The sequence below is a fragment of the Dryobates pubescens genome, chromosome 10 (genome assembly GCF_014839835.1).
Source record: "Dryobates pubescens isolate bDryPub1 chromosome 10, bDryPub1.pri, whole genome shotgun sequence".
In the NCBI taxonomy this organism is placed as follows: domain Eukaryota; kingdom Metazoa; phylum Chordata; class Aves; order Piciformes; family Picidae; genus Dryobates; species Dryobates pubescens.
Genome location: NC_071621.1, coordinates 30971962 through 32125394, shown reverse-complemented (window position 1 = coordinate 32125394; position 1153433 = coordinate 30971962). Strand labels below are relative to the sequence as shown.

The window sequence follows — 1153433 nt, the reverse complement described above, 5'->3', positions numbered from 1 at the left end:
TGATTCACACCTGGAAATGTAGCCAGCATGAAGCATTTAGCAGATCAGTAATGCCACTGCTTCGCTGTTATCTGGCACATCTACTGACAGCTTTTGTGTGTGTGTATTTTATCACAAATAATAATTGCAGATGGGCATTCAGAGTTCATTTGTGAAATATCCTTTTTTCCTTCTCTTTTCTGCTGTGTTTTTCTTACCCTAGTGATGTTTTGAGACCTACAAAACTCTCAAATTACTTTCTTCTGTGATCACTTCGATGATTCACAAATATCTTAACAGCATCCAGACCCTTGCTAACATCAGTACCATACTTTCCAAGCAAGTCAACCTCTGTCTGCCACGTAACATCTAAAACATGGTATTAGGCAATGCAATGTTGACAGTGACCAGCACTACTGGTCATATACTACTCTCTGATTACTGAGTGCTTGTAGTAAGAGAACTGCAAGCAAGTCTTCAGGAGAAGACTTGATGGGGTGCTTGGTGCCATGGGTTAGTTGTTTAGGTGGAGTTGGATCGGTTGATGGGTTGGATGTGATGATCTTGAAGGTCTCTTCCAACCTGGTTTATTCTATGTATTAAAAAATAAATCCCAAAACATCTCTAAGACCTTTTTGTCTAGACTTTCCCAGTGATTTTCAACATTCCTGAGTGAAAAAAAATTTCTGTGTGATTTGGAGAGATTTTTTTGTTTGTAGAGATAATTTGCTGATTATTACTATATAATTACCTTATATTACTTTATAGTTTAATATATATAATTTCTAACCTGTTATGTTATATGTTATGCTACATATTCTGCTCTGCTATGTTATTTATCACTACCTAGGGCTAGCTTCTGAGGGTATCTTATTCTTTATTCTGTTTCACAGACATCAAGGCACAGCTCAGTTAGAATGAGGTTATCAGAAACCAGCCTTGATGGAGAAAACCCTAGGCAAAAACTGTGCTCACAGAAACCATTCATTAAAGGACTGTGAATAACAGAGAAGCTAATAGAAATTGCTGTCTATTCACAGACAATTCAGGAACCAGTTGGATTTAGCAACATGTTTACTACAAATAGCTCACACCACCATTGCATATAACATCTCCAAATCTATGCATATTTTGAATTAATAGAAGGTTCTTCAGACCCATTTTCTCCCTACATCATCTGTTTGTTTTGTTCTGTTGGTACAGTTTGCATAAAACTGCTCAGCTTGTGGTCTGTAGCCAGCAATTAACACCACTTAACAGCTGTTAAATAGGGTAATCGCCTGTTGTTATCCCCATGTAGCTCAATTCAGACACTAATTGCTCTCTGTGCACCACTCATCAACTCACCAAAACATGAGGTATGATCTGCTGAAGATGTTCTGATGTAAAATAGGCTTTACTTTCCCCTCCCTCATCAAGAATCACTGCGACTGGCTACTGACGCCTACAAGGATTGGAAGCGCATGGGAGCACTGGGGAGAGATCAGAGAGCCTAAAGTTGGTCAAGTTTGATGAATAAGAAGTGCAGACAGCATCTTGTGGCAGGGTGAACAGTACTGGCTCTATCTCTGGCCTGTTTTGATGTGAGAGGAGGAAATAAATTATGAAGCACAACATCCTGTGTGGATTTTACATTGTTTATGAATGTATGGGTAATATTTTCTCATTCTTTTCTGACTACTACCCTGAAGACATTTTGGATAAAACAGAAATATTCTTCCTATTAAAACTGACTGCTTAAAACCAGAAAAGTGCTGGGGGCAGAGTGAATAGCTACAGTGAAATGACTTAATTATTAAATTAACAAAATTAAGTTGAGTGATTCTGTTACATTATTTACCTACAGAATGCATTTAAAATGCTCTTTTTGGTGAAGTACTCTTGAAGCACAAATCATCAATAATGTGAATGTTTCAAATATATGCATATCTTCTCTTAGCCTGCAGTTACACATAGAGAAGAAAAATGCCTCCTAACACAAATAAATTATGCTTTCTAATTAATAAGGGTTGTAAAAAGGCAGTAATCAGAAGTGGAAGAGGTTTTATTTCTTCCTTGTGCATCTCTCTTTGCAGACTATTCAATGTGGTTCCAGGATGAGTAATGTAAAGTGAATTGTAACAGCTTGAATTTACCTCATATATACTTTCTGACTTTTGGGGTGGTCACTTAGAATCATAGAATCAATAAGGTTGGAAAATACCTCAAAGATCATCAAGTCCAACCTGTCACCAACACCTCATGACTACTAAACCATGGCTTCAAGTGCCACATCCAGTCCCCTCTTGAACACCTCCAGGGATGGTGACTCCACCACCTCCCTGGGCAGCACATTCCAATGGCCAATTACGCTCTCTGTGAAGAACTTTCTCCTCACCTTGAGCCTAAACTTCCCCTGGTGCATCTGGAGGCTGTGTCCTCTTGTTGCTAGTTGCCTGGGAGAAGAGACCAACCCCCTCCTGGCTACAACCTCCCTTCAGGTAGTTGCAGAGAGCACTAAGGTCTCCCCTGAGCCTCCTCTTCTCCAGGCTAAACAATCCCAGCTCCCTCAGCCTCTCCTCACAGGGTTGTGTTTGAGGTCTCTCCCCAGCCTTGTTGCCCTTCTCTGGACACATTCAAGAGTCTCAATGTCCTTCTTAAATTGAGGGGCCCAGAACTGGACACAGGACTCAAGGTGTGGCCTAACCAGTACTGAGTCCAGGGGCACAATGACTTCTCTGCTCCTGCTGGCCACACTATTCCTGATGCAACCCAGGATGCCATTGGCCTTCTTAGCCACCTGGGCACACTGCTGGCTCACGTTCAGCTGGCTGTCAGTCAGTACCCCCAGATCCCTTTCTGTTTGGCAGCTCTCCAGCTTTAAAAACACTCATTGATTTTAGGTTTCCTATATTTCAGAAAGCTCCTGGTATTCTAATCAGAAAGTATAATAACTGGTAACTTCCAGAGATGGATAAGAACTCCAGGCCTTTCATACCACTGGAAGTTAGTTTACTCCAGGTGCTCCTAGAGAAGCACATATAAGCAGAAATACACACCCAAAAAATGGTGATTACACTGAAAACAAAATGCAGTCTCTCCCTGTGCTTTGTAGTTATTAAACCATACAGTTTCAAGCTAGAAGTATTTGGGGGAACCTGTTTAAGTAGGATGATATTGAATTTTCCCTTCAAGACATTTCAAATGACTTAGGTAAAGATCCCAACGGAAGAGCTAAAGTTTATTGACTCTGGTATGAGCTAACACTGAAAATAAAAGAGAAAAGATTTTATTTACACTGATAATTGCTTTTCTTTATCCTTTCTGCTAATCTGACATGATTGTTTGAATGCTGTTTGCATGAGTCTACATATAGTGAGTTCAAGCATCAATTTCAGGAGCTATAACCTTTGCCTGTATTTCATATTACAAACCAACCAAACAAACCACAAAAAGAAACCCCACAAACAATCAAAACCCTACGAAACCAACACAAAACTCCCCATCAAAACCCAAACAACATGATGAGAGGACAGAAAGAGCTCACGAGTTCAATGTCACAACTATTGAATGAAATTCAAATGCATCTGTTACAGGTCAAATCTATTTCACTGTACAAATTTGTACTGTGACTATGTGTGGGTTTTTTTCTGTTAAAATGTTCTGCATCAGCAGAAGCAAAATGCAGAAATTTAACATGATTTTCTTATTTGATTGTGAAAATGTGTCTAAGCATAATGCTTCTGTTTGCAATCCTAGTTCCCAGAAGTTACGAATCTACACTAGGTCCTGTTTTCCCCATACAGTAAAGGGAATGAATTACAGCTTTACCAACAAACAGCATGCTGATCAAAGAGGCCTACATGTCTTTCAACAGCTCATACAAAAAAAGGTCTGACATCTGGGTTGTGCCCCACATTGTGTGTGTATATATATGAGATGGTAATTTCTGGGATAAAACCTGTTGATAAACCTGCTTTCATCATACAATCATAGAATCATAGAATCAATAAGGTTGGAAAAGACCTCAGAGATCATCAAGTCCAACCTGTCATCCAACACCTCATGACTACTAGACCGTGGCTTCAAGTGCCACGTCCAATCCCTTTTTGAACACCTCCAGTGATGGTGACCACACCACCTCCCTGGGCAGACCATTCCAATGGCCAATTACTTTCTCTGGGAAGAACTTCTTCCTAACGTCCAGCCTAAACCTCCCCTGCTGCAGCTTGAGACTGTGTCCTCTTGTTCTGGTGCTGGTTGCCTGGGAGAAGAGACCAATCCGCTCCTGGCTGCAACCTCCTTTCAGGTAGTTGCAGAGAGCACTAAGGTCTCCCCTGAGCCTCCTCTTCTCCAGGCTAAGCAACCCTAGCTCCCTCAGCCTTGTTGCCCTTCTCTGGACATGTTCAAAGTGTCTCAATGTCCTTCTTAAATTGCGGGGTCCAGAACTGGACACAGGACTCAAAGTGTGGCCTAACCAGTGCTGAGTACAGGGGTACAATGAATTCCCTGCTCCTGCTGGCCACACCGTTCCTGATACAGGCCAGGATGCCGTTTGCCTTCTTGGCCACTTGGGCACACTGCTGACTCTTGTTCAGCCAGCTGTCAATCAGTGCCCCTAGGTCCCTTTCTTTCAGCTCTCCAGCCACTCTGACCCCAGCCTGTAGCGCTGCATGGGATTGTTGTGACCAAAGTGCAGCACCCGGCACTTGGACTTGTTGAATGCCATCATGTTGGACTCTGCCCATCTGCCCAGCCTGTCAAGGTCCTTCTGCAGAGCTCTCCTACCCTCTAACAGACCAACACTTGCTCCCAACTTGGTGTCTGCAAATTTACTGATGATGGACTCAATGCCCTCATCCAGATCATCAATAAAGATATTGAACAGCTTGGTGCCCAGAACTGGTCACCTGTTTACAGATGACACACCCACTCTGAACACTCAGCATAGTGTTATCTAATAGTGCCTACTAGTTTGGTAATTAGAACAATCATCCAGACAGAAAAATTCAATCTGAAAGTTTTGCCTGCACAAGAAGGCTTAGATTTGTAACTTTTATCCCTCCATGAGGACTGTGATGGGGTGAGCAATTCAGTGACAGTTGCTCAGGGCTCACAGAACACCTCTCTTGGCTCAGAAATTTTGCATGCACCTTCACATCCTCACAATTTGTCATTTGCTCCTTACAGCAAACTTCATTTCTTGGCAACCTGCTGTCTTTCCACATATCACCAAACTCTGCAGCAAGATACCGTAGCAGATGCACTTTTCTTCCCAGCACTTTCAGCATCCTATTACCTAGCAAGGTGGAAATAACAACACTCCAACGTTTCCAGAAGCTGCCTCAGCCGAAGTACACAGAAAACCTTTCCTGAGGCTCTTATAAATCACATGAGAATCTGTTGCTCTAGGCAAGTGCCTAATGCACATATAGCTGGGATTATTACACATAATCTCAAATGGAAACACGGTAAAGATTTTCCAATAAGTGGACTACCCAGAAGCCCATGAAACTTCAGAGGAAAAATCCACTACTCATCTGAGTTTTGGATGGAATAAAGAATTGATATGACATTTCTGCATGAAAAAAAAAAAGAACAGAAAAGAAAGAAAACTTGGGGGAAAAAAAGTTCTCCTTTTCCTCCTTCATTTTATTTTCTTTATTTTGGACATTCCTTCATTATTATTTTTTTCCTGACCGTGCCGGGTTCTGCACATTGGCCACAGCAACCTCATGCAGTGCTAAAGGCTGGGGTCAGAGTGGGTGAAGAGCAGCCAGGCAGAAAGGTACCTGGGGATACTGATTGATAGTAGGCTGACCATGAGCCTGCAGTGTGCCCAGGTGGCCAAGAGGGCCAATGGCATCCTGGCCTGCATCAGGAACAGTGTGGCCAGCAGGAGTAGAGAGGTCATTCTGCTCTGTACTCAGCACTGGTTAGGCCACACCTTGAGGACTGTGTCCAGCTCTGGGCCCCTCAGATTAAGAAGGATGTTGAGTTGTTGGAATGTGTCCAGAGAAGGGCAACAAAGTTGGTGAGGGGTTTGGAACACAAGCTCTATAAGGAGAGGCTGAGGGAGCTGGGGTTGCTTAGCCTGGAGAAGTGGAGGCTCAAGGGAGACCTTATTGCTCTCTACAACTACCTGAAGGGAGGTTGTAGCCAGGTGGGGGCTGGTCTCTTCTCCCAGGCAACCAGCACCAGAGCAAGAGGACACAGTCTCCAGGGGAGGTTCATACTGGATGTTAAGAAGAAGTTCTACCCAGAGAGAGTGATTGCCCATTGGAATGTGCTGCCTGGGCATGTGGTGGAGTCACCATCATTGGAGGTGTTTAGGAGGAGACTTGATAGGGCTGCTTGGTTCCATGGTTTAGTTGATTAGATGGTGTTGGATGATAGGTTGGGCATCTTGAAGGTCTCTTCTAACCTGGTCTATTCTATTCTATTCTATTCTATTCTATTCTATTCTATTCTATTCTATTCCATTCTATTCTATAATGGCTATCTCTCCAAAAGCATTAAATTGTTTTTCAGCCCAACTACAGCAGGATCAGTATCCAGTAGACTAGTGGAAAGGCAGACTTTCTATTTCTGTTTACACAAAGTATAAGGTAAAACCAGATACTGTTTAAACAATTTGTCTGACAACTGGAAATGTAGCAACAGTGACCAAAGAAAAAGTACAAATGATTTATGTGAAATGCCATGCTTGTCTGCAAGGGATGACTACTGATGAGGAATAAATGACTGCATAAGAAAGTGACTTTCATTTTAAAATGAACCCATAAGGTCTGTTGAATCTCTCATTCACAGGTAATTGATAAGCTTGATAAATCAAGAGTTTATTACAGAAATAACTGAGTCCTCCTTTTGATGAACCACTCAACAGAAAAAAAATCGAAGTAGTTTCAATGTTTCACTTCAGATAATATCAAAGGTACTTCAAGCTATGCTACCTGCTAGTGAAGTACAATATTTATTGATGCCCTTAATTTTGTTCTTTGGAAAAACAGAAAGACAAAAAAAATCTATACTCAACAGTTGGAATATATCATAAAGAGCTATGTCTGCCTTGCATTACAAAAGACTTTGTTTGCATAGCATGTGTGGACAATTATTCTGTGACAAATACTGGTGCTTCAAGTGATTGTTAAACTCACCATATTATGGGTTAAACTCTCCACATCTTTTATATCATGAAACAAAACTGTAGAGAGAAAGTGCCTGCAAGACCCAGGTGGTGTATTCCTCTCTGTATCACCTTGTGGGAAGGAGTCCTTAAGGCTCACTAATATTCTCTGATACTGAGGAGAAACAGCTGCTGGCAGTTTAGCAGAAATCATGTAAGGCAATGGCACCATTCTGGCCTTGAGGTGTATAAACTGGGTACTGCTGTATTATTTCTGTAGCATCTGAGTAGATGTAGGATGGGGTAGTAGGGGTTTGCTTTCATTTACTTTCAGCTGACAGGCAGGAATTTCTGTTGGCTAGTCAACTTTTCTCACTCTTGCACATCTGCAGTTATGCCAGTCATTGTGAAACCAGGTTGGAAAAAGCGTAATTTCAGCTTGCATTGGTTTACCAATTTCTTTAATTTAATAGTTCTTAGAATATCTGTGAAAGGTGAGTGCATTAAATTATTCTGGGCCCCTCAGTTTAGGAAAGATGGTGAGTTGCTGGAAGGTGACCAGAGAAGGGCAACAAAGCTGGGGAGGGGTTTGGAGCACAGCCCTGTGAGGAGAGGCTGAGGGAGCTGGGGTTGCTTAGCCTGGAGAAGAGGAGGCTCAGGGGAGACCTTATTGCTGTCTGAAGGGAGGTTGTAGCCAGGTGGGGGCTGGTCTCTTCTGCCAGGCAACCAGCACCAGAACAAGAGGACACAGTCTCAAGCTGCAGCAGGGGAGGTTTAGGCTGGATGTTAGGAAGAAGTTCTTCATAGAAAGAGTGATTGGCCATTGGAATGTGCTGCCCAGGGAGGTGGTGAAGTCACCATCCCTGGAGGTGCTCAGAAAGGGATTGGACTTGAAACCATAGTTTAGTTAGTCATGAGGTGCTGGGTGATAGGTTGGAGTTGACGATCTCTGAGGTCTTTTCCAACCTTATTGACTCTCTGATTCTATGAAATAATTTTCTTATTTTTATCAAAAAGTTGCTGCTCGAAGTTTTCATTGAGCTCTTGTAAAGATAGTGAAAAATAATACTGGTAATTATTTTGCCTCCATGACTGAATGCCAAGTTAAGTGGAAAACTAATATTCATAACAAGGGAGAGATTTATCATTTCCGTAGCAATGGATCTTGTGTCTGACACCCATCATTGATGTGACCCCATTGATTCAAGAATAATTTTTCCAGTGAAGCCTAAGAAAAGAAGAAAATCACAGAATCATAGAATCACAGGGGTTGAAAGAGACCATGAAGATCATTGAGTCCAAAGCCCCCTGCCAGAGAAGGATCACCTAGAACAGGTGTCACAGGAAATACATGGTGCTAAGAATCCTTTTACTGCTGACCACTCTGCATTTTAAACACAGTAGAAAGAGCGAAGCATATGAAATTCAACATCATACATTAAGTTGCCTTCTCAGGGCCAGAATCACCTTTCCTTGCGTTATTCCTGAATAACCTGAATGGAGTGCCGAGCTCAGAATATCACCATAGACTGCCAACATAAAACAGGGCTAGAAAATCAAATGGATTTTCCACCACTGTCAGTGTTTTGCCTGGACATTGATAGGTTTTGGGGTGGAGAAGAGGAAAGGTGAATCTAATTGCCTTGCCTGTATTTTCTCTTCCTTACTCTGATATACTTGTCACAGAGGCACCCACAAACCAGACAGCAACAGTTACCCAAAATGCAGATGTATTGTAACCAGGATTTCTCTGCACTCTTTCTGACAAATCAAATCACAAATTCAGATGGCAGTTTGGAATATACCACTTTAACCAATTAACCAATTAAACTTTAACCTTAGACTTTAAGGAATAATTTTTCTAGAAAGATGAACCAAAGTGGTCTCTTCTCCCAAGCAACCAGCACCAGAACAAGAGGACACAGTCTCAAGCTGCACCAGGGGAAGTTTAGGCTCAGGGCAGGGAGAAAATTCTTCGCTGAGAGAGTTGTTAGCCATTGGAATGTGCTGCCCAGGGAAGTGGTGGAGTCACCATTCCTGTCGGTGTTCAAGAGGGGATTGGATGTGGCACTTGGTGCCATGGTCTAGTCATGAGGTCTGTGGTGACAGGTTGGACTTGATGATCTTTGAGGTCTCTTCCAAACTTGGTGATTCTGTGAAAATGTGCATTCTCTCACTCATAAAGGGGAAACCTTCTGCTCATGGGTACCCAAAATACGTACTTACCAAAGTCTGACAGTTTCAGGCTATGCCTCTAAAAGTTAGCTGCAGATTTCACGCAGAGAAAGTGGAGAAATATAAACAATTCACTGTTGGGTGTAAAAAGGAAAACAAAAGATTATTCTAAACTAATTTCATTGGCCAGATGTGTGAAGGGCATCCCTAGCAATCTCACACATCCCACTTCTTTCCTTCCTTTCTTCTCTGGCTGCTGCTTCTGGTCTGCTTGGCTGGAGAGAAATCGTATCACCACTGACATCGAGGTAAGGATACTAACAATGCTTTGAGCCAATGGTTCCCCTTACATCTTTTCTCTTTTTCTTCTAATTTTAGAGGAAAGGGGGAGTGGGTTAGGAGAGAGTGGAGCAGTTTCCCTGCTCCTTCTGGGACACCAGAAGGGGTTCAGGGGGGTTTTCCATGCCTTTTTCTGATTGTAAATACCTGTATAATATTGTAAATGCTGCATATTTGTACATACTCATTGCATTCCATTGTAGAGTATAGTTTTTGCTTGTAAATAGAGCTTCCATTTGCTTCCCAACTGAGTGAGCTGAGCTTTTGTGAATGTGGTGGTAAATTTCCAAACCACTACATTACACAAAGGGATGGGAAGGACTCACTCAGTTTATTGAAATACACTTAGATGGAGTCCTATTCCAAGGAGAGAGGATCCACCTGCCAGGCAACTTGCTGCAGGGAGACCAACTGAAAACATTTGTGTAGCAAGACTAGGTCAAGGGTGCACTGTGGTCAGTTCTCATTATTGGGAACCACACCAAAGCAGCATATGAGCCGGGGCATGGAAGTGCTGCTTAATGCCTGAGAGACACCAAGCCAATCTTTATCCACTTCTAGCAAGCTTCAGCCCTTTGTCAGATGTCTGTCAGGCTTTTGTATTTCTTCAGGAAAAGCTGGGCTATATATTGACTGAAATATGCTGTTCACTGTATTTCCTGTAGAACAGGTGTAATGTGTAGCCACTCAGTAACTTGTGAAACTTGTCTCCATTCAACAGACTTTACTAAGCTTTCAAAGGACTTTTTATTTGTTTTTAAGGAGTATTCACAAAGTCTAACTTAGGGGTTTAAATTAGGCAACTTTCCAATCTTCCTATTTATTCAGTGGAAATAAATGAGCTCCAGATGAGTGCAGCTGAGTTAGCTAGACTCTAGTTCTGGTTCATCCTTAGAGAAGTCTTTTTTCTGCATTGACAGAAGATGGAAAGTGAAATGACTCATTTGCTAACGCAAGGCTCTGATGGATGAGTGGTGAGAGCTTGTCTAAGAATGGTATACTCATCTCTTTATCTTGCTTTCACTTGATGGACTCCTGATATGCTCATTAATCCATTTCTGAACCTCTCAGCTTTTTACAGTAGGATATCACTGATACCACTTTCCCTTAAGACATCCTGTTATAAACTACAGACACTGATTGATAGGTGGGAACGCTTTAACTCAGATGGGTGGCCAGCCTCCATCTGTACTCTACTCTTGCTGTAGGGACTTCTGAAATAGACATTAATCAAATAATGAGTAACAAGAGTTTATGGTGCAATTTTCTGATGGGGAAATAAAAAAACCCTAACTGAATTTTACCTGCAATAAGGAAATGATTGACAAAGAGTCCAGAAAACTGTTCTCTCGTTAGTTAGAATGGGCAGAAAAGGGTAGAAGCTTCATCAGTTTTCTCCAGCTACACCATCTTTGCTTGCCAACAAAACCTTTAGCTGCCTAAGAAATACCTAATATGGGACAGTGCAAATAGCTTCTTTAGCATCCTTCCAATCACTTACTTTGTTACTGAGTTTTCATGCACACGTCTATCAGGTCCTGTCATGATGGACACTTGTTCTGCAGAAGCAGAATACAGAATTAACCAGGTTGGAAAAGACCTTTGACTCCAATCTATCACCCAACACCTCATGACTACTAAACCATGACACCAAGCACCACCTCCAATTGCCTCTTGAACACCTCCAGGGATGGTGACTCCACCACCTCCCTGGGCAGCCTATTCCAATGGCTAACAACAGACAGAAGGAGAGGACACAGTCTCAAGCTGTGCCAGAGGAGGTTTAGACTGGATGTTAGGAAGAAATTCTTCACAGAAAGAGTGATTGGGCATTGGAGTGGGCTGCCCAGGGAGGTGGTGGAGTGTTTAAAAAGAGACTGGATAAGGCACTTATTGACATGGTTTAGTTGATTAGATGGTGTTGGGTGATAGGTTGGACTTGATGATCTTTGAGGTCTTTTTCAACCTTACTGATTCTATGAGAACTGAAGTTTCACACCTGATGACCTATCATCAGAATCTAACTTCAAAACTTCATTATACTTGTCTGAGGATGTACTGTTTTAATCAAACAAAGAGTAATGGACAAAAAGAATATACTAATATGATTAAACAACTAAAATATAAAGAGGCAAAAATCACATAAACGTGTATCCTGACCTTAGTTGATTTTGTAGTATCTGTATGTGAAGAGGACTAAAGTTGTGTTGCTCATGAATGAACAATTGCAAAGTGCTGGTTTAAAGGTGGAAATAGGGAAATCAGTGTTTGGATTTAATTTTTCAGGAATGCAAATATATTTTGTGTTCATTCACCACTGAGCTGCACCACTCTTGCAGCTTTTTCTCTTTCTGTCAAATGCTAAAGCCGTTTGAAGACCCATTGGGCTGTGACTGATGCTGACGCAGATACATACATTCATCTTGTGAATCTTGTAATGACAGAAACAGTCACTGGGTCATATTGAATAGAGAATTTAGGGATGACAGCATATTTATTGATCTGATACCAGGAATCAGTACAGGGATGAAGAGGCTAATGAAAAAATACGTCTGTTTAAAAGCCAAAACAAAATAAAAGGCCTGTTCTTCAAAGATATGATGAGATTCATCTCACTTATTTGCTCCACTCAAGAGGTAAGATAGTCATTGATCCATCTTGCCTGTGCCTCAGACAGCTAATATAATTTGTATAAACTATTCATGGATGATGCTTTTTTTCTTTCCTGTGGAAATAATCCAGATGGCTAGTTAAATGTCAAGACTAACCATTTCGTGACTAAAGCTAGAGGATCTAAATCCCACTTTCATGTTACTTTCAAACTGAGAAATACTGACTTTTTAAAAATGAACCTTAATAATTTGCAAGTCATTTTAGGTACAATAAAATCTACTTTAGAAGGAATTTCAATGTCTTTAGTTAGAAGAGACCTTCAGATCATCTAGTCCAGCCTTTAACCCAGCGATGCAAGGTCACCACTAAACCATATCCCTCAGCACCAGGTTCACATACGCTTTAAACACCTCCAGGGATGGTGACTCCACCACTGCCCTGGGCAGACCATTCCAATTTTTGATAGACCTTTCTGTGAAGAAATGTTTCCTAACATCCAGCCTAAACCTCCCCTGGTGCAGTTTGCGTCCATTTACCCTAGTCATTGTTGCTTGCCATCAGAGAGAAGAGGCTGGCCCCCTCTTCACTTCAGCCTCCTGTCAGGTAGTTACAGAGAGCAATACAATCCCTCCTCAGCCTCCTTTTCTTCAGACTGAACAACCTGAGCTCCCTCAGGTGCTCCAGTAGGAAGTGTGCTCTAGGTCCTTCATGAACCTTGTTGCCCTTCTCTGGACATGCTCCAGCACTTCAGTGTGCTTCCTATAGTGAGAGGCACAGAACTGCACACAGTACTTGAGGCGTGTCCTCACCAGTGGTGAGTACAGGGGCACAATCACTTCCCTGTTCCTGCTGGCCACAGCATTTCTAATACAAGCTAGGATGCCATTGGCCTTCTTGGCTACCTGGGCACATATTTAGTGGACTATCAAGCAATATACTCAGGTCCCTTTCCAAGCTGCAGCTTTTCAACTACACATCCCTGAAGGTTGTAGCTTACCATAGGGTTATGACGACCCAAGTACAAGACCTGGCACAGTTCTTGTTTAACTTCATATAAATAAGCTTGGCCCATTGATCTAAGCTGTCTGGATCCCAGTATAAATCTTCCCTACTCTCTAGTAGATAGACACACCCATCCAATTTGGTGTCATCTGCATGTCATGATGCTAAGTTGTTTTTTATTATTATTTTTGATATCCTGTTTCACATTCCTAAGTTTCTGAATTAATTAGCTTGGTGTCTTTTCTTCCACCCATTATAACTATGCATTATACTTCGGAAGCAGAGTGCATTTATTGTGTGCACTGTCCCGAAGAAAGGATACAGACCAAATACTTTTGGTTTATTCTTTGAATAGACCAAAATAGGAAATCACAAAAAAGTAACAGGTCTTTCCAGAATGACCTTTCCAAGATGTCATTTCTTCGTCACAGCAGAAGGGTTCTGTGGCCTCATCTTGCTTCCCATGTCTGCCTTCTCCATGAATAGACAAGGTTCTGCCCTAACATCTGGGAGATGTTCAGAGAAACATAATAGCTGACAACAAAATCTCTAGAAATTCAAGAAGAGATAAGAACTGTTGAAAGCCCCTAGAAATGTATTTTGCAGCTATTGAGGCAGCCCTGATGTCATGAAGAAGATGGTCAGTATTGTGTTTGTGTTAATGTCAGAAAATCTGGTAACACACATTACCGTGGGTCAGTAGCAAGGCAGGGCTAACATTTCTGGAATCTCTTTTTCTCCCAAGACTTGCAGTAGATTTGTGCCTCTATCAGTCCCATAAATACTTCATTGCCTGAAGAACAGGCAAGGTAATCAAGTATAAAAGTGAGGAAACTGATATGGAATCACAGAATCAGAGAATCACAGAATGTGAGGGGTTGAAAGGGACCTCAGAGATTGAGTCCAACCTTCCTGCAAAGTGGGACTACTTAGGGCAGGTCACACAGGAATGCATCCAGGTGGGTTTTGAAGGTCTCCAGAGAAGGAGACTCCTGAGCCTCTGGGCAGTCTGTTCCAGTGCTCTGTCACACTCACAGTAAAAACGATTTTTTTTCTCATGTTGAGATGGAAGTTTGTGTGACTAGAAAGAAATTTGAAGTGGAAATTAAGAACAAATTACTTACCCTGGGTGAAGCCTGCAGAATAGTGTTCTGCAATATTCCTTCTGAACTGTTTCATGTTGAAGCTTCAAAAATGTAGGTAGGAAGTTATATGAGGTAGCTTTGTCTCTACTCTGGATTTGGTGCTTACTTCAGTTCTTGTGTCATAAACATTACAGGATCACAGGATGTCAGAGGTTGGAAGGGACCCAAAGAGATCATTGAGTCCAACCCCCCTGCCAGAGCAGGACCATCGAATCTAGCTCAGGTCACAGAGGAACGCATCCAGACAGGCCTTGAAAGTCTCCATAGAAGGAAGCTCCACAACCTCTCTGGGAAGCCTATTCCAGTAGTTAATAAAAGTTTATAATTATGAAAAACCTGTACTTCATGCTTGTTGATAAAGGCACAATTGGATGTCAATAAAAATAGACATTTACAATGGAAAAAAATGATAAACAAATAGAAATGTCACTTAGCTATTAAGTCCCAGGAAAGAAATAGTGTCCACTGTCTATGCTTTGGTTAGCCCTCCTTGTCTGAATTGTTTATAATGAAAGTTAAGATTAACTTTCATTGAGATAGCTTACTTGGGGTTTGTCATTATTTCTGTTGGTCATGGAGTTAATATGTGATGATTTATTTTATTTACATTTTAGAAGGTAGATCATTATTCTGTATATTAAGAGTTTAAGATCAATTCACAAAGGCAGAGACTGTCAGCCAAATTTTACATCTGCACGACTAATGAAGTGCTTTTCAGTATAAAAAAGATGTTTGTTTAAAAACTGCAGACACTCATGGGCAGATCTGCAAAGGAAATGGGTGTCCATGGTCAAACCTGAAAGAACAAAATTTCTGTTTATCTGATGCATAACCCTGGAAATAGCCAAAATACATAGACACTGCCACTGTCCCACCTCCCACACCTGTCCTCTGCCACTTACAAAGCAATTCAGTTTGCAAATTAATCTTTGAGCACTCAGGTAGCTCAGCAGGAAAATACACTCTTAAATATAACTCAGTATGTAAAGAGAAACACTACAGGTCACAATTCTATGTTGTGACAGAGTTACATGTTGGAGAAGTCATAATTATATGCTTTAGTTAAAATTACTATTAGCTAGAAAACAGAAGGGCTTCTGTTGCATTCGTGGTAGGCACAGTGTAGATGGCAGGGAGGTGGTTGGGGCGCCGTCCCTGGAGGTGTTTAAGACCAGGCTGGATGAGGCTCTGGCCAGCCTGACCTAGTGTAAGATGGCAGGGGGGTTGGAACTACATGATCCTTGTGGTCCCTTGCAACCCTGACTGATACTATGGTAACACACTAACATGGAAGAAATATCACCTTTAATTCACCTCTGGGCTTCTACCACTGACTTAAACTGGAGGTGTCTCAGGAGTCACAAAGTTTAGCCTTCACCCACATTTATAAGACAAGCTCTGCTGTTTTTAAACTGCTCATGGCAAATGTTAATACAAAAGTTCAGAATATTAGTCTCAAGCTCCTTGTATTTTCCAGTGTATTTCCTGTGAAAGACTCTCAGCCCTTCCTGTGCCATTGTTTCAAGAGCAAGGAACTTGACAAGTTTTAGACAATCTGTGAAACTTCTCTTTTCTTACCCTGCCCCAAACATGTTCAAGAAATGTCTGGACATGGAACATGGTTTAATGGCCAGGGTGGTGTTAGGCCACCATCAAAGTCAGACTCAATGACCTTAGAGTCCAGCTGAAATAATTCTGTGATTCCATATGACCAAACTTAAAGTCGTTTTCAACATCCATGCAGGTGTGAGAAAAATGTGATTCAATATGAGTAATGAAGTGACTTTTTTTTTTTTTAATCTGAGTTTTTTTTGGCTTTTTTTTGCAGTCCAGTGGGATGCAATAGCACAATCTGGTCTCCTAATAATAGCCATTATGCTCACTTAGTCATAGAGCAAAAGAGGCAGCGAGTTCTTCAGAGCCACTGTGTTATGGTTCTGTGAGAATTTGTTATTTGAATGCTCCACCAATGGAATTTGCAAAGTGAAGATTTGGAAGGTAAGAATGTCTGACAGTTACTTTTTATTTATCTCAAATGTCAAACAAGTCTTACTGGCTCTTCCTAAAGCATTGCAGAACATTATGTAAAGAAAGTGGCACATAGCAATTATGCTAATATCCTCCTTCCTCCAAATATCTTTCTGAATTATTTCTTAGAGAACATGGTCTTGCAGCAAAAGAAAGTGCCAGTGCTTTTCTTACTCTCAGAAACATCCAAATGTTCTTTGAGAAAAATTAAGCAAGCACATGCAAAACCAAACCAGCCCAACTCAGCAATTATTTGCTGCATCTACCCTGCAGATAAGTGGTCCTTTCTGTGTAAATGTCATGACTAACCTTCAGGAAGAAGGTACCTCATAAGAGAATGGGCTATACAAGAACACAATTTCTAGGCTTCATATTAATAAAGAAAGTGTTTATTTATTTACCTACCCAGTGCCAATTTAAAACATAAGAAAAATAGTAGTAAACAGTTACAAAGCCAACATCTGAGACCTGGAGCTGAGTAAATTTTAGAAGTACAAAGACAGGTTTGAGAGGAAAACCCACAGAGTGTGTATATTAGTTTTAATACATTCATGTGACCCTCACAAGTCTTACAGGAAAGAAGTGGGATAGCAGTTACACTGCAATGCTAACAGCCTGTGACAGATTTCGTGATTAAAATATCATCTCTTTTACCAAACAGAAGTAGGATTTTCAGGGATTACATTCATCAGTTCCTCTGCAATGCTCAGGCCAGTCTGTTTAGTTCACAACATGCACACAGCTCTCGTTGGCCTTCAACAAAGATCGAAATTGAAACAGCAAATTGTGTCAGCAATTCCATGCACAGAATATGATTTACACAATAGCCTTTTCTTCTGGAATAGCTGTGTTCCAGTTGCTTCTCAGTTCCAACATTTACCTCTAAATATAAGTGACAAAAATAACTCTGCATTGCACGCCTGCCTCCACTTTCCTGTCAAAAATATCTTGTTGGCAGTACCCTGTATTTAAAATGGGAGTCTTCATCTAGGAGAAAGAATTTTTATGCGTTGCACCACATATGGACAATGAGGAGCACATCAGACCAATGTAAACACTGAGGTTACTTGACAACATTTCTTTTGTTTCATGTCTTCTGTGGAAAGTTTCAAATTTTGGTTATCCACAAGCTTGTATTTCATTACCATTTTCACTCACGTCTGAGAGAAATTTATGCAAGAAGGAATTATGGCAATAATTAAAATGGACATTTCTACGTAACTCCCAAGGTATTTTCACAAGTATTCCTGCAACAGGATTATCATTCTTCTGTGTTTGTCATCTCTGATGATTTTATCACAGCTTTTGTGGCTATACAGTGCTGGTTTTTAAACTAGTTCAGATTTAGAGAATAGAATAGACCAAACGAGGTTGGAAGAGACCTTCAAGATCATCATGTCCAACCTATCATCCAAGCTAATCAACTAAACCATGCAACCAAGCACCCTTATCAAGTCTCCTCCTGAACTCCTCCAGAGAACATTATGCATGAAATTCAGCTTACTTAAAAGATGTCAGAACTGGGTCCAGTCTTGTACAAAGTCTTCAAAGGCCTGGATGAAGGGTGTCTTCATGACCGTGCAAGAGTGATGAACAGTGACTTAGCCAGCAACTCAGCACTAGTGGGTGCATCCCATCATGGTCCATGGATCTGTGAGTATCCAGATTGTCTAGGTGTTTTCTAACCCAGTCCTCCTTGACCAAGGGGAAGACTTCATTCCTTCAGACTTTCTCTCTTACCTCCAAGAGCTAAGGCCCAGCCTTAGATGTAAATTCTGAAACAAAGAAGCAGTTGAACAGAAGCTCACACAGGATTTTGACAGGCATTCCTTTACCTTGATTTTGATCCATTGTGATGTTTAATCAATCACGATACAATTGAAAAAGACAAAAATCTATATTTTTTTAAAATGTCTTTCAGTAACAAAACCAATTTTCAGGTTGGATCATTTGTCAATAAATTTACCTACTCTTTCCTGTCTTTGATTTTTAGACCTTTACAATCTGAAGTTGATATCATTCAGACATTCAATATACTTATACATAGTGTGAAACCTACTTGTAGTGCAGCTGCATAAGACAGAAAAGGAGAGTTGAAAAAGTGGTTCTTTGCCACATCTTCATAAGTAAAACCCAAAATGGAGACCCATTGAGGGTTAAGAGTAGAGAAAGAGGGTTGGAGCTGGGATTGTTTAGCCTAGAGAAGAGGAGGCTAAGGGGTGACCTCACTGCTCTCTACAGCTACCTGAAAGGTGGTTGTAGCCAGGAAGGAGTTGATCTCTTCTCTCTAGCAACCAGCACCAGAACAAGAGGACACAGTCTCAAGCTGTGCCAGGGGAAGTTTAGGGTCAAGGTAGGGAGAAAGTTCTTCACTAAGAGAGTCATTCATCATTGGAATGTGCTGCTCAGGGAGGTGGTGGAGTCACCACCCCTGGAGGTGTTCAAGAGGGGATAGGACGTGGCACTTGGTGCCATGGTCTAGTCATGAGCTCTGTGGCAACAGGTTGGACTTGATGATCTTTGAGGTCTCTTCCAACCTTGGTGATACTGTGAAAGCAGTTCTATACATCCCTTCAAATTACTAGAATGATAAGAATTTCTGGACAGAATAGAGTTAAGCAGGAAAGCTAAAAGCAATATTAAGCATGATCACTTTACATCATTTTAACTTCTCCATTCACACTGAATGCAACCATGCAGTTCTGTCTTTTTCCTTCAGTTTTCTGGTGTTATGGATAAAATTTGTTGGGATAGCTTGCCATAGAACAACTATTTATTTATGGGATAAAAAACAATGAATAGAATAAACCAGGTTGGAAGAGACCTTCAAGATCATCACATACAACCCACCATCCAACACCATCTAATCAACTAAACCATGGCACCAACCATCCCATCAGGTCTCCTCCTAAACACTTCCAGTTCCAGTGATGGTGACTCCACCACCTCCCCAGGCAGCACATTCCAATGGCCAATCACTCTCTCTATGAAGACTTTCTTCCTAACATCCAGCCTAAACCTCCCCTGCTGCAGCTTGAGACTGTGTCCTCTTGTTCTGGTGCTGGATGCCTAGAAGAAGAGACCAGCCCCTACCTGTCTACAACCTCCCTTCAGGTAGTTGTAGAGAGCAATAAGGTCTCCCCTGAGCTGCCTCTTCTCCAGGCTAAGCAGCCCCAGCTCCCTCAGCTTCTCCTCACAGGGATTGTGCTCCAAACCCCTCCCCAGCTTTGCTGCCCCTCTCTGGACATGTTCCAGCAAGTCAGCATCTTTCCTAAACTGAAGGGCCCAGAAATGTATTTTGCCTGATCCTGGAATTTACAGTAGCTTCCGTTGCACTTACCAAACATTGTATTGCATGCCTCTAAATGGTGCTATTATTTCTTGCCAATACATTAACCCAGCAACTTTTGTCAAATGCTAAAATTGGAAAGTGTGGGGTTTTTTTGCTGTTGTGTTTGTTTGTTTTTACCATTATTCCTGATTAGTAAAAAGAATGAACATCCTTTACTTGATTCTGCTTAAGTATCTGACAGGCAATTTCAGCAACAAATCTGAATCAGTGATAGGACAAGGTGCAACAAATGCAAACTAGGACACAGGAGGTTTCACTTGGACTTAAGGATAAACACTTCTCCTTCGAGGGTGACAGAGAACTGAAACTGGCTACCCAGAGACATCATGGAGGCTCCTTCTCTGGAGACTTTCAAAACCTGCCTGAATGCATTCCTGCACAACCTTATCTAAGCAAATTTGTTCTGGCAGAAGAATTGGACTAGATAATTTCCTGAGGTCTCTTCTAACCCCTATCATTCTGTCCTTCTATGATTCTGCAATAAAAAAACTACTACTAATAATAATAAAAATCAACAAAATAAAGTAGAAAAACAAACCCTGAGAAAGACAAGTAACAGTTCCTGCTTCACCACCACCATTACTGCACCAATCCCAGAGCTGGGGGCAAGACCCTCAGCCAGCCAAGGTACCACACAGAGGAGTTCAGCCCCAATAAGGAAGCCCAGCCAGCACCCGTGGATGATATTGGAGTAGTCATCAATCCTGGCCCTAACAACCGGGGGGCCACCAGGCCCCCCGGCCTTTGTTGTCACCACCACCATCACCCGGTGTGCACCATAGGGACTCACCAGCAATGAGAGGAGGATCCTCAACCCAGATGGGCTCAGCTTGGGGCTGCTGTCTTTCCTGGGAGGGCTTAAAAAGGAGAGTGGGTGGGGAGGGCCAAGTGGCCACACTTGAGGTGGGAGGAGACTCCAGCAGAGCCCAGGTGCTCTGGGTTTGAGGGGAAAAAGAGGGAAAATGGGGCAGGTAGGGTGGAAAAGGGGCAGATTGTGAAACCAGTGCTAATATTCAAATATGAATTATTGACTTTTAGTGATTGCTAGGTGCTTAACATGACTACTTTCAGGATGATCCACTACTCTTGGATATTAGATAATTTATTGGCAAGGTGGTGGGGTCAAGGTCCCTGGAGATGTTTAAGAAAAGCCTGAATGAGTCACTTAGTGCTGTGGTCAGGTTGATTAGCTAGGGTTGGGTGATTGGTTGGACTTGATGATATTGGAGGTCTCTTCCAACCTGGTTGATTCTGTGATGCTGTGTGAACATGTCATTATACTAATCTTTATAAATATTTTCTTTATTTTGAGGGTGGCTTTCTCAAACAGTGAAAAATAATTTTCCTGGTCTTCTGTGAGGAAGGAAAAAAAGGTAGTATTTATTGTAAGAGAATGACACAGCAACTTAAATTGTAGGTCAGAAATATATGGTTCCAGCAGGATGGAATTTAGCTGAGATTTCAGGTCCCATGGGATATAAGAACAGAAAATGCTCCTTCTTTCTAACAGTATAAGAACTATGGATCTTCAAATGACATCATCACTGAACAGGCTGAAACAAGAACAGAAGAAATATATTTTTGCTTGGATACACACACTGTGGAAACTCTGCCAAGCAGTATTCTGGATGTCAAAAGTGCAAATTTGTTCAAAAAGCAATACAATAAACTCATGGAGGAGAAATGCATCAGGGCTTTAGCAAACAAAAAATACCTCTGGCTCCAGAAATTCTTACACAGACTGCTGAAAGCTGCAAGGAGAAAGCAGGAAAAATATAGAATAAGCCAGTATCTTAAGGGCTTGCTTTGTTCTCAAAGTCTTATCTATTCAACTGTCAGAGAATACATAGAATACATAGAATATAGAATACATAGAATAAACCAGGTTGGAAGAGACCTTCAAGATCATCGCGTCCAACCCAGAGATGGAGTTCGATGTAGATTACAACACAGAGGACTCCACCTGACCCTAATATTTATATAATGCACTATTTTTAGAGGTTCAGTTTAATAAGAAAATAACTATGTCCTAGTATTGCCTCCTCCTCACTGATAAGGGGAGCCCAAGACAAGAAGCTCAAGTAAAATATTGACACTGAAGAGGTGAAGCCAGCTGCATGTACTCTTTTATAGATACATTGTCTTTTCCAATGCACCAGAATCTCATTTTAATGGTGAGAAAATGTTAATTTTAAATTTATTTATCACTTGTTTATATTCATTAATTCCAAGACAATATTCTCCCTGGGCAGCATCTGGCGAAGAATTCTGATACCGTGTTAATAATGTCACTATATCACATTTTTTGGTGGCATTTTTCCCTCTTACATTATGATATCAAAATCAACTTGAAGCTGTATCAGGGTTCCAGGATGGCACTTTTATTTTAGTTGCTTCTTCCAAAAGCAGTTTGGCTAATGTAATTACCAATGTAATTCCTTAGACCTGGACTCTCCTTAGCACTTTGAAAAAAACAGTGTAACTTTGATTGCTAACTACAGGTCAAGGTTTAGTTCACTTTAGTTCATATGTTAACATTTAAAAGAAGTGAAGAGTGATATTGACTTTCTTCTCCCCCAGGAAATCAAGGGAATTCAAGCAGAGATTGAACTGAAACAAGAGTTGCAGCGGTTGCTAGGTACTCATCTATGCAATGAGACATTTTATATACTTAAATATATTTTAACAGACATATTTGTAATTCTGTGCCTATCACATGATGTGAACTAAACTTCAGAGCCTTCTGCTTATTACTGTCTGGGGAAGAGAGATCATAGAATCATAAAATCTTTTAGGTTGGAAAAGACCTTCAAGATCATTCATTGACTCTAACCATTAACCCTACTTTACCAAGTCCACCACATATCCTCAAGCACCACATCTACATAGCTTCTAAACACATCCAGGGATGGTGACTCAGCCAACAACCTGCCTGGACAGCCTGTTCCAATACCTGACAATTATTTCAGTGGAAAAAAGATTTCCTAATATCCATCCTAAACTTCCTCCAGCACAATTTCAGGTAATTTCCTCTCATCCTACCACCTGATACTAGGGAGAAGAGATTGACCCTCACCTCACTACAACCTCCTTTCAGGTAGCTGTAAAGAGCAATGAGTTCTTCCCTCATCCTTCTCTACTCCAGACTAAACAACCACAGTTGCCTCAGCTGCTCCTCATAAGACTTCCCCAGGTCAGATGGTCTTTTCTGGACCTGCTCTAGCACTTCAATGTCCTTCTTGTTATGAGGGGCCCAAAACTGAACACAGTATTTGATATGTGGCCTCACTAGTTCAGAATACACAGGGTCAATCACCTCCCTGGTCCTGTTTGCCAGAGTATTTCTTATCCAAGCCAGGATGTCATTGGATAGAGATATTGATTCCAAAACACTCCTCGGTGACACTTTGTTTTACAGAATCTCTGTGTTTACAGTGATCCAATATTTATACTGAAGTTTTCTACCTTGACCTTCTGATTTATTTAAAAATGAATAAGGAGGTTCTTTCAATGAAATGTTAGAGAGAATATGTCAGGGTTACATTGAAAACACCAGTAAGAAAAGCAGTATCATGATTGTTTAACAGAGGCAAGACTTTCTACATTCTCTATGAAAATGGATCACTGCTAAATCATACTCAAAACTTCCCCTAAACCTGAACTTTAATGGAAGCTTCAAAGAGTTCCGTGGTTCATTTTTCAAAGATTCTTCACTTCAGGTGCATGCTATGAGCCTGTGCTGCAGTGGAGTATGAGTCTGAGTGCAGTTGTTTCTCCTGGGTGCAAAGAGGTCACTGGAGATGAGGCTCATTATGGGTAGTTTGGAGCAGAAGGAAACAGCCACCTCCACAGCTCAGAAGAAAAGGTGCAAGGAGCAAGGCCTAGGAGAATCAGAAAACAAAATAAGTCAATATCAGGGGAAGGAACTGGGATAAATAAGGTTGAAACAGAGGACTACAGATAAAACAAGGCATCAGAACCTGACTACAACATCCCCAGGCATCCTCCATCCCGACCTCTGTCTTCTGACAAGAACAATCTGGGAAATCTCCCAGTGCTGATGTGTATTCCACTTTGCATTTACTGCCCTATGTAGGGGTAATTAATCACCCCAGGCCTGCCTGCTGTAGGTCCTCTTGCAGTCTTCCAAAGAGTGGTTCTGAACGATTTGGCTCTCAAAAAAGCACAGCTTGGTTCCAGAGGAAAATTATTTTTTTCTTCTTCTTTTTTTTTTTTTCTTTTCTGCTTCAACAACAGTGGGGTTTTTCGTGTTTTTAAAAGCTAATTATAATTGATACATGAGGAGTGTTGAGATTGCAAGGTCAATTACTCAGAAGTTAGAAAAATGTCAGAATTAAGGTTGTCTATACAGCCTTAATTAGTCTGTCTTAGATGTAAGTATTACCATCTATAATTACATTAGTGCATGCAATTCTTTTTTTAATATCATTCTCCTCTCATTCAGTTCACAGACTGCAAAACAGGTTTTATAATGAAGAGATGTTGACTGTAGGATACTAGCTTCCCCCCCCCCCCCCCCCCCATAAAAGTATACTGCTAATGAAGCTGGAGCTGAAAGAAAGAAGATTTAATAATTGTGGGTTTTTTTGGATGCCTCCCAAATAACTGAGTTTTATCAGAGTTCCTTTATGGTTCTGGCCAAGTCACACTCCTGTCAGTGTGGGCTTTTCATCCTTTCTGTTCCTGGTTGCTCCAATCTGGAACTGGTGATTGACATAAAATGTGATCATGCACAGGCTGTTGTAATACAGAAATCACAGAATCGCAGAAACATTCAAGTTGGAAAAGACAATGAGGATCACCAAGTCCAACCAATAACCCTACTGTACAAGGTTCACCCCTAAATCATATCCCTAGGCACCACATCCAAACCACCTTTAAACACATCCAGGATTGGTGACTCAACCACCTTCCCCCAGGGCAGCCCTTTCCGATGCCTGACCACTCTTTCTGTGAATTTTTTTTCCTAATGTCCAGTCTAAACCTACCCAGTCATAGCTTGAGGCCATTCCCTCTTGTTCTATCACTAATTACCTGTGAGAGGAGACCACCAGCAGCCTCTCCATAACATCCTTTCAGGTAGTTGCAGGCAGCAATAAGGTATCCCCTCAGGAGCCTCTTTTTCAAACTAAACAGACCCAGCTCCTCCAGTCACTCTTCATATGATTAATTTTCCAGGCCCTTCACAGTTTCCTTGCCCTTCTCCACACTCACTCCACCACCTCCACATCTCTGAACACAAAACTGAACACAATATGCAAGGTGTGGCTTCACCAGAGCTGAGCACAAGGGGACAATCACCTCCCTACTCTTGCTGGACACAGCATTTCTAATACAAGCCAGGATGCCATCGGCTTTCTTAGTCATTTGGGCACACTGCTTGCTCATATTCAGTTGCTTGTTGATTGGAACCCCCAGGCTCCTTTCTGCCAGGCAGCTCTCCAGCCACACTTCCCCAGGCCTGTAGCATTGCTTGGGGTTGTTGTGACCCAAGTGCAGGACCTGGCATTTGGGCTTAGAATCATCACAGAATCAATAAGATTGGAAAAGACCTCAGAGATCCTCAAGCCTAATCTATCACCTGATATCTCATGACTAAGTAAACCATGGCTTCAAGTGCCACATCCAATCCTTTTTTGAACACCTCCAGTGGTGATGACTCCACCACCTCCCTGGGCAGCACATTCTGATGGCCAATCACTTTCTGTGAAGCTCATCCCGTTAATGCTGGCCCATTGCTCCAATCTATCCAAGTCCCTCTGTAGAGCCTCCCTACCCTCGTGCACATCAATGCCCCCACCTAACTCGGTGTCATCTGTGAACTTACTGATGACACACCCTTTGTCTTCATTAAGATCATCAATAAATATGTTAAACAGAAGTGGTCCCAACACTGAGACCTGAGGAACACCTCTAGTGACTGGCCACCAGCTGGATTTAACTCCTCTGACCACCACTCTTTGGGCCTGATTGCCCAGCCAGTGCTTTATCCAGCAGAGCCTGTGCTCATAAATGTAGGGTGTCAAACTGTGGTTACATTTGAGACCTTCTTGTTGGAATTTCATAACTTTTAATTGCTCATCAGAAAATACTTTAACACTTACCTTCTTTTGATTGCTTTGCTTCTGTGTTTCTTAGCTGTTAAAGGTAACAGGGCTATTCACACCTTAGTGTCAATCTTGAACTTTTGTTATCCTGACAAAAGAGTCTGGAATGAAATAATTTTGAATTATGGCCATGCCTTTAACACTCAGAATGGATTTGAGGCAGTGAACACCTGTGTCTAGCTTTTATATTTCCTTATCCTCTTTCTTTTCTGTGACTAATTCCTATATTTCCTTATCCTTCTTCCTTTCTGTAAAAGTGTAAATTTATTGCCATAATAATACTGCAGTTAATGTAAGCAGTCTAAATTAGCTCTCAGCTAAAATTGAAAAACTAGCTATGAAAGGAACACAGTTCTAGAAAACACAGTCATGATATATAATACCTGACATGATTTGTGTAATTACTCTTGCCATATGATGGAGCAGAAGGTGGAGCAGAAGGTAGAGCAGTGCATTACAGGTCTATTCCTCTTCATAATCAAATATCAAAGTTTTTATTGCACCAAAGCAAACTGTGGCTGTTGTCCTCAATCCTGTTCCTCACTGTTGGGGCATTTCTACTGAGAAATATGTCTGAAGATATGATGAGATGGTCCACATGTTATCACTTTACAAGGTCCTCTCTTGCTGTTTTCTGGTTCTTTGATGTGGTCTTCTAAGATGTCATGCAGCCTGTGACAGCTGCACAACAAGCATGTTTCCCATGGGCTCCTATAACATCAAACACTGGCTATCAGGAGAAAATATACATGAATTTATGTGAATGTTGCCAGGGTGAACCAGGGTGAGCCTGCACTCTCACTAAGCAAAGCAGCAGGCAGCAGTAGAATAGAATAGAAATAGAAATAGAAATAGAAATAGGAATAGAATAGAATAGAATAGAATAGAATAGAATAGAATAGAATAGAATAGAATAGAATAGACCAGGTTGGAAAAGACCTTTGAGATCATCGAGTCCAACCTATCATCCAACATCCAATCAACTAAACCAAGACACCAAGCACCCCATCCAGTCTCCTCCTAAACACCTCCAGTGATGGTGACTCCACCACATTACTGGGCAGTCCACTTCAATGGCCAATGACTCTTTCTATGAAGAACTTCCTCCTATTATCCAGCCTTAACCTCCCCTGGCACAGCTTGAGACTGTGTCCTCTTGTGCTGGTTGCCTGGGAGAAGAGACCAACCCCCACTTGGATACAGCCTCCCTTCAGGTAGGTGTAGCGAGCAAGAAGGTCTCCCCTGAGCCTCCTCTTCTGCAGGCTAAGCACCCCCAGCTCCCTCAGCCTCTCCTCACAGGGCTGTGCTCTAGACCCCTCCCCAGCTCTGTTGCCCTTCTGTGGACACCTTCCAGCAACCCAACTCTTTCCTAAACTGAGGAGCCCAGAACTGGACACAGGACTCAAGGTGTGGCCTAACCAGTAATCTGCTAAACCTTTTGGTTCACCTCTTTTTTGGGTAGAAGTGCAATGAATTCCCTGCAACTGTCAAAGGCACACACTATCTACAGAAAATCTGGAATAAAAAGTTAGAATAAAAAGTATCAGTAGTCATATCATATTCCCTGTCCCTGACAATAAATGATACCTGCCTCTTTTACACTGCTTTTTATCAACAGATCTCAGGATGCTTTACAACAAAAAGTCTTTTGACCATATTCTCTTTAATGTTTTGTCCAGTCTAGCTGCAGAAAATACAGTGTTCAAAATGTGCTACATTTCCAGTACACCTGCAAAGCCCCAAGGAAGAGAGAAAATGAGGAAACATTTATTCATATATCACATATAACTTAATGATGAAACCATCAAAGGATAAGGATCAAGGCACACTGCATGTAGTTTCCCTTTGATGATCACTTACCATTTTAGTTCTAACATAGTCACCTGAAAACTCAGCTCCTACAGGAGTGAAAATGGAGCAAAACCAAATAAGATTTTGAGAACTGGGTAGCTTTTCTAGGTACAGAAAACAGCAATTGAACTCTGAAATTAACCAAAAAGAATCAACAGTTAATTTTCTAAATTATGTGATGAAAGCAAAGTAGTGTTGTTTTATAGACTATGCTAATCAAAGTCATGCAAGCAAAATCAGGGATTGGTGGCAACAACTGGAAACACATCAGACTACTTCAGTTACCATCATATAACTTTCTTTTGCCATCAGGATGCATGGTGGTATTTTGACTGGAGTTACACCAAGATTCTTCTGAGGAGAAGAGAAGAGAAGAGAAGAGAAGAGAAGAGAAGAGAAGAGAAGAGAAGAGAAGAGAAGAGAAGAGAAGAGAAGAGAAGAGAAGAGAAGAGAAGAGAAGAGAAGAGAAGAGAAGAGAAGAGAAGAGAAGAGAAGAGAAGAGAAGAGAAGAGAAGAGAAGAGAAGAGAAGAGAAGAGAAGAGAAGAGAAGAGAAGAGAAGAGAAGAGAAGAGAAGAGAAGAGAAGGGAAGAGAAGGGAAGAGAAGAGAAGAGAAGGGAAGAGAAGGGAAGAGAAGGGAAGAGAAGGGAAGAGAAGGGAAGAGAAGGGAAGAGAAGGGAAGAGAAGGGAAGAGAAGGGAAGAGAAGGGAAGAGAAGGGAAGAGAAGGGAAGAGAAGGGAAGAGAAGGGAAGAGAAGGGAAGAGAAGGGAAGAGAAGGGAAGAGAAGAGAAGAGAAGAGAAGAGAAGAGAAGAGAAGAGAAGAGAAGAGAAGAGAAGAGAAGAGAAGAGACCAGGTTGGAAGATACCTTCAAGATCATCGCATCCAACCCATCAACCAACACCATCTAATCAACTAAACTATGCAACCAAGCACCCTACCAATCCTTCTCCTAAACATCTCCAATGATGGTGACTCCACCACCTCCCTGGGCAGAACATTCCAATGGGCAATCACTCTGTCTGTGAAGAATTTCTTCCTAACATCTGAACCTCCCCTGGTGCAGCTTGAGACTGTGTCCTCTTGTTCTGGTGCTGGTTGCCTGGGAGAAAAGACCAGCCCCCGCCTGTCTACTACCTCCCTTCAGGTATAGAGCAATAAGGTGTTCAGTTTGCTTTTACAGCTTGTGCACATGGAAGTAGCTTTTGTAAGCAAGGAATTTGCTTTTATTTATTGTGAATAGCTTTGAACCTAAAAGCATGTTGGATTCCTCTAATGAATTTGTCATGCCAATCAAAAAGTCTAACAGGTTGACTAACTGCTCAGGTCAAAGATTAAAAATGCCAGGTGCCCAGCAGAGGTGCTCTATTACTCCCCCTTATCAGCTGGATAGGGGAGAGAAAATACATTGAAAGGCTCATGGGCCAAGATATGGATAGTGGGAAATCACTCATCAGTTACATTCATGGGCAAAACAGACTTGAATAAGGGAAGAAAAACCCCAATTTATCATCAATGAAACCACAGTAGAATGATGAGAAATAAAGCCAGTTCTTAAAAAGAACACCTTCCCTTCAGCCCTTCCTCCTTCTCAAGATTAACTTTACACCCAATTTTCTCTACATCCTTCTACTGGTGGTGCAGGGGAACAGAGAGTGGATCACAGTCAGTTCATCATGTGCTGTCTTTGCAGCTTCTTCCTTCTCAAGGGGAGGACTCCTCATGCTCTGCCCTTGCTCCATCCTTCCAAAAAAGAAGCCGGGGGGGTTTGTGAAGAAAGAGCCCTGGGATGGTTGGGGGGAACGCCAGGTGGGGAGAAGGGAAGTGTGTGGATTTTTGTCTGGTATAAAGGAACTTTGCTATGCTTTGCTATTCTTACCACTATGGTTTGTGGTTTTTGTAGTGTGTTCATTGCTTCTGCATTTAAACTTTCCGGGGCTATCCTATCCATTTGTGTGAGCATGACTCTTTTGCTCCTTTTGGAGCAACCTGTCCTGCTCTAAGCTAGGACAGTCCCTTCCAAGTGGTGTAGTGCTTCAGGAACAAACTGCTCCAATCTGGGTCCCAATCCTTTGTGTGAGCATGATTCTTTTGCTCCTTTTGGAGCAACCTGTCCTGCTCTAAGCTAGGACAGTCCCTTCCAAGTGGTGTAGTGCTTCAGGAACAAACTGCTCCAATCTGGGTCCCAATCCTTTGTGTGAGCATGATTCTTTTGCTCCTTATGGAGCAACCTGTCCTGCTCTAAGCTAGGACAGTCCTTTCCAAGAGGTGTAGTGCTTCAGGAACAAACTACTCCAATCCAGGTTCCCTGTGGGTTTAGAAGTCCTTGCTTTGGATTGAGCTTCTCTCTCATGGAATGATAGCTCCTGCCAGGAGCCTGCTCCAGCAGGTTTTCTATGAACATCCACCTGCTCCAGAGTTAAATTATTATTATTTTTGTCTCAAAGAAAGCTTTTACTCTTAATATTATTATTTTTCTTGCTATGCAGCTTTATTAAGCACAAGTTTTGCCCTAGGCAAAAAATTGGGCATGAACTATTTTCTTACCAAAATTAAGTCACATTTGTAACTCATAAATGATGCTATCCAAATGTATGTTTTAAAATGCAACTTTTTCCCCCCCCTGTTATGCCACAGCAGTGCCACAGCAAGCACCCATGCTATCTAGAAACGAGCTAGATTAGTCATATTTTTGCATAAATTGCCTTAAGCTATCCTTGGAGTATTAGAGCTCATGTACTATATTAAACAGCTATATCGTATGAAATATTAAAGCACAGCATGAGATCAGCATAGTGAAGTCAATTAAAAGAACAGTATTATCAAATAGACTTCAACAGGCTGCATGTTCTTAAAAAAAAAAAGAGTTTATACCTGCACCAGAGTTCCTAGCTACAATTTTATGCCAGTACTGACAGATTTTACCTCATTTTCAGAGAGTTTCCAACTCAGGTGTTTCTCTAAAAGACCACAAAAATGAAGGCAGGAAAGGGAAGGGAGCAGGAAAGAGCTTGCATCCGACTGATTTCTGTTTAGTTTACTCTGGTTAGAAGGTCCTCTCTGTTTCTTGATTTGAAATGGGGATTTGAGACTTTTATCTCCCCATAGCTGCTTTATCCACTATGCTTGGAACACTCCCTCTCTTTTATTTATATCCATATAGTGCTAAAAAAACCACATTAGGATACATTACAGCTTGGTGGGTATTACATCCAGTTGGGAAGTCCATGCTTCAATATCTGTGTAGAGACTTAAATAGACATGTACAACTTTGATAGAGAAGACTGTAAGTTTATTTATCTGAACAAAATGCATACAGTTCTATGTCTGTGCTGTTTACTCAGAAGCCACCAGGAAGCTGAACCTGTATCTTCTGATCCACAGGTGGATTTGCTTACTTCTCTGTTATGGAAGAAACAGTACCAAAAAAACCCTCAGATTTTATTTTCAGTGTGTGCTGTGGGTAGACCTTCCAGGGATGCTACTGGCAAAGTCAGAGTTTTAATTGTCATACAAAATTAGTTTGATGAAGCAGAATTAATGTTGGTTAATCTCACTGGGCGCATCCCTGAACAGCCACTCTGAGCTTATTGAAGAAAGTCAGAGATTTAATTTGGCAGAATTAGGGATATGAGTTAAAATTCTTTATAACTAAAATTAAAGTGTCTCTTTTCCAACAGAATTTCAGCGTATCTCCTTTTGTTTTCACATGGCACAGAAGAAAAGGGTGGTTTGGTATTAATAAGACTGCCCCAGGGAAAACTGTGAAGAATCACTACTTTAAAAACACCCACTTTACATATTAATTCTCTGAGATATTCTTACATACATTGAGATCAATATATTAGAGTGTCTAATTATATTCCCTACACAAATCACTCTTTTTATTAACATCAGTCATACACTGGCAATTATTAAAATATTAGCATCATTATATCAGTACAATAACTGAAACTTGTAGATAACTTTTTGCCCCAAATTAATTCAATCAACAAATATGCTGGGCAGAAGGGCAAAGTCCAAGGGCATGAGATTTAACACATCCAAGTGCTGGTTTCTATACATTGGCCACAACAACCCCATGCAGTGCTACAAGCTGGGGTCAGAGTGGCTGGAGAGCGGCCAGGTAGAGAGGGACCTGGGGGTGCTGGTCGATGGTAGGCTGAACATGAGCCTGCAGTGTGCCCAGGCAGCCAAGAAGGCCAATGGCATCCTGGCCTATATCAGGAATAGTGCGGCCAGCAGGAGCAGTACCAGGACAAGAGGACACAGTCTCAGGCTGCTCCAGGGGAGGTTCAGGCTGGATGTTAGGAAGACGTTCTATACAGAGAGAGTGATTGGTCATTGGAATGGGCTGCCTGGGGAGGTGGTGGAGTCGCCATCATTGGAGGTTTTCAGGAGAAGACTTGATGGGGTGCTTGGTGCCATGGGTTAGTTGTTTAGGTGGTGTTGGATTGGTTGATGGGTTGGACGTGATGATCTTGAAGGTCTCTTCCAACCTGGTGTATTCTATGTATTATATTCTATGTATTAGGAGAAGGGAAGTCATTGTGCCCCTGTACGCAGCACTGGTTATGTCACATCTTGAGTCCTGTGTCCAGTTCAGGACCCCTCAGTTTACGAAAGATGTTGAATTGCTGGAAGGTGTCCAGAGAAGGGCAACAAAGCTGAGGAGGGGTTTGGAGCACAAACCCTATGAGGAGAGGCTGAGGGAGCTGGGGTTGCTTAGCCTGGAGAAGAGGAGGCTCAGGGAAGACCTTCTTGCTCTCTACAACTACCTGAAGGGAGGTTGTAGGCAGGTGGCGGCTGTTATCTTCTCCCAGGCAACCAGCACCAGAACAAGAGGACAGATTCTCAAACTGTGCCAGGGGGAGGTTTAGGCTGGATGTTAGGAAGAAATTCTTCATAGAGAGATTGCTCATTGGAATGTGCTGCCCAGGGAGGTGCTGGAGTCGTCATCACTGGAGGTGTTTAGGAGGAGACTTGATGGGGTGCTTGGTGCCATAGTTTAGTTGATTAGATGATATTGGATGATAGGTTGGACATGATGATCTTGAAGGTCTCTTCCAACCTGGTCTATCCTATCCTATCCTATCCTCTTCTCTTCTCTTCTCTTCTCTTCTCTTCTCTTCTCTTCTCTTCTCTTCTCTTCTCTTCTCTTCTCTTCTCTTCTCTTCTCTTCTCTGCTCTTCTCTTCTCTTCTCTTCTCTTCTCTTCTCTTCTCTCTCTTCTCTTCTCTTCTCTTCTCTTCTCTTCTCTTCTTCTCTTCTCTTCTCTTCTCGTCTGTCATCTTCTGTTCAGGGGCTGTTGTTCAGGCTAAGTGCAGACATATCCATCCTGCCAGTACCTTATGGGGCAGATGATGCTGCCACCTCAGCTATGGTGGCTACTTTGAAGAACAATATTTTCTGTTGGGAAGACATGCAATCAAGATAAACAAGGGGGGGGGGGGGGGGTGGTGGTAATCTTGGCAAACATTGGAGTCCTCCACTTTGTAATAAAGACAGAAGTGAGATATTTGAAATTAGAGTTATCCAAGTTGTCATTGTCATCTTCATCAAATGGCTTACATTGGAAGGGACCCTAGATATTATCTACTCCAACCTCCATGGGCAGGGGTTCCTCACAAATAGACTTGGTTGCTCTAAACCTCATCCGGCCTGACTTTGAATACCTTCAGGAAGGGGCCATCAACAACCTCTCCTGGCAACTTATTCCAGAGTCTCACCACCCTCATACAGAAGAACTTCTGTGTAAGATCTAGTCTAAACCTACTCTCCCACTGCTTAAAACCATTCCCCCTTGTCCTGTCACTAGACACACTGATGAAAAGTTTCTCTCCAGCCTTCCTGTAGGTTTCTTTCAGGTATTGGAAGGCAGTTACCCCCAAAATCTACTCCAGGCTGAACAGCACCAGCTCCCTCAGCCTACCCTCACAGCAAAGATGCTCCAGCCATTGGACCATCTTTGTGGATGATCTCTGGACTTGGTCCAACAGTATTTGATCCTCCTATTCAAGACAGGTGTGGAAAACCTGGTAGAGCTCCAAGTGACAGAACTGTCAGAAGCCTTGAGCATGTGAGAAATGAGGAGAGGCTGAAGAAGCTAAGCTTCATTAGTCTGGTGTATATGTGATTAGGAGGTGATTAAGAGATGCCTGAAACTATTTGAATAGCAGTTACAGTGCTGATAGGACTAAATTTTTTTTTGGTATTAGCAAACAATAAAAGAAGGGACCAAGGTCATGGTGGTTCATGTTGGACATTCTGAAAATCAAAAATCAATAAGGGAGCAGTGCAGTGCTGATCCAGATTGCTCATAGTGCTAGTGAAATCTTCAGCCTTGGAGCTTTTCAGCACATACCCAGACAAATCAGACTGATCAGACCTAGTTCTATTGAGAGCATAGCTCTGAAATAGAGGATGGATTAGACAGTACTCCAAAGGTACCTTCCATTCAGCATTTCTCTGAGTCTATTTCTGCAATCTACATCAGGACAAAATTAATCATATACTAAACAGCACTGGCTGCAATGATTTATACAATTAAGGATGGTACCGATGAATCCTTTAGTCATAGATGGTGAATCCTGTGCTTAGAGAATTGCATTTGGTTTGGCCGAGCTGGAGTTAATTCTCCCCAGAACATCTTTCTAGTGCTATGTTTTGCAGTAATGTATCTGGATGTTGATAACACACCTTTTGGCTACTGCTGAGCCAGGCACCAAGGCTGTGCTTTTCCAATGTTCCCCCCACAACAGTAGGCTGAGAAAAGGGCAGGATCTTTGGAGGGGACACAACTTGGCCAGATGGCCCAAACTGAACAAAGGCATATTCCATGCCATATGATGTCAACTCCAGTATAAAAGCTAAGTGAAACAAGGTAGTAAAGGGTCTTCATTGGTGGCATCTGTCCTCCAGAGCAACTGCTAAGCCTTGATTCCTGGGAAGTCACAGCACCAGAACAAGAGGACACAGTCTCAAGCTGTGCCAGGGTAAGTTTAGGCTCAAGGTGAGGAGAAAGTTCTTCACAAAGAGAATTGTTAGCCATTGGAATGTGCTGCCCAGGGAGGTGGTGGAGTCACATCCCTGGAGGTGTTCAAGAGGAGACTGGATGTGGCACTTGAAGACATGGTTTAGTTAGTCATGAGGTGTTGGGTGATAGGTTGGACTTGATGATTTCTGAGGTCTTTTCCAACCTCATTGATTCTGTGATTCTGTGATTCTATGACTGTGTGCTGGTGGGAAGTAGAGAATAACATCTTTGCTTTCTCCTGCTTCTGAGCACCACCTTTGCTTTTCTTGTCATCCAATAAAAATACTTCTATCTCGATTCTCAATCCTTTTGTTAGATTTCCACTCCCCCATCCATCCAAGAAGGGGGCTGATAGAGCAGCTTTGGTGGGTATCTGTCCCCCAGTCAGGGCTAAATCAACACAAGAATTCAGGGCTGAGATTCATCATTCTAAAGATAACTGTCTATAGTTTCAGCTTGTCACCCCCATTTTCATAATTCATAAAGCACAATTAATCTCATCACAGACTAGTCAACAAAAAATTGTGGAGTTAATTGCATGATAAATGTCACTTTCTTTTATTGACTCAAAACATGTCAGGTTTAACTAACAGGTATAAATCTCTGCCTATAGATTTTCTCAGTTGTTCTTATGAATCCCACTATGAGCATTTAAGTAATTAGGTTAAAAAGTAAATTGTTGATGTTGAATACATTTTAATATTTTCTTTTACAAAATCACAGATAGAATTATTAATTGACTGACCATCATGCAATCAGATATGCATGTTACTATTGTTAGGAAAGGAATAAATCATAGAATCAAAGAATCAATAAAGTTGGAAAAGACCTCAAAGATCATCAAGTCCAACCTGTCACCCAACACCTCATGACTACTAAACCGTGACACCAACTGCCACGTCCAATCTCCTCTTGAATACCTCCAGGGACAGTGACTCCACCACCTCCCTGGGCAGCACATTCTAACTCTCACTGTGAAGAACTTTCTCCTCACCTCTGGCCTAAATAACCATTAAATAATGAGATGACATTCTAAGCACTTCAGTAAGTTTCTGCAAACACAACTAAACATGCTGTATTGATTTGAAAGGGCTTTTAGAGTTTTAACTCAGAGGAGGGCAACAAAGCTGGGGAGGGTTTTGGAGCACAAGCCCTATGAGGAGAAGCTGAGGGAGCTGGGGTTGCCGAGCTTGGAGAAGAGAAGGCTCAGGGGAGATCTTATTGCTGTCTACAACTGCCTGAAGGGAGGTTGTAGACAGGTGGATGTTGGTCTCTTCTCCCAGGCAACCACCAACAGAACAAGAGGACACAGTCTTAAGCTACACCAGGGGAGGCTCAGGCTGGATGTTAGGAAGACGTTCTTCCCAGAAAGAGTGATTGGCCGTTGGAGTGGGCTGCCCAGGGAGGTGGTAGAATCACCATCACTGGAGGTGTTTAGGAAGAGACTGGTTGAGGTGCTTGGTGCCATGGTTTAGTTGATTAGATGATGCTGGGTGATAGGTTGGAATGGATGATTCAAAGGTCTTTTCCAACCTGGTTAATTGCAGTGATCAGATGCAATTCACAAAACCTTTTAGATCACAAGATCTGTTTCATTTAATTAAATCATGAGTCCATATCTATTAAATTCAATTTTGATCTATTACACACTGTTTCTTTTAACTCTCTGTAGATGAGGAGTAAGTTCACTAAACACTCAGTTCCCCTCTGTTTTATCTATTGTGTTGAATCTGCACCTATTTAACACAGATACATGTGTGATAGGCTGAAGCCCCGTTAGACTTACATGCTGGCAGGCTTCTGAAAAGGGAATTTTTATATATAATGAGACTATTTTTATGAAAAACAGTGCTGATGCTATGACATTTTGTAGTGTCTGATATGTTTGGCTAGGATGTTTTCCCTCAGGACTTCCATATCTCAGCCAATTGAAGAAGATCTCTGGTGGCTATTGCTTGTTGCTGTGCCTTTGTTTCTAAGAAAGAACTGACAATTCCCAAATGAATAGTGATGGTGCAGTTGGAGCTTCTCTGTCATGGGTTGTGAAGGCTTATAGATGAGTTTATAGGATGTCAAGTCGTATTATCTGCTATATGGGTATATCACTTGACAGGCAGAAATCAAAGCTTCAAAGTGTCATCCTGATACACTGGAGACTGAGAGACACTGACCTACCTTCTAAGTGATACAAATTTGTTTGTGATTATATAAAAATACCTTCTCCTCTGAGTATAACAAGATTACAGCTTCAAAGGTCAAGAAATTTGTGATAATTCCTGAATAAAAGATCATATGCATGAGATATGCTTTTCAGTTCTTTTTGTTTGCCCCCTTTTACCAATCCATAACTGCCCTTCGCTAAGTTAGTAAGGGGGAAACTGCTCTAGTGAGCACTTGGGACTGGTTTTGCAAAGACAGCAGCAACATCAAACTTTTACCTAAAGTAACTGAACCTAACATAAGGCTTCTAAGTTCAGACAGGCTTCAGGTGGTGCTGGGTAGTGAAGAGTGAAGGATCTGGATAAGGCACTGCTGTCATACACATCCTACCCTACATTTGTGTAGTGACATTACATTTACTGTACAGTCTTTGTGTTTTCAAAGTGAAGTTCTGCTCACACCAACGTCTAACCTTGGAAGTACTTCAAGCATGTAAAGGACTGCTGTCAACAGTGACATTTTCCAGGAAAGTGAAATTTGGAATCTGAGCAGTCCTGGCTGCTTCCTCACTTGTTTCCCCTAGGGTCCATGATGTAGCTGTGTCTCTGTCTGTGTTCATGCCACACTTAACTGTAGCAAGCCTTGCGCACACCATATGTGACACTTCTATGACTGTTAGCTCCCTACTTAGAGACTCTGTCCAAAGAACAAGAAACTAAGATCTGTTCCTTCCTTTGTCTGGAGTCATTTGAGCTAATCTGCAGGTTGATATCCCTTTTATCCTGTATATGTATCAGGGTTGGGTTTTAATTTAGATTTTCATTGCAGGTGGTACTTTTCACACACAAGGAAAAAAAAAAGCCTCCAGTGTACCTCCCTCTCTTTCTCACTTTTAAAGAGTAGCAGTACTAAATTAGATCAGAGGATGGCCTTAGATGGTGGCCAGCAGCATATGTTCAGAGAATAACAGGTACTTTCCTTGCTTAGGTTCGTGCCGCTTCTGGCTATCCCTGATTCAGGCGTATCCTGAACTGAAGCCAGAGGCTGTCATCAGACAACCATTTTTAGTAGTCCTTGGTGGAGCTTTCCTCCATTAGCTTGCCTAATCAGCTTTTGAATTAATTTATACCCTTGGCATCCAAAGCATCCTGTAGCCATAGGTTCAACAACCCATTGAAGTACTGAATGTTGAAGGTATTTCCTATGAGTATTAAACCAAATTTACTTTGTAATTCCATTTGATGTTCTCTCATTTCCATGTCATCAAATCCGCAGTACTATTAGCTATTCTGTATTATTCATGGTCTCACATACTCTGTTATATCTCAGTCATAGAATCATAGAATCAATAAGGTTGGAAAAGACCTCAAAGATCATCAAGTCCAACCTGTCACCCAACACCTCATGACTACTAAACCATGGCACAAGACCTGAAGCTGAACAAATGGGAAGAAGATATGAAGGGAAGATAAAGGAAAGAAAATGCGTCACAAATGAGACTGAGTTTGAATTTTAGGGGTTTAATTTCAGAGGGATGTTTTTTCCCTAGACCAACCTCTCTTTATCCTGATCTATAAGAAGAAGAGGAGGCTCAGGGGAGACCTTATTGCTGTCTACAACTACCTGAAGAGAGGTTGTAGTCAGGTGGGGGTTGGTCTCTTCTCCCAGGCAATCAGCACTAGAACATGAGGACACAGTCTCAAGCTGTGCCAGGAGAAGTTTAAGCTCAAGGTGAGGAGAAAGTTTTTCACAGAGAGAGTTACTATCTGTTGGAATGTGCTGCCCAGGGAGGTGGTGGGGTCACCATCCCTGGAGGTGTTCAAGAGGGGTTTGGATGTGGCACTTGGAGCCATGGTTTAGTAGTCATATCATGTCTGAGCTTAATAGTGTCAATCAGTTTAATATTTTTGTAGTCAGCCTTCTACTGGTTCTATGTTCTCCTTCATATGAGATTATCAGAACTCCATGAGGATTTAAAAATGTGAGATCAACAGTGATTTTTATATATTCCACAAAGCTACAGTTTTCAGTTCTATTTCAGTTCTGCTCTCTATTCCTCATTCAACATCCTCATTTAAGAGCTCTTAACATTCCTTTTTTTTCACTATGGCTAAATATTAAATTCACAATGTCAGAAAATTATCTGACAATGCTTTAATTGTTGTTTCAATATAGAAAACCTGTATGAACTTCAGTGAAATGGAATTTGTACAGTTAAATGAATATGTTTTTAATGGAATGTGTTCAATAAATGACTACAGAATATTAGCATAAGCTAAATTTTACAAATATTAGCATTAACTAAAAAATGCTCAGTCTTCCCAGGCAACCAGCACCAGAACAAGAGGACACAGTCTCAAGCTACACCAAAGGAGGTTTAGGCTGGATGTTAGGAAGAAGTTCTTCACAGAAAGAGTGACTGGCCATTGGAATGGGCTGCCCAGGGAGGTGATGGAGTCACCTTCACTGGAGGTGTTCAGGAAGAGACTGGATGGGGTGCTTGGTGCCATGGTTTAGTTGATTAGATGGTGTTGGGTGATAGGTTGGACTCGATGATTTCAAAGGTCTTTTCCAACCTGGTCTGATCTATTCTATTCTATTCTATTTTTATGGAAATCAAACCTATGTTTTCATCTATGATGCTCACAATCCACAAAGATTTTTCAAAGTCCAAAGATCAACTTCCCTTAAGTACAAGCATGACACAAAAATTCAAACAGAATTTACAGATTAAGATAAGAGTAATTAAATGAGATATTATTGCACTGTTTTACAGACAGAAGAGAAGCAGAGAGCGATTTTATAAGGCCATACAAAGCCATTACATATATTTAAGAACTACATTTGAAACCTGTTAAAGTCTTAGCCACTCTTATATCCATAGGACCACTTGGTGCCATGGTTTCGTCATAAGGTCTGTGGTGACAGGTTGGACTTGAAGATCTTTGAGGTCTCTTCCAACCTTGGTGATTCTGTGATTCTGTGATTTTTATAATCCTAAGCAGTACCATGTCTTTCCTCTCTGTTTACCTAGTCAGTAGTATTTGTAATTTACTACAGGGAATATCCAAAACTAATCTGCAAGTGTTTTGAGTTTCATTAACTTCTGCACAATTAACATTTGTTAGCAGTGTCTCCTGATTGGTCTGATATAGAATTTCTCTTACACTTTCACACTGAGGAAAACAAGGACAAACTTAACAGTTGGGAGTGGAGCAGAGTGGTCCCTCTTCAGGTCCTTCTCACCCTGTGCATATCTTCTGGAGCACTGTTTTTATACACCGTAAGTGTTGTATTTGTTTCTGGATGACGTGAAATTGTGCCACTGGCATGAACTCATGCACCTGTTGCGGCATCACTACCCAGAAGATACTTTATTGCAAGACTGTGGACCAGAAATGAAGACATATATACCCAGCTGGCATCCAAGAGAAACATATTTATGTCTGGAAGTACCCATCTAGAGAATCTGGAGCCTGTTTGCTAGTGTCGTGAAATGTTTTGTGGCTATAAATGTCAGAGGCAGTCAGCTTTGTAGATTTTCTCAAGGGAAAAGTCCTCAACAAAGTTACCTGTGTCATTCTGTCCCATGACACCAGGATGAGACACTGGGTTATTTCTGATTCTTATTGCAAGAATACTGCTCACTGAATTGCTGATGCTAGTTTCTGCATTGCTGACATACCGTTGGAGGAAATATTTCTGATCTGGTCATAATATCTGTAAGGGTCATGAACCAGGGAAGGAATTCTACTGACCTCACTAACAACTGCATGGAGGCTTTGTGGTGAGATTTATTCCATTGTATGCTTTGCTTGAGGTGAAATTTACCCTACTATTCTCCTTCTTTCTCACTCCTGCCTTTCTCTACCAATATTGGAAATGTGCCAGTTCTGAGAGTTTGCTTTCTTTTTTCTTGACTGACACATACACTCAGTTTCAAGTGCAAATAGCTCAAAAGGTGATTACAGGATCAATATAAATAAAACTGACACTTCTCTGGTAGGAGGTTCTTTGTTACTGTTCTGAGTAGAAGCAGCAGTGGACATGCTTGGAATATGGTGTGGCATGCCATGAATTACAGCGTCTGTGCTGATATTTTCTTTGTCTGATTTACTGGATTGCTTACTTTAAAATATAGACATTCTCTGTATACATTGTTCTGTATAGATGGATGCAAAAATGTGACTTGTAATAAATCCATCCATTAGTCCACTTTTGGCTTTTAGGCCAGGCACCCTCCTCCACTAATTTATCTCCCTCAGACTTATTCTATTATTATAACGCTATGAAAAGCCACCATCCTTCAGAAGCAGGCAGCAGTGTAACACTCAGTCTTTTGCTTCTCAGATATATATAGAATTGCCTGCTCTAAAAAAGCACCAAATTCAAGGCTGATAGTGACAAGAAGCTCAGAATATTTATATCTGCCCTAACAAAAAGTACAAGTTGTTTTGGGTTTTTTTAAGTAACATAAAATCTCCCAAAAGTCTGAACTATAAGAATAAAACACTGAATATTATGGCAAGATATATTTTTTTGGCTCATTAAAGACAAAGGTGGATTGAGGTCATTCTGCTTACCCTTGAAGCTAGCAGATAAAAGTCCAAATATAGTGTGAAACTCAGATCTGTGTGACTGCCAAGTTGAAACCAATGAACCCCATCTCTCAGTGGGACAGTGCTCAGTGCCATACTGTGTGTGGTTATGCATTTCTGACTGGTAACAGGGTGCATAGAAGGCCCATGGCTGCCCGCACTTCCATGTGAATGTGCTCTAAATCAGTCATGTGCCAAAGAAAAATGTAGAATAACAGATAGAGCAAGAGAAATAAAGGATTTACTAGGGGTTAATGAGAACAGGACTATCAGAGCAGGAAAAAAGCATTGCTACAGAAGTTGAGTTTTAAAGCATGATTTTCAGTTGTGCTCCTGCAAGTGATACAGAAGTCTAGACTCAAAGGAAAATGTTTGAGTCAAATCCAGAATAGTGTAATATTTTTACCAACAAAAAGTTAAATGTGGGTGGGTTTAGTTTGTAGCTTATTTCCACTTAACTGTTTGGCAATTCACAGGGTGCTGGCTGCTTTAATGTGGCAGACATGTCATTTATCTTTTCCAGCAGAATAAGCATACTAGAATCACTAGGCTACCATGAGCGGCTGCTAAGATCATTCAGACCCAAGATGGAAAGAAGAAATTAGTATTTTTATGAGGATTCTATTTGGAAGGCTATAACTGACATTTATAACTATTTTTTGTTAGCTATGAAGAGTATCTAAAATACCTTTTTCTTTTACTAAGCAATATTTCTTGCTCTCACCTTTACCCAGGGACTGCTCCTCTGTTACGCTCAAGCAGAAACAAAACCAAGATGAGTCAGTTTAGCTGGCCAAGTGTAAAAATAAATAACAAAATCTCTACAATAGATTCCTTCTCTATACCTAGTAAATAAATCTTCTTGAAACTTAATACACCCCAGGCATCGTTGCCTCTTCAAACAGCAAGCAATTTGTGAACAAACAAACCAACCAACCCACCAAACCAAACCCAAACAAACAAAAACACAAACTCACAAACCCAAACCAGACGAACAAAAAAACCCCAAACAAAACAGATGGGCAGATGGGCAGATGGGCAGAGTCCAACAGGATGGCATTCAACAAATCCAAGTGCCAGGTGCTGCACTTTGGCCACAACCCCAGGCAGAGCTATAGGCTGGGGTTGGAGTGGCTGGAGAGCTGCCAAACAGAAAGGCACCTGGGGGTGCTGATTGACAGCCACCTAAACATGAGCCAGCAGTGTGCCCAGGTGGCCAAGAAGGCCAATGTCATCCTGACCTGCATCAAGAATAGTGTGGCCAGCAGGAGCAGGGAAGACATTGTGCCCCTGTACTCAGCACTGGTTAGGCCACACCTTGAGTCCTGTGTCCAGTTCTGGGCCTCTCAGTTTAGGAAGGACATTGAGACACTTGAACGTGTCCAGAGAAGGGCAATGAGGCTGGGGAGAGGCCTTGAGCACAAGCCCTATGAGGAGAGGCTGAGGGAGCTGGGGTTGATTAGCCTGGAGAAGAGAAGGCTCAGGGGAGACCTTCTTGCTGTCTACAACTCCCTGAAGGGAGGTTGTAGCCAGGTGGGGGTTGGTCTCTTCTCTCAAGCAACCAGCACCAGAACAAGAGGACACCGTCTCAAGCTGTGCCAGGGGAAGTTTAGGCTCGAGGTGAGGAGAAAGTTCTTCACTGAGAGAGTTGTTAGCCATTGGAATGTGCTGCCCAGGGAGGCGATCGAGTCACCGTCCCTAGAGGCATTCAAGAGGGGATTGGATGTGACACTTGGTACCATGGTTTAGTCATGAGGTCTGTGGTGCCAGGTTGGACTTGATCTTTGAAGTCTCTTCCAACCTTGGTGATTCTGTGAAAAACCACCCCCAGGAACATCCCAGTTTTTCTGTATGGTCATTACTTTAATGATCACAGAGTTGATAAATCAAGCAGGGCTACAGCATACAATGTTGGATATCTAGTGCTACCCAACAACAGCAAGAGCAAAAGCCTACAACTCCAGCAGGATCTGAACCTATGCATGGACAATTAAAAAATCAGCAACTAAGGGATTAATTTGGTAAAAGTTAAATAGAAAGTGAACAGAGAATAAGCAGTTACACACAGAGGGATTTATTTGCAGCCATATTATGTGTCTGCAGAGTTCAACAGGCTAATAAATAGCAGAATGAGCTATTCATTGTGAGTCACCGATGGAATTTACTTCTTTTCCTAATGTGAGTTACTTGGAGTCACATTGGAGTCTCCATGATTTTTATACTGCTCAAAATAATTTACTGAATATCTGGAACAAATAACATTTCAGTGTTCAGAATGTTATTTTTATGAATATTCATGTATCATTTTTTCCCTCTTATTCAAAAATTCAGATTTCATCTGTTTTGTTGACACATTTAGACATACTGATATATCCCTAAACCCTGCCTAAAAGGACAATTCTTACAGCAGGATTTCTGTGGAAAATATTTGCACCAGCATATTAAAAACTATTCTGTGCATTATTATTCTGAAAGAACATATTACAAGTCCCTGGATACTGCCTTCAGAATATGTCTGAATAGTTCTCTTTTTCCTTGATAGTTTACAGACAATGAATAGAAGTAGTCCAATAAAAAAATGGTTAAAAAACCTTTTGACTGTATCTCAGAATACAGAATTAAACAGGTTGGAAAAGACATTTGAGATCATCCAGTCCAACCTATCACCCAACACCATCTAATCAACTAAACCATAGCACCAAGCACCCCATCCAGTCTCTTCTTAAACACTTCCAGTGATGGTGATTCCACCACCTCCTTGGGCAGCACATTCCAATGACTAACAACTCTCTCTATGAAGCATTTTTTCCCAACATCCAGCCTAAATGTCCCTTGGTGCAGCTTGAGACTGTGTCCTCTTGTTCTGTCACAGGTTGCCTGGGAGAAGAGACCAACCCCTACCTGGCTCCCTTCAGGTAGCTGTAGAGAGCAATAAGGTCTCCCTGAGCCTCCTCTTCTCCAGACTAAGCAACCCCAGCTCCCTCAGCCTCTCCTCATAGCTTTTATGCTTGAGACCTCTCACCAGCTTTGTTGCTCTTCTCTGGACACGTTTGAGCAACTCAACATCATTCCTAAACTGAGGCACTCAGAACTGGACACAGTACTCAAGGGAGCAAGCACCATCAGGAAATTTCCTTCAAAAGCACTCTACTGGTTTGGTCTAAAATTCTGAAATATATTACATAGAATACATAGAATACATAGAATACATAGAATAAACCAGGTTGGAAGAGACCTTCAAGATCATCGCGTCCAACCCATCAACCAATCCAACACCGCCCAAGCAACTAACCCACAGCACCAAGTACCCCGTCAAGTCTTCTCCTAAAAACCTCCAGTGATGGCGACTCCACCACCTCCCCAGGCAGCCCATTCCAATGTGCAATCACTCTTTCTGTATAGAACTTTTTTCTAACATCCAGCCTGAATCTCCCCTGGCACAGCCTGAGACTGTAAAACTCTTGTTTTGTTTTGTTTTTAAATTCTACCTTTTTGGTAGCAGTTCAGATCAGAGACCTGTTTTGAAGGTTTAACTTCAGGCTTCTTTAAGAAACTAGTGAACACTGCAATCCTCTGCAGCAACTTCAGTCTCCAAGGCTTGCAAAATTGGACCTGAAAAGAGCACACCTTTCTCCTCTTCTGAAATATTGACACTGGTAGTGTTCAATATGCAAATAAGAGTGGCTTTGTTCAATTGCTGTTACAGACTCAAACAGTGGAAGAGGCAGGGTGATTAATTGCATTCTCTGCACTTTTGCAGTTCTTCCTAGAAGCTGATAGGCATTTCCCTGTGAAATGTCAGTTAGAGATTACTAAAGTGTGCATATTTTTGTTTCCCATTAAAAGCATGTTTTAATAAATAGTATTAAAAGATGAGCATGTTCAGTGCAGAGTTGACTCTTTTGATGCTGGTGAAAGTTATAAATTGCCATAAGTTTAACCTCTTAAAACAAATTCCATGTGTAACAAATAAAATCAAGTTTGGAGAAGACCAGGAGGGGATTTAATAAATGCTTATAAATATCTGAGGGCTTGGGGTCAAGAGGGAGGGGACAGGCTCTTCATTATTGCACCCTGTGATAGGACAAGGGGGAATAGAATAGAATAGAATAGAATAGAATAGAATAGAATAGAATAGAATAGAATAGAATAGAATAGAATGGAATAGGATAGGATAGGATAGGATAGGATAGGATAGGATAGGATAGGATAGGATAGGATAGGATAGGATAGGATAGGATAGGATAGGATAGGATAGGATAGAACAGAATTAACCAGGCTGGAAAAGACCTTTGAGATCATCAGTTTGTCTCAGAGATCTGAAGTAGTTCAAAATAGTGCAAGGGAACAAGCCAATGATTAAACATAAGGGACAATCAGGTCCTGATTTTATTCCTCAAAGCTTTTTTTTTTTTCACAGACTTAGATTTTATGATCTCTTTGGCAGCTCAACTGGTACTTAAGGAGCAGTGCTATGAATGAGAATACATTCATTACAGTCTCTAGAGGTGTTGGGATTTTTGTTCTTCTTTTGGACATAGTGCAATCCAACAGCATGAGAGATTCCCAAGCAAGCACTGAATCAGATACTAGGGTCTCTGCAGTGATATTAGCTTGAGCAGTATAGTAATTTTAGAGCAGTGATTTGTCCATCCTAATTAGCCCTGCTTAGGCAAATGGGTCCAGTAATTCAGTTATACTTCTTCTAATAGTGATACTTTGTTAAAAATATTCTATTCAGATTCCATTGGTGGTAATATTTTAGTAAAATATATGATATGTAGGGACCTCTTCTCAGTAGGTTATACTAGCTCTGCAACGAAAAATGGAGATTTTTCATGTGAAGTGAATCATTTGCAAATGGGCATCAAAGAAAGCACCATTTTAAGCCCCAATTAGTACAAAATTTCACAGAAATGAAAGCATACTTTGCATCCTGCAGAGACAAAAATCAGTTCAGTTCCAATTACAGGACATGATGATCAGTGTCTCTGCAACACCGTACACATCCAATGATTATATGATAATCCTGTCACTAGGAAGTGTTTACCAAATACAGACCAAACACCTGTCTCTTGTCCAAGAACCCTGTAAGACTTACCACACATAAAACAAACAATAATTTAGTCAATACAATCACCATCCTGGGAGGTGTTCAAAAAGGGATTGGACTGGACACTTGAAGCCACGGTTTAGTGGTCATGAGGTCTTGGGTAACAGGTTAGACTTGATGATCTTTGAGGTCTTTTCCAACCTTATTGATTCTATGATTCTATGATTCTAAGATACTTTTCAACATATAGGAGTTAGGAGTCATCTATGGAACTCAATGCCAGGGACCAGATCCATTATCAAATGCTGTAATTGATTCCAAAATGTGTCAGTGACATGTTCTGTTAAAGCCTGACCTGTTTATATTCATTTAATAGCAGAAGCCAAAGAGGAACCCAGAAGTAATATAGCACAGCCATAATTAACCTTCCATGACAGTTCTACAGACACAGAAAGTCCTGTGTATTACTCCTGTTCCGTGATGCTACCAAAGATCCAAAATGATCTGGACACAGACCCATGTGAACAAAAGCATATGTAGAGTCATAATGTGCTATAAACAGCATGACACTAACTACTGTTGTTACTACAGGCCCTGATGCAAACAAAAAAGTCACTTGTCTTCTGAAAAGAAGACAAATGTAAGATTCTGTTTCAATTATTCTTGCTTTAGTTTCCATTTTGCCTTCACTGATATCTTTTACAAAAGATAATTAGCGCCATGAATAAGCCATCTGCATCACTCATGTTGATTTTCTGCTCTCTCTGGAGCTGAACCTTTAGCCTTCAGCTTATCTGTTTGGTGCCTATGCGACTAGTTGCATGTCATGGCCATTGACAAAGATAAATAATGACGCCCTACCAAAGTAAGAAGAAGCTATTAATAAAAATAATGTGAAATGGGCTGATCTGACCATTTCTCACTGATAAGCTCCTTCAGCAAAAGCTCAGACTTCTGCCAGGACTAAAATTTCCTCTAGAGCTTTGGGAAAAGAAACAAAATTAAATGAAACTAAATGAAATTAAACGAAATGAAACGAAACAAAACAAAACAAAACAAGGCAAGGAAAGCCAAGGCAAGACAAAGTAAAGAAAAGCAAAGCAAGACAAGACAAGGCAAAGCAAGGCAAGGCAAGGCAAAACAAAGCAAAGCAATGCAAAGCAAAGCAAAGCCCTATGAGGAGAGACTGAGGGAGCTGGGGTTGCTTAGCCTGGAGCAGAGAGGGCTCAGGGGAGACCTTCTTGCTGTCTACAACTACCTGAAGGGAGGTTGTATTCAGGTGGGGGTTGGTCTCTTCTCCCAGGCAACCAGCACCAGAACAAGAGGACACAGTCTCAAGCTGCACCAGGGGAGGATTAGGCTTGAGGTGAGGAGAAAGTTCTTCAGAAAAAGAGTGATCTGCCACTGGAATGTGCTGCCCAGGGAGGTGGTGGAGTCACCATCCCTGGAGGTGTTCAAAAGAGTATTGGATGTAGCACTTGAGGCCATGATTTAGTTAGTCATGAGGTGTTGGGTGACAGGTTGGACTTGATGATCTCTGAGGTCTTTTCCAACCTTGTTGATTCTATGATTCTAAGATAGAAGATGCTCACCCAACAATATTTACATCTACTGTTCAGATATGCAAAACCTCACATAACTTACTTGTTGCAGCTGCTATTGCATCTGAAGGTAAGAGCACGGTGAATGACTTAAAGAATTTGATGTCTGAGGCAGCCAAACTGCTTATGACCTGAATCAGTGGGAACAATCAGTCACTGCCAGTAAAGTAAAAGCTAGCACACTCTCACAGCAGAGAATCTATTGCAGTGATAAAGTACTGGGATTGTTTCCATTCTAATGGCAATCTAATGTCTCCTAGATGAACCACTTAGACCTATACCGGACTAGATACAGAAAACCAGTTTAATTTTCCATTCATATTGTTTTCTTTGCTTATTCCTTGTGGCTGTTGAAGCATCAGCTATTAAGAGAAGCATTTGAATAGGCTGCTATTAAGTCAACTTCAGCAGCACAATTTTCAGCTCTTGTATACAAAGTGTAGTTTCAGGAGATCTAACACACACTGTAACTGGAGCCTGCAGTACTTAAAGAAGCAGTGTCAGGATGTCAGTGTTTAGGATATATGTTAATAAAAGAATAAGGACAAGAGTTCTGCTATTTTTGACAGTTCCAGCCCCAGCATCCTCACCACAGGGTGATACTTTGCACTGAGCATAGACTTTATGTTTGGGGCTTTTTTTGTGTGTGTGAATGGCACATCAAAAATATATAAAAGAAAATCAAAGTGTCAGAAGAACATGAAGATATTACCAGATACTTCAATTAATGCAAGAATGTAGAGGGGGAACAAAAGCATAGATCTTTTATTCATATTCAAGGCTAATTTAGTCCACATTTATTTACTGCATTTTAATTTTTGGATTCCTCAGAAAACATGCCTTATGCAAGATACACAAACAGCTAGAGAAACATCTCAGTAGGTATTAAACAAATATATGTTTGGTTTCCTGGGTGCACAAAACTCACCCTGTCTTGAAGAGCCCGCAGGATGCAAGAAGAAATTCACAATTAAGGATTACCCAAGTGTCCTGGAAGGGGCATTAACAAGACTGTTTTGAGCCACTGTCCCTTTCTCCTCCCTCTCTGTTGCAGGGTCCAGATTGAGGTCGAGGAGCCTAATAGGCAGGCGCTGTTAAGGCTGCCTGGAGGGGGGTGGAAGCTGAACCCAATCCCCAAGCCTCATGTTTCCAAGAGGCGACTGCATGTGTCAGAGGCCATGAGAGAAGGCGTGTGCAGTTTACTTGCCACATAAACATTTCGAATTGATTGGCAGGATTTGAATGGCTGATGTGCCATGAGGCTGTTCCACTTTGAAAGAGGAAATTTATAGCAAAGACCTCATATACGTTTTGCTATTTACAATCATAGCTTGCATGCTCGTTACTCTCTTACTTCTCTCCCCCTTCACTAGTGGGATTGGCGACAAGCACCCGACTTGCTTTATCTTCAGGGCAATTAGCTTCTTTAGTTTTAGCAGTGTAGTGCCCGAGTTGGGCCTCCACTACAGCAGCCTGCTCTCTCATTTCCTCTAATTTTTGGGTACTGTCCTTTGGACTATAACTATAAACTTAAAACCTCTCTTCATAGAATAGAATAGAACCAGCACCAGAACAAGGGGACACAGTCTCAAGCTGTGCCAGGGGAGGTTTAGACTCAAAGTGAGGAGAAAGTTCTTCACCGAGCGAGTCGTTCGTCATTGGGATGTGCTGCCCAGGGAGGTGGTGGAGTCACCATCCCTGGAGGTGTTCAAGAGGAGATTGGACGTGGCACTTGGTGCCATGGTCTAGTTCTGAGGTCTGTGGAGACAGGTTGGACTTGATGATCCTTGGGGTCTCTTCCAGCCTTAGCTATACTGTGATACTGTGATACTGTGAAAATTGCCTCAGGAAAGCAATTTTTGATACTTAATAAATAATATTCATATTTTATCATATTTCTGACCAATAAATTTGTATAAACTGCAACACCAAGAAAGCTTGAAAAATTAGCCTGCTGGTGTTGGATTTGCAGGAATGTCATGACTAAAGGAAGAAGGTAACATTTCAACTAAAATGGGTAATATCTGCAAGTATTTCCCAAGTAGACTGGAACAGTCTAAAATATGCACCAAGAAGTGCATTTTGCTAACATTATATGGGAAGTCTTTGGTTTACTACTAAATACACCATGAAATTTTGCAACTTTGCCTTTCCTATCACTAAATCATTAAGAACAGAGAGAGTGATTGCCCACTGGAATGGGCTGCCTGAGGAGGCGGTGGGATTGCCGTCGCTGGGGGTGTTCAGTGCGAGGCTTGACAGGATGCTTGGTTGTATGGTTTAGTTGATTGGGTAGTGTTGGATGATAGGTTGGACATGATGATCTCGAAGGTCTCTTCCAACCTGGTTAATTCTATTCTATTCTATTCTATTAGATGCCTTCTAGAGGTCCCTTCCAAATGAGATGTTTGTGTGTATGTAAATAATCTATCAAGGACATTATCTCTATCAAGAGATTCTTCTCTTTGCCGCCTTCTAACAACTCAATTATGAATTTATTTGATTCAGATGAATCTGTAGCAGTTATGCCTTCTTTTTAAGGTTGGTCTTGTGTACTTACTTACACAAAATATATTAACTATTCAAAAAGGGCATGCCAGAAAGATTAGTGCCAGAGGGAAAAGGTATATGAAAGTCTAAGTCAGACACTTAAGCTTTAATTGGTAATTACTCCCCTTTTTTATTATCATTATAAGTTTTTAAAGCCTGTTGACTTTTAAGTTTTCTCCAGCTCTAATGCTTGTTTTGATACTTAGCCTGAATCTGTCTTCTTACTTCCTAAGAGTTATAATAAAAATTGTTCCTGTGCTGACCTTTATAAAAGCACTATGATAATTGCATTATTTCCTACAGTAAATCCTCATCTAAACCAAACCACAGAGAGCTGTTCATAAGGTCAGCCTCAAGACTTGATGAATTGTTTTTTTTTCCAATCCATTTAAAGATGATGTCTCAGACCATAGTAGTTGTTAACTATTTACAACATTTCAATGTGTCATCTGCAGCAATGAGGAAACAGCTGTTTACTCAGGTATACTGGACATCACGTTCAGGAGGTACTGATTTGAATGGGTGGGTCCCTCAGCACAACTGAATTCACAGTATCACAGAATCAATAAGGTTGGAAAAGACCTCAGAGATCATCAAGTCCAACCTGTCACCCAACACCTCAGGAATACTAAACCATGGCACCAAGTGCCACATCCAATCCTTTTTTGAACACCTCCAGGGACGGTGACTCCAGCACCTCCCTGGGCAGCACATTCCAACGGCCAACAACTCTTTCTGTGAAGAATTTTCTCCTCACCTCAAGCCTGAACTTCCCCTGGCACAGCTTGAGACTGTGTCCTCTTGTTCTGGTGCTGGTTGCCTGGGAGAAGAGACCAGCCCCCACCTGGCTACAATCTCCCTTCAGGTAGTTCCATTAAAACAAGGTGGAATTTTGAAGCCTGAGTTACCATATCTGTACCAGAGCCATTGAACTACAGAGTGCTCTGATGTTTTTAGCAGAACATCTCTCCTACTTCTCCAGACACATTTATTTAAGAGCTCACCTAAGGAAGAGCTTGAGTTAAGGAAGTGGCAGGTTAGAAGTTTTCACTGAAATCAAAGAAAATATTGCAGCTTGGTAAGAAGCAAGCTAAGTAAGCTCTGGCCTGTGTATGGCAAAAGATAGGGTTTATCCAAATCTCTCCTACCAACCACTCAAACCATTTATGGAAACAGTTTCATGGGACTTTTAAAGCTGAGAATAAGATCTGTTGCCATCACAGAGCTGTGCAAGACTTTTCCTAACTTTTCAGTTTAGATTCACTTTGCAGAAAGCTTTTATGCTCATAGCTATGTTTCCAATCAAACCCAAGAATGTTAATTATCTGTATTTCTATGCACACAGGAGCACAAAGAAAATTGTTTATAGTTCCACATGGCAAATTCTTCCTGCAGACTAGAGAAAGATTTTGATGCAAGGGACACTGAGATATCTTCAGCTTGTCACTCATGCAGATTTTCCAGTTCTTCAAAAATGGAGATGCAATTATGCATTCTAGTTTATACTTTGTTCAGTTGGAATTTCTTCCACACAAGTCAGATATTTATCACATAAACATGTTGCCAAACTGAAAAGAACTTTCCAGCTGAAATACTGTTGCTGACTTTTCCTGTCCTCTAGAAAAAGGAAAGGAAATAATGTATTGTTTTAAAACTTGTATTTTTAGATTTATTCTTTTCCTTGACAAGGCTGGCAGGCACTTTACAAGGAGTTATGGTGGTACTGTAAATCAGACAGCAAGAGGTCATGCATGAATTATGGTTTTCAGAATAATTTCCTGGAGATTACATGCTATGTTACTTGAGAGCAGCCAGACAGAAGGGAACCTGGGGGTACTGATTGACAGCTGGCTGAACATGAGTCAGCATTGTGCCCAGGTGGCCAAGAAGGCAAATAGCATCCTACCCTGAATCAGGAATAGTGTGGCCAGCAGGAGCAGGGAAGTCATTGTGCCCCTGTACTCAGAACTGGTTAGGCCACACCTTGAGTACTGTGTCCAGTTTTGGGCCCCTCAATTTAAGAAGGATATTGAGACACTTGAACCTGTCCAGAGAAGGACAATGAAGCTGGGGAGAGGTCTTGAGCACAAGCCCTACAAGGAGAGGCTGAGGGAGCTGGGGTTGCTTAGCTTGGAGAAGGGAAGGCTCAGGGGAAACCTTATTGCTGTCTACAACTACCTGAAGGGAGGTTGTAGCCAGGTGGGAGTTGGTCTCTTCTCCCAAGCAACCAACACCCAAACAAGAGGACACATTCTCAAGCTGCACCAGGGGAAGTTTAGGCTGGAGGTGAGGAGAAAGTTCTTCCCAGAGAGAGCTGTTAGCCATTGGAATGTGCTGCCCAGGGGGGTGGTGGAGTCACCATCCCTGGAGGTGCTCAGGAGGGGATTGGATGTGGCACTTGGTGCCATGGTTTAGTAGTCCTGAGGTGTTAGGTGACAGGTTGGACTTGATGATCTCTGAGGTCCTTTCCAACCTTATTGATTCTATGATTCTATGAATATAGTATGTTCATTCTTTTATTGCCTTGCATCTTTTGTGTCCATTTTAACTGTTGCATTAGGAAAGTTAATGGTATTAGCACCAATTTAGATCCTCTATGCACAAAAGAAATAGCAAACTGCAACATTTTGGCCAGATAATTGTCATTGTAGTAAGCCTCAATTTATTATATTTTTACATTTATACTGAAAAAAAATGGATCTAATGTGAATTCAAAGAAAAGCAGTTGAACAGCTATTTATACTTGATGAACAAAAGTATTGTGAGAATAAGAGCAGTCTTTCTATCCTTTATGTTCTTTTTGTACCTAGAAAAGCTCAGAGATGAATGTTTCCTAAAAAAGGAACCAATTCATTAGTTTTCTTGATTATGAAGTACTAAGTTCTTCATAAAATGAGTTATTGGCCATTGGAATGTGCTGCCCAGAGAGGTGGTGGATTCACCATCACTAGAGGTGTTTAGGAAGAGACTTGATGGGGCACCTGGTGCCATGGCTTACTTGATTAGATAGTGTTGGATGATAGGTTGGACTTGATGATCTCAAAGGTCTCTTCCAACCTGGTTAATTCAATTTCTATTCTATTCTATTCTATTCTACTCTATTCTATTCTATAATACTAAGATTGGAAATTTATTTTTTACCTCAGCTGATGACTTTATTCTTGTGTATAAGGATTGATGTCACTCTTAATTTTAGTATGATGAGTGCAGCAGGAAAGTGTGTCCCAAGTTTCAGCTTATTATAAATAGATATATAGTTGAAAAGCAGTTTACATAGAGACCAAAAGCAGAAAATGCTGATTAGAATGAAGGTTGACATCACCTTTCAAAAGGTGTTTCCTTTCAAAACAAGACTCAATTTTATACTGATTTATATTTTCAACATAAGCTACATTAACATGGCAAAAGTATTTGAAGTACTAGCATCCCTTGGCCTTTTTATACCTTGTAGCCATGGGGCATTGTAGTCACAACAAATAATTTAGTTCCCACTTGAATACAGTCTCATAAAGGTTTAGTGTCATGCCAAGGATGTAGCACCAATAAATTCAGTCTTTCTGTGTCTTCTCTTTGCATGAAATCTCCTTCACAGGTTGATTTCCATAGCAACTGACCTTGGACCTTTTTTAGAGTGTTTTGTGATATTAAGTGAGTGCTAAAGAGTGCAGGTACATTTCATGGGAGAAAACAGAAAGACAACAAGGTAAACACACTGGAAAGATCAAAGCAGTTTTCAATGCAAAACAACAACAGCAAAAACCATTCTAGTACAAATGTGGAAGTGTTCCAAATAATTTATTCGTATAGGATTCAAATAAAGTAGTAAAGCAGCAGCAGAAACCATCTGATGTCTCAGGGCCTTCTTTTAGTAAGCTCAAGAAGAAAAGCACAACAGGAAAGCAGTTGAACCTACTGCTTAAGGAAAGTGATAAAAAGAGTAGTAAAACATAAAATAAAAGGCATAATCATAATAGAATTATGTTATTTCAGGTGTGGAGGTTGACAGGCAGTTGTGATGATGTGCACTGTGAAACCCCCTGCTCACTGCAGGGTTGTTGGACCTGAAGACCTTCAAGGGCCTCTTCTGATCCAAGGCATTCTATGATTTGTTTAGACAGAGGTACACACTACAAAACCAAATTCAGTGTGATTCCCAAATCTTTTGGTCAAAAACTAGTTTTTGATAAACCAACTGGTAAGTGAAAAAGGAAAGGATTTAGAAATCAATGGAAAAAATTCTTTTTAAAGTGCCCAGGATGAAGGCAGAATTATTTTATCATTATCTGTGTATTCAGTCTCATTGCAACAGGTATGACATAAAAAAACAGAGAAAATGATGAGAACGATTCAGTGGACTCTTCTTGTGCCTAGACTTTGATGAGTTACAGAGATGTGACCCCAAAGTCAGAGGGTGTAGAACTGAGCTAATTACTCATTGATCCAAGATTTTTAAGGGTAAGTTGTTTGACCACCTGTGTGTAGAGACCAAGAGATCTCATTAAGTGGCTTAGAATCATAGAATAGAATCAATAAGGTTGGAAAAGACCTCAAAGATCATGAAGTCCAACCTGTTTAAAGGAGAAAATGTTATCTTTGTCTTTCACCAATGAATCAAGAATAGTGTGGCCAGCCAGAGCAGGGAAGTCATTCTGCCCCTGTACTCAGCACTGGTTAGGCCACACCTTGAGTACTGTGTCCAGTTCTGGGCCCTTCAGTTTAAGAAGGACATTGAGACACTTGAATGTATCCAGAGAAGGGCAACGAGGCTGGGGAGAGGTCTTGAGCACAAGCCCTACGAGGAGAGGCTGAGGGAGCTGGGATTGTTTAGCCTGAAGAAGAGGACGCTCAGAGGAGACCTTATTGCTCTCTACAACTACCTGAAGGGAGGTTGTAGCCAGGTGGGGGTTGGTCCAGGCAATCAGCTCCAGAACAAGAGGACACAGGCCCAAGCTATGTCAGGGGAAGTTTAGGCTCAAGGTGAAGAGAAAGTTCTTCCCAGAGAGAGTTGTTAGCCATTGGAATGTGCTGCCCAGGGAAGTGGTGGAGTCACCATCCCTGGAGGTGTTCATGAGGGGATTGCACGTGGCACTTGGTGCCATGGTCTAGTCATAAGGTCTGTGGTGACAGGTTGGACTTGATCTTTGAGGTCTCTTCCAACCTTGGTGATACTGTGATTCTGTGTGATGGTTTTCTATTTTTATTAAAATATTCTGTAGTATGACCTAAAAATTTCAGGAGTAGCAATTTTTATGTTTGGTTTTAGGGAATTGATGGAGAAGTGGGGAAATCTGTCATTTCATGAACAGTTGGAAATCATATTTGAAGACACACAAACTATTAGAAGTATTGAAAGAGTCATCAAATCAAAAGCTTGTCAGATCCAGTACCTGATCTGTGATAATGGCTAATAACGAAAAGACTAGTGAAAAGAAGAATGTTTTTTTGCTGGCATAAACTCCAATACACTCACAGAAATTTACAGATCAGACTTTATGACCAAGGTGGTGTATCTTTGTTTGGAATCACCTTCAATGGGTTATTTCCCTATGAATTTCTCCATGAGTTTAAAGCTGCTTGTAGAAGCCTTTAGTGTCTATTGGCATTCAAAGTAACTCGTGCTAGAGAGCTCCTGTGACAATTTAGTCTGATGCTCCCTCACATTTATATTTGAAGAGCCAGTGACAAATCTTTCCCCGTTCATACTCTCCAGGTCATTTATGATTTTGCATCTGTTGCATCTCCCTGAATCAATTTAGCAGATTGAAGAATGTCTTCTCTTTATTGGTTCCTTACATGGGGAGTGATTTCTTACTGTCTCTTGCTTTTATCTGTGCCTTTTCCATCTAAAACTACTAGACTCTCTCCTTTATAGGGGAGTCAGATGTCTCTTAATTATTCAAGATGTCAGTGGGTGGATGGATTTGCACAGTGAAACAGGGTATCTTCAAAACACCAAGTAAGTCTTAATGTGTTTGGTTTTGTTTTGCAAACAGTCACTGAGCTGATGTTTCCACACACCTACTTATGGCATATCAAGATCTCATTCCCAAGATCTAATCACTCACTTAGAGACATTATTATGTACAGAAGATTTTGAGTATTTTTTTCCAAGGAACTAGATGATCCTTGCAGTCCCTTCCAACCCTGACTGATACTGTGATACTATGATACTATGATTCCAATGGCCAATCACTCTTTCTGTGGAGAATTTCTTCCGAACATCCAGCCTAAACCTCCCCTGGTGCAGCTTGAGACTGTGTCCTCTTGTTCTGGTGCTGATTGCCTTGGAGAAGAGACCAACCCCCACCTGGCTACAGCCTCCCTTCAGGTCGTTGTAGACAGCAAGAAGGTCTCCTCTGAGCTGCCTCTTCTCTAGGCTAAGCAACCCCAGCTTCCTCAGCCTCTTCTCACAGGGCTTGTGCTCAAGACCTCTCCCCAGCCACGTTGCCCTTCTCTGGACACATTCAAGTGTCCAGAGAACATCCTTCTTAAATTGAGGGGCCCAGAACTGGACACAATACTCAAGGTGTGGCTGGTTGGGTGGTCTATAACAGACTCCCACCAGAACCTCTGTCTTGTTGGCCTTCCCCTGATTTTTACCTATAAGTACTCAACCCTACTGTCACTGTCATTAACCTCAAGACAACCAAAACACTCCCTGACATACAGGGCCACACTGCTGCCTCTCCCTTCTGGGGATATCCCTTCAGTATAGGCTTCCTTGCCTATCCCTTCTGAAGTGTTTGTAGCCATTGATCAGAGTGCTCCAGTCACATGAGACATCCCACCATGTTGATATGATGGCCCCTATGTCATAGTTTTCCTGTATTCAATAGTTCTATGTAGACATTCAGTATCGCTTCACTGTCTCTCTTTTTTCCTGGAGTGTTTACGAACAGCAGAGGCACCAGCTGCTGTTCTCCACAGGACCTTTCTTCATTAGCAACCAAAAATAAAACCAGTCCATTACTTTCTACTTTTGTTTCTCTCTTTTTGAAGAGGCATGTTTCCATGCCATGGACTTTTTACTTTGTTGAAGAACACCTAGTGAAAAAGGCTGTCTAACACCTTTTGTAAATCTGAGAAAACTGTCTCTCATGTTTGTGTGTTGACTCCACTGTCTCGGTCCGGAGAGGGAAAGAGACTAGTTCTTTTGAATATTCCCGTGTTGTGAAATTAATAGGCACAAACGAGGCCGAAATATCAACAGCTAGACTATTTATTACATAAATAAAATGGAAATAAGAAGGGGAGAGGGAGAAGATAGAGAGGGAGAGAGTGAAGAGAGAGAAGAGGAAAGGAGTTATATTACCACACCCCTCACCCACCCCAAGACAGTTTGAGTCTGTGGAGGCAAGGTGCTGCATGAGGTGCTGGGTTTGTGCTGAGGCTTTGGCTGGAGATGCGATGTGATCCCTCTGGGCAGCCTGGGTCTGTAGAGAAAGGGTGCTGAGGCTTTGGCTGGAGAATAGATGAGGTCCCTCTGGACAGCGTGGGTCAGCTCCATGAGTGGCAGCAAGCGGGACTTAGGACACGGGGAGAGGGTTCAGTCTGCTTCCTTCCTTCTCAGCGGCATGGTTCTCCTTCAGCGTTTTTCTCTCTGCATTTTCTTCCTTACATTGCGGTTTTCTTCCCCCGCGTTTTTTCTTCCTTCTGAGCCATTAGTGGTCAAGTCTTTTATACAGTTTTTAGTCCTTAGGTATGTGTCCAAGCATTGTCCCTCAGGAATTCAGGAGCCAGGAAATCATAAGTATCCAGATATCGTTCCCCAGGGAGTCTTTTTTGTGTATTCATGTGAGTTTGGACAGTGGTCTGGATGGAGGGGGGGGGGCCTCCGCCTCCTTCCTCTCCATCTCCCTGCCTACCCACTTATCACACATCAGGAGACAGGTGGAGAGTCCATTGACTCATCACCCTCCCTTCCTGGGGGTATCTGATAGCTGTCTTGAAGGCGTGATGGCTGGGTCCTTGGGTCATTGTTATAGGCCAGCTGCAGTCCAGTGTTATCACGATGCAATCGCAAGGTGATTTGCATCCAGGATTGGTACTGTCTGGGCAAGCAGCAAGTGATTTTATCTTTGTTGAGTCACACCAGGAGTAGACTCTTACACTCCACAAAGAAACTAAGAAGTTTACTGAGTACGATATCCCTTTACAAAGAGAGGAAAGACTGTTTCCTATAATTTTGCATTAATCTACTAATCCTATTTTTTTCTTAAAATCCTTTATACCAATAGGGTAGCTACATACAGAAGACTTAAACACCCATAGCTCTAAGGATTCACAGAATCACAGAATCACCAAGGTTGAAAGAGACCTCAAAGATGAAGTCCAACCTGTCACCCAACGCCTCATGACTAAACCATGGCACCAAGTACCATGTCCAATCCCCTCTTGAACACTTCCAGGGATGGTGACTCCACCGCCTCCCTGGGCAGCACATTCCAATGGCTAACAACTCCCTCAGTGAAGAACTTTCTCCTCACCTTGAGCCTAAACTTCCCCTGGTGCAGCTTGAGACTCTGTCCTCTTGTTCTGGTGCTGGTTGCCTGGGAGACCAGCCCCTGCCTGTCTACAACCTCCCTTCAGGTAGTTGTAGAGAGCAATAAGGTCTCCCCTGAGCCGCCTCTTCTCCAGGTTGAACAATCCCAGCTCCCTCAGCCTCTCCTTGTAGGGCTTGTGCTCAAGACCTCTCCCCAGCCTCGTTGCCCTTCTCTGGATACATTCAAGTGTCTCAATGTCCTTCTTAAACTGAAGGGCCCAGTACTCATGGATCTCATTGGTAAAATTAGTCTTGGCTTTGCTTCCTTCCAGTCCCATTACACCAATATGGTTTTAATAAAGACTTTTTAAAAAAACCCTGAACAAATATCAGTAGCAGCTTGGGTGGGGTGGGTTTTGTTGGTGTTTTGTTTTGTTTCTGATAAGTTTTGCTTGCAGCCCCAGTAGAGAAAGGTTCAAATTAAAGTCTCTCTAAGCTTCTGTTTGTAAACTGTGAGCACTAATCAAAAAGCTAAATCATTTTTTCTACTGCTTATCTTACCTGAATGCTCATTTTATTACTTGCTCCTTTTTTGACCTTAAACTCCTCCTGGTAGACTTCCAGATACCCAGAATAAAGGATTTGCTGTTAGTTTTTATGCCCTTGGCAAACATATTTACTCTGATTATATCTGTTACGATTCCACAATTCCCTATCCTTCTCAATGAATTCAATTATAAATTTGGAGAGAGCGACAGAGCAGCTTCTGTTCTGTTTATACATCACTAAGCCCATGGAGGTCCAGGTGCAGAGGTTTTCCCAGCTTTAAAATAGAACTTATTCCTTCCCTCTCCCTTTTTTCTTTTCCTTTCTTTTCTTTTCTTTTCCATTCTTCTTTTCTTTTCTTTTCTTCTTTTCTTTTCTTTTCTTTTCTTTTCTTTTCTTTTCTTTTCTTTTCTTTTCTTTTCTTTTCTTTTCTTTTCTTTTCTTTTCTTTTCTTTTCTTTTCTTTTCTTTTCTTTTCTTTTCTTTTCTTCTTTTCTTTTCTTCTTTTCTTTTCTTCTCTTTTCTTTTCTTTTCTTTTCTTCTCTTTTCTTCTCTTTTCTTCTTTTCTTTTCTTCTCTTTTCTTCTCTTTTCTTTTCTTTTCTTTTCTTTTCTTTTCTTTTCTTTTCTTTTCTTTTCTTTTCTTTTCTTTTCTTTTCTTTTCTTTTCTTTTCTTTTCTTCTCTTTTCTTTTCTTTTCTTTTCTTCTCTTTTCTTCTCTTTTCTTTTCTTTTCTTCTCTTTTCTTTTTTTTCTTGTCTTTTCTTCTCTTTTCTTCTCTTTTCTTTTCTTGTCTTTTCTTCTCTTTTTTTTCTTTTCTTTTCTTTTATTTTCTTTTCTTTTTTCTTTTCTTCTCTTTTATTTCCTTTTCTTTTCCTTTCTTTTCTTTTCTTTTCTTTTCATTTCTTTTCTTTTCTTTTCTTTTCTTTTCTTTTCTTTTCTTTTCTTTTCTTTTCTTTTCTTTTCTTTTCTTTTCTTTTCTTTTCTTTTCTTTTCTTTTCTTTTCTTTTTTCTTTTCTTCTCTTCTCTTCTCTTCTCTTCTCTTCTCTTCTCTTTTCTTTTTCTTTTCTTTTTCTTTTTATTTTTTCTTTTTTTTTTTTAATTAAATATTACTTTAAGAGTAGAAGGCATAGAAAAAGTGATATAAAATAAATATTGTATAGAAATTGTGACTGAACATGGGAAATAGTGTTGAAACTGCTCCTGCTTTATGTAGATGGGAAAGGAAAGCCCCATACTAAATTGTCAAGCAAGGCATTAAGAGGCAAGGGGATAATTACTAAAGATATATCTGACACAGTGAAAGATACATCCTTATTAGTAATAACATTTGAGATTTAAGGTGCCTGTACTTAAGTGGTGAGAGCTCAATGTTTCATTCCTGGCAGCAGAGTTGAAATTATGCTTTTAAGCAAAGAAATTTAGGATATATATGTTCCAATCAATAAAAACCTAATTATTTTTACAACAATTGTTTTACTCAAATTGACTTTAATTATCTTAAGGAAGACTCACTGTGACACTCTAATTTCTCTGTTGACTGTCATTGACACCAGTAGTAGAATGCCATTTACAATGAAGACATGTAAGGATTTGGTTTTATATACAAGTTGCTACTTCTGAACTAAATTCCATTGCAGTAACTGAAGAATTAGTCAAAATTGTCAATTGCTTCTAAGGCAAAATGTTTTACAGAGGTCTTGTGGTCCCTTCTGTCTTGTGGCAGAACATTGTACATCTAGATTGTCCTAGTCAGGTGTCTCTCTAATCTGTATTCAGTTTCCTGAATACAGTCCCTCTAAAAAGATCTGATAACAATTAAGATGATTGTTTCTCATTCTGTCTTCAAAAGACACATAGAACAAGAAAACTTAAGTCCATAAATGGTTCATTTTCAGCATATTGTTCCTCAGCTGAACAAAACTTAACCATCAATGACAGCTTTTTCTGTCTCTTATTTTTTTAAAGCTCATAGTGTTATTTGCTGTTCTCTCTTGGTCTCTAATTTTCAGTATGTTTTATAACATGTTGTGCTCAGAACTTGACACTGCCTCCTGAAATCTGCTGCAAGAGGAAAGAGAACTGAGAAATCATTTGTGGTGTCCCTCAGTGCTGTTTATTGATCCCTTCCAAGATGGGAGACAAGCACTGCCTCTCCCGTTCTCACATTCATTGATTCATCCCACTTATGGTTAAATTAATTATTAATAAAATAATGAATGGTATAGGATTTGAGGACATCTGATTCTTCCTTCAAAATCTGCAAAGAAGCACTCAGTATTTTTTAACAAGGTTTTTAATTGGTCTATAACCACCCTATTGTAGTATGTTTATCTCTACTGCAACTTCCTATTGAAGTCATACAAATCAGTGTAAAAATGCTTTGATTTGAAAAAGATTCTATGTTCCTGTCAGTTACAAACTCATAGAGAGTGACAAGGTCTGGCAATATGCTTTGATACAAATATGTGGCAATATGTGTATTCTGGTATCATTTTGTTACTTGTTAAGTGCTTAGAGATTATTCAGTGTTTTCCCTGGTATATTTACAGGCTTCAGAATTAATATGTGCAGTGTTCTGTTCACAAATGTTTCCTTTGCAGGGGAGCCATAAACTCGTTCATCTTCTCTGGTCCTGTGGGAGTTCTTAAAGATAATTGCTAATGGGTTAGAAATTGATTGACACATTTCTTAAGTACTTTAGTGCAGTGCCTTGCAACTTGTGGCCCCTGGACTATTGGAGGTCTATAAGACATCAGAGAATAGTTACTGATTTATTTATTTGTTAGGCAGAAGAGATTGAAAAACAGAAAAGCATGGGAAAGGAGACAAACAATTCATCCACCAATACTTCTATTAATGGCTTCAAAAGAAGAGTACATAAAGAAAATGGAAAAGAAGTAAAGGATAACCAGTCAAAGTTTATGGCTATTTTATTAAGTGTTACTAGACTGCAGAGGCCAACCATAGTGACAATACTATGGGAGATTTGCTATGAATGTTTTCTAACTATGCTTAGCAATATGTTTAACAATGATCTACAGGAGAGAAAAAAAACAAACAACAACAACAACAACAACAAAAAAAAAACCACAAACAAAACCATCACAGTTGAGAAAGTTTCCTGATTTCAGAAAGGTAAAGGAAATAGTAAAAACAAAGAACTGGACACTGATCTGAAGTTCAGCTCAGAAAAATCCAGCTAGTAGTGTGTTTCAGTGTGGACCTTCTGTTATCCTTAAAGTCTTGTATAGAATCATAGAATTATTAGGGTGGAAAGGGACCACAAGGATCATCTAGTTCCAACTCCCCTGCTATGGGCAGGGACAACTCACACTACATCAGGCTGCTTGCAGCCACATCCAGCCTGGCCTTAAAAAACTCCAGGGATGAGGCTTCCACCACCTCCCTGGGCAACCTGTTCCAGCATCTCACCACCCTCATGGTGAAGAACTTCTTCCCAACATCCAATCTGAATCTACCCATTTCTAGTTTTGTTCCATTTCCCCTAGTCCTATCACTACCTGACAGCCTAAAAATTCCCTCCCCAGCTTTCTTGTAGGCCCCCTTAAGATACTGGAAGGCCACAATTAGGTTTCCTCAGAGCCTTATCCTTAGTCTTTTCCCATGAGGAATATCCAAGAGATTGCAAGGTAGTTCTCAAAAGTTTTTCACCACTAATTAGAGATTTCAATCATGTTATCACAGTGTCACAGTCACAGTATCACAGTCTATTAGAGGTTGGAAGGGACCTCAAGACATCATCAGGTCCAACCCCCTGCCAAAGCAGGATCACTTAGGGTAGTCCACACAGGAATGCATCCAGGTGGGTTTTGAAAGCCTCCAGAGAGGGAGACTCCACAACCTCTCTGGGCAGCCTGATCCAGTGCACTGTCACCCTCACTGTAAAGAAGTTTCTCCTCATATAGGGATGAAATCTTCTATGTTCAACCTTGAACCCATTGTTTCTTGTCTTATTACTGTGCACCACTGAAAAGAGTTTGGCCCCCTCCACTTGACACCCACCCTTCAGATATTTATACACATTGATGAGATCCCCTCTCAGTCTTCTCAAGACTAAATAGCCCCAGGTCACTCAGTCTTTCTTCATGCTCGTCCCCTAATCATCCTCATGGCTCTCTGTGTGATTCTCTGCTAGCAGTTCTCTGTCTTTCTTGAATTGGGAAGCTCAAAATTGGATGCAGTATTTCAGGTGTGGTCTCACCAGGGCAGAGCACAGAGGTAAAAGAACTTCCCTAGACCTGCTGGACACACTTTTCTTGATGCATCCCGGGATACCATTGGTTCTCATCCCCACAGGGGCACATTATTGTTCCATGGAGAACCTGCTGCTCACCAGCACTCCAAGGTCTTTCTCTGTGGAGCTGCTGTCCAGCAGGGCAGCTCCTAACCTGTACTGGTGCCTGTTGTTATTCCTCCCCAGATGCAGGTTATACTGGTGTAATTTTTTCACCACCAAGTCATGCAGTGATTTAACTGTGAAAAGGTACTCTTCTATGCATAAAACTCCATGAAATTGTGAACTCTGCTATCAAACTAGCAGTTAAAAATGGACTGTTCTATGTAAAATCTCTAAATCTATGAAAGCTATTACCCAGTAAGAATCTGCTGTTGCTTTTTAGTTTGGAGTATCTTAGTGGCCCAGGGGAAAAAGAAAAATGTTAGTCTGGGAAAAAATAGACTCTTAAAATTCTGCTGCACTTAAAAAGTAATTCAAACACAGTGCACAAAACACATTAAAAGAAACAAAATATAACCCTCCCTAAATCCCAGCATGTGATACAGAATGATACTGCTGTGTTGGAGTTGTTCTAGCCAGAAACCTTTATCTTCCTCTCTTATTTCAGCTGTGTTGATTCAAATCCAAGGAACTCCATGCACAGAGTGGCGTAGGAAAGATCTTTAAACACTCCTGTGTTGAAGAAAACAGATTACTGGTGGGTAACTCATCTGTGTTTGTTCAGTGTAGCGTGTTATTTAATCTGACCAAACATAACCAATTTAAACAAAGGAGTGCTGAAAGGAGGCAGTAGTTGACAATGGTCTATTTCCAGAGCTTTGAGACTGTAGGGCAAAGAGTTTACCACATAAAAGAACATTAGAAATCCATCCATAATTTATTTACCTGCCAGGTCTCTTCATGGTGCACTGTCGAATTAGATCATTTTCCTTTCAGGGATGTATATGTATCTCCAGGTAGTTAAGCTGACAGAGGACAAGGTGTAAGAGAGTAAGATACTGAGCAAAGTGCCACTTCTCTGTCTGTGTCTCCTAGGCCAGGATTCAAATTTAAGTAGAGGAATGAAAACTAAATGCACACTGCCACTCAGCTGAGACAAAACGAAGGCAAACCAGCTCTCACTGTCAGAAGTGACAATGTGAAAATATCAGAGAGCTATAAAGCTGATATCATATATTTGACCTAGAAAAGCAATTTTGCTTTCCTTTCCTTTGTTCTCATTATTAATATATCTACATTAAAGGAGAATCAAGGTTTCTTAAAAGTTCCTATGTTCTGCCTTCAAAAATATCTTCAAGATTTCAGTCTCTCCCTCAGATTTCTGCTAATATAAAGTATGTGAATAGCTAGTTTAGCTGTCAGTGGAATAAATTCCTTCCTTGTACTCTTCTGTCCCTTTTCTCAGGTATTTAAAGATCTGGGGTGGGGAATTCTTTCAAAATAGTCTGTTCTGTTGTGCTTTTGAAGGACAAGGAAATACATAACACAAAAACCTTTGAATAATCTGTGGTATCTTGACCATCCCAAAGTAAAAAGTAACGCTGTGCAAAAGACTACAGGGCTTGAACACTTGAGTTCAGACTGTAGATTTTGCTCAGAATAATGCCACAAAAATCACTTGCAGTTCATTTTTTTTGAGAACTCTAACAGCTATAAAAAGAATAGTCTTATTATAACTATATCCAAAAGAACAAAATAACTAATTAGCTGATGTCTACATAGTCCATGGCATGTTCTTATTTGAATAGCAATTTTCCAGCTCAAGACATTAACAATTTTGTTTAAGAAGATATCCAGAATATGTTTGGAGGTTGTGGGTTTTGATTATATGACAGAGTTCCCAAGTCATTTGAAAATAGTTTGAGTATAGCTAAATTTGTGCAGATAATTTTACTTTAATAAGCAGTTAAGTAATTATGGTGACTTAAACCAACTTATTGCTTCTAACTGGCTTTTATACAGTGACCTGAATCATAGATGGACACAAAAGATGCAAGGCAATAAAAGAATGAACATACTATATTCATAGAATCATAGAATCAATAAGGTTGGAAAAGACCTCAATGATCATCAAGTCCAACCTGTCACCCAACACCTCAGGACTACTATGGCACCAAGTACCATGTCCAATCCCTTTTTGAGCACCTCCAGGGATGGTGACTCCACCACCTTCCTGGGCAGCACATTCCAATGGCTACCAACTCTCTCTGTGAAGAACTTTCTCCTCACCTCCAGCCTAAACTTCCCCTGGCACAGTTTGAAACTGTGTCCTCTTGTTCTGAAGGTAGAATAGAATAGAATAGAATAGAATAGACCAGACAAGGTTGGAAGAGACCTTCGAGATCATCGTGTCCAACCCATCATCCAACACCATTTAATCAACTAAACCATGGCACCAAGCGCCCCATCAAGTGTCCTCCTAAACACCTCCAGTGATGGCGACTCCACCACCTCCCCAGGGAGCCCATTCTAATCACTCTCTCTATATGAAGAATTTCTTCCTAACATCTAGCCTAATCCTCCCCTGGCACAGCTTGAGACTGTCCTCTTGTTCTGGTGCTTGTTGCCTGGGAGAAGAGACCAGCCCCTGCCTGTAGAATCATAGAATTGTTAGGGTTGGAAGGGACCTCAAAGATCATCTAGTTCCAAACCCCCTGCCATGAGCTTCTGACTCAAAACTTTAAAAAACTTGAACTGTGTTACAGGTTTTAGGGGAAGGAAATGTACTCCATCTATACAAGTCCCCACTGTGCAGTGAAGAAATGGAAGAAAGAAGAGGAAAAATGACCCAGTCTGAACTTAGTCACTCAGCACTCAGCTTTGGTATTTGCTTCTTGAAGCATGTATGTATTTTGTATTTAATAGCCCTCTTGATCACTTTGATAACTGGATCATTCCAGGAGATAGCCCAAGGAGAGTTCAGGCTTTCTGGACAGAGAAGATGTGCTTTTTAATTACAGCTTAGGGAAGACTGCACACCTGTGCTATCTCTTGTATGAAGAGAAACACATTACTGTGCTTCAGGCTGGAATTACCTGTGGCACTGCCTTAACTTTAGACAGCAGAAAAGATTGTTTTCCTTATATGATTTGTGTTCAGAGGGAGAAACTTTATCACAAATTGTATTCATGATATTGTTTTGAAATGAAACATGATGAGATACTGTGGAAAGGCAGTGAGACTGCTGTAGGCTCCGATCATATCAGCTGTGCTGAACAAGAACTGCAATGCACCCATGAAAAGTTTTTGCATTTTCTTGGAATACTTGCCCAGGCTGAGGTATCATGGAGACATAGGATGGTTTACATTGGAAAGGACCTTATAGATTATCTAGTTTCAACCCCTCCTGCTGTGGACAGGGACACCTTGCACTAGACCAGGTTGCTCAAAGCCCCATTCAACCTGCCACTGAACACTTCCAGGGAGGAAACATCTGCAACTTTTCTGGGTCATCTGTTTCAGTGCATCACTATTCTCAAAATTAAGAACTTCTTCCTTATATCCAATCTAAATCTACCTTTCATTTTAAAGCCATTACACCTTGTCCTATTGGTACACCACCCAATAAAGAATCCCTCCACATCTTTCCTGTAGGCCCCCTTTAAGTAACAGAAGGACTTTATAAGGTGTCCCTGGTGCCTTCTCTTCTCCAGGTTGAACACCACCAGTCCCCTCAGTCTTCACAGGAGGAGTTCTCCAGTCCTCTAATCACCTTTATGACTGTCTTTTGGTCCCTGCCCTACTTGTGTTGGGGACACTACTCCATGTGGGGTCTCACCAAAGAAAACATAGAGGGGAAGAATGACCTCCCTTGACCTACTGCCTGCACTTCTTTTGATGCAGCCCAGGATATGACTGGCTTTGTGGGTTGCAAATGCACATTACCAGGGCTCATTGACCTTCTCATCAACCAACACCTCCAAGATTTTCTCCACAGGGCTGCTTTGAATTAATTTATTACTTAGCCTTTATGTGTGCCTGGAATTGTTCTGACCCAGGTGCAGGAATTTGCACTTGGCCTTTTTGAACTTTGTGAGGTTCACACAGGCCTCTTCTCAAGCTGTCAAGGTCCCTATGGATGACAACAATTTTCTTTCCTGGCAATCACAAAATATTTCCTTTTAAAACCATATTTTTTTTTCCTGAACTGCCAATTTCAAATGCCTTGTAACATGAAATAAAAAGGACTTAACACATTTTAAATCCTTTTCTATACCTTCCTTTAGAATAATGCTGCCTATTTCCTTCAAAGCATGCAGATCTGATATTCAGACTTCTCGGACAGAGTTGTCTTTTATGAGCGTTTGTGCAGCATCTTGCACAGTAGGAAGCCAGTCCATGTCTTGGTTTCTTTAGCACTAGTGTATTACAAATTATTCCATAAAGTTCTATGTCTGCCTTTATTTCTTTCCTATCTAACAGCTACAGTAAAGCCATAATTTTACTGGACTCTATAGAAAGAGAAAAATAGAAACGGTTGACAACTTGTCATAAAATATATCATAGACGAGAACAAAGATGTGAAAAAGTATAAACTTTACTGAAGGAAAGTAGTAATAAAAACCTTGAGCCAATTCACTAGGGAAGCTGAGTTTATCATGGCATTTCTCTCCAGAAAATCCTCCAAATGATGGCTTAGAAGAGAGGAATATCCAGAACTGTAAAATCTAAGCCCGTGCCCTCTTGTCGGCTTTTCCAAGTGTTATTTTTGTAGCATTTTGTTGCTATGAGGGGAAAACAAATGCAATTAACTTCATTTTCTGGGTGTTGATTTAAAAGATGTGGAGTTCTAAAAATGGTGGGATGGCTGTCTCTTCAATGTGTAAATTTATCACTTATATCCTGGGATATCTAACATTACCAAACGATGACGAAGCAATCATGTGTTGGATGATAGGTTGGACATGATGATCTTGAAGGTCTCTTCCAACCTGGTCTATTCTATTCTATTCTATTCTATTCTATGTGCAAGGCAGTATTATGTTCATAGTCATGCACATATATTAAAAAGAAACTCACCTAAGAAAGTGAACAGACTGTTTAATTAACTGGAATCTTCATGTCTAACCTTCCCTGAGATCTAGAATAATACATGCTAAAATTGGATTTCTTAGTGATTATCTCCTGTTGAGGGCAGTCTCTACATATATTAGCTGATTAAAGACTTTTCTTGCAGCAAGACAGAGCTTATTCCTCTTATTTGTGTATCTGGTCCCATTGACTGGGTGTTTATTCAGTTTAGAGGAACACAAGTAGGATGGTTCAAGATGTTTAAGTTGCATATTAAATTATCTACACCTGCACAACCTTTAGTTCAACAGAAGAAAAAAAATCACAAGTTGGTTGTTTGGTTTTATTTGTCATGTAAAATGCTACTTATCTTTCTGAACATTCCATATTCAATATGTAGAGAAAAGATAAATAATTCAAGGGGGAAAAAAAAAAAAGAAAGGAATATCACCAGGACATGAAGCTTTTTATGTTATAATACTTATGTATGTCATTTGTTTAGTTTTTGGAACCAAATAACAATTGACAATGTCTTACCTATACATATATTAGATAGCAATATACAGAAGACCCTACAACTGTTCCTGTTTAGTTTGTTGGGCAAAAGATATTTCAAGGTAACTGACAAAACTGAAAGATCTCTAATTAGCTGTGCCTTTAAGAAAGGATAGATGAAGAATTCTCTAGCTGAATGTTTGGGTATAAAAAGGAAAACAAAAGGAAGATAATTCTAAATGAATTTCATTGGTAGATGAGTGGGAGATTATACAGGTGTTTACAGGCAGTAAACAGCATGGAAACACCCCTGAAACTTCTGGGACCCCAAAAGAAGCAGAGGTAACTGCTCTGCTTCCCCCCAGATCTGCCCCCCCTTTTGGTCTAATTAGAAGAAAAGAGAAAGAGATGTGAGAGAGTTCTCTTAGCTCAAAAAGCATCCTTAGTGCTTTTACCTCAAGGTTAGGCGGATAAGGTGCGAAGCCGAGCAGAAGCAGCCAGAGAGAGAAAGGAATGAATGAAACACAATGGGAGATTGTCAGAATACATCCCACACACCTGACCAATGAAACTCGTTTAGGATAACCTCTTGTTTTCCTTTTTACACCCAACTGTGGATTTGTTTATATTTCTACACACTTCTGCTTGAAAATCTGCAGCTAACTTTTAAAGGCATAGCCTGAAACTGTCACAACTTAATTAGCCCAAATGGATTCCTTCTAAAGTAACATCCCATTCATCAAAGGTGATAGTTTGTAGCCCCTTGAGAAAGCTTGTGCAGGTCAGTGTTGAAGCACATATGCCAATGAATAAAAATAAATTAGTCTTCAGTATCCTTAGTCTGTTATCTTTTATGAATAATAAATCCACTCAGAGTAAAATGTTCACAGTTTATTAATAATCCCCGTATCACAGTATCACTAAGGTTGGAAGAGACCTCAAAGATCATCAAGTCCAACCTGTCTCCACAGACCTCATGACTAGACCATGGCACCAAGTGCCACATCCAATCTCCTCTTGAACACCTCCACGGACGGTGACTCCACCACCTCCCTGGACAGCACATTCCAATGGTGAACGACTCGCTCGGTGAAGAACTTCTCCTCACCTCAAGTCTAAACTTCCCCTGGCACAGCTTGAGACTGTGTCCTCTTGTTCTGGTGCTGGTTGCCTGCGAGAAGAGACCAACCCCTTCCTGTCTACAACCACCTTTCAGGTAGTTGTAGAGAGCAATGACCCAGTTTTTCCTTTAACCATCTCCTGGGATAATGCAGTGCTTGTGACCACGGAAATGCAACCACAGCACTTGGGTGAAGTTCCTCAAACAACCAGGTCAGCAGCATGTGGACAAGCAGGTATTTGGCCATATGAAAATACAGAGGGAAGCAAAGGTAAGAGAAGTTTCCCTCTTGTAACAACCAATGTTACAGGTTTAGAAATTCAAGCAGGGCAGCACTGCATCAGTGTCCGGGAGAGTAAAGATGTCAAGGGGGCCTGATGCCACCAGCACAAGGGTTTGGGGGTCAGCACAGAAAGTTTCCCTACATATATTTTTGAAAGACAAAAGCAAGGACAATAGGGTATGCATCTGCCAGAGGGAAATGCCCTCTATTGCTATTACAAATAAGAACTCTCAGAAGAAAGAACCAGTGAACACAGTTTTACCACAATTCAACTAGACAACCCAAGTAAACTGGAGAGGTCAAAACCACAGAAGTCCCTCAGGTATTAATGCTCAGAACCAGAATATTAGACTCAACCTCTCCATCTGGTCCCCCCACCAAATTCTGTAAACTGTTGGTTTCTTTCATCTTCCTTGCACCAGGAGATTTTTTTTTCCCTGCCTCCTCTTGACAAACCTTCAAGACCTTCACTGATTTATTCTCAGTTTCTTTTGGAGTTGTCCCAATACCTCATCTTCATTGCTTAAATGTTGCTTCCAAAACACCCTGCAAGCTGCTTCAGATTCCCTCAGCTCCAAGAGCTACTGCTATGAACAAAAAGTACAAAGCTGAGTGCTTGAGTATTTGAAGAGTAACCTCAACAGATACCCATCAACTTTAGGGTTAGTTCCTTCTTCTGTCTTCAGCTGTTTCTAGAGCCAGTTTTTCATCTTTCCCACCAGGACTGGGTGAGGTCCTTTCCAAGACTCAACTTGTACATAACCATTTCTCACTCACCTCCTGCATGAAAATGTCTGGATTCAGAATCATCCACAGTATGGATCTGCAATAATCTGTTGGTCTCAAAGTTACCTTTGTTTGTGGATCAAATCCACATGTAACCAAAACAGGGCCTTCTACAGAAACACCCATCTTGGGCTACATGCGAGATTCTGTGCTGAGCCAGGTGCCTGAAGTCAGCATGTCCATGGTCTTAGGGCAATCCTCCTGCACATCCAGTAATTAAAGCTGATTACTATTCTGTTCTGCACTGATGTTTGGAGAGACTTTTGGCCATTTATTACTACACCATCAGTGAGGTTTTCACCATGATGTTTTAAGCATGGTCATTTCATGCTGGACATTTCACACCAACAACTTGTTGGAAAAGGACCTTCCAAGCCCATGGCATCAACTGAAGCCATCATTTTTTTACATCAAGGAAGAGAAGTGACACTCCTGTTTCAAAGTGAGTCCAAAGGAAGTCTGCAGAGCCTTTAATGGAAAGAACCTGTGATAAGGTGACAGAGCTGCAAACATTCTGAAAGGCCTTTAGGTCATCAAGCTATTTCACCACTACTACTGGCAGGCTGACACTTGTTTGGATATCCAAAAATTCAGCAAAGAGTTGTCTGGCCTCCATTAAAAGCCAAGTTTTGAGTCAGAACAGGCTTTCATAGCTTTCAAATACAGTTCATAAGAAATGTGGCACTTTTGAACCAATGATGGACTTGACAGCTCACAGTTTTATACTCTTGGCATGTCCTATGCATGGACTGACTTAAGGGTCACTTCAAACTGCCTAGCAGACACTGAGTGGGGGGTTATCTGTTCATTCTGGTCCCAGGGTCACCAGGCTGTACATTATTCCTCCTGAAGCTGCAGTTCTCTGCAGTGTGAGCCCCTGCAGACCGTCCCCTTCCTTTGCAGGCTGACTGCTGCGGAAGACAGAATACAATCTGGTAGGATGTGCTCAAATGAAACTCTACTTGAACTGTATACAAACAACAACTAACTGCCCAAGTATCACAGCAGGGTAACACCCTACACAACCAGTCTTCATCCAGGAATCCCCTGAAACTGCCAGTGCTCATGGCATGGCATTTCAGCTAGGGCTGCCTGCTGCACTTGCTGATATGGAAAGGGCTACAGCCCTGCCTACAAGAACAACACTTCCTACAACATTTAGATTTAAACTCTTCAGCCTTGAAGCTGACATTGAATACCAAAAGTTACATTCTTGGTGACATCAAGCTGAGCCAGGGGAAGTTTAGGATCAAGGTGAGGAGAAAGTTCTTCACACAAGGATTTATTGGTCATTGGAATGGGCTGCCCAGGGAGGTGGTGGAGTCACTGTCCCTGGAGGTGTTAAAATAGAGATTGGGCGTGGCACTTGAAGCCGTGGTTTAGTGTCATGAGGTATTAGGCATTAGGGAATGGAATAGAATAGAATAGAATAGAATGGAATAGAATAGAATAGATTTGGAATAAAATAGAATAGATTTAGAACAGAATAGACCAGGTTGGAAGAGACCTTCATGATCATTGCATCCAACCCATCATCCAACACCACCTAATCAACTAAACCATGCAACCAAGCACCCTACCAAGTCTCCTCCTAAACACCTCCAATGATGGTGACTCCACCACCACCCTGGGCAGCACATTCCAATGGGCAATCACTCTCTCTGTGTAGAACTTCTTCCTAACATCCAGTCTGAACCTCCCCTGGTGCAGTTTGAGACTGTGTCCTCTTGTTCTGGTGCTGGTTGCCTGGGAGAAGAGACCAGCCCCTGCCTGTCTACAACCTCCCTTCAGGTTGGACTTGATGATCTCCGAGGTCTTTTCCAGCCTTATTGATTCTATGATTTCTATTCTATGATTCTATGGTAATGATCTGTTTCCCTAAACTGCCATACTCCAACAAAACATTTATGTATTTTATTATTAGGAATATTCTCTCATTTTCTCTCTGAACTTGTCTGAAAGGCAAAAAAAAAACCAAAACATATACATTAGTTCAGTTAGTCTACAGAAAGCACAAGCAATGGTACAAAATGAGTAAGGTATAATGTAAAATGACTTCTTTTTTTCTTAATGATTTCAAGTGCAGGAACAAAACAGAGGTCTAGATGCATGCACAAGATTTAAATATTTGTTAGTTTTCAACAAGAAATTGTGTTTGATTTCTATCCTCAAGTATTCTCAAGAAGGTGAAATAAATATTTCCTTCTCACAAATATTCTGTGACATGAGCTCAGTCACAGAATCACAGAATCAGAGAATCACAAGGGTTGGAAGAGACCTCAAAGATCATCAAGTCCAACAAGTCACCACAGACTTCATGACTAAACCATGACACCAAGTGTCACATCCAATCTCCTCTTGAACACCTCCAGGGATGGTGACTCCACCACCTCCCTGGGAGGCACATTCCAATGGCTAACAACTCTCTCAGTGAAGAACTTTCTCCTCACCTCCAGCCTAAACTTTCCCTGGTGCAGCTTGAGACTGTGTCCTCTTGTTGTGATGCTGGTTACCTGGGACTTTTGTATACACATGTGAACAGATTTCTGTACTTAATTCCCAATCATTTATGACTAATGCAATTAATCTCTTGATGTCCAGAACTGAAACATAAAATGGTCTGATTGAATGAAAAGTTATACAATCTAAAAGCAAACACCAGTTTTAAACAACAAATGAAAGTACAATTCATGGAACCTTAGAAAGCATTTTAAGCTTTGAGGATTAATGAGATGGAGCTGTTTAAGCTTTCAGCAACAAATCACTGATTTTTAATCAGTTTAACAGTGACTCAAATTTGTTATCCTTTGAAGGCAGCTTTGATACAGCTTTCTGTAGGAAAATGTCCCTATAAAGAAAACTGGCCCAATGAAAACAAACCTTGTTATAAGCCTCAGCTGAAGCCGTAGTGTAAAAGAGCATGAAGGTCATTAAGGTATTATTTACCTTGCTGAGACTAAATTCCCCAAAGTGTTCGTAGCCAGAGGGGATAAAAGAGGTAAAATGGAACTGAAAAGAAAAGGAAAATAGGAGGAAATTTTTCCCCAAAACATAGCTTCAGAAAGAAACTTTCCCCAGCAACATCAGAAGAAAATTGCAACTAAAACATGGAAGAAATGCTACACATGAAGCCACAGTGAGTATTATGAAATACCATGATTTACTTACTGCAGGAAGATGGTTTCCAGTGCACCTCCAGCACACTGTTGGTAAAAGTGCAGAGATGTTCTGCTTTTTTTTACTGATATTGTCATTATATATATAAAAAGATTGTTCTTTTCTGGGGCCAGGAAGGTTTTACATCTGGGGTTATTTTGTAAGGAATATAGCAGTCTTTTAACTAACATCTGTGACAAATCTTCCATCCCTAGAACTTAAACTTAAAACACAGAGTGAAAAAAGCAATGCCTTGCTACCTCCTGTACTATGAAGTATTAATGAAATGCCTGCACAGCTCTTGTGCTAAAGGTCAGTTCCAAATTGCTCAGTGGATTCAAACCAAGTTCCTGGGATTAGCAGTGATTAGATTTAGGAGTGCTGAACCCTATGCTATATGCAATGGCACCTATACTATATTTGTGGTATCCATACTACATTGCTAAATATTTGGACTTGTGGGCTGTTATCCCCAAAATTAGGTTCACAACTTCCTGCTTGAATGGCAAGTTTCTAAACTTCATAAAATATTGTGTGTGTTCTTTTTCATTTAATATGTTGGATCTATATCTCCTCTGAATTAGAGTTTACTGTTGAGGACACTGATAAGTCAAGTGAATGAACAGAGGAGAGGCTGAGGGAGTTGGGGTTGTTTAGCCTGGGGAAGAGGAGGCTCAGGGGAGACCTTACTGCTGTCTACAACTACCTGAAGAGAGGTTGTAGCCAGGTTGGGGTTGGTCTCTTCTCCCAGGCAAGCAGCACCAGGACAAGACGGCACAGGGGAAGTTTAGGCTCAAGGTGAGGAGACAGTTCTTCACAGAGTTGTTAGCCATAGAAATGTTCTGCCCAGGGAGGTGGTGGAGTCACCATCCCTGGAGGTGTTCAAGAGGGGATTGGACATTGCACTTAGTGCCATGGTTTAGTAATCATGAGGTGTTAGGTGACAGGTTGGACTTGATGATCATTGAGGTCTTTGCCAACCTTATTGATTCTATGATTCTATTCTATGATTCCAACCCAGTTTGGTAGCTATGACTCATTTCTAAAGGAATTATGTTTAGGTTTGTAATAAGAGTCCAACAGTACAAAAAAATTGGTCTTCAATCTCCTGCAAACCCAGCGAATATGCTTAGCACTTCGCTGTTACCCACTGTGAGCTTAATAGGTAATAGCGCACCTAAAATGTTCCACAGGCAGCTGTGTGAGCAAAAATGTGCCATTAAACTATGACACCTTCCCCAGCAATTCAGAAATTCATTAAAATATTTCTAATAGGCATTAGTCCTCCCTCTCAAAGGAATACTAGTTTTCTTGCAAAGAAGAGATATTACAGCTGAAACTTCAGACACCAGACAAGCAATTAGCTGTGCAGACAGATCACCTAGTTGCTCATTTATTCTTTAATTGATCTGAGTAAAATAGATATTTTGAAAAGGACCCAGTAACTGAGAGAAGCAGCTTGAGCCTGTCCAAGGACAAGTAATTTTGTTTATCTTTGTGTAGTCAACTCACATAATTTTCAGCTCATGTTTTAAGCCCTTGCAGATTTGTTGCTTTGCATCCAGAGATTACTTCTCTATACATAATAATTTAGCAAACCACATGGTAAAGCCTGGCAATGGGGAATAAAGCAAGAGTGTCTTATGCTATCTACTTACCCAGCACCTCCAGGGAATCAAAATAATAAAACAGAAGTTGAAGAACACACTCTAATAAGGGATGAGTTTGACCTCATAATGATACAAAAGGGTAGCAATAGCTTTTCTTAATTGTTGTTACTTAGTATTTTGTATTTGCATTTTCTTAAGTGCAGTTTCTACTTTCTAAATATGCCTGGGGACTATTTTCTATTTCTTTCTTTTTTTTTCCCCCAAAATGCTGATCATGCTCTGCCAAAACAAGGATAATACCATACAATGATATTTTAAAGCAGACTGCAGGCTTTTAATATAGAACTCACAAAATGTTTAACAATAGCAGCCTTTGGCAGTTTCATTGGTTAAAGGTTTTCCTTTTGTATGTAGACAGCCAGATAGCCATGTCACCAAATATTTGGCCACAGCTAGAACTTAGGAACCTTTTAGCCTTGAAGATAATTCCCTGAGTTTCACTGTAATGTGAATAAAAGTGAAACATATTCTGTAATCCCTAAGAATAAGTTTTCAGACTTGCTTTCATATGGAATATATGCAGTGAAATCTTGAGTTAAAAGACCAAAACCAAACCAAAACAATAACAACCACAAAAAGAAACAAACAAACCTGTGATGATGGTGTCAACCCTTCCCCAATACATCAAGGAAACCTGAATACTACTTTCCTTTTATCAAAGCTTTGTGACTTTCAAACTGAAGATATACCAGGTAGTTTAAAGAATGCACATGAATTTATTACTGTTATTCAAATAGTAATATTGTTTAATATTGCTCACTGCCTTTTCTGTAGCAATTGAATTTCTGTGTGGTTCCTATCATTCAAATGAATCAAATGATTAGATGGGCCCTTCCATCCACTCACAGTCCCAGTGAACATCTGAGCTGTCGTCTGTCATCTTAATTTACAGTACTGGTGGTTTCTCACCAACTAGAAGATGCACATGGAAGTAGAAATGCGTGTGGCATGAAACATAAAACAAGTAATTTTGTGTGTGTGTGTGTGAAAATGGATTAGATAATCTGAATAACTTGATGGCTCAACTAGAAGGGCTTCAGCAGGTATGTCAATGAGAAAAGGATGGCCAAAGAAAGAGTACTCCCTTTGATGAGCAAGACTGGCAAGCTGGTAACCACAAATGAGGCAAAGGTACTTAATAACTTTTTTTGCCTTGCTCTTCAATGGCAAAGACTCTTGCCATGCAACCTAAGTTGATGGACCACAAGATGGGGACTTGGTAGAGAAAAGTCCAGCTTATTGCAAGAGGTCAGGTTTGTGATCAAGTGATGTACCTGAATATACACATATCTATGGCACCTGACGAGATAGCCCTCTGAATCCTGAGGGAGCTGGCTGATGTAGTTGCCAAGCTACTCCCCATGATATCTGAAAAGTCATGCCAGTCAGGTGAAGTCCCTGGTGACTGAAAGAAGGGAAACATTACACCCAGTTTTAAAAAAGGGTAGAAAGGAGGACCCTGGGAACTACTGATCTGTGCTGGGAAGCTCATGGAAGAGATTCTCCTAGAAGCTCTGATAAGGCACATGCTTCAATTTAATTCACTTGTTTAAATAGTTTCATTTATGCTGATGTTCTCTCACATGGTAGAAATGCAACAGAAAACATTTTGCTTTCCTTACTGCTGTAGCTGTTTATGTCCACATTTTGCTTTGCTGCCCACCTTGTTTTGTGTGTTCCAGTTTCACCAAGGAAAGGTAATCATTTTTGGCCTCACTGACAGCCATTTGTAACCTTGTAGTAAGCAAGAGCAACTCCTGACAGATTCTTTTCTCAAAGCAGAGTATTGCAAAGAAGATAATGTTTAAATGTAACACCCAGGGGCTGTTTTTTGAACTCGGACACAACCAGTGGAATTAGCAGCATATATAAACTGTCAGGTTTTTTTTCTGTATTTTATTACTCTTTGGAGTTCTGCTCTCTCAGAACAGAGGATTTTCACCTCCAAAAGCCTATTGTCATGCTTCCAGTTAAAGATGGTATAATATAGGAAATAAAATGTTATGTCTAAGATCTATGTCAGTACTAAAATATAGGCATTGTGTGCAGGTGAATATGATGGGAAAATACAATCCTAGATTTCCATCCTTTAATAAATGCACTTTTGATAGGACTGTTTGAACTCCCTTTGTTTATAGCATGCAGGATTGTTATGACATGCATTAATTTTGCAGCATTTCTACCCAGACTACTTATATTGTGCTTGTTTACTTAGTATCTGAAAAATGCATAATGCATTTAATCTCATGGTATACCTCTGAATCACAAGATCCTAAGAGCCTGGGTTAAAAGGGGTATGTGTGCTGGTGGGGCAGGGGGAGCAAAACAATGAGAGGTCAGCTCTGTAAATTATCTAGGACATAAACTTACAAGTCAGTGGCCTCAAAACCAAAGGATCTTTCTTTGATTCTTTGCCAAAGTGGTGCATTATAACAATTTTATACTGCATTGCCTCAAAAAAAAATATACATGGCCAAAAGGTGCAAGCAGCTATATGTTGTGGTTAAAACATTTTCATGTGTGCAGTGGAGACAATGATATTACATCCAAATGTGCAATCGACAGCTTGTGTAACACTCTCCCCATGCTAATGTATTTGTACCCTACTAGCCACACAAGATTTGTTCATCCAATAGAAAGTGTCTTTTATTAGCCAACCTCTAAGACTACTCATACTTCAAGTTAGGTTCTCACACTGTGTAGTTTAGAACTGCCCAGGTAAACCTCCAGTACCTTGAATAAGATGGCAGCAAACAGATAAGCATGTGGTTCTATGTGTACTCATGCAAACAAGGTATTAAAAGGTTGGTCTTAACAGAGAAGTTGTTGAAGATAGCTTTAAAAAATAGACTTTTTTTGGGTGGCATGGGCAAACACACACTAAACCAGGTAAGGGTGTTCAGAGTGTCAAAGAAGCATTTCAGGCAAGCCTTTGAACAACTGAACACCCTAGCTTTGTGATATTCAGAAGCATACCTCCCTGGATTCCTACAGAATGTGGATGTAATTCAAAATGTCCCTATTTTCACTGGGCATCAGATTAACTATTACCTTCTACATAACAACTCATGGAAGAAGAAAAAATGACATTCTGTTGGATCTCTCCAATAGAAGTCTAACTATTTGGGCTCTCCAAAATAGCCTACAGGGACCAAAAAGGCTTATTAACTTCAGGAATATGTGAAGTGGGAGGTATGATCTCCCAGGAGTTATTAGCACAGTGATGTTGAACGCTGCATCTCAACAAGGAAAGTGTCCTAACCACAAGGTAATGATACATCCAAGGGCAGAGCATTTTCCATCCTATAAGGACTTCTTTGAGTCTCAACTACTACCCATTGAGGAATGAATACCATAAATATATATATATATGTATGCATATGTATATAAATGTATATTTGATTTGGGATATCCAAAAGTGTGAATCTTCTCATTCTTGAATCTGTAATTAAGTTGCTGTTTTATTACAGCATACTTTAATAAACCACTTGTTAATCTTTAAGCTGGCTAATCATCATGTGTTGCTAAAATTCAACCTTGGAGTTTTCTCATTCTATTTATAAATCTTAATATGCCACTAAATCCAACTGTGTCAAACATATTCATCTGTGACAGTATATCAAGATCAAATTTGATTTTTTAACATTGAATCAGAAAGTGAGACTAGTGGTCATTATAAACGTGTCTGAGAAAAGGAATAAACGTAGATGCATTAAAAGGTACAGGAGAATACTCAGTTTATAATGGAATGGGTGTAATTTCCTGTTAGCATTGCACCCTACGATAGAATATCATGAAGCTCGAGTGATATGCCTGACAACTGGAGATATAAATGTTGCTCTCAATTAAAAACTAAAACCAAAAACAACAAAAAATCCAAACAACCAAACAAAACAACCATAAAAAACCCACATCATCAACAACACACACACAAATAAAAATACCCCACCCCCCAAAAAACCCCAACCACAACACCAAAAAACCACCAACCAAACCAAAACCCCAAAACCCACAACAACCAACCAAGAGGATAATCCATGGATCTACAGGTTACTCAGACTCACTTTGGTCCTGGAAAAGTCATTCAATTAGAATAGAATAGAATTGAATTGAATAGAATTGAATTGAATTGAATTGAATAGAATTGAATTGAATTGAATTGAATTGAATGAACCAGGTTGGAAGAGACCTTCGAGATCATCAAGTAAAACCCATAATCCAACACTATCTAATCAACTAAACCATGGCACCAAGCACCCCATCAAGTCTCTCCTAAACACCTCCAGTGATGGTGACTCCACCACCTCCCTGGGCAGCACATTCCAATGGCCAATCACTCTCTTTATGAAGAATTTCTTCCTATCATCCAGCCTAAACCTCCCCTGGTGCATCTTGAGATTGTGTCCTCTTCTTCTGGTGCTGGTTGCCTGGGAGAACAGACCAACCCCCTCCTGGCTACAACCTCCCTTCAGGTAGTTGTGGAGAGCAATAAGGTCTCCCCTGAGCCTCCCCTCCTCCAGTCTAAGCAACCCCAGTTCCCTCAGCCTCTCCTCATAGGACTTGTGCTCCAAACCCCTCACGCCCTTGAAGTACATTATTAAGCACACTGGGACCACTCTGCCCCAAGCCAGTAGTGTTGAATGGGTTTGGTGTGACCCAAGTCCAGACACAGTACTTGGCTTTGTTAAACCTTGTACAACTGACCTCGGCCCATCAGTCCAGCCTGTCCAGATCTCTTTGCAGAGCTTTCCTACCCTCAAGCAGATCAACACTCCCACCCAATATATGTTACCCAATCTTATCTGTATTTCTTCAGTCTACTAATGCCTTCAGTAAGTATAAGGAAACTGAAGAACAGTCACGGATCTTAGATAATGAATCCTTAGATAATGAATCCTGAACAGATCACAGTAATTCACATAAATAAACTTCCATGAATGTTGTGGAAAATATCAAGTAACAACTGCATTTACAGAAATTAGAATTAATTAGAAAATAATTTCCTACAAGCTTGAAGTCTACATTAATTAGATAATTTATTGATGAGAGTATTTGATTAGTCTTACTATGAATAACCTGTGTATGGTAAACAGTGCAAGGTCACATGTGCAAGTGCAACGTCATATTTCTGCTGAGGATGATTTGTATTCACTTGAAACTACTTTAGGAGAAGAGTTACTATGAATACAGATTGCTATGCCCTCTCAAAGACCTTTATTCCTTTTTTAATTACTACCTCAGGTTACAGAGTCACACTCATCTTTATTTTTCTACTAAATGTACATCACCAGACATGACAATCTTGTCTAACAATGGGGTAGAAATTCCAGGAACACAAAAACCTCATTTTCTCTTTTCCAAGTTACTGATTGCTTGCTGATGGGAAAAGTTATCTAGCATAATTAGTTTATTTTTCTTGCAAGGCAGGACCATGTTGGATGCTGAAGCATTCCCTTGTTTCTGCTTTTCTCATAAGCAAATATGTGTATCAGCTCTTTTAACATAACCACCAGAATGAAATCCTTGGAAAATCAGTAACTGAAATAATTATCCTTTTGAACCACAAGAGCAGTGAGCCCCAAATCATAAATACTAGTAGTGAGACACAATCTGCAAGTTCTTCATTCTTTAGGTCTTTCACCTGGGTGAACGTGTTCTCTAGTTAACATTACTCTAAAGAATTTACATTGTCCTCTCCCGATGATATCCAAAATAATTAGACTCACAGCCTGAAACTAGAAGCCTCTAATCTAGAGGCTTTAACTCAGAATACTTTTTAACCAATCCCAGCCTCTGAATTTTGCATGGTTCTTTATTTAATTTGCTTTGCTGAAGTAAAAATAATCAGGTAAGGACATTACAGGAACTGTTCTAATGAAACTTCTACTCTGTTTATAGAATGTATATCTTAGGCAAGAAACAATCAAGCACTCAGAAAATGCAGGCAGTTTGACTCTCAAAGAGTCAGAACTCTCTTGAAAATTAAATTCTGCCTGATACGGAAAAATGAAGGTTTAGGCTGGATGTTAGGAAGAAGTTCTTCACAGAAAGAGTTGATTGGCCATTGGAATGGGCTGCTCAGGGAGGTGGTAGAGTCACCATCACTGGAGGTGTTTAAGAGGAGACTGGATGGGGCACTTGCTGCCATGGTTTAGTTGATAAGATGGTGTTGGATGATAGGTTGGACTTGATGATCTCAAAGGTCTTTTCTAACCTGGTTAATTCTAAATGTGAAAACTAAAAATGAGAATGCACTTATAATGATATCAGTAAACATTCTTTGGAACTGCTCTGAGGCAAAGGTAAGAGCAGGAATCAGCCTGTCCCTACCACAACACTTCTTCCAGTTTCTTTAAAAGCAAACAAAGAAAGAAAATAATCCACAAGACTTTGCTGCCAGCCTGCCTGGCTGGCTTTTAACACTGCCACTCCATCGAGGTTGGAAAGAGACCTGCTGCAGATTCATTTTGAGTAGGAGTTGGGTTTTTGGGGGAGGGAGGGTGGGTGTTTTGATTTTGGTAGGGTTTTTTTATGGTTTTGTTTGTTTGTTGTTGTGGTTTGTTGGGTTTTTTTTCCCCTTTCAGCATGAGAAATGGCCATTAATATCTGAGTTTTTAGAAACTTGATGAGTGCCTATGTGAAACAACACAGACTCAAATACAGATACCAAAATCTGTATCAGTACTTCACAGTGGCTGGCTATCCAAAGAGACAGAACTCTTCTTTTCAGGCAACTGTGTATCTGAATCAATGGATAAGGAACATGAAACAGAAATTCTGGTTATTTCTGCATTATATTGCACAGCTTGTAGCTCAAAGTTCTCATTGTGGCAAAAGCCTCTATTCTTCATATATTCAGTGTCTAACATACTGATGGAAACCTGAGATGTTTAGCTTAAAAGAGGCAGATATATTCAAGAGGAATTGAATATGAATACTCTTAGAGACAGCAAAGGATTAATTTAGTCTCTTTCAATGATTTAGGGAGTTTTTAAGCTACAAGGCAGCAGTCACACAAGACCTATGACCTCATCTGACCATCTGAGAAGAGATTGGTGGCTGCAAATATCTTTTGTAAAGATGCCAAGTTGTAACTGCATCAAGACTCTGAAACAACCTAGAAGATAAAAACTCCTAAAGGAGAGAAAAAGTCTGATTTCTAGAACCTCATTAGTTCAAATAGTGAACTAAGATCCAAACTTTTGTTTTCCCTAACTTGGGATTAGTTTTATTTTTTTTTTTAACTGGTCCATCCATAACACAACTCTAAAAAGCTACAGGTTTTTATGGTAGAAATGCTTTGACAGAGCTTGCATAGCAGTTTCAAATTCAGAACTCAAAATCCTAAACTATGGTCTCTTCTCCCAGGCAATCACACCAGAACAAGAGGACACAGTCTCAAGCTGCGCCAGGGGAGGTTCAGACTGGATGTTAGGAGGAAGAAATTCTACACACAGAGAGTGATTGCCCATTGGAATGTGCTACCTGGGGAGGTGGTAGAGTCACCATCATTGGAGGTGTTTAGGAGAAGACTTGATAGGGTGCTTAGTTGCATGGTTTAGTTGATTAGATGGTGTTGGATGATGGGTTGGATGTGATGATCTTGAAGGTCTCTTCCAGCCTGGTTTGGTCCTATTCTATTCTATTCTATTCTATTCTATTCTATTCTATTCTATTCTATTCTATTCTATTCTATTCTATTAATTTTTGCATTTTCTATCTTTGTTTTACTGGGGAGAATGGAGACTACTGATTAAAGGTGAGACCTCAAATATGTAGAAGTTCTGTGAGAACATCTCACCAAGAGAGATGAGGGAGACAAGAAGAGATGAAGCAAGAAAACAAGACAGTAGAAAACCTTCACCACAATTCTATCCTTTAGGAGAAGTGAATCAAAACCAGTTTAATAACGTGCTAAAAATGGACCCTATTACTCTACAGCTTTGCAGTAGCAAATGGTCCAAATATATACAGATGCTTAGTTTTATTATAGTAGCAATTGATATCCCAGGAAATTTTAAACAAAGCTTATGAAAAGATACATTAAATCAGTGTCCTATGGTAATTCAATTATCCAAACAGTCTACAGTGAAAAGGGGGGAAATTTCTCTACTATCAAGCAGCTGACATTGGAAACCTTTTATGGGTAGGTTTTAAACAATAACCACAAACTAGCAGCCTGACCCTTTATTATAATGTAGTTTTACATAGCATTTTTCTTGTTTTGTTTTCCAGCTGCATTGCAGACTGCCATGAACCCTTTAAGACAACATCATACATTATAAGTACATTTGCTGGTTCTGGGCCCCTCAGTTTAAGAAGGACATTGAGTCTCTTGAACGTGTCCAGGGAAGGGCAACGAGGCTGGGGAGAGGCCTCGAACACAAGCCCTATGGGGAGAGGCTGAGGGAGCTGGGGTTGTTAAGCCTGGAGAATAGGAGGCTCAGAGGAGACATTATTGCTCTCTACAACTACCTGAAGGGAGGTTGTAGCCAGGTGGGGGTTGGTCTCTTCTCCCAGGCAACCAGCACCAGAACAAGAGGACACAGTATCAAGCTGCACCAGGGGAGGTTTAGGCTTAAGGTGAGGAGAAAGTTCTTCACAGAGAGAGTTGTTTGCCCTTGGAATGTGCTGCCCTTGGAGGTGGTGGAGTCACCATCCTGGGAGGTGTTCAAGAGGAGACTGGACATGGCACTTGGTGCCATGGTTTAGTCATGAGGTCTGTGGTGACAGGTTGGACTTGATGATCTTTGAGGTCTCTTCCAACCTTGGTGATTCTGTGATTCTGTGATATTTGTTAGAATTTTCCCTTTGAACTGCACTATTACCCCTTCAAGTTAATGTCTGAGATTTTTCTCTGCTAAATATTCATTTATATATATATATAATTTTTGTTTCAGTTAGATAGTACCTTCTGCACTCTATTCCATTATAAACTCTGAAGCTTCCAGCTTCATGGAAGGAAACATCTTTTATGATGATTGCACTTGAATTTCCTATCTGATTTAATTGTTCAGGACAGCCAGATAAACAAACAACTCCTAATTTGCAGAGCAGGTTTTCACACTGAGTTTGCATTGCATTATTAACCTGCACTTTCCTTTTCATCATTAGTTTGTGGTATGCTGTGGCAATACTTAATATCCTCATAGACAAGATCTCAGACTATGGGTTAGATAAGTGGACAGTGAGGTGGACTGAAAATAGTTTGAACTGCCAGTCCTTCTGATCAGAGAGCCATTTGGATGGCTGTATCTAGTGGAGTCCCTCAGGCATCAGTACTGGGACCAGTACTCTTCAATATATTCATTGATGACCTGGATGAAGGCACAGAGAGCACTGTCAGCAAGTTTGCTGATGACACAAAACTGGGTGGAGTGGATGACACACCAGAAGTTTGTGCTGCCATTCAGCAGGACCCAGACATGCTGGAGAGTTGGGCAGGGAGAAATTGAATGAAATCCAGCAAGGGCAAGTGTAGATTCTTGCACATGGGAAAGAACAACCCCAGGTATCAGTATAGGTTGAGGACTGACCTGTTGGAGAACAGTGAAGAGGAAAAGAACCTGGGTGTCCTGGTGAACAATGGGATGACCATGAGCCAGTGATGTACTCTTGTGGCCAAGAGGGCAAATGGTGTCCTGGGGTGCATTAGAAGGGTTGTGGTTAGTAGGTTGAGAGACATTTCCTCCCCCCTCTACTCTGCCCTGGTGAGGTCACATCTGCAGTATTGTGTCTAGTACTGGGCCCCTATGGGGGTTGAAAATTCCCCCTCAACATTGAATTTGCCAGACCAGCTCAGCTGGAAGCAAATGAAAGCTGTATTCACAAGCAAAACTACAATCTACAATGGAATGCAATGGATATGTACAAAATATACAGGATTTACCAATATTTACAGGTATTTGCAATTAATGAATAGCACAAGAACCCCCTGGCCAAAGACCAGGGGAGCTAATAGCTTTTCCCTCCCTGACTCCCTTACTCCCCCTATACAAAAAAGGGACAAGAGACAGAGCAGAGAAGTTAGAACTTAGCCAAGACAATGCAGGCAGGGTCAAGCAGAAGCCAGCAGAGGCACAACGTTAGTATTTCCCAGCCTGAGGAAGCACAAAGAGAGAAATTATGTGCCAAGCTAGTTCTTATGGTAGATAAATCTCCAATGGGATTACTTAGAACAATCTTTATTTTCCTTTTTACCCAGTAGTGATTTATTCACATTTTACTACTTTCTGTTCAAGATCTGTGAAAAAATTTAAAGGTATAGCCTAAAACTACCACAGCTTCTCAGTTCAAGAAAGACAGGGAACTGCTTGAGAGACACCAGTGCAGAGCCACAAAAATGATTAAGGGAGTGGAACATCTCTCATATGAGGAAAGGCTGAGGGAGCTGGAGCACTTTAGAACAGAATAGAATTAACCAGGTTGGAAAAGGCCTTTGAGTTCATCAAGTCCGACCCATCACCCAACACCATCTTATCAACTAAACCATGGCAGCAAGTGCTTCATCCATTCTCCTCTTAAACACCTCCAGTTATGGTGACTCCACCACCTCCCTTGGCAGCACATTCCAATGGCCAATCACTCTTCCTGCAAAGAATTTCTTCCTATCATCCAGTCTAAACCTCCCCTGGTGCAGCTTGGTGGAGACTGAGAGGTGACCTCATTAATGTTTATAAATATGTGAAGGGCAAGGGTCAAGAGGATGGAGCCAGCCTCTTCTCAGAGTTGCCCAATGGGTGGAAGTTGAGGCCTAGGAAGGTCCATGTAAACTGAGACCTTCCTAGAGCCTTCTTTTCTCCAGGCTGAACAGCTCCAACTCTCACAGCCTGTCCCCATAGGGGAGGTTCTCCAGCTCTCCAGTCATCTTTGTGGCCTTCCTCTGGACCCGCTCCAGCCATTGTCACACTGAGATAGTTATAACTAAGACTAGGAGTTTTTGTGGGTTTTTGTTTGAGGGTTCGTTTGTTGGTGGTTTTTTGTTTCCTAAAAGCTAATGAACAGTTACAACTACAGTATCTGGAATATTTCAGTTTTTACAACATGTGGATTATGTCATTTATCCTAATGATCTTGGTATGATACAGAGTAGAGGATATCTGAGAGTTTCAATTCCGAGCAGTCCTCAGGGAAGCAGCATAACGTAGACCTCCTGGTGTGGTAAAGATGTAACAAAATTGCCAATGAAGTGCTATTTTAACAACTATTCTAACACTCAGAAACAAAATTATATGATAATAACAGGGTGACAGGGAGACAAAATTCAGTCTGGAAATATAGCTCAAAAGAAAACAAACAAACCAAAACCCCCACCAAAAAAACCCAAATCCAAAACCCAAAAGAACCCCAGGGGACAGTGATGAATGACATGCTTCTGATTGGTTAGCTGATGAGTTTGGCCTAGAATACACACCTGTCTGAAGTAATTTATTTGCAGAGATTTTATTTTGCTTTAGTGTGCCTGGTTTTGTTGGCTTACAGAACATGGAGTGCTCCACTAGATCAAAAATGCATCTACATCTATCTCTACTAGTGATGTCATTAAGACTTAGATTGTTCCTTTTCCCTTTTCCCTTTTCTTCCCTTCTCCCTTCTCCCTTTTCTCTCCCCTTATCCCTTCCCCCTTCCCCCTTCCCCCTTCCCCCTTCCCCCTTCCCCCTTCCCCCTTTCCCCTTCCCCCTTCCCCCTTCCCCCTTCCCCCTTTTCCCTTTTCCCTTCCCTTCCCTTCCCTTCCCTTCCCTTCCCTTCCCTTCCCTTCCCTTCCCTTCCCTTCCCTTCCCTTCCCTTCCTTCCCTTCCCTTCCCTTCCCTTCCTTCCCTTCCCTTCCCTTCCCTTCCCTTCCCTTCCCTTCCCTTCCCTTCCCTGGAGGTGTTCAAGAGGGGATTGGACGTGGCACTTGGTGCCATGGTCTAGTAGTCATGAGGTCTTGGGTGACAGGTTGGACTTGATGCCCATTGAGGTCTTTTGCAACCTTATTGATTTTATGACTCTATGATTCTATGATATAGGTGGAAATCTGTGACAAGAGATGTCCCTCAGGAATCTGTACTGGGCCAAGTGGTGTTTAAGATCATCATTGATGTAAACAGTGGGATTGAATCTGTCAGCAAGTTTGCAGATGACACCAAGCTGAATAATGTGGTTTATGTACTAAAGTTTTGGGGTGCCCTCTAGAGGGACCTAGACCTGGGAAGTCAGTCTGTGTGAACTTCATGAGGTTCAATAAGGCCAAGTGTAAGTTCCTGCACCTGGGTTGGGGCAATCCTTGCTATCAATGCAGAATGGGAGGCGATGTCATTGAGAGCAGTCCTGTAGAAAAGGACTTGGGGGTACTAGTGCATGAAAAGCTGGGCATAAGCAACCCAACAGAGATGGGGTGCTTGGTGCCATGGGTTAGTTGTTCAGGTGGGTTGGATTGGTTGATGGGTTGTATGTGATGATCTTGAAGGTCTCTTCCAACCTGGTTTATTCTATTCTATTCTAAAATTCTGAAATGACCATCCTGGTTTTGAAAGTTTACATTAAAACCAGCTTTCAATCAGCAGGAGCAACACATTCCCACCTTATGTGCAGAGAGAAGGACAATGGCATCTTTAGCATCAATTTGATCACAATATCCAGTGTTCAGATCAGATAGAATAAGTAACAAGGTGTACTGTAATAGATCCTCACCTATCACAGCAGAAAATGAAGTAAAATGGAAGCCAGTGGTACTTTCTGTTCTTGCGGATATGGAGCTAACTCCAAGGAAGAAACAAAGCACTTCAATGTGCCTCATAAGGCTCTCTCTTTACCCTTTCTCATTTGAAATCTATAGCCCTGAGATAAATGTGTAGGCTCCCTCCAACACACTGCAAAATATTCACAGATCACAGCAGGCATAGATTTTACAGGAGACAGCGCGCAGGGAGTTCATGAACATTGCTGAACAACCCATCCAAACAACTGCTCAGACAGCTGGAATCATTCGTCTTTTCTGAAGGCCCTCATTTCAGCCAGAAAAGTAGTCCAATTTCATACTAGTAAAAATGGAATTACAGGAGTATTTTCTGGTGTATGCCTGAAATAGTTTTCCAACAGCCAAAATAAGAACCATTACTCAACATCTTCTTCCCTCTGGCAGCCTCGGGAGTAATAACATTCGGTGAACAAAATATCTGTAGAGGAAGAACCCCACTTTTCACCAGAGTACTACCTGATTTCTAATCTAAGGTGAATTAATCAATTCAAAGCAATCTTGTGAAAAATATTTTGCCTTGCTTATAACCTTGCTAAGGACAAACACTGGTCAATGGTAAAGATAACAACCAAAAGAAGGCTCACTCCAGCAACCTGGGAAGACAATTACTTTGTACAGACAATGGTTTCCAGGTTGTCTGCTAAACCTTGCTCTGAAGTTAACTAAGGGAGAAAACCCCACTTGTACAGGCTGTCTTTTCTATTGCAATATTCAAAAGTTTGGATTCTAAGCAGCAGTCAAAAATACAAAAATCATATTCAGTTGCTGAGCCATCCTTAAAGGATATAAACTGCTTTTCAGTGGCTGTTATGTTGTACCATCAATAGTTATGTAAGCCGAAAAAAATAACAGCAACCACAACAGTAGTAATAGTAACAACAACAACAACAATGATATGTATTATATATCATATTATATATATACATTATATAATATATATATTGTATATATAAATCCAAGGAAGAAGGGAAGGGAAGGGAAGGGAAGGGAAGGGAAGGGAAGGGAAGGGAAGGGAAGGGAAGGGAAGGGAAGGGAAGGGAGGGAAGTGGAAGGGAAGGGAAGGGAAGGGAAGGGAGGGAAGGGAAGGGAAGGGAAGGGAAGGGAAGGGAAGGGAAGGGAAGGGAAGGGAAGGGAAGGGAAGGGAAGGGAAGGGAAGGGAAGGGAAGGGAAGGGAAGGGAAGGGAAGGGAAGGGAAGGGAAGGGAAGGGAAGGGAAGGGAAGGGAAGGGAAGGGGAAGGGAGGGAAGGGAAGGGGTAAGAGAATGGAAGGGGAGGTGAAGGGGAGGGGAAGAGAAGGGGAAGGGGAGTGGAAGGGCTGAGGGGAAGAGAAGAGGAAGGCGGATGGGCAAGGGAGGACGGGGAGAAGAGAAGAGATTCAAGGCGAGCGGGAAGGGTGAGGGGAAGAGAAGATGAAGGGGAGGGCAAGGGGAGGGGAGAGAAGAGAAGAGAAGAGGTAATGAGATAGAGAACGAGAAGAGAAGATAAGGAGGAAGAGAAGAGAGAGCGAATTGAGAAGAGAGAGGAAGAGAAGAGAAGGAGAGAGGAAGAGGAAGAGAAGAGAAGAGAAGAGAAGAGAAGAAGAAGAGAAGAGATTATTATTAATAATAATATTAGTATTGATATTTATTATTATTTATTATTATTATTATTATTATCTATTATTATATTATTATTATTAAACAAGATTTATCCAGAGTCCTCTTTCCATGATTTCCCTGAGCACTTCTCTATTTTCCCCACCCTAGCACAGGACCTCACCCCACCTTCACTGTAATTCTCTCCACTGATAAATCATTAAAAATTGTAACACATCTTGTTCCTTCTTTTCAAGTGTAGGCTCTGATTTCTTTCTATTTTTTTTCCTTCTTTCTTACAGGAACATATAAAAGTGGTAGTTTTCCATTTATTAACATGAGAAAAAGACAGCCTATGTGACATGACATGAATTTCATAGAATCATAGGATGGTCTGGGTTGGAAGGTCATCCATTGCAACCTCCTCTGCAGTAAGCACAGGCATCCTCGACTAGACCTGGCTGTCCAGAAACCTGTTGAGCCTTACCTTGAATATCTCCAGGGATGGGGCCTCAACCCCTGGGCAACCTGTTGCAATATTCCACCACCCTCATGGTAAAGAACTTGTTCCTAACATGCAGTCTAAATCTCCTCTTCTCTAGTTTGAAGCCATTGCCCCTTGTCCTATGACTACAGGCCACCTTTGTAAACAGCCTCTCTCCATACTTTTTATAGGCTTCTGTGTGAGATTAGATGTTGTCTCTCTTGACTCAGCAAAGATAAAATCACCTTTGCTGCTTGCCCAGACAATAGCTCATGTGTATTTGGCCACTGGATAACGACTCTCTGGAATGTGCAGACAAGATCATCTCTACCCTGGAAAGGGAGGATGGTGACAAGGACAATGAATTCACCACCTGGACACAACTACTGGCCTGTAGAAGGAAAACACCTGGGCAATGTTGCCCTGAAGAAAAAAGAAAATACCAGGAGATAAAAGGAGAGAGATACCACAATGTAGCCTGGAAGAAGCAGACCAGGAGGAACCCACTCTCTGTGTCCTAAGTTCCACCTGTTGCAACTCATGGAGCTGAAGAGGCTGCTCAGAGAAGGGCTTGGACTTAGACTTTGGGATCTCTCCCTCCCCTCCACCAGTGGAGGACAGCACAGCCAACAAGGATGACCTCTCCTCCACACCAAAGCAGCAGCACCCTTCCTCCACAGACCCAAACTCTCTTGGGGGGTGAGGGCTGTAGTAATATAATTCCTTTCCTCTTCTCTTTCCCTCTTCTCTCTCCCACTTCTCTCTCTCTCTCTATTTTCTCTCTCCTTCTGATCCATCCACTATATTCTGTTAATAAATAGCTTCACTGTTGATCTTTTGGCCTCATTTGTGCCTCTAATTTCATAACACAGGAATATTCAAAAGAACTGCGTCTCTTTCCCTCTCTGGATTGAGACAGCTCCCTTCAGGTACTGGAATGTCATTATTAGGTCTCCCCACAGCCTTTTCTTCTCCAGGCTGAACAACCCCAGCTCCCTCTGCCTGTCTTCACAGCAGAGGTGTTCCAGCCCCCTGATCATTTTCATGGCCCTCCTCTGGACCTGCTCTATCAGGTCCATGTTATTCCTGTGCTGAGGGCTCCAGAGCTGTATGCAGTACTCCAGGTGAGGTCTCACCAGAGCAGAATAAAGTGGCAGAATTACCTCACTCAGTCTGCTGGCCACACATCTTTTGATGCAGTCCAGGATGCAGTTTGCCTTCTGGGTTGCAAATGCACACTGTCTGCTCACGTCCAGCTTCTCATCCATCAGCATCCTCAAATCCTTTTCTGCAGGGTTGCTTTCTATCACCTCATCCCCAAGTCTGCACTGACAATGATGATTTCTTTTGTTGTTTCTTATATATTTCAGTTCAGTTTTATTATTTTTTTTCAAATTCATTTCTCTACTGGCCACATACTGTGGTTTAAATGATAGGTCCTCTGTAACTCATCTGATATAGGAAATGACTGCCATGTCCACAGATCCAGTTACATGTCAGAGCGAGACCAAGCAGTGGCCAAATCAATATCTGAAACTGTACAGAAGAAGAGATGCAATGTCTGCCAGGAAGCAGACATGATAGGCAGAAAATGATGCCTGAAAATCAGGCAAGGAAAGATATTTTATGCTACATCAAGTGGTATCCTAGAAACAAGACATGCTTTCTAACTCCTGACTTCTTTTGCTCTGTATTCTCTTCTTAATCATCATCACCCCATTCCATCATCGCCATTGACTCAAGAATGAATCACACTATTAATCACAATGTTTATGATTTTCTCCTGCATACAACATTTTATCACATTATAAGGATTCTCTAAACTCTCTCTTTCTGCTTTCATTCTTCTATCCGCAGATAACTGCCACAAATAGCAACTCCCTTTGGGATTTACTGGAGTGTTACTTTACTTGCAATCATTTCTAATGTTATAGAGCAAATCTAAATGCAGTCTTTGAAATGTAACAAGAGCTACATTAAGGATCCATTCCAGTTAAGCTCTTTCATTAATTTTATTGTATTTGTAGCCACTGTTATCTTGAATATTTCTCTGCTGCTTTAAGTCCTTGGAGCTTTCAAAACCAAAAAATATCCTGAAACTCAAATGCTCTGAATTGTGAATGCAATTGGCTTTGAAACTGAAAATGCTTTTTTATGGAAAATAAATAAAAAGAACATCCAATTGTGTAATTTTAATGCCTACATTTCCAGATTTCCATCTGAGTTTCCAATATTACATTTCTTATACTATGGTAATAATGATTTTCTGCACTGCAACAGTGATCTTTAATTTAATTACCGTTGAGTGCTGATCACTGTAGTATTTAAGACCTTTGCATTCTCCTAGGAGCTTTTCTCTGCAGTTGGCATGATGTGCTTCAGCAGTTTGAAAGTTTTTACACTTCAATGAGCTTCTTTCTGTTCTCATCATGCCTTAGTAGTACTATTATTTTCATTATTTTATCTTCATGAATAAGTTAATCACAATCATAGTTTGAAATCCAGTCTTGCTGTGCTCTTGCCATGAAGTCAACACAAAAATACCTTCTGCCTGTGTTATCATTTAGAGAGGCTCACCTTTCACAGCTATTCCAGAACTTCATGGTACCAAAATATTCAAACAGAAGTGTTAAAAAGTATAAAGAGTTGGATCAATATCTGCACTTAGGTGAGCAGTCATTTACAGATAACACAAAACTGGGAGGAATATCTGAGTCACCTGCTGTTTGTGTTGTCATTCAGTGGATCCTCAATAGGGTGGAAAATTTCATAGAGAGGAATCTCATGAAACTCAACAAAAGGCTGAGGTCAGGTCTGCATCTGGGGACAAACAAGCTCCATGCACCAGGAAGAGCTGAGGGAAGCCCCTCTGCAGACAAACTGACTGTGAAACAGCAATGTGTTCTTATGGCAAAAAGCCCCTTGGACTCCATTAGGAAGGGTGTTGCCAGATGGTCAAGGGAATAACAGATTCATAGATTGCATGGGGTTTAAAGGGACCTTTAAAGGTCATCTTGTCCAACCTTGATGTGATCCTTACCCTCTGCTCAGCTCTTAGTGGTGCCTAGTGAATGTGATGAGAGACAATGGACAAAAAGTGAAATACAGAAAAACATTGAAACTGGTTATGCAGAGGGACTGTGGAGTTTCAGTCCCCAGAGATACTAAAACAAGGACAATGTCCTGACCCACCTGTTCTGGGTCACCCTGAGTAAGGGGAATGAGCTAGATATAGCTTGGCTGTGAGTACAACTATCCATGACCTCCCTGTTGTAAAAGCCTAACTTTTCCAGCCCTTCAGACACTCATCTGATAACTATGCTCTATGAGCACTACCTCAAACAATTTACACAGTCCTGAAAGGGTTTGTGGACCTCACTTGCACTTATGGTCATGTGTAGGGAAAATGTCTATTCTTTTGGGAAGGTTTGTATCAAAACCATGTTCCAGATCACTTCAACTCTAGCTCAGACTTATTTAACCTTCTCAGTTCTCCGCTGTTTGAATGAGTAACTTAATTTTCCTAACTAAGGGAGCCTAAGAACAGAATCTTAACTAGGGTCTTTTGTCACTTAAGGTATTAGATCCATTGAACTTGGCCACCTTAAGCACCTAATGGTGCCTAAAAACAGAGATTGAGATGCCCACAAGAGAAAAGAATAGAGGGAAGAGTCAGGTATTAGAAGAAAGTCTTTACTGTGAGGTTGGTGAGACACTAGAACAAGTTGCCTAAAGCAGTTGTAGATGTGCCCTCCCTGGAAGTGTTCAAAGCCAAGCTGAACATAGCTTTGAGCAACATGGTCTATTGAAACGTGTCCCTGTCCATGGCAGTGGGGATGGAACTGCATGATCTTAAAGATACCTTCCAAATCAAACCATTCTATGATTCTGCCATTCTATTCTATGCTATACTATATGCAGGGCATTATATTCTATTAAGAATATTCTGTTCAGGATTATATTCAAACAAAATTGGAACCTCACTTGGAAAGTGATGTTTGAAAGGAGAGACTAGTAAAAGCATTTATTGTTACATGAGAAATATAAGTTTCAGGATTTGAGTCATATAACATATATCAAATGCTTACTTTAGCTTGAGGTGAATCACACCCAGAACACTATTTCTCACCACGATCACTAAAGTGATACTCAGTGACAAGCTCAGATATTGGTGTCTCCATTGTAAATAGTTTTACATTTCTGATTAAGAAACATGTCCAGAGAATGGTAACAAAGCTGGTGAGAGGTCTCGAGCACAAGCCTTATGAGGAGAGGCTGAGGGAGCCGAGGTTGCTTAGCCTGGAGAAGAGGAGGCTCAGGGGAGACCTTACCGCTGTCTACAACTACCTGAAGGGAGGTTGTAGCCAGGTGGGGGTTGGTCTCTTCTCCCAGGCAACCAGCACCAGAACAAGAGGACACAGTCTCAAGCTGCACCAGGGGAGGTTTAGGCCAGAGGTGAGGAGAAAGTTTTTCACAGAAAGAGTGATTGGCCATTGGAATGCGCTGCCCAGGGAGGTGGTGGGGTCACCATCACTGGAGGTGTTTAGGAAGAGACTGGATGGGGTGCTTGGTGCCATGGTTTAGTTGATAAGATGGCACTGATTGATAGGTTCGACTTGATGATCTTTGAGGTCTTTTCCAACCTGGTCTATTCTATTCTATTCTATTCTATTCTATTCTATTCTATTCTATTCTATTGTATCCTATCCTATCCTATCCTATTCTATTCACACTTCATCTGACATATTTTCATAATTTTGAGATACTTTTAATTTATGCTTAGTGTAAGCCATATATAACTGTGATAAATACTAACAAATAGAAAGCTACCAGGATGGCAGAGGAGGGATATACAGTCTCTTAAATGTATCTGAAGTGCATTTCTATCACTGCTCTAATTTTTATAGAAAATTAATCATGTGTGGTCTCTTCAAAGAGCTGGTAATATACCAGGCACCGAGTCAGTCTCAGCTTGATTAGTATTCAGTATAGGATAGTGTGGTTCCAGCTGGTATTAGGGAATTAATTAAACAGTCCCTGTTTGACAAAGGTAGCTGATTATCGAGCTGAGTAGGAGTGACCCAAATATATTAACCTTTAAGTATCCAAGGCATTCCGCCTGAGGAAAGGCCAGCAAAGGTAACTGCATATGTGTCTTACAATCACTTTTGAAAGACAGAGGAAGTGAAGGAAGATGAATCATCAAAGTTGCATGGCTTGAAAATGGAAAGTAAACACAAGAAAAATAGGGGGAAAAAATACTTGAAATGACCACACTGGACTATTGCCAGAGGATGAGATCATTAAATTACAAACCAAAACCAAAACCAAAACCAACAAAAAAAAAAACCCCAAAGCAAACCAAGCAGCCAAGCAACCAACCAACCAAATGAAAAACAAAACAGGAGAAACTCTGGAGAAACTGTTAAAGGAGAGTTTGCAGCAGATTTCTGGGGGGACTTTAACCTAGTTTAGATTTTAGCTCTTGGATCACCTGCAGAGCTATGGTGCTACTTGCACAAAAAGTGGAACTTGCTTCCAGGCCAGACAGCTGGAGGAGCATCAAGTTATTCATCGAGGCCAAGATAGTCTTATGTATTGGTTTGCAGGTTACTCGCTCTTTACATAATTTTGGGCAGAGTCCTGAGTTTAGGTGATGCTTAACAAATCTATTATTTACCTTGAAGACAGCCCAGTCTTGAGAGGGGGAGGTAAACTGAGGATGGAACTCAGATATTAAAGGAGACACTTTTCCCAGTAAAGTATAAATATTATAGTGATGCACACACCTTTGAGGCAATAAATCATCTGAAACACCTTTAAGAACCTTGTAGAGTGGAGAAGTACTTCCTGACAGACTGCCAGGAGCTTCAGCAGGAGTAAGTAATACCTAATGCCAAGTTCAACTAAACAATTCTCTTGCAGCTGCAGGCCAATATTTTCCCCGCATTTTCAGAGAGTCAGTAAGCTTCTTACTGTGCTTGATGCACCCCACAGCATCACACTATTTATTTTTTTTCTCTCAGACTGAAGATCCTTAGCTGCAGATTAGATATCCTGTCAATATTCCCATCTGTATCATGCAGAGAGCTACACAGTGATATTATGCAGCTCATTTTATAGCATGCTTTGCTTTGAATTTGGGTGATGTGCTTAATGCAGTACGTATCAGAAACAGAAAGTGAGGTGTTGCCATTCTGCCTTTAATGTTATCATCAATACTAGGTAATATGGGGAATAACAAGATAATAATTTCTTAAAGTTATGCTTACTATTAATGCTATGGATTTGTCATATTTTCAGTGTTACACTTCATGGAATGTAGGCAACCAGCCAAATACAGCAGATAACTGGGAGCTGGGTTGATATTTCTAATGGGTTTCCCAAGTCTGCTCTTGACATGAAGGATTTCAAGTTAAAGATGCATGGCCACAAATATACAGTGAAAACAACCTATGAATGGGATTAGCAGTTCTGTGCTGATTCATAAATCCACAACTTGCTGGGTGGCTCCATCATAAGAAGGCATTGAATTGTTGAAGCAGGACCAGAGGAGGCTGCAGAGAACTGGAGTACCTTCCCCGTGGGGACAGGCTGTGAGCGTTGGGGTTTCTCATCCTGGAGAACAGAAGGTTCCTGGGAAAAGCCTTCCAGTACCTAAAGGGTGCTCCTGGAAAGCATGGGAGGGCATGCAGTGATAGGATGAGAGGGAATGGATTGAAGCTTGAAGAGGCTAGATTTTGAATGGATATTAGGAAGAAATGCTTTACAGTGAGGGTGCGAAGATGCTGGAACAGGTTGCCCAGGGAAGCTGTGGATGCCTCCTCCCTGGAAGTGTTCAAAGCCAGGTTGGATGAGGTCTTGAACAAGCTGGTCTAATGGAAGGTGTCCCTGTGTATGGCAAGGGGCTTGGAACCAGATGATGTTCAAGGTCCCTTCCAACCCAAACTGTTTTATGAATCTGTGAATATATTTATTAGAAAAATGATGTCACTTCATGTTATGAAAATAAGGAAAATATCTTTCCAAAGGTAAACTGTGATATCAATGATTGCAGCAGATAGGAGGATGCAACTTCAGTGATTCCCTGAAGTTCTTATGTGTTTCTGACCTTCAGATAGATACCATCTCGAGAAACAAAAAAAGGTTAATAATGAATGCATTTACTGGGGAAATCTTCTGTTTTTGGAAGGCACAAGCAATATTTATAATTGCCTGCATAAGTTCCTATTTATTTCCAGGAAAGATTCTTTTCTGATGTTCTTGCTTTGGAGAAAGTAGATTCAAGTTACACATCAGTGGACACGTGGCTGTTCTGAGGTGGTGCTAGGTGACAACTGTTACGTGGCTTTGAGTTTGTTACAGCACACCACCTGTGAAACAACACAAATATTACATGCCATGTAAGAATATTTCAAAAATAAAGGAAACAGATACATGTTGCAATGGTTAACACAATGTGAGAGGAACTTCTAGTGTGTTTATCATTTCTGATCAAGAGGATAAAGTGCCACTGATACTATACCAGGAAGATAAAGGCATGGCAAACCATAGAATCATAGAATCAATAAGGTTGGAAAAGATCTCAAAGATCATCAAGTCCAACCTGTCACCCAACACCTCATGACAACTAAATCATGCCTTCAAGTGCCACATCCAATCCCTTTTTGAACACCTCCAGGGATGGTGACTCCACCACCTCCCTGGGACAACACATTCCAATGGCCAACAGCTCTCTCTGTGAAGAACTTTCTCCTCACCTCCAGCCTAAACCTCCCCTGGTGCAGCTTGAGACTGTGTCCTCTTCTTCTGGTGCTGGTTGCCTGGGAGAATAGACCAACCCCCTCCTGGCTACAACCTCCCCTCAGGTAGTTGTAGACAGCAATAAGGTCTCCCCTGAGCCTCCTCTTCTCCAGGCTAAGCAACCCCAGCTCCCTCAGCCTCTCCTCATAGGGCTTGTGCCCCAAACCCCTCCCCAGCTTTGTTGCCCTTCTCTTGACACTTTCCAGCAACTCAACATCTTTCCTAAACTGAGGGGCCCAGAACTGGACACAGGACTCAAGGTGTGGCCAAACCAGTGCTGAGTACAGGGGCAGAATGACTTCCATGTAAGAATATTTAAAAAATAAAGGAAACAGATCACAATGATTCACATAACCATTAGGAACTTCTAGTGTGTTTGTAATTTCTGATCAAGATGATAAAGTGCCACTGATACTCTACCAGGAAGATAAAGGCATGGGCAAATGATTCCTAAACATTCAGAAATAGCACGAGCTTTAAGAAAAGCAAACCTCAAAGTCTTTTGAGAGCCTTTAGTTAGCTCTCACCCATAAAAGAGTCAAACACCTCAGAAAAACTCAGCAGCACATTAAACATTTTTCTAAGTGAAAGTAGCTGCAGTGTTGAAGGTGTTTAATTAAATAAAAACACAAAATATAAACCCATGGATGGATGTGATCTATGTGAGATATCTGATTAAAAAAATATATATAAATAGGAATTCATTTTAAAAAGTTCTTGCCAACTTACCTGCTGTGTGTTAGAGTCTTTAAACTCTGGGAATACAAACTGGCTGAATTATGATATGAAGTGAAATGAATTTTGTAGGATCAGCTGCAGCTCAGAAAATAGTGTATGGCTCAGACCTTTATGGTTTAATTCAACACAACTGACAGGCCTTTTCACTAAGTCTTTAGCACTAAGCTCCCTTCAGTAAAGGTTATTTATTGGACAAGGGGTCAGAGAAAATTTAAGAAATACAACTAGTCCCTTGACCTTTGTTAGCTCAAATACATTCACCTTTCTGTAAAATGATTTTGCCTGCAGTGTGGCTTAGCTATAACAGTACAGCATTTTTGCTGTGTAGAATAACTGAAAGATCTTATTCCATGTGCCAGTGGACACTGACTGCTTATTGATACTGATAAAGGAAGCAAATGATTACTTGGGACTATGAGTTCCCCTTTACAATGTGACCCACAGAAACACATTTCTTTTTCTTGAGCCATGAGATTTCCTTGCCTTCGTTGTACATCTCTCTCCAGTCAGGACCCCGTTGTAGGAATCCTGTCTACAAATCTTGGATGCAGATCACCTTGTGATTGTATCATGAACTAAGATGTGCCCCAACAAAGGACTGCAGCTGGCCTGACAACAATGCCACTGTTATCGATACCTTCGGGAATATGCATAAGACAAGATCATCTCCACCCATCAGGTACCCCAGAAAGGGAGGGTGGCGAGACAATGGACTCACCACCTGGCCCCTGATGTGTATTGGGTGTGTGGGCAGGTAAATGGAGAAGGAGGATGCAGAGGCACCCCTCTTTCTCCAGAATCCTGTCCAAACACAAGGAATACACAGGAAGATTTCCTGGGGGACAATACCTGGACACATACCTGAGAACTAAAAAACTATATAAAAAGACTTGAGTGATACTGGCAAGACAGAAGCAAGAAGACGACAACACAGGCTGGAAACATCATGGGGCAACACAACCCATCTTGGACTCCAAAAACCCTCTCTCCACCTCTGACTGTTGGTAATATAATCCCTTTCCTGCTTTCTCCCTCTTCTCCCTGTTTCTATTTCTTCCCTCTCTCTCTCTTCCTCCTTTTGTTATTCTGTTAAAAAATAGCCTCAAGGGCTGTTGATATTTTGGCCTTGTTTGTGCCTCTAATTTCATAACACGGGAATATTCAAAAGAACTGAGTCTCTTTCCCTCTCTGGACCGAGACACCCGTTTAGAAAACAAAATGAGGAGAGTGAATAACTAACCTTGATCCCAGTTGGCATTAGTTGACCATATTTTTATCCTGACATGTACAATTAGATAGATTTGCAGGTGTGGTCTGGAAGCAGTGCTTTCTGTGCACACATGGACCACTGAAAATGGCCCCAGATCTACTTTAATTAAGAAAGCTCCATGCCAATTAGTACTGTGCATTAAATGAGAATGGAACTGTGGTGTGTCTCGCAGCCTCCCAAATATGTACCATGCCAGATGAGCTCATGAAGCAGCTGTGACAGCTCATGCTGGCAGACATGCTTTTATAGATTGCCTGTGCATTCCCTTACCTAAATTGCAGAGAGAACAAAGTTGTGCTTTAACGGAAACAGCATTCTCTAAAAATCTCCTGATCTGTAAGAGAGGGAAACTCAGAAGGAAACATTTTATTTCAGAGATACCAGGAGGACTTTATCCCCAGAGCTTCTTGTTTCTTACAGTCATTGACAAGCTCAAGGGAGCAATTACTACCGACAGAGATGTCAGTGTTTGTGAGACATGAAACCTTCTGCAGAAGAAAACATAGGTGTAGCAATCAGATGCCGCAGAGCTGCCTTTTGATAAAGTTTATTCTCTTTTATGGTTCTTGTTCAGGGCTTCCGTGTTGGGATGTGCGTTTAGTATTTGCAGGCAATTAGACACATGCTGTTGCCAAGTGAAACACAAGCTAACAAGAAATGCTGTACAGTCACTTAGTCTCTTGACATTTTAGTGCTACCTTTGAAAAGGTATGTTTAACTAGAACAAGAAACTTTATTTTAGTAAGACTACCATTAACCCTAAGGAAGTCAGGTGACCATTGATCTCAATAGTGTTGGGTTCAAAGTGGGGAAGATTCAGTGACAACAGGAAAAGCATGGAGTGCATAAACACTTTAGGTTAAATACTATAAAAAACTGTTTTGAATAATGGATGAAGATGCATAAAATTGATCTGAAAGTCTGGTTTATTTGCTTCATAAATTGCTCAAGGCCTGTACTATTCCCATGGGGCCTGATGACTACAGCTTTTCACATGTGTATCTCCTTCACAGAATAGTTTGAACTGTGCTCTGAATTGCATCTATTCATTAGCTATCCCTTTTTATTTTACTGGTGTGCAGTTAAAAGAAGAATTTGATTAAATATCTCCATGAGGGACTAATATGTCCAGTCCAGCTTTTAACACCTTCAAATTACTTTCACATTTGATTAAAAAGAAGGGAAAAAAACATAAAAAGGAGGAAATTATTCACTTGAAATCCAAACTTTCTTTTATATTTGGTTTAATAACTACTGTGTTTCAGGTGCCCATGATCTCATATATATGTGTGTGTGTGTGTGTGTGTGTATATGTATATACTTATTGTATAGTGAGACAATTGAAATATGATTAAATACATGACACATGAAACAATTGGAAGCATTGAAAACAGGCATTCCCCCCTTTCTGTTAGAAGCTTTTGCTATATATCTCTGTACACAAATCTCTCAGTGCTTTGCACCTTCTCTAGGGAACATGAGATAGTTATTTAGGAGGAAGTTAGAAGGTAGTTTTACACAGAGAGAGTTATTGCCCTTGGAAGGGGCTGCCCAAGGAGGTGGTGGAGTCACCATCACTGGAGGTGTTTAGGAGGAGGCTTGACAGGATGCTTGGTTGCATGGTTTAGTTGGTTGGGTGGTGTTGGATGATAGGTTGGACTCAATGATCTTGAAGGTCTCTTCCAACCTGGTTTATTCTATTCTATTCTATTCTATTTTAGTATTGTGACACTGTGAAAACAAATAAAAGATTAAAAAGTTTTTATTTTGTATAGAATAGAGATATTATATTTTCCCCTCCCTTAAAGAAGGCCAATGACATTCTGGCCTGTATCAGGAACAACATGGCCAGCAGGAGCAGGGAGGTCATTGTGCCCCTGTACTCAGCACTGGTTAGGCCACACCTTGAGTCCTGTGTCCAGTTCTGGGCCTCTCGGTTTAGGAAAGATCTTGACTTGCTGGAAGGTTTCCAGAGAAGGGCAATATAACTGGGGAGGGGTTTGGAGCACAGCCCTTTGAGGAGAGGCTGAGGGAGCTGGGGTTGCTTAGCCTGGAGAAGAGGAGGCTCAGGGGAGACTTTATTGCTGTCTACAACTACCTGAAGGGAGGTTGCAGCCAGGTGGAGGTTGGTCTCTTCTCCCAGGCAACCAGCACCAGAACAAGAGGACACAGTCTCAAGCTGCACCAGGGGAGGTTTAGGCTGGGTGTTAGGAAGAAATTCTTCACAGAAAGAGTGATTGGCCATTGGAATGTGCTGCCCAGGGAGGTGGTGGACTCACCATCACTGGAGGTGTTTAAGAAGAGACTGGATGGGGCACCTGGTGCCATGGTTTAGTTGATTAGATGGTGTTGGATGATAGGTTGGACTCAATGGTCTCAAAGGTCTTTTCCAACCTGGTCTATTCTATTCTATTCTATTCTATTCTATTCTATTCTATTCTATTCTATTCTATTCTATTCTATTCTATTCTATTCTATTCTATTCTATTCTAACTGTACACATTTTAGGACTTCCCTTGGAAAATCGAATTCCACCTGCAACCAGTTGCACCAGAAATGTATTATTGTTACACAGTCAGGGATAAGAAGAGAGATGATTTTATAGGCAAGTCTCTAGATGAGCATTTATGTGACATAGAATCAATTGCCAGCTTTGCCAGAATATTTCTGAGATCTGTAGGCAACTAAGTTACACTGACATTAAAACAGTAGGAGTTTTCCTTAAAATATACCAGCTTTCTAAGAATAGTAGCTCAGTTCAGACTTCTTTCTACCCATCTAAGCCACTAGACTAATAAATTATTTCACTTTTCTATTTGTATACAGATGCCACAGACACTATGTTTTGAATCCATGGAGATACCTTCCCAAGTGGAAGAGATCAAAAGGCAGAGTTCTACCCTGGTAAACAGGAGCTCTGGTTTGATGAAGTCTTTCAAGCTTCCTTGGCAAATGCAGCAACTCTCAGGCTTCATGTTAAATAAAGACTTCAAACCCTGTAAAAGCACGTCTCCTAGGGGGGAGAAAGATGTCTGTTCCAAGAAATGAGCTAGGAGCAGCTGCATTTATTTTGACACAGAGCCTAAATCCTTAGTTATGTGAGATATAGATTACTAATGTATACTGACAAGTATGATATCCTCCATTCATTTTTTGACTTGGTAGATATCAACCAGCCGATAATTTGACGCCAAACGATCCAGATCAATCTATATATTTGAGAAAAGCACTGTATGGGGTATATTTCTTAGGGTAGAGTGTCACACCAACAGCTCTAGACTGTGTGTAATCACTTCATTTCTCCTTGGAGTGCTCTGCTCTTCAGGAGACCTAAGTGTATATGATTTCACCTAAGCATATACGATTTCTCTCTTCTTCACAAGTTATGTATTGCACTTCAACAAGCAGCTGCCAGCAGCTTATTGTGGACCCTGTTTTTATAGACTTGGAAGTTTCCCAGTGAGGGAATTCTTGATTATAATGACTTCTACACTGAGAAAGGCTCTTAACTTTTAGCCATTGCAGCACTAAGCATCACAGTTTTCTCATTTTGATCTAGATTTGAACATTTTTGGGCTACATGTATAAACAGGAGCTAAAAGTTGGTTCCTTTTTAATTTGATCACAAGTTCTTAGAAGTGATGCAAACTACAGGAGCAGTACAGTTTGTGGACATTAATACTTGGGGCCATGGGGATATGGCCAATTTACTTTACAGTAGTAAAGGCAGTTGTGAAGATGCTACATATGGCTTGGTTTTGGTAGTACCAGGCAATTTAACAAATTTTGTGCTTGGTGTTCAGCTTGTATATCAGGAAAAATAAAATGAGTTACAAGGCTTGTGCAGCCCAGAAGCACGTTACTCAGAGTGGTGAAGTTTCCCTCCTGGGATGTTTCCATGCTTGGCTGGCAAAGCCAAGGGTGATATGATCTAGGGAGTTATGAGTGTCCCTCTAGATGCTGACCATAAAAAGCCATAGATGACTAGGTGCATTTAGCCACAACAGCCCCATGCAGTGCTACAGGCTGGGGTCAGAGTGGCTGGAGGGCAGCCAGCCAGAAAGGGACCTGGGGGTACTGATTGACAGCTGGCTGAACATGAGCCAGTAGTGTGCCCTGGTGGCCAAGAAAGCCAATGGCATCCTGGCCTGCATCAGGATTACTGCGCCCCTCAATTTAAGAAGGATATTGAGACACTTGAGTGGGTCCAGAGAAGGGCAACAAGGCTGGGGAGAGGCTTAGAGCACAAGCCCTACGAGGAGAGGCTGAGGGAGCTGGGGTTGTTTAGCCTGGAGAAGAGAAGGCTCAGGGGAGACCTTCTTGCTCTCTCCAACTACCTGAAGGGAGGTTGTAGCCAGGAGAGCTCAGAGTTTCTAAACAAGTTTTGGTAATGTCTGGTGCATGCAGGTGACTCATGGTGGGTTGTAAAAGTGACCCAGCCTTGGCTTGCCTTTAGGCCCTATCTATGCACAGACACCTCACAGGGAGCTGTGTAGATAGCTCAGGTCCAAGCTGTCCATAAGCCAAACAACAACTGGTAGTTCACACAATCACAGAATCACAGAAGCATTCAGGTAGGAATAGACCCTCAGGATCAACAAGTCCAACCGATAACCCTACTACAAAGTTCACCCCTAAACCACTCCAACCCCTAACATCCTGTGATCCTGTGATACCTGAGCAAATGCACAGATTCTCAGCCCAGTTTTTCAAAAGTACTAGTATGAAGAACACTAGCAGGTGTTTTTCAGGGGGATTTTAAAAGTCCAATTTCTGGAACTGGTTCAGCCATTCTTTTTGTTACCTGAGAATAAAGTTCACTCAGTGTGCCACGATGTTTGGTGACCAGAGACTTCAGTGATTGCTACTTTATATCAAGGTGGTCTCTACAGTAAATTTAAACATATTACATGCCTATCAGAATGAAAAATGCCCAGTTAAATTTGTAAGCATTTCATTCCTTGAGGAATCTCTCCAAATAATCAAGTACTATGATAGTTATTGCCTGCCAGATTTTTTAATATCCTTTCCTTAATTTTACTGTGGAGAGCCAAACAGCTTATTCAGAGTAATTTTCTATCCAGAGACTCTTTTACAATATTAAATCTATCTTCAACCACAATGGGTTATGTGAAGCTCTTGATCATTGTTACTGTTTGAAGTACGTGTTCCATTTAAATTCCACCTTAAACATGGCTTCCAACCTTGGTGATTCCGTGATTCTGTGATTCTGTGAACAAACTGTCTTAGCCCTTGTTATTTTCTTTCTCTCTCCCCCATCCCATCTTTCTTTACTGTCAGTTTGAATCCGTATTTTGAGCTCAGCAAAGATTTCCCCAGAGTAGCAGCAAAAAGGGTATCATGAATATTCATGTGTTGCTCTGATCTTGGAGTTTTAAAATAGAACTGACTATTGTCATAGTAATGCTTGTTCTGACTATTACAACATATTCAATCTTGCCTATAGTTGATCTGCAACATCCAGGGCACTGGGCTGCCTAGAAATTGAATAGTCTTTCCTCTTTGATCTAGGTGATGTTTTAGGAAGAACAGGAAAAGAGAAGATTTGGTCTACTTATGATTCAAACCTGGAATGGTCACTCATATAATCCACATGATTTTGTATGTGTGCGTGTGCATAACTTCTATCACCATCACTAAACAGAACCAATTTATTTCCAAACCTTTCTGTCTTTTCAGCTCTTCGTTTCTGAAGTCATTTTGGGACATTGCTCCACCTCATTCCATATTCTTGATTTTTCTATTCCTAAAACTGAGAACAACTTTCATTCTTGAATTAATGTATTAAGCTATAGAGGTAATAGGTTGGTGCTTAAACAATCCTGAAAGGCAGATCATCCTTTTTCTTCTTTCTTCCTCACCCATCAACTGAGATATGCAGTACTAGCAGCTGGAGGTCTTTTGTCTGAAGTGTTTTATATACATAATAAAAATTAAAGTCTCTCTCTCAGAGATTATAGGTGGGAAAAATATGGGGACCAGATGAACAAATAACACTGAAATATCATGTTTAATGTAACACAAAGCAATGTTTCACAGCCAGTGTCTAGCTGATTCCAGTTACTGTTTGGCCTTCCTACAAGTTTTGGAAACATTTCTTTTCAAGTTGTCTCACACTGCTGCATAAGTCTGGAAAGAAGTATCCCCACAACCAGAAATGAGTACACTTACCTAAATATAAGTGCCGAATATAGCTTCTGATTTCTTTCTCTTCTTTAGGTGCAGAACTCTTGGCAAGGCTACAGTTAACACTAAGGACAACAAAATGCAGTCCAAAAGAATCTCTAATGTTAGGCTCAAGATGAGGGGAAAGTTCTTCACAGAGAGAGTTGTTGGCCATTGGAATGTGCTGCCCAGGGAGGTGGTGGAGTCACCCTCCCTGGAGGTGTTCAAGAGGGGACCGGACGTAGCACTTGGTGCCATGGTCTAGTAGTCATGAGGCCTTGGGTGACAGGTTGGGCTTGATGATCTTTGAGGTCTTTTCCAACCTTCTTGATTCTATGATTCTATGAATAATTTATTACATATAACTTTTATTTAGATGAACACTTTCTCCAGAAAGTTTAGTGTTTTACAAACATGTTTTCTTTCTCTGAGACAAATACCAATGATAGCTATAATATTCATGAACTAATAAACAGTAATTTAGACTGAAAGTAATTTATGGCTGCAGTTAACAGATCTGCTTGCCAGTGTTTTCAATCCCTGGTAAGCTTTTTCTTTCTATTTAAAAAAAAAATAATCAAAATCATAAACCCAAATATGGACTCTCCAGGCAGGAAAGCTGCAAAACATCTGCTGCAGGATATTAAGGAAATTAGAACACTGAGAGGACACAGATTTTCTGCCCACAAATGTATTCAGTAATAGTTCTTTCTCTTTCAGTGTTGGTGTGAATACAGGCATGTAACATGCAAATTTATAATCTAAATTTAGCTTGCTTGCTCCATGCAGAGAAAGACTGAAATACTTGGGCCATACTCAAGCACTTCCAATTTATTTCTCAGTTATCCAGAGGACTATATCTGTGACTTTATACAGACCATACAAACTTTTGATGCCCTCCTATTGTAAAGTATAGATGACATATCCACACTGAATTATCATACAATGTGTCACGCTGAGTGCCATGGAGAAACAAGGTCAAGGAAATTAATATCACAATAGACAGAAACCCTGGGGACTAAAGTATAGGGTTTTGCAGGATATTAATGGAATTATATATATGTCAGTTTAAAAGAATAATGTCTGGAAAAAAGGGAGCTTGACAGACAAAAAGAAAGCATAATTGAGAGTGTGATAAATCACAGAATCACCAAGGTTGGAAGAGACCTCAAAGATCATCAAGTCCAACCTGTCACCATAGACCTCATGACTAAACCATGGCACCAAGTGCCACATTCAATCCCCTCTTGAACACCTCCAGGGACGGTGACTCCACCACCTCCTTGGGCAGCACATTTCAATGGCTAACAACCCTCTCTGTGAAGAACTTTCTCCTCACCTCGAGCCTAATGGAAAGCAGCAGGGTGTGTCATTAGGCCATGCACTGTCCACACAGGCTTATAGTGAGCTGGTGTGGTATAGATTTACAATAAGCACTCCCAAAGCTATTATATCTCTAAAAAATAACATAATCTGAAAACATATGAGAGAACACTAAATATAACTTAAGATGTATTAATGTTATTTGTTAAATCTGAATAGCTAAATATATATCTTAAAAGGAGAGATTCAAGTCAGATAAAATGTGTGAGGTTCAATGAAAATATATATATAAAAAAAAAATCTTAATTTTTATGAACCTAGTAAAGTGGGGGAAGATCATAGAAGTACAGAATGGTTTGGACTGGAAGGGATCCTTAAATATTGCCTATCTATAATCCTTCTGCCACATAGAATAGCTTGCTTAAAGCCTTGTCCCACCTGCCTGTGAACATTTCCAGGTATGGGTCATCCACAACTTCTCTGGCATACCTCTTCCAATGTTTCACTACCATCACTATAAAAAATCTCCAGTCTAAACCTACATCTTTTAATTTAAAATCATTGTCACTTATCCTGTTCTTAGAGCTCCTGTGGCAGAATCAATCTGACCTATGCCTTTTATGTGTTGAAAAGCCGCAAGAAGGTCCACCCAGAGTAATCTTTTCTCCCAGCTAACCAGCCCCAACTCCAACAGTCTTTCTTCAATGGAGAGGTGTTCTAGCCCTTTGACTATTTTCATGACCTACCTCTGGATCTGCTCCAACAGATTCATGTCTTTTTTGTACCACAACACTCCAGGTGGAGTCAAATAAAAACAGAGTAGATAAGGAGAATCACACCTCTTGATTTGTTGTCTATTCTTCATTTTATGCAGCCCAGGATATAGTTGGCTTTCTGGGCTGCAAGCACACGTTGCTGACTCATGTCCATCTTTTTGTCCACCAGCATTCCCATGTCCTTCTCTGTAGGGCTGCTCTAAATCAAATCATCTTCCAGACTCTACTGAAACTGGAGATTGCCCAGGCCCAGATGCAGGACCTTGCACTTGGCCTTACTGAACTTCAAAAGTTCACAACAACTCCATACAATGCTACAGGCTTGGGGAACAGTGAGTGCATAGCTGCCTAGCAGAAAATGACCAGGCAATATTGATTGACAGCCAGCTGAAGATGAGGCAGCAGTGTGCTTAGGTGTCCGAAAAGGCCAACAGCATCCTGGCCTGTATCAGAGAGAGTGTGATCAGCAGGAGTTGGGAAGAGATCATGCCCCGGTACTCAGTGCTGCTGAGGTCTCACCTTGAGTACAGTGATCAGTTTTGGGGCCTCACTACAAGAAGGACATTGAGATACTGAAGTGGGCCCTGAAGCTACGAAGCTGGTGAAAGATCTGGAGAATAGGTCTTGTGAGGAGCACCTGAGGGAACTGGGTTGTTTCATCTGGAGAAAAGGAGGCTGGGGGAAGACCTTATGTGGTTCTCTACTAGGACCTGAAGGGAGGTTCTAGAGAGGTGAGTGTTGTAGGATGAGAGGAAATAGTTCCAAGTTGTATTAGGGAAGGTTTAGACTGGATACTAGAAGAAACTTCTGGTTATCAAATGTTGGAATAGGATTCCCAGAGAGGTGTTTGTATCCCCATTCCTGGTGAGGTTTAAAAGATGCATAGATGCATGTGCTAAGGGACATGGATTAGTGTCAGACTTGGTAATCTTTAAGGTCTTTTCTGACCAAAACGATTCTATGCCTGTCTGACCTCAAATGAGGTAAGAGTACAGTGGGTGTGATAGACTGTATTGCTATACATATTCATTTGCACCTGCTTTCAGAATGGGCTTTTATGTAAGTGCATGTTAAGAAACAGAAACCAATTAAATTTGAGTGACATGATCTTACCAGGTACAAACTGCCTTTACAGGTTGGCAACTCAACCTTAAAGGATGCTACAAACTTCTGCCTGTAAACAGCACTTAGATGAAAAGGATCCCTTGAAATTTTACCTTCAGTTTACACTGAAGACAAACACCTTGAAGCATTAGAATAGAATAGAGTAGAATACAATAGAGTAGAATAGAGTAGAAAATAAAAGAGTAGAATAGAATAGAATAGAATAGAATAGAATAGAATAGAATAGAATAGAATAGAATTAACCAGGTTGGAAAAGATCATCAAGTCCAACCCATCACCCAACACCATCTAATCAACTAAACCATGGCACCAAGCGCATCATCCAGTCTGTTCTTAAACACCTCAGTGATGGTGACTCCACCACCTCCCTGGGCAGCACATTCCAATGACCAATCACTCTTTCTGTGTAGAACTTCTTCCTAACGTCCAGCCTAAACCTCCCCTGGTGCAGCTTGAGACTGTGTCCTCTTGTTCTGGTGCTGGTTGCCTGGGAGAAGAGACCAACCTCCACCTGGCTACAACCTCCCTTCAGGTAGTTGTGGAGAGCAATAAGGTCTCCCCTGAGCCTCCTCTTCTCCAGCCTAAGCAACCCCAGCTCTCTCAGCTTGTGCTTTCATAGAGCTTGTGCGCCAAACCCCTCCCCAGCTTTGTTGCCCTTCTCTGGACATGTTCCAGCAAGTCAACATCTTTCCTAAACTTAGGAGCCCAGAACTGGACACAGGACTCAAGGTGTGGCCTAACCAGTGCTGAGTACAGAATGACTTCCCTGCTCCTGCTGGCCACACTCTTCCTGTTACAGGCCAGGATGCCGTTGGCCTTCTCAGCCACCTTTAGTCACAACGGGAAGCTTTCTTAAGCAGAAGTCTAAAAGTCTGTAGTGTAGCTTCTAGATTTACATTGCTTCTTTGGTTTTTGTTTCAATTGCAGAGTGAATTATTCAATGTTGTAATTTTCATGTTTGTGTATGTCTTGACATATCCTAGGGCATAAAGAAAACCCCTGCAATGTACTGAAAGATAACATTCCTCAATTTCTATCAAAAAAGAACAATTATCAATAGCTAAAATTAAATTTTTAATTAGATGGGGACTAAAGCAGTTAATTCATTATGTAAGAGGCTTGTACATATGATGTTCATTATTGGCTGTAATATTCACTTCCATGAGAGCTGTTCAACATCACAACAACATAGACAGAACATCAAAATCCCTGCTTGCTTCAGGTGGATCTTTCTGTTGTCAGTGCTCCCAGAGTGGCCTGTTAAACTAGATAAATATGCTCTCTTTTTCCAGTGCCTAATGCACCTGTTAAAAGAGATACACAAAAATTACTACCTGAAAACCATTCATTTTTTAAAGACATATAATAAAGACATAAAGAATGTTTGTAAATAATCAAAGTGGCTTGTGATTGTTTTGTTTGGTTGGTTGGTTTTGGTGAAACTAAAACATACTGCACTTTGGGTTTGGTAAGTCTGAGTCTGCAGGGGCAATTTGCTGCTTACACATTTATCTTGCTCGTTTCAGTAGCTCATTCTTCTGCAACTAGTTTGTCAGCATTGTCACAAAATGTTTAATATCTTTCCTGGTTACAAAAAGCCTGCCCCTTTTTTAATGAAAATTATAAATTTGGTCATTCTGTATAAGTTTATTGCAGCATTCTTCTAGGAGGTCTAATAACTGATATTCACTGAAATAAATTCACCTTGTAATGAGTCTAAATATGTTATAAGCTTGATTTAATTGCTGTCATTTCCAACAGCTTTCCTACTCAGGGGATACTCTTTTTATAGGAACTCTATTGGAGTTTTTTACTGTCTATAAAAAGACTTTTTAGACATCATTAAGCTAGATTTTAAGGGTGAATGAACCTCTGGAGTTTCTTTTTTTCCCTCCTGATGGCTGTTAATTTCAAATCTGCAATATTTATTCCTCTTGCAAATCTTAGATTCATTTCAGATTTAACAAATCAAACAATGACCAAGGAACAGGAACATGCCCATCCTTACCTGTTTTCATTTCTATGTAAATCACTATTCTCTGCACTGCTAGGCATGCTTTATTTTCATGTGCCTTTTCAACATGTGCAGCTGGGAAAAACAAAACAAATATATGAAGAGATTCCATGAGCTAGCAATAAAAAAAATCACATTGTAGAATAGAATAGAATAGAATAGAATAGAATAGAATAGAATAGAATAGAATAGAATAAACCAGGTTGGAAGAGACCTTCAAGATTGTCGAGTCCAACGTATCATCCAACACCACCTAATCAACTAAACCATGCAACCAAGCATCTATTCTATCTATTGTAGTATCATATTGATTACTCATTTCAGTATATTGTTTTGCTTGATTGTATTATAAACTCTTTACTGAGACTGTTTAAAAATGTATTTACTTAATGTACTTCACCTTCTCCTAGTAACATATTTTAGTCAGAAAACAGCAAATGCTGTTAAGAGGTGCAACTAAGAGTCTATGTGTTCTCTGGAAATTATTCAATTAAATTTAATATTACTTTTAACATTTCAAAATGTTCCATGTGTAGGTGTGTCTATGTTTATGTATTCAGATTATTTAGACATAAACTCAACCAGTCATACGAAGAGACAGTATGCTTATTCATGTGGCAGTTTAGGCTGGGTTAGAATGGAATGGAATGGAATAGAATGGAATAGAATGGAATGGAATGGAATAGCATAGAATAGAATAGAATAGAATAGAATAGAATAGAATAGAATAGAATAGAATAGAATAGAATAGACCAGGTTGGAAAAGATCTTTGAGATCATCGAATCCAAACCTCAAAGATCATCAAGTCCAACCTGTCACCCAACACCTCATGACCACTAAACCATGGCACCAAGTGCCACGTCCAATCCCTTCTTGAACACCTCCAGGGATGATGACTCCACCACCTCCCTGGGCAGCACATTCCAATAGCTAACAACTTTCTCTGTGAAGAACTTTCTCCTCACCTTCAGCCTAAACTTCCCCTGGCACAGCTTGAGACTGTGTCCTCTTATTGCGGTGCTGGTTGCCTGGGAGTAGAGACCAACCCCTTCCTGGCTACAACCTCCCTTCAGGTAGTTGTAGAGAGCATTAAGGTCTCCTCTGAGCCTCCTCTTCTCCAAGCTAAACAATCCCAGATCCTTATATTTTGTTTTGGGGAGTACCATTTGAAAAAGTAGGGGAGATCTGAAAATGCATTTCAAGATTTGAACAGCATCTTTTTAATAACTTTCAGTATTTGTTTTAGGTTATGATGGAATGGGATTACTGAGGGTGTCAGGGATGTGTTTTGCTTGCAGTGTGCTAATTTTCCATATATTTCTTTGAGAGGTGATTCAAAGATACAATCTGGAGACTAGCTTGGTGGTGTAATTTTCTTTTGCTCAGCTGAGCTGTGTATCTCAATGAACTACTTTGATGGCCTGAGTGTACATGACACCCTTTTTTGATGTTTTTTCAGATGCTTACTGGCTTTCCTGATCTGTGAGATATGTAGCAGTTTGCAGTAACAGTCTGCAGTCTATCATCTATCATGCTGCCTCTGATGTCTGAATTAATAGCAAGGAAGCTGAGGTTGATGTAGGAGCATGTCAGAACAGCATGATGGAGAGATGATAGCTATGGAACACATGATAAAAGTTGTTAAGTCCAGATTAACACAGATATTACACATGCCATCTAACCATATTAGAATACTAGAATATTTTTGGTTGGAAAAGACCTTTAAGATAATGAAGTCCAATCATTATTGATCTGTACCAAGTCTGGTGCTAACCCATGTCCCTTAGCAGCACACCTCCACATGTTTTAAACACCTCCAGGGATGGTGATTTGATCACCTCCCTGGGAAACCTGTTGCAATGCTTGATAACACTTTCAGTGAAGAAGGTTCTTTTAATATTCAGTTCAAACCTCCCCTGGTGCAACTTGAGACCACTTCTTCTTGTTAACCACACTAAAATACAGTTATGTAGAATAAGTTCCTTTAAATGGCTCATGAAACTGCAGGCAAAATCATGAACTACTTATGTTCACTCTCTTGTCAGCAGCAGTTGTGCAGTGTGGTGAAAGTGTTGTTTATTTAAGGTAAATTGTAGATAAGATTATACTGGTCAAGTATTTTGCCATTTTTAAACTGTTTTAGCTCCTGCTGTGTTACACATAAGATGGGCCCAGTTAGTAGTTACTCTAGTGTTCCTGGTACTCATCTCAGAGTTCAGAGATTACATAGTTGCAGCCTTATTAATGAGTCTTGTGTCCAGTTCTGGGCCACTCAGTTTAGGAAAGATCTTGACTTGCTGGAATGTGTCCAGAGAAGGGCAACAAAGCTGGGGAGGAGTTTGGAGCACAAGCCCTGTGAGGAGAGGCTGAGGAGCTGGGGTTGCTTAGCCTGGAGAAGAGGAGGCTCAGGAGAAACCTTGCTGTCTACAACTATCTGAAGGGAGGTTGTAGCCAGGTGGGGGTTGGTCTCTTCTCCCAGGCAACCAGCACCAGAACAAGAGGACACAGTCTCAAGCTGCACCAGGGGAAGTTTAGGCTGGATGTTAAGAAGTTCTTCACAGAGTGATTGGCCATTGGAATGTGCTGCCCAGGGAGGTGGTGGAGTCACCATCACTGGAGGTGTTTATGAAGAGACTTGATGGGGCACTTGGTGCCATGGTTTAGTTGATTGATGGTGTTAGGTGATAGGTTGGACTCGATGATCTCGAAGGTCTTTTCCAACCTGGTTAATTCTATTCTATTCTATTCTATCCTATCCTAACTACATCACACTAAGGCCACTTAATTTCTCTCCTTAAATTGAATTCCATATCCACTGGTTCTGTGACCTGTACTCTTCACAAATCTAGAGAATAAATGTAATGAAATAGGGTAGATTAAATGACAAAAATATTGTAAATATATATATATATATAACAGAAAGAGAGCAAAAGAGAATAATGTATTTTTAGAATGCCAGTGTGGATGGTGAAACAGCTGCATGATATATAATCAATAATCAGAGTAAGAAAGGATGTCAAAACCACTAATAGCCTGTGAGTTTTGTAACTAGCCATTAATGGAAAGCTCTTTCATCTCCAGGCTGAAAGGGTCAATCTACATCTCAGGCTGCAATAAACTGGACATTTTACATTTACCTTGCATCTACATCTGCATTTTAAATCTATCCTGCATTAGAGAATGTTATCCTGATGAAGGATTTGTCCTTTGAATAAAACATTAAATCAAATTATTTTCTGCTCTGTAGGCATTATGGATAACATGGCATGACTAAAAGGAGAGTAATAATGATTAGAAATCTCCAAAGACTACTAACCTGATGCTTATCAGCTATACATGGTGAATAATGAAAGCAGTTTGTAAAGACTTTGGCATAAAATAATTAATATACAAAAAGGGGGTGGGATTTGTTAAGGTAAAATACCACATTCTGTTTCAAACACAGACTCAGATCTACAGACAGAAGACATGGGCTGAATCAGGACATTTCTAAAGCATCTAAGTGATTTTCTGTGTTCATTGTGTTCTGCTGACTTTCAACTGACGATTTTAATGGCTAGTTTAATATTTCTGCCTAGCAAAAAGTGTTGAAAATAGAGTTTAGAAATCTGAAAAGGAATTAAAAGAAATATAGGGGAAATCCTGAGTATATGTTCATGTTAACCTAGCTCAGAAACAGAAGATGAATGACTTGCGTGTGTTCCACTCTCATACCTAATACTTTATGCATCCATGTACATTCCAAAGATTATAATCAATTACAGAATCACAGAATCAACCAAGTTTGATTATTACCTAATACCTAACACATCATGATAACTAAAACATGACTTCAAGTGCCACATCCAATCCTTTTCTGAACACCTTCAGGGACAGTGACTCCACCACCTCCCTGTGCAGCACATTCCAACGGCCAATTACTCTTTCTGTGAAGAACTTTCTCCTCACCTCGAGCCTAAACTTCCTTGAGATTGTGTCGTCTTGTTCTAGTGCTGGTTGCCTGGGAGAAGAAACCAACTCCCACCTGTCTACAACCTCCTTTCAGGAAGCTGTAGAGAGCAATAAGGTCTCCCCTGGCCCTTCTCTCTTTGCACCATCCTTCTGGGTATTTACACACATTGATAAGATCCCTTATGAGTCCTCTTCAGTTAATGGTCCCAAGCTCTCTCAGCCTTTACTTACAAGAGGAAAGTTCCTTCGTCATCTTCATGGCCCTTCACTGAGATATCCAGTATGTCCATTGGTCCTTATATACCCATTCCCATTTGATATATTCTTTGATTGGTTAGGTTCTATCCATCATATCCATATCAGTCTTGAACTGGACATAATACTCCAGTTCTAGTCTCACCAGGGCTGAGTAGAGGGGAAGGATTTTCTCCCTTTACCTAATGCAGTCCAGGATACCTTTAAGCTTCTCTGTACCTAGGGTACGCTGCTGCCTCATGTTCAGCTTCTCCACCAGAATCCCCAGGCTCTTTTCTGACAAGCTGCTTTCCTGCTGGGCAATCCCCAGAGTATGTTGGTGTCAGGAGTTCTTCCATCCCAGAAGCAGGACTTTGTTGAACTTCATGAGGTTCCTACAATCCCATTGCTTTAGCTTTTTGAGGTCTCTCCGGATAGTAGCATGACCCACTGGTGGATCAGCCACATCTTCTGACTTTGTCATTGTACAAGTCCATGAAGGTACTAAATGGAACTGGACCTTGTATAGACTCTTGGGGTATTGTGAAGCCTGTGAAGGACCCGAAACATCTGCCCCCTGGAATTGCTCAAAAAACCATAGTGGGAATCTTCTGACTAATTCTCAGTGTACTCTTAGATTTATTTTGGATTTTTATTTATTTATTTACTTCTCCCTGTTCACACTGGCTCCCAGATGAAAACTGGAGATTTATAATGCACTGAGTGAAACTAATAATGTGGACTGAGTTAACAATCTATTTGATATTTTTTCATTTTCAAGAGTTCTTGCGACGTGGCTTCTGGTAATGAAAACCATTCTTTCACTTTCTGTTTTCAAACAAATTCCTAGAAATAATGACATTTGGGAACTGTCAATCCCTTTTTTGCATAACTAGAAGTACACTGTGATCTTGTAGCAAATCTGAGTCATCTGTTTTCATCTTGCAAACATTCACAGAATCCCCGAATCCCCAGGGTTGGAAGGGACCTCAAAGATCATCAGGTCCAACCTGTCACCACAGACCTCATGACTAAACCATGGCACTAAGTGCCATGTCCAATCCCCTCTTGAAGACCTCCAGAGATGATGACTCCACCACCTCCCTGGGCAGCCCATTCCAATGGCTAATGACTCTCTCAGTTTCTCTTCACTTTTTACCAGCCCATATTTTTATTCCTAGGTGGATATTAATCTTACTTAATTCATGCAACCTTTATGTTGTGGTTTTGAAGATATTCCCCTCCTCCCCCTCCTCTGCCACAGTGGCTTTTTTTTTTTCCCCAGAGGTAAGGCCATTGTTTTCTCTAAATACAGTAGGACTTATTTGAGACAATGATAATTCTTTCTGGATGAAATATGATAATTCTTTTTTCCAGGTCAACTGTAGCTTTTCTATGAAATAGAAAAGGAAATTATATTGCAACAATTTAACCTGAACACACTTTAAGTATTAATTCAGAAGGATTGATTTAATCCACTGGGTTATTTTAGGAATCAGACTTTTTTTTTCAGGGCAATAGACTACAGAGACAATGAAACCAGAGTAGGTTGACTCCTGAAATATCAAACTGATGCAGCAGTTTAGCACAGGCATGTGATAAGGCCTGTCATTTTAGAGATACATAGATAGATGTTTTGATGCTGTCAGTAAAGACTTGAAAATGCACAATCTATCATGAATTCATCCTGTCTTTTCCTATTGTCCTTGTATTAATTTGACTGAAACATGAATACTAAGCAACTGCTATCAATACAGACTGGGGGATGAAGTGATAGAAAGCAACCCTGCAGAAAAGCACTTGGGGGTGCAGATGGATGAGAACATGGACATGAACAGGCAGTGTGCGCTTGTAGTGCAGAAGGCCAGTTGCATCCTGGGCTGTGTCAAAAGAAGCGTGGCCATCAAATTGAGTGAGGTGATTATGCCAATTTATTATGTTCTGGTGAGACATCACCTGGAGTACTGTACAGGACTTGATGATCTCAAAGGTCTTTTCCAACCTGGTTAATTCCAATTCCAATTCTAATTCTAATTCTAATTCTAATTCTAATTCTAATTCTAATTCTAATTCTAATTCTAACTCTAACTCTAACTCTAACTCTAATTCTAATATGAAGGTGTGGATATTATGCTGTGGTATAAGCCTGAACACGCCTTCTAACATGGCACTTCAGCAAAGCAAAGGTGCAAAGTAGCATCATAACAGCCTTAAGAAGTACACTGTTGTCGTTTCTCCCAGACTGATAACAGGATTATTTTCTCTGATGAGGACTGATCATGTTTCACAAGACTTGCAAAAATTGCAGTTGTAATTGTCACAAGATTTGGAGAAGACTCATTTTCACTTGGCATTCTATTCTCCCGTGAAGAAACGTTTCCAGTCTCGTTAAGTAAATCTTCTTCTCATTTTCACACATTCTTATTTCTACTTTTAAGCTACTTGAATATATTCTTCACATTTTATTTATAGTTTTATCCATCAAGCGCTGACATTTTCTTTAAATGATTTGCTGCCTAAATATACTGCTATTTAGATTAGACTATGAAGTCGACAATCCAGACTTTTCTCAGTGATTGAAAGGACTTAAGAATGACTGAAAAAAAGAAACAGTAGAAAGGAAGAGTTATGGCTGAAACAGACAATTAATCAAAATTACTTACTTAGATCATGACCTCTCAAAATAAGTGTCTAAATCTTGTGTGTTCAGTGAGTTGTTAGTCAAATATTGTAAATTATATGAGAAAGAAACCACATTAAATTTCAATTTCTAAAATTCAATTAAGTAAGGTAAAGTAAAACCAAACTAGTCTGTATCTTTGAGAGCCACTTTACTGTCACCAGACTTGATGCAGCCCCAGATAGCAATACCATGGTGTAGTAGTCATGAGGTTTTGGATGACAGGCTGGACTTGATGATCTTTGAGGTCTTTTCCAACCTTATTGATTCTTTGATTCTATGATTCTATAAACATTCTCCAAAAATCAGACAACTCCTCAGTATAAAAAAGTAAAGATTTTAGAGCATTAGAAGAATGCTGCTGAAAAAGTTCCTTTTTAGTTAAGGCTGTTACAATCAGGAATGTGAAATTATGTAGGGAAATGGTCTAAAGGCCTTACTTTAACAGAAGAATCCTAGGAAAACCCTAGATTGTTTACTTATTCATCAGTAAATAAAGATGCAATACAGCATCATAAACAAAAAGTTCAGGATTATTATATAATATCTTATTTAAAATCTCTGTGAAAAAAATATCACTCATTCTTCTCACTTTCTCCCTTGTTTTAAGCCTTGTCTATTTGTTGGTCTTTATCAGTCAGAAAACCTCAGTTTAAGTAATATTGGACATGCAACCCAAGGCAGATTTTATTCAAAACTTGGTCACAGAACAAATTCAGTGCTTATCAGAAATGCAAGCTAAATTCAGTTCTTAGAGGTGGCAGAGCTGATTCTGAGAGAGGAACAAAACGCTGGGAATTTGGCTGGCAGAGTTCAGACATAAAGGCTGAAAAGAAGAATGAAGCTTGAGGAGCTGTGAGGGTAAAGGAAGCTGAGAAGGGTCATTAAAGGATCTGAAAAAGTCTGTGGCAGTTTCAAAACTTGAAAGGGTGAGGAGCATTTAGGAGAGAGTAGATGGGAGAAGTCAGGAAAAATTTGGAGGAGACTTCTGGAACCTGATTCACGGTAGATAAAGCTATGAATTTTTTCACTGATACAAAAGGTGCTAGTGCTTTGATTTTAAATTTTAGTGATAAGTATATTCAGAGTAATTAAATTAAGCTATTTGGGCAATGATCCAGAAACATGGGTGATGACAGATGAATTAACTAGGCTCTTAGGCATATGAAGAACATCAAGCATGTGGGAATACTCGTAGGCTTATGGTTTTATGTACTCAAGTCCAGTGATAGGCCATATTTTAAGCGTTGTCAACAGGACTATTAATACTTACTTTTTATCCAAGAAAGAAACCTACATTCTCTAGCTGTAGCTCCAGGCCAATTTCATTATGTCTGATAGGAAGCATGGTTTAGTCTGCTGCCAGAAATCTCAAACATATCTCGCATGTTCCAGCACAAGACACGAAAGGAAGTTTCATTCTTTTCTCCTCTTTTGTTCTAAGAATACAGAACAGCATTTTTGTATTTTCTGGGAGCTGGAGATTAATATATGGAAAATATATGTGTTTCATCCTATTGCCCTTGTCCCAGGGAACATGGAATGCCTCCCCTACAGATTTTTAGATCCCATTATTTAGAGGAAAGAATGTTCCACGTGCACTGGCTGTTCAGCACTGTAAAACCACTGGCCTGTATAATAATGTTATTGTTATCACTATCACTTTGTAACAGCTACTAAAGCCTTTGTTACAACTATTTGCAGTTAGTCATCTGGTTCAGCTGCTTATTTGATATTAAATCAGCAACAGAAAAAGCATGCTGATGTCTCTGTTTCCAAAGGTGTTGGCTGAGCATAGCCCTGAAGTGGTTGCTGGTCCCAGTAAAGTTTGGAAAAATTTAAACCAGCACCTTCACACTTCTCAGCATGTTCCATAAACATAAAGATATGTCACTAATGAGAGAGAGAACATGCAGATCTTCAAGAGAGAAGGATAAATAGGTCTAGTTTAAATATACTTCTCTACGTAAGGGAATAAGTCTGAAAGTTCCTGCTAGAAATGAAAGGATGCACAGATGCAGAAGACAACTGTGCCACAGAAAAGCCCTGCATCTGAAAAAAAAAAAAAGTCCATAAATAAAATATTTGCATGTGTTCAGAAGAATGCTAAATTTGAGTTCAACATTACTAGGGGATAAAATAATGAATGTACTGGATACTGACAAGATTTCCAAAACAGTCCTGGGGTTATTTTCTGTTTGTGTGTGTAAGTGTTTTCAGTTTATGTTTTCAAAAAGGCAGGCTTAGCTAAACATACAGAAAAATATTGAAGACCCAAACCCTATATCTCTAAATCCTAAAGAAATCTGTTCTACAGTTCTAGCTATATTTAAACAGTATTCTAAGCTGAGCAATGTCTGTGATTATGCCATTTCCAAAAAGCCCTGAGGCTGCCTCTTCTCTAGGCTGAACAAAGCCAATTCTTTCAACCTGTCTTCATAGGAGAGGTGCTTCAGCCAGCCCTCTAATAACCTTTGTAGCCCTCCTCTGGATCCACTTCAGCAGGTCTCTCTTGTGTTGAGGGTCCCATAGCTAGACACAGTACTCCATGTAAGGTCCCATCAGAGCAGAGTGGCAGAACCACCTCCCTTGATCCACTGGTAATGCTTCTCCCTATGCAGGCCAGAACACAATTGTCCCCTCAGGATGCAAGCATGTACCACTGGCTCATGTGCAGCTTCCCATCTACCAATACACCCAAGCCCTTTTCTGCAGAAATGTTCTCAGTTTCATCATCTTCCAGCCTGTATCAATATTGAGGATTGCCAGGAGGCAATTCAAAAGAAACACGCTTTGATTAGGCTCTTCATTTTCAGTACTGAAGAAAATGGCAATCTAAGATTATTTGAAATATGTAAATTTACTACTAGATTTTCACCTATGGCATTTGCTTTGAAAATGGAAGGAGTAAGCTGAAGCATTAGACAGAATTTCTTTAAGAGTTAGGAAGTATTCCAGACTTCAGAGGGATCTTCAAAGTTTCAAAAAGAAAGAGAAAGAGAAAGAGAAAGAGAAAGAGAAAGAGAAAGAGAAAGAGAAAGAGAAAGAGAAAGAGAAAGAGAAAGAGAAAGAGAAAGAGAAAGAGAAAGAGAAAGAGAAAGAGAAAGAGAAAGAGAAAGAGAAAGAGAAACAAAATAGGAAAAGGAAAAGGAAAAAGAAATTAGGGAAAGGGATAGGGAAAGGGAAAGGGAAAGGGAAAAAAAGGAAAAGGAAAAGGGAGAGAAAGGGAAAGGGAGAAGGAAAGAAAGAGAAAGAGAGAGAAAGAGAAAGAGAAAGAGAAAGAGAAAGAGAAAGAGAAAAAGAAGAAGAAGAAGAAGGAAGAAGAAGAAAGAAGAAGAAGAAAAGAAAAAGAAAAAGAAAAAGAAAAAGAAAAAGAAAAAGAAAAAAAAGAAAAAGAACAAGAACAAGAAAAAGAAAAAGAAAAAGAAAAAGAAAAAGAAAAAGAAAAAGAAAAAGAAAAAGAAAAAGAAAAAAGAAAAAAAGAAAAAGAAACAAAAAGAAAAAATAAAAAGAAAAAGAAAAAAGGAAAATAAAAGAAAAAGGAAAAGGAAAAGGAAAAGGAAAATAAAGGAAAATAAAAAGGAAAAGGAAAATAAAAGAAAGAAAAAAAAAAGAAATAACGAAAAAATAATTAGGTACTACCTGCTCTCTCTTACCCATAAAGAGGGACCTCAGATATGATTAGACAGAATCACCATGCAAAGATAAACAGCTGATTGTCCAGCCTTGAAAAACAGAGGTGAAAATGTTAAACACTTTATTAGACTGTACATTTAGACATAAACCATCTTTGAGTTCGCAGGTTTCTTTCTGTATTCTCCCTATTCTAAAGTTGACAACAGATACTTCTTGCCACAATTGGTGAACCACAACTTGTAAATATTCTACACTTCAATATTTTTACTCATTGAAAACTATCCAATAATATTGATGCATTCATTACAACACTATTATGTGCCATCCAAGTTGGAAACTGTCAATCTAGCATTTCATCTTCTTTATTCTGACAGAATAGCTTTAAATGTATAGCATCTGGAAAATGTTCCTTAAAAACCAGTGCACTTTAAGTCCTTTGCTAACACATGGCTGTATTCATTTCAATAGCTTTAACAAGAACAGCAATTTTAATTATTTTTTATTATTGAGCACAAGTGGCCTTAACTTAAGAATAGGATAAAGCATTATATGTACTTTGTGGCATTCATATTTCAACAGCTACGGGAACAAGACCTGAAATGCAAGGGAAATTAAAAATAGCTCATTATGTATGTGTACTGCTTCACTGCTGGCGACCTTTTGTGCAAATATAATCTCCATATGATTAAATCAAGTCCACATTGGCCTAAAATCTATATAAACAGCTATAAAAGACAGTTACTGAAAAAAGGCTATTTTCTTTGACGCAATTCAGACTTCTTAAAGGCACTTTAAAAAGCACTACTTCAATAATTTTCTTACAAGTAATGTCGACATGCAACATGTAAGAAATAAAACTTTCTGATAGCTCCCATAAAAGCTGAATTAGTGAGAGCACCACACTAATGTCTGTGATTTTAAATAGCTCCTTAATTGGATACTAGTCCAGCAGTGGACATTTTGAAAAGCACAGAATTCAAATTAAGCTGGCAAAATGTCAATTTTAATTGAAAATTAATTAATTAAATTCATTTCCATTTCCATTTTAGACTGGATGTGAGGAAGAAGTTCTTTATGGAGTGAGTGACTACCCATTAGAATGGGCTGCCCGGGGAGGCGGTGGAGGCACCATCATTGGGGATGTTTAGGAGGAGACTTGATGGGGTGCTTGGTGTCATAGTTTTGTTGATTAGATGGTGTTGGATGATAGGTTGGAAGTGATGATCTTAGTCTCTTCCAACCTGGTTTATTCTATTCTATTCTATTCTATCCTAATCTCCCATGTAACCAGCACTAGAACAAGAGGACACAGTCTCAAACTGCGCTGGGGGAGGTTTAGGCTGGAGATTAGGAAGAAATTCTACAGAGAGAGTGATTGGCCATTGGAATGAGCTGCCTGGGGAGGTGGTGGAGTCACTATCATTGGAGGTGTTTAGTAGGAGACTTGATAGGGTGTTTGGTTGCATGGCTTAGTTGATTAGGTGTGCTGGATAATAGGTTGGACGCAATGATGTTGAAGGTCTCTTCCACCCTGGATTATTCTATTCTATTCTATTCTATTCTATTCTATTCTATTCTATTCTATTCTATTCTATTCTAAATCTAATTCTAAGTCTAAGTCTAAGTCTAAGTCTAAGTCTAAGTCTATCCTATTCTACTCCAGAAGCTCACTAGTTAGATCAATCAATCTGCACACCCATGTAAGCCCAAAAGTCAAAGAACTTTCACTATTAAAGTGCTTTTAAATAAACATACTTTATCACAACTTTCCATTTCTATTAAACAGACAGCTCTATTATTTAGGGTATTTATATTGTCAACACGAAGGTAGTGAAAAATATGATACAATTTTTTGGTAATGCATGGATTATATTTCAAACTGAGAATACAATGATGGCCAAGTCAGTTACATTGTTTTGTGTGTCAGTCATAAAATCATAGAATCATCAAGGTCGAAAAAGACCTCAAGAATCATCAAGCCCAACCTGTCACCGAAGACCTTATGCCTACTAGACCATGGCACCAAGGGATAGCGACTCCACCATCTCCCTGGGCAACACATTCCAATGGCTAACAACGCTCTCAGTGAAGAACTTTCTCCTCACCTCCAGCCTAAACTTCCCCTTGTGCAGTTTGAGACTGTGTCCTCTTGCTACTTAAGAGAACAGACGAACACTCACCTCACTAACCTCCTTTTGGGTAGCTGTAGAGAGCAATAAAGTCTCCTCTGAGCCTCTAGGGATGGTGACTCAACCACCTCCCTGTATTTCATTCTTAAGTATTTCATCTTTTTTGGATGAGCAGAGGCACTTTTTTGATTCACAGGATTTTCACAGAATTGTTTCACATACGTCAAGTTAGCTGCAGAAGATTGCTTACCTGCTTTTAAGACTGTCACACTGGAAGAATTTATACAATTTCCTTGCACATTTGGAAATCTTATGGTATAAAAATATAGTTAGGTTAAGGTATGCCATCCTAGTGATGCAATAAAATATTAACAAATATGTCTCTTTCTGCCATAGGTTTTTGTGTATGTTTCCTGTGTGTAGATTGAAGCTCTTGAGATGCCTAGGGCCTGGTCCAGCACACCTTAAAAACCCATAATAGCATTGGATTTTGGTGTTGAACTAAAACTTAGATAAGAAGTCAAGTAATCTTGGTCAAGTAATCTTATCTTCAAAATAATTTGACCCAGCTAAGTACTGGAACTCTTTAGGAATGTAAAGAGTCACTTCTGTATCCTCAAAAATGATAAGGTGAGTAAGCCTCATTGTGAAATTTCTAAAGATTGCTCTCTACAACTACCTGAAGGGAGATTGTAGACAGGCGGGGGCTGGTCTCTTCCCTCAGGCAACCAGCACCAGGACAAGAGGACACAGTCTCAAGCTGCTCCAGGGAAAGTTCAGACTGGATGTTAGGAAGTAGTTCTTCACAGAGAGAGTGATTGCCCATTGGAATGGGCTGCCAGGGAGGTGGTGGAGTCACCATTTTTGGAGGTGTTTAGGAGGAGGCTTGATGGGGTGTTTGGTTGCATGGTACACTTGATTAGGTGGTGTTGGATGATGGGTTGGACGTGATGATGTTGAAGATCTCTTCCAACCTGGTCTATTCTAGTCTAGTCTAGTCTAGTCTAGTCTATTTTAAAACATGAGCAGCTTTTAAAACAACTTTTCAGAGTAAGACGTGGAGTTTAAAGAAGTCCTTTCCAGAAACTACTGGTGCCTTGAGATCAGAAAGGCTTAAAAAAAACCAAGTGTGCATTTTAGTACTAACACTGCAATCATGCATGCCAAAGTTGTAATGTGCAAAGGATTTTTCAAATATGAGCCAGTTAATAGTTGTGGTTTTATGAAATGGCTAAGAGGCAAATTAAGCTTTATTTGATAATGAGGCTATAAGGACAACAACTTATTCACCTAAGTCAAACTGTAAATCTGTGAAGGAAGTGGCTCATATATAAATTCTGATTAGGCTGTCTCAGTGTTTCTTGATAGAAATCATCAACTATTCATGCACGGAAAAACCCAAACAACATCTTAGTTTACAGTATAAGGATAATATATTTAGTCTGAATGTTAAATTTTAACAGTTTCCTGGAAATTTTGCCATTTCCCAGTGAGCCCTTGGGACTCACCCTATCTCAGATGTGGTAGCATTAGGCCATGCCTGGTCTTTGGCCAGCAGGATCCTTCTGCTGTTTATTAATTATAAGTATCTGTAAATATTGTAAACATTGTATATTTGTACATATTCATTGCATTTCATTGTAGATTATAGTTTTACTTGTAAATACAGCTTTGATTTGCTTCCAGCTGAGCTGGTCTAGCAAATTTAATGTTGGGGGGGAAATTTCAGTCCACCACATTACAAAATTAATTGGCACCTATTCAGCATGGGGCGTTGCTTGATTGATTAATACAAGTTCAGATTAAGGAAGCCAAAATGAAGCTGGTTTGGGGGTTGTGGCATTTGATATACTCTGTTTTAAGTGTGATGCTTTATAAATGGTTTGTTTCTGCACTAACTGACCAAGTTGACAGGTACATAGTATATAAGCTGTTTCTTTGGTTTAAATACAAGTTAAAGAGGTATGGTGATTACTGCCTTGGATTTGTTGGTTTGAGGGGATGCAGCAATACAACTGTGATTGTCCCTCCTGAGTTTTTGGAATTTAGTGTTCCTGTAACTGAGAATTATCCAGGAGATTTGAATCCTAAAGTGATCTGTTTGCTATGCCTGATTTTGTTACTTGTGGTGGTAATAACAGATCTGTTAATAGCATTATATCAAAAGGGCAGTGCAGTTGATTGCTCTAAGTGGCGAAGGAGACATTAAGAGGTCTGGCTCCAATGTAGAGTTCTAGTGCTGAGGAAGACACAGAGACAGGAGAAGCTGCAGCAACAGGCAGCAGCAGGCAGGCAGGAGGGAATTAATAGAAAAACTGCCTTGAACCACAGCATACACTGCTGTAGTGCTGGCACCAAGCCAGTGGCAACCCCAGCACTGGCGGCAGCTAGCCCTGCTCAGGTGGCAGCGGCTGTGCCGGTGGCGGCTGCATCCCTGGCTGCACCGGTGAGGGCGGCGGAACTGGGAGTGTTCCACTGCACAACCGAAGCCCCTGCTGTATAAGATGAGATGGTGAGTTAGAGACTTTACCAACAGAAGTATAATATTTTATAGGACCAGGGGGAAATACGTGGGTGAGACGTTAAAATCAGTGAGATTTTCTTCCTTTGACATGTTTCATCCTGAGTAGTCACATACAGCAAAATTTTTCTTGTTTTATTTAACCAAGAAGATTCAATCAAGAAATAAAATGTACACATATATAGATCTTAACATTTTTGAGCTATAAACTTTCCTTGCTAAGTGTGTCTCTCAGTGAAATAACACATTTATAACTAGTTAAGTAATTTCATTGTACAAGATAAGGCTTTGTAGTCATTTAGGGATTGAAGATTTTACCTTTGATGGTGCTTCAGTAGACTACATAATTAACACATAGAAGCAGGGTTTACAGTGAGTTACTTAAAGGAAAATTGTTTTCCGTAGTTGTGGTCTAAATCTTCTAGTATTTGAATTTTTCACATGTAATTTGGAAAATTTCTATAAAGAAGCAAAGTCCATCTCAGAGCTGAGAAAGAGAAACCTGTGATCATCATAAATAGCTACAGCAGACATCTGGGCTAAAGCAGATGGTTTTCGTTCTGTAGTTTTCATGATATTTGTGTAAAAAAAACTATGCATTGCCCATAGCCATAACAACAAAAAAGAATAATAAAAAAGTCCCCTCTCATAAAGAGTTTGCTTAAAACTATTCCTTCTGAATTTACAGAGTGTCTTTAGCACCTCTACACATAAGTCATTGCAGTAATTAAAAGGAATTGGTATAGCTATACACACAAATTCTTAGAATTCAGATTATCATCTCCTAGAGCCTTGCTCAGAATTCAGGTACTATTCCCCATGGCCTGCATCAGGAATAGTGTGGCCATCAGGAGCAGGGACATCATTCTGCCACTGTATTCAGCACTGGTTAGGCCACACCATGAGTACTGTGTCCAGCTCTGGGCCCCTCAGTTTAAGAAGGACACTGAGACACTTAAACGCGTCCAGAGAAGGGCAACAAGGCTGGGGAGAGGCCTCGAGCACAAGTCCTATGAGGAGAGGCTGGGGTTGCTTAGCCTGGAGAAGAGGAGGCTCAGGGGAGACCTTCTTGCTCTCTTAAACTACCTGAAGGGAGGTTATAACCAGGTGGGGGTTGGTCTCTTCTCCCAGGCAAGCAGCACCAGAACAAGAGGACACAGTCTCAAACTGCACAAGGGGAATTTTAGGCTGGAGGTGAGGAGAAAGTTCTTCCCAGAACTTAGTTAGCCATTGGAATGTGCTGCCCAGGGAGGTGGTGGAGTCACCGTCCCTGGAGGTGTTCAAGAGGGGATTGGACGTGGCACTTGGTGCCATGGTCTAGTAGGCATGAGGTCTTGGGTGACAGGTTGGACTTGATGATCCTTGAGGTCTTTTCCAACCTTATTCATTCTATGATTCTATGACTGATTAAAAAAGATTAAAAGAGTCATGTCTATAATTACTGTGGAAAAAAAAAGTTAACATTGTGAAACTTAATCACACTGACATGGGAAACCATCTTAAAGAGAGGAGAAGGAAAAAAGCTCTTCTATATTGTCACATGTGGAGTATGTGTAAATATCAAGCTGTACTTCAAAAGGCAAAAAGGAAAAAAAAATCACAATATGCTTAACATTTTTTTCCCAAGAATGGATTTAACAAGGATCCTAAGGGAAGGATTTCAGGATGTGTGAAAAGTGACGGTCACGCCTTGAATGCCTGTGACAGCTGGGGCCTGTTCTCATAGATGAGATAGTTTTTAAACATACGATGAAATCAAAATAGAGATGTGGGGGCAGAGTGTGGGAAAGAGAAAGACGAATAGCAGAACGGACCTGAGGACAGAAGGCATGGCAGTATACAAAGCATATAAAAAAGGGTGTAAACTAAGCAGCGCTCTGGTTTTGTGCCAGAATTGAAATAGGAAACATGAAACTGCCTTTTGCTACTGTGGTGGGTCAGGCTGGGTGCCCTGCTGTTGCTGCCACATAAGCCACACCTGTGGTGTCACAAGGGTCCAGCCCAGTGGGTGGACACGGGAAGCTACATATTTCATCCCATAATGTCCTGCTCCATATAAAACCATCAGCGGGGTCCTGCACTTCCTCTTTCTTCCCTCACCACTCTTATGAAGATGGTCCCTATCTGGTAATGGTGGAAGCCAAGGCCAGGGGGCCGTGTGTGTGTGTGTGTGTGTGTGTGAGAGAGAGAAAGAGCCCTGGGGGTTTTGAGTGTACCCTCAGGTGGGGAGAGGGAAGAGTTGGCATGTTTTTGGGTGTGCTTTGGGATCTCTTTTGTCACTGTGCTTGTGGTTCTCCGTAAAACATTCACTGCTTTTTCCATTTAAACTTTCCACCACTTCTGCAATCCATTTGTCTGAGCCACATTTCTCCTGCCTGTGGTGGGAGGGAAGGAAGGAAGGTGGGTCCTTCAACCCACCACAGCTACCCAGGTGCTGGGGAAAAACAAGAAGCAACAAAAATATTTAAAATTTCTCCTTTGAAAAAGATTCCACTGTCTGTCAGCAATTACACCTTCTGTAAAGCCCAGGAAAGTGTGTGCTGTGGAAAAGGGGCAACTGCTTAATACAGTTTTCATTAAAACCAAGGCACGGGAAGTCCTAATATGCAGACCCATACAGACCTATCACCTAGCAATCATAATTTAACAACTTTATATTTGCTGTGCCACTGTAGCCACCTTTGTCAGGACATTTGAGCTCTTCTGCCCAGTGCATAACAAATGAAATCTGGTAACCTTGCCTTGCATTAGGCCTGAGCATTTAGGCTCGAGGTGAGGAGAAAGTTCTTCACTGAGAGAATCATTAGTCATTGGAATGGGCTGCCCGGGGAGGTGGTGGAGTCACCGTCCCTGGAGGTGTTCAAGAGGAGATTGGACGTGGCACTTGGTGCCATGGGCTTGTCATGGGGTTTGTGGTGTCAGGTTGGACTCGATGATCCTCGAGGTCTCTTCCAACCTTGGCGATACTGTGATACACAAATACAGTTGTCCCAGCAACATGAAGCTTCCTTACCACACTACTGTGAGAATTTCATTGTGAAGCTGAGTGCTTAAGCAAGGTGTGGTGGGTTTAGGAATTTCACCCCAACATGAATTTGGAGAATTACCCCTAAAATAAATCACCAGACTAGCTCAGAAGGTTTTGGAAGCAAATGAAGCTATATTTACAAGCAAACTAAAATCTAGAAACATGAAATGCAATTAATATATTATACATATATATGTGTGTATGCATTTACAATTTATAAACAATATAAAGATGCCTCTGGATGAAGCCAGGGGGCTACCAGCCTCCTCCCTCTCCATTCCTGCCCTCCACCCTGACACAGCCAAGGACAGCAAAGCCAAGCAGAAGCACCAGCTAGTATCAGCTAGAGCTAGAGGAGAAGTGGAAACAGAATAGTTTATGCTGCTAATTTTTATTCCAGTTAGCAAGCCAATGGTACAGAGGTACAGAGATACCAGAAAATGAAAGATGAAATATAAAAGTAGAATTATCCTAAGGTAGGTATCTTTCCTTACAATAGCAGCCTGAATTGGCCTCATCAGTCAACTCTGAGGAACTCTGTACACTCTTTCATACCTTGGTCTTAAGTATCACTTGTATTTGAGAGCTATCTTGTCACCAGTCAATAGCTTCTGGTAGACAGAAGAGGATGTATTTTCCAGAGCTCTGTGTGCTTTTAAATACTCAAAAATCTCAGATTCATAGAACACTTTGGACTGGAAGGGACCTCAAAGATTATCTAATTCCATTGTCCATGGCATTGGTAGGGACACTTGCCATTAGACCAGATTGCTCAAGGTGTCATCCAAACTGACCTTGAACATCTCCAGGGTGTTCAATTTCAGTTTCTTCATTCCCTGCATTCATGAGGTTATGGTTATTCCTATTTGGTTTCATTTCTTCCCTAAGTATGTAATTTCTTCTAAGAAAGAAGAGCTTTTTGGAGATGTTACCTCTTTGTAATTACATCAGGATTGCTGAAATTGGTTATTATAGCTCCATAGTGTCTTGTAGCAAGACCATAAATCTGTTCAGGTACTATCTATTATGGTTAGAGAGCTCCAGTATTCTGCTTAAACTAATAATTTAATGCATGGAAATAAATGTATTCTAATCTAAATTCAGACATACTTTGTGCTGAGAACAGAATTCACACATCACTTCTTGGAAGAGCTGGGTTCAAAAAAATCACTTGATCTCTTGAGGCTGGATTCACAGTGTGATTTAAGATTTAGCATTCCAAAGCTCTAGTTTCAGACATCCTGTTGCTTAGTGGTTTCTTAACCCCAAGTATTACGCCTGGATCTAATAAGGAATGTAAGCATTTAAAACATTCCTTCAGGCAAGTGGTCCCTAGATTGTACTTCAAACCCCTAAATTAGGCATTTAAGTTTTTATACTGTGCATGTTAGAGAGATGGAATCTAAGGAATGGAATTTACTCAATATGCTGATTGCAGACTTCATCTAAGTTAACCTTAAAAAAATAATACATATATATATATATATATATATATATATATATAAAAGGAAAATGTGGTAGAAGTGGGATTTACATTTAAATATTCACTGGAACATAATGAGAAAAGGAAAATAGTGAAAACTTCTGATAGACTTCAGTAGTATAGTAGTTTAGCAAGCAGTAGAAGTGGTATGTGTGAGTCACTGTGCCAATTATTTATAGATATTGCTTAATTCTAAGATACCTTGGTGTTTAAATGATTATTTTTTCCCCCAAATTTATTTTTAGGCCTGGATAGCAGCAAAAATAGACAAGCATCTGGCTACACCAGAGGATGGAAGAGAGATTTGTGTATCTGAAAGCTTGTCTGTTTTACCTAGCCACGTCAATAGCCTGATAAAAGATTCACAGATTTACAGATTGCATTGGATTTGAAACAATTCCCAAAGGTCACATCAAGTCTGATCTTGAATGACTCCAGGGCCGGGGCCTCAAACACATCCCTGGGCAACCTGTTCCAGTGTTTTACCACTGTCATTCTAAAGAACTTCCTCCTTATGTCCAACCTAAATCTACCCTGTTCCAGTTTTTTACCACTGTCATTCTAAAGAACTTCCTCCTTATGTCCAACCTAAATCTACCCTGTTCCAGTTTTTTACCACTGTCATTCTAAAGAACTTCCTCCTTATGTCCAACCTAAATCTACCCTGTTCCAGTTTAAAGCCATTGCCCCTTGTCCTATTGCTACAAGACCTTTCTAACCAGCCCTTCCCCAGCCTTCTTATAGGTCCCCACATTGCTTTCCTTGTGTATGCTATTTTGCTTCACTTACAAAACTGTATCTTGATTCATGAGTTTTCAGTTTTTATTCTTGCATTTCTCTTCACCATCCTGTTGATTAATAAGTAATCTGGTGGGTGCTTGGTTGCTGGGCAAGTTCAACCCCCCCAGTCACTCTTTAAAACACTACTCAATAACATAGAATTGAGGCATGCCTGCAGTATGCCTTCAGTACTAATTATTTATAAACTAGAAGAAAAAACAAAATCAGGTCTAAATAAAAAAAAAATCTCAAAATCACTGATAATGTCACATATTGCTAAATATAACACCTCGTTAGGCAGCAATTAATTCTACCTGCAGGAAAGAAAAAAACATATTGAGAGGATGATATAGTATCACATGCAAATTCTGCTTGACTTTGATATCTAATGAGCAAGGAGGTGTTCTAAAAACAATTGATGAATTAACTTGTTTATCATTTGAAGACTTTATTGATTAAGGCACAAAGACAAGTCGGACACTTCTCAGGGAAAGTGACCAATCTGTTTGTACAGGTCTGTCAGATGCTGCACTTTTTGAATGTATTTATCTCTTCTTATTACAGACTCATAAATGATTACCACTGGGGTACTGCCAAAACCACTAGTCATGTGCTTGGGTTACCTAAACAGTCTAAAAGGTATTTTTCATATGTGTTTGACTACCTTAGTAAACCCAAAATGCATGAGGACTCTCACAAGGTATGTAAATCATGATATTTGTCCTTCCTATAGATAACTATCTCCAGAATGTGACTCAACTTATCTCAAAATGAGCATTTAGGATAGATGCATTAAATAGCCCTCTGAAAATATGGAAGCATCCATTCCTCTTTAGCAAATTATAAGGGAGACTCTCAAAGGGAGGAAAATCCTCCAGCTGGTAGAAAGACCACTGCTTAGAAAACAACCTATCTGCTGGTTTGATCAAAACAATCTGCTTTGATTGTTTGAAAAACAATGTTGTAATACATGTCTCTAAGTGAGTTTCTTTAAACAGACTATTTGAATAATGCTTTGACTGTGACTCTTCTAACTTTCTTCCATGCAGGTATAAAAACATTTTCCTTAACGATCAGCTTAAACAGGAGACAGAAAGACATTGTGGAGGAGGCTCAGCTCTGGAGAACTGGAGGACTAAGAGTAGGTCTGTTCCAGCCATCTTTCACACTAATATTTTTCTATCACAAAGCTGCTTACATCAGATCATTAAAAATGAACCTCATTTTCCACTTTGTGAAAGCACCTGATTGGGGTGTCCTTTGTTACTTTAAATAGAGCAGGAAACAGGGAGATCTCAAACTCTAGGTTTTGTTGCCTCTGGCCACATGAAGAAAAAAAGAGAAAGTTCAGGCACTGGAGTGTGACTTTCCTCTTTCTGTTTTCCTACAGATTTCATTAAGGACTTAAAGAAAAGACCTAAACAGCTCCTGAATCTACCAGTTCTGAGGCTTATGTTGCCAGAAGTAATGCCTCTAGCATACAGTCAAATTATGCAAAGATCAACTTAAACCTTAAATGTGTTGAACTCCCCTGTCAAACTCCTCTCTCCGTCATTTATCCCCTGTTGCATCAGTTGGTGTTGGCAATCAATGCATGTGTGTCAGTGTAAAGGTGCATCGTGGAGAATGACATCCAGCAGCAGAATCATTGTTTCTGCAAGGCTAAAGTGGCCCAACATAAAAGCTGAGAAGTTTTGCAGGTAAAGGCAACATCTTTTGCTTTATCCCATGCTAAAGTACCTTTGTGCCTGGGAGCTTGCTGTAGCTTTCCAGCTGAGGGAACAGCTTTTGTCACATCCGTGTCCCTAGCCTAGGTACCAGCATAGCAGTTAAAGGAAACCTGCAGGGGTGCTTGAAGTTTGTGGTTGAGATGTGTTAAGCTGACATGGGGGTCAAAATACAGATGGAGAAGAGGAGGCTCTGGGGAGACCTAATAGAAGGAGGCTACAAAAAGGATAGAGACTCTCTGGACATGATTATGCAATGATTTTTTTAACCCATCTGGTTATCCAACCATTCAAACTGTAAAAGTACAACTTGGAAACGAGAATATAGTTTGACACAGTGTCAAACCACTTTGTTCTCCTTTTTCCCAGAAATCATAGTCTATGTTTCACAAGAGAAAGACAGAACAGATTTTGAATTTGTCAAAGAACATTCATTTTGGATGGTTCAGAATACTTCTACCTTTAAATTTAATGGGAAAATCTGACCATTTTTGGAGCCAAAACAATTTCCCTCAGGAACAAAATTGTGTGTTTCAGACATATTTAATACTGCAAGGGAAAGGTGTCTCTGGTGGTCTATTGGGCTGTTTTTATTGTCTAGTCAAGGCATAGTGGGAAACCTTTATTTCCTTCTAAAAAGGCTTCATCAATGCAATCCAAACTGCAGAATTGCACTGGAGTTTTACTTATAGGAATGTATGATTGGGTTCATTTTATTGTTCGAGCATTTCTTTTCCTTTCTGAATTACTGTCTTTCTGAGTAAGAATTGGAACATCCAGACTCTGGCCTCCAGTTTCCATTGTGTAATAAATGAGGCAATAAATGGTAGAACTATGAAGTATTTGGAATGGAATGGAATGGAATGGAATGGAATGGAATGGAATAGAATAGAATAGAATAGAATAGAATAGAATAGAATAGAATAGAATAGAATAGAATAGACCAGGTTGGAAGAGACCTTTGAGATCATCATGTCCAACCCATCATCCAACGCCATCTAATCAGCTAAACCATGGCACCAAGCACCCCATCAAGTCTCCTCCTCAACACCTCCACCACCTCCCTGGGCAGCCCATTCCAATGAGCATTCACTCTCTATATGAAGAATTTCTTCCTAATATCCAGTCTAAACTGCCCCTGGTGCAGCTTGAGACTGTGTCCTCTTGTTCTGGTGCTGGTTGCCTGGGGGAAGAGATCAGCCCCCGCCTGTCTACAACCTCCCTTCAGGTAGTTGTACGTTATTGCCTGTGCCTTGCCATGTATTTATTCAACATATTACAGGGGGGTGGCAGATGCTTAGGCACTCATGCTGCATATCTTACAGGATCATGTGATAGGGCATAAGTGCTATTTATAACTCTGCTGAGATCTAGTACCTTCTTTGCACAGTCAAGCCTAAACAGAAACACAAAAGTCCTTGCCCAGAACATAGCTCAGGCTCATTCTCTAAACTGAATAATAGCCCTCATCTAGATGAACAATGTTGTTTATGACATGGAGGATTGATCATTACCATTAGTAAAACTTTTGTCAAGCAACTTAAGAAGTTTAAAGACAAAAAATCCTAGAGAGTTCAGGGTAAGTTGGTGTATGCTATAAATACTTCTGAACTAGGTAACTGTGTCAACTATTCAATATAAGGAGGAAGAGCTGAAGAAGTCATACAATGCTGAAGGTGAGCCCATGTGAAATTGTAGAAGCAAACACTGGTGGGAAAAGCAAAGCAAATATATTCCAAGGTATATAGAACCTTAGGGCCGCCCTGAGGGAGGCACAGGACCAAGAATTCCTCTGTTGTCTACTTCTGCTTAGGCCTGGAATTTTTGCTTCTTTATTTAATTTTCTTCCAATTATTTAAATAAACTTTGGGTGTAAAATAGAGAATAGGTCAGATAAAACTGGTTGCAGAATTAGAAGCATCAAAGGCACATCAGTGGAACACTGGTGTAATTTAGTCTTGCTGAGGGCCAGAGCTTTACCGTAGCTCAACATTAACTTGGCTGGATTTCTCTGAGGAGGCAAGCTTGCCCCTATAACCTCTCTGCTTTGTACCCTTGTGGAGCAGCCCTTCTTTCCATATGAGTTCAGGTTTATGTGTCAGTGTGGATGGTACATTCAGCACACAGCATCATTTTTCACCAATTTATTAGATTGTGGGAACTGTTCTTTATCACTGGCCACCGCTGGTTTCTTGTTTGCAATTCACAGATGCTTGAGGTGATCGATGGATGACCTCCTTATTTCTCAGACTGATCTTAGTTCTGCCAAGGTCAAGGCATACTCTTTTTTTTTAAGCTTATATCAATTTACTTGCACTGGATAAAAGTAGATTGTAGAATGATTGAAAAGCTGATTTGCCCTCTAGCCATTTAGGTTTTGAAGGTGCTGTCTGGTTGTTATTTAGTTCCTTCAAGTAAACAAACAGATCCTGTCAGGGAATACAAATATCCCCACCCTTCAGGTATTCTTATCTGGGGAAAAACAAACAAGCAAAAAAAAACCCAATGAGAAAACCTTAGTACAGCTCTTTATTTAGCATGTTTGTGGGACAAGAACACTTCAGTTCTGTCCAAGCCCTGAGTTAGAAAATTTAGTGCTTTCTCTCTATGCATTAAGGAGAAAAGTAATGAAAGCCCTGGTGAGCTCTACTCAGCAGTCCTAGTGGATCTGCAAAGGAATTTTGCTGTTCTAAGTAAGGGATGTAGCTTTGCATGATAGTGATACTCTCTGCTGATTTCTTGCATTCCTCTCGTAATTTTCTTCTTAACAATGTTTACATCCTTCTGAAGCTGAAGGCTTTGGGGATTTCTTTCAAAAGTGTCAAATCCCATTCCTCTGTCAGTAGCATTTCTTGATATAACAGATAAACGTTATTTATCCATTGCTCCAAATCATGTTTATTTCAGTTTTATCTGTAAGGACTGCATTCCCTATTTATTAGCCCAGATACTTAAATAGTATCAATTCTTTTGTAGCTGGATGAATTGTTAATTCCTTCTACTCCAGTACCTGAAGGGAGGTTGTAGCCAGGAGGGGGTTGATCTCTTCTCCCAGGCACCCAGCACCAGAACAAGAGGACAGTCTCAAGCTGCTAACACAAGCAAACCCCCCCACACACACACATAGCTCAAGGGTGAAAGAAATACCAAAAGCCCTGCGGGTTGAGATGAGGAGAGTTTAATGGAATAATGCAATGTACAATGATCATGCCAAGGAGCAAACAATCCAAGCCAGAAAAAGCAATCAGCAGATAAGACAACAAGTGGAAAAAGTAGCAGCCAGCAAAACAGAAGAAAGCCACAGCACAAGTTGCAAGCTGGAAGCCAGAGGAAGCCCCCAGAGGCAGGAAGCATCTCATGCTGGAGTCTGAACTACAAGCCCCATGATCCTTTGCCTCTGCCAGCCCTTTTCTACCAGAAGGTGTCACAGGTTACAATCTGAATTCCAAGCCACATCATCCTTTACTCTGGTCAGCCCTTTTCTATGGCAGGCATGACATCAGCATGGTGTTGAATACTCATCAGCTGATTCAACTGGCTGAACCCTGGGCACTCAGACTTTGTGAAGAGGAGGAAGAAGAGAAGAAAGGAAAAGAAAATTGAAAATTTGAAAAATTGGAGGAGGGAACAACATTTTATATACATAAAATATTCTGGGTTGTAAGGGACCTTAAGGATCATAGCATCATAAGATGTTAGTTCCAAGCCCCCTGCCATAAAGAGGGACATCTTCCAGTAAACTAGGTTGCTCAAAGCCCCATCCAATCTTGAACAATTCCAGGGATGGGCGTCCACAACCTCTCTGGGCAACCTTCTCCAGTGTAGAACTTCTTCTTTTGATATAATCTAAATCTACCTTTCTTCAGTTTAAAGGTCCCTTGCCCTGCCGCTACATGCCATTGTAGAATGTTCTTCTCCAGTTTTCTTGAAGGCCCTGTTTCAGTATTGAAAGGATGTAATAAAGTTTCCCTGGATCCTTCTCTCCTCCATGCTGAAGAATCTGAACTCTCTCAGCCTGTCTTCATAGGGGGTACTGATTGACAGCCAGCTGAACATGAGCCAGCAGTGTGCCCAGGTGGCCAAGAAGATGAATAACTGACAGTAATCCAGATGTTCACAAAGGTAAGCAAGACCAAATGTGACTGCCTTCTATCATTCTTTATGACCCTAGATTTTTGTTAAATTGTTTTGAGCATGGGTGCCTGAGTAAGGAATGTAATGATGTGACCATGTGGGGGTTCTTCATAACTTAGTAGCTGTGCTTTAACTGGTTCCTGTTTTGAACATTCATTCTGCTTAATTTTCACTTCCTAGCTCAGAGGTGCAGATATTGAGCATGTCTTATCTTTGAAGTGACAAAGATATATGGCTCATATTGGGTTAATTGTAACCAGGGCAGTTTAATTTCAGGGCTCTCCACCTTTTGAATGGAGAGAGTGGGAGCTAGGTTGTGCATTCAGCAGTCTTGCTCCTTTTGGGACTGTTGACCTCTCTCTACTGAAGTACAAAAGTAGTGGGAGGGGATCATCCTCTGAGGATAGACACCTACGTTTGATTTTCCTTAAATTAATCTGTTTAAATCTGTTGATATGTGAGTTTTATTTTCATTTGGATTTTCTATATACCTGCTTTGATTTATTTTGAAGTGGCTCACTGGGAAGACTTTTTTTATTATATGTTGTTTTGAATACTGTGCTTTCTGAAATCCTGCCCACCAAGACCCCTGCATATTTACCTATGTAAATAACATAGCTAAAGGGTGAAAGAGAGGGCTAAGAGTGTCTCAGCTGGAGAACTCCTGGGAGTGACATCTCGAATATTAATCCCAGATATAATCAAGATAAATTGTTAAAATTTAGCACAGAGATAAGTGAGGAAAAATATGACTTCTCTGTCACTATTGGAAATTGCTGTTCTTCACTTAAATTGTCTTTGTTGCAGAGTATTTCTGAAATGCAGTTGGAATGCACTTAACAATTGAATGCAATTACCACAGAAGTCAGATACTTAGCAAATATTTCCCTTGAGAAGATATTCTGTGTCTTACCTTTCTACAATGACAAAGTAGATAGTCATTCTCTCCATCCTTACAAATACTCACATACTTCTAGGTTAACACTCCAATCCTTTCAATATCTATTCAATGAGATTTTAACAATTTATGTTGTTGATGCAACAGTCTTTATAGTCCCACTAAAATCATAAAGACTAAAAGCCAGCCATGCCATGCTGGAATTCCCTAACAGTCTGAGTTCTGGAGAAAGCCTCTATTTCTACTTGCAGCTGATAAAAGTCAGACAAATTCTTCACTGTCATCATAGTACACAGAAATGTATTCAAGATAAACCTGAGGAGCCATGTGGCTGTGTGACTACTACCCTGATCAGATTCCTAGCAGTGGATTCTATACTAAGTCATGGTCATGGCTAGCCTCCATCCTTCAGCTTGCTGCATTCACCTACCAAATTTATCCTAACTATGTTTCATTTTTAGGAACAAACACAGAATGAATGTTAAGTGGATTCTATAAGTGATGTCATCTTCATTTATAGTTGTGGGACCCTTTCTTTTCAACAATTCAGTTTCAGATATATTGCCTCCAAGATTAATGAATGCCCTTATGTTTGGAGCATAGAGGCAATCGTGGCCTACAGAGCTGACCAGAAAGGGAAATTATTTCACTGCTTTGGAAGAACTTTCTTTTCTCTTTCTGCTTCTCTTTCTGTCCTTAAGTTTTTGTCTCTTTACATTTTGCAAGAAAATATATAGAAATGCATATGTATTTGCCAGCTGGAAAAACCAAAGGATCCTCAAGCTAAGATGTTGCCATCCTACCAGGATATTTAAGTATCTTTTTGATTTTCTAATATATTAGTTTGTGTTGTGGGTTGTTTTATTTTTAATGGGTTATGCATTACTGTGGTATCTACAACTAAGACTTTAAGTTTTTCCATTTTCAAAAACATCAAGCACAACATTTGAACACGTTACATGTTTGGTAGTTTAGGGGTTTTTTGTTTTGTTTGTTTGCTTTTCAAACAAGAGATACTTATCCTGACCAAGATTTCCTCCTATTAAACATTGCATTCAATGTAATGATTTTGTTCTTCAATCAGAAAACATTTCTTCAAAATATCACCAGTAGTTCTTGAGGGATTTGCAAAAAATTAATGGTAGTAGGACCTATTAGGGTGGTAGCAGTACACCCCAATAAGTCTTCCAGAATTTCTGCATCACTGCAAATGTGACACGATTAGCAGTTCCTAATGCAACACTCCTAGAAGTGCTGAGACTGTAACCCAGCTACTGGCATTGAGGATCATAGAATCATAGAATCAATAAGGTTGGAAAAGACCTCAGAGATCATCAAGTCCAACCTAGCACCCAACACCTCAGGACTAACTAAACCACGGCTTCAAGTGCCACATCCAGTCCCTTACTGAACACTTCCAGGGACAGTGACTCCACCACCTCCCTGGGCAGCAAATTCTAGTGGCCAATTACTCTTTCTGGGAAGAACTTTCTCCTCACCTCAAGCCTAAACTTCCCCTGATGTAGCCTGAGACTGTGTCCTCTTACTCTGGTGCTGGTTGCCTGGGAGAGGATACCAAACCCCACTGGGCTACAACCTCCCTTCAGGTAGTTGTAGGCGGCAATAAGGTCTCCCCTGAGCCTCCTCTTCTCCAGGCTAAACAACCCCAGTTCCCTTAACTTCTCCTCATAGGGCTTGTGCTCAATGAGACTTTTAAAGTTAGTTCTTCTTTCTTGTATAAATAACAAGCTGGTTTGTTGGGTTTTTTTGTTATATTTGTTTTCTGAGACAAGAGACTACTGCATCAGTCTGTTTTCTGCAAATGGAAGAAAACTATTTCTTCAAATACATGTTGTAAACATATCTTAGTAATTTTCTAACAGAAGAAGAATAACATATACCTACTTTCCTAATGCAGTAATTGCTTTAGAAATATGATCAGTTATAATAGGTTTAGAATAGAATGGAATAGAATGGAATGGAATGGAATGGAATGGAATGGAATGGAATGGAATGGAATGGAATGGAATGGAATGGAATAGAATAGAAATTAACCAGGTTGGAAAATACCTTTGAGATCATTAAGTTTAGATTAAATGAGAAAGATGATTGTCTTTCCTGTGCTTTCTGGTACCAATGGGAAGCAGAGAAAAAAAAAAAATCATCTAACCTGACAGCTCTGATCATAAAGAGGGCTGGTCTTGTATCCTCATCATTGGTATCCTGGCTTAAGTTTACTTTACAGCTTTCATAATGCTTCCCTTTACCTATAGCTTTCTTAAGCTTTCCCTTCTCCCTCCTTCTTTTCTTCATTTTCTTCTCTGGGAAATAACAGTTCTACATTACAGTCAGGAGAAAGTTCTTCACAGAGAGAGTTGTTAGCTGTTGGAATGTGCTGCCCAGGGAGGTGGGGGAGTCACCATCTCTGGAGGTGTTCAAGAGGGGATTGGATGTGGCACTTGGTGCCATGGTTTAGTAGTCATGAGGTGTTGGGTGACAGGTTGGACTTGATCTTTGAGGTCTTTCCCAACCTTATTGATTCTATGATTCTATGATCTCTCAAGTATTACTAAGGCTTATTATTTCAAACCTTCATTCTTCCTTCCTTTAACTTTTTCCTCTCTTAACATGCAAGCAAAGTTTCAGCTTGTTTGATAATATATCATGTACGGCATAAGGATACTGCATCCAAGTGGCATAAAGATTGAGTTTTTTGTTGAAGAGGACAATATTTCTAAGAAAGGATGCAAACATATAATGCACTGTGGAAGAAATGTTAATAGGAACAACCAGAGGGATAGAGCTATGTGGTGTCTCAGAAATGCTCTGAAGAGTAGCTCTTCAATATGCACTGAACTCATACTTTATAGGCAAGCTTTTTGGAAAAGGTAAAAAAAAGAGGTTTAAATCCTTTGTGGCTGAAGGTTTGGAATAATCTGTGCACAGAATGGGAAAAGGAAACACACTGAGTTCTGTTTTATAGGAAGTGAACTTTGCAGTAGTAATCAAGCTGAGAGCTGTGTAGTTCAAAGGCAATTTGAGTCACTCCTAAGGGGTATCTTCTGCAGTGAATGAGAGATAGTGAAGAATGAAACTCTTAATGCATAGTCATGGAGAGCAAAGTAGACACAGGATAAAAATTTTAATGGTATCCAACTGATTAAAGAATCTATGCTTAATTTAAAAAATGTAGTCTTAAGTTGCTAAGTGCTGAGGTACACTGAGAGCAAAAGGAAAGTGGAATCCTAAGTAACTTCTGGGCATTTGAAAAGTATTTGATGCTGAAAATATGTTTTATTCAGGGTAAAGATCAGAGGAGTAGCTTTCATCTGCCTTCTCCCATTTTGAATCTTAAGAGTTACACTGTTACACATTTGGTAAAATCAAGAGCAGCTCTGTCCCCTGTATTTTTACCTGACATATATTGATAAAATTTTAGATTTTCTGACTTGTTTTAATTTTTAGAAGGAAGAGCTTTATGAGAGATGAATTTACTCTTGTGCACATTCTTGCCTCTGTGAGTCCCAGGATCTTTATAGTGTAACAACTTTCTTTAACCTGATGGTGGCTGAATACCTGCCTGCTGATGGGAAGTAGAGAATAAATTATTTATTTTGCTTTGCTTGCATGCACAGCTTTTACTTTACCTATTAAACTGTCTTTGTGCCAACCCATAAGTTTTCCCACTTTATTATTCCTATTCTCTCCCCAGTCCCACCAGGGAGGAGTAAGCCAGCAGCTGGGTGTGATTTATCTGCCAGCTGGGGTTCAACCACAACATCCCCTCACCCCCACACTTCTTTAGCACTACCTCTAACTGCACACTTCCAACTGTATTTTGCAGAAGAACAAGAAAATGTCTGAATTCCCTGGAAAAGAAAAATAAAGCAAGTGGTTTTCCAGTCAGATGCACTTGTCACACATTTTCTGTAGGGTATTAAATATTCCTACTTCTCAGACTCCATCCAGCACTCCTAGAAATATACTTCATGGGAGTAAAACTCTTTGGGCAAAATAAGTTACAAGAACAGCTCTGGCTTTGTCTGCATCTGAGTTTTGTGCTGAGGTCAATTTATTTAGAAATAGATCAGATTAAATCAATTCAATACTATTATACTGAACCAAAAGGGATTTTATTCTCCAAAAGCAATCTACTCTCTACCCTTATCACAAGCTGAATATCATCTGACTTCAACAACTTAAAATAATGAGGCAGATGCGTAGTATGAACTTGTTTTCTAGGATCTACCTACAGCTGATGGGAAGACACAGACATCATTGTAAGGAGTTAAGTTTGTTTTCCTCATGTTTGCCTCCACATTGTTTGTCCTGAGGTGTTTTCACAGTATTGTTCCAGGAAAATCAATGTTTATCTACAAGACCACAAGCTCTGTGATTATAGCAGCTGATAAAAACAGACAAAGCCACAGGTTCCACTTTCAAGAGTGTTGGGATGCAAGCTGGGGCTCACTATGAGAAGTTTTTATGGGTCTTTGGATGGAGAGGACCCTCACAGATGACTGAGACAGCAGTTTAGTGCCATAAGAGCACACAACACAACTTACCATGGAACCAGGACCAACACACGTATCTAACCATGGGACAGGGGCTGATGCAAGTAACTAATTGTGGGACCAGTACTAACACCAGTCAAAAGTGTCATAACCATTGCAACTGAATCAGAAAAGATATAAAACCTCAAAGGTAACAGGGAAGTTTGGAGCTCCCCCACTGATCAAGGCCTTCAGGACAATTGAGACATCATCTGGATCTATGGTGGTAACTATCTTTGCTTTTACTGTCTCTTGCTTTTTGCCCTTCCTTCCCCTCCCTCCAACCTTCTTCCCCCCTTCTTTCCTATATTTCTAACTTTTCCCCCTGCACATGTGAGCCAAATAGAATTCAAGTTCTTTTTGCAACCAGCTACTTGGCTCCTTCTTAGTTTCATTTGGGAATCCATAAAAGAACCATCTCTTCCACAAAAGCGGATCAAGACAATCATCTGTTCTGCTTTTGTTAGGAACTGATTTTTTCACAGAATGAATCTGTGTTAACAACCTTCACTCCTGTATCATTGACAGTTTTGACTAGGTTAGATGAAAAGCTTAAACTTGTCAATTATTCTTTTGAACATCCTAGGCTTATCCTTTAGAAGAACCTTGTTGTCTCTGTTTTAAAATTTAATCTCTTACAGAATATTTATGTGTTTGTTGAACATTCAAGAAGCAAATATGTGTGTAGTACTAAGCAGAGGACCATATTGAGGCACCTTCTCCTGATAAGCTCTGTCTAACCCCTGCTGTGTGGACTGCTGGGGAACTTCCTTGGTGTGCCTGCTTTGGGTCACAGAGCTGTGACCTATTCCCAGAGTATTTTATGCTGAACACAAAAGTGCAAAGATTAATTTCATGCTGGGCAAGTTCAATTTTCCTAGATATTTTATTACTTTTTGTGTTGTTTCTTGCACTTCCCAGGTGGCCAAGAAGGCCAATGGCATCCTGCCCTGCATCAAATATAGTGTGGCTAGCAGGAGCAGGCAAGTCATTCTGCCCCTGGACTCAGCACTGGTTAGGCCACACCTTGAGTCCTGTGTCCAGCTCTGGGCCCCACAATTTAAGAATGACATTGAGATTCTTGAATGTGTCCAGAGAAGGGCAATGAGGCTGGGTAGAGGCCTTGAGCACAAGCCCTAAGAGGAGATGCTGAGAGAGCTGGGACTGTTTAGCCTGGAGAAGAGGAGGCTCAGGGGAGACCTTCTTGCTCTCTACAGCTACCTGAAGGGAGGTTGTAGCCAGGTAGGGGTTGGCCTCTTCTCCCAGGCAACCAGCACCAGAACAAGAGGACACAGCCTCAAGCTGAGCCAGGGCAAGCTTAGGCTGGAGGTGAGGAGAATGTTCTTTACAAAAAGTTGTTGGCCATTGGAATGTGCTGCCCAGGGAGGTGGTGGAGTCACCCCACTTGGAGGTGTTCAAAAAGGGATTGGATGTGGCACTTGGTGCCATGGTTTAGTAGTCATGAGGTGTTGGGTGAAAGGTTGGACTTGATGATCTTTGAGGTCTTTTCCAACCTTATTGATTCTATGATTCTATGAAATTTTGTGGCTCAGACTGCAAACTTCAATTAGAAGTAAATGATAACGTCCCCTTTTGCCTTCATTGTAGGTCTTGTGAAATATTATGTAATGCATAATAGAATGAAGTTCTTTATTTTCTTAATAGTTTGTTATGGAGGAGTATATTGTACATCACAGCATCAATAATGGCCTGTTCTTCAGAACTCAGCGTGGCACACAATCTAAGATAATTAGTCATGATTAAATGAAATCATTTTTAAAGGCTATTTGTACAGCATGCAATGGAAAAGAGACATCCAAATGTTAGAAAGCTTTCCAAGAGCAGAAAGTTTATTTTTGTTTAGGATCAGGCAAAGTCTCAGGAAACTTCTCAATCAATAATTTAATTTGCTGTTTCTTAGAATGAATTCTTCTCAGTGATTTTTTTTTCTGCCCTTGCACTCCTATGCAAGACTCCAAAGCTAAAGAAATAAACTGTTTCAGTTGTTTAAATTGGTGAAAGTAATTCAGACTGACTGAAGAGAGGCACTAATGCAAACAGTCCATGACTGATATAATTCATCTGAAAATTTCCTTGGTATCTGTGGAAGAAGGGAGAGTAAAATAGCAGTTCAGTGGCTTAGTTGTCTTTCGCCAGGGTAGAAATAGTGGATAACATTTTGCAGCGGTGAGATGGTTTAGTCCACCCGCACCCACATAAAGCACAGCTAACCCAGTAGGAGAAGCGAATGAAGGCTGTATTTTACAAGCAATAATGAAATGCAATGAATACATACAAAATATACAGCATTTACAGTATTATACAAGAATGTACAGGGAATAACACAACACAGGAAAAATCCCCCTCACAGGAGGATCCCACCTTGGGTTCCCCCCCAACCTCTCTTCCCCTTCCCTTTCCCCTCCAGTTCATTAGACAAAATAGGAGAAAGAGAGAGAAAAGGATATTAAGGGAAATTCGTTAGCTCAAAGCAGTTTTAAAGCAGTTAGTTGTCTTATCTTATCAGTTTCAGTCCAGGGTCAGCTGCATGCACTCTGGCCAAGAAATGAAAGACAGACTGACTGAAGCTGGAGTGAGTGAGAGAAAGAATGTTAGAGATATTTGCTATGGTACATCTGACCTCTGACAAATGAAATTCATTTAGAATTAATCTTTGTTTTCCTTTTTACACCCAAGCATTCAGCCAGAGAATTCTGCAGCTATCCTTTTCTTAAAGGCACAGCCTAAACTGTCACACATTTGTTGGCTCTACATATTTACAGTTGAAGGTAAATGAATGAAGATTATAATCAAGAGTTCAATTTTGGTGAGACAGAATGGGAACTGGTTGCTTTGCCACATTAGAGCACTTCAGAGAGATGTGTGTATTGTCCATTGGAATGGGCTGCCTGGGGAGGTGGTGGAGTCACCATCATTGGAGGTATTTAGGAGAAGACTTCATAGGGTGCTTGGTTGCATGGTTTAGTTGATTAGGTGGTGTTGCATGATAGGTTGGATGTGATGATCTCAAAGGTCTCTTCCAACCTGGTTAGAAAAGAGCTTTGAGATCACCAAGTCCAACCTATCATCCCAAAACCATCTAATGAATTAAACCATGGCACCAAGTGTCTCATCCACTCTCCTCCTAAACTCCTCAAGTGAGGATTTCTGCATGTTTGGCTCTACTCTTTGATACCACTTGTTACAAGAGAGGGCTGCTTGTAAATTGTTCTCAGAGCAAGGGACAAAACTAGCATCTTTTCAAGAAGTGCTGCCTACAGTCACTTTCTCTTCTTTTTATAGGTATGATGAAGCAATTTGGCCAAACAATCTTTCATGGCTAAAAAGCAGCATTGCAAGAATCATTACTTAATTAAGCATAGTGATCTCTCTGACCCTGGCAGAAAACATGACTATTTTTCATTAAAAATGAAAAGTGGTCAGAGCTCTTTGTGTGCTGTACCATGGAGTCACTCCAAAAATCTAATTAAGCCTCCGTTGTTCTTTTGTCAGATTTTCTCCATCTATGGCAACATGTTTTATGGGTCTGGCTGTACAAAAAGGATTTCATCTCACTTGAATTAATGGTCTTTTGGCCTTTTCAGACCCTAGTGGATTTTCCCCATTGTGCAGCAATCCTACTTCAGAAATGTGAGTACCACAGAAATACAAATGTAAAATAGTACACGTGTTTGTGACCTGTCTGCTAAATATGTTCTTCTGTTTATTTGAAATCTTGTGCAGATCAAGTTCACTGCTGATATTCTCCCTCTTAATTTTGCTTCTTTGCATCTGACTCAGTAAAGATGATAAAAGGACAACAGACTATTAAAACTATCACTTAATCAGGACTACCCACACCTGCTTAATGTGAGACACCTGGGAGTCTTGCAGTTATGGTAAGAGTAAGGCTCAAGAGATTTTGAGTTAGGTTGCTGTGACAAAGATAGGCATATGAAATAGGATGCAGACAGAAACTGATCAAGCTTTAGTCCTTTCACCATGGCATAGTTCTATGCAGAGAGAGTGACTGCCAATTGGAATGTGCTGCCCGGGGAGGTGGTGGAGTCACCATCATTGGAGGTTTTCAGGAGGAGACTTGATGGGGTGCTTGGTGCCGTGGGTTAGTTGTTTAGGTGGTGTTGGATTGATTGATGGGTTGGACGTGATGATCTTGAAGGTCTCTTCCAACCTGGTCTATTCTATTCTATTCTATTCTATTCTATTCTATTCTATTCTATTCTATTCTATTCTATTCTATGGGATTAAGGCATTTTATTACTTTTATAGAGAATCAGTGGGGTTTTTTGAAAGACAGTGGCAAATAACTTTTCCAAGGACTTTTCCAGGTAGATTTTGATAACCATCTTCATCATCCTGGATTTTGAATTTCTCAGACAATACAAGACCTGGGCCACTTTGACTGCCAAAAGTCTCCAGACCTGCCCAACCTCAGCAGCCAGTTAGAAAGAGTAGGAAGGTGTCTTGGTAATAAAAGGGTGCAGGATGCAATACAGCCACAGTTTTGGCAATATTAATGTCATGTGGGAATAAAAGCTGGAAAAGAAGACTTGGGAATCAAATGCTAAAAGCCTTGGGCAGAAGGAGATTTGAAAAGCTGATTATGAATGAAGTTGGTGTAAGTAAACAGAGGCAACTTTTCAGTGGAAAACTGGGGACTTTTGGACAAATCAGGAGGCAAGGTGAAGCATAAGAAGAGTGGAGGGCACATCTGAAAGGAATTTTGTTATGAAGCCAAGAGTACTGTATTTAATGAAAAGTAAGGAGCTCTAAGCTAATGGACTTCGGGGCACTTCAATGAGTCTGGGAGAACAGGATGTTAAGAATGTACCGTATGTCATTCCTTTCATTGAGCTCTTTCTGATGTAAGCCAATGATGTGAGAGCATACCTCAAATTGTTCTGTATGTCTCCTCCATAGGGGCTGGAAACCTTCATTGTCCTCTACATCTTCCTTCTAACTTACAAAATTGCATCTTCAGGGTATGAATTCTCTGAACCTTAATTCCAATTCTTTGAGTTCTTTGAGTTTTTTTTACCCATTAGCAGTGCAAGCTTTTAGGCAGAGAATAATCCTTGTTGTGAGATGGACACAGTCTCAAGCTGCACCAGAGGAGTTTTAGGCTGGATGTTAGGAAGAAGTTCTTCACAGAAAGAGTGATTTGCCATTGGAATGTGCTGCCCAGGGAGGTGGTAGAGTCTCCATCTCTGGAAGTGTTTAGGAGGAGACTGGATGAGGCATTTGGTGAAATGGTTTAGTCGATTAAATAGTGTTGGATGATGGGTTGAACTTGATGATCTTGAAGGGCTTTTCCAATCTGGTTAATCCTATCCTATCCTATCCTATCCTATCCTATCCTATCCTATCCTATCCTATCCTATCCTATCCTATCCTATCCTATCCTATCCTATCCTATCCTATGTCCAGAACCTAGCATAGCATTTTCATATAAACTGAGGTTTCCATTGTTACATTTCTTTTTGTTGCCAACTCACTTTAATGTTAGTTTGACCAGTGTGCATGTTATTTTGCTCTACATCCTTTTCCTGATATTCAGAGTATTTTCAGACAAACTCTGCCTGAAGATCTAACACCTTTTATTTGTCTTATTCTCACTTTTTTTCAGCCTTGTGTGTTAAATATTAACATTTATTTTTGTCCTTCTATATAATTCAGAATTATCTATCATTACTTCTCTGTTTCCTGTAAAATTAACCTGCAGGAATAACACACTGCAGTGGTAAAACCTTGAGCCATGATTTGACACAAAGCAAGAGAATGGACAAAGGAGAAGTCACTATTGCAATCTTTCATTATCTCAGTAAGTACATCCCAGAAAAACCAAATAAAAATAGCTTGCACTTACTCATTTTTTTTTAGCAGCTGATAACTGGCAGTAAAGCTCCAGAGGTTTTGAAGTTGTTTACATTTGTTTGTGTTAAAAATACAAGAGGTTTTGCTTTTATGGGGTTTGGATTTATTTTTTTACTCAGAAATAAATTAGAATGTTCTTTCTCCAGTTGTCTAATAGATATTGCCAGTGGCTGGGATTCTATGGGCAGTGAAAGGTCTATATTCAGAACCTGGGTAGTCCCTAATCATAAAAACATCTCTGGATGTACTCAAATGACAAAACCAGAAAAGCAGCTCAAAATGTTACTAGTGATTCACACAGGAAGACTGAGCACCACATAGCACACTAAACCTCCAGCTTCAAGTCTCACAACTAAGTCAGAGGAGCAAGGGCTTAAAACTCATCCTCTGATATGTTAAGAGAAATCCTTAACAATTGAGATGATTCTACTTTGTGAAAAAAATACCTTCTGTTATCTTCCAAAAAAATTTATTTGGTAATGAAGTTGCTGTTATAATAATTTTATACTAACCAAACTGGGTTTGTATTGTGTTTTTTTCCTCCAAGAAACATTAATAATTCCCAAAATATTATGAAACAAAGGAAAGACTTGCTGTTTTTCATCAGCTTTCAAACAGTTGCAATGTGTATCTGCAGGTTTGGAGTACAAGCCCTGTGAGGAGAGGCTGAGGGAGCTGGGATTGTTTAGCCTGGAGAAGAGGAGGCTCAGGGGAGACCTTATTGCTCTCTACAACTCCCTGAAGGGAGGTTGTAGCCAGGTGGGGGTTGGTCTCTTCTCCCAGGCAACCAGCACCAGAACAAGAGGACACAGTCTCAAGCTGTGCCAGGGGAGGTTTAGGCTGGATGTTAGGAAGAAATTCTTCACAGAAGAGAGATTGGCCATTGGAATGGACTGCCCATGGCGGAGTCACCATCACTGGAAGTGTTTAAAAAGAGACTGGATGAGGCACTTAGTGACATGGTTTAGTTGATTAGATGGTGTTGGATGATAGGTTGGACTTGATGATCTCAAAATTTTTTTCCAACCTGGTTAATTCTATTCTATTCTAAATGGACCTATTACTGTCTGATAGGTTGGACTCTGTGATCATAGAGGTCTTTTCCAACCTGGTTAACTCTGTATTCTGCAAAGTAGAATCATAAAATCATAGAATCATAGAATCATTAAGGTTGGAAAAGACCTCAGAGATCAAGTCCAACCTGTCACCCAACACCTCATGACTAACTAAACCATGGCTTCAAGTGCAACATTCAATCCCCTCTTGAACACCTCCAGGGACGGTGACTCCACCACCTCCTGGGCAGCACATTCCATTGGCCAACAACTCTTTCTGCATAGTTGCTGCTTGATTCTGTGGAAATAAAATATCACTGACATACTGATTCAGGTCCCACTCTTGGGGAAACCAAAATTTTACTCATTACGTTTTTTCACATAATTTCTTTCATTCCTCTTTGTCATGAATACATTTACACACCTAAAATCAAGTGTCATTATTTAGACATTTGATCTACTTCACTACCATCAGATGTATTATTTTAAAAGCAGGTAGCTGACACACATGTACTGGCAGGTGCCAGTTTCCTGAAAAACACAGAATAAATTTAGAAGGAAATAATTTTCCCTTTCTTCTAGGAAGATTTCTGTCTAAAAAAAAATATAAACTCAGAATGTTTGACATGATATAAATACTAGGGACTTGATTGTCATCCAAGGTAAGCTGATTTATCCTGATAACATTTGCAGGATCCTTAAAGCTCCTATGTAGGAATTGGAGTGATTTAATTTCTTTTATATCTGGTTTCAATGGGCATCGATATAAAACAAGAAAAAGGTCTTGATACACCAGCAGAGAAATATGGGGAAACATAAGATTTTAATGCATTAATGTGGCATTCATAACACTTAAAAAACCAAAAAATTCTCAACAGGATGCCAGATTATGTCAATTGAAATTTATTTTCTGATACCTGGAGGAAAAAAAAACACAGTTATGATCTATCAAAATCATGAAACAGATACATATGACAAGATACATAACAATTTTCTTTTGGTTTGAAGGTATAAATAGAATCTGGTCTTTTTTCCCCCTGAAGAAGACAAACAATTTTATACTCCACAGAGCAGGAAAAATTAAAGAATAGCCTCTTTATAAATAGAGTTATGCAGAAATAGTAATGTTTCATCCAAATCAGAATACTGCACAGGTTGGAAACATGATGGAATCGGAACAGAACGCTGAACCTTTGTATGTGGAAAGCTTTGTTGTGTATGGGCTAGAGATGGACAGAGTTAATTTCTGAACACATAATTTAGTCCTGAGGAGCAGTACCAGTTCAGGTAGAACATAAGGTCACAATGAGGTGACTTTATTGTGGCCTTCCAGTATCTGAAGGGGGCCTACATGAAGGCTGGGGAGGGACTTCTTAGAATATCAGGTAGTGACAGGACTAGGGGGAATGGAATGAAGCTGGAGGTGGGGAGATTCAGGCTGGATGTGAGGAGGAAGTTCTTCACCATGAGAGTAGTGAAGCCCTGGAATGGGTCGTCCAGGGAGGTGGTTGACGTCCCGTCCCTGGAGGTGTTTAAGCCCAGGCTGGATGAGGCTCTGGCCAGCCTGATCTAGTGTGAGGTGTCCCTGCCCATGGCAGGGGGGGTTGGAACTAGATGATCCTTGTGGTCCCTTCCAACCCTGACTCATTCTATGATTCTATGATTCTATGATTTTCAGTGATCTTAAATTAAATAGTTTTGAAGAAAATTCCTTTATTAGTACTTTTAAATAAACAAATGTTCCAGTGCAGGATGAAAGCTTTTTTCCTGAAAAGTTTATGCTTCTTACTAAATATAAGCACTGAAGTTCAGCCAGTTCTTCTGTGAATGTTTTTGTAGTTGTCTAATTGCAGTCCAGCAACAGATATTACAGGATATGTGATTGCAAATGACAGATTATAGCAGACTAAATGCACCTCTACCTTCAGTTTGTAATCTCTTGAGAGATAGGTACATAGCTTCTTGCACAGGATTAGGAAGGCATTAGCTGGTTTATAAGGGCAATTTGAGACAGTCCTATACTGTGTTCATTACAGACAGAATCATCTGAAAGCTCTAAGCATGGGAAAGGCATCCCTTTTCATCTTCATCCTGAGTGGACAAAATTTAGGGCTACAAAGATGTTTTTAAGCCTTCTCAAGAGTCAAAAGCCATACAGCTTTCCAGAAGGTAAATGACTGTTATTCTCTCAAAGAACTATGATCAAATGTGGAGAGCAATGTCACTAGTTTGGAGACACACCTGACAGGAGAGCATGGATTCTTTTTTCCTGGTAATTGGAACACATAGTGGAGAAGTTAAGGTCTTTTGACCTTCCTTACTTGAATAAGAAATACAGGCTCCTATCTCCTGTGAAAATATCCAGGTCACTGAGCTGATTATACCCTAGTTCATGTTCTCCTTTAGCAATCATTCCATCTGGAAAACCAGGCCAAGCCAGTCAATGTATCATTAGCAACAGCATAACCAAGGATGATCACTTTTTTTTCCCCTGAAGATTAAAAGGCTTGCTAGGAGCTAGAAACCAGTCAGACTGACCAAGTAACACACAGATTTGATCCAGAAGGATATGAATAATATTTTGAAGACCTTCATAGTTGAGAGATGAACTATACTGTGGAATAAATTGTGTGGATAGTTAAACAATGATACATTGCAATAACGTGGTGTTTCCTAATTATTATATCCAATCAACAGTAACATTATGATGTTCAACAAGGGCAAGTGTAGGGTACTGCAATTAGGGAGGAATAAGCCCACATATCAGCCCACCCTTAAACCCACAACAGGCTTCCTCTGGAGGACTGAGTCCAGTTCTGAGCTCTCCATTTTAAGAACAGCTAACTGCTTGAGAGGGTACAGCAAAGTGCTACAGAGATGATTAGGAGACTGGAACATCTATCTTATGAAGGGACTTTTTTTTGCCTGGAGAAGAGAAAATTGAGAGGCAATGCTTGCAAATAAGTGTGGGGTCAGGAGGATGGGGCCAATCTTTTTTCAGTTGTGCCCAGCAGCAGCACAAATTTGAACACAGGAAGTTCCATCTAAACATGACAAGGAGTTTTCCTTATATTGGGGGTGGTGGAGCACTGGAACAGGCTGCCCAAAGAGATGGCAGAGTCTCTGCCTCTGGAGTGATTAAAGACTGCCTGGATTCTGTCCTCTGCAACCTGCTCTAGTTGATCCTGCTCTGGCAGGAGGGTTGGGCTGGTTGATATCCAGAGGCCCCTTCCAAACCCTATCATTCTGTAATCTTGACCATGATCTGACTTTTAACTATCTAACTTTCACTGTATAAGTTTTATTTCCTATTAGTAATTATCTTTCATAAACCAAATCTTTACTTTCATAAGACAGACTGTTTATTATATGCATTTATAGATATGCCCTTTAAATGGCAAGCATACTTTTAATTGGTGTGGATTATATATTGTCTGACAAAATTTATAAAAATGTATTTGAGAAGCTCTAGGGCAGAGCACAGTTTGATTCAAAAATATAGCTCTCTTTTTAGATAAAATATGAAGGTTGCTTTGGATCTGTAGTTTCTCTGTATGAATAATTCGTATTACAGATCAGAAAGTCAGAGACCACAAGATAAGAACACAATCTCTGTCACAAAGAATTTGATATCAAAGTAGTGGCTTAGCAACTAAATTAGATAATAACAGCTTATTAACTTGCATATCTTTGTCTACACAGTCCTTTTTGCTTCACTGATTGGTGTAATTCAGGCCTCAGTTCCACACTCTTACATATCCGCCTGATTTTGCCAGCTAATTCAAAGAATCTATTAAAATTCACAAAGTTAATCAGCAGCTGTGTAAGTATTTGCAGGGTCACAGCCTTGTAGTTTAAATCTTTGCTACATGTGTATGCAGAACCTAGCAATAGGGGGCCTTAACTCATTTGCATCTTCTTGGCAGAAATCTGAGAGTAATTCTTTTGCAATATTCCAACTTCTACCTTGGAAGCCTTTGGAAGGAAAAAAGAGGTACAAGCTCTCCTGGAAAGAGAACATTTTTACAGATGAGCTACATGAAAACTTCTTCAAAAGAACTTTTCAAGTGGCAAGCCTTTTACAGTCTGTCATGCAAAATACATCTCTATTTCTAAGCTTAGTAGTCATTGGGAAATTTTGGATTCTCTGTGTATAAATTTCCCTTTGATTGAAATTAATTGTTCTAAACCCAACTTTTTTTTCCTTTTTAGTTTTTAATCTATATTCAAGTCTAATTCACTTTGGTAGGAGTAGGCAGCATATTTATGTTTCCTTAGTATTGTTTACAGTTGTATTTTAATAGAAACTCACATGTAAGATTGTAGGCTGTGCAGGAACTAAGAAAATTTATGAAGATCCTCAGAATTCTTCAGGGACCCTGCATATATCAGTTGGAGGGACATGGCTCTGAAATACAGAACAATGTGTGAAGTGATTCAATAGCTAATTCAGACATCTCAGCCAAACACTTAACATTTTTTTAAAGGTGATACTATGTCTTTTATCTTCTGCCTTGGTTGTTTTTAAACCTCCCTTTCCATCTTTCCTGCACCAGCAATGATTATTTTACCAAAGCTTGCATGTGTGAAGCATATGAGATTTGCTGTTGCAGGAAATGTTGCTAAAAGAATGACCTAAAATAAAAGCAGAATGAAAGCAAGCATATGAAACTGATAGGCTGTGATTTCAGAAATTGCTAACAAGGATGTTTGCTGGCTATCCATCAAAAGCCAGAGATAATTTCTGTGTGAACAGTAGACTTCACTAAAATTCAGTCATGCCAAAACCATTTGGTGAATTCTATGTACATTTACAAATAATATTAGATAATTTTATATATACATATATATAATTATCTTGCTATATATCTATCATATATGAGCTTATCATATCTATGTATATGATTATAATATCAAACATATAATGACAAACCCAACCTGGTTAATTCTATTCTATTCTATTCTATTCTATTCTATTCTATTCTATTCTATTCTATTCTATTCTATTCTATTCTATTCTATTCTATTCTATTCTATTCTATCCTGTCCTGTCCTATCCTGTCCTATCCTATTCTGTACCAGGATATATGTGCAAGCTGTTAGAACAAGAAGAGGAGCTATCAAGATACTTGTTCAGCATTTGAGAGCTGTAAATCTCTGTTTTCAGAGATTTCAGCCTACACTTGTGACTCTTAGCATGACTATAGATTGTGAAAGAGCTCCTAAGAGAAGAACTAAAGACATTTCAATACACTGAAAGGACATTCACCTGAAAGCTTCAAGAATTTAATTTAAATCTCTGAAAAGGAAAAGAGTATGTTCATACTTGACTTCTTCAGCCTAAAGGCAAATGACATTCTTGGATAATAACTTTACAGATCTCCATTAGAACTCTATCTGTTCATAGGGAATACTTAAAGAATTATTATAGCAATTATTTTGTTTGTTAGTGCATACCAGTAACCTGAAAAAAACAGACTTTTATGTCCTGATAACTATCTCAGTGGATAGGTATGACATCAGAAAAGACATGAACTCGAATCAGTGTCATCAATCTATTTTTATCCTCTGATTCTTATGGACCACTTACGGAAAACATGTTTTGAGGCAAGTGGGATAATCCTCTTGGAGGTCTTGCAGTCTCAAGCTGTGCCAGGGGAAGTTTAGGCTGGAGGTGAGGAGAAAGTTCTTCATAGAGAGAGTTGTTAGCCACTGGAATGGGCTGCCCAGGGAGGTGGTGGAGTCACCGTCCCTGGAGGTGTTCAAAAAAGGATTGGATATCGCACTTGAAGCCATGGTTTAGTAGTCATGAGGTGCTGGGTGACAGGTTGGACTTGATGATCTCTGATGTCTTTTCCAACATTATTGATTCTATTGATTCCTATTAATATTTTCTGAGATGGACCAAAGCTGAACAGATTGTATATGTGAGGCCTGGAGTAATCTGATGACATCAGCCCCAGCGCTTTTCATAGATCTTCACCTATGGGATTCAAATACTTGCACAGCCCTGCTCTCCAGTCATGTGCTAAATCTGAACATGAGAGACTCACCTTTACTGTTTTCAGGCCTTACAGAGACTTGTGAGGTCCATATGCAGCTATAATTGTGCATCTGGTGGATGAGAGCATCTCTCTTAAGGACTGTGAATAAACAACTTCATCTCCCCTGCCCACCTTGCAAACTGTGCAAGTTGAAATGCTTTGGATTAAGTGGAACATTTTGTGTCCAAAGTTTGATCAGCTTTTATTCCCTTTTTTGCATTTGGCAAGAAAAGTTGAATGTGTGTAATACAACCTTTCTGAGTGGGGACTACAACAAAAAGGGTAAGAGTCAGCTTCAGACCTTGCAAAGTATAGTTAATTTCACTTTGCACTAAAAAAAATTCCTAGAGTCCTTTCTCTCAAGAGTATTCCATTTTCCTTCATTTCTTCTCTCCTGTTGTTCACAGTCCCCAATATATTTTAAATTCAATTTAATTTACCTGAGAAAAATAAACCAAAAAACAAAAGCTTGAAGATTTGATGGCAAAAGAAAAAAACCTCATATATTCTTGAAAGTGTTAAAACTCTTCATTTTGGAAATACTTCATTCAGGAGGTTTTCCTTTCTTCCTTTTCCTTCTGAGTGGAAATCCAAGCAAGTTAATTCCTCACTCTTGTAAGGAGCCTTACACAATAAGGATTTAAATGTGGCTCTTCATCTAATTTTCGACACAATGGAGAGATCAAGTTATTGCCTACAAAATATTAAACAATTAAAGAGACTGTTTTGTTGGGGTTTCTTCCAGAGATCATTTTCTCTCTATGCCCCATCTCTTTGTGTGAAATATGAAGAACTGTAGATTTTGAACTGCAAGGAAAAGGTGTGATTTCAGTATGCATACCCGCATGTACTGAATGTCTATACATCGAATCTTGTCTGAGGAGAGCAACAGCATCTCTTTGATCAGCCACTCTCCTCCCCAGGATGCTCATATCTTGGTGGTAAGCAGTATCTCTTCATGAATATTCCTTTTTTTCTTTATAATTTTATCATGGGCTTGAGTTTTGTAGTCATTACAGGACTATTAAAGCCCTTAATGTGGTCCATGAATTAGAATATAGTATTATTCTGTTAAATGGCAACATGCTCCAACTGCTGAGATCCTAGATGCTTTTCATTTTTAAATTACATTAAATAATCCATAAATAATCCACTGAAATTCTAATTTTAGGCTTGCTCTGGCTATAGAGCATTTTCAGTAGGAAACTTATCACTCTGAAACCTTTAGGAGTATGCAGAAACTGAGAAACAAATACCATAATGAGAAATAATGTTTTAAAAAATTATAAAATCTTGCTGATGATAACAGAATGATTTAAATAATCTTGTTTTAAATAGCTGACTTGCAAGCATTCTTTATGCTCCTAGATTCTCTGCAATAAGATGGTATTTTCAGGATTAATGAGGGAAGTAATGACATAAATGCTCTCTGTACTTACATGATCATTCAATAATGATGTTTGTGAAAAACTAGCTGCAAGACAAATACAAACACAGTAGAGAGAATCATATTGGATGCATTTCTTATTGCCCATAGGTTATACATACATAAGAAAGGTAGCAATCAGCCTTAGGTTCTAGTTTGTAGAACATTTAACACTTTGAAGCTTGGATGTTTTACTAAATTTTCTTTCTTACCATCTTACCTTCTCTGGCCTTTCAAACCTGAGCTATGTGTATAACTGAGAAAAACTGCCTATTGCTCCTTATAGGAAACCTGACCTTCCAACTCTTATTTGAGTCCAAATAAAGAGGGAAACTTAGAGTGATAACATAAAAATGAGAAGCTCAGCAATGTAAGGACAGCCCACTTGCTCTCCCCAGAGGGGGTTTCCCCCCCCCAGGAAATCGAGTTAGTCTGTTCCACTCCCCCTCCCTCTCCAGCAAAGTTATAAATGGGAGGGTACAGCAAACATTTGGCTCTTTAGCTTCTGCCTCACCAGGACAAAAGGACTAAGAGAGTCACTGCTGGCTTCCTGGTTCTCTGTCACGTGGTTGGGCCTGGTCTTTCTCCCTGCTGCATCCATGTCTCTCCAAAGGACTGTTGGTTTTGTATATCTTCCTATCCATCCTTGTTCCTTACCCTTGTGAACCTTTCCTGTTATTGTTATCAATCTCTCCCTCTATATATTGTTTATAGAAAAATTTTACCTCTCTACTTCCAAACCAACTCCAAATTATTTCTCAGTAGATTTAGATTAGAATAGAGTAGAATGGAATGGAATGGAATGGAATGGAATGGAATGGAATGGAATAGAATAGAATAGAATAGAATAGAATAGAATAGAATAGAATAGAATAGAATAGAATAGAATGGAATGGAATGGAATGGAATGGAATGGAATGGAATAGAATAGAATAGAATAGAATAGAATAGAATAGAATGGAATGGAATGGAATGGAATGGAATAGAATAGAATAGAATAGAATAGAATTAACCAGGTTGGAAGAGACCTTTGAAATCATCAAGTCCAACCTATCATCCAACACTATCTAATCAACTGAACCATGGCACCAAGTGCCCCATCCAGTCACTTCCTAAACACCTCCAGTGATGGTGACTCCACCACCTCCTTGGGCAGCACATTTGAATGGCCAATCACGCTTTCTATGAAGAATTTCTTCCTAACATCTAGCCTAAACCTCCCCTGGCACAGCTTGAGACTGTGTCCTCTTGTTCTGGTGCTGGTTGCCTGGGAGAATAGACCACCTTCTCCCTTTTTTCCTTATCCCCCTTTCTTTCCTTTTTTTTTCTCTTCCTTTATCTATCCCTGTTCTTTCCCCTTCTCTTTTCCTTTTTCTCTTGATCAGGAAAGAGGAAGGGGGAGTGAAGGAAGGATTCTCAGTCTTGCCCCCCATCTAATCTCTTAAATCCCAGTTAAGGCTCAAACCACCACGTCCATTCAATCTGTGACTTTTTAAAAGAAATTCCAGGCACACTGACAGTTAAAACACCTCTGGGATCCCTCTCCATAGAGTTTGCGTGCAGCCTGTTTGGGAAGTACAATAATTTGCTGCTACAACCATATGGACTTTTCTCTAGTGCTTGTCCTAAATGCCCAGGCACATTTCTGGTAATAATTTATTTAACTGGTATGGATGGAGCCCCTGAAATTTATTACTGTTCTAAAAGCTGCCACTTATATAACTTGCAAATCTGTGTTATATCATGGGAAGTGCAATCTCTGTGAAGCTGACTGTCTCAAATATGATGAAGGCACTAGTTATCTGCCATAACACAAGGCAGCAATGGAGATAAATAACATGGCATTTTACTGAATTAATTCAAGATCAACTATCTGCAATCATAAAAAAAAAAGAAAAGGTGCTATACTTTGTATTGATTTTTTGCCCCATCTTGAATGCAGTTGTGGTTTGGAGTATGAACTTCAGAATTTACTAGTTACTTTTTACATCAATGTTCAGGTAATTCTACCCTAAGACATATAGATCCTCTGTTACAGCTCTTTTATTCTGTTTTATTAACCTATTTGTTTTAATACAGACTCATAGGTCGTGTTAAAGGTAGTACTCAGAATTCTCTTTAGTAATCACCAAAGCATAATAGCCCTCACAGATTCTGTTGACATCACTCCTCACATTTTAATACTAGTGATAGTCCTACCTTTCAGCAGGATACAGTGGGCTGTCCTTACATTGCTCAACTTCTCATTTATATGTTAATAACTATGAAATGCATTTATATGATTAGCATTCAGCATTTTCTAGTGAATCTAAGGCTAGAACATCAGATAACTACCTGAACAACTACCCGAAGGGAGACTGTAGACAGGTGGGGGCTGGTCTCTTCCCCCAGGCAACCAGCACCACAACAAGAGGACACAGACTCAAGCTGCACCAAGGGAGGATTAGACTGGATGTTAGGAAGAAATTCTTCATAGAGAGAGTGACTGCCCAGGGAGGTGGTGGAGTCACCATCATTGGAGATGTTTAGGAGGAGACTGGATGGGGTGCCTGGTGCCATGGTTTAGTTGATTAGATGGTGTTGGATGATGGGTTGGACTCGATGATCTTGAAAGTCTCTTCCAATATGGTCTATTCTATTCTATTCTATTCTATTCTATTCTATTCTATTCTATTCTATTCTATTCTATTCTATTCTATAATACCATTCTGTTATTTTGTTCTGGCCAATATTATTAGTGGTAATGCTGTAATTAAACACTTTGGGGGGGGGGGGGGGGGGGGGGAAGAGAAGGAAAAAAAATAAAAGGTAGGATCACAAAAATTGATCTTGTTAAAGATACATTATTGATCCAGAGGGAAATCACAGGAGAAAAACTAGATTGCTGAAATACTAAAAATGGTATGGAATGCTACACTACAGAGTGTGAGATTACCAACTTGGGAACTAATAATAAGAAATTCTGCTATAAGTGGTGATATTTAGTTGAACATTAGAAAGTAAGAAAATAGTTTTAAAGTCAGTTAACAGTACATTGTATGAATGAGAAAAGTGAGCATGCAACACAGGAAACCCTGAGCTGTGGCATTGCCAATAAAGGTTAAGAAATTGCAAAGCTCTCATGAAGAACAACCAAAATGTCTTCTGCAGGATAGGTGCACTTTTGGTCCCATCCACTTAGCATAAGATGAGTCCAAGTAGAGCAGATAAGGTGATTAGGAGATGAAGATAAATGGGGAGTCTCTGTTATGAGACCAAATGCAATTAATTTGGTTGTTTTACCAAACTGAATGAGAAATATGGTGAGAGTATTGTCACTGTCCACATGCTAAGTATATAAGCAAAACACCAACATTTCCAGAATTTGTCACATTTTCTCTGCATTACTGCAGCATTGATTGAGCACTACTTCATCTTTGACTAGACAAATCTTCTGTCATTAAAATAAGGGAGAGATTTGAGCTTTGCAAATTGCTGTGAAACCTTATACAACTCCTTGTACAACATTTAGATGTGGGAGAGAAATGTGGGAATGGGAAATAAAGGTGAAAGAATAGCCTGTTGAGCAATGAGGTGTGATCACAGAGATCATGAGTCAGGTCTTTTGCTAGGGGTAGGTGTACATGATCGCACATGAAGATGTATGTGACCGTGGCATCTTTGTCATACATCACATGTCTCTGTGATAAACTAGGTGACTTCCTCTGGAAGCAGAAAAAGTGAAAATAAAAAGTAAAAATTAAAATTAAAAATTACTGCTATAGCCTAAAAGGTAAAATTACCAAAAGAACAAATATGCCCATAAATGATGATCTTTGAGGTCTCTTCCAACCTTGGTGATTCTCTGATTCTGTGATTCTGTAAATTTAAGCTAAATAAAGCAAGTATCTGGCTTTGCAAAAGTGAGGCAGAATAAAGAGAGACCGCAAGGCCCTAGGGGAGAAAATGAAGAATCTTGACACTCAAATCATCTTTTCTGCCATAGTGAAGAAGGATTTCAAGGATCGGAGGCAGACAGAAATAGACACATAATGTAGATCAACTTCCAGCTACATGACCAGTGTCCCCACAAAGGTTTTGGTTATAGTGTTACTGGAACCTTCTATGAGGACCACAACCTGCTAGGAAGGGATAGAATCCACCTGTCTACAAGAGGCAGGGGAATCGTTGGCAGCAAGCTGGCCAACCTAGTGTGGAGGGCTTTAAACTGAAGGACTTAGTGGGAGGTTTTCAAAAGGACGATGTTCAAGCCAACATCACTACTACAACTAATCAGGGAATGAACCAGGTCAACCAGAGTAGTGTAAAATGTGCCACAGCTGTCTCCCTAAATGAAAAACAAAAAAGGAACCACCTAAAGTGTCTGTATACTAATGCACAAAGTCTGGGGGGAAAAAAAAGAGGACCTGGAGCTCCATGCCCAGTCAGAAAGTTATGATATCATAGGAATAACCAAAACTTGGTGGGACAACTCACATGACTAGAAGAAGCCTAATGTCACCCCAATGTATAAGAAAGGTTCCGAGGTGGAGATAGGTAATTGTAGAGCCATTATTCTCACTTCAATCTGTGGGAAAGCTATGGAACAAATCCTCCTGAGGACTGTCATATGTCAGCTGAAGGATGTAATTGGGAATAGCCAACATGGATTCACAAGGGCAAAGTGTGCTTGACAAACCTGATCACCTTCTATGAAAAAGTAACTGTCTCAGTTGATGCAGGGTGAGCAGTTGACATTGTCTATCTGGAATTCTCATGGCTTTCGACCTGGTCCCCCACAACCTCCTCCCAGAGAAACTGACACATTATGGTCTACATAGGTGGTCTATGTGGTGGGTAGGGAACTGGCTTATAGGCTGTACCCAGAGGGTAGTAGTAAATAGTTATTTCTCAGCCTGGCAGCCAGTCACAAGTGGAGAGGCTGAGGGAGCTGGGGTTGCTTAGCCTGGAGAAGAGGAGGCTCAAGGGAGACCTTATTGCTGTCTACAACTACCTGAAGGGAGGTTGTAGGCAGGCGGGGGTTGGTCTCTTCTCCCAGGCAACCTGTGACAGGATTAGGTTGGATGTTAGGAAGAAGTTATTCACAGAAAGAGTGATTGGCCATTGGAATGTGCTGCCCAGGGAGGTGGTGGAGTCACCATCACTGGAGGTGTTTAAGAGGAGACTGGATGGGGCGCTTGGTGCCATGGTTTAGTTGACTAGATGGTGTTGGGTGATAGGTTGGAATTGATGATCTTGAAGGTCTTTTCCAACCTGGTCTATTCTATTCTATTCTATTCTATTCTATTCTATTCTATTCTATTCTATTCTATTCTATTCCATTCCATTCCATTCCATTCCATTCCATTCCATTCCATTCCATTCCATTCCAGAAATTGATATTGGGTGTAATGCTGTTTAATATCTTGATAAGTGATCTGGATGTTGGGATCAAGAGCACCAAGATGAACTTTGCAGACAACAAGCAAATGATTGAGCAGGTTGACATTCCAGAAGGGAGAGCCACTATCCAAGAAGACCTGAGCAGGATGAATGTGTGGGCTATCAAGAAATGTAGGGGGACAAATGGAGCATCTTGCACTTGGGAATGCATAACCCAGGGGTGCAGCTCAGACTGACATCTGCCTGGCTGGAGAGCAGCCCTGTGGAAAGAGATTTGGAAGTATTAGTGTGTAACAAGCTCAGCATGAGTGAACAGTGTGCTGCAGTGGCAAAGGCGGCCAGCAGGATCTTGAGTTGCATCAACAAAGGCATTAACAGAAGAGATAAAGAAGTCAATGTCACACTCTACTCAGCACTTTTCAGGCCACATCTGGAGTGCAGTTTTGGCTACCGCTGTACAAAAAAAGGTGTGGACAGGATGGAAAGTGTCCAGAGAAGGTCCACGAGAATGATCAGAGGGCTGGAAGACCTTCCATATAAGAAAAGACTGAGATAACTGGATTCCTTCACCTTTGAGAAGAAAAGAGTTAGAGGAAAGTTTATTACCAGATACCAGTAAATAAAGGGTGTCTACCAAGAGGGTGGAGACAAGGAGTCACATGGAAAAGGAAAGGGGTAATGAGTACAAGCGAATCCTGGGGAGATTCCAATTGGAATCAAGAAGAAAAATTTTCACAATGAGGACAGTTAGAAGTTGGAATAATCTCCCAAGAGAAGTAATGGATTCTCCTGCATTGCTCAGTTTTAAGACTTAGTGTGACAGGATGCTGGATGATCTCATTTTGTTTAGCAGAGGGATTATATAACATTTATCTATAACAGCAGATGATCGGATTGAGACTTAGGGCCCATTCCATTTTTCTTTTCCACAAATAACTATTTCAGGTTGTTATTTATCCATCTCTCTACCCATACTAAAACAAAAGTGGGTTTGCCTGATTTTAAAATTAACTTGCTCTTTCAAAACTTCAGACTTTTACATTACCAGGGGCAGGCCACATGCTGCATTTCTTAATTAGTGTAAGACACTTGATGCAAATGTTGCCATTTAAGAGGAGGAAGCAGAATGACAAAGAATCATGAAATGGCTGGGATGCACATAATGCAAACCCAGAAACAAAATAATAGCAATTTTTAAGTTGAACATATTCCATTATTCAAATAAGGCTGCTTAAAGTAAACACATTCTGGTGGTTTCTGTGGAAACAGGGTCAGAAAGCTATAGGTAGTCAATGTGCAACTGCCAGCCGAGATGGAGAGCTCTCACTTGAAGATTTCAGGAGCTGCCTGCCTGCTGGGTTGCATGTGCAAAGAGTTAGCTTCCAAAAGTAGACCACAGGATTTCAGACTGGATAGAAGGACATGAAGGCTTAATGAGAGAGGGCAGTAGTCTAAAGCTTACAAAAAATTTTATACATATATGGGAAACAGGTATTAATGTTATTGAATAATATTAAAACATATAATGATTTTATTTCATAAACTAGAATCATTTTTAGTTTTCTATATTACAAAATGGAGATTTCAGGTAATTTAGTATTTTTGTGAGGAACATAATTGAAGTTACAGCAGCAACTATTGAATCTATAGATAACTGTTCAAGCTGTCATTGCTTGGTGCCATTGTTTAGTTGATTAGATAGTGTTGGATGATAGGTTGGACTTGATGATCTTGAAGGTCTTTTCCAACCTGGTCTATTCTATTCTATTCTATTCTATTCTATTCTATTCTATTCTATTCTATAAACTGCTTAGCTGTGGTTCTAATATAGTACCTCTTACAGACTGGACAACATAAAAAAAAAGCTGTAGTGGATCTGGATATAGGGATTTATATAAGAGCTAACAAGATGAGAGCTTTTATCCTATTTAGCTACCTCACATGCTCACTCACTCAGTTGCTCTTCATGGCAAAGAGGTCACTGCTGTTCCAGGAAGGTCAGTTAGAAAGTCACATTTGTAGTTATCAGTTACAGGGAATGTTATCAACACAGGTGTCTCTGGCATCCTGAACATCCCCTGATGTTCCTCTCATGCATTTCTCCAAATTTCTAGAACCTCCTCACTTCTAAGGTATTGCTTCTAGACAGTGTCTTTAGTTCTTTCTTTCCTGGTCCCCTTATTCCATATAAGATCACTCATTTTGGAACTGTTCTTTTTCACCACTGGTCTGTAGTTTTTCTTACCTAATAGTCTGTGTGCAGAAGCACAACATGTGATCAGATGACTGTCTTATGCCTCCATTAATTGGAGGATTCAGGGCTTGCTTTTTGGTTCAGTGAAGGTGTTAATAAAAGTTGCATCTAGTTGCAGCTAGCAAGTATCATAGAATCATAGAATCAATAAGGTTGGAAGAGACCTCAAAGATCAAGTCCAACCTGTCCCCCAACACCTCAGTAGGATAGGATAGGATAGGATAGGATAGGATAGGATAGGATAGGATAGAATAGGATAGGATAGGATAGGATAGGATAGAAGGATAGAAGTGAAGTGAAGTGAAGTGAAGTGAAGTGAAGTGAAGTGAAGTGAAGTGAAGTGAAGTGAAGTGAAGTGAAGTGAAGTGAAGTGAAGTGAAGTGAAGTGAAGTGACCAGGTTGGAAAAGACCTTTGAGATCATCAAGTTCAACCCATCACCCAACACCATCTAATCAACTAAACCATGGCATGAGGACAGGGTAACCTTACAGCTCTGCAATTTAACCCTAAATATTTCTATGAGGCTGCATTTCCCTCAGAGTCAGAGCTGCTTCTTTGACACAAGTAACTAAGTTTACACTACAACCTTCCCCTCTTTGGGGATGCTCTCCTTCTCTAACTGCCTCATTTCATTTAAAAAAAGAAAAAAGAGTTGGAAATGACTGCATGCCAGCTGAGCTCTGCCAGCTGAAGTCTCGTCAGCTGAGACTGGTGTGACAGCTTTAGGCTGTGCCTTTAAGAAAGATAGCTGCAGAATTCTCTAGCTGAATGTTTGGGTGTAAAAAAAGAAAACAAAAGGAGATAATTCTAAATGAATTTCATTGGTAGATCAGTAGAATGTAACTTTAATAGCTTGCAGTCTGTCTTCAGTCTTTCTTTCCTTCTTGGCCAGCCTGCATGCAACTGAACTTGGACTGAAACTGATGAGATAAGAAAACTAACTTTCTGAACAACTGCTTTAAACTAAATATTTTTCCCTTATATCCATTTTTTGATTTTTCCCCTTTTTTTTCATCTAGTTAGCTTGGAGAAGGAAGGGGGGAAGAGAGGGGTTTTGAGGGGAACCCGAGGGGGGATTCTCCTCAGGAGGGGTTTTTCCTGTTATGTTCTTTCCTGTATATATTTGTATATACTGTAAATACTGTCTGTTTTGATTATAATCATTGCATTTCATTCTGCATGTAAAATACAGCTTTTCATTCACTCCTCCGACTGAGTTTAGCTGTGCTTTATGTGGTGGGAGGATTAAACCTACACAATACCAGAACTGGCCAACAGGTTCAGAAGTAGCAGGCTCTTACTGGAGAATTCAAAATTTCAATTCTGGACATTCACCACAAACACATGACTGGAGCCCCATTATCTGCTGACACTCACAGTTTAAATTATTTTTTCACCTACAAGGGTATCACATATAATGCACTGTAGCACATGCATGAGATGAGTCTAACTGGAACAGATAAGGTTATTAGCAGAAGATAAACAAGTCTTTGTTATCAGAAAGAATGAATTAATTTTGTTGTTTTGCTAAACTAAATGAGAAATACGATGAGGATATTGTCAGCATCCATCTCAGAAGGTGACCAAGTGCCAAGTATACAAATATCCCAGGAGGCCAAGAAGGCCAATGGCATCCTGGCCTGGATCAGGAACAGCGTGGCCAGCAGGAGCAGGGAGGTCACTGTGCTCCTGTACTCAGCACTGGTTAGGCCACACCTTGAGTCCTGTGTCCAGTTCTGGGCCCCTCAGATTAGGAAAGATGTTGAGTTGCTGGACCGTGTCCAGAGAAAGGGAACAAAGTTGGGGAGGGGTTTGGAGCACAGCCCTATGAGGAGAGGCTGAGGGAGCTGGGATTGCTTAGCCTGGAGAGGAGGAGGCTCAGAGGAGACCTTATTGCTGTCTACAGCTACCTGAAGGGAGGTTGTAGCCAGGTGGGAGCTGGTCTCTTCTCCCAGGCAACCAGCACCAGAACAAGAGGACACAGTCTCAAGCTGCCCCAGGGGAGGTTCAGACTGGATGTTAGGAAGAAATTCTACACAGAGAGAGTGATTGCCCATTGGAATGTGTTGTCTGGGGAGGTGGTGGAGTCACCATCATTGGAGGTGTTTAGGAGGAGACTTAATGGGGTGCTTGTTTTGCATGGTTTAGTTGATTAGATGGTGTTGGATGATGGGTTGGATGCGATGATCTTGAAAGTCTCTTCCACCCAGGTTTATTCTATTCTATTCTATTCTATTCTATTCTATTCTATTCTATTCTATTCTATTCTATTCTATTCTACTCTACTCTACTCTACTCCACTCTACTCCACTCTACTCTACTCTACACTACTCTACTCTATTCATAGTTAGCAAAGTCATGATTTTGGGATGAAGACATTTTTTATGATGGCCCCCTGAAATAGTTTCTCAGCAACAGCAAAAAAAAAATTCCTTGTTAAAATAAGGAAATGGAAAGCACAAAGCAGTAAACACAAGAAACATTTTTCATGTGGGTCAGAACACAAGGATCTGCTCCCAGAGGAAGACACTGCTCTGTTTCTTTGGTTGAAAACACAGTGGAAGCTGTCTACCTACATGAACCAAATAATTGACTCAAGTCAGTATGTTTTGCCCTTTAGGAAAGTATAAACTAGATTCCTCTAAGTATTTTTAACCAATTCTAAACTGTATTACAATCCAAGATGTTAGTTTTCCCCAGGTTTGCAAATGCAGCACAGGAAAGAAGAATCTCCACAAAATGCTATCTTTGTGGTTTTGTTTTTATCATACCTTTCCTATCATTTACTATTCAAAGCCCACTCTGATGGAGGAATGTGTCTGACTGATTGTTCAATGATTCTCCTGCTTTATGTCTCCTTTTACTGTGACCTTTATTTCCATGGGATTTTTGAATATTGCTCTCCTCTGAGTCCTTGCCTCCTTGATATTCATCTTGAATGCTAGTATCACTGCAGTTTCTCTTTGGCTTTTACATAGAGAAAGGGTGAATGAATCACGAGAGACCTGAAACTGATAGATGCTAAAAGGTGTGATAAGAGTGCAGAAGGTTCTCTTTTCCTTTTTTGCCTCTACTTATCTATTTTCTCAGTTCCTTGTAAGTTTTATGCAGGTGAATTTTCAGGGTAGTCAGGCCTGCTGAGATTTAAAAGGAAGCAGTGATAAAAAGTAGATGTGCATAAAAAATGAACTGGTGACACTATGGTTAGGGTTTTCTTGTCAGAAGCATAGGGAGGAGAACTGTGAAGATTACCCTTTTAGCACTGTGTGATCTCTAGCTGTTTTGCTTTTCCTTAAATCTCCTAAAATCTCATAATTACCAGAGAATCTGAGGTTTCCTTGTGGGAAGTTGACAAGGAAGAAGTGATCTTGCTTTGGCATTGGGGTTGGGCTCACTGATCTCTGGAGGTCCCTTCCAGCCTCTAATGTTCTGTGATAATGTGTTCCTATAATGTTTTCATCCCTATACCTGCAAAGAAGATCTTGTCAAGCATAACCTCCTCTACAAACTTAAAAATGGATTGGATTTTGAAAGAATGTCTGGATTATAATCATTTTTGCAGGTAGAATGAATTATTGGTCAGGAGCATCTCAAATGAAAGCTCATTTCTTTCACGAGTACATAGCAATGGACATCTTTGTGTTCAGATCATAGGATCATAGAATCAACAAGGTTGGAAAAGACCTCAATGATCATCAAGTCCAACCTGTCACCCAACACCTCAGGACTACTAAACCATGGCACCAAGTGCCATGTCCAGTCTCCTCTTGAACACCTCCAGGGATGGTGAATCCACCACCTCCCTGGGCAGCACATTCCAATGGCTAATGACTGTCTCTGTTCTCCTCATCTTGAGCCTAAACTTCCCCTGGTGCAGTTTAAGACTGTGTCCTTTTGTTATGGTGCTGGTTGCCTGGGAGAAGAGACCAACCCCCTCCTGTCTACAACCACCCTTCAGGTAGTTTAGACAGCAATAAGGTCTACCCTGAGTCTCCTCTTCTCCAGGATCAACAACCCCAGCTCCCTCAGCCTCTCCTCATAGGGCCTGTGGTCAAAGCCTCTCCCCAGCCTCGTTGCCCTTCTCTGGACACATTCAAGACTCTCAATGTCCTTCTTAAATTGAGGGGCCCAGAACTGAACACAGGACTCAAGGTGTGGCCTAACCAGTGCTAAGTACAGGGGCACAATGACTTCCGTGCTGGCCACACCATTCCTGATGCAGGCCAGGATGCCATTGGCCTTCTTAGCACCTGGGCACACTGCTGTCTCATGTTCAGCTGGCTGTCAATCAGTACCCCCAGGTCCCTTTCTGTTTGACAGCTCTCCAGCCACTCTGATGTGCAGCTCATCCACAATATGTTTATGGTATTATATGTTATCTATCAGGGAAAACAAAACAAACCAAAAGAAACCCAACAATTTGTCAGGCTGAAGCTTTTTAAAAAGTGTAGCTGAAAAGTTTATTATGAAGGCAATCAGATCCAGATATTATTTGTGTATTACTATGTTCATGTGTGGCAAATTAATTTTTAATGGTAACAGTTTCATTCTGATGAAAGCCAAGACCAATTTGTACAGGTTCCATAAAGTTTTGGAGGCCTGAAACAGCAAACTAAATGAGGAACTTTTGCTGAAGACATTGCTCCAGTCAGTATCTATAGATGATGAAGGATATTGGAGTCAATACAGCTGACCAATACGATCGAGTATTGTTCCTTTATTGTTCCAGTATTGCAGGCCTATGGTGCGAGTATAGCACAATAAAGTAAAGCATAGAAGAAGGAGGGAAAGGAAAAGCAGAAGTGCATAGCAAAGGAACTTCTATAACTTATATAAACTCGGAAAGTCTCGTTGGCATGGCTTCATTGGTTCCCTTTGAGTGACCACACATCACACTATTATAGGTTATTGATCCAACTACTGATGACACGCGAGGTTGTTGATGCAGGTGCATGTCCTGTCGTCCCAAGATAACTTGCTGTGTTTATAGCTACCAGCATCCTGCTTTAGTTACATGCTGCAGGCACAGCACTGTTTTGGTACACTGCTAGCTGGCTCTGCACTCATGCTGAGCATGGCCTACCACCATGTCAGGCTCTAGGCCTGCACTGCCAGATTGCTCACACTGCTAGTCGCTGGCATTGCCACAAGTATCTAAGAAAACATCAGGCTCAGGGGAGACCTTATTGCTCTCTACAGCTGCCTGAAGAGTGGTTGTAGCCAGGAGGGGGCTGGTCTCTTCTCCTAGGCAACCAGCACCAGAACAAGAAGACACAGTCTCAAACTGTGCCAGGGGAAGTTTAGGCTGGAGGTGAGGAGAAAGTTCTTCACAGAGAGCGTTGTTAGTCATTGGAATGTGCTGCCCAGGGAGCTGGTCACCATCCCTGTAGGTATTCAGAACGGCATTTGACGTGACACTTGCTACCAGGGTTTAGTATTCATGAGGTCTTGGGTGACAGGTTGGACTTGATGATCTTTGAGGTCTTTTCCAACCTTATTGATTCTATGATTATCCTCAAACACTGCTTATACTCTGAACTTGCAATAGTGCATCTATTGGATTAATGACTTTAACACAGCAAGCAAAATTTCTTGGGGCACAAAACACTTCCTCTTATTTGACTCTACAATGTTCCTTTACTTTGATTGCTTTAATTGGGGGAAAAACTTATTTCACCCTGTTACAAGGATAATTTAACTGATTTCCTTGTAAAGCTTTCATAAATTATGATATGAAATTCTAACAAGAACCTAGATGTATACTGCAATCTAAAATAACGGTTTCATTTGCACTTCTAATTTGTACAATTTCATTCTCTGATTCAGAATTTCCATCACTGTACATTATGGAGAAATCACACAGTAATTGTGATGACTCTCAAATATGTGTTCGATTATATTCTAGAAGTGCCAAGTATATAAATATCTTGGTACTTAGGAAAGTCAAAGTCTGGGAAATGCAAATCAAACTAAGTTTTATATTTGAATGACTTTTGATAAATACCTATGACATTTTGGTAAAATAAATGATTTTGAGTATACATGACAGAGCTAGTAGGGATCTAGTAAAAGGTTGTCTATGTGTATGTCTACAGCCATACACATCTGTGCATATACACATATACAGCACATATCATAGAATCATTTTGGTCGGAGAGGACCTATTAGACCTTTAAGATCATCAAGCCCAACTGTTAACCTAACACCACCAAGCCCATCACTTATCTGTGTCATTAAGCACCACATCTATACATCATTTAAATACCTCCAGGGATGGTGACTCAACCCTTTCCCTGGGGAGCCAGTTCCAATGCTTGACCACTCATTCAGTAAAGAAATTTTTCCTAATGTTTCATCTAGGCTCAGTTGGTAGCACATAAGACCCTTAATGGGAAGCTTGTGAGTTCAAGCCTACAGTGGGCACTAGTGGCCTCCCTACTCTAGTCATGAGGTCTGTGGTGACAGGTTGGACTCGGTGATCTTTGAGGTCTCTTCCAACCTTAGTGACACTGAATACCGAATACTAAACCTCCCCTGGTGCTGCTTGAAACCATTTCCTTTTTTCCTATTGCTTGTTACTTGGGAAAAGAGACTGACCTCCCTGTTGTTGCAACCTCTTTTCAAGTGGTTGTAGAAAGTGCCACGGTTTCCTCTGAACCTCTTTTTCTCCAAGCTAAACAACCACAGCTCCTTCAGCTGCTCCTCATAACACTTGCGCTTTGGATCCTTCACCAGCTTTGCTGCTTTTTGGATGCACTCCAGTGCCTCAATGTTTTTCTTGTAGTGAATGACCCAAAACTGAACACTACTGGAGGTGTGGCCTCAACATTGCTGAGTACAAAGGGACAATCACATCCCTAGTCCTGCAGGTCATGCTATTTCTAATACAATCCAGGGTATTTTTTGCTGTTCTGGCCACATGAGCACAGTGCTGGCTCACATTCCTCCAGCTATTGACCAACACCACCCAGGTCCTTTTTCTTCTGGGCAGCTGTTCAGTCACTGCCTCAAACATGTAATGCTGAATGGGGCTGTTGTGACTAAAGTGCAGATCTGACACATGGCTTTGTTGAATCCCATCCTGTTGGCCGCAGCCTATTTATCCACCCTTTCCAGAAGAAATAAAAAATAAATGTAAGTGCAGAAATCAAGTCTCCTCCTAAACACCTTCAGTGATGGCAACTCCACCACCTCCCTGGGCAGCCCATTCCAATGGCCAATCTCTCTTTCTGTGAAGAATTTCTTCCTAATACCCAGCCTAATCCTCCCCTGGCACAGCTTGAGACTGTGTTCTCTTGTTCTGGTGCTGGTTGCCTGGGAGAAGAGACTAACCCCCACCTGGCTGCAACCTCCCTTCAGGTAGTTGTAGACAGCAATAAGGTCTCCTCTGAGCCTGCTCTTCTCCAGGCTAAGCAACCCCAGCTCCCTCAGCCTCTCCTCATAGGGCTTGTATTCCAAACCCCTCCCCAGCTTTGTTGCCCGCCTCTGGCTACAAATATTCAGCTGGATGAACCTTTCATGGTTTTTTGGTTTTGCTTTTGGTGGGGTTATTTTGCTGTTTGTTTTTTTTTTTTTCCATATTCCATTACTAATCATATTAAATGTGTGAGAAATTCTGAATGCTTTCCACTAAGGAATAACTAAACAACCCTCCCTCAGCAGCAATTGAAACAATGGAAGGCACTACTCCATAAGAAGGTTGAATGAAAGAATAAGAATTGGAATTTCAACAACATAAGTTTGTTCAGTCTTATGGGTTCAAAAGAGCCCTCCTGGGGGGGAAAGACAAGAAGATGAGAAGCATTTCTTCTTGTGGTAGTTTTAGGCTGTGCCTTCAAAATTTTCCACAGATCTTGAACAGAATGTAATAAAATGTAAATAAATCACTCTTGGGTCTAAAAAGGAAAATAATGATGGTTCTAAACAATCCAATTGGAAAGATGATGGATTCAAGCTACTAATGTAAACAATTTCCTCTCTCCTCTTGCTTCCTTGGGCCGGGAGATACTTACTTGCTTCTGCTTGACCTTGGCTGCACTGCTTTTGTTGTGATTGGCATTAACTTCTCTGCTTGTCTCTTGTCCCTTTTGTACAGGGGAGTAAGGAGGAGGCAGGGAGGGAGAAGCTAGTAGCTAGAAGCTAGCCAGGGGGGTCCTTGTGCTGTTTATTAATTGTAAATATCTGTAAACATTGTAAATACTGTATATTTTGAACACATTTATTGCATTTCATTGTAGATGATAGTTTTGCTTGTAAATACAGCTTTCATTTGCTTCCACCTGAGCTGGTCTGGCAAATTTAATGTTGGGGGGGAAATTTCAACCCACCACACTTGTCTTACCTAAGTATCTGGTAATTAAGAGAGAGAATCTGAAACAGTTCTAAATAAAATGACAATTTATGATAGCATATAACTTGACTTCTCTGCAAGCAGCTCCTTTTCAACTGTTCATACAGACCAGGGACTCATTCTGGCTTGTGGCAATTACCTCCCTCCCTGCACAACTACATTTTCTTTTGATGGAGAAAACGTGTGCAATAAGGCCACAAGCAGGTTTCAGACAAGGAAGATAGGAAAGTACTTATGAATCTGCCAGGTACACGCATCATCAGTGGTCAAAGGCACAATCCTCTTTGCATGTTCATGATACTGCAACACCATGCTTACCTTTATAAACCTCAGTTTGCCTAACTTCTGAGAAAAGAAAAGAAAAGAAAAGAAAAGAAAAGAAAAGAAAAGAAAAGAAAAGAAAAGAAAAGAAAAGAAAAGAAAAGAAAAGAAAAGAAAAGAAAAGAAAAGAAAAGAAAAGAAAAGAAAAGAACCCAAAGCAAATAAACAAAACAAGTCCAATAATACCCTTAAAACTACAGTGGCAAAAATGAACAGATGAGGGAGAAGCAATAAAAATGTCATAAAAAAGATAACTTTGTACCATAGTCAGTGTATTTTCTTATTTCAGTTTAGCTCAGCTAATTAAGTGCACACTAGTCTTGCCTTTCACTACACAGCAGTCTTGCATGTATCAGAACCAATTTCAAGAGGGAGGGTTATTCTATTCTATTCTAGTCTAGTCTAGTCTAGTCTAGTCTAGTCTATTCTGTTCTGTTCTGTTCTATTCTGTTCTGTTCTGTTCTAAAACAGAAGTCCATAACTGCTACAGTAATTTCTGAGAATTATAAACTATTTGTGTATAGTTAATTATTCTTTAAACCATGAGCTCTGCCCTGTCAGAACATGTTTTGGAAGAGGCTGAAATATTAACAGGGTATAAAACAAATCTAAAGATTTGTTAGTTTCTGTCTGCAACAAGCCTGTCCTGATGTGTTCTTTAACCTCTGAATGAATTTTGAGAAGACACTCTGTTGAGAATCAGAAAGTTCCCTATATTACAGCTGTCTTAAAAGAGAGAAGAGAGCCCTCAGTACATACCAGTTCCTAAATTCCTTTTCAATAATTGATACTTTGCACTTATAAAGGAACTTTGATCACAAATGATCAAAGAACTTTAGAAATGTTGCTGGGTTCATCCTTGAAAGACCTTAGTAAAATAAAAAAAATATGAATGCATTTTTGCACCTAAAAAGCCTCCAGCAAACACAAACACTCAAAAAACCCCAAATCCAAAAGTGCCAGAAAAAAAACCACAAAACTTTTGCATGTAAGATGCCAGACACATTTCTTCCCCTATAAATGGAGGCCAAATGAATGAATTAATGTTAAGCTTTTCATCTCCATCATCTTCGGTATATATACCCTAAGAAGTTGTCTGCTTTTTCTCTCCATCCAGGTACTTTGATCAAATGAGATCCCTGGTCTCTCAGACCTCGCTCTGGTTGTATGCCATGGCTTCTTTAATTGCAGTGGCCATGGAGTTCAGAACCCCAAGAAGAGGAAGAAGGGCAAAACCCAAAGATCTCAGTGCTGAACTTCAGGAGAACCAACTCTGGCCTCTTCAGATATCTGCTTGATAGAATTTTATGGCATATGGCTCTGGAGGGAAGAGGGGTGTCTCAGGAAACTATTTAATATTCAAGAGTACCTCCTCCAAGATCAAAAGTAGTCCATCCCAACAAACCAGAATGCTGGCACAATTCCCAGGAGATCTGTATGGATGGACAATGAGTTTCTGGCAAAACTCAGACTAGAAGGTGAGCATAGGTACAGGTACCTCAGGAATAATATAGCAACATTATCTTCACATGCAGAAACATACTTAGGAAAGCCAGAACCCACCCAGAGCTGAATCTCACACAAGATGTGAGATGTAACAATGGCTTCTCTAGGAATTTAAGTAGCAAAGTAAGACTAGGGAAAATATGAGTCCATTGATAAACGGGGCAGGGCCCTCCATTTCACAATACATAGTGTCTTGATTTAACCCCAGATAGCAACTAACCCACACACAGCCACTCTCCGTCACACCTCAGTGGGATGGGGAAGAGACTTAGAATCATAGAATCAACAAGGTTGGAAAAGACCTCAAAGATCATTAAGTCCAACCTGTCACCCAAGACCTTATGACTACTAAACCATGGCTTCAAGTGCCACATCCAATCCCTGCTTGCACACCTCCCAGGACGGTGACTCCACCACCTCCCTCGGCAGCCCATTCCAATGGCTAACAACTCTCTCTGTGGAGAACTTTCTCCTCACCTTGAGCCTAAACCTCCTCTGGCACAGCCTGAGACTGTGTCCAGCACTCTTGGCTTTTCCCTAGGGTCCTGGTTTGCCTCTGATTTTATAAGTGGGGTAAAGCTATTTTGTGGCTTAACTTTATCCATTTTCTGAATTTTCTAAATGGAACCAAAATTGCCCATGAGCATCCTTGTGGAATTCCTGACCGAATAGAACCTGTAAATAAAATTTAACTAGTGTTGTAGGTAATTTTGGGGCAGAGTTTTTGGGAAAATAAACTATATTTTTTATAATTTCCACCTCATTAAGTTATTCCCATCAAAACAGTGCCTTGACAATAACTCTTGGCAAAACAGAACTGAAAGCCTAAATTAAAGTATCTTTGGTTTCTGTGAAGCGCTTCATAATATATATCCTTCCTAATTATTCTCAATGCATTAAAATGCTCTTACTTGTAATGAAAAAAAAAAAGAAGGATTCCCACAAGGAAACTGTATGGGGAAAAAAAAGAATGGGAAGAAATACCTCTTCCAAATACATGCTGCTGTCAAGGAAAGTCTGCCGCTGATGCTGTCAGGACACTAAGGGCACAAATAGGCCTTAATGGCCCTGACTGACCTCACCAGGATCTATTATCCATGTTCTGTCCTTGGGCCCATGATTCCCATTTCACTGCAGGCTTGGGAGACCTGTCTTGAGCTATGTTCTAGTTAACCTTATCTGTGCCCCTCTCTCCTGTTGCATTGAGTGGACTTCCTGGATATGGTCTGGCCCAAAATTCATTACTTTTGCATTGTAGACAATCACAGCCTATACAACTTGTTAAGGCACCAGTTTTTCTTTGCCACTGTGGGACAGTGCCCATTAGTGAGGTGACTGCTCATGCCAAGGTCACTTTGTCTCCTGGCTCAGCCTAACTCAGTAGGAAGTATTGCTTCTCTGCTTTCCCTGATACTGCTGACACTTTCTCACTGTCTCTCAAGACATTTTTTTTTCCTGAAACTCTTCTATATCATTGGATTTTTAACTAATTTCCCCTTTAAAGAATAGCTCATTTTTAAGATATTGCCATGTCTGACACTCTCTCTCTGCTCTCTACAACTACCTGAAGGGAGGTAGTAGCCAGGTTGGGGTTGGTCTCTTCTCCCAGGCAACCAGCACCAGAACAAGAGGACACAGTCTCAAATAGCACCAGGGGAAGTTTAGGCTCAAGGTGAGGAGAAAGTTCTTCACAGAAAGAGTTGTTAGCCATTGGAATGTGCTGCCCAGGGAGGTGGTGGAGTCACCGTCCTGGAGGTGTTCAAAAAGGGATTGGATGTGGCACTTGAAGCCATGGTTTAGTTAGTCATGACGTGTTGGGTGACAGGTTGGACTTGATGATCTCTGAGGTCTTTTCCAACCCTATTGATTCTATGAAACCTGGAGTACTATCTTGCCTTCAGAGTAAACTCTCTCTTAGGTGACACTCTTTAAAGAGTTTTTGATCTTTTACTGCAGAGCTTTCCAATCTTACTGTTGACTTCTCCTTTTGCCTAGAATTAAAAATACAGTTGAAATGTTAAGCATCTTGAAGACGCTGGATGAGGCACTTGGTGCCATGGTTTAGTTGATTAGGTGGTGTTGGGTGATGGGTCAGACTTGATGATTGCAAAGGTCTTTTCCAACCTGGTTAAATCGATTCTATTCTAAATTCTTTTTCTTTTTTAATGAGAAATGAACAGAATATTACAAAGGATAAGGATGTTGCATGCATATGACATAAAAAAAAAAATACATGAAGAGTGTTCATAACAAAGTCTACTTTTTGACACGAAAGAAATCTAAGTGCAAAGCAGCTACTGACAAGAAACCCTAGACTCTGAGGTCATGAAAAATATGAGCAATATAAGGCATGGGAAGCCTGTCTGTATTGTTAACATTTTTATTATTAATTGTGAATATTAGTAACAAAATGCAGCTAAATGCAGAGTTGCACTTTTAATGTGGAATTTTAATATCTTTTTGCTTTTTTTCAGCTTTTACATTTTCAGATTGTATGTTTCAAGTCCAAGACTAACTTTCATAACTAGAGAGCAAGACATGAAATTATGAAAAGCACCTCGAGTACTGTGTCCAGTTCTGGGCCCCTCAGTTTAGGAAGGATGTTGACTTGCTGGAGTGTGTCCAGAGAAGGGCAACAAGGTTGGTGAGGGGCTTGGAGCACAGCCCTATGAGGAGAGACTGAGGGAGCTGGGGTTGCTGAACCTGGAGAGGAGGAGGCTCAGGGGTGACCTTATTGCTCTACAACTACCTGAAGGGAGGTTGTGGTGAGGCGGACGTTGGTCTCTTCTCCCAGGCAACCAGTACCAGAACAAGAGGACACAGTCTCAGGCTGCGTCAGGGGAGGTTTAGGCTCAAGGTTAGGAGGAAGTTTTACACAGAGAGAGTGATTGCCCATTGGAATGGGCTGCCCAAGGAGGTGGTGAGGTCGCCGTTGCTGGGGGTGTTCAGGGCGAGACTTGACAGGATGCTTGGTTCCATGGTTTAGTTGATTAGGTGGTATTGGATGATAGGTTGGACATGATGATCTTGAAGGTCTCCTCCAACCTGGTTTATTCTATTCTATTCTATTCTAATGTGTCACATGGAAAAAGAATGTAGACCACTGCACTAAAATGGGTTATACACAGGCCTATTGTGAAATACAGTTTGTTCTAACTCTTTCTAGACAATACCAATTTAATGTGCTATACTTAAACTGGGAACATAGTGGGAGCCTTGAGTCATCCCTGAGTTACAATCTCTTCATACACAGATGTACATAGGAAGGCCCATTAGCTATAAATAATCACAGCCAGGAATACTTCATGTTCCACTTCAAGCAATTAATTTTCTGAATGCCTCAGTCAGAACAGTATTTCTTTTCTACTTGATCTCTTGAACAGATGTCATAGGAACAGTGGATTCCTTACAGGCTCTTCCTAGAGACTGGCAGTTTTCTTCCTAATTTTTAACTACTTACTCTGGAATACTGACTTCATGCTAAAATGAAGAGATAGCAACAAAAATGTTAAGAGGTTGTCAATAACAGAAGACACTTGAAATCAGGTGCTTAGAAAAGTGGACCTTGCAAAATACATAGCAACAGGGTGTTTAATATTTCAGTAGCAGAAACTGTTGATTGGCCAGTAATTGATGGTGTTTGCACTGCTCAGAACAATTGCATTACCTAGTTCTTCAACTGATCAATATGTTGCTCATAACAAAAGCATAACATTGGCTTTGCAACTTCTCATAAAATGCTTCTGACCATACAAGGTGCTACCTATAGCAGTAACTGTGTTGTGTGTGTGTGTTAAATGATCTTAACAGTAATAAACAGCATCTTATTATCAGCCATGGCCAATGTTGTTTCTTTGCTAGTGCAGGCAGCACAATTAGAGCACCGGAGCAGAATTCAATTCCCTAGGATCATATAGAAAAGCAACTCTTCCCTGTACTTCTAGATTCAGATCTAATAATTACCTCTGCAAGAAACTATATCCATCAATTATACCCATTAGATAACACGTGCCTTGGCAATGCTGATGGTTTACACTATAATTTAGTTGCAGAAGTCAGCCCAGAAAGACTTCAGACTGTGCAACCTTGGAAATCCAGGATTATCCCTGATCAACCATTCACATCAGTGTTGCTGTACAACACATGTCAAAGCACAGGCTAAGCCCGTATTGACAGGGAGAGAAAAAAGTGTTCAAAACTGCATATTTCCAAAATTACCTCCAACTGGAGAAATCATTATTTGAATTAAAATGTAGTAACAAAAATTGCTAGGATAATAACCAGAGAATTCTGGAAATCATACTCTTCATGGCTAACACAAGTAAAAAAAAGAATTAGAAACATTGAAACCTCTTGTTACTGTATGCCTGGGTTTTGTACTATGGTGTGCAAATGTGAATGAATAGAAGTATGAATAAACAGAAAATTTATAATGGGATTATGAGACAACTAAGACCAGGAAAGTGAATAAATGGAGTTGACACCTATTAGTACACAAGGCTGGTGAGAGGCCTCAATACTGGATGTGTGGATATATTACATTACAGATGCCTGTCCTTGTCTCTATACATTCAAAAACCTCATGGTTTGGCTGTTGATATCATCATGAAAGATGAGGACTTGCTGGAACATGTCCAGAGAAGGGCAACAAGGCTGGGGAGAGGTCTCAAGCACAAACCGTACGAGGAGAGGCTGAGGGAGCTGGGATTGTTTAGCCTGGAGAAGAGGAGGCTCAGGGGAGACCTTCTTGCTGTCTTGCTGAGGTGGTTGCCTGGCAGAAGAGACCACCCCCTACCTGGCTGCAACATCCCTTCAGGTAGTTGCAAAGAGCAATAAGGTCTCCTCTGAGCTTCCTCTTCTCCAGGCTAAGCAACGCCAGCTCCCTCAGCCTTTTGTCATAGCGCTTGTGCTCCAGACCTCTCATCAGCCTTGCTGCCCTTTTCTGGACCAGTTCCAGCAACTCAACAGCTTTCCTAAGCAACTTGTAGAGTATGACAGAAGCATCTGTGAAGACTGTTTCTCCCAAAGATGATTTCCATTCCCTCCTTTAATCCTTCTCAGAATGATGTCTGCTATCTTCAAAGTTTTGAGTCAGGTCCTTAAAGCATGAAGGACCCTGAGAGTTAGTATGAAATCTTTCTATGTAAGAATCATGTTCCTGTTAGGGGGTCGGGGTGTGTGTGTGTGTGTGTGTGGAATTAAAAGCAATCAATAAGAAAATTAAGTCTGCCTAATGATCACACTATGCAATTAAAAGGAAGTATCTAAGGAAGCATCTAATATAAAGATCTTTGCTCTTTTTCACTGAAATGCTGAAGATTTGCAAAGTCTAATATACCTCTTAATTAACAGGCACACACCTTCAACCCAAACCCTCTAATATGACTACCTTTGGAATTTGGGAAAAGATAGATTTCAGACTAAGTTTGGAACCTCATTAAAAATGCTGAATCATTTTGTGACCCAACAGATTGTGATCTAACAGAGTTCTTCACACAATTCACTTGTGCAGCAATTGTGCAAGCGTGAATGCAATGCAGGTTTTGAACACTCTAAAGCCAAACACAGCTCTGACTTTATTTAATCTTTGCCTCAAGAAGTGGCAATGCCATAGTGTAAAGATCAGTGCTACCATTTCCCTGTTCTTTAAATTTTTCCTTCCCCAGAATCTTAAGTAAATAACTCTAATAATAACAAGTTCTCCAAGAAGATGATTCATTTTAGAGCTAATTTATAGGAGAAGAATTACATCGAGAGCTTGTTATTTCTCCATAGTGTAGGAGTTAATTTGTTATTAGTACAACGCAGTGACAGATCCTGTTTAACTGGAGCATAAATGCAGGAGTTTAAAGAACTAAAGCCTCACTAAGTGCCATCCTTATTCAAAAATATTAATTTGCTAGGGTAGTGCAGTATATAAGCAATCACTCATGAAATGAAACATTTTTGGCCTAAGAACAATGTGACTTAAAAAATGTCTTTATAATGCAGTACTTAAATGGGCAAAGAAAATTTAAGCCAATAGGAGGCTAATTAAACTGAGACTATTATAAAGATGTTTCAAAATGTGCTCAGTAAGTGTCTGAACGAGAACATGAGGATGTTATAACAAAGGGTGTTTTGCCCTTCTGCAACATCATAGAGTACCAGATTGTTAACTGATAGGACAACCCAGCCACTCTATTTTATTACTTCACATGACAAATGGATCAGTTGCTTGAAGAAATGGAAAGCCTTATGTGAAAACCATATCATAACCTGTTTAGAAGTATTGTATAAACTCTTTATCATTCAGCTCACCCTTAGCTAGAATGAAGACTTTTTGCAAAAGCACATTTCTCAAGCACAAGCCCTATGAGGAGAGGCTGAGGGAGCTGGGGTTGCTTAACCTGGAGAAGAGGAGGCTCAAGGGAGACCTTATTACTCTTTACAGCTTCCTGAAAGGAGGTTGTAGAATAGAATAGAATAGAATAGAATAGAATAGAATAGACCTTCAAGATCATCGTGTCCAATCTATCATCGAACACCACCCAACCAACTAAACCATGCAACTAAACCCAGGTTGGGGTTGGCCTCTTCTCCCAGGCAACCAGCACCAGAAGAAGAGAACACAGTCTCAAGCTGCACCAGGGGAAGTAAGGTGAGGAGAAAGTTCTTCACAGAAAGAGTAATTAGCCATTGGAATGTGCTGCCCAGGGAGGTGGTGGAGTCACCATCCGTGGAGGTGCTTGAAAAAGGATTGGATGTGGCACTTGACGCTGTGGTTTAGTTTTCAGTCGTTAGGTATTAGGTAAAAGGTTGGATTTGATGATCTCTGAGGTTTCTTCCAACCTGGTTTATTCTATGTATTCTATGTATATATATATATATATATATGTTTAAAACCAAGTTCTTTTCTTGATGTTGTGCTAAACATCATGGAATCCAAACTCATTCAGAAGTATAGACAACTACAAAGGAAAATGTCATCTTAGTCTAAGATTCAGACTGACAGTCAAAAAACATTTCACTACGGTTCTTTTCCTGTAAAAAAAAAAAAAAAAAAAAAGAAGAAAAGTTTGCAACTTGCAGTTCTTACATAGCAAAGATTAAATAATACAGAATCAACACCATCATATATAAAGAATACATAAATAAATAAGCCACTGGGCCTTCTTTAGAAAACATATAGAGTCAGTAAAGGGCTCAACCAAAGGAATTTTTCCCCTTTGAAGTTCACATTTAATGTATCCACTTTTCCAGATTTGTGTATCCCCACTGTATTTAACTATTTGATCTTGAAGGAAAAATTCTATTCATCACATACTTATTAGTCATGCCACAGAATGTTTTACTAGAAGTTGCTTGGATACTACACTAAGTAGTGCAGCATCCTAAGCCACAGAAACTACAATTAATTTTGATCTTCATAAACCATCAACAAGAATGCTGTTTTCTTCCAGAATACTCACAGCCTAGTGACCTCAGTGAAACAGCACTTATCAAAAGTATTTAGCCAGCACATGGCATTGTGACTAACTGCTTGATAATTTTTGGTGTTCAAAATGCAGTATTTAGTTGTCTAGTTCAGAATATATGTTAAGACTTCATGTTACAATGCAGCAGAGGTTACAGATGACCAAGTTGCATACTTGTAGGAGGTAACTTAGCTGAGATATTGGACCAGACTAACTTAACTCCACTTATTTCCAATACTAATGCATTCACAGCAATTTTATTCCTCTCTGCAGAACACTCAATGTATAGGAAACCCATGTATCTCTTCATGGAATGGAATGGAATGGAATGGAATGGAATGGAATGGAATGGAATGGAATGGAATGGAATGGAATGGAATGGAATAGAATAGAATAGAATAGAATAGAATAGAATAGAATAGAATAGAATAGAATAGAATAGGCCACGCCAGGCCAGGCCAGGCCAGGCCAGGCTGGAAAATACCTTCAAATCATCAAGTCCAACCCAACACCATGTAATCAACTAAACGATGGCACCAAGTGCCTCATCCAGTCTCCCCTTAAACACCTTCAGTGATGGTGACTCCACCACCTCCCTGGGAAGCACATTCCAATGGCCTAAACCTCCCCTGGCACAGCTTGAGACTATGTCCTCTTGTTCTGACACAGGTTGCCTGGGAGAATACTGAGTACATTTCTTACAGGGTATTTTGGTGCTAATAATGCATTTGGAACTCTAAAGTTCATTCTGCTCTTGTAGTTCATACCTCCGTGATGTCAAAACTTAGCCAGTTGAGAACAATTATTTTTTGTGGTTCCTGGAAAGTTCATTTTGTTCTTCCACTTGAATTGACAGTGGTGTTTTTTTTTTTACTCTGCTTCACAGAATTTAAAATTGGCTTATCTTTTGTTTGCTAGCTATAGTGAATTTTCACTTCTAGCAGATAAGAGTTTATCTGGCCATATGTGCTAGTAAGACTTCTTGTTTATGTTTATACATGTAAACAGTTTTCAGTTTATTGGTAACAGGACCACATATTATTAGGTGCATGGTCAATTTTGCCATTGGTTTATGCTTTGGTTGTTGGGGTTTATTGGCTTTTGGGGGCTTTAGTTTTGTTTTGTCATGTGTTTTGGGGTTTGTGGATTTATTTTGGTGGGGGGTGTTGTTTTGTTTTTTGGGGTTTTGGTTTGGTTTGGTTTGGTTTTGGTTTTGGTTTTCTAGACAATAATAAAATTCCATGACAGAAGATATTGTGCAAACATACATGGAAGTTGTGCTGGACATTTTGATTCACCTAGACTGTACATGAATATCTCAGAATCACAAAGGTTGGAAGAGACCTCAAAGATCAACAAGTCCAACCTGTCACCACAGACCTCATGACTAAACCATGACACCAAGTGCCACATCCAATCCCCTCTTGAACACCTACAGGGATGGTGACTCTACCACCTCCCTGGGCAGCACATTCCAATGGGCAATCACTCTTTCTGTGAAGAACTGCTTCCTAACATCCAGCCTAAACCTCCCCTGGCACAGCTTGAGACTGTGTCCTCTTATTCTGATGCTGGTTGCGTGGGAGAAGAGACCAACCCCCACCTGGCTACAACCTCCCTTCAGGTAGTTGTAGAGAGCACTAAGGTCTCCTCTGAGTGTCCTCTTCTCCAGGCTAAGCAACCCCAGCTCCCTCAGCCTCTCCTCACAGGGCTGTGCTCAAGGCCTCTCCCCAGCCTCCTTGCCCTTCTCTGGACACGTTCAGGTTTCTCCAATGCAATACTCAGCAGATGACACATTATGTTGCAGAGATGCAGCACAATCAATTTTTAATCAAAGCCATGGCCTGAATACTTGTAATCAAAACTCTATTCATCACTGAATAGTTTTAATAGAGCTAAAACAAATGTAATCATTAAGAGGCATTTCAAAGCTTCTTAAAATTGTCCAACTCAGAGGTAGCTAATTGAATTCATTCATAGAGTTATTTTCAGATTTAGTCACTTCTTCTAGTCTGCCACTAAAATCTTTGGTTTTCTTCATGTCCAGCATCCATCCTCTCTAATTTGTATAACCTTGTAATGCCTTTGAAGGCTTTCTCACCATCTTCTACTCCAAATCAGATTTCTGTGAAAGTATAAGATTGGTAATCCTTTATCTCAGAATTCATTTCAAATGTTGTTTTCTGTATTTAAATTACACATATACAAACATACACATATCTATATGTATATGTCTGTGTGTATGTTATTTTTTGGAATGGAATGGAATGGAATAGAATAGAATAGAATAGAATTAACCAGGTTGGAAAAGACCTTTGAGATTATCGAGTCCAACCTATCACCCAACACTATCCAATCAACTAAACCATGGCACCAAGCACCCCATCCAGTCTCTTCCTAAACACCTCCAGTGATGGTGACTCCATCACCTCCCTGGGCAATTCCTAGGAGGGCAACTCAATTTTGTCAGAAATTTTAGTCAGGTGATACAGACAGTAAGCATCTTGCTGTCCCACTAGGACATGGATTGGTACAACTTACATCATAGCTACTGTAGTAAGCCTGCAAAGTGTTAGAAAGAATCTACATTAAAACCCCCAATTATGGAAGTTTTCACTTTTCATGTAATTAAGAATTCCATGATCCTGTTACCACACTTCTGTGAAGTTTAAAGCTAACCTGATTTTTCTGTTAGCAATGTTTCTCTATATGATGAAGAGGTCAACACAGACATTTTTGTGACTGCAAAAGGATCAGATGTTGTCAAACTCCGATCCAAAAGTGTTAGTGTCTTAAATATAGTGTGAGGACCTCACTGGAGGGTGTTACCAGTCTGAGCATCCTGCTTCCCCATGTAAGATAGGAGCCTGCACTGTCCTAATATTTCTGTAAATTATTTCCTGCCACAGGGACTTACTGATCTCATCTCACAACTTGTTCTGATTCAGCTCCAGCCAGCAGCCAAGCCCCACGCAGCTGCATGCGCGACCGCCCCCACCCCCCTAGTGCGATGGGAAGGAGAATCAGAAGAAAAAGGCAAAACCCTGTGGCCTGAGATAAGGAGACTTTAATAAAACAGCACAAAGAGATAACAAAAATCAGGAAGAAAACTAGTACTGTATGCAAAATGAGTGATAGGAAATGCAGCAGTGACTGAATGGCCCTGCCCACCTCATCCACCTGACTCCCACCCCACCTCCACCATCACATCACATCACAGTCACCAGCTCAAAGCACTCATACTTGCCCTCCACAGCCTTTTCCTCACATAGCAGGCATGATGACAGTGTGCTATCAAATACCCAATAGGTTGGTTCAGCTGCCTGTCTTGGCTGTAGTCCCTCCCAGCTTCTTGTGAAGAAAAAACCCACCACACCACAACCCCAAAAAATTAACCCTATCCTAGCCAAACCCAGGACACAACTAAGCACTCTAATGCCAACAAATAGTATTTCAAGGTAGAAAAGTACTGTACAATTGGGTACAATTCTGTGTCATACTCAGAGGTGATATTAATTAATGGTAAAAATGTCCTTTATTTTTATCTAGCTGGGAGTAAATGCAGCTGGGCTGTTTCAGGTGAAAAAAAGAAGATGGACAGAATGAACGGCATGTAAAAATGTCCAAGTGAATAGTTAGATCACATAAATTCAATAAAGGAAATGGTTTTCCTCCCTTTTCTTGTGAATACTTGATTTTCAGTTCTAGATGAAGTGAAATGATGAGTTTCCTCCTTAGTTCTTTATATAACTTGTATATGCACAGTTTTCTGTTCCCATGTAATATTTATATTTCACTTATATAGCACAGCAAATTGACTGTGTTCAGTTCCATATGTTTTAATGGTGATGTAATTACTCTTCATGTTCAGCTTTCTTTATTCAGATTAAAAGGAAAAAAAAAAAAGCATTGGCCAGCAAAACAGAACAAAATGGATGTGTTTTTTTTTTTCTCATGCAAGAGGATTTGCAAGTTTACTTCTCTGAATTTATGACTAGTGAAGCACAGAAATAACATAGCTGTAACCTCTTGCAGAGGCTTATTTGAAATGTGGGCATTATGGTCCCTTATGAACATTTTGCATTGTTCATTGCTGCTCATATCCTGCATACTGAACAGGGTCTTTTCTTTCTAATTGTTATTTATTGAAGCCTTTTACAATGACTCCATAGCTAATTTATCAAACCTAACATTATGCTATCAGAGCCCATGAATAAGTAATTGACACAGATATCATGTTATGAAGTTTTAATTTTCTACTTCAAAACAGTCCAGTCACAAGTATCTGCAAAACAATTACTGCATACAGAGCTTGCAACTCAGAAATCTATCATGGGCTAAAATTCTGACAACACTGCATGTATCAGTCATCTGTGTAGGCTAAATCAAAATATTTAAACCCATATTTCTTTTCCCTGACTGATTTACAAATCCTTCATTTGTACTTTTATTACTAGGATTTCAAGTCCAGAGAAGGGCAACAAAGCTGGGGAGGGGTTTGGAGCACAGCCCTGTGAGGAGAGGCTGAGGGAGCTGGGGTTGCTTAGCCTGGAGAAGAAGAGGCTCAGAGGAGACCTTCTTGCTCTCTACAACTCCCTGAAGGGAGGTTGTAGCTAGGTGGGGGTTGGTCTCTTCTCCCAGGCAACCAGCACCAGAACAAGAGGACACAGTCTCAAGCTGCACCAGGGGAGGTTTAGGCTGGAGGTGAGGAGAATGTTCTTCACAGAGAGAGTTGTTAGCTGTTGGAATGTTCTGCCCAGGGAAGCGGTGGAGTCACCATCCTTGGAGGTGTCCAAAAAGGGATTGGACGTGGCCTTTGAAGCCATTGTTTAGTAGTCATGAGGTGTTGGGTGACAGGTTGGACTTGATGATCTTTGAGGTCTTTTCCAACCTTATTGATTCTATGATTCTATGATTTGGTGTCTGATTTGTGTGTAAGTCTTTTGAACACCAGCCCTAATATCCAGAAATGCAATGTAAAAAGGTCATGTTGCACATGCTGACTAAGATCAATTTATATTTACATTGTTAGTTTCTTTACATTGAGATACAGTGGGCTGGTGTGAGCATGAGCAGTCAAGAGAAACAAACAAACACCACAAGGCTTTATCTTTTTTTTTCCTATATCTTTTTGTTTTTTTTTAAGCTGCCCTTGTTAGCACCTGCTAAGTAAGACTGCAGAGAGCAAATTATTTCCTCATCCCTGGAGCTGAACTCTGCCACTGAGAATAGAAACTTGCTGGCTTAGACTTGAGGAAACAAGTGTGCTACCCTTCCTGGTGTTGCAAAACATGAAAATGAATATTTGAAGGAAAGAATAAAAAAGCCCCAACTCTAATAAGTGAAACTTTTCTGATAAAGATTTAAACTCCTACATCTTGATCTTGATAGGTTAATGATACAACTCAGATTCCTGGAAGCATGGCACTCCTTTTATCCTTTTGCATAGATGTGTACTTGTGAATAATGAGTTAAAAGTGTCTCTTTAGCAGAAAAATAGTGTGTTCTTTAATGTATCTACACATCCATTATTCCTCTGGGGAAGAAGAACCTAAATAAATAAATGAGATTTAGCGCATCTACACTTTGGGGTCCTACACTTTGGACACAGCAACCCCATGCAGTGTTGCAGGCTGGGGTCAGAGTGGCTGGAGAGCAGCCAGGCAGAAAGGGACCTGGGGGTACTGATTGACAGCTGGCTGAACATGAGCCAGCAGTGTGCCCAGGTGGCCAAGAAGGCCAATGGCATCCTGGCCTGCATTAGGAATAGTGCGGCCAGCAGGAGCAGGGAAGTCATTGTGCCCTGTGCTCAGCACTGCTTAGGCCATACCTTGAGTGCTGTGTCCAGTTCTGGGCCCCTCAGTTTAGGAAAGATGTTGACTTGCTGGAGTGTGTCCAGAGAAGGGCAACAAAGCTGGGGAGGGGTTTGGAGCACAGCCCTGTGAGGAGAGGCTGAGGGAGCTGGGATCGCTTAGCCTGGAGAAGAGGAGGCTCAGGGGAGACCTTCCTGCTCTCTACAACTACCTGAAGGGAGGTTGTAGCCAGGTGGGGGTTGGTCTCTTCTCCAAGGCAATCAGCACCAGAACAAGAGGACACAGTCTCAAGCTGTGCCAGGGAATGTTTAGGCTGGATCTTAGGAAGAAATTCCTCCTAGAGAGAGTGATTGGCCATTGGATTATGCTGCCCAGGGAGGTGGTGTAGTCACTGTCACTGGAGGTGTTCAAGAAGAGACCGGATGAGGCACTTGGTGCCATGGTTTAGTTGATTAGGTAGTGTTGGATGATAGGTTGGACTTGATGATCTCAAAAGTCTTTTCCAACCTGGTTAATTCTATTCTAAATGGACCTATTACTGTCTGACCATTAAAATCAATAGGTTTCTGTAGTTATGGGAAGAAACAGGCCTTTGTTAAACATTATTGGCGGGGAGGGGGGGAGAGAAAAGAGTATAAACTGCTTTTTTATGTATTAATTATAAAGGAAAAAAAATATTTCCTTTCTAAATACCCTAATAAATGTTAACAGGCTTTCACTCCATTTCAGATCAGAAATTAGTCATTTGAGTGATGTTTTCAAAGCTCTGCAATTTGTTACACTGCAAAGGTAATAAAAAAGCTGTAAAAGCTGGAGAAGGGTATGCTGCAATCTTCAGTGAATCACGTCTCTCTTCTTCCTCATCCTCTCCAAACACTCATTTGATTTTTCCATCCTTCTTTTTTTTTTAAGTTTGGTTTAATATTCTGCTCTCTGAAAGTGCCCTTGTGTGTATACTAACGCAAAATAAGTGTGCAATTTGGGGGTTTACATTTAAACAAGCCTTTTTAAAAATGAATTTATGGACTCTGAAGCTTACCAGATATGAAGTTAATCAAAGATAATAATCTTAAAGGCAAGCACCAATCAAAACAAATCCAAAAGAGTCTTTCTACATCTGTCTGATAATTAATATGTTGGACACTAGGGGAGCAGGGCAGAAGAAAAAAAAATCAGAAGACTGTTGTAATTCTCTTAGCTTTGGCCATATCAGTGCTGGGCCCCATGCTCTTTAACACCTTTATTGATGATCTGGATGAGGGCATTGAGTCCATCATCAGTAAATTTGCTGACGACACCAAGCTGGGGGCAGGAGTTGATCTGCTGGAGGGTAGAGAGGCTCTGCAGAGGGACCTCGACAGGCTGGACAGATGGGCAGAGTCCAGCGGCATGAGATTTAACACATCCAAGTGCCAGGTTCTGCACATCGGCCACAACAACCCCATGCAGAGCTACAAGCTGGGGTCAGAGTGCCTGGAAAGCAGCCAGGTGGAGAGGGACCTGGGGGTGCTGGTTGATGGTATGCTGAACATGACCCTGCAGTGTGTCCAGGCAGCCAGGAGGGCCAATGGCATCCTGGCCTGCATCAGGAACAGTGTGGCCAGCAGGAGCAGAGAGGTCATTCTGCCCCTGTACACTGCACTGGTTAGGCCAGACCTCGAGTCCTGTGTCCAGTTCTGGGCTCCTCGGTTTAGCAAGGATGTTGACTTGCTGGAGCATATCCAGAGAAGGGCAACAAAGTTGGTGAGGGGTTTGGAACACAGCCCTGTGAGGAGACACTGAGGGAGCTGGGGTTGCTTAGCCTGGAGGAGACTCAGGGGTGACCTTCTTGCTCTCTACAACTACCTGAAGAGGGGTTGTAGTGAGGCAGAGGTTAGTCTCTTCTCCCAGGCAACCAGTACCAGAACAAGAGGGCACAGTCTCAGGCTGCATCAGGACAGGTTTAGGCTCAAGGTTAGGAGGAAGTTTTACACAGAGGGAGAGATTACCCATTGGAATGGGCTGCTCGAGGAGGTGGTGGGATTGCTGTCGCTGGAGTTGTTCAGGACAAGGCTTGACAGGATGCTTGGTTGCATGGTTTAGTTGATTAGGTGGTGCTGGATGATAGGTTGGACACGATGATCTTGAAGGTCTCTTCCAACCTGGTCTATTCTATTCTATTCTATTCTATTCTGTAGTGTGTTTGGTAAAACACAATAAAAACCTACATTGGAAAGAAAATTTCAGCCCAATGTATGCCACTATTCTATTTTCTGGTTTGCAGTCAGATTTTCTACTGGGTTCATTCTTTATGCTTGTAGTAGACACTCACCATTTCTTTCTAGTCCTCCATCCTTTATACGTTTCATGAGGATGCCTGAAAGACAATATGATAAAGAACATGCTAGGAGAGCAATAACTTAGTTCCAAAGAAAAAAAAATAAATCACAGTATCACAGTATATTAGTAAAATGTATTTGAGAAGGATTATTCACTACTGAATAAATCTGGAACAGGCAGGCTTTGGGAACACTTGTGGGAAGACTGAAGTGGGGAGAGAATGGATATCATCCTGATTGATTTGTAAATTTTTTTGTAGAGGAGTGAAATATTCTTACAAAGGGAGACAAAGCAATTTCTTGGACTGTTACTGCTGGACTTAAAAAAGCACAGGCCTCAAGAAGAGTGTTGGTGGCACAGAATCATTAAGGTAGGGAAAAAACCTCCAGGATAGTGAAGTTAGATTATTAACCTAATGGTGTCAAGTCCACAGCTAAACCATGTCCTTAAGTGCCACATTTACATGGGATTTTTATGGTTTCCAGGGACAACAATTTCACCAGTTGCCTGGGACCCATATGACCATTGCTGAGGAAATGAGAAAACAGCAACACATAATTGAGAAAGATAGAAATGTAAGCTCTAGAAACTACTTGTAGGACAAAAGACCTTCTTTTCAACAGTTGCATGCTGTGTACACTGAGGGAACATATCTTGCAGTATGCCTTTGATTTTATACAGATTTGTAAGTCTCATCCATTAATTGAAGAAAATAATGGAAAGGAGGAAAAAAAGGTACCTAAAAATCCTTGCCAAAGCTCTCTACTTATTAATTTTTCATCTCCACAAACCTGCAGGACCCACAAACTGTTGTTATACGATGTAGTTAAAAGATGGGATGAGATATGCATCAGCATCTGTTCTGTGGGATGATGCCACCTGGTCCACATAGTCAGATTTCTGTGGTGAAATAACAAAAGCATGTGTGCTGTGAACATGCTAGGGAACCTCTCTGACCAAAGGAAGCACAGGAACATGTTCGTGTGAAGTAGGAAAGCTTAAATACAACAGACAAGGGAGTGTCCAGCTGAGCAAGGGGGTGGTTTAACAGGGTTGTGCTGTAAATGTTGTGGTTTTGCAAAGTCCCTTTCTGTGTCTGCATGGAGAATTGCTTAATTTGACTCATTTCCCTCCTTATCACAGTATAATTTTCTTTGTTGTGTGAAACTTTCATGTCCCTTTCCAGACGAAATTCATCTGATTTGAGTGAGCTATCTTTTCTGAGGAAATAATATTGGATTTCTTTGCTTAAATTTCAGTGTGGAGTCTGGCAAGAACACATTATTTTTATGAATAATGTATAAAATCTGTTACCTTGAAGAGTATGTTATAGTTTTTATGGGGAATATTACACTTTTAATTATTCTGAAGCCTGACTTTCATATGCAGGAGTAAGGTAATAATTGTAATTCTGTCACGGAGTTTTAATCATTACAGGAAAAACCTTGTTGCAAGACTGCTGCTGACTTGTCTGCTGAAAAACCTGGGGAAAGGTTACTTGTTTAGGGCTTGAGTGGGGAGGGGGCAGAGTGCCTCCTGAAGATGACAAAATGACAATCTGTAAACCTCAGCAGGGAATTTTCAATGATGATTGCAAAGAGAGGAATTCAGATGTAACTTGTGATGTCCACCCTACCTCCTGGACAGATGAGATTCAGGTTTTATTGCTGCCCAGGGAGGTTGTGGAGTGTCCTTCTCTGGAGACACTCAAAACCCACCTGGATGCATTGCTGTGCAGGCTACCCTAGGTGATCCTGCTTTGGCAGGGGGTTGGACTCTATGATCTCTGAAAGCCCCTTCCCATCTCTAATGATCTGTGATTTTGTGATTCTGTAAATGAACTTTTGAGTACATGCTAAAGTTTAGGTAGGATAACAACATATCCGTTGGGTTAATGGTGAAACCATTCTCCCAATCTTGTACTGCAACAGTACTGGAGAGAAGCTGTGCCAGTCAATGGCATGGGCATTCATACTGATTTCCTTTACTACTTTAGCTTTGAGTTTCTGATATGTCATCATAGTTGTTTTTTTTTTTAAAGAAATGATGACTACACAAACATTGCTGCATCCCTTACTCTCAGGTTTAAACTATAGAATAGAATAGAATAGAATAGAATACAATAGAATACAATACAATACAATAGAACAGAATAGAATAAACCAGGTTGGAAGAGACCTTCGAGATCATCGTGTCCAACCTATCATCCAACACCATCTAATCAACTAAACCATGACACCAAGCACCCTGTCAAGTCTCCTCCTAAACACCTCCAGTGATGGTGACTCCACCACCACCCCGGGCAGCCCATTCCAATGGGCAATCACTCTCTCTATGAAGCATTTCTTTGTCTCTTCTAGCTTTTCTCAGTGCAGTCTTCTGTGCTTTAGATAAATATTCCAGCCTCTCTTATATTCTACTTAGACATAATATAAGCACTCAGAATCTCTAAACCTCCAGAGCATTCAAACACCTGGCACTGGGATGATTTATTCAAGGTGTGCTATATCCCTAACTCAAGTCATACAACCTGCATTCTGTTAAAGGGGCTTATGATAATCATGTGAGAAATATACATCAGCTAGGCTGAGACTGACCAAACTAGATTTTCACAAAAAGAGGCCAACTAGCTTTCTCCATCTGCCTCAAAGTGCACTCTACAAATAACATGAGACACAAAAATTTCCTTTCATTGCTGCTTGACACGCTACACCCAATCTTCCCAAAGGGCTCACTGGCCCTATGGGTTGTCATAATGGCATCTTTTCTTGTTCCCCATTTTTTCTTGATATATTGACACACAGCTCCTCATGGGAAGTCAGACATATCTACACTTTAAATCTCTGCATCTTTCTCAGTCCTCAAATGCATAAGTGACATAATATGAATAAATCACTCCAAATGCTCACTAAAGATAGGACAAGAAACAATAGCCTTATATTGCAGCAAAAGATATTTAGGACTCTGACAGGCTTGTGACAGAAGGTTAAAACCAGACATCCAGTTTTTATTTACCTTAATACACTGAGGTCAATGCTGTGGCAAGTCAGAGAGTACCACTTGTGGTATCAGGCATCCCTGCATTAATCGACAGGGAAAGAGACAAACACTTCAGTGCTTTAACAGCATCATCTATTTGATTTTGCCTGCCAAGGCAAATCTACCACAGCCCTTAGTTTAACCATTAAGGTAAGATTCCTTAACAGTAAGTACAGCCAAGCTTTGGAATAATTTCCCAAAGATATTGTAGAAAATGCACATTAAAGCCTCTGTAAGAAGCAGCTTAGGTAAACATCAGTCAGTAGTCTTTGATCCCACATGAGTCAGACAGGGGAAGCCAGGGGTTGTTTCAGTGAACTCACAGAGTGCTTTCCCCTTCTGCTTCATGTGATTTTCAGCACAAACAATTTCCTTTTGACAAATTGCCATATATCACCTGAGCCAACAAAGAGGTCTCTAACGTTGAGTCATCATCAGACACAAACTGATATGTCTTGACTCTTTCATTAAGGCTTAAGATTCTTTCCCTAACGAAGGCTTAAGATTCTTTCCCTAACAGTTTGTTGGTTTGTATTTTGTTGTTGTTTGGTTGGCTGGGGTTATTTTGTTGTTAGGGTTTGTTGTTTGTTTCTGGGTTGGTTGGGTTTTTTTTTTGGGGGGGGGGGGGAGGGGTGGTGCTTGTTTGCTTGTTTGCAGTTTTTCGTAGATCAGCTTCAAAGCATAGGGACTTCTACTTTACCCTTTGAAAGTAAAGGGTACATTTGGGGTATTCCTCTGTGTGTGAAAGCAACAGGGAGAAGTTGACTTGAGTTTAACAAAGTTTAGATGAATTAATATTGAGAAGTTAAACACATTATAAAAAAGTAACTGACACAATTACTTCTTTGTATTTAAAACTGTTGAGACTTCACTTTTCATTCCAATTCTATATGCAGTTATTTTGTTATCAACTTTCAAATGTAAAATTAACACAAATTTCATTCCAATTTTGATTGTGAACAATTACCTCTTACATCTTTTTTTCTTCTCCCAAGATTCTTTACATTAAAATATTAATTATTTCAACCCAGATGTTTTTACCTTCTCCACTGTAAGAAATAATAAGTTTATACTTGTACTGCACTCCAGACAAGAAAATGCCTTCAGATGTTGTCTTCTAATATATCTAACCTTATACAGTAAAATCTTCAAGATTTACAAATTACCACTCAAAGTATCTAAAGTTAGTATCTAGCTAAACTTTAAGGCTGTATTTTCTTTCCTACAAAAATAATTACATCATTTTCTCCATTAAACAGAACACTAAATGTTGAAAGGTTCACAAAAATCTGTCTCATTTTTTTCATCTTAGAATTAATATATATATATTAAAAGTATTTTACTCACTGCTATTTATTTTATTGTTTCAATCATTCCAAACAGCTGATCTAGAACAGACAACCAATGAGAAAGCATAACAAGTGGAGAATGAACTCTAAATTGACCAATCACTCCATAATTGCAGGGCTGAAAATTGTCACTTCAAACTGTTACCATAGTACTGTTGTGCCTCAAATAGCTTTTACATAAACTGAGGTCAGTTTCCTATACAGCACAGAATCAGGACAGATTTATAAATGGTTTCACAATTAGCATTTTAACCAGCTATATATCTATTGATAAAATGTGTTCATAGTGCCCTCACATTTAGCAGTAAGCAACATTTCTTTAAAAACAAGTATGTCTCAGCTCTGGTTAGGCCACACCTTGAGTCCTGTGTCCAGTTCTGGGCCCCTCAATTTAAGAAGGACATTGAGACACTTGAACATGTCCAAAGAAGGGCAACAAGGCTGGTGAGAGGCCTTGAGCACAGCCCTATGAGGAGAGGCTGAGGGAGCTGAGGTTGCTTAGCCTGGAGAAGAGGAGGCTCAGGGGAGACCATATGACTCTCTACAACTACCTGAAGGGAGGCTGTAGCCAGGTTTTGGTTGTTTCTTCTCCCAGGCAACCAGCACCAGAACAAGAGGACACAGTCTCAAGCTGCACCAAGGGAAGTTTAGGGTGGAGGTGAGGAGAAAGTTTTTCACAGAAAGAGTTATTTGCCATTGGAATGGGTTACCCAAGGAGGTGGTGGAGTCACTGTCCCTGGAGGTATTCAAGAAAGGATTGGACGTGGCACTTGGTGCCATGGTTTAGTTAGTCATGAGGTGTTGGGTGATAGGTTGGACTTGATGATCTTTGAGATCTTTTCCAACCTTGCTGATTCTATGATTCTATGGTTCTATGTCAGCTTGTTTTCCCTGGTAAATTTTATATCCTAGTATCTAGCCCAAGGACAGCCAGTTAATTCTAGATGCCGCCTTAAATGCGGGGAACTCTTCTGCCTTGCCTATTCACAGTTACACAACATGCAGCCAATGAAGTGTTTGTGTCACACTTAGATATATGCCGTGCACAGTATATTTAGCTTTGTAGTCTTGTTTTGGAAAGTGCCGCGTTTTATTTTTGTAGCTATTTAAAATGAGTACTGTAGGCAGAAGATAAAAGGACTTGCCAAGCTGGTATGCTTCAAATCAGTGTATTTATTGCCAATACTATTAATGCAAATGGTGAAGTGCAAACTAAAAGCACAAAGCAAGATCCCACAGCTATGTCCAAATTCTGTAAAAATGTCACATAATTAATAATTATCCAAATGTACAATTTGTTTTGTGACTTATGCAAAGTAATTCTTCCTGACATTTCATTTTATTGCTTCAGCCTGAGTTTCTCTGCTGAAATTTGTGACTCTCTATTTCTATGGTAACACTGGAGGAGGGAATGGAAGGGTGCCCAGGGAAAGAAAAGGAAGGATGCTGCAAGAAGGAAAACAACATGAAACTGAGAAAAACAGGCAAGGAAATAACCAAAAGGAATTGCAACAGCTTTTATAGAAGACTAGACCCACACAAATAACACTCCATGGCCAAGTAAGAAAAATAAACAACAAGCATATTTTGAATGAAAGCTCTGAATATTCTTATGCTGGAGAAACCATCTCTTTTATTCTCAAAGCACATTTAATCTGGGGGCAGTTTAAGGAAAAGATGCTGGGAATAGACAGGCAATTTTAAGTACCCTAATATCAATATCTATGCTCCCTGTATAGTTTAGAGTGAATTGAAAGTTTTATCTATCTTAACACAGCTAATTAAGGACACCTAGGTTATAAGCATTGTTTATATAGCTAAGCGAGATGGAGTCATCTCCAAATGGTGATTTCATTCCCTCAGATGTGTCCATTTCTCAACACTGATTGTATGAGATGACTGACTCAAAATTCAGGTAGGTGAGTTCAGCACTTGGAATTCCCATCTTCTTTTTATACTCGTGGGAAAATAACAATCTTATGCCACTATCCAAATGCATGGGGTCACTAGTAACATCCATGTACTATTTTGAAGTAATTTAAATAGCCAACCTTTTTGTTATACAGTGATGTTGGGGAGCAAAAGTGAAAAAGAGAGAACAGAGTCTATGGAGCTACTCTTATAGTGTCTCTGATTTAGATCATGCTGTTTATTTAGGTTGGACTTGATGATCTCTGAGGTCTTTTCCAACCATATCGATTCTGTGATTCTGTGATTCTAAGCACTGATGATCTTAGGGTGTATCTGGAATATCAGCACAACAAAACATATTTAAGGTTCATTGAAATGTCTGTGGCTGCTTACAAAGGAAGGAGGATCTCTACAAGAGCAGGTTCTATGATTTTTAACTCCCTTGCTACATACCTAATGTCAAACAGAGGCTGTAACTGCTGAACTTAACACCTTGTGACACATGGAGATAATTGAAATTGTGCACTTTCTTATATAGGCCACCACAGCTCATCAGCTCCATATTATTTTATTCCTAGACGTCCCTCTTCATGAGGCATGAGGATAATAGAAGACGAGTACTTGTCAACACCCTAAAACAGAGGGTAGATCATTTTTAAAAAGGAATTATCTTGCACATGACCTAGCCAGGTTAATGTTAGTCTTTTCTTGCCATGGCTATTTGGGTGCTTGCATTTTTCTGCTAGATGTATGAGATCATCAGGGGGTGTCACACACATTGCTCACAAGGAGCATTAAGCATTAACACTCCCAAGAAAGAACTCTTAACAACGCCTCTGTTATCATGCAACTCTTTGCCATCCTCTATAATGTCATTTTTTTCCCTCCAATGTATAATTTAAACAAACTGTGATTTTTTCCACTGTGAATTAACAAACTGTGGTTTTTTTCCACTGTTAATTAATTGGTGATGTTTTGCTTTTGAGAAAGAGTGAACCTATTGTTCTCACAGGTATGATGACTGTGAGAGAGTCTGCCTTCTTTCTGATCTCAAAGTCATTGCTTATGTGAATAAATGCAGTGTTAAAATGTGTAAAGAGGTGGAACCAGGTCTTAAATCACTGTCATCCATCAATGTCGGTGCCTGACTACCTGTATTTTACATTATCTTGTGTATAAAAGCTCAATGGTATAAAAAAGATAAGGTAGAAGAGAGGAAGATATCATCAAATGGTTTTCTTTATTACCTAATTCATGAGAAAAAAAAAAGAGGGGGGAAAACCAGATGAATAAGTTTCAAAGCTGTTCAGAATAGATTTCTCAATCAATAAATAAATAGAATCCTGAAAAAATCTCCTTCAGTACTCTTCTTAGCTACCTTCTGGATTCATCATCAGACACAAAAGGGCAAATTAGTATTTTCCACTTGAATTAATTGTTTTATATTTTTAAGGGAAAAAATAGATCCAAAGGAGGAGAAGGCTCAAGGGAGACCTTATTGCTCTCTACAACTATCTGAAGGGAGGCTGTAACCAGGTGGGGGTTGGTCTCGTCTCCCAGGCAACCACCAACAGAACAAGAGGACACAGTCTCAAGCTGCACCGGGGAAAGTTTAGGCTGGATGTTAGGAAGAAGTTCTTCATAGAAAGAGTGATTTGCCATTGGAATGGGCTGCCCAGGGAGGTGGTGGAGTCACTGTCCCTGGAAGTGTTCAAGAGGGGATTGGACGTGGCACTTGGTGCCATGGTTTAGTTAGTCATGAGGTGTTGGGTGATAGGTTGTACTTGATCTCTGAGGTCTTTTCCAACCTTACTGATTCTATGATTCTATGACTATGATTCTATGATTCTAGAGAGAAGAGGCCTCCTCTTCTCCAGACTACACAAGCCCAGTTCCTTCAGCTGCCTTTCTTAAGAGTTGTTCTCCAAACCCTTCACCAGCTTTGTTGCCCTTCTCCGGACACACTCCAGCAACTCAATGTCCTTCTTGTAATGAGGGGCCCAAAACTGAACACAGTATTCGATGTGCAGCCTCACCAGTGCTCACTTCACTGCTCCTGATGGCCACATTATCCTTGAAACAGGCCAGGATGCTGCTGAGCTTCTTGGCCACCTGAGCATATTGTTAGTTGAAGTTCATCTGCCCACCTACCAGAATCTCCAGGTCCTTTTCTTCAAGGAAGAATTCTTTCCGCTCTGTAGCATGAGCGTGTAGCATTGAAGAGCCTGGCACCTGGCCCTGTTAAACTTCATACAACTGACCTCATCATATCATTCCAGCCTCTCCAAATCTTGCAGAGCCTTCCCACCCTCAAGCAGATCAACACTCTTACCCAATTCAGTGTCACCTGCAAGCCTGCTGAGGATGTGCTCAATTCCCTTACCTCAATCCTTGCTAAAGACATTAAAGGCCTCAAAACTGAACCCAGGGGAAAAACACTTGTGACCAGCTGCCAACTGGATTTAACTCCATTAACCACCACTCAGCCATCCAGTCAGTGTTTAACATAGTGAAGCATCCACCCATCAAAGCCACGTGCAGCCAGTTTCTTCAGGAGTATGCAGTAGGAGACAGCATCAAAGGCTTTACTAAAGTCCAGATGAACAATATCCACAGACATATATCACACAGGAGGCAAACTAGCAGAAACAGCTAGCTATCATAACCTCACCGGGAGAAGAGCCTGGCTATCTGTCACATCTCCAATCTTGTAGAGGTGAACTGCAGTGTGCTTTCATGCTGTCTTGCTCTCTTTCACATGTGCGTTTGACCTACTGCAAACCACAAGTTTCACAGTAAAAGGCAATACTCAGAAGAGTGATATGCAGGGACACACAAGTCAGAGTTTCTCAACTGATAGGCTATCAATTGTTAATGGTTTGGCAGGTCAGGCAACTGGGCTCTCATATCAAATGATCAGAGACTCAAAGTGAGTTCAGTGGATGATATACTCCTCCTGGGGCTACACAGGGACAATATCTTGATACTTCATTTCTGGAATGTGGCATTTTATGTATCACACATGAGAGATGACTGCATTTAGTGTCCATAAAACTTCAAGAAAATGAATGCAGGGTTCACTGCTATAGATAACAAGGGCTTAGGCACTGGAGATGGCAAGGGCCTTTTATGACGTCATGTAGTGATAGGACTAGGAGGAATGGATCCAAGCTATAGGATGGGAGACTTAGATTAGATGTTAGAAAGTTGAATGGAGGATTCACTGCTATAGATAACAAGAGCTTAGGCACTGGAGATGGTGAGGGCCTTTTATGATGGTGTAATAGTGATAGGACTAGGAGGAATGGATCCAAGCTATAGAAGGGAAGATTTAGATTAGATGTTAGAAAGAAGTTCTTCACCATGAAGGTGGTGAGACACTGGAACGAGTTGCCCAGGGAGGTAATAGAAACCCCATCCCTACAAAGGTAGGCTGAGTGTGTTGGGATTGTTCAGCCTGGAGAAGATAAGACTTGGGGAAGATCTTTTAGTGGCCTTCCAGTACCTGGAAAGGGACCTACAAGAAAGCTGGGGAGCGACTATCTACAAAGGCATGTAGCACTGGGGCAATGATTTTACACTAGAGAAAGGTAGATTTAGATTGGATAGTAGGAAGAAGTTCTTTATTATGAGGGTGGTGGAATACTGGAACAGGTTGCCCAGGGAGGTGGTAGAGGCCCCATCCCTGAAGACATTCAAGGTAGGCTTGATGGGGCTATGATCCAGTTGTGAATGTCCCTGCTTACTGGAGGTGAGTTGAACTGGATGACCTTTAGACGTTCCTTCCAACCCAGTACATGTTATGATTAAAAACAAAACAAAACAAAACATAACCAAAAAAAGATATCTGGAACTCCCAATATCTATAAATAATCTAGTAACAAAATATCTGTAGACTTTGTAGCTGCTCATCCTGTGATTGAATCATATGATATTCAAATCCTTTCTGTCATAAGCACTTTCATAATGGTCACAAGAACAATTTTTAATTAAAAGCCAGTGAGCAAACCACCATACAAACTCCTTTTATGTTGTTCGACACACTGTAGTGTTATGCTTCTCGAGGCACATCCAAATTAAATGATATGTTCCTGTCCCACTAAAACAATTCCCTGTTTTCAGCTTCTTTCATGTTACAGATCGTTACTTTCACTAAACACAGACTTACACCTCTGGAGTGAAACACAAGCACTGTTTAACAGAATACAAGCTATGGTCCATGCTGCATCGTACTATAAGTTATTCACCAGGGCACAGCAGCAGTATACAGAAAATATGAGGCAGAAGGTGAAGGATGAATTCCTATTGATACCATTTTGATGGAATACCAGGACTCAAAAGAAAATGCAAGTGAATTGGAAATTTGGGTAGTCAGAAAGTAATGATACATGTGGGAATTTTACAGGAGGAAGGAATTTTACTCTATAGCCCTGCTTAAAGTCTAAAAGGCCTTCAAAATTGTGTGACTTATGAATGTAAACAATATTCTTCCATATTTTTGGTTAGTAGACAGGATGGGTGATTAATACCATGCTGCTTTTTTTCCCAGTTGCAGAAATGGGCAGTTTCACCACATTGAAAGCTAGAAAATCCTAGCAGGAGAAAAGACAAATTTTGACTTTCATTACCAAACTGTGGTTGGCCCATGGATTGCTCATGGTCTGTGAAAACATGCAAAGAGGTTACAGGGCATTCAGGATACCACAATTAAAGAGGAACTTGCAGGTAGAATCATAGAATCAACAAGATTGGAAAAGACCTCAGAGATCATCAAGTCCAACCTGTCACCCAACACCTCAGGACTAACTAAACCATGGCACCAAGTGCCACATCCAATTCTTTTCTGAACATCTCCAAGGATGGTGACTCCATCACCTCCCTGGGCAGCACATTCCAATGGCCAATTACTCTTTCTGGGAAGAACTTTCCCTTCACCTCAAGCCTAAAATTCCCCTGGTGCAGCTTGAGACTGTGTCCTCTTTTTCCGGTGCTGATTGCCTGGGAGAAGAAACCAACCAACACCTGGCTATAGCCTCCCTTCAGGTAGTTGTAGAGAGCAAGAAGGTCTCCCCTGAGCCTCCTCTTCTCCAGGCTAAACAATCCCAGCTCCCTCAGCCTCTCCTCACAGGGCTTGTGCTCCAGACCTCTCCCCAGCCTCATTGCCTTTCTCTGGACATGATTGTGATTCATAAAATAGTCTGTGACCAACTCTGGCATGTTAAAGGCCACCACACTCTGCTGGGGTTATGACATGCCACTTCAATCCATGGCATGTGCCCCTTTTTCTTGATACACAGGGTAATGTTCTGTCCTTCATTTTTTTTCCATCACAATCTATTGATATGTATCTGTACCATCGCTATGTATTGAATGAAAATTTAGAAACAGAGTTTCAGGAGTACAGTGCACATAGAAAATTAGAGTAGGTAGAAAATAGTAAGAGTCCTGAGGAGAAACAAATAAACAAATCAAGCAAATCAAAGTCACCATCCCTGGAGGTGTTCAAGAGGGGGATGGACGTGGCACTTGGTGCCATGGTTTAGTCGTGAGTTCTGTGGTGACAGGTTGGACTTGATGATCTTTGAGGTCTCTTCCAACCTTGGTGATACTGTGATACTGTGAAAGAAACAAACAAATTAGTGGATACTTGTAGCCAGAGCTAAGAGTTGTAAGTGACAGTATATTATCCAATACAAATTGGCTTAGGAAGACAGGGCTAGAAAGACATATTTGTTTCATTAACTTCTATTGTGTAAAATATTAAAGGTACAAAGAGAATTTTTTTATGAGTTCAATGTTTTAAGTCTCTGTAATAACAGAGAAATTGTGTTAAAATCCTTTAGAACAGGACATCTAAGACAAGGCAAAAAGATCTGTGAAGAAGCCTGCTAATATAACCTCTAAGAATCATGTATTTCCTTTATATGATTTCTTGCAAGGATTTCTGAAGGTCATCTGGGATTTTTGGCGCTAATCTGGTCCAACCTCCAACACAGAGTTAATATCCAAGATATATTTAGCTTCAATTTAGATATCACTGACATACTGAATATTTCCAAACTCTCTGTCCAATTTGTTGCAGAGTCTCACCCATCATATTTTAAACCTTTTTTCCCCTAATATCTTTTCAACATTTCCCTTGTTGCTGCTCATATTCAAGGCCTCCAATACCTTTACTCTGCACTTCCAGAAGAATCTGGCTCTGTCTTCTCTGAGGGAGCTGGGGTTGCTTAGCCTGGAGAAGAGGAGGCTCAGGGGACACCTTATTGCTGTCTACAACTACCCGAAGGGAGGTTGTGGACAGGTGGGGGCTGGTCTCTTCTCCCAGCAACCAGCACCAGATCAAGAAGACACAGTCTCAAGCTGCACCAGGGGAGGTTTAGGCTGGATGTTAGTGATTGCCCATTGAAATGGGCTGCCTGGGGAGGTGGTGGAGTCACCATCACTGGAGGTTTTTAGGAAGAGACTGGATGGGGTGCTTGGTGCCATGGTTTAGTTGATTAGATGGTGTTGGATGATAGGTTGGACTTGATGATTTCAAAGGTTTTTTCCAACCTGGTCTGGTCTGGTCTGGTCTATCCTATCCTATCCTATCCTATCCTATCCTATCCTATCCTATCCTATCCTATCCTATCCTATCCTATCCCACCCTATCCTATCCTATCCTATTCTAAATGTACACTAAGATTCTGAAAAGTAAAGTGTCCAATTAAAAAGTGTCTACTGTATAAAGTAACATATTTATGACAAGTACAAGTCCAGGTAAAGCATCAAAAATTCTCATGACTCCAGTAGGCAATGTATCTTTTAAAGCAAAGAAATTTCAACTAATGCTCAAGTAAGAAAATATATTATCATTATAAAAATACAGAGTTTTATTATTATTCTTATTTCCATCTTGTTCAGAAAATTCCAATTTATTACATTTTGTGACCTATTTCGTTGCTGTGTCTGGTTCCTTCAGTCATGTTTCATTACTCTATTGACACAGCAGAACATAATACTAGTGATACAAATGAATGTGTCAGATCAGAAATATGGTGCCCCAGCCTAGGAAATTAAACATACATTTTGATATTTAAGCTTTCTTTTTTTTTCTTCTTCAGTGGCAGAAAGAAGGCAGAAATGCAATGAAATTCTGAAAGCTCTCAGAGAAAAATTGTGTTTAATCTTTACATTTGTAATCTTGCTTAGGGTTCGTGTGAAAAGCATCACATCACCAGCCAAATGTGTAGCAAAGGTGCACTTTCTGTTTTGTTGTTAATAAAGGGAATACCCACACAGCAGGCTGGCAGACCGCCCATGTTTGACAGGATATGACTTAAAATTGGATCCATTCAGCAGGTCCCTGTTCAACACCTATTAAATTCATGTACTTCCATGCGATTGCCAAGGGAAGAGAATTGCCACTTCATGCAAAAATCTGCCTTAGCTGCTCTCACTTTGAGGCAGATGTGCAGGATGAGCTGCATGTAAAATTTAAGGAAATAAAGAAATTACAGTGCTGTAGGGATGCAGTGATTTGAAAATAATGGTCTGAGTGGTACATCTTTTCTGCTACCTCTGTTTGTGGAAAGCTCTTTGTCATTTCTTATCTTCAGGAAAATTTGAAGACCTGGAGAATCAGGGGACATGGCAAATGACTTTCTCAATAGCAGCACAGCAGAATGAATACAACAGAGACTGTTTTGTGTGGTACAGTGTTTGGTTTTTCAGGGTAACCGACTTTCAGGAGCTTTCTGCCTTTTCTTTTTGGCCAACCTCCGTTATATTTCTGAAAGATAAATTAAAAAACAAATTACAATGATCACAGAATCACCAAGGTTGGAAGAGACCTCAAAGATCATCAAGTCCAACCTGTCACCACAGACCTCATGACTAAACCATGGCACTAAGTGCCACGTCCAATCCTTTCTTGAACACCTCCAGGGGTGGAGACTCCAACACCTCCCCAGGCAGCACATCCAATGGCTAATGACTCTCTCAGTGAAGAACTTTCTCCTCACCTCGACCCTAAACTTCCCCTGGTGCAGCTTGAGACTGTGTCCTCTTGTTCTGGTGCTGGTTGCCTGGGAGAAGAGACCAAACCCCACCTGGCTACAACCTCCCTTCAGATAGTTGTAGAGTGCAATAAAGTCTCCCCTGAGCCTTCTCTTCTCCAGGCTAAGCAACCTCAGCTCCCTCAGCCTCTCCTCACAGGGCTGTGCTCCAAACCCCTCCCCAGCTTTGTTGGCCTTCTCGGGACACATTCCAGCAACTCAACATCTTTCCTAAACTGAAGGGCCCAGAACTGGACACAGGACTCAAGGTGTGCCTTAACCAGTGCTGTGCACAGGGCGAGAATGACCTCCCTGCTCCTGCTGGCCACAGTATTCCTGATAGAAACAAACAAACAAATCCCCCCCCCCAAAAAAAAAACACAGGACAAAAAAGCAATTCATACATTTTACCAAACACTGAACAAAATATTTTATTCTTGTGAATATACTGTGATGAGATGTGGCTTCCTTTTGTTGTGCTGCATTAGAACTAGCCTTAGAGTTATATCCAGCCCTGCTGTTTTGATGAAGCATCAAATTCCCCATGAACTCTATTTCTTCCTAAACTATTGACCTGTGTTTGTGAATAATGATACAGATGCCAAGAAAACTCATCCTGTGGGGTTTACACTGTCATCATTCTGGTTCAATAGAGATGGCATTAAAACTTAAAAAATTCTGTAGAATGTGATTAAATTCCAACTATTTGAAAGATAATTCTCCTAAGATATAATGTGTATTAGAAGACTTTTTTCAGTTAGCTGCATGAGTCAAATGATGTGAAGAACTTGACAGAATATTCAGATAATCATAGAGTAATTTTGGTTGGGTAAGACCTGTAAGATCATCTAGTCCAACCACTACCTAACTCTACTGTGTCTGGTGCTAAATAGAATATAGAATATAGAATATAGAATATAGAATATACCTTGTCCCCTAGCACATCTATTTGTGTTTTAAGCACCATATTCTGGTTACCTGTATGACCTGCTTTTGTCTCTTCATTCTTCTCAGGCAAACTGTGCTTTTGAAGCTGTTTTAAATATATATATATATATATTCTGAAATCTGATTCTTCAGGGATGTCTGCAATAATAATCAACATATTTAGTAAGAAGAAAGTTCTAATGGCTTCCCTGCCTTGATTACTTAAAACACTGAGTTCTCTTTAGTTTTTGGAAAGCAATTTTATTTCCCCAAATTGGCTTTTACAGACTATTACTTTAATATAATGTTGAATATAGTGTTTGCAGAATGTTGTTGCAATTTATCTTAACTGCTTTCGATTTGCAAAGTAGCTCTTGATGTAACTTTTGTTTAACTACTCAAGTTTCCCAAAACTTCTTAAAATCTAAATGAGAAGTTTAAAATCTTAGAAGAGAGTTTTTTCTTTCATGAACTGGTTCTGGGCCACTCCGTTTAGGAAAGATGTTGACTTGCTAGAGAAGGGCAACAAAGTTGGTGAGGGGTTTGGAACACAAGCCCTATGAGGAGACGCTGAGGGAGCTGGGGTTGCTTAGCCTGGCAAAATTGCAAGCAGTGGGTTTCAAATGAGACTCTGAGGATATGACATTGCCAGAGTACTGGAATATTTGTCATTACATATCCTGACATTGCTCCAAGACACCATATATTACAACCTGGATCTTTTACTGTAATGAGGCCTTGTTTTCATAATTAAGGTAGTTTTTACATTACTTTTAAAAATACAAATAATAATAATAATAATAATAATGTCAATAGAATGGAATGGAATGGAATGGAATGGAATGGAATGGAATGGAATGGAATAGAATAGAATAGAATAGAATAGAATAGAATAGAATAGAATAGAATAGAATAAACCAGGTTGGAAGAGACCTTCAAGATCATCATGTCCAACCTATCATCCAAAACCATCTAATCAACTAAACCATGGAACCAAGCATCCTATCAAGCCTCGCCCTGAACACCCCCAGTAACGGCGACTCCACCACCTCCTCGGGCAGAGGATGATTTTTGTACTATTATATTTCACTCAGTACTATTTCCAACAAACAAACCCAGGATGTTAGAGAAAGGCCAGTAACTAGATAAGAATAATAAATTCCTATTTTCTATATTGTCCACCACTTAAAAGGAGAAACTCCCATTTCCTATGGGAACCACCAACCTTTTATGTGGGAGTAAATTCTGGGTTCTCCTTAATATTAAAGGAGAAGGAAGTTTAAATGTGTGGCAGTAAAAAAAAATAAACAAACCTCTTTTTAGACTTTGTCTGATGGTATTTTTAGATACTTGTGGAAAGTGAATGGGCTTGCTGTATTGAAATACAGTGACCAGGAATTGGCAGAGAAGTGCTGACTCTGGGCTTTAGTAAGGGTGAGAGTTAAACAACTTAGTTTTCTTGCACAGGGCTTAAGCAAAGGGAGGATCTGAGCAACTTGCTTGTCTGGCTGAAGCACAGGACCGATGTAGAAGTTTTCATCTGAACACTCAGATAAGGCCTGACATCTGGGGTGAAAACCACACAGCCCAATGTTCAGTGAAGCCAAAAGAACATCAGCACCTCTGTACTGAATCCCACCCCATCTCGCTCTTTTTGTTTGACAACACAGCAAGACTGCTTAGAAACAAAGCCTACCAACTCATGACATGTGATTCAGTCCCACCTCATCAAGACTGTAAATCTAGTCCCTTGCCAAGACTTCAATGAGAGGAGACACTTCATTGGCAGTTGGACAGATTGACAGGTCCGATCCATTCTTTTTTTCCCTATTAGCAGGGACTATCTTTAGGTAAAGAACTGCATCTCTGCTGTTTCATTGGATAATGCCCAAGTGGCATTATCTGAAGGGAGGCTGTAGTCAGGAGGGGGCTGGTCTCTTCTCCCAGGCAACTGGTGCCAGAACAAGAGGACAGAGTCTCAAACTGTGCCAGGGGAAGTTAGGCTCAAGGTGAGGAGAAAGTTCTTCACAGAGAGAGTTGTTAGCCATTGGAATGTGCTACTCAGGGAGGTGGTGAAGTCACCATCCCTGGAGGTGTTCAAAAAGGGGTTGGACTTGGCACTTGAAGCCATGGTTTAGTAGTCATGAGGTCTCTGGTGACAGGTTGGACTTGATGATCGCTGAGGTATTTTCCAACCTTATTGATTCTATGATTCTATGTGAACTGATAATACAGAGTAATGAGTTATTGACTAGGATTATGATATTTAGCACTGACACAACAGGTGTATTTATCACTGACAACTCTGAATCTGTTATATCTGTCACTTAAATAAACCATCTATTTCCAGCCTTAAAAAACTGTCTCCGTGACAGTCCTTGGAGGGACTCTGTCAGGCAAATGTCAAAACCATACGCTTAATGCGACAAGGCTGAACATATGTCAATCCAAAATTGTAGTACTAATTCACTGGTCAAAATTGTTCAAAACTATTGAGGTCTCCACCAAAGGCATGCAGTCCTTATTTCTTTCTTGGGTTACACTGTGAAATTAATGAAGTGTGCAAAATTGTGCACTGCAAGGAATTAGAGTGCAACAAAAACATTTCAGGTGAAGCTCTATTTTAAGTAGATGATTACATCTGCCATGACATTCTCTGATGAAGAGAAACTTGTACTTTCAAACAGTAGCAAAAGCTTTTAATTTTCATAGATATCAATACAAGAGGGAAATATAAATGACACTTCATTATGGTTCATTGTGTGTTTGGTTTTGTTTGGAATTTTTGGGTTTTGTTTTTGTTTTCTGTTTTAGTTTTTATTAAGTATAATTCAATCATTTTAACAACAAAGTATCAAGTTGTGGTATTACAAGAAAAGACCCTGATGCTTGCCTGTCTCAGAGCCCAGGACTTTTGCGGGAGCTCTTTGGCAAAATTAACATTTGCCTCCACATTTTGGTGACACAGATCTGTGACACAGATCAGAGAGTTAAACTAGTCAAAGGGTTTAATGGTTCAAAGTGACAGATACTAGAGATTTAGGATTGCCAGTGATAAATGCACTAACTGCAAGACGATCTCAGGATTATTAAATCCTGGGTAAGATCTGATAAAGTTAGAGATGCAAACTTTTGCAATAGCTTTAACCATAATGCAGCAAAAGTTCAGCTGTATATTGAAGGTGTGATTCTCATCAAGAAATATGTCCCTGTCTTGGATGGAGGAAAAGGAGCACAGCTTGTCAGCTGTCCTCATCTCTGTCTTCTCTGGTCTCCGCTGCTGCTGTAGCTGGCAGTGGTGCTGGCCCATGCTGCCACCCCTGTCACTGACCCTGGTAGGAGTGCCAATGGCACATGTTCCCTGATGCCAGAGGTGGCATGGTTTAGTAGATGTCCCTCTTGTAGATTCTTTATTACTCTCTACAACTACCTGAAGGGAGGTTGTAGACAGGCGGAAGTTGGTCTCTTCTCCCAGGCAGCCAGCACCAGAACAAGAGGACAGAGTCTCAAGCTGTGCCAGGGGAGGTTTAGGTTGGATGTTAGGAAGAAGTTCTATACAGAGAGAGTGATTGGCCATTGGAATGGGCTGCCTGGGGAGGTGGTGGAGTCACCATCATTGAAGGTGTTCAGGAGGAGACTTGATGGGGTGCTTGGTGCCATGGTTTAGTTGATTAGATAGTGTTGGATGTTTGGTTGGACTCAATGATCTCAGAGGCCTTTGCCAACCTGGTTAATTCTATTCCATTCTACTGAACACAAACACCTGGTGACTGTAAATTACCTTGGTCTCAAAGAGTGCTAAACAAACTTGCTTTCCTGTCCCACAGCAAACTAGGTGGTTTTGCCACAAAAGTCTAGGGCCCTTTTGTAATGTATGTTCTTTAAGATGATTACATTGCCACAATAGATACCTGGCATCCACAAAAGAGTGCTTGCAGTTAAAACTCTTTGTGAAAACATGCATTTCAAGTTTCAACATGAATGTCAGGATCCTCAGGCAAATCCACTACAGATACTACAAATTATGATAGGTTTTCCATGAAAATTGAAAGGTTCAGAAGTCAAAAGGCAAATAGAGACCTCCACAATTAGTATTTTAAACAAATCTTTTCCATTGTTTATATTTCAATACATATTTTTTAGACTGCTCTGGCCTAAAATATTTTCCCTGTTTATATCACAGGTGTCTGCACAGTAGATGTCAAAATACAGAATGTGATCTGCTGCTCATGCAATTCAACAGAAAAAAAGAAATTCCAAGTATCCACTCAAGAATTTCCTCCTACTTGGATTTATTCAGCTCAAGCATATAGAATAAAACAAGGACATGTCTGTTTTCTGGTTAGAGTCCAGGTAATGTTTTATATCTAAGGGCATCTCCACATAAAAAGGCACAGAGTTAACCTGAATTAGAAGTATCCTGATGAACACAAAGGCATTTTTAGTTGTAATATGAACAAAAATTCCTATTATAAATGCCCAGAGACTGTCTAACTTATTAAGTGCTCTTGCATTAGATACAGAAACAGAACTGTTTGGGTTAGAAAAGACCTATAAGAACCTCAAGCCCATTTGCACTTTTTAATACACAGAGATAAATTCTGAGTTATCTGTTGCCTTAGGAAGAGATCCCTGGTCATTAACTTACTCCGCTTTCCTTGGACATTTTGACCTGACATCCTCTTGCGCTCTGTTTGAAAAGACCAACTTTGTAATTATTCTTGTTTTAAAAAGTCCTTTCACATCTTTAGTGGCAAGGAGGTGAAAAACACTGTAACAAAGAAGAAAGTTGCAGTCTTTGGGTTTCAGCCTGGCCGCTGAAATAAAAATTTCAAAGTTACACTTTGCTAGAGTGGTTCTTCTGTAAAGGCATTGATTAACCTCCCATTAACCTGTGGCCTCAGCATTGAGCATAAATAGTGCAGGGCCAGCTGCTGAACTGCTAAAATGTGGTTCATTTTAATTCCTTACCTCTATTGTTCAAGGTGAAGCTTTCATGTAAAGATTTATAAAGGAAATATACAGCACAGTCAATATGCAAGTTTGCATGGAGTATGACTGAGAGAGTACATGTGTATAAAAATGCCGGAAGAAATGTCATGACCGAGTTTAAACACATGGTGAAGGTGCAACCAGCCAAGAGACTGAGAGCAGCCATCTGTGGAGAACTAGAAACTGAGCAGAGCACTGATAGCAACAAGGGAATAGAATAGAATAGAATAGAATAGAATAGAATAGAATAGAATAGAATAGAATAGAATAGAATAGAATAGAATAGAATAGAATAGACCAGACCAGACCAGACCAGACCAGACCAGGATGGAAGAGACCTTTGAGGTCATCACATCCAACCCATCATCCAACACCATCTAATCAACTAAACCATGGCACATGCTGCATTCTTTACACACAGAGCACTAGATGGATAAACCTGAGCAGTTTTAATACAAAAGGTATTTCTTACACTGCCCTTTTTTCACTGAGTTCTGTTTCACATCCTCTGAGGAATCTACTCTCGCTTTAGCTGCCCTGAAAAAAACAAACCAATACATTCAGACCTTGCTTACCTAGACTGTCACTTGGGAAAAAAAGCAAAAAAAAAACCCCATGACATTAAAAAGACAATACTTCAGATACAGATTCCCACTCAATATAAAAAGAATTGTCAGAACAGTGGAGCTTTTATTGGTTCTAGTTACGTTTGAATACAGAATTCAAATTGGAATGGAATGGAATGGAATGGAATGGAATGGAATGGAATGGAATGGAATGGAATAGAATAGAATAGAATAGAATAGAATAGAATAGAATAGAATAGAAGAGAAGAGAAGAGAAGAGAAGAGAAGAGAAGAGAAGAGAAGAGAATAGGTTGGGTTGGAAGAGACCTTCAAGATTATTGTGTCCAACCCCTCCACCAATCCAACCCACCTAAACAACTAACCCATGGCACCAAGCACCCCATCAAGTCTCCTCCTGAACACCTCCAACTCTCACGAGCAGTGACTAATTCAACACACTGATTAAAATTACTGTGAAATGTTTTGTGCAACGTGTTTTTCTATTTGCAAAACACATGGCAAAATAGGAAATGTTCAGAGCTTTGTGTGCTGAATGTGTTTGGGGAAAAAAAAATGAATGCAGTAATCAGTTCTGGTTTGAGTTTGAGGTGTCACTAACATTCAAATGTACTTTTGTATTTTTGATGAATCCTTAGTCATCTTGACTCTAATACAGCTGTATAGAATATACACAAAATAATAATGGAGCCTGTCAACTCTGATGTGCAAGCACTTGAAGCTGGCCAGTGCTTAGAGGCCTGAAGATTTTTTTCTTTATGTCTTAGCATTGCTCAATTAGGTGCTCTACAGTGGGTTTAAAATGCTCTTTTTAAGAGTCATCTCTATGCTACTGTCAGAGACAAACTGCCATATTAGAAACATCATTGATCTGTTCTGGTAATTGAATTTCATATGTTCTTGCTGTCTCAATATGTGTCACTGTTTTACTTGATATCAACAACAGGATCAATGTTTCTCCTTTCAGGAAAGTTTATCTGCTTCTGTTCTGCAGTACTGCATCTTTCTTCCTCTGTAATGAATTCTTTAAAAAAAAAAAAAACAACATACAAAACAATTATCAAATGTATCTAAACACTGATAGATGACTCTCAGGGAAAAAAAAAGTAACATACCAAGGGAGGGGACAGGCTCTTCTCAGTTTCACCCTGTGATAGGGTAATGGATATAGACTACAGCACCGGGAGGATCTAACTCAACATGAGGAGAAACAACTTCACTGAGAGGGTCACAGAGCACTGGAACAGCCTTCCCAAAGAGGTTGTAGAGTCTCCTCTGGAAACACAGTCTCAGGCTGTGCTAGGGGAGGTTTAGGTTGGATGTTAGGAAGAAGTTCTATACAGAGAGAGTGATTGCCCATTGGAATGGGCTGCCTGGGGAGGTGGTGGAGTCACCATCATTGGAGGTGTTCAGGAGAAGACTTGATGGGGTGCTTGGTGCCATGGTTTAGTTGATTAGGTGGGTTGGATTGGTTGATGGGTTGAACATGATGATCTTGAAGGTCTCTTCCAACCTGGTCTATTCTATTCTATTCTATTCTATTCTATTCTATTCTATTCTATTCTATTCTATTCTATTCTATTCTACTCTATTTCAAGACCCATCTGGATGCATTCCCATGTGAGCTGTGCTAGCTTCTATGGTCCTGCTCTGACAGAGGGATTGGACTCAAGCTTTGGAGGTCCCTTCCAACCCATAACATCCTGTGATCCTGTGATGTGGATGATCGGAAGCAGAAATATACTTACTTATGAGCATTCCTATCACTTTATCAGAAACTCATGGAATGTTAGGAATTGCAGGTTCAGAAAGTAGAGGAATCTCAACTTACTGCTTTGGTAGCAAAATCTCTTGAAGAATGGGTATAGACATATGGGAACCCAAGGGAGTAATAACAGGATGTTTACCTGGCCTTCATGTTTATGTGGGAACCTGGAGTGCGATGAGCTGTACCTCAAAGTGTGTGAGAAAGGATGGGAGTAAAGATAACAAAATGTAGAGGAGGGAGAATGAAGAGGATGGGAAAGAAAGCCACTTGTGAAAATAAAGATGAAACAGTGGGCTTAAACAGGGAAGGCTGTGGGAAAGTGAAGTATATCATGCAGGAACTCCTTAACAAATAATCCACAGGCTTGGCAGACTGGTGCCATTTGGCCCACCCTGTGGCCACGGTCACCTCTTTGCAGACAGGTCTGCAGTTTCTAGTTAAACTCACCGTGGTAGGACTGGCCGGATTGGGACCACTATATTTTTCACAGTCCTCACAGAAACACCACATAGATTTTATTAGTTTTTTTGGCTGTTCTTTTTGTTTGTTTGTTTTGGTTGGCTGGGTTTTTGTTGTTTCCATAATTATCTGTGAGATATTTACTCATTTAAGAGAACCTTTTTTCAGACAAACACAAATGGCCTGGCTTACCTTAATAATACAATAATAAAGTTCTTGGCTGTGCAACCATGTAATAGAGGGGGAAAAAAATTACCTAATGTATACATAACTTTTGTACTGCTAAAAAAAAAAATCCATATTTTTTTTCTAACATAAATTTGATGATGATTAGGATATTTATTTCATTGTGTTTATGATAGCCACTTTAAAATGTGCAAGAATGTTGCTTCAAGTATTTCAGTAGGACTGCAAAGAAGCTTTCCCTCAATAACCACCCATCTGATAAATAGCTTTATAAATCTTACGACACGCTCAAGGAAATAAAAGTTCTTCAGAGACTTGTTCTTACAAGCATTACTGCCACATCTAGCAGGACAGCAATAGATGTTTGATGTGACTCAACAAAATTTATTTGACAGCTTCCAACAGGAAGTGCAAGAAAACAGTCTCTGTGAATGGTGAACCTAAAAGAATTTAGGATACTGCCAGAACAGCAAGACTGGTATTTTTTCCACTGAAATTGGGTAGAAGCAAACCTTGCACTGTTAGAGTGGATCAAAGCCTTTAGCACATGACATCTCTTGGTTCAAAGGCATGATTCCAAGCTGGAAATAATATAGAATCATAGAATCAATAAGGTTGGAAAAGACCTGAGAGATCATCAAGTCCAACCTGTCACCCAACACCTCATGACTAACTAAACCACAGCTTCAAGTGCCACATCCAATCGCTTTTTGAACACCTCCAGGGACAGTGACTCCACGACCACCCTGGGCCGCACATTCCAATGGCCAACAACTCTTTCTGAGAAGAACTTTCTCCTCACCTTGAGTCTAAACTTCCCCTGGTGCAGTTTGAGACTGCGTCCTCTTGTTCTTGTTGCCTTAAATGAAATGAAAACTGGTATGAATAATGCAAACAATGAGTGAGCAACTAGCATACACTTTATGTTTTCGTATCCCCGCTCTGACACGTCATTAGATGTGTTCTTGAGATTTGACATCTTGATTTTACAAAGTCTTGCTAGAAAGTGAGTTCCTTAGGGAGTTCTTTCTTATCTAGAGAATCTGAATTTGGAACATCTGCACAACCCATCAACAGTCAGCATCTCCTCTTAGCCAGCTTTACTTTGCATGTTCTTCATGACTGGTGCTTCAGACATTCCCCTGCACCCAATCTCTCCCTTTCAAGCTTACTGTTTCTGTAGATTGGTGCTTCCTCTTAAACGATCTGTTTACTCCCTGCTGTTTCTTGCCCTAGGCTACCTTCATTCTTATCTGTTAACTTCAACCTATTATCACAGCAATTTTTTTTTAACAAAGATTTTTAACAAGCTTCTGCTCTCTTCTCCCTTCTGAACAGCTCTTTGTTCACTGGCATGATCACAAAGGCATTGGATGGCCTTTGATCTTCCTGCTTTGTAAAAGTTAATTTCAACATTAAGCATATTTGTATTTAAAGCCCATGAACTTAGAGCTTACAAGTTAACTCCAGGCATATATTTATTACAATGACATTTCTTCTCTTTGGCTGTGTTTTGGGTTTTTTTGTTTGTTTGTTTAGTTTTGGTTTGGGTTTTGGGTGTTTTTTTAAAGTTACACTTCCTTCACAGTGCTTAAAGTTCTCACAAAATTCCTACTGGAGTTATTACACAGTTTTAAAATAATCTAACAGAACAAGAGGACACAGTCTCAAACTGCACCAGGGGGAGTTTAGGCTCGAGGTGAGGAGAAAGTTCTTCACAGAGAGTGTTGTTAGCCATTGGAATGTGCTGCCCGGGGAGGTGGTGGAGTCACCGTCCCTGGAGGTGTTCAGGGGGGGATTGGACGTGGCACTTGGTGTCATGGTCTAGTAGTCATGAGGTGTTGGGTGACAGGTTGGACTTAATGATCTTTGAGGTCTTTTCCAACCTTATTGATTCTATAATTCTATGATTCTAACATAATTTGACTGTTCTTAAAGAAATTAAATATTAATCCCTGAGAAATATTCAATATATTTCACAGTGCAGAATGTAGATACTCTTGCATATTTTTTGTAGAAATATAAGCCTGCTGTTAGTTCATTTCAAGTCCATCAGTTTCAGTAAAGCAAATGCTTCACAGTTCTAATAAAATCTCTTAAGTTGCCATGGTGTAATGGTTTGAGCTGCATCGTGTACTATTCTGAGTAATGCTGGCTAAAATTTGTAGCACTTAGGAGATGTTTTAGATAGAAGGATCGGGGGCTGAGGTCACTCTTGTTCTGGTTTTGTTCTTGTGCAGTGCAATGTGGTACAGTCATCCTGTACAAATTTTGGTCAGGTATTTTCCCTTTTTTCTCCCTCTCTCTTTGGTGTAGTATTTCTGCACTAGAGTAGTACATAATTTTGTGTAACTCAAATAAAGTTCTCCACTTGCCCTTTTTTTCCCCCCACTCTCTGACTAGAGGGGGAAAGGGAAAGGGGGAGAACTCCCTCAGGTTAACCCCTGACAGTAGTTCTGCAACACAGTGAAATCTGTGACCCTCAGGAAGTAAATTCTTCTACAGTCAATTTCAAGTCACACCCTGTAAAGATTGCTAAATGTGTAGCTTTTATATTGACATTTAAGTCTTAAACAATTATAATGGGGTGACCTTATTACTCTCTACAACTACCTGAAGGGAGGTTGCAGACAGACAGATGTTGGTCTCTTCTCCCAGGTGGCCAGTCCAAGAACAAGAGGACACAGTCTCAGGCTGCGCCAGGGGAGGGTCAGGCTAGATGTTAGGAAAAAGTTCAATACAGAAAGAGTGATTGCACATTGGAATGGGCTGCCTGGGGAGGTGGTAGAGTCGCCATCATTGGAGGTTTTCAGGAGAAGACTTGATGGGGTGCTTGGTGCTGTGGGTTAGATGTTTGGGTGGTGTTGGATTGGTTGATGGGTTGGACGCGATGATCTTGAAGGTCTCTTCCAACCTGGTTTATTCTATGTATTCTATGTATTCTATGTATAATGTTATATCCAAAGAACATGGAGGAGCTGACACAACAGGATAGTTGCTACCAAAACATTAATGAATGGCAGAAAAGTACAAATCTATCTTAAGGAATACACAAAAATATTCACATTATTTCTTCTATCATTTAACAGCTGAACTCTTAAGTGCAGCATCACAAACAATTCCAACTCATCTGTCTAAGTCATGAGGTTAGGAAGGGTAACACATAGGAAAACTGAGAAGGAGGTAGTGGCTGGAAGGAAAAATGTGGATGCTAGGGAAGTTCTGCAAGATCCATGAAAGAGAAAGCACTGAAAGGATACCATCCCTCGGTCATAATACTGCACTGAGTTGCATGGTATATTTGTGTCCTGTCTTCCTTTCTACTGCAGCCCATAATCGTTTCCATTAAACAGTCACTTGTTGCATTCAGAGGAACATCTCTTGATCTGGTAGGCTCCTTGTTTTTCAAGGAGACAGCAATGTGACTGGAGGTCACTTCAGCTTTCTATTTCCCCTCACTAGCATTAACTCCACATACCTCATGTAGAGTGCTTCGGTATTTGATATCTTCTGTCACTGGAGCTGCCTCTCTCTGAATTAATATCAGGTTTTATCCTCTGTCTTCTCTTTCAGTTGTGATTCCTATCTGATATTCCACCCCTCCCACCATACTGCAGCATCTCAATTTATGGCAGTTCCCCAGAAATTTAGTTTGTTATTTTCAGAAAGAAAGAGGTGAATTTTAGTGAGATGATTAATTTCTGTTCAGTTCTTTGCTCAAGAGCTCCATCAGAGACCACTGTGTGCTTGCTAGAATTTCCTGCACTTTGAAACCCAGCATTTTTATGATCTGGGCTTTTGAGATAGCTATTAAAATAATAATACTTTATTGATCCCACGATTACTTTATTTACCTTGATGTTTCCTGGTTTTAATTACAACAATTGAGAAACTGTCTGAAGTGTTTCATTTGTCAGACTAAATAACACCAGCTGTTTAGAATGAAAACATTCAGAAGATAGGTGGATTAGACTACACATAGATGAAGAATGTTGTCCAGTATTTTCCCACCAAATGATTCCATTACACAAAGTTTTTATACTGAAATTTGTTGTTTGTTTTTTTTTTAAACAAACAAAAAACCCAAAAGAAACGAACAAAAAATTGCTATTAAGATAATTAACAGATAAGTGAAATATAATTACAGAGGAATCATTTAGGATTTAACAATCTTTTCCAGCGTAGAGGCTGCCTACAAGCCTCATTTTTATTGCCACCTTTCACTGTTGCTTCTTGACACTGCAATTTATCCTACTGCTACCTCATTTCATGCCAATGTCTCTGCCGTGGCCTCTTGTGTGGCTGTCACTTCTGCACTACAGGTGGTGGTGAAGGCAGCAGCAATGACACTTGTGAGTGAGAAAAGAATCCATGAGTAAAGAAACAGCAGAGGTTGCAGCAGAACCCTTATTAACCTCACTGCTTTTTCAGGGAAGGGGTTATTTTTGAAAATGATCAATTATAAACAAGAAATGATGATAAACTCATCATCTGTTTTTCTTTCGTTCTCCCCTTCTTCACTTCACAATGAGAGAAAACAGGGAGCTGCTTGAAACTTGAAGAGGCTGCAGATGGCAGAGCACTGAGCAAGATGTTTCTGGAAAGTAGCTTATTTGCTGAACAATACAGTTTCAGGTCAAACAAAATTGCTCAAATTACTCTAAAAAAAAATTAGACAATTTAACTATCCCAAATTAATTCAGATAATGATTTTATTTCTCTTTTTGCATATGTATTTTTCATTTTGCAACATCCCAGTCACTAGTGGTATCCCCCAGGGATCAGTGCTGCAGCCCCATGCTCTTTAATATCTTTATTGATGATCTGGATAATGACATTGAGTCCATCATCAGTAAATTTGCAGATGACACCAAGCTGGGGGCAGGAGTTGATCTGTTAGAGGGTAGGAGAGCTCTGCAGAGGGACCTTGAGAGACTGTACAGATGGGCAGAGTCCAAGGGCATGAGGTTCAACACATCCAAGTGCTGGGTTCTGCACATTGGCCACAGCAACCCCATGCAGTGCTACAGGCTGGGGCCAGAGTGGCTAGAGAGCAGCCAGGCAGAGAGGGACCTGGGGGTGATGGTCAATACTGGCTGAATATAAGCCAGCAGTGTGCCCAGGTGACCAAGAAGGCCAATGGCATCCTGGCCTGTATCAGGAACAGTGTGGCCAGCAGGAGCAGGGAAGTCATTCTCCCTCTGTACTCAGCACTGGTTAGGCCGCACCTTGAGTCCTGTGTCCAGTTCTGGGCCACTCAGTTTAGGAAAGATGCTGAGTTGCTGGAACCTGTCCAGAGAAGGGCAACGAAGGTGGGGAGGGGCTTGGAGCACAGCCCTGTGAGGAGAGGCTGAGGGAACTGGGTGTGACAGTTGCTTCACCTGAAGAAGAGGAGGCTCAGAGGAGACCTTCTTGCTGTCTACAACTACCTGAAGGGAGGTTGTAGACAGGTGGGGGTTGGTCTCTTCTCCCAGGCAACCAGCACCAGAACAAGAGGACACAGTCCCAAGCTGCACCAGGGGAGGTTAAGGCTGGATGTTAGGAAGAAGTTCTTAGAAGAAAGAGTGATTGCCCATTGGAATGGGCTGCCCAGGGAGGTGGTGGAGTCACCATCACTGGAGGTGTTTAGGAGAAGACTGAATGAGGTGCTTGGTGCCATGGTTTGGTTGATTAGATGGTGTTGGATGATAGGTTTGACACGATGATCTCAAAGGTCTCTTCCGACCTGGTCTATTCTATTGTGTTCTGATTTTTATTTCTCTATTGGAATGCACCTGAATTACATTTCTAAAGTGTGGAGGAAAATATTACAAATTTACATTCCTGTTCTTTTAAAGTAAAAAAAAAAAAAAAAAAAGCTGTTTTATTTGTTACCTGTAAACAAATAACTGAACAGGAATTGTTCAGGGAGCCCAGCCCAGCCCAGCCTAGCCCCTAGCCTAGCCTCAAGGCCCTCAAGATCATCACGCCCAACCCATCATCCAATACTATATAATCATCTAAACCATGTCACTAAGCACCCTATCAAGTCTCCTCCTAAACACCCCCAGTTATGGTGACTCCACCACCTCCCCAGGCAGCCCATTCCAATGGGCAGTCACTCTCTCTGTGAAGAATTTCATCCTAACCTCCAGTCTAAACCTCCCCTGGTGCAGATGGGACTATGTCCTCTTGTTTTGGTGCAATTTGCTGGGAAGAAGAGACCAACCCCCACCTGTCTACAACCTCCTTTCAGGTAGTTATAGAAAGCAAGAAAGTTTCCCCTGAGCCACCTTTTCTCCAGGCTAAACAACCCTAGCTCCCTCAGCTTCTCCTCATAGGGCTTGTGCTCCAAACCCCTCCCCAGGTTTGTTGCCCTTCTCTGGACACGTTCAAGTGACTCAATGTCCTTCTTAAACTGAGGTGCCCAGAGCTGGACACAGTACTCAAGGTGTGGCTTTCACACACATTTAACAAAACAACTTCAACCTTAAGAGAAAATTGGTTTTGACACATATGATCTTTCCTCATTGAGCACTCCTTTGTTTCTCTGCATATATTCTACCATAATCTTTGATTATTAAAGATCATGTTAACCTGAGTAATGAACACTGTATATGAAGACGAAAGCTGGAAATGTTATAGCTTTAGAATGAAAATGTGTAGCTGCAAGTAGCATATGTAGACATGCAGTCAGATTAATAATCATTTTGACTCAAACCAAGATGCATCTGTTGCTTTCTGTCAAGTAAACTCTATAAAAAGCAATTTTTTTATGCACTGGCTAATATCGCTAGTGGTATTAGAACAGCATGAGAGGAGCTGTATTTCCAAATCAAAGAGTTTCAAGAAAAGAAGTTGAGCTCTTGCTCAAATGCAAAACACAATGACATTCTGATAGCACAGGCAACAGGAACAGCTGCTGCACACAGTCCTCTATTACCAACCACTGACATTGTATATGGAATAACTTATTAGAAAGCTTGGACATTTTTGAGAGAAAAGAAAAAAAGTGAACCACTTGAAATGTCCTCTCCCTGATGCGATTCTGTAGTCAAGACCATGCAAATAGTTCACAAAGGGACAGCTGAGCGGCCAAAGGGTGCAGCTTGCACTTGAACTTCAACAAACCCAGAAGCTGATTTGCTGAATGATGACACATGAAATAGAAAGAAAAGGAAAAAAAAAAATTAAAAAGCAAAGTTACCCTGCAGTAGCCTTTTCAGCTTACTTCTGCCTTTTCTGCCAGAAAAGCAGAAGTTATTTTAAAAATCAGTGAAGACTGTTGAGAAAGGGAGATGTCTCTGCAGAAAAATTTGTGGCTTCAAAATTCAAAGTAGCAATTACTTTTCAAACTGTTTCCTTTATAATCCTTTGCAGGTTTAAACAACTTGTTTCTTTTTTTGCCTTGTTTCACAGAATCACAGAATCACCAAGGTTGGAAGAGACCTCAAAGATCATCAAGTCCAACCTGTCACCACAGACCTCATGACTAAACCATGGCACCAAGTGCCACGTCCAATCCCCTCTTAAACACCTCCAGGGACGGTGACTCCACCACCTCCAAGGGCAGCACATTCCAATGGCCAACAACTCTCTCAGTGAAGAATTTTCTCCTCACCTCAAGCCTAAACCTCCCCTGGCACAGCTTGAGACTGTGTCCTCTTGTTCTGGTGCTGGTTGCCTGGGAGAAGAGACCAACACCCTCCTGGCTACAACCTCCTTTCAGGTACTTGTAGACAGCAATAAGGTCTCCTCTGAGCCTCCTCTTCTCCAGGCTCAGCCACCCCAGCTCCCTCAGCCTCTCTTAATAATAAACCAGGTTGGAAGAGACCTTCAAGATCATCGCGTCCAACCCATCAACCAATCCAACACCACCTAAACAACTAAACCATGGCACCAAGCACCCCATCAAGTCTCCTCCTGAACACCTCCAATGATGGTGACTCCATCACCTCCACGGGTAGCCCATTCCAATGGGCAATCACTCTCTCAGTATAGAACTTCTTCCTAACAGCCAACCAAAACCTCCCCTGGTGCAGCCTGAGACTGTGTCCTCTTGTTCTGGTACTGGCCGCCTGGGAGAAGAGACCAACATCCGCCTGTCTACAACCTCCCTTCAGGTAGTTGTAGACTTTCTTCATTGGGCTTGTGCTCCAAACACCTCCCCAGCTTTGTTGCTCTTCTCTGGACATGTTCCAGAAACTCAACATCTTTCCTAAACTGAGGGGCCCAGAACTGGACACAGTCCTCAAGGTGTGGCCTAACCAGTACTGAGTACAGGGGCACAATACCTGTATTCAATTCTTTCTGTCATGCTTATTTTTAGACAAAAAAAATATTTTTTATGACAATTTATAAAGTGAATAAAAAGGAACATTCATATGTCAGTTGATTTGTTTGTTTTCTTGTTTGTTTCAGTTTCTTTTTCAATGTGTAAGAAAACGTGCAGCACATTTAAGTTGTTTTTACTGAAGTCAGCTAACTCTTCAGTGCGCTGCAGGAATCTTGATGAACATTGCAACTCACGGTCAATACTCAAATATTTTTAATGAAATTTTATAAAGTGAAAAAAAGGAATATTCCTATGTCAGTTGTTTTGTTTGCTTGCTTGCTTGTTTCAGTTTCTTTTTCAATGCATAAGAAAACGTGCAGCACATTTAAGTTGTTTTGACAAAAGTCAGCTAAGTCTTCAGTGCGCTGCAGGAATCTTTGATGAACATTGCAACTCATGTTTATGCAGACAATATAAGAATAACATTCATAAGGACAACCCATAATGTTATCTTCAAGTATTCAAATTGCTTGCATAGCAATTCCATGTTGCGTTGCAATGGTGGAAATATCAGTTTGAACAACCAGAAGGAATTTGCTCGCAAGAGTATTTGGACCTCTGCCTTTCTGAAACATGAGAGTCCACCTTTACCCTAAATGGAGAGCAGATCTTTGAATGTCATTAAATAATGAGCTTTTCATGAAGCATTTATGTAATCACTATGGAGCTCACATAAGAACATAGAAGCACAAAATAATATGATTTTTTTCTCATGGAAAGATATGTAAAACACTCTTGATAAATCTCCTTATTAAGCATACTGCAATTGTAAAAGTTACATACTACAACAGCACTGTTTTAGGACACTACTTCTTTGAAAGTTACATCTTGCTTGCCAATTAGTCATAAAACAACATTTAATATCTGCCTTCTCCTCCCCCAAAACAGTTTTTAACTAAAACAATGGATTAACATTAAAACACAAAACACTGTTTTGCATCTCTGGTGTCAATTTCTAGTGAAATCTCAAATCAGATGTAGCAAAGTAATCAAATATGTTCTATGTGTTTTTGTAGAACATTAGAACTGATTTTTTTTTAGCATCTTCTTAACATTATGTCCATTATGTCCACAATACGGTGTCCAGTTCTGGGCTCCTCAATCTAAGGATATTGAGACACTTGAACGTGTCCAGAGAAGGGCAACGAGGCTGGTGAGAGGCCTCAAGCACAAGCCCTATGAGGAGAGGCTGAGGGAGCTGGGATTGAGTAGCCTGGAGAAGAGGAGGCTCAGGGGAGACCTTATTGCTGTCTACAACTACCTGAAGAGTGGTTGTAGCCAGGAGGGAGTTGATCTCTTCTCTCAGGCAACCAGCACCAGAACAAGAGGACACAGTCTCAAGTTGCACCAGGGGAAGTTTAGGCTTGAGGTGAGGAGAAAGTTCTTCACAGAGAGAGTTGTTAGCCTTTGGAATGGGCTGCCCGGGAAGGTAGTGGAGTCACCATCCCTGGAGGTGTTCAACAGGGGACTAGACATGGCACTTGGTGCCGTGGTCTAGTAGTCATGAGATGTTGGGTGACAGGTTGGACTTGATGATCTTTGAGGTCTTTTCCAACCTTGTTGATTCTATGATTAAAGCACAAAACACTGTTCTGTATCTCTGGTGTCAATTTCTAATGAAATCTCAAATCAGATGTAGCAAAGTAATCGAACATGTTCTATGTGTTCTTGCAGAACATTAGAACAGACTTTTTTAGCATCTTCTGTGTGGAAATACATGATTCAAGAAAGAGTTAATCAGGAATTCTTTGGAGCTAATGCATAGAATTTAATTTTCTTTTAGATCTAAAATGAAAAATAAAGGAGTGAATGAAGCCCAACTTTCATATTGCCTACAGACTTAGAGGCACCGGATGAGCTAGCAAACTCCAATCATTATTACCTTCCTGACTGGCTTCTGTGTTCTGATTGGTGGAATTTTTCACTCATCACTGGGGAGCAATTGATTTTCAAATGTAGGTACTCAACAGGCCTTCATCTTCCAGCTTAAAAAAGAAATGCATTACTGCTGCTGTAACTCACAGGATATGATTTGCAATAGCAATGATGTCCTGAAAACCAGTCCTTACTATAGTTGACTGCTAGATTGTTACAGAATTATTCTTCCTTTACTTGAAAATATTTTTTTAAAAAAAGAAAAAAAGAAAAAAAATCACAGAATTAGTAATAAAAAGTTTCATTTAGAAAGCTACATTAGTAATGACTAATTTATCTTAAATACACTGCAACTAATAAAACACTGTAGATGCAATTGACATAAAGAATACTCCATACTTTTCCTACTGAAGCTATCTTGTGGCATGTCTTTATCCTTCAGTATTTTTAGTGCTGCATAGGTGCAAAGAAAATCACAGTATCACCAAGGTTGGAAGAGACCTCAAAGATCATCAAGTCCAACCTGTCACCACAGACCTCATGACTAGACCATGGCACCAAGTGCCATGTCCAATCCCCTTTTGAACACCTCCAGGGACGGTGACTCCACCACCTCCCCGTCCCTGGGCAGCACATTCTAATGATGAACAATTTTCACAGTGAAGAACTTTCTCCTCACCTCCAGCCTAAACTTCCCCTGGTGCAGCTTGAGACTGTGTCCTCTTGTTCTGGTGCTGGTTGCTAGAGAGAAGAGACCAACCCCTTCCTGCCTACAACCACCTTTCAGGTAATTGTGGAGAGCAATGAGGTGTCCCCTGAGCCTCCTCTTCTCCAGGCTAAACAATCCCAGCTCCCTCAGCCTCTCCTCATACAGCTGGATTATTCACACCACCACACAGCATTAGCCAAATATGCAATGCAATTTCAGAGACCTTGGGCCAGACTTTCAAAGGCATTTATGTGCTTAAGGATGCATGTAGGATCTTACTACAATGTTGAAAAGCCTAAGCAGAAAATCCCCATAAGAATCAATGGCATTTGGGATTCTGCATGATTTTTAAGTGCCAGTAGCTACTAATTACCATGTTTAGGTTACTTAAATGCTTTAAAACAAACAAGCAAACAAAAATATCTGCTGGTTATCATTTCCTCTCCAACCAGGGAAGAGCAGCATAACATTATGTCCACAGGTCCCCCTCAAAAAGCTATTGTAGAACCCATGGAGATGGGGATACAAAGGACTACAAATATATTGTAGCATAGCCCAATATATGATTTTTTTTACTCCACAGTCAGTAATGAGATATCCCATGTCTTTTGCTGCAGAGGCAAATATGAATCACTCAGTACTCTTCCTGCACATGAATAGATGCTGAGAACTGCAGTGGGTAGTAAGTTGTGTTCATGTTATTTATTTATTTATTTATTTTAATACTGAATATTTGGGACATCAGTGATAGAATATGTTAACAAATAGAGCAGTCAGTTTCAGATATGTAAAGACCACTTTCAGGCATCGGATAATACTTAAATGAATGAGAAGCATGTTAATAGCTCCAAGAAATAAAAAATAATCCTATTTATCCTATTGAGACAGAAAAATCAAAGCACACACCCTCTCCCAAGCGTGCCTTTTCTTCCTGCCCAAATTATGTTACCCTTTTATCTCTATTTTCTTCCTGCCCCGTCTGATCTCAAATATTGGCTCCCCAACACTCAAATGGAACCTCATGCAGCCAGGCAGAGTGTTATTTCCCTGCTCCTTGCCCATAGGCAAAATCTAGCCTTAAATTGCCATCCATTTCACAGCATTTCAGTCATTCTTGAAAGCATGGTGTGATTTTCTTTCTTCTGTGGAGGGTTAGATACTACAGGGAGAGTCACTTAGTAAGAGAGACTATTTGGTAAAAAAATCCACTAGACATCTAAAACTTATTCTTCTTCCATAAGCTCAAAGTGTTAGCTTCCTGTAGTGAATTATTTCTGAAGATTCAGTGGAACATATCACACAGAATCACCATGATGTATTCTTGCAGCACTTTGGACTTTTTTACTGTGTGGTTGTGTTGATGGGATGGAAATCAAAGCATATACTGCAAGAAGAAATAACCATAGGGCTCATTTCCTTGCTAATGTTTGCATTAGGGTATTATGCAAAAAATATATTAATAAATAGCTCCATTTTCATATACAATACTCCTATAATATAGCCTATTTGCCTTTGTAAACATACCAGGAAGCTTGGATGACAGGTAATTCACAGCTTCAATATCCTCCACTAATTGAACCTGGATGAAATAGGGAGAACACTAATCAGAGCTGATTTCAAATGCTGCTTATTTGAGGGAGTGAAAATGGTATCTTATCCCAAGAGGAAAGGTTGATACTGCATTAAAAAGACAAGCCCTGTGATATCCTATGTCTCTCAGGAGAAGCAGGAGTCTAATAAACTTAAAAGTATTTCCCTGTTGAGTTAGAACATCAGGAGCAAGGAGCAAATTTTAATGAAACGACTTGACTGCAAATGTGCAGGATAATGGCTACCATCCCACAGCATTCAACTGGCTTTATTTCTCTTCTCACTATAGAAAGTCTGGTTGCCCACTTTTACTCAGTTTGATAAAAGATGAGTTAGGTTCTTTCAAACAGCAGGGACAGCTCTACTAGACCAGATCACTCAATGCCCCACCCAGACTTGCTTCCAGGGAGGAAGCAATCGCAAGGTCTCTGGGTAACCTTTTCCAGCATCTCACCACCCTCACAGTAAAGAATTCCTTCCTAATTTCTAATCTTAACCTGCACTCTTTCTATCTGAAACTGTTACCTTTTGTCCTTCTCCAGCAGGTTCCTTTCTCAATCCAGTCATCATCCAGACTGTACCTATGTGAAGGATCTTCCACTTGGTCTTTTTGAACCTCATAAAGTTCCCACAGACATGCCTCTCAGGCCTGCCAAAGTTCCTCAGGGTGACATTGTTCTAGCGTGTCAACTACACCACACAGCTTGCAGAGGCTACATTCAGTCTCACTGTCCATGCCACTGACAAAAATGTTGTTGCTGGACCAAATACCAACCTCAGCAGCAGCATTTATCACTCACCTCTGCTTGGATATCAAACAATTGGCCACAATTCTTTGAGTGTGTCCATCCAGCCAATTCCTTATCTACCAAATGATCCATCCATCAAAATTGTGTCTCACCAAATTAGAGACAAGGATGTCATGCACCACAGCATCAAATGCTTTGCACAAGTACAGGTAGATGACATCAGTTTCTCTTCCCTTGCCCAACAGTGCTGCAGTCCTGTCATGGAAGCTAAGAAATCTGTCAGGCACAATTTGCCATTAGTGAAGGCACGTGGCTGCCACTAATCATCTTCTTATTTCCCATGTGCCCTAGCATAGTTTCCAGGAAGATCTATTGTATAATCTTGCTGCACACAGAGGCAAGATTGACTGGCCTGTAGTTCCCCAGGTCTCTTAGGTATCTGAAATCACAAAATGGTGGGGGTTGGAAGGGACTTTGTGAATCACCTACTCCAACCTCCCTGCCAAAACATGTTTACTCAGATCAGACTGCATAGGAATTCCTGCAGGTGGGTTTTGAAAGTTTCGAGAGATGGCAACTCCACCATCTCTCTGGGCAAGCTGTTCCAATGCTCCATCACTCAAAGCAAAAAAGTTTTTTTTTATGTTTAGGTGGAACTTCTTGTGTTCTAGGTTGTGCACATTGTCCCTAGTCCTATCACTGGGCATCACTAAAAAAAGACTAGCCCCTTTCTCTTGACATATTTATATACACTGACAAAATTCCCTCTCAATCTTCTCTACTCAAGATTGGAGAGTCCTAGATTTCTCATCCTTTCCTCATAAGACAGACACTCCAGTTCCATAATCATCTTTGACACCCTAGGTTGGACTCTCTCCAGTATTTCCTTGTCTCTCTTGAGCTGGAGAGCCCAGAACTGGACACAATACTCCAGGTGTGGCCCCATCAGGGCAGATGACCTCCCTTAACCTGCTGGTCACACTTTTCTTAATGCAACCTAGGATACCATTGTGGATTTTTGGCCACAAGAGCACACTACTGTCTCATGGTTAACTTGTAGTCCATGTGGACTCCACAATCCTTCTCTGAGGAACGGTTTCCCAGCAGATCAACCTATAACCTATACTGGTGCATGGGTTTATTCCTCTGCAATTGTAGGACTGCATGACATTCCCCACCACCCAACTCTCCAGCCTGTCCAGGTCTCTCTGAATGACAACTCGGCTTTATGTCAGTCAGTCCTCCCAGTTTTGTACCATCAGCAAACCTGATGAGTGTGCACTCCGTTCCTTCATCCATGATGTTGAAAAATCTGGATCCATTACTGACTCCTGGGAAACACCACTGGCTATCAGCCTCCAGCAAGACTCTGCACCACTGATCACAACCTCCTGAGCTTACCTATAAGGATATTATGTGAGACAGTGTCCAAAACCTTGCTGAAGTTGAGGCAGACAACTTCTGCTGCTCTCCCTTCATCCACCCAGCTAGCCAAGCATGATTTTCACTTCGTGAATCCAATGAGCATTTGAATTCTGGATCCTAATCCACATACTCACAAGAATTTAGAAAATGATCCAACAACTGATAGGATGCACCAATATGTTTTGTCTTTAGCTGGAAAGCTGTAGCCTCTGATAGCTCCTAAGTCAATTTTATCAACAAGATGTCTTCAATATCACAGGACAAGCAAATCAATACTAGGCACTTGTTGTTAGCCTGTGAACTGAGCATAAGTTATCTTTCTATTTCAGACTAGAAATCACTTCTTAGAGTCTGTGGTTGGTATTAACCTGGTTCCACGTATTATACATTTGGTCCACATACAGATATTTACAGATTTCTGCCTAAACTGAGCAGGCTGGTCTAGAAATGTCTTTCACTCCATTGTCTTAGTAATGCCATAGTGGCTACTCTCTGTTAGAGATTTACTTTCACTGTGTCACTAGTGGATTGTCCTTGCAGATACCTTCCTATATCCTGATAAAAGCATAGCAGATTAAAAGGGAGACAAGTCAATAGTGCTACAGAGATCTTCCTTTATGACATGCTGTCCTAGTGCTTGGAGAGATAATACAACTAGTAGACACATTTACCCTTTTATTTATCTGTGTAACAGCAAGAGTGTTTTTAAATGGCCAAAGTAGAAAGTAGGATGCTTTTATTTCTTTAGGTCAAACTGACAATTCTTTTAACAGCCTAAATTAGTTGAGTTGTATCCTTACAAAGCAAAGTCCTAAGAAAAGAGGAAAAGACCAAAATAAAATAAATTGCATTCTAATTACCCCAAATTTAGTAGACATAATATTTTTTTTAAGGTTTTCTTCAACACACTTGTTTTACATCTCATTCAGCATTTATCTTCAAAGGCTGATGTTGCTTTGTCCCTTCTCCTAACACTTTTCACAGAATCACTCTGCTTAATATCCTATTTTCTTAGAGATATGATAACCAGTTTAAAGAGAAGTCTTGCATTTTACTCTTCTCTCAACATTGCTAAAAATAGAGACTCTTCTTTCTTTTCATGTATTGACATCAATAGATATTGTTAAGGTCGATAACTACTAGTCCTAATTTAATGGTATTTAGATACTTTAGGCTAGACAAAGAACCCATTGTCCTAGGTCAGAGACTATTTCACATCATTTACTGTTCTGACAAATTCAGATCCAAACATTGACATTTAATCACAATAAATGTGAGGAAATACCTTTTCTTGGAATGAATCTGAGCAAAAATGAGAATATCCTTGGAGAGACAGCCCATCTTATAACTTGTGAGAATCATTTCAATAACATAGAGTCATAGAATCAATAAGGTTGGAAAAGACCTCAGAAATCATCAAGTCCAACCTATCACCCAATACCTCATGACTACTAAACCATAGCTTCAAGTGCCACCTCCAATCCTTTTTGAACGCTTCCAGGGACAGTGACTCCACCACCTCCCTGGGCAGCACATTCCAATGGCCAATTACTCTTTCTGTGAAGAACTTTCACCTCACCTCGAGCCTAAACTTCCCCTGGCACAGCTTGGGGCTGTGTCCTCTTGTTCTGGTGCTGGTTGCCTGGGAGAAGAGACTAACCCCCACCTGGCTACAACCTCCCTCCAGGTAGTTGTAAAGAGCGCTAAGGTCTCCTCTGAGCCTCCTCTTCTGTAGGCTAAACAACCCCAATTTCATTTATTTGTGATTTCTTTCTTATTTCAATATAAACTTTTTAATGATATTGATAGAAACAAACACTGTTGTGTGCAACAGGGAAAAATCTCTTCACTCTGCATGCATTTGAATATCATTTTAATTATTCATGGAGAGTTATTTGTTAAATTTTTGAAGGGAAATGATCACAAATGCTACACACTTTTTCTGTTCAAACCTTTGAAGATGAATAAAAGATCTGACCACAGTTACCTGAAGCAAACAGCATGCTGTTCTCCTTTCTTCATGAGTTGCCTGAAGTACATAATGTGTTCTATGGAACACAGAAGTGTTTCTTTGATTATAGAGATTTTCACTTTTTGGTTTTTTTTGGTAAAAGGGTGTGACAGGTTAGGCTGTGCCTTTAAGAAAAGGATAGCTGCAGAAATCTCTAGCTGAATGTTTGGGTGTAAAAAGGAAAACAAAGATTAATTCTAAACAAATTCCACTGGTCAAATGTAAGATGTACCACAGCAAATATCACTAACGTTCTTTCTCTCACTCACTCCAGCTTCAGTCTGTCTGCCTTTTCATTTGTTGGCCAGAGAACATGCAGCTGACCCTGGACTGAAACTGATAAGAAAACTAGCTTTCTTAACAACTGCTTTGAGCAAACGAATTTCCCTTAATATCCTTTTCTCTCACTTTCTCCTTTTTGGCCTAATTAACTGCTAGGGGAAAGGGAAGGAGGGGGAGAGAAGTTTGGGGGTAACCCGAGGTGGGATCCTCCTGCAAGGGCAATTCCTGTGTTTGTGTTCTTTCCTATAAATTCTTGTATAATATTGTAACTACTGTATATTGTGTATATATTCATTGCATTTCATTATTGCTTGTAAAATACAGCCTTCATTCGCTTCTCCAACTGGGTTAGCTGTGCTTTATTGTTGGTGCATGTGGGCTAAAGCAGCACACCACTGCAAAGGGAGATTTTCCTTTCTTGACACTGAATCTGTAATATGAAAACAATTCCATACTTTTTTTGGCTTGTCACTTATCAGAGTGCCTTGAATCAATTTTAAACAAAGTGACTTTCTGAGAATAAAATATCATATCTACAGAGGACTTAATTGCTGAAAGTTTTTATGCTGGGAAACTGGTAGAGTGGTTTTGAATTGTGATAAATGCTGGTGAAGATCTGCTGTTTGAAGAAACCTGTGTGTAAATCTGGAAGGTTTCTGTAGAATAAAAGCAAAATAATTTGTGATTTACTTGCTTCCTTTTAGTTCACATATGTATTTTTAAACCTTTTGATCTGCATGATAGTTATGTACAGGGAAACTGCAGTTCTTAACAACAGCACTAAAACCAGCAAAATGCTCTAAACTACCCTAAAATTCTTCTATAAACAGTTGGAAATATGCTTCTGAGAGAAACACAGAGATGGAGATAGATAAACCCTGAAAAAGTGTTTGCTCTTCTGCATGCAAATTTGTTGAGTGAAGTAATGAGTGTTGACACATAACCCTCCCATTTTCTTTCTGTCTGATGAAACAGGCTAGTGAAATGAGAGTTCTGCTCAGGCATGCTTTTGCTAGTAATGCCTTTTCTCAACCACTGTGGAGAATACCACTATCTTGAGCATCATCACTGATCCCCTGCTTGTCCTTATAACTTGGCTGTGTGCTGGTAGAATAATAACTGCATGAAGGACTTAAATTTTTCAGTTTGCTATGCTTGATGCCATGGTTTAGTTGATTAGATGGTGTTGGGTGATAGGTTGGACTTGATGATCTCAAAGGTCTTTTCTAACCTGGTCTATTCTATTCTATTCTATTCTAATTTGTGACAAGTAATAATAGAATCATAGAATAGTTTGAATTGGAGGATTCCTTTAAAGGTCATCTAGTCCAGAATTTTTCAAATTGAATTCACCCAAAATTGGTTGACAGTGAGACTTCACATCTGGTCCTTACACTCAATCACCAGGAAATGGCTGCAAGTCCCTTAGCTATAAAGCTTGTAACCCTTCTTGATTTAGTGTTGGAGCTCCAGGTTCTGTGGATTAAAGATTTTTTTATTGTTATTTCTGTTTTAGAGGAACAGTATGGGAAGGTTACAGACACTCTTGACACAAAAAAGACATTTTGTAGGTAAATGCAGCTAATCTCACTTTTATATAGCATTGGTGTGAAGAACCAGGAGGAGATTTAAGAGATCAGCTGAAAATGAAAGAAAATGATTTTTCTAAGATGCTCAGAGCTGTGTTGGGAAAGGCTTCTGATATCACCCACCACAGTTTTTTCCTGTTCTTTTAAATATTAAAGATACTAGCTTTTAACCATTGATATAATGGTAGATTGAAGCTTACTGATAAAGCTTTCATGTAAATACATAATAAAATTTATATAAACTACCTAACAAGTTCTGTTCTATTCTACTCTACTCTATTGTCTTTACATATTCTACACCATACACTCACCCAAGGAACCAAAGATTTTCTTTCTTATATTCATTAAGAAAATCCCCTCATAGATAATTTTCTTAAAGTATTACTTTATATCACCATCCACTGGTTCTCATATCTGTACTGCATCACACAAGCTCCTCATCTCATTGACTGAACACCACCAGTTGCATACTGTTGGTAGGTTCTCGGGGCAGAGACTGAGCCACTTCTGTAAAGTTCCTAATATGAGGCACTTTTGTAAAGTAGAAGTTACTGTTACATTTTACATAATTACAATAGAAATGACTTTTTAAATTAATCTTTCTAGAAGCTGTGGTGCATATGGCATTTAAGAAAGAGTTAATGATCTCAAAAATGACTAGACCAAGACATCTACTCTCAGAATTGTTGGTTTTCTGATGAAACTGTCTCACTGGCAATATTGCTTCTTGCCATATACTACTACATTCTTATGCTTTTTTCCCCCTACAGATGAATAGCTCATCTAATTAAACCCCACTCTCACTTTCACTTTCCAGGTTTATCTTAGCTCTCATTAGTCTGATCTCATTAACACAGAAGCAAATGTAAACTGTTTTAAGGCAGCATAAGTAAGAGTTAGTCTAACTTAGATTAATTTCATGCTACCTTTAATTTGGCATTCAATATATTATATGATAATTTGGAGTTTCCAGTGGGCTCATTGCTATTGCATCAATGATCTGTTTCCAAACCATGTTAATTTTTTTCCTCATTTTCATTCCAGGCAGAGCAAATGAGGAATATTTGCACATCTGTCTTAGAGACTATTATTACAGATTGGAGAATGGTGTGATGCGCTGTGTTCAGAAGCCACAATAAGACAGAAACAGAATACTTACTGCACCTCTCTTGGTTTTCAGGGTTGGTTTGGGGGAAGTAAATTCATTATGGACTTATGGGAAGTCTTGCCAGAAAACATGGGGTTTTTTTCCATTCTTTTCCCTCACAGCTGTTGCTCAGTGCTTTTTATCCTTTCTTAAACATGTTATCACAAATGTTTCACCAGCATCACTGATGGGGTCAGCTTTGAGCAGTGGTGGGTCTGACTTGGAGCTGGCTGGAATTCACTCTGTCCAACACAGAGGTACCTTCCAATGCCTTCTTGCAAAAGCCACCCCTGTGGATCTCACTGGCTACCAAAACCTTGCCATGCAAAACCAAGACATGGTCACAGTTACCTGTTTGTTTTACCATTGCATCACATTGAAGAGATAAGGATTTTCAAATCCAACATATTTCTTTACTAGCAATGAATAAATAGGTAAGAATCTGTACTTCTTCCTGTCAGCCACAGAAGCAGCCCTGTTCTAAAGAGGAAAGGTCAAATTTCTACCTCAATTAGAGCTGTGAGTGTTCCCCATGAATTCTATTCTTGGCTTTCTATTTCTGTATGAACTTGAACAAGTCACTGCCTTCTCTCTGCTTACTACCTGACAGAATTTTTCTGAGATTAAAATCATGCTAAAATCTTTACAAGGAAGGTCGCTTCATAGGAATTGCAATAATTGTTTTCCACCATGAATTTATATAACTTTGAATTTTGGAAAGAATTTCAATTGACCAGTTTCAGATATTACAATGCATAGAGATACTACTCTATGTGATTAAGAGAAAATTATTCTAGTGTATTTCACTACTGGAGCAAAATTTGATGAAACATTCATCTATACACATATATGCTTTTTGGCCAAAAAGAGATATTTAAATACAGGAGGTTTGCATAATTTCTTCTTGCCTGAGCTATTATAAATGAAATGTTACTTCACAGGATCATAGAATCAATAAGGTTGGAAAAGACCTCAAAGATCATCAAGTCCAACCCATCATCGGACACCTCAGGACTAACTAAACCATGGCTTCAAGTGCCACGTCCAGTCCCCTCTTGAACACCTCCAGGGACAGTGACTCCACCACCTCCCTGGGCAGCACTTTCCAATGGCCAACAACTGTCTCTGTGAAGAACTTTCTCCTCACCTCAAGACTAAACCTCCCCTGGTGCAGCTTGAGACTGTGTCCTCTTGTTCTGGTGCTGGTTGTCTGGGAGAAGAGACCAAATCCCACCTGGCTACAACCTCCCTTCAGGTAGTTGTAGATGGCAATAAGGTCTCCCCTGAGCTGCTACTTCTTCAGGCTAAGCAACCCCAGCTCCCTCAGCCTCTCCTCATAGGGCTTGTGCTCCAAACCCTTCCCCAGCTTTGTTGCCTTTCTCTGGACATGTTCTAGCAACTCAGAATCTTTCCTAAACTGAGGGGCCCAGACTTTAAATTAAATCCAAGAATCTGCACTAATCATGTCTGTCCAACTACTTACTTAAACTTTAAATAAGAGAACAAACAAATCAAAATATCATTGTGAAACTCTGAATAGTAATTGGAAATACTGAATACATTCTATTAAATCAGAATAAAATGCAGGTGTGTTACCTGGATGATTACAACTTTGTTAGGCCAGCATTAATCCTGAGGTCAATAACCGTTTTGGCCTTGAGTAGTATATAATTAAAGACAAATAGAATAATTAATGGTAATCAACACACCTAAAGTGGATTATGTCAAGATAGATTTATCTACTGCTTTATTCTACTTGTTTTTGAAACAGATTAAAGATTGCTTGGAAAAGGTAATAATGTTTATAAGCTATAGTGGGAACTCTGTGGTGGGACAGCTGGTGTGGGACAACAAAACGTGGTTAAATGATGTACATGCAGAGTTGTCATATATCAGAATTAATTTTTTTAAGAAGAAATTATTAAGCAAGAATATCTCCAATAGAGTCTTTCAGATCTTGATTATGTTTGCCTGAGACAGTGGTTGTGAATGGTGCCGCATCCAGTAACCAGTGGGGTCCCCTAGGGATCAGTAGTGGGCCTCCTTCCATTCAACATCGTTATTGATGACCTGGATGAGGTGATTGAATCAATTTATGGATGGCACCACGTTGGGAGGGAATGTGGAGCTCCTAGAGGGTAGGAGGATGCTGCAGAGTGACCTGGACAGGCTGGGTTTATGGGCCAATGGGATGAGATTCAACAAGGCCAAGTGCAGGTCCTGCACTTTGGCCACAATAACCTCATGTAGGCTACAGACTGGGAGATGAGTGGCTGGAGAGCAGCCTGTTAGAGAGGGACCTGAGAGTGCTGGTTGACGGCAGCTGAGCACAAGCCAGCAGTGTGCCCAAGTGTCTTGGAAGACCAATGACATCTTGGCTTGTATCAGGAACAGTGTGGCCAGGTGGGAGTTGGTCTCTTCTCCCAGGCAACCGGCACCAGAACAAGAAGACACAGTCTCAAGCTGTGCCAGGGGAAGTTTAGGCTCAAGGGGAGGAGAAAGTTCTTCCCAGAGAGTTGTTAGCCATTAGAATGTGCTGGCCAGGGAGGTGGTGGAGTCACCATCCCTGGAGATGTTCAAGAGGGGATTGGATGTGGCAGGTGGTGCCATGGTTTAGTGGTCATGAGGTGTTGGGTGACAGGTCAGACTTGATGATCTTTGAAGTCTTTTCCAACCTTATTGATTCTATGATTCTATGTGATTCTGCCCCTGTGCTCAGCACTGATGAGGTCTTACCTTGAGTACTGTGTCCAGTTCTGGGCCCTTTACTTCAGGAAAGATAGTGAGATGCTGGAGCAGGTCCAGAGAAGAGCATAGTACCAGTCAGGGTTGGAAGGGACCACAAGGATCATCTAGTTCCAACCCCCCTGCCATGGGCAGGGACACCTCACACTAGATCAGGCTGGCCAGAGCCTTGTCCAGTCTGGTGTTGAACACCTCCAGGGATGGCGCCCCAGCCACCTCCCTGGACAACCCATTCCAGGGCTTCACCACTCTCATGGGGAAGAACTTCCTTCTCACATCCAGCCTGAATCTCCATCTCCAGCTTCATTCCATTCCCCCTAGTCTTATCACTACCTCAATGAGACTGGTGAGGGGGCTTGAGGGAAAGTCATATGAGGAAATGCTGAGGGAGCTGGGGGTGTTCAGCCTGGAGAAGAGAAGACTTAGAGGGGACCTTATCACTCTCTACGACTACCTAAAAGGAAGCTGTAGTAAGGTGGATGTTGAGCTCTTCTCCCAGGCAACTAGTGAGAGGACAAGAAGGCACAGGAAAAAGCTGCACCAGGGGAGGTTTAGGTTAGATATTAGGAAGCACTTCCTCACAGAAAAGGTAATCGGGCACTGGAATGGACTGCCCAGGGAGGCAGTGAATTCACCATCATTGGAGGTCTTTAAGGTTGGATGTAGCACTTGGTGGCATGGTTTTGGTGATGCCATGGTGTTAGGTCATAGTCTGGACTGTATGATCTCAGAGGTCTTCTCCAGCCTTAATAATTCTGAGATTTATTTTTTTTATAGACAATCCAGAAAAAAAAAAATCCAATATACATATTAATAGGAAGAATCCTGTCTTGGAAACCTTAGGTCATTCCTGAGGGAGCTGCTTTCTCACACATGGTTTCTTTCTTAAAAATGTAAAGGAGAAGGGTAAATTTTGCTGAGACATACTCTCAGCTATGCAATGGGTAGGAAGAAAGCACATCCCTGACTCTTATCTTTTATTCATACCCTGGTCAGTAGAGTGGTGCCATGAAGGAAAGGAGGCATAAATTCATTTTGATCAGGGGCTCCTCTTGTGGAATACCCTGTGTGGTAATCTGATTAGGGCAGAAAGAAAGGAGTCACATTATTAAAAACCTGATCCTGTTTGAGTAGTGCATTAAACAGACCAGGTTCTGACTTCTGAGGATGTCATGAACTGCAAGGCTGACATGACCAGCAAACTCACACATTCACTCTGTAATTTTGCAAGTATTTTCATGACCATGTGTTAAGTAGATAAGAACGAAAATAATCAGAAGGCATCACTGAATATGTTGAAGTCGTATGGCTGTGAAGAGCTATCAGTCAAAACCTACCAGACTTCCCTTTTCAGGGTATGAATTTTGGTTATACTTTCTTAATCTGTCAAGCAATTCATTGTAACAGGTAAAAATGTGATACCGCTGCTCGTTCATTTTGAGTCACTTTATTTTGACAAGACAATCAAAGACAAATTCAAAGACAAAATGAGAAGCAAGAGGAAATATAAAGAACATAAAAGCACATGCAATTTTTTTTGTCTATATCCTTAGCTTATCAGGGTATGAATAAAGACTGATGACAGATTTTGCTTTTGGACTTTGGTTCCTTCATTTTCCTGTGTGAGAGGCTCTGCTTGGGCTTGCCAGGGTTTGTTTCATCCTATAATGAGACAAAGTATTTAATCTTGTGCTGCTGGTTAAATAATCAAATTCTATTGCTTTTTTGTTTGTGGGTTTTGTTGCAGTTGTTGTTGTTTGTTTATTCGTTTGGGTTTTTTTAAGTGAGGAGGAAGGCAAGGAGCAGGGAAAAATTCAGAGTAGAGCAAGGGCAGAGTGGATCTCACAGGACTCTCAATAGAGCTTTGATTAATGCAGAACTAACATATGTTGCTCATTTTCAGTCCTACTAGAGGACCAAACTGGTGGTCATATTGGTATATAAACAACAGACAAAGAATCTGAAGCAAAAAGCAGCAACTTGACCTTTCACTCTTAGAAGCATTTGGTGCAGATTGAGACTGTCACCAGAACAAGAGGACACAGACTCAAGCTGCACCAGGGAAGGGTTAGGCTGGATGTTAGGAAGAAGTTCTTCATAGAAAAAGTGATTGGCCATTGGAATGTGCTGCCCAGGGAGGTGGTGGAGTCATCATCACTGGAGGTGTTTAGGAAGAGACTGGATGGGGTGCTTGGTGCCATGGTTTAGTTGATTAGATGGTGTTGGGTGATAGGTTGGACTCGATGATCTCAAAGGTCTCTTCCAACCTGGTTAATTCTATTCTGTTCTATTTATTTTTCCAACGTTTCCCCCATGTGTTACCCACATCTTACTGTCCTTTTAAACACCTGCTTAAAAGGTGACTGATGAAGGGGATTTGCACCCTCCACCCTGCCTAAACAGCTCCTGCTCCACCACCACCATTTTTGCACCCATCTCATAGCATGGGGCAAGACCCTCAACCAGCCAAGATACCATGCAGAGGAGCTCAGCCCCAGTAATGAGGCCCAGCCAGCACTCAGGGATGATATTAGAGAGGCCATCAGGTTTCTTCCTACTAACCAGGGGACCACCAGGACCCCAGCCATTGTTATCACCACCACCTCCCAGTGTGCACCATGGGGACTCACCCATGATGAGAGAAGGATCCTTCAGCCCAGGTGGGCTCAAATGTGGGCTTCTGCCTTTCCTCAAATACTTCCTGGATAATTTTCACAGTTCACCCAGATAAAATGTCCTTTTTCTATAGTCTTAGAGGAAGACTGATTATACTCATGAGCCACATCAGGATGAAAAGATTTAATCTAATTAATAATTTCCTTTAATCCTAAACGTCTCCCTTTCCAACCTGCCCCTCTTCCTGAAGGCTTCCTGCTCAGAGCTGACTGATAAGTGAATGTATTGTCCAGATATGCTTTAATTGCTTTTCTTTTCCTCCTTTCCTTCCTTATTTCTGAAAGGAAGCAGTGAGAGGGAAGAAATGGTCTGTAAATGAGGCACAACAGCAGATATTTATTGAATGATGAGAGCAGACTCAAGGAGCCTCCAGCTAAAAACAGTGTAATTAGCATAATATCATCTGACTAAACAGCTCCTGCTCCACCACCACCATTCTTGCAGCCATCCCAGAACTATGGCAAGACCCTCACCAGCCAAGACAAGACAAGCTCATCCCCAGTAAGAAAGCTCAGCCAGCACCCATGCATGATAATGGAGGAGTCATCAATCATTGCCCTAGCTAACCGGGGGGCCACCAGGCCCCCCGGCCTTTGTTGTCACCACCACCATCACCCAGTGTGTACCATGAGGACTCACCAGTGATGAGAGGAGGATCCCTCAGCCCAGATGGGCTCAGCTTAGGGCTTCTGCCTTTCCTGGAGGGGATTAAATAGGGGAGTGGGTGGGGAGGGACAAGTAGCCCACCTGGGGTGGGAGGAGACTCAAACAGAGCCCAGGTGCTCTGGGATTTGTGGGGAAAAAGGGGGGAAATGGGGCAGGTGGGATGGAAAAGGGGCAGATATGGTGGGAAAGGCAAGGTGGTGGTGAAAGAAGGGCTTTAAAAATAACTTTATTTTCCATAAATCTTCCATAATGCACAACTGCCATTCATGGTTTGCTTTGCCTCCATGCAAAATGAACAAACCCATCAATACTTCATAAAATAAAGCACAATGGCGGCTCTTATACTGAAACCTTTCCAAAAGTACCATTTTGCTTGGCGGGAAAATCTGTGCTTTTCAGATCAAAATAACAAGTTTTAACAACAACAACAAATAAAGTTCTCCAAGAGTGAATTTTCTCCCTGGATACCAGCAGAAAACAGCAGGATGAAGGGACTGGAACATGTGCCCTGTGCGGACAGGCTGAGAGCCCTGCAGCTTTTAGTCTGGAGAAGAGAAGGCTGAGAGGAGATTTAATCAATGTTTATAAATATCTGAGGTCTGGGGGTCAAGAGGGAGGGGACAGGCTCTGCTCAGTTGCACCCTGGGATAGGACAAGGGGCAATGGATATAAACTACAGCACAGGAGGTTCCACCTCAATGTGAGAAGAAACTTCTTCACTATGAGGGTCACAGAGCACTGGAACAGGCTTCCCAGAGAAGTTGTGGAGTCACCTTCTCTGGAGACTTTCAAGATGCATCTGGATGCATTCCTGTGTGACCTGTGCTAGATTGTATGGTCCTGCTCTGGTGGGGGAGGGGGGGTTGACTGGATGATCTCCAGAGGTCCCTTCCAACCCCTAACATCCTAGCATCCCATGATGAGCCTATGATGAAGTGATGTACTACCTTACTGTATTTTCCATTAACTGTACCTGACTTTCAGCAGATCACTTTTTGTATGTTGAGTTCTAATACTATTTTTTTTAACCAGATATGAGCCCCCCAAGCATTTCCTGGTTAAAATTGAATGTCTTTTGTGCCAACTAATTTAGTCAGTTGAGTAATTTAGTCAGACTTTTGATTTTCTCCATGTCATTGCATTTATATATTGTTGCAACAGTGCAGAACATTTGATATAAGAACGTTCACAATATTTTGTTTAACTTCCTCTGCCTGTGTTTGGTATAGGTCTAATTAGCCCCAACTAATAAAAGACACCCCTGTATTCTGTGCAAGGATAACTCTCTGGCCTTGAGTGTTACTCTGGATATGAGGGAAAAATAGACCTTCTAGGCTGACGTGCTGCATGATCTACTACATAATGAAAATGCAGCAAATGAGTGTGAAAACTGACTTCAAAGAAAATGAAGAATGACAAGAGGTGTACTGTTACAGAAAATCCTCCTAGCTTTCAAAAGCCAATTTTAGTTGTCATATGAAACTGGGTGTAAACGAGGTAGCAAGCAAAAGACCTCTAATGATGGCATACAGCAAGAATAGCACATTGGGAGTGGGTTTCTGCAGTGTGTTTATGCCAAGGTTCAATATTAGGAGGGCAGTTGCACTACTGGGAGATATTATCCTTCAGATAAGATATTAAAATGTTGTCCCATCTGCTTATTTCTAACATCACTTTGAGATGATAAAGATCTCATGATACAGGCTGGAGAGACATGATGGTGGTAGGAAGGATATGGGAATAGGGAATACATTTGCTTCCAGCTGGCAAAACCATCCTTTGTTAAATATTATCACCACAAATTAATTGGCAATGCTACAAATACTCATGAGTGTGCAGTGTGCAAGATGTTATGAAGGGCTGACTGGCAACCACTCTGGTCTGTCTAATAGCGTTCACTAAACCTGTTTAATTGTGACATTACTTATGGGAGTGAAAAAAATTATGCACTGACATGCCAGCAGCAGCAACCTTCTTTGAGTACACTTCTACTAGTTTTTGAAAGAAGCTATGCATAAAATCAGATAGAGCAAAAAGTATTGAAGATAGGATACATATTTAAATGTCTAATGGTGGACATATGGGAATAATACCAGACAGACAAGTTAGTCATCTCCTTTTGTATTTACTCCTCAGAAAAAGATATGAATTTAACATTTGAGTTGTGTCTCACAAGTATAAGCTGCAGTAACTGCAACAGAAAAATAGAATAGAATAGAATAGAATAGAATAGAATAGAATAGAATAGAATAGAATAGAATAGAATAGAATAGAATAGAATAGGTCAAATCATAGAATCCATAAGGAATCACAGAATCAATAAGGAGTATCTGGCATGTGAATGTATGCAAACATTGGGACCATGAAAGGGAAGATTCATAGAATATTGTGAGCTGGAAGAGACTCTTCAGGATTTTCAAGTCCAACTATGAACTCCAGACAGAACAATCTAAAAGTTAAACCGTGTATCAAAGAGCATTGTCCAAATGCTTCTAGAACATAGGCTTGGGGCCATGACAGCTTACCTATTTTCAGTGGTAGACCACATCTTAGTGAAGGAACTTTTCTGAATATCTACTTTGAACTTCTGACACAGCTTTAGCTCTTCTCTTGTGTCTTGTCAGCAAATATCAGAGAGAAAAGTACACTCCCTTTCATGCTGTAGTTGTAGACACCAATGAAATGAGCTTAGCAGCCCCAGCTGCTCCTCATAAGTCATGCCTTCTAGTCCCCTCATCACCTTTGTTGCTCTCTTTAGAACAGAGGAATATTATCAAGGCTGTGCTTTGGGAATTGAGAAATTCAGATTTTATGTGTATACTTTCATTATGAATATTCATTTTCTTACACAATCTTTCTTGGGACTCATCCAATTCTGGATGCTTACCATGTACTATATCAGTTCCTGATACTCCTATATTCCTTTCCCTTATCAGTGCATAGGTGTAGACACTTTGAGGCACGAAGTGCCTATGTGAACTGGATCATGACTGCTTTTTTCCCACTAAAAATTACTTTTTATGTTTTTCTTCAGTGATTAGAAAGGAAATTTTTGATGACTAGAAAAGGTATGAATATCTATCCTATAGATGTGCAAATGCAGGTTAAAATAATCCTAAATTTTATCATCTGCATATTAACTTCACTCTTTTATTTTATCTTCGTAAGATAGCTAACACAACTATGAAGACTATGAAGAATATGAGTCCAAACCAATAATGAACATAACAGCTCAGCACTGTCAGGGAAATATGACAAGCATTGCTAATAGGACAGAGAAGGACTTTATTCTCTTGCTAACCAGAAACTGTTTAGTGCTGTATTTTTACAATTCATTGACTTCTTAGCATCTTGGTGTTAACATCTGACAGGAACTTTTGCAGAAATAAAACAAGTCTACTAAATTAGGGTACAGGAATCGTAGAATCATAGAATGATACCAGCTTAGAGGGGCCCTCAAGGATCATCCATCAATTATTGCATACATCTTTTGGGAACCCTACCCAAATCACCAAAACACATTTAATTTTCAGTAATAATACTGCTAAATATCTGCCTTTTAACATCTACACAAAATAAAACAGAAGATAGAGACAGATTTCACTCAGAGCTACATACTTGAAAGATAAAATTCTGTGGCTATAAGCTACAGCAAATTTCAGATGGATAGAAGAGGAAAGTGAGTAAGGACTGGAACAGGCTGCTTAACAGAGCTATGAAACCTCCATCTTCAAGGGCTTTAAAATTTGAGTGTAAAAGGCCCTGCTGGAAATGATATAACTTTAAGTTTAGTACCACTTTGAGCAGGAGACCAGACTAGATGGCCTCCAGAGATCCCCTCCAATCTATATGAATTTAAAATTTTAAAATAGTACCAGTCAGGGTTGGAAGGGACCACAAGGATCATTTAGTTGCAACCCCCCTGCCATGGGCAGGGACACCCCACACTGGATCAGGCTGGCCAGAGCCTCATCCAGCCTGGTCTTAAACACCTCCAGGGATGGGGCCTCAACCACCTGCCTGGACAACCCATTCCATTTCCATTGTATTTTGCTTTTCATCTATAATGTTTAATTATTTTTTGTTAATTTGTGTTGTTAATTGTAACCTGTAGGAATGCCAGCGACAAGCAGTGTGAGCAATCTGGCAGTGCAGGCCTAGAGCCTGACATGGTGGCAGGCCATGCTCAGCATGAGTGCAGAGCCAGCTATCAGCGTACCAAAACAGTGCTGTGCCTGCAGCATGTAACTAAAACAAGACGCTGGTAGCTAGAAACATCGCAAGTTATCTTGGGACAACAGGACATGCACCTGCATCAACATCCTCACGTGTCATCAGTAGTTGGACCAATAATCTATAATAGTGTGATGTGTGGTCACTCAAAGGGAACCAATAAGTCCATGCCAACAAGGCACACCAAGTAGCACAGCATAGCACAGCAAAGTAAAGCATGGAAGGAGAAGAGATAGGACAGGCAGAAGAAGTGCGTAGCAAGGGAAACCACAACTTATATAAACTCAGGGTGCCTTGTTGGCATGGACTCACCACCATCACTGGAGATGTTTAGGAAGAGACTGGATGAGGCACTTAGTGCCATGGTTTAGTTGATTAGATGGTGTTGGGTAATAGGTTGGACTCAATGATCTCAAAGGTCTTTTCCATCCTGGTTAATTCTATTCCATTCTATTCCATTCCATTCCCATCCAAGTGATTGAATGCATCAGATTCTGAGTAAATGTTTTTTCTTGCCTTTTCAGTAATTCATATGATCTGTTACTTGTTAAACCACACAGTTGAAAAGCACCAATTCAATAGTAGTAGTATGTAAATAGTGCATATTATGTAGTATAGTGTGGCTGTTTGACACTGTGCCTTTAAGAAAGGGGCACACTGGCTAAATGTTTGTAAAATATTTTGGTGTTCTAAACGAATTTCATTGGTAGGATTGTGGGAGGAGAGATTGGACCCAGGGGAGCTGGGAACTTTCTCTCAGTCTTCCTTCGCTGTCCCTTTCGGCTGGATCTGCTTCTGGGATTCTGGCCAACTAAGATAAGAACTAACTCCCTGTGCATAGGCCTCTGTCTGCTGTGCTAACTCCCTTTTCTTCTCGTCTTCTACCTCTTTGGGGGAGAAGGGAGGTAGGGGGGTGAAGAGGGCACAGGGGGAAGCCCCCTCTGTGGGGGGTCTGGTTTCTGGTTGAGTTTATTTGCTGTATATCCCTGTATATATTGTAAAATACCTGTATTTGTTGTGTTACATAGAATCTGTTTCCTTGTAAAATATAATCTCATTTCTCCGACTGGGTTTAGCTGTGGTCTCTTTCTCAGTGGGGGAGGGAAAGCAGAGTCTTCCTTTCAAACCACCACATATAGTATAGTAAGAGGCTTGCTGGTTCACTTTGCAATAGTTTAATTTTCTCTTTGGAATAAATTGTTGAGCCTTGAAGTTTATTCACTATTTGTGGTTCCTCAAAACAGTGCAATGTTACTATTATCTCTTCATTCTGAATGCTGTATACAATTCTGTGTGACACTAACAGAAACTGTGGGATAAACATTTTGCTTTTCCATCGGGATGTATCAGCTATTTAACAACTGAAACAATAGGAAGTAATCTACATTCCACGGTTCATGCTTATTGTTCAGCCTATTGAATAAATGAATACATCTCTTAAAAGCTGCTAAAAAATTAATCACCTTTAGGATGCACAAGACAATACTAACTTCAGTAATGCATGCATTCCTTTGGCATAGAATTACTGTATAATGTTTAAAGACAGCTGTTTCTCCAAAAGCCAGAGATGGTGTGACAGATGGACAGGCAGAGGGATGGCAAATTCCTCAGAGGGCTTTATCAACTGCTTGTCATTTTAGAAAGGTAGAAGATAACAATTTACAGTACAGCACAGATTACACTATACAGGTAGTGTAACTAGTTTGACTTCATAAGATGATGGAGTTTTTGAATACTCTCATTAATACTCTTGCCTGCTTCTTCTGCTGAGGGAACTCATTTAAAAATGTATGTTTTGTAACATCTGAGAAAGGGCATCAGCCTCCTCCTCTGCTATAAAAAAACAACCAAAAAACATTAACAGCAAAAAGAAAATGACAATACAAGAAACTGGAAACAACCAAAAGTCCATCTGATATCCTTTCATATTAGACTAGACTAGGCTAGAATAAACCAGGTTGGAAGAGACCTTCAAGATCATCACATCCAACACATCATCCAACACCACCTAATCAACTAAACCATGGCCCCAAGCATTCTGTCAAGCCTTCTCCTAAACACCTCCAATGATGGTGACTCCACCACCTCCCTGGGCAGCGCATTCCAATGGCCAATCACTCTCTCTGTGAAGAATTTCTTCCTAACCTCCAGTCTGAACCTCCCCTGGTGCAGCTTGAGACTGTGTCCTCTTGTTCTGGTGCTGGTTGCCTGGGAGAAGAGACCAGCCCCCACCTGTCTACAACCTCCCTTCAGGCAGTTGTAGAGAGCAAGAAGGTCTCCCCTGAGCTGCCTTTTCTCCAGGCTAAACAACCCCAGCTCCCTCAGCCTCTCCTCATAGGGCTTGTGCTCCAAACCCCTCACCAACTTTGTTGCCCTTCTCTGGACATGTTCCAGCAAGTCAACATCTTTCCAAACTGAGGGGCCCAGAATGGACACAGGACTCAAGATGTCAGTGCTGAGTCAGGGGCAGAATGACTTCCCTGCTCCTGCTGGCCACACTATTCCTGATACAGGCCAGGATGCCATTGGCCCTCTTGGCTGCCTAGACATGCTACAGGCTCATGTTCATCCTGCTATCGACCAATACCCCCAGGTCCCTCTGTGCCTGGCTGCTCTCCAGCCACTCTGACCCCAGCCTGTAGCACTGCCTGGGGTTGCTGTGGCTGATGTGCAGAACCCGGCACTTGGAAGTGTTAAATCTCATGACGTTGGATTCTGTCCATCTGTCCAGCCTGTCAAGGTCCCTTTGCAAAGCCTCTCTACCCTCAGGCAGATCAACTCCTGTCCCCACCTTGGTGTCGTCTGCAAATTTACTGATGATGGACTCAATGCCCTCATCCAGATCATCAATAAAGATATTACTTCCATTCCTGCCCACATGGTAAATCTTTTGCAGTTTATCACTTGCTATTAATGCCACTGAATGAAATGGGCCAGGTTAAGAATTCTGCCAATGAATGCTGGGGATTTGATATGAAATTATAATTTATGAGCAAGAAAACAGCCAAATGGGATACTCTGTAAAATTACAGAGTAATTAGCTGTGATATAAATTTACTGTTTTGTAGCTATGTAGCTATGTACAAAATAAGTATTCCTCTGTTCACTGTCTCTTTCCATGATTCATGAAGTCACCCTCGCTACCTCATAGAGGTAAATAAACCTGCGCCCAGGGGATATAATCTATAAAGCACACACAGGAATCCAAACAATAGAGTGCAAATGCACAGAAGCATGTGGCTGAGCTAGCAGAGTGTTCCAGCACTCCATGCACTCACAAATATTTAAAATTCCTGTGGCTTGCCTGAAAAACACAAGATATTCCAGACCAAATATAGAATATGCATATTGCAATGCCAATTCACACTCAAAAGACTGACATAATTCACTCCTGCTCCAACTTTCCCTCAATGTTTACACCTGATAATACTTATCCAAGAAAGATTTTTTCTTTTATTTGAAGCAGAAAGGGAGGGGGATTCAAAGATTAAAATAATCTATCATGCTGTAATAATTATTCAGTTAAGTGATTTCTTTAAGAATGGATCCGTGTTAGTGTTTTACTCAGTGCTGCAGTCCTCTAGACTATGTCCATTCTGAGTGTATTTGTGGCAGGATTTTCACAGTATCTCTTCAAAGGATCTAGAAGTGCTAAAATAAAAGCTTAGAATTCTCTTGCATTCAGATCATTTCAGGGACTAAGGACTAAAAACTATGACTTTTTGCAAGAGCTACCACTACTGAAACAGAGCAATGTGACCTTGGGACAGGTTCTTTTGCAAGATCCAAGTGTGTCTGAAGAACCCTTCTGAAGGCTAAAAATAATTTCAATTTTAAAGCAGCTCCATATTTTTTTTGAAGGACATGGGAAGAGACTGAAGTTTCTGCAACAGTGTCAGCTGACAGTGGTGCACTCTGTATCTTAGAGGTCCCAAATACCCTTGGAGACACATGGCAGTTAATGTAGCTTGGAGTGGAGGACACAAAGGAAAAGAAACACTAAGAAACAGGAAAGAAGAGTAACAGATGGCATAGCAAAAGTAGAGCCAGCAGCATAAAGTGCAAGGGAAACAAACAAATCCCGAAGGCTGCGAGCAATAAATTTGCACAGTGGGGAACGCACTGTTCTGGAGAAACTTCAGTCAGAAAAACTGTGCAGCAACCCAGTGCTTTATGTTCAGTGTTAATTCTCCTAGTGGATTTTCAACAAACTCTAGAATTTTTTCCCCTTACAACTCCATTTCAAGATTTGCAGCCAATTTGATATGATGTAGGCAATAACTTGATTCAGAGACAACTGAGAATAGCTCTGCTTGACAGCAAATGTCTGCCTACTGCCAAGCTGTGAGTTGATGACCTAGTACCAGGTAAGGTCGTACATGATCAGTTATTTTTGAAAAGAGAATTATAAAGCTTGATTCTAACTTTATGATGAGGTGTTACTGATGTGAAACATGTTTTACAACAGTGTGAGAAAAGATTCAGAGCAGGAATCTTGATCTACTGGCATATTTTTTCATCTTAGTATGACCATGCCTTCCTTTTACATCCTTTATACTTCAGTTATAACAAAAGCACTATAACAATGTAAAACTGAAGGTAACAGGGACATACACACCTACCAGCAAAACTTAGGATGTGATTGTGGTGCCACTGAATAAGATGACTATATTTCAGTCATCACAGTATAACAGTATCACTAAGGTTGGAAGAGACCTCAGAGATCATCAAGTCCAATCTGTCACCACAGACCCCATGACTAGACCAAGTGCCACGTCCAATCTCCTCTTCAACACCTCCAGGGATGGTGACTCCACCACCTCCCTGGGCACTACATTCCAATGACAAAAGACTCTCTCAGGGAAGAACTTTCTCCTCACCTCGAGTCTAAACCTCCCCTGGCACAGCTTGAGACTGTGTCCCCTTGTTCTGGTGCTGGTTGCCTGGGAGAAGAGACCAGCCCCTTCCTGGCTACAACCACCTTTCAGGTTGTTGTAGAGGGCAAGAAGGTCCCCCCTGAGCCTCCTATACTCCAGGCTAAACAACCCCAGCTCCCTCAGCCTCTCCTCACAGGGCTTGTGCTCAAGGCCTCTCACCAGCCTTGTTGCCCTTCTCTGGACACGTTCAAGTGTCTCGATGTCCTTCTTAAACTGAGGGGCCCAGAACTGGACAAAGGACTCAAGGTGTGGCCTAACCAATGCAGAGTCCAGGGGCACAATGACCTCCCTGCTCCTGCTGGCCACACTATTCCTAATACAGGCCAGGATGCCGTTGGCCCTCTTGGCCACCTGGGCACACTGCTGGCTCATGTTTAGGCAGCTGTCAATCAGCACCCCCAGGTCCCTCTCTGCCTGACTGCTCTCCAGCCACTCTGACCCCAGCCTGTAGCTCTGCATGGGGTTGCCGTGGCCAAAGTGCAGCACCCGGCACTTGGACTTGTTAAATACCATGCCATTAGACTCTGCCCATCTGTCCAGTCGGTCGAGGTCCCTCTGCAGAGCCTTTCTGCCCTCTAACTGACCAACATCTGCTCCTAACTTGGTGTCATCTGCAAATTTGCTGATGACTGACTCAATCCCCTCATCCAGATCATCAATGAAGATGTTAAAGAGCATGGGGCCCAGCACTGATCCCTGGGGGACGCCATTGGTTACTGGCCGCCAGCTGGATGTGGCACCATTCACCACCACTCTCTGGGCTCGGCCCTCCAGTCAGTTCCCAACCCAGCACAGTGTTGCTGTCCAAGCCAAGCATTATCTCATCCTTGGAATGGAATGGAATGGAATGGAATGGAATGGAATGGAATGGAATGGAATAGAATGGAATGGAATGGAATTAACCAGGTTGGAAAAGACCTTAGGGATCATCAAGTCCAACCTATCACCCAACACTATCTAATCAACTAAACCATGGCACCAAGCAGCCCATCCAGTCTCTTCTTAAATACCTATTCTATTCTATTCTATTCTATTCTATTCTATTCTATTCTATTCTATTCTATTCTACATTGTACAAGAGAAAGAGCAGAGTCATTAGTACTTAGCCACAACAAAGCAATTCAGCCAAGGTCAGCAAAGCCAGCAGAAGCCAGAAGCCAGTATCTGCCAGACAGAGGGAAGCAAAAAGAGAGAAAGTTAGTACACACATCTAACTGTATGTTAGTATCAGACCAATGACATTATTTAGACCTTATTATTTACTTTTTTACATCCAATGGTAATTTATTTACAATCTATCACTTTCTGTGCAAGATCTGTGGAAAATTTTCTAGACACAGCCTGAAACTACCACAAACAGGAAAAGTTTTATCAAAATGTAAAGTAGGAAAACTGATTTGTAAATGCAAACATGTAAATTATGAGATGTTGAGGGTATAGATTTTAAAAGATCTTTTTGGAACAGGACTGAATAGCAACAACATGTAGTAAGAAGTGAAACTGCATGATCTCTGACAGTAGGAAACAGTTTTAAAAGCTCACTGAGTGGCAGAAAGGGTCCTTATACCTGCAAATAGCCAGTGTGCTACCATAATCTACAGAGAAAAACCACCATGAATACATCTTGGTCCAGAGGGGGAGAGATACTAAGTTCTTTTTTAAAACATTTTAGTGTTGTGAAATTAAGGCACAAAAGAGGTTAATTATCAAAAGTGAGGCTATTTATTAAAGGATAAAGTGAACAGAAAAGAAGAAGGGAGAGACAGAGGGAAAAAAAAGGGAGAAGGAGAGGAGGAGAGAGCAGGAAAGGAATTATATTACCACCCCCCAAGACTCTTTTTCTGTCTTTGGCTAGAGGAGGTCTGAGGAAGGGTGCTGCCACTTTGGCTTGTAAGAGATGAAGGAGAGGGAGAGAGCATTGATGATGTTTTATTTTCCCTTCTCCAAGCAGCCTCCAGTATGCAGTGTTTCTCAGTGGAGTTCTCACTTCTCCAGGAGTTTTTTTTCTTCTTACATCAGGCAAAACTTAAGGCACATTATAGTCCTCCTTTGGTGGTAGAGAGAGGGTTCCAAGCTTATTTTTAGTTTGTTTAGTTACACTTCCTTTTATTCTTTGAAACATGGTCCAAAACCTGAATCAAAATAAATTTCCCCTTGTATTTTATACTACCTACAATGTTATTTTTATTATGCCTATTGATATTTTTACAATCTTGCAGGTAACTTGGAGGAAGCTATTACAGATCTACCCTTGATTTAAAGTTGAGGAACACATCCAAATATAAGATGATGATGTTGGCTAACCTCCTGACAGTAAATATGGATTGATAATGAATGCTGGAACAACAAAGTGCACCAAATAACTCTCTTAATGACAGGAATCTGATTTTCCCTTTAATTCACAGCCCTAAAGCAGAATGGTGTTTAAATATAATCCAGTTGTGGAAAAGCAATATGTATAAAAATAATTTAAAAAACCCTTCTGGTAATCTGGGGTAAGGAGATTATTGCCAGGCTTTATATCTTGTAAATTAAGATCAATAGAAATGGACCAATTACCCCTCTGTGTCTGTCAGGTGTTTTGGCAAATCTAAGTCAAGCTGTAGAAAATGGCATTTTCCTATTGAATAATATTAGGGGGGGAAAAATAGTGGAACATTTCTATATAATATGTTAAAAACTTCATCCAGTATAATGAGGTTGCAACTATCACCACCCTTCTGGTACTCAAAATGATCTAAAGAAATGTAGTATATGAGGTAAAATTTTACAGTATTATATTGTTTTTTATACTATGGAAGAACCTCTGTTATGTATCTGAGATATATAGAAGAATTTAAAATATTTGATGTGTAGTGAGTTATACCTTCCTAAAAGTACTACATACATACACACTGTGTCCAGATCTGAAGGACATTGAGACTCTTGAATGTGTCCAGAGAAGGCCAACAAGGCTGAGGAGAGGTCTGGAGCACAGACCCTATGAGGAGAGGCTGAGGGAGCTGAGATTGGTTAACCTGGAGAAGAGTAGGCTCAGGGGAGACCTTATTGCTCTCTACAACTACCTGAAGGGAGGTTGTAGACAGGTGGGGGTTGGTCTCTTCTCCCAGGCATCAAGCACAAGAACAAGAGGACACAATCTCAAGCTGTGCCAGGGGAAGTTTAGGCTCGAGGTGAGGAGAAAGTTCTTCACAGAAAGAGTTGTTGGCCATTGGAATGTGCTGCCCAGGGAGGTGGTGGAATCACCGTCCACGGAGGTGTTCAAAAAGGGATTGGATGTGGCACTTGAAGCCATGGTTTAGTTAGTCCTGAGGTGTTGGGTGACAGGTTGGACTTGATGATCTCTGAGGTCTTTTCCAACCTAATTGATTCTATGATTCTATACCATGTGCAAGCACTTTGTAAATACCAACCCAAAGCCGAGTAAAAAGGTCTCTTGACTTCAGCAGGCTTTGATCAGTTACAAAGCATGACATTCACTCTCTGTGCAAATAGAATAGAATAGAATTAACCAGATTGGAAAAGACCTTTGAGATCATCGAGTCCAACCTATCACCCAACACCATCTAATCAACTAAACCATGGCACCAAGCACCCCATCCAGTCTCTTCCTAAACACCTCGAGTGATGATGACTCCACCACCTCCCTGGGCAGCCCATTCCAATGGTCAATCACTCTTTCTATGAATAATTGTGCTGCAGGTTAGCTCCAAATTGCTTTCTGTCCTATGTTACTTTGTTGCCCCAAAAAAGATCTTACTACAACTTATTTGTATTGGCTGAGTCAGTACATTTTAAAGCAACTTTGTTTCTATTCTAAGAATTAAAACCCATATATATATATATACATATATATGTATGAAAGAGTCTTTTAATATAGATTTCATGTGCCATTTAGAGCTGGTCCACAGTTTTTTATGCCAACTTTTTTAACTGAAATTAGAATTTTGACTAAAACAAATTGCATTCTTGAACACTCTCTTTTTCCTTGAAAAACTTAGGAAAATAATTTCTAGAAATAGAAGGTGGGATTCATCTCACTTAGCTTTAGAATTTTGTAGCACAGACATGTTTACCAAAGCTAATTACTTTGGTTTCCCTTTTAATAAATTTTAGGCATCCATTATGGGAAGAGATGAACTGCACCCATAAAAACAAGGATGATCAGAGGGCTGGAGCACCTCTCCTATGTGGACAGACTGAAAGAGTTGGGGCTGTTCAGTCTGGAGAAAAGGCAGCTCCAAGGTGACCTAATTGTGGCCTTCTAGTATCTGAAGGGGGCCTACAAGAAGGCTGGGGAGGGACTTCTCAGGATCTCAGGTAGTGACAGGACTAGGGGGAATGGAATGAAGCTGGAGGTGGGGAGATTCAGACTGGAGGTGAGGAGGAAGTTCTTCACTGTGAGAGTGGTGAAGCCCTGGAATGGGCTGTCCAGGGAGGTGGTTGAGGCCCTGCCCCTGGAGGTGTTTAAGACCAGGCTGGCTGAGGCTCTGGCCGGGCTGATCTAGTATGAGGTGTCCCTGACCATGGCAGGGGGTTGGAACTAGATGATCCTTGTGGTTCCTTCCAACCCTGACTGATTCTATGAAATACCTTGCTTTCTCCAGTAGTCAATTCAAGACAGCACATGGCTGTAGAATTACACTGCTTATATATATTTGATAAAATTAATTCCATTCCAAGCTTCTAAAAGCATCTCAAAATTAACAACCAAACCAAACCAAACAAAATCCCTAAACATTTTTTAACTTGGATACATTGTTCTCCAATGCTTCTGTGTCTGATATTCCCATAGACTCCCACTCCATCTGATACACTGTGGATATGCAATTTCTAGCTGCATTGATTCATCTTTCCAAAGGGGAGAACACAACTCAGAATGGACAGTACAAAATGATTTTCAAGCCTGGTCTGTAAAAGAATGAAGATAAGGTGGCATCCATTCTTCCAAAACTCCAAGGCTAAACAGGATTTGTGAAGTTTTTCCATCTATAGCTGTACATTTTTCCCTTAGGAGAAATGTACTTTCTGACTCAGTTTAACTACAGATCTTTCTGTTCAGGATAGTTCTGTGTCTTTTCAGTTAACATGGTTTTGTATTTCTGCATGATTCCACTTCCACAGTAGTGAGGAATGAAACCAAACCAAACTAAAGCACACACACACACACAAAACCCAACAAAAAAAAAAAAAAACAAACACCAAAAAGACACACACAAAAAGATCCCAAACCAAATCAAAACAAAAAATACCACAACCCTCTACTCATCAAAACAACAAAATCAAAAGCATTCCTCCCTTCCTTCTATGTCTAAGATCTAAGATCCTTGTATGTCTAAGATCTAAGATCTCTCTCTCTTAAGAATGATGCTATTGCATCATTTTTGAACACAGAAAATTTTCACAAAAGAAAGTGAGATTCTGAAAGTTAGAGACCAACTGCAAGCAGCAGAGATAATTGTCTCTGAAAAAAATATGTACCAAAACTTTCATGCAAGTGTCAGAAATTACTTTTTCCTCAGTCACTGTCAGGCAGGCAAAAAAGGAAGTCTGCATAAGACTGAGGAGTAGTCAAAGTTTTTAAGTCAAACTCTGGAGAAAACAGCAAAACTCATTTGCAAACAAATAGCACCACCACTCCTGCCTGTTCACTCCTAAATGAACAGGCTAACAGCAGAGAAACCTCATTCCCAGAATCACAGTTAGTGGTCAAATACTACTTCAAATGCTTGTTGCTGCCACAAGAATCTTGTGTGTGCATAGCAGAGGACAGCACCTCTATAGCCCATCAAAAAGGGCTGTGCAGTAACTGTAAAAGCAGAGTCTTTCTAAACATGAAAGGTGGTTTATAGAGTACTAAAGAAACCTCAGATATATTTTCTTAGATGCATTTAATTTTTTTTTCTTTGGACAACTGTATGTTTGAATATGTTTCAAATGTTTGTAAATGTACTGTCAATACGCTTTTGTCATGGGTATTTTCACTCTCACTCATTCCACAAGGTGAAGTCTCAGACATTTCACATGAAAATTTCCTAATGGAAATGTGCCAAGATGATGAGCAATCTTTTTATTTACTCTTTCTGCACAGAATTCTTTTGTCTTCCATAATTATCCTGCCAATCAGGCCTTGGTAGTTAAGAAACAGGGACACCCTTACAGCCTAATATTAATAATTGTTATTATATAATAACAATTAATAATAACAGCCTACACTAATAACAATGCTGATAATAATGATGACAATTATGATAATAACAATCATCATCGTACATTTTTAAGGTGGCATGCAATTCAGATGTGACAGAAGTCTATATTAATTTTACCAAAGATTAGTGTTTGAATCTATTCACACTTCTAACCCATAGAATGGAATAGAATAGAAAATAGAATAGCATGGAATGGAATAGAACAGAAAATAGAATAGAATGGAGTGGAGTGGAATGGAATGGAATAGAATTAACCAGGTTGGAAAAGACTTTCGAGATCATCAAGTCCAACCTATCACCCAACACCATATAATCAACTAAATCATCACACTAAGTGCCTCATCCAGTCTCTTCCTAAACACCTCCAAGGATGGTGACTCCACCACTTCTCCAGGCAGCCCATTCCAATGGCAAATAACTTTTTCTGTGAAGAATTTCTAACATCCAGCCTAAACCTCCCCTGGTGCAGCTTGAGACTATACTCTTGTTCTGTCACAGGTTGCCTGGGAGAAGAGACCAACCCCCACCTGGCTACAACCTCCCTTCAGGTAGTTGACATACAATAATGTTCTTTTCATGCTGTCTTTTTCAGTTTTGTATATGGTCCATCAGAATTAAAGAAAAGAAGAAAAAAAAAACCACCAACCATGCAAATAAACAAGCACAAAAACCCCAATACAAAAAAAGCATCACTAAGCTATTGGATTTCAAAGGAAGGAAAACACTGAGTAGATGACAAAGTTCATTTTAATATTTACTCAGAGTGTGCTAGTGATATTTTCCCAGACTGTAAATTCTGATCTTACAGAAGTCGATGAAATAGCTTTGCAATAAGATTTCCAGTTCTCCTTAATTAAGCTTCCTGCCAGAGATGGTCTCACAGCACAGAGGCATAGGATGTAACAGTGGGTCCTAGAAGTAACTATTATGAGCAAGTGGATACATTAGTAGTATGGGTATGATTTTTAACATTACTGTTTTTTCTTTCAAAACTATAACATTTAAATAGCCAAAATATCCCACCATACTGAAACCACAACTTCATAGAAAATAAATCTTTTCCTAGGCTTGGAGGGAGTCCAAACCTGGAGGAAGTCTGACAGTCTTTGTCTTGACTGTATCAACTCACTGAAGGGCTAACTGAGGCATGTGTCTGTTCAGCATGTGTATGTGTTTGGGTGGGAAGGTATGACAATTGTTTGCTGATATAGCCTACCTATCATTTCCTCATGTAACTAAACTGAGCCCCCTATTGTCATGTTGTTTGGTACTTTCCCTCCATGGAAAATAATGCTAGCCTAGGACTAACTTAGGTATTTTTTGCATGGAATTGTGCTCAGTGGCCCAGTAGCTGGTAATGAGCAGTCTAGTCTAGGCAAGATTGTATGGATTTGATAGAACAGTATAGAATAGAGTAGAATAGAGTAGAATAGAGTGGAATAGAATAGAGTAGAATAGACTAGACTAGGATAGAGTAGAGTAGAGTAGAGTAGACTAGACTAGACTAGACTAGACTAGACTAGACTAGACTAGAATAGAATAGAATAGAATAGAATAGACCAGGTTGGAAAAGACCTTTGAGATTATTGTGTCCATCCCATCACCCAGTTCCATCTAATCAACTGAACCATGGCACCAAGCACCCCATCAAGTCTCCTAAACATCCCCAGTGATGGCGACTCTACCACCTCCCTGGGCAGCACATTGCAATGACAAATCACTCTTTCTACGAAGAACTTCTTCCTAACATCCAGTCTAAACGTCCCCTGGTGCAGCTTGAGACTGTGTCCTCTTGTTCTGGTGCTGGTTGCCTGGGAGAAGAGACTAGCCCCCACCTGTCTACAACCTCCCTTTAGGTAGTTGTAAAGCAAATACCATGCACCCTGGACCATTACATATTCCATGTTAAATAAAGAACACTGTTTTCCCCCCTTTCTTTTAAGAGACATCAGTAAGAGCTTATCTGCTATGAAAGATCAAACGCATAGAATTTCAGATCTTTTTATCTCATGTAGATACCTTATCTAAAGACTCAGTTCACCCTACACTCAGATATTCAAATATGGCTGTAATTACAGAATTGGCTTTGAGTGTGGTTGATGATCAATGCCTGGGCATAAAGGGTTGCCTTTTTACTCACAAGATCTTGTCTTCCAGGTCTTGACGCAGTACTCCAGGTGGGGTCTCACCAGAACTGAGTAGAGGGGGAGAATCACCTCCCTCGACCCGCTGGCCACACTTCTCTTGATGCAGTCCAGGATCTCTTTATATTGAGATTGTATTGCACATGCCAATACAGTTCCTTTTCTGAAAAAAACCCAAAACCCTCATACATTTGGATAGCTGCCAATGTATTTGGCCTGCAAAGGTAATGGAGGCAAGAAAGCCTTCACAGCAATTTACAAATGTATATGAAGAAGAGCACATTTATTTAAATTTGTTAGGTTATAACTCACCTTCTTTTTCCCCTAGATTCAAATTAATTTTGATAGCAATAATTAATTTTCAGCTTTGAGGTTTAATAATATGTTAGGCTCAAATGCTTGCCAGCTAATTACATTTCATATTTCAGAGACTTGCAAAGTCATTTCCAAGATGTGTTGTTTCTGTTTCTTAAAGCACTGATACCCTGAGCCTGTTCTTTCCCTCCTGCTTGTTGGTAGGGTAATTATTGTTTTAAAAGTGTAAGGTATGCTCATTCAGATGGAAGGTTCATTTGGATAAAACAAGTCTCCTTTTTCTCCCAGAGGTTTTACAAACTTTTCATTCTGCAGCAATAAAGAAATGAGCCTCTTGGGGGAGGCTAGGGAAATCTTCACCTATAGCTATTAGCAATATTACTGGAGTGCGGCCAGATAATGCTGTATTATTATGGTAAGTATGGTTAGTATGCTTAAGTGCTGTCTGCAACTACCTGAAGGGAGGTTGTAGCTGGGTGGGGGTTGGTCTCTTCTCCCAGGCAACCAGCATCACAACAAAAGGACACAGTCTCAAGCTGCGCCAGGGGAGGTTTAGGCTGGAGGTTAGGAAGAAATTCTACACAGAAAGAGTGATTGCCCATTGGAATGGGCTGCCTGGGGAGGTGGTGGAATCACCATCACTGGAGGTGTTTAGGAGGAGACTTGACAGAGTGCTTGGTGCCATGGTTTATTTGATTAGGTGGTGTTGGATGATAGGTTGGATGCGATGATCTCAAAGGTCTCTTCCAACCTGGTCTATTCCATTCCATTCCATTCCATTCTATTCTATTCTATTCTATTCTATTCTATTCTATTCTATTCTATTCTATTCTATTCTATTCTATTCTATTCTATTCTATTCTATTCTAAGAAAGAAACTCAGAGTGGGTGATATAAAGTCCTCCTATGTTTTTCCACTGGAGACGTATCCCAATGGACTTGATTCTAGTTGGACTAGCCTTGGCATTCCTCTCAAAGTGGTTTAAAAAGTCGGATCACAATCTATATCTGTGTAAGTACAAATCTGCATACATTTTGGCTCCTTAGCTGCTGTAAATACTGTCCTTGCAGCATGGTCTCCATGGTGGTATCACAGTGTCCTGGGCTAGCTGGGATGGATAGCATGTAACTCAAAGGCAAATGTAACTCTATGATTTGAATTAGTAAACAAGTCTTCATGAGGGAGCTGGAGTTGTTTAGCCTGCAGAAGAGGAGGCTCAGGGGAGACCTTTTTGCTGACTACAACTACCTAAAGGAAGGTTGTAGCCAGGTGGGGGTTGGTCTCTTCTCCCAGACAACCAGCACCAGAACAAGAGGACACAGTCTCAAGCTGCACCAGGGGAAGTTTAAGCTTGAGGTGAGGAGAAAGTTCTTCACAAAAAGAGTAATTGGCCATTGGAATGTGTTGTCCAGGGAGGTGATGGAGTCACCATCCCTGGAGGTCTTCAACAGGGAATTGGACGTGGCACTTGAAGCCACGGTTTAGTTAGTCATGAGGTGTTGGGTGATAGGTTGGACTTGATGGTCTCTGAAGTGTTTTCCAACCTTATTTATTCTATGATTCTATGATATTGTAGGACAAATTCAGAGTAGTTTCAGTGGGAGTTTGCCTTCTGCACACAGCAAGGCAGACACTGCAGCCAAGTGCTGCAGTACTAGTAAATTTCTCTCAGAAAGAACCGAAATGCAGCAAAGCTAAGAAGTAGCTTTATTGCTTCTCAGAATGTTAGTAGGAAGGATTTGTGACTCTCCTCCTCAGGGGCCACTGTCCAAAGAAGCCAGAGCTTTTGTAAGTGATATTTCTAGAGAGGAACACAAACTGCAGGGGGACACCATCTAAAGCAGTTCTGCACTCAAGTCTGGTAAATGTTAAGGGGTTGGTTTGTTTGTTTGTTTGTTTGTGATTTTTTTATTTAATGCTGTGCTGCCTTAACATTTTCCTATTTAATTGGAGGCTAAGCATTCATAGTAAGAAATGTTTCCTTATCCAACAGTTCTTCTGTCAATATTTGTTTCCTATATATCCGACCCATGTTGCAAATTCTTGCTTTGAGTTTGAGCAGAATCAGCTATAAACTTGCATAAGTAACTGCTGCTGCATCAGATTCATTGGTCCTAAAGATTTTCTTTTCAGTTATGGTAATGTAGCTATGTTAAAAAATGTTTGTCGTGCTTCCAGTACTATATGCTGCACTCTAAGGACTACTCAGGCTTTATGAAAGCTGTCTTTTGTGCTTATTATTGAAATAGGATTCTGTTGACATTACCTTAAATATTGGATTTAACTTATTCCACAGGGCTTTACATGAAATAAAAGATACTGAGTTGAAAAACCATTATACTATTACTTAAAGGTTAAATGGCCCTTTCCTTAGTGATTTAAAATTCACTCCGTGTGTTATACAGTTAACAGATCTTTAGTGTAGTAAGTCTTGAAGACATGACAAATTCTTAACAAGACTGTGCAGTCTACATGTATATCCAAAAGAAACATAAATAAGTGCTGGTGAAAGAAAGGGAAATGTGATAATAATGGTCCATTTCATAGGGGATGGTAGCAACCAATCCTAATCCAAATGAATTTCAGTAGTTAATTTAAGCATATATTTTTGCTGTGCTTTATAGGCAAAAAGCAAAAAAGAGATAGTTGTGGTGGTTTGAAAGGAAAGGCTCTGCTTTCCCTCCCTACTCTGTTAAAGAGCCAAACTTTTTCACCACTTAAAGAGAAGAATTAAATTAGTAGCTGTGGTTTGGGGATCAAAGTAACCCAGGCATGTGGTGACTGTGGTCATGCAGACATCTCCGTCAAGGGATAGAAAAGGTAAAGCCCCTTTAGCTGACAAATAGTGTCCTCAGCCAGTGGGAGGTTTCTAGATTACTGACTGTATGAGCACAGATCAGATTTAACTAGGGTATAAATGCTGACCTGCCAGAGGACAAATTTGGCCTGTTCTCCACAGTCAATGCAATGAGCTAGAAGGACGTGATTATGTTAGATGTTGGAGGTGAGGTTTGGTGAATATGATGTCCCAACCTGTCATTTGGGTGGAGAGAGGACCACAGTGATAAGAGAACTGGAGAAGTCCTCTGTGTTCTTGCTCCTGTTTCAGGTAATTGCATAAAACAATCCCTTCACTAATGGGTTTCACTCCAACTGAGCTCTAGTTAATCTCTGTGCCTACTTATACATGTCAGAAAGCGATTCTGGACCTTCCAGCTGTAAATGCTCTTCTGATTTTGAACCTGAAATCACTCAGGGATATTTAAGCAAGCTTGTTCTTGTGCCAGCATTGTCCTTTAGTTTAAACAGCTGTGGGTGTTTGGGTTTTTCACTTCTTTGGCATTTATCTGCCTCATATATTTATAGCAAGTAATCGTATCCCTCTTGACCTTCATTTTGCTAGAACAAATAAGCCAGATACTTCTGGGACTTGCCCACATCACGAATTGCAGCTCGGTGCAGATCCCTGGACTTCCATCAAATCAAGCACTGTTTGGGCCAGAAGACATATAGTATAGAAGAACACCCATGGCAATTATTCTGCTTCTTCCAGATATGATTAAAATTACTACAGTGCTACTGGAAACCACATAGGTTGTGTCATTTAGAAATGCCAGCTCATGCTATTATGGCATAATAAAGAACTCCAGTGTAGTGCTTCTAATCGACCAACTAATACTGTCATCCACTTGGGTCCCATTTGTCTTACTCATCTTTGCAGACCATCTCATGCTTGTTCTGCTATGAATACATCTGTGCTGAATGAATACAACGAAAATGTTATGTGTGGTTTGAACATCATATATGATTTAATATTTGGTTTCATGTTCATATGCAATACTGCTATGGCACTGTAAGTACATGTAATGTTCACAATATTTTCTCAGGGAAAATCAGAAATAAAAAAATAAACTTGAAGAGCACTAGCAGTTTCCAACTCTGCAGTAAGACTTTCAATATCTGCATTAAGAAAAAATAGGTGTTCCAGCATCACTGAGTCATGTTATTCATATCACTTCAGTATTTCATTCAAAATGTGTTTTCTTTCCTGCCTCAGTAGAAAAACTTCAGACTGTTTTGTCTGCATGTGGTGGTTTGAGCCCTAACTGGGGCTTAAAAGCTAAGATGTGGGCAAGGCTGAGAATCCCTCGCCCAGTTTCTCCCCCTCCTCCTCCCCAATAGAGAGGGGGGGAAAAAAAAGGGAGGGGAGCAAATCCACCAAGAAATAATTAGAATAGAATAGAATAGAATAGAATAGAATAGAATAGAATAGAATAGAATAGAATAGAATAGAATAGAATAGAATAGAATAGAATAGAAAAGAATTAAATTAAATTAAATTAACCACTTTGGAAAAGACCTTCAAGATCATCGCATCCAATCCATCATCCAACACTAATCAACTAAACCATGGCACCAAGAACCCCATCCAGTTTATTCCTAAACACCTCCAGGGATGGTGACTCCACCACCTCCTTGGGCAGCACATTCCAATGGCCAATCACTCTTTCTGGGAAGAACTTCTTCCTAACATCCAGCCTAAACCTCCCCTGGTGCAGCCTGAGATTGTGTCCTCTTGTTCTGGTGCTGGTTGCCTGGGAGAAGAGACCAACCCCTACCTGGCTACAACCTCCTTCAGGTAGTCGTAGAGAGCAATAAGGTCTCCTTTGAGCCTCCTCTTCTCTAGGCTAAGCAATCCCAGCCTCTCCTCATAGGGCTTGTGCTGCAAACCCCTCACCAGCTTTGTTGCCTGTGTTTGATACTCTCATACCTGAGCATGGCTACGTGTGGCTCTGTAAAAGGTAATCAATAAGCTGTTACAAAACACTGTAATGCTTCCTGGAGATCAAAAAGCAAACAAACAAACAAAAAAAGACTCTTTACATTGTGGATTTTGTGCTGTTTGTCTACTGATTTGAATTCAGTTATCTTAAACTAATGTTTAAACACTATATTGGGGTTCTAGGATTTCACAGTTTTTTATCCCAAGAATATTAAACTTCAGTATCAAGAAAACAAGTGCTTGAGCATATGGGAATACTAATTGGGAATATTATGTTTTGTTCTTTTATTTGCTTTATCTAAAGCACTTGCAAAAGTAATAGGTGTGTATTCAGCCAGATTAATTCAATAAGATAATCCCTTTTTGAACAGCAATTTAACTTTTAAAGAGAACATCTTGTTAATAGCTTTTACCAATACTATTTTGCGAGTGTCATTAAGTTTACTTGGCCAGTGACAACGTGTATTTTGGCATATAGAAGCATCTTTCAAACCATATTGTCATTACACCACATCTATGTTTCCTACTTTAATTTTATTCCACCATAAGAGCAAATTGGCAATGCATTAATTTAAGTATCCAATTTAAACCAACTGAAAATGAATGCATTCAAACTAGTAAAAGCAACGACAACAAGAGGCTAAAAGAGAGGCAGGGAACTACTGGAGAGAGTCCAGCAGAGTGCTATAAAGATGATAAAAGGGATTGGACGTGTCACTTGAAGCCATGGTTTAGTAGTCATGAGGTGTTTGGTGACAGCTTGGACTTGATGATTTTGTGGTCTTTTCCAACCTTATTGATTCTATGACTCTATGATTCTATGACTCTATGATTCTATGATTAAGGGACTAAAGCATCTCTTCTATAATGAAAGACTGAGAGACTTAGGACTCTATTCTAGAGAAGACTGAGAGGAGATTTTATCAATGCTTATCAAGACCTTATTGCTGTCTACAACTACCTGAAGGGAGGTTGTAGACAGGCGGATGTTGGTCTCTTCTCCCAGGCAGCCGGCACCAGAACAAGAGGACACAGTCTCAAGCTGCCCCAGGGGAGGTTTAGGCAGGAGGTGAGGAAGAAATTCTACACAGAAAGAGTGATTGCCCATTGGAATGGGCTGCCCAGGGAGGTGGTGGAGTCACCATCACTAGAAGTGTTTAGGAAGAGACTGGATGGGGTGCTCAGTGTCATGGTTTAGTTGATTAGATGGTGTTGGATGATAGGTTGGACTTGATTATATGAAAAGTCTCTTCCAACCTGGTCTGGTCTATTCTATTCTATTCTATTCTATTCTATTCTATTCTATTCTATTCTATTCTATTCTATTCTATTCTATTCTATTTCATTCCATTCCATTCCATTCTATTCTATTCTATTCCTTTCTATTCTATTCCTTTCTATTCTATTCTATGGGGTTGGAATCAAAATAATGGGATTGGGTTCTTTTCAGTGGTGCTTTAGCAGGGAAGTTGGACTAGCTGATTTCTAGAGGTCCATTCTAACCCCTACCTTTAAAAAAATAAGAAAGAAAGAGAAAAAAATAAAAAACAACAAACGCACAAACCAACCCTTCCTGAAACAAAAATTATCAAACAATCAGAACAACTGAATAATTTTGGCAGTATGGCAGCTCTTTGCTGACTTATCTCATTACTATTAAAGTAAGCATCACCTGCTTAGATTATCGCTAAAAAGCTATATTGATTTTTAAGAGCTCTGGTGTAGAAGTAAATGTTTTCTGGGTTTTGGATTCCAATAAAACTGAAATACATTAACAAAAATAAACATGTAAAAGAATTTGAAAATTAGTATTTTTAATGCTAATTGTGTGCAGTTTTATTTTGGTAATAATTAGCCAATAAAAACATTTTACTTAGGCTTTAGATATAGTCAAGACAGAAGCACTGGAACAATTTTGTTCATCAAACCGTTTTTCTATGTGAAGAAAGTGGAATGGAATGGAATGGAATGGATTGGAATGGAATGGAATGGAATGGAATGGAATGGAATGGAATAGAATAGAATAGAATAGAATAGAATAGAATAGAATAGAATTAACCAGGTTGGAAAAGAACTTTGAGATCATTAAGTCCAACCCATCACCCAACACCATCTAATCAACTAAACCATGGAACTGAGTGCCCCATCCAGTCTCTTCCAGTGATGGTGACTCCACCATCTCCCCAGACAGCACATTCCAAAGGCCAATGATGCTGATGCAGAGTGGTTTTCTTTATTTTCAGTTTTTCTTCTCTTGACATGGAAAAGAAGAGAAGTTGGTAAATATTTCATTATAGTGGTGTTACTATAGTTAGGAAATAACATTCTGAGAATTAAAATTGATTTTTGATTAAAAGCAGTGAATCAATGTCCAGTTCTTTTTAAATTTTCCTGATCTCTTCATGTGTTTAAATTAAGGAAGAAAACAGGACTTCTTGACAACAAAATAATACCATTGTTTAAATTTGTAGGCAGTAAGTCTAATACTCATTTATACTGACAAGTAAAATGACTTCTCCTTTCTGAAAAGTATCCATCTACATGTTTCATCATAGTGCTCATTTCCCAGGACATCTTATTGCTCTCTACAACTACCTGAAGGGAGGTTGTAGCCAGGTGGGGGTTGGTCTCTTCTCCCTGGCAACCAGCACCACAACAAGAGGACACAGTCTCAAACTGCACCAGGGGAGGTTTAGGCTTGAGGTGAGGAGAAAGTTCTTCACAGAAAGAGTTATTTGCCATTGGAATGTGCTGCCCAGGGAGGTGGTGGAGTAACCTTGAGCCTAAACTTCTCCTGGCACAGCTTGAGACTGTGGCCTCTTGTTCTGGTGCTGATTGCCTGGGAAGACATAAGCAGAGGAAGGAACTAGAAAATAAATGATCTACCTGTAGATCTCTTCCTAACATATGGCCAAGATGAAAAAGCACGCTTAGGTGCTGGGTAACACTCCAGGGTCATATATTTTCCATGTAGCCAGAGAAATCTTCAAAGGCAGCAGCATTCAGGAGGTAGGTAAGTGAGGCTTTCTTTAAATGATATATATAACAAAAAGGAATCTGCCTATTTATTTGGAAGCATGTGTTGATTGCATAGCTTGATATGGTTTCATCCTGAGAGTACTGATAAAATTACTTATCAGGCTATAGAATTATTTAAAAAGTGGCAGAAGGTGAAAACACAGAAAAAGGGAGTGGAAGTTGAGAGTGGGACTGAGCTCTGGTCATCTGGAGGTTTGATCAATATTGATGAATTCAAGAAATTTGATAAATAGTGTTGGGTGCTTCGAGGGACAACCCTTACACAAGTCAGAAATCAGTCAGAAAGTGCCAAAGATATGGAAAGGAGAAGCATATGAAAAATATGCAGAGTCTTCCACTGGCACAAGAAAAGTAAGCAGATGTGGAGAACAGCATACAATCAAGGGCATGAAAACAGCCACAAGCCTGCTGCCTTGTTTATTTATGCCAGAGTCCTGAAAACCCAGGGTTTCAGAGGCTGCTGCTAATGAGGCAAGAGCTGTGTCTATGCAGCTGTCACTATGGCAGGCAAGGGAGAGAGTCAGAAACAGCAAGAGCAGCAGGATGATGTTCCAATGCTGTTATTTTAGCTTAATAATTTAGCCAACCTCTCTCTCATGGTTAGGGTAAAAAAAATATAGTTTTTTTCCTTACATTTCTTAGGAAGTTTGGTGCTCTCATCCTCAAAACACTGTCAAAACCTAATGTTTACCTGTCACTTCAGGCTGTGGTAAAGTTAACAACTGACATCTAGTAAAGATAAAATTAACATTCGCAAAATAATAATCAATTTTTATAAAAAAAGCTAGGAAGTCAGTTGGTCATATTTTCACAAATGACCACCAAAGATCAGCATCATAGTTTTTAGAGGGTACTGATTGACAGCTGTTTGAACATGAGCCAGCAGTGTGCCCAGGTGGCAAAGAATGCCAATGGCATCCTGGCCTGCATCAGGAACAGTGTGGCCAGCAGGAGCAGGGAAGTTATTGTGCCCCTGTACTCTGCACTGCTTAGGCCACACCTTGAGTCCTTTGTCCAGTTCTGGGTCCCTAAATTTAAGAAGGACATTGAGACATTTGAATGTGTCCAGAGAAGGGCAACGAGGCTGGGGAGGAGTTTGGAGCACAAGCCCTATGAGGAGAGGCTGAGGGAGCTGGGGTTGCTTAGCCTGGAGAAGAGAAGGCTCAGGGGAGACTTTATTGCTGTCTACATATGCATGTGTGTTTCATTATATTCCTATAAACTTCCATCTACAATTAAAAGAAACACAAATAATTCTTGTAATATTGAGAAGATATTAAAGACATTCATGAACAGGCCATAGGTTAAACCAGTCAGTTCATACAGAGAGATTAGAAAAAAGAGTCAAAGGACATGAAAAAGTTCTCAGTCATTCAGGATAAATTGATAAACACTTTTATCCTCTGCAATGGCCCAGAGGAAAGTAACACAGAAATAATTAGATGATCCAGGATAAAAGCTCAAGGCTTAGTGTACACATGAAAGTCACAATATTAAGCACAATATCTTTGGTTAGATCACATCCATCTCATTCCATGTGAAAAGGGAAGATATACTGATATGCATGAAACTATTTGACCCCAAGCTTTTTTTAGAGCTTTAATGAATTCGTAAATTGTGTTATAAATTTAACCATTCTTTATGATACTTATTCCCATCTGGACACCTTTTTAGACATACAAATTCAATTTTTTTTTTTTTTCATAATTGAATACAAGGAAACTAGAAGAGAAATATCATGACATGCAGAATGGAAAAAGGAAGTCACACCTGTGAAAAATGCAAATCAGCCTTTCACTTAGTATGTAGATAATAAAATGCAAAATATATTTGCACTAATGCTTTACTGTACTAATGGCAACTTCAAGAGAAAAATACTGAAGATCTTAGAGGTTGCAGAACACAAGCCCTAAGGGTTAGAATTCTTAATACTGTAAGAATATATACTGAATATATATATAATACTGAAGGGAAGTTGTAGACAGGCAGATGTTGGTCTCTTCTCTCAGGCAGCCAGCACCAGAACAAGAGGACACAGTCTCAGGCTGCACCAGGGGAGGTTTAGGTTGGATGTTAGGAAGAAGTTCTATACAGAGTGATTGCCCTTTGGAATGGGCTGCCTGGGGAGGTGGTGGAGTCACCATCATTGAAGGTGTTCAGGAGGAGACTTGATGGGGTGCTTGGTGCCGTGGGTTAGTTGATTACATGGTGTTGGATTGGTTGAGGGGTTGGACGCAATGATCTTGAAGGTCTCTTCCAACCTGGTTGTTTATTATTATTATTATTATTATTATTATTATTATTATTATTATTATTATTATTATTATTATTATTATTATTACTATTACTATTATTACTATTATTATTATTATTATGTGTAAAGTACAATGTTCTTACCACGAAGTGCTAGTAATATTAGAGAAAGACAAGTAGGCCTATTATTTCATATATTTATTGATTTGAGCATGACATCACTGGCAGACAGGTTTTGTGCCAATTTCTTTTTGACTATTAAAGAAAGGAATAGACAATCTTCAGTGTTATTCCCTTAAACATACATCTGATTTGTTTGGGATTTTTTAGTTGCATATTTTCTGAGACATTGCATATATTTTCACTTCACAGTATCACAGTATCACCAAGGTTGGAAGAGACCTCAAAGATCATCAAGTCCAACCTGTCACCACAGACCTCATGACTAGACCATGGCACCAAGTGCCACGTCCAATCCCCTCTTGAACACCTCCAGGGACTTTCCACAAAGATTGGTCTAGCCTGAAGTCACTTTTCAAAGTAAAGCCTGATAATGCATGGTGTGAATCCGTCTCTTTTGGAATATCTGACAAAACCAAGGCACTAATGTAAGGAGTCCTTTTTGTTCCTTTTTATTTAGATTAATATACAGTTGGTTATTTATTCAATAATCCCTTAGCCATAGCAGTTAGAAGAGCGCTGTCATCCACTCTCTGTCACAACTTCAAGCAAGAGAGAAAAGGCAAGAAGGAGATTCAAGAAGTAGATGGCAAACAGAAAGGAAAGATTCAAGAAACAGATGGGAAACACAAAGGAAAGATATGAGAATGATAAGATAAAGGGGAAGACCTTGATAATGACCATCATTCAATTTTGAAATACTCAGAAGTATATCCCAAGCCAATGTTACTGGAGTAGAAGGCTACAAGTAAGTTGCATTTCAAATCAGCTGTCCAAAACAACTTGTAAAGCTGTTGAATTTAGATTACAGTCATCACTCACTCAAGGACAGTTATGGAAAGACAAACACACAGCAAAACACTCTCTACATCTGCTAGGTACATATAGGATGAGGAGAAAGCGAGACAGGTTTCTTTCACTGAGTGCCTAGAGATGTGTTGCTGCCATAAATTATGCAGCCCTCTATCTGATAAATTTTCCACCTACAATTTAGAGAAACTAAAATGGTAGTGCTTTCTGAGGACTACTCAGAGTAGCTTTCCAAAGTGCGGTCTTGACTTTTTTTTTTTTTAAGAAATAAACATCCTATCACCCAACACTATCTAATCAACTAAACCATGGCACCAAGTGTCTCATCCAGTCCCCTCTTAAATACCTCCAACGACAGTGACTCCACCACCTCCCTGGGCAGCACATTCCAATGGCCAATCTCTCATTCTGTGAAGAACTTCTTTCTAACATCCAGTCTAAACCTCTCCTGGCACAGCTTGAGACTAATTCTGTTGGTGGTTGCCTGAGAGAAGAGACCAACCCCCACCTGGCTACAACCTCCCATCAGGTAGTTGTAGAGAGCAAAAAGGTCTCCTCTTCACCTCCTCTTCTCCAGGCTAAGCAATCCCAGCTCCCTCAGCATCTCCTCACAGGGCTTGTGCTTGAGGCCCCTCCCCAGCTTTGTTGCCCTTCTCTGGACACCTTCCAGCAGCTCAACATCTTTCCTAAACTGAGGGGCCCAGAACTGGACACAGGTTAGGTGTGGCCTAACCAGTGTTGAGTACAGGGGCAGAATGACTTCCCTGCTCCTGCTGGCCACATTATTCCTGATATAGGCCAGGATGCCATTGGCCTTCTTGGCCCAGAACTGGACACACTGCTGGCTCATGTTCAGCCTACTATCAACCAGTTACCCCAGGTCCCTTTCTGCCTGGCCACTCTCCAGCCACTCTGACCCCATCCTGTAGCACTGCACTGGGTTGTTGTGGCCAATGTGTAGAACCTGGCACTTAGATGTGTTAAATCTCATGCCTTAGACTCTGCCCATCTATCCAGATTATATGAAATGCTTAGATTTAGACATACAGGACGAGCCTCGTTTGTATAATTAAAGGTGATGAAACACATACAATATTTACTTCAAATGGATTCACAGGTATCTAAAATGACGAAGCTGTTCATCTGATATAAGGACTGAATGAAAGAGTCCAGGTGATTGAAATTGTATTTATTTTATGTAACTTAACCAGTATGCCATATGGCAGGGATGTAAATGGATGAGCCAGTAAGTCTAAGATTTGGAAGCAGAGCTTACACAATAAAGCAGGGAAGCCTTGCAGGTTTCAACTGACATCCAGGTCCTTTGAGATACTAGGAAAGAAAGATTTGATTTTCTGTCATTAGCTTCTGATTTGTCTTGCAAATTTTGTATGGATATTAGTCTTCTTGAGTGAACAGACTAGCATGTTTGAAAAAACAAATTTGGTTCCTAGGAGACTAAGGAAACCTGTATTGTGCAGCCTGTGGAACCTGGAAACTGATGCATGATTGCAGGGACGAAGAATGAAAGACATACTAAACAGATATAAATCTGAATATAAATATCCACTCTAACTGCAACTAAGAAGAAGACTGTAGGAAAAAGATTTCATCTTGCTCAGGCAATAAGACATCCCTTAACTATTAGAGAATATTAACAGTCTTATTAGAATCATAGAATCAGTCAGGGTTGGAAGGGACCACAAGGATCATCTAGTTCCAACCCCCCTGCCATGGGTAGGGACACCTCACACTAGATCAGGCTGGCCAGAGCCTCATTCAGCCTGGGCTTAAACACCTTCAGGGATGGGGCCTCAACCACCTCCCTGGACAACCCATTCTAGGGCTTCACCACTCTCATGGTAAAGAACTTCTTCCTCATGTCCAGCCTAGGCAAAGCCCAGATCTATCTGGGAAGTTCTAATGCCTCTGATAAATAGTGGAAAAACCTAAACTTTGGGCACATCCAGTTTGTGGCCTATAAGATTTAGAAAGAAATTCAGATTTTTTTTTTACTGTGAAGCACTGATACTACTAGATTTAATCACTTTGGAATAAGTGAATACTAAAAAGAATTTCAGTTCTTGCTTTAGTTTAATTATCCTCATAATATTTGATGAGACCAGGCAACTTGATTGGTACTCCGAGAATTACGTGATTAGAGAGATTAATGAAAAGGAAAATCTTCCTGATGGGTACTTGATGGTTCTTAATTCAACTTGTTAATTAGGTTAGTAGTGTTTGATTTGGGGGTACAATTTAATTTATTGCAGCTTTAGTTTCATGTGTTGCTGAAATGAACTTCATATGCCAGAATACATTCCACTAATAAAAACATGCACTGAAAGAATCCCTTTCACTGTCTTCATAGTGAACATGATGAAATTAGAGGACATGGTATTTAGTAAGTTTGTGTCTTCTTAGTGTATGTATTTTCAGCTCCATTCTTTGGAACACAGAACACCTCAAAATCATCAGTTGCCATGTTCTGAGCTCCCTTTCAAGTGTTTAAAATTAGAAACCAGGAGAGGAGTGCAATCCACTTGTCCACCTACCAAATCAAAGCACAATTTCTTATTCTTATACCTCCATCCATGTCTTTTCAAAGGTCACATCATTACAAATGCCTTTGAAACTACCTGAAGGGTGGTTGTAGCCAGGAGGGGGTTGATCTCTTCTCCCAGGCAATCAGCACCAGAACGAAAGGACACAGTCTCAAGCTGTGTCAGGGGAAGTTTAGGCTCCAGGTGAGAAGAAAGTTCTTCCCAGAGAGAGTGATTTGCCATTGGAATGTGCTGCGTGGGGAGGTGGTGGAGTCATCATCACTGGAGGTGTTTAGGAAGAGACTGGATGAGGCGCTTGGTGCCATGGTTTAGTTGATTAGATGGTGTTGGGTGACAGGTTGATAGGTTGGACTCGATGATCTCAAAGGTCTTCTCCAACCTGGTTAATTCTATCCTATTCTATTTACCCTGTGGTACATACACTGTCACTGAAAGCAGAAATCTAGTAAAATGAAAATTTGTGTGTTTTCTGAAGCATACTACCTCCCTCATATTTGAAAGTTCCCCAGATTCAATTTTTTTGTTTATGCCTCTGAATAACAATTTTAACTTTTGTACTGAAGGGCATAGTTTTCCAACAACTGGCACCTTGGAGATTGTTTGCAGAATAACCGTAAAGGTGAACGTGTTATCATGCAAAATATCTCAAGTTACAGTGCTATATCAATCCAGAATCATTTCCATGACATGGTTTTACTTGGTCAAAGCAAGAGAAGGAGAATCAAGCTCTACCCAACACTGGATCTTCCAATACTGACGCAGATGTGACAGTGGAAGTGGTTACTTACAATTCATTATTTTTGGGGAGAACAGCAATTGTCATTTATTTGCTTCAGGCAAAAATAAACCAGGTGTCCATAAATGGTATTATAATGGTGGCTCCAGCTTGTCTGACTGCTCTTGCCTGAAGCGTATTACAAGGCATACATGTGAACTAAGCTCCTGACAGATCAGTGGTGGCAATAATTTCCAGCATGGCACTGGAAGGGAACAGATATAATAGAGACTTACTGGCATGCCTTGGTTCAGAAGAAAGTACTCTTGACCTCAGCTAAGTTAATATATTAACAAATGTTTTTACCTAGAAATGGGAAAAGTTGTTTTGTGGGTGGGTTGGTTTGTTTTCCCACACTCTTCTCCCAGTCAGGTGGTAAGATTTTCCTGTTCTTATGTATTTATTTTTTATGTGACTTTAAATACTGTATGGAAAGACTGTCAGATTGATTTTGATTTTGAAACTTAACCAGTAATCCTCCTACATTGTAAATAGTGTGGGGGGAAAAAAGTCAACCACAACCTCCAAAGACCAACAGAAAACTCTCTTACATCTACTTGGATCACCTCACTTAACTCCAAAACCTCAAGTGTGTTACTATCAGGAAAAGTGTTTTTTAGAGTTGTAATTTGACTTCTGATGTTATCACTTGGCTAAATTCCCATGCTGATATCACTGTATGAAAATCAATTCATCTGTGTCATGTAGGATTTCTTTGTAATTTACTTTCTAAGATTAGACATTGCTTCCAAAATGTTTAATCCCAAGACTGTTGTAATGATTCTTTGCTTATCTATTTGTAACATGGACAACTTTTGTCAAGTGTTTTGCTATCTCTCAGATTAAAAAAAAAACCAAACAAAATTAAAACATTTCCTCATTTAAAAGAACATTTGAAGGGAAATAGCAAAGATACACTTAAGAAAAGCCTTGGAGAGGGATTCAGAAGTTGTCTTGAAGCTTGTAGGGTAGCCTGTTGTTTTGTGAAATTATACCAGTTTATACTTAAGGGATCTCTAGTCATTCTTCAAGACACAGAAGCATGAAAAGATGTGAGATACTGGAGACTGATATGAGACCAAAAGGATCGGTTCAGCACAGAGAAATCCCAAGCTGAGAGAGGGATAAATGAACCGCTAAGAACAGTGTTTATGTCTCTCTATAACTGCTGAGCTCACCTGGACCTGTAAAACACAGGTCTGCTTTAAGTGCAGGTTAAATCACACACAGCATCCAAAACAGTACTGCTTGCTGTACAGGGTTGTTATGAATCATTACTAGCAGAAAGATTTGCATGCACAGTTTGATCCTTAGGCAGAAATTTTGTACAGATTGAGACTACCAAATGGACTCATTGGGCTTGTTTATAGCTGTTTCAGTGAAAAATATGGCTAATTGCAAGTTGCCATTGACTGTTGCAATGTTTTAGCCAGGAAAAAAAAATTAAAAGAAAAGGGAAAAAAAAAAAAAGAAAATAAAAGGAAAAAAAAATGAAAGTAAAAGGAAAAAAAATGAAAGTAAAAGGAAAAAATGAAAGTAAAAGGAAAAAAAATGAAAATAAAAAGAAAAAAAAGCTGAAAAAGTAAAACGTCTAAGATTGCTAAAAAAAATTATCCTCTAATTAAAAAAAAATGAGATAAAAACAACAAACCAACACACACACACATATAAAAAACAAACAAACAAAGAACACTCGCTAAAATACTGTGTTTTAATCCAAAAATGACCATAAGAAAGATTAAGTTTGGCTTGTCTCAAATATTTTCATTATTTTGGTTAGCCAGGGAATTGGCAAAATAAGTTACAGCGTGGCTGTGATGTGGATTCCTTGTCATAGAATCATAGAGTCAACAAGCTTGGAAAAGGCCTCAAAGATCATCAAATCCAACCTGTCTTGTAGTTTAACTGAGTTTCTTGTGCTAACCAGAGAGTAGAGTTCCTAATAAAAATACATTCTGTGCATCCATCTCTGGGTATTTGAGACTGAGTTTGCCACGAAATGAAAACTTCACAGTAACTACATCCAGGAAAGGTGACCCAGAGGAAAATAAACTTGACTCAGAGACCTAATTATTATCTAAAACTGAAATGCAAGCAGGTTTCTAAAAGGCACTGTCAGTTGAGGAAAAAAACCATATAGCTTGGATTCAGAAGAATGCAGCAATGAAGGGAGCCACAGAGCAGTGGTGTGATATGACCTGAGCACTGACAAAGAAAAATTATTTTAGTGGCAGTTGCTGCATGAAGTCAAGGGGTGCAATAACAGAACCAAAAGGTTATAAACAAGGGGCTGACATAGTCAAAGGGAGGTTGTAGACAGGTGGAGGTGAAGCTTATGAACTGGGCAAGAGGGCAAGAGGGCAAGAGGCCCCTTAGCCCTCTCTGAGCCAAGAACTGCTTGAATTATAGTTACAGCATCTGGGAAGGTACCAGACAGAGGAGCAAGCCATGAGTACCCAGCTAACTTGTTACAGAATTTCCCCTTGTGGGAAGCCACAGGTTGCAGCACCTTTATTTCCAATTTAAATTGCTCTACTGGAAATTCTCAGATCTGTGCTCAAATCATTTAACTGTCTTCATATGTGGAATGGAATGGAATGGAATGGAATGGAATGGAATGGACCAGGTTGGAAGAGACCTTTGACATCATCGAGTCCAACCTAACATCCAACACTATCTAATCAACTAAACCATGGCACCAAGCACTGAATAACAGAACCTGTAAATATATTTTGAAAATAAGTTCTGGTGGTGTCTGAAGATACCATTGCCCAAAATATTAAATATAAACCACGTATTTTCTTACACTTGATTATTCTTTCAGCTTGTATTAATAATGTCCAAAGACAATTAACGGCTGATGGCAAAAGAGAAGGATAAGATAGAAACACAATATTTTAACCTATAGAATCAAGTTAGCCTAAACATGGCCCAATGCACACACAGTTCACAGGTGTGTCACAAGGTCAGGCACACGTACATCATGTGCAGCACTTACGCTTGGTTTTCCTGGACCCCAGGATATGTCCAGACAACCCTGGGCAGTGTCCAGGTTTGCAGGCACTGTGACAGGTTAAGCTGTGCCTTTAAGAACAGGACAACTACAGAATTCTCTAGCTGAATGTTTAGGTGTAAAAAAGAAAACAAATATTAATTCTAAATGAATTTCATTGGTCAGATGTGAGATGTACCATAATAAATATCACTAACATTAATTCTCTCACTCACTTCAGCTTCAGTCTGTTCTGACTTTTGTTTCTTGGCCAGCCTGCATGCAACTGACCTTGGACTGAAACTGATGAGATAAGAAAACTAACTTTCTTAACAACTGCTTTGAACTAACAAAATTTCCCTTAATATCCTGTTTTCTCTCTCTTTCTCCTTTTCCACCTAATTAACTACTGGGGAAGAAAGGGGAGGAGGGGGAGAGTGGTTCTGGGAGGAGCCCAAGGGGGGATTCTGCTCAGGAGGATCTACGTTTGTGTTATTTCCTGTAAATTCTTGTATAATATTGTAAATACTGTATATTTTGTACATACTCATTGCATTCCATTACAGAGTGTAGTTCTGCTTGTAAAATACAGCTTTTCCACTCGCTTCTCTGGCTGAGTTTAGCTGTGCTTTATGTGGGTGCGGGTGGATTAAACCATCACACCGCTACAAGGCACCTAGCCCATTGTCTGGTGCAGGGCATGTTTTGGCTGATCCCTCAAGGACAGGTGTGCAGTGGGTATTAGCTTTAAATGTCTTGTAAGCACTGTAGTAGGTTTCAGAGACTGGGCATGCTCACTCTGTGAAACAATATATTTTTTTCTAGACCTGGAATTTTCATTTGAGTGTTCTCAGGAAATAGGTTTCTCCTGGTTACATAGAGTGACAGTTGTTCCTGAGAGATAATATATTCAAACACAGTTTCAGAGGTCTATGCTGAAATTATTTACTTCAGGCCAGGGGAAAAAAAAAAGTAATTTAGATGGACAAATAACCAGGTAGTTAGAAACTGAATAGTTCAAATAAAAATTAACAAATTAATATGTGCACTACCTGACAGTTACTGAGCTAATACTGTTCTTAATTTGGAATTAAAGGTGAAATTTATAACTTCTCCTCGAAGTTTAACACTAATCTATTATTCATCAAGCACTTCCAAAATACCACAAAGTCAGCTGGCAGGTGATACAATTTCCTGAGGTACTGGGCCAAGCCTATTATGTAGTGTCATCAGCATATAGATAACAGCTGGTATCCAGACTGAAACTGCTTTGGCTGCTATCACTGCTGTAAAATGTACAGGTATGGAGGAAGAAGGAGAAAGACAATAGGTCCAAACCAAGTCCCAAGGAAGTTACTTTTGCGCAGTATCTGATTCTCCATTTTCATGGTATATCCATTAATACTCGGTGCAGGACAATTAGGGGCCTGAAGATTTGCAAGAATTATTCCAGCATTAATGCAGAACTCATCAGAGATGGATTCTGATCAATCAACTCTTTTATAAATACCTGAATTTCACCTTTTGCTCAGTCATCTGGCTCACGTCTAGCTTGAATAATAGTAGGCTGAGAAACCTATTATTTCAGCCAAGTTCACTACCTGCATTACTAGGCTCTGGGAGCCTCTGTAAGTTAAAGACTCCCCAGCAGTCAACAGAACAGCTGATGTAACTCAAGTGTGGAACTATTGGAGAAAAGCTTTGAAAGATTGAGTGCTGTATAGCAGCTGTCTCTTAAGAGTATGTGTCTGAAAAGGAAGAAAATAAAATATACCAGATGGCAGTGGAGGCTCCACAGCAAGAGGAATCGAAAATGAATTTTGATGAGATGAGGACTTATCATTGCTCATTCTCTCTGTGATTGAAATAGAAACAATGTTTGTTTTCAGACAAATTCAAGATGCACAAATCAGCTTTTATGCAATTCGCAACTCTTTATAGGAAACATTAGTTACTGCAGACCTACATTTATTTCTATAATAACTGATACATATTAGGTGCCAGGCTATGCAAAGTAAAGCCTAGGACTTTACTTAAAAGGAAAATGCAAGTCTATCTGTATAGCCTTCATCTTTACCTTGGTGGTAGCTCTCCAGAAGAGTTTCAGGGATCTGAAGTCAGTTTCCTTAAGTCTCATCTTCTGCAGGGCATGGAGTAGAGCTGTGCTGAATCACAAAGCATGCAGCAATCCTCTGCAAGAAACAGCTCTAACTAAGAAGACATATAGGAAAGGAAGTAGCTTTGAATTTCAAGTTGAGAAAAAAAATATCTTTATAAATGGGAACATAAGCATGAACACAAGTGCAAGCATAAAGCAAGATAGAACCAATTAATAGAAGCAGAGGGTAAAAAAATCTCTAAGCTGTTAACTGCTTTTTAGATAGATGTAGTGATACAGCAGTTTTGCTGTTTCTTTTTAGGCTCTATGTTGTACAAAAGCATATTTTGTAGGGAGATTTCTATAAAGGTACTAGCAGTTGGGCATTTCATGTGTAAATTATTTTCCTAGTAGTTAAGCAGATAAGGATGAAATCTTCCTTCACTCCAACCCCTAGTGAAGCTCCTGTTTCACTGCAGAGAAACTACATTCCAACTTGGATGTAAAATACTCCCTCAATTACTCATAATTTTACTTGGTAATTGAGACTGGTGTTTCTAAATCAATCTAGCATGTTTTCAATTAACACCTTTTCAGTTCTGTAAAAACACTGTCAGCTGAATAATCAGCAGGTTTGTTCTTTATTTTTGCAATGAAAGCAGACCTTCTAAGATCAAGTGTTATGCTTTTCAGCCAGTAACAGACACAGAGGCTTCATTTTATTGGCAGCAATTAACTTTTTCAATTAAAAAATGACAGTAATTTAGAGGTAATCCAACAAATTCCCTTCCTCTTAACTCTTAGTCTCCTAAAAGATGTGCACTTAGCACAAAAATATCAAAAGTGTGCTTGAATTCCACGTTTCCAACAATTATTTTAACCAGTAAAAAAAATTATGTCAAAATTGAAACAGAAGTTTCTATTCCTTTGAAGCTAGAATGCTCTTTCAGTTTGCTCCAAAATCAATAGACAAAAATAAATCTCTTCCTTTTTTGCCTTGTCTTAGATGTTCCAAGGTGTATGACTGAGCCAGGTTGGACTCAGCATGGAAACCATCAGCTTAATATATCTTTGTTTGCCAGATATTTTTTCCCCCCATTATGTCTCAGAGCTTCCTTAATGATCAAGCACAGCTTTTCCCCAGGTAGTAAGCTAAAAGGTGTCTGCCAGCACAGGAGATTGTGGGGCTTCCAGATGTTACATAAAGTACCTGTTACTTCAGGAACTAAGCATCTGTCTTAAAACAATATGATTTCTCTGAAACATGTTTCAGAGACATTTCACCTTGTGTTTCTACTTGTAATTTTCAACATCTTGATTTACATTTGCAATGAAAGCAATGTTTTTCAAGAGTGAGCATCCTCATTTTGATCTGAGTTTACCTATGAATCTGATTGAAAACAAAACCCAAAACACCCTGAAAATAAATTATTTCAAGGACATTCTATGAGCAGAAATCGCTAAAATTCAGTTTCTATACAGGACTTCAACACATTCTTACAGTGGGAAGCTTGGAGATGAATTACTGTTAAAGGTTAAATCCTTTTGGAAGCAACACTAAGCCAGAAAGAAGCTATCTTTGTATCATTTAGCACGTTTTTCTAAGGCAGCAAGTTTGATATGATCACACTGTCTGTATCCCTCAGTCCTCCTCTAACAGTGCTGAAATCATCAACCAGCTTTCAAGTACATTGAGAATAACAGATGAGGTCTAAGAGACATTTCTTCAGATTTAATGAATACTCTTAGCAAAGGAATTACTATTTCTTCAATCATTACTACCTGGTAAAGGGAGAAAAGCACTTTTAACTTGTATCCTCACCTGATCCAAGAGTTAGCAGCTACCTAACCAATCCAAGAGCACACTTACTGTGACCTTTAAACCAGTCATAGCATATGATGCTTATGACCCACAAAAATAAACCAGAAAATGTTGAAAGCAGCAAGTATTTTGAGTATGGAGACATAGAAGGATGCTGAGAATAATAAGATGGAAGAGGATGCAGAGTGGGAAAAATTAGTGACAAGCTGCTAGATAAAAGTCTGTAGACAACTAGATGCTATTAATCCTCTCTCTGTTATCTCGGAATCAACCTGATTGGGTTTTCCTCTGTGTTTCTAACTCTTAATCATCATCATTTCAGTGTTTCTGTCTTTCATCATGGTAGCAACAAATATGTCAGCCAGTTGCAAAGGATTTTTTTGCTGTCATTTAAATAAAGATAGAAGGTTTGGAGAGAGAAAAACACACACACACACAAAACCAAGCAAAACCACTAAACAAAAAACTCCCACTGCAATTCAGAAATCTGGTTCTCTGTTCCCGTGTAGGAGATAAAAAGGGAGGCAAAGAAAGGAAAAGAAAGTGTCTGATGTTTTTATGCTATGCTTTGCAGATGTATCTTTAAATCACTTAATCTTATTAAGTGCCTTGTTATCTTCACTTTTTTTTTCCCCCCTGAAAAAAAACCAGTGTCATGGTACCCCTTGGTGCAAACCAGCTCCAAATCCAAGACTGACTGCTGAGTTGTGAATGCTGGGTTTATATGAACAAAGCAGGATTCTGTTTTCTTTCCCTCTAAAGGGAGAAGAATGGATAATGACAATTTTAGCTTCCTTTTACTGTTGGTTACTTCTCAGTTTACACTGTGCACGGTGCACACAAACTAAGGCTTCTGAGAGAAGCTCAATAGACCTCTGCTGTGTAGTAGAAAACTTTCTTTTCTAATAGTGGAACATCTGAGGGGAGAGATCTCAGTTAGTGTAAATTGGGAGTGATCTGTTTTCAAACAAAAATCATTACTTTTATTCCATCCACTTATTTAATTTATTCCATAAAATTTGTGTCTGGAAGTCTCTGCTCTACAGGGTGTTAACATTGCCTACCGAAGTATTCATCCTTTCTTTCAGCAAGAAGAGAGTTAACGCAATGTTGAGCCCACCAAGTTTATATATTTCTCCATTTGGCCTTTAAAATCTCATATTACAGCTGACATTCTCAGAACAAAGTCAACAAAAATCTGTGTGTAGTGCCTGCTTCTCCTATCTGTCCTAGGATTAAGTGTTGCTGTTCATCAGTGTGGTGTATGAAGTCTTTCCCACAGAAAGAATGAAGTCCATGACAGATGACCAGGTCTCATGGAAGGAAGTGCATCAAACTCTACTTTAGCCATGACTCTGTTATAGCTATTCTGCTCATCGAGGTGGTTTGGACCCAACTAGTAACATGAGTTGCTGCCTTTGCCGCATAGAGGAGTATTATTGCTGAATCTGAACAGGGAAATGTGTTTGTATTTCAAGATAATAATTTCATAGAACAGAATTATTGGGAAAATGGAATTGTGGGAGAATATGTAGTAGAAATTATCTGATGGCCATTCTAAACTAGAAAATTGTGACAACTATCCTGCCTTCACAGAATTAACTAGACTGGAAAATACCTTCAAGATCATCAAGTCCAACTTATCACCCAACACCATCTAATCAACTAAACCATGGCACTAAGTGTCTCATCCAGTCTTATTTCAAACACTTCCAGTGATGGTAACTCCACTACCTCTCTAGGCAGCCCATCCCAATAGCCAATCTCTCTTTCTGTGAAGAACTTCCTCCCAGTATCCATTACCCCCTGTCCTATCACTACCTGATACCCTAAAGTCCCTCACCTGCACCCTTTGCCCCCTCAAATTCCAGACCACCTGGGCTCTGCTGGCTCCTTCTCCCACCCCAGGTGTGGTCGCTTGGCCCTCCCCACCCACTTCCCTATTTAATCCCCTACAGGAAAGGCAGAAGCCCTAAGCTGAGCCCATCTGGGCTGAGGGATCCTCCTCTCATCACTGGTGAGTCCTCATGGTGCACACTGGGTGATGGTGGTGGTGACAACAAAGGCCGGGGGGCCTGGTGGCCCCCCGGTTAGCTAGGGCAATGACAATTTTTCCAGTATCAGCCATGGGTGCTGGCTGGGTCTCCTTACTGGGGCTGAGCTCCTCTGTGTGCTGTCTTGACTGGTGAGGGTCTTGCCTCTGGCTCTGGGATGGCTGCAAGAATGGTGGTGGTGGAGCAGGACCTGTTTAGTCAGATGATATTATGCTATTTACTCTGTTTTTACCTGGAGGTCCCTTGAGTCTGCTGTCATCATTTAATGCTGTTGTGCCTCATTTACAGACCATTTCTTCCCTCTCACTGCTTCCTTTCAGAAATAAGGAAGGAAAGGAGGGGGAAAAAGCAATAAAGCATATCTGGACAATGCATTCAATCTTCCTCTAAGACTGTGGTAAAAGGACATAGTATCTGGGTGAACTGTGAAAATTATCCAGGAAGTATTTGAGTAAGGCCACATATGTATTTGTACTCTTAATCTTTTAAGGAGTGATAAGTATGTTTGTGAAAGTTATAACTTTCACAAAAGGAGAAAAACAAACAGGCTCTTCAGGTCTTTCACTCCAGATCCTACCTCCCTGTAGAGTCTTTACTGTAAAAGGCAGATGTATGAAACATTAAAGTTTCACTGCTTTCCTGGGAAATTTTAGAATAGAATCATAGAATCAATAAGCGATCATCAAGTCCAACCTATTACCCAACACTTCAGGACTAACTAAGCCATGGCTTCAAGTGCCACATCCAATCCTTGGTTGAACACCATCTCATCAACTAAACCATGGCACTGAGTGCTTCATCCAGTCTTATTTTAAACTCTTCCAATGATGGTGACTCCACCACCTCCATGGGCAGCACATTCCAAGGGCTAACAACTTTCTGTGAAGAACTTTCTCCTCACCTCCTGCCTAATCTTCCTCTGGCACAGCTCCTTTATTGCGCTGGAGAATTCTGCAGAAAGAAGAACTGTGAAAGAAGAATTTATCCCCTGGGGAAATAACCTCCCTTCATTTTTATCAAAATCTTGATCTGAATATACACTTTATTTTATTTCAAAATGCTAAATATTTATCCAGCATCATCAATATGTAAGATTTACTAAGTGAGTTAGCTGCTGCTCTTTTCCAGGCAACATTTTCTTGGTAGCTTTAAAAGAGGGATGAGAGAATCGCACAGTAACGTTTTGTTCCATCTCCACTTGTGTTTTGGACATTATAGGCTGTTTCTTATGAAGAGAGACAGGGCAATACACACCTCAAAGCTTTATAATATTGCATTTAATAAGGCTTTCTTCCTTGTATTAAACAGAATAACTGAGATTTGGGAGTACAAGATTGTGAGTCCCAGCTCAGGTTCTATTTTATTTATACTTACAGTAACTTAGAGGGTTATAATAATCAAAGACTCTTTTAGCCTGTCACCTGTTATGTTTCTGTATTTTTTTCAGTAAATATCTTGTCCAATGACAATCTATTACTCCTACAGTCCTTAGAAGTAAATTCTTATGCTTATGCATATATATATATGAGGGAGCTGGGGTTGCTTAGCCTAGAGAGGAGGAGACTCAGGGGTGACCTTATTGCTCTCTACAACTACCTGAAGGGAAGTTGTAGACAGACGGATGTTGGTCTCTTCTCCCAGGCAGCCAGTACCAGAACAAGAGGACACAGTCTCAGGCTGTGCCAGGGAACGTTTGGGTTGGATGTTAGGAAGAAGCTCTATACAGAGAGAGTGATTGCCCATTGGAATGGTCTGCCGGGGGAGGTGGTGGAATCGCCATCATTGGAGGTGTTCAGGAGGAGACTTGATGGGGTACTTGGTGCCATGGTTTGGTTGTTTAGGTGGGTTGGATTGGTTGAGGGGTTGGATGCAATGATCTTGGAGGTCTCTTCCAACCTAGTTTATTATTATATATTTATGAATGGTGTAATTTTATATTTATCAGAAGTGTAATACTCTGTTAAACACATCAGATTATTTTGACTGGTGATAACAGGCTGCAACCAGTAACTAGGTATATGGCAAAAAAAAATCATAATATCATTATAATTACTATTGTCATGATCACTATTTAAAAATAACACTTCAAAGTTTTTTTTTTCAACTGAACTCCTAATCCTTTCCAGCTGAATTTCCTTCACTAGTTTCAATTCAGATAGAAGTAAGAATAAGGTTTTAGTATGTGAAATTAGCACATATAAGAAATCCATGGGATCAGCGTATGGACTTAGAAAATATTTAGTGTCCAAGGTTTTTAAAGTCTCAATATCTTTAGAGGCCTTTTCTCTCAACTGTTAGATCCTTCTTGTGAGCTTGTATGCATGAATGGTTACAATTTTCTAGGCTTTTCTTGGCTTCAAAGAAATTTTTATGAATCCATTGCAAAAAGAGGTGCTGTCTGGCACCATGCCATAGACTGCTGTACTGTGGGTGTAGGTGTTCGATCACGCTGAAAGCACTACAAACACAGCTTCCAGGCCAAGATGTTAGCAGGTGAAAATGTTATTATGTTATACAGCAAGGTTATATACTCTTTTAGAAAGCATCTGTGTAGCATCTTAATTGACTATTTTTTTTTTAAGAAGGGCATTGAGACTCTTGAACATGTCCAGAGGAGGGCAACAAGGCTGGGGAGAGGTCTCAAGCACAAGCTCTATGAGGAGAGGCTGAGGGAGCTGGGATCGTTTAGCCTCGAGAAGTTTCAGGGAAGACCTTATTGTTCTCTACAACTACCTGAAGGGAGCTTGCAGCCAGGAGGGGGGTGGTCTCTTCTCCCAGGCAACCAGAACAAGAGGACACAGTCTTGAGCTGCATCTAGAGCAGTTTAGGTTTGAGGTGAGGATAAAGTTCTTAACAGAGTTGTTGGCTATTGGACTGTGCTGCCCAGGGAGGTGGGGAGTCACCATCCCACACTTGGTGCCATGGTTTAGTAGTCATGAGGTGTTGGGTGATAGGATGGACTTGATCTTTAAGGTCTCTGCCAACCTTATTGATTCTATGATTTTCTGCATGTGTGCAATTAAGGCATAGAATTGGTTAAAATAACAAAGCAATATTCTAAGACATCCAAAACCAAATTCTGCCACGTTTCTCCCTATGAGACATTTACCTTCTTTTCTAAGTCAGAGACCAAACATAACCTTGTGTAATTTGAGCAAAGTCAAATCTTCCCCTACAATAGATAGTAATACATCTTGCCACTAGCTGTGGTGTTCTTGTGAGTGTACTGCTTCAGGATGCATGAGCAATCTTTGCTGTTATATGTGGTTTCCTTGAAATTTGAGTATCTTCAGGTTTTGATCTGGTTTGTATCAGACTGTCCAAGGAATAAAATACATGCCCACATTATTAAATGCATCTATGACACACCGTGGTCCTTGTCATCAGTGATCAGAGACAGTGGTTCATACGCACCCCACATAAGCCTTCAGTGCATATAGGCCACAGTCACATAGCGCTTGGGTATGGATCTGTGTCATGTGTGGTGGCCCCTCCCAATTATTTTTTTTTCCCTCCTTTCCCTGTGTGTCTCTCTGCAATAATGAGAAACCTCTGCGTAGTCCCACTAGGGAGAAGGTTTTATAGCATGAGTTTCAGGATATGCGTTGCTGCCCTAAGGCATGGAACATGAAGTTGTGGCAATTATTAAGAATCAGTGCTCACCAAGTAATGTTAGAGGATGCTACAGAGCAGGAAAAAACCCTAACAAAACCAAACCCTGAATGCAGCTTTAAGCCACTCTATTGAAAATGGTCTTTGTAGGAAACTCTTCTTAATAACAGACGGATTTTACATCAGGAGGAACTGATTGATAATGCTCCAAAAGAAAGTTTAGAAACAAACTAACATTTATATAGTGCAGAAGATCAAGGGGTCAGGGCTTGGGTCTGTAGTCAGAAGTTAAATTATTTGATAGGAGCCACAGACCTCACGTTTTCCACAAGCTAGAACACTGATTTTTTTTTCAGCCAAGTTTATTTGTCAAACCAACACATGCTCTTGACTAGGTTTTGAATATTTGCTGCAAATACACTGAATTCACACAAAGAGGGACTGAAAATCTTCTAGTTTGGCCAGTGTAAACATTCTATTTACTCATCACATCTCTCTAGGAGAGCTTTTCAACATTTCAGGAGGTTTGGTTTGGGTTTGTGTTTTACCACTATTCTTTCTCTGTAAACTTTTGATTGTGTGGATAAGCATCACAGTATACACATTAAATATTATAATAACTATTCCCCTGAAATAGGTTTGTAGAATTTGTCTCCTCAAAGTTTCTTTAATTTTAGACTTTACAAAAACTGTGGCCTTCATGCTTTAATGTTGTGACATATGTCGCACACAGTAATGGAGGGATGTGAGAGTGAGCTAATGTATTTCCAGACATATATCTTCCACCAAATCTTTAATATACAACAATGCTACCAATTAACAAAGAACATTGATTGGGTAAAACAATACAAGTCTTGTGTAAGAATCCAAAATGCTTCTTTGGTTATGTCCAAATACTGCTGGTATTAACCTTTCTTATAGAGTTTGCATATTCTAAATTAAGAGGGAAATGTGTGTTAATATCAGAGTATCACCAAGGTTGGAAGAGACCTCAGAGATCGAGTCCAACCTGTCACCACAGACCTCATGACTAGACCATGGCACCAAGTGCACATCCAGTCCCCTCTTGAACGCCTCCAGGGACGATGTCTCCACCACCTCCCTGGGCAGCACATTGCAATGATGAATGACTCTCTCAGTGAAGAACTTTCTCTTCACCTCAAGCCTAAACTTCCCCTGGTGCAGCTTGAGACTGTGTCCTATTGTTCTAGTGCTGGTTGCTAGAGAGAAAAGACCAACCTCTTCCTGGCTACAACCACATTTCAGGTAGTTGCAGAGGGCATTGAGGTCTTCCCTGAGCCTCCTCTTCTCCAGGCTAAACAATCCCAGCTCCCTAAGCCTCTCCTCATAGGACTTGTGCTTGAGGCCTCTCCCCAGCCTTGTTGCCCTTCTCTGGACAAGTTCAAGTGTCTCAATGCCCTTCCTAAACTGAAGGGCCCAGAACTGGGCACAGGACTCAAGGTGTGACCTAACCAGTGCTGAGCACAGGGGCAGAATGGCTTCCCTGCTCCTGCTGGCCGCACTTTTCCTGATGCAGGCTAGGATGCCATTGGCCCTCTTGGCCACCTGGGCACACTGCTGGCTCATGTTTAGGCAGCTGTCAATCAGCACCCCCAGGTCCCTCTCTGTTTGGCAGCTCTCCAGTCACTCTGACCCCAGCCTGTAGCTCTGCATGGGGTTGTTGTGACCAAAGTGCAACACCCGGCACTTGGATTTGTTGAATGCCATCATATTTTGAGGGATGTATGTGGATTTTTTGATCTTGACTCATTCAGACACAGAACTGTCTAATTTCAATCTTTCTCCTAATCACTTTTTACATGTTTTCCTTGATAGTGCAGATTAATGTTTCTTAGACTATAGAATGAAGTCATGACCCTTCTAGAGTATATCCTTTATTCAGTTGCAGTGTGGGAGCACAAATATCAAATGCAAACAATATCTTTTTCACCCCATAAACAATGGCAAGTGCTCATCAGTGTGTGGGTGTAAATTATTAAAAATAGTTTAAATAAATAATTTTATTGTCAGCTTTGTGTTATTCAAGATTTCAGAGGTTTTGCATAAAAAATGCAAACTTATTTTTAAATCTTACCCTAGGGTCTTTCTGCCAGCTTTATGACTTTTTCTGGAGGATGTCTTTCTCTTTTTTTTCTTATTTTTATTTCCTCTGACCTTGAATAAGGCATTTTGCTCTTTGGAGACTTTTTTTCTACTCACACACTGAGACAATGCATTTTCAAACTACAACTAGTTGTTTATCATCTTCATAGGAGGTTTTCTGGATGTCTTTTCTCATCTTCAACATTATTTTGAAGTTGAGTGTACTGGGGCAATGAGGCTGGTGAGAGGTCTCGAGCACAAGCCTTATGAGGAGAGGCTGAGGGAGGTGGAGTTGCTTAGCCTGTAGAAATGGAGGCTCAGGGGAGACCTTATTGCTGTCTACAGCTACATGAAGGGAGGTTGTAGCCAGGTAGGGATTGGTCTCTTCTCCCAGCTGGTGAGCCCCAGAACAAGAGGACACAGTCTCAAGCTGCATCAGGGGAGGTTTAGGCTGGACGTTAGGAAGAAGTTCTTCACGGAGAGTGATTGGCCATTGGAATGTGCTGCCCAGGGAGGTGGTGGAGTCACCATCACTGGAGGTGTTTAGGAGGAGACTTGATAGAGTGCTTGGTGCCATGGTCTAGTTGATTAGATAGTGTTGGATGATAGGTTGGGCATGTTGAACTCAGAGGTATCTTCCAACCTGGTTAATTTTATTCTAAAGGATAGACTTCAGCTCTGCGCAGAATTGCTCTGAAAGTGACAGATCTCTGCCCTCACTGGGGAATTCCATAAATCATTAAAAAATTATCAGGGTTTAAAAAAAAAATAAATGCAACTATTTTTTTAGACAATAAGCTGACATTTGTAATAGGTGCTTTGATGAAATGCAAAAGTAGAAACAGCTTAGGACAATTCTCCAACAAAAACCTTCATTGTGTTAGTTAAAGACAAGGTGATTTCAAATGCTCATGGATTAATTTTCTTTCCTACATCCAAGCAGAATATCCTAAGCAGCAAGATACAGGCAGAAAGTTTATTTCAGCTGTGCTTCCACAGCAACTAAATCCCATTATTTCAGTTAAAGCTAAGAATCCAATAGCCTTTGAGGATCAGGGCTATAACACATTAAAAGGATTTATCTCCTAAGCCAAAACCAGTCATGAACAAAACTCAATGGGAAGAAAGAAAAATTAACAGAAAATACAAATGACTGGGAAAGGTTTAAGAATGGTTTATTATGGTGGTTTGTCCTTTTTAGCATTTGTTTTTCTTCTTTCAAATTATTTTTAGTTCCTTCCACTTCCCTGTTCTTCAGTCATCTAAAGGACCTCTATTAAAAACATCTGAGTCAAGAGTGGAAGTGAAAGAAGCAGTTAAATGAAATCTCCCTCTCTTACATTTGCAATGGAAATTACTTCATTTAAATAACAATATTTGTAAATGTTAAATAACACAGTCAATATAAAAGTAAATAAAATGTATCCATGAAAAATCTCAGGTTAAGAGGAACAGGAAAGTGGAACACAGCTTCTTGAAGTAGGGAGAAATAAATTACATATCCTATAAAAATGATACCTACGCCATTCATGGTGCAGACCAGGAAATGCAGTGTGTTTTTAATCCAAAGACCTGAATAACTGTGCTGCCAGAAATATTTATATGGTTAAAGGATTGAAAAACACAGCACATGTCTGTGCACATATATGCTTGCAGATGACACAGATCTGGGAGAAGGGGGCTGGGGTTGTTTAGCCTGGAGAAGAGGAAGCTCAGGGGAGACTTATTGCTGTCTACAACTACCTGAAGGGAGGTTGTAGCCAGGAGGGGGTTGGTCTCTTCTCCCAGGCAATCAGCACCAGAACAAGAGGACACAGTCTCAAGCTGCACCAGGTGTAGTTTAGGCTGGAGGTGAGGAGAAAGTTCTTCCCAGAAAGAGTTGTTGGTCATTGGAATGTGCTGCCCAGGGAGGTGGTGGAGTCACTGTCCCTGGAGGTGTTCAAAAAGGGATTGAATGTGGCACTTGAAGCCATGGTTTAGTAGTCATGAGGTATTGGATGACAGGTTAGACTTGGTGATTTCGGAGGTCTTTTCCTACCTTATTGATTCTAAGTGGCTACCATGCTAGAAAGTCATGCTGCCATCCAGAGGGATGTCTTTTAAGTTTGGGGGATTAGGCTGTCAGTAACCTCAAAGTCCTTCACTTGAGGGGAGGGAATTGCAGGCACCAAGTTATGTTGGGAATTGTCTAGCTGAAAAGGAGCTTGGCAGAAAAGGGTCTGGGGGGGGCTGTGTGGACTCCAGGTTGAATATGGACCAGCAATGTCTTTGCCACAAAAAAAAATTAGTTGCATCTTAGGCTTCATTAGGCAAACTCGTACCTGCAGCATATAAAGAGGTCAAAATCAGTATCACAGTAACTAAGGTTGGAAGAGACCCCCAGGATCATCAAGTCCAACCTGTTCCAACAGACCTCACAACTAGACCATCGCACCAAGTGCCACGTCCAATCTCCCCTTGAACACCTCCAGGGACGGCGACTCCACCACCTCCCTGGGCAGCACATTCCAATGACGAATGAATCAGGCTCTCTTCAGTGTCCAGTGTAAAGACCAGAGGCAATGGGCACAAACTGAAACACAAGGTTTTCCCTCTTAATATCAGGGAACACTTTTTAATTGAGTCTGCACATTGAAGGAGCTTGTCCAGGCAGGACTCTTACCTCGGAGATATAAAAGCTGTTTGAGCATGGTCCTGGGAAGCTAGTTTTACATAGTATCCTAGAATCACAGAAAGATTTGGGTTGGAAGGGACCTCCAAAGTTCATCTAGTCTGACACCCCTGCAGTCAGCAGAGACATCCTCCCTTAGATCATGTTGATCTAAGGTCCATCAATCCTGACCTCAAATATTTCCAAACATGGGGCCTCAACTACCTCCTCGGGCAACCTGCTCCAGTGTTCCACTACCCTCATAGTACAGAACTTTCTCCTAACAGCCAGCATAAATCTACTGTAATTTAAAACCACTGACCCTCTTCCTATTACCACAGGCCTTTGTAAACACTCCCTCTTCAGCCTTCTTCTGGGCCCCCTTCAGGTACTGGAAGGCTGCTATTAGATCTCCCTGGAGTCTTCTCCAAGCTGTTGCTACAGGCAGAAACCTGTGTACTCCAGAGGTCCTTCACAACCATAACTTTCCTATGACTCTGGAATGGATTATCCAGAAATGTTGTAGATGCCCCCTGCCTGGAGATGTTTCAAGGCCCAGCTGGATGGGGCTTTGAGTAACCTGGTCTAGTTGAGAGGCATCCCTGCCCATGGCAGCGAGGTTGCATTAAATGATCTCTTCTGGCCTAAACCATTCTATGATCTTTGTTTCAAATCCAAACAGAATTTTAAAGGGTATATCACCAAAAAACCCTGGAAAATTCTGCAGAAGGTTGAAGCCTTTGAAAGCTCACACTCTCTGATCACATCATCATGATTTTGTCACCCAACTAATTTAGTAATAATCCATTCCTGACTCTAGGCCAGGGCTGGACATCATGCTGCTCTTGAACTTCCTTTTTGCATTTTCAGGATCTGTGATCTTGTGAAACAAAACATCACCAGCAAGAGAAGGAGACCTCTCTCTCATGAGCTTTTGACTCTCTATCAGCACAGTATCTAGAACGAAAGTAAGTGGGAGTAGGGCAGGAAAGACAGCTCGAACTATGGGCAAAAGTAGGATAGAAAGAAGGCAGGCTGCTCTGGGCAAAATTCCTCACAAAAACACTGTGTGAAAGAAAAGGATGTCCTGAAGTGCTATTTATGTTGTCAACTGCTGGTTTTAATGAATAGCACAGTAATAAATAGAAAAGACTGATAGCCAGAAGGAGGTTGCCTTCTGTAGGCTCAGATCAATATGATGTAAGTAAAATAAAAGATGTATATCCAGCAGCTATACATCTGAGTAGAACAAAATACAGCCTGTGAACTCAGAAGATTCTAACATAATTTTCATCTAGGGGACTGGCACCAAATCCCTGGAAACTATACAGGTATTCCTTGGAAGAATTTGACCTTATATGAATAGAATTCATCTTTGTAAAAGAGTCTTCTCTAAGACTTTGTCCCCTTTATTATTTGAGTGTAATGTTTTATGCTTTGTGACAAGTGCAAAATCACATCCCCTGTCTACATGCCACTTATTTAAATCAAAGGTTTTAAAGTTAATACTGCATCATTTAATGGAAACTGTTAAACAAAGAGGTTAACTAATCCTGAGTAGGTCATGGAGTTAATAACTGACGAATGCTCACTGAATTAGCTTTCCAAATTTATCATGTCATCCCCTGAGTGAAATTTTGAAATGAAGATAATGAGGCTGTAGGGAGGAATAACAGATGTGGGGTATTAGAAGCCAGCAAATTGCAAGCGTTTCGTATACTCAAGCATAAATATAACATCACACATGCTGACTTCCAGATAGTTCTTTATTATAACCAATAGCCTGAGCTAAACTAACACTCTTGAAATATGTTTTAGAAACAATGTCTTGTATACCTTAAAGAATACTTGCATACTTGAAGAAACCTAAATTATAAACAAGACTGAAGTGTTCAACATGAAGTAGAGAAGGCTTAATTCCCTTTTTGCCCTCCTTAGGTGTGGAGTGCATTTGTTGTTATATCAACCAAATGTTTTAATCCGCTTTATATATTGTGTGTTTTGCATTTTGGTCCAGGAAGTTATCCTCCATATACTCTAGGAACCTCTGGGACTGCTCATTCTGTGCTGTATCATATTTTCAGCAGACATCAGGGAAGTTGAAGCCCTCCATGAGAACAAAGCGATTGTGAGACTTCTCGCAGTGCCTAAAGAATACATCATCTGTGTCTCCATCCTGGTTGGGTGGGCTATAACAGACTCCCACCAGGTTATCTGCTTTCTTGGCCTTCCCCCTGATTCTTGCTCATAAACACTTAACCCTACTGTAATTATTGTTAATCCCAATACAATCAAAACAATCCCTGACATACAGGGCTGATCCATCACCTCTCCTTCTTTGCCTCTCCCTTCTGAAGAGCTTGTAGCCATTGATTGCCGTACTCCAGTTGTAGGAGATACCCCACCATGTTTCTGTGATGACCACTATGTCATAGCTTTCCTGATGCATAACGGCTTCCAGCTCCTCCAGTTTGTTGCCCATGCTGCACATGTTTTGTGTAGATGTGTTCTGTAGGTCTAATGGTCATGCCACCTTTTACAGGAAGAAATCCCAATTGCTACCTGACTGTTCTCAAGTGCTCCTAGGTTAGTAACCATATCAATAACATATCCAGGACCTAGGGACACAAGGAAATGTTGTACATATATTAGAGATGCCAGTGGCATCCTGGCTTGCATCAGGAATGGTGTGGCCAGCAGGAGCAGGGAAGTCATTGTGCCCCTCTACTCTGCATTGGTTAGGCCACACCTTGAGTACTGTGTCCAGTTCTGGGCCCCTCAATATAAGAAGGACATTGAGACACTTGAACATGTCCAGAGAAGGGCAATGAGGCTGGGGAGAGGCCTTGAGCGCAAACCCTACAAGGAGAGGCTGAGGGAGCTGGGATTATTTAGCCTGGAGAAGAGGAGGCTCAGGGGAGACCTTATTGCTCTCTACGACTACCTGAAGGGAGGTTGTAGCCAGGTGGGGGTTGGTCTCTTCTCCCACACAACCAGCATCAGAACAAGAGGACACAGTCTCAAGCTGTGCCAGGGGAGGTTTAGGCTTGAGGTGAGGAGAAAGTTCCTCGCAGAGAGAATTGTCAGTCATTGGACTGTGCTGCCCAGGGAGGTGGTGGAGTCACCGTCCCTGGAGGTGTTCAAGAGGGGATTGGATGTGGCACTTGGAGCCATGGTTTAGTAGTCATGAGGTGTGGGGTGACAGTTTGGACTTGATGATCTTTGAGGTCTTTTCCAACCTTATTGATTCTATGGTTCTGATATGACGTGTATGAAGTTGCAGACAAATATTGCAGAATGGGCTTGATATGAAAAGCAGGTAAGTGTGAGGGACAGAACAAGAGAAGCAGATAAAAACACACCCTGTGCAAAAAAGGGGGAAAGATGTCTGCAGCTGAACTGCTACTTAAAATAGTGATTTCTTTGTCTGTCTTATTATCTTTGTATCATGTGAATTATTTTCTATATTTTAGTTAAAACTAGGTTTTAGCCTTTTAGTTGTTTTTTATTATTATTCTGGAAAGGAAAACACATGAAACAAACTTGTACCCAGTGAAAATGTGCTGCATGAACTGTCATGTAGAAAAATATGATTTCTCTGGGAAAAAAACCACGAGGACTGAAACTGCATCAGGAAGATTAGGCAGATAACTTATTTGTCTCATTTTCAGATTTGTTTGCTATTAGCAAGTGGCTTTGCAGTCCTAATAGTGCTTTCATTATTCTCATTTTTCTTATTTATCTATTTGTCATGAAAATGAATTTTTCTATTGATTTTCCTCTGAGATCGAAGATTATTTGAATACTCTTCAAGTCTTATTTGATAGGAGGAGAACATTTCTCTTGACCTTACATGCTTTAATTAGAGTTCCTAAGTGCTGCTATCTACATTCTGTCACTACACTGCCATTTCAACACGTATCTGATTTCTGCCCCCCTTTTTTTTTTACTACATACTAAAATCTAAGCTCTCTGTGCAGCTTGTTTCATTCAAAATGTTAAAAAGTTATTATCTAAGGAAGAATTATGCTTAGCAGTAAAAAATAAAGCAGCAGCTCAGGTGAATTGGTGAACTGTAATTTTTAGTCTTTTTCTGCTGTTCTGATTGGGAGCTGGACATAAATTTTTATCTGTTTGTACCAAACGTTCTGTTACTGGATTGAAGACTGCTCATGCTGAAGATATTCAGCACAGCCTGTTGTGGCTGCTGATGTACTCTAAAAATGGCTCAGCTGGGTTTTGCTCGAACTTTCCAGTCGTTTTACGGTTTCTAAGACTACCCTTGACACTTAGATTTTTCAAAACTTAAAAGAGGTGATAATCCATGAGCACCAAATGGAATGGAAACAGTAATAATCATAGGCATTAAAGTTAAATCAGTCCTCAGGAGAGTATCTCTGCCCCAAATATGTAGGTCATTCCCCTAAAATATTTTCCTAACCTGTTCTCAAGCCTTAAATTCTAAAGACTACAATCTCTCCTCCAATTGCAGCTTGTTAGAACCATTAGAAAGTTTTCCCTTAAGTCCAGTATTAATTTCTTTTAATAGGTCTTCACTTTGTACCCACTCTAGAAAGAATAAAAAGGAAAAATTCATTCCTTTCATGTTTGTAGACGTTTCATGGATTGAAAACTATAACTGTCTTTCTTCACTGTCTTCTGTCTAGATTAAATGGCTTTTAGTTTTTCAACTTAACTATGTCATCTAAATGTTTTAACATTCTTGTTGAGCACCAGACTTTCTGTAACTGGTCAATATTTGTCTTAAGGAAACAAAATAAATTCTGAAGAATCATTTCATCTTGGATTTGCCTGTTGGGCTTGTGTTCCAAACCCCTCACCAGCTTGGTTGCCCTTCTTGCTGGAACATGTCCAGAGAAGGGCAACAAAGCAGGGGAGGGGTTTGGAACACAATCCCTATGAGGAGAGGTGGAGGGAGCTGGGGTTGTTTAGCCTGAAGAGGAGGCTCAGGGGAGACCTTATTGCTGTCTACAACTACCTGAAGGGAGGTTGTAGACAGGTGGGGGTTGGTCTCTTCTCTCAGGCAACCAGCACCAGAACAAGAAGACACAGTCTCAAGCTGTGCCAGGGGAGGTTCAGACTGGATGTTAGGAAGAAATTCTACACAGAGAGAGTGATTGCCTATTGGAATGGGCTGCCAAGGGAGGTGGTGGAGTCACCATCATTGGAGGTGTCTTGATAGGGTGCTTGGTTGCATGGTTTAGTTGATTAAGTGGTGTTGGATGTTAGGTTGGAGGTGATGATCTTGATCTCTTCCAACCTGATTTATTCTATTCTAAGAGTTAACAGACATTAGACTAGGAAAAAAAAACTACAGATGAAGAAATAGTTATTCAAAGGTTATAAAGCACACCAGAAAATTGACAGACACCTGAAGTCAGTGTCACAAAACCTTGTATCAGTGGCTCAAAATCCAGCTTTAGTCTAGTCATTAGTGGTGTACCCAAAAGATCAAGGCTGCAGTCAATGCCATTTAACATATTTCTTAATGACCTATACAATACGATGCTGTGCACCCTCGGCAAGTTCACAGATGATGAAAACAGCAGGCCTGCTTTATAGACTAGATGGCCCAACAGGATGGAGAAATGAGCAAAGAGCAATTTCATGTTCAGAGAGGGGAAATGTTAAGTCCAGCCCCTTGGGGTCTTTAAGACTTACCAGCTGGAAATCAAGTCACCAGATATGGATCCTGATGTGTATAACAAGATGACCAGAAACCATCAATGGTCTCTTGTGGCAAAGAAGGCAAACAGCCTCCTGGACTGCATTAAGCACAGCACTGCAAGCAGGTCTAGCGAGGTGATGTTTTCCCTCTGCGCAGCCCTGGTGAGACATAGTCTAGCATATGATTGTTAAGGGATTAGAGCATCTGCCATGTGATGATAGATAAGAGAGCTAAAATTGAGAATGTTCAGCCACTGAGAAGAGAGGGTTCAAGGAGGATCTCATCCATGTGTATAAATATCTGATGTGGCAATGGGCACACATTAAAAAGGAGGGAAGTCCATCTGAGCACAAGAAAACACTTTTTTATTGGTCAAACAGTGTCAGAGATTGCTCTGTTAATGAAATAAGTAAAACTTAACTGGTCCTGGTTAATCTGATGTATGTGACCCTATGTAAACCATTTTGAGGTCCCTTCCACCACAATGATTCTGTGATTCTTTCAAACAGGACAAAAAGAGTTCTTGAGCATACTCTTCTTACAGAAATCTGAAAAGCAGAAAGGACTCTGGTGAAGGAAACAACAGAAGCATTAAAAAGATTTCAGTGGAAGAGACTGAAAAGAGTAAATGAGCCCAAGGGCAAAACTGCTGCCCAACAGAAATTCCATGGGGCTTTAGATTTGGCTTAGGACAATGTATATTTAGATCATCTGCTCCTAAAGCCTGAAGTGCTCCTAATTAGTAGCCATCATTGACAGCATTATGGCAAATAGCAGTACCACAACTGATAAATAGAAACTTGATGCATCTTTGCTGTTTACAGTATTGTGTTCCTTTCACCTCCTAGATTATATCACTAACATAAAACTAAATTCCTCTACACAATTTATCAGGTCTTAAAATTTCTTTTTTAAACCAGAGGTATTTCTTCCTATCCAAGATCCAATGTGAGGCTGGTAAGACATACCAAGATGTACATGTTTTTACAGTACAATAGAAAAACCAAAACATAACAAAATACCACCAAAAAAAGTAGTATACATGATAATGAAACACAAAATAAGAACTGTAATTTCAGTAGGAAGACACAATTCCAAAAGCACATCATATCAAACCCCATGTTGACAATTGTTCTACTCTATTCTGTACAATAAATGGAGTAATAGTGAAGAAGAACAAATCTTTGTACCTCCCTGACTGCATCAAAAGCTGATGGGATTCTACAAAGCAAATGTTCCATGACAGGATAGAAATGGATAATAAGCAGGGGGGAAGGAAAAGGAAGGGGGGGTGGGGGGAAGTCAAGGAGGAGAAAATACTAGAGAAAGCTTTCACATTCATGCAATCTCTTTGAGTCTGAACAAAAAGGTTGAATGAACTGCCTGAATTTGTGATGGAAAAAATGCAGGAACTCTTATCTACTTCTTGCTTTGATCATTGCCTGTGCTGTTCAGGTTCTTGTCTTTATGTAAAAGACTCTATAGAGTTCTTTGTTTGAAATAGTAAAGGTGAAGAATGCTTCTCAATGGAGTCAGTAGCAGACTTAGTTAAAAAATACATAACCTACCACTTTTCTACCTTAAAATGGAAGCTATTCAAGGTGGATATTATTTAGAAGACAGAATTTAAGAAACACAAACAAAAAGGAGCCAGTTGTAGATTCATACAAGAACTACTGCAATTTGTTAATTCTTTCTGTATTTGAACAGTATTTGAATCAAGATGGTGATAAGGAAATTAAAATGTTGTATCTCAGGCTTGGATCAAATGATTTAGAAGTTTTGTCATGGTAAAAGCCTACAGCAGAAATACATGCCATTATTTTATTGTTCTCAGACAATTACTGCCTGGGCTGCTAGCCTGAGAACAGATTGACCAGAGAAGGCAAACTGTGCATTTGTCCTTATGAGTGCTTCTTTCAGCACCAAGTTACCATCTACGCTTGGAGCAATGTAAGAGCTAGAAATGAGTCCAAATGACTACTGTGTTTTGGCAAAAGTAGCAGATCTATTTAGTCTGAAAATTCATGAAAATCAATTGAGATGAGCAAATTCATCTCTGAAGCCAGCAGAAGTGAATAATGAATTGCTTTATGTGTGGAGCTGAATATATGCCACCCTAATGCAGTGCTCATTGACATTTGCACATTATTATCTGCCTTACATCTGGCAAAAATGAAGAGTTTTAACGTGGATTCTTATTAACAGTAATGTTATATGACACAGTCATGCTTCTCACCTGCCATATGTAATCTCACAATATATCTATGAAACTATTGTGATCTTGCAAGACACTGAACATACTCACATAGCCTCTTCTGCAGAATTTTGATGGTAGAAGGGTTTGCTGAAAGGGAGATGAAGGTAGATGAAGAGCTTCAACATAAGACCTCACAAAGTTTATAGAACAATAGCAGGGAGTGTGATGGTTTAGGCTGTGCCTTTAAGAGAGGAATGTTGCAAAATTCCCTAGCTGAATGTTTGGGTGTTAAAGGAAAACAAACATTAATTCTAAACAAATTTCATTGGTCAGATGTGAGATGTACCAACGCAAATCTCTCACATTCTTTTCTCTCACTCGCTCTGGCACTCTGTCTCTTGCTGCTCACATGGAGCTCTTCTGGACAGAGAGGGAGACCTCTTATATGCAAACATTGAGATAAGCACACTAGTTTTTCCTCTAATGAAGCTTTTGAGCCTAACTGGAAAAAAAAAAAAATTCCCTTAACAATTTTCTTCTTTCTAATTAGCTGGAGGGGGAGAGAGGCTGGGGGGAAACCCGAGGTGAGATCCTCCTCAGGAGAATTTCTGTGTTGTGTTCTTTCCTGTAAACTCTTGTGTAATATTGTAAATACTGTATATTTTGTATATATTCATTGCATTTCATTATTGCTTGTAAAAGACAGCTTCATTCACTTCTGACTGTGCCTAGCTGATTTTTTGTTAGTGCAGGTGGATTAAACCATCACACAGATACAGGAATAGTTTATAAATACTTTGTCTGATTATAGTCTCTATAGTGTACATAGTCTATGGCACTTCTTTCTTTGCACCTGCCTTGAACAGAAATGTATGTGACCTCACAAGGTTCACAACAATATTACTTAGAGCCTTACATCATTCAGAGAAGTGTTTAATTTGCGTTCAGATAGTGTTAATTTAAGCTGTTCTGTGCAGCGCACATTTAACTGATAATATCAACTTTCCACTCAATAAAAAAGAGTAACTAAAATAAACTTGTATGTCTACCTCCATGTACTGCTACTTTTAATGTAAAAAAAAAAAAAAAAAATAAAATTGAGATAATTTTGTATGTGGTTTTTAAGGGCCAGCCTTCTGTAAGTTGTTAATCTGACCTACTGACCAGACACCAACAACTCAGTCATTTAGGTCTATTTAAGACACAGTATTTGACTTCCAGCCTTTCAGTTGAGAAAACAGGAGTTTCCAAATGGTTGGAAGATTCTTACATGCATCTCCTTGTACAGGTGGTAATTATATGATAGGATAGAAAAATTTCATATCACTTAAGGATATGAATAAATACTGGTTATTTGCTGTTATGTCAAAAATTCTGTAGAATAGAATTAACCACGTTGGAAAAGACTTTTGAGATCCAACCTATCACCCAACACAATCTAATCAAATAAACAATGGTACCAAGCGCCTCATCCAGTATCTTCCTAAACACCTCCCGTGATGGTGACTCCGCCACCTCCTGGGGCAGCACGTTCTAATGGCCAATCTCTCTTTCTATGAAGAACTTCTTCCTAACATCCAGCCTAAACCTCCCCTGGCACAGCTTGAGACTATGTCCTCTTGTTCTGGTGCTGGTTGCCTGGGAGAAGAGACCACCCTCCACCTGACTACAACCTCCTTTCAGGTAGTTGTAGACAGCAATAAGGTCTCCTCTGAGCTTACTCTTCTCCAGGCTAAGCAACCCCAGCTCCCTCAGCCTCTCCTCATAGGGCTGTGCTCCAAACCCCTCCCCACCTTTGTTGTTGATCTCTGGACACCTTCCAGCAAGCCAACATCTTTCCTAAACTGAGGGGCCCAGAATGACATAGTCCTCAAGGTGTGGCCTAACCAGTGCTGAGTACAGGGCCAGAATGACTTCCCTGCTCCTGCTGGCCACACTATTCCTGATACAAGCCAGGATGCCATGGGCCGCCTTGGCCACCTGGGCATACTGCTGGATGAATCACGAAGGACAATAAATGTCTTTACTTACAAGGGGTAGCAGCATGTATTCTGGGATTAGTAAAGCCTAATGATTTCATTTTATAAATAAAGCAAAATAATTTTTCCTGCATTTTTTGTCTGTTGTCTGAGAATCTCCATCTAGAAAGCCCCTGAGCAACTTACCCCTATTTAGGTCAGTGCTTCTGCACGAGAGACATCCTAATTCTAACTGCTTTGTTGAAAAGTTGGTGACTGAACATAAAAGCCACCAAACTTTAACATACAATTGAATATAGTAATTTTTATAGTTACAATTTGGACAAGAGTCCTTTCATTTAAGCATTCCACCAGGGATTGAAATTAATGTTATGACCATTAAAGTCTTTGAAACAAAGGTGTCTGGAAGCAGCTGTATTACTGATAAATAGAAATAAAACTATTTTTCATAGGACTTCCCATCTGGAGAAGACAATTACTGCATGTTCTATATTATTTCATCATCTACCATAAGCAGACCTTGCAGCAAGATGGATTGACTATTAGCTCTTAATATTTTTTTGAGTTGGGATGCATTATGATTTAAGAATCAGGTATGTCCCAGTCCTGGAAAATTGCTGCACTTACATTACATCCCCAGGGAGATAGATTGAAAATCTACCAAAAAAAATCACTGAGGCATTAAGAACAAACTGAGGCACAGCAGAGAATTGTACAGAGATGTGTTAATGTTGGTTAATTCCATGACCCCTGCAAACAAAACCAGGCACAGAGGCCTACATTGTCAGGACTACTAAATTCCTAATCCTAAATTGCTAAATTATAATCAATGGGTTTTTAATATGTTTTAACAATAAAATAATATTTGGTTTTGATTTTGTTGTTTTGGATTTGGTTTTGGGGGGGGTTGGTTAGTTGTTGGTTGGTTTTCTTGTTTTGGTTTGTCTTTTTTGTTGTACTTTTTGGTTGGTTTATTTGTTTGGAGTTTTTTTTTCTGGTTGGTTGTTTTTTCTTCAAAATAAAAATCTTTGTTTTAAAATACAGCTATATCTCTGAGGAAAGGTGTGGAAAATATGTGTCTGGAGAGACGCAGTTTCACCTGGCTTGTGCTTTCCCAGAGGTGCTGTAACCTGCTAGGTTACAATGTCTGAGCTAAGACTTAGATCTGTGCATATGGAAAAGAAAATGCATCAGCCAATTTTACACCTAGCCTCAGGACAGTTCCTATTCCAACTACTTCTTGAGCTCTGTTTGGAAGGTACTTTTTGTTTGTGAACACTAATGGTTGTAAAATGATCTAACTGGCAAACTTGGAAATGAACACTATCTAAGACTGTTCCAGTTTTTGTGCCAACTTAGGTGGCCTTCCACCTTTCTCAGATATGTTTACTTTCATCTTCTCTGAAGTTTGTTCCTCTCCTCTGCCATTCCATTGTTGTCCTCTTCTCCTTGGTGTGTGGTTTACTTCTGATGAAGTATATACACCTCATATAAAACACAGTATATAGACCTCATATAAAACACCTCAAGTTTTTTCCATCAAGTTACTATCTCCACTAGGACTTTTCCAGTTCTTCCAACCATTCCCATTTAATCTCTGTTCTCTCCCACTGTGGATACTTCAGTAATTTGTGACTACTCCTGCACTCTGATTCTTTGCTGCTGTTCAGACTAATCAAATAATGCCTTTCCTTTGTTTATACTACACAAGCTTTTCCTTAAATCTTGATTAGAGCTTCTAATGGAGAAATCATATTAAGTCACACATCATTTGTGATTAGGCTTAGCTGATACTTATATTGGATGATAGTGTTTATCCATAAAGAGTGAGCTGTGTACAGGAGAAAGTCAATTTGACAAATTGCCTCTATTCACTTCCACTCTGTCTCCTGCTACATTCCTGTTCCATATTGATTCTTTACTCATAGGTCAATTTCTTCATGTGCTTCTTGCTCCATAGTAGTTTTATGCAGTTTCTCTTTATCCAGGTGTATTACTGCCTCCCCCTCATGCTTTCCAAGATTAAGATTTTTAAAGGAAAGCCAAGAGGAAACAGTGGATAAACAAGGCACATGAAGATCTGCAAGATAAGCATGTTATGGAACTTAAAAATGCTGTTGTGGTGGATGATTTAATTTTGAGTTCTTCCTTCTTTATTTTTAATCATTTATAGGTTTGATAATACATCAAAAGAGTATGGACAAAATCGTCAAGCAAGATGACAAATGAAAAACAGAAGTTCATGTGCAATTTTCACAGCAGGCAAAGGCTTCTGATAGAATATCTATAGGTATTGGATGTAGGTCATAGAATCATAGAATCAATGAGGTTGGAAAAGACTTCAAAGATCATCAAGTACAACCTAACACCCAACACCTCATGGCCACTAGACCATGGCACCAAATGCCATATCCAATCCCCTCTTGAACCCCTTTAGGGATGATGACTCCGCCACCTCCATGGGCAGCACATTCCAATGGCTAACAACTCTCTCAGTGAAGAACTTTCTCCTCACCTCGACCCTAAACTTCCTCTGGTGCAGCTTGAGACTGTGTCCTCTTGTTCTGGTGCTGGTAGCCTGGGAGAAGAGACCAACCCCCTCCTGGCTACAACCTCCTTTCAGGTAGTTGTAGACAGCAAGAAGGTCTCCCCTGTGCCTCCTTTTCTCCAGGCTAAACAACCCAAGCTCCCTCAGCCTCTCCTCATAGGGCTTGTGCTCAAGGCCTCTCACCAGACTTGTTGCCTGGCCCCCACCTTCTACAGCCTCATTAGGCTGACATTGTACATGGGACCTGATGGCAGGCTTATGAGCAGAAGATAATGGATCCTTAGGATTGAATGATGGGTTTTATTCCTAATGCCACAGTATCAAAAGAGATTTTTCAAAGTTCAATAAGCACAAGTCCCATAACTTGTGACCTCATATTGCCAATTAGGAAAGAAAACTTTTATGGATAATAAACTTGGCCAGATAAATGTAGATTTTTAGCACTAATGAGGATCATATTGTATAAATTGACAGCACTCTTTTTTTCTAATTAAAAAGGAATAAACATATGGCATGGTTTGTCTCTATGTTTTGTTATGAGATGTTTCAGCAGTATAACATACAAGCTTATGATAACAGATGAAGCAAAAAGCAATTCTCTTCATTGGGCATGTAGCCTTCTTGGCATCTGTCAATGCTCTGCAGCTGCAAATTCACACACAGAAAAATAATTGGATCATGAAATACATTCTTTATATGATCAGTGAAAAAAAAACACCAGAAATTGATACATTCTAGGAATGACATGGAAAATCAGATATATGCAGGTTAATGATGTGTTAAAGGGCTGGAAAGGAATAGTCATATACAGAAATGTATATGTTTTGTGATTAAAGAAATAATCAGAATAAAAATTTAAGTTTATGTATGACTTTCCTCTTTACTATACAACGATTTTGGGAAGAAATATGTTACCCTAAAGATAGGGAAGAGAAGAAAAAGGGGAAGGGGGGGGAGGGGAAGTTAGAGTCTGACTCTTAGAATATAATGAGGAGAGGCTAAGGGAGCTGGGGTTGTTTAGCCTAGAGAAGAGGAGGCTCTCTACAACTACCTGAAGGGAGGTTGTATCCAGGTGGGAGTTGGCCTCTTCCCCCAGGCAACCAGCACCCGAACAAGAGGACACAGTCTCAAGCTGCATCAGGGGAAGTTTAGGTTAGAGGTGAGGAGAAAGTTCTTCACAGAAACAGTTGTTGGCCATTGGAATGTGCTGCCCAGTGAGGTGGTGGAGTCACTGTCCCTGGAGGTGTTCAAGAGGGGATTGGAGGTGGCACTTGAAGCCATGGTTTAGTTAGTCCTGAGGTGCTGGGTGGCAGGTTGGACTTGATGATCTCTGAGGTCTTTTCCAACATTGCTGATTTTATTATTCTATTCTAAAGCTGTGTATACCATGCATAGATCTACATGTTTTAGAGAACAAGAAGCTTTACAAAGTCTCTCTTCACCTCTGACGGTGCATATCCAATGTGTGAAAACCCTTGGAGAAACACAGAAATTGCCTTATTTGATTCAACATGTTATCTTCATCACTATCACCGTCAAATGGTCGATTACGAATGGAGAAACTTTCATGCCAAATAACAGGAGTGAGAAGCCTTGTGATCTTTTGTGGAATCTCAACCACTGGTATAGCCTGGGAAGAAAATGGCTTGAGAGCAGTCTGGAGGAGGAGGACTTGGGGTTGCTGGTTGATGAAAAAGTCAACATGAGCAAGCAATGTGTGCTTGCAGCCCAAAGGCCAAGCATGTCCTGAGCTGCATCGAAAGAAGCATGATCAGCAGGTCAAGGGATGTGATTCTCCTGCTCTGCTCTGCTCTGCTCTATTCTATTCTATTCTATCTAATTTCTGTTATGTAGAAATCTCCTTATTAAATTTACTCTTGATGTATGTGCTACATACTGTACCAGTTTAAGGCTATTTAAAGTGTTTCTGGTTTCCAGATAGACTTTAAAGGAGAATTAGATCAGAAATGAAAAAAAAACAACACGGGGGGAGAGCATTTAAGTATATGGTGCCATGGTTTAATTGGTTAGGTGGTGTTGGATGATAGGTTGGACTCGATGATCTCAAAGGTCTCTTCCAACCTGGTTAATTCAATTCAAGTCTATTCTATTCTATTCTATTCTATTCTATTCTATTCTATTCTATTCTATTCTATTCTATTCTATTCTATTCTCATTAGATAAGCAAAGCAAGAGAAGAGAAAAGAAGGGGAAGGGAAGGGAAGGGAAGGGAAGGGAAGGGAAGGGAAGGGAAGGGAAGGGAAGGGAAGGGAAGGGAAGGGAAGGGAAGGGAAGGGAAGGGAAGGGAAGGGAAGGGAAGGGAAGGGAAGGGAAGGGAAGGGAAGGGAAGGGAAGGGAAGGGAAGGGAAGGGAAGGGAAGGGAAGGGAAGGGAAGGGAAGGGAAGGGAAGGGAAGGGAAGGGAAGGGAAGGGAAATTACATAAGTCATAGCTGTTGGGCTGCTGGTGACGTTAGAACAAATATTCTCATACAGAAAACAAATTGTGCAGCAATGCTTGCATGTATAAAGTTTTGTCAGTCTGCTTAAATTCACAGAGCTACTCTGTTTTTCAAAATATACCATCTCGAGTTCCAAAATGCCTTCTTTGAATGCACTGCTACTGTTTTGATGTGTATAGCAAAAGGGATGGATATAAACGCGTTTGACTTGCTGTCCAAAGATTACAGCACAAAAATGACAATTGCACAAGAAAGAGCTGCTCAACCTGATGGCAGCACAGAATGGAAAACTCTCAGCCAATTCATTTATGTGAAGTTCTCAAAGCAAGTACCACAAAGGACCTGAGAACAACCTAAAAGAAATTTTCTGCTGCACATATTCATCATCTTGTCAGGATTTCCAGACACTAGAGGAGAAGCTATACATGCCTCTCAAGAACACAGCAATAGCAAGTGGAACTTTTGATGAGATAAAATAATGTCAAGAAAACAAAAAACTTTAAAAAAAAAGAAAGCTGTTTCCAAGCACAGTATTTTAGCCAGAACGACAGGGCTGCTGTAGGAATCCGCTGTCATGTGTGTCCTGGTTTAACCCCAGAGGGTGGCTAAGTACCACCCAGACACTTGCTTATTTCCCTAGTGGGGTGGGAGAGAGAATTGAAAGGGTAAAACTGAGAAAACTTGTGAGCTAACATAAAGACAGTTCAATAGCTGAAGTTCAATAGCTGCAGGCACAAGTAAAGCAAAACAAGGAATTCATTCACCACTTCCCATTGTGTGTCAGGTGTTCAGCTATCTCCAGGAAAGCAGAGATCCATCACATATAACAGTGTGGTGGCTTAGAGATTAGCCCCAAACTAATTGGAAATTACCCCCAGAGTAAATTCTCCCCTGCCCCAGAAAAAAAGAAACAAGCTCAGAACTCAGACGCAAAATGAAAGTTATATGTACAAAAGGTAAACTACAATCTAGAAGTATAAAATGCAATGACTATGTACAAAAATATATTTACCTGTATTTACAACTCAGCAATCAGAAGTACCAACCCCAGCCCTCAGGCAGTACAGGGGGACTGTTAGCCACCTCCTCCCCTCTCTCCCTTCCCTTCCCAGCCCTCACACGGCATTTAAAACAGAGATCATTTTGGCAAGGACAAGCAAAAGTGACACAAGAAGAAAGAATAAAGAGCTATTTGTGCAACCAAGTATAAGCTATTCAAGGAATGAATGGAATGTTATATATCTATCAGTTGTTCTGTGTCAAATGATAATTTATTTACATTTTTCATCCTGTGGAAAATCCCTACCCTTATTTTGCAGAGGCTGAGGGAGCTGGGGTTATTTAGCCTGGAGAAGAGGAGGCTCAGGGGAGACCTTCTTGCTGTCTACAACTACCTGAAGGGAGGTTGTAGCTGGGTGGGGGTTGGTGTCTTCTCCCAGGCAACATGCACCAGAACAAGAGGACACAGTCTCAAGCTGTGCCAGGGGAGGTTTAGACTGGATGTTAGGAAGAAGTTCTTCATAGAAAGAGTGATTAGCCATTGGAATGTGCTGCCCGGGGAGGTGGTGGAGTCACCATCCCTGGAGGTGTTTAGGAGGAGACTTGATGGGGTGCTTGGTGCCATGGTTTAGTTGATTAGATGGTGTTGGATGATGGGTTGGACTCGAGGATCTTGAAGGTCTTTTCCAACCCGATTAATTCTATTCTATGTTATGCTATGCTATGCTATGCTATGCTATGCTATGCTATGCTATGCTATGCTATGCTGTCCTGTCCTGTCCTGTCCTGTCCTGTCCTGTCCTGTCCTGTTCTGTTCTGTTCCTCCAAGCTTTTTGTGCATCTCCAGTCTATTCACTGGTGATGTGGCATGAGAAGCAAAGAAGGCTTTGGGACTGTGTAAGAACAGCTCAGCAGTCATAAAAGCATGCCTGTATTATTGACAATACTTTCATCAGAAATAGTACCATACAAGGTACTATGAAGAAAAATCAGTACAGTGGGTGAGGATACAAATGGAAGGTCCAGTGAGCCAATGTCAGGTGGATCAGAAAAAGCAGACTGCACATCAATGGACAGTAAAAATACTCAGCACCATTTACAGATGTTAAAACAAAAGATTCTATATTTTTTAGAAAATGCAGGTTATAGATGGCTATTCCTACACAAATGATACAATCATAACAGAAAAAGAGAATACTGTGTTTCATCAAATATGGTGATGTTTGCTGAGATAATTGCATCACTAATCCTTCCTGTCTTTGTTGTGTTTAAAGGTCTCTACGTGTTTCATCCTGAAGAGAAGAGTCATTTCATTAATCTCATGTGCTTATTATATCTTGCATGGGATCCCAAAAATCTTATTGAAGCTCGAATCATTTACAATGTATCAGAAATTTCAATTAGAATAGAATAGAATAGACCATTGTTTCTCTTTGTTCATTAAATATTTGCATTCAGAGCACAAGCAATGTGCCAACATAAATTAGTATAAAAATACATTTCCCATATTTTCTTAGAAGATATAATGAAGGCACAAAAATATCATAGAATGCATTGGGTTGGAAGGGACCCTTGAAGACCATCCTGTCCAGCCCCCCTTCAATGGGCAGGGAAATCCCCAACTATATAAGGTTATTCAAAGCCCCATCAAGCCTGACCTTGATTGTCTCCAGGAATGGGGTCTTGACTAGCTCCCTGGGCACTTTGTCCTGGCATTTCACTACCCTCATTTTAAAGAACTTACTGCTCATGCTCCATCTAAATCTACTCTACTCGAGTTTAAAACCATTGCCCCTCATCCTATCACTACATGCTTTTGAAAACAGCCCTTCCCCAGCTTTCTTGTAGGTTCAGTATGTCTTCAGATACTAATATACTGTTATAAGACCTCTCCAAGCCTTCTCTTCTCCAGGCTGAACAGCCCCAACTCTCTCAATCTGTCTTCAGAGAAGTGCTCCAGCCCTCTGTTCATCTTAGTCACTCTCCTCTGGACCTGCTCCAATGAACCACAGAGCCATATGGTGAAACTCTTTGATCATGTGATAAAGCAACTTGTTAAAAGAAGTTTAGCACTTTCAATATTTTAAAGTTTCTGACATAGCATATGCTTTAGCTAGGTAAAACATGATGTATTCACAGGTAGTAAATGCAGTTTAAGCCAAGAAGTAGTCAGTGCTAGGGTTTGTGATAGCTGGAAGCATTGACAATTCTTCAGGATCCGATACTAGTCTATCTAATCGGTATTTGTATTGAGTTTATTAGAATCATAGAATCATAGAATTAATAATGTTGGAAAAGACCTCAAAGATCATTAAGTCTAACCTGTCACCCAACACCTCATGACTACTAAACCATGGCTTCAAGTGCCTCCCCCAATCCCTTTTTGAACACCTCCAGGGACTGTGATTCCACTACCTCCCACAGCAGCACATTCCAATAGCTAATACCTCGAGCCTAAACTTTCCCTGGTGCAGCTTGAGACTGTCCTTTTGTTCTGGTGCTCGTTGCCTGGGAGAGGAGACCAAGCCCCACCTGGCTGCAACCTCCCTTCACATAGTTGTAGAGAGCAATAAGGTCTCCTCTGAGCCTCCTCTTCTCCAGGCTAAGCAACCCCAGCTTCCTCAGCCTCTCCTCATAGGGCTTGTGCTCAAAGCCTCTCACCAGCCTCGTTGCCCTTAAGATGATCATGCAAGATATTTGCTAGTATGTTGTATACAATCAATGGAAGAACTAAACAATGAGAATAGGGTGTTGTTAGACAATGTTCCACGAGACTACAATTCAGCAAAATAGGTTTCAGTGCAGCATTGACAGTGCAAGTACATGAGAAGTGATAGAGGCTTCAGCAGCCAAATGAGAGAATTCCTCTGGAAAGCTGCAGCTTGAGAAAAAATTCTCAACTATTATCAGAGAGAAGAGTGTCAGTGTGGAAGTTCACAGTATACTGTGTGGTGAATGCTGTCACTGAACACAGAGTACTGTGAAGTTCTGTACACAGCATTTACAAGAATCTGAAGAATTCATCTCATTTGAGATCTTCATTTTTTGGGTGACATTCATTTAATCAAGATAATTCAGAGGACTACAAAAATTACTCAGATGTACCAGAAACCAATCCTTGACATGGGGTAAATGTGGAATTTGATCTTCTAGTTTACTGAAGAGAAATTGAAGTTAATTGATCATGCTGTACAGATACTTAGCCACAGAAATTGTATTTGATAGAAAAGAGTATCTGACTTGCAGATGAAGGCCTAAGAATATCCAGTGCCTAAGAACTGAAGTTAGACTTATTCAGCTTTGAAATAAGATGCAGTAAGATGCATTGGTGAAGATAATTAACCGTTGGAGCAACCTGCCAGAGAAGCCATGGACTTGATATCGGTTGAAGTCTTTAAAAACACATTATATAGTTCTCTGAGAAACATATTTTAATCTAGTTTCAGGGGGGAAAAGCCTGCAGCCTGTAAGGCAGAGCAAAGGGCCAGATGGTGCCTTCAAAAGAGAGTGCTGGTCCCTTCTGTTCTCAATGTCCTTGAGAGAGAAAAATGAATCTTTTATTGTCGTCTTTTTCTGAGTAGCACTCAAGAGTCAGCATTTCCAGGATTAGTGAGCTGGAGTACATTCCCATAGCAGAGCTGCATTTCCAGTCTCATGCAGTGTATAAACAGCAGGCTATAAAGTTCTCTGGCTGATCTCAGAAGACCATGTTTCTCTTGCAGAACCTACATATTTGGGATGAGAAAAAAGAAAATAAGAGAAAAGAAGAGAAGAGAAAAGAAGAGAAGAGAAAAGAAAGGAAAAGAAAAGAAAAGAAAAGAAAAAAGAAAAGAAAAGAAAGAAAAGGAAAGAAAAAAAGAAAAGAAAAGAAAAGAAAAGAAAAGAAAAGAAAAGAAAAGAAAAGAAAAGAAAAGAAAAGAAAAGAAAAGAAAAGAAAAGAAAAGAAAAGAAAAGAAAAGAAAGAAAAGAAAAGAAAAGAAAAGAAAAGAAAAAAGAAAAAATAGAAAAGAAAATAAAAGAAAAGAGAAAAGAAAAGAAGGAAAAGGAAATAAAAAAGTCAAGATATCTGAGAAAATTGATCAACTTCTATTTTGTAATTTAAGAAATTAACACTTTTAGATTGGTATATATTTTATGCAGAATACATCAACTCTTCACACTGTAGAACTCTAACAAAAAACATTTTTATGAGTAGAAGCATACATTTCTTACTAGCTGCATCTACATGTGGTTCAATTAAGTAATAGATTTTGTTTTCAATGGGTACTGGTCAATAGTAGGCTGAACATGAGCCAGCAGTATGCCCAGGTGGCCAAAAAAGCCAATGGCATCCTGGCTTATCAGGAATAGTGTGGCCAGCAGGAGTAGGGAAGTCATTCTGCCCCTGGACTCAGCACTGGCTAGGCCACACCTTGAGTCCTGTGTCCAGTTCTGGGCCCCTCAGATTAGGAAAGATGTTGGCTTGCTGGAACATGTCCAGAGAAGGGCAACAAAGCTGGGGAGGGGTTTGGAGCACAAGCCCTATGAAGAGAGGCTGAGGGAGTTGGGGTTGCTTAGCCTGGAGAAGAGGAGGCTCAGAGGAGACCTTATTGCTGTCTACAACTACCTGAAGAGAGATTGTAGCTGGGTGGGGATTGGTCTCTTCTCCCAGGCAACGAGCACCAGAACAAGAGGACACAGGCTCAATCTGCATCAGGGGAGGTTTAGGCTGGATGTTAGGAAGAAGCTCTTTCCAAAAAGAGTGGTTGGCCATCGGAATGTGCTGCCCAGGAGGTGGTGGAGTCACTATCACTGGAGGTACTTAAGAGGAGACTGGATGAGGCTCTTGGTGCCATGGTTTAGTTGATTAGATGGTGTTGGGTGATAAATTGGACTTGATGATCCCAAAAGTCTTTTCTAACCTGGTCTATGCTATGCTATGCTATGCTATGCTATGCTATGCTTTAAAAATGTTTGGTTGACTCTTCTTTCGGTTGTTAATTAGTAATAATCGAGATACTTGATTTTCCACTAAATCCTCCGTTTGAAGTCCTTTTATTAAAAAAAAAAATGAAAATTTAAAAAAAAAAAAAAAGTAAAATTTCCATGATCTAAAATGGACTCCTGCAGTGCTTCTTCCAAGGTTTTAAATGCTTTCTATCATCAGACTTTGTTCATCAGCATTGGCAGCCTGTTAATTAACTCAGCTGTGAATGACCCCCTGCTATTTTACTGGGATTCATAGTAGCAAAATAAAGGACAAAAAGAATAGATAAAACATTGCTTCTGCAGCCAGTAGAGAATGAAATAGTTCTCTCATAATATTCTCTTCAGTGATAGCTTCTCTGTGGATAACCCCCATACTGTAAATTTCTGATTTCAGGCAGTGGCATCAATTGGAATATGATGATATAAAATAATACCACCTCACACAGACACAAAACTTCCTAAACACTGGAAAGGAACCCATTGGTCTGTGATTCATTTTCTGTACTCATCATGTGAAAATTCCTCTCTGAAGAGGCCTGAAGAATGACTATTAATGGAAGGGCAGCAGAAAATATGTTGCTATATACGCTTGTCTTTCAACTGTTACTATATTATTAAATCTTTATTTACACTTAATGGCCTATAGCACAAAACAGAATCAAAGTGGGATGGGGATATGCACAAGAAAAAACAAGGTAACCTCAAGGATAACAATAATAACAAAGATTTTTAGAAGCCTATAAAGGCATCTCCCCCTTTGCAATGCACCATCAGCAAATGCAGTGAATTCTGTCACATTTAGTGAATCCTTAAAGTGGGATGCTTATGTCTGGACTTAGAGGTCTTTTCCAATTGAAAGCATTCTATGATTCTCTGATTTCATTAATCTATGAATTCTGATTCTGGGTGCTTGGTGCCGTGGGTTAGTTGCTTGGGCGGTGTTGGATTGGTTGATGGGTTGGACGCGATGATCTTGAAGGTCTCTTCCAACCTGGTTTATTCTATGTATATTCTATGTATATTCTATGTAAGTGTTGTGTGATTGCACTCAGGATGACCTGCTCCATAATCTTTCCTGGCACTGAGGTCAGGCTGACAGGCCTATAATTCCCTGGCTCATCCAACCGGCCCTTCTTGTGGATGGGTACCACGTTGGCCAGCTTCCAGTCATCTGGGATCTCTCCAGTGAGCCAGGACTGATGAAAAATAATGGAGAGTGGCTTGGCCAGCTCATCTGCCAGCTCTCTCAGCACCCTAGGATGGATCCCATCTGGTCCCATGGACTTGTGGGGGTCTAAGCTGCTGAGGAGAGCTCCTATCACTTGCTCATGGAACACAGGGAAACCATGCAGCTCCCTGGCTCCCTCTGCCAGCTCTGCAGGCCAATAAGTAGGCTAGTGAGCATACATGAAACAAACCACTTTTTTTTTTTCTTAATTGCTTTTTAATATATGAACAAATTAAAAAGTTTATGGTGGATGACATTAATTTTGCTTTAAGCAAAACGTTACTACTACTGGTGAAGGCTAAAGTCATAGAATCATAGAATCAGTAAGGTTGGAAAAGACCTCAAAGATCATCAAGTCCAACCTGTCACCCAACACCTCATGACTACTAGACCGTGGCACCAACTGCCATGTCCAAGCCCTTCTTGAACACCTCCAGGAATGGTGACTCCACCACCTCCCTGGGCAGCACATTCCAATGGCAAATTACTCTTTCTGGGAAGAACTTTCTCTTCACCTCCAGCCAATACTTCCCTGGTGCAGCTTGAGACTGTGTCCTCTTGGTCTGGTGCTGGTTGCCTGGGAGAAGAGACCAACCCCCACCTGGCTACAACCTCCCTTCAGGTAGTTGTAGAGAGCAATAAGGTCTCCTCTGAGCCTCCTCTTCTCCAGGCTAAACAATCCCAGCTCCCTCAGCCTATCCTCGTAGGGCTTCTGCTAGGCATGGCTTGCTAAAAATATACTTGTGGTATTTGACAGACAAAGGACAAATTTCATTTATGGCAAAAATATTCCTGAGCTGAATCACATCCATATTTTAAAGAATCGTTACCTCTTCAGAAGAATATGTTTGGAGAAAAAGCCTGGGTTGCAGAAGTCAGAAGGATTATAGGGTACATGTACATATGGGGACAGGTAGGAGTAGCAGATGAATATGTGTCTTCATTTCCATTTTATTCTTCTTTGACCTGGGATAAGTAATAAAATAATATTTGTATGTTTCCACAGGAAAAATGAGAAGTCAAGGAAGACAGGCAATCACACTGGAGAATTGCACTATGTGATATTTATTCTCTGTCAAATCAGTGTGAGCAGTTGGAAACAGAGTGAATAAAGACATGAAAAATTTTGCTGGGTGGCAAAGAGAAGAGCCAGTTGCAAAGGGCTGCAGAACTTTGTGAGAACATTGCAAGACATGGTGATTCTAAGTAATCTATGGGCAATGAAATTAAAACAGTGCATGTGGCATAAAGAATACTTTATTCACATACACAATCAGGAAATTTAAAGTCAGTGTTTCTGTTTTTGAAGGAAAAATAGTGGTTAGAAGACATCAATGTATAAATTATCTCAGCAGACAAAAAGACAAATCAAATATTCAGAATATTTAGTAAGGAACTGGGAAACAAGAAAGTGAACATCATTCTGACATTACAGAAATCCAATATGCACTCAGTGCTGATAATTGCATGGAAACTCTGCCCCCTCAGCACAAAGGGAAAAAAAATACTAATACTTTCAAATCTTCACAGAAAAGTGACAATCAAAGGTAGATAACACATTTCACATAATAAGGGATTTAATATACTAAGACCCAAAACAAACAGAAAAAACACACCATGATAACAGCCTGTCAAATGATGAGTGGTATAAAAGAAACAAAGAAATGATTGTCTAACTTCTCTCTTGCTACAAGAAATGGGATACATAAATTGAAACTATCACACAGGTTCAAAATGAAGAAGAATTTGTCAAATAATATCTGAGATGGCATTTTCTGCGGAAGCAGATTAACCCTGCTAAAGTCATGTTCTATCAAAGGTAGCCTGTTCAAGCAGTGTGCCCAGGTGGCCAAGAAGGCCAGCTTTGTTGCCCTTCTCTGGACACGTTCCAGCAAGCCAACATCTTTCCTAAACTGAGAGGCCCAGAACTGGACACAGGACTCAAGGTGTGGCCTAACCAGTGCTGAGTCCAGGGGCAGAATGACTTCCCTGCTCCTGCTGGCCACACTGTTCCTGATGCAGGCCAGGAATGATAGAACATTCACAAGTTCTCTGGGCATGTTGTGAGGGATCATATCAAAAGCCTTATAGATGTCTAGGAGAATGACATCCATAGCTCCTCTTCCCTTTTCCAGTGATGCAGTCATTTCACTGTAGCAGACTACTAGGTTAGTCAGTGATTCGCACTTGGTGAAGCCATGTTGGCTATCTCTGCCTCCCTGCCTTCCATATGTTCTAACATGTCTTCCAGATAGATTTGTTGCACAATCTGACCAGACATGGAGGTGAGACTGACAAGTCAGTAGTTCCCAGAGTCCTCCTTTGGAAAAAAACCAAAGTGGCCATTTCTAATTAACTCAGAAATTTAATCACACCCAGAACATTAGAAGTTGGAGGGGACCTTGAAAAGTCATCTAGTCCAAGTCCCCTGACAGGGCAGAATACCAAGGTTATCTCAAAAATTTCTATATTTTTACTAGGCATGGTTAATATCATGGAGTTGTGACTTGGTTTTATATTACTTTGAGAAGGACATTGGGAAAAATTAATGAATAAATAAATAAATAAAAGGAAGCTACCTGGACTATAAACAAGAATTGAATACCATGTCACAAATGAGACTTTGAGGCTGGGGAACATGAACAAGTTATCCTAAGTAAGAGCACACATAAACTAATCTGCAATAAATATCCATGTTTGTCTTTCTAGCTCATGGCAAATGCAAGCTAATTGAATTTAGAGCATTCCTGTTCCGTTAGTGGCTATGTTAACCTGAATTACTTTGTATTTACTTTGGGATGAGTTGATTCTACATAATACGTTGCCACAGATCAGCAGATGTATGTCAGCTTTCTACTCACCAACAACTGGTTTATATTTAAGGGCCTTAACTGTGTTACTAGATCTAGCAATTGAACAGCTTTTAATTGAAATTGCAGTTGTCACTGAAACCACTGCCTTCAACATGTTCATGCTTTTGCTACCTCTCACTGTGTCATAATTACAACATAAAGTCTTTTTTCTTTTCTTTTTTCTTTTTTAATCTTTCCACTATATACTGATTTATGTCTCAAAATTTGGCCATGATAATTGGCTAATTATTTTCTCGGTGGTCCTCCACTACATCAATTGCCTGTTATGTTAATTAGACTTCAGGGAATATCTTCCTTTTTAGTTATTGCCAATGTCAAAGTGTTCTAGAGGGGAGGTGATTAGTGATGGAGCTTCATTGGACTTGAAATGTACTGAGGTCTGATCTCCCATTTAGACACTAGACCTTTGAAATTTTGTTTTATGTCAGAACAGTGCACCTGCTCCTGCTCAGGGGCACGGATTGAATGAAGGATTTACAAACCCCCAGAGAAGTTCATCTACTTTATCAAGTAATCCTGCCAGTTTTTCTGCAGAGTCCAACTCCTAGTTATATAATACTGATGTTTCATCTCTCTGGTTCACCAGTGGGTAAACTAATTTCCTACCTAATGGAAGGATTTGTAGCAGCTTAAATGTGACATGAGGCTAATGAACTGAACTAGGCTCATTCCAAAACTTACTCCAACATGAAAGACTTCGTGACCTATGAATTGTTTTCACAGCTACACGTCATCTTTAAAAGCATATTTAGCTCAGCTCAGCTCAGCTCAAGAGAAAATGTTGCAGTACCACATCCATGCATGAAGTAACTTTTTTTCTTCCTTGTTTTTTTTTTTCCCTCCTCAACTCTCTATCCCTACTCCCACCCATATCTGGACTGCCTTTCATTGGTTTCCTTTCACACTTTGCAAATATTGTCTTCTGCTGTGCTCCAGCTGGCAGGAATTCAGCCTGTCTCAGTGCTCGCATTTGGAATCCATCCTGAGAAGATGAGGGACTGAAAGCAATGAAATCAGAATTGGACTGTTTTCGCTACATTCCTCTGCAGCTGATCCCACACTCCTCAAACTAAGTTGGTTACCGATTCCTGAAGGTGCCATTGCTAGTGTTAGGACTACAGAGGTGCAAAGTGAGCAAGTTGCACAGTGTCACAAGATGTCATGGGGAAAATGTTTGCATGGAGAGAATAGCTATGGGAAGAGCTATATGTTTACTCTTATCAAGATGACACTTACTTTGCTGTGTTTAAGAGTATCACAGAATCACAGAATCACCAAGGTTGGAAGAGACCTCAAAGATCATCAAGTCCAACCTGTCACCACAGACCTCACGACTAAAGCATGGCACCAAGTGCCACGTCCAATCCCCTCTTGAACACCTCCAGGGGTGGTGACTCCACCACCTCCCTGGGCAGCACATGCCAATGACAAACAACTCTCTGTGTGAAGAACTTTCTCCTCACCTCCAGCCTAAACTTCCCCTGACGCAGCTTGAGACTGTGTCCTCTTGTTCTGTTGCTGGTTGCGTGGGAGAAGAGACCAACCCCCTCCTGGCCACAACCACCCTTCAGGTAGTTGTAGACAGCAATAAGGTCTCGTAGTGCAACAAAAGATGGCTGTGGATTCATAATTGGGCCAAGAGAAATACAGAGCAGTATTAAGTATTCCCTGCCAGCTGCTCAGCTAAAGTCCTGTTAGTGAATGCTTTTTTTCTGTAAAATCACTTACTTTGTGTTGAGAAGAGAGTGAAATAAAATAAAGTAAAATAAAATTACTGTTCAAGACAGCAAGGAGTCTCAGACTGCAGTGGACTGACCCTAGCCACTAGCCAAGCACTCATGCATCTGCTTGCTTTCTCCCCTCTCCCGAAGGACAGGGAGAAAGTGGAACAAAGGCAAGAAAATTAATGGATTGAGATAGAGACAGTTAAAGAATGAAGCAAAAGCCATGTTGCACAAGCAAAGCAAAATAAGAAATTAATGTACTACTTCCCATCAGGAGGCAGATGTCCAGCCATTTCCTGGCAAACAAGGCCTTGGCATGCACGACAGTTGCTTGGGAAGGCAAACACTGTAACCACAAATGTTCCCCACGCCTCTTCCTCTCCCGGAGCTTTTTACTATTCATTTCAATGTCATATGGGATATCTCGTTGGTCAGTCTGTGTTAACTGTCCTGGCTGAGTCTCCTTATAATTTTTTGCCTGCCCTCAGTCATCAGGAGGAAGGAGACAGGGCAAAGAAAGAAAGAAAAATTCCTTGATGCTGTGCAAACGTTATGCAGCAATAGTCAAAACATTGGTAAATTCTCCAGACTGTTTTAGTCACCAACCCAGAGAACAGCATCATTTGGGCTGCTGAACATTAAGTGAACTTATTTTCAGCTAGACCCAGTACTCAGGGATATACACATTTTTTTTTTTTTAGTACTAGATGAAAAACAAACAAACAAAACCCCAAAACAGCAACCAAAAAAAAAAAACTCAACAAAAACCAACCCAAAAACTTGTCTACACAAATTCCTCTTCTCATATTAACAAACTAATCCATGTATTGCACACACTTCTGACAGGTATAATTCTGTCAAACTCTTGTCACACATTACAAGCTCAGTTCTATCCTTTTGGCTACAATCTGAAAAAAAGCACATACTTTTCAGAAGATTAATACATTCCCTCTGTGGTGGCACAATTCCCACTTAGTTTAGCATATATGTCTGTATTATCTTTGTGTTAGGACTTGGGCACTGCTTACTAAGCCAATTTTGAACAATTTCTACTATGTTCAAAACAAAGGCTACTTCAAAAAGATTATGTGCATTCATATTGTGTCCACTGACATGAAGGAATCATAGAATCATAGAATCAATGAGGTTGGAAGGACCTCAAAGATCACCAAGTCCAACCTGAAATAACCAGTTCATCACACTTTGCACATCAAAAATATTTCAGATATTCCATGGTGATGGGATTAAGACCTAGGTTCAGAAACACAAATTAAAATGTGTTCACTTGCTGAGTTTCTTGGCTCCCAATATAGACAGTGGAGATGTACAGATCCATTAGTTTCCTTAGTATCATCTGAGATGATTCCAGAGAAGGGCAACAAAGCTGGGGAGGGGTTTGGAACACAAGCCCTATGTGGAGAGACTGAGGGAGCTGGGGTTGCTTAGCCTGGAGAAGAGGAGACTCAGGGGAGACCTTCTTGCTCTCTACAACTACCTGAAAGGAGGTTGTAGACAGGTGGGGATTGGTCTCTTCTCCCAGGCAGCCAGTATCAGAACAAGAGGACACAGTCTCAGGCTGTGCCAGGGGAGGTTTAGGTTGGATGTTAGGAAGAAGTTCTATACAGAGAGAGTGATTTGCCACTGGAATGGGCTGCCTGGGGAGGTGGTGGAGTCACCATCATTGGAGGTGTTCAGGAGGAGACTTGATGGGGTGCTTGGTGCCATGGTTTAGTTGTTTAGGTGGGTTGGATTGGTTGAGGGGTTGGACGCAATGATCTTGAAGGTCTCTTCCAACCTGGTTTATTCTATTCTATGTATTCTATGACTGCACATGTCTGAAATGCCCTAATGGGACTGGCAGACATGACCCAGAACATATGGGACCTGTTGTCCTTTATGGTTGGCAGACAGAGGCATCTGTCTTTTTTCACTGGCGTTCTATTCATTTTTCTAACATTTTAGAATAGAATAGAACCAGGTTGGAAAAGACCTATGAGATCATTGAGTCCAACCTATCACCCAACACCATCTAATCAACTAAACCATGGCAACAAGTGCCCTATCCAGTCTCTTCTTGAACACCTCCAGTGATAGTGACTAATGGCTAAAAGGAGGGGTCTCTCGGGTCAAAGGTGGTGAATTCCACTCCTCCTTCCTGTCCAGGAAGCCTATAAAAAGGAAGACACTGCAATCATTTTCCCTCTTTGATCCTGCCTCACCTGTTTGAAAGGACCCATAGCTGCTGCTGGCCTCCTGGTTCTGCCACATGGTTGGACCTGATCTTCTCCCTGCCGCATCCGTTCTTCCCTAAAGGACTGAAATCCACATACACTGAAGAAGATGCAAGGCTATCAAAATTTGGTTTTGTATATTTTCCTATTCATCCTTATTCCTTACCCTTATAAACCCTTCCTGTCACTGTTATATACATTTTGTTAAAAAATTTACTTCTCCTTCTTCCAAACCAACTCCAAATTATTTTTCTGGTAGATTTACCTCTTTCCCTTTGTTTTCCTACCCCCTTTTTTTCTTCTCTCCTTTTTTTCTTCTCCCCTTTTCTTTCCCCTTTTTTCCTTATTGGGATAAAAGGAAGGGAGAGCAGGGAGGAATTCTTGGGGTTTTTTTTGCAACCATCTGAGCTCTTAACCTCCAGTTAAGGCTCAAACCACTACAACATCCTTTATAAAATATCCAAGCAAACATATCACTAACAGTCTGGGTGCATGTGAAGCACATTCTTCAGCTTTTCTTTTCTTCTTCTTTTTTTTTCATTCCTGATAAAACTGCTGCACTGAAACTGGGGAATATCCCTATCAGACTGAAGATTTTATGTGAATAAGAACTGCAATTACCGGATACATTCTTATCCAGTCTTTTTGTTGTGAGCTGTCTATTCATAGACAAAAGAGGAATCTACCAGGATTGTGACATATTTAAAGTGCAAATTCTGAGATCTGCATTGTGTCATCAGTCTAATAGTGCTACCTAGAGCCTGCTCTAGATAGCTGTCATGCACAGTAGGAGCTTCAGTGAAAAACTGAAAGCACAGAGTAGGATAAACCAACCACTGAACAATCCCTTCCTGGGACCCTAGAACCATACTGATCCCACCTGTTTTCATTCTTGTACTTGTCCAGACAGAGAAATTTCAACTAACTGAGGAAAAAGGAAGGAAACATCACTTATATCTAAGCCCCTTTTTACTCAAGGAAAACAGTAGGAACATAAAAGCCATTAAATTTGGCAAGAGCAACAGAAATACTAAAGCTAAGCAGAAGACAAGAAGCCCAAGTCTACTATTAAAGCCATTCCCTTGCTTCAGAGCTACTGACATTTAGTAACTCTGTTATTATGTGCATTTAAGAATAATTTAAGAATTATAATTTTCCCAAGACATATGAACATTTCCAATCTTTTTTATTTTAGAATGTTTCACCTCCCACATACAGCTACTCCTATCCCATTAGCTAAAAATTTGCAATATGTTCTCCTCCCTGTGCAGCAAAATATTTCTACATCAAAATGTATGTTACCTCAGCTGCCTTCAACACTGACTTCGAGGTTTCCTGTGTGTTACCTTACTAAAAGAGAGCTCACTCAAAGAGTAAGGTAATCAGTAAATAAGTAGAGGCAATCATCAAATGGTATTTAATTCCAGCTTTAATTCAGGCTCTCAAAAATCCCAAGGACTTCTTTAGAACTCCAGAAAATTTTAGGGACCTGTCATGGTAGGGCCAAACAGCCCCAGCACAAACCCAGACAGACACTAAGATGTCTAGGCATGGTCCCCCCCTCTTCCCTCCTTCCTGCAGAAAGCCAGGGTAATGCGGGAAGAGGAGCAAAGGGGACAGGCCCATGCATGTGTGGTAAACAGCCCTGCATCTATGGTAAGGGCATGAGTTCTGGCCACAGCCTGGCAGAACCCCTTCCCATAGCTGGGTAGCTATGTGCTGCTTTCAATGCCCTATTGGTCCAACCAGTCTGAGGCAAGATTCATATACATGCTGATTTCTAGTTGCCTGTACCTTGCTCAAGCCTTGCTCATTCCTTGCTCAGCCTTGCTGAAGCCTTGCATGCTTGAACCCACTCGGACCTTGTCTGGTTTTAAACTGCCTTGAGTTGCGTAGCCTTGAGTTTCCTGGTCCAGCACTTGGGATAAAGCCACGAGCATACACACTGCAAGCCACAAAAGAAGCCACAAGCTTAGGAGTCAAAGCCAAGCCTGCTTCCCCTTGCAACCAGGATTTTGCTGTGCCTCAGTTTCCCCAGGACAAAGCAAGCACCTGTCATGGAAAAGCATCATTAACAGCCCCACTGTCTGCGGAAGCCAGATCAGCCATCGATGACCACATGGCATTCCTGATGGCAACCTGCCGTGCCTGGCGCATAAGAGTGCCCCAAAGCCTCTAATACACAGCAGCAGCACTCCCTACTTGGCTACAACCAGTTGTGAGTAATTAATTCAGCGCCTCTTTGGCATAACTGTTCTTGTCGAGTCTCTCCCCCACTGTGGTCGATGCCGTTTCGCTCCCAGGGTGTTCTCCTTCTGTTATATTCCTCCAGTTTGCACAAAATTGTTTCAATTGTTATAGTTGCCCAAATCCAGTACATTCCCATTGTAAATGTATTCTAACTGTACATCAAACCTTTTGATATGTTTTGGCAACTTTCCTATCAATAAAAGGTTATTAATATTTTGATTCATATTGACACATAATTTATAAATAAAGAATAGAATAGAATAGAATAGAATAGAATAGAATAGAATAGAATAGAATAGAATAGACCAGGTTGGAAGAGACCTTCAAGATCATCGAGTCCAACCTATCATCCAACACCACCCAATCAACTAAACCATGCAACCAAGCATCCTCACCCTGAACACCCCCAGCGATGGCGACCCCACCACCTCCTCAGGCAGCCCATTCCAATGGGCAATCATTATATATCCTTTTAACAGGTACAACTTCAGCTTTACCAATTTAATCAAAAGCTGTTATCAGTCCTTTATTTTCTCCCAAAATGAAGTAACTACACCTCAAGTTGGTTAAAAGCCTCACAGCTCTTGTATTGGCTTTGTTTGATTAGACTATCCTCTGCTCCTGTTCTGGTACAAGCTAAAAATACAAGGTCTGTGGAAATTGGCCTTTATGCAAAGACAATAATTTCTTGTCCTACAAATATTTTGATGTCTTTTGTTTTTCTTTTTTGGAAGATATGGCATACTCTCCCCTTTAGAGGAAAATCTAGGGCTTTGATGAAACTCATGGGAATTGTTAATGCATGTCACAGTGCAGATTAAGCCTTCTGTTTGATAAAAGTCAATCTAAAGGTCTTGCTTCCTCAGTTCACTTTGCACATGCTGTCTTCCTCCATTTTATACTGCCAGGAGGGATGCATTATGTGACCTCAATTAAAATCTTAATCAAGGAGCTTTTTATAGGCTTCATGTAATCTTTTAATTTACATTATATAAATGTTTTGTGATATTTCATATTTACCTGAATTCCTTTGTGAAGGAAAGAATTCAAATACAAATGTGAGTGGGGAAGGAAAACCCTGAATACATTTTCTAAGTTTTCTTTATACATCAATTCTCAGAGAAGCCAGCTGGGATATTACAGATACAGGGGTTTTCTTTTAAAAAGGCAATCCTAATGTAATCCATTTGCCTTTGCATTTTCCATTTTGGTTTCTGAAATCTCTTCTCATTCTCAAATATGAAAGACTCACCAGCGTTACTAGGATTATGTTTATCTCAGTCTGATGGTTCTGAACCAGCTCAAATCACAGAATCACCAAGGTTGGAAGAGACCTCAAAGATCATCAAGTCCAACCTGTCAACACAGACCTCATGACTAATCCATGGCACCAAGTGCCACGTCCAATCCCCTCTTGAACACGTCCAGCCATGGTGACTTCACCACCTCCCCGATCAGCACATTCCAATGGCGAATGACTCTCTTAGTGAGGAACTTTCTCCTCACCTTGAGCCTAAACTTCCCCTGGTGCAGTTTGAGACTGTGTCCTCTTGTTCTGGTGCTGGTTGCCTGGGAGAAGAGACCAGCCCCCTCCTGGCTACAACCACACTTCAGGTAGTTGTAGAAAGCAATAAGGTCTCCTCTGAGCCTCCTCTTCTCCAGGCTAAACAATCCCAGCTCCCTTAGCCTCTCATCGCAGGGCTTGTGCTCCAGACCCCTCCCCAGCCTCATTGCCCTTCTCTGGACACATTCAGGTGTCTCAATGTCCTTCTCAAATTGAGGGACCCAGAACTGGACACAATAACAGAACTGGACACAATTACTTCTGTGTCCTCTCCCAAAGAATTACTGTGTCCAGTGCAGCCACGTCTGTTGGGATTGCCTGGGCAAAAGAGACCTTATCACTTCGTAGACAGTATTTGCAATGTTGTCATCCTTTCACTATTAAATATCCATAACATTGTACTAAATCTGTGAAAGTTTAAAGCTTATTTTCAAGAGACCTCTCCATTCTCTAATTTTGAGCTCATTTCTTATTCAGCTTACTGCAGCTAATTATCATGAACTCCTTTGTCATTCATTGTAATACTGCTAATTATAATGGATTTGTTTGGTATTCTTAATAATAGCGCCAATCATAAAGAACTAATTTGACATTTATAAGGACATCACATGTATTTCCTCAGCATACAATTGTAATTTAGCATTGGCAATGTATTACTCAATAGAAACGTAAAGTTAAACTTCAGCTATGCTTTGGAAGAATCAAATATGTGCCTAACACTACTAAAGAGATGGAGGAGTCAGTCCAGTTGCTTGGGAGCTAATTTGTTGGGCAATTAGCCTGATTAAGAGATCAGATCCAATTCTGATGAGTGTTTTGGTTTCTGTTATGACTTTTTACTTCAAAACTCAAACAGACTTTCATTGTTCTGTGGTGATCAGTACTCTTTGCACTGCTCATAGAGCTAGCTATATCTTTAGATTTATACATTGAATGTATGCATTTTAAAGAAGAGTCATCTTTATGATATTCATTGAGAATCCAGATTCAGGCATTGAAATAAGCCCTTGACATGTCCAGCTAAGAGCTAATTGTGTATACTGAAAGACTATTCACAGCTTTTAACCTATACTAATATGCAATACTGTCAGTGTAGTTCTTAATGCTTTTATCAGGCTCAGACTCTCATCACTGAAATATAAGAATACCATCTTCTTCCTTCTTTTTTCCATAATGGATAAGGGGTACACATCAGCAAAGTTATAATAATAATACATGTATAGTAAAATAGCAATATGATGAATATATGTATGCATAGTAATGGGTATAGTGATGTAATATATTAGCATTGGAAACTTCACTCAAAACAAGGAAAAGAAAATAATTGTTAAAGGATTGTTAAAGGAGTCAAACACTGAAACAGTGTATGGAGATGTGAATTCTCCATCCTTAGCAATATTCAAAATCTCATTGGATATGGCCCTGAACAAAGAGTTTGAGCTCAACTAGTATGCCATCCTGGCCTGCATCAAGAATAGCATGGCCAGCAGGAGCAGGGAAGTCATTGTGCCCCTGTACTCAGCACTGGTTAAGTCACACCTTGAGTCCTGTGTTGAGTTCTGGGCCCTTCAATTTAAGAAGGACATTGAGACTCCTGAACATGTCCAGAGAAGGGCAACGAGGCTGGGGAGAGGCCTTGAGCACAGCCCTGTGAGGAGAGGCTGAGGGAGCTGGGGTTGTTTAGCCTGGAGAAGAGGAGGCTCAGGGGAGACCTTCTTGCTCTCTACAACTACCTGAAGGGAGGTTGTAGCCAGGTGGGGGTTGGTCTCTTCTCCCAGGCAACCAGCACCAGAACAAGAAGACACAGTCTCAAGCTGTGCCAGGGGATGTTTAGGCTTTCAGGTGAGGAGAAAGTTCTTCACAGAGAGAGTTGTTAGGCATTGGAATGTGCTGCTCAGGGAGGTGGTGGAGTCACTGTCCCTGGAAGTGTTCAAGTGGGGACTGGACGTGGCACTTGGTGCCATGGTCTAGTAGTCATGAGATGTTGGGTGGTAGGTTGAACTTGATGATCTTTGAGGTCTTTTCCAACCTTATTGATTCTGTCATTTGGGTAGGGTGGACTAGAGATTATGAAGGTCACTTCCAACCACAATGTTTTGGATTTTTTTTAATATGTTGGGTATAAATACCTTCTTTTGCATAGAACAGATTTATTTTAATATGAAAACCAAAATAAACAGGCCGTGTTCCAATGTTCCAACCCAATTAGTTAAATGAATTATCTCAAATATGCTGCTAAGTAAGTAGCTTTGTATATAGTCTTTATTTTCCCTCTCATGCACATACCTATTGCAAGGCTGGAATCAAGCTGCATGTTCCTTCTAGTTTATTTACAGAAGGCAATAATTTAAAGAGTATATTTACAAGCGGGTTTAAAGACCTATTCTGGAATACTTGATTGATCTTGGAGTACTTCAGAGGTACTCTTATAGGACTGGAGAGGGATTAAAATATTATCAAGGTGCTCACATGAACACTCTCTAATAATTGCTTTATTGCAAATCATCACCAAACAGAATACCAGTAATCAGCAGCTCTTAAGAGGGCTAAATGCAATATTGTGTACATGTGTAAACAAGGATGTGATTCAATATTGATGAAGTTTATGATGCTGGTAATACAGAAAGCTCACATCACAATTAGGCTCTATGGAAAAACTGGTTAGAAGATATTGACATACTGGATGAACTGAATGTTAATCCAAATTTATTTTAGAATAGAATACAATAAACCAGGTTGAAAAAGACTTTCAAGATCACTGTGTCCAACCCATCATCCTAGTCAACTAAACCATGGCACTAAGCACCCATCAATTCTCCTCATAAACATCTCCAGTGATGGCAACTCCACCACATCCCCGGGCAGCCCATTCCAATGGCCAAACACTCTCTCTATGAACAATTTCTTCCTAACATCCAGCCTAAACCTACCCTGGTGCAGCTTGAGACTGTGTCCTCTTGTTCTGGTGCTGGTTGTCTGGGAGAAGAGACCAACCCCCACCTGGATACCACCTCCCTTCAGGTAGTTGAAGACAGCAATAAGGTCACCCCTGAGTCTCCTCTTCTGCAGGCTAAGCAACCCCAGCTCCCTCAGCCTCTCCTCATAGGGCTTGTGCTCCAAACCCCTCCCCAGCTTTGTTGCCCTTCTCTGGACACCTTCCAGCAACTCAACATCTTTCCTAAACTGAAGGGCCCAGAACTGGACACAGAACTCAAGGTGTGGCCTAACCAGTGCGGTGTACAGCGGGAGAATGAGTTCCCTTCTCCTGCTGGCCACACTATTCCTGATACAGGAACAAGAGGTTTTTTTTAAAGTGAGGGGACACTAATAAGTCTAACAAGATGGGGTTTAAAGCATCTTTGTTTAAAAATAATAATAATAATAATTAAAAAACAACAACAACAAAACCAAAACCAGACAAATTTTAAACTAAATAATATAATGAAATAAATCAAAGGCATCACTTTGTCCATCGATACTCATCTGAAGATTTTTGGAACCTGACAACAGAGGATGGAATTCTTGTACAATAATAATGAAAAACAACAGCAAAACCAAAACCAAAACTAAACAAATGTTTAAAAAAGTAATATAATGAAATAAATCAAAGGCTTCACTTTGTCCATGGATACTCATCTGAAGCTTTTTGGAACCTAATAACAGAGGATGGAATCTTATATTCCTTGTTTAAAAATAATAATAATAATTAACAGCAACAAAAATAAAAGCAAGACTAAACAAATTTTAAACTAAATAATATAATGAAATAAATCAAAGGCTTCACTTTGTCCATGGATACTCATCTGAAGCTTTTTGGAACCTATCAACAGAGGATGGAGTCTTGTATTCCTGTTAGCATTCCCAGAGACATGTTATGCTAAGTATCAAATGATGCCCAAAACAATTCTTCACCTTTCATATATGCCTCTTCACCGTCCCCAAGGAGTATAGAAATATCTGGATTTTCAAAACCACCCACACTAAGTCATTCAAAAACCTATATTAAGAACTACACTCCAAGAAACAATAATGGAAGTGATGGGACAGTTGTTATTTAATAGTCCTTTTATCATTATAGTTAGCATATGATTAGACATAGTGTGACACCCATAGATTTTCAGGCAACTTTAAGCAATGATTTTCAATTCTGCTGTTTTTTTTTTTCCAGCAATCTGCTGTGCCATTGCTGTCATCAGTGAAGTTTCAGGCTGTGTACAACTTCTCTTTCTGAATTCTGAATGCCAAAAAGCCAAGCATAATCAATGACTCCAAGAAAAACTGTGGTTGCCATGCATATGCTTGTATATTTCTTATAATTACTCTCTTTGCATGCACAAGGACCCATGTGTTTCTACAATATATGGAATCTATTATGTAGATAAATATCACCTTTGAACACACAGAGGTTCTGAGAAAGTGCTAAGCCATTATTACATTTTCTGAAATATTTTCAGTTAGGTTTCAAGATTAACTTTTTAATAATACTGGTACATATGTTGTGGCTTTTAGCTTCAATAGTTCAGCTAACAACCCCATGCAGTGCTACAGGCTGGGGTCAGAGTGGCTGGAAAGTGGCCAGGCAGAAAGGAACCTGAGGGTATTGGTCAATAGTAGGCTGAACATAAGCCAGCAGTGTGCCCAGGTGGCCAAGAAGGTCAACGACATCCTGGCCTATATCAGGCCAGCAGGAGTGGAGAAGTTATTGTGCCTCTGTACTCAGCACTGGTTAGGCCACACCTTGAGTCCTGTGTCCAGTTCTGGGCCCCTCCATACAAGAAAGATGTTGAGTTGCTGGAATGTGTCCAGAGAAAGGCAACAAAGCTGGTGGGAGGTTTGGAGCAAAAGCCCTAGGAGGAGAGGCTGAGGGGGATGTGGTTGCTTAGCCTGGAGAAGAGGAAACTCAGGGGTGACCTTATTGCTCTCTTCAACTACCTGAAGGGAGGTGGTATCCAGGTGGGGGTTGGTCTCTTCTCCCAGACAAACAGTTCTTCATAGAAAGAGTGACTGGCCATTGGAATGTGCTGCCCAGGGAGGTGATGGAGTCACCTTCACTGGAGGAGTTTAAGAAGAGACTAGATGGGGTGCTTGGTGCCATGGTTTAGTTGATTAGATGGTGTTGGATGATAGGTTGGACTCGATGATCTCAAAGGTCTTTTCCAACCAGGTTAATTCTAAAAACTCTAATAAAATGTTCACAAGATCATAAGATCAAAAGGAAAGTCAGAATATATACAAATTTCAGTTCTTTTTTCAGTGCCTGTTTTCATGTGCTTTGTTTTCATAGTCTCCATTACTGATTTTCCCTAGTGTTAGTGAGAAAGTGAAATAATCAACTTATATCAAAGCAACGTAGTCAGCTATATAATTCTAAAAACAGCACAGGGAAAACAGGGTGTAATTAAAACACAGAATTCCCCTTGCACTGGCAAATGATTAAGAGCTTTGTTGTGGGAAGAGCAAAGATAAAGATATTCTTAACATTTAGAGCAAAAAGATGGTACTGCATATTACACTGGAGAAATTTGTCATCCAGAAGTAAAGACTATTCTGCTATCAATGCCATGCTGACAAGGCTGTGTGGTTTTCTTGAGTAGTCCCTAGGAATGGATCTCATAGGTGTGAAAATGCAAAAATATTGAGCACTGAACAATTTTTGTAGCAAAATCTCCAGGTGCTATTATTTCCTTCTGGAAGGTTTCTGGTTGGCCAGTCAGAAGTCAGCACTTGTCACTGAAAAGATGCTGTGATCTATTCTTAGTGTCTGAAACTCAAGTTTGACATTTTAACCAACAAATCTGAAGTTAGGCATCCAAATACACTCAGAGATTCTGGTCCAATAAATGATGAGCTGGTATGGAGATCCCTCTTGGATGATGTGGAGGGAAAAGTGAAGCTTCAACCAAGTTTTCCTCTATGTGTTACCATGCCATTGGGCAAAGCCTGACTGAAAGCATTGGTGAGGTGAGTGGTAGTTTAATCACAGCTGGCCAATTGCATTTCTAGCAGTGCTATTGAAACAAACTAAGCACTGATAATTGCTATGGGAGAACTTTTTCCAAATACTCAGACTACATCTGCACTGCTAATTATTTGCTTGTATGGTTAGAAAGACACAAGTGTAGGTGAACTCTAAATAGATAACTTATATCATTTTGGGTAGGAGACAAACACATCTACAAACCTATCTTAGAGGAGACAGGAAAAAATCAAGAATATACTAGGATTGAAAGGAATTTCAAAACTTCAGTAGTTAAAAGGGTGTTAACACTTACAAAAGATCCTTTGGATGTCAAAAACCAGATTGATTAAAACAGTATATCCATGTCTTCACTAAAACCAAGTGTCCAAGGGCATGAGATTCAACTCATCTAAGTGCAGGGTTTTGCACACTGGCCACAACAACCCCATGCAGTGCTACAGGCTGGGGTCAGTGTGGCTGGAGAGCAGCCAGGCAGAAAGGGACCTGGGGGTACTGGTTGCAAATAAGATGAACATGAGCTAGCAGTGTGCCCAGGTGGCCAAGAAGGCCAATGGCATCCTGGCCTGCATCAGGAATAGTGTGGCCAGCAGCAGCAGGGAAGCCATTCTGCCCCTGTACTCAGCACTGGTTAGGCCACAATTTGAGGACTGTGTCCAGTTCTGGGCTCCTCAATTTAAGAAGGACATAGAGACTCTTGAATGTGTCCAGAGAAGGGCAATGAGGCTGGAGAGAGGCCTTGAGCACAAGCCCTGTGAGGAGAGGCTGAGGGAGCCGGGGTTGCTTAGCCTGGAGAAAAGGAGGCTCAGGGGAGACCTTATTGCTGTCTACAGCTACCTGAAGGGAGGTTGTAGCCAGGTAGGAGCTGGTCTCTTCTCCCAGGCAACCAGCACCAGAACAAGAGGACACAGTCTCAAGCTGTGCCATGGGAAGATTAGGCTGGATGTTAGGAAAAAGTTCTTCCCAGAAAGAGTGATTGGCCTTTGGAATGTGCTGCCTGGGGAGGTGGTAGAGTCACCATCACTGGAGGTGTTTAGGAAGAGACTGGATGGGGTGCTTGGTGCCATGGTTTAGTTGATTAGATGGTGTTGGATGATAGGTTGGTCTTGGTGATCTCAAAGGTCTCTTCCAACCTGGTCAATTCCATTCCATTCCATTCCATTCCATTCCATTCCATTCCATTCTATTCTAATTTGAGGAAAAGTTTTGTCCTCAGATGATAGTATCTTCAAAGGAGGTAGTGCAAATTGTTGTATTTATAACAGAGTATGAGGAAGATAAAACACAGAGAATTATATTTGGATGTATTTTACTATTGCATGGAAATGATGCTGTTCACTAGTCTTTAGAATTTCACTGACTTCATGCAATAGTTAATACACAAGATACTGTGATCAGTTATAATATTTTGTGAGCTTTCAAACCTCTGATTAAAAGTAGAGTATGCACTGGGACTGGGACATCAGGACAGAAATTAAGATGATTCTTTTCTGACAAAGGGAATATATTACTAAGAATAGCAGTTGCTAACATGAAAATGATTAGGAAGGGAACTGAGGAAAGTTGGGAAGGCAGCCAATAATCATGTTTCTTGTTGAAGGGAAAAAAATGCAATCTGGATGGCAAAGAAATACAAGAAATGTCTCCAAAGAATATGGCATAGTTCCAGGACTAGCAATCTCTTCAGCCTGGTCCTTGTGATTATCTTTCCAAGTAGTATGTCTGGCACCTGCACATCGTTGACTGGCATCACATGTCCCATTCCACTTGCAGAAAGTGTTTTATACTTACAGTATCTCTCTGAAAATGAAGTTTCTTCAGCCATTTAAGTTGTGTTTGGAACTCCTGGAAACTGTGAAGGTTATAAAAAGCAATACCTACGATTAACACAAAATGCTGTAAATTTTAACTACATCTTGTAGATATGACAAATATAATTAAATGTTCCTATTGAACACTGAAAGGTAACCATGAAACTTTGCAGTGTCTTGTCAACATCAAATGAGGAATCTGAAATATTGTGTTCTTAATAGAACACAGCAAGCAACAGCACTATTAGATAAAGGATTCTCTGACAGGTGCAGAGTGAATAAATTTTGACATCATAAAAACCAATTTTACATCTGAATGCAATTCACAGACTATTTCTTTTTCTTTCATTCTTCCTCCTCCTGTCCCCCCTCTCCCTACTCCCTCCCTGCCTCCTTCAATTAAACCACAGTATTGTGATCCCACTCAGATCACCTTTTACTTGAGGGCAAGGAGTATGTCTCGCTCTTGGATTCAAAATTTCAGGTACACCACCTCTAGCCAGCAGTGAAGGGTTTATTCTCTGAATGCTTTCTTAGGCAAGCTCAGTTAGATCTTAAATTCCTGGGAACAGGCAGACTATACAGGAAGCAAAATGTAAAGCTCAGATTTAGATCAAGTTCTTCTAAAACTGGTGGAGACCTATAGGATAGCTGGAGAGGAATGGCTTGTGAAGGTAAGAAAGAGCTTCAGACTGAAGGAGGTATGTTTAGATTAGACATTAGGAAAAAAAACTGATGCTGGTGAAGCACTGGAACAGAAGCTATGGAGGTTTCAGCTGTGGAAGTGTTCAAAGCCAGGTTGGATGACATCTTAAGCAAACTGGTCTAGTTGGAGGTGTCTCTGTTCCTGGCAGGCGTGTTGGAAGTCGGTGATCTTTGAAGTCCCCTCCAACCCAAAGTATTCTATGAAAATCAAGACTGTTTAAAGTTGCGGTGGTGTTTTGGTTTTGGTTTGCTGTTAGTTGTTTTATTTTCCCATATCATTAGACAGAGAAAATAATGTGGTTCCAATGAAACTGTGGAGTTTTAGACAAGTTACAAAGGTACCTCTCATCTCTCTCCATAAAAAGGAAATGAAAGGATGTCTTAGGAAGAAGTTAGCATGTCTTTTTTTCTATCTGAAACAAGAAAAGGTACAGAAAAACTTGAGACTGTCAGAGCACACAGCCTCTAAATGTAACCCTAGGAAACAAACAAACAAAAAACCCACAGCATTTTTTTTATTAAAAGTATTTAATAAATCACCTTGGATGTGAAAGTGATGTACAAGAAGATTAGTGCTGAATTGCTTAACAGCTCCGATACAAGCTTCAGATGTGAGGTGGTTAAAAGCCTATAATTTAGCAACCCTACTATTAATACTGCAAAAAAGTATCTCTGGCATGTGTCCTACTTCTTACCAAGCACTCTGAATTTCCTAAGTACCAGGAATTCACCACATACAGCCTTCCTCTATAAAGCTATGCTTTCTGTTAACAGTTATCACACAGCATGTGCCCTTAAAGTCAGATTCTACCACTCAGTAGTCCAGCACTTGTTTAACACCTCTTCCTGTTCTGTTTAGTTGTTTAGGTGGGTTGGATTGGTTGATGGGTTGGACACGATGATCTTGAAGGTCTCTTCCAACCTGGTCTATTCTATTCTATTCTATTCTACTCACTGGATTTTGAAGATGCTTCTCAAAAGATGCTGGAAAGAAACACTATAAATCCAAGCTTGTTTGAAAAAAAAAAAAAAAAAGACATTTTTAAATTCTAAGTAAGTTCTTTTTTTCATAAACTGTGCCCATTCCTCTGGGTCTACCCAAAAAGTGTTGTTACTAGGTTGTTTGCCCTGTTCACATATACAAGTGCATTCGCTTCATTGCATTTCTTCATTTCACCTCATTGTTTTTGTATTCATAGTCTGTTACTCAGCCTGGAGAAGAGGAGGCTCAGGGGAGACATTACTGCTCTCTGCAACTGCCTGAAGGGAGGTTGTAGCCAGGTGGGGGTTGGTCTCTTCTCCCAGGCAACCAGCACCAGAACAAGAGGACACAGTCTCAAGCTGCACCAGGGGAAGTTTAGGCTTGAGGTGAGGAGAAAGTTCTTCACTGAGAGAGTTGTTAGCCAAGAGTGATTAGCCATTGGAATGTGCTGCCCAGGGAGGTGGTGGAGTCACCATCCCTGGAGGTGTTCAAGAGGGAATTGGACGTGGCACTTGGTGCCATGGTTTAGTCATGAGGTCTGTGGTGACAGGTTGGACTTGATGATCTTTGAGGTCTCTTCCAACCTAGGTGATTCTGTGTGTTTCTGTGAAAGAGTGCATTAAGAAAGCACTTTTTTGTGGATGTGTCTTCTTTGTCTCCCTGCTATAATATGTAGCAAGAAGAATATTGCTGTCCTAGAGTTATTTGCTTTCTAGCATGCATTTCCTATAAAGGCCATTAAAGAAAGATAAATAATTTGTCTAAATAAAGATTCCCAATTCTATACTCTACTGGAATTGGAAACCATAAGCCATTTCAGGAATTACAAGAAAACATTAGGGTATTTTCTTGGAAACTGTCATAAACAAGTAGTCTTGCTAACAGTCACACATAAATTACTGCAGAATGATGCCAATGCTAAAATGTATTTGTAAAAGTGCATGCAATAAATACTGCATATCTAATGAAATAAATGCTATTGCATGCAAGCTCTCTGCTTACAGCAATATATTTATTACTCTGCTCAGGAAAGCTAAGTGTTCTGGGCATTGATCACTGTAGAACTTCATTGTCTTGAATAGCTTGTCTCTAAAAACAATTCTGTTTCTTTAAAAGTAAGCATCGATGACAAATGCTAAATGCATGAATAGTCAATAACTAAGTAAGACAATGTTGCAGGCTTGAAAGCAAAATGCTTGTGCAGCTTCTGATTTACCATGGCAAAGTAGTAAGAACTACCATCCCCCACAGCAAACTCCTGGCCAAGCTGTCAGCGCCTGGCTTGGACAGGGGTACTCTGTGCTGGATTAGGAACTGGCTGGAGGGCCGAGCCCAGAGAATGGTGGTAAATGGTGCCACATACAGCTGGCAGCCAGTCACTAGTGGTGTGCCCCAGGGATCAGTGCTGGGCCCCATGCTTTTTAACATCTTCATTGATGATCTGGATGATGTCATTGAGTCCATCATCAGTAAATTTGCAAAAGACAACAAGCTGGGGGCAGGTGTTGATCTGTAAGAGGGTAGGAGATATCTGCAGAAGGACCTTGCCAGGCTGGACAGATGGGCAGAGACCAATGGCATGAGATTTAACACATCTGAGTGCCAGATTCTACACATTGGCCAAAACAACCCCATGCAGTGCTAGAGGCTGAAGTCAGAGTGTCTGGAGAGCAGCCAGTCAGAAAGGGACCTGGGGGTACTGGTTGAGAATAAGATGAACATGAGCTAGCAGCGTGCCCAGGTGGCCAAGAAGGCCAATGGCATCCTGGCCTGGATCAGGAATAGTGTGGCCAGCAGGAGCAAGGAAGTCATTGTGCCCCTGTACTCAGCACTGGTTAGGCCACACCTTGAGTCCTGTGTCCAGTTCTGGACCCCACAGTTCAGGAAAGATATTGAGTTGCTGGAACGTGTCCAGAGAAGGGCAATGAGGCTGGGAAGAGGCTTCGAGCACAAGCCCTATGAGGAGAGGCTGAGGGAGCTGGGGTTGTTTAGCCTGGAGAAGAGGAGGCTCAGGGGAGACCTTATTGCTGTCTTCAACTACCTGAACGGAGGCTGTAGCCAGGTGGGGGTTGGTCTCTTCTCCCAGGCAACCAGCACCAGAACAAGAGGACACAGTCTCTAGCTGCACCAGGGGAGGTTTTGAATAGATGCTGAAGAAGTTCTTCCCAGAGAGACTGGCCATTGGAATGGGCTGCCCAGGGAGGTGGTGGAGTCACTTTCCTGGAGGTGTTTAGGAAGAGACTGCATGGGGTGCTTGGTGCCATGGTTTAGTTGATTAGATGGTGTTGGATGATAGGTTGGATAGGTTGGATGATAGGTTCTCTTCCCTTCCCTTCCCTTCCCTTCCCTTCCCTTCCCTTCCCTTCCCTTCCCTTCCCTTCCCTTCCCTTCCCTTCCCTTCCCTTCCCTTCCCTTCCCTTCCCTTCCCTTCCCTTCCCTTCCCTTCCCTTCCCTTCCCTTCCCTTCCCTTCCCTTCCCTTCCCTTCCCTTCCCTTCCCTTCCCTTCCCTTCCCTTCCCTTCCCTTCCCTTCCCTTCCCTTCCCTTCCCTTCTCAATATAAAAGTCTCACAAAATTTCTTGCATGAAATATTACTAACCAGAGAAATTTAATGTTAACTGAAATGAAGAATGATCTTAAACAATGTTGTCTTCTTGTTTTCAGAGTGTAATAAGAATATAAATTTTCTAGAAGTGCTGTTCTTGCATACAATCAATGCTGTTCTTCCAAAACTGTATTAGTAATTTATTTAATCAAAATCAATCACAAAGTTCTATGCTTGGAGGTAGATGTTAACATTCCATTTTTCACAGGTGTTGAAATTCCTAAGAGTTCAGTGAATGTTATGTGCATGTAGTACCTCAATAAGTCAAGCCATGAAACACATACTTAAGCACCTAACAAAAGGTGACTTTACTCTCATAGGAGGCTGAGCATCCATACTGAGTTTAATGAAGCTGTAGCACTTACTACATCTGAAAATCAGATTAAACTTAGCTGCATAACTTTAAACTTAAAAGCCAGATGAATTTTGATTAACATGAAGAAGATTTTCATCGTCTTGTCCTGTTACTGCCCTCCTGTCATCCACCTGTCTGCTTTTTTTCCACAAAATCATAGAATTATAGAATCAGTCAGGGTTGGAAGGGACCACAAGGATCATCTAGTTCCAACCTTTCTGCCATGGGCAGGGACACCCCACACTAGATCAGGCTGGCCAGAGCCTCATCCAGCCTGGGCTTAAACACCTCCAAGGACAGGGCCTCAACCACCTCCCTGGACAACCCATTCCAGAGCTTCACCACTCTCAGAGTGAAGAACTTCCTCACATCCAGTCTGAATCTTCCCACCTCCAGCTTCATTCCATTCCCCTTAGTCCTATCACTACCTGATATCCTGAGAAGTCCCTCCCCAGCCTTCTTGGTTATTGCTCTCTACAACTACCTGAAGGGAGGTTGTAGCCAGGTAGGGGTTGGTCTCTTCTCCTGGGTGGCCAGCACTAGAACAAGAGGACACAGTCTCAAGCTGCACCAGGGGAGATTTAGGCTGGATGTTAGGAAGAAGTTCTTCATAGAAAGAGTGATTGGCCATTGGAATGTGCTGCCCAGGGAGGTGGTGGAGTCACCATCACTGGAGGTGTTTAGGAAGACACTGGATGGGGTGCTTGGTGCCATGGTTTAGTTGATTAGATGATGTTGGGTGATAGGTTGGACTCAATGATCTCAAAATTCTTTTCCAACATGGTTAATTCTATTCTATTCTATTCTATTCTATTCTATTCTATTCTATTCTATTCTATTCTATTCTATTCTGTGTGTCCTTGGAGATCTGTAAATAAAGGGTTACATGCAACATGCTGCACAATAAATTAAACCATCCAAGCAGGCAAAGAAATTCCTGAAAATATTTCTGAAATAAATGCTTTATTTTGGGCTGCTGCTGTGCCTGAATACATGAAGTCTCATCCTGCATGGCAGTGCAGAAGTTTTAAAGAATTCTTTGATCATCACCTATTAATGTATATTCATTTTCCCTTTGATCCTTTTCGGTGTGATGTTCTTGAGAAACTGTATTAAAACCTTCACAGTTGTCAGAAAGAGTGTCTCACATAAATCTGTAGTGTACCTTCTTAAAAATAAGCTGTTTGGGGGGGCTTTGTTGTTTTTTGTCCTTTTTTGGTTGGGTGGGGTTTTTATAATTAATTTTTACCCTTTTTCCTCAGCTAGATCTCTTTTCTCCCTGATGCACTATAGATGGACCAATGCTCTCTGAATGTGCAAAGTGTGGAGGCAGTGTGGCTGGAGAGCTGTCTGACAGAAAGGGACCTGGGGACCCTAACTGACAGCTAACTGAACATGAGCAGGCAGTGTGGCCAGGTGGCCAAGAAAGCCAATAGCATCCTGGCTTGTATTAGAAATGCTGTGTCCAGCAGGAGTAGATAGGTGATTGTCCCCTTGTACTCCGCTCTGGTGAGGCCACACCTCGAGGATTGTGTCCAGTTTGAGGCACCTCAGTACAGGAGAGATGTGGAGGTGGTGGAGTGAGTGCAGAGGAAGGCAACAAAGCTGATGAAGGGCCTGGAGAATAAATCTTATGAGGAGTAACTGAAGGAGATGGGGCTGTTTAGAAAAGAAGAGGCTGAGGGGAGACCTCATCACTCTGCACAACTGCCTGAAAGGACGTTGTGGAGGGGCTGGTGCTGGTCTCTTCTCACAGGTAATTAGTGATAGAACAAGAGGGAATGGCCTCAGCTGTGACTGGGTAGGTTTAGACCGGACGTTAGGAAAAAAAATTCACAGAAAGAATGGCCAGACATTGGAATAGGCTGCCCAGGTTGGTGGTTGAGTTACCAACCCTGCAGGTGTTTGAAGGTCATTTAGATGTGGTGCTTGGGGATATGGTTGAGGGGTGAACTTTGCAGAGCAGGGTTATGGGTTGGACTTGGTGATCCTGAGGGTCTTCTCCAACCTGAATATTTCTGTGATTCTGTGATTCTCTGAATGGAATTTTCCATAAACATCAACTAGATTTCCTCAGAATTTTACCCCCAATTTGTATTTTTTTTATGCTGGCACTACAATAAAGAACAAATTCTCTTAGAAACAAAGCACTTTTCACAGGAAATAGAAGTTAGCTCTGAATTCATGGTATTAAACTTTAAGAAAATCCATTTGTAGGGATTTCTCTGTTTCATTTAATGATTGCTTACATAAACTAAAGAAGTCTCTTAACTTGGCCAGACTGCATATAAATCTTTGTTATTCTAAATACCAAACCCTAGGAATTAGCAGCTGAAAAAGAAATAGTGGAAAGTTTTCATATTTATTGTTCCACACTCTCCTCTTGGACATCAGAAAGACCTTCTAATTCTAAAACTGACAATGAAGAGTTTACTACAACATCATGGCTCTCTAGAAAAGAGGTACAGAACATCTCAGTCTATTTATATGGCACCTAGGGCTGAAACTTGAGGTCACACTTGATGTCATGATTTAACTGAAGATGGGCTATAAAATTATGGTAGACAATATAGAATTACTATATCATGAATACAGTGAGAATAGAATAGAATAGAATAGAATAGAATAGAATAGAATAGAATAGAATAGAATAGAATAGAATTAACCAGGTTGGAAAAGACCTTTGAGATCATCGAGTCCAAACTGTCATCCAACACCATCTAATCAGCTGAACCATGGCACCAAGTGTGGAGAGACCTTGCTCCTCACAGATTTGGACTAGAAAAATATTTTGATTGAAAGATGTCTTTCTTTTCCCTTATGAAAAAAAAATTGTATGAAAGTATGAAAATATTGTTTTCCCCATTTGTTGTTGTGGGTTTTGTTGTTTGTCACACTCCCAATGAAAACAAGCTCCAGAGTTAGAGAGTTCAGTGATTGCCCATCTGTTAAGTGACAAAACTCAGTTAGAGCTGGTATTTTTCAAAGCTTCCTGTGGGTCTCAGTTCAAATTTGAATGCACTCAAAGCTTATAGTTGTTAATCTTGCTGTTTAGTCTGTGTTTCTTGAGCACAGGAAATAGTCATGTTGGATTAAAGTTTTACTGCCTCTTGTAGCCTACACTCTGCTGTGGATTCTGATCATGACCAAAGAAAGTGGCCTTGAAACTTGGGAAGACCATTACACTGATGAAGGGTGAGCAAGAGCACAGGAAAAAACCCCATGCTATTAACATTTGAGACTCTTGTAAGTGAATGTGCAAGTTATAGAAAATTTTGTTCAAATTGGAGCATACCTCCTCACAAATTGTGAGATCTCTCATGGAACTAAGCTCCATTTTGAAATGCCTTTCTGTGTCTTTTGCTTAACTAAATTATTTGCATGCCAGCCCTGTGCCATTTTGAGATTGGATGGAATCATAGAATCGATAAGGTTGGAAAAGACCTCAAAGATCATCAAGTCCAACCTGCCACCCAAGACCTCATGACTACTAAACCTAGACATTTCTATTTGTTCTATTCTTAAAGAATTTGAGGCAGAGCTCTTAAGGCTGTGATGAAATCAGGAGAAAAAAAACCCCAACAAACACAAACATAGAAAAATCCAAACTCAACAACAAACACATTTGTATTTGAGTTCTTAAACACACTCCATTATTATCTGTAATGGGAATAGGGAAGCAACCCCTCTTAACACAGAACTTAAAGACACTGCAGTTTTATTTAAAGGGCTATTCTCAGGGACATAAGCTGGAAAAGAAACCAGCTGCAGAGCTACCCATCAAGCGACATACTGAAAATTAAGTTAAAAGCTTCCATGAAAAAAAAAAAGGCTGTGCTATAGTTAAGTAAACAAATAATGGGATGTTGCCTCTAAAAGTAAATAAAGAGCTGTAGTATTCTTTTTCCATGGAACATTGGAATTATTGTTTCAGTTGAAATGTGGGTGCAATTTGCCCACCCTACGTGTTTGAATTTCCCAGGCTGAAGTCACTCTGCAAGTTAAAAAGCACAAGGGTATCTGAACCAAACGTATTCCTTTGCTGTATTTTATACAAAGAAAATACACATCTCTTAACCCTGCATAAATAGACCTGAGAAAGTTCCCTGAATATATTTCTTTGAAGGCACAATTATCTATTTTCAGCTGTGGAGAATAACTATTCCCGTTTTAAATTATGCACGTCTAAATTACAAGGGGCAAAAAGAGGTCACATCCTGTCCCTCAAGATAAGATAATTAACAATGTTCTGTCCTTGTGCTACAGTCAATGGAACATGTTATGCCCCTGTATTGTGATTCCACACTTGAACATTTGCAAAGCAATTTCTATATTGGCTCAAATGTCTTTTTCCAATGATGAATATATTGGAAACAAGTGGAAAGTAATCACAGAATCATAGAATCAATAAGGTTGGAAAAGACCTCAGAAATCAAGTCCAACCTATCACCCAACATCTCTTGACTAACTAAACCATGGCTTCAAGTGCCATGTCCAATCCTTTTTTGACCACCTCCAGGGATGGTGACTCCACCACCTCCCTGGGCAGCACATTCCAACAGCTAACAACTCACTCAGTGAAGAACTTTCTCCTCACCTCAAGCCAAAATCTCCCCTGGTGCAGTTTGAGACTGTGTCCTCTTGTTCTGGTGCTGGTTGTCTGGGAGAAGAGACCAACCCCCACCTGTCTACAACTTCTCTTCAGGTAGTTGTAGACAGCAACAAGGTCTCCCCTGAGCCTCCTCTTCTCCAGGCTAAGCAACCCCAGCTCCCTCAGCCTCTCCTCATAGGGCTTGTGCTTGAGACCTCTCCCCAGCCCCACTGCCCTTCTCTGGACACATCCAGGTGTCTCAATATCCTGTTTCTGGATGTATTTAAATGTATGTAATGATGTTTCCACATAGGATTTCAGCATTTCAGCTGTTGCTGTCAGAAATGTATGTACAATATCTGTGCCTTAGGTCAGGTAGATATTAACCTCCAGTTTATGTGCTTAGAAAAAAAATATTTTATATTGGATGGCATTTGACCTGCAACTGGCTCCCTTCTAACTTCTTGTTGTGGAGCCTGGGGTAGTATGATTTTGGGCAAAGCCTATCTGTTTCTTCAGTTTTGCTTTCACTGGGATTGCATTTAATTATAGAATAGAATACATAGAATAAACCAGGTTGGAAGAGACCTTCAAGATCACCGCGTCCAACCCATCAACCAATCAAATACCACCCAAACAACTAACCCACGGCACCAAGCACCCCATCAAGTCTCCTCCTGAAAACCTCCAGTGATGGCGACTCCACCACCTCCCCAGGCAGCCCATTCCAATGAGCAATCACTCTTTCTGTATAGAACTTTTTCCTAACATCTAGCCTGAACCTCCCCTGGCGCAGCCTGAGACTGTGTCCTCTTGTTCTGGTACTGGCTGCCTGGGAGAAGAGACCAATATAATATAATATAATATAATTTACCTTCAACTCTTGTGGGTTTTTGATTTGTTCCTAAACAATTTTGACTTAATGCAGGTTCTCTTTTTGGTTAATCTAATTATTCCCTTAAGTTTGTATTTGGAGTGTGGGGGGTATGGGAGGGGAAGTGTTGTCCACAACTCAAATATTTGGTATAGACACAATACAAAAATTGATATATATTTTTTTTTCATGTAGGAAGAATTACCATTTTCCAATACAGCCATTAAAAAAACCAACCAACCAACCAACCAATCAAACCACAGTCTATGTGTAACCTCCACATAATGTTACACCAGGAAGCTGACAGAAAAAAATGATGTTGAAAATAAGCATTTTTTTGGGAGTCATCCTACTAAGGACATAAAGGTGATTAGGAATAGTTGTCATGGAATTTTAAAGCAGAAATAATATTCAACCAACCTGACAGCCTTCTGTGATGAAATGACCATCTCAGTGGAGAGCAATGCCTTTAGTTAGTCTTGCATAACATTTTCACTAACAAATGATGAATTACAGACCAGGTACATGGAGAGTAATTAATCTGGACAGTAAAGGATGGGCAGCTAAGAGTTGAAAGCTGGCTGAACTTCTGACTCAGAGGGTTGTGATCTGAGAAACAAAGTCCAGCTAGAGGCTGGCCACTAGTGGTTTGTCCCAAGTATCGATATTATCTATAATATTCTAAATGAATATTCTAAACGAATTTCATTGGTAGATTGGTAGAATGCAACTTGAAGTTTTAGTGCAGTGGGAATTTTTCTCAGTTCCAGTCTCTTCTGCCTTTCCAGCCTGTCTGCTTCTGAGCAAGACTAGCCGGAATGACCTTCAGATAAGCAAAACTAATTCCTGCATGTGCTTTTTGAAGCCTAATAAGAACTCTATTCCTTAATAACTGCCTTTCTTTCTCTCCCTAACCCCTTTTTGGGGAAAAAAAGGGAGGTAGGGGGAGGGAAGGGGTACAGGGGGGGGAACCCTCCTCTCTCTATATATATTGTAAATACTGTATATATTGTGTTATATATAACCTGCTCTCCATGTATGCTTATAAATACAGCTTTGTTTCTCCGACTGAGTTTAGCTGTGGTTTCTTTCTCTGTGGGGGAGGGAGAGCTAGGCCCTCTCTCAATCCACCACACCAGTACTGCTTAACATCTTCACTGCTGACCTGGGTGATGGGAGAGAGTGCTCCCACGGCATGTTTTGCAGATGATGCAAAAATATGAGGAGTGGTTGATGCACCAGAGCAGTGTGCTGACAATCAGAGCAACCTTCCTAGGTTAGAGAAATGGGTGGACAGGAATCTCATTACATTCACGTAAGTGAAATATGTCTGAGAAGGACAATCACAAGCACTAAGACAAGCTGGGTTTCACCAATTGGAATGCAGCTTGGCAGGGAAGGCCTGGGGGTCAGGGCTGTCAACAAAATGATAAAGAACCAGCAATGCACTCTTCCAGCAACAAAGACTCACAGACATCAGAGCTGCCTTAGGCACAGTATTGCCAGCAGGTAGAGGGAGGTCAGCTTCTCCTGCCACAGTGCTTTACTCAGCCATGGTGGAAAACACCTGGAGTGCTGTACCCAGTGCTCTGTGCTGACCAATACATAGGAGAAACGGACTTACCAAAGCAAGTCAGTCTATCACGGTGCCACAAAGATGACTAAGGACTTGGAATACCTGTCACACAAGGAAAAGCTGAGGGAGACTTGGTGCCATGGTTTAGTAGTCATAAGGTCTTGGGTGACAGGTTGGACTTGATGATCTTTGAGGTCTTTTCCAACCTTATTGGTTCTATGATTCTAAATACATATCAGTGAGAGCTAAAGAAGACTGTATCAGATGTGTCAGTGGTGAACAGTGACAGGAGTAGAGGCAATGGGCATAAACTGGAACACACAAAAAAATGCATTTAACTATAAGGAAAACACTTTTTTCCCCTATGAAGCTGAGTGAGTACTGGAGCAAGTTTCCCAGAGAGGCTGTGTTGTCTCCATCCTTGGAGACAATGAAAACCTGATTAGACATGCCCATAAGCAACCTGTTGTAGATGACCCTGCTTGAGCAGGGTGGTTGGCCTAGACAGTCTCCAGAGGTGGATTCCAACCTCAGCCATTCTCTTATTGTACACACCAATATTTGTAGGTGTCTAATATTCAGAGTATTGAAACACTATGAAGTGTAGGTAGGCATTTCCTGCTCACTTACAAGAATATAATTTGCCATGTATTTGATACAGTAGGATTGTTTTCTTTATACTTCTGCAAACCAGCTTGCAGATTAGCACTTTGCCTAAAAGGCTCATTTATGCACCATTATATTGCTACAGCTTACTTGATTCTTCTGATAGCAAAAATGTACAAAGATAGTTGCACGTTCATTTAAATCTGGTATGTCTTTATATACAGAAGATTGTTGTTGTAATAGAAGGACAGCTCATAGAGAAATAAGATGGAAGACTGAAACTGAAATGGTAATTATCAATGCCAAGGACAAATGTAGATAGGAATTTAAAAAAAGGTACTTTGTAGCTCTGATTTTGGTTCTTTCTCTTGCTGAGCTCCCTATTAGCAAACTGATTGAGCAACAGGTCACAGCTGAGATCACAGTTTCTTCTACAAGGATCCAACATTGCTATTTATATTCTTCCTAATTCATTGTTATTACTAATTCTTGAAACTACTTCAAGTCTAATATCTTCATCCTAAAGCTGCAGATGTTGTTGATTTTTATTCATCTTTCAAGCACAGCTACTTGTTCAACTCATTTGCAGAGAAGCAGCAAATTGGCAATGCTCCACTACAGTAGTTTATTTGAGTTTAATGTACTGGTTCCTCCACATTGGCTTAGTGAAACTGTTTCAGATAATGTTTAGCAATAGCTTTACTTTTGAAAGTATCAGTCACTTTGCATCTGTTATACTGTTCTCTGTGTAATTTAAGCAGACTTGATTTACTGAAGTTCTATACTGTTCTATTTAAAAACTACTGAACAGACATTTGTCTTCTAACTATGAAAATCAAAGTGCTGAAGTTGAGAGCAGCAGCACTTGGGTTTATTCACACAAACTGAATAGTTTGTGCTGATTAGTCCTGCACTATAGCTCACTAGGGATGTTATGATGCCTAGTGGCTACATAAGGACTGTAAATCAGAATCAAACATACATATTTGAACTGCTGAATACTGAAATATCATTTTGACTTGTCCTGCATTACAGCTAATTAAATTAATGAGGTATAACATTATCCTTGACTTATGCTGAAATTGATCCATGACAAGCTGGTACTTTACATCTTGATTACAATCACTAACCAATCAGTAATTTCCCTTCAAATTCAGTTCTTCATGTCCCTTCCTTTAAAGATGTGGCAAATGTTTGCAGTCGTGCTTTGTGGCACTGCTGCTTGTTAGGAGATATATCATGGGTTACATTCATCTCATGTAATCTTCAAAACCTATGACAGAAGCATCTTTATCTATGATCTTCCCTTTATAAGCAATAGAAAACCAGCATTTTTCAGAGTATGAGTCATCTGATCTATTTTAGCTCACTACTTTAGGATGAGATGCATCATGAGCTAGAGGTGCTTATTTCTCATCACTGACCAAACTAGAAAGGAGAGAGTGATGTGATCAAATGAATCTTTCCAATATGCTTGATTTGATGTCTCCTTTACCTGACACTACTTTATTGCCACTGCATGAAGCCAGAAGAGTGCAGATCAAAGCAATTTTCAGTTAAGAAGACAAGATGGTTCACACTGGCCATACCACTCTACGCACAAATTTTGTAGGCAAACCTGAAATGACATCTGAGTGCTCAATACATATCAAAATCCCACATCTTGAGGCTTTAATGTCTGAAATTGTTAATATCTTGAATTTTAGCATGGAAGATTGTTCTCGTCTGAAGGAAAGTTAAGAGTTTGATTTCTCTGCCTATGGAGATCAGACTAAGAAGGGGAAATCTTCTCCTTCTCCTAATTCAGGAATACACTATAAACAGTGGAGGTTATCACATTGCCTGCTTCAAAGCAAATTATCAGGAGAGAAAACATGGAGTTTTATTCAAAGATGAGAAATAAACTGATAACAACCTTTCAGAGAAATGTGTGAGAAAAAAAAACCCTATATATCTTAAAATTATCTTCATTAGTTAAAATACTTTGAAGCCAAATGAAATGTTTCACACTTATTCCTGCTTCTGTGTCCTAGAAAAAAAAATGCATGGTTGCTTTTTATTTACTCAAAGTCTTCTCCTTATAATGTGTTCTTTCTTGTTAATGATGTGTCTGAGTACAGGAGAACACACACTTGCCCCCCTATGAGATATGAAAACCAATCTACTATCCTTTTATGCATAATTGAACTCGAATTTATTTTGTTTTCCTTTTTTTTTTATACTTCTCTTTGATAGCTTAGCTGGCTGGTTGAAATATTAGAATCATAGAATCATAGAATCAACAAGGTTGGAAAAGACCTCAAAGATCATCTAGTCCAACCTGTCATCCAAGACCTCAAGCCTCCTAGACCATGGCACCAAGTGCCATGTCCAATCCCGACTTGAACACCTCCAGGGATGATGACTCCACCACCTCCCTGGGCAGCACATTCCAACGGCTAACAACTCTCTGTGTGAAGAACTTTCTCCTCACCTCAAGCCTAAACTTCCCCTGGTGCAGCTTGAGACTGTGTCCTCTTGTTCTGGGGCTGGTTGCCTGGGAGAAGATACCAACCCCCTCCTGGCTACAACCTCCCTTCAGGTAGTTGTAGATGGCAATAAGGTCTCCTCTGACCCTCCACTTCTCCAGGCTAAGCAACCCCAGCTCCCTCAGCCTCTCCTCATATGGCTTGTGCTCGAGGCCTCTCCCCAGCCTCGTTGCCCTTCTCTGGACATGTTCAAGTGTCTCAATGTCCTTCTTAAATTGCCCAGAACTGGACACACATATTCTACCTACGTCCAATCTGGTAATCCAACCTTTTTAGACTAACATGTAAAACTGCTTCAATAAGAAACAACTGGATCCACATTCATAAAATAGATGGCAAGGAGGAAATATTAAAACTTTTCTCTAATACAGACTTGGAAAACAAGTAAGTTTAGAGATCCTACTGAGTCACATAGCCAGTCTGGCTGCATATAGCTTCAGAAGAAAATGCAGTAAATTTCAAAGAGCAACTCAAATTCTGAGGGGGTTGAATATGCCTCAAATAAATTACACATTTCATTTCACTGTCATTGTTTCAGTGCTCCATTGGAAAAGCTCACAGGAACTGATGACACTGCTTTTAATGCAGTGTTGAGGATGAGTGGTTCAGATCACTTAAAGAATTTGTAGAAGTGTCATTTAATAGACTTTAATGGCAAGGTTCACTCTGTTGCTTCTGACACAGAGGAAATATACAAGGGGAAAAAATTGAGTTAGAATCGATTTGGCTTGATGTGGTAGTGCATCCAAAGCCCCTCTCCCATCCCACAAAGCCAGGCTGAGGGGAAGCAGAGAAGCTGGGATGGAGGAGACCAGGGTGAGAGACACCTCCACCACAAAGGGCCATGCGTTGGCAGATTCACAAGACCTGTCCCCCCAAGGCACATGCCCTGCCAGGCACCATAAGACACAAACCCCATGCTGGGGACAAGTCTAGGCAGGAACTGATGGTTATCTGTTCCTGGGGCCCACTTATATTGTCTGTTTGGGGCTTGGAATGTTTTACTTTTGTGATGTGTGACAAACTTGAACTCGGTGTATAAAATCACAGTATCACAGTAACTAAGGTTGGAAGAGACCCCAAGGATCATCAAGTCCAACCTGTTCCAACAGACCTCACAACTAGACCATGGCACCAAGCGCCACGTCCAATCTCCTCTTGAACACCTCCAGGGACGGTGACTCCACCACCTCCCTGGGCAGCACATTCCAATGACGAATGACTCGCTCAGTGAGGAACTTTTTCCTCACCTTGAGTCTAAACCTTCCCTGGCACAGCCTGAGACTGTGTCCCCTTGTTCTGGTGCTGGTTGCCTGGGAGAAGAGACCAACCCCCTCCTGTCTACAACCACCTTTCAGGTAGTTGTAGAGGGCAATGAGGTCACCTCTGATCCTTCTCTTCTCCAGGCTAAACAATCCCAGCTCCCTTATGTTGTGGACAGGAAGAGCTCTTTTTGTCTCAGGGTTCCCTCCCCATGTGAGATATACCAGCTGCAGCACCTAGGAGTATTCTCCACTAAAAATGGACCCTATCAGGAATTTCCACAATCAGCAAATGGCATTTGTGAGTCTTCCCAATTCATCTACCTCCCATCTGGGCATCCAGTGGTATTTAGCACTAAAGTACAAATCCTAGGTTTCCTGAAGCAGGCTCTCAGATATTGAATTTCATAAAAAGAAATAATTTTATAGAGTGGTATTGCAGTAGGGTCAACTCACACATGGTGCCTCTGGGGAAGGATCCCAACCAGAAAAATACCCTTATAGATTATCAACTTGCCTCTCCCATAGCAGTTAGGTCCAATAAAAATGCTTAGCTCTGGGATCCTCTTTTTCTCATTGGGTTTAAACATTTTTCTGTTTTGACATATTCTGACTTGTTGAATTTCTCCACTGTCTCCAGGCAGGCCCCTGTCTTGTCTAGCTGCACCTGCTGCTGGTGGCTGTAGCCTTGAAGAAACCTCCTTACCTTCTGTGGTGGGTTGAAATTACCCCCCAAGTAATTTGGAGAATTATCCCCTAAAATAAAATTGCCAGCCCAGCCCAGATTGGGATGGAAGCAAGTGAGGCTGTATCTACAAGCAACTAAAATCTCAAAATATGAAAAGCAATTGAAATGTACAAAGTACACAATATTTACAATTCATAAACAGCACAAGAACCCCTCAAGACAAAACCAGGGGGTTACCAATAACTTCGCCCTCTCTTCCCCCTTCCCCCATGTAGAAGGGAAAAGAGAATAGAAAAGATCAGAGAGTCACTTGTTAGTTACTTAGCCACAACAAGAATGCAGGCTAGGTCAGCAACAGCCAAGCAACAGCCACCAGCCATCAGCTGGAGCAAAGAGCCAAGGAAGAGAGAAAACTAGCTTATACAGCTAACTTGATGTTAGTTATCAGACCAATGGGATTATTTAGACTTTCTCATTATTTTCCCTTTACTTCCAATGGTAATTTAGTTACATTGTACCAATTTCGAATCAAGATCTGTGGAAAATTTCCTAGGCATCAGCCTAAGTGCCACACCTTCTGATTTACACAGGTTCTGGAGACCCTGTTTTGACTAAGTAGGTACATGTTCAGTAAATCAAAGTGGAAATTTACAGCCTGTGGCCTAAGATTTCAGCAGTTCTAGACACTTATGCTAAGTAACGCTAGGCAAACAGTGTACTAAATCACACAACTTTATAACTCTAAGTTAACTCTATCTAAAACTTGCTTATTTAAGCTAAATGACTAATATCTCTTAACATCGAGAAGCATCAGTGATTCAAGGAGAGTGTCTCAGGAGTCTCTCAAGGAGAGACTGCCTGGCATGCAGTCCAGTTGCCATCCATAGAGAATTCAAACTAGGCTCATCCACCAATCTGTTGTTGGTAAGCTGCCTAGCAGGATGAGCACAAAAGAAGGTTCATTTACACTGTCATAACATATTTGTGGGATAAGGTAGCTGGCTCTCAGTCAAATTACATGCAATAGGAAAGGTCTGCATGAGACTTCTTGTACCCAAAACTTTCTTTGTCTGCTTTGCTTCTTTGCGGCTTCCCTAGAGGAGTTCTTGGCTGGGGTAGGGCTCAGGCATCTGCTTTGGAGCCTGTACCAAACTGCTGATGGTTTGGTTAAGAGGGGATTGAGTGCATCTGCTGCCTGCAGATAGATGTCTACTACCATATGAGAAAAGTGAGTAGACCCAGGTGCATAGCATCCTCATAAAACTAAAAATATGAAATTCAGTGAGGGAGGGGAAGGGATTCTTGCTAAATCTAAGCAATCCATTCCTACTCCATAGTTGTGATATCACATTGCATAATGTTTCTGAAGCAGTGAACCTATACAGAATGTTAAAAAGAAAAAAAGAGAAAGAAAAAAAGGAAGATATGAAAGAGAGGCAATGCATTTACTCATCTCCAAATATGATACTGAAGGTTTTTCTGAGCCTCCTGGAGGTAATATTCATCAAAGGCAATTAAGAACAAAGATGTCATTGCTGGTTCAGCTAAGGCCATAAGTAGCACATTACTTAGTATTTTGGGGGAAAGGGAAGAGGCAATGATTACCACTGTTTGCTTATCCTTTTCATTCTTTTCTCTAGGGCATATGTTATATGTAATTGGCCAGTTAGGAAAAGCAGCTTGTGTTTAAGGCGGCCTTTCATGTGACCCGTTAGAACCATTCTTAAGTTCTTGTGTCTTCAGAAGTCTACAACAAAGAGGAGAAACCAGGACACGGGAAGGTGCTAATTAATATCTATAGTAGAACTAAATTAATCAGAGAACTTCAAAAAGATAGGATAGGAAGAAGTGATATAAGCTTCAGAAGTACCATGGTACACCCTGGAGGACCATATAATGTCCCATTGCAAAGGAACAGCACCTAGTAAAAGACAAGGGAGGATGTTCTGGTACAGCAAAGACCATAGGTTTTACTCATACTCGAATAGGATAGGATAGGATAGGATAGGATAGGATAGGATAGGATAGGATAGGATAGGATAGAATAGAATAGAATGGAATAGAATTAACCAGGTTGGAAAAGACCTTCGAGATCATCAAGTACAACCTATCACCCAATGTCATTTAATCAACCAACACCATGACACCAAGTGACCCATCTGACCAGTAAAATAAATCATACTGAAGTGCTTCAAGTGGGCCATATCCAGACTAATAGGATGCATTTTTACCTATGACACTGTATCAGCCTAGAGTTAGTGACATGAGGTCCTGAAAGGAAGGGCAATAAAACCAAACCAACAAAACCACTTAAGTGCACAATTGGTAGCTGCAGAACTTTAATAGAATTAACCAAACAAGCTTTGGAAGACAAGCAAGAGTGCAGCATTCACAAGAGAAAATGTTTAGGAGAGGGTGAAAAGGGAATACAAAAGGAAGGGACGTTGATTGCCATGAATATCACAAGTAATTAAGTTGTTTAACTTTTTTGCTTACTTCACTTCTGCAAGTTAAACTTCAAAGTAGTTTAAAGGCTTATTTACTTCTTTTTTAGCATTGAAGAGTCTGACTTCATTGTTCCTAATTTTTTCCTTTTATTATGAGTGTAATGTTCTGTTCTTCTTAAGCTCTTGTTGTTGATCAGAACAAGAGGACACAGTTTCAAGCTGTGCCAGGGGAAGTTTAGGCTCAAGGTGAGGAGAAAGTTCTTCACAGAAAGAGTTATTGGCCATTAGAATGTGCTGCCCAGGGAGGTGGTGGAGTCACCATCCCTGGAAGTGTTCACAAAGGGATTGGACGTGGTACTTGAAGCCATGCTTTAGTAGTCCTGAGGTCTGTGGTGATAGGTTGGACTTGATGATCTCTGAGTTCTTTTCCAACCTTATTGATTCTGTGATCATATTGATGTCCACTTAATAGTAAAGAAATGTGAAGAGACAGCTGTACCAGGAAGTTTCATTAAAATACCAAAAAACACCACAAATGTGCATGAGCCAATTAAATGGTGCTGCCTGTCCCCAAAGTAGAAAGCACACAGAGCTGTGTGTAAGTTGATATTTTATTCGTCAAATGAATCAACTCTTATGCACTCCATAAAACTAATCAGGCACAATACACTTCACATGCATTAGCAGTTTCTTCACCCCAGGTCTATCAAAAAGCATGTGGAAAGGTATATCAAAAAGCATGTGGGAAGCTACTTTACAACTCTGCAAGCTATCGCTGAAGGACATTCCTCGGTATTTCACAATTCAATAAACCACAGGTGTGCCACCAATCATTCACTCATTGAAACCATTACATGTGTGCCTCTCCAGCTTTATGAATTGATAAGGAGTTCCAAGAATGTGTAAGACTCACTGTGATGGATCACATACTTCATCTTTATAGAGCTCTCAAGTTCATAGACACATATATTCTATCTACTTATAGAGCTGATCAAAGTACAGTTTCTAGTACATGGGATTTAATTTGTAAATCATTTCTTGTCCACATAATCTTTATTTTATCTCCAGAAATCCTGCTTATGAATGTCAACTTCCCTAAAAGACTTTCACCATGGTTTACCAGATGCACAGGCTCCAGTAATGTGCGAGTTCTGCCCAGTCATCGGCTTAAGTAAAGCTCTCGAAATACAAGAGGTTTTGAATATATATTCAATACAAACAGCTAACACTTTCTCTCTGAACTGTTGCATTCATATGTTTTGTCCTCTTTTATTATATTGAAAGTTATTTTAGATGCAAATCCATCCTTCCTTCAGCACTCTACCATCACTCTGCAGCTGGTGAGAGGCTAAAAAAATTTCTCACTGAGGCCCTACATATAGTTTTAAGCTGTAGCAGACGAAAAAACCCAAACCAAAAATAATTTAAAAAGAGAAAGGATTTCTCTATTTAAAGTGGAAAAACAATTATTACAGCACAGCTTGGAAAGGAACCAGGATCAAGTGGAACATGTGCATGATAGATCTTCTGAGCATTGTGATGATACGTATTATGAGTATTTTTCCTGCTGTCATCCAAAAAAATGAGTCTACTGCCCCTACAAACCAAGAAAGCTCTTGTTGTTGACAAGATAACTATTTCTGCAGGGACATTGTAGTGCTGGCAGCCAATGGTTAACACCAAAGGCCTTTGCCCAACTTGTAAATCTCGCTCTGAAAGACAAAGTTGTCAGGACCCCAAGGTCACCGACAACCCTGCCTCTTCTCCCCTGGGCCTTCTTTCACTCTGCCTAGGCTTCAGGTTCCACTTCAGTACAGTCCCTGCCCCACCCACACTGTGACAACAATATTCCTGGCATAATCTTCATGTCCACAAATGACAGGAAAACAATTCTCAGCAGAGTATGATGGTCCTGCAGCACTGCCAGGCAGAGAGTTCTTTTCCAGTGTCAAAGCTATTACCACTTGTGACAATGAGGGTAGCTGGTTTCCAGGAAAGGACTATAACCCCTTCCCTCATGTGCCAGATTCCCACCTGCATTAGAGACACCAAGGTGAAAGAAACAAGCTCATATGGACATTCAGTGTCCTTAGACATTTCAGCAACGACTAGAGGGCCTTCTTTTGTGAAGGTCCACACACCTCTTCCTCAGCTATTAATAGCAATGTTGCAGTTGTCCAATGGACCTGAGCACTTGGCATTTCTGGCCACTGTTATACAGATACAAAAGTGAAACACAATGTGGGCCAGCCAAGACTCCTCCACTGTGGCAGGAGCTGAACATTGAATCAGAGACCTTTTTCTCAGTTGTCTGTTCTGTGCGACATTAAGGAGGCCAATTTGCCTCCCTATATCCTAGTAGTAGGGCTTGAATACCAGTAAGGTCAATGGAGGCACAGGTAATAAGACCTGGAAGGTCTGACAGGCAATTTTCCTGCTGTGATTTGATGGGCTGAACTCCAGAGCAGGAGGCTCTCTAATGCTACAGAAAATTACTCTCCTCCCCACATTTCTCCAGTCAGATTGCTGCCTCTTATGGAACATCCTGTACCAATGTCTAGGATTTACCAAATGGCCCATCAGTGGAAAAAAAATTAGCTTCAACATACCACCCCAGGTACTGCCTATGTATTTTTTCAAGACAGAAGTCTTCCACTTTCTTGAACAGAAAAGGATCTGAAGAGACTAGAGGATCTTCTCAGAGCCAGAAGCAGGTAAAGCCAATGTAACAGTTGATAAAAAACTTGTGGACTTGCATTTTTTTTATTACCTTCACCTATGTTTTCTTTTCACCTATTTTTCTTTGTAAGGCACTTGTAGCCTCATCTGGCTGAAGCAGGTGATCCATTAACAGTTGTATTCATCTATTTAAATGCGATGCCAAGAGGATGCAAGGCACAGTAGGGAGCACAACATCACTAGGCTGGCAGTATTCACAAATCATTCTGTCTAGAGTAATAAACTGGCTCTGTTTCTTCCAGCTCTGTTTCTTCCAGCCTTTAAAGACTGTATCTTTTTACTTCACACAGAAAAATGCCCGTGCTTCAGTTGCTGAATAACTGTCCTCATTCAGCACCTACTAGAACATGTAGTTTTACAGAAGAATTTACATGTGCACTTTGGCAATCACAGAGTACTAGAAAGGAACTGCTGGAATTATGGCTATGAATACAGAGGAGGCAGATGTGAGGCAGAGGAGAAGAAAATAGCATGTAAATGTCTGATGGGTCAAGGTGTGAGAACATGCTGCCAGGAGTGAAAAGGTGCTGTATGAGAGGAAAAAGAGTTTATCTTCTGCCTAAATTACACACACTATGGTGAATTAATCATTTTGCAAGAGCAATGATGCTCCATGGAACTTGCTTGGCTCTGAATTTTTGATTCCATTTTGACATAGAAGTTTGAGATTAATATTTACAAGGTGATTTATATGGATAAGATTGACTCCCTTTCACATCAACAAAACAAAACAGAGAAAACCACCAAAAAAACACCACACCAAAACCCCTCCCCCACAACCTCTACACAGATTTTACAGTCTGAAAACATGAACAGGAATCAAAAGCATATAAAACTGCATGCTTTTCAGGGTATCTCATATGTAACCTGATAAACAAGCAATGATCATGCTACTTGAGTCATTGAGAGATAATTAACTTTGCTGAAATGTGTATGCTTCTGAGTTGATGATGTATTCAACATAACAGTGAAAGAAGACAGCTCTTGCCCAGCTGTTTAATGTTCAAAATACTCAAGTGCCTGAACATGGCCAGTGTAATTTATTTCTAGTAGTTTGCAATCTGAGCTGAGCACTACAAATTCTGAGCTCTCTTAAGCTGCTCAACATCCTGAGTGAAAAATTGTTGTCCTTTTTATTCTGTGTGTAATTCTTTCCCCATCCTGAAAAAAGGGACAGCTGTGCAAAGTGATATCTGGTTGGAGAAAAAATGAAGATGTTAAAAGCCTTTTCTACCACACAGACCTCAGTTTGAAGTACTGTGTTGTTTCTTTCTCCATCAGCAGTTTTGCTGCAATAGAACCATGAATTCAATTAGAGATTTCCAAATCACAACACAAGCACTATGAAGAGAGGCTGAGGGAGCTGGGGCTGCTTAGCCTGGAGAAGAGGAGGCTCAGGGGAGACCTTATTGCTCTCTACAACTACCTGAAGGGAGGTTGTAGACAGGCAGGAGCTGGTCTCTTCTTCCAGGCAACCAGCACCAGAACAAGAGGACACAGTCTCAAGCTGCCCCAGGGGAGGTTCAGACTGGATGTTAGGAAGAAATTCTTCACAGAGTGAGTGATTGGCCATTGGAATGTGCTGCCCGGGGAGGTGGTGGAGCCAACATCAATGGAGGTGCTTAGAAGAAGACTGGATGGGGTGCTTGGTGGCATGGTTTAGTTGATTAGGTGGTGTTGGATGATGGGTTGGACGTGATGATCTTGAAGGTCTCTTCCAACCTGGTCTGGTCTATTCTATTCTATTCTATTCCATTCCATTCCATTCCATTCCATTCCATTCTAAATTTGCAGCAGTGTGAGTGTGCAATGATGTGGCATGTTCTTAGAACTGAGTTGGAAGTTCATCACTAAATTAATATTTACTGAAAAGCATGTAATTGCCTTTAAGATGAACTGATGCAAGGACCTTTTTATTTTAACCACCCCCAAAACTGACAGATTTTTTTTTAAATTACCACCTGCACAGTTATGAAATGTCATGGAGAGACTTCTATAGTACAAATGGATTTAATGGATAATAGCATGATTTTCACACATCTATCAGTCATGACAAGAATACAAGGAAAAGGCTTGTAGAACCCAGGCCAATAATCCAGGGGAAGCTGTTGAGGAAGGAAACAAAGCATTAATCTGTGGTGGGTCGTGATAAGAGAACATGATAGCAAAAGAAGGTTCTGTAGGGGGGGATTTTATTATGGATTTAAATTGCACAAGCATATGAATAAATTAATTATAAGAAAGAAAGCAAGACTGAAGTTTTGTTTAAAATATACCAGAGAGGAGCTGTCATATAACAGAAGGAGTTAAGCTCATATGTATAATCAGTTGTATTCATATTAAGATTTTTCCTGGCATGACCATTTTGGCAATAATAAACAAATTCCATGTCACCTTTAAATAAATTCTATTCTATTATATTTATACTATAGAATACGTTTGTATTTACAGAATGAGAGCTGTGTGTGCCAGTTAGGGACTATCTCCTTTTTTACACCCTATTAGAGCAGATAAATCCATACCACTACTTGTTAACACTAGCAGTTACACTACACTTCTAAGTATGTCATGCTCATATTCACCTTCTTAAAAAATTTACTGTTCTCTATTTCAAGAAAGCTTTTAGTAGAGCTTAGTTTTGTCACTGTTAAACTTAGCTCTAATTGAAATACACAACCTAAAAGAAAGGAGGACAAATTGATATCTTTCCTCAAACCCTGCTCTTCTCAAGTAGAGTTAAATGAATTATGATATACAAGACTTCAAGTCTAGCAAGAATCCAAGCCTTCTATTTGCTCATTGTTGCATTTTAAAGGTAAACTGTTAGACTAGACTAGACTAGACTTGACTAGAATAGAATAGAATAGAATTAGCCAGGTTGGAACAGACCTTTGAGATCATTGAGTCCAACCTATCATCCAACACCATCTAATCAACTAAACCATGTCACTAAGTGCCTCATCCAGTCTCTTCCTAAACACCTTCAGTGATGGTGACTCCATCACCTCCCTGGGCAGCACATTCCAATGGCCAATCACTCTTTCTGTGAAGAACTTCTTCCTAACATTCAGCCTAAACCTCTCATGGGGCAGCTTGAGGCTGTGTCCTCTTGTTCTGGTGCTGGTTGCCTGGGCTTTAAAACTAAAGCTCGTACTAAAGATCGCTACCAAAGATGCTCCTATAATACAATACAATACAATACAATAATAGTTTGTACAAAGATATCTGGTGTTACAAAGCTATTTCAAACAAAGCCTTTCACATGTTACACCTGACAATATGTTAGTGAATAAAGCAAGTGTTTATTAATTTTAAAAATGAAAACACACAAACAACCAAAAGAGAGGAGAAAGTTTTCCCAAAGTCAACAATAGGGAGAAAGCTGAAGATGCCATCTGGGAATTTTGACCACTAGATAAACGATATATTATTATATAGAAATTATCTATTATTATATGTTATTATACATAGAATACGTACATAGAATACATACATAGAATAAACCAGGTTGGAAGAGACCTTCAAGATCATCGCGTCCAACCCATCAACCAATCCAACCCACCTCAACAACTAAACCATGGCAATTATTAAATTATATTAAATTATAGGTATTATATTCAGAACTTGCTACTTGGTTTTTTCCCAATTTGGGCCACCACTGGATGATGAATGAAGGCACAAACCCCACTGCCATATAGCAACAAGATTCCAGAGATGCAGTGAGCAGAGAATCTCAGAAGTCTTACCTGAAGTCCTTTATTGCTGTGTTGTAGAATCCCTAGCATTACAGTCTCAGAGACCCACTTACAGCAGAAGTTGCAGAAGCCTTTAACAGATGAAGCAGTTAACAGAAGTCCCGAGCATATCCCTAGCAGCATGCTGACACTGAAGCCCTAGCCAGAAGTAGCTAACAGAAGCAGAAGTCCCTAGCAGCCCTAACCCAAGATCCCTAACATAAGTCCCTAACTGAAGTGTCTCTTGCTCAGAGTGGCTATCTTTCATACTCTTTGTTATCAATTGCTTAACCAGTAAAATCCAACCACATATACAAGCTAAAATCTTTTCCCAGTAAGAGAAGCCAGCATGTCAAGGAGGTGGCTTCTGTGGCATGTTCCAATCAAAGGGTGCCAGAGTGAGGATGTTGCTCTTGGCACACGTGGAATGCTGTTGCTTTGCGCTATGCTATGGAGTTGGTTGGCTAAGGAATCATGCACTCTGCATGCATCCAGCAGCTGCCCTCAGAACAGTGATAGTCACTGGTTTCAAAAGTAAGATTAACAGGCAACTGAGATCTAAATATATCTTTGGTATTTTAAATTAATCACATTCTGAAGGAAAGCTAAACATGTAGCTTCTAACATCAAGGAAAAGTGCCTTAATTGCAGCCTTTTCTGGATTGGGGTCAACATTAGATATGTATATGTTTTTCAGAGCAAAATTTCAATACTTGGCAAAAATAAGTAAACAGTAACTAATCTGATGGAAATTTCTCAACCTTAATCAGCTTGTAACATAATTACAGAAAGGATGAAATTGGCAGACACCTCCAGTCACTCATCTCAAGAAAGGTCACCAAAAGAAGCTTGCTCAGGGTTGTACTCAATCAGGTTTTAAATTTGCCCATGATTGAAGACTCTGTAGCCACTCTGCAAAACCTATTCCTGTGCATGACCAACCACACAGGAGCAAGTGTTTCCCTTGTATTTAAATGGAATTACCTATTTTTCAGTTTCTGCCTATTATGGTTGGACTTGATGATCTTTGAGGTTTTTTCCAACCTTATTGATTCTATGATTATGTCTTTTCCTATCACGGAAGACCATTAAGAATAGTTTGGTTCTATATTGCTCTCATAAACATGTTGATAAGACCACTTATCATGTTGCCAGTGTTGAGCTGTGTTTGATTAGAGCTTAACACATTTTAGAAGACAACATTTAACTGAGTGTCATTCTTTCCTGAAAGACACTTCTGCATTTAACTAGCAATTACTTAACATTTCTCAGTGGAATGAAAACCAGGAGAAACATAAAATAAACCACAATTTGACATAGAATGAAGAATTTTATACAGCCATAGTGCAATTCCTTTAATGAGGTAAACAGTTCAGTGAATGTAATTGCACTTTAAATACAGGGCAAATGCTTGTCCAATTTCTAAACCCGTGGCTTGAGCGTTTATATAAATCTAGGTAGATTAGGCAGGTCTTCCTTTCTTATTCTGTATTAATTGGCAAAACATCCTGGAAATACTCATGGGAAGAAATAAATTGAAAAACAAAGAGAAAATAAATTAAGGGGCAGAATCATCGATGATTGAAAGTCCAATAATGTAAAGGAGATTAAGCCTTGAAAAGGCTGTGAATAGGGAATAATATGAATAGTAACAAAATCAGAGTTCAATGCATCATCTTTACTATATGCCTACTGAATTTCAGGTTTTTATCTCAATTGTGTATGTAAAAGAGAACACAGGGAATTGCTGCAAAAACCCAACAACCTTCTTTAAGAGCAGCTGCACATTCCTTACAGCTTGCATTATTTATTAGTCTCCCAAAATGTGTTTTGGGTTTTATTCCAGTTATACTTTTGCTCCCATGCTTCAGAAGCCAATAAAATAAATATAATCTTTCCTTCTCCACGAGAATGATATCACTAGCTGCATAAGAGTAGAAGGTTTCCTGACACTAGAAAAATGGTGAGAAAGATCAGTCTCCACAATCTCTTTTTAACTCGTAGGTTGCGGCAGGTGCACCCACCCTCTTTTTGTACCTTTATTCTCATGACTTTATGGTATCTGGACCCCTCAGCCAATAAGAGCTGGCATGATCACAGATTTGATTTGACTAGGGTATAAATGGAGCCCTGCAGTAGAGAAAATTTGAGTTGATCCTCCTTGGAACAGTGGGTCTGCAGTCAGGGTCTCTGTCCTTGGGTCAGGACACCAACAAAGGAAACCTCCTGGGATTGAGTGAGTTCTCACCTCCACTTTGATGAGTGAATACTTCTGGATATATCCTTGAGAGAGCCCTAACTCCCTTGTAGTTGAGTGATCCTCTTTTTGGGTACCCTTGAGAGGGAGGTTTTCCCTTTATTGAGAGAGTGTGTGCACATTTGGGCTCATTTTTCTAAAAAGGAATATTTGTGAAATTCTGGCATTCTTAAGTCAAGATGTAGAGCATTATAAGCCCACCTGATATTCAAATATGATTTACTTTGGTCCATTAGAGTGCTGGGTAAATTTTGGTTGGAATATGTCTCGTATTCCCACCCAACATCTGTGCTATTTGTTTTGTGGGTGCCTCCAGAGCGTAGGTGGAACACAGCTGAAACCATTCCTAGCAGGCTATAAGTATTTATGTTATCATACAAAATGGAGTTCTGGAACATTGTCAGTGGGGAAAATGCACTGTTATGCACACAAGTCAGAATTTAAGGGGAGAGAAACACTTGTAAAGCTAATTAGATCTTTGAGTCTTAATCTCTGATTCTTGATCTTTGTGTCTTGTTTTGATTCTACTTTAGGCAACCCATCTGAGTCTAATATATACTGCTTGCAAATGCCCTTTCAACACTCAAATGACTATGAGAACAACCCTTTTATGAGTACTTTTCCTTGCAAATTCTAATATATATTCTCCTTCATGCCACATATACCAGGATTTATGGAGAGGGAGCTTATGGGATACATATTTCTCCTTTCTCTGGAAAATATATAGATTATGTGTGGCGACGAGGGACTGGATCTTATAATTTCCAAATATTTACTCCAGTCTTATGTCCTTACATGACTACTACACAATTAGTGTCATCACAGTTCCTAATTTAGTACTACTCAAGTGAATCTTCTAATGACAGAACTGACTTCTTTAATTTCTCTGAGTGTAGAGTTTCAAGGCCAAGTTAATCTTATTTTGTTACAGAAACAGTTTTAGTCCTTGATTTAGTTCACGTGACACCAGAGATAAACAATGACACGTGAAAAGATCATTATTTAATTCCCCAGGGATTCTGAGCATGCAAAAAACTCAACAAACAAAACATTTTGACTGTGCAAATGTCCCTGGCAATTTTCTTTACCTCAGCAACATTGTATTTCAGCCACTATCACTTTCCTCTGTTCCTTTGTAACTTAATCTGCCACATTTTCACTGGCACATTGAGCAACGTCTGATACTTTATTCCAAACCAGAAATTTCAAAGCCATCAATTATTACATAAAGGAGAGAGTTAAAGAACAAATTTGCCTCTCCCATGCTAATGGTCTGGCCTCTTCCTCTTTGGGAACCTTGCATCTCACGGTTTGTCATCGCATGGGGTCACTGTCCCTAGAGATATTTAAAGGACATACAGATGTAGTGCTGAGGGACAAGTGGTGACTTGGTAGAGCTAGATTAATGGTTGGACTTGATCTTAAAGGTCTCTTCTTCTGTGATCCTGTGATTCTAAAAGGTTCACCATGACTTAATAGTTGAAAATCAAGCAGTACAGCATGATCCATTTCTGGGGTGTATATTAAGTAAAGGGAATGGTGGGGACGCAGAACCAACTTCAGAAATCATGAAAATATTTTATCTTGGAGTAATAATCCTATGAAGACTTAACACAGCTTTGTCTATGAATATGTTAGATTTATGAGCTCTGCAGTTCACTGTTTTAACTACTGAACTGATGGCTATTAATTTACTGATACTGATTACCTAACAGATATTAGGTTATTTTAAGACCTAACTGTAGTATAGAACCTTTTCATAGGTATCTGTACAGCTCCTAGTACAAAGACTATGATCAAAACCACAATTTTAATACTGCTAATAATGATACTGATACATTTAATGGACTGTCAAATGGGGAAGAGCCTCTCATTTCTGTGAGATATTATTACATTATTGCCTGCACCTGTAGGAATCTTAATGGTATGTTAATCCTGCAGATCTGGTTCACTATTAAACACAGATCTTAAGTTCCTAACTAAATAATGGGCTTCACAAAATGCAGCTTCACATTTATAAACAATATCATCCTGGGTTCATTAAAGACAGACAACTGACAGTATACAGAGAGTGTCAGAGTATCGCATTCCAGCAGCTAACAACATAAATCCTTGGCAATTTAATCTCAAGAGAGAGGATGGTTTTGATAAGTTGAAAGGGGACAATTTTGGTTGTATGGGGAATAGACTCATAATTTATGAAATAGGTGAAAATCCTTTACTGCAAGTGTGGTGTGAATGAATGACTCGATCTAAACCATTTGCACCCTTGTACCTCTTGTGCCTCTCTGGAATACAAGTCTGACACCAAAAATAGTCATGAAAGTGGAGTAGCCACACTTAGATAACACTTCATAACTCTACCTGAAAGAATTACAAGCAAAAAGGAAAAGGTTTCTTGTTACAGTTTGAAGGTACTTGAATGATGGTGTGGTGGTGAATGGTGCCACATCCAGCTGGAGGCCAGTCACTAATGGTGTCCCCCAGGGAACAGTGCTGGGCCCCATCCTGTTCAATATCTTTATTGATGATCTGGATGAGGGGATTGAGTCTGCCATCAGTAAATTTGCAGATGACACCAAGTTTGGAGCAGGTGTTGATCTGTTAAAGGGTTGGAGGGCTCTGCAGAGGGACGTTGGCAGGCTGGATGAGTGGGTGGAGTCCAAAATGATGGCATTCAACAAGTCCAAGTGCTGGGTGCTGCACTTTGGCCACAACAACCCCATGCAGAGCTACAGTCTGGGCTCAGAGTGGCTAGAGAGCAGCCAGGCAGAATGGGACCTGGGGGTACTGGTTGACAGTCGGCTGAACATGAGCCAGCAGTGTGCCCAGGTGGCCAAGAAGGCCAATGGCATCCTGGCCTGCATCAGGAATAGTGTGGCCAGCAGGAGCAGGGAAGTCAGTCTGCCCCTGTACACTGCACTGGTTAGGCCACACCTTGAGTACTGTATCCAGTTCTGGGGCTCTCAATTTAAGAAGGACATTGAGACTCTTGAACATGTCCAGAGAAGGGCCATGAGGCTGGGGAGAGGTCTTGAGCACAAGCCTTGTGAGGAGAGGCTGAAGGAGCTGGAGTTGCTTAGCCTGGAGAAGAGGAGGCTCAGGGGAGACCTTATTGCTGTCCACAACTACCTGAAGGGAGGTTGTAGCCAGGTGGGGGTTGGTCTCTTCTCCCAGGCAACCACCATCAGGGTGCACCAGGGGAGGTTTAGGCTTTTAGGTGAGGAGAAAGTTCTTCACAGAAAGAGTTGCTGGCCATTGGAATGTGCTGCCCAGGGAGGTGATGGAGTCACCGTCCCTGGAGGTGTTCAAGAGAGGATTGGATGTGACACTTGGTGCCATGGTTTAGTTAGTCCTGAGGTGTTGGGTGACAGGTTGGACTTGATCTTTGAGGTCTTTTCCAACCTTATTGATTCTATGACTCTATGATTCTATGATAGTTGAATTTTAGAAGTCAGTAAGGAAAATACTTGGATTATTAAGAGCCATATGTTAAATTGAGCAGGTCTTTAAGTGTTTCCTTTCATTTTATTTATTTATTTTATGTTTTAGACATTGCTTTCCTTTTTCAAAGTGCTGCTGTATTTTTTGATTCCCATGTCATTAAGCATGTTGTACAAGCTGCTGAGCTTTTTGAGAGCTCTTGTTTTCTAAACTCCTAGCTTTGATTTTCCACATTTTCAAACACTGCAATCAATAATTAAAGATTAATAATTAGTCTTCTAATTAGTCTTCAAAGGCATTTTCTTAAACATACCCAAGCTGAAAAACAACTATGCCAAACTCAGTTTTCTTTAAGCATCCTTATATCTGCACTGAGAGTTTTAGCTTTTGTGAAAAGATTTCTATAGGAAAAGAAAATACATTAAAATACCAACATCTGAAAAGGGAAATGGAAACTGTAAAGTAGTATTTTTAGAATGGAATGGAATGGAATGGAATGGAATGGAATGGAATGGAATAGAATAGAATAGAATAGAATAGAATAGAATAGAATAGAATAGAATTAACCAGGTTGGAAAAGACATTTGAGATCAAGTCCAACCTATCATCCTTCACTATCTAATCAAGTAAACCTTGGCACCAAGCGCCCCATCCAGTCTCTTCCTAAACACCTCCAGTGATGGTGACTCCACCACCTCCCTGGGCAGCCCATTCCATTTTTTTTTTACTATGACAGACAAAATGATATAAATTAACTGCTTCTTAAACTAAGTGTCAAAATAATTCTGTAGCTAAAATGACTCAATATTCTCTAATTCCCAGGCACTCTGGAATTTTTGGACAAGCTCAGCTCTCTGGACTCTGCATTCTGCAGCCCAAGACAGAAATGTATAAAGCTGAACAGTTTGGTGTGCTGCAGTATATAGGATCTTTCAGATACAATGTTGTCATGATGCAGTTTGTGGTATAAATTGACAAAAGCAGGAGATAAGTCTTCCTAATCCAACCATGTATAACAGTGGTGATATTCAACAATATTTTTCCATGGTGACAACTTAAAAGGAAAATCCTTAAAGAACATTTTGATTTTGTTTGCTTTTTTTCCTAACTTGGTCCACAAATTTGTCACTGCTCCAAAACATTAAATATACTCCATAGGAAAGGAAGGTGTGCCATAGCCTCTAGGTACATCTTTTACCTCTGTTCCTCTGTCTAAAGAACAACAGTTCTTCTTGGCAGCTACCATCCAGCAGTGTAGGACTAGAGAGATCAAGCTACAGGTCAATAAATTACATATTTTCTACTTTTACAGAGATATTTACTCATGGAGATATTAATCCATTTTTGTCAATGCATTCCTATTCCAATGCCCAGGGCTGGAGCTGTAAGTCTACCCTATCATTTGATTGTCATCAAAAGTGGCACTTGAAGCCATGGTTTAGTAGTCATGAGGTGTTGGGTGACAGGTTGGACTTGATGATCTTTGAGGTCTTTTCCAACCTTGTTGATTCTATGATTCTATGATTCTATGATCAAGAAACAGAACAAACATAAACTGGTTTAACTATAGTAGAGGAAGAGGTAAAAAATGTTAGCAGAGTTGTTTCTTTATCAGGTGAAAGGCACAGAGTAATGACTCTGCCTGTACTGCCATTTGTGTGTTTGAAAGTATAAAAAGAAATTAAAACTGTTGGACTTTCTTTTTCTTTATCTGAATTAATTTCTTTGACCATTTGGCTATTCCAGTGATTTGCTGCTCTTGGGTTTGCACTGTGTTCTTGTGCTAGCACTGCTGAGAAAAAATATCCCCTGTACACTTATAACAAACAAGCTCAAATTGCCCTGTAATGTGACACTTATCATTATTTCCCTCTTTACCAACTGAAAGTGGGAATGTTAATACATTTAAGGCAGGCTGAGCAGAACTGCTGGTAACTCAAATGGCTTTAGATCAAAGCCTTCCCCCACATTTCCCCCACATCAAATATTATTACTGCAACTGATTGAAATGAGGAAATATTCTTACTCTTATTATATGGCTATCTAATGGTATTGAGCTGAAGGCCCATTGTGTTACCTCTCTGAAATTTACAGACTAGGAAAGAAGCACATCAGTGCTTCTTCCACAACAGTGGATGAAGTTATACAGATTCAAGATGGAAACATGACACATTTGTAATCAAAAGCTATCAGGGAAAATAGACTGCATGTATGCAGACAGGTATACTGCATGCTTCCAAAGAAGCTCAGGCCCTTTACAAAAGAGGCCACTGTTTGTTCAAATGCTAATTCTTAGGCTAAATACACAAATAATTAATGCAATTTTATGTATCCAAGCATATGACAACCTATTTGAGACTCTATCTTAAAACCTCTGGGTAGAAAGCGAACAGCAGGGTGAGATGATTATTCCTGTTCTTCACAGATGAGGATAAGAGACCATGGACACAATGTGGTACATATAGCTAAAAAGACAAAAAAAACAATATTTTTTTTCTTGTTATGTAAAAGAACTTCAGTTCACCCTTTAAAAATGCATATATATATATATGTATATATGGAGAGAGAGAAAGAGAGTGAGAACATTTGCACTTACAGCAGTCACCTTGCATACCTCCTTGTACAGCTTGTCATCTCTCTGGTATTTGAGCATGACATCTGATCTGTAATGTATAAGAAAGGAAGCTGACCTGCCACATCTGTGATTCAACCCTCATTTTTTGCTTTCCCACATATCTTGTGATTGGTGCTTACTGTCAGATCACTCCTGTCTGACTTTCTGTAGCAGTAAGACCTGATTTGCTTACCCATTTCAGCTACACTGTAGTCAACGGACTCCTTGTGCTCATTTCTTTTTTATAAGAATTAATGTTAACATTCCTCCTGGAAAAGAAGCATGATGTTTGTGTAGAATTGTTCCTGCTGTGTTGAAGATATGCCTACATTTGTTGAAGGTTTGAACTTAGGAATTTAACAATCATGTGCATGAGTTCTGGCTCCTCGATCTCCACAGTCTCTGTCAGTATACTAAGAACAGTCAGCATTTGTAGACACACAGCTGTCTGGCAGATAACACAGCAACCTCCAAGTACCTATCCACAAGTTGAAACCAGCATTTCCACACATGCCAGGAATATAAAATCCTCTAAACTCATTCATGCCTTTTCCTCCACTGCATGTTTTTAAATTAATACAAAGACCCAAGGCATTCCTATTGTTCCTGCTACCATACTCTGCTGCTTCTCTGAATCATTTAGTGTATGGCTATGACTACTCCCTGCAGGCGTAAAACTGATCTACATTGACCTTAATTGGCTTAAGAATTCTGCCAGGATGACAGCAAATTATCAACTAGCTATTTGTTTACCATGTATTACTATATTAGAGTGTAGCATGGAGCAAAAATTAATCAAGTATAAGATTTTATTGTTCATGTACTACTAAAAAAGATCATACAGAAAGATGCAACACTTATTCTAATTTCAGACAATGCCCCAGATGGATCCTGATTAACCCAATTAACTGAAAGACCTAATTTGGGACCTTGGGTGCTGGAGGCACTGGCTGTTGTCACAGGACAGAGACAAGCATCTCTATTGTGAGTTGAGACCATCTTAATCCCAAATTATCCAGTAGAAGTGCCGTTATCTCTCTTTAACTGCTAAATAGCATTTATGCTTCTGAATTAAGTACCTCTATTAGGTGCATAAAGATAAGTAAAATGAATCAGGGCTTAAGCAGAGGTGACAAATTGAATGGAAATAATTGTGTAAAGCAAGAATAACAGCAGCAAAACTCCTGAATCTATTGATGACGTCTGAGATATGAGCTGTCCAGTGGCCTTCTCACTGTGTTCATACTGAGATTAATTTAACCATTCCAGAGTCTGACTTTCTAGGTATTGCAGCAAAAATGAGTCTTCATCTAGACAGAGAGTTTTGAGGAATGTTGAGGGGCTTCTCTGTCAGACAATGTCCATCCATTAAAACTGAAATACTTGGGCCTATGGTTATTTTTGTTACTTTACTTTGGCTACCCAGGCTGCAAAAACACAGATGGGAATAAATCTCAAATTTTCACTCTTACATAGGTTTTCAGGCCTCAGTATTTTTATGCAAGACAGAAACATCTGCATAACCATTTGCTTTGGTTTAGGAAATCTTCAAGGTCACTTCCAACATGAACCATTCTGTAAGTCTACGAATGAGAGCATTTTAAAATGGTTGAAAATTGTTTCTTCAAAAAGCACATTTTCCCCTTTTCCAACAAGTTCACCTTGATCCATCAACTAACATTAGCAAGAAGCTCAGGAAGTGGCTTTTTCTGAGTTGCAATACTGAGAACTGCTTTTATGAGCTAACTACATGTTATGGCAAAAATGCCTTATTATTTTTAACTCAATGCTGGTATAAGATCCAGGATACATTTATCTTATATCCTTTCCTTCTTCTGCCTTATTCTGTGGAAGAAAACCCAGAACCAGATGAAGACCAGAAGAAGCAAGGTATCTCTGAAATCCTCTGCATAGCTCTTTTTGACAAATTATATTGAGAGTCTTTCCTGACTGTAGGGAGAACTCACCACTTGTGCTAGGTGAAAAATTATTGTGGTTGTCTGCACATTGGTGGAAAGCTGCTTAGAAGAAGCTATGCTAGTGCATGTAATGTGTCATACTTGAAGCTTCCTAACAGATTCCTCTGAGCCATCAGACTGCAGTTTTCTGTTTTGAGGTTGGTGTCTGTTGGTAAAGGGAGGAAATTAAAGATCTTTTGAGAGCATTTTGGCTGTCATTAGCTGCAGACATCGTTTGCTTTCCTTTTCATTACGAGGAAACAAATCTTTCTCTGCAGTTTACATGCGGTTTGCCAAGTCCCTTTATTTCTCAGTTAAGAGCAGCTCCAAGACCACACTCAGCAGCAGAGCCTATAAACACAAAGAATATTGTAAGACTGTGTAATCAAACACTGCCCAATGATGTTTACCTACTAGATGGCTTAAAAAAACCCCAACCAAACAAAAAAAAACAACCACTCCAAGACAAACCCAAACCCACAAAGAAACAGAAAATCCCCAACCCACAGAATTTCAGCACTTTGTGGTTTCCTGAATTGAAATATTTGACTTTACAACTTGTGTTCATGTGTGTGTGTGTGTGTGGTGGGAAAGAAAGATGTTACATAAATATAGATTATTCTATAAACACCCTGAAAGCAGTAAAACAAATGCAAGTTTATGCAAAACTGTCTTTAACAGAACGCTATAGCATCTCACAGAAAACATGAAATCCTATATTTGGACACAAAACATGTTCTGCTGCAAGTTACACTGTAATTTAGGCAGAGCATAATTTGGGGATTTACAATTAGAAAATCTGTTATAGCCTCAAGTACTGAATCTCAAAAATAAACTCTCAGCAATGAAATGCAAGTGATTTAACACCATGGATCACGTGGTACAAAACGCATTCAGTTGGCTTTTAATAGGCAAAGATATAATTAAAGGAAATGGCATACAATCTTTCATTTAATACATCTATATATGCACACACAATAGGCAGCCTGATAACTCTTTAAGTTCTAGCAATTGCTTGAAAACTGCGGCACAAACAAGTTCTAATTTGACACACAATGAGAAAACTTTGTGCTTATACAGTGATTTCAAGAGAAACCCTTTCTCAACAGTGCCAGGCAGTGCCTCTATTTTAGATACTGTGAAAGATGCTAAGGATTTTATGATGCATTGAGGCTTGAGATAAGGACCAACCTGCCTGACATCTGCTGGGATCTCAACACAGCAGAGAGGAGGCAGTCTAGGAGGTTCTTAGACTGCATGGAGGACAGCTTCTTATCCCAGGTGCTGCGTGAGCCTACCAGGGGCAAGGCTATGCTTGACCTCCTCTTCACCAACAGGGAAGGGCTGGTGGGTGATGTGGTGGTCGGAGGCTGTTTAGGGGCCAGTGACCATGAAATAATAGAATTTTCAGTATTCAGTCAAGCTAAGAGGGCCAGCAAGAAGACCTCCACTCTGGACTTCCGGAGGGCGGACTTCAGGTTGCTCAAGGAAATAATTCAGATGGTTCCTTGGGAGAAAGCCCTTAAAAATAAAGGGGTCCAGGAGGGCTGGACCTGCTTCAAGAAAGAGCTGATGAAGGCTCAGGAGCAGGCTGTGCCAATGTGCCGGAAGAGGAGCCGCCGGGGCAGACGGCCAGCCTGGCTGTGTAATGAACTTTTAATAGAACTAAGGGAAAAAAAGAGGGTGTATAATCTGTGGAAGAAAGGTGAGGCAACCCATGGAATGTTTAAAGAGGTTGCTAGGGCATGTAGGAGGAAAATTAGGGAGGCAAAAGCATATTTGGAACTTAAACTGGCCTCTGATGTGAAGGACAACAAAAAGTCCTTCTATAAATATATTAATAGCAAGAGGAAGGGCAGGGACAACCTCCACTCCTTGGTTGACATGGAAGGAAATGTTGTAACACAGGATGAGGAAAAGGCAGAGGTACTTAACACCTTCTTTACCTCAGTTTTTACTAGCTGGAAAGAACGTCTACCAGACAGCTGGCCTGCAGAACTGGCAGAGGGAGCCAGGGAGCTGCATGGTTTCCCTGTGTTCCATGAGCAAGTGATAGGAGCTCTCCTCAGCAGCTTGGACCCCCACAAGTCCATGGGACCAGAGGGGATCCATCCTAGGGTGCTGAGAGAGCTGGCAGATGAGCTGGCCAAGCCACTCTCCATTATTTTTCATCAGTCCTGGCTCACTGGAGAGATCCCAGATGACTGGAAGCTGGCCAACGTGGTACCCATCCACAAGAAGGGCCGGTTGGATGAGCCAGGGAATTACAGGCCTGTCAGCCTGACCTCAGTGCCAGGAAAGATTATGGAGCAGGTCATCCTGAGTGCAATCACGCAACACTTAGAGGATGGCCAAGGGATCAGGCCCAGCCAGCATGGGTTTAGGAAGGGCAGGTCCTGCCTGACCAACCTGATCTCCTTCTATGATCAGGTGACCCGCCTGGTGGATGTGGGGAGGCCTGTGGATGTAGTCTACCTGGACCTCAGCAAGGCCTTTGACACCGTTCCCCATAACAAACTCCTGGCCAAGCTGTCAGCCCATGGCTTGGATGGGAGCACACTGAGATGGGTTAGGAACTGGCTGGAGGGCCGAGCCCAGAGAGTGGTAGTGAATGGTGCCACATCCAGCTGGCAGCCAGTCACCAGTGGTGTGCCCCAGGGATCAGTACTGGGCCCCTTGCTCTTTAACATCTTTATTGATGATCTGGACGAGGGCATTGAGTCCATCATCAGTAAATTTGCTGATGACACCAAGCTGGGGGCAGGAGTTGATCTGCTGGAGGGTAGAGAGGCTCTGCAGAGGGACCTCGACAGGCTGGGCAGATGGGCAGAGTCCAACGGCATGAGATTTAACACATCCAAGTGCCGGGTTCTGCACATTGGCCACAGCAACCCCATGCAGAGCTACAGGCTGGGGTCAGAGTGGCTGGAGAGCAGTCAGGCTGAGAGGGACCTGGGGGTGCTGGTCGACGGTAGACTGAACATGAGCCTGCAGTGTGCCCAGGCAGCTAAGAGGGCCAATGGCATCCTGGCCTGCATCAGGAACAGTGTGGCCAGCAGGAGCAGGGAGGTCATTCTGCCCCTGTACACTGCACTGGTTAGGCCACACCTCGAGTACTGTGTCCAGTTCTGGGCCCCTCAGTTTAGGAAGGATGTTGACTTGCTGGAACGAGTCCAGAGAAGAGCAACAAAGTTGGTGAGGGGTTTGGAACATAAGCCCTACGAGGAGAGGCTGAGGGAGCTGGGGTTGCTTAGCCTGGAGAAGAGGAGACTCAGGGGTGACCTTATTACTCTCTACAACTACCTGAAGGGAGGTTGTAGACAGACGGATGTTGGTCTCTTCTCCCAGGCAAGCAGTACCAGAACAAGAGGACACAGTCTCAGGCTGCGCCAGGGGAGATACAGGCTGGATGTTAGAAAAAAGTTCTATACAGAAAGAGTGATTGCACATTGGAATGGGCTGTCTGGGGAGGTGGTGGAGTCGCCATCGCTGGAGGTTTTTAGGAGAAGACTTGACGGGGTGCTTGGTGCCGTGGGTTAGTTGCTTGGGCGGAGTTGGATTGGTTGATGGGTTGGACGCGATGATCTTGAAGGTCTCTTCCAACCTGGTTTATTCTATGTATGTATTCTAAGTGACCACCCCAAAGTAATGTCAGAAGCTGCGACAGAGCACAGAAGAAATAAAGTAGTGAGGCACATAAAGGCACAAGGAACATCAATCATCTGCCTAGTCACATCTATCCATCAAACTCACAGAAACCTACCCCCAACATATAGTAGTCCAACTCACTCTTAAATGCCTCCAATGACAAGGTTTCAACAGACCCCCCTAGAAAGCCTTCCTTTTTCTATCAATTAATGAGAATGGAATGGAATGGAATGGAATGGAATGGAATGGAATGGAATGGAATGGAATGGAATGGAATGGAATGGTATAAACCAGGTTGGAAAAGACCTTTGAGATCACCCAGTCCAACCTATCACCCAACACCATCTTATCAACTAAACCTTGGCACCAAGTGCCTCATCCAGTCTCTTCTTAAACACCTCCAGGGATGGTGACTCCACCACCTCCCTGGGCAGCACATTCCAATGGCAAATCTCTCTTTCTCTGAAGAACTTCTTCCTAACATCCAGCCTGAACCTCCCCTGGCACAGCTTGAGACTGTGTCCTCTTGTTCTGTTGGTGGTTGCCTGTGCGAAGAGACCAACCCCCACCTGGCTGTATTGGCTTTTACTACTCCTTTAGTAATTAGTATTATATTGTTGTTAATTATGTTGATTAGTTTTATCATAAAATCCTCCAGATTGGATGCTGTCCTTTGAGTAGTGACTAAGTTTAGCTTTTCAAACCGGTGTGCACCCTTCATGTGACAACTGCTGCTAGACTGTGTTCCACTGTAGTTTGCTTATGACAGTGCCAAATGGGACTGTGTGAAAAAGCTTACTAATGTCAAGATATATCAAATCTATAGTTTCTCCCTTGTCCACTAGGCAATTACCCTGCCACAGAAAAGAAAACTTGGATTGATTTGATATGACTTTTTTGTGCTTGACAAATCCATGTCAGCTGTTCCCTATCACCTTATCTGCAGGGTGCATCTGAACTAATTAACAAAGTGTTCCAGAATGTTTCTGGTATTGAGGCTAAGCTGATGGACCTAGGTCTTCTCTCTTACCCCTTTATAAAAATAGATACATTGTCTGCCCTTCCTCATTCCATGGGGAATTCACCTGTTTTTTTATGTGCTTTTTTAATCACCAGTGTCTCCTAGATTTTGTGTGCTTCTTTGAGTATATAATGTGAATACATCTAACTTAATACCAACTGGCTTAAGTGTGTGTCTACAGTAATATTTCAAATTCAAGACTACATAGACACATATGAGTTTAGATTTAAAAATCCACATGCAAATTTTTTCGTATAACATTAACAGACAGAGAGATTTCAGAAATCACTGAATGCTCTGAACGTCGCTCTGACTGCAACCACCATTCCCTATCCCCTGTGCTCCTGCATGAGGTGGAGGAGGAGGTATAGAATTTGGGAGTGAAGCTGAACCTAGGAAGGAGGGAGGGGTGGGAGAAAGGTATTTTAAAATGCCTTTATTTGTCATTACCCTTCTCTGATTTGAATGACAATAAGTTAAATTAAATTCCCTGAGCTGAATCTGTTTTGCCTGTGATACTATCATTTAGAGAATGATCTCCCTGTCCTTATCTTGACATAAGCTTTTTGTGACATGTTTCTCTCCCTCTGTCCAGCTAAGGAGGGAGAGTGACAGTTGCTTTGGTGGGTACCTAGAATCCCAATCAGCCTACAAATGGATGGATATATGGATCAAGAGCCTGCTTACGTGAGACTGGGCTCTTTTACCCCCTCCTTTCCATTTTCATCCACCCATCCTAGATAGATTTTCTCATCCACTTCAATTTTTCCCTTTCCCTACCTTCAGCCCCTCCCCTAAGCCTCCCATAAGAAGTTTCACATTTTCATAATTTCCATAATTTTTTATCTTTTGTACAACACTCATTATGGCTTACTTTCTTCCTTCCCTGTTACCAGTTTCCAAGCCATCTGAGGCTACACTCCAAAGATCCCTTCAGTGATCTGTGAGCATTGGCCTTTCTTATTGTCTCTGTTATCTCCCATTTGTCAAAGTGTCTGTATTTCTTATATTAATTTTTCTCTGTCTGGTGGAGGTTTTGTTTGTTAGTTTATGTTGAAGATATCCTCATAAGCCACTTATACTCCCAGCTCCAGGTATCCACAAATCTTTTACTTTGCATCTTCTTATTAGTGTAATGCCACAGATGTTAATTCTCCAGGATCTTATTTTTGGATTCTTCGCACTGTGGTGGAGGCAAGAACAACTTTCTTCCTACAAGGACATAATTAGCTTTAGCAATTAAGACTTGTCCAGAGAAGGGCAACAAAGGTAATGAGGGGTTTGGAGCACAAGCCCTATGAGGAGAGGCTGAGGGAGCTGGGGTTGCTTAACCTGGAGAAGAGGAGGCCCAGAGGAGACATTTTTGCTGTCTACAACTGCCTGAAGGGAGGTTGTAGCCAGGTGAGGTTTGGTCTCTTCTCCCAGGCAACCAGCACCAGAACAAGAGGACACAGTCTCAAACAGTGCCAGGGGAGGCTTAGGCTGGATGTTAGGAAGAAGTTCTTCACAGAAAGAGAGATTGGCCATTGGAATGGGCTGCCCAGGGAGGTGGTGGAGTCACCATCACTGGAGGTGTTTAGGAAGAGACTGGGTGGGGTGCTTGGTGCCATGGTTTATTCGATTAGATAGTGTTGGATGATAGGTTGGACTCAATGATCTCAAAGGTCTTTTCCAACCTGGCTAATTTGAACACAGAAAAAATGACAGATCAAATCACGTGTTAAAAAATGTTAATGATTCATATTCTCACATGCATTTTGTGTAAGTCTGAATCTCATGCCTAAAATCAACATACCTAAAACCAACACACCAAAAAACAACACCAAAATTGCATGGATTTGCCTGAGAGGAAACAAACCCCACATCACTAGATTCTAAGTTAATTACTCACTGTGTGGTTAGGGTTGAAAATACCTCCCAATGATATTTTTTATAATTTTAAGAGTACACTGCCTGCTGCCACTGTCTCCTGTTCACACATCTTTCCATTCTTCTTCACTTCCACTTGCAAATAATGACCCAAATCATGGCACCTGTAAATGAGAGCAGCTCCACTGAAGTAAAAGCATCATTTACAAGCTTTAATAAGCATATAAAGTGAGTCCATGGACTTCCAAGGCTGAAGTGTAGTCTTAGAGTTGACAAGGTGACTTTAGAAATCTGTTGATTTTCTGTTACAAGATGGTGCAGTGCATGATTTTCATGTCATTAAATGATGGTGAAAGGAGATATTGTGTCTGGACAGTGGACATGTCCAGCCATTGATGGGTACTGGGACATAAATCAGAACTAAACATTACAAATTGTTGAATATTTATTACCAACTGGTCCTTTGGAAATCCTCCTGGGTCTGTCTCACAGCAGTGGTCACACTCATCAAAATGAATAATTAATGATTCACCTGCTGGAAACCCTGCATAACTGGTAGCTTTGTAAAGCTTTTTTTGTGGGAAGAAAAACAGCCCCAAATTACAGGCATGGGAAGAAGTACAGGAAATTCTAACTGAGGAACAAAACTGATAGTTATTAAGCATCTCATATGACAGAAAGCATACAACAAAAGTGTTTAAATAGCTGTCTATTTGTAACTGTAGGTGTTCAGAGGATGCTTACCACTAAAAATCACTCAATAGAATAGAATAGAATAGAATAAACCAGGTTGGAAGAGACCTTCGAGATCATGGTGTCCAACCTATCATCCAACACCACCTAATCAACTAAACCATGCAACCAAGCATCCTGTCAAGCCTTGCCCTGAACACCCCCAGCGACGGCGACCCCAATGGAGCTGAGTTATGGTAAGCCTGAGCAGTTCCAGGCCTATTTCATGCTCTAGTCTTGTCCCAGTTCATAACCTAAATTTAGTTTCTGTTGGATTTCTCAGAATATACTCAATATAGTTTAGTTCTACAAAAAACCAAAACTGGAAGTATGCCCTACCCTTTCATTGACCTACTACATCTAGGAACACAAAGCTGGTGAGGGGTTTGGAGCACAGCCCTATGAGGAGAGGCTGAGGGAGCTGGGGTTGCTTAGCCTGGAGAAGAGGAGGCTCAGGAGAGACCTTCTTGCTGGCTACAACTACCTGAAGGGAGGTTGTAGCCAGGTGGGGGTTGGTCTTTTCTCCCAGGCAAACAGCACCAGAACAAGAGGACACAGTCTCAAGCTGCACCAGGGGAGGTTTAGGCTGGAGGTTAGGAAGAAATTCTTCATAGAGAGAGTGATTGGCCATTGGAATGGGTTGATTAGATGGTGTTGGATGATGGGTTGGACGTCATGATCTTGAAGGTCTCTTCCAACCTGTTTTATTCTATTCTATCCTATTCTAACACATGAAAAAAGCATGTACTTCAGTTATGGGGGTTAGCTATTCTGGTCCTGATATATATATATGTATATTCATCTTGTGTGGGTGCCCTAATTTCCACACTGAGGTGGAGTCTAGGAAGTATTTTTTCCTTTTTTTTTTTTTTTCCCTTAAGCTAAAATCATTTCACTTAACATGAGTTCAATGAACATCTTTTGGCAAAGACAGAATGACTGTGATTATAACAGCTGATGCACTCATCTGGGAGACAAAATTGACCAGGTATTCCTCTTTGTGAATACTTTAATATTCAGTATTGATTAGGTTAATGAAGGGCTCCAGGTCTCTCTTTTCCTTCCCAGTGGCATTAATTACTAGGCTCTAGGGTGAAGTTCAAGTCTCCAGTTTATAACTTGAAACAAGAAGCTGCACAGAATGAGATGATTCCTGCTTCATCCCTCAGAACTCAAAAAAGTATTGTGAATGACAGATGCTTGGCTTCCAACTCTTTTCAGCTATTTTCTCATAAGCTAAATAAAATGAGTAATCTTGATTTTATTACTTTTTTTTTGTCATGCATCTTTCCAGGGGAGGGAAGGGAGAATATTTGTGATTTAAGCACAAGAGAGAGTCCAGAAATAAGTGTGAATCCCAACTGAAGACAAAGACCCTGCATATCACTTTCAGGTGAGATTAAGGACATACTGCTGCTTTCAGTGTTAGCTGTGATCTAGGTGATGAACCTGTCAGCTTTCCCAGGTTTCAGATGATGATCTCACAGTGTGAGCTACCTGTAAGCCACAGAGGTATTCAAAACACCTAGACCTATGCTGTCACTAGGCACTTAGCTTTAAAATTAAGCACTGGCCTTTTGTTGATCTATGAACTTTGGAAAAAGGGAGGAGAGAATAGGCTTTGGGGATTTGAGTTCAGAATCTGATTTTTTCCCCCCATCTCTTTTAAAATATTACTTTAATTTACAGAAAATCCACTGAAGGCTGCTTTCTGATCATCATAGAATCATAGAATCAGTCAGGGTTGGAAGGGACCACAAGGATCATCTAGTTCCAACCCGCCTGCCATGGGCAGGGACACCCCACACTAGATCAGGCTGGCCAGAGCCTCATCGAGCCTGGTCTTAAACACCTCCAGGGATGGGGCCTCAACCACCTCCCTGGACTACTCATTCCAGGCTTCACCACTCTCATGGTGAAGAACTTCTTCCTCACGTCCAGTCTGATCTATTATGTTTTTAAGGTGCTCCTAGCTAGGGCCTCAAGACAAAACATCACGAAGAAAATATATCTGACATGATATAGAAAGCTCAAATCTTGCTGTAATCAACAGTTTGTGTTTTCCTGAACAAGACATAAAAAGCTATTCTACTAAAAGCAGGTTGGCAGACATAAATTTCACCTACCAGATACCTAACTGAACAGAAAAGGGTAACATCCTTAAATACTGTATTTATGCTCAGGAAAGCAATGATGTTCAGCATGAGCCTGTTAATAATTGCTTGCAGTGATGCAAAACAACCACAAGGTGGAGAGAGATAGAGAAGAATTACATAGGTGAGTCCTAATATAAAAATAAATTTTAAATTATACTGTATTCCCACTGGATTTTTGTTCTGAAGGGGAAGACTTTGGCTTAGTCAACAATTGTTGCATGATGGTTATTGATTTGAATGGATGATTTTGTCTTAAGGCCAACCTCTGTCAACAAAAAAATGCATGGGCCACTTGAAGAAACTGCTAGGAGCATGCAGTGGCAGCTAGAAATACGCTAACAGGCAGATTTGGCGAAAGAAATGATTAATGGAGACTGCAAAGACCTTGTAAGAAAATAACTTTCAGTTTTAGAAATACAGTGCTCTTGCAATGAACAAAACAAGTGCCTGTCCTTTACTCTTCACTGCATTTATTTTCCCTATATTCTTCAGCATAGATAATATCTTAGAGGCCCCTTATTAATAGAGAAAGGCTAACAGGTACAGGTTATATAGCTGACTCAGGACACTCTGGATCTTCCTGCATACTGGGAGAATTCAAATTCTCTGTGAAAAATAATCAACATTGAAGTGCAAAGATGTTTTAATGCAATTATACCACGGGATTTTCTGTATTAATCCCTAATGAAGAAATAAAAATACTTAGGGAACTGTTGAAAATCCAACAAAGAGCATGTTTAATTGTCATATATTTTTATATCCTTTTCCAGACTTCTATTATGACCATTGATTTGAGATTTTGAATATATACATTTATTGCTTTGCATTGTACTGTTTTAGAGAGTGGCTGCCAAAACATATGTATTGTTTGGTCCATGAATAGCACACATGGCCCAAGTAAATGCGGAATCATAAAACCTCCATTTTAACTAAGCTAGTTAATAGATACTTCTACAATCTACATGCATGTTCATTCACAAGAATGCAAATTCCTGTGTCTTCTATATATGTTAGAATAGAATAGCATAGCATAGCATAGCATAGCATAGCATAAAATAAAATAGAATAGAATAGAATAAACCAGGTTGGAAGAGACCTTCAAGATCATCGCGTCCAACCTATCATCCAGCACCACCTAATCAACTAAACCATGCAACCAAGCACCCTATCAAGTCTCCTCCTGAACACCTCCAGTGATGGTGACTCCACCACCTCCTCGGGCAGCCCATTCCAATGGGCAATCACTCTCTCTGCGTAAGACTTCCTCCTAACCTCCAGCCTAAACCTCCCCTGGCACAAACTGAGACTGTCCCCTCTTGTTCTGGTGCTGGTTGCCTGGGAGAAGAGACCAACCTCCACCTGTCTACAACCTCCCTTGTCCACAAATACAAATGTTTTGCAATTTTTATTTCTGTGGGAATAGAAGTCATGTTGGCATGCTGCTTCTGTATGTATAATTATAGATCTGTATGTCGCTCTATAGGGGTCGGGGTAGGGATAAGGTGACGGTCTGTGCAACAAGAATTAAACACAAGCAGAGCACATAGAAGGCCAAAAGGCAAGAGATTTATTCCAGCACACAACTCATACATTATGTGTATTGTTAGTGTGGCTGCCTGCAATTGGTTAATGAACTTTTCTCAAGGTTCTCATGGGTCAGCAATAGCATTGCTATAGTTACTTGTTAAGCTAGTCCAGGTGGCCTCCCATCTTGTCTTGCGGTTTCTCATTCCCACTCAGTCTGTCCAGGGAGTTTCCAGATTCTCATGGGAGCACAGTGATGCTTTCTTACCAGAGCTCTTCCGAGGGTTCAGATACATAACAGTCCCCCACATCTATATGTTCCTAACAGTTTTTTATCTCATTGTCAGTTGTAGCTGATTTGATGATCAAACATGTTGTGTCCCTACACAGCTCATGAAAATGGGTCCCCAAGTAAGAATGCCTCCATGGAAAGAAAGAATTAGAGAATCAATACATCAAAGCTCTATTACAAATGACCCAGCTTTGGAGAAAGATTCAGGTAGACCTCACATTTTATTAGAAATCAGAAAATCTATTCCTTAGTCCAGGTTCTTCTGTCATATGCAATTTCTACTGTCAAAAAAAAGATACAAACTTTAGAATAGAATAAATAGAATAGAATAGAATAGAATAGAATAGAATAGACCAGGTTGGAAGAGACCTTCAAGATCATCACGTCCAACCCATCAACCAATCCAACCCCCCTAAACAACTAAACCATGGCACCAAGCACCCCATCAAGTCTCCAACTTCTACCCTCCAATACTGCTGACATATATAAGGCCAGTGCCTCCCCCCACGCCCCATTATTCTCTGATACCTAAGAATATGTGGATTGCAAGGGCAGCTTTAAGTTCACTCACTTATAAAGGTATTCAATCATGAGATACAAATCTATAGGTTGCAAGGTTTCATTAGCTGATAATAAAACTGACTTTGTTTAGTAGATGAGGATTTTTCAAATCTGTGGGAAAATAATCATGCATTTCTCTAAAGGCAGTAAAAGTACCTAGAAGCATCATATCATAACAAGCAGCTTTCAGACCAGCTAAGAAGAGAAGGTATTTGAAACAGCATTTTAACACTGATAAAACCTTTGTATGTCATACAAAACCTTTGTATGACATACAGAACATACTAAACATCATCAAATGTTAGCTTGACATGGTCTGCAGAGCAGTAGCCATGTCTGCCTCTGCATGGACTTTGCTTTCCTTTCCACTAGGAAGCTTTTTATCAGTCTTTTCTACAGTAATAAATCCTTCCAGTGATTTCATATATCTACAACTCAGATGAATGGCCTTTACAATAGGTCTTTGGAGGGAGGCATCTAGATCTTAGATTTCTTTTTCCCTAATCAAGTATCGGTTTCAGTTACTTACTTTCTTCAAAAAATAAGATTTTAAATGCTATTTATGTCTTGTATTAACAATCAGGAGATTAAAAATATTGCCAACTCAGTCTCAATTTTAGGATCATTTCAGTATTTTTCTTGATAGTATTTGTCATTTGACTTTAGTGTGGAGGGCTTTCTCTGTATCAGTGAAATGTGTCTGTTAGAAATACAAAAAGGTTCTATCACCTTTTCAGCTGTCTCTGTGTCAAGTGAATTGTCAAATGAATTTTCTCCACTCCCCTTAAGACCACTTTGTACATTTCAGATTTACAAATTAGACAGTCTTTGGTACTTAATTTAGCATTCACTGATTCTAATTTGCCATCCATATAATATTATTTGAGTATCTTTCTCTGTCTAATCAACTGCTGGCTGATACCTGTTTCTATCTAAAGCGTATATACAATCATTCCTTTAAAAAATACAGTAAAAGAAGAGTTAAAAGGGGATACAGACATTCTCAAACATTTTAATATCTCCCTCCCTTCCTTACTCTACTGATTTCCAGGACCTTCCCACCACTGTTGCGACCATTTTCCTCCACTCTTCCATGCGTGCAAAGAACTGTCATGAAAATCGCCTGCCACCTAAACTGTTAAGAGCCTGCATTGCCACAGAAAGAGAGCCTAGGCTCCCTCAGGGAGAGAAAATGCTGTTGTTACAGATGTTTTCCTATATTTGTCTGTATTAGCTCTATACATTTTTTTTTCCAGGGTAGGGCTCAAGGGAGAAGACAAGAAGCATGCTGCTCCCAAACATGTGGGCAAAGCATAGACCAAGTGGAAAAACAGTGTTTCACTTCCTAAAGAAATTGTTATGCTCTTCACATTACAGCCAGAAAGAAAGGAAAAGACAAAGGACTGATAATATTTTTCTATGCTTTCTTCCAGAGCAGAATCAAAGTACCTATCCTCAGCCCAGTGTCATACTCAGTATTGATATTCTCAGAATAAGCTTTGCTGGGAGAAGAGGAGGCTCAGGGGAGACCTTATTGCTCTCCACAACTACCTGAAGCAAGGTTGTAGCCAGGTGGGGGTTGGTCTCTTCTCCCAGGCAACCAGCACTAGAACAAGAGGACACAGTCTCAAGCTGCACCAGGGGATGTTTAGGCTGGATGTTAGGAAGAAGTTCTTCACAGAAAGAGTGATTGGCCATTGGAATGGGCTGCCCAGGGAGGTGGTGGAGTCACCATCCCTGGAGGTGTTTAAGGAAGAGACTGGATGGGGTGCTTGGGGCCATGGTTTAGTTGATTAGATGGTGTTGGGTGATAGGCTGGACTCGATGATCTCAAAGGTCTTTTCCAACCTGGTTAATTCTATTCTAATTTGACAAAAATGTGTGAACATAGCTATCTTTTGGATGTTCCTAAATGGAAAACTTTCAGAAACAATTTGATATTGAGTAGTCTAATATTAATGATAGTTTAAGACATGCAAGCTCCTTTAAACCATAGGAACCTCTAGAAGTTTAGGAAAAAACATAGCTAAAATCACATCCAATTTTTAACAATATTAAATCTAAACTGCAAAATCTCATGCCAGGTATTTCTAATCCTTAACCCTAAATTCTACTTTAAAACTAATCCAGACGTTCCAGGTTCATGTATTCTAACATAACCTCTAGAAGGTAAAAACAACAATAAGCATTAGAGGATTAATATTGAAAGTCTATTAAGTGAGCTGGTTCCCACTTAAAAAACAATTTAGTATTTCATAATGGGAATTGGAGTAAGTAATATTTGCCATTGGGAGAGAGCTTATGCTTCTACAAATCTAATTTCAACATACAAAATATGCAGCTCTTTTTATCTCCAATGCAAATAAGTTGCACTGTTTAAGCTCTGAATGTAATGAAAAAGATGTTTTGAAGTCTTAATTATAATTATGTTCCAGAGCTTCAAATAAAGATTTACATGTGGAATCTTCTGCAAAACTTAACTCACTGATTGATTCAGATTTGTTTCTGGTCATCAATATTGCTGTTTTCCCTGGGAGATAACTTTTTTTTTGCTTGCTTCTTTTGCTTCAACATGAAACTCAACCAAGATGTATGTTTGGCTTTTGGTTTGGAGTAAAAAGCCACTTGAAACTAAAATTTCTCCCAGTTTCTATTCAGATCAATTCTCTTAGGAGCTTGGCCTTCTTTCAGATGAGATATTTTTGAAAACAAATATAGTTAGTAATGTAAATGCATGGCTAGGTGGAGTTGTCATAACTGGAGGTGTTTAGGAGGAGACTTCAAGGGGTGCTTGGTGCCATGGGTTAGTTGATTAGATGGTGCTGGATGATGGGTTGGATGTGATGATCTTGAAGGTCTCTTCCAACCTGGTCTGGTCTGGTCTATTCTATTCTATTCTATTCCATTCCATTCCATTCCACTCCATTCCATTCTATTAATAACAAAGCCATTACTCCACCATCTCTTTAAAACATTTCTAACACCTGTAGCCCCATGAACTCACACATACTATTCATAACACATTTAAGCTTTTTAGCACAGTTCATATCATTGAGCTTAAAGGATTATTCAGGCATTAAAGTGAGCCCTAGATATATAATAGGAAAACAAGCTGGTACTAACACTTTCTGGTAATTCTGTCCAAAGTATTGTCCACAAACGAATTCTGTGAGATAAAATCTTACTCTTTTGTAGAGGGTTTTATTGATTTTATTTTACAGATTTGTCTGTTTTGGCTTTTTTCTGTTTCCATTTAATTTGAACCTAATTTTGCAGGATAATGCACTGGAACTCCTCATTTCTATCTGCAAACATTGGCCACTAGGATTTCAGTGAATAGTTCACTCATTCGTTGCTGTTGCTCTTCTACATGTAATGTACTATACTGGGTTCAAGGCAATGGAAAATTAGTGTTTGTATGATTTATGCTAGTACAGGGACAGATTGTCCTCTGGTGTAGCTCTATGTCTACCGACAGAGAGATGCCAATTTAGCCTGCAGAGGATGTGACTTTCTGCAGTCAGCAAAGAGGTAACAAGAAGTGGGATGACTTTCAGGAAGAATTGTAACCATTCATCATTTGAGAATGTCTTTGTGAGATTAAACCTAGAAGAATGCATCATTTTAGCTTTTATGTTTTCTTCAGTCTCTAATATCTGTACTTCTCAAGATTGTCTGTCTGCATATAAACACATATCCATGCATATGTATCCAAATATAAACAAATATTGTGTCTGCAATGATTTAAAAATACTGCCATGAATGACAACCCCGGAGGGGAAATAACAAAGAGACTGAAGAAGCCTCTATCCTGAATCCCCATATAATCTTATTATAGCAAAACAGAAAACAGTAAGGAAGAATTCTCTCTGGAGAATAACAGCAGAGTATAGAATTGGCAGGTTAGACAGCAATTTTGTCCCTCTTTAATGCGCTGCACTGTCTTAGTTTCTAACTATTTTTCTTATCACTTCTTTCCTCAAGTGAAAAATTATTTTAAAATATATTTATAAATAACAAAAAATGCAGAAAACAGAAAATACAGAATTAACCAGGTTGGAAAAGACCTTTGAGATCATTGAGTCCAACCTATCACCCAACACCATCTAATCAACTAAAGTATGGTGCTACGTGCCCCATCCAGTCTCTTTATAAACACCTCCAGTGGTGCTGACTCCACTACTTCCCTGGGCAGCCCATTCCAATGGCAAATCACTCTTTCTGGGAAGAACTTCCTAACATCCAGCCTAAACCTCCCCTGGTGCAGCTTGAGACTATGTCCTCTTGTTCTGGTGCTGGTTGCCTGGGAGAAGAGACCAACCCCCACCTGCCTACAACCTCCCTTCAGGTAGCTGTAGACGGCAAATGTTGTAGGCTATGATGAAGCACTAACACAAAGCAACTCACTATTTTGTTACCTTTGATAAATGTAACAGAAACAAAAAAGCTTTATAAACTTTTTTTTTTTCCCTTGAGTGTGATTTTAGTTCAGGTGGGGTTTTTTTGTTTGGTTGGGTTTTTTTTAATGCATATATTACACACAGTAGGAAGAGACAGATCAAGTCAATTAATCAGAGGAGCAGCTGATGGCAAAAGAAAGATCAATCACTTAAAAAACAAAGTTATGCATTTAAACAAGCTTGGTAAAGGAAGGACAACACTTCATCCAATGAGGCTGGTAAGAGGCCTTGAGCACAACCCCTATGAGGAGAGGCTGAGAGAGCTGGGGTTGCTTAGCCTGAAGAAGAAGAGGCTCAGGGGAGACCTTATTGCTGTCTACAACTACCTGAAGGGAGGTTGTAGCCAGGAGGGGGTTGGTCTCTTCTCCCAGGCAGCCAGCACCAGAACAAGAGGACACAGTCTCAAGCTGCACCAGGGGAGGTTTAGGCTCGAGGTGAGGAGAAAGTTCTTCACAGAGTTGTTAGCTGTTGGAATGTGCTGCCCAAGGAGGTGGTGGAGTCACCATCCCTGGAGGTGTTCAGGAGGGGATTGGACGTAGCACTTGCAGCCATGGTTTAGTAGTCATGAGGTGTTGGGTGACAGGTTGGACTTGATGATCTTCGAGGTCTTTCCCAACTTTATTGATCCCATGATTCTATTATCCTTTTCCTTTTGGTGTCTATATGAACCAGAAAATAAAGGAATAATTTCCCTTAAAATTTTCAATTAATCATTAGATGACCATAGGGTAAAATGACAGGAAGTCTCACAATAAACTACAAATCATTATAAAATGTTAAATAAATTCACTCTTTTTTTTGGGGAAAACAAAGAAACAAAACAAACCCACAAAACAATGCAAAACTCCACCCAAAACAAACCCACCAAAGTTTTAACTGCTTGAGGTATATATGCAAAGTCCCATGCTAAGATTTAATTACAGGATCACATGAAAAAGTGTTTAATCCTTGCAAACAAGTTCAGCAGGCTTGTGTCCCTTTCACCAAAGGCCCACAAAAGCTGGCATCCCCAGGTAATTCCTGCTCTTCTGAGAATGAGAACAGACTGAATGCAGATGAAGAGCAAACCAGACTCACATCTCTGGAAGTGGTAGGTGAAGGTTAGAAAATGCAGACAGAGCAGTGCAGGAGAGCAACAAAGCTTTCATATGTGCTGCCAGGTGAAGGTTTTATATGCTCGGTGTGAGACTTATTGGTATTTACTTCACAAGCGGAGTTGTGAATTGCAAAATAAAGCATGCCCTAGAGACACTGCAGAGAAAAACTTTTAAATTTGAATATGCCTGGAAAGAAAAGGAGCAATGAATCAATGGGGAAAACCCTAAGCATGATTTATCTGATCCCAGTTTTGAGCTCAATCAGACTTTCTGCTTCGTCAGATCAAATACAAGGCTTAGATTCTTGATACAGCCATATTTAGACACCAAAAGACATGGAATCTGCATATGAAACTTGCAGATTCCACACTGCTCTTGCTGGATGTGCATACAGCTCCCTAGATGCTCAGAACAACTTCTGTGTGTCTTTGTCTCAACAGATTTTCCAAACCGTTTCCCAGTTGGTTTCATGTGTATGAGTGCTAATAATAATCATGGCCACACCACGCCTTCTTCCTCTACCTTCACCCACTCCAAAACAACAGCATAGGACATGTCACATTCACTCTCTCCCTGGAGGTCAGAAGTCCTGTTTCTTGCTCCTTCCTTTCTTGAAGGGATGTTTTCCAGCTTTGAGGTGATGCCTTAGAATCGTAGAATCAATAAGGTTGGAAAATAACTCAAAGATCAAGTGCAACCTGTGACCCAAGTCCTCATGACTGCTAAGCCATGGCTTCAAGTGCCACATCCAATCCCTTTTTAAACACCTCCAGGGACGGTGACTCCACCACCTCCCTGGGCAGCACATTCCAATGGCTAACAACTCTCTCTATGAAGCTATCAGCCTTTTCACTACACTAGTGAGAAGCTAACATTAATTATATAGGAGATTCTAGGAGTTTAAACATTGTTTTAAAATGGAGATGAAGGGAAGATGAGAGATTCTGGATGTGAGACACAACCAGCACCAGAATGAGAGGACACAGTCTCAAGCTGTGCCAGGGGAAGTTTTGGCTTGAGGTGAGGAGAAAGTTCTTCACACAGAGAGTTGTTAGCCATTGGAATGTGCTGCCCAGGGAGGTGGTGGAGTCACCTTCCCTGGAGGTGTTCAAAAGGGGATTGGACATGACACTTGGTGCCATGATCTAGTCATGAGATCTGTGGTGACAGGTTGGACTTGACGATCTTTGAGGTCTTTTCCAGCCTTGTTGATTCTATGACTTGGGGTTAGTCCTCCATTCCTGCCTCCTGAATCTTTTCTGTTTTGACACAGTTCCCTAGAACCAGATGAAAACTCACAGTGCATATTCTATTAGTTCATCAGACCTACTCATCTCTAGGAGCATCATGTAGACCCAGTGTGCTTACAACTCACTTTCATCACATTTGCACACCCAGGGCCTTCCATTCTCATGTCTGCTATATATTTTTCCCCTGCTGCACCCATTATATTTTTTTTTTTGGGGGGGGGGGTGGGCAGGGTTGTTGGGATTTTTGTTTGCTTTATTTGTTGTTGGGTTTTAAAATTATTTTTATTTATTTGACTTTGTTTCTTTGTCTTTTTGATTTGGTTTGGTTGGGGTGGCTTTTTTTTTTGGTTGTGGGGTTTTTTGTTCATTTTGTTTTGTAGTTGATTTGTTGCCAAGACCTTTTACTATTTAATTTGATTACATATGTTTCTGGATTAGCTTCCTTCTCTGTCTCTCACACTTACTGAAACTGCTGTGTGTCCATCAGTATGAGTGCTTGTGATCTCATTTTGGCTGATTGCTTTGGTGTGATAAAAGGAACACTTCAAGCCGGTTTTTACACATGGCTTTCCTGGTAATTGCTGAGTGGAAGTGGCTTTCTGTCATACCTAGATATGCACTAAATTTTACATTTAGAACAATTCCTGTTGTGGAAATCTATTACAGACTAATGGATTGTTTTTGTATAACTTTAGAAGACTATAGGAAGATGTAAAAGAGGTTGTTTTCAGATAGATTTGTAGGGTTGTAGGGAAGATTTGCCTTTGCTTGGGTTAGAGAAAGCTATGTTTTGTCTTTGACTCTGAAAGTTATGTAAACACCTTGTAACTGAAGGAGAGAAGCTTGGCAGAATTTGGTTGGATGTGTTAAAATATTTGTTATTGTGACCTATTGTATGCCTTAATTACATGTATGCCAGTAGAAAATGACCAATTGAGATGTGACACATGTGCCTTCTGATAGACTATAGAACTTTGCTGTGTAACTTAATAAAGGTCTTCGCTTGCTTACATCTTGTCCAGAAAGCATTGCTCTGGGTGTTTAAAACATCTGTACTTTTACAATGGATGAAAGTCTTTTTCTTTTAAAGTCTGTGTGTACACATTATATTTGTCACCTTGTGTTTCAATATAGGGCAATATCATGCATTAAATCTACATCTGCCTTTGCACAGCATTTGATTTTCCACAATATTAAGAAGTGCCAACGTTCCATTGTTTGGATTTTTGTTTCATTTTTGTGCCTTTTTTTTTTTTCAATCTCAGGGATTTGTTCAGTGTGTCAATCTCTCAGTTCACACATAAAGATTTATTTTGTGAACCTGTAAAATTGTCAACTAAGCCTCAGAAGTTTTTCAAATAATTACAGGCACTTTCCCTCCCCACCCCACCCTCCCCCAAACTGGAGAAGAGAAGGCTCAGGGGAGACCTTATTGCTCTCTACAACTACCTGAAGGGAGGTTGTGGCCAGGTGGGGGCTGGTCTCTTCTCCCAGGCAACCACCAACAGAACAAGAGGACACAGTCTCAAGCTGTGCCAGGGGAGATTTAGCCTAGATGTAAGGAAGAAGTCCTACACAGAGTGATTGGCCATTGGAATGGGCTGCCCAGGGAGGTGGTGGAGTCATCATCACTGGAGGTGTTTAGAAAGAGACTTGATGGGGTGCTTGGTGCCATGGTTTAGTTCATTAGATAGTGTTGGATGATAGGATGGACACAATGATCTTAAAGGTCTCTTCCAACCTGGTTTATTCCATTCCATTCCATTCCATTCCATTCCATTCCATTCCATTCCATTCCATTCCATTCCATTCCATTCCATTCCATTCCATTCCATTCCATTCCATTCCATTCCTATTTCTTAGCACTGTTTTGCTTTTCATTTGACACTTTTCCTTTCAGCATCAGGACACATAAAGTTCCAATGCACATTCCGGTTTTTACTCTGCAGTAATGTTATGCATCAGATTCCATATCATAAAAGTTTTAAGCATTCAAAGAGATTAAGTAATTATTTAAAGATAGTACTCCTTACCAAAGGCCTTTATAGAACTTGGAACTCTTCTAAATCCATTCCCAGAAAGGCATTTCATATCTTTGTTATAAAAGATACCAGTGTCAGTCTGAGACATTCTACCTTATGTCTTCATTCTTAGCACATTTTAGAATTTACACACGGTGAGACACAATTCAGTCACAGCTATTAGAATATTCTGGCATAAGAGCATGGCCTCTCAAGGGGAATATAACCTCCATATAAACAACTAGCCAGGCTGATTTCAGATAAGCAGTTAGAATAGAATAGAATAGAATAGAATAGAATAGAATAGAATAGAATAGAATAGAATAGAATAGAATAGACCAGACCAGGTTGGAAGAGACCTTAAAGATCATCGTGTCCAGCCTATCATCCAACACCACCCAACCAACTAAACCATGCAACCAAGCACCCTATCAAGTCTCCTCCTGAACACCACCAGTGATGGTGACTCCACCACCTCCTCAGGCAGCCAATTCCAATGGGCAGTCACTCTCTCTGTGTAAAACTTCCTCCTAACCTCCAGCCTAAACCTCCCCCGGTGCAGCCTGAGACTGTGTCCTCTTGTTCTGGTACTGGTTGCCTGGGAGAAGAGACCAACCTCTGCCTGTCTACAACCCCCCTTCAGGTAGTTGTAGAGAGCAAGAAGGTCACCTCTGTCTCCTCTTCTCCAGGCTAAGCAACCCCAGCTCCCTCAGCCTCTCCTCATAGGGCTTGTGTTCCAAGCCCCTCACCAACTTCTTGATGATAAAAAGATGATAGTAATTGTGGAATATGCTAACCTCAATAAAAGCACTTCTTTCTGATTGTGTACAGAAAAAGTTTGTATCTGCTTTCATTGCTTAGAGCTCTCATTTATTATCTGAATATAATAAATATACTATACTATACTATACTATAAAGTATAGTATAGTATAGTATAATATAACTTTGTACTACTGCATGCTTCAAGAATTTTGACTTGTGTTGTGATATATATTACAGAGAGGAGTGCTTTTCAACTGAAAATAAATCTTAAAAAACAGAAATCACACCAAGAACTGCTTGTTCTGGTATAGAAAGCTATCGTTGAAGTAATACTGTAATGCATGCAAGGTTGTGTGGACATGCTGGAATGTGTCCAGAGAAAGGCCACGAGGACGATCAGAGGGCTGGAGCTTCTCTCCTATGAGGACAGGCTGAGAGAGTTTGGCTTGTTCAGTCTGGAGAAGGCTCTCAGGAGATGTTATTGTGGCTTTCCAATATCTGAAGGAGGCCTACAAGAAAGCTGGTGAGGGACTTTTTAGGGTGTTGGGAAGTGATAGGATTATGGGGAATGGATTCAAGCTAGAGGAGAGTAGATTTAAATCAGATGTTAGGAAGAAGTTCTTCACCATAAAGGTGGTGAGACACTGGAACAGGTTGCCCAGGGAGGTGGTGGAAGTCCCATGACTGGATGGTTTTAAGGCCAGGCTGGATGTGGCTCTGATGTAGTAGAAAGTGTGCCTGCTCTAGGCAGGGGGATTTGAACTAGATGGTCCTTAAGGTCCCTTCCAACCCTGACAATTCTTTGATTCTGTTATTGCTATGACTGAAACACAAATTCTCCAATGAAGAGCATTTAGTAAAACCAGAAAGGAAATATTCCTTGTAGGAACGACAGATCACAGCCATCAGCAAGCTGAGTTAGCTGTGGTGCTTATATGGGTTCATCCAACCAAAAGAGAGAGGTGCTTTGTATCCACCTGGAAGTGCAGGAGCAGGCCATCATTGCACTATAACAGCATTATTCATGTGAGGAACTGCGTAGATAAAAATTTTTATGATACCTATTTCATGTAGAGGCTTATCTTACAAAGATTACTTAAAATGAAGAGAAGCTAGACAAAGAAAATCTGCCTGCCTCTTCAGATCTGAGTGATATTTAATCACAGACGGTTGTTTATCGCTTTGCAAAAATCTCGAGTTCTCTCTTGCGGCCTGACAGCAACATGGATGGTTTTATAATTCCTCTTAAAACTCTTGGATGTTTTAACTTTTTCTTGCTTCATGGTGCTCAAGTAATTAATTTATGAGGCATCCTACCTACAGAGGTCTGGTTTTCTGGGAGGCAATTAATGAAAAAAAACGAGCAGAGGTCTGGAAGGGTCTTCAGTGACCTTGGTCTCCAACATAGACTGTCCTCCAAAGTTCTTAGCCCAAGATGATCCACATTTTCTCGTGCAAAAAAAAACCAAAAGCAAAACCAACTAACCAACCAAGACAAAACCACCACCACCAACAACAACAAAAAACAACAAAGGAAAACAAAGTTTTTACAAGGTTGGTAGTTCCACAAATTTAATTCAAAAATGAATAGAATAGAATAGGTTGGAAGAGACCTTCAAGATCATCGTGTCCAACCCATCAACCAATCCAACCCACCTAAACAACATGTTCAACATGTCTGACCTATCATCCAACACTATCTAATCAACTAGACCATGGCACCAACCACCCCATCAAGTCTTCTCCTGAACACCTTCAATGATGGTGACTCCACCACCTCCACAGGCAGCCCATTCCAATGGGCAATCACTCTCTCGGTATAGAACTTCTTCCTAACATCCAGCCTAAGAATTCACCTGAACTGTGACAAAGGGAGCATGTTAAGTAATAATATCTGCAGTAAATGTGTGGTGGGCTATGCCCATCCTGGAAAAAACAGGGTGGGGAGGGCTTGTGAGAGGTTTTTTTCCCCTCCCTGGAGGGTGTTTTCTCCCTCGGGAAACTGACTTGGCCTGTTCCACTTCCCCCCACCCCTGTCCAGAAGGGGTATAAGAGGGAGGACATTGCAGCCATTGCTTTCTCTTCCTTCTGCTTCGTGGGGACGAAAGAGTTGCTGCTGGCTTGATGCTGGCTTGCTGCTCCCCTTCCACATGGTCCTCCCTGCTGCTTCCACACTTTGCAAAGGACAGGTTCTGTATCTCATGTTTTTCTTTTCCTTCTCCCATCTATCCTTGGTCCTTGCCCTTGTGAACCCTGCCTGTCATTGTTACATAAATATATATACATATACTGTTTAAAGAAAAATTATTTGCCTCTCTACTTCCAAGCTGAACCCAAATTATTTCTTGTTGGATTTGCTCCCCTCCTTTTTTTTTCTCGCTCTACTGGGGAAGAGGAGGGGATGAAATGGGGGAGGGATTCCCAGCCTTGACCCCACCTGAGCTTTTAAGCCCCAGTTAAGGTTCTAACCACCACAAAATGACAGAAGTCTACTCTTTTCTTTCAACTCCTCTTCTTCTCTTTCTTTTTTCTTTCAATATTTCAGACTTAAGAGATTAGGAACAGAAGGTTATTTAATAACATGAAATCAGATTGTTATTCCCCAATCTCTTACCAAAATTGACAATATTGGAAAGGTGATGGGGTTTTGACTCTTAAGAAAACATGTTTCACTGGGGAAAAAAAAATACCACAATTGAAATACATTGACTAATTTTGAAAGACATTGTTTTTTAATGAAACCCAAATTCTGCCAGGGGAGACAATGAAGTATGGAGATTGTTAAAAATAGGTGAAAAATCATTAAAAAGGTGGCTACTATCACAGGAACAGGATGCACTGTAATTGGAAATCTGAAGGTTTAGGTTTAATGGCAACATAAAAATGAAATAAAATATAATTATTATTATTCAGCATTGGTTAGGCCACACCTTGAGTACTGTGTCCAGTTCTGGGCCCCTCAGTTTAGGAAAGATGTTGAGTTGCTGGAAGGTGTCCAGAGAAGGGCAACAAAGCTGGGGAGGGGTTTGGAGCAAAAGCCCTATGAGGAGAGGCTGAAGGAGCTGGGGTTGTTTAGCCTGGAAAAGAGGAGGCTCAGGGGAGACCTTATTGCTCTCTACAACACCCTGAAGGGAAGTTGTGGCCAGGTGGGGGCTGGTCTCTTCTCCCGGACAACCAGCACCAGAACAAGAGGACACAGTTTCAATCTGCGTCAGTGGAGGTTTAGGCTGGATATTAGGAAGATGTTCTTCATAGAGAGAGTTTTTTGAATGCCAAAGGTTTTAAAAGACACAGCTTTCTTGAGAACAATCTGCAGCCTGCTGCTTCCTGTGTTGAGCATTAAAACCCCAAACTGTTTTGGAAGCATAGAATTATATTAATGGCTATCAACTAATTGATTAGTATCACTTTAAATTTCCAGGTATTTTAAGGAGACTAACATTTGCTGTGCATGTTTGGTAAATGCTTTGCAGTAGTTTTTGTGATTATTCTGCATGTATTATAACTAATGTCACCACTGTATCTTGTACTTCTAAACAGCTGTCATGATAAGATCAGTTCAAACACTTCCCAACTGCTTTGTATTCTGCCTGCCTGGACAGGGAGCACAGCACAGCTGAAATGAATGTTTGCATTAGTCTTGCATTAGTCTGACTCGATTACACCACAAAGCATGACAAAACAAGTGGAGGCTCAGGTTCTTGTTATTATCTTTTATTATGGGCAAAAATTCGAAGTAGACACTAGATACCATGTGGGTATTAAAAAACCAATAATAAATAACATGTAAAAGTGCTGATTACAAAATGCTGCATCCTGTATACATTTGTTGGCCATTTGGATTCTAGGGACTTTTTTGTTTCTTCTAAAGAGAAGCCTACTTTTGGCAAGTATTTTAAAGCTTGGACAAAAGTAGCCGTCTCAAGACCCAAAACTGTAAGCTTATTTTTCAGCTACTAAACAATAAACACACAGCTTTGTTAGTGTTTATTTCAAAAAGGTAGAATGTGTCCTGCAGATTATTTGATAAACCAAAATAGATTAAATATTCATTTTTAAGAAGAAAAAATGTGTATATATAGAATTACAGAAAAGATGTGTATTTATAGAATTACAGAATTAACCAGGTTGGAAAACACCTTCGAGATCATCAAGTCCAACCTACCACCCAACACCATCTAATCAACTAAGCCATGGCACTAAGTACCCCATCCAGTCTCTTTTTAAACAATTCCAGTGATGGTGACTTCACCACCGCCCTAGGCAGCACATTCCAATGGCCAATCACCCTATCTGTGAAGAATTTCTTCCTAACATCCAGCCTAAACCTCCCCTGGCAAAGCTTGAGACTGTGTCCTCTTGTTCTGGTGCTGGTTGCCTGGGAGAAGAGACCAACCCCCTCCTGGCTACAATCTCCCTTCAGGTAGTTGTAGAGAGGAAGAGGGTCTGCCCTGAGCCTCCTCTTCTGCAGGTTAAACAACCCCAACTCCCTCAGCCTCTCCTCACAGGGCACTGCTCCAAACCCCTCCCCAGCTTTGTTGCCCTTCTTTGGACACATTCCAGCAACTCAGCATCTTTCCTAAACTGAGTGGCCCAGAACTGGAGGACACAGGACTCAAGGTGTGGCTTAACCAGTGCTGAGTACAGGGGCAGAATGACCTCCCTGCTCCTGCTGGCCACACTATTTCTCATGCATGCCAGGATGCCACTGGCCTTCTTGGCCACCTGGGCACACTGCTGGCTCATTGTCAAGTGATTATTGCTGCCACTTGTTTCTCTTACTGCAAATTACCCTTTTCAGAATATTAATAATGCCCTTGCAGAGTTATTCTGACTATGGTAGCAATCTCCATATTGAATTAATCAAGAGCAAATGATTAGATTAACATTAATGTAAAAATGATGCAAAGAGAAATTTAACCTACAGCCTAATTCTTTACATTTCCTGCATTCCCTGAGGGGGTCGGGGGAAACAAACAAACAAAAGGCAGAAAAAAAATCCCAGCAAAACTTCTCTCACTCTATCTGCTAATTATTTCTCCTCATTTGCTAGATTGAAAAAAAAAGCTTTATTTTTTCTACCATATAAAACAATTTGTTTTGTGGGATACCTTAGAGTAAGCATGAACTTCAGTAATGAGGACTAAATAACTTCAGGAAATTCTAGATGAATGTTTTTCTGTTGTGCATCTCTACAGGTAAAACCATGATCCATGAACACAATGACTGCCCTTAAGTCATAATAACTTCCAGTGTCCATCTAATTGTAGCATAGAGACTCAATCAAAAGCAAAACTCAGATCATAGTATATATAGTTCTATTGTTTTTCCCTTAAGAAGATAATAGTCCTTCTCTTTACACTTATTTTCCAGGAACTTCAAAGGGTAGTGGCAAATCGATATCTGTTCTGAAAACTGCAATTAATTTCCAAACACATGGACTTTGATATGCCAAAGAAGGGATAAGAAAGACAGAGAGTGAAGAAAGAGTTTAGAAAGCTTTCAAGATCAAGCCCTGCTCCTACTGAAGGTAAATACTTAATTATTTTAGGCTCTGGAAAATACTAGCCACAACTGCATTCCTATGCCTGTACTTATTTACGTAGAAGAGAATTTTTGCAGCACCTTAGCTGAGTAGCCTGTGGATTATGGCCAAGATATAAATCAAATATATTAAAGTTTAATTATTTTTTTTCTTGAAATAAATCAAACAAAACACAAGCAGAAAAGCCTAATCCATACATCTGATATTTCCATTAGAGACTGTGAAGGTCAGGTACTGGTACATTCAGGACAGAAAACAGGCCAGCGGAGCAGGCCATGATGTAATGATGTAGCTATGATTACTCGTAAACCAAGCTAATCCTCAGATACTTATCTGAGTAAGGTAGCAGGTAGCACTGTTGCATTGTTACTGAAATCAAACCACCAGCCTCATATGTAGCAATGAGACCTTAACTAGGCATGTTAGACCACAGCTGGACACCATTCCTAGTTTTTGGTCTCCAGTATAGTGAAAACATTGGTAAACTGGAGGGAGTCCAGAGGATGTGACCAAGATTGCAGGGGTTGGAATAATTTTCCTATGTGAGAAGCTAGGGAAGCTGGGCTTCATCAGCCAGGAGCAGGATGACTTCAGGGGACTTAACAGCAGCTCCTAGTATCTATGGTGAGTAATCAAGAAACTGGATTCATGCTTTTCATAAAAGAAAATGGACACAGGTACAAACAGGAAAGGTTCAGACTGGCTATACAGACAAGTTTCTTCCCCATAAGGAGTGTCAAGTCATGGCACAGATTGCTGAGAGAGGTAATGCAGCTTCCATCCTTTGAAGTTGTCATAATTGGACATAAATTGATCGAATCCCATAACATACCATGCTGTGAGTAAGCGACCGGACTAGAGATCTTCTGAGATCCCCTCCAGCCTGAATTATACTATGATCCTACTGAGCACACAGGTATCTTTTGAACATATAGAGTAATCTGAAGTGTAGGAAAACTGTCTACAACTGCCTGAAGGGAGGTTGTAGCCAGGTGGGGGTTGGTCTCTTCTCCCAGGCAACCAGCACTAGAACAAGAAGACTAAGCCTCAAGCTGCGCCAGGGGAGGTTTAGGCTGGATGTTAGGATGAAGTTCTTCATAGAAAGAGTGATGGGCCATTGGAATGGGCTGCCCAGGGAGGCGGTGGAGTCACCATCACTGGGGGTGTTAAGGAAGAGACTGGATGAGGTGCTTGGGGCCATGGTTTGGTTGATTAGATGGTGTTGGATGATAGGCTGCACTCCATGATCTCAAAGGTCTTTTCCAACCTGGTCCATTCAATTCAATTCAATTCAATTCAATTCAATTCAATTCTATTCTATTCTATTCTATTCTATTCTATTCTATTCTATTCTATTCTATTGGTGGAGGTGTTCAAGAGGAGATTGGACATGGCGCTTGATGCCATGGTCTAATCATGAGGTCTGTGGTGACAGGTTGGACTCGATGATCCTCGAGGTCTCTTCCAACCTTAGTTATACTGTGATATTCTATTCTATTCTATTCTATTCTATTCTATTCTATTCTATTCTATTCCATTCCATTCCATTCCATTCCATTCCATTCCATTCAAAGTTAAATCAGTCAGGGTAGTAATACCTGCAATTCATACTCAAAACCCCCAACCAACCAAAAAAAAACAACAAACAAATAAAGAATGTAGGGTCTCTCCTGCAATTCTTGATCAAGTCCACTGCTTCTGAAAAATATTTGTCTTAAAGATTTCAAAGCAAAGCACGCCTCTATCTTCAAAAAGAAAGAAGAGCTGGCCTTGAAAGGAGTATACTGTTACACTAGATGTGCCCCTTACTCCACTGAAATTAAAAACTCCTAGAGCTATTCTTTTGCACAAGCATTTCCTAATCTCATTAACCATTATCTCTATGGAGCCAACTGAACAAGAGGACTTACAGCCTTGTTCAAAGCTGATATTTTTTTACAGAATGCTATGGAATCAGTATTAAGAGTGATGTAATGTCAATTGATTGATCCTTTCTGCAGAAAGAGAATTACGTGGGAACTCAGGGGGAAAAAAGGAAATAATGCTGGGCTATTGTTATTAAGTAAAGCATGAAATGGAACTGAAGAAAAACAGGAATTTATGCTGCTACTATCTGAAAACAATGACTTTTACAAAGCTAACAGAATGAATAACAGGTGTTATTTGGAAGGGAGAACAGGAGGTGAAGTTTGATACAAGAATACTAATTACTGTTATTTGGGCTGAAATACATAGATTTTAAGTCTTACTCCTTATTGTGAATGGATAAGTATCATAAATATGTTACTCAGGTTATTTATTTAGGCTCCAGTCATTCAGGTCTTTTTTCCATTCAGCTTTCACCTAGTGAATTTAGTTTAGAAAACACTTCACATCATAGAAACATAGAACCACAGAATATCTTGAGTCAGAAGGAATCTATTAGCATCATCGAGTTTAGTTCCTGACTCCATACAGGGCAACCTAAATATAACTGAAAGTGTCCAAATGCTTTGTGGATACTGACAGAGGTGAGGCCATGGACTGCTTTCCTGGGGACCTTGCTCTGGTGTTAGAACACGTTCTCAGTGAGAATATTTTCCCCAATACCCAGTCTGGATTCCTGCTGGCACAACTTTAAACCACCCCCCCACATCTTATCACTGGACACCACAAGGAAGGAATCAATAACTCGTTTCACCATCATCCTCACCTTCTTTTGAACACATCCTATTTTACTGATATTTATATATGGATATCTTTACATCCTTATATTGTGGAACCTCAAACTGCACAGAGTACTTGAGTCAAGAATGCACCAATGCTGGGCAGTGGAACAATCACTTCTTTCCACTGGTTAGCTATGGTTAGCTTAATGCACTCCAGGATACAGCTGCCCCTTTTGTCTAGCAAGGTGCATTACTGACTGGTACTAAGCATACCACCAACCAAATTACACAAAGGAATGATATGTCAGGGCCAGCTATTTCTGTTATACCATTCTACAGCAAACAGAGGAATGTGAGAGAGGCAGTACAGCTTCTACAGGAAGAAATTGTGTGGCCAGCAGGAGCAGGGAAGTCATTCTGCCCCTGGACTCAGCACTGCCTAGGCCACACCTTGATTATTGTGTCCAGTTCTGGGACCCTCAATTTAAGAAGGACATTGAGTCTCCTGAACATGTCCAGAGAAGGGTAATGAGGCTGGGGAGAGGTCTTGAGCACAGCCCTGTGAGGAGAGGTTGAGGGAGCTGGGGTTGTTTAGCCTGGAGAAGAGGAGGCTCAGGGGAGACCTTATTGCTGTCTACAACTACCTGAAGGGTGATTGTAGCCAGGAGGGCATTGGTCTCTTCTCCCAAGCAACCATCACTGGAACAAGAGGACACAGTCTCAAACTGCACCAGGGAAAGTTTAGGCTTGAATTGAGGAGAAAGTTCTTCACAGAGTTGTTATCCATTGGAATGGGCTGCCCAGGGAGGTGGTGGAGTCACCATCACTGGAGGTGTTTAGGAAGAGACTGGATGGGGCGCCTGGTGCCATGGTTTAGTAGTCATGAGGTGTTGGGTGACAGGTTGGACTTGATGATCTTTGAGGTCTTTTCCAACCTTATTGATTCTATGATTCTGTGACTGAAGAGTCTTGGACTACTTTTTCAAGACATAAAACCACAAGAGGACATTCTACCACATGTGGATTGGCAAAAGTGTTAAAAATGTTCCTGATTTTTCTGATGATGAAGAAGAAACATTGCCCTTTGTAAGCTTTTTAAATTTTGTTCCACCATTCTTAATCCAGTCAGCAATTATCAAGAAGAATAATTTCATCAATTCAACCCAAAACCTTAGTGCCTATAAATTATTTACACATCATGATTTAAACCACATAGTGGTAACTAAGAAGAAGTGGGGGACAAAATGGTGTCTCCCCAATAGGGTAAGACCAGACACCATTCTAGATAAGGTGGTTTTATGTTGTCCATTAGCTTCCTGTGTCACTGAGCACTTTCAGAAAAACTGTGAAATAGACAATTAGAGGCTAATTGCCACGAAGAAAGGTCGCCTTTTTAACGCCACTTCACTTTTAACTTATGAAGAATTGAGTTTCTGTTCCTTTCCAAAACAGTAATTACTGATATCTAATTGTTCTTCTAGTTCATATACATACCTTGCCATTTCTCAAGTCTCACTAATTTCTTGTCCTGTTGACATCCTGTAGTAATGAGCTCCACAGTCATGCCTGAAGTGAAGAAAATAATTTGTTTCATTTTGAATTTTCCTATGTTGTTGCATGTTTCCTAATTTCTGCACTGCATTATAGGGCACTTTCCATTCCTTTAACAATGTATTGCTTCACTTAATTGCCTGACTTGTCTTAATACCTTTTCTAAAGGAAACATCTCAAAACGGCTTGCTCTATACAGATCTTGTCTCCCTTGCTCTAAACTTTCTGGAATAAAGAATAGATACTGCCAGAGGCAGATTTATTTTTTTTTACTGCACAGCTAAAAGTCTGGTTTAATGTAGTTTTTCCCTATGAAAATCTGTATGTGGTGGCTGGTTACTAAAAATGTTTCCAAATGCAATTGCTTATAATCCTTTAGATGTACATTCTATAACGATGCTACAAAATACAGGGTTTGAGAGTGTTGCATCAGGGTGCTAGAAAAGTGCATATTACTATTTCTGGATGTTACCATTAGCTCCTTTAAGGAAAGAAGCTTTCAGTTCTTCACCATGAGGGTGGTGAGACACTGGACAGTTTGCCCAGGGAGGTGGTGGAAGCCTCATTCCTGGAAGTTTTTAAGGCCAGGATGGATGTGGCTCTGAGCAACCTCATCTAGTGTGAGGGGTCCCTGCCCATGGTTCTTTTCTCTTGTGATACAGAGACTGGGTTTGCAGGGTTTCTGGATCTGGCACTTTGCCACTGAGAAATATAGACTTCATTGTAAAATGAGAATGACACTGAAAAAAACCAACAAGATCAACATAAAATGAAAAAAAAGAAGTAAAAAGGGAAGAATATTCTGCATGAAGGATGTTTATTTTTGTCACAATAATATGAATCAGAGTATCTGCTCAGGCTCAGTGGAGTAGCCTCCTAAGGCTAACTACCAAAAGTCTTTAACTTATAGATGCTTATATTCATATCTTTTACAATCTTGACATGAAAAAAAAAAAGAGAGGGAGGTAGTTTGTGTGGTTTTGCCAAATAAAGAAGTAGAGTATTATTCTAAAACATAACCTAATTATTCTTACAAATATATCATGCAATTTCATTCACTGGAATATTACTTAAACTCTTGAACATCTCCAGAGAAGGGGAACGAGGCTGGGGAGAAGCCTTGAGTACAAGCCCCATGAGGAGAGGCTGAGGGAGCTGGGGTTGCTTAGTCTGGAAAAGAGGAGGCTCAGGGGAGACCTTACTGCTCTCTACAACTACCTGAAGGGAGGTTGTAGCCAGGAGAGGGCTGGTCTCTTCTCCCAGGCAATCAGCACCAGAAGAAGAGGACACAGTCTCAAGCTGCACCACAGGAAGTTTAGGCTCGAGGTGAGGAGAAAGTTCTTCCCAGAAAGAGTTATTTGCCGTTGGAATGCACTGCCCAGGGAGGTGGTGGAGTCACCATGGCTGGAGGTGTTCAAGAGGGGATTGGAAGGGGCACTTGGTGCTATGGTTTAGTAGTCATGAGGTGTTGGGTGATAGGTTGGACTTGATGATCTTTGAGGTCTTTTCCAACCTTATTGATTCTATTATTCTATACAATCAGGAACTTTTCAAATACTCGTTCAGGTTTCTATTTCCTACTTAAAGTTTTCAGATACTTTGAAAAGAGTAATTACCTATTGCTCTGTTTTGTACCAAATCTTCACACTGAGAGTCTCACAAGGTATTATAATCTATCACAGTTTTGCTCTTCTGTAAGAGGGCACCTGCGTTTTCATGCAAATTCTGAGAAACAGAATGAAACAAACAAAACAACAGAAAACAATTCAAGAGAAATGTGAGGAAAAAAGAAGGCATGTGCTCGATGCCGATGGAGAGCTTATTGCTGCCCAATAAATTGTAAAAATTGTTCAAGAACAGTTCATCTTTGAAAAAAAATGTGACCTGCTGTAATACTGCCACAGTCAAATAGACCTTTAGTGAACTTCTGAGAAAATAATCATCATGTGAGTTGAAACTGCCTAAGGTCAGTTTTAACTGAAGCACTCAATTTCTCTAGGATTTCAAGCAAGGTTAGAAGAATAAATTCAGAATACAAATACTGTAACTGACACATATCAGCTAGTTCCTCTCTCTCCCTCCTTCTCCCCACTCCCTTCCCTCCCTCCCCCACCCTTTTTCTCCCCTGTCTCTTTATTCTCTTCCTTATTTTGAATATACATATTTAGGTTGCATAGTGGCAGGTTTCTCGGCAAAGAAGAAACTCTGAGGGGGAGAATGTAGTCATGAATTAATTGCAGTAGGAATACTACATGGTAGCTCTTCTTAAATTCAAAGGCAAGAAAGTCGTTATCTGTGAAGAAAAAAAAAATAGTAAAAATATGCTGAGCATGCCTCTCCATGTTAATTATCTTGGTTACATCTACAACCTTGCACATTTGTATGCTCACCTTGTCATTCTGTAGAATCTGAACCCCTGATACTGAACAGCAGGTGCGTGAGGAAAGTATAAAAGAACATTAAATCAAAGGTAGGATTGAAGGTCTTGCAGAGATGGCACTAAGAAAACAGGAGATCTAAAGTCAGCTCTTGATTTGGCTGTGTGTGCACTGAAAAGCAAGTCACATTTGCTTGTGCTAACCCATCTCCCTATCCATAAAACATGGAAGATATATTATTCAACCTATTTTTTGTCAATTTGTTGTTTGGTCCATGAGCTTTTAGCGGGGGTGCAATGTGTCTTACTGAAGGCTTATGTGGCGCTGAGCACAATGGGACTTGTTAGCTAAGAATCCTCACGTCTATCAGAATACTGGAAAGCAATAAAAACAAAGCAGAATACAGATGTTCTTATTTCAAGGAGCAAGTGCAGACAGGTAGAGTATTACTGAATTCAAATGGGCAACTGCAGGGAGAGAATAGCAATCAACAGAAAAGTGAGCGTTTTCCATCATTCAGAGACCTTTAAAATAGAGAAAATGGGGGGGGGGGGGAACCAAACACCCAAACAAAAAATCTTACAACTATTACATTATTCAGACTTTATTTCCTAAATCTGAAAGTCAATCAGTAATGAAATGTATTTTGGTTGCATATTTTCCTTATATATATATATATATATACACACACACACATGCACACATATATACATATACATTTATACAACATATACATGGTGTAGATACATATGCATTTAATACTGAAGCATGTTTCCAAGCATTCTGTCTAGAAGAAGAGGCTTTTCCTTTTAATTTCTTAATGAGGAGTCATTAGATGTGATGGGATTAAAGCAGTTGATCAGGACAGAGTGCTTGCAGTTGGCTGAATGGATTGAAGTGTCAGCAAATTCACAGCAGCATTTGAGCTTTAGTTTTGAGGTCTGTTAAATAATTTCAGTGGGACAAAAGCTTTAGCCTGACTCATTATGAAAGAAAGCTATGGTGCATTATGAGTAGCCTGAAAAAAACTACAAATGCTGCCTGCCTTTATAGCTGATAAAAGTTAAAAGACAGACAAAATTATCCCAGCCTCTCTTACAAAAGGAGAAAATAGGGCAGTGCAGCCCTGCTGCGTGGCAAATTTTTATTCAATAGGATTTCCATGAGGGCAGCTTCATAGGTAGTTTAGGGTTAATGATGTTTAATTTTTATATGACTACAGCTGCTTTTACATTTTGCTAGGTACCTCGAAGGTAATTTGGATATAAAAATAAATAGCTCTTAGAAAAACAATCTGTAAGAAGTGGATAGATTTAATTCCATGTTGAGCTTACTGGCACAGAACTCTGAAATTTTCAGGTGAAAAGTGCATCTAAGCTTTGATTTTTGTCACTCAATATTTGGAAGCTGTGAAGAAATGACCCTATTAATAAAATTAGTGTTGATTCGGCAGCAGCGTTCTGATTGCCTTCTTATTTGATTTCTTTTCCAGCTTCTTTTTCAGGTTTTAGGAATCTGAAGACTATGTTTGAGGTACAGGTGAGACTGAACACAGAGCAACCCCAAGTATTTCTCATTTGGTCAGCACCAGTATTGGGACTGAGTTTGCAGTTTCCAGTTGTGAACTCTGATTGCTTTTGGTCAGTCACTTCAGTGAGTGCAGGCGATAATACCCTCATCTTGCAATCATCTTGTAAACAGCAGTCTATAGGCTTAACATGGCACATGAGAATTCATTTTTACGCCAGCTTCATCCTATTCAGTTCTGTGAGAGTAAGTGCATAAATAACAGCATATCCAGGAGAAAAATTTATAAGCTACAAGGCACTGGAAGTTAATTAACATTCGTATCTGTTGTTTGTTGGTTGATTTGGTTGTGGTTGGTTGTTTGGTTTTTTTTGGAGGGGGTGTTTTTTGTTTGTTTCATTGGTTGGTTGGTTGGTTGTTGTTGTTGTTTTTAATATGATTACCGTGCTACCACAATCTGCCAAAGCCCCTGTTAGGCTTTGAGCAGGTTTTGCAGCTTTTCTGCTCAACTTTGATATCCTGCACAATGTATCCTGAGTATTTGAATTACTGACAGAAAATGAACCATGTCCTCGCTGAGGTCATCCTGCCCATTGCTATGGTTTTGTTGTTTGTTTGTTTGTTTGCTTGCTTGCTTGCTTGCTGCTTTTAAATCCTTTTCAATTTGGCTTGTGTTTTTTGAGAAACTCTTGTGAAATCCCAATGTAGACCTGTTTTTGAAGAACAATCTGCAGTACCCAGTTGTGAATAATGCATTGTGCTCTGCACAGGCAGGTCCACAGACAGATGCTTTGAACGAGTAAATCGTTCAGGTAAAACAGAGGAAAAAAAATATTCTGGTTTTTTTCTAATACATTTTGCTTTATATAAAAATAGAAGAAAAAATTGAAACAAAGGTAATGTCCCTTTGATTTTACCTTCCCTTCCCACCTCAATTTATATAGTCCTGCAGATGTAGACATGTATTTTAAATTTTGTTTGTCTTGCCAAGTCACTGGTTTTTCACTGTGAGATTTTTTCCTTCAAATTAAAAATTCTTGGTTTAGGTTTACCAAGACAGAAATATTTTTCCTTAAGGAACTTGAAATTCTCCTGGTTTTCTTCCCATCTGTCTTGGTGTGTTTCTAGAAGATAAAACTTTATTAGAAATACTCTGTGATTAATATTAGAGAGAAAATAGAATTATATTTACACCCATAGCAATTTAGTCTTCACAACAGTCTTTTCAAAATTATCTAGTTTTACTTTTTAAAGGGCTAAACCCCCAGATAAATTAGGTTTTGTATCCTGAGTCTCCTTCTCTGGAGGCTTTCAAAACCCACCTGGATGCATTCCTGTGAGGACTAGCCTAGATGATCCTGCTTTGGCAGGGGGGCTTGGACCCAATGATCTCTTGAGGTCCCTTCCAACCTCTAACATTCTGTGATTCTGTGATAAAACAGCAGCATCTGCTTCAGCTCAGGTGTTATTCTGGACTCTCCTGTTGCAGTTCAAGGTTCAAGTTCTCATCCATATCCTTTTCCCCTTTTCTCCTGAATTATAAGACTTTAGCTCCAGCTAAAGTTTGCAGTACAGAGACCTGAAAAGAGCATTAGCCTCTCCCAATACAGCAAGACTGAGACATGTAGGATTTTCACAGAAGAGGGAATTTCTTATCAGAACTGTGTAATAAACTGTCCTGGTTTTGCTGGGACTGAATCACAACCCAAACATGGACTACAGGCCATCAGCAGTTCTGAGTCAGCCAAGACAGCTGACTGGAGTTGGCTCACAGATGTGTCCCATACCATGAGCATCACACAGAATAAAGGAGGAAGTTTGATGAGGAGAGGGGAGTTTTCTGCTAGAGTTTCCTGCTTGAGCTTCTCTTTGCTCTTCTCCTCCTTCTCATGAGAACTGCTTTCCTGGTTGTTGAGACTGCTGCACTTTTGCTGGACTGAGTATAGCTTTCTATATGTTGTATTGACATTGGGAACAGTTTGGCTATTTCGTTAAATTCATTTTTATTTCAACCTATGGGTTTTTTCCCCCTTTTTCCTGATTTCCCTTCTCTGCTGGTCAGGGGTCATCAGGTGATAGAGCAACTATTATAGTTTAGCCCAAGATACAAGGTAAATGTGGGCATAAACCCACAGAACCACCAGTTGATGGTACAGGAATGTTAATAAATCATGGAAATGTTTTTATCCCTTTCTGCAAGCCAGGTAGCACTTGGAAGAAGAGCCTCACAAGTGGAGCATAGTCTGTGTACCTCTGGAGGTGTTCAGGAGGGGATTAGACGTGGCACTTGGTGCCATGGTTTAGTAGTCATGAGGTCTTGGGTGACAGGTTGGACTTGATGATCTTTGAGGTCTTTTCCAACCTTGTTGATTGTATGATTCTATGCAGGTGTTACCTAGAAATCTCTGAGATAGCAGAACTTAGCATTTGATACTGAAAACTAGAGGTTTTCAAATAGCAGACTCTAGCAAGGGTAAAATTTGAGATCCTACTATCACACAAATAGCTTTGTGTTCTACTCTAAAGCTTTTTTTTCCTTCCAAAATGTTCATCATCTCTTCCTTTCACACAAAAACCACTGAGTCGACAGAGGATGATGGAAACCCTAAGGAGTTTGACAGTTTAACAGAAGCCTTGGAAGACAATCACAGGATAATTTAATAGTTGTTTTCTTTAAAGGACTATGTAGAAAATGTGTTATTTATATTTTAAACACTGAATGAGCTTTTTTTTTCTGTCTTAAAAGGCTCTGTGTGAGAACTTCCGAGGTTGAAATATTGCAAGGAGAAAAAGAATGCCACTAAGAGTAAACCTCAAAACTATAGCATGTATTAAGAATATTCTGTCTAGAAGATGAAAGAAAAGTCCACAAAATTATCTTCTCTTGAGCAGTTCAAAATTGTCAACCCTAGAAAAACCCCAAAACCTCATGGGAAACTTCTATACAGTTTTTTGTGAAAACTCAGAGAAAGCCTTTGAGGAGAGGCTTGAGAGGTAGGCCCAAGCCAACCTCATGAAGTTCAGCAAGGCCAAGTGTGAGGTCCTGCACCTGAGTCAGGGCAATCCCATGCACAAATATAGTCAGTCTCAAGGAGAAGCACTTGGGGGTGTCAGTTGTCCAAAACCACAACATGAGCTGGCAATGTGAGCTTGCAGCCCAGCTGGCAACCGTGTCCCATTGGAATGGGCTGCCCAGGGAGGGGGTGGAGTCACCATCACTGGAGGTGTTTAGGAAGAGACTGGATGGGGTGCTTGGTGCCATGGTTTAGTTGATTAGATAGTGTTGGATGATAGGTTGGACTCAATGATCTCAAAGGTCTCTTCCAACCTGGTTAATTCTATTCTCTACTCTACTCTACTCTACCCTATTCTATTCTAAAGTGTGACCAGCAGGATGAGGAAAGTGACTCTCCCCCTCTACTCTGCTCTCATGAGACCCCACCTGGAGTATTGAGTCCAATTATGGTGCCCTATCACAAGAAGGACATTGGAGTGGATCCAAAGGAAGGCCATGAAGATGATCAGAGGGCTGGAGCACCTCCCCTATGGGGACAGACTGTGAGAGTTGAGGCTGTTCAGCCTGGTGAAGAAACAGCTCCAGAGAGACCTTACAGCAACCTCCTAGTACCTGAAGAGGGCCTACAGGAAAGCTGGAGAGGGACTTTTTACAAAGGCTTATACAGATAGGATCAGAGGGAATGGATTGAAGCTTGAGGAGGGCAGATTTAGAAGGAAGACATGCTTTACAGTAAGGTTGTTGAGACACTGAAATAGGTTGCCCAGAAAGGCTGTGGATGTCCCTTCCCTGGAGCTGTTCAAGGCCAGGATGGATGAAGCTCTGAGTAACCTGGTCTACTGGAAGGTGTCCATGGCTGTGGCAGGGAGATTGGAACTAGATAGGTTCCTTCCAATCCAAACCATTCTAAGAAACTTTTTTAAAGGATAAATCAAAATTTCTTAACTAAAGTCTCTGCCCTTAATCACTTGACACAGATGTTAAAATCTCACATGTTCTGTAAATACTGGGGGTGCTGAAGAACAGCTGACACTATGCTATCAAGTAAAACAGCAGTAGGTAAGGGATGTTTTTCCCCTCCTTTGGAAGATTCTGACATTTCAAAACCTTGAGTAGCATGCAGTGGGATAACCTGCAGACTTCATGAAGCTTTCATGGAGCAGAAAACCTCCCAATGCAAAGTTTCCAGTTCCAGAATTTCACTTTTCTCTTTATTTTACATAAAGAGATGCTTAAGCATACATGCAAGTATGGATTCTAAAGAGTTGTTCAGGTGAAAGAAGTATGATGAAATGTTTTTTTTTCCTTCCCATTTCTCTCCAGCCTGTAAGTTTTGTTTGCTTGCTTTTTGTGCTAATGCTGAAATCTGTCAGATTAAAACCTGCAATAAAAACACCATTCTAACAAAAAAAAACCCCACCCAAAACCTCAAACACAAACCCAAATTGAGGTTCAAAAGAGCTGCACTGTAAAGCACATTTTTCCCCTTTGTTTTAAATCTGAGAGAAAACTAAATGAACCAAAATGTACTTCTGTTAGAAAAGCTTAAAGCTGTAAAAGAATCCATGCTGTAAAGAGTTGATTTAGAGCATAAATCTTTCTGAAAATGGCTTAGATTGCAGGTGAAACAATTTTCTAACAACTCATATTTTGAGGGCAAACCAAGTGACCTCTGGAGTCTTAGTCAGCACCAAGTCATTTGCCACAGCAAGGACAAGGCAGCACCTGCAGTTCTTTCCTCCTATAAAAAGCTTCCAGAACTGTCAATGCTCCCTTTGGGCACTTCTAAACTGACCTGAGAATAGGCTGGAGTCTTGCCCCCATAACTTAGGGACACAAGATACAACACCTGTATGGCCACATGCCTAAATTTTCCTTTTTTTACTAAAATCACATTATGATAAGGAGGGCAAATACTGACGTGGCTATCCTGGAGCCCAAATATATGCATTCTTTCTGTAAGCCTGGAAAGAACCATCGCTAATTTATAACTGGTGCTATGAATACAGGTAGTGAAGGCACACCTGGAAAAAGATTTTGGTCCTGAATCATATGCCTAATTCATCCAAAACTGTCATACTAAATTGCAGTGTGAAGTCTTTAGTATGAAAAAAGCAAGCAAACGAACAGTTACTATGATGGTAGTCAATAGAATAGAATAGAATAGAATAGAATAGAATAGAATAGAATAGAATAGAATAGAATAGAATAGGCCAGGTTGGAAAAGACCTCTGAGATCATCAAGTCCAACCTATCACCCAACACCATCTAATCAGCTAAACCATGGCACCAAGCGCCCCATCCAGTCTCTTCCTTAAACACCTCCAGTGATGGTGACTCCACCACCTCCCTGGGCAGCACCTTCCAATGGCCAATCACTCTTTCTGGGAAGAACTTCTTCCTAACATCCAGCCTAAACCTCCCCTGGTGCAGCTTGAGACTGTGTCCTCTTGTTCTGGTGCTGGTTGTCTGGGAGAAGAGACCAACCCCCACCTGGCTACAACCTCCTTTCAGGTAGTTGTGGAGAGCAATAAGGTCTCCCCTGAGCCTCCTCTAGGCTAAGCAACCCCAGGTCCCTCAACCTCTCCTCACAGGGCTTTTGCTCCAGACCCCTCCCCAGCCTTGTTGCCCTTCTCTGTACACATTCTAGCAACTCAACATCTTTCCTAATACTGAGGGTCCCAGAACTGGACACAGTACTCAAGGTGTGGGCTAACCAGTGCTGAGTCCCGGGACAGAATGACTTCCCTGCTCCTGCTGGCCGCGCTATATTAAAAGAAGTTCCCAGAGGTACTGTTAAGCCCTCATGGCTGGACATTTTCAAAACTCAACTGGGCATAACCCTGGGCTGCCTGCACTAGAAAATCCTGCCTTGAGTAGGGGAATGAACTGGATGATTATAAGAGGTGCCTTCCAGCCTCAGCCTGTGATTCTGTGGTTCTCTGTCATTTTGGAGACTGCAACCTTACCAAACATACAGAAATATAAAAATCAAGAAAAAGCATGCACAACAATTTTAAAGGGGTAAGTAAATCCCTATGATGGCTTTGTTTTACAATTGATACCTTGCATAGTTGTGCAGAAATCTGTCACTATATGTTTCCTCAGATCTGTATATTAGATTATTATGAGTTAATCATCACATCCCCCACCTGAAGCCATAATCCTGTATTTGTGATTGCACAATTGTTTAACACTGTAACAAACCATACTATTACAGTACTATGATTCTAAGTGAGAAATAAGTGGCCAGAGATGGGAATATTTTTTTTTAAGGGGGAAAAAGAGTGTCTTTAAAAATAAGGGTCAAGGGACAAAATACATGTAGCAGAACAGACAGTGTGTAGCCAGAATTGTCAGCTTTCTTCTGCAAGCGACATTGATTTATTTTCCTTGTGTGGTTCTCTGGAATTTACTTGTGTGTCATGTTCTTAATCCTTCAAAAGGATGAGTTTCCTTCTGACTTTTCAGCTTTTACCTCTTTTCCACTGATCTGCTAGTGGGAATGACTAGTTCTGACTGAAGGAATCAACTTCTGCAGAACTGGTTTTAAGCAGGATTCCTCTTTATTTTGGGATTACACTTACTCCTGAAAGTAGTAATAAACAGGGATGAAATATGGAATCAGTTGTAAAACTTACTGACTTTAGTGAAAGCGTATTTTGCTGTCTTTGGATTAGTCCTTCATACATGGAGCAAGTTTAGTCTGAATAATAACCATGGAAGCTCAAACCTTATCTTTCCCTATGTCCAGAATCTAACCTGCTCTTATGAACAGAGAGGTCAGCAATGTCATCTCAGAACTTTTGTGCTGGGTGACTTGAAGAGCCAGAGGCTATCCACTAGCAAGCAGTGATGGGCCTGTTGGCCCTTAACTGAAGTATTCCTATTTGTTTGCATAGACCAGCAGAGAGCTTTACAGTCATAAAATCTTATACCCTGTACTCATATTCATTTGCCTATGTAGGTGGTCCCACAGAAGACTCTGACGCTATTACTGTCTCATAAAGATAAAACTAGAAGAAGAAACAAATAACTTTATTTAATGCATGTCATTCTTGCCAGTTGACATAAAATCTTAGAGCTGAAAATTTAAAACCCAAACTGTATAGATCAGTGAGAATGATTCTGTGTTCGGGACTTTCAGTAATCTGGTATTCTTCCCCTGTGTCTTTTCAACTCTATTGTGACATCTTTGTTGGGGCAACTAGATCCTGCAGGTTGGTTATTCTCAGGGTTGTGTTTTGGTTTAGTTTTAATTGTATTTTATGAAAGCAGGCCCTTACTAAGAAGGGCAATTTTGAAAAACTGATAAATCCAAGTTTTGTTTTGTATGCTGAATTGATAAATAACATTAAAAAAACCCCCAAACAACACAAATGTCAAATCTGCTTAAAAAGATGACAAGCTAAGTCTAGATAAGGGAGAGAAGGGGAATCAACTCATAGTGCAACACCTGCTTCAGGCTAAACCAATTCATTTTCATATAGCAGCTTTCATACAAAGCCTCTCAAAAACACTTTATAGCAAGAGATAAAATGACAAGATAACTTGTTACAGAAGAGGTTATTGCAACTCTCACACAGGCAGCAAAGGAAGGATGCTGTGTGCAGAAATGGACTGAGATAGGGAAAACAATGATGTAAATTCAGAGGGAAAACATAATATCCGTGCACAGCATAACAGAAAAAAGAAATGAATAATAATTGCACGACTGAGGATAAGAATGGGCATGATGATGGGGGTGGGGATGAGAATGAGTGTAAGAATGGCTCCTCCTTGAATAAAACTCGCATTTATTATTTTTATGCAGTAATTAAATTACATACCCCTACAGGACAGGCAAATTCATATTGTAGACAGAAAAACCTATGCATAAACAAATATGTTAAAAGGAACAGAGATAGCTTTTTACTCACAGCATCTGGAATATGATAACTGAGACTGCCAGTACTTACCAAGTCACTCATACAAAAGCTGACTCCATTACTTGAATCAAATACAACATTTTCCCATTTTTTGGTGAAATAGTGTACATAGTATTTTTCAGCAGGTCCACGAGTGCTTGAATTTCAGTCAGATTACTGGAATTATCGATTCAAATAACAATTCTTGAAGTGTTCTATCATCACTGAAGGTCACAAAACCAGTCGATGTAAGCGATGTGGATGTCCACAGCACTGAGCTCCAGGTGCCAGGCAGACGGCACCAATACACAGGAAAAAAAGGACAAGAACAGGGGCTTGTCTAGAAAAGCCAACCCTCATCCAGTTTTGGTCATACCATACCATACAAGATCAGTCCAGTGATATGATAGTAGGTAGAAGAAGGATCATATTATCTAGGAAGGAAAGCAAAGGAATGGAATGACTGTTTTATAAAACTCACAGAGAAGGGAAACAATATAGAATACCAAAGCAGTGGCAATGAGCAGATTAGAGACCTGTGAAAAAGAAAATGAACACAAAATGCAGGGGGGGAAGAAAAAGCATGATTACTTTTTTATTTATTGTTTACTTGATAACTATTTTTTGATACAATTTGACACACAATGCATGTACAAACACACAAGAGATTAGCACTGTGCTTGTGCCTTTGGAGGACTAAGGCAGTACAGATTCTTCAGCTTTAATCAGTGTACTTTACCTGGTATTCAGCTTCCATATTTTTACTTTCTTCTTTTCCCCACTCATTCATCTTTCTTTGTATCTCAATCAATGCATACATGACTTACCATCCAGTAATTCACTGGCATCAGATACACTCTTGCAAACATGTTAACTTCCACGTACAGATGCGCATTTTGGGGCATGTGGATATTATCCTGTGACTGAGAAATATGGCAGTTCTGACAGTATCTTCTCAGAACCATGCATACATGGCAGGGTGCTAGGATAAGTCTTGCTTAGTAGGCTTAGTGCCAGCATAAAGCATTATCCTGAAGGGTCAAACCCCCAAACATACCCTAGCCCAGACAATGGGCCTAGCACCTGTGAATGTGCTAACCTGGACACTTCCTGGGGTCCACATGGTTAAGGTAAACATATAGCATGTGTGATTAACCTTTTAAGCACCTGTGAATGTGCAAACCTGGACACTAATTTACTCTGTGACACAGCTGTGAACTGTGTGTGCTCCTGGCCATGTTTGGATATGCCTCATCCCATAGGTCCAGTTATCAGGGTTCTGTGTTACCAAAGGGCATTAATTGTTTTGGGACAGTAACCAGCCAAGAAGTCAGGCAACTTGCCTTGTTCTCACCCAGACAGCAACAAGAGCCAAATGCTACTGGAGTAGCAGCTGCAGGGTTTGCTCTAGCAGACCAACTACACAAGAGCAACTACACATATTTCTTACCACAAAGAGACAAGAGCCAAATGCTGCCCAAGCAGCAGATGAAGAGCTTGTCCTAACAGGCAACAACTACACCCAGGCCTTGCACCTGGACCAAGGCAGAAAGGGGAAAAACTCCAAGAGAACTGAGTCCCAGAAGAGCCACAGAAAGACTACAGCCTGGTGACAGAGCACATGAGAGAGAGGCCCCCCTAGCCCTCTCTGAGCCAAGGGAAAGCTCCAGACCATGAACTGGGCATGAGAGGAGAGAGTCCCTTAGCCCTCTCCAAGCCAAGAGCAACTCGAGTTATAGTCACAGCATCTGGGAAGACATTAGACAGAGGAGCAAGTCATGAGTACCTGGTTAATCTGCCACAAAATCCCCTTTATGGGAAACTGCAGATTGCAGAACCTTTATTTCCAATTTGAATCACTGTATTGGAAATTCTTAGATCTGTGCTTGAATCATTTAAGTGCCTTCATATGTGCAATGTAATACCCACAAACAAGTAATTGAACCTGTAAATATACTTGTAAATAAGTTACAGCGGTGTTTGAGGATACCACCATCCAAGATATTAAACAGTAAAATACATAAAATACACATTTTATTAGAAGCATACTCCCTGGAATGACTGAATTAATATAAACCACCATCCCTATCCTACAATTGGCAGCCCTAGGGCAGTCTGATGTCCCAACTTACAGCTCAGATGCTTGCCCATATGCCATCCGTTACATGACAGACCTACGGCAGTAGGACTCAAACTGATGAGAACAGAGAGGTGTTGTCAGTTAAATATTGTCTTTAAAATATATTAATAATACAACAAAAGTGATGGTAAAGAGTTCTTACTTCTTTATTCATAGTGTATTAAAGTCAGAACAATAATAAGCATAGATATGCAAAAAATTAGGTTTAGGACTTGACTTGGTTTGGTTTATTTCTGTATTACTTAACATTACTCTGTTCAGTTTTGGGCCCCTCAGTTTAGGAAGGATGTTGACTTGCTGGAATGTGTCCAGAGAAGGGCAACAAAGGTGGTTAAGGGGTTTGGAACACAAGCCCTATGAAGAGAGGCTGAGGGAGCTGGGGTTGCTTAGCCTGGAGAGGAGAACACTCAGGGGTGACCTTCTTGCTGTCTACAACTACCTGAAGGGAGGTTGTAGGCAGGCGGATGTTGGTCTCTTCTCCCAGGCAGCCAGCACCAGAACAAGAGGACACAGCCTCAGGCTGCACCAGGGGAGGTTTAGGCTGGATGTTAGGAAGAAGTTCTATACAGAGAGAGTGATTGCCCATTGGAATGGGCTGCCTGGGGAGGTGGTGGAGTCACCATCATTGGAGGTGTTCAGGAGGAGACTTGATGGGGTGCTTGGTGCCATGGTTTGGTTGTTTAGGTGGGTTGGATTGGGTGATGGGTTGGACGAGATGATCTTGAAGGTCTCTTCCAACCTGGTTAATTCTATTCTATTCTATTCTATTCTATTCTATTCTATTCTATTCTATTCTATTCTATTCTATTCTTTGCATATTCTTTTAAAATTAACAATAGATCCTGTAAAATACCGTATTTATTGCATTATGTTGTCAGATATCAGAAAGGACTACAGCTATGTAGAACACAGAAGTAACATATTTTATACTTTTACATGTAGAGCCACTACCTTGACTGTTAGAAATGTACCACAACTTACAGAATTGCATAATCATCTCTTAAAAACAGTAAAAATATTTCATTGCTGTACATTTTTTTTCCCTGCAGCATCAACTTGTAAGAATACAATTATCTAATTTTAAATGTTTTATTCTTTCTTTAGAAGGCATCCCTTAGACAGACAGTAATTATTTTCAGCCCTGTTCTCCATAAGATACAGTAGTGATAGATAAGTGAGGATTATTTTTTTTTTTATCTGGTGTGTTTATTTTATTTTTTAATTAACTCCAAGGTGACTTTAAATACAGTGATTAAACTTCCTTGTAGATTAAAAATGAGGGTACATAATGCTCGATGCTTTCATAATATTTGTATATTCAGTAGTAAGCTAATATGATTTAATTGAATGTCCTCTAGAAATGCTCACTACACCATGTGCTCTGTGTTATTAACCTGTGGGAACAGCAATAAAATAAACTACAGGTCAATGTGAATGAGAGTGACAGTAAGTATCCCTCGACATAGTTTGTCTGCAGGCCACCGACAGAAGGTATCACACAGGTAGCACTATTACAAATCAGAGAATTATAGGCTACATCATGACTAACTCCTTCACTACTCACAAAGGAACTGGGGAAAGCATGCCTTGGGCAAAGTATATCCAGATTCCCCAAAAGAAAAGTCTGTACAGAGGAAGATTTAATCTTCCAGAGCCTGTTAGCACATTTATTGCGCCTCACAATGCTCTGTGCAATTCACTCCTTGTGGAACACATATAAAGGACTATTTCTGCTGTATTTTCATATATTCTTGGACATTCTGTGCCAAGCCTGGTGCCTCAGTTGAGGCTGGACATTTCTTTTCAAACTCCCATGCTAGATTTTGCTTTCCTTGTTGTAGAGATGGGGATTTTCAAACAGTTAAGCCATGCACTAGCCTCTGGTAAGAGATTTAGCTCCTGAAAGGAAGCATGTTCATAAGCTGATCTTCCCTCACTAGCAGATTGTTGAAGTGGCATTGACATATTTCCATGGCATCCATTGACAGTAAGTCATAGAGATTTCATCTGAGGAGGTGAAAATGGGAAAAAGCTGAGAGGTTGTACTTTGCATGTAAAATTTAGACTTTTTAAAACCATAATGTTCTACATTTTCCCATTTGGCAATACACTGAATGTCTGCAGTTTCAACCCGATTTCAGTCCATTTCTTGTTGCTTATGCATTATGATGTCTTCCACTGCCTACATATTTTGTTGTTGTTTTTTTTTCAGTCTTATTTTACCAATGATACCTGGATTTGCTTTATGGCATACAAGAAAAACCATGTCTTCTTAAAGATACTTGCAGACACTTCCCAAACCACTGTCAACCTGTGTAACACTTAAGTGTTCTAAATGCATGCCAGCCAGGTAAATATCACCTTTAAAATTTAAATGTACAGACTTGTCAGCATCTTTCATTGTCCTTCCAGGAGTACAATGCTCAGGCACATAAGGGAATATAGATAATATAAATTTCAGTAATTTCAATATTAATTCTATTGTCCTCTTTGTGTTAGCGTAGTCCCTGTCTAATACTGACTTTAATCAGTCACCTTGCTCTGTCAGTACAAGGTGACCATTTATGTGATATAATGCCTTTTAGCTACCTTAATCACATACACCTAATTTTTCAGCATTGATTTTTACTCCAGATTATCCATAGAAGGGGTTACACAACACATCTCCTGCGTGTTTCTGCCGAAGAGATGATAACAAAGATAATTCAACTTTATTGCAATAATAAAAAACCTATTTACATTATTAAAAATAGCTAAATTTCAAGGAGTCATTTACACTTGCAGTCTGAATACAGGGTTTGACAGTCAGGCTTACTAAACTGTAAATTGTCTCACACAGAGTGTAACACCTCTGGGGGAACCTTTTAACTTTCCTGTCATGGCATTTCCCTCTGTAAACTTATTTATATCTGTCTCACGGATGTGTCAGGAGAATCAAGCCTTGTAAAACTGTAGTTGAGATATCAGTAAAAGAGAAGAAAAAGAATGGAATTTGCAGGAAGTTTAGTGTGATTGCACTATAGTCTGGATGCACAGAACTATGTGTTACACACTCCCCCAGAGTATGCAGCGGGATGAAACCAAAGCACCCTAGGTGCATTCAGAGCTGGGAAAATCCTTCACTTCTTTCCCGTTACAGAAGGGGCAGAGAAGGGCAATAAAATTAATTTCATTTACTGTTGGTTTCACTTGATCTTCTCCCACTTACCTATTCTTGCCAGAGTTTCCAGCACCCAGCCATCTGTGGTGGGTTGAAAATTCCACCCCCCCAACATAAATTTGCCAGCCCAGCCCAGCTGGAAGCAAATGAAAGCTGTATTTACAAGCAAAACTACAATCTACAATGGAGTGCAATGAATATGTAAAAAATATACAGGATTTACAATATTCACAGGTATTTACAATGAATGAACAGCACAAGGACCCCTGTGGTCAAAGACCAGGGGAAGCTAGTAGCTTCTCCCTCCCCACCCCTGCCCCCACCCCCATCCTCCCTCCTTTCCTCCATGTACATAAAAGGGACAAGAGAAAGGAGCAGAGAAGTTAGAACTTAGCCAAAACAATGCAGCCAAGGTCAAGCAGAAGTGAGTTAATATCTCTCTCATAGCAAAGAAGCAAGAGAAGAGAGAAATTGTTTACATTAAGTCCATTATCTTTCCAATGGGATGGTTTATAACTACCATTATTTTCCTTTTTACACCCAATAGTGATTTATTTACATTTTACTACTTTCTGGTTCAAGATCTGTGAAAAATTTTTAAAGGCATAGTCCAAACCTACCACACCATGATACTAAATATGGTAAAACAAGAGGACACAGGCCCAAGCTGTGCCAGGGGAGGTTTAGACTGGATATTGGGAAGAAATTCTTCATAGAGACAGTGATTGCCCATTGGAATGGGCTGCCTGGGAAGGTAGTGGAGTCACCATCACTGGAGGTGCTTAGAAGAAGACTGGATGGGGTGCTTGGTGCCATGGTTTAGTTGATTAGATGGTGTTGGATGATGGGTTGGACATGATGATCTCGAAGGTCTCTTCCAACCTATTCTATTCTATTCTATTCCATTCTATTCTAAAAGAAAATAAAAGTGCACAACAATCCAAGGAGCACCAATATTAAATTTCTGAGACAGGAGGTGAGAACACTTACATGAACATACATGCTTACACAGTTGTGACTTAAGACAACAAATGCTTCATGAACAGTAACTTCATGAGAAACAATAACTTGGCAGAAACAGAGTTCCACATACATGCATTTGCTTTCTGTGATGCAAAACAGTCAGGTCATGAGTGTGACACAAAATTCCCCAACTCTATTTATGGTCATACTTAATTTGAAAATGTAAATAGTAAAGTCCCTATCAAGTCCCCAATCACTAAATCTATTTAGTGCTTCTGAAGTGGTGCTATATTGATTTAATGATGCTACTAGTAATATCTGCAGAGAATGCATGAATATTAGCAATTACCATTTAGGATATTCTTTCTCAGTGGAAAGAAACACCTAATTCCACTAATTGCCTCTACTTTTGGTTCTTTTAACTATACACTGCATACATGTTAATAATGTTATTATCAGCAGTAATGAATTTTAATTAACATTCATGTGCAAAAATATAATTCAAAGCAAATATATTCTGATCAGTTTATTTTGTTAATTGCACAGCTGTTTCCAGAGCTAAAGCACTATTCCTATATATCAATTAACAAAGAAATCTGCAACTCACCAATAAGGAAAGCTGAAAACACTCCAGACATGAAACAGACACCTAGAACACCTTCCCCTAAAGAATACCCCAAATCAGACCATTGCGTTAAATACTGTTATGAATACATAACAGGAATTATTATTACATAGTCCTCCAGCTTGAAAAATATGCTCTATATTCTGATAAAGTTAAGAGAAGTAAATCTGAAGAACTGAAAAACCCCATTAGTGGTCCAGGCTTGTCCAAAAGGTTTATAGCATGGCAAGAAATTGAATCCAGATCCCATGAAAACTGGTTCAGTGCTTTAACTACATGACATTAGAGATACGACTGATAAGTTATTGAGATTTTATAGAGACTTGAAATGTGCAGCAGTTTCAGAGTGTAATATCAGCTTCCTTCTTGCATAAAACTACAGAAATTGGAGGAGGTGGTTCATGGAATTTGGGGAATTAAAGCTATCCCAGAAACATGCAGTTCCTCTTAATTGTGTTAATCCTCTTAAGACCAGGCTGTTGTAACCAATACTAATATGAAGATACCAATACTCCAGGAAGTATTCCTTTTCCAATATAGTCAGTATAAATGTTAGACAATATATCTGAATTCTACCAGGTGATTTGCAAGGGGATTAGAAGTATTGTTTAAAAGCCAGTAAGATGAATGTGAGTCTACATGGAAATTCTGATAAGGTCTTTGATAGGTGCACAACCCATGGCTGTGGACTTGGCTGATTTCCATGATAGCTTACACAGTTTCAGAAATACTCTTCAGAACTATTAATACTGTGCACGATCTGGAGGAAGTACTTTGCCAAACCCAGTGTAAATGACTGAAGTCAATGCTCTCCACATCTGAATCATTGAATCAGGTGGCCAAGAACGCCAATGGCATCCTAGCCTGCATCAGAAATAGTGTGGCCAGCAGGAGCAGGGAAGTCATTCTGCCCCTGCACACAGCACAGGTTAGGCCACACCTTGAGTACTGTGTCCAGCTCTGGGCCCCTCAATTTAAGAAGGACATTGAGTCTCGTGAATATGTTCAGAGAAGGGCAGCGAGGCTGGGGAGAAGGCTTGAGCACAAGCCCTATGAGGAGAGGTTGAGGGAGCTGGGGTTGTTTAGCCTGGAGAAGGGGAGGGTCAGAGGAGACCTTATTGCTCTTTACAACTACCTGAAGGAAGGTTATAGACTGATGGGGGTTGGTCTCTTCTCCCAGGCAACCAGCCCCAGAACAAGAGGACACAGTCTCAAGCTGCACCAGGGGAGGTTTAGGCTTGAGGCGAGGAGAAAATTCTTCACAGAGAGAGTCATTAGCCACTGGAATGTGCTGCCCAGGGAGGTGGTGGAGTCACTGTCCCTGGAGGTGTTCAAGAGGGGATTGGATGTGGCACTTGAAGCCATGGTTTAGTTAGTCATGAGGTGTTGGGTGACAGGTTGGACTTGGTGATCTCTGAGGTTTTTTCCAACCTTATTGATTCTGTGATTCTATGATTAGTGATAACACATATATTTCAGATTGCATTTATTATAGTATGACCAAATTAGATCCAGAACCGCCATTAAAACAAACGAACAATCAAACAAGAAAAAAAAATTCCAAACAACATCAATAAAAAATAAAAGCAACTATAAGTTTTGGGTGTTAGTAATTCCTCACTACCACAGGTTTACTTTTTATTGGCACTTTAGTAATTCTAGTCAATGTCATTTAATTCCTGGCATGCACACAGCAAACACATTTCACTAGTCCCATTACACATATGTGGATATAAATGGACAATGTGGATTCACTGTTGGGATCATGACCTGCCCCAGTCACATTAACACTCTGAAAGTTGTCATGAACAGCCATATAGAGAAAATATGTCTCTTTTCAAGGTATATGAGCATATCACACAAAATGGCATGCTGTTATTAAGTCTATTAACTCCCAAGAAACACACTCCTAGTCACTCTCAGTGTTGCAGAGTTACTCTAAGGGGGCAACACTTAGTGCTCTCATGCATCATTAAGGAAATTGTCAGAAATTCCTTCAGATCATCTCTGTTGTAATTGGCACCGGTGGAGGAGGAAGATGCATCAGGTAGATATTCACATACCATCCTGAGATGACAACAGTTAACACCCCTTCAGACTTTCAGAACTGCCTTGAAGTCATAGCATAAATACAAAGCAGCAAGATGGCATTTTTCACAGCTGCTTCTCATAGTAACTTGACATTTAAAGTACATGTTAAAATCTATCAGATCCAGTAAAAACATAATTATGCTGTTTATGCAATACACTTTATGTACCAAATATGAGCAGGATTAGTCTGTTAGAGTTTTGAATGTTAGGGAGAAAACAGACCAGAATGCATTTGACAAAAAGCTGTTTCCAAGTTTATTACCCACTTAACATGTATACTTTCCCTAAGAAAATAACATCTTTTGAGAAGCACAAAACATTTTTACTGCGTGTGCAGAGCATACAGTTTAATTCTTAACAAATTGCTTCTGCTTTTAAATTCTGTTATTAGCATGCTAAAAAATTTCTTACATGTTGTCATCACTTTTTAAATTTCACTAAATGGTACTTGGCTATACATCTGCCAAAACGTTTTCACATGTAAACAGTTTTGCTTTCAGTCTGTTCACTTAAAAACAAAGTGTATTTGTCAAAAACTTAATCCTATGCTAATACAAATTCTGTAGAGCAGATTCCAGTTAATTTTGTAACAGCATTTCCAATATTCCCTATGGTCAAGGTGCTTTATGTTTTGTCAACTGATTTCAGAAAAATAACTGAAATCCTACTAAACACTTAATGCATCCTTTGCTTAATCATCAAAATAGTTCACAGTATCACAGTATAACTAAGGTTGGAAGAGACCCCAAGGATCGAGTCCAACCTGTCTCCACAAACCTCATGACTAGACCATGGCACCAAGTGTCACGTCCAATCTCCTCTTGAACACCTCCAGGGACAGTGACTCTACCACCTCCCTGAACATGGAGTAAAAGTATATTCATTTTAATAAATCTTCCCATGTGGAATCTTAATATAGATGTCTGTGGTAAAGCTGTCTTTCCTGTTCTTTACAGCAAGACACACCCTCCAAAGGCACCAGCGCATTCTGAAGCTTAAAAGTTGTTCTTTATGGAAATGTAAACTAGAAAATAGCCTTTTTACATAATGAGAACTGAAAAGAAAAAAACAAACAAACAAAACCCCCAACAAGATAAATAATACCTCCAAACCAACAGCCACAAAAAACTTTCCTGTGTCCTTGCAGAATGTTGTCTTTTCAACAAATCCCATATTGGCTAAAAAAAATTAGAATAGAATAGAATAGAATAGAATAGAACAGAATAGAATAGACCAGGTTGGAAGAGACCTTCAAGATCATTGCATCCAACCTATCAACAAATCCAACCCACCTAATCAACTAAACCATGGCACCAAGCACCCCATCAAGTCTCCTCCTGAACACCTTCAATGATGGTGACTCCATCACCTCCCCAGGCAGCCCATTCCAATGGGCAATCACTCTCTCTGCATAGAACTTCTTCCTAACATCCAACCTAAACCTCCCCTGGCACAGCCTGAGACTGTGTCCTCTTGTTCTGGTGCTAGCTGCCTGGGAGAAGAGACCAACATCCGCCTGTCTACACCCTCCCTTCAGGTAGTTGTAGAGAGCAATAAGGTTACCCCTGAGTCTCCTCTTCTCCAGGCTAAGCAACCCCAGCTCCCTCAGCCTCTCCTCATAGGGTTTGTGTTCCAAACCCCTCACCAACTTTGTTGCCCTTCTCTGGACATGCTCCAGCAAGTCAACATCCTTCCTAAACTGAGAGGCCCAGAACTGGACACAGTACTCAAAATGTGGCCTAACCAGTACAGCGTACAGGGGGTCTGTCACTTAGGGCCCACAGTAAACTACTTCTCAGAAATCTCTATGACACTGCAGTTTCCAAGCTACCTGTCTCCACCTGTCTGTGCCTCCTGCTTTGACTTGGGAGAGACAAATGAAATTTTCCACATTTTCTCTTCTCTGGAGAGACTTGCCATTCTCCCTTCAAAGGGTGCCATGTAACGCAGCCTCCATGGAAAAGTAGCAAAGCAGCTATCCATCCAGTTGGTTGGCCATTCCTGGTTAAAGGAATACATATGACTGTGCATGAAAAAAACCCAACAAACTATTAAGCAGTCTGTCACATTTCTACAAAGCAGACTAACATAAGCCCACTTTTTTTTCTTTTTTTAAGCACTTACATCCTTTACGTTAACACTTTGAAAGGAAAACAGACAGGTGCTTAAAACTCACTTTCATTACTAATAACATAACTGATAATTTATACAAAAATATTTTACTACAGATGGAGATGGTAGTGTCTATGGAGTTATATTATACTTGCTTGATACTTCTCATTAGAAGATTCTCATTGAAGTTCCTTTTAACCTTGCCAAAATTTTACATTTGCATTGAAATTTTCTCCACTGGGTGTCTGTCAGGCAGACTATTTTAATTGTTTCACAAATGTTTCAGTCAAAATGGTTCAGCCATTTCTGAATAAAAAACTAACCAAAAAAATACCCTATCAATAATATTACAGTGTAACAAATTCAACAGTTATTTAAGAATACAACAAGAGCTTGACCTTTTACCAGAATTCATTTTTAAGCCAGAAGTGTGATACCATAGCACTGATAAGACTGCATTTTTCTATACTGGAAACCTCAGAAAAATGTCTCTCCACAGTAGTTTGGAAAGTCCTAAAGGTTTTATAGATTCATTCCTCACAGTTTCTGCCTTTCAAGTCAGAGCTTTGACTTGCCTGAGCAAGTTTCACATCTGGAGAGTGACTGAGTACGGTACAGACCACAATAACAAAGATTAAGACTCTTTCTGAATTTCAGTGCCAGTTAATGTGGGCCACAGGATGTGAAACGGTGAACTAATAGAGTACTTTCCTAGAACTTTAAAGTATTCTTTGTTGATGCTCAAGTGATGTAGAGCTGCAGGATATATATAAAGAGTATCACAACATGTGAGGCAGGGACAGAAAACAGCAAGAGACAACTGTTGAAGGAAGGAGAAGGCTGGGGCAAAGAACCTGAGAGAGGGAGTGCAACAAAGTTGAAAAGGGGCAAGAGTTTGTAATTAATAATCAAGTAAATGGATTCTGGGAAGAGGAACATAAGAATTAAAGCTGTGAAAGCCATACATGTCATAAATTGTGGCCAAAGAGCAAGAAGCATGTAGAAGAAAAGAAATGAGGAAACAAGGAAGGAAAGTTAACAATGGAAAAGTAGGACTTGTACTGGAAAGGATGCAACTTAACCATTTGCAGTGATGGACAGATTGCAACACCTAGGACACTGCTAATTGTAACTCAGAGGACCAGACAGAAGTTTACACCCCAAACCCAGGCCTGGAGGACAAGCTGCCACTGATGACACACTGGTGCACGAATTTAATGGAAACATGCTTTGCTAGGGGATGATTTTATGCCTCTTGTTGTCTGTTACTGCCTTTGTGTTGGAAGAGTTTGTGAAGCAGTTTTAAAAACGTGATACACTTGCTCAAAGGCCTTCATGATTCTGTATGATAGGCTTTCTAAGGTTTTTGTGTGGTGGGACTTTTCTTCTTTTCAAAGCTTCACTTTGAGATACAGGTTAAAATAACAGAGCTGTGACGTCACAACATTAAAATGTAACTGTTAACATAGAAGTCTGATACACTACTTCAGTCTCCTTCCCCGTTTTTGCTCCAAAGTTGATTTTTCCATTGTTCAGACACATGACAAATTCATGTTTGAGCACATGAGAACTGGAAAGAAGCCACTAGGAATTTCTGACTTTCTGGCAAACACACTTGTGTTTCAGAAATTGTCTTGCAGTGCATAACCCTTGAAGTTTCCTTGAAATAGATCAATTCACTTTAGTAGCATGTGTAAGCATATTGTGGTAGCTGTGATCACAATACTAGTAAGACATCATCTGCTTTAAAACCCAATAGTTTTGATTGTTGCAGATGGTGTCAAGACATTAACAAAGTGGGGTATGTTCCTTGGTATTGGTTATTGGTGCAGCTGTTAAGTTAATGAAGTCAGTATATATTCAGTTTTAATTGTAGACACATTTTATTTGAGCTTTCATAGAACAGCTGTGAAATAAGTGCTATAATTAATGTGCTGTGGGTTACACTGCAATCTATGTATATATTTTATAAATTATATGTTAAAACCTCTGCTCAGTTTATTTAGTTTTTGGTTCTTAGGATGAAAGATCATCAAGTAATTGACCTTTCTCCAGAAAACCTTTAAAACTTTCAAAGTCATCTTCATTTGTGCTTTCACCTGCCAAGTCATCATCAATAAAACTTATTATTAAATTAAATCAATGTTTCTTATTTAATTAATTCCATCTTTACCTTTATCAGGTAGTCAGCATATTAACATTGGACTCAAGTCGGTTGTTCCAGTTGTACTTGAAGAAGTAACTTCATTCCAGCTTGCTTTCTTATTATTTTCATATAGAGGAAATTGTAATATAAAGGATAAAAGATCAAAGAGAAAGACAATTATTGAATCTAAACCACCCAGGCAGGCATATAGGTAAACAAGGGAATGTGAATTTGTGTTATTTTGATTGCAGCTACTACAAAATCCCTCAGTTTCAGACATTCCCAGCCAAATACTTTCTTCTCTGAGGTAACATGATGGAAGGGAACTAAAAAAAATAGAATTGTAAGCTCTTATGGAAGACTGAGTTTAACAGAATGATCTGAGATTTTCTCAGGCTCAGGGCAGTGATTTATATAGACCATATTTGTCTTCATTATTCCCTTTTCTTGTTTTCATAATGGCACTTGGAGAGGGGTTGTTTGGTTTGCTTGCTTCTTTTGGTTTTCAAATGAGAGTTTGTGAATTCAGTTACACACACTTTACCAAGTAAGGGCTTTGTAATTGTGGGACGTCGTAATTGTGCCACTTAGGTGTCTTAGGGATTACTTTATCCAGCTTTAGTTACATATAACACTGTTTATTTAGTTGTCTTGTACGTTGCATTGTATTCCAGGACTCCCCTTTTCCCTTTGTGTGACCCTGAAATGCTCAGGTGGCTATTCCAGAAAGCGACAGAGGTACAAAAGCTACAGGAACTTTGTCTTTTGAGTACTACCTTCAGAGAGTCACAAATTTTCTGGAACAAAAGACAATGGCATAGTGTGAGTTACATAAATTTCTTGCCATAAATTCCAGATTCTTGTTATTTTTCTCAACAGGAAATTCACCTAGGAGTGAAAGCTGATTATTTAAAAGCCAGGAAAACTTTAATTCACTGGTAGTATAGTTACAGGTTTACTATACTCCTAAGAAGAGTTTTAGTGATAAGGCTGCTTCCCACATCAAGTCTCTTCTGTAAATGTATTTCTATCAACTTTGGGGTAGAGGGCAGGAGGGCAAGAAAAAAATTCAAGGCATTTATTACTGCACACCTAGGGCCATGGAAATTCTGCTCCTCATTTGTTTCATTAAAAGAAAGACACAGAGAAATAATTTTCTTTTGAACCATCCTCCATATTAAAATATTTTATAAAGTAGACTGTAATGCCCTGGTCTAAGGGCAGAATTAAGTGTATTATTGACAGATACTTAAAGAGGCTGTAATGTTCAAAAAGGCCAACAAAAATCAGAGGAATCTGGAATTGTTCACAGTATTTGAAAAAAACTCAAGCCACTTGCTTTTAGGTATTTAAATATGAGTTAAGAACTTAAATTTAGTATCTACCCCATCTACATTTTAATGTAATGGACTCTGACCATTCTGTAAATGAGTGGAAGATAATCTACTCATCCTTCATGCCCTTGGCTGAGATGTGGGTTGGGAAGACACCAGGATTTCTTTTTGGTACTATCCAGTTTTATTTGCTGCTGGAATATTCATGTATAGTTACAGGTTGTTAATCTGAAATCCGGTGTTGCTCAGAGAACTTCTGTTTCTTTGAGGATTTTGTTGTTGGTTGTTTGGGTTTGGTTGGTTTGGGTTTGTTTGGGGTTTTTTTTGTTTGTTTGTTTTCTTTGGATGTTGTTGTTGTTTACTTTGAGGATTATGACTCACCACATCCCCTAACTAGCTTGCCATCTGAATAGCTCTTGTTACTACAGGATGGCTGCAGTGGTAAACAGATCTCTGCTCTTTCTCCACTCTTTACCTCTTTGTGCATTTTGCTCTCAAGTCCAGTAGAAACTTTGCTTCATATTTGTAGAATGTAAAATCAGTCTCCAGGGGACACTAGATCTTTCCTGTGCATATGGTGAAGATCAGCCTGGAAGGAAGGAAGAAAATTATGGGTTTGCTTTTCCCAGCATACTAACTAGTTCAGTTCTATACAGCATCAAAAGCAATGCATTGTATCTCATAACAAATGTTCCAGGTATGTCTCCCACAACATTTAGGGAAGCCAGGAGACAACATGAAATCTACAAAACCATTCTGATCTTTATTCTGCATCTGACACTGCAAAACTAGAGTGTATTTGCACGAAGCTTGCACAGAAAAGAGGAACCCTCTCTGAAAGTCAGTTTATTCTTCTTCTGATGCTAGTGAGGAGGCTCATTTAAAAAAATCTGTTCCTTTGGTTTCCTTTGGACCAGATTCTCAAAAAGCCAGTAACAGTGGAGAATGAGTGTCTAAATGGGTTTGGTGTAAAACTATGATATTCACATCTGTCATTTTTCAGTGGTTCTCCCAGTGGCTGTGGCTTTTGCAGAGATAAGGCAACACACAGCATGTCCCCTGCTGTTAGTAACTGCAAACCACAGCTGTCCTAGTTTGCTCTTTGATGATCATTGTTTTGGTTGAAACATACTGTCTAAACCTGGATATATCAAAATATGTAATACCCAGCCTATTTTCTCTTCAAACAGGCAGCTGTGGAATTTTACACTACAATTGTCCAGGGAGGAAAAAGGTATTACCATCCTTGAATCACTTGACTAACTGCAGTACAGCTCTGTCATTCTCTCCTGGTTACACTATGGTTCAGTGAAAGAAACCACTTGGCTCACAGGTTTCTCTTGCAAAATCACAGAATCACCAAGGTTGGAAGAGACCTCAAAGATCATCAAGTCCAACCTGTCACCCAAGACCTCATGACTAAACCATGACACCAAGTGCCATGTCCAATCCCCTCTTGAACACCTCCAGGGATGGTGACTCCACCACCTCCCTGGGCAGCCCATTCCAATGGCTAATGACTCTCTCAGTGAAGAACTTTCTCCTCACCTTGAGCCCAAACTTCCCCTGGCACAGCTTGAGACGGTGTCCTCTTGTTCTGGTGCTGGTTGCCTGGGAGAAGAGACCAACCCGCTCCTGGCTACAACCATCCTTCAGGCAGTTGTAGAGAGCAGTAAGGTCTCCCCTGAGCCCCCTCTTCTCCAGGCTAAATAAACCCAGCTCCCTCAGCCTCTCCTTGTAGGGCTTGTGCTTGAAGCCTCTCCCCAGCCTCCTTGCCCTTCTCTGGACACGTTCAAGTGTCTCAACATCCTTCTTAAACTGAGGGGCCCAGAACTGGACACAGTACTCAAGGTGTGGCCTAACCAGTGCTGAGTACAGAGCATTGTGATATGATAAAAAGCTATGACACAGAACACAGTTCAATATGCTACTTCAAAACTTCTTCAGATAGGTTAACTTTCTCCCAGTCTTTATGTTGGACCAGCTGTCATCTGTGTGTGCTTCTGAAAATTTAGGAGGCTCATGTCCCCAGAGGTTGGTCTTTTTTATTTATGTTATGCAGCAACTTCTTCCCATTGCTAACGTCTCCAGTTTGTTAATTATCTGCTATAACTGAAAGCTTGCTTGGTGGGCTCTGAATCTTCTGCTCTTTGCCGAAGGCCTGAAGAATTATGTGTCACATTTACACACAATTCTGCTTATCCCCCTACAAAATTTTCTTGTATCTAATTATGCAGCCATGTGGAGCTGAATGAGTCTACCCAGATGTTCTAGAGAAGGACAAATTATAGTGGTTGCCAGTAAACTTATACTGTTACATAGGATATCAGGGCCAATGAATACCTTTCGAAAACTAGTATTTGTCAAATACTGTCCTCAGGTGCCTGAAGGAACTTCTCATAAATGGGCAGGGGAAGAGAGAGACAAGTTCTCATGCTACTCTAAAGCTACACCTCCAGTGTTTTTCATACACAAGTGGGTGGGAAAAATGATGTAGTCAATTATTTTCTTCCAGATTCACTCCCTATCTCATACTATCTCATATTCTGCAATTGGTTAGGACAGAACAGTGAAATATCCCAACAATAATGGTGTTGCTGCCATGGCTTAACCTCATGCAGCCACTTGCTCACTTCTCTGAGAGACGGTGGAGAGAATCAAAAGAGTAGAAGTCAGAAAACTTGTGGGTTGAGATAAGGATAGCTTAATAAGTAAAGCAAAAGCTGTACAAGAAAGCAAAACAAGGAATGCATTTACCACTTCCCATTGGCAGGCAAGTATTCAGCAGTCTCCAGAACAGGGCTCCATCACAAATTAACATTTACTTGGGAAGACAAAGATCACACCTCTGAACATCCCACCTTTCATTCTTTTTCCTTCAGCTTCACACCATGAGCATGATATCAGTATAGTGTGGGATAGTCTTTTAGTCAGTGGGGGTCAGTTGGATTGGCCGTGTCCCCTCCCAATCTCTTGTGCACCCCCAACCTACTCTCAGAGTGGTGTGAGGAGCAGAAAAGGGTTTGACTCTGTGTAAGCACTGCCTGGCAATAACTAAAACATCCCTGTGTTGTCAATATTATTTTCAGCAAAAGTCTAAACCACTTCATCATATTAGGTGCTATGAAGAAAATTAACTCTACTGCAGCCCAAACCAGTACAGTTGGTCAGGCAGCTTTCTATGTGGCAAATAAAAGGAATACATTATGTTCTGCTTAAAATGAAAACAAAAAAAGACAGAGACTGAATGAAAAGATGTACAAAACAAAATAAGAGATCAAAAATAACTCAAGCCTGCAGATGTGCTGCATATGTTTGCTTGCCCACTGGGGACAGTGAGATAGATTAAGGTGTTTATACACAGATGGTTAGACAACTAGATCAGATATGTAAAATGCAGGTATGTAGACTTAAAGTCTATAGAAACATTAATACTGTAACAGATGTAAATACAATTCACTGTTCATTAAACATTGAACATATATGTCATAAAACTGCTCATGATCTTAGAGTAAAACCAGAACTCACCTTGCAAAGGATACACACAATGAAATGAAATTTTAACCCATTTAAAAACTGCATGCCACTTTGTTTTCAAAGAAAGACAAAACAATTACTCATACATACACAGTCCTTTCCTGATTATATTAAAGGAGAAGGTAAAAGTATGTCCTTGTACAAATCTTGCTGATGTGAAGTTAAAAAGAGAGAAGAAAACATAACAAGTTGCCATTCAAAGTAAATGAGTACCCTGACAAAAACTCTTAACTAAAAGTGAGCTAAAAGCAATAATAATGTAGCCAAATGGATATGGTATTTGTGCCTTAAGGTAGTCTTTAAAAATAACCCTGATCTATAAACATTGCAAGGGATAATAAAGGCCATAACGTCCAGTGTTATGATGCAAAAAGAAAAAAAAGCCTGCATTTCTTTTAATTCCATCTCTATCTGTCAAAAAAAGTAACCAGTCACAACTTCAGAAGTAATTCCTCACTACTGTCATAAATAGCAACAGTATGCAAAAAGCACCAAAACCCAAAACATTTATTAGCAAAAATCCTTCTGGCTTTAATGTTCACTTTGGAAATATTGAGAAATGAAGCTTCCTAAGTTATTCATAAGGTCAGAATTAATGCAGTCACTATTCCTGGCTTTTGATGAAATGCTATCTTGTAACCTAGTAACACAAGAAATAATGACCAAGTGACCATTTTCTGTGAATTGAGTCAATGAAAAGAAGCTTTGATACCCCAAGTTGCAACATTTATTGCCCAACAGAAATATGCCTGGAGACCCACCCACAGCTGTGGAGATGATTTTCTTCTCTATTTGTATGTGATAGTCAATAGAGACAAAGTCAATTTCTAACGATGGGGTCATGCTCACCTTTTTATTGTGACAGTTAAGACAATGGTAGATGATGATGAAAGAACAGAAATTTACAGTCTGAGGAAAACTTTTAAAGGAATTGGAAGTGAGGGGCTGTTTTTAAGCTCATCCTCACTGGTATTAGTGGACATCATTCATTTAACATGATGTTGAGCTGCAGATCCTCTGACAGACTTCCATATAGAATAGGAGACCACAGAAGTGTATAGAACCATTGTCACTCATCAGTGGCAACTTTTCTTGCTGGAGGCTTCAATATAAAAGGCAAGCAAAAGACACAGAGGAAAAACTCCCATATTACTATTGCCAGAATGTAAAACTAGAGTTATATAAGAACACCCAGCAAATTCCAGAACCACACAATTCCTGATGAATCTAAAACAAATAAAGGGCAATTTCTAAACATTAATCAGAAAATACCTGGAATAGGGAAAAAGCCCCAAATAAACACCAAGGTAAAAGCACACACACACACATATATATCTGTACATTAGACAGGTTCGGAAATCATAAACTATTGAAATGCAGTCACTGAATTGGAGAAAAATCCCGGAGACTGGGAACTATGAACACTTACTTCGTTAATGCTTAAGTTCTTTTTTTTAAAAAGAAAGTATAAAAGATCAGAGAAATATTACATGTTACAGCGGAAAATTGCCATTGCCACAGGAAAAAAGAGAAAGGAAGAAGGATTATGCCAGCCTAGATGATGAGGGAGGCCATTGAAGGCGCAGGGTGGGAGCGCGCACTGCACATGCGGGTGGGTACGAGGCAGCAGAGCACACGAAGGGGGCGAATCGGCGGGAGCGGCGCCGCCGCCGCCGCCAGCCCTGCCCCGCGGCTCCGCACCGGGGAAGGGCCAGGAACGAAGCAGCTGCGGGGAGCGGCAGGGGAGGGCGGGAAGAGGCGCGCAGTAGTGCGGAGCGCACCGCCGGAGATGGGGCGCGGCGCGGCGCTGCGAGCTGTTGAAGCGGTCTGCAGTTAAAAGCGGATGAGTGACGGGGAAGGGAACAGGGAGGGAAGGGGCTGCCGGAGACGAGGCGTTACAGCTGCCGGCTCCGCGCTGCCTGCCCTGGTGCTTTTGCAACTGCGGCAGCCGTGGTATAAAGGCGGAGACGGCGCGGCTGCGGTGCGGGCAAGAGCCGTGGCTCCCGGCACCGGGCTAGGGAGGGTCATCACCACTGGAGGAGAATAAAATACATTTAGAAAAATAAAAATCTTTAAATTACCCGGAAAGAGGATGGGGAAGAGGGTGGGAAGAAAAGGATAGGGGTATAAAGTGGTTTCTGGGAGAAGCATCTGGCTTGGGTTAGAGAAGAAGAGTAGGCAGGGGACAGCGCTCGCCAACTCGCCCTCTTGGCTTCGCGCTCCGGGGCAGAGGAGTGGAGAACAGAAATCGAGGGGGAAGGCGGCGAGGAGGAGGAAAAGAAAGGGTGTGTGTGTGGGGGAACCGTGTGATCTTAGGGGTACGATCCAGCCGCAGGCGGCAGTGTGAGGTGGCACACAACATAAACACACATATACATCGCTATATATATAGACACGTCCAGCCAGGGGCGGGCAGAGCCTCCACCGCCCCCTCTGGAGCTGCCGGGGGAGGTGCCTTGGTCCCCCCGCCGGGGAGGGGGCCGGGAGGGGCTCACGGGAGCTGTCGGCGCGGATGCCTTCACCTGGGTCTCTTCAGTGAGCGAGGCGAGGAGAGGCAGTCGGGTCTGGAGAACTACTTCTGGATGGTTTAAAAAAAAAAAAAAAAAAAAAGGAAAAAGGCAAAAAGAACAACCAAAACACAACTCTGCAATCCTTTGCTCCCCACAGGCTCAGCACCATAAGGGACTGCTATATTTGAGTCTGTCAGGAGGATGGGAGAGAGAAACTGAGAGTCAGGGCGAGAGAGAGACGGTGCCACAGCAGCGGTAAGTGCCTTTGCCATTCCCCCAGCCAGACACCGTTTTCCCTGCTTAGACTTTGGAGCGTGTACAGTTTATTTGTTGTAATATCCATCGCGGCATCCCTGTTAGCAGCCTCCTGTGAAGGCAGCAGTGGTGAGAGATCCCATTTGTGGGCTCCTACTGCAGGTTTGTGTGTTTTGCTTTTTGTTTTGAATCTGAGGTTGAAATTGTTGTCGTAATTGTGCAGAAAAGTTGAAGCAGAAATTACTGTGATCTACTTGATGCTTCCTGTCGTTTAACCAGCTAGCAAACTACCGCAGTGAATGAGTTGTGGAGATGTGAGGCTTTTAGAACAAGTACGTACTCCAGAGAAATAATGCCTATTTTAATGTGCTATTTTTTCATGTTTGGGAGACCTACCGTGATAATGCTTGAGGATGAAACAGAAAATAACTAGTATATGGAGTTTGTAGTGAGGCACTAAAAGTTGTGTTGTTATGAAGTTCAGAATAGTACTTGGCTTTGGGATAAACCATCATCTGAATTAGAAAAGTGTGGTGCCTGGACCATTCTCCTTTGCTGATAGGCAGAGATGGAATTACATAAAGATGCACAGATTTCTTTCCTCTCTGATGTGAGGATAGTGGATAAGAGCATGTGGAATATCTATGAGATGGCTAGAAGATGAACTGAGAGTTATTTGTGTAACACAGAGCATGAAACTGTGATTTTAAGATTTTTATCTTGGGGGGGCAAAAAAGACATCCATTACTGTCGCTGTACTTCAGATGTTTCATTCCTGTTGAGCACAGGAACTTCGTAAAGCAGAAGTTACACAAGATACTGTAATGTGACTACTTAAGACTAAAGTTTTCTATGTGTTGCTATATTGCAGCAATTCAACATTAAGTTTTTGCCGAGTTTTTAATTGAAAAAGTAATGTTTTCTTTGAATGGTGCATTTTCAGTAGTGGGTTGTTTGTTTTTTTTGCTGTAGAACCTAATGCCAATTTTTTCTAAGGAGTTAGAGCATTCCTCTAGTCTTCAGCAAGCTGTGGATAAGACTATGAAGTTTGAAACTGCAAATAAATTACATGCTCACTGTTAGCCAAAAGCTAAGGGAGATCCCTGATAATTAAAAATCTGGATGACATTTTCCAGTTAATAAAAGTGCAATTAATTCTTGCTGAGTTGTAGTAGAACTTTTCCAGAAAGATATCTATTAGAATTTGCAAAAACATGTTTTCATAAACTGTCTTTAATTACTAGAACATGTATCTGCAGTTTGAAGGAAAACAAAGAAAACCTCCAACCATTTCCAATATCTGTTGTGTTGGGAGGAAAGATGATTGTTTACTAGTGTGAGTATACTACAAAATGAGATGTGAACTACAATAACTGAGGAATATTTCATATACAGTGGCCCTCTGTGGCAATATGCTTTTAAGTATGTAACTGATTAAGAGATGTGGTTAAGAAGACAAAATCTTGGAAGACAACAAATACATAAAGGAAAGTGGGTGAAGTGTTAAGCATTCTTGAAGTTGATAATAGCTAAGAAGTTCTGAAAGTCAACTATTTAGCATGTTTCATACAAAGCAAATATCCATGCAAAAAGTCAGAAGTATCAGAGCATGACGTAAAAGTGTGAAGTTAGCTACAGATGATCTCGAGACTAGAAGTGCAGATTTTAGCATTGTTGGTCTATATGGAGCTGAAAGTTACACTTTGAGTTCTAGGTTAAATGTCAGGAGAAAAGGTCTTAATTTTGTTCCATAACGAGACCAGATGTAGTAAGAAAGAAAACGAGACAGAAAAAAACCTGTCAGGCTGAATTATAGCAGACAACTTGGCAAAAAAAGTGTTTTGACAACAGATCTTGAGGAAAATATGGTAAGAAAAAAGGTATAATTAAAATCTGTGGTGTTAGGAAATAATAAAGGACAACTTAAAGAAATGCATAACTTAGAGGACTGTCAGCATAGATTCAGTACAGGAAGGTCATGACTGGCAAATTTGCTTGAGTCCCCTGAATTAGTTGCTGGCATCAGAAACTGTTGGGGAATCCATGATACATGTGGGTTTCAGAAAAGGTCCACTTTTTTTGCCCCAGAAAATACTGATTTGGAAAGTAAATTTTGGAAGGAGTGCTGGAATAAATTCCGACCTGACTTAAAGATAGGGACCAGAGGGTGTCAGTAAAGGTAAAGAGCTCTCGATGAAAAGAGGAGGTTAAAAGTATGATGCTTTAAGTGACAATCTGAGATCAGTGTTTTCTGTTGATTGTTACAAAGCTGGCATATGGAAGAAACCCAAGCAACCAAACAAGACCCCCCAGAAAAAACCAAACATATCTGATTTGCTAGCAATACCAAAAAGTCTGCTTCCCTGAAGATATTCCGCATGCTGAAGCTCTTCTGCCTAATTTGATGATGGGAATATTTATTTGTAATTAACTAATGCAAATCTTTGTTAAAGGCATCAGAAACTGTATGTTAAGAATATACAAGCCAAGGGGCTGACGTTGAGCCATCTGAGGTGATTGGTTCAGTGGCACTGAAAATATAGTTCTGAATGATTTTGTCTTTCTGCATGTAGCCTGCAACACAAAATTCTAGTTCCTCTGAATTCCCTGCATAATTTGCCACTGTTGGTCTGCTCCCTCCATATGTTCCTGCTGACTGCTTCTGCATTGCACTTTCTCTCAGTTTCAGAACCACTTCAATCACTTGAACAATTTCTCGTACTCAAAAACACGAAACTAAAATCTGCCACAGCTGCTTAATTCCTGAGAATCAATGTCAAATAGACAATTGCTTGCTGGTATTATACTGGTAGACGTTTCATAGAATTTATTTCCTCCTTCTATGCATAACTTCTGGTATTTTTCTCAGGGTCTATTATACCCTCTAGTATCAACTTAGCACTGCACAAGGGGAAAAAAAAGTACTCTCTCTGAAAATGATCAGGTCCCTGCAGAGTTTTATCTTCTGAGCAATTCTAATTTCTGATCAATAACACTACATTAGGGGCTGGCGCCTTCTGAAAAATGACAAAGTTGTTAAAACACAGTGAGGTAAATCCATTCTGATTTTACTTAAATTTAAGATTTCAAAGCCTCAAATTGTGTGTACGTATAGCTGTGTTTATGTAACACACATCTGTGTATGTATATCTGTGTATAGGAATGATTCCCTGCCTTTGCAAGCTGGTATGGAAGCAATGTTAACATATTCTGGCTAATGGAAAGATATGTGATGTGTTTGTTTTTATAATTAAGTTCTTGGCTGATTTATGAAATTATCCCAAAGTGTATGAATCATAAGAAAATGTGGTCTTTGTTTACATTCTGCTTTTTAAAAGGGAGGATAATTTTCAGGATGATTTCTCATTATACTTCTTGAAGGCCGCAAATCAAGTTTTAGGTGTTACAAGTGGATGTGTAACCAGGGAATATGATGTCAAATTCTGGATACTGTGAATATATGAAATCATTAGGAGTACCATCCATATTATGGCTGATGTTCTTCATCAAACATGTCCATACTTTGTGTAGTCATCCAGTCAGTTTAGCTCCTAAACTTAGAGAGCCTTGAGGTTATGTTAGAATGAGAGAGTAATTCATGTTGTCATGTAGTAGTTACCAACACTGTAGTTTACCTCTTTCCATCTCCTTCAGAACTAAACTTAATATGTCAGTCTTGGGAAAAATTGATAATTCTTCTCCATTCCCATAGCTGAAAGTAGAAAATTCATCAAACTCTCCATCCATCAGAAACTTCTGGGAGTTTCATTTTTTTCAGTATGCTCTTAAAGGTTTTATTGAAAATGGTGTTAAAACGTGATGATATCTTTGGAGAACCTTCTGCTGATGGAGCTAAAACCAGGCAAGCATCAAAGGTAGTTCATTGTTGTTACTGAGGAGTAAAGGATGACAGCTTTCCATTCAACATACAGGAAATGTGACTTCAGTCTCCTTGTGAGTGAAAAATGCTCAGTTTTTAACAGCCAGAATGTTAAGATTTACTGTATATTCAGTGGGACTCTAGTCTTCAAGTCCTTTGACAACAACTAAATATATAGCTTTATAATCGATGTAGACATAGTATCAGCTCAGTCTTTTGGGTGTCTTCTCTAACCAAGTATCATCACTTTGCAAGAATTCATGAACCTCATTTTGGTTTTATGGGTTTTATAATCTTCATGAAGTATGTGAGGGACACTGCCTTATGTCTTTAACATTCGTTCTATAACTTGTAAACAACCACCTATAGCAATACATTCAGCCAAGAGTAGTGGTTGAACAGAACGGCAGGTGAATGAAAAAGATTTTATGGTCATAGCATCAGAAGAAGATAATCCAACAGCATAACTTCCTCATAAAAGTATTCTGAGAAGACATTCAGTCACTAAACTTGAAAAGTTGTAATTTTGCCTAACTGCAAAGAGGTTTATGCAGAAGCTGTTTGTTGCGACGTGAGCCAAGAAGTGTGCTCTCAAAATGAAGTCGTTGACAAGAAGTTTACCAAAAATTTGCTTTTGGGAAAAGTGATTTATTTTTACCTGTTTAAGTACATCTGCATTATCTTTTATGAAGGATGTCTGGTCATCTCCGTTAGTTCAGTCCACAGACTTCTCTCGTGCTGTCTGCTCTCAGTTATTTGCAGTTCTCCACATATACCTGGGGTGTAATAAAATGGCATGATTAGTGAAGAAAGTCACAGTATGTATTTTCCCTCTTCTTCAGAGATTGTTCTCACAGGGGACATTTTCCAAAAGTTAAAATATAGTCACTCAAAAAATGTGGATGTGCTGGCATTTAGTACTGTTGGCCTGGCAGAGTCATTCAGCTTTCTTGTGTTCATATCACTGTGATGTAATCAGGGTTATTAATTTATCTTTACTTTTATTCTTGTGATGGCTTGGATGAAGGACAAGATGGACAGATTCTGAAAGGGACAGGATGGAAAGTACTGAAAATTTCATGAGCTGTCATGTTCCTGTATAGGAATACATGCCTAGCACACAAAAACGTGGTTGTATTCCAAACAAGCGTTTGAATTCTGAATAAATCAACAGTACATTGTACTAGGAACCATAAGCATAAAATGGCCTCTGAATCAAAGAACATATGGCTTAACTCAAGAACTCTTCCCTTTTTTGCTGTTACTTGTGACCTTTGAAATGCACACATATAAAGGAAGACATCTGTGTTTCACAGCCATGCTACCATTATCATGTAGAGATTTCTTCAAGATCACCTCCCACACTAGAAAAAAACAACAAACCAAGATGCAGTCTGCAACACTATGACGTGCAATGATCACACAAACGTGCTAGAAAATGTCTTGCCAATCTGTCTGAAGACTGTACTAACAGTTCACAGTCCCTTCTGAAAGGAGTACTTTTTAGACCTCTTTTCTAAATGAATCAGTTCTTCAGCTTTCTAAAATCTCATGCAGATCAAATCTTACTAGAAACAAGTGCATGGACTTTCACATGAGAGTCTATTAAAATCTAAGTTCTCCTTATTAAAACGTTTTGGGTTTGTCAATCCTAAAATCATGACTTAAAGAAACAAAATAGTTACTTGCTTCTGTGCTATTAATTTATTCTTTCTTTGGTTTTTTGACTCCTGTGTATCTGAGGTGATACAAGCTCTTGGTTTCTCAGTATCATGACATACAGGATGCTCAAAATGTTCTTAACTCCACTGTAACATATGCAGTATCATGTATTATTGCTTACATAAAACTCATCTCAGGGAATCTGGGAATAAAGCCATGACTTCTCCAATGCCATGACATCTTTTTGATGTATCTGTGCAGAACTTCTCAATTCAAAACCAGTTGTGCAGTATTTCCACTGTCTGGACTTTGAGGATGCAGGTTGGGCATTAAAATAGCTTCAGGACGAGAAAGGCTGTTACATGGTTTTAAGAAGAGGCGTAATTGAAAACGTAGAACAGATCAGATAACGAGGGAGGATAATTTATTAGGACCATCGACACTCAAAGAGATAATTTAGAAAACATGATATATAGCTGAAATGTCTGCAGTCTTGTTTTCCTCCTTGCATATCACAACTGACTGATTGCTTACACCTAAGTATTTATTTGCCTTATCAATCACTTTGTGCCTGAGTCATTCACAGATGGGCATAATCCTCTGTTTGTGACTTCACAAGGCATCTCTGGAGGGAATTTGAATGTCATCAGCAATGAATATAGACATTGCTGAAGACATGAGGTAGGAGGAGGATGTTTGCACAAAGAGCATATTAATCGATAACAGGAGAAAATATGCAGCATCGAAGTAGCATACTTCAGTTGAATTTGGGTTAAATTCTTGCATAATTTCTGCAAAGTGGCAGCAAGACAGTGAGACTGCCCTGAAAAAAACCCACCAAAAACAGAGCTCTTTTCTGAGAAAATTATGAATGGGTGGGCAAGTTGAGAAGTGTTCAGTATATGAGAGTACTAAAGATTATACCCTTAAAACATCATTTTCCCCCAGAAGGGGGAAAATCAAGGCTCCTTCTCTGTCAAGTTTGCAAAAGAGTTCTTTGAGGCAGCATGGCTTTAGTTGAAAAGATAATTAATGAAGGAATGTAAAGGAATTTGCTAAGGATTTATTTCAAAAATATGTTGAATTTATAAACAATGTATGCATGATTGCAGAGGATTACAGGATTTGTAAAGAACAATTGAGTGAGAGAGTAAAGGAGCTGTATCGCAGCTTTTGGTTATTTTCCTTCAACAGAAAAGGATGACACAACTTCTTATGTGACACTCTGTATTAAAAAGCTGGCGTGTAAGACAGTATGGTGTTGAGCAGTTTTAAAATTCCCTGAAAACATTGTCTATTTCTACAACTGTTTGCTAGAGTCATGTGTTACTAAGATTTCAGAAAAGATAGCAAGGGGGCTGGCGTTGTGGGGACAGCTTTATAAAGTCAAAAGGATGAGGGTTACAGAGAAATGTAATGGACACACTTGATTTTGCCACGTATGTGAGGGAAACTGAGCAGGCTAGGAGATGCCAAGTATTTCTCTAAAAACTACCTGTAGGTGGTATAACAAGATCTGGAATATTTTGTCAGTGGAAGAAACTGACAACTCCATGCAAGATAATGATTTTGTACTTTTTGGTTTCACTTGTGGCTTTAATACAGTGTTGAGGTAACAGAGCAAAGCGAATGTAACAATTTACCTTTATTGGGCCTAATGCTGTTCTTTGAAGTAGCTGAGAAAAACTTCATTCATTAACTTGAAAAAACAAACAAGCAAACATTAAACTGAGCAAAACTAACTTCCAGAATCAAGCACGCTGGACATAAAGTTATTTTACTTCTTTATACTATATGAGACAGACACAGGAACAAATCCTTTTTTTCCTTAGTTAAGAAAACACTTCAGTGGTTTTGTCAGGAAAAACTTTGGCAGACTGTGGGTAGAAGGTCCTATACAGGAGATTTTTGTTGCTTTCTACTAGGTTTTAATTTATTCCCTTGCTTGTGTATAAAAAATACAACTGGAATTTGTGACTTCAGTTATATGTTCATTTCTTTTTTTTTTTTTTTCCCCCTTCTCTCTAATGTAGTTTATTTTATTGCCATTTTCCTTTGATTTCCTCATCACTTGAAATTTTCCCACATGTTGGCTGGCATGAAATTAGTTTTCTTAATTTGTATGCTTGATTTGCCTTTTCTGTAATTTATATTTTATTGCCAATGTCAGACAAAGAAGAAAGAGATGAGGGAAGTATTGAGAACGCAACCTGTCATAAACTCCCTTTGCCGTGTGTAAAGGCAGCAATGTATTTTGTTAATGCAGTAACGTCAGAGTCCTTGAGGCTTGAGATATACTAGAGAGAGAAAAAAAAGAAAAAAAAAACCCACCCCAACACTTTCACATAAAATTCACACCACATTTAACAAGCTTAAGAGAAAAACACTTCATGAAAGCTGAAAACACAGGTCACTACAGCTTGAGTTAAAGAGACAGGCTTTCCAGTGAGAGATTGTAAACACAGTTTCGGTAGTGCAGAAATGATGAGGACCATTAAGTGATGAATCCCCTTCCTTTGCTCAGTACGAGGTAAAAGAAAGAAGGGGAAAGTCCATAGAAATATTTACTCTTCTATGTGACAGATGTGTATACCTGCAAATGGTCAGTCCCTCTGTTGGGGTATCGAAGGTCACATGACAGAGAACACTGATATGGGTTACTGAGGTTTTTTGATACACTGCATAGAGGCTATCACCTGAACAATATTGGAAATCAGAATTACTGTGCCTACCATCCCACCAAGTTACATTTCTTCTGAAAATACCTTCATGATCCTTATGACATGTCCTGGGTACAGCATAGCTCTTTTATAGACCTATTGCTTCTTGTCCAAATTGTGCACTTAAAGAGCGTGTCCTTAAATGGAAGCAGGCAGTTGAAGTCAGTTTGCCACTAGCAGCTGCTGACCGTTATTTTCTTTAACTGTTTGTGCATATCTCTTACAGTTCTAGTTCTTCTTCCTCATTGCTGCAACATGGACACTTCCTTACATTTTGCCTTGTTTCAATTGTCATCAGGGTTTTGTGGCTAGTCCTTACTCAGAAGGACTCAAACCAATCCAGAGTCAGATTCTGTGCTGGCATAAACAAATGCAGCAACGCTGAATTTGGTGGAATCATGCCTGCTCATTGGAGGATGGCTCCCTCAACTTGAATTTACCAGCAGCCCTCAACCCCTACTAGCCTATGAAGCATATTTTGTCACTGACAGTGACTGAAAAATTCTAGGCTGGATTTGAAATCTGCTACCAAATGCATTTTGGCTACATTAGTGACAAGTGGAGCTGCACAAAAATTACCCATTTTTGTTCAGTAAGTGTCCATCTGCAGCAATGATAATTTTTTGCCTAAATATTTTATTCTTCTGTGAATGTGCAAAAATGTGGAGGTTTTTTTTTTCCCCCTGCCGGTCTTGCTGACAAGCAGAACTTTTTCATGCAGCTCTATAATTAGGCTCCAGAGTCCTGTGGAGATACACAGTAGAGTGGTAGGCTTTATATTCTGCCGCTCTCCAAAGTTGCAGTTCACAGACTTGTGCACTTACATCTATCCCACCTCTTTGCATGCTGTAACAAGTCTTTTCTATTCCCTTTGTATCTATCCCCCTGCGTCTAACAGATTTTGAGTGTTTCTGGTTCTAAACTGCAAATCAGCACTGGACCACTGTGTGAAACTTTTGACAGAGCAGAAGAGAATTTCAGGTCATCACTGAAAATCCCTGCGCAGGAATTTAGCGTGTCTTCAGGTTGTGCAATGAAACTATCAAACTTTGCATCAAAATGTGTAACTCTCAGTGTTTTGCGGTGTTGTTTGTGGTGCAAATGTGCATTTTCAGCAAGATTTCTGTAACTCTGCAGTGTTCCTGATCGTGAAGCCCTATGCTGAGTACTTATATAATGTTTCTATAGCCAAATATAAATATAGTTGTAAAGAAACAGATCATTGGGAGAAGCTGTATTTGGATCAGTGTATGCTGCTATTGCACGACCTGTCGGGAAACGTTCCATCTGGAAATGTGGACTGATGATTTATTTAGCTTTGTGTTTGGGAAGATTTGGGGGAAAAGGTTTACATGTTATCATATGGCTAGCGAGAATTACAGCTTATTCTTTAGCAGCCTTACCAGCAGAGAAGAACATTTCCAGTCCTTTAGCTCGTTTTCAGAGGTTTAATTAATAATGTAGACAGCTGAATCTGCCTGCTTGGGCTAAAATAATTAGCAGGGAGTAAACAAACACTTTACGTTTCACATTATGAATAGTGTGGTGCCACTTTAAATATTTAATGTTTTGATCTGAGTGACCAATCAATTCTTGCAGAGTGCCAGGTTACATCTACCATCTGGGCATGAAAGCTGAGCTGTGAGCTAAGGTAGGCTCCCGTAACTGCTTCCAACAGGCAAGGGTGGCAGGAGAAGGAAGAAAACCTAAGTAAAATGTTAAAATGGAGGATATGAAAATGTAGAAGCTGTTGGAGAAGAAACAGAGAGGGGAAAAAAAAAAAAGAGAAGCTGATCAAGAAGAGTTTAGTGCAGCTGAATAATTAACTGTTTAGTTAGGTTTCCATATGAAGTCCTATAGGAGACAAGTGTCTCATACCCATTTAAATATCAGCTGGTGACTTACTCCTTTGTATATTCAGGCAAGAAAACCTAAAAGAAGCCCTTCTTAGTCAAATGTACTTAGTCTCATAGACATTGCTCATCTAGGGGAAAGAAAACCCAGATCCTGCCCACAGAGCAGACAAAGCTTATTTGTTTAATGTGCTAAAACCCAACACTGGCCGCTGTTCTGACTTCAGGAAAGGCATATGCATGTTCTGATCAACTTCATAAACAATATTAAACTGAATTTGCCGGGGACAGCGTTTTTGATGCCAGGATGCCATTGGCTTTCCTAGCCACCTGGGCACACTGTTTGCTCATATTTAGTTGCCCATCAATTAGAACTCCCTTTCTGCCAATCAGCTCTCCAGCCTGTAGCCTTGATTGGGGTTTTTGTGACCCAAGTGCAGGACTTGGTGTTGGGCCTTGTTGAAGCTCATCCTGTTAATTTTGGCCCATTGATCCAATCTACCCAAGTCCCTCTGTAGAAGCCTCCCTACCCTTGTGAAGATCAACACTCTCACCTAACCTGGTGTCATCTGCAAACTTCCTGATGACGCTCTCTGTGTCTTCATCAAGGTCATCTCTAAAGATTAAGTGAAATGCAGTTCACTCCTGTAATATAATATATATATTTATATTTTTTACTATTTAATATTTTGGGCAGTGGTATCTTCAAACACCGCTGTAACTTAATTAGAAAGCACATTTCCAGGTTCTGCTATTCAGTTGTGAGCAATACATTCCACATGTGAAGACAGTCAAATTATTGAAGCACAAATCTGGGAATTTCCAAAACAGTGATTTAAATAGAAAGTAAAAGTGCTGCAATCTGCAGTTTCCCACAAATGGGAATTAGCTGGGTACTCATGGCTTACTCCTCTGTTCAGTACCTTCCCAGAGGCTGTAACTATAATTCAGGTGGCTCTTGGCTCAGAGTGGGATAAAGGGCCTCTCTGTTGCGCTCCGTCTCTGGGCTTTTGGAGTGTTGGTTGCCTTGGTCCAGGTTCAAGGCCTAGGTGTAGTTTTCCTGTTAGGATGGACACTTCAGCTGCAACTCTGGCAGCATTTGGCTCTTGTTGCTTCCTGGGTGAGAACAAAGCTAATTGCCTTCTCTGCTGGCTCCTATTAACTGTCCAAAGACAGTTAATGCTGTTTGGTAATACAGAAACCTGATAGCTGAACCTATAGGATGGGGCATATCCAAACATGGCCAGGAGCACACAGAGTTCACAGGTGTATTATAAGGTTAATTACATGTTACATGTTTATCTGGACCCCAGGAAGTGTCCAGATTTGCACATTTACAGGTGCTTAACTCATTGTCTGGATTAGGGCATGTTTTGGGGTTTCTCCCTTCAGGACAACTTTGAACATGATGAAATCACGTTCCTATGTATAGTTATTTTCTGGAGTCTATATGAAGATGCAATCAGTGAGGCTGGTAAAACAAATAGTATCTTCTGGCTGGTGTGCCACTCATAAAAATGTCCACAGGGTTCGCTCACTGCCCACTTCAATGAATTAGCTCTATTTCTGCAGCCTGTGATGAGGGTCCCTAGCTATATCGCAGGGAATTTCCCCCCTCCAAATCTTTTATTAATTGTGGTCATTCTTAGGAGAGGGCTTTGCTTGAGTTTTGTGTTATATACTGAATTTGCAGGGTTAGCAGAAATCTCACAGAAGTATCTGCTAACCTGTTGTGTTTTGTACCAAAGTCTCTGCGCAGTGATTAATATGGATCCCCACTGTGCCATTTGTTTGATTGTTTTCCAGAGAAAGAACAAGCTTTGGTCATATTTTTCAGTAGAGCCTGCTGCCTTAACATTTTGAGGACTGTTGCAAGTCCTTTGCCATTTGAGTAAGAGAAGTGTCCTGGAAAGTGTGCTGCTGCATGACGGAAGGCTTTGTCTGGACTCTGGGGTGTGGGGAACTGACTTCACCTCCTCCTTATGCTGTTGGGGGGGAGGCTTGTCACCTGTCAGTGACACACCAGTGCAACAGCACTGACACATTAGATGTATGTGTCATTGTCTTTTGTTTTACTTTGGAAACAGTCAACCACAATAACCTGAGGAAAATTGAGAGTTACAGGGTTTTCCATATCAAGTGATTGTATTTTATTAATCAATAACAAGCTTTGATGACAGCTCCAGAGACTGATATTAAAAAGTAAACATTTTTCAAAATACTCTTCTTACATGGAAAATAAAATTTTATCCTGAACTGGGATTTTATCACTTGACTGTCACAAACCTGAAAATCTATTTTTAATCCAGTTCATCTGTTAACTGCCAGTGGTTCTCAGCAGCCAGAGACCTCTGATTTTCACAGTATGTCCATTCTCCCATTTGTAGAAACTGATGCTATTACAAGGGAAGGGGTCAGTTGCCTATTCATCTGCTCTTTGTGGCTTTTTCTGTGACACAGAACCCTCTGAAACTGGCAGCAGAAAGCAGTTTGAACAGATCACTTTGGTCAAGGTGGAAAAAAAGCCGTGAGCTTGAAAATAATCAGATTTCTTGTATGATATTTAATGTTAGTGGCTGACTAAGGGAAAAAAGGTAACACCTTTCTGTAACAGATAAGGTGCCCAGCTTTTGAAATAGCAATTCGCAACATTTGTGCGGTTTGCAGAGCCTGTACCAGATGAGGTGTGAACCAGGGAGGGGAGAAAATGATCTTTAAGTACCCACAATGGTCAAGCTCCATGCATTTGTATCCCAAACAGTGATTTCAAATGCATGTATGAGTGCACAGGGAAGGCTGGAGTTTTTTGTTTGTTTGTTTTGGTTGTTTTGTTTTAGAATAGAATAGAATAAACCAGGTTGGAAGAGACCTTCGAGATCATCGTGCCCAACCTATCATCCAACACTATCTAATCAACTAAACCATGCAACCAAGCACCCCATCAAGTATCCTCTTAAACACCTCCAGTGGTGGTGACTCCACCACCTCCCCAGGCAGCCCATTCCAATGGCCAATCACTCTCTCTATAAAGAATTTCTTCCTAACATCCAGCCTAAACCTCCCCTGGCACATCTTGAGACTGTGTCCTCTTGTTCTGGTGCTGGTTGCCTGGGAGAAGAGACCAACCCCCACCTGTCTACAACCTCCTTTCAGGTAGTTGTAGACAGCAAGAAGGTCTCCCCTGAGCCTCCTCTACTCCAGGCTAAGCAACCCCAGCTCCCTCAGTCTCTCCTCACAGGGCTTGTGCTCTTGTTTTGGTTTTTTCCCACCAGAAACTCCCCCCAGAGTAACATTTTAACCAGTTGAGCTGTGACTGTTGTCTTTGTCTTCTCAGGTATGTTGTACGATCCTCAGCAAGGAAGGCTGATCAGCTAGGAAGTGGTCAGTATGCAAGCACTCAATCTCAATCGTGATTCTGTTTTATTTGTAACCTCTGCTACCAGTGTATAAAACTCTGACTTGTACTTTTGATTAATATGTTTTTTACTGCACCATTAAGCTTGTCTACTTTACTAGCAGCATGGAGAAATTCACAAACACAGTATTTTTTCTTTTTTCAGCTCTCTCCAAATACAAATAAAGTAGTTTGGGCTTGCATCCTCAAGGACTTGCATCCTGAAATGCATTTACAGAAGTTAATGTTCAGGGGATGTTTCTGGAAATACTGAAGTAAGTCATGTCAGGACTCATATTGCCAAGGTGCTGAAATCAAGGGGAAAGAATTGATTTTAGTGGGTGCAAAATATCCCTTCAGCCAGAGAAAGAAGATACCCCAGAGCTTTGGGCTGATTCCACATGCCTTGCCATTGAAACCTCTGTGGTTTGCAGCCTGTCCACTGTGGGTCTGTGAGAGAGTTTTCCCCTTGGAACTGATGTTTTCGTGAGTGGAATTCGCAGCACAATAAACAGTGATGATCTTTGTTAACTCGTCTGCCTCGTTTGTCATGATGACAAATCTGTATATGCTCAAGATTTTAAAAGATAATGTAGTTTTCTATTGGCTCTAATGTGGATTTTTTAATTATATTTTTTTTTTAATAACAGGATTTTGCTGTTCTGCATCATTTTATTTTATTATGCTCATTCTTTTTGCGTAAGCAGCCTTGCCATTTGGTCACACATGCAGTTTTCCTACAGAAACTGTTTATCACAGTGGTGACATTTCATTTTAGGATGTATTTGGAAAACAGATATTGCTGTTGTGGTGGTACTTTGACTTGGGAAATGCCATATAGTATCTATGAAAGCTCTGCACAGTCACAAGAGTCGCAGAAGTTTGCCTGAGCACAAATTCCCAGGCACTTTAAAATGAAAATTAGCCACTTTGCCTCAACATTCTCTCACACTGAAATGAGGCCTGCATAATGCAGACAAAGTTAAAACAAATTAAAGGGAGCACTTCCTCACACAGCGTGAAGTCAGCCTGAGGAATACAGTCACACAGTTCCTAGATTTGATTTTTAAAAGGGCTGGATAATTTTATGACCAATAATAACATTTTTAGTTATGCATGCTAAGTGAAGTATAATTGGATTTCCTGCTTCACAGCATCAGCTGCATCACTGCAGAGACCAGGAAGGGTTTTATTTACACACATGTGCACGTTCACACCTACACAAACCCCTCCTGCATACAGCAAAGAATTTTGATGACGGAATTTTAAGGAGTTTTTTGAATCATTGTGCATCAGCCATTGGCTGTGAATAGTTATGGCCAATGTCTAGAGGTCAATAAGAGTCATGCAGAGTAACTGTAGTAAGTACACTGTGTCTGTATAGCATGTGAAAAGTGTGGGCACATTGTCCATTTTGCAAATGTCAGCAGTCTGGACCCAGCTGCAGGAGGCAGAGAATGTGTCAACTCTTAATATTCAAAAGGCTTCTGGGAATACAAAAACCTATGCAAGCTTCAGCCATTTCCAGAGTGCCAGATGTTGGCAGCAGACAGTCATTGAAATTTGAATGCTAGTTTAGTTAAAACATCCTTCACCCTCCCATCCTGGTCATCTCAGAAATCAGCATGAATAAAAAATAGGAGACTGTAGCATGGTTGCTATTTTTAAAGTATTTGTTCTTTTTGTGACAGTAGACATGAAAATTAGAATTTGGTTTGAAAATTCAGAAACCAGTTTCTGCAGAGGAAGTCCAGGAATGAGCATGGTGTAGCACACTCGTCCCCTTTTCATTTTATTATTGTGGTGGTTTGGCTCTGGCTGGGGGCCAAATGCCCACTACAACTGCTCTGTCCCTCCCTTTCTTAGAGGGGAGAGGGGAAATATAACAAGAGGCTGGTAATAAGGTAGAAGTAATTTAATGATGTTAAATGCAAGAAAAGACCACGTGTGGAAGCAAAAAAAAAACCCAAAGAAAGATGTTACTCTCTACTTTGGTCACTCCTGGGAAGCAGGGTTCTGACATGTAGCAGTCGCTCTGCGGCACAGACACAATGAACAAATATTCCCCCACTTCCTTCTTTCACTTAGTATTTATATCTAAGCTGACATCAGACAGCATGGAATACCCCTTTGGTCAGTTTGGGTCAGCTGGCCCAGCTGTATCCATTCCTGAGATCTTGCCCACACCTCAGTGTGCTCTTAGGATGGGGAAATGTTAGAAAAGCTTGGGTGCTCATTCAGCAGTAGCCAAAACACTGGTGTGTTATCAACAGGCAGCTACAGCACTGCAAACCACAGTACTAGGAAGATGCTCTGAGGAGTATTAACTCCAGCTCAGCCAAACACGATACAGTTATTTTTCCTAGCATGTTTCATGTTACCTACTTTGGAACATAAACCTATGAAAGAATGGGCTACTTAAGATGTTTATTAATGGTATCATATATCATTATCAGCACTTTCAGTTACAAGAATAGAATCAAGAAACCTTTTCTAACACTGGCTCACAATGTAGAGTAGGAGGAGAGTTAGACACCAGCAAGAAGCCAGTTAAAATCTGCATGTTCAGCATGCAGATGCCTAGAGAAGGCTAAAGGCAAACAGTGATGACAAAGACAAGTCCTATAATCCATCAGAGACACTAGATTTGACCTGGTTATTAACCACTTCTTTAGAGTGCTATCCTATTAAAATTAAAGTATAGCACTCATTCTGTTAAAATGTAAGAGGATATATTTCATTACTGGACTATCTCTGTGACAATGCCAGTCCCCAAGCCTGAGTCATAGTTTCAGGTTCTTGAGAAATCAGGGAGGACTCACATCCACAAGTATGTTGGGGTTACATGGGTAGTGCTTCCCAATTGTGCAGAAAAGAATTGGATGCTCACTGCTACACCGAGACAGAGCACATGCTAGAGGAAGCTTTATTGCTGCTAATAATTGAATCACCTCTTGGTTCTCAGCTCTGCTGCCAGGACTACATCTGCTAAATAGAAAATAATGAAACAGCCAGCAGTGGATCCAAGCACTCCATCCTAAACCTTAAGTCTCTCTGGTCTCATTGTGTTTGATTCAGTTTTTCTGCAATTTGCTTTAGAACTAATAAAAAAAGATGTGAAAAACTACAGTTGTGCCCTCTAACAAATTAGTTTTGTGCAGATCACCTAGTCTCTAGCCAGCATGCCTACACTCTCTTGTAAAATGTGATTGTAGGTAGCACTGGAAAACTGCACCTAGAAGCATCCCTTTTTAGTGACACTCTGTCCCCCTTACAGAGTGAGCAAGTTGTTCAAATGACATGGTAAACCCTAAATACAACAATGTTCAAAATAATAATATATACATTACTCTGTTTAGCATTATTGTGCCCTGTACTCAGCACTGGTTAGGCCACACCTTGAGTACTGTGTCCAGCTCTGGGCCCCTCAGTTTAAGAAGGATGTTGAGACAGTTGAACGTGTCCAGAGAAGGGCAGTGAAGCTGGGGAGAGGCCTTGAGCACAAGCCCTATGAGGAGAGGCTGAGGGAGCTGGGGTTTTTTAGCCTGGAGAAGAGGAGGCTCAGGGGAGACCTTCTTGCTGTCTACAACTACCTGAATGGAGGTTGTAGCCAGGAGGGGGTTGGTCTCTTCTCCCAGGCAACCAGCACCAGAACAAGAGGACACCGTCTCAAGCTGTGCCAGGGGAAGTTTAGGCTCAAGGTGAGGAGAAAGTTCTTCACTGAGAGAGTCATTAGCCATTGGAATGTGCTGCCCAGGGAGGTGGTGGAGTCACCATCCTTGGAGGTGTTCAACAGGGGATTGGATGTGGCACTTGGTGCCATGGTTTAGTCATGAGGTCTTGGGTGACTGGTTGGACTTGATGATCTTTGAGGTCTCTTCCAACATTGGTGATTCTGTAATGCAAATATAAAGTGGATCCTGTAGGTGATATTTAATAGTCTGAAGAACTGTAGACAATAAGTATAATTATAGAAGAGAATTTTATGTTGATGAGAAGCAACACTGATAGACAACATCAAGAATTATTTGACTCTGCTGGATGAAAATATTAAAAGTGTTTTGAATGAAAAGAAGTAGGTCAGCCTATTGTATGGAAAGAGAATACAAACTAAATCCAGAGGGAGGAGGGAAATGAATTAAAATAAAGAGGAAAAAAAAATCTTTATAATTCTTGCTGGGCAAGTTTCTGACTAGTTATACTGAGAGTATTGGAGGGTCATGGGAAAAGCTTTCCTGTGTTCTGTGAAAGGATAAGGCAAAATTGGTGACTGTGTAGGTATTTTTCCTTGAAGAGTACAAATCACCTCAAAGAACATGGGGAGAAGAAGAGTACTGCCAGAGCTCCATGCTGCCCAACTACTAGCTTTATAACCTAGTTGAGCAAGAAGATGAGGTCATACTTGGTCCCATTGTAATGCAGTGGTTTATCCATTAGAATAGAATGGAATAAACCAGGTTGGAAGAGACCTTCAAGATCATCGTGTCCAACCCATCATCCAACTCCATCTAATCAACTAAACCATGGCACCAAGCACCCCATCCAGTCTCCTCCTAAACACCTCCAGTGATGGCAACTCCACCACCTCCCTGGGCAGCACATTCCAATGGCCAATCACTCTCTCAATGAAGAATTTCTTCTGGACATCCAGTCTAAACCTCCCCTGGTGCAGCTTGAGACATTCTGAAGTTGCAACCTCTGGGCAGCTAAGGAAAAACTAACAAGAAATTAAGTAATTAGTAGATGTGAAAGGGAAGTCTTCCTCCATTTCTTCACAAATCTGAAATACTGAAAACTCCAGTCTTACAGTCTTACATCTTATGACCCTTTTATGTATAAAAGGCTGCAATTTGAGTAGTCGCCAGTGATCTAAAACCAAAAGTTAATACATTTTAAGTAAGTCAAGACAGAGTGGCTTGGAGTTTAATTACTTTTTTAAAAATACAGTTTTGAAGGAAAAAAAAATTGGACATGAACTTTCAAATATTCTATTTTTTAGGATATAAATTAAGCAAGTTACATTTTTTCCTGTGAAAAACTTCCTTTTTTTCTTTTTTTCTGGACCAACACTTTACCTTGGTGATTCTGTGACCAACAAGTGATTTTGCTTCTGAATTTTCATAGAAAACAGTGAAGAACTGGGTGATGGGAGATGTCTGAAGAGGACTTGGGTTTAACAGAGAACCCCAGAGCTTTGTGTGACCCTAAAAATGAAATCATATCTACTGTATGAAAAAGAAGTGTATCTGTAGATTTGTAGATTTGGAATGGAATGGAATGGAATGGAATGGAATGGAATGGAATGGAATAGAATACAATAGAATAGAATAGAATAGAATAGAATAGACCAGGTTGGAAGAGACCTTCAAGATCATCGTGTCCAATGCATCATCCAACACCATCTAATCAACTAAACCACATGTGAGAGACTAAAAGCTTGAAGAACTGAGTCTCTTTCACTCTCTGGACCGAGACTCCATGGCACCAAGCACCCCATCAAGTCTCCTCCACCACCTCCCTGGGCAGCCCATTCCAATGGCCAGTCACTCTCTCTATGAAGAACTTCTTCCTAACATCCAGTCTAAACCTCCCCTGGTGCAGCTTGAGACTGTGTCCTTTTGTCCTGGTGCTGGTTGCCTGGGAAAAGAGACCAGCCCCCACCTGGCTACAACCTCCCTTCAGGTAGTTGTAGAGAGCAATAAGCTTTTATTTTATACAGAGACATTAAAGCTATTCCTTTTGTAGAATTCTCTATCTGAATCACATTGAGGAAAGCCATTGCCATACTCAAAACCCCAGATTGGAAAATATGTTAGAAAAATTACTGTGAGAAGTCAATTAGATGACTTCTCTTTTTTTTGTAACAGAAATGCAGGGGATGTTTGTATGGTGTTTCAGACTACATGGTCTGAATTCTCATGAATTTTGTTCTGTGTTATCCAGGGCTCCATAATCTTTGTAAAAAATTTGGCTTCCAAATTCCTGGCTCTATTTTCCCTAGTTATTACTGAGTGCCAAAGATAAGGCATCTGGAACAATAACATGCCTATTCAAACAAGCACATGAGCTTTCATTTTATTTTCATTTCTGGAAAGACATTATTTGAATAGGAAGGATGAGAGTGAAAAAAGCACCAATCTGGAGAAGGCAACAGAGTAGTCTAATTACATTATATTCCTTCAGTTATTGATATATACTGGCTCATTCCATCCAATCTTCTCATTTGTGAGCAGTATCAGCAAGGAAATGGGTTGTGTGTGTTTTTACTGGATGTTACTGCAGTGATACTATTTTCTGTGTACTGTTGGTCCAGAAGGTGATCGCCAGTGTGTTCTGAGAAGGTTCTGAAGCCCATCAGAAGCCAAGGAGGAGTGGTGCTGGTTTTGGAGACTTCCTGGAATGAATGTTTTACTCCCTTCTTTGCTTTATTGTTATAGCCCTCTAAACCAAAGGTCATTTTGAGTAAAAAATACAAGTTTGTTCTTTGTGTATGGAAAGCGTAATTGAATTACTGATGCTTTAAAATATTGTGTTTATATCCTGTTGAGCAGATTCTGAGTTGTATTGATGAATTCATTTGACATCTGTTTACTACCTAAAATACTGCTGCTATCATCTAATGACCAGACATTCTGGCTCCGTTCACCAGAAGTGTCATTCAATAGCTGCTCTTTAGCACTAAATGTTGCATTACAGAGACTGATGGAGCATTATGTATTTAATATATTTTAATTAATTTTCTAATGTCAAGACTGAGCATTATGAGGCAGGTGTTCTAGTAAGAGTTAAACCTAGTGCATTATCCACTATAAGAGAAATGAGGGTGTCTGAAAGCTTTAAAATTTATGTTGGGATGTTATTCTCTGCCCAGTCAATTCTATCAAACATGAATGCATGCAAATCTTCATTTCCACACACACACACAAATGTTTCTTAGGTTTTTCCATTTAATTTGCAAACACTGCCATTACTGAATGCTAAAAAAAATCCTCTAAGTCAGTGGAAATGCTTCCAGAAGTTGGATTGGCATAAAATACCATCCTGCTGGATGGTACATTATTTTTGTGAGGCGCTGGGTATATTCACTATGCACATGCAGTAACTGAACTGGACTGTAAATAACTCCCGTTTTGGATTCAGATTAACAGCAATAAATGACTGAAGATAACACACCCACTGTGTTCACAAAGTAATACTATTTGACTTGCTTTGTACCTGTATGAGAACATTCACCTTGGACTTTTTTCTCAGAAGTGGCTGACATTATCTTTTATGGAAGAAGGAAGGAAAATTGTAACAGCCCTGTCCTTGATTCAAGGTTAAAGGATACTTTAGATTATGCATGTGCATAGTGAAATGTTGGGGTGGGGGAAAGGAGAAACGGCAAGTCCACCACCTCCATGGGCAGCACATTCTAATGGCAAATCACTCTTTCTTTGAAGAACTTCTTCCTAACATACAGCCTAAACCTCCCCTGGCACAGCTTGAGACTGTGTCCTCTTGTTCTGGTGCTGGTTGCCTAGGAGAAGAGACCAGCCCCCACGTGGCTACAACCTCCCTTCAGGCAGTTGTAGACAGCAAGAAGGTCTCCCCTGAGCCTCATCTTCTCCAGGCTAAGCAACCCCAGCTCCCTCAGCCTCTCCTCACAGGGCTGTGCTCCAAACCCCTCCCCAGCTTTGTTTCCCTTCTCTGGACACGTTCCAGCAACTCAGCATCTTTCCTAAACTGAGGAGCCCAGAACTGAACACTGGACTCAAGGTGTGGCCTAAGCAGTGCTGAGTCCAGGGGCAGAATGACTTCCCTGCTCCTGCTGGCCATACTATTCCTGATATAGGTGTCTATCTTTAAAATCTCCAGGGACTACTGTTAGAGGAAAAGCACACACATGTTCGCATTACTGAGCCGGATCTGATGATGTTCAGATGCAGGTAGAGTCACATAGCCTGCTCTGATGCAAAGTGAGAAGCACACTAACATGGACACCTTGGACTTGATCCACAGCTGACTAAACTCTGTGGAAACACTTCCAGGGAGTTCATTAGGTTTTAATTTGAGATATTAATGCTGAATGTTAGCATGTGCTATACTGTGAATGTTGGCACTAACGCCGCTTTCGATTCATTAATTCATGTCAAGTGTTGATTTGTTTGTCAAGGCAGTGCAGTATTTTGTGTACAGATTTGTTTTCTCAAAAGCAGCAGAGAAACATGATGAAGAGAATGTTCTTGTTCAAGCTGATAAACCTTTTCTAGTGTTGTGGACTATATAATTTCTTTTACATTTTGTTATGTGGAGTTGTGTGTTTAACAATTGAATTCAGTCTTTGAAAACTGACCCATTAAAGGGGGGAAATGCCTTTCCCCCTCCCCCCCCCCTATTTTCTATTTGGTTTTGTAGTTTATATTTTAAAGTGAATGGTTCAACACTGTAAATCTTCCTCCCCAAAATGTCATGTATTCTGAGATGTTTGCAGATATAGTACCCCCAGATGTAAACAAAAGGCAAACGAAAGATTTCACACCTTGTTCAATGACGTGAAAACATCTTTATTTTAAAAGTACTTTTGGTTAGGTTTCCTTAATAAGTACTGAGAAATTTATTATTTAAATGTAAATTAAAAGCTAAGGAAAAGAAAATATAACATTTAAGTCTTCAAATAACAGCTCTTGGTTCCCAAGTTGCTTGTCATATGCACAAGAAATAAATCAGTGTTTTATGTAAAATTTTAGGTTTAGATAGGAAGAAGTACTGTAAGTGTTTGAATAATTTTCTATGTGGTTATGCATATGTGAAAATATACTCTTCATTTTTGCTTACAATGGCAAGCTCATGAATGACACAGGAATAAGCTGCCATATCTATAATTCAGAAGCAGAATAAAACTGTTCATGTAAAGCCATTTTCAGGATAACTCTCTTCAAGTCTTGCATTTTGCCAGAAGGATTTTACAGTCGATGAACATCTACAACCTGTACTTCATAAGACAGCAGATTGTTTATACTGGTTCACAGATTCAATGGATGATGACCTAAACCAGAAGGACAAGTTACTGAAATAAAATCCACATACATAATTTCTATTGAAGGCAATTCTATTTAGCTAGGCAAGATGAATTTCAGAATCATGGCCATGACCCTGACATTTTTCATAAGTCCAATTCAATGGGCCCAATTAATCGACCACCGTGTTGGCCACTGGATATTATTTGTATAACTTTAGAATGCCTCTTATGTCTTCAAAGACCTTAATAAATCACAATTTCAACTGTATTTTCCCAGACTGTGAACTGGAAAATGTTACTGAATCTTGAAAATATTTTGTGTCACAAGAAAGGGTTTGAGCATTCCTTTATTATTTTTGCTTTGTTGACTAAAAAAAGGGAGCCTAACATTTCTCAAACGGTAATACTGAAGCTTTGAAGTCTTTTATTAGATCAACTTCTTTTATAAAAGAGGAGCATGAAGTGGCTCATGCCCAGAAACATCTTTGTTATATAATAATCAACTGTTTGCACTATTTCCATAATGTACCAGTGACTTTTTTAGTTACTGAGAGTTTTCAGATTGCAGTGTAGTCTGCCCATCAAAAATGTTCCCTTTATGTAGCACATATGGTACTTGCCTTGAAGGATAGCAAAAGTGGTGATCATGTAGCTTACACTAAACATATAAAATTATCATGCTTAAAATATTTAACAAAACTTAATAAATAAATATTTCTGGGAGTTCAGCAGTATAGAGCCCTATAATTTATATATATATATATATATATATATATGTGTGTATAGTGTGTATATATATAGTATCTATAGAGAGTATATATATATAGTGTGTATATATATATACACTATAAAACATGTATTAATAATATATATTCAGGAATTATTTTAAATTTTTTTCTTATAAAACACTGTGAGTTCTGGAGTCTGATTTAAATTTGGAATAGTGATTAAGAGAAGCAATGAAATGTATGAAATGTATATACACTTTGCAGAAAGCCTCCAAATAATATTAACTCCCTTCTTTTTCTTCCATTGCAAACTGTGCAGCAAAGCCCGACTCCACTGGTTTCAGCTAAGGACCTAAATATGCTGTAGAGGTGAACACTGCCAACAGTTCTGAATAAGACTGAGAGTTTTGTGATCCACAACTGTTCAGCTGTGTTACTCTTTCGTCTTTGCAGCTATATCATGTGGATTAAATGAATACTACCAATTGTTCAACAGTAGCATTTTCTCTTTGAAGGCTTTAATACCTCATCCCATACCATAGCTGTAATATTTATGCATTTGTATTAATTTCAAATGATGGTAAAAATAAAACAACAAAGTAGGTAACACTTGAGGGAAGTTTCACCTTTGTCTTTATTTAAGTTTTGCCATTTAAAGCAGTGTCTGTATATGTACTAGACAATTACAGCCATCCTCAACTGGGAATCTATTTCAAATGCTTAGCTCACTGCTTCTAAACAGTTCCTGTTATTTCCCTCCCCTTAAACCTGAGACAGCACTACAAGGTGGAAAAAACAACTGGCAGACAACAATTCCCTTTCTTGGATTTTCTTCCTTCTGTAGGTTATTTGCCTTGGCTCTTCTGCTTACAACTAACCTTGTAGGACTCCATAGACCAGATCATAACTTTTCTGAAAAACAAAGATACTCAAATTTTTCATGTACTAAGGAGTGATGCAGTGTAGGCTCAAGGATATTTATTGAGTGCTATGTTGGAGAGCAGGCAACATCATTCAGTCTGATCTCCCTTTAAATGCTGAAGGTAGTGCTGAAGAAACAGTATAAATGAAAGTGGTAGTGAATAGAATACATACAATATTAAAAATCAGACTGTTGGTGCATAAAGCTCCTTCCCTCAGTTTCTCTGACTTTTTTTTTTGTTGTTTATATAATCAGTTTCAGATGGCAAATAGATTCTTTGAAAGTCTTCTAAATAACATGTTGATAAGTGTCTTTTCAAAGACTGGTTTAGGTACTCTAAATGATTTCTTATATCTTCACAGATAGAAGCTTGTAATTGCTTATTTTGTGTCCTGTACATGGAAAGACTGTGAATCTCAGAAATGAAGTACTATGTAATGGATTAGCTCCAGTGATAACTCCCCCTTTTATTATGCAGTGGAGTAAACAGTCATTAATTTAAAACATGTAAATTGGAAATCTGAGAACCATCTCACTAGTCGTAGTGGGACATATTCCTGCAGAACGTGATTACTTCCATAATTCTTGAATATATAAGAATTACTGTGAAGCAGAGCAGTCAGACATTCCCAACAAGAGGCATCATCAGCTGCCTCATTAAAGGAAGAAAGAGAATCTGTGGTCATGGCAAGAACGTACAAGTCATCTCATTTTCAAATTAAAACCAGAGATAGTTTGGGGATAATGAGAATAAAGGGCTGAAAGCTTATTACTTCTTATGAAAAAATAGCACACTCAGCATATGTTTGAAATTGTTGAAATATTATGACAGGCCTCTGTATAGCTTAAAAAAGTCAGCTGCAATTTGCCTCTGAAAAGTGGATGTGCTTTTAATTGAAAGTATTTTTTTAAGAAAGGAGGGGAAAAAACCCACAAAAAAATATGAAACCTGATTCAGTATGTGACAGAATCATACAAGCAGTGAAAGAAGGCATTCTTTTTTTCAAGAGAGAATTTCATTTTGCAGTTCACATTTGTTTCAGCGCTTATGCTTTGGTTACCTGTATCTGTCCATGATTGTTTACCACATTAGATACTAACTGACTGAACACAGAGGAATTCCATTGACCACAACTTCAGAATTTCCATTCTTAAACCAAGTCTTCAGAGCAGTTGACCAGTGCTGGGGTTCTCAGCTTCCCTCTGGAGACTTCCAGGGTGCTCCTCTTACTCAACTGTCTTACCAATGAATTGTGGGCTCCTAATTTAGGAAATCAGATGTGGGAACCCAGGGATTAGCTAAGAGGATGTTTAGATGGCCTTCATGTCTATGTGGGGCCCTGGAGTGCGATAAGAGATGTTGTACCCTGAACCATGTGAGAAAGTATGGGAGTAAAAGATAAGAAAGCACTCTAACCTTGAAGCAGATGAGAAAGGCAGTTGGGGAGAAAAGCACCTCTAAAGGTAAAACTGTGGGCTTAATGGGGGTAGGCTAAGGGAAAATGGAACTGTACCATTCACAAAGGCCACCAGCTCTGCAGCTCCTGCCCATTTGGCCCGTCCTGTGGCCATGGTCATGTCCTCGCAGACTGGTCTGTCAGTTTGTATCTTAGCTCACCCATGGTGGGTCCAGCTGGATTGGGACCACTATACTTGTCACAAATCTCACAGACTCACAGATTGTGTGATGGGGAAGAAACAGCTCTCTTTCAGGTACTAGGGTATCTAACTGAGGAAGTGTTTAAGAAGACACTGGATGGGGTGCTTGGTGCCATGGTTTAGTTGATCAGATGGTGTTGGGTGATAGGTTGGACTTGATGATCTCGAAGGGCTTTTCCAACCTGGTTAATTCCTATTCCTATTCCTATTCCTATTCCTATTCCTATTCCTATTCCTATTCCTATTCCTATTCCTATTCCTATTCTATCCTATCCTATCCTATCCTATCCTATCCTATCCTATCCTATCCTATCCTATCCAGTCTGGGTAAGATCTCTGTGGTAGTAAAACAAAACAAAGCAAATGCAGTTATATAACCTATGTATTGTGTAGAGAAAGTAAGATTTTTAAAGTTTTACTGCAGGTTCTGAGTGTAGCTCACATTAGGCAAACTCTTTGACCAGTCACTTTTGTTAATGTAGTTATAGCTTGGATTTGCACACTGAAGGCTGTAGCATTATTCTTGGACTAGCTGTGTTTCCTTTCCTGTTATTCCTCTTACATCAGTCTAATTCCATACCCTTTAATATGCAGTGGATTTAATTCATCTAAATTGTCTTGCTCATTATCAGAGTTTGTAGGATGAGCAGAGTCCCCTGCTAACTCCTTACTTTTCCAGATCCAGATCCTGAGTGGGGGCTGTGCTGAAGATCCATCCATCCCTGCTTATTGTTAAGACCTGAGCAATTCCTGCCCTGAAGCTCTCCCCTTTCAAATTTACTGACAGGGTTAGAATTTTTTTCTTGTCCTCAGGCTCTGTTCTTTTAGACTGATCATCAGGGTTTGAATGAGTGTTGCCTCTGGGTTGTCTCTTTTCGGTTTCAATTTCAGAGTTGGAGCTCTTGCTGCCCTCAGATTTTCACCTTTTGGATTCAGTATAAAGACCCACTGGCTTTAAAAGACTTTCCGTTTCAGGATTTTCTTCTGTCATGCTTCACTTAGAGTTCCATTCTCTCATTGATGATGTCTCCATTTTTACATTTCTCAATATTCACTGAGATGGTTTGATCAGGATTTTTTTGTTGTTTCCTCTCATTCTGTGTTTCAATGTGCTAAGAATCATCACAGGCTGTTTAGTAATTTCTTGAAATCACTTGCAAGCTGCTCTCTTATTTGAATATAAAAACTGTAACACATACAGAGTGTGCTTTCTTTTTTGTGAAGAAGTGCAAGTGCTTTCTTTAAACATTTTAGAATGCTACATCTAAATTCATAGTATTTGTCCCATCTCTTTATGCAGTGATACCTTCTAGTGCTTACTGCAGTTTCATTTCAAAACACAAGTCTTCCTAACTGAGCTTTCCATGATAGTACTATATTTAAAGATGCCTCTGAATTGCCAGTTGTTGATAGCATGTGTGTAAATGTTTGGGATGTTGTCTTTATAATTTACATACACTTTCACATAGCACTGCTCGCTTTTTGCATGTGGTTTTACAGTGTGAATGACTGGTTCAATCCTAAGAGATTTTCCACAAAAACTTCTACTGCATTCTTCATCATAAGTTCATGCATGCTGTACTCCTGTCAAGACCAAACGATATGCTGCTGCACTAGGGCAGCAAGAAGTTAAGGTAAAATTGTGTGTGACTCCTTCACAAAACCACAGAATCACAGAGCAGCTGAAGGGGGGAAGGCATCTCTGGAGACTGCCTAGTCCACCCCTCTGCTCAAAACAGGGTAACTTGCAGCAGGTTTCTGGGGCCATATCCAGTCAGAATTTTACTGTCTTCAAGGATGAAGAATCCACAGCCCCACTGTGTCAGTGTTTGACCATCATCACAGTAACAAAAGGATCAAGGGTCAAGTCAATGTGGTCAGTACAGCATTTTGTATCATTTGCTTTGTGTCTATTTAATTAGTAGTATTGTTGTTACTGTTGTTTACTCTCTCCTTGTGTTGTTCTATTAAACTCTCCTTATCTCAACCCATGGGGTTTTGCCTTTTTCTTGCATTTTTCCCTTCCCATCCTGCAGAGGGGGTGAGAGTGGAGGGGAAATGTGAGCAGTTGTGGGGATTCTGCTGCTGAATGAGCCAGGGGAGGTTTTGGCTGGATGTTAGGAAGAAGTTCTTCACAGAAAGAGTGATTGGCCATTGGAATGTGCTGCCCAGGGAGGTGGTGGAGTCACCATCACTGGAGGTGTTTAAGAAGAGACTGGATGGGGCACTTGGTGCCATGGTTTAGTTGATTAGATGGTGTTGGGTAATAGGTTGGCCTTGATGATCTCAAAGGTCTTTTCCAACCTGGTTAATTCTATTCTAAACCATGACAGCATCTCAGGGAAATTTTTGTAAATATTGTCATGTGTCAACCCAAACTAAGAATGATATTCTCTCTTTGGCTGGTCAGCACAAACCCAATATAATGAATTCTTCCAATGGGTATGAATAATGAGAGTTAAATTGAAATAAGAAGCTATAAGGCAGGTAATTTGAAGATCATTAACCTGTAATAGACAGATCTTGAAGGAGACACTAGAAACTAGAGTTTCTAACAGAACTGTAAATGAGTGGTACAATAAAATCATAATTTTACTTTTGTCTAATGTTTCAGAAATAATAGCACCAGGAGAAACAACATGGACTACATTTAAGACATAGTACAAAGGGACATAATTTTTTTGGGCTGAAATTCAGATCATAATTCATAATTCAAACCGGATAGCATAGATTCTTCCTACTGCAATGCTATAGTTAATGCAGAATAATTAACTGATGTCAAATATTAATCAGGAATAATTACTTAAACCACTATTAGTGCATTTGAATGTATTGTAATTACTAAAAGTTTTAACTGATAATATTAATCTCTTAAAACACAATGGCTGATCCAGGCTTGAATAAGTAAATAACAGATTCTTAAGACTGTAAGGAGTATTAAAATCTTTAACTAGCTCAAGGTAAAGCTTATCCACCCTGTTCACGTTGTGGTGGCTCACTCTGTGGCTTCTGTATTGTGTAAACACACAGGTATGGCTAATGCAGAGAAACTGGAGCAAGACTCATGAGTATAATATTGAGTCAGGCAGTAAAAATGGAAAAACCATCTCAATACCATTTCTCCCAGGACCTCAATTCCTGAGAGAGATATAAGTTTACTTTTGGATGTTGCCTCTTCCTTTCCATTAATTAAACAAGAAACCCAAGGAACAACAAGGTTAGACTGGAAGCTTTTAGATGCATAAAAACTGAGTTGGATTATTCCAGCCTCTCAGGGCATGGTGGTTGGAACTAGATGATCTTTAAGGACCATTTTATGATTCTATAGATCCCACTCACACATTGATACAGAAAAGACACATGACATTGTCAGCTCCAATAATTCCTTGAGAGGAAGGAAAAAACCCAACAGTTGAAGGACAATGTATGATGTGCCCTCAAACCAATGTTACGATAGAGTATTGGTCCTTTCTAGTTACATGCTCCTTTTCTGCTTTGTAACTTCTTATTGAATATGAAGGATATGGTCATGGCTACCTTTCTTCCCATCATGAGCTATTTGAAGCAGCAAGTAAAGCCTTTTGCTGCTCTACAATAAGGCCAAGGAACTGCTTGATTGTCTGCTGCTGCATCTGTATCAGATCTTAGACTCACAGGCCTTCATTACACTCCAAAGAAATAGGGACTGTCATGCTTGGCCACTTCACACACGTGCAGGACACAGAAAATGTTTATTCCAGAGGTGGGAAGATGAAGGAAGCTATTCAGATAGCATATTAAAATTCTGTGTGGTAAATTAACAATTTGTGTGTTGCTACTATGCCATTTCCTTGCATATGCTTATGGCACAAATGTGGCTGACTCCTGAGGCAGAGGCATGGATAGCCAAAGCAGTATGGCTGTAGCTGGATATTCTCACTGTGCCTCAGAAAGATGGAAACAAAACTTTTTTCTTCCCCGGACTGCCTTAGGATTTCACTTTACTCTGTTCTTCTCAAATAGCTCAGGCTGAGCTGAGGGAGCTGGGGTTGATTAGCCTGGAGAAGAGGAGGCTCAGGGGAGACCTTATTGCTGTCTACAACTACCTGAAGGGAGGTTGTAGCCAGGTGGGGGTTGGTCTCTTCTCCCAGGCAACCAGCACCAGAACAAGAGGACACAGTCTCAAGCTGCACCAGGGGAGATTTAGGCTGGATGTCAGGAAGAAGTTCTTGATATCAAGAGTGATTGCCCATTGGAATGGGCTACACCAGGGGAAGTTTAGGCTCGAGGTGAGGATAAAGTTCTTCACAGAGAGAGTTGTTAGCTGTTGGAATGTGCTGCCCAGGGAAGTGGTGGAGCCACCATCCCTGGAGGTGATTGGACGCAGCACTTGGTGCCATGGTTTAGTAGTCATGAGGTCTTGGGTGACAGGTTGGACTTGATGATCTTTGAGGTCTTTCCCAACCTTATTGATTCTATGATTCTACGATTTTAGTATATCATCTTGCCTGTTTAACTATGAATTCTCACCTAAAAATTGCCTTTCTACATCTATCTTCATGGTCTTTTATCTGTGAAAGTGAGAGAAGTTTTCCTTTTCCCTTCTTATTCCAGTCAAACTTTTTTTCTTTATGAAAAACACTTCTCTGTTATTCTACACCAAATTTAGCATCATAGGCAACTTACTGCTCAAAAATATGATTCTTGGTAATGTCATGCTTGAAATGCGAACACCCCAAAACTATCTGCTTTGAGTAGCTATCCCCTCAGGTATTTAAAGTTAACTTCTGACAGTTCTGGGTTATGAATAATTCACATTCTGAACAGCATCTCCAGTAACACATCAATAAGCTGAAGAGATTTGTTTTAAGTTTCCCCTGAACTTTCTTGAAAATCCCTCATTCTTTATGGCAATTGAGCGATCTCTGAAAACTTTCTATGTATATAGTCACAGAGGGTTTTTTTTTTCACTTGTATGCATGCATGTATATTTATAGTAGAAAAATTAAAGTTTTGGTTGTCTTTGCCAGATGGTGCAGCCTTGGAAAAAAAGATATTGCTACAACATGCTTGAATTAATGTTCATGTTTAAAAATGGTGATATGCATTCTTTGCAGTCTAGGAAAAGAAATCGAGGTTTAATTTATCCATCTCCTGTGATACAAATTTTCAGTGAACGATCAGCAACTTTTCACTAACTACTAATACAACTGGAAACCACTGCTGAGCTTTCTCTGTGTGGTTCACATCTGATTCAGAGGTGGAGGATGTGTCTACAGCAGCATTTTCATTCCAATCAAGAGTGCACTTTTTAACTGAATCTCGTTATCATACTCTCTAAATCTTCTTTGATTCACGCCCCAGAGCAGGTTTGGAAAACATGAGCTGAGTTCCTCTTGGATGAACTAAACTTGTTCTCCAAGAGCACACCTAATACACTGTAACAGTTGGTAGGCATTCATGAATATGGATTTTCTCTCATATGTAACCTAATTTATGTAGAGGCTTTTAAAATTTCCATCAGACAGTGACTGGGGATTTGTGATTTGTAATGCAGAGGGCAGCGCAAAAGCAGTACCATGACTAGAAAGTTATGCTGCTGCTACATGCTATTCACCTACATTATCTAAACCAGTGCATTTGTTTTCACTAAGCACAGAAAAAGCTCCAAGAATTACTTAAAATAAACATCCTCTTGGGCAGTTATATTAAGCCCCTGGTGATGATGTTTTCCTTAAAGCCCTTAGCCTTCCTCACATGCTTATGCTTTTCTCCAGTATGCATGTAATCTCACTCATTAATATCTTGAGAGCACGTCACTTCGTTCAAGAGTAACACAGAGTGTCACTTTGTCAAATCCTTTACAATTTTTTACATGTAAAAGAATCACAGAAGTCATGCTGTGAATTCAGTGATACAATGAGTTTTCTGGAAGCCCTACCAGGATTTAGTGATATTTGAAATTCTAATTCCATGGGAAAATGTGACATGTTGATACGAGATAAAGTTCTTCACCAAAAGCGAAGGCAGATTTTTCCACAATATCTTTATAGGCACATGGAAGTTCTGATTTGTTTTTCATTTTAATAAAGCCAAGTGTCTGGTTTAGTATCAGAGCACATGCTGGTATTTATGTAATCAATATAATATTGTATACATAAAATGACCAAAAAGTAATGCATTATGCGTGGGGGTTGAAATACAGCAAAAGGGTAAAATACGAAATGTAACTTAACATACCAAAGTTGTTGAGTATTTAAAGAGCAAACTAGTAAAGTGTAAATGTTTCATTTTCCCACAGATTAAAATTTTATCAAAATCAGCATTATTGAATTGCATTTTTAATAAGCTACATTTGGAGGCAAAGCTCCTCCACTTTGGATTTTTTTCAGCTATCTCTATTTGAGAGCAAAACTAACAACACTGAGAAAGCTGGGAGTTTTTTTCTGCTTTATGACATAAATTTCTATTGATTCATTTACCCCTGAACAATACTTAATATTTCTATCATAACCATGGAAATCCTACAGGATCTGTTACCTTAACTGTTTCTTGGTGCTATGGAATGACAACTTTTTCCATTTTCATGAAAGGTCAAGATACATCCGCTGAGTATGTGAGCACATGAAGGACAGAAAAGATCAGAGTTCCCTCATCCCCGATAGTATATTTAAGGACAAATTTAGCTGTAATATAGTAATTACAGCTACAGGAGAGTTACACAAGTACCTTATAATTGAAAAGAGAGATCTGTTCCACGTGCATGGATGGAGTGCAAACAGCTGTGCATTTTAGAAGCTCAGCAAGTCTTTTATCCTCTAATACAGTTCTTTACTGTTACAAACCTTCATCTTTTGTGTATTTGTAAGTAGCATTTTCCTTGCATTCTCAAGATAAAGTTATCTCTTATTTATTTCCTTCTATTCCACAGATCCAATGATAATGATTTATTTAATTTTACAGATGTTGCAAGTAAGAATTGAGTGCTGCCTAGGCAGTTAGAGAGCTCCTTCTAATTTACTTTTGCATCACACTCCGGAGACCTGAGACTGAGTATCAGTAGTTTTTATCATCTGAACCCAAGAGCTAGGATTTCATTTAGAGTATCTGTGGTGTGCCTAAAGGCACGTTAACATTTTTAAAGCGACTAAGATGGAGATTTGCTACAGCTTGCATCTTTAGAAATCACATATTTTACCTTAATAAAGGATATGCAATTGCAGTAGAAAGTTGCATGATATAATGCAGTGTGGGCATGATCTATGTCCCATAGAAACTAGCACAAAACATGCTGTTGGGAAATGGAACCAGTCTTATCGGTTATCTACAAGCAGGAGAATTGTACAAGCATTTAGATTACAGCACTGATATATTTGGTGTCCAAGTGTTTTGCATGTTAATGAAAATATGCTGTTGGTGTCATGCATGCAAATACTTTTGTTAGTATCTATTTGTTTATACAAAAGGCTATGGATTCAAAAGCCTCCGAAGCATCCATTTGTGTTGCCAGTCTGAAGAAATAAGTTTCAGTCATCCTGCATGAATTCCTGCATTTGTTGGAATTTATACAATAGCCTTTTCAGAGTATCTGGAACCCTACAAGTGCATTTTGTTGAGTATCTACCCTTTTATTTTTGGTTTAAAGGAGATAATTCATTTCTAATACACTTTACCTCTGTTATTACATGAAACAAGATTCACTGATAATAGGTCAAATACACCTTATGTTAGACTACTAGTAGCAGAACAAGAGGACACAGTCTCAAGCTGTGCCAGGGGAGGTTTAGGCTGGATGTTAGGAAGAAGTTCTTCACAGAAAGAGTGATTGGCCATTGGAATGTGCTGCCCAGGGAGGTGGTGGAGTTGCCATCACTGGAGGTGTTTAGGAAGAGACTGGATGAGGCACTTGGTGCCATGGTTTAGTTGATAAGATGGTTTTGGGTGATAGGTTGGACTCGATGATCTCAGAGGTCTTTTCCAACCTGGTTAATTCTAACTCTCTATTCTAACTCTCTAACATACAACCAGTCACAACAGAACAGATTTTCCAGATTTTCAATGTTGCTGGAAAATCAGAAGTAGATTACTACTAAACAGAGTTGTCTGCTGTACAAAGAAGCAGAAGTTGCAAAGCCTATACCACAAGCTGTATGGAGTGTATTCTGCCACTGAAGTCCGAGTTAATGAACTTCTGGAGCTGGAGCTGAGGTGAGAAACCAGGAGCTTCATAAAGAGGAGGAGGTGATATAAAGCTTCACCATGCCTGGATTTATGGAATCTATCATTGCTGCATTGAGAATATTTGTAAAAGGTCACAAGAAGCACTTGGTTTGACTTCCCTCTCCATCCCTTCCTCTTGGTGGCTGTGAAAACACACTGAACTGTATTGTATATGTATGCTGGAGAGAAAGAGGTGGAATAAGAGAAAAGTATATAGACAGAAAACACTGAGTTCTGGCTTATGGCATTAACTATAAATGTCCAGTGACAAATGGAAAACAAATGTTTCTACCTATTTTTTTTTAAATGCTTTCATAATAGACTTACATATTTTTGCTCTTCCTGTTGAATGGAATGCTATTCTATCCATAAAAATAAATCCCTCTGCTGCCCATAATGTTCTCCACTCCTTCAGTGTTTCATGTGAAGTATAACACTTTCAAATTAACTGATACGATAAACAGAGTAGGGTGACTGAAAGGAATCCTAGTTCAATTAAAACCACAGAAACTGCTATTATAAAAAGGATTTCTTAGATTGCATCCTCATTTCTACTGTGACATTTTGTGACAAAGTCACTGCACAGATGTGAGAACATTCCCATGAATACATGTTACCCTTCACCTTGCTAAATGAGGCAAAAATGTCCCCATGAAAATCTGTGGGACTTTTATGGAGATCTATTGTTATTTTGGGACGGAAGGCAGAGTCATGTAAGGTATGAGACATTTCCTGGGAGTTAAAAACAAACAAACAAACAAAAAAGCATTCAATGAAATCAGGTGTTGGTGTTGTGTCACAGTATCTCTGTAGGTTTTCATATTATAAGGAAAAAAAGTATAGGATCACAGAAAAATTAAGACTGGAAGGGGCCTCAAGAGGTCATCTGTTCCATACAGGTACCTATGCAAATTTCTGTACCATCACTGTAACACCATCTGAGTAATATATGAAAGATGCTATCTGTTGGCTTCCTCTGATACACCCTAAGAAGATCATATATAGCCAGCATCACTTGCATGTATTTTGGGCTTGAAGTACACTATCACTTGTGTTTTGTCGTGCTGCACTGTGAAGGAACATTTGGTTCAGATTTGGAATTGGAGGAAATTCAGAACTTGACTGTGAATTGCCATAAGCTGGCCAGTTTGTCAAAAGAAAACCAACCTCAAAAAAGAGAAGCATTTAGGAGAAGCTGAGCAGTTTGACACAATTTAAATTCCCTATTGGAGAACTACTACTAAGAGCAAGACAGTTGGGAAATGTGGAAGATGAGATAAAAATTGAAGGGGCATTCTGAAAAAATAGTGTGCATTATATGAAAGCATTTACAGATAGTCCAGTAATGGTGATGCTTCTCCCTGGTCAGAGATATCTATTAAAATGGGAAGGAGAAGTTCCTAACCAAATGCAAGTACTTTTTGAATGCCTGCCCTTTAGCAAGAAAGCTTCCAGATAAGATTTTGTCAGATGCTACAGTTGTCTCCTTTTTCTGTCATTCCCCGGTGAACGCAATCCCCTTCTCTACGTAAAATTATGTTGCTGTCATGGATTGTGTCAACTTTAACCTTTATTATACATGTTCAGCTGTAAGTTTTCATGAATGGAATTGCAAACAAAAGAGGGAGAAAATCTCTGGGAAAGTGTGGTAAAAGCCTAGTTATTAAATTGCTGCTTCTCATTCTGGCGAAGCTTCAGTTTATTGTATTTTTCCTTATTATGCTCTCTATCTATATTCTTTAATGTCATTTTCCAGCAGACAAGTTTTTATTTCTAAAATTTTAGCTTGCACTGAAGGAATTTTTAATGCTGCAGCATTACTGACATTTATTATGAATTTTCAACAAGAAAGTACAGATGAAACTATTGTACGACGGCACATTTTATGTGGCAGTCCTTTTGACATATGTCTTAGCACCGCAGATAAGTGCCTGTAAAATGTAATTCAGACAGAACTACATGCATTTGGTACATTTAGAACTATAAATCTGAGATCTGCCTGCATTCCTGTGGATTAAAAAATGCTTTTAGCAATTCCAATGAATTAAAATTCTTATCTTTTGTAAATTTTGTCATAGACAACTAATGGCTGCTGAAAGTATACCCAAGTGTGATTAACTGACATCTTCCTTGGACTGCAGTTGTTTATTAAAATAGTTTTATTGATAGAGAAATGCAGCCATTTCTGAGAGCAGACAAGACTGTTGTCTGTATGCTCTTTAATGCTTAAAGAAATAAAAAAAAATCAAAAGGCATTTTCAAAGGAATTCAATCTGTATTACATTTTTGTTTCCTTTTTAAAATTACTTAATCTTTGAAATATTTCATCTTAGTTACCTCCCTGATCTCCCTGAACATATAAAGGGGTCTGTTCGTGATTATGATAAAGAGCTGGAAAGGAAAGGAATGGAATAGAATAGAATAGAATAGAATAGAATAGAATAGAATAGAATAGAATAGAATAGAATAGAATAGAATAGAATAGAAATAGAGTAGAAATAGGGTAGAGTAGAATAGAATAGAATAGAATAGAATAGAATTAACCAGGTTGGAAGAGACCTTTGAGATCATCGAGTCCAACCTATCATCCAACACTACCTAATCAACTAAACCATGGCACTAAGTGCCCCATCCAGTCTCTTCTTGAACACCTCCAACGATGGTTCCTCCACCACCTCCCTGGGCAGCCCAGTCCAATGACCAATCACTTTCTGTGAAGAACCTCTTCCTAACATCCAGCCTAAACCTCCCATGGTGCAGCTTGGGTCTGTGTCCTCTTGTTCTGTTGGTGGTTGCCTGGGAGAAGAGACTAACCCCCACCTGGCTACAGCATCCCTTCAGGTGGTTGTAGACATCAATAAGGTCTCCTCTAAGCCTCCTCGTCTCCAGGCTAAGCAACCCCAGCTCTCTCAGCCTCTCCTCATAGGGCTTGTGCTCCAAACGCCTCACCAGCTTTGTTGCCCTTCTCTGTATACCACAGTGAATCACTGAAATTTCTCACAACTCCAGAAAATCTGCCAGCAAATTCTGCCTTTTTCCATATGTGAAAATAACCCCAGGTTTTACTGTTACTCTCCAGTATATCAGGAAAGGCCATCCTGTAATATCAGTGAAGTAATTTCGCAGTAGATGACAGCATCAGTTCAATGTAGAAGTATTTTTTTAACTACAAATGACAATAAAAAGTGCACTCAGGAATTTATTTCAGTTTTCAGTAAATGTGGGTGTGCTCAATATCACACAGTGGTGCTAGAAGAGAAAGATGTTTACCTAGAAAAAAAAGCCCCAAGCAACCAGAAAAACTAATAGAAACAATAGCTGGAAACTGAAACTTAGCTGAAATAAAGCACATATTTTTTTCTGTGCTGGTTTTTTTAGAGTCTTCCTCACATCCAAACTCTCTTTAGTGTCAGGCATTGGAATAGGTTGTCACATTTCTATTATATAGTAATATAATCTTGAGGAAAAACAATCTAATCAAATAAAACACATACAATGTGGATGTCTTCATCTAATGTAGTCACCCTAGACCTCCCTTGTATGTATTTCTAGAGTATCATCAATCTCACTTTATGGTAGATATTGAAACCAAATTTGATTAATGTGTCCTAAAAGTGGCTACTTTTTCAGTTCTCTATAAAAGGAGCCTAAGGTAACTTGCATAGATAGAGATGATGAATAAGGTTAGAGGTATGCAGTTGGATGAGATGAATATCTACATTACTTGTGTGAAGTGCTTGTTAAAAGTTTCAGATATGAATACTCATTGGTGTAAATTAGAATAACTCTATTGACCAGGATAAAGCAAAGCCGTTGTTCATAGAAATAGAGAAAGGAAAGAAGATAAGATTTTTCAACAAAAACACAGAAATGATCACAATGCTGAGACATTGGGACCTAACATTCTGAGTCTCCTAACCCATAAAGTATCTGCTTGGTATGATAATATTTGATAAAGTTCTTTGCCCTGTGTAAAGCAAAAGGTCAGGTGCTATAATTTCTTTCTGATTCTGAAACCTGAAAATCTCTCACATGAATAGTGTGGCCAGCAGGAGCAGGGAAGTCATTGTGCCCCTGTACTCATCACTGGTTAGGTCACATCTTGAGTCCTGTGTCCAGTTCTGGGCCCCTCAGTTTAGGAAACATATTGAGTTACTGGAACCTGTCCAGAGAAGGGCAACACATCTGGTGAGGGGTTTGGAGCACAAGCCCTATGAGGAGAGGCTGAGGGAGCTGGGGTTGTTTAGCCTGGAGAAGAGGAGGCTCAGGGGAGACCTTATTGCTGTCTACAGCTACCTGAAGGGAGGTTGTAGCCAGGTGGGGACTGGTCTCTTCTCCCAGGCAACCAGCACCAGAACAAGAGGACACAGTCTCAAGCTGTGCCAGGGGAGGTTTAGGCTGGATGTTAGGAAGAAGTTCTTCATGGAAAGTGTGATTGGCCATTGGAATGTGCTGCCCAGGGAGGTGGTGGAGTCACCATCCCTGAAGGTGTTTAGGAAGAGACTGGATGGGGTGCTTGGTTGCATGGTTTAGTTGATTAGATTTGTTGGGTGATAGGTTGTACTCTGTGATCTCAAAGGTCTTTTCCAACCTGGTTAATTCTAGTCTAGTCTAGTCTAGTCTAGTCTAGTCTAATAGTTCCTTTGAGTCCAATCAGGTTACTCAGATGAGGAAAGCTTCTGCTGTGCCCAAGTGCTTGCAGGATAAAGACATACATAGCAATTGTAAAGAATATCTTCACTACAGCCATACATTTATAAAATACTGTTCATCATCACTGCCCTTATAACATCCATACAGAGAATTCTCACAACATAGAAAGCTACATTTAAACTGTCATTTGGTAAATTGGTTAGTAAAACCAGATTAGTACGAAAACACTATTATGATCTGTAGAAGTTAAGTCATTCTGTGGTATCTTTCAATATACTTGAGATATCCCTGTGAAATCAATGTACACAAGTCTGGAGTGTGTTTAAAATTTCACTTTAATATCTCTACTGCTCTTTAGAAGCTCTATTTTAATATACAATGCAGTTATGTGACAAACTTCAGAAATGCAATTATACTGATAGGTCACTATTGACGTATAAACTCAAAATGCAGAGATGGAAAAGGAGCTTATCAGAAGAAGTTAGACAGATAGTTGTGGCCAGCAGATAACCAACTGGTCAGAAACAGGGAAAACATTGTAATTTTCAGAGTCTGAAGGAGGAAGCTACAAGGTGTGTAGACTAGAATAGAATAGAAATAGAATAGAATAGAAATTAAAACAGAATATAACAGAGTAGAATAGAATAGAATAGAATAGAATAGAATAGAATAGAATAGAATAGAATAGAATAGAATAGAATAGAATAGAATTAGTTCAAAATTGGGAGGGAGCTACAGTAATCATCTAGTCTAACTGTTTAGAGGACCAAAAATAGGAACTGTAAATGATAAGTACTAAGGACAGATAATTTTTGATAAAAATAAAAATCTTAGAAATATTGCAATGTTTGGATGCAAATGTTTGGATACAAATATACATTTGTTGAATTTGAAACTGAGGAAGTTATTAGTTTCTTGGCTTAGCAGTAGAGATGCTAGTAATAGTCTTACAAAGTTTTGCAAAGAAGTAGAGACTGATTCTAATATTACCTTCCTGGTCTTGAGCTAAATGCAGTAGAGCAAACTAAATGAAGATTGAAAATGTCACTGGCAAAAATGGTAGCAGGGGTTCAGAGCAAGTGTGACAAATACAACTGCAGGAGGTGTCATGGAGAGCATAATGTAAGACTGACTGGAGCACAAATGTCAAAACTCTGAATGCTAGCAGATACAGGATTTGCAGAAGGTGAGAAGATGAGGAGGGCCTGCAAGGAGGGAGGACAGGAGCAGGATGCTGTTCTGTTGTGCAAAGACAAATGATCAGGGGAGCATGAAGAATGGGATCAAGAAAGAGGTTAGAAAGAGGAAGGAAGAGCAGATGATCATATTAAAGCTGAGGAAAGACAAATATATACTCAGCAATGTCAAAAGAAGTACAGAGATAGTTTTGTTGAACAATGAATTATTCATCTGTGGTTAAATCTTTGTCTGTGTGTCATTCAGAGGAGTAAGTGACCGGAATCAGGTGTCTATGAACATTGCTTTTATTTATCTACCCGCTCCAGGCACTAAACAGAGGCTTTAAGAAAAAGAAAAAATAATTTAAAAAATCTTCATCTCTTGCCCAGAAACCTCTCTATATAATTTTAACTTGCTGAAGACTGTTACTTGTAGAAACCACATCTATTTAGTGTCTGGAGCTGTGCAAGTAAGGAAAGAGGGTGAGCTTTTTGCAGAGTTATTTAGGAGAGTGAGAGGAGAAAATCAAGCAAGAAAATGGCAAGAGCTGGAGCAGTTGCCCTGTGAGGAGACACTGCGGAACCTGAGTTTTCTCAGTGTAGAGTAGAGATGCATCAGGATAGACCAAACAGCACTCCCCAGTGCCTAAGCAGACATCATTATTCAGTGAGGAGCTGAAGACATAGATAATGGTTGGGCTTGATGACCTTAAAAAGGCTTTTCCAACCACAGTGATTCAGTGTGATTCTGTGAGGCAGGGCAGGAGGACTGTGCTGAGCAGGAGGATGGGGGACAATGGACATGCACAGAAATCTGACAGGCATGCTGAACCTATAAGGAGAACCTTTTCCCCATGAGAGCAGCTCCAGAGAGGTTGTGCAGTTTCTGTTCTTGCAGGTTTTTCAAAACCCAACTGGATGAAGCCCAGAGCAACTTGGTCAGTTCTCATGGAAGACCCTGCCCTGAGCAGGAAGTTGGGCTGGAAATCTGAAGACCCTTAGGACCTGCATTATTTTATATGATTAATCTATCATTTAGGAAAACACCACATTCACATGCCACCAGTATCCAAGTAATTGCCTGGGAAAGTCCCTTGAGCCTGCACTGTGCCCAGGCAGCCAAGCCAAGTGGCATCCTGGCCTGTATCAGGAACAGTGTGGCCAGCAGGAGTAGGGAGGTCATTGTGCCCCTGTACTCAGCACTGGTTAGGTCACACCTTGAGTCCTGTGTCCAGTTCTGGGCTCCTTAGTTTAGGAAAGATGTTGAGTTGCTGGAACCTGTCCAGAGAAGGGCAACAAAGCTGGGGAGGGGTTTGGAACACAAGCCCTATGAGGAGAGGCTGAGGGAGCTGGGGTTGCTTAGCCTGGAGAAGAGTCGTCTCAGGGGAGACCTTCTTGCTCGCTACAACTACCTGAAGGGAGGTTGTAGCCAAGTGGGGGCTGGTCTCTTCTCCCAGGCAACCAGCACCAGAACAAGAGGGCACAGTCTCAAGCTGTACCAGGGAAGGTTTAGATTGGATTTTAGGAAGAAATTCTTCATGGAGAGAGTGATTGGCTATTGGAATGTGCTGACTGGGGAGGTGGTGGAGTCACCATCATTGGAGGTGTTTAGGAGACTTGATGGGGTGCTGTATTTGAGCTAGTAAAAACATGCTGCTTTGATTAAAAACGTTTTTATTTCCATGCATATATGCTGCTTATCATATAAATGGTAAATGAAAGGTAAATGAAGTGACTGTTTCAGTCAAGAATTAGGAAGAGACTGAATGGGGTGCTTGGTGCCATGGTTTAGTTGATTAGATAGTGTGGGATGATAGGTTGGACTTGATGGTCTCAAAGGTTTTTTCCAACCTGGTTAATTCTATTCTATTCTATTCTATTCTATTCTATTCCATTCCATTCCATTCCATTCCATTCCATTCCATTCCATTCCATTCCATTCCATTCCATTCCCCAAATATTTCAGGTTTTAGTAAAAAGTTAAGAAAATTGTTTAGAAATTCAACATTTGATCACTGCAGCTGATTGCAGTTCTATAGTAAAATACTATTCTGCTGGAAACTACAGGCTAGAAAAAATGAAAACTTTTAATGCAAATACATCACTTAAACTGAAAATTCAAAATGAAGAAATATTTTTTTGTAGCATTCTTGCTCACTTCCCTTTGTTGCTCATTTGTACACATTTTTCATGTTAGGCCTGAGTGAAAAAAAATTCAAAATATGTTGAAAGTGTCTTTCACTAGTCTCAAATCCAGTGTGCAATAGCAAACAGATGAATGGACTAAATGGGAATAATGAAGCCTAGTTAGAAGTTTTAGTTCCTTAAAATAGAGTTGATTGATGTGACATATATTCTTAATAATGATGATTAACTTCTCTAAAAACTCTGGATCTGAGCAGGTTTAAACTATTAATGCATCAAGCAAGACAAATTGATGCCATTTCCAGAACAGATGATTCATAGGCTAACAGGTGAACCCCAAATTCTATAGACCAGATGGCTTCATTTTCTGGTGATAGAAAGAGTTCATCAGGGAATACCTGATATATAACATCAGATGGGAAGACTGAAGGTACTGTACTTTTCCAACCTGGTCTATTCTATTCTATTCTATTCTATTCTATTCTATTCTATTCTATTCTATTCTATTCTATTTCTGTTTCTATTTCTATTCTATTCTATTCTATTCTATTCTATTCTATTCTATTCTATTCTATTCTATGGGAATCTGGACCGTGAGAACAAGCAAACCCCCATTTTGGATAACAGGAACGTGGCTCCTGTTTAATGTAATATTCAGATTGCTTTAAAATATGGTTAAAATAGTCTGTTCCACAGGATTGTGTGAAATGAAAGGTAGACATATTTCCTTCTTATTAACATGTTATTTGTGGGTTCTGAAAGAACATCTGTGATTGATTCTATGATAGTTAAAATGTACAGATAATTTCAATAATTGAACAACTTCTAAGACACGTCATGAAAGAAGATTGAGACCATTATTTGAAAAGTGTTACTGATGGTATACAAAACATGTTAAAAAGGGAAAGGAACCTTGAATACTGTGTCCAGTTCTGGGCCCTTCAGTTTAAGAAGGACATTGAGACTCTTGAACATGTCCAGAGAAGGGCAATGAGGCTAGGGAGAGGCCTCGAGCACAAGCCCTACAAGGAGAGGCTGAGGGAGCTGGGGTTGGTTAGCCTGGAGAAGAGGAAGCTCAGGGGAGATCTTATTGGTTGTAGCCAGGTGGAGATTGGTCTCTTCTCCCAGGCAACCAGCACCAGAACAAGAGGACACAGTCTCAAACTGCTCCAGGGGAAGTTTAGGCTGGAGGTGAGGAGAAAGTTCTTCACAGTGTTAGCTATTGGAATGTGCTGCCCAGGGAGGTGGTGGAGTCACTATCCCTGGAGCTGTTCAAAAAGGGATTGGACATGGCACTTGAAGCCATGGTTTAGTAGTCATGAGGTGTTGGGTGACAGGTTGGACTTGATGATCTCGGAGGTCTTTTCCAACCTTATTGAATCCATGATATATTGCAGTTGTTGGAATGATGAGATCACAGAATCATAGAATCATTTAGGTCAGAGAAAATCTTTAAGATCATTGAGTGCAAGTGTTAAGATGTATTCTGCAACATCAGAAAATGAGACCAGGTAATTTGAATTCAGTGTGATCAGTGCTTTCAGGGATCTTGACAGTGCTGCAGTCAGGCAAATCCATCTTGTGGGATACACTAGCCCTCCTGTAAGTGATCCTGGATATTGATTTGTGACTGTAGTTCTGAAATTTCAAAGATACCAATATCATAGAGTCATCGAATAGAGTCATAGAAGAGACCTTTGCAGATCACCTGGTCCAAATCCAGCTCGGTGCTCAGATGTCTCCCGTCTATGCTGTGAGAAATATTGCTCCTTCTTGCCTTTTATCAGGGTATTAAATTTACTTTGTAAACGCACAGCTGCAAAGTGGGGAAAGGGTTTTACTCCTGTCACCAAACTTGCAAGCTTTTGCCTTTCCCACTTCCTGCCATTCTGCATTCCCTACTTGTCAGCTTTTACCTGCCCCTTCTTTCATACAATTTGAGGTTCACATTCTGGTCAAGGACCCATCAATCCCATGCTGATCCCTTTTTGATGATGTGTTCACCTTCTCCTAGAGCTCCTTCAGAGCATCTCCCACAGGTGAGGCCCCATCCTCGTGGAGTTGCACCAGCCACTGGCGACTTGGAGGATGTGCCAAAAGTTATCATTCAAACCAGCCCTTCAGCATTCTCCCTGGTGTGTCAATGTTAGTGTGACACCAGCTGTGACTGTCCCATGAAATCTCTGGGAATTTACCTTCTCTTCTGTTCCAAGTGGATACCATCTTGTCATCCTTGTTCCCTGCACTGCTTTTGCTCCAGCCATTGAAGTGAACATTCAAAGATGAAAATGATGAAATGCAGTCAGAAAATATTGTTGGACAGAGGAGGCTATGTCCAAGGAACCAGAGAGTTCATGAAGTATATCTGTCTTACAAAAGCAGGACCTGATGCTATTGTTATTCCAGACAGTGATTGAGTTACTTCAGCCACTAAAGCCACTGCCACCTAAACAACTTTAAATTAAAAGGCTGGAAAAGCTGACAAATCAGTAGCGACAAGAATTAAGTCTGTAAGGAGATCTCCTAAGTAAACCCAAGCTAGTGCCAGAAGTATCAGATTCCTATTTTCACTCCTATATGTCTAGGGCTATAGATACATGTCTTTATTTATAGCTGCAGATAGAACTGGAGTACAAATGATTTGACTAACATCAGCATTTTTTCTCCTTTCTTTGATGCTGAGGTTCTGCTTTTCAGCTTCTGCTTAAAAAAAAGAATATAGTAAAAAATCTAACATAATGTATTGGGTTTGTTTGATTTGTAACTCATTTTAAAGTTTCCAGTCTCTCCTTAGGGTAATGTTTCTGCTTACTAAATTTAATGCTTGTTCTTCTCAAGAGAAATTGAACTTCTTCTTTAAAATTCTCATCCTCAACACTATACAGAAGCTGACTTGTGTTTTTCAATGTGCTTTTATTTTTTCCCCAGGATTTCTGTCATTACACAGAAACCAAACAATTATTTTGTTAATCAGATTTTCAGCAACAGCAATACATTCACCTACATTCACCCCATGCAGAGCTACAGGCTGAGCCTGGAGTGGCTGGAGAGCTGCCAAACAGAAAGGGACCTGGGGGTACTGATTGACAGCCACCTGAACATGAGCCAGCAGTGTGCCCAAGTGGCCAAGAAGGTCAATGGCATCCTGGCATGCATCAAGAATAGTGTGGCCAGCAGGAGCAGGGAAGTCATTGTGCCCTTGTACTCAGCACTAGTTAGGCCACACCTTGAGTCCTGTGTCCAGTTCTGGGCCACTCAGTTTAAGGACATTGAGACACTTGAACGTGTCCAGAGAAGGGCAACAAGGCTGGGGAGAGGCCTCGAGCACAAGCCCTACGAGGAGAGGCTGAGGGAGCTGGGATTGTTCAGCCTGGAGAAGAGGAGGCTCAGGGGAGACCTTATTGCTGGCTCATGTTCAGCCTACTGTCAACCAGTCCCCCCAGGTCCCTTTCTGCCTGGTTGCTCTCCATCCACTCTGACCCCAGCCTGTAATGCTGCGTGGGGTTGTTGTGGCCAATGTGTAGAACCTGGCACTTAGAGGTGTTGTGGTACTGAACATCCTTTCTGGAAGATCATGTCCCCCCTTCTGATTAAATTCCTTTCCACAGTTCCCACGGTGGACAGAAGTAGCCATTTCAGTATTACATTTTAGAGAAAAAAATGCCCCTATTTGTGCTGCTGCATATCAGCTAGTTCTTGTCATCCTGCATAAGAAAAGTGTGATACAATTCCCAAACTGCAGCGGAATCATAATAGCAGTTATATTATTTTTTTGCTGAATTAACTCACGTTACTGAAATCATGCTTCAGTCAAACCACATACTGGGCATGATGCAGGTTCCCCAATTCCTTGTCTGTGCTTGGCTGCTAATTTGAAATTTCTAATTGTATTCTTATGATCTTGCTTCCTGTCAGACTGACAGCTACATAACATGTAGGAGGAAAGCTAGATGGGAAGGCTAATTATGAACTAAGGCAGTCAGGAGGGAGAGAGGGAAGAGGTTTATTTTGTTTTTTAATCAATATTATATTTTCTCTTGTACCACCCCCAGTAGATTGTGTCTTAATGAGGTTCAATCCTAATCAATGCACATCTAGCCAAATTAAAGGTCAGATCCTGCCTGTCTAGGGCATGTAAATTATGGGAAAGTCTTTGAGATGCCTTTTCTTCCTTTTCTCCCTTTCCACAGATTGGAAAAGGCCAGAAAGAACTTTAGTTCCTTTACTCGAAGAAAGGAAAGATTGCTCTATTTCTAATTTCCCAAAGTACATATTATATAAAGTTGTAGAAATAAGTCCACTCATGTTCCCTGTTCTGATTGTACCATGGTTTGCTGACTACTATTTTTATTCTTTTCTTAGGAACTATTGCATGTATTTCTGATCTTAGCCATGCTCCTTGCATTGATCTCCCAACACAGAACTACTTGCACTGCCCTCATATCGAGCACAAGCCCTGTGAGGAGCGCCTGAGGGAGCTGGGGTTGGTTAGCCTGGAGAAGAGGAGGCTCAGGGGAGACCTTATTGCTGTCTACAACTACCTGAAGGGAGGTTGTAGCCAGGTGGGGGTTGGTCTCTTCTCCCAGGCAACCAGCACCAGAACAAGAGGACACAGTCTCAAGCTGCACTAGGGGAAGTTTAGACTTGAGATGAGAAGAAAGTTCTTCATAGAAAGAGTTGTTAGCCATTGGAATGAGCTGCCCAGGGAGGTGGTGGAGTCACCGTCTCTGGAGGTGTTCAGTAGGGGATTGGATGTGGCACTTGGTGCCATGGTCTAGTAGTTATGAGGTATTGGGTGACAGATTGGACTTGATGATCTTTGAGATCTTTTCCAACCTTATTGATTCTATGATTCTGTCATTCTACATTTTTGCATAGCCTCCTATATTGCCCCAGGACATGAAACATATATTTAGCATCATGTCATAGAATCAGTGTTTTTGTGGATCACAACTCAGCCTCTGCTGTTTTTCAGACACTTCCAAAACATACACATACAAAAACAGTTGCATCAACAGGCCCCAGGAATACCGTATGTGGGAGCAGAGTTTACCCAAGTCAGGTTCTGTGCCGTGTAGATAGACCATCTGTTCCAGTGATACAGTCCCTAGGAGAATAATACACATGCATTACATGCAAACTGAATTAAGCTAAGAGAGACTCTAATGATACCTTGTTTTAAGATCTGTATTAACCACAGTATAGAAACAGTTCATTAGGGTTTGTTTTCTTTTGGGCATTTTAAAATCTAAGGATTTTTGAGCACAAAATCATTAAAAAAACCCCAATTGCTAGCATATTTATAGATCTCTTATATTCAGTTTCTTCTGATTACTCATTGGCTACCATAACCTTGTTATATCAGGTTCATCAACTAGTAACCTGCATAATTGGTCCTGATGGTTACAATGACACTAGAACCAGAAGTGGAGACACAAATGGATTCACAAATCACAGGACAGTGAAGTTTAAGAACCTGTGTCCAGAATGTGATCAGAAACAAGAGAAAAGCAGAAACCAAATGGTAACAAGGACAAGCTGTGCCAGGGGAGTTTTAGGCTGGATGTTAGGAAGAAATTCTTCACAGAAAGAGTGATTGGCCATTGGAATGTGCTGCCCAGGGAGGTGGTGGAGTCACCATCCTTGGAAGTGTTTAAAATAAGACTGGATGAGTCACTTATTGCCATGGTATAGTTGATTAGATGGTGTTGGGTGATAGGTTGGACTTGATGATCTCGAAGGTCCTTTCCAACCTGGGTAATTTTGTGATGTAAACAATGTGTCAAGAAGGCAGAAGGCAGTGCCAGAAATCACAGGTAAGAACAAGAAAATACAAAGCAAGAAACCACATAGGCACATGAAATACTAAAGGGAAAAAAAATCTTTTCCCTTCAGAATATGAAATAATAAGTAGATAATGGAAAATAATTCTAGTACTACCAGTAAAAAATAAGGATAATATAGATGTAAATTTTCTTGAACTTTTATCAATTACAGAGGTATTGACTGCTGCTGAAATGTATAAGCTATGTTGAACTGGCTTACTAAAATTTGGCCTTACAATTAAAATCAGTTTCAGGTCTTGGTCAGGAAATCCTGGAAATGTCATAGTACATTAGCTGTATACATTGCACATAGTTCCAGGAACAGGTTTGCATTTTAGTTTCCTGCATTTAACACTTTTGTTCATACTTTATTTAGCTTCATTGTCACCTTCACATCTCCTGAGAACAGTCAGCATCACAGTTTTGGTGGAACTTCAGGGATCAAGCAAGCCACTGAACTTAAAGGATAGTACTCCCCAGCTTGGTTTGTTTGATTCTCAGTGGTCTTTGTTTTTGCCAGAATAGCCATCTGCCCAGACAGGAGTTAATTTGCTGGGGTCTAAAAGTAGAAGGTAACCATCATTATTTCAGAGTTCTATTTAGAAATTGTCACTACAATGATGGGGGAGCTTTACTCCAAAGTGGGCAGTTTTACAGAATTCTTCTGAGCAGATGGGCTGCAAAACAGCAAACTTTGCGTGGACCAGCTGCAGGCTTTCATAACGAATACAAGCTGCTGATAGCAGTCTAGACAGGCACAACAGCTAGAAAACACATTTCCATAATATAATAACCTGTTGTAGAAATGAGGCTTGTTCCTTGGCATTCCTACTAAAATTTATGTTCTTATTAATAGAACTAGATTGTTGTATACTTTCATATACTTCTCTGACAGCCTGTGCTAGTTAACACAAAATAGATGTAAAATGCTACCAAGGTAACTAGCTAAGAATCAAATACCACAGAGAGATAGGGTTTTTTTTTCCTCTCATTTGTTTACCCAAAGGAAGCTGCAGCTTTCTCAAAATCAAACTGTTAATAAGGAGAAGTCTGAGAAAAACCTAAATGTCATATGCTGATCAGTGAAAACCAGGAACATTTCATGGTTTAACTGCCACAAAGTATTTAATTTTGGAACATGACAAATCTCGAGACTTAATTTTCTTATCACTGTGCTGCCTTATGAAAACTGTAAGTCACTTGCAGTTTTGGGGTGTTTTCAGAATGTTTTTCATTTTCTTTTTATCCCATATGTTCAGCAAAAATTCTGTATCTCTGAAGAACATGCTGTAGATTTCCCTCTGATAGCAATACTGCTTCAATACCACTTCATGGGAAGTACAGTTCTGGGTATGGTAGAGAAGGCGAAGCCCAGGGATATCAGAAACATCAGTAGAGACTTTTGTCTTAGCAGTATACTACTCAAAATGCAGATTAATATTAGAATTTATTTTAAATTAAACCTATCAGGACAGTTTGTTTCTTTTGATTCAGAGAACTATGTAAGATTAAAGTCTTTTTGTCCCTGGACTCAGCACCGGTTAGGCCACACCTTGAGTACTGTGTCCAGTTCTGGGTCCCTCAGTTTAGGAAAGATGCTGAGTTGCTGGTAAGTATCCAGAGAAGGGCAGCAAAGCTGGGGAGGGATTTGGAGCACAAGCGCTATGAGAAGAGGCTGAGAGAGTTGGGATTGCTTAGCCTGGAGAAGAGGAGGCTCAGGGGAGACCTTATTGCTGTCTACAACTACCTGAAAGGAGGTTGTAGCCAGGTGGGGGCTGGTCTCTTCTCCCAGACAATCAGCACCAGCTTATCTAACCCACTTGTCTCCAGGCCCTGTGATACTAAAATTTAGGATAACTATATCATAGAATCGAAGAATCAATAAGGTTAGAAAAGACCTCAGAGATCATCAAGTCCAACCTATCACCCAACACCTCATGACTAACTAAACCAGGGCTTCAAGTGTCACGTCAAGTCCCCTCTTGAACACCTCCAGGGACAGATAGTAGATTATACAAAATTATTCAAGCTTTCTCTCCAGATATCTTTTCAAACAGGAAGACAGAAAAGACAGCTGTGCAAAATACCATGTGAAACACTGTTTTAATGCAGCCAGATCAGAAGATTATTGTTGGGCAATCAAAAGACTTTTCAGATTTGTGAGGGGAGGATAAAGAAATGTGACAAAAATCCTCCTCCAACTGCATTAAAAACAAGCAAACAAACAAAAGTGCCTGTCATAGAAGAAAACCTCATAAGTAATTCAGTTCTTTGTTCTACATTGTTAAGTTGTAGCTCTAAACAATGTCACTTTTAAAATTTCCTACTCTACTGTCTTTTTCTTTTTGTGCATATAATAGCAAGCAGATACCAGCCTGGCTCCATGGCTAACACAGACACAATTAAAAAAGGATTAATAGGAAAAAAAAAAGAAATGTTCTGGCCTTTGCAGAAGAAAATTGACTGCTACAAGGTGACACAGTTTTACATGTATAAAAAGAATACTCATGTTCCTGTCCTGTTAAGATAAATTAAGATCACCTGAGCATTCCTCACTTTTATTTTATTTTTATTTTAATTTTTTTTTTTTTGCTTACAAATGTTCTCTTCAAGCTAATCTCAAAATGTTTCACTGTATGAACTCCTCATTATTTTTATTGAGTTTTCCGGCAAGTGCAGTCATCTGCTGCTTCCTGGTTACATAACCAGGGATGAAGGGTCAATTAGGATATAAGCATCATTCAGGTTTGTGTAAGCAAATCTAATAACTCTGTGTCATTGAACGTGCTTCTGCAGTGTTCCTGAGCATCACTCACAGAGCAAGGAAGGAGGGGCATTTTCATTTTTAAGAATAAATATAAATAATCATAGAATCAATAAGGTTGGAAAAGACCTCAATGATCATCAAGTCCAACCTGTCACCCAACACCTCATGACTACTAAACCATGGCACCAAGTGCAACGTCCAATTCCGTCTTGAACACCTCCAGGGATGGTGACTCCACCACTTTTCCTGGGCAGCACATTCCAATGGCTAACAACTCTCTTTGTGAAGAACTTTCTCCTCATCTCAAGCCTAAACTTCCCCTGGTGCAACTTGAGACTGTGTCCTCTTGTTCTGGTGCTGGTTGCCTGGGAGAAGAGACCAACCCTTTCCTGGCTACAACTACCCTTCAGGTAGTTGTACAGAGCATAATGCTATGAGAAGGTTCCAGATGGAAACCATCACATGTTCCATGCCTCTTCCCTCTCTTTTCTCTGTTGTTTTTGCATACCTCAAAGAAGAAAATGATCACTAAGAGGATGTTTCTTACTTGTTTAAAAGCTTGTTGAAGTCAATGGACTGACTGCACCATGCCTCAGTGAATCAGCTACTTACATGCTATGAGACTGATGTCTAACTTACAAGAGTTTGCATCAAGGTGCTGTGAGGAAGGAAAAATTATTGTAAAAGGAAGGAGAATGAAAACTTGAACAGTTAATTCCCTCCCCCTAATGTGGGACTTTCAAAGCATGGCTTGAACTTTATCATTCTGTCAGCTGGATACACTGTAGGTTTTTTACCCCATTTTGATGAAATAACATTTAGTGAAAGAAGAGAAGCAGCAGGATTCAGGGGAAATATGACTTTTTCCTATTCTAATCTGAATTTCTATGCTAAAAACAAAGGAATAGCTACAGCTGGGTCTCTAGAAAGGGTTTTAGTGTCTGTCTTTCAAGGCATTCTGTATTTAAGTGTCCCATAGATGCCTTGTAGTTATCAAAGCATGAAAAAAATGCCTGGGAGTTAAGTGACAAACACAGTTCACCTACCTAAAATGAATTATTCCAAAAACTCAGTGCAATAATGAGTGCCTTTTCAGTTGCTTTGTTTCCCAGCAGATGTTGTTGTTTGAATTGTGTGTTTGACTCTACTTACTTTAATTAGGCGTAACTCTCCATCTGAGTCCCCCAGGTCAGTGTTTTATACCTAACATTTTTTCTGTCATATTGTTGGTTTTCAGCCACTGATGTACCACAGTCTGTTTGTTCACATGCAATGCTCATTTGCCATAAGCCAGCAATTCAGTTTCATTAACAGACCATACCCTTGACAAACTAACAGCTGTGGCACTCGGTCCTCGAAGCACCTGTGACTGAGTTTCTACATGCCTGGAAATGATTGTACATGGGTTTGAGGTTTTTTTTTCCCCTTTTTAGCACTACCAATACGGATCTGGCAGCCTGTGAGGGTAGCAGCACTGACACATGCATGATTTCACTTGTTTGTAAGACAAATGCATCATTCTAGGAATGTTTTCTCTTGGAAATATAGTTGAGCTACTATGAGTAACTACCTATCTTCCCCCTCTGAAAGACTCTCTGGAAAGTTACAAATGAATATTCATAAGTTTTGGAATCTTACAAACAAAAAAATGCTTGCCTGATTGATAACTTCTGAGGTCATTGTAGAAGTGTTTGTGAAAGAGTGATAGTAGCATAAATCAGAGGACATGAACCAAGCTGATATGAGAATAGAAGGGGGTGTCTCAGCATCCTGGATCTAGGCTAAAGACTAGGGGTCTCCTTGAAGAGGCAGTAAGTAGGAGAGTGTGGAAAAGGGAGGGAGTGAAGATTATTAGCGCTGGATACATTCTTGTCTCAGAAAACATGAAGGAGACATTAAAATTAAATGCAGTTTCTGGAAGTTTCTTAAGAAATAAGAGATTTAGTCATTTTTTGCCTAAGTTTTTAGATTAACCAATATAGGTGACTTAAAACATGTCTTTTGAGGTAGTAAATGACCTTAATAGATTTACTATAGTAATGAAAACTAGTCTTGCACCCAGAAAGGATGTGGAGATCTCAGTAACTACTGAACTGGAGCTGTTCTGGGGTCAGTGGTTACTAGTTTGTTATATATCTTAGTTAATAACTCCGTAGTTCTGATGCCTGACTGTTGTTTAGTGCAGGAAAGAAAAGTCAATATCCTTCACCGGCAATGCTGTGAGCCATAGTCTTTATTGGAGGAGTCAGTGTTGTGTGGGAGTGGGGACCTAAATGAATGTTTGTATGTGGAAAAACAATTTTGTTCTTCAAACCTGAAATATGTGCTTTTTCAAAGCCAGTTAGAGGTGGCATTTTGAAGTATTTTTGTTTTCTATACAAAGACTCTGTGAAACGACATTTATGTGTCAGAGATCATCAAATGGTACCATTTTCTTGCAAACTCTTATTTTTTTTCTTAACCATAAAAGCAAAAGCCTTTTAGATCAAAGCTTTTAAGAAAGGCTGTGACAGACAGAGAAAAACATTTCTCTCCAATGTTCTATACTTGCAGACACTTGCTGCACAAATTCCTAGAAAGCAAGAGTTTTAGAGAAAAAATTATTAACTTTATCTTGATTAGATCAGCTTCTGAAGTTAGTAAGTTTATGTAAAATAAGCAAAGAAAATGAAATATGCTGACAAAATGGCCACTACTTATTTGTCCTTCATGAATATCCAAACCCTATATATCAAGCTATCTGCCACAACTAGACACAGCTAGAATAACTACTTTTGGAAACAGCAGAGGAAGAATCACTAGACATTACATTAAACCTTGATAATGTTTGCTTTATTTTACTGTTTGCACAGTGGGGTTTTGTGAAATAATTTTACAAGATAAAAGAAAATTTCCAATGTCTTTATCTATGTATTGGAAGGGTTGTAATTGCTACAGTTTGCAACTTCTTAGGTTACTTTTGATTTAGAATCACAGATTCACCAAGGTTGGAAGAAACCTCAAAGATCATCAAGTGCAACTTGTCACCCAAGACCTCATAACTAAACCATGGCACCAAGTGCCACGTCCAATCCCCTCTTGAACACCTCCAGAGATGGTGACTCCACCACCTCCCTGGGCAGCACATTCCAATGGCTAACAACTCTCTCAGTGAAGAACTTTCTCCTTACCTCGAGCCTAAACTTCCCCTGGCACAGCTTGAGACTGCGTCCTCTTGTTCTGGTGCTGGTTGCCTGGGAGAAGAGACCAACCCCCTCCTGGCTACAACCACCCTTCAGGTAGTTGTAGACAGCAAGGTCTCCCCTGAGCCTCCTCTTCTCCAGGCTAAACAACCCCAGTTCCCTCAGCCTCTCCTCATAGGGCTTGTGCTCGAGGCCTCTCCCCAGCCTCGTTGCCCTTCTCTGGAAGCAAGAGAGTTGTTTGTTTTGTAACTTGAATGAAACGATAGTTCTTGAAGCATATATACTTCTTATACACAATGTATGGATGATTGAAAGGAAACATTTGAAGAAAGGAATTGTGTATAGGTATGTTCTACAGCTGGTCCTTATCTACATAGGTGAAGTTTAAGAAGACTGCATAAAAGATTTCCTCTCATTGTGAAGCCAACATTCAGCATATGATGAAAAAAAAAAGATTCTTTCAGCTTAGAGATAGCTAAGAGGAGGTGATGAGGTTACTGTCTTCAACATTCTAATGATGGCTATTGAAATGACAATTGTTTTTCTCAGAGGTGACAGCATAAGGGCAAAGACAATGGGTGCATAATGCAATGAGAAATTCTGATTATGTGTAAAGGAACATACTTTTTGTAGTGTGGGTGGTGGAACATTGGATCAAGTTCCTTAGTAAAGCTGCAGTATCACCTATCATTTGGAGACAGTTGATAGACAAGTGGATGTAACATTGAAAAAACTGCTCAGGCTTTGAGATTGACCCTTCCCTGAATGGAAGGATTGGATCAGATGATTCCTGAGGTCCCTTTAAACCAAAAATAATTATATGTGTCTAAGTTATTTAGTCTAGGCTATCAGAGACAACTTTCACTACATAGATTGCCAGTCTTCTCATTCTTACCTGATTCACCCAACAAATCACATCTGATTCCTCATGTTTGTAACCATGTGCAGGATGCCAGACTGTGGCTCCTGACCCATAGGCCCTGGGATTGTTCTTCTGGGCATGTCTCCTCTGCTGTGGGGCCATGGTCTAGGGTGCTGGAGAACAGCTGAGCAAAAAGCGGTATGTAGCACTCTTACTTGCTGCATGCTGTATGTCCACCTCTGCCAGAGAGCACTGTCTCTGTAAGCAGTGATTGTCCTCTTTCCAGATGTCACTGAAGATGAGAGAACTGGGGTTGTTTAGCCTGGAAAAGAGGAGGATCAGGGGAGACCTTATTGCTCTCTACAGCTTCCTGAAAGGAGATTGTAGCCAGGTGGGCATTGGTCTTTTCTTCCAGGCAACCAGCACCAGAACAAGAGGACACAGTCTCAAGCTGCACCACAGGAAGTTTAGGCTCGAGGTAAGGAGAAAGTTCTTCCGAGAAAGAATAATTGGCCATTGGAATGTGCTGCCCAGGGAGGTGGTGGAGTCACCATCCCTGAAGGTGTTCAAATAAGGATTGGATGTGGCACTTGAAGCCATGGTTTAGTTGTCATGAGGTGTTAGGTATTAGGTAAGAGGTTGGACTTGATCTCTGAGATCTTTTCCAACCTGGTTGATTCTGTGATTCTGTGAAGATGACTTCTACTTTTTGCACAGAAAGTCCCTCTCTGTATTTCACTGAAATACTTGTACTGCTCACTTGATACTCATGCAGCCCCTCTTTTCCTCTGCTAAGTTTTTTTCTGCTTGTTTTCTAAACTAAACCATTTTCTGTTTCTAAACAAAACCATTTTCTGCTTCAGTCACTAAGCTGAAGTACACTAACAGTCTAATATAATTAACTCTGCCTTGCATCTGATGTTTGCATTTGTTACCCAGAAAGGACCGAAACAAATTATTTTGCTTGTTTTACTTTTCGCCATAAGTTTCTGTCAGGAGGTCTAATTGCTTAGGACTAGAAAGAAATTAGAAGTGCACATGATGAAATTGGTAGTTTCATGAAATAACACTAACTTTTTAAATATATATATAGTTCAGAGTATTCTATAAAATTCTGGAGCTAAAGCTCCTGATTCTTAAATATCAAAATGTTAAAATCATCAGAAATCTGGACAGGATTGTGCTAGTCCCCTTAGTGAGAGTATGAAGAATTTCCTGTTTCTTCTGGGTAATGATGACTTCACATTGTTAAGGATGGCAGGCTGAAGGAGGACAAACATACTAAGAGAAAAGAAAACTCTCAGGTTTTATCAGTAAGAAATATTTGGCTGTTAAGTTCTGTACACAAATATTCACAGCCTTGAAAACTGCTTATGGTTCCTATGGGGAATGCTGTTTGCAGTTAGGCTTGTCTCTGGCCTACTGAGATAGAACTGACCTTGGTTGTGAAGTTAATATAGTGTGATTAATAAGAGAGAAAACAAATACAAGGAAAGGTAGGGGGAATTGGGGGCAATAAACAAGAAAAACAAGTCAGAGAGTAGAAAGCAGTAGAAGTGGGTAGGAAGAAATGCTTGGGTTTGGAAGCAGGCTATCCTCCTCCATTTCTAAGGTCATCATGTTTTCCTATAAAAACATTCAACCGACACTGCACACTTACATCTTTCATTAATCTGGAATTATTTTGTGCTGAGAGCATACATACAGGGAGAAATTCAAACACTACATGACAGTAAATCAGACAAAACCAACGACCTTCCAGTGAGGTTTCTCCTTAGAACTGCCGCACGCATGTAATTTCTTGCAATAAAACGTCAAGAATGAGAGAGAAACTTGGAAGGTCCTTCTTTCAGTAGAGAGAAATGCATTGTTTTGGTTTGTTTTGTTTTTTTTAAGACAGTGTTCCATACTGTTACAGATCTTAATTGTGAACGAGTAGACCTTGACTGAAAGCCAAGATTTTCATCTGCTGTTTGCAGAAGGCATGAGAATGCATTTGTTTTGAGAGATAATGAGTTTGACATAGAAAGCTCAGTCCGACTCCCTTTGAGCATGGCAGCATACGGTCTAAAACTCCACTAATGATGTGAAATCTTGAACTTCCATTTTGTGAAAGTCTACATTACAGCCTTGGAAAAGGCTTGCTTACCCAGCCAGCCATGAACAGTACTCAGTACTGTTGCATGTTTCATGTCATTAACAGAGAGTGGTAGAATCACCACTGAACTGAATATTGAATTAGAGAAAATTACTAGTATATTGCCTGTGTGGGAGAAATGCAAGCATTCAAGTAGATGTAGTTTTTTTGGTCTCAAAAATCACTCTTCCAGTTCTGGGCCCCTCAGTTTAGGAAAGATGTTGAGTTGCTGGAAAGTGTCCAGAGAAGGACAACAACTCTGGTGAGGGATTTGGAGCACAAGCCCTGTGAGGAGAGGCTGAGGGAGCTGGGGTTGCTTAGCCTGGAGAAGAGGAGGCTCAGGGCAGACCTTCTTGCTCTCTACAACTATCTGAAGGGAGGTTGTAGCCAGGTGGGGATTGGTGTCTTCTCCCAGGCAACCAGCACCAGAACAAGAGGACACAGTCTCAAACTGTGCCAGGTGAGGTTTAGGCTGGATGTTAGGAAGAAGTTCTTCATATAAAGAGTGATTGGCCATTGGAATGGGCTGCCCGGGGAGGTGGTGGAGTCACTATCCCTGGAGGTGTTTAAGAAGAGACTGTATGGGGTGCTTGGTGCCATGGTTTAGTTTGGATTAGACAGTGTTGGATGCTAGGTTGAACTTGATGATCTGCAAGGTTTTTTCCAACCTGGTTGATTCTATTCTATTCTATTCTATTCTATTCTATTCTATTCTATTCTATTCTATTCTATGCCATTCTATGCCATTCTATGCCATTCTAATCTATTCTGTTCATTTGCTGATCTTCCTCACATATCAACTTCAATATTTTTCCTTACATGCCTGCTTAAATATCAAAACCAAATGTGATGAATAATGGACTCAAAAGAAAAACACATTATGAAACTTAATAATTACAGTGGAAGAATTATTATTATGGTCAAGTACAAAGCTTGGGTGATAAAATCACAGTTTTGTTGTTGTTGTTATTTCAAGCTAGCACTTCAGTAATTATTTTTAACATCACAGCATAATTTCCCGAGGAAAGCCAGGGGCTTATTCTGTGTCATGATTGGGATATAAAATAATTTTCTAGAGGAGCACTACTGATTCCAATGGAAGCATACAAAACAAATATTAGAAATTGGCATAGTTTATTTTATACTCTTTCAGTCCTTTAGAGCCTGCATAGGGACTTTCTGTGAGCTACACTGTAATCTCCACAAGAGTCTCCTGGGTTTCCAAACATATGGCAGCAATGTGACTCTGTCAAGTCAGTTTAGCCAAATCAAAAAATTTAAGATTGCCTCATTATCTAGCTAGAGAGGATTTAATAGTGATTGATTTCTGTCATAGTGGAATAATTAACCTTACCACTTACCATATGTAGTTATTCATTAAGAGTATCTCACACCAATTGCCAGAAATTATTAAGCTAAACCTCATGATACTTGTAAAGAAAGAATCATTATCTGAATAATTATCCCTGCTTTGTAGGTGGAGAAGCTGATTGCATACATACAAAAATACCTACAGATGTTCACAAATACATCATATATACATCACAGTATAGACAACAATTATACATAAAGAGAGAGGCCTACATTTTCCTTATTATCTAATATTTGGTATACCCTGTGCATATTTGGTATACCCTGTGCCTAATTATGTAACTTAATTTTCTGAAAGTCTTTTAGGTCACCAGCCAGTGCAGATGAAGGTGAAGCTTCAATATAGATGTGGAACAAATTAACATCTGAAAAAGTTCAGAAACTCAAATTTGGTTTTTTTTGGGAAGCCTAAGAAGATGTGGTTTAGTTGATTAGATAGTGTAGGATGATAGGTTGGACTCGATGATCTCAAAGGTATTTTCCAACCTGGTTAATGCTATTCTATTCTATTCTATTCTATTCTATTCTATTCTATTCTATAAGAAGCACAAGAAAATGTAACAGAATTTAATAAACTATTAAATCTCTTTATTTGAATATTGTTGTAGGTATTGATTGCTCTATGGTAGAGTTGTCGTTTAAAAGGCTTTTTGAATATATATGTATTAAAAAATACCTATGTATTTTACAGGAACAGCAGGAGCAGAGAGGTCATTGTGCCCCTGTACACTGCACTGGTTAGGCCACACTTCGAGTACTGTGTCCAGTTCTGGGCTCCTCAGTTTAGGAAATATGTTGACTTGCTGGAGCGTGTCCAGAGAAGGGCAACAAAGTTGGTGAGGGGCTTGGAACACAATGCCTATGAGGAGAGACTGAGGGAGCTGGGGTTGCTTAGCCTGGAGAAGAGGAGACTCAGGGGTGACCTTATTGCTCTCTACAACTACCTGAAGCGGGGTTGTGGACAGGCAGAAGTTGGTCTCTTCTCCCAGGCAACCAGCACCAGAACAAGAGGACACAGTCTCAGGCTGTGCCAGGAGAGGTTTATACTGGAGGTTAGGAGGAAGTTTTACCCAGAGAGGGTGATTGTCCGTTGGAATGGGCTGCCTGAGGAGGTGGTGGAGTCACCATCACTGGAGGTGCTCAGGAGGAGACTTGATGGGGTGCTTGGTTGCATGGTTTAGTTGGTTGGGTGGTGTTGGGTGATAGGTTGGACACGATGATCTTGAAGGTCTCTTCCAACCTGGTTTATTCTATTCTATTCTATTCTATTCTATTCTATTCTATTCTATTCTATTCTATTCCATTCCATTCCATTCCATTCCATTCCATTCTATTCTATTCTATTCTACCAAAAAAAAAAAAAAAAGGCATTGCCTATCTTTGAATTCTGTCACCTTTATCTTGCTTTTTACTTACTGTAGTTTATTAAAATATGACATATTTCATTAAAGGAAACTCTTCTGGGATTTAGTTTAACATCTGTTAATTTGTACAGGCACACAGTGATGTATCACATTACCAGTGGGAGACAGAAATGAGGTGGAGTTCATAGTTGTGCTGCCCACTAGCAGTCTGCATTCTCCAGGACCTAATAAGGGGAGGAAGAAAACCCACAAACCAACCCAGAACCATACCTAGTTTCATAATAATGGTCAGTCCTCATCCAGATTGCTAAGACTTTATAAAGCCATTGTGTTTGAAAAACATTATCACTCATAATTAAGCTTAACATGGCAGAGTTGCTATTCACTGAGTGCTAGTACTCTCCTAGTTTATATATATATAACAAAGAGAAGAGCAATGAATCAAACTTAATCCAGTCTTCATTAGCTCTGCATTTTAATCAGCCAATCGTTTTTTGGCTTATGGTTTGGCAAACTGAGCAATCCTCACTGTCAGTACAGACTGATGTCAGTACAGGGATGAGGTGATGGCAGCCCTGTAGAAAAGACTTGAGGGTGCTGTTGGATGAGAAGCTGGACATGAGCAGGCAGTGAAGGCAAATCACATCCTGGGCTGCATCAAAAGATGCATTGCCAGCAGATTGAGTGAGGTAATTCTGACACTTTACTCTGGTGAGACTTCACTTGGAGTGTGGAGCCTTCAATATAGGAAGGACATGGACCTGATGGAGCAGATCCAGAGAAGGGCCAAGAAAATGATCAGGGGATTGGAACAACTCTTAGCAGGCTGAGGGAGGTGGAGTTGTTCAGCTTGGCAAAAAGGAGGCTCCAGGGAGACCTAATAGTGGCCTTCCAATATCTGAAGGGGGCCTACAAAAAGGATGGAGGGAGACTGTTTACAAAGGCCTGTAGTGATAGGACAAGGGGTGATGCCTTCAAACTAGAGAAGAGTAGGTTTAGACTGGATGTTAGGAACAAGTTCTTTCCCATGAGATTAGTGGAGCACTGGAAGAGGTTGTCTGGGAAGGTGGTTTGGGCTCCATCCCTGGAGATATTCAAAGCCAGGCTTGACAGGGATTTGAGCAACCTGATCTAGATGAGGATGTCCCTGCTGACTGCAGGGAAGGTTGGACTAGATGGCCTTCATAGGGCCCTTCCAACCCATTCTATGATTCTATGATAAACAAAGAATTACCAGGGAAGCATAGCTCAGGACAGCCATGCACATGAGCAATGAAGAAGAGGTTTAGGTAATCTTTTCAGTATTTTACTTCTTGACAATGTTTTTCTTTGCCCATTGAATTTATTGCCCCATCCAACTATGTAGATTAGACAGGTACAATATATAAAATATGCCCCATTGTGGCAAGTTACATGTTGCATCTCTTTACCTTTAAAATGGTTGAATCATTAGGACAGCTCAAAAGCTGAAGATAAGAAACTTGTGAAAGTTTAATATTTTAATGATATGGTGTATCAGATAGGATAAAAACCTTACTGAATATCAGGGCTTAAGTATTTGTTTCATGTTCTGTTTGAAATAGTGAGGTATAGTGTGAAAGCAAGATGCTATGAAGGTTATAGACCATACAACTGGTTATGTAAAGAAATTAAAACAGTCAAGTATGGCCATTCTTGCATTTGTTGAATAAATAGGAGTTTACTTATCCTTCTGGGATTATGTGCAGAGAGCAGTTTCTCAGTAAATAGGTGTGATTATCAGCTATACTGTGAATGAAAAAGCGTCCTGAATGTGTCTGTGTGAACCAAATTGTATTTAGAACAGACTAGAATAGAGCAGAATAGAGTAGAGTAGAGTAGAATAGAATAGAATAGAATTAGAATAGAATAGAATTAACCAGGTTGGAAGAGACCTTTGAGATCATCAAGTCCAACCTATCACCCAGCATTATCTAATCAACTAAACCATGGCACCAGGCACCCCATGAGGTCTCTTCCTAAACACCTCTAGTGATGGTGACTCCACCACCTCCCTGGGCAGCACATTCCAATGGCCAATCACTCCTTCTGTGAAGAACTTCTTCCTAACATCCAGCCTAAACCTCCCCTGGTGCAGCTTAAGACTGTGTCCTCTTGTTCTGGTACTTGTCCTTTTCAATTGGTTTTTACAGGCTACAAAGCAAATATTGAAGAGGATTAATTTCATTTGTGGGCATTTTGACATATGCCATTATGATATCAAATGAATAAAAAGTACATTACAATCACTGATTTGCTTCTCCATAAGGTAATTAAGAGTACCATTAATAAGGAAGCCTGATCTTCATGGTACAAAAAGTCAGAACAGTGCCACACGGTCTCCTCTCAGCTAATTGATGCCACACTCCCTTATAAGACCTTGCTGCTTTTGGTGAAGCACTCCCACCTTAGCAGAGGGATGGCTGTGAGCAGGTGGAGACATTAGCCTCTTCTACTGTCACAGCTGAGCCCGCGCCTGCAGCGATGCACTAAGTGCTGCAGTCCGGGCTAGTCTCTGCCTTGAACAACAATCACTGGAATACCAGTGTTAGGTTCAGGAGCAGGACTTCAGCTTACCTGAACCTGAAAAGCAGTTTGGAGTTCTTGTTTGAATTCAGGCTTTACTCGGTACTTATTTTATCAACACCTGTTTGTTCCCATCCTAAAACATTAGCTCTTGCTCTGCACTTGCAATAAAGTCGCTGTTACCCTGGTGATTTCAGAGAGAAAGAGCAAAGCCTTCAGAGGAGAGAAATGGTTTCATTAATTGAGTCTGCTACCTCCTAGTGCTTCTGTCAATATGAATTCAGTGTTTTGCCAAAATTTTCTAAGGAGATTAATGATTTTGGCTTCCTAATTTAAGAAACCTTTAAAGCCTCTTGAACTCTAGGAAGTGAAAGTTATGTTCCATTAAAGTGCTTCAGGCTGGCTATATGAAAGCCAAAGCTCTGAGACCCATCTACCCAAATATGCACATTTATACTTGTACATGTTCTTTCTTTGCTCTAGTTGTGCATTTGGCAGAGCATGAGCTGGCTGCTTCTTTTCTTCACTTTGCTAAAACTGACAGAATTGATAGGAAAATGTGTACTCACTCAGAGTTGTAATTTCTATCCTGTAATCAAAAGATTCAAGAGTCACTGCCCATGGTAAAACTAATGAATCAATAATCCACCTGCAGGATTTGATTGAGGAAACCAGAAAAATGCTGCAGTTCCTATCAATTTCACAGCTCTTGAAATTTGTACCTTTTTTCCCCAGAATTTATCTTTCATAGCAGTTTTTCATGTTGAGGAAAAAAAAAGCCCAAAAGAACAACAATACCAAAATTCAGCTTTGAGTTTTTTACTTTACTAGAAGATTTATCCTGACTATAAAAGTTTGTGACAGTTTTTGTTCTTCCCCTCCCCAAAGATTTATGAAGAAATGAAGGTGGTTTTATTAAAAGCTCTTTTATATATATACATAAAAATTATGTTCATAATTGCTTTCCAAAGCACTAAATACATTCTTTGCCAGTTGCTTGCATGTGTTTTTATGATTTATTCTGTTAAGAATGAAAAATAAGTTATGCACAATAATTTATCCTTATAATTAGAATTTTTATTAGTACCATGCTAGCTTCGAGCAGATCAATAAGTCTTCAGGATAATTCAAAGTTACAATTTAAGTTCTCTGTTGAGTTGTTTGTAAACCCCCCCAAAAAAGAGTCCAGCATTATTTTGATTCAAGTGTTTTTAATGAAAATAATTTGCACCTTCTGATATGTTTTACTCATAAATAAGTGACATATGAAAATTATTTTATTGTGATTCTGTAAGCACCGTATGTTTATTTCTCGGTATGTGTTCAATCCAATTCGTTGTGACAGAACTATTTACATGCTCTTATCTAAGCACATAAGTAAGTACTTGCAGTCAAAAGTCTCTGTAAATCAGTTAGATAAATACATTAATTAGTTAGGAGACAGTCCATAAGAGAGCAAAATCAATAACATATGAAAGCTAACAAAGTATCAGCTTCCAGCCATGTGACTGACTAGAGAAGCTGACATTTTTCTTATCTAGTACTTATCTTTGGAAGATGAATAGAATAGAATAGAATAGAATGGAATAGAATGGAATAGAATAGAATAAACCAGTTTGGAAGAGACCTTCAAGATCATCATGTCCAACCTATCATCCAACACCACCTAATCAACTAAACCATGCAACCAAGCATCCTGTCAAGCCTTGTCCTGAACACCCCCAGCGACGGCGACCCCACCACCTCCCTGGGCAGCCCATTCCAATGGGCAGTCACTCTCTCTGTGTAAAACTTCCTCCTAACCTCCAGCCTAAACCTCCCCTGACGCAGCCTGAGACTGTGTCCTCTTGTTCTGATACTGGTTGTCTGGGAGAAGAGACCAACCCCCACCTGGCTACAACCTCCCTTCAGGTAGTTGTAGACAGCAATAAGGTCTCCCCGGAGCCTCCTCTTCTCCAGGCTAAGCAACCCCAGCTCCCTCAGTCTCTCCTCATAGGGCTTGTGTTCCAAGCCCCTCACCAACTTTGTTGCCCTTCTCTGGACACGCTCCAGCAAGTCAACCTCCTTCCTGACGAGCACTATCTTTCTGTTAACAGCTGTCCATATAAACTTGAAATGCCTGAATAGCTATGGAGTGCAAAGTCTAAAGGCTATGAACCCTGCAAAGTCAAAATTCATTTTAATATATACTTACCTTTTTCCACACACTCTCTCAGTTCTAATTATAATTGTCTGAATTTGAACTTGACTTTGTGATAGCATACTAGTTGCTGTGTTCAAGAAACTGACACAAAATAGAAACAACTGTATCTGCAAGTCAGTATTTGAGCGTATTTCTAGGAACCAAATGAAATGTTATGGCAGCTAAATGCAAGTTTGTTCTAATATTATCATTCTTCTAATCTGATATTCCAGTGTTTAACTATGCATTGTTTGGTACTTTTCTGGCTGATTTTTGAGATGTCAGTGAGTCTTTTGATTATTTTTTTTTCCATCAATTTTTAATCAACTGTTTTTCTCCTTCTCAACCTAAATTGCTTCCTAATTGGCAATTCCCTTAATTTCATGTCTTACACTAATGCCACAGTACCTTATTTTGGACATTGTACAATTGGTTTAACTTTTCAACTAGATGTGCTTTGGAGAGTGGAGTGGAGCTCAGAGAGAGCTGATCATCCATCAAGTTGCACAGTTATTGCCCTGTAATAAAGAACAACCTCCAAAAATTCAGAATAATCTATGTGGAAGTTACTGATGGGAGATCAATAGAAAAGACTTCAGAGATACAGGCTCTGTCAGCAGAGAGATGAAAAGGATGATTATTCCAATGTGCTAGTTTGGCCAGAAAAATAATTTTTTTCTCTTGAAAAGGCAAGTTCATTCATAAAATACTCAAACTTCTTGTTCATCCCCCCTGTATCTGAAGCAAAAATGTAAATATTAGGGTGGGAGGGTGAAGATAACAGAAAACTGATACCCACTCTATGAAAACCAATGCTTTGTCCCTTTAAAGTAATGAAGAAAATGGTGAAAGCATATGTTCTGCATCACTCTTTGCACTTGAGTCTCCATTCTCAATCTTTCTGTGAGAAAATGGCAAAATACAATGCCAATCTGGATGCCACTCCCTTGTAGACCTTATATCAAGGAACCTGCCCTAGATCCTTCTGTTGATATATAGTTTATTTAACTTCTGTCAGGCTAAAGTACCATGCTTTCTGCTTTGGTGCCTCTGCTGAGAGAGAAAATGAATGCTCAGATCGAGCTTTAGTCTTTCAGTGGCTTAGCCACACATTGGCTTCTGGTACAAGCATTTTGCTATGGAGACAAAGAAATATTGGAGTGGCCCCTGTGGTTGGATACTTGGGGGATGTCTGTTTATGCTACATTGTTTTAATGTGCCAAAATGGAACTTTACACACACACACATATATATGTGGACATATACATTTATGTATATGTGTGTATATTATAGACTGATGAAAGCGATGGTTTCTGCTAAAAAGTGCTTAGGTGAGGAGAAAGTTCTTTACTGAGAGAGTTGTTAGCCATTGGAATGTGCTGCCCAGGGAGGTGGTGCAGTCACCATCCTTGGAGGTGTTCAAGAGGGGATTGGACATGGCACTTGGTGCCATGGTTTAGTCATGAGGTCTTGGGTGATAGGTTGGACTTGATCTTTGAGGTCTCTTCCAACCTTGGGGATTCTGTGATTATGTGATCAATATACAGACATATATATGTGCACATATACATATATGTGTATGTGTGTATATTATGGACTGATGAAAGTGATAGTTTCTGCTAAAAAGGGGTTATGTGATCAATATACAGACATCTGTTTGCAGAGAAAAGTCTAAATTGCAAAAATAATATGAAATTATCCTTGTGAATTAATACTTTTGATTAAATACTTTTCTCAGTGATACCACGCAGGCTTAAAGGAACCTTGCCCTAAGTGTCTCAGAAACCAAGAAAATGGTTGTGCAAGAATTATCCACTAATTTGTAATTGCTTGTCATGCTTTCAGACAGTGCTTTGTAGTATAATTCTCATATGGGTCATTTCAGCATATGCTAAATTTTAAGGATGAGCTCAAATCCTGTTATCGGTAGACTCTGCTGCTGAGGACGGCTAGATTCAAAAATTAAGCATGAGCCTTAGTACTTCATGGATGAATTATATAATCTTTGGAGATGCAGACCTCTCAAGAATTCAATTAAATGTCAATTAAACTTTGCTGAAAACTCAAATCTATGTAAGCAGCTGGAGATCTGTACATAAGAAGAGTTGAAAAAGGCCTACCCAATCTGTTTTTCTCAGTGTTTGGCTGTCAAAACTCTTACTGTTTAGATCCCTGTTCAGTGACATTTATTTTCTTGTACTACTTACATCAAATCTAAAGCTGATTTTTTGTTATTCTCAAAGTATTATTAAACAGAAACAACAGTATAAATGCTCTCTGAAAGAGTCAGAATATCTATTAGCCACGTGAAAATCTACAAGGATATCAAAGTGCACTCACTTTCCTCAAAGACAGAAGAAACTTACTTGCATCCTTAGCTGGGTACTGAAACCACATGTAGCTGGGACAGAGGGAAAAAGGAGCAATTCTGGTTTCAGGCATGTGGGCTGAAGCAGTATTTGACATCCTTCACGTGGCATTGCTCTCTGAATCTAATGTGGATCTGTTGTGTCCTTCTTGATTCGCATCAATCACAACTATTAAAACTTCACAGGCAACCATGAAGCTGCCTAATCATTCCATGTGAATCACTGTTATTTCATGCTACTATCCTAAGTGCTTGCTTTTTGTTGTTCAAGTTATTTCTGTTTGGAGCTCTTCTGCTCAAAACCTCTGGCAGGGCTGTGTGAATGGGTGAACAGCACAAGTAGAGTCTGCTGAGAACCCTTTGTGAAATAATGTTATTAAGATGAAACTTTTTGTCAGAATGGGTAGACTTCAATGCAGCTTTTGAGAACTTTCTCTGGTACAGGACTGATGTTCACAAGAGACACGAAAGGAATTAAGAGACCATGGGAATACAGTGTCTTCAGCTTCTTCTTTCACACCACAGAACAACACTTATTACATAACACATTTAACTATTTCTTATTTGGAGCCTTAGAAGAAGTGACGGATTAAACTTAGCCACTATATATTTAAAGTGGAGCTGGTCGTGAAGCTGTACTTCTAATTTTCTCTCCTTTCTCACTCTCAAAATCTGTTCCACACCTACCCCCCGGATTAGCTATGAGAAGGCAGCAAAATATTTCAGTGAGTGAGTAAAACGTTCTTCAACATTCCATAAAATATGAAAAAATATTTTCTGTTCCTTTTTTTTTGCAATTCTGGCCTCGACACTGTTTCCTCTTGTGATGCCTGCCAAGCTGCCTTGTCTGTGGCTCACCAAGCATGAAGTAGTGATCAAAAAAGTGTGGAGCTTTTTTTTCATGAGGGAGGTGTAATGATGGACAAGATAACTTGCCAGCCTTTTGAGACAGTCAGCGATTGTATGGCTGCAGCATAAGACTTGGGAAGCAAATATTTATTCAGATCTCAGTGCATAGTTTGGATGATGTATGGTTGTGGTGGTTTGGCCCTGGCCTGGAGGCCGGATGCCCACCAAAGCTGCTCTATCACTCCCCCTCTTAAGTGAACAGGGGAAGAAGGGAAAAAAAAATATAACAGAAGCCAGGAATAGGATAGGAGCAATTTTGATAACACTAATAAGCAAACAGCAATAGACTGAGCCAAAGCAAAAAGCAGAGAGAATAGAATAGAATAAAATAGAATAGAATAGAATGGAATGGAATGGAATGGAATGGAATGGAATAGAATGGAATAGAATAGAATAGAATAGAATAGAATAGAATAGAATAGAATAGAATAGAATAGAATAGAATAGAATAGAATAGAATAGAATAGAATAGAATAGAATTGAATTGAATTGAATTGAATTGAATTGAATTGAATAGACCAGGTTGGAAGAGACTTTCAAGATCATCGCGTCCAACCTATCATCCAACACCACCTAATCAACTAAACCATGCAACCAAGCACCCTATCAAGTCTTCTCCTGAACACTTCCAATGATGGTGAATCCACCACCTCCCTGGGCAGCCCATTCCAATGGCAAATCACTCCTTCTGTGTTGAACTTCCTCCTAACATCCAGACTAAACCTCCCCTGGCACAGCTTGAGACTGTGTCCTCTTGTTCTGGTGCTGGTTGCCTGGGAGAAGAGACCAACCTCCGCCTGTCTACAACCTCCCTTAAGGTAGTTGTAGAGAGCAATAAGGTCACCCCTGAGTCTCTTCTCCAGGCTAAGCAAGCCCAGCTCCCTCAGTCTCTTCTCACAGGGCTTGTGTTCCAAACCCCTCCCCAACTTTGTTGCCCTTTCTCTACAAATTCCATCAAGTCAACATCCTTCCTAAACTGAGGGGCCCAGAACTGGACACAGCACTCCAGTTCTGGGCCCCTCAGTTCAGGAAGGATGTTGAGATGTCAGTCTCTACTTCCCATCAGCAGGACGATGGTTGGTCTCGGGAAGCAGGGCTCTCTAAGCTTGGTGGTTACTTGGGAGGATAGACGCCATGGATGAATCCCCACACTTCCTTCTTTCACTTCATTCTTATACCTGAGCTGACCTCATATGGTATGGAATACCTCTTTGGCCAGTCTGAGTCAGCTGGCTCAGCCATGTCCCCTCCCAAGATTCTGCCTCCCCCTCAATGTACTCTTGGGGCAGGGAAATGTGGAAAGGACACAGCCTGGATACTAGATTCAACAGTAGCCAAAACACTGCTATGTTATCAACTACTGCTGCAAAAAAACACAGCACTAGAAAGATGCTGTGAGGAGAATTAACTGCAGCTCAATCCAACCCAATACAATGCTGTGTAAGGTAAAGGCTATACAGTGAGTGATGTGCATAGGAGCACATTTTAAAAAAAGAGGAAAAAAAAGTGAACAGCTGGTCACTCCTTACATCTTATCCATCCCATCTGTTGAATAAAGTAAGGTCTTGTGGAAAAATGGGCAAAAAAACCCACCTAAAACCCCCAAAACTCAAAATCCCACAACTGCCTCATCACTTTTTTTTTAACAGAAACAGACTTGGTTCATTCTAAAGAAACTGCTTTTGCAATTTTTTGTCGCCTGTGATGACTCTCCTCATTCTGTGAAGTAGCAAAAAAACCAACATAAAACGTTTTCTGTGCCATGTAGACACTGTTCATTCACCCCCAATAGTGAACTCTCCTTTAAGAAAGCTATTACTTGGCCCACTCCAGTCACCAAGGGACGTGCATAATACACAGGTCCCATGGACAGAAGCTGCTTCTGCTCCTCCTATTCTGCCCAGCAGTCACAGCACAATGATACGAGTTCAACTCTCATCAGAGTGGCTGTGATTATCTGCTACTTCTGTCTCATGTGCAAAATAAAGCTGAAAATGTAGCCACGAAAAAGAAAGGGCAAAGTTTAAATAGTTGGCAACCCAGCTGGAGAGAAATGCATCAACCAAGAGAATCCGTATCTGTAGCCTAAGGGTCAGATTTCAGTATTCAGTCATTAGGAATGTTGAAGCTAAATGAGAAAACTGTGCAGGGTTTTTGTAGCTAGGAAGGTTGTTTCTTCGCTTTCTCTGCAATTACTGTAGCTTTAGCCTTGATTCCCACAGCAATTAACACGTTAGCTCATTCTGACCATTTTTAGTAGGTTGTTCGAGTCTTTGAAGCAGTCTCGGCAGACAAAACCCTGACTGACAGTTGGTTACACCTTTATGAGAATGTTATAATTTGGCCTTCTGGCTCTGCAGATTTAGCTCCTCTGTCATTCTCAGCTCTTCTGCATATCTGGCTTTTTCAGTTTTCCAACTTTCCTGCTCTGCTGAGTCGGTGTCTCTGTCTAGATCACCCTTTTGATCATCTGCCTCACAGAGCCAACAGACATACATTTCCACTGGTGATTCACTCTCTGCCTGTCTGATTTCAGCATTTTATGGTTACTTTACTCAGAAGACTGCAGTGATGATTGCCATGTTAATGTTCTCATCCAGATAGCAATACAGCAGGTGACTGCTGGTAATTAATCATCAAAGCCTTTCTTCTTTTTATAACAAAGGAGCTTTTTAACACTGTGCAAAGAGTCATAACCTGCAAAGCCCAAATGTGTTAGGAGAATGTGACAGAAATAGCTAAGCTGTGCTGATCTTAAGAGTTTACAGGATGCATGCATGTATGTGCGTGCTCATTGCAGTAAAGCCCTTGCTTCCTGTCACAAGTTTCATAGTTACAATTCTCATTATAAAATGTAGATTATGTCATGTCATATCCCCCAATGTCATACTGGTGTGTTACTTCTGATAATTCCTACTCTTCCTTGCAAATAAATGAGTCTTTCATCTGTATGAATACATGTTTTCTACTGGAAGAACTGTGCTTGTGCAGACATCTTTTTCATCTGCATCTTTAAGGATCATTAATGTCCATTTGACCAACCTTTCATAGCACTTAATAAGTATATTGATGACACACAGCTGACTGGAATGTCAAGCAGTCAATGTTTGGACATTAGCTAATATTTTCCATTATACACTGTATGATTAATTTACTATGACTGCAGTTAGAAGAATGAGCAGAACAATGCCACATTACAAATTTATTTTGAACTTTAAGTAGTCCAAAACATGTTTGAAATGAGATTGTACTATGAGTGAAATGATTATGACTGTGTATTGCAGTCAATACAGACATCTAGGACTGCCCTTTACTGTGTCTTCCAATCATCGTGTTGGTCAATTAGCTTTGGTAAAGGAGTCTGAAAGTCTACAGCACCTAAAGAGCTTCTAGATGATCCAATGTCAGAAAATGTGCAGGATAGTCATTTGATAGAATAGAATAGAATAGAATAGAGTAGGACTAGGAATAGAGTAGGACTAGGAATAGAATAGGACTAGGAATAGAATAGAAATAGGCTAGGCTAGACTAGACTAGACTAGACTAGAATAGAATAGACTAGACCAGGTTGGAAGAGACCTTCAAGGTCATCATGTCCAACCCATCATCCAACACCATCTAATCAACTAAACCATGCAACAAAGCACCCCATCAAGTCTCCTTCTAAACACCTCCAATGATGGCGACTCCACCACCTCCCCAGACAGCACATTCCAATGGGCAATCACTCTTTCTGTGAAGAACTTCTTCCTAACATTCAGCCTAAACCTCCTCTATTGCAGCTTGAGACTGTGTTGTCTTGTTCTGGTGCTTGTTGCCTGGGAGAAGCGACCAGCCCCCACCTCTCTACAGCCTCCCTTCAGGTAGTTGTAGAGAGCAGTAAGGTCTCACCCTGAGCCTCCTCTTCTCCAGGCTAAACAACCCCAGCTCCCTCAACCTCTTCTCTATGCACTTATTTTCTAGATGCACTAAAGAAAAGAAAGGGGGGGGAGGGGAATCTTTCTGGAATACTACAGAAATATTTTCCTCCTTTTTTTGGTGTTGGATATTTTCCTGGTAAGACACCAAAAGGTTTCAGTCTCTAAAAGCAAAACAAAAACAAACAAAACAAGACACCTGAAACATATTGTTAAGAGTAGGCAATATATATACTTTTTTCAACTGAAGTAGATGAACTTTTTGTTTATTTGCATTTCTGTGCTGCATTAGAAAAGATAAATAGGTTATCATACAAAATACATAGCACTGCCTTTGCCCACTTCTCTCAGACTATGTAGAACTGTTTCTGGTTACTCATAGGATGAAGAAATTGTGAGCATAAAAAATGTTTTGGGGCCAAGTTCTTGCTCAGGGAGCAGATCTGTGAGATTACCTTGGAGTGGATTGTAATCAGAAAGGTGCTGAGCATCTTTTTGGTATGGATAGGTTTGGAATTTCAGGTTTTAAGCTTCTTTGTCTTTGTGTGTGTGTGTCTGTGCCTGATAATTGAGTTTATTTGTCTTTGCATTGGTTTTAAAGATGATCAGCTTCATTGGACTTTTCTATGAGAATATTTCCACAGGGATTTCAATGAGGATACTCAGTAAAAGTATGTAAATACTGAAGATTTGAGACAGACAGCTAGTGAGGTTTTCAGAAGTGTCAAGGCATCCAAATATATTGGTTGGAAAATTACACTGCAATACTTGTCTACATTGTAAACCACTTATATACTTTAAAAGCTAATCTTTAGCCTCCATGTGTGAAATTAATCTCACCCAACTTGAAAAATTCTTCCTTGATATGGATGTATTTGTCTGAGCTAGGCGGCATGGTGACTTTTTTATAGTCAGGGAAGGGAAACAGACATTTATGGGACATGATTCATCCCATCATGACTTAGAAATCTGAAATAGTTCACATGAATTGAACCCTAAATATGTCTATTTGTCTCCAATCTTTAAAGGGATTCTAGGGTAACAGTCTGAGATATCTCTGGCCGTATTACTGACCTATAAAGTAAGACAGTTAAATGTCTAAACTACCTTGTTCTAGATCAGGTCCTTACAGCCAAATAGCTTAGTGAGTTACAGCCAAGCTTACCATCGATGCAAAAGTGAGGTGTGAATCTCTCCTCTCTATGCCTGAGTTTCTCTGGCCAGAAAATTAGTTACTTGATTCCAGATTTCAGTGAGAGCATGGGGCAGGAAATAGAGTGCGGACACATACAGATTTGTGGATTATAATGGGAATTAACAGTAATGAATCCAGTCTTAATCAGTCAACTAGGTATTATAACTTATTGCTTGTTGTTAGGGGAAGTATGGAAATATACTTGGGATTGTGTTTCACCTGCTACAGAAAGAAGGATTTATCCCTAAATTTCTTTTTTTCTTTTTCTTTTCCTTTTTCTTTCTTTCTCATTGTTTCCTTTTTTCTTTCTCTTTTTTTTTTCTTTTTTCTTTTTCTTTTTCTTTTTTTTTTTCTTTTTATTTTTATTTTTCTTTCTTTTTCTTTTTCTTTTTTCTTTTTTTTCTTTTTCTTTTTCTAATTTTCATTTTCTTTGTTACTTTTATTTTTTCTTTTTCCATTTCTTTTCTTTGTTTTTCTTTTTTTTTTTTTCTCTTTTTCCTTTTTTTTCTTTCTTTTTACTTTGTTTTTTATTTTTCATATTGTTTACACTTTATAGCTTGGAAAAGTACGAGTTCATATTTCTAGTGGTCCTTTTTTCTGACTTCTATGTTCAATAACCCTTTTCTGAAATAGGGAAAAGTGACTTTTAATGCGTAAGATACTGAGTTATTTTCTTCCCCACTACTTTGTAAGGAATAATAGTTTATCAATTACCTTAGTCATCAAGCTGGGATTGTAAAGAGTCTCTTCAAATTCTTATTTTCTCAAAGTTCTATACATATAATTGGACAGCATTAGTATCCAAATGATAGGAAAATGGTGATTTGCAAAATTTTATGTAATATAGAACAGAGGATTTGTTTGAAAGAACAAAATATGAGAGCTCTTTTCTAGATAAGGTAGTTGGTTTTGTATATTTTTTAGTGAGTGTTGTGCAATCATCTGCTGACCTCTTTGCTAAAAGGACTAGAGTTTGTCGGTCCCATTAGACAGCCTGATCTTGGGCCATTTGGTACTAATGCAGTTGTCATGAAGAATCTGTTACAAGCTCTGATGTTGTTCCAAAGTGCTCCTCTGGCTAAAGAAGCAAAAAATAGAAATGGTTACCAAAAGAGTGAGGTGGGGAAGGGGGAAAGTAGAAGAGGACAGTGTGTATCCAACAACACTGACAAATAAGTAAGGTCTTAGAGCTGCAGAAATGTGCTTGGTACCAGTGCCTTAAGACATCACCTTAAGACAATTCCGAACACAAGCATTTGACTCTGCTTGTTATCTTTCCTGAACATAGGCTGTGTGCTCTGTGTTTGAAAGCACTAAAGGCAAGGTTGAAAATTGTGGGAAAATGGCTTTGCAATTTAAGGGTGATTAATGGCTTAAAAAGAAAAGCTTTGTTATTTTTCAGTCCCTCAGCCTTCTGAACTGCTAACATCTTTTTATGTAACTTTCTGAAAGCTTTTACTTTCAGCTCACTCATTGCTTACTCCCTACAGACCATGACATTTCTTGCCCTCAGAGTGCAAAGAACTACTGTTTGTGTTATTGTCCTTGAAGATACCACCTCAGAACTCCTTCATTATTAGCTCCACCTAAATCAGAGATACTGCTACTTCAGCAGCATGGTTGCAAGAGGCATACAGTCCACAGCACCAGTTCCTACTCTTTTCTAGGATGTCTTCTAGTATGAAGTTGCTCATTTATGGTATTAAAACATTTGAAAGACCCTGGTCTATAATAATGCATGAACAATCTGCTGCACAGTTTAAACATAAGTTCTCAATTGTTTCCTCAGTTTAGAGGAATCTTGTTCAAATCTGCAGTGATCTGTAGGTTCTGACCAGATATCTAATCTTCTGTCTTTACTTAACCCTCCCTGGTTTTCCATTTTTTCTTTAGGAGGAGACAGTTTTATATGTCCCAGCTTATTGATCTTTTATCTAAAACCTACTCCACTATCTCTATTTTTCACATAATTTCCCTTATTGCTAATTTCTCCGTTTTATTTTTTCCTTCGTTTCTTTCTCATCTCCTGTTACCCAAACTGAGAATATTCTGATACTTCCTTTTCTCTTGATAGCTTTCTATTCACAATTATTTTACTTGTCTCAGCTCAAATCAGGTCAGGATTTGATTTCTACAACCTCAGTCTTGCAAACTCTCACAATTTCATGACAAGTCGTACGCTGTTCAATGTTTTGCTTAAAGCTTCAGTTCCTGAAGGCAACTGAGAACAAGAAACTCTAAGCTTTTATCAAAATTGCTAAAAGCTTAGCCTTCAGGATTACACAAAAAGCCTGAACACACAATGGAGCATATTAAGGAGTCAGATACAAAAAGGCAAATAAAAAACCCAGGCTCTCCCTCTTTTCACATTTTACCCTTATTTCCATTACCAAGAAAACTAGCCTTCCATTTGAGAAAACAGAGGAATTTCATTCTCAACAATATTTCCCCTTCAAAATTAAAGATATGCTTGCCTGTGGGAAAAAAAAAAAAGGCAGAAAATAATAAAAGTTTGCACTGATGCAAAGAACTGTGCAACCACCATCAGTATGAAAAATAAACCAAGACAATAAAATATCTTCATACGGGTCAGAGAGCATAGTGAGTATGAAAGAATCTGCTGTAGAACCAACTTAAAATTATTCCTTTGAATTGAGCATCAGCATCTTGATCACACAAGGCAATTTTACTGAAGTGTGTGAAGCCTCTCAGCACACCACCCACCACCCTGAGCTCCCTGTGGCAACTTGAGGAAGCTATGTGGACATTGCCAGGCAACAAAGAAGTTACCAATATTTCTGCAGAGCCATGTAAGCTGGAATCCATTTGTATCTGTGACTTTATTGATCCTATAAACTTGTGAACACTGCTGTGTATTTTCTTCTGCCAGTAGATGGTGATATTTATATTAACTATTTATGTAAACTGGAAACCATATACAATTATTTGGCTTGGTATACATTCCTTGTATCCCAGATGTAGAAATATGAACTAATTTCAAACACTTTGGGTGTTTACATTAAGGGTAATGTACTGTAAAAAGAAATCATTGCACAGCCAGCTTTGACATCATTGTGCCCGCTTTATTACTCACGTCGTCAGATTTTAAAGCCAGCAGCATTTAACTAGTTTGTATGTCTGGATTGGCTAAATGCTCCTCAGGGCTGTATATGAAACTGAAAGGAGAAAACAGGATTTTGTGAGGCTCCATGTTTTGTGCCACAGACAGTTGCAAATGGTCCTTAAATGCTCAGCAGAATTAGTCAGTGTTCTTTCTTGCAAATATGGCTGTATGCTGGTAATGAAACTCTAAAGACATTCTTTAAATTACTGTGATTATAGTTCAAAGCTAATTTAGATTATATTAATGTATGTATTAAATTAAATTGCCCTTGGTCAACCCTAGGACTTTCCAAATAAGAACTATGCATAATTTGTTTCATTAAGAGCAAGTCTTTCACAGAATATTTCAAAAACTATGACAGCAGCTTTTTTTTTTTCTCGATTAATCACGTCAGGAGGATTGTATTGTGAGATGGTATGCCTGGGATAGTGTTAAAACTCTTTAATATGTTTAAAAACCCACAAGTCCTACATCTGTAAGCCTTCATTTAATAAGGTATAGCTATTATAGTACTTACTTAAGTACTAGCTTATATGTAGATCTCTACCCTCTCATTTAGATTTGTTGCTTGATTTTGTGTAGTCACCGAACTACATTTTTCACAATCATCTGATTTTATTTACAATCATAATACACTATATTAATGTAGAACCATTGCCCAGTGTGTTAGCAGTGTTTTTCACTGTGAGGGTGACAGAACAGTCATTTTTCTTTTTTTTTTCCCCTTCTTTTTCTTTTTTCCCCTTCTTTTTCTTTTTTCTTTTTTCTTTTTTTCTTTTTTCTTTTTTCTTTTTCTTTTTCTTTTTCTTTCTCTCTTTCTTTCTCTCTTTCTCTTTCTCTCTTTTTCTTTCTCTTTCTCTTTCTCTCTTTTTCTTTCTTTTTTCTTTTTCTTTTTCCTTTTTCTTTTTTCTTTTTTTCCTTTTTCTTTTTCTTTTTCTTTTTCTTTTTCTTTTTCTTTTTCTTTTTCTTTTTCTTTTTCTTTTTCTTTTTCTTTTTCTTTTTCTCTTTTTCTCTTTCTTTTTCTTTTTTTCTTTTTCTTTTTATCTTTCTTTTTCTTTTTCTCTTTCTTTGTCTTTTTTTCTTTTTCTTTTTATCTTTCTTTTTCTTTTTTCTCTTTCTTTTTCTTTTTCTTTTTCTTTTTTCTTTTTCTTTTTCTTTTTTCTTTTTCTTTTTTTTCTTTTTTCTTTTTCTTTTTCTTTTTCTTTTTCTTTTTCTTTTTATTTTTTCTTTTTTGTTTTCTTTTTCTTTTTCATTTTCTTTTTCTTTTTAGTTTTCTTTTTCTTTTTCTATATTTAATTATTTTTCTTTAATTGTTTTTCTTTTTCTATTTTTATTTCTATTTTTATTTAATTATTTTTATTTATTTTATTTTATTCTTTATTTTATTTTATTTTATTCTTTTTCTTTTCTTTTTCTTTTTTTCTTTTCTTTTTCTTTTTATTTTTTCTTCTTTTCTTTTTCTTTAATTCTTTTTCTTTTTCTCTTTTCATGTTGTTTACACTATATAGCTTGGAAAACTAGGAGTTCATGTTTCTCGTGGTCCATGTTTCTGACTTCTATGTTCAATAACCCTTTTCTGAAATGCAGATTTCTGACCTTTGGCATTAGTAATAGTAATGTTTACTTTTCATTCCAAATGTAATCTTTAAGAGGCCTTCCATTGTAGAGAAAGGAAAAGTGAATCTTAAACACAAAGGTTATGTTAATTACAGCCATATAATTTATGCAAATAAATGCATCAAATAACTTAATTGACTAAAACAAATAGTGAACAAAGAGGTGCTTGATTTTTGTTTCTCAATTTGGTGCTTGATTTTTGTGTTTCAAGTTTGTGTTTCTACATTTTACTTTTGTATAACATGAGACACTGAGCAGGCCTGTTTACCTGTCCTGAAGGAATTCATGAGGTGCTATTTATGTTACTATTACCTTGCGAGAGATGCTGTGACCATACCTGTCAAATGCCAGTTTTGCATAGATATATTCTCAAGGACATAAAAAAGTGGGAGAGAATAGACAGAATAGAATTAACCAGTCTGGGCCCCTCAGTTTAGGAAAGATGTTGAGTTACTGGAACGTGTCCAGAGAAGGGCAACAAAGCTGGGGAGGGGTTTGGAGCATAAGCCCTGTGAGGAGAGGCTGAGGGAGCTGGGGTTGCTTAGCCTGGAGAAGAGGAGGCTCAGAGGAGAGAGACCTTATTGCCGTCTACAACTACCTGAAGGGATACTATAGCCAGGTGGGGTTTGGTCTCTTTTCCCAGGCAACCTGTGACAGAACAAGAGGACAGAGTCTCAAACTGTGCCAGGGGAAGTTTAGACTGGAGGTGAGGACAAAATTCTTCACAGAAAATGCTTGGCCACTGGAATGTGCTGCCCAGGGAGGTGGTGGAGTCCCTGGAGGTGTTCAAGGGGGGATTGGATGTGGCACTTGAAGCCATGGTTTTGTTAGTCATGAGGTGTTGGGTGACAGGTTGGATTTGATGATCTCTGAGGTCTTTTCTAACCTTATCGATTCTATGATTCTATGATACAAAACCAGATACTCCTGAATCTACATGTCCTTCAACTATGACTTGAGTTCTAGTGCTAAAGCTAACACATGAATAAGATTAATTTCCTGTGCTATTTTTTCATCACAAATCCATTAAAAGTGAAGTGGTTTCATTACATAATGATGGAAAACCTCAGGAAATATGAATAGGGTTGTGACAGATGTGGCACATATAGAAGCATAGAAATGTGATGGAGTGAGTAGCACACGATAAGTATCTTTTTGGAACAAGAGTGGGCTGGAAAATAGTTTTCATCATAATGACCAAAATGGCAGAATGAGCACCGGTATGGAAAGAAGCACTCTGTATTTATTCACAGTACCTCCATTGCAGCAAGAAAGTCTTCATATTGTATGTTAAACTCTACAGCTCTATAGTTTAGCCACAGGTTTGAATACTGATACTCTTGACTGCAGAACAAGTGGGACTGTTCAGAACTACTGTAATTCTTGCATCTCCACAGCAAGCAGAGGTCTTAGAATTTCTACTCTGTCACTTCATGCATGGGAAAAGATAACCCAGGAGATAACAAGGTGCAGCATAAAATATTCTGTTGTCATTACCTGTGGCATCCATGTCCAAGCATTTTTGGTATCTGCAATCCATGGAAATGTCACAAGCATAGTAACGGTGTTGCCAACAAGGTCAGTCCTTGAAGGTGAAGCGTGTTGTTAGGGCTACAGTCACTAGAGGACACTGTTGATAGTCACTAGAGGTCAGCAGGAGCACACAGAATTTTCGAGGTCAAACAATTTCTCCCGTAGATGACTGTGTTGCCCTCGCTATAATTGCAGGCTTCGACGTGCGACTCCTTTAGTGCAGAGTTCCTTCAAAAATTCCCTCAAAAGGGTATGGAACCTTCAAAATATTTGATGTAGGTTCTGTGAGAAAATGGGAATCCTCTAGAATTTTCTGGGAGTTTTTTGTTTTGGTTTGTTTTGGGTTTGGTTTGTTTCCCTGCTCATTGTACTGCTTCATTGGGTATTTTCTTTCTTCTTCCTCAGCATTTTATTCAGACTCCTTTCCTGATGCAGTGCTTTCCTTCAGCAATTTTCTGTCTTTGTCTTAGAGCAAGCAGTCCCCTAATTATGTTTCATCTCCTTCCCCCCTTATTTTTGTAAGTCTAGTGCCACAGCAGATTCTTAATCTTAGACAAAATTCATATAAAAAAATGATATTATTTATTTATCAGTTTATTTCAAGGTCTAGGCTGTGATTTATTTTTGTTATACGAACTTCTTCATTTGTTCATTATAATAGATGAATCAAGTCTAGGAGCTGAAAAAATATCTTAAGATTTATAGGAGTTTGGGGGAGGGGTATTGGTGGATTGGTTTTGTGGGGAGGTTTGAGATTTTGTTCCAGAAGGAATCTCTTCCAGGACAAAAATGGTGTACAGAGATGGCAACTATGAGTTGTAGATTCCAATCCCAGGTTTGCTATCGACCACCCTCACTACCTCAGGCAAGCTTTTAACCTTTCTGATTTCCACCTTTGTGATGTGAATATCAGTCCTTGCCTTGAAGAAGAGATACTGAGATACACACCAATACAAAAGGGCAGATGTTGATGTTGACACTGCATTATAATTATTCTTACTGCTGGTAATAAGACAGAAATCACTTGAACAGTCCATGTGAAGACATTTAGAATAGAATAGAATGGAATTGACCAGGTTGGAAAAGACCTCGGAGATCATCAAGTCCAACCCATCATCCAACACCATCTGATCAACTAAACCATGGCACCAAGCAACCCATCCAGTCTCTTCCTAAACACCTCCAGTGATGGTGACTCCACCACCTCCCTGGGCAGCCCATTCCAATGGCAAATCACTCTTTCTGTGAAGAACTTCCTAACACCCAGCCTAAACCTCCCCTGGCACAGCTTGAGACTGTGTCCTCTTGTTCTGGTGCTGGCTGCCTGGGAGAAGAGGCCAACTCCCACCTGGCTACAACCTCCCTTCAGGTAGTTGTAGACAGCAAGAAGGTCTCCCCTGAGCCTCCTCTTCTCTTCCTTTGATACTGTACCAAGTAGCTCAGCACTGTAGTGTATGTCTTCAAAATTAAAGGGAACTCACTGGAAAACTTAACATGAACAAGATGTATCTTATATAAGAAGTCAGTTTGCAGGTGAGACAGATGCTGTCCTGGAGAGAAACCATAGAGAGTGGCTACACAACTGAGAGATCTAAGGGTACTAACAGCACCACCGATATAAATACTCAGCATCCATGATATGCAAGACTAAAGAAGCATGAAATGCCATGATAATTTTTTCTAATCTGACACAAACACATTCTTGGTATCAAAGAACTAAGAGGTATTTAAAGATCAGTGGGAAAACCTCAAATCTGTTTATTCACCGTTTTACAACTATAAAGAAATCAACAGTATGTTTGTTCACTTAATGTGTTTCAACCATGCAGGGAAAATTAACAGGTGTAAGGATTGTTATTTTGAAAACAATAGAAGCAGGACTTAAAAGATTTGTTGGATATGGATTAGGGCAACATTGAGTTAATTTTTCTGATCAAATCACAAATGCAGACTCTTGTATTATGCAGGTAGCATTGAGCACGCTGAGAATGTGATGTGGCTTTGCATAACTTCAGAGTCAAAATCATGGAGGCTGAGGGAGCTGGGATTGTTTAGCCTGGAGAAGAGGAGGCTCAGGGGTGACCTCATTGCTCTCTACAACTACCTGAAGGGTGGTTGTAGCCAGGAAGGGGTTGGTCTCTTCTCTTTAGTACCAGCACCAGAACAAGAGGACACAGTCTCAAGCTGCACCAGGGGAAGTTTAGGCTCAAGGTAAGGAGAAAGTTCTTCATGGAGAGAGTTGTTCGTCATTGGAATGTGCTGGCCAGGGAGGTGGTGGAGTCACCATCCCTGGAGGTGTTGAAGAGGGGATTGGACGTGGCACTTGGTGTCATGGTCTAGTCACACGTTCTGTGGTGACAGGTTGGACTCAATGATCTTTGAGGTCTCTTCCAACCTTGGTGATACTGTGATAGACATCAGTAATGTTTGGGGTTTTTCCTGCTGGTATGAACAACTCAGATACAATATGCTTCTATTTCTGAAATAGAAAAGAAATGTGCAATACAGCTTCTGATATTGTTGTTTTGTGGTGAAGCTCTCTAAGAAATATTTGCTGGCCTAGTAGTTTTATTATTTAATAGCCTTGTCAAATTTAGTCTCCCCAAATGACAACTTTTTGTATGGAAATATAAATGAGAATTGTGATACTCTTATTTTTTAACAGGCTTCTCAGCAAAAATCAATACTTCAATTTCCTCTTTTCATTCCTGGCAGCCAAAAGGGTACTAAAATTCCTACACTAAATTTTACTGGAGTCTGGATTATTCTGCATTTACCTTTTGGCTCATTTTGGTAGCTGTAGTCCTCTTCAATGAATTAATGTATGTAGACTCCCTAAAATCATTCTCAGTATTGGTGATATTTATTATGCTTCATATCTCAATGTCACCCAAACTGGCACTGCTCAATTTATGACTAGAAATATAGATGCTCCTGAGTGGGAAAAGGAGTATAGAAAATTTGTAATAAAGAAAAAATATCAGATGGAAGCTAAAGGAGGTGCTATTGATTTGACCTCTAGATAGATCTCTCCACACTAGACTTTCCTTGTTTGTTTGCTTGTTTGTTTTAAGGTTGAAGGCCTGGGTTCTATGGTTATTTTTCTTCTTTGGGGTGGTTTTGTAGTGTTCATTATTTCTTTCTATGTTGTTTCTGAACAGAATTTGTCATTGTCTTGTTAATTTGAGGTTGGGCACTTGGTGATCAGATTCAAATTTTAGTGTTGCAGGTGTCAGAATTCTGCGTCAGGATCCAGCTGGGTTATTTTAGCTGATGTTATCTGAACAATTTCTGTAGCTCCACGGCGATGGATTCCTGGAACAGCTATGCAGGAGTGGAATTCTGTTAGCAAAAATCAACGAGTGTAATTTGCAAAGAAAAATTAAGCTTAGACTTCAGAATATTTATATAGCAGAAATTAAATCTTCTCTTCATACAGTGATAAACTATTGCCTTTTTTTCCATCTTTTTAATAGAATGTCTCTATGAAGCTGAACGTAACTTGGCCTCAAGGTATTCAGGGAGTTATCTAGGAATGCAGAGCTGTATTTCAGATTTTGAGTATCTGACATGTGAGTTGAATTGAACTATCTTCAATAAATTTGCTTTTCTCACTTTCACATAGTATTATAACTAGCTATAGCTAGTATCTATCCAGCAGTGTGTTGCTTTAACCCTTGTTTCAGCAAAGGACTGAAGTCTACGCATAAATATAATTGACTTCCTTGAAATCAATCCTGATATCATGAAATACTCTGGAACTTGATCTATTTCTTTAATTTGTTCCTTCAGTTCACTGTATCTGTATGAAACATTTTCTCCAAACTGTGCTGTTACAAGTGTTAATGAGAAATGGATGGCCCATGACATTACTTACAGTATGGGACAGTTGAGTTTACATAACTTAGAATAGAAGAGAATAGAATAGAATTAACCAGGTTGGAAAAGACCTTTGAGATCATCAAGTCCTCAGAATGGTTTCTTTTTCTCTTTGATTTAGCTGATGAGGATCAATACTTTTGTATTAATCTTCACTGTCATCTAAATGTCTAATTTTAACTAATCCTCACTGTCATCTCAGTATCTATTTTTAACTCGTGCAGGCAATCTTATCAAGCAAAGACTTGTAAAGCATCCAAGCCAGATTTATTACTTTCTGAAACGCAGTAGCTGCTTTACATAATACTAATAAAAAAATGTTTGGAATGATTGTTGAATTACATAAATTTTGCTAAATAGCCAGGTTCTATTCAAACTGGGATTTCTGAAAACTTTCTTTAAAGTCTGTGCTTGACATCTAATAGTGGGTTAGATTAAGCTTGACTCTGAATCAGTGTGGTAATTGTTAAGTCTTTGCTTAAACCCCTAAAATCATCCAGGGGTTTGGCTAGCAGTCTGAGACTGCACAAGGTCACTCAAGACTAGACTAATAAGACACAATTTTGAGCCAACATTTTACATTAAATAGAGCTCTACTCTTGTCTAATCTCTGAGTTTTCAAAGACTGGCACTTCTGTCTGAGTTACCTCTCTGAGTGAGGTCTCCAGGTTCCTCTATTGTGGCTGATGTCTGCAGCCACAAAAAATGATGTCTCCATGAAGCTGTCAGTTCTTGTCCCCTCTGTTCTTGATGAATCCTCACGTTGTAGATGTCAATTTCTGAAGGAAAGGGGAATAGGTGTATCTTCCTTGTTCCTTTAACCATATGACTATATTCTTAACAAAATTCAAATCCCTACCCCTGTCTGAACTCAAAGCTCCCTGATTTGAATCCAGTCTCCCATAATAGTCCTTGAGTCAAGTATTCTGACAGTGCTTCAAGGCTACTGAATTTGGTCCATTCTATGTACACTGTCAAGAAAATTGTGGCCTTGTCTTCTCAGCAGTTTGGTTTCAGTCTATAATTAGTGAATGTCATTCTCTCCTTAACCTCTCATGCTGACTTGCCTCATGGGTTTTGTGAATCTCTCTCCCTTTTGACTCCTAATTCTCATAAAATCCTCTACAAAGTACAAGGCTGGAATATGAGTTCTTCCAAAAGGGCAAGACTCATTTACTTTTATGTCAGTCTCACTGTGGGGGTTTTTTGGTGGTAGTGTGAGGTTTTTTGTTTGTTGGGGTTTGTTTTGCTTGTTTGATTGTTTTTTATGGTGTGGGGTTTTTTTTTTGGTGACACTTGGAGCCATGTTTTAGTTGTCAGGAGGTGTTAGGTAATAGGTTGGACTTGATGATCTCTGAAGTCTTTTGCAACCTGCTTGATTCTGTGATTGTTCTACAATGGAATTAATGCTGTTCTCCCTGGAGATACATTCAAGATTATGAGGCATACAGGTACTATAGTGGTGAAGCCATATAAGTTTTTGATTACATAGCAAGTCCTTTGTCCTATTTGAAATGCATACAATTCAAGCTACTGCCTAGAGTTAAGCCTGAATTGTACTCACAGCTTTTAAACGTCACCCTGGTTATAAATTTAAGTTCTTGCTTTGGCAGGATACTTACTATGCACCTAAATTTATGTCTTAATGAGTTACATTAAATCTTTTTGGTACTTAGGCACATTCATGATTTCTTTACTGTATCAAGACTTAAAACTGAGCAACAAACAAGCTAAGCACACCCAGCAGAATCATTGGACTGTTGTTCCATAAGGCTGGAAAGCTGACTTTGGCATGAAGACCTCTTTGCTTAATTAAATGTCTTAATAAGTAGACCTCCTTTATGACTTTTATATAACTAACAAGCTTAAGTATGACAGATGATTTTTCTTCAATATTATTGAGTAATTAACATTTAATTCTAATCAAATCCCATAATTTCCTGTTATAGTTAGCACAGACACCTCATTCCAGAATGCTCTGAGCAAGCTGTCTTGGTTTGCTAAAGAGGTACTACAGAGCAGAAATGCTGCCCCAGAAGACTTGTCTGTGTATTCAATTAAAACACAAAGTTGCTGCCTAATTTACACAAGTAGATGTGTTTCCTATTGATTAAATGTTGTGGGGTTGGGTGGTTTTTTTTTGTTAGAATAGTACCTATTTCGACACTTGTGTTAAAATACAGAAGGACTACATTGAGCCAATGTAAGTTCTCCCTCCCCTCCTTCCTCGATAGGTTAAAGCTGAAGTACAATGTAGTCTGTATACATAGCAGTAAGTGCATCAGGCATAAAATATTACACACACACACACACAAGTAAGTAGAAGATTTGTCTCTTTTTTTATGTGGGGTCTTCAATATTAAAAATGCAGTTTGGGGTTGGTTTGTTTTTAACCTAGATTTCTATAATTATTGCTGTATAAAATACAACAGCAACAGATATTTCTATTCTATTGAAAGCAACATTTGCACTTATGTTTTATTGTTAAAGTGGTTAACTGGTCCCTAAGTAATCTGGAGCTAATGGATGTCTAAAAGAGGATTCATCCAGACCTAGAAGGAATTGGACAACATCTTTTTATATATATATATATATTTCAGCTTTTAGAATAGAATAGGAATAGGAATAGGAATAGGAATAGGAATAGGAATAGGAATAGGAATAGGAAAGGATAGAATAGAATAGACCAGGTTGGAAAAGACCTTCAAGATCATCGAGTCCAAGCTATCATCCAACACCATCTAATCAACTAAACCATGGCACCAAGCACCCCATCCAGTCTCTTCCTAAACACCTCCAGTGATGGTGACTCTACCACCTCCCTGGGCAGCACATTCCAATGGCCAATCACTCTTTCTATGAAGAACTTCTTCCTGACATCCAGCCTAAACCTCCCCTGGCGTACCTTGAGACTGTGTCCTCTCCTTCTGTTGGTGATTGCCTGGGAGAAGAGGCCAACCCCCACCTGGCTACAACCTTCCTTCAGGTAGTTGTAGACAGCAGTAAGGTCTCCCCTGAGCCTCCTCTTCTCCAGGCTAAGCAACCCCAGCTCCCTCAGCCTCTGCTCATAAGGCATGTGCTCCAAACCCAGAATGGATGGCACTTGGAGATTTCTGATCTTCTGACAGTATTTTGTAACTTTGGATGAATGTAAACTAGCCAAGTGTCTAAGAAGAATTTGATGGGATTTCCTGAAAAGGTTTGGGACTGGGATGCCTAGATGCTCTGGGTTTGCAAAGCAGGAGGAAGTCCTCTCACCAAGTGTGAGAGCAAAATATCGACAGCTTCAACCTGTTCCTTCTTACAAGTATGTGAAGTATGAAAATGTGTCTGCCAACAGGATATTTCAGTGCTGCTGTGGTAGCAGCTCCAGAGCAGTCAGCTCTAGAGAATATTGAATTTCTTGCCATGTAAGAGGTTAAAATTCAAAGCCACCAGGAACAGAGGTTCAAAATGAACCCAAGTTCTTTCCACAGCAAGAAATTAAGGTGAAATCATGGAGCTTTCAGGTTCATAGGGACAATTTCTACTAGGAGTCATAAGGATTTGTGTCTGGGGACAATCATCAAGATAGGGCAGTTGGAAAGCCTTGCCCTAGCTCAGGAGGAATTGCTTGTAGCAATGGCAAAGCAGAGCTGTGCTATCTGGAGGCCATATGTAACTTCAGAAATACTTTTTTTTATCATGTTAGTGTGAGTGGGCACAGGGGAAAGGTGTGAGATGTGCACAGGCCTCCATCCACCCTGTTAGCCACATGTATTGCTCATCACATCACACCTACTACAAGTACAGAAGAGTTCTCAGCTTGGGTCTGACTGCTTCTGCCTCATCAATGTCTTTGTACAAGAGTGCTTATGATGATACTTTACAAGAACTCATTAAGAAATACATAATTAGAGTCCTCTTCTTTGCCTAACCATCCTGTGTTTCTTGCTTTCTTTCCCCTGACATTACCTCATCTGTTTCCTGAGCAGTTTTTCTTGATCTTTGGGGTTTGTTTTTCCTTTTTTATTTCCATTGCAAATTCTTTGAGACAGGCATTAGTCATTCAGCATGTTTTGTGAAGTGATGTGTGCATTAACACTTACATCTAAGGAGAAAACCAAGAAAAGGAACATCTCGAAAGATTTACTTGAAAAGGCTGTAACAGAACATTCTCTTCAATGAGTTAAAATTGTTAACAGCAAAATTCTCTTTTAATGTTAGTGGATCATGGCATAATTCCCATAACTGTGAGATTACTGACACCACTGTGTATATTGTTTTTTTAATTGTTTGATAATTAGCAGTTCACAGAGCAGACCAAATTACCGCTTGGCAGTGCTGTGCTGTGGCACAGCTTTGGCTACCCCTATCTCCTACAACCCATCTGTTCCTCCCCTCTCTCCTTCCATTAGCAGCGAGCAGGGGACTCTGCTTACTCATGGATTCGAATGAGAAAGCAGATTATCCCCAGAGGAAATCTGACTTGGCCATTCTCAAAATTTAAAGTATGATTGAGAGAGGTGTGGTTTTTTTCAGTCTTTTGTAAAATAATACTGCATTTGTATCATAGTAGTAGCATAGTATCAGTCAGGGTTGGAACGGACCACAAGGATCCAACCCCGCTGCCATGGGCAGGGACACCCCACACTAGATCAGGCTGGCCAGAGCCTTGTCCAGCGTGGTCTTAAACACCTCCAGGGACGGTGCCCCAACCACCTCCCTGGACAGCCCATTCCAGGGCTTCACCACTCTCATGGTGAAGAACTTCCTCCTCACGTATTAAAATCATAATAAAATGCATCTATTCCCCACCTTCAAAGCTTTGCACTGGAGAACTAAGCAGACAGCTAACATCAGGGCAGGGGTGAGAGGGAGAAAATAGAAGACTTCAACATCTGTATAACAAATTTCAAAGTTACAAACTGGTTTCCTTGGCCATTTCTAGAGCCACAAAATGTGTGCACATGGGAGAAAAGAAACAAAACCAAAGTGAAAATAACAAAATGCATGCAGCAGCAACTCCTTTGAATAAACCTGAAAGATCACTGACATGAAAGAGGTCCCTGCTCCCATTCCGTTTCATTTAAGTCATTGTTTGAAATGCAAGCATTTTATTTGGAGCTCGCAGGTCTAATTATCCCAAATCACACAAAGTTCTGGCATAAATGATGTGCATTGTGTCTTACACCTGACCTGAAGTCTACTTTTACTTCAGAGCTGTAGATAACGTGGCCTGTCAGAGGTGGAGGCGTAAGTTGCAGGCTTCAAAATTGTTATGAAAATTCTCCCCACTACTTTCTCTGAACTTAATATGAATTTCATGTCCTGTTCTTCACTATGCTTTGGAAGTTCTAGACTTGAATGACTTCAATAAAGAGAATGGCATACTGATGTGCCAGAAAATATTTTACATAAATATATAATAGCTAAAGAAGGTTGCAATGCCAGCATCACTTTCCATTTCTCATATAATCACTTACATTTTGGTTGTGCTTGGCACAAAAAAAAGAAAAAAAAAAGAACTGGCTTTTTGTTTCTTACCTTCCACAAGTATCCAAATTTTTTAAAATAAAATAAATAAAAAACTAAAGCTTAATGTCAGAGTTAGATGAGTAGACTAGACTAGTCTAGACTAGACTAGAATTAACCAGGTTGGAAGAGACCTTTGAGATCATCGAGTCCAACCCATCATCCACCACTATCTAATCAACTAAACCATGGCACCAAGCGCCCCATCCAGTCTCCTCCTAAACACCTCCAGGGACGGTGACCCCACCACCTCCCTGGGCAGCCCATTCCAATGGCCAATCACTCTCTCTATGAAGAATTTCTTCTTAACATCCAGCCTAACCTCCCCTGGCGCTACTTGAGATTGTAACAGATTGCAAAACCAAGAAGAGCAGGAGATCAGAAACACTGTGATCCAATTCCTTTTTAGGTATGGCAGCAATATATCATTTCCCCCTGTGTAACTGTGTTACTTTTGTGTAAGCCTCAAGATGGCACATCAAAAACTGAGCACATCTCTGCTTAATGTGTTAAATGGAAACTGGGAATAAGGAATGCTTTTTCCAGCACTTTGAATTCTGCAGGCCTCTAACTAGCTAGCCACAAGCAGTTGTATTCATAGAATCATAGATTCAATAAGGTTGGAAAAGACCTCAAAGATCATCAAGTCCAACCTGTCACCCAAGACCTCATGACTACTAAACCATGGCACAAAGTGCCGTGTTCAATCCCCTCCTGAGCACCTCCAGGGATGGCGACTCCACCACCTCCCTGGGCAGCACATTCCAATGCCTAACAACTCTCTCTGTGAAGAACTTTCTCCTCACCTCATATTCAACCGAACTGACTTTCAGAGTTACTTCAAGGAAACAGCACATAGCACCATTAACAATTCTCTTTTTACAACTGAATTATAATTCACTACTGTGAATTGCACCTTTATTTCTGTCCTACCACCTATTTGCTAGAGAACTTCAGGCCTGTGATTATATCTGCATATGTTCAAGTGTTAAACACCTTTGAAATGACACCTTGCACAGCTGCAGTTTTAAGATCATACCTTGTCTTGCTGCGATTTTTCTAGACCTCAGTGTGAGATGCAGTTATCAGGCAAATACACAAACCACCATGTTAAGCTACAGCTTCTAAAAATACCTCACCATTACTTTTTTCATGCCTTTCGATTTGATTCTTAGTTCTTTCAGGAACAGCAGTGTCTGGGTTCTGGCTGTATTCTTCACCCGTCTTGGCTGAAGGCAACCTTGTAGCTGTTATTTCTCCTTAATATAGCAATGCTAATGCATTTTCCTTTTCTGGTGATGAAACTGTGTCATAAAATGTGTAAAAAGTCTCTAATTCAAGTCAATGGCCTTTTCATTAGCCTGAAATGAATCTTCTGTTCTGTGAAGGGTTCTTCACATAAAGGGTTATCAAGCGTTGGAACAGGCGAGGCTCATCTTTGCAAGATGAAGTAGAATAATGTCTCAGGTAACAAAGACAATTCTGGGTGTCTCTCTGGGCTCCTGGAGATGGAAGTAAACAAGATGGCCATTGGATGGGGACTGCAATTATTGCATTTTTATGCTGTAGTTATACAGTTTCTTAACTTTCTCATTATTATTCCATCAAGTTACATCACAAAATCAAAACAAACACTTGGTTACAGGTATGAAGCAGCGTAGCTGATACATATCAAAAGGGGAAGCTTAGCATATTGTTGTGTTATTGACTTTGGGAGATTCACATTTTAGAATAGAATAGAACTAACCAGGTTGGAAAAGACCTTTGAGATCATCAAGTCCAACCTATCACCCAACACCATCTGATCAACTAAACCATGGCATCAAGTGCTACATCCTGTCTTTTTTTAAACACTTCCAGGGACAGTGACTCCACCACCTCCCTGGACAGCCCATTCCAATGAACAGTCACTCTTTCTGTGGATAAGTTTTTTCCTAACATCCAGCCTAAACTTGCCCTAGTGCAGCTTGAGACTGTGTCCTCTCATTCTGTCACTGGTTGCCTGGGAGAAGAGACCAACCCCCACCTCATCTGCCTTATGTGACTTTTCCACCCAGAATCAGGTTTTATATTTAACTTTTGCTGCAGAGATAGAGCCTTCTTCCTGAGAGATTATCCCTTCCTAGCCAAATGCAGAGCAAAAGCATTCACACAGTTCCTCATTTGTCAGCTTATTGTTTGTAACAAAATCTTCCAAGGGTTACTGCAATATTGTCTCAAATATTGAGTAGTAATTGTAATAGTAGATAGCATGTAATTATATTCCTTTCTCTTAAATAAACCTCATGTGTGATAATACTGTCAATAATGAGAAGCCATGGTTTTCCTGTGTTCAAAAGCAGAGATATTTTCCTCTTCCCTGTTCAACTTATGTGCTAAACCGGTCAGTGATAATATAAAATGCTACAGGATTAAATGCCTGCCATATGCTGGTGGTGCACAGTTGTACATATTGTTTCAATAGGAAACAGAAGACAGGCATCTGGATTCTAATTGCATGTAAAAATATACCACGAGCGAAATACCAGTGTTTTAAGCTTAAGGAGGTAGGTAAAGATGAAATAAATCTGCAAAGTATTCATAGGTCAAAAAGCATGAATACTTTGCCTCAGATAACTGCTAGACATGCATTAACAGTTGGTGGAAACGTGACATTTGATCACTTCTACCTCATAGGGAACACTAAGTACAAATATGATATATAAAGAAATACTCAGTGTTGCTTCTCCACACTTTTTACCACTTATATTTTTTTTACCTGAGGAAGGGAGAAGTAAGACAAATCCAAAATGTTGCTCTCATCAGAGGTTTTCTAATCTGACCTATAATAGATAGAAATGCCAATCAAACACCTCCCTGTTGGTATTTTCCTCCCAACAGAGTTCTGACGCTTGACCACTGAAAGTGACACCAAAATTAGTATCAGTAGAGATTTAGGTTGCTCTGAGTAACAATGAGTCACAACACTTTAAAAAAAAAAAATGAACAAAAATGTCAATATTCTATAGATTTTATGTTAAAGTTATTCAAATCCTCTGGGAGTAGAAGTAGCAGAAGTCCTGAACTGCACATAGGATATGTTAGCAAAACTGTACAAGCATTTGCATTAAAAGCCCATTTGTAATGCTGAAAGCTGGGTATGTATAGAATAGAATGAGTGGAATGGAAAGGAACTAGAATAGAATAGAATTAGAATAGGAATAGAATAGAATAGAGTAGCCTAGCCTAGACTAGACTAGACTAGACTAGACTAGAATAGAATAGAATAGAATAGACCAGACCAGCTTGGAAAAGAATTTTGAGACCATCAAGTCCAACCTATCATGCAAGACCATCTAATCAACCAAACCATGGCACCAAGCACCTCATCCAGTCTCTTCCTAAACACCTCCAGGGATGGTGACTCCACCACCTCCCTGGGCAGCCCATTCCAATGGCCAATCACTCTTTCTGTGAAGAATTTCTTCCTAACATCCAGCCTAAGCCTCCCCTGGTGCAGCTTGAGACAGTGTCCTCTTGTTCTGGTGCTGGTTGCCTGGGAGAAGGGACCAGCCCCCACCTGGCTACAACCTCCCTTCAGGTAGCTGTAGACAGCAATAATTTCTTCCCTGAGCCTCCTCTTCTCCAGGCTAAGCAACCCCAGCTCCCTCAGCTTCTCCTCATAGGGTTTGTGCTCCAAACCCCTGCCCAGCTTTGTTGCCCTTCTCTGGACACATTCCAGCACCTCAACATCTTTCCTAAACTGAGGGGCCCAAAACTGGACACAGGACTCAAGGTGTGGCCTAACCAGTGCTGAGTACAGGGGCAGAATGACCTCCCTGCTCCTACTGGCCTCACTATTCCTAATAATGGAAAATGATGTACTGATTTTGTAAAAGAAGTTCAACTGTTGCACATCATAAGTCACAATGTCAAATTGAAGTGTCCAAGCAATGTATCAGTATGGTTAATCCATTGATAATGTCCTTTTTATCTGGAATGATGATAAAATTGCAACAGTAATAATGATCTGTATAGAATTGCCAGAACATAGCAGGAGGTTGGACTTGATGATCTTTGAGGTCTCTTCCAACCTTGGTGATTCTGTGATTCTGTGAAGGGTGTGGGGGGAAATGGCAATTCCAAAGGAAATGAAATATTGTTTAATACTGAATAGTTTCCTCTCAGTACCCTGTTTGTAAGATCAGTCGTTAGAAATTTATTGTAGATACTAATAACCCAGTCATTCAGACCATTGTTTAATATGGTCTTTTCCCTGTTTGTCTTCCAGAATGCATCATCAAGAGAGGGTATGTTCACCTTAAACAGAATCTAAATTGTTTGCTGACTGCACAATGGAAGATAATGACTCAAAATCAATTCTCGAATTTGAATTAGCGCTCAATTGTGAATACTATTTAGGAAATAAAAAGTAAAAAGAAATGCCATAATGAGTTATTCAAGAATTTTAAATACTCCATCAAGAGCTCTAGCTTTATTACCATAAATCAAAAGATAAATTCCATTGCAAATGAAGAAACAATCACTCATTTTCTGGAATGAGAGAAATGAAATGGCAGAATAAAGAATATCTTCAGTGATGATTATGCAGTCATTGAGTCCAGTTTGCTCATTTTTTCTCACCTCTGCAGCCTTTTTGTTGACATTTCCTAAGCCTCACATGAGTTCTAGGCAGGAAGGCTTCATCACTGCTTTACGAGGTGGAATATAGAATGTTCCCAAGGATGCTGTGTCCTGTTCTGGGCCCCCAAAGCAAGTGAGATATGGACCTGCTGAAGCAGATCCAGAGAAGGCCACAAAGGTGATCAGAGGGCTGGAGCACTTCACTTATGAAGACAGAATGAAAGAATTTGGGCTGTTCAGCCTAGGGAAGGGAAGACTCTGAGGAGACCTTACAGCTACATTTCAATATCTGAAGGAGACCCATAGAAAGGCTAGGGAAGGATTATTTGGAAGAGCTTCTAGTGATAGGATGAGGGGCAATGATTTTAAAGTGGAGCAGGGTATATTTACTTTAGATATGAAGAAGTCTTTTACAATGAGAATGGTAAAATACTGGAACAGGTTGCCTGGAGATGTGATTGAGGCCCCGTTCCTGGAGAAATTCAAAATCAGACTTCATGTGGCCCTAGGCATACCAATATAGTTGGAGATGTCTCTGGTCCCTGCAGGGGTGTTGGACAAGATGACTATTGAGGGTCCCTTCCAAGCTGATGCAATCTGTGAATCAAATATGTTTTCAGGTTTGTGGTTTTTTATTTCACAGAGCTGGGAAAAGCAAGGTCCTGGCTTGAAGACACCTGAAGTTTTGTATATTGTGAATCATAAGATCAGGTGGGTCTAGTAGCAAGAGTTCAGGCTTAGTACAGGATGACTAGAAGACTAAACATGGTCATCTTTATCACAATATGTCCAACTTTAGACTCAAAGCATCTCTAAATAGCACCACGTGCAATGTGGACATAACTTGTGGCTATCTGGTTTGCATGTACAGATGGAATTAAAATCAAATAGATTTTAGTTCTACCAAAAACCAAAACGAGAGAGCCAGGAAGATTGTACAGTAGCTCTGTGATTACCTGCCTATGAGACTTGATAATTTTCTTTTTTTGGCAATGAACAGCAGAGTATTAATCACGTGGATACCACTTGGTCTTGTTTTCCTTTTCCATTTCTAAAGGGAACTAAATCTGAAGTCCAACCAACCCATACAGTTACTAGTATTTTGTATCTCTGAGAATCTGGAAAGAGTAAGATTATCTCATTCTCTGACCAGACACTAGCATATGCATCAGATCTGTTTACTGAAGGTTTTACATCTATACTCAATCTCCCCTGATGGTCACTTACGAGAAATAATCATTTTTAGATCATAATTCATCTCAGTCTAGAATATGACAAAACATATTCATGAGTGATTATGTCTCTCTGTCTGCTATAAGGGAAACCCAGCTGAGTAGCTGTGGTGTAGACATCTAACCTGGGTATGTGTAGGATAAGCTGATATAAATTTATCCCACACTATGTGAAACAGGAAATACTTCAGAATCTAATGCTTGTAGGGACTCAAACACCCTTCATAATTGCATCCTGCTGATTAAAAGAGTGAATGGAAACCCTTGGGGAGGCAGCAATAGTTGAACAGGGAGGAAAAGGTTGGGATTTAGAAATATCTGTGGATCAGAAATGACTACTCTGAATAAATGAGTAGAGAAAGTGATAGAGGAAATTAGTTATAGGTCATGCTGAAGAAGTGTAACATTGTACCCCAGACAATTGAGTAGTCATTTACAGCACTCATTCATCATTTCTATTTAATCACAGCACCTGAAGCATAAAAGTAAATGTCAAAGCAAACTTTAAAACTGAGTTAAATGCAGATGGCTTCATGACCTGTCCCACTATGCAGCCTGTGAGGCCAATTAGCGCAGACATAAGTTGAATAGATCAATTGATTTAAATGTCTCTTTAACATAATTGATTGAAAATAACAAGGAAATGCGTATTTGCAACAAAAGTCTGTATTTTACATTTTATCTGAGAAAGTCCTTTCTATCACTGATTTCTATGCAGTGTAGCACAAGATACCTTCAAGTTAACAGGAGAAATATATTCGACAAGAGATAGGTGAGAAGCTTTTCTCTATTCCCCTATTTATGTTTCATGGATAGAGCATTCCAGACAGTAGCCTTTATTTAATTTATGTCCCACCGAAATGTACTTAACTCCATTTTTCATAGCTATCACTTTTGTCATATTAAAAGTAACTACAAATGCAAAGATAGAAATTGGAAGCACAAGGGACAATTAAGTTCTAAATGTGGAAGCAGCTATACAAGGGATTGGTATGTGGCAAGTGGAAACGTTGTCTGTGTGATACAGGGCAGTGTGCCAGCTTTGTAGGTTATATCTTAATCAACTCCAGGCATTCATGGTTCACAAACTCATATTCAAAACTAAATAGGGCTTGGCAACAATACTTTGTATGTTGAAATGTTGTGCCATGCTGGAATCAGCTCATGAAATAACCTGTTAACCAGTATCCTGAAGCAACAAATAGGGAATTAAAAATGTTCAATAGTCTACATCAATCATAGGCTAACATTTCTGAAAGAGCTGTCCTGTAAAACAAACTTTAATAGCTATAGTCTAGAATACAGCTAGAAAGTGTTAACCTGAGAGGAATGTAACCTTCCAGAAACAGAACATGAAGCAAACAGACAACAAAACTTGGGGCTGTACTCCTGGTATTAAGTGAATTTCAATGGCTTAAATATTAATGTCTGCTAAACTTATTAAAAAGAGAAAACAAAACCTGTAAAAAGATCTTCCAAATACGTAATATTGGAACAAGATAACAAGATATTCAAAGTCAGTCAAATTAAGAATAGTGAATTCGGTAACCCACTGCATTGTCCTTGGTGGGAAAGCTTTGACATTCCTGTATACTCACTGTGTAGGCTTCCTCACCTCCTCATGAGCAATCACTGCAATACAGAAATAGAGACACACTAATCCTGAATGAATCTAGGATTAATAAGCCTGACCCCAGAAAAAGTAAAGAGGGAATGAATCAGAATCAGGTGTTTCTTTAGCTGTTTCCAGTGCACCAAAGTTTATACTATAACTGCACTTTCTGAAGTTCCCAAGAGCCAACCCTTAATGAGCCCTTTTGCCAAAGTTTTCTCTGTGACCTCTGTTGGAAACTAATTCCTCACTGAAAATCTCAGCATTTTTAGTGGCAACAGGAATAAATTAGAAGTCTGTCATCAGATATGATTTTAAACTGAGGTCAAAGAGCAGTCTCCTGCTACTAGCCTCTTCAGGGGACATTTAGGCTCGAGGTGAGGAGAAAGTTCTTCACAGAAAGAGTTGTTGGCCATTGGAATGTGCTGCCCAGGGAGCAGCAGGGAGGTGTTCAAAAAAGGATTGGACGTGGCACTTGAAGCCATGGTTTAGTTAGTCATGAGGTGCTGGGTGACAGGTTGGACTTGATGATCTCTGAGGTCTTTTCCAACCTTACTGATTCTATGATTCTATGATCGTATCTTAGCTGTAAAAATCCACACCTTATATGAGTGTAGTCTATTCACATGATCAAAACTGAAGTATCTAGACTTGCATTCCAAATCCATTTGTGGCTGTAATACCTATTTTGTCATTCTTCCTGATCATGCCAGCTGTGTGCATCCCTTTTACTATCACTTCAGTGAAAACACCCTGTAACTGACCCAACATGATCTTTGTTTTCGGAATAGGAGATGTGTAGTATATTCACATAGATTTCAAATAAATTTTCAGTGAAGTATTTTGAGGCCACGAGTTCACTATCAAGTCTAAAAATACAGTTTCAGCCCAAATTTCTTGCATCACTGGCATAAAGACTTTGACCATTAATCTTGCCCCTTGATAAATTATGGAGGGCCTAGATGACATTTAACCTATCTTTAAAGTGGTTGCAACATTAGTAATACATGGCAGAAATTCATGGTTTATCTATCTTTATTATTTCTCTAATCTATCACTAAGAAATGTTTTAAATTAGGGAAAAACAGGACTGCAAGCTAAACAAATTAATTTACTCCACATATTGGCAGCTTCTAATGTAGGTGAAGAAATACCTAAACCCTGCCTGTTAGTACTTTTCCCTTTATTGCTGAATAGCACATTTTTACAGGAAATGGGGTTCTAAGGTAACAATGCTGGATGGCATTGTTTGCAAAAAGAGCAATACAACTCATGGCAGATTTACTGCCACATAAGGAAGAGCAGCTAAGGGGCTTCTAGGTATATAAAGAAATTTTGTTATTATTTTTATATTTATTTTATTTTTATACAGCAGTGTCTTTTATCTTATCTCACAGAGGATATTAAAAGAAAAAAAACAACAGGAGCAGGGAAGTCATTTTGCCCCTGTACTCAGCACTGGTTAGGCCACACCTTGAGGACTGTGTCCAATTTTGGGCCCCTCAGTTTAAGAAGGATACTGAGACTGTTGAACGTGTCCAGAGAAGGGCAACGAGGCTGGTGAGGGGTTTGAAGCACAAGGCCTATGAGGAGAGGCTGAGGGAGCTGGGATTGTTTAGCCTGGAGAAATGGAGGCTCAGGGGAGACCTTCTTGCTGTCTACAACTCCCTGAAGGGAGGTTGTAGCCAGGTGGGGGTTGGTCTCTTCTCCCAGGCAAACAGCACCAGAACAAGAGGACACAGTCTCAAGCTGCACCAGGGGAAATTTAGCCTGGAGGTAAGGAGAAATTTCTTCACAGAAAAAGTGATTGGCCATTGGAATGTGCTGTCCAGGAAGGTGGTGGAGACACCATCACTGCAGGTGTTTAGGAAGAGACTGGATGGGGGGCTCGCTGCCATGGTTTAGTTGATTAGATGGTGTTGGGTGATAGGTTGGACTTGATGATATCAAAGGTCTTTTCCAGCCTGATCTATTCTATTCTATTCTATTCTATTCTATTCTATTCTATTCTATTCTATTCTATTCTATTCTATTCTATTCTATTCTATTCTATTCTATTCTATTCTATTCTATAGTCCAGCCTATCACCCAACACCATCTAATCAACTAAACCATGGCACCAAGCGCCCCATCCAGTCTCTTCCTAAACACCTCCAGTGATGGTGACTCCACCACCTGCCTGGGCAGCCTAGTTAAGGGAAATATTACAGTGCCTCTGTTTCAAGTAGATGTATGCTTTTAATCAATGCAAACAGCAAACACTAACATAAATGAGCATATCCATATGCTACTGACACTTATTTTTGTCACTTGTGTAGCAAAATATATCTAGCTAGCAGCATTTGTATAAGCAAATATATTTCTATTCATATACTTTTTTCTTAGAGCTATTTTTTGTTTCATCTCCCACTAATGGGAGTTCATTGCTCTCAAGGGGCAACAGAACTGGAAAAATGCAGTAAGCTTTTTCAAATTGTGCATTCTTGTAGAAAGTTACTTTTCTGTGTTTCTTCTAGAAAGCTTGTTTTGCAGGACCCCAGATATTGACCAATCTCACATTGAAAGGCTGGACAGTCTGCCCGCTCTCTATATGTCCTGTCTGTGGTAATGAGCTTGATCAGACTATAAATTAGATTTCTCCAGCTTTATGCTGATTAAATTAGTCCCTTGTGTTGGAGTCGTGGGTTAGTGAAACAGGGACTGAGGAAAATATGCCAATCATTTCTGCTGTCTGTAACATTTATGAAGTACAATTGCATTAAAAAAAACATTGTAGGCTGCTGATAGCAGTATCTCCCCCTTTCTCTGTCTGTGTGTTGCTACACTCAGCTCTGGATATTGTTGTGGAGGCTGTGTCTGTAGGAGCTTGAACATATGCTGCCTTACATGTACAAACACAGGAATAGCTTGCCTAAGGAGGCTGCAGAATCCCCATTGCTGGAGGCTTTTGAGAACACTTTAGATAAACTAATGATTGAAAGTGTACAATTATAGTTTATTCTGCTGTGAAATAAACAATTTTTATCAATACCTGCCAGCCTTACTTTTTTCTCTGGTTCTGTGGTTCTGTGATTTGTACATTATTCATGGAAATAAAATTGAAGACATACAGCAAACCTCTGTAGGCCTCCCTCATAAAATTCACAGTCTAAGGAGTGTCTTTTCTTCCCCTTGCTAAAGTGGAAAGAGTATTCCATGGCTTACCTAGGTCACTGCTTTCAGCATCTATCTGTGTAATTAGATATGCTAATATGAAGCCTAACCTTCACTGTTAAGTTATTTTCTTGACATGTCCCTAGTAATCATGGGCAATAATTGCTTATCAATAATAAAATGGCATGTTCACCTGACACCCTTAGAAATCCTACCAGTGAAGCCAAAGGTCTGAGAATTCATAAATCTGGAGAAATACTGCATGTATTATCAGAGGACAGTACTACTGTAGCAATTATTGTGAACAGAACTAGAAATCTTTGAGGGCTTGTTTGTGGTTTTTTTTCCCCCAATTGGCCTTTGTTCCCAGAGAGTTCATGCTAATAAGGTATATCTATATGCTATACAATCTATCAGAAATATGAGGAATGGAATGGAATGGAATGGAATGGAATGGAATGGAATGGAATGGAATGGAATGGAATGGAATAGAATAGAATAGACCAGGCTGGAAAAGACCTTTGAGATCATCCAGTCCAACCTATCACCCAACACCATGTAATCAACTAAACCATGGCAGCAAGCACCCCATCCAGTCTCTTCCTAAACACCTCCAGTGATGGTGACTCCACCACCTCCCTGGGCAGCACATTCCAATGGCCAATCACTCTTTCTGTGAAGAACTTCTTCCTAACATCCAGCTTAAAACCCTCCCCTGGCACAGCTTGAGATTGTGTCCTCTTGTTCTGGTGTTGATTGCCTGGGAGAAGAGACCAGTCCCCCACCTGTCTACAACCTCCCTTCAGGGAGTTGTAGACAGCAATAAGGTCTCCTCTGAGCCTCCTCTTCTCCAGGCTAAGCAACCCCACCTCCAGCTTGTGGAAATGTACCTGTTGTCATGTCTTTGTGGATGTTGACTGTCTTAGTCAAAGAGGGAAAGAATGCATATTTTCTGCATATATTCACTTCTTTAAAATATCTGAGGTATTTTGTAAGATGCATGCAAGAGTTTTGTTCAGGCACTCAAGTCACTGTAGAATTTTCTCCAGTGCACCAACTGACAATGCAGGCTGAAAATGTAAGCAACATTTTCTTACAATATTTTGTCATCCCAAGTAAAATGGTGACTTCTTTTTCACTATCATTTGCTTGACAGTATTCTGTACTTTAGAAAGCTGTCCTTATGACTCCTCAAATCTTTTCTTTTAAAAGTATAATTTTTTCCCCCAAGCTTTTCTACTAAGCACATTTTCCAAGCCTTGTTTTAACCTGCTTTTTTCTCTGCCCTTCTTTCCATTTCTTACATCAGTATTGAAGTGTACTGTCCTCACCATCTTAAATAGTCCTAAATCTGGTGCATCACAAGAGTCAACCGGAATTTGCATAATAATCTCCCTGTCTTGTTATGTAAGTAATTTCTGTTAAGATAATTTCTGTAACTGTGGGGCATTACTGACTCATATTCAATTTATGATCCATCATAACTCCCACATACTTTTGTATCCTATCACTGCTAACCAGTTATTCTTCACTTTGTATCTCAGAATTCTTTTTTTGCTCCATTGTAGCCACAGTGCTTTCATTTTTCATTGTTCAGCTTTGTTTTCTGGGTTTTGGTCCATTTCTGCCATTTATCAAATGCTTGTTGAAATCCTATCCTGTCCTGCAGAGTGCTTAAAAACTCTTCTTGCTTGTATAATCTACGGATGCTTTTAGTGCACTTTAGTCATTGTAGTCAATTTCAGGATTTTAACAAGGTGCCTAGACAAACAGCTAATATACTTTCTCAATAAAACATGGGTCATAATTCTTTGAAGACAGCAGTGTTTGAAGGCAAGTGATTTTTACAAGTCTCAAAAAGGAACTGACACTGGTGTTATCAAATCTCACAATATTCTGGAGAAATTTATAATGTCATACTTCCACATTTTAGCTGACTCCTAGTTATATCAGCTCAGGATGAGAGCTATAATGTCACATCACTGCCTATCACGGTCAGGAGCTTTTTCACTCTACTCTGTGCTGTTGAAGGAAGGGTATTAAGCTTGATGAGTCTTCTCTCTGATCCAGTGCTGTAAAATCGAAATGCCTAGCTGCAGTGAGAAAACAACACAGAGTTCATAGCACAACCTGAAAACTTGGACATATAGTGCTGTAGGATTATAGAGATAGAATGGAATGGAATGGAATGGAATGGAATGGAATGGAATGGAATGGAATGGAATGGAATAGGATAGAATAGAATAGAATAGGATAGGATAGGATAGGATAGGATAGGATAGGATAGGATAGGATAGGATAGGATAGGATAGAATAGAATAGAATAGACCAGACCAGGTTGGAAAAGACCTTCGAGATCATCGAGTCCAACCCATCACCCAACACCATCTAATCAACTAAACCATGGCACCAAGCACCCCATCCAGTCTCTTCCTAAACACTTCCAGTGATGGTGACTCCACCATGTCCCTGGGCAGCCCATTCCAATGGGCAATCACTCTCTCTATGAAGAATTTCTAACATCCAGCCTAAAGCTCCCCTGTCACAGCTTGAGACTGTCCTCTTCTTCTGGTGCATGTTGCCTGGGAGAAGAGACCAGCCTCCACCTGTCTACAATCTAGCCATACACAAATGCTTTTTGATTTCAAGCAAGTTTTTAGGGAACATGCGGTGTTGTGGTTTTTCTTGGGGGAGAAGGGGCATTGAGAGAGAGTATTTTACTTGTAAATGGAGCAGAGCTGATAGGTGTATCATCAAGGGACAGAGGTGGAATACTGAGATGCTTTTTGCTGTAGTTAGTTGTCAGAGAAGACGTGGCCTTCAAAGCTTTTAAAGATTTTGCTATTGCATAATCTGGATGGTTTTAGAAGGGATAAATAAAAGAGTAAAGCATATTGAAGGTACCTTAATGCGTGTGCATGTTGCAATTGTGTCAAGAGAAGTCATGTCATGGAGGGAGAGAAAATCTCCAAAACACAGGCAACACAATCACTCAGATTAATTCCTGCAGGGCATTGAAGTAACTGGGAATTCAAGAAGGAGCTCTTTGCTTTCTCAAGCAAATTTTCAATTTTTCAACTGCTAGTTTGCTCCTTTTGACCTCATTTAAGCTGTTAGAGGTAAAAGCTATCCCCACCTCCCAGGCCTCCTAGCAGGCACATCAAACAGCAGAAACAGGAATTTGTTTTCAAGTTGCAGAAATGTTCTGCAAAACTCTAATGAATAAATCACTTCTACCTCTGTGTTTCTTCTTTCCTTTTCTTTTCTTTTCTTTCCTTTTCTTTTCTTTTCTTTCCTTTTCTTTTCTTTTTTCTTTTCTTTTCTTTTCTTTTCTTTTCTTTTCTTTTCTTTTCTTTTCTTTTCTTTTCTTTTCTTTTCTTTTCTTTTCTTTTCTTTTCTTTTCTTTTCTTTCCTTTTCTTTTCTTTCCTTTTCTTTCCTTTTCTTTTCTTTCTTGTGTGTGCAGGAAAGAGTTGAGAGAAGGGTGGAATTTAAGCCCTTCTTAGCCTTTTGCCCCTTGAAACAGAGCATTATTGGCAAAATCGGAACTGCTGCCCTCAATTCACTTATAGTATGGATCGCAGAAACACTTGGACTAGAAAGTGCAGATTTTACTAAGGAAGCAAAAATATGACTCTGCTGTAAATAAGAAGAGACACTGCAAAAAAAGATCTTTCCTTTTTGTTGATTTACTTCAGTTTCAGTTGCGAACATCTGGTATACCCAGCGAGCTGCTGCAGTAATCTCCATAGACCTAGGAACCAGAAATTAGTAATAACACAATCAGTTAGGGAGAAAAGAAGATGTAATTTACCAGTGTTTCAAACGTACAATATGCTATGTGATGATGCTAGTTATGTCACCAGACCTGAGCTATTATTTCCTGAGTAGAGTCAGGTTATGTTACCTCAGACTTTGTGTTTCACAACACTCTTGTGCAATTTCTGAAGCACAGGTACAAACAAAGCAATGGTACCTTAGTATACATGTACTGTAGTTCATTTCAGATTGTGCACTGAAATAACCTTTGCTTTATTAAACTCTTCTCATCACTATATCCATCAGCAGCTGCAAATTACCCTACTGAAATTTTCTGCACTTCTTCCCCCCCACAATCTGAGGAACAGTGATCTGGCAGTAACTGAGATGAATGACACGCTATTGACAACAATTATCTGTAAAAGTTATATATAGATAGACACAAGCAGTCTGTGTTAAGTGATCTTGGGGAAAGTGACTAAAACAGTATAACAGCAGCTATCTGTGCACACACTTCACAGTCATCCATAGCAGTAACTGCATGCACTGTACACACTGTCCAGCAAAATTGTCCAAAATGTAAAATAATTAGAACAGAATTGAATTAACCAGGTTGGAAAACACCTTCAAGATCATTGAGTCCAAGCTATCACCCAACACCATCTAATCAACTAAACCATGGCAACAAGGGCCCCATCTAGTCTCTTCCTAAATACCTCCAGTGATGGTGACTCCACCGCCTCCCTGGGCAGCACATTCCAATGGCCAATCTCTCTTTCTGTGAAGAACTTCTTCCTAACATCCACCCTAAGCCTCCCCTGAAGCAGCTTGACACTGTGTCCTCTTGTTCTGGTGCTGGTTGCCTGGGAGAAGAGACCAACCCCCACCTGGCTACAGCCTCCCTTCAGGTAGTTGTAGACAGCAATAAGGTCTCCCCTAAGCCTCTTCTTCTCCAGGCTAATCAACCCCAGCTCCCTCAGCCTCTCCTCACAGGGCTGTGCTCCAATCCCCTCCCCAGCTTTGTTGCCCTTCTCTGGACACCTTCCATCACCTCAACATCTTTCCTAAACTGAGGGGCCCAGAACTGGACACAGGACTCAAGATGTCGCTTAACCAGTGCTGAGTACAGGGACACAATGACCTCCCTGCTCCTGCTGGCCACACTGTTCCTGATCCAGGCCAGGATGCCATTGGCCTTCTTGGACACCTGGGCACACTGGTGGCTCATGTTCAGCCTACTGTCAACCAGTACACCCTGGTCCCTTTCTGCCTGGCGGCTCTCCAGCCACTCTGCCCCCAGCCTGTAGCACTGCATGGGGTTGTTGTGGCCAATGTGCAGAACCTGGCACTTGGATGTGTTAAATCTCATGCCATTAGACTCTGCCCATCTGTCCAGCCTGGCAAGGTCCCTCTGCAGAGACCTCCTACCCTGTAATAGACCAACACCTGCATGTACGTGCATTAAAGAACTTGTATTGGAAACTGAAGAAAAGTATTTTGTGTCACATTTTCTTTACTTAACATTTAAGTAACACATTTTCAAACATATGCCAAGAGCAATTTTTTTATATCACAGTAGGGACCAAGAAACTTTGTCTTTTTTCCCCCCAAGTTCCAATATTTCCCTCATGAACTGTGCAGGTATGCCTGCAATTCTGTTGCCCTCAGACTTGAAATGTATGGTTAAATGATTATTACTTTTTAATTTGAAAGAAGCTGCCTCAGACATTTTGGACCTTCACACTCAAATTCAGAGATTTTTGGACATGGACAAATTCTGCTGAAATTCTGCACCTGGCACAACAGTGTTTGACTTTGGTCTTATTTTCCTTCAGAACATGATGTCTACTTCAGTTTGCAATATATCACATTGGGATATTTGAGGAAGGTTCACTTTGTTTTGGCCACAGAGTTCATTCAGTTATTTAAAAAAAAAAAAAAAAGAGAGTTTGCAAATCACTGATCCTCCAGCTAATTGTGTTTATAGCTAGGTAGATGACTGACACACAGTCAGTATGTTTAGCATCTTCTAAGATGGATTTACTTGAATGGAGTCATCAGATATTTCTTATTAACAGTTTGCTTTTAAATGGTGCATCAACTTTTGCTTAAATTTGCCACCCCCTAAGCACTATAAATTCTGATTTCAATCATAGCATGAAGGCATTGAGAACCTTTGTTTCTCTTTCAAAGAAGGGCAAATATAGCAAAGGAATGTCACTCGAGGATAAAAAATGTGGGTTTTTTTCCTGATTACTGAAGTTCCACTTCTGTGTCTTTTAAGAGAGAGCTCATGGCTGACCAGGCAGCCCTGTATTGTTTCTATCACCTAAAAGATGGGAATTTGAATTTGGCATTCTATTTTTTTTTTCAGTGAATAATGAGAGGAAATAATTTTTGATTCCTTAAGGCCAAAATAGTTGGGGTTTTTTTTTAGAGTCTTCTTAAACCAGTGCTTGAAATGCCAGTAATATGAAATTCAGGCAGTAATATCAAGGCTTTGGAATCTTTCCAGAGATACAAGCAATGTATTGGAATGATACTCAAATGAAAGAGTCCAGAAATGAAAGGAAATCAGAAACCAGGGATTTATCTCACTTCATCTTTGACATGTGCAGTGTAGAAAACAATGTCTAATCAGATTTTCTTTATAGTCACAGGAGAGAAACAGCTGCTTTTCTAGTTGGATACATTTGACAGACTTTGGATGTCTTCTTTAGGATGATATAATTCCCACCTAGGAAGTATTTTTTTCCCTCTTCCATGACTGCAAAGGGATATAAAAATAACCAGCTTAGGTGCAGATATGGTAATGACCAAAAAATGCCACTTTGAAACACTGCAAGCAATAGCAAGGACAAATTACTTTGCAGGTGTATTTGTGACTGTTTTAGTAACATCCCAATGCTGTTCAAAATGCACAAAGACAATGTACATTTGTAAATTTTAATTAAAAACAAGAACTGGGAGAGGCTATTTCTCTAAAGCACTGCTTTGCTTTTTTAATGAAGAAAAATTAAAAGGCAAATCCCTAGTTAACTGCTATGCAGCCTTACTGACTGCTTTAACAGTGCCCATGGATCAAAGGGGCTGCTTGCATTCATCGACACAACAGTGTTCTGATGTGTACAAGAATGGAAGAGCTTAGACGAGCCACAAAGAACAAATGAGCAGTATTATCAAAAGCTTGTCAGCAGTAGGTAAACTTGAAGGACCTAGTTTGCAGCCTAAAAATATGCAGTGCAGATCTTTGGAAGTGGTCAGACAAGAAGCTGTGAAATTCTGTCCAGGCTTTTATCTGTATAATGATAAAGTGACTTTCACAACTTCCATTCAGTAGTAATAACAGTAATTCAACCAATGTGATAAAAAATATATTTATATCCTTAAAAAGAATAAAATTACAATGAAAGTACTCTACATTATCATTGTTTTTATCATGCTGGTCCTTCTTGGTTGCATGGTTTAGTTGATTAGGTGAGTTGGATTAGTTGATAGGTTGGACGCGATGATCTTGAACGTCTCTTCCAAGCTGGTCCTATTCTATTCTATTCTATTCTATTCTATTCTATTCTATTCTATTCTATTCTATTCTATTCTATTCTATTCTATCCTATTCTATTCCATTCCATTCCATTCTATTCTATTCTATTCTATTCTATTCTATTCTATTCTATTCTATTCTATTCTATCCTATCCCATTCCATTCCATTCCATTCCATTCTATTCTATTCTATTCTATTCTATTCTATTCTATTCTATTCTATTCTATTCTATTCTATTCTATTCTATTCTATCTTATATACATGCTCCATGCCTTCAGATAGCCTGATTACTCTTCTCTGCAAGAAATGTGCCTTAGTTCTCCTTCAGGTAACATTACCAAATGAGTCTGCAGCTCATTGCTTGATGTGGAGGAGTTACCACATGCTCCAGATTGCTCATTATTTTCTTTATTTCCAAACATCTTCTTTAAGTGTCTCTTTCATTACCATTATTTATAATTTGCAACGAGATCATGACTGCCTTTTCCAAAATAATGCTGAGGTCAATTTCTTCAGTTAAACATTTATTCTGAACCGTTTAGTCTGAAACAGTGCCACAGAATGCATGAATTTATAATTAATAACATGCCAAATATGAATATTAATTAAAATATTAATAGAGTCCTATTAATATGAAAAAATGCCAAAGCCATATTAAATAGGCTTGCTGTATGCTGGGATGTGTATTTACAGTGGGAATGTACAGGTTGGACTTGATGACCTTTGAAGTCTTTTCCAACCTCATTGATTCTATGATTCTGTTTAGGCACTAATTAACAATTTAACAATTTTAAGCAAACCAGAAGAATAACTGGGAAAGCAAAAATCCCCCGGTGCAAAATGGTGCTTGACCATGGTGGGGGGAGACTCGACAAGAACTGTTAAGCCACGGAGGCAATGAATTAATTACTCACTAAGAGTTCCACCCAAATAGGGGGGTGCTGCTGCTGTATGTTAGCCATTAAGGCTGTAAGGGTGCCACACAGTCTCAGGGCTGATCCAGCTTCAGCAGGACAGCAGGCAGTATGATGCATTCTTGCAAAGGGCTCTTGCATCTTCCTGGGTAAACCGAGGCACAGCACGAATTCTAGGTGCAAGGGGAAGCGAGGCTTGGATCCCAAGGCTTGTGGCTTCTCAAGCTTGCAGTAAGCAGGGCTCGTGGCTTCTATCCCAGGTCTTGGACCAGGCAACTCAAGGCAAGGCGGTCTAGGCAAGGCAATTCAGGCAAGGCAGGTCCAAGCAGGCAAGGCAATGTGACTACAACTCAGCCTGTATTTATCACTTGTCTGAGATTCAATTGGGCCAACAGGGCAACTGAAGCCAGCAAACAGTTACCCAAAAGGGACTCTGCCAGGCTGTGGCCAAAAAAGGCAGAAACATAGGCCTGGTGTGGGTGAAGCAGTGGCCAGTACACGTGCTCTTACCCCAAGAGGAGACTTGTTTACCAGACATGTTGGGGCCTGTCCTTTTGTCCCTTTTCCCATGTTACCATGACTCCTGCAGGAGGGAGCGGGGGAGAGTGGGACCATGTCTAGACCCATCAGGACCAGTTTGGCCCTATCACGACAAACAGGCTTCCCAGGGAAGTGCCTGAACCCTCATACCCGGAGGTATTTAAGAAGACATGTAGATATAGAACCATAGAATGGTAGGGGTTGGAAGGGATCTAGACACCATTGAGTCCATGCCCCTGCCAAAGCAGGATCACCTGGGAAAGGTCACATAGGAAAGCATCTAGACAGGTCTTGAATGTATCTAGAGAAGAAGACTCCGCAACTTCTCTGGGCAGTCTATCCCAGTGTTCCTTCCTTCACAGTAAGGAAGTTTTTCCTCACGTTGAGGTGGAACTTCCAGTGTTCCAGTTTCTCCATTGCCCCTCATCCTATAACAGGGCACCACTGAAGAGAGACTAGCACCATCTCAACACCCACCTTTTAGATATTTGTAAACATTAATAAGATCCCCTCTCAGTCTTCTCCAGACTGAACAAAGAGGCACAGGTCTCTAAGCCTTTCCTCATAAGACAGATGTTCCAATCCCTTAATCATTCTCATAGCCCTCCATTGAACTCTTTCTGGTATAAGTATCCCTGTCCATCTTGAACTGGGGAGCCCAGAACCGGACATAATACTCCAGATGTGGTCTGGCTAAGGAAGAGCAGAGTAGAAGGAGAACCTCTCTATACCTACTGGACATGCTCTTCTTAATGCAGCCTAGGATACCATTGGGCACAAGGGCATATTGCTGTCTTATGGATAAGTTAGTGTCGACCAGGACTCCAAAAATCCTTCTCCATGGATCTGCTTTCCAGCAGGTCAACCACTAATCTGTACTGGTGCACAGTGTTATTCCTCCCCAGGAGCAGGACTCTACACTTGCCCAACACTTCAGTCTCTGCAGATCTCACTGAATGGCTGCACAACTTTCCTGTGTACCAGCAAATCCTCCCAGTTTTGTACCATCAGCAAACTTGCTGATGTTTGACATGGTTAGGGACATGGTTTATCAGCAGATATGCTAATGTTAGGTCAGTGGTTGGACTCAATGATCTCAAAGGTCTTCTCCAGCCTACAGAATTCTGTGATTCTGTGATTCTGTGGTTTAGTATGCCTGTCTACCTATTTTGTGGAAATGTGAAATCTTCATCAGTCCACCCAAAATCTGTGTTGCTGCAAAATTTTGCTTCTTAGCTCTCTTTTAGGAAAACATAAATGAGACAAATTAATATACACTCTTGAAAGTTCTTCACTTTTCCCTTACACACAAAGAAATTGAAATTGAAATAGCATTGAAATAAGATACTGCTACAGAGAGCATGTCAAATGCAAGATTAACTATACAGTCAGTAGATAGCCTTGCCTTGGAGTTTACAGCTTTGGAGTCTAAATTTATGTTGATTATTTTTACTCCTGATTGATAGCATTTTTTGCTCCTAAAGTTGCAACTGAATCCAACTGCATGTCAATTGTTATGAGAAGCGCTGACACTAGGATATCAGACTGTGCTGTGGTGGAATCAGTACATTTTATTTTGCAAAGTGGGATTTTTTACTTTTTTTCCCCTCAAGGTCAGTTAAAAATGCCATCCTGGCCTGCATCGGGAATACTGTGGCCAGCAGGAGCAGGGAGGTCATTGTGCCCTGGACTCAGCACTCATGAGGCCACACCTTGAGTACTGTGTCCAGTTCTGGGCCCCTCTATTTAAGAAGGATATTGAGACACTTGGACGTGTCCAGAGAAGGGCAACGAGGCTGGGGAGAGGCCTCGAACACAAGCCCTGTGAAGAGAGGTTGGGATTGTTTAGCCTGGAGGAGGTTCAGGGGAGACCTTATTGCTGTCTACAACTACCTGAAGGGAGGTTGTAGCCAGGAGGGGGTTGCTCTTTTCTCCCAGGCAACCAGCACCAGAACAAGAGGACACAGTCTCAAATTGCACCAGGGGAGGTTTAGGCTGGAGGTGAGGAGAAAGTTCTTCACAAAGAGAGTTCTTAGCCATTGAAATGTGCTGCCCAGAGAGGTGGTGGAGTCACCATCCCTGGAGGTGTTCAAGAGGGGATTGGATGTGGCACTTGGTACCATGGTTCAGAAGTCATGAGGTGCTGGGTGACAGGTTGGACTTGATGATCTCTGAGGTCTCTTCCAACCTTATTGATTCCATGATTCTATGGGGGAAAAAAAATGTTGTAACATTCAGACTTGTTGAGATAGCCTGCTTCAATAGTTTCCTATTAAAAAACCTCCAAACCTTTAAACTTTCCTTTTTCTTCATAATACAGCTTGATAAACCTCTACCTTTATCAGTATATATCTAACATTTAATATAAAAATATTATCCTGTTGGATCTGAACAATATTTTAGAACTTTCTTCCTTTTTGAAGTAAGGAATATATTTTTTTTTCCTAACCAAAATACAGTGAGGCTACAAAATAATGAAATTCTTTTCAAAAGAGAATTGCTGTATTTGACAGTGCTCAAAGGCAGTGTGAAGTTCTTTTTCATTAGCAGACAGACTTGAAAACATCCTTTTTACTGGGAAAGATGCAGAGGAAAACCTTACTGGTGGTGCCATATGGAATAATTACAGAGACAACCCTCAAAGGGGTAAAGCACTGGGATCTGTTTTGTATAGGCAGAACAGTAAATTAATACCCCAAGGATTAACTCACCAAAGTCTAAAGTAATCACTGGCGTAATAATTGTATCATAGACACTGAATTTTACCCAGCTGAGCTGTCACTGTCCTTCTGCTGTCCTGGATTGCTGATGGGAATGCTATCTGGTGAGGAGGAGCTGGGACAGGTCTAGCTTTTGACCATATTCCAAGTGACTACATTAACCAAGGTAACCGTGATATCAGCATAGCATCTCATATACTTATTGATTGTTTTGTATCAGTCTTGCTGTGTACACTTTGATGGAAAGCATCACAAGCCTATAAATGCTTAGTAATAGGCAATGACAACATGAGCCTGCATGTCACATAGCAGTTTTATGTGTAAAGACTGGCATTTTTTAGCTATTCATTCAGTTTTTTCATGGTGATTTCAGGCAATGTTCCAAGTCTGAGGAAAGCAACATGACTTTAATCACCCTGTATGTATTAACACTTTGCTATAAAGCATCGTAGCATATGGCTATATAAATCCTCACTTCTACAGTGATCGATGTGTATTGAAGCAAGACTAAACAAGGACAATGTTCTGTGTTGCTAAATTTGTGACTAAAAATAAGTTTGGTTCAGTAAGTGCAGCTAGTTCTTTTATACTTTTTAAAAACAGGAATGGTCTTTTTCAAGCTGGAGAATGATCTTAATTACAACTGAGAAAGTGGTTTCAGTTAAGCAAATAGCTTTTTGAGAGGTAATATGCTGCATAAAGATTTATGCTTTAATATTTGACTGCACTTTTAAAAAGGCTGAGGATCAGAGGCTATTTTAGTATGAAACTGAACTTTCTGTATGGCAACAGAAATTTGCAGAATATGTGGCATTTATAAATAAACAGCAGAGCTGTCAAGGCTGTCTTCTTCAAATGATTCAGATGATTCACTTTCTTTAAGTACTAAATGCACATTTTTGCACTGTCTGCTGAAGCAGTTGCCATAAACACTGTATTTACTTTTGCATCAACTAAGCTTTACTGTTTTTAAATAAAGCTATTTTTGTCTGTGGAGACCTTCATTTTGATAGCATAAGTGCAGCGAGATGAATACAGACACTCTGTCGGCTTTGTGATAAAGCTAAATTAATACCCAAAGGATTAACCTTCAGCGTGGAGTGTACGGATTATTATTTTAGAAATTGCTATTAAATGCTTTTTAAAACAGAGTTCCATCAAAAAAAAGGTTGCCAGGGATGAGAGGTGGGGGAAGGGGGAGAAAAATGCTTTCGGTCCGACTGGAATAATACACAGATTCAAACCTGGCATTTTTTCAGCTCTGTCATGTCCACGTTACCAATTTCACTAAAGTGCTGGCTTGTATTTTTGTTGCTGGTTTGGGGTTTGTTATTTGTTGAATTTATCCTCTATTTCTGAGAGGATTTAGTTTTATCCAGTAACTTTCATACTCTTCTTCCTCAGTGCTATATTAACAGAAGCAGAACTCAAATTCTGGTGCTGGCTGTACACTAACAAAGTGCCATTCTGAAAAACATCTCAGGAGGTTTAGGCTGGATGTTAGGAAGAAATTCTTCATAGAAAGAGTGATTGCCCATTGGAATGTGCTGCCCAGGGAGGTGGTGGAGTCATCATCATTGGAGGTGTTTAGGAGGAGACTTGATGGGGTGCTTGGTGCCATGGTTTAGTTGGTTAGATGGTGTTGCATGATGTACATTTAGTGTAACTTCACCCTTTGGCTTAAAGCTTTTCCTCTCATAAAGAAATCTAGCTGTATTTTAATCTAGCTGTATATTTTGATAATCATGGCATAAATTTAATAAAGACTATCTTTTGGATGGGTCTCCATTTTAAATGCTTGTTTTGTCTCACATAATGAAATCCATAACTGCTTTTCAGCTACAGTTAAAAATTTTTGAACTTCAGAAGAATCATAGAATCATAGAATCAGAAAGGTTGGAAAAGACCTCAGAGATCATCAAGTCCAACCTCCACTTCTGGATTAAACTTTTCTACAAGGAAAAAGTACTTCTGAATTTTGGATATATTGTCTATAAGTATTTTCACTATTTTACATGATATTATGTGCTTTCTTTTCAGAATATGTTATTTGTACCAAGATGGTCTGCAGAATCATTGTGATTAGAGATATTTGGGTTTGGTGTTGCAAAGCATCATATATTAAAAATGTGGTGACTTAGATAGTTGTGGCAGAGATATAATTTGCTCTCTACAGCTACCTGAAGGGAGGTTGTAGACTGGTGGGGGATGGTCCCTTCTCCCAGGCAACCAGCACCAGAACAAGAGGACACAGTCTCAAGCTGTGCCAGGGGAGGTTCAGACTGGATGTCAGGAAGAAATTCTTCACAGAAAGAGTGATTGTCCTTTGGAATGGACTGCCTGGGGAGGTGGTGCAGTCACCATCATTGGAGCTGTTTAGAAGGAGACTTGATAGGGTGCTTGGTTGCATGGTTTAGTTGATTAGGTGGTGTTGGATGATGGGTTGGACACGATGATCTTGAAGGTCTCTTCCAACCTGGTTAAATGGAACTGATAGCTGATGCCAGCCATGGAGCTGCTAGCGGCACTGCTCTTTGCTCTGTCTTCGCCTGCACAAAGATACTGCACAATGCACTGACTAGATAAATTTACACTGACTCTTTGTAGAAGTAATTTGAAAATGTATGTGAAATAAACTGTGGTGGTGGTTTGGAATTTCCCACTACATTAACTAAAGCACGGCTCACTCAGTCGGGGAGCAAATGGAAGCTATATTTACAGAGCAAAAACTACGCTCTACAATGGAATGCAATGAATACGTACAAATATACAGTATTTACAATATTATACAGGTGTTTGCAATCAGAAAACAAGAGGGAAATCCCCCTGAACCCCTTCTGGTATGCCAAAAGGAACGGGGAAACTCTTCCACTCTCCCCTAACCCCTCTTTCCCTCTATAATTAGAAGAAAAGAGAAAGACATTAGGAGAACTGTTAGCTCAAAGCATCATTAGTGTCCTTATCTGCAAGGTTGATAGCGATAAGAATTCTCTTCAGCAAAAGCAGCCAGGAAGCCAGAGCAGAAGGAAAGGAATGAAGTGGAATGTGTGAGATTGCTAGGGTACATCTTGCACATCTGGCCAATGAAATTCATTTAGAATAATCTGTTGATTTCCTTTTTGCACCCAGCTGTGAATTGTTTATATTTCTTCACTTTTTCTGCTTGAAATCTGCAGCTAACTTTCAAAGGCGCAGCCTAAAACTGCCACAACTGTCTGCAGAAGACTTCACGCACGTTCAAAGCTTATACTTGTGTTCTTTACCATCTCAATTCCAGAACACCTTATGAAGTGCAGGGAAATTGTGGGAATTAACAACTGAAAGGAAATTACTTAACGAGGCTCAGAATGCTCTACATGTGTAGTGGGTATTTTTTCCCAAAGTTCATAATTAAAGTAGGGATTGTCTTCCATTTTTCCCTTTTTGCTCTACAACAGTTTATAAAAGGGGAGAAAAACCCCAACTATGTATTGTACTAGATCTTTAGACTTCTTATTTGTATCTTAGCAATATGGTAAATACCATGTTACAGTACCTAAACATTTGAGAGAAGCTTTGTGTTACATTTATCATGGAGTACATTTTCTATACAACACATGTAAATTGTTTGCTAGCTTCCAGTATCTGAAGGGGGCCTACAAGAAGGCTGGAGAGGGACTTCTTAGACTATCAGGTAGTGATGGGACTAGGGGCAATGGAATGAAGCTGGAGGTGGGGAGATTCAGACTGGATGTGAGGAAGTTCTTCACCATGAGAGTGGTGAAGCCCTGGAATGGGTTGTCCAGGCAGGTGGTTGAGGCCCCGTCCCTGGCAGTGTTCAAGGCCAGGCTGGATGAGGCTCTGGCCAGCCTGATCTAGTGTGAGGTGTCCCTGCCCATGGCAGGGGGATTGGAACTAGATGATCCTTGTGGTCCCTTCCAACCCTGACTGATACTATGATTCTATGAAACAGCACCTTGGAGCTAAATTAATTAACATAATATCCAAAAAAATCACAACATGGTAGGAGTTGGAAGGGACCTCTGGGGATCATCTAGTCCAAACCCATTCCTAAAGCAGGCTGGCCTAGATTAGATTGCATAGGAATGTGTCTGTGTGGGTTTTTTGAAAGTCTCCAGAGAAAGAGATTCCGCAGTCTCTCTGGGCAGCCTGCGCCAGTGTTCTGTCACCCTCAAAGTAAAGAAGTTTTCCTTTATATTCAGGTGGAACTTCCTATGGCCCAATTTGTGTCTGTTGCTGTCACAACCCATCTCATTTTGAGTAATTTTCATTAAAAAAAAAAAGGTAATTGTGAGAAATGTTGTCATATGTGATGGCCACTTTCAGAACAGGATGAAAAGAAAGCTAAGGAAGAAAATACAGTGGAGGGTTAAAACTCTTTATAACTCTGCAGTTGCCTTGCTACACACAAAATCACTAAAAATCAATAATAATCCAAAAGAAACTAGGTGAGGAAAATGACAACACACAATAATGGTTCTATCTACTATGCCATACATGGGTTTTTTTGTGTATTACCTTGGAACTACATGAAGGTTGAAAACTGCAGTGCTCAAGCATTAGGCATCTGAGCCCAACGAGTCTTACCGGAAAACACTTCATCATATAATTAATGGCTACCATAATGCTTAGTAGAAAGGGATCCTATAAATCTCTTGGATAAAAATAGTGTTCAAGAAATATCCCTCATGCATTTCCTCTCTCTGTAATTAGGAACTTAAATCTCTCTCTCTATACACACATCTATTGCTGGCTGGCTCTTACAGTGCACCCCAAGAGGGAGAACTTTTCAGTTTAAATGTACAGAAGATAAAGCACTAAATCTAGATTTAGTCCTTAAGCATGAAACAGAGTATGTGGAAGGCATTCTGGAGAAAGATCAAGACTCAAACAAGGGAAGTTGCAGGCTGAAATTATGCCAAAGGAAAGAAAACAAAACCAACCAAACCCCCAAAACCAGAATTTTCTACTTGAAAGACTTTAGATTGCATTTCTTATGAAGTTTAAGTGAGGCTACACGGCACTGAAATGATTTGTGGCACCTTTTGAGGAGTTACATAGTTTTACAAAGCATAAATGAATTATAACCTATACATTTGGCTTTCAGCTGTAAGCTGTTGAGAGCTTTTAAAGCTGTTCTAAAAGTTTTCTGGAAGAACCATGTCATTCAAAGTAGGTAATTAGGGCACCTAACGACTAAGGATGAGGCAGGCGGGTTGCTGTTTTTTGGGATATTTTTTCCCCTGCCAGTTATGAGCAAATCATAAAAACTTGGTGCAATGGATAAAAATAAAAGCAATTCAGTAGAGAAGTCACAGAAATGGTTGGAGTACTCTTGAGCTTGCTCTGAAGTGACTATTTCAAGTATGACAGCCATCCTCCTGATGCCATAAGGAGCTATAAAAATCACTTTGGGTAAATTTTCCCATGGTCAGCTCAGTCACTTCAGAACTGCCATACCCCAATGCAATGCAAGAGGAGAGGCTGATGCTGAATCTGCATTCTGCCAGGATTCTAATAGCCATCAACATGCTTCTCTTTGAGCTCAATCCTCTCCAGGACCTGTGGTGCTGAGAGCTGAATTCTGTGGGACACCAACACTTTCCTAGAAGTTAGAACACTGGAATTCACAATGTTTTGTAGGTGTTTCCATACAGGGGTTACCACATTATCAAGAGGCAACCTCAGGTAAATGGCTTCTCTTTAATAACATTAGTAATTCCAATTACATTATTTGTGTTTGTTTTTTGGTTTTTTTTCCCCATAAAACTTGATTTCCTATAAAATCACAGTGCTGTTGGGGTTTAATTTTTTTATGTTACCTGGAGAATAAAGCATTTTGCAGAGGTTATTCTTACCACAATTTCTGGTTTCTCCAAAAAACAAATTTCAAAACTTCTCAAATGAAAAAAAAAAAAAAAAAAGTGTATTGAGTCATAGAATCAATAAGGTTAGAAAAGACCTCAGAGATCATCAAGTCCAACCTAGCACTCAACACCTCATGACTAACTAAACTGTGGCACCAAGTTCCACATCCTATCCTTTTTTAACACCTCCAGGGATGGTGACTCCGCCACCTCCCTGGGCAGCACATTCCAATGGCCAACAACTCTTTCTGTAAAGAACATTCTCCTCACCTCAAACCTAAACTTCCCCTGACACAGCCTGAGACTGTGTCCTCTTGTTCTGTTGCTGGTTGCCTGGGAGAAGAGACCAACCCCCACCAGGCTACAACCTCCCTTCAGGTAGTTGTAGACAGCAAGAAGATCTCCCCTGAGCCTCCTCTTCTCCAGGCTAAGCAACCCCAGCTCCCTCAGCCTCTCCTCATAAGGCTTGTGCTCAAGACCTCTCCCCAGCCTTGTTGCCCTTCTCTGGACACGTTCAAGTGTCTCAATGTCCTTCTTAAACTGAGGGACCCAGGACTGGACACAGTACAGTGTGTGTGTGTACTAGGTGTGGCCTAACCAGTGCTGAGTACAGGGGCAGAGACTGAAAACTACTTTTTCCTTATCAGAAGAAGTCTTAGGTATGTGTTGTAATGTTACAGCTACCTTCAGAGAAAATGGTGCAGGTACAAATCACTGCTTTAGCTATTTCTCTGTGTGAGTTTGGACATCAGGGTAATACTCCAATACTGCCTTCTAGTCTTGTGATTATCTCTGTATTGCACACACTGCATCAGTATCTCATTAGTCATTCTATTACAGTTCCTTCAGCAAAAGAAGGAAATTACATTTCTATGCCCAGTAAACAAAAGCAAACAGGATAAGCTCTCCAAAAGCTCTTTTGAGGTTTTCAATAAAATATTCCTCACTGTAGCATGGTGCTTTATAATGGATGTTTTTCAAGTTACCTTTGTTTTGAAGCTGCTGCAACAGAACACTCTGCAGGTCTTGTGGAATATCTGAAATACCCAGTAGAATGTTCCCAGCCTTTCAAGCAAACTGTATTTACCTTTAAAAGGCAAAAGAGCTGTACTTTAGTATGTCTATTATTTAATTTTCTCAGTGTAAGTTATTAATCTTAATAACAAAGCTTTCTTGGAAAATACCCAGTACTCCCTACTTCTCTTGGTGGCACAGCTGCAATTGTTGCCAATCTTTCCTGATTCACAAAAATGTAGCTTAGGAAAGAATTACATCCTGTAGTAAATAAAGGGAAGATAAAGGACAGGCCATGGTTTATTCATGAGGTCTGTGGTGACAGGTTGGACTTGATGATCTCTGAGGTCTCTTCCAACCTTGGTGATTCTGTGATTCTGTGTGACAGGTGTGCCTCCTGGAGCAGCACATTAAGATTTGAATATGTAAAGAGGGTGAAAACCTGCTGGAAGAACAGTAGCATTTTTACCTTACAAATGATTGTACAATCTCCATGAAATACGAAGCTAAAACTAATTTGAGGATGGTAGACTGGTGCATAAAGCCTGAAAGCTGAAAACAAAATTTACTACCTGGCTACAACTAGTAATAGTACAGGCTCCACTAAAATTTTATGGTATTCTTTTAGTGCCATTTTACATTCTGATTATTTGTTATCTATTTGCATCACTACAATGGTGAGTAGATCACTAGATTGAAGGAGAATAGTATAGATGAATCAATAATTCATGGATCTGAATGATAGCAAGATTGGTCCCTTCATAGTGTCTCTTGGAGTGCTCACACTAGCAGTCATGAGATAAGGATTCTTCATGAGAAAAATTGTCTTCTTTCTGCTATACCTTTATAAGTGTTGAATTACAAGTGTTCTGGGCCCCTCAATTTAAGAAGGACATTGAGACACTTGAACATGTCCAGAGAAGGGCAACGAGGCTGTGAAGAGGCCTTGAGCACAAGCCCAATGAGGAGAGGCTAAGTGAGCTGGGGTTGTTTAGCCTGGAGAAGAGGAGGCTCAGGGGAGACCTTACTGCTCTCTGCAACTGCCTGAAGGGAGGTTGTAGACAGGCTGGGGCTGGTCTCTTCTCCCAGGCAACCAGCATCAGAACAAGAAGACACAGTCTCAAGCTGTGCCAGGGGAAGTTTAGGCTGGAGGTGAGGAGAAAGTTCTTCACAGAGAGAGTCGTTAGCCATTGGAATGTGCTGCCAGGGAGGTGGTGGAGTCACCATCCCTGGAGGTGTTCAAGAGGGGATTGGACGTGGCACTTGGTGCCATGCTTTAGTAGTCCTGAGGTCTTGGGTGACAGGTTGGACTTGATGATCCTTGAGGTCTTTTCCAACCTTATTGATTCCAGGATTCTATGATTCTATGAGTATTTTGTTTCTCATGTTAGGTTTGCATTTCTGTTAATCATACAGGACATCAGGTGCTTTTTGTCTGTTGTTCCTGCTATAGTTTTGTTGAAACAGATCAAAATAATGCCAATACCAATTCAAGGGAATAAAAATGCAAATCATACTAAATGCTGAAATTTCTCTCAAGTTTAAATAGCAAATAGACTGTAATGTGCAACAGCTTTATATTCAAAAAGGTCAGATTCCCTGGTACGTACAGGCTGATGAATCCATATGTGAGGTTTATGGCTGATTTGAGTCACCAAAGCAGCGCTTTGCAACTAAACCACCTCAGTATCCCTGCTCTGCTGCATGGGAAGTGCTGCTTATTGCACTGTTTTACTGCTTGCATCTAATCATAAGCATTCTGTTCCTTGTAGCCTACATACCCATTTAGATCACAGCTGCTTTTAACATATCGAATATGTTCAGATACACAATTATTCCAGATTGAATTTGGCTGAATGTGTTCTCTAAGTTTCTGAAGCAAATTTAGTTACATTTTTTAAATCCTGATTTTCTAATCTTTTCAGCTTAAAATCTGTTGTCTCAGATTTGGTTGGTTTTGTTTCGTTGTTTTATTTTGGTTTGGTTGGGGGTATTTTTGTAAACAAATCCAATGTACCTTTGTGCCTCATCTCTTAAATGCTACAGTAACCAAATAAAACATCTGGATCAGAAGCAGTGGGGTGGAATCCAGCAGATACACAGCATAAGACAGGAGCACTTCCTAATAGCTGCTTAAGCGGTAGGAACAGAAAAATTATGTAGGCAGAATCAGATACTCGATGTTATTTGAGGCACAGCAATAGCTCTTTAAATTGCTATCCATTAACTCCCTGCAAAGTCTAAATCATCATTTAATTGATTTTGCATAAAGTACCAAAAAAATATTACTGTGTGAACCAAATGTCAGCCTCGTGAATTGGAGAACTCCATGTAAATGGGGAATAAACAAGCATCAGCTTGAACAACAACAACAACAAAGCTACAGGATTTAAAATGTAGTTTGGGGTTAACTTTTCTGAATAATTTTATTTGTGGCTTATACAATGCTTTGCAAATCCATCTAGACATGTTTTGAGAATATGGATGCTTGGGTGCTCCACTTGAAAATATACTGCAGAATTATGTGCAGTACATTCAGAATAGAATTAGGATAGGATAGGATAGGATAGGATAGGATAGGATAGGATAGGATAGGATAGGATAGGATAGGATAGGATGGAATGGAATGGAATGGAATGGAATGGAATAGAATAGAATAGAATAGAATAGAATAGAATAGAATAGAGTAGAATAGAATAGAATAGAATAGAATAGAATAGAATAGAATAGAATTAACCAGGATGGAAGAGACCTTTGAGATCATTGCCTCCAACCCATCATCCAACACCATCTAATCAACTAAACCATAGCACCAAGCACCCCATCCAGTCTCCTCCTAAACACCTCCAGTGATGGTGACTCCACCACCTTCCTGGGCAGCACATTCCAATGGGCAATCGCTCTCTCTATGAAGAATTTCTTCCTAATATCCAGTCTAAACCTCCCCTGGTGCAGCTTGAGATTGTGTCCTCTTGTTCTGGTGCTGGTTGCCTGGGAGAAGAGACCAGCCCCCACCTGTCTACAACCTCCCTTCAGGTAGTTGTAGACAGCAATAAGGTCTCCCCTGAGCCTCCACTTCTCCAGGCTAAGCAACCCCAGCTCTCTCAGCCTCTCCTCATATGGCTTGTGCTTCAAACCCCTCCCTGGCTTTGTTGCCCTTCTCTGGACATGTTCCAGTAAGTCAACATCTTTCCTAAACTAAGGGGCCCAGAACTGGACACAGTAGTCAAGGTGATGTATTTACAGATGATGTATTACTATTATTAAGAATTTTTGAGTATTTCTTGATGTTGCTGGATTAGTATTCTACTTCAGGTCATAACATCCACATCTTCATGCTTCTTTAGCTGAATTTCACATTTAACACTAATTAAAATTAACATTTTATTTCTACTACTGTTCTAATATGTATAATGTTCAAGGCAGATTGCCATTAACATCTCCGACAGCTTTTTCCTTCAGTTTGGGGTAGCCTATCAATGGTCTTTGAGACTAGATGGTGCCTTGTCCTAATTGTCACAGGTCAAAATTGTCTCAGGAGGATCCTTAAAGCCAGGGTGAATCATAGAATCAGTCAGGGTTGGAAGAGACCACAAAGATCATCTAGTTCCAACCCCCCTGCCATGGGCAGGGACACCCCACACTAGATCAGCCTGGCCAGAGCCTCAGCCAGCCTGGTCTTGAATACCTCCAGGAACGGGGCCTCAACCACCTGCCTGGACAACCCATTCCAGGGCTTCACCACTCTCATGGTGAAGAACTTCTTCCTCACATCCAGCCTGAATCTCCCCACCTCCAGCTTCATTCCATTCCCCCTAGTCCTATCACTACCTGAGATCCTGAGAAGTCCCTCCCCAGCCTTCTTGTAGGCCCCCTTCAGATACTGGAAGGCCACAATGAGGTCACCTCGGAGCCTTCTCTTCTCCAGACTGAACAGCCCCAACACTTTCAGTCTGTCCTCATAGGAGAGGTGCCCCAGCCCTCTCATCATCCTCATGGCTCTAATACATGGGAACCAATCTATGAGCATGTAGTCTCACACTAATGTTTCACTAAAACACATACATATTTTTTGTGGCTACTTCCATGCCATAAACAGGAGTGAAAGTGCCACTATAAATACAGCAACTAGCTGAAAAATGGAAGTATGTCGGCATTCCCAGTTGTAATGGTGTTTTCACTAGGGTAGGACTTATGGCATTGTTTTCTGTCCCTTTTAGTTCACTCAGCTTGATGCTATGGACCTGAGCGGAGACTGCTCTTAGAAAACCAAGTAGATTAAACAGAAAAGGAATACACAACATTTGTAACATCTGAGGAGTTCTAAGACGTTTACTGGTGTCAGCCCTGAAGGTCAAAATTGTACTGAAGAGTAAATTCATCTTTTCAATGGCTTCCAAAGCCCAATGGGCTTTCTGAACTCTCTGGGTAGGGTCAGGCTGATGTTCAGAATGCCGTGTAAAGCTTACTAGTGAGTTTTCCAGCTTGGTTTTAACAGTGGTAATGTTGTCTGACACAACTCAAGATGGAAATTACATTAACATTTTAACAACTTGAACACATTCTGAAGTAGGATTACATAATAGATAATTTTCTGTCATTTAGACATCTCTAAACTGGCAAGATCTTCTCGGATGCTTGAGATGCATCATTTAGCTCACCTAATTTTAGCCATTGAGGGGAAAACTGAGTTGATCTAGACTCTTTATTTTTTGTTTTGTTTTAAGATCTGAAGAAAATGAGTGCGAGTAGTGCTTCCAGGAGGCAAGTCATCTTCTTGATTGTAGCCTTTGAAAGTAGGATGAAATGTGTCACTAGAGGTATATAAATTAAAGAAATACAGAGCCCAGCAAAGTTATCAAGCAGTTTGATTGATCACTCTACTTCTACTGTGCTGGTTATAATTATTCATTCTCTGAAACAAGGAAGGAGAGGGAGAGGAGAGGAGAGGGAGAGGAGAGGGAGAGGAGAGGGAGAGGAGAGGAGAGGGAGAGGAGAGGGAGAGGAGAGGGAGAGGAGAGGGAGAGGAGAGGAGAGGAGAGGAGAGGGAGAGGAGAGGGAGAGGAGAGGAGAGGAGAGGAGAGGAGAGGAGAGGAGAGGAGAGGAGAGGAGAGGAGAGGAGAGGAGAGGAGAGGAGAGGAGAGGAGAGGAGAGGAGAGGAGAGGAGAGGAGAGGAGAGGAGAGGAGAGGAGAGGAGAGGAGAGGGAGAGTTAGACATCATTATGGAGTGGATTTTGTATTCATTTCTTTACATTGGAGCAGTTACCTGTTCAGTCAAACAGTGTTACTACTGACTTTACCAGAAATCTTTCTGGTAGTAATGTGGAGTTTCACTGAAAATCTGCAGAAAGCAGATAATTTTATGTTTTCCAAAGTTTTCCTTAATGTGTTTAAAATTCTGTCTGGTAGAATTTTTTTCTCATTTCTGATCAGAAAACGTCAACGTTGCATTTGGTTTACTTGGACATAAAATGAGGCCAAGTGTATGGTTAAGTCAAGATATTAAACTTCGCTGAATCACACAGTTCATGGAAGTGAAGTTTTTAATGTGTGACAGAAGATGATAATTCTTGGTAATTTCATAATTGCAATGATGGTATGTTTTTGTTACTTATACTTCCCAGAGTTTTAGTATTATCATCTTGGGCTTCCCTCTGATCCTTGAATTTAGCTGGTTTACATGTGTTTTTACTCTGTATTGTTAAGGATTTTCAGTCTTGGTTTTGGCAAAGCTTGATTAAATGGATTACGTATGGAGAAGAATGAGCCAAACCACAGTCTGACACTTCAGAGTTGATGAGTGCTCCTCTGTTGCAGTGAATTATGAATTCTTCTGATTTCTAAACAGAATTTATTCTAAGTCATAAACAGAAACTATAATGCTAGTATTGCCTTGGGGAAACCTCAGCAATATATTAATTCTCCCCTTTTTGCTGAACACTCACCTAATACACATATGACTTTAGCTCTAGAGAACTCTTACTTCCAAAAGGAAAACATCACCTCAAGGCAACTCCCAACTTAATTTTTTGGTTGCAGTAAATTTCCCCAAATGGTTGTGATGCAGTGTTTTGTGGTGAGGGGTTTGAAGCACAAGCCCTGTGAGGAGAGGCTGAGGGACCTGGAGTTGCTTACACTGGAGAAGAGGAGGCTCAGGGGAGAAGTTATTGCTCTCTACAACTACCTGAAGGGAGGTTATAGCCAGGTGAGGGCTGGTCTTTTCTCCCAGGCAACCAGCACCAGAACAAGAGGACACAGTCTCAAGCTGCACCAGGGGAGGTTTAGGCTGGATGTTAGAAAGAGCTTCTTCACAGAAAGAGTGATTGCCCATTGGAATGTGCTGCCCAGGGAGGTGGTGGATTCACCATCACTGGAGGTGTTTAGGAAGAGACTGGATGAGACACTTGGTGGTGCAGTTTAGTTGATTAGTTGGTGTTGATTGATAGGTTGGACTTGATGATCTCAACTTGATGATCTCCAGAGTCTTTTCTGACCAGGTTAATGCCCTTCCCTTCCCTTCCCTTCCCTTCCCTTCCCTTCCCTTCCCTTCCCTTCCCTTCCCTTCCCTTCCCTTCCCTTCCCTTCCCTTCCCTTCCCTTCCCTTCCCTTCCCTTCCCTTCCCTTCCCTTCCCTTCCCTTCCCTTCCCTTCCCTTCCCTTCCCTTCCCTTCCCTTCCCTTCCCTTCCCTTCCCTTCCCTTCCCTTCCCTTCCCTTCCCTTCCCTTCCCTTCCCTTCCCTTCCCTTCCCTTTAGCTTAGTTCAGAAATTTACTTCATCCATCCCTGGGGACTAGTGCTGAGTGCAAATACAGGTAACAGCTGCTGCTCTTATTTTTCTATCTGTAGTTAGATCTGTAATATGAATCCAGATTTAACTAACATTGATCTAAGCTAGTGGTGGGCTTTAGCAGTAATGAAATTAATTAACTGTATAAAACCCTTGTATTCAAAATCATATCCTTGTTTAAAATGTAATGATGTGACTTTTTCCAGATGCATCAGGTGCAAACAAGAAATAGAGATATTTCAGAGTGTGGCAGAGTACAGGAAGTGAAGCTGAGCTCATGTGTTCAGGCACTGTGTATTTCCCATTTGCAAGCCAATGCTTTCTCCAGCTTTTGGTTTAGTCATTGCAAAAATGGGATGGGGGAGTGTGAGGGACTCTATCCAAACTGCAACTGTCAAATTTGGTACCTAAGAAAAGGAGGCTGAGGGAAGACCTTATTTCTGTCTACAGCTACCTAAAAGGGAGGTTGTAGAGAGGTGGGTGTTGGCCTCTTCTCACAACTCACAACTCACAACTGATAGGACAAGAGGAAATGGCTTCAAGATTTAAGTTAGGCATCAGGAGAAACTTCCATACCAAAATTATCAAAGACTGCAACAGGCTGCCCAGGGAAGTGGTTGAATTGTCATCCCTGGCTTCAGCTGATAGGCACAATCAAAACTAAATGGTTTTTATTAGTCACTGAGTCATAAAGATATGAAGACTGATGCCAAGACTTTCTTTCAAATGTTATTCTTCCCTCTAATAAGAAATATATAATCTACATTTAACCTGAAGTATTGTGGAATGGGAAAGAAAATGTTAGCCCAAGTATAAAAAAGATCCGTGATGGAGGTTTCTCTAAACTCAATCTTTCCACCACTCACTTCTATCTCATTTCAAAATCCTAGCATAATTAATATGCTATGTCCAGTAAGTCCTTTTGTTAATGCAGGATTCATCTTAAAAAATGGATAAATTTACATTGCTGATGTCCAACTGAGAAACAAAATCTGTTCATGGAATAGAATAGAATGGAATAGAATAGAATAGAACAGAATAGAATAGAATTAACCAGGTTGGAAGAGGCCTTTGAGATCATCCTGTCCAACCTATCATCCAACACTACCTAATCAACTAAGCCATGGTGCCAAGCACCCCATCCAGTCTCTTCCTAAACACCTCCAGGGATGGTGACTCCACCACCTCCCTGGGCAGCACATTCCAATGGCCAATCACTCTTTCTATGAAGAACTTCTTCCTAACATCCAGCCTAAACCTCCCCTGCTGCAGCTTGAGACTGTGTCCTCTTGTTCTGGTGCTTGTTGTTGCTTGGGAGAAGAGACCAGCCCCCACCTAGCTACACTCTGACCATATTATCTAGGTCTCATTCATGGAGATAAGAGAACAATTCTCTTTCTTATATCTATTTTGGTTCTAACCCCTTTTATCTTACACCTTTTATATTTTTAGGAGATGCATTTTACTTAATTTGGGATAATTTGCATTGGAAATAGTAGGTGGAAAATAGCCTACTGGTGGAAAACAAATACATTTTTCAGACAAAAAGGGAATATTTTTTTCTCTAAATGAAATTGTGTCATTTTGTGCTTCTCATGTAAAACATCTGCTATACAAGGAGTACTCAGAACACTCAGGATTACTCAGAACACAGTAGTGAGGAATAACTAATTAAGCTTTGCAAAGTTAAGAATGTGAGACAGAGAACCCAGACACTTAGGCAAAGAGACAAGAATGCTGCTGAATATTAAATTATTAAATATTGTATTCTGCTTGTTTGCCAAGTCACAGAAATAATAAATTGTAGATGATGTTTACTTTGACAGCAGCTGTAAATTGTTTCTTTTCTGATCCCTAGAGGAACTGAAAGATGTCTGCATGTTCTAAGTGAAAGCTGAACCTCTCTAACACTCCACAAAATAATGTTTGTTCAGTCATTGATATTTTTTTAGGATTTCAGAAAATAATAGAAGTAACAACATCAGGGATAATAAAAACAATAAACCATGTATTTCCAGAGGAATTTGTAGGCTTTTACCCCTATGGAAACTAGGGTATCCCTGATATATTCCAAGGAGGATAGGCAGATCCCGCTATGGAGAATTTGTTCCTTTAGAACTCAGTATTGAATATTTTGGGTAAAAGAGCCAAAAATACTTTCTCATTGATACTCTAAAACTAGAAAAAGCAAATGTTATTTGGAAATGCTAATAATATATTTACTTTTTGATAAATTAATCAGTTAGAACTTTACCTCAACCAGCTCTAATACAGTGGTTGTTTCCTGGGTCTCAGGAGAAAAACATATAATCAAAAAGAAAGGCAAAGGACGTAACAAACATGAACTTGTCCATTACTCTTACCTTGATTTTGTACATGGTAAAGGTGAAGAAGGAAATCAAATTAAAGTTGATGTAGCACTTTGTGGTAGGTTGACCCTGGCTGGATGCCAGGTGCCCACCAAAGTCACTCTAGCACTGCCCTCTTTAGCTGAACAGAGGAGAGAAAATATAATGAAAGGCTCAGGAGTAAAGATAAGGACTGTGAGATCACTTGACAATTACCATCACAGGCAAAACATAGTTGACTTGGGGGAGTAGGCTTAATTTATTACCTATCAAATCAGAGTAAGAAAATGAGAAATAGAACCTAATCTTTAAATCACTTTTCTTTCATCCTTCTCTTCTTCCCAGCCTTAACTTTACTCCTAAATTCTCTGCCTTGTCCCCTCCAGCAATGCAGGGGAATCGGGATTACAGTCAGCCTAGATTTCCCTGATGTGTTTAGTTTGAGCTGAAAATTCACAGCCCTCTTCTTGCTATAGCTTATGACTCATCTGGCATGACTATGAACAATTAACAGGCAATAATGATTCACGAGGGTATGGATTTACTTGGTGGAGAAGGAAGGAAAATCTGAGTTTTTGTATTCTTTATTTCTTTCCTTGATATGAATATATCCAAGACTTCTCCTCTTCATCAAAGGCTTAGCTGTGAGCACTATCTGAATGTGTGAGCAATGCCTGAGTTTGGTTAAGATTCATTCAGCTCTCAACTTTAAGCTATTGACAGTTAGAAGTTCAGTTCCCTTGGACTCATCAATAGGAAAGAATTCCAGTTCTTCCTCCCTAACTGACCTGCCTTTAGAAGGATACAAGTGAAGTAATGATGCACATTTTGGAAAGATTATCCAAAGAAAATTCATGCAGTACTTTCAGTGACATCATCAGTTCTATTCAGTGGAGAAAGAATAGGTTATTTTAGCTGAAATCAGACCTGTACCAAGGACTGTTATTCACCTTCAGGAGACTAGCTGCAGGAATCAACATAAAGGATGTTTAAAGACAGAAAATAGACTTTGATAGTGTATGGAATCAGATTTAAAAAGCAATTTCTAACTAATTCATTCACATAAATTAGAAGAATGTTTTCATGTAAATATCTGAATATTGTTAAGAAATCTGCCCTACCACAGCATGTGATTGCTACCACCTATGTGGATTCCATAAAGCAAGAAAAGAAAGGAAGGGAATTAATTATAGTCCTACTTAATTATCAAGTTTTCTACCTAACGCAGAGAGTAAAGTTTAGATGACATTTACATCCAACAAAAAAGCAACAAGAAGCTCCCCCTAAAGAAGATGTTCTCTCTATTCTATTCCTTGCTTTCAAAACCAGACATAGTAAGAGAAACTCAGCTGCTTACAATGACACATGCCAGCAAAACAAAAGCACTTCAGGCTACGTGAGAACAGACATGAGTCAATTATGACTATTAAGACAAGCAGAAGAAGTAAAGAGAAGTTTAAATTTCAGGGGGAAAGTATCTGAGTGTCATTGCACCAGGAAAAGGATAAATGTAAGCATGAAAAAAAATGTAAAGTACTTTCCTGGGGAGAGGAGATAAAGCATGCACACTTGAAATGGAGATAAGCTGTATAACAACTACATTTGGGATATATAAGCAGCTGTTTAAGGGTGGGTAAGTTTTACTGCAGGAATAATAAAGTTCCTATATATAAATGTATGGTATTCAGCAAAGCCCCTATATAAATAAATAAGAGTCATCCAAAGAAACAAAATGCAGAAATATGGGCATAACTTGAATCTACTTTAACAATTAAACCTGGGATCGTCATGTTAGAGGGTAAGTGGCCTCGAGCATAAGCTCTACGAGGAGAGGCTGAGGGAGCTGGGATTGTTTAGCCTGGAGAAGAGGAGGCTCAGGAGAGACCTTATTGCTCTCTGTTGTTGTGTTTATAGCCAGATGGGGGTTGGTCTCCTCTCCCAGACAACCAGCACCAGAACAAGAGGACACAGTCTCAAGCTGCACCAGGGGAGGTTTAGGCTCGAGGTGAGGAGAAAGTTCTTCACAGAGAATTGTTAGTCATTGGAATGTGCTGCCCAGGGAGATGGTGGAGTCACCGTCCCTGGAGGTGTTCAAGAGGGGACTGGACGTGGCACTTGGTGCCATGGTTTAGTAGTCATGAGGTCTTGGGTGACAGGTTGAACTTGATGATCTTTGAGGTATTTTCCAACCTTATTGATTCTATGATTCTCAGTGAAACTTATTCTTGTAGATGAACTATATGAAAAAAAAAGGTTTCACAAAATTCCCTCCAACCTAACAAAAGATATTAAATCTTGTGTCAGTCATCACACAAAATTATATACATTTCTAGACTCTATTTTTACCTGTCCTCTTGAATTTATGACACAACAGCAATTAGCTCAATGTATTTGCCTGGCTTTGAAGCTGCATTTGTCAGAAATTCACTGCAAAGAAAAGTAATTCAGCTGTACTTCTGCTGCTTATTATTCAATAATACCATTCCATAGCCATGAACAGAGCAGATATTAATAACTGCCTTTGGTTTAACAAATCAGAACTGCTTACCAAACTTTAATGACATTTAGATTCCGCATTGTATTTTAATACGCCCTGTGACAAGTGTCAGCATCTCCTACATGAATAAACATAGGCATAGATATGTAGATTCTGAATCTGCTAACATTTATGATTTATTCAAAACCTCTTGAATCAACTTTTAAAGTAACTTTCAAATGAAAAAGCATTTGGAGTTGAACTTGAGGCAGCTATCGAAATCTATATATGAAATTAAGAGAGGACGGACGTTATAGGCTGAGGTTTTAGCTTTGTAGGATAAATAGCTCTGTGAATGTTATGTAGGAGGTCATCTTGCCACAGATGGCAATTGGACTGTGAAATGATGGGACTTTTAAAAAACAGTTGAGATGTCCTAAGTGGTATTAATGGAAGTTTAACTATCCAAGCAAAGAGCGGAAAATATAAAGGAGAGGAAATAAGACTGAGGGATGTGTGCGGATGTGGCACACAATTGATTTTTAGCTGAATACATGCATCAACTGGAAGGGAAGGAAATAATAATGGCTCTGTCTTTAAGTATTTAGGACAAAAACATACACTTAAATAACCTTGTAGTGCAAATGACAACCCCATGCAGTGCTACAGGCTGGGGGCAGAGTAGCTGGAGAGCAGCCAAGCAGAAAGGGACCTGGGGGTACTGGTTGAGTATAAGATGAACATGAGCCAGAGGTGTGCCCAGGTCTGGGCCAAGAAGGCCAATGGCATCCTGGCCTGTATCAGGAACAGTGTGGCCAGCAGGAAAAAGGAGGTCATTCTGCCCCTATACTCAGCATTGGTTAGGCCACACCTTGAGTGTCCAGTTCTGGGCCCTTCAGTTTAGGAAAGATGTTGAGTTGCTGGAATGTGTCCAGAGAAGGGCAGCAAAGCTGGGCAGGGGTTTGGAGCACAAGCCCTATGTTGAGAGGCTTATGGAGCTGGGGTTGCTTAGCCTGGAGAAGAGGAGGCTTAGAGGAGACATTATTGCTGTCTACAACTACCTGAAGGGAGGTTGTAGGCAGGTGGGGGAACAAGAGGACACTGTCTCAAGCTGCACCAGGGGAGGTTTAGGCTGGATGTTGGGAAGAATTTCTTCATAGAGAGAGTGACTGACCATTGGAATGTGCTGCCCAGGGAGGTGGTGGAGTCACCATCACTGGAGGTATTTAGGAATAGACTGGATTGGGCTCTTGGTGCCATGGTTTAGTTGATTAGATGGTGTTGGGTGATAGGTTGGACTCAATGATCTCAAAGGTCTTTTCCAACCTGGTTAATTCTATTTTATTCTATTCCTCCTTTTTTTTTTTTTTTTCTTTTTTTTAATTTGGAAGGTTAAAAAATCCTCATAGTTTTAGGAAAAAGAAGAAGATACAATTAATTATTTGTATATGTCAAGGGTTGCCAGAAAAAACTATAGATTATTTGCAAAAAATCTCCAGAGTACAAAGCTTTTGTAAAAGCAATGAGGCTCTAGTGTGCTGGGGAAATTGTGGATTCGTGGGGATGAGGATCCCCTTTTTAAAAGACTACAAATTAGCAGTTCAGCCTTTGATGATCTCCATGTTTGTCACTTTCTAAGGTAGCAAGAAAGAGTTTTCCTTGCCAGCAGCTTACTTGCAGTGTGAGAATAAACACCAGTGAAGACCATCCACTGTAGTAGTTTTCAGTGAGTGATTTATTTGTTTGTCGACTGTCTAATATGTGCTAATGTATGCTCTATTTTGTTCTGATAAGAGGGGGTGGGCTGTGGAGAGGAAGGCAACCTGCTGTCAGAGTCAAATAAAACCAAACTGAAGCAGGCAGGGATTGCTGCTTCCCTGAAAGCATTTAGAAATTCATAAGTTGCTTGGGGACTTCTCAAGTGTGAGGTGAGGTGTGCCGGAAGAGGAAAAGAGCACAGTGAAGATGCAGAGTGAGCAGAGAGAGAGTGCATAGGTAGCCACAGCATGACCCTAGAGAAGGCCAGGGACAGACATGCTCTAGGTCTTAGAGAAGAAGGAATTAGAAAGTCTGCTGTGGATCTAGATGAATACAGTGGGGAAATTTGCTCACTCACTCTTTTTTTATTGCTTTGTCACCCTGGAGGTGGCCTTTTCTTCATCTTTTTTTTTTCTTTCTTCTGTTCAATACTCTGGTACTCCAGTTGTGTCACCATTGTTCAACTGTAATATACAGGCACCCCTTTACACTTTTTCCAGCCCCAGAAGCTATATGAAATTCTCATCACACAGCTCCTCAAGGCATTTTAGGGTAAGAAACTAGCAGGTATGTATAGGCATATAAAGTAAACTACTGAGGTTGCCTTTGTTTGTATCCCAAATGTCTGACAAAGGATGTTACTTGTGTGCATGCATTCAAATGCTTCAAAATAATATTTGTCTATTACACATGAATCAAAAGGCTTTAAGAAGCTGGCCATCAATGAATTAGGACCCAACAGGCTCTTGTTCTGCCCATAATTCCTGATAATACAAGTAGTTCTCTTTCTTTTCGAAAACTCTGGTCTAGCAGTGCATGGTTCTCATGGTAGGTCTTTGTTAGGTTTTACATGCCTATCTCATACTGGCATGACTAAGCTCACTATCTGTTACAGTATCACCATCATTTTTATTTTAAAGTATCAGAAAAGGAGGATGCATTGATACCACTGTTTACTTTTTGCTTAAAAATCATAAGACAAAATCTCTAAACTACAAAGCTGTAGGAGACATGAGACTGTGGGCTTTCCTTGACCTGAATGTTAAAATATCTGTTGGAGGTTTGCTGCTCCTAGGCTTCACCTTTTGTTTAGTCCAAACCTCTGTATGAGAAGGGCAACAAAGCTGGTGAGGGGCTTGGAGCACAAGCCCTGTGAGGAGAGGCTGAGGGAGCTGGGGTTGCTTAGTCTGAAGAAGAGGAGGCTCAGGGGAGACCTTATTGCTGTCTACAACTACCTGAAGGGAGGTTGCAGCCAGGTGGGAGATTGGTCTCTTCTCCCAGGCAACCAGCACCAGAACAAGAGGACACAGTCTCAAGCTGCACCAGGGGAGGTTTAGGCTGGTTGTTAGGAAGAAGTTCTTCACAGAAAGAGTGACTGACTATTGGAATGTGCTGCCCAGGGAAGTGGTGGAGTCACCATCACTGGAGGTCTTTAGGAAGAGACTAGATGGGGCACTTGATTCCATGGTTTAATTGATTAGATGGTATTGGGTGATAGGTTGGACTTGATCTCGAAGGTCTTTTCCAACCTTATTAATTCTATTCTATTCTATTCTATTCTAAAAGAGCCTGGGGGACAAAAGGACAAACAGCTGGAAACTTGACTCTCAAGCTACATAGGTAAGGCAGCCAGTTAGCAGAGAGCAGACGAAAACATTGGTTTCAACATCAGCTCTTCTTTTATCCAGTAATCTATATAAAATGCAGAAGCCGTGGAAATGATGATAGATCTTGGATTGACTCCCATCAGATGCAGACACTAATAGAGTCAAAACCCTGAAGTGGACAGATAGCTCATATGCCATTTGGTGTTTCATTTTCATGTATTTCTCTCTATTTTTAGAAAGACACACAAACAACGGAGCAAGCCACAGACAGAAGGCAGCACTGACAATAAACATGTAACAGAAGGTCTTTGTACAGTCTATGGCAAAACTAAATAAGGGTTTTTTTCCCTTTTCCCATCTTAGGCAGGACTAGGAGTATAATAAATTTCATGCAGCAGTCAGAAACCTTAATAAAAACCATGCAGAAGGAAGACTTTTGTATTGACAGCATTTCTTTAAGTTGACTCAGTATAAACTATCATCACTACGTCATCCTTACCTGTGACAATATTTCGCTATCACCATCAAAATTTCACAGGGGATGTGGAACTAATCATTTGCTTGGAATGATATGAAGCCTCAACTTTCTGCTCATTTGTGTTTGCTCCTTAGGTAGTTAATCTTGCTTAGAGATAAGACTCTCTGGCTGTAGCCGAAGGTGCCAGCTCACTCATATCAGTTTAAAAACAGTTGCTGTCAAGAGTAAGGCAAGAGTGTTTTGATTTTCATACTGTAGGCATGTTAGCTGTATGCAAGTAACACAAGAAGGGTGGTTGTAGCCAGGAGGGCATTGGTCTCTTCTCCCAGGCAACCAGCACCAGAACAAGAGGACACAGTCTTAAGCTGCACCGGGGGAAGTTTAGGCTGGAGGTGAGGAAAAAATTCTTCACTGACAGAGTTATTGGCCCTTGGAATGGGCTGCCAGGGAGGTGGTGGAGTCACCATCCCTGGAGGTGTTCAAGAGGGGATTAGATGTGGCACTTGGTGACAAGGTCTAGTCATGAGGTCTGTGGACAGGTTGGGCTTGATGATCTTTGAGGTCTCTTCCAACCTTGGTGATTCTGTGATTCTTTGATTCAAGAATAAGGCAAGAGTGTTTTGATTTTCATACTGTAGGCAAGTTAGCTGTATGCAAGTAACACAAGATGTCTGTTAGCAGGGTCTACAAAGTGGCCTTGCCTCTGAACTAGCAAAAGAACTATTTTTAAGGCTTCTTCCTTCATTTTGAAAAAGCCCTGTTTCCAAGTAATTCAAGTTGTGGTGTTATTGGAAGATAGCAATAATTATTTTACAGGAATGTGTCATGCTGTAGGTGTACACATTTTCCTGTAGGTATACTTCTGTTAGTTAGCTTCCTTATACCAGTAAGTATCCATACAATTGGTATTGGGGCAACACAACTTTCCATTTAGAGATGAACACAATAGTGATGAAGCCTTTTTTGTGCTGCTGTATAAATAGCGTGGGCCACAGTTACTTCAGTTCACTCATTTACTGGCTTTTTATGCTTTTACACAATCTTTATTGCAAAGTGTGCAATAAGCAAATGGCTTTTAACACCTTACTCTAGTCCTTCATTAAGCACCTTGTCTATCTCAGCACTTACTTTGTTCCTTTTCCCCCTTTGTCCTCAATACAACTTGTGCCTCTATTTTTAATTACAGAGGGACAATTTTTAGTGGCCTGTGAAGATCTCCTTACTGCCACATGCTCTGTGATACTCCACTGCATCCTGTCTCTTCTTTTGCTTTCTCTTTCTTCTTCAAGAACAACTTCAACAGGGTGGGAATTCAAGCAGATTTCTTCTTCTACTTCCAACTTGCAAGTCTTACTGTTCTATTTCAGGGACATAGGTTAAGTCATCCCCTGAGCCTGATCTAGGCTGCTTCTTGGCCAGCTCTGCTATGTAGTCAGGTTGTATGAGTAGAACTTGGCTGAATGAGCAGAACAAAATGATTAGGTTCAGCACCCCAGGAATTGTAATTTCAGCTTCTGCCTTTCACTGCAGCACTAAAGATTCAGGCCAGCTGCCATGATAGTCAAGCTCTCATAAATTGCAGCTATTATGAAATTCAGCCTAGCATTTTGGGGGGTGTTAAGGAACCAGATTAAGGGCACTCTTGAGCAAAACACTTAGCCAAAACCGCAGAGAAGACAGAATTTTCAAAAAGAACAAATAGATGGTAGACAGAAAAGAAGTTACAAGGAAACAAGGAGAAATGGTCACAGCTAACCATACCTTAATCATAGCAATATGCTGCGACATTTATTGAACTGTAAGTAATCACTGTGCCTTCAAAGTGAATTTTGTGTATTGTCATAAACTTAAACATTCCATTTCAAATTAATGTTTCAGATATTTTAGCTGAACTTTCTTAAATCCAGTGTCCATAAGATACATAGAAATAAATTAAGACTGCTTAAATTTAATCAGCCTTGATGTATTTATTCTGGTCTTGGGAATTAATTAAATAAAGAACAAAGCAGGGTCTGACAGGTTTTGGAGCACTAAACTAAGTCTGAATGGCATGCAAGGTCATTATCTTTACTGGGGTTATTAACCCAATACCCTCCTCAGAACTTGTTTTCTGTTTAGCAACTGTTTTACATTGACCCTGTGCTAAACACTGACGTATAAACAATAACCAATTTATTTCTTTTGCTAAAGGTGCCCTTCATAACAGACAAGTTCTTTTCAAGGGATTATTTTTTTGCTGTCACTCAGGTGGCTAAAATCTTTCTGCCCCTTTCTTGATGCTTCATACTGCATGGCCCAGATAACAAGGGTGTTCTTTGAAAAACATAGAACATACAATCATAGAATTAATAATGTTGGAAAAGACATCAAGGATCATCAAGTCCAACCTGTCACCCAAGACCTCATGACTACTAAACCATGGCACCAACTGCCACATCCAGTCCCCTCTTGAACACCTCCAGGGATGGTGACTCCACCACCTCCCTGGGGAGCACATTCCAATGGCTAACAACTCTCTCGGTGAAGAACTTTCTCCTCATCTTGAGGCTAAACTTCCCCTGGCACAGCTTGAGACTGTGTCCTCTTGTTCTGGTGCTGGTTGCCTGGGAGAAGAGACCAACTCCCTCTTGGCTACAAACAGCAATAAGTTCTCCCCTGGGCCTCCTCTTCTCCAGGCTAAGGAACCCCAGCTCCCTCAGCCTCTCCTCACAGGGCTGTGCTCCAGACCTCTCCCCAGGCTCATTGCCCTTCTCTGGACATCTTCAAGTGTCTCAATGTCCTTCTTAAATTGAGGGGCCCAGAACTGGACACAGTACTCAAGTTGTGGCCTAACTAGTGCTGAGTACATGTGCTACTTAAAGATTTGTGATGCTGTTCAGAGGCCCAAGTAACCATGGTGGAACTTCAAATAAGCAGTATTACTTTTATTGACTTAAGTTAAAGAGAGTTTTTTCCATTTGGGCAAGAGAGGCTTTATTTTTCTCCATCAGGTCTGGGGAGAGGAAACAATATGGAGCTAGTAGAGCAGAAGTAACAGATGCCATTAATTGCACAAAAAGGGTTCTGTTCCTCAGGAAATAGCTGTCTCAGAGGTCTTACCCCAATGGTATCTATTATTTTAAACCTATCGTGTGAAATAATCTCTGCCATTAAACTGCCTAATGTGAATATTTCTGGCTCTTTTTTGTTTTCAGTTGTTTCTAAACAATGCAAAGCACAGTCTCAGCAGGAATTCCACTGGGGCATGGTGCATTGCTGAAAACTGCAGCTGCCCTCCAGCCATCGGTACCTTCTCTGAGTATTCAGTACTATTCAGTCAAGCATATTTGCCTCATAGGTTTGTCTGTGGGGAAAGAATTATAAACAAACAAAGTAAAGTAGAGCATAGATGAAACATCTATGTATGTAAGCAGTAATGTAGTGGTACAAAACAATTATTCATTCAAATAAAACAAAAACATTTTACCCTCAAAGAAAATGAGTTGGTGGATCTTTTCTTCCAGCCAAAATGTTATAGACTTATTTTTTTGACTGTTGCTACTGAAAATTTCTGCTCCTGTCTAAGAGTGCATTTACAGAACACTGATGGGAGCAATTTCAAATGTGGACACAACTCTTTTCTTATTATGGCATGTCATTAAGACTGTTTTTACATCTGTACCGACTGCAGTTCCTACAAATGTTAGTGTAGAAATTCCTCTCTTAAAGGACCAGGGGGTGGAAAGGAAAGAATAAACCTGTTTGAAGACTTGTTTTGCAGTTTCCTGTGTCTTGATAGCTGAAAGAATAAGACACATTGAATGCCTGCAGTGTGCCCAGGTGGCCAAGAGGGCCCATGCCATCCTGGCCTGTAACAGAAATAGTGTGGCCAACAGGAGCAGGGAGATCATTCTGCCCCTGTACACTGCACTGGTTAGGCCACACCTTGAGTCCTGTGTCCAGTTCTGGGCCCCTCAGTTTAGGAAGGATGTTGAGTTGCTGGAACGTGTCCAGAGAAGGGCAACAAAGCTGGGGAGGGGTTTGGAGCACAGCCCTGTGAGGAGAGGCTGAGGGAGCTGGGGTTGCTTAGCCTGGAGAAGAGGAGGCTCAGGGGAGACCTTCTTGCTGTCTACAGCTACCTGAAGGGAGGTTGTAGCCAGGTGGGGGCTGGTCTCTTCTCCCAGGCAACCAGCACCAGAACAAGAGGACACAGTCTCAAGCTGCGTCAGGGGAGGTTTAGGCTGGATGTTAGGAGGAAACTCTTCACAGAGAGAGTGATTGGCCTTTGGAATGGGCTGCCCAGGGAGGTGGTGGCATCACCGTCATTGGAGGTGTTTAGAAGGAGGCTTGATAAAGTGCTTGGTTGCATGGTTTAGTTGATTAGGTTTTGTTGGATAATGGGTTGGACACGATGATCTCAATGGTCTCTTCCAACCTGGTCTATTCTATTCTATTCTATTCTATTCTATTCTAATGTAAGTTGTGCAGGCACAGTCTGGATGTAAACTCTTGTGCAGTTTACAAGCAACTGCCAAATAAATCCAGAAAATTATTATATATTACAAGCTCTGAACACATCCTCTTAGATCACTATTTTCTAACTGCATTAACCCAATTTTAATTATCCCCCACAGCTTGGTTATAATTTCATTAAATAAATTTTAATTTGGAAAACTTTAGTGTAATTTGAAACCTTTGGCCCAGGAGAGCCAAACCAACATCTGCAACCCTATAACTCAGCATGGGAACCTGTCTGCAGATCTTGCAGATCTCTCTATGAAAGATAAAGTCATTAATTCAAAATTAAGCGTGGCATTTCATGAATACTTAAGACAGACTTGTTAAAGTTAGAGCCACAGCACAGGAGTCTAGCACGGCAATTAAAAAGAAACCAAACCAAACCAAACTTGTTTTCCCATTGCTCAAGGCATCCCTCATTACCACCAATGTAAATACCCCAGAGTTCTGAATCTAGGCTGCTTTCACAGAGGCATTACACTTTCAGCATAGAAACTAGAAAACATTCCAGCCAGAAGTAAAATAATAAAATAAATTCAGTTAGCTAAATTATCAGATGTTAGCAAAGTAACTTGCCCAGGGCATATATGTATCATCCAATTAAAAGATCATGATACAATCTAGTAAGCTATCAAACTCGGTGCTAATGATGGGGAAAATCATGTCATATGGTGTGTGAGAAAAGGGGGTAAAATTTTAGCTGTGTGAAATTGATGCTTGAAAGGGGAGCAGTGAGGTGAGAGATTATGTTCTCACTGGTATTGGAGGGATAAAAAAATGGAAGGTTGTGGGGTTTGTGTTTTGACTGTTATTTTAATTTGAATGTTGTTTCCTGCGGTGGTCTTCTCCTAACTGAAGATCTGTAGCTAACCTGGCTAACTCCAGCTAAGATACCCTATAAACTGGTTGTAAAAGGCTGTGTCTAGAGATGGAGATTCTTTTCCAGTATCACTTGTTTATGATAGAAAATTATGCCATTTATCTGGAGGCACTGACAAATACGCCAAGTGTCGGTAGAAAACCAAAATCCTAGGGTCTTCAAATCCTCAAAAAATTATAAGTATTTATAGAATTATAGAATCATAGAATCAATAAGGTTGGAAAAGACCTCAGAGATCATCAAGTCCAATCTGTCACCCAGCACCTCATGACTAACTAAACCAGGGCTTCAAGTGCCATGTTCAGTCCCCTCTTGAACACCTCCAGGGATAGTGACTCCACCACCTCCCTGGGCAGCACATTCCAATGGCTAACAACTCTCTCAGTGAAGAACTTTCTCCTCACCTCAAGTCTAAACTTCCCCTGGTGCAGCTTAAGACTGTGTCCTCTTGTTCTGGTGCTGGTTGCCTGGGAGAAGAGATCAACCTCCACCTGGCTACAACCTCCCTTCAGGTAGCTGTAGACAGCAAGAAGGTCTCCCCTGAGCCTCCTCTTCTCCAGGCTAAACAACCCCAACTCCCTCAGCCTCTCCTCACAGGGCTTGTGGTCCAGACCTCTCACCAGCCTTGTTGCTCTTCTCTTGATATGTTCAAGTGTCTCAATGTCCTTATGTGGCACCATTCACCACCACTCTCTGGGCATGGCCCTCCAGCCAGTTCCTAACCCAGCAGAGAGTGCTGCTGTCCAAGCCATGGGCTGACAGCTTGTCCAGGAGTTTGCTGGGGGGGCGGATTTCCTACCTAAATTTAGATTTACTAAATTTAGATCTACTAAATTTATATTTGCTACCTGAATCTCATGTAAACATAAATCCTGATTTTTCTGTCATGTCTAAAAAATTCAAGTCCTTAGACTGATTCTTCAGCCTCCCTTCTTGGAATGAAAGTTGATATTTTCTGCTGCCCTATTAAATATGCTTATTGTTCTAGAAGCTTAATAGACATCTGTCAAAATCATGCAATCATGACAAAATGATTAATAAACTAGGGAACAGAACTTGGAAGGTAATGAGAGGTGACATGCTCTAAACACTCTATCACGTGGGAATAGGCTTTTTCTCATGAGTGCTTCTTCACTGCTAGGTATAAGCTTGAAAAATGTTTGCATGTGGCAAGACTGTGCACTGGATTCTAGTGGTCTGAGTAAAACATAAAAGCACCTGTGCAGTGGGTAATTTCTGCAAAGGCCTCTGTATTCATGTATCACTGCCTGCCAGTCCCAGGTTGCATGACATGTAAGCCAACCTTCACAGTTCCCCTGTTCTCTGTGATAATGTGGCCAGCAGAAGCAGGGAAATTATTCTGCCCCTGTGCTCAGCACTGGTTAGGCCATACCTTGAGTACTGTGTCCAGTTCTGGGCCCCTCAGTTTAGGAAAGATGTTGACTTGCTGGAACGTGTCCAGAGAAGGGTAACAAAGCTGGGGAGGGGTTTGGAGCACAAGCCTTATGTGGAGAGGCTGAGGGAGCTGAGGTTGCTTAGCCTGGACGAGAGGAGGCTCAGGGGAGACCTTATTGCTGTCTACAACTACCTGAAGGGAGGTTGTAGCCAGGTGGAGGTTGGTCTCTTCTCCCAGGCAACCAGCACCAGAACAAGAGGACATAGTTTCAGGCTGTGCCAGGGGAGGTTTAGGCTGGATGTTAGGAAGAAGTTCCTCACAGAAAGAGTTCTTGGCCATTGGGATGGGCTGCCCAGGGAGGTGGTGGAGTCACCATCACTGGAGGTGTTTAGGAAGAGACTGGATGGGGTGCTTGGTGCCATGGTTTATTTGATTAGATGGTGTTGGATGATAGGTTGGACTCAATGATCTCAAAGGTCTCTTCCAACCAGGTAAATTCTATTCTATTCTATTCTATTCTATTCTATTCTATTCTATTCTATTCTATTCTCCTTTCATGCCTGAGGTGAGCAGCGCTTCAGCCCAAACAACCCTTGTGAAATTTGTGGTATCATCCATGCCATAATATAACAGTGTGTTTACCATCTCCATGGCTAGCTGTAACATGGCTGACAATGTATTTAAATGTGAATTATCAAAATGGAAGTAGCAGTCAAATAAAAGCACAAAATCTTGATATTCTAATTACTAAAATGAATTATGACTACTCCAGAATAACTGTGACATGATGTTAATTAATTGCAGTGTCACAGAGTTTTTATGAACCAAACATGGCTTTTCTCCTGTAAAAGTCTTTGTAGAATTGGTGTTACCAAGCTGATGCAAGAAGAACAAAGCCAACTGTGCTCACCTGTACTGATCCTGTCCCGAGAGTGGCCCTGATCTTTTTTAAAATAGCTAGATTCATGGAACTCACTTTGTTAATTCCTTGATTCCTCCTTTTCAAGTGAAAAGCTTGCAAGAAAAATGCCTCTGAAAATCAGAGCCCAGAACCGTTCATGCAGCTGTGGTATGGCTGTGGTAGGAAAAAATGCCCTTTAAGACATGAGCCTAAAGGCTGTAAACTGGAGATTGGGGATTGTTGCTGAAGGTGGAAGCAGCCAAAGATAATTCTCTTAGAAACTTTGTATGGCAGAAGAACCAAGATACTTCGTTTTGCATGATACAGACGTCTTACTGACACCACTGAGGGAAAAAGAGAATGCTTATTCAGCTGTTATGCAATCTCATGTCTCTCAAAATATTTTGCTATTCACTGTATGTACAAATTGCTATAAGAAAGAAGCAATTTTCTGTAATGTTGAAGGAACAGAGAAATGGTGGAATATAGGTTGTAAATTATGTGGAAATAGCTACACTTCTGAAATGTTTTGCTCTGAGATAATTATAACCTTTCCTATGAAGCAAAAGCCTGAAAAGCATATTTGGGAAGACGATCAAAACATTGAGGGTTTTTAAAATGAAATTAAAAGTTTTAGTTCTCCATTCATTTTTTAATTCTCAAGGTATGTTCAGAGTGGTTTCCTTCAAAAGAGACTTGATGGGGCCCTTGGTTGCATGGTTTAGTTGATTAGGTGGTGTTGGATGATGGGTTGGATGCGATGATCTTGAAGGTCTCTTCCAACCTGGTTAATTCTATTCCATTCTATTCTATTCTATTCTATTCTATTCTATTCTATTCTATTCTATTCTATTACACATCCTCTATCTAGTCCCATTGCTACTACATTGCCATAGGTCTGTGAACAGAGTTGAGGTAGGCATGAAGCTTGTTTTTGCAGGGGTTTCTTTGTTTGTTTTCTTTGTGTTGTTCCAGAAGATTATTTGCTGTTTTGAACATATAGAAGCATTATATCTTGGCCCTAAATACCAGTATAATTCGAACAATTACCCACAGCTGTTCCAATCACTTAAGGAAGTTGAGTAAATGTCAATTCTCCGTGGGAAATTTCAGAATTTGTAGATGCTTTCAAGCAGAATGAAAAAAAAAAAATGAAACTTTCAACTCAGCTATGAAACAGAAGTGAAAAATCATGTTCAAAATGTTTTTGCTTCATTATAAATAATTTGTTGACGTGGAATAGAGTAGAATAGAATAGAATAGAATAGAATAGAACTAGTCAGGTTGGAAAAGACCTTTGAGATCATCCAGTCCAGCCTATCACCCAACACTACCTAATCAACTAAACCATGGCACCAAGTGCCTCATCCAGTCTCTTCTTAAACACCTCCAGTGATGGTGACTCCACCACCTCCCTGGGCAGCACATTCCAATGGCCAGTCACTCTTTCTGTGAAGAATTTCTTCCTAACTTCCAGCCTAAACCTCCCCTGCTGCAGCTTGAGACTGTGTCCTCTTGTTCTGGTGCTGGTTGCCTGGGAGAAGAGACCAACCCCCACCTGGCTACAACCTCCCTTCAGGTAGCTGTAGAGAGCAATAAGGTCTCCCCTGAGTCTCCTCTTCAGGCTAAGCAACCCCATTCCCTCAGCCTCTCCTCATAGGACTTGTGCTCCAGACCCCTCCCCAGCTTTGTTGCCCTTCTCTGGAGACTTTCCAGCATCTTTCCTAAACTGAGGGCCCCAGAACTAGTGGATTGTTTATAGTGATATTATGTAAAAGCAAAGCAGAAAAAACTCTTATGAACTAGTTCTGGAAGACTGTCGCTTTCAGCATCATTTGAGGGAAAGAAAAGGTACTTTGTGTCAAAAAGAATCTTATTTTTTTGCTAATATGCACAGCATATTAAGAATGGCCAGCTGATCTTTGAAATCAATGTTCAAAGAAAACTTGCCATCATGCCAGTGCCAAGGATTATTTTTGCTAAATTCATTTTAATAACTGTTTAGTAGGAAGGTATATTGATTTACCAGTGTTGGCATTGTTTTAGTCACTAGCAACAAGATGATAATATTGAAAGTTAATTTGGGATTCTGGCTCTGTTATTGGCTACTCTAATTATTTGCCTTAGTGAGCAAAGCAGCCTGAGGAAAATACACTGGAATAGCACCACATCAGGAAACTGAAATGGTAGAAGCTCCAGGCTAAGTGATTAGAGGTGTTGCCACTTTCTTTTGTTTAACGTGTGTTTTCTCTTCTGAAGGCTTTTTTCTACCAAAGAGCTGTTTGATTTCGTGACATCATTTTCAGTAATTTCCCAAGAATTAAGCTTTTTTTTCATCCCCTTGGCCTCCCTTCTCACCCAGTGATTCAGATTTGAAGAGGTAATAAGAAAAAAGGAAAACTCCCTTTGAAAATATCATTTGAAATGCTTTAATAACTCCTGTGCCTCAGAGTGAATATTGAATTGTGCTGCTGATAGGCAGGGGGAAGGGTTGCACCAATTAAATGGAACCCATTGTTATTCTGCTGTGCCTGATTTCTGTGCAGTGATCTTCTAAGGAAATAGGCAGAGAGTTGAGTACTAATGATGGTTTCTGAGGAAACAGAAGGATGCCCTTTTACATACTGTGTCACTGTAATATAAAAGACCATGCAGAGCATGCAATTTGGTGCTAATTCAAAACAGAAATACATGTTGTAATTGATGGAACTAGCATATATCTGTGGTTTTATTTTGACATGTAGCATGATATAAAGTAAAATGTTAATGTATCTGCAGTTTCATTCATCATTTTCTCCTAAAACCATACACTTAATACACACACCAAATGAAAAAGTAGCCTTTACATGTTCCTTCTCTGCCTCTACCTTCCTTAAACTATAGAAAGGAATTTAATTAAAGCCCATGGTTACTTCAATAAGGGAAGCCTTGTCAGTTTAACTGATTCTTGGTCAAAGTAATATTGATTGGATAAAAGCAAATCCATTTCTTTCCCAACAATTAAAACATTCAAATAGGCTCTGTCTCTTTTTTTTTTTTTGGTGAAAGGACATGAAACCCCTGGCAGCTGTCCCTCTGGCTGATGTTGATCATTAGCAAATGAATTGATGTACATTTATATTACTACCCATCTTGTTTTATGATATTATTCTACTACATGAAAGACTCTAATGTCCACCTATTAAAACTTAGAGAGTCATATAAAAAAATACTATATTCTGGTGTTTCAAATGAAGCTTTATTCCTATATCTGAGCCTGTGCTGAGTGCTTTTAGATCTCATAGTGGAGATCAAATTCTGTTAAGGGCATTGAGCCCTTCAGAATTACTGCTTACATAAGTACTTTAAAAAATATTTAAATATAATCTTTCAGAAATCAGATCTAATTTACTTGGGGATAACTGTTTAGCAGTCCTTAAGGCCAAAAAGTCTTTTCCAAAACCTTTCATACAATGCATCCCAATTTCTGCCTTTAGCTTAGCTTGCGTTTGAAGTCTAGTATGCTCTTCTAAGAGCTCCAAAAATACTAAGACTTCTAATTCTATGTATTCTAATTCTAATTCTATGTATTCTATGCATGTATTCTATGTATTCTAATATTTCTGAGAACTTGCTTTCCCTAATAGAATAATGTGAAAAGTGAACACATTGTTTCACCTATGGTCCAAGTAAGTCTATATGCTGTCTCCAGCAGTAGCCAATAAATGTTTGGGAGTGCAATGTAAGAAACTGCATGTGTAGGGTGATATTTTCCACGACAAGTATTTTCTCAGTGCTCTCTGATATGGTCCTCCATGAGCTGCAGGGTTACAAACTACTTCTCTGTGATCAAGAGGACACAGCCTCAAGCTGTGCCAGGGGAGGTTTAGGCTGGATATTAGGAAGTTCTTCACAGAAAGAATGATTGGCCATTGGAATGTGTTGCCCAGGGAGGTGGTGGAGTCATCAACCTTGGAAGTGTTTAAGAAGAGACTGGATGAGGCACTTGGTGCCATGGTTTATTTGATTAGATGGTGTTGGGTGATAGATCAGACTTGATGATCTCAAAGGTCTTTTTCAACCTGGTTAATTCTATTCTATTCTATTCTGTTCTGTTCTATTCTATTCTATCTTCACTGGCTGCAAGAGACTCTCTGCTCCAGTGCAAGGAGCACCTCCTTCCCCTCTTTCTTCACTAACCTTGGTGTTTTCAGGGTTGTTTTCTCTCCCATTTTCTCAATCCTCTCTCTCACAGCTGCTCTGCAGTTTCTTTCCCTTTTAGAAATCACAGAGTCACTACCAGCATTTTTGATGGCTCAACTTTGTCCAGTGGTGAGTCCATGGGAGCTGGCTGGAAGCGTTTGCATCTGACTCAGGGCCATCTCCTGGTGTCTTGTCTCAGAAGCCAACCCCCACCAAAAATATTGCCATGTAAACCAAATACAGACAAATAGCACCTTCAGTTTTCTAAAGTCAACATGTGTTTGAGTGGGATACTGCTGAAGTACATGTCGTGCTGGTGCTGACATATGAGGACTTAAAAAGAACAAATCTGAGAGAAAAGGTACAAGAAGATCTGTGAAGTTTGAGCCTTGTTGGCAGTAGCTTCAAACCTGAGACTGGAAGTTCTGCCAGACTGGAGTGCTCTTTTTGCAGTCAGTTATATATCCTTTCATTTACTTCTGTCAGGCCATAATGAGGTTAGTTTTTAAAACTATTACATGCAGATAGCAAAATAAGAAAATATTGTAAGAAGATGTATAAACTATTGATTATCTCTCTGAAAGTCCAATAAATTCTTTGCTGTAGTGGAGAATTCATAGCATATTGTTGGCCTGCTGAAATATCCTGCAGTTAGAGCGTTAAGGACTGATGGAGAAAATGTCCTTGTCAGGAGATTCTATTACAGAAAAGACAGAACTAAACACATCTGTTTTCATGGCATTGCTTGCTGTGGTCTGTGCTTATCCTCCTTCAGGTATGTGCAGTTGCAAGAATGTAACTGGGGATGGCCTTAGCTGTGTGCAATGACATTTCCAGACATGAGCATTACATTGGCAATCTTGTAGAAAATTATTCCACCTGTTTATTTATTTTATTTCATTTTTTTCCCCTATTAGATTTTATATTATTTTAGGGTGATGAGAAGCAACTCAAGTAGCTAATCTTATTTTTAGCCATCTATCTGATAGATAGCGTAATCATAGGGTTTGTGTAAAATAACACTCCAACCTAGGGGTGAAAGAATGGGCTTATATTTTAAGAATTTAATTTTTAAGATTGCAGAAATTAAACATAAAATGTCTTAGCTCTGGTTTTGTTCATGCTGTAAAATTTCCTTTCAGCCCCTGTACTAGAAAGAACTACAATATTTTAAATCTTCCACAGATAGAACAGACTAGACTAGACTAGACTAGAATAGAATAAACCAGGTTGGAAGAGACATTTGAGATCATTTGAGTCCAACCTATCATCCAACACCATCTAATCAACTAAACCATGGCACCAAGCACCCCATCAAGTCTTTTTTTTCCTAAATCCTCCAGTGATGGTGACTCCACCACCTCCCCAGGCAGCCCATTCCAATGGCAAATCACTCTTTCTATGAAGAACTTCTTCCTAACATCCAGCCTAAACCTCCCCTGGAGCAGCTGGAGACTGTGTCCTCTTGTTCTGGTGCTGGTTGCCTGGGAGAAGAGACCTACCCCCACCTGGCTACAACCTCCCTTCACGTAGCTGTAGACAGCAATAAGGTCTCCCCTGAACCTCCTTCTCTATTGCAGTAGGCCATTTGGGATCTTTCTTAGCAGAAGAGATGAGATTGCCAGAAGCTTGTATAGAATGGACTCCTGTTTTCCATTGTCCTACTAAAGAAGGAGGGACAAGTCACAGTAACATTTTTGCTTGAAACTATTTTTTCTTAGAATAACCTTCTAAATCAATCCCTCCTACATATTAATGAGTTTTCTGTATTTTAGCTGGCATTTATGTAAATGAATGGAAGTTCAACAGGCCAAATAAATGACATATAGTAAGCTTTCCTAAATATTTCTGGAGGCACCTAACTGAATCTTTGTTTTCTTTTATTTTTCTCTGTATTATCAGGCTGTAGTTGTGCTTTTTTTTTTTTTAATTCAGATATGCCCAGGTCAAGTAGAGAGTTATAAAAAGCCACTGTTATCTGATAGGTAAAAAGTAGAGAATGTGATAATAAACATGACGGAAGACAGCTTCATCACTTTTCCCTACAAATATATCTGTTAGTACTTCCTCATGTGCCTATCAGCATCTCTCTCTGCTGTTTTCTTCCAGGTGTGGAAAGGGCAAGATTCCAGTTGCATTACTGCATATATTGCCTTAAAATTTGCATTTAACAAAGAGCTTAATAAAGATAGAATTTGTCTGAAATGCTCATTGAAATTTGAGTTACTAGAGCACTCAACAGGGAAAACCAATCCACAATAAAAAAGCAGTGATTATCTTTGAGTTAGATCTCAGCTTGCTGCTTTGCCTGCAAATCATTCCTGTTTTCAAACCAGTAAAACAATTCTAATCCATCCCAGGACTCTTGCTGTAATTAGCAGTATGGCTTTACTTCAAGGGAACTGCTTCAAATATAGCAAGCTTTTCTCAGCCTTTAACCACTGGAAGGGCCCTTACATTTTTGTTCTCCTCTTTAGCATCTGGTAGCTTAATCCTACCTGAACTTCTGATCCAGGTATACACAGCAAACTCCTGGCCAGGCTGTCAGCCCGTGGCTTGGAGAGCAGAACTCTGTGCTGGGTTAGGAACTGGCTGGAGGGCTGAGCCCAGAGAGTGATGGTGAATGGTGCCACATCCAGCTGGAGGCCAGTCACTAGTGGTATCCCCCAGGGATCAGTGCTGGGCCCCATCCTGTTCAATATCTTTATTGATAATCTGGTTGCTTAGCCTGGAGAAGAGGAGGCTCAGGGGAGACCTTATTGCTCTCTACAACTACCTGAAGGGTGGTCGTAGCCAGGAGGGGTTGGTCTCTTCTCCCAGGCAACCAGCACCAGAACAAGAGGACACAGTCTCAAACTGTGCCAGGGGAAGTTTAGGCTGAAGGTGAGGAGAAAGTTCTTCACAGAGAGAGTTGTTAGCCATTGGAATGTGCTGCCCAGGGAGGTGGTGGAGTCCCTGTCCCTGGAGGTGTTCAAAAAGGGATTGAATGTGGCACTTGATGCCATGGTTTAGCAGTCATGAGGTGTTGGCTGACAGGTTGGACTTGATGACTTTGAGGTCTTTTCCAACCTTATTGATTCTATGATTCTATGATTTAAATGGCCTACCAAAACTGTCCTTTTGCCATTGAAAGGTAGCTTCTTTCTTCTCTCCCAAACCTCAGCTCAGCAGTGATGTCTCCACAGATGAAAAATGCTTATCTCCTATGTCACCATGCAGATTTGGCGAATTTTCATAAGGAGAGACACGCAGGATCATGCTGACAATGTTATCACTGGAATAGCAGAATCCTGCAGTTGTCCTAAGTAGGATATTTGGGGTACAATGAAGACTGGTCCAAATAGCTGGACCATTAGTAGCTGTCACACTATCAATGTATAGCAGATTTAAACTAGACATTAGAAAGAAATTCTTTACAGTAAGGGTGGTGAGACACTGGAGCAGGTTGCACGGGGAGGTAGTGGATGCCTCCTCCCTGCAGGTGTTCAATGCCAGGGGCATTGGAATGACGTGATCTTTCAGTTCCCTTTCAAACCAACCTATTCTATGAATCTATAATATTTAAATAATGGTAGAGCAATTTTTATTATTTCTTTATTTTCCTTTCCATATCACTGCTCTCCTCAGTGTTAATTTCTTATATTCTCTTTGGTGTGAGGGGATTAGTGTGTATGTCTGTCTCTTGGGAGCATCTGTCCACCCATCTGCATGTGTCTGCAACTGATAACACTTTCTGGAAGCTCCAGGCACACAGCAGCATGTTGTGATGTGAGAGGAGGTGGCAGGCTGCATTTCCTCATTTTTTTGTTAGTGTCAGATTAAAGACAAGGATAAAAGGTTGCAGCATGTTCTTTCTTTTCTTACCTTTTAAAACTGTATTAACCTTCTTATGGAGGATATAAAAGCTTAACTGTACCATTACAGTATGACCTACCCTTTTAAAATTAGAGCTGCTGACAGCTCCTGAAAAATATCTAGAAGTGCTCTATCTCCTCAGTTTGGGTGATAAGGCATGTATTTGGTTATAGACAGCTTCCTCAAAGGAAGGACTAGTTGAAGATTTAATTTATCTCTGCTCTTTGTTCTTTAATTTTCTCCCCCTTTATTTCCTTTTCCTGTTGATATTGATTGCACTTCAGGCCTTCTTGACTTCAGATCTGCCTAGGGACTTGGTTAATGATGGAGATACCTAAACTGTGACCAACTGTGCATTATTTGTTTAGCCTGTGTTGTAGGTAATGTATATATAAAGTATGACTGCCAATATAGATGTGCCCACTGTCATCTGACATGCTCAGGCTACCCGGATACCTGCTGAAGACTTTTATGGGACTGGCAGATCTGATGCAGGTGGCTGCACCCAAATGCCTGCTGGGAGAGGTGTCTGGAAGCCAGGTGGAATTCAATGGAGAGTCTCCAGTGAAACTAGGTGCCCAAGGGTGAGCAGCCAAAAAAATTCCCAAGGCAAGAAAGCCAGTGTTTAGATTATGCTTAAGCACTTGGCTGACCAGTGCTGACACATTTGCAGAGCAGCTGAATCACTTGCAAAGCTATGCGGGCTGCTATTAGGGATCCAGACATCTAGCGCAGAATTCTGCCGTCAGAGATGCAGTAAGGAACATGTGTCAGCACAGTAGAGAAGTTTCAGGCATTGTGTGAAATCTCAAATTACTCTAGAAGCTTCTGAATTGAAGTTGAAAGGATCTAGGGCAGTAACACTGCATGTAGGTGCTGTTTCACAGTGGTATATTCCTGGCTAGTGATGGCACAGTACAATGACACCTCTCTTTCTCTGTAGACACGCAAATAAACTCAATGATCTCTATAGAGGAATGGAAAAAAAAATGTATCTTCATGGAACTGTGTAGTAGGAATCTCCCCTCCTGCAAATGATCATGGTCCATAGAACAACCAGGGCCCAATTCTGGTCTCAAGTTCCTCAGCAAAATTCCGTAATGCAAGCTCAGTGTTTTACTGAGTGATTTGTGTGTGGCTATTCATAACAGATAAATCAAACAGGACTTAAATTGAAGTGTAAATCAAAGCAATAAGAGTTGAGCTGTCAAAACAAATTCCAGTATAAGCAATCTAGTCTCTGTAGCAGAGATGAGCTGTGGAATATATGGCCTGAGAAATGATACAGTCATTAGTAATGTGTCCTGCTCCAGACCTTCATAATTCAGTGAATGATCATTTTCTAAATCCCAGTGGTCCTAAGAATCTAGACATTTATCCACTTTGATTCTTGAAATAGTGTATTTTTGAACATTTTCAGTGACTTGCAGTCATTTCATGAAGCTTTGAATCTAATAGCCATTCCTAAACACCCATTTCCATAAAGCCTACCACAGCCACCATTTCTCCCTCTCACTTTTGATTAACCTTGGTACATTTTCCCATGTTTCTGGCACCCTGTCTCATTGTGATTAGGGTGGTTTCAGCTGGCAGTAGGCATTTCTGCCATGAGCATCCCTAATTCCTTCCATCATCTAGCATCTGCTCAGTGGTATCCTGAATCTCAATGTCTTAATCTCTAGCTCCATTTATCCTTAGGGTAAACATATTCTACAAGGTTTTTTTGTCTGTTCTGTTCTTATCTCAAAAGTGAATTCTTTAAGTAACTATGATTTGATCTGACACACACTGCGAAATCCAACTGTTGGTCTGTGCAGCAAGCAGCAGCACATTTCTTACTCAAGTGTGTTAATTCACTGTGGTGGTCTGTACTATTTCTTTATCAAAGGGGGTTTGATAACATCATTACAAATTGTGTGTGTCTAATGAGTTGAATTCAGGGAAATTGCTATATGAAAACAATCCTTTTTTAACATAAAATACTTGTTTCCTATCTGCAATTTTTAAAGAGGAACAGGTCAGTAATGCTTTGGCTGGCCTCTACTTTCTTTTCTCATTTAGTAGCTATCACTGAGGTCTCTTATCTGATATGAAAATATGGCAGCCCAGTGAAGTGACAAGAGTGACACCAGTTAGAATAGAATAGAATAGAAGAGAATAGAATAGAATAGAATAGACCAGAATAGGTTGGAAGAGACCTTCAAGATCATTGCGTCCAACCTGTCATCCAACACCACCTAATCAACTAAACCATGCAACCAAGCACCCTATCAAGTCTCCTCCTAAACACCTCCAATGATGGTGACTCCACCACCTTCCCAGGCAGCCCATTCCAATAGGCAATCACTCTTTCTGTGAAGAGTTTCCATTTAACCTCCAGCCTAAACCTCCCCTGGTGCAGCTTGAGACTGTGTCCTCTTGTTCTGGTGCTGGTTGCCTGGGAGAAGAGACCAGCCCCTGCCTGTCTACAACCTCCCTTCAGGTAGTTGTAGAGAGCAATAAGGTCTCCCCTGAGCATCCTCTTCTTCAGGCTAGGCGACCCCAGCTCCCTCAGTCTCTCCACACAGGACTTGTGCTCCAAACCCCTCACCAATTTTGTTGCCCTTCTCTGGACACGCTCCAGCAAGTCAACATCCTTCCTGAACTGAGGGGTCCAGAACTGGACACAGGACTCAAGGTGTCACCCAACCAGTGCAGTGCACAGGGGCAGAATGACCTCCCTGCTCCTGCTGGCCACACTGTTCCTGATGCAGGCCAGGATGCCATTGGCCCTCTTGGCCACCTGGGCACACTGCAGGCTCATGTTCAGCCTACCATCAGCCAGTATCCCCAGGTCCCTCTCTGCCTGGCCGCTCTCCAGCCACTCTGACCCCAGCCACAGAGTGTCTCTGGGCCTTATGCTGCAGTTCAGTACATTTGTTTTTTTTAAATGCATTTTCCCTTAAAATAGTAGCTACAGTAGACAGTAAAAGAGAAAGCAAAAAAACCTTCAGCAGCACTGTGTTTCTTCTACTTTCACAAGATCGAGATGAGAATTGTCACTGAGCTCTGTTAGAACAAGAAATGCAGCTCATTAAAACAAAACTCTGGTAGTTTCACAGCTACACCTTGATGATAATGACTGAGAAGACTGCAAGCACTTTTGACTTTGGGGACCACATTTAGATGATTACAGTGATGTGCACAGTTTGAAATCCTAAATAGACTAGAATAAAACACTGATCGAAACAAATCAAATAAAAACCCCAAACAAAGAAAATTTGAACACCAGATTTTGTAATCTAAGGGCATTTCCTACAGAAAACATCCAAACCAATGCAGAGCTGAATCCTATGATGGCACAGATGGAAATCATAGGACAAAACTGACATCTGTGCATCTTGAATACAATTTTTTACAAGTCCAGTTTGTTTTAATCGTATATAGGGTTTGATTTCTGACAGTGTTCTTCCTGAAATTGTGCAAATGCATTCTCATGTGAAACTTGACTCTTGGATGATGTTTGTTATGTTAAAAATCATATAGATAGGATAGGATAGGATAGGATAGGATAGGATAGGATAGGATAGGATAGGATAGGATAGGATAGGATAGAATTAACCAGGTTGGAAATGACCTTCAAGATCATCAAGTCCAACCTATCACCCAACACCATCTAATCAACTAAACCATGGTACCAAGCACCCCATCCAGTCTTTTCCTAAACACCTCCCATGATGGTGACTCCACCACCTCCCTGGGCAGCCCATTCCAATGGCCAATCACTCTTTCTGTGAAGAGTATCTTCCTAACATCCAGCCTAAATCTCCCCTGGTGCAGTTTGAGACTGTGTCCTCTTGTTCTGGTGCTGGTTGCCTAGGAGAAGAAACCAACCCCCACCTGACTACAGCCTCCCTGAGCCTCCTCTTCTCCAGGCTAAGCAATCCCATCTCTCTCAGGCTCTCCTCACAGGGCTTGTGCTCCAAATCCATTACCTCTTTTTTCCTCTTCTCTATACATGTTCCAGCAAGTCAACATCTTTCTGAAACTGAAGGGCCAGAACTGGACAGAGGACTCAAGGTGTGGCCTAACCACTGCTGAGTACAGGAGCAGAAGGACTTCCTTGCTCCTGCTGGCCACACTGTTCCTGATCCAGGCCAGGATGCCATTGGCCTTCTTGACCCAGACCTGGGCACACCTCTGGCTCATATTCAGCCTACTCTCAACCAGTACCCCCAGGTCCCTTCCTGCCTGGCTGCTTTCCAGCCACTCTGACCCCAGCCTGTAGCTCTGAATGGGGTTGTTGTGGCCAGTGTGCAGAACCTGGCACTTGGATGTGTTAAATGTCATGCCATTAGACTCTGCCCATCTGTCCAGCCTTTCAAGGTCCCTCTACAGAGCTCTTCTACCCTCTAACAGATCAAAACCTGATAGATAGATAGATAGATAGATCAATGGATGGATAGATAGATAGATAGATAGACTGATAGATAAGGAAAACCCCTCCAGCCTAAAGTTATATTTTGAAGAAAATAGAATAGAATAGAATAGAATAGAATAGAATAGAATAGAATAGAATAGAATAGAATAGAATAGAATAGAATAGAATAGAATAGAATAGAATAGAATAGACCAGGTTGGAAGAGACCTTCAAGATCATCATGTCCAACCTATCATCCAACACCACCTAATCAACTAAACCATGCAACCAAGCATCCTGTCAATCCTCGTCCTGAACACCCCCAGCAACGGCGACCCCACCACCTCCCCGGGCAGCCCATTCCAATGGGCAGTCACTCTCTCTGTGTAAAACTTCCTCCTAACCTCCAGCCTGAACCTCCCCTGGTGCAGCCTGAGACTGTGTCCTCTTGTTCTGGTACTGGTTGCCTGGGAGAAGAGACCAACCTCTGCCTGACTACTCAGTCTATAATTTTTCTTTCAGAGCCCTGTATCTACATTTAATCTGCATGAGGGTTTTGGCTTTTTGAAGTCCATTTCTATTGTGATAGTTGATTTTGTGTAAGGAAGGTATGGCAAAGTTTTCAAGTCATTGAAATCCTTGATTTCCTTATAAAATTTGCTCATCTTCCTTCAAAAAAAACCAACAAATTAGCAGCTGCAGTGCAGCATAGATTTGTACAGCCAAGTAACACCCTTAGAAAGTACTTCCTCACAGATTATGGCCAGGGTATATATGCTGGTCCTTTTAGCACTAATGCATTTGCTAAAGTAGCATAATATCAGGAATATGGAATGATGGAGATGTAGGAAAAGTAACAGTCTACCTTTAGAAATAGACATTATTAGTGAGGAGCAGATGGAAACCATGTGTTTTTTTCTTATAATCTCTCTCTGAAATGTGCTTAATTGTCAAATTATGTGTTATGAAGACACAAGCATCAAGCGGGAGGGTTTGGGTTTTTTTCTTAAGAGATCCAGGATTCTTTTTTTCTCTCTCCTGCTTTTCTGCTCATTATGCTGTGGGCAGTGGCCTTTGGCAAATTGCCAGAGCCCCACACAGCCACTCTCTCACTCGCCCTCTTCAAAGGGACAGGGGGAAAGAAAATAACATGGAAAAATTGTGGGTCAGGACAAGGGGACACAGTCTCAAGCTGCGCCAGGGGAGGTATAGACTAGAGGTGAGGAGAAAGTTCTTCACCGAGCGAGTCGTTCATCACTGGAATGTGCTGCCCAGGGAGGTGGTGGAGTCGCCGTCCCTGGAGGTGTTCACGAGGAGATTGGACGTGGCACTTGGTGCCATGGTCTAGTCATGAGGTCTGTGGAGATAGGTTGGACTCAATGATCCTCGAGGTCTCTTCCAACCTTGGTTATACTGTGATACTGTGATACTGTAAAATAGGGAAATCTAGCTATCCACACAGTTATCCTCATAGGACAGACAGGCCAGGCTTGGTGAAAACATAATTAATTATCAATTAAACCAGATTTGGGCTGTAGGAATCAAAATTACCACCTTTCACCAGCTTCACTTCCCATTCCCAGGCTTGAAGTCATTCCTTTACCTCTGACTCTATTTTGCCACCCTAACTAGCATGAGGGGATATGGAATGGGGGCTTCAGCTGCACTTTCCCCCTGCTCCTCCATGGGTTACATTTCCTTCCGGGAATTTCCACTTAGCTCTGGTCAAGGGTTCTCCACAGGCTGCAGCAAAGGTATCTGCTCCACTTCTGTACTCTCCACAGGCTACAGGGGAATCTCTGTTCTGACACCTGGAGCACCTCTTCCCCTCCATCTTCACTGACCTTAGTGTCTGCAGGATTGCTTGTCATACCTTTTTTAAAATTATTTATTTTATTTTTTCATTCCACCCTCACACTCTGTGTGGCAGTTTTACCCACTCTGAAACATATTTTTCCAGAGGCACTCCAATTTTGGCTCATGGACTCAGCTGTGTCCTGTGGTGGGTACATTGGAGCTGTCTGACACCAGCTGAAACCAGCTGGTCTCAGCATGGGACAGCTGTGGCCTGTCCTCACAGAGGCTGCCCCTGCAGCCCACTGCTGCCAGCATTTTCCCTGGAAGGGTTCAAAAAATGTGTAGACATGACACTTTGGCACATGGTTTAATAGCCAGGGTAGTGTTAGGTCAACAGTTGCGCTCAATGATATTAGAGCTCTTTTCCAACCAAAATGGTTCTATGAATGCACTTGAATCCAATGAAAGATAAAACATCGATCTAGAGAGGAGAAGACTTAAGCAAGGCAGAATAACAGACTTCAAATACAAATTTTCCTGGGAGGGTTCAGTCTTGGTTACTCCGCTCCTGAGACATTGAGACAACCCTGATCCCTATGTAGGTTGTGGTGCAGCACCACCAGGTGTTGGTTTTGAACCTTAACCTTAACTGTCATGATGAAATCCACAGCTTATGAAAGTGTGGTGCATATGAGCCTAATTCCTATGAAGTTACATGAGTTTTGTAGCTTTTTAGGTGAGATATGAAATACGTATTTTATGGTAAGAAGTATAACTATGTCTGAATGGATTTGGTTTTATAACTTATTATTTAGTAACAATGAATAGGGAAACCAAACCAAACCAAGCCAACAAAAAAACAACCAGAGGGGAAATAACTTTGAAACAGTCCATTTATCACTGCAATTGCTGATTGATGAACCTTAAGAAAGATATTTTTTTCCCTTCTGATTTTTTAACAGGTGGATGACCTTATCCAATTGTCCATTATTTTCTTTATGAAAGAGCTTTGAGATTAAGTTTTACAAGCATTCTTTTTAATTTGTGCCAGTTCTGTGGCCATCTGCATAGTCATCATCACTGTATAAGACAATAAAAGGTTATATTAAATATATTGGGAATTTTATTTCTTCCTGGTCAGTATGACACAGAGCAGGCAACGTTACTTACCCAGGAGGCTTATTTTGACAAGATTTGCTGTCAGAAATACTGTCTCATGAGGCTGGTGGTAGAACTGAATGACAGAAATATAGCAGTGTCATATCCTCACATTTCTCTGACCTAATTCACTTCTCTTTTTCCAAGAACGCTGCCAGATTCACTAGGAGCAGTGTGATGTGGCAACCAAATTGAAACAGCTATGTGAGATAGTGTTCATGTAGAAGCCACCTTTTCCTTTTCATCCAAAACATGAGCTAACGTTGTCTAGAATCTAAAAGTATATGAAACTACCTTTCTGTCTGTTCATCACTTCATATCTAGATATTTGTGAGGTTTAAATGAGTTTTCAATCACTTTTCCATTTTGTGTTTTCCTACTGTGACAAAATATAAGGTAAAAATGATGAGGGGAGTGGAACATCTTTATGAGGAGAGACTGAGGGAGCTGGGGCTCCTTAGCTTGGAGAAGAGGATGCTAAGTGGTTACCTCATTTATGTTTATAAATATGTAAAGAGTGAGTGCTGAGAGGATGGAGCCAGGCTCTTCTTGGTGATGCCCAATGACAGCACAATGGGTAATGGGTGGAAGTTGAGGCGTAGGAAGTTCCATGGAAACATGAGGAAACATTTTTTTCAATGTGAGGGTTGTGGAACACTGTTACAGGCTTCTCAGGGGGGTTGTGGAGGATCCCTCTCTGGAGATATTCAAAACCCACCTGGATGCATTCCTGTGTGAATCCTGCTCTGGCAGGAGGGTTGGTCTAGATGATCTTTTGAGGTCCCTTCTGGCCCCTAATGTCCATGTTTCTGTGATACCCTATCAAAAATCATCATCCTATTGGTCATAGCTATCATGTGCCTCTGTAGCAACAGTGATTAATTGCTAAAATATTAACTAAGAAGCCCCCCAAAAAGAGAAATAAGATATTTGTTTTTACTTTTAAACTTTTTAATAAACAGGGCTACTCAATAATCAAGATACTTACGAAGCTGTTAGTGTACTTTAAAGCAAAGACATAAAACTTTCAGTGATGGGGTGCTATACAAAGTCATGAACTTTTTGGTAGGTGGCCAGTATCTCATGCATGATCTGAATTTTTCTGTCTAATTTTCATCTCTTCATGAGATGCCCACTGGGGACTAAAAGGACATGTGAAAATCCTTAAGACTCAGACCTAAGTGAAATTTGCTAGAGACTTCTGGGGTGTTTTCCTTCAGTAAGCTAAACCATGGCCTTCTTTGCATTTTTTCTGCATCTGGTGAAACTGATTATTTTAATCTTCAATTTCTCAGCATTGAGTGATAAAAAAAGCATTAGGTCTGCACATGATATAATTCTGTGTTAAAAAGAAAACCAAACCAAAACACCAAGAAACAATCAAATAAAGGACTTGCAAACAGAACTTGCCAGAATTGACTTCTCAACTTTCTTATTATGGCAGGAGGATTCTTCTTTCTTGACACTGCTTTTCTTAAGTGGTGATACTACTGATTTATCTTTTTACTTCCCTCCCCCCCCCTTCTTTCTATTTTTTTATCTCTCTGTTGCTGTTACTTGTAGGAGCAGAAAAGGCTCACAATAAGAAAACATGAGCTTTCATTGCAGTATTCCATTACACTAAGATATTTTAAAACCCCACACATCTGTCTTTCTGTCTCTAAATAATGTTCTGCTTGATTTTTGTATTAAGTTCATTGTCTACCCCTACTGTGTGAAAGGAAGGGCAGATGCATTTTATTCTCTGTATTTCCATAAATATCATGCAGGTTCCAGTTTTACATTAGAGCACATATTCTAGAGCAGAAATTAATACTTTCGTACTATAATTCCCAGAATTATAAAAAAAAAAAACCCTTGTGTGTGGAACATAGATAACAGTCATCAATTGGTCTTTATTTCTCCCTTAATCTTTTCTCAGGCTCTTCAAAAAGAATAGCAGTGAGACATGCATGGGCTTTCAGTTCTTAGCTTTATATATTCATTTTGTTGGTACAATTTTTATTCCTTTTATTGCTAAGTAGCACCACTGTATCCATCTTCCCCAGAAACTTTCTCTCCCCTTCCTCCTCAAAGTTTCAGAGATACAATCATTTAGAGTCATCTTATTAATCATACAGAAATGATTAATTATGGAATAATAAATACTTTGCACAGTGACTAGTTCAGATTCTACTGTAGCAACTTCAGGTTTATTTTTGTCCATATGAGCCAGTTCAGTGTATCAGCCATCTCTCTCCCATAACCAGAGATCTTCTAATGAGGAGAAAGTTCTTCACAGAAAGGGGAATTAGCCATTGGAATGTGCTGCCCAGGGAGGTGGTGGAGTCACCATCCCTGGAGGTGTTCCAAAAAGGATTGGATGTGGCACTTGAAGCCATGGTTTAGTTAGTCATGAGGTGTTGGGTGACAGGTTGCACTTGATGATCTTTGAGGTCTTTTCCAACCTTATTGATTCTATGATGCCAATCTAAAGTATGTTTGATATCTGCATTTCAATTGCTTTAAATTTCAGGTATTTCGAAAGACCTTCAGAAACCTGATGCTCTCCAATTTGATGCAGCAGCCACTTGTTTTATCCCATTCAAAGAGTTGAAATTACCCAAAGTCCATCACTGATTAATTTTAATGTTTTCCACATGTTGTTTGTCCCCTCTAGATTTCTACCTGATGTTTCAGTTGCTCTGCCACAGAGATCTGGCTCGCTCTCCTCTTACAGTCTCTATCTCTAGTCTGTCTTTCTCATATGTGTTTATTGACATTGCAGCAACAATTAATAATCTGAAATCAAAATTGAAAAAAAAAAGAAAAAAAAAAGCTGGTGTATTAACAGCAAATCAATTTCTGTGACCAGTGCCAAAGAGTTACAGCTTACATGCAAATTTGTACTCTTTGGTTAATCAGCAGTGACAGCTGAATGGTGTTCACAATATGGCCTGTCTGGAGAACAAGCCCTGAGAGTTTCAGGAGGATTCACTGAGCCTGCAGTGTGCTCAGGTGGCCAAGAAGGCCAATGGCATCCTGACCTGGATCAGGAATAGTGTGGCCAGCAAGAGCAGGGAGGTCATTGTGCCCATGTAGTCAGCACTGGTTAGGCCACACCTTGAGTCCTGTGTCCAGTTCTGGGCCCCTCAGTTTAGGAAAGATGTTGAGTTGCTGGAACGTGTCCAGAGAAGGACAACAAAGCTGGCAAGGGGTTTGGAGCACAAGCCCTATGTGGAGAGGCTGAGAGAGCTGGGGTTGCTTAGTCTGAAGAAGAGGAGGCTCAGAGGAGACCTTATTGCTCTCTACAACTACCTGAAGGGTGGTTGTAGTCAGGAGGAGGTCGGTCTCTTCTCCCAGGCAACCAGCACCAGAACAAGAGGACACAGTCGCAAGCTGCGTCAGGGGAGGTTTAAGCTGGATGTTAGGAAGAAGTTCCTCACAGAAAGAGTGATTGGCCATTGGAATGTGCTACCCAGGGAGGGGGTGGAGTCACCATCACTGGAGGTGTTTAGGAAGAGACTGGATGAGGCACTTGTTGCCATGATTTATTTGATTAGATGGTGTTGAGTGATGGGTTGGACTTGATGATCTCAAAGGTCTTTTTCCAACCTCATCTATTCTTTCTATTCTGTTCTATTCTATTCTATTCTGTTCTGTTCTATTCTAAGTGAGGCACCTTGTTTTTTTTCTGTTTTCAACAGGCCTTCCCAAGCTGATAGGTTCTTTATATATTCTGCAGATTAATAGCGGACTCAATGTTCTGTGTTTAAAAAGGGCAATTATATGAAGAGAATTTTTGTGCATGTGAAGTGGTGAAGGTCAGCTTTACAGTGCTCAGTAATTTGTTAATTAATTCACAAGGTACGTGTTTAGAATAGGTGATCTCTACAATAGAATAACTAAATACATATTGGTCATAAAAATAGGTAACTAGCTAAAGATAAGTGTATTTGAGGCTAGATAAGAAAATGTCTTTTTCTTAAAAAGAATTAAAATTTCTCTTTCTATCTGTAATTACTTCAGGATGAGGTTAGCAAAACACTACCAAGCCTGTTGTGTAGACCAGCTAGAAAACCTTTTAAATCACATATAGGCTTTTTAATTAATTGGGAAGAAAATATAAAGCAATGCACTGAAGGCTTTTAGAGATACTCAAGGTTACATGTAATTGCATTTTATTCTCAGCTCAAAGTTTAACAACAAGTTGCTCTTTAGGAGTGAGAGTGATTCAAAATCTGCAAAAAAAAATAGACTATTACTGGTAATAGAATGGAATAGAATAGAATAGCATTGAATTGAATAGAAAAGATTAGGAATAGGAATAGGAATAGGAATAGGAATAGGAATAGAATTAACGAGGTTAGAAAAGACCTTCAAGAACATCAAGTCCAACCTATCAGCCAACACGATCTAATCAACTAAATCATGGCACCAAGTGCCTCATTCTCTTAGACACCTCCACTGATGGTGACTCCGACACCTCCCTGGGCAGCGCATTCCACTGGCAAATAACTCTTTCTGTGAATAATGTCTTCCTAACATCCACCCTAAACATCCCCTGGTGCAGCTTGAGACTGTGTCCTCTTGTCCTGGTGCTGGTTGCCTGGGAGAAGAGACCGACCTCCTCCTGGCTACAACCACCCTTCAGGTAGTTGTAGACAGCAATAAGTTCTCCTCTGAGCCTCCTCTGTTCCAGTCTGAGCAACCGCAGCTCCCTCAGCCTCTCCTCATAGGGCTTGTGTTCCAAACCCCTCACCAACTTCGTTGCCCTTCTCTGGACACCTTCCAGCAACTCAACATCTTTCTTAAACTGAGGGGTCCAGAACTGGACGCAGGACTCCAGGTGTGGCCTAACCAGTGCTGAGTACAGGGGCAGAATGACTTCCCTGCTCCTGCTGGCCCCACTATTCCTGATGCAGGCCAGGATGCCATTGGCCTTCTTGGCCACCTGGGCACATTGAGAAGCATTTAATTTATTTTTTTATATATGTCTGTGTTGCAGAAACTTAAGATATTAATAGATTCCTTCCCAGAGGGAAAAGGGAAACACGATCATCGCCATCATAGCTACAAATATTCATGCTGCAGTTTGAAATACCTAGACCATAAAAATAGGACACTCTGATGACAGGTTGTTGTCCCCTACTCCTAAATATAGTGGCAACAGTAATCTGAAAACACATTTCAGGTCTACAGAATTATTTTGTTGATTCCTTATTCTTTCCCCTGTATCTTTACTCCCTATACTCCATAGGAGAAAAGGGTTCTAGGAAGCTTCTGCAGGCATAGAAAAATTTTGAGTATTCAGTTTATGCATGCAGCAAGGAGTCAATCTCCAAATGAGGCACAACCTAGTACAAGCTGTCAGTGTATATTCTGTCTCAGCTGGGCAAAATTCATCAAAGATTTTCTTTGGCAAAAACATTAATAAGAAGAATCCCTCAGCTCAAGGAGTTGAAGTGGATTTTTAATAAGCCCTACATGATGATGGTCCACATGCTCTCCTTAAGAGCAGGATCTGAGAACAGGTCAAGAAGTAAGAAATTGACCAGAGTTTGAGAAAACAATTCATTACCACACCAGGGGGGTCTGATAGCAGTCAATGTGCCTGAATTACTAGTGGATATGGTTTTTCAGTTTCTTTTTAATGAAATAGGGACTCTGAAACATCAAGCAATGACGTGTGTGTAGCATCTCTTAAGGAGGAAGGTTTTCCTTGACTCAAAGAATCACTGTATGTATTATTTCTCCAGTCTTCTTAGAAGTAAGAGACTGAAGAAAGTCCCTTGAACTTCTGCAAAGAGTATTCTCATAATTACTTTTCTGTCCTTTTCTTCTTTTCATATCTGTTTTTTATTCACTATTCTTCATGGTTCATGGTACTTAACCAGCTTCTACTTCTTTTCTTGATACAAGTGTATGAGTCACTATAGTATCCCCTCCAAAAGCCCTTTCTACTTGATTTTAGACACACTGTTAGAATTAGTTTATATTCTCAAGTAATTTTCTAGGCATTACCCCTTGGATTATTACTTTCTTATATGATTGAACTGAAAATGATAATATCCTGATATCTTTGCCATATTTCTTACATTTATTTCTTCCCCATAAGGGCATTTGAAGTACCTTTTTTGATTAAGTTTCTTGGGGATTCCATACAACGTAGCACAGATTCTTTTCCCTGTATTAGCAGTACTTTTGTTACTCTGTTAGTTTCTTTGTTAACATTCAATATTGAGCATCTATTTGAGGGATATAAACTAGCCAGATGTCTTCTAGAGTCAGAGGACAAAAATAAGAATTTCCACAGAATGATTCAGTGAAGGTACCCTTTCTGGAAGTGACTTACTTTCTAAGTTACAGTGTGTATATATTAGTCTTCCCTTAAGAGTATTCTATTAAGATATAAACCAAAACAAAACAAACCACACAAAAAACCAAAATAAAACCCACACAAGTATAATTTATAATTTACTTAATAAAATCAAGAGTGTTGGAAAATGTACTTTTCTAATTAAAATACTAGATGGAACGTGACTTTTGGTTTAAAAGTCTAACCCAAAGTCATGCAGACTTCTGAGCTGTGCAGGGCTGAAAAGCTGAAGCCTTGTTTTGAGAATGCAACCTGAAGACACGGTATAGGTTCCAGTAATGATGACTTCCTTTCTTAATTTCTATCCTGAAAACAGCATGGAAACTATGGCAAATAATGGAATGCATTGAACAAATGATGTGGGGCTGCCCAGTGTTCAGCCCAATGATTCTGAATTGTTCACAGCCTTTTCTATTTGATAACCAGTGCTGCCATAATCCAACTCATTTTTGTAAAAGAAAAGTTTTTAGCAGGCTGTGGTCTTCAGTGTGTTAGGCTGCATTTCTATTTTTAAAGTCATGGCAAGTATCAGTTTTCTATGACAAGAAATGAAAAAGGATATAAAGGAAGACGGCATAGTGTAGATCAATTCAAAGGAAATGTTCATTTTAACAGAATCAGCATGGAAGTGTTTTAAACAGAAGGAGACAAACTGGGCCTCAAAGACATACTTAATGATATAGTAGATCTATGGCCTTTTATATTCTTCCCCATTCTTATGCTCTCTTTGCACCTGTAGTATCTCACATCTTACAGTGGTGTTAAAATCCATATGACTGATTGCTATTGTAATTCCTTTAATTCTTGGTAATACCTTTTCTTTTTGACTTCTTTTATGTGCTCTGTATTAATATCTGTGCTGTTACTGTCTATTGATGTCACATGCTAATATAAGAAAAAGTGAAGTCAGTGTTATTATATGTGCTAATAGGAAATGAAGAGAAGTGGGAAAATGGGTTCATCTTTTCTAAAGGCAAACATAGCAAAGTAAGTAGAGACTTGGGACAAGAAGGATGCCTTGCTTTCAGCTGACAACAGACTAGAGCACATTTAGAAATCTGCAGTAGATAGATGCTTGATATTTAAAGTAAGATGATATTTAAAGTAAGATCTTTAAAGCAAGATGCCCAGGTGGCCAAGAAGGCCAATGGCATCCTGGCCTGCATCAGGAATAGTGTGGCCAGCAGGAGCAGGGAAGTCATTGTGCCCCTGTACTCAGCACTGGTTAGGCCACATCTTGAGTCCTGTGTCCAGTTCTGGGCTCCTCAGTTTAGGAAAGATGTTGAGTTGCTGGAAGGTGTCCAGAGAAGGGCAACAAAGCTGGCGAGGGGTTTGGAGCACAAGCCCTATGTGGAGAGGCTGAGAGAGCTGGGGTTGTTCAAGCTGGAGAAGAGGAGGCTCAGGAGAGAGCTTATTGCTCTCTACAACTACCTGAAGGGAGGTTCTGGCCAGGTGGGGGTTGCTCTCTTCTCCCAGGCAACCAGCACCAGAACAAGAGGACACAGTCTCAAGATGTGCCAGGGGAGGTTTAGGCTGGATGTTAGGAAGAAGTTCTTCACAGAGTAAAGAGTGATTGGCCATTGGAATGTGCTGCCCAAGGAGGTGGTGGAGTCACCATCACTGGAAGTGTTTAGGAAGAGACTGGATGGAGCGCTTGTTGCCATGCTTTAGTTGATTAGATAGTGTTGGGTGATAGGTTGGACTCGAAGATCTCGAAGGTTATTTTCCAAGCTGGTTAATTCTGTATTCTGTATTCTTAATTAAATGGAAAGGAGATAAACTTTAAGGTTTCCTCTACCCTTGTGTTCTTGCAGTATCTGTGTCTAAATGGCAAAGAGGACAACAGTACCTGAAAACAGAAAAGGTTGTGGAAGAAATTTTGGAAATTCATATTTGTCAATGTTCAACTGAATCAACCTTGGACATGCTGAGATGAGATATTCTCCTTCCCAAAAACTGTCCTTATGATGGCTTTGTCTTCTACATACCTTCCCAGTACAGCTAGCAAGCTAATTAAAAAATCAGTGTCCATTAAGTAACTGAAACATTAGCTCTTTCTAATACCTATTTTCCATTTAGCAGAAAAAGCTTCACATCAGTATAATAGAGTAGCTCTCCCCATATTATCTAGTAAAAGAGGTAGGTAGTGTGTGAGAGAGAAGAGTATTTAATAATTATAAAATATCTATGTTGAAACTATCTACTGATTTAATTTATACATGGAGCACATTTATGAACTTTTAATTCTGGACTCAATGAAGTGTATGTCAGTGCCTCAAAGTGCTGCGTTCACAGAATTAAGCTTTTTCTCTCATATTTATATTTTTATGGTAAATTATATCTTTGGTGATACAGTTTTGTGAATTGTGAGCATCTAATAATGAATCCTAATTGCAATGCAGGCTGAAGTTAAATAAATCACCAGTTCTTTGTGATGATTGCCATCTTAAAAGAATTGTGCTGAAATAAACAAATTGCACAAAGCACAATCAATGTCATTTTACCATGTGCAAAGCCCTTGGCCAGGCCTTCCAATGGGTTAAATCAGATAAGTGGTGTTAAACTCCTTGGTGCTCTGCTAATAAATGCCAGGTCTTATGAAAAGACCTTTTATGTTTATTCATTTGCTTGAATTTGCCAAAAACGCTCAGAAATTACATATTCATGATATTTGGCCTCTAGTCTAATTTTGAACCTCTTCTCAGTCTCTCAGCCATTATCAATCACAGTGTGTCCTTCTAGCCCTCATTAGAAGTCAAAACTTCAATTTCATGATAAATGGCAATCTTTTGTCATTCATTTTTCTTCTGCAGGAAAACAAACCTTGTTGGGTGTCATGGGTTGAGTCAAGTCTGCTGATAGGTATTCAATACCATCAGTTGCCATCATGCCAGCTTCAAAATTAAGGTGCTGGATGGAGCAAACTATCGTGGTGCTTGAAGTTTAGATTGTCTCAAGCTGTACCAGGGGAAGTGTAAGCTCAAGGTGAGGAGAAAGTTCTTCACAGAAAGAGTAATTGGCCATTGGAATGTGCTGCCCAGGGAAGTGGTGGAGTCACCATCCCTGATGGTGTTCAAAAAGGGATTGAATGTGGCACCTGAAGCTGTGGTTTAGTAGTCATGAGATGCTGGGTGATAGGTTGGACTTGATCTCTGAGTTCTTTTCCAACCTAATTGATTCTGTGATTCTATGATTGTAACATGAGAGGCTTCCTGTTATGCTTGTTTCTTTGGGTTTCCATTTTTGGAGTGTTGGTACAGGGCTGGCTGTGGGCTTGGTGTGGGGGGGACCATTTTGTCGCTGGTTTCTGCTGCTGCTTTTGCTGCATTTTTCTGCAAATAGGCTAAAGTAACTGTGCATTGTGTCATCTCATTACATTCCTTAACTCAACCCAGAGTTTTTTGTGTACTTGCAGGGAGGGGGGCTTTTTAGAATGGGCTGTGTTCACCCAGGACATTGGGGTTGGTTTGGCGCTTTTTGTTATCAAGCAAAATGAAAATATTATGTATTGCTTCCTGGACTTACAACCAACACCATAATTGATGGCAATCCATGTTGACTCTGTTAGTCTCAGTATCTTAACTTTGAATATATTGACTCTCTTGAATCCCTTTCTTTCATGAAAATACAATGACACAATATTATAAAGCATACACAAAGAAAGTTAAAATGTTAAATGAAACATTCTTACATATACAGGAAACATCAGGCATGTTCATTTTGAGGATATCATTTTGAGATACCTGTTTCTGTGCTTTATCCTTTTTTATAATGTAAAATGGGCTTTTTGTTTATGGCTGCCTATGAGCTTTAAAGACCTAAACATGCAAATAACTAAATAAAAGCACAGAGGAAAAGACCTATATCTGGGACATTTCATAATGCTGTGCTGCCCTATTTCAGTTCAATTTAAAAGTCATGAGAAGCCAAAATTTTATTACTTCTGCAGATGCTCTTCTGAGGTGTAAAAATGTCTGTCCCCTTTAGAGAACAATGGAAGCACGCTAATGAAAAGCTTTTCAGAGGTATTTCTGAAGCAGTATTTAACAGTTAATTGCTGATAATATTTTAGTAAGAGTTTGAAGACTAAATTTGAAACATTTTATTCTTTAAATATAAATTTTGCTTATAAATTAACATTCTTCCAGGGAAGCTCCCCAGATTCAGTTTGGACTAACAGGGTTTCAGCAGTGGATAAAAAATCACAGAATCATAGGATCTTTTTGGTTGGAAAAGACCTCAAAGGTCATCAAGTCCAATGGTTATCCTAGCACCACCATGGTCACTAAATTATGTCCTGAAGTTCCATGCCTATAGATTTTTTTTTACACCTCTTGGGACAGTGACTCCAGCATCACCCTGGGAAGGCTATTCCATTGCCTCACCACTCTTTTAGTGAAGAAATTTTTCCTAATATCCAATCTAAACCTCCCCTGGCACAATCTGAGGCCATTTTTTCTTGTTCTGTCACTTGATACTAGGGAGAAAAGACCAACAATCAGCTCACCACAACCTCCTTTTAAGTAGTTGTAGAGAGCAAAAAGGTTTCCTCTCAGCCTCCTGTTCTCCAGACCAAACAATCCCAGTTCCCTCAGCTGTTCCTCACAAGACTTAGTCTCTAGACCCTGCACCAGCTTTGTTGCTCTTCTCTAGGCACAGTCCAGCAACAAAATGTCCTTCTTGTACTAAGGGGCCCAAAATTGAACACCATATTTGGGGTGAGGCTTCACCAGTGCTGAGTACAGGGGCATGTTAGCCATTGGAATGTGCTGCCCAGGGAGGTGGCGGAGTCACCATCCCTGAAGGGGTCCAAGAGGGGGTTGGACATGGCACTTGGTGTTGTGGTTTAGTAGTCATGAGGTGTAGAGTGACAGGTTGGACTTGATGGTCTTTGAGGTCTTTTCCAACATTATTGATTCTATGATTCTATGATCACTTCCCTGATCCTGCTTGCCACACTATTCCTGAGCATACTGTTGGCTCATGTTCAGCCAGCTGTCAAACAGCACCACAAAGTCCTTTTCTGCCAGGCAGCTTTCCAGCCACTCTGCCCCAAGCCTGATAGTATGCTTTCAGTATTACTCATTTTTAGAGAGTCATGTTATGATGTCATGGAGATGTGGGCTAGCTGAAAAAAAAATCACATTTAGCATAGGAAGGATGATTTAGTGAATAATGGAAGAGAACTTGTCTGGAAGTTCAGAACAGGCATGACGTAGATGGAAAGACTTGAAAGAAATGTAACTAAAAGCCTTAATAGAAATTAACTCCAGAGAAAGAAAATCTGTGAACACTCTTTTTCATTTATACACACTTTTTAAAATTACATGTTTAATGAGGGGGAGTGCAAAGGTGCACTTAATAGATGCAGAAACAGGCAAAATAACGATGAAAAATTATGTAACACAGAATCACAGAATCATAGAATCAACAATGTTGGAAAAGACTTCAAAGATCATCAAGTCTACCTGCCACCCAAGACCTCATGACTACTAGACCATGGCACCAAGTGCCACATCCAATCCCCTCTTGAACACCTCCAGGAATGGTTACTCCACCACCTCCCTGGGCAACACATTCCAGTGGCTAACAACTCTCTTTGTGAAGAGCATTCTCCTCACTTCAAGCCTAAACTTCCCCTGGCACAGCTTGAGACTGTGTCCTCTCGTTCTGGTGCTGGTTGCCTGGGAGAAGAGACCAACCCCCTCCTGGCTGCAACCTCCCTTCAGGTAGTTGTAGACAGCTATAAGGTCTCTACAGTACTTCTCATCTTCAGGCTTTTGTTGAAATTTGTGTCACTTCAGAAATATAATTCATTTGTGTACTAATCTTCCCATGTTTTGATCTATTTATTCATTTTGAAAGAAATCCATTGACAAATACAGAAAAGAAATATTAATCTAACCATCCAAGACAGGAAAATGTTGCAGCTTTTTATGTGTAACATACATAATCATGTCCTAGACATACCTTTGAACTGCAAAAGTGAAAGGTGGGAGGTGGAGAAACAGGACCAGCATTACAAGGAAATAATGCCAGAATGTAGCCCATCATAGGAGGCAATCTTTATGTCCCGAATTTATAATGCCTTGTGGATCAGAAATTGCACTCCAGCATTGATGTCAGGGAACATGATGCTTCCATTCAAAAATTAATTATTAAAACCAAAAAAAAGGTGTAGGGCTGGATGCCCAGAAGCAGACAGGCTGGAAGGAGGGAGCAAAGAGGAACACACTAAACAAGATTCTACCTGCAACAAAACTTAAAGCTGCATTCTACCAATCTACCAATGAAATTCGTTTAGAATACCATGCTTACAAAATATTCAGCCAGAGTGTCCCAGCACTGTCCCTTTCTTAAAGGCACAGCCTCAAACAGTCACAAAAGGTAAAAGTCAGTTGATTTTGGAGTATGGCTCTTGGACTGCTTGAGAAACACAAATATTGATCAGCTGGAAGTCTCAATGGAGAGCCTTGCAGGGAAATAAATTATACAAATTACGTTCCTGCCAAAGATTATAAAGCAGAATAACAAAAGCCTTAAAAAAAACCCTAGTGACTGCCACTACTTTGGGTGTTTTTTGACACACATATTTTCCTGGCCCAATGAGTGAGTTCAACAGCTGTTTTTCACATGATCTTGGTAGTAAGTTTCTGAGTGGTTGAATGAAAGTGTTCAAAGACATTGGCTTTGTTCCTCCAATCAACTGGAGAAAACACTTGTGATATTCACAGTCAAATTGGGGTTTATTGATCAAAGTTTATCATCAATTTTTCCTCATTATGTGTAGCACAGGGAAATGTGGTTGCTAGTTCTAAAATGTCTAGTTTGTAAATATGAAACCGTTCCAGAAAGTGCTGTTTGGTTGTGAATAATTCAGTACCCCAAGGTTTAGCCTGCACATTATCTAGACAGTAGAAATTTGTAAATCATAATAGAGAACCTTACCTGAACTCAAACTCTCAAGCTCTTTAAATAAGATGGTCAATTTCAGTATGTGCAGAGTCAGCTTAAAAGCCAGCAACAACAACAAGGAGAATTTAAGCAAACTGTAATGAAAGCATTCTGATTCATCTGAATTCTGTAATCAATAGTTCTTTGTTTTACAATGTTTTATCATAATTTTCTTCAGGTTGAGAATGAGAATTTAATTCAAACTTTTGTAAGTGCATCAGGTATGAGCTGCAGTCCTTATGCCATATATGTCTATGTCAGAATGATTTGTAAGCCAGAAGCCACATCTTTGCAACACAAGCCTGGACTGGCATAGTATGTCTGTGCTGAAACTGCTTCTATGAGCACTAGGGACAATAGAACCAAAAGAAGATTTCTGCCTCAACAGCTGTAGTCTCCAGACACTGCACAATGACTAATGTCTTTGCTATCTTAGATTTTGCTGCCTTGGAAAGATGAAATGCTGAGAAAGATGAAATGCTGAAAAAGCTGGAACATAGTGGCTAAAGCATAAAGGAGTTCAATTAGCGAACCTGATACTGACATAGCTAGTGCTGTCTCCACATATCCAATCTCCAAGAAGATACATCACAGTGAGGAGCACTTCCAAATTAAAAGTAGCTGTCCTTTGATCAACAGAATCAATGAAGTCTCTTTACCCACAGTTTTGAGTCGTGTACAAACTTATATGCATCTATTGAGGTGTTAACTCTTCTTGCTGCCAGACCATTCGTTACATGCCCAGGGAGGTGGTGGAGTCACCATCACTGGAGGTGTTTAAGAAGAGACTGGATAGGGTGCATGGTGCCATGGTTTAGTTGATTAGATAGTGTTGGATGATAGGTTGGACTTGATGATCTCAAAGGTCTTTTCCAACCTGCTTAATTCTATTCTATTCTATTCTATTCTATTCTATTCTATTCTTGCAACCATTGGATCATATGAAGTCCAGTAAAGAAAAAGCTCCACTACACATTTCCTCCATAGAGTCTTTCATGAGGTTCACTGACAAAGCTTCTCTCCTCTTTTCATCTAAGGAATTACAATTTTGACAAAAATGTGAGTTCTTAGTAACACTGAGATTTGTGCTTACCTGCACTTTTGGGGGTGTGGGGGTGGGGGGGTGGGGGGGTGGGTGTGAATATTAACCATAGAATGAGAGGGGAGAGGGAAAAGGCATATAAATATGAATTAGACAAAGTTGCACATAGAAACACACACTCATTAACTGTGGTAATACATACTCTTTTAGTAAGAAAATAATGAGAAAAATACTTGCCCCAGGGTGTGTGATGCTCACAGACAAAACTAGTTTAGGACTTACTATAATGCATCAGAAAAATAGTCTGTGGTCAGATGAAACATATGCTGAAAATCTCTGCATTAGTCCTTTCCTTCTGTGTGAACCAGAGTACTGGAAATAAAAATCAGAATATTGTCTATGTCATTTGAGCTCAGATTGTTTCAGCTACTCATTTAATACATTTTTAAGCATAGTCCTATAGCTCGTTTTCTGATGACAGCAAAAATTATGAATAGCAAAGATGTTTTGATGTTGGTGCATATTCATTACACTGTTTTAATTCCATTTGGACCTCATGAACCCAAATTTTACTGCAGTTGTAAACCTGCTTCTGGATTCTGACATTTGTAAATAATAACTTTTTATGTTCATGGGATTCCATTCCAAAATCTCCCGCACAGGTAAAGGTGGATATGTGACTAGTTAGGAGAAGCAGGTTTAATCTCTTGACTTTTTACATCTCTGCTTAAAATGAAAGTATTGCTATGTAAGTAAATGAGCCAAATGATTATGGATAATTAACTGGTCAGATATCTGCAAGTAATTGTTCAGTACTCATAAGCATTTTGTGTAAGATTATACTATCATTAAACCACATTTATATTGTACTAAAAATCTTACTGCAATTTAGCCAAGCACATTTTTCAACATTTCCTGGAACCATGCTTTCATGAGATGAAAGTAATGAATACCTAAAGAAAGGTGCAATGAGAGCCAGTATGTGGAATTTAATTCTAGAGTCATTCTAGTCAGAAATATGGCATAACACTTTAAGAATTAGCTAGATATTGAGAGTGATAGATTCTTCATCTCTTGTAGTTTCCTTCTTAGCACTACAAGCTTCTTATCACTACAAGCCATTGCATTCACTACAAGAGTAACCGGGTTAAATTACAGTGCCTGTGTACAGTTTGTAATTTAATGGTCTTTATAGATTTTCAGATTAAACCTCCTGTAACACTCATACTTTATAAGATTTTGAACTGTAAAGTAATGCAGTGGTAGACAGTCTGTACATATTATAATAACTACCCTCTGAAAGTATTAATAAAAGACATTTTGTACTAGTCTGTTTTTCTTAGATATTTTCCTCATCAGTGTTTACTCTGCATACTTCTTTGTTAGGCACTTTTTGCTCCTATGAGTTTATCAATGTCATTTTAGTTAGCAGGATCATAATACTGGGGGCTGTGGAAAGTCGGTGCTGCAGTGTGTGATTAATGCAACATGCTAATTAGGATTAGGGTTTCTTTTTCAATTTGGGCTCTAGGACTGTCAAATCTCTCACTTTGATCTTCACTAAATTCAATTCAAAAACCTTCTAAAAGTTCTGTTAAAATCTGTTTAACTTATCAGAAAGATATTTTTTTTTTTTCCTTAGGAGTGGCATTCATCCTGGTAAAATTTGTTCATGCACTTCACAAGTTTCAGTAATATGTCAGCTGGAGAAAATGAGAGAATAGCCATTGCATTAAAATCTAGGTTGTGAAGTCCCAGAATGGGTACCCTTAATGGATGCCCTCAGTTTATACAGACTGCATTAATCTGCAAATCACAAAGCACAAATGTTTCACCTCTGCATAAATTCACACTACATCAGGTGTTAAAAAACCTCCTGAAAACAAGCTATGCAATTTTTAGCCCCCCTTTCTCTGTATGCTAAGCCAGGATTAAAGATACATGCCCAGGTCTTTTTTTTTTTCACTCATGGGCTATTCTTACTATTCTTCTATTCTACCTGAAAGGACATTGTAGAAAGGCTGCTGCTGGTCTCTTTTCACAGGGAAGAACAAGACAGAACGGCCCTCAAGCTGCAACTGAGTAGGTTTCTTTTGACTGGACATTAGGAAATTATTATTTTGTTTGGTTTTTTTCACAGAAAGAGTGGTCAGGCATTGGAATGTGCTGCCCAAGGAGGTGGTTGAGTCACCAACCCTGAGTATGTTTAAAGGTTGCTTGGATATAGTGCTTTAAGGATGTGGTTTAGGGGTAAACCTTGTAGAGTAGTGTTATCAGTTGCACTTGGTGATCCCAAGGGTCTTTTCCAACCTGAATATTTCTGTGATTTCTGTGATTTTATTGTTTTGACTCAAAGGTTTTCTGGTAGCATTGTATGAAAGTGCATTATTGTTCAGTGTGCACATCAGTATAAAACAAGGTCAGTATGTACAGCTTCCCTAACACACTGTAATTTCTAGATAATATTCAGCTGGTGACTTGAATGAGGCACGGGAGGACTTAAACGTGAGTAGAAAATTGATTCTAAGTAAAAAAATCCATTCTCCAGGCTAGTGTTTTTACACAACCTAACAGAAATGGAAATCATAAACAGAAGATGCAAAGGATGGGAATGAAATTTGACAGTTCAAAGATGTATTAGGGATAGAGTAAAGACCACTGTTTCAATCTTTTTTAGTTTGTTTATGCTATCCTTATATTTATTCACTTTTTATATCTGCATATGTATATTATGTAGGTGGTTACAGTGTGAGAAGTAGTAAGAAAAGTTAGTGAAAAAACCTGTAACATTACTTAGATCAGTGGTGAAGCTGCATCATTCATATTACTCATAGAAAGAAAGGATGGCAGAAAATAGCTTAGATCACTTTGACTTTGTTGTGCTGACAGGACATTTTAACAATTGCAAGACTATCAGCATTAGCTGCAGCTAAACACATTCATAAGCAACCACACACCAATACCACATGTCGATACTGTTGCATCTTCAAGATTTGACTGCTTTACAATGAATTCTGTTCCCTTCCTGCAGGATATGAAGCTGTATGTGTGTGATTTGTGTCTGCGTGGCCTTTGAAGAAGTTAATGTAAGCGGAACGAGCCATCTGTGATTAACTAAAGATTGCAGTGAAAGGAGCTAGTTCTATGGGATGAGTGAATAGTTCTCTTCTGGGTTAATGGCTAATATAATCAGCAATTCTAACAGAATACATTCCCAAAACATGGAAGTGTTGTTTTGCTTTGGCAGATACATGTTGACTGAGCGCGGTGAGCTTACGCTGCGAACGGCAGTGCCTTTTATTGGGAAGCTTTTGCCATCTGTTCTAATGATTTATTCATACTAAGGAAAAGGCAGGTGAAACTACAGAATGAAGATAAATAGCGATGGATATGTGCTGAATTGGGCTGTGATTGTGCAAATGGGTTCAATGTTAACGTTAATGTTCAGGCAATTGCTATCATTCAAATGACATCTTCACACGCCATTATATGATCTTGAGGTACAAAATATTGAAGACAGAATGCAGAGGATCTATTTTTAGGCAAATAATGATTTCTACACTTTCTTCAGACATTCATTCCTTATTGTGGGTAATAATCTAAAATATTTATGTGTATTTTGTCCTTTCATATGCAGCAAATTACGAGGACAAAGTCTTATGAAAGATCAAAGATTCCTGGAAGCTGTGAAGATTTTACAATAATTTTGCATTATTTCTAAGTCTTTATTATTGATTCCTTCTCCTATAATTTACTGGATTAGATAGAGTTTTGCTCTCATCCTGTATAGCTGTTCCTTTGTGAAACTGAAAGCCCAAAACTCAAGAGTCTGGAATTCTTACATTAAATTCAGCATAACCAAATTCCTGAACTTTATTTGGTTATGTACTGATTTGGGTTGGGACAGAGGTAATTTTCTTCATTTTAGTTCGTGTCATAGACTCATAGAATGGTCTGGGTTGGAAGGGACCAACCATCTAGTCCAGACCCCTCTGCAGTAAGTGGCATCCTCAACTAGATCAGATTGCCCAGAGCCTTGTTGAGCCTCACGGATAGGGCCTCAACTACTTCCCTGGGCAACACTGTTCTGTTAGTGCTGAGCAGTGCTTACACAGAGTCAAGGTCTTTCCTGCTTCTCACACCACATCACCAATTAGTAAAATGAAGGCATACAAGGAGCTGGGAGAGGACACAGCTTGAACAGCTGACCCCAGCTGACCCAAGGGATATCCCATATCCTATGGCATCATTTACAGTATATAAAGATGGGACAAGAAGGAGGAAGGGGGGCACATTCAGACTGATGGCATTAGTTTTCCCAAGTCACCATTAGTTGTGATAGAGACCTGATTTCCTGGAGGTGACTGACTCTGCATGCTAATGGGAAGTGGTGAATGAACACCTTGTTTTTCTTTGCCTCTGCATGCAGCTTTTGCTTTATCTGTAGAACTGTCTTTATCTCAATCCATGAGATTTATCACTTTTGACCTATCCGATTCCCTTTCTTGTCCCTGGTATAAAGGAGTGAGAGAGTGGCTGTGTGGGGCTTACAGGTTAAACCAGGTTAAACCATAAGAGACTACAATTCTGTGCTGCAGTAAAATGTGAAACAACAGCATCATTAATTAAAATATTGTACTAGTCTTTTGTGTCTTTTTAAAGGAAGAATGGTGCCATAGTTTAGTTGATAAGATGGTGTTGGGTGATAGGTTGGACTTGATGATGTCAATGGTCTTTTCCAACCTGGTTAATTCTATTCTATTCTATTCTATTCTATTCTATTCTATTCTATTCTACTCTACTCTACTCTACTCTACTCTACTCTACTCTATGCTATTTCTTAGATGTAAAAGAGTGTGCAAAGGATCACAAGAGGTGGAAAAATAAGCAATTTTTTTCAAGAGCTCTATGAATTAAGCTACACTTATAAAAAATGCTTTTGTAAGCTTATGCATTTTGGTCATAATCTGTGAGAGATGGAAGTATTTACTGGCACAGCTGAGAAATGGTGAGAAATTGTGACAGATTTGGTGATCCCATGAGTTTTGGATTTGGAGTTCTTTATGCAGGTGAGACATGGTATAGAAATCAGCTCCATACTTTCACAAGAAAAATGTTGAGCAAATATGTTATAATCAAAACTTTGATACAAGTGAAAAGGGAATACTTCATATGTGCAGATAAAAATTATTCTTTAATGTTCTGATGATCTGGTTGTAATACAGAAATGGGTATTATTATTTGTTCACTTGCAATGCTAAACACTTGTTGTTAGTAGTATAGTTAAGACTGATACATGGAAACTTTCCAGTACATATCACCCTTCCAATTTTTCTCATCATCCAACATCTGACAGCTTCAGTCTTCTTCAAAAAGGAACTAGTAACAGCTCATCAGCATCTTGAGTTTCCATCTCAAGGAGCATGACACTGATGAGAGCATCTTCCTACACAGTCTTGATTACTTTTAGAATTTTTAGCTTGATCTCCCTTCATCTATTTCCATCATAAGTTTGTCTGTTTTGAGCTGTTGCCTCTTGAAGTTACATAATGGGCTTCCTCAGGTTAACATCAATGTAATTATGTTTCCCTGAGCTAATGTTTTTTTATTGTTGTTCATTAGAACTTTATAGTATGTGATCTTCACAATAAAATAAATTGGACAAGAGCAACCAGACTATTAGAAAATTGTGGTCATAGATAAAAGAAGGCCAAATCAGCTCAGCCAAAATGAGAGATGGGCTGTGCCAGACTTCCAGGTCAGTACAAAATCTGTGGCCTTTTATTGCTTGCAATGAAATGGTATTTAATGGGACACAGATGGCTTTTCTAACAAATAACCTACCAGTTTGAAGATTTAGCAGTACCTATTACAAAAGTAATGGTGATTGAAACTGTTAAATTTCTCTGGGATTTTCTGATGTTGATCCATACCTATTAAGCAGTATTTCAGAATATGTTTATTTGCACATATTAGCTGATAAATTCCAGGGGTTTTTTCCTGGTGTATTCGGCATTCAGAATTTCATGTTCAAGTGCAGTTCAATTTTGCCCATTACCTGCACTGGCAGTGCCCAAGTGATCAAATCAGAGACCAGAATGAGCATCCAAAAGTTGTGGCAGGGGAGAATGAAGGGGAATGCAGCGCTGTTTTTAGGCCAACATTGCTACTGAATAAGTTGTTCATCAAACACCATCCTTACTGGATTGGATAATGCTCAGTATAATGAAGACCTGATTGCTGGTTTGTCCTTCAGGTACATAATGCAATAATAATATCTCTTAAAAGAGTAATAGATACAGAGAGCAGGGGGAGGCAAGCAAAGACCTTGAATTGACAGTTGTATGTAGCAAAGTGAATAGTAAATTCCACTAGAAGATAATTGATTCATCAGGGACATTTAAGTGTCAGTAGTTGTCTCGAAAATGCTGTTGCTTTTTTTTCAGGTGCAACTGAAAGGAACAGAGTGAAAGACACATCCTTATATTTGTCCTTTTGTTAGGTGAAAGTTTTCTTCAGTAAGATTATGCAATGCTGAACCAGGGATCACAGTGGTGTCTTAATTCTATGTGGCTAAATTAAACACAAGTTGCTGCTTATGACATATAGGACTCTGAGTTCCTGGAAATGAATATGGCTTGTTAAAGCAAATGCTAGAATAATCTGAACAGCCATCATCATTACAGCTATGTTCACATGCCTTACCAGCATAACAGAAAAGTGGCATAATACAAAATAGAAAACACCAAACAAACTTCAGCATGGAGTTGGAAGTGTATTGAGGCTGCTTCTAAATATAAGTTGTTGGCATGAAGTGGGGATCCTACCCACACACTACTTATTAGAACATTGAGGACCTTGGAGGAGCTTTCTTCTCCTGATTGCTGTCTGCATGTGGGGACTGACAGATCTATGCAGTGTGTCATTCTCTGCTTCTTCAGGCCTTAACTTCTACAGATCTCAATATTTAAGTCTCTGCAGGAGATGAGGGGAAATCCATCTCTGTGGAGGGTTTCTGCTTTTCTAAGGGGATGGAGAACAGATTCAGTAGGTGGAAACTAGTACCACTACATGTCCATCCACAGGGACATTGATATGAATATGTGGGTATCTGTTGCTTTGAAACAAAAGAAAATTTGGTGGCACAAAATCTGTCTGCAAGCTGGAAGGATTTTGTCTCTTGGGAAAAAATTGAGGAAAACTCTGTGCTTTTTCCTCTAATCCTGTTCTTATCTCTCTTTTGGTACAGAATGTTTCATGCATCATGGAAGGCCTTCAGCAAATACTCTCCCCGACCCCCCCACATATTTTATTGCAGTTTATGCTTCTATTTTCAATTATGACAACTGCTAAATCAAAGTATTATACACATAAATATTTTTGAGATATCATTGCAGTATTCCCAACCCTTTAAAAAGTTCCATATGTCATCTTATAAGGCAAAAGGAAGCTGGAGGAAAAACAACAAAGTGATATTCCAAGACACAGGGTTCTTCCTTTTTCTTTCAGTGAGCTAAAGAGGATCCTCTTTAACCACTCACTACTGATGCTGACTAATTCCTCATAAATCCCTAAAAAATACAAGTTACATGTAAAAATAGGACCTAGGAGGCATTTTTGTTTTCTTTGAAGCAGTCTCTGACCCATGGAGAAATTTCTTTCCAAGCAATTTTATAAGCACTAAAGGTAAATGAAGAGCCTGGACCTTCCTAGGCTTTATAAAACCCTTTTTTTATTTACAAAAGTTTCAAAACATAGTTTGAATTTCCCAGTGAGCAGAGTTAAGTGACAGGAGTTTATCCGAATTTGAAGAGAAGGTATTGCAAGAGAGAGAACACAGAGTTGCTGAGAAAAATGAGGATCTTTCAAAAAGGTATTGTCTTGTTTAAATCACAGCACATTACATTAGGGTAAGAATGTCTGGGAATACCAGCTTCACAGCAAAAAACCTTTCATGCAGTCTTAGAAAATCTATGGGGTCTTGCACGGCTTGGCAAAATGGGCTATACTTTTTAATGAGAAGGAAAAAATTAGAATAGAATAGAATAGAATAGAATAGAATAGAATAGAATAGAATGAACCAGGTTGGAAGAGACCTTCAAGATCATTGCATCCAACTTATCAACCAATCCAACCCACCTAATCAACTAAACCATGGCACCAAGCACCCCATCAGTCTTCTCCTAAACACCTCCAGTGATGGTTACGCCACCACCTCCCCAGGCAGCCCATTCCAATGGGCAATCACTCTCTCTGTATAGAAATTCTTCCTAACATCCAGCCTAAACCTCCCCTGGTGCAGCCTGAGACTGTGTCCTCTTGTTCTGGTGCTGGTTGCCTGGGAGAAGTGACCAACCTCCACCTGTCTACAACCTCCCTTCAGGTAGTTGTAGAGAGCAATAAGGTCACCCCTGAGTCTCCTGTTCTCCAGGCTAAGCAGCCCCAGCTCCCTCAGCCTCTCCTCATAGGGCTTGTGTTCCAAACCCCTCCCCAGCTTTGTTGTCCTTCTCTGGACATATTCCAGCAAGTCAACATCCTTCCTAAACTGAGGGGCCCAAAACTGGACACAGTACTCAAGATGTGGCCTAACCAGTGCAGTGTACAGGGGGAGAATGACCTCCCTGCTCCTGCTGGCCACACTGTTCCTGATGTAGGCCAGGATGCCATTGGCCTTCTTGGCTGCCTGGGCATACTGCAGGCTCATGTTCAGCCTACCATCGACCAGCACCCCCAGGTCCCTCTCTGCAATCCTCCTCTTGAGTCAGTTTAAGCAATTTGCATTCTTTCTAACACAAATCCAATTTAGCCTGCCTGAAAGTTCTTTTAAGCAATCAGTACACTTCCCAAATGGATGCTTTGGAAGCTCTAACAAGTCATACTACAGTGTCTAGGGTAACTGTGGTTGTGTTATTCATCTGTCTTTACTGAAATCAATAAAAGAAACTTCTGTTTGTTGGCCAACAGCTGTAACATTGTTATTAAATTCTCTACAGTACCCATTTGAATCAATAGGGGGCCAAGAGGTCTTGACAACCTCTACTTTTTACTGTATTGATCTTGATGACCAAGCTGGTGCCCCCGAGTCTAACCATTGATTCTACGAGACAAACCTGTCACATTGTGTGCCAAATTTGTGCTATTAAACACATTAGAGTTTGTAATTAAAGAAAATACCACACTGTCATATTTTTAATCACAGAAGAAAAGGAATCTTTCCATATAAATTAAAACTAAGATAAAATGCACAGAAATAAGGGAGATATGTGCATTAAATTTAATTGCTGCTTTTATCGACTACATTCAAACTCAAATGAGGGTCACTACCATTCCACTATAGATGGAAGTTGATGTCCTTCTATTTCCCCTGAATTTAAAAATGCAAGAATGTATATTTATGAAGTGATTTTTTTTTTTTCAGTGGCATTCCCTGAAGCTTTTTTTTGCAATTAATTTTCAGGAATCCAAATAATTTCTAAACAAAACACACTAATTTCTTCTGGCCTGTGCTTTATCATTCAAGGACTAGTAATTGTTGATATTCCCCTATTCACTTCAGTGTGAGATAGCATGAATTAAAAGATGCAAATGATGTGCAGAGCTCTTGAATAAAGCACGCATATCTGAGAAGGCAGAAGAAGAAGTTACCTGATGGAACTCAAGAAAACTTTTTCCTCACATATTGGAATGCACTTGTTCATTAAACATGCTAATAAGAGTGGCTGGCTGTATAAGATGGGTGCTGCCTTTTAGAAAACTCTTAGCTTGAGGTATAATTTAATACAGCTAGTGAATTTTTTAAGAGAGAAATATCAATTTAATTGGAAAACTCTGATATCTAGTTAAGTCCCAAAGACAGAAATCAATTTCCAGTCATTTAATAACGTCATAGCAGCATGCCAATTTTTGGTTATGTGTTATGACTTATGTCTTGTGTACTCTAAAAAGCCCAGTAAAAGAGGTCTGTTGGCTCAGGAAGCTGGTTGCTCAAAGAAAGAAAACCCTTCTGAAGAGGGTAAAGAGCCACAAGGATGTTTAACAGAGAATGATATAAAAATTTTGGGTTGAGGGGAGATTATGTGCAGCAATCTCCTGTTCAAATGGAGACCAAGTTCAGCCTCTCAAAACTGTTCATCTCCCATTCAGGAATTAATGGCAGTCATCATATATTAATACAGTAGCTCTTGAAGTCTGACAAGATACCAGCATCACAGGCAAGTTTGGCACTTTCTGTTTCAATACCATGGCTGGAAATAATAGATCTGTAGATCTCAGGCCTGTGTTGTTTTACCCAAGGTCATACAGGGCCTCCTTGACAGAACAGGAAATTTAAGATGTGATTCTTACCCCAGAGGTTTTGATTCACAAATGCCATCATTTGCATTTCAAATTTCAGCTTTGCTCAGCTGAGCTTTCATAGGAGTTACACTGAAATGCTTTTATGTCAGAATTCAGTAGAATGTGTCTGTTTAAAATACTTCAAGACCCATTTTTTTGTCATTGTTTTGTAATTTCATTATCCACTTTATAAGAATATCCTCAAGCTTTTCCTCAACAGACTTTTTGTCTGGAGACATACATTGAAGTGCAATTCTAGACTATTCCAGAAAATATTGTTAAAAATTCAGTTTCCTTAGGAATCAGTTAATAAGCTGACCAGACAAAAACTTTACAGTGGAGGTTGCTCTCTACAACTACCTGAAGGGAGGTTGTAGACAGGCGGAGGTTGGTCACTTCTCCCAGGCAACCAGCACCAGAACAAGAGGACACAGTCTCAATCTGCGCCAGGGGAGGTTTAGGCTGGAGGTTAGGAAGAAATTCTACACAGAGAGAGTTATTACCCATTGGAATGGGCTGCCCAGGGAGGTGGTGGAGTCACCATCATTGGAGGTGTTTAGGAGGAGACTTCATAGGGTGCTTGGTTGCATGGTTTAGTTGATTAGGTGGGTTGGATAATAGGTTGGATGCGATGATCTTGAAGGTCTCTTCCAACCTGGTTTATTCTGCTATATTCTATTCCATTCTATTCCATTCCATTCCATTCTATTCCATTCCATTCTATTCCATTCTATGCTATTCTATTTCTTTCTATTCTATTCTATTCTATTCTATTTTTTCAGATAATGAGTACTGCTGCAGAGTCTTACAAACACAGAAAACGAGTGAGAGAGGATAGGTGTGTGAATAAATACATAGATGTCTATACAGCTGTGTGCAAGACATGCACCTATTTTGCTATGCAGCATTGTGGCAGTTTTAGGCTATGCCTTTACACTTTAGCTACAGCTGCACCACAAGCATTTCTAACATTACTAGAGAAAAGCACTGAGTCTATGTTTAGGTTTTCACAACTGCCAGTTTTAAACACTGGTGCTTTCTTCTTTCACTTGCATTTTCTTTGTCTTTGCAGATGGGTGGTGGTGACAACAAAGGTTGGGGGGCCTAGTGGTCCCCCGGTTAGGTAGGACAATGACTGATGACTCCTCCAATATTATCCATGGATGCTGGCTGGGTCTCCTTACTGGGGCTGAGCGCCTCTGTGTGGTATCTTGGCTGGTGAGGGGCTTGCCCCTGGTTCTGGGATGGGTGCAAGGATGCTGGTGGTGCTGCAAGACATACACCTGTTTTGCTATGGAGCATTTATAACATTAGTACAGAAAGGCCCTGAGTCCATGTTTAGGTTTTCACAATGGCCAGTTTTAAACACTGGTACTTTCTTCTTTCACTTGCATTTTCTTTGTCTTTGCAAATTCTTTTGACCTAAAATCTGGCACATTCGCTGCCATAGGCAAAGTTTTGCAGACTTCCAAGAAAATTGAAGAAAAGGCATGTAACACCTTGTTAAGATTTCACCTAATTGAAAAATGCATCGTTTGGCTAACTGGAAAATTAATTTGTAAAGACCTTTTTTTATTTTTTCCCCTGAAATATTTTGAGATTGAGTTGAAAAAGATTAGAATACAGAATTAATGAGGCTGGAAAAGACCTCTGAGATCATCAATTCTAACCTATCATCCAATACCATCTAATCAACTAAACCATGGCACTGAGTGCCTCATCCAGTCTCTTCTTAAACCTCTCCAGTGAAGGTGACTCCACCACCTCCCTCGGCAGCTTGTTCCAATGGCTAATCTCTCTTTGAAGAACTTCCTCCCAACAGCCAATCTGAATCTACCCATTTCTACTTGTTTTTTCCCAGTCCTATCACTACCTGACACCCTAAACGACCCTCACCCACCACATTTTCCCTCTCAAACCCCAGAGCACCTGGGCTCTATTGGAGTCTCCTCCTACCCCAGGTGTGGCCACATTGCCCTCCCCACCCACTCCCCTATTTAATCCCCTCCCAGAAAGGCAGAAGCCCCAAGCTGAGCCCATCTGGGCTGAGGGATCCTCCTCTCATCACTGGTGAGTCCTCATGGTGCACACTGGGTGATGGTGGTGGTGACAACAAAGGCCGGGGGGCCTGGTGGCCCCCCGGTCAGGTAGGGCTTTGACTGATGAATCCTCCAGTATCATCCATGGGTGCTGGCTGGGTCTCCTTACTGGGGCTGAGCTCCTCTGTGTGGTATCTTGGCTGGTAAGTGTTTTGCCCCTGGCTCTGGGATGGCTGCAAGAATGGTGGTGGTGGTGCAAGACTTGCACCTATTTTGCTATGAAGCATCTATAACATTACTACAGAAAGGCAGTGAGTCTGTGTTTAGGTTTTCACAATGGCCAGTTTTAAACACTGGTACTTTCTTCTTTCACTTGCATTTTCTTTGTCTCTGCGAATTCTTTTGACCTAAAATCTGGCACATTCGCTGCTATAGGCAAAGTTTTGCAGACTTTCAAGAAAATTGAAGAAAAGGCATGTAACAGGTTGTTAAGATTTCACCCAATTGAAAAATGCATCCTAGTTAATGTTTCTACAGTTTTCTGAAATTCAGTAGCAATTTTGTGCTGTCCTGTATTTTCCATGGTTTAAACCTCAAAATTTTCATTCCAGAAAACTGTCAACATACATACATACATTGAGCTGCCATCATTAAGTGCATTTCTCCATAGGGACTAAAAATAATCATATGACCAGTTTCCTAAGTGGAGCTGAAAGGTGAGAATCTGCCAAAATAACATGCTGTCTTCACCTTTAAATGCATAGTCATTTATAAAACCACCTTTCAAGTTGGTTAATGTCAGAAAAGAGGAATTCAGTGTTCACTTTGCCTGTGACTGAAGAGTCAGTTCAGTGAAGATTTTAATTTCTTGTTCTTTCCTTTTGACTTTCAAAAATAGCTGATGAAACAAATGTATAAGAAGTAATATATTGAATGCAATCATAGAACCAATAAGGTTGGAAAAGACCATGAGAGTGGTGAAGCCCTGGAATGGGTTGTCCAGGGAGGTGGCTGGGGCACCGTCCCTGGAGGTGTTTAAGACCAGGCTGGATGAGGCTCTGGCCAGGCTGACCTAGTGTGGGGTGTCCCTGCCCATGGCAGGGGGGTTAGAACTAAATGATCCTTGTGGTCCCTTCCAACCCTGACTGATACTATGACCTCAGAGATCATCAAGTCCAACTTATCACCCAACACCTCATGACTAAATAAACCACGGCTTCAAGTGTCAATATTGCTTCTCTTTAAAAATGTAAAACCATACAAAATTTCAGCTCACATTCTTAACATTCTACCATTAATTAAGAAAACTATTACTTAGCTATCAAATAATCTCAGAAAATTCTGAAAGAGGAAAAACCCCCAAAACCAGAGTGGCTATATAATGCATATTTGAAATTTAAAACAAGAAAGACTTTTATACTGCTATATGTGTTTTAACATCTCTCCCCACAATGAATCGAAGAGAAGACAAGTGTTAAGAATTCAAGGAATTTCATATGGCAATTGACAGAGTGAAAGATGATCAATATGTGACAAGGCAAAACAAGCCTGCTTGCAAATTAAAGCTGACTTGGTCAAAACAAGATACATGCTTTGAATCTGGCTGGGTTCTGATCAGATCCACAGTACATATCCAAAGCTGAGTATGAGTGATACCCAAATTCCAGTTAGTTCTATTCATACAAGTACAGTAAGTAGAGAGAAAAAGCAATTCCTTGCACATCACAAAGGTCACAGTAATCTTAATACAGATTTATGGCAGTAATTTTTAACAAATCAAGTTTTCCTTCAAGTATTGCACTACTTTGCATTACATTCCATCCAAAGACAGTGCCTAAAGACTGTGTGGCCAGCAGGAGCAGGGAAGTCATTCTGCCCCTGTACTCAGCACTGATTAGGCCATACCTTGAGTCCTGTGTCCAGTTCTGGGCTGCTCAAATTAATAAATTGCTGTCTACAACTACCTGAAGGGAGGTTGTAGCCAGGTGGGGGTTGGTCTCTTCTCCCAGGCAACCAGCACCAGAACAAGAGGACACAGTCTCAAGGTGTACCAGGGGAAGTTTAGGCTTGAGGAGGGGAGAAAGCTCTTCACAGAGTTATTTGCCATTGATGGTGGAGTCACCATCCCTGGAGGTGTTCAAAAGGGAGTTGGACAGGGCACTTGAAGCCATGGTTTAGCTAGTCATGAGGTGTTGGGTGATAGGTTGGACTTGATCTCTGAGGTCTTTTCCCACCTTGTTGATTCTATATTGCTTCAAGTTCTTAATTCAAACAAGGCTAATAGAAGACAGTAGTACAAAACTTAGGCTGCTTTTTAAAGGAATACCAAAATCAATTCCCCTTTTAGAATGTGCTGAAATTCTTAACTGCCTCCATTTAACTTCATATGTGATATTACATTGTTACTCTTTGATAAAATACATAACCTAAAATACTTTTGTAAGATGGGAAAGGGATCAACCCTTTGTGAACATAGGACCATTCAGTGTAGCAGCTGTCTCAGTCCAGAGAGGGAAAGAGACTTGGTTCTTTTGAATATTCCTGTGTTATGAAATTAGAGGCACACACAAAGCCAAAGTATCAACAGCCCTCAAGGCTATTTGTTAACAGAATAAAGTGGATGGATCAGAAGGAGAGGGAGAGAGAAGAGGAAAGGAATTATATTACTACAGCCCTCACCCCCCAAAACAGTTTGGGTCTGTGGAGGAAGGGTGCTGCCACTTTGGTGTGGAGGAGAGGTAATCCTTGTAGGCTGTGCTGTCTTCCACTGGTGGAGGGGAAGGAGAGATCTCAAGTCTAAGCCCTTCTCTGAGCAGCCTCTTCAGCTCCATGACTTGCAGCAGGTGGAACTTGGGACACAAAGAGAGGTTCCTCCTGGTCTGTTTCTTCCAGTCTACATGGTGATGTCCTTTTTCCTGTGTCTGTCCTCTTCTTTCCTGGTATTCTCTTTGTTTTTCTTCAGAGCAGCATTGCCCTGGTCTTTTCCTTCTCCTGAGCCAGTAGTTGTTCTGATCTCTTATACAGTTTTTAGGTATGTGTCCAGGTGGTGAATATGCATATTCCAGACAGTATTGATAGCAGTGGCCTCTGCCCATTATTTCCAGGGCAGCTGCAGTCTGGTCTATGCACATTCCAGGGAGTCCTCTCCTGTGGCATCTGCCCAATACACATCGGCTATTGTCTGGGCCAGCAGCAAAGGTGATTTTTCTTTGTTGAGTCACATCAAGAGAGACAAGATTTAGTCTCTCACAACAGCCCACAGCTAATGGCAATTCCCTTGTAACCTGTGTGGTACTATAGTTTACATACTAGTTCTGCAGTAATGAGAATTGAGATAATGCTACATTTTTGATTGTGATAAGAAGCATATTTATTTTACATAATGCTCATTTCAGAAAAATATTAATACAAAAATCATGGCTAGGTAGAAAAATCTCTTTAGATAAAGTGTCTTCTCAAGATCAGGTTATTTTTTTGTTTTCTGGTAATTATTGTGGTTTGTAGAAGCAGCTGTACAGCAAATCCTTTATTGTGGCTTTTCCTTTTCCTTGTTTTTTTACTAACACTAATTTTTCACTTAAGAAATAACTATAGGATTTTAATTTCATACCTGCATGAGCACACACCTGAATAATCTTCTCTTACTTTACAACACTTAGTTTGTTGTCAACATAAATTTAAATTATTGAGGTTTTTCACAACAAATTGCTTCTTCACTTATATAGGAGAAAGAGAGAGATGTTCTCATACTGTGAAAAGAGCAGAGATCAATATCTTTAAATAAGTTAGGGATAAGATGTTGAGTTGCTGGAATGTGTCCAGAGAAGGGCAACAAAGCTGGAGAGAGGTCTCAAGCACAAGCCCAATGAGGAGAGGCTGAGTGAGCTGGGGTTGCTTAGCCTAGAGAAGAGGAGACTCAGAAGAGACCTTATATTGCTGTCTACAACTACCTGAAGGGAGGTTGTAGACAGGTGGGGGTTAGTCTTTTCTCCCAGGCAACCAGCACCAGAGCAAGAGGACACAGTCTCAAGCTGCACTGGGGCGGGGGTTTAGGCTGGATGTTAGGAAGAAGTTCTTCATAGAAAGAGTGATTGGCCATTGGAATGTGCTGCCCAGGGAGGTGGTGGAGTCACCATCCCTGGAGGTGTTGAGACTGGATGGGGCACTTGGTGCCATGGTTTAGTTGGTTAGATAGTGTTGGGTGATAGGTTGGACTTGATGATCTCAAAGGTCTTTTCCACCCTGATTAATTCTAATTCAAGTGTGCACATAAGGAACAGTAATTTGCTACGGTAGTTTATGGCAATTTAGTTTAGGGGTGAGTGCATTCCAGTCTTACATGCTGAAATTAATCTGCTACATATTTATATTGCTTACATATATGTATTAATTGTTGAATCTTTTAAAGTTCTTTCTATATTTTTTCTTCAGTGTTTTCATGGCAAACTTAACTAGAAAATTCTCCAAGTCCAATAATCAAATACATTAAAAGTCAGCTCCCCCACAGCACCCTTGAGCATATTGAAATGAAAAATGAACTTCTCCATTCTCCTTTCTTATCAAAGTCAAAATCAAAATCTGGAAAATGTTGTATTCATGTATCCAGAGTAACAGGATGACATTTAAAAAAGCCAGTGAGCCTGTCATTCAAAGGGGAGAAACTAGTTAAAGAGGCAGTTGCTTTCAAGGATACAACCTGAATTTTAAGCAGATGACCTGCTGCTGCTTCACAATTCTTATGCTGAATCTATGTAGGTTTCATTCCTGTCTGCTAATGTAACTCATTTTGTTGTACATAAAAGTGTTATAAATATTGATGATAATTGTTAAGCATGATATAGTGTTCCATGTTAGCAGCACAGCTACTCAGGACGTAATTCTCTTCCTTGGGAAATGTCAATCAATCATGAGAGGTCTCCTGTTGAGGAAAGGAGAGGGGAAGAGTAGAATGGGAGGGGAAACAGAAAAAGAAAAGGAAGAGGAAAGAAGGGGAAAGGGAGCATGTCAGCATAGAAGACAGGCTGAGAGAACTGAGTTTGTTTAGCCTGGAGAAGAGAAGGCTCCAGGGAGACATTTTAGCAGCTTTCCTGTACTTAAATAGGGCATACAGAAAAGATGATGAGGGATCACTTATCAGGGGGTGTAGCGGTAGGACAAGGGGTAACAACTCCTACCTGAAAGAATGCAGATTTAAATTAGATGTTGGGAAGAAATTCTGTATTGTGAGGGTAATAAAGCACTGGAATATGATCCACAGAGAAGCTGTGGATACCCCATATCTACAAATGTTCAAGGCCAGGTTGTGTGGGGCTTTGAGCAACCTGATCTAGTGGAAGGTGTCCCTGTTCATGACAAGGGGTTTGAAACTAGATGAGCTCCAGCCCATAGTGGGGGCACAAGGACAGGCAGGCATTTCTTTGGAGAACTGCAAAACACAAGCATGGCAGGGATGTTCAGCACAGACTAAACTACCCATAGCAAACTCCATGGGACATATGTAGCTGCTCGTATTCCTGTAGGGAATTCAACTAACTCTTTGATATACTGATTGCTCATTCAACACATACATCAACATGTTTTTCTATTAGGATCTTACAGCAGGCAGTGTCAAAGGTCTTACTGAAGTCCAGATAGGAAACATGGGCTGCTCTCCCTCCCTCTATGAGACCAGTCACTTTATCATAGAAGTTTATCAAACTGGTAAAGCATGACATCCCTTTTGTGAAGCTAAATGGAGTGCTCCTGATTATTTTCTTGTCCTTTATGTGCCTGGAAATGGTTTCCAGAATTAACTGTTCCATTACCTCCCCAGACAATGATGTGAGGCTGGACTGTGGATCCTTGAGTAATTTGCATGCTATTAGCAGATTAGTCTTCTGACTCTTGCTATAACTTGTGTCAAAAGATGAGCTCACGAGATCTCTTTACTTGATAATATTTCTTCATGCACTAGTAACATGATGACTTCCAATAAAATAACAAAGCAAGCTGAGTATTCAAGAGTGCTCCAGCACTAATATAAAGCATGACTGATTTGGAAATTATCAATGGCATGGGCTTAGGTGAGCCATTTTCTGCTGTTCTATCACTCGCTGTTCAGGAGAACAGGCCAACATCCTTCTTGACACAACCTCATTTTAGGTACTTGTAGACAGCAATAAGATCTCCCCTTAGTCTCCTTTTCTCCAGGCTAAGCTACCCAAGTTCCCTCCGCTGCTCCTCATAAGAATTTTTCTCAAGACCTCTCAAATATTGTTGCCTTTCTTCAGACTGCTCCAGCACCTCAAAGTCTTTCTTGTAGTGAGGAGCCTAAAACTGAACACAGTATTCAAGCTGTGGTCTCATCAGTGCCAAATACAGGGGCACAAAAGCTTCCCTAGCCCTTCTGACCACACTATCTGATACAGTCCAGGATGCTGTTGGCCTTCTTGGTCACTTGAGCACACTGCTGGTTCATATTCAGCTGACCTTCAACCAAACACCTCCAGGCCTTTCTCAACCTGGCAGTTTTCCAGCCACTTTCCTGAAGCCTGTTTTATGTGGGGGTTTTGTGATCAAAGAGGAGGACTATTATGGTGACAGTCACCATAATAGTGATCCTTGGGGAACTCCAGTTGTGCTTGGCTGTGAACTGGATTTATTTCCATTCACCACAACTCTTTAGGTCTGGCCATCCAGACAATTTTCAGCGTAGCAAAGTCTACACTCATCCATGCCATGAGCACCTGGTTTCTCCAGGAGGATGCTGTAGAACAGAGTGTCACTAAAGTCCAGATAAACTGCATCCACAGACTTCTCTTCATCCACTAAACAAGCATGGTGGGTTAAAAATCCCTCCCAACATAGAATTGCCAGACCAGCTCAGTTGGAAGCAAATGAAGCTGTATTTACAAGCAAAACTACAATCTAAATTATAGAATGCAATGAATAGGTACAAAAATATACAATATTTATGCATATGTACAATCTATAAGCAACACAAGACTAATAGCTTCCTCTTCCCTGCTCCCTTACCTACCCACCTCTACAAATGGGACAAGAGAGAGAGCAGAGAGTTGTTGGTAAATACTCAGCCACAACAAAGCAAGCAGCCAAGGTCAGCAAGGCCAGCAGAAGCCAGAGCTAGTATCTGCCAGAGAGAAGGAAGTGAAAAGACAAAGTTTACATCACTAGCTTTGTTTGTTTTCTGTCCAATGAAATTATTTAGAACTTACCATTATTTTCCTTTTTACATCCAATGGCAATTTATTTACATTCAACTATCTGTTCAATATCTGTGGAAAATTTCCCAGGCACAGCCTGAAAACTACCACAAGAAGCCACCTTTTCTTAGAAGGAGATCAGGGAAGGGAAAGGAGAGGCTGAGTGGTCTCTAAATGGTCTCAAGATGGTGGAGGCATCTTCAGTCATTAGCCCAATTAGCTGAGCTTTCATTAAGGAGGCAATAAAAAACTTTTGCATGCAGATGTTCATGTATATTGCAGCAATATTTTTAATATAATTCCTGTCTTTGGTGTTCATCCTTTAATAATTCTAAACCTGGGATCTGCTCCAAATGAGCACACTTTGTCTATTTCAGTTTCATCATAGCTTTAACTAAAATTGTATTTCTAGAAAAGAATCTTAAAGACTTCAAAGCACATATCTTCCCCCTGAACATCTATTTCATAAAGAAGTAATTGTATTCTGATCTTCCTTAAAGTCTTAGGTGACTGGTCCTAACATGTATCTATGACTTATTTTTTTCATCTTCTTTACTCCATTTATGCTTTATTTGCACAGACCTGTCATATATGTCAATTCCCAGTTTAACTTTCTCTTATTCTGGCTTGAGGAGAAAATGCTCTGAATGACATAGCAAAGCAAATTGCTGCTCTTTAGCAGCTGAGCCTCTCTGCAGTTATAATGATGCTACACCTCAGTAACTTTTGTCTGGGTTAGAGAATAGTTCAGTCGCCTTTTGTCCTTATGATTTTTAGTTACAGGCACTGTGTATTGTCTGATCTTTACTCCTGCATTACCTATTCTCTTGTAGTGACTTATTAAGTAATGCTATTTTCCTTGCAGCTTTAATGGACCACTCTCCTCTAATTGAAGGAACTCTACTATCTGAGAAGCAGCATGTTTCCAAAGGACAGTGACAGGCAGGAGACTTAATTTCTCATACTGTTTAAACAGTGCCTTACTGTTTGACTTTGTGCAAATCACTTAGGAGGTCTAAATTTAAGAGCATCTGCACAAAGTTTGCATGTCTTCATTTTGTTACCTACCACTGAGTTTTGTTCTGAGAGGTGCACGATACAGCAGTTAAAGGCAGTGAGAGCTGCAGGTTCTTGACATATTAAAAAATCAGAATGGTATTAAAGTGTTTCAAACCCACTTTAAAACCCCAGGTGTTTCAAGCCTTTTTTTCCCCCTTTTTTTCTCTTTTATTTTCTTTTTAATGTCATTTCTTGAGTTCCTTATCTTCAAATACAAAAAAAAAGAAAAATGGCCTTCAGAAGATCTTTTGACTGGAAACACTTAGAAAACTTTTTAGGATTGCTTGTGTTATAGAATGAGGCATGTGCTCAGCCATGTTAGTGTTATTAAGTTACAAATACTGGAAGTATCACAAACAAGGCCAGATGGAAATCACCCAGCTGAAACTCAGACTGTGGCTCTTTGCCAGGACTTCTGATAAACAAGATTCAGATCGTCTTCACTACACACTGATCCACGTTATTGGGTGCCTTATGAGGCAAAGACAAAAAAGAAGGAAGAAGAATTAGTCATAACCCTGTCTTTCCTCCTAGAAGGTGACATGCATCTGTGAAAAATCATCTGTGGTTACAAAAGTGAAAGCAAGCATCCTGTTAATTAGACTTGAAAATAAGTACTTTGCCACAATTAAAAAGATTCTGAGCAAACAGCTGTAGCAGAAGTTCAGCTCAGAGGAGTTCATCATGAGATGATTACTTGCATTGGCAACCAGCAATGACAGTCTGCTGGTTTCCAAAAGGTATTATTTTACTGACAGCAACCCAGCAGCAGTGCCAGCAGAAACATCATTTCTGGCAGAAAGGTGCAGTGACATGGCCCTGTCTCTGAACACAGAGATCCAGTTAGACTGAAATTTGATAATGGCTGTACCAAATGAACTTGCTCACAGTTTCCTTCTCCCATAAGATACACACACACATATGGAATGTGCTGCCCAGGGAGGTGGTGGAGTCGCCGTCCCTGGAGGTGTTCAAGGGGAGATTGGACGTGGCACTTGGTGCCATGGTCTAGTTGTGAGGTCTGTTGGAACAGGTTGGACTTGATGATCCTTGGGTTCTCTTCCAACCTTAGTTACTGTGATACTGTGATATATGTTTATCTCTAGCTATTACACTAGTGATTGATACAATATTAATGATTGTAACAACAGTCAATAATGGCAGTAATTCATACAATCAGTAAGGTTGGAAAAGACCTTACTGATGAAGGCTGGGCCTTCCATAAGCTGTGGAATCCCTGGTGATGTGACATAGGGCATTTGTGACACAGCCACCCAGGACTGGTACAGAAAGGGTGCACAGAGTGCTGGCCCAGTCTGGAGGTGAGCAGGCAGGTGAGTGAGGGCTGAGGAGAGAGGACAGGGCTGTTGGGCTAAGGCAAGGAGGCAGGTGTTGCCAATGGTGCAGCAGATAATGCCTGCTGCTCCTTTGTCTTTCAGAGCCAGAGGCTCAAAAAAGAATAGGACCAGACCTCAGCCAAAAGAGCATTGGTTATCCTGCCTTTTAGAGTTGCAGATGTAGACAGACTTGGGACCAGACCCTATATGGTGTGCTGCTGTCCTTAGCCACACAGCCAGAGAGATTTCTTTTACAAGGGTATGTTTTACAAGGACACTAAGTTAAGTGTCAACAGCCTGGCAGAACCTTGGGCAGGGGTTGCCCATGCTGAGCAAGGGTGGCTGCTCCATTTATTTTGTTATCTTGACTTTTAGAGATGCAAACCCAAACAGGCTCAGGATCAGACTAAAGGACTCTGCCTGTTCTCAGCCACACAACCTGAGATTTCTACAGCATCAAGAAAGCCATTGACCCAAGGACAAGGAAGCACACACAGTCCCAATCTGCACCATCCATCAGCACCATGGTCCCATCAGCAGCTGGAGACTCCCTCAGCTGTGGAATAGAGAAGCCTCTGCATCACCTGTGGTTTGTTTGAAATTGACCTTGAAATAAAATTTCCTGATTCCTGAACCATTTTCTGGGTCTTCTGCTTTGTGTGGTCTATTGGGGGAAACTTTCTGAGCTTTCTCCCTTTTGTTCTTGTTACATGGAATTTAATCTTTATGGATGTTTATAGAGAAATATATAGATACCTTTATGTATAGGCAAATGTAACTTATGGACATAAGGTACAGCAGCTACAGGCCAGTTGAGGCTTCTCACAGCACCTGAAGTGACAATGTGGAAGCTGTTTCCAGACTCTGTGCAGAGAGGTGGGAGTTACTTGCCCAAATACAGAGACAGTGACTTTCTAGGTGTTACAGCCAGGATTAAAATAAGTATTTAGTGCACTTTTGACAGGTCCTGTGCCCTATCTGCCAGTTTCATGTAGATCCATAGGATACTGGCTGTAAGAGAGCCCAAGTGGCACTAGGTCACTATGTTAAATACCTGCATTGCTCCCCAGTGTTTAGACACTATGGTTATCTCTGTATCCTCATGCTGAGCTCCACCTTGCTCTGCCTCAGCCCTGAGAGCAAGGAGGAATCATAGAATGGTTTGGGTTGAAAGGGATCTTAAAGATTCTCTTGTTCCAAAGCTGCTGTCATGGACAGTGGCACCTTACACCAGACCAGGCTGCTCAAAGCTCCATCTAAGCTGGCAGAGCCTTCAGGAAGATCAGCTCTGTGATCTTGCCAGGCTCAGACGAGAGACTGTCTAAACCACTAGAAATCCTTTTCCATTAAGCTATGTCTTATGTTTGATTCCTATATAGATAAACACAAAGTGAAAATAAAGGATAATATGAGTTAGGAGAAATTGCTAATTCATGGAGTAGTTTAAATTGTTTAATTTCTATTTTAATTATTCTTGTCTTTTAAAAGACTTTGGCTAAAATATGACAACCTGTGTAATCACCAGTGCGCTTGATAAGGTACCTGAGAAGCAATTTCTTGCCTTTAGTATCTTTTGGTATCTATTGTCTGTGTCTCTGCTCATATTATCTTCTAATCTTCACCTGCAAAGACTGTGCAGTTGTGGAAATATATTGAAGCAGAGAAGCACAGGATAAAGATGCTAAATGGAAAACATTGTGCTAAGTATTCAAAAGCAGTCTTGAAACATATACACACACAGTGGAAATACTTAGATTTTTATACCAAGCATATTGTTCAATGCAACCTACAATACAAGACTTCCCAGAAGATTTTTAGGAACACAACCACCTTTGATTTTTATGGACACACTATTTGCTGAGGATGGTGATGTCTGCCTTACAGTCACTAGGTAGCATGATTGCACAGCAGGAACCTCTTCCCGGTAGTATAGACACAGATAGCTGGATCTACTTCAACTGTCTAAAGATATCTGGGGTTTCCTCTAGTTCAGTGTGAGAGGCATTGCATTTCTTAGAGAAGCTTCTTTCTTTCACACAGCTGATGTTGCCCTGACATGTTTTTGAATTAGCTAGGAACTGTGGGCCCATATGGTGCAACGGGTAAGAGGCTAAACGAAGTGGAAGACAGGTGTGATTTAGCCACTTCTAGAAGAAAAGTGGAATTATTGAACAGGCAGGGAGAGCCAAAGGTAACTATTTTTTTCTGAACCCTGGTACATCATAAGCAGTTGATTTGTTTAATAAATTCAAAAGGGCCAGTCAGTGGCCAGGATATTTTAAGTAAAAATGGAGGAAATTGTACTTCTACACAGAATGAAACTTTAATAGGGCATAACTTTCCTGTGAGATGTCAAAAGCAAGAGAAAGCTCTATACATTTTTCAAACCAATTTTTTTTTGCTAGCTAACTACAGCAGGTCTTAATCAAATATCTGCTTAAACCTATTACCTCTCTTTTTCCCTCTCCTGCCTTGCTCTCCACAATATTTAAGAACTTCATCACAGTTTCCCCTTTCTAACATATAAAAATTCCCAGATTCTTAAACAGTCATTAATGAGAGTGTAATCTGTCTTGTCGGAGGTTCACCGGGAGACTTCATAGCCCTGCAGTGAACTATTCTTCACAGGCTTCCTGCACATCCTTTCTGTGGATAGTGATTTTACATCTCTCTTCTACTCTAATTTCCTCTTCATTCTCTAGTATAGCATCTATTAGTCACAGAAAGTTAGAAAGTGTAAGACTCTGCAGCTGGGGTACTCGGAGTCTTGCAAATAGCCGCAGAAAGGTTTCAGACCTCTGAGTGTAATGGGCTGTAAAAGTAGAAGCTGTGATTTATTGTTTCTTCCGCTTGCTGAAACCTAATGGCTAGCCCACCTTCTGTGGAATTCAGTGATCTGCAGATTTGCAATCTAATAAGAAGCTCAAATAAATGGTGATTCTTTTCCTTTTAATGCTTCCATGTCATTGTGTAACTTTATTCAGAACAGTTTTTTTTGGGGGGGAATATTCAGTTCAAAGCTAAGAATGTATGTACACACTAGCTATGTATGAACACACAGTAATAGCCTATATTGTACACATACACTGAAAAAGGTCATGGAATTCTTCTGTAACTTATGCAAGAGAAAGAAACTCAAGGAAACAGAAAAGTGCATATCATACCTAGGATAAGTGATTCTGCCCTAAACCAACATTTATCTATATATATATATATACACATATATGAAATACCACAGCATGACATGATTCTTCCTTCCCCATGTATGGCTGTAAACCCTGCAGGCAAATGATTGATGAGTTTAATAACATCCAGGAATTAGTTCCAAAAGGTTTTGTGAGAAAGTGAGTTTCCTGCTGCACATATTCTCGTGGCCAAAAAAAGAAACGTTGTCTTATGTGTAAGTGCAATAATTTATTGTTAAATGTAAATCCTGTCTACTTGTAGAATTCTTAGTTCAGTTTTTATTATTAAAAAAGTAAAAAAATGAGGACAGGAAATATGTCAGAAGTTGAAATTTCCATACATGCAGTCCTGATATTTACCACTTTCATGGTGTTCAGTTTGATTTTACGGCACCTTGTCTTCAGTCTGAGGAGAGTACATTCCAGCCCCACGCTGGGGCTCATGTGAATGATTTATTGCTCATCACCTAAGACTCACATAGGGACATTTTTTCTGTGTTTGCCAACATTCTCACAACTTGCTATTTGACCACTGGTCTTCAAGTGCATGTTTCACCAGAACTCACTATTTATGGCACACCATACCTATGTTAGCAACCTGTTCTTTATTCTCTTTGTTGCCTGTAAAACTGATTTTGCCAGGTCTGCATTTTGTTAGGTCACCCTCAGTGGACTGTTTATAGCAGTTGGGTCTAAATTATCAGGTTGTGTCCTTTCTCTTATGTCACGAGCCCTATGAGGAGAGGCTGAGGGAGCGGGGGTTGCTTAGCCTGGAGAAGAGGAGGCTCAAGAGAGACCTTATTGCTCTCTACAACTACCTGAAGGGAGGTTGTAGCCAGGTGGGTCTCTTCTCCCAGGCAACGAGCACCAGAACAAGAGGACATAGTCTCAAGCTGCACCGGGGGAGTTTTAGACTGGATGTTAGGAAGAAGTTCTTCATAGAAAGAGTGATTGGCCATTGGAATGTGCTGCCCAGGGAGGTGGTGGAGTCACCATCACTGGAGGTGTTTAAGAAGAGACTGGATGGGTCATTTGGTGTCATGGTTTAGTTGATTAGATGGTGTTGGATGATGGGTTGGACTTGATGATCTTGAAGGTCTCTTCCAACCTGTTCTGGTCTGGCCTATTCTATTCTATTCTTACTTCCTAAGTGTACCATAGAAGGGTAAGCAAAAACAACATGTAAAGGACCTAGTTACCTGGTCATTTCAAAAATTGCTGTTAGAGCTCTATCAGCTACAACAAAATTTAGCTAAGTAAAACAAATTCAAACAGTAAATCTGACAAGCCCCACACTTGAGGCCTTGCAGAGAAAGTACAATGTCCATGGCATTGTCTTATTTAGAACAGAATCATAGAATCAATAAGGTTGGAAAAGACCTCAGAGCTCATCAAGTCCAACTGTCACCCAAGACATCATGACTACTAAACCATGGCACCAATTACCACATCCAATCCCCTCTTGAACACCTCCAGGGACAGTGACTCCACCACCTCCCTGGGCAACCCATTCCAACGGCTAACAACTCTCTCTATGAAGAACTATCTCCTCATCTCAAGCCTGCACTTCCCCTGGCACAGTTTGAGACTGTGTCCTCTTGTTTGGGTGCTGGTTGCCTGGGAGAAGAGACCAACCCCCACCTGGCTACAACCTCCCTTCAGGTAGCTGTAGAGAACAATAAGGTCTCCCCTGAGACTCCTCTTCTCCAGTAGTGGTAATGTCTTATTTACTTGGCTGCAGAATCTGTTCCATTTGGAGAGGTATTTAGTGCTTTTTCTATCTCTTAGGTAAATTAGATACTTCATGTCTAAGCTCTGCAATATCTTGGTCAAAGGCGATAGTGGTTCTGTGGAAGTGCTTTTGTTGGAGGTGGAAGATGAAGCTGTTTATCTCAAAGATGAGCAATGGTTCATCCCTTTCAGGATGTGTCTCTAAATGGTTCTTAACAAAAAGGTACCCAAGACAGGAGGGAGGGATGACATTCCTTACTAAATGTAACAAAGTTGTGCCATGTAATACAATTTTGAATGTTTATTAGATCATGAATTTTTACCACTCAGTGTGGGGGGGAGGGGGTAACAACTGGGTAGCAACTAGACTGGGAGAAGAATGTTTCTGTAGGGTTACTCACGTGGATACTTACATAGATTATTCTCATTAGTGATCAAAATACATGCAAATACTGTAAGAGAACTCTAAATCAGTTCTAAGTCTCTGTCTTCCATCACCATGGTTTTATCACTGGTTTTCTGCAATCCTCTTTATAATCCTCATAAAAGGTGAGCCAGCTCCAACAGAATTTTGCCTTCCTCTCCTTCACAAATTTAAACGGTAGCTGGACTGCAGACACAGCTTTGAATCATTCAAGCAGTACAGGATTTAGCTTTAATATCATTTAAGATCTTCTTATCTTCTTATACAAGATATTCTTATCTTCAGGCCAGTCTACAAAAAGTTAACGAGAACGGTGTCAAAATCTCTCCTTTGTAATGATTTTTCTTTTTTAATATATGTAAGTCAAAACTCTTCTTCAGTCTCTGAATTCAGTGCCTTTCTAAAGGCAAGGTCCAGGCAAAATTTTCAAATTCAAACTTCAAGGCCAATACAGTAAGGAAAGATCATTCATAATTCTCAGGTTCATTAGCTGTGAAATTGGCAGCTAGTTCTGCCACAGAGCCTTTCAAAGAAAAACTTTAGACATCTAATGAATGTGTCCAGACAAGGGCAATGAAGCTGGTGAGAGGCCTTGAGCACCAGCCCTACGAGGAGAGGCTGAGGGAGCTGGGATTGTTTAGCCTGGAGAAGAGGAGGCTCAGGGGAGACCTTATTGCTGTCTACAACTACCAGAAGGGTGGTTGTAGCCAGGTGGGGGCTGGTCTCTTCTCCCAGGCAACCAGCACCAGAACAAGAGGACACAGTCTCAAGCTGTGCCAGGGGAAGTTTAGGCTCAAGGTCAGGAGAAAGTTCTTCACTGAGAGAGTGAATGGCCATTGGAATGGGCTGCCCAGGGAGGTGGTGGAGTCACCACCCTGGAGATGTTCAAGAGGGAATTGGACATGGCACTTGGTGCCATGGTCTAGTAGGTGTGAGGTGTTGGGTGACAGGTTGGACTTGATGATCTTTAAGGTCTCTTCCAACCTTGATGATTCTGCGATTCTGTGACTAGAATACTTAATTAGCTTTTATTTGTTTATTTTTGACTCGGCACAACAGTATTTGATAGATGTAGTTCCCAGCTGCTCATTGAGCTCCAGGAAAATAATTTAACTAGAGAGTAATACGGAAGAGGAAGACATTCTTATGAGTTCTTTAGTCAGAACAAAACATTGTGAAAATCAAGGGAAGATGCATCTAAGAACATAACTGAGGATGGGTACAAGAAAAAGTGGGGAAAAAAAGGAGAAGCTTTAAGACAACATAAAGCTGTTTATGGTTTACTTATTTTCAGCCTTCATATGGAAGTAAATCTGAAATCTCACATAATGTCATAACACACATGTGGGTTTTTTTTTAATTGGGGTTGGTAGGTGTGGCAGTTTTAGAACAGAATAGAATTAACCAGGTTGGAAGAGAGCTTCAAGATCATCAAGTCCAACCTATCATCCAACACCATCTGATCAACTAAACCATGGCACCAAGCACCCCATCAAGTCTCTTCCTAAACACCTCCAGTGATGGTGATTCCACCACCTCCCTGGGCAGCACATTCCAATGGCCAATCACTCTTTCTATGAAGAACTTCTTCCTAACATCCAGCCTAAACCTCCCCTGGCACAGCTTGAGACTGTGTCCTCTTGTTCTAGTGCTGGTTGCCTGGGAGAAGAGACCAACCCCCACCTGGCTACAATCTCCCTTCAGGTAGTTGTAGAGAGCAATAAGGTCTCCCTGAGCCTCCTCTTCTTCAGACTAAGCAACCCCAGCTTCCTCAGCCTCTCCTCATCGGGCTTGTGCTCCAAGGCTATGCCTTTAAAATTTAGCTGCAGATTTCAAGCAGAAAAGTAGAGAAATAGAAATAATTTACTATTGGGTGTAAAAAGGAAAACAAAAGATTGTTCTAAACAAATTCATTGGATAAAATGTGTGGGGTGGATGCAGATGTAACCTAAAAATCTGTCACACTTCACTTCTATTCCTTTTCTTTTCTCCTGTGGTCCTGGCTGTTCTGCTGGGGAGACAGTAATCACTTCTGGCTGGCCTTGAGAAAGGATAAGAACACAAACACTGCTTCTTTAAGCTTCCTCTCATCTCCTCTTTTCTTCTGTTATGGTGGGGGGAGAGGAGGCTTTGGGGGGGAAGCGGGGAAGCTTCTCCACTCTCTGTGAACCCAGAGGGGATACAGGGGGGTTTCCATCCTATTTTCTAATTGTAAATACCTGAATGATATTGTAAATCCTGTATAATTTGTACATATTCATTACATTCCATTGTAGAGTGCAATTTTTGCTTGTAAATACAGCTTCCATTTGCTTCCAACTGAGTTAGTTGTGCTTAGTTAAATGTGGATGAGAAACTTCAAGCCACCACAATAGGGTGGGTTGGCTTTTTTGCTTTTTGTAATTGAGAGTGCTAACAATTGTTCAAATTTACTAAAAGTGGCATGATTTCTTTGTGATTGTCAAGTTAACTTAATGATTGGATAGTTCAAACGGTAATTATTTTAAGGAAGTCATGCAGTATTTTGGAAGATAATAAGCTAAATGGTAGTGCCTGCCTCTAGTATAATTTCAAATGGGTAATTTGAAAATGGAGTCATCAAAGAAGTTGTAATTGCACATTACCTGGGAAAATGTCACTTAAACCCCCCCACAAAAACACAAAGCAATATGAGAAAACATCTTTAAAAGAATGCTTATAAGGTGCCTTAAATTCAAATAACAGAAATTATTTTATATTCATCCATTAGAGAGGAGTATGCATAGACATCAAAGGTGGAGACTGGGAAACCTGGGGCTATTTAGTCTTGAGAGAGAAGAGTGAGAGGGGATCTGATCAATGTGTATAAATATCTGAGGAGTGGGTGTCAGGTGGAGGGGACCAAGCTCTTTTTGGTGGTGCACAGTAATAAGACAAGGAACAACAGGTTCAAACTTAAACATAGAAGATTTCACCTCAACGTGAGGAGAAACTTCTTTACAGTGAGGGTGACAGAGCACTGGAACAGGCTTCCCAGAGAGGTTGTGGAGTCTCCTACTCTGGACACTTCCAAAACCCACCTGGATGCATTCCTGTGCGGACTACCCTGGGTGATCCTGCTTTGGCAGGGGGGGTTGGACCCGATGATCTCTTGAGGTCCCTTCTCACCTCTAATATACTGTAATACTGTGATTTTCCCTTTCTTTATAGGGTATCAATGCCTATTTCTTTTTCTGCTGTTGTAAGAAATTGAACTTTTCCCACTAACAGCATAAACCAAAGCACTTTTGCATTCTGTAGCCACTCTGAGACAAGACAGGTGTCTCACATTTAATTTACACAAGTCACCCGACGCTGTCGTGACATGTACCACAGAAGGAATAAAAAAGTAGAGTCAGTGTAACAGATCTCTGCATACAAGGAACTTTTACTGTTCTACATCTTCAAATAGAGTTCTACACATGCATGTAACCAATTTTTTGTTTGTTTGTTTTTCTTCCTCCACAGATTATTGAAAAGGAGTCCTTATATGTTTTGATTCAGTTCAGGTCCTGAGCATCAGTTTTCAGTCACACCTAGTTCAACACCTGTTCTGTGGAGATCATTTCTGTTTTGAAGGACAACTTCTGAACAGACAGTAGGAGAGTTAAGGTAGTGCATATTTAAACTAAACTGCTCTTGGAATATGTTTATGAGCTTTATTGCTTGCATTTATTAGTTTATGAAATTAAAATCAAACACAGAAGCTCTTGCCAGTAACTTAACCTGAAGAGCCTGCAAATGGAACACAGATTAAAAGAAAAGAAATCTGATTTAATGAATACTGTTGTTGTGTTGTTGTGACCATGAGTTAGTAGAAGGTTCTATCTTGAAAGTGTTTACACTCCTTATAAATTCCATATATACTTTAACCTGGATGCACTGAATAGCCTTTTAAAAATATTTTTTGTCTCATGTTTAATAGCATCTGATTAGTTCTGGAAAGACAAGATTTAGCACAACATCTGTACTGTACTTCTAACTTCCCAGGCTTGGTCAATGTGGCTTGGTCTAGTTTTAGGTTATAGTGGGTTTGTTACAGGAATCTGAAATCACAAGCAATTTCTCATGAGGGCAAATCTAAAGGTCAAGGAAAACTCATCCTGTTAAGCAGTCAGAGTTTGTTCCCAACTAATATTAAGCAACTTCTGTAACCCAGTGCATTTTTTCTCAGAATATTCAAATAAATACAAATCTGTATTAATGAAGCAGGTGAATGTGAAAACCGATGTGATCATTAAGTGCCTATTGTAACACAAACCAGTGTGATATAGCAGCTGTAGGCATGAGTTATTTCAGTCTGATATTCATTATCCAGATGAACAATGGATATTCACTTTAAATTTATCATGAGTGCAGCCACAGATGGAAATAAGATGGAGTAAATGTCTGCAGCTATCTGTTAACTGGTGTGCTGCATCATTTAATAGCTGAATGACTTATGATCATGTAGTTCAGAACACCTCTAATTAATTTTTGACTTGAGTCTTTATTCTCAACCTCAAACCATGGTTTATTAATAGGTCAACAGAAAGAGCTTTCTAAAGTGTAATGTGTAGCTGTGCAAACATATTTGGAAGCATACAGTTCATGGTTGGATGTCAGATGTTTTACCTGCCTACCCAACTAATTGAGAATCATACCAGAAAACTAGAAAGCCATTGTAAGGAATGAGACAGACAGTGACCTCCAAACACACATAACTGTATTAGAATTGATGAACTTGATATGAGTAGATTCACAGTGTCATTTAAAATATAACACATTTTCCTGCTCTTGATAATGAATTTCAACTCCTATAAGCACAGGAAAGATTGGCAGGTGAATTCTAACTTGTTTTCTCTGTACAAGCCTTATTAGAGTAGCAGATTTATTGAAGGATATTCTTGATACTGAAAAAAAATCCCAACATTTTGGCTTTGGGTTCAGGCTGAGCAGGCATTCTGTCATCAAACAAGAATCTTTAATGTGTTTGAGGTGCAAGAGATGGTAGGAGAAGAGGGAGGAATTCTTTTTTCCCCAAGTTATCAATGTGAAATCGCTCCAGCTTCTCATTCTCATCAAAGAACAGCAAAGAGAAATTTAAGCCATAATTTTCTTTGAGAATTTAGCTTTTTTATGTTTCTGTTTCTCAAAATAATAACTATTTGTAAGTTTAATAATGGTGTATGCTGTACACCAGAATTATGTTGGTCTTTAGACTGGAAGCTTGTAACAGCCCAGTTTTGACAAACATACCAAGATCATTTGTGTAGTCATTCTTTATACATAAATCTATGACATCAGGTAAGAGAACCAACCTCTCTGGCCTGACAGCCTTTGTGCATGATGTTAACTTCATTTTCTTGCAACAGAGCAGAACTGAGTCTCATGTCCTTTTCCTGAATCTGTGTGATTCATTCCTAATAAATGTTAAAATTGTTCACTCAGAGAAATTCCTATGTAAAAACGTAACATGAGCATCCAATGAAACACAGATCACACTGTGTTTTGTAAACACTTCTATAAAGAAGATGATTTGGCACGATTTTATGGCTAAGCAGGAGCTATTTATTTGCTGGTGAAGAATATGCCTCAAAATAATATATTCAGTACTCCATGTCCTCAACCTCTTAGTAAGCACACAGTGTGAAATAAAGCATATTCAGGGAAATACACAGAACCCCTGACTACAGTCCCATGAGATTTTTCTCAGCTCAGGAGAAGTTTCACCTGTTCTTTCCCCCAAAATGCAAAACACCTCCTTTTTTTTTTAAATGTAAGATTCTGATAATTTCCTTGCCCTGTCCTTTCTGTAGGCTTTTGTTGGATTTCTGAGGAGTAAGTCTTACATATGCAATTGTTAAATCAGAATAGCTGGTGCATGTCAAAGTCTCATTCCTCGTTTTAAGTTAATCACTCAGATAAATGTAGAACAACAGCAGCAAAGCTTGCATAAACAAAAGAAATCTCCCTGGTGCATATTTTTGAACAGGCTATGTCAGGGTTTTTTTTTATAGTATCTGTCTTTACTGTGTGGACCTTGGCATAGTGATTGCACTTAATAGATCTTTTCAGAAGTGTTCTTTGTTTCAAATGTTGCTGGAAAAAATTGCACCAGTTAGGAAAAACAGTTGCTCAGATGGGCTATATAGGGACTTTATAGATTGTCATTTCAGACAATCTGAAATTCTGGGAGTTGTAACAGTGATGGACAGGAACAAAAGTAGCAGCGATTTTCGAAACGCAGCTCTGCATTGTCTCCCAAATGTTTAGATTTCAATAGACTAACATGCTGAGAGAGTGGAAGGACCTGACATGAATTAGTCATTTTCGGTATGTGTGGAATTTAACAATCCTTAAATGGCTCATGTTGGATAAAAGAAAAACAGAAAAATGACCTTTATCTCTGTCACCACTGCAAATCATGTTGTTCCACTGTTCCAGTGATGCGTAGAGGTGGAAATAACTGAGATAAGTACAATAGACTTTTCCATAGACTGAGTTTTCCAGGTCATTTAATTCTCTCTAGTGTCTTCAGAACCTTTCCAACAGAGCTAATGATAACAGATTGCCACATTATCCTGTTCATGGTGACCTGTTTGGGTAGCTGCCAGAAATTCTACTCACTGAGAACTATGAGTGAAAAGAAGTGTTTACCAAATTTGCTTCTAATGGTTATTATAATGTATTCAGGGCAAATGAAATAATATATTGTATTCTGGAGTGCTCCATGTGTTAAGTAATGATTTGATTATTTTGAAAATGATACTTTAGATCTGAGTTACTGCTCTGCTAGACTTGGTTTTGAATTTTCCTTGCAGACTGGCCTTCTGCCAGCTCCCGTTCCATGGGGACAGTTCACCCAATCTAAGATAGTGGTTTTTTTCAGCACAATGCCATCTAAAGCTATCCATAGTAACTCTCTCCTTGCTAAGAAAGAAATAGTTGTAGCTTGAAGGTGATGAATGTCATGATTGCTTTCGGGCTGCATGAGCTTAGAAACGTGCAAAGAAAGTCTCACCACCCATGCACTTAGTGGCATTGCATCTCAGACATTAATCATTATAGACTTCACCCTAAGTGTTTGTATCTAATTTTCTGAGAACCAGGAAGTTTGAAATCAGATAAACAATGTGATTTTTGCCATAAAAAAAGGAAAGAGCCTGTGTTTAGTTAATTAGTTTAATTAAACAAATATCATAGAATCAACAAGGTTGGAAAAGACCTCAAAGATCATCAAGTCCAACCTGTCATCCAAGACCTCGTGCCTACTAGACCATGGCACCAAGTGCCACGTCCAATCCGCTCTTGAACACCTCCAGGGATGGTGACTCCACCACTTCCCTGGGCAGCCAGAAATCTATCTTTTGGCTATTTGAATATTCAGGGTTTCTTCACCCCATTCAAAACAAAATAGTTTTGGAAAAGAGATTCTTCCTGGGCAGTCTGCTTTTGAGTTATCTTGTTCTTGCATACTATTTCTATCTAATTTCAAAGAGCTAGAGAGATATATACAATTTTAAATATTCAAACTGATTCCTAATATTGACTGTTTGAAAAAGATTATAAATAATTTATTTTGGTTGATTGGGGTTTTTTTAACTGCATTTATGTTCCTATAGAGATGCTCTACACATGATACTTGTTCCATATCAATGCAAAAGTCACATCAAGAGTATTATCAAAGATTACTTACTATACAATAATGATTTTTTTAACTTAGGACTTCTGATCAGTTTGCTTTAAATCACCTGCATAGCTTTCCTTTGATTATAGATGATAGAACTGGAATTACTAGAGGTAGAAAATGCCATTAAATTAATTTGCCATGTAATTGCTCTGATCAGAAAAAGTTTGTTTTAGAGTCTGTTTTATACATGAAGGGCCTGCTCTATGTAAAGTGTGGCAGCTCAGCAGCTGCTTTGCTAGCAGATGATTCTTGCACGAATAAAGACTTCCTTCTCAAGGTGGGGAGAGCAACATAGCCTGGGGAATCATGAGAGAGATCACATAGCCTGGTTAGTAGGCTTAAAAGGAAATTTTCAAAGGTTTTGAACTTATATGCCTGGTGTCTTGTTGCCAATGAACATGCCCCGTTCCGTCTCTTCCTAAACACCTCCAGTGATGGTGACTCCACCACCTCCCCGGGCAGCACATTCCAATAGGCAATCACTCTCTCTGTATAGAACTTCTTCCTAACATCCAGCCTAAACCTCCCCTGGCACAGCTTGAGACTGTGTCCTCTTGTTCTGGTGCTAGTTGCCTGGGAGAAGAGACCAACCCCCTCCTGGCTACAACCTCCCTTCAGGTAGTTGTAGACAGCAATAAGGTCTCCTCTGAGCCTCCTCTTCTCCAGGCTAAGCAACCCCAGCTCCCTCAGCCTCTCCTCATAGGGCTTGTGCTCGAGACCTCTCCCCAGCCTCATTGCCCTTCTCTGGACACATTCAAGTGTCTCAAAAAAGGGCACTTTTTTTCCTAGTTTGAGACCAACTTTAATTTACAGCAACATGACTCAGACTCTTACTGATGTACCAAAAGCAGAAATCAGCCTTCAGACACAGGTATCCTACGAGATGCAAAGTTTCTTTAAAAAGAGTATCATATATAACTCCCAGGAAATACTCCTGAATTGGGAAACTTCAGAAGGAAATAAGAAATGGGACAAGGAGGAAAAGAATCTAATTAGATTCTGTAGTGGCAATCTTCAGTTGCTTCTTTTGGTGGTATTTGCACAGCTGCAGTGTCCTGTAAACCTTACATTTTCCTTCAAGAGAGAGCAAGGAAAAAAAGAAAACCTTTTAAGCAGTGTGAATGACATCTCTGTTTACTTGTTTCAGAATGGACAGGAACTGTTCCAGGTGTATGAAATATCTGAATGGGGCTGTTCTACTCGCACTGGTTGACATCAGATGCTCATGCACACCTTTACCTTCCCAGGGAACTAGTCTTGTCCTCAGGTCAAGAAAACAGCAGTTGTCAGAGTAGCAACTTTCATGTGAACATGCTGAGGAAATTTTTAAGCATTGTTTTTATTATTTATTTTTATTTTCCCTTTCATAAAGAGGGAAATGAACATATATATCATTATCATGCTTAGTTTCTACCAAATCATCAGCATTATTAAAACTCCAATAGGTAGATCAGAATCTGTACAAGAGACTTGTTTGTGAGCATAGGAAAACAGTACCAATCCAACTGGGGATGAAGAATGAATCCACCTTAAATCCAAATGCTTTTCTTCAACATTTTCATGCTAGCCTGAAATTTATCAGTATAATTTCATTTTTTATTTCTAGATTTTTGTGGCAAAACCAAATAAAACCTTAACAGTTCTTAAAATCTCTGTGCAGGTGACTGTGGCTCTATTGGAAACTGTAGTAATTGTCATACATAAGTAATCAGTCATGTCACTAAGTTTAAAAATAATTTGGCTGATGAAGAAGAAATGCATTTTGGTTTGGTTTTTTTTTTTCCCTTGCATAGTACATTCATTTTTCCATAATAAATTAGTGCTGACATAAATTCAGTCTTCCAGACAAATGAATGTTCAGTTAAACAAGAATCTGGAACGTGCACATTAAAATAAATGCAAGTGTACTGATCTTAGCAACTGAATTAACAGATGCATGTGCAGGAGTGCCTATTCAGCCAAGAACAGACACACTGAGTTGTATGTAGCTAAAATTCACCTTTTACAAATGAGTGTACTGTTTTAACTCCACTTGTACAAGGTAAAAAATGCATGCCTGAGTTAGAGAACATGATTTTTTTTTTTTTGGTCATCTTCAACTTTGCTTATATGAAACTTATCACTCATAGAATCATATAATCAGCAAGGTTGGAAAAGACCTCAGGAATCATCAAGTCCAAGCCCTATGAGGAGAGGCTGAGGGAGCTGGAGTTGCTTAGCCTGGTGAAGAGGAGGCTCAGGGGAGACCTTATTGCTCTCTACAACTATCTGAAGGGAGGTTGTAGCCAGGTGGGGGTTGGTCTCTTCTCCTGGGTAACCAGCACCAGAACAAGAGGACACAGCATCAAGCTGTGCCACGGGAGGTTTAGACTGGTTGTTAGGAAGGGAAGAGCCTATAAAATCACTGGGGTGCAGGTGGGTTTGTTGGAGGACTCTGCACCTGCTGAGAGTGAGTGTGTAGGAAATCCTAACACCATAGTCAAGAAATAAGAAGCAGTTCATACTGGTTTGGGTGCTGCAGGTTATTTTACAGTTACATGGGAGAAGCTTAAAAGTCTGTTCTGTAAAGTCAGTCCTAAGCATCTGTGTGTATCTATTTGCTTGTGTAAGAAAAAAGGCTACTGGCGATGGTGCTCTTTATATATGATAGAGAATTCATTATAGTGTATTTACCTTGCAATAAGCAATTTGCATTTGTTTATCTTTCCTCTAATTTCCATGCTCTTTATGCAATTCAGCTAGAGTGATTACCAATGTTTGAATAAATGGCAGATTTACTGCATCTTGTGAAACAAGTAATTCCTTTAAGTTATTGCACTAATCAAATGTATTTACTCAGGAACTGAATTGATATTTAATGTCATTTATGCTTTGAGATGTGAGAGAATATCTTATTTCTTTTTTTATTTATTTGTTGACTATTTTTTGTCAAATACTGAAGCATGCCATACATTGTAAAACTAATTGAATGTAGCTCAAGTGGAATAGAATAGAATTAACCAGGTTGGAAAAGACCTTCGAGATCATCAAGTCCAACCTATCACCCAACACCATCTAATCAACTAAACCATGGCACTAAGTGCCCCATCCAGTCTCTTTTTAAACACTTCCAGTGATGGTGACTCCGCCACCTCCCTGGGCAGCACATTCCAATGGCAAGTCTCTCTGTGAAGAATTTCTTCCTAACCTCCAGCCTAAACCTCCCCTGGTGCAGCTTGAGACTGTGTCCTCTTGTTCTGGTGCTGGTTGCCTGGGAGAAGAGACCAACCCCCACCTGTCTACAACTTCCCTTCAGGTAGATGTAGATGGCAATAAGGTCTCCCCTGAGCCTCCTCTTCTCCATGCTAAGCAACCCCAGCTCCCTCAGCCTCTCCTCATAGGGCTGTGCTCCAAACCCCTCCCCATCTTTGTTGTCCTTCTCTGGACACATTCCAGCAACTCAACATCTTTCCTAAACTGAGAGGCCCAGAACTGGACACAGGACTCAAGGTGTGGCCTAACCAGTGCTGAGTAGAGGGGCAGAATAACCTCTTTACTCCTGCTGGCCACACTGTTCCTAATACAGGCCAGGATGCCATTGTCCTTTTTGGGCACCTGTGCACACTGCTGGCTCATGTTCAGCCTACTATCAGCCAGTACCCCCAGGTCCCTTTCTGATAACAGCAACAAAGAAAATAACAGCAACAAAGAAACAGAAACCTGAACGGGATTTAGTACACGCTATAGTACGTCTAGATAGCAGATAGTAATTCTGCTTGTTTGACAAGGGATTTGGAGATTTGGACCCTACGAGAAATCAAATACAGTTGATTATACAGCTTGTCTATCTATAGGTTAAAATTAAAATCCATATATTTTCAAAGGGGGATTTTAGTTTTATTAAAAACCAAACGAAACCAAACCAGATAATAGACTAGAATAGAATAAAATAGAATTAAGCAGGTTGGAAAAGACCTTTGAGATCATCAAGTCCAACCTATCACCCAGCACCATCTAATCAACTAAACCATGGCACCAAGCGCCCCATCCAGTCTCTTCCTAAACACTTCCAGTGATAATCACTCTAATGGCTTTACTGAATTGAAAGAGCAGTGCACACCTTTCTGTTTGTGGATTTTGTATTATTTTTCCTTTAAAAAACACAACAAAACAAAAATCAAAGTTTTTTTAGCAGCTGCAGACTCACAGCACATTTAAAACTGTCTTACAGCACATGCAGCTGACTAAAATAACTGTATGTGACTAATAGTAACCTCCTTATGTCTAAAATTGTTTTTTAAACATGCATAAAACATTCATTAACGTTCATCTAGTATAATTCTGTTTGGAACTATAATCTAACATTGTACAGAGACGGATGTTGGTCTCTTCTCCCAGGCAGCCAGTACCAGAACAAGAGGACACAGTCTCAGGCTGCGCCAGGGGAGGTTCAGGCTAGATGTTAGGAAAAAGTTCTATACAGAAAGAGTGATTGCACATTGGAACGGGCTGCCTGGGGAGGTGGTGGAGTCGCCATCACTGGAGGTTTTCAGGAGGAGACAAGGGGTGCTTGGTGCCATGGGTTAGTTGTTTGGGTGGTGTTTGATTGGTTGATGGGTTGGACGCGGTGATCTTGAAGGTCTCTTCCAACCTGGTTTATTCTATGTATTATTCTATGTATTATTCTATGTACTATGTTAACGTCCTTAGGAGCACTGAAGAGCAAGTAATGTGTCTGCAATTTTCTATATTAGCAGAGTTATGTAAAAGCTTTTAATTTGACATCATTTGGAAAAGCAATTGCTTATAGTCTGTATTTTGTTTTAACAGTCTTTTCTCCTCAGAAACTTCAGAAGTCTGCTTGGATTTGTGGAAAGTATCTTCCTGTCACCGTGGCCTAAATTTTCCTTTATATACACCAGAGTGAAACAGTGGTCATTCTGTGGAAACTGTTGCCAAAGTAACCTTTGTAGAGCAGCATTAGGGTTTGGTTTGGTGTCAGTTAAATTTCAGCAGAAGATGAAATCTTGGTGAGGAAAAGAGAGGAAGAGCTTGCATTCCATACTCTCCTTGTTTCTGAAAGACTTTTTGGCACCGTTTTTCACACCGCTCCCTGATCCGTAAAGAAATTGTTCACAAATTTGCTTTGAAGATTTCCTTGAGAAAAAATGGCTCTTGAATTTCATTAAAAAGAACCAGCCAATTCTCACTACAGAATAAATTCAAAAAGGCTATTATGCTGTCCTTAAAAGCTGTGAGGATTCCTTGTAATGCTAATCTCTGAGTGAAGTTTTATCCTGAGCTTTGGAGAGAACTTGTCAAATGGAAATGATCATTGCCTTCAGAATTTTTATGGAATCAGCCATGTCATATTTCACAGAGCAGAAGTCTATATATGAAGCCCACAAAAGTTCAGGCACCAGAAATGTGATTCAAGCTCATTTGAAGAAAGTAGGCTCAGTTCACCTTCTCACTGAATTTTCCTTTAAACTTGGACCTAATTTCACTTACTCCTTTTTTCCCCTTGCATTCCAATTTTAGACAAATGCCCCTCTGCCACTTTGCTTGTATGCCTTAAAATCCACTTGGGGTCTCGATGTTGTCCAATCCAGAAGGCAAATACGAATCAATAACAAAATTTTATCCTCATGAAATGCAGTGGTACCTCCTTCATGACCCCAATATTAGGGGCAAAAGTTGACATTTCCACAGCCTGTTTGAATGCCCTAGGTATTTACAAAGAGAAAAAATTCTAACCTGATTGCATTCGATAAGGTAACTCTTGAAGGGCTTTGCTTTTGATCAGAGTCTGCCACAGATATATCTGTTTTCTTCTTCTGTGCACCTTAAAGGATGTGGCCTCAGAACTTCAATGCTCTGAGAAGTCTGGATAGGAGTGATTCAGTTAAATTACATAGATTATTGTCATAGTCCAGAAAACAAAATACAAACCTGAGTTTGGGAGAGACATTAGTTCTCAGGAATTGTTCCTTCAGTCCCTTTCCCTACCTAGGATAATCCATACCCTTATTTCACTTCATGGAATAATTTGTACCTTGATTTATCATTCATCTTAGAAGAATTTCAAAGGTAAAACTTACTAGGTACCAATCTGTGAAGGTGGGAAAGGATACTCACTGTCCTACATTAGTTGTAGTTGATAGCTTTCCATTTCCTGTAGTAAATCAGTTCTGACCAGCTTTGTAACCCCTGCAGCAAGAGATGGTCTACCCTGATGTGGCCATTCTTGGTCATTTTAGGTGAAAATTAAAAATGGTATGTATTTGTTTCAGCATTTGTCTCCATATCTGAGGTAGAGATGCAACATGCATCTCTTCTGGGAGACCTCTTTTTAACAAAACTAATCAAACAAATCACGGTACATTTATTTAAGAAGCTGTGGTCTTTAAAGTCTTATGGGAATGTGTCAAAAATTTAACAATGAAAGAAGTTGATTTAATGTAGCTTTCGAAGTGCTTAGCATTGGTAGAATAGAAGTGCTTTGGTTAGCTTAAGATTTTAATTAGGGTGATTATTGTGTTTGTTTTTTAAAATGAAATAGCTTGTAGCTCGAGTTGCTTGTTTGCAAAGATTAGGAAAATTGTTATGCTGAATTTACAATCACAAACTAGAGCCAGTGTTGAGGTAATAAAACTTTATTTTCATTCCAATGGTATTTTTACTGCTATTTGTACCATGGAAATGCATTTGTGGTGCCTGAGGTGGTGTTTGTTTGTGTGGATCTCAGCAAAGGTTTCCCAGCATAGAATCATAGAATCAGCCAGGTTGGCAAAGACCTCAGAGATCATCAAGTCTAACTATGACAGAATAGAATAGAATAGAATAGAATAGAATAGAATAGAATAGAATAGAATAGAATAGAATTAATCAGGCTGGAAAAAACCTTTGAGATCACCAAGTCCAACCTATCATCCAGCACTATCTAATCAACTAAATCATGGCACCAAGTGCCCCATCCAGTCTCCTCCTAAACACCCCCAGTGATGGTGACTCCACCACCACCCTGGGCAGCACATTCCAATGGCCAATCTCTCTTTCTGTGAAGAACTTCTTCCTAACATCCAGCCTAAACCTCCCCTGGTGCAGCTTGAGACTGTGTCCTCATGTTCTGGTGCTGGTTGCCTGGGAGAAGAGACCAAGCCCCTCCTGGCTACAACCTCCCTTCAGGCAGTTGTAGAGAGCAATAAGTTCTCCCCTGAGCCTCCTCTTCCCCAGGCTAAGCAACCCCAGCTCCCTCAGCCTCTCCTCATAGGGCTTGTGCTCCAAACCCCTCCCCAGCTTTGTTGCCCTTCTCTGGACACGTTCCAGCAACTCAACATCTTTCCTAAACTGAGGGGCCCAGAACCTGGCACAGGACTCAAGGTGTGGCATCGTGTATATGCATCAGGTATATGTAACATGAGTAGACTAATCTGTGTTTTCTTCTATCTTCCTCAAGTTTTGGTTTTGTTGTTTCTTTATTTATTAATTGAAAATATTACATTCAAGGTTATCTTCATGTTCTGCCATCTCCTCATTTCAAAGCCGCAATTGCAAACAGGAGCTTCAGAACGTCTCCAGAGGATGGCACAAAGCAGCCTTTTATTTTCAATGACAAATCCAGTTTAGGTACTTCATGTGCCTTATAAACATTTCTTATTTTGCTGAAGTCTGGAGGTATCTTGCTCTGCAGAAACAGCAGAGAGTGCTGTATGCAGTGCTTTCTGGTGTTGTGTGTTGTCACTTTGTCACCGCTATAAACTATGAAAATCTTTGAGGAAAAAAATAATTTCTTGCAATCATTTCTAGTTCATTTGGAACGTATGGATTGAACTTTTTGAGTGCTAGGAATCTGTGGTTTGTTTTTGTGGTTTTTTTTCAAGATTAGAGTTGGGTTTGTTTGGGTGGTGGTGGTTGTGTTATTTTTCCCCATCAAACTCTTCGGAAAATCCATGTAAGCTTGCACAGACTCCTTGGAAAACTCCACTCTACAAAAATGCCTTTGATTCTGTACTGTATACAAGCACTGGTTTTCCAGCATTTAAGAAAGGGGCACACTGGCTAAATGTTTGTAAAATATTTTGGTATTCTAAACAAATTTCATTGGCCAAGGATTGTGGGAGGTCAGATTGGACCTGGGGGAGCTGGGAACTCTCTCTCAGTCTTCCTTCCTTCGCTGTCCCTTTCGGCTGGATCTGCTTCTGGGCTTCTTGCCAAGAGATAAGAACTAACTCCCTCCCTGTAACAGGCCTGTCCGCTTCTTCCCCTGTCCTGCTAACCATCCTCGTCTCTTCTTCTACCTCTTTGGGGGAGAAGGGAGGTAGGGGGGTGAAGGGGGCACAGGGGGAAGCCCCCTCTGTGGGGGGGTCTGGTTTCTGGTTGAGTTCATTTGCTGTATATTCCTGTATATACTGTAAAATACCTGTATTTGTTGTGTTACATAGAATCTGTTTCCTTGTAAAATATAATCTCACTTCTCCGACTGGGTTTAGCCGTGGTCTCTTTCTCAGTGGGGGAGGGAAAGCAGAGCCTTTCCTTTCAAACCACTACACTTTCCCATACGGCATCCTGCTTTTCCTGGGACGGAGTCAAAGGCCAGCCATAGATTGTAGACAATTGGCAGTTCTGAGTCAGCCGGGATAGCTGACTGGAGTTGACTCACAGGTGTATGCCATGCCATGAACATCACACTCAGGACTGTCACGGCTTAAGCTGAATCTTCTGATGTGTATTAGATACCATGCTGCCCTCATGCCAGCTTCAGAATAAAAGTGCTGGCTCAATCAATGTATCATGGGGCCTGTAGTTCAGATTGTAATATGGGAGGATTCCTGTTCCAGATTCTGCTTTCAGTTTCTGGTTTTGGGGTGTCTGGCTTTTCTGAGGGCTGGCTGCTGTGGGCTTGGGTGGGGGAATCTGTTTTGTTGCTATCTTCTGCTGCTGCTTCTGCTTTTTGCTAAGGTAACTGCAGCATATTATCTCATTAAACTGCTTATCTCAAGCCAGAGGTGTTTTTATGTTTTATGTTTTATGGTTTTGTTCTATGTTTTTATGTTTTGCCTGGGGAGGTGGTGGAGTCGCCGTCATTGGAGGTTTTCAGGAGAAGACTTGATGAGGTGCTTGGTGCCATGGGTTAGTTGTTTGGGTGGTGTTGGATTGGTTGATGGGTTGGACGAGATGATCTTGAAGGTCTCTTCCAACCTGGTGTATTCTATCTATTCTATGTGACTTTTCCTCCTGTTTGGGTGATTGGGCTGTGTTAAACCAGGAGGAAGTTTGATGAGGAGAGCTTCTTGTTACAGCGTCGTGCTTTGGTGTCTGGATTTGGCTCATCCTCACACTTTTCCCAGCTCTTGAGGACTGCCTTCCTGAGTATTGTCAATGCTGCACTTTTGCTGGGCTGAGTATAACTTTACGTACCTTATACTGATAATGGTGCCAATTTGGCTGTTTTACCAAATCTGTTTTCATTTCAGTCCATGTCTTTTGTCCTTTTCCTGATTTTCTTTTTTCTGATGGGGAGGGGTCATTGGGTGAGAGTAACAGCTATAGTTTAGCCCCAGATGCAGGCTAAATGTTGACATAAGGTTACTACCTAAGCTGATTCCAGTAGCAAACATTCTACTGCACATATTTTAATTATTGATAAATAGATGTCTACCCTGGCATCCCTGCAGCTATGAACAATACTTGTTTTACTGAAGTTGCCAACTGGACAACTTCAAAGCACCGGAATGCCAACAGTAGGCATGAGAGAACTGCAGTGATTTCAAAAGAAATTCACAGCAGGAGACTATTGATAACCTGTATCTCAACCCACTGCCCTGGAGGTTCTACAAAAACACCCTCCTGTACTGCAGATTCATGTGTGCAAGGGGAGAGTGGATTCATTTTGAATCTTTGTTGAGTTGTTAATTTGTGAAACTAACTGAATAAAACTGCAGAACACTTTTCTTTTAAAAAATAAATAATCCTCTTCACCCACAGATGTAAATTAACAGCAGTAACCAGTCTGTTGTTCCATGATGCTTGCATGTTACAAGCATTTTACAGACCCTTATATCCATTTTGTCAGGTATATATGATAAATTAGACACTGCAGGGTATCTTCCATATATACATATATAAATATAATAGTGGAGTTTGTTCAGCACCATTCCCATGAAGAACATAATCCATGTAAAATGGTCCATGTATTTTGTACATGTTAGTTTTGATTTATTTGTTGGAGCAAGAAAATTTAGATGAGAAGTAGAATAATAGTTCATTGAGGTGTCTTTGATAGATATTTAATTTCATCCTGCTTCAATTTTTCTTTCATACCTTCTGAAGCTTCTGGGACAAGTTTTGCCAAGGGTGGTTTTCTATTAGAAGGAGCCCACATACTGAAAGACTGTCATAATTTAGAATAGAATAGAATAGAACAGAATAGAATAGAACAGTACAGAACAGAACAGAATAGACCAGGTTGGAAGAGACCTTCAAGATCATCGCATCCAACCTATCACCCAACACCACCTAATCAACTAAACCATGGCGCCAAGCACCCCATCAAGTCTCCTCCTAAACATCTCCAATGATGGTGACTCCACCACATCTCCGGGCAGCCCATTCCAATGGGCAATCACTCCCTCTGTGAAGAATCTATGCCTAACATCCAGTTTGAAACTCCCCTGGTGCAGCTTGAGACTGTGTCCTCTTGTTCTGGTGCTGGTTGCCTGGGAGAAGAAACCAGCCTCCGCCTGGTCTACAACCTCCCTTCAGGCAGTTGTAGAGAGCAATAAGGTCTCCTCTGAGCCTCCTCCTCTCCAGGCTAAGCAACCCCAGCTCCCTCAGCCTCTCCTCATAGGGCTTGTGCTCCAAAACCCTCACCAACTTTGTTGCCCTTTTCTGGACATGTTCCAGCACCTCAACATCTTTCCTAAACTGAGGGGCCCAGAACTGGACACTGTATTCAAGGTGTGGCCTAACCAGTGCAGTGTACAGGGGCAGAATAACTTCCCTGCCAGCAGCTAGGAACCATGCACTGCTCTCCCTGCCCCCAGTGAGATGGGGAGGAATATCAGGAAAAAGCATAGAACTCATGGATTGAGATATGAAGAATTTAACTTCTGAAATTAAGTACCAGAAATAATGATAATAGTAGCAATAATAACTTTTAATGGAAAGTAAGAGCTGAAACCACGTGAGAGACTAAGGAGTCTTAGATCAAGGAGAAGAAAATCCAATTCTTAGTTCAGAGCAAGATTTTTGAAAGTAATATAGTATATCATGCTGTAGTTAAGAAAAGTTTCTGTCTTGATGTTACAGAAGGAAAAATTTCCTGGGGAGATTCAATCAGATGTAAGATGAAAGGGCCAATGGCATCCTGGCCTGCATCAAGAACAGTGTGGCCAGCAGGAGCAGGGAGGTCATTCTGCCCCTGTACACTGCACTGGTTAGGCTGCACCTTGAGTACTGTGTCCAGTTCTGGGGCCCTCAGTATAGGAAGGATGTTGACTTGCTGGAACGTGTCCAGAGAGGGGCAGCAAAGTTGGTGAGGGGTTTGGAACACAAGCCCTATGAGGAGAGACTGAGGGAGCTGGGGCTGCTTAGCCTGGAGAAGAGGAGACTCAGGGGTGACCTTATTGCTCTCTACAACTACCTGAAGGGAGGTTGTAGACAGGCAGATGTTGGTCTCTTCTTCCAGGCAGCCAGCACCAGAACAAGAGGACACAGTCTCAGGCTGCGCCAGGGGAGGTTTAGGTTGGATGTTAGGAAGAAGTTCTATACAGAGAGAGTGATTGCCCATTGGAATGGGCTGCCTGGGGAGGTGGTGCAGTCGCCATCATTGAAGGTGTTCAGGAGGAGACTTGATGGGGTGCTTGGTGCCATGGTTTAGTTGTTTAGGTGGGTTGGATTGGTTGATGGGTTGGACGCAATGATCTTGAAGGTCTCTTCCAACCTGGTTTATTCTATGTATTCTATGTATAATGGGACAGATTAAGCTCTGGACTAGACTCCCAGGTTAAGTGGTGGATTCCCCAACACTGAACATCTAAGATTCACCTGGACAGATTGCTGGGGTATCTTGTGTAGACCACGCTTTTTCCAAGAAAGGTTGGACCGGATAACCCTTGAGGGCCTCTCCAGCCTGGAATTTTATGGTTCTATGAAATGTTTCAGATCTGTGCCAAGGTCATTAACAGCTTGGAGACCCTACAATTATTTTATAACTAAACTTCAAATTCACAGCATCTTGAAATTGCCAAGAATACCTATTGGACTATTATGTCAAGAGCTCAGAAGTTCATGCTATTGTGATTATCTCAACAGCTATAAATAATCCCTAATAAGATGTAAAATAAGACTCTAGCTTACACTCATACAATTACAAGTAATTTCCATTACTTTCAGAAAATTAATGAGCCACAATGTTAAGCAGAACTAATGAGGAGAATTTATTTATCTCTTCTCCTGAATTACACTAATATGAATGCATCTGTAGTTTGAATTAGACTAATACTGGTTTTGCCAGGATTAGAATTTCTCAAATGCTTTGTGTTCTCACATGGTTGCTACTTCAGTTCAGCTATTTCCTCGTCAGTAGTTTCAGTCTGGATGTTAACATTAAAAGCAGAGCACTAAATAGTTAATTTTAATCTCTAATACATTTACTTTTTTTTTTTTTTTCAAATTGATTTTTGGAGTGTGAAATCTCTGTTGTCATTGCAGTTAAAGCCTCATCATCTCAGAACAGGAGTATAAGATGAAGATTTTTTCCCCATTGTTTTCAAAGATGATCCATCAGCATTAGCATAATGCCACTGTCTTGACTCTAAACACAATTAATGCTCATACTTACAAATTCCCTTTAACAGTGTGTATGAGGGCTGACAATGAGTGATCTTGGCAAACACCAAGAGTAGACAAAGTCCAATGTAGTTTTGTAAATGTCAGTGTATGACATCACCAAGGGGAGCTGACATCTTTCTGTACTGACAGAACAGAGTCTGTAGTCAGAAATGAATGACAAGGTGCTTTTCATCTCTGATGAGAAAAGATTCTCATGTCAAAATATCTCACCACAGGAGCAATTTTTCCCTAAGCATTTCTCATCCTGAACACATTTTGCATAATAACTGGGGGGAGGAGGGCAAAATTATTGCACCGTGTTGCTAAGTGACAAAATAGCAGAGGTTCTGCATTTACAGATAACAAATGTTTGAATGCTATCATATTGTGATATTGACAGATACTATTCAGAGGAAGACTTAATATATTCACTATCTGAAAAAAAAAAACCCAACACCAAACAAACAACATAAAGTGAATCAGGGATTTTAACTTTTTTAAGGCCTTATATAGGGACTACTGTGTCCAGCTCTGGGCCACTCAATTTAAGAAGGGCAGCTGCTGGAAACAGCTGCTGGACTCGAAGTGAGGAGAAAGTTCTTCACTGAGCGAGTTGTTCATCATTGGAATGTGCTGCCCAGGGAGGTGGTGGAGTCACCATCCCTGGAAGTGTTCAAGAGGAGATTGGACGTGGCACTTGGTGCCATGGTCTAGTCGTGAGGTCTACCAAGACAGGTTGGACTCGATGATCCTTGGGGTCTCTTCCAACCTTGGTGATACTGTGATACTGTGATATGTTGGGCATCTACACCTGTTTATTTCCAGTACACTGTAACTAAATGAGGTTGGGATCCTGTGGAAAATATTACATGATCATGTAAGTAAAGCTATAGCAGAATGGCTGCATATGCCAGGGTGATTTCAGGTTTCATATAGCCTGGCAGGTTCTACCTTTTCTGTTTTTCCTTTACAACCTGCCATACATATGAGGTACTTTTGTTTTGATTGGTGGGGTACAGGGGTTGGAGAACTTTCTTTTTAATTAATTGGAGAATTGATTTTTTTTTTTTTAACAGTAATTTCCTGTTATCTGTTAATTTTCCATTAGTCTTCATCTTCAGACTAGGATTTTCAGAAGTACTTTACCAAGGGACATGTACAAGTGGTAGGCACTGGAAAGCAGTAATTTGTTTTGTGCTTTACCACTAGGGAAGCTTTGTAGTTCACTCAGGTTTTCAAGAGTTTTGACAGGCCATAAGAAATGTTTTGATTTTTTTTCTCTTTTCATTTCTGCTACTCATGTATGCCCCTTTGTTCCCAGCTGTGGTTAGGGCTTTTTTGTGGGTTTTTTTGTTGTTGTTTTTTTTTTTCTCTCTTGTTTTTTTGTTTGTTATTTATTTTTTTCTTTCTCTTTTTCTTGTTCTTTTCCTTTCTCGGTGACTCTAGAAAAATCAAGTGGCCTTCCTTAATTGTTTTGTACCAAATTCACTATGGTACTTAGCCCTAGAAGGAGTGTTTGGAGAAAAGAATTCTTGCTTTCTATGCAAAGGCAAGATTAGACTAGACTAGACTAGACTAGAATAGACCAGGTTGGAAGAGACCTTTGAGATCATCACATCCAACCCATCATCCAACACCATCTAATCAAATAAACCGTGGCACCAAGCGCCCCATTAAGTCTCCTTCTAAACACCTGCAGTGATGGCGACTCCACCACCTCCCCGAGTAGCCCATTCCAATAGCCAATCACTCTCTCTATGAAGAATTTCTTCCTAACATCCAGCCTAAACCTCCCCTGGTGCAGATTGAGACTGTGTTCTGTTATTCTGGTGCTGGTTGCCTGGGAGAAGAGACCAGCCCCCACCCGTCTACAACCTCCCTACAGGTATTAAATATGAGTAGTGGATATAGACTGTTAAGTGAAGCATGCTGAGCCTTCAGAGCATGTAGATGCTGAGAGCTAACAGATCTGGCACATGTGATGTGCTGATGAAGATATCCATAAAAGGTAAATGTTATAACAAATTTGGAAGAGCAAGTAAAGAGCTTGTCTGGCATTTGGACAACACTCTTCTCAAAACTGAAGTCCTGGATGCATGACATGACACATCCTAGTATTTTCCGTGATTATGATTGTAACAGCTGGGTTTTGCTTAGTTTGTTTATGATTGTAACACCTGGATATTTCATTCCAGAAATAATACCTCACAAATTACTTAGGATAAACTTCAGAAAACAAACAAAACCAGATAGCAACACTGCAAATGTAACAATTGTGGCCTGAATGGGCAAACACGATGCACAACTTCAACAAAGGAGAGTTTATTTGAAGTAATTGGGCACCTTAATAGTAAGTGCCATGTGAACCACCTTTACTGTATCATAAGAGGAAATAACTTCTTCTAAATAGAATTTTATTTGTTGGAAAAATAAGTATGGATTTTATTATTTTTTTTCAATATATAACATTTAGGAAATCAATGGTGCTTGCTTTTTCTTTCAATGACTCAGTCAATACAGATGTCAGATTTGATTTACATCATTATTCATATGCCACATGAGGTTAGCAGAATTCAGTCAACAAAATTGAGGGAGCTGGCAAAGGTGAAGGTTATTCCACAATATCAAAGATATTGTGTAAGACTTCAAAGATATAGTGTAAGACTCTTAATGTAATTCTGCTTTTATTTGGGTGAGTTCAGAGATAGAGGAGTTGCACTGGTGCTTCACTACAACTGGCCTGAGAAATTGAGAGTTATCTCAGTTAAACAGGAGAGCTTTGACAGATATATTGTGTGTATTTTGGAGGACTACATATTTGAGGTCTACTTCCTGAGATGTAGGGCCAAAGAAACCTGTATTGATTGCCTTGGACTACCATTACTGCTGCAAGACAATAGAAGTCAAATGTTTAGCATAAACTAAATTGTCATTGACATTCACAGAATCACAGAATGTTAAAGGCTCGAAGGGACCTCGAAAAATCATCTAGTCCAACCCTTCTGCCAGAGCAGGATCACCTCTCTGACTTCATTCCTTCAACCAGTTCTCAATCCATCTCACTATCTGATCATCCAGGCCACACTTCCTCAGTTTAGCTGCAAGGATGCTATGGGAGATGGTGTCAAATGCTTTACTGAAATCAACATAAACCACATCCACTGCTCTACCATCATCTACCCACCTGATTGTGTCCTCATAAAAGGCTATCAGATTGGTCAAACATGACTTCCCTTTGAGGAGAAAGTTCTTCACAGAGTTGTAAGCCATTGGAATGGGCTGCCCAGGGAGGTGGTGGAGTCCCCATCCCTGGAGGTCTTCAAGAGGGGATTGGACGTGGCACTTAGTGCCATGGTTTAGTAGTCATGAGGTGTTGGGTGACAGGTTGGACTTGGTGATCTTTGAGGTCTCTTCCAAACTTACTGATTCTAGGATTCTATTAAAACCATGCTGACCATTAAGATTCATTGAAATTACAATACATTACAGAATAAGCAACATAGGTGCTAAGATCATAGTAGCTTGACCATTTGTAATCAAAGATAGCTGAACATTATATAGGCTGGGAAGAGGAGGGGTGTTTATTCTCTGATTATTAAGAGAGAAATTAATTGCATTTCAGCAAGTACTGATTGATGTTTATTTGTGAATTCAAAGCCTGTTAGACTTCCAAAAATACCAAGGAAATGATTTGCAGAATTTGGCTGAATTAGGGGCTAGGAGAAATCATTAGATTTCACAGACTTCATTCATGTTTCAATTTGATACTCCTGTATGGAAGGCAGTATGCAACCATCATGCTATTCAATATCCGATGACATTTAAATTCATGTAGTTTTGGGGTTGTTTTTTTTAAGGCAGAAATATGTCCATTCATGTCACTGGGCCAATGATCTCCATTGGCTAAGTGAAAAGGTAATAGAAATATGAATAATTGCAAAGTAATTACTTGATAGCTTTGTGAATAATTTTACCTATTTTGTGAAGATGAAAATGCAGCTTTCCAGAGATGATCCTGCAGTGCAGATATGAATGAATAAAAAGGATTTTAATGAGTGTGGCTCAGGGGATGGTATCAGCAAAATATATTGGCCTTTAAAGGGTTATGAAAGTAGAAATTAGGTCAACAGTTTTCACCCTGCTGAGATGGTTTCTGTAGCTTTCTCCTGAGGTGTGCTCTAAACCGATCTTGAACTCTTCCATACAATTACAATGAGAATTTATTAATATAAGTGCCAATTTAGTGTCTCCTGTAAGAAACTGATAATTCAAATGCTGTAAGTAGGAGCCTGTGGGGCTTTGTTTCCATGTTAGAGATTTTGGAAATAAGAGACTCATATCATGGACAAGATCCTTGGAGATTTCATGCAAAGCTTAATGCTGCCTGTATGCTGAATGAATGGAAGAGCCTGGCTATATAGAATGTTTCCAAACCCAAACATGTGAAGTTTTTGGATGTCTGTATTTCCTGACTAATGATGCTTCTGAGAGTCCATCATTTTTACTAAAATAAAATAAATTTAAAAATATGTGTGTGTGTGTGTGTTTGTTTGTTTTAACTGGGACAGCTCTTACAGAATACAGAATTAGCTAGGTTGGAAAAGACCTTTGAGATCATCGAGCCCAACCTATCACCCAGCACCATCTAATCAACTAAACCATGGCACTGGAGAAGAGGAGTCTCAGGGGAGACCTTATCGCTCTCTACAACTACCTGAAGGGAGGTTGTAGCCAGGTGGGGGCTGGTCTCTTCTCCCAGGCAACAAGCACCAGAACAAGAGGACACAGTTTCAAGCTGTGCCAGGGGAGGTTTAGGCTGGATGTTAGGAAGAAGTTCTTCATAGATAGAGTGATTGGCCATTGGAATGTGCTGCCCAGGCAGGTGGTGGAGTCACCATCACTGGAGATGTTTAAGAAGAGACTGGATGGGTTACTTGGTGCCATGGTTGAGTTGATTAGATGGTGTTGGGCAATAGGTTGGACTTGATGATCTTGAAGGTGTTTTCCAACCTGGTTAATTCTAGTCTAGTCTCGTCTAGTCTAGTCTAGTCTAAGAACTGACATACCTATAATTATTTACTGTTTTACACTTCAGAGCTGTTTTTCATTATTATGTGCACCACTGGCTTGCAATGGCTTGATTTTGAAGTTACTCAGAGTCTGTTATCCCAGAAATGTGGCCCATGTTCTTGGTACTTAAAAGCACTATTTTACCTTTAGTGACATTGAAAAACAAATTACAGGGTGATGTGTGTTTTTGAATCATTAGGTAATCCGGACTAGTGACCTGATTGTGTCGTTATACAAATCTTACATTTAGGACTAGGGGTATTTTAAGGTAATTTTTGACTTTTGTGAAATGGGTATTAGGCACAAGTAGATATCTGTGACAACCATCTCAGTAGCAGAATTCTTTTTAATCACATTATCAGTTAATGAATGTTTGATTGATTTCAGTGTTCAACATAGTGCACATTTTGAATGAGGAATGGAAACAATTTAATTTGAATAGTTGTAGTATCAAAAAGAGTAGTATCAAAAGATCCTTCCAAGTTAGATCAGATCTCAGTTAGGATCTAATCTCCATAAATCCATGCTGATTTGGATTAATTGCCTTTCTTTAAATATTAAGTACACCATCAACGCTTTTGTATAATTCATGATGCTTAACACATCCTTGTCCTTCTTTGTAATTGAGTCCTACCTGTTGTTTTGTCAACACAATTGATAGTTTAGTAATTACCTGGTTAGTCCAGATGAAGCTTAGTTTCTATTACCACAGCATCAACTGTCTTCCATGGCCCTGGACATTCTAATGTCTTGAAATAGGACATCAGCAAAGCAGATTGCTCCTTGACTAGCTCTTTTAAACTGCTGATTTAAAACTGTGTATCATCATTACTTCTGTTTATCAATCTCTTTATAACTGCTGTGGCAAATATCTCTTCATAACCTAAGAAAGGTGAGTTTTTCACCCAGCTTCTGGGAGCCAAATTCAATTATTTACAATCTTTCTGATCTCTCTGATCTCACCATTATTTCTATGAAATTTGTATGCCTGAGTAAATTATACAGTCTTTTACAGATAGCTTCTGCTGCCTAAAATGCCTTCTCATGGTTTCCTCTTAGGATTTTCTCTTAATATTATGTCAGTTGTAACTGGAAATGTACTTTTGCCTTTTCCTCTAGTCAAAAGTAATATTACTCTCTGGTATCTTGGTAACTAACATGATGTCTAACCTCGATCAAGATATAGATGTTTCAAAATTTATTGGAAAATGTACAGGTAAAAATGTGATTTTTCCTTAAGTGGAAATATTTTATTTCCTGGTTCCTGACAGTTGACTTTTTTTGTTTGTTTGGTGGTGCTATTTCCCCTCACCCCACCCCACCCAGCCTGAATATAACTACATAGAATCATAGAATCAATAAGGTTGGAAATGACCTCAAAGATCATCAAGTCCAACCTGTCACCCAAAACCTCATGACTACTAAACTCTAGCACCAAGTGCCATGTCCAATCCCCTCTTGAACACCTCCAGGGATGGTGACTCCACCACTTCCCTGGGCAGCACATTCCAATGGCTAACAACTCCCTCAGTGAAGAACTTTTCCTCATCTCAAGCCTAAACTTCCCCTGGCACAGCTTGAGACTGTGTCCTCTTGTTCTGGTGCTGGTCTCAAGCACAAGCCCTACGAGGAGAGGCTGAGGGAGCTGGGGTTGCTTAGCCTGGAGAAGAGGAGACTCAGGGGTGACCTTATTACTCTCTACAACTACCTGAAGGGAGGTTGTAGACAGACGGATGTTGGTCTCTTCTCCCAGGCAAGCAGTACCAGAACAAGAGGACACAGTCTCAGGCTGCGCCAGGGGAGATTCAGGCTGGATGTTAGAAAAAAGTTCTATACAGAAAGAGTGATTGCACATTGGAATGGGCTGCCTGGGGAGGTGGTGGAGTCGCCATCACTGGAGGTTTTTAGGAGAAGACTTGACAGGGTACTTGGTGCTGTGGGTTAGTTGCTTGGGCGGTGTTGGATTGGTTGATGGGTTGGACGCGATGATCTTGAAGGTCTCTTCCAACCTGGTTTATTCTATGTATTCTATGTATTCTATGTATTCTATGGTTGCCTGGGAGAAGATACCACCTGGCTACAACCTCCCTTCAGGTAGTCGTAGACATCAGTAAGGTCTCCCCTGAGCCTCCTCTTCTCCAGGCTAAACAACCCCAGCTCCCTCAGCCTCTCCTCACAGGGCTTGTGCTTGAGACCTCTCCCCAGCCTTATTGCCCTTCTCTGGACACATTCAAGAGCCTCTATGTTCTTCTGAAATTGAGGGCCCCAGAAGTGGACACAGGACTCAAGGTGTGGCCTAATTACATCTTTATGTTATTCATACCAATAGAACCCTCTACTCAGGCTGCCAATTCAGAAATAATAACCCATCTAAAAGAGTCTGAAAAGAAAAGAAATGATCGTAGTGCCACAGTATGCGACTTCATAAGTGTGGATGACTGTGGAGAGTCACAGGACAATCTACAGAAATCAAATTAATAATAGATACAGAATGGATACAGAATTAACCAAGTTGAAAAAGACCTTCAAGATCATTGAGTCCAACCTATCACCCAACACCATCAAATCAACTAAACCATGGCCACAAGTCCCTCATCCTGTCTCTTTTTAAACACTTCCAGTGATGGTAACTCCACCACCTCCCTGGGTAACCCATTCCAATGGCCAATCACTCTTTCTGTGAAGAATTTCTTCCTAACATCCAGCCTAAACCTCCCCTGGTACTCCCACTCTGCTTACTGCTGATACATAAACAAGACACTAGAAAGGTTCTTCTTAAAAAATTGTAACACATTTATGTCATCCTCCTGCAAGAGTCACAACAAAACCTTACATGAGGTGTTCTGAGTGGGTGTATCCTTATTTATGGAATATTTTTTCATGGAAAACAGTTCTGTAAAAAGTATTTCAGGCTCTGCTGCCAATAGGGATACATTTTAATTTCTGGATCTGCTCTTGAACAAGCCTGGCAGGCAGATTGGAAGGAGATGAACCTCTCCCTCTACTTCTTTCCTGAATTCCTTTCAAATGAAAACATCTGCAGTAGCATTTTCTGACAAGTTATTTCCAGAGCAAGTAGAAATCGTTCCTCTGGACATTTTCCAAAAGGAAAGCAGTTCATATGGCAGTGTATCTAAACTACTGTGCTTGCAAGTCAGGGGTTCAGTACATTAGGCTTAAAAATCACCTTTTTTTTTTTATAATTTTTACTGTTTATTGAAGGTACTTAAAATATTATGGAAGTGTTAGATACAGAATCATTACAGAGTGATCATTCCTGAAACTATGGTATTTCTCAACAATACAAATTCATTCCTTAGTCCATTTTCAAAACTGAAGAAATTGCATACCCGAACCTGCCAATAGATTTGAGTTAGGGCTCTGTATCATGGCTGATGTGTTTAAGTGGTAACCATTCTATCTTTTCATTGTCATATCCAGCCTGGAGTGGAATTGATAATGATGACCCTTTAAGAGTGCATGTAACACTGCCAATGCCAAAGTGACAGTCAGTGCACAAATGGCAATGAAATAATTAGGGGAAATTAGAGTTGCCTAAGCTAGTTAAACAGTGAATGGGAGGCTTTCTTACAGAAAGAGGGCTTCAAGAGCACCGCACTTAGTGTTGCACACTTGTGAAACAGTGATTTGTTCAAATATTATTTTAACTCTCTGCAACTGCTCACAAATATCATTCCAGTTGGTTAAAAATATTAACTGTACTCAGGCACGAAATTTCAGATGATTTCTTGGTAATAAGGATGTACCTCCAGGAGTGATGAGTATGATTCTAGAGAACTGGAGACCTGCATAAATACCACAGTTCCCAGAAACTGGCCCTGATCATCCTTTATCATGCATGTTAATTCTGTAGCTTCAAAAGTGAAATACTTAAATTCATCCTTCCAAAAAGGTTATTAAAAGAACAAGGGAGAACTTGGGTTTATTCTACCAAGTTAATGGAATATTGCTAGATAATAGGATTTTCTAGTCATTCTTTCAGTTCCCATGGCTGAAAGAAATTATACATATGTTAAACTGAGACAGCCTGTCCTTCTTACTCTGAAGAAAAAAAAACTCCTGAAATGTTTAGCTTTATTAAAATCTCTGTTTCAGGAGAAGTGCTACATCTCTGAGGTGAATAGGTAGTCATCAAATGTGAGCATCCTGTTTATTTCTTGGAAAACTCCAAATGCACCTGAAGCTATTACTGCATTGTAAACAATCCTACCAAGTGAATTTCAGATGTAAAGCAAGTAAAAATTGTTTTGATGGCTTTATAGGTGACATTGTCTCCATCCAAAGGTTGGGAAGGAGATGCAGTTCTTTTGTGAATGTTCCCCTGAGTGAAATTAAGGCACAAGCAAGGCCATATATCAAGACAAGACTATTTACTAAAGAGAGAGAATAGAATAAGTGGAACAGACAAAGGAAGAAAAGGGAGAGAGAGGGAGAGGGAAAAAGGGAGAAAGAGAGCAGGGGAGTTATTTACCACCCCATAGTAAAGGAAGAAAAGAGAAAGGGAGAGAGAGAGAATGGAGAAAGAGAGGAGAAATAGTTAGCAGCCCATGACCCTTGTTTTGTGGTGATGGAGGGGAGAAATATTCCTGGGCTGCTGTGTCCGGGCTGGGCTGGTGTGGTGATGTGCCCCTCCCCACTCCCCCAGGCTGGTATAGCTCAGGGCTTTTACACTGTTCCTGGTTCATTCACCTTAGTCATATTACAATGCGTGTATGAGTGCCAGGTGTGCTCTCTTGGTGGGCACTGTTGACACATCAGGTGGATTGCTTATGATGATTTTATATTTGTTGCATATTCCAGGGGTTCTTCCTACTACACTTCCTGGGCAGCTGCTGTCTTATCAGGCATTCATCCAGGATGTGTTTATCTTTGTTGAGACACTTCTCAGTTCTTAACGTAATCACCACCATCACAAGGTGATTTCCATTCAGCAGATGATTCCTATAGATAGCAAGTAAAATGTCCTCTCCTGATCACTCTTACAGAACTACTTGCAAAACAATACAAAGCTGCTCATCAAACCCTGTTTTACAATTAATGACAGGATTGCTTTGATAGCTTCTAATCTTAAAGCTGGCAAAATTGGAGTGGAGATAGTTCATGTTGAGGGCAAAACCCTTCCCTGTATGGTGTGCTACATGCATGATCTGCACCAGAGGGCTGAATTTGTTCTGTCTGGGTTTAGAGCAAAGATGTAGGGAAACATGTTCTGCTGCCTCTCAATAACTTTAGTTTGAATTATGATATGCTCTGGAAGCTTACAATTTTTGCAGTATTTTGAGTAGTGTTAAAGAGAGAGTAAGAAAGGATTAATGATCTGATTGCTGTACTTCTTTCTTAGTAGCAAATATTTTGAGTGTGCTTAACTATTTTGGCAGAGCTGACAATGAAACAGACTTCTAATTAGTGCAAATACAGAAGACTGCATTAATAAGGTCTCACAGCTCTGAGGATTCCACTTCAAACTTTTTTGTTGTTGAGATTACCTTGACCTAGGTGTTCAAAGGAAGTCCAGGAAACAGAATTTGAGTTTAAGTCCTTGAATGTAGACAACACTTGGATTGGCAAACCTCAAAGGATTCCTCCTGAAGTTACAAGTGAGGTATTTAGGGATAAGCCTGAAAAAAATACTTACGCAACCATTTATAGAGACATTAAAGACTTTTGAAGCACTTTAGTGTCATAACATTTTATTTACGAGGAAAAAGGGTAATAGTTTGTAGGGTGCTATGTATTGTTTTGCTGCTTTCTTGATGGGAGTTGTAGGGTTTTTGTTTCTTTGGGTTTAGTTGGGGTTTTGTTGGTGGTAGTGGTGGGTTTGTTTGTTTGCTTTGTTTTTCTTGTGCTTTTTCTTTGCAAAATATTGTATTATTCTATTGTATAATTCAAACTGAATTGTATTAGCTGAAGAGGTGATGACAATTGGAAGACAGTCATAAGTATCTGCACTGCCTGTCATTATAGAATGGCTGGGAAATACCAGGTAGCTAAAGGCCATTCTCCTGATTTTCTAGCTTAAAATCTGTGATGAGTTTGGCATCATCAAGTCACAAACTGTAATACTCTCACTAAATACTATTATTTTAATATCATTTCATCTAACAACATTTTCTTTACACTTCAGCATTGTTTATCACTTCTCCTGGTTTTGTTCTCATTTAGGCCAGCTTGTCTTCTGTCATCTGTAAGGTTAGTATTTGATTTTAGAGTGGGAAGGCTCAAATTACAGAAATGTAGGACTGAGAGGGATAGCACAAGATCACTGCAAATTCCAGTCAGTAGACTGGAAGTTTAGATCAATAGTTCTACATAAAAATAAATTATTAATCTATTCAGAGAGTAATGGATTAAATACTTCATATAGGGGAGATATGTGTATAGGCTACGATATATTATACTTCAGAAAAAGTCCTTAGAGTGATTGCAGCAAATCTGACCTATGGTGCCTATGGAAAAAAATTGACTTTAATTTTTGGCTTCATTGCCTGAGTGGTGGAATCAACATCAAGAACAATTTACCAGCTATGTGCTTGTGAGGATATCCAGGTTATTGGGGGTTTTTTTATCCTTACCAGTCTTTCCTAAATTGAAATTTATGGCTGTATATTTTACCTGTGGCCTATTGTGGTAATATTCCTCAAAGAACATGAGAAAAAGTCCTTGCACCTGTATGCCTGCTGCTGTGTTTAAATTCTAGCTACTCTTCACTTTTATGTGAAGCAACCATAACAGTTTTCCGTGAACCACTTGAAATCTCTGTGACAGTCTTACAACAACTTAGTATAATCAGCTCCTTGTGAAAAAAAAAAGCTTAATGTTGTGTCAAAATGTTTGCAATTGTATATGTCTTTAATGAAAAATATGATTTCAGCTAAAAGATACTCAAAGGAAGAAAAGAAAAACAATTCTTATGCTTGAGCATTTTGCTAAGTATTTGAGTACCTTGGATAGCTCTATTGCTGATTTAGATTAAATATCTTTTAAAGACACGCTGTAGAGCTTCATATACTTTAAAACAGTCAGATACTAATGGATAATCATCCTAGAAGGCTCTAGGTAATTGTGGCAGATCTACTGTTAAATTTCCTTGGCTTTTTACTATTTTTTTTTCTGACTATAATCACAAAAACTTGTTTAATTATGTTTCCAGTTCAGCAGCAACTTTCTCTAGTCCTTTGGAAAAAAAAAAATCATTAAAATTGTCCATCCTTCATTCAATTAAATTAATTTTCTGCTGGAAACACCTGAAAGATCAGAAACAGGACATATCTCAAAAAAAGTTTGTAGAAATGGGATGTTCCTCAGTGATGTTCAAATGAAAGGAAGTTGCTCCTAGGAATTTAAGCCGGTTATGATTGGAAAGTGAAACGACTTTTTGCCACCCATGATAAAAGGTTTCTTTTATCGGTTCCTTAATGATTTCCTAATTGAGGAAATCACATTTATAAAAACACTGCCATTCCTAGTGTTCTGATCAGTTTTTGAAATCAAACTACAGTTTAATTTCAGAAATAATGCTGTTTGAACCCTAATGAGTCAAGTTCAATTGATTATTTCTAATTGCATAGGATCATCTAACCATTTTCTAACCCTACCAAACCATGTCCCCTAAAATCACATCTATGTGTCCATTAAACACCTCCAAGGGCTGGAAATTCAAGCATCTCCCTGGGGAGCTTATTCCAGTGTTTGACAGCCCTTTCAGAAAGATGTAGATGTGGAAAAGAGCAAGGGCAAACAAAATCAAGAGGAAATATGGGAAGAATATTAGAAAAGGAAGCCTGGTTGGTGTTACAAGGCAGATATAATTCTGGTAAAGGAGCCTGTTCACAATGTGCTCTAATCTGTACTTTCTGAAGTTCTTTTGGGGTGTTTTATTTATTCCATGGCACTGGATTACAAACTCAGTGAAAGGAGTATAGAGAAAGTTAATCATTGATTTATACAATCAGATACAGTTTAGGAAAGATGTTGAGTTGCTGGGACCTGTCCAGAGAAGGGCAACAAAGCTGGTGAGGAATTTGGAGCACAAGCTCTATGAGGACAGGCTGAGGGAGCTGGGGTTGCTTAGCCTGGAGAAGAGGAGGCTCAGAAGAGACCTTATTGCTGTCTACAACTACCTGAAGGGAGGTTGTGGACAGGTGGGGGTTGGTCTCTTCTCCCAGGCAAGCAGCACCAGAACAAGAAGACATAGTCTTAAGCTGCACCAGGGGAGGTTTAGGCTGGATGTGAAGAAGTAGTTCATCACAGAAAGAGTGATTTGCCATTGGAATGTGCTGCCCAGGGAGGTGGTGGGGTCACCGTCCCTGCAGGTGTTTAGGAAGAGACTGGATGGGGTGTTTGGTTGCATGGTTTAGTTGATTAGATAGTGTTGGGTGATAGGTTGGACTCGATGATCTCAAAGGTCTCTTCCAAGCTGGTTAATTCAATCCTATCCTATCCTGTCCTATCCTATCCTATCCTATCCTATCCTATCCTATCCTATCCTATCCTATCCTATCCTATCCTATTCCATTCTATTCTGTTCTATTCTATGCTTCTAATACCCAATCTAAACATCCCCTGGTGCAACTTGAGGCCAAAAAGGGTCTGAGCAAAGCTGTCACTCAAAAATACAGCAGGTGAGGGAAAATCTGCAGCCAGTTGTAGCAGGGATATTAAAAAATAAATAAATAAAAAATCAGAAGAAAAGGCAAGTAGCAGGGTTGTCACTTTGTGAAAATTATTTTTACCATCATAATTATTAATATTTACAAAAACCTAAACATCCTTTGTAGTCTTGGCCAGAGCTAATGGTCATAGATAAAACATTCAATACAATGCCACATTTCATTTGTATTAGAGTATATTTTGAGCACTGCAGAAGTCTCAGAAAGCTGAATTTTATTCCTATTCAGATGCCTTTGGTGGAGTATTTGATGTTTAGCCAAACTTCTTAAAACTGTAGAATTACCCAGTGAATCTCTTGCAACCGGTGTCTTATGGAATTGTTTCCTCTGCCAGATAGAGAGTTCACAAGAAGAGACTGTGTTACATTGATTCTTCACAGCATCTCAGCATTCTCTGAATTTGCAAACTGTGCAGGAAGACAAAACACAAAAATCCTCAGAAGCTAAATTGATTATTCTCCTGCATGTCTTCTTTACTTGTAATTGCTACTTTACAATGTGCATTGGAAGAAGAGAGGTTTTTGAATGTAGCAGAAATGGCTGAATGTACTCACAGTGGTATGCCAAATCAGTGTTAACTGTCATTTCATTATAAGATAAAGAAAATGAGAAAATAAATCTTGTTGCAACTTTTTCTGAGTTATGTTTTCCTTGTGGTAAGGTGACCAGAGGACTTTCTCATTCCTTTTAGTATGTATATGAATTCTACCATGGATGGGTTTGGTTGTCCTTCTATTTTTGTTTTGTTTGGTTATGTCGTTCTACTTCATATTCTTTTATAAACCTCTTAAGCTGGGCATGCCAAAATTCAAGTCACCAAGTACATCCCTTGGAGATTCTGTAGATACCACATCTAAACACGATATGATGGTAATTAGATGATGTACAGGTGTTTGCATCACTTCTATCTGAGCAGGCTGCTGTGCTGAAAGAAGAGGACAACTGAATGCAATTATTTAGATGTATAATTTCTACATGTAGTAGCATAATGCCTAAGTGTATCACAATATCACAGTATAACCAAGGTTGGAAGAGACCCCAAGGATCATCAAGTCCAACCTGTCCCAACAGACCTCACTACTAGACCATGGCACCAAGTGCCACGTCCAATCTCCCCTTGAACACCTCCAGGGACGGTGACTCCACCACCTCCCTGGGCAGCACATTCCAATGACGAACGACTCGCTCAGTGAAGAACTTTCTCCTCACCGCGAGTCTAAACCTCCCCTAGCACAGCTTGAGACTGTGTCCCCTTGTTGTGGTGCTGGTTGCCTGGGAGAAGAGACCAACCCCTTCCTGTCTACAACCACCTTTCAGGTAGTTGTAGAGGGCAATGAGGTCACCCCTGATCCTTCTCTTCTCCAGGCTCTTTTTTATGAGAAAGGACTGGTGTTAATAATGATCTACCTCCCAAAAAAGCTGAAGATGTTTAAAATTATCTGAAACCTCATTTTCAATACTTTAACAAAGATTTTTTCTTTTCCTTTTCTAATCTGTAACATCTCATTAATTCCTATACGGTTATTAGTTTATAATTAGTTTGGGTCTAATTTTTGTTTCTGTAAAAGCTAAGAAAATAGCAAATAATACTTTGAAATGACCTTGGTTTTGCTGTCCATTTGTATTTTATTTTCTTTGGATTTCTTTAATTTCAACTTATTTACCTGGATCTGGGAACAGGGGGTTTTTATTTGTTTCCATGTATGTTTGTCTTCCTGAAGCTCATAAAATTTTTACACATATATATTTTTAAGAATAGAATATAGAATAGAATAGAATAGAATAGAATAGAATAGAATAGAATAGAATAGAATAGAATAGAATAGAATAGAATAGGATTTTTTAGAATAGAATAGGATTTTTTAGACTTGACTAGACTTGACTAGACTAGACTAGACTAGACTAGACTAGAATAGAATAGAATTAACCAGCTTGGAAAAGACCTTTGAGATAAAGTCCAACCTATCACCCAATGCCATCTAATCAACTAAACCATGGCAACAAGCACCCCATCCAGTCTCTTCCTAAACACCTCCAGTGACAGTGGTTCCACCACCTCCCTGGGCAGCACATTCCAATGGCCAATCACTCTTTCTGTGAAGAACTTCTTCCTAACATTCGGCCTAAACCTCCCCTGGTGCAGCTTGAGGCTGTGTCCTCTTGTTCTGGTGCTGGTTGCCTAGGAGAAGAGACCAACCCCCACCTGGCTACAACCTCCCTTCAGGTAGTTGTAGACAGCAATAAGGTCTCCCCTGAGCCTCCTCTTCTCCAGGCTAAACAACCCCAGCTCCCTCAGCCTCTCCTCATAGGACTTGTGCTCCAAATTCCTCACCTGCTTTGTTGCCCTTCTCTGGACACGTTCCAGCAAGTCAACATCTTTCCTATACTGAGGAGCCCAGAACTGGACCCCTCTGTAGCTGATTGTATAAATCAATGATTAACTTTCTCTAAACTCCTTTCACTGAAGTTGTAATCTAGTACCATGGAATAAATGAAACACTCCAAAAGAACTTCAGAAAGTACAGATTAGAGCACATTCTGAACAGGCTCCTTTACTGGAATATCTGCCTTGTAACAACACCAACTAGGCTTCCTTCTCTAATATTCTTCCCATATTTCCTCTTGATTTTGGTTGCCTTTTGGTTGCTCTTTTCCTCATCTACTTTTGCTACAGAGGCTTTAGATATTCTCCCTACAACAAATTCTATTTAAGAATACAACCAATTTCCCCCTGGTTTCACTTAGATGATGTGTCTGGTAAAATTCAGTAATGTTGAAGTGTAAACTAGTAATGCCTGATAGTGAAATAGTTGAGACATCACATTTATATAGCCATTTTAATTCCTAAAATATTCAAAGATAACAATGGACAAGAACCTACCCATAGTGCTCCATGCCTTTGGGCTAGAATATTGCAACAAGCTCTTTTTAGAGCTGTCCTTGAAAACTCTCCAAGATTTTGTCTAGTGAGGAATGATAAGGCATATTTCCTTGAGGGCATGTCACTTAAAGAGCTGGAGACACCCATATTCCTCAGACTTAATTTGTTCAGAATGACTCAACTTTAATGCAAGAAAGACAAGGACGGAGTTTGCCTTACAGAACTTGGCATTAATTATTCTTTTTCTGTTTCTTTTGGTTGGGTGGGGTTTTTTAATGATACTATGATCTTTTTGTACTGATGGTGTCTTGTAGGTTAAGGATTAATTTGAAAACAATAGAAATAAAAGTCCTCCAGGAGACTAGAAAGTCCCAAGGGGAGGGCACAGGATATTGTAATTTGTTATTCTATTCCCTTTTCCTCTATCTCCCTATATAAGGAGCAGACTTTCTGGTCAGCTTTCTCTCTCCAAATACGTGGCTTGCAGCACAGGGGATGTTTGGCTGGCTGGGGGGGAATTTTTTACTGCGTTGATGAGGCCAAGGTGAGGAGTAGCAGAGGCTTAGCTAAGGCTTAGTTGCTGCCTGCCTTGGGGCCTAATTGACGCCTGGCAGATGCCTAGTTTGGGGCTTAGCTGGAGAGGCCAGGCCAGGGTCAATTGTGTATATATCTATATCTATCTATCTATGTATATATATATATATATATATACAGAATACAGAATTAACAAGTTTGGAAAGACCTTTGACATCATCGAGTCCAATCTATAATCCAACACTAAGTGCCCCATCCAGTCTCTTTTTCAACTATTCCAGTGTTGGTGACTCCACCGCCTCCCTGGGCAGCCCATTCCAATGGCCAATCACTCTTTCTATGAAGAACATCTTCCTAACATCCAGCCTAAACCTCCCCTGGTGCAGCTTGAGACTGTGTCCTCTTGTTTTGTTGGTTGTTGCCTGGGAGAAGAGACCAACCCCCACCTGGCTACAACCTCCCTTCAGGGAGTTGTAGACAGCAACTGTAGACAGCCTCCTCTTCTCCAGGCTAAGCAACCCCAGCTCCTTCAGCCTCTCCTCATAGGGCTTGTGTTACAAATCCCTCACCAACTTTGTTGCCCTTCTCTGGACACGGGCCAGCAACTCAACATCTTTCCTAAACTGAGAGGCCCAGAACTGGACACTACTCAAGGTATGGCCTAACCAGTGCCAAGTACAGGGGCAGAATGACTTCCGTGCTCCTGCTGGCCACACTATTCCTGATACAGGCCAGGATGCCATTAGCCTTCTTGGCTACCTGGGTACACTGCAGGCTCATGTCCAGCCTACTATCAACCAGTATCCCCAGGTCCATTTCTGCCTGGCCACTCTCCAGTTACACTGACCCCAGCCTGTAGCACTGCATGGGTTGTTGTGACCAATGTATAGAACGCTATATATCTCCTTTTACCATGGTACCTTTGTATTTAGTTTTGTAAACAGTATATCTATTTATCCTCCAGTCCTGTGTGATTGTCTTTATTTGCTCCTTTGGGGTAAATTCATTCTGTCCTCAGTCCGGAGTTGCTTCAGTTCAGACCAAGATGCGGTGAAATATTGCTTTTACATAGAAAATCAGAATTCTGTGTCAGGCTTTTAGCGTTTGCCACATCACTGTTTGGGTTGCAGTCTACTAGAAAGTGTTGTCAAATCATTAGATTCTGAATCTATGTCAATTACTGTGCAATATGAACAATATCAATAACACCACAGCCTGTGGAAATCCTGACATTTCTCTGACGTGTGAAATATGGTCCTACCAGAAAAAAAGAAAAGCATATTGCCATAATTGTTGCTTTATAAGGGGCTAGTGGAGTTTATACCTCCTACAACACATAAAGATAGAATCTCTGCATTGAGGGGCCTTAATAAAGGAAATTGAAGGAGCACAATGAATTAGAGCAGTAGATTACAGAGCCGCAGCACCCAAAGGCCATGGCTGCAGAGGGTAGTTCAACTATTCTCTATGGCTGTGTTCTATAATACCAAGGCTTTTTAATTTCTATTGCTGAGGGCCAGGACCCCTCTATTCCTCTTCACAGCTGAAGGGGAAAAGAAAACAATAATTCTTGTTGTTTACAGTTAATAAACAATCCCTGCATTATTGTCTTGAAAGTAAGGAAAGATTGATAATATTAGTTTGCATCATGAACAAAGGTGTATCAGTAACAAAACTTTCTCATTGACAAGGAAAGCCAGAAACAGAGCATATTGCTGCCATGTTTCAATATATATATAGTGACTTTGAAAAGTAGCTCATTGTAAATTTGAAAATAATCCAGAAATTAAGATTACAGTCCTGCACTGTCTGACTCTTGAGACTACTAAATGGTGCTTGCCATTAAATACCTTAAGGTGTTTCTCTTTCTGAAAAACATCTGGTAGGTGGATGCCTGGAATGTAAGGACATCTGGATTGTGATGATATTGGCTTAATGGCAATTAAAAACCCCCAAAACTAAGAATTAGGAGAAGCAAAACATTTCTAGATACAGAAACTGAAGTAATTAGGAGGCAACAGAAACAATACCAAAGGCTGGGACATTGAAAGGATTCGTTGAGCATAGCTTTGGAAAGCTTCAGCCAGAGCTTTTTAAGTGATAAAGTGGAAGATACAAGTTTGTCATGGGTCTCATGGGTAAGAGCAAACTTATTACAGGATGCTGGAGAGGTTTATAGGATTGTCAAAATCTTATATGGGAAGTTTTAAGGAGATTGTAGAAATAATGAAATCTATACGATGTCAAAGGGAAGGGCTAAAAGTAGGGAGAGGAGTGGATCAAAATGGCTGTCTGGGAACAATTTTGGGAAGATAGAGAAGTGGGTAAAAGCAACCAGTGCACTGTAAGCATACTGATGGTCTTAAGCCAGGAGAAAACCTCTGAGTCTTGAAGTCCTCCACATTTGGCCTCTCTGACTAGTTAGTTATCACTTCAATGTGACACTTGATAGAGTCCCTTCTTTTTTGTTATCTCAGTTCAATCTTGTTTATGATAAGCAGGTTTAGTGCACAAAGAAGGTTTGTTTTCATTTTTTATTTCCCTTTCCAGGGGACAAAAGAAGTCTTTTGTTTCTCTTCCCATATAAAATTAAGGATGGGAACCACAAGCAAACTTCATTAGAGGGTATGAATGTGTGACAGTAATGTAGACTATCTGTGATATTATAACACAAAGCAAATGTTGAGTCTTGATAGTGATTTTTAGGAGGTAAGGTTTGTGTGATTTTGTCATCTCTCAGTGAGGACATTGTCTTCCATCCCAGTAACAGCAGAATTCATTAACCAACTCCAGAGACATTTGAAACAGTATAAAATGTTGATGTTCATCAAAATTTAGTGAAAAATATCAAAGCAGAGGAAAAACTCCTCAGATGCTTTATTGGGAAAAATGTAGGTAGCATGTGTATTTTTCACATTCTGTTCAATACATGTGGTGGGTGAACTGTGCCATACACTGACTGAGCACAGAATATGCTTTCTCTTAATATGCACTGATACAGGGATGCTGCAAGAAGCTATGGTGCCTTATATTTTCTTTATCTGATTGTAAACTGTGAAAAATATCATGCCCTGATGCTGCATTATCTGAGTCTGAATGCCCTTCAGTGTGGGTCACCCTGTGTCAGGGCATGCTGAGTTTTCTATTATAGTAACCCAGCAGTCTCTGCCACTGACATCAGCATACCTCATATCCATGCTTTTGGTGACTTCCATTGATGCACTAAGGTTATGTGGAATATTTATCAATTCTACTTGCTAGAGACAAGATCTGACAGATGGATACTGGAAAGCACATTTGGGTGTTGCAAGGCTGAGAGAAATACTGGCAGCCATGAAAATATTAGCAGCCTAGAAAATACAGAATACAGAGTTAACCAGGTTGGAAAAGACCTTCGAGATCATCAAGTCCAACCTATCACCCAACACCATCTAATCAAATAAACCATGGCACTAAGTGCTTCATCAAGTCTCTTCCTAAACACTTTCAGTGATGGTGACTCCACCACCTCCCTGGGCAGCACATTCCAATGGCAAATCTCTCCTTCTGTGAAGAATTTCTTTCTAACATCCAGGCTAAACCTCCCCTGGTGCATCTTGAGACTGTGTCCTCTTGTTCTGGTGCTGGTTGCCTGGGAGAGGAGACCAACCCCCACCTGCCTACAACCTCCTTTCAGGTAGTTGTAGATGGCAATAAGGTCTCCCCTGAGACTCCTCTTCTCCAGGCTAAGCAACCCCAGCTCCCTCAGCCTCTCCTCACAGGGCTGTGCTCCAAACCCCTCCCCAGCTTTGTTGCCCTTCTCTGATCATGTTCCAGCAACTCAACATCTTTCCTAAACTGAGGGACCCAGAACTGGATACAGTCCTCAAGGTGTAGCTTAACCAGTGCTGAGTACAGGTGTAGAGTATTGGCAGCCATGAGACATATCTACTCACTAGCCATCTAAGTCACTTCAGCAAATTTAAGTTCATTTTCAATGCAGTCATAGAAAAGAAAAATATTTTTGTCTTACCTGTGTCCTTTCCTCTGGAGAAATGTGGCACTGGAGCCTGGAGCTCCCCTGCAGCCTAAACTCAGCTTCAGACTACCTGCCATCCCTCCTCCTTCCCTTCTTGTGTGCAGTCCTGCCACTGCTCTTTCAACTCATCAGCCCTTTTCCTGAGGCATTTTAACATACTAACCTTGCAGAAAGCTACTCACTTTCAGGTGAGGTTTCTTGGAGGTTAACACAAGGAATGAGGTTGCAGACAGTCACATCAATACCAGAATTAATGCAACTGGAGAGTGCACAAACTCTATAAGTCATTCTGAATACATAAGGTGTGCATGAAATATAGTTGTTGGGGTTTTTAAATCCCTACACAATGCTGAAACTACCTTAATTTTTGTTAAATTATTACATTATGTTTGTTAAAATTGTTACTTTTCATACTGGGTCAAAAAAGCAGCTCATGGAGATGGGCAGAAGACCATGTAGATGAGGAAAATGAGGCAAGCGAGGACCTTGCCAGGCCATGGTCAGTTCGGCTAAGGGCTGCTCTGCAGCTACTGCCAGTCTTCATTAGATTTCCTAGCTGGATTCAGAGCAGTGGAAAACAGTGTAAGCATAAACCATGATCACTATAAAGCAGTGAATTGGACGTGGCACTTGGTGCCATGGTCTAGTTCTGGGGTCTGTTGGGACAGGTTGGACTTGATGATCCTTGGGGTCTCTTCCAATCTTGGTTATACTGGTTATACTGTGAATTATGTCTGGCAGTCAAATTCTGACTCCCTTCTTCCATCTAGCACTCACTGCCTGTATTATCATCTTCAGAGGTAAGCTGAGACTGAATTTGAAGACTTATCTCCTGCTACAGATGGTCTCCCTAGCAAGGAATTAGTGTATTTCTGAGAACTGTGTGGAATGGAATGGAATGGAATGGAATGGAATGGAATGGAATGGAATGGAATGGAATGGAATGGAATGGAATGGAATGGAATGGAATTAACCAGGCTGGAAGAGACCTTTGAGATCGCCAAGTCCAACCTATCATCCAACACCATCTAATCAACTAAACCATAGCAACAAGTGCCTCATCCAGTCTCTTCCTAAACACCTCTAGTGATGGTGACTCCACCACCTCCCTGGGCAGCACATTCCAATGGCAAATCACTCTTTCCGTGAAGAACTTCTTCCTAACACCCAGCCTAAATCTCCCCTGGTACAGCTTGAGGCTGTCCTTTGTCCTCCATAATTTCATAAAGGCTATCAGTTTTTAAAACAGGAAATAACATTATAAAAGTATGTTGATTAGTCTTTTGTTTTGCTTTGTTTTGTTTTCAAAAAGGGTTGTCTGAAATTTCCTCCCTGGGTAGTGATCAGCAAAGTTCTCATTAGTGGAACTGGAATACATGTGCTGATCTGCAAAACAGAGCATGAGTGATGTGAGCATTACTTATGTAATTGGCTTTGTGCATCCTACAATCACATCCTAGCTTTAAAATATACCTCCTTGGTGTGTTCATTATATTTATTTCTCCTCCACTTCTGCAGTAGGTATTTACAGTCATTCATCACTGTTTATTATTCTAAAGGCAGTGAATATGAAGCAGCGTCATGTATTTTAAATGTCTCATATTACAGTCCCAAAAGAACATGCATGTTAATATACAAATCATGGTAGAAAGTTCACATTTCTCTTATTAATGTCTATAAATCCATTAGAGCTGACCTGCTGTCATGTTTTCCTTGTCTTGTTATTTCTATCTTTTTCCATTTATCTCTGTCTAGTTTGTAGTGATCAGAAACAAAAATAAGACTCTTAAACAGCTAATTTGGGCTTTATCCACTAATGATGTTGCTAATTATTACTTTCTGCTCCTTTTCATATTAAGATGTTCTCATTTTAAATTATTTATGAACTTTTGTGATTTCTAGATGTATAGTTTTTAAAGTATTCTACATTTTCTGTACATTTAAGTACATAAATCTTTAAAGATCTTAATCTCTTCATAATTTAAAGATGTATATAACACCATGCCATAAATTTTTTGTGTCAGCCATGCTTAAGAATATAAAATTGAAGTATTTATTGCTACTAGGTGAAGTACTTGGGCTTATAAGTCATCCTATTCTGAATTACCTTTAAGTTAGTCTCTGTACTCTGGACATATTGATGAACTGGTGAATAAAAAGCAGGTCATCCTTAGCCGTAATTAGCAGAGGATGACTGTGACTAATTCAGTTGTTTAGATTACCCATGATAGTATTCTACAGTAACAAACTGAATACTCAACTTTGTGAATCAATTCAGTATACTGGATTCAGTAGCACAAAGGCCCAGGTTACAGTTTGTCTGTTTGCTCCAAACTGATAACCCCTCACTGCGCTATTTCTCAAAGAGGTTATTTGCTGCAGCAGCCATTACTCTTCTGATTGCAAACTAGCTTGCCTCAGTGCTTAAGAGTGGTAAGGAAAGAAGACATCTTTACTGGCAAACTGCAAGAGCTTAGTGGGGATGGGAATAAAGAGGCTATGTGCTGTAACATCCTCCTAAAGAGGGATGTTGGGGCTGTGGTTTGATATTCCCAACCCATGCCAGACAGGCTCACTACTCTTATGTTAGTGTTTTTGTGAGGAACCTGTAATGAATCATTTATCCCACTTAGCTATTTGTTTCCACTAAGTTCATCAATGTGGATATGCAAGATTCTGTGGAGAAGGGATGAGGACCCAGTCATCTCCCTGGGCAACCTGTTTCAGCGTTCCACTACCCTCATGATAAAGAACTTGTTCTTAACATCTAGTTAAGGTACAGGAAAATATGCCTGAATTCCTAGCATCTTTACACAGTATATCAGAATACCTAGAAGCAGTTTGACCAAAATTAATTCAGAAAATTACTATCTTTTAAAAATGTGTGGGCTGAAGTTTATCTAGCAACTTGTAAAAGCTAGGTTTAACCACACTAACTGTGAATCTAGACGATTTGAATAGAAGGCATACATGTGTCAAAAGATTTCTGGGAAGCAAAATACAGTTTTGTCTTGTCTTTTATCCATAACTGATACACACAAACATAATAAATCACTGGCTAGTAGAGATTCCAAACATTTCTGCTATCCTATTCATAGGAAAAGATAACTTTTCTGTGGGTGAATTGATACTGATCACACCATTTCAAGATAGAGATCACAACTCAGCCCTAAGTAGCGAGATGTTTAGGAAGAGACTTGATGGGGTTGCTTGGTGCCATGGTTTAGTTGATTAGATAGTGTTGGATGACAGGTTGGGCTTGATGATCTCGAAGGTCTCTTCCAACCTGGTCTGGTCTATTCTATTCTACTCTACTCTACTCTACTCTACTCTACTCTATTTATTCTATTCTACTCTATTCTATTCTATTCTGTTCTATTCTATTCAAAAACGTGAAGCCAAATTAAGTCTCATATGTTTAGTCAGTGATAAAATAGACATAAGGCACTGAGATTTGACTACTTTAAGCATTCTGTAACATGCAAAGAATTTTAAAAGAAGAAGCAGAAAAACATGTTGCAAGAGCAAAGCTCTGAAGAGCTGTCATTTGGAGTCTGGAATGTGTGCCAGGTGTGTCTTCACTACTTCAGAAAGCAAAAGATGAATTTTGAAATAAGCAGGGCAAATACTTGCTCCCTTCTCTTCTCAGCTTTTCTGCCCCCTCCCATTTACTCCCTTCTCATATTTCAGTTAACTACATAGAGAAAAAACGAGGTGAAGATGATGAAAAGTAAAAGATGCTTAGAAGTATTTGGTTCTTTTGGACTACGTGTTAAAAGAGAGATGTTGTGTAAGACAATAAAATTGTAAATAGTTTTGGAGACTTTTTCCCAGAAGAAGGTTATTGAAAAAAAAGAAATTAAAAAAAATAAGCTTAACAAGTCAATGGGACTAAATACTGCACCTCCAAGAAGTAAGGGACATAAGATTACAGTGGAAAATTCACTATTTCAAATTAAATATGCCATGTATGTACCTAATTAACACCACATTGTGTGACCTTGCTGCTGAGATTGATGAATATTCATTAGCATTAGAATGGTAAGTTCTACATATTTTGCTTGCATTCAAATGTGAGATTTACAGATGTAGCTTATGCAGAAAAATAACTTCTAATAAAATGAAAAAGTGTTTTTAATGGCTCAGTGTCCATTAAAATTCCATATAGTTCAGCAGTAAGTGAGTAAGCCTACTGTGCTTTACTCCCTTCAGGAGATATGCATGGCTAAGACAAATGGTCTTTTTTAATTCAGGTGAAACACCAGCACTATGGCAGAGCAGTTTCACCCATTGTGATTCTCTAAAACATCTGATTATTACTAGATTACTTCTAGAGGTATATCCAAATCTACTGAAGTTTGAATCTTTGGATTAAAAATCCCATTTTTCACTTATATACCTCTGCCTGAGGAAAGCAAAATTTTAGCATATTGACTGATTTTGGTGATTAAAATCTTTATCTGGGGTTTCTAGAAAAGGCTCAGCATTTAGGGTGTACTTAGAATAGAATAGAATTAACCAGCTTGGAAAAGACCTTTGAGATCATCAAGTCCAACCTATCATCCAACACTATCTAATCAACTAAACCATGGCACCAAGCTCCCAATCCAGTCTCTTCCTAAACACCTCGAGTCATGGTGACTCCACCACCTCCCTGGGCAGCCCGTTCCAATGGCCAATCTCTCTTTCTATGAAGAATTTCTTCCTACTTTGTAAGTGTGAGGACTTTTAAGTCCTCAGCAGTCTGAGAGCAGGAATGTTGTCAGCCTTTTCCAAAAATAGGACATGGCTGTAAATCTTTCATAATAACTTAGAATTTTTCTTTTTCTTCTAGAATTAAACATTTTGGTTTCATGGTTGGACTTCATGATGTTAGAGGTCTTTTCCAACCTACATAATTGTATGATTTTTTTCTCCCCTTCTATGGTTGAAACCAAATAACCTGACTAAACTTACTGTCTTGCTGACATAACCATTTCTCTTTTACTAGTGTCTATTGTCCCATACTTTTGTCCCTACAGCAGGATTTTTGCAAGCCTGAGCTGAAGCATCCATGCTTTTGACTGCCTGTTTATTACATAACATCTATTTGGAGCCTGAATGTCCTGTCCAGGTTTTATATCACTCCTGAGCAGACGGTTGCATGCTGACACTTGTCACTTATATACTACAGCAGCTTAAAACTGACTGCTGTTCTTGTCTTACAGTGAATGTTGGATCAAATGGGAAAAGTAGTTGTCCTGCAAGCAGATCAACTTTTTGTCATAAATTTGACATGCATCATAAATTAATGGAGGCAATTTCTATAGTAATAATGTAATCCTGGGAAGAACTGCAGCTGTCTGTTCAGGTGCATTCAATCTCTCCTTGATGGGAATAATTACCTTCCATCCTCACTGGATAATTGTCTTTTGATTGAGGTCATCAGAGCAATCAAGTCTGTGAGAGGCAGAAAGCATCGCTAGGGTGAAGAAAGGAAGGGGAGGAAGCTAGAAACCAGCAAAGATATTTTAGAAGGGAGAATTAATAAAGAGAATTTCCATGTATTTTATTGCTTCTTTGTTTGTAGTGATATTTCAAATGATGTAATTATGTGAAATTAGATGGCTGCTGAATATGCTAAAGCCCGTGTGTGTTTATTGAGGTTTTTTTTCCTCCAAAAGAAGGATGTTATTGTGTCAGTCCTTGAGCAAAGAAATGTCTAATGACAGGCTTTGAAAATAGTTTCTCTTTATGAATGTCTGTATAATTTTGGACTTCTATTTAAAAAAAAAAAAAGAGAAAAAGGGAAAAAAGAATAAAAAATCTTCCCCTCTGTTAACTGCTTAAACCAATGAAATTAGTATCTCAAATTTTCAACCTTGGACTTTAGATGTTAGTCACTGGAAATTACTTTCACCTGTATAATGATTGGACAGAATTACAGCCTAAAATGTCACTGGGGTTGCTTAGCCTGGAGAAGAGGAGGTTCAGGGGAGACCTTACTGCTCTTTACAACTACCTGAAGAGAGGTTGTGGCCAGATGGGGGCTGGTCTCTTCTCCCAGGCAACCTGTGACAGAACAAGGGGACACACTCTCAAGCTGCACCAAGGGAGGTTAGACAGAAATTCTTCACAGAAAGAGAGATTTGCCATTGGAATGTGCTGCCCAGGGAGGTGGTGAAGTCACCATCACTGGTGGGGTTTAAAAAGAGACTGGATGGGGCACTTAGTGCCATGGTTTAGTTGATTAGATAGTGTTGTATGATGGGTTGGACTTGATGATCTCAAAGGTCTTTTCCAACCTGGTTAATTCTATGCTATTCTACAATTTTTAGGTGTACTGTCAATGTGACATTATCTACAATGAAGGTAACAATTGCCCAGCCTTTTAGCTGACAGTTTCAGTACTGTATCCCTCAGCTGTACTGAAAAAGAATGGTTTGCTTTTTCTTTATAAATTCTGAGGTAAGATCAGAAAATACTTGTGTGCAATATTATTTCTTTGCTTTATAATGATATAGCAGTAGTCAGGGAAGAAGCCTATTGCTTTAAAATATTTTGATATTTTTAAACAGGCTACAAATGTTTATGATTCTCTTTTCATAGAAAGAAGTTATTTTGCTCTCCAGGTACACATGACTAAATTTTGTTGGTGGAGAAAAATCAGCAGGGTGATTTAAATTGGTTGTTGAGAATAAAACCCCTATTTCATTATGTGATATATAAAATGTATGCATTTTTACATGGCCTGTGTATTAGTTTTAAAGTAAATAATGAAAGAGAGGCATGGAATAGTGTGGGTTGGAGGGGACCTTTAAAGGTCATCTAGTACAACAGCCCCTGCAGTGAGCAGGAAAATCTTTAGCTAGATCAGATTGTTCAGAGCTCCATCCAACCTGACCTGAATGTTTCCAGGGATGGGGCATCTGTCAGCTCTCTGGGCAACCTGTTCCAATGTTTCACTACCCTCATCATAAAATATGTCTTCCTTCTCTCTAGTCTAAATCTACCCTCTTTTAATCTGAAACCATTACCTCTTATCCTTGCACAACATGCTTTGCCTTTGATGAAATTCTGCTGGCTGTCTTGAATCACACACACACACACACACCCCAACCCCATCCTCCATGTGCCTTAGTGTAGATTCTAGGAAGGTGTATTCTATGATCTTCTGAGGCACAGAGGTGAGGCCATTGGGTCAGTAGCTCCCACCGCCTTCCTTTCTATGTCTTTTAAAACTGGGTGCAGTATTTCCATTTTTCCAGTTGATGGGAACCTCAGCTGGCTGCCATGACTTTGCAAATATGAAGACTGGCTTGGCTATCACATCAGTCAGTTTCCCCAGGATTCCAGGATGCATCTCAACATGTCTCATAGACTTATGCATGTTCAGGTTCCTCAGGTGGCTAGAAACCCGACCTTCTCTTACAGGGAGATCCAAGAACTCTTGCACTCTAGGGAAAGTGTCCTTAATGCTCTGCCATCTCCATTCTGCTGCCTTGCCCCTGAGGGCTATTTTCCAGGAGGGTCCTGTTGACTAATCCTTTGAAGAGCTGGAAGTTGCCTTTCCTAAAATTCAAGGTTCTGTCTTTATTCTTCACAAATGCAAATGACATTAAGGATTTGCATTCTGTGTAACTTGATGTCTTTATTTCTGACTGCTGTAGAAGGAAGCAAATTCTGCCTGTGCTGTTATTTCTTTAATGTACTTACCAGGATACTTGTCCCACAGAGAGTGAAAGCCAGCCATTCCTCAGAAAGTAAGTCTCTGAATATTTCAGCTGTCATGTAGAATCAACTCAGACAATCCATGCTCAGGCTGGTAAATTTGTTTTGCTGTTCAGAACATTATGGGTTTGTGCATAAGAATATTGCATTGCATTTTAAATTACAAATAAAATTAAGTACTTTGGAATGGAATGGAATGGAATGGAATGGAATGGAATGGAATAGAATAGAATAGAATAGAATAGAATAGAATAGAATAGAATAGAATAGAATAGAATAGAATAGAATAGAATTAACCAGGTTGGAAGAGATCTTTGAGATCATTGATTCCAACCTATCACCCAACACCATCTAATCAAATAAACCATGGCACCAAGCACCCCATCAAGTCTTTCCCTAAACACTTCCAGTGATGGTGACTCCACCACCTCCCTGGGCAGCCCATTTCAATGGCCAATCACTCTTTCTATGAAGAACTTCTTCCTAACATCCAGCCTAAACCTCCCCGGGTGCAGCTTGAGACTGTGTCCTCTTGTTCTGGTGCTGGTTGCCTGGGAGAAGAGACCAACCTCCCACCTGGCTACAACCTCCCTTCAGGTAGTTGTAGACAGCAATAAGGTCTCTCCTGAGACCTTTATTCTTCTCCAGGCTAAACAACCCCAGCTCCTTCAGCCTTTCCTCACAGGGCTTGTGCTCCAAACCCCTCACCAACTTTGTTGCCCTTCTCTGGACACCATCTTTCCTAAACTGAGGGGCCCATAACTGGACACAGGACTCAAGGTGTGGCCTAACCAGTGCTGAGTACAGGGGCAGAATGACCTCCCTGCTCCTGCTGACCACACTATTCCTGATACAGGCCTGGATGCCATTGGCCTTCTTGGACACCTGGGCACACTGCTGGCTCATGTTCAGCCTGCTATTGACGAGTACCTCCATGTCCCTTTCTGCCTGGCCACTCTCCAGCCACTCTGCCCCCAGGCTGTAGCGCTGCATGGGGTTGTTGTGTGGGGTTGTTGTGTAATACATGGCTACATAGTTGCAATAAATTGCTCTGTTATTTGTAATAATTCTATAGCACATTTTTTTTCTTTTAATATGAAATTAGTGACTGAGAGATGATCTAAAATTTGTAGTCTGCAATCTAACATGCTCAGCATGTTAGAATATGCATTTTTTTCACAGAAGAGTGAAAAAAGCAGTTTTAGTACTCTGAAAACAGAGCTAAAAGGAACATCACAGAAATGCTCTGGTTTGCTGATAATCCTGCTGTATGAAACTAGAATACATATTTTTATTTGCTAATCCTATTTAGAAGAGATAAAGCTCCATGCTTCAGAGCACTGCCAAACATGAACTGCTTGGTGTTTGGCACAATAATACTACTGCCTGGGCAAGTGAAGCATTGTGTCTTGCTTCTTAAAGTCACCCAGTTAATTTGCTTTGGTGATATCTTTGCAAGGTACTGCCTAAGCTACTCAGAAAGATGGATGTGAATGAGAGAACAACTCCACAAGAAGCAAGGTCTGGGTTTGTTCAGATATAGAATGAGATTGCTAGAGAAGATACTGGATTTGACAGAAACACACAGAAGAGCTCACGGTGAGTGACAGTGGGAAGAAAAAAGTGTTTGGAAGTTAATGGTGTGGAAGTGAGGTAGGTTCACCTAAGTTCTGCGTGTAACAAAGGAAATCATTGCTGGTAAACAGTAACTGTGGCTGAATGCACAGGATGCAGCATTCACTGTTACAAGAGGTTCCTTGCTGCTCCTTCAAGCCAGTTAGTGTTAGTCACTTTTCATTCAAGTGGATGAGCCACTGTTAGAAGACCATCACAGCGTGTACATGGCTCTGTCATTTACAAGGGAAAACACAAAGGTTTTAGAAAAATAGAAGGGAAATTGTGGGTTGATATTTTCCATGGGACAGAAGCAAATTTTCTTCATTAGCCTCCTACGGAAGAAATTACTCCATGCCTCTTGTTTGTGTTTTTATTTTGGTTATTTTACCAGCAGTTGCTTCAGCTTAATTTATTGGTCTCCTCTGGTCTCTGTTGTTGCTGTTCAGTTTTCTTGTTTGAAATTAAACTTTGGCCCCTTTGAACAAGAATGTGTTTGACTGAATACTGCCCAGCCAAACCAGGGCCATGTTTCTGTGGGTTTGGAGCACAAGCCCTATGAGAAGAGGCTGAGGGAGCTGGAGTTGCTTAGTCTGGAGAAGAGGAGGCTCAGGGGAGACCTTATTGCTGTCTACAATTACCTGAAGGGAGGTTGTAGACAGGCAAGGGTTGGTCTCTTCTCCCAGGCAACCCGCACCAGTACAAGAGGACACAGTCTCCAGCTGCACCAGGGGAGGTTTAGACTGGATGTTAGGAAGAAGTTCTACATAGAAAGAGTGATTGGCCATTGGAATGGGCTACCCAGGGAGGTCATGGAGTCACTATCGCTGGAGGTGTTTAGGAAGAGACTGGATGGGGTGCTTGGTGCCATGGTTTAGTTGATTAGATGGTGTTGGATGATAGGTTGGACTCGATGATCTCAAAGGTCTCTTCCAACCTGGTTAATTCTAGTCTAGTCTAGTCTAGTCTAGTCTGTCTGCCACAGTATTAATCAGTGGATGTACAGTTTTTGAGAAGACTTTGACTTGAAGGTCTTAGCATATTGGCAATGTGACTGTAAATTGTCCTCCTATTATTTTCTTTTTGATTATTAAGAGCTTACACTTGAAATGATGTGTGCAGAGCTGCATCTTAACCAATGGAAATGCAGTTTTGATCATGAGATGAAAATGAAGAGGTGAAAATTGTGTTGTCAAAACTTACTCATAGAAAGAGATTGAAAACCTAAGAAATGAAACTGACTTACCTCTTAATCCTTCGCAGGCTGAGGTAAATTACTTGATAGAGTGGCAGAAAATGTTGCTATCCTTTCTCTTGAGTGCAGATTGAAAGTGAATTAAATGACTGAGGACAATGCCATGAGCAATTGAACTGTCCTGATGTTTTATTAGGTAAAAAGGTTAATGTTGGACATCTTATTCTAAGTCCTGTCTGCTTCCTAATACAGGATGTTTAGCCACAGCTGACAGCAATAAAATCTCAGAAATATGAAAAGGAATGTAAATGAAAGAATTCTTAGTTTAAAAGTGCTGAGCTTTATGAACTTATGTAATAAATCTAGGTCAAACAGAAATTTGCTGTTGTCTTTAGACTCTCTGTTCTGAGGGTCAGCCAGCTAAAACAAAGAATAAGAATGGTAGATGCAAATTACTGTGGTTTTAGGGCCCAAAAGTTCATATGCAGGCTATGATCTATGTCTTGTCTGTACCTCAGTGTTGCCTGATTTTGTTTGATGTAATGAATAATTGTGACACTTACCGTTGTTCTGATAGAATCATTGAACTTTTAAATACTTCTCACCTTCTCCTGTGCAAATATTCAGTTTCAGTAAGAGCCTGAAAAAGGTTCTTTTAGTTCTCATTTGAAGTATACAGTAAAATTGGATATGAACAGCAGGGAACATAGGTGTCTTGGAATTAATTCTCTTAATGAGAAGTGTAAAAGGATTCATTATATGTTTGCATAAAATACCAGAGTGCACACTGAAAAATCTTTGATTTTTTTTAATTGACCATAAAAAGAACCAGGAAATTATATATATATATATTTTTTAAGACCACTTTATTCTGGTCTTTAATAAGAATAGACTTGGTTTATATATATGAAAAAAAATCTGCTTGACTTTTTCTGTGTAGAATTATATTGGCATATAATTTCTAGGATCTTTCATCTGTAACTCATCCCAAAGATAAAATGCTGAAGGAAGGTCATGGCTTCTTTCCTTCTGCCTCTGAGACTGGGAAGTTGGAGGTGGGATAGGAAGACTATTTGGAGCTAAAGCTGCCCAGACAGGGGTGTTCAACTTTTACATCTTCAGAGTCCAGCATGGCTAGGGATTTCTGTGCACATAAATCTTCAGCTGGCAATGATTTTCAACTTTGCTCTGAACAGAGCCATTGATTAACTGCATCCTTATATAGATAAGAATTGAGGTGAGGAGGACGTTCTTCACAGAGAGAGTTGTCAGCCATTGGAATGTGCTGCCCAGGGAGGTGGTGGAATATATTGTCCCTGGAGGTGTTCAAGAGGGGATTGGATGTGGCACTTGGTGCCATGGTTTAGTAGTCATGAGGTGTTGGGTGACAGGTTGGACTTGATGATCTTTGAGGTCCTTTCCAACCTTGTTGTTTCTATGATTCTATGAGAATAGGGCATCACATTAAACTACATGCTGCAAAATTAGACCAAAGTTTGGAGACTCTACTGTTCATGATACATAATGGTGTTAGGAAGTATATTTTATATCAGCATCAAATTTCAAAGGTGAGGATTTTTTTTCACTAAACCCAGTTGTCAGTAAAACACAATTGCTGAACTTTCATTTTTGGAGTTCTTTTATCAGACATGTAGCAATAAGAACGAGAGTGATACCACTGGGGTGGTAAATGTGTGAAAGAAAGAAACCTACTAGGCTTTCTAGAATAACATTTGGCCAAATAGATTTGCATTAGCTCTTGCCAATCCCAGTTGAATGTCTAAACCTTTGAACTCCAAGTAGGCAATTTTTGATTCTTTAAAAGGATATTATTTAATCTAGTTTGATTAGGGAGGTATTTTTAGAAGCTAGGAACTCTTCAGGACTCTACATTAGCTTTCCACTGAGATAAAGGTCTCCAAATAGATGGTATTCATTAACTTCACACATAGCTGAAGCAGAGCTGGCCTAGAGTATGTGCAAAACTAGGTACTGAGAAGAAGTTTGACATCCAGCCAGAGTGTTTGGAGAGTCAGAAATGATCGAGATTCTATTTCATTTTAATGCCTCCTTCACTACTGTAAACTCTCAATACTCCTCAATAAACAAGAGCAGTCTTGTGCAGGATTTTTCTCTAGCTGATCAATGATCAGCATCAGATAAAAAATGCTTTTTTTTCCATGGTACATCTGAAAGGCCAGTAACAGTATTTGATCTACTTAGGGCCTCCAGTAGTGAAGCCTTTTATTAAGAAGCTAACAAACTCCCTTAATTGAGACAATTCTTGCAGACTTATCTGAAACCTTAGACAATTCCCTCTGTCAATCTTTATTACCTCCCACTTTGTCTAGCTTGCACAGATGCCAATTGTCTTTCAGGCAAGTCTGAAACCTTGCTAGAAATTCTAGAAAGCAGGGAAACAACATTGTGTAGCTGTGCTGCAAAAACAAGCTTGTTGTCTGGTTGTTACTCCATAAGGCTCTTTCTCCCAGCATTACTTCCTGAACACAGAGTATAGTATTAGTCAAAATCTCCACGGTGCAACAGTGGCATGATTTTTTTCTTACACTGGTTTTGAGTCTTGAACAGTTTTCAACCAGTGTGACAGTGTTATGATACATTATATTGCTAGCAATAGTATGATAGGCATTTGGGGGGGGGGAGGAGGGTGAGAAAGCTAATTACCAATTTTATTTGTTGTGGCTCTTTAATTTTTTTGATTTTTTTTTTTTGTCACAGACATGCATTTGATTGTAATAGAAATCTTTAATCTCTTTGAATAAATGTTGAAACAATAACTGTTAAGAACACATTTATCCCTGAAAATTCTTACATATTTAGCAGCTCTCTGTAGATTTCAGTTCCCTGCACTACTCCATTCTTTCCCTTGTCCCACAAGAATTTTTAAGATCAACAACATCCTCTGGCAAACTGAGGCACATTGCCTGGAAAAACCACTATCCATTGTTTGCTCTTTGTCCTGACTCCTCCCTGTTTGATTTCATAAATTCTGGCTTATATTTGGAAAGCGATATCATAGTATCATAGTATCGTAGTATCAGCCAGGGTTGGAAGGGACCACAAGGATCATCTAGTTCCAACCCCCTGCCATGGGCAGGGACACCCCACACTACATCAGGCTGGCCAGAGCCTCAGCCAGCCTGGTCTTAAACACCTCCAGGGACAGCACCCCAACCACCCCCCTGGACAACCCATTCCAGGGCTTCACCACTCTCATGGGGAATAACTTCCTCCTCACATCCAGCCTGAATCTCCCCACCTCCAGCTTCATTCCATTCCCCCTAGTCCTATCACTACCTGATATCCTGAGAAGTCCCTCCCCAGCCTTCTTGTAGCCCCCTTCAGATACTGGAAGGCCACAATTAGGTCACCTCGGAGCCTTCTTTTCTCCAGACTCAACAGCCCCAACTCCTTCAGTCTGTCCTCATAGGAGAGGTGCTCCAGCCCTCTGCTCATCCTCGTGGCCCTTCTCTGGACACCTTCCAGCTTGTCCATATCCCTCTTGTAATAGGAGCTCCACAACTGCCTCGTTAGGGCTGTCATGGTTTTACACATCATATCTTCCCTCAGCCTTCTCTTTTCCAGCCTAAACAGTCCTAGCTTATTTAATCATTCCTCATACAGAGGTTTATTCCATCCCATCCTTGCTGATTTTGTTTGGACCATTTCCAAATATACTCTGTTATTTTTGAGCTAAAGGCACTAAGGTTATAGAATGAGTCTTAGGTGTGGGGAAACCATGGGTTTCTCTGATGTCTTCATCATAGAATCATAGAACCGACAAGGTTGCAAAAGACCTCAAGGATCATCAAGTCCAACCTGTCACCCAACACCTCATGCCTACTAGACCATGGCACCAAGTGCCGCGTCCAGTCCCCTCTTGAACACCATGTCCCTGGACAGCCCATTCCAATGGCTAACAACTCTCTCTGTCAAGAACTTTCTCCTCACCTCGAGCCTAAACTTCCCCTGGCACAGCTTGAGATTGTGTCCTCTTGTGGTGCTAGTTGCCTGGGAGAAGAGACCCCTCATGGCCACAACCACCCTTCAGGTAGTTGTAGACAGCAAGGTCTCCCCTGAGCCTCCTCTTCTCCAGGCTAAACAATCCCAGCTCCTCCAGCCTCTCCTCATAGGGCTTGTGCTCGAGGTCTTTCCCCAGCCTCGTTGCCCTTCTCTGGACATGTTCAAGAGTCTCTATGTCCTTCTTAAATTGAGGGGCCCAGAACTGGACACAGTCATCCACAAATTTACTGATGAGTGACTCAACCCCCTCATCCAGATCGTTGTGATCATGATGATGTTCTTGATTCAGTTCTTTAAGCTGTTTCTATTAGCCAATGTCTGTTTTCCATTTAGACTACTGAGTACAAACCAAATATGTTCAGTGAACTATCATATCCCTAAATGCTTGCTCCTGAGTACTAATGTGCCATCATCTTATTTTGTTGGGATTTATTTTCTTCTTGTGTATCTTTTTGTAATTATCTTTGGAATGATTCCATCCTAAAAGTATGTAAATGGTTTGCTGATTTAGAACCGTGGTTCATCCTGCCTCTATTGGTGGCTGCCGGGGAAGAGCACAGGAGTGTGACCATTTTGTAGTCCTTTGTAGCCCTGTGCAGCAGGCAATTTCTGTAGTTCTTTTCTATGCTCCAGCATCCATAGTCATTGCTTTAGAAGTATTAAAGCATACATCTTGAAATTCAGTATTCAGTATCACTAAGGTTGGAAGAGACCTCAAAGATCATCGAGTCCAACCTGTCACTACTGCCCACTGCAGGCTTGAACTCACACATATTTTAATATCTGCTCATGCAGATGCCATCCATGAATTTTTCTAATTGCTATTTGAACCTTCTGCACATTTTCACCTCTGGAGGATGCCACTGGTGAATCTCTTCCACATTGAGAATCAATTGCTAATAAGGACCTTCATATCCTTTAATGAGATTTCAGTCTGAAAAAGAACATTCAGCCAAATTCTGACACAATTTAGATCCCTGAATAACCTTAATTTTCATGTAGCCCAATAAAGTGAAGATAAAGTGATATTTTATTCGTCAATGTAATTAAAAGTTGTTAAATCATTGTTATACAGGCAATGTTGCATGGAGAAGGGTATTAGAAGAAGTAAATCTTCAAGACAAGAAAATATTCTGAGATAAATAAGCATAATTTTTAAGCCCCTGCCACACAAAAAGGAGATTCATAGAAACATAGAATTGTTTGGATTGAAAGGAACCTTGAAGATGATCTACTTCCAACCCTGCTACCATGGGCACGGACACCCGCCACTAGCCAGACTGCTCCAAGCTTCATTCAACCTGGCCTTAAGCACCTCCAGGGAGGGGACATCCACAGTCTCCTTAGACAGCCTGTTCCAGTGTCTCACCACTCTCACTGTAAAGAATTTATTTCAAGTATCCAGTCTAAATCTCTCTTCCTTGAGCTTCAATCTGTTCCCTCATGTCCTATCACAACAAGTCCTTGTAAAAAGCCCCTTCCCAGCTTTCTTGTAGGCTCCTATCAGGTACTGGAAGGCTGCTCTAAGGTCTCCCTGGGGCCGCCTTTGATTTCTTTCTGAGCTGAGTATTAATTTCATCATGCATGGCATACTTTGCTGTCACAAAATGAAAAGAGATTCAGATGATCCTGTTTTGGCAGGGGGGGTTGGACTCAGTGACCTCCAGAGGTCCCTTCCAACTCCTAGCATTCTTGGATTCTATGAATTAGCTGTGAATGGGATCAGTGATGAGCACATTTTTTAGTACAAATAAAACTGTAGGTTTTTAATCCTTATACAACGTGGGTATGTGTTCCCATGGATAAAGAGTGTATAATAATGTAGACTTTTATTTTCTGCTTGAGTTTGAACTTTCTCATAGGAATCTGAAAAAGATCTACATGGGACTAGATGTGAATGCAAAATTAGCTAGAAAACTACACTGAAGGAAGAGCTGACAGTAATTACCAATGAAGTAGGGAAAGTGCATTAAGTCCATTGTGCTGAATCTCAAAATGCATATTCTAGGCCTACTTCTATTTAATGTTTATATTAAGGATCTAATGATGAGACAGAGCTGGATGTTAGGAAGAAATTCTTCACAGAAAGAGTGATTGGCCAATTGGAATGGGCTGCCCAGGGAGGTGGTGGAGTCACCATCACTGGTGGGGTTTAAAAAGAGACTGGATGGGGCACTTAGTGCCATGGTTTAGTTGATTGGATGGTGTTGGGCGATAGGTTGGACTCAATGATCTCAAAGGTCTTTTCCAACCTGGTTAATTCTGTATTCTGTAAGATGCAGAATTGGAAATTATCCTGACAAGCTAGGGGAGAAAAATAATTTATTCACAGGTGAGAATGAAATACCCTGTTACTGTCCAAACAGCACTATCCTGGGATGAACAACCAGACAGTTTAGGATAGGACAGGCATATAGAAAAACATTTAAAAGAATCTTTCTGCTAAGCTCTAAAACAGTAGGTGTTAGCTGAAAAAAAAAAACCAACCCTAACATTTCATGTGTGATGGATTAAGAAATATGTGCAGGCATTGGTGAGTCTGGAAAAACACAGTGATAACAATCAGAGGCTTATTGAATTTATCTGTGAAAATAGATTAACCTACTTAAGGCTATTTACCTTGAAGAAGATAGAACTCATGTGGGACCTAAATACCTTTCCAAACACAAAACACTCTAAGGCACAGACAAGCAAACACTGTTTCCTTCATATACAATGTGGATGGGATGAGACGAGAAGCTGCAGCTCAGGTTGCAGAGATAACGATGTAGGTAGTCCAAAAAGGAAACCATTTCTGATTGCAGCGAGAGCAAAGTGCATGATGTAGTTACAGCATTTCTATTACTAAAGACAAAAGTTAAAAATGGATTAGCCACATGTTTGTGAAAAAAAAACCCAAGCAGATGCAATTGATACTGGATTGAAGCAGGTTAACCAACTCTAGGGATTCACTCATCTTTCAATTAAGTATTTACATTTAAAACTGTGACAAATTTTACAGTTTCCTGTCTCTAAGTCCAAGTTTAAATTATTTCAACCCATTTATTCCCTCAGAAGACAAAGGAACAGAAAAATGTATGCAATATTCCTGATAATCTTGCAGCCTCACAGCTACAAATCAGCTTAAATATTGGGCAATTACTTCTTATGATTATTTATCTTATTAAACAGCAATTCAGAGTGAAGTTGAAACAGTACCTAATGTACCAGGAATGAAAATGAACCTGCTTAAGGAAGAGAAATGATCTATGGCAATTGATACAGGATGACTGCAATAGGAACAGTCTTCAAATAGTGCAGAAAACCAGACTCCCTTAGAAATCATGACAGGGCTAAGGATCTTTGAAGAGACTTTTTGGCAATATGGAACTGAATTAGCTAATCAATGCCTCTGGTGAATTAATATAACATTTCCATTCAACCATTTTAAGTATCTTGATGAGTTTGCTAATAATAAAGAGACATTTAACTTACCAAGACAACCTTTTCTTCTTTAGAATGATAGAGATTAAAGGTGTAGGAAACAAGTACAATGGTTATTCTTTCAGTCCCTGCCACTAGAACAGGAATATTCCCTGATGTTTATATTATTTATTTGTTTGTTGATAATTTGCAAGCAGCTTTGTTCACTTTAGGCTTAAATAATTTTATTTGATTATAAATTGACAAATTGTTGTTTCAGGATGCTTGTTTCCAACCTGGTTAATGCTGTGCTATGCTACGCTACGCTACCCTACCCTATCCTATCCTATCCTACCCTATCCTATCCTATCCTATCCTATCCTATCCTATCCTATCCTATCCTATCCTATCCTATCCTATCCTATCCTATCCTATTCTTAATGAAAATGCACTTTTCCCCCCTGAGAAATACAACCTTAACTTTTCCTAGCCAAAACCATACCAAAAATATGCAGAAAAAGAATTAGATATAAATAGTAGCTATTAATATTTACAACTAAAACTGCCAAATAGTCTTCTTAATAAAAAGGCACCTCTGATTGATTGATTGATTTCCCTATCATAATAAAATCTATCATTAAAACAATCTATCGTAACATTCACTTTAGAACACACTGTTTAACTTCCTTTTTTCTCCCAATGTATAAACTGCCGAGGAAGGTGGTGGAGTCACCATCCCTGGAGGTGTGCAAGAGGGCATTGGACGTGGCACTTGGTGCCATGGTTCAGTAGTCATGAGGTCTTGGGTGACAGGTTGGACTTGATGATCTTTGAGGTCTTTTCCAATGTTACTGATTCTATGATTCTATGAGTCTTCCTGAACTGCAAACATCGAGTGAATGCATCAGCTGCTTATGAAGTCTGAAACTACTGAATTCTGAAAATACAGTGGAAGCATTCTGAGAACTATTTGATGTTCTCCATAGGAAACAGTGGATCATGTTTGTAAATTATGCTTCCTCAGAAGCGTATCAATTTCTGTGAGGTGTTTTTGTAGTTGCTCTCTGATTTTAAGTTGTGTGCAACTAGGGTAAAAATTAACCTTTTTTTTCCCTTCTTTTTTTTTCCCCCATAAACAAAAAAGTCTCCTGTCTTTGCTATGAGGTCCCTCAAAACTGACACCTTCTGAAGTTTAATTTGTTGTGGAATTTGTTTAAATTGGGTGGAACTGAAGACTAACAGGATATATATATGTTCTGGGCTTTCAGTGGAAGGAAAAATTGACTTTTGTGAAATATTAACATTATTAAGCTAGCTGTCTTTGGTCATGCTTTATTTGATGTTTATTTTTATTTGTGTACCACAGCTTTCATGTTAATGTGCTGTAGAGTGGAGTAGAGTAGAGTAGAGTAGCACATAAAACCCTTAATGGGAAACTTGTGAGTTCAAGCCTGCAGTGGGCACTAGTGTCCTCCCTACTCTAGTCATGAGGTCTGTGGTGACAGGTTGGACTCGATGATCTTTGAGGTCTCTTCCAACCTTAGTGATACTGAATAGAATAGAATAGAATAGAATAGAATAGAATAGAATAGAATAGAATAGAATAGAATAGAATTGAATTAACCAGGTTGGAAAAGATCTTTGCGATCATCAAGTCCAACCTATCATCCAACACCATCTAATCCTGAGTAGTCCCACGCCTATGCTGTGCTGCCTGTACAGCTTGGCCTTAAGCCCTGTGCTGTGCTGCATGTACCCCTTGGTTACAGGATAGGATAGAATACAGAATTAACCAGGTTGGAAAAGGCCACAGAGAGCATCGAGTTCTACCTGTCATCCAACACCATCTAATCAACTAAACCATGGCACCAAGTGCCACATCCAGTCTCTTCTTGATCAATGTTTTAGAACCATTTCCTTCAGTATTTTTAATTTAAAGGTGTAATAATAAAAGTAACAAACAGGGATTGAAAAGTAATTATTTAATTGCAAATATTCAATGTTCACTCACCACTGAGAACTCTTCTGTTTGTAATTTCTACCTATAAAATATGTATTATCTGTGATTTTATGTGGAATAGCTTTTTTTTTTTGCTTATTTATTATTTTATCTTCATTTTAGTCATTGCAGCACTTTGTGTCAGCCTACTGCTGCTGAGGAATACTTATACAACTTTCTAAGAAAATTGTACTGGTTTTGCTGCTTATCTCTTTATTTCTGGCAAAGTCAGCTTGCAACAGATGAGGAGATATGTCACTTGGCATACATATAGCAGCCTTATTTTAAAGTCAGAAGTGAGCATTCTGTACTAATCTGTGCATTGAAGATGTAAAAAAAGAACAAATTACTGATGGTCTACTGAGCCAAGCATATCCTTGGGAATAATGAGTCTAAAGCATATTCAACATAGTAAATCCATTATGTAATGAGGGCTTGTGCTAACCTTACCTTTTGTTTTCCTAATGAGAAGACTGTGTAAAGAATTAATGTCATTAATAAGATTTATCTAATATCTTGCTTCAAAGATGATCACAGAATTATTCACAGGGACTGTTTAAAGTCTTTCATACCAATAGCCTTTATTTTTTTGTTAATAACTGTTCTTTTTCCTCTGAAACAAGTAGTGGGAAGTTTCAGTTGCATAGTGCGAAGTCTGAATGTAGGCTATTCTTAGACTGAGCTGAGTCAGAGATGACTGAAGTTATTTTTGTTTGTTTTGTCCAAGAAGTGCAAAAGTGACACTTGCTTCAATTCTCTGATGTTTGAAATAGGAGCTCTTGCTGGTTGAAGAAGCACAAACTGCTGCAAGCTGCAGTGAAAAGCAGTCTTTTTAGTATTGTCTAATAAAGTTGGATGGATCTGCAACATGCAGTCTGCAACTACCTGAAGGGAGGTTGTATCCAGGAAGGGGTTGGGCTCTTCTCCCAGGCAATCAGCACCAGAACAAGAGGACACAGTCACAAACTGTGCCAGGGGAGGTTCAGGCTTGAGGTGAGGAGATAGTTCTTCACAGAGAGAGTTGTTAGCTGTTGGAATGGGCTGCCCAGGGAGGTGGTGGATTCACTGTCCCTGGAGGTGTTCAAGAGGGGATGGTAGCATGGTGCCATGGTTTAGTAGTCATGAGGTGTTGGGTGACAGGTTGGACTTGATGATCTCTGAGGTTTTTTCAACCTTATTGATTCTGTGATTCTATATTTGACTCATAGTAAAAGCTTGCATAAAATATAGTCTAGCTTTTCTGAATAACAGTCAAAAGGTACAGTTGTACTTTGAATATCAGACACAATTTTGTTGGACTAAATCATGTAGATGTTTAAGTTCCTAATACCTAATTTCAGGAAACAGAGAACATTTGAGGGAATTAGTAAAAAGAAGAAAAAGAAAGTAAAAAATTTGAAATGCAGCACTTGAAAGCCAAAGAGGAAATTATCTGTGTTAGGAAATACAGTGACTGACTGTGGATTACCTGTCTGGTGAGGAAGACAATAAGCCTCCCCTGGGTACAAAGGGGCATTGGACACTGCTTTGCCTGTTGAGGTGCAACAGGGCATTGGTACTGATCTCTGTCCAGGACATGAATCCAAAACACACAGTGAATGCTTTCCTGTTCTCTGAGCTCTACCCTTCTGCAGCTCTGCAGGACTTCACAGCTGGCAGACATGCAAACTCTCCAACTGGAAAGATAAGCATCCATTGCTCACAGTGGATGGGGGAGGAGCATTTAATAGAATATTGCCATATGCATCATCACTACCTGGCAAAGTCTTGGACCCTTGGTTACCAAGCTGTTGGAAACAGACACACAACAGGTTCCAATTCTGGCAGAACTGATGAAGTATGATTTTAAGTATTAAGCAAAATATTTTCAGTAGCAAAAATGAAATGCTTGTGCAGTGTTGTTAGGCACTGTTAAAACTTTCTGCAGAATAACATGTATGAGTGGATGTTTAAGTTCAGGAAAGGATTAGGTTTAGTGCTTGCCAGAGGAAGAAATACTTAATAGTGCCTCAAAATAAAACAAAATATGTATATACAAAATGATACATCTTGGGAAAAAAAAGCCACAAGAAGTGCAATGGTCCTTACCCATTAAAGATTGGCATGTCTTTCCAGTAAGAATAGTTTGCAAAAAAAAAGATTGTGTTTGAGAATTGGTCCTGTCAAGTTCAAGTGCTACTACAATGTACTTGTCTGTAATATTGGAGGACTTGACGAGAATTCCTTTTTGCTCTCACACGTCATGCTTCCTACACAGAAGATATAATTAATTCAGTGAAAATGGAAATTAAATTGAAATGGCTTTCTTAAAACTATTTAAAGGAAAGATAGGTAATGAAGCAGTTCTAACCAGACCAAAAAAATATAATCTAAGAAAAAGTACCTGCTAAAAGCTTTAAATAATCTGATACAGACAAAGAAGCACAAACACAGCTAACCTTATGAATTTTGAACTGATGTATTTGGTACATGATATCTTCCTCACCTCAAGCCTAAACTTCCCCTGGCAGCTTGGGATGCAGCCTCAAGCCTGCACCAGGGGAAGTTCAGGCTTTAGGTGAGGAGAAAGTTCTTCACAAAGAGAGTCATTAGCTATTGGAATGTGCTGCCCAGGGAGGTGGTGGAGTCGGCATCCCTCGAGGTGTTCAGGAGGGGATTGGACGTGGCACTTGGTGCCATGGTCTAGTAGGCATGTTGTCTTGGCTGACAGGTTGGACTTGATGATCTTTGAGGTCTTTTCCAACCTTGTTGGTTCTATGATTCTATGATATATGTATTCAAAATATAACATGTTTGTATCTAATCTTAAATAGAAATATTTAAAATACTTTTAAAATATTTCTGTTATCTTTGGGGGATAAGGCTAAAGAGAAAATGAAATTATTATATTAACAATTTACTCCCTTATGCACAGAATTGTTGGAATTTATTATATCTGAATCATTTTTTGCCATGTTTCTAAGCATGGATTTCAGGAGACTTAGAATAACTTATTTAATTAACACTGTGACAAAGACCATCTCTGAAAAATGCAGCCAGTTTCTCTCCTTAAAACAGACCACATTGACTCTTCTTGTAAACTTATTGGTCTTCCAAGAATGAATACAGAGAACTGTGGACCTTTGTTTGAATATTCCAATGACTGAGGTTTTGGTTTTGTGGTCTTTCTTTCTTTCTTTCTCTCTTTCTTTCTTTCTTTCTTTTTTTCTTTCTCTTTCTTTCTTTCTTTCTTTCTTTCTTTCTTTCTTTCTTTCTTTCTTTCTTTCTTTCTTTCTTTCTTCCTTCCTTCCTTCCTTCCTTCCTTCCTTCCTTCCTTCCTTTCTTCCTTTCTTTCTTTCTTCCTTTCTTTCTTTCTTTCTTTCTTTCTTTCTTTCTTTCTTTCTTTCTTTCTTTCTTTCTTTCTTTCTTTCTTTCTTTCTTTCTTTCTTTCTTTCTTTCTTTCTTTCTTTCTTTCTTTCTTTCTTTCTTTCTTTTTTTCTTTCTTCTTTCTCTTTCTTTCTTTCTTCTTTCTTTCTTCCTTCTTCCTTCCTTCCTTCTTTCTTCTTTCTCTTCTTTCTTTCTTTCTTTCCTTCTTCCTTTCTTCTTTCTTTCTTTCTTTCTTTCTTTCTTTCCTTTCTTTCTTTCTTTCTTCTCTCTTTCCTTCTTCTTTCTTTCTTCTCTCTCTCTTTCTTTCTTCTTTCTTTTATATATATAAAATACTCTTACCTTCATTTCAGCTCTTATCTACAGTTAGAGTTTGGTAAGAATAACTCAGTCAGAACAAGGAGACAATTGAGATGACTAAAGCTGTCTGTCAGGATGCTTGTATGCAGCGTGCCCTAAATTAAATACTTGGTCTAAGCTGTTCTAATGCAAGGTCTTCAGTCTCTGTTTCTATATTCCTCTCAGTAATCCAATAGTGAAATTATTTGCCTTTCTAGGTAGTGAACTGTCATTAGTTTCCTGAAGTTTCTGTATCCTGACTTGAAAAATATAATTTCTGCAATTTATATCCTATATTCTGGCTTTTAAGGGAAAGAAAAAAATCAACAATCCACAAATCACAGTGCTTATACTGACCTATGAAGCATACTCAGTTGATCTCTGATACACTGAGAGAGGAGGTCTCAAGCAGGATTTTAGCTCTAGTGCTAAATACAAAATATTCAGGGGAAAAAAAATACAGATTTTTGTTCCTTTGCCAACATCTTATCTCCATTTACATTTAGTTTCTCTTCCAAGATATTTTCAAAACCTTTGTAATTTCAGTTACCTGAGATTAAGTCTGAAGCAATTTTTTTGAGGTGTTTGAAAGAAATGTGTGACTTTAATGCAATTTATGCAATTAATTTAAAAGTCACTTTATATTCCAAAGCTAAAGAAACAAACAGTCTGTATTAGAATGAAAGCTGTCCTTATTATTAGGAGCTTTAAAGAATAACCACTTATAAATTCCAGACTAGGCAAAACATAGGTTACTTTCATTTCTCAATGATACTGAATAATGTTTCAATTCTGATATCTGAAATAATGAATTATTCTTAGTGTATTGAATTAACTGCTTTTGTTTTGAATCCCTATTTAGTCTTCATCTCTGTCTAGTGTCTCATGTGCTTTAATCATTCTACTGTATTTCTATAGGTTCTTTATTCCAGAAGTCTTTCCCACTGATGTTAATAATATCCTCTCAATCTTATGTAAAAGGACAGTTTCAAGACGATACCATATCATTATGATGTTCTAATATAATCGGTAATTATTCTGCCTACAGTAATATTGACAAAATATATTACTCTTTTTTTCTTATCAAAGCAGAAACATTCAGTGAAACCATACAGTTTCAAAGGGGATGATATTATACAGTATTGGATTATCTGGTGACCTCAGATGAAAAGCATGTGTGCCAAAAGTTAAGGACCGTGTTTGGCTTTTACATTTGACTTCAATACAACCAGGATTTCCTACGAAGCTTCTGTTCTAAGATTTCTTTGGCACAATTATGCAGTCTGGAAAGATGATCAAAGAAGAAATGAATTATGCTTTCCATTTTATGGGGGAAAGAAGTCATCTAGAAATTAATTACAATTAACTTGCAGCAGGATCCAGTCAATCCAAAAGAAAAACAAAAGTGTTTATGTAACACATGGAAACAGTTTTAATTCTGTAGCCTCAGAATTCCATCCCGATTAAGGGAAATCACATGTTGAATGCCTGAACTGATAAATTGTGGAAATGGTTATCAAACATGAATAATTTGAAACATTGTGCATAAAGACAGGGATGTCTTCTGCATTCAGGACTGGTGCCAGAATAGCCAGCACCTATATGCACACAATATTATCTGTGGGGAATAGCATTTGGGAAAGAAACACAATAATTTCTCAGCCTCCGAAGAGAATTTTGTTTCATTTGGTTCTGTTTTGTTTTGTTTTTTCAGATGTACTAACACACTGGTCTGTATCTTGGTCATCCAGAAGACAGTGTACATTCTTAGCCATCTTCGCTAAGCAGATTAAAACACCATTTCCCTTCTTCCTCCTTATCAGTCCTGGCCACCCTTTTAATACAGAAAGCTTTGGGTTTGATATGTACCCTCCAGTGAATCTTGCTAGGCTGATATGACACATCTATCTCCAGCTCTCCTGCCTTTTTCTCAGCAACGTTTACTGCCTCTGCGGAGGAGAAGATGAAAAGAAAACATGTTCTAGCATTTTCTGTTTGCATTCCAACACATTAGTTTAAACTGCTAATTAATTGTGTTTGTGTGGGTTTGCTAGACCAGGACGTGCAGTTCCCTCTTAGAAGGCTAAAAGTTCCTGGCATTAGGCAGGACATTCACATCAGGACAGGACTACACAAAATCAGCCCTTCAAGAGGACATTTGACAGACCTCTTTGATTTTGCCCTACACCCTTCCCTATGGGAAAGGTTTGGAAAGGTTTTGCATCTTGGCTGAGTGTGACAGGCTGTGATAGTACTTCTACCATTCAAATAGGACTTCATGGTCCAAGTAAACACATCAAGCTTCATACTTAGCCATCCTAAGTCATTTCCCCTTCCTACTAAGCTATTTTAAGCATTAGTCTCTTTACTTATTAGATTTTCAATTTCAGAAGAGCCAAAAATGACATAATAATGAAAAATCCATTGCATGAAATCATGATAAATTACAAAAAAAATTGTGCCCACTTCCAAATATATGGAATATGCACACTTATTTTATTGGATTCCACAGTTCATCTGAAGTGATGATGCATGTCATTGATAGACCTCTAATTTCCTGCAAGTCTCTAAGCAAATGCTAACTCAGCAGCATTTTTCCTTCCACTATGCCTTCCAAATTTGAGCTGTAAGGCTAAAGTATTCTGAGCAGCAGATGCCATTTATTTTGTATAAATTATTTTGTTGCAGTTACTGGTCATTTGAGGATATTTATAGCAGTATGGAAGCACAGTGAGCCTATCTTTATGCCAATCGAGGTGCTGAGATTGGAAAGCGCTACCATTTCTAAGTGTCCAATCATTGTAGATTTCACCGTAAGAGAAAACCTGCTGTTGGCAGAAGTAACAGCTTTTTGCTGTGTCATCAGTGTGAGGATACATAGTGATTCAAACTTTTTTTCATACTCTGCTGGGTTTTAAGTGAAATGTATACAAAGCTAGAAACAAAAATCCCCAACACTGCTAGGATAACATTGGGGACTGAATCTCTTTTTTGGTGAGCTCTACTGTAAGAAGGATTAAAAAGGTCATACCCAAATAAGACTAATTTTTGTTGGCAATACTATTTGACTAATTACTAGTGAAGGCAGTTAATATAAACTGTCAAAACCAGAATAAACTTAGGATAGCTTGTTTTTCATCACACTAGTTTTAAAAGGTTTAAACTAAGCCATCTTAGAAATATTATAGAATGGAATGGAATGGAATGGAGTGGAATGGAATAGAATAGAATAGAATAGACCAGGTTGGAAGAGACCTTCAAGATCATCGTGTCCAACCTATCATCCAACACCACCTAATCAACTAAACCACGCAACCAAGCACCCTATCAAGTCTCCTCCTGAGCACCTCCAGTGGTGGTGACTCCACCACCTCCTCAGGCAGCCCATTCCAATGGGCAATCACTCTCTCTGTATAGAACTTCCTCCTAACCTCCAGCCTAAACCTCCCCTGGTGCAGCCTGAGACTGTCCCCTCTTGTTCTGGTGCTGGTTGCCTGGGAGAAGAGACCAACCTCTGCCTGTCTACAACCTCATTGATCTATACTTTGTGTAAGTAGGGTCAGCCAAGAAACTTGCTGTGACTCTTCACTACCTGAAAGAAGCACTCTCTCTTACACACATGTACACACACACATTTATAGCTTTAATAGAGATAGTTTCTGGTTCAAACACAGTGTTCAACCTATGAGAAAGAGTTTTTGTGTCTCTCTCTCATGCATTTTCTATGTGGAGTATAAATTAAATGTAGAGAAGTGGGTTTCCAGCTACAATAACAGTTATAGAATGGTAGAATAGGAGGGGTTAGAAGGAAATAATTGAGTTTAACCTTCAAAAATAGAAAATAAATGTTATCAAATCTTCCACATTGAGAGATGTACTGGTGTGATGCTTTACCCCACATGCACCAACAATAAAGCACAGCTAAGCTCAGCTGGAGAAGCAAAAGGAAAGCTGTATTTTACAAGCAATAATGAAATGCAATGAATATGTACAAAATATACAGTATTTACAATATCATACAAGAATTTACAGGAAAGAACACAAACACAGATCCTCCCAAGGAGGATCCTACCTCGGGTCCCCCCCCAAACCTCTCTCCCCCTCCTTCCCTTTCCCCTAGTAGTTAATTAGGTGAAAATTGAGAAAGAGAGAGAAAAGCATATTAAGGGAAATTCATTAGCTCAAAGCAGTTGTTAAGAAAGTTAGTTACTCTTGTCAGTTTCAGTCCAGGGTCAGTTGCATGCTCTCTGACCAAGAAATGAAAAGTCAGACAGGCTGAAGCTGGAGTGAGAGAAAGAATGTTAGTGATATTTGCTATGGTACATCTCACATCTGACCAATGAAATTCATTTAGAATTAATCTGTGGTTTATTTTTTACACCCAAACATTCAGCTAGCGAATTCTGCAGCTACCCTTTTCTTAAAGGCACAGCCTAAACTGTCTCAAGAGAAAACAATAGTTATGTTCCTTAAAAGAACAGCCTCACTATCACATATTTTTTATGTTTTATGGACTGCTTTTGTGCAGAAAATAATAATATTGAAAATGTCTACTGAAATGTAAGAACTTCTTTGCTGTTGCTTACAATTAAGATTAGTGTTAAGTGTCAGGAGGCTTCAATTATATTCTTATTTCCTATAGATGACTGATTCCTTGATACTGGCTTTCTTCACAGGGAGTTTATGCAATGTGGCTACACAGAGTCATGAAATGGAAAATTTTAGTTTTGAATATTCTTGCATACTGCTACAGAAGAGGGATGTTTGTTGTGGTGAGGGGAATTGCTTTGGTTTTGGTTTTGGTTTTGGTTTGGTTGGGTTTTCTTTGGTTGTTTTGCTGTGTTTGGGTTTTTTTTTTGTTGTTAATGAAATACAGATGTTTTGGAACATATTTTAAAACTTGTTTTAAAACCCTAAAACCTTTGCTCATCAGCCAATAGCATGATGTTCACACTGGCAAATTGTTACATGGAAATAGTATCTAAATTAGGCAAAGGCATGTCATAAAAATACGACCATCAGTTATGGTTAGCAACTCAGGACCACGGGCAGAACAGATAAGTTGACAGTTAATTAGGAAAGACAGAAGTCAGAAAACTAGACACTTTAATAACCAAAATACCTAAACATTCTAGACAACTAGCCTTAATATGCCAAGGAGCACAGTGGAAAATCAGTTTAATGAAATTAATTTCTATCCATCACTCATGTAAAAGTCACTACTACAAAATGATTTGGTACAAAGCTAATTACTGAAAAACATGAATTTATTTGATCTGTTTTTTTGGGGAGGGGAGAGGAATAACTTTTTTATATTCATACCATTAGCACATAGAATAGAATAGTCACCCAACACCATCTAATCAACTAAACCATGGCACCAAGCGCCCCATCAAGTCTCCTGCTAAACACCTCCAGTGATGGTGACTCCACCACCTCCCTGGTCAGCCCATTCCAATGGCCAGTCTCTCTCTCTATGAAGAGTTCTTTCCTAACATCCAGCCTAAACCTCCCCTGGTACAGCTTGAGACTGTGTCCTCTTGTTCTGTCACAGGTTGCCTGGGAGAAAAGGCCAACCCCCACCTGGCTACAACCTCCCTTCAGGTAGTTGTAGACAGCAAGAAGCTCTCCCCTGAGCCTCCTCTTCTCCAGGCTAAGCAACCCCAGCTCCCTCAGCCTCTCCTCATAGGGCTTGTTTTCCAAACCCCTCCCCACCTTTGTTGCCCTTCTCTGGACACCTTCCAGCACATCAACATCTTTCCTGAACTGAGGGGCCCAGAACTGGACACAGGACTCTAGGTGTGGCTTAAACAGTGTGTTGTACAGGGGCACAATGACTTCCCTGCTCCTGCCAGCCACACTGTTCTTGATACAGGCCAGGATGCCATTGGCCTTCTTGGCCCTGACCTGGGCACACTGCTGGCTCATGTTCAGCCTACTATCAACCAGTACCCGTAGGTCCCATTCTGCCTGGCTGCTCTCCAGCCACTCTGACCCCAGCCAGTAGCGCTGCATGGAGTTGTGGCCAAAATGAAGTCCTGAAGACAAATGGGGTAAGAAGTCAGAATGCTAACACATTTTTTTTCCTCAGGCAGAAAACAAAACATTAGACAAGACATGCAGATTGGTGAAAGTAGATAGCTAGGTGGGGTCTTTTGACCCAGTGGCAATCTAACTGTTGTCATGTTTAAGAAGTCTGAGAAACATTCTGGACAAAAAAGTTGCACAGTAAATTTCTACCTCTCAGACATTATTCCCAAGTATAAGCAACAACACAAGATAAGACAACAAGATCAGTGTCTACCTGTTAACATTATGAGTAACAGATTGTGCTGTGGATTGAGACTTGATGCATGAAATGATGGTCATTTGTTTTCTATAGGAGAAAACATATAAAGAGAAAAAAAATAGCCTTTAGTTTGAAAAAAGAAAGAAACATTAAATTCAGTAGTAATACTTAGTTCTTTCCACAAAAATAGTTCATGTTATAGGGACATTAATACCTAGTCACTTCCAGAAAGTAAGCTGCAGGTGCTTTTTGAGACACTTGTGATACACTGAGCTGATGGTTCTCCTTGGTTTTACCAAGTGACATGGAGGTCTGCTTCTTTAATTGTTCATGTAAGAACTGACATTCTGTTTGAGTATGTGAAGTTGTACTTTTAAAGCAGGGGTTACCTTGCATTTTTAATCCCTGAATCTCCTATGCTTTTTTTTCATATCAAAATTATATTATGGAAATAGGCTTTGTCTCAGATTCTGGTTTAAATCAATATGCAAGCATCAACTGATGTAGATCTAGATATCTGCTTATTATTAAGCATTCTAGGCTACTGCTAACACTGAATAGAGAAAAACAAGTAAAGAAATTATGATCTTTCTGTGGAACTTTAAGATGAATACATAGAATACATAGAATACATAGAATACATAGAATAAACCAGGTTGGAAGAGACCTTCAAGATCATCGTGTCCAACCCATCAACCAATACCACCTAAACAACTAACCCATGGCACCAAGCACCCCATCAAGTCTTCTCCTGAAAACCTCCAATGATGGCAACTCCACCACCTCCCCAGGCAGCCCATTCCAATGGGCAATCACTCTCTCTGTATAGAACTTCTTCCTAACATCCAACCTGAACCTCCCCTGGTGCAGCCTGAGACTGTGTCCTCTTGTTCTGGTGCTGGCTGCCTGGGAGAAGAGACCAACCCCCACCTGGCTACAACCTCCCTTCAGGTAGTTGTAGAGAGTAATAAGGTCACCCCTGAGTCTCCTCTTCTCCAGGCTAAGCAACCCCAGCTCCCTCAGCCTCTCCTCATAGGGATTGTGTTCCAAACCCCTCACCCTTCTCTGGACTCGTTCCAGCAAGTCAACATCCTTCCTAAACTGAGGGGCCCAGAACTGGACACAGTACTCGAGGTGTGGCCTAACCAGTGCAGTGTACAGGGGCAGAATGACTTCCCTGCTCCTGCTGGCCACACTGTTCCTGATGTTGTTATGATGAATATCGTAAAGCCCATTAGTTTTTTTTAGGTGGGCTTCTTGGTTCGCTGTGTCATGCCTTTTGCATTTTCATACTGGAGTCTCTAAATCTGTAACCTAGTCAATATAAATTGGAATCAGATTTTAAAGATGAGCTTGACAGAGATCATCACATTTAGGATGACAGAGATCATCACCTTTAGGACAATTTCTAAATTTATTTAGGCCAAAAAAAAGTCCTTCCAGTTTGAATAGGTATGCTCTTGTTGACATCTTGGGTTTAACTGAGAACATCTACTATTAATTCAGTGCATATTGCAGGGTTTATGTTAGTTTCTACATTCATACAAATGCAAGAAACAGGAAAAGACTATCACTGGACATTGTAATCAAGCTATTATAACAGCAAGACTCTTCCTTAGATATCAGCTGAAGCCTCTATCAGCCTTTGAAAGAAAAGGACTAGCCCCTGCTGTGTACTGAGATCCACCACAGTGTATATCTGCACTTTAGTGGAAAATTTCCTTTTTCATCAGCACTTGCTCTTGTTTATAATTGCATCAAGGGCAAGATGTTTGATTTTTAAAGGAGGTTAATGACATACTTTCTTTTTTCTTTTTTTTTTTTCTTTTAAGATATATGTGGATGATGTTTTAATGTCTTTCACTATCAAAACTAAGTAATTTTAGCCACATAAATTTGTTAGGTGTCTCTCTTAGCAACATTTTCCAAGAGAGAAGAAATACTCTCAATCATCCTCTCCATTTTTGGGGGCTCACTCAGATGGAGGGCTCCCTGTTTATTCTGAAAGCCTGAATGAAACACAAAAAACCTCCAAGAATGACCTAGCAGTCCTTGTCTTCTGTCCTTCAGGACTGGCTTTCCTGGCACTTGCCAGACAGGTCCAAGCAAAAATTAATGGAAAAGTAAACACCTCTTTATTCCCACAAGACATAAACTGAAACTTGTTACTAATACTGAGAAAAGATGCAAGGAACTGAAATTATTCAGAAACTATTTGTTTTAACATTACTAGCAGTGTTTATTGCCAACAGATTTGATAACAAGCATTGTCTCCTGGGAAGTCTCCTCATTACCAGTCACTGTGATTCCCACTGACTTTTACTGCTCACCAGGGGCTTCCCAAAATTCTCAGCGTTCATATTTAATCAAATCAAATTATCATCTTAGAGGAGCTTGCTAATTAAATGCTGTCTGATAATATTGGCATTATGAACCTTCTAGCAAGGCATCCACAAATAGTTTGGGCAACTTGTTGATGAGTAAACAAAACCCAATGGATGCCTACTGAAGTGGAAGTAGCTATATTTCCTGCAAAGTGTAACTCCAAGATGTCTAAGGAAGCAAATATTTCTGTCACAGTGAGTATGGTATATTAGTGCCATATAGAGACTGAACATGAAGAACAGTAAGGGAAACATTTGTAGGCCTGATATGTCTTGATGTCATCTGACTATAAGCACAGGATAGCAAATTGAAGAAGTCTCTTTAGGTAATAGGATAATAGGTAGTATTTTAGGTTTATGGTACCTTGAGGCAGAATTTAAGGGAAAAGAGCTTGGGAAGGCTGAAGGGTAGAGGGAAAGGTCTAGAAACAAAGGAGAAATGGAATTAACAGAGAAAGCTGAAGGGAAAAAATAGGCAAAGACTGGTGAAAAACAAAATACTGGTTTATGGAAATGTAGTGCTAAATTTTCTTATCTCCCTGGATTGTGGCACCATGTAGCTGTCCAGCTTCTGCTCTCCTGACCAAGTTGAACCTTTAGTCCTTAAATGAGATTTTTTTTCACACACTTGCAGATGGAGATGGAGTGATAAAACTTTTGTTTGGCTTTGTCTCCCATGCTGCCTGCTCCTTCCTGTATCATTGTGCAACTACTTTAGTTGGCTGTTGCTACATCGTTTGCTGTGCAAATTTATTCCTGCTTCTAGGGATTAACTTGACCATGGGAAAAGATGCCTTGTAAGGCAGTATTCCAGAACAGAGGACAATGATTTTAAACTAAAAGAGAGTAGATTTAGACTAGATAGGAGGAAGGTATTTTTTATAATGAGGGTGGTGAAACACTGGAGCAAGTTTCCCAGAGAGCTGATAGATGCCACATCCCTGGAAACATTCCAGGTCAGGTTGGATGGGGCTCACAGCAACCCTATCTAGTTAAAGATATTCCTGCTTGCTGCAGGGGAAGTTGTACTAGATGACCTTTGAAGGTCCCTTCAACCTACACTATTCCATGAGTCTCTCATTATAACATTCTATCACTGTTATCAGTAAATTCATTAAAAAAACACACCAAAAACACAACTTAGAAAGGCCTTAGAAAGGTCTGCTGTGGTTATGTAATCTAGGAGAGGAGAGAAAAGGCAGAATAAGCTACAGTGTTAAGAGCAGACTGCCTGCAGTAGTGCCTGTTGGGGCTTGTTGGATTTAAACAATTTTGGTGCTTAAATTCAAGGGCATGTAAGAAAGCTTTTTTGAAATTAAAAGAATAGAATAGAATTAACCAGGTTGGAAAATATCTTTGGGATCATCAAGTCCCTCACCCCACACCATCTAATCAACTAAACCATGGCACCAAGCACACTATCCAGTCGCTTCTTAAACACCTCCAGTGATGGTGACTCCACCACCTCCCTGGGCAGCACATTCCAATGGCCAATCACTCTCTCTGTGAAGAACTTCTTCCTAACATCCAGCCTAACAGATAGCCCCCTGGTTTTGTCCAGGGTGGTTCTTGTGTTGTTTATAAATTGTAAATATATGTAAATATTGTACATTTTGTACATACTCATTGCATTTCACAGTCCTAGATCACAGTTTTCCTTGTAAATACATCTTCATTTTCTTCCATTGCATATAGCTGGTCCAGTAATTTTATTTTGGGAGTAATTTTCTCCAAATGAGTTGGGGATGCAGTTTCAACCCACCACACATGGAGGGAGTCACGCTTGTTTCAAAGAACAAAATGTGAATCCAGTGATACTTTTCTGGTTAATGTTTTCTTTTGTTAGCTCTGGGTGACTGCGCTTTGAACAGACCTGGGACTGCGTCTTCGGCAGGACCTTGACCTTCTATGAAATTCTGACATACAGAAGCACCCTATCTCAATAGGATGTTTGGAAAAGAATTTTAAACAGCAGCTGCTATTTGCTGAGCTATAGGTAATCCAGATAGTCAAAGGAATAATTCTAAATCTTGGTAGAAATGGAAAAATGACATCCCCCCATCAAACTGGCCTGAAATATTTCTTCAACAAGTGCAACAGACAGGCTGGAGAGATGGGCGGAGTCCATGGGTGCTGCACTTTGGTCACAACAACCCCATGCAGCGCTACAGGTTGGGGTCAGAGTGACTGGAGAGCAGCCAAATAGAAAGGGACCTGGGGGTACTGATTGACAGCTGGCTGATCATGAGCCAGCAGTGTGCCCAGGTGGCCAAGAAGGCCAATGGCATCCTGGCCTGCATCAGGAATAGTGTGGCCAGCAGGAGCAGGGAGGTCATTGTGCCCCTGTACTCAGCACTTGTTAGGCCAAACCTTGAGTCCTGTGCCCAGTTCTGGGCCCCTCAATTTAAGGAGGACATTGAGACTCTTGAATGTATCCAGAGAAGGGCAACGAGGCTGGGGGGAGGCCTCGAGCACAAGCCCTACGAGGAGAGGCTGAGGGAGCTGGGGTTGCTTAGCCTGGAGAAGAGGAGGTTCAGGGGAGACCTTATTGCTCTCTACAACTACCTCAAGGGAGGTTGTAGTCAGGAGGAGGTTGGTCTCTTCTCCTAGGCAATCAGCACCAGAACAAGAGGACGCAGTCTAACCTGCACAGGGGAAGTTTAGGCTTGAGGTGAGGAGAAAGTTCTTCACAGAGAGAGTTGTTATCCGTTGGAATGTGCTGCCCAGGATGGTGGTGGAGTCACCGTCCCTAGAGGTGTTCAAGAGGGGATTGGACATGGCACTTGATGCCATGGTCTAGTAGGAATGAGGTGTTGGGTGACAGGTTGGACTTGATGTCATCTTTGAGGTGTTTTCCAACCTTATTGCTTCTATGATTCTATGATTCACTGCTTATGCTCAAGGGCAATCTCTTTCACTAAGTACCTTCCTACAAGAATGACCAAACTCAGGACTCTTAAAGAAACCCATTTTACTCAAATCTTCCCTAAAATGATTTCCCTCAGATAGTTATGAATATAAACATAAGAAGATAAATGGAGTGTTTTATACCTAAAACTGTAATTTCCCGAAACAAGCCATGTAGTCAGATGGCATTCTGAAATCTCATTTTAATAACATTTAGCTTGCATATTATACTGTCAACAAATAATAAACAGTTTCTGGACTTGTGACTTTTATCTACAACTTTTAAATTAGTTGCTCTTTAATATATTCATCTTTACCACTTCTGTAAGTGTTTATTTCCTTTGCTTTTACCTCCTTTCTTTCAAGAGGGTGATACTACCTTGGAGTAGAATGATAATCAGGTTATACCACTTTGTTGTTCCCTGAAGTAGGGATACATGGAAGTCATAAATAATGCAGAGACTGCAGCACTAGAGTAGGAAACAAAAAGAATGTGGTGGAATTAGAGACCTGAGTTAGGCAATATTATGTAGGTGGCAGTAGGCATACTCTCAAAATAATAAATAAATATATAGATAGGTAAAAAAATGAATTGTGTTCAGGATTTTTGCTTTAGAACAAAATTAATATGGGCTAAGAAACCTAGTGGTAAGATCAGGAAGAACAAATATATGCAATCTATTCCCTTTTTGATATTGTTTTTCTGAAGGGAGGTACTTCATCATGTCTCAATTAAAATAACACATTTTCCCCAAGCATTCAGTGCCACCTTTTCTGAAGGCAAGAGAGGCAATGTTTAGTGATATAACAAGGATGATATAGACACAAACAGTGGAGGAACTAGCAGCTAGTTGACAAATCTAGTATAAATTAACTGGATAACTTCATAAGATAGAATATATAAGGCCTGACTTTAGAATAGAATAGAACAGAATAGAATAGAATAGAATAAACCAGGTTGGAAGAGACCTTCAAGATCATCGTATCCAACCCATCATCCAACACCATCTAATCAACTAAACCATGGCACCAAGCACCCCATCAAGTCTCCTTCTAAACACCCCCAATGATGGCAACTCCACCACCTCCCTGGGCAGTCCATTCAGTCATTACTCTGCTGATAGTTATACAATTCCAGTGCCTTCGTTTGGGAAACTTAAGATTGCAAATGGATGTGGGGCTGAAGCTGATGTATTGTGAAGTCTGGAGCAAAGTCTTGTAACATTTGATATAGCTGTATGGCTTTTGACAGGTGGATGAGAGAACTCTAAAGAATCTTAGAATAATAGATATGTTTTGGTTGCAAAAGACCTTTATGATCATCAAGTCCAACCATTAAAGAAAGAATAACAAAGGTAGTGTATGGACCTCAAAGATGTTTTTTATAACTAATCTGGACAAAAATTGCTGAAAAAAATCTTAAGCCTGATTTCCAGCCTGACTACATGATACATCTGGGACATGCACACATGCATGCACACAATAGCAAAGTGCATACTCATGTGAAAAAAGATGTCAATTGTCAAGGAAGGGTTCTAAGAGCAGACAACAACTTGGCAGACTTTTTTTGGTAATAGCTACACTTCAAGTAAATGCAGAAACAGGCAAGAAAAGTCAGATCTGAAAATCAGGTCCTGACAATCTGGTGCTAGAGTTACTGAATGTATTGCAGATAATGAGCAGACCAAGCAGATAGTATGATAATTTCACACCAGTGTATTTCATTGACTTTTGGGATTGATGTGCGAGGCAAATATGATTCTCCTGAGGGTGAATTTGGCTCAAAGCACATCAGCTGAAGTAAGAAACAGATCATTTTAGAGTGACAGCTAATGAGTTTATTTTCTCCTGCAGGTAGCCACTATACTGTAACACTTCAAGCTTCACACATGAATTTTTGCTTTAAAATACATGCCTCCTCCATGTAAAGGCTGCTTCAGTGACTTTAGCAGAGTCTGTTTTACAAGATAAAACCGTCTGTGAGAAGTAATCTAAAATTCTGTATCACTTTTAGGAGGGATTAAACTGAAAACGTGAACTGAGCTCTCTGTATGACTATTCCAAACACAGATCTGAGGGGTGGGGGGAGCTTTGGTGATCTGGGGATCTTTTTTTCATAGAATTAATTCAGCTGAAAAGTCATGCTAAAAATGCTGGCATTTCATGTTTGTGAACTAATCCTTTCTTTGCTTTTCTCACCTTGCTTTGGTACATCAAGAAACAAGCAAAACATTTACTCTCTTCTAGTGGGTTATGATTCCTGCATATAAAAATAAGTGGAGTCAGTGGTAGTGAAATCTTATACATGCTTTAAAATGAAAATATGGGTCTTTTCATTAGTACTACTATGGATGTCCCCAGCATAGAGTAAACACAGCTAGAAAAGCACCTCTGGGAAGGATCAGCTGAAGTTACAGGAGCATACCCTTAAGAGCACTTGCTCTGGAGTTAGTAGAGGTGACTAATTAATTTTAAGTTGGAATATCCTTCCACTTTTGAGACATTTTGTTCTCAATTCCATCTTTTCCCTGTACCATGTTCAAATCACATACATTTGCAAGCTTCTCCTTAGTCCATCTAGCATGGTGTTTAGAAATACTAGCACTGTTTGTTGCTTCCAAACAACCAGCATTTACTTAATTACTTAGGTTAAGCTTTAGACCACTTTTTCCATGCCCATCTCTTCATACATTATTTTAGTGTTATGAAAGTACACCTGTTTGAGTTTCTTCTTGTCCATGAGTTTCTGCCCTGCTTGGATTTATTTATTTAGTTAATTTATTTAAAGCAATTGGCATTCATAAGGAAAAACATTGTAACCTTATTGGAGGAGGATTTTTTTCCCCCTTTTTGTCCTTAGGATTTATCCTTATTTTTATATGCACTTAATTTTCTAGTGTGTTGTATTGGCTTTGGCTGGTGACCAAGCCACTCTATTACTCCTCCTTCTTGACAAGATCCAAGGGAGCAAATAAAATGTAAATCTTAGTAGTTAAGGACAGTGAGATCACTTATCAATTAGTGTCATGGGCAATATGGACTTGGCTTGGGGATAATTAATTTTATTTATTGCCAATTAATAGGAGAGTAGGATAATAAGAAACAAGAAGAAGTTTAAGAACACCTTTCCCCCACCCCTTCCTTCTTCCCAGGCTTAACTTTGCTCCCAATTAGCCTATCTTCCCCTCCTCTGAGTGGCACAAGGGTTCAGGGAATGAAGGTGGCAGTCTATTCATCACATGTTGTTGCTCCTTCCTTCTCACACTCTTCCCCTATTCCAGTGTGGGGAGGCAGCTGTCCACAAAATTCTGCAACATGGATCTTTCTCATAGGCTGCAATTCAAGGACCGCTCCAGCATGGGTTCTTTCCACAGAGTGCAGTCCTTCAGGAATTAACTGCTCCAGTGTGGCCCTGTAAAGGGCCACAGGTCCTACAAGAAAACCTACTCCAGTGTGAGCTCCTCTCCGTGGGAGCAAAGGTCCTGCCAGGAGTTGCTCCACCATAGGCTTTCACCAGGGCACATCCACATGTTCCAGTGTTCAGTCCTCCATGGGCTGCAGAAGCACAGCCTACTTCCCCATGGTCTTCACCACAGGCTGCAAGGGAATGCAGTGCCACTGATGGACTCAGCTTTGGCAACAGTGGGTCCATCTTGGAGCTGTCTGGAGTTTTACTTGCACTGTTCAATATGGAAACAGCATCTGGCATCTTCTCACAGAAGCTACATCTGCTGCCCCCTACCACTACCAAAGCCTTGCCATGTAGACCAAATACAGATATAATTCTCAATGCAGGTATGAATCATTTTAAATAATAGAACCATGGAACTGTGTAGGGTGGAAAATGTCTTTAAGATCATTGATTCCAACCATTAATCTAACACTATCAAGTCTGCTACTAAAACAGCAGCATGACTACATGTCTTTTAAATAACTCTGGGCATGATGATTCAACCACTTCCTTGGGAAGCCTGTTCCAGTATTTGAAAAGCCTTTCAGTGAAGAAGCTTTTTCTTATGTCCAACCTAAACCTCCTCTGGCACAACTTCAATCTTTTTCCTTTCGTCCAGCTGCACAGCCCACACAGCTACTATTTCCAAAGCTGCAGTGAGTCACTTGGCTATTATAAGCAGCAAGACACCAAATTCATATGAACTCGATTCAAAGACATTTTGTCCTAGTCCATAGCACAAGGCTTTCTGTAGACCACATTCATGTGGTTCATAACATCAAGAGATCAGACTATCCCCCTTTTGACACCTTTGGTAAATTGTTGTAGAATAAACATATTGCCACAAGTTGCAAACAATTACTTTCAGATTATCTACTATAAATTTAATATTTATTTACTCTCTTTTTTTTTCCCTTTTATTTCCCCTCTCTATTTTTTCCATAAGTAAAGAGTAAGACTCGTGCCCCCTCTAATTTTTAGAGTTAGATCTGTTTTCAGAAACACTTCATGTAGTACACTGGAGGAATTGCAAACCCCTTATTTACAGTAGAAAACTGCTGAGGCCTTGGTAAATAAAATATAAACAGGAATAGGATGAGCAATACTGTAGATCCAATTTGTTTTATTGATTTGGTTTTGATATTGATTTTTGTCTTATGTTTCCTCTTCCTTCGATCCTCTGCCTCCACAAATAAACTTTTCCTTGCAACACATGTTTATTGACAGCATAATATGATGTGCCATACAAAAAATGTCTGTGAGGAAAATGGCAAACTTTAACATCAAGCTGAGGAGGGACTTTTAACATCATTTCATCTTATATAGTATGTCTGTCAGATATAGAGTCATAGAATCAACAAGGTTGGAAAAGACCTCAAAGATCATCAAATCCAACCTGTCACCCAACACCTCATGCCTACCAGACCATGGCACCAAGTGCCACATCCAGTCACCTCCTGAACACCTCCAGGGACGATGATTCCACCACTTCCCTGGGCAGCACATTCCAATGGCCAACAGCTCTCTCTGTAAAGAACTTTCTCCACACCTCGAGCCTAAACTTCCCCTGGTGCAGCTTGAGACTTTGTCCTCTCATTCTGGTGCTGGTTGCCTGGGAGAAGAGACCAACCCTCACCTGTCTACAACCTCCCTTCAGGTAGTTGTAGACAGAAATAAGGTCTCCCCTGAGCCTCCTCTTCTCCAGGCTAAACAACCCCAGCTCCGTCAACCTCTCCTCATAGGGCTTGTGCTCGAGGCCTCTCCCCAGCCTTGTTGCCCTTCTCTGGACACATTCAAGTATCTCAATGTCCTTCTTAAATTGAGTGGCCCAGAAGAGAAAATTATTAATAGTTTTCACATTTATGTTTTTGTGTTTAGGACCTAGAATTAGTGACTTGAGTAACTAAGATGACAATTCCCAGAATTATTTCCCTAGCTTTGAAGTATTTCATAAAGATATTGCACACTATTGCACACATTTCTCCAACATGGGTAGTGAAGTAACAAATTTTGAAATGAAAATGTTAAACACAACAAAAATAAACCAATACAATAAACTACCACTACAACAATCTGCAGAGCAGAGAGCTCCCTCATGGGTTTCCTACATAATGATACAAACTCCTCAGAGGAAACCATGTTGTTTTATGCGGGTAGCTATACTACAGTGAAACAGAAATGCCTACTCTGATCCTGTAGGAATCATCCTGTCCAGTTCTGGGCCCCTCTGTTTAGGAAAGATGTTGAGTTGCTGGAAGATGTCCAGAGAAGGGCAACAAAACTGGGGAAGGGTTTGGAGCACAGCCCTGTGAGGAGAGGCTGAGTGAGCTGGGGTTGCTTAGCCTGGAGAAGAGAAGCCTCAGGGGAGACCTTATTGCAAGTGTCTGCAAGTACCTGAAGGGAGGTTGTAGCCAGGAGAGGGTTGGTCTCTTCTCCCAGGCAATCACCAAGAGAATAAGAGGACACAGTCTCAAGCTGCATCAGGGGAGGTTTAGGCTGGATGTTAGGAAAAAATTCTTCATAGAGAGGGTGATTGCCCATTGGAATGGGCTGCCTGGGGAGGTGGTAGAGTCACCATCACTGGAGGTGTTTAGGAGGAGACTTGATGGGGTGCTTGGTGCCATAGTTTAGTTGATTAGATGGTGTTGATGATAGGTTTGACTCAGCGATCTCAAAGGTCTTTTCCAACCTGGTTAATTCTCTTCTCTTCTCTTCTCTCTCTTCTCTTCTCTTCTCTTCTCTTCTCTTCTCTTCTCTTCTCTTCTCTTCTCTTCTCTTCTCTTCTCTTCTCTTCTCTTCTCTTCTCTTCTCTTCTCTTCTCTTCTCTTCTCTCTTCTCTTCTCTTCTCTTCTCTTCTCTTCTCTTCTCTTCTCTTCTCTTCTCTTCTCTTCTCTTCTCTTCTCTTCTCTTCTCTTCTCTTCTCTTCTCTTCTCTTCTCTTCTCTTCTCTTCTCTTCTTCTCTCCTATCCTATCCTATCCTATCCTATCCTGAGTGCCACTGAATATAGACTTATGGGTACATTTAGATAAAGAGAAATTCATGAAATGACTCTAGTCTTGAAGGTATTAAGTTCATGCTACTTCTGTTTGGCATGCAAAGACTAAAATCCTATTCATCACCACCTGTCTGTGTAGTCATTTTTCATGTAGATGCGGTGATGCTGTGTTTCTGTACAGCTGTTCGGCAAGTTTCTACCCAAGACACAATTTCTCAGTTTATGCTTCTAGCACAGATCTGAAGGAAGACCTTAGACAATGGAAACTTTTACTTTAGCATGGTAATAATATCTTAGGCATGTTAGGTTTAATAATAATAATAATCACATTTTCAAGCATATTAAGAAAAAGAAGTAATTTCACTACAAAGAATGTTTTGTTATCAAGGTCTATAATCCTGTTTTCTTTTACTCCAATAATATTTGGTTTTACCTGAAAGCAAGGTGATTTATTTGCTTTTACCTGAAAGCAAGGTGATGTTTTTCCCCCATTCTTGCAGGGATTTAATATCTGTGAGGCATCGTAGTTTGTTTTGAAGAGAAACCTGTGCTGCTGAAGGATGACAATTTATCACACATTAGTCAAGTGCTTCCCTTCATGATGCATTTCCAGCTTTCAGTTGTAACAGTATTTTAAAATGTTATTACAAAGTTCTCATATCCTGTAAAATATATTTTTCTGAGTAATTCATGGTCTAACAGAAATTCTCACCTCAAGTATTGCTTCATTTGCAATGCTGAACAATGCTTTGCTCTGGTCTTCTTTGGAGAATGTCTGCTAGCTAATTTGAGGCTTTTATTCATATACACGGCATAAAAATGTGTTGCATGAAGGAAATTTTCTTTTAGCATAAGCTTCAAACCTGAAAATCTGCAGTAATAGACCCAAAATTCTTAATTAGCAGTTTTGTGGTTCTTAGTTCTTACATTCTTTCTCAGGTACCTAGGTATGTTATGGTGGTTGTAAAAGAGCATATATCACAGTATCACCAGGGTTGGAAGAGACCTCAAAGATATATATTTCCTCTTGTTCTTTCTCACAGAGTTGGTCTCACAGGTTTTTGGCTCAAAGAAATTCTAAAAGTACTTTAAGGAGAGTATGTATTTAATTTCCTGAAGTTTTCACTTATGTTTAAGGAAAGATTTATTATCTGAAGCATCTGTTCTGCAACTCTAAGAAAAAGCAGTTAATTTAAAGTATTTAAACAGCAAGCTGGCAGGTAGATGGGCAGTGCTTTTTCAACAGGTGCTTGATTCCTGAAACTGTCAAGTTTGATGTTGTCTTTGTACTCCTAACAGTATACAATCATAGACTCATAGAATCAATGGCATCAAGAGCCATTGAACACCTCCAGTGATGGTTACTCCACCCCCTATCTGGGCAGCACATTCCAATGGCCAATCACTCTTTCTGTGAAGAACTTCTTCCTAACATCCAGCCTAAGCCTCCCCTGGCACTGTTTCAGACTGTGTCCTCTTGTTCTGGTGCTGGTTGCCTGGGAGAAGAGACCAGCCTCCACCTGGCTACAACCTCCCTTCAGGTAGTTGTAGAGACCAATAAGGTCTCCCCTGAGCCTCCTCTTCTCCAGGCTAAGCAACCCCAGCTCCCTCAGCCTCTCCTCACAGGGCTTGTGCTCCAAACTCCTCCCCAGCTTTGTTGCCCTTCTCTGGACACATTCCAGCAACTCAACATCTTTCCTAAACTGAGGAGCCCAGAACTGGACACAGACCTCAAGGTGTGGCCTAACCTGTGCTGAGTACAGGGGCACAATGACCTCCCTGCTCCTGCTGGCCACACTGCTCCTGATGCAGGCCAGGATGCCAGTGGCCTTCTTGGCCACCTGGGCACACTTCTGGCTCATATTCAGCCAACTAACAACCAGTACCCCCAGGTCCCATTCTGCCTGGCTGCTCTTCAGCCACTCTGACCCCAGTCTGTAGCACTGCATGGGGTTGTTGTGGCCAATGTGTAAGGAGAATTAACCCCAGCTCAGCCCAAACCCAATTCAATATTCCAGTTTAATTCTGTTCATTCATCAATACTATACACATTGGATTCCTTCCAGACATAATTTTTGATTAGTAAGAAAATATTCAGAATACAGGATTTTTAAGGGCTAAAGTCCATCTTTGAGCAGGAGTGATATGCATACATTAGTGTACTTGTAAATTTAGCACTGTCAACTTTCATTTCGGCTTGTAAAAAGAAATCTGAAATAAGAAAGAGATGGATGTGGAAAACAGTTCTTTAATCTTTAGAGATGAAAGCAATAATAGCATACTATTAACTCCTCTACTGTTTGGTTAATTACTCTCTGTTCTTGGAAATGTTTTAGTGATTTACTCTTCAGTTTTACTATTACAAGGACTTCATATACATCACACTATCTCATTTTCCATGGCAGTTATTTCCACAAGATCAATACCTACAACAGACTTAGTGGAAGCCTCAATGGATGTATTGGTTCATCCAAGCAAGTAAAGGAATTTTCTCTCCTTTTTGCATTTCTGCTGCACCAGATTGTAAATTGCAACTGAAGATTAAGTATTTTTAGCTCTTAATCATAGTCATTTGCATAAAACATCTAGTTATGATGGAGAATGCTTTCAACTGTTTACCCTTTTGCTTAATTGAAAGAAGAAATTGCTTCAATATAAACTAGCCTTCTTCATATATTGAGTCATAGGATATAATACTGTGAAGTCACTCAGAAAAACACTAGATTTCAGAAGAGTCCAATAGTTTAGTGTTTGAAACGCAAGTTTGTGGTTTTGTAGAAGTTTCAGTAATCTGTTTAGACAAGTCTATTGCTCAAAAATTATCCTGAAACAAGACTTGGGGGAGTGTGGCCGGAGCATGGAGGTCTTTCTCCCCCTGTACACAGCACTGGTTAGGCCACACCTTGAGTCCTGTGTCCAGTTCTGGGCCCCTCAGTTTAGGAAAGATGTTGAGTTACTGGAAGATGTCCAGAGAAGGGCAAGAAAGCTGGTGAAGGGTTTGGAGCACAGCCCTGTGAGGAGAGGCTGAGGGAGCTGGGGTTGCTTAGCCTGGAGAAGAGGAGGCTCAGGGGAGATCTTCTTGCTGTCTACAACTACCTGAAGGGAGGTTGTAGCCAGGTGGGGGTTGGTCTCTTCTCCCAGGCAGCCACCAAGAGAACAAGAGGACACAGTCTCAGGCTGCACCAGGGGAGGTTTAGGCTGGATGTTAGGAAGAAATTCTTCATAGAGTGATTGGCCATTGGAATGTGCTGCCCAGGGAGGTGGTGGAGTCGCCATCACTGGAGGTGTTTAGGAGGAGACTGGATGGGTTGCTTGGTGCTGTGGTTTAGTTGATTAGATAGTGCTGGATGACAGGTTGGACACAATGATCTTGAAGGTCTCTTCCAACCTACTTAATTCTATTCTATTCTATTCTATTCTATTCTATTCTATTCTATTCCATTCCATTCCATTCCATTCCATTCCATTCCATTCCATTCCATTCCATTCCATTCCATTCCAAGGATTTGGAGATGTGCAAGGGAAGAATAGTTAAGGCTCAAACCTTCCATAGGTTTCTCATGTGGAAGTCTAAAATGACTCCAGATATTTTTTAGTGCTATTGCTATATTGTAGGTTTTGAAAAGGAATATTCTAATTTTTCTGTCCACAATTTTTGATCTGACAGGCAGGCATCCAAGTTACATAATTGCCAGATCAGTCTCAAATGTGAGCTATTTATCCCTATGAAGTATTGATGCCAGATAAGAATTGCTATCTGACATGGATAAAGAAATGGAGCACTCAGGCAAAGAGTAATTGAAAATGGATCAGTTAAGCTATTTTAACTATATAAACAGAGGTGGAAAGTTTAGAGGTTTATGCTCTCTAGCTTAAAAAGATCAATCAGCTTAGATTTCTTTGTATGCCTCAGTGTTTGCAAAGACTGCCTTTTGAATTTTCACCACAAAGTGTTTAGTTTAGAGACTTCCTGTGGTAGGAAGTTTCGCTTTGCCATTGATTGTTTTTTAGTGACTCAGGAAGAACTATTAAGCATCGCATATAATTATGCCCTCAATTCCTCTTAAGAGAGAAAACAAAACAAACAAAAAAGTTAAAATTGGCAGTGTGGCGTAACAAGGAATTTTTTTTTTTGCCATGTACAACATAAAAGGGACAAAATTTTGGGACTGGATGTCAAGAGAAATTGTGAGATGGGGAGGGCGATCATTGCATACATGCTTTAAAAGAGGTTCAGAGCTGCGTAAAAACAGGAGAGAAAGCAAACATGAATTTCTGTATCTGTGGTTTATCTAACTTTTACCCCAATATCCCTCTTCATCCCCAGGTTTTAGACATTGAAATCTTCACAAACATAAAATTATTCTCTGGAGGGAATTAATAATCTTTGGATTGATGGCAAACAGAAGGAATGCTGTTCGCCTTTCTCTGCCATGTAGAAGAAAAACATTTGTGCTTCCACTTTGTCAGGCTGCTCGCTAACCATGTGCAACTCAGAAAACCCTCGCAGATACAGCAGTGCCAGTTTAATTTAGGCATTGTTCTTATCAACACTTCTGCAGATGCTCTAGGCAATAAGCCATGTGAGTCACAGAAATTTCCAAATGACTTTCCATGTCTTGGTGATGAGTGTGAAAGTATTCCTTATGGCACCCCCAAAGCCCTTTATATAGTTTGTTTTAAAGCAGACCTACAGCATTACTACTTGAAAAATAAATTTCAAAAAGTTTTAGAGAATAGAGTAGAGTAGAGTAGAGTCGAGTAGAATAGAATAGAATAGAATAGCATAGAATAGAATAGAATTAACCAGGTTGGAAAAGATCTCTGAGATCGAGTCCAACCCATCATCCAACACTACCTAATCAACTCAACCATGGCACCAAGCACCCCATCCAGTCTCTTCCTAAATACCTCCAGTGATGGCCACTCCACCATCTCCCTGGGCAGCCCATTCCAATGGCCAATCACTCTTTCTATGAAGAACTTCTTCCTAACATCCAGTCTAAAACTCCCTTGGTGCAGATTGAGACTGTGTCTTCTTGTTCTGCTGGTGGTTGTCTGGGAGAAGAGACCAACCCCCACCTGTCTACAACCTCCCTTCAGGTAGTTGTAGACAGCAATAAGGTCTCCCCTGAGCCTCCTCTTCTCCAGGCTAAGCAACCCCTCAGCCTCTCCTCACAGGGCTTGTGCTCCAAACCCCTCCCCAGCTTTGTTGCCCTTCTCTGGACACCTTCCAGCAACTTAACATTTTTCCTAAACTGAGAGGGCCAGAACTGGACACAGGACTCAAGGTGTGGTCTAACCAGTGCTGAGTACAGGGGCACAATGACTTCCCTGCTCCTGCTGGCCACACTATTCCTGATTACAGAGGACTCAAAATAGTTTATTTTACATCATAGTCTGATGCATGAACAATAAAAGATGGATCCAATCTTTACTGCAAGGCTTATACAGAGAAATTTCAAATCTGTGCCACCGGACAGCTGTCAGGGAGAAAACTGGTTCACTCCATGTGTTGCTGGTTTTGCCTGGAGGGAAAAAGAAAACAAACCAACCAAACAGGAAAAACACACAAACAAAACAAAACCCCCACAAACAACAAACAAAGCAAAGCAATCAACAACAAACAAACCCCACAAAAGTATGAGGAAGTCATCACTATTTCCTGCTCACTGAAATTTTCTGGTTAGCTATTTCCATACTTTTTTTTTCCCTAAGAACCTTCAGTGTTACCCACTATCAGTCCTTCAGAAAAGAAGGACTTCTCTGTGCAATCTAGCATTAGTGCCCACCTCCATTCTTTTGCTCTATTTCATTTTGCACCTTCTCTGAGCTACTGCAGAAGGGCAGCTGAGAATTGACAGCTGTGAATTGAGGGAACTAGAAACTGCAGGAAGAACTCTGCCTTGTCTTTTCTTCTTTTTTCTCCTTTTTTTCCTTGGTCTAAGCTATTTCATTGGGAGGTCTTATTTTGGACAGCAAATTACAAGCAAAGAATGCAATTTTGTAGTTTGAAGAAAGTTAGTACATTGCTGGGTCTCACTTAGAAACAAATCAATTTTATCCGTGAAGGTCTTATGGTCTAGGCAAGAAGCGAGGATTTTGGACAAAACATAAAGATCTTTGTATTTCTCTGGTACATGGAGAAATAATGAAAAGGTATACAAAAGGAAACCTTAAAGAAAAAAGGCTACTAGTGTAACCAAAGAGGAATAGTTTGAAGGCAGCAATTGCTTGAAGTGTTAGAAATGATTACAGCAATTTAAAGGTATGTTTACAGCTAGACACTCATATGAGCAGTAAAATAGTAGGAAGGCAAAAAGAATAATCAGCAGCAGCACAGAGTTCAGCCTGGATGGCTGGTTTGACCTAGAAGTGTTTACTCAAGATCAAAGCTCATTACCAAGGTCTTGCTGTAACAGTATGCCACCACCAAGTGTTTGACTTTGCCAGTCTGTATCACTGGATCTCAGTGAAAATAAAACATTAGTGGGAGAGTCTACAACTATCCATGAAAGGAGTAATTCAAGGTCTAAACCATCACGACAGATGGGTGACTTTTGCCTACATAATTTACAAAGCTACACAGAAATCTTTCTTTATAAAAAGAGAAGTTTTTAATTTAAAACCCTCATTGCTTTATGTTTTTAAAGTTTCATTAGACAAAACCCCTGAAAATCAGACTGTGAAATTTAGGTCTGTCATATTTTGACTTGTAACTTCCTAGATTCTTTATTTATTAATTATACCTTTGTCTGAACTTCCCACATATATAAGAAATGACAGGAACAGTTTCATGGTGGTTTTTGTTCCCCTTTGGATTCTTCAGAATCTCTCGGTTTTGAAACCCGAAACAAAAACTAGGTACACCTAGAAATGGTTTTCACTCCTTTAAAGTAGAAACTTTTTGTCAATTAAAGAGAAAGAGGACCTGGTGACCATACGTGGTGTGACAGGTTAGGCTGTGCCTTTAAGAAGAGGATAGATGCGGAGTTCTCTAGCTGAATGTTCAGTTGTGAAAAGGAAAACAAAGATTAATGCTAAAGGAATTTCATTGGTCAGATGTGAGATGTACCATAGCAAATATCTCTAACATTCTTGCTCTCACTCACTTCAACTTCAGCTTCATTCTGTTCCGACTTTTGTTCTTGGGCAGACTGCATGTTGACCCTGAACTACAAACTGATAAGAACAACTAACTTTCTTAACAACTGCTTTAAGCTAACAATTTTCCCTTAATATCCTTTTCTTTCTTTTTCTCCTTTTCCACCTAACTAACTACTAGGGGAAAGAGGAGGAGGGGAAGAGAGGTTTGGGGGGAACCCAAGGGGGAATTTTCCTCAGGAGGATCTGTGTTTGTGTTCTTTCCTGCAAATTCTTGCATAATATTGTAAATACTATATATTTTGTATATATTCATTGCATTTCATTATTGCTTGTAAAATTCAGCTTTCCATTCACTTCTCTGGCTGAGTTTAGCTGTGCTTTATATTGGTGTGTGGGCGTTAAGGCTTCACACCACTACACATGGAAAGACAAGACTTACCTGCCTTTCAAGTTCAACCACCTAGATTTCAAGAAAATAGAGAATTAAGGAAGCATAAGCTAGATTTTAGACCACATTTCTAACCACATATTACAGAGAATTCAGGAGGAGCTGGGATTGTTTAGCCTGGAGAAGAGGAGGCTCAGGGGTGATCTCATTGCCCTCTACAACTACCTGAAAAGTGGTTGTGGCCAGGAAGGGGTTGGTCTCTTCTCCCAGGCAACCAGCACCAGAACAAGGGGACCCAGTCTGAAGCTGCACCAGGGGAGGTTTAGACTCGAGGTGAGGAGAAAGTTCTTCACTTAGAGAGTCATTCGTCATTGGAGTGGGCTGCCCAGGGAGGTGGTGGAGTCCCCATCCCTGGAGGTGTTCAAGAGGGGATTGGATGTGGCACTTGGTGCCATGGTCTAGTCATGAGGTCTGTGGAGACAGGTTGGACTCGATGATCCTCGAGGTCTCTTCCAACCTTAGTTATACTGTGATACTGTTATACTGGAATTCCAAGACTACCTGGAAGACAATATAAAGAAAAAACAAACCAAAACTTTAAATTGTCATTTATTTGCAGGCTGTCTGGTTGGCAATAAAAGTTAAATAATGATTGTCATGCTCTTCAAATTAGAAAACTCTAAATGCAATATTAAGCTTTTGGTGATGTCTTTCAAAGTACTCTTTTTTCCTCACTCAGAGTCATGCCACGTTATAGTATGTGCAACTGACTCATCAGAGAGTTTGCAGTGGGGGAAAAAAAATGTGTTGAAAAGCAGCTGTATTCTTTTTATTTACTCTGCAGAGCTGTTTTCTCTGCTATCACAATCACTCTGTGAATGACTTTTGAAAACCACAAGTGTAATCATGCTATGTATCAGAATGTAACTTCCACTTGAAAGCCTGATACCTTATCGTTGGAAAGAGAAAATAAAGGAAAAGGTGAAGATTGTAATTATGTTTCATTTCAGCCTTCTCTCAAGGCATACAAAAGGCTGCAGAAGATTTTTTTTTAAGTCCCTGTGGAAAACATGTCTAAGACCACAGTCAATACCATGGACTTCCAGAATACATTTATGTCTATCTTGAAAAAGAAAAAATTAAAAAGGGGGGAAAAAAGAGAGCAATCATTAAATAAATAATCAGTATGAGTTGATATTTAGGGATCTACAAGTTCCAGAGTGTAGTGGTGTGATGCTTTAGCCCACATGCACCAACAATAAAGCACAGCTAACCCAGTTGGAGAAGCGAATGAATGCTGTATTTTACAAGCAAAACTGCAGTCTACTATGGAATGCAATGAATATATACACAATATACAGTAGTTACAATATTATACAAGAATTTACAGGAAAGAGCACAAATGCAGATCCTCCTGAGGAGGATCCCACCTCAGGTTCCCCCAAAACCTCTCTCCCATTCCTTCCCTTTCCCCTAGTAGTTAATTAGGTGAAAAAGGAGAAAGAGAGAGAAAAGGATATTAAGGGAAATTCATTAGCTCTAAGCAGTTGTTAAGAAAGTTAGTTTCTCTTATCTAGTTTCATTCCAGGGTCAGTTGCATGCTCTCTAGCCAAAAAGTGAAAAGTCAAACAGCTTGAAGCTGGAGTGAGTGAGAGAAAGAATGCTAGAAATATTTGCTATGGTACATCTCACATCTGACTAATGAAATTTGTTTAGAATTAATCTTTGTTTTCCTTTTCACACCCAAACATTCAGCTAGAGAATTCTGCAGCTGCCTTTTTCTTAAAGGCACAGCCTAAACTGTCACACAGAGACAATAATTGATGATTTTTTATTATAGAGACACAAAAAATTATATAGAGACCCACCAGAACAAGAGGACACAGTCTCAAGCTGCACCAGGGGAGGTTTAGGCTGGATGTTAGGAAGAAGTTCTTCACAGAGCGATTGCTCATTGGAATGTGCTGCCCAGGGAGGTGGTAGAGTCACCATCACTGGAGGTGTTTAGGAAGAGACTGGATGGGGTGCTTGGTGCCATGGTTTAGTTGATTAAATAGTGTTGGATGATAGGTTGGACTCAGAGGTCTTTTCCAACCTCATCTATTCTATTCTATTCTATTCTATTCTATTCTACTCTACTCTACTCTACTCTACTCTACTCTACTCTACTCTATTCCATTCCAATGACTAAATCTTCCTTCATTGGTCAAAACATTTCAAGAAAATGCACTATGAACATTTTGCATCTTTTTGCATTATCATTATTTCTGAATGACACTTTCATGCCTGTAGCTCTGCTTGCTTTGGACAATGTATTCAAATTTATTGTGAAAATTATCTCCTATAAAGCACTGCTACATTGTTTATGCTTTTTGGGGAAGGAGATGAAATTTGTCTCAGTCTTCTTGTGCCTATCTGCAGACAAATGTTAGTGCATGAGCAGTTAATCCATCTGTTCCTATTTCCTTGAAGAGGGACTTAATTTGTATAATGTTATAAAGATGGCTGTTTAGTTCTCTCTCTTAATAATCAGCAGAGTGAAGGCAATTAAATTCCTCCAGAAAGGCTTAATGTAACAGCTTATTTTTCTCAAGCTGAAATGTTGACTGGTCTGATTTCCCACGTCCTCTTCTGTTCATTCACATAGATCAAATATCAAGTGGCAAAGGCCTATTACAAATTGGAAGTAGTTAGAAATTGTCATATATCTTATTGAATAGGCCTTTTGAATAAGATCTTTAATTAAGTATTATAATGAGATCTGGATTTACCTATTTAATCTTGGGTTAAAAAATAAAATTAGAGTGCCACATGTATTCATACAGTCACAACTGCAAAAAAATAAGGAATTTCACTCTCCATTTGGAAGATTCTTCATTTAAGACAGCTTTCCAAGAAATATTTTCCAGTCTGTTATCTCTTCCAAGCTGTGACAATAGTAAATAGCTAGTACTGGTAACAGTCAGCCTTTCTATTTGCTTTTTTAGTTGCAGTAGACATTCTGTAATTTGCAAATTATCCTTGCTGGTAACCTGATTTCAGAGCTGAATTTAATGTGTCCATTCAAGGATACAGTGATTAGCAATTAGGATAGGATAGGATAGGATAGGATAGGATAGGATAGGATAGGATAGGATAGGATAGGATAGGATAGGATAGGATAGGATAGGATAGGATAGAACAGAACAGAATAGAATAGAAAGAATAGAACAGACCATGGCACCAAGCACCCCATCCAGTCTCAATTAAATAGTATGCTTTAATTCTGGATCTATACTTCATATCTCCTATTAGACTGAAGGTACTATTGCCTCTAGTTTTTGCTGCTGGTCCCTCTTTACGACTGCTGAGCAATATTGCTCTATGTCATGATCTTCAGTATTTTTTTAGTTCCACACAAACTGTTGTTGGAGTCAACTTCTCAAACTTACTATCAGACAAATGCATGGATAGCTTGAAACAAAACCCTTATAATTATTTTGTTCTGACAAGAGAAAAGAATCATAGAATCACAGAATGTTAGGGGTGGAAGTGACCTCCAGATATCATCCAGTGCAACCCCACTGCCAAAGCAGGACTAACTAGGGCATGACTCACAGGAATGAATTCAGGTGAATTTTTAGTCTCCAGAGGAGCAGACTCCACAACCTCTCTGGGCAGCCTGTTCCATTGGAATGTGCTGCCTAGGGAGGTGGTGGAGTCACCATCACTTGGAAGTGTTTAAGAAGAGACTGGATGGGGCACTTAGTGCCATGGTTTAGCTGATTAGATAGTTTTGGGTGGCAAGTTGGACTTGATGATCTGAAAGGTCTTTTCCAACCTGGTCTATTCTATTCTATTCTATTCTATTCTATTCTAACCAGGCATCAATTTTTCTAAGAATTGATTTAGAGTTTATTTAGATAGTAGAGGACAGGAGATGCCCACATTTGACCCGCTTCTGGTTGAGAATAAGGAGATCTGTCAAGATTGAGCCAGAAAACCAGTAAAGATTATTTCTTCTCTATAACATTCCCTTCTGAGAACAAAAGTAAAGCTTGAGTATTTCATGAGAAAGGAGAAAATCTTAAGCTTTGCAGGGAAGAAGTGAGAAAGTTAGAAAACCACGTAAGAAATAAGGTATTGTAGAAAAATAAAAACAGCAATTAAAAATAAATTAGTAAAACATAAAAATAAGAAACAAAGTAAAAGAGAGAGAGATTGGAATGTTTTTAAGCAAAGCTTTGTTTTGACCAAATACAAACAAAGGCCTTGATATTGTCACTAGAAAAGACATTGCTCACACATGGCGCTGCGAGTGAGTAGTTAAGATAGCTTAAAAAAGAACAAATAAATCCCTGTCTCTCACATATTTTCAAACATACTTTAATGGCAGTTTGGCACCATTCTCTGTTAATGAAGATAATCAATACAATATGTTCTTCAAGCTTATTATGACAGCTAATTAATGAACAAGTAAATTGTCTGGTGTGCAACAGGTTTTGGCTCTGGCACCCAGTAAAGTATTTAATCTCTCCTGTCATTTGTTTTTCACATTGCTCATTTTTTTTTCCCCCCTTCTGCCACACAGGGGGCTTTGTATGGTTTTTACTGCAACTAGCTTGCATTACTTACTGAAGTAACTTATGTCATAATTTGTTTTATTTTAAATTCTTATTTTAACTCTTCTTTATAACAACTCCTGTAATTTTATTGTCACTCTTTAGAAAGGTGAACACATAAAGCCTGAAGGCTAGCAGAGGGAAGAAGGGTATACTTGCACACACAAGTTTGCACCAGCTGAAGGGGAAATAATTCTAAGCCTTGTTTTGGTTTGTGTAAGTTCAATTTCTCTGTTGGCATGTCATTTAGCATTAAACAGACCTTTTTAAAGTCCATCCATACTTCCAATAACTCCAACAAAAAAAATCTGGGGCTCAGAGAAAATTGGTGTTTGAATGCCATCTCCTAAAAATAAGAATATCAATACTGATGTATTTCATAGAAAGATCTTTACCTTGCAGACAAGGTGGAAAATAATAGTATTTGAATCTCAACAATAACAGGTTTACAGCTGTCATGAGGTATACCCAGAGAGTGATAAACCTGTCCAGTACCTTTTATGGACAATCTTTTGTAATCAAAATTGCTCCTAAAGGAGAAAGATGAATAGTAGAATCTCTTGAAGTCATTCTTTCCCCGTCACTTTCAAACAGGCTAAACAGGCAGACAGAAGAATTTACTTAGCCATGACTGCCCAGCTGAGCCTATGTTTAGAAGTGCATGATATTCAAAGTCAAGTAACTCTATTTTAAGTGCTTTCTTTTATGGCATCCTGGCCTGTATCGGGAACAGTGTGGCCAGCAGGAGCAGGGAGGTCATTGTGCCCTGTACTCAGTACTGGTTAGGACACACCTTGAGTCCTGTGTCCAGTTCTGGGAAGGATATTGACTTGCTGGAACATGTCCAGAGAAGGGCAACAAAGTTGGTGAGGGGTTTGCAGCACAAGCCCTGTGAGGAGAGGCTGAGGGAGCTGGGGTTGCTTAGCCTGGAGAAGGCTCAGAGGAGACCTTCTTGCTGTCTACAAATACCTGAAGGGAGGTTGTAGCCAGGAGGGACTTGGTCTCTTCTCCCAGTCAACCAGCACCAGAACTAGAGGACACAGTCTCAAGCTGCACCAGGGGAGGTTCAGACTGAATGTTAGGAAGAAATTCTACACAGAGAGAGTGATCGGCTATTGGAATGTGCTGCCCAGGGAGGTGGTGGAGTCACCATCATTGGAGGTATTTAGGAGGAGACTTGATAGGGTGCTTGGTTGCATGGTTTAGTTGACTAGGTGGTGTTGGATGATAGGTTGGGTACGATGATCTTGAGGGTCTTGAGGGTCTCTTCCAACCTGGTTTATTCTATTCTATTCTATTCTATTCTATTCTATTCTATTCATTGTGGTGTCCATGGAGAGAAACCCTAGTAGCCTGTGGATTTTCTTAATTTATTGTAAACTGATTTTAAAATACTGTATAAACCAAGCTGTAAAAATTGGTCACATCAGTCCCTTGTAGTTATTGTGAGATTCCATTGTATATCTGAAAAAACGTGTTTACATTCCTTCCTGTCCTGTCAATAGAACTGCATCTTATATTTGCATGAAAAATGAAATCATCCCCTTTTGTTTGATGGACAAGGTTAAAAAAGGACATTACTGTTTATTGTAAATATTGTTCAAAAGGAAAATTGATTTTGTCAGTTTGGAAGCTGTTGTTGCCAATGGCTGTTTGGAGTTGCCGTTGGTGGGTAGCAGCCAAGGCAAATTGGCTGGAGCAACTGAAGGAAATGCTGTGTTGGAGAGACTTTCCAGTACTGTCCTTGATTGTGTGAGAGAGGAAAACTGATTAAAATACCCACAGAAATGGAGTGTGTATGGTTTTATTTTTGCTTGCTTGCTTGTTTTTTTTTTTTTCATTTCATTTTTCTTTTTGGCTTGTATTTCTTCCTGAAGACTCTTGAAGGGGATAGGGAGCAACAAAAATCAAGTATTCACAAGAGGGAAAAGGATTTCTCCAAATTGTATATTTCCTTTGTAAAAATAAGAAAGTAGAGGTACTAAACAGTGAGGTATTAGTTTTATGGTGTTTTACTTGCAACTAGGCAAGGGCAAAGACTGACCTTTAGAGGCCAAGGAGAGTTGTGGGTAAGACAACTAGAGCTGTGTGTACAGGAATGGGAGACACAGCATATTTATTTTTGGATTTATAGCTATCCTGCAATGTTTAATCTGCTTATGATATGAAAACAGAAGTTATCTGGGGGCAAAATGTCATGATCTGTCTTTAATTGTTCACCTCATCCATGGATGGTGACATAAAATTTACATTGTAAAAATTCAGCTGAAGGAAATTTGGTGAATTAGAAAGAAAAAAAAAAAAAGAATGAAAATAAACCATCTAATTCAAATCTGAAGTTTACAAACGAGGAAAGGTGAAATTAGTTATCCTCTGGTCTTTAGCCTGCTTACTGTATAATGCCTCCCCTTCACTGATTTCAGATCACTGAGTGATTTTCTTTTCCTTATTCCCTGCTTTTACAACACTGAAAATACTGGATGCTCCTCCTTAAAACTGTTGCAGCACGGCTGTGTTTGCCAAGTCCTTAAGCCATCAGGAGAAGGATGAGATTCCATCTCTCTCTTTTCAATATAACAGGAGAATTAGACAATTTTGCTGACACAATGGGGAAGACTGTGAAAGAGGGTCCATCTTCCACCTTCTCAGGGAAACTGAGCAGCCAAGGCTCTCTGTTACTCATCAGGTGATTTAGATTTAGATTTTCCTTAGCTGGGAGATTGTCTTTTATTGTACAGTTTCAGTGCTGAAGCGAAGGATCTACAATGAGCAACTTCTTTCAATTTGCTGGAATTAGGCCAAGCTAACACATGACTGCTTTCCTGTATAATTAGCTATGAAGGATTATCATATTTCTAATGTCCCTTTGTCCTTGTTTAAGTCTGGTTCAATCTTAAAATCAGTTTAATCTAAATCTAATTTAATTATTTTCTTTAATTATCGAAGGTATTTATTGCTTTAATTAATATCAAATTTTGTCCTTTTAGTAGGCAACCTTATGAGCCTAGGGAGTCCCATAAAGTAAAATAGAAAGACTAGAAGTAATATGCTACTCAGACTTAGAAAGTGTTCACACACAGTACACCTGCCTCTCCATTTGCATTAGTAATTTACATATTCATACTTAATGGTATCCTCATTCTTTTGCTTTTAATAATCTTAAAATACTCCAACACCACATGGAATAAGGGAATATTCCAGGGATTAGTTCCTTTTTTCCAACTACTTGGATATTTTTTATAGTGGGACTTGGCACAATACTAAATTGTACAGATAGACCACATGAATTTTTATAGATAAACTAATGCAACTTGAAGCTAATGGAACATTCAGGATAAGAAGAATAGAAAATATATCATCACATTTAATAAAAGACATTATTACCAGAGTGGTGTTAAGAGCCTATTTGGCATAATACTCTGTCCTCTCCCTCTGCTTCTACTCTCCCTCTGCTGCTTTGCATGAAACCTCTAGTGAAGAGCAGGAAGGTGACAAGGCATCCTTAGACAGCATTCCTTTTCAGATATAAGTGTCACTCTGACAATTAGCCATCCTGCTATTCTTATTTGGCAGGAGACGTTAGAAATTGAATTGTGAAGCAGTTATGAGTCCAACTAATTGTCAGGAAGGGAGGAGAAGCACCTCCAATTCTTATCTCAATTCCAACTTGTTTCCCTTATAACCACTAATTGGTACTGTGCAGAGGGGTTTCTGTCTCTTGGAAAGGAATGGCTAAAGTTGTAATAAAAGCAGGCATTGTCCCACATATCTTCCAGCAGCACAAAAAGTCATCCTAAGTATGTGCAGTGTTGGGCTTGATACCTCACCCCCTGTCAAATATATGGCTGAAAACTCTGTCCTGATAGAGCCCTCGCTGTATAATTAATAGGATTTTCCAGCACTTGTCCAGCATGTATCAGGACATCTGGTAGACTCAAGCTTGTATTTAACTGGCTGATTCTTGCCTGATCAGATTTTGAGCACACTGACAGCAAAGGGACATAGTTCCTTCATTATGTTTCACTGCATTTTACTGAATTGTTGCTCTTAGTTTGTATTGTATAGAAAAATATGAATTTGCCAAAGTGAAGCATAGAAAATGTCATGCTGGAAACTTTAAGCTGTGCATGGTTTGTGTTCTGGATTCTAAATTCTTATTTCTATGCCTTCATGAATGGCATATATCATCCTCTGTCACTGAACACAACCTAAAACCATCTGGAACTCACAAGCTAAAGAAAAGGGACAAATTTTTTGCAAGATGAGTTCTCATAGGCATGAAAAGAGCTAGGGGAGATCAATGGAAAGAAGTGCTATCAACCCAATTAATGGTAATGCTCTCTGGAAACCAATGAGAGGCTCATGACTTTTAGTTAGAGAGTATGTTCTCTCCCAAGAAAACCTTCAAAGAATTTATTTCAGAAACAAAACAAAAAAATAAATGAATGATGAAAATTCAGAAGATAGTCTTGCAGTTCTCCTGACAGAGCTGTGACTTATGGAAATGTGGGTACTCTGTAGGGAGTGCTAAAATTGTTGATCCTTGTGGCAATAGCATCCATTTAAAGTTGCCAGCAATGTAAAAAAAAAATATACTAAAAGCACTTCAGCCACTTGAATCAGAATGCCACAGTAGGAAAAACAAAACAAAGCAAAACAGATAAATAATGTAGTCTTTGCTGATTTTTGTGCTGATCTGATAGTGCCAGTTTATGCAAAGTTATTGCTATGCTAAATTAGATATGAATGTGTCGTGGGCTGGGTTATATTTGTGTGCAAATAGCACAGAGATCCGTCATTAGTTAATATAATATTCTATGACTTGAGCCTCCAGGTCTGATTCTGAGCTAGTATGCATTTCATAGCTTAATTCATGGCTGATGTATTATGACAGTTTGCAGGGACAAAGAACTGTCCTAATTTATTTATTTATTTAGGGCAAGTAATGACAGCCAGTAATCATCCCTGGAGGTGTTCAAAAGGGGATTGGACATGGCACTTGAAGCCATGGTTTAGTTAGTGATGAGGTGTTGGGTGATATGTTGGGCTTGATGATCTCTGGGGTCTTTTCCAATCTTACTGATTCTATGATTCTATAGCCTCTGAAGTGATGGTTAACCCAGTATCTACACAGAGAGAGTGATTGTCCATTGGAATGGGCTGCCCGGGGAGGTGGTGGAGTCACCATCATTGGAGGTGTTTAGGAAGAGACTTGATAGGGTGCTTGGTTGCATGGTTTAGTTGATTAGATGGTGTTGATGATAGGTTGGACTCAGTGATCTCAAAGGTCTTTTCCAACCTGGTTAATTCTATTCTATTCTATTCTATTCTATTCTATTCTATCCTATCCTATCCTATCCTATCCTATCCTATCCTATCCTATCCTATCCTATCCTATCCTAGCTAAATTCCATGCATGTCCACTAAGCCACCCTCTTCACTTTCAGGTTATGGCACTTTTAATTGTCTATTCTGTCAAGTTGGGAGGAATTCTTTATCTTCTGCTTGAAAAATACTTCATTCCAGTACTTTTCTGTGAAGCGCCTTAAAAGACAGGCTGACAGCATACACGGGACTCTTCAATCAGTGAAAGACTTGCAACCACTATTAGAACACTTTCTTCTGTAACATAAAATTAAATTATCTTCCAAAGAATAAATGAAGAAGAGTCAGCACCACCAGCTACTAAAAGTTATTCTAAGAACTGTTCTAAATTGGGTGTCCTGATAGCATGAATGGATAAAATTTATAGCAGATCACCTGCTTGAAGGATCCTGAAATCATAGAATCATAGAATCAGTAAGGTTGGAAGAGACCTCAAAGATCAGCAAGTCCAACCTGTCACCCAAAACCTCATGACTACTAAACCATGGCACCAAGTGTCATGTCCAGTCCCCTCTTGAACAGCTCCAGGGATGGTGACTCCACCACCTCCCTGGGCAGCACATTCCAATGGCTAACAACTCTCTCTGGGAAGAACTTTCTCCTCACCTCCAGCCTAAACTTCCCCTGGTGAATGCCTTATTTGTGATCTCCTGTGTTTTTAAACATTTACTGAAATTTTCCTTTAAAGACTATGGGGAAAAAAAAATCCCTATTGAAAATAATTAAGGCAGTAGTAATATGGAGAGGGCTATTTTAAAAGAGGCACACAGGATGCCCACCCTCCTGCTTTATCACTAATAATGCAGAAGGTTTTACATCAGGGTATCTCAGCATTCAAATTAAATGTCAAATTCAATTTGCCACTGGAAACATGAAGTGTGTGACTGCCCTTAGAGGGGTAACCTGACAGCACCATTTCATAATTGGTGTCTGCCCTAATACTGAGTTAAAATACAGGCAGAGATGTTATTTGACTGCAGTCATATCTTACTCTTTAAAAATAAACAATCCACACTCAGACAGACTGAGCCACATTTGTTTGAAATTTGAGCCCTTAATAAAGTTCACTGGTTTTATTTAAAATCTTTGGAAAAACAATGTTAAATACAGTATGATAACAGATACAAACCTCCCTGATGGGATCATGCCACCAGTTACGCCTTTATGTCTCTGACATTTAGCTCATAATAAAATGAGATTTATGAAAGGAAATGAAGGGATGCTTATTCCACTTAGAATACTTTACTCCCCCCCCCCCACACTTTCTATTCAGACAAGCTTGTGTTTTAATAATGAGATTTCCAATCTTGCCATTAAGACTTAGAGAACTATCTGCCATGTAAGTAGTAATAATGAGGTATGCTTAAATATAAAAATGCATCTTTAAACATCTAGACACTTTTAGTACTGGTTGTAATTAGAAACTTCAGAAACATGTACAATTAAATATGCTCATAAAAAAACCCACCCAGACACATCTCTGTAGCACCAGTCAATTTGTTACATTATAGATATTCTTCAGTATGGCAGTTTTAAAGTGTATTGCAGTGTTTCAAGTGGAAAATAGACAAGAAAATAATGATTAGCATTTAAACCACTGTAACTGTTTCAGGACAATTGTTTTAAGTATCTCCTCCAAAGTAATTTTGGTTTTTCAGATGCATTTTCAGTTTCTTGAATTGAAGATATAATTCCTTGGACTGGTTTCCTTTTTAGAAGAGAATAGAATAAACCAGGTTGGAAGAGACCTTTGAGATCATTGTGTCCAACCTATCATACAACACTATCTAATCAAATAAACCATGGCACCAAGTGCCCCATCCAGTCTCCTCCTAAACACCTCCAGTGATGGTGATGCCACCACCTCCCTGGGCAGCACATTCCAATGGCAAATCGCTCTTTCTGTGAAGAACTTCTTCCTAACATCCAGCCTAAACCTCCCCTGGTGCAGCTTGAGACTGTGTCCTCTTCTTCTGGTGCTGGTTGCCTGGGAGAAGAGGCTGGCTACCCACCTGGCTACAACCTCCCTTCAGATGGATAGGATAGGATAGGATAGGATAGGATAGGATAGGATAGGATAGGATAGGATAGGATAGGATAGGATAGGATAGGATAGACCAGGTTGGAAGAGACCTTCATGATCATTGTGTCCAACCTCTGAACCTCCTCTTCTCCAGGCTAAGCAACCCCGGCTCCCTCAGCCTCTCCTCATAGGGCTTATGCTCCAAACCCCTCCCCAGCTTTGTTGCCCTTCTCTGGACACCTTCCAGCAACTCAACATCTTTCCTAAACTGAGGGGCCCAGAACTGGACACAGGACTTAAGGTGTGGCATCTCATCATCTCATCAGTAATAAAACCTCCATGTTTATGCAAAATCTTTGTAAAATGGGGATGCAACCTTGTCATGGGATCTGTACACATAGATCACCTCTACTTGGAGAGCACATCCTTTACTCTTTCTTGAATGGCAGTACAAAAATGTTAGATAGTCACCTCATATGTGAGAAGCAGACTAGTGTTTTGCTTAGAACAGGCTGCCCAGGGAAATGATCAAGTCACCATCCCTGGATGCATTTAAACGATGTTTGGATGTGGTGTTGAGGGGCATGGTTTAGTGGTGGATTTGGCAGTGTTAGAATTGCATTTGGAGTTGATCTTGAAGGCCTTTTCCAACCCAAGCGATCCTGTGATTCAGTTATGCTGTGATATAATTGAACTTTGTGGCTTATATTTTCTGTTTATTTCATTATATGTTGTGCTAAATAATATAATTGATGAACTAATGTGAAATCTGCCACAGGGACTAATGCAGGTATTGACCCAGACCTCACAAATGAGATGTCAAGACAAGCTTTCTATATAGTACTGGCATTTTTCTGATGTGTGGATTGGCATTGAGACAGACTTGTAGCATATGCTCATTGACAGATCATTCAGATACAATCTTCTTGCACATCAGCTTCTCTTTGTATCTCACATCTTCTTCACCCATGAAACAGCCTCCTCCACTCACTGCAGGTATTGAAAGATTTTGTTTTTCCTTAACACGCTTCTGGGACCCTGCCCTGTGTCTGCTTTTTAAAGTGAATAGGGTGTCACATACTAGGCATGAAAAATTTGTCCAGTGCCCTTGTGCACAGTGCACCCTCTAATGCCAGAGATGATTTGTTTGGAAGTGAGCACAGAAATGAATTGAATTTACAGGTCCATAGAGAGGTTGTGGCCACTACTTCAGAGCATGATATACACAAAGTCTGCTGGGTTTCATGTCCTTGTAGAGAGCTGAATGGTGGAGTTGTTTTGTGTTACTATAGTGCATAATATCATTAATCTGGCAGTGGCATTAAGTGGAAGGCTTAAAATATGCTTATTTATATTGGCTGATATAATACCAGATGCAAGTGGCAGTCAGGGATATTTATTTAACTGCAGCAAGCTTCCCACTTGGCACTGGTAGGCTGCTGTGTAAGAGTGGCCTAGATGAGCTGCTCCTCTTATGTGTAAGGGGTAGATCTCACTCAATAACAGTCTCGTGCTGGTCCTATCATTGTACTTGATCCCACTTCTTTACAGAGAAAAGACAGTTTCCAGATGCAATTACACTGACACATCTGACAGTATCACAGAGCAGTCCAGAAATAAATAGAATCATAGGATCACAGAATCAATAAGGTTGGAAAAGACCTCAAAGATCATCAAGTCCAACCTGTCACTGAAGACCTCATGTCTACTAAACCATGGCACCAAGTGCCACATCTAATCCCGTCCTGAACACCTCCAGGGATGGTGACTCCACCACCTCCCTGGGCAGCCCATTCCAACAGCTAACAACTCTCTCTGTCAAGAACTTTCTCCTCACCTCGAGCCTAAAGTTCTCCTGGTACATTTTGACACTGTGTCCTCTTGTTCTGGTGCTAGTTGCCTGGGAGAAGGGACCAGCCCCCACCTGGCTACAGGCTTCCTTCAGGTAGTTATAGACAGCAATAAAGCTTGTGCTCCAAACCCCTCCCCAGCTTTGTTGCCCTCCTCTGGACATGTTCCAGCAACTCAACATCTTTCCTAAACTGAGGGTCCCAGAATTTGACACAGTCCTCAAGGTGTGGCCTAACCAGTGCTGAGTACAGGGGCAGAATGACCTCCCTGCTCCTGCTGGTCACACTGCTCCTGACACAGGCCAGGATGCCATTGGCCTTCTTGGCCACCAGGCCACACTGCTGGCTTATGTTCAGAGAAGCTGAGAACTACTACTGTCATTTTCTTCTTCCCCTGAGAAGGATGATGACATTTTATGTCTGATTTAAAGTGAAAATTCCAAAGAGGGTCTGCTCTTCTAGGAAGAAACATTGAGTGATCTCTGAAATAATTCAGCAATTAAATGACCCTTCCTGGTCAAATGATTTTGTTAATCTCCACTATAATTATTAATAGTTTGGTAAAAAAAGCAACAATAAACACACTGAAAATATGGTTAGTCGGCTGAAATATTGTAGTGTCTTTGCTTTCATCTCTAGTTTGATATGCACATCTGTGAAAGAGACATTCTGCCCCTTACATTCAAACCCTCTTCTCTAAAAGAAATATTCATGTATTCAAATACTAGAAAGCAATCAATGTTTTAATACAACATGAATTTCTTATTTTGTGGTTACCGTGCATGGTTTTAAAAACAAGTTTAGTTCACCTGAATAATTCAGAACTTCCTGGACTCACAGGCATTTTGACATTCTTCTTCAGCATTTGAAATCAAATAATTTGTTTTGTGTTTCAGAGCAGTAGTTCAGATGTTAATTCTCCAATATAGAACCTGTGATTGATCCCCATTACAGAAATTTGCTTCTTTTGCAGAGTAGAATCCCGTGCTTCTTCCTAGAACTTGACTGGTGTCTTTGAAAGCTCTAATAAGGTCATGAATAAAAAAAACCACCACCTTATAAAATATTAATTTAGATATTGAAATTTTGGGTTGCTTGCCAGGAGGAACCTGTCAAGGAAAGGTTCCCCTGCAGAATAAACTTATAATATTGTTAGCAGTAAATTAAGTGTTCATCGTTTTATGAAAGTACTAAAACTTGTGCTTTATTAGATTTTCTTTACAATAGGTTGAATTATTATTAAACCTTGAAAATAAATGAGCTTCCCTTTGGGTGATAATCAATCCTAGAAGAAGCCTCGCTGTTTACGTTGGATTAATATAATTTCACTTTCATTTGTCTTGCACCAAATTCCACTGATATTTCACTGTCAAAGTGTCTGTGGTATGACTTCCATCAAATATTAATGTGTTTATGGTATATTTAAAACATTTTGCAAATAGTATTGTCAAAAAGACTTAGTACCAAGCAAATGAGTTCTTCAAAGCAAGCAAGAGCATTAACGTAATAGAGGTTATTTATCTTCTGTATAACCAGCGTCTGTCATAATCATGGTCTAGTAGTTAACTTTATATGTAAATATAGTGTCAGGAAACACTCAACAGGCAAGCTCTTTTTAAACATTTCCAGTCAAGCTATCTCCTTTGTTCATGATGAAATTCATAACATCTGAGACTTTCCTTTTTTAAGACATTTAACTCTCCCTGGACTGAGCATTACCAGGCCTGATATTCATGGGAGCAAGGTAGATGGGCTGAACTGCTGACTGCAGCAATTCAATTCATGTCTTCCAAGCCTTGATTAGAAGGCTTTATTTCAATGCTATGAATGGGATTATTGTTAGATCTCTTTATTTTTCCAAGAGTCCAATGAGCATTTTGTAGACTAGACTAGACTAGACTAGAATAGACTAGAATAGAATAGAATAGAATACAACAGTTTGGAAAAGACCTTTGAGATCATCAAGTCCAACCTATCATCCAACACTATCTGATCAACTAAATGATGACACCAAGCCCCCCATCCAGTCTCCTCCTAAACACCTCCAGTGATGGTGAGGCCACCACCTCCCTGGGCAGCACATTCCAATGGCCAATCACCCTTTCTGTGAAGAATTTCTTCCTAACATCCAGCCTACACTTCAGGTAGTTGTAGAGAGCAATAATGTCTTCCCTGAGCCTCCTCTTCTCCAGGCTAAGCAACCCCAGTTCCCTCAGTCTCTCCTCATAGGGCTTGTGCTTCAAACCCCTCCCCAGCTTTGTTGCCCTTCTCTGGACATGTTCCAGCAAGTCAATATCCTTCCTAAACTGAGGGGCCCAGAACTGGACACAGGACTCAAGGTGTGGCCTAACCAGTGCCGAGTACAGGGCAGAATGACTTCCCTGCTCCTACTGGCCACACTATTCCTGATCCAGGCCAGGATGCCATTGGCCTTCTGGAGCACACTGCAGGCAACCTAGTAGGTGGTACACAGGTTGTTGTGTTTATTGATTTTCATGGGTTTGCCACTGTAAAGAAATCTTACTAGCAGTTTACTTGCACTGAGCTCAACATCCTTCACTTACTAAATGTGAAGAAAAATATTTTCAAGAAATGCTATCTACACCCATGCAAGTGTGTCTGTTCTTCATTGGATATGCATTTTTTTTTCTTTCAATTCAGACATGTGGGTGGCAATAGCTTAATTTCTTACTTTCTTCAGTTCCTGCTCTTCCTAGTCCATGAAAAACAGCAGACTTGCTTACCACTGGTGTTTTTTTCTTCATTACCTGTGAGGATTTACCTTTTTCTCAACAAAAGGAAATAATTTGAAGTGTGATTGACTTGAGCTTCCCTCAAGTATCTATTGTTATAGGAAAAAAAATTGCACAGTAAACTGGGGTTTTTTTTGCAGCAAGTCATTCTTTTCACTGAGCAGCAGGGTCACTGTAGAAACAGAGATTTGTTTTGCACTGCTTTAAGAGAGGATGCAGATTTAAGTAATCACCCCTTTCATGCTGATACAGATAAACTGATAAATGTACATGTGATGGAAAAGGGAAATGAGGCAGTGGTAACGGATGAAAGCAGTTTGATATCAGTATGACAGCATCTACGCTAAAGCTTCACTTCTTACCTATTCTAATTACAAAATGAACAAATCTTTGCAGTTGCATATAAATTTATCATGAGTGCCAGAAACCAAATGTTAATGATAGTGCTATTATTATTATTATGACTATTATTGGAAGGACCTTGGTTTTAACGAATCTAGTTCAAGTTTCTTGCGCATTCATTTTGACAACATTGCATTAGTATTCATCCTCTAGTATTCACAAATGCTTTTGGGAGTCAGAACCTTGAGACAAGATCCACCCTGTCACTACCAGCCAAAACAATTCATTAAAACACACTGAGTGGTGAATGTTTTAATAATTTGTCTACCACCAGCACACATAATTAAAATAAATTGGAAAGCAATTTGGCAGAAATTCTGGGGGAAAAACAAAGGACTATGGATAGTGCCATGTGGAAATCGAAGACTGTATCTGCAATTCTTTGTGCAGAAAAGGAAGCTGAATTTGTGAAATTACTTGCTGCACATTATATACATATCTTCTTGGTTTACAAATTGCCATCAAGGGAAGGAGAAAAGTATGTCACTGAATCTGCATACTTTGTGAAGAAATGAGAATAAGCACAGGACAGGAAAAAAACATCAATAGATTTTAGATATTCCATCCTTACCCTTAAGAACTAGACTGTAGAGCTTTGTCAAACCATGCTGTTATGCAAAAGAAATCTATAGGACATAATATATGCTGGACAACTTCATTTTATTTTCTTACTCTGAATTACTAATGAAATCAATAAACTCTTCCAAACAAGCCAGTTGGATTTTTGTGAGGTTCACATTTATACCAGGGGGAAAGAAAAAGAAAGAAAAGATACTTTACAGATTAAATGACTTCCAAGTCCTTTTGAGCTCTTCTTCAGCTGTATTCTCAAGCTGCCCCAGGGGATGTTTAGGCTCGAGGTGAGGAGAAAGTTCTTCACAGAGAGAGTTGTTAGCCATTGGAATGGGCTGCCCAGGGAGGTGGTGGAATCACCATCCCTGGAGGTGTTCAAGAGGGGATTGCATGTGGCACTTGGTGCCATGGTTTAGTTGTCAAGTGGTCTTGGGTGACAGGTTGGACTTGATGATCTTTGAGGACTTTTCCAACCTTATTGATTCTATGATTCCATGGTTTGTTTGCATTTGTAAGTGACTGTATTCTGTTCTGTAGTCTTAGGATTAAGGTGTAAATGCTTGTTTTAAAAGCTTTCTCGTTCTGAGGCTGGCAACAGTCAGGACTAGGAAAAAAAAATCAAGATTTTTTTTTTTTTTCTGTAAGAAAGAATATGCTCTTCTTAATATATTTAATGTTTGGTTGGGTTTTTTTTGGCTATAAGCATAAAGGAATTCTTCATTCACTCAAGAATGTTGAAAAGTGAGAGCCCAGTCATCCAAAAGATCAGATGACAGGCACTGATATTAAAGCCAGGAGTATATCCTCTTATTAAATCTAGAGCAGAAGTTAGACTGCATGACTATATTTATTAAATATAGCATTTTTATGCTCTCCCATGGTTTCCTAGAAAGCACCTCTGTGATTAACATGTGGTATTCCCATATATGTGGTATCTGTCTGTGTTAGATTGTCCTCATTTTATAGATGTATGATATCCCTACCATGTTGTAGGTTAGTAAATTTTTTGCCAGATATCCTTGAAGTAAAGAATAAGATGCCAGATCCTTTAATTATAATAAAAAGTAGGATTTTGAGGGAGATTTTTAACAAGGTACACAGTGACATGTTTTCCCCTTGCATGTTTTTATAGCAGCTCCTCTATTGAGGTAGGCCAAGGGTTGTAGAACACTCAAAACACGTTGCCCAGGGAGATGGCTGAGGCCCAGTCCCTGGAGATAATCAAAGTGAGGCTAGACAGGGCACCAGGTAACATGATGCGTTTGAGGATGTCCATGCTTACTGCAGAGTAGGGTTGGACTAGATGACCTTTAGAGGTCCCTTCCAACCAAAACCATTCTATGGTTCTATGATTTCCTAAAAAAGAAAATCAGTGTCTAATGTTGCAGCCACTGTTCTGAGGGCAGCTGCTGGACACTTGCAGAATGCATGATTCCTTAGCTGACCAATTGCTCACTGCAAAAAGCAAACCAATAATATTCTATGTGAGCCCAGAACAACATCCTCATGTTGGCACCCTTTGATTGGAACATGCTGCAGAAGACACCTCCTTGACATGCTGGCACTTCTTATGGGGAAAAGATGTTAGCTTATATATATGGTTGTATTTTACTGGTAAAGGGATTGATAACAAAGAGTATAAAAGACAGCCACTCTGAGCAATAGACACACTCACATGCTCTCACTCTCTGACTCTTGGGTTAGGGACTTAGGTAGGAATGGCTTCGGTTGGGGCTGCTAGGGACTTCTGCTTCTGTTAGTTCACTACTTCTGGCAAGGGATTTGGTGTCAGGATGCTGCTAGGGATATACTTGGGACTTCTGCTAGCTGCTTCATCTGTTAAGGGCTTCTGGGACTTCTGTAAGTGGGACACTGAGACTATGTAATGCGAGGGATTCTACAGCGCTACAATAAAGGACTTTGGGGAGGACTCTTGAGATTCTTTGCTCTCTGGAATCTCATTGCTATACGACAATGGGGTTCATGCCTTCATTCATCACCCAGTGGTCTCCCATATCAGGGGAGAAAACTAGTCCCACATGCATGACGTATTTCAGAGTATTTCCCTGTCATTGTGCTCTGTTTTTACATTTTAATATGCTTGTGCAACAGGACTGACCTACACTGGTAGGGTCATATTATAGAGGTGACAATTAAGAACTATAAACCCCGTCTCTGGCACAAGTTGTCATATGAGTGTTGTCTTTAATGAAACATTACATCTTTTCCTTTTTTCCTCAGGAGTTAAAATTCACACTTCAAGAATACAAATAGAAATGTGTTTAAGTGCATCTTTTATTTTTTTCCCACTGCATAGCTCCAGTTATTCCTCATCCTGTTTCTGCTCAACCAATCACAGCCTTTAATATTGCCTTTTAACAGTTTGATCCAAAAGGCACAATAATACCTAATGCTAATGCTAATAACACACCAACAATTTCATACTTTAATGCTTGAAACTGGTGTATTTTCCCTTGTTTATGCAGCAGACAAATCACCAAATTAACATAATTCCTGTGTTGCACCATTATAAAACCATCCAAAGAGAAGCGAGGAAAAAAAAAAAAGAGAGACAAAAGAATAATAACATTAGGGAGGAGACTGTGGGGGAAGATGTGCTTTACCCTCTTTAACAGATATGGCCGTAAGGGAAAAAATTAAATATTAATGAATATACTTATTTCCCAAAGGCCTGGCCAGCAAAGAATGCTGAACAAGATAATTCACTAACCAAAGGAACACAGTGACTGAAAAGCAGATTATCACTCAAGTGCAAAACAAAGACAGCTGACATTAATAATTAATTGAGGAGGTTTCCTGTGGAGTTTTAGATGAGCTACAGGCACTATGTATAAAGTCACTCAACTACCAGATTGCTATGTTCTCTTTCAGAGATGCTTATATTAATGTATACATCCAATACTGTTTGCCTATTTTGAGTTACCTAGTGTTGATGCACAACCCTAAATGTGAATTTTCATCTGTGTTGAAAACCATACCTGCTGTGCTGCATAAATGAAAGCTGACAAGTTATACCTTTAGATTATTGCAGGAAAAGCTACCAAAACTACCAGCAAACTTAAAAGATACTGTCATCTTGTCTCATACTGTGACTCTCTATATGTGTATTGCATAAGTGTTTGACCCATATGTATGGAAAATACTGTCAAAATAGGACAAAACTGGGGATGCTCAGAGAGGAGTTGAAATGGAGTATCCAGCAGAAGCTTACTCTTAACATTATGATTCTTCTTTTGCTGGAACTCTGTTGACCTCACCTTTGCTTTCTTACCATGAGTGTCCTGTACCCAGAGAATAAAACCCTCAAAATGGGAACAGATCATAATCCGAAGGAGTTATATTATTCCCAAAAGGGGTATGATAGGGGAACAGAGCAAATTTTCCTGTGTGTTATTGTTCTGTCTCATGGGATTGCTGTTGTAGTTGTAGATCACAGCCTCCAGGGACTGAAGATTCCTTGGATTCCTAGAAGAGGATCTCAAAGGCTTCTTAAACAGATATGGGTATTTAAGTGTAAAAGTGAACTTTATGATTGTAGGTTGATGGTTTTTCAAGTCAAAAAGCAGAACTGTATTCTTATCCATGCATAACTAGCTGAAGCATCTCATAATTTGGACTGAGTTTTCAGTCATTTGAACACAAAATCTCTCAAGTTCTGGTGTGTCCAAGTTAGTGATATTATTTAATAACTAGAACACAGTGCTCAAAAATGTAGTGTGCCAAGATGTATGTATGAGTCATGGGACAGACTGGAAACAAAAAATCTGAGAAGTAGTAGAAGGAAATGAGTGTGAATAATCAGTTCTGTATAAATGGTGATTACTTCAAATGTATTGGTAGAGTCTTTTACACAGTCAGTAAACTGTAAGACATTTGAATCTATTTCAACCCAATCTGCAACTAGTAAAAATGCCTACATTCTCCTAAAACAAATTATTCTTTCTGTGGGGCTTTTAGAAATGATTTGTACCAAATATCAACATATTGCTTTCAGGAAAAGAAGAGATATGCCAATCTGTATGCTTTGAATATGTTTGCCTTGAAAGATACACGTACTGTCTTCTAAGTTTGGCTTTTGGGAATTTCAAATCTTCAGTACACATACAGCTTTAGGGTGATATCCACATATAGATATAAATACAAAGCACTGCCAAAAATGGTTTCAGTTTTTAACAGAGGTAACTACTGGAATAATATCCCTCTGAGTATCTGTCAGAATACCTGCCTCTGTGCACGCAGAGTTCTTTGGAACTAGACTTTTAATTGCATTAGGGCCAGCTTTGATTTTTGAATTATCTACCATGTTGTAGCAAAACATATTTAGTTTTCCTAACAAAGACTTGTCTTTGTCTTGCTAGGCTAAGCTTTAATGAAGAAACATCAACGCTGCTGACAACTGCACAAAAAGGGACTGAAGGCCTTTGTGACCAATGATGTGGTTGTCATGGAAACTGTTTCTGTTTCTGTCACTCACTGGCTGTCTTTCAGGTAAATCAAAACAAAACTAAGAAAACTCTGCTTATTATCTTGGGCTCTTAGGTGCAAACAGAAATAGGAATATGCAAAAGCTTGCCAGAGCAGATCAACATCATTATTAAAACTATTTGCCTAAGCAGTGAAATGGTGAAAAATTATATTCAGAGATTTACAAGTGCCGTCCGTCCACCTTCAATTTGTACATGTTTGTGAGTAACATTTGAAAGGGAGGACAGCTACACATCACACTTGAAAAGACAATGGCAACTCCATTAGTAAAAAAGAAAATAATTACAAAAAAGACAAAAATAAACCACTTTAGGATCATGTTCTGATTTTGGATCCACACCCCCCCCCCTTAATTCTGTGTGTGTTTTATCAAACACTATGATTTTTGTCCATGCAGTGTATTATTTTGCAAGCTTTTTCTCTTGCCATTAGCTTCATTGCCTTTTATCTTTCAAAGCAATAAAATAAGTTTATCAATGATCATTTAGGCTTCTCACATGAGAATTTGGTCATTTTATAGCATGTTGTCTCTGAGCTTTTTTGCCTGCCTCATTTTCTCATTGCTCTTTATTTTGCTGCCTCTCAACAGTTCCTAAGTTACTCCTTCCTCAAATTCTTCCAAAACTTTTTTGTCATTGTAATTTAGTAAATTTAGTAAAAGTCAGTGAAATAAAGTGATTCAGTTTTTTTATAATACTGTGATATTGGACACAGGAATTTACTGAAGGAAAGTGTCTGTGGGTACTTACACGTGCATCTTTTTGATGCACACACAAAATGATCTGGGGTAATTTGGTTTTCCTTGTGTAGCTTCATTATCATATATAATCTAAGCCAAATACATTTAGAGAGGCAATACTTTTCTATTTTCAGGGAATATTTTTCTCTTTTCAGGGAATATTTTTCTCTTTGGTCTTGTATTGTCAATCATGTCACCAATCTTGATGATATCTGTGCTTTGGTGATTCTAGAATTAGCATGTCACAATTGCTATCTATTAATGTAATTTTAATTTTGCTAGGATGAAAATTATAGTTTTCTTGCTATCATTTCCAAGAACTTTGGTGAAAAATCCAGAAACATTTCTGAAATTCAAATACAGACTTTCTTCTTAAGAATGGTATCTTCTGCCCTGCAGCTTGTAAGAGTTAAAAGTCAATATCTGGCTAAAGGAATTACAGTGGAATTGATGTACCTGAGCCTGGTTTCACAGAACTGAAACCTCTTTAAACTCAACTGCTCTTAAGCAGAATATCTGTAAGTAGTAGATTTTGCTCCAAGTAGAATTATCTAACTCTGTAGATGATGTTACCAAATTTCTGAGAGACATTTCATATGCTGGCAAGAGGGTAGTTGTCAATGGCTTGATGTCCAGACAGAGATGGGTGACTTTCAGGGGTCTGTACTGGACAAGAACTGTTTAATATCATCATCAGTGATATAGACAGTGGGATTGAGTGCACTCTCAACAAGTTTGCAGATGACACCAAGCTGAATGGTACAGTCAATAAGCCAGAGGGACCTGGGTGGCATTCAGAGGGACCTAGACAGGCTGGAGCAATGGGTCTAGGTCAGCCTCATGAGGTTTAACAAGGCCAAGCATAATGACCTACCACCTTGTATGGGACAATCTTCACTATCAATACAGCCAGCACTGAGAAGATTTGGATACACAGGTGTTTGAAAAGCTGAACATGAGCCAAAAATGTTTACTTGCAGTCCTGAAAGCCAACCTCATCCTGGGATGCATCAAAAAAACCATGACCAGCAAATCAAAAGAGGTTATTCAGCCCCTCTACTCTGCTCTGGTGAGGCTTTGCTCTGGTGGAGTACTATGTCCAGCTCTGGGGTCCTCAACACAATAAAGCTGTGGACCTGACGGAGAGGGTCCAGAGGAGGGCCACCTCTGCCATGACGACAGCCTGAGAGTTGAGGTTGTTCAGCCTGAAGATGTCTTCAGGACAGTTTATAGTGGCTTTCTGTTACCTGAAGGGGTCTTCCAAAATAGTTGTGAATGGACTATTTATGAGGGCTATTAGCAATAGGACAAGAGGCAATGTTTTTAAACTAGAGAAAAGTAGATTTAGAGTGGACACTAAGCATTTCTTTACTAAGAGGGTGGTGGAACACTGGAAGAGTTTGCCCAGGGAGGTGGTGGAAGCTCCATCCCTAGAGACATTCCAGGTCACGCTTGATGGGGCTCTGAGCAATCTGACCTAGTTTGGCATGCCCTGTATACTGGATTGGGGTTGGACTAAATGACCTCTAGAGGTCCCTTCCAACCCAGTGCATTGTATGATTCCAGGGGTTCTGTATAATGTAATTGCATATGTAGGAATGAGTTTCAACTGTATCACAGCCATTGTTTAGGTAGATATATTCAACCGTGCTGCAAAGGCTTTAGAACATTAGCAATAACTAATCCTAATACCACATTAAAATACATAACTGATTTGGAATTTAACCTGAAAGTCAGTGTTTACAGAAGTATTTCATTTAAATGGCATACCCTGCTAACTCTTGCCAGTCATTCAGCCCCATGTTTCAAATTAAGTGACTATTCATCTTCTCTGTTAATTTGCTATTTGTATCTGGTAGTTTCATAAAGCATTCCTCTTTTTTACATTTAGTTTTGATTTGTGATTTTTTTTTTACATTCTTGAAGGTTTGTCCCATATTACTGAAGTAAATTCAGATACCTGTAAGAAAACATTTGTGACTGTAGCACTTGTTTTCACATACTGTTGAATATCTGTTTTTCTCATATACAAAGATTTGGTTTATTGATTCTGTTAATAATAATAACTCATTAGAAAAATTTAATTCTATAAGAGCTGGAATTAACCAAAGACAACAAAAATTGGGTTCAAAGTTATTTTAATGAGATCATCAGTGTGACTGGTGACTTACTGTCTCCATACCTTTCACGCTTGATTACATCATTCTGCCTTTGGAGCTGCATTTAATTACAGCACTCACTGGCATGTGTGTACAACTGTGAATAGTTTGCACAGCTGATGTGATTCAAGGTAACCTAGTAAGTTAGATGCTTGAATGCACTGTTCTTAATGATAGAGCAATAGATATTGATGCTGCTTCAGTTAAGAGAAAGCTAATTCCATTCCTGTTGTTTTGAGCTGTGTTAAAATTCAGTACTTATCCATTAAATCATCAGATCATCAGATCAACCTTAGCAGCAGCCAATGTTTGGAAGAGAGTGTTACTCTGTTGTATTGATTTTGCAGTGGTGAGGGAAATCATCCAAGAAAAGAATACATGACCTCTCAAGTTTGTGCCAACTCTATTTTTATACCATTTTTATGTTAAAGCTGATCCTGGTATTTTGGTGTTTGCTTATGAATTAAAGTATGCAAATAGTTTTAGGGTGGAAAAAAAATCTATCATTTACTGAATACAAGACTGAGGGCTGAATTATGTCTGTTACTCAAGTTTATTTGTTTTGGCATAAACAAAACATAGTCTATGACTACCTCTCACATTTGTGCACTTAAATTCCCAGAAACTTTACATTTATAATATATTGATAATTAACAGATGAAAAGAAAGTCTCAAGACTGATAATGTGTTCCTTCTTTCCTTATGGCATATTATTTCCCTTATGGTCAAATTGTGGCTGCAAAATAATTAGGCTGTCAGTTTAGAGCAAGGGTCTACCGCACTTCTAAACTGACAGCTGGAAAAAAATACTTTGGTGGGGAAGGGGATTCTTTTTGTTTGCCTGTTTGCTTTATTTTACTTCTTCCTGTGAAGCTTTTCTCTAGGGCAAGGCCTCCAGCTGTAAGTGAACAGATTACCAAGGGGAAACTGTTAATTTGAAACTCAGAGGAAATTTCATGTCTGATTTGATTAGAGTAATACCTGAACTGAGTTCTGAAGTAGGCAGCATAATCAAGTTCATCAGAATTTAGCCTACTGAAAATTTTTTATGTTCTTGAGATTTTATAATTTGTAACCATATTCATATATATATATATGCTTAGGGCACTTAAAGAGGTGTAATTGAGACTTTTCAGTTGGAAACCATAGAATGATGCAATGTATGGCATCAGCAATTTTGTCTTCTGGAAGGTTTGGTCACCAGTTCGTTCTTCATCTGCAATCATGACTTTATGATTCGGACCTCACTGCCCTACATCCAATGGGGCTGGGGTTATGTTCCTAGGATTTTACTGTCCTCATGACTTTGCAGTCTGCTTTTATGTGCATAGTAAAGGCTATTTATTTTTGATTCATACTAGCAACAGCTAAGCAGAAAACTTGCCTAGGTTTTCTTGCAGATTTCTCACAGAAGCTGGAATTGAATCTTGCTGAAAGGCATTGCTTTAAAGCAGCACACCCTAACCTTGGAATGAGACAAACAGGCATGTCTCTCTATGTTTCAGGAAAAGGAGAAATATTTTTAAAGCAGAGCAGAATCATGTCATGGTTAATAGGGAAAGTAAGTCTGTGGCTTTTATTCGACAGTATGTAAGACACTTGACACAAGATAGCTTGAGATCAGGGCTCCTGTCATTCTTTTCAATAATTATTGCTGCCTGTGACAAGATGTTTCAAAATTTAAATATATGCTAGGATGACATAATAGAGTGAATGACATTTATAGAGTTCTCATTCTTTTTTAGCCTACCACATATCCCTGACGCCTTTCCCCCCCTTGCCTATTTATCTACTTCTATGTTATTACCTGCTGCATGTTAATTGGGTCAAAATGAGACTCATTTTCTCTGTAAGACTTTATAATGTATGACATCAATAAAATTATGGTTATAATAAAAGCAGTAAGGTTTCACAAAATAGTGACAGTACCTCTAAGACCCAGTGGTCACTGATTATAGTGCCAAGTGGGTAAACACTTGTCCTTAAGTCTCATGTCTATGTATTATTACTTTCTTTTCACATAAAACATTTACACTACCAAGCAAAGGCTCCCTAAATAATGATTTTTTTTTCCTATATATCCCTCAGTATGGTGCTTAAAATTAAAAACAGCATGACTTTTTCCTGAGCAGTTGCTTGCTAGAGTATGATATGGACACTTAAAAAATGCTCTTGCTTAAGGAAGAGCATAAATGGAACAAATGCAAGCGTCCTGTCTAGTTTTGACATACAGCTGGCAGCAATCTGAGGTACTTTCTATCTTTCATTATGTCCATCTCTCTCCATCTGGCTGTTTGAAGGCTTTTAGGAATTGTCTCTATTGTCTGCACTTAGCAGATTCCAAAACACATCTCAAACTCGTTCGATATGTGACTTTTAGAATTCCAACAGCCACTGCCAGGATTAAAATTCATAGCCTCAGGTTCATAAACTCATTAATGAAACCATATAAAATATGCATACCATTCGGAGTGCCAGAACTATTTCTTGTTTTCATTCCTCCCCCTTTTAGACAATGTCCTTCCTATGTCAGAGCTGACAGAATGTGAAAGATTGCTACTCTGATGAATGAATGATGAACTCAGGAATAACCAGTGTTTATCACTGATAAGCCTATACAATTACCTACCTCCCCCCTCTACCCCTCAGCCCTGCACTGATGACAGTATAGCAAATACCATGATACTTTGCCACCTTTGGTAGCTGAGCACAAAAACCTAGAGACAGAGCTCTTGATAAGTACCAGTGTCTGGGGACTTTCACGTGCTCAGTCTCCTAAGTAAAATGGGAAATTCAGAACACACAATCCTTCTATTGCCCATCCTGAAATATTACACTTACAGACAGTGCAGAGCAAGAGAACAATTTTTTACAGTGCTGAAATCCAAGGTAGACTGCTACTGACATTCTCAGTGCTTAAATGAATTGGTGAGGAAAGCACTTGACTGCTGAAATGTTTCATTGTGTGTACTGCTTAATTCAACAGAAAAATGCAAAGCTAAAAATTATTTATTGCTTCCAGAATCCTGACATATGTTCAATGTTAAACAATCAGGAGTATTTAAAACCTGAAGAGCTGTGGTCATGAAAAAAAAGCACATAAAATATTTTTTATGGTAAGCTTTCAGCTTGTTTGCATGTGTGGGATTTTTTTGTCTACATGTAGGATATTCTGGAATAAATTAATTAGTTTTTTAGACCTAGATGAGGGCTATGTAATAATATGCTCATGTGCTGGTATGTGGTGCTTCACCTTGCAGGATAACAAGTGTTAGGCAGCTACCAATTGTCTTTTGGCATGGAAATACTGATGAGCTAGGCCTTCTTAGAGCTAAGGCCATAATAAATGTGAGCAATGATTTGAATTAGAACAAAAGCATTGTCATGTATATGAGAATTAAACTAATGATTGATTATTTCATGACATAGCAGTAGTATTCTATTCTATTCTATTCTATTCCATTCTATTCCATTCTAATCTATCACAATTAATAATATCACTGACATACTGTAATATATTTTAATTACCTGCCTAATTATACTTTCTTAGTTTAATACATGTAGGTTTGTTCATTAAAAGGTTTCTTCCTCCTAACAAGCTCTTACCAATTATACAAATAACTGTCTGCCAAACTGGTAATTCAATTAGTTTCAGTTTTGAACTGGGATAACAAACTCCAGGGGAAGAAAGAATTATAGCCACTGAAAAATAGCTTTCAGCCATTATATTGTCACCATCAATCTCAAGAAACCTGAACCTGCACATCTATCCTTATTTGGTGAAGGGTTCAGAGGTAGAGCGACTGAAGGAGCTGGGGCTGTTTAGTTTGAAAAAGAGGAGGCTGAGGGGAGACCTCATTGCTCTCTGCAACTACCTGAAAGGACATTGTGGAGAGGCTGGTGCTGGTCTCTTCTCACAGGAAATTAGTGATAGAACAAGAGGGAATGGCATCAGACTGTGATTGGGTAGGTTTAGATTGGACATTAGGAAAAAAAAAATTCACAGAAAGAACAGTCAGGCATTGGAATGGGCTGCTCAGGGTCACCAAAGTTGTTTGGATGTGGTGCTTGGGGATATGGTTTAGGGGTGAACTTTGTAGAGTAGGGTTATCAGTTGGACTTGGTGATCCTGAGGGTTTCTGTGGTTCTGTGATTCTGTAATGTTTGTATTTCCTCTTCTTCGATGTCTAAGTCTTAATATGAAAATCTTTTGCAATCTGACATATTTTCTATTGCATTAGATATGATCCTAAGTCACAATTTTTACTGAACTATACAAAAATAGGAGGCCTTATTGCTGTCTACAACTCCCTGAAGGGAGGTTGTAGCCAGGTGGGGGTTGGTCTCTTCTCCCAGGCAACCAGCACCAGAAGAAGAGGACACAGTCTCAAGCTGCACCAGGGGAGGTTTAGGCTGGATGTTAGGAAGAAATTCCTCACATAAAGAGTGGTTGGCCATAGGGATGGGCTGCCCAGGGAGGTGGTGGAGTCGCCATCACTGGAGGTGTTTAAGAAGAGACTGGATGGGGCTCTTGTTGCCATGGTTTAGTTGTTTAGATAGTGTTGGGTGATAGGTTGGACTCGATGATCTTGAAGGTCTTTTCCAATCTGGTTAATGCTATTCTATTCTAAAATAAAAGGAAGCAATATTTTTATGTTAATATGATTTTACCTTATTTTCTTGGCATTTTACACAATAGAATAATGTGTCTACTACTTCTCTTCATATTTTTTGAATGATATTGGAGATGACATGCAGTTGGGATTCAGCCCTGACATTGCATTCTTGGAATCTCATCTTGACCTGAAGTCAAAATGTCAATTAGTATTAGCAGTTTATTATGGTTTAGATTGAAGTATTTGTTCATCTCTCCATATTTGTGGTTAACATATTAAAGACTAAACCTTTTTTTAACTTCCAAATTCTATCATTTCACTGGCATAACCTGGAATTTATATTACAATAAAACAGGGAGTGAGTCATTCTGTTTCACTTGATGTTTTGTCTGATGTTTATTTTCTTAGAGATTTTGACTGCCTGTTTACTTTTATGGGTTAATAGAAAGACAATTGCTAGTAGGAAAACAGAATCACAGAATCACAAACTCATTTATGTTGGAAGAGACCTTTCAAAGTCATCTAGCCCAATCTCTCTGCAGTCAGCAGGGACAATCTCAACAAAGCTATAAAAGTATCTTTTTGAAGTCCCACTAGCAGGGAGAAGGCTGCTGTCACAAAGAGTTGGACAAAAGAGCAACCATGGAGGCCCAAATTAATCTCATTTAACCTGAATGTTTAAACTGAAATGTCTGAATTGCAAAATAATTGCTGCCCTTCCCTATACAGCCCCAAGAGAAAGATAGCCACTTGGAAAAGTCAGCTAAACCCATCTGCATCTGAACTACTTTGTGGAATTCTGCACTAAACCAGATTAATTTCTAACATTAAGTATATGATGTCTTCTGAGTTTCCGAGTGACGAAAGAACACAGACAGAAAGCATATTTCTGAACAATGGCAGATATAAAAAGAAAAACATAAATATATATGTATATACACATGCATATATATATATATATATATATATTTGTCCTGAGGTAATTTATACACTCTACCTACAACTATCTCAAAATGGCAATGAGGTAGCTACCAGGATGACAGACTCCCTTTTTACAACATGGAAAAGACAAGGGGTAATAGGTACCAGTTACTCCTGGGGAGTTTCATTTTGAAAGGGTGCTGGGCCATCTCATTTAAGCTACACTGTTACCTGGAAAGGTTGAACCAAATGATCCTGGAGGTGCCTTCCAACCTGGTATTTTGTGACTCCATGAACTGACTGCCATTTTCCCGAAGTGTGCATGCACCAATCCCCATGTTCTTTTGGGTTTCAGGATTTCTTTTACCCTTGGGGTTTAACCAAGTGCATAGCAAGCTCTCTTGTGCCCTCTTTTACAGGGCCAGTCAGATGTTTCTCAATGTGGTATTAAATTATCAGGCTAGACATGTTCATGAATATTTATGGCTTTACTGTCATGCAACAAGGTAAACAAATAGAAGAACAATCAGCTTGTTGTTTCATGTCCAGGTCCTATTCCAAGCACCTAATGCTTTTAACCCTAAGAAATGCCAAGCTCAAACATCCTTAAAGAATCAAATATAAAGGATGCCTCCTACCTATAGAAATACAGTATTGCAGTATGAAAAACATTCATCCTTCTAATTGCTGATAATTTTTAATCTAAGTGGCTAAGATAAATGCTACATAGTATATTAAGCTCTTAGGAAAAAAAAATCAAACACAAAACAGACCCACAAAAAACTCACCCCAAAACAACCCAAACCCCAAACAACTGTAAGGGTTTGTATGTATTTATGTCTCACTGATCAATTCCAATATTAGCTAACAAGCACATTAATGAAAGTTTTGCTTCCAGACTTTACTCTTTGGTTAATCTTTCCAGTCAGGACTCCTCAAGTGGTATAATGCCAAGGGTGTGTATGGAGATCTCTTCTATTTTTACTTACTATGGTCAAATACACTGGGTGACAACAAGAGATTGAACTGACAAAGTACAGACCACACATTTGAGGTAAATGAAACCTCCCCACTCACTGAGATGTGAAAGATCATTATGGCAAATATCATAAAGTCTATATGGAAGAAATAAAATTGCTGCCATGGACTGAATAAAAGATGGAAGTATTCATTTAACTTTTTTGAAGGAAAAAAAAAAAAGAAAGTGAGAACATAGAATCCTCATAGAATCATAGAATCAATAAGGTTGGAAAAGACCTCAAAGACCATCAAATCCAACCTGTCACCCACCTCATGACTAACTAAACCATGGCTTCAAGTGCCACGTCCAATCCCTTTTTGAACACCTCCAGGGATGGTGACTCCACCACCTCCCTGGGCAGCACATTCCAATGGCAAATAACTCTTTCTGTGAAGAACTTTCTCCTCACCTCGAGTCTAAACCTCCCCTGGTGCAGCTTGAGACTGTGTCCTCTTGTTCCAGTGCTGGTTGCCTGGGAGAAGAGACCAACCCCCACCTGGCTACAACCTTCCTTCAGGTAGTTGGAGACAGCAATAAGTTCTCCCCTGAGCCTCCTTTTCTCCAGGCTAAACAACCCCAGCTCCCTCATCCACTCCTCATAAGGCTTGTACTCCAGACCTCTCTCCAGCTTTGTTGCCGTTCTCTGGACATGTTCCAGCAACTCATCATCTTTCCTAAATTGGGGGGCCCAGAACTGGACACAGTCCTCAAGGTGTGGCCTAACCAGTGCTGAGTACAAGGCAGAATGACTTCCCTGCTCCTGCTGGCCACACTATTTTTGATGGAGGCCAGGATGCCATTGGCCTTCTTGGCCACCTTGGCACACTGCTGGCTCATTTTCAGCTGACTGTCAACCAGTACCCCCAGTTCCCTTTCTGCCTGGCTGCTCTCCAGCCACTCTGACCCCAGCCTGTAGTACTACATGGGGTTGTTGTGACCAAAGTGCAGCACCCAGCACTTGGACTTGTCATCATATTGGACTCTGCCCATCTGTCCAGCCTGTCAAGGTCCCTCTACAGAGCCCTCCTACCCACTAACCAATCAACATCTGCTCCCAACTTGGTGTTGTCTGTAAACTTACTAATGGTGGACTCAATCCCCTCATCTAGATCATCAATAAAGATATTGAATAGGACTGGGCCCAACACTGGTCCCTGGGGGATACCACTAGTGGCTGGCTGCCAGCTGGATGTGGCACCATTCAACACCACTCTCTGGGCTTGGCTGGTCTTAGTGCTGTTTGAAAACACTGCTCCTTTTTGAAGACAAGCCAAAACATAGACATGAACCCCTGTGTTGTGAATTTGCATTTGTAAAATCTAATAAATTGTGTAAGACTAAATTCTGAACTTCTTTTCATTAGAGGCAAGCTGGCTGATGTGAAGAGCTCATGTGTCTTATCAAGTAACAAATAAATACGTTTCATATGTATGTGAGGACTTGAACAGAGATAACTATGGGCGAACCTCATGCAGTTTCAGACTAAAAAATGCATGTCAGCTTTATAGATATCATTGTTTATATTGCTGCTAGCAGTTTAGTAAGAGCAATTTCTTATCTGTAGTGCAATCTTTATCCTAAACTGAATGAAAATAGTGTGAAAAATAAATCACTCTCCTGTCAAAAGCATGAAATGTGCCTGTACTTGTCAGTACTATGACTGTGGAAGGCAGAGTCTATTGAGCTCTGTACAACACTGGTAACTACTTTGCTCAGTGGACTGTTCTGATGGGTAGGTTTTTCCCTATTAAGTGCAGTAGTGTGAAAATGCTGCTAATACTGAAGAGCATATCCTATGATTTGGGCTTTTATTCAGCATGACTAGCTTTGCTGTGTACTGAGGCCACTTTCAGTATTTGTTTTAGTGTACTTCATTGGATTTACTAACCTTAATGCTGAGTATTCAAGTAGAAAGGCTTTATGTAGTATTTTGCTAAATCCTCCACAAGAGTGGTGTTTGATTGGGAATTGTGTGTGGTACTGCATCATGGTGGGGGAGGGGAGGGATGGAAGGAGGGGTTAGGAGGTTGTGTAATTTTATGATTTCTTAGACTTTGCACCACTTCAACTAACACAGCTCATGAGCTTGGTGGTTAAACAGTTCATGTACTGTTGATATCCACTGGGGTGTGAGCCCCATGGCGAGTTCACCATGGCCTGTGCTTCTAGTGTTTTCTGTTAATACGGTGTGCAACTGTGAAAAGCAGTGTTTTAGTCACCGCACTATAGGTAGTGTCAATTTAGCACAGTACAAAGCTATAGGTGGTTCGCTATGGCTCACCACACAGCCATTAACAGTATCATCTTTGCTCAGCACAGAATTGCAAGTGATAGTATTTAAACTCTCTATAATACTGTGAATGATAGTGCTCTCATCTTGTCCAGGAGGAAATGTGAAGACAGGCATTCTGACTAAACCTGTGATTTAAGAGGTTCAGCTAAGGAAAGAATATAATCTCATCATCTGCAAGTGGATGCAGCATTGATTTTTTAAAGTGATTAAAAAAGAGCAATGGATCACAGAATCAGCAAATTTCAGAAGACAAAGATTGTTATATTCAGAAATATCTCCTGGCACTAACACTAGTGTAACTTAGAAGTTCTAATTCCCTCTCTGGAGATGCTATTTTTTGCTAAGTCCTGTGGAAGCTACCCTTGAATGTGGTGCTTGATCTAGATAACTAAAGCAAGTGGTGTGAGTATTCTGCTCTAACTCTCCAAGTGTTACTAACTCACAATAAAGGCACTAACCTGTTCAAAAAGTTAAAAGTGGAAAACCTCTCACAAAGGATGAAGGTGAGAACTGAAGTGATTGCATCTGCAAGTACAGAAACCCACCTCAATGTTATTACAATACCCAATGCCTCCCTCTTGGGACAGACTATCTACCCCTGCAGGAGTGCCACGCTGTAGTGCAACAGTTAATCCTTAACCTACAACATAACATATCAAACTTGACCAGTGAACTCAGAGCACTGGCATGGCATCATCTTGAATGTGGACTTAATCTGGGTACTACACATAAATATATATGGATCAACTGGAGAATGTAGGAGGGAATGATAGCAAATGAGATTTCCAAGGTAGGGGGAGGGAAAAAAAAAGAGTTTCAACAGTTTATTAGTATATTCAAGATACACTCTGTGAATATGTGTGAACTTTATCAGCAAGTAGTAATGGACTTCCATAATGAACGGATCAGGGAACTCAGACATGAATGGCTGTAGCGAAATGAACAAGAATCTGTGGCAAATCTTTCCTTAAGTTACTTTCATCATTGATTTCCACATTACTTCCCTTATTGGGTGAAATGAGGTTTAATGTTAGACTCATTTAGCCTAATATCTGATTTAGTTTGTCTAACTTCCGGTATAGTTTGTCTACAATTAGTTTAGGTTATCTAACAGGAAAGAGTGAAAGACTATTAGGTCTCCCCAGAGCCTCATCTTTTCCAGCCTGTCTTCATAGCAGAGGTGCTCCAATTCCCTGAGCATTTTTGTGGCCTTTCTCTGGACTTGCTCCATCAGGTCCATTCCTTCTTATATTGAAGGCTCCAGGCCTGGACTCAGTACTCCAGGTGAGGTCTCACGAGAGCAAAGTGGCAGATCGCTGGATCTGCTGGCAACGCATCTTTTGATGTGATTTGCCTTCTGGGCTGCAAGCACACACTGTCTGCTCATGTCCAGCTTCTCGTCCATCAGCATCACCAAGTCCTTTTCCTCAGGGCTGCTTTCTATCACCTCATCCCTTAGTCTGTATTGATAGTGAGGATTGTCCCAACCCAGGTGCAGAATTTATACCATAATCTGTGGTAGTCTCCCAATTTGCACTGCAGGTTACTCTGTACTGTAGTATGGTCTGAGAGTATAGTGGACATGCCAGGCTACAGTTTCTTAGTAGCATTTTTAAGGTTTGTGGAGTTTTGCTATACCTGTCACAACTTCAGCTCTCTAGACAGTGAAAGAAATTCACAGAGCTAGCACAGGATATAATCACTAGAAGTAGCAATAGCATTTCAATTGAAACTTGTGCTATATCTTTCAATTCTGTACCTGCTTGGAGTGAAAACAAAAAGCCCAAAAACATTCTATAGCAATTAGGGAGGATCAATTTCTCCAAAAATCAATCACGTTTAAAAATCTAAGAAAATAAATAGGAGATCTAAAGTAAAAAATTCACTTTTGAACTGTGTGTGATAAATGGGAAACAAAAATAATCCTTGAGTTCAATATCCTTTCCACAAAACCCACCAGGTCCTTTTGTTTTACTTTTAGGGGTTTTTTTGTGGTTTGATGTTCTCATATTTCCTGCTAACATTGTGAGATACTTGTGATCAGAATTTTTATAACAAGTAAACTGCTTTAAGCAGTGACCACATGAAGTATTTTCTGGCTTAAGACTTAAGGATGAGAGTATTCAAAATAATTTCTAATTCAGAGCAATACTTTAAAAAGGAAATAATTTAGCTTTCTCTATGACAAAGTATTTTGGCCATAAATTCTAGAGTTCTGCAATTAATTTTTCTTCATTATCATCATGTTTGCAGTACTCATGTCAGTGAAAAAGTTCCTTTTTAAATATTAATTAATCTTGCAGCTAGAGAGAAAGCGTATACCTTTCTACAAAGGCTTCCCATTTCCAGCTTGAGTCTTGGAACATTTTTGTTTTGGAAATGGTTAACTAACATTCTCATTTCCCTCTTTTACTTATATCCATCAGTTTTACTTGTGGCTGTCAATGGGTCCATGTCCCAGTGGAGGCCAGTGACAAGCAGAGTCCCTTAGGGATCAGTCCTGGGACCAGGCTTGTTCAAGATCTTTGTTGGTGCCATGGACAGTGGCATTGAGTGCACCCTCAGCAAGTTTGCTGATGACACCAAGCTGTGTGGTGCAGCAGACACGCTGGAGGGAAGGGATGCCATCCAGAGGGACCTTGACAGGCTGGAGATGTGGGCACAAGCCAGCCTCATGAGGTTCAACAAGACCAAGTGCAGGGTCCTGCGTCTGGGTCGAGGCAATCCCAGGCACAAATCCAGGCTGGGCAGTGACTGGCTGGAAAGCAGCCCTGAGGAGAGAGACTTGGGGGTGCTGGTGGACGAGAAGCTCAACATGAGCTCTCAGTGTGCATTTGCAGCCTGGAAAGCCAATCAGATCCTGGGCTGCATCAAGAGAAGTGTGGCCAGCAGGTCAAGGGAGGTGATTCTCCCCCTCTACTCAGCTCTGGGGAGACCTCACCTGGAGTACTGCCTCCAGTTCTAGAGTCCCTATTACAAGAAGGATCTGGAGGTGCTGGAATGTGTCCAGAGAAGGGCCACAAGGATGATCAGAGGGCTGGAGCACCTCTCCTATGAGGACAGACTGAAGGAGTTGGGGCTGTTCAGTCTGGAGAAGAGAAGTCTCCGAGGTGACCTAATGGTGTCATTCCAGTATCTGAAGGGGGCCTACAAGAAGGCTGGGGAGGGACTGCTCAGGATCTCAGGTAGTAATAGGACTAGGGGGAATGGAATGAAGCTGGAGGTGGGGAGATTCAGGCTGGATGTGAGGAGGAAGTTCTTCCCCATGAGAGTGGTGAAGCCCTGGAATGGGTTTCCAGGGAGGTGGTTGGGGCACCATCCCTGGAGGTGTTTAAGACCAGGCTGGCTGAGGCTCTGGGCAGCCTGATCTAGTGTGGGGTGTCCCTGCCCATGGCAGGGGGATTGGAACTAGATGATCCTTGTGGTCCCTTCCAACCCTGACTGATACTATGATACTTGTACAACATCTGGTTAGGGGTTGCCCCATATTATTTTACTCAGCCATGTAGGCAGTGCTGCGCAATATTCTAAAAGCCCTCATAATTTCTACAGTGTTTGGAGATATCAAGTAGAGACATTATTCATCTATGTAAAGTATATAAAGATGGAAGTACTTTATAACACTGGCTCAAGGGAGGTAAGTCTTACTAAAGACAGAATTAATCACAATGTTTTTGCTATTTTCTTGATGTTTTAGAAATGAGAAATTGTGAAATAATAATAAAAAAAGGAGCCAGTTCTAGTCCCAGCATGCTATTAATTAAGATTTTTGTGGCATGAAATAGAAGTAAAGGATTAAAAATAAGTCTGTGTCCTGTCCCTAAACCCACAAAGAAATTTAGTGTGTCTGCAGAGAAATTTATCAAAACGGCATCCAAACTGCTTTCCAGGGCTCTGATCACAACATTCTCATAGTCCTTTTCAAAGTAAATTTGACTAGAATTCACTTCATTTCTCTAAGAGTAACCAAAACACACACACAAAAAAAATTACACCCAAATGTAGGAATTTCTGCTTGGGAGCCTTGCCATTTGTTTTTGCCTTTGCTGTGAAAACAAGTCTGCAGCATGTTACACTCTCTACCTAGCTTGCTAGAGTGCTGTAAAAGGATTGCTGTGTTTTTAAGAGTCTGCATTCTGGGAACTGGTTGGGCATATTTTAAAAGTTCTTACAGTTAAACCCAGAGGATATGTTTTCTTTCTTGCAGAGGCACATTTTTGTTAGTGTGATAGTTGTTTTTTTCTTGTGCTGGGTGAGACAAATCTGCATCTGGCAGTGATAGTAGGAGCAGTTTTCCTCCATCTTAAATTGAAATGGCAGATACCTACATTTGCCTTTATTATTAATTCCAAGTATCACACAGTTAAAGATGATGGTACTCAAACCCATACACTAAGATAACCAAAGCCATACGTTCTTGATGTAATAATATAGCAAGATTGCAAGTTAAATTTTAGATTAACAAAACATTATTATGCCAGCAGGCAAAGATTTCTGTTAATTAGTTTACAATTAGTCCCTCTGATTTCTAATCTTAGAGTGTTAGATATTGATGGAAATAATAGATTAGCAGCTTCATCTTAATGGTGTCAAACAGGTCAAAATGCTAATAGGGATTACTTTTTATGGGATTTATTGATTTATGTGCATATGCTATTTCATAATTTTTTGTGCTTGACCTACACAATTCTTTGTGGTTTATGTTTGGATTTGTCAGTAGAGATGTTTCTGCATATCTCTCAAACACTGCACTCCTAGCAGCAAGTCTATATTGCCTTCATTACTTCTTCATTCTGAAGTTAGAAACAGATTTCAGGGATTCTGTCAAAACAATATGTACTGAGAAGAGTCAGAATATGAGATATTGTGCTCCTTAGAGATGTTGGTATAATCTATTTCAAGATATCTTTGTGTGCTTCTCATGAGACATTCAAATATCATAGATTAATATAAGCAAGATCAAATAACCAGAAATTATTTTATCTGGACTTCTAAAACAAACTGGAGAATTTAGACTTTAACTTCTGCACCTTCTAAAAAGGATTAACCAAATCAGATATGCTTATCTCTGTATTCCTTTCATGAGGCCCAAAAAGTATCCCTGTAATTCACAAACAGGACCACCCATTTTTTCCTCTTAGGTTATACAGAAGCAAACCCATCCTTGTAAAAGCAGGCACCACCAACTAATCTTTGTTCTTCATTTTGCAGAAATACGACTTTCAGGCACTGTTCCCGCCCCTTAAAAAGACAGAGGCAAAAAAAAACCCCAAACCCAACAAATAATAAAACAACCCCAATACTCATTAAATAGATACTTGTCTTTCAGGGAGTCTGCATCCAATCTTGGATGAGCTGAGTAGCTGAAAACTAGCTCACTTTCTATTGGTGTTAGTTGAATTGCATAATCCAGGTGTGTTAGTCACAACATTCTTTTTCTGCAAGATTAAATCAAATCCACCTAACTTATACAAATGCATTTGTGCAGATTTCTTTCAAGTAGATTTGTGCCTAATCACTCCTCAAATCTAATTTCTGTTGCCTTTTTCTCAGCTTTTTTAAGCTGGCTTATTTACTCCCCCCCAGCCACCCCAGTTACCTGACAAGTGAGATTCATTAAGTAAACCTAATAGCAATACATTCACAAGAGCAGAAGGAGGCATTTCTGTTACTTTTGTTGCATTACACATTCCAAACAGTTAAAATAAAATTTATAACACCCTGATGTCTTAACAGTAAACTAGCTTGTAATGAATTTGCTTTAATGAAATTAAAGCCGTGGAATATGACTGGAGAGTAAGTCCTTTGGTATTTGTCTGAATTCATATTAGATACAACTGTAAAAAGAAAAAACAAATAGAACATGTGGAAATGTAGATTTTTAAAACACTAAGGGAAGATTTATCATTGTCTCTTTTCAGTTAATCATCCAACTACAAAATCTGAATTTTCTCATATAAAGATGTTTTGAAGATAGCTTACAAAACTGGACCTCAGCTATGCTTAGCTGTAGACCACCAAATAAAATCAAACTACCTTCCAAACAGAAGCCTAACTAAAAAGGATCCTGAAGTCTATAGGGATCATTTTTATTTCCTTCTAACAACCTGGTCTCTTCCCTTCCCTTCCCTTCCCTTCCCTTCCCTTCCCTTCCCTTCCCTTCCCTTCCCTTCCCTTCCCTTCCCTTCCCTTCCCTTCCCTTCCCTTCCCTTCCCTTCCCTTCCCTTCCCTTCCCTTCCCTTCCCTTCCCTTCCCTTCCTTTCCCTTCCCTTCCAAATTAAGTGCAATAAGGTTTTGGAAGTTTCATTTTTTACAGAGTTATTTTATCTAAGCCAGAATGTAGATCTGCTACAATATTTTTGCTTCAGAAAGTTGGTATACATGCATTTGCCTTGCATATCATCCTGCTATTTATGTATTTTAGAAAGAAGTGGACATATTTTTAATATCTACACTAGGCATCCAAATCAAGCACATTAAATCAAGAATCTGTGTATCATAAACAAAGACAAAAATACCACTCCTAGGAGATTATTTTAGGACCCAAACTGAAAGCTTAATTGGTATCTGTTTTGACCAAGTGGTTGCATCCAAGCTGTGTCACTAATCACTATGACAACCATGATTTGATCTCATACATAGAATACTAAATTTTCTAAATTCCAAACACTTGACTCTTGTAAAAAGAGCCTCTCCAGGTAAAAGGGGCTTACAATTTTAAGGAATATGTGCATGCCAAAAATCTACCAAAGATAGTAGGTAGAATTAGCAACTGCACAGCTGACCATAAATAAATATTTCTTGCTTTGATTTCAGTTTAAATTAATAGAGGATGATCTACTTTCTGATTCTGCCTCTGATACAAAGCATATAAAACCCAAAGAAATCCACAGTCTAGGCTTAACACACTAGCTCATTAAGCCAAAGATTTACAAAACTCCCTTTATACCAGGCCAGCCAATTCAGACCGAAACCCCCATGCTCTTCTTTTCTGCACCTGGGATTTATCATAAGCCCCAGGGCTCTTTCTTCTTCCCCACCTCCCCACCCCCGTTACTAGCCTGGTTCACACTGGCCAGGATCAAACTGCCCCTCCTCGTTTCTCTCTCCTGAGACCCATCAGGTCTGCATTACACCCCCCGTGCCTAGGCCATAATTGTGCAGTAAAAATGCCAGGAGATAAGAGAGGTACCTCCCATGGGAGAAGAGAGAGAAGAAAAGGAAAAGAATAACTTTGCAGCCAGGTTTATAGGGATGCAGGATTTATGGGAAGAAATACGCTATTTCCTCGGTCTACCCGCAGGGCTGGACACACTGGACACTGGAGGTCTTAATTCTGTGGTGGTTCTTTTTAAAGGCACCCAGCCTAAACTGCCACAGCCCCTGATCCTTCAAGCACTCTCCCCAGTTGCTTGAAGTCCCTTTTGATTGTTTTTGGACTTCTGGTTTCGACCTCACCACTTCCCACCTGCATAATTAGTAAGGGATAGAAATCAGAGGGCTGTACCAGACTAGGCAACCTGCTGGTAACATCTCTAACCCAAGCCCCAGGGAAACAGCAGACTTCCCTGTGGGAAGGATCTGGATGACACACGGGGCCCTCTGTTCCCCTCAGAAGGGAACTGCCAATAAATATTACCCTCCTCATTTTTTAGATGGTACAACTCCTAATGTGAGGCAGAGACTGATTTGGTTAGGCAGCCCCCCTGGATGGTATCTCTTCTGCATTCTCATTTCCCTCACCCTCAACTTCCAGTGCCCCATACTTGTTGTGCAAGGGCAACTAGGAGAGTGAGAGGGGCCAGGAGTGGTTTCCCTTGCTTCTCCTAACATGGACCTGTACTCATTAACCCCTGTTTCTTGTGTCACTTCCCTCTGCTAGAGGGGTCCACAGAGTCTGGTTACATGAGTCAAAGAGCAAAAGCTAAAGAACAGCCATGAGCAGGTCAAAGCTTGTTGGAAGGAATTAGGGATTAGGACAACAAAGGGAGCCTTGTGGTAGGAGTCTATGACAGGCTGCCTGAACAAGTGGACCCTATTGATGAAGCCTTTTTACTCCAGCTCAAGGAGACATTGCAGTCACAGGCTCTTATCCTTCTAGGGGATTTTAACCACTGCAGTATCTGTTGGAAAAACAGCACAGATAGCTGTGGGCAATCCAGGAGGCTCCTGGAGTGCCTAGATTACAACTTCCTAAAACAGGAAATTAACAACCCTACCTGAGGGGATGTGTTATTGGACCTGTTGGTCACAAATGCAAGCAAAATCATCAGGGATGTCAAAGTTGAAGGCAGCCTGGCCTGCAGCGATCATGACCCTTCGGTACTGGGTCAAGGGTTGGACTGGATAATCTTTGAGGTGTCTTCCAACCAGATGTATTCTGTGATTCTGCAATGGTTTCAGTGATGGGAGAGTGTACATTTAACAAGTCTGCAGCGTACACACAACCAGGAGGAGTGGCTGAGAGGATTGTGCTGGCATCCAGAGGGTCCTCAACAGGCTGGAGAAATGGGCTGACAGGACATTCATGAAGTTGAACAAAGAGAAATGCAAAGTCCTGAAACTAGGGATGAACAATCCTAGGCTCCAGCTCATGCTGGGGACCGCCCACCTGGAAAGCAGCTTGGCAGAAAAGGTCATGTAAGTCCTGATGGACCCTAGATTGAACATAACACTGCAATGAGCCCTTGTAACAAAGAACCCAAACGATATCCAGAACTGCACCGGGCAAAGCATTTCCAGCACTCATGATGCCACACCTGGAATGTTATATCCAGTTTTGGACAGGCAAGACATGGACATACTGATGGGAGTCTGGTGAAAACCCAGTGACAGGACCAGAAGCAGTGAGTACAGACTAAAACACAGATTTCCTCTGAACACCAGGAAACACTTTTTCACCTTGAGGGTGACCAAGCATTGGCACAGGTTGCCCAGCACAACCAACAAGGTTGTGGAGTCTGTCTCCTTGGAGATAATTCAAAAGATGTCTGGATGTGGTCCTGGGCAATGAGCTCTGGGTTGCCCCGCTGTGGTATAGCAGTTAAACTGGGGGACTTCTGAAGGTCACTTCCAGCCTTAGCTATTCTGTGAATTAATTGATCAGTATTAAAGCAGACTAAGACAGTCAAAGGCTTCTAAAAATCACTGTAGGCACTGATGAGTTTGCCAAGAAGCAGCAGCCACATGTCAATGTTGTTTTCTCGAACAGAAAGCTACATGCTATAGATGCGTTTTCCTATGGTTTCATCTTCCTTATGCCTCGGGTCATCTTCTGTGGATATTAGTTTCTTTCTCTTGTCCTTTCTTTGCTCTCAAAAAAGTCAGCAGATGTTGGGCATTATGTTTGTTAGAGTAGTTAGAGAGGCAATCCTTCTGCCTAGCAAAGTGAGAAAACATTCTTTCCTTTTCTTAGTTGACCTTTACATATGTGGTAGGTTAGATGTTGAAACATTTTACCTTTTGCTTTTCTCTTCATTCTCACTTCTCTCCTGGTTTATTTTTCATGCATTTTCTTGCCATCTTAGTATTAGAAAAAACATTCTCCCTAATACTGTTCTACTAGGCATTAACATTAGTCTACTCATTTGACTTGCTGTCTTCAGTGCTTGTAAAATGCCTTGTACTGAGAATAAAGTAGAACACTAAGAAGCATAGAAATTCTACAGAGTAAGTCTTTGTAGTTTGATATTTTTGAATGCATGCAGCAGTTATTTTTCCCTGCCAAGCTTTGGGGTCTCCAGATGCTTAGCTTGAGAAAGCAGAAAGGAACCTTGTATGAATTTAGAAGTACTATTATGCAGAGTGCATTAACTGAGGTCTGCAACAGTTTGCTGTTGTGAAACAAAAATTCTTTGGAGATTTGTGGGCACTAAATACAACAACAGAAATATCACCAGCAGCATGGTTTTTATATTCCCAGTGGAAGTCAGAAGAAACTATGACAGCTTTCCTTCCTCATTGACGTTAATTTCCCACTCCTTCAGCAGAGTTTAGAAAGGAGAAAGGAAAAAAGAGAATCAACTCACACATGTATCTACACTGGGTTTGGACTTTTTCATGGAAAGATGGTAAAAAGGCATGGTGATGCTTTGGACCTTTCTTAGCAAGAGAAACTGGAAAGGAAAGAAATTCTGTATCTATAGATTAAGAGCATTAATAACACAATGAAAATGTCACTTTTTATTTTTCCCCAGTCTATTTTATAAGGGGGGGGGAAAAAAAGGCATTTCCATTTCCTCTATATGCTTTAGGTATACTTTCCATTAATCAATTTTAGTTACAATTTGTATGTATAACCAGCACCAGAACAAGAGGACACAGTCTCAAGCTGTGCCAGGGGAGGTTTAGGCTGGATGTTAGGAAGAAGTTCTTCACAGAAAGAGAGATTGGCCATTTGGAATGTGCTGCCCAGGGAGGTGGTGGAGTCACCATCACTGGAGGGGTTTAGGAAGACACTTGAGGGGGTGCTTGGTGCCATGGGTTAGTTGATTAGATAGTGTTGGATGATAGGTTGGACTTGATGATCTTTGAGGTCTCTTCCAACCTGGTTTATTCTATTCCTATTCTATTCTATTCTATTCTATTCTATTCTATTCTATTCTATTCTATTCTATTCTATTCTATTCTATTCTAAATGCATGTGCACTTGTGTCGGTATGACTTAGTCCATTTGTTTCTTTTTCTTAGGGGTTTTGTGGCATATTTTGTGTATGCTTTCTAATTTCTTAAGTATAAAATAAAATATTTTTTCTCTGTGTTTCACAGACATGCAATACATTTCAGATAAGACATTAAAATAAGGATTGAGATGTCTCCTTTGTTGTGGACCCATTGTATATTCAGAAACTCTTGCAGTGCAAACAGTGTCACCAAGTTCTCAAGAGTTACGTCAATCACACAGGATCACAGAATGTCAGGGGCTGGAAGGTACCTCCAAAGATCATCAAGTCCAACTCCCCTGCCAGAGCAGGACCAGGTAGCACAGGTTGCACAGGAATGCATCCAGATGAGACTTGGAAGTCTCCAGAAAAGGAGACTCCACAACCACTCTGGGCAGCCTGTTCCAGTGGTCCGTGACCCTCACAGTGAAGAAGTTCCTCCTCATGTTGAGGTGAAACTTCCTGCATTGTAGTTTGTATCCTTTGCCCCTTGTCCTATAACTGGGTGCAATGGAGAAGAGCCTGTCCCCACCCTTTTGACACCCAGCCCAGATATTTATAAACATTTATTAAATCCCCTCTCAGTCTTCTCTTCTCCAGACTAAAAAGCCACAGGTCTCTCAGCCTCTCCTCACAGGGCATGTGTTCCAGTCCCTTAATCAACCTGGTAGCTCTCTGTTGGACTCTCTTTAGTAGATCCCTTGAACTGGGGAAACCAAAGCCAGATGCAATATTCCAGGTGTGGCCTCACCAGGGCAGAGTAGAGAGGGAGGAGAACCTCCCTCAAGGAGAATAGCTGATTTCGTTGTGATACTGTGATGTTGTGTTTTTCATTCTCTGTAATGACATGATCACCCATCAAAAAGAGATGAAAGTATCAGTATTGGACATTGCTATATAGTAACACCTATAACACCTTGACATGATATTCTCTTGCTGCTACAGATGGTTTGGCCTTTAATTAATACCTTGTTCATTGTTCCATAAGAACAGTTTAAATTTTTTAATTCAGCCACTCTCTACTTGAAAATTCTAACTGTCCTTTAAAAAAAAACCAACCCACAACAGTAGGTTAAAAGCTTCCTTGGACAGTGTGTATACAGAAAGTATATATTCTCAACTGAAGTCAAATTATGCCCTGTATGATCTCAGTAGACTGTAAAAGTCTACTAAATTAATGTGCTTGATAGTGCAAATAATTTTTTCCTCAGGAACCTGGATAAATAAATACATTTATTCTGAGCTGCACTTCTGCTGTAAGTGTTCTTTTCTCTCAGAGTATGCTCAAAATTATGTGCCACTGTCATTACCGTTGTATCACTCACTGCTGAGATAATATTCATAATAAACATTCAAAGCTATCCTGTATTTTGACACAGTAGCAGAAGACCAAGTCAAATTTCATCTTCTAGGTCCTGGCATTTTCTTGCTCTATGGCCAAAGGAATTTCCCTAGAATGAGAACATACAATTGTTTAAGCCTCAGTGTAAACCCACTGAACGTAATCCAAGAACACACAGAAGCACAGAACACACAAAATGCTGGTCAATTGTAAATGAAAGTGACCCAAAAACAAATATCTTATTTCCTTGACACTGCACAATTTCTTAGAAATATGGAGAGAGAGAGAGCACCATGGAGTAAAAATTTAGACTCATTGTGGACAGATTTCCTTTTCTGTTTTTCATCATCTCCAAAACACAATTTTGTAGAAATGAGTTCTCCTTGTTAGGAGGTTTTCACAGGTGGCTGGTGAGGGGTTGGGAGCACAAGCCCTATGGTGCTGACAACCCTTCATTACCTCTGTGGTCCTTCTTTGAACTCACTTCTGCTTGTTCATTTCTTTCTCATACTGAGAAGCCCAGCACAAGACATGGTATTTCAGATATGTCTAAGCAGACAGAAAGAATCACCTACGTTGAGAAGAGGAGGCTCAGGGGCGACCTCATTGCCCTCTACAACTACCTGAAAGGTGATTGTAGCCAGGAAGGGGTTGGTCTCTTCTCCCAGGCAACCAGCACCAGAACAAGGGGTCACAGTCTCAAGCTGTGCCAGGGGAAGTTTAGGCTCAAGATGAGGAGAAAGTTCTTCACAGAGAGAGTCATTAGTCATTAGAATGGGCTGCCCGGGGAGGAGGTGGAGTCACCATCCCTGGAGGTGTTCAAGAGGAGATTGGATGTGGCACTTGGTGCCATGGTCTAGTCATGAGCTTTGTGATGACATGTTGGACTCGATGATCCTCAAGGTCTCTTCCAACCTTGGCGATACTGTGATACTGTGACCTGCTGGCAGTGCTCTTCCTGCTGCATCCCAGGAGGCTGTTGGCCTTCCTTGCCATGAGGACGCATTGCTGGCTCATGGTCAACTTGTCATCTACCAGGACTTCAAACTCCTTTTCTGCCAAGCTGCTTTTCAACTAGGTGAATGCAGTCTGTCCTGTTGCCTGACATTATTTCATAACAGATGCAAGGCTACAAGAGCCATGCAATTTAAAAGCCACTCTGTGTCACACATAGATGTGCATACTCATGCAGATAGATCTCATTTCCTTTGCACAATTATATTCAAATATGATTGCAGTCTGTAGATGATGTTGCTTTGTGAGCACTATATAGTATTTCAATTAGAAAGTCTTTCAATAGTAGAGATCTAGAGAGTCAGAGAGACATTCCTGTACTTGCTTATAAGTCCTTTTTCTTTCTGAAAGTTGTACAGAATTATTGTCCTGAGTTAGTATGATTGGTTTACTTTCTTCAAGCAATGTGCATAATAGTCTGTTACTACTTTCTCCTCAATCTGATTTTATCATCATTATTATTTCATCATTATTCCAGTGGTTCAAACTGTTTTCCTGTTCTGATTCTTTGGTTCCTACTTCAGAGTGCTCCTGTTAAATGTTTCAGTCAAGTCCATCAATTTCAATTTGCCAAAGGGGCTTTGTTATTGATTTCTCTATCACAGCACCTTGCTATTCCCCTAAAAACGTGCTTGTTCATCAAACTTTGTGCTGTTTTTGTGATAAGATTAGCCAATGCTGGTGAGACATGTCCTTCCATATCTGGATTTTATATGCCTCTTACCAGTGTTCTATTCAGCTCTAAATTTTGTATGGTACCAAGCACACTGCTACCATTAGAAGAGTGTCAGGACAGCACAGAAATATGATCATCTCTTCCTCTTTAATAAGCCGAGGCCTACTGAGGATAGTTTTCACCAATGGTGAAAATTGTTTTGGCTAGTGTTCAAGCATGGCTCACTTAGAAGCAGTCAAAGAGTCTCTAGCTTTAAATTAGTTGCAGAGCAGTACTTGCTCACACAGGAAAGACTACCATGCAATTTGGTATAAAATGGAGATTAGCAGCTGTTGAAGCCTTAAATATTAGCAGGGCTGCAATTAACAGCAGACAAATACATAACTACTTTTCAGACCTTGTTTGCCTTATGTAGGTGTAAATGTGTTGTGCTGTCTCAGGATAACAGGTTAGTGTAATGTCTGTAAATAAATGGCTTTATTTGTAATTTACATTAAGCTGCTTGTAGGTGCAAAGAGCTGTAACAGGAATGTACTGGTTAAGGAAATCAGAAGAAAGGGATAGGATCACTGGGTGGAATGAGTACAGTATGAAGATTATTTAGCTGTTTGATTTTTATATAGGCTAACCTAGCAGAGCTTATTATACTGTGTGATATTTATTTGATTGTGAGAATAACTCAACATATTATCTTACATGTACAGTGTAGGGTAACTGACATTCTGAAAATCTGTTTCTGGTCCTACCTAATATATGTAATGTCATTTTTATGACACAATTTTAATTGATTGTGTTTATGATCCATTTCAGGTCTAGCTAATCCCCAATAAAAATAAATAGAGTTCAGGGGAACAGTATTGGCATTTTATATGGGGGACTAGGTAATTGATTTTGCTGTTGCAGCTGGGAAAGAGCTATTATTTGGCTGAGACAGAGTGGCACAGATCTTAGATTATTAAAAGCAAAGGTGGTTTTGGTAAAACCATCATAGTGCTCTCAGAATTTAAATCACTCTTGCTCAAGAGTTACTGTAACTCAGAATATTTCAGTATGGGTCTACTGTCTTCAAAATTTCATCAAATGATAGCAAAGTGTCGAGTATTTATTAGACAATGGCTTGTATAATACTTAATTATGATACTTAATTTTGTCTTTTACTGCTTAATTTGGCAATTTAAGATGTTATTACCATATACATGACCTATTAGTGTGCTTCTTTTTTGGATTATTACACTGTTTGGGTTCTTTTTATTATTTATTTGAATTTATCACTTGACCCATTAACATGTATAAGTTCCCATGAAACAGGGCATAAATTAGATCATGATGTAAAATTCTCTTTGGGGCTTGCTGTTACTTAATTGTTAATATTTAATGCTATTGTGTTGGACTTCTCACTTGAGTCATTTCCTGTGTTACTGTACATTTCCTTTTCTGCAGGAGTACCCTTGATGTCTTGTAATTTGTAGGCAGTGGGGACTTTCTATCAAGATTTTGACCAGTCACTTAATTATTTACCATCAAAGATCCTCTGAAGTTTTTATTGCCCCCTCATGGGTCATTTAGTGAAAAGCAATTGGCTGTTTTGGAGATAAATTAGCTTTATTTTGGCTTGTACTTGTACACAGCAAAAGAACTGCAAATGGGCTTTTTTTCAGGTCATCAGAGATCCTATTAAATTCTGTTGCCATCATTTGTTCACCTTCTTAAAAGATCTATTTTTTTTGCCTTATTAATAACAACAACCATCTTGACATTTTAATACTGCAGTTGCCTTTTTCTATAGCTTATAGGTAAAAGATGGGATGAAGTATTACAATTTTTTGGATTGTTTAATGTTTTCAGCCTCTCTGAAAGCCAAGTCACAGCTGGACAAAAGTGACTGCTGGGAAGCACTTGGCTTATGGGTTTTTTGTCCTCTTCTTGGTCTACTGCATAGGCCTTGTATTGTGTCACAGAGGAGAAAGGCATTGGGCTAGACTAAATCCACCATCTGGGAAATCTCTCGACCCATGTCATGGATCTTGTCTTTATGTGCCTAGTCCAGTTGCTTGCTGGAAAGTGGTGGTCAGTTGTCATACTTTTAGAGCTGGACATCTATGGGCCATCATTTCCCTTTCCTGACTCCACTGAAAAATGTAGTGCAAATCCTGTGAATGTGGGCATATGAAGATCTTTATCTGAAGGAGTAAGTTTAGTTGCCTTTGATTAATCCTCAGTAAGTAATGATTCACAGATTGCTTTGGGTTGAAAGAGACCCCCAAAGATCATCTTGTCAACCTCCCCCAGCAGTGAACAGGGACACCTCCAACTAGATCAAGTCTGATCTTGAATGTCTGTAGAGACAAGACCTCAACCACATTCCTGGAAAACCTGATCTATTTCACCATTCTCATGAAAAACTTTCTCCTCATGTATAACATAAATGGTCCAGTTTGAAACCACTGCCTCTCATCCTATCACCGTGGCCTCTTCTAAACAGCCCTTTCCCAGCCTTCCTGTTGCTCCTCTTCAGATAGTAAAATGTAGTTATAAGGGTCTCTCCAGATGCTCTTGCCCCTGACTTGAAAAAGAAACTCTGTTTATTACATTGCTGAAAAGTATCAAGTGGCTGAAGACAGAAAGGTGAATCTGAATGATAGGACTAGACTTGAGAGCAAAGTTCCATTAAAAAATTGTCTCTGCATTCATAGTGTTTCTACAGGTTTTACTTCCCTTAACAGTTCCCCAAATTAACTACTTGAACATCCACTAGAGATTTATAAAACAGGGCTAGGCTGTTCCATAGTATTGTGTTTCTTACCTTGGTTTTAAATTAATATGGCATTTCATCTACGAATGAAGTGGGGCTGGCAGATACTTTACTTCTTTAGTCAGTTATTTCCAATATCCCTGTGTTTCAGTGTGACTGTTTGCAGTCTGGGTAAATATGTGTTTATGCATACAAATTGACTTTCTTTCTTGGATGAAGCATATTCTGGATAATACTTGTCATAAACTACTTGTATGCAAGTATACTCATAGAATGAATAAGGTTGGAAGAGACATCAAAGATCATCAAGTCCAGCCTGTCACAGTGTCACAGTATCACAGTACACCATGGTTGGAAGAGACCTCAAAGATCATCGAGTCCAGCCTGTCACCACAGACCTCATGACTAGACCATGGCACCAAGTGCCACGTCCAGTCTCCTCTTGAACACCTCCAGGGATGGTGACTCCACCACCTCCCTGGGCAGCACATTCCAATGATGAATGACTCTCTCTGTGAAGAACTTTCTCCTCACCTCCAGCCTAAGCCTCCCCTGGCACAGCTTGAGACTGTGTCCTCTTGTTCTGGTGCTGGTTGCCTGGAAGAAGAGACCAACCCCCTCCTGGCTACAACCTCCCTTCAGGTAGTTGTAGAGGGCAATAAGGTCTCCTCTGAGCCTCCTCTTCTCCAGGCTAAACAACCCCAGCTCCCTCAGCATCTCCTCATAGGGATTGTGCTTGAGGCCTCTCACCAGCCTTGTTGCCCTTCTCTGGACATGTTCAAGAGTCTCAATGTCCTTCTTAAATTGAGGGGCCCAGAAGTGGACACAGAACTCAAGGTGTGGCCTAACCAGTGCTGAGTACAGGGGGAGAATGACCTCCCTGTTCCTGCTGGCCCCACTATTCCTGATGCAGGCCAGGATGCTATTGTTTGTGATGCAGGATTCATTTCTTACTCTAGTTCACATACTACTTTCTAGTTTATGGGATAACTTTGACACTGTCTAAATATTAGTATAAATTTATATTTATATACTGGGCACTTCATGATGGAAAGCCTCATGTTCTTACAGATTAAGCATACCTGTATGAAAAGCACTCAGAGGTAACTTAATTCACTGCTGAAATGTAGCAGCACTTCACAGGTACATCAAATTCTAGCATCTATCAAAGTACTTCTAATGTTCTTTGGATTGCAGCATCCTCTACAAAATGTATGAAACTATATTAGAACAAGAGACCTAACTCATTTAACAAGATGATTTAACCTCACTGGCTAAACTGTATGAAAATCTGTGGGGGTTTTTTGACCAAAAAAACCCACCCCACCAATAACAATGGCAACCCCCCCCCCAACAAACCAAACCAACCAACAAAAAAACCCCAACACTCAAAACCAAATAAAACCCAAGCAAACAAACAACAAAAAACCCCACAATCCACCAAAACCTGAAAAACAAAGAAACAACCAAAAACTAAAAGGAGAAGTATGGAGTCAAATCTTTCCCGGTCAGTTTTCTCATGTTCTCCAGGCAGCAAGTTCCATAGATCTCAACTGATAACAACCTCCTACCAGAAGGAAGGGTAAAATCCTGTAGTCTTCATGTAAAGATCAGTCTGGACAAACAGCAACAGTATGCCTTTGGATATCATTACTTGAAAGTGTTTTGGAAGGATTTCAGTACATTGTGAATGCACACAGCCTATTTTCTTTGCTTGTTTCAAGAAAGTAATGACATTATCAATATTTATATGAAGAGAGACAACAATTCTCTCATCAGCCCCTGTCCTGAATGTTATGTAGACAGAGAAAGCAATTGCCCTGAATTAAAATTGCTGGTAACATAGATTTATACATGCAATAAAACACTTGAAAGGAAGCGCCTACTTATCTTTGTCTCTTTAAGAATTAAGAACTATCATGACTTTCACCTTTTTACTGCACGGTGATATATATACAAGCCAGCAAAATATATCCCTGCAAATGTTCTTGTCACTCTAGACATTCAATTTATCCTTTAATCTATTTATATAGGCAGTATTTTAATTCACATCCATGTGATGACTACTGTGCCTTTTCACTTCAAAAGTAGGGAATTATTTTATAATACAAATAGACTTGAGGACTACATGGTTTTCAGATTAGTTTTTTCCCACCATTTTCTTTTCCTCAGTGTGTTTGTTTGTTGTTTGTTTTGGTTTTCTTTCACCTTGATTGAACAGATGTATGAGCTTGGATGCTGTCTCTGGATCTTTTTGTTCCTTTTTATTAGCTGCACAACCCTCATTTGGGTTGCATTCATTTCCGACCATCAAACTGCTATTACAGTGCTGTCGGTTTGGAAGACATTAACAGATGAGCAGAATGTCTAGGAAAAAAACCCAACACATAAATGGGAGGGAAAGGCAAATTTGAACAAGGAAGAGTAATGGGATGCATTAGATGCAGCTGACATGCCTAAGCTGCAAGCAGTAGTGCTAGAGGTGGGTATCTGAGGGGTTAGTGTGGAAATACCTTACAGTCTGAGAGACATATATTACAAAAAGAAATTGTTGAAGAGAAAACTTTTAGGTATATTAGGTGTGTCAGTCAGATGCATAACATGAATATGTATTTTCTGGATTTTTTTTTCCCTTTGATTTTGCACCCAAGCTCTTCTTATTCATGCAAATTGTTGTGAGGGATTTATACATATAGACTGCCAGTTTCATACTGAGGTTCTGAACACTGAGAGACAAAACAAGTATTTCAGACCCTCCAGAGCTTACAACTGGTCTGAGCAAGTAGACAATAAGGCACTAATTGTAAGGAAAAGACAGGCTTTCTCCTCAGCTGGGATTTTGAATATGTAGCAATGATGATAAGAGCATGATTATTCCTGATGGAGGTGTTGTTTACAGAGATTTTTCCAGCGCTTTGTCCCGTTCAATTTGTTCATTTTGATGGAAGAATCAATAGTGCTAGCCACAATAATTGGGAAAATTAGTGTCATCTAATACAACACAATATGCATGTCCTCCTTGTTATAGCTGGCATCTAGGCACAGCCTTGGCAGAGTGGCAGGACATATGCAGAGCTGGAGACTCTGCATGCTGACGGCTGTTTAGATTTTGATCATTCTTCAGTTAAAACGCCCTCAGCATAGCTGTGAAAACAGATGAAGAGGCAGGGAAGTTCTGCAAACTATGATGTCCCTACTAAGTATCTCACTGCTAATTGAAGGAATATGTGCACAACTTACATGAATGCCTGTTTTGCTGCTTCTTTCAAGCTGTAACTTAGGGGACTGAAGATTTCATTTAACTGCCATCACTTGTGCGGAGGCTTTAGAGGTACAAAATCTAGAGATGAAGAAAAGATTGCAAACAAAAGCCTGAAACATTTTTTCTCTTTTTATGTTTTCTTTTATTTTTTATAGAAAGAATTTTTGCTTTACTAGAGAATGTGAAAAGGGAGAAGTATCCTCAAGAAAGAATGAAGAATTAAAATATTTTTTCTCTTTCTACTCACTTCTGCTTTTAGAACAAGAATAAATGTAGTGGTGATCCTGCAGCAGAGAGGAACTTGTCTGTGTTGGGTATCCCAGACATGGGAGAATACAAACACAGAAACATACCTAATTCGTTAAATAGAATAGAATAGAATAGAATAGAATAGAATAGAATAGAATAGAATAGAATAGAATAGAATAGAATAGAATAGGAATTAACCAGGTTGGAAGAGACCTTTGAGATCATCAAGTCCAACCTATCACCCAACACCATCTAATCAACTAAACCATGACACAGCATAAAAGAATAAGAGGAAGATCTATGAAGATCCTGCCATGTTATTCTTATGATAAGAATGAGGTTTTCTGGAACTGTATACCTCCACATATATTAATTGGCAGTGTGACCAGTGCTGTATTCCCAGCACATCTAACAAGTGAATGACTTTTTACTTTCAGGTGGCCAATGTGAAGTATTTCCAAAAGTATTTAGGCCTTAGCTTTTATTACAAAGCTCTATCAAAGATCAGGTAATTTACTGTTTTCACTTTAAGAGTTGCCCTGACATTTGGGGAGAGGATAGGGGAGAGCAGGCAGGAGACAGAGGAAATGTAAGAATTAAAGACCTATTCTTATAACTCTTGACCTGTTCTCTCAAAGAAAAAGTCAACACCCAAACAACATTTGGAGTTAGATGTCATGTTCTCATGCTATATTACACTATGAAAGTTCATGACTGGAATTAATACAAAAGCTATAGTTCAACAGCATCTATTAAAGCAATGTCCTGGAAGCTGCAGTCTGGATTGGGACTGGTCTAAAAAAAGTCCTTAGAATAAAGGCAAATGCCTGATGGGTAACCTCTCTCTCAGCTGTATTTCTATTCAGTAACTGGGAATTGAACTCTGTATGGTATCCTTGTAACATTAAACATTGGCTGAATTCCATTATAGAAGTGGTAACAGCTCTATGACATGATTCAGCTGAGAAACAAATCTTGAAAAGGAAATACCTTATAGAATATACCTTTTGTATACATCTAAGTATATCTTGATACAACAGAGAGCACTTAGTGCTGCCTAGGTAATGGTATCATCAATTATCATCAATTTGACATTTTAATGTCAAAACTAATACTTTTATTTTTATCTTCAGTGGCCATTATTTCTATAACAATGTAGGTGGTAGATCCATCTACTCTCTGCTTTTCACAAAAGTCAAAGTTCTCTAGTGCATAAGGAATGAATAAAGGAAAAAGTTGTCCTTCAAAGTAAAGGGAATTCTCACTTCCCTCTATCCATCAACACTGTTTAGTCTTGTAAATAATGTGAAGAAAAATTACCATGTAGATTTATGACCAGGCTAGCATATTTGTAAGCGTTAGAAAGGAAGATAGGTCAACTAAGATATCAATCAGAAGATGTTTAAGCTGTAATGATAGAGAAGATGACAGAGTCCGTTCTAATTTTAATTAACACTAAGGAGACAGAAGGCAAAATTCACATTAACATTCTGAATAATCTTGAACACACATTGTTTTCTGGCAGTCTTGTTCCTCAGCTATATTGAAACAGTCAGCCTTAGACAACAATATTAAAATATGTTGGTTTGATCACTTCCCTAAATCTGTTTGGAATGCAGCCAACATTTTGCCAACTGCCAAAGCAAAGCACCTAAAGTACTTAATGAAAAAAAAAAGGAAAGGAAAAGTAGATAAAATATACCCCCCAAAAAATGTCAGAGTTTTTATTAATAAGGAATATAAAGTGATGCCTGAGTGATCAAAAGTGATATTCCTTTGGAAACAGTTCCTTAAAATACCATATATTTGTTAATCCATTTTTTTTATATGAAGCAATTTTTTTATCATAGCAATTGGAATGCAGCTGGAAAATTTCACGTTCAGAGCTGTTGAGAAGCTGTTCTTTCAAATTGTCCTAAAACTTCATAGACAAGGAAATTGTGAAACTGCACCTCTTCCCTTCTCTGTAGGAGTCATCTGAGGTTAAAAACAGCAGAGAAAATTTTGCTTTTGCTGATTTGATTTTTCAGTATTGATTTTCGATCTGGGCAGTACACTGCAAGAAGCTGGGATTTTTGCAGCTAAAAGAAAGTTTCTTTGCTTTGTTTCAGTTATTCCAGCATGGACATTGCATTCCATACACTCAGAATACAGTTAGAGTAGACAAATAACTTGCTCACATCGTGGTCCCTTAAAGATATCCAGGGTAATTCCTTTGCCTGTGGAGCCTGAGCTGGAAGAGTTCAGGTCTTGCCTCTCAGACAGACACAATGCCAGCCTGATGTGATGACAGAAAATCAAAGCCATATCAATGAACATTTTTGTAAGATAGACTGCAACTGGTCTCCAGCTGCACCAGGGGAAGTTTAGACTGGATGTTAGGGAGAAGTTCTTCACAGAAAGAGTGATTGGCCCAGGGAGGTGGTGGAGTCACCATCACTGGAGGTGTTTAGGAAGAGACTGGATGGGTCACTTGGTGTCATGGTTTAGTTGATTAGATGGTGTTGGATGATAGGTTGGACTTGATGATCTCAAAGGTCTCTTCCAACCTGGGTAATTCTATTCTATTCTGTTCTATTAAAAAGGGAAATCCTTTCCTGTCCTTTGTCTGATTATGTAATATCCCATGGCAGTTGGACCACATTTAACATCAGCTATTGAGAAAGCCTACTCTTAAATGTTTTTTGCCATACTGTTTAGGGCAGCCCCTTCTAGGGTGATAGAGAGGAGTTCTTGTGCTTCCAAAGTATAATGAATAATAAATAAAATTTATAATGAATATAAATAAATAAATAAATAGCTAGATAAATAAAATAATGAATAAAATTCTTAATGAATAAAAGAGTGGAATTTATTTCTTGGTTATTGCCTCATCTCAGAAGAGGGCACTGTTCAAGAGCTGTGGTTGAGTTTATGGCTCCATCCCAAGCCAGACTCAGATACCTATATCCTCTGGACCTCTAATATTCAGAGTAAGGTCTCATTCCTGTCTCTTGAATTTCTTACTTCTTCCGTTAAAAGGTTTTGGGCTCTGTTAGCTGGCTTTTATAGCTCCTTGTTTAGACAAGTATCTCTTTATGATACTCATGTAAGTTCAGGGCATCAGCTTAAAGCTAGTTTCCTTGCAGTTTGCACAGAAATTTATGAAACTTCTTTAGTGCTATTTAATCTAAGCAAATAATTACAATTATGGTTTATTATCATATTCTGCTTGGCAGCTTGAATGTCTCTATTTCCAGAGATTAAGGCTTCCTTCTTAGCAACCAGGTTTATTGGGAGAGGGAATGACAGTTTAAGTTCATAAACAATTGCATGGTTTTGCAATGAAAACTATACATCAGAATGAGAATTAAGTTTAAAATGTACAAGCTAAAGAATAACAAAATAATAAATGAAATACTATGAAAAAACATTGAAATAATCTGTGGGAGACAAATTTAATAAGTTTGATTTCAGCAGTCAGTAAACATGGCAAACAATCTGCTCAGTAGCATTCATCCTGGAATATCTCCATCTTGTGCCCCAGTTTAATCAGGTTTAGCTAAAATATAAAGCCTTCATCAGCAGAAACTGTGGGATACCAACCCTAAGATATTTATCCTGTAGTCTAGCAGCTCTGATGCTTCCCTGCAGATGAGACATTTTTATTCACAATCTTTCTCTGAATAAAATGGATCAGAGAACCAAAACCAGGTTTGCCTTGTCTACGCATCCTGTGTGTAACAATGGCCATGAGCGTCTGTATTTCATCCTTGTCAGTTCTGATTTCTTGATGGCTTTAGTCAGCTGCAGTGAAAGCCTAACGAGCAAAAGTCACAATGATTATCAATGACTATCAGTAGCAGGTGCATTGAACCAACATAGAGCCTCTTAACAGCTACAAGCTTTTGAATATGTTAAGAGTTCATTGGGAATAAATGCTGCCCATTGGTTACAATAGTGAGGGTGACGGTGCAAGGAGTTGTGCAGCAGGTTTGCCAAAGTGTTTTCAGCATTATTTTGATGGGAGTTTTTTTCCCCAGAAGAAAAGTAATTGGAATCCTATAAACTGTCTTTACTGAGCCTTAATAATCACTGTATTGATGATGATAGCAAATAACAGTAGCATTCATTAATTTAGGTAGGCAAACAGCATTCAGCAATGTTTTCAAAAACTATGGTGAGGTTTTAAAGCGTTAGTCAAAATGTTCAGCACTTGCTGCTGACATTTAACATTATGAAGTTCAGAGAAACATCATGATGATGAAGAAGAAATTAAAAATATGAATTTCTCCCCTCTTTTAGAATCTATGTCTTATTGATTTGGAGCATTATTTCATACAAAGGTGATGAAAGAGATGTAAGAGAACAGCCACCATTGGCAGACCTGAAGAAAAGAAGGCCCTGGGGTGGCCGTATAGTTGCTTTCCAGTAACAGGAGGGGGTCTACAAGAAAGCTGGGGAGGGAATTTTTACAAGGGCTTGTAGTGATAGGATGAGAGGGAATGGATTGAAGCTTGAGGAGGGCAGATTTGGACTGGATATTAGGAAAGAAATTCTTTACAGTGAAGGTAGTAAGGCACTAGAACAGATTGCCCAGGGAGGTTGTGGATGCCCCCTCCCTGGAGGTATTCAAGACCAGTTTGGATAAGGCCTTAAGCAACCTGATCTAGTGGAAGGTGTCCCCGCCCATGGTGGAGGGGTTGGATCTAGATGATCTTTAAGGCCCTTTTTAACCTAAACCATTATATGTTTCTATGTGTTTATGTGAAAAAAACTCAGAATTTTGGAAATCCCAAACCTAGAAAAGTGTACAATTTTATCTTACAATACTGAAAGGTGGGCTGATGACAATTATATAGCAAATGGAGAAAGAAATGACATGGTATGCTGCTTTCCGTCTTGAAGCTTGTCACCATAAAGAGCTGTCTATTTCTGCCCTATCAAATGCCAGTCTTCAGGATGACAGTAACATATCTGTCAGCACAAAATATGCAAAAAATTATGCTGCCACTTTTTGACTGAGGCATTTCCAAACACAGGAGAGCATGGTATTATATCTATACCTTAAGTGGTTTCTCTGTGAATCCTTGTTTGGGTGGAATTTAATACTGTTTGCACACAGAAAACATGGAAACAATTACACGGAAGGTGGATGAGGGTTATTTCAAATCACTCCCTCTTGTTTTCTCTCACCAGGATGAAATGCATGAATGAATATTTAGTAGAAGAGGAGAGCAAAATTATAGCAACATAATTTTTTGTAAAAGGTGTGATAAAAGTTGCCTATTTTTATACATATTATAATTAATATTTCCGCCTGGTGGTATCTTCAAACACCACTGTAACTTGTTTGCAAAATGTACTCACAGGTTCAATTTGGTTGTGGGTTTTACACTCCACATGTAAAGGCAGTTGAATAAAAGACAGTTTTCACACTGTGAAAGAGCAGGAGAAGACCAAGTTAGAAACTCAGAACCCACATATGATTTTGCCAAACTTCTGAGAACCAGTATTTTCTTATTATATAAGAGATTAGATTAATGGTGGTTTTAGCTGCAGCACAGCCTGTAAAATGTGACTAATTATCTCCTACAGCTCTAGGAAACTCATTTCCCAAAGGAACAGTGACAATAAAACTTTGTCCTTATAGTACTTTGCATTTGTGAGTCTAGAAAAGATTTATAAAATTCACTAATTAAGCCTCACAAACCTCAAGAGAACAAGGAAAGCAATAGTTTACTGATTTTTATGGATACTGCACACCCAAATAATGTGCCTTTCTAAAGGTCACACAAAGTCAGAGACAGAGTTACAAAGAGATCAAAAAGGCATCCTTCTTTCCTAAAGGCCAATGGTGTAAGAATGCCTAGCAAACACTGCTCTTGTGCTTCTGTTAGTTCACTGCATGCTTGTACCCATTAAAATGCCACTGAGCAGTCTCTTGCTGTAGTTTTGGTCCTCCTTTTCTGCACTGCTGGGTATATTCAAATAGAAACGTTAGCTTTCTGTATATTATGGAATAGAGTAGAGTAGAGTAGAGTAGAGTAGAGTAGAGTAGAGTAGAATAGAATAGAATAGAATAGAATAGACCAGGTTGGAAGAGACCTTCAAGATCATCGAGTCCAACCTACCAACCAATCCAACCCACCTAATCAACTAAACCATGGCACCAAGAGCCCCATCAAGTCTCCTCCTGAACACCTCCAGTGATGGTGACTCCACCACCACCCTGGGCAGCCCATTCCAATGGGCAATCACTCTCTTTGTATAGAACTTCCTCCTAACATCCAACCTAAACCTCCCCTGGTGCAGCCTGAGACTGTGTCCTCTTGTTCTGGTACTGGCTGCCTGGAAGAAGAGACCAACATCTGCCTGTCTACAACCTCCCTTCAGGTAGTTGTAGAGAGCAATAAGGTCACCCCTGAGTGTCCTCTAAATTAACCTTTTGTTGGGCAGTTAGAAAATACTTGAAATTCTTTAAGTATTTCTTCAGCATGTATTTGTAGTGTTCTGAGAGACTCTGTAGCTTATTAATCACAAGGAAGAAATAAAAGAATTATTCTGTAAAGGGGAATTTGTGAACTTAAAATCCAGATTCTCAGGACTGTAAGCAGAAATTGAGGGGAAAATATAGATATATACAGATGAAGAAGAAATGCATAATTTTCTCTGTTGTACAATGCTAAGTGTATATTTTACCTGAATAAACTTAAAACATGTGCCCCCATAGCACTGAAACTGTGGGCAACTGGAAGGTCTCACACCTGTGAAAGGACTAAAGGACAGATAAGTAATGGCTTTTCCATGATATCTAATGGTACCCACTCTCACAAAGAAAAATCTGAGACATAATAGGCTGCAGATCCTAGTCAAGAGAAGTGGGTTCAAAACCTATGTACAAAATGCAAATAGAAGTGCATGAGTGATCAGTTTCAGACTGGGAGGATAAATGTCAACAAATGGCTGTTTGACCAAAGGGAAAAATGTTTTCCACAAACAGATTTGTTCAGGGATAGTTGGGTTGCCCATAAAAGCGATAGAATGGAATGGAATGGAATGGAATGGAATGGAATGGAATGGAATGGAATGGGATTAACCAGGTTGGAAAAGACCTTTGAGATCATCGAGTCCAACCTATTATCCAACACCATCTAATCAACTAAACCATAGCACTAAGTGCCCCATCCAGTCCCTTCTTCAACACCTCCAGTGATGGTGACTCCGCTACCTCCCTGGGCAGCCCATTCCAATGGCCAATCACTCTTTCTGGGAAGAACTTCTTCCTAACCTGCAGCCTAAATCTCCCTTGGCACAGCTTGAGACTGTGTCCTCTTGTTATGAAGTTAGTAAATGTGTACCTAGAGCACTGAAAGTGTGGACATTTAAGCAGTGAATTTAAAACAGAATTATCAAATTAATTCATTAATCCCTTTTTTTGGTGGGTTGTTTGGTTTTTTTTTTACTATTGACATGCCTCAATTCAGCCACTGGAAAATCTTCTTCAAAGTTGCACAGCTCACCCAAGAGTTTTGATGAAATTTGCAGCAAATAGTTCAGTAACTGCTTCTTAGCTTGGGCCAAATTCCTCAGCTTTTTCTCACATTAAAAGAAAAAAAAAAAGCAGTAAATCACAAGGCCATCTTGCCTGAAGTCAAGAGCTACTCATCTCAAGGATTATAGAAACAGGATCCTAAATTAGATATTGACCTTTTAGCCTGGTATTGAAAAGGGAGGTTATTTAGTGTTAGGCGGAAAATCAAAGCAATTTCAGACTGATTCCTTTCTATGTGTGAATACACTCTCACACAAAGAAAGGCAAACCAAAATTCTGCAAAGTGGCTGCAAAGTAATTAATCTTAGAATGAAATGATGAAAAACATGAAATACTGCAAGTAATTTGCTTTGCTGTAAGTGGGTAAGACATTTCCAATTCTGAAATACTAACTCAGGGAAAGAGAAGGCAAGTAATCAGCTGCTGTTTGTTAACATCACCCCATTTCTTGGCTGCAGGAAAATTGTCTTGACAATTGTGTCATAAATTATGAATATCTGAGATTTTTTATAAACCTTGGTGTGAAGGTTTTTCTTTGTACTTAAATGTATATCTTTGGTAAGATACCAAGGTACGAGCACTTAACCATTGTGCTCTCTATATAACAAGCCTCTTGATTTCCAGACTCAAACAGGTTTTATAATAATTTATGTAGCATACTGTTCAAAGGCTTTGATTTGCCTTCTAAATCACAGGTGCACATTACCATTATCTTGTAACATCAGCTCCTTCTTTGCATGTGTTAGTGATTTGCATGTCCTCTAGATGATAGAACAGATACACCTGCATGCTGAAGGGCTGAATTTAATCATTACTCAAGGCTTATGTCAGGCTACTTTGGGCCCCAATGCAGCATCTGATTGTAAGCACCTTGTTCTTCTGTTGCTTCTGCACTTTTGTTGCCTGAGTTATTCTGTCTCCTTCAGCAGAACCGCTTCCCTGGAGGGAAAGTAGTCATGCAGTTTGCTAGGTCACCATTGAGTCAGACAGCATTCATAAACACCTTTAAAGAAATGACTATTTATTCAATAACAGAAGCTTCTTCATGAAATCCATTTATTTGGGGGACTCAAGTTCACTTGAAAACTTTCATGTTCTCTTATATAGACAAATGTTTCATTTGATAATATATAATAGGCATCACAGTATCACAGTATAACCAAGGTTGGAAGAGACCCCAAGGATCATCAAGTCCAACCTGTCCCAACAGACCTCACGACTAGACCATGGCACCAAGTGCCACGTCCAGTCTCCCCTTGAACACCTCCAGGGACGGCAACTCCACCACCTCCCTGGGCATCCCATTCCAATGACGAATGACTCGCTCAGTGAAGAACTTTTTCCTCACCTCCAGCCTAAACTTCCCCTGGCACAGCTTGAGACTGTGTCTTCTTCAGGTTGTTCATTCACCCAAAACATTATTTTTAAGGTGTAAGCAAAAAGATTTGATGTAATGTTTATGTCTTATGCCTACAGCATACTGAGCTAAAGTGACAAATTGTCCCATTATGTTTTCAAATCCAGTGGAATTAAGTAAGCAAACAGAATTCAAGATTCCTCTCATCTTTCCTTAGTTACCAGAATGAGGTTGATTGGATACCATAATTAGAGGTTCCACACATTGTCCACAGGAACATGGGTGTATACTTATATATAATCACAGAGAAAGCTAGATAAATTAAACCAAAGGAAAGCTCTTGGCCAGCAAATTATAAGAGATTATAAACGTTGCATTGCTTAGCTTTACTGTTATACAAAGTAGAATACAGTTTCACTTGTTTGGCATGTTTGGAAGCTGCTGTTCCCTCGAGAAAATGCCATTTAAAAATAGCACCTCAAGATGCCTTCCCCTGATTTTGCACACCTGTGATGATGTTCATTAGCATCATTGTTTGCTGTACAAAGAAGAGACAAGGACATGCAGTGCAAAGCTATCTGCCCTGAAAGATTGTTCTTGGAAATCTACTCCATGCAGCTTGGTATATCACACTACAAGTAAAAAGGAATATGTATGCCTTATTTACAGGAGTCACATGTAACATTTTCCAGCTGCTGACATGCAGTGTTCAATGAGAAATATGAGCCAAAGATAATTAAAATTACAGCTCACACATGAAGATTTAGACAGAACTGAATGTAGTGATTTCTGTAGGATTTTTGACTTCTGTTTGAGAATAGGAGGTTGATCTGTCCTTGTATCTCCCCCTGTGATTTCTAGAGAAATGCATGTGGCATTGAACTGTTCACAGTCCCACATCTGTTCATTGGTGGGCAGGCTCTCTACTCTCACCTGCAGTGCACTGAGCTGACGTCTCCCAGGATTTGCAGAGGAGTTTGCATATTTCAGTTCTGCACCAGCAGTTTGGTTTTGGTTTTCTGTTGTTTGTTTTATAAAGAGGGGGAAGAGGTTCACAAATGAACGTTGTCAGAGTATTTTGATAGAAAGATAGCTACTAAAATAACTGAGTTTATTTCATCTATCACAAGATTTTCTACTTGTACTTCTCAATATAGAATAGGTTGCTAAACTGTAGTTATTCAGTGCTCACCATATTTCACTCTAGGAAGTGATGGTCTTACTTGGGTATCTTTTATTCTTTTAATTTGTTTTGATGTCTGTAGGGTTTATAATCTGGATCTTGAACTGGGTGAGTATTTTTAGTACTCTAAGATTAGATCAAAGCAAACTCATTTCTTTGTCATACTAACTCTTTGCATGTAGGATTTCCATGAATTACCCAAGTGCATATTACCGCTACTTAAACTGCTCTCCAGGGGTTCAAGTATTGCTTCAAGCATGGGATGGATTCAGAAAACTTTTTATACATCAAAATTTCTCTGCAATCTACTCAGCCACCTCTGTTTCATCGCTTTACCTTTACAGATCTGAAATGAATGACACAAACATAATTTCATTGGTTCCTAGAGGCCTTCATCAAGCCCTCAAAGATATAGTTCATTTTTATTGTTCTAAATAACAGGGAAGGGAAAGAACTGTTGTGAATGGAATGTAAATTAATAATCCCAATTGTCAAACATGAGTAGCACTCTGGTATTCAGAATAGAATAAAATAGAATAGAATAGAATTAACCAGGTTGGAAGAGACCTTTGAGATCACCAAGTCCAACCTATCATCCAACACCATCTAATCAACTAAACCATGGCACCAAGTACCCCATCAAGTCTCTTCCTAAACACCTCTAGGGATGGTGACTCCACCACCTCCTAGGGCAGTCCATTCCAAAGGCCAATCACTCTTTGTGTGAAGAATTTCTTCCTAGCATCCAGCCTAAACCACCCCTGGTGCATCTTGAGACTGTGTCCTCTTGTTCTGGTGCTGGTTGCCTGGGAGAAGAGTCCAACCCCCACGTGGCTACAACCTACCTTCAGGTAGTTGTATTGTCCCAAATAATAGGGAAGGGAAAGAATTGTTATGAATAGAATGTAAATCAATAATCCCAATTGTCAAACATGAGCAGCATTCTGGTATTTGATGGTATAGTCTCTGGTTTCTTGTCTTCTTGCCTTACCTCATAGAATGCTGTGGGCATTGGGTTTATATCCTCATTTCTGCTTAAAATCTGCTTACTTGTGGAACATATGCTGATTATACCAGACAGACATGCTGCTTTTACTAAACCTGTAGCCTTTCCAAATGCCAACTCTGTAGGAGAATTAAAAAGAAAGAAAAGAAAAAAGGGTTTATAATATTTTTTTTTCTTACAATCATCATAAAAAAACATGTAGCTGTGTAGTAATTTATGATGGTACATCTGCTGAGCTACAGGGGCTAGGAAAATCTATTCTGCTAATGGTGTCCTAAACTAAAATTATAATGCATTCATTAAGTTGCACTAAATAGAAGAAGAGCTAATGCATTAAAGTTAATAGGGCTGCTGGAGATATTTACAGTGGATGACAGTATGAATAGCACTCAGATATGCATGAATCTCACTGGGAAATCTCTTTCAGTGTAAAGCTTGTAAAAAGTGGAGACTTGGAAAGTAATGGATTGATCCTCATGGCAGGCTATGGAAAAAACATGTCATTTGACAATGAAGTCATCTCTGGGTGCATCTACTTCAAACTATTTCTAGCTATATAATTGCAGTATATAAGTATTTTATATATTTCTCTACTTCTTCAGGTGCTGCTATTTCTACCACTTTTGAAGAATCTAGCTAAATACAGTATGTAAAAAAAAATAAATAAGTATTTAGTTGATATGAAAATAACAAGGCTTGAAATGCACGTGGTTAAGGGTGTCCATATTTTTGTATCAAAGCTATGCACTTCAATCCCTCTGAGTAATCTACTGAAAATCATAACAAAAAACTCTCCCAAATTATGTGCCATTAGGCCTATTAAAAGCTTTTTCGCTTCTTTTTCATATATAGTATTACATGAGCATTTAACACTTAACTTTCTCATTAATCTAAGCTAGGGTTAATTGGCAGCATTATGTTTTCAGCTGTTTTGCAGAAAGCGTTCGCTAAGGACATTAATTGTTTGCACATATGTTATTTGCCTACCCAACCCTCTATGGTAAGAAGTCTCTGCTTGCATCTATCTTGATTTTGGTTCTGTGAACTATTTTCTCTCTTTTTCTAAAGATTATTATCATACCCAGTATATTTTCAGCACAAAACAATGAGAAACAAAAGATGCATTTTCCCCCCCACCTTTTCAACTCTGATGTCCCTGTGCTTTATGGTAAAATACATTTTCCAAACCTTTGCCTGAAATAACTCGAAATTTGAGATTTAAGAGAAGAATTCTCTTCCAATTTTCAAGGCTGAACTAGGTCAGGTAATATATGTACCAGCTAATGCATGTTTCGCTATAACAGACAAGAACACTGCCTGCAGGGAGAAAATCAATATGCAAGGGAAATAAAGTTGAAAATGACAGTAAAACAAAAAGCTTGAAGACACTGGACAAAATGAGATACTAGATAAAATGGGTGAATTTGTACACCTACAGAAAGTAAATAGGGTGGATGCAGATGCATTCTTCAGCCATATTCAGACTCTATCATTTGCCTAAGAAAAGTCACTGTGAAAGATCATTCTGTCCCTCCACCATCAGAGTACCTGCGATGTACAATTACACTAGGAAATCCTCTATAGAATGTCATGCAACAAAGATTTCAAATATGTGTTTCTTTTTGGTAGTATTACCTAGTTTCTTATTAAATTATTATTATATTATGAAAGCAGAGATCATTTTAAACACATTGTACAACACCAAGAAGGAATTGTTTAAAGCATTGTGGGCTGTTCATGTCCACACTGCTCTGCCCAACTGAGCAGCTACTAGTTTTTGAATTGAAGTTATCATTAACAGTATATCTGCTAGTAAGGCATACAGAACTTTTAATCAAGGACACCTTGTCACGTGCTAATCACGTTACTTTAGCACTTTACTAATGTGGAATTATAACACTTCATCTATTAAAACCTAGTGTGGTTCTCAAAATCTGGAGGGCAAAAAAGGAAACATACTTTATGAGCAAAATCATACCGAACATGAGTCAGCAGTGTGCTCAGGAGGCCAAGAAGGACAACAGCATCCTGGCCTGTATCAGGAATAGTGTGGCCACTGGGAGTAGGGAAGTAATCTTGCCCCTGTACCTGGCACTGGTGAGGCCATACTCCAAATACTGTGTTCAGTTTTAGGTTTCTCACCACAGGAAAGATACTGAGTTGCTGGAGCGTGGCCAGAGAAGGACAACAAAGCTAGTGAAGAGGATAGAGAATAAGTCATATGAAGAGTGGCTGAGGGAACTGGCAGTGTTTAGTCTCAAGAAGAGGAGACTTGAGGGGAAACCTCATTGCTCTCTACAACTACCTAAAGGGAGGCTGTAGTGAGGTGGGGGTTTGTCTATTCTCCCTGGTCTGTTCTCCTTAGTCTTTTTCCCCCTAATGAAACCATGCTGGCTTCTCTTGATAACCCTCTTTTTGTTAAGTGGTTAGACATGGCCTCTAGAATCAGCTTCTCCATCACCTTTCCAGGGATGGAGGTGAGGCTGACTGGTCTGTTGTCGGCCAGCTCTCCCTTCTTGCCCATTTTGAAGACTGGAGTGTCATTGTCCCTCTTTTCAGTCCTCAGTCCTCCCTGTTCTTCTTTCAGAAATGATGGAACGTATAGCAACAGCATCGGCCATCTCAGCATGGCCCATGGATTTGTGCATTTTTATTCCATCCAAGCAATCTCTAACCCAATCCATGATGACCTTCCTCCAGTTTTGTTCTTTTACCTCTTACCTCCAGTGTCTGAGATTCCTGAAACACCTTGTAACTGTGCATTATTCTCCTTTAAATGGAGTTCCTATAGCATATTTAAAATTCATGTGAAGTGGATGATATATAGTATGGATCAGTACTTTTAACACTGGTTCTTTATGAAGCTCCTCTCTTTTAGGATGTAGAAACATATCCATTGAAGTGCCCAAATCTATCCCCTGACTAAAGGTATCTCTAATATCTGACTGGAGGTATCTCTGGTACCTCTTCTATGGCACCTCAAAGTTCACTCAAAGTTCACACTTGCCTTTTTTTCTTTTTATTCTCTGTGTTCTATTATTAATAAATAAATACATGCATTTTCATTAAAAATTTTGTTGGTTCTGACAGAGAACAGTGACAGGTGCTTTGATTAGTGCCATGGTTTAGTCGATTAGATGGTGTTGGGTGATGGGTTGGACTTGATGACCTCAAAGGTCTTTTCCAACCTGGCTAATTCAATTCCATTCCATTCCATTCCATTCCATTCCATTCCATTCCATTCCATTCCATTCCATTCCATTCCATTCTACTCTACTCTACTCTACTCTACTCTACTCGATTCTGTTCCTGAAATTATATAAACTATATCAGTAAGCTGCAGGAAATCAAACTCCAGTGAATTGACCTGTATATTTTTCTTTCTCTTTTAAATTTAATTTAGCTTCTTTATTAAAGTTGCATTAGCCAGAGAATAAGTACTGTATGTAACTTTGACTTTTACCTTTTGTAGGTTTGTTTCACAAATTTGACATAGGCATGAGTTAAATCTATTTAATTTCTAAGTCTTGCCTGTTCCACTTGTGTGCAGAACATCCTTATTAATCTACTACTCTTTCTGTTTTCCATCTAAACCTGCACTGGATCTATGTAGGCATTTTTTATTAATCTTTAAATTTTCTCTGGTATGTAAGACCACACTTCCTTTCCTCTCTTATTATTTTGTTCTATAAGAAACACCTGAAGCAAGTATTATAAATTCATTGAATCCTCAGGAGCCAGGCATATTTCAAATGAAATACTTGCTGTATCATAATTTTCTATAGCTTGTTACTTTTAATTCAAATTCTTTCCCCTCTTTTGACCCACTCCAGAATGTTCCAAAATCCTCATCACTTCAAGGAAAGTTCAGCAAGTGGACACACACACATGACAAAGCAGCAAATGTTTTGGAAGAAGCTACTGGTGTGTGCATGTGTGTGCCTCTTCTGTTAAGTATGCAGAAGGTGAGAGTCTTACTATCTTAGTGCTGCAAGCCTAACTTTTGACTTTCTTGGCACTACACAGACTTTGTGATCATTCTCAAGGCAGTCATATTGATACAATTTTTGTTTGTTCATTTTCACTAGAGACAGAGAGAAAGAAAAAAAAACGAGAGGAAGCATTGTCCTGCCTGTGAAGAAGGCATGTTGATATTCTGAGATTTATAAAGAGCCCAGTAAAATACAGCTCTTGAAAGAATCTCTCAACAACAAAACAGATACAAGCAAACATTTAGTTATGATGGACTTTTATTAGAAATACCTACCAGGAAGTTTGGTGAGGGGATTTTGTGACTAGTTAGTAGAGCTATTAGAAGCAAGAGACTTAGTGTTAGTGAGGGACATTGTTTATATTATAGAAATTAAGCTATTTTTAAACCTTTGGTTGTATCCTGAATTTTGTTGTGAAGAAAGCAGTCAGAGGGAAACTGCTTCTAGACCTTGTACTTGAGTTGCTGGGATGTGTCCAAAGAAGGGCAACAAAGCTGATGAGGGGTTTGGAGCACAAGACCTATGAGGAGAGGCTGAGGGAGTTGGGGTTGCTTAGCCTGGAGAAGAGGAGGCTCAGAGAGACTTTATTGCTGTCTACAGCTACCTGAAGGGAGGTTGTAGCCAGGTGGGAGTTGGTCTCTTCTCCCAGGCAACCAGCACCAGAACAAGAGGACATAATCTCAAGCTGCACCAGGGAAGGTTTAGGCGGAATGCTAGGAAGAAGTCTTCCTAGAAAGAGTGATTGGCCATTGGAATGGGCTGCCCAGGCAGGTGGTGGAGTCACCATCATTGGAGGTGTCTAAGAGGAGACCGGATGAGGCACTTGGTGCCATGGTTTAGTTGATTAGATTGTGTTGGGTGATAGGTTGGACTTGATGATCTCAGAGATCTTTTCCAACCTGGTTAATTCTATTCTATTCTATTCTATTCTATTCTATTCTATTCTATTCTATTCTATTCTATTCTATTCTATTCTATTCTATTCTATCCTATCCTATCCTATCCTATCCTATCCTATCCTATCCTATTCTAATCACAGAGAGGAATTTGTGGAGAGTGAGAGTTCAGGGGGCAGCTTGGGCAAAATGATGACAAAGTGGATAAATTCATGATCATAATGTTAAAAAATAATGCAACTAAGTAATGACACTGAACTTTCACTATGACATCTTTCAATAAATCCAAAGTCTAGGTCTTACTGGAAGAAGGTCTGCAGGAATGAAGTAGTGAAGCAAATCCACAAAACCAAAATTATTCTGTTGCAGAGAAATAATAGGATGTGCAGTAAAAAAAGAACTTACTCGCCCGTGTGCTGTTCTTCATTGATCTCAAACACAAAAAGAAAGTGTACTGAATGTGGAAATAGGCTTAGTACATCAGAAGAAGTATAAAAATATTTATGTGGGCAGAATCCATAAGAATACAGCATAAAATGAAAAACAACTATCAAGTAGCTGCAAGTATAACAAGGATTAATTCCATATGTGTCTAAGTGTTAAGAGTAGGAACAATTCCTTCTAATTCTGCAATTCATTAGATAGGAAGGGAAAGAACAATTTTCTCTGTAAAATCGTAAATATTTAGTAGCCTTTTTATTCAAATGAAAAAAAAAAGTTATTTCAGGAGGCAGCAAGTAACAAACACTAGTAACAAGAAGATAAGAATGATAGGGGAAAGGAGAATAAAATAATGAAAACAAAACAAAACCAACCCAGGTTAGTAAGAACCTGAAAGGTAATCAGAAGCATGTCAAGCAAAACATAATCTTTCTTTGATATAACTCTAAAAAAAGAATGTTATACTTGTACAGTATAAAGAAGATGTGAATACAATAGAATAGAATAGACCAGACCAGGTTGGAAGAGACCTTCAAGATCATTGCGTCCAACCTATCAACTAATCCAACACCACCTAATCAACTAAACCATGGCACCAAGCACCCCATCAAGTCTCCTCCTGAACACCTCCAATGATGATGACTCCACCACCTCCCCAGGCAGCCCATTCCAATGGGCAAATCACTCTCTCTGTGTAGAACTTCTTCCTAACATCCAGCCTAAACCTCCCCTGGTGCAGCTTGAGACTGTGTCTGAATATGCATGCTGGCAAGACCTAACTACAGAAATTATATACAGAGAGTATCAGTTCTTGTCTATGTAATTCTGATATGAAAAAAAAAAATCAAACAACAAACTGCTTAGAAATAAAATTATGATACAGTCTATTACTGGTTTTATACATGCTATCACACACAGAAATCTATCTGTAGTTGCTGAGGGGTTTGGAACACAAGCCCTGTAAGGAGAGGCTGAGGGAGCTGGGGTTGCTTAGCCTGGAGAAGAGAAGGCTCAGGTGGGACCTTCCTGCCCACTACAACTACCTGAAGGGAGATTGTAGATGGGTGGGGGCTGGTCTCTTTTCTCAGGCAACCAGCACCAGAACAAGAGGACACAGTCTCAAGCTGTACCAGGGGAGGTTTAGGCTGGATATTAGGAAGAAATTCTACACAGAGAGAATGATTGTCCGTTGCAATAGGCTGCCCAGGGAGGTGGTGGAGTCGCCATCATTGGAGGTGTTTAGGAAGAGACTTGATGGGGTGCTTGGTGCCATGGTTTAGTTGATTAGATGGTGTTGGATGATAGGTTGGACGCGATGATCTTGAAGGTCTCTTCCAACCCGGTCTATTCTATTCTATTCTATTCAAATGCCATCTGAAGGGTTGTAACTATTCACTTTCAAATAAAGGCTGCAAGTCATAGGGCTATTCTGGAAACTCTTGAAATGATTGCACTCTGCATGTGGTGTGTGTGTTAATGTTATTTGATATAGATTTATTGCTTTGCCAAAACATGTCCATAGACACAAAAAAGCACATTAAAAAGTGCTTAGTAGAAACATTATTCTTGTGTTATAAACTATGCAATCAGGGTTCTCACTTTTACATCTTCTGAGGGAAAAACACTACCCTTTAATGAACTGCTAAAGAAAACAGAATTCTTTGATTTCTCAAGCACTGAATGTAGTTAATTCTCAAGTCTAAAACTGAAATCAAACTAAAGGGACAGGCCAAACAGATGTGATTTTTCTTCTTTGTTAAATGAAAGATGAAATAATTACATTCTCTTTGAGTGATATTTTTAAACATAATGTAAAAATCAAATGGCCAAGCAGAAACAGAAAGCATCTCCGTATAAGATGAAAACAAAACTAATTCATTCGAGCAAGAAAACACAACAAAGCTAATAAAGGGCAAACTTACTTAGCCTTCCCCTTTTATTATTGATAGAATGAATAATTTCTTCCTTTCCTAATGTCACAGGTTTTTTTGGTTCAAAAACCAGATGTGTTTAATAATTGTTTTGATTCATCTTTGTCATGTAATTAATCATTTAGCTTTCACTTAGATGTACTTGAATTAGGAACTCCATGTACCTTGTTCATAGTTTCTGTCAGTGCAATATAAAGAATGCTTAGGGTATTGAAACAAAAATATCTTGAAGCATGCACTTAAACTTTAAAAACTTAAAGTATTGAAACATGAAATATCTTCTTTATTTAATATAATTGCCTTAATTGTTTCCAGTATGTCTTCTCTAGAATTTACAATAAATCTCTGTGTTTTCATGTATGTTCTTGTGAACATACAATAGAATAGAATAGAATAGACCAGTTGGAAGAGACCTTCGAGATCATTGAGTCCAACCTATCATCCAACACCATCTAATCAACTAAATCATGGCATCAAGCACCCCATCAAGTCCCTCCCTAAACACCTCCAATGATGGTGACTCCACCACCTCCCTGGGCAGCACATTCCAATGGCCAGTCACTCTTTCTGTGAAGAATTTCTTCCTAACATCCAGCCTAAACCTCCCCTGGTGCAGCTTGAGACTGTGTTGGTGTTAAGCTGTCTCTTGGTCTTTCAGTGTTTTCCTTTTTTCTCCTGGTGGAGGTTCATCAGCTAGAAATCAAATTTCAAGGTCTGAAATGTCATCATTTTTCTTCATCCTCTGCCCAGCACTATCTGTGGACAGCACTTCTCATGCTTTGCTTGTGGTAACTTATCTAGTGTCCAAATCATTTAAGTAAGGAGAAAGTATCCTTCAGGGGACATAGATTGAGGAGAGCAAAACCAATAAAGAAGTACTGGGATCTATGCTGTAGCACTGAATATCAAACTGTCATGCCTTAAAGGGCTGTTAAATCCAATGTCAGCACAATGGGGTTGGTGAACTGGAGTAAAAGTGTCTATGCAGTGATTGTTCAGTGGCTGCTGACCCTGCGTGTTGCTGCTGTAGTGTTTCCTTGGGAAGTGTGCAATTTAGGAAAGATGTTGACTTGCTGGAATGTGCCCAGAGAAGGGCAACAAAGCTGGTAAGGGGTTTGGAACACAAGCCTTGTGAGGAGAGGCTGAGGGAGCTGGGGTTGCTTAGCCTGGAGAAGAGGAGGCTCACGGGAGACCTTATTGCTCTCTACAACTACCTGAAGGGAGGTTGTAGCCAGGTGGGGGTTGGTCTCAACCAGCACCAGAACAAGAGGACACAGTCTCAAGCTGCACCAGGGGAGGTTCAGACTGGATGTTAGGAAGAAGTTCTTCACCAAAAGAGGCATTGGCCATTGGAATGTGCTGCCCAGGGAGGTGGTGGAGTCACCATCACTGGAGGTGTTTAGGAAGAGACTGGATGGGGCACTTGGTGCCATGGTTTAGTTAATTAGATGGTGTTGGATGATAGGTTGGACTCGATTATCTGGAAGGTCTCTTCCAACCTGGTTAATTCTATTCTATTCTATTCTATTCTATTCTATTCTATTCTATTCTATTCTATTCTATTCTATTCTATTCTATTCTATTCCATACTATTCTATTCTACTCTACTCTATTCTATTTATATACACAAGTATTTTCTTATTCAGAAAAAACTTAGAGGCAAAGGTAGTGACTGATGTTCAAATCTGATGAAAGCTGAGTATTTTTATGTATAAGCTGAATATAAGCTGCATCTGCATGTAAGTGCAAAGTATTTCCATAAATAATTTAAGCTAGAACATACCCATTACAGTAAACAAATGAAATTCAATTCACAGTGCCATATTCTGCCATTTCTTATTGTGTTTGCTTAATTCAGATGTGATTTCAGAAAATGAGCAAAACTATCTGGCTACTTCCTAGTTTAGCAGGTAGCAGCCCATGTCAAAATTAGAAGAATTAGCATCATGTAAAGAAAATCTAAACTTTTACATGAGTGATGGATTGTGTTTCATTCAGGATTTAAGTTCTGTGAAGTTACTACCAGGTGTAACACTGGATTTCCTCTGAAAGCACTCTCCACATTTGGTACTGATATGGCTTTAAAAGTCCATCAATAGTATCAGAACATCCTTCAGTATCTCTGTCAGCTACTAATGAGTTCACAGACAGAAGAACTGAGGCAGAGAGAGAGAGAGCAGGTAAATTATCTGAGTTACTCATAGCCTGTGCAGAAAGTCCCTGAGTGCAGGCACCACTGGTTTCTATAAGTAGCACACTACTTTGGGCTCCGGTGTTACAAATTGATTTGTTCAGCAATGTGATGGGTTGGAAGATACACTCATTATGGAAAAATAATAGTACTGGATTAAAACTACTTAGTTTTCCTCTTAGTGCCATTCTGAAGTAATCTGATCCTTCAAGCTGGTATCTTGTGTGGTTCTGATCTTAATGCAATTTCAGACTCTGCTGTAAACTGAAAAAAAAATAACTGCCATTTAAAAAAGCTGCTCTCCCAAATTATTATTGCCATGGTAAACCAAAAATGTGGATTTAATACCATCCCCCCAGTTTAAAATAATGATGATGATGGCAGACATTTTAAATCTCATTGCATGTAGGTTTTTTTCCCTCTGCTTGAACTATATGGATTTTTGTTTGTTTGCTTGCTTGTTTCTTAGTGGTTTCTTTTTCCTGTTTTCAAAATACCCAAGTATTTGACTTCAATGATCTGTTCACTGGGCTGACTGACTTAAATAGTCTCCAGCCTGACTCTTCTGTCACTGTGGAGTTTGTGATTTATCTGTTTTTATATCCATAAAGATACAGCCTTAACTAAGTGATCTCTTGCATAATCAGACTGACTTGGAGTTCACTAAATGTAATCTTGCACTGTGTATCTCAATTAATCTTGCAGACTGGCTAATCACATCCCCACCAGGCAGGCTCACATATCTCACCAAGCTGGATTATTAAAATCCATATTTCACGTTAACAGCCATGTGTGTGAGATTAGTTTCTAAGTAGTAATGCACCTGCCATAAATACCTCATATCTGTTATCTCCTGAAATACTGCTGCTGTCAGAGATGAAAAAGCATGATGTGCATTCAAAACTAGTTTACATTTCTTTTTTATGGGAAGTGATTTTTTTCTTGGATCCTTTTCTTTGTTCTGATATACTCAAAAATCTATAGGGCACAGAATGTAATAAAGATAGAACTTGGTATATGATATATTCTGGAGGAATTGATAGAAGAATATCATTATAAAAACTTTATTCATTTTTTATCATTTCAAGTAAAAGCCTAAGTGAGAAAACCTGCATTAATTTAGGTTCATACCATTAGTCATACATTATGGGCTAAATTCCATTTTACAGTGGAACTTTTTAAATCTAGAGTAACTCCATAAGCTCAGTTGGCCTAGAAATTGCTTTAGCATTGTCATTTTACTAATTGCATTCTAAGAGAAGATGCTTTCCATCCGAGCAGCAGACCATTAGCAAAGGATCCAGACACTAAATCTTGGAGTTTCGAGTCTCTGAAGTCTGTAAAAGCAACTGATTCTACACTTCATGCCCCATACTTTTAAAAGGCAGAACTTCTGTTTAACTCCCTGTAGTCCTCTCTGCAATTGCTGCACTCATGCCTGGGATTTGCAGTAAAGACAAAGCACGCTTTTTTCCTCAGAGCTTCAGCTACAAGGAGGTTTTTGGTTTAACAAGTCATCACAAGAGTTAAAAGTGCACAGCTGCAAGCAAATAGGCTTTGCACAGAATTGCTAAATGTGATGTTGCTTTACTTAAAGGAAGTACAAGAGATTTGCATGCTTATTATTTTCCTAATGCACTGCTCCTTAATCTAACTCCTCATTCCCACAGGAGTGCATCAAGGTCTATCTGCATTCAGGCAAGCAGCATTTGTGTCGTAGCCGTCTGGTAGGAGCAGCTCTAACTGACTGGGGGGATTGATGGGCACAGACCCTGCCCTTTCACAACTTTCCAGGCTATCTGTTGGGTGAATGCCTAAAAAGCCTTTGCTCAGTGCTCACAGATTCTTGACAGATGAAACTGTCATTCTGGTGATTTACAGCCTGATTACTCAGTCCTTTTAATGAGCAAAAACTGTGCTTTAGAGCAGCTACATTTCAGTGGCATCTTCACTGACCTTTTAGTGTTGGTGTGTGCTTCATGGAATTTCAGTGCCTGAAGGAGGGAGGAAGGCAGTGAAGGAGAGGGGCTCCAAGTGCAATCTGAAGTTTTGTTAAGGACCATATGGTCATAATTTTACGTAAAAGATGTAGGCTGAATAAGTAGACTCTTCAAAATATCATAGTTATGCACTACTATCATTTAAAAATCTTTCTCTCATTTAACTGTATATACAGGCTGACAGACAATGTAGTCAGAATGCTTCTGCTTTCAGAGCTTCCAGTTGTCCTTTGAGTCTATCAGTTACTCAATAATTATCATAGAATCAACCAAGTTGGAAAAGACCTCAGAGATCATCAAGTCCAACCTATCACCTAATACCTAACACCTCATGACAACTAAACCATGGCTCCAAGTGTAACATCCAATCCCCCCTTGAACACCTCCAGGGACGCGGACTCCATCACCTCCCTGGGCAGCACATTCCAATGGTTAACAACTCTCTCTGTGAAGAACTTTCTCCTCACCTTGAGCCTAAACTTCCCCTGGTGCAGCTTGTGACTATGTCTTCTTGTTCTGTTGCTGGTTGCCTGGGAGAAGAGACCAATACCCACCTGTCTACAACCTCCTTTCGGATCTCCCCTGAGCCTCCTCTTCTCCAGGCTGAACACCCCCAGCTCCCTCAGCCTCTCCTCATAGGACTGTGCTCCAGACCTCTCCCCAGCCTTGTTGCCCTTGTCAGGACATGTTCAAGTGTCTCAATATCCTTCTAAAATTCAGGGGCCCAGAACTGGACACAGTACTCAAGATGTGGCCTTATCAGTGTGGAGTACAGGGGCAGAATGATTTCCCCCCATTCTGCCCCCATACAAGCCTCAGTGCTCATTTTCTCCTTAACATGCCTCCCTCCCATTTATCTTGAACAGGCCAATATTGTGCAGGAAAATGAGTCAGGGCTCTGCAGGCCACAAAGAATCCTCCTCCCTCATTGGTACCAGATAAATTCAGTTTTAGGGCTTAAAATTATACAGATAAGAATGAGATTATTGCAGGAGAGTGGGGGAAAAAGCATGTTTAAAAATGTAGTGCCAGGTGATGATTATGTATGTATTCAACAACATAACTTCAGGAGTACAGTTTAATTACACAGAAATGATGGACACAAAGAAATCTTATTCATTCCATATACCCTAGTCATTAAAAAAAAGAAAAAGAAAAAGAAAATTCACCTTTATGTGAAATTAAATCCTGTCAGTAAAAACAGTTTAGATTAAGAATGTATTTATTCTAAATATCTGTCTAGCTTTACGCAAATATCACCAGGGCAACGAGGCTGGTGAGCTGTCTTGAGCACAAGTCCTGTGAGAAGTGACTGGGGAAGCAGGGATTGTTCAGCCTGGAGAAGAGAAGGCTGAGGGAAGAAGTCATTGCTCTCTACAACTACCTAGAAGGAGGTTGTAGTGAAGAGGGGGCCGGCATTGTCTCCCAGGTAATAAGTCACAGGGCAAGAGGAAATGGCCCCGAGTTCTACCAGGGGAGCTTCAGTTTAAATACTAGGAAAAAATGTTTCACTGAAAAGGTCATCAGACATTGGAACAGGGAAATGGTGGAGTCACCATCCCTGGAGGTGTTTCAACACGTTTGGGTGAGGAGTTTAGAGACATGGTATAACAGTTGTGTACAGGGAGATGCTGGGTTATGGTTGGACACAGTGATCCTAAGGCAATTCAGTGATTCTGTGATATATTAAAAACATGACTGATAAATTTCCCCAGTTCTATTTCATAATCTGTACTCCCTAATACATTGAATTCTATTGTAACAGTAGTAGTCCATTTTAAAACTTTCCTAAACCCTCTTGTTTTTACATTACGAGACCATCACAGTCCAAGGGAGTTGTTGGGATTTATTGTTGCTTATCTTATGCAATCTTTCATATGAAATATATCACATTATTGGTGACAAGTTGCTGTTAATGTTTCAAAGTATATCACTGAAAGGGGCAAAATCCATCAAGACAAAATAGACACCATACAACTGTGTAACTGCTGAACACCTTCTAGACACACACAAATGAGAATAATAAATACCCTGTGATTCCTGAGGTCCTGAGGTCAAAAGCTTTACCTAAGAAATACATTAATACCCTAGAGAAGTGATGCTTTGAGAGTTTCATTTCTCTTAGGCAAAACAAATAAGGAAAGTAAAAAACAGCAAAAGCCATGAAACTCAACACATTCACTGATGTGAAATACCAGGGAGGGTATAATATTGTATTTGTTTGTCAATAATATAGCAGTGTCTAGAAGCCAGTTGTGATGGGAATTTTACAAATTCAGAAGGAATAACTTCTACAAAGAATCCTGAAAAAAACCCACCCAAAAACATAGTCAGCAGAAAAGCAGACGAACTGTCTAATGAAATAGAGAATGGTAACTATGCAGGGGCTTCAGATTTGGTCATAGGTAAGTGAAACCACAACTTTTTAACTTTTATATATTGATATGAAATGTATTCTGGATAGAATAGAATAGAACAGAATAGAATAGAATAGAATAGAATTAACCAGGTTGGAAAAGACCTCTGAGATCATCAAGTCCAACCTATCATCCAACACTATCCAATCAACTAAACTATGGCACCAAGCACCACATCAAGTCTCTTCCTAAACACCTCCAGTGATGGTTACTCCACCACGTCCCCAGGCGGCACATTCCAATGGGCAATCACTTTTTCTATGAAGAACTTCTTCCTAACATCCAGCTTAAACCTCCCCTGGTGCAACTTGAGGCTGTGTCCTTTTGTTCTGTCCTCTTGTTCTGCCTGGGACAAGAGACCAACCGCCACCTGCCTGCAACTTCCCTTCAGGTAGTTGTAGACAGCAATAAGGTCTCCCCTGAGCCTCCTCTTCTGCAGGCTAAGCAACCCCAGCTCCCTCAGCCTCTCCTCATAGGGCTTATGCTCCAAACCCCTCCCCAGCTTTGTTGCCCTTCTCTGGACGTGTTCAGCAACTCAACATCTTTCCTAAATTTTATGCCCTTCCCAGCCAGCTAGTCAGCTCTCCCCATTTATCCATACTATGTTAATCAATTTATTATTTTATTACTGTTTGGAATTCTAAAAAATGAAATAATCCATGGTGATGTTAAGAGTTGGGTCTCTGATCTCTGATCTCTGTTAGACTTCAGACTGAACAGATCTCAGCAAAGTAACTGACCACCAGCAACTAGTTAGGTAGACGCAGTGAGATTTGCATAGAGCTAGACTGATACTGTGATTAAACACATTCTTATTATTAACTGTCTTTAGTGACAGTATTTAATTGCACAGAAAGGTAATTTTGTTGCCTGCTTGAATATTTTCTAGCTTTTTGGTTACTTAGAGATGATCATGGAAAGCCTCTGATTTGACATCACTCTACGTGCAGAGCATGATAAACTATGCTATTAGTATCAATTCAATGTTAAGCACTGTTGGAAGCAGGGAAACAAAGTGTTTTAAAGTTTTGAATTTTAAGAGTTTTAATTATTAAAGGTCTTTTCATGCACTGACTGCCTTAATTTGCATGAAAAATGTGAAGACTTCTAGCACTTGCTTCAATTTATTACATTCATTTGCTTCAAATTACATATAAGGCTTCTTAACCAAACTAAACAAGCTGTAGAATAATTGCAATTCTAAATATGTGCTATTTACAAGCAAGCAGGCATACATAAGTGAGAATACTATTGCTTGTGGAAAATCTTTGCAATGAAAAGGGTCAATTCAAAAACTGTTTCTTCAGCAGCAAAATGTTTTTACCCATAGCATCTTCTGAATGCCTTGTAAACTACTTTCAGGTAACAGTTTTACATTGACTTTCAAAATAAAGATTATTGTGCTTTAGATGGAGATAGAGGCTGTTTGGTGTGCTAAAGCATGCTGAAGGTTCACAACAAGCCAGCAGAAAGAATTGTAGGTTAAGACCCCAAAACCACTCACAGCGTGCTCAGAAACTACGACTCAGATCTAAACAGAAAAAATGGCTTGTAGACAGATCATCAGGCAGGGAGGATAAAGGAGTGCTAAATTTTCCTCTTAAACCATTAATTTTGATGGAGATCATTATGTGAATATGAGAAAGCATCATTTCAGAATTCCTTAAATGTGAGAAACTCAGTTATACTCCATGATCTCAAAGGTCTTTTCCAACCTGGTTAATTCTATTCTATTCCATTCTATTCTATTCCATTCTATTATATTCTATTCAGCTCTATTCAGTTCTATTCAGTTCCATTCTATTCAGTTCCAGTCTAGTCTAGTCTAGTCTAGTCTAGTCAACAAAATCTTTGTATTTAACACACTATTCAAAAGAACCTAAACTGCATTTCCACATTGATGCTGTTATCATGAAGCTCTCTTGTATTTTTGCCCTCTGTATTAAGAATTCTCAAATTTGGCCAGAAAAAGTGAGAGAATCAGCCCTAAGAGCAATAGGGGCCTCATGTTTCGGCTGTCTCACCAAATAGGAGGAACAATTTCTGGAGCTGAAACTGAATCAGAAAGACAGAAAATTCATCACATTCATGGGTAGCATTCACTTCTCTCCAGCCCCAAAATGCTGCCTTCCTAAAAACCATTAAATCATGCCATCAGTTCTGTGCTTTTCTTTACATCATCACATAATAAAAGTTAAGGAAATGTTTCTGTAATCATGTTATCTGTTGTCCTTTCCGTGTCAGCCAGCTAACCACTAACATGATGCAAAAAGCTGAGTCCACAGAACACACACCTGCATCATTCCCGCTGTTGATCTGCTGCGCCAGTTGTTATTGTGTCCTGGGGTTAAAATATCCAATGCTATGTTATTTTAATAGAAGCTGAGGTGATAAAGTGTGCACCTGTATTTTTGTTCAGTCCACCTGCTTGTCCTAGTACTCTGTTATCTTTTCCTTCTGCAGCAGCAGAAGGCACGTGGCCATCGTTAGTGAGAGTAACGTCTGCTACATACAGTTTTAAATGTTGTGCTTTAGGTGAGGAAAAAAAATAGCAATAGGAATATTCACATGCAATTAATCCAGACCACTGTTTTCATAAGTTATTGTCTTAACATAAACAATTTTATACTTGATCTTTTTCTTTCCTTGAACACAAGCCCTATGAGGAGAGGCTGAGGGAGCTGGGATTGTTTAGCCTGGAGAACAGGAGGCTCAGGGGAGACCTTATTGCTCTCTACAACTACCTGAAGGGAGGTTGTAGCCAGGAGGGGGTTGGTCTCTTCTCCCAGGCAACCAGCACCAGAACAAGAGGACACAGTCTCAAGCTGAGCCAGAGGAGGTTTAGGCTCTAGGTGAGGAGAAAGTTCTTCACGGAGAGAGTCATTAGCCATTGGAATGTGCTGCCCAGGGAGGTGGTGGAGTCACCATCCCTAGAGGTGTTCAGGAGGGGATTGGACGTGGCACTTGGTGCCATGGTTTAGTCATGAGGTCTGTGGTGACAAGTTGGACTTGATCTTTGAGGTCTCTTCCAACCTTGGTGATTCTGTGATTCTGTGAAACAATTACCTTCTGAACTCAGGGAAGGTCAGTTATGGACATGCCAACAAAAATTACAGACTCTATTATAAAAATTAAAAATCACTACCCAAAATCCCTGTACAAAGTAGGATAATTACTTTATCCAACATCCTTAATCAATTTGATGATTTGAAAAAGAAATTAAATTGCTGCTTAAGGAATATCCTTGTGTGATTTCATTAGTTGTTGTAAATGTAGGTGAAAATAAGCAGGTATGGTTCTGACCTGGTTAAAATCATGACTGATGATGAAAATAACAGAGAATTAAATATCACCACAGATTCACGGTATGGGATTCACAGTATGGGATCTCAGAAGGTGTCTAGTCCAACCTCTTGCTCACATGTCCTGCTTCTGAGACAAACCAGATTACTCAGGACATTTCACTCAGCCAGGTCTTGACAATCTCCAAGAACAGAGATTGCACAGCATTTCTAAGTAACCTTTGTCGCTGCTAGATCTTCCTCATTTAGGAAAAAGCTTCTCCCTATATCCAGTCTCAATTTCAGTCTTCACCAATTTATGTCCACTGTGTCTCATTCTCCTACCCAGTAGCATTGTGAAAAGCCTGGTGCCATGTCCTCAAGGACCTCCTCTAGGTACTGGCACTGCTGTTGTATCTACCCAAAGCTTTCTCTGCTCCACACTAAATAAGACCAACTACTTTAGGCTCCCTTCACAGGGAAAGTGCTCCATCAACCATCATCTCAGTGGCCTTCCTTTTATCCCTCCAGTTGGTTGCTGTCTATCTTGTGGAGAGTCCAAAACTGGACAAGGTATCTGGATGAGTTCTCAGAAGTGGTGAGAAGAGCAGAAAACCACTTCACCACATCCCCAGGGTCTGCCCTTTTATTACAACCCATGATGCTTTTGGCCTCTTTACTGCCAGGGCACAGTGAGGGCTCATAGTTACCCAAGGGTTTTTACTACAGAGCTGCTCCCCACACTGTAGGTCTGCAGAAGAATTCAAGAAAAAGCCCAAAACATGATTAATTTTCCTCTTCACTTTGAAGATGTAAAGGCAGAAAGTTCAGATAATAGACTAATAGAATAGTCCTTGTGGTGAGTTGGAAAATTGCCCCCCAACAGTAAATTTGCCAGACCTGCTCAGTTGGAAGCAAATGAAAGCTGTATTTACAAGCAAAACTACAATCTACAATGAAATCCAATTAATATGTACAAAATATACAGCATTTACAGTATTTACAGGTATTTACAATTAATGAACAGCACAAGGACCACCCTGGGCAAAGACCAGAAGAAGCTAATATCTTCTCCCTCCCTGTCTCCTCTTATACACAAAAGGGACAAGTGAAAGAGCAGTGAGACGTTAGAACTTAGCTAAAACAATGCAGTCAAGTTCAAGCAGAAGCCAGCTAGTATCTCCCAGCCTGAGGAAGTGAGAAGAGAGAAAGATTGTTTTGTACAACCAGTTTAAGCCCTTTATCTCTTCCCATAGGATTGTTTAGAGCTGCCATTATTTTCCTTTTTACACCCAATAATGATTTATTTACATTTTGCCACTTTCTGTTCAAGATCTGTGAAAAATCCTAAAGGCATAGCCTAAAACTACCGCAGGTCCTCATTTAAAAAGACAAAACCCACAAGCAATTTAATGTATGGTCTTGCTGTTTCTGGAGCAGCTCTAACCTCAGACCATTCTTCTGACACCATTAAATTTAGATGTTAGTCTTGCAATTATGCACACCAACAGAACAAGAGAGCCTGCAGACACAGAATTACATGACACAATTTAATACATGATTGTTAAATCATGTAGGAGTGTGTCTGTATTTAGCCCAATATGACCTAAATGTGTTAGGGAGATATGCAAGAATAATAAATTCAGCAAGCTTTAGCAGAACTAAAGGCACGTATATGTCATCCATTCCCATGCCACCCAATGACATCCTCGCTGCACTCCAGCTTCTCAGGCTTCTATTGTTCCTGCTAACTGAGAAAAGTTGGCATCTTTTCTCTCTCAGTTACAATCTCTACTAAGAATGATTCCTTATATTGATCTTTGAATTACATACATTTAGAAATTAAGCAGCTCCAGAGGGTACATTAATGGAATCATAGAATCATAGAATCAATAAGGTTGGAAAAGACCTCAAAGACCTGTCACCCAAGACCTCATGACTACTAAACCATGGCACCAAGTGCCACATCCAATCCCCTCTTGAACACCTCCAGGGACGGTGACTCTACCACCTCCCTGGGCAGCCCATTCCAATGGCCTTACACCTGACTTGTTGAACTTCATGAGGCTGGCTTAAGCCCACCTCTCCATCCTGTCCCAAGTCCCACTGGATGGCATCCTTTCCCCCCAGCATGTCAGATGGACCACAGAGCTTGGTATGATCCACAAACCTGCTGATGGTGCACTCAATTCCAATGTCCTTGTCACTGGCAAAGGTGTTAAGTAACACTGGTCCCAGCAACAACCCTTGAGGGATGCCAATTGTCACTGGTCTCCATTAGGACATTCAGCTGTTGACCACAACTCCTTTTTGTTTAGATATTTCTTGGTCTTTCCAGAGCTGTCAAAATTATGTAGCATTATATTAGTCTTGCTGGGTTGTTTTGCACTTGGTGCCATGGTTTAGTAGTCATGAGGTATTGGGTGACAGGTTGGACTTGATGATCTTTGAGGTCTCTTCCAACCTTATTGAGTCTATGATTCTATGATTCTATGAAAGTGTATGTTTTAAGAGTATTGTAGGGTGGGGGTTTTTGCCCAATATAGTGTTTATAAACCCTTTCTTAACTGGTAATTATCCAGAGTTACTGTTATTTTAAGGTGATTAATTTGAAGGTGACATCTGGAAGATATAGAAACTAAGACTGAAATGGAAAGGAAGGGTTTTAGCAGCCTACAGTAGGAGGAAAAAATTAGAGAAGTGGCTATTTGCCAGCCTTGCTGATAATGTCTGGCAATTAACTTCAACAGCAGGCTGCACACCTGCTTGAGGAGGTCTAAGGATATAAATTATCATTGCCTGAACTCCCAAAATTTTAATTTTAATGGTCATATTTGGACCCTCAAACTCAGCACCACAGGGACAGATGGCTGAACATGACTATAGTTTACCAGATCAGAGTTCTCCATTTTCTTTGTGAAAACAGCTCAGTATAGGACTAGGATTCTTCAATGGGCTGTAAGTTATTCTAATGCTTGTAGTAATTTCACTGATCACAGCTTTAAAGATGAGGCAATGAAAGTAAACATACTTTCACAAGTGTAGTGGGATGGAATTTCCCGTTACATTAACTAGGCACGACCTACTCAATTGGAAAGCAAATGGAAGCTGTATTTACAAAGCAAAACCTACACTCTACAATGGAATGCAATGAATATGTACAACATACACAGTATTTACAATATTATACAGGTATTTACAAGCAGGCCCTGTACTCAGCATTGGTTAGGCCACACCTTGATACCTCTGTCCAGTTCTGGGCCACCCAATGTAAGAAGGACATTGAGACTCCAGAGAAGGGCAATGGGGCTGGGGAGAGGCCTCAAGCACAAGCCCGACCAGGAGAGGCTGAGGGAACTGGGATTGTTCAGCCTGGAGAAGAGGAGGCGCAGGGGATCCTTAGTGCTCTCTACAACTACCTGAAGGGAGGTTGTAGCCAGGTGGGGGTTGGTCTCTTCTGCCAGGCAACCAGCACCAGAACAAGGGGACACAGTCTTAAGCTGCACCAGGGGAAGTTTAGGCTTGAGGTGAGGAGAAAATTCTTCACAAAGAGTTGTTAGCCATTGGAATGTGCTGCCCAGGGAGGTGGTGGAGCCACCATCCCTGGAGGTGTTCAAGAGGAGATTGGACATGGCACTTGGTGCCATGGTTTAGTTAGTCATGAGATGTTGGGTGACAGGTTGGACATGATGATCTTTGAGGTCTCTTCCAACCTTATTTATTCTATGATTCTATGAAGCAGAAAACAGCATGGATACCTCCCTGGACTCCATGTGGATCCCAGAGAGCAGAGGAGCTGCTCCACTCCCCCCAAACCCCTCTTCTTCCCCCTGTAATAGAAGAAAAAAGGAGCCATTCAGAGCAATGTTAGTCTTATCTGCAAGGTCAGCCTGGAGCAATTAGGTCCTCCCCAGCCAAGCAGAACATCCAAGCAGCTAGAGAAGAAGAAGAAGAATGGGGATGGAAGTTAAAATAGAACACTTGCTTCTATACCAGATATTGTGTCCAATGAAATTCGTTTAGAACAGTCTTCTGTTTTCCTTTCTACATCCAATAGTGAACTATTTATATTTCTCTACTTTTATGCTTGAAATCTGCAGCTGACTTTTAAAGGCATAGCCTAAAACTGCCACAAGAAGAAGCCCCATGTGATTCTGATATCTATGCAAGGCCCACGGTGGGTCAAAATAACATTAAAAAACTCCCTATTTGTGATATAGATGGCACCCTTACCACCTCACTTAGTGTGACCTGAGAGTTTACCATATTAAAAAAAATGATTTGTGAAGCTACAAATGGAGAAGTAGCTGTATTCATAATTAAAGTCAAAACATTTTATCTCCCTCAGTGTTTAAACTCATCTCAGCAGAGCCCAAAATGGACTAAGCTCCATTGGATTTGACATCAGGATTAAGCACACATTTACTCTCAATGTGGAAGACACATCCTATTTGTTTTTCCTTGGGGATTAATGGAGGTGAACACATTTTCTTGTGAGCAATTTTAAGATTATTCAAATATTACAATTAATGAAGCTGAAGCAGGGAGGGGCTAATGTATCTAGAATTAGCCATAAAACCTAGTCATTATTTCAATATTCAGTGCTGATCATAGAGTGCATTTAAACACTTTTTTACAGACACCATTGGTGCTAAAAACTGGGGGGAAAAGCCATGAAAATTTCTACAGGGCAAAGCTAGGATGCTAAGGACAGTATTTTTACAGTAGCAGTGGGTAATTCTTAAGAAAAAGTGTAATAACACTCTCAGGCTTACTGGACTTTCTTCTTTTTACTTCCTCCAGTGAAGTGAAGTTGCAGGCTTTTATGCTGTTTCTTGTCTACACTCAGTAACATTGAGCTAGCATCTTTTGCCCCCCAAAAAAGGAAAATAAGAGAAAACTTTAATGCAGTGTGAATAATCTTAGTAGCTTTGAAACAGATTTTATTTCTTATTAGTAGATCTGTTACTTAGTTGTTGGAGCAGTATTAGGTTTTCTACTTTGTCAAGCTTTTCAACCAATAGCCAGTAAAAATAGGGTTATTTCTCACTTGCAGTAGCCCCTGGTCTTTGTCAAGTCCTTGGATATTCAAGTCATTGAATATTGTAAGATACATGAATGCTTCAAAGACTATTTATGAAAGAAGATCATCTCAGAAATTATGCTAGTAAGGTTTGTCCAACTTTGAGGAATTTTGCATGCTTAGATAAGAAATTGGTGTGTTTGGAGTTAACCCTCTTTTCTTTTTTATTAAGCTGTCCAGGTTATTGTGTCTTCGAATCTTAGAGTCATAGAATGATAGAATTGTTAGGTTTGGAAAGGACTTCAAGGATCGCCATCATTGGAGGTTTTCAGGAGGAGACTTGATGGGGTGCTTGGTGCCATGGGTTAGTTGTTTAGGTGGTGTTGGATTGGTTGATGGGTTGGACGCGATGATCTTGAAGGTCTCTTCCAACCTGGTTTATTCTATGCATGTATATTCTATGTATCTAGTTCCAGGCCCCTGCCATGGACAGGGACACCTCACACTAGATCAGGTTGCTCAGACCCACATCCAGCCTCATCTTAAAACCCTCCAGGGATGGGGCTTCTACCACCTCCCTGGGCAACCTGTTCCAGTGTCTCACCACCCTTATGGGGAAGAACTTCCTAACATCCAATCTGAATCTACCCATTTCTATTTTTGCTCTATTCGCCCTAGTCCTATCATTACCTGACACCCTAAAAAGTTCCTCTCCAGTTTTCTCGTAGGCTCCTTTAAGATACTGGAAGGCCACAATTAGGTCTCGTCGGAGCCTTCTCTTCTCCAGACTGAACAGCCCCAATGCCCTCAACCTGTCCTCATAGGAGAGGTGCTCCAGCCCTCTAATCATCCTCGTGGCCCTTCTCTGGACACCTTCCAGCATGTCCATATCGTTTGCAAATCAGAAATGCTATTTCATGCATAATGTTAACAGACTGCAGCACACAGAGGCACTAATTTAATATGACATCCACATTTGAATTATTCAATAAAATACTCAATTATTCAATTAAAAAAGGTATTGAAAAATTGAAGGCCAGCTGTAAGGGTAACTTTGAAAAATAAACACCTTCCATACACACATACTTAAAATTACTAGAGGAATATTTGTTGACTGAATAAAATGTTAGCTGGTAGGTTATTGATAGCCACAAGTGCTGTTAATGAGCATCTGAATAAATATTTGAGTTGTAAGCAGCATAACCTTTTCTATAATTAGGATGACATTAGCCTTATAAAAAATGATTTCTCATAGCAAGTCTGCTTTTGGAAAAAAAATGGATTTCAAACAAAAAAACCCTTATAAAAATTACAGAACTTAAAACCATACTTGCTGCTGTTACATACTTGGAAATACAAAATTACTGTCTTTGTTCTGCAGTTGGCAGGAGCTGAACAAAAAAATGTTTGGGTCTTACATACTGGGTCTCATATTCTGTATATACTCAGGTTTAATCATATTCTCACTTTTCTTGTCCAGTTTTTTATTAGCACTAAAAATCCAGATAGGTTGGTTACTTGCAAAGAGATAGTTTGAAGATCATGAGAATCAGGTGCTTTCTGAATTGCATTCCTTCGGCAATATCTACACTACTCATCACTTAATCACACCTGACAGCAGCAAATGAACTTATTTTACACAGAGTTTTAATGAGGTGTTCTAGACTTTTAGAAATCAATTTTCTCTCACAAGTAAGCAGTGAGATTATCATAGAATCGTAGAATCAATAAGGCTGGAAAAGACCTCAGAGATCATCAAGTCCAACCTATCACCCAACACCTCAGGACTAACTAAACCATGGCTTCAAGTGCCACGTCCAATTCCCTCTTCAATACCTCCAGGGATGTTGAGTCCACCACCTCCCTGGGCAGCACATTCTTCACCTCAAGCCTAAACCTCCCTGGCACAGCTTGAGACTGTGTCCTCTTGTTCTGGTGCTGGTTGCCTGGGAAAAGAGACCAACCCCCTCCTGGCTACAACCTCCCTTCAGGTAGTTGTAGAGAGCAAGAAGGTCTCCCCTGAGCCTCCTCTTCTCCAGGCTAAGCAACCCCATCTCCCCCAGCCTCTCCTCACAGGGCTTGTGCTCCAAACTTCTCCCCAGCCTCATTGCCCTTCTCTGGACACATTCAAGTGTCTCAAAATCCTTCTTAAATTGTTATAAACTGCTGAATCCTGAGAATAGCCATAGATTTTTAGATTCCAGTCTTAATAAAATAACAGGAAACAGTAGATATTTTATAAATGCATCTGCACAGCCCCAGGGTGCATCATTTGCATAACACATAATATAAGAACTACTCAAACTTTTCAGTGCATATTTAATGATAATGACTTTTGTCATTATTTCAATATAATCTTTTGGGCTGTTTGGTTGTTTTTTTTCTTTTCCTTTCCCCAAAATGAGACAAGTTCTTTACTGTGAGGGTGATGGAACACTGTACTGAGTTGCCCACAGAGGTGGTTGAGGCCTCCGAGGAGGAGGTATTCAAGGTGAGGCTCAGCAGGGCTCTGGGCAACTTGGTCTAGTTGAAGATGTCCCTGCTTACTGCAAAGGGATTGAACTAGATGATCTTTGGAGATCCCTTTCCAACCTAGAACATTCAATGATTCTGTGTCTTAACAGAGAAAAATTGTTGAGCTCTGAGGTCATACTGACGAGAGAGGACCATCTGCACAAACAGACACTCAGAGTTTCTGTGTTGGGATCAATGAAATATAAGATACAAAACTATACAAAATGAAAATTAATCAGTCATCATGAAGCTGCTTAAATTCTCCTCTGTGTGTTGGTCATAACAATTTGGAAGATAATACAATCAGTGCATGAGAAGGAATCACGTCAATTTCTGTTTGTCCATTGGCTTATTATTAAATATGTTATTAATGAAAACAATAATTTTGTGTCATGAAAGCCTAACAGTGTAATTTCCCAAAGGTGGGGATTTACAAGCTGCAATAACACTATCTTCTGCTGTGCTCTTATGGAGAACAGTTAAGTGTCTGACTGTTTCCTTCCAAAATCATTTCTGAATCTAGCCAAAACAAAGAAACACGTGTATAAATGACTCATCTTCTAAATCAGCCAGAACAGCTGTGACTGGACTTCTATCACATGTGTATCTCAGACCATAACCATCACACTTAGGACAAAGAAGGAAGTGTGCTGAGCAGTAGAGTGTCTTTCTAAAGCCTGCTCCATTTCTTGGTCTTGATGTCTGTCTGTTTAGTGGGACTTCTGTACCTTTAATGATGCTGGGAAAGGTCATGGAGCAGGTCATCCTGAGTGCCCTCACATCAAGCAATCAGACTCAGTCAGCATGGGTTCATGAAAGGCAGCTGGTGTCTCCTACAATAAGGTGATCTGCCTGGGGATGAAGGAAGTGCTGTGCACATTGTTTACCTGGACTGTAGTAAAGCCTTTAACACTGTCTCCCACAGCATTCTTCAGAAACTCATAGCACAAGGCTTGAATAAGTGTACTCTGCACTGGATAAAAAACTGGCTGGATGGTGAGGCCCAAAGAGTGGTGGTGAATGGAGTTAAATCTGGCTGGTGCCAACTCACTAGCGGCATCCCCCAGGATTCAGTAGTGAGGCCCATCGTCTTCAATATCTTCATCAATGATCTGGATGAGGGGATTGAGTGCACCATCAATAAATTTGCAGATGATACCAAGCTGAGTGGCTGTGTCGATGTGCTAGAGGGTAGGGAGGCTTTGCAGTGGGACCTGGACAGGTTAGACCAATGGGCCAAGGCTAATTATATGATGTTTAACAAGGCCAAGTTCCAGGTCCTCCACCTGGGTCACAACAACCCCATGGTAAACTATAGACTTGGGGATGTGTGGTTGCAAAGCTGTGACTTGGAGAGGGACCTGGGGGTTTTGGTTAACAGTCAATTTAATATGAGTCAGCTTTGTGCCCAGGTGGCCAAGAAAGTCAATGGCATCCTAGCTTGTATTAGAAACATGGTGTCCAGCAACAAAAGGGAAGTGATCATCCCCCTGTACTCAGGGTGAGGCAACATGTCAAGTATTATGTTCAGTTCTGGGCTCCCTAACTACAGGCAGGACCTCGTGGTTCTGGAGTGTGTTCAGAGAAGGGCAACAAGGCTGGTGAAGGACTTGGCTTATGAGGAGCATCTGTGGGAGTTGGGGTAGTTCAGTCTGTAGACAAGGAGGCTGAGGGAAGATTTCATTGCTCTCTACAACTACCTGAAGGGATGTTGGAGCAAGGAGGGGGACAGTCTCTTTGTGGCAAGCAACAGGACAAGAAAGGGTTTCAAGCTACATCAGTAGAGGTTCAGGCTGGAAGCTAGTAAATACTCTTCACAGAGAGGGTTATCAAACATTGGAATGGTGTACCCAGGGCAGTGGTGGAGTCACTGTCCCTGGAGATATTTAAGCAGTGTGTGCACACAGCACTTAAGGACATGATTTAGTATTGACCATTCAGTGCTGGGTCAGCGGTTGGACTGGATGACCTTTGCAATCTCTTCCAATTGGATGTTTTCTGTGATTCTATGTATAACTTTATATACTTCAGTAACTTGAGATCAGTATTAATTTGGCTATTTCATTAAATGTGTTTTCATTGCCACCTGTGGGTTTTGTCTCCTTTCCCTGATTCTCCTTTTCTGCTGTGGAGGTAGGTAGTAGAGCAACTGCTATAGTTTAGTCCCAGATATGAGTTTAACATAGACTGCTTGTTAAACAGAAATGATATGGAGCATGTTTTTGGTGTCAAAAGGAGTCTAGTAGGCAGTTGTCCTTGGAAATGAGTAAGATTTATTCACTTAATCCTCTGATTAAATATCTTCTTATATTTTCAGTGTAAGCATATAAACAAAGATCCTAAGGAATCACTGTCTTGTTTTGCAGATTGAGGCAGAAATATGGGAGGTGGTGGAATCACCATCACTGGAAGTGTTTAGGAAGAGACTGGAGGGGTACTTGGTGCCATGGTTTATTTGATTAGATGGTGTTGGATGATAGGTTGGACTTGATGATCCCAGAGGTCTCTTCCAACCTGGTCAATTCAATTCAGTTCAATTCAATTCAATTCAATTCAATTCAATTCAATTCAAGTCTAGTCTAGTCTAGTCTAGTCTAGTCTAGTCTAAGTGTTGCAAAAAGAATTTACTGGTTTTGACTTGAAAGGAGGCATCAAGTAATCACTGTATCTAAATTTATCTGGTTTTGCTTTCTTAATAATTGGCAAAAATATTAAAATATTAACAAAACAGCCTTGCAAGCAAAATGCAGGTGCTCAAAATGTTTTCTGATAGATTCTTAGCAGACTTTTAAATTTATTTTTAATATCCAGTGATCAATTTTAAACAGTCAGTGCCCAAGCTATCACCTGATGAGCAACTGTGATCATTTTAAAATCATACTTTGAACTTCCATGTCTCTTTATTTGCTCATTTAATCAAAATATAGATTTTGGAATAATCAAGTGCTCTGAAAATAGTCATGAAGGATTTTATTATAGTTTTATGGGAAAACTTATTATCTGAAGTGCCAGGCTTTTGTCAAATTAGCATGAGATGTCTTCTTTTGGGGATTAAAGCCCAGTCTCCGCTAGGCAGCTCACCTCTGTACACTATGCTAGGCAGCTCACCTCTGTACACCATGCTAGGTAGCCCACCTCTGTACACTATGCTAGGTAGCTCACCTCTGTACACCATGCTAGGCAGCCCACCTCTGTACACCATGCTAGGTAGCCCACCTCTGTACACCATGCTAGGCAGCCCACCTCTGTACACCATGCTAGGTAGCCCACCTCTGTACACTATGCTAGGCAGCTCACCTCTGTACACCATGCTAGGTAGCCCACCTCTGTACACCATGCTAGGTAGCTCACCTCTGTACACTATGCTAGGCAGCTCACCTCTGTACACCATGCTAGGTAGCTCACCTCTGTACACCATGCTAGGTAGCCCACCTCTGTACACTATGCTAGGTAGCTCACCTCTGTACACTATGCTAGGCAGCCCACCTCTGTACACCATGCTAGGTAGCCCACCTCTGTACACTATGCTAGGTAGCCCACCTCTGTACACCATGCTAGGTAGCTCACCTCTGTACACCATGCTGGGTAGCCCACCTCTGTACACTATGCTAGGCAGCCCACCTCTGTACACTATTTCCAATCCACAAGACTATGCTTAGGCAAAGAATCAGCGTTTCCTTTTCTTCCTGCCCTAATATTTTGACATTAGTCCTAATTTATGCTGCTCAACTGTCATCATGTTCCACTTCAGAGACAATCTCTATTCAGCACTTTTGAAACAAGATATTTTTTTTTTACATTTGTTGGAGATGACATAGGATTTTCTAATATGAAGGAAATGGTTATAAAAGAGGAATAATTTCCAACATGGGGACAGACCACCTGAATCATGACCTGAAAACCTCGCATGGCATAAACCTACTGACAACTGCTTTGTGAGCTGGCACACAAAGCCAAGAACTATCTTCTTTTCTTCCCTTCCTTGTTCAGGAAGAATTACAACACAAATTCAGTGTGAGAAGAGTTGGATCAGATGAACTAGCGTTCTGCCTGATTCATTGCATTTGTCCTTGCCTGAGTTTGTATCAAGATAGTCTATCAATCATTACAGTTGGAAGCGTCATACTCCCTCCTTGGAGGGTAGTCTGCACGGGCTGAGGGCAGTGTATAATTTTGTGTCCAGAAAAAACCCATACAAATCATGGTATAAGCACAATGTCTGAGACACAGAAACAGAATGGGTTGCAGAGAACCCATGCCAGTGTAATAAATTGTATTAGAACTTTTTTTTTGGGTAGCATTCTGGGTTCTTTCAGAAACATTCTGTATACGCAGAAATAAAATCATATGTATATTCAGCTGTAAAACAGTCAAAATTAGAGAGAACAATAGTAGGTGCTCAAAAAGGGACTAGATGTGGCACTTGAAGCCATGGTTTAGTAGTCATGAGGTCTTGAGTGATAGGTTGGATTTGATGATCTTTGAGGTCTTTTCCAACCTTATTGATTCTATGATTGTAATGACAGAAAGAAGGAAATTTTTGGTGGCAACCTCTCTGTGCTGGAGAAGTGTGTAGAGGTTTTATCTGCACATGAGATCCATTAGCTTGGGGGGCAGGGGGGAATGTGGCTACAAAATGAGGTTTCTCTGCTGTAAAAGTGGTTGACTGATTTCCTGTTTCTTCATTTTTCATTGATCTTGCTGTAGTAAAAACCTGATGTCCAGAGTCATGAAGTTCCTAGATAATGCATATGAGAGGAAAAAAACCCACCAAAATAAAACAACAAACTTTTCTTATGTAACTCATCGGTGTTCCAAGTATTTCTGGATAATTGTCAGAGCTCACAGCCCATTACACTGCTAAATGTGAATGACTGCTAGGGTGGTGAGTCATGACAGGTGCAGAAGGGAACTAAGAGGAAGATGGAGGCAAGGGAACTGCCTGTTTTTCTTGGTTTAGTTTGCCTTTCAGCATACTCCCTGGGGATGCCATTCCCTGCTGTTGACATTTCTCTACAGAGAGCATATCCTTTTGCTGTAGAAAACACAGATGCAGTAGCTCCTAGTGCTTAACGAAAGACAAAGCATTAGCCAGTGCTTCGGGTTCTTGCCTCTAGCACTGCATTCGCTTTATTTCGCCCTGTCTTCTGTACATAGGAATGACTTGCACTTGTATTAAGAACACTGTAAATACATTCTGATAGCCTTGTTGAGTCAAAGAATATTTGAAAACAAAAACAAACCAAAAGAAAGCAAGCAAATGAAACAAAACAAAACACAGCAACAAAAAAGCAAAACAAAACAAACAAAAAAACCCAAACCAACCAAACAACCAAACCCAGAACAATTTACCAAAAACTCTTTCTACTTTAAGATCATGATCATTATTGTCTTACTATCTGCTGGTTCTGTAAGGGAGCAGCCACACCACACTCTCTCACATTTTGCTGTACTCCACACCCTCTTCCAGTTTTCTTGAAGCACTTCATTCAGAATCCCATATTCCTGGAGTGTCTATTCTCAAATAAGCATTAACTTTTAACAATCTTAATCACAGTATCACCAAGGTTGGAAGAGGCCTCAAAGATCATCGAGTCCAACCTGTAGTCCAACAATCTTCATTTCACCAGTTATTGCAAAAGTTCAACAAAAAAATGGTTTGGGGTCTGGGACAGTAAATAAGTTATGTGAGCCTTTCTGCATTGGGACCAATCACTCTAAGTGAAGTCTATTTACCTGAAGGGAGGTTGTAGACAGGCAGGGGCTGGTCTCTTCTCCCAGGCAGCCAGCATCAGAACAAGAGGACACAGTCTCAAGCTGCACCAGGGGAGGTTTAGGCTGGATGTTAGGAAGAAATTCTTCACAGAGAGAGAGATTGACCATTGGAATGGGCTGCCTGGGGAAGTGGTGGAGTCACCGTCATTGGAGGTGTTTAGGAGAAGATTTGACGGGGTGCTTGGTGCCATGGTTTAGTTGATTAGATGATGTTGGATGATGCGTTGGATGCGATGATATTGAAGGTCTTTTCCAACCTGGTTTATGTATTCTATTCTATTCTATTCTATTCTATTCTATTCTATTCTATTCTATTCCATTCCATTCCATTCTATTCTATTCCATTCTATCCTGTCCTATCCTATTCTAAATTCCAGATTTCAGGTCTGTCCTGTTTTCTCACAATTGCACATACCTATATAATATTTTAACTGGTATCTCTGCCTTCCTCCTATATTCCAAATGTAAATATGAAAAGAAAAAAATAAATCTTTAGAACAAGTTTATGTTTTAAAAAATAAGGTATTGTCTGCGAAACTTCTTTATTTGGGTATAATAAATGAAACATCCTTGTTGTGAAGCATAAAAACATGCTTTGATACTATCTGTATATAGGTAGATTGGAATATTTTGCAGCTCTGGATGGCCACCTTGATTTCCTAGATATATCCATAATGAAGATTAATTGTTTGGAGCTGAAACTGTAGAAATATGTGGAAGTTGAACAGCAAGATATAGACAATGAAAACTATTCAGTATGTTTTTGAATTGTTTTGAATGATGCTCAGGAGATCAAGTAGGACTCACTCAAGGAAGATCTTTCATGGAAATTATAGAGGAAGACAGGCCAGAGGGCAATCAATATTTCCCTTGGTCTGAACACTTATAAATTATGTTCTATATTAAGTTGCATGCAAATATCTTGGTGACATACGGAACGAGTGGGTGCCTGCAAATGTGTAAACAGCAGTAGCAGGTCATGTCCTACAAGCCTTTAGAAGTCTTTGACAGATTTAATTCTCTTTATTAATTTCAAGATGTTAAATATTGAATGAGCCACAGACATTAAGAAGGTGGAAGACCATAAGACACTAATGTAAGTGAAGACCGCTGCACCTTGTTATAGCAAAGGGTCAAGTCACCCCAAAAACCTGCAGCAGAGATTGTTCAGCAACAATCAGACTTTGTTCCACTGACTTTTGAAAGGATTTACATTTGCATCAGCAAACACTGTGACTTGGCCTTCTAATTATAAAGGCTATTTTCAGTTTGCACATTGGGATTACTGCCAGCTATAGAAAGGTCAACTTTTGTCCTGCTGAAACAAAACCCATTTGGAATTGTTTCAATAGTATCATGAAATCTAATATTTCATCAGACAAATGATACATTAAAACCACAAAACTGCTATGTGTCCAAGAGGAAAAAAAGTACTAGTTTCTATTAATTCTGAGGCCAGGTTAGATGAGGCTTTAAGCAACATGGTCTAGTGGAAGGTGTCACTGCTCATGGCAGGGGGGTGAAACTATATGATCTTTAAGGACCCTTGCAACCCAAAACATGCTAAGGCTCTACAACTACCTGAAGGGGGGTTGTAGTGAGGCAGAGGTTGGTCTCTTCTCCCAGGCAACCAGTACCAGAACAAGAGGGCACAGTCTCAGGCTGCATCAGGGGAGGTTTAGGCTGGAGGTTAGGAGGAAGTTTTACACACAGAGAGTGATTGCCCACTGGAATGGGCTGCCTGAGGAGGTGGGTGGGGTCGCCATCGTTGGGGGTGTTCAGGGCGAGGCTTGACAGGGTGCTTGGTTCCATGGTTTAGTTGATTGGGTAGTGTTGGATGATAGGTTGGACACGATGATCTCGAAGGTCTCTTCCAACCTGGTTTATTCTATTCTATTCTATTCTATTCTATTCTATTCTATTCTATTCTATTCTATTCTATTCTATTCTATTCTATTCTATTCTGTGACATCAAGCTCTCATGATTGCACTAGTGAAACAGTCCTACCATGCAATAAATATCTCCGTTATTTTTGTATAGTTCAAGTACTTGAGATAGTTAAAACTGCCTGTAGTGACTTCAGTACTATTTGTTTGACTTTATACTGCAGAAGTGAATGAGTCATAAGGTGTCTCTGGTTCTGATTTTGGAAGCTAAGGGAATACATTACTTCCTTTCTTTTTTTGCACCAGGACTGTAAAAATCTTGTGCTCAAAAACATACAAATGCAGTCTTGATTTTATTTTATTTTTTAACTTTTAAGTTACTTGGTTCAAAAACTGTTGGACTGAAGTGCAACTATGATGTGAAAATGGTCTTATGTGGGCATGAGAAATAGGATGTGTTTATTTGGGAATGGAGAAGTTGAACAAAATTCTGTTTTCTACAGTGGGATGAAAAGGACAAAGTGATTCCAGTTACTATGGAATGAAAAAGGAAGGTTTGGTTATATTTAGCAGGTAGCTGCTATTTTCCCTGTTGTAACATGCTGTCACAAAATTATATGTAAGTTATTAATATGTCTGCATGAGATCACAACCACAAAGATATAGTCATTTAGATTAATATTTGCTTATTTACAGTGTCTTTCCTTTTATCCCCTTTCATGGTGAGAGCTCTGTGCTATGATTCATACTTGGAAAGTTTTAAGGGAAATTCACTTCAGACTTTTATTTAAATTTTATCTTTTCATGCTTGAGCCTTTATTGCCATAGCAAGTTCTTAACATTCTCTTTACATCATAGAATCATAGAATCAATAAGGTTGGAAGAGACCTCAAAGGTCATCAAGTCCAACCTGTCACCCAACACCTCATGACTAACTAAACCATGGCACCAAGTGCCATGTCCAATCCCCTCTTGAACACCTCTAGGGATGGTGACTCCACCACCTTCCTGGGCAGCACATTCCAATGGCTAACAACTCTCTCGGTGAAGAACTTTCTCCTCACCTTGAGCCTAAACTTCCCCTGGCTCAGCTTGAGACTGTGTCCACTTGTTCTGCTGCTGGTTGCCTGGGAGAAGAGACCAAAGAGTGACGCTCAGACAGGCGTAGCCCGGGAGGAACCTCGGGCCGCAAGTGCAGTTGAAGTGTTGATGATTAACGTGTGATCCACCACTAAGAGTTGCTGAAACTTGCTGAAACACTCCAGAGGAAATGAAACACCTGTTGAGTTGCTATTCTTCATGAATGCTGGCACTGACAAACACAAAACTTCCTAAACCAGATGCCAAAGCCTCATCCAGCCTGCTCTTAAACACCTATAGGGATGGGGCCTCAACCACCTCCCTGGACAACCCATTCCAGGGCTTCACCACTCTGATGGTGAAGAACTTCTTCCTCATGTCCAGTCTGAATCTCCCGACCTCCAGCTTCATTCCAGTGTTATGTGCAATGCTTCTTCAGAATCTATCTGATGAGAAATTGTTGAATCTTTTTTGCCTGTCCTCTGCTTCTAGAATCCTAGAATGCGTTGGGCTGGGTGGGACCTTCTTTTAAAGATAATCTAGTTCCAAATGCTCTGCAGATAATGGTTAGGTTTGGAGAAAGGAGATAGCTGGGCAAGAAATGAGGAGGTGAACAAACTTTTATTTTACAGTCTCTACTTAAATAAGTTCCCAGAGATAGTCATGGTCATTTGTGCTCTCTTATCAACTTCAGTAGCCATGTGACTACAGCTCAGTGTAACTGTGTGAATAACTTGGCGTGGGAAGAATTGCCTAAAACAACTGATGGAAAATCCTACTATAAACATAGCTGAGTACTTAAGTAAGAGATCTCTCTTTGCAATCTTTATATTGGAGGATTGGTATTGTCTCCTTCATGGAGATTTCTGTTTTGAGACCTTTGAACATTTACACAGCCCACAGGTAAATTTCAGAATTGTCACCATCGCTCTGTGTATTCAGATTTCAAAGTTTTGCCAACTCTCCTAGAGCAAGGTTTTAACTCAAAGGTCAAGTAATGTTCTGAATGAGTAAGCACAAGAGAGCTGGTGCTATTTTTTCAGTCTCAACTATCTCTTTATAGAGGTTAAAGTAATAGCAGCAACTGATATTTGTTTTGGGTTTTTTTTTCCTGTGTTTGAGTGCTCATCGATATCATAATGGGCAGCTCTGATTCTGCAAAGCTTGTGTTTGTTTGGCTAAGTACCATGCAGTGTACCTCCTGGGTAGAGTTTTGATGATTTTTAGAAAATGCTTCATCTCATCTCTATTTTTAGCCTGATTGCAATCTTGTCTATATTATCCTTTAGTAGCTCCAGGAATATTATGCAGATGACTGTGCTGTTGGGGTTTTTTGTGTGTGTGGGGGGAGGGTTTTGTGGGGCTTTTGTTTGTTTGGTTTGGTTTGTGTTTGTTTTGAGTTTGTGTGTGTGTGTGTGTGAGGTTTTTGTTGGGGTTTTTTTGGGTTTTGTTGTGTTTTGGTCTTTTTTCTGGGGGGGGGGGATTGGGGAGGGTTGTTTGTGTGTGTTTTGTTTTTCTGTTATTACCAATAATAACATAATTACAAATGGGACTATCAGCAATATGCTGTGATTCCTTTAACTTCCCTGGTTTCACTGTATTAGCCAGGGGAGGTTTAGGCTGGATGTTAGGAAGAAGTTCTCCCCAGAAAGAGTGATTGCCTATTAGAATGTGCTGCCCAGGGAGGTGGTGGAGTCACCATCACTGGAGGTGTTTAGGAAGAGACTTGATGGGGTGCTTGGTGCCAGGGTTTAGTTGATTAGATGGTGTTGGGTGATAGGTTGGACAAGATGATCTCGAAGGACTCTTCCAACCTGGTCTATTCTATTCTATTCTATTCTATTCTATTCTATTCTATTCTATTCTATTCTATTCTATTCTATTCTATTCTATTCTATTCCATTCCATTCCATTCCATTCCATTCCATTCCGTTCTATTTTATTCATTTTTATGGGAGGAACAGGAAATGTATATAAAATAAATCAAGCCAAAAATGTACTCTAATCCTTCCAGATCTGCCTTTATGGTATTTCCCATAGAACAGGAAGGCCAGCAACTTGCACAGTTTAGGAATCAAACATTAACATAACTGTCAAATATGTAAACTTCCTTCACACCAGCAAAATTTCAAAAGTATTGTCTAGGAGGAAGTGTTATGTGTGGCTGACACAAACCAGCTTAGTACATTAAAACACTGTTTGATCTTTTGACTTAAAATTTTGCTGTCGGGGAGTTTGCAAAACTTTGCAATCTGAATACACAGTGATGGTGACAGTTCTGAAGTTTACCTATGGGCTGTGTAAACATTTAGAAGTCTCAAGAGTGAAATCTGTTTAGCAGAAAACACCAATTCTAAATTACACATATGCAAGAAGAAATGTAATAGAAACATAGGGTTTTTCTTGGTGAATTAGGAGGTCAAAGTGTCAGAACAGTGCCCTAGATAACTAGCGTGTGCAGTATGATGGAGACTCCATCATCATAGCTCTGTGAACTCCAGTCTGAAAGTCTATTGCTACCTGAAGGGTGGTTGTCGCCAGGAGGGGGTTGGTATCTTCTCCTAGGCAACCTGTGACAGAACAAGAGGACACAGTCTCAAGCTGTGCCAGGGAATCTTTAGACTGGATGTTCGGAAGAAATTCTTCACAGAAAGAGTGATTGGCCATTGGAATGGGCTGCCCAGGGAGGTGGTGGAGTCAACATCCCTGTTTAAAATAATACTGGATGAGGCACTTAGTGCCATGATTTAGTTGATTAGATAGTGTTGGGTGATAGGTTGGACTTGGTGATCTCAAAGGTCTTTTCCAACCAGGTTAACTCTGTGATTCTGTGAAAACAGAATTAATAAAGCAAACTTTCTTGACAGATGTGGTCCACAAAAGCAAACTTCTTTGGATACAAATAGAGATGGGCACTGAGATATTTTAGTATGTTATTGAAAAGCTGAATTTCTCATATGCTTCATTAGTAGATATTTTAGCCTTTTGCCTCAAGCTTTCTCTTTCAAAACTGATTAGGAATATTTTGTGTCTGGAAGCCATGTGCCTGGAAATGTATCCCAAAATATGCACTTCCTACTGGTGACCGATAGATCTTGTCTGACTCTGCTACACTGCCTGAAATCTCTGAATAACAGTTCTAGGGGGTTTATTATTTCACAGTAAGGGAAATTCCAGGTAAGCAGAGATTTTCTCTGTTATCATGATTGACATTCATTATCATTTATTAATGCAAAACTGTAGATGGGAACATAAAACCCACAGAATGCAAATTCCCTTGAAATGACGAGGTTTATTGGTTCAATATCTTTCTTCTATGGAGAGGTTTTTGAAATGAAAGCCATAACCTCAGGCTTCACAATAGTCACACTAACTGTGTTTACAGTGAACTTCTATATACCAACTAGATGGCTTAGAATAAATCTTTCTGTTCTGTGCTGTTCACAGTTAATTTGCTTATGTCAGCACTAAATTACATTGTTGGGAGAAAAAGAAATATTATAAATCCTCCTGGAAAGGTATCTACAATTTTAGACAGGCCTGACTGATTTCAAAATCCTCCTTACTTAAAGGTTTTGCTGTATTCCATGTCTATAAAATGGCAACTGCTTTTAAAAATGGAAATCAACAATAAAATCAAAACAGTTCAAGATATGAAAAGTCTTTTCTTGTTGTTGCCTATGTATACTACCCCCAACTGCTTTGAAATATAATATTGTTTCTGATTGCCTTAGAAAAGTCCTTTGTGGTGATTTCTAAAATGAAGTGTGCCAAGTTTTGTGTCTTTGTGTATTTTGGCTTGTCTTTGCTTTTTCAAATGATGTACCTATAGGGACTAAGTTTTTCTGGTGCTTCAGCGAAGGCTCCAACTGTAATGCTATTAAATCTGTTACAGTGCCAGTGCTTGCAGATGATTTGTTTCCCACATAGATGGCTCTAATGCATTGGTACATTTTATTAGTGAATTTCTAATAGCAGTGCTTGCTGATGTAATTTTCTCTTTACACTTGCTGTTGCTGTTAATACTAAGAAATCATACTTTGGTTCTAGCTTTATAATTATCATATCATGTTTTTCCTCTCCTTAATTCCTAATAGGAACTATTGCTGAGATATTTAAGGAAAGACAAGGCATGTGACTGCTCACAACTGCATGGGATGATGTTACAGGGCATTTTGTTGAGTTGCATTACGATAGTAATTGTCAAATAATTTTGATTGTGGAATAGCAAAGGTTTAGCAACACAAAGTTATTTTCAGATTAGGAACTTAGTGTGCAAATGTGTTTCTGTTATGGATCTGTCCTGTGTGAATGTAAATGCCTGCATAGTGCACACAACAAGCTGGTGAGGGGTTTGGCGCACAAGCCCTATGAGTAGAGGCTAAGGAGCTGGGGTTGCTTAGCCTGGAGAAGAGGAGGCTTAGGGCAGACCTTATTGCTCTCTACAACTACCTGAAGGGAGGTTGTAGCCAGGTGGGGGTTGGTCTCTTCTCCCAGGCAACCTCTGACAGAACAAAAGGACACAAGAACAAAAGGTCAAGAAGACCAGGGAAACTGTCCCTCTGCACCTCCAACCCCCTGTCCGAAAGGGAGAAAGGAGCGGAGAAATAAAGTAGCGGTTAGACTTAACCAAAATAATGAAGCCAAGGTCAGTATAAGAGGGTTAATCTCTCCCTAGCCAAGTGAGCAGAGAAGAGAAGCCCTCAGAATATTTTGGCACAAGCAGTCTTATGGTAGATATTTCTCCAATGAAATGGTTTAGAATTAACTTTGGTTTTCCTTTTTACACCCTATAGTGATGGTTTAGTACTCATGAGGTCTTGGGTGACAAGTTGGACTTGATGATCTTTGAAGTCTTTTCCAACCTTATTGATTCTATGATTTATATTTTTTCTACTTTTCTGCTCTGAATTTGTAACAAAATTTTAAAGGCATAGCCTAAACCTACCACAAAGTGGACAGTGTACTGTAAAATATTTAGAAAAGACTAAAGCAAACCACAGAGAACTAGAGAAAGACCCAAGGGTAGAAAAGAATACATCAGCTGTCTAAAAGAAAAAGCAAACTAAAAACCTTTGAAGCAGGAGATAGATAATTTAAAGAGGATGAAAGGCTGTCTGCTTCCACTGGACACAAACACACAGAACATGGATAATATGTAAGAATGTGTATCACAGGGAACAGAAGAACTTATTCTAGGCAACCTTTCCTTAACTTTGCAGCTCAAAGGAAGATTTGCTTTAGCTATGAATCATAAATGTCTCTGTACTAATTCAAAGGTTATCCACAGATTTCTGTGCCAAAGTAAAATTATCCTCAAAAAATTATTCTCAAAACATGAATGTTAATTAGGAAAAAAAAATATTAATGGATTATTTAATTATTTTAATTAAGCACTGTTAGAATTTCTTGCTCTTGTACTGTTGGCATTGACAGTTGATCTGATATCCATGCTCTGGACATTTCCTTCTTGACTTTCAGTGTCTTTCATCCACATAGGTTTGAAGGCTTGGAAGTTGTTTGACTAGTGATTTGTGCTTATGCCAGGTCTAACTGGTGATGTAAGCCTAAAGCAGTAGCAGAGTTTTTATTTATACATTCTGATAACAGTATTTTCTTAGTAAATTAACATTTTAATAGTAAATATCTTAGCACAACTCACATTCAATGCTACAGGCATGGTAGAGGGGCTAGAAAACTGCCCAACAGAAAAGTACCTGGGAGCATTGGTTGTCAGCCAGCTAAATAAGTCATCAGTGTGCTCAGGTGGCCCTGGCACCCTGGCCTGTATCAGAAATAGGGCAGCCAGCATGAGTAGGGAAGTGATCATGCCCCTGCACTCAGCACTAATGAGGCCACATCTTGAATACTGTGCTCAGTTTTGTGTCCCTCAAGACAAGAAAGCTATTGAGTTGCTGGAACATGTCCAAAGAAGGGCAATGAAGCTAGTGAAAGGTCTAGAGAACAAGTCCTATGAGAAGCAGCTAAGGGAACTGGGGTTGTTTGGCCTTGATCTAAAGAGGCTCAGGGGAAACCTTATTGCTCTCTCAACTACCTGAAAGGTGATTATTAGTGAGGTGGGTGTTGGTCTCTTCTCCCAAGTGGCAAGTGATAGGACATGAGGGAATGACCTCAAGTTACAACAGAGGAGATTTAGATTGGATCCTAGGAAAAATTTATACACCTGAAAGGTTATCAAGCACTGAAACATGCTGTCTAGGGAAGTGTTTGAGTTGCTGTCTCTGGAGGCATTAAAAGATATGTATGTGTGGTTCATAGGAACATGGTGTAGTAGTGGACTTGGCAGTGCTGGGTTAATGATTGGACTTGATGAGCTTAAAATTATTTTCCAGTCTAAAGGGTTCTATGAGTCTAAGATTATAGGCTGAATTGTGCTTCTGTTTATGGCTTGAATCCAGCTCCATCACCCTCTCTGTCCAGCCTTAAAAAAGCTCTATGATGTCCTGCTAAAACTAAACCACGCTGTGGTAGGTCACTGTTGAGCTCAGTTCTCCGAAGGGTGTGTGGCACATCTTGCTGGAAAGAAAGGCTGCCGTCAGTGCCCTGAGGATCCTGCTGGGCTTGAGTAACCCTGTTAGACCTTTCCAGGGCTTCTGCACACCCTGCCTTTGGCCCAGGGTCCCATTGCAGCACAGTAGCTAACCCAGTAACACCACAGGACACCAGTATGGAGTCAGAGCTGCTTCTGCTGGGTTATGATCTGTGGTTGCAGGAGGTCCTATTTTACTTAGAGGTAAAAATGCAAGCAAAGAGACAGTCCTCACTAGCAAGGTTACTGTCTAAAACAGTCCAAAGATGTCTGATGAGCACATGAGAAAATACGAGGCAATAACAACACTCATACCAACTACCGAGCTGGCCCAGATGTGCATCACCAAAAAGTCAAGTTTTTAGCTGCACTTTTTGAAGAATACAATCAGGTGGCAATAAAGATGTTTATGGGGAGCAAATAGCTTTTTTTTTTTTTTGAAGGATGAAGGAGAAAGAGCAAAAGTGGCTTTTTAAAGTAACATAGTAGTTTCAATACAATGCCAGAGCCTGTATTTGAGCATCAGCAGACAAACTGCTGTTTTATAGTTCAAGATGTTCCAAACCACTTCTGAAAAGTGAGCAACATCCTAGATTATGGCTTGGTTTTTTTTCTGTCCAAGCAGCTATCTGATCTCTTAAAATACCATAGTTTTACAAATGTAAACAAAACTGTTGCCAAAAGAATCATCAGGTCGTTTCCTTCACACACTGATTATTAAGATTCTGACTGCTTCAGTTTTCGTGATGGTATTAATAATTTAATCAAGCAATTTAGACTAGCAATGTCAATTACAAATTTCTCCTTTACTGTGGATTATGCATTGCTGCTCACCTAACATAGATACGCATACTGTTGTAGGAAGGAAGGGTTATATAAAAGGGTTTCTATCCATCTAATTACTTTAATTGATTTGTGCTGAAATAGTTGACCTCTGGTACATAGTTCTTCCTTCACACTCAGAATTGACAGCTCACTCTGGTGATCATCAGCCACAGGGAAAACAAGTTAAGATTTCAATTAAAAGCATGCAGTGTAGGCTAATCGACGGATCTCACGGTAGCAACGCTCCACACTTTCCTGATAGAGAATACATGTCACATTTGAGATGAAATGTCTTGTAGGAAAGTACTTGAAGAAGTAGGACAAAGAAGTATATCTAAAAATTGATAAACAAAACCCACTTAGGAGTCTCATTGTGCATATATGCACAATAATACATATAATTATATTATAATATATATAATATCTCCATAGATGCCTAAAAAGTGCAGCTAGTAAGTAGCACTGCTCCTTCAGGCCAAAGGTCATGACATGTAGAAGCAGCTAGTTTCTGCATCCTCTTTATTGGGTGGCCTTAGTGCCCCAAGGATCAGTGCTGGGCCCCATGTTCTTTAACATCTTTATTGATGATCTGAATGAGGGCATTGAGTCCATCATCAGTAATTTTGCAGATGACACCAAGCTGGGGGCAGGAGTTGATCTGCTGGAGGGTAGAGAGGCTCTGCAGAGGGACCTCGACAGGCTGGACAGATGGGCAGAGTCCAAGGGCAGGAGACTGAACACATCCAAGTGCTGGGTTCTGCACATTGGCCACAACAACCCCATGCAGAGCTACAGGCTGGGGGCAGAGTGGCTGGAGAGCGGCCAGGTAGAGAGGGACCTGGGGGTACTGGTCGATGGTAGGCTGAACAGGAGCCTGCAGTGTGCCCAGGCAGCCAAGAGGGCCAATGGCATCCTGACCTGCATCAAGAACAGTGTGGCCAGCAGGAGCAGGGAGGTCATTGTGCCCCTGTACACTGCACTGGTTAGGCCACACGTCGAGTACTGTGTCCAGTTCTGGGCCCCTCAGTTTAAGAAGGATGTTGACTTGCTGGAACTTGTCCAGAGAAGGGCAACGAAGTTGGTGAGGGGTTTGGAACACAATCCCTATGAGGAGAGACTGAGGGAGCTGGGGTTGCTTAGCCTGGAGGAGACTCAGGTGCTCTCTACAACTACCTGAAGGGAGGTTGTAGACAGGCGGTGGTTGGTCTCTTCTCCCAGGCAGCCAGCACCAGAACAAGAAGACACAGTCTCAGGCTGCACCAGGGGAGGTTTAGGCTGGATGTTAGGAAGAAGCTCTATACAGAGAGAGTGATTGCCTGGAATGGGCTGCCCGGGGAGGTGGTGGAGTCACCGTCATTGGAGGTGTTTAGGAGGAGACTTGATGGGGTGCTTGGTGCCATGGTTTAGTTGATTAGGTGGGTTGGAATGGTTGATAGGTTGGACACGATGATCCTGAAGGTAGTTTCCAACCTGGTCTATTCTATTCTATTCTATTCCATTCTATTCTATCCTATCCTATCCTATCCTATCCTATCCTATCCTGTTCTATCCTGTTCTATTCTAGTGCTGCCCTCAGGTATCTAGTCTGTCTGCTCTAAGAGTTATTTTTCAGACAAAACTGGTCTAAACCCTTTGGTTAGACAAACAGGCAGAAATATGCCAAACATTGGTAGTGTCAAATACATCTACATACAAACCAGAAGCAATAGTTATTGAGCTAGATGGAACACAGGAAATTATAAAGTGTTGCTGATATTATTTGGAGTTAAATTTTCCTTCAATAAATTAAGGAGAAGAGTTTTCAAATAGGACATTTATTTGTTTTTACATCTGAAAAGCACTTTTCATTACATGACTGCAGTGAATTTGAAAAAGCACTTACTGAACATAATCACCATGACTGAATTCTATGCCATGGCAGAAACATACCCTAACTAGTTGTAATCTGTGTATTGTATTAGCATATCTTGAAAGATAAAATATTAGCTGTTTTGATGGGAAAAAATGTGACAATCTCAGTTTAAAATTACTTTAGATAAAGGTTCTTCCATAATCAGAATATTTTATTACTTTTATTACTTGTATTACTGCGGCTATGAGCATTCTGTAGCTTGAAAATGTTCTATTTCAAAGTATATCTTGCTTGATCTGGTGGATGTTACATGTTGGATGCAAAGTAGGAATAATTGGGTGCATATTGAGTCATCTATTTGCTGTATTATGAGTACAAAGTGGAACTAAGATGGAAAATAGATTGCTTTTTTTTCAGTAGGAAGGGAAAACAATGACTAACTCTACAAAAGCATCTTTATATGTTTCAAAATAATTCCTCATAGAAATTCATGACATTCAAATTAACTCTAACATTGTAATATTCCAAAGATGCTGATTCATTTGGTAATAGCTGCTGGAAATATTATTTACTATTTTTCTGTCAGTGCTTTAAGTCTTCAAAGAACTTTCTCTTTGTTCCTTTAAAAGTAAACAAAATATTACTCTTATTTTTCCTTTTTTTCCCTTTTTTCCCCCTTTTATTTCCTTTTCTTTTTGTTCCCATATCTGAATACCCAAACCATTGTATATCTTCCTTGAACACTAGACTACAGAAAAGTTCAACAAAATAATTCTTGGATTGAATGTTTACTTATTTTGGCCAAAGACCTGACCAAGTTTTTTGGTATGCTTTGGTTTGTTTGTTTGGTTGGGTTTTTTTCCTCAAGAAAAGACCATCTCAAATGGATTCATTTTCTCTTACTGTCAAATCTCTGGTGAAAAAGTTTGGTGAGGACCACATGCATATTTTCCTTGAGAACTTCCAGCTTCGAAATCATCCACTACTGCTGATTTGGAAAATAATTAAAATCATTTGGACTTCACAACAACTGGACATTTTGAGCAGAAAGAACACAAATGAAGCTGAACTGATTTATGAAGGGAGAACTAAGACAATGGACATCTGAATAAGTTGAAATGTTGACATCCCAGCCATTCACTTTTCTTTTAAAGCCTATAGAAAAAAAGTAGCAGTTTACTAAACATGTTCATCACAACTACCTGAAGGGTGGTTGTATCCAGGAGGGGGTTGGTCACTTCTCCCAGGCAACCAGCACCAGAATAAGAGGACACAGTCTCTAGTTGCACTAGGGGAAGTTTTAGCTGGAGGTGAGGAGAAAGTTCTTCACAGAGAGAGTTCTTAGCCATTGGAATGTGCTGCCCAGGGAGGTGGTGGAGTCACCATCCCTGGAGGTGTTCAAGAGGGGATTGGATGTTGGACTTGGTGCCATGGTTTAGTAGTCATGAGATGTTGGGTGACAGGTTGAACTTGATGATCTTTGAGATCTTTTCCAACCTTATTGATTCTATGATTCTATGTTCCTATGTTCCTCTTCACTACCTGTAAAATGAACTCAGCCTCATTAGCTTACATGTTTAAAATGAGGCTCTCAGTGAAAATTTCAGTTTTTTTGTTCAATTTGATTTGGTTGTGATGATTGCTTGAATATGTTGAATTGCCTGTAGTTTTGAGTAATCAATGGAATATAATAGCATCTGTTAAGTGAAATCGTGGACAAGTGGAGTAAACCATGTACATGTGTGCAGTGTGCCAGAGAGGATCAGGGATACTAACCATTTCTTCTTGACTTCCACTTTTTGGTTAATCAGTATGATTTAATGATATTTTTCTGTGGTTTGGTAGTAATCCTAGTTCTCATAAGGACATGCCTTGGATGGGCACTTTATCAGCACAGATTCAGGTCATTTCCAATCTATGCATTCTCGAGCAGTCTAGAAGGAAACTGGTGCACATATGCAGAAAAATACAGAAAATATCTTTCTCTTTAAAAACTGCAAAACAACAGTGATACAACCCAGTCTACAGAATGAAGCAATGCAATTTAGAAGACTGAATGCTTCTACTGAAACAATGTAATTAAAATTTGCAATGAAAAAAAAAGTGGTTTAGTGTTCTTAGTGACATTTGATTAAACATGCTAGCTAGAAAAAAAAATAAACAAATTAAGGTCACATTTGCAAGTATTATAAGATAGAATACATTTTCATTAGATAGTTGAGAAATGTCAATGAGTTAATAACTGACCAGGAGTCACTTAGAAAAAGGAATGAAGGAAAACAAATCACCACCCCAAGAGTTAGAATATTTTACACTCCATAGATTTTAAACACAGTTTTCAAAGGAGTTTTGGGGTTGGAGTCTGAATTTACTTTGTCATCTTTTGCTATTTAAATAAAGAATATAGTGTGGTCAAATTACAAAGCATCATCATTGCAGTTTTGAAAGAAATATGTCAAATAATACAGTCTTTGTGGTTTATATTTGCACCCATGGATTGTACCTAACAATTGTGTACAAGCATGTGCAATCCTTAGAATAGAATAGAATAGAATTAACCAGGTTAGAAAAGACCTTTGAGATCATCGAATACAACCCATCACCCAACACTATCTAATCAACTAAACCATGGCACCAAGGGCCCCATCCAGTATCTTCCTAAACACCTCCAGTGACAGTGACTCCACCACCTACCGGCAGCCCATTCCAATGGCCAATCACTCTTTCTATGAAGAACTTCTTCCTAACATCCAGTCTAAAACTCCCTTGGTGCAGATTGAGACTGTGTCTTCTTGTTCTGCTGGTGGTTGTCTGGGAGAAGAGATCAACCCCCACCTGGGCACAACCTCCCTTCAGGTAGTTGTAGACAGCAATAAGGTCTCCCCTGAGCCTCCTCTTCTCCAGGCTAAGCAACCCGAGCTCCCTCAGCCTCTCTTCATAGGGCTTGTCAGCCAAACTCCTCACCAGCTCTGTTGCCCTTCTCTGGACACATTCCAGCAAGTCAACATCCTTCCTAAACTGAGGGGCCCAGAGCTCAACACAGGACTCAAGGTGTGGACTAACCAGTGCTGAGTACAGGGGGAGAATGACCTCCCTGCTCCTGCTGGCCACACTATTCCTGATCCAGACCAGGATGCCACTGGCCTTCTTGGCCACCTGGGCACACTATTGGCTCCTGTTCAGCCTACTATCAACCAGTACCCCCTGGTCCCTTTCTGCCTGGCTGCTCTCCAGCCACTCTGACCCCAGCCTGTAGACTTGTGGGAAAAGATCCCCTTTCTCTCACTCAGTTTTGTTCTCCCAAGGCACACATGAAATGAAGTCAAGTTTAAGCTGACATAGCTTTTAGAAGTTCGAGGAGCAAACTTTCAAATGATCCTGAAATTTGTATTTTTCCTTTTTGTAAAAAAAAAAAAAAGAACAAAAAAACAAAAAAGCCTCAACACTCAGTAGAAGACAGTTTCTCTATTACCTGTGGTGCTGGTACCTTACTGGGTTGAATCTGATCAAAGAAAAGCTGAAGAGCAGCGTGTGCTGGAAATAATGGAAGATACATAAATAATTTAATGAGTTGACACACATTTGTAACAAAAGTTACCAAAATTAATTCAAATCACAGTTTTCTCTTCGAAATCACATGTCAGAAAACTAGTTGGATGCTGAGAGTCACATTGACAATAACTATGAATCTGGTAGTTTAGTGCAAAGAACTAGGAAGGGTAAACCAAACTGCTGATTTTATTCTATCTGGTTTCTAGTTGATAATATCTTTCCCTTTTGGGCCTGCATGCTCCTTATCTGTTTGCTTGCAGCTGAAAAGCCTTTGAGTGTTTTATCCCAAACACTTTTTTTTTTTTTTTTTTAATTAGGTTAAAGAAAATATAATAATAATCAAGAATAGTGTGGGCAGCAGGAGCAGGAACGTCATTGTGCCCCTGTACTCAGCACTGGTTAGGTCACACATTGAGACCTGTGTCCAGCTCTGGGCCCCTCAATTTAAGAAGGACATTGAGACACTTGAACATTTCCAGAGAAGGGCAACAAGGCTGGGGAGAGGTCGCGAGCACAAGCCCTATGAGGAGAGGCTGAGGGAGCTGGGGTTGCTTAGCCTGGAGAAGAGGAGGCTCAGGGGAGACCTTATTGCTCTCTACAACTACCTGAAGGGTGGTTGTAGCCAGGAGGGGGTTGGTCTCTTCTCCCAGGCAACCAGCACCAGAACAAGAGGACACAGTCTCAAGCTGCACCAGGGGAAGTTTAGGCTTGAGGTGAGGAGAAAGTTCTTCACCAAGAGAGTTGTTAGCCATTGGAATAGGCTGCCCGGGGAGGTGGTGGAGTCACCATCCCTGGTGGTGTTCAAGAAGGGATTGGATGTGGCACTTGAAGCCATGATTTAGTTAGTCCTGAGGTGTTGGGTGACAGGTTGGACTTGATGACCTTTGAGGTCTTTTCCAACCTTATAAGACATAGCAAGGAGGAAAGCTAAGTGTCAGTCTCACTAGAGGAGCAGAGACCTGGCTGAATTTTGTGTGTATGGTCAATCCACATTCCAAGCTGACAATACAGGGCAATAAGAGCATAGAAGCCATGTGACAAAGTCTATGTAAGATTCAGAATTACTAGTATTAGTATTTAATTTCTGATTGTTAATCTCCTTTTCTCCACAAAAGATGCAATTATCTAGTTCATACTCTCTAGCTTACTTTCTGTCTACCCATCAAGGAAGACTTTTCATCATTTTCCAAGTAAAATGAGAATAATTATTTGAATCTTCTCAAGCTAGAATAGCTGATATACTCAGGAACATCATCTGAGGAACTACCTTCTGTCACCAAAAACCAGACTACCTAGTTTAAAAGATCTTCAGACATTAGAGTTTTGCTACTGGTGTATGTATTCTGTATAGTACATACAACAGCCTAATAATATAATATTTCAGTCACACAAAGTATTTGTCATGGAAAAGTCCTGACACAGAGTTTCCCCAATTGTATGTCCTTTGCCAAAGGGCAAATAGCACAGAGCCCAAATACTATGTTGAAAACAGAAAAGTGCCTTTATCTGCAGAAAATACTCAAGCAACAGTGCATTCATTATATATGTGATTGCAATCCTGCTTCCTTTGGAAATCTTATTAAGGTTTGCTATATGCTGTGTTGTAAAGTTTGGACTACAGGTAGGTCTGCATTTTGTTTTAAAATTCCTTCCAGTGTGTGTTTATTCTCTTTCTGTGTGCATCATGGGATAATGTCTTCCCAAATTTTTGATACTGCAGCAGTGAATCCTGTAAAGCAAAATAAGTATCACTGTTAGAATTACTTACTTTACTTATGTATTAAAACATACACAAGAATATTTCCATGACACCATACTTTCTGTGTTAACATTTCTGCTTCTTTGTCCATCTCATGTAGACTGCAGATTATTTGTTCACCTTGAGTTAGAAAAAAAGGGTATGTTTGCATTTAAAAGATGGACAGATAGCAGAGCAGAGCAGACCATAGTGAATAGAATAGAGTAGAGTAGGAATGGAATGGAATGGAATGGAATGGAATGGAATGGAATGGAATGGAATGGAATGGGATGGGATGGGATGGGATGGGATGGGATGGGATGGAATGGAATGGAATAGAATAGAATAGAATAGAATAGAATAGAATAGAATAGAATAGAATAGAATAGAATAGAATAGAATAGAGGAATAGGGCAATGAGCCTGGCGAGAGGTCTCAAGCACAAGCCCTATGAGGAGAGGCTGAGGAAGCTGGGGTTCTTTAGCCTGGAGAAGAGGAGGCTCAGAGGAGACCTTATTGCTGTCTACAACTACCTGAAGGGAGGTTGAAGCCAGGTGGGGGTCGATCTGTTCTCCCAGGCAACCAGCAACAGAATGAGGGGACACAGTCTCAAGTTGTGCTAGGCAAGGTTCAGGCTGGATATTAGGAAGAAATTCTTCCCAGAAAGAGTGATTGGCCATTGGATTGGGCTGCTGAGGAAGGTGGTGGAGTTGCTGTCCCTGGAGATCTTCAAGGAAAGACTGACGTGGCACTTGAAGCCATGGACTAGTTGATTGGATAGGGCTGGGTGGTAGGTTGGACTGAATGATCTTGGAGGTCTCTTCCAACCTGGTTGATTCTATTTTTCTATGATTCTTAGCTTAGCTTGTTTGCAGCAGATGTGCAGGGGAAAATAAAACCAGTGAGCTACCCCACTCCTACTGGTCTCACCACCATCTCTGCAGAAGATCCAACACCCAAGAACCCAAAACCCGAAAGCAGCAACCAGAACAGGATGCCTCTCATGTTGCGATCCGAACTTCAGTCCCCAGAATACTTTGCTCCAGTCAGCACTTTCAGTTTTGAAGCTGGCATGACTGCAGCACACTATGAATAACAGCAGCAGATTCAACTCAACCCATGACATGTACTCATGAAGAAGATGTCTATTCTGCATTGAGCATTTAATATGATTAAGTTTAACTGTGGACATTTCTACTGTAGTTCATTTACCTAAGATTTTTAAGGTCAAAAGTATTGTCTGTTCATACAGTGAATTAGCTTTTGATGAGAACAAAAGAAGTCAAAAACGTTTAAAAAAAAAAAGAAAATTCAATGACCTTGAGTTTCTGACCTCTGGGAAATCAGAATAAGAACATGATATATGAAAGAGTGTGATGTACATTATAAAGCAGTTGGTTTGTGAAACAAGGATGAAAATCAATTTAAAGCAGTGCTCTCTTTATATGTATTTTTCCCCTGTGATTTACAAAAATTTGTATTTAAATCCACATTTTAAATTAAATCATCATGCAATCTGCATATTTGGAGTTTGGATAGATGAAAATGGTAATATTAAAATATTGGCCGTTGGCTTTTGCTGAATTCCAGCTTCTGAACACTCCTAATTTATTTTCTTTTGTTGTTCATGTCATGCCAATGTGAAGAATGTCCAATTTATAAATATTTATCATCAGTGGAGATGACAGGACAATGCTTTTTTTTCTCTGACAGCCACTTCCACTGTCTTCCAAAAAATCAGTTCCATCACAGGCACTTGATGTGTATCCTGAGTCCCTTTTCTCATCTGTATTAACATATATTTAAATGCTCTTCTCACCTCTCTAAGACTGTTGTATGTTAAGTACTAGTGATTTTAATAGCTCTCCTTGCTTTGTTCCTGTAGCCCTGAGTGATAGTTTTAATCTATTGTAATAATAATCTTCATTTTAATAATTGTTAATTATTTTTTTTTAATTATAATAATCTTAATGTTAATCTCTTATAATATTTGATCTTATGCAGGGGCCAAAGACTTGGCCACTTTTCTTCATTTATAGGCATTGAAATGTTAGTTACGGGGTGGGGGGGAGGGAAGGGGTAAAAAGGAAGTTGCAGATTTAGTGTGATAAAATGGCTTTAAACACTGAAAATTCACAGCACTATTAGTGAGAAATGTAATAACCAAATAACCACTTAATTATGATATTGAATTGAAACTGCAGAGGAGTCATAGAGCTCTGTGGTGCTATACTGCTCTCTCCAGTTTAGTCCCTCATGGAGTCCAGCGTCTCTGACACTCCTTCCACAGAAAAAACCTTCTCTGCTTTTTTCTGTTATGCATAACAAAACAGTAATTTGAAAAGTGATAGATTTTATCTTTATTCTGAGTTTACTTCTTCTTTTTCTTCTGTTTTCTTTCCAGAGTATTCAGAAGCTGTTCCTGGTCTCCCCACTTCGTATGCTGCTATCTTAAGAATCAAATCTGGTAGTTCATCTTTAGCCTCATTTAATTCAAAGAGCAGACCTCGATTAGGGAGTCCTTCATCAGGAAGTATATCTTCACCAGGCTGGAGAGGAGCTGCCCAACATTATCACTCCCCAACAAACCCCTACCACTTTTCAGAGGCCTTCAAACATGATGGTAAGAAGAGTTTCCCTTTCTGGATATTTGACGCATTGTTTAAAATCAGCATATTTTTACCACCTTAATACAGTATTTCTCAAACATAATTTTAAACTTTATCAAACATCACAAATTACAAATGAACCTCTTTCCCTTTAGATCCTTTAAATTAGCCTTAAAGTCACCGATTAAACCATCCTTTCTTATAGATGAGGTCCTGGGTGACAGGTTGGACTTGATGATCTTTGAGGTCTTTTCCATCCTTATTGATTCTATGATTCTATGATTCTTCAATCTATAACAAAATAGAGTCTGCATGGTATGAAGCAGTGCCAGGGGAGGTTTAGATTAGGTATTAGGAAGCGCTTCTTCACAGAAAGGCTGATTAGGCACTGGGATGGACTGCCCAGGGGGGTAGCAGAGCTGCCATCACTGGTGGTCTTTAAGAAAAGATTGGATGTGGCACTTGGTTTAGCTGATATTGTGGTGTTAGGTCACAGGCTGGACTTGATGATCTCAGAGGTCTTTTCCAGCCTTAATAATTCTGTGATTCTTTCTTGAAGATTCCTATAAAGAATAGTTTTCTACAGGCTTTAGTAGATGGAAATACCGAAGTAACACTTTGAAATTCTATTACAGCACAAATTCATCTTTGGATTTTTTCTGATTTAATCCTGAATGATAGTAATGTAAATTAAATATGAATAGCCAGTCTTACAAAACTATTTTTTTCTTTAAACTACCAACTTTTGAGTAATCTGCTGTCTGCATACCAATGTAGAATCATAGAATCCTAGAATCAACAAGGTTGGAAAAGAACTCAATGATCATCAAGTCCAACCTGTCACCCACGACATCATGACTAATAAACCATGGCACCAAGTGCCACGTCCAATACCTTTTTGAACACCTCCAGGGATGGTGACTCCACCACCTCCTTTGGCAGCCCATTCCAATGGCCAAGCTCTCTTTCTGGGAAGAATTTCTTCCTAACATCCAGGCTCTCTTGCACAGTTCAAACATGTAGAGTATAGCATACACTCAGGAGCTAGGTTTACCTTAAGCCAAAAAAAAAAACCCCAACAACTTTTCTTAGCTGCCTAAGTATACAGCTTCTCAAGTGACTTCTCAGTTGATTTCCCAGTAGACATGCTGAGAGGTCTGAACATGGCTACTAATACAAGTTCTTTTATCCTGACTTTATGCCATTTAATTTGCACTTTCAACTCAGCATGTGTTTCTCGATAGCTCAAATTAAGAGAACTCTGCTTTAGCTCACTGCTGAATTTAAAATATATGAAACTACTTAGCATAAACGTACAGTTGAGGCAATACAGTCTTCTTCAAGCTATGTATCAGTGTGTAAAGTCACAACTAAAAAAAATGTGCATAGAAAGTGTGAATTATTCATTAAATACTCCTGAAGAATCATAAAACTGCCAACTCTTCCACTTCTGTACTGTTCTAAAAACTTTGGGAAATGCTGGAGTAAAGAAAATTGAACTTAACCTTGAAGAAAACCTCTTTTTATCTTTCCATCTTTGTTTTCATATCTTTTAGAAGAAAATGAATAACAGGGTCCAGTTCATGATTGAAACTGTTTGAATCAATGATCCTCAGGATGCTGAAGTCCTGAATCTAATTTTTGTTTAATATGAATTCCTGATTCCACACCGCCTACGACTGGATTTAGCATTCACCTGTCTGTGTTAAAGATGCAAAGCTCTAAAAATATTTTCATGGCTGAAAATCTTGTGGAACTTAGATAGTATAAACTACTTTTAGAAGTGGTATGTTTGTTTCAGGCCACAGAACAAAGAAAGCATTTTCGAGCCACAGGAAAAGGCTTGTTTTATCTTGCCTAAGGATATAAACATATCTGCTGCAGAAAAGTTACATCTGAAATTGTGAGAAAATAAATGTATCTCTTTTTGCAGGGTAAACTCAGTCACAATAAATTGCACATCTGTACAGATTATAGGAATATTAAAAATGATCATCAGAATTTTATACAGAGAGAGTGACTGGCCATTGGAATGGGCTGCCCGGGGAGGTGGTGGAGTCACCATCACTGGAGGTGTCCAGGAGGAGGCTTGATAGGGTGCTTGGTTGCATGGTTTAGTTGGTTGGGTGGTGTTGGATGATAGGTTGGACACGATGATCTTGGAGGTCTCTTCCAACCTGGTCTATTCTATTCTATTCTATTCTATTCTATTCTATTCTATTCTATTCTTTCTGAGGTGGTAAGTGAAAAGATATATTATAGAACCTACTTGTAAACTCAGTATTAACACTGAAGTTAATACTTTTTTTTTTCCTTTCAGTATTTAAGCAAAAAAAAAAAAAGATAATTTCTAGCTTTTGGTTGAAGAAAGCAATATGTTCTCTTTGAAAGTGAGTGGAGTGATGATTGATAAATCTCCAATATTTTTTCATCTATCGAACAGATTAAACTGTTTGGTTCCATGGTAACAAAGGTAAATCAAAAGAATCATAGAATTGTCGGGGTTGGAAGGGACCTCAAAGATCATCCAGTTCCAACCCCCCTGCCATGGGCAGGGACACCTCATACTACATCAGGTTGCTCACAGCCACATCCAGCCTGGCCTTAAAAACCTCCAGGAATGGGGCTTATACCACCTCCCTGGGAAACCTGTTTCAGTGTCTCACCACCCTCATGGGGAAGAATTTCTTCCTGACATCCAAACTGAATCTACCCATTTCTAGTTTTGTTCCATTCCCCCCCATCCTATTACTACGTGACACCCTAAAAAGTCCTTCCCCAGCTTTCTTGCAGGCCCCCTTAAGATACTGGAAGGCCACAATAATGTCTCCTTGGAGCCTTCTCTTCTCCAGACTGAAGAGCCACATCTCTCTTGGTCTGTCTCCATGGAAGAGGTGCTCCAGTTCTCTGATCATCCTCTTGGCCCTTTGGAGACACTCCTCACATGAATTCCAAAGTCCTTTGATGGTCAATCAAAAACAAGAGAAATAGGAAAACATTGTCTTCCAGGTCCTGGAAATACTTGTGGGTTTAAAATTTTGATGATTTCTTTGTTTTGTTTTTAAAGGAGATGTGTCATCAACTTTCTTCCAGATGTCATTTTGGCAAATTTTGTGAGTGTGTCAGAATAGCAGCTGAAAACAAATGGATGGATTAGCAAAGCCATCCACCAGAATTACTTGCAGTCCAAAAAAGTGTTTGTAAAGGCACATGAGGGGAAAAGACCTGAAGGAATACCTCCTTTCCTAGAATCATAGAATCAATAAGGTTGGAAAAGACCTCAAAGATCATCAAGTCCAACCTATCACCCAAGACCACATGACTACTAAACCATGGCACCAAGTGCCACATCCAGTCCCCTCTTGAGCACCTCCAGGAACGGTAATTCCACCACCTCCCTCAGCTGCTGTCAACCAGTACCCCCAGGTCCCTTTCTGCCTGGCTGCTCTCCAGTCACTCTGACCCCAGCCTATAGCAATGCATGGGGATGTTGTGGCCAATGTGTAGAACCCTGCACATAGATGTGTTAAATTGCACCTGGGCTCCTCAGTTTAGGAAGGATGTTGACTTGCTGGAGTGTGTCCAGAGAAGGGCAACAAAGTTGGTGAGGGGCTTGGAACACAAGCCCTATGAGGAGACTGAAGGAGCTGGGGTTGCTTAGCCAGAAGGAGACTCAGGGGTCACCTTATTGTGGTCTACAGCTACCTGAAGGGGGTTTGTAGACAGGCAGAGGTTGGTCTCTTCTCCCGGGCAACCAGTACCAGAACAAGAGGACACAGTCTCAGGCTGTGCCGGGGGAAGTTTAGGCTGGAGGTGAGGAGGAAGTTTTACACAGAGAGAGTGATTGGCCATTGGAATAGGCTGCCCAAGGAGGTGGTGGAGTCACCATCACTGGAGGTGTTCAGGAGGAGACTTGATAGGGTGCTTGGTTGCATGGTTTAGTTGGTTGGGTGGTGTTGGGTGATAGGTTGGACACGATGATCTTGGAGGTCTCTTCCAACCTGGTCTATTCTATTCTATTCTATTCTATTCTATTCTACTCTATTCTATTCATGCCATTGGACTCTGCCCATCTGTCCAGCCTGTCAAGGTCCCTCTGCAGTGTCTAGACAGTGCCTAGACTTTTGACAGTGACTAAATAGTCATTTAATAAGTGATGCAATACTCTTAAAGGAGAAATTGTTGCAATAGTCTTAAAAGAGAAATTGAGTGATGCAATACTCATAAAGGAGAAATTGAGACATTCCCAGTTATAATCAGGTGAAATTTGTGTGGTCAACCACTTCAGACTAGGAATTCTCAAACAGAATGATGTCAAACTGTCCTATGCATTTGCTGCTGTTATTAATGTAGGTACAGCTTGGAATTCCTGAATCAAATCATGCACTAAGACTGGCCACAGAATGGCACCAAAATTATTGAAATATGATTTTTTATTCCATATCTGCTTTTCAGCTGTTGAACTTCATTGCTGCCTACTTAAAATCTCTGGTCTCTAAAAGCATTGATAGATGAGATTCACCCATTCCTCAGAAGGCTGATTAAATCCCATACTGATGATTAGATATATGTTTTCTCCAAGTGCTTCAGGTTCTAGTCTGTGCATAATTCTCTGAGGGCAGCATTTCTGCCTCAGAAATAATACAGGCAGTATAAAAGATGAACACATGGCATTATTAAAGAATTAAAATGAAACAGTATTGGCACATTTTTAATTGTGATACCATATGGTGATTACAGATTTACCAGAAGCCAGTTATCTGAATGCTGAATATCATCTCAATTGATTTACCACTGCAATGAGTGTTTTAAATTATAAATTAAGGTTATGATTCCTTAATGTCTTCTTTGATATGAAAGTGTTGAAAACTACTAATAATCATTATTGAAAATCATAGAATCATGGAACTGCCAGGGTTGGAAGGGACCTCAAAGATCACCCAGTTCTAGCCCCCCTGCTGTGGGCAGGGATACTTCACACTAGATCAGGTTGCTCAGAGCCACATCCAGCCTGGCCTTAAAATCCTCCATGGATGAGCTTGTACTGTCTCTCCCTGGGCAACCTGTTCCAGTATCTCACCACCCATATAGTGAAGAACTTCTTCCTAACATCCAATCTGAATCTACTCACTTCCAGTTTTGTTCCATTCCCCCTAGTCCTATCACTACCTGACATCCTAAAAAGTCCCTCCCCAGCTTTCTTGAGGCCCCCTTAAGATACTGGAGGGCCACAATAATGTCTCCTTGGAGCCTTCCCTTCTCCAGACTGAAGAGCCACAACTCTCTTGGTCTGTCTCCATGACAGTCCTCTGATCATCCTCTTGGCCCTTCTTTTGACACACTCCAATACATCTATATCCTTCCTGTAATAGGGTCTCCAGAACTGGATGCAGCTCTAGTGGGCTCTCACTAGAGTGGAGAAGAGGGGGAGAACCTTTTAACAGCTGCTTGGTGCCATGGTTTAGTTGATTAGATGGCATTGGATGATGGGTTGGACACGATGATCTTGAAGGTCTCTTCCAACCTGGTCTATTCTATTCTATTCCATTCCATTCCATTCCATTCCATTCCATTCCAGCACCTACCTAGTATTGCATCTTTTTTTTTGCTTTCCAGCAATCCTAGATGTGTGACATTACATTTTCTCTACAGAGTCAAAAGGATAAAATGATTAATCTTCATGAATATACTCCCTATCCATACACCTACTAATCTGTATGTAATAACACCAAAATCTTAACTCATGAATTAGTTTTGCAGTCATTAATTAGTTCTTGGGTTGGATAGGCTCTAGCTTGATGAGAGCTCTGATTATTTATGTCTAGTTTCATTAGTATTTTCTCATGTGTAATGTAAGAATCAGGTAACCAAAGGGAAGAAACAAATCATACAATGGTTTTGTACTCACATTTCTATTTCTTAACATAAGTTTTGCCACCTGGTTCCATTGCCCCTCTGGTAGCCTCAGCTGCAGTGCTCAAAATGTGGTACTAAAGTTGTTTTAGCTTCAATAATGTATCAGGTGAGGAGAAAGTTCTTCACAGAAAGAGTTGTTGGCCATTGGAATGTGCTGCCCAGGGAGGTGGTGGAGTCACTGTCCCTGGAGGTGTTCAAGAGGGGACTGGACATGGCACTTGAAGCCATGGTTTAGTTAGTCCTGAGGTGTTAGGTATTATGTAATATGTTTGACTTGATGCTCTGTGAGGTCTTTTCCAACTTTATTGATTCTATGATTCTTTATAACACAGTGACCAAACCTCAAAGACTTCAGGTGCTAATTCTTACTTCAATCTAGTGTTGGTAGGATAAATGTAACATGAAGTCATACATATGAAGTCATGATGTTTATGATATGAACATGTGAAACCATGAGACTGACAGCCAAAACCGCTCTGATGTTTCATTGCAAGCAGGAGGGCAATGTACCTATCTCACATCACCTAAACTGCTAGGCTGGTTCTCTAAATTTGAAAAATCATTATGAGACTTAACTGTTCAAGAGTTTAGAGCAAGTCTAAACTGATTACAATTTCACAGTCCTTAGTGCAGAGTTAGCACTTTAGTTATTCAGACCTGTGTGATCAGGAATGCTATGCTTGCAACCTTTTGCTTTTCTGAAGGTCATACTTCCTTTCTCACAATACAAATGAATTGGAATCTTAGATGTATTCTATGGGTCTACCCCATTTTGGTTGGGGTTTGTGTGTGTGTGTGTGTTGCTTTTGTATTGTTTTGTTCAGAAATGTAAATTCATATCAAGATATAGATAGATGCTAAAATGAGAGAAGACAGTGGAGAAAAATGAAATGTCAGATTTTCCTATATATTATTTAACAGTAGCCACTAGTTGCTGCCATTAATTTTGCAAGTGATTTTTCTTAGTAGCTCTTTGACATAAAGGGATAAAATGTGTTATAGTTTGGTTTGGGTTTCGTGGGATAAGCTGCTGCAAGCAGCAGGAAAATTGTTTACCCTGCTCTCTATAAGCAGAATTAATTCCTTTTGCTGGCTTAACTCTCTCGAGATATTCATTAGACAAAAGGCCAAAATGTGTCTGATGAGAAAGCCATTTTAAGGCATTCTAAGCACTTAAATCATGCTATGTATTTTGTTGTTAACTTAGTAATACTTACTACTTTATTTATTCAAAACAAAACAAAACCAACCCCCCAAACCTGTTGCTTTTTAATACAGCATCTGGAGTTATGTGTTATGAACCTCTGAAAAACAAGAATGATTTTGTGTACTTCAGTCTGACTTTATCAAAGGTGTTATATGTTTGCATTTATTCAGACTCCCTAAACTATAGCACTTCTATTTCCACAGAAAGTGTTGATTACGGGCCGGTGTTTGTACAAGAACCAGATGATGTGATTTTTCCTACTGATTCTGAGGAGAAGAAAGTATCTCTGAATTGTCAAGCTCGTGGAAATCCCACTCCCACATACAGGTATACTCGGGCTTAGAAATGTTTTCTCACATTCCCGAATATTAGCCATTACAATGTCACTGACGGTCAGTGTGCTTTGGAAAACTACACAACAGAAACAGTTCTGTGACAGAAATGCCTTTCCTGATCAGATTCTTTTTCTGATTTGGAATAAGCCACATCTAGCCCTGTGAAGGGACTCCTTTTGTCCATTTGTTGACTTTTGTCTGGAACAGCTGACAAGATCAACATTGATGTATTTTTTTCTGAACAGCTATAAAGCTATGAAACACCCCACTTTCAAGGGGAAGTGATAAAGAAGTAGTACATCAAATGACATAGCTGTGCAGTGCAGGATATTATGACAGGCAAATTTGACATCTTTTCACTCACAAGTCCACCATTTTATTCCTTTCAACCACTGCCTGTTGCATATTTTTCCTTAGACTATTATGACATAGATGTCTATATATAGACACTCATGCTGACTGGGCCTGATTGCCTGGTTGTCTTGTAAGTGCTATGTGATGGCACTCAGGGTGTCCTGCTCCATGACCTTCCTGGCACCAAAATCAGACTGACAGGCCTGTAGGTCCCTGGATCATCCTTCCAGCCCTTCTTGTAGATGGGTGTCACATTTACTGGTCTCCAGTCAGTTGGGACCTCCCCAGTTAGCCAGGACTGTTGACACATAATGGTGAGTGGTTTGGTGAGCACATCTTCCAGCTCCTTAAGTACTCTTGGGTGGATCCCATCCTGTCCCGTAGACTTGTGCACATCTAGGTGGCACAATAGGTCATTTATCATTTCTTCCTGGATTGTGGGGGCTGCTTTCTGCTCTCCATCTCTGTCTTCCAGTTCCAGGGGCTGAATAATCATGGAGCAGCTGGTGTCACTGACAAATACTAAAGGCAAAGTCACCATTCAGCAGCTCAGCCTTTTTCCTTGTCTTTGGTGACCAGGTTCTCTCCTTCATCCAGTAGTGGGTGGAGCTACTCCCTAGCTCTTCTTTTATTGTTAACATACTTACAAGAGCTCTTTTTATTTTATTTTCTTTAATGACACTGGCCAGATAGAATTCTAGTTGAACTATGACCTTTCTAATTTCCTCCCTACATATCCTTGCAAGAGTCCTGTACCCTTCCTGAGTTGCCTTCACCTCCTTCCATAGCCAGTAGACTTTCTTTTTCTTTCTGAGTTCTACCCAAATCTTTCTGCTTAGCCAGGCTGATCTTCTGCCATCCAACACATCTTCCAATGCATGGTGACATCTTGTTCCTGTGCCTTGATGATTTTCCTCCTGAGGAATGTCTAGCCTTCCTGCACACCCTTGTCCTTCAGGACTGCCTCCTAAGGGATACCAACAACCAGTCTCCTAAACAAGACAAAGGCTGCCCTCTGGTTGTAGTTCTATTGTCTCTTCTCACTGAGAATTGTGAATTCCAGCATCTTCTGGTCACTTTATCCAAGAATACACAGACATCATACCTGCTGTAGAAGGGCTGGTGCAGGTGACTGTGACTTGGTGGCAGAGGGGCAGGAGTCAGGTGAACAGGCTAGACCAGGAGAGGTGGGACATTGCAGGCAGTGCCACATTCTGTATCACTTGCTGTATATTTTATGTCATTAGTACTATTGGTCTCCTTGATTATTGATACCTCTTTGTGCTGTTCTATTAAACATTCCTTATCTCAACCCATGAGGCTTTGCCTTTTTCTTCCAATTTCCCTTTGCATCCCACTGAGGAGCTGTGGGGGAGCGGTTGTGTGAGCCTATGTGTGAGGTTACTTAGCCACTTAGGTTACTTCTGAAACATCTGAAAAAGAAGTGTTCCTTTAGGAATTATTCAATGTTTTGACCCAGGTGTGATACTTCTGAATATGTTTCCTACAGCCTGGCTTTGTCCACCATATCTTCACTTGCACTGGCTTTACCATTCAGGCTTCTCAAGCACGTCCCAGGCAGCCAAATCCTCACCTGAACTTAGTTTCTATTTGCCTGGTTGCTTGCCAGGCTGATGCCTTGACCCCTGCACCAGGGGAGGTTTAAGATGGATGTTAGGAACAAATTCTTCACAGAAAGAGTGATTGGCCATTGGAATGTGCTGCCCAGGGAGGTGGTGGAGTCACCATCACTGGAGGTGTTTAGGAAGAGACTGGTTGGGGCGCTTGTTGCCATGGTTTAGTTGATTAGATAGTGTTGGATGATAGGTTGGACTCAATGATCTTCAAGGTCTTTTCCAACCTGGTCTATTCTATTCTATTCTATTCTATTCTATTCTATTCTATTCTATTCTATTCTATTCTATTCTATTCTATTCTATTCTATTCTAATGATTCCAATTTCCCCTTCGTCTTCTATGAATTTTGTGTATCCTTGTCTAGCCAATACTATGTTTCACTTATCTGTTGTTAGCATCCTGTTTCACAACAGCCTACATGCATCAAGATAGCTCCCTTCACATGACTTGCTCTCTGCTTTCTGTACTTAAATGAGTTTTTTCTGTTTCTTGGGTCCAGAGTAACAGATAAAATGCTGAAAGAATGCAAAAGAAAGGTTCCTTGCTCTCATGTGCAGTTCTGCTCTGTTAACTCTAAAATCATCTGGGTATAACACTTTAATGACTTGAAACTTTTGATTATTATAGGAAAAGTTAAAGTCTTATTTTTGACATAAAGGTTTCATCTACCATACAGATTTCAGGTCAGAAGCCTTTGTGGATGACTGAGGGGCTTTGGGTGAAAAATGGGCGGGGAGGGAGGGGGAAGCACAACCAAGAACTTTCTCTTTGGAGGCTGAAGAACTGATTTAACTTGTGGTTTTTTAGGAAACCTTAGCTTTTGTCAAGCACACGTTGTGGAATTTCTCCATTCAAACTTTGATGAAGCAATAGTTTTCTGCACAGAACATCTTTGAGTAGCTGCCCTCCTCATAACAACTGGCCTGTCATGTACTATATGTTAAATTTGATGCCTTCCTTTGGCCACAAAATGCTCAAGTAGTTTCTTTATTATTTTTTTTTTTCCTAAGATGGCTTCGAAATGGAACTGAGATCGACATTGGAAGTGATTATCGCTTCAGTTTAATAGAAGGAAGCTTGATCATCAACAACCCCAGTGAAATGAAAGATTCTGGACAGTATCAGTGTTTAACCACCAACATGTTTGGCAGTATTTTAAGCAGAGAAGCTGTTCTTCAGTTTGCATGTAAGTAACAATTTCATTTATTTATTTATTTTTAACATGGACTTTCGATCCTTGCATAGCTCGATAAGTCTCCAAGTTGTTAGTTGAATATATTACAGAAGTTACACCATCAACTGACTTTGCTGGACTAGAATCTCAGAAGAAATAAAGTGCTTAGTGGGAATGAGTGTTTTCTATGGACTTTTTACTTTTAAAATACAACCAACTATCAGGGAAAATAGTACATGTTCCCCACTGCTATACTTTAATGATGCACTTGGACACTCCAAAGCGATCTATATCACTCATTGCTTCTTTCCTGAAACATGTATAATTTTTTCACAGTGCCTGAGCAGGAAAGAAAGGACTGTAAATTTAGGAATAGAGGGGAATAAATTGCCTATATACCTGGAGGATAGTCTTCACCTATAACTATGTATGTGTGAGCATAGTTTTGTACGTGTATATATATCTATATATATAGAGAGAGAGAGAGTGTTTATGTCCATGTTGATGTATGCATGTCATGTATATATTCATATATTATGAGACTGAGATGAAGTTGTTTATGGCAACTGAAAAAGTTATAGCTTTTGAATCATTTACTGCATATATTTTCCAGAAGCTATCAACAATTCATGATCCCAAGTGTAACTATAGCAGGCTCTTTTTCAAGCATAATGAGAGGAAACACAGGCCCAGAATTTCAGATATTTGACTTCCCAGCCTTCTTCAGCACTGTACAGGAAAGCAATTAACATGTTTTAAGTGCTTTGTGTAGGTAAATCCTACCATAAGGGGTTCTTAAGAGGCAGGGGTAAAAAAAAAAAGAACTCTATCCTAATTGCTCAGATCCTGCTGTAAAATGAACCTTACCAGGAAACATGAGACAGGTATTCACATAGCCACAACTAGAAAACAGTGGGGTCAAGGACAAGTTGCCTACTAACATAGCTGGTGGTGTGGAGCACTCATCAGAGTGCTAGTGTGGAATCTGAGTCTCCCTTAGTCCACCTCTCCCTGGTAAAGGCAGACCTCTCATATCTATTTTAGAATAGAATAGAATAGAACAGAACAGAACAGAACAGAAAATACCTTTGAGATCATCGAGTCCAACCTATCATCCAACATTATGTAATCCACTAAACCATGGCACCAAGCACCCCATCCAGTCTCTTCCTAAATACCTCCTGTGATGGTGACTTCACCACCTCCCTGGGCAGCCCATTCCAATGGCAAATTACTCTTTCTGGGAAGACTTTCTTCCTAACATCGAGCCTAAACCTCCCCTGGTGCAACTTGAGACTCTGTCCTCTTGTTCTGGTGCTGGTTGCCTGGGAGAAGAGACCAACCCCCACCTGGCTATAATCTACCTTCAGGTAGTTGTAGAGAGCAAGAAGGTCTCCCCTGAGCCTCCTCTTCTCCAGGCTAAGCAACCCCAGCTCCCTCAGCCTCTCCTCATAGGGCTTGTGCTCCAAACCCCTTACCAGCTTTGATGCTCTTCTCTGGACACATTCCAGCAACTCAACATCTTTCCTAAACTGAGGGGGAGATCTTGCGAAAGTATTTATTAGCATGAGCATAACAGCATCCACCTGCTTCTGAGCTGGGAGCAATACCTGTCAAAGTTTTCTCATGCCAGCACAGTCTGTTTAAAACCCTAAAGATAGCAACAGTGGTTTTATCACAAAATTATTGGACTTCAGTTTTAAATGCGCCTCTGAGAAAATTCTGCTACATTTTATCTTTTAGACAAGAAAACTATTATAAAACAAATCACTTGATTAGAGAATATGACAACGGGTAAATATAGATAGCTCCAGGGCTCTGACCCTCAGATTTGTGTTCCCATTTCAGGAGTATAGCTAACAGGTGACCCCCTGTAGTTGTAATTATATCTCCTCCAATAAAATCCATTTACATAAAGAGGGGTGGGGTGGTTGGGGTTGTGGAAAGTTCACAGAATCACAGAATTGACCAGATTGGAAAAGACTTTCAAGATCATCAAGTCCAACTTATCACCCAACACCATCTAATCAACTAAACCATGGCACCAAGTGCCTCATCCAATATTATTTTAAACATTTCCAGTGATGGTGACTCCATCACCTCCCTGGGCAGCACATTCCAATGGCCAATCTCTCTTTCTGTGAAGAATTTCTTCCTAACATCCAGCACAAACTACAAAATTGGTTTAGAATCATAGAATTGTTGGGGTTGGAGGGGATCTCAAGGATCATCCAGTCCAAATGCCCTGCCATAGGCAGGGATATCTCATACTACATCAGGTTGCTCAGAGCTACATCTAGCCTGGCCTTAAAAACTCACAGGGATGAGGCTTCCACCACCTCCTTGGGCAAACTGTTCCAGTGTCTCACCACCCTCATGGTGAAGAATTTCTTCCTAACATCTAATCTGAATCTACCCATTTCTACTTTTTTTTTTCCCCATTCCCCCTAGGCCTATCATTACATGACACCCTTAAGTCCCTCACCTGCACCATTTTCCACCTTTTTCCCCTCAAATCCCAGAGCACCTGGGATCTATTGGAGTCTCCTCCCACCCCAGGTGTGACCACTTGGCCCTCCCCACCCACTCCCCTTTTTAATCCGCTCCAGGAAGGGCAGGAGCCCTAAGCTGAGCCCTTCTGGGCTGAGGATCCTCCTCTCATCACTGGTGAGTCCTTGTGGTGCACACTGGGTGATGGTGGTGGTGACAACAAAGGCCGGGGGGCCTGGTGGCCCCCCGGTCAGGTAGGGCAATAATTGATGACTCCTCCAGTATCACCCATGGGTTCTGGCTGGGCTTGAAGTTGATGGGTTTATTTTTCTTGGATTTTTAAATTATTACTACCTTGGACCTCTGCTTTTACAGGCTTAAATATGATTTCTGTTCCTTAAAGATTTTACTTGGAAATTGTAATGAAAATTTCTCAGGCAAGGTTAATGGAGCCATGAGAACTAGAAGCAATGAAGTGCAGCAAACAATGCTGTGAGAGAGAAGAGGCTGATATAAGCCCATGAAAACCTTTGAAAAAAGACAGAAAGTCATAATTAGTTGAAGTTCTTTTAGAACTCTGTGAGCAACCCCTTCACATGAGGAGTTTGAAGTTCAATGTGCATTTGTAGTTCCACTTCTTTGCAACATGATGTTCTCTTCTCCTCTTGATTTAATGCTTCTTCAAATCCCTGATCTTGGGTGGCTGGTGTGTTCCTAGTGAAACATTACCTGCATCATTCAGCAACTCAGTATACATAGATGGCTCTATACAGTAAACTCATAGCAGCCTATCTGAAGCTTATATTACAGAAATGTCTTTGGAAGTCAAGTCTAAGTGAAGTTTAAAATTATGATTTTTTTCACTGTAATTTCATCTTTAAACTATGTAAAATTCTGTCTTGAATTCAACCAGAAAGTTCAGATACATTTTTCTTTGAGGGTAGAATACTTTCATTCCTATATCTGGAATGATATAAAGTTTATACTGGTTCCCAGAGTACTGATAGTCTTTATTTCCTTAAAGAAATGGAAATGTGCTTGTCAAATGCTTAAAGGGAATATCTTTGCAACACAAAGGACAGTGTTATTATTTAAAACACAATATTTCTTGAGACCTTTTACTTCACATCTAGCAAATTATCTGTAGTGTAATCATAATCCTTCTGAAATAGATGAGGGAAGTTTCCATATTTAGGTATTTTGACTGAGAAATATATACAATGCCATCTTTCAGTAACTTTTTCTTGCAATTAAATTCATTACCTGAAAACAGCCCTGAGTGAGGTAGCATGCAATTGAATGTTCTTTTGATTAGACTGTGTTCATTCACTAATTAGCACTGAACTGTAGCTATATGTATAGGTAGAGATGGACAAGAAAAAGATTAGCTTACGTTGCCATGAAATACAACAAGGCTTTAAATGCCATAGTTGTGATGAAGTACTGTACTATCCAATTTCAGTGTAGCTGAACTAGGGTATCTTACAGTAGAATAGAATAGAAATAACCAGGTTAGAATAGACCTTTGAAATCGAGTCCAACCTAGCATCCAACACCATCTAATCAACTGAACCATGGCACCAAGAGCCCCATCCAGTCTCTTCCTAAACACCTCCAGTATTGATTGTTTACAACAGGGTTGCCTGTGTTCAGTTAAGAGAAAGTAAAGAATTGAAAAAGATTTGTGTGAGAAAAGGCCCTAGCCCTAAATTAATTAAAGTAATTGGTGTCCTGCAACTTTCCTGGGTTCTAACAGCTTGAAGAGTAACTTATAATCCCAAGGATAAATGAAGACATTTCTGATTATTAGATACAGAGCTACACAAAGTGACATTCAGTTTCACCTTTCTCACTGAAAACTTTGGATTCCAGGAGCTTACACACTTATTACTCTCACAGAAAGAAGAAAAAAAGTAAATCCAATGACTTGCTTGAATGCATGGTTTGTACTGCTGTGGAAAATAGTTAGCTTGAAGAGCAGCTCTTCTAATTAAAGAGAGAAATGGCACATAGCTGAAAAGGAAGCAGCAGGGATCATTAAACAAGGCCTTTGACACTGTCTTTCAGCCAAAAAAAACATGGGCTGAAATGTGCCTATGCAAAATACCACAAAATGTGGAGGAGTTATATTGCACTGAATCACAACTGCATGTGGTGGAGTCACCATCACTGGAGGTGTTTAGGAAGAGGCTGGATGGGGTGCTTGGTGCCATGGTTTAGTTGATTAGATGGTGCTGGGTGATAGGTTGGACTCGATGATCTCTAAGGTCTTTTCCAACCTGCTTAATTCTATTCTATTCCAAAAGCCAAGTTGCTGTGGTTATTATCAAGTAGTTCAACATTGGTGGTGCATTACAAAGATAAAGGTTTATGTACTACATCATTTTCATACGTGTGAAAAGTTAAAATGAGACTTTGAAATACTTACATGTTGTCTTTGGATTTGAAAAGAAAGTGATAACAAACATTATTTTATCTGTATTTAGGGATACAACATTTTAAATAGCCTTCTGTATGAGTGTTATTTTTATGGAGCAAAGAAGAAAGACCAGTTATGTGCAGTTCAATGTCTGGTCAAAATTTTAAACTCTCACAGCAAATATTGATGAAGATTTAAAACCAGAAAAAGTACTCTTCTCTTCTTTGCATTACCTATGATCTCTCATGCTCTAAGTCATGCTGGTTTATGCTATTTTAAGAGAGTAAGGGGGGAAAAAAAATTAAAGATAAAAAGGCCCATGCTTTTATGGAAAATTATTTCTTCTTAATTTATTAAAGCAAATATTTGTCAGGAATTCCAAACATCTTCAATAAAATTTTGTGCAGAAAAATAGTGGGGGGGGGAAAGGCTAAATATAAAACTGACAGTGTCAAGCAAATGGGGATTCTTGATCACAAGAAGTTGTATGTTTCAAGTCACATTGCAGAAGTTTGTTTATAGCAGGTTGTTTAAAAAAATGAAAAGCTGTCACTTTGGTGCAGCTTCAGATGTCATTTGTATTTCAAAATCCTGTGGAATAGCTGATATGTGAAACAACATATTGTTCTTTTAATAAGAATCTAATCAGTTCATTAAAATGTGAGCACATTAGAGGAATAATTATCGAATTCCTTTAGCCTATCAAAACAGTAATGAATTTTGTAGTTCTAGGTGTGGCTAGCTTGATGGAAGAGTTGTTCAAACCCCAAATACCTTTAAAGATTCAGCAGACAGAGTAAATAGAAAAGGAAAGCACTGTTATTGTAGCTCAAGTTTTTACTGCATAAAGAAAAAGGGTGTGTATATAGAATAGAATTAACCAGGTTGGAAAAGACCTTTGAGATCAAGTGCAACGTATCACTCAACACCATCTAATCAACTAAACCATGGCACCAAGTGCCTCATCCTGTCTCCTCTTAAACACCTCCAGTGATGGTGACTCCACCACCTCCCCATACAGCCCATTCCAATGGCAAATCACTCTTTCGCTGAAGAAGTTTATCCTAACATCCAGCCAAAACCTCCCCTGGCACAGCTGTGCCCTCTTGTTCTGGTGCTGGTTGCCTGGGAGAAGAGACCAACCCCCACCTGGCTACAACCTCCCTTTAGGTAGTTGTAGAGAGCAAGGTCTCCCCTGAGCCTCCTCTTCTCCAGGCTAAGCAACCCCATCTCCCTCAGCCTCTCCTCATAGGGCTTGTGCTCCAACCTCTCCCCAGCTTTGTTGCCCTTCTCTGGACATTTTCAAGTGTCTCAATGCCCTTCTTAAATTGAGGGGCCCAAAACTGGGCACAGTACTCAAGATGTGGCCTAACCAGTGCTGAGTCCAGGGGCAGAATGACTTCCCTGGTTGTGCTGGCCACACTATTTTTGATGCAGGCCAGGATGCCATTGGCCTTCTTGGTCACCTGGGCACATTACTGGCTTGTGTTCAGCTGCTGTCAACCAGTCCCCCCAGGTCCCTTTCTGCCTGGCCGCTCTCCAGCCACTCTGACCCCAGCCTTGTGGCAGGCAAGAGCATGAGCCAAATAAAGCAACCATAAGAAACTTATAGGTGATATAAGCAATAAACCAAAATTTGGAAGAACTGCATAAAATCAAAAGTCTTTTGAGGGTATGAAACTTAACAACAAAGTATAAGAGTTTTATGAAGTAACTTATGAACTAAGCACACATACATTGTTAGATGGTTTTCATTTGGTCTCTTATTTCCTCTCATTTCTGTTGTTAGAAATCTGAGTAGCCTAAAGGGAGGATTGAAGAAATTAAACATCAATAGTATTTTCTCAGTGTTAACTACTTTTTGCATCTGTGCATTCTAAGGAGGTGGGGGGAAAGAGATACTCCAAATTGGTTAAATCTACCTACTTCACTGCACAACAGCTGTGTATTTTTATGCTGGGCTCCACAGCCTCTCTTTGGAACACTGCACTACAATTCTGTCTACAACAGTAGATCTATTTTGTGCTTACCTTTGCCTCAAGTACAATCTCTGTATTACCTTAGGTCACAAACAATAATTGCTTTTCTATGGCTTGTTCAACCTTTCACAAGCCTACCATCTCTGTGATATTTACAGGCTGGCCTAAAGAAAATAGAGAAGTGGTAGGAGGAGATAACACCTCATCTCTCACTTATGGGAAAAACTCACTTTTATTAAGCTCAATTTCATTAATCTGGTTGTCATTGGCTTCTTTGTATAATATTCCTTTTTTCTTTATTTTTTTTTTTATAATTAAATCTATTTTTTCATTTAATCTAGGGAGAAGGGTATGGATTAGATGCAATTTAAATGTCTGTTTCCAGCTACCATCACTACCCAGTGATGTACAGAATAAGTGAGTCATGACGCAGGCATACTAATGAATATTTTTCTGGGGAGTGTCCTGAAGGGACAAAAGTCTCAAAATGCTCTGAATCAGACAATGAGGCAGGAGACAGCAGGTCTGGTTTTTCAGGAAAATGCCCACGTTGCCCAGGCTTGTCTGAACATGCCCTGGAGTCCAAGTGGGCCAGGTGTGTGTGTGCCTTTGGCCACGTTTGGAGAAAACTCATTCTAATGGTGTCAGGTTTTTATCTCTTAATCTTTGTTGTCACTGGCCATTATTGTCTCAGGAAATCTATAAATACCAGCCCAAAGAGACAGTGCTTTGCCTTACCGTTGTCCAAGCTCTGGGAGAAATCACAAGGCTCGCTTGGAACTGGAGCTGTGTTTCAGTTTACCCAGACAAGTCTGCAAAGATCCCTTGCAGTACAGCATTGTGAAGCCCTGGAGCAGAACGGATGCGTCTCGACGGGCCAAGAGTCAACTCCCAGGAGGAGCTGAGTCCCTGGGACAGTTTTGTTTTATTGGAAGAAGCAACAGGCATCGCTGCAAAGATTGCAGCTGAAGAACCTCTCCAAATAGGCAAAGCCCACAAGCCCTGCAAGCATCAGTAGCAACCTCTGTTCTACGAAGCCTTCAGAGATAAACCCTGTATGTGCTGCAGTGACAAGCTGCAGACACCAACAGAAAGTGAATCTCTGCTCCTGCAGCTTTCACATGGTCGCTGCCATTTTGGTTTTGTTTAAATCCCCATGTGTGCTGTGGGGTACCACAGTCAGTGAGGAATTAGAAAATCTGAATTTTATAACTATTAATGGTCCTAGAGAATTCTAGAGTTCCCCCCTCTCCCCCATTGTGGACAATGTCTGGCTGTGTTGCTGATGTTCCCTTTTTTCTTTACTTTTTAAGTTGTTGTTTGTTGTTTCTGGATTTCTGCTCATACTGTTTAATTTGTTACATGTTCCTGCTGGTGAGACATCTGTTCCACAGCTGAATATTTCAAACCAGTAAATAGGTTTTATTAATATTTTCCAAGTTTTTTTAATTAATAAAGTATTCATATTTTTATTAATCCTTCTGCCTGTTGACTATTAATAACCTCCTTATGATCATAACAGGGAGACAGTCTGCATCCTTCCTATTCCATTACAGCATACTTCTGACATTCTGTTAGTGAATTCACCTCTTAAGAAATGAGCTTAATGATCCATGTTTTCTTTCTTGTCATCACAGTCCCCAGACATCTTGTTAGGTATACTCCATGATTTCCTAGTATTCATCTGTAAAGAATTTGTCTCATTGCGACACTCATGAGAAAAACTTTGATTTTTTTCATGTTAAGTCCAAAATATGTAATACAATGTTTGATCACATTGCAATATAAAGGTTTTTTCAAAACCATGCAAAGCTAAGTAATATTAAATAGTATAAAATAAGAGAACAAGCTGAAGTGAGAGATCAGAATGAGAAACCAGGAAAACAATCACAGAATGTTTAGGGCTGGGAGGGACCCCCAGAGATCATCTAGTCCAACCCCCCTGCCAAAGCAGCATCACCTATACCAGGTCACACAGGAACTCATCCAGGCAGATTTTGAATATCTCCAGAGCAGGAGACTCCACAACCCCACTGGGAAGCCTGTTCCAGTGTTCCATCACCCTCTCAGTGATGAATATATTGACTAGCACTTGTCCCAGTACTGACCCCTGAGGCACCCCACTAGATGCAGGCCTCCAACTAGATTCCATCCCATTGACCACAACTCTCTGACTTCTTCCCTTCAACCAGTTCTCAATCCACCTTACTACCTGATAATCCAGACCAGTCATACTTAAATATTTAAGGCTCTTGCACACATTCACTTTCCTATTCTGCAGATTTAGCTTTTTCCTTTGAGAGACTCAGAATTTTAAATGCAAGCACGTTATTTATTCACATGAAAATGGTGAACAAGAGAAGCTTTGGGTCAAATTTTTGTTTAATTTCATCTTGGGAAAACCAGGTTGTTTGAATTTTACCTTTAGCAGTACTCACTTCGTTGTTTAGAGAAACATTCAGCTTGTACAACTAAGTTCAATGGTGCAAGTGGCTAAAAACTTTGGCCCTAGTCTTATAATGTGCTTAATCTTAAAGTATTTGCATAATCTTTTGGAAGTTGATGGGATGATGTACCATGATTCACCACAAGATTAATCACATGCTTAAACTCTGTTGCTAAACATGAGGCTTTCTAAAGCAAGAGCTGAAACTCTATATGGATTTGTTACCATAGTGTCATCATGACAGACACATAGGTTTAATTAAGCCTTCTGCCATTTATTTCCTGATCCCTTCTTTCTTGAAGTGAGTAAATAGCTTAGAATAATAAACTTTGTGCCTTAAAAATAGCAGAACTGATTACAGTTCCTTTTATCCTGGAGTTCTCAAGGAAGCTTCCCTGTTGCAAAAGATAGATGTCGGTTCAACACTATTGGCTGTGGTGAATCTTTGATGACACCTCTGATTTTGCTTTACATAGGTGAATCTTTCATCCAAGTCCAAAAACAATTTTGGAAAAACAAATAAAAGCAACATTTGAGAGGTCAGCTAAAGTTTTGAGGACCACCTCCCCTCTTTCTGTAAAGAACAGCAAAATCCAACTATTAATGTCTACCGCCGGACAGTAAGCTTTATGTGACTTCAACTACATTCAGGAGTGATATACACCGGAAGCTTTAGAAAAAAAACAACAAAAAACCCCCACACTTTTCTTTTTCTCCTGGAACTCCTCTTGTCTACAACAACTTGTCTGTAATAGCATAAGACCAGCCAAGAGCTCTGGTAGACCTGCTTTATGCATTTCTATCCCTTCAATTCTGCTTTTGAAGATGTCTGAGAATTGCAGTAAGTTTCTGGTTTTTTTTCATTTCTGCATCATCACAGAGACAGTTATTTGCCATTGTTTGGGTTACCCAGGGAGGTGGTGGAGTGTCTGTCCCTGAAGGTGTTCAAGAGGGGATTGGACGTGGCACGTAGTGCCATGGTTTAGTAGTCATGAGGTCTTGGGTGACAGGTTGGACTTGAGGATCTTTCAGGTCTTTTCCAGCCTTATTGATTCTATGACTATAATCATTTAAGGACCAACTGTATTAGATAACTTAAGAAGCAGAGGAGACTCAGTTATTTCTTATCTACCAAAGCAAATTATTTCTTTTCTTGAAGAGGGCAGTGGAGAAATTCTCTTTTATCTTCTCTCTGCTCTCTTGAATCAGAATTTTTTCAGTTCCAAAATGGATTCTGTGTCTATGCTAGTAAATGTTACATTTCCTAACACTGAGAATGAATCATACAGAAAGGTCTATTACCACACTTCTGAACTCTTTTGCCTCCCAAGACGCAGAGTACCTCGTAACACATCCTTTGGGCATATGCCTTAATCACTCCTGCTAACACCTGGAACATGTCAAGAATTATCTTGGACAAGTCTGTGGTGCTCACCAAAGAATCCTAGGTAACCTTCTAATGTTGAGACAGTGTTCATGATGAAAGTCCAGTGCAGGAGAGTATTTCTTGATACTTCTCACTGTACTAGTGCAGGCAAAGTCTGAGTATCTTCAACAGAGAGTCTTCAGCATACCAGGGGAAATGCATACACTGCATCTTTGATACAGGAATCAGACATGCCACAGTTGTATGAAGTAATGTAATCTTATGACTTTGTGAAGCTATGGAATTTTTTGTTTCCACAAAGCACCCAGCAAAGCGACTCAAATTTTGGTCTAGTTTCTATTGATCTTGCCATAATTCTGTCTGCACCTTGATGTTTCAGTTATAAAATACTTGTGACAAACATCTTAATATAGAAGATTAAGTCTGAAGAAACCAAGTGACACATATACAAACATGAGATCATCACACTAAGCAGGGCTGAGTTCTGAAAATATTCTGTAAGGCAGAAACATTGGACATTTCTTGTTCTTCTGCAAGAAGCTGGTTATTCTGCACATGCACTTACAAACTAACTCCTTCCTTCACTTCATTCATTTGACACTTCTGTGGCAAAATCACACATTACCTCAGACTGAGAAGCATTGTGACACAGGTGAGAGCCAAAAGCCAGAAAGCTCTAAAGCAGCAGTCCAGAGGCATTTATTCTTTTGATTGGTAGAATCAGCGCGAAGGCAGCATGGGAAGTTGAGGTCAGGTCCCTAATTAGGGATTATGTATCACTGTACTGCAAATTTGATAGTCACTGTAAGTTACTACCTTCAGAAAAGGGCACCAGTTCTGGATGTACTTCACTGAGCAACATTTGTTATCACATTCCACTTGAATTGTTGTTCCATAGTTGTTTGGTGTAATAGTTGTTAGTTACTAACTATTAGTGTTCCATAACTTCAATCTCATTGATCCTCATATGAATCAAACACCCCCCAAAAATTATGATTATTTCAAATTATTCAAACAGAGATAAGATTTGTTAATCTTAACAAGTTCATTTATTGTAACATAAGATTTTAGACCAGAAGAAAAGAAGTATTCTCAGTTTTAAAGTCTGCTCAGTCTTTAACTCTGAAAATGTCCTTTAAATAATACATCTTTTATTTTGTGTTCTGTGGAAGCATTAGTATAAATCAGTCTTGTAAGAAGACACAGTTTGGAACATAATTATAGCAGTCATTTAAAGATGCATAGTACATCTCATTTTAGCATTTCTCTGCAGTACTGGAAGGCTGGGGTTTACCCTGCCTATAACCTACTTACCTCTCTTTTACAATTTAATCTATCATGCTAATGAACCATTAGTCTTGGCATTTAAATAGACATGACAATAATCAAGGGCAGCATTAGTAAATAGGGTAAATTTTAAAGGCTGAAGTAGAATTCTGTGTCAAGACAAGATGACACGTTCTAAATTTCCTTTTGAAGTTCTAACTCAGGTTGACTTCTGGCAATTATCATGTCATGGCTCAGTTCACAGCATTCTAAGAGTTTCAGATTGTCATGGGAGGTACTCAATCATTTTCTAAATTGAAGATGTATTTTCACTTGAAATTTCTTGCATGGTATTTGTAGGCCTGCCATGGCATTTCTGCTCTCACTGTGCTCCCTCAATTACCCTGACACATATGTGGCTTTCCTGAGAAGCAGATCAGGCTCCTTGTCTGGTTGAAAAGTAAAGTCATCTAACAGGTTATTTTTCCATTTATAAATACAGGTGCACAGATACTTAAGATAGCACAGGGAAGGGAGAAGGACAAGGCTGGGAGGGAAGAAGAGAGAAGTGGACAAGGCATTTAAACTTACCTACTCAGGAGCAGCACTGAATATAAAAGTTTTGGTAATGCTTTTGAAACCCAGAGGGTTAAAACTTCTAGGAAAGAATTGAGTTCCAGCTGAGTTAAGAACACTGCAGGTATATTAAGTTTAACAAAAGCCTAAAATGAATGAAGGAGATTAATCATCAAAGAAAACAACATCCTGAAAGTTGTGAAACATATGGATAACCTGAGAATCAGTAGAAATCAAGCTGAGTTAGACTGACAAAGGAAATTAAAAGAAATAAAGATAAGCCTTTTAGATAGCTTAATAAAAACTTGCAAGAAAAAAAATAGAAAAGAATTAAAGTTAATCTATATATGACCTCAAATTTAATGGTTGCCTTTGTCTAGTTTTCCACAAGGACAACTTATACAGCTGAGTTCATATGAAGTGTGAGATATCAGAAAGATATGCATTGAGTTTAGGGATAGGAGAAGAATGGTAAAAGTATATCCACCCTTCAAATGTACTCTGTGATAAAAGCTGAGGCTCCTAGAATGTCCATGATGCCTATTAATAAATTTAATACTTCAGCAGCATAACTCTGAAACAGTGTTCTGTTCCAGGGCCAGTCTGTCCTTTATTCTTCTTGGTATTTTCTCTAATGTGCGGAGTGCATTGATAAAGACAATTTAACTATCTAATGCTGCAAAGATGGGAAGTGTTGTCAGCATAGAAGTAGCAATTATGCATTTTATTTGTGATATTTTGCTTTCAAAGTCATGAACAAGGTAATTTCACTGTTATTTTACAAAGCACCGTTGTGGAGGCACCAACAAAACAGGTGGCCACAGCCACCTGAAAACTGTGGATTTATTGCAATTAATCTGCTCTCCATCTGACACAATGAAATTACAGATTCAGATGTCAGCTGGGAAAACACTGTTGTGCAACTAATTAAACTATTTGGAGAGATGAGCCAAAATCTGCACACACTCACTCAGAAAAGGAAAATCTCCCCATTGGTACCCAGATATAGTCACCAAGGTGAGTGAGGAAATCCCTGACTGCCAGGTTGCTTCTGTGTGGAGAGCTCAACTCTGCCTCTATGGCTGAAGCCCATTTATACTCTTGAGAGTTTGGCTATAGTCAATTTATTAATTATTTGGAGGGCCAAGTTCTCCAAGCAACAAAAACACTTCTGTGTCCAGAGGCACCAGATAATGTCTGGGGGCATCCAGCCAATCTTTATCAGCTTCTAGCAAACCTCAGCCTTCTCCTCAGCCCCCTGCTAAGAGTCTGTCAGGACCCTGTACTTGGGGGATGGTCATAGAATCATGGAATCAATAAGGTTGGAAAAGACCTCAAAGATGATGAAGTCCAACCTGTCACCCAGCACCTCATGACTACTAGCTACTCATGGCACCAGTTGCCACATTCAATCCCCTCTTGAACACCTCCAGGGATGGTGACTCCACCACCTCCCTGGGCAGCACATTTCAATACCTAACAACTCTCTTTGCAAAGAACTTTCTCCTCATCTCAAGCCTAAACTTCCCCTGGTGAGATTTGAGACTGTGTCCTCTTGTTCTGGTGCTGGTTATCTGGGAGAAGATACCAAGCCCTTCCTGGCTACCACCTCCCTTCAGATAGTTGTAGACAGCAAGAAGGCCTCCCCTGAGCCTCCTCTTCTCCAGGCTAAAGAACCTCAGCTCCCTCAGCCTCTCCTCGTAGGGCTTGTGCTCAAGGCCTCTCCCCAGCCTCATTGCCCTTATCTGGACACATTCAAATGTTTCAATGTCCTTCAGGCAACAATGTCCCACTGTCCCACAAGGATGTCCAACAGGAAGAAGCTCAGACAAAAATTTTTCACTAGTGACAGTGATAACATCCAAAGCATCTGATGCCCAGCATGTGATGATAATCTCAGGTACCCAAACTGATTGCCTTAGATTCATTGAGTTTGGGCAGATGTGTCATATCTTCACATCAGGCCTCAGAAGTTCAGAGTTTATTCTGTACTGGTTTTAAAAGTCATATGTCAGAAATTGGTTTTATACAAGATGGTGTATATGCATTAGAAGGAGTAAATCCTTTCCATAAAGTATGTTGTAATATCTCTTCACATACAAACACATACACAGCTAAACAATAAAAAAACCCAAACAAATCTTTTAATTAGGTTTCAGCCCTATGTCTTGTCAAGCATGGAAATATGTAAAAATGCCCTCTAGATTCTATAAATATGTAAATCTTGAGCCCACCCACCTACCCATTGTATGAAGGACAATGCTTTAAGTCAAACCTTATATGCTGTCTGTCTGCCTACACATTGAATATTACACTGAACATTATTAGAGTTGAAAGATCAAACATCCAAACTACAGGGTGAGGAATTTATCATTGTCTATACAATCTGAATTTCACCTTGCATGCAAGAGTCCTACAATAGAGATTTGTCATACAATCACTTTCTTTTTTTTTACATAGGATCTCTTAGACTAGGTCACAGAAAAATTACTACTCACTTACCGAACAACGTTCTATCTCCTATTGTTCAATGCACAGCCTCCCACCTTCATTAATTCAGACTATTCAAAACCTGCTCTGAAGACAAAATTAATTTCCTCAGAAGCTTTTTATGGTGCTCATCATTACAGCATTCAAGTGCTTCATGAACATTAATACATTTATTTTTACAATGTCCCTGTGAAGTGAGCAGTTATTGCTATCTCCTTTTTATAAATGGAAAACTAAGACATGCGAGATTAATGTGAAATATCAAGTAATTTGGGGGAGCTATACATGAGCTCAGGAGGAGCTGCTGTTCCCAAGTGCTTAGCAGAGCCAGAACTGACCACTTTCTATTCATCACACTGACCAATCTTTTGCTTGGCTTTTGAATCAGTCATACCTCAATCTTGCACCTGGTTTGTGATCTTTGTCATACCGCTGATTAGATTACTGATCTCTTTTGGGGTTTCCTTGCTTACTGGAGGCTTCAATTTTAGTAAAAAGGATAGTAACATCTTTCTTGATCTCTATTATTCTCCGTCTGCTAATTTTGTTTCATTGCCTTCAGTTTCTCTGTCGCACATTTCCCACTTCCAAGATTCTATGCTCAGTTTCTTTCCCTGTCTTTATTCCATAGCTTCTGTAACTTACTTTATTAATCCAGAACCTCTGCATCATCAAGAGAGTAAATGAACATTTAATTATTTTTTTAACTAAAACTGGTAAATAACAACCCCCTGTATCAGTATAGGCTGGGGGCTGATCTCTTGGAGAGCAGCTCTGGGGAAAAGGACTGGGCAGTCTTGGTGGACAGCCAGGATGACAATGAGCCAGCAATGTGCCCTTGTGGCCAGAAAGGCCAAGGGCATCCTGGAGTCAATTAGAAGGGGTATGGCTACTTGGTTGAGAGAGGTTCTGCTTTCACTCTACTCTGCCCTGGTGAGGCTGAATCTGGAATATTGTATCCAGTTCTGGGCCCCTTAGTTCAAGAAAGACAGGAAACTGTTTCAAAGAGTCCAGCACAGAGCCACAAAGATGATGAAGAGAGTGGAACAGCTGTCATATGAAGAAAGGCTGAGGCAGCTGGGTCTCTTTATCTTGGAGAGGAAGAGACTAAGGGGTGTTTATAAATATGTGAAGGGTGAGTGTCAGGAGGATGGAGCCCAAGAGGCATAAGTGAAGCATAGGAGGTTCCAAGGGAACATAAAGAAAACCTTTTTTTTTTCCTTATGTGAGGGTTACAGAACAGTGGAACAGGCTGCCCAGAGGGGTTGTGGAGTCTCCTTCTCTGGAGACATTCAAAAACCATCTAGATGTATTGCTGTGTGACCTGCTCTAGGTGATCCTGCTCTGGCAGGGGTTTGTATTAGATGATCTTTCAAGGTCCCTTCCAACACCTAATATCCTGTGATTCTGTGAAAACTGGTAATAGCTGAAACAGGATCTTCTGCTGAGGAATGCTGACCCAAGAGTAGTTGCTACCTGTTGTGTTTATGATTGTGGATGGATTTCTTGACAGTGCAAACATTCATTAGCAGAATGGATTAATTTTATTTTTAAATTAGAAATATTTTGTATGTCTTCAGGCTAAATAAATTGCTACTCCTTTAGCACTTATAAGCAAAATTGGTCATGTTTTTGAATAGCAAACTGAGTAGGAAGTTCTACTGATGCTTCAGTAGCTGGTACTCTTTTAAATTATTAAACCAGTACTGGAGAACATACTATAATGAAAGAGCTGCTCCTTGGGTGAATTTCTGCCTGGAAAGGCCTTTCTAATTAAATAGAATCATAGAATCAACAAGGTTGCAAAAGACCTCAAAGATCATCAAGTCCAATCCGTCAGGCAAGACCTCATGCCTACTAGACCATGGCACCAAGTGCCACATCCAATCCCCTCTTGTGAACACCTCCAGGGATGGTGACTCCACCGCCTCCCTGAGCAGCACATTCCAATGGCTAACAACTCTCTCTGTGAAGAACTTTCCCCTCACCTTGAGCCTAAACTTCCCCTGGTGCAGCTTGAGACTGTGTCCCCTTGTTCTGGTGCTGGTTGCCTGGGAGAAGAGACCAGCCCCCTACTGGTCACAACCACCCTTCAGGTAGTTGTAGAGAGCAATGAGGTCACCCCTGAGCCTCTTCTCCAGGGTAAACAATCCCAGCTCCTTCAGCCTGTCCTCGTAGGGCTTGTGCTTGCCATTTGCCAACACTTTCTTCACCATAAGTTCTCAGTCATCTCCCTAACTCCTCATTAATATTGCAACAATTGTATTTTGTTTGGTGACTGTAAGGTTTTGAGATTTTAACACATCCCTTATTCACTCACATCCTCTGAAATCCACTGACACTTGAACCTGCTGCTGTCTTCTCCCTTTCTTGTCCTTGCCTACCATGTTCCTTTACAGTTTAAAAATGAAAAGTTATTGCTCTATCTAAACTGGAGCATAAAAAGAATAAATAGAAGATCTGAATTGCCACTAGTCATGGCGAGCTAGATCAGTGGCTAAGAACTCCATGTGTAGATTTTCTTTTTGTGGTGGAAGCAGGGAGTTGGGCTTGTGAGAGTTTTTGCCCTCCCTGGAGGGTGTTTTCCCCCTGGGAAACTGACTTGGTCTGTTCCACACACACAACCCCCAGCAGGGGTATAAAGGGAAGGACATTGCAGCCATTGCTTTCTTCCTTCTGCCTCACAGGGATGAAAGAGAATTGCTGCTGGCTTGCTGCTTCTCTGGCACGTGGTCCTCCCTGCTGCTTCCACACTTTGCAAAGGACTGGTTTTGTATTTCATATTTCTTTCTTTTTCCATCCATCCTTGTTCCCTACCCTTGTGAACCCTGCCTGTTATTGTTACATATATATATATATAGGCAAAGAATTTTCTTTAAACAGTCTCAGGCTGCGCCAGGGGAGGTTTAGGCTGGAGGTTAGGAGGAAGTTCTACACAGAGAGAGTGACTGCCCATTGGAATGGGCTGCCCGAGGAGGTGGTGGAGTTGCCGTCACTGGAGGTGTTCAGGAGGAGACTTGATAGGGTGCGTGGTTGCATGGTTTAGTTGATTAGGTGGTGTTGGATGATAGTTTGGACGCGATGATCTTGAGGGTCTCTTCCAACCTGGTTTATGCTATTCTATATATACATACACACACATATATATGTATATGCAACAGTATATATATATGTTGTATATACACACACACATACTGTTCAAAGAAAATTCTTTGCCTCTCTACTTCCAAGCCAACTCCAAATTATTTCTTGGTGGATTTGCTCCTTCCCTTTCTTTTCCTCTCTATTGGGAAAGAGGAGAGGGGAGTGGGGGAGGCATTCTCATCCTGGCCCCCATCTGAGCTCTTAAGCCCCAGTTAAGGCTCGAACCACCACACTTTGTTTCACTGATTGTTACAAAATGTTTGGTAATGTGCATTAATTTAATTTTCAAATAACTCTTCAAAGTGTCCTTAACTCATTAAAATTGTATCTATTAAAAAAATAAAATAAATGGAAGCATCATAGATAAAATCTGTCACTGAATGTAAAATTTGAAGTAGAATGTTGCTAAGAAAATCATAGCTAGCAGAAGAACAGACACTAAGTATTCCCAATTCAGGACTGCCTTGTGGCAAACTCAACAGAGGAGCCAATCCTGTAAGTATTTTATCTCTCAAAACACAATCAGCAGCTGTTCACTTCAAGTCACTGGGATTGCACACAAGATAAAGATCATTGCTGCATATTTTGAATCAAAGTTGTTTGAAATACACAGCTTTGTGAACTAAGTGAACAAAGGATGTTTCAAAACTGGGGTACTGGTTCCACAAGAGATTTAAGCACTTTGTATATTTAACACAATTTTTAGTCTTTTGTTTCTTTCACAATTAAAATGCCAAAGTATTACATATTGGTGTTGAGTTTTGCATGTGTTAGAGAAATCTTTCATAGTGAAGTAAAATATTTTTTCTTGACTAGAGCATTTTGAGCTTTTTGTGGCTGGCTGTGTATGATACTAAAAACATATGTATTTCATATGTATCTGTAATATGTGCTTGCATATGATAAAAGATGACTGCACACTCCAACAAAAACAAGCTTATGTGAGTATTTTTATGCACACCAATATTCTTACAGTATATTTATGTACTCATAATTTCCAAGATTACAAAACACAATACCAAGACTGAAATGCTACTATAATGATCATACTGGTTTACTTTACTTGCTTATTTTTCCCTAGGTCTTTAGCATCCTTTTATAGTTACTCAGTTGTTGAAGTGGAAAGTAATCATGAGGAAGGCATGCACATTCTGCTTAGTCACCAAGACCTGAAGTGAGACTAGCAGCTCAGAAGCTTGCCTTCATTTGCTGTTATTTCATATCCACTCCTAAGTGTATGTAAATAGCATGTATATATATTTTCCCCAGGAAAAAATAGTCATGTGAAAGAGACTAGGAATGGAAGACATAATGGGAAAGCTATCCAGACCTAAAATCTGTAGATTTTCTGAGTGCTTTAAATGAACTTTATCTGACCTTTTATCTGTGAGAAGAAATATGCCTTACAAAGACCTTTTAATAAAGACAGCAAATTAGCATGTAACATTAGTCCTGTGTCACTTGGGAGCAAACTCAAAGAGTGTTTTTAAATTACATAGGTCTAGAGATTGTACAAAATTTGCTCAAACTTGAATTGAAGGGGAATGAACTTCAAATGTTTGCTTTTATGGCATCACAGATGCCATATCAGATTTAACTAAAATATTTAATGAAATAAATTTAACTAAAATATGTCCTGGGAATTGGACTCAGTGATCCATATGGGTGCCTTCCAATTTGAGATATTCTATGATTCTATGAATTGAGGTAATAAAAATACTTAAAATTGTGTACATTAAAGACTTGATACAATATCATGGAATCATAGAATGATTGGAGTTGGAAGAGACCTTGAAGATCATCTAGTTTCAATCCCCCTGCCATAGGCAGGGACACCTTCCCTGATCACGCTGCTCAAAGCCCCATCCAGTCTGGCCTTGAACACTTCCAGGGTAGGCACATACACAACTTTTCTGAGCAATCTGTTCCAGTGTCTCACAGTAAGGAATTTCTTCACATGTTTCCTGTAGGTGTCCTATGATTTATTGTTAAAACAGTCCAATATTACATGCTAAAGTAACATAGTGTTTGTGTAAGAAAATTACATGATATGCAGAGAAAGGTGGAGAGATCCTTACCAGAAAGATTATTTGTTGGAAAGTGCGTGTGTTTTTCTAGGTAATAAATGTGGTCACATACCAATGCTTAAAATTGCTCCTCTCATCAAGAGTAGCCTGCATCAAGAATAGTGTGGCCAGCAGGAACAGGGAGGTCATTCTCCCCCTGTACTCAGCACTGCTTAGGCCATACCTTGAGTCCTGTGTCCAGTTCTGGGCCCCTCAATTTAAGAAGGACATTGAGACTCTTGAACGTGTCCAGAGAAGGGCAACTAGGCTGGGGAGAGGCCTCGAGCACAAGCCCGACAAGGAGAGGCTGAGGGAGCTGGGGTTGTTTAGCCTGGAGAAGAGGAGGCACAGGGGAGACTTTATTGCTGTCTACAACTACCTGAAGGGTGGTTGTATCCAGGTGGGGGTTGGTCTCTTCTCTCAGGCATCCAGCACCAGAACAAGAGGACACAGTCTCAAGCTGTGCCAGGGGAAGTTTAGGCTGGAGGTGAGGAGAAAATTCCCTGCCCTGGGAGGTGGTGGAGTCACCGTCCCTGAAGGTGTTCAAGAGGTGATTGGATGTGGCACTTGGTGCCATGGCTTAGTAGTCCTGAGGTGTTGGGTGACAGGTTGGACTTGATGATCTTTGATGTCTTTTCCAACCTTCTTGATTCTATGATTCCATGATTCATCTTTTTAGGAGATACTGCATTTGAAAATAATAATGAACCCTCACATTAATTGTTTTGTACATCCAATAAATTGTTGCAATAATTGTTCCAATAGGCTTACTTTGCTGACCTTTGACTTCCTACAAAAATGCTTGGAGATCAGTAAAGAATTCTTTTCTTCAGAGTGAGTGTATTAATTTAGAGCCTAGCATTCTGTGGCAGTGCATTATAATGGAGAGAGTGTTCAGCAGTCTACTTCAGTGAGTCAAGGCTGCCAAGTTTTATTCCTGGGTTGTTTTTTTATTGTTGTAATGTTATTAAGTATCTTGAAACGTGATGAGTTTTCTAGTACATTTCTTATGTGTTCTTGTTTATGCTCATCTCTGTTTATGAAAAACAATCAAGGCAAGTGAATCAGTCACTGATGTAAAAAATGCAGACCAAACTCATTCTAAAAGCAAAAAATACTGTTTGTGATGTGGCAGCTGAAAAATCTGTAAACAGTGCCTATTGCATAGCTTCATGCTTTCACTATTAATGGTCTTAAAATGCTTTCACCCACTTTAGCAGATACTGTTTCCAGATGGTAATTATGATTGATAAAGCCAAGACTAATGATATGTCTGTTGTTGCTATGAAAAATGCATGCAAACTAGGTCAGTTCTGCAATACTGTAGAAGATAAGTCTTTATCCTGTAAGTGTTTTAGTTGCTAGAGGATTCTGTTCCTGGTTTGCTCAAATCTACCTTAATGCTGAGATGAATTATTTATGCTGGAGTCAGTTCAGTCAGGTGGCCAATTTATTTGAAAAATTGGGTCACCTTTTGAGAAATTAACAGGTTTTGAACTACAAACCCATGTGAGGGTTTGATGTGCAGTTCACTGTGAGTACCACAATACTGACACACATAGCCCAGTATTATAGAATAGAATAGAATAGAATAGACCAGACCAGACCAGACCAGACCAGGTTGGAAGAGACCTTTGAGATCATCAAGTCCAGCCTATCATCCAACATTATCTAATCAACTAAACCATGGCACCAAGCACCCCATCCAGTCTCTTCCTAAACACAGTTTAAGAAGGACATCGAGACACTCGACCGTGTCCAGAGAAGAGCAACAAGGCTAGTGAGAGGCCTTGAGCACAAGCCCTATGAGGAGAGGCTGAGGGAGCTGGGATTGTTTAGCCTGGAAAAGAGGAGGCTCAGGGGTGACCTCATTGCCCTCTACAACTACCTCAAAGGTGGTTGTGGCCCGGAAGGGGTTGGTCTCTTCTCCCAGGCAACCAGCACCAGAACAAGGGGACACAGTCTCAAGCTGTGCCAGGGGAGGTTTAGACTCGAGTTGAGGAGAAAGTTCTTCACCGAGCAAGTTGTTTGTCATTGGAATGTGCTGCCCAGGGAGGTGGTGGAGTCACCATCCCTGGAGGTGTTCAAGAGGAGATTGGACGTGGCACTTGGTGCCATGGTCTAGTCATGAGGTCTGTGGTGACAGGTTGGACTCGATGATCCTCGAGGTCTCTTCCAACCTTAGTTATACTGTGATACCTTCAGTAATGGTGACTCCACCACCTCCCTGGGCTGCCCTAACACTGTCACAAAGCAGCTGGAAAGCACATGCTCATAAAACAGTGAGATTAAAATAGTAGTATCCAACTTTGAACCTGAACTTATAAAAAAAGAAAAAACAATGCTGCAGAAAGAGGAAACAGATCATAGATTCATAGATCCCTCACAAAACCTGTTTACCATCAGTAACACAGCTTTCTGAAATAGCTATTCCAAATATATTCTATGTACATGTTTCATTTAGTTGATTTGCTGACACAAATTCCTGGGAATACTTAGGTAGTTTGCATATTAAAGACATTTTGCTCTCTTCAGTGGTAATAATTATCATCTCCCTCTGAAGGAGACAGCTGAACTCAGTGACAAGGATTTTCAACAGGCCAAATCCAGAGACTTGATTCCCAAAATAAATCATTAGTGAACATCTTACATCTCACAGAATCACAGAATGCATCAAGGTGGAAAGGACCTTTAAAGGTCATCTTGTCTGTGCCCCCTGCACAAGCAGGGACATCTTCAACTAGATCAGGTTGCTCAGGTCCCCATCAAGTTTGACCTTGAATGTCTCCAGGGATAAGGCCTTAACCACATCTCTGGGCAAGCTGTTCCAGTAGTTCACCATTCTTAGTGTAATGAAGTTCCTCCCTATGCCTAACCTCAATCTACCCTGCTCCAGTTCCAAACCATTGCCTTCATCCTTTCTGCAAGCCTTTCTAAACAGTGCTTCCCTAGCCTTCCTTTAGATCCCCTTCAGGTATTGAAATGAAGCTATAAAGTCTCCCCAGAGCCTTCTGCAGGCTGAACAACCCCAAGTCTCTCATCCTGTCCTCGTAGGAAAGGTGCTTCAATCCTCTGACCATCTTTATGGCCTTCCTCTGGACCCCCTCCAGCAGGTCCATGTCCTCCTAGTGTTGGGGGCTCCATAGTTGGACACTCCAAATGAAGTCCCCTCAGAGCAGAGTGGCAGAATCACCTCGATCTGATGGCCTATGGGCTATGCCATCTGAAATTTGTAACCAAGGGTTGTTTGGCATCAGAAGAGTCCCACTGGCTGACTTCATAGAAGTAATCTAAGGTGCACATCAGTTTGTGAACAAACACTCAGGCTGGGAAAGATTTACATTATGTGCTGCTTGAAATTAAATTTGAAGTAATTACAAAGATGGTGTTTTTCCTGTGTTTTATAGACATAGCCTAGAAGTAAAGTACCTACAGGGAATAATGTTGCATTCACAGTTTTTACCTCACTGATAGCACAAATTACAAGAAGCAGAAATACCTTCCTTACATTAAGCATAGGCATTTTGAAAATGAGTTATAATAAAAGGTTTACAGCTTTCAGTGTTTGAATTATAATGGCTACAAAAAGAGATGTTTCTGCTGCAACTTTTTAAGTTACTACTTGAAATAAAAATGCATTTAGATACTTAAGGTTTGATTTATAAAACTTCTGTTTACTTTTATGCAGGTTCTTTTCATAATTTACTTGGTAAAAGTGCAGCACTCTTAGTTTATATAAATTATATTTTCCCTGTGCTTTTTGTGGAAACTCTAGTGGATGCTACTTTATCATTCTCATCTCAAGAATTCATATTAAGATAAAATGAGGTTTGAATATGTGAAGGAACTGTTGCTAATCTCAGACTCAATAAGTAGTTCACTCTGCAATATATTTCATTTAAAGAAAAATAGTGGAAACATTTTGCAATGGAGTGCAGAAGTGAGAGTTGCCTAGAGGAGTTAAGACTGGCAGAACCAAGGTTTCTCTTTGTAATGGTGTCTGGTCTGATCTGGCACATACAGAATATTCACACTGAAATTCTTTCCAGGTGTTCTATTTCTCCAGGCAGAGAGAGACCTGGGGGTACTGGTCAATGGTAGGCTGAACAGAAACCTGCAGTGTGCCCAGGCAGCCAAGAGGACCGATGGCATCCTGGCCTATATCAGGAACAATATGGCCAGCAGGAGCAGGGAGGTCATTCTCCCCCTGTACACTGCACTGGTTTGGCCACACCTTGAATATTGTGTCCAGTTCTGGGCCCCTCAGTTTAGGAAGGATGTTGAGTTGCTGGAACGTGTCCAGAGAAGGGCAACAAAGTTGGCGAGGGGTTTGGAACACAATCCCTATGAGGAGGGGCTGAGGGAGCTGGGGTTGCTCAGCCTGGAGAAGAGGAGACTCAGAGGTGACCTTATTGCTCTCTACAACTACCTGAAGGGAGATTGTAGGCAGGCAGATGTTGGTCTCTTCTCCCAGGCAGCCAGCACCAGAACAAGAGGACACAGTCTCAGGCTGCACCAGGAGAAGTTTAGGCTGGATCTTAGGAAGAAATTCTATACAGAGAGAGTGATTGCCTATTGGAATAGGCTGCCCGGGGAGGTGATGGAGTCACCATCATTGGAGGTGTTCAGGAGGAGACTTGATGGGGTGCTTGGTGCCATGGTTTAGGTGGTGTTGGATTGGTTGATAGGTTGGACGCAATGATCTTGAAGGTCTCTTCCAACCTGGTCTATTCTATTCTGTTCTATTCTATTCTGTTCTATTCTATTCTATTCTATTCTAAAAACCAAAGTAGTGTTAAAATAGTACCTAGGTGTGGCAGGTTTAGGCTGATGCCTAGGAAATTTTCCACAGATCTTGAGTAGAAAGTGGTAGAATGTAAATAAATTGCCATTAGCTGTAAAGGGAAAATAATGCAAAGGTCTAAATAGTCCCATTGGTCTGATAACTAACATGAAGTTAGTTGTATAAGCTATTTTTCTCTCTTTCTCATCATTTTCACTTTAGCTGACACTAGCTCATTGCTTTTTCTTGGCTGTTACTGACCTTGGCTGTGTTCTTCTTATGGCTAACTAAGAAGTTACTCTTCACTATTTTTTCTCTTTTCCCTTGTACAAGGGGGGAAGGGAGCAGAGAGGGGGAAGAGATTGGTTTTGTCCAGGGGGGTTCTTCTGTTCTTTATAAATGGTAAATATTGTATATTTTGTAAATATTCATTGCATTTCATATGCTTGTAAATATAGCTTCATTTGCTTCCATCCCAACTGAGCTGGTCTGGCAATTTTATTTTGGGAGGCAGTTCTCTCCAATTATTTGGGGGGTAATTTCAACCCACCACACTAGGACAGCTTCTTAGCTGTTGTCTAGATTTCCAGTGGCTGTTACCCCCGAGGCTTTGAGTAAGGTTCCAAAGGTCTGTAGGATTTACAACTGAACTATAAGCAGAATAGATAGATTGCCACTTATGCAAGTGTTCTCAGATTCTTGCATATTCTAGGTCTAGGGGGCATGGTAGAATATTATTTTGCACTACTACCTTTTCTGTAATAATGCTTCTGTTTTCCCCCTCTTCCATTATTTTCCTAGTTGACAAGATCCTCAGTCATGTAACCTTGCTGGAATAAATGCTCTCACAGTCTCATCCTCACCAATTAGTGTGACTGACTAGGTTTGCCTCTTATCGCTGTATGGTTTACTCTTTTTCTTACTATCCATTTTTGCATTGGTAAAGGTCATTGATCAGATACTCTTAAAGAAGTGGACACTCTCCTTCCACATACCCTGACAAATATGACTAGAGAGAAAAAGTTGCATCATTTCTTCACCACATTATGATTCTTTCCCACCTCTTATATCACTCTTTCCATCTGTATTCAGAAGCCTCAAAAGTATTACGAGATGCAAAAATGTTTTAACAATCCCAATTAACAGCAAAAGCACTATTCTCTTGGTCTTTTCACTAGTTCACTCTTTAAAGCAATGTCAGGTCATACTGCACTTTTCCTCAACCATTATATAACTATAGCAATCTTGAGAGCATCAAGGTAACACTAGGCAGTCTCACAATGTATTTTGCAATATTTTTCCTTTCATCCTAAATTGATTTGCATTGTTGTCATAACTATCATGAGAAAGAAAGCTCTGCTAGTCATAAAGAACGTGAACCCACATTCCATTCACATGACTTTGCACAACTTTCCAAGGTTTATACAAGTGGATTCTTTTTACCCTTAATCCTCAGCTACATATCTCATGAATTCTGCCTTAAAAGAACGGAAGCAGCTGATCATGCTCTTCTCTGTAGCAACCATAACGCACGTATCGTTTTATTCTCTTCAGAACCTGAAGTCAGATTTTTCAGCCTGCTTGTAAAATATATTTATGCAGTGGTGTAACATCACTCACATTTTTAGCTCTGTTATAATTCCTTAGCTGGCCTTTAAAACTGACAATTCATTGCCTTTCTTTTCTACATTATGTTGTACGCACATAGAACTAGAACTCAAAGCATGAACTCAGATTAGTGTGAACAATATCCCTGATGAAACTGCTGCTAATCAACTAACTAAATGTCACAAAAGCCATGTGCCTCTCCTCCAGCCTAAGCTTCCCCTGGCACAGCTTGAGACTGTGTCCTCTTGTTCTGGTGCTGGTTGCCTGGGAGAAGAGACCAACCCCCTCCTGGCTACAACCACCCTTCAGGTAGTTGTAGACAGCAATAAGGTCTCTCCCTCTTCTCCAGGCTAAAGAACCCCAGCTGCCTCAGTCTCTCCTCGCAGGGCTGTGCTCAAGGCCTCTCCCCAGCCTTGTTGCCCTTCTCTGGACATGTTCAAGAGTCTCGATGTCCTTAAATTGAGGGGCCCAGAACTGGACACAGTACTCAAGGTGTGCCCTAACCAGTGGTGAGTACAGCAGCACAATGACTTCCTTTGTCACTTCTTGTCTAAAAGAATGATTATTTTGAGTTGCTCCAGCTTCCATTTTGTTACATCTCTTAATCAATAAAATTAAGGTAATTCTTTCCATACTAACAGTATGAAGATTCCTGATCTTCTTCTCCATCCTGTTTAGGCTCGAGGTGAAGAGAAAGTTCTTCACAGAAAGAGTGGCCATTGGGATGTGCTGCCCAGGGAGGTGGTGGAGTCACCATCCCTGGAGGTGTGCAAAAAAGGTTTGGATGTGACACTTGAAGCCATGGTTTAGTTAGTCATGAGATGTTGGGTGATGGGTTGGACTTGACAGTCTCTGAGGTCTTTTCCAACCTTATTGACTCTATGATTCTATGATTCTAGGATCTGGGGGCTTATGTGTTAAAAGGATATTGATGCATGGGAAAGAATGTGGAGCACTGAATAGAAAGCCAGCATTTGGTCTGGTCAGTGCATCAGCAGCCTGATATGTATCAGTAGCCTGATATATAGACAATAAAAATTGATCTAGAAGGTGAAACTTTAACAGAATTTAGTGATTGAAGTTTAAAGGTAATATTTTCATTGGAAATAAATTGCAGCTTCAGAGGGCTAAAAAAGAACCAGTGGAAGAACTTGACTAAGACTGACTCAGAAAGTAGTGCAATTTTAATTTTAGCTTTTATTTTTCCTGGAAGAGGTGTCTATTTTAAACACCTGCTAATTTAGAAGATTCCCATATCTCTTTTTACAGAGGAGCTACAGTGGATGATTGCAATCATCATTTCTGTATTTATCACTTCTTAATGTGCCTAAATATGTTTTTAAAATGCATTCTATATTTCTGACTCTCTGGCATTTTCTATTGGGGCTGCTGGTCACTTGCTGAATGCTATCTGAAAACAGTGAAAGTAGAACTTTCAGGAATGGTCTATCATTAGGAGCACTCATGACAACTTGACTTATTGATACACCTTAGGGTATGTAGTCTGATTAGTTGCTTGACTTTGACATACCATCTCTTTACTCATGGGATCTCTGAAATTTACTTTCTCACATTTTCTCTTCTCCAATCAACTACATAGGAGGTGAATGATTTATCCTCTGTGACAACCACTGTGCTAACCTTTCCATGTCTAACCATATAAAACAATTGAGACATTTAGATATGAAGTGGCCATTAATGTAAACAAAATGATCAGTAATGTATTTTTATTTTCCCTATTTTTTACTCCTAAATTGTCTATCCCCAAAGTGCCAATAAAGAGACATGCTCCTCTTCTGGTGAAGAGGCTCCTTGGAGAAATTCAGAACTTGATCAGATGAGGCAGCTCAATGAAAACTGGTCCTACCTTTAGCAGAGCATTATTAATGTCCTCTAGAGGTTCCTTCCAGACTAAATTATTGTATGACAGTTTTAGAAAGGAAACGATTTTTAGCCCAAGACAGACTCCAATTCTAAGCATGAAATCAAATCCATTTGTTATATAAAGAACTCTGGATACCTGTGACTCAACTTTGGCCATCCACATCCACTATATTCCAAACAGAAAACCAATAAAATATATCTGGCTGCAGCATAGGCTGTCATTTTCTCTTCTGTGGGGATTAAACAATAAAAGATGGAAGTGGCTTGAGCTCCCTCTGATAATGGTACACACTCATACGGTTGTCAAAGCCAGGGAGAACATGTGAGTATAATTCCTCTTTCCAAGGTGAAAGGAAGATACTGGTTGGTGGTGTGTGTGTGTTGTGTGTGTGTGTGTGTGTGTCAATGTACAGGTACAGTGCTGCCATGTGCAGAGAGAAGTTGAAGCCATGTCTCTGTACCAAGTAAGGCTCTTGGGCATTTCCAGCTGTCTGGGAAAAAAAAGAGCTGCTGTGTCTCACAGGTACATACATATAGAATACATATAGAATACATAGAATACATAGAATAAACCAGGTTGGAAGAGACCTTCAAGATCATCACGTCCAACCCATCAACCACCTAAACAACTAACCCATGGCACCAAGCACCCCATCAAGTCTTCTCCTGAAAACCTCCAATGACTGCAACTCCACCAGCTCCCCAGGCAGCCCATTCCAATGGGCAATCACTCTCTCTGGATAGAACTTTTTCCTAACATCCAACCTGAACCTCCCCTGGTGCAGCCTGAGACTGTGTCCTCTTGTTCTGGTACTGTGCAGAGCAGCAGCTCCTGAGCTGTTATCTTCTGTAGGTCAAATGTTGACTGCATACTTTTACATGCCCACATATTTTAAGCACTTTTTTTCACTAGAGAGTGTTTTAATACGCAAAGTTTATTTTTCTGAATGATATGCAATCTTGTTGTCTGTGTGCTTCTGCCCAATGGAAAATGCAGAAGTTCTTTCCAGCCACAATGCCCAAAGAAATCCTTTAAAGCCCTGTGCACAAAACCTACTTGTTACAGTACATTGCATACCATAAAAAGCAAGAAAAGCAAGGTTCACTTTACATGGGTTTAAGAACAGTAGCTCACAGAGTTCAGATACTGGTGATCACCTAAATACTTGTCTGTCTGGCACTTGGATATGAGACTCAGAAGGTATTTTTGGGTGAACTATAACTCTCTGAAAATATTTTTCCCATTATAAGTGTTGCATATATATGCATCATTCTCAAGTGGATGTTTTATGCTCTCTTGCTGCTCTTCAGTAATACTGATTCTGACACAAGAGGAGTCACACAGTAATAAATATCTTTCAGTTCTCAGCTGAACAATTGTTAAATTTACCCTTTCTGATAATTCTGTGAAGTTTTATGGAATAATACAAGGGATTGGTTTGCCCCATTTCATAGAATCATAAGTCAATAAGGTTGGAAAAGACCTCAGAGATCATCAAGTCCAACCTGTCACCCAACACCTCAGGACTACTAAACCATGGCACCAAGTGCCATGTCCAATCCCCTCTTGAACACCTCCAGGGATGGTGACTCCACCAACTCCCTGGGCAGCACATTCCAATGGCAAATTGCTCTTTCTGGGAAGAACTTTCTCCTCACTTCCAGCCTAAACCTCCCCTGGTGCAGCTTGAGATTGTGTCCTCTTGTTCTGGTGCTGGTTGCCTGAGAGAAGAGACCAACCCCCTCCTGGCTGCAACCTCCCTTCAGGTAGTTGTAGACAGCAAGAAGGTCTCCCCTGAGCCTTCTCTTCTCCAGGCTAAACAATCCCAGCTCCCTCAGCCTCTCCTCATAGGGCTTGTGTTCCAAACCCCTCACCAGCTTTGTTGCCCTTCTCTAGACATCTTCCATCAAGTCAACATCTTTCCTAAACTGAGGGGCCCAGAACTGGACACAGGACTCAAGATGTGGCCTAATCAGTGCTGAGTACAGGGGCAGAATGACCTCCCTGATCCTGCTGGCCACACTGTTCCTGATATAGGCCAGGATGCCATTGGAAATGCTCAGTAGGTAATTGGAAATTTCCTGCTAAGCAGTGAAAAATCTTTTAAGAAAGACAGTTCATGTGGAGGACCACTATCATTCCTGTATCTCTATACCTAGGGATTTTAATTTTTTAATACTAATTCAGTAGAAAAAGTTGAATACCCAGAGAGGATTTAGACAAAAAATCATGACAACAAAATAAATTATCTACTCAAAGCATTGTTTCTAAGGATATACTACTGATAAAATCCTTGATGAAAACTCTAAACTTATAAATAGAAATAACATCTTCCTCCCTCTAACAGGGACCACACAGTGACTATATTAGATAATTTGTCAGATAGATATGAAACTTCTTGCTGGAGTGTGCTGAATGTCACAGCTGTCCCCTGAGTTCCTTTCATTTGTTGACATTAAAGGGTGCCCATTTACTCAAGATGCAGGCACTCATGCTTTTAGCACTAAGAGCTTCTTATGGGCTGTGTCACAGTACCTAAATTGCAGCCCCTGTATAAAAACTGAGGCAAGGAAGTACTTAGATTTCAATTATTTTAATAATCTCAAATTATGAAAGGTTCTTTAAATAATTACAATGATAACAGGGTCAAGTTTAAGAGATGAAAATGAAGGACTCAGACACTTAGCAGAAAACAGTCCCTGCTGATAAGATCTGTTTATTACATGGTGTGGAGAACCTAATTTTGCATAGTCTCACCAAGAGAGAAAAAAAACAATGACAAACGAGAGGGAGTTCAGGAGCTATCTGCCAGAGCGCTGGGACCTGGAGCACTTGCCCTATTAAGAGAGGCTGAGGAAGGTGTGTTTGTTTATCCTGCAGCAGAGCAAGCTCCATGGAACCTAACAGCATCTTCCCAAAGATTTTAACCTGCCTATAGGATGGTTAACATAGAGATGGATCCAGACCTTTTGAAGTTGTGATTACCAGAAAGAAAACAGGCACAAATTGGGGTGAGAGTTTGTGAGATATGTTTTCCCCACAAAAGCAGCTAGGTAGTAGCATGGGTTCCCCAGAGAGATTGTGCTGTGTCCACCCTTGGAAGTTACCATTACCCCACTAAATGAAGCTCCAAACAACTTCATCTAACCCTCTGCATGACCTTATTACACAAGTGATTGGACTAGTAACCTCCTGTGGTCCCCTCCACTCAGAATTATCCTCTCATCTGATGATCTCCCTGACTTTTGCCTTCTATGTATCCCTCTCTCTGTTAGATTACTTTGACTAATTGGGATTGCAATAATAAAATTGTCATTGTTGTTGCACTTAAGTGAAATTTACTTCAGGCTAGGGCTGTGAAGTTCAGTATTTCTGTTTATTCTGAAAGCAAGCAAAGACATGTATTTCCATATTCTGTGAGACAGGAATGACAGAAAGCCAGAAAAACTAGAAGGAAACAAAACAGCACTTTTTTGTATTGATTCAAATGTAGAAAATTCATTTAAGGGTGTCTTGAGTCCTTTGCTGTAGGAAGAATATAAAATATAACATTAAACAGCTATTTTTAGAATAAAAATATCTTACTTATTAGTAAGGAGATTTTTCTATTAGTTCAGGAGTTTCAGCAGCTGATATTTGTTGAGGGCAAAAAGTCAAAACAAAGCACAAGGACAGTAAGAGATTTTTTCCCCCAGTACTATGAGCATGTTGATATGACAGAGTATCTAAATGACAAGCTGTCTCTTCAGGTTCGTAGAGTTTGGCTGAATGTATGGTTAATGGGAAGAAGACATAAAGTATCCTCAAGAAACATCAGCCTTAGTTTTAAAATAGTCATTTTACATGTGCCCCAGAAAAATGAAAGACAGATTTAGAAGATTATGTGATGCAAGAGGAAAGAAACATCTACAAACTGGGACTGGTTCATTTGGTTGTGTGCCACCATGACATTTTGAAGGTCAAATTACATTAAAGCTTTGGCTCTATCTGCCACAATTCTGTGTAGCAGATAAAAGATGAAGGAAGCTCCACCACTCTCTCTGTGGAGCTGGCACAAATGCTCTGCTTACCAGTGGAGATATTGAAGGACACTTAGCTTAAAACAAAAATTAGACATATCCCTACTGGTCTTCCTCTTCTAAAACTTCATGTCTGTCATCTAGGGAGAAAGCATGTTCTCCCTTGCTTAGCATCTGACAATAATTTCTACGTCTCATCTGGACTCGTAAGAGCATAAGGTTCAGATCTATCTCCTTCTGTACATGCCATCCCTCACAAAAGAACAGATTAATGCCACATCTAATATCTAGTGTTTTTCTATTGCATTTATTCTTTCAGTACCTGCTTGTTAATGATTACAAAGGAATGACAAATGTTCCCCTTTTGTCCCCCTTGCTTCTGTGGTTCAACCAGTTAAAATAGGCATGGCTTGAGGAAAAATCACATTTTACAGAAACTTTGGGCACATTTCTTTGCTGTAAGATAGGGCATGGAGGAAATGGCAATTGCTTTAGTCCACTGTAATTTAACTGCATTTCGAATTTACATTTGTACGAAGTTAACCATAAGACTGAAAGTTACACCTACAGAGGATGTCCTGCTCTTTCCTTCTGGAGAGAAAAGGAGTATCCTACGTCTTTCCACCCATTTTTGCTGTTATGAGCCATATTGAAAGCTTTCTTTTAGTTCTTAAAATATGCTAAGTCTGACCTTCAACTCCCTAAGCAATCTGACGCCATGTGGGCTAGAGGTCACCTGGGAAAAGCCTAAGGCTTGAAGACTCTTGTAAAAGCGTTCTGGAATTAGCCAGCACATGAAAATATTCATTTTGCATAAGCAAATGAGAAAGAACTCAGTTTCAGAATTAGTCTGAATGACAATTCCTGAAAGGTTGCTTGCTTCTGTGTTTTCTGATAGCAAGCCATCATTTCATATTGAAGATGTGTGCCAACCACCTGCACGCTGCAAGTGTACCAGTGCTCTTCTCAGGATGCTTGAAAAAAACTCTATGCATTTTCTTGGTTTTGATGCAATTGACTAATGCAGGCATGTAATTGACTAATGCAGACTCTTAATATAAAGCAACTTGGGAACTGATTCTCAAATACATCCATGTGTACATCTGTGAACACAGCACTTTTTTGCTTTTTCTTATTTACACATGAATATAAAAATCAAGGACACAATAAGGTTGTCAATATTGACTGAGTTACATGAAGGTGGATGTTTAAGATGAGGCTAGCTGAACAATAGATACTCACTGCCTTTAATGAAAAGCTATTTAAATGTTTAAATAGTTTTTTCTTTTTCTTTCCCCACGTATATTACATAAAATGAAGGATTTTGGAGATTACATTTCACATAATAGGAGAAAAAGGCAGGACTACAGCTATTTTAGCACACAGCTACTGAGAAGTCTGCTGGAGGCAAACAGAATCCGCATCCCCTTTGTATCTGATGTATCGGACATGCCTCCTCTATGGGCACTGTGCCGTCAGCATTTATGCCAGCTCTGCTGAAAGCCAGTGTCTACAAGATCTAACAAGATTGACCAGTCATTGCCTTTGCCTACAAAATGCTTCAGGAAAGGCTCACAAGTCTGAAGAATTTCACTGAAGTAACATAAGACAAAATGACACTTCAGAAAAACTGTAGAGAAAAGAAATCTGGAGTTTCATTTATTTTCCTGGTGACCCCAGTGACCAAGAGCACCACCATTAGATTACTAGAAAACAATGGACCTAAGTCAGGAGTAGAATAAACAAGAGTGATGTCAATCTAAGGGGGGGGGGGGGGGAAATAATTTTAGCATAAATGGGGGTAGTTTATTTTCAGTGAATGTCTTCTGTTTACTCTGCTGATGAACTTAACTTTATTTAGGATGCATTTAGAGTAAACATTTGCAAAATAAACTTTTTGAAAGACTTATCCATTCTCTGGTGAAAGTTCACTGTACTAGATTATTTTCCACTGTCATGTTATTTTACATTGTACCTAGGCTCTCTTTCCTTCTTTCTTTCCTTCCTTTCCTTCCTTCTTTTTTCCTTTCTTTTTTTCCTCCTTCCTTCCTTTCTTTCTTTTTTTTTCTTTCTTTCCTTCCTCTTTATTTCTTTCCTTTCCTTTCTCTTTCTTTCTTTCCTTTCTCTTTCTCTCCTTTCTCTCTTTCTCTTTCTCTTTCTTTCTCTTTCTTTTTTTCTTTCTCTTTCTTTCTTTCTTTTCTCTTTCTTTCTTTCTCTCCTTTCTCTCTTTCTCTTTCTCCTCTTTGTCTCTCTTTCTCTTTCTCTCTCTTTCTCTTCCTTCCTTCCTTCCTTCCTTTTCATTTCCTTTCATTCCTTTCTTTCTTTCCTTTCTTTTTTCCCCGCTTTATTTCTTTCCTTTCTTTTTATGTAATAGTTGTTTCCAAAATTCAGATAATTCATTTATGTCATCTCTCAGAGCTTGTTATAGACTATTTCAGCTTCAAGTGCTTAATTAAAATCTTTGTAGAAGCAATAGGCTTCCATGAGCAGCTACTGACTTCCATGCTATGTCTTGATGAGGGAGCTGGGTCTCTTTAGCTTGGAGAAGAGGAGACTAAGGGGTGACCTCATTAACGTTTAACAATATGTAAAGGGTGAATGCCAACATGGAGTCAGGCTCTTCTTGGTGATGACCAATGACAGGACAAAGAGCACTGTGGGGGTGATGGAACACTGGAACAGGCTGCCAAGGGGTGTTGTGGAGTCTTCCTCTCTGGGGATATTCAAAACCCACCTGAATGCTTTAATGTGTGATCTGATAGAGGTGATCCTGCTCTGGCAGTGGGGGTGGACTAGATGATCTTCTGAGGTCCCTTCCAATCCCTAACATTCTGTGATTCTGTGATGACCCACTGAGGATTTCAGGACTGTTGTTGAGAAATCACTATTTTACTTTTTTACTTGACAAATGTGTAAGTATTGCTTCAGCAGGTTGGAATTATACATTGGAATTATTGTATTGATTATACCATAGTCCCATTACTTTAAAAGAAAGGCAGGGGAGCAGAACCATTTCTTCCTAACAATGTACTGCAGTGTAAAAATACTGCAGTGTAACCACATACATTAAATAATAAGACCCTTGTGTTAAGTGAAGTGATGAACCACAAATGAGACCATTTCACATGCAATGGGCTTTACATTATTAATTATGATAGCTGTGTATACCATCAGCTACTATTTGTGCAGTTTGATTATAGATACTAAAATATCTGTGCATATTTTAATTTTCTAAAATATGTTTTAAAAATTGCTGCTAGACTTGAATTCATAGAATCACAGAATCCATAAGGTAGGAAAAGACCTCAAAGATCATCAAGTCCAACCCGTCACCCAAGACCTCATGACTACTAAACCATGGCACCAAGTGCCACTTCCAATACTTTTTTGAACACCTCCAGGGATGGTGACTCCACCTCCCTGAGCAGCCCATTCCAATGGCTAACAACTCTCTCTAGGAAGAACTTTCTTCTCACCTCGAGCCTAAACCTCCCTTGGTGCAGCTTGAGACTGTGTCCTCTCATTCTGGTGCTGGTATCCTGGGAGAAGAGACCAACCCCCTTCTGGCTACAACCACCCTTCAGGTAGTTGTAGACAGCAATAAGGTCTCTGTAGAGCATGACTGTCAAAAGATGTTATGAGTTTAGAACCTGCTTGTTTATTCCATCACTCTCACTATTTGTATTACTAGAAATTAGTATTATCAATCCTCCTTCCACTTTTCATTAGGTCATATATCACATTATGTGTACCTATAAAGATCTACTTCAGCTATGACCAAAGAGAACTAAGAAGCACTCAACTTGAAAGTCTTTAAGTAACAGTGGCATTTTAAAGAAAGGATTTAACAGGCAGAAATACTCATGCTGCATTTGCAACACCGAGGAGAAGATTTACTTGATAGCAATTGGGTTTTTGTGTTGTCTACTGAAAATCAATACCTCCCCAAGACATTGGTTCTCTAATATTGCAGGTGTTTCTAAAGAGAAAAATCATCTCCTACATTCTTTATAAAGTCAGTGTAGTAAAGCAGATGCATAACAAAGGCACTTGCATGTCTTCTTTGTTTTGCTTCCTCTAAAATTACAAGTAATGAACATGAAATTCTAGCTGATTTCATGCATACTGGAATCAATCTGAAGCTGGACATTGAGTGCAACATTATAGTGGTGGTACTTCTGCCACATTCTTTTCTCCTGGGTATTCCCAAGATACAGAAGATTAGGTTGAGGATCACTCAGACTCAGCAAACAGAGCTGTAAGTATTCCTGCATATGTATGCTAATCACCAAATAGGCAGGCAGAAGATGGACTTCACTGCATTGGAATGTTCTTCTAAAAGTCAGTGTAAAATTCTTTAATACATTAAACTTCTAGATTTCTAAGACTGCAGAACATGAAACACATTAGGTGTGAATTTTAAAGTGTATATCCAAGTTGTTTTCAATTTAACGTTATCATATTTGTCCTATCTTGCAATTATTGCCACAGTAAAAGTCTATGATGTTAAAGGCTAAAATTTCCTTTGTTTGAAAATTATTTGGGAAAGTAGAATAGAATAGAATAGAATAGAATAGACCAGACCAGGTTGGAAGAGACCCTCAAGATCATCGCGTCCAACCCATCAACCAATCCAACCCACCTAAACAACTAAACCATGGCACCAAGCACCCCATCAAGTCTCCTCCTGAACACCTCCAGTGGTGCTGACTCTACCACCTCCCCAGGCAGCCCATTCCAATGGGCAATCACTCTCTCTGTATAGAACTTCTTCCTGACATCCAGCCTAAACTTCTCCTGGTGCAGCCTGAAACTGTGTCCTCTTGTTCTGGTGCTGGCTGCCTGGGAGAAGAGACCAACATCCGCCTGTCTACAACCTCCCTTCAGGTAGTTGTAGACAGCAATGAGGTCTCCCCTGAGCCTCCTCTTCTCCAGGCTAAGCAACCCCAGCTCCCTCAGTCTTTCCTCATAAGGCTTGTGTTCCAAACCCCTCACCAACTTAGTTGCCCTTCTCTGGACATGTTCCAGCAGGTCAACATCCTTCCTAAACTGAAGAGCCCAGAACTGGACACAGTACTCGAGGTGCGGCCTAAGGCCTAACCAGTGCAGTGTACAGGGGTAGAATGACCTCCCTGCTCCTGCTGGCCACACTGTTCTTGATGCAGGCCAGGATGCCATTGGCCCTCTTGGCTTCGTGGGCACACTGCAGGCTCATGTTCAGCCTACCATTGACCAGTACCCCCAAATCCCTCTCTACCTGGCTGCTCTCCAGCCACTCTGACCCCAGCCTGTAGCACTGCATGGGATTGCTGTCGCCAATGTGCAGAACCCGGCACTTGGATGTCTTCAATCTCATGCCATTGGACTCTGCTCATCTGTCCAACCTGTCGAGGTCCCTTTGCAAAGCCTCTCTACCCTCCAGTAGATCAACTCCGGCCCCCAGCTTGGTACTACACTTGTACTACACAAGTACTTGTAGTACTTGTACTACACAAGTACTACACTTGAATCCTAATGGCTTGTGTACCTTTAGAAAACTTACTTTGCTTACTGCTGTACTGATGAGTGAAAAGCTGTTGCTTCACCTTTTATTAACACAGGCCCACAGAGTTGAGAGATTTTATATTTGTCTTCTATTACTATTCTTACATGTGCCAGAGGAATTCTTTGCCATCTTCTGCTCAACTTTGTCAGGGCAAAAATAGTGACGAGAAAACTATCTGAAGGTCAATGAAATAGTAAAGTGCCTCTCAATGCACTTTACTCATTCTCCTTTCATGTCAAATATCTACACTATAGGCAGCCGTAACTGATCTGATTGTTTAGGTTCCCTGCTTAATCTATTGCACTATGAGGATGCAATTCATTCATCTCAATCTGACATGTAAATGATCAAATGAATAAGGCCTTTGAAGTGTCTCCTTCTTTACATTGTCTTTAAAGGAAGATTAAGATGACTGGCTCAGCTGTCCCTCTAAGGACACGGAACTGAGAGCACAAACAAAATATATTTGTTTTGTGGTAACCTGTTAGAAGGAAAGAACTAAACTGTAAAAGAGGAGGAGGAAGAAGAAGTTGCAAATAATAGGGATAGCTATTTGAAATTTTGTTCTATAATATTCTTTTTTTATTTATTTTAACTATATTTTTACATGTTAACATCTTTTTAACATTGAAAAAAATGGTTAATCACAGATAAATCTTCTCAATGACTAGTCCCATTACTTAGTCACACTAGCATTCATTAGAGATTTGCTTCCATTTGATTCAGTTTTATAGAATCATAGAATCAACATGATTGCAAAAGACCTCAAAGATCATCAAGTCCATCCTGTCACCCAAGACCTCATGACTACTAGACCATGGCACCAAGTGCCACATCCAGTCCCCTCTTGAACACCTCCAGGGATGGTGACTCTACCACCTCCCTGCAGCACATTCCAATGGCAAACAACTCTCTCAGTGAAGAACTTTCTCCTCACCTCGAGCCTAAACTTCCCCTGGCTCGGATTGAGACTGTGTCCTCTCATTCTGGTGCTGGTTGCCTGGGAGAAGAGACCAACTCCCTCCTGTCTACAACCTCCCTTCAGGTAGTTGTAGACAGCAATAAGGTCTCCCCTGCCATAGTCATTTATGATATGAATTTGTCTACATCAGTAAGTGTAGATAATTTAACATTGCATTTTTACTTTGAGCTCAATCACAGTTAATTGGACATGGTACTTGGTACCATGGTCTAGTCATGAGATCTGTGGAGACAGGTTGGACTTGATGGTCCATGGGGTCTCTTCCAACCTTAGTTATACTGTGATACTGTAATTTTAACCTACAATCCACACTTGTATTGTTAACTGAAATCACGTAGTATTTGCTAGTAACTGACTGGGAGTGTATGCTACCACCGCAGTTGTTGCTGCCAATAATTTGCAACCACACTGGTAAAAATCCCCTTTCACCTCCTTAGAATGTAGAATGTGTAAAATGGTTTACAATGAATTCAACAAATAGTTTATATTAAATCTCATTGATAACATGGATGCAATTCTCCTCAGGTATTTAGGCACTGTCTCCTTAAACATTAGTCCTTGAAATGAGATTTCTTCACTCATTATTAGAATGATAACACCACAATAATTTGGCATCATTTTCCTATTCTTTCCCACACATCACTGAAAAGCATTCAGTATTGTTTATCTTTTCTAAGAGTATCTCTTAGTTTGCTGTTATTGTTTGTGTAAACAATTTCTGCATGAAATCCATGTTAAAAATCATATTCCACCATACACAAGCACTTATGCACATAGTTAAATCATTAGAGTATACCCACTGTGTTCAAGGAGACCTATTCTAGCAGTAAACTTAAACAATCACATTGTGTTTATTTGTAGGATCACCTGGAATCTGTAGGATATTGATTCAGAAGCTCAGTTATTTTCTTTTAACAAAAGGAAATGATGGGAAAGTGTTTTTCCTTTTCTCACCTCTAACTTAATCAGAATATATTTTCTTAGGTTTATGTATTTATCGCTGTAAGGTGTTTTCTGTAATGCAAATTAATCTCCTAACTTTTCTCTAAAGCCTTTCAGAATTGTCAGCCTCTCTTTACAAGTATGGCATCAGAGCAATGTATCATACTTGCATGACAGAGGAATTTTCAAAGGACCTGATTTTCAGACAGCAGAAACTCAGCCCTTTTGGGTACAAACAACTCTAATCCTCACTGGAGCAGGGGAAAACAATAAAATCATAATATATAATTTTAACTACCTAGAACCCAACAGGTAAGAATAAGATATTCCTCCCAAAATATTGCAAACTCACAGTATCACACTACGTTAGAGGTTGGAAGGGACCTCCAGAGATCATCGGTTCTAAGCCCCCTGCCAAAGCAGGTTCACCTAGGGTAGTCTGCACAGGAATGCATCCAGGTGGGTTTTGAATGTGTCCAGAGAAGGAGACTCCACAACTCCCCTGGGCAGCCTGTTCCAGTGCTCTGTCACCCTCACTGTAAAGAAGTTTCTCCTCATATTGAGGTGAAATCTATGTTCAAGCTTGAATCCCTTGTTCCTTATCTTATTGCTGTACACCACTGAAAAGTGATTGGCCCCTTCCACTTGACACCCACCCTTCAGATATTTGTAGACATCAATGAGATTCCTTCTCAGTTTTCTCTTCTCAAGATTAAACAGCCCCAGGCTTCTCAGTCTCTCTTCATAGGGGAAGTGCTCAAGTCCCATAATCATCCTCGTAACTCTGTTGGATTCTCTCCAGCAAGTCCCTGTCTCTCTTGAACTGGGGAGCCCAGAACTGGACACAGTGTTCCAGGTGTGGTCTCACCAGGGGGAGGGGAGCCTCCCTAGACCTGCTGGACACACTTTTCTGGATGTACCTCAGGATACCATTGGCTCTCTTGGCCACAAGGGCACATTGCTGTTCCATTGCTGTCCTCCAGTGCTCCAAGGTCTTTCTCCATGGAGCGGCTTTCCAGCAGGGCAGCCCCTAATCTGTACTGGTGCATGTTGTTATTCTTCACCAGATGCAAGACCCTGCACTTGTCCTTACTGAACTTCATGAGGTTTGCCTGCACCCAGCTCTCCAGCCTGTACAGGTCTCGTCAGATGGCTGCATAGCCTGATGGGGTGTCAGGTTCTTTACTATGAGGGTGGTAGAACACTGGAACATGTTGCCTGGGGAGGTGGTTGGGGCCCCATCCCTGGAGATATTAAAAATGAGCCTCAACGGGGCTAAAATCTGATCCTTTCTCCTATGCTATATTGTCAGCAGTATTTATGAGAACAGAAGCTGTCCAGCTATTTTCCCCCCATGTGTTAGTAATATCATCCCATCTCCTATAAAACCAACAACATTTGCAGATTTGTGCAGTTTCAGTCTGCAAAGTCTGTGCCAATTACAGAAGGGACTCACTTGGTGGCAATTTTCTTTGCTCTAAGAAGGTCAGTTAAAAAGAGAAGCAATTATTAGATTGCTTAAAGAAATCAATCCATATTGTGGAGAATCTAACTGACTTAGGCCAGGAAACATATTTTACTTTTATTCCTATTGATCAACAGACAATGGTATGTAATTATGACAAATGATCAAGGACTTAAATAATCAGATGAACTACTGAGGGATTGCTGCCCTGTGTACACTCCTAAAACAAAGGCTGTGTTTACTGCTTTACACAACCATGTCAATACATGACATATATTCTGTGTGTTCTAGTTTACATATTGAAAAGGCTGAAATGCAGACAGCAATTTATAGTAGCTCAGCTGACTGGTGACAATTTATTTATCTTTGATGACACTTACTTGTTCAATTGCATGCTTGTGTCTGCAACTGTGATTTGCAGTGACTCATAGCATCTTGATATTAAGTGGAATCACATACTCCAATACAATCTGCCTTATCAGAAACATTATCTGGGATCATATGTATCTACCAGCTGTTACTTAGCAAACGCTGTGTTTGTAAAGCCTGCATCTTCAGTTGAACTAGTCAGCTAAGACCAAGGCCTTCCAGATTTACTCCGTGGATGTCTCCAACTACTTATTTACCTTGTTGCAATTGACTTATAGGTCATATTGGACACTGCAGTTCTTAGCAAAGAACAAATAAATAATTTCTTGGACATTATGACCTCCTTCTTTTCTCTGTGATAGAGTGGAAGTGAAGTATGGAGGCAGTTATAGACAGTCTAGTGAAAAGTCACCACTGTGAAATAACTTGTCTAGAGTTGAGTCAGATATGAAGGGTGGTTCTCAGATACATTTGTCCTATTTCACACACATATAACTTGCAATTGTGAAAGAAAACCTTCATTTACACAAAATGTAATTAAGTCAGGATAAAACCAAAATAACAACCTAACATTATCAATAATCTCTCCATGCTTTCTTCAGATTTGAGATCCTGGAAGGGCAGGCTTTTATTTTCTGCAGCATCTTTGTACCAAGGCAGAAGCTGTGGAAATTGTAACGATTTTAATTTAGGTGAGATCAGCACCAGCTCTTCTGAACCAGGGAAAGCTTACTTTGCCATCTTTCCCTGATGACAATAATGTAGTTTTCTCACTGCTTTATATTGTTTCTTCTAATAAGCTTTGGCAAAGCCAGATTTGGAGCTTAAGAGAAATGAAACCTCGAGGATAAAAGTTTGCAACTTTGTGCTGTACATATGGAAGTGAAGTCATTATAGTATCTCTGGGACCAGAGTGCCCATTAACTAAAAATTTGAATATATAAAAGTATTTCTCTAATATGAATTAGCTCAACTTGTTCACTGAAATGTCATTTTATCAGAGATGTTATTTTATCTCTGCATTATTAACACTGTCATATAGTGATATTCCAAGAAACTGTAGAATGGAATGGAATGGAATGGAATGGAATGGAATGGAATGGAATGGAATAGAATAGAATAGAATAAACCAGGTTGGAAAATACCTTTGAGATCATCGAGTCCAACCTATCATCCAACACCATCTAATCAACTAAACCATGGCACCAAACACCACATCCAGTCTCTTCCTAAACACCTCCAGTGATGGTGACTCCACCACCCCCCTGGGCAGCACATTCCAATGGCCAATCTCTATTTCTGTGAAGAACTTCCTCACCTCAAGCCTAAACCTCCCCTGGCACAGCTTGAGACTGTGTCCTCTTGTTCTGGTGCTGGTTGCCTGGGACAAGAGACCAACCCCCACCTGGCTACAACCTCCCTTCAGGTAGTTGTAGAGAGCAATGAGGTCTCCCCTGAGCCTCCTCTTCTCCAGGCTAAGCAACCCCAGCTCCCTCAGCCTCTCCTCATAGGGAGGAGATGAGTCACTGTTAATTCTACACGAGACCATATGACAAGAAAATGTACTATTATAGTAATTCCATGTTTCATCATGAAAAATTATAACTGTCATTGTTATCTTTAGTCACATCTTGTGGAAGAAAGTTACAACAAATTAAATCATGCAAATACAAATGTATGTTTGTCAAGAAACATATAGCATTCTGTAAAACAATGTGTTTACTAAAAAATGCATTGCATATATCACTCAAGTGAAAATCTAGTTGCTCCAAAGCTGTGGAAATATTACCCATTTATTGGACTCCTTTATTCTGGTGATTAAATGTTGGCAACTGTATTTGAAAATCTTTCATTTGTTACTTATGGTTGGGGGGGTGGTGTTGGTTTTAGCTGTTACTCTTAAATGACAGCTCATGAATGGAATGATAGGATGAAAAGAATACTAACTACAATATTTCCACATGGTTCTGTGGTTTATATTGATACTGCAGTAAACAGTTACAAAAGACAGCTGAGAAGCCTGCTGACATAATCCTTGTGAGAATAGATGAAACTTGACAGATACAAAATGATTGTAGTTAATTAATCACAACCATCAACAGCTGTAACCGCAAACATACTGGATATTGTGCAATTAGCATGTCAAGCTGAATTGTATAGCAGCTCAATAATTTTCAACATAATCTTATTTCATTCTGCATGTAAATATTTCTTCTAATTCACTTGGATCCAGTATTTTGGAATTTATGAGTGCAGCAACTCTCCTGATGTTCAGTGAGATTTTAGTATCTACAAATTCCATTTCTTCTTCAAGCCTATAGGGAAAATTAGGATTTATAGATGATATTAGTATTCTTTGATACTATTGAAACTAGATGTTGTGATAGGAAAAAGGGCAATGGCTTTGTACTGGAGGGCCGGTGCAAAGTCCTACAGCTGGGTCAGAATAGTCTTTGGCATCAATCCTGGCTGAGGCATGATGTGATTGAGAGCAGTCCTGTGGAGGGCTTGAAGGTACAAGTGGATGAAACACTGAACAGGAGGCAAAAATATGTGCTCCCCAGCTCAGAAGAGAGATCACATCCTGGGCTGCTTCAAAAGAATTGACGACAGAAGATTGAGAGAGGTGATTCTGCCACTCTGCTCTGCTGTGGTGAATCTGGTGGATGCCTCACCTGGAGTCCTGAGTCCAGACTTGGAGCCTTCAATACAAGAAGGACATCAACCTATTGGAGCAGGTGTGGAGGAGGTCTACAAAAATGATCAAAGGGCTGAAGCACCTCTCTTACAAAGATAGGCTGAGAGAGCAGGGGTTGTTCCTCCTGGAGGAGAGAAGACTGCAGGGACACCGTATTGCAGCTTTTTAGTACTTAAAGAGGGCCTAGAAGAAAGATGGGGACAATATTTTTAGGAAGGCCTGTAGCTGCAGGACAAGGCATCATGGTTTTAAACCAAAAGAGCTCAGATTTAGACTAGACAGAAGGAAGATCCTTTTTTTTTTTTGAAGGAGGGTGGTGAAATGCTGGAACAGGTTGTCCAGATGTCCAGAGAGGTGGCAGGAGACTCTATGAAAGGAGATATATTTAGAAGAAATTCTTCACTGTACAGGTGGTGAGGCACTGTAACAGGTTGACAGAGAAGCTGCAGACATCCCCTCCCTGGAATTGTTCAGAGCCAGGTTGGATGGAGCTTTGAGCAACCTGGTCTAGTGGAAGGTACTCCTGCCCATGGCAGGGGACTTGAACTACATTACCTTTAAATTCCCTTCCAGCCCAAATCATGTTATGATTCTATAGTTCATACTGACACCAGTGTAGAAAGAACATTATTTTCTTTGCATTTGCAAACAGGAGTCTTTAAGCTCTCTCCTGTTCTTATCATCTTTTACTGGCACTCTGATAACATATCTCTATAATCAGCCCCTCTCCTTAAAATTTTTAAGTGGATCTGTGCATGTGCAGACACATATGGTGGCTGGCAAGCAGACTTAAAATACATCATTGCTCTCTGCACTTTTTTTCTCTTCTGTCTTGTTATATACTAGCAGAGTAACTTCTTTAAGCCACAAAAAAACATAATGACCTTTTTCAGGTCATAGCAGACTGACGATCCATGAAGGATTCAAAAGCTTTCTTGTAATAAATAATAACAGCAGCAATGATAATAAGCATGATAGATTCTAAAGTACTTGAACCTTGTCCTTATTTTGTCACCTAAAGTCATATGGTAATGTGATTTTTAAAAGTTTGAGATGTATGCTTTTCCTATTAGCCATGATAAGGTGTTGGTTTTGTCATGGCAGAAATCTTTTCATCTGAGCTTCCTTTCACATCTTTTCTAGTTAGACTAGAACAGAACAGAATAGAATATAGAATAGAATAGAGTAGAGTAGAGTAGAATAGAATAGAATAGAACAGAACAGAGTAGAATAGAATAAACCAGGTTGGAACAGACCTTCAAGATCACCTAACCAACTAAACCATGCAACCAAGCACCCTATCAAGTCTCCTCCTAAACACCTCCAATGATGGTGACTCCACCACCGCCCCAGGCAGCACATTCCAATGGCAAATCACTCTCTCTGTGAAGAATTTCTTCCTAACATCCAGTCTGAACCTCCCCTGGTGCAACTTGAGACTGTGTCCTCTTGTTCTCGTGCTGGTTGCCTGGGAGAAGAGACCAGCGCCCTCCTGTCTACAACCTCCCTTCAGGTAGTTGTAGAGAGCAGTAAGGTCACCCCTGAGCCTCCTCTTCTCCAGGCTAAGCAACCCCAGCTCACTCAGCCTCTCCTCATAGGGCTTGTGCTCCAAACCCCTCACCAACTTTGTTGCCCTTCTCTGGACGCGTTCCAGCAACTCAATATCTTTCCTAAACTGACTTCAGTTTAGTTAATGTCTTCAGTATCAAAAGTTACTCTGGGTCCAATGAGTGATTTTAATAAGGATCCACCTATTAATCTGATATTCCCAGAAAACAGACGTATGTCAATGCAAAATGATCTATTGATTTATTTGGAAATCTTGATATCCTGTGAGTACTGTATTGAATTCATCCAGTTTAAAAGTTCCCTACACAACCACATACATATCATTTCTTTTTAGTACCTACCTTTCAATCTTCTATAACCTGTGTTTATAGGCTATTAAATACAACACTGATATTTCCTGTTGTTTGGAGTGCAAAGTCTAATCATGTTTTTGATTTAGGTTATAATGGAATCTTGAAAAACATGGGCTTAATGCAATTCCTTTCCCTCTAAATCTTACCTTTTTAAAAGAGCTACAATTTCAGCTCAAGGTCTGTTTCTTAGTCCTATGTTTCAAATACAAGGAAAGGAAGGCTACACTCTCTATAGTGACAATAAAATGAATAAGTTTGTCCTTGGCCTGACAGAAGAATTTTACTCATGTAGAGCTATTTTTACCTTATCGAAAGAACATTGCCTGCTTCTTACTTATCTTTAGATATCTTCAGCATACGTCTTTAAACTTTTTAATACATATCATATGATGTCCAATTAAGACTCCATAATAAATTTACACATTAAATAGTATAAACTCACATAATTGGGCTGGCAGAGGACATTGTTCTGCACTGATCTAATTTCTGCTTTTGCAGTTAATTGACTGGTTCACTGACAATGAACTGCAGAACTTTCCACAGCTTCTGTGCTAGGTTACCAAGCAATACTTGCCCGAATTAAAACAAGATCTGTTTTTCATTTTTAATTTGATCTTAATTTCATAGCAAACATCAGTGGACTGAAATCTGTCTCACAAAAATCTGGCCCTACCCTGTTGTCCTCATGAACTGCAGACAATTGATGAATTCAGATAACGAATGATCCCTCACATGCATGCCTAAAAGACAAACACAGTGAAGGTGAATCAAAAGGCTATAGAATCACAGAATCAATAAGGTTGGAAAAGACCTCAAGGATCATCAAGTCCGACCTGTCACCCAAGAACTCATGACTACCAAACCATGGCGCCAAGTGCCATGTCCAATTCCCTCTTGAACACCTCCAGGGATGGTGACTCCACCACCTCCCTGGGGAGCACATTTCAATGGCTAACAACTCCTTCTGTGAAGAACTTTCTCCACACCTTGAGCCTAAAGTATTTACAACTATTAAGTAGTAAAAACTGCTCCAGGTGAATCAAAAGGCTATTAAGTAGTAAAGACTGCTCCAACTTTTATCCAAGTCCTGTTAAGGGCAGTCCCCTTTACTTGGGTGTTTATTTTGTTGATAGTTCTGCAAAGCTTTTCTCTTGCTTTGGCTTTTTATTTGTTTATTGATTTCCTGTTACTTCTTTCACTCTTTGCAGAAGAGCTTTGTTATCTGTTGGGTCTTATTTAAACTGATACTTTTGTGGTGGTAAGTGTCATTCTTCCACACTGTACATCAATATATACACATGCTTCAGCTCCATTCAGAATAATAGGTTATCCACTTAAGAGGCAGCCACATTAGCTGCCAGCCACTTTGGATCAGATCTGAATGCTTTCCCAAGTTTTTAACTTCTCTACTACACTGAGCTCATTATGCCTGAAGTGTAAGAGCAACTTCCTGAAATTGTTGCACCAAACCTGCTGGATTTAATGTCTTACATCTTCACTAGCCCTGAAATGTCTCTACTTTTTTCCTTTCATAGCAGAGACCACTCCTGTGCCACAGGTTGTTCTGTGGTGACTCTATAATATGTGTTGAATTGAATATATTTCTAACAATTAAGACAATAGAGCTGCTGTCACTGTGCACTCCATCCTAAATGCTCTTAGCATGGTTTGTAAATGCATTGCTAATCATATCTTTGCATAAGGAATGGTGACTGACACTTAACTATACATTTTCAAAATGGTCAGCATTGTGCATCCTGTTAAAGACCGACCACACCTGCAATGCTGTATCCATTTTTGGGCTCCTCAGTTCAAGAAAGACTGGGATCTACTGGAGAGAGTCCAACAAAGAGCTACAAGGATGATTAAGGGACTAGAACAGCGCTCCTTGGAAGAAAGGCTGAGAGAACTGTACTGTTAAGTCTGGAAAAGAGAAGGCTAAGAGGGGATCTTATCAATGCCTACAAGTATGTGAGGAGTGGGTGTCAAGAGCAAGGGGACAGGCTCTTCTCAGTGACACCTGGTCACAAGGAATAATGGATATAAGCTGGAATACAGGAAGTTCCACCTCAACACGAGGAGAAACTTCTTTAGTGTGAGGGTAACAGAGCACTGGAACAGCCTGCCTGGAGAGGTTATGGATTCTCCTTTTCTGGAGACTTCCAAAACCAACCTGGACATGTTCCTGCATGGCCTGCCCTAGCTGATCCTACTTTGACAGAAGAGTTGGACCCAATGATCTCTGGAGGTCCCTTTCAACCCCTAACATTCTGTGATTCACTAGGTGACATTTCTAAGTGAATTTGCACCAGATTGCATTATAATCCATGGTGGTCTTATTTTAAAATGCATTACAATATTTCATTAACTACTGCCTAGCAAAATTTTGTATCATTTGAGACCATAGGCCTATTATTTGTCAAAATTCTACTGAAAAAAAAAAATCCACCTTTTCTGCATTCAAACATATCTCTTGTTGAAATGAGAACATTGATTTATTTTGGGAAAGCATGCATATTTGGAGATATTTACATCTTAACATCTGCCTATGCCCAGGACAGCTTTTAGAAATGTAAAACGAAATGCATTTGGAAAGATTATAACTCACTTCCTATTTAAAAAAGTGCACCTGAACTCGGTAATATATCCACCAAAGATCAACTTCTTTTACTTCTGAAAATCATTGAGCTTCTGTTTTATGAACTGCTAGGCATGGAGCAGGATGTGTCACAGAGAACTGTCAGCTGAGTGCAGTTAAGAAAATAACTCTACTCAACCTACTCAAACTGTTCAGTGCTGCCTGGCTTATACCAGTATCTTGACCTGTACACAGAAATCAACATGTATATTGAATGTCAATCAGAGATGCTCCCTCTGGGTTTATCTATTCATATTTTTGATCCTTGTTTAGTGTCTGCTGAAGCATCAGCTTTCAGAGATGTCTTTGGATATGCTTATTGCCACTCTCCTTACCCTCATCTACACCAGAGACATGTCTCTACAAAACCCTTGAGTGAATAGAGGCTTTAAATGGCATTGTTGGCACTGAGGAATATAGACAATGGTCTGATGGCAGAAGTGAGCTGTTGCATCTCTTCTGCTACATTTATGTATGCCAGAGCATAGCTATCCACAAGGTCCAGTGTTCCCTGTGGTAAACAGAGTAATTGGATCTTCTGGCTGAGAGGCTTTAAATAAACACAATGAACTGTTTATAGCAGCACCCTGCAGCCCCATTCAAAAGTTTTTTGTACAAAAAGTAAAATGTTCCTCATTCCTCTGATGGAGGAAAACTTTTAAAAGAGTAAATGCATTGTAGACCAGATTTGGGTTTAGAACTGATGTGACTGATTTTCCTTTCTTCTCACAACAATGTGCTGTGCCCTCTCTAGAGGATGTTAGCAAAATCATCAGTCTGAATGTTAGCCAGGGTGTTCACTCCACTTCATTTATTCTTATTTTTTTAGTGTGTATGCATTTCTACCAGTGAAAAAATCCCATACAGAATATGGTAAGAAGAAATAAAATCACTATTGAATGTTTGGGGTTTTTTAATGGTGTATGTATTGTCTGCTGCTTTTCCTTTGATACTGCATGTAAGTGCAATATAAAGAATGATAAAGGGCTAATGCAGCATGGATTTTTTTTTTTTCATGGAAATAGATTTAGAATAGAATAGAATTAACCAGGTTGGAAAAGACCTTTGAGATCATCAAGACCAATCTATTATCCAACACCATCTAATCAACTAAACCATGGCACTGAGTGCCTCACCCAGTCTCTTCTTAAACACTTCCAGTGATGGTGACTCCACCACCTCCTTTGGCAGCCCATTCCAATGGCCAATCACTCTTTCTGTGAAGAACTTCTTCCTAACATCCAGCCTAAACCTCCCTGGCACAGTTTGAGACTGTGTCCTCTTGTTCTGGTGCTGGTGGCCTGGGACAAGAAACCAACCCACACCTGGCAACAACCTCCCTTCGGGTAGCCGTAGACATCAATAAGGTCTCCTCTATTAAAGTATGAAAAAAAGGACCTCTCAAGTTTACAATAAGAAATAAAATGTAAGTCACAGTAGTCACAAAACAAAAATCTAACTAAAATGCTCTGTTCTTTCAACAGACCTGGGGAACTTCAGTGGTCGGACAAGAAGTGCTGTTTCTGTGCGTGAAGGTCAAGGAGTTGTTCTGATGTGCTCTCCTCCACTTCATTCACCAGGTACAGCAGACTGCAGCTTGTATGTGCATTGGTCTTTTACAGTTTGGTCATTTTTGGATGCTCAGTATTACACACAATGTGTATTTGACTGTAAAACCTGAAAAATGGAATATTCACCATTCTGCTGACAGTTTTGGAGTCCCAAAAGAATAATTAATTCTTGTATACTGCCAGTTGCACCTCAGCAACACAATTTCTCTTACAGGTCTGTCTTATTCCTAGCATAAAACTTCAATGTAACAAAAATACTCTCTGCACCATCAGTGGGGAATGTGCTGCTTTGAGGTCACTGAAGATTTTTAGAGTTTAGAAGCCTTTCAGAATTCGTTCTACATGTCAATGTCAGGATGTTGTTGTTGAATACAAAGTGTCTTTTATTTTCAGTAGTACCACCATGACTTTGCTGGCTTTGTCTTGCTGTGTGGTTCAGTTTCTAGTACAACTGCACCATTGATAGTCTGCAGAAATAGAAATCCTGTGAAATGCCTGAGGATTCCCCAATGAAAGTGTAGCTGTTGCAGAGAGGTTACTTTTTTGCTTCTCAGATTGGCAGTCCTGCAATGCATACAGATAGCTAAGTGCATCTTTATATTTAGATATCATATAAGATCTGGAAACATAATGTTAGACAGAATATCTTGTTTTTCAAAGCTGCAGTATAGCCCATCCTTTTCAGGAATGGAATGGAATGGAATGGAATAGAATAGAATAGAATAGAATAGAATAGAATAGAATAGAATAGAATAGAATAGAATAGAATAGAATAGAATAGAATAGAATAGAATAGAATGGAATAGAATAGACCAGACCAGACCAGACCAGACTGGAAGAGACCTTTGAGATCATTGTGTCCAACTTATCATCCAACACTATCTAATCAACTAAACCATGGCACCAAGCACCTCATCAAGTCTCCTCCTAAACACCTCCTGAGATGGCAACTCCACCACCTCCCCAGGCAGCCCATTCCAATGGGCAATCACTCTCTCTGTGAAGAATTTCTTCCTAACATCCAGCCTTAACCTCCCCTGGCACAGCTGGAGACTGTGCCCTCTCATAAAAGAAAGGAAATGACACAAAGGATTTTTATTTCCTCCACATTTGAGCCATGAAGAAATAAAATGTCACCCTGCAGATGGAAAAGCTGCAGAAAAAAAAATCTGCTCTGACTTTCTGTCAGAGAAATATGCTCAGTTTCTATTTATTTCATTATTCTTGGATAAAAAATATCAGTGTAATTAAAGTTTGTTATCTTCTGGCCAACTCTCTACTTTTTCTTCTTCTGAGTAGGTTCTTTTGTTATGATTGCCTTTATAATCTATTTCAGAGTTTGCCATTACAGTCTCTGTGGTGAAATGGAGTGCATGATGTTAAGGCTTGATCGTGATAAGTAAACTGAGAGGGAAAAGATGTAGGCAGAAGAGTGAAAGATGGTTTCAACACCACAGCTCCACTCAATTTCCCCAAACAAACTGGGAGTGTAAGGATAGATGGGCATAAATAGTGGAGTAGTCATACACCTTTTAACAGCTGTCATGCCACAAAAGGTATCTTGTGTATCATGAAACTGTTTATAAATTTGTCTCTACAATTATGCTTTCAAACTTGTATTTAGACAGATTCCAATGCAGTGTTCTGCTGTGCCACACACATTGCCTCTGATGGTGAAAAAGCAGTACCTTTCATTTTTAGCGCTGGGCTAGCAAAATCCCTGCTGTGGAAACTACTGTGCTCACAGGCGGCATTCAGTTGGTTTAGTTTATATTGTTTGAGTACTGGTATGATATGCCAGCAGGAAAATTACTTTCAGGACAATATTTTGAGCCCTTGTTGGCATACTATTGTCACCACAGCTATGCCATATGCTGTGTGATGTAGAGAAGTAATAAGAAACCTGAAAGCGGAGATAATTCACTAATAACTGTAAAATTGCACAGATATAAAACTACCTCATGTGAGTGGGAAGGTGACTTGGCCACTCTTAATTTGTTTGTTGTCTAATGTAGAATGACATGCAATTTTCCTCCAGCTCCACACTTGCAAAACACTGAGGGACTGTGAGTCCTTGTGTACTGCAATGGGAGCTGCAAGTGGCATTAACACAGGAGCTGAAGTCTTCTCGGAAAGGGGAGAGTTACCTCCGTGGCCTTCCAAAAACTTCCACACCTGGTGATGTTTCAGCAATAATCATTTCACAAGGCTCTGGCAATAAGGTACAAGACATTAATGAAAGAAGGCTTCTAGACCAGAGTCAGTTTGTGAAAATTAATTTGGGACAAAAGCAGAACTTTAATGGAAAGTGTGTGAATTCCATTCTGAAATCATGGAGTGAATACAAAACTTCTCTTCCAGAGAGAAAATCCTATTGCAGAGCAGGGGAAATTGAGGATTTGCATGCAAGAACTTCCAAACCACAATTTAAAAGTACTTTTTATTCAGTTTTGGAAGCTCCATTTTAGTTTCTGTGTCTGACTTTTAAAGATGATATTGTCTTCTAAATAGTTCTAAGAAATTTTCACCCTTAAAAATCACCTGGGGTACAAACTTTTCCATGACTATTAAGCTACTGTAGTTCATATATCTAAGCTAAGGACTATTGAAAACATGTTTGAAATATGTGATCATCTAATGTTAACAAGACCCTGACTTATGGGAATGTTTTTTTATGACAGAGGATTTTTTTGTGGATGAACTCCATAAACTGTACTGCATTGATTTGTTCACGTTCATCAGCACCTTTAGAAATAATTTTCACTGACTTAGGAGATAAATGAATGATACAATAAAAAACCTAATCATTCTCTACAACCTCTTAAGCAATTCATCCTTCAGCAGTATCCCATTCCTCAATCTCTAAAGTCAATAACTAATAAACTTGGCTAAAAATTTCAGGATTGACCCCATTTAGGAAATTACAATATCATTGTGGGATAAACAAAGACAAAACTTAATGAATAAACAAGGGAGCTGGGGGTGTTTAGCCAGGAGAAGAGGAAGCTCAGGGGAGACCTTATTGTTCTCTACAACTACCTGAAGGAGGTTGTAGCCAGGTGGGGGTTGGTCTCTTCTCCCAGGCAACCAGCACCAGAACGAGAGGACACAGTCTCAAGCTGCACCAGGGGAGGTTTAGGCTGGATGTTAGGAAGAAGTTCTTCACAGAAAGAGTGATTGGCCTTTGGAATGGGCTACCCAGGGAGATGGTGGAGTCACCATCACTGGATGTGTTTAAGAAGAGACTGGATGGGGCATTTGGTGCCATGGTTTAGTTGATCAGATGGTGTTGGTTGATAGGTTGTACTTGATGATCTCTGAGGTCTTTTCCAACGTTATTGACTCTATGATTCTATGAACACTCTATTGAAAATGGTATAGGTTTATTAACATGTTTTCAAATCGAACATAAAGAAAATCCTTTTGGTTGAATAATATCTACATTCCAGACTTACAGAACACAATCCTAGAGAAATCTGAAAGTCTTTGCAAAGCACCACTGACTGAAAAAATACCACACTAATTTCTTTTGACAAGAATTTAATCAGAAACCAACTTTCCTGGGTATACAGACTTGATTTCTGTTTATTAATGCTGTGATATATTATCAAGAGGTAATGCAATAAACAAACAAGCTCAAACTTGTGAGACATATATATATATAGATTATTTATGCAGGTCTTCATTAGGTTGTTGTCCAAATATTTCACAGAGGAAATAATAATAATAATAAAGCACACATGAAATACATTCAGAGTGTTTGCAGTGCAGATTCAAATAAGAGAATTATTTCTTGGTTTTAATAAATGACTTTGTTGAGTTATGATCATTTTTTGCCGAGAAATAGCTAAGCAGCAAAATGAGGGATATTTTTTTGTTGGTTTTTGTTTGGGGTTTGTTGGGTTTGGTTTTTTTTGAGAGAGAGAGAGACAGTATCCTCTCTTTTAGAATGGTGAAGAAAAATAGTTCAGCAAAAACAATTTTGTACAGACTTCTTATGACAAACAGCCACCAGCAGATTCTCACCTCCTGCTTTGCCTGGACCATTACTTCAAAAAGTGAAGAAAACAAAAGCCCAAACCAAAAAACCCTGACAAGCCTGCTGCCTCTGACTTCACTGGGAATTCTGTACCATTTTAATGTGTCTACTGCAGCAGCTTTGGTTGTTTTAAGCAAATTCGTAGTTCTCTCTTATGAAATATATTGATTCTGGATAACTTCTTCCTCACACCCATTAGTCTTTTCTCCAAGATGGATTTCCTAGACAGTTAACTCTTAGGTACCCTGATAAGCAAGAGGTTAATTAATTACCAGCTGGTAATTGGTATCTCCATATTAAAAGGCCTCTAATTTTTTTTTCTTCCTACAAACAGGATTATGTTTTTTCATAGTGGCATTCTAAAGGATATAAACATAGGGCTTTATTCAGTCATCTAATCATCTTAATTACAAGGTTTACCATAGTGAGATTAAAATTAAATGGAAGTTCTCACCCAGATTTGCATGTTTCCCTCAGAATTAATACTTTCAGCTGAGCTTTTTAAGGCTTTTATTCAAAAGCTTTCAGCGTGAGCTTAATAGAAGGCAACTGTTCCCATTGTTAGACGGAGCAAAGTGTTGATGCATACAGCGTAAGACAGATGTGTGCTCCCTCCTGCCTCAAAGGGATGACGCCATCTGGAGAGAGCACTGCTACATAATCTTTCAACAGCATGTAACATCTGTACAGATGTTAAACCACAACTTTAAAAAATCTCTTTCTAAAGGATAAAGCAGATCTTTCTCACTTTGGAAACTGTTACATCTTTTATGCCTCCCCTTTAGTGTTATAAAACTGTAGTGTTCATGAGAAATGCTTCACCAAAGAAGATTAATGCTGGTGCCATGGGGATCACAGTCCTTCCCATACATCTTCTGGATGTCTGCATAGTGTGTTGCTAAACTGGAAAGCTGCAGAAATAAAAGTCTTTCTACCAAGGTGCAGAAGGTTTTGTCCTACTCTTCCATTTCCTACACAGCTGTCCTAGTCCTATTAATTGGAGAAAGTCACATCACATACTGTTTTTCCCAAGCTATTCTGAGTTCCTGTTTGTGTGTACTTTGGACATAGTCACTTTGGGAGCAAACACAAACTGATTGTTTCTCACTGTTCAGGGTATGCAAAAGGAATGTGAAAGCTGTGTTTCTGTTCAAACTGTGGCTTTGGACTGCAGCTCTGCTACATGTAGGAAACCAAATCCAACTGCAGTGCAGTGGTTTTCTCTAGTTAAAATTCCTCCGTTCAGATCCATGATGCACAACTATACATAGAAATAACAAGGCAGGCTCAAAATGACCTAATTCAGGTACAGAATTGTTAAGACTAGACTTGTCTCGACAAATAGGTTATGATAATGAGATTGTTATATTTGGGCTAGACTAGACTCAGTATGCTCATTAGAATTAGAATTGTTAGGGTTGGAAGGGACCTCAAGGATCATTTAGTTCCAAACCCCCTGCCATGGGCAGGGATACCTCACACTAGATCAGGTTGCTCACAGCCACATCCAGACTGGCCTTTAAAACCTCCAGGGATGGGGCTTCTACCACCTCCCTGGGCAACATGTTCCAGTGTCTCACCACCCTCATGGGGAAAAACTTCTTCCTAACATCCAATCTGAATCACCCATTTCTATTTTTTTTCCATTCCCCCTAGTCCTATCATTACCTGACACCCTAAAAAGTCCCTACCCAGCTTTCTTGTAGGCCCTCTTAAGATACTGGAAGGCCACAATAAGGTCTCCTTGAAGCCTTCTCTTCTCCAGACTGAATAACCCCAATTCTCTCAGTCTGTCCTCATAGGAGAGGCACTCCATCCCTCTAATCATCTTTGTGGCCCTTCTCTGGACACATTCCAGCACGTCCATATCTTTCTTGTAATAGAGGCTCCAGAACAGGATGCAGTAGTCCAGGTGGGGTCTCACCAGAGCCGAGTAGAGGGGGAGAATCACTTCCCTTGACCTGCTGGCTATGCTTCTCTTGATGCAGCCCAGGATGTGATCTTGGTTTTAATAAATGATCTTGGTTCTGAGCTGCAAGTGCACACTGGTGGTTCATGTTGAGCTTCTCATCCACCAGCAGCCCCATGTCCTTTTCTTCAGGGCTGCTCTCAAGCCAGTCACTGCCCAGCCTGTATCAGTGCTTGGGATTGCCCCAGTTCAGATGCAGGACCTTGCACTTTGTCTTGTTGAACCTCCTAAGTTGTCATGGGCTGGAGCCTGCTGAGGTTCCTCTGGATGGATTTCTTCCCTCCAGCATGTCTGCTGCACCACACAGCCTGGTGTCATCATTAAACCTGCTGAGGGTGCACTCAATGCCACTGTCCATGTCACCAACAAAGATGTTGAACAAGAGTGGTCCCAGCACTGTTCCCTGAGGGACTCCACATGTCACTGGCCTCCACTTGGACATGGACCCATTGACATCCACCTTTTGTGAGTTCTTATAAAAGCATTGGCCACTCACAACAGCTGGATGGGTCATGCTTACTGCAATGACTCTCCCTCAAACTAAGCAGAACTTATAATCAGTCAATACCTTCTATTGGTCATTTGTAGAGCTAAGTATGCATGAAACTGGTGATGGCAAAGAGAACATTGGAAAGGCAGAACCATCCCATACCCTGACACTTTTGCTTGTGCTAATAAAAGTGGGATTTAGAGGAAAATTTTAGTTCATCTGGGGAGTATGATGCTGAGTAACAGAAATAGGTCTTTTAAGTAACTGTAGTAGAAAATGATTGCTAACTCTACAGGACAGACAAGTTTCCTCAGTAAACCTCTACTATGTCATATACAGAAGACAAGACAGCACAAATTCTCTGTCATATCTGTAATATATCAATGATCAAATCATATATATAAAATGTTCCAGACCTACTGTTTTGATGGGTACGTGTATCAACCAAATAAGTTGAAGGTTTTCTGCACTCCTCTCAGGCTTGACAATATTTTTGGGTTTTACCAAATGCTAATGAAGATTGAACTTTGCTTTTCAATAATGGGGGTGGTGGTGGGGGAAGTATTAGAAGATAGGTTCACAATCTTTTAAACTCTCTATTTCTGTCCTAATTTAGGGGTAATCCCATGGTGTTACCTCATCTCTTCACTCACATTTTTCCTTGGAAGAATTATAAAGGTGTTTCTCTCTTGCATTCTATACTTTGTGAGTTATACTAGAATGCTCCTGAAACTTCCTTGTCTAATATTCTCATGTGTGTTATCATTAAGGTGAATGTGCATGGGTCAGTGTAGGAATCTGTATTCTTCATCTGAACAACTGATTGATGACTGTGCCTGTAGATGTCATTATGTTATAAAATAAACACAAAACCCAAACAAACCCAAACAAACAGAAGCACAACCACTTTTGTTTTTCTTCTGTGGCCTTCACTGCTCAGTACACGATCAGCAATTTTCCTACTGACTCCCCTTGGGCACTTTGCAGGTTTTCCTCCCTCAATCTTATTGAAGGCATGTGTTTGAGCATATAAAATTTAAGGTAGGGAACAACAGAGTTTTCTGTACAATAGCACTGTAAGAGCAGTGCTTGCCAATGGGTTACACCCAGTCTGGTGGCAATGTGTTGTTATTAGATTTTAATTACATTTTAATGATCTGCATGCGCCCCAAGTTCTAGACAATGTCTGTACAGTAGGCACATGAATAAATAATGAGCCATTTACATTTTCTTGGCAAAGAAATGTACATCATTCGTTTATTACTTTATTTTAAGTATGTTTTTTCGGGACAGAGGTTCTTGGAATCAATATGGCTAACCAATATGTCCTCCCTACTCTAGTCATGAGGTCTGTGGTGACAGGTTGGACTCGATGATCTTTGAGGTCTCTTCCAACCTTAGTGATACTGAATACTGAATACTGAATATGATCAGGTATTGATCCTTTATTGTTCCAGTATTGCAGGCCTATGGCGCAGGCCTATGGTAAGAGCATGGCACAGCAAGGTAAAGCATGGAAGGAGAAGAGATAGGACAGGCAGAAGAAGTGCGTAGCAAGGGAAACCACAACTTATATAAACTCAGGGTGCCTTGTTGGCATGGACTCATTGGTTCCCTGTGAGTGACCACACATCACACTATTACAGATTATTGGTCCAACTACTGATGACACACGAGGTTTGTTGATGCAGGTGCATGTCCTGTTGTCCCAAGATAACTTGCTATGTTTCTAGCTACCAGCGTCTTGTTTTAGTTACAGTGCTGCAGGCACTGCTCTGTTTTGGTACGCTGATAGCTGGCTCTGCACTCATGCTGAGCATGGCCTGCCACCATGTCAGGCTCTAGGCCTGCACTGCCAGGTTGCTGACACTGCTCGTCGCTGGCATTGCCACACGTTTTAAAACAATGAGCAAAAAGAAAAGCATTAGTCTTCCAACTGCAGTGAATTCTCCAGAACTTCTGAATTGTCATTTCTAAAATAAAAAAAAAACACCTCCCCTTAAAAAACACACCTTAAAAAATGTTTCAAAAAATATTCTAAAACTACACTAGAAATGAAAATTGTAGTGTCCCTAGACCCACTGGATCGTTCACTGGAGTTGTCCTTTCACCCAGGGACTATGAAAATATAGTGAGAGAAAGCTGGTTGACCTTGGCCAATTAAGGCAGCGCACAGCATTGGATGAAGGGGCAGCCCTGACAGGCCTCTGCTTAAGGGACTTGTGCTTCAGCTTCACAGCCACACTATTGTCAACAAATATTACCCCAGATGCCAATTCAGGAAAATCAAAATGAAAGCAGATAGCAAGAGAGGAGGGAGGAAGCATGGGAGATTAATTAGTTTTAAAAATGCATTGAGTCTGTTGGCCCTCAGGCTCGTGCTCTATTGCCTCTCAGGCGCCAGCCGTATGTGACTATTTGTCTATAGCTTGACAAATGGGATAATAATGATGAAAAGTTTCTGTAGTGTGCAGGCTCCTCTTCCCTAGAGACAAGTGCCTAGCCTGTTACTGAGATGTCCCGACAAACTAGACATAACTATCACGAACCCCTCAATCCAGTGATTGAACAAGACAGCATTGTCCTGCTAGTTTTAACAGCAATGTATGTTCATGGTATCACAACCACATTCCTGCAGCTAGTATTGTAAAAGTATCAATTAAAGTAGGAAACACTGCTGCAAAACCTTTTTCTGTGGCAGAAAAGATGGCAGAAGCCCAACCTGCTGGCGTAGCATACACTACTTGCAGCAACAGAGGACAAGGCTCTGACAGAATTGAACAGCACCTAATAAGCTTTCTAGCAGAATTAATTTGTTACTTAGTTCTAATGTTTGACTAAGCTGTTTTTTGAACATGCCAGTTAGTTAAATGTAGGAAGACTATTTTGTTTATAATGGAAAATATCTAATTAATACCTATTGCCTCTCCACTTCATACTATGGAAGTGAATAGAGTGAGAGGGCACATGTTAATCAATGTAACTTAGGCGAAGTCGTCAATACTATGCTGATCAGACAACTTAAGAGGAAGCATCACAAGGAGGAAGAGATAACAAATGATTTATTTCTAACAATCTGATGTCTAGCCTTTTCTCTCTGTTACTATTGTGGGGAAATCTTAAAGGATTTTAAAAACCATGAAAGCAGTGGTGTTTTCAGCAAACACAGCTCTTCCCAGACTCTGCATTATTAACTGAATTCAATGGTGATTCTGGGAGAGATGACTACTGAAAATGTTAGAAGGTCAGCCTTGATTCACAAGACAAAAAGCTTTGGATCAGACTGATCTGAGTTCTATAAAATGCCATTAACAAGTTTCCCTCTGTAATAAAATCAATTATTCCTCATTTTGTAAGCATGACCTGAAAGTGAATTTACAGCCATTTAAGGTAATACAATGCTTAATGAGACAGAGATTTTCATATAGCCTTATTTAATCAGTTCAAGAAGATTGTTTCAAATAAATGAGGCAGTTTGGAAATGATTCTGCTTCAGATATTTAGTTTTCACTTTTCTTTTTCAAAGGGAAAGTAGAAATTGTTTAGAAATATCTATCTTGGTGTATTGATGTTCTTTTTCTTATCCAGTACAATTGTTACTGGCAGGAAGGCAGTTGTAAGACTAAATACATAAGGCAATTGCTTGGATTTTTCAAGGAGAAAATTACTGAATAGATACAAGAATAATATCATACAGTTCAGACAAAAAATCTGAATGATTACAGTAAAATCCAAATTCCTGCACAGCAGCACATGTGCATTCTTTATCTTTTGACAACAAAAGATGACTTCTATAGCAGGAGTAGTGGAAAGGTGACTTCTTTTTGATTGCTGCCATCTTTTAACCAATGTAATAATTAATACCACATTTAATAATTTGCCCTCTTCTGTCTCCTATGTTTATGTGCTGTATTCCAATGTTGTTAAAATCATTGCTGATGACTTCATTAGCCACCTGCACTAATTGCCGGGTTCTACACATCGGCCATAACAACCCCATGCAACGCTACAGGTTGGGGTCAGAGTGGCTGGAGAGCAGCCAGGTGGAAAGGGACCTGGAGGTACTGGTTAATAGTAGGCTGAACATGTGCCAGCAGTGTGTCCAGGTGGCCAAGAAAGCCAGTGGCATCCTGGCCTGTATCAATAACAGTGTGGCCAGCAGGAGCAGGGAAGTCCTTCTGCCCCTGTACTCAGCAGTGGTTAGGCCATACCTTGAGTGCTGTGTTCAGTTCTGGGCCCCTCAGTTTAGGAAAGATGTTGAGTTGCTGGAATGTGTCCAGAGAAGGGCTACAGAGCTGGGGAGGGGTTTGGAGCACAAGCTCTATGAGGAGAGGCTGAGGGAGATGGGGTTCCTTATCCTGGAGAAGAGGAGGCTCAGGGGAGACATTATTGCTCTCTAGAACTACCTGAAGGGAGGTTGTAGCCAGGTGGGGGCTGGTCTCTTCTCCCAGACAACCAGCACCAGAACAAGAGGACACAGTCTCAAGCTGCACCAGGGGAGGTTTAAGCTGGATGTTAGAAGGAAATTCTTCATAGAGAGAATGATTGGCCATTGGAATGGGCTGCCCAGGGAGGTGGTGGAGTCACCATCACTGGAGGTGTTCAGGAGGAGACTTGATAGGGTGCTTGGTTGCATGGTTTAGATGATTAGGTGGTATTGGATGATAGGTTGGATGCGATGATCTTGAAAGTCTCTTCCAACCTGGTCTATTCTATTCTATTCTATTCTATTCTATTCTATTCTATTCTATTCTATTCTATTCTATTCTAATACAATTCCAGTTGCATTGCTGTTATTATCCCAGAGTGGCAAATCTGTAAATGGAAAATTTGACTGCATTGATTGGTTTATTGAAGTGTTAATTTTCATTGTATTTTCCTCTTTCAATAATTAAGAAAGTCTTAACATTGGAGACTGCAGAGATAAAAAAATCAGGATGTAGAAGAAAGAATGGAAAGAAGGGTATAGGTAATAGCAATGAAGGGCTGGTCTGAGTTTGTTTGTTTCCCTACAGAATCATTCCCTGCAGAAACATTCTGTGATTCTGTGATCACAAGGTCATTTAGGAGTTTAGAAAACTACCATATAGTTTCAAACCTGAAGAGTCTATTTTCAGATCTACCCAATGCAAGGTGGAAGGAAGGAGCTCTACCCGTTTCACAGAGGAGATCAGAAGATGATCTGTGAAGAAAATCTAAATAAAAGACTAAAATTGCACTGATTTACAGTCCAGATCTTGTAACTTTACATCATCACTCTCCATGCCTAAGAGAAAAAGGGCTTTGAAAAACATAATTAGTCTTCTGAAAAATATGCACATATGCAGCACAGGAGGGAGCAGAGCTGTCTTTGCTTGAATTGCTTCAAAAATATTTCTTTTAGAGAAAGAAACTATTTCAGGGAGAGTTGAACAAATATCTTCTTTTTCCATGTGGTATGTATACATAATGTGACACATCAGGGGTCACTTTGACTGCTATTGCTGAGGGGCTGAGGAGGGATGACTATAACCATGGGACACTGCCCTAGGCTGAAAGTAAGACAACAGAAGGCTATGTGTTATCTCCAAATAACAATTATGTGACATGTAGAAGATGAATGGAAGCAGTTCAGTGGACTTCCAGTAGTGCAGAACAATGTGCACAGATACTCCACAGTGTATTGTCTCTGTGTAGAAACAGGTATGAGTTAGTCTCTACGTTGTTAACTTCTAAATGATTGATTCTTGCATAGGTTATTCGTAGTGATTTATTTGTACAACATGGTTGAGCATCATTACCAGTATTGCAGGGCAGTTTGCTAATGTGACATGTGACTTCCTTTTCATCTGCACTTTGAGTTATTTTTAATTAAGGTGAAAAAAATCATCTGTCACTGTCATTCTTAATACTTAAAATTTGTCCTTTGGGGACTATAACATTGGATTTATGTTATTCTCTGAAACAAATGGTCGTATGTTCCATTGTGCTGAGAAAGATGTAATGGAAGAGCCATTCTTTGGTACATTTGAGCCTAGAAATCTGAGCACTAGGGGATTATGTCAGCTAACTTTTTATTAAACTTAGGAAAATAAAATTCAGAGGGAAGATGAAAGGGTGGCTACCCATCTCTGATTTTCATCTACACAGCTCCTAAGGATTTGTAGGCTGTAACTTTTTGTGTGTTTGTTTTGGTATTTCTTATAGATGTAAAAATAGCTGGTGAGGAGAGGAAAGAATATGAAAAATATAAAGAATTATGTACTAGGGGAGATTTGACTCTGGCTATGGCCTGATTCATGACTGCTGGGAAGTTCCCTCCATCTTCTTCAGTTTACCCATATAAAAGTGATGATAATATACTGCCCTTGCTTTGAGATCTGAGGGTAATAAATACCATAGGAGGAAAGGAGCAGGGCCAAAGAAGATCTACCATACCATAGCCACAGTAGAAATCACTAAATACTGACCTGCAAATAGACTCAGTTGAAGCCTTTAAATCTATGTTAAAACACCAAGCAGCACCAAGAGAATCTAAAGCAGAGAGGTAGCGGGATGTATCTTAAGTTCAATACACCTGGCCTTACAAAGGTTAGTCTATGGACTCCAAGTATATAGTTTTTCCAATACAGTTCCTATGACAACAACTGCATGTAAGGTGTGGTGAAGGCTGTTAGAAACATTTGAGTTTCAAAATGTGAACTAGAGCTGTAGTAGCCTTTTATTTTCATTTCTACCCCCAGAGGCCTGAAATTAAATCTTGTTAAATTCATTTTTCTGTTTCTATTAAACCTTCCTGCATTAGGAGTCAAGGTGAATGGAGAATAAAGTGACAAATTGAGCTTGTTTTATTTCTTGGAAATGCAAAAAATCAAACTGAACCATACGTATCAGCTCCTTGAGAGATTGGTACCTGCTTAACTGGACTACTAGTGAGATGCCTGATCACAGAATCACCAAGGTTGGAAGAGACCTCAAAGATCATCAGGTCCAACCTGTCACCACACACCTCATGACTAAACCATGGCCCTAAGTGCCACATCCAATCCCCTCCTGAACACCTCCAGGGACGGTGACTCCACCTCCCTGGGCAGCACATTCCAATGGCTAACAACTCTCTCAGTGAAGAACTTTCTCCTCACCTCCAGCCTAAACTTCCCCTGGTGCAGCTTGAGACCGTGTCCATGCTACAGAATTTTTTCTGTCTTTGTCAGTAAAACAAAATATAAAAATGCACTTAGTTGGACCAGATTTCTTTCCTTCCAATATTATTAATTATATCCTTTCTAATTGGATATTAATTAACTCTCATGTAAGTCACTGAATTATTTCATCTAAGATTGAGGCTGATGAACTTATAATGATGTGTACCCTTTCTAATCCTGGAACAAAATTATCTCTACTTGTTGGTTTTGGAAATTACTAATCATAGAACCATTTAGGATGGAAAAGACTCTTGAGATCATTGAGTCCAAGGTCCCTAAACACCACATCTCTGCATCTGCTCAGTACCTCCAGGGATGGTGACTCCATTACTGGGTGTTTTGTTTTGTTTTAACGGGCTAATATCCCTTCTCTGGACGTGGTCCAGCAAGTCAATGCCTATCATTGAGTCCTGTATCATATGATGCAGAAAAGCAGCAGAGATGACAAAAAGAAAACTATGTAAAGGATTCAGACCCAAAAATTCCTGAGGAAACATTGAAGAGTTTTGGCTGATCTAGCCCTCAAAAGAAAAGTTTTCTATGCAGAAGCATAATGGTCTTCTCTTTTAACTGTGAGAGTTTATTATATGGTTTAGTTAGTTGGGTGGTGTTGGATGATAGGTTGGACACGATGATCTTGAAGGTCTCTTCCAGCCTGGTCTGGTCTATTCTATTCTATTCTATTCTATTCTATTCTATTCTATTCTATTCTATTCTATTCTATTCTATTCCATTCTAGTCTATTCCACTCTACTCCACTCTACTCTACTCTACTCTAATAATGTGTTTTCAATATAGTAAGTTGAACATTTAGTAAACCATATTGAAAAAATAAAGGAATTATACCACAAATATTAATGAAAACTAATTATTAACTAATGAAATAGGTTATTCTGAAGATCTAAATTTAAGAATATAATTCACTAGATACTTTTAAAGGCTGGGTTAAGAATGTCTTTATATGTCTGAGGGCAAAAGAAGGACGTGAAGCACATCTGGCTTTGTATTTCTTTTGATAACAGTATTTTGATTCTTTCCAAAATAGATTTTTTTTTTTAATGAAAATTACACCAGTGACAATAAAATACACACAATAACCTAGCATCCATTCCCAGAAGCCATATTTTTGTTTTGTTTGTTATGTGGTCTCTTCAAAGAGTGTGTGTGTGAGAAAGGCATTTAAATGGTCTTTACATGTTTCAGTGACTGGCTATATTTCATAGATGTCAAATGTACAAATGAGTCTATATTGGCTGTGTACACTGATAATGACAGTATAATATTTGTATCCTGCAGTACAAGTTCAGTACTGACAGTACACTTACCATTTCTACCATATTTGTAGCTATTTGCTGTGTGAATGCTATACAAAAGAAGATGTTTGAATGTTTATCACTGTAATTAAATCTGAGCAAAGACAAATATGTGATTGGTAGAAATGTGTTTCAGGTAAGTAAGCAGTAGATACAGAGCCCCCAGAGCAGAAAAGAAGCAATTTCTTTGCTAGCTGATAAATCAACAATATCTGTTTGCTCTGTGTGGGTGCATTACAATGCGACAAATAAATTACCTTCATTAAATATTTTCTTAGAGGATTAATGAACAGTGATAATAAACCACAGCAGCACAAAGAAATGTACCAAAATTATTTATCTGGTTGTGGTGGGAGTCTGCAGGAACAACTCATTGTTATCATTCATCTTAGCTAAAAAAGAAGCTTTCCCTCTTCTGAATGTGTTCTCCATCATTAGAGCGTGCCAGATATTGCACTCTTAATCTGTAGCTGGTGCACAGAATATCCAAAAAGCAGAGAGGGATGATAGATTTGAAAACGGGACAGGGGAGATTTAGGCATGTGGGTTTTTTTCCTGATACTTTATTTAAACAGTGTATTGCTGGAGAGAAAAGCAAAGCAAAACCATCATGTAAATTTCATGGTTGTAGCTATGTGTAGTAAATTCAGCCTGTAATAATGACTGCACTTTTTTGCTGATGTTCTTATGAAACAACAACAACAAAACCCACAACCAACCAACAAACAAACTTCTTCAGAGGTGCTTAAACTCCCAGATTCTCTCTTATTTTGGACCATATATTCATCAAGTACTGCCATCTTGTGGAGTTGGTGCAATCAGAGGAAATCCTAAATGGAGCATAAGAAATATATTTTCCCAACAGGATAGCGGATGAGATGCAGCAGTGTAGCTCCTACTGCATCACAAAAACACACAAACCAGACTCATGTCTCCTGCAAACACCATAACTCCAAAGAGATGCAATTATGGGATGTATGCTTGTGTGTTTTGCCTTTCAAGATGCAATATTTGGCCAATATATGGACTGTACATTTAGCTTTTAGGTGGCTTTAAAGAAGCTTGTATGCTGGCTTTCTTGTTATGACTTTGCTTGCCACCCCAAGACACTACTCCTCTAACAGAGCTGATGAAAAAACACTCTCCAGAAACCTCATTTTAAAAAGGATGAAACAAGCAACTTCTCAGGAGAAAAAACATGAAGCAAATCAGGAAAACATTCTAGCATTAACAGAGTTAATATTTACTGCTATCTGAATGCCTCCAGCACAGCTCTCATTACAGTACTTAAGGGGTTGTTTCTTACTGACCCTCAGTGACAGGCAGACTTTTTCACTGTCATAGTCCTGACACTGCCTGCATCAGAATGATATTTCCAAAAGCACAGTACAGCACTAGCATAAATGCTGATTTGTCATTACTACAGCTTCATCCATTATGTGGATTACATCACATTGTGACAGTTTAGGAATTAGTATTGTTAAACAGAGAAAATGGATCTACAAAAATAACTTAAGGGATTATAGCAAACAAAATTTCACACTATAAATTCTTTTTAGCAAGAGATAGATATTCTCACTATTTTTATCATCCAATGACCTGGATTTTCACCTATATAGCCCACTAAAAAAGTACTTAATAAAACACAGAAAGAAATTGGGTACTTGGAATGTTTTCCAACTGACCTTCAGGAAGTAGATACAAAGCTCCAAGGAGACTATCTTCTGTAAACAATGCTGGTCATTCATCAATGAAAATATCATCTTTGTAATTATCAAAATGGCTCAAATCATTGTGACACCAAGATTTCGTATGTAACAGATCTTACCAGCAGAAGAGTCCTCTAGCACAAGCCATAGGAGAATGCCAGTTTCCAAATGCTCCTATAGCTCATCATTTTCCTGTCTTTTTGCTCTCTGGTTCTGTATGTGTTGATGAATAGCATCGGCGTAAAAGTTTCTTCTGTGTTGGCAGTCAACTGCAATTTCCAGGAAGGGTTCTGCATCATCTGTGTGGGTTTGGCATAGGTGTCACATTAACAATAAAATAGATGGGCATAAAAAGGAAAAAATAGGCTCAGCATATATTCTGCAAAAATACTCCAATATCCTGTATTCTGTAGTATGGACAGTTTCCTATTTTTACTTAAACTTTTTTGTCCCTATTGAGAGCAAAAGGAGTAAAACAAGGAGAAACCATTTGCTCAGACTTTTCTCAGAAGAAGATGACTTCAGAACATTCATATCTACAGCAATTACTTTCTCGTTTTACAGCTGTGGTTTGGTTAATTAGATTTTGGTAGCACTGACTTTCAGATTCAGAAATCTCTTGAAGGTTATTGTTGTTTACCTGCCAGGCTTGGGAGGCATCTCTGAAGTGTATTAAAAAGTTAATACAATGATAGTTGTTCTTTGAGCATAGCCAAATGACATTGGTTCTAAAATCTTTTAGCATAAGCCATCGTAGAAAAACACAGCCTCGAAGTTCACTAACACATGCAGTGAGTTGTGTACCAATAGGCATAGCATCATTGCTTTGGTCGTAGGCTTCTCATTCTCAACCTCAAAAAGGTCACCCAGCAGTTTAGCATTTTGTAAGAGTGGAAGTTCAGATAGTATTTATGTGCCTGTTTGCATATGATCTTGTACTGAGGTGCTGTGGGATTTGTGGCATATAACAATTTTCACTGTTCTTTCAGAATATTTTGCTGTGCGTGTAGTATAGCTGGCAGACTTGCCTATAAAGAGTAACATTTTAAATGTCAATTCTACATCACTCTATTAATTATTTTTGTATATTATTGCAATATTTTCGTAAGTATGATACTGTCAGTAGCAAAAAAAATTAAAAAAAGACAATGAACCAACCAAAAAAACCCCACAAACCAACCAAAAAACCCCAAAGGAACAAAAAATAAACAAACAAAACACACACAAACAAACAGAAAAACCTACAGTTTTAATTTTACTGCTATGTGAACTGGAAACAGTCAGAGCCCCAGCATACAAACACTAATCATAGAATCAGTAAGGTTGGAAAAGACCTAAATGATCATCAAGTCCAACCTGTCACCCAAGACCTCATGACTGCTAAACCATGGCACCAAGTGCCATGTCCAATCCCCTCTTGAACACTTCCAGAGATGGTGACTCCACCATCTCCCTGGGCAGCACATTCCAATGGCTAACTCTCGCGGTGAAGAACTTTCTCCTCACATCGAGCCTAAACTTCCCCTGGTGCAATCTGAGACTGTGTCCTCTTGTTCTGGTGCTGGTTGCCTGGGAGAAGAGACCAACCCCCACCTGGCTACAACCACCCTTCAGGTAGTTGTAGAAAGCAATAAGGTCTCCCCTGAGCCTCCTCTCCTCCAGGCTAAACAACCCCAGCTCCCTCAGCCTCTTCTCATAGGGCTTGCGCTTGAGGCCTCTCACCAGCCTCATTGCCCTTGCATGCTACATCCTCTACTATGGGTGAAAATCTGGAAGTGTGAAACATTTTTACAGTGGGTCTGTGTCAAGTTACACTCATTTTCCCGTAATTGCAGTCATTCTTTAAACAGCCCTCTGTAAAACCTCTTCTGCAAGATCATCCATCTACTTCTGTCATCTAAAAACCATTGGGTCCTCAGATCCCAAGCCAGCTGTGGTTGTTTCATACAGTTCTGCACAGGCTGCACTGAAAATAAGAGTTTCTTGAGATATTTCCACTGAGACCTGTGCATACTTTATGGATATAACCCTCAAAAATATGTATGTTATTATGTTTAAGAATATGCTGAAGTCATGAAAGGAGAAAGACTTCATAAATTGTGTAAGAGTCTTTTCACCTGAAAGGAAGGTTCCAGGTGAATTTGACATCTGAGCCTTCAGAGGCAGAGTTTTTAAGTATTTAAAAGTGTATTCCCAAAGTTGTTATTTTATTAGAAATAAATAAATACATAAGTAAGCAGGAGCAATTCCTTTAATGACAATAATGATCAAGAAGTAAACTGTTAGGATTCTGTTGTGCTTCAAGCTTTTTCCCGGAGTCCAAAAGTCTCAATGGAACAGATTAAGATTGCCTCCCCTCTCCCTTTTTTTTCCCAGCAGGGAAAAGCAAATTAGGCAAGGAGAAAAGAGATGTAAAATTACAAAAGAAACAGTCTTGATTCAATTAGGAAGTGCAAAGGTAAATTTAACCAAATACAAAAGGTATTTGAGTGAAAGGAAGTTTATAATGGTATAAGGAAAAAGGGTAAATAAAATTACATACAAAACCAGACGCAGATGGCAAAGGATTCTCTATATGCAAGATGGGTTCTCTTTAGATGCAATCCTTAGGAATCTGGAGCATCATGGAACAGGCCCCACCACAAGGTTATGGCAACAGCAGCAGGAGCAGGGTCTTGGGCAGGCGAGGTGAGGAGAAGAGAGACAGGAAAATGGCCTCCTCTTAAATAGCCTTGTGGATAGGAAGTAGGGGTGGAATAGACTTTGATCCAGGCACCCCTACCCCTGGGAGGGGGAACTAATTCTCTCTGCCCACCTGAGTCAGGTTTCTTTGTCTACTTGGGGCTAGGTTCTTTTCATCCTCCCCCTCTCCTGGTCTGGGTGTAGTCTGGCACAGACTTTTATCCATGCTTTGGAGTTTGGGCTTCTGGCTGGAATACAGATTCTGTAGGTGTGCACTGAAAAAAATATAAACCACAGCTTAGTAGGATAAACTATTGGAGTTTTATGTTTGGCAGAAGTTCTGCTACTCATCTCATTACTTTATCCCAGTACTCATTCATCCATCACTATGTTTTAAGGAGCAAATATCATTTAGAATGTGATAAAATGACAGCATCACCTCCAAATTTAGCATCGGCAAAGACTAGAGGCACAAAAATTTATTGCCTGAAATTCATTCCTCAGGAGCAGTTTTAATTAATAAATGAATAATTAACTGTATGTGGCTTTAGGCTACAAATGGAGAACATTTTATTCTATGTCAACTACCAATGAACTCTCAATGATGACTACTTTACATTTGGTTTGAACTACTTTTAAGCCAACATAATTAGTGAGACTGCTCTCCATTCAACTTAGTAATAGGTGCCTCCAATTAAAGCCCAGGCATTTTCCTTGAACTTGTGTAGAATCATGGATGCATTAAGGTTGGAAAAGACCTAGAAGATCATCAAGTCCAACCTTCTACCCAACAGCTCCATGGACACTAGACCATGTCCTGAAAAGCCAGATTTACTCAGTTTGGGAACACCTCTGGATTCACCTCCCTGTAAAGGCTATTCCAATGCCTCACCACTTTCAGTAAAGAAATTCTTCCCGACACCCAACCTAAACTTCTCCTGGTATAGATTGAGGCCATTACCTCTTCCCCTGTCACTAGTTACTTGAGAGAAGAGGCAACCACTAACCACTACAGCCTCCTTTCAGGTAGCTGTAAAGACCAATATGGTCTCCTCTCAGCCTCTTCTTCTTCAGACTAAACAATTCTAGCTCCCTCAGCTTCTCCTTATGACACTCTCCAAACCCCTCACCAGATTCACTGTCATTCTCTGTACATGCTCTAGCAACTCATTGTTTTTCTTATACTGTAGTGCCAAAAACAGGACAAAGTACTTAAGGTGTGATCTTGTCAGTGTGAGTATAGGGGCACAATCTCTTCCTTACTCCTGCTGGACATGCCAGTTCTGATACAGGCTAGGATGCTGTTGGTATGATCACTAATCCGTCACAGAACTTTATTCTGCCAAGAATAATTTCTGCCAGGTAAGACTTCATGGCAAAATGTGACAATGACATTTTCACAAAGAAATATTTGAGGCTACTTAGTATTTTGCCTAAAACATATCAGAAGATTAAGGAAAGGCTGAATACCTGGAGAGCATTCTGTGAGCCCTGAATTCCTCAGGGTCCTATATAGCTTCTCAGAATTACAATTGGATCTCAAAAAGGTTTTAACCAAAAAGTCAATGTGTGCAGCTAAATTTCCCATTCTGGGAAATCTTTTCCCAATGTCAGATAACTAAGTTTAGTCCTTTAACATCCCATTTTTGTACTAGTACAAGAGGTTGGAGCCAGGTGGGGGTTGGTCTCTTCTCCCAGGCAAGCACCAGCAGAACAAGAGGACACAGTCTCAAGGTGCACCAGGGGAGGTTCATGCTGGATGTTAGGAAGAAGTTCTTCACAGAAAGAGTGATTGGCCCTTGGAATGGGCTGCCCAGGGAGGTGATGGAGTCACAGTCACTGGAGGTGTTTAGGAAGTGACTTGATGGGGTCCTTTGTGCCATGGTTTAGTTGATTAGATTTAGATAGTGTTGGGTGATAGGTTGGACTTGATGATCTCAAACATCTTTTCCAACCTTGACTGTCAGGTCAAGTCAAGTCAAGTCAATTCTAGTCTAGTCTAGTCTGGTCTATTTCATAAGAAAATTCTCACCTGACTTCAAAACTAAACTGAGCTCCTCCAAAATTGATCCAGAATATTCTGCATCTCTGCACCACTCTTTGCACTTTTAGATTTCTTTGGTTGAAAAAGGTGGTCATCGTGCTTTTCTGTTCTGTTCCTTTCTAGTCACTGTGTCAGGGTACAATACAGCATAAGGACAGCAAGGACAGACCACTTAGTATTTCTAACATTTTCCATCCTGTTACAGTCAAATAGCACACCTGGCTATGTGGTATATTTAGCTAGGAAGTTAATGTGTCTCATACTTCATGTAATGTGAACAGCTATACCAGTTTGTCTCCCATTGTTAGCAGAAAAGTACATAGAAATATTTAAATTTTGAGGCATTACCTCTCACCTTTCATCCTTTTCATTTTGCAGCTAAATTTATATCATGAAAACATTTAGGCTGTAGTGAGGATAGAAATATGAGAGAACCAGACTGACATATAAGCAATTACTGCCTTCATGCTGCTGCTGCAGCTAAGAATAGGCCTCTAAAAATTCAGGTCTAAAAAGCTAGAAGTTGTTGTACCAGTGGAGTGGTTTGCATCTTGAAGCAGTACTAGGGATTTTATATAGCTGAACTAGTTCAGGCTTTTCTGATTCGGGGATCAATTCTTTAAAGACTATCATGAGGGGAGATTACAGAAGAAATTGCCTTATAGCTTGTGTGCCAGTTTAGTAGTGAAATAGTGGAAGATAAGACTGAAAGGATAACACCATGTAAAAGAAGTACATGCAAGGTTAAGACTTTAAAGTTTGATTTGGTGGGATCTCCACAGGAATAATTCCCTGGAAGGAATTCTCTGCTAAATCAGAATCTCATTAACTTTATTGATATTTCTAATGCTAAGACATTAATGCATCTAGGTTTTTAATAAAACATGATACAATCTCATACAGAATAATAGGAAATAATATTTTTTTCCCTCAACTAATTATTATGACTATAAATGGAAAAGTATATACTTCTGAGGTTAACAGAATGATATGTGGGATAAAAATAAAACCCAAGGGACTCCCTTTAATTACCATATTTTAAAATTACTTTGATTAATGTTTGATCCATCAGATTATGAGGCAAAGCAGTTCGTATCTTTGCTTTAAGAAATTATTCATTGATTGTAGGGATTTAAGGTGCATATAGGAAGAGTTCTGAGATCCCTCAGTGAAGCAGATGTAGAAGATAGAAGTATACCGTAGTAACTGCAAGGTAGGCTGAACAGTTATTAGAATCTGCCAGTTTTAAAACCATGTGTTCAGAATAAAAACTGTTTATACACACACTTGAAAAGTAATGCACAGAATCACAAAACATTCAGGTTGGAAAAGACCCTCAGGATCACCAAGTCCAACCCATAACCCCACTCTGCAAAGTTCACCCCTAAACCATATTCCCAAGCACCACATCTAAATGATCTTTAAACACCCCCAGGGTTGGTGACTCAACCACCTCCCTGGGCAGCACATTCCAACACCTGACCACTCTTTCTGTGAATTTTTTTTTCCTAATGTCCAGCCTTATACAAAGCATCTTGATGTTTTCCACTGCAACTATGGAAAATAATGTTCTGTGCATTTTTTTATTTGACCTGAAAGATTAGACAAAAGAACTGTCTTTTATGGATATTTTTTCAGTCTATTGAATCATTAATTTATCAAATCTGTCTTCCCAGGGAATTTGTGGACTCAATGCTAATACTGTTTTTAAAATTCCAGAAAGTGAAAAATTATCTTGAATTCTAAACCAAACAAAAAGTTTTAAAAGTCTTTAGCTTTGGCCAGGTGCTGCACTTTGGTCACAACAACCCCATGCAGCACTGCAGGCTGGGGTCGGAGTGGCTGGAGAGCAGCCAAACAAAAAGGGACCTGGGGGTACTGCTTGACAGCTGGCTGAACATGAGCCAGCAGTATGCCCAGGTGGCCAAGGAGGCCAATGGCATCCTGGCCTCCATCAGAAGTAGTGTGGCCAGCAGGAGCAGGGAGGTCATTCTGCTCCTGTACTCAGCACTGGTTAGGCCAGACCTTGAAGACTGTGTCCAGTTCTGCGCCCCTCAATTTAAGAAGGACATTGAGACTCTTGAACGTGTCCAGAGAAGGGCAACGAGGCTGGGAAGTGGTCTAGAGCAGAAGCCCTATGAGGAGAGGCTGAGGGAGCTGGCGTTGTTTAATCTGGAGAAGAGGAGGCTCAGGGAAGACCTTATTGCTCTCTACAACTACCTGAAAGGAGGTTGTAGCCAGGTGGGGATTGGTCTCTTCTCCCAGGCAACCAGCACCAGAACAAGAGGACACAGTCTCAAGTTGTGCCAGGGGAAGTTTAAGCTGAAGGTGAGGAGAAAGTTCTTCCCAGAAAGAGTAATTTGCCATTGGAATGTGCTGCCCAGGGAGGTGGTGGAGTCACCATCCCTGGAGGTGTTTAAAACAGGATTGGATGTGGCACTTGAAGCCATGGTTTAGTTAGTCCTGAGGTGTTGGGTGTTAGGTTGGACTTGATGATCTCTGAGGTCTTTTCCAACCTGATTGATTCTATGATATTATGATTTAAATAAAATTAATGAACATTTATTGAGGACATAATATTGCTTCCATAATTACTTTCTCTTATTTTTTTTTTCTGTGTTCCTTTAGAGATCATCTATAGCTGGGTATTTAATGAATTCCCATCTTTTGTGGCAGAAGATAGCAGACGCTTCATCTCTCAGGAGACAGGCAATCTCTACATCTCCAAGGTGCAAACATCTGATGTTGGCAGCTATATATGCCTGGTAAAAAACACAGTAACAAATGCCAGAGTTTTGAGTCCTCCTACACCTCTGACACTGAGAAATGATGGTAAGAAAGTAATTATTTCTGGGTACCACATTAAAAAACAAACAAACAACTAAGCCAAATATATTCTATATCATTTAAGAACCACAACCTTACTTGTTTTCAATGTGTACATGCATTTACTGCAGCAATCAGCAAAAGAAAGGTGTTCTCGGAGACAGTTTCTTTTGAAGCATCTAACAGTTGAGAGAATATTTAGGCCCCCAAAGGATGAGGTACAATCTGACATCTTTTGATGTATTTTGTTTAGAACAGTTTGTCTGCCTTGCTATTCTGGTGTTCTGTCAGTGACAGAGAAGCAAATCTGCTTTCTCAGTAATGTCTGTTTCTTCAGGGTTCAGTTCAGTTACCAAGCAGGCACTGCCACACTGCAATACCCTCAGGCACCTGAGAGATCCACAGGGGACTGGCAAATAAGGTATAGGACACAGATCAGCAGCAGGATGCCAGAAGTCTCATATCTCATATGATACAAGACACTTGGTTGGACAACTGAATAGAAACCATATTGCTTAAAACTTTACCTGTTGCTGTACTAAAGACCTGTTAACTTCCAAGCTCCAGTTCAATGCAGTGATTAAGTACCAAGACGACTACAATAGCTGTGATTACAGTGATAGTTAATTATCCAGGTAGTTTTGAACCTCATCAAAACATTTAATTGCAAGTGTTTTTTTCTGCAAAGAAGTACTTCAATCTGTGGTGGGTTAATGCCCATTCTAAAACCTACAACCAAAGCAGGGTGGAGGGCTTGCAGGTACTTTGCACTCCCTGCAGGGTGTTCCCCCTGCCCAGGAGGCTGAGTCTGTTCCACTCCCCCCTCCCTGCCCAGCTAGGGTATAAAAAGCAGGGCATTGCATCTGTTAGGGCTCTTTTTGGCTCCTGCTTCTCCTGGATGAGAGCTACTGTAGCTGCCCTCCTGCTCCTCTGCCATGTGGTCGGACCTGATCCTTCTCCCTGCTGCTCCCATGCCTCTTCAGAGAGAGACTGGTTTTGTATTATTCTTTTTTTGTCCCCCTCCTATCCATCCTTGTTCCTTGCCCTTGTAAATCTTACCTATTATTGTTATATATACATATATTTTTAGAAGTAAAAACTCTTTACCTCTCTACTTCCAAGCCAATTCCAAATTATTGTTTGGTGGATTTGCTCCTTCCTTTTTTTTTCCCTCTCTGTTGGGAGGGAGGAGGGGGGAGTGGGGGAAGAGATTCTCAGCTTTACCCCCTTCTGAGCTCTTAACTCCCAGTTAAGGCTCAAACCACCACACAATCTTTTAATATTTAATATTCATTACATTATAATTGATTTTTGGGTTTGTTTTCTGACAAAATAATGTCATTTTTTTAGAATAATAATTGACAATTCCATAAGTGACATTTTTGTTCCCAGATGCTCCAAATTAATGATGCTTTCTAGTTCTTCAGAAACACATTTCGACAGTTCAGCATATGTGAATCCATACTTACATAAATCAGAGTGAGACAAAGAGACTTTGAGGCTTTTTTCTTGCTTACAGCTTTTTCTAGAACTGTATTCCTGTGCTGTAGAAGCATTACAAAGGCTGAATTTGAACACAGATTTACCAGAGTTAAAAATGTGTTCACAAATTAGAAATGGGTTAAGTTAATGTTTATTCCTTGGAACAAATAGAAATTTCTGTCTACACAGCATGAAGCCCCTGCAGCAAAAGGCTGTATGGCACACTGTAGAATAGAGTAGAGTAGAGTAGAGTAGAGTAGAATAGAATAGAATAGAATAGAATAGAATAGAATAGAATAGAATAGACCAGGTTGGAAAAGACCTTCAAGATCATCATGTCCAACCCATCATCCAACACCACCTCATCAACTAAACCATGGCACCAATTGCCCCATCCAGTCTCTTCCTAAACACCTCCAATGATGGTGACTCTACCACCTCCCTGGGCAGCACATTCCAATGGGCAATTACTCTCTCTGTGAAGAACTTCTTCCTAATATCCAGTCTGAACCTCCCCTGGTGTGGCTTGAGACTGTGTCCTCTTGTTCTGGTGCTTGTTGCCTGGGAGAAGAGACCAACCCCCTCCTGGCTACAACCTCCCTTCAGGTAGTTGTAGACAGCAATAAGGTCTCCCCTGAGCTTCCTCTTCTTCAGTCTAATCAACTCCAGTGTCCCTCAGCCTCTCCTCATAGGACTTGTGTTCCAAACCCCTCCCCAGCTTTGTTGCCCTTCTCTGGACACCTTTCAGCAACTCAAAATGTTTCCTAAACTGAGGGGCCCAGAACTGGACACAGTAGTCAAGCATTTCCTATATTCCTTTTTTACTGGTTATCTATGCCAATTACTGAGTTTCAGGTATTTAGTTTTACTGAATTAACATAGCAGACATGGTCTTTTCAATATCAACAGCTGAAAATTAAAAACCACAAAAAACTGATTGTCTTTTTAATTAGTCTGAACTCAGGGGAAAAAAAAAGATAGAATGTAATCATCATATTTGTTATTAATACCTTACTTTTTGTTTCTTTATGATTTTTTTTTCTGTTATTATTGGGTTCCAGGGTTTTTTTGGCAGGAATTCAACAGATTAATTATCTATGTAACACTAGGAGGACACAGACACATAATACAGTATAAGAAATGGAGAGAGTAAATAAGGTTAAAGGTAGCAGTCTAAGAAACTAAATCTGTGAAGGAAAACTCTGTAGTTGTTTTTTAATGTCAAGCAGGTAGCATATACCAACCTCAAGCAAATTTGTGTTTTGTGTCTGGATGTCATAGAACTGTGATAATCCAAAACTCCTGAACTGTGCTGGAGTATTGGGGAAGCATTTGCACATAGATGAACCGCTCCTCAACAATTTCTCCATTCATTTCTTCACATGCATGAATTTCTGTCAGGCTTCCATGCCTGATTTTTCATCTATTTGGATTTCTAAAGAGCCCATTTATAGTAATGGAGCTCTTCAGTATTTCATAGCAAATTGCTTGCTTTCCTGTATGACTGATCAAGTTTCTCAGAGGAAAAAAAAAGACCCAGACTTTCTACCTAACGTGGTAGTCCCTACAAAATTACCCTGACAAAACATTTAGGGAAATTGTGCTTGCTAAATCATATTTATTATTTATGACACCTGTCTTGTTCTACCTTTTCCACAGAGTGTGTTGTCATGAGCCTTTTAAAAATTAATGATACTGGACTTTTTCTTTTTGGTAGAAATTGATTTAGGTTATATCGCCTTGTCCACTGATAAATATTACAGGGGGTTGGCAGAATATTAAATATATATACATACAATTCTCAAAAATGTGGGCTAGTACAGTTGCTGAAAAGCTGAAGAAAATGAATTTGTGGAGAAAGAAACATCTGAGGGTGAACTGTAATAAGGAAATAAGAAATTAGAGTGACATTACAACAAACAGGCTGCCCAGGGAGGTGGCGGAGTCACCATCCCTGGAGGTGTTCAAGAGGGGATTGGATGTGGCACTTGGTGCCATGGTTTAGTCATGAGGTCTGTGGTGACAGGTTGGACTTGATGATCTTTGAGGTCTCTTCCAACCTTGGTGGTTCTGTGATTCTGTGATATATTTATCACGATTCCAGGATTTCTCTGTATAAACAGTAACTGAACCAAGGGGATTGGGCAGCTTGTGAATGAAAAACTCTCCTGTGATAACACCGGTGTCTGTCTACGAGGCAGAAACAATAATACTGAGGCTTCCTTGTCAAACACTGCAAGAGTGTAGGAATTTCCTGGGCATTTATTAATGTTTTATTTCTTTTGTGATATGTCTCAAAGGGGAACTTAGCTCTTTGATATGAAGCAAATTAAATAAAACCATCAAGAAATCCTTCAATGGATTCTGAATAAAATGAATATCTCATTTGTTCAGATGTCCTTGACAGTCAGTACAGTTCAATTTCACTTCAAGCTGGGTTATGAAAACGCTATAAAATTCTATCTGAGGAGATAAAAAGTTTCAGCAGGAAAAAAATTGTGTAATTTCATTAACTGTCTTTATAAAGCATTAGAAACTTCGAAGAATTATTTTGTAACTGTTTACAAATAATAAACATAGTTGTTAAAGTTTATCTTTGCCAGCTTGGATGATGATTTGGAACAGTAAATTATCCTGAATAATAAAAACAACATCATGTCCCTCTCTGTTTGGGAAATAATTTAGGAAATAAGAATCACAGAATCATAGAATTATAGAATCAACAAGGTTGGAAAAGACCTAAATGATCATCAAGTCCAACCTATCACCCAACACCTCAGGACTAACCAAACCATGGCACCAAGTGCCATGTCCAAACCCTTTTTGGGTCCAGGGACGGTGACTCCACCACCTCCCTGGGCAGCACATTCCAATGGCAAATAATTCCTTCTGTGAAGAACTTTCTCCTCCTCTAAACTTCCCCCTGTACAGCTTGAGACCATGTCTTCTTGTTCTGGTGCTGGTTGCCTGGGAGGAGAGACCAACCCCCACCTGGCTACAACCTCCCTTCAGGTAGTTGTAAACAGCAATAAGGTCTCCCCTGAGCCTCTTCTTCTCCAGGCTAAGCAACCCCAGCTCCCTCAGCCTCTCCTTGTAGGGCTTGTGTTAGAGACCTCTCCCCAGCCTTGTTGCCCTTCTCTGGACCCATTCAAGTGTCTCAATATCCTTCCTAAACTGAGGGGCCCAGAACGGGACACACTACTCAAGGTGTGGCCTAACCACTGCTGAGTACTGGGGCAGAATGACTTCCCTGCTCCTGCTGGCCACACTATTCCTGATACAGGCCAGGATACCATTGTGTCCTTCTTGGCCACCTGGGAACACTGCTGCCTCATGTTCAGCCTACTATAGAGCAGTACCCCCAGGTCCCTTTCTGCATGGTTTGAAGACTAACCCTAATGTTTATGATCTATTAGTTTTCTCCTTCCAGTAATGCACAGATTTTTTTTTTCCTACATGTATTACTAATTTTTTCCTCTAATGTGTCTATGCATATGGAGATGAATTCTAGAAGACACAAAGCATGCCTGGATTGTATTAGGAGTTAAAAATACTTATCCAGCTGCGACTTAACTCTGCAAGATTTTTCTGGAGTTTCTGACCTTGCAGGCTGCCTCTTTCATGTCAGTTGTATTGCAAGATCATTAACTTAGAATCTCAACTTCACATCTCCTATTTGAATGATGTAAGTTTCCTAAAAAACCTATACAAGACTGACTGGATACTGTGGGAGCACCCCCTGATGCTCCAGGACACAACTCAAACCTTAAATTATCCCAGTTTGACTGTTTTCAAGCAGAGCCAAACTCTCTGGGCAAACCCAAATTTATCTCTAGTGGTGTACAAAGACTGATAGCACAGACAGACAGACATCAAAATACACAAAGACTGCTCCAGGAGAACGCTGAAAAAAAATGGCATTGTTCCTGGAGAGTCACTGACCATTTTGTTCTCCCCTAAAATCATAGTGAGGCATTCTATTGTTGGGTCATTATGAAACTGAAAATAAAAGGCTTCCCACAGTCTCTGCTTTTCTGTAATAAAAATACATCCCTTGAGGGTTGCAGGTATTTTGAATCAATCTTTCTTTTCATTCTAGATCTTGTGCTGAGATCTCGCTGCTAGGTTGCCAAAAATAATAGGATGTAAGTCAGGAATTAAACTAAAATAAATAGCATAACCTTATTTTAATTAAGAAAACAAAGACGTTGTTGGATGGGGGGAGGTGGTGGTGTGAGGTGTTGGTTTTGTTTTGAGTTTGATTTGGGGGTTTTGGCAAAATAATAATGTTTCTTTCCATTTGGAAAATCTGTTACAGTCAGTGGTCCTTCCACCTAAAATTCTCAGTGAAAATCTATAGGTAGCCAGGAGGGCTCCTATACAACAACCCTCTAGGGAGTGTTTTATTGGGATTGTGGCATAGCTCAAGTGTGCTATCAAACAGCATACTAAAGTTCAAAGTCACTATCTGTTACATTTTTAGCCCAAAAACGTATCCTGCAGTGGTCTTTTGACTGTATTCAAGGGCTGAATCCAGAGGAGTATTTCAGGAGGAAAATTGGGAAAGGTTGGGAAAAGATTAGGTTCCAGCATTTGTGTAGCACAAAAACTTTTGCATTCTAAAACAGCTTCCTTTGAGTTTAGTTTCCTCTGAGCTCTTTTATGATAACCTCTAGATTTCCCACTAGTTTGGAGAAACACTTCCTTTTGGAAATTAAGTTGCTGGTTTTAGCTAGCTAAACTAATTTAACTTCCCAAATACACACCAATTTGCACATCTTCTGCACACATACTTTCTTCTTTTGCTCCTCCTGAAGATTTATGAAACTATTACACAAAGGAAAGACTTAACTGATCTGACCAGAGTATACAGAGAATGCAAAGCATACAATAAATGATCTGGAGGGAAAATGCTCTTCTAAATTCAATTCAGGATCAAGAACAGTCTTGCATCAAACTGTAGCTGTTGCGATTTCAAACAGAAGTACGTAGGTTATATTTTAATTAATAGTGACTAAATTAAAACTTGTGCAAACTGATAACCAGAATAATATTTATTAGTGTGAATGGGTTTAGATTATTAAGAATGGTCACACCTAATGTTATGTATCTTACTGTCTCAGGATGAGAGATGCAAGTTCAAAAGTCATTTCTTTGCAAGAATAGAATAGGATAGGATAGGATAGGTAGAAAGAATAGAATTAACCAGGTTGGATGAGACCTTTGAGATCATCGAGTCCAACCTATCATCCAACACTATATAATCAACTAAACCATGGCACCAAGCACACCATCCAGTCTCTTCCTAAGCTATCAAGAGGACACAGTCTCAGGCTGCACCAGGGGAGGTTTAGGTTGGATGTTAGGAAGCGAGTGATTGCCCATTGGAATGGGCTGCCCGGGGAGGTGATGGAGTCATCATCATTGGAGGTGTTCAGGAGGAGACTTGATGGGGTGCTTGGTGCCATGGTTTAGTTGTTTAGGTAGGTTGGATTTGTTGAGGGGTTCAACGTGATGATCTTGAAGGTCTCTTCCAACCTGATTGTTTATTATTATTACTAGTAGTAGTAGTAGTAGTAGTAGTAGTAGTAGTAGTAGTAGTAGTAGTAGTAGTAGTATGTGTGACATAAGGTTCACATAAGAATGACTTGTCAGTTTGGTCTTCTTGTCAACATAGTAAATCAATATGATTGTGAACAGCAGGGATTTTGCTTGAGATTAGAATCATAAAATTGTTTCAGTTGGAAAAGACCTGTAAGACCATTGAGTCCAAGTGTTGACCTAACACCACCATGACCATTAAACCATGTCCTGACTGCAGTAGGTTTATAACAAGGAGGATGTTTTTGGCTGCTGGGTCTATAACGATGGATATTTCAATAGCTGTGACTAAGGGAGGAGAAATGCTAGTGTTTGATCTTTCTCATTAAGGGACCAATAGATACTTGTATTTGCATGGTTATATGAGGACTCTCAAATAATAAACATTTCCCTTTTAGGAAATTCTTTCATGTTAATTACATTAAAATGAGCATTAAAAAACCATTAATTTTTGTGTCCTAATTGATCGGAAATGAATGAAAAATTGTCCTCTGGACACTGTAACAATCACAACACTTTTGGTACCTAACTGGAAAGAAGATATTTTTGTTTCACCCTGTAAAAGAACAGCATAGGTTGCACAAAAGATAAATCTTAAGGTTACATTTGAAGTACAGACAATTATGTAATTTAATATAGGAGAAACACATTTCTTCCAGAACTGTGAATATGCCATCAGGAAGATAATTGGAAACCCTGTGAAAATTAGATCCTCCTCCTAATCATTTAGATCAAATAGTATTTTCCATGTTTCTGAATAGCTTCTGTGAGCCTGACTTGGGTGAACAGCAGGCAATCAGGAAGGAGGAACAATAAACTTTGGCCAGTGAAGCCTAAAAGAAATCTGCCAGGAATCTGCTCATCATAATCTCCTCCCCTATAAAATAAAATAAAGAAATAAATAAGTGGAACAAGAAAAATAAAATTAAAGACCAAAACAAGCCAGTAATATATCTGCCTTTTTGTTCACTCATATTGTTAGGCCTCTCAAGGAAGACAGCATGTGGTTTACTGTAGTAGAGTTCTGCCTTCTCAGAAATATTATCTATCTACATAGTCAGTGAAAATGTTTAGATTATCCTGTTTCCATGCAACCATATATACAGAAATCTTCATACTGGAATGCTGTATACAAGTCATTCAAATGCCCTCACTCATATCTGAATGTCCAAAGATGAACTTTGGTTTCATTTAATGCCAGACCTGCTGGGTTTAGCAGAAAACCTTAGATGTTGAATTACATATATGTGAGAAATCTGATAGATTTAATTCTCTTGTGACTCAGTAAAGAGGCCATTGGTCTCAGGTCGTAGTTACTACTTAATGCTTTCAAACACAGGTAAACAGAGATCTCTGCAACCTAAAGTGTGGATAAGAAATTTGGGGCTCTTGTTTGAAGAACTAGAAAAAATGGCACTGGTGTCCTCTTACTGCTTACTCTGATTTTATCTCATTGCTTTTGTGTCCTTAGTGCTTGGCCCCAGATCCCTTCACTTCAGTCATAACACATCCACTTAGAACTGAAAATGTAGTGGGTTTAATTGTATTCACTGTTTAAGAGAGGTAAAAAGCTATCATGTGTGTACATACATGACATTTCTTAGTTATCAAGAATTTTTTTAATGTTTCAGAATAGAATACTATTTCTAGAAAGGACTTTCTAGACAGAGTTTAGAATGTAATGATGGGTATCATCCTTATATTTTAATTAATATGGCTTGTGCTGTGGCTGCTTAGCCTGGAGAAGAGGAGGCTTACAGTGGACCTTATTGCTGTCTACAACTACCTGAAGGGGGGTTGTAGACAGGCAGAGGTTGGTCTCTTCTCCCAGGCAACCAGCACCAGAACAAGAGGACACAGTCTCAAGCTGCATCAGGGGAAGTTTAGGCTGGATGTTAGGAAGAACTTCTTCCCAGAAAGAGCGATTTGCCATTGGAATGTACTGCCCAGGGAGGTGGTGGAGTCACCATCGTTGGAGGTATTTAAGAAGCTGTTTAAGAATGGATGGGGTGCTTAGTGCCATGGTTTAGTTGATTAGATAGTGTTGGGTGATAGGTTGGACTCAATGATCTCAAAGGTCTTTTCCAACCTGGTTAATTCTATTCTATTCTATTCTATTCTATTCTATTCTATTCTATTCTATTCTATTCTATTCTATTCTATTCTATTCTATTCTATTCTAAAGTTTTATCTTCCAAATAAATATCTGGGGACAGTTAATGATGCAGATCTTCAGGGAAAATGCTAAATATTAATTTGTCACAAAAAAAGGAGTCACATGATAGACAACCTTAGTTTGAATCACAGATTACTGACAGAAGAAATTGCATATAGATATTACTGCCACACTGTCTTACTCAAAATTCTCTTTACCTCGGATATATATTCATGCAAAAGATAATAGTTACAATTTGGTGAGAAACCAAATTTCTGATCTGTAAAACTATTAGAAAATTCTTCTGTAACAGGACAAGTTCATCACTCCTCAAGAAGTTTCCCAGAAACTGAGAGGAATGTCCAAACTAATGAGAATTTCCAATAATTTTTTGATTAGAGCACAGTGGAGGCTTTTTCTAATAAAGTCAAGTCTTTCTCCTCAGTATAGGCAATCTTAGGTTTCCCTTTTCTGCCTAGCACTCTGGTGATGTTCAGCCAGGAATGTTCTATTTATGCTGGCTGCTGTCTTAAAAGCTTAGCAGCCACTTATTCAAGTATTGCCTATCATTTGTTGCATTGAAAATTAGTTTCTGCAGTAAGTTAAACTGCTTAAACAGTTTGAAACTCAACTCTTATGTTCCAGGATATTCAAGAGACTGGTTAATATCTGGAAGGCTAATGGAATAAAATCGTTATCCTCTACACAGCTGGATTAAGATGATGCTTCATGATGTCTCTGAACTCTGATTTATGTATTTTTTCCAGCATGATGGCAAAATGTCTTGTGTAGATACAGTAATAGACTTGCAATTTTTTTTTACATTCCTCATTTAACATTGTAAAAGTCATGGAGTGGGAGGCTAAATGAAGAGGTAGAGCAGTCATTTTCAAAGCAGTAATGCCTGATTCACTGTCTGTAGCTCTTTCGTTCGTTCTTAGCTGAAAGGACTGACTGACTGATCTTGCTTTTACTTCACTCTGCATTTCCATTAAATGGCCCACAGGGGATAATGTAAACACTTTTATATGCAGCAATATCTGTAAATGTTTGAAATTTTATTGAATCTATTCCTATGGTATATAAGCACCTCACCATCAGTGTTTATCACGGTACTGTGATTTAGTGAATTGTGTCTTCTCTCTTTATTTTTTTTTTTGATGGAAAAATAAATTCTAGACAATAAAGTAGCTAAGATTTTATATGACACCTTGGGTAGTGGCAGTTCGAATTGAAGTCACAGCTTTGCAGCCAAGTCAGAGTAACAACTTTTGAAAATTAAAACATTTATTAAAATTAAACCTGATTTTATGATGATTTTTTTTTATTTGAGTTGATAGCCTGTAATAATTGCTCTGTGATAATTGCATTGTTATAAAAATAAAAATGGAGGAATCATCTCTTCTATAAATATCGAGCTCCATTTCTGCCTGTGTGACTAACAAGCCAATTAATTTGTATAAAGTCAAGCTGTGCTTAGTCCTGAGCTACATTCAGTCATTCGAATCCGTGCCTTTTTCAGTAATCAGAGACATAAAAGAAGGTTTAGTAGTGTTTCATCCTTCATGGCAACAAAGTTGGTGAGGGGCTTGGAACACAAGCCCTGTGAGGAGAGACTGAGGGAGCTGGGGCTGCTTAGCCTGGAGAAGAGGAGGCTCAGGGGTGATGCTATTGCTCTCTACAACTACCTGAAGGGAGGTTGTAGACAGGCAGAGGTTGGTCTCTTCTCCCAGGCAACCAGCACCAGAACAAGAGGACACAGTCTCAGGCTGTGCCAGGGGAGGTTTAGGCTGGAGGTTAGGAGGAAGTTCTACACAGAGAGAGTGATTGCCCATTGGAATGGGCTGCCCAGGGAGGTGGTGGAGTCGCCATCACTGGAGGTATTCAGAAGGAGACTTGATAGGGTGCTTGGTTGCATGGTTTAATTGATTAGGTGGTGTTGGATGATAGGTTGGACACGATGATCTTGAAGGTCTCTTCCAATCTGGTTTATTCTATTCTATTCTATTCTAACTGCACCCAGCCAGGGAAGACCCTGACTGGACAGAAATGTGTAGAGCTCTCCTCATACACACTGAATAGGCAGAGACTCAGAGACTGGGATACGCAAGGTGAGATGGCTTGTGTCAGAATAAAGCCCAGGGATAAGATTAACTAAAAAAGCAAATTTGGCTTCTAAGCACTTTTTAAATCCCAGAGAAAATTTCAAGACCTAGTACATTCAATTTATTTTGAAGAGGTTTGTTTCATAGCTGTGACTAATTCAGCACATTCATATGAAAGGAACAGTTACTAATCAATCTAAGTAAAACTGAATTATGGGGGTCATCCTAGGAACAAATTGGCAAAAGGCAGTATTTTCATGTGAAGAAAGAGCACAGGAAGGTTGACAATGGCTCTCTGGTCCTCTGTTCTTAGACCATACGAGCTCTGTGGTGTGTTAGCCTCTTGAAAATCGTGCATCATATTTTTCTTCTGTGCTGATCAATGTTATTTATTGTTATATTTCATATTTGATAAATGGAAATAAAAATGACTGAGATAATTTTTAATGGCCTTCACCAAACTGCTGAAAGAGAGTCATGTATATAGGCTGGGAGAGGTTGATTCTAATGCATATAACTCAAGGCATCAATATTTCCTTGAAGTTCAGGTTTCTTTTAGCACTTGATACAAATAAACAAAAATCTTGATGAAAATGCAGATGGTGGTTGTTTTACTACTAGTGATTCATAGTGATCAAAACAGAAACAGGGAAAGATAAAGAGCCTGGAGGTGCAATAACCATAGCAAAGCAATTACAAGAGTAATGTGGGAAGATAGGGCCTCGATAATTCCCATCTTGCCTTTGCAATTGTAATGGCTTTCTTGCTCTTAAATATCATAAATAATAAAGATGAAAAATATCCTTTTGTAATAACTGGGTTGTTTCCTGTCTTTCATAGGGACACCAACTAATCAGTAATTTTTGTTCATTTTTCTGCCAGTTGCTGTAGACATACTGCTTGCTATTGTAACAATAACTCAGAAGAACAGGATGTGGTACAAAGTATTACTAGATTAGAGTTTCATTAGTAATATGAAATGTTGGCTTGATACAATACTCTTATAGACTGTACTCACTATAGGGAGCTATTATAAGTCAAAAACATAAGATCTGAAAGGTAATATTGCCTCTCAGTTTTGTTCCTAAGTACTGTATTATTTTAAAGGCAAGAATAATCCTGCTACTAAAAGGCAAATCCTGAAGAGCACATGACAATTCAACACAATGATGTTCAGAAACAATGTCTTACACAAAACCCAAAACCCACCCAGCCATTGTTTAAATTCATTGAATTAGCAAATATGTGCAGTCAGCAGATGCCAGAAATCTAAAATGAGCAGCTCAGGACTATGTCTCCACCATGAAACCTAACAGAGCTATTTTTAGTAGTGTTCAGTACAAGAGAACTTAGGGAGGTTCCCCTATCAAGACTGAAATTCTTGTAATTGAAGTTTCAATAGAAGAAATACTGACATTAGAAATAGTAGCAAATCCCCAAGGCCAAACTCATATTTGGAAGGAAGCAGGATGATATGTTTTCCTTTGTTGTGCCTCAGGGCTAGAAGGAGTGTGAGTAGAAAAGCTGTGGGTTTTTTTTTTTTGTAAAAGGGACTCCTAGGCACAGCTGAGGAACTACAGGCCAGTAATCTAACTTGTGTGTCAAGTGTTTTCATAAAAACATATTGTATTTCTCACATAACCATACGCTAATCTTATCATACAGTCGTATATCATCAACACAGCGTTTATGAAGGAGGTCATGCTTCAATCTCTGTGTGTTTCCTTAGGAGTCTGAAAGAATGAGTAGGAATGGTCAAGGTAAGGCTTTCATTTTAAATAGCTCTTGAAAGGATCACTCATCAAAGGCTGTCAAAGACAGCCCCATTTTGGATTAACAACAGAGTAAAAGCATCCCCATGTTGGAGAAGTATCTGATCAGACTGGAGAACTGGGGGATTATTAGTCAAGCCACAGAATACTTGCTTGAGATATGGAATACATAAATGAACTGGAAAGGAAATGAACACAGAGCTAAAAAAGGTTGCTGACATAAAAATATTAAGGATAGTTAAATTAAAACTAACTATGAAGACCTACAAAAGGTTAACTTGGTAATAGATTGTATATGTGATAGATAAAGTCACCCAGTACAATACTATGTAATACCTAAGCCTAGAAATATAATACTTCTATTTACATTATCAGTAAAGTGATTAGTGTACCATTTTGGATTAATATCAGCTCAAGAGTAAAAAAGGCAAATAGAACTGAATCATGAGGAAAGCAACAAGGAACAGACCAAATCAAACCAAACCCATAGGAAACCAAACCAAACCAAACACACACACGAGCGCAAACACATACAAGCAACAAAACAAAACCAAACAAAATCCTTCAATATTAGTGTGTGTTTCTCATCTTGCCATCTCAAAATGACAGCATGGAATTTGAAGCAGTGCAACATGGGCACTAGGAATGGTCACAAGTTTTGTTAAAGGTTCACTGTACAAAGGGATTAATAGATGAGGGGTGTTTTTTGTCTGTAAAAGACAGCTAAAATGGGAAATGACAGATAGAAAATTATGAATTACTTGACTGAGATGAATCAGAAACTGGTATTAATACTCACCAAAAAAATAATCCCCAGTAAACAGTAAAAGAAGTCATAAGGGGCATAATTAAATGATGAAATTTATTGACACAGTACAAGCCAGTGGGAATATATTTTTTATGCTAAATGAATCTAGAAATTATTTTAGCGCAGGTTAGGGGAAATTTTAATTGACTACAATTTGATTGCTGCCCTGACTTTGTTTATTGCACAGCCTCCCCAAGTCAGATTTTATTCAGTTTTCCTCATCTAACGATCTGAATAATTCATACTTTGTAAGAATTCTTACTTTGTAGATTTTAGTTCCTGAATATTACTTACTCTCATAGCTCATCTTCTATCTCATAGCTCATCTTCTAACTCACCCCAGCTGTTAGGGTCATATTCTTCTCCTGCCATGTTGATTTTGGTATTGCTTTCAAGTCACATCAAATCCAAGCATTCACAGTATCACAGTATCACTAAGGTTGGAAGAGACCTCGAAGATCATTGAGTCCAACCTGTCACCACAGAACTCATGACTAGACCATGGCACCAAGTGCCACGTCCAATCTCCTCTTGAACACCTCCAGGGACGGTGACTCCACCACCTCTCTAGGCAGCCCATTCAATGACGAATGACTCACTCAGTGAAGAACTTTCTCCTCACCTCAAGCCTAAACTTCCCCTGGCACAGCTTGAGACTGTGTCCCCTTGTTCTGGTGCTGGTTGCCTGGGAGAAGAGGCCAACCCCTTCCTGGGTACAACCAGCTTTCAGGTAGTTGTAGAGGGCAATAAGGTCATCCCTGAGCCTCCTCTTCTCCTGGCTAAACAATCACCTTGCAACACCTTTTTCTCATCCCTTCTCATTATATATTTGCTAAACTCTCATCATTTTCCAAAGCTGCCAGTCATGCCACAGCAAATTCCAGATAACTCTGTCAATTTCAGTGTTTATATTTTTTGCATTCCTGGAAGTTTTTCTAGTTGTATCTTACAGAACTAAGGATGTTATCCTGATGAAATGTATCATCTCCCAAATTAAAAGTGTCACTGAAAATGAAACAAGTTTTTCTTGCTGGGCTCAGAAGGTCCTCGTTTAAACACAGCATGATCTGTTGATTTATTTTTCCTAATTGTCACCACACTGGTAAACCCTTCTAAAACTGATTGCCTGCTTTAATTTCTCACAATGTAATCATTAACTCATGTTTGAGAAAACAAATCCATTTTCTTAAGCTCACGGCTGGTAGCCCTGGAGAGCATTTCAGACTGTGTATTGGACCTGAGCTGAGCATATGAGATCAAGCAAGGCTATCTCATCAATTACTAGCTTCACTGCTGAGCAGGTTCAAAAAGGAAGCCACAGGGTTTTTCTGTGAGACTCTCAACAAATCGAAAACTGATGATGCTTCATATTGTAAACATCCCTTATTTTCCAGGTGTGATGGGGGAATATGAACCAAAAATTGAAGTCCATTTTCCTTACACAGTAACAGCTGCAAGAGGAAGTACTGTTAAGATGGAGTGTTTTGCACTTGGCAAGTAAGTACAATTATTTTCTTAATTAGAAATCATTGTTTATAAAGATGTGACATGCTTAATTTGTGGTTTCATTTTTTCGCTGGATTTCATTTTCATAGACAGTCCTTACTGCACACTCAAAGTAATCATTGACAAAGTTGCCAATTATGAATTCCCTGCCCAGACATTTCTGTGGACAGTAATTCATTCAAGGTAAGAGACTCTCTGTCAAAATGAAAAGTAATGTACACCCAAAGGCCCCCCAACACTTCCCTTCTCCTTACTTGAGGGTCTACCCAAAAGCCTCCAGGGCTCTTTCCTCCCCCCACACTGCTAATCTAGTCTCAGGCTGGCCAGGTCTGAGATTGCCTCCCCCCTTCTCCTCCTGGCATTAGGTCTGGCCTGGCCTACGAGACCTTGAGATAAACCCCCACCATTGCCCAACAGGGAGCATCTCCCATGGGAGCAGAGAGGGAAGAAAGAGGAAGAGAATCACTTTGCAGATGGATTTATAAGGCACAGGATTTATGGGTATGAAATACACTGTTTCCTGTGTCCACCTTACTGTGTTGGACACTTGGGACACAGGAGGTGTAAGTTATGTGGCAGTAACAGGAGGCACCCAGCCTAAACTGCCACAGTACCATATCTTCCATACCAATTCTTCCTACTTCTTTATCTGGTTAGGAAGAATACACAACAGGAAAGGAGTTTTGAGACATTCATCTATTTTCCTGAGGATCACCATTCCAGCTTACTCATCAGCCAGGTTTTCCAGGGAAACCTTTCAAAGCCTGTCTCTACTACCTGAGAGGACTTTTAAAATGTTTTTATAACAATGTTGACCTTCATATGTCACTGGTCACTGTTCAGATTTGGGTTTAAGATTTTTCTCTGACGAATTTACAGGTTGGATGAGATGTGATTAATTTTGCTTCTCTTTTGGCCTGTTTTTCCTGTTTGACCAACATCCAGATACTCTCAGTGAACATGTCAAGAGAAAGTATTCATAAATAGTTACAGAGAAATTTTGACAGAGTACATTGAATAGAATAGAATAGAATAGGATTGGATTGGATTGGATTGGATTGGATTGGATTGGATTGGATTAATTGAATTGAATTAACCAGATTGGAAAAGAACTTTGAGATCATTGAGTCCAACCTATCATCCAACACCATCTAATCAACTAAACCATGGCACCAAGTGCCTCATCCAGCCTCCTCTTAAACACCTCCAGTGATGGTGACTCCACCACCTCCCTGGGCAGCACATTCCAATGGCCAATCACTCTTTCTGTGAAGAACTTCTTCCTAACATCCAGCCTAAACCTCCCCTGGCACAGCTTGAGACTGTGTCCTCTTGTTCTGTTGTATCTATTTAGGACCAGTGAGGTTAAAGAAGAACCAGAGCACAGCCAGACTAGTACAAGCAAAAAGTGGGTGACCATAGCTGGCATGCATGGAGCTGTTAGACAATGGTAGTGGCTTTTGCAAAAGCATTCCCAACACAAATATAAACAGTAAAACATTGAACTGTAGTTTGAAAAGCAAATACAAGGGGAGAAATTCTGTAGGGTAAAACACAAGTCTTACATTTTATATAGTAAAAATAAAGGTGCATTAGAGAAGATAGAAAAGCAATAAATGTAGAGATTCCATGAAATGCTGAAATATATGAGGGAAAGGACTGTTCTGTAGAGGCTAGTGGCTCCAGGCTCTCTCCTGTTGCAGCGCTAACCAATTTTCTGTCACATCAGTAGTTTGCAACAAGGTACTTTTAGACTCTTGGCTATAGCTGAAGCAGTGATCAACATGTTAGTTCTTGTTTTCTTCATTTTGGTGGAATTAAATTGCAGCACTGACAGATTACAAGTCAACTGTCACTTTCCGGTGAAGAGGAGATATGCCGCGTGTCCTGTGCAACCATTGCCGACAGGCAAGAAACACAGATACTGATACCTTCCCTCATAAGCACCCTGTGACTTATTAAATTGCCTCAAAAAGAGTCAGTCAGTATTTGGAGCCATGTAAGGAAGGTGAAGGCTGACAGGAAAAACTTTACTTACCTTGTTTCCATGCTCATATTTGATGTTAACCTCTAATAAAGGAAAAAAACCAAAAACACCTGAACGATGAAGGAATTTAAGGTTATCTAATAAGCTGACCTCATTTGCTGCTATTGTAATGGGTAGCTATTTTTACCATGCACATTCCTTATCTTCTTTTTGCAGCCATTAATGAACAATCAAATCAGCTGAGTTGAAATTGCTTTCAACCTGGTGTGGTAATAATTACATGAATGACATTTCAGGCCTCGTTTGAAACTTGGGGGCTGAAGTGGGAGGGAGAAATGCACCAGATTTTCTATTAATTTTTATTGTTTTCAATTTTTTTGTACCTATCCCTTATTTCTGATGGCTTGTAAGGATTTTTTCTTGTTACACTGCCATGGGTCCTCCTTATGAAACTGAATCATCAACTAATTTGTTCAGCGTTTTGGAATAGAATAGAATAGAATAGAATAGAATAGAATAGAATAGAATAGAATAGAATAGAATAGAATAGAATGGAATGGAATGGAATGGAATAGACAAGGTTAAGAAACCTTCAAGATCATCGAGTCCAACCTATCATCCAACACTATCTAATCAACTAATCCATGGCACCAAGTACCCCATCCAGTCTCTTCCTAAACACCTCCAGTGATGGCGACTCCACCACCTCCCTGGGCAGCCCATTCCAATGGGCAATAATTTTGTATTGTAAATAATTTTGTGATTTGGTGGTTTAAATTCTTATTGTGAATAACAGAGAAGTTATTACAATCTCAAAACCAGTGTACTGCTGTTTTTCTCATGCTTTAATTTAGCTGTTTAGAGGACTTACTCTTCTCTCTCCACTGTAACGATGAGAATAGCAGACATTCCAGAGAGATTTCCTGAAGCAGGCATTTGGCAAATACTCCAGAAGGAGCCTTGTCTTCAGTTACAGATGAATGATTTGTTAATAGTGTTTATTCAGAACTGCTAGTCAACATGGCTGTAGGAATTAAAAAAAAAAAAAACAAATAAAGAAATAGAGAGCTTTTGTCTCCAAACTAAAATCAACTTAATTCCTTGACAGACAGAAATTCTATGTGAAGAATTTTATCTTGACTCAGGCAATATGTAGCTGATCCAGTTACAGGCGAAAATATCGTGTTAATGATGCCAATTAAAAATAGACTTTGCTGTTGCTAAAGAATTCAAAATAATGCAGGAGTGAAATAACTCTAAACTATGTTATTGATATGCTGCTTATAATGACCATCAGTCACAGCCTAATAAAACACTGCATGTATCCATGATTTACTGCCAAGGTATAACAGAATTCTTGACAGACTGGGTGTTCAAAGGAAATTTATTATATCTATGAAACAGAAGTAATTGAAACACAATTGTTGTATGGATGTGACAGTGAAGATGAGCGGAGTACAATGGGATGGCATTCAACAAGTCCACGTGCCGGATGCTGCACTTTGGCCACGGCAACCCCATGCAGAGCTACAGGCTGGGGTCAGAGTGGCTGAAGAGTTCCCAGAGAGGGACCTGGGGATGCTGATTGACAGCCACCTAAACATGAGCCAGCAGTGTGCCCAGGTGGCTAAGAAGGCCAACGGCATCCTAGCCTGCATTAGGAATAGTGTGGCCAGCAGGAGCAGGGAAGTCATTGTGCCCCTGGACTCTGCATTGGTTAGGCCACACCTTGAGTACTGTGTCCAGTTCTGGGCCCCTCAGTTTGAGAAGGACATTGAGACACTTGAACGTGTCCAGAGAAGGGCAACAAGGCTGGGGAGAGGCTTTGAGCACAAGCCCTATGAGGAGAGGCTGAGGGAGCTGGGATTGTTTAGCCTGGAGTAAAGGAGGCTCAGGGGAGACCTCATTGCTCTCTACAACTGCCTGAAGGGAGGATGTAGCCAGGAGGGGATTGGTCTGTTCTCCCAGGCAACCAGCACCAGAACAAGAGGACACAGTCTCAAGCTGCACCAGGGGAGGTTTAGGCTCAAGGTGAGGAGAAAGTTCTTCACCAAGAGAGTTGTTTGTCATTGGATTGGGCTGCCCAGGGAGGTGGTGGAGTCACCGTCCCTGGAGGTGTTCAAGAGGGGATTGGATGTGGCACTTGGTGCCATGGTCTAGTCATGAGGTCTGTGGTGACAGGTTGGACTTGATGATCTTTGAGGTCTTTTCCAACCTTAATGATACTGTGATACTGTGAACATGGCTATAAAAACAATGAAAATGGGCCCCTGTTAATATCCAGCACAAATCACAGAACAGCACTAATTGCAAAATGCTCACATATAGATAGATAGATAAGAAAAAAGTATACAGTTTGTGTTATTATATTGCCAACAGCCAATTTTTAGTGTTTAATCAGATTTTATTTTGCATTAGAGCAAATTGGAGGATGTGGGCTGTTGCTGTACTTGTAGGTTACCAAAGTTTTCAATCTTTGTTTCAAAATAGGTTCCCTGGGCCATGTAGATTGCTGAAAGGGATTGTTTTGCTAAAAAAAATAAATAATATTTAAGTTTTATGCATTCCTTTTTTTTTTTTTTTCCCCACTCTGGTTATGTTATAACAGCATAGATCAGCACATTGAGATTTTAATCAAAAGAATCAATAGAGATTGATTCTGTCAGAGAAATTTTATTACAACTCACATGCTTCTTTTTCTTCGTTTTTTAGAGACTGTTTCATGCTCCTGCTATTTCTGTACAATAGTAACATCTATATAGTATATCCATATTCTCTCAAATTGTAGTTTATTTCACTTTACTAGGGTCAAGACTATAGCTTTATTGTGAAACAGTCATAGTTAAAGATAAGAACAAAATAGAGATATTGACTTCCTTTTATTGCTTGATTTATGATGATTCTGCTATGATAGAAGCATTGCTCATGCTGTTATATTTAATGTTGCTTTAATAATTCTATTGCAAACTTTGTTTTGGACAGATTTATTGCTCAGTCATAAACATTCTCCCCATCTGTAGTATGGCTTGCAGGGACTCAGATGATAGCCCATTTTAAATTCTTGTTTCTAAATGAATTAAAGTGAAGCAAACCTGAGGTGAAGTTACACATATTTAAGTCACACAAGGGAATGGAATCTAGTGGCTTGCAAACAAGAAATCACGTTTCTTTTGACACAATGAACTGCCAATCAATTTTCAATGTTTACAATGTTCAATTCAGTGTTTAAAATCCCTGAAATACAGGATTTTATCTTCTTACCCTGACTTTTAACAGAGATTTTTAATTTTTCTTCAAGCTTTTATTAAAAATGCTGTTTGTTTTATGGCACTATCAATACTTTCATTGAAGACTCTTTACATGTAGAGAGACTTAACTGAAGATTTTTTATTACACAAAACTAAAAGCCCAAAGTGTTTCAATAAATGAACATGGTAGCTAAGTCAACATCAAGGTGACCACATGAAAATTCTTTATGATCTAGTGAAGGACATTTGACTGTAACTGAGAACTGCATGAAGTCTCCAAAGGAGTTATGCTGTGTCACTCATTAAGACAATGACACAGAGTTATGGCTACAAAGGAGGCTTCTGGATAGTACAAATCTTTTAGCAGGTGCAAAAATATAGACTGCAATTTCACATGTTAAAAGGATGTTTCTATGAGTTTTAGTCAGTGTTTGGCAAACAACGTGATGAGGAAGAGAGGAACTTTGGAAGAGAAGGAAGGTTAAAGGCATCCAAGAAGTGCAATTTTGATCAAAATCTTTACAGTCCCTGACTATTTTCTTTTCTTCCTCTGAACTTCAGTTAGATATGACATGAACTTCAGTTAGATATGATTTTTGCCAGCAACACAAAATTCACAAACAATAATCCTGTAACAAGACAGAGATCAAGGTTGCACACTTCTCTGAGTAACACATGCAGTTTTCCATCTTGTACCGCAACAAAGATGAACAGAAGTTTCCAGCATTGCACCATATTGCTTTTTTAATTGTCCTTGCACAAACTTAACCCTCTCTGCTCTTCAGATTTGTAAAACATGGCTTTTTCTTTCAGTCCACAAGCTAGCTAAAACTATGCCTCACATCCTCCATATCTTTCTCCTTGACTTTTATTTTTTATAGGCTGATCTTGGCAAATCCAGTATTACATACTATGTATTGTTTCAGAAAGGGTATTCATGCATTGGCTGTAGACAGCTAGATTCTTCCTGGCTTCACGCATGACAGAAGGGCATCTCCTGATATAATATGTCAAGACCTTCCTGCAACCTGTCCCTTTCCCACTAATCCAGTGTCTAAAAAGGTCTCATGAGAGTTTCTATCCAGAAATCAAATTCTTTTCTATTGTAAACCTCCTTAATACAAATCCATGAATCCATCTCTCACTGCAGTCCTGGTATCATGCAAAAGGGTAGCAGACCTTAACGCATTGATCAGAGTTTCAAACAAACTTCAAGTTAACTTCTGTTATCTGCTGCATCCCATTGAGATCAGTGAATGGTCAAGGTGGCAAGCAGCAGCTGAGTATTATTGGGTATAATCATGAGAATATAACAGGAGCATAGAATGATACTAATATCTGTGATATAAAACAGGTTTCACTGTTTTTAGGGCCAAGTGTGACAGTTTTGTTTGCTGCTTCTTTGGGGCATGTCAGAGCAGTAGCAGCCAAGAGACAGAGAAAAATATAATACTTTATGAAAGATTTGTATCCTGAGTGTGATGCAGGATTTGAACAACAAAGACAAGACACTATTTTTTTTTACATTCAGTTCATTTTAAAGACAACTGCTCTATCTGCAGTAGTTTCTCCTCCATCCATGGCATACTGTGATTAATGTTTATTTATTTTTAACTCGGGTAACTGTGTGGAACACCTCAGAGAGTGAGTGTCTCCTTGCTGAGGATACACACAGCCCATGGAATGGCTACTTAGCCCCAGCATCTGCTCCTTTCTAGGCACCATCTTTTGCAGCTGATTAAACCTCCTTGTACTTTTCCATGAACACGAAAGAATTCTTGCCTCTTCCCACAACAACAGTGATGCACAGAAATACCTTTGATACTACAGTTAACCTGGTTCTATATTAGGGACACTCAAAGCAGATTAACAACCTTGATTTCTACTGAATCCTGTGACATTAGCACATACATTTTCATTTACAGGTCACAGAGAAATAAAATGGCTGTTTTTCTCTCTTTAAAACAGGAAAACCATGGCACAGGGTATTTTAATAGATATTTTAATAGAATTATTTGCCCCAAATCAACCTCCGGGATAGTGACAAAAACTGGTAGAGAAATACATGTTTCTAAGTTCCATAAGGCAAAACAAATGTGTTTTTCCATGTGCCTTCACATCACTTCTCACTTTAGGAAAAAGATGTTAATTCTATCATATGACAAACCTGCCAACTGTGGCAGCTAGTCTTAAAGTTTACTGATAACAAAACAGTCCCAAGAGGGAAATGAACACCCTCAGTGGAACAGCATTTGTCAGTGTTATAAGCAGGGATGTCTGTTCCCCTGGAGATAAACTTGTGATGAGAGGAAGGAACCTTTTTAAATGAGAACATAGTATCCTTAACCTGCATTTGTTTATATAAGGCAGGAATAGATCGGAATGGGTTTTTTCCCTTTGATAGCACATATTGTTTGTGTCTAATAAATCTTTATAAGACTTTCATCAATCTAAAGTTCATTTTTAGCTCACACTGAATAAGAATTTATGTCATAAGGTGCTAGACCAGGATTAGATTTTGCTCCTATTTTTCAGGCTGGATTGATTTCCGCTTTGGTTTAAGTGGACTTGTTCTTGCATAGACTTTATAATGCTGTTACAAATATTGCAATCATTCATAGTAATGTAATAAAGATTGGTTTTGATAAATCTCAAGCAGCACTATCAGGCCTCATTCTGTCGACTTGCTGGAATGTGTCCAGAGGAGGGCAACAAAGCTGCTGAGAGGTTTGGAGCACAAGCCTAATGAGGAGAGGCTGAGGGAGCTGGGGTTGTTTAGCCTGGAGAGGAGGCGGCTCAGGGGAGACCTTATTGCTCTCTACAACTACCTGAAGGGAGCTGTGTGAAGGGAAGTTTAGGGTCGAGATGATGAGAAAGTTCTTCACAGAAAGAGTAATTGGCCACTGGAATGTGCTGCCCAGGGAGGTGGTGGAGTCACCGTCCCTGGAGTTGTTCAAGAGGGGATTGGATGTGGCACTTGAAGCCATGGTTTAGTTAGTCCTGAGGTGTTGGGTGACAGGTTGGACTTGATGATCTCTGAGGTCTTTTCCAAGTTTATTGATTCTATGATTCTATGATTCTGTTACCACAGCAGTACCATAGCTCAGAGAATCCATGCAAATTCCTGTCAAAAATATGTCAGCTTGTTAGGCAAATTCCTACTTCAAAACATTTTTCTTCTCTAATTTAATTTTATCAGTTCTTCGTGTTATATGTCCTTTGCTTTTCACATTGCTTGAGAACCTCTTCTCAATGGGCTTGATGAAGTCACAAGCTGGTGACAACTTGCCTCATTTTGTCTTTAATACAATGCAGAGGAACGTCCACTTAGATCAACACCAGCCATCAAGCTGATGTACATGTGATACTGGGAGTAGGAAAAAATGGGTAATTGGTTGCCAGAGATTCTGTTCTGCTACAGTTGTAGTAACTCAACACCTCCCCTATCCCACAATATTGTATCTGTTATACTATGACAACAAAAATATAATGTGGTATTTTACAGTGTGGCTAAAGCTGAATCCACAGGAGGAGATGTTCAGCTCTTTTCTATTGTGTATTTAATCATCTAGATGTGCTAGTTTGATTTCATTTAGAGTAAATATAATTTTCTGACTTTTAAATGGCAAAACAAAAGGCTGCAGTAGAGCTTTTCCCTTTCCTCACTAGCTGTGAAATTGATACCTTGGCTGTTATGGATCATCTGTTTCCATGTTTGATGACACCTTAATCAGATGCCTCTTGTGTTCATGATTAGCTTGAAGTTAAGAATTTGGAAAAATCTTTGAAATCATCAGAAGTGTCACTTATCCAACTTTGCTATCAAAGAGTTAAGGATCAAATTTGAGACAACAGTTTAGGCTCTGATGAAGCAGCAGAGAAAAGCCTCTGGAGTATAATTCCTTATGAATAATGAATCATTATAGATAATGTAGCACTATTTTAGAGGTTAGAGATGCTTTAACACATTAGGACATAAAGTGTGAAGAAAATTGCATGCAGCTGGACATGCAGCCAAGCAGGGACACTGTCCTTGCTCTGTGCCTTAACAAGCAAACCAGCAGTGGTGGGAAACCAGATTAATATATGATGTAGTCATGGTGTGCATTGACATGACTTGCAGACCTGGCCTTGTTCCTCTACACAGGCTTCAAACTCATCATTTCCTTCTATTCTATTTCTGTTCTTAAATCATCAATACTCACTGCTGCTTTATTTCATGAATATTAACTATCTTTTAACAACCAAAGGAAAGGAAAGGTTATTATCTTGTCTCCTAAATTTCTGCTTCTGATCAGAACAGATTTATATGGGCCATACTGAAGACAGAATCGTGTGAACGGGCATTTCTGGAAAGCATCTGAGGGAGAGAATTTCATGATAATCATCAACATTTAAACCTTACAGAATTATCCTGGAGTAATTAGAAGCTATTTAACACACTTGCAGGGCTGGAGGGCATAAAGGGTTTTTTTCCTAGCCTCAAATGCACAGGCATGCAGAGGTTTTCAATATATATTATTATATATTATATTTGAAGACACAGCTCAAAACAGTGGTGCATAGTAAAGAGAAACAGTGTGGAGAGGAACTGAAATCATAGTAGAATGTAAAGTATTTCAGAAGAGCACATCAATTTGTACCAGCCACATATAGGCAATGTAACCCAGGCATTCTTATTTAAGAGACTGCTGAAAAACTAGAAACTCAGATCCATGGAAAAAAAGTATTTTAAAATCCATACATTATTCTTATTTCCACCTCATGCCTTGCCTGAAATAAACATCTTCTTCAGATGAATATTTGGGGGAGAAGGAGGAAGTCCAAAAGTAGTTCCAGTAGTTTTTTTCAATACATTTTTATTCCCAGTGAAACTTGTGAATTGACAACCAATTCAATAGCACTAGTCCAAAATAATGTACTGTTGAAATTAACTCATATAATCTCTTCTAGAAGGACATGTAAAACTGTAACTGATATTTTCTTCACATTCAAAGTGAACGAACCTACAGTTTTGATCATCACAGCCACTGCTGGTATTTCATCTTAGATGAGTTAATTGCAGGATTTCTGGAATTAAATTCTTTTTTCTCCTAGTCTTCTAATCTTTACCAAAAGTACTCAAGAGATTATTTCAAAAGGTGAGAAGAAATCTTATCCTTGAACTCAGTTGAATCCTGAATAAAGTTACTCATAGGAGCTGAATGTGAGCAGGGTTATAACAAACAAAGAAACTATATCCCCACAGATGTCTGTTGAGACCAAAGTGAAAATGGATTATAATGATTGCAAGAGGTAACAATTATACATATTACATTGAACTCATATTAATGTTAGAGATATTCTGCTGCTGTTCTGGTTTTGAATAAGCTATGGATCATTTGAAAAGATGAAAAGATGTGCATAAGTTAGCTTTTATGGTGGATTTTATGAATGTTCTAGAACACTCACACAATTTTATTTTTCCACATCCTCACTCAGAGATATTTCATTTCACTCTCACAGAAGTCACAGAGGAGAAATAAGTATGTTTTGTATTTCAGATGTAAGTTATGCAAGGAAAATAAGCTTCGTTAAACAGAACTACAAGTTGTCTGCAAACAGTGATTTGCAGTTTGGGAGTATTTTACTTTGAAATCATTACATCTACACATCTAAAGTTACTTTATCTCCTTGAAAAGTTCCACTTGCTACCTCATACTGATGAGGGAAAAGTGAGGTATTTTTTAGAATATATTTCCTAATCGCGAAGAGAAGAGAAGAGAAGAGAAGAGAAGAGAAGAGAAGAGAAGAGAAGAGAAGAGAAGAGAAGAGAAGAGAAGAGAAGAGAAGAGAAGAGAAGAGAAGAGAAGAGAAGAGAAGAGAAGAGAAGAGAAGAGAAGAGAAGAGAAGAGAAGAGAAGAGAAGAGAAGAGAAGAGAAGAGAAGAGAAGAGAAGAGAAGAGAAGAGAAGAGAAGAGAAATCAACCAGGTTGGAAGAAACCTTTGAGATCATCACATCCAACCCATCATCCAACACCATCTAATCAACTAAACCATGGCACAAAGCGCCCGATCAAGTCTCCTCCTAAACACCTCCAGTGATGGTGACTCCACCACCTCCCCGGGCAGCCCATTCCAATGGGCAATCACTCTTGCTATGAAGAATTTCTTCCTAACCTCCAGTCTAAACCTCCCCTGGCACAGCTTGAAACTGTGTGCTCTTGTTCTGGTGCTGGATGCCTGGGAGAAGAGACCAGCCCCCACCTGCCTACAACCTCCCTTTAGGTAGTTGTAGAGAGCAATTAAGGTCACCCCTGAGCCTCCTCCTCTCTAGGCTAAGCAACCCCAGTTCCCTCAGCCTCTCCTCATAGGGCTTGTGCTCCAAACCCCTCACCAGCTTTGCTGCCCTTCTCTGGACATGTTCCAGCAACTCAACATCTTTCCTAAATTAAGGGGCCCAGATTTGGATACGGGACTCGAGGTATGGCCTAACCAGTGCAGTGTACAGGGGCACAATGACCTCCCTGCTCCTGCTGGCCACACTGTTCCTGACACAGGCCAGGATGCCATTAGCCTTCTTGGCTGCCTGGGCACACTGCTGGCTCATGTTTTCTGTGTATTCATCATGTTATACACATTTAATTTCTGTAGGGAACATGAAAGTAAATTAAAAAAAATAATAATTAAATGGATTTTAAATGACACTTTCTAACAATCTCACAGCAGCTAAACGAGAGAACTTTCACTGTTTATAATAGAATCATAGTATCCTTTAGTTGATAGAAAACTTTGAGATCATCAAGTCAACCCAACACTGCCAGGTCACCACTAAACCACATCCTTAACACCACATCTACACAGCTTTTAAATACCTCCAGGAATGATGAGGCTATCACTTCCCTGGGCAGCCTGATCCAGTGCTTTACAACCATTGAATCACCATCACTGGAGGTGTGTAAGAGGAAGAGACCGGATGGGGCCGTGTTGCCATGGTTTAGCTGATTAGATAGGTTGGACTTGATGATCACTAAGGTCTTTCCCAACCTGGTTAATTCTGTTCTATTCTATTTCTGTGAAGAAATCTTTCTTAATATCTAGCCTAAACCTCCTCTCTTTTTTTTCTCAGAAGTATATACTATGAAAAAAATTCCACTTATCAGTTCTATTCAGCAAACCCAGTTTTATTCTGTGACAATAGAACCAAGGCATTTCTGTCATTGATTTTACTGGAAGAGGGACTGAAGGTCATATAAGCAGTAATGGGTAACAAGCATGGAACCCTTATGGTGCCAAATAAAGTGCACCTGTACACCTATCTTATTCATAAAATTGCACTTACTTAGTATTGCACTTAGTATCAGCATAAATTATTTCTACTGTAGACCTGTGCTGTGAACCATGATCTTGTTAGATGTTCCTGCTCTCTACAGGGTAGTTGGTCTAGATGACCTTTAAAAGTCCCTTCCATTTGAAAGCATTCTATGATCCTGTGATTTACAAACCCCTTGCCTGGCTGTGGTGGCTGATTTGAAAGCAGCAATCATGACAGAATTATATTCCATATAGAAAGAGGTGCTAAGTATAAACTCAGAGAAGTTTACATTTAAAGCTCAATGAGAAACAGGACAAAATCTCCAGGAAGAGCTATCAAAGTATAACAAAATAGGTAGCTAAGGATGTTGAAGGAATTTCATAAGCAACAGAGATAAAGACTGCAATTTTTGTTACTGCATCACAGACAGAAACATTCTATTTATTCTTCACATTCAGAATTGAATGAGTTGAAGTACTTGGGAAGTCCTTTACATTTTCTAATTAAAAACTATGTAAAAAAACTTTTAATGGGAAGTAAACTTTATAAATACATGGCACCCATACAAGCCACACAGAAGAGTCTTTAAACCAAACCTATAGGCATCAAACTCTGAAATCAGTCGGCAAGGAAATAGTTTAAGATTAATAATAAGCAAGCTGTCGAGTTTCTATGGTGACATAGTATGGGAAAGAAAAGAGCTCATATAATCCCCACCCATCATATGATCCACAACCATCTATAAAATGAAAAATATACATGTGATTGGAGTGCTGAAGAAAAAGATCAATTTGTTTTGCTTACTAAGGAAGGTTTCTTGATTCCCATACAAGAATTCCTCCCATGGGGAAACACTGATAAAGCACTATTTTGCAAGTATAAAGAGGTATTGTAGGGACTATGCCTTAGAGATGAATATACAAACACTCAAAGTAAAGGATCTTTTGTCAGGTTAAGTAATCAGTGTAGCAAACTGATAAGGGAAACAATTATTAACTCTCTGATATATTCAAATAAATATTGGATCCCATATGGGACTACGTGTCCAGTTCTGGGCCCCTCAGTTTAGGAAAGATTTTGTCTTGCTGAAATGTGTCCAGAGAAGGGCAACAAAGCTGGGGAGGGGTTTGGAGCACAAGCCCTATGAGGAGAGGCTGAGGGAGCTGGGGTTGCTTAGCCTGGAGAAGAGGAGGTTAAGAGGAGACCTTCTTGCTGTCTACAACTCCCTGAAGGGAGGTTGTAGCCAGGTGGGGGTTGGTCTCTTCTCCCAGGCAACCAGCACCAGAACAAGAGGACACAGTCTCAAGATGCTCCAGGGAAGGTTTAGCATGGATGTTAGGAAGAAGTTCTTCACAGAAGGAGTAAGTGGCCATTGGAATGTGCTGCCCAGGGAGGTGGTGGAGTCACCATCACTGGAGGTGTTTAGGAAGAGACTGGATCGGGCACTTGGTGCCATGGTTTAGTTGATTAGATAGCATTGGATGATAGGTTGGACTCAATGATCTCAAAAGTCTTTTCCAACCTGGTTAATTCTATTCTATTCTATTCTATTCTATTCTATTCTATTCTATTCTATTCTATTCTATTCTATTCTACATGTGGTTTTGTGAAGGTAATTTTTTTAATAGAGTTAATGAAATTTAGTGATTTGTGACATTCATAATAGAAGATTAGGGAAACCTGAATTCATGACCCTACTGTAATATGAAGCATCTTCTCTGGAACTTTGCATTAACTTACAGCCTGATTTCTGAATAGCTAGAGCTTTTCCCAGGGTTGGTTGGCATGTCTTTATTCTGTCTCAGATTGGACACCTTGAAATATTGAGGAAAGGTGATGTTTTAGTGCAACTTCATATAGATCAAGTTAGAAAATTATAACAGAAATTAATTGAAGCTTTGTATTTGAATCTATGCTATAAAGTCCCTGGAGGGGTTCGAGAGGGGATTGGATGTGGCACTTGGTGCCATGGTCTAGTCATGAGGTCTGTGGTGACAGGTTGGACTTGATGATCTTTGAGGTCTCTTCCAACCTTGGTGATACTGTGATACGATGATACTGTGATACCGTAAAATAGTTTTCCCTGATTGCTGTAAGAGCCAACTGTGTTTATATCTAAACTTAAATTGAAATAAATGCAAAATAAAAAAGTATCAGCGTGCAACAGTTGCATTTTCTTTCATGATGGCCACCAAGCTTCTTTTGCAGTACCTGAGGCAGTCCAGCTTTTGTCTCACAATCAAATATTTTACAACTGCAGATATGTTTCTCTCCTTTTCTTCATCCTTAAGTATCTGCCATACTTCGATAAATATATGTCTGTGCCAAAAAGCCCAGTGGGTTGATGCTGATGAGTGTCTGGGCTAAAAAGAAAGTTGAATTAATGTAAACACTGTCTAATCCACTTTTTCTCTCAGTAAATGGGTGCAAATTACACTGTTTCCGCATAGATCTGTGTGGAATAATGAGCTACAGTGGAAAGTCTTCCACTCCTGTGAGGAGGCATGTCATGGTTGAGTCAGAAGCAGTAGTGCCATTGCTACATGCTTCTTATACAATCAGTTTTGTAACTTAAATATTGCAAGAGAAAAGATCTCTAAACCTTTGGTCACATCAGTTTATCCACAATAGGCTGCCACTGGAATCCCCAATTTAGATAGATGTTGCTACTCACTGTTCTTCAGAACTGCAGTTTCAACTGAAGGAAAATCGGGGTGTGATGGAATTTGCTAAACTCATCTCAGTTTTGAAGTTGTTATTTTCTTTTGCCTGTCACATGGAAATGTTCAGATGCAAAGCACAGAGTGCTAGAGAAACTCTGGAGAGGGTATTTCAAATGATTTACTTGTTCTCAATAAAAATTTGGCTTCCCTTGTGGGTGAAAGAGAGACATTCCAAATAGCAAACTTCCTACAGGAAGTGAGATATATCAAGCATTACTTGTGGTTATATTTTATTGCTGCTTAGATTATTAAGTTTTTTAACTACTAGATAACAGATTCTACATTCTCAATAGTGAAAGAGTGCTAACAGTTATTTTACAAATATTTCAGCCCTGTTCCAACAATCTCTTGGAGGAAAGTTAATGGTCATAATCCAAGTAAAGCCCGCCTGAGAAAATCCCAAGCTGTGCTCGAAATACCTAATGTGCAGCTAGAGGATGCAGGAGTGTATGAATGTAAGGCTGAAAACTCTCGTGGAAGAAATGTCTTCAGAGGACAGCTGCAAGTGTACAGTAAGTGTACCTGCATACAGTATTATCTAGCAATGCTTTCTCCACATTTAAGGCTTTAAACTACACATGAAGGATGCCAGCCAAGGTCCAGCAGATTTTCTTCTGAAGTAAAATTAGTATTAAGCTGCACGGTTTTATTCTTTAGCAATGCATTAAAGTCTGAAATACAGATAGTTGACTCTGTGACCGTTTTAGGCTGTGCCTTTAAGAAAGGGACAGTTGCTGGAACATTCTGGCTGAATGTTTTGGTGTAGAATGAAAACAAAGGAATTTCATTGGTAGACTGGTGGAATGCAACTTTAAGTTTTAGTTCAGTTTGAGTCTCAGCCAGTTCAGTTCTGTCTCAGTTCTGCCTGTCTGTTTCTCTGTCTCTCTCTGAGCAACAGCTGCTGGGTGGAGCTAACCTTGAATAACAGATAAGAAACTAATCCTTGCATATGCTTTGAGCTAACAATTTCCTCCTTAATAATTACCTTTTCTCTCTCTCTAACCCTTTTTGGGAAAAAAGAGGAGGCAGGGGGAGAGAGGAGGTACGGGGGGGGGGACCCTCCTCTGGCTGGAGGAGGGAGTTTTGTTCTATATGATTTTCTTTGCTGTATATTTCTGTATATATTGTAAATACTGTATATTATATATATATTCACTGCACCTCATCCTGCTTGTAAGTATTGCTCTTATCCATTTTGCTTCTCCGACTGAGTTAGCCATGGTTTCTTTGTGTGTGGGGGAGAACTGAACTTTCTCTCCCCACCACAGAGTCCCACAAAGAACTGGCTTAAAGGCAATTTCATGTTTGTATGTTTATAGATTTTTATTTTAGAAAGCATCACTATCATTTTAAAAGTTGGGTTTGTTTATTTTCCTCCTGATATTATATAAAACAGTGGCACGCAGCCTATGCATGATGTGTCTGTCATAAAATGATATTCTAAATATCACAGGATTTTTCTCCCAGTTTTATATTTCACCTTTGCCATACCTAGGTGCTGAATTCTGTCAAATTCATTGCACAGAAAACAAAGCTGGGAAAGTGGGTTTGCCTTTGTAGAAAATTCTCAGTCGAGGCAAACACAGTTTCTGAAGGTTCTGGTTTGCAGAAAGTGTTGAACATTTTTTCCCCCAAGGTTGGTCTTTCCAAAAGTGGTTTTGATGGGCATTAAAAAAAAAAAAGTACCATATATCACACTGAAAATAAAAATCACAACCTGAAATTTACAGTATTTCAGCACTTGTTAGGCCATACCTTGAGTACTGTGTCCAGTTCTGGGCCCCTCAATGTAAGGAGAACATTGAGACACTTGAATGTGTCCAGAGATGGGCAATAAGACTGGGGAGAGGCCTTGAGCACAAGCCCTATGAGGAATAGAATAGAATAGAATAGAATAGAATAGAATAGAATAGAATAGAATAGAATAGAATAGAATAGAATAGGTTGGAAGAGACCTTCAGGATCATCGCATCCAACCCATCATCCAACACCATCTAATCAACTAAACCATGGCACCAAGCACCCCATCAAGTCTCCTCCTAAACACCCCCAATGATGGTGACTTCACCACCTCCCCAGGCAGCCCATTCCAATGGGCAATCACTCTTGCTATGAAGAATTTCTTCCTAACCTCCAGTCTAAACCTCCCCTGGTGCAGCTTGGGACTGTGTCCTCTTGTTCTGGTGCTGGTTGCCTGGGAGAAGAGACCAACCCCCACCTAGCTGTAGACAGGAGGAGGTTGGACTCTTCTCCCAGGCAACCAGCACCAGAGCGCGAGGACACAGTCTCAAGCTGCACCAAGGGAGGTTTAGGTTTGAGGTAAGGAGAAAGTTCTTCTTCACAGAAAGTGTTGTTGACCATTGGAATGTGGTGCCCAGGAAAGTGGTGGAGTCACCATCCTTGGAGGCATACAAGAGGGGATTGGACGTGGCACTCAAAGCCATGGTTTAGTAGTCATGAGGGTGACAGGTTGGACTTGATGATCTCTGAGGTCTTTTCCAACCTTATCGATTCTATGATTCCACAGTTCCTTAAATCCTACATGCTTAAATGCTTAACAAGAAAGTTCTGTTGCAGATCATGTAAAAAGTTTCAGACTCTGAATGGTTTTATGTCTTCAAATATCACAGTGAATGGAATTCCAGCTGCTGCAATTTAGACACATCCCCAGGCTAATAGGCACCTTTAAGAAGCAGTTTCTCCTGTTAATCAATTTTCTTTCTCATTTCTTGATTTCAGTCCATGGCTCCCAGTGCTTTCACTCCATTACTAACTATACACTGTTCTCTGTCTTTGCTACACCCTTTCATCAAATAACTATAGACTAGCATTGCATATTTAGTTTATTTTCCATGTGTGTCAAGATTTCCAGTCCATAATAAATTTTCCTGTCTCCTCCAGCTTTCCAATCTCTTTATCTTAGCTGCCTTGTTTTCAGTGAGCATCAGCATCTCTCTGGATGATGCTTCTCCCTTTTCTCTCCTTTCTTTTCATTCTTCTCCATATAGAGCCAAGGGCAGGGTTTTTGTCTTCAGTAATGTTTTTGGTATTTGCTGGGGAAAGAAAACAAAGTGATGCCAAAGATGGTAGTTTACACCTTTCATTTTGGACATGCCATCCATACTGCAGTTACAGAATCACAGAATCAATAAGGTTGGAAAAGACCTCAAAGATCATCAAGTCCAATCTGTCACCACAGACCTCATGATGACTAAACCATGGCACCAAGCGCCCTGTCCAATCCCCTCTTGAACACCTCCAGGGATGGTGACTCCACCACCTCCCTGGGCAGCACATTCCAATGGCTAACAACTCTCTCTGTGAAGAAATTTCTCCTCACCTCGAGCCTAAACTTCCCCTGGTGCATTTTGAGGCTGTGTCCTCTTGTTCTGGTGCTGGTTGCCTGGGAGAAGAGACCAGCCCCCTCCTGTCTACAACCTCCCTTCAGGTAGTTGTAGAGAGCAATAAGGTCTCCCCTGAGCCTCCTCTTCTCCAGGCTAAGCAACCCCAGCTCCCTCAGCCTCTCCTCATAGGGCTTGTGCTCAAGGCCTCTCCCCAGCCTCATTGCCCTTCTCTGGACATGTTCAAGAGTCTCAATGTCCTTCTTAAATTGAGGGGCCCAGAACTGGACACAGTTGCAACAGAAGTTTTATAAGGCATCTACCAAACACAGCAGTCAAATCCCAGAAACCTACTTGGTGCCTCTCACTGTGCCAATATTTCTCCGTTATTACAAATTCTTGGTGCCAAACACAGAAGCTCCTGCTGCAGCAATTTAATTTTTTTTAGCAGCATTTCTTAAAATGTCTGAAACTCAAAAAAAAAAAAATAAATCATTTTTTAATTATAACATGTACCCCAGCTCATACACTTAACAGTTGTTTTCTCGAGCTGTGGAACTACTAGGTGCCAAAGCACTTTATAAAGGTGTTTCAATTATCTTTGCCTTCCTTTTATTCCAAGTTAAAGAAACAGCAAAGGTACTCTTTGAGAGAGGAGGTAGGATGTTGGAAAATGAAACTTTTTCCTCAAGAGCACCCTGCAGACCTGTGGCATAAAATTGCAGTCAACACAATGTAGCATTCCACACAACTCTGCCTCTGTCATTGTCTGGACACATTTTTGTTGTGAGCAGACATAAAGACGGCACACACATCTAGGAGTCTGTAGGAAACATTTTCTCCCTCAGTTTTGTTTTACACAGTCCAGATAGAAATGTGAAGTTCTGCAACACTGTCCAAATTATATTTTTTTAAGGTCACTTCCTTTACAGACAGTGCACAATTTGTGCTCATCAGCACTTTTTGCAACAATAGTAGAATTAATTCTTTCATATTACACCGAAGAGGGTCCATTTCAGATTGCCTTACTCCTCTGATTAACAGATACTCTGTTATTAAGGTTCTCTAAAGTCTGTCATTATGTATTTGACTGTCAAATGACAAAACAAGATCTGAGTCAGAATTCAACCTATCTGCATTAGCAGGAAGCAAGGTCAGAGCACGTTAACAGGTTCCAGGAGACTGGCACCAACCTTCAGTACAGCAGAACAAGAAGCACAAGCTGTTACCCTACCCCTACAAGTACCTTCTCATGGCTTTGTGATTAAATGCTCCCCAGTGAGCCTCTTGCAGCCTTCAGTACTCCTAAAGACAGAATTAGTGTCTCAGTGGCATACAAACCTTGACAACTCTGGAAAGGGTTGTAAGAGGGTTTGGGTGAGAAGGTTTTCAGCAGTAGTTCAGCCAAATGTTACTTTGCAAAATTGTCAGCTGCTTTGATGACAGCTGATCTGGCAGGACTCGAGGGCATTACATGAAACAGCATTTCCTGCTCTACCTCGTAACAACAGTCAACATTAATTATTTACATTTTCCTTTTCACTGACATCTTATTCCTCCAGGAGACAATGATTATATTGGCTCAGAAATTCAGATGTAGGCCATCATTGCTTACTAGGGATTTCTTGTAAAATTTCAGGGCAGGCTGTAGGACCAGCTGTGTCATACCGCAGCCTTACTATTAGCATATCTCCGTAGGAACTCACTCGCTGTCTGTTTGAATCCCCCTCCTTGCATCAGTTACATCTGATTTGGGTCACCACAGAGTATTTTGGAGAAAGCCCAGGATGCCCAGTCTGCCTGTCTGGTCACATTTAATCACAAAACAGTGACTTTTACATTTCTTACCTGATGCTACAATACAGCTATACCGTGACAGCCGGATGCATCTGACACTTCAGATGTGGTTCAGAAAGTGAGATTTCGGTGCTGACAACTTCAGATTGTTGTAGTTTCAGCACATAGTGGAAGAACTGTGAAAGGCATAGAAGCTGTAATAAAGGCAAAGGCATTAAAAATGTAGTTTGGATAATGCAAGACATATTCATATGTACTGCAAGCTATTTTGAGAGGAGAGCTATTTTGAGAAGTGAGCCATTTTGAGAGGTGTTTTTTTCCACAAGTGCTCTGCTCATCCTGCAGGTTTTAATGAAATTTTATTCCAGCTGAAACTGATTAATATAAGAAAGCACAAAAATTAAAATCTAGATGGAGGAATTAGCTGTTAACTTTCTGTAATCACAGTTCCTCTACAAATCCTGACTAGAAGCATTTTCCTAAAAGCAGTTCATGCTCCTCTCTCATACTAAACATCTTGGGTTAGTCCCATGCAGTAAATATGTCTAGTGAGGAAGAGAATTTTGTGGTCAGAATTGCACCTTCAGGTTAAATTTGCTATTTTATCTTTCTCACTGTACTAGCTACCTATTCTCTTACTACACACTTCCCAATTGGCCTCAACTCCAGAAATTAGGTTTTTTCACCCCAGACTACACACATTCACATTTTGGGACATTTGCTTATGAAAATTTTGTCCTTAATTTTTTTCAGTCAATAAGTTGCTTAATAATTTGAGAAAGTAGCCTGTTTTCTGCAGCTGAATTTCATTTTGCCCAGAATATATAAAAACTGGCCTGTAAAGTTGGAAGATTTACTGCCAATTTGTGTTTGTAAAACATTTTGACATCCTCGGATAGACATGTACACACGTCTTTTGATGCAGCCCAAGTTGCAATTTGCCTTCTGTGCTGCAAGTGCACACTGTCTGCTCATGTCCAGCTTCTCACCCATAAGGACCCCCAAATCCTTTTTGATAGGGCTGCTTTCTATCACCTCATCCCCCAGTCTGTACTGATAGCGAGGATTGTTCCAGCCCAGGTGCAGAACTCTGCATACACTCTTGTTGAACCTCACGAGGTTCACCTGGGCCCACCTCTCTGGCTTGTCCAGGTCTCTCTGACTGACATCCCATCCCTCTGGCATATTGACAGCACTACTCAACTAATGATAAAAAAGTAGTTAACATCAGATGATCATACTACTGTGATTTGCCATGTTGTGTTTACAAATGAAAACTCATGCCATGGCTATGCTATTGATGGAGCCACAGAGGGTAGGGAATGGCCATGATGTGCTCAAGGGAACACCTCTATGGCCAGGCATGGGGAGACTGTTTTCATTTAGTGTAAACAGCTGCACACTGTAATTCTGAAGGCTGTGGTTCATAATAAGATCAAATTCAACATAGAAAAATGAAATTATATAGGCTTTGCTTCATAGAGTAGAATTTTTAAACAGGTAAAATAATGAAAAGAATTAAATATGAATAAGAAAAGTTTAGCCTCTCTTTGAAACTGCATGATTTTTATAGCATCTAGCTAACTTTTCTGAATTTTTAGTTGCACATTTAACTGTCACATCTTCCAAAATCATTTAGTGTGCTCATTAGCAAAGGAAACAATTGCTTCTCAGCATGCTTTCCCTCTGCATACTGAAACACTCAAAAAGAAAACAACAGTATCAACTAGACAATGCAATCAGATTATATTTTTGGGGCAACTAGGAGGCAACAAGTAAACAGAGACTCCTGCAAATTGTTTCTGGGGATTTCCTGGAACCTTTGATATAATTTAAGCATCAGATTCAGCGCACTGAAGAACATATGGAGCATGTCATACATTGCTCTATTCAGCTCTGGTGAGACCCCACCTGGAGTACTGTGTCCAGTTCTGGAGCCCCTATTACAAGAGGGACATGGACGTGCTGGAATGTGCCCAGAGAAGGGCCACGAGGATGAGCAGAGGGCTGGAGCACCTCTCCTATGAGGACAGACTAAAAGAGTTGGGGCTGTTCAGTCTGGAGAAGAGAAGGCTCCGAGGTGACCTCATTGTGGCCTTCCAGTATCTGAAGGGGGCCTACAAGAAGGCTGGGGAGGGACTTCTCAGGATATCAGGTAGTGATAGGACTAGGGGGAATGGAATGAAGCTGGAGGTGGGGAGATTCAGGCTGGAGGTGAGGAGGAAGTTCTTCCCCATGAGAGTGGTGAAGCCCTGGAATGGGTTGTCCAGGGAGGTGGTTGGGGCGCTGTCCCTGGAGGTGTTCAAGACCAGGCTGGATGAGGCTCTGGCCAGCCTGATCTAGTGTGGGGTATCCCTGCCTATGGCAGGGGGATTGGAACTAGATTATCCTTGTGGTCCCTTCCAACCCTGACTGATACTATAAAACTATGATACTGTAGTAAGAGGAATAATGTAGCATATGTTTTTAGTCTTGGATTTGGGAGTGAGGTTGGGTCAGTCATATTTCTGTTTTCCTCTACTAAAAGGGAAATGAAGGATCCTTTTTATGATATGTTTCTGGTTCCTGATAACTGTCTGGTCAGGGACTCTGAAGCAGACGGTTCTCTGCTTAGGAATGACAGACAAGTCCTTAATTTTCTTTATCATCCATGCACAAGGTGTAAGCTAGAAGCAGTTAGTCACCTGCTGTGCCTTTTCATATCTTCTCACATCTTTGATTGGTGACCTGTCAAATGCCAGGTGGATTCAAAGATTTACTTTTGAACCCAGTTCCACACGTTGAAGTACATTATCAATTATCCGACGGTTGAAGCAGAGACTGTTGTGACAGATCTGGATTTCTGTTCATGCCAAGCAGAAGAATTTTACATTCCTTTAGGAACGAAAGCCTATTACCTACTTAGTCTCTCCAATTTCAAACAAATAAATAAATAAAACACCACCAAAAAACCCCTACCCCAAACCTAAAAATCTCAAAAGACTTTATATAATTAAGTAAATTAATTTCATCTATCATAGAATCATAGAATCAAAAAGGTTGGAAAAGACCTCAAAGATCACAGTATCACAATGTCACTAAGGTTGGAAGAGACCTCAAAGATCATTGAGTCCAACCTGTCACCCAAGACCTCATGCACGAAGTGCCATGTCCAATCCCCTCTTGAACAACTCCAGGGACTGTGACTCCACCACCTCCCTGGGCAGCACATTCCAATGGGCAATCACTCTCTCTATGAAGAATTTCTTCCTAACATCCAGCCTAAACCTCCCCTGGCACAGCTTGAGACTGTGTCCTCTTGTTCTGGTGCTGGTTCCCTGGGAGAAGAGACCAACCCCCACCTGGCTACAACCTCTCTTCAGGTATTTGTAGAGAGCATTAAGGTCTTCCCTGAGCCTCCTCCTCTCCAGGCTAAGCAACCCCAGCTCCCTCAGCCTCTCCTCATAGGGCTTGTGTTCCAAACCCCTCCCCATCTTTGTTGCCCTTCTCTGGACACGTTCCAGCAAGTCAACATCTTTCCTAAACTGAAGGGCCCAGAACTGGACACAGGACTCAAGGTGTGGCCTAACCAGTGCTGAGTACAGGGGCACAATGACCTCCCTTCCCCTGCTGGCCACACTGTTCCTGATACAGGCCAGGATGTCATTGGCCTTCTTGGCCACCTGGGCACACTGCTGGCTCATGTTCAGCCTACTATCGACCAGTACCCCATGGTCACTCTCTGCCTGGCTGCTCTCCAGCCACTCTGACCCCAGCCTGTAGCTCTGCATGGTGTTGTTGTGGCCAATGTGCAGAACCCGGCACTTGGATGTGTTAAATCTCATGCCCTTGGACTCTACCCATCTGTCCAGCCTGTCGAGGTCCCTCTGCAGAGCTCTCCTACCCTCTAACAGATCAACACCTGCCCCCCAGCTTGGTGTCATCTGCAAATCTACTGATGATGAACTCAATCCCCTCATTCAGATCATCAATAAAGATCAACACAAATATTATGTGTTCTGTGCTTAAAATCATCAAAAGCATTTTCTCTCTTGAAATATGAAACCAATTCAAGACACTTAAAAATTTTACGTGCAAATACTTTGCCAAATGCTCCTAGCTAAATAAAACATGAAAAAACTACAAGAAACAGTCAGTGATGATTGACAAACAAGTAAAACTCCTTATGATAACTGAAATAGCTTAGGTCTGGAAAAGTTGCTAAATATTGTATAGCAAGCAGATGCTCCTAAATTCAGCAATAACGAATGCATTAGTAGAGAGTGCAGTAATTGAATCCATAGGATTTTATTAAACCAGGCAGCTTTCTATTCCTGCTCATGATACTGCTCACTGTCTTTTGCTATTAAAGCATTTCCTTTGAAGTGATTGAGTTTTGCTAATTTTATTACTTTCTCATTCGGTTTTCATTGTTTGTTTAAATGTAATTCTCTTCGAGAGTAAGCTAAGATTTGTAGCCACGATTTAAGATCTTTAATTGGTTAGATCCTTGCATATCAGCTAGAGAATTACCAGTTTCTATCTTTTGTGTGTAGCATGACATTTTTTGCTTGCAGCCTACCCACAATGGGTGGAGAAACTTAATGATACTCAATTGGACAGCGGGGATCAACTCCGATGGGAATGTAAAGCCACTGGAAAGCCAAGACCCACATATCATTGGCTGAAAAATGGAGTTCCTCTCTGGCCACAGGTACATTAGACACGAGTATGTTGCATGTTTCTCCTTTCATTCAAAGTCAGTTAAAGATGCACTGAAAAACACCTCAAAAATTGCTTTTCTTTATATTAGCTTTTTAAGTGTTACCATACAAACAGGCTGTCTGGAGGGATTCCCTCTGAACTATCTCAACCAATGTTAAATTGCATCCATCAGTAACTCATCAGTAATATTTAGGAGACGGGATCTTGTGAGCTGTGCCTGAAACAGCATCTGCCATTGTATTGTAAAGTACATCAAAACAATTTCCAGTATGTTTAGGGTTTTTTTTTCCTTTGTATCTATATTTTTTCTGTGTTTTCTGTATATTTGCTGTATTTTTTCTGTGTTTCCTGTATATTTTTTCTGTGTTTCTGTTTATTTCCTGTATTTTTTCTGTTTTTTCTGTATAGTTTTTTACTGTGTTTACTGAATCAGATTCCTTCATATTTGTCCCAAAGTTATGTGTTATTTTTTGTTTGTACATAATCATACTCTTCAAAACACTAACAGGCTAATGTAGAAGGGACAATGGCTATTGTATTTTCATGAGTTTTAAAGTCTTTTAACTCTCTGTAAGTAGCAGAACAAGCCACCAAAAACATTACAATACTTCAGATTAGCTCTTTGAAAGGTCTTTAACTATAGGCACCTGATATATTTTAGAATCAAACCTTTTCCCTTTGAAAGACCACTCATGGCATGGCTTAATTTTTATTTCACTTTGTTCTTTTCCTCTCACTAAACCATCAATGTATCAGCCAAAATCACGTGGTTTTCTGACTAGAAGCTTTCCATTTTTACAGTCACAAAATATTTAAAGTAAAAAACAAACAAAAACACACAACAGAAAACCCAAACAAACCTTTGCAAATTTATTTCATGTGTTTTTCCAGATTGAAACAAAGCTGTTCAGTTGGGGGGTGGGGGGGAATGACTCCATTTGGAAATGAAGTAATAGTCTTGATTTACTATTCTAAAAGCTGCAATGCCTTTGTTTTTAGCAAATGTTGTCTCTGTCTGTGAACATCAACAATTATGCCAAAATTGAGAGAGGAAACATAAACACAGTTTATTTTTGAAGCTGTGAGGCATTTAAAACAAGACTATATGCCTTTACCTTACCCATCTCTGCCCTTTTAGTTGGACTTACTAGTCCTGAAATTGAAGCAATTTCAATATCTGTTCTTTTTCAGTTTTCTGATTTTCCAAGCCATTAGCTGCACCAGGCTTTGAAATGGCAAATTACATTTCAGTTTAAACTGGGGGCTTACAATGGAGAGAACTCTTTTTCAGTTTCCTCTGCATCTCCAAGCACTTTATTCCTTATCCATTTTTAATTAAATGTACAACCATAATAATGAAATCTAGAGATGCTTTATAGTAGTTCAAATTATTCATTATACAGCTCCATGTGGTACACTTTTCAATAAACAGCTATTTATGCCCCTTCTGTTGCAGCTGTGGTAATTAATTTCTACTAGTGGACCTGTCAAAGAAGAAATTTACACTAATGATGAGGCAATTAGACACTTTTGCTCTTACTTATGCAAGCAACCTTTAAAAGACCACTTTCATGAAAATACTGCCATGACTGAAATAAAATACTTGCTAGAGATGTGAAAATCATCAGATATGTTACACCTGTAACTGAGTTCTTGCCTCATTAAAGTTCCCTGGATGCATTGCTTTTAAAAGTCATGTAAAGGTGATAGCAAAAAAAAAAACCAAGCAGACATTAGCAAGCCCTGGAAATAGATAACCTGCACTGAAAAATATTTACCTTCAAATCCTTCTGGAATTTTTTCTCCCTTCCTCCACCTGCTTTACTCTTGTCATTCTTTATATGACCAGAAAAAAAAGTCAGCCCAAGGAACACTGTTGCTCAGTTTTATTTTAGCTTAATCATCTCTTTTGTCCCATTTCCTTATGGTTATAGCACAGCAAATTTCTAGTGCCTGTTTGCTTATGGAATTCTTAATTTTTTTTTCCCTTACAGACCAGGATTGAGATGGTTAATGGTGTTCTGATGATCCGCAGTGTGAATGTCTCAGATGCAGGAATGTATCAGTGCTTAGCAGAAAATAAGTATGGCACCATTTATGCCAGCGCTGAACTGAAGATTTTAGGTGAGTGTTATTGAAAAAGAGCATGCAGTTCCCTTTTCCCCCCTTTGATAATTACATTTGTTCTTGATCTGTTATGATAAAGCAGAGCTTCTGTCAGTCCAAACTTAGCTGAGCAGATAAAAGTGAGCTCCTTTTTATTTTTTGTCACTTATCTGTGAGTCCTTTGTTGTCTAAGACAGCACAGGTCATTGTGTTAACTGAAAATTTCCTTTCATCAATTACTGGGTTACATTTTGTGACTATTTCTTATACAAGGCTATTTCAGTTCAAATAAATAGAAAACTATTTTTTCATCCTTCAGAATTAACTGCAGGGGAAGAAACTCAAAGAAAGTAAACATATTTTAGTCTCTGTTACAATTAAATTATTCCCTTTACCCTGGCCATTTTTCAGAGGTCATTAAGCATGATCTTAATTTTAAAGGTGTAAAAATGTCTTATGAAGCTACCAGAACTGATCAAACACTGGAAATTACATACTTGAGCTAATATCACCCATAGTAAAGCAAATACACTCCTTTGTAATTTCTGATTCATTCAGCAAAGAGACTCCCTCTCGCTTACACTGCTCTCTTGCTCTGTCTCATACCTATTATAAAATAACTGTACCTATTATATCAGGTAGTTGCACACTTTCTTTGATGGTCCCCCAAACTGGAAATGGCCATTACACATTCCTGCAGTTAAAATCAAGTCTTTCATTTGGTCACTTGTAAAATTGTACCCCTGATAAATTTTAACCATAATGCTGCATTACAGAAGCAGTTGACTTTAATTTTCTGGGTTATTAAAGGGAGAAGAACAGACTAAATTGTCCAGATAAATAGGTCTGGTATGAAAATTACCCAAAATAATAGGAGGAAATTCCTATGTACTTGGGGCAATAGAGTGTAATATGTTCCTATATGTGTATCTGAGATAATTGCAAGGAAGGGCTTTGATTTTGCAAAAGTAGTTTTAAAAACACACAAAGATATGAGATTACTTGAGAATAATTGTCCTTTCTTGAAGTGAAATTCCAGTATTTAGCATCATCTTGTAATATATTTACTACTTTAGGTGATGCATGGTAATCGATAGGACTTCTTGAAAAGTGAAATATGAAGACAATGTGGTTAAATATCTCTTATTAAGAACTCATTTTTCAGTTCCAAGTATTCAAACAAATTCAAAGAGTGAAAGCAATAAAATTTCATTAACAGCAGTGGGGTTTTTTTGTAAGCATTACCTAAAGACTGTGTTTTGGATAGTTATGTAATTTAAATGTCTTTAATTTTGAACTGTTTAATTCTAACAAGTTATTTACCAAATAAAAATAGAGGTGGTGCAAGTAAATCAGCTTCAATATTTGATTTCTGAAGCTGCTGGATTTCACTATCTTGCTGGAGTATGCTGATGTGAAGGGCATCTCACCAATTCATAACCAGATTAATAATTGCCAAGTGAAAAACGGGGATTCTATACCCTAAACAAATCTATTATTCTACTCTACTGGAATGGAATGAAACAGGAGCTGAGATTGTTCTCTGTAAACTTAACTTACTTCTTTTTAACAGCTTCAGCTCCCACGTTCCCACCAAATCAAATGAAGAAAACCATAATTATTACCAAGGGCCAAGAAGTTGTCATTGAGTGCAAGCCACAAGCTTCTCCAAAGCCAACTATCACTTGGAAAAAAGGAGACAAAGCATTAAGAGAGAGTAAGAGGTCAGAAGCCTGTTTGGTAAACTAAATATTGTGTTTGTATGTTTGATTCTGTGATATAAGAGGAAAATACCGTGGGTGACAAGAATATGGATATGTTGGCATAGGTATGGCATAATTATTATGTCAGTCTGACTTGTCTGACAAAAGTGACTTGATTGTTTCCACAAAATCTAAATGAAAAGTCTTAACACGGTTTGGAGATGCAGACAGACGAAAGGGAGTTTGTCAGGGGCTGTTTGTTTGTTTGTTGGGTTTGGGGGTTTTTGTATATTGTCTGTTACTCATTTCAAAAATACTTCAGTTACATTGTAGAGATATTACAAATTTAGTGTATGAAGGTATGAGAAGTACAGAGAGACTGAGGTGGTCAAGACCACATAGAATATCAAATGTGCTCATTCATTTCAAGTAATTTTAATAAGGCAGATTTGCAGCTTCATCACAATGATTCCATTATAGGATTTAATTATACAAGTAATTTCTGTACTCAGTAGCACATCTGTTTAATAGAATGAGTTTGATTAAATAAGCTTCGTCCAGCTCTGTATGTTAAACATAGTTTAAGCACTGCAGGTTAAATGCCAGCTGTAATTGCACTTTACAAGATTACATGTCTGTATACTAGAATGTTTTGCCAGTCTTTAAGTAGACAGAGCAATCTTATCTTCTTTCTGGTGAAATATGTGAACTAACCACTTAAAATGTCTTATATGGCATTAGTCAAAAAGATAAACGCAAGGCTTTTTTGTTCATTTGTGCAATACTGATGAAAGCAACTGAGCACATCTGTCCTCATTAGCTGCAAAAAACCCATTTCATTCAGGTAAGTTCCATTTTCATCCCGTGCTACTTGTTTTGTTCAGAGAAGGATAAATGTGTAACTCTTCATGCCATGATTTCTTTGCTGAGGCAGAGGGAAACAGTGTTATATATAACATTTCACTAACAGGAATGAATCATAGAGTATATATTGACAAGATATGACTGAATGATATTATACAGATGTTGATTATGTCAAATATCTTGAGACTCATGCCTCTGTGCTGTAGCTACACTATTTTCATTACGTGACCATTTTCTCTCATCTCCACAGAACTCACTATGTTTTCTCTGATCACCAGATGTAGATCACATTTTGATCCAAGACCAGTAAAACATTTTGGTAATTACTTGATGTCTGTCAAAACATAGCCTACCCCTGAAGTTAAAATCTCATAAAATAAGAGCTGGAGGTACGGTTTTGGCATTTGCAGCTTTTTGGTACTCGCTTCTTTTGACAGAGACTGGAATGGGAAATGGTGAAACATGGAAGAAAAAGAACAGGTTGAACTATTTCAAACCTTTAAAAGACTTAGGATGTGTTCAACTTTATTTTTAGTCCTTTTGTAACTGATCAGAAGGCTGAGTGAGCTCTTGCTCTTGTACAGTTGTTGCTGAAGTCAGACCTTGACTCTAGCTCCTGGAATTTAATTCAGTCAGAAAACCCCAAATGTTTCAAATGCACTTGGTATGCTAAAGTGACTCACTTGGCAACACAACTGTGGAAAGAGTCTGCATGAGCCCCATCTCTCTTGGTCTGTTTTTAAATTTGAACAAATTATCCAACTCAAGGTCTTCATATTCGCAGTGTATATATCCTTGGTTTGCTTCCCCTGGTGAGCAATCATTATTCTAAACAGTCAGATAATTTGATTCAACTTGGAAAGCATAAGTATATTATAGCAGACATTTTGAACTGGGTTCTGTATGAGTGGAAACTCTCTAAGATAGAGCAAAGCAAGTAGGATATTCACAGCTGTTTGCTGATAGAAATTATCATTCTGAGCATTGCAATGTCATAATGTTATAAATTTGATTATTCTTTTGGAAGCGCATTTATTTAATAAAGAACTTTAAAATCTGTTAGTTCATAAATATTACGGGTTTAGTGCTCCTGCTCCCTATTCCACTCCCACCTTCTCCCTCTCCTCTCACCAAGACATAAGAGAGAAAGGAAAAAAATAGCAGGGAGCTGTTCTTAGTTGACTTACACAGAATATTTACTCCTCCACTGCAAAAGCATCATGCTATATCAGTGTGTATATAAAACAGAAAGAAAGGGAAAGTACCATCCAGGAATCCTGAAAACAAGTGAAAGACACCCATGCTCAGAACCTGGAAAGTGAGAGAGTGACCCAGAATCCTCTGTCCAGGATGATAATGCCCTACAGTCATAAAAATGCCATAAATTCAGTATTTCTGGTAGTGGGGAATATCAGTCTCTTGGTTTTCAAACCACTACAATAAGTAAATTTGGTTTTATAGAAAAGTGGATTATATCTGGATCTAACTCTGGAAGAATAAGTTTATGCTTTGCTTTGTAATAAAATGTTTGGTAGGAACTTTGATTTAGGTCCTAAGTAGGAAGAATTGGGCCCTTGGGCAAGAGTACAGTGATAAAGAAACATTTTCATGAAGTTCTGAAATGTTCTAATGAAATACTTCCTAATCTCCTCCTTTACTATTTTGGCATCAGCTTCTAAATAAGACCCAGACTCAGACTATTCAGATCAAAAAAGAAAGTCAGGAGCCTGGTTGCAAGTAAATATAATTATTAACTTATGTATCAAACTAAAAGAAGGCAATAAAAAGGGATATATCATAACAACATTTTATGTAGATAATAACCTCTATAATACACAGTAGAATAGAATGGAATCTGCTGTCAGTTACTCAATAATATAAATCATGAGTAATAATAATAAAGTCAATTATTATATTCTTGACAAACATTGTCCATAAATTCTTTCAGTTTCTGTGTTCAGGATTCTATAAATTGCAGGTATTTTCTAATGATTTACTACTGCACAAATTTTCATTAGCCATTACTCCAGGAACTGTAATCTGTGTTTCATCACTTTCTTAAAGTCAGGTGACTTTTCTTGTCTAGATTGCCCTGCAGTAGTGACTGCAGCTGATATTTAAACACATATGCTTGAGGAGTCATAGGTATTAAAAACCTTGTCTTTGTTAATCTGGTTTTGTTCTTTCTCTTACATTTAAAATATATTTATATTACTTATATAATTGCTCTAATTCATTCACCTAGCTCAGAGGTTAACTTTGCCTGAGGACCTAACTATATTAAGAGTTTCTGTGAGGAAAATAAGTGATAAAAGTACTCCACCTGCCACTTTTCCAATGGAGCAATTATTTTCCTGCATCCTACTTCTATTTGAAGTATTTCTGGAGATACTCCTTCAGGTTAAGTAGTAGAGGAAACTTTAGGTAGCTTGAGTGTGATAGCCTAGCCTGGAACACAAACTTCAATATTCCCATCCCTGCAGCAGGCATCATGGTGGATTTTCACTGACTGCAAGTGGGTAAAACCTTTTCATTTGCTTTTCACCGAATGATACCAAGGAATCTAAGAACATCTGAGATTGGCAGGGATCTCTGGATATCACCCGATCCAGGAATCAGCTGGAACAGGTTGCTCAAGGTCATGTCCACTCAGATGCTGAGTATCTCCGAGGATGGAGACACCACAGCCTATCTGTAAACCTTGTTCTCTCCTAGTTCATCACCCCTACATTAAGAAAGATGTTTTTAGGTTTAAATGAAATTGATATTTAAATGGAATTGCCTGTGTTTTGGTTTGTGTCCATTGTCTCTTGTCCTGTCACTGGTCACCACTGATAAGGGTCAGGCTGTGTCTGCTTACTCCCTCCTATCAGTGTGTGCATCAGTTGATCAGTGTGGCAATCAACCGGGAGACTCTGATCTGTAATAAATATGGACATATAATGAATAAATAGCAATGCTTCTTTCATGACACATGAAATTCTCTGCCCTACACCTGCTTGGCCATCCAAATTCATGAAAATGAATTGTTACTTACTCATACAAAACCTATCCACTATTTAAAACCATGTAGCAAAGTTACTTTCTTCTTTACATGTCCTTTTTTTCACTGTGTGTTTCACCTGAGGTCATTTGGACTGATTTTCAGCCACAGAGAAGCCTGTAGTAGCTGTACATTGAGGTAGCAGATGTTAATAGCAAGTGCCCTGAAAATCAGTCTTTAAATGTCACAAATAAAATTAGTAGATACTGAAAATTGGGATACATGAATATTTGTGAAACTATCAGGCCTTAAATCCACAGCAACATAATAATGAGGAAGTTCTGCCTTCAGAATAATACAGATATATGATTTCAATCCACACTTGAGGCTGCTGAAATTGTGCCTTTACCTAAGCTTGCATGATTTTGTGCTCTTTCAGTTGTGTCTCTAACATTCAGCAGCTGTGGGAAAAAAAAGCCAGAGAGAAGAAAAGGATCTTGTATGGGGACATTAAATTCAAACACTAATATAGGATTGCTACAGGGAAGCCTGAGATTATCGACTTTTATCTACCTTTGGGTTAATACTGAAGTCTCTGAACTACACAAGTAGTTGTTCTGTATACCTAGATGTTTCTTCTGTTACACTTTCCTGTGCAATTAGTGGAAACACCTAGAGCACATAAATCTAAAAATATCATCATACAAACCTTAGAAATGGATGTTTTTATGTTGTTGTTTTTTTCTGGTCTCTCAGACTCCTTCATTTTCAGTTTTGACAAGTTCTTATTACAGTTTTACTCTTCAGTCTACTATATTTAAGGATCTGTCAGTGTCACCATTGTAAATTCCTGGTGTAATGGCTTTATGGCTCAATTGTGGTATAAAACCAAACCAAACCAAACCAAACCACCAAACAAAGGAGAAAAGAAAAAGAAGGGTGTTTCAGAGCACAAACAAGAAAATAAAATATGTGGGTTTGCAGGTGAAATTTGTGTTCAGTTTTATGAAGTGCCTTGGTTAGTACATGTTGTGTTACGTTTTTAAGTATGAGCATGTATTTTATGTATTTGCTTGCAAGAGAGGTATGTATTACATGCTTTCTTCATAATCACAGTGGTAGCTTTCCAAAGGAATTTCAATTCCATCTAACTGTGGTATGTAACATTTGTTTAAACAAAACAAAAGAAAGTGTATATGTAAAATGCATGGGAAAATGTACTCTGAACTGTGATTTTTCAGTTTGTCTGTGGATCCCTAAGTCGCATCAGTCTCAACTTGAATCTGGCACAAGTTTTTCTGTATCTTCATCACCAGCCACACAGACAGGACTGCAACTCAGTTTACTACCATCCCACTAGTTTTTTCCCCTAGTGAAAAAGAAACACCTTCAGAATTAATCCAGGTACAGGAGCAGACTGTTAAGCTTTTACTCTGTGTCCCCAGTTAAATATCCAAAGAAAATGGCTACTCGTGTAGTCAACTAGGTTAACAAACAGCATTTTCCACAGGCTACGAAATAAATTCTGTGTTTAGACTAGACTAGACTTGACTTGAGTTGACTTGACTTGACTTGAATTGAATTGAATTGAATTGAATTGAATTGAATTGAATTGAATTAACCAGGTTGGAAAAGACCTTTGAGATCATTGAGTCCAACCTATCGTCCAACACCATCTAATCGACTAAACCATGGCACCAAGCACCCCATCCAGTCTCTTCCTAAACACCTCCAGTGATGGTGACTCCACCACCTCCCTGGGCAGCCCATTCCAATGGCCAATCTCTCTTTCTGGGAAGAATTTCTCCCTAACATCCAGCCTAAACTTCCCCTGGTGCAGCTTGAGACTGTGTCCTCTTGTTTATATTCAAGGAAATTTCTATCTAAAAGATTCTAGATGACATCTCTGATCTCAAACATCCCAGTTTTTCTTCCCAGGAATGGTATTCATTGCAGTAACTCCTATTATTTCTCCTTAATAATGTACTTCATACACTGCTTTACAGTTATTTAAGCATTTGATGACTGTTCTTAGGGAAATAATGCTTGATTTTAATACAGAAGTGTATATTTAGGCACTCGTGCATTGAAGTATACATTATTTATTCACAGAAAGATTGGCCATTGGAATGGACTGCCCAGGGAGGTGGTGGAGTCACCATCACTGGAGGTGTATAAGAGGAGACTGGATGAGGCACTTGGTGCCATGGTTTAGTTGATAAGATGGTGTTGGTGATAGGCTGGACTTGGTGATCTTGAAGGTCTTTTCCAACCTGGTATATTCTATTCTATTCTATTCTATTCTATTCTATTCTATTCTATTCTATTCTATTCTATTCTATTCTATTCTATTCAAATGTTATTTTCTTCACTCTTTGGGTTGATGTTTGAAGAAGTGTTCTACCATATCTTACCCAATTTCAGTTAAAATTAGATATGCTGTATATGCCTTTAATATCCACTTACACAACTAATTATCAGTTGAGCAAGTAGTTAATGAATTCTAATTCTGTGATTCATTTCTCTGGTTTTATACACGGCTGCCTGTTTGTGCACCACACAGGCAGAGTATGAAAAGTCATCAGTCACCTAAAGGTTTTCCTTTGCTCAAGGCTCTTCAGACTATGACTTTCAGCATAATTTTTCCTTAATATGAACTTCATCTAAAATTCCTGGGAATTTAAACACTTAACTTCATGCCACCAGCTGATACTCACATTCCCAGGAGGCACTTTAATGATCAAAAGTAGTGAAGAGAGCAAGTGCAGGGGGCATTGAGAAAGAGAAACTTCATGACAGAAACTTGTACCTTCCTGAGAGAGTTCTCAAAGTAATTTCTTTTACATTTTTTGCATAAATCATGGTCTAATTTAGCTGTGGCAGGCCCATAATGGGAATTAGGGATCTGCTTATAAAGTAGAAAAGGGAAACAATGATAACCTCAACTAAATTGTAAGAACAAATAGCAAGACTATCAATTCACAATGATAATAAAGAAAAAAGAAAGGATGTTTGTTCCAAAGCACCATTGTTTCACTCATTGATTATATTACACAACATGAGTTTTGACAAGACAATGATTTTGGCCACATTCCTAAATAGCTCATACTTTTTACTCGTGTTCTCTTACAGGGAGCATGATTAAAGAAACAGTCCCGGACTCGTAATGCCTGAAATGTTTCCTGCTTTCTGGGCCTTAGGCAAAAAATTTTGCTTTTCTGTACCTATGAGTGCAGTCAGGTCTGGTTTCAGTGACAAATTGCTGAAATTTAACTCAGGCCTCGTACTTTACAATGAAAAGATTTATGGGTCTGATTCAGGTGAAAAATGTCCCCTTTTTTTCACCAGGGCTATTTTTTCACTAGATCATTTCCTTTGGTCACACAAACATAGACATGCTTGTGCCAGAGTAGCCCAGGAAGGACTGTAGTGACTGGCCATGGACCAAGATCAGTACTTTTACAGCAGAGAAGTGTCCAGGATATTACATGAAGCAAATCTCACATTTTCCTCCCTATATATGTTGTGTACTAGTTAGGGCAAATGATTAACATACACAAGTAAATTAAAAGCTGTCTTGCAGTGTTGCCTGGGATTGCACTGGTATGCAATCAACTATGCTACGAAGCAGCTAGTCCCTGGCTGGATTTTATCTTGCATCAAGTAGTTGTCCCCAAGTGGCCCTTAGGCATTTTAGGAGTTTGTACATGCCAAAAGCCACACCTAACAGACTGTCCACATGCTGTCACACTGTTTTAAAGGCTAACAGCATTTAATAGGATAGAAATCATTTGGTGATAGTTGTCTTCAATATGGAAGAACTATTGATATTTATTTTCTTGACAGCAAAAGTTCTGTTTAAGTTCAGCAGCACATGAGAGTCTTACCTCAGCCAGAATCTCTGGGCATTGTCACTGAATTAGGGACATGGGCATACTAATTCTAGATAAATAATGATTACTATCACTCAGTGACATGTTACCACACAGCAGTAAAATGTTTTAAGTCTGTAGGCACCAAGACCTTTTTTGTTAAATTAGTGTAGTGGTGTGCTGCGAAAAAGAGAGAAAAGGATATTAAGGGAAATTCATTAGCTCAAAGCAGTTGTTAAGAAAGTTAGTTTCTCTTATCTTATAAGTTTCAGTCCAGGGTCAGTTGCATGCTCTCTGGCCAAGAAACGAAAAGTCAGAAAGACTGAAGCTGGAGAGAGTGAGACAAAGAATGTTAGAGATATTTGCTATGGTACATCTCACATCTGACCAATGAAATTTGTTTAGAATTAATCTTTGTTTTCCTTTTTCCACCCAAACATTCAGCTAGAGAATTCTGCCTCTGTCTTTTCGTAAAGGCACAGCCTAATCTGTCACAATTAGCAAAAATAAAATGTTAAAGGAGAAATTCCCAAGGCATTCTGAGTAATTTGGGAAATGCACCCAGACTGAGAAATATTGTCAGACTGCAAACTGAGAGCATGTACTTCAAGTGTATACTTACAGAACAGCAAAGGGCTAAACTACACTTTAAGTGACACTTGATATTTTCTTAGATCTACTAGTCATCATCCATGATACGTGCGAAGGCTACAAAGATCTCCTACCTTTGAGCTGCTAAAACCCAGTTTGCACTAGAAAGCCACCTTTCCAGGGAACATTCTTTCTTATCTGTCATAAATCTGAATTAGTTAGGGTGCCTTTTCAACAGATTGTCACCCCTTGCATCAGGATTTAGTGACCATTCTACCAATATTACACAATTTATTATCCAGTTTTGAAATGTAAAGGAAATTTGTATTGCATTTGGCATCTTCTTTCACATTATATTCTGACATTCTCCAGTCTGTCAATCTTGAAAAATCCATGGATTGTAAATATTTATCTACTCATTCCTTCCAGAGAGAAATATTAAGTATATGCATTTTTTTATATAGTTAGATATGCTTTGCAGAAAATTAAATTGTGTACCAAAAAAAAGTCAAAAGGTGTTTCATATCTAGACAAAAAGTATGGTGGAAACTGGGAATAGTAACATTACAAAAATCAATACATAAATAAATGCATTAGGCTAGAAAGAAATAAACCCCTACAATTTACAATGAACCCACATATGATAAACAAGTGACAGCTCTCAAGATCAATACTTTTCAGGCCACTGCCTAGCTCTATGAACAGATTCCAATACACAAATGTCTGGGGAGCTGGTGGAATCGCCATCACTGGGGGTGTTTAGAAGGAGACTGGATGGGGTGCTTGGTGCCATGGTTCAGCTGATTAGATGGTGTTGGATGATGGGATGGACATGATGATCTTGAAGGTCTCTTCCAACCTGGTCTATTCTATTCTATTCTATTCTATTCTATTCTATTCTATTCCATTCCATTCCATTCCATTCCATTCCATTCCATTCCATTCCATTCCATAAACTTACTATCCAACATACAGTCTCAGTGGTGTATTTCTAAGACATATATGGCAGTGAAACTACATCTTCTCCAGCAAAATAAAAAGACACTTTAGGTCAAAACTAAGGATATCTGTCATGTTTACATTTTTTGCCTGTTTTCAAGTACTGTAAAGCCTGAGTCTTTGTGGTTGCTAAGGTTCAGACTTGCTTCACTGAGAAAAAACCCAACTTCCTATTTCCCCTTGAGTGGCTCATACCAACTTATCTCTAAGGTAATCCAAGGTATTTCTTTAAGCAGTATCACAATTAGTATCACAATCACACTGCCACTTATTAAGAATTATATTCCTTGTCTTTAACATTATTAATGTCTAATTTTCCTTTGGGCAAGGGGTTAATTCAAAAGAACTTTAAAGTAAGTGTTTTTTTGTTAATAAATGGTACAGAAGAAGCAAGATTTTAAAACTATTTATGAAAACAACATGAATTATTCATAGCTGCTTGCAAATTGTAAGCACATTTACACTGTGAGAGAAACTATTTCTAATATGATACAGTGTTGTAAAGCACCCATTTTGCCATGGCAAATTACTAGTATCAGATTATTCTGACGCTTATGATGCTTCCATGAAAGTAGATTGTCTATGTACATCACAGACAGTCCTGCATTTCTCATTTTCGTTTCAGTGGCCATATACAGCTACTGTCTCTACAGCAAGTAAATAAACAGAAAGTCAGAGGGAGATGTATCATAGGGGTAATGCACACAGGAAAGTTAAGAAGGTACTGAGACTTCTGTTTAGTAGACTGGTCTTGAAAAAAGAGAATGCATTCTAGCAAGAATCAATCAATCAATGTTATTTGTCTATCAGCATTCCTTAACCTTATCCTTCCTTTCTACTTTCCTCTTGCTAAATCCTCTCTGGAAAATATGTCTGTATTTTCTGGTTTTCAACTTTAGGAAGTAATAGCTTCCAAGTTAAGGAACATGCCAATTTTATTAGATTCTAAAAAACTATGTAATAAAATTAGCAACAGTATTAGTATGATTAACACTTCACTGGACTTCATGAATACTATGATTGTTTTTAATCTCTGTTGCAATACCATGTTGCCTTCATACACAGTCACTACCATGTTTGGGGTTGGGTTTTTTTTGCATTATGCTCATTTACTATTATCCCTTTGAGTATGTTCACAGCAGACATAATCAGCCTAAAAGGAGGAAATATATAATATAAGTTCCACCACACTGTCATTAAATTAACTGTCCCAAGACTATTGAAACATCTGCAAAGGATTAAAAATTTAGAGTTTCTAGTTAAGAGCTCAGGAAGACCCATAAAAAAAGAGTGTGCAATATTCATAGGTGAGGCTTAAGGTCACAGTGAATAAAATCCCCACATTACACGGCCTAATATTGTTGGAAAGTGATGATATGGTATTGTACCAATATAATAAAGTGATATGGTATGAGAAGTATGACTGTAGGAAACCAGTTTCTGATGCTGCTGATTTGATGTAGATTCTATGAGATTTTAGCTTTTTACAAGTTCTCAAATCACAGAGCACAAAGACCTTTTGCTTTCCCTTTGTTGTTATTTTTGTGGTAATGAACTCTTTCATCATTCTCAGACCCATTACTGATTCTTTGTCAAGAACAACTATCACTACTCACAGGAATCTCTCTTAGACTTTTGATTGTTTAGTGACTGGTTATCAATCACATGTTTTTATCACTGTATTTTAGAAATTTCACATCATCTTCCCTTTTCAGAATGTTCTTCACTGTTCAATATGTACAGAAGCTACACAATCCCAAGAACATTGTCTGAAGATGTTAATTTGTCACCACTAGGCCAAGTGACATATATTTAGTGAACAACAGGATGCGTGCACTCATGAGAGCACCTCTGTCTCTCTCTTCTGGACTCATTCCAGTTTGTCAGTGTCCTTCTCAATTGCCTTTCTCAATATGGCAACTGCTCTTTCACTAATACAGCTCAGAAGGCAGTTGACCTTCTCTACTGCAAGCACGCTTCAGCTCAGTGTCAACCAGGACCCCAGGTCCTTCTCTTCCAGCCTAGCTTTATCCAGTCATACTGAGTCTGTATTTGCACACAAAGCTGTCCTGAACTTTGTCTCAGCCCATTTCCTCACGTGTTGAGGTCCATCTGAATAACAGCCCTGCATTACAGCATATCTATCACACTCTCATTTGCTGTCATCCATAGACTCGCTGAATTCAAGTTGTGCCAGAGGAAGTTTAGGCTCAAGGTGAGGAGAAAGTTCTTCACAGAAAGAGTTATTGGCCATTGAAATGTGCTGCCTAGGGAGGTGGTGGAGTCACCATCACTGGAGGTGTTTAAAAAAGGATTGGATGTGGCACTTGAAGCCATGGTTTAGTTAGTCATGAGGTGTTGGGTGATAGGTTGGACATGATGATCTCTGAGGTCTTTTCCACCCTTATTGATTCTGATTCTATGAGTGCACTCCTTGCCATTGAAGAGGCCTTTTATAATACTGGCAAACAGCTGTGGCCTACCTTTAAGTCCATGATGGATGCTGACTAGTAACCAGCCACCAGCAGAATTTCTTATTACAGATTTCAGACAGACAGTGCAACCAATTCACTACACACACACAAATATCATCACCTCCCTTTTCCTCTTTACATAATGCTTGGTCCAGGGTCAGCTGACTTTAACGCCTTCTCTGATGAGCCTTTCTCCTCCTTCAGTGGCACCCAGGCCACTATGTCCTGAAGTTGCAGGTGTAAATGATCTACAGGTCAAGATCAAGGAAGACTGCTGTTGCCTGAAGTCATGCTTTTCCAGTCTTCCCCATCTTGAGGGTGTCTGTCCACTCTGAGTATTGCCTCTAGAGGTATTTTGTATTTATTTGTATTTTTGTATCTGGGATGGAAACATACTCTCAGCTTACTTTTTCCTCAGGTTTCCTGATCATTTCATTTCAAGTCCATATAAGTGAAAACAAAACCAAAAATAGTTTTAAAATGACCTTTTAAAATTACCTCATGTTATAAAATCCAAGCTAAACTGAGACTGCAGTTCTTTCATCATGGAAGAGAAGAAGAAAATCCATTACTGTAAAGCACCTGTGGTAAATGTTTGGCCTGAAGCTTGACTGTGTCAGGCAGTATGTGGACAAAGACTGAGGTTTGCACAGAGAGCCTGCAGCAGACAGGTAAAAGAGCCAAACAAGATTGTACTACAGGAAGACTCAAAACTCTCTACTGCAATGACATGCATCACCATAGATTTCTCTCACAACTGGATTTCTCTCACAACTGGATTTCTTCACTTGTTTTTCTCTACCCCAAAATTTTCCTTTCTGCATAAAGTTAACCTTTTGGTGAACAGCATTTTTTGGATTTTAAAGATATGGGACTGAAGGCATTTCTTTGAAGGACTCTGTCCTCTCTGCATCTGTGTTTGTTTATAAAATCTAAACAATACACATAATTTAGATATCCAAAATCTTATTTTAGCATCTGTAATAGATAATTCTAATTTTCTTCACAAAATAAAAGTAGCCTATATTCTTACAGGAAAGCAAAACACTATGCCAAAGCCACGGCTTTGTAAGCTACTAAAGGATGCATTGGAAAGTAGCATGCTCTTTAACAGACATATACAGAATCTTCTACTAGTCAGAAGCTGAAATTGCTTTTCACAGAATCACAGACTGGTAGGGGTTGGAAAGGACCTCTGGGGATCACCTAGTCCAACCTCCCTACTAAAGCAGATTCACCCAGATTAAGCTGCACGGGATTGAGTCCAGGCAATTTTTTATACTCTCCAGAGAAGGAGATTTCACAGCCTCTCTGGGCAGCCTGCCCAAGTGCTTCATCACCCTCACAGTAAAGAAGTTTTTCCTTTGTGTTCAGGTGGAACTTCCTTCATTCTAGTTTCTGGCCAGTCCCTCATTGTCTTGTCACTGGGCAACACTGCAAAGAGACGGACCTCATCACTTGACACCTGCCCTTTGGATATTTATAAAGCACTGATAAGCTCCCCCATTGGTAAGATTGATATTACAGAAGCAATATAAGAACAAAATAATTACCAGCATTAATTCACCTTTAATTTACCTTAGAGCTTAAAATGGATTTGGAAGAAATTATGATAAAATGTTCAGACTTTCTGACTGAGATTTCTGTAGCTGCAGATGAATCTTTCTCAGTCCAGCTCCTCATTCTAGCATTTCTCCTCATTCCGATTTCATGCGTCAGTAAGCTCTGAACAATCTGTGTCTCAGAGCGCACCATGCACTAATTTTGCTCTGACAACCTTGTAATGGGAATTCTAATACTTATTACATTTTTTTTTCTGAGGTAAAAACAAGGGAATTAAAAGAATCTCTGTGTTTACATCGCCTGGAGATGCTATTTTTCACTGTGACTTCTTGGTTTTAATGGCAATTAGCCATCAAGAGCACCTTATCTCCGTACTGAATATTCTTCAGATGAGAAGTACTCTGTAGGGTCTTAAAACTCACAGGACTTCCAAAGCTAAGTGCAGCATTCACAAAGGTACATCAGTTGAAGTTTTTGCCACCATATTCCCCTTACTGCTGAATTTGTTTTGAATCAGTTTTTCAACACTGCCTCTCTTTCACATGTGAGTCAGAGTTGTGTTGTTTTTTTGCAGTTTTCATTTAGTGCCCCTTTTCAGGATCAAGGCTAATGCAATAGTTTTTTGTTGTCCATTGAATACCCACTCAGGGTTATTGTACATCCTCTTTGATACTCCATTAATACACAAGGCCTTCTAAACTCTGTCATCTTGAAAGACTCATGTGATTCAGACTGTTGAATTTAAGTATGTGTTTTTCCCTTCAAGACTTGCTTGATGCTTGACTTCTGCACTGTGGCTCAAGAGCACTTTCATGTGTCATTCAGATTAAAACATATACCAGTGAGTATAACACAGATTTTGCAAGGAGAATCCCCTGTATCTAATACAAACTTCTATAAAACTATATACATACAAATACATCAGTAAATGAATTCTTATTTATTTAAATTCATTTATTCCTAATCAAGGAGTTTCCTGTTCTGATGAATGCAATTTCCCCTATAATATTAATGAGAAAAAAAGTAAATGACTGCATAAATTTAATACTGAAACAGGCTAATTCAGACAGTCACGAGGTCTGTGGTGATGGGTTGGACTTGATGGTCTTTGAGGTCTCTTCCAACCTTGGTGATACTGTGATTTTCAATAGGACCACAGAGCAAAGAGAAGTGTGTCATAAACCTGTGTATAGGTGTGGTGGGTTGAGAGAGAGGGCCTAACTCTCCCTCCCCCACAGAGTAAGAAACCACGGCTAAACTCAGTCGGAGAAAGCAAACTATATTTACAAGCATATATAGGAAGCAGATTATATGTAACACAACAAATACAGGTATTCTACAATATATACAGAAATATACAGCAAATAAACACAATCAGAAACCAGACCCCCAACAGAGGGGGCTTCCCCCTGTGCCCCCTTCACCCCCCCTACCTCCCTTCTTGCCCAACAGAGGGGGCTTCCCCCTGTGCCCCCTTCACCCCCTCTACCTCCCTTCTTCCCCAAAGAGGGTTAGAGAAGAGAAAAAGGTGAGTTAGCAAGGAAGACACAGGCCTAGACACAAGGAGTTAGTATCTCTTATCTGTTGGCCAGAAGCCCAGAAGCAATCCCGCCAGAAGCGAGAGCGGAGAAAGGAAAACTGAAGGAAAGTTCCAGCTGCTCTGGGTCTAAGACCTCACCTCCCATAATCCTACCAATGAAATTCGTTTAGAATACAAAATATGTTATAAACATTTAGCCAGAGTGCCCCTTCCTTAAAGGCACAGCCTCAAACGGTCACAATAGGCCAGATAACAAAACTGAGAACACTGTTCACTTGCAGATCAAATCTCCAAACTTCTGATTCTGTAATTTAGCCATTTTCATAGAGCCTCTTTTTGTCTGTTACTTTTTGCTTGTGAGTGTGTGCTGATTTTTGTGTGTTTGTTTGGATTTTAAATGTAGGCAATTTGCTTTCAGGAATGAAGTATCATTTTAGGAAACCAGACATATGATTTTTTTTTCCAAATACTTCTATTTCATTGGAATGAAACCCATCCATGAACCCCCCTCCATGGGGTTTGTTGTGGCCCTTTCTGCTATGAGAATTATTCAGCGTTTACTGTACTGCCATTCGCGCAACTTTGTGAACATACAAAAAGACTGCTGCCTACTCCTTGAACTTGAGGCATCATACATGGTGCCACATCCAGCTGGCAGCCAGTCACTAGTGGTGTCCCCAGGGATCAGTGCTGGGCCCCATCCTGTTCAATATCTCTATTGATGATCTGGATGAGGGGATTGAGTCCACCATCAGTAAATTTGCAAATGACACCAAGCTGGGGGCAGGAGTTGATCTGTTAGAGTAGGAGAGCTCTGCAGAGGGACCTTGACAGGCTGGACAGATGGGCAGCGTGCAACGGCATGAGACTGAACACATCTAAGTGCCAGGTTCTGCACATTGGCCACAGCAACCCCACGCAGTGCTACAGGCTGGGGTCAGAGAGGCTGGAGAGCAGCCAGGCAGAGAGGGACCTGGGGGTGCTGGTTGACAGTAGGCTGAACATGAGCCTGCAGTGTGCCCAGGCAGCTTCTCTTGATGCAGCCCAGGATGTGATTGGCTTTCTGGACTGCAAGTGCACACTGGTGGCTCATGTTGAGAATCAAGTATATAATTTCCTGTACCTTGAAGCATCTGTAAAAGGAAATATTTGGTGACAAAATTGCTATCATCTTATTGAATTTCACTACAGCATAAAATCAACTGTTAAATTAGTGAAGCAAATGAAGCAATTTCCACAATATACATTTCAAGCACTGGAGGAAAAGGTAAAATTATGCTGAAATTGATCACAAATAACTCATCCAGCACAAGCAGGAGTTCTTCAGTGAACACGAAGTGCAGGAGAATGTACTTTGCTTTAAAGCTCTTGATTCTGACTCTTCAGAAGTAGTTTTCTTTCTCCTTAAATGTTGAGGACAGGAACTTCTTATTCTAGACTTCAGTTTAATATTCCCTAGTACAATGCTGAAGCCTTCCAAGGCAAAGAAAGAAAAAAAAGAAAGAAATGTCTGCTATGCTTTCAGTGCACATTTCTGAAGCTTAGAAATGTCTCTGCAGCTGCTAATGTTGTCATAGTAGGATGACTCAAAAAAATTAGTATCAGTGCTGCAGGTTCTTAACAGCACTCCACGGAGCTCTGTGGTAGATTGCTCTGTGGCATTATTATCCATGTAATGTTAAGCTGGATTTTGCACTTTTGTAAGTGGAGGATTTTGATCAATAGGAAGGATTCTACACAAGGGACTCTGGATAGGCAATAAACTCACTGAAGCGACTAAAGGAAGTTTCAAGGAGTCTTGACAAATTACAAGCTGCCACTTTTGTCACATTCCTAGCAGTGAAGTGACCATAAGCAAAGAACTGGTGTTATAGAAGGCTAAAATGAGAAAGCTGAAGCACTGAAAAATGGCACAATATTAATTTTGTAGGAAATATCCATTTACCGCAGAAAGTTTCGTAGGCTGAGCACAAAACATATTGAAGGAATAGAATAGAATAGAATAGAATAGAATAGAATAGAATAGAATAGACCAGGTTGGAAGAGACTTTCAAGACCATCACATTCAACCCATCATCCCACACCACCTAATCAACTAAAACATGCAACCAAGTGCCCTATCAAGACTCCTCCTGACCACCTCCAGTGATGGTGACTCCACCACCTCCCTGGGCAGCACATTCCAATGGGCAATAACTCTGTGAAGAATTTCTTCCTAATGTCCAGCCTAAACCTCCCCTGGCACAGCTTGAGACTGTGTCTTCTGGTTCTGGTGCTGGTTGCCTGGGAGAAGAGACCGACCTCCACCTGGCTACAACCTCCCTTCAGGTAGTTGTAGAGAGCAATAAGGTCTCCCCTGAGCCTCCTCTTCTTCAGGCTAATCAACTCCAGCGTCCTCTTGTTATCACAGAATCACCAAGGTTGGAAGAGACCTCAAAGATCATCAAGTCCAACCTGGCACCACAGACCCCATGACTAAACCATGGCACCAAGTTCTACGTCCAATCCCTATTTGAACACCTCCAGGGATGGTGACTCCCCTACCTCCCTGGGCAGCACATTCCAATGGCTAACAGCTCTCTCAGTGAAGAACTTTCTCCTCACCTCAAGCCTAAATTGCCCCTGGTGCAGCTTGAGACTGTGTCCTCTTGTTCTGGTGCTGGTTGCCTGGGAGAAGAGACCAGCGCCCTCCTGGCTACAACCTCCCTTCAGGTAGTTATAGACAGCAATAAGGTCTCCCCTGAGCCTCCTCTTCTCCAGGCTAAGCAACCCCTGCTCTCTTCATAAGGCTTGTGTTCCAAGCCTCTCACTAACTTTGTTGAAATATCTGAGTGACTATTATCCAAGACAATTCATTTAGCATTTAAAACAATTCCATGTGATTCCTACCCTAGGCTTATATAAAGAAAAACAAAACAAAACAAAACAAACACCACTGTATTTCAATTTCTGAAAATTATTCATACTCAAAGGAGAAAGATCAAAGAAGGTGAAAATTTGAATCCAGGTAGAATGAGAGGATCACAAATATTGAACCAACATCTTGATTGATTGACAGTTCAAAAGTTCATTATTTTTTCAGCAAAAGTTATCAGACTGTAACCTTACTGATCTATATATAGTTCCTTAACTTTTTCTACTGATATCTAAATTGTGATCAAGAGGAGACTCAAAGGAGACCTTATTGTTCTCTACAACTACCTGCAGGGAGAATGTAGCCAGGTAGGGGTTGGTCTCTTCTCCCAGGCAACCAGCACCAGAACAAGAGGACACACTCTCAAGCTGTGCCAGGGGAAGTTTAGGCTCGAGGTAAGAAGGAATTTCTTCACAGAAAAGAGTGATTGGCCATTGGAATGTGCTGCCCAGGGAGGTGGTGGAGTCACTGTGGCTGGAGGTCTTCAAAAAGGGATTGGATGTGGCACTTGAAGCCATGGTTCAGGTAGTCATGAGGTCTTGGGTTACAGGTTGGACTTGATGATCTCTGAGGTCTTTTCCAACCTTATTATTCTGTGATTCTATGACAATAAAAGACTGAAGTATGATTAGTGGTATTAGTGAGACCAATGCTCAATATGACACATGAAAACAATAAAAATGTTTTATCTGACGCACACTGAAGCTCTCATCAGAGCCTCTTTAAATGCTAAATACTCTCCATAAAATAGCATAAGATTTGATATACATTTTTTTCAGTGCATTTCAGAGTTAAACACATAATCCAGAAAAAGTTTATCTTAATCCAATTTATAAACCATTGTCTAGAGTCTAATTTTCTACTGCAGGAAAAAAACCATTACATTACTTCTGCTTTTTCATAACTATCAGCTTGAAAAACTGTGCACTTAATTTACCATCCACAGATCTTGTCACTCTGGTATATCTTCATAGTTTCTGATTTATAGACAGGCAAAGGGTCATGGGAGTCATTTGCCATGTTCATGGTGATATATGAGAGCAGTCATTTTAGACTGGAACATGTCATTAAGGCCCAAGTTGTAACCATGATGCAGTTTTACTATCTACCTGCCTCTGTGTGCACTGCTTCTGAAAAACAATAAGAAGCTTCGATTTGGTGGATGAGATCTGAGGCCAAATTATGCCCTGAGCAACAGACAGTGTGCGAATGGGAGCTGTGTGAAACAAGCTAGCAGAAAAATGAGGCTGTAACTCAGGCTCTGTAGTAGCCAGGATTGAGTCGTATAACACTTCCTTTCTTAAACCAGAAATCCAGAAGCAAATGAAATTCATAGATGTCTTACAGTGCACAAACCACCAAATTGCCCAGAATCATGTCCCTGGTCATGAAGTTTCTAGTATTTTGTAACTCCACTAAAGTGATTCAGTGAGATTGTTCACTAGCAGGCATTTCATAATCTTGAGTTGTTAGTATTGCCTTCCTCATCTCTGTTACAGAATTCTCACATTCTCAGCTGCCATTCTCTTGTTTTACAAGCGTATGTGTTTTCAGCTGTTACTTGAAAAGTCATTTGAAAACCTGGACTCTTGATTTGTAGTGCAGGTAACTGAAGAATTTCATTGTTACCAGCTTCTTGATCGTTAAGCTCTCTTTTTGCAAAGCTTTTGTCTCACCCTTCCTCCTTTTCAAGTTAACGTAAGGAACGAAATTTATTGACGCTTCTGTCAGGCAGAAGAGACTGCATGAGTGATGTAGCACGCAGGGAAAGGCTGTGGGAGTTTACGGACCTATACTATACCTCTATGCAATTCAGAAACAGATCAAGTTTCTGCACTGTGTTTTGAGAAGTTTTCATGAGTGTCAGGGTTGTTATAGCTAGTGTCACTTTCTTTGACTCCAGTATCCTTGTCTCTCATCCTGTGCTTTTGTGTACAAAACAAATCTCTCCCCTCCCCTACTATCCCCTCCCCTCACCCCGAGTCTCCCCTCCTGTATTACGTTATATTGTTATTTTTGTCCATTTCAGTTATCTTGTAGTCTAGTAGATGTCCCTTTTTGCACTCATAAACACTATCCATTAAAATCATATTTCACCATATACCACAGGATGTAATAAAGTGTAATAGTTTTTAGTGATGGAATGCCCATTTGAGTAATGTGCAATCAAGATTAAGATACAGCACAACTGCTTTAATCAAAACTGCTAGGCACATTATACATATACTCAAACATATTATATGCTTTCATATACATACACTTTTCCCCCCCTATTTTTCCCATTTAGCAATTTAAATCTTAGTAAGAACCAGAACCAAAAGTCTATTAAAAAAAAGATAAAGTACACTGGATTTATTCTGATATCCTCCATCAAGCCAGGTTTTCATTTTTATGCTCTGTAGCCCTACCATAAAGATTTGAGTGTCTACATGTGGTTTAGACAAGTATGCAGCAGCAGCAGCTTCTTGATTGCATTCCGCTCAATCTCTGCCTAGACTGCAGAAGAGTGTCCGTGAAGGAATGTCTCTATCAAGCAGATGTGACTCTGTCAGCACAGGAACAGCCATGTCTATGACTAATGTGCTGCCTCACACTCCACTTAGAGCCAAACTGGTTTTGCTTTCTGTTTCTCAGGAGAGACTGAAGTTTTGAGTCACATCAGACTTTATCAATGTGGAAAATGAGTTCTTTTTCTAATGATCTGGTCATTTGGTAAGAGTCAGAGTGCTGCATTGAGCTACAAATACCCATCCAAGGGTAGTGATGTGAATTATCCCTGATAGGCTTTTTTTCTGTCTGCTCACTATAGGGAAAGAGAGACAGACATAATTGAGACAAGACCAAACACTTTTAAGTAGCCAAGACAAATCCTGTCTTCAGGACCTCACCACCAAATGCAGTTTTCTGTAAGAATAAAGCCACATAGCACAGAACTAAGATCCTTCTATTTGAAGAGCATTCCAAATTATAGTAACTTTCCTGCTCCAGTTACTCTACTTTCATGGCTGCAGGCTTATAGAATGAGGTTTATACTCAGTCCCTAAGACTACGTTCTTCATCCTGCTGTATTTATATCAGAGTGTGGACACTTGACTGAAGTTCTTTTTCCCTTCTTCTTTCTTCCATCTTCCTGGAATTTTACCTCTTCTTTTATCTTTCTGTAGTTATAGTTTAAGTTTTAATTTAACTTCAGGGAAAGTAGAAAGCAAGGCTCTGATGCACTGGATATTCAGACAGATATTTGAAGCACTGTCATATTTCCTGACATTTCTTGTTTGGAAAGTCTCCCATGACAGTGAAAACAACCTTGCTGTGACTTGTATCACATTTAGGTTATGCCACACCTGGAGTACTGTGTCCAGTTCTGGGCCCCTCAGTTTAGGAAAGATGTTGAGTTGCTGGAATGTGTCCAGAGAAGGGTAACAAAGCTGGGGAGGGGTTTGGAGCACAAGCCCTATGAGGAGATGCTGAGGGAGCTGGGGTTGCTTAGCCTGGAGAGGAGGAGGCTCAAGAAAGACCTTCTTGCTGTCTACAACTGCCTGAAGGGAGGTTGTAGCCAGATGGGGGTTAGTCTCTTCTCCCAGGCAACCAGTGCCAGAACAAGAGGACACAGTCTCAAGCTGCACCAGGGGAGGTTTAGGCTGGGCGTTAGGAAGAAGTTCTTCATAGAGAGAGTGGTTGCCCATTGGAATGGGCTGCCTAGGGAGGTGCTGGAGTCACGATCACTGGAGGTCTCACAGTCTCACAGTATAACCAAGGTTGGAAGAGACCCCCAAGGATCATCAAGTCCAACCTGTCCCAACAGACCTCACGACTAGACCATGGCACCAAGTGCCACGTCCAATCCCCTCCTGAACACCTCCAGGGACGGGGACTCCACCACCTCCCTGGGCGAGGTGTTTAGGAAGAGACTGGATGGGGTGCTTGGTGCCATGGTTTAGTTGAATAGATAATGTTGGTTGATTGGTTAGACTCGATGATCTCCAAGGTCTTTTCCAACCTGGTTAATTCTGTTCTGTTCTATTCTATTCTATTCTATTCTATTCTATTCTATTCTGCATGCATTGCAGCTTCATTGTCCTTTGAACTTTGTAGATGTAGAAGCTGACTTTGTCTAATCTTTTTTCTAAGCTTTGGGAAAACACACTGCTTGACTTTTGTAATTGGACAGCTGTGATTTTGTAAGGATTTTTATAGGACAGCATTTTTTCTGACTTTTGAACTGTTGATACGATTTCACAAATTAACATTTTTTTTCCTGAGAAAGAAGAGTAACATTGAAAAAAAAAATTCAAAGATATTTACGTAATATCACTCTTAAATGTATTGTTCCTAACATTTAGGCTCCTTAAACATTTGTTGATAGAATGTTTTGGTTTGTTTTTTCTATGTACTTGCAAGTATAAATCAATATTTATTTGCCTGCACTGAAGCTTCTGTCTGCAATACAGAATTCAGGGCCTTTTTCTGTCTGTTCAATGCATTCTCTCTAATATTAAACACAGAAAATATGAACACCAGGCACAACATAGTTATTTGGTATAAATATATATAATGAAGCACATTTTAATGTAGTTTGAGGAGAGACCTTCAAACAAATTTCAGATCTTAGAATGAAAACTCTAACCATGTACAAATTTCCTTCTGGCATTTATTTGCATATATTTTTCAACTTTTCACTATGAAGAAAATATGTTTACATTTTGACTTTCTTTTATGCTCTTCTTCACTCATGGCAGTGAGATAATTCTTGATTTATAGCAATTTATTTTAATTAATTCTGGACACCTGCAACCTGTAATTGATTTGGCACTGATATACATTTCCTGTCACCAATGCAGCTATTGCACTGTTTTCAATCATATTTAACTTTTTATTTGGATGAGGAGACATGCCTTACTATAAAACTAATTTGTTGCTGCTGTTGTTGTTGTTGCTTTAGGGGTTTGGGCTTTATGTTCCTTTTCTTCTCTTCATGCTAAGAACTGGATACAACCCACAAGACAGAACTGTGCTAAAAATTTGCACAATTACTCTGGTTAAATGGAGATCAAATATCTATCTTGGTGTCTTCATCTAGAGCGGGACAGATTGCTCTATTGCTCCAAAAGGGGCAAAAGAATAATGTTCACACAAATGGATTGGATAGTAATGGAAAGTTTAAATGGAGAAGCAATTCATATGCTACAAAGCATAGTGGTGAACAGAGGAAAGCATATAAAGGTCAAAGAAATCTCCAGCCTAAACTTAAAACACAAGTTCCTTTACACCTGATCAAAACCCCAACACTCCCCTTCTCCCCACCTGGGCTTCACCAATAACCCCAGGGCCCTTTCTCCCTCCCCCACCTGCTCCCTGGCATTGCTAGGCTGGTTTCAGGCCTGAACTGTCCCCTACCTTTTACGCTGGCATTAGTCCTAAACGGGCCAAGATTGTGAAAGAAAAAAATTACTCAGGCCCCCATTATTACTAGATAAGAGAGCATCTCTCTCCCATGGGGCAGAGAGGGAAGAAAGAGAAAGCAACTTCACAGCCAGATTTATAAGGGTGCAGGATTTAGGGGCAGAAATACACTGTTTCCTGTGTCCACCCACTGGGCTAGACACTAGGCAGTGGAGGTTTCAATTCTGTGGCTTCTTTTTTGGAGGCACCCAGCCTAAACGGCCACACTTGGGTATAAATACATTTATTTAAGGCTTTAGAATACCTTTATCCTAACTCGGAGATTGTGTTTCTTTTAGGCACTGAGATAAGTTCATCAACAAAGAATGATAGGCTTCTGGACTTTTAAGAAAAAATATTTTTCAACTTAATTATCTTTGACTTTATTTATCATTTGTTAAAAAGAGAATATTTTGGTCTCTAATTCTTCTAATTATATTCAAGTTCCCTCCTATGTTAACAGATTCAGGCTCAATATGTTTAATTTCCTCAATTTCCTAATTAGGATAGAGGTATTTCTAGGATGTTGAACTTTAACAGGACTAATTTTTAGTGCAGGAAGGCTGTAAAGTGACCCCTATTTGGAGTAATGAGGATAAGGTCTCTGTAAGAGATCTTCAACTACTTCAAACAACTTCAACAATTACCGAAGGAGCACATAGAAGAAAATATCTGGTACATCCAGAGAAGGGCAACGAGGCTGGGGAGAGGTCTCGAGCACAAGCCCTATGAGGAGAGGCTGAAGGAGATTAGATTGTTTAGCCTGGAGAAGAGGAGGCTCAGAGGAGACCTTATTGCTGTCTACAACTACCTGAAGGGTGGTTGTAGCCAGGAGGGGGTTGGTCTCTTCTCCCAGGCAACCAGCACCAGAACAAGAGGACACAGTCTCAAGCTGTGCCAGGGGAAGTTTAGGCTCGAGGTGAGGAGAAAGTTCTTCATGGAGAGAGCTGTTAGCCATTGGAATGTGCTGCCCAGGGAGGTGGTGGAGTCCCCATCCCTGGAGGTGTTCAAGAGGGGATTGGACGTGGCACTTGGTGCCATGGCTTAGTCATGAGGTCTGTGGTGCCAGGTTGGACTTGATGATCTTTCAGGTCTCTTCCAACCTTGGTGATTCTGTGATTCTGTGATCTGTCAATCACACTGAGGAGAACAATAACAAAAATATAGAACCAATTAGAAGTGCAACAAAACTGTCTTCTGAGGAGCTTCACCTTTAAAGTACAGAGAATCTTCTCTTACATGGTATATACAGGAAGCAAAACCATAATTTGCATTAAAATATTGAAGAGACAAGAAATCCTCATCCACATGTATTGCAAGATTAAATACCTGCACTAAACATACGCTAATCACAAAGGTATATTTTTCTGTATGCCCTTGTGTAAGTATTGCTATGTTTACCAAGAAGCACATATTCTTTATATATGGCACAATTCTGTGACAGAGGAGATAGAATGCCCAGAGTCATCTGAACCCATCATGACCTGTCATGAATGATTATGAGAAAATTTTACAGCTGTGAATAAATACTTAAATTGTCACAAATGGCATGGATGCAAACATGCATAAAGGCAAAAAACACTCTCAGTGCTTACAAAGAAGTGACAGGATACACCAACTGCATTAAAGGAGCACTGATCCAAATTAACTTTGAAATAAAATATGTCATAGGATTACAGAATACCAATTTGAAGAGACTGCAGGGATCATCTGGTCCAATCTTTCCTGGGAAAACCAGTCTAGTAGATGCTCCAGCACCCTGTGCAGCTGAATCTTTTCACCTTAAAAAGAACAGAATTGCTTATTGTCTTATTCCTCTTAGTGTTTCTGGTATCTTCCTTCTCTTCTCAAGCCATTTTCAAGTCTATAACTGAGAACAAAGTGTATGATATACATTGTAGCTTATCCTTCCTGCAATATCTATAAGGAATACTGGTAGGCACAACTATATTTGTCCTTCTAGCAGTCAGGAAACCTGCAGATGGTTCATCATGCAGTATCTGATGTTAATATCCATTACCAGGCCCAGTATAAATACAGTTTTAGTGTCTTCAGGTATCTCATGCCAATCTAGGTTAAAGCCTGACTTTAGACTTCTGATTTGCTGTTGATGATGTTGTTGTGAAATAGCTGTGTTAGCTATCAAATGCAATCATTATTCTTTATGAGACACATATTTTTCTATGTAACCAAGTACTATCTGGACCAAATTAGATATTGAGCAAATTTTATCATACTGTGTATTTATGAAATGAGAGAAAGCATGCTGACATCAAACAGAGTTACTATGTTGAGTATTGTATTGCAATTTTCTGCAAAGAGAAAGAGAAGAAAGAGCTTTGTTGAGCTCAGTGCAGGTATGCTTTTCTGGTAATTCAAAACATCGAACAAATCTTCCTGTACTCTTATTTTGTAGTATACTAAAGGAGACATTTACTTTACTTGTAGATAGAAATGATCAAGTGCAAGGAATTATAATTTCTGCTACCTTGGGACAGGTTCTACAATAGCTCAGTGAGTCCTCTATTGTAAATTCAATGGCAGTGGACAAAGGAGCTTTGGTATTCATGGAAATTAATCTCTTCCATTCATCACTTCCAGGGGATGACCTATTTCAAAGAAGATGCTGCATAGTTGTATGATGTCCCCTTAAGATTAGTCTTGAGTTTCTTCTGTCATGAAGTGTGTTGCTGCGTGCTATATAAGATCTAATGACAGCCAAGCCTATGCTTCTTTGTCAGTGCTACTGAGAAGAGCAAAAAAAGAACACAATAACTGAATTAACTTAGTTTTGTAGAGGTTTGAACTGTAATGGGCAGCTGGATATTATACTTTGAATTGGTTTCTTCTCAGAACCTCCTAATTCCCCACCAAATGTCACACTTGACTATAGCATGCCTTCTTTTAGAAAGAAGTATGGATCTAATAAAAATACATAAGGAGATGGAGAACTTGGGAGGGTTTTTTATTGTTTTTCTTTTGGTAGCTTTTTGGATTTTCTTCAGCAACTAATTTCTCTCATGGTTTGAAATGCATTCTTCTAATTTTAATTTGTTCATCTCTAGCTTCCTGCTGTTTGCAGCATTCCAATGTAATTGGCACTTTTAATCCCTTACTCTTCCAGGCCCTTTGAGACCTAACATTCACATGCCCCTCCAAAAAATCTATTAAATAAGTATATTTAACTAAGCAAGCAGATGGAAGTGCTTCAATATATAGTGCTTTCAGTACCTCTTCATTCACTGTTGTGTTTTTTCCCTAAACTATTTCCCAAAACTATTTGTTCCTTTACAAAATAATCTAGAAACATAATATTTATGCAGTATTACAATGTAATTGTCATAAGCAAAACCATCACCCTCTTCTTTCTCTACCCAAATAACCCATGAATCCACATAGTTCAGAAGCAAAGAAAGACTTAACCAACATTTTGAAGGAAGTCTGCATTCCAGATTTGGGCTTGTTCTGTCAAAACTGGGAAATGCTAGTTCCTCTAATTGCTCTAGCAAAGTCACAGTATCACCAAGGTTGGAAGAGACCTCAAAGATCATCAAGTCACCAAAGACCTCATGACTAGACCATGGCACCAAGTGCCACATCCAATCCCCTCTTGAACACCTCCAGGGATGGTGACTCCACCATCTCCCTGGGCAGCACATTCCAATCCTATCTGCTCCTTCAGGTTTGAAACACAGATGATTACTGTTCAAATGAGAATGGAGAGACATGTGAAACAGTACCTTGATGCATTATGTAGGAGAGAACACAGCACCCCGTTGAGTGATATTGATAGATTAGGGCTAAACTGATAATCTGGAATAATTTGTTTTATTTTATTTTCCTTTAAAACCTGTAGAAGAAAAAAAGACAAACAAAAAAAATCAAAACAAACAAAGGCAGACAAAGGAATGCATACTCCTGAAACCCACAAAGTATACTTTCAGGTTTTTTTACTGTCTTCATATGTCACTGTGCTTGTCTTACCCCTTGGAACAAGATACCATTAGCCATGCTCAGCCTCTGTACTGAGTGATGGATCCCCAGCATCGATCAGAGGTAGCAGGAAAATCTCTCTACTCAGTCTCTAAAACACAACAGATGCTGCTCTGCCAGTTTTCATTATGCTAAAATAGCGTGGCAACAAGATTGCTCTTGTTTTGATGCTATCAGTTTTCTTCGGCACCATAACCATTTCAGATTTCTCTTTCACTGTTGAAATACAGCAAATTCTCATAAGCCAGCACCACTGCTGTTCTTCCATTTAACAGAAAGCAAACTAAGGAAAACAGCCCTGATTAAAATTTTGAGTGAACTAAGGACATTAGAAACTATCCTGTGAGATGATAATAAATTACTATTTACAAAACATTCCATAGCAGGGTCTTGATTGAAAAGCAAGTCCTTCTTAAGACTTTTATCTAACATCCTCAGCTGTGCCATGTTAATGAAGGTTTGCAATTACCATGAATTTTAACTAATACTCAGCTTTATTTTTTATTGTTTTGTTTATAAAATGCATGCATTAATCACATTCGTGTCATATTTTATCACCTTCAAAATTACCTGACAGCAGTTGAGGAGCTCTAGATAGAACAGCTTGTTTCTCTCTTTTTGAAACGTATTGTGATGAGAGGTTGTTCCACTGAGCTCTTTTTGATGAGGAATTAATTAATTGCACATACCACAGGTGCTGATAGGTACGTTTTTGTCTAATATAAAGGTGGAAGAGGCTGTGCCGGAGCGCTGCAAGGCACACAACCAGAAAGCAAGGCACAATCCCATAAGTTACCCAGCAGACCCAAAAGCAGAGCCCAATCCCAAGTAAATAATAGAATCATAACATCAATAAGGTTGGAAAAGACCTCAAAGATCATCAAGTCCAACCTGTCACCCAACACCTCGTGACCACTAAACCATGGCATCAAGTGTCACATCCAGTCGCTTCTTGAATGCTTCCAGGAATGGTGACTCCACCACCTCCCTGGGCAGCCCATTCCAATGGCTAACAACTCACACTGTGAAGAAATTTCTCCTCACCTTGAGCCTAAACTTTCCCTGGTGCAGTTTGAGACTGTGTCCTCTTGTTGTGGTGCTGGTTGCCTGGGAGATGAGACCAACCCCCTCCTGCAAACTCCCTTCAGGTAGCTGTAGAGAGCGATAAAGTTTCCCCTGAGCCTCCTCTTCTCCAGGTTAAACAATCCCAGCTCCTCAGCCTCTCCTCATAGGGCTTGTGCTTGAGGCCTCTCACTAGCTAGTGCAGCTAGCTTCCCCTAAACACCCTGTAAGAAACACAGCAGTACTGAAGATTGCAAAAGGCAACAAGGCTGGTGAGAGGCCTTGAGCACAAGCCCTATGAGGAGAGGCTGAGGGAGCTGGGATTGTTTAGCCTGGAGAAGAGAAGGATCAGAGGTGACCTCATTGCCCTCTACAACTACCTGAAGGGTGGATGTAGACAGGAGGGGGTTGGTCTCTTCTCCCAGGCAACCAGCACCAGAACAAGGGGACACAGTCTCAAGTTGTGTCAGGGGAGGTTTAGACTCGAGGTGAGGAAAAAGTTCTTCACTGAGCGAGTCATTCGTCATTGGAATGGGCTGCCCAGGGAGGTGGTGGAGTCACCATCCCTGGAGGTGTTCAAGGGGAGATTGGACGTGGCGCTTGGTGCTATGATCTAGTTGTGAGGTCTGTTGGAACAGGTTGGACTTGATGATCCTTGGGGTCTCTTCCAACCTTAGTTACTGTGATACTGTAATACTGTGAAAATGATGAAGCTGACCGTCTCCCATCCAGGCAGGTGTCCCCATGAGACCAGATCTTGTCTTGGTGAATGGGAGAAAATGGCATCTATGTCCAGTAGCAATCTAATGTTTTTTTAAGGGTCCCATGTCCTGTGACATTGGGGCAGGAAATTACAGGAGGCTGGGTCTTGCAGCAAAAGCCCATGCCATACTTTGCAATCGTGTTATGTAACTTGTTACCCTACTGCTCATGGGAGTCGTATGCCCTCTGCCCAGCAATAGCCTTCCTCAGGTCCATTTGCATTCAAACAAGAGCTTGAAGATCTTTTGCACTCTGCTCAGGATGTCAACACATTTGATACATTCCTATTCCCACTTAGTTTCATAAACAAAGGAAACCTACAGATACATGTAATCTGTTACCCTTATCATACACCTGGGAGCTTCTGGTCAAACACCAAGCTTCCCAGACACCCTCAGTCAGCTGGGCACAAACACCAATTATTCCCTGGCAGGCCTCAGCAGCTGGGTTCTTCTAATGAAACTCTAATTAATTCTTCCCTGCTACAGAGGTGATATAAAGAAAAGAAAAATTCTTAGTAATTTATTCTTCTGAATAAATTCATAACAGATTTTGATGTTAAGATATTTCCTCAGAGCCATCTTGTCACAGCATACCAACTGAATCAGAGTAGGGCTGTGATAAATACAACTGGATCATAAGTACAGTTCTTTCCCCAAACCCATTCAGCTCTGCTACTTCCTACCCACAAGCAGTGCAGCTAGCAAGCAGCAGGGGGGTTTTGACAGTTTCAGTCTGATCCATGTTGCTTTTGTAGCTCACATCTCCTCAGGGGAAAAAATCACAGTTCTTCCCTTCCATAATGTGATATCCCTTTCACACAAGACAGTCACCTATAAGCTTCTCCAGCTATTGTGGTTCTTTTAAACACTGTGATCTTCCTAGCAATGGAAGACTCCAGCATGGGCTTCTCTCAGCCATGAACTCTTTCAGGAGCAGTTCCCTACTTTGATATAGGATCCTTCAAGGGCTGAAGATGGAATTTTCTCAAACATTGATCTCTAAAGAGGCTCAACCTGCCATCTCTGCACAGGCTGAAGGGAATAACTGCTCTTGCGTGTCTTCCCCACTTCCTCACTCCATGTCTGAATGGTTGTCTGTCTCATGTCTCTCTCCTCTCCCAAACAAAAGAGCTCCCAAAACAAAAGGACTTGCTCAACACATTTCTCTCCTCTTAAGTATGTTATTGCATAGGCACTGCTCAGCCTTAGCCAGGGGTAGGTCTAACTTGAATCAGTGGAAGATTCTCTGATGTTCTTACAGAAGCCATGCTACTAGCCCCCCGCTAAGGAAGCAGCCCAAGCAAGCAAGAGACCTGGTTAGAAAAGCTAAAACTCTGTTAGAATTAAATCTAGCCAGGGAGGTCAAGGGGAACAGGAAAAATTTCTATCAGAAAGGAAACAGGTGAGCTGGTGAAAAGTGACATAGAGAGGGCTGAGCTTCTCAATGACTTCTTTACTCAGTCTTCACTGGCAAGGGCTCCAGCCACACTTCCAGAATAATGGAAGATAATGGCAGGGACTGGAAGAAGGAACTGCCCATTGTGAGTGACGATCAGGTTTGTGACCATCTGAAGAACCTGAAAGTGTTCAAGTCCATGGGATCTGATAAGATACACCCACGGGTGCTGAGGGAACTGGAGAATGAGGTTGCTAAACCACTCTCCATCATATTGCAAAAGTCCTGGCAGTCCAGGGAGGTCCCCACTGACTAGAAAAGGGGAAACATAACTCCCATTTTCAAGAAGGGAAAGAGGAATGACCCAGGGAACTATAGGCCACTCAGTCTCACCTCTGTGCCCATAAGATCATGGAACAGATCCTCCTGGAGGCACTGCTGAGGTGAAGAGGTGATTTGGTACAACCAGCACAGCTTCACCAAGGTTTGCCTGACAAACCTGGTGGCAAGGTCACAACATCAATAGATGAAGGCCGAGCAACTGATGTCATTTACCTGGACCTGAGCAAAACCTTCAACACTGTCCCACACCACATGCTGGTCTCTAGGCTGGTGCAGTATGGGTTTGATGGATGGACCATTTGATGGATAAAGAACTGGCTTGACAGCTGCACCCAAAGAGTGGCTGTCAATGGCTCCATTGCAAGCATTGACTACTTCTTTACCACCTGTTAAGCTGATGCAGCCAGCGAGGCCAATGTACACCAGTACTGACAGAAGTGGAAGGTACTATCTAGTGCAGCGATCTCCAGTCTTAGCAGTTTGGTTGTGCTTTACTTGAACTTCCTTAGTTGTAAATGCCAAAGTCTATAATTGAGTTCCATTTGAATATCATTATGCTAATCCTTTTCAAGGTTTGCCCCTTTGTGCCTCTGTGAGACGATGAATTAATTTTGACAAAGCAGAAATGGCGATGCTAGACACATAGCATGGACTGCAAAGGAATCAGAGCTTCTTTTCCCACAATGTGCCTCACGTTTTACCAGAAGATATTTAAGTGAAAGCAGTGTTCAGTTCTCCTCTTTGTTGACTGAAAGGGAGATGCTAGTCAAATGTGTCAATTAGTTTGAATGTGGAAGAGCTGGAGTGGAGTGGCAGTTTCAGACAGCAAGACAGCACTGAAGCATGTTGCTTTAAAGTTCTCTGAATTCTTTACTTTGGAGTAGTTGAGATCCTTACTAAACAAAGTACATGTGCCCTTCCAAAGGTCTGATGCCGTGCACCTGACATTCTTCTGATTTCATTAATCAGGCAATCGCTGTGTTTCTGAAGCATGACAAACAGCAGCAAAATCCACTCCATGACCTTGATAACAGAAGTGGGAAAACAGAGAAACCTTGAAAAATGCTGCTTTTAGCTTTCAGTCTGTTTTAGCAATTTAATAATTTAGTGTCTAGATAAAACTCATGAAACATGTTTCTCTTTCAAGCTGGTGCTGAGAAATATTTTCAGCCCTCAAAGGAAGAAGTATACTTTGCCATTGCTTCCTTTTCTTTTCTTTTGTCTTTTCTTTTCTTCTTTTCTTTTCTTTTCTTTTCTTTTCTTTTCTTTTCTTTTCTTTTCTTTTCTTTTCTTTTCTTTTCTTTTCTTTTCTTTTCTTTTCTTTTCTTTTCTTTTCTTCTCTTCTCTTTTTCTTTTCTTTTCTTCTCTTTTCTTCTCTTTTCTTTTCTTCTCTTTTCTTTTCTGCTCTTCTCTTTTATTTTCTTTTCACTATTCAATACATCTTGGGTGAAAATTAATTTGCTCCCTCAGTTGCTTCTAAAACTATATGTTGAAGGAGAAATCACATTCATAAATAATAAATCTAAACCTGTGAGGTGGAATACACAGAATATAATGAGTTTCTGTGAAAAAAAAAATATTTAATGTTATAATGAAGTATTTTAATATCAGCTGTACTCATTTGGTACTATTGAACAAGAATAAATTGTCAGTCATTAATATACACATTCAAATTAAGATAATCACTATATTCTTCACTGATTTTTGCTGCATCACTTAGCTGGAATGAGAATCTCAGAGATTAAAAAAAATGAACCAGTGTACTTCAGATGGGTCAAAATTAACAAAGCCTGATAAAATATTATTTTATATTTCATAGAATTCATTAGGTTATATTTGAAAGCCTAAGTCATAACCACAGTTAAATGAAACAAGGGAAGCAATTAGAAAAACAAGTATAAAATTATCTCAGAATATAATATTCATAGACTCAGGGAATGGTAGAGGTTGGAATGGACCTCTAGAAATCACCAGGTCCAACTCCCCTGCCAGAGCAGGATCACATAGAGCAGGCTGCACAGGAATGCATCCAGGTGGGTTTTGAAAGTCTCCAGAGAAGGAGACTCCACAAACTCTCTGGGCAGCCTGCTCCAGGACTCTGTCACCCTCACAGTAGACAAGATTCTCTGCATGTTGATGTGGAACTTTCTGTGCTCCAGATTATGCACATTGGTTCTTGTCCTGTTACTGAGCACCACTGAATAGAGACTATCGCCTTCAATTTGACACATTTATAGATAATAACAAAATACCCTCTCAGCCTTCTCTTCTCAAGACTAATAGCCCCAGGTCTCAGTCTTTCTTCATAAGAGAGATGCTCAGGTTCCTTTATCATCCTTGTAGTTCTTGGTTGGACTTTCTCCAGCACATCCCTGTGTCTCTTGAATTAGGGAAAGTGATAAAGGAACCAAGCTCAGTAGAAAGATCTCAAAAGATGTTTGTGTAGAATTAAAAAATGGAAACTAGGCACCACACTCAGGGCTGAGAGTTTCAGAATACCTGAAACACTCATGTCCTGTGTTTAACAGGGCCAAACAAAACAAAAGAAAGGGTTCATCAAAATAGCAGACGAAGCTATGTACAAATTCTTGTGTTTTGTTTGCTTGTTTCCACATTCTCTCTCCTACCTTTTATAATGTGGAGTAAGGTATTATTGGTTCTTGATGGATTGCATAAAAACCTGATGACAGAGTAATATGGGAAGCCTAGCTCTCTTACTCTTTCATCTTGAAAAAAACCAGAATTGAAATTGGGCATGTATCTGTAGCATCTTAATTGAAGCCACTTCTTTAGACACTTTAGCTCTCACCTTTCTTCTTTAAAATCATGTATGATCTATTCACTTTCCCCACAGGAATAGCAGTGTATTGTAGTAAAGTTAAAACCACAGGCAGACTTCTACCTGTGGCTCTCTTGCACCTTCAGGACATACTCTACTGCTGTGCCAGCAGTCCTGCTGCTGGTTTAGGACATTTGAAACACAAATCTGGCTAAGATGTACTTAATTTATATTTTTTTTTTCCTTTCCTGTTATAATTAACCAATATTGGCATTAGGTTTAAGAGAATAATTTTCAAATGATACTTCATCACCGCCTTGAACTGTTGTACAAGCTTTGGACAGGTCATTCCTATTGACTACTTGAACAAATGATACCTGGACTTCGGGATTTAGAGTTCTTCTGATCACTTTTTATTAATGGAGGCTGGTAAAATGCAGAAGGTGAAATAATAGACAACTTAAAAACCAACAATATAACTAACTGTCATATGATTGTGATAGTATTTGCTGTTCTATGAGTGTTGCCATTACCTGCTGCTTCAGGGTATTTGGGTGCATAATAGCACATAGCTGGGGCTGCCCTTGAAATAAGGGAGCAGCAAGAGAAAAGCAAGTGATCACTGCCTATGAAGAATATTCCTATAATTCTTCTGTGTCTCTGTTACATGTATGGTGCCCAAAAAGTATGAACAACTTGCACTACTGAGATGGGAACCTGAGCCCCTAAAACTCCAAGAAGTGATAAATTGTTGAAGGCTGACGAAGGAGCAGAAGCAGCCTTGAACTTCTAAATAAGTTCACTGACAAATCATGTCTAAATCTATCCACACCCAGGGCAGTTTATCTTCAGTGATAGATGTATGGAAATCAACACTAGAAAACTACTTCTTTTCTTTGTTTCTTTCTCCCTTTTCCCTATTTATTGATTGATTGTGGCTGCACAATGTCTATTAGAAAAAAATCCAGCCAACTCCGGGGGGGGTGGGATTTAATTTTGCATAACAGGGGGAATTTAATTTATTTCACAAACCTGTAAAATACATGTTCTAATTTCTGAGATTACAGGACAGACAATAATAAAGGCAATCTTGTGTATTTTCTAGGCAAAATTAAATAATCACACCCCCAGCTTTGAGTCTTGGTATTTGATAATGAATGACAATAGAATTTTCATTAATTGTGAAAATTTGAGAGGTATTCTCTTTTAAAAGGGTTTTAGGGTACTTAAATTCATCTAGATTTAGAAATTACAAAAAGTGAGGAAGAGAAAGAAAACAACTCACATTTGCAAATTAATATTTTGTAAATAGAATAGAACAGAATTAACCTGGTTGGAAGAGAACTTCGAGATCATCGAGTCCAACCTATCATCCAACACCATCTAATCAACTAACCCATGGCACCAAGCACCCCATCCAGTCTCTTCCTAAACACCTCCAGTGATGGTGATTCCACCACCTCCCTGGGCAGCACATTCCAATGTGACTCTTTCTGTGAAGAACTTCCTCCTACCATCCAGCCTAAACTTCCCCTGGTGCAGCTTGAGACTGTGTCCTCTTGTCTGAGGCTGGTGCCTGGGAGAAGAGACCAACTCCCTCCTGGCTACAACCACCGTTCAGGTAGTTGTAGACAGCAAGAAGGTCTCCTCTGAGCCTCCTCTTCTGCAGGCTAAAGATACAGTCTAGGAGTGATAGGTACCTCTTTTTGATGTTTCTACTGGTTTTCTGTTCACAACATGCTATTACCTTCAACCTTTTGGATTTATGGTCATTTGTTAGGGTTTAGTTCTACTATGTCTAACATAGTGACATCTCATTCACTTTGTTATGCTATAAGATTTATTCCTTTTTCCATTACTGCTCATGATATATTTGATTTCAGCATGTGACTTATTTGTTACCATTATCTGTGCAGTTGCAAACTCTCTGTTCCATATCCCCAGATTTCTCTGTTACTGAGTTAAATTTATAGTAACTATTTATTCAGTTTACTCAGCTGGATCTGGCAGAATCATCTACACACCACTGTTGGGAATTTGAATTGGGTCACTTAGTCTTTGAATATTACTTCTTTTTTATTCAGAATAATAAATAGAGATGACACTTCCATTTCCATGTTTGAGTATGTACTTCATCAGCTTCTTAGTGTGGCATATTTTTTTATTTCTTATACCACAGTACAATTCTTATTCATCTGTGCATTGAAGACATTGATATTCTGGAAACAACTTTTCCTCTTATTTTTAGCTGTTTTCAAAGACAGGCACTTTGGAATTCAACGAGGCTGGTGAGAGCACAAGGCCTATGAGGAGAGGCTGAGGGAGCTGGGGTTGCTTAGCCTGGAGAAGAGGAAGCTCAGGGGAGACCTTATTGCTGTCTACGACTACCTGAAGGGAGATTGTAGCCAGGAGAGGGTTGGTCTCTTCTCTCAGGCAACCAGCACCAGTACAAGAGGACACAGTCTCAAGCTGCACCAGGGGCAATTTAGGCTTGAGGTGAGGAGAAAGTTCTTCACTGAGAGAGCTGTTAGCCATTGGAATGTGCTGCCCAGGGAAGTAGGGGAGTCACCATCCCTGGAGGTGTTCAAGTAGGGATTGGACATAGCACTTGGTGCCATGGATTAGTCATGGGGTCTGTGGTGCCAGGTTGGACTTGATGATCTTTGAGGTCTCTTCCCACCTTGGTGATTCTGTGATAACAAGAGGACATAGTCTCAAGCTGCACCAGGGGAGGTTTAGGCTGGATGTTAGGAAGAAGTTCTTCACAGAAAGAGTGATTTGCCATTGGAATGTGCTGCCCAGGGAGGTGGTGGAGTCACCATCAGTGGAGGTGTTTAGGAAGAGACTGGATGGGGTGCTCTGTGCCATTGATAGGTTGGACTTGATGATCTGAAAGATCTCTTCCAACCTGGTTAATTCTCTTCTCTTCTCTTCTCTTCCCTTCTCTTCTCTTCTCTTCTCTTCTCTTCTCTTCTCTTCTCTTCTCTTCTCTTCTCTTCTCTTCTCTTCTCTTCTCTTCTCTTCTCTTCTCTTCTCTTCTCTTCTCTTCTCTTCTCTTCTCTTCTCTTCTCTTCTCTTCTCTTCTCTTCTAATATATTCTTCATATGGCTCAAATTTATGGTGGAATGTGATCCAGAGGGACCATGGGATGACAGAATAAGATCCAGTGACAGCAGGAATTGGAAAAAATTACTTCATCTGTTAAAAAAAAATAATTCAGAGATGTTGTATAAGTTCCAGAACTGAAAATAGTAAACTTGAATTAAATATACTCTTGCTTTGTGAGATATTTTTAGCAGTTTCCATCTGTCTTCAAATGCAGCTATCTTTGTCTTACCTGTCTTTGATCAGGCATAGGAACTTTTGAATCAAATTTCTGCATTTGGGAATTTAATTTTAACAGTTTCTTATTAAATAAATCAAAACAAATGAAATCTTGTGGCTAATATCCCAACATGAAGACCAAGAACTACTGTAACAACACAGGGTGAAATGCAAGTCATTATTTAATTACCAAGATACTCATTGTTTAGACATGGTGATTCATTCATTTGGCATTTAGAAAGCTTAAAATGGTAATTCTATCAAAAAGCAATTAGAGAGAGGCACATTGCCTTGAATTAAACAAGACCAAATGTGTGTATCTCAGTGAACACAGATTTAATCTGAATAAGATCCTTTATAATTTCTAATATTTGATATTTTCTCATGAAGGTGGTGATTTTGCTCAAGAGGTGGCCTTCTGGCCTGCATCAAGAATAGTATGGCCAGCAGTAGCAGGGAAGTCATTGTGCCCCTGTACTCAGCACTGGTTAGACCACACCTTGAGTACTGTGTCCAGTTCTGGGCCCTTCAGTTTAAGAAGGACATTGAGACTCTTGAATGTGTCCAGAAAAGGGCAATGAGGCTGGGGAGAGGCCTTGAGCACAAGCCCTACGAGGAGAGGCTGAGGGAGCTGGGGTTGCTTAGCCTGGAGAAACTTTACTCTTTTTTATTCATGGCAGTCTCATAGTGAACACTTTACCTGAATGTCCAAACCCATGCATATAGCTTTGCAGTATTCAAGAGGACAGATGTTTTACATTTTAAATATATCTAGTGATGCAGAATGTCAATTTTTAAAACCATTTTTTTGACATATTCTGTTCAAAACATGCTGAAAGAAATAAATTTAAAAAAACCCCAAACCATGGAATTCTGGACCCAGCAAAAGGAATAATGTGGTGAAGGCAGCCTATGCCCAAAATTATGCCCCAAATATCACCAAAACTTGTCCCAACATGTTTTGCTCACATCCCCCCTCCCCCCTCCTTTCTGAAGTGGGTGCTCAGCCCAGAGCCAAGCAAAGAAAGGGCCAGGCATCACTCCAAGATCATCAAGTCCAACCTGTCACCACAGACCCCATGACTAAACCATGGCACCAAGTGCCACGTCCAATCTCCTCTTGAACACCTCCAGGGATGGTGACTCCACCACCTCCCTGGGCAGCCCATTCCAATGGCTAACAACTCTCTCAGTGAATGTGTGCACCAGGGAAGCCTTGCTTTCTGGAAGTATCCTTAGAGTTAGATGAGTCAATCTTTAAAGATAACAAATAGAATTGGATTAAAGCTAACCTAAAAAAAAAAGAGAGAGAGAAAATAAAAACTTGAGTGATCACACAATGTAAGAAAAGAAGCATAGCTGAGCCTGACCAAGATCTCACAAACACTGTATCTTCAAACTGTTAGATGTGAAACCAGATCAGAAGAATACCTAATGGGATTAAACCTACATCTTGATTCAAAAAAACGTGCTTTCTGGTGAACTTCAGGCTTTGAGTTTATAATGAGGTATAATATCAACAACATAAACATTCTCATTTGGAGATGAAAATAATTGTAGATGTGATATTAGCTTGCAGCTATAAGGTTCCTTTCTAGTCAAAATGAGCATGAATCTTTCATCTCACCCTTTGGTCTTTTTTATCTTCTTTTGGTTTTTTTTATGATAGTGTTGCCTAAGGGCTCCAGTGTGTAAAGCTTTTTCCTTTGATAATTTCAACCCTACTTCACCATTGATACTGTATTTAGTTTACAACCTGATTGTGACTCTTGAGTCAGTGTAGGGTAGTTCAGAAAAGAACTGGAATTCTTCTTGAGGAGGCACAGGGTGCAGAAGATTCACAGCTGCCTTCTTCATCCCAAATTGTCCTTCCTCACTCTTTTCCAATATCTGCTGTCCTCCTTATGCCAAACTGCACAGGATGCAGAAGATTCACAGCTGCCTTCTTCATCCCAAACTGTCCTTCCTCACTTTTTTCCAGTATCTGCTGTCCTCCTTATGCCAAACTCATTAAAATACCTCATACTTGAAAGAAACTGTTTAGGAAGTAATAATAAAGCTTTCTTGTAACCTCATTGTTTTTTGCATATCTTTGCAAAGGTGGTAATAACCTTCCTCCTCCCTCTCAATGCATTCCTTTGTTTAACAGCCATCAAGCCTTGAGGTAAGACTTGCTTAGTAATTTAGGCAACCATTACTTTGTTGATTAAATAAATACCAAATGTGGAGAGACAAATTATAAATACAACTAATTCTGTCCTGACCAAGAAAAGCTTTTAGTTGCAAATCACATTTAGATTGTAGCAGTTGCCTGTGAAATAGCAGCCAGTGGACCATGGATCATAAATGATTCGGAGCTCCAAAGTCTTCACACGAGCATAGTGATCACTAATGGCCCCTTTGTGAGGATAATTACTGCAAATCTGTACTTACCTCATGTTTCACAGTAGGACCAAATGATTAACAAACTGATTTATGTAATGGTTGTGTCACTGTAGAGCAACTGAAGAGGCAAGCTGTCCACTTGTTCTTCTACAGACTACAGGCATAGAACATGTCTTCCTTGCTTGGATTACAGAAGTAGCTACACGTAAATTGCTCAGCATTGATTCTGCATTCATTGTATCTCTTTTTGAATGTGACAAAACCCATGGCATTTTCCACCATTAAGTGTATTTTCCTCTTCTAAATGTGACCTGTTTTCATAGAATCATAGAAAGGTTTGGGTTAAAATGGAACTGAAAGGGTCATCTAGTCCAGCATCCTGCAATGAACAGGGAAATCACCCAACCATTGTTTATGGTTGGATTCAATGATAGTAAAAGGCTCAATGGTTCTATGATTCTGTCTTTAACTAGTCAGATTGATCAGTGTCATCCAATCTGACCTTGGACATCTCCAGGCATCTTCCATCTCACTGGGCAACCTGTTCCATTGTTTCAACACCTTCATAATGAAAAATGTCTTCCTTATAACTTGTCACAATCTATCCTCTTTTAGTTTAAAACCATTATCCCTTGTCCTATCACTACATGCCCTTGTAAAAAGTCTGCTCTCATCTTTCTTAAAAGCTACCTTTAAGTATCAAAAGGCCACTTTTTTGAGTATGAGGGACAGCAGTGGTGGAGTAATGGTAGAGGATTCAAAAAAGTAATGTCATTGAGCTATAAAAAGATTCTGAATTGAGCTAATTTGCTTTAGCTCACCTAGCTCTCAATTCATACTAGGTTTGTATTTGAGTAGGAAACTTCTTAGATTCAAATATTTGAAGCAATAAATCAAAATACCTCCATAATAAGATAAGGACAGAGATTGGAGTGCTTTATAAATCTTCATAAATAAAAGTCCATATGTGATATCAGAACCTGTAAAGCAGCACCTTGAATGTACAGATATTTCTGGGTATCACATGTTAATCCTTATCAAGGTCAATGCTCCCTCTTCTTTTTTTACTTTTTAAACTACATGGACATTTTCACCTGATTCTTGTGGCAAACAATCCACATTACTGTGTTCCCTTTCACAGCCCTGCTACTAGAAGACATCTTAGTTTTCCTCTTTCAATAAAAGTAGTAAGTAAAATCATTAATAAAAAGGGTCTTCACTTTTCCTGCTTGTCCATGGAAGAAGGTATGAAATCCTGAATCGAACAAAAGGTCATTTACTGTAGATATTCTTCTACTTTTGTGCAGCTCATAAATAATGCTTTAATCATACCCAAGCAAACATGTGAAGGGTACTGCAAAGATTCACAAGCACCCAAAACTTAGGGAAAAATATGATGGGTGAGGTAGGTCACAAGTGCAATTTCAGTTGAACAAGAATGCATGTAAATGTGACAGATGCATGAGTCAGAGTTTTGAGGATCTGTCTACAACTTTTCATCCAAGAGAGTGCCCCTAAAGCACCAAAAATCTGAAACACAGAAGCTATGTGTTTTTTAGAAGTCAAATAAAATCAAGGAATGTTTTTGAAATTAAGCAAATCTGACAACAGAAAATGAAGCCATAAACATTATCCTTATCCACTGTGTCCTTGGAAGGCTTATACTTCCCTTCAGGTTTTCTCTTAGCTCAACAGTACTTTGTCAGGTTTGAAGAAACTCTGGTTCACAGAATCACAGGATGTTAGGGGTTGGAAAGGACCTCCGAAGGTCACTGAGTCCAACCCCCTTAGAATCTAGCACAGGTTGCACAGGAACACATCCACATGGGTCTTGAAAGTCTCCAGAGAAGGAGACTCCACAACCTCCCTGGGCAGCTGTGTTCCAGATCTCTGTGACCCTCAGAGTGATGAAGTTCCTCCTCATGTTGAGGTGGAACCTCCTGTGCTGTAGTTTATATCCACTGCCCCTTGTCCTATCATAGGGTGCAACTGAGAAGAGCCTGTCCCCTCCCTCTTGACACCCAGCCCTCAGATATCTATAAACATTTATCAAATCCTCCCTGAAGTCATCTCTTCTCAGGGCCCTCAGCCTCTCCTCATAGGGCACATGTTCCAGTCTCTTAATCATCCTGATAGCTCTCTGTTGGACTTTCTCCAGCAGATCCCTGTCCCTCTTGAACTGGGGAGCCCAAAACTGGACACTGTATTCCAGGTGAGAGCTCACCAGGGCAGAGTAGAGGAGGAGGAGAACCTCCATTGATCCGCTGGACACACTCCTCTTAATGCACCACAGGGTATCATTGACCTCCAGAATGAGCCACTCCATCATTTTTCCAGGGATGGAGGTGAGCCTCACTGGTCTGTAGTTCCCTAGAACATCTTTCTTGCCCTTTTTGAAGACTGGTTGTAGTCCTCTTGGAAAAATATTGTCCTTTTTGTTGCCTCTGATCCTTGACTGTGTCTGTTCCCAGGCTTCAGAAGAGAGGGAAAAGGATACTGACATAATGAGCTACAAAAACACAGACAGAACTGATCCCAACTGTCACTATCTTCTTTAAGGACACATTCACATTACTAGCTTTAGATACTTAGCTTAGCCCTGCCAGGTCCCTGGGAACTAGTCACCTGGTCTGATAGATTCAGAGTATACAAGTCAAGTCATTAAAAAGAGATCAAAGTACTTTTGAAAGGCTATAGAAAATAATTCTGTGTGCAAAACTGAGATGTGGTTATATAGTGAGCAGAGGTCTCCATTGATTCAGTACTCCTCTCAGGAATTCTAAGGGAGATTGCTGCAGTTATATCAACTTATAAAATGAGTTTTTCTGATTATTTTATCTATATAATTATATGACACCACTACATGTCTGGCAGTGGGTTATCTCCAGTGACACAGTATCTTTTTCATCCTACTTTTTATATTCTGCAATGACAATGTCAATAGTACACTCTGCAAATAAGGGTAAGGAAGAAGAGAGGTGGGGCAACAGTTTAGAAGGCCACAGCATGATGATTTGTGCAGGAAAAGAGATTTACGGGAGAAAAACTGAGAAGAATGAAAGGGCTGAAGAAAGCAAATGTAACTTAGGAAATCAGGGAATAGGATAGGATAGGATAGGATAGGATAGGATAGGATAGGATAGGATAGGATAGGATAGGATAGGATAGGATAGGATAGAATTAACCAGTTTGGAAAAGACCTTTGAGATCATCAAGTCCAACCTATCACCCAACACCATCTAATCAACTAAACCATGGCACCAAGCACCCCATCCAGTCTCTTCCTAAACACCTCCAGCGATGGTGACTCCACCACCTCCCTGGGCAGCACATTCCAATGGCTAATCACTCTTTCTGTGAAGAACTTCTTCCTAACATCCAGCCTAAACCTCCCCTGGCACAGCATGAGACTGTGTCCTCTTGCTCTGTTTCTGGAACATGTCCAGAGAGGGGCAAGAAAGCTGGTGAGGGGTTTGGAGCACAAGACCTATGAGGAGAGGCTGAGGGAGATGAGATTGTTTAGCCTGGAGAAGAAGAGGCTTAGGGGAGACCTTCTTGCTGTCTACAACTACCTGAAGGGAGGTTGTAGCCAGGTGGGGGTTGGTCTCTTCTCCCAGGCAACCAGCACCAGAACAAGAGGACACAGTCTCAAGCTGTGCCAGGGGAAGTTTAGGCTTGAGGTGAGGAGAAAGTTCTTCACTGAGAGAGTCATTAGCCTTTGGAATGGGCTGCCCAGGGAGGTGGTGGAGTCACCATCCCTGGAGGTGTTCAAGAGGGGATTGGACGTGGCACTTGGTGCCATGGTTTAGTCATGAGGTCTGTGGTGATGGGTTGGACTTGATGATCTTTGAGGTCTCTTCCAACCTTAGTGATTCTGTGATTCTGTGAAACAGCTCTGGGAATTTATTTTAAGAGAGCTAAAATAATCTAAACTTAGCATGATCAAGTTATTCCTCTCCCTGCTGCAGAAGTTATTCTTGTATTAAAAAAAAAAGGTCTTTTACTCTGTCTTCTTGCTCTACCCCCTCTAGATCTGCATCTTCCATGAAAACAGTGTGTCAGACTAGGCTGTATTCCAACTGGAAGCCTTATAGTTTTTTAGAAAAGGAGAAAATAGTACTACCTACCATATGATAGAAATCTAATTAGAGCTCCAGCAGTTGGCAAGAGAGTTACTTTCCTCTGAGGATGTGTCAGCCATTACCATCTTCATCTGTCCCATCTTTAAGATATACAGGTGGGGGGTTGGTCTCTTCTCCCAGGCAGCCAGCACCAGAACAAGAGGACACAGTCTCAAGCTGCACCAGGGAAGGTTTAGGCTGGATGTTAAGAAGAAATTCCTCACAGAAAGAGTGATTGGCCATTGGAATGGGCTGCCCAGGGAGGTGGTGGAGTCACCATCGCTGGAGGTGTTTAGGAAGAGACTGGATGGGGTGCTTGGTGCCATGGTTTAGTTGATTAGATGCTGTTGGGTGATAGGTTGGACTTGATGATCTCAATGGTCTCTTTCAGCCTGGTTAATTCTATTCTATTCTATTCTATTCTATTCTATTCTATTCTATTCTATTGTCTGAGATTACAAATATTCGATGGTTGAAACCTTAATTTTGCAAAATGCACTCTAAAGGCATTCAATAAGAAATTACCAGAATGATACATTAGCAGCATGTGTCAATAGATCATCGATATTATCTCAGCCTTCACATACTGTGAGCAGATTCATCTCATTCTAGTGTCTATTGCTAGGAATGGCAAGATGAAAAGATGATGTTTTTTTTTTTATATAAATTATATTAATGGGATATGGAAAGCTTGTATTCAAGCTCTAATCCTTTTTCAGACCTTCTTGATGGCTAATTCAAATAGATTTGCTGAACTCTTCCTGATTCTCAGCTGTCATCCTTCCTTGAAAGCAGTCAGCAGCTATTTTGGCTGCTGGTACTTTGCCATCTTTCTTGGAATTGTGGCATTCAGCTCCCAGTGACACTTAAATAACTGACTGTCTGTGTATGTGAGGGAGAGAGCACTGAAAAGTAGAAACCAGCTGTGTGAGAATGGTCTTAAACAAATCTTGTTCATTTATTAGAAACTACGTTGTTTCTTCTCTATTTATTTTTTTCCTGAAAGTTAGGGTCTAATGCAGAGGCAGTTTGTTTTCATCTCTCCAGCTCCTCTATTCACATGAAAACAGTGACAAGATCTCTAACAAACTGATTTTTCAGAGAGGTGGGAAAGATTAAATTTTGTTGTTGTGTTACATGGAAATACCACTTGTAGTTAGTACTGGGGAGACCTTCTTACTGTCTACAACTACCTGAAGGGAGGTTGTAGGTAGGTGGGGGTTGGTCTCTTCTCCCAGGCAACCAGCACGAGAACAAGAGCACACACTCTCAAGCTGCATCAGGGGAGGTTTAGGCTCGAGGCGAGGAGAAAGTTCTTCACAGAAAGAGTGATTTGCCATTGGAATGTGCTGCCCAGGGAGGTGGTGAAGGTGGTTGGAGGTGTTCAAAAAGGGATTGGACGCGGCACTTGAAGCCATGGTTTAGTTAGTCATGAGGTGTTGGGTGACAGGTTGGACTTGATGATCTCTGAGGTCTTTTCCAACCTTACTGATTCTATGATTCTACTCTGGTAGTGTTGCTACAGAACGTGTATCAGCACTGTAAAGTGGGTTCCATCTGACTGGACTGCATAATCTCTTGTTTTCCTTTGCACACCCAACTGTGGATTTGTTGTGCTTCTTCACTCTCCCGCTCGAAAAACTGCAGATAGCCTTTTGTTTTTAAAGGCACAGCCTCAAACTGTCACACTGTCACAGAGTTTACAATAATAATGCTTTAGCCAGGTGACTGCTGTCCTGAGCATATGAAAACTTCCTGTGTAACCAATTAACAGTCTTAAACTTACAAGACCATTATTTCAATGAAATAAGAAGCTTCTGGTGTTCATATTATATTAATAAAGCTTGGCTGTTTTGAGCTGTGTCTTCATCTACTGCAAATCAGAATAGATCTGTGTTGAATAGTTGATAGTTGATAGTTGATAGTTGAATGTCATTTCACACTGACTAAAGATCTGCTCCTTCATCATCTGGTCTATTTGAATTTTACCTCTAGTATAGCCAGTCTGCCTTCAGGTACTAACAGTGCTTTTCTAGCTAACAAGTGCAACATAGGAATATCTTAATGTAACTAAACTATTCCTATGTATTTTTCTTTTCCTGGGGGAATTATGAAGCCCTACAAGCACTTCATTATTTCTAAAGCTTCTGACGAAAATAGAGTAAGTTAATAATTCATTGCTGTCACTTAGGAAGATGGGGAAAAAATACTGTGCTAAAAGACTTTTCCTTGAAAAACAGGAACCTTTTCTTTTTCTGACATTGAAATAGTGTGTAAAAAGAGGAAGTAAATTTAATTGATAAAAGTATTGAAATATTAAAATATATCTTAATTTTAACTGTATCAGGACTACAACACACCTTGCAAAACCAGAAAAGATTATTTTCATAATTTTACAGGAATTCTGACATATTTAGGTCTATATTGTCCTAAACAGAATATATTTTATAAGAGCTTTTAGAAGAACTCTTAGCCTACAATACAGGGCAGAACAGACCTTAAATGGCCTTTCCTACCCTCTGGGATACTTACCCTGAGATATGCTCTGAGGAATTCTTCCAGTTTTATTCCTTTACACAAGACTAGACACATTTTGGAGCAAAATATTTGAGCAGAATAGCAAGGGTCCAATTAGCAAAGTGATGCCAGATTTTCAAAGACTAGAATAGAATAGAATAGAGTAGAGTAGAGTAGAGTAGAGTAGAGTAGAGTAGAGTAGAATAGAATAGAATAGAATAGAATAGAATAGACCAGGTTGGAAGAGACCCTCAAGATCATCGTGTCCAACCCATCAACCAATCCAACCCACCTAATCAACTAAACCATGGCACCAAGCACCCCATCAAGTCTTCTCCTCAACACCTCCAATGATGGTGACCCCACCACCTCCCCGGGCAGCCCATTCCAATGGGCAATCACTCTCTCTGTATAGAAATTCTTCCTGACATCCAGCCTAAACCTCTCCTGGTGCAACCTGAGACTGTGTCCTCTTGTTCTGGTGCTGGCTGCCTGGGAGAAGAGCCCAACATCTGCCTGTCTACAACCTCCCTTCAGGTAGTTGTAGAGAGCAATAAGGTCTCCCCTGAGCATCCTCTTCTCCAGGCTAAACAACCCCAGCTCCCTCAGCCTCTCCTTGTAGGGCTTGTGCTCAAGGCCTCTCCCCAGTCTCGTTGCCCTTCTCTGGACACGTTCAAGTGTCTCAATGTCCTTCTTAGACTGAGGGGCCCAGAACTGGACACAGTGATGATTAGCTTACATGTATAAGAAGAAAAGCACTTCAAGTGACCATGTGAATTCTGACCTGCCAATAATCACCAACCTTTACTGCTCAGTAATACTGCAGAAATCATACTTACACCCTGTTCTTAGAGCAGGAGCCACCTCTGTTAGCAAAACCAGGCTTTTAGTGTCAGCCACTTGAAATTATATTAACATATGTGGACATCATATGCACCAGCAAGAGCTGTTTGTGTGTTTTCATGCACAAATGTTACTGTGCAGCAAATGGCAAGGACAAAACAAGAGGCCCAGTTGTGAAAAATATTGCCCTATGACAGTTTGCATACATTAGCTTAAGTACTGCTGGAAGTTGTTTGCAGTACATTAATGAGAAGTCTTAGCTTATTCCAGTGACCTACCATGTCACACATAGGAACTGCACCATTATAAATATTTGAAAATCTGAAGTGAAGAAAGTCCAAATGATCTTGTGTTTTGCCAAGGGACTGGGCCAAGAACAGACTTGTTTGTAATTAGGATAAGAATATTTAATTACAAGACTCTAGATGATAGTGTAAAAAAATGTATATAAACTAGATGACATTCTGCTTACTTAAGTGGTTTCATTCTAGCAGTAGCTCATATCCACTTTCTTTGAGAGTGAGAGCCTTGTACATCTATTATGAAGGAGCAAGAGAAAGCAAGGGGAAATACATACATAGAATACATACATAGAATAAACCAGGTTGGAAGAGACCTTCAAGATCACCGCGTCCAACCCATCAACCAATCAAACACCACCCAAACAACTAACCCACGGCACCAAGCACCCCATCAAGTCTCCTCCTGAAAACCTCCAGTGATGGCGACTCCACCACCTCCCCAGGGAGCCCATTCCAATGGGCAATCACTCTCTCTGTATAGAACTTTTTCCTAACATCTAGCCTGAACCTCCCCTGGCGCAGCCTGAGACTGTGTCCTCTTGTTCTGGTACTGGCTGCCTGGGAGAAGAGACCAACATCTGTCTGTCTACAACCTCCCTTCAGGTAGTTGTAGAGAGTAATAAGGTCACCCCTCAGTCTCCTCTTCTCCAGGCTAAATGAGAGAGCCCACAGCCATCCAAGGAGAAATAAAGGTTTCAACTATTTACAAATACTTGCCCTGATTCCTTGCAATCTACATTAAAGGATACTGACAGATTCCATACCCAAGCTAATGTGAAATGACAGACTGCTCAGATCAGAACACTGTGAGGGGCCAGGGGCTAAATGAGTCAGCGCAGCTTCTATCTATTTGCATCTTTAGAGTTCTTTGCACAGAAAGCAATTTCATACTCCTGGTTTTAGACCCCAGTGAGAAATTCTGGGGGGACATTTCTAACCACTTCAATAACTTACACTTTTTTTTTTTAAACTTAGTCCCTTGGTATTTGGAGAGTTTTTAAATAACTGTCACGCTTCCCTGATTGCTGTGATTATTTTTCCACAGGCCTATAAAAATTCACATTACTATGAATGATAGCACCCAAAATACAATACAAATAAAAGAAAAAGGACTGAAAGCAGAGAAAGACAGAAGGGGCACAGCCTAATCAAACTGAGCAGTGCTAATTCTTTCTCACACCAAAACCAGCCACACAATTGACTCCTACTTTTTCTTACTCCATAATTGTATTTATAAAGAAATATAAAGCTCCAAGTTCAAGCAGTCTGGCATTCATTACTATTAAGATCCAGACACTGTGTCACTGTCTCTGCTGTAAGTCCTTAGTAAAACCCTGAAGGTTGTATCATAATTGTAACTTTTGCTCAGCTCCTTTGCATCTGGATTCCAGGGTCTGTTGCAGGATTTGGAAACAATTTCTAGCCACATCCAGAGGCATCTGTTTGTGAGAATCCCTTATGCCTGATGCAACAGAATGAAAATTAGTTTCCCCTTCTCATTGTCTTAATCTTGATCTCACTGATTTTATATGTGATAGGAAGAACAAATGCACATCCTGGCCCTGGTGGGTCAAGGGTAAAACTGTCACTGGTGAAATACCCAGCTAAGAATTTGCACCATCTAAACCACTGTGTCCTCTAACTGCCTGAAAATAATACTTGAGAACTCCTCTGGTGGGTGATACCAGAGAATAATGAATTCATATTTTGTCTGTAGAACAGTGGACTGTTTAGATGGACATGTTTCATCTGTCCTTGAAAATAATCTCTCTATAGTATGTCAGACAGAATAAACCTCCCATTTTTATACCAAAACAATGATGACTGTATTTCCTACTTCTTTATCCTTCACCCCAAAATAAGGCCAAAGATTACAATCACTTTCACAAGTTCTCTGTGCATAAAACAGCAGGAAAAAGAAGCTTGCTACCTTTTAACAGAAAGACTGAAAAATAAAGGATACTTCTTTAAAACACTGCCAAACTTCTCATATGAGCAACTCTTAAGTATCATGTCCTGTTGAGTTCTCCTCTCTATATTTCACAAGGTCTAGAGGTACCTGAACTTTGTAATTTGCATTTGTGGGGACCTTCCACCTTGTTCTTCTCCATCCACATTTTTCCTTACTTCTTTGTCAGGCAAACTGATGAAGAGAAGGCAATGCTGATTGTCAGATAAAGGACTTCCAAACACCATCTATAAGGAAAGATTCAGTATTTCCAATAAGCCTAATTTCCATCCATCAGCTTCTCAGCAGACGCTTGGTCTCAGAGAATACTTTATGTCCACATTGACTTCCCCTATGCAAAGAGTATGAACTTCATCCAGATAAAATAGCACAGTCTTTATCAGGATCTTACTCTCCTTAGTACATACTTTGTAGGTAAAGGAAGAATGAAACTGATGAAATGACTGATATGTGTAAGCTAATGCAATTTTTTGTTTAAACATATGTGCTAAGAATGTTTGCAACCTTAAGTTTTACTGCTGAACAATACCTTTGAATAGACTGCAAGTCTTACATAGCTTGGAATGTTGTCTGAAAACTACAGTTACTGTGGTTTTTCTAGCCTTCCAAATTCAATCCTGAAGGCTTAAAGAAGAAAACTTACACTTTGATTCATGCCTCTGTGGTTTTGCAACAATTCTCAAGCTGTTTTACTAGGTTATGCTGCCATGAGCAAAATTAACATTGTAGAAACACTGCTAATATGTATTTCCAAACTTGCTCATATTCCAGACAAGAAAACCTTGTCTGTGCTGCAACCAGTTAGGTCCTCTCATAAGTTTTGTGCCGCATTTGTCAGCTCTGTCCAGCTTTCTTGGATACCTTACAGTTATTTCTACATGAGCAGGTTGTGTGGATCAATAATAGGAGGAATGAAAGACATTACATTGTCCACACTGCCTAATTCTGAATTTCTCTTTGGAATAGTTCTAGTCCCATTCCACAAACTGAATGCATATTTATAGCTGAAAGGCAATCTACTCCTCAAGCATCTCTCTCAGTTTAGTATTAGCTGAAGTTCATGTGCCCAGACTGCTGCATTTTACAAAGCCAAATAACAGCAAGTGAAGACAATGGAGAAATTAATTTTCAAGTCATGCTCTTGATGTGAACATCTGCTGGGATTTTGTCCTTTAAATGATGCCAGGTCATAACAGGCACCTACATCTGGGAAACTAAATCAAGATTTGAGGGCGAGATTCAGTTCCACATTGAGATGTCTGAATGTAGACAGCCACAATGTGACTTAGACACCTTAGCTTTTTTTCACTGAACACAGGTTCCACAGACTACTGACAAGATTCAGGAATTAACATGTAGAATAGAAGCTCATCTCTGTAGAAACCTTAGCTTTAATTTTACTAACAGCCTCTAGAACAAAAAGTTTTCTTTCCTCCCTGGTCATCCTAATGATCCTCCTGAGTGACAACTCATCTTTCTGAATAGTGATGATCAAAATTGTTCTATATTCCATTTTATGTCTCCTTAGTGTCATATGTATTATTACTTTCATAATGAACTGCAGATTGCTATCTGATATATTTTAGGGTTGCATTTGCCTTTGCTGCATAATACTGCTAGTTCAGAGCCACGTCAGTACTTTTCTGCGGGTCTAGTCTTCAGTTGTCAAAACCCTTCTGTTTTATATGCTGGACTTCCTGTTTCAATTAACTATTTATTTCAGCAAATTTCTAGCACCCTTCTTTTTGTGCCCTGGTCATTACAAAAACTAAGGATGTTGGGTAGATAGGACTAGGGGGAATAGAGGGGAATAGAGCAAAACTAGCTGTGGGGAGATTCAGATTAGATGCTAGGAAGTTCATCCCCATGAGGGTGGTGAGACACTGGAACAGGTTGCCCAGGGAGGTTGTGGAAGCCTCATCCCTGGAGGTTTTTAAGGCCAGGCTGGATGTGGCTCTGAGCAACCTGATCTAGTGTGTGATCTAGTGTCCCTGCCCATAACAGGGGGGTTGGAATTAGGTGATCCTTGAAATCCCTTCCAACCCTTGACAATTCTATGATTGTATAATGATACTAAGAAGCATTTTTCTTGGTTGTCCTTTTTGGGGTTTTGCTGTTGTTTGGGTTTGGGTTTTTTTTGGCGGGGGGTTGAGGAGAGATTGAGGGAGCTGGGGTTGCTTAGTCTGGAGAAGAGGAGACTCAGGGGTGACCTTATTGCTCTCTACAACTACCTGAAGGGGGGTTGTAGTGAGGCGGAGGTTGGTCTCTTCTCCCAGGCAACCAGTACCAGAACAAGAGGGCACAGTCTCAGGCTGCGTCAGGGGAGGTTTAGGCTGGAGGTTAGGAGAAAGTTTTACACAGAGAGAGTGATTGCCCACTGGAATGGGCTGCCTGAGGAGGTGGTGGGGTCGCCGTTGCTGGGGGTGTTCAGGGTGAGGCTTGACAGGATGCTTGGTTCCATGGTTTAGTTGATTAGGTGGTGTTGGATGATAGGTCGGACACGATGATCTCGAAGGTCTCTTCCAACCTGGTTTATTCTAATCTATTCTGGTTTGGTTTTTATGTTGCTGTTGTCATTGTTCTGTTTTTGTTTGGTTCTGGTTGGTTGGTTTGTTTTTCTGTTCAATTAGTTTCTTCAGCATTTTAAATGTCTGCATTGAATTTGTTTAACCAGTCACATCAATTTCAGCAGGAAAATCATGCTTGAAACCCATAGAAGATCAAATCTGTAATTATTTTATCTAGAAAAACGTTTATTAAATAAACCAATTTTGTTTCAGTGTACTTCAGTTAAATCATGTTGAATTTTATCTTATGTCCATCTGCTGCCATATTTTGATTACTCTTTCCTAATAATTCCTGTTAAAATCTTTGCTGCTATCGATCTTAAGCCAACATGCTTATTGACTCCAAGACACTAATGCTCATCTCTTCTTCTTTTTGTTATTAGATAGATGAACATTCTTTTCTACAGAGACACAAGCTCATGTGCCATATTTTTCAGAGTCCTTGAATAGACATCTACCTCCTTTATGTGATTACCTTTAGGTTTTCCTATACATAAATACAATATTCTCCAAACTATCGCATTTATCACTCGTCCAATACTGTTAAAGCCAAAGTTTCTACTGAATTAGTCTCTGGTCTTTTCCAGAATTATCCTTAACTCAATCCAAACCCCATTTCTTCTATCTTTGCTTCCCTTTTATTTATGAAGCTAAAACTCATTTTCCTATGGTATTTTGTTGTTAAAAAAAAAATGTGGATATACTACACAGTGTTGGGAAGGAGATGTCTGTGTTCCTGCTGTGTGCAGCCTTATGTGAATAAATAAGGCATTTTGGTCTCCATCATAACCAGCCTCTGGCTTGTTTCCCAAACACACATACACACAAAAAGGAGAACAGATGAATGCCAGAGATTTTAAGGAAAGTACTAATTTCTGAGTGAAATAATTCACTAGCAAATGTGTTTGCAATTGCTTTGATTGAGCGATTACTTTTCTTCATGGATAGCAAGAGCTTTCAGCTAAATAGAAATGTAGCAAATAATATGCATAAGATTCATTAGATGATCTTCCATATGCATCTAACTTCTTTTCCTCCAAGCACAGAATGAGAAACAGTCTTGTATCAGGACTTATGCTTTGTATAAGCTTTTATAATCTGTAAACACTGTGGGAGTATCCTTCCCTTTGTCTGATGCTGGCAATATATTAATGAAAACCATTACTGTTCTGCAAAGGCTATTGCCATACTAATGATATGGTGTCCTCAGGCATTGATCAAAGAGTATCTTCACAGGAAAACAGAACTTACACCAAGAGAAAAGGAAGGAAGCTTATATTCCTGTCAGTTCCTGAAGCAAATTGTTTCTTCAAATGATAACAAAATTTCAGGCCTTCTTCTTTATTAGGAACAAAACAATGCAGAACAAACAAACAAAAATATGATGCAGAGGCATTTGGTTAATGCATCTTTTCTATAAAATTGCCTTTAGACATATCATGTGACTCAAACACTGAAACATATTTGTTCAGGGCAAGTTTAGAGATACATCATCAGATTGCACTAGTGAATTTGATAGTTGACATGTCCTTCCTCTGCCCCATTCACTTCTCAACCTATTATTTTCTTCCTTCTCTCTTCTGAGAGCACCAAGGGGTTTCACATGTGAAGTGAACAGAAGTGCATTTTTTTCACTGGAATGAAATTCTGTTTTCTCTACCATACTGTTTATAAACCTCAGATAATAAAACACCATTTTTCACACATCCAGCCTAGAAAGGGAATTCCTTCCCCTTTTTTGGCTGACGAAGAGCCCTACCCAGACCTGATAATCAGGATGATCAAAGTGTCTTACTCCTCTTTAAATACTTCTCAAGAGCAAACAACATTGTGCCCTTCATAATTTCTGATCATAACCTCAACAGGGAGCACCCAGTAGAAGGAGGGCTAGTCACTACATTAACAAATAGAAAGTCCTCCCTGAAGAGGAGCCAACCACCATTAAGGAAGAATCACCCACGTACTAAATTAATCTCTTTATCTAACACAGAGGTCTTACCTTGCTTTTAAAGTGCAGGAGAAGGAAGCATTTTTTCGTCTACTTCTGTTTGATACCTGAAGACACTTTTTGGGGATTATATGCTTTTGGTGTTCATGCCTGCCTGCTCTCCCATGGCCTTTGAGTGAGCCATAACCTCTACCCAGTTTGGGAAAGATTTTACAGTATCTTCAACAAAAGCTTGGCTTTGATGCCATGTGAGAAGGACATTGAGACAATTGGACATGTCCAGAGAAGAGCAACGAGGCTGGGGAGAGGCCTCAAGCACAGCCCTGTGAGGAGAGGCTGAGGGAGCTGGGGTTGCTTAGCCTGGAGGAGAGGAGGCTCAGGGGAGACCTTATTGCTGTCTACAACTACCCGAAGGGAGGTTGTAGCCAGGTAGGGGGGGGTCTCTTCTCCCAGGCAGCCAGCACCAGAACAAGAGGACACAGTCTCAAGCTGCACCAGGGGAAGTTTAGGCTGGAGGTGAGGTGAAAGTTCTTCACTGAGAGAGTCATTAGCCATTGGAATGTGCTGCCCAGGGAGGTGGTGGAGTCACCATCCCTGAAGGTGTTCAAGAGGGGATTGGACATGGCACTTGGTGCAATGGTTTAGTCATGAGGTCTGTGGTGACAGGTTGGACTTGATGATCTTTGAGGTCTCTTCCAACCTTGGTGATTCTGTGAGAGTTGCCATGTTCCCTGTGGTTTTCTGTCAGGAAAGGAGTCATGACTATTTACTGTTCTTCCAGGGATACAGCTTTAACAGATAATAAATTCAGGGGCTTTGTCATTTTAGAACAGTAAAAATGTGTTAATTTTCAACTCTAGCTTCATGGACTTAATGATTAATACTTTGTAAGCAAAGCCAAAATTTGAAACTCCCGATTGTAAATGGCTGAGCAACATTTCTCATGAACATGCTTCAGTGGAGCTACTTATCTGGAGAAGAAGTGGGCCTGCAATCATACAAGACTCAGAGAAAATAATAAAAGCTGAGCTACAAAAAAGCAGAGATTATTTAAGTCCCTTTGCTACACTGTGTAATAATGCCATAAATCATATTTTGACCAGATGCAATTAATTTCACTTTTTTTTTTCTTCTAGCCCTCTTTTACATTTTATTTCCCATTCTCCTCAGATTTAATTTTAAGGTCTTTTTTTTTTTTTTCCCCTTTTTCTAAATGGAATATCCTGTGCTTGATATTGAAATGTGATTTGACAATAATATAGCAGTGAAACTTTAAAGACAAATTATGAAGAATCACCTTTTCTACATTTTACAAAGGGTACATTAAAATTCACCACTGATAAGTGTCAAAGGATACTAAAACACTGATGCCTCCCTGAAACCCTTTGAATTAAGGGAGGAGTAAAATGGGTTTATTACAGCCTTTCTGAAAGAGAAGAGAATTCCATTATCATCTCCACCAACCCTTGCTACAGAGGCAGCATTCCTTAATCCTGTTTATTAGCTCTAAAAGACAGAATCACGGAATTTAGCTGATAGGACAGGAGATATAGTTATATATTTATGGACTTATCCTTTTCAGGGTAACTATTCTTCCACATGGGAGCTTGCGAATCGTGAATGCTTCTAAGTCAGATGAAGGACGTTACTTATGCCAAGGTGTCAATGTCTTTGGATCCGCAGAAATCATTGCATCACTATCTGTGAAAGGTATGAAAAAGTGCTTTGATGATAATGATGATTTCTCTTTAATAATATTTTATTCCTCCTTAGAATCCCCAGTCAGTGACACAACATTGTATAGGCAGAATAAAAAACACATTTCCAGCAAAATATGGGAGATAACCTCTGCCTGATCAAACAATATGTTCCCAAGTCAGAGTTCATGCTCCAGCTGTCATATGTCAGAACTATTATATTAAAATACTCAGATTATAACTCATTATGTAAATAAAAGAATCAGTGTAAATAAAAGAATCAATACCTCTGGCCAGCCTGATCTAGTGTGGGGTGTCCCTGCCCATGGCAGGGGGGTTGGAACTAGATGATCCTTGTGGTCCCTTCCAACCCTGACTGATACTATGATACTATGATACTATGAATATCTCTTTGAGCATATTTTAACTTTGGGACCTCACTTACCCCTGCCTCTTTCTGCAGAGGAACAAAGCTAAGGATTAAAAGTAATAGTCATCTCAATATAAAATCTAAGGAAAGATAGCTCCTTAAAAGAGCAAATTTTGAAGTCAGATTTTCTGTCACTTTTCAGTTAACTTCTTATATGATTGTGGGTCTTGGTTTTAGGTGTTCAAGTCTTTTAACTTCATTTTTCAAGCTTCTTTCTACATTTAGTATGCCTGGAAAAATCCTTTTGTATTTTAAGTGACAAATCATACAATCACAAGAATCCAGATACTTCAGCCTTAATAATAATAATAATAGTAATAATAGTAATAATAGTAGTAATAGTAGTAATAATAATAATAATAATAATAATAATAATAATAATAATAATAATAATAATCTCTTTATGAGACCAATAAAATTAATTAGATAACCCATCCCAGAAGTGTATAGATTGTTGTTTAGAATCCTGACATAGTATCTCCATGAAACTGGCCTGCATCTTCTGTTCACCCTGCCATGTCTTAGTGTGCAATATGACTATTTCAGCATTTCTCATTATGCATTTGAAATAAACAATGAATGTAAGCTCTGGGAGACTGAGACAGAGACTCAATCATTATTTTGCCCTTGCACTGTAACTAGACTTCCATCTAAATGTTCCAACTCCTTCTATGTTTCAAGAACCTACAAGAATAGAGCTGACTCCCAAGAAGATAGAGCTAACGGTTGGAGAAAGCATTGTCCTCAGTTGCAAAGCCCTTCATGACAGCACTCTAGATGTCACCTTCTATTGGACACTCAATGGGCAGCCAATTGACTTTGAAAAAGAAGGTGGACACTTTGAAAGCATCAAGGCAGTAAGTGACCATGTGTTTGTCATCTGTGTGCTGTGATCTGATAGAAATTTGCATGCTTTTATATGTCTCACACGTACCAAATTCTGACCAAACCGAAAGATTTCACTACTGTTGGAAAGAAATTTTAGCTAGAGGGGGTGCAAACCACAGGTCACTAGAACTACTTTAAGTACTGTTAATCAAGAAGGTATTAAAGTTTTGCATTCTATTATTGGTGAGGCATCTGGTGCTCTTTATGAGGGAACAGAAAGTAATTTGGATCAAATCCTTCTTGCATTCTGCTGATGATTTTAATAAAGGATGCTGTTATAAGCATTGATGTCTATGACTCTTGGAATGCCCTCACTTCCCAGTGTTTTTACTTGCCTAGAATATATTTTCATGTCTAAATACTTTCTTTCCTAATTCCCTTGCATGAGAACAAGTTTGGAAATAGAATCTACAACCATTTAGCTAGATCTTCCCACTAATGAAATGTAAATCACATACCCACAATATGCAAACTGAGGAAAATGAAGCTCACGAAGGTCAGGGAATTTTAAAAGTAAATTAATTTAATTTGAGTACAATGCAGTGAAGTTAACTTTGCATTAAAAATCATGTCAGCTGCAATCAATTTATTCTATCTGCCCTCGTGGAAATCATACTGTATTCACTTTGCACTTTTGGTTTTGTCTGGTTTGGGTTTTAATTTAGATTTACATCAATAAGCTTTTTAATTGAAAAAAAAAAATAATCTCACATTATTAAAGTATATAACTTAGTGTGAGGGATCTTACCATACTTGTCTTCATCTGAGGAAATCTGGTACTCAAAATCCAGGACTAAATATATATGAAGGAAAACTACCGTTTTTTCCTTTTCACTTTGAGAGTAAAATATTGATTCAAGAAGACATCTTATGGTTAAAGTTTCACTTAAAGTCATATCTGAAAATTTGAAATCTAAAATGTGTAACACAGTTCCCTCAGTGCATTTCATAGAACCATAGAATCAGTCAGGGTTGGAAGGGACCACAAGGATCATCTAGTTCCAACCCCCCTGCCATGGGCAGGGACACCCCACACTAGATCAGGCTGGCCAGAGCCTCAGCCAGCCTGGTCTTAAACACCTCCAGGGATGGGGCCTCAACCACCTCCCTGGACAACCCATTCCAGGGCTTCACCACTCTCATGGTGAAGAACTTCTTCCTTATGTCCAGCCTGAATCTCCCCACCTCCAGCTTCATTCCATTGCCCCTAGTCCTATCACTACCTGATATCCTAAGAAGTCCCTCTCCAGCCTTCTTGTAGGCCCCCTTCAGATACTGGAAGGCCACAATTAGGTCACCTCGGAGTCTTCTTTTCTCCAGACCGAACAGCCCCAACTCTTTCAGTCTGTCCTCATAAGAGAGGCACTCCAGCCCTCTGATCATCCTTGTGGCCCTTCTCTGGACACGTTCCAGCATGTCCATATCCCTCTTCAGCATCTTGTGTGCTGAAGGGAATTTTTAATCACTGAGAACAATCCTTAGGCTATCAAAGAATCCTTCTGCTAGCAAAGAAACCCTAATCTAGTGTAATTTATTGTATGAAAACAGGATTTTGTAAATCTTTCAACATGAATTCTTCCTTAATTTCATTTATAATAGAGAAAGCCCTCAGACTGGTAGAAATAAAGCACATTCAAAGCAAAACCCTGGTAGGTGACATATTTTCAGACAAATACTCATGCAAAACTCACTGAAACTGCTGATTCTTTTTCTTGTCCTGACATGAATAAATTTTTTGCTAAAACATAAGTGATTTAATCAGCTATTTTAGTATGAATGTATTGCTTCCTTCTCACTGCTTTGCTCATCACTGCTGCGTTAATAAATCAAAACAGTATTAATCGCTCATAATGTAGTCAGTGCTCAGTGTCTAGATGAACATAGATGTTTGCAGACAGTAACATTCAACTGATCAGAAAATAACATCAGGCTGGACAGAAGGCACTGGGTATTTCTCAACATTAGATCCTACCTTATCAGTGTTAAACCCGTGCTGAAACAGTGACATAATATTCAAGTTTAAAGAAATACCAGAAGAAAGCATCAGATCCTGGTAGTTTCAGACTGGACTATTTGCATTCTCCTTTACAAGCTTGATCATACAAGAGACAGTCAAGACAGGCTTCATTTACCTTCATTCCTAACTCATTTAAAAGCCAAGGCATTTCTTTTTTTGATTTTCACTCTAAAGAAAGAATGGAAGAGCATGCTTGGATCAACTGGAAAATGGCTGCAAGTAGCCATTACAGCTGGGATGAGGCAAGAAACACTTCAGGGAAAAAAAGATACCAAGGCATGACTCAGTTAGGGCAATCCCCACTGAAACTGTCTGAATCTGTGATATGACACATCCTTTTCTCTTTGAAAGTAGATAGAATAGAATAGAATAGAATAGAACAGAATAGAACAGTTTGGAAGAGACCTTCAAGATTATCGCATCCAACCTATCAAACAATCCAACCCACCTAATCAACTAAACCATGCAACCAAGCACCCCATCAAGTCTCCTCCTGAACACCTCCAATGATGGTGACTCCACCACCTCCCCAGGCTCTCCATTCACTAAAAAACCTATCTTGATTTTTGCATTGTCTCAAAATGAAGATGAATCAATTGAGTGATGCAAAACTTGAAAGGGGTGACTGTGGTACTACAGCAAGATCTTTTGTGTCTTTTGAGGCAAACTTCCTGCAATTCCCATAACTACTTGTTATTGGAATATTGTCCATTGTATCTCATCGTTTCTGTTAACCACATCTGCAGGTGAAATTAGTCACAAGGATCAAAATGTATTTCTTTACTTTGTTAAAAACTAAAGCATGACCAGGTACCAAGGGAAAGCGAGATAAAGCTTCTGTTTTTCCTCTCACACAACCTCTTTTCACCTATTCCATTTGAAAGAAGTGATACAGTCTAGCAAAGACACAGGATTAAGAAGAAAAAGCAGAAAGAAAGTAACTTGAAATCTTAGAGAATTCCATCTACATCACTTTTATTTTTTTACATTTCTGACTGTTTGTTTTTTTTTAATTGCATGGATGTTTTTTTCTAAACAGAATGCTTTTTAATGCAATACATTTAAGAAAAATAATATCCTTTGTGTACATGAAGTTACAGAATTATACTTCCATTTTGCTCTGCACAGACTGATACTTTCATCAGACAAAAAAACCCAAAACATTCAGGTTTGTTTGGAGTTTGCTTGTTTGAAGGCCTGACAAACTGAACATTATATGAATGGGTTTTGTCCACAGCAAAACCATTATCAGCCTCTCACTACTGGTGGCACTGCTGTGGTAGGTTGAGAGAGGGCTTAGCTCTCCCTCCTCCACAGAGTAAGAAACCACAGCTAACTCAGTCGAAGAGCAAAAGCTATATATTTACAAGCATATATGGAAAGCAGGTTATATATAACACAATATATATACAGGTATTTACAATATATACACAGAAATACCCAGCAAAGACAAATAACACAACAAAAATCCCTCCCTCAGGGAGGGATCCCCTCTTTGGAACCCCCTCTCTCCCCCCCTTACCTCCCTTTTTCCCCAAAAAGGGGTTAGAGAGAGAGAAAGGCAAGTTACTAAGGAAAAGAGTTGTTAGCAAGCTTCAAAAGCCCATGCAGGATTAGTGTTTGCTTATCTGAAGGCCAAGTCCAGCAGTTCGCAGAAGAAGCAGGCAGGGAGAACAGGCTGAAACACCCAACTCCCCCAACTCCCAAACCGAACTGAACTGAGGAGGAAATTTTCCAACCGCTTCACAATCTAAAGCTGAATTTTTGTTTATCAACCAATGAAATTCGTTTAGAATATCAGAATGTTTTGGTTCTAGTACCAAAAACATTAGCCAGTGTGTTCCAGCAGTGTTTGTTCTTAAAGGCACAGCCTCAAACGACCACAACTGCTCATACCTTCACTGTGGCAGACCCCAGTGTTAAGCATGATGAACAATCAGCTACTTAATGCAGTGTTATAAAAGCTATTACCAAAGTAACATCAATGCAGGATGTAGACAAATTTCCATTTGCTGAAACTGCATGTTCCCTACCAACCACAATTAAAAGGAAAAGGACACAGTAACACATACAGCTTTGCTTGGTTTAAAATTGTATCTGTAGCTTCTGTACCAAAAAAGAAACCCCAAAAAATCAAATTTTTCATACTGAGGATTAAATTTTATACAAGTTGAAAGTGATTTTGCTCTTGCTTACTGAGCTATCAGGAATTTAGTATGTATAGCAATTTAGGTACTTTGGATACTTCACTCTAGCCTAGCTAGAGCATAAGTGTGGTAAGGATTCCAAGTTGAACAAAGCTTGACATGAAGAGAATATTAAGGAAAAGACAGAACTCCACTGGAGTGACAGCTGTCTAGGAAAGACAAACATCCCAAATGTTGTGTGTACACTTGGAAGGAGAAAAATAATGCTATGCAAAGGGTTACATTGCATTAGAAAAGCCTTCCTTTGCATCCCAAAAGACTCAATAACATTTTAGATTTTGTGAGGGGTAGTCTGTCTGATTCATAGAAACAATTCTTCATGGAAGACCTAATTGACAGGATTTCCTTCTAGCAACCTCAGCATGCACTTGAAAACTGAAAACACAGACCTACTTGCTTTTCTTAGAGTGACTTTAATTTTCTGTCCTTTATGCCTAGTCCAGAAGTCCTGGTCAAAATTCTATTTGGATTTTTCTAAGATCTGCACTGACCTTAGTTCTGTCTCATAGGTCTCCATTTTCAAGCTAAAGACATCTGATTTTGCAAGTAGATTTTCAACCAACTGTCATCATTCCAACTCTGTGTTTGAAAGCCAATACTGTTTTTATGGCAGCTAAGCAAAATGATTCATTGTGGTTATCCACAGAGTGGCAACCAGCAGCATTGCTCTTAGTGTCCCTCTCCTTAACCTACATATGTGCCTTTCAGACTCAGGAAAGTCATTTAGTCTCAATATCCTCTTGGTCTTTGATCTTAACTAAAACTGCCACCATGGGAAGCAATAAGCACAACTTCTCATGTAATATTTTACAGTGGTCATTTGTTCACAGGAAAGTGAATTGAAGTCTACAGATACTTAGAAAAGGCCACTGGATGCAGACCAGACAATACATTATCTACTGTCCAGCACTGGAGACTTCAATCTGATAAGCTAGGAGCTGAATGAGAGCATAACTTAGCGCCTTCCCTTACATTTTCAAGTCTCCCCTTAGCTTGTTGCAGTACTTAAATCATTTTTTACAAGATAAGGTTAAAATTTCCCAAGCATTTTCTAAACAGGCAGCACTAAGTTCTACACTACATGGAATCAATTAAAGCAGCAGGCTGTTAATAATAATGTCTTTTCTTTTTATTAGACATAAACCCAAACAATTCTAATTAAACAGGGGTTTTAATTTAACAGCTCCCTCCTCCCCACACTGAGGAAAACACCAACAGTTGTCTGAAGTCTTTCAGAAAATATGTCCTCTAAGCACAGGGAATTTCTGTTCAGGGTAATGCTGCTATATCAACCTCATCGCTATCAATTTGTTTCACTGTTTGTCGCAGCACTTTCCTGCTGATGGAAGAGGCTGAACACAGCCATTACTGTCAATTCAAATCTCCAGCTATTTCAGCCCTATACTCATTACCAGGTTTTGCCCATTTGTCATGCTACATCAGTTAAATACTTGAGTGATCAGAAGCGGCTTCAAAATAAATGTTCTTGTCTTTTGGTAATACAAATTTCATGTGCAAAATGGGTATAAAAGGGTACAAAATGGAATGAAGATTTCCCATTAAGACACTTTGAAATGCTTGTTTTATGACTGGTAACCACAACCCAAAATCTAAACACAATTTAGATCATGGTCTAATAATGCACTTTACCTTGTGTAGCTTCCAGGATATTTACAGTCCTAGTGAACTAGTTCAATTTTTAGACATACTTGCATGCTGTGGTGGAATGGGGCTTCCAAATATTACCTAGAATCAAACATGTTACTGGTGTTCCCAACTGCTTGTGCATTTGGCTGTGACTAGAAAGTAAGGAGAGAGATGATAAGTAGCAATTCCTCTCTTTAATTTTACTTTGGAGGGTGGAACATGCAAGACTCTTAGCACTACTGCATAAAATTACTCTAAAAAAATGGTTGCAATTAAAAAGTCATAAAATACAGTAAGATAATTTTTACACTGGTTTATTCTACTAAGGCATTTTGTACCTTCCCTTGTTTACAAGACACATTTTATAGAGAAGAATCTTGAAGATAAATAAAAGAAATTTCATAACAGTCCCTTCTTTCCAATGTTTACTTGCAGCTGATGGATCATTTAACTGCTTGGCACAGAGTTAATCTGAGAAGTGATAGCACAGCTGACTTTCTGAACATCTGATCACTATCAGCTTTCCTAATGCTAAGGCCTTCCATTTGCAGCTCTACTGTCTATTTTTCACTTGTAGCTCTGGAACCTTTCTCAAGAGCTGTTGTGTCAGTGTCTTCCAGTCCCTTCCTGGCAGAATTTCTCCCTTGCAGTTCTTACGCTCCTGTCATCCTGGTTGGTTTGGGTTTTTTCTCCTGGCCTTGTACCTCGAATCTCCATCATGTTGTTATAGTGAGGTCTTACAGGAAGAGACTCCCATTGGCCTGAAACTCAGCCCATCCTCCTGCCCACTTCTTTGTTTTGTAAACCAGACCACAGCATGCAGTGAGGTAGATAACGGTGATATAAATACTTAATAAATATTACCTAACAATATAGTGTTCAGAAGCATAACGGTGCCACAACTGCTCTTAATTAACATATTCCCATCAACATTAATGTATAGGAAGTTTGAGTAGATGCCAAGATGTAACAGTCATCATCTTCCTTCACCACTTATTGCACTGGGGAGATCCTGAAGAGAAGAGGAGACTACTCCTTCTAACCAGCTAGCAGGAAGACCTTTCCATTTCCCTTTTCTCTCTCCACATTGCTGTTTTTATTTCCAGCCTAGGTATCTTTCTTTGCTAGCGTTGATGTGTGCCATGATCTATGGACCCCGCTAATAAATTTCTGTTCATGTAGGGCTGTCACAATATTCTTCATGTAGCACACTAATGAGATCTCATGAATCATGCTTCCTTCTTTGACATCTTCTAAATATGGCAGAAACATCCCAGATGGGTTTTGATTCCATTTCTGTCATCTTCATCCAGCACTATCAACACCATTCCAGTCAAATGATCTATGGAACTCCATACTCTTTTCCCCTCTCTACATCTTAAAACAGGAGGACCTTTAAGCACCCTTTACAGGCACCCTTTACAGGTCTTCTTTTTTTTCTCCTGGTGACAACCACTCAGATACAGAGTATGAATTTAGCAACATATGTCTACTAGGCCTCTCTGCCTTGCAGCCTGCCATTTCATATCGCATCTTTTTTCTCATGCCCTCTCATTTTCAATGCTTTTTCTATTCTTTAACTCCTAAATTTCATGAAACTACCACAGTAGGTAACATGCTACCTGACATCTGATACTTGTTTTACTCCATCTCTTCCTCCACATTCTCTCAATGACATTAATCAAACTTATTTGCAGATGCATATTAAAGTGCTCCCTATCCACTCCCAACCACCCAACACTTTCTAGCATCCTCTCCCAAACACCATTGCTCATCCCAGACTTATCATTATTCTGCTTTCTCTATGCAGACTGTTCAAAAATACTGGAAGGCTCCACAACTCCCCTGGATAATTTTTATGGATACACAAACCTGAAACCTTTGAAAATCATCTCTTTTGCTTCTTATAGATGGGGGAAATGAAATTTGTGTATTATTAGGTACCCCTTAGTCAACCTGTATCAGCCTGGATTCCACCACGCTACCGTTATTATACTATCTCATGCTATTAATCACAATAAACCAAATAACAGTAATTTAATCTCCCTTGTTCTAAATTTGCTTATGTGATTATAAAGCAGAACTCAGAATATGGTATCTTATTATAACTGTATCAACAGAGAAACCTGCTGCTTTGTTAACAGATTAAATATTTGCAATTTGTAAACACCAGAAACGGTAAACAGGCAAGTGGTTGATGTATGCAAACATTAGAACTTACAGGAAATTGCACTCAAATTGTCCTAAACATATCCTGAGCAGAAGTTGGCTTGCAGCCAACAATCCATCACAATGCACACATAAATTGTCAGCATAGTTGAAGCAGAAATTTGTTGCACTGCTATTTTTCATTTATTGTTCATGGTACAAAACCAACGCTGCCATAGGGCTATTCTGTATGATCATTAGTTTGCTTTAGATAAAGTTAACCAAAGCCAAACTCCATTGCTAATCAAATATATATAAAAAAAAAAATAAATCAAGAATCCTCTGTAAAATCAGTTTTCAATTTAATCTGACTGAATTTCATTAACAAAGGCTAGTTTGCTAAATCAAATAATGTATGAGTCAGGAATTCACCTTACTTGTCTGTTAGCTGCAAAAACACCCATATATTAAAAACAATCATTTAAACAGAATAAGATAGCACTACCACCCAGGGTCATTCTTTTTTTAGGAACAAATCTCAGTCCCATTGGAAAACAGACCATTGCTCTACTATTCTCAGTTTATACAGAATATGACCTTACTTTTCAAGGTTTTTGTCCCTCCCAAGCATTCTCTTCTGTATAGAAACCACTATACAGGAAAGCGTCTTCACCTCTCACTGTGAAGAGACTTAGATAATGGCCAGCAAGCTTTGTTAAACCACCAGTCATGGTAAAACAAACAAGGAAGCAAGCAAACAAACAAAAAACCCCCCAACAACACCCCTCCCCCCATCCCATAGGCTTTCAGCATAACAATTTTCCCACAATTTCAGTGTTCACCCACTCTTTTTTTCCCACTGATTGAAGCTTTGCTTGAATACAGATCATTTGTAATAGACTCACTACCATTTTTAGACGCATTCTTCCCCAACAGAGAGACAAGTTTCACTGCATATTGTCCAGGTGAGTTTGCAACCTGAATCCCTGGTACAATTCCCATCCTTTCTGGACCCCAGGCCTCTACAGCACAGGAACTGAGAGCTGCCAGCTGCCACATCATCTCTATTGACTACCCAGTATTTTGAACTTCCTTGCCTTTTTCTCCCTCTTTACAAGATAAATCAGGGCTACATTCACAGAACTGCAATTGGAGTGTGGAAAGGAAGTATGATTGTCAGTGTGGAAAATGAGCAGCATTAGAAACAGATTAAATGAAAGCTAGGATTGATAGAAAGACAAAAGAATGTTTTAAGGTTCCTGGGTTCACATCTTTTTTCCACATATGATTCTGTAGTCTGAACATATGTGATAAACTGTGTAATAATCAAACCAACATTGTATTCTATGTATTCTATGCTATGCCATGCCATGCCATGGTTTAATTCTTCCATGGATGAGGTAGGGGGAAGTAAACAAGCAACTGTTAAGTGCTTTACTGTGTAACTGTGAGCTCCATTTTAAATGCAGGCACATTATAGATTGTTATTGTGCAAAGCCTTCAAAATAAAAGGTTGGACACTGAAAGAACCACACTACTTTAGAGTTAAAAATTCAGCAAATGAATGGACAGATTAAAAGGGAGGTTTCCTAGCAACCAGCTCAAGATAATGAACTGGCTCTCACAGGAAGAGTTAAGTGTAATTCACTTCACTTGAAGAACCATACGCAACAGTTACTTCACTGCAAAGCTATTCACAGCCTCTTTATGAAATGGAAAGGAAAAGATCCACGTACAACTTTCTGTGAGGGTGTGAGATGGCTGAAAAAGTATTAATTCACCAACAGTAAGTTCTCTGCACACTGGTGCTTTTCTCTCTCTTCTGCAAATTGCCAGTACTAGGGAAATGGGTGCAAAAGCCAGATCCAACAAATTGATTCCTGTTGAGCAAAGTACTCACATTAAATATTATTGGAGCCTTTTTGAGTCTGGGGAAGTATCTCCACATCAAATGCAACTGCTGTGTATTGGTGGCACCAATTCTTCTGAAAAATTACTTCAAGCAGTACCTCACAGGTAATGCCAATTAAACAGATTTCAGACACATCTATGACCTCAAATAACATGCCACATTGGAGGAGAAACAATTGAGAGACACACCACTCAGTGCTGGAGCTGCCCAGAACTTGATGAATGGATACTTGGGAGCATAATATGAATTATAAAGTAATTTATTGTCCTGGAGAGAATCATTAGTCATGACAGATAGCATTGATAGCTGTATTATTATTTATTTACTGCTTATGGAAAACCAGGAGTATGTTCAGGGTTACAGTAGGTCCCTAGCTCCCTTGAAGGTTGTATTTACCTTTCAGATGCTGGCTGTTAAACCTATCCCTTTTCAGGGTTGTTTTTGTTTTGTTTTCTAAGCCTTAGGTTGTGTAAAGTACAAGAGCTATTCCACTTAGAAGTTTATGCTGGACAAATATAAATACTTTTGATACTTGGCTAAGTAAGTAATACATGATATCCAGGACACCAAGAAATTCAGATATTTCTAAGGAAATGCTGCTCTGAAATAGTGCTCTTATTGCAAAATATGCATTTCTACTCTGTTGCATTTCTACTTAGCAGGCTTTTTTTAAACTCTATTGTAATCACTCAAATTTAAGCAGCAGTTGCAATGACATGTTGTAGTGATTCTCTTAAGATCTGGAAGGCCATTGCATCGGGTTCCCTCCCCCCAGACCTTGTTGTGGCCTTGAACTTCTTGTTGCAAGATAAACTGATCGACAAAATAATCAATCTTCCAAGACTTGGAAGAATCTGTAAAGATCACTTTAAAAACATCACTGAACAGCAAAGAATACAATTTTTTTAGAGGTCCTGGTCAACTCTTATCTAAATGGAAGCTTAAATGTCTCATTATTTCCCTTGATCCAGAATCTAATTTTTGACCATATATCCTTCTGCTTTGCACACAGTGACTTTAATTTCTTTCCATTCACACATCCTGAGCAATGCTGGCTGCACATCCTGTTATGCTCTAATAAATGTTTCATGGGGATCTTTTGTGCTGCACTGTTCTCCACTTGTAGCAATGATTCATTCAATTGCTGCTTGTCTGCTCAGTTACACAGGTGTGCAGATGAAATACATCTATTTTTCCTGATAAGAATATTAGGATTCACATAGTCATGAACCCTCTGGAAGTCAGAGTGACAGCCACAATTTTTAACAGATCCTGAGCAATAATACCAGGCAGTTGCTATCCATTATGTTTTTCCTCCCACTTAACAACACACACATTAAATGTAAATTACTCTCAAGAGAGGACAAACATGGACTGATTCTGGTTTTATCCTTCTTAAAGTTAAGGTTTTGTGCCACAATCATTAATTATCTTGAGCAACTCATGTGTCAGTGGCTAGTAAATACTGCTGTGCTGGACATCTTGAAAGATTTGTATGTTGAAGTTGACTCTTGGTAGGAATGAGTGCTCTTCTTCTGCATTTAGAGCTGCAGAGTACTCAGATATTCTCTTCTGCTACTGTGATTTCTGATATGCCTGAGCAAGCATGGCCTGACTGGTCTGAATATCTTTGCTTCAGTAACGTCATCAAAGAGGCCACTTCAGAAGGCAAAACACTACCATTGTATTCACACTCTAAGATCTACAGGGTTAATTATACGCAGATCATGCCTATATCCACTTTGGTCTCAGTGGCAGCCTTCGTGCCCCACCTGTCTTTCCCCTCTTTACAAGTGAATATGCCTCGGTAAAGATTTTGCCTCAGTGCTACATGGAATATTATGACAATTTCAGTTCCAAAAATGCAAATGAGGTGAAGATTGGCTGAAGAAAGCAAGCCAAGATGTGCTGAAAAGGAACCCTTCTGCCTAGAAAGTAAAAACTAAATTATAGAAGATTGGATCTTGGAAACAATCCTATTTCATCTTGTCTTTAATGACCTTGGCAGAAAAGAGAAAAATATGCATAACAACAACTGTACACTACAGAACTGGACATATTACTGCAGATGACAGCAGATGATGAAAATAACACAAGGAAACAGATAAGAAATATAATACTTCAACACACAAGGTCATGCACATGTGGACAACTGCTTATAAAGTGAGATTTCATAACTTGCAAATGATTACGAAGGACAAAGATCTGAATACAACTATTCAAGCACAGCCTATGTGCCCAAAAGCCAGAGAAATATAAAATATCAAGTCAGTGATCTATTTCCAGCACTGCTAGTGAAGTCTCACAGTCTTAGGAAGATTTTATTTTTAATGCAGGGTAAAATTCCACTCATTCAGGATCAAAGTTGCTCAAATTGTACAGGAACAATATGAACCAGGGAACATCTACTTCAAGGAAAGTCTGTCAGTCATTGCCCTGTTAGCAAAGTAAACAAAAATTGAGAAGAAAAAAATCCTATGCTCAATTATGCCTCACACCAAGTGCACATAACCACTTGTATGTAAGTAATATGTCATATTAGGTGCACAGAAATAAATTATTAACATGTAAAAGATAACAAATATTATACATGTAAATATACTTTAATATAAATTATAAAATGTATTATATGTATTGCATTAAATTATAAAGCATTTTATCATGATATAAAACTAATTCTACATGACAGGATAGGGTAGGATAGGATAGGATAGGATAGGATGGGATACGATAGGATAGGATAGGATAGGATAGGATAGGATAGGATAGGATAGGATAGGATAGGATAGGATAGGATGGTATCATAGTATCAGTCAGGGTTGGAAGGGACCACAAGGATCATCTAGTTCCAACCCCCATGCCATGGGCAGGGACGCCTCACAGACTGGAATGGAATAGAATAGAAATTAATAGAATAGAATAGAATAGAATAGAATAGAATAGAATAGAATAGAATAGACCAGGTTGGAAAAGACCTTTGAGATCATTGAGTCCAACCTATCACCCAACACCATCTAATCAACTCAACCATGGCACTAAGTGCCTCATCCGGTCTCTTTTTAAACACCTCCAGTGATGGTGACTCCACCACCTCCCTGGGCAGCCCATTCCAATGGCCAATCACTCTTTCTGGGAAGAACTTGTATAAAGTGTAGATAATATAATAGGGAATAGTGTAATACAATAGTAGTTTGTATAGCAGAATAATATATCACTTGCACTCTAATAAATTATAGTATATATTATAAAGTATTATTATAGTATTATATAGTATATATAGTATTATATAGTATTATATAGTATTATATAGTATTATATAGTATTATATAGTATATATTATAAATTTCTGCATTATATATTATAAACTGTGTAATTTTAGTAGTTATAAATTACATAATTGCATACAAAATAATTATCTGCTATCTATACTATAACATTACACAAACTCTACAGTAATGGTGGGGAAAAAAATGTTAGGGTTTTGTATTGTAAAAGTAGCAACGATAAGGAAATTTAGAGCTATTTGCAGGACATTTTGCCTAACCTCAATTATTATGCTAGCACTATTTCTATTTGATTATTAAGAGAAAAAGACAGTTGGACTCAACAATCTTAGAGGTCTTTTCCAACCAAAGCATTCTGTGCAAAACTCTCTGATTTGAAAGGAAGAAAAATATTCACAGGAATTTGCTAAGTTTGTTGGTGCTTACAATGAATGTAAAAGTAGCACATATTTTTATTACACAGAACTGAGAAAGCAAGGCATAACTGCCATGCCATGTAGTCAGGGTGTCTTTCATTCATACTTATCTCTTCCTTCTTTAAGTAATGACTACAATAAATCAATGGACTTGGGCTCAACAATGGTGATCGAGCAACATTTATTGTCTCCAGGCTTAGACATAAAAGTGATTTTGTACATGTAAAATCAAATATCAGCCCTTGAATTTGATAAATAATGCAGGCATTCTTAACAAAAGCCATTTATCCTCTGAAAGACTGCTTTTTACTTTGTAGTTTTATCTTCTTTGCTCTTAATTTTTGGTCATTGTAATTCCTGTTGGCTGGAAGGTTAAAAAACCAATAATGAACTGGTTCTCTGTGTGCACTCATTCAGAGGCTGTATGTTTCAGTTTAACATGTATACAGATTTCAACAGGGAAAAAAAAGAATCTGTTAGTATTTCCTCAGTTATATTTAGTATTAGTTTCCTCTATGTTAATAAAAATCAACCAACATTATCTTTCAAATGACCTTAACTTCATTACAGTAGTAAGGCATACTCCAAATGTCACTGAATTGTAGGGAATAGGAAGAAAGCCTCCTTCAATACTAAGAGGAAGTTTTAATGCTAAGGATTGCATCCAAAATATTTCTGTTCATATCCTTAATGAATTTCTTTGTGCTAGTTTGGAACCATTTTCTTTGAGCACACAAACATGCACAATGTGCTTTATGCACAAAGTTATTAAAAAACCTGAAATCCTCTTCTTTAATCCTCATTAATAATGGTATAAATGCAGTGCCTTGATAATCCTCAAAAGAGGGTATTAGGAGACATAAATGTAGTCAGATGAGAGCTGCAATCATGAGTTTCTCACACTGTACAGAACACCCTCATGAATTACCTTGAACAGAAACTTACTGAATGTTAAACTGGCCCTTCATCCCTCTTTCAGCAAGCATCCTCTGCAGATTTAATGATCAGGAACATTCTCCTGATGCATGCTGGGAGATATGGCTGCAGGGTTCAGACCGCAGCGGACACCGTGTCAGATGAGACGGAGCTGCTTGTTAGGGGTGAGTATGTTCACGGTGCCACCTGAAAATGCAATCACCAGATACTATTGTACCAGAGGACTTAAGTGTGGGGGCTTCAGACATTATTCTTCAGAATGTATACTACTAAAAACATTTGTGATTAACCTACTGGTTTTGAAAGTAGTTGCACCATAAAGTGGCCTGCAGACATGGCAATGAAAAATAGACCATGGTTAATAGATGTTAATAGACTTAAGAGAGGTGACAGCACTAAAAGGTATACCACAATAGTTAAAATGTGGACAGTTGGCATTCACAGGCCTCTGATGTAAGTTCTGTGCTTCTTTTATGTGGTAATTTGCATTTCATCTTACGGTCAAAACGTTGTCTCAGGTTCAATGTCTTAGGAATACTCATTCACTTCCTAAGAGCATGGACTGTGCAGCATATAGTGAAATGATAGACAAGAACAACAAACAAAAAACTCCCTAATATGACAGGGATTTGGTTTCTCTCACATATGGAATTGTCACCACCAAATTTTGATTGCATTTTTAGGTGGTTTTGTAATCTATTGAGTTGTTCTACCTGTCATTTAACATTCCTGATAATGCACAGAAACACATCCTCTTGCAGGGACCCGGACCCTCGAACACCAACTAGATACAATAAATAAGGGCATTAGCACCATAGGTGCATTTCATTAAGCAGAGTATTTCTGCATTCTACACAACTTGCGTGTGTGTGTGTGTGTGTGTGTGTGCAAGTGTCTTCAGTGCCTGACAGGACTTGAGCACTTGCAGTTAACTTACTGACATTGAAACTGGCAGGTCCTGCCATGGACATCTGCTAGATAATACAGCCAGGTAGCCTACTGTGGATTATGTCATTTTTTAAAGCATAAATCAAGGTAGATATTTTATTAACATTTGAAAAACTTCATATAGAGAAAAAAAATAAAATTTAGAAATCACAATATTTCAGAAATATTTATTCTATTGCATTCCACCACATCTTCAGCTTTTATATGTTCATATCCATCACTTTTAGGCCAAATATATGCTTTATATGATAAAGAATCTTTCTGTCTGACTGCAGGGCTCTTCAAATTGTGATGAAAGCAGCTGTTAAGTATTTCCATAAAGTCACTTTGAGGACCATCAGATTTCTGTGAGCTATGGCACTATTGAGAGGGTAGTATTCAGTTGCCTCAACACAGACACATAATGACATTTTAGCTACCTTATGAAATCTGATTCATCTTTGTGGGTTATGAAAGACCTTACGTGTTACCATAACCTCTCTTTGGCAGGAGAGTCCCTATGGATATGCAAAGCAATCTCACCTTTAAGGCCACTGAACCAATTAGTGACAAAAATCTCTTAGCTTACTATTATCTGTAGATTAGCTGTGTTTGGTTGGGGTTTGGGGTGGGGGTTTTTTAAGAGTACTGGTTATATAATTGAGTTTATTGAATTTGATGTAGAAAATAATTGCTTCTTTCAGGAAGAGGTTGGAGATTTAAAAACCAAACCAGCAAAAGGATGTTGTAAGCACTAACAGAATATACATATGTGGAAGTCTCATTGACATGCCACCTTGCTGGTGAAATGAAAACTACGACTGCTTTATAATTTGAATTGAAATTCAACTATAATTTGCTTACAATGTTCTCCTTTTCTTGCTGCTACGATGGGATAATTACAGGATACAGTAAGAAACGTCTGCATCACCTTCACAAAATGCTTTACAATATGTGACTGGTTTTGTCCTGATGCTCAATTCAGTTTTCATGAAATGATAAGATATAGTTGATTTGCTGAAGTGGTTAATTTCCTTGAGTTATCTGTCAAACTTATGCTGATGAGGGCAATGTGAGTCTTGCTTTCACACAGAAAAATGTGGGATGGTTTTGTTTTGTATTGCAGAAAACATTTAAAACACATTCAGCACAAAGTTGCTAATCATTACCTTTTTTATAGATTTTAACATTAAAAGAATTCAAAATATTAACAAGAATCTAATCTCTCTCTCTCTCCTTGTATGTTACAGGCTTTTCATTTCAGTATCTCTAATTCTCTTTTTTCTCCTGCTATCTCAGTTTATAGAGTGCCCTCTGCAATTTGACACTATCTGAAATTTCCAGCTCCTTTCAAACTTCTTTAGGTTTAGCTTTTGAGGATACTGGACATTTCTTAGGAGAAGACACCAGCAGCAATAGATGTTTCAGTAACTATTTCAGTAGATTCTGAAGAGTTCCACCTAACAGAAGTCGCATCGTCTACGAAGAAAACCCATCGCCAATATGCAGTAAAGTCTGAAATCCAAACCTACCTTATTCTTTATTTTTAATATAGTTTCTAGGTACAATATTTTCATTTTATGCATATTATGAAATATCTTTTGTGTTTTAAATGTTACAGCCCCATGGCCAAAGTGCTTAACAAAGCAGAAGCTTTTTTTATGAACCCTTAGAGGTACCGACATCAGCAAAGATCCAGCCCGTCCTTGCTCTGACCTTGCACGCTCTCTCTCTCTCTCCTTTTGTCTCTGTGAAAATGCTGGTCATGAATGCTGATAATATCATACAGCATGCAAAAGCATTTCAATCATGAGTTATATTGTAAGGTTCATATTTTTAATGTTTCACTGTGAATTTTACTAAAAAAAAATAAATTTCTACTTACACCACAGCTCCGCAGGAAATAAATTGGACGTGCGGGATAAATTCAATTTGCCCTCCTTTAGACAGTTGTGAATACCCGAATTATTGCTATTAGCAAAATGACTGGATTCATAGTGAATTGTGTATTCAGCTGGTGCGTTATTTCTAAGTTACAGGATGGCTTTCCAGGACTTTATTATAAGTGGCTAGAACAACAACTAGATCTTGCTGCGGATTCTTCAGTTGGAGGAAAGAGAACCAAACTTCTTGTAGACTGTTATTGCTCATAACTAACATGCTGATCTTCCACTGCATTTTCAAGCTACTGCAGTGTCTCAGGATCATTTATTGTGGAGAAAGTACAGAATATCCTTAAACCTTATTTATCCTTTTCTAAAGCAACCTTCTAGCTGCTCTCTCTCTTGTATATACTAAGCTGTCACTACTTTTGCACTTTTTCTTCTTTGCTCTGCATTACACGGTAGAAGTTGAATTCCATCAGTGTCAGCACTGACAGTCTGAAGAACAGATAATTAATAATGCCAAGTACCTATATCTTTTTCTTCTTTCCTTTAGTCTCCTAACTTACAAGAAGGAAATTACTGCTGCAGAAAGATTTCTGTATATTTGTGTGTGTGTGTGTGTGTTTGCATGTGAACAACGAAAGAAATTGAGAGCAGCAATTGTCTATTCTGGATCTTTCTACAACGAGTTATAGATTTGTATCACACCATTTTGAAACAATTTTCAACTTCACTATCTCAGTTCTTGATTTTAGGTAAGCTGCAGTGAAATACATGTCTCATGTTCTTTCTGTAATGATTTTTATCTAGTGCATTTCAAATCTACATATGAAAAGGTATTTTTACATGTTGTTTAGACAAAACATACTGTAGAAACAGCACCTACTATTCAACACAAAGCCTAAGCATTTTTCTGCGTGCTTTGAAAATGGGATTAAATTGTGTGCATTAAAGCAAGAAACAAATGTGTAGTGTTTCCTAGTAATTTCTCTGCTCTTTAAATACCTTTTGTATCCAGCCAAAGTTGTTTATTTTTGTCTTTCTATTTAATTTTTCTAATGCTACCCATAATGTAGATTTCATTAGGAAGAGACGTTCTGCTGGCAGCTGGACCTGTCAGGCAGTGCATTCGCTTTCCAGCTTAAGTCCCTTGCATTTTAATCCTGGCATGGATTGTGAATGAGAAGCATTTCAGTAGTCTCATGCTAGTCAACAGTGACCTTCATAGGTGCATTGTCCTGACATACACACCATCATGTTTATATTCAAGCAGGTTACTTCCTAACTTGCAAAATACTTGCCTCTCCAAATTCTCTTTAATTCATCATCACAAGTTGTTCTTATTATTAGATACCTAAAAAGAGGAATTTATCCATCTGAGATCCACCACCCCCTCTAGAAGCACCTTGACTCTGGACGTCCCCAGAGGGGACTCTCTGAATATGAGACAATGAGAGACAGGATTCAGCTCAAAGCCCAGGATTGTTTTAAGGCAGAAGAGGAAATGCCAGCCAGTTGCAGCTTAGCTTTGTAATTGCAATGCTCATCTATGAGGTAAGATACCTCTTTTTAGCTGTCTGAGACCCAGCCTCAAAACCACACTTGTCTCTCCTCAAGAGTGTGCTATACCTGCAGGTAGTAGTTTAGATGGGATCAAGATGTTTTCAGTTTCCTTTCTGAGGCACAGTAGCCAGGAGGACAGAAGTCAGAAGACAAACAAATGATACCCTGACTGTATAGGGCACAGTTTAGAGTATCTCCAACATGAAGTTGACTGCCACCCAAAACATAACCAGAGTTCCCAGGGGAACCACTGTCAACAGCTTCAGCCAATACACTGAAGTGTTTCTTGGAAAGCAAAAGCTAAAATATATGTGCACAGCCTCTGAACTGGATTTGCCCTCCAGCAGGGTAATGAGGCAGATATTGGCAGTGCCTTAAATGGCACAGTAAGGTTTTTGGAAGACAGTCATCACGGCCCATAGCAGCAGAACAAGGTATATAGGGCAGGCTGATACAGCTCAAGGACATCCAGAAGAGAAAACAGCTTTTCACACAAGGTGGTAACCATTCTGGCACCAGACCCACACAAATGTGCTACTTCAGGAGAGTCCCATAATAGGAATTGGGTATGTCTGATGGACAAAAAATAATTTCAGTGGAGTAAATGAATACAATAAAAATCACACCTATGGAGACATTTCTGACACCCAAACTGCCATCTGATTTCACTTCATTTATGCCTTCTGTTGTTTGTTCACCCAAGCAAAATACGTACAGAATAACTGTTTGCCATGCAGACATGGTTGCCTACAGAATATAGAAACATGGTCAACCTTTTTCTTTCTCCAGTACATGAAGTTATAAACCATTTTAGTAGCAGAAGTGATTAATAATTTTTATGAATATCAATCTTGCTCTTGACATCACTCCAAGTATAGTTTTCCTATGTCGCCTGCTTTGTCTGGCTACCAACCTTTATGTTTCCAGACAGATCTTCAACTGTCAGTGAATATTAAGTAACAGAGAAGCAGAATGCAGCATGTTCCAGCTTGGCTGGTTTTCCATCTATCATTGGCACACCAGTAGTTGAGCTGTCTCTGTACTAGTTTTTCACAAGAAGTGATTACCAAGCAGAAGACCCTGATAGAGGATAAATATGCATGTCATGTTCTACCACTAATACGATCACAAATATGGTTACCAAACATCCAAGTACCAGCCAGGAGACTTTCATCTCACAGATGTTGCAAGTGATCCTGTAGCCAGCAATGTGTCAGGTTTCCTCAAGTCAATGCTTGCTTGTTAAGTAAATTTGTTTTTTTAAGGCTTGTATTCCAAAATGAGCTTATTATATTCTTGTTTCCTCATTATGCTGAGGAAATTTGAAGCAATCTGTGCATTTACATTTTCTTTACAATGGATATCTTCATGATCCTATGCTTCCATCATGTTTTACTGTAGGAACATTCAAATCACAGACACTTCTGTCATAAAAAAGGTTAACACCATGAAGCTTTATTACCTTAAGTTTGCCCAAGTCAACACCGTTAAATAGGTCAACAATGGTTTTCACTTTGTGCTTAATTCATCTGTACAAAACCTGTTACTCACTGACACAAAGGTTTTGAAAAACACCAACAGAACTTGTAGCAAGAGCAGAAGACCACTTCCTACATTCACTCATTGCCCTTTGTCCTGTCATTGGGCATCACTGAGAAAAGCCTGACTCCATCCTCTTGGCACTCACTCTTTACATATTTGTAAACATTAATGAAGTCACTTCTCTCCAACTATGAGGTCTCCTCCTCTCCAAACTAAATGAAGCCCCCCCAGTCTCTCCTCATAAGGAAGATCATAGAATCAATAAGGTTGGAAAAGACCTGAGAGATCATCAAGTCCAACCTATCACCCAACACCTCATGACTAAATAAACCATGGCTTCAAGTGCCACGTCCAATCCCCTCTTGAACACCTCCAGGGACTGTGATTCTGCCACCTCCCTGGGCAGCACATTCCAATGGCAGATAACTCTTTCTGTGAAGAACTTTCTCCTTACCTCAAGCCTAAACCTCCCCTGGTGCAGCTTGAGACTGTGTCCTCTTGTTCTGGTGCTGGTTGCCTAGATGAAGAGACCAACCCCCACCTGCCTACAACCTCCCTTCAGGTAGCTGTAGAGAGCAATAAGGTCTCCCCTGAGCCTCCTCTTCTCCAGGCTAAGCAACCCCAGCTCCCTCAGCCTCTCTTCACAGGGCTTGTGCTTGACCCCTCCCCAGCTTTGTTTCCCTTCTCTGGACACGTTCCAGCAACTCAACATCTTTCCTAAATTGAGGAGCCCAGAACTGAACACAGGACTCAAGGTGTGGCTTAACCAGTGCTGAGTACAGGGGCACAATGACCTCCCTGCTTCTGCTTGCCACACTGTTCCTGATCCAGGACAGGATGCCATTGGCCTTCTTGGCCATCTGGACACACTGCTGGCTCATGTTCAGCTTACTATTGACCAGTACCTCCAGGTCCCTTTCTGCCTGGCTGCTCTCCAGCCACGCTGCATGTTTGATCAATTCTTTAATTTAAGGTCCTAGTTCACAAAAAGTGACACTTTCTGTAATAAAGAGAGGTCAAATAAGGAGATTGCAGAGAAATTATTTCTCTAAGTTTCCTAGTATTTATCAATGATCTTGGAAACAATTATTGCAGCACCTCTAGTACTTTTAGTATTTTATGGTTTTATACAGAATATTTTATATATTGCATAGATACTGTAAAATATGCTGTGGATAAAACATGTCAGTGGTCATGGTCCTTTTCTAGAGGAAGAAAAAATTAATGTCCAGTGTTCTTCATTTTCTGTGTCAATGGAGTACACCCTTGGAAAATTATTAGCATACACAAGGCTAATTAAAAGCCTTCAAACCGCACAAATATTAGTTCAACATTCTTGGCATCAAGATTCCTTAAAAGTATGTTGAAAATCATCTTTCTTCTACAATGTGTGGCATGCATTGTAAGAAAGTGCCCTGAAAGCGACCCAAATGCACTGTGCATGCCTGCTGTAAGTAAAATGAGCTTTAGGACCAAGCACCTACCTGGAAGCTGTAAGATCTTGAAATAGAGCAGAGAGAAATCTTGTAGTGTGAAGGAATGAAAACCTTTGTGACTACAATCTGTGGTTTGAGTACACATTTTGTGGTCTAAAAATAAAAAAGAGGTTAGAGCTATCCATCATGTAGACTGGCAGAACTACCAATCTAAGAAAGAAATCCACTCCTGTGATATATTTTTTTGAGAAGTAATGTTTCCTCTGAACTCCACTGACCTGGAGCAAATATAACAGAGGAACTGCTGGTTAGGTTGACCACACTGCTCCTTTCAGTTGTGATATTTCCAATAAAACTTAAAGACAAGCACTTGGGTTTAAAGGCCATCAAACACAATATTATTAAATGGAACATAAACAAGGTCAACAAATTCTCACTGATCCCTGAAATTGTATTTGAGCTTTAGCAGAGTCCAGGAAGATGCCCTAAACATAGACCCCATTAATTGGACTCACAGAATATGTCCATAACAGTGAACAGTTCCCTGAGGTCAATGGGTACAGCAGTATCCTAGTTCCCCTTCCCTCTCAAAACAGGATGGGCACAAGCTGCCTCTTATGATCATTCACAGCCCATGATAATCTATTAGTTGTGCCAGGGCATTGTCTGGAAAAGGCATGCTTGGACAGGGTTGAAATTACAGTAAGGACTGGCTGACAACAGAGTAACACGTATGATCAGTGCTAGAGTTCAGGTCTTTAGCCTGGAAAAAAGAAGACTGAGAAGAGATCTTATCAATGCATATAAATATGTAAAGGTGGAGGTCATCATGATGGGAGGAGACTTGATGGGGTGCTTGGTGCCATGGTTTAGTTGATTAGGTGGGTTGGATTGGTTGATGGGTTGGATGCGACGATCTTGAAGGTCTCTTCCAACCTGGTTTATTCTATGTATTCTATGTATTGGACTTTTCTCAGTGGTGGCCAGTTATAGGACAAGGGGCTGTGGATACAAACTGAAACACTGGATGTTTCACTTCAACTTTAAGGTGAAACTTCTTTACTTTGAGGGCATCAGAGCACTGGAACAAGCTGCCTAGAGAGGCTGTGGAGTCTCCTTGGGGGACCTTCAAAACCTGCCTGGATGCTTTCCTGTGCAACCTGATTTAATCATACCTGCATTAGCAGGGGAATTGGGCTAGATGATCTTCAGAGGTCTCTTCCAACCCCTACCATTCTCATTCTGGGAAGCACCTTCTCCATTATTTTATAGTTACTATATCTTTCTTTTCCTCTTTTTCTTGACCTCTTATCTTCTTGACAACAACCATTACACAAAATTTCCATGTCAAGAAATATGTGTTCTTGAACTGCTACATATTACGCTTCTTAGTTGTTCCTGGTCAGGCAGCAGTGGAGTAAATCAGCACACGTTCTGAGATTCATAGGAAAGTTCAACACTGCCTCACTGAAGGACTGCAGCTATTATTGGTAATGGTCTTTCAAGCCCTCTCACATTAACATTGGACCATGGCAAGCAATCTAAAGGACCTCGCAGGATGATCATTCCAACAATAAAGAGGCACATAAAACAAGTTTGCCAAAATGCAGTCACACATATCCTGTAATGAAGTGTCCATCGATGGAATTGGTCTGAAAGAAGATAGGTGAGTGCTATCCTTGACGCTGAGCTTCCAGTGCTCTTAGAGCTGCCTAAGAGCCTATTGCAGTCCAAAAATGTCTTCTCTATGAAGGTCATCTGCACTGTAGTGCATTTATGACCAGTCATTTTCTTTGGGTGTTTTTTTTTCCAGAGCAGCATTTGAGCAGACTGTGCATTTTGTCCTCAATTGGCTATTACCAACTTAAAAATTGTTTTAGAGATGCTGAACAATAACGCAGCCCTTGGGAGAAAAGCTTCTCAGCATTAGCCATTCAGCTGACACCATGAATGATTACATCCAAGCATAAAATTTAATGAGATTTCTACAAAAATGAGTGACATCTGCATAGCACTCAGGTCCTGGCTAACTGTCACACATTTGTCATCACTGAGGCTTTTGTCCTTTATTAATCCGCTTTCAAGAATGCCTGCTGTTGGAAATGGAAATGCTTTTTAGCAGTCATCCTGCAGACTGTGTAAGAGCACACATCTCAGGAAGCATAATGACACATTGTCATGCCTAGGAATGCATTTAAAAGGTTTAGAGCACATGAGAGAATTCCAACAACAAAATATATTGGGAATTTAGCAGAAGATGCCTGCAAAAATGTATTTTACATCCTTTAATATGAGCAAGAGGCTTGTTTGTTTGCCTGTAATACTGTGGCTAGAAACTCTTTAACAACATTCGGTGTGCATGAGAGAAATATTGTCATAGAGGCAAAGTGCTAAAATATTTCCCTTTAATTTTGTTTGTGCTTTGGACCACGATATAATTCTAGGCCTAGGGCTCCAAGCCAGTAGAAGCATATGATTGTATCAAGATCCCAGCTTTCCTTCAAACTTTCCCTCATGGCTACCAATAACAATTTCACTGGTATTTTCCTACATCAACAGATAGCCTGAAACAATAGATGATGGAGATTGAAGATCACCCTATTTTATTAAATTAGCCCCAGGTCTTGCTATTCTGAGACAAAAGCCTGACCTGGCACTTTCCAACAAGGAACAGCAAACATTTGGCAGAAAAGCAGGAGTATAAAGGGACATATTTCTGCCATATTTTCTCTCAGAAAGAGAAGCAAGACATTTCAATTGCAAATGAAGATGGGTCTCAAGGTGTCCAAGGGGTAGCACCATCTCATCCCAGTACTGTTTGTGACTCAATGAATTGCACTGACCACAGCAAAGTCTAGCCTGCTGAGCAAGCAGAGCAAGGGAAGAGGAGGGACTCCTAGCACAGAAGCTGCTTACCAACCATGGAAGCGTAAAACCTTGCTCTTCTTATAGGCCAGAGGTGTACCCTGGGTTTGTCTGAAGAGGTCTGCAGTGTGTTGTGGAGGCAATCTTCTATTGTACATCCATAACACTAAATATACTGACATAGTTTCAACATTTAAATGTCAGTTAGCTGCTTGTAGATCTTTGTCAAGTAAACAGAGGCAAGTGAATAGCGTAAATTGCTTTCTCATTTAATGTAGTTGATGTCTCCTTCACTCTGAAGCTACTGAGCACAACTATTACAAAACTCTGATCAGGCTGTTGTCATTGCTCATGAAAACATGTTTTTGTTGAAGGCATAGTAGAGGAAATATGAAGCTTTTTGCACCTGCAAATGACAAAATATCACAGCAACTAAAAATGCTTCAGTTAATGGGGGTTTTTTAGCCCTTGGTATTCAGATAAATTTGTTTCTATTCATGGACTAAGGATTCTAGCCAGCAAAATATTTGATTGTGTGAAATAACACTAAAGTATAATAATGCTGAGCTCAGTAATGCAGAAACCCTGGCTGCAACTGTCAATTCTAGCTGAGGCTCCAGATCTGTGTCTGCCACCACGATTTGTAGGTGCCAAGCTCTGACAGACCAGCAAGTGGAACTGTAGTTCAGGATACCTGCACACAGCGTTGGGCAACTCCAAAAGTGTAGCAGCAACTGCTTTTTATTAAGAAAATTGTTTCCATCATCACCCTTCCTGCAGCTTCAATTTGAGAGAATGCGTCCAGTAGTACATTTCTGATTTCACCGTTCTCCATCGGTGTAGGAACAGAAGAAAACTTCCATCCTTCAGCCCGAGGATGTGGAAAAATCAGAAGGGTCTTGGATGCCAGGAAAATCCTGATTTGTCATAAACAATTGTAGTTATTGGTGATAGTAATGTTTTGCAGAAATCCTAAGTCCTGTCCTTCAGGGCTTATGTAAACTTTTAAGTGTAAGAAATCACAAGTGAGATGTTTATTCTGCATTTATCCATGACAAAGATACACATTTTTCCTTGAACATCTGTTTACACTAACCATGTAAAAGGATCCTGAAACAGGAGAGCTTTGCTCTTAATTTTCATTGGCAAGGACAAATGAACAAATGTTTTCAAACACTAGTTGTATCACTATCAGGAAGAACTAAAGACACAAACTGAGGGTGAGAGTGGGATGTTTTAGGCACACTTTTCTTTGCAAAGTCATATTTGTTACCAGGGAGCTCACTTACTGAATCAGTCACATGGCCTATAGAAATGGTCATTAGTAACTCAATGAAATAACCACTCCTTTCATTTCTCAAGTGGGAAGTTGTTGTGATATTTTATTTGTTTGTTTTTAAGGGGTTATCAGCCTTCAAAATATTGGGGTTTGTGATTTGTTCTGTTTTTCAGAGCTTTCAATGAAACCGTTACCAGACTTCAGCAGGATCCTAATCCAGGCAGTTTCTCTGAATGAGTGGATTAGAGAAAAAGGATGAATGCTGTATTCATGGTTTAGTTACTGGTAATACTGGTGTTCAAGAAGCACATCCACCTGTGCTGTATTTTGACCACTTTCTTTCCCGCTGACAAGTCTCATGCAAAGAGAAGATGTGACTCTGATGGTTCAATCTACCCTGGATGCTTCTTCCAGTTGCTCTTTTTTCTTTTCATTTTAGGTTCAGAACAATTATAACACAGGAATCTAAAAAAAAAAAAAAATAATCAAATAATCCATTCCTAGTTCTAGTTCTGCTGTAACTCTGGCAAGTCATGCAGCATTTAAAAAGTAGAAACAATCACAATTTACCAGCAGAAATCATGGAAAGGAGGTATCTCGGTGACACAGGAGTATGCGTTTTAACTTTTGTATTTCATGGATATTGAACTCCACTGGGTCCCTGCAGAATGTGTCTCCTGTATCACTGCTGTTCATATGTGATGATGGTGTGGTCTGTTTCATTGTTTCACTTTATTTCTAGGTCCTCCTGGTCCCCCAGGGGTTGTAATAGTGGAGGAAATTACAGACAACACAGCAACACTCTCCTGGAGTCCTGGGGCAGACAATCACAGCCCTATATTCCTCTACAACCTACAAGCACGCAGTCCATTTTCTCTTGGCTGGCAGACTGTAAAAACAGGTGAGAAAAACTTTAGACAGCACAAGCAGACTGTTCAAAACTCCTGATAATCACCATAATAACCATTGGCAACTGCAGGAAGAGATACTCTTAAGAGAACAATGATAAATTAAAAGCACTATTTCCCCCCCTTTTTTTCATTCCTTTCATGTTACTTAGCAACAGCTCTGAAAGGACAATACAAAGATGCCTGCCATCATACATCTGTGAATAAGCAGAAACTCATCCCCTTTATCTTTCCATCTATGTCTTTTCAGGATTAGCACAGTGTCAAAAGCCTAGCTGTGATTTCTGACACATTAGATCTTTAATATCTATAGTATCTAGTGGTCATATTGTATTATGTCCTCTTGCCCTTGAGATACAGCATGTAAACTTCAACTTTCTGAGTGACCTACATGGTTCTTTATGGTCTACAGTTCCAGATGTAATAACTGGTGACATGGAGTCTGCCATGGCTGTTGAACTGAACCCTTGGGTAGAGTATGAGTTCAGAGTTGTAGCAACTAATAAAATTGGGACTGGAGACCCAAGCGCACCATCGCGAGTGATCAGAACCAATGAAGCAGGTAAGATGAGGATAAAAATGTTACTTTTCCAAGACTACCAAAAGCAATCATTATTTTAATATAATAATACACCTACTGTCCCTGGTACATACCTGTGTGTTCAGTCATCACTGCTCCACAGTGATACTCTTTGAAAAGGAGAGTCTGTTTTAGTTACAGTAATAAGAGAAGAGGAGGCTCAGGGGAGACCTTATTGCTGTCTACAACTACCTGAAGGGAGGTTGTAGCCAGGCAGGGGCTGGTCTCTTCTTCCAGGCAACCAGCACCAGAACAAGAGGACACAGTCTCAAGCTGTGCCAGGGGAGGTTTAGACTGAATATTAGGAGGAAGTTCTTCATAGAGAGAGTGCCCATTGGAATGTGCTGCCCGGGGAGGCGGTGGAGTCGCCATCATTGTAGGTGTTTAGGAGGAGACTTGATGGGGTGCTTGGTGCCATGGGTTAGTTGATTAGGTGGTGCTGCATGATAGGTTGGACGTGATGATCTTGAAGGTCTCTTCCAACCTGGTCTATTCTATTCTATTCTATTCTATTCTATTCTATTCTATTCTATTCTATTCTATTCATGTTTAATTTACAGAAATTTCAAATAAGTCTATTCTCTGCTGCCTTACTGAATGTGGGCTGCCATGTTTTTCGCCTTACAGTTAAGCTATTGCTGCCTTTGATTGTAGGCTGCTCTTTGTAGGCTGCTTCTCAGTATCCAAACAATTTCTCCAAAGCAGCCTCTCCCTCCTTATTTTTCATAACTTCTGTTCTTAAATGTGCACAGATTTTTTTATTCAACAGTATAGGGAAGCCCTGGGAAACTGCTTAATTTGAAATGTTTTTTCAAGCAACAAGTGTGTCTTTGTTATGTACACTCCCACCACAAAATTTCACTGTATTTCTGACTGAGACAGTACTGTGGAAGGTGAGGAAAACCATTTTATATCTATTTGTGTCTCTTGAAAATTATAGTGATCTGGGAAAGTTTGGAATCGTTGATAGTAACTGGGCAGCATGAAGGGAGATAGAGAAGGTCTGGGCATCTGAGAAAAATCTAGAGGGATGCATTTTAAGAGTCAGAAAGACAGAGAGTTTGTACAAAGCCTCAGAGGGGAATTGCATCTCTGATCCCTTTCAGAGTTTTCTTTGTTCTTTGGGGTTTTTTAGAAGGCCTAGAGGGTTTTGATTTTGTTTTGATGTTTCATCAGCTGAATAACTTGTAAGTAGTTTATTGATCATACAGCATAGAAGAGTGCTGAATTCAAAGATTCCACTTGAATCTCAGTGTATAACTGATTTTGTAGTTGCACATATTCTGGATGAATACAGCAGATGTGATGCACTGTCTTCTCATTAAGGGAGATTATAAGAATTATGTGTAGCAATTCCAAAATGAGTCCACCTTTCTCATTCTGAAATAAAATTCTTATCTTTTAAGCTATGTTAATCTCATGCCTCAGCTCCACAGTTCACCGCTCTGTGCATATGTCATGCATAAACATTCACAGCAAAACGTTCAGGCTGATTTTCTCAGAGCCACAGAATCACCTGAATAATTTGGGCTAGAGGGAATATCTGGAGGTCTCTAGTCCATCTTCCCACTCAAAGCTGGGCAAACTGATTTCAGAGCAGTTGCTTAGGGCTTCATCCAGTTGAGTCTTTGAAACCTTCAAGGAGGTAGATTGCACATCCTCACTGGGAAACCTGTGCCAGCAGTCAGCTAATCTCATTGTGAATTTCATTTCAATATATGTGGCCAGAATTCTCACAATTTCAGACTGTCAGGTGTGAAGGTGGTCAGATAAATGTCTTTCTCATTGTGACATCCAAAATCAGAATAGAATGGCATGGCATGGCATGGCATGGCATGGCATAGCATGGCATGGCATGGCATCGAATCGAATCGAATCGAATCAAATAGAATAGAATAGAATAGAACAGAAGATAGAATAGGATAGAAGATAGAATAGGATAGGATAGGATTGGATTGGATTGAATTGAATTGAATTGAATTGAATTGAATTGAATTGAATTGAATTGAATTGAATTGAATTGAATTGAATTGAATTGACCAGCTTGGAAGAGAGCTTTGAGATCATCAAGTCCATCCTATCACCCAACACCATCTAATCAACTAAAGTATGGCAACAACACCCCATCCAGTCTCTTCCTAAACACTTCCAGTGATGGTGACTCCACCACCTCCCTGGGCAGCCCACTCCAATGGCCAATCACTCTTTCTGTGAAGAACTTCTATTTCAGATGAAGCCTACCAAACCCATCTGCAGTTGTAACAAGGGCTATTTAATTTTTTGTTTCTGCTTTAAATAACTGTATAGTTATAAACTGATACTAAATTTCTTTCTGCCATCACAGAACTGCACTGAAGTGATCCAATTCTCATTCACAGATGTGGAAGGTTGCTTCCTTCCCAACTCTTCCCTAATCCTCTGCAAACTCACCAGTGTGAAACTCAACTTCTTATCAGAAGCTTTAGACATACATACTTTGTTACATTAAAAATGAGAAAAGGAAAATGTAATAAAAACCACAAGCTACTTTTAACCCAAATTAACTAAAAAACACCCATCTTATTTCACCACCATTATTCTTTCCTTGAATTTGTACTTTGTTTAGTCATGAGGTCTGTGGTGACAGGCTGGACTTGATGATCTTTGAGGTCTCTTCCAACTTTGGTGATTCTGTGATTCTGTGATGTTGTCAGTGAAAATTCTGCTGGTTCCAAATGCTCCAATACCTTCTCTATTTATTCAGGTGGTACATAAGAGAGAGGTGACATACATTCTGGAAAAAGATTATCCTGTAATAGGTTGTGCCCCTGGGTTATGATCTTTCAGATTTATGAACATATTCCCTGTTTTTGAAAGGATGGATCAGTATTTTAATCGACCAAATGTACCTTGAGTCCTGTGTCCAGTCCTGGGCCCCTCAGTTCAGGAAAGATGTTGAGTGGCTGGAAGGTGTCCAGAGAAGGGCAACAAAGCTGGGGAGGGGTTTGGAGCACAGCCCTATGAGGAGAGGCTGAGGGAGCTGGGGTTGCTTAGCCTGGAGAAGAGGAGGCTCAGAGGACACCTTCTTGCTCTCTACAACTACCTGAAGGGAGGTTGTAGCCAGGTGGGGGTTGATCTCTTCTCCCATGCAACCAGCACCAGAACAAGAGGACACAGTCTCAAGCTGTGGCAGGGGAGGTTTAGGCTGGATGTTAGGAAGAAGTTCTTCACAGAAAGAGTGATTGGCTGTTGGAATGTGCTGCCCAGGGAGGTGGTGGAGTCACCGTCTCAGGAGGTGTTCAATAAGGGATTGTACGTGGCACTTAAAGCCATGGTTTAGTAGTCATGAGGTGTTGGGTGATAGGTTGGACTTGATCATCTTTGAGGTCTTTTCCAACCTTATTGATTCTATGATTCTATGATGATTCTATATTCATTTCTGGGTAGTACTCTACTATTGCTGCCACTGGGAGGAACAAAGCCTTTAATTCAAGGTGCAAATGATCTGCACTCCTGTACATGTGCTCCGCCTGATAAACTGTGCTGTAGTTGATAATAATGCAGGTCCACTTGAACAATACATCAGTAACAGTTCAACCAGGAAAAAGGCCACACTAGAGGTTTATTTGTGCTTTCAGTTTCCTGGGTAGGAATACCTTTTTGCTGTCAGAGTAACAGCTGCACAAATGTCACTTTAGAAGTGAGTGTTTTGTAGCATAACATTGAAACACAGACAGGTGTCAGTAAAACAACTTAACAGCTGTCAGAGAAACTTAAACTGAATCTGTTTGGTGTGTCTGCTTAACATAGCATCACACAGGAGAAGTCTGTTGCCATCGCCTCAATTTCCAAAGACCTTTCTTTAAGAAAATGTTTGGTCTCTGTTTCAGTTGTTTTGGTTTCGTGGGGTTTGTTTAGTTGCTTGTTTGGGGTTTGTGCAAGGCTTTGTGGTTTGGTTTGGTTTGGTTGCTTGGGTTTTGTTTTGTTTTGTGGTGTTTGTTGGGTTTGTTTGTTTTAATAAAAAGAGATAGATGCAGTCCCATCCTTTTCTTTCTATAAAGGGAGTGAGAAGACAGGAGTTACAAGAAGACAGTTTGTTAGAAGCTGCAAAGAGCTATAAATCAGAACAGTAACAGAATGAACTCTGCTTTTAGCAAAGAACCAGTCAAACAAATGGAAAAACCCACAACCCTGTTGTATATGCAATTCTTTCCAAAATAGCATGCTGCTTATAATTTTTATGTCACTTTGTAAATGCCAGAGGCTTTGTGATTTGCTTCATTCAGGCAGGCACAGTTTTGTGATCTCCAGATACTCCTGAATTCCAGAGCCTCTTTAGCTTTGTCCTCTGAGACAGCTTTCAGTGACTGTGTGAATTATCACCCTTGGTGTAGCTTTCAGATGCCAAAGTCAAAGAGACAAGAAAAATAGCAGTTTTCATTGGGTTTCATGTATGGTTTCATCAGCACATTAACACCTATCTTTGTGTACCCAGTGCTCTGTTATTTTAAGGATATCTGTCAGTAGTTTTATATCTGAAAGTTTCAAGGGAAAAACCTCTGTTAACAAGGGCTACAGTTCTAATATCACAGAGTTCAGTTCTTAAAAATGATGCATATGAAAGGACATGATATTTCAGAAAGAACATGGCATCAGCCTCCCAGGACCCAGGCAAAGGAATTCAGGACCCAGGCAAAGGAATTCACCTTGAGTACTGTGTCCAGTTCTGGGCCCCTCAGTTTAAGAAGGACATTGAGACTCTTGAACGTGTCCAGAGAAGGGCAATGAGGCTGGGGAGAGGCCTTGAGCACAGCCCTATGAGGAGAGGCTGAGGGAGCTGGATTGCTTAGCCTGGAGAAGAGGAGGCTCAGGGGAGACCTCATTGCTGTCTACTACCTGAAGGGTGGTTGTAGCCAGGAGGGGGTTGGTCTCTTCTCCCAGGCAACCAGCACCCGAACAAGAGGACACAGTCTCAAACTGTATCAGGGGAAGTTTAGGCTGGAGGTGAGGAGAAAGTTCTTCACTGAGAGAGTTGTTAGCCATTGGAATGTGCTGCCCAGGGAGGTGGTGGAGTCACCGTCCCTGGAGGTGTTCAACAGGGGATTGGACGTAGCACTTGGTGCCATGGTTTAGTCATGAGGTCTGTGGTGACAGGTTGGACTTGATGATCATTGAAGTGTCTTCCAACCTTGGTGATTCTGTAATCTGGCTATTTGCAGAGATGATAGTTGTGGCCCACGAGTTTAAACAGGCAAGCTGCCCCTGCTGTAGGTGCAACTCCAGAAATAGTGTTCCAGCCTTAGAAAGTGACTGGCTCATTCTCAGATGAGAGCTGGGATCCAGCAAGCTGAATGATAGCTGTACAGACAATCCACTGGGGCAGCAAATGTGTGATTCAGCCTCCACTATTTTATACTTAAATGAAAATCTGCATCTGTAATTCAATCGCACAACCTAATTTGACTGGAGACTAGTCTTTGTCTCGCCCCATACCACACTTCTTTTATCACTTCTTCCCCAAGACAGTAACAACAGTTTATATTAGTTCATTGCCTAAAAAATACCAGTGGAAACAATACTTGGGATGGTGCAAGGACATAAACAGAATAATAAACAGATTTCCACTTGCTTTAACTTTCTAATTAAACCCTAATCTTGTTACTTAGCTCATTTTTAGTTAACATGATTGCTTTTCGTAGCTACTTTCATCAAAATGGATAATACCACCATTTCCTGGCACATCTAACTTATAGCCAGCTGCTGCATTTCTGTCAGTTCTAGCCTTGATACATATTTCACAGGTCCACAAGGTGAAAAGAGCCAATAACGTGAATTTGAACACGTTTGGCATTCCACTAAGGCAGCCGGGCATTCGAAGCCTGGGGGCAAAGCATCAATTACATTATCTATTCATAGGGAAACATGCAGAGAAAGAAATTGGGTAGAATCAAAGTTTAACCTGCTAATCATGCATACAAACTTGATTTTATGAGGTAAGGGTGTAATGCACTCTATTAGTAGCAGATTGTACGTAGGCTTTATTTTTAACAAATCCCTACTTTCCATTAAGTTGCCCTTATTCTCAGCTAGAATTTCTTCACAGCATAACAAGAAATGCCTCTGTCCCAGGGAAAAAAAAAAAAAACAACAGTTTTACACTGGTTTTGTTGTCAGGGTTTGGGGGGTTTTGTTGTTATTGTTGGGGATGGTGTTTTATTTCTTTGTCTAAAAGAACATTCAGCTTTTCTCATTATCATAACTATTTTTCCTTTAGAAAAAAAAAAAAAGAATGAATGACTAGCTGTATCTGTGACATTTGGAGATGATTACATAGGGCTACTAAAGCCTTTGCAGAAGATGTGTTTTTCCATAGGGAGAAACAAAAGAAGAGAAAGCAGACAGCAATCATTGACTATATATTTGAAATCTACTCATAGCTATTAGCATATAATATTGCAGGCTCAAACTAATATGCAGTATATATTGACAAGGAATCAAAATGTGTGGGCTGCTAAAAGACACAACAAGATGACTAAGAAATTGATTCTCTGGCATATATGCCACAGCATTAGAGATTTCGGTCCTGTATGTGGTGATTTGCAAGCTATTCTGACTCGGTCCTGCAGCCATGCATGACGCTATAGGAGAATCATAGAAACACCGAATTAGCAGTGAAGAGAATGGAATTCTACTCTAGATAGATTATGATTATTAAAAGTAGTGAGAAAATGAGAACAGAAATACAGACCTTGAGACCAGTTGGGTACTAGTTAGCCTACACCTTGAGTCCTGTGTCCAGTTCTGGGGCCCTCAGTTTGTTGAGTTGCTGGGAGGTGTCCAGAGAAGGGCAACAAAGGTGGGGAGGGGTTTGGAGTACAAGCCCTATGAGGAGAGGCTGAGGGAGCTGGGGTTGCCTAGCCTGGAGAAGAGGAGGCTCAGGGGTGACCTTATTGCTCTCTACAACTACCTGAACAGAGGTTGCAGCCAGGTGAGGGTTGGTCTCTTCTCCCAGGCAACCAGCACCAGAACAAGAGGACACAGTCTCAAGCTGTGGCAGGGGAGGTTTAGGCTGGATGTTAGGAAGAAGTTCTTCCCAGAAAGAGAGATTGGCCATTGGAATGTGGTGCCCAGGTGTTGGTGTCGCCATCACTGGAGGTGTTCAGGAAGAGACTGGATGGGGCACTTGGTGCCATGGTTTAGTTGAGTAAGTGGTGTTGGGTGATAGGTTGGACTCGATGATCTCAGAGGTCTTTTCCAACCTGATTAATTCTATAATTCTGCTTCTTCACTGGAAGGGGTTATCAAGCATTGGAATTGTCTGCCCAGGGCACCATCCCCAGGAGTGTTCAAGCAGCGTGTGGACCTGGTGCTTAGGGACATGGTTTAGTGTTGATCCTTCAGTGCTGGGTCAAGGGTTGGACTGGATGGTATTTGAGGATTCTTCCAACCAGATATATTCTGTGATTCTGTGATTCTGTATCCTTGTTTTGCAGTTGTTCGCTTCTGAGATGCTCACACATTTTATATCTCATTCCTGAACAGATGAGATGTGAAATGCTTTCCTGGGAGGGTGAGAACTTGAGGGCTGGCCCTTCACACAGTAAAAAAGCTTTCATTTAACATCCTTCTGCTTCCCAGATGTCTACTGCAGGATATATGTGTATATGTGTGTTTGTAGATGTCTACTGCAGGATATATGTGTATATGTGTGTTTGTATATACACACACATATAAAGGGAAACAACTGAGAAGAAGAAACTGCTGAGTGTGTTGTTGCTTTGGTTGTCAAATTAGGAAGTTCTGCCAAGCTGATGACAAACCCTTTTCCTCCTCCCCATATCATTTCCACAGCTAAGAATGTCTGTATTTTTAAAGATACAGAAAAGCTCTAATAGAACTAAATAGCTGCAGCTTGAGCAAACATATTCTTAAGGACTAAAGCCAAGTTTAGTAATTCATCTCTCCCCAAAGTGTAGCAATATCAATATTTATTTTCATTTTGCTATATTTGTCATGGTATTTCAGAGTTTATACAAAAGATATCCATGTGAAAAATATTTCCATGAATATAGGATTTAAGCAGAGCAAGAAAGACCTTGTGATTGAAGTATAGAATTGAGATCTGGGAAATCTGGACTCAGTAACTTACTGCAACACTCTCTGTAAATTGGGGCAGCTCATGTTAGCATTTTTTACTCACAGAACAGGAGGTTAGTGGCCAGGCACAGAGGGACCTGGGGGTACTGGCTGACAGTAGGCTGAACATGAGCCTGCAGCGTGCCCAGGCAGCCAAGAGGGCCAATGGCATCCTGCCCTGTATCAGGAACAGTGTGGCCAGCAGGAGCAGGGAGGTCATTCTGCCCCTGTACACTGCACTGGTTAGGCCACACCTTGAGTACTGTGTCCAGTTCTGGGCCCCTCAGTTTAGGAAGGATGTTGACTTGCTGGAACGAGTCCAGAGAAGAGCAACAAAGTTGGTGAGGGGTTTGGAACATAAGCCCTACGAGGAGAGGCTGAGGGAGCTGGGGTTGCTTAGCCTGGAGAAGAGGAGGCTCAGGGGTGACCTTATTGGTCTCTACAGCTACTTGAAGAAGGGAGGTGGAGGCTGGTCTCTTCTCCCAGGCAACCAGCACCAGAACAAGAGCACAGAGTTTCAGGCTGTGCCAGGGGAGGTTTAGGCTGGATGTTAGGAAGAAATTCTTCATAGAGAGAGTGACTGCCCATTGGAATGTCCTGCCCAGTGAGGTGGTAGAGTCACCATCACTGGAGGTGTTTTGAAGGAGACTGGACGGGGTGCTTGGTGCCATGGCATAGCTGATTAGATGGTGTTGGATGATGGGTTGGACACGATGATCTCAAAGGTCTCTTCCAAACTGGTCCTATTCTATACTATTCTATTCTATTCTATTCTATTCTATTCTATTCTATTCTATTCACTTTCTTCACAAGACCTCACCTGTTTAGAGTGCATAATTGGAGGATAGAATCTAAATCTAGCTACATGGGTTTAGAGTAATACTAAAATCAGTTATAATCTTGGCTGCTAAATGCTTTTGTACTGCACAAAAATTAAGACAGAGCACAACATTAAAAATCTGTTGTTCCTCTTCAGCATAAAAGAGCCCACAGAAAAATTTAAAAAGCCACTCCCCATTTCCTTGGGGAAAAGAAATAAATAAAACAAGACAGAAACACTTAAAATTTGCTAATTATTCATTCAAAAACATTTAGCATTTTTCTTTACAGGGCTGCAATGATACAGTGAGGATTAACTGGTTTTCAAGTTGATTCAGTTTTTCCTGGTTCACTGTGGCACATTATTGGTGCCATGGTTTAGTTGATAAGATGGTGTTGGGTGATAGGTTGGACTTGATGATCTCAAAGGTCTTTTCCAACCTGGTTTATTCTATTCTATTCTATTCTATTCTATTCTATTCTATTCCATTCCATGCTATGCTATTTTTCTTTCTCTAAGGTAAGAATCTAGAGCTAGAATAGTTTAAAATACTTCTTCTGTTCCCTCACTGTAAGTAAAAAGGGGCAGAATAAAACTGGTTTAAACAAAATGCAAATGTTCTTTATTTTCTCTATCAATATTAAATTAAAATTATTTTAATTTTTAAATTATTTTAATTAAGTTTTAATTATTTTAATTATTAAAATTATAATTAAAATATTTTTGGACAGAAATAGCAAAATCCTTCATCTTAAAATGTTCTCCTTTGCTTTTCTAGCTTTAATATTTCTATTTTTAACTAAAGCTGAATAAACTTCAGAGAATAACAATAATAATAATAATGATAATAATGATAATGATAATGATGATGATGATGATAATAATAATAATAATAATAATAATAATAATAATAATAGTAATAATAATAAAAACAAGTTGGAAGAGACCTTCAAGATCATTGCGTCCAACCCCTCAACCAATCCAACCCACCTAAACAACTAAACTATGGCACCAAGCACCCCATCAAGTCTCCTCCTAAACACCTCCAATGATGGCAACTCCACCATCTCCCCAGGCAGCCCATTCCAATGGGCAATCACTCTCTCTGTATAGAACTTCTTCCTAACATCCAGCCTGAACCTCCCCTGGCGCATCCTGAGACTGTGTCCTCTTGTTCTGGTTCTGGCTGCCTGGGAGAAGAGACCAACATCCACCTGTCTACAACCTCCCTTCAGGTAGTTGTAGAGAGCACTACTTCTTTTTAAAAACACAGATGGCTAGGTTTCATTTGTTCTAATATCACAATGAAATATTTCATAATTTTCAATATTTTTGCCCAAAAGTGAGGCCCCAAAACCTTTGAATGGGTTAATCTTTACAGTCTACCATGATTCACAGATATGATTATTAACAAAAACAACCACCAGAAAATTTGGCAGCCATACAGAGAGAAGAGAAAGGAATCTTTCAAACTGAACTAAGCACCCTAAAGCCCAGAGAGCAGTTTACAAAATGTGGGACACAGTAGGAGTCTGGAAGCAAAGCTAACATCTGCTCCAAAATGCTCATGGCTTTGGTGTTGTAGAAGGTACCACTTCCAAAATCTTCCTCAAACTTTACATACATGCTCAGCACTGGTTAGACCGCACCTTGAGTACTGTGTCCAGTTCTAGGCCCTTCAATTTAAGAAGGACATTGAGGCACTTGAACGTGTCCAGAGAAGGGCAACAAGGCTGGTGAGAGGTCTCAAGCACAAGCCATATGAGGAGAGGCCGAGGGAGCTGGGGTTGCTTAGCCTGGAGAAGAGGAGGCTCAGGGGAGACCTTGTTGCTGTCTACAACTACCTGAAAGGAGGTTGCAGCCAGGAGGGGGTTGGACCTTTGAGATCGTGGAGTCCAAATTATCATCCAACACTGTTTAATTAACTAAACCATGGCACCAAGTGCCCCATCCAGTCTCTTTCTAAACACCTCCAGTGATGATGACTCCACCACCTCCCTGGGCAGCACATTCCAATGGCCAATCACTCTTTCTGGGGAGAATTTCTTCCTAACATCCAGCCTAAACATCCTCTGGCACAGCTTGAGACCGTGTCCTCTTGTTCTGATGGTGGTTGCCTGGGAGAAGAGACCAACCCCCACCTGGCTACAACCTCCCTTCAGGTAGTTGTAGAGAGCAATAAGGTCTCCCCTGAGCCTCCTCTTCTCCAGGCTAAGCAACCCCAGCTCCCTCAGAGTCTCCTCACAGGGCTTGTGCTCCAAACCCCTCCTCAGCTTTGTTGCCCTTCTCTGGACACGCTCCACGTTTATTCAGAAGAAACAATAGTGAATTCCTCAGCTGTGATAAACACTAAAGAGAAGAGGTCCTAATCTTCTTGTCCCAGACACATGTCTGAATACAAGTCATCATACTTTTGTATTTGGTGCAATTGCACTTTCATGAGTCACTGCTGAGAATTAACAACTGAAAGATCGCCACCAGTTTAATGGCAATAAACTTAGGCTATGTTGAGCAAATTCAGATATAACACTGATATACAAAGGTGATACCGCTGAAAGTTGCTAATATGTAACCTGGGTGCCTGGCAAAAATGTTTCTTTTGATATTTTTCTTCACTTAACAGTTGCTCATTTCAAAATGTGCTTCTCTAACTGTGTACAATTTGCTTTGGTGCAGAGGAAATTGATTTCTGAGACACATTTATTCTTTTAATGGTTATGCATTTGAGAGAGTTTCACTGTGTGGACGTACATTTGAGTTTGGTGCAGAAGAAATTAATTGCTTTGACAGTTTTATTCTTTTAACATTTATTCATTTAAACAAGGCCTCAATCTGCAGAGCTGTTCACAAGAAAATTCTAGAGAGAAGACATTGCCAGTTAAATAAATCCATTCCCCTGAATGTTTAAAGAAGTGCAATGTACTCTCATCACTAATGTGGCACCTACATAGAAGTTCATTTCTCTTTATAACTTAACCAAAAAAATATCTTAGAAACACAAGAAAAAAATAAGTGCTGAAGAAGGTTTACATATGCTCTGTTAGAGGTGGCATCATAATCAACTAAACCATGGCAACAAGTGCCCCATCCAGTCTCCTCCTAAACACCTCCAGTGATGGTGACTCCACCACCTCCCTGGGCAGCACATTCCAATGGCCAATCACTCTTTCTGTGAAGAACTTCTTCCTAACATCCAGTCTATACCTCACCTGGCACAGCTTGAGACTGTGTCCTCTTGTTCTGGTGCTGGTTGCCTGGGAGAAGAGACCAACCCCCACCTGTCTACAACCTCCCTTCAGATAGTTGTAGACAGCAATAAGGTCTCCTCTGAGCCTCCTCTTCTCCAGGCTAACCCCAGGCAAACCCCAGCTCCCTCAGCCTCTCCTCACAGGGCTGTGCTCCAAACCCCTCACCAACTTTGTTGCCCTTCTCTGGACACGTTCCAGCAACTCAACATCTTTCCTAAACTGAGGGGCCCAGAACTGGACACAGGACTCAAGGTGTGGCCTAACCTGTGCTGAGTACAGGGGCAGAATTACCACCCTGTTCCTGCTGGCCACACTGTTCCTGATACAGGGTAGGATGCCTCTGGCCTTCTTGGCTGCCTGGCTCGTGTTCAGCGTACTGTCAGCCAGTACTCCCAGGTCCCTTTCTGCCTGGCTGCTCTCCAGCCACTCTGACCACAGCCTGTAGCACTGCATGGGGCTGTTGTAATCTGCAGTATATGGTGTTTATTTTTCTTCTTGTTTTATGCATTGCTTAAGTTTACCAGCCTGACTGTGGAATTCTCTGAAATGAAAACTTGAGCAAATTTTCTTTACCACTGTTAGATACAATAAGCTACAAATAACTGCTTGTTATTGCTGTGATCTCGTGTCTTCTGCTGCTACTTATTACTATGGGGAAAACTTCAATAACTGGGACATTCAGGGGGTTTTGTTTGTTTGGGGTTGATTTGTTTGTTTGGGTGGGGTTGGAGCTTTTTTGGGTTGGTTTTGGTGGTTCTTTTGGTTTTTTGTTGTGGGTTTTCTTATTTTTTTCTTTTTGCTCACAGTTCCAAAGACACCTCCAGCTAATGTAAGTGGCAGAAGTGGAAGGAGGCATGAATTAGTAATAGCTTGGGAGGTAAGAAACGTTTCTGATTAAAGGGTTTGTTTCATGTTTGCTTCTTTGAGGGCAAAGTATGGAGTCCTATACTGGGGTTTCCTTTACAGCAAACCTTGGCAGGACATGAACATAAAATACAGATCTTTAAATATGTTCTAAACTTTCAAAGTAAAGGGTATTTTTATGTGCTTTAAGTCAAGGGCATTATAATAGCAGTTCCAATGTTGTGCTGATTCCTGTGTCTTGTCTTCCTGATGTACCGCTTGAGCTGATTTGACTTTTCTGGATCTTATATGCATGCTGCATCAAATGAAATAATAACCATGGGAAGAGAAGGAAAGCCATGCAACTGTTAAAAATCTTAAGAAAGACTTATTCTCTTTAAGTATTTCATGCAAATATAAATATAAAAATCAATACCTGAAAGAGAGCTTTGTTGTGAGAAAATGCATCTTGCATCTTGACATCTATGACAGAAAATATCTATCTCCTGCAGGATTATGCCAGTGGGCAATTAGAAAAGTGGAAGCTGCTGTTTCTGCTAATCATAAATAACACAATAAAGACTTCTCTTGAGGTTGGACATTTGAAGAGAGTGAGTTTAGACACTCTTCTCTGGTCATTTCCCAAAGGCCTAATATGCTGACAGCTGTTAAACATAACCTAGTTCCTAAATCAGTCCATTGACTTTATAAGAAATGTAGGCAGTAAATTAGCTTGAAAAAATCCATTCTTTGAGCTGGACGTGTAAGCTTTACCTTTAGCAGTGCCCAGCCTCTCAACAGATAAATCCCTTTGCTGGCTGCTAGCTTATGGCTCATGTGTCTTAGTTCAAGTGTCTAATTTCACAGGTCCGCTGAGAAGAGAAAAAACAAATGAGATTTATTTTCTTCACCAAGACCGAGTCTGAGACTTAGAAACCTAGATTCATTACATTATATCCCAAGACTCAAATAGAACCCTAGACTTAAATCCCTAAGGCCTGATATCCCCTTTGGATGCAGAAATTACACAGGCTGGAGGTGGTGGAGTCACCACCACTGGAGGTGTTTAGGAAGAGACTGGATGGGGTGCATGGTGCCATGGTTTAGTTGATTAGATGGTGTTGGGTGATAGGTTGGACTCGATGATCTCAAAAGTCTTCTCCAACCTGGTCTATTCTATTCTATTCTATTCTATTCTATTCTATTCTATTCTATTCTATCCTATCCTATCCTATCCTATCCTATCCTATCCTATCCTATCCTATTTTAAAACCTATGAAAGTCCCACTGTAATAGGTGTCACTGACATCGTATTTCAGGAGCTTTTAACAATTTCTTGGTCTATATGTTTAATAAGGCCATTCAAAAGGGTTATTCCACTAAGAGATCTCTAATTGAAGAATTAAACTCAAAGTGGGAGAAAAAAGTCTTCCTGAGCACAAGAGTTTGTTCAGTCCTGGGACAGTGACCTAACCACAGTGATTAGGAGATGTAACTCTTACAAGCTTCCTTCTCAGAAGTAATTGTGCCTATGTGTTCACAGGTATAAGTAAAATCATGTAGTACAACTATAAGGTATCACCCTCACACAAGCAGATAGATTACTGTGGTGGTTTGGCCCTGGCCTGGAGGCCAGATGTCCACCAAAGTCACTCTGTCACTCCCCTTCTAAAATGGACAGGGGGACAGGAGGGAAAAAGAATAACAAAGCCAGTAATAAGATAGAAGCAATTTTAATAACAATAATGAAAACACAGCAATAGCAGAGAGAGAGATGTTAAGTCTCTACTTCCCATCAGCAGGATGATGGTTGGTCTCAGGAAGCAGGGCTCTCTAAGCTTGGTGGTTCCTTAGGAGGATAGATGCCATGGATGAATTCCCCCCCCACTTCCTTCTTTTACTTCATTCTTATATCTGAGCTGGCATCATGGAATACTTCTTTGGCCAGTCTGAGTCAGCTGGCTCAGTCATGTCCCCTCCCAAGATCTTGCCTACCCCTCAGTGTACTCTTGGGGCAAGGAAATGTTGAAAAAAAACAGTCTGGATACTTACTCAACAGTAGCCAAAACACTGCTGTGTTATCAACTACTGCTGCAAAACACACTGTGAGGAGAATTAACTCCACCTCAGCCAAACCCAATACAATTGCAAACCACCACTGAGTGACTGCTTTCCAAATCAGTAAAACCTTGTCTGATCATTACTGGAACTTTGTATTTTAGCCCGTGTCAGAAGAGTTTCAGAGCGGAGAAGGATTTGGATATATTGTAGCCTTCAGACCTAATGGAACACGTGGCTGGAAGGAAAAAATGGTGACATCTTCAGATGCCTCGAAGTTCATCTACAGAGATGAAAGTGTGCCACCTCTTACTCCTTTTGAAGTGAAAGTTGGTGTTTACAACAACAAAGGAGATGGTCCCTTCAGCCCTATTGTAGTCATCTGCTCAGCTGAAGGAGGTCAGTTCAACACAAAGTTAACTTGCATGTTATGAAGTATGTTAAGCTATTTTTACATCTTGTGTTCTGCCCCTGTACTCAGCACTGCCTAGGCCACACCTTGAAGACTGTGTCCAGTTCTGGGGCCCTCAATTTAAGAAGGATATTGAGACATTTGAATGTGTCCAGAGAAGGGCAACGAGGCTGGGGAGAAGTCTCGAGCACAAGCCCTAGGAGGAGAGGCTGAGGGAGCTGGGGTTGCTTAGCCTGGAGAGGAGGAGGCTCAGGGAAGACCTTATTGCCATCTACAACTACCTGAAGGGAGGTTGTAGCCAGGTGGGGGTTGGTCTCTTCCCCCAGGGAACCAGCATCAGAACAAGAGGACACAGTCTCAAGCTGTGCCAAGGGAGGTTTAGGCTCGAGGGAGGAGAAAGTTCATCACAGAAAGAGTTGTTGGCCATTGGAATGTGCTGCCCAGGGAGGTGGTGGGGTCACTGTCCCTGGAGGTGTTCAAAAAAGGATTGAATGTGGCACTTGAAGCCATGGTTTAGTCATGAGGTCTGTGGTGACAAGTTGGACTTGATGATCTCTGAGGTCTTTTCCAACCTTATAGATTCTATGATTCTATTATACCATCCTTTCTCAATCTTATATTTCAAATTTCTTTGCAGAAATGGTAAGTAACATTAAGTATGTTTTGCAGAGAAGGAGGGGAGCTAACTTATCAAAGTTACCCAGAAAGCAAGTCACAAAGTTTAGGAACAGACTTTAAGCCACATGAGTCCTAAGCAAAAAAAAAACAAAAGAGCCTTTTAGTGAAAGTTCATCCTTATTAACAGCTGGGCTGTTCTAACAGTGAGCAGAAAATTAAAAGGCTAAAGTTCCTGAGGTTCATCCTTTTTTTTTAATGGGTTAATCAGACAACAGCTCTAAGACTAAATGCCTTCGCTTATTAATGCTCATTTCCTGGTTAATGGATATCAGAATTGCACAGAATGCAATTTTGCTCTTATTTTTATTGATTTTTAATTAATTTATCACTTTTTTTAGTTCATTAGTATAAAAGCAGAAGTAGTGAATTCTTGTTTATGGCCAAATATTAAATGTTAATTACAGGAATAGTTCAGAAGAACTTGAAAATTCCTGTATCAACTTTGTGTAGCTCTCAATAGTATTTTTTGAGGGGGTTGGAGAGAAACAACAAACCCACCTAATTTGCATTAGTAAGAGAACCTGTTCTGTATTGACAGGAGGTAGTGTGCAGAAATTTTCATGTGCACAAAAGGTGAATAAATATTATCCAAAGGAATATTTTTGAGCAGCTCTGTTACTGGAAACAGTTTTTCTTTACTATACTGTATTTGGGTTACCACTGCCCCCTGTTAAGTGAACCAGCACCAGAACAAGAGGACACAGTCTCAAGCTGCACCAGGGGAGGTTCAGGCTGGATGTTAGGAAGAAGTTCTTCATAGAAACAGTGATTGGCCATTGGAATGTGCTGCCCGGGGAGGCGGTGGAGTCACCATCACTGGAGGTGTTTAGGAAGAGACTGGATGGGGTGCTTGGTGCCATGGTTTAGTTGAATAGATGGTGTTGGGTGATAGGTTGGACTGAATGATCTCAAAGGTCTCTTCCAACCTGGTTTATTCTATTCTATTCTATTCTATTCTGTTCTATTCTATTCTATTCTATTCTATTCTATTCTATTCTATTCTATTCCATTCCATTCCATTCCATTCCATTCCATTCCATTCCATTCTATTCTAAAATAAGTACAGTCCTAATAAAGATGTGAGGAATTTCATACTACCTTCACAAAAATGTAATACAAAGACAATGGCATTTCATATGAAGCTGGAAAATATTCACTGTCTTTTCCATAATAGTCTCCAATTAATCTGTCATTTTAGAGCCATGATGTAGCAGAGATTACCTACTGCTGTGCTCTCACAGTGATTATAGAAGTTGGAAGTGTTGTTTTTGCTAAAAGCAGCCCTGTTAATTTGCTTGTTTGTATCAGCACTACCAAGGAATACATAGAATAGAATACATAGAATAAACCAGGTTGGAAGAGGCCTTCAAGATCATCGCGTCCAACCCATCAACCAATCCAACACCACCTAAACAATTAACCCATGGCACCAAGCACCCCATCAAGTCTCCTCCTGAAAACCTCCAATGATGGTGACTCCACCACCTCCCTGGGCAGCCCATTCCAATGGGCAATCACTCTCTCTCTATAGAACTTCTTCCTAACATCCAACCTAAACCTCCCCTGGCGCAGCCTGAGACTGTGTCCTCTTGTTCTGGTACTGGCTGCCTGGGAGAAGAGACCAACATCCGCCTGTCTACAACCTCCCTTCAGGTAGTTGTAGAGAGCAATAAGGTCACCCCTGAGTCTCCTCTTCTCCAGGCTAAGCAACCCCAGCTCCCTCAGCCTCAGTCACATTATTATAAAAGCAGTTGTATTTTTAAGTGTAAAAATTGCCCACTATAGCTTGGAAATTTTGCACCTGAATTCTCTGTTCCTCAGCGGAAGAAATGATACCGTGAGGCTGATGGCCCTGTTTTCATCATTTAACAATTTCATACTCTAATCAGAAAGTTCAATAAAAATAGAGGGGTTTGCAAAGGAAGGGAGGTGAAAACTTAATGGTGGGGTTTGGTTTTTTTTTAATAGAGAAAGCTATTTTAACTGAAGCAGAATGGTGAACTGTAATAAGTAGTCCTTTGCTCATTATTTCCACAAGGCTGAAAATGGAATCAGCAATATAAAAAACAATTTTTTCTAACATTTCTTTTAAAATATGAACTTTACAACTTATCTTAATGGAATTATTAGAATTAACTTTCTATGCTCCTCTCAAGAAACAAACTTTTGTGATTCCAATTCAGCTATTTGAAAGCACCTACCCGTCACAGCTTTGCTAATTCAGTCTCTGTATGTGTCTGTATCCAGCTGGTGGCCAGTCACTAGTGGTGTGCCCCAGGGATCAGTGCTGGGCCCCATGCTCTTTAACATCTTTATTGATGATCTGGATGAGGGCATTGAGTCCATCAGCAGTAAATTTGCTGACGACACCAAGCTGGGGGCAGGAGTTGATCTGCTGGAGGGTAGAGAGGCTCTACAGAGGGACCTCGACAGGCTGGGCAGATGGGCAGAGTCCAATGGCATGAGATTTAACACATCCAAGTGCCGGGTTCTGCACATTGGCCACAACAACCCCATGCAGTGCTACAGGCTGGGGTCAGAGTGGCTGGAGAGCGGCCAGGCAGAGAGGGACCTGGGGTTACTGGTTGACAGTAGGCTGAGCACGAGCCAGCAGTGTGCCCTCTTGGCCAAGAGGGACAATGGCATCCTGGCCTGCATGAGGAACAGTGTGGCCAGAAGGAGCAGGGAGGTCATTCTGCCCCTGTACACTGCACTGGTTAGTCTGCACCTTGAGTGCTGTGTCCAGTTCTGGGCCCCTGAGTTTAGGAAGGATGTTGACTTGCTGGAACGTGTCCAGAGAAGGGCAACAAAGTTGGTGAGGGGCTTGGAACACAATCCCTATGAGGAGAGGCTGAGGGAGCTGGGGTTGGCCTGGGGTTAGCCTGGAGAACAGGAGGCTCAGAGGACACCTTATTGCTGTCTACAACTACCTGAAGGGAGGTTGTAGACAGGGGGAGGTTGGACCCTTCTCCCAGACAACCAGCACCAGAACAAGAGGACACAGTCTCAAGCTGTGCCAGGGGAGGTTTAGGCTGGAGGTTAGGAAAAAATTCTACACAGAGAGAGTGACTGCCCGTTGGAATGGGCTGCCTGGGGAGGTGGTAGAGTCACCATCATTAGAGGTGTTTAAGAGGAGACTTGATAGGGTGCTTGGTTGCATGGGTTAGTTGATTAGATGATACTGGATGATAGGTTGGATGCGATGATCTTGAAGGTAGTTTCCAACCTGGTTTATTCTATTCTATTCTATTCTATTCTGTTCTATTCTATTCTATTCTATGCTAGACTTCCCTTTGGTAAGGGGAATATTGTGGGGATAAATACTTACTGATATTTATAGTTGAAGAACAATTGTGGGATACTGTGACAATACAGTGCAAAATTACTTTATAAAAGGCTTTTCTCAGGGATAACACAAGTTTATATATTGTAAATTTAAAGGAGTAATGATCCAAAGCTGTTTGTTACAGATAAGTTCTGTCCAATATGGAGACTTGGGACAATAAACATTTCAGCTTGCTATGAAAAAGGGAGAACTGGTTTTGAAAGAAGGATGGACATGCACATTTAAGGAGCTATATAATTGAAGGATTTCTGTTGAAGAGGAAATATTAAATAAAGATTGACAGTGAAATTTTAGACAGTCCCAGGCATCCCTAGAGTGTGTAAAGAAGAACTTCCTGGCACTGATGGTGAGGGAGGTGATGAGAGAACGTGTCCTGCTGGACCTGCTGTTTGCAAAAAGAGAAGAACTTGTGGGCATTGTAAGAGTTGGAGGTCATCTGGGGCACAGTGATCACAAAATGCTAAGAGTTCTCATTTGTTGGAGAGGTAGAGGGGTCAGCATAACTGCTGCCTCTAGTGGGTAGACTTTTACCTGTTTCAGAGGAAGGTTGACATTGTCCCTTGGGAGGTAGTCCTGAAGGGCCAAGAAGTCCAGACAGGCTGGACGCTGTTCAAGAGGGAAATCTTAAAGGCCCAGGAACAGGCCATCAATGTGCTGAAAGATGAATCAGTGGGGAAAAAGACTGGTCTGGCTGAACAGAGACATCTGGTTGCAACTCAGGGGAAAGAAGAGAAACTATGGTCATTGGAAGAAGGAGCAGGCCACTCAGGAGCACTGCAAGGTTGTTGTGAGTCTGTGCAGGGGCAAAATGAGAAGGTGCAAAGCCTGGGCAGAAATTAATCTGTCTCCAGCTGTTAAAGACAACTAGAAATTATTCCACAAATGTATTAGCAACAAGACCAAGTGCAAGGTCCTGCAACTGGGTCAGGGCAATCCCAAGCACTGATATAGGCTGGGTAGCGACTGGCTTGAGAGCAGCCCTGAAGAAAAGGACATGGGGGTGCTGGAGGATGAGAAGCTCAACATGAGCCACCAGTGCGCACTTGCAGCCCAGAAAGCCATTCGCATCCGGGGCTGCATCAAGAGAAGCATAGCCAGCAGGGCAAGGGAGGTGATTCTCCCCCTCTAGTCCGCTCTGGTGAGACCCCACCTGGAGTACTGTGTCCGGTTCTGGAGCTCCTATTACAGAAAGAATCTGGAGGTGATGGAACATGTCCAGAGAAGGGCCACGAGGATGATCAGAGGGCTGGAGCACCTCTCCTATGAAGAAAGACTGAGAGAGATAGAGCTATTCTTTCTGGAGAAGAGAAGGCTTGGAGGAAACCTTATTGTGGTCTTCCAGTGTCTTAAGAGGCCCTGGTGAGGGGCTTTTTAGGGTGTCAGACAGTGGTTGGACCCAATGATCTTAAAGGTCTTTTCCAACCAAAAGGAGTCTATGATTCTGTATGTTATGGTCCTTGGGCTGATCCAATAAATTCTTATCTTACTTGCCTTTCATCACACACTCAACTCACTGCTGAAGGTCTAGAATAAAATTATGAAAAGTTAAGGAAACTTTCTATTACATATTGAAAGGGTTTCCCCATCTACAGATGGATCTACAACTGAATATTGGCATAATAAAATGTAATGAAATATAAAACATGTCACCTCTGCTAAGCACATAGGGGAAAACCAAACCAAACCAAACCAAACCAAACCAAACAAACCAAACAAACCAAACCAAACCAAACCAAAACAAAACAAAACCCACACAAAACCAAGAGTCTGCAGTTTCCAGATTCTGGAAAAGAACAAAATCTCTTATGTATTAAAACCTATTAAATGAATGAATGCATCTCTAGTTTCTGTATGACTCTCTGATCTACATTCAGAGCCCATTAGTGTTGGTTCCAACTTGTGCCTAAACAAGCAGCTTAGCATGGGGTATCTGATTACAGCAAGTGTCTCTGATGGAGGCAAAAGGCTTAAAAATCACCTGCTGATTAAAGAATTTCAGCAAACATGAGCAGAACACAGGTGGGTTTTTTTCCTAAGTATAAGGGCCAATCTTTTCATGTCTATCTCTAAGTCAGATATCTAAAAGATAATGTGCTCAAAATAATTTTTGAGGGACCAGTGATGTTGATAACCTAAAGCTGAAGCAGGGGGGGGGAAGCCTGACTACTTATAGATCTTTGAAGGCATTTTTCCTCCCTCATTAATCTTTTGACTTCATAGGGAATATTACTAGGATGCAACTAATGGGAGAGACTTTCCAGTAGCTCAAGATGCTGACGAATGTAATAAAAGAATAGAGAACAGAATGGAGAAGCAGCTGAAAAAGTTGTTCAAAACTAGCCGCCTAGGATAACCAGGAGGAGAACAAAACAAAACAAAACAAATCAACAAAAAAAACCCCCACAAATATGGTCCTCTAGCAAAGATTCCTTAATGCAGTAAAAAAGTATGAAGGGAGAGTCTTTCCTGGAAACCTTAAGAAAGGGGGAAAAAAGAAAACAATCAAGGAGAGAATAGAAAGAGAGGTCAGATGCTATAGTGAAGTAAAAGAAATTATGAGAACCTGGGACCCATTTTGGAGAGGGAATGAGGATGATACACAGAAGATGCAGTATAGAAAAAAAGATGCACATTTATCTTCAATAAGAAAGCAGAACAGGGCACGATAGATGTTTTCCAGCACCAGGGAAAGACAAGCCTGAACCTTTCACAAAGGCATACTCTAATGAGGAAAAGTGACACCAGAACACATGGAGAGCACAGCAAGTTAGACTGCCTGCCAGAAGAAAGGCTGTGCATGCCTAAGGCTGAAAAGAAACATGAACAGAGCAGGGAGAAATCTTCTGATTGTACTTTCTGCCAAGAACATAACAGTATCAGATTCATGCTAGGACAGACTAAGAAAAAGAATTGAACTTTGGTGCAGGCGTAGATGATTTTGATACATAGATATCATTGGATACATTATAAAGATGCAAGATATTGAAAATGAAACCATGAAGAAAAACAGTGTTAAGCAGTGTTTAACATTTATAGAATAGGATAGGATAGGATAGGATAGGATAGGATAGGAATAGAATAGAATAGACCAGACCAGGTTGGAAGAGACCTTCAAGATCATCGCGTCCAACCCATCAACCAATCCAACACCACCTAATCAACTAAACCATGCAACCAAGCACCCCATCAAGTCTCTTCCTCAACACCTCCAATGATGGTGACTCCACCACCTCCCTGGGCAGCCCATTCCAATGGCCAAGCACTCTTTCTATGAAGAACTTCTTCCTAATATCCAGCCTAAACCTCCCCTGCCACAGCTTGAGACTGTGTCCTCTTGTTCTGGTGCTGGTTGCCTGGGAGAAGACACCAGCCCCAACCTGTCTACAACCTCCCTTCAGGTAGTTGTAGAGGGCAGTATATTCTTTGAAGATTTTTCTTGATGACTGCATTCCACTTGAATATTGAGGAGCTAGGAATCCCAGGACTACTAATACAGGCTCTCAGTACCATGGAAATGCAGTCCCTGTGTGGTTTTAATTCACTAGAAGAGGAAAATTAGGAACATCAGAAATATAGCCATGGAGACAGAATTATGAAAGCATATAGGCTTGGTTGCAAGTTGGGAAAAGCTGTACAGATAAGTGTGATGGCCAGGCAGGCTTGCTTTAGTAATCATGACTAGCCAAAATATGACCTACATAGGAAAGACATAATAAAGATGGTTGGATGTCATAAGATGCTGATGATGTGGTAACATATCAGGAAATACATAATCAGTGGTTGGATAAAACAGAATATCCTTGGGTTTCATGTCATTTTGTAAAAGGGCAATGGAAGTAGTGAGAGTCAAACCAGAGGTCAGTGGCTGATTACCCTGAGCAGTTTGGATGATGAGCAAGACTTCTAATTTTAGATAAATATTGCAGGTCAGAATTTAGCTCTTCAGAGTAATTTGGATAGTAAATACAACTCGTGACCTTGTGTTCTGGCTGTGATAATTAGCTGATTCTCTATCTAGTACAGACTGAGAAGAAATTATGGTGCTATAGTCTTGTTTTGATGAGTAAGTAAGTCATAGAAAAGCTGGTAACATATGACAATGGAACAAGTTATCACTAAATAGCTAAAAATTATTTAATAAATAGGAATTGAGTATTAAGACTAGAAATGAGAGTGGCTTTGAATGTCTCTGAGCCATAGGTGAAAAATCTAACAGAAGTTTATAAGGCAAGGAATTATACATTTCTAAGGAAGCACAGGACATCTGAGGCTCTAAACATGTACCCACTGAAAGATTCAGGGAATGATTAGAAACTGGAAGAGCTTGTCTCTTTTGTCCTGGTGAAGAAAGCCTGAGTTTGGATAAGATGCTGTCTGCAAATCAGGGAATCATTAGGGATGGTAAAGAGCTTTTAAAGGTAAAGGACAATGATGCTACACATTATTATTATTATTATTATTATTATTATTATTATTATTATTATTATTATTATTATTATTATTATTGTTGTTGTTGTTGTTGTTATTATTATTATTATTATTATTATTACTATCATTATCATTATAATTATTATCATTATTATCATTATTAATATAGTTATTAATATTATATAATTGTGCATAATCTAATATATTTACATAACTACTTATATTTTTATAGTATTGTATATAATAATTATAAAATTGTTATATAATAATATATTGCCTATATTGTATATTACATACCGTATATTATTATTATATAATTATAAACAATAAAAATTAAATGTTAGTATTAGCATTAGTATTAGTATTATTAGTATTATTATTGCAAATACAAGCCAGCCAATTGTATGCTTGAAGCTAGCTGGTCAAAAAGAATTCATATCTGCACACTTGATCACTGTCACTCTCCAGACTGTGGCTGCATCCATACACCTCCTGGGAACCATCTCCAGTGAGGCACCAGCATATTCCTGGACATATTTTGGGGCAGTACTAATTGGCCAGAGTCAGTACTTCAGCATGGATCATGTTAACTGTTTAATTCTAGGACAACTGCATGCCTATGCTCAGGCTAAAGCTTTCTGTTTCTGTTCCTGTTTAGTTGACAAGTACAGACACAGCCTATCAGCACAACAACAGCTATGAATGAGAGTACATGTAGTAGATAAATAGTTAATGGAAATAAGAAATAAGATTCTGGGAAAAAGAGGGAATCCAGTCATTTTCAAGATGAGTTAGGTCTTTTATAAAGGTGGTATTTGGGTCTTTTAATGATTGTCACAATGGGTGATACAGAATCAGTTCTGTTAATTTCAGTATCTGTCTTCTCCTGCAGGCACCTGATGAAATTATCTTTACAGAGACTGAAAGATCTATCATTTTGATAAACAGTGTAGTGAATATTTCTAGGTATGAAATACAGCCCTGAGCAGTGCAAGGTAACGCCTGAAGACTCTCAGTCTTGCTTTTTAAAACCTCCCAGGGGGCTCCAGATGCATTTCTGTAACACATACAAGAAGTAATGATACTGCACAGAAGTTCTACTCTTGCTTTGTACAGATTTGTACTAATTCATTGAGCCAATGAAGAACCAAGACTCTCAGTTATCTGAAAGGCAAAGCACTATATAACAGCCTTTGCTATTTTGATCCCTCATAACTTGAGGCCAGCTAGTGGATGATGTGATTTTAAACCTGACTGTAGAGTGAAGGCTGGCCTGGTTAGGCCCACCTCCCTTGCTTTTCCCCCTGAGCCCTTATTTAAGCAACCAAATGTATCACCCTTTTTCATTTAGAAGAAAGAATATGCAATAGCACACTTCTAAATACAGTCTCCATGTCTTTAATTAAAATCTTACATTTATGAAGTGAAGTTTTCTGGCTGATTTCATAGCTAAAGCTAAGCTGCTTGGGGGTTAGGTGAACCTGAAAATTAATACATCACCATATTAGCTATAAACTGCAGTGGACTATTTCCTTTTCTGCCATCTGATCCACTTGGAGAGATCCTGTAAAAGTTCAACTAAAGCAATCTCCACTGCACTTTTAAAGACCAAAATCACCACCTTAGCATGTAAGAGTTTATTAAGCATTCCTTTGATTAATGCCACTAAGCCCCAGGGGAAGTCAGATGTGCAATCAATATTATAAGCACATCCCCTCCTTGGGTGCTGCCTTGTCACTTAGTACAAATGAGCCATTTATATTCGTGAAGAACTGAACTCTGAACTTTTAATTTGACAAAGCCTGAGTTTTACCAGTCCACTTGTCCAACTTGCATGCTGAGGTGAGTGAGGCACGCATAGGTTACATACTGGTAAAGCCTTAATGGAATAAGGTAGCTCCTTACTCCCACACAACACCCCACTGTTTAACAAATCCAGGTTATTCCATATTCCACTGTTAGCTCACCTCCTCACCTTTCTAATGTTTCTCTGTTTTAAAATCTTCTGCAAATATACGGGTCAAAATGAAAGTGAAAACAGAAAGTACTTGAGGAAAAGTGAGAAGTCACAGGGCCTATCCCAGGAGACAATCATCTTATTTCTGTTGGTTTGGAACCACGACAGTGGTACAGTGAGACCACATCTTTAGTATTGCATTCAATTCTGGGCTCTCCAACTGAAGAGTGGCAGGGATATACTGGAGAGAGTCCAACAGAGGGCTATGAGGACAATTAAGGGACTGGAACATCTGTCGTAATGAAGAAAGGCTGAAAGACCTGGGACTGTTTAGCCTGGAGAAGACTGAGAGGGGATCTTATTAATGTTTATGAATTTCTGAAGGGTGGGTGTCAAGAAAAAGGGGCCAGCCTCTTTTCAGTAGTGCCTTGTGATAGGATGATGGGCAGTGGATACAAACTGGAACACTGGAAGTTCCACCCCAACATGAGGGAAAACTTTCCTGTGAGGGTGCTGGAGCACTGGAATGGGCTGCCCAGAGAGATTGTTAGTCATCTTCTTTAAAGACTTTCAAGTCTCATCTAGATGCATTCCTGTGCAACCTGCCCTAAATGATCCTGCTTTGGACTGAATGATCTCCAGAAGTTCCTTCCAATCCTTCCCATTCTGTAATTCCATCATAAGTAGGGACACAGTGAGGACTCCTAACTAACCCTTACTTTTCCTACTTACCAAGATCAAAATTCAGGACTCTCCTTCTGAACATTAGATCAATGCAATTAGTGGAATTCCTTGTCCTTCTTTACTGTAGCCATCTCAAAGACCTACAGAGTGAACATGTTTCCTTAAAGTGTGATTGCAGCAGATGGAAAGTCTTTAATTCAGTCACATAATATTGAAGGCATCATTAACAACCTTGTCCTCCCCCCTGCCTCCCCCCTGCCCTTTTTTTCCTGAGCAGTATGACCTCAGAAGAACGACTATAGGGCTAGCAGAATATCAGCATATTAACTAAAGAAAATTATTTGCCAGTGACCGTTAGAGAAAAATGGAATGAACCTGTCAAACTTATCATTAGTTTAAGACACACAGAATAAAGCATGACATTGGAGTGAACTACAGACTGTATCATTTCAGCAGAAATTATATGCTCCTCATCTTATCTGAGTCAATAAAATGTGCTGTTTAGTCTCCATAACTTTCAGGCAGTCATAGCATACCTCATTCCTAAATATAGAATTTCTGTTCTTTTTCTGAACACTTACATTCTCAATGTCTAATATCAGTGGAACCACAGCAAACAGTTCCTGGATATGTGAGGAATGCATTTTATTCACATACAAACATCCAAACTGTTTCTACTCCATTTGTTGAAAACGATTTCTTCAAGTAGGAATACTCTGTGTTTCTGTTCAAAGCAACACAGAAAACACCACTAGTCAATGCCACGAAGAGGAAATTATTCCTGCACTTAGAGAAAGTGTAAAGGCTGCCAGCCAACATCTTGTGCATATCTCAAATTATTTATCCCACTGCAGTCTTTTCTGACAGGAAGATAATTGCTTCAATAACACAACAACTAGAAAATAGCTTTTGCCACACAAATCTCAGCTGCTCACACAAACCAGTTACACAGGGTGCAACTGTTGAGCAGAAAAGCAGATCATGAGGGATGTATTTCTTCACAGCACAGTTCTTTCAGAAAATCCTTCTGCTCATTCCTGGAGATAATGTTTTGGGTTTTTTTTTTCTTTATTCTTTGGTACCTGAAAATTTCTGTACCTATTTTATGCTTATTAGTATGAAGTATTGCATTGCTGACAAGCACTGCTTTGCATCACATCAGAAATGCAATTTTATTATTTATTCCTCCCCCCCACTCTGGAAGAAAATAAAAAAGGTCAAAGAGAGCTACAAATATTCAAACTCTCACATCCAAAAGGATAAAAAAATTCACAGCAGCCGTGTCAGAGAAAAGGTGCAGGACAGCAGTGCCAGAACAATGCCTGCAGTATGATCAGAGGAAGGAGGGGAGCTAATGAGTCAAGGCTGATATTAGGCATCGTACTAAGGCAGTTTGATTGCTGAGGAAAATGTCTCATTTGAACTCAGGCTGTTCCATAAGGAAACTCCTTTTCTGTAGCCTTGTTAAATGAATCCCATAAAATTATTTTTTTAGGAACCTCTTTGATGCACCTCCCTATAACATGAAAGCCAAGACCTCTGCCTGCCCTTCAGGAGCAGATCAACACGTCAGAAATGTAATGAGGAGCATTAGGCCAAAGAAGAAATCACAAGCTCTGTGATTGCAGGGGAATGTGCATTCACATTTTTGCTGAGGAAGTATATTACACCAAAATGGTGGAGAAATGTCACTACTGTGTGCTTCACTCTCTGTTTTCAAGCCTTGTTTCCACAGCTTGTCTGAAGCACATTTTCAGCAAAAAAATCCAAAGGATTCCTTAACTCATCCTCTTTCATTATATGACAGTTTTTGGACTATCTTCACTCCAAATGCACTAACTGGTGATACAAACTGGTGTTATGCTGTTGTGTCCAGTTCTGGGCCCCTCAGTTCAGGAAGGATGTTGACTTGCTGGAACATGTCTAGAGAAGGGCAACAAAGTTGGTGAGGGGTTTGGAGTACAAGCCCTATGAGGAGAGGCTGAGTGAGCTGGGGTTGCTTAGCCTGGAGAAGAGGAGGCTCAGGGGAGACCTTATTGCCGTCTACAACTACCTGAAGGGAGGTTGTAGCCAGGTGGGGGTTGGTCTCTTCTCCCAGGCAACCAGCACCAGAACAAGAGGACACAGTCTCAAGCTGCACCAGGGGAGGTTCAGGCTGGGTGTTAGGAGGAAATTCTATACAGAGAGAATGATTGCCCATTGGAATGTGCTGCCCGTGGAGGTGGTGGAGTCACCATCTTTGGAGGTGTTTAGGAGGAGACTGGATGAGGTGCTTGGTGCCATGGTTTAGTTGATTAGATGGTGTTGGATGATAGGCTGGACGCAATGATCTTGAAAGTCTTTTCTGACCTGGTTTATTCTATTCTATTCTGTGAACATTTACTCAGCTTCCCAACCACTAAAAGAAGTTGGAGCTCTGTAAAGGGTTTGGTGATATGAAATCGTAAAATAAACCTTGCCTGTGGCAACGCTGTTAGGCAGGTGTGACATTTAAAGCACCCTGCAGCCCTAAGTGTACACCTTGGCCATACCCTAACAGCTCTGAAGGGCACCTACCCCAGTGGGATGTCAGGAAGAGTCCTTTGCTCCAGAAAATCAGGAGGTCAGGAGTACAGTGTGTCCTATAAACAGCATGGAGATAGAAACACGAACACAGGGCCAGTGATAACACATATAAACACGGGCACAGAGCTTAATGCATTCTTTAGAAAAGTGTGGATCCCAGGTCTAAAACAGAAAATGTTGTACAGCAGAGGGAAGATAGCATGCCACAAACACTGGTGCCTGTAATTTCAAGGACATAGTAACAGAGTCCTTTTATGTAACATTTCACTACCACTCTGAATACCACTTCTTACTTGATATAACCCCAGAGCAGGAGTGACAGAGCACCCTGTCAAGGTATCATTCACCTTTAGCTGGTGAAGAGAATGAATGCTGTATTTACATGCTGAATTTAGGCCGATCAAGGGCTATGAAATGGGGGTCTGGGTGGGGGAGCATTTACTTTATTTATTTATTTATTTATTGCAAAAAAAATACAGAGGAGATTCTGTTGCAATTTGATGCACCCATCATCGATGGCAGAGACACTGATGTACCATGACACAAATAAAAAAATACAACTATAATCTTCTCTTCATCTCATTCAGCTTTTTCATGTTCCCCATAAGTGTCATACCTTCTTGTGAGTACTAAGGCAGAATAAAGGAAGCAAATGACAGTTTCAGATGGGGAGGTTTTGATAAATACAAGCTGTTACAGTGGAGGTTTATTGTTTCCATTTTTCTTAATACAGAACCCACTGCTGCTCCCATCGATGTCAAAGCTACGAGTTTGTCTGTATCAGAGATTCTTGTTGCGTGGAAACATATTAAAGAAAGTCTAGGAAGACCGCAGGGATTTGAGGTATGAACACAGACCATCATAATGAGAAGTCGTGTTGTTTTGCTAGCGTTGCGTTCTGTTACCATGCGCGGTAGTGGAACTTCAGTAGAAATTATGCTCAGTTTAGCATATGTAGCACTAGATGTAGAACAACGGTCACAGCTGTAGCACCAGAGCATCTTTTATTTATTTGTGCCTGACAACTGTTCAAAACCAGTTCTTATAACATCTTCTTGACGCTTCAAAAAGAGCTAAAAGAACTGCAAGTGACCCAGCATGCCTCTTTCACAGGCTGGGGAAGATTAGGTATTGACTGTTTCCAGCTCTAAGTGACCAGTTCAAACTTGTTATTTACTGAGAGCAATCAACACAGAGAAAGGGAAAAGCTTCTGCCATCTATCGTCCTTTCATCCCACAGTGGCCGAGGGACATCTACTGGGCAGATCATAAAAGATCAGATGTGAGGAGGAGAAGCAGCAGCCACACAATGCACAAATAAAGCTCTGCTTAGAGACAGCCCTTTCTAACCTGGCAACAGATCTTCTTGCCCCTTGCGATCCAGTTGTAGCTTTGGGTCCAGTTTACTATCCACATTTCCAGGAATAGATTACACCTAGGACTAAGGCCATCCTTTGAGGCCACCATGATCCATCCTGACCTTGTGCTCCTCAGGAAACAGCTCAGCTAGACTCACTGTGCTGATTTGGGGGTGCAGGTTATTTGACCTGCTTTAGTCCTTTAGTGATTGCTCTTTCCTGATTCTCTACAGTAACAATGGAAAGAGGGTAAACATGCATTTGAGGTAGATATCAATCATTTATATTTATAAAGCCATCTTGCAACCTACTAGTGCAGACTGCCTCCTTAGTAGCTTGTCCAGACAAGAAGTGAGGGCTGGTGACAATCATTGGTGGCCTTAGGAAGGATGTGCCACATAGGTGAACATAGGTGCCCAGGCAGCACCAGAGCCACCACATTCCCCAGCACAGACTCATGATGGACAGGCGTGACCAGGACAGAACGTTTAACCCACAGCTTAGGCACAGTTCACATATTTTAACCTGGCTGATGTATGCTCTTAATAATGAGATATTCCCATATTGCTACCAAGAGCAGTCTAAGCAGGCTGTGTCTCCTCAGGTCTCATTTGTCCAGATCATTTTCCATGCTGAACTCTGTAAACCCGACAGTTCTCTCTCATTGTACTTTATACCCACTTTTTTCCTTAAGTTAAATAATTTTGTTAGATATGGCTTACTTCATGCAGCACAATGATATCTAACCACTTCAGAACTACTATATAAAGAGGGCAAAGCTATCTGATAGATATGATACTCACCCTGCAAATGCTATCCCTCTCCACACTGAAGTGCTGCACTTGTAACTAACCTTTGTCTTCAATTTCCAGGCCAGTCATTTATCCTCTGAAATAACTTACTTGCAGTACCCTGTCTTTTTCTCTTTAGAAAGGTGTCTGTTTGCTGTTTTGTTACTCCTTCACGGTTATCCTGACACGTTTGAAATTACACCTACCCTTTTCATTCTTACCCAAACTCCATCAATCACTCTGTCCACATTTCCTATTAACCTTCTGTATTTTAAAATTAAAAAAAAAAATAATAATGATCCTACATTGAAAAATATTTCCCTGGAAACCTTTTCCTTCGCAACTTGCAGGTGTTTTGCATTTACCTTTCTTGTCACATTACACTTCCCTCGGCTCTCCAGGTGTGTCCTAGTGACAGATAGCTGTTACAGGCGTGATGTTGTGCTCTCCGTGTGTTGGAGGTCATCTTCCTGACTTGGAAAGTTTGTAGACCTTCAGAGTTCAGCATACTCTGAGTCCAACAGTACTGCTCACCTGCTTTATGTCTCTCACAGACTTAGGAATTAGTTTTGAAATTATTATTGAAACAGCAGGGGGGATTAACACTGAACCTTATCAATGATTTGGCTCCTCACTGTGCTGTGGGCCAACTTTAAAACCCGAGCATGAGGATTACAAAGTAAATATTTTAAGCCAGGGACCTGCAGCTGACAGCAACAAAAAAAATTAGACAATGAAAGAAAAAAATCTTTCCTGCTTCTTTCTACCTTGTCTCATGAGAGAATAAGAGGAGCCTTCTGAGGTATTATTATCTGGGGAGAGAAGGGTGGGTTTTTTTCTCACCAACTTCCCTCCTGCTTTTCCCACTCTGTTCTTTCAGCCAGAATTTCTCTGCCTTCTTTCTGGCAGATGAAGGTTTCAGGGAGTAGTTTGCTCTTTTCTGTCCTTGCTCCCAGGGGGAATTATGATCAGTGTAGCCCTTACTCAATAAACAGATGAGTAAATGCTGCTCTCCTGCATAATTCAGCAGGACAGAACACAATCTGAAGATAGTATAGCTAGACCTTGTCAGTTCCATTTTGGGGAATAATTTCATCAAAAAGGAGACAATGAATTATAAGGTCAGTACAGTGAGTCAGTGCAGTATAGTATTCACTTCAGTGTCTGAAAGGGGCCTACAGGAAGGCTGAGAAGGGACTGTTAAGAAGGGCATGTAGCAATAGGACAAGGGATAGTGGTTTTAAACTGGAGCAGGGTGGATTTAGGTTAGACATAAGGAGGAAGTTCTTTACAATGAGAGTGGTAAAATATTGGAACAGGTTGCCAGGGATGCAATTGATGTCCTGTCCCCGGAGACACTCAAGATGAAACTTGATGTGGCCCTGGGCAGCCTGATCTAGTTGGAGGTGTCCCTGCTCACTGCAGGGGAGCTGGACAAGATGACCTCTGGGGGTCCCTTCCAACCTATTACAGTCTGTGAATCTGTGAACGTTAAGTCCCCACTATCAGGCCAATTTTGGAGACATAGTGACAGTTTCTCTTTAAACAGTCCCTTTAGTGCAAAAAGGAAGGACTTTAGAGCAAGGCATCGGAGCCGTTAGTACAGAGCAGCTTTGTGTTTTACATCCAATTTATGTTCTTCAAATTCTGTGAACTCTATTTTCATTTGAAAACTGATAGTACAGTGCAGAACACAGCCTGCAGCATTCCCTTAATCCACAAACAGCAAATAAACAAATGTGCAAAAATGACTTTGATAAAAAGATAAATTATTTATCTTTTTAGTTTTGGGGGGTTTTTTTGCTACAATTATTTCCTAATGTAGAGTTACTTGTTAACATAGCCTTCAATTCAAATTGAATGCGAAATAATGTGACTAGCCATTCTGTTTTCACATCTCAATTTGTATTCTGCCTGCAGTCACCACAGCAGCAACAACCACCTACATGGTCTTCACATTTCCTGGCCTTTTAGCAACAGCTTTATAAAAGGGTGGGCTATTCTTTTAGTGTTTTAATGTTTGGGCTCTAATCAACAGAAGTGACAGAATATTTACTGCATATGGACAGGATCACAGTGACCCACTTTCACTCCAGCCCTGTTTTCAGTTGGTACTAAGGAGGAATGAAAGGCAAAGTGGCTTGTCCAATTTCACATTGTCATCCCTGAAAGGCAGTGTTAACTGTTATGTCACAGGAGTTTTATGCAAGGTTTGCTGCGCTCATTTGCATCTTCCAAAGCACATATTATTCCTGACTTCAGTACAGGTTTGTCAGCTGTCTGCCCGACCTTACTAAGTATATGTCAAATACGCTGTGATAAAGTAGAAGCAGCCTGGAAACTTTGTCAGAATGGTAGAAAAATATAGTGTATAGTTCTTACTTATTGTTTAGAATCCATAACTGGGAGACTATAAAATCTATTTAACCCCTAGGCAGTATTTTCTTTGCCACTCACTACTGGTGCAGAAGGGAAAGAGAAAGAATTACTGGTTAGAAAAGGTAATTTTGCTTTCATTTTTCTTTGCCAGAAAACCAAGGGTGATACTTAAGTACAGATCACAGAGCTCATGTCTTTCTTCATTGAAATTCCCCTTGAGCATAAGACCTTGAATAACCTAATCACAAGATCAACTTGCAGCAACAAGAAAAAAGAGAGAAAATTCCAAATGTCATTTGCAGAGGGGATTAGGATTACCTGGCATCATTAATTGTTTACATCATATTCTGACTTTCCAAAGAAAAATATTCACCTTTTTGCTGTTTCTTAGATGCATTTTGTCTGGTTTTGCAGTGGAACAGAAAATCATGTCTACATGATACTGGATTTATGTTGGTTTTTTTTTTTTTCTTAATTTAGTGAAGTATATCTTGAAGAATAAGAGCACATGGATGTTTGTACCACAGGCTGGTAAAGCAAGAGAGGAAAAAAGAGGAACTGGTGTTTCACCAGCCAGAATACCAATTTACCAGACCACTGGTAAATGAATGAGTTTTCCAAAATTCAAAATTAGCAATTGGTTCATGTATGAAACTTTTGGATAGGATAGGATAGGATAGGATAGGATAGGATAGGATAGGATAGGACAGGACAGGACAGGACAGGACAGAATAGAATAGAATAGAATAGAATAGAATAGAATAGAATAGAATAGAATAGAATAGAATAGAATAGAATAGGATCTTGATGATCTTGATGATCTTGATGATCTTGATGGTCTTGATGGTCTTGAAGGTCTCTTCCAACCTGGTCTATTCCAGTCTATTCTATTGCAAATGCAAATTCCCCCATCACTGACTTCAGTCAACAACCACTGGTGCTCTCCTTTATCTTCTTTGGCACTTGAATGTGTGCACCTCACTGGTTAGGCCACACCTTGAGTCCTGTGACCAGTTCTGGGTCCCTCAGTTTAGGAAAGATGTTGACTTGCTGGAAGGTGTCCAGAGAAGGGCAACAAAGCTGGGGAGGGGTTTGGAGCACAAGCCCTGTGAGGAGAGGCTGAGGGAGCTGGGGTTGCCTAGACTGGAGAAGAGGAGGCTCAGAGGAGACCTTATTGCCATCTACAACTACCTGAAGGGAGCTTATAGACAGGTGGGGGTTGGCCTCTTCTCCCAGGCAACCAGCACCAGTACAAGAGGACACAGTCTCAAGCTGTGCCAGGGGAGGTTTAGGCTGGATGTTAGGAAGAAATTCTTCATAGAAAGAGTGATTGGCGATTGGAATGGGCTGCCCGGGGAAGTGGTGGAGTCACCATCACTGGAGGTGTTAAGAAGGAGACTTGATGGGGTGCTTGGTTGCAGGGTTTAGTTGATTAGATGGTGTTGGATTGTGGGTTGGACATGATGATCTCAAAGGTCTCTTCCAACCTGGTCTATTCTATTCTATTCTATTCTATTCTATTCTATTCTATTCTATTCTATTCTAATTTCCAAAAGAAAAAGAAAAGTTTACTTCAAGAACAAAATCCAAACTCACCTGGTAAATCCTTATGGGGAAGTTTTAAAACAGAGGAGACCAAACACATAAGGGCTTTGAGATACAAGAGAAACAGAAATGGAAGCATTTTCAGATTGCCTTTCATTATTTTGGTACTTAGTACAGTATACTAATCCCATCAAGAGCACCCCTTTGCAGAGGGGGAACACCTTTGCCATCTGGTGCAATAGAAATTGTAGGATACATGTCAATGCAGCCTTAGAATGTGCAAAAGATAATAAACATCCAAAATGATAATGCCCCATAAGCAGTGGTGGAGAGCATTTCTAAACACAGGAAAAACACCAGAAGGGCTTACTTATACTTCTAGCTTTCTTCCATACTCCTCAGATTTTCATATCTGTGTAGTCCTAACACAAATATTTGGAAAGTCAGTTTTTCACTGTTTCTTCATGCTGTAAAAAATTTGTCAGTGCAAAAGCTGGGGGCTATCTATTGTCTTGTACATTGCACTGAAATGAGATGTGGTGTGCCCTGTGAATAAACAATGAGACCTATCGAGCTACTTATAATTTTGCTCCTGGCTGTTTAGTACCAGGATTTCACTACATCAGTTGAATTTCCACCCCTTCCACCTGTGCAACCTTGGGCAAGTTGCTTTTCCTTTCTGATCATTTCCCTGATGGATCTTCAGCAGATCTCATAGCTAGATAATAGGGTCCCCAGGACATATGCTGTCTCTTCACTACCTGTTCATACACTGCCTAGTACCATTTGGCTGCATCACCGTAGCGTCAAGTTTGTAAAGACATGTTGCAAATAAAATGAAAGGAATCTGACTACCCAGGAGATAATAAGCACTGGAGATTCAATCCCAGTGTGTGAATAAATGCTTGTTGATTTTTCCCACTTACCAAGAAAGGATGTGACTAGGTGTTGCTTCAGATACTAATTGGATTGGTCAGGCATTCAACTAGCAAAATACTTCAGTTTGTCATGCTTATTTCAACAAGTGTTGATTACAGGTCTATTTGCTATCTGAGCTGTAATGAACTTAATTAAAGCAACAGCATTTGTGGTCACACACAAAAAAATGCATTTCCATTCATTTTACAGTTGAAAGAGTAGACTTTGAGTTGGCTCAAACTGGTATACCCTCAACCAAAGCTAACATAGCCACTTTATTGAAGAGATGACCTCAAATGTAAATTTTTGCAGCCAGGTCTTTCTAGATTTCTTCCTTTTATTAAATGGCAGTCCTAGTGCAATTATAAAAGGTCACCATTGTACTCTTTGGTCTTATTTTCCTTTGAACCTTTGTTGGGGGTTTTTTTGTGTTCACCATTTTCTGGTATACATTCACAAGAGTGCTGCATTGTCCGTGACCTTTTTCTCAGAGGAAATATGAATAACTTATTATGAAATAACCAACTTCACAGAAAAGGTCAAAATATGCAATAAATGCAAGCAGGTCTCAGCATGAATAATGGTAAGCTGAATACAGGTCTTTGACTGGCATGTTAGTGACATCCTCTGTTAGGGAAAACAGGGCCCCGAGAGAATTACCTTACTTGTGTAGGTCACCTAGGTACATTGAAACGAAACTGTACTGGTTTTTTCCAGTTATGCCCTGCAAACACTTGGTCTCTGAGGAAAGAAACTAGTCATATTCCTTGCTCAGCTCTATAACCTCTTCGAAATTGTGCTAAATTCTGTGCAGGTAACAGAACTATGGACTAAGAACCACCCAAGATCATTTAGGGTTTTAATGTCTGAAAGGGAAGGACATAAACAGGCTATCAAAATTTCACGTGACAGAAACATGTTTACCTCTAAGAACTAAAACTAAATCCCCTTCCTTCTTTTTCTTCAGATAAAATGTTTGAGAGGAATGAAAGATTTCCTTCAGTGTTCTGTCATTTCTTATTCACTACGCTTATAAGAAATCTCATGGCCCTGAGTTGCACAGGACCAGGAAGGGACTATTGCTCACAACACTTCTTATGTGATCAGAGCTTTCCAGGGCGAAGGTAGATATTCTGGTGTCATACCAGAGGATGAGCTCTCCTTGAATTCTTTGAAATACTTTTGCCACCCTGACAGTGTTCATCCTCTGATCTTCCAACTTATAGTTACTTCTTGTGTGTGTCAGTACACAGCGATTCAACATGCTTCGGGTAAAACTGTCATATTCTGAGTCTTGCCGTTTTGGAGAGGTGAGCATTACTTGTCTCTGAGGTTAGGTTGCAAATCCCAACCTAGGTTGCAAATGTCCCAAATAAAGGGCTTTATAATCAGACAAAAGGCAGAAATGGGGAAAAAACCCTACACAGCTATGAGCTTCTGGAAGTGTGGGCTTCCTCAATGCCTATATTAATCCTTTCATTTGATCACTTCTTGACAGATTGGTTACTGGAAAGACATGGAGCAGGAAGAAGCAGCAGAAAAGGTCAAAACTGAAGGAAATGAGTCATCCATTCTCCTGACAGGATTAGAAGGAAATACATTGTATCACCTAACAGTAAGGGCATACAATGCTGCAGGGTATGGACCACCTAGCGCTGCCGTGCGTGCAGCCACCAAGAAGTCCCGTAAGTGATCTCAATACATTCGCTCAAAGGGACAAGTCGGGGAGCAACCTCTGCCCTCGTGGTTTTCCTTTATTAAGAGTGTACAATAATCAGGAATCATGCATAGTTTTGAGATTTTGATATTTAGATAAAATCCTCATAACTTTGCATTCCCAACAGAGCTTATCTTCCTAGCCACAATTCTGGCAGAGAAGGGAAGAGAAATGAGTTCAAGTTCACAATGTTGTGGAGTTTATGGGGTGGGCTGAGTAAATACATCACAGTCTATTGTGATGTTCTGTGACAGTTCTGAGGCAAAAAAAAAGAGCTTTAAACATTCCAGCTAGATTTGGGAGTTGGTTTACACAATTGGTTGTAAATGTCATGAAATATTTAAATACTCTTCTTTTGAGTTTAGATAAGCTACCTAAAGAAAATAAAATAAATGTATGTATGTATTTTTAATTCACAGCTCCCAGCCAAGCACCAAGCAATATCATGTGGATACAGGATGGCTCTCATGTGTCTCTTGGCTGGGAACCAGTAAGACCTCTAGCTAATGAATCTGATGTAATGGGATACAAGGTCAGTGTTCCCTTCCTTACCTTTCTTCCAAACTACTCAACTTCCTTGTTGATTTGTTCCCCTTTCAAGTAAAATATGCTACACAGGCTGTCTACAATTAGTTTTCACCGTGAGAAGCAATAAACAAAGCTGAAAGGAGTGAAACGTTCCAACCTTGTCTGTGTTGTGGTTTTCAACTACTGAATATAAACTGAGTGAGCTCTGGTTTAGGGGGTCAGTTCATCATGTTTGGCTCAGAAGTGGCAAATAATAAGACCAGCCTGAAATGAAATTGCTACTAACGCTTCGATTTATCTGTGTTTGCAGAAGGATTTAGAGAAATGCAAAAAAGAATGCTGCATCTTAAAATGACATTAAAATTAATCTTTTTATGGAGCAGAAACACAAATAGTTCTGTTTGGCTTGCGATCACGTTGGTGATGTTCAACAATCAGGAATGGTAACATCTGGCATTTAAAGTTTTGAAGTTAGAAAGAGCAAAATCCAGATTAACTCTTGGAAAACACCACCAAGAATGTGCAAAATGCTTCAGATCAACCAGAAACTGCTGTAACCTTTATCAGCATAGTTGAGATGCTGAAAAAGTTGAGTTGACTCCTTTGGTTTCTTACACCTTTCTGACCTTTTCAGTTTTGTCTGGGGACAGAAATTCCTACACAGAAGTACCAAAAAGGCAGCTATGTAATTACTTGCTTTCCTTTCACACACCATAAGCTTGTACTCACAGGAGATGTGGGGACAGATCTGACCTATTCTCAGATGACTTAGCCAACTAGGTAAACATCAAGGGTATTATTTTAGGGCATTTTCTTTACATTTGAAGCTGTGTTCTCAAGTAAAAAATGTGAATATCTACATTAATTTAGGGACAAGAATCTGAACCTGACAGAACATAAAATGCACTTTGAAGACATTTTGGAGAAAAAGTTGTGTAACAGCTAATGCTAGCGAGGGCAAATGATATATCTTCACTCCTGATCATAGTCAATGTCCTTTCATACTCATTAATTGATAATATGCTTTACTGTTAATCTTTTGTTAGGGAAAGAGCCCAGTAAAAGCAGATGACTTGTTCAAATGTCATATGAAAAAATTCCTAATGAAATCATGAAGCAGTTAACATTTCAGTGACTGTGTTATCTACACAGTGTCCAGTACATAACAAGAATGACCACTGTAACCACTGTCTCCTTTACTGATCACAGGTATTATTTAGGCAAGAAGGCCAGAGCAACAGTCAGGTTATAGAAACACAGAAAACCTCTGCAGTGGTCCTTCTTCCTGATGTTGGTGTCTACATCATTGAGGTTTGTGCTGTCAGTGAAGGAGGTGATGGTACCGCGAGCCCCCAGATCAGAGTTCCATCTTTTTCAGGTAACATTACACTTCTCCTTGTAAAAGTGATAGTTGTAGCAATGCTCATTATCTCTATTATTCCCCACTTGAATGAAATGTTCTCACAATTCTGGAGCTATCAGATAAAATCGTTAATCAGTCTTCAGTTCCATGCTCAAACAGAGGTATTTAGTACCATTACATAGAATCACAGAAAGAATTAGGTTGGAAAGGACTTTAAAGACCATGCAGTTCCAGCTCCCCCTGGAATGGACAGAGATGAGGCAAGGTTGCTCAAAGCTGTTTCCAACCTGGTCTTGAAAATTTCCATAAAGGGGGCACCCACAGCTTCTTGTTCTAACTTGTTCTAATTTCTCACCAGTCACAATGAAGAACTTCCTTGTATCTAATCTAAATCTACCCTCTTTCACTTTAAAACCATTATCCCTTGTGCTGTCACAACGAGCCCTTGTAAACTACCCCTCTCAGGCTTTTTTGTAGACTCCCTTTAGGTACTGAAAGGCTACTAGAAAGTGTCCCTGGAGCATTCTTTTCTCCAACTACTCCAACTCTCTCAGTGTGTCCTCATAGAGGAGGTGGACCAGCCCCCTGATTATTGTTGTGGCCCTCCTCTGGACCTGCTCCAACAAGTCAATATCATTCTTATGTTGGAGGCCTCAGTTAAACACAGTATTCCAAATGTGGTCTTACAAGAGCAGAGTAGAGGCGAAGAATCACCTGTCTTGACCTTCTGATAATGTATTTTCTGATGCAGCCCAGAATATGGTTGGCTTTCTGGGCTGTGTGTGCCCATTATCAAATCATGTTGAGCTTCTCATCAAACACCCTGAAGACCTCCTCAGTAAAACTGTCCTCAGTCCATTCTTCTCACAGCCTGCATTTATGCTTGATATTGCCCCAACCCATGTGCAGGAACAGAATAGAATAGAATTAACCAGGTTGGAAGAGACCTTTGAGATCAGAGTCCAACCTATCATCCAACACCATCTAATCAACTAAACCATGGCAACAAGCACCCCATCCAGTCTCTTCCTAAACACCTTCAGTGATGGTGACTCCCCACCTCCCTTGGGCAGCACATTCCAGTGGCAAATCAGTCTTTCTGTGAAGAACTTCTTCCTGACATCCAGCCTAAACCTCCCCTGGCACTGACCCTTTCCATTACTTACTTACCTGTGTAATATTGATAATTTAATCTCTTTCAACAGCCCTGTCATCAGAATGCAGAAGACACTAACCCTCACCCAATGGATGGTCTGTTTCCTCTGTCTTTTAAGCCATAACTCCTGGCCACAAAGACTTATCATTCACTCTATCCTGGTATTTTTAGTTAGGCTATGCACAATAGATCAGTTCCGCTCACAACATCTGTGGCCCAAAGAAACCCTGTCTGGTTCCTTTCCCATCCTGTGATCCCTTGCTCTCACCAGCCCATAGCACATTTCCCCTTTGCCTGGATTTTTAAGGGACTGCTGTGATCTATAAATATTACTGGGTACTGGGCAAAAGACCACTGCTTCCTCTTGAAAAACATCAAGATCAAGGGCTAGCTTTCACTCCTTCTTCCCAGAAGAATATTTGTGATTGTGACTCAGGGCATCTTCTGAAGCCTTATTCCTTTTGAGGATTAAGGCATAAAACCACATAACCTTTTGAGATTCCCTAATTATTTGCAGACTGAATATGAGGATTAAGCATGTGAGCTGATGTAGATAACATCATAAGGTCCCAAATTTCTTCATGTCTGGGTAGGGTAGGGAGCCTCTTTTGCAGGTCTCACAAGGTAATCCATTGCCTGACAGTTAGGCATTTGCTGAGCCTAATAGAACCCAAGTTTTGGGAAAAATTAGTACCTAAATGCACTGAGAACTGTTTGCATCATTTCTTTCTTAATCACTCTGCTTTTCATTTCAGGAGGGAAAGTAACAAGTGCTCAGTCCACCTTACATGTGTTTTCCACTTCCTCGTCGTCTGTAACATTGCTCTTGGCTTTAATGGTTCCTTCAACCTCATGGTGAAGACTGCAGTCTTTGTTGTTGTTGTTATTTGTTTGCTCTAGCTTGATGACACCAAGGGATGGAGTTTTATGTCCCTGGAGAAACTGGAAACACAAGCTAATGCTGAAAGACCCTTAGAAATGCCTGTGGTGCACTTAGAGGAGTGTCGGAGACAAGTTCAATAATTCATCAGGTTTTCTTCTCTTCTTTATTTGTAAAAGTCCTCTGGGGAGGGGACGCTTCTTGGCCCAAAAAATATGCAGATTGTATGTAATAAACTTTTGTAAGTAAAGGTAATTCCTGTCAAATGTACTTTACTTTTTTAAAATGTTCAATTTTGGTGACCCCAGTCATGTATCATTAGGTGTTTAAACAGTGGTGTCTAGTACAGTACATCTGTTTGGTTTGGGGAAGAAAACCCTTTTTTAAACACAGAATGAAGCCTGATACGGCTTTGTCAAATACTTTCCTTGGACCTCCCATGACTGGCTGTTCCTGATGACAAGGGAGAAAAATACAGCTTTGTTAATTAGCAAAGGAGTTGTCAATAAAATACTAGACAGCACACTCAACGTGGCAAAATGAAGCAGGAAAGCCATTTATTTTACTGCAAGGTAAATGGAAGATGATTAAACACAAACTTGAAAGGAAACAAGCTTGGGTTTCTTTATCAAATACCACATGATTTAATGTCAAATGAATCAAATATCTAATAGCAGATAAAAAAGATCAATTCCTCATGCATATAACAATGAAAACCCCACTGGGCATTTAAACACATATAGGCTGCTAAGTGGACAAATAAAGCAATGAAAGGAGACAAACCTACAGTTTTCCAACCACTTCTCAGCTGTAACTATGGTGTTTTTTTTTCCTCTGAGTCCATTTTTTTAGTAAAAAAAAAAATCTATGCTTTATATATTTGGTAATCAAGTTGAAGTATATATGAAAACCTATTATGGAGAGAATATTAACATTTTTTTGAATGTAATCCTTCACATCTATACAGACTCCAGTAGGATATATTTTGGAGAATGTTGTATCTGAAACAAAAATAAATACTTGGATCAGTGCTACTGAACATCATGCCCATTATTTAGCTAATTGGCTCTATTTCTATAGCTCACTAGAGATTATTCTTGTATGGACTGTGTGCTGTCAGTTTTCATCCCCACTTTTTTTTGCTGTACCAAGCAATTTTTCACTCAGTGAACAATTTGGATGATTTTTCTACACTGGAAGGCCTTTCCACATATTGGCATCTAAATCAAAATGATCCCCAGGTCTGTAGGGATCATGCCTGGAATGAACAATCCCTAGCCTGGAAAGAAAAATAGCTTAACAGGCAAGTCCTAGTAGAATGGTTCTTCTAGCTGTACATCCCTCTAAAAGTTTTGGTGCATATCTATTTTGGTTGATGCGTTCTGAATCTAAAATGCTATTATTTTGCCAGCTCACTAGCAAAATAATGCTTGGCAGGTGGTGGAGTCACCATCACTGGAGGTGTTTAAGAGGAGACTGGATGAGGCACTTGGTGACATGGTTTAGTTGATTAGACAGTGTTGGATGATAGGTTGGACTTGATGACCTCACAGGTCTTTTCCAACCTGGTTAGGTCTATTCTATTCTATTCTAGTCTAGTCTAGTCTAGTCTAGTCTATCCTGTTCTATTCTATTCTATTCTATTCTATTCTATTCTATTCTATTCTATTCTATTCTATTCTATTCTATTCCATTCTATTCTATCCCATCCCATTCTATTCTATCCCATTCCATTCTATCCCATCCCATTCCATTCCATTCCATTCCATTCCATTCCATTCCATTCCATCCCATCCCATCCCATCCCATCCCATTCCATTCCATTTAGCTAGTACGCTCTAACTCTAGCCCTTCAAAACAGTAGCCAAGAAAGTACAACACAGATCGAGTCCTTGGTAGGTAAAAAGCTGGCTGATGACTAAATACTTTCTTTTTATTTTGAATATTTTATCAGTAAAAAAATTCAGAGATGATTCAACTCAAATCTTTAAGGCCCACTGATATTTTAAATAATAATAATACTACTAATAAAAGGTTTTAAATGCAGTTATTCACCATGTTGCTAGGAAAACAAAGGCAGGATAGTTAGTCCAGTATAGACAGAAGGACACCTTCAATATCTCTGCTCCTAGAAAAGCCCTTGAGATTAAAGGAAGGAAGGTGGAAGGTACCTTCCTGATAGAGCAAACTCATACAAAATAACTATCTGCTTTTGTTCATAAAACAGCAGCATTGCTCCTGTGCAAAGAACTTGTGTAGGCAAGCTACCATTTTTCAAAAGGTTTAAGATAAAGAAGAATAAAGTGAGTAGCCAGAAACCAAAGTGGCTATTTTACAAATTAGTTGCTTGCCAATGCAGTTTATTTCAGACTTTCCAACAGTCACTGCTGGTGGTGTTTTGATTAAACAACTTTCTGAGTACAGTGAATGCCTGTGCTTGATAAGAAGAATTAAAGTCTGATGAGATAGAGCTGCATCTAGAAATATCTTGATCTCTGGTATCAAGATACAGACAGAAATACTGAAGATGCCATCAGGTAGTGTAGTTGTATTGCAGGGACAAAAAGGGTTATGTTTTATATTCAACATGAACAGAATATGTATTTTGCATCTTAAATATATTAATAAACATGTTTTAAATGTTTAAGTACCTATGTATTACCTATCTGTTACTTTATAGTAGAAGATGTTTCCTTATCATGACATGCTATTTTTTAGTTGCAAAGGAAAGCTCTTTCCTTTTTCATGTGAGAGATTGTAGTGCAGTCTAGCATCACTGAGGAGACTGTATTTTTGTACAATGACACAAGGCCTGTTTGGGGGGGGAAAAAAAGAATAGGAAGGAAACTTTCTTTTGCAGATCAAGAGAGAAAGATATTGTCATGGCCCATATCAAAATGTTAAATATATTGTATACAATCTGTATATATGCTATATATAATGGTATATACAATGTGGAAGACACAGTAATATAATAGTTCCTGTGTAATGTTCTTGTAACATTAGATCTTTTTAATAAATAATTCTCTTTTTATTGACTTTTATCTTATCTCCTCTCAGCTCCTGAATTTTATTTGTAGAGGACAGGGTGGCACAAGTATTTTGGACTCCAGCAGCAAGAACCTTTTAATGACATCACTTCAAAGAAGAAAATGATGTATTTGCAAGTGTGAATGTGGACAATGCAGCCTCTGAAATCAAATTATTTTTGGCATCATTCTAATTTCACATCTGCACTGGCTTCCCTGGGTAGATATTACTTTTATAATTAAATAACTGAGAAGTGCAGAAAGGATGTCACTCTCAGCATGAAACCATAGCTAACAAAAGTGCAAAAATTAGCTTCACAGATAAAAGCTCTCCTGCATGGTTAAAAAAAAAAAAATCATTAAAAAATCATGAAAAGAAGTGCTTTATAAGCACTTTATAAGTACTCTGCACTGGTTAGGCCACACCTTGAGTCCTGTGTCCAGTTGTCCAGTTCTGGGCCCCTCAGTTTAAGAAGGACATTGAGGCACTTGAACGTGTCCAGAGAAGGGCAATGAGGCTGGGGAGAGGCCTTGAGCACAAATCCTACAAGGAAGGCTGAGGGAGCTGGGGTTGTTTAGCCTGGAGAAGAGGAGGCTCAGGGGAGAACTTATTACTGTCTACAACTACCTGAAGGGAGGTGGTAGCCAGGAGGGAGCTGTTCTCCCAGGCAACCAGCACCAGAACAAGAGGACACAGTCTCAAGCTGCACCAGGGGAGGTTTAGGCTCAAGGTGAGGAGAAAGTTCTTCACTGAGAGAGTCATTTGCCATTGGAATGTGCTGCCCAGGGAGGTGGTGGAGTCACCATCCCTGGAGGTGTTCAAGAGGGGACTGGACGTGGCACTTGGTGCCATGGTTCAGTCATGAGGTCTTGCGTGACAGTTTGGACTCGATGATCTTGGAGGTCTCTTCCAACCTTGTTGATTCTGTGATAAGGAAGCCACCAAGGGAAATCCTGCTGAAGTAATATATAGTTTATCGGGCCTCACTGATATGTATAATGTTCTTTTAAGTGTCACCAATACTCCATGGCTGTGCATGCACAGAAGTGGAGTGTGGCCATTTCATATTCAATTGAAAAGTTCAGTTGCATCATCTTATACTTGACATAGTTTGCGTGATAAATCAGAACAAAAAAGCTTTCAAAGAGACACACATCTTTCTGAGGAAAAAAAAAAAAAAGTAGTAATAGGTGCTTCAATTATAATAAATATTTATTATTTATTATTCATATAGTTTCCTCTGACTTTCTAATAATACCCAATCACTTCTTATGAGATGCATATCTATAGGGGTAAATGACTTTGCAACTGAATACCAAGTCAAAAAGCCCATTTTTGGAAATAAAAATAGATTGCTACACTCATGGCTTGAACTGAGACTTCAATTACAAAATGAGTGTGGCTTAAATAGCATATTATGTCAGGACTTCCATTAAATTAGTTATGAATGTCACGGAACACTGTAATGACTTCATTTTGCTGACATGGAGAGCTGTGCATACTGAAAAATCCATATTCTATCAGAACTTCTACCAACCTGCAACCCAGTCCTGCCCTTTTATGGCCATCATCCCTGTTCCTCTGAAGATGAAAGACATTTTCCTTCTTAATTACTTCCTATGCTTTTGAGCAAAACAATGTCAGGGATGAAAGAAAATGAACAGCATTCCATTACATTGGGTTAGCTGGCTTTAGGCTATTGCAGTCTCTCTAAGCATGCTGACACCCAGGTCCTGAATTTGCTCTGTGACTTTTCTCTCAGTTGCAGTACAGACAGACCTGAGCACTGACTTTCCCTTTACTGTGGTTCATATTCTTAATACATTAAGGAAGACAATGACTGTGTATTAAAGACTCACAAGCAAAGAAGGAAAATCTATGCTAGCAATTTCAGTGTTCACATTATTTATCACATAGTCAACTGCTTAAGTAAACTAGCAGAGATGTTTAGATATGAAGATATTCTTCCTACCACTGCTCTCTTTCTGATGATTACTAACTAAGCAAGCCAGCCTTTACAGGAAACATACCTGGTCACTAGAAGAAACTGATAAAGAAATCTCTGATGTCTCTTCTTTCATCTTTTACTATGTTGAAATAGATATATCTGGTTAGATACCCTAGTTTGGTTTTGTTTTTCCACTTTCAAACTGCAACTCCTAATAAAACAACAGAGAATAAAAACACAAAAGCCTTCCTGGAAGATGCAGTTGTCAAGCTGAATAGCAAAGGCAGGCACTGTAAGTGTTAATCACAAATACAGATATTCAGCAGATTTTTGTTTTCATACAGCAAATAAGATGGGAAAATACATCAATTTCCTTTCAGTAACTGAAAATGTGTGAATAAAAAGATCCTGGAAGTATTTGAAGCATATCTGGGTCAAAGCTTTTTAGCAAGTACAATTTTACTCTAAGCTGCATTGCTCTGATGTGTGGCTGAGCAAGCTTTTCCATTTCAAAATGACTTCATTTCTTGTCTTCTACAAAAGGGACTTTCAAAGACAGGATAGCAAAACAAGGCAGTCCTGATATTCCTTTAAACCTCCACCATGTGGAATGACTAATTGACTTAGAAAAGAAGCCTCAGCTCAATTGCTTAGCTTTGTATAACTCAATCCCTTATTCCTGACAAATACATGCACCCAAATGAATCATTATTTTGGAGGCAGTTGTTTTAGATGATGACATTTTATGTGTATGTTTGTTCAAATAAACAAGGTTCACTTGCTTGAGGTGAAAACACTGAATGCCCATTCTGCTGTGACCACTAGGTTGTATTACCTGGTCTGTCAGTAAAGGTGATGTGTAAGCCTGGTATTAGTTATTTTTTAACACAGATCTAAAGTAAGTTGTTGATGTTTTCTGGTTATACTACAGTTATCTTAAGTCCCCTTAGGGGGAAAAAAAAACTAATCATGTATGGCTCACTGAGTGTCTCTCCTGCTCCCATTACAGAGATAAGAAAGTAGCATTTCACTCTGCCCTACAAGTCCCTGGGCAGACTCACTGCAGCACTACAGATTTCTCATTAAAAAAAAAATAGGGACATTACATATCCACCAAAGAAAGTATCAGCCACAAAAGAAAGTATCAGACTTTAATGCTTACAAAATCTTTGGTAATTGCATGCAGGAGATGAAGCTAGGAGGTTGCGTAAGAAGCACGCAGTTGTTCTTCACCATGAGAGTAGTGAAACCCTGGAATGGGTTGTCCAGGGAGGTGGTTGTGCCTAAACTTCCCCTGGTGCAGCTTGAGACTGTCCTCTTGTTCTGGTGCTGGTTGCCTGGGAGAAGAGACCAGCCCCCCCCCGGCCACAACCACCCTTCAGGTAGATGTAGAGAGAAATAAGGTCTCCCCTGAGCCTCCTCTTCTCCAGGCTAAACAACCCCAGCTCCCTCAGCCTCTCCTCAGAGGGCTTGTGCTCAAGGCCTTTCACCAGCCTTGTTGTGCTTCTCTGGACATGTTGAAGTACTTCAGAAGACCTGCACAAAACAGAGTGAGGGAGGAAAAAGGTAACAGATATGTTCAATGCCAATATCTAAGCATCGATAAGATAACCCCAGAGTCTTCTCTTCTCCAAGATAAACACTCAGGTCTCTCAGTCCACTTTCTCTTCCATTGTCTTTCCTGTGCAGTGGACAAAGCACTAAAAGTGTCTAAAAAGCACTGGCTCTCAAATATCTGAGACTAAAATTGCAAGTGGATCTCCAAAATCAAAATCCAGCATTTCCACCACTGATTGCCTTTAAATCACTACTGTTATTAATGTTTAGGTTGTAACCCCCTGGTAGCACTTGTAGGTCATCTTTGTCACCTGCTAATAACTAATCAACTAAAGACACAAAAATCTTACTGGGAATCTTCTTATCCTTGCACCGTTTCTTAATCTAGACACAGAGCCTAGAAGAGTTTTAGGTGAAAAAAAAGCACAGCTAAAGACATTATCTGTTCTTACTCTTTTATGAGTAACAACATCACTTTTACTGGCAGACCATCAGAGAATGGGCAAGACAAAAATGCAGCATTTTTACTGTCTCTTTTATGCTGAACACACAAAGTGAAATGATTTTGGCATAATGCAGAAAAGAGGCCTGATTGATGGAGGTTATAATTTTAAAACTTAGTTTTCCACTTCTGAGTACACACATACTCACTAATTAACTTGAACAGCAGTTTATAAGACCAGTTTTGACTCTGCCCATTTAATGAACAAAATCCAATCAGCCACCCTGTTAGTGTAAATGGAAAATGCATGTCTACAAGAATGATAAATAGCTGATTGCCACAGTGATTAGCATAACATGACTCCTGGGAAGCTGTTTGGCATTCAGCTCTCACTAGTCCTGTTTAAGGATTGATGCAAGTCTTGGTGTGCTTTGCATTGGACTTACAGCCTATTTAAATAGGAAGGCATCCTTCTAGATCTGAATGACTGACATTTTCTGGTTAGAAAAAAAATGAGTCATATTTTTCAAGCTGGTGCAGGTGTTTCCACATGAAATATATATATTTAGCTCATTCCATTTAAAAAAAAAAATATATAAATAAATGTTAATGGTCGCAGTTGCTCCAAGCATTATAGGTAAACTAAATCAGCCTCAGTAAAGCTGTTGCAGACTGACAGTTAAGCAACTTAGTGACTTCAGAGATGATGTGCTCTTCTCTGGAAGTTTTTTCACACATTGTATGCTTCAGCTAACTGGACTGTAGAGACATCTAGAAATTTATTACATCAGATGACCCCCCCATACTACAAGAGATGATATTTTAAATCATAGAATCAATAAGGTTGGAAAATACCTCAGAGATCATCAAGTCCAACCTTCCACCCAACACTTCAAGACTAACTAAGACTAACTAAACCATGGCTTCAAGTGCCACATCCAATCCCTTTTTGAACACCTTCAGGGATGGGGACTCCACCACCTCCCTGGGCAGCACATTCCAATGGCCAATCACTCTTTCTGTGAAGAACTTCTTCCTAACATCCAGCCTAAACCTCCCCTGGCACAGCTTGAGACTGTGACCTCTTGTTCTGGTGCCGATTGCCTGGGAGAAGAGACCAACCCCCACCTGGCTACAACCTCCCTTCAGGTAGTTGTAGAGGTCTCCCCTGAGCCTCCTCTTCTCCAGGCTAAACAATCCCAGCTCCCTCAGCCTCTCCTCATAGGGCTTGTGCTGGAGACCTCTCCTCAGCCTCTAATACACATTTTGAATGCACATGAAGTACTTTGAAATGTTACTAACAGAGTACCAAATATCTAGATTGGAAAAATGGGTAGTTCAGCTACTCCTTTTAGTTCTTTAGCTTCAGGTCCATATTTGTTGTAGAGACCTCATTGCTCTCTACAACTACCTGAAAGGTGGTTGTAGCCAGGAAGGGGTTGGTCTCTTCTCTCTAGCAACCATCACCAGAACAAGGGGACACAGTCTCAAGCTGTGCCAGGGGAAGTTTAGGCTCGAGGTGGGCTGCCCAGGGAGGTGGTGGAGTCACCATCCCTGGAGGTGTTCAAGAGGGGATTGGAGGTGGCACTTGGTGCCATGGTCTAGTCATGAGGTCTGTGGTGACAGGTTGGACTTGATGATCTTTGAGGTCTCTTCCAACCTTGGTGATACTGTGATACTGTGATACTATGAGAACGAAGCAGACTGAAAGGGAATGCAAGCAAAGCAATGAATAAAAATTCTTAACCTCCGAAGTTCAAAGAAATACAATTTCCTACTAAGAAAAAGATCAATTGTCTTCAAGCTTTCAAAAAATATTCTGTTCCTTTTTCTGAATAATTTGGCATGTTTCAGCCCAAACAAATTTTCTAAAGAGAAGGTACAGAATAGAATCTAAAATGCTCGTGGCTTCTTTTGTCCTTTCTTAGCTTGTGTGAACCTGTAACCTACACAACACTCATTGACTGAAACATTAAGCTGAAATATTTCTTTGTTCCACTATTCAGCAATAATGTTGCCATGTCTCACACCTCCAGACTGATGATTCTCTGTGGTACTCAATTTTATACTGGGCATACTTGCTATTGTACTTTTCAGCTAAGTTGGACATGCCCTCTAGCTGAAAGCATTTTTCCCTTCAGTTTTGTGGTGTCTGTATTTCAGTCCAAGGGTTCCTCCACGTACTTGAGGCAAAGATATAGGAGTATAAAACTTCTTCTTCTGTGATTTAGTGGTTGGTTGTGCAGCTGACATTCACTGTCAAGCACACATGCAGGTGTGTGCATGGAGCTGATGTCCCCAGATAAGTATCAGTTGACATTGTGATTAAGGCTTTTTAGCTTTCCTTGAATTCCTTTAAAACAGTGCTTAGTGAATGATATTGCAGTGCCTAATTAAGCAAGAAGTGACTAGGATAGCTAGTGACCTTTTCCAAGTGATTTCCATGCATAACATGCTGCATAAAACGTGAGACTGCAGCTCCTGAATGAAACCTATCAAAAAGAAAGAGTGTTCTGTCTTATATTGCCATTCCAGAGTGCTGTGTAAATGACTAGGATCTTTAAGGCAAAAATCACTTTGTGTGACATTTCATTTTCATCATCTTTTCATTCCGTGAGAGTATGTTTTTAATGGTATACTTCTTGTAAAATATTAATGATTTTGCTGAATGTGACAAAATTTATAAGGCAATATGCTCAGCATCATTTATAAGAATACCTATTGTAAGTGCACTCCAGGTATAGAGACAATTCCACTGGAAAAGTCAAATAGTCAAAAAGATATGTAAAACAAGTTGTGATTTGTGCATCACTTCTTTGTGTCATCAACTTGAAAAACACTTCTACTTCAGAGGAAATGTCACTGAATTTTGTAGAATAGAATAAACCAGGTTGGAAGAGACCTTCAAGATCGTGTCCAACCTATCATCCAACACCACCTAATCAACTAAACCATGCAACCAAGCACCCCATCCAGTCTCGTCCTAAACACCTCCAATGATGGTGACTCCACCAGCTCCCCAGGCAGCTCATTCCAGTGGCAAATCACTCTCTCTGTGAAGAATTTCTTCATAACATCCAGCCTAAACCTCCCCTGGTGCAGCATCAGACTGTGTCCTCTTGTTCTGGTGCTGGTTGCCTGGGAGAAGAGACCAGCCCCCTTGAGATGAGTCATGTCAGTCTCATGCCGTTTAATTCAGACATGCAGACAGACATTTTAACATTTTTTAATCCCATAGCTTGATGCTTACTCAAATCTTTTACTTCATTTCTGCTGCAACTGTTTTTCTTCTCAAGTTAAAAATGAAAATAATTATATAGCTCCATTTAGTACAAAGACAAGTTTTTTTTCCAAACCATAACTTTTTAAAACTGGCATTTAGGTCAATTCACAGCTCAAAGTAAACTAAATTCAATAAAGACCTAAAGTTACATTCCAGACACCTGACACAATTAAATGGAAAGATGTCTTTAAGATCATAGCTGGCAAAACGTAGCAGTTTTAGACCAAGGGAAGGTGAGAGTAGTGACTGAGAGTTTGCTTGGGTTAGCAGAAGGCTCTGTCAGAGATAATAACTTGATTTAAAAGCCTGGAGAAGAGGAGATTCAGGGGAGACCTTATTGCTCTCTAAAACTACCCAGAAGGAAGTTGTAGACAGGTGAGGGTTGGTCTCTTCTCCCAGGCAACCAGCACCAGAACAAGAAGACACTGTCTCAAGCTGTGCCAGGGGAAGTTTAGGTAGAGGGTGAGGAGAAAATTCTTCACAGAAAGAATAACTGTCCATTGGAATGTGCTGCCCGGGGAGGTGGTGGAGTCACCATCCCTGGAGGTGTTCAAAAAAAGACTGGACATGGCACTTGAAGCCATGGTTTAGTAGTCATGAGGTGTTAGGTGGCGGGTTGCACTTGATGATCTCTGAGGTCTTTTCCAATGTTATTGATTCTATAATTCTATAAAAGATTATTGGGTTTGGGGGGCATCTAAAGACCACAAGGAAAAAATTAAAAGACTAACAGACAAACTGTTCATTCAACTTAAAAACTTTAGGAATCCCTAGAGAATGTCCATATATTTCTGTCCTTTCACATCAAAGTTATCACTAATGTGGAAAAGAAGCTTTCTCTGTTTCAATTATAAGATCACAGCAGCAGTTTGCCAAGACCTTTGTGGTCAGTGCTCTTTTTCCTCATTATGTGGTAGAATAGCTTCCTGTGTAATTAAACTCTGCCTTGGGAGAATGACTTTTACTCTCCTCTCTGCTATCAGGTATTTCACAGATGTAGAATAAATACTTGAACAATTTTTTGTGGTTTGGCTTTGGATCTATGGGACAGTGTTATCAGGGAATATAGTCTTTATCATGAGCTGTTTCCCCAGAGAGCAAGATCCTACCTTTTGTCCTGATACAGGTGATAGCTAAACTTACAAGACTTCTGGAAATGCATTCAGTTCATTTTCTCTTCCCTCAAATACATGTTCTGATTCTTCTCTTTCCACCTTCTGCTTGTGAGTTTCATCATCTTTACAAAGTTAACAAATTCAGATCATGAGGAGATCTGATTTTGCAAGGACTTTTTTCCATTCTGATCATCTAGGTGAACAGGTTGCCATTTGCTGGAAAAGCCCCTCTGCATAAATTGTACTATCCATGACTTATTTTTACAATGGAATGAAGCTATTGTTGCATGACTGTAAATGTAATAGCTCAAACAGGAACAATAAAGTCCTGATATTAGGCTCTGCAAATAATCAACAATTAATTAAGTCAAATATTTGCAGTAGCTGGAACAGAAACTGGTATTTCAGATAATCTAAGCATTTCAGCTCACAGACATTCCTGCTGGCAATTAGGTCACTTTCATTTGACCTAATGAATTTTAGTATAACCAGTATAATAGAAGAGCCTGTCCCCATAGTAACTTATGCCTGAACAAGTACAAAGCAAAAATTGATGGCATCCTCCTTGGTACTTTAGTAGGTCAAATACAAGGGGACCTGAAAGGAAATGCAATTTGTGATATTAGATGAAACAGGCAAGAACATAAAGAGTCAGTAGTTGGATGTTGAATCACACAGAATCACAGAAAACATCTGGTGGGAAGAGACCTCAGATATCATCCAGTCCAACCCTCAACCTAGCACTGAAGGGTCAACACTAAGCATTCCCTTAAGCACCAGGTCCACACGCCGCTTGAACACCTCCAGGGATGGTGAGTCCACCATTGCCCTGGGCAGACCATTCCAATGTTTGATAACCCTCTGAAGTTAGAGAAAATCAGACTGTGAGCAAGATAAACATTTCTAATAACATAAATAAATATCCAGACAATGCTGTCCCATGGGCCTTCCAAGAGTGAGAAGCTTGCTTAGAAGCCTAACAGTAAGTACTCAGGTACAGTCAGAAGTTAAGGTTTCTACACAGGAAATTCTGGGTCAGCTATTATGACCTGTTTTTCTCAAAAGTTAAGATTAAGTGGCCATGATATTCTTCCCATCTATTATGACAATCCTTAATTTGTGCAAGTCAAGAAAAAATGCAAGTGTCCTATTTCCATGTGCAGCACCGTGGTGAAGAGAAGGCCAGGATATCTCCCTGCAGTCCTGCCTCACTAGCAGAAATAGAAGAGCCATATTGCACTAGACCAAGGCTTTTAAAATACAGCTTATTTACAGCTTCATTTCAACATTTAAGACTGACTTCACAGAGAGAGTTGTTAGCCATTGGAATGTGCTGCCCAGGGAGGTGGTGGAGCCACCGTCCCTGGAGGTGCTCAAAAAGGGATTGGACGTGGCACTTGAAGCCATGGTTCATAGTCATGAGGTGTTGGGTGATAGGTTGGACTTGATGATCTCTGAGGTCTTTTCCAACCTTATTGATTCTGTGATTCTATGACTTGAAATGTTTTCCAATACAATTTTACCTTGTAAGAACACTAGAAGTGTTCTAGTTTTCATAAGCAGCACCTATTAATTATGTTGGAGTATGTCTCAGAATATTAAAGCACATGATGTGTCCAAGGCTCACTACTTAAGGGATGAAAAAGAGGTTTCTCACTAATTAGAGCAGCAGGGGAATAACAAAAAAAACTTATCACAGGGTAGAAAGTAGAAGAAAAATAGCCAAGCATTTTACCCTTCAGAAAGGTTTGGTTAAGCATTTCAAGCCATTTCAGTACTAACAGGTCTCATTTCCCTGATGTAATTAGTAAAGGAAACAACAATTACCTGCAGGTTCATTAAATAAATCAGTGCTGTTACTCATTGTGAAGTTAATGATCAGTAGTGCAGATGATTGTTATGGACACAGTACAGTTGTTGGTATGCAGCAGCAGCATTTTGCTAAAGAGTACTACTCTCCTTTTAAATTTTGTCAGTCAAATAAATGAATTATTTCTGCTTTTTCATTTAATAACTGAAAATTATTCTAACTGGCAGTGATTTCTACAGCCTAATTAAGATTTAATAAAAAAAGATCAGAGTACAATAAATGAACTGACTTTTACCTGTTTCTATAAAACAGCTTTTTCTTGCATCCATATTATGTAACAGCAACACAATGCTTGTGCTCACTGTTGTGAAACTCCCAATTTAATATCACTTAAGGAAATCTGGACACATCAGAGCATCGGGTTTCTTTGCCAGGGTACAGCCTTTCACACAGCAATTTCCATTCTAACCAGCTGGGAGCCTTTGTCTCATCAGTAAATTTGCGTACGACACCAAGCTGGGGGCAGGAGTTGATCTGCTGGAGGGTAGAGAGGCTTTGCAAAGGGACCTCGACAGGCTGGACAGATGGGCAGAGTCCAATGGCATGAGATTGAACACATCCAAGTGCCAGGTTCTGCACATTGGCCACAGCAACCCCATGCAGAGCTACAGGCTGGGGTCAGAGTGGCTGGAGAGCAGCCAGGTGGAGAGGGACCTGGGGGAACTGGTTGATGATAGGCTGAACATGAGCCTGCAGTGTGCCCTGTTGGCCAAGAGGGCCAATGGCATTCTGGCCTGCATCATGAACATTGTGGCCAGCAGGAGCAGGGAAGTGATTCTCCCCCTGTACACTGCACTGGTTAGGCCACACCTTGAGTCCTGTGTCCAGTTCTGGCCCCCTCAGTTTAGGAAGGATGTTGAGTTGCTGGAGCATGTCCAGAGAAGGGCAACAAAGATGGTGAGGGGCTTGGAACACAAGCCCTATGAGAGGCTGAGGGACCTAGGGTTGCTTAGCCTGGAGAAAAGGAGACTCAGGGGTGACCTTCTTGCTCTCTACAACTACCTGAAGGGAGGTTGTAGACAGGCGGATGTTGGTCTCTTCTCCCAGGCAACCAGCACCAGAACAAGAGGACACAGTCTCAGGCTGCACCAGGGGAGGTTTAGGCTGGATGTCAGGAAGAAGTTCTACACAGAGAGAGAGATTGCCCATTGGAATGGGCTGCCTGGGGAGGTGGTGGAGTCACCATCATTGGAGATGTTTAGGAGGAGACTTGATAGGATGCTTGGTTGCATGGGTTAGTTGATTAGCTGCGTTGGATTAGTTGCTAGGTTGGACGCCATGATCTTAAAGGTCTCTTCCAACCTGGTTTATTCTATTCTATCCTGGTCTCAGCTTTGTAATATTCCTCCCTAAAATGCAATAAAGCAGTATACATAGGCATGAAATCCTCAAACCTTTGGAGAACACGTCTGAACTATTCTTACGCTTCTATACTTGGTTTCCCCAGAATCTCAGGTTGACTTCAATGCTTTTAGTCTTTACTTTCAAGATTGTTGATCACCTGGGTCCACTGTGTGCATGCATAAACACATTTAAAAAGTCATCCATGACTTCTGAAGAAAAAAAATAGTGAACAGCTGTGTTTTCACAAGAAACAAAAAACCAACCCAGAAGCCCTTTCTACTATAAAATAAATCCTCATTACTCATGACAGACATCCTCTGAGAATTTTTTGAGACAGACTTAAATTTTACAAAAACTAGAAGACAGATAGCTTCATCATCTCTGTTCTAATTGCATATTTCTTACCCTCATTCAGAATAATGAACTCAGAGCAGTCTCATATGCACCAGCTTTTATCACTTTAAAGTATCAGTATACTATATTTTTCTTATTATTCCATTCCCAGGGAATGCAACATTGATGTAGGACATTACCTGAAAGGAGGTTGTAGAGAGATGAAAGCCAGCCTGTTCAACCAGGTAAGAAGTCATAGAACAAGAGGAAATGGCCTCACGTTGTGCCAAGGAAAGTTTAGATTGGATATGAGGAAGAATTTCTTCACTGACAGTTATCAGGACCAGCTTGTCCAGGGAAGTGGTGGAGTCCCCATTGCTGGAGGCATTTAAGAGTCATGCAGACAGAGCTTAGGGATATGGTTTAGTGAAGGACTTGTCAGTGTTAGGTTAATGATTAGACTCAATGATCTTAAAGATGGTTGAGAATCTGTAGCCATCTTAAAACCAAATGACATCAGTGCCTGTCACACTACAAAGAAATAAAAGAGAAAACAAAACCAAACAAAAAAATAAACTAAATAAGACAACTTTGGCAAATAAGTTCATTTCCTCACCCACTGCAGGTATCAAAAGTGCAAAATCACATCCCTAATTCTCAGTCCTGTGTTCAGGCTGTGTTAGGTTGCTAATTCCTGGCAGGTTTTGGTGACAACTGGAGAAGCAGCAGGCAGTTGCCAACCACAATCAGCCCAGGTAGGAGGTCAGGGACATCCCTTTGCCTGGGGGCCTATATTCATTCTGCCCCTGTGCACTGCACTGGTTAGGCCACACCTTGAGTACTGTGTCCAGTTCTGGGCTCCTCAGTTTAGGAAGGATGTTGACTTGCTGGAACCTGTCCAGAGAAGGGCAACAAAGCTGGGGAGGGGTTTGGAACACAAGACCTGTGAGGAGAGGCTGAGGGACCTAGGGTTGCTTAGCCTAGAGAAGAGGAGGCTCAGGGGAGATCTTATTGCTCTCTACAGCTACCTGAAGGGAGGTTGTAGACAGGCAGAGGTTGGTCTCTTCTCCCAGGCATCCTGTGACAGAACAAGAGGACACAGTCTCAAGCTTTGCCAGAGGAGGTTTAGGCTGGAGACTAGGATGAAATTCTACACAGAGTGATTGGCCATTGGAATGGGCTGCCCGGAGAGGTGGTGGAGTCACCATCATTGGAGGTGTTTAGGAGGAGACTTGATAGGGTGCTTGGTTGCATGGTTTAGTTGATTAGTTGGTGTTGGATGATAGGTTGGACACGATGATCTCAAAGATCTCTTCCAACCTGGTTTATTCTATTCTATAATGAGGAATCTGTGATTGGGTTTGTACCACAGCAATGCCACCATTGTCCTTTCAGCACCCTTTCTGTCATCCAAGAAAGATTCTCCAAGAAGTTCCATCTGTAAAAGCTTTTCAAGCGCTTTGTCACTCACATCTATGTTGTAAAAATTGTTTAATATTAAAAATTAATGAGTGGCAGTTCCTGCATTGCATGGTATGTTGATCCTCTTTTCCCCTCCAGTCAGAATTTAGCAGGATTTTGTGAGAGAGGCATGAACATGGCAACCATTGTCTTGGCCACGTTTAACTGGAACACAGCAACAGATGGACTCTGCCTTGCCCTTCCAAGAGGCAGAAAGCCAAGCAATTCACAGCCCATAGTCAGAGGAAACCTCTCACCTAAAGTGATGTTTCATAATTATGTATTTTTGTTGCACAAAGAACAACCAAAAAGGAGGTTCATTTTACAAGGCCTTTGTGCAAACAATAGAGAAAGATTCACTACAGACCAAAAAAAGCTTGGAAATCAAATAAGAGTCCACAGTCCCAATTAGTATGCTTTAAAAAATTGATGTGTTTTGGGTTGGTTTTTTTTTCAAGGGGGAGGGTTTGGATCAGGCCTCCAAGTAATGTAAATATCATTTTCATGTAAATTAATATAACCTGAGGAAAGAGAATGAAGTTAGCATATATGTAATATAAGCAGTTATCTCTGAAATGAATAGCTACAGATATGAGGAGCTGTTTAAAAATCAAACACAAATCACAAATAAACAGGGGGGAAAAAATTAAATGGGCTTTCAGCATTTTTCTCAGTATACTCAGCTGCAAACTGGCAGGACAGTCTAATTCAAGTAAACAAATTACACTGCACATCCAAGTCATAACACATTGTTTTAAAACCAACCTTTTTTGGTTGTGTTTGTTTTTTCTTTTTCATCAGAAATCTATTTAGCAGCTTTATGAAAAAGAATATTTCACAAGCCCCAGACATTCAGCAAATATTAGTTACTCTATTCCCACTGTATTTTAAAGCTGTTCAGTTGGCAGTTGCTAAGGGAACAGCCTTCATTTATTTTGAGTATTATCAGAAGTAGAATACCACTGTGCAAGATAGAAGTCTGCAAAATGTAACATTAGATCTAAATAAATGAGAAATATATATATATATATATATATATATATATATGTGAGCACATACAAGCTGAGAGGTGAGGGGTAGGTGGCATTAGCTCAAATGAGTTTAAGCAGCTTGAGATTTGCTTAACTACCAAATTTCCTCATCTACCTCTTACAGAACTTATATGAGAATATTCTCAAAGAGTTGTCAACCTTTTCTAGAGATATCATCCATAGCAAACAGTTACATCTTAGATCACTGCTGGGGGAAAAAAGAGTTCCCTTTTGATAAAGAAAACATTTCAACTACTAAGGTTTTGCAAATCAGCAGGTGATGATGATGTAGTAGAATAGAGTAGAGTAGAGTAGGATAGAATAGGGTAGGATAGGATAGGATAGGATAGGATAGGATAGGATAGGATAGGATAGGATAGGATAGGATAGGATAGGATGGAAGAGAAGAGAAGAGAAGAGAAGAGAAGAGAAGAGAAGAGAAGAGAAGAGAAGAGAAGAGAAGAGAAGAGAAGAGAAGAGAAGAGAAGAGAAGAGAAAGAAGAGAAGAGAAGAGAAGAGAAGAGAAGAGAAGAGAAGAGAAGAGAAGAGAAGAGAAGAGAAGAGAAGAGAAGAGAAGAGAAGAGAAGAGAAGAGAAGAGAAGAGAAGAGAAGAGAAGAGAAGAGAAGAGAAGAGAAGAGAAGAGAAGAACCAACCAGGTTGGAAAAGACCTTTGAGATCATCGAGTCTAACCTATCACCCAACACTATCTAAATACAGCCCAGGTTAATATAAACACTAAGCTTTTGAAGGATGAGCTTGCCAAAACCAGTGAGAGACAGAGTCAAACCTACACATCCCACTGTTGTTTAGCAGAAATGAAGTTATGCCTCAAGACAGAAAAAACACTTTAAAGTGTGTTCAGACAATGTCCTTTTCTTTCCTTTCCTAGTAGTCTGGGAGACCTGAATTATAATTAGAAGACCTGAAATCTCTCTCTGGATGCTTTACATCTTTTCCTTGGAACTTGGCATCTCAACAGGCAGTGAGGACCACCTCTCGCAGTTGCTCCTATAAGTACTTGTTTTGATGAGTAAACTAGGTAAAAGAATGACTCACAAAATTCACTGTAGTGGAGAATTTCCTTTAAAAGTGTCTGCCTGCATCTGCCAGGGAGAACAGGAGCCCAGACAAACTGTGTGAATAAAATAAACCAGACAGAGTAAATGTTAGAACTGTGCTATTCCACAGTGGACTGGTGTCTTCCAGTCATTTTATTTCAAGCAAGAGTTGTTGTCCATTGCTCTTCCCCCACAGTATACACACAGCACATAAAAATGCACTGAAGCTGAAACAAAGCTTCCTATGCTAGCCATTTGCTCCCTAAATCCCTCCATCCTTTCCTGAGCTCTACAAAAAGCAATTTTCAGCAGGCCCAAGACAATCTAGCAGCTAAACAGTGCCAATATACCCAAAGGTATGGTCTATTCTTAGAAAGATTTCTTTCAGCTAAAGTACACAAAGCTGCAAGGTTTCTTTCAGGCCATGGGCCAAATCCTGAGATCTTTACTCACACTGTGCAAGTTCTCCATTTCTGCTGACACTATGCTGGAGTCCTATACAGGTTTCCCAGGACAAAAGTATGTGTAACAATGGAAAACACATAGCATATACAAATATCATCTATTATTACTAGCCTTTCAGGAAAACCATAAAGATGGAAGTTTTGGGATCCAAAATGCACTCATAAGAAGTATTCTCCAGGAACAATCTCCTGCTTAGGATCAATCTTCTTCTACTCATTTGAGGCTTGGATTTATTTTTCTTATAGATCAAAAATGAAATTGCTGCTGTTAAAGTCTTTTCATCATATTTCAGTGTAATTAGTAATCCTTCTCTTTCACATTTAATGGGAATGAAATTCTAAGGGAAAAAAAGCCCTGCACATCTGTCAGAGCACACTGCTACGGGAACTGACAGAAGGAAAAATTATAGTTTGTAGCATCCTTACACTGTGCTTTGCTTGCACTGTGCAGAATACTCCATTAGACCTTGGAAACTGCTTTCAATTTCACTGAAAGATAGGAATGCCATGACTGGTCCTCTGCTGGTATGTTGGAAATAGATTTGCTTAAGTTCTATAAATCCTGCCTCCACACATAAGACATTGAGAGGAGCATTATGCAGATACCTGCACATTTACAGTTTGGTTTGAGATATTTCCATGAAGTAGATTGGAGTGAGGAAAACAACATTAAAAGAAAAAAAATCCCTAAAACACCATATGGGGAATAATCTCTGTTTGCATAAATATACCAAGTTTAAGAAGGGGGGAGGGGGGGAAAGGAATTTCGTGAAGGCTGGCATGTGTAAACTAGATCAGCCTGAAGCAATTTGCCTGACATTGTGGCAATTTAAACTGCTTTGTACAACACTCTTACATTATTCATTAAATAGTAGCATTAAATTAACAACTTGAAGCATCATGGGACCTTTGCATGCACATAGAATTACTGCATTAGTGACAGCAGAATAAAAGCCTTGAATTCTCTGTGTACATCGAGCTACCTCCTTGCCTTTTATGACCATGATTTATTGAATGATCACCAATGCACGGAGGCTTTGCTTGTATTGCCTTCTGTGCTTCATTAGAAAATCCTCTATAGGGAAGACAGGTTTTAGTATCACTGACAAGGAAAGTGATAGCACACAGATTGCTAGATAAATTCTAGTGTCACAGGCAAAGAAGATGCTGTACACTTGAATTGCATCATTGAGAGAACTGGGAGGGCTTGTCCAGCAGGCATTATTAGACCATGCCTTATTAGACCATGTACATTGTCTTTTAGCTAAGGTGGGCCAGCTCATGACCTTCAAATACAGTAATGGAAAAGAAAGTTCCATTGTGTTCTGTCTGTCAGTCACCTCTGTTGCTGAAGCTTCTAGGATCACAATGACAGCTCCAATGATACAAGCTAGTTGTAGGTACTTGACATACTCTGCAGAAGATGAGGATAGGAGAAATGGGCAAATATGAGAACAATCAAAGAGCCTTGAGTGTTGAGAAAAATTACTGTTGTGCCTACTGTGCTGGTTTTGGCTGAGATAGTGTCAATTTTCTTTATAGAAACTCATATGGTGCTGTTCTTTTGGCTTTGTGCTGAAAACAAGTGCTGATGACACAGGGATGTTTTCACCACTGATCGCCACTCCTTACACAAAGTCAATGTTTCTCATGCTGCTCCACCAGTGAGTAGTCTGGGGGGTGTACAAGAAGTTGTGAGGGGCACTCAGCTGGGACAGCTGACCCCAGCTGATATCAGGCTCAGCAATAAAAGCTGGGGGAAGAACGAAGAAGAGGGAACGTTGAGAGCAATGGAGATTGTCAGCCCAAGTAACCATGGCATGCAGTGGAGCCCTGCTTTCCTGGAGCTGGCTGAACACTTGCCTGCTAATGGCAATAGGGAATAAATTTCTTGGTTTGCTTTGCTTGCATGAGCGGCTTTTGCTCTATTAACCTGTCTTTATCTCCATTCACAAGTTTCTCAGTTTGCTCTTCTGATTCTCTCTCCTACCCCACTGAGGGACAGTGAGTCAGATCAAATAGAACTATTTTTACCAAACTAAACACTTCAATCTCTTATTTTGCTGAGGAAGATAAAAATGAATTTTGCACAGGCCCCCATATATTTTTTTAATCCACTAACAAATATAAAAATCAGTTATTGGCATAACATGCTCTTTTCTGTGAGGCTGAGGGAGCTGGGATTTGTTTAGCATGGAGACGAGGAGGCTCAGAGCAGACATTATTGCTGTCTACAACTACCTGAAGAGAAGTTGTAGCCAGAAGGGGGTTGGTCTCTTCTCCCAGGCAACCAGCACCACAACAAGAGGACACAGTCTCAAGCTGCGCCAGGGGAGGTTTAGGCTGGATGTTAGGAAGAAGTTCTTCACAGAAAGAGTGATTGGCCATTGGAATGTGCTGCCCAGGGAGGTGGTGGAGTCACCATCACTGGAAGTGTTTAAGAAGAGACTGGATGAGGCACTCAGTGCCATGGTTTAGTTGATTAGATGGTGTTGGATGATAGGTTGGACTTGATGATCTCAAAGGTCCATTCCAACCTGGTCAATTCTATTCTATTCTATTCTATTCTATTCTATTCTATTCTATTCTATTCTATTCTATTCTATTCTATTCTATTCTATTCTTTATATACATACAATTGTAGAAGACAGTTAATTCAAGAGGGATTAAAGACGAGATCTTCCTATATGTTTGAATTTATGAACATTCACCCTTCACAGAATCACAGAATGATAGAGGTTGGAAGTGACCCCTGGAGTCTGTCTTCAGCCCTCCTGCTAAAGTAGATTCACCTGCACCAGGCTGTACAGGATTGTATCTAGGCAGGTTTTCAGTATCTCCAGAGAAGGAGACTCTGCAGCCTCTCTGGGCAGCCTGTTCCAGTGCTTCATCACAGAAAATCTGTTTCCTGACAATATGATAAAAGCAAAATAGTCCCTAGTGTTAAGCTTAGAAAGGTCACAATGCAGTTATTGACCACATGGTCTCCATCCTAGAAAAATAAATTTATATAAAGACAAACTAAGGCTGTTCTGTCAGGGAGGTAGCCCTGTATATTTAAATAATGGTGAGCTATCATCTTGCTTAATGTTTCTTTATCCGTGGGTAACTGTAATAAAAGAGTTCCCTGTGAGTCAGCATGCAGCAAATAAGATTCTGTAGTAATATTAGAATTGAGAGTGTTCCCTTTCTCTTCCCACTTTTACATGACATTCTCATTCCTGTCTAAGCTACAATCAAGTGCCATTACTCAGCTCAAACTGAAAAAGCAGTCTTATGCTTTGCTCAATGGACCTTCCAGCTATGGCTTCCTGTAGGGAGTTCATAGAATCATAGAATCAGTCAACGTTGGAAGGGACCACAAGGATCATCTAGTTCCAACCCCCCTGCCATGGGCAGGGACACCTCACACTAGATCAGCCTGGCCAGAGCCTTATCCAGCCTGGTCTTAAACACCTCCAGGAATGGGGTCTCAACCACCTCCCTGGACAAACGATTCCAGGACTTCACCACTCTCACAGTGAAGAACTTCTGCAGTGTCAGTTGAGTCTGTAGAATAAAAATTCAAGAGAACAACTGAAAAATGCCAATATACTATAACTCTGTTTCACAGCATTAAGCCCTGACTTGGGATACATATTGTTCTTGTCCTCAGCAATAACTTGTGGTTTATTTGTGCTCAATTGTTTTCTATACACTGTAAATTGCTTTGGTGTCAGAAATTAATTAGGTCTACTGTCCAGGCAGGCAATCATCTTCAGTCACTCACATAAGACAAATATGTTCCCCTAGTAGAGAGTGGACAAGATAGGAAGAAAGGAAAAAAACAACACAAAACAATTGCAAATTTAGACTAAGCCTTTCTCACAGGAGCCAGAACTAAACACTGATTATGTCAAATATGGTCATAAAAATGCACAATGCACTTGCACAGTGCAGATGTTTCTAATGTCAATGAGATGTAGTCCCTGGAGAGTAATTCTGTGGAAAGATAAGTTAGTAGCATTCACATGCTTTGCTGTATTATGTGCTACACTCATGTATATGTAGAGTTTAATCCATTTGTTTTCTAGCCCCATTTAAATTGCTCAAATGAATATAATTTTGCTTACTCTGAAGCTTTCAGGACAGCACTGTATAAAAATGTGAAATATTGAAAAATATGATTTACAGTGATTTACAATATGGAAAAAAAAAAATGTTGAGAGCCACTTTTCTAGGTATATGTGGGTTCCCAAGATGCCTCTTTTCATTCTCACAAATTGAAAATGGTCAGTCCAAAAATTCATGCATAACATTCATTCCCTGGTACTTAAAAATCATGAACTGAGAGAATAGAATAGAATAGAATAGAATAGAATAGAATAGAATAGAATAGAATAGAATAGAATAGAATAGAATAGAATAGAAAGGTTCAATGGAAAGGTATTGTAGAATAGACTAGAATTAACCAGGTTGGAAGAGACCTCTGAGATCAGAGTCCAACCTATCATCCAACACCATCTAATCAATTAAACCATGGCACCAAGTGGCCCATCAAATCTCTTCCTAAACCCCTCCAGTGATGGTGACTCCACCACCTCCCTGGGCAGCACATTCTAGTGGCCAATCACTCCTTCTCTATGAAGAACTTCTTCCTAACATCCAGCCTAAACCTCCCCTGGTGCAGCTTGAGACTGTGTCCTCTTGTTCTGGTGCTGGTTACCTGGGAGAAGAGACCAACCCCCTTCTGGCTACAGCCTCCCTTCAGGTAGCTGTAGACAGCAATAAGGTCTCCCCTAAGCCTCCTCTTCTCCATGCTAAAATTGGACACTAGCATAAGAACCCAAACCACTCTATGTAGGAGACCAAGGGTATATCTGCAGTAGTATTTTAATCTGGATTGGGAATGCAATTCTGAAGTGAACTGCCTGATCATGACAATTTAATGCCCTTCAGTTTTCACCATGGAGCAGTCTGAAAGCTCACAGATTAAACTCCCTTTGGAAGTGACTAAATCAGTATTTGTACTCCAAGGCTGACCCAAATACACTCCCTCCACCAGGATTTGTACTCCAAGACTGACCCAAATACACTCCCTCCACCAGGATTTGTACTCCAAGACTGACCCAAATACACTCCCTCCACCAACACATGAGCCCAGACTAGAGTTAGTTCAAAATAAAATAAATGTAATCTAATTTTCTTCAGACTAATCTTTGCTCTGTTAGCTCATCCAGTAAAATCAACTTCTCCTTTGCTTGCTATTTCATCAGGTTTCCAGGACTCTCATTCCAGGCTATATGGCTATTTCAGGAGCAATGAAGAATTGTTATTTACTATAAGCCATTTAATTAGAGTCAGCATCTCCTCTATACAGATTGAACAGAAGCCCTTCACTTTCCCAGGCAGTAGTGCTTAGTGTCCCCTGGTAAAGTTTTCAACTTCACTCTGACAGCATTTCAGGTTTTTGTAGGATTCAGGCAGACTGTAACACTGTTCTCACAGTTTAAGATGAAGGATTAGATCTGGTCCACAGTACAAAGGTTTGGGAAAAAGTCAGTAGAGAAATATGATGAAATGTAGCATGCTTTATTTTCAAGGCTGTGGGGAAAATGGTCCACATTCTGCAAGTATGAGGTATTTAAATGGATATGTAAGGGGAATTAGGGAAAACAGATACGTCATTAGGCTGCTATTATATCATAGAATCATAGAATCTTTTAGGTTGGAAAAGACCCTTAAGATCATTGAGTCCAACTGTTAACCTAGCACTGCCAAGTCCACCACTAAATGATATACATCAGCACCACATTTATACATCTGTTAAATACCTTCAGGGATGGTACTCAACCACTTCCCTGGGCAGCCTGTTCCAGTACTTAACAGCCCTTTGGGTGATGAAATTTTTCCTACTGTCCAGTCTAAATCTTCCCTAGTACATCTTGAGGATGTTTCCTGTTGTCCCATCGTTTGTTACTTGGAAGAATAGGCAGACCTCCACCTTGATGCAAACCCTTTTCAGGTAACTGTTGAGACTGATTAAGTCTCCTCTGAGCCCCCTTTTCCCCAAGCTAAACACCCTCCATTTCATCAGCTGCTCCTCACAGGACTTGTTCTCTAGATCCCTCACCAACGTTGTTGCTTTTCTTTGGACATGCTTGAGCAACTCAGTGTGCTTCTTGTAGTGAGAGGCCCAAAACAGAACACAGTATTCAAGATGCAGTGTCCCCAGTTCCAAGCACATGGTGACATTCATCTCTCTACTGCTACTAGCCACACTATTTCTGATGGATGCCACAGTGCTGTTGGCATTCTTGGCTGCCTGGACATACTGGTGACTCATTCAGCCAGCTGTCAGCCAACAGCTCCAGATCCTTTTCCACTGGGCAGCTTTCCAGCCACTATTGAATGAGATTGTTTTGACTGAAGTGCAGGACCTGGCACTTAGCCTTGTTGAACCTTATGCCATTGGCCTCATCCCATTGATCCAGCCTATCCAGATCTGTCAGTAAAGTCTTCCTGTCCTCAAGAAGATCAACACTTCCACCCACCTTCGTGTCATCTACAAACTTACCATTTGATCCCTCATCCAGGTCACTCTTAAAGATATGAAAGAGAACTGAGCCCTAGGGAACACCATTTATGACTAGGCACCAACTGGATTTAATTCCATTCACTACCACTCTTTCAGCTTGATCATCTTGCCAGTTTTTTACCCAGACAGGATGACACTCATCCAAGCCATGAGCAGCCAGATTCTCCAGGAAACTGCCAAGGGAAATGGTGTCAAAAGCTGTACTAATGTCTAGGCAGACAAAACCCACAGCCTTCCTCATCTACTAAAGCATGTTACCTTGTTGCAGAATGAGAAGAGGTTAGTTAATCAGAACTTCCCTTTCATAAGCCTATGTACACTGGGCATGAACATCTGCTTGTCCTGTATGTGCTGTATCATGGCACTCAAGATAATCTGCTCCTTCCCAAGCACTGAGGTCAGGTTAACAGGCCTGTAGTTCCCTGGATCCCACTTCCAGACCTTCTTGCAGATGGTCATCACATTTTCTAACTTGCAGTCAGCTGGGGCCTCCCCAGTTAACTAGGACTGCTGGTAAGTGATTGAAAGTGCTTTGATGGGGACTTGTATTGGCTCCCTCAGCACCCCTGGCTGTATCCCATCTGGCCCCATAGACTTGTGTATGTACTCATAATTAAATAAAGATTTAATTTTGACACACATAACAACATATATAATTAGTTATAATCACTTTTCAATTAATCTTTCCAACATCAGATGTAATTCAGATGTAAAAATTCAGCTGGCCCTGTGTTATTCTGATAATTCTCTGCTGTATTTTCCTGGTTTCTGTGTTAATATTTTGTTGCTGAATTTCACAGAAAACAACATGAAGCCAACTGCTGTCAGTGTAAGAAAAGTATTAAACATTCAGCCTCATTATTGTGCTTTGTGATGATAAATTTCCAAATCCCATATAATAGCTCCATAGAAATAATGCTTTATCAGATGCAGCAAATGCCACAGAGACTAGAGATGATGAGTACAAAGATACTGAGAGAGAAAAGAATAAACCAAGCCTCAATGGGAGCAAAAAAAAAGAAGGAGAGATGAAACAAGAGCTGAAACAGTAAGTCCTAAAATAAAGTCAAAAGGGCACACAGATGCATCCAGAGGGACTAGCTAGCCCACAGGAATGTGAAATGAAAGATGTTGGCTTAGCAGGCTCTGAAAGAAAGTATCAAAACAAAGCATCTGCTGTGTAGACATGCATACAGTGTACAGCATTACAGAGCTGAAACACTGAAGAAAATGGAAAATGAAAAATGGATCATCTAGACAAAGATAAATGTGTGACAGTGAAAAGTGACTCTTACACACAAAAGAGCACAATACTCTTTTTCTTATTTAAAGCCATGATGTCCTTATCACATATTGATATATATGAAGTCCTGGTGAAGTCCTTTGAAAGGGTGATCCCCAGGTGTTCCTATAATCTTACAGAGAGTTTGAGGGGTTTATTCTAATATCTGGACCTGTAATTTTGAACTGAAGGTCTAGGTTCATTTCTAATTAAGAGCTGCCATATGAATGGTTCAGATATTCATAGGTAAAATTATTGACTCTTTAGCCTTAGCTTTATATCACAAATCAAATCAGTTGTTCATATAGAATATAATAGAATAGAATAGAATAGACCAGACCAGGTTGGAAGAGACCTTCAAGATCATCGCGTCCAACCCATCAACCAATCCAACTCACCTAATCAACTAACCCATGGCACCAAGCACCCCATCAAGTCTCCTCCTGAACACCTCCAATGATGGTGACTCCACCACCTCCCCAGGCAGCCCATTCCAATGGGCAATCACTCTCTCTGTATAGAACTTCTTCCTAACATCCAGCCTAAACCTGCCCTGGCACAGCCTGAGACTGTGTCCTCTTGTTCTAGTGCTGGCTGCCTGGGATGTCAAAGACCATTATATCTCAGATTCATAGAATCATTTCAGATGGAAAAGACCTTTAAGATCAAGTTCAAACATCATCTATCTCTATGAAGTTTGGTGCTAAACCACGTTCCTTGTACTCTCAGTACCCTTGGATGTATGCTATCCAACTCCATGGACGTGTGTATGCCTAAGTGATGCAACAGGTCACTAACCATCTCCTCTTGGATTATGGGGACTTCATTCTGATCCCCATCCTTATCTTCCAGCTCAGGAAGCTGAGCATTCAGCAAACAGCTGTGTGCATTTCACTACCTTTTTGCAGGGAGAAGACTTAGTTCCTATCTGACCATTCTCAACTGCTCCTGTGGTTAATCAGTAACACTTGTGGCTGCATGAGTCTATCTGCTGATATGGCAGACCAGCAGGCCTCACATGCACAACATCCTTCAAATATTGGTGTGCTGCCCTCAGGGTTATTTCTACCAAGCCCCATCTTGTGCCCTACCCACTTCCAAGCTAGTTTAAAGCTCTTTCAAAGAGCCCTGATAGCTCCTGTGGTAGGATCCTTTTCCTGCTCTGAGAAAGGTGTATCCCAATAAGGCTTTTGAGAGGTCTGGAGCACAAGCCCTATGAGGAGAGGCTAAGGGAGCTGGGGTTGTTTAGCCTGGAGAAGAGGAGGCTCAGGGGAGACCTTATTGCCCTCTACAACTACCTGAAGGGAGGTTGTAGCCAGGAGGGGGTTGGTCTCTTCTCCCAGGCAACCAGCACCAGAACAAGAGGACACAGTCTCAAGCTGCACCAGGGGAAGTTTAGGCTTGAGGTGAGGAGAAAGTTCTTGAAAGAAAAGGTTGTTGGCCATTGGAATGTCCTACCCAGGGAGGTGGTGGAGCCATCATCCCTGGAGGTGCTCAAAAAAGGATTGGATGTGGCACTTGAAGCCAGGGTTTAGTTCATCATGAGGTTTTGGGTGACAGGTTGGATTTGATGATCTCTGAGGTCTTTTCCAACCTTATTGATTCTATAACTGTATGATTTGTTACCAGCAGGTGTAGTGTCCTGTAAATCAACCTGTGATTACAGAACCCAAAGTCCTCCTGGTGACATCAGGCTTGGAGCCAGGCATTGATCTGCTGGCTCTTCCTGTTTGTTCACTTATCGTTCCCTGCAACTAGAGGCATAAAGGAAAACAATACTCGTGCTCCCATATGCAGCAAAGTTTCTTCATAGTATTTTTTAACACAGCATGTACACTATCTTTGCCCATGCTCTAACTCACACCACCACATACATAGGAAAAATAAAAAGAGAAAGAAAAGTAAAGGAAAAGAAAAGGTTAAGGAAAAAATGAAAGGGAAGGTGGAAAACTGAACAAAAGTCTATGTTACACTTTTAAGAGAAAAACAAATGTAATTATGATTAAAATAGAAATTAATAATTACTAGTCAATCACATTATACCCAAAACTTCATGTAAAACTCAGGTCCAGAACCACCAAATTTGACAAAATACTTAAGAAACTTGATATGTTATCACAGTATCACAGTCTAACTAAGGTTGGAAGAGACCTCGAGGATCGTCGAGTCCAACCTGGGCATATTGTACTCCAAAGAACTGTAAGTACATGAATTCCTAGCTGGTTTTATCTCCAGTAGGGACAAAATATAGACTTGAGCAGAGATTAAATGATTTTAAGCTCATGATTCTATGTAAAAATGTAGCATGCTGCCACAGCTCCTGCTGGAGTCTGGAAAGAGACACAACACAAACTAGATCCACCGCATTTATGCTCAACTCCCCATGTTGTGTGAGCGCAGAACTTCAGTCTGTTCTTGCTGAGGAAACCTTTAGTAATTGTGGCAGATAAGATGATCAAACACCCAATTATTCTTTCTGGTTTTTTCAGACACATGGACAAGATGAGTGAACTCAATTAGTCTGGGGCTGGGTTCATCTGTTAATGGTAATCAAAGCATGTGCTGCCTGCCGTGGACATTGAAATTGTCGCAGAAGTCTATCAGGGATTTTTTCTTTTCCCTGTCTCTCTCACATAATTTGGACTGGGGGGGGAGAAAAAATACAGCCTTTACTTTTAGCATCAGACAGAAGCCTGATTTTTGGTCATATCATCAGGGCAAGCAAGGATAGCATTACACTCTAAGTAGGGTACTTAGCAACACTGTTACAGAGAAAAGCCTTTAAGAAAGATAATTTTAATGAGGACTGAGTGTGACAGATTCTCTAATGAATGGATACTGCATTCTGGGTGAGTGTTGCAGGCAAAGTGGAGTTCACTGGAGAATAGTCCCAAAATAGCTAGTTAATAATGACTATTCTGCTGCCTCAGATTTTAGTTTCTCACCACATTGTTCTCTCTTCTCTAAATCCTTGTATGCCCAGTGTCCACTGTTCATAAGCAGTGGATCGATAAAATAACCTTCCATGTTTCACAGTGTTTGCTGTAAGTAACCAGCAATTAAAACTATGGACAGAGAAATAAATTTGCACAAGTCAGAGTGCAGGAAAATGGCAAATAGCCATGAAAGAAATTATCATAAAATCATTTAGTGAAATAAAATGTCAAGAGTTTAATGGAGGTTAAAAATTAGGATCTTGATCACACAAATATTTGTGACTTGATTCTCATCTTCTGTATCTTAGTTTCACATCTGATGAAATTGTGTGAAAGTAAGTTCTCTTTATTGGTTTTTGTGACAGTTTCAGGCTGTGCCTTTAAAAAGATGTTAATATGGGTGGGTTAAACCATCACAGGTTTCCATGGCAATGTTTTGGTAGCAGGAGGGCTGAAAGGTGGCCTGTGTGAGCAGACACCAGGAACTGCCCCATATTGGACAGAACCAGTTCTAGCCAGCTTTAAAGCTCATCCTGCCACAGCCAAAAGCTGAGTCCATCATCGATGCTAGTGCCCTGCAGAAACCAAGGTCAGAGAAGGAAGGGGAGATGTTCCTGTAGTAGAAGGCCATTATGATGTGGGTTGTTTACCTATAACCCATGGAGGTTCACAGTGAAGCAGATATCCACACTTCAGCCCACAGAGAAACCCATCTGCAGCAGGTGGACATGCCCTGAAGGAATAGAAGTTGCAGTCCATGAAGAGCCCACAAAGAAGTAGGTTTTCTGGCAGCAACTGAGCCCACAAAGCAGCAGTCCATTCCTGAAGGACTAGACTCCATGGGAAGAAAACATGCCAGAGCATTTCTTGAAGAACTGAAACCCATGGGAAGGACTTATGTTGGAAAAGTCTATGAAGGACTACATGCTGTGGGAGACATCCCATACTGGAGCAGGGATAAAACATGAAGATGAAGCTATATGAACTGATCACAACTCCCACTCTCCATTCCTCTGTGGTACAGTGTGGAGAGAAGGTAGAAAAGTTGGGAGTGAAGTTGAGCCTGGGAAGAAGCAGAGGAGTGGGGCAAAGGGTGCTTTTAGTTTTGTTGACAATGAATTAAATTAATTTCCCCCAAGGCAAGTGAGCTTTGCTTGTGACTGTAATTGGTTAGTGATCTTCCTGCTCTTATCACAATTTCAGAGCCTTTCCATCATGTTTTCTTCCTGTGTGCTGTTGCGAGAGCGATAGAGCAGCTTGGTCGACACCTAGCAGCCAGCCAAGGTCAATCCATCACAATGCTGTTATATCAACATGAAACTGGTGCAAGTGAAAAAGAAAAACCATTTCATTGAAAATCAAACATATGAAGTCAGATATAGATCAGGCTTTTACATATGCTTTCTATGCTTAGAGCTCCAGAGTTTTACAAGTTCTACATCTCTGCAAACAGGCACAAACTCCAGTGCACCTCAGCATCATTGAAGTTGAATGGTTCTCCTCATTTTTCTTACATGGGCTTGATCAGGACACAGAAACAAACCCTTACTCTGAACAATCTCTAGAGGTGCCTGCAGAAAATTATTCTGTACCAAAGTTAAAAATACATAGCTAAACACATAAAGTAGATACTGCAAACCCATCTGTGTGACTAGAGTGACTCAGCTCTGTATAGTAGGCAAAGACCCATTACAACCCAGGCAGAACTACATGAGGGAGCAGAGTGCTGTGGCTTAAGGACCAGAATATTGCCTGAGAGGGAGAGAGGATGAATGTTGTTTTGGTTTGGTATTTTTTCAGTTAAGTGCAGAAAATTCACTGTTGAAGATCAGAATTTTCATCATTTTCCCCCAAAGACTATTAGCATCACGATTAATAAGAGCCTAATTTGTTCCTTCTGAAAGGAAAGCAATTGAATCAAAATTCTGCTGTGTTGGGAGTGACTACAATAGCCACTGAGCACTGACTCTCACAGCAGATGGGAATGACTGATGACAGCACTGCAGGAGGTGCTTAAAACCAGAATAGGGAAGGGTTTGTCACACCCTTGCCCTCAGCTTTCTTTTTATTCAATTTGGTTAGACTCCATTCCAGATATTACACTGATCGAAAGTAGCTCCCTTAATCTCTTTTGCACCTGACTTCAAACCTCATTTTTCCTATTTTCTGTGGAAAGCCCATTTACACATTATAACTAAGTGCTGCTGTCTGCTGATGGCTACATATCTCTGAACCATGAACAGAAAAGCTGAAGTCCTTTGATATGTAAATCTTGGGAAGTTGTCAGTGATGCTAATGCCCTAAGTCCAATCACATTTTGTAGTATTGTAGCTTTGCTAATACTCACCTGCTTCCATTTGCGAGGTCTCACTCATGTCTGGCTGACTTGGAATGGCTTTACTAACCATTTTTTCTTGTCTTAACTTCTGTGCTGGGTTGTTGTATAGTCCTGGTTAGGCCACACCTTGAGTACTGTGTCCAGTTCTGGGCCCCTCAGTTTAAGAAGGACATTGAGACTCGTGAACATGTCCAGACATATGTATGGGTTGATGTATGTCTAAGTATTTCTTACATGTTTGATGAAAAATAATTGCCATGCATTTAAAAGAACTTCTAACAAGAGTTACACTTTATGTCCTGAAACTGATGGGCATTCAGAAAATAGAAAGAAATACACCACGTTCACAACATGCCAGAGTCACACTGCATGAAGATTTCTCAGGGCTATTTTCAGTCCACAAAGAGTAAAACCAGGGAAAGTCAGTGAGAGATAAGCACCTCACACCCACTGTGTTTCTCTGGACATATTTTGAGAATTTCCCACAAAGCTAAATTCAGCCTTGATGAAAGTGCCCTGAAGCTCTGCCTGGTTTAGCCTGTTAACACTAAGGTGAGTTTGTTTCAGTATTTTGAAAACCAACCAAACAAAAATCAGCTTCATTACATTTAAAATAATACTGTAGTTTGCTTTTTGGTAGGAACCAGGATGAAGGTGCAGCAAACTTTCATCACTTCAGGGGCTGGAAGAGATTACACTTCAGGGAAGCATGCTTTTTCTTCAGACTTATTTGGAGAAAAGGAAAAAGTGACAGGTTGGACTTGATGATCTTTGAGTTCTCTTCCAACCTTGGTGATTCTGTGATTCTGTGTGATCTCTGGTTTTCTCTGCCAGCACTGGTGTCTCTAAGCTTCTCTGCCTCCTGACATGTCAAAGGAACAGCCTCCCCATTTCACCCCACTGAAGAGAGTGGGAAGATTGCAAGAGGTTTTTCCATGAGACCTCCAGCCATATTCACCACTTGACCAAAATATGCAAGCATAAATAAAACCTTTCATGTGCCATATCCAGATATCCATCCAGACAGGTATCTCAGTCTCAGTAATAAATATTGCATCAACTGCAAACCAGCTTTTTCAGAAGTAAAATCACTGCCAGAAATGCCCCATCTTCCAGAAGAAGTTATTTTCTGAGAGCCAAATAGAATAGAATAGAATAAACCAGGTTGGAAGAGACCTTCAAGATCATCGCATCCAACCCATCAACCAATCCAACCCACCTAAACAACTAAACCATGGCAACAAGCACCCCATCAAGTCTCCTCCTAAACACCTTCAATGATGGTGACTCCACCACCTCCCCAGGCAGCTCATTCCAATGGGCAATCACTCTCTCTGTATAGAACTTCTTCCTAACATCCAGCCTAAACCTCCCCTGGTGCAGCCTGAGACTGTGTCCTCTTGTTCTGGTGCTGGCTGCCTGGGAGAAGAGGCCAAACTCTGCCTGTCTACAAGCTCCCTTCAGGTAGTTGTAGACAGCAATAAGGTCACCCCTGAGTTTCCTCCTCTCCAGACTAAGCAACCCCAGCTCCCTCAGCCTCTCCTCATAGGGCTTGTGCTCCAAACCCCTCACCAACTTTGTTGCCCTTCTCTGGACATGCTCCAGCAACTCAACATCCTTCCTAAACTGAGGAGCCCAGAACTGGACACAGTACTCGAGGTGTGGCCTAACCACTACAGTGACCTCCCTGCTCCTGCTGGCCACACTGTTCCTGATACAGGGCAGGATGCCATTGGCCCTCTTGGCTGCCTGAGCACACTGCAGGCTCATGGGGGAATCAGCTCACAGATTTTGAAATAAAATGCTTTTGAAACTCTCATAAAAACCTTTTGAAACTCTCATATCCACAGAGATATGCAGACTGCACTTTGCAGAGAAATATCACCCTCTGTGTGGGTATTACTCAACTACCTAGCTTTGCAAAAGGCAAAACCCAAGAGGAAAATTGTGATTATTTCCTGTTGTGTCAGTATATAAGGAAATGATGAGGCAAGATAGTTTTTTTTTTCTCCAGAAAGCTAGTTGTCTTCTATGAAGTTCTGCAGAGTGCAAAGTCTTGTCTGTGATGCTGTGAAACATACAGGTGCTCACAAAGGAATATGCACGCTGGCAGGCCCTGCATTTTTATTGAGGCAGAGGGAGAAATCTAAGTATAGAAGGAATAATGAAGTATGCCTTACGGCTACACACACTGTATCTCTTGTACAAAATTCTCCTGCTGTTGGAATTAAAAGTGAGAAAGTAATCTTTTCTCTTTTGGACCACGAGAAAAATCTTTGCATACCAGAGAACAACCTTTAGAGTGAACATGTCACTCACAAGGCTTTTCCAGATGAAATGAAAGCACGTGATATGAAAATGTGCTCAGGGTTCACGTTTGTTGAATATTTGTAAACAAGATGGGTTTACTAGGATTCCAGGTACTACTATGCCAGTTAACTGCATTCCTGAGAAGTCTAAGTACTTGGGTAATATTCCAAAAACCACACTGAGTCATCTGCCAAATGGTAGAAAGCATCCCATAATAGGAAAACCAGTATTCTCCAAAATACCTTTCTATTAAAATAGAAGTATCACAGCATAAGTTTGCTGCAATTCAAATTTGTTCCTTAAGGAAGAAATGCCTTAGCAATAAAATGGATTTTAAGCTAAACTTGTGATTCCCAACAGCAGAGCCATTAAAACTTTAATACATTTTAAATGAAAGCTTTAATACATAATTAATACAAACTTAAATCAAATTGCACTGTTGCATGCCCTGGAATACAATCCATACTTCTTTCAGAAAAGCAATCACAGACCTCACCTTAAACAATCCAGCAATACTGAGACATACTCTTGCACTATAAAATCTGAAGTTTTTATGGTAAGACCTTGTAAGAGAATAAATCTTGTCTCACTTGATGTGAATCAACAAAGACATAATCACCTCTGCTCCTGGCTCAGACAGTAGCTGCCAAGGGAGGGGATGGTGAATAGACGACACTGGATAATGACTCTCCAGAATGTGCATAGAAAAGATCACCTCTACCCATCAGCTACCCCAGAAAGGGAGGATGGTGAAAAGGACAACGGATTCACCACCTGCTTACATGCCTAAAAACTCCTGTGACTGAAAAACTGTATAAAAGACCTGAGCAATGCCTGCTCAGGGGAAGAAAAACGGAGAAGAAAGTACAAGGAAAGAAAAGGACAGACACGGGAGAAAAGACATCACCATGTAGCCTGGAAGCAGCAGACCAGGAGGAATCCTCTCTCCGTGTTCTAAGTTTTGCCTGCTGCAACTCATGGAGCTGAAGAGGCTGCTCAGAGAAGGACTTGGACTTTGGGATCTCTCCCTCTTCTCCTCCAGCAGAGGACAGCACAGCCAAGAAGGATGACATCTTCTCCAAGCCAAAGTGGCAGCACCCTTCCTCCACAGACCCAAACTGTCTTGGGGAGTGTGGGGTGTGGTAATATAATTCCTTTCTTTCCTCTTCTCTCTCCCTTTCTCTAATTTTTCCCCCTCTCTCTCCTTTCTTCTGTTCCATCTACTTTATTCTGTTAATAAATAGCCTCACTGTTGATATTTTGGCCTCATTTGTGCCTCTAATTTCATAACATGGTAATATTCAAAAGAACTGAGTCTCTTTCCCTGTCCTGACTGAGACAGACCTATGAAGAGTAAATGTTTTGGGTTTTTTTTCTGATTTTCTCTTTGCCTACTAGAGTTAAAAGGAAAGGTTAAGTCACATAAATGGAAGAATGAGACATAGGAGTTGCTATTCCTGAATTTTTAAGAATCAATTACTCTAAAGTAATAATAATGAAGCAGCACACTTGGAGATCCACACTGGATATTGTCTGCCTACCCTTTTGAAAAGCCTTTGACAGTCTCAAGCTGTGCCAGGGGAAGTTTAAGGTCCAGGTGAGGAGAAAGTTCTTCCCAGCAAGAGTAAATTGGCCATTGGAATGTGGTGGAGTCACCGTCCCTGGAGGTGTTCAAGAGGGAATTGGATGTGGCACTTGGTGCCATGGTTTAGTAGTCATGAGGTGTTGGGTGACAGGTTGGACATGATGATCTTTGAGGTCTTTTCCAACCTTATTGATTCTATGATTCTATTTAAACATCATTTAAGTAGTCTTTTCATTTATATTACTATATCACTCACTGCATTTGGGAGCAAAAAAACACCCCAACAAACCCATATCTCAAAGTCAGCCTTTTATTTAGTTAGCCACACAAAAGAACTTGGACCAAAAGTTATTTACTTTAGGTCACCTAGAAAATTCACAGTTGGGCAAAGCATAAACCCACGTTTTCCAGTGCTGGTCTTTAAATATAAGACAATCCAGTCTGCTTCAGCCCACAGGGAAAATATCTAGATTTCACAAATGAAGTCACTACATAGTTAGCTTTCCACTCACACAAGGAAGAAATATATGCATATGCTTTTGCATTGTACAGACTCGGCTTTTTCTGATTCTTTGTATTTACACACAGGTGAAACTGTTGTTTGCTTTATTTATTGCTCTCAAGAACAGTCAAAGTCCAAAACTATCATGCTCATGCCTTATCAATCTTGTTGAAAGGTACAGTGTATGGTTGATTTAAGAAAGCAATGATGCAGCATAGCGACTGATTTGAAGCTAGGTGTCTCAAGAGACAACATTCCTTTTGGAAGGTAGAGATGGATGACTCACAGAAATGAGAAGACAAGTTGAAAAACCTTCTGCCAATCCACTGATGTGGGGGGTTTGCCACAGAGTTGGTCTTGTAGGAAAGGAGACCAAGCACCACATTGATTTCAAACCAATGGAGGAAAGAAGACGTTGTGAAGGATGGGGAAACAATTTGAAATGAACCTTCTGTGATAGACTTACAAAAATAAGGTAGTACCAGTAGAGGACAGTCAGGGCTGGTCAGAACTGTTGTTCATGCTCGACAAATCCAGTGATACAAATAAGTTGTTTCAGCTGTTTCAAGCAAAGAATCTCACTTACTTAACAGCATGGCATTATTTTCATCAGAGTCTGTTCTTTTCTGTTAAATTCAGTATAATTTCATACTTTGGATTTTTCATGCAGCTTTCCTCCCTTTTTGTTTGTTGTTTTTTGGTTGGTTAGCATCAACTTCTTATCCAGTATTTCATCTTTTGGCATAACAACAGAAGTGATATGTTTTGTCACAATCAATCTTGTTCTTTCCTCTTACAGAATTTTGAATGTGCTTTCATCTTAATACAAGTTCTGTGTCTCCTCCACCCAGAATACATCACAAACCTTCCATTTTCCTTTGGCTTATCCATAAAAACTCTCCTGTTTAATTATCTTCTCTGTGGTGGGTTAATCTTGGCTGCAAGCTGCTTGCTCATTCCCACTGCTCAAAGAACAGGGACAAAATCAGATGAAAAACTCAGAAGCTGAGATGAAAACTGGAATGTTGTTCATCAGCTGCTGTCAAAGGTTAGGGCTGGGCTGGCCACTAGAGGAATGACAGATGCTCTCTATTAAGTCCTCTACCTTCCCAAAGCGGAAAGGGAAGAGAAATAGAATAAGGGAAAGAAACTTATGGATGGAAATGAAAACTAAAACAACTTTAATGAAAATAATAACAATAAAATGAAATATATACAAATAGAGAACCCAACCACCTTGATGGTAATTATGTCAGCATCACCCCTGATGCTGTGGGCAGGTACTGGGAAAGTTGCAGACCAGACTCAGCAACAGATGGCAACCAGATTCATGAGCTGGAATCTGTAACTGGATTAAGGAATTCATGTATTGGGATCAAAGGCAGAATGGACACAATCCTCCTTGGATAACAGTCACTGAAAAAGTGAGCTCAAACCTTGTGATCCTTCTGCTTTATACTGAATATGTTGTACATTGAAAGGGATATTTTGTTGTTCAGTTTCGAGTCACATATCCTGTCCACTCCTCCCCATACCTGCAGCCTTTCACTTACTGTACATCCAATGCAACACACAAAATTTAGCAGTGACCTTGGTCTCCCTAGGAGCAAGTATTAGCAGGCACCTTGCTACATACCAATCCTTGCTAGTAACTATAAATATCAAACATTATCAGTTCTAGAAGCAGACACTATCTGAAAAAAATAGGCCATTAACTTCAGACAGTTCAGTCAATTAGAAGAGGCTTACCTGAAAGATAAAATCACTGAACAGAATTAATTCTATTCTAGCCAAGACAATGACATTACTAACATAGGCAAAACAGACTCAACCTGAGACAAAACAATGTTATTTATTTCTAATTAAAATATATTTGAGCAGTGAGAAGTAAAGACAAAACTAAAATACTACGTTCTTCTACCCCTTTTTTCCCAGGTTCAGCTTGTTTCATTCAGTCTCAACACTCTCTACCCCAAGCCACACAGCGGAATGGAGAACAGAGCATTGTGGTCAGTTCCTCTATGCCACTACATCCTCCTCATAGTTTTCCTCTGCACTGCTGTAAGGTCCTCCAGGGGACTGCAGTGTGGATATATGCATCACCATGGTCTTCACCATGGAGTGCAGGTGGATATCTGCTCCCGCTGTTAACCCTCAAGGGCTGCAGGGGGCAGCCTGCCTCACCACAGTCTTCTCCATTGGCTGCATGGGAATCTCTGTTCCAGCATTTGGAGCACTTCCTCTCCCTTCTTCCTCACTAATACTGGTGTCTACATAGATGTTTGTCTCTCACTTTTTCTCATCTGTCATACTACCATGCAGTGTTTTGCACTTTCTTAAATATGTATCCCCAAAAGTATCGCCATCGTGGCTGAGGGGTGCTACTGTGTCCTGCAATGGGGCTATTGGAGTCAGATCAAAGCAGTTCTCCTCACAGAGCCCCCTGCAGCATCTTCCTGTGGACACCTTCTACAGTTATGCTGAGGAGCAGCTAGACTGATCTGATGTAATAACAGAGTACTAACTTAGAGCAGCAGGTTTCAGTCTAAGGGTATTTTCATGCTGCTACCCTGAACATCAGTATATGAAGGACAGAACAGAAAGACATTCCCTTGACATAAATGATTTTCCTTTGCTGAAAGGCATGTTGTTTGACCAGTCCTAGATCACAAAGACTGTTTATAACATTGCATAATATGTTTGGTTGAAGATTCTTAATAAACATTCCCAAGACATTTAAAATTATTTGAGAATACAAAATTGTGTTATATTTGATTTGCCTATGACCAGTGAACAGCATTTCCTGAAAATGGGAATATTTGGGTTCAGTGCTAGAAATTCATTGCTCATACATGACCCAAGGAAAGAGCCTAATTATACGGGAGTGAGCACTTGCATTGCAACCAAATGAAGAATTACTGAAATGAGTTGTTTTACTAAACAGCTTAGTAAAAGGTGGAAAGATGGAAAAACTGTGCTGCTCAGCTTAATTGAAATCATGTCTGAGCTGCTGAGCTTAACTGAAATCATGTCTGAGCTTTGTTCTTTTGTAACAGAACTAGCTACAGCTCCAGTCGCTGTATCTGAGAAGCAAAAAAACACAGTTAATAAAGTCAGAAGGAACATTCACTAGAGTATTCTGCAGAGCTCTCCTACCTTCTAACAGATCAACACCTGCCCCCAGCTTGGTGTTGTCTGCAAACTTACTGATGATGGACTCAATACCCACATCCAGATCATCAATAAAGATATTAAAGAGCATGGGGCCCAGCACTGATCCCTGGGGAACACCACTAGGGACTGGCTGCCAGCTCTGGTTAGGTCACACCTCAAGTACTGTGTCCAGTTCTGGGCCCCTCACGTGCCTTGCTGGAATGTGCCCAGAGAAGGGCAACAAAGTTGGGGAGGGGTTTGGAACACAGCCCTGTGAGGAGAGGCTGAGGGAGCTTAGCCTGGAGAAGAGGAGGCTCAGGGCATACTTTACTGCTGTCTACAGCTACCTTAAGGGAGGTTGTAGCCAGGTAGGGGTTGGTCTCTTCTCCCAGGCAAGCAGCACCAGTACAAGAGGACACAGTCTCAGGATGTGCCAGGGGAGGTTTAGGCTGGATGTTAGGAAGAAAGGTCTCTTCCAACCTGGTTTATTATATATATATAAAATGATTTCTCCATACTAGAAGACTAAGACTATTCGGAACTACTGAAAAATTTATCCTGAGCTCATTCTATATCAGCCCCAAAAGATGCTTAACAACATTTAGCTTTGTTTATGTCCTTTAAAGTCATGAAGTTAGGATGAAAGAAAAGTACAAACCAGCCTGACCACTACTGGATTTCATGGATCAAGACCAGAGTTTTCAGTTAAACTCAGACTTTTGTTTTAAAAAGATATTCGATATTGATCTGAAGATTACAAGTGACAGGTACTCCCTCATCCCCAGGTCTTTTAATGATTAATCATCCTTACACATTTCAAGTCAGGATTTGTCTGTATCTAGCTTCCAGCTGTGGGATTTTGTTACACTTCTTGTTTACAGATTAAAGAGACTGCCACTGAAAGAAACCCCTTCCCCCCCCCCCGCCTCCCCTATTTATTTACAGGCTATCAAGGCACTTTTTAACTTTCTATTCAACAACATAAAGAGGCAAAGTTATCATTTAATGTTAATCAGGAGCTTGAAATTTTTCTTTAACAATGATGCTTTCCCAGAATGCCTGTTGAATTTTGTAGAACAAACAAACAAACAAACAAAAGGATAAATAGTGACTCAACCATTATGAACACAATTTTCCACTCATCATTTCATGGCAAACACAGAAAGAGAAACACAGCACCTGTCAGACACACAATAATAGGTTTCCCTGGGAACAGGGCTCTTAACTGTTGTAGCAGACAATTCTTTCTTTTCCCCCTCTGTAATAAAATGTATATTTATATATATATTACTATTAAATAGTTTTGGTGGCTGTATCTTCAAACACTGCTGTAGCTTATTTACAAAGCATATTTACAGGTTCCACTATTTAGTTGTGAGCAATACATTCCACATGTGAAGACAGGCAAATGATTCCAGAACAAGAGGACACAGTCATAAGCTGTGCCAGGGGAAGTTTAGGCTTGAGGTGAGGAGAAGGTTCTTCACAGAGAGAGTTGTTAGCTGTTGGAATGGGCTGCTCAGGGAGGTGGTGGAGTCACTATCACTGGAGGTGTTTAGGAAGAGACTTGATGGGGTGCTTGGTGCCATGGTTTAGTTGATTAGATGGTGTTGGGTGATAGGTTGGACTTGATGATCTCAAAGGTGTCTTCCAAACTGGTTTATCCTATCCTATCCTATCCTATCCTATCCTATCCTATCCTATCCTATCCTATCCTATCCTCTCCTCTCCTTAAATCTTACTTTCATTTCCCTGTCATCAGAATGTTATGAGGGAAAAGTTACAAATTCACAAAAGATAGAAAAAGGGGGGCTGGGAGTGGTGTTTAATCTTGCTCCTTTCATGACTTTTTCTGTTTGTTTCAAGATGCAATTTAACAAACTGATAACAATTGCACACATCAGCTTTCAAAAAAGGCCATCAAAAAGAAAGCAAAGAAACTTGCACAACTAACAACATAAAGGCAAGAACCATACACAAATGGCACCATTTAGTTCTCTGAGTGCCTGTGTGAACTCAAAGTATGCAAAATTTCTTGCAATTTAATAATCTCTTTCAGAAAGATAAAGGACATTTATGAAATAAATAGGACATTTACTAGGAACGCTAATACCAGAAAGGACAAAGGCGTGTTCTTTGCTCTTATATATCCTAATATCCTTTGTCTACTGTATCACCTCCTGGAGGCATTTTAAATGTCAGTTGTACAAAAGAACATCCCATAGTTTGTCCTACAGTTCCATAAAAGCCACTGTATTCTTCCTTTGACACTGTTCCTGCTCTTAATACCGCATCCTATTCCAGCTCTTAATACCACAACCCATGTTCCATCACTGTGAGGATGACAGAACACTAGCAGAGGCTCCTCAGGGAGGTTGTAGAGTCTCCCTCTGGAGATATTCAAGACCCATCTGGATGCATTCCTGTGTGATCTGGTAGAGGTGATCCTGCTCTGGCATGGGGGTGGACTAGGGGGTGGTCCCTTCCAGCCCCTAACACTCTGATTCTGTGTGATTCGGCATAATCCATTTTAACGTTTACTCTGCCCATCCAAACATTGTTGTAAGATCCAATAACTAAAATTGCTTCAGCACTGCTGACCTGAGCAAAGGCTATAAGATATCTGATTATACAACAGTCATGCAGAACAGCAGTTTGATAGCCCATCTGTGTAGATGGTTAATTGCACCTACAAAGAATGTGTTAGCGTTGGTACATTACCGTTATTATCCTGTTATACTATCTATTATTAGGAAGCCAAGTGTGCAATCAAGAACACAGCATGCAAAATGTATATTTATTCTGAGCCAATGCAGGAAAAAAGCAAATACCAACAACCACAAAAAAAGCAACTCACCAGATGCATGTAAACCCTGGAGCTTATCTTTCCAACAGGAAGTTATTTCTTATTTCTGTTTTAATAGGAAGATATGCTACTCTACTGTATGCTAATAATGATTTTACATATTGGATTTGCTTAGGAAAAGGACATTTGTATGGCTTTCATTCTAACTTTGGCACTTCTTTAAATGAAAATTTTAATAGCTTTGCCCCAGTAGGGCAATGCAGTCTGCTGAAAATAGCTTCAGTGATAATGCATAGATTTGAAGATTTTTCTGAAAACCAGTAGGAGGTAATCCAGTCTGCCTGACTTAAGTGATTCTCTCTATGTGACATCTACTTCTAAACCAAGTTCAACATCTATTGCTTTCATCAGTTAAAGTCTAAGTCCCAGGTGCAGGCAATGGCAGTAGCATTCCTGCTAGAAAAGTAACGCAACTATTACAACTGTGCAGTAGCAACAATGATATACTCAAGCTACTTGACCCACAAATAAACAGCAGGTCACTAAGCAGGACTCCTTTTGCTATCAAAGGGTTAATGAAGGTCCATACAAGACACTTGTAGCATTGCAGACATGGAAATGCCCAGTTACAGCTTCACCAGAATGTATAACAAGTGAAAGTACAGCTAATGTTGGAATTCGAAGGTACTTAGCATATAGATAGCTCTTAAAAGCAAGTGATAAAGATGTGACAAGATAATAACCAAGAGAAAAACTCTAAATAGACATTAGATATGTCTTGGATTTGGAGTGTTTTAGTCTAAACTACTAAGCAAGTAGCACCACAATATGACAGCACTAGTATAGTCTTACATTAACTACATGCAATTTACATCCAATATATGGACACCCATTACAAAACTAATCTTACATTCCATTGTTAAAGTTAAATGAGCATATTTCAACTTTGGAGCAACCACTATAATGTTGAATAGTAGATTAACTATCCCAGGACCAGCCCTGCAATAAATAGGTTAAAATATCAATATTCATACATTTCTGACATGTTTTCAACACAGCACATTCAAAGCTTCTCCTCTTTAGAGAAGAAATTGCAGAAACATGCCCATGTTAATGTCTGAACATAAAGACATAAGACATGAGAACAACTGACTTGATGAAACACCAGCAAAACCTCACACAGATCATGTGTATCTGATCTGTATGCAAATCTGTATCCAATCTGCTAGCCTGAAGGTCAATGAGTTGCTTATTGCACACCAGGTTTATTGTTTTGATTTTTTTCCCCAGTGCTTAGCATGTAGCCTCACAAATCTGTAAACTGATTTTTTTTCCACACTCAGAGATCCAGAAATGGTCATATTTTATTTAGTTGTTAGCTGACAGAAAGAAATGCTCAACTTCCTTGGACTAAATTTGTCTGTACCAAAATCTGTGGGACGCCATGCAGATAAAGGAAGTGGTTAACCTACAAAATGCTCTACACAATTGTGTATAAACATATTTAGCTTAGGTTATTGTTAATTAGAATGGAATGGAATGGAATGGAATGGAATGGAATGGAATGGAATGGAATGGAATGGAATAGAATAGAATAGAATAGAATAGAATAGAATAGAATAGAATAGAATAGAATAGAATAGACCAGGTTGGAAGAGACCTTCAAGATCACATCCAACCCATCAACCAATCCAACCCACCTAAACAACTAAACCATGGCACCAAGCACCCCATCAAGTCTCCTCCTGAACACCTCCAATGATGGTGACTCCACCACCTCCCCGGGCAGCCCATTCCAATGGGCAATCACTCTCTCTGTAGAGAATTTCTTCCTAACATCCAGCCTAACCCTCCCCTGGTGCAGCTTGAGACTGTGTCCTCTTGTTCTGATGTAGATTGCCTGGAAGAAGAGACCAACCCCCACCTGTCCACAACCTCCCTTCAGGTAGTTGTAGACAGCAATAAGGTCACCCCTGAGCCTCCTCCTCTCCAGGCTAAGCAACCCCAGCTCACTCAGCCTCATTGCATATGGTTTATGCTCCAAACCCCTCCCCAGCTTTGTTGCTCTTCTCTGGACACGCTCCAGCAACTCAACATCCTTCCTAAACTGAGGGGCCCAGAACTGGACACAGTACTCGAAGTGTGGCCTAACCAGTGCAGTGTACAGGGGCAGAATGACCTCCCTGCTCCTGCTGGCCACACTGTTCCTGATGCAGGCCAGGATGCCATTTAAAAAAAAACTCAGAAAGATTTTTTTTTAATATTTAACTCATAGGAAAATAATTTGTGTATTGATATTCTCAGCATTGTTTTCAGTATTAGCTCTGCCATAAGCAAGCATGCAAAACAATTTTAGAAGCATGCAACAGAACACAAAGTCTACCTGGATGCTGGGTAAGTCATTTCTAACTAAGGAGACACTCATACTATGATTCACATATATATTTAGAACTTTAAGACTTAATAATGTCATCTCACATTTGAGTACAGTACTTATCTTGGATGTTTAGCTATGAAATACCAATGTGCAATGCATAATTGAGGCCTTCCAAGTGAATAATGTGACAGAAGTCCACGAATATAATTGACCCACTTGAAAAATGCAGAGAAAGTAGGGTTAATCATATGTAACACATAACACCAGCCAGCCACTTAGTTACAGATTTTACAGGGAAGATTAATATTTTAAAATACCACTTGAATCTTGATGTTGACAATACATAAAATGAAGCAGGTGATTGATTTTTACCCCATACATGTTTCTATTATAACAGTTATACCAGAGCAAGAGGACAGAGTCTCAAGCTGCACTAGGGGAGGTTTAGGCTAGATGTTAGGAAGAAGTTCTTCATAGAAAGAATAGAATAGAATAGACCAGGTTGAAAGAGACCTTCAAGATCATCGCGTCCAACCCATCAACCAATCCAACCCACCTAATCAACTAAACTATGGCACCAAGCACCCCATCAAGTCTCCAAAGAGTTATTGGCCATTGGAATGGGCTGCCCAGGAATGTGGTGGAGTCACCATCACTGGAGGTATTTAGGAAGGCACTGGATGGGGTGCTTGGTGCCATGGTTTAGTTGATTAGATAGTATTGGATGATAGGTTGGACTCAATCTCAAAGGTCTCTTCCAACCTGGTTAATTCTAGTTCTAATTCTAATTAATTCTAATTCTAATTCTAATTCTAATTCTAATTCTAATTCTAATTCTAATTCTAATTCTAATTCTAATTCTCTTGAATTGCTGTATATATCCAGACCCATAGCTCACACATAATAAGACTTATTTCAGATTTTTACACTGCCTTCAAATAAGAAAACCTATTGTCACAGCACCTACGATACACATTTCATGGCCTATTCATGGCATTTCATAGTCAACAACATCAGAGTAGATTCTATTCTTTTGCCTATAAATGTCAGCAGTAATATTGACTATGGATTTTTGTCCTCTAGTAGAATCATACATTGCATTGTGTTGGAAGAGGCCCTTAAAAGTCATTTAGCCCAAGTACCCTGCAGTAAGCAGGGACATCTCCAACTGGATAGGTTGCTCAGAGCCCTATCAAGCCTGATCCTGAATGTCTCTACAGATGGGGCCTCCACCACCTTGCTGGGCAACCTGTTCCAGTGTTCCATCACCCTTCCAGTAAAGAGCTTCTTTCTAATGTCCAATCTGAATCTGTCCTTCTCTAGTTTAAAACAATTGCTCCTTCTTTTGTCACCTCATGCCCTTATAAAAAGTCTTCTCCAGCTTTCCTGAAGACCCCGTTCAGGTACTGGAAGGCTGCTATAAGGTCTTTCCTGAGCCTTCTCTAGGCTGAACAACCTCAGGTCTCTCAGCCTGTCTTCATAGGAGAGGTTCTCCAGCCCTCTGATCATTTTTGTGGCCCCACTCCTCCATCAGATCCAAGTCCTTTTTACTTCTACTCCCAGCTATATTTGTTCTGAGTATTTGTGAGTTTCTGAGACACTCACAAATCTGTTACTCTGTTTACCAGCCCTTTTGAAAAGGTAGGTGTAAGCTAGAGACAAAATCACATATTTCTGAATTTTAAATCCTACTACTTCCTATAGTTTAAAACATGACCTAAGAATCACTGCTGATTAAACAGCTCCCACTGATGTCTCATTCTTTAGTGATCTTCCGTGGTGTGTTGTTGTGTGTGTATTACCATTAAGCAAATGCAAAAGGTTGTTATTTTGAAGGTTTAAAATAGAATAGGAAAGATTTCAAGTTTACCCTTCATTACTTTCACTATCTTAAAAAAGGGGTTTTGTCTTTGTGCCATCCCAAAACAATAAAGAAAAAAAAAAATACCCTTTCAGATTTCCTCTTGCATGGTGCTTAGTAGAATAATAAATCTATTTGCTTCTAGTACCCTGAATACATTTTTATGTGTTGTGCTGTTATGCATGAAAAAATGTTATAACTGCAGACAAAAAATAGTATTCTTATCTCACTGTGCTTTATGTTACATAATTGATCCAAACACAAAAGCACAGTTTTTTTCATAGAAACAGACAAATGATTTAACTTTTTAATTAAACTTTAAAGCCTTTAATTAAATGCCTATATTGCAAAGAACTATTTCAGCTTAAATTTGTCTTTAGACTGTGTTTTGCTATTTCATCTCCTTTGACCTGCAAAGCAACAAAGAGCAATATATCAGATTCTTACTTCTTAATGGGTACAATTAACAGTTCTTTAATTATCTGGGGAGACAAGCACTAATTGTACAAATGCTGCAGGTAAAACAAATACTGATGCTTTTAAACCCAGTTCTGTCACTAATGTATTTCAAATGCTTTTAACGTATCCACTAGCTGAGTGACTTAATGTTCTTGTTTCACACACTGTTGATGGCATCCTGGCCTGCATCAGGAACAGTGTGGCCTGCAGGAGCAGGGAGATCATTCTGCCCCTGTACACTGCACTGGTTAGGCCGCACCTCGAGTACTGTGTCCAGTTCTGGGCCCCTCAGTTTAGGCAGGATGTTGAGTTGCTGGAGCGTGTCCAGAGAAGGGCAACAAAGCTGGGGAGGGGTTTGGAGCACAAGCCCTATGAGGAGCGGCTGAGGGAGCTGGGGTTGCTTAGCCTGGAGAAGAGGAGGCTCAGGGGAGACCTTATTGCTCTACAACTACCCGAACTACACCAGAGGTGTTTAGGAAGAGACTTGATGGGGTGCTTGGTGCCATGGTTTAGTTGATTAGTGTTGGATGATAGATTGGATTCATTAATCTCAAAGGTCTCTTCCAACCTGGTTAATTCTATTCTATTCTACTATACCTTTCCATTGAACATCCATTTTCTTTTTGCATCTTATAAAATCGCTCTCTGCACTAATGATGAGGATGAACAGAGTTCTGTTAAAAGTACTTTGTATTTCTTATGCTGTTTGTCCTCCAGATATGGATTTGCTGGATGGTCATAGCATGGGGAATCAAGTGCAGGGCTTTTCCCTGAGAAGCAACCCAGGAGCTGAGGCTCTCACTGCACGGGACAGATTTCCATAAGACTTGAGCAGGGGCCACATAGTGATAGCAAGAGGTTTTTTCACTTTGTACATGATCAAGCACTAAATGTGGCTCTAGATTTATCCAGAAAGTCTAGTCAGAAAAAGCAGCAGGCTGGGCCATAGAAAGACTTAGAGATAAGGCTATGACATATGCCACACCTTTGCTGTGTGTGTGGCACACATGTGTCACAGGCCTAACAGCTGTGAAGGACATAGTGCTTCTTACAGACTCAGTCCAAGGCCTCTCTCAAAGACTAGCTGTCTGTGAGGAACTACAGTATATCCCCACTGCATCCTCACTTTGCATTATATAAAATGAAATCCCATTCTTTCCAAAGGGTTTCCATCACAAATTCCTGATGCAGTTGGTGCCCTAGGAAAATGAGAACTTCAGAAAAACTGGATAATATATCTTAATTCTCTTTCTGATTTGCTAAAGGCTAGCTAGGCATGCTCCATCTCAGCTACCATAGACAGATCTAAACAAACACAGTAAAATTTGTACCTAGCAGAAGCCTGCTAAGCACTGGATGCCTGAATCTATGCTTTATGTTCCCTTTCTACTTTAATCAATAATCCTGACCTATTAATAAAGTGATAAATATGACAATTAATTAGAAATACAGAGACATGCTAATGCACACACCTAAAACTGCTTTGTTTTCTTTACAAGACAAGAAGCATAGCTGTACAGCTAAAAGGAATTTGGTCAACTTTTTCCATGCACAGTGCCTGATACAATGTAAACCTTTGTTGCTTCAAGTACATCTTTGAGGAAGCTGCCAGAACATGTTACTTGTCAGATTAAGAGTGAAGTAAAGGAAATTATCACAGTTTCTCATTCTCTTTCCCATTTATCCACTGAGATTAAAAAAATGTTCTTTCTTTCATTCCCTAACATGAAATGTCAGCTAAGTATAAAAGATATCAACTTAGTATAGGCCTTACTCCATATTTATTAAATCAATGGAGTTATGTCACGAGCACTTGCTGTTAAATCAGGGTATCACCTACAAAGCTAAAAAATGTGAATCCTAAAATGGAAGCTTATGTTACTGTAGCAGAAAAAACACAATACCTTTTTTATTACACTCTCAAGTCTGCATTTCTATCAGACCCATCCAGTCTCTTCCTAAACACCTCCAGTGATGGTGACTCCACCACCTCCCTGGGCAGCCAATATCTCTTTCTGGGAAGAACTTCTTCCTAACATCCAGCCTAAACCTCCCCTGGCGCAGCTTGAGTCTGTATCCTCTTGTTCTGGTGCTGGCTGCCTGGGAGAAGGACCAACCTCTACCTGGCTACAACCTCCCTTCAGGTAGTTGGAGACAGCAAGAAGGTCTCCCCTGAGCCTCCTCTTCTCCAGGCTAACCCCAGGCTAACCCCAGCTCCCTCAGCCTCTCCTCACAGGGCTGTGCTCCAAACCCCTCCCCAGCTTTGTTGTCCTTCTCTGGACACCTTCCAGCAACTCAACATCTTTCCTAAACTGAGGGGCCCAGAACTGGACGCAGAACTCAAGGTGTGGCCTAACCAGTGCTCATAGATAATAGATATGTTATGCTATTCTACTATTTATTTGAAGCATTAAATGAGATTACAGCTCATTATAAAGTAAAATAAAATCACTTAGATAAGGCAAAAGTTAATCAAAGATAAACTTTACCTTTTTAGTCTACTGTTATGGAGTGCTTTGTACTTCATTAGCAATTTGGTGCTAAATTTGCTCTGCTGAATAATTCCATCACATAACACTGGCACAAATTAAAAAGTCTTAAGGAGCAAGAAAAAGTGGCATGTTTTCAAGTTATGCAAGTTATTGACTTTCTGATGAGGAACACCAGCTCTGGCACACATTGGCACTCTTCCTGGGACACACAAATCTAAAGAACATGGCAAAGATATTTGGAAAGTCCAATTTTTATGTCATTAGAACTCATCTTGAAGGAATTTGTAAATCAAAGTTTAAAGCAGGTTTGAAAGTTATAATAGTGAAAGAAACAGTGATTTTTTTTTCATCCAATTAAACATAAGAAATTAAAGCTACTAAGGATAAATATTCATTCTGATTAATATTGGAAGGGCAAGAAAAAACATTTTTGTGGGAACCCAGGGATCAGCTAGTGAGATGTTTAAATGGCCTTCAGGCCTGTGTGGGGCCCCCAGAGGTTGAGGGCTGCCCATGGAGGTGGTGGAGTCACCATCACTGAAGGTGTTTAAGAGGAGGCACTTGGTGCCATGGTTTAGTTGATTACATGGTGTTGGGTGTTGGATTGGACTTCTTGATCTCAAGGGTCTTTTCCAACCTAGTTAATTCTATTCTATTCTATTCTATTCTATTCTATTCTATTCTATTCTGTTCTGTTCTGTTCTGTTCTGTTCTATTCTATAATAGATATTGTACCCTGAACCATGTGAGAAAGGATGGGAATAAAAGATAACAAAATGCTGTATCTTTGAAGTGGATGGGAAAGGCAACTGGGGCAAATCAAGTGTCTGTGAAAATAAAACAGTGGGCTTGAGGCAGGTAGGCCATGGGAAAGCCATTCACAAACTCCTTATATAAATAACCATTGTCTGTGCAGATCAGGGCCATTTGGCCCACCCTGTGGACTGCTGTATCACAACCTGCTTTATCAGTTTGTATTTCAGCTCTCTGTGTTGATATTAGCAGGCCCAGAATCAACATATCGCCTGATTCACTCAGGAGAACCCACACATTTTCAGTAAAACATGTAGCAATTCTCACTGTTCAGAACTTGGCAGGCTGCTAGGCAAAAAGAGTTATAAAGAAAGGAAACTGATTCATTAAAAAATGACTATATTCTTGTGGTAGGCAGTTGGAGCATAGTATTTGAATTCACCAACAATGCAATATGTGATCATTTAGGTCCCTGCTGTGAGTGGTTTGAAAGGTTACCTTTGGCAACACTAATTAAAAAGTCACTTCTGTTTCTGGTTTGTTATGGATCTATGCACTGCAGGTATATTAATAGTGAGAGTAAGTATTTTAGTAGTAATCATTTCATGGGTTCTGAGTCTCTTAACCTTTAATGGAACATGACCACAGATTGGGAGCAGAGATTTGTTCTTCACAGCTTTTGTTAACTTAATGTGGTAGTCTTAGGCTATGCCTCTAAAAGTTTTTCATAGATCTTGAAAACAGAAAATGGTAAAATGTAAATAAATCACCTTTGGGTGTAAAAAGGAGCTTGAGACTGTCCTCTTGTTCTGGTGCTGACTGCCTGGGAGAAGAGACCAACCCCCTCCTGGCTACCACCTCTCTTCAGGTAGTTGTAGACAGCAATAAGGTCTCCCCTGAGCTTCCTCCTGTCCAGGCTAAACAATCCCAGCTCCCTCAGCCTCTCCTCATAGGGCTTGTGGTCAAGGCCTCTCCCCAGCCTTGTTGCCCTTCTCTGGACATGTTCAAGAGTCTCAATGTCCTTCTTAAATTGAGGGGCCCAGAACTGGACACGGTACTCAAGGTGTGGCCTAAGAAGTGCTGAGTACAGGAGCACAATGACCTCCCTGCTCCTGCTGGCCACATTATTACTGATGCAGGCCAGGATGCCATTGGCCTTCTTGGCCACCTGGGCACACTGATGGCTAAATTAGTTAGTCCATTACAGAGTATTTATACTAATCAGGATCAAGTTAGTCCTTAGTGAATCTTGACAGTCATCTGTCTTTCCCTTGATTATAATATTTTCAAATGAGGTCTATCTGTTTCTTCAACAATACAGCAACCTGTAAGTTCATGGTGAGCCAAATTTTAGGAACTGATTCTGTCCATAATTCATGCTCACATATATCTTGAGGCTTATCTGCCTCAAGATAGATTTCTAAACATAGATTTTTGAAAGTAAAAAGCTTTCAAAGGCTTACATTCTGCAGATCAAAGGGGTTTTTGTTCAGTTGTTGGCACTGAATACTAAAATTGATCAATACAGACTAGGTGATGAAGGGATAGAAAGCAGCCCTGTGGAAAAGGCCTTGGGGCTGCCCCGGTGAATATGAGCAGACAGTGCACTTGCAGCACATAAGGCAAATCACATCCTGGACTGCATCAAAAGATCCAGAGAGATGATTCTGCCTCTTTTCTCTGGTGAGACCTCACCTGGAGTACTGCGTCCTGTCTGGAGCCCTCAATACAGGAAGGATATGGACCTGATGGTGTAGGTCCGGATGAGGGCCATGAAAATGATCAGGGACTTGGAGCACCTCTGCTATAAAGACAGGCTGAGGATTGTTCAGCCTGGAAAAGAAGAGGCTCTGGGGAGACCTAATAGTGACCTTCCAGTGACAAGCTGTTTCAATGCCTGATAAACCTTTCAGTGAAAAAATTCTTCCTAATATCCAACCTAAACTTCCCTTGGCCCAACTTGAGTCCACGCCCCCTTGTCCTACCACTTGTTACTTGGTTGAACAAACCAACCCCCACCTCTCTACAACCTCTTTTCAGGTAGTTGTAGAGAGTGAAATTGGAAAGACAAGACTGCACAGAGTATTTTTTCTAAACTCTTACAGCATGGGTACATTTGAGGACCTTACCTAGAAGAAGTGGGTTTGCAACACATCAAGTTAGGGCTTCTCACACCACAGCTGCTCTATCGTTTCTCAGGCAAGAACATATGTTTGGAATGCACACAGATTACTACTACTCTTTCCATGTTTAAATACAATATCCACTTCTATTTCTCTCTATATAGACACAGTTAAAGTCTTCAAGACAGTTACACATATTAGATGTTGTGTGTTAGATTTTATGAAGTAAAGTTCAGCTAGCTGTTTCAGCAAGTAATTAGAGTATTTAATATTATGCACAAGATAATTAGGAAAACCAACTCAAGGATTAAAATGGTAAACAGCCCAAGACAACATCACGGAGAATGTACATATTTTATTCATGCTGCATTTTCTATCACTGCTAATACACAATCAAATTAATCATGTCAGTAGATGCCTCCAGATCAGAAGTGATTAACACATCTAATTGTTGCATATTGCAAGGTTTTTCAGGAAAGATATATTTAATACAAAATTGATGGAGGGCTTTTTTCCTCATGAGGTTATCTTTTTATTTCTTTTTGTGTGCACATGTAAATGCTACATGCTTAGTATTTTTCAGTCATATTCTTCTTAAGAAATGTCAGATTGGTAGTTTGAATAGATGTACTGGTTGACAGAAGGCTGTATGTGAGCCTGCACTGTGCCAATGACATCCTGGCCTGTATCAGGAACAGTGTGGCCAGCAGGAGCAGGGAGGTCATTGTGCCCCTGTACTCAGCACTGGTTAGACCACACCTTGAGTCCTGTGTCCAGTTCTGGGCCCCTCTGTTTAGGAAAGATGTTGAGTTGCATGTCCAGAGAAGGGCAACAAAGCTGGGGAGGGGTTTGGAGCACAAGCCCTGTGAGGAGAGGCTGAGGGAGCTGGGGTTGCTTAGCCTGCAGAAGAGGATACTCAGAGGAGACCTTATTGCTGTCTACAACTACCTGAAGGGAGGTTATAGCCAGGTGGGAGCTGGTCTCCTCTCCCAGGCAACCAGCACCAGAACAAGAGAACACAGTCTCAAGCTGTACCGGGGGAGGTTTAGGCTGGATGTTAGGAAGAAGTTCTTCCCAGAAAGAGTGATTTGCCGTTGGAATGTGCTGCCCAGGGGGGTGGTGGAGTCACCATCACTGGAGGTGTTTAGGAAGAGACTGGATGAGGTGCTTGTTGCCATGGTTTAGTTGATTAGATAGTGTTGGATGATAGGCTGGACTCGATGATCTTGGAGGTCTCTTCCAACCTGGTTAATTCTATTCTATTCTAGTCTAGTCTAGTCTAGTCTAGTCTAGTCTAGTCTAATGTTCATTTCCCTATAATCCAGTCTCTAAACTAAAATACCAAACAGGAAGATGAGAGAAATGGCTATTTTTCAAAACAATTTAAACCAACAAAAAATGTTCAAAGTTTACCATGCAATAAATCAAATTCTAAAGCCAGCTACCCACCTTTTTATGATCTCACCTACTTTGAAGTGCTTTTATATGTGCTCTCTTTATTGATTTATTTGTCCCCAAGAAGAGAGCAATGAAACTATCTGGCTGATCTTAACATTGTGGCACCGCAAAACATAAACCTATGAATCTCAAAAGGATTCAGGCTTTTAAAATGCTGACATTTATTTCTGTTTCACCACTGGAGTTGTCCAATCTGAGATACAAATAAGTGAAATGGAAAATCATTGAGAAACAGGGTTTCTAAAACCACCGGCAGCCACGAGGAAAAGCCTTTATTGAATCCCTATTTTACCTTCCTTTCAAACTACCAGGGTATGACTTTTCTCCCACTCAAACATTAAAAAGTGGTAAATTCAATGAAATTAATGAATTTAAGATGTACACTTCCCTTTTAGGCCCATGTGGCAGTGCGCTCACAACTCTTTTTTCCCCCTCCCCCTCATGGAGTCAGGATGGGGGAAAGAGAAAAGCGTGAGAAGGGGCAGGAGGAGGTGCTTTTCCTGTCCAGGGCTGGGGTTGGTGCACAGGGACCCTACCCTACACCACATGTCAGAATCTCCATGCTTTGGCAACCCTGGGATGCAATAGGCTTTTTCCCACTTCTTTCGGTGCTGTTTGACACAATTACTCTCAGAGACAGTAAACAGGGAGTGAGACCAAAAGCACGCCCTGCTTCTTCCCGCTGCAAACGTCTCCCTCACAGCAAAGTGCTGCCTCTACGCAGCAAAGTGCTCTTCCCACTGTAGAGGATTACAACTGTAGATTCTAATTGCAGTTCTGAAAGGCATCCCAGAAAGAGAAGCCCGTAAGAGGAACCCTCACAATTACAGCGCCACCTTGTGAGTAAAATTGGAATCTTTCCCAGAGTCTCCAGGGAACTGCCTGCCTCTTGTTAGTGGGGGCAAGCTCATTCCTTCTGAACTTACCTTTTTCCAATTACTGATCCTTAAACTGCTTGGTTATTGTTTATTTATTTATCTCTATATATATGTATATATAGTATAAACTGAGACTCCTGAACATGTCCAGACAAGGGCAATGAGGCTGGTGAGAGGTCTTGAGCACAAGCCCTATGAGGAGAGGCTGAGGGAGCTGGAATTGTTTAGCCTGGAGAAGAGGAGGCTTAGGGGAGACCTCATTGCTCTCTACAACTACCTGAGGGTGGTTGTAGCCAGGAGGGGGTTGGTCTCTTCTCCCAGGCAACCAGCACCAGAACAAGAGGACACAATCTCAAGCTGCACCAGGGCAAGTTTAGGCTTGAGGTGAGCAGAAAGTTCTTCACAGAGAGAGTTGTTAGCCATTGGAATGTGCTGCCCAGGGAGGTGGTGGAGTCACCATCCCTGGAGGGGCTCAAGAGGGGATTGGACGTGGCACTTGGTGCCATAGTTTAGTAGTCATGAGGTCTTGGGTGACAGGTTGGACTTGATGTTTGAGGTCTCTTCCAATCTTATTGATTCTATTATTCTGTGATTCTTTATATATGTACACACACCCACATATATATATCTATGTGTATTTTCCAACTGAACACCTGAATCTGTAAATTTTCCTAATTTTGCATATAGTTCTGTGGGGGTGAGGGTTTTGGATTAATAAATAATTTATATTGTTATTAATTCTCTACTTCACCCCCTCTTCATTTCATATCAGCCTTTTTTCCTGAAGTTCAGTCCAGGACCTATCTTAGGTTCCCAGTGCAACATGTGGGATTAGAGAAGCAGGATCATCAAAGGAAAGACTGCTAAACTTACACAAAAATAACCAGCTGTTAAGATACATGACCTTGCAGGCATATGCATCTTACATACATCTAAATAACTCCTATGTTCAAGAGAGGCCTGTCCGAGGTTACAGTGCTTAGCATACAGATCCAGCAGGCAAAACAGGACATTAAAGCTGGACAAAGTGTCATATATTATTTTTCATTTGGATTCCTCAGAACTTTTCTGATTATCTTCTTTAGCCTGTATTTCAATCAACATGCTCATCCTTCTTTTTTAGCTTCTCAAGAAATGCATAAATATGACATCACTAGGAAGTAGAAGGTGGTCAACATAGATCAGAAGTGAAAGCCTTTATAACACACCGTATTCAACAAGTTATTTGCTCTTTTAATCCCTCTTAAATATGCTGGTTGAGAAATGTTAATTAGAAAATAATGAAATATTCAGCTTAATCAGCAGAGAAAAAGTATTGCAGGATTATTACCATCCATTTTAGTATAAAACTGCATCAGGAGAAAGATCCTCCCTGCAGCACAGTGCGATGATTCTCGAGGTCTCTTCCAACCTTAGCGATACTGTGATACTGAGAAGAGTTTGTTTAACAGTTTTCCAGATCTCCAGTATAAAATCCAGTATGGAATAGTAGGTAACTAAAATATTTCACTATTAAAAAAAAATCCTACTAGCTAACACAGCAATTTCACTATTTTCAAAACCAGAAAATTCAGGATACCTGATATCTAACTTGCTTATATAGAACATCCATCAGTTCCTGCTTTTGCAGCCTTTCTCTGTCAAATAAGTTAATCACCTCAGAGGAATGCCTGAGCTGATAAGTCTGTTCAGATGATTTGGTCACCACTCTCAGTCATCCTTTTTTGCCATGTTAAAAAAAACCAACAACAAACCCCACAGAAAAACCCTATAATATTTAGTATATAATATATAACCCTATAATACTTAGTATATAGTATTAGCTAGTCACAAATGAGGGCAATCAAATATAGGCTGAAATTCTATCCTCCTAAGTTGCTCTGTAATACAGTAGAAAAAAACCAAAACCATTGGTTATTTTTGCAATTTTTTTTCCCCAGTGTAGCAGGAATTCCAGCAATAGGGAACTCTGAGAATGTATGGGAAAAGTCAGAAGCCAAAAAACCCCAACAGCATGAAAGTTATAGTAGCTGATCAAGACAGCAAACGGGTACCTAGCTGGTAGCAGAGCCGGGAGCTGGTAACTGATTTTGAAGATGATTTCAGGAGTTCAAGATGCAAAACAAATAAAATCACAAGACAGTAAAGAGTAGAAAAAAATAAGAAACAAGTTGCCAAGATATTTAAAAAATAATTCAAAACAGAACAGTGCACTTCTTCTCTGGACTTACTCTGGTAGGAATCCATAACCCACCAATATAGGAGTTCTATGACAGCAGGGCTGAACAGATGTTAATTGGAGCTGTGCTAGAGGTCATATGTTAACAAAAACAAAGCAGTGTGCCCAGGCAGCCAAGAGGGCCAATGGCATCCTGGCCTGCATCAGGAACAGTGTGGCCAGCAGGAGCAGGGAGGTCATTCTGCCCCTGTACACTGCACTGGTTAGGACGCACCTCGAGTACTGTGTTCAGTTTTGGGCTCCTCAGTTTAGGAAAGATGTTGACTTGCTGGAGCGTGTCCAGAGAAGGGCAACAAAGTTGGTGAGGGGTTTGGAACACAAGCCCTGTGAGGAGAGGCTGAGGGAGCTGGGGTTGCTTAGCCTGGAGAAGAGGAGGCTCAGGGGAGACCTCATTGCTGTCTACAACTACCTGTAGGGAGGTTGTAGACAGGCAGATGTTGGTCTCTTCTCCCAGGCAGCCAGCACCAGAACAAGAGGACACAGTCTCAGGCTGCACCAGGGAAGGCTTAGGCTGGATGGTAAGAAGAAGTTCTATACAGAGAGAGTGATTGCACATTGGAATGGGCTGCCCGGGGATGTGGTGGAGTCACCATCATTGGAGGTGTTCAGGAGGAGACTTGATGGGGTGCTTGGTGCCATGGTTTAGTTGTTTAGGTGGGTTGGATTGGTTGATGGGTTGGACGTGATGATCTTGAAGGGCTCTTCCAACCTGGTCTATTCTATTCTATTCTAAAACAAACAAACAAAAAAAACCCCAATGAAGTTACAGAAATATAACAAGGTCCCCTTTAAAAATAGTGCATACAAGGCAACCTACTCTTTGTGGCAAGCTTTGCTGATTGGAAAGCCATGGCTCAAAAAAGCTTTTTATTAAGGTGTAAGAAACTGTGAAAGCAGATTTCTGGAACAGCAACCATAACTGCAACAAAATGCTGCTGCTAAAAGACCTGGATGAATGTAATTTTAAATCACTGTAATAAGCACATGTCAATGGCCAGGAGCAGACAAAAAGCAATTTAAGAGTAAAAACAGAGTCATAAAATATTCAAGGAGGCCAGAGGATTAGCACTCAAAGCAAGCAGCATTAATTATGACTTCTAAAGGAGAAAAACATTGCTGATAGACCCAACATCAATTAGCAGCAATTGCTCTGAGCCAGGTTTTAAACACACTGCATGAAAACAGTAATTATACAATGTTATACAGCAAGAGAGAACACAAAGTTGAGATCAAAGATTAATTCTACAATTGCCTACAAACTTAGAGTAACAAAATTCCCAAGACTATTAAGGTCAGCAAGGAGGGACTTTTGTCAGGATAGATAAAGATAAAGGAAAATGGACACACATTTTCACATCAAAGTAGTAGAGTGATAATGGAATTGTGGCTAGCATCAGGCTCACAGTTGGAAGAAGATTCTTCCCACACATTCACCCTAAATGAATCAGGAGTCTCAAGAAAAGCAATAATGCTCTCAAAGGAAACTTAAATCTGACCCTGAGAACATCTAGGGGTGATGTTCATTTATGTGCAATGTGAATATATATCTAACAGAATAACAACAAAAAATTGCACTATAATAGAAAGCTGATACAAAGCAAAGGGAAATTTCAAAGAAACTAAAGCACAATTCAGAGAGCTACAGCATTTGGATTCAAAGAAATCACCATTAACAAGATACAGATTATTCTCTGCATGACATTATCATAGATTACAACAACTGTAATAGTGTTCCAAACAAGATCTAAAACTTGCATAGATAAGAGAAGAAAGAAATTTGTCAAGCATATTTTCTTTTTGACTTCATTCAGCAAAATAATAGGGAAATGAATTATCTCTAAAACCTATGTGATACAAGGACTTGTCAATCAACAAGTTTAAGGCACAGCTCAAAAATTCTTTTCACCAAAAGCTTTCTTCAATTCAGATTAAAAAAAAATAAAATAAAGAGTAGGAACCAGAGAACTCTTAACAACAACTCTGTGATCTTGGAAAGATCACAGCCACAAGAAAAGCTGAAAACCATAAATGAATTACACAAATGTCACACTAGAGTACCCAGTGTAATACAAACAAAGTGACAGCACAGTTTTCAAACCTAACACAAAGGATATTTGCAGATGAAAACATGGGCAATGCACATAGAACTATCACAGTATCACCAAGGTTGGAAGAGACCTCAAAGGTCATCAAGTCCAACCTGGCACCACAGACCTCATGACTAGACCATGGCACCAAGTGCCATGTCCAGTCCCCTCTTGAACACCTCCAGGGATGGTGACTCCACCACCTCCCTGGGCAGCACATTCCAATGATAAATGACTCTCTCAGTGAAGAACTTTCTCCTCACCTTGAGCCAAAACTTCCTCTGGTGCAGCTTGAGACTGTGTCCTCTTGTTCTGGTGCTGGTTGCTAGAGTGAAGAGACCAACCCCTTCCTGGCTACAACCCCCTTTCAGGTAGTTGTAGAGAGCAATGAGGTCACCCCTGAGCCTCCTCTTCTCCAGGCTAAACAACCCCAGTTTCCTCAGCCTCTCCTCATAGGGCTTGTGCTCAAGGCCTCACATTACTCAGAAACTGTTGAGAAAAGCTACTGGTTTAGCAGAAGAAGGCTATTACAAAACATTTGTCATGATAAATATTAGTCATGTTGCAACAGATATCACTTGGAGCTGCTGAAGCAATGCTGAGAGGTGCCATGTAGGGTTCAGTGGATTAGACTGGACTACTCTGAATAGAAAGCTGCCTTGCCTCAGTCTATCTCCCAGTGACAGAGTGCAAAGGAGAGAGTTTTGTACTCACTTGAAATAAGTTCATTCCTCAGAGCTGAAACCTGATTCAAATCTCATACAATTCAGGGTTCATGTGCCGCTCATGAGAAATGATTTACTGACCTGTGATGTGTAAGGTACCACAACTACTCAAATATTTTGACTCAATTATTTTTTAAAAACCCATGAAATCAAGTCACTTAATCACATTAGGAATGGCTGATCACTCAGTTTCAATTATCCAGTATGGTCTGCAAGGCTGATGTCTGTGGTATCACGCTGGGATTTCTCAGTCCTTGTGTGACATCTGGACGTATTTTCCCTTACTGACAATCAAGAATGTAATACTTTAATATCCTGCAAGCAGGTCCTTCTCACAGACTCTCACACTGAGTGCTTGTGAGTCAAAACTCTGGTCTGGAGTTTTCAGCAAAATGTTTCAGTGGACCACATCATTTATGACCTAGTGTGGCACAAATGCTCACTTTTGTGGGTTGTACTAGATATCATGAAAGTATTGCATTATGCATGTGTTAGAAGTACTGGTAAACCAGCACAGAATGGTCCAAGTAGTTGTTTGAGCCAAGTTTCATCTCACCTCTCTTCAATGCAAATTTCCCACCTTCTGTAGCTGGCTTCCTATTTAGGCAGTGGAGAGAAACTGGTGCTTTTAGGGATTATGCATTTGCCCTGCTTCAGTCACTGATTAAGGATGAAATGAAACATAGAAGAGGGATTATTTTTCTCTATTGACTATGAAGCAAGTCTTGGACATAAGTCAGCTACAAGCATGGAAGGGTAAAGTTCAGTGAAATTAATCCCATCCTAGCAGACAGTGAGCAATATAAGGAACCTGATGTCATACATGCTTACACCATGTTTAGTTATTCTGTGCTTTGATAGAGTTCAGACACACTTTGCCTGCTTTATGTAGAACTAGATATGATCTTAATGAAAGCCATTGACCAGTGGCTCAACTCAATGGAGTTAAGAAAGAAATGGCTGCTCAGGATTTGCTACAATTGCCCTGTATATGCAGTCCTCAAAGAGTGATGCAGAATACCTGTTCCAGCATGGTCTCTCCCCACAGGCTGCTGGGTGGATATATATTCCACCATGGTCCTCCATAGCCTGCCTGCATGGAAAACTGCTTCAGTGCCTGAGCACCTCATCCACCCACTTCTTCTCTGACCCTGCTCTTCATACAGATGTTTTTTAAGTGTTGTTTTTTTCTCACACCACCATGCAGCATTTTGCTCTTCTTTAAACACATTTTTCCAGAGGTGCCACTACCTTGGTTGCTGAGCTCAGCTACTCCTTGTGGGATCCCCTAGAGCTATCCAGAGCTATCTGTGGTACTGTGCAGCTCTGGCCCCTCCTAGCAGCAGCACCTGCAGCCCCCACTGCTTCCCTGATTTATCCTATTTTCCCTGAAACAGAGAAAAATAAAAGCTTTTAGAAGTTCAGAGGTATCAACACAATCTCACTCAATTTCAAAATGTAAATTAACATAGTAAAATATCATTACAGAATGGTATAGTGGTCCTGACTGCTCAACCGTCATACACAGCATGACCACAAATGTGCATAATCATCTGTGCTGGGTTACACCCATCCTGGGTAGGGGGCTGAAGCTCTTAAACTCCAGTTAAGGCTCAAACCACCACACCAGCACAGCCCTCAGGCCATTGCTGTACAAATTTTGGTTGCAGGACAAATAATCAGCCATTTTTTTTAGTGTTCACTCTGACAAATAGCCTTTTTAATGATACCTCACAGACTAATGTCCATTGTGAAATTTCACTTTGAACTAAATGGAAACTGCATTACATCAAGGAGATTAGTATTTATTTCAAGACCACAATTGTGGTCTGTTTTCCAGTTCTCTGCCTATATTTGACTGCCCTGTTGCTCAAAGCAAAACAGTAGGCTAGGACTGAAGAATTTTCAGTTTACAAACTTATGGGGAAAATTGTCCCAAAACTCAGGAGAAGGGAAAATTCTGAATCTTGGATTGAGAAACCAATGCCAGTAGTGACAGGACAGATTTATTTGGTCCCTGATTACTAACTGCATTGCTCAACATAGGAATAGTGTGGCCAGCAGGAGCAGGGAAGTCATTGTGCCCCTGTACTCTGCACTGGTTAGGCCACACCTTGAGTCCTGTGTCCAGTTCTGGGCCCCTCAGTTTAGGAAGGACATTGAGACACTTGAACGTGTCCAGAGAAGGGCAACAAGGCTGGGGAGAGGCCTTGAGCATAAGCCCTATGAGGAGAGACTGAGGGGGCTGGGATTGTTTAGCCTGGAGAAGAGGAGGCTCAGGGGTGACCTCATTGCTCTCTACAACTACCTGAAAGGTGGTCGTAGCCAGGAAGGGGTTAGTCTCTTCTCCCAGGCAATCAGCACTCGAACAAGAGGACACAGTCTCAAGCTGCACCAGGGGAAGTTTAGGCTCGAGGTGAGGAGAAAGTTCTTCACCAAGAGAGTCATTTGTCATTGGAATGTGCTGCCCAGGGAGGTGGTGGAGTTGCTGTCCCTGGAGGTGTTCAAGAGGGGATTGGACGTGGCACTTGGTGCCATGGTCTAGTCATGAGGTCTGTGGTGACAGGTTGGACTTGATCTTTGAGGTCTCTTCCAACCTTTGTGATACTGTGATACTGTGTAACCTGTTCATGTATACAGTCTGAAACTTCCTTCCTTGCTTTCCTCATATACAGGAAGAACTGCAGATTGACCTTTCCACAATCAGGAATTAAGTCAGTGTATGTGCTTACACTTACTCATAGATGCACAGAATAGTTTGGGTTGGAAGGGACCTTAAAGATCATTTAGTTCCAATCCCCTCTACCATGTCTGAGGACACCTTCATTATACATGACACTTAAGGATGATGCAGGATTCCAATGTGAAAAAACATACACAGACTATATAGAAAGGAAAATCATTCAAAGAAGAAATCTGTCAGTAATAGATGAAATCCATTCTAAGAAAAAAGT

General features: G+C 40.0%; 1 protein-coding gene across 5 annotated transcripts; it reads left to right on the top strand.

Moving 5' to 3' along the window:
• Positions 1-430229: 430229 nt before the first annotated feature.
• On the top strand, positions 430230-1091424 carry CNTN5 (contactin 5). Of its 5 annotated transcripts, none has more exons than XM_054164542.1 (26): positions 430230-430246; positions 430933-431030; positions 631961-632104; positions 741325-741454; positions 834586-834804; positions 842117-842240; positions 845250-845425; positions 896017-896112; positions 920162-920365; positions 935677-935779; positions 951370-951551; positions 960734-960870; positions 962876-963005; positions 964561-964711; positions 1019827-1019954; positions 1021053-1021228; positions 1035870-1035990; positions 1048067-1048225; positions 1048645-1048794; positions 1061802-1061872; positions 1064061-1064295; positions 1078700-1078809; positions 1086456-1086642; positions 1087094-1087206; positions 1088412-1088580; positions 1090477-1091424. In XM_054164542.1, the coding sequence occupies exons 4-26, from the start codon at positions 741397-741399 to the stop codon at positions 1090578-1090580; spliced, it is 3303 nt and encodes a 1100-aa protein (XP_054020517.1). In that variant the 5' UTR covers positions 430230-430246; positions 430933-431030; positions 631961-632104; positions 741325-741396; the 3' UTR covers positions 1090581-1091424. The 5 variants fall into 5 exon arrangements, with proteins under 5 accessions (XP_054020517.1, XP_054020516.1, XP_054020519.1 ...); XM_054164541.1 differs by lacking the exon at positions 430230-430246 and adding an exon at positions 430765-430827; XM_054164543.1 differs by lacking the exons at positions 430230-430246; positions 430933-431030 and adding an exon at positions 431268-431362.
• Positions 1091425-1153433: the final 62009 nt, after the last annotated feature.

What these genes read in the sequence shown, in the direction of transcription:
- CNTN5 (XM_054164542.1), top strand. Translation starts at nt 741,397, where the DNA reads ATGATGTGGTTGTCATGGAAACTGTTTCTGTTTCTGTCACTCACTGGC. An exon ending in GAGTGTTTTGCACTTGGCAA is followed by an intron (nt 935,780 to 951,369) that starts GTAAGTACAATT and finishes CAAATATTTCAG; the next exon opens with CCCTGTTCCAACAATCTCTT. An exon ending in CTGATGTAATGGGATACAAG is followed by an intron (nt 1,087,207 to 1,088,411) that starts GTCAGTGTTCCC and finishes TACTGATCACAG; the next exon opens with GTATTATTTAGGCAAGAAGG.